This window comes from Pseudorca crassidens, chromosome 17 (assembly GCF_039906515.1).
Source record: "Pseudorca crassidens isolate mPseCra1 chromosome 17, mPseCra1.hap1, whole genome shotgun sequence".
Lineage (NCBI taxonomy): Eukaryota > Metazoa > Chordata > Mammalia > Artiodactyla > Delphinidae > Pseudorca > Pseudorca crassidens.
Window position 1 is genome coordinate 83,115,016 of NC_090312.1, and position 1,153,433 is coordinate 84,268,448.

General features: G+C 41.5%; 2 protein-coding genes, 1 non-coding gene and 2 pseudogenes across 17 annotated transcripts; 2 read left to right on the forward strand and 3 right to left on the reverse strand.

The window, feature by feature from the left end:
* Nucleotides 1–2,431: 2,431 nt before the first annotated feature.
* PCMTD1 (protein-L-isoaspartate (D-aspartate) O-methyltransferase domain containing 1) lies at nt 2,432–63,034 on the forward strand. 10 transcript variants are annotated; one of them, XM_067712348.1, is made up of 6 exons: nt 2,615–2,750; nt 28,926–29,355; nt 41,946–42,048; nt 53,352–53,523; nt 55,033–55,156; nt 60,401–63,034. In XM_067712348.1, exons 2-6 carry the CDS (start codon nt 29,049–29,051, stop codon nt 60,763–60,765), a joined length of 1,071 nt encoding a protein of 356 aa, XP_067568449.1. In that variant the 5' UTR covers nt 2,615–2,750; nt 28,926–29,048; the 3' UTR covers nt 60,766–63,034. The 10 variants fall into 10 exon arrangements, with proteins under 10 accessions (XP_067568456.1, XP_067568457.1, XP_067568453.1 ...); XM_067712349.1 differs by lacking the exon at nt 28,926–29,355 and having other exon boundaries at nt 2,535–2,750; XM_067712351.1 differs by lacking the exon at nt 60,401–63,034 and having other exon boundaries at nt 53,352–53,605; nt 55,033–55,155.
* A 189,116-nt stretch (nt 63,035–252,150) lies between these two features.
* On the reverse strand, nt 252,151–252,578 carry LOC137209881 (signal recognition particle 9 kDa protein-like; annotated as a pseudogene).
* Nucleotides 252,579–463,456: 210,878 nt separating this feature from the next.
* On the reverse strand, nt 463,457–939,948 carry SNTG1 (syntrophin gamma 1). Of its 6 annotated transcripts, XM_067712365.1 has the most exons (20): nt 938,701–939,948; nt 797,825–797,899; nt 674,326–674,383; nt 671,585–671,638; nt 663,845–663,979; nt 642,622–642,678; nt 629,762–629,819; nt 628,904–628,947; nt 628,769–628,810; nt 595,579–595,681; nt 590,476–590,558; nt 584,793–584,923; nt 574,169–574,298; nt 560,266–560,304; nt 524,671–524,787; nt 523,379–523,450; nt 501,724–501,876; nt 497,128–497,220; nt 485,685–485,795; nt 463,457–467,846 (listed from the first exon to the last, which is right to left on the reverse strand). In XM_067712365.1, the coding sequence occupies exons 4-20, from the start codon at nt 671,609–671,611 to the stop codon at nt 467,688–467,690; spliced, it is 1,554 nt and encodes a 517-aa protein (XP_067568466.1). In that variant the 5' UTR covers nt 671,612–671,638; nt 674,326–674,383; nt 797,825–797,899; nt 938,701–939,948; the 3' UTR covers nt 463,457–467,687. The 6 variants fall into 6 exon arrangements, with proteins under 6 accessions (XP_067568466.1, XP_067568465.1, XP_067568460.1 ...); XM_067712364.1 differs by lacking the exon at nt 674,326–674,383 and having other exon boundaries at nt 938,701–939,947; XM_067712359.1 differs by lacking the exons at nt 674,326–674,383; nt 797,825–797,899; nt 938,701–939,948 and adding an exon at nt 718,486–718,628.
* Nucleotides 773,065–773,137, forward strand: TRNAG-CCC (transfer RNA glycine (anticodon CCC)). The gene has a single exon. It is a non-coding gene; the product is annotated as a tRNA-Gly (tRNA).
* Nucleotides 939,949–1,076,465: 136,517 nt separating the features above from the next.
* Nucleotides 1,076,466–1,076,535, reverse strand: LOC137210771 (U4 spliceosomal RNA; annotated as a pseudogene).
* Nucleotides 1,076,536–1,153,433: the final 76,898 nt, after the last annotated feature.

Here is a 1,153,433-nt window from a genome sequence, read left to right on the forward strand (position 1 = left end):
TCTTGTTTTTCAAACAGAAAAGTAAGTACAGTGAAACTAATTCTCTTTTATTAGAGAGGAGATATTTATTTTTTTGTTGGGCGGGGAAGGAGGCGATGGACTTGTAACTGTACTGAAAATAGTACGAGGAAATTTAGTTGCAGAACAAAACAGTTCCATATTTAGTAGGATTTAGTCCTGGATTTTCCCCAGACATTGCAGGTCAAATGAAAGATACAAAGAAATTCTTTCAGGCCTCAGACCAGACTTGGCACTCACTATAAACCATAACCAAGGCCCATTATGCAACAGAGGTGTTTGCAAATAACTAGGTGATTTAAGGTTAATCTGGGCAACACACGAAGACCTCCAATCCTGAGGCTGAAGAGAACATGCAACAACTCTTGCCATGACTTTGGGAAATGTGAACTCCAGGATGGTGACAGTAGTTTGTATTCTGAATTTGGTTTAGTTTAATAAGCATTTGCCGAATGCCCTGCCAACTACACACTGGCATTCGCCATCTACCTTTACAAGGATTAAATCATGAGCCGCTGCAGCTGCTGACCTTCAGCACCCCCTGAAAGGAGCTCAGGTTGGAGATCAGGAATGAGGCGCTCTGTGCTCCGGGAAAAACTGGCGGAACAGGCTTTCAGACAGTCAGATAGTCTCAGAAGATTTCATGAGCCCAATTCTTGCATCTCCTCACACCTAGAAAAGCACTAAAAGCATAAGCAGTGACATCTGCTCCTCGTGACTAGCGGCAAACCTCTGCCAAAACGTGTGTGCACCCAATGCACTAAAAACCTGTATAACACTGACCGTCCCCTACCTCCTCGGGGCAGCTTCTCAGGGCTATCTGAAAAGCTGTCTCCCGGGCTAGAGTCCTGATCTTCCCGCAAATAAAACTTAACTCACAACTCTCACTTTGTGCGTTTTTTTTTCAGTCGACAGCCTCTGCGTGCAACTAACAGAGCATTTCCGATATTACAAGGCTCCTGCCTACACAGGATTCTGTATTCATGAAGTATGCACTCTGGCTATCTCCTGCTTAATAGTAAAACTGAAGCAACCTGGTGTGAAGAATTAAGTTACTGCAGCAAGTGTTACTTTCCCGTTGCCAGGACCACACTCGCTGCAAAACTGGACCAAGAGCTCTAGGAATAAATTGTCTTGTGGGCATCTACATTAATCAAAGTCTAAACAAATCTCTAAATAATTCTGGATGACGGGATAATTTAAAATTATATCAGCCATTCAACAACTGCAGAGGACCAGTCTTGCAGGAGACCCTGTACTGGGTGCTGGAGAGCAGCAGGGAACACCATAGGCCTGCGCCCAGACTTTGTGGATTACACATCAGTAGGAAGGCACACACTCACCAGAAGTAAATTATGCACGAGAAGTGCTAAATGCAGGCGTAATCAGAAATGGTCTCAGGGTGGAGAACCCCAGGAAGACACTGAGCTGTCGGCCGATTTGCTGTTGAATCACTCACCCACAAGAACAGCACTTGGTCCCGTTTGCTAACTACATCCTTACTGGTAGTCTTACTAAAAATGACATGTGGTCAAGTTTAATGCAGTTGCGGAAGAAGAAAAAAAAAGTCTAGAACTCTGAAACATTCCTATTGCAGAATGGGGAAAGTAAAGAAAATGCATAAAGAAATGAAGGGGAGAAAAGAGGTGTGGCAGGTGATTCATGATTTCAGCTATTTTCCTAACTTGACCATTTTTACTTATTTAGCTTATAGTAGGAGACTATTCGGGTGCAGAAATTCCTGCTTGGGAATTTCAGAAAGCGAACCCTTTAAGACTGTTCCGTGACCCCATCACGGTGAGTACACAGTTAGGGCCCGGGACCAGGAATGCAGGGGTCAAGGACACCGCAGACAGAAAGACTGCAGGAGCGGAGCGGCCGCCGGACCTGCATTTACACTCCCTTCACTGCAAACACAGTTGCTGAACTGAACGCCGACCAGCTCTTAGCAACTCTGCTCCGTCTGCGAGCTCCTCCCTAGGGCTCTGACCTCGCCTGCAGGGTTTCCGCCAACAGTATCTGATTTAAACGCTTCTGCACACAGATAGCCACGGTGGGAAGCAGCACGGCATTCAGGGCGCTCTAACTGTTCACCCGCGGAGGCAGCCCGCGGACATGGTCCGCACGTCTGCAAGGCCGGCAGCCGCGGGCAGACCCCTCCCGCCAGGCAGCCCTCGGCCTCGCCTCCTCTCCCGGCGCCGCCCGAGGGGGTGGAAGCCGCCTGCCGTGGCGGACAGACAAGCGCCCACACGCCGCCGGGAACCGCTGAGCAGCACCAGCTCACTCGCCGGCCCAAGCTCCGGAAACAGCCGCCCCACGCGGGGAGGCGGGGGGGGGAGGGCGGTGGCGGCGGCGGCGGCTACGCGGCGGCTGCTCTCGCGGGATCTCTCTCTGCCTCCATGTTTTCGGGCTCCGTAGAGATCTCGCGTGGTTTGGGCTAGGGGCGGGGCGAGTCGAGGGGCGGAGTCGGATGGGGCGTCCCCGGGCCTTGTTGATTTCAGCGTCCTCGCGGCGGCCCTCGCGCCCGCCGCCGTCCGCGCATGCCCGGTCCCCGCCGGCTCGGAGGCCGCGGCGCTCGGGCTTCCCCAACCAGCGTCCGGGCTCCGCCCCTCCCCCCGGCGGCGGCGGCGGACGTGTTGTTTTGGCGGCGGCGCCGGCTGCCGCGGAGCCCGCCGAGTCCCAGCGCCTCACCTGCGCCCGCTGCGGCGGGCCCACCGACCGCCTCGCCACAGGTAAGGCAGTCGCCTCGGGCTGGGGGCGGGGTCGGGGGCCAAGGGGCCGGTAGGGCCGAAGGGGGCCGAGGGATTGAGGGAGTCAGGGGGTGGTCGGGGGCCGGGAGGGAGGGAGGTCTGGGCCGGGCGGCCGAGGGTTCGGGGGAGGCTGGGCCCGGGGTTGGAGGCGGGTCTGGGGCCTGGAGGTCGGAAGGGCCGCGGGGCCGGGGTCGGAGGCCGGGAGGTCGGAAGGGCCGAGGGGCCGGAGGTCGGGGCCGGCGGCTGAGGGTTCGAGGGGGCCTGGGTGCTGAAGGGAGGCTGGCGGCCGCGGGGTCCAAGGAGGTGGAAGGGCCGGGGGGCCGGGCCCGGGCCCCGCCGCCGCGACTTTGTTGTTGTCGGCTTCGGAGGAGGTGGACCTGCCCGCGGCGCCTCGCGCGGCTTCGGCGCTGCGGCTGGCGGGGCTCTCGGGGGCTGGAGCGGCGCCGCCTTTTCTCGTTTTCGGGTCTTGGTTGGGCGGTTACTGCTGTAGAGTGCGGGCTCGTCCACCGCCGGAGTAGAGGGGACCCAGGCGTGGAACCACACGGGGAGAAATTTTGCGAATCCAGTTATTTTTTTGTTTGTTACCCGCTTCCAGAACTGTGTTTCCATCTGTCCTCTTCTTAAAATTTAGAGATCCTAACTGTGTTTTTTAAATTACACATTGGCATCCTTTGGGTACGGAGGAGGAAGTACGGTCTTCCCGATAGTTTTTGCTCTTAGTTTGTTATGTATCATTGTTGCAGAAGTACTATGTGCTCTTTAAGGAAACACAGCGCAGCCGCACAGTGACGAAGTGTGTCCTCCCGCCGCGCCGGCCTCCCACCCATCTCCCCCCCCCCCCCCCCCCCCGCTTACTGCCCAGGGGAACCAGTCTGCGAGTGTGGTGTTTAGCCATTAAGGATTTGTCTGTGCGTGTAATAAATACGGTTTAAAAACACAGTTGTCACGTTATTGTAAATCGACTATACTTCAATAAAACAAAAAGAATAAAATTGGGATCATATATAGTATATAGTTCTTATTGGCCAGTTCTACTCATGGTTGTTTCTCCATTTTATGACATACCTCATTCTTTTAAAAACATACAGAGCTCTATTTTAATCGATGAACATTGTCGTCCATAGTTGTATAATCATTTAGCTTTTAGTTAGCTTTTAATAAGGTCTACAAACTAATGTTTTGAAACGTAATGTGGTAGAACTTTCAGAATGTCTGCCAGTTGGGGATAGTTACATATTAGGAAGTTGAGTAATATGTTTACATAGAGCTTAATGGTAGCTTTCAGGAGGCCTGGGTGACTTCATAATGCAGGTTACTAAAATACTTCATTTTTTGTTTTTTTAAGTGCATTTTTCAGAGTAAACTTAAATTCCATATGCTCAGTTGAAAACAGATTCAGTCCCTCAAATGTGAACTGGCCCCTGTGTGATGAAGAGGTAAAGGTAGGAGGCCAGTGGCCCGCAGGTTTGTGTCTCAGGCAGGTAAACGGTAGGGAGTAAGCTGTTAAGTGGAGGGATGAGAGCAGCTGCTTACTATTCAAGAGCACGGGGAACTAGGGGCTCTCTGCTACACTTGATATTTCTGCGTGCAGAACTGGAGGCTTCGTTGATCGAATCACCGCCTTGTATCTATTAAAAATGTGCTGTGCGTTCATCTTGGTGCTGGCTTCCAGGGAAAACAACTGAGTAAGGTCATCACAGAGAACCATCTGGTTCTCAACATGTATAGCCTGAAATCTGAGGCCCAGTCGTGTAGCATTTTATTATTCGGGAAACTGTTTAGAAGGAATAAAAAACATCCGTGGCCTTTTTAGTTATCCTTGCTGGTAGTGGAATGCGCTTTCTTATGTATTTCTCACAACATAGGTGGCAGTCTCTCCACTATATGAATTTTTAAACAGAGGCTCTGAGAGGTTAAACTGGTGAAGACCCCGCTGCCTTTTCAGTGGTGCTGACTGCATTAGACTCAGGCATACTTCATGCTTCAGACCTGCATCCAAGAACCTGTTTTTTGCTCTTCTGTGCTGCCCCCCATTAATGAAAATTACCTCACAAAATTACCGAACTTAGAGTTTCCTTCTCTTTTTTGGCTTGGAAACGTTCCTTACAAATAGAGACATAAATATAATTGTATGTATTGAAAAATAATCTAAAGGATAATTAGTGTGAAACTCTAACAATATCTATTTATTTTTATTAATTTTTATTTTTGGCTGCTTTGGGTCTTTGTTGCTGTGCGCAGGCTTTCTCTAGTTGCGGCGAGTGGGGGCTACTCTTCGTTGCGGTGCGCAGGCTTTTCATTGCGGTGGCTTCTCTTGCTGCAGAGCACGGGCTCTAGGCACACGGGCTCAGTAGTTGTGGCACGTGGGCTCAGTAGTTGTGGCTTGCAGGCTTAATTGCTCCGCGGCATGTGAGATGTTCCCGGACCAGGGCTCGAACCCGTGTCCCCTGCACTGGCAGGTGGATTCTTAACCGCTGCGCCACCAGGGAAGTCCCTCTAATGATATCTTTTAGATGAGGTTTCTGATGGTGTATTATTAAAATATTGAATTCCTTGAGGTGATGCCATTAAGCAAGTAGATGGGGGATTGTGTTACTTTAGTTTTCAGTCACTCCATTTGATGCCATGCAAAATTTGGATGTCTTAGTGAATTGTAGCTCTTACAGATGCTTTTATTCCTTATAGACTAGTTTCATTTAGTATTTTTATGAACACCATTACACTCTTTGTAAACTAATATGATGAAAAGAATACAAAGAGCATCCTAAAAAGATTAAAATTTGCTTATTTATTTTGGCCACCTAAAACTGCATCATGACAGGCAGTTTAATAGAGTGTATGTCATAATGTTATGGTTATTGATCTGTTTTGGTTTTCCAGCAGATGTGACAACTGTGTGGTTTAAAGAAATACAGCACGTACTGAAGTTAAAGTATGATCAGTTGTAATATGTATTTGAGAAGAAACCCACGTATAGGAAAATATTTGAGCTTTTTTTTCTTGGCATTTGTTAAGGATGGTAATTAGATTCACATTTAAATGGCATATCTGCCATCACTTGTCTCTTGGACAACTTACACTGGATGTGAGTGGGTTTTATAGTTGTGGGATACAAAAAAACAATTCAGCACTAGCAAGATGTCTTTAGAATACGTTAGGACTTCCAGCTGTTGGAGGATGGGGAATCCAATTCTGTGTGTGCATAGTCTCAGAAATTAATAAGAGAGATCTTATGGCTCACGGGGAGAAATACAGTTTTCCAGGTTAGCCTAAAAATTCTTTTGGGGCGGCATACATTTATGAGTAGCCGTCAATAAACTATTTAGGGCCTATGAATGGTAACAGAAGCGTCAGCTATGATCTAGAGTTTAAAATCTAGATGAGATTTAAAAGCTAAGTATGAAAGAACTCTTGTGGAATTGCCTAAAGGACCTGTTCCCTGATAGCTCTGTTTCTAGGGAGAAAATGGTTAAGATGCAAGAGAGGCCAAAGGAGAGGGGAGATAATCTGAGAGTTGGCCCTCAGAGTAGACAGAGGGAAAGGGGAGCCCTCAAAGAGTCAGCTCCGTGGTTGGAGGTCAAGGGAGATAAGAACTTAAAAGTTATAGTTCTTTGAGATACTGGAAAAAAGTCTAATTACGATTATTATCCTGTGGTAGCTGTGTCCTGCTGGGGGTTGAGTTGGAATAATTAACACTTTGCAGTAATGGGCGGGCTCTTGTAAACCTGTAATAACCACAGTGCAGTAAGTCAGTTCAGTGTATAACCTCAAGTGCAGTGAGCATCTGAGAGCTGTGGACTGTGAAGTGTCGTGAGGCCCTTGTCTTCCCTGTTCCTGCTACAGGCCAGCACCTTGGACTTACGTACAGGTGTTACCTGAGATACAGTTCCCGTCTCCCTTTTTTGGAGCTGTGTTTTCTCCTTTCTGGCCGCCTCAGGCCCCTGGATCCCCCTGTTCATTCCCTCTTTGCTGAGGTCCCAGTTTGCATCACCAGCTTCATTTTATTTCCAGAGCTTCAGACCTGCCTTCTGTTGTTTTCCTTGACAAACTCTTTAAAGTGCTGTCATTTTGTTATCTTGAATCAAATAGATTCAGAATTGAAGTGTTTTCCTTGCAAAGTTAATTCTTTTTCCTTCATTTACTTGTTTGTATTAATGATCCTCACATTTTCTTAGTCATCTAGACTCAAAATCAAAGGACACCTTTGACACTTGGCCCCTTCTTATAAATGATTTGTCATTTTATTGCATGTGGTTCCTGATTCTCCTACCTCTTTTCCATTTTCCCAGCAGTTAAGTAGTTTTACTCCCTTTGCTTCAACTGCCATTAACCGGAGTCTACCCGAATCTCTAGGTTTTACCATCCCATCGTTTGCTGCTATCAAATTAACTGTACTAAATGCAGCCCTGACCATTTTTTTCCCCCTGCTTGCAAACAAAACAAAAGCCCAAAACTTACGGAGTGTTTCTTCTGACAGCCACTGTGCCGGGTGCTTTGTGTCATTTGGTCCTCGTAATAGTTTTATTTTGTAGGTACTATTATGCCACTTTACAGAGGAAGAAATTGAGAGTTCATGAGCCTGAGGGAGTTGCTAGTGGGTAGGTGAACTGGAGTTGGAATCCCAAGCATGTCTTCCAGTTTTGTGTTCTTGACCTTTGTGCCTGCAGCGCGTGGCTCCTGATCGACTCTGGAATACAGTCCTTGTTCTTCACCTTTGCCTTTTCAAAACTGCGTTACGTGGCCCCAGCGCTCCTCCTCCAATTGGTTCCTTGTTTTATTCAAACTTCTGGTTTCTTATGCATTTTCTTTCGGAGTTTCCTCCCTTTCCTGTCTCTGCTCTTTGAGGCCCTCCTTGTGGAAGGCTTACTGATGCGCTGTATTTCGCTAGGGCTCCTCTTCCCCGCCTGCGAGTAAGGTCTCCTCTCATTCATATTATAGTTGCTTAACCTTGTGATGAGAACTTTCTACTCTGAATTTGTTTTTGAGTACTCTTAACAGTTGTAATTGGATTAAAAAATGCTCGAAAACAGAAACCGTGTGTTGTGGACGCTCAGGAGATGGGTGTGAATGGATATGAAAATGATCTCTGGTCACCTGCCCTGTTAATGGCAATTTAAGTAGTATTTGACTTTAGTTGGTAGATGACACCCAATAGTTTATTGGAGTTTTTAATTTTGTGTATGTGACAACCAGATTTTCTTGTTGTAGGCTATCAAATGAGTTCAATTTTCAGATTCATTTCTAGGTAATTATGATAAGTTGTTTTTTCTTAAAAATTCAGTTTTGTTTTTTCTGTATGCATGTGTCTGAGTTATTGACAATTGTACATATGTATAATATATGTATATAAATTCTTAAAATTAATGGTTTGACATTTGAATTCTTTTCGATGTGGTTAAATTAGACATATTGTCAAATGAACTACAATGTTCTCATAAACTTTTTGGCCTCACACCTTTCTCTGTGCTTATGTAGATACGGGCCTATCCTGCAGTGTCATTTATTCCTTTTTTGTGACACCAGGAAGCTCCAACGTTTTGGTCAGCTGAAATGCCCTCACACAGATTACACATAAGTCTGCTTCCTGAAGAGTTCATGTGAAATTTCAGATTATTTTGAATCTATCAAGGTTAATGGTTACCATGCAAAGGTTAAAATTTTATATTTCTCTTATATCTGCCTCTGCATTTTGTATTATAGTGTAAGTAATACAATATAAGTATTATATTAAGTAATTAGTTTCTGCTTTATCTTATAAAAATATAATCCTTTCTGTTAGGAGTTGCGAATGTAGGATATCTTGGTGATGGTGATGGGGGACACATTTGGGGTTTCTTTTTGGAATACTAAATGCATGATTATAAGAGTGAGATTGATTCTCAGACTAATTATTAGTCTTCCTGCTCTCGACTTCATAAAGGATTAAAGTAATCACAAATACTTCTCTAAAGATAAAAGTTGTAAGCAAGTTTAAAATAAATGATTTTGAAAATAGGTACTGCAGTCACATGGCTCAAGGTTTAAGTGCTGTGAGAAGTTTCTAGCCTGAAGATGACTCCTCAGGCTGCCCTTCTCCCCGCTGGGAGGTAGCCACTTATCTCTGGAATGATACAAAAGAAACTATTTGTATGCGAGTAAATTTGAATAAATACTCTTCTTCTTTCCAGTTAGGATGAGGGTCATTGCAACAGTTTCACTTGCATTTTTCACTGAGTGTTATCTCTAATATTCCATAACAGTAAAGAATTTCTTCATTCTTTAAAAAAATCTTTTTGCAGCCTCAAAGTATCTGCTATATATTGCTACATATGTAGATTGTATGTATTATCATTTATTTAACCTTATTCCCTACTGATGGACATTTAGATTGTTTCCAGTTTTATACTGTTATACCCATTGAGGCACCCGTTTGAAGGAAGAGAAATAAAAAGTAGATCTTTCTCTCTAGGGAAAAATAAAAATTGAAAACTGAAATGGATGTTTCTTGGGGAATGAAATGGTTTCCTTTTCAGGCCTGATGATGACTGGTGAGAGAAGGACGGGCCATGTGAAGATGCTTGCTGGAGTCCCTGGTGACTGTGGGCGGAAGAGTAGGAATGGCAGTGGCAGTGGTGATTGGCCGCAGCTCCCAGGGCCAGTGTCCGCTCCGCGCGAGGCCACCTCTGCCTGCGGTTAGAAGTTCTGTACTTGGAAAGGGTTCTCCATATCTGGAAACTCGTTTCTGGGACTGTGGCCTGTAATAGTATATTTAACATAGGAAATCTGTTCAGGGAATGAACTAAGATCCCTGGGTGTCATCTAGAAGGAAATGTCATGGACAATAATACAATATATTTTATGAGGTCATTGAATTTTTTACTGTAGTGTTATTGTATGTTCAGGTGTAAGATTTAAACTACTGAAATAAATGAAGTTTAACAAATTCCTCCTTCAGCAAACCTCTGTCATCCACATCTGTTCCTCATGGGTTGTTTGGGTAATAATGGCTTTTTAACAGTGTGGTGTGAATCCTTTCAGACTTTATGTATAAACAGAAATAACATTCATGTATCTTAAAAATGTCAGTCAGAATCCTATTGAATAACAAGTCACGGTAAGAATAATGAAAAGTCAGAATTGAATGTGATAACAAGTGAATAAGGTGATGATGGGATGTCAGGTAAATAATGAATGCACTTTGATTCCTTCTGACCAAGGGTGCTATAAATACAGACTGTCATTGTATACAAGTGTAACAGCTGCTAAAGTTGTGTAGCTGGTCTATCAGGTTACTCCTAACAAGTCATTTAAGGTTTCCCAAGCTGTGCCTTTTTTTTGTTTGTTTTTTAAACATAGTAGATATGGCTTACTGAACAGGATGAGTTATCTTTTCTTTGTTATTTTTCAGTAATTCTGTCCTAAATATGGGATTTGAGTGTTTTTCTGATAGGCATCAAAAAATGAGTTTTTTAGGTGTTTGGTAGCTATGTCATTTCTCTTTATGCTGGTACTGTATATGCTGCCTGGGTCCACATGGCTCAGGTTTTTGTAACAAGGATTCGTTTGCACTGACTCATTTCTGAACACCTATGATTCTCGTTTGGTCACTTATACACAGTTTCCTGGCCATCATAGAAATAATAGGTAAAAAGGTCATTTTTCTTTGTTCATCTCCAGATCCTGCCACATATAATAGCAGTAAGAACTCCTTGTAGAAAGACTAGAAAATATGGATAAAAAAGAAACAGATTGTCGGGAATGTAATCACCCGGGGTGAGTGTCCTCTAGTTAATTCTGAGAGATTTCTGTATTAATGAGAACACCAACTAGAAAAGCCCAGCTTTATACATCCTGCTGCCATATAAGGCAAATACATTTGGTGATAGAAGCATGGAAAATGTGAGTGCTTGAATTTTCTCTGACCTGGATGCTTTGCCAGGTGACCAAGGCTGTGGTAGGGCCTCAGCTTAGCATGTCAGGTGATTTGTGCATGAACGGCCAAGTGCCGAGTGGTTTAGCTGTTGGTGATGGGAGCCCCACGTGTGTCAGTAGGTGGGTTAGTATATCCACCTCTATTGCTGTTCCTGGTTTAATAATTCAGAGCTTTTATTCTGATTGTGTATCATTGTATTTTTGTAATCGTCTTTAAAATACTGGATCTTAAGTTTATTAGAAAGAAATATTTAGAAATACCATAGCTCAAAAACAAACACAAAATGAGCCTTTCTTTGTTTGACAGTATTTCGAAGGATGGTGTATTTTATCCCTGTGACCCTGTGAGTCCTGGTACTCTTAGCCTCCTGTTTGCATTCTAGTCTCTTTTTAAAAATTAATCAATTAATTAATTTATTTTTGGCTGCATTAGGTCTTTGTTGCTGCACGCGGGCTTTTCTTTAGTTGCAGCGAGCGGTGGCTGCTCTTCGTTGCGGTGTGCGGGCTTCTCATTACGGTGGCTTCTCTGGCTGTGGCGCATGGGCTCTAGGTGTGCCGGCTTCAGTAGTTGCAGCACAGGGGCTCAGTAGTTGTGACTCGCAGGCTCTAGAGCGCAGGCTCAGTAGTCGTGGCTCGCGGGCTTAGTTGCTCCGCGGCATGTGGCATCTTCCTGCACCAGACCTCGAACCCGTGTCCCCTGCATTGGCAGGTGGATTCTTAACCACTGTGCCACCAGGGAAGCCCCCTGCATTGTAGTCTCTTGATGACTAGAGTGGATTTTTAAATTCATGGTCACCTTGATACTCAAATATAAGAGCAGATTTTGGAACACATGAAGGTAGTTACTACAGTTTTAGTTTTAAGAAAAAGCCTGGCAGTGGTCTGTAGTGATTTAACATGTATTATAAATACCATTGTGAAAGAATTACTTCAGATACTTCTAAACCATTTTAATGGTTTAATGGACTTGACTTTTTTCCTGCAAATAGAGTGATTTTGAACCTTTATTCTTTTATGAACCAGAGAAATTAGAAATGGCAAAAGAAAGATTTAGGCTTTTCTGCAGTGATTTATATAAATACCTGTATTGTAACTGTTCCTGAAATTGGTTTGATTCTGATGGAAAGGGAGAGATCACCATGGTCTTAAACTAGTTGAGCCACCTTATTGTTTATGGCAAAAAAGCTTTTTGTAAGCTTTCTGTTTCTTGTTAAGGACTTGTTCAGCTGTCACTGTTTAATAATCCCTGGTTTTATTGTGCCTAGATAGTACATCCTGTATGTATTTGGGGCCACACCTGCATATGCACGTGCGCATGGACATCCGCGGCGCACGGCTCCAGGAGGCCCCATTCACACAGACACAGTGTGATTGCCATTCCCTGCGCTGCCTCAGGAAGTCTCCTGTGTGTGACGGATGCTCCCTGGAACGGTGCAGTACGAGATGCTAATATCTTGGTGCTTTAACATTTTCACACTTTTGTATAACTTTCCCTTCATTTAATCTTTACAACAGCCTTGTCAAAGAGTGTCTTGTGTGGTGAGTATCATTAGTCTCATTTTATAGATGCATGAACTGAGATTCAGAGTTAGTTCCTTTTCCTGAATCTGCTGAATCTGCTTTCTTTCCTGTGAAAGGATCTGCAGTCTTCAAGGACAGAGGGCTTGGTGCGAGAATAGACCTAGAACTCAGAGCCCATTCTGCCTCCTAAGGAAGTTAGGTCATCCCTTTGCTTGGAAGTGATACTATTGCACAGGGTTTTGTTAAGATTAAATGAATTAAAATGGCACCGCTTTACATGCAGTAAATGCTCAACTAATGAAAGTTGCACTAATGATAAAGGTAGTAATGCTTTATGAGTCACACACTGCTTTTCAAGTATCATGAGATCAGTCGTCACTCGGCAGAGCGAGGGACTCGCACAGCAGTAGTGTCCATTTAAAGGAGAGGCTAGCCTTGGGAGCAGCCTCGCGTCAGTATTGTGTGGGGGGTCAGGAGTAGCCAGGGAGCCGGGGCGCGGTCGCTGGGGAGCCACCTTAGGCTCGCTTGTCTTCCGTTCGTTTTTAGTGATAACACGCAAAGCACCACCTGTAGGGCAGTCTGTTTTTAAAAGGGTGCTCCCTCTTGAGGCCAACCTGGAATCATACTGCATTAAAGTTTGAGCAATTTTGAATCTGCTGCAAAAATCCTGACAAGTACCAACAGCTGAGAAAAGGTGCCAGCTCTCACGTACAGGGTCTTAACTCACGCTGAACTGAATTTCTGTCAGCCCTCAGAATGAATCTGTGCAGTGGCTTCCCACTGTCCTAAAAGTAAGGGCAGGAATCGAGCAGGGTTGAGCCCTAAGTGGTTTTGAGCTTAGGCACAGCTTCGCCCAGTGGTGTAGCATATTAGGGATGCTCGAGTTTTTTTGTGATACTGCTCCAGGGTTATAGGACTGGGCATACGTTTTCATTTATAAGAAAAAATGATTACGTGCCTTAAGAATAACCAAATCAAGAAATTGATGGTTTTATTTGTTGCAGTGTTTCCAGTTAGTGCTTCAAATTGATTTTCAGGGTCATCTTTAAAGTCCTTGTATAGTCGTCTGCAGTATAGTCATTGTTGTTTCAGGGGACTTTAGGTTGTCTTGGTGTGGCCGTGCCTTGTCTGTAAGAGGAAATGACTTCCGTGTTCCGTCAGGACCACGAGCTCTCTTGCCGCCGATTATCCTTGTGATCTCTTATTTTGTTTCCTGTGTCTTGGTGAGTAGAATGGATTCAGGCCCCAAGTGTACAGATTTAATTCCCTGTAGAGCAGCATTTGGTTGTAGACTTCGGGCAGTGTGATAGACAGATAATGCCCTCTTCCCCAGGGTGTTCATGCTTTAATTCCTGGACCCTGTCAGTGTGTTACCCTGTATGGCTCAGGGGAATTAAGGTTGCTAATTAGCTGACTTTGATAGGGAGAGTGTCCTGTATTACTGTGATGGGCCCAGTGTGATCACAGGGTTCCTTAGAAGTGGAAGAAAAAGGCAGAGTGAGGACTCAGCCTGACGTGGCTGGCTTTGAAGATGGAGAAAAGGGTCATAAGCCAAAGAAAGCAGACGGACACTAGACTTTTGAAAATGCAAGAGTAACCCCCCTTAGAGCCTCCAGAAAGGAATGCAGCCCTGCCTGCACCCTGATCTTAGCCCAGTGAGACCTGTGTTAGACTCTGATCTCCGGGACTGTAATATAATGAACCTGTGTGGTTTTAGGCAGTTTCATTTGTGGTAATTTGCATTTGATTCCTTAGTGAAGTGATTGCTAAGCAACCCCTTCCCCCAACAAAATATTTAGATGACATTACAAAGCTGATAAAAAACTAGTACTGCTGTGTTTATTTTTATTAAAAAAATTTTTTTAAAGGCTTGATTTAGAGCGTTTATATTAGTGTCATTTTTATTTATTTATTTTTGGCTTCGTTGCTGCGCTGGGGCTTTCTCCAGTTGCAGAGAGCGGGGGCTACTCTTTGTCGCGGTGCGCGGGCTCTAGGCGTGCGGGCTTCAGTAGTTGTGGCACACGGGCTCAGTAGTTGTGGCTCGTGGGCTCTGGAGTGCAGGCTCAGTAGTTGTGGCACGTGGGCTCAGTAGTTGTGGCTCGTGGGCTCTAGAGCGCAGGCTCAGTAGTTGTGAAGCACGGGCTTCGTTGCTCCACGGCATGTGGGACCTTCCCGGACCAGGGCTCGAACCCGTGTCCACTGCATTGGCAGGCGGATTCTTAGCCACTGTGCCACCAGGGAAGTCCTACTGCTGTTTTTAAATGGGGGTGGTCTTGAGCCCTGCCAGGTGGGATTTTCTCTCATTTTTGTAGCATCCTGGAGATACCTCTTGAGTTTTTGGAGCTTCGTTCTGTTTTTAATGACAAAAGTGGTGTATTGGGTAGGTGAGTCAAAATGGTGTACAGATGGGAGAACCACAAGTATGAAGACTGTCTTGAAGTTAGTTGTAGTAATCTAGCTAAAATTGATAAGGATGGTGATAGAATGGAATTTTCACTGAGAGCGGTGGGAGTAATTGAAGCGAGTAGCTGCCCTGCAGGGTGAGGGCTGTGTAGAAGGCTTTGGGTGTATTGTGTTTGAAGTGATGGTGGGGACCCGTGGCCCTGTGAAATTAATCTAGTAATTTATTAAATGCACTGGAAAATTTGTACTGAAGAGGAGGGTGACTTTGAATCAGCAGAGCAAGAGAAAGGAGTGATACATACCTGCCCTCAAAAGCCTGAGGCAGTATGTTGGAGGAAGGCATGGACAAAATTAACAGCTGTTTAAGTCGCTTTTCTGGCAGATAGAAGCTGGGGTCCTTGTGAGTTTGCTACATGGAATCCTTCCAGTTTGGGGGAAGGAGTCTTATATTTGAAGAAGTTGTATATACTCTTTGTTCTCAGTAGGAAAGAAAGACTATCCCTCTGCATTCACTGTAAATAGACATAAGTAAATTTCTACCCTAGGCTCCCCTGCTGTAAAAAATGGAAAAATGACAGTAAGGTAGTTGGATAAGGTAAATTATTAGAGATTATTATTTTTGAAATTTTTTTTTTTTTTTTTTTTGCGGTACGCGGGCCTCTCACTGCTGTGGCCTCTCCTGTTGCGGAGCAGGCTCCGGACGCGCAGGCTCAGTGGCCATGACTCACGGGCCCAGCCGCTCCGCGGCATGTGGGATCTTCTGGGACCGGGGCACGAACCCGTGTCCCCTGCATCGGCAGGCGGACTCTCAACCACTGCGCCACCAGGGAAGCCCGAAAATATTTTTGTTCTTCCAGAACACATATACCTCCCCACACAACACACATTAAAATAAAACCAAATGCTCTGTAGAAGCATAAGGATGTCTTTCTGGCTAGTCCTGCTCTTCTCTGGTGTTCAGTGTATCACATTTTTAGGGCACAGCAGCAACGTTTATATGGCTTATTTACCATTTTTTACTGTTGCTTTCTTCCAGAATTATTTTCTGCAAAATGAGTAATACAACAAATCCGTTGAATTCTTTAGGGCCTGTTTGTATATTTAGTTTTCCCTCTGTGTTCCTACAACTCTGGGACTGCATTTTCCAATAAATGTTTTTTGATGGTCTTGTCTTCTTTCGATTTGAAATGCCACTGGCTAGAAAAAGTAACCTTTACTATTGCTTATCTCTGGCATTTGTTTCAAGAATTTGGCTTTGCTGTTTCCCTGTTACTTCATTCCTTTGTGGGTCTCTATTTTTAGGCTGCCTACCATGTCTACATGAAATTTAATGAGTTTTTCATTGGTTTTATTTTGTCCTTTTCCAGGTGTGCTAATAATTATTGAAGTCTATACAGGGGAAACAAGGGAACCAGAAAGATGTTGTGTTTCAGTTAACAAGCTCATGTTTAAGCTGACTCCCAGTAGCTGAGGCTGCCAGGCATCCTTCTGTCTAAGAGTGTGACCCAGTGATGGATCTCCTGAGAAGGAACTTTAATTAATTAATTAAGTTTTGGCTGTGTTGGGTCTTCGTTGCTGCGCCTGGGCTTTCTCTAGTTGCGGCGAGCGGGGGCTTCTCTTGTTGTGGAGCACGGGCTCTACGCGTGCGGGCTTCAGTAGTTGTGGCTCGTGGGCTCTAGAGCGCAGGCCCAGTAGTTGTGGTGCATGGGCTTCGTTGCTCTGCGGCCTGTGGGATCTTCCTGGACCAGGGCTCGAACCCGTGTCCCCTGCATTGGCAGGCAGATTCTTAGCCATGGCTCCCCCAGGAAAGTCCCCCTGAGCAAGAACTTTAAGACGGCAGAATTGGCGCCTGCTGCCCTCAGACTCCTAGTTGCTGTTGGCCGTCTAACTTCCCTTTGTGATCACGGTGGACAGCTCTCGTAGCACAGAAAAGCTGGTGACAAGTGTTTAACATTTTGCCAAGAAACTAAGATAAAACACAATCACATACTTGGAAGTTTTAAAAAAAGGGGTGGTCATTGCAGGATATAGCAACTCACATCAGATCCATGGGACTGTGGGTGTTTTGGCTGGCATAGTATCAGGGTCTCGTGTATCCTCAGTTCATTTTACTGCCTGACTGTCTTTCGTTCTCTGATGGACCTGAATGTAGTCTTTCTGGTTTTCAGGTTTGTATGAGTCTAGTTCGTACAGGAAAGGAAAACCACACGGTACTTTGAACAGGGAAAGTTTAATGTGAAGAATTGTTAGCTGTAATGGGATTGGCTAGTAAGTAAAGAGAGCCCTAAAGAATATGGAAACGGTATGAGGAGCAGCCACTACTCCTGGGGCTGGGATTGAGCGCTCCAGGAAGAGGCCCGCCTGGCGCTGAGATCCAGGCCTTGTTGGGAGGGTGTCTGGCTCATTGGATGGCAGAGAAGTTGCTCTGGTGCCTCCTTGATGGAATTTTCTAGAAATCTGCTCTCTGGGGTATGAGGCAAAAATGCTAGAGAGGTGTTTCACCAGAGGCTGCCTTCCGCAAAGTGGCTAGGGGAGCCTCTGAGGGAGCCAGGTGCCGGGAACCCTCTTGCTCTGTGGGAGCCCGCCGAGACATGGCTACGCTGTCCAAGGTCAGGAGCCTGCAGGAGGAGTGAGGTGGAAAGCCCGGGCGAGGGGCTGAGAGGGACAGGAGGAGGGGCAGAGTAAGGGGGTGAAGACTTGTTCGTGGGACCTGTTCAGTCTGGGAAGAAAGTGGTACTGGCGGGTGTTAGCAAATTGTGGCCCGTGGGTTAAACTGGGCCTGCTGTCTGTTTTTGTGTAGCCTGCAAACTAAGAAGGGTGTTTACATTTTCAGATGGTTGGAAAAATACTAAGAGTACTGTTTCATGATGTGAAAATTCTATGTAATTCAGGTTTCGGGGGTCCATAAATAAAATTTCTGGGACATAGCCACACTATTTGATTTATAAGCTGTTTGTAGCTGTCTTTGCTCTGGAAGCACACAGTTCAGAAGTTGTGATGGAAACTATGGCTTGCAAATCCTAAAATACTTGCTCTCTGACCTTTTATAGAAAAAGTTAGCTCAAGGACTGGGGACACTGAAGGTTAAGTGTAGTGGTAGAAGGATCAGCAAATTAGATGCAAGATGTGCCTGGAGAATGAAATAAGGATTCCCAGGGGCAGTGGGTGGGCAGGTTCTCAGACATGAGACAGTTGCTGTTGTTGGAGTTGTGGTGCTTGTTGAAGGTGCCCAGGATGATGGTGAGAGCTGGCGGCAGAGAACCTGCAGCTGAGGTGCCAGAGTCCCCACTGACACTGGGGGAGTGGACACCTCAGGGTCCTCAGTGTGCGGATGGGGAGATCAGTGTGCACAGATAGGAGAGTGGAGTGGGAGGTAGAAATGCACAATGTCTTCTGCACCTTTTCCAACAAGAGTGAAAAGCAGTCGCTGTCAATCTTCTAGGCCTTCTTAAACACGGAAGACTATGTATGTATATGTGTTTTCTCTAGCTTCTTATTTTTATATGTGTGTGTGTATATATACATGTATATGTGTACACATACACATATATATTTTATATGTATATATTTTAAACACGTATCATGAGTTCACATTGATTCCTCCAGTTCCATCCAGCTCACGAGATATATCCTCGCAGTCTTGCCCCAATCTTTCCATGCTTTGGTTTCCCTCAGAAACACCATAGGGTTTTTGAGATCTCATTGACAGTTGGCACCTAACGTCCACAGTATTTTATGTGTCTTTATTATATTTTATTGCTAGATTTCTATACATATGATGAATGTTTCTTGAAATGGAAACATGTTCTTTTGTGAGAGGACTAAGTAGATCTATATTAAATCATAAAAACAGCTGTTGAGCACATGGTGTGTGTTATGGAATGTCACAGGCAGTTTACGTAGATTATCCCATATATTTCTCACTAATCCTGAGGTAGTTATTACTATTAATATTGGGTTTACCATGTAGTAGCTGAGGCCTAGAGAGATGGATTATGTGTCCTGAGGCCGCATAGCTGGGAAGCTGTACAGTTAGGGTTCCGACACAGAACCCACACAGTATCCTATGAGCCTTTATCTAAGTATAATTTTTATTTTAAAAGAGCACTTTCTGTTAGAATATGATTCATAATGAACATACAACTTGATGTGAAGTTATGATTTGATATGCTAGTACTCATTCTACAAATGGTCCTTGTAAGGGTAGCAAAGAGTAAAGCGAAATTAAGTTACATTCCTGTTGATGTGGCTCCTGTCGAATTCTGACCAGAATCTCACCTTGCGGAGGGCTGTGACTCAGCACGTAACCTCCGTGCCTATCAGAGGTCCTGAGACTAGGTTATCAGTTTTTGTTTATTAAATGAGGAAATCATCAAGTAAAGTCTTTTTGTGCAAAACACTTAAAAATTAAAATATCCAAATGTAAGGTAATACTATTTGCTTTGAGTAACTTTTTGTTGAGGGAACGTGTAGTGTTTTAAATAAGCTATGAATAAACATGATTTTACTCACCCATTTTGACTACTGTTTATAGTTTGAAGACCGGTCTAATTTCATTTTAAAATGAAACGGTTTCTTACATTACTAGAGACCTTTAGTTCTGTAAATTCATTTTAGCCAAGTTAAAAGTAAATTTTAAACATTTTTTCTGAAAATATGCTATTTAAGAGACTGATTTCCTTGAGCAGAGACTATCTGTGTGCACTGAAGCCATCCTTTGACATCCTTTCCTCAGTGTGCCTGTGTCGTGCTCATCTTGCCGGATTCGTGGTGAAGAAGTGTTCAGTGCAGGCTGGAGAGAGGTACTGAGCTATAGTTGTAAAAGCTTTTGCAAGCATTTTGATTGCTTAGTTTGGACAGTTTTCTGAAAATGAGATTTATTAACTAAAGGAACCACGGATGACAAATGAATCATTTGAACTTAAGGTGAAGCTCTTAGCACTCAATTCAGAGCCCATGTAGCATTGTTATGATTGTCTTAGGACGACAGTTCATCTCGCAGAACTTATTAAACTTTCTCTGGGTTGTGAGTAAAAATAAGGATAGAACTATTTGTCCCCATAAATGAAATGAAGCTATAGTATCAATGTGGTGTGTGTGTGTGTTTGCGTTTCTCAAGGGTCTCAGACCTGCATTTCTAGTCACTGTATTTCTGATAATGTGAATATTAGTAGTAGTGCATGACATAAGATCTATGAATAAGGCTGAAATATCTCTGTATTTAGGAAATCTAGAACAATTTACTCTTTCTCAGTTGGTTTTCTTCATTCATATGGTGCAGGTAATACCACCTGTTCTGAAATACCCTAAGGTAATTACGATATTATGTGAGTTGGTACTGAAATATAACAAGGTGTTTTTGTTTTATGCAGCTTTTACTAGTGTCTGTCTATAGATAAAGTGACCGTCATGGACTTCAGAAAGATGCCATTTTATAGAACTACCATACGACCCAGCAATCCCACTACTGGGCATATACCCTGAGAAAACCATAATTCAAAGAGTCATGTACCACGATGTTCATTGCAGCTCTATTTACAATAGCCAGGACATGGAAGCAACCTAAGTGTCCATCGACAGACGAATGGATAAAGAAGATGTGGCACATACATACAATGGAATATTACTCAGCCATAAAAAGAAACGAAATTGAGTTATTTGTAGTGAGGTGGATGGACCTAGAGTCTGTCATACAGAGTGAAGTAAGTCAGAAAGAGAAAAACAAATACTGTATGCTAACACATATATATGGAATCTAAGGAAGAAGAAGAAGAAAAAGGTCATGAAGAACCTAGGGGCAAGACGGGAATAAAGACACAGACCTACTAGAGAACAGACTTGAGGATATGGGGAGGGGGAAGGGTAAGCTGTGACAAAGTGAGAGAGTGGCATGGACATATATACACTACCAAACATAAAATAGGTAGCTAGTGGGAAGCAGCCGCATAGCACAGGGAGATCAGCTCGGAGCTTTGTGACCACCTAGAGGGGTGGGATAGGGAGGGTGGGAGGGAGACGCAAGAGGGAGGGGGTATGGGGATATATGTATACGTATAGCTGATTCACTTTGTTATACAGCAGCAACTAACACACCATTGTAGAGCAATTATACTCCAATAAAGATGTTAAAAAAAAAAGATGCCATTTTATAATACTGGAAAACGGTAGTTAACCTACTTACATTCTTTATCTTTGCTTAGTCAAGTGCTTACTTAGACTTTTTGAAAGTTTTTAAAGGTGCCATCAAAATAATTTGATGTAATGACTGTGTGACAAGGCCAGTCTTTGCACTACACAGTGCGTTAATATATAGCAAGAACATCTTTGGCGTGAGCTCATCTTCGGGTTTATTTTATAACGAAATGTTGGAACAGATTAGTGGAAGGGAACAGATACAAATCATCTGAACTGATGAGTAGTTTCCAAACCATGTAGTTTTGCTTCGGAGTATTCTTTTATTTTTATTTGAATATTGTCCTGTGTGAATTCATAATTTTTCAAATAAGCCCCACTTTGAAAGCATGACCCAAGAGGAGCTGAAAATACGTATGCTTTTCTCTCATGCTTCCCCATCGATCTCATTATGTCCTAAGAACATTGTCACTTAACGGACTGAAAGCGGACAGCACAGCTGCCAGTTCAGTATTCTGACTTTTCCCGAGTTAGAGGAGGCAAACGACTTGCAGGCTGTGGCTCCTATGAGGATTGTAGTATAGCACTTCTTAATACTTCTTGAAAAATGGAAAGATGGCAAGTAAATATCCTCAAACCTGATGAGGTTATTCCCCGAGGACTGGTTTTGTTAGGTCACAGACACATGTGTATAGCGAGGGTGTTTGTGGTCTACGATTAGGGCTGTGCTCAGTGACCACGGGCTTGCGTGGCAGTGGTAGAGGTTTGACAAGGCCGTAGATTCTTTGAGTAAGAGGAGAGGAGAGACTTCTGGAGCTATATGAAGTTCTGTAATTTTCAAAATAAAAAAAATTCAGATTGAGTTGCTTCATATCTCTTCTTTTAAAAAAATGTGTATTTCTTTATCTCCTCATGTCCTGTACCTTGAACTCTTCAGCGAGCCACCACCTACTGCTTCTCTGTCCAACTGTGAGTTCATGCCGTTGTCCACTGTCCCAGGTGGGGAGGAGGGGAGAATTAGAAGAATGAGGGGCACTGTGGGGAAAGGCAGCAGGGGCAGCTCTGGAGTCGTGGGGCTGAGAAGGTAACTGAGAAGTCCACACCTGTGAATATAGGCGTCTTAGCACTTGCTGAATGTCAGAGTATCTAGTGTGGACGCTTGAACAGTGGCTTATCAGTTTGCCTTTCTTCCTGGCGCTCCAGCTTCAGGGTTCACACTCCCTCTAGAATCGTGTCTCACGGAGGCAGCTCGCTAGGTGATAACGGCGCCAGATTCCAGAACTGGTGCTTCCTTGTGTTCCCTCTTTGGTCTTCTGGATTGAAGAATGAAAGTTTGCAATGTGCATTGTGTCATAGAAGTGAAAGAAAATGAAGTATTTACTGGATTTGTGTATTACTAGGAGCTTTCTATGTAGCGTACTCTTTACTCTTCACAAATTGATGATGTGGTTATTATTTTTCCCATTTTATAGATAGGGAAACTGAAGATCACAGGTTAAACAGTTTGCCCGAGGCTGTACAGTCATTAAATGACATCAGATGCTTAATTTCCCTCGAATCCAGGGATCCCCAGCCCCCGGGCTGCAGACCCGTTAGGAGGCGGGCCGCACAGCAGGAGGTGAGAGGCGGGTAACCGAGCCAGCCTTCGTCTGCCGCTGCCCACCGCTCGCGCCCCCGCCCCCGCCGCCGTCCGTGGAAAAATTGTCTTCCATGAAACTGATCCCTGGTGCCCAAAAGGTTGGGGACCGCTGTTCTAATCCATTCTTTCTTTGGAACCAAGAGTACAAAAGGGAGGAAAAAAAGGAAATGAGAGGTTGAGGAGAGGGAAGGAGATCTGAAGTGAACATCTTTTCAGCTAAGAGAATGAAAGGTTCTTCGGAGTGAGAGGTCAGGAGCCTCTGGGTCAGCTGTTGTGTTTCAGGAGGGTCCACGGCTTGACAGACCGGATTTGCGTTGTGGCTCACCCCTGCCAGCTGTGAGCTTGTCTCGTGGTCTTTGAACTTTGTTCTCGTCAGTAAGATGAGGTTAGTGCTTCTTCGTAGGGATGCTGAAGAAACAGACTGCAGTGCCAGGTAGGTGGAGGTACACAGGGAATTGCATGTGTGTGTTATTAGTGGTAAAACAAGGGCAAGCTTTGCATTGTCCTTGGACGTGGAGTTAATTAGATGTTCTCAGCAGCTTTTGGCATGGAGTAGCGAACCTTGGCTCACCCTATTTTTTCTTTTTCTTCCTTTCATAACTCTCTATGTTTCCTCGTGTTTGTCTGTCATCATTGAGAAAGGTTCCCGTGCGGTTCTCTCTGTACTCAGAGCGGCCTTGGTCCATGACTCCCACGTCAAGATCCTTGAAGGCTTAAGGAAGAAAGAGCCTATGTTCGTGCCCTCCAGTAGTGTGTTCTCCTTTGTTTGGGTCACCAGTCTCCTTCCCCCAAAGCTGGGTGGGCTGCATCCCCACCTCTGCGGGGACAGGAGCACAAGGAGTGACTGCTGGCCACCGGTGCCAGGAAGGCAGGGGAGGGGTCAGCCTTCCGCCTGTTCTCTTCCTGCCCCGTGGCGTCTGTCTGCCACTGGCTTGCTTCCTGCCTCCTTTGACTTGGCTTTAACCTCCCATAAAACATCCGTGAGCTGCCTGAAAGACACCATGATGTTGAATGGAGCTGCCAGTAGTTCTTTCCCGCTGCCAGGTACATAAAGTCACAGACCTAATTTTGAAAGCGTAGGGCAAGCAGCTTTTGGAGCACTTGGAAATCATGTCAGGTGAGCTTATGTGAATGTGCCCTTTGCTCCTCCACCCTCAGGAGTGAAAACTGTTCTGAGGAGTAAGTGCCGCAGCTTCCTTCTGGGACATAACTGCTTAAGCTGTTCAGTCCTTTATTCTGACACTTTGTCCTGTTCTACCTTTACCCTTTCTTCTTTTTCTTAGAATCCTTATTTTGCTTTTATTGTTTAATGCAGGACTTGAACACCCCTAAATTTTTTTTCCTTCTATGTTAGAGAAAATGGCAGGAGTGCGGCAGAAAAAATTGTGATTGAAGTAACAAATGCTGAGGCACAGACGCTCATTTCTAGATAACTAAAACTCGGTTGTATTCAATGCAGGTTTAACTGATGCCAAAATAGCAGGGAAATCAGAGCCCTGGGCTACCTTAGGAATCCGAGAATTAGCCTCTTCATTTCACAGGTGAGGAAGTGGTGTTCTGGAGGGTTGCCCAGAGCCATACAGCGAAGTTATCAATGGGATCAAGGCTACACCTTGGTCTCTTGACTTGTGTTTGGCACTTTTCCATGATCGAGATGGAATTATCTCAGAATTAACAACTGGCAAACACATTCCATGACCTAATGCTGTAATGGCTTTTTAAATACTGTTTGCTTTACTCATAAAAAATGAACTGAATTTCAAGGTAGGAGACGATTGTTGAATTATCAAAATATTCACTACAGATTTAACTTGCGAACTCCTCATATGTACATTGATTGTAATCAGTGTAAGTCTCACGGTCCAGTAGTCAGGGGATTGGTTACTTGGTGCATCTGTCTGATGGAATATCACGCCCCTGGATTTTGGAAGAATTTTTGATGGCATGAATAAATGCTTAAGACATTAACTGAATGTCTGAAATAATATATACAGTATAATACCAACATTATGTTAAAAAAAAAAGAATATTGATGCTTAGAAAGTAAATAATAACAGTGACTCTTCAAAGGTTAGGCTTATCAATAATTTTTATTTTACTTGGTTTTCAGGTTTTCTGCAAATGCATGTACTACTTTTATAATCAAATCAGTGAATATTATAAAATGTAATTTATAATCATACATACAATTTATATGTACTATGTGATTCATTTTCACTCAGTTTTTCAGAACAATGTATATGATAAAATGACATCTTTGAAGCTCTGTAGTGTAAATTATTATTTATATTATGATCTCTTTTTTGTTCCGTGGTTTTTCTGCTGTAGACTTATTTTATTTGTTAAATGTATTTTTATTCCTTAGGAAACTATTCTCCATGTGTCTTTATTGTACTTCTTCTGGTCTAAATAAATATATATAGCTGTCTTCATTTTTACCTTGTCAGTTTTGTTCAAATAATGCAGATACGCAGTTTAGAAAGTTAAGTGATACTACGAGCCTTGCAGACAAAGCATAGCAGTTCCTGGCTTCACCTGTCCCCCCCAGGAGGCTCACACTCCAGAGGGAACTTAAAAAGGTAGCTTTTACGTCCTGCTACAGATGAAGGGTTAACTCCCATACCCCCTTTACCTCCCTCTCATCCTCCCAGTGTGGTTAAATGACTATTCAAGTTAAATCAGCAATCATGTTTTCTGTTATGACTGTGTAAATATTGCCTTCCACAGACCAAATAATGTATTCGAATTCTAACAGTCCCTTTCTTTTATGGTTTTGGTTTTCCCTTAACATCCTGTTTGAGTCATTCAGTGCGCTTCTCATTGTCTGAAATCCTTCCCTGGCTTGCCCCGTCTGCAGGAGGAGGTCCAGGCTCCATGTGCTGTGGCCTGCGAGTTTGCCAGGCCCCTTGGTCCTTCTGGCCTCGGGAGCACTGCTTTCTGTCCCCGGGCTCACCTCTGCGGTGCTGTTTGCAGTGTTTGAGCGGGTGTGTTGCCCCTGTCCCTTCTACATCCCAAAATGCCTTTCCTGCTTTCTGCTGTCTCTGCTTCCCAGGCCTTCTTTAGGCAACTCGTGTGGTCCTTCCATCCCCTCCCCTGCCCCCACTGTGTCTGGTCTGGGTGCCCCCTAACACCTTGTGCAACTGCTGTGCCCTGTGCATCTGAGTTTGTAATTGTTTATGCCAGCTGCTTGCCACATGTGCTCTGGGGTCCTTGAGGTCTCCTAGGATCTTTTCAAGGGTCTGAGAGGTCAAGTACTGGGTTTTTCTACTATAACATCTGAAAACACCTAATGTTTTGCAAAACAGCAGGGCTTGTGGGAAAAATAGCGTTGGGGCATGCCACTCAAAGCCTGTGCAGCCAGCTTACCAGCAGAAACAATACCAATCCTAAGGAAATTTCTGGGACAGCTAAACCTCTGCTGGGGTTTGCAGCTGGCATCACAGCCAGTCAGTCCTTCACAGCCTTAAACCCTGGGGTTCATCGTCCTCCTTTGACATTCAGGCCCTGGAAGACCATTTGCTTATGGGTTATCATTTTATTTGCATATAGATGTCATTTTTATTAAAATTAAAAAATATGAACCTGGGTATAGCCTTCATTAGTCTGTTGTTTTAATTCAGGGAAAACGTCTTAGCATTTTTACATCTGCATCCACAGTCCCCCAGATCACTTGAAGACACTGTCCCATCATCTCATTGTCTTACATAGGAAGGTACTCTATTCTAAGCTTTTTGCTTGAAGTCTTTATGAGCTGCCACGGTATGCCTTTAGTGTGTGGAAGCTTGTGCCTTCCTGTCACTTCAGAACACGAACATGTATTGTAAACCACCACACCTTCATTATCTCCACGTCATTACCATGTATGCTGAACGTGTGAGCTCATTTGTGTTGAAGAAACATGCACTGCAGCAGGTTGTACCTCCTACTCCAGGAAGCCCTTCCTGACTTCCTCCCTCCTGCACAGCCTTTCAGCTTTCTGTTCAGATCGGTTTCTTTCCTACCAGACCAGAGAGAAAGGAGTCTGGGAAATCTGATTTTGCAGTTGGGCGCTACACCCTGTTGACAAAGGTGATGTTTTTTCCAGCCTTCTGAGTGCCTGGTCTGGTGCAGTAGATCTGAAACACAGATGCACTGCACTTTCTAAAATGGAAAAGTAATTTCCCTTGTTAATACCTGACTGACTCTGCTGCCTATAGTAGATGTTCCTAAACTAGAGTGGACTCCTGGGTCTCCAGGAACTCAGGAGCCTTCTAAAATTGTATGCAACACTTCTAATTTGTTCATTTTTTAATAGAGGGGAGTTTGTGATCAGACTCTCAAAAGGGTCCCCCCCCAAAGAAATCACTGGCCTGCAGGCTGAAGTCTACCCAGCTCCGTGTAATTTCTCTGCTCTCTTGACTTAGGCTGAGCTGTTTCCTCAGCCTGTAAATTCCCTGACTCCCATTACTGTGTTGCACAGTCCATGCCCTTAGGAGAGCTTCCTTGATCCCCGGAGCCAGTTCCCTGTGGGCTCCGTGGGCTCCTTCAGCAGCGTCTGTCACGTGAGCTGTAGCTCCCCCTCCTTTACGGACGGTTTCTCACTTGACAGTGGGCGTGCCAGGGCCTTCTTACCAGGCTTACGGTGGCGTTGGTGAGGCAGTACACAGATGGCGGCAAATGGCGGCAGTCCCTGCTCGCTTGGGTCTTCCCTTTGCCTTTCTCACTGAGAGTGTGAGCTCCCGTGTGGTGCGGTCCACGCGTGCGTTTTGCTGTGATGATTTTGGGTTAGAGTTAAGAAGGACCCGAGAAGGGTCAGGTCACTCTTCAGCCATAAAACAGAGCAGAAGGGAAATAATTCTTCAAGCTAGTAGATTACGGCGTTTCGGTAGAGCCGTCTGTAAAATGTCTCTGTGTAGTCAGAGTCGCTCTCGTCAGATCCTCAGCAAGTGCTGCCGGGGGTGGGGGTGGGGGGGATCTGACGGCAGCCGCCGCTGCCCAGCGTCGCCAGCTTTTCTGTCGTCTCGGGAAGACTTTGAGGACCCGGTGAGAAAGCTATAACCTGTGCTTAGAGGCCATGCTGTCAAAAACACCTCTAAATGGGGAATTCCCTGGCGGGCCAGCGGTAGGCCTCGAAGATCCCGCAAGCCTCACGGCGCGGCCCCAAATCCCACCACCCTTAAGTGCTGGAATTGCACCCCGCGCGGCGCGCGGTGCTGGAGCTGGAAAGGGTCTGTCCCCGTCCGCCTTCGTTGTGTGGCGGGCGCTCAGCTCGTGGGGAGGATGGCGCCGCGGGCCCTGGCCCTTTCCAAGGAGAGCGGGTGGGGACGTCGGAGCCAGCCATTTGTGTGTGTGAGCTTGAGCGCGCTAGATAGGAGCACGGCGCGAGTCTGCAGTGTTTCCCCTGCTTGGAGAGGAGGAGAGACAAGAGGGACCCCGGCAGTGGGGCAGGCCCTAGGGGCGCGGCCGCTCTGTCCGGCTGCGGTCCGGCTGCGGTCCGGCTGCGGTCCGGCTGCTCGCCTTCTCGCCAGTCAGGAGCGGACCGAGTGGGCTGTCAGAACTCTGGTTTTTGGCCATGTGGGTGTTTTTGTTTCTCGCTTTCTCTCTCGCCTGATTTATCAATTCAGAAATTAATTGATACATGAATTTGCTTATTAGCGCATTGAATAAAGCTTAAATTGTGTATTGAATAGTACTATTGAAATTCTTATTTTATCAAGTTGCACTTATGTTTCCGTTCAAAGATGCTGAGTTTGACTTGTTAGAAGTTCATTGTACCTACGTGTGTATAACGTATGTTCTAAGGCTTAACCTATTAAAGTTGTTAACAAAATTTGTGGTCTCATTTATCATGACAGGGTTTACCAAACAACAATCTTAATATGTATATTTACCTATATGTATATATATTTATTTCTATACACACATTTTAAACATGTTCCATTTTGTATTCTGTGTTTAGGTAATCTATTCTTCTTTATGTTAACCTTTTGAATTTATGTGGTGCATTTAGGAATTGATAGTGGATGTTTAAGTTTAGGAACTTTAAATCCAGTACCTAGGCTTTCCACACTCTGAAGAAGGCCACGTGGCTCAGTGATGGAGGGGCGTGGTCTCTGGAATCGGGAAGGCCGGGGGCCACGCCCCAGCCGCGCCCCCTTCCAGAGCAGCCTGTCCACCATGGCAGCCACTGGCCACGTGGGGCTCTTCAGCACTTGGAGTGTGGCCAGTGTGACTGAATTTTTAATTGTATTTAATTTTAATTAATTTAGGTCTGGGTAGCCATGTGTGACTGTGGCTGCCATACTGGGCCTCACAGTATGAGGTGATTTAACTTAGTTCTGTGTCCCAGGTTTCCTGTCTGTACAGAGGAGATCAAACTTAAGCTGCCTTTTGTGGTGGTTATAAGAATAAATAAAACAATATATTTAAAGAGCTTAACTCTGTGCCTGGAACAGAATATGTCCTTGAGAAATGGTAGTTAGTTATAATGACTATTATATACTTAATAAGCTGGAGTTACTTTCCTTTTGAGCATTCATTTAAACCTGTTTATTTTTATTCTTCCCTTTCAGGATTAATTTATTTTTGGAAATCAAGTGCAATATTAAAGGAAAACAAACCACACTACATTATTGGAAGCCATTTCTGCTAATTTTATTACATTTTAAAATTTATGGTTTGATTTGAATACTATCATGGGAGGAGCTGTGAGTGCTGGGGAAGATAATGATGACTTAATTGATAACTTAAAAGAAGCTCAGTATATCCGCACTGAAAGAGTGGAGCAAGCCTTCAGAGCGATTGATCGCGGAGATTACTATTTGGAAGGCTACCGAGACAATGCTTACAAAGACTTAGCCTGGAAGCATGGCAACATACACTTGTCAGCACCTTGCATTTATTCAGAAGTTATGGAAGCGTTGAAACTTCAACCGGGACTGTCTTTTCTTAACCTGGGAAGTGGAACCGGATATTTAAGTACAATGGTGGGCTTAATTTTAGGTAATTTAATTTTTGTAAAATTCTATTTTAAAAAGTAAGCTGAGTTTGTATTACTGTTTATGATTTATAGGGTTTGTAACTTTGTGTCCAATGTATGTTTGAATGTATATTCTAAAAGTAGTTACCTTCCTTAAGTGTGGAAACACAAGGTCATAGTAGTAACCTTGCCTTATTTTCAGCCCTGACCCTGATAGTTAGCTTTGCGTTCAGTCCTAGACTTAAAAAGTTCTTGGAACTGTTTTTGAACCCCCAGCCATTGTCTGTACTTAGAATTGAACAGTCGGAAGGTGGGAAACTCAGGAGTATCATGTAATCTACTTCAGGTAAAGTGTCCTGACAGCTGGCATCCTGACAGCTGGCATAGAGAGTTTGATGGCTATCAGGCAGTGCCCCATGGTGAAGGGGATGGTGCTGTGCTCTTGTTAGGGTGCAGGAGTCTGTGGGGTATGGAGGGTGTGGCACTGTGGGGCAAAGCACAGGACCGGGGAGAGAAGTGTGTATGTCATTAAGTTTCAGCCATCTCGTTGAGTGTCTCTCTGCCAGGCCTTATTTCTGGAGCGAGTATGCAGCAGTGATCAAAAGGGACAAATGTCTCTGCCTTCAAGAAGCTTACTGGGTGCTTACTACGAGGGCTAGGCATTGCTGAAAGCACTTGACATACAGTAACTCATTTATGCTCCGAGTAACCCTGTGAAGTATGTATTGTCATGATTCCTGCGTATGTCGGTGAGTAAACCGAGGCACAGAGGTTCAGTAACTCGCCTAGGGTCACGTAGCTAGGAAATGACAGCTGGGGGATTGAGAAGGCGGGTGGACAAAGCATGCACGCAGGAGCGTCTGCTCTGAGACATTGTGATGTTGGATGGAGGATGAACAATCACGAGTGTCACTGAGCCGCTTAGTATACTGAGAACTGCTGTGTGACAAGCATTAAGGTAGAGCGTCAGGCCTATAACACGGACTCTTGCCCTTGGGTTGCAGACTGGCGGGAGTGGAGAGACAGGAAGATGCACGGTTCTCATCCCGTGTGCTGTGTGCCGTGGTTGGGTGTGTGCCCACGTTATAGGGATGAGACTGGTTTACAGACTACTCTACAGTGATGGGGATCATGGAAGGATTTTAAATAGAGAAATGGCTGTACTCTAGGAGGTCCTGGTGCGCTGAGGCAGTCCTGGTTTTTCCTGGTTATCCTAGCATCAATATTAATGATGTCCTTTTCTTTCCCAAAGTGTCCCAGTCTGCACGGTAAATTATGTGTTCACATCGTACGACTTTAGGCATTTTCAGGCCTGAAGTTCCCCTTTCCTAAACACTGACTAGCTCCATACTTGCTCTCCTAGTCGTGGAACCTGCAATCATTTCACTTTTAAAAAAGCCCTTTCATCCCACAGCTGAGTCAGTTCCCGATACATAATAACTGGTCAAAAACGGTAACATTATTAATTTCTTCCAAGAAAGAAATTTAGCAGCTTACATTTGAATTTGGTGCTCTGCTGATCCTGAGATAGCAATTTTTCATCAGGTTGGGAATCCCAGAAACCTAGCACTTGTGTCATTAGCGCCTCTTTGAAAAAGGAATCTCTAGGGTTTGAGACGGTCTCCAAATCAAAGGAACTTAGCGGAGGGGGAGTAGGGAGAGCTGCTTTTCCAAAGCGGGAGCTGCCTTCCTTGAGCCAGTGCATTTCTTGACTAGCTGTGGCTGCTTAAGGCTCAAGTCCAGGCCTCACTCCACGTCCAAGCACCTGTTGTTCTGCCCTTCACTCTTCTAGCCGGTCAGCTGGCTCCTGCTGAGGGAGGGCAGTTTAGCCAAAGGCCTGGTGGGGGGAGAGCAGGGGTCCTAACTAGCTGCCTTACCAGCAGTGAGGTCACCCTCCTAAACTCCATTCCTTAGTACTTGTCTCCAAGAAATTAGATGACTGGGGCCAGATGCATTTGAAGGCCGACTGCAAACGTCATCATATCTTGAATGCTTTCTCCTCTATACCCGCGGGCATTGTGGGGAAACAGACCCTGGTCTGAGTGACCCACAGTGATGCCGCTTCCTCCTGTTAGCAGGCTCCAGGAGGTCGCGAGTCTTCAGTCACATGTGTGACCGCGCTGATGGGACAGTATTCCAGCGTTTGTCTGTGTGTGGTCCTGCAGTCAAGACCAAGATAGAATACCTCTCCTTTTGCTGGTAAATAATTCATTTGATGAGAAAGATAAAGACATTTTAAAAAAGGAAAGGCAGAGAGAGCGGGGTCTGTAAGACTGTGATTACAGTTAATAAACCTTGGATCTCTCTAGCTTCTGAGGAAGCTAATCTTTTTTCCTCCTGCTCCCCTTTTTTGGTTTGTGTTTCTCCAGCATTTAATTAAAGTCAAGGAGGGGGATACATCCGTAAAAATCACTTAGAACCAGCTCCACGGGGGGCTGCTTCCGTGTTGCCTGTAATAATCTGAGAGCCGTGCGTCGGGCTTGGCCCAGTGCTTCGCAGTGGCCGTAGCAGCAGAAGCTGTCTCCTAGCTGCACTGCTCTAGCACCCTGGCCCTCAGCCCTGCTCTCCAGTCCCGAGACGGGCGGCGCGTGCTCCCTGTGGGCAGCACTCCTTGCCCGAGGACACGCTCCGTGTGATCCGGAGGCTCTGGGCCGCACCGGGAGGGCAGCGCGTCTGACGAGGCCCCTTGAGGGATCTCCCCTGGAGAGGGTGGGCTGCAGTCCTGAGAGCTCTCGTTCAGTGAGAGGTTAGGGTGATCCTGGCTGCAGGAAGTGTCTGTGATTCCACCACATTTGGAGCAGTTACTCATAAATGGAATTTAGTTTTGCCGCGCACTGAGGAAATGGACTGCTCCAGGTTCTAAATCATGCCTCCTTCTGACAACTTGTTTCGTTCCCAGTTGAAGATAAATTCTTGTTCCGCTCTCTTCTCCTTAGGAGTCTTCCTGGAGCAAAGGGTTTCCACACAGAATCTAGTCCTTAATTGACCCTCCTTTCAGTGCTGTCTTCTCCAGGGAAGCCCATTGAATAGGGTGCGGGAAAGAGGTCTCTCGTGTGTCCTCATTAAATATCAGAACCACGCAGGCACGTTACTCTGATCATCTTTCTGGTTCAGGTGGGGACGCTTCGTCTCCATTCTGGTCCTTTGTGCTGAGGGATTCACCCCTTATGTAACCCATAATATAAAACTTAGGTGTTGCTCATAAAACCTGTAACCTCGGGCTGAATGACTTTCTCAGTCTCTTGCCTAGGTCCTGAGTTAGCAGACGTGACTGTGGAGAGACTGCCAGAATCACCCAGCACTGCGTACGCCGCTGCCTCAGCTCTGCAGCCTTAGTTCCTACAGGTCACACGGTGGGCAGGCTTGCGTGTCTGATGGGAAGAGCACCGCCAGTGTACCTAAATGCCCTCGCCTCCCAGGGGGCTGGTCAAGCTGCGCGTGGCCGCCATGTTTGGTCTCTGTGCTCTTTCTCTACCACAGGACATTAAGCGGTACTTACTTATTCAGCTACACTGACATTGCCTTTGACCTCAGACATTCATGTTTTCTCTCGCACTTTAGCCCTCTTCCTCACTTGGATGAAGTTCTAATTTACATGCCATGAAGTTCACCCATTTTAACTGTGCAAGTCAGGGAGTTTAAGTCTGTTAGCAGAGTTGTACAAACATGACCATAATCCAGTTTGAGAGCACTCCCATCACACATAAAGATCCCCTACCCCAGCCCCTGGCAGCCACTTAGCTACTTTCTGTCTCTGTAGGTTTGCCTTTTCTGTACCTTTCATGTCAGTGGAGTCACGCAGTCTGTGATCTTTTGTGTATGGTTTCTGTCCTTGAGCGTTACATTTTCAGGGTTCATCTGTGCTGTAGCGTGTGTCAGTGGTCCATTCCTTCCGGTGGCTGAGTAATCCTCCGTCGTGTGGGTGTGCCACATTTTGTTTGTCCTTTCACCAGTTAACGCTGATTTTGAATGATGCTGATGTGAACATTCATGTACAGATCTTGGTGGAGACCTCCAGTTTCATTTCTCCTGGGTGGGTTCCTAGGAGTGAAATTGCTGGGCTGTATGGGGGTTTATGTTTAACTTTCTAAGAACTTGCCGAGCTGTTTTCTGGAGTGGCTTGCACCATTTTATATTCCCACCAACAGTACACAAGGTTCTAGTTTCTCCATAGCTGCACTGATGGTTTTTTTTTTTTTTCTTTAATAGCCATCTTAGTGGGTATAAAGTGGTATCTTGTGGTTTTAGCTTGCACTTCCCTGATGCCTAATGATGTGGAGTATCTGTTCCTGTGCTTTTTGGTTATTCCTCTATTTTCTTTGGTGAAATGTCTATTCAGATCTTTTCTCCATTTTTAAATTAAGTTGTTGCTGTACTTATTATTGAGTTGTAAGTGTTCTTTATATATTTTAGGTACAAGCCCTTTATCAGAAATAGGATTTTCAAATAATCGTTTCATATCTTTTTAAGCAACCCTTTTAGAAAACCCCCATGGCTCACTTCAGGCCTGAGAATGAGGGAGATCCAGAGTGGTCTTCTGCCTCATCTCCCCCATCTTTTTTGGTGAGACAAAACCCATTCTGCACGTTTCCAGGGTTCTCTCTAAGGTAGATTCTCTTCTCTTCTTCTCTGCATTAAGCCAAACCTCAGTTTTCCCTCTATATTTCTACCCTACTTCTTCTTTTTTAGGAGATTATTATTTTTTTTTTCTTTTTAAGAATTACAAAGACTGTCCTTGGTATGGGCTTTATTTTGGGCTCTGAGCAAATCTGTTTTGAAAAGAACCCTTGCGTTTAGGCCACTACCATTTTCTGAGATCAGTTAAGCTCCTTTACACCGTTACTTCTTAGCCCTGGTTGGGCTCCCGTGCATCTTTTTTCTGCCCATATGCCCTGCATTGAGTTGCTACCATTATTGTTTTCTTGGGGTTTTCCCCTCACTTCTGGTTGTGGAGCGGAAGTCATTACTGACAGCCATCTCCTTCATTGCTGCTCCTGTGGAAGTCCCCAGATGATTCTGTGTTTATGGGTGTTACTGCTGATTATTACAGGGCAGCTAATAGTAATAAAAATACAGTTTTAGGGAACAGTGCAAGCTGTAGAAATTTTACCAAGTTTTCATAGTAATTTCTTCTGGTTATATTTCTTCAAGCTCTTCTTCGAGGTTGAAAGGCACTTCCCTCGGTGCTGTGAAAAGTCTCAGGTGGGTCACTTTGCATCCTGAGTTTTTACCTTCAGGCTTAACGCTCCCCAGCCTGGATCGTCCATGCACCAAAACCAGTTGAACCGTATTTGCGAATTTGCCGACTTGCTGAAATGCGTCTGTAACCCTGATGTCAGTATCTGTCATTGGCGCACATGTGCGGGTGCCGGCGGGGGCGGGGTGGTGGTGGTGGGAGCCGCTCTGTGGGCGTGGCCCCAGCTGGCCTGGGTCGAGGGACGGTTCTGCTCCTGGTTTCAGCGTCTCAGAGCGGCGGCCAGAGGATCGAGTCACAGTGCGGTGCGAGCAGCTTGGGTGCTGGGCCCCTTTCTCCTGAAGCTCGCTTCTTGTGCAAAATAGAGAAAATAGACTCCACCAGGGTGAGTTTTTAGGACCGAACGTTATTATCTCTGTGAGGTACGTATGTATGTGTCTGTGTGCGTATTTCCCTAGTAGCCGTGGTGTAGCATTTGCTTCGTAAGTATTTTCTGGACTTTACAGAACATAAACGACCACAGACACCGTGTGCTGACTGTGTACTCCAGAACACTCCTCACCCTCTCTGAATTTGTGTCTCTGTGTGAAATGACTTGTGAATCTCCGTCTCCCGGCGACTCCCTCCGGAGCTGGCGCCCACGCCGTGTCTCTCCCTGGCAGTCTCCTCTAGGCTGAGCTGGGTGCCGGACTGAGCACCCGCGTCAGAGGCTCACCTGTGTCGCAGGGCTGCTCCTGGAAGCTGCCTTCACGTCGTCTGTGCGGGAGCTCCTGCAGCCTCAGCCCGTCCAGCCTCCCTCACCTTTGGTGCAAAGAATCTTCCCCCGGATTCTGCTGCTCTTTGCGTTGCCTTTACATACACTTCCTCTGTCCTTTTGTGGAAGCTTCTTTGGCTTCAGCCTATGGTGAAGGGTGGCTCTTCCTTCTGTCTTCAGGTCACCTCCCCAGGCAGAGGATTCCCAGGTTTCCAGCACCAGGTCTGTCTGCTGAGCTCTGGACACTCCGCATCCTCCAAGCTGGCCAACAAGCTGGATACTTGATTATGCGGTGCTTACTGCACGCCTCTTCTTCAGTGTGCACGAGATTCCCAAGTTCAGCCTGTCTCCAGCTCAAGTTGCCCTTCCTTACCCTCGCCCACACAAGACAGAGCAGCTCAAGTGGCTTATACCTCCTGTGTTTGCATTTTGGTGAAAGGTACTTTTTCCTACAAAAATTACTCAAGGCAGGGCCTGAACAGCAGTCTCTCTTCTCTGTCCTTAACTTTTATCTTGCGGGATAGGCAGTCTGTTCACAGGGTTAGAAACCTGAAAGAACCACCAGGCCCCTCACCTGTCTCCTCGCTTTGTCTCATCTTCCCACCTGAAGAGCAGTCAGCGCATGGAGCCCTGGGGACACCTCCGCTTCGGCACAGACTCGCAGGATGCTTAGAGGGTGGCAGTTGACTTGAAAGCAGAAGACCTTTCCTAGGTACATAAAGGAAAGTCTGTATTGCATTTTAGAAGATTTCTAGCAAACAGCTAAAATTAGTAAGAAATTTATTTTCAATGACATATACTTTTCTGTAAGATTTACTTCTGTACAATGCCTCATTCTGTGATAAAATAGATTTGACACATGAAGACGTGACAAATACACATTTTTATGCTTTGTATATATATCACTTGCCTCAGTCTTCCTTGTGAACCTTTTAAATTTGGGATGGTAGCTAAGTTTATGTACTTTATCATTCTCCCGAAGAGTATTTATTATACGTGCCATTGAGCCCGCTGCTGAGGATACAGCAGTGCAGAAGACACATCCCACACCCTTGAAATCGTGCACGTCGCTTCTGAACTAGCAATAGAAGCGTTGGGTCAGATTTATTGGCTGTTCTTCATTTAGTTCAGGAATTTTTATTGAGTATTGATGTGACTTGGTCACTGCACTGGCCCTGGAGTGTCTTCACAGGTGAATATGCAGTACAACAAAAGGGCTGATGAAATGGCTTCCGTGGAAAGTGAGTGCGTGAACAGTTGGATCAAGACCTACAGCTGTTCACGTTACCTTGTAAACCATGTCCTGTTCTGTCACAGTTGCACACACTCCTCAGTTTACTGACTGCTTTGGCGTAGTGTCTGGTGTAGGCGTGTGAGAGATGGTCGTAAACTACTCTGGCCACGTTAGACTTGGGTATTATCAGCCCACTGGGTGGAAATACCTGAAGCAGCTGATGGTGACATGTGTTCTTGATATGTGGACATTTTAGACATAGTTTACTTAGGATCTTGGGGCCATGCTCCGTAACTGTTTAAACCGACACTTTCAGATTTCGTGTAAACATATTTTTAAGATTCACCTGTAGTAAAAGAAAACAGTACTTATATCCATAAGCTGAGAGAAGCCTGAGGGACTGGAACGTTCTGGTAAATTCCAAGGCTTGCTTCACGCGGCCTTTCCCAAACCTAGAGAGCAGAGAACAAGTCTCCAGTCTTAGGTATGTCCCACTAGCTAAAGAATTTTAAGCTTAACATGGCAAGATTCAGTAAATGTTTGACAGTGTCTTTTGTTAATATGCTTTGGTAACGTGATATAATAAGGCGGAGAACCATAAGAAAATATTTGTATCGTAAGTGGAAATGCATTCGATCAGTTTCTCTTATCTGGTTATCGGTTACTTAATCTTTTGCTGATCTCATTTTTTCTTCCCTTTTCTTCATCTACCTTTGCACTATTTTGTTTCTTGGCGTTATACCCCAGGGTGTTCACGGAAAGAAAGAATTAAACCTATTCTTGTCTGCTTTTCACCTGTTACCATCTCTGAATTCTTCTAAAGTTACTTGTAAATCTTCCCAAAGATGCCTACTTTATTCAACTAGAGTTAGTAATAAAATATCATTGTAACTTGTTTAAAGGTGTTTTTACATATACAGTTGGTCCTCTGTATCCACGGGTTCTGCATCTATGGATTCATCCACCGTGCATCAAGATATTGGGGGGGAAAAGTCCAGCAAGTCCCTAAAAGCAGAACTTGAATTTGTCACGTGCCGGCAACTATATACATAGCATTTACGCTGTATTTCCTATATGTAGCATTTATGTATTGGGTATTACAAGTAGTCAAGATGATTAGGGGAGGATGTACAGATGTGCAGGGTGCATGCGGTTACTACCATTTATATGAGGGACTTGAGTTGCACAGATTTTGGTATTTGCAGGGGGTGGTCCTGGAACCAACGCCCCCCCCCCCACCGCCCCAATACTGAAGGGTGACTTTTAATTCTCACTGAGAAACTTTATGCTAATTTCATGGAAACCGAATAACTGATTCACCTACTCCCTCTTGTGGTAAATATTTAGTTTTATCCCGATGCTTTTATTTGTAGTTATTAACTCTTGATTATCATTTTAGCAACGAGAGCACAGATTTGAATAGTCCAAAGAGATTTAAAAAATCATTTAGATGGGCATGGCAATAATTAGGAGGGTGTAGCTAGGGTGCTCAACCCAAGCTGCCTTGTTAGGGTCACCTGCAGAGCCTGGGCCTCACCCTGAGAGATTCCCTCCCCCTGTTTACAGTTTAAATCAAATTAAATTTAATCGACTTTGAAATTTGATTTTAAAATTCACAGGTTATTCTAACATGGAGTCAGGGTAGAGAACCACCTATAAGCTGCAGTTTTGCTTCTACAGTTAATCAGTTTTGTATTCAAGGGGAGAGCATGTTATAATTTCTAATGATTTGTACCCATCTTGTACTTTATGGTGTGTGAAAGACTTTTACATAATTTACATGATTTTCCCACAGACCCATTCCATACAGTAGGAAAGACCTCACATGGTAAGTGACTGGTCTGATGATCCAGCTGTAGCAGGAGCCAGGATTGGAAATGAAGGCACTGGCCTTAATCCACCCGGTTTCTCAGCACCCTGCAGTGCTTCGGTCTCACACGGACTGCGCCTTGTTCATCTTCAGAGCTCCTCTGGTTATGTGCTGTGCACTGTGAGGTGCTTTTTGCTTGTGGCTGTTCCACGGATTAGCTCTCCGCACAGCACGGAGGACACCGGGCGTCCTGGGCGCTGTGCAGCTCTCAGGTGCCCGGGCCTGCACACCACGCTCAGTGCTTCAGAGGGGGCGTGGGGGTGCTGGGTGTCACACAGGGCCAGCAGCCATGTAGGTAAGAAGTGGAGGTGTTGATAGACACTTGATACCTAGACCTAATAATCAGCGACCTTTATGTATAAGCTCTCATTATTGACTAACTGGAAGATGATAAATAAGCTGGTGTAGGTCCAAATACTACAAAAGAAAAACAGTCTTTAGATTTTTTTGTTATATAGGAATTTTGTTATATTATTGCTCTTAATAAATGGACTTTTGCCAGCCTTAAAAATAATTTCTAATATAGGATACCTATGTTTTTCTAATACCTGTATTTGTCTTAATAAACTTTGACTTCTGTGTAAGTTTCTGTTTTCTCTTTAGTATTTAGCAATTAAAGATAGTGGTCAACTGTCAGTACTTTGGTTTTTTAAGAATTTATATGACAAAAGTTAAGCTTTTATTATTTCATAGAAAAATCTCTTCACATTGGCACATACAAAATAACACTGGCATCTGTTCAGCACAGTCAAATTAACATTTCATCTGTTAGATGGTGATAGGGAGTCTTAAGCTCTCGTCTTTTGGATGCCATTTCAGTTTTCTCCAGCAACAGTTTATACCTTTCTATTAGAATTATTGTACATTACTTATTTATTTGAAAATCTTGTACTTTTTTTTTAAATCTCTTTGACTAAGCTCATTATTTTTTGATCGAAAAAGTTATACATGCATGTGTTAAGACACACTTCAGACAATAGAGTGTAATGGTGAGAATGCCTCCTTCCCACCCCAGGCATCTTAGTCCCCTTCCCTAGAAGCAGCTGTGTATGCTTTTTTAGTTTTCTGTGTTTTATTCTTCCATTCTATTTAATAACAGGTGTCAAATGAGTTGTAATAAAGAGCATCGCGCTGCAATTTTATCATATGCTTGATGTGTTCTAGTTGTATATCACATTCTAAATAAATGAGATACTGGTGACATTGCCATTTAAGTTCTGCCTTCTATTAATGCATTCTTTTCAATTTATTTTTTTCAACATGTTAATTACTGTTCAGTTTATTAGTGATAATTAAAGATATATCTCCATGATATTTTAAAATTAAGCAGTTCCACCTGTTAAAAAATCATGAATGGTGTTTGTACTAGAAATTAATGATAGTATATCGTACATGTGTGTTTATGATACTATCAAACAAATCCATTGTATGTTAATGAAATTGTCTTTATTTTGTGTCAGGGTGATGGAAAAACAACGTTAAGAAATTTTCTTAACAAACTTTGAACCTTATTTCCAAAAGGTGCCACTTTGCTTTTAGATATTGTATAAGCAGAAAGCAAGAAAAGGAAAATGAGACCAGTGGTGTCTTAAGTGACAAACAGCCTACGTAGTCCCTTTTGACTTAGAGCTCTTAAGTTCAGACGCCCTCTGTTACTAAGGCAGTCTGAAATATTGAGCAGAAGCCTTGATTTCTACATTCTCTACTTGCCGCCTTTATTATAGTGTTTATCCGTTCGGTCCTATTGGAAGCTTCAGCCCCAGCAATAGTGACCTTTTTTTATTGACCTCTCATCCATATAGCCCTCATTTTGTTTTCCAGATGGTTGATGAGTATAACTAGATTCCTAAAATGAAAAAAGTCTCCGTTATGTTTTACGTTCAGTGGATTACCTTAAAAGGGTAGAAGGAAAATTAGATTCATTTCCTAGAGCAATATTTTCCTTACTATGTATATAATGTTAAGTAACTGTAGTGTAATTTGAGTTTTTTTAAATGAGGAAAACTTTACTCAGTGTTTCCTAGCCTTTTTTTGTTTCCTTACGGAAATTCAAGTTTTCAGAATAGTCAGATTCAATACTAAATTAAAAAGTGACGTTACTACGTGTACTTCTCTAAGTTTATTTTTTTTGTGCCATTTTCGTTTATTTTTTGAAAAAGGAAATTCTAGTTTTTGGCAATTTGTCTTTGGTAATATTAAGGAATTACAAGAGATCTTAAAAGATATTGGATGGGTGTCCCAGTTAGCAGATGAAGACTAATGGTTTGACAGTAAGGACACAAAAAATGAGAAGCAAAACATTTAAGATTTCATTGATCAGAATAACTTATTTAAAAAAGTATAAAGCATTTCAAAGGAAGGTAATGCTGTAAGTGTTGTGGTCAGATGGACCTTTTTATCTAATCTTTTTTTAATCTGAATACATTTTCCAAATAGAATCAGTTTTTTTAAAAATTAATCAAATGCAATAGAAATATAGTAGGTTTATCTGCTTTTGACCTGAAGATAGTATCTGAACATTTTGGTTTAATTTTTATAGTTAGGTAATTCCTAGATTACAAACCAGTATTTTCATGTGCCCCCCTGTACATTCAAAAATGTTAATTGAGGACTGATTTTTTTGTTATTTTAAAGTTCTTAGAGGTCGGTAGAACTCCAGTATATGTTGTATTTTTAATGGCATTCAGAAGGGGCCACATCCAGTTAAGTAGTTCCTAAGATACATACCAGATACAGAAAATAACACACACACACACTTTTTCCTGAGAGACCAATCTCAAAGTAAGACAGGAATATGACAAAAACGTAGAATGGAAAACCTGATTGGCTCAGTCTCAGAAGTTTGGGACGAATGAGATGACTAGCTCAGAACAGTGTGTTACTGTCATGGGGTCCTGGGGCAGGCACAAGGCACAGTAGCCTTAGGAAATGGGAATCCTGTTGGTCACATTCTCGGCCAGTAGCAGGGTGGGGGAAGGAGCAGTCCCTAGATCGTTGCCCTGTACCTCGTTCCTGGACTGTCACTCATCCTTGGCTGTGTGCAAAAAGAAATGCCAAGTAAGCGGTGTAAAGTGGGCGGGAACAGGAGAGTCAAACCAGCTCCGCCCGGCGCCACACTCCCCTGGACAGTGGGAGCTCCAGAGGTAGAGGGTGTGGTCTCAGCCCTGGAAGTAGCATTCACTGGGTCGGGGGGTGCTGTGCGAGGCTTCTGTCATACCTGTGTCAGCCCGTGGATGCAGACGTTTGAGAATTACCAAATTCTTAACAAATGGTAAAGGAGAAGCTAAGGGTAATTAACTTAAACTTCATATAGAAATATGATTATCTCTTTGGCAGTATTGTCCTGACAGATAAGCTACACCCTGGAGAGAACTCTTTGTGACTTAGTTTTTTTTAAAGCGGTGTAAATAGGTTTCCATATAGCTTTTAAATCTGTGGCTAGCAGAGACATATTTCAAGCCCTCTTTAAATGCTCCTGTGATAGATAAATGAGCAGAAATTAAAAGAGCTCTATAAAGACATTCTTAATATTTTTTATAAATGCTGCTGCTACAATTGCAGGTCCTTTTGGAATAAATCATGGGATTGAGCTTCATTCAGATGTGGTGGAGTATGCCAAGGAAAAGCTGGAGAGCTTCATCAAAAATAGTGATAGCTTTGATAAGTAAGTATTCACACCTATAGTTCTGCTTCGAAAGCACTTGATAAGTAGACGCGTTGACATGTCTGTTCCTCACTACTGTTAGTTTACTGATCCTGGGTTGTCAGTTGAGTGCAGCAACAATCAGTGTGGTATAAAATGAGAGAAAAAATTAAGTTAGAAAACTGCTGTGATTTTTATTCTGTGTACGTATATAGTGAATTACAAATAAATAACTTCTATGTTTTAATTATATGCTACTGTCACTTTATTAGTAGGGTAATGTTCCATTCATTAAACATCATACAAGTACCTTTCCTGAAGATAGAATGTAAAGATGTGCTTGGCATTAGAATACTTTTTGGGAACTGTGTTCACACCTTTGGGTTAGTAATTTAATAGTCTGCCCTCTTTCTTTGTAGCATAAGAGTGATACCTGTTAGAATATGGAGGACTTTCTTAAAAACATGAAGTTACTTAGTAATATAGCCAGAGGAAATTATCATCGAAGTATATTGATATATCCTGTGAGGGCTGTGTTTGAGAAATTTGCTTATAGAACCATTGTTTTGAACTCCTACTTTCCCTTAGAAGAAATACTGCACAGGCGTTGGCCCTTGCGTGGGCAAGGAAGTCTGTTTGCTGTGTGATGTCCCTAAAGTTCAGCAGTGGTAGTACTGTGGGGCAAAGGCTGCTTCTGCTGAAGTCCGTGAACTCCTGTGAAACTGGAAAATTTGGAGGGCGTTTATCTCTCTCAACTAGTCATATTTTCAAAGAGAGAAAGGCCTAAAACGGATAGGAATCAAGCTTAGAACCTAGTCCCTTTACTGTATAGCAGAGCTTTGGTCCAGGGTTCCAACCAGCTTGTTGGGAGTGGGCCTCACTCAGCTCTGGCCTGGCCTGGCCTGGCCTTGCTTGGAGGTGGGGACCTGGGCTGGGGGTGGGTTCTGAGCTGAGGGCTGTTCCTAGGGTTCAGGCCTGGGGGACAGCGCTAAGAAGGAAGCAGGAGGGCATTTGAGGGTCTCCTGGAGCGTCTTCCCCCCTCTCCTCCCTTCTCTGCCCCTCCTCCCCTTCCTTCCCTGGCCCCTTTCTTTCCGTCCCCTTTGCCATGGCCAGTTTGTATGTGTCCCCTGGCAAGTGGCACTTGGTGGGTTGAAGAACAGAAAACCGAGGTGCCGCAGAGTCCGCAGTGCAGGAGGGAGTGTGACTGGGTACGGCTTTGGCTTTGTTCTGTGATCAAGCCAGTGGATCTGAGCAAGTCCCTTGAATTTTCTGCAGCAGTTTGCTGAACACAGTTCCTTATCTTATTTATAAAGAGTTAACATTTAATTCATGTTTTTGAATCATTTTTCAAATGCTTACCGTGTGGAATCGTATTCTGTTTCCAAGAGTAACATACTGTTTGACAGAAATAAAATAGTTTTGAGTTCAAGTTATTTGATAAGAAATTGAGTTTCAATGTTAGTATCCTTTTGTGTCTTCATCATTTCCGTCTGTCTTATAATTAGTGGTATGGTAAGTGCTTAAGATATGGGCATGGCTAGTTTTTATATTGGTTATTAGAACTATGGAACTTTGTTGAATTTATTGAATTTCTGTTGTTCTAAGTATTTGTTTTGATGTTGAAACTTAACATACACATAAGACTTTTGAATACAAGTAAACTTGGAAAATATGATAGTAATATCACTAAAAGCAAATGTTTAAGGTCTATCTTAAGAACTGCTATATATTAGATAATATATTTCAGGTGTTAACACATAAAGGCACAGATAATTCACTTTTGGGTCATTAATCAGGCAGAACAAACTCAAGGAAGAACTTTGAATCATCGAAGTACCTCTTTACAATATCTGTGGAGTCAAGTTTCTTGCTGACAAGTGGGCATGGTCCTGGCAAACAGTAAAATATGTCAATTCTTTAAAGTATTTCTGTGTTGATGTAATTTAAATATTAAGTAATCTATAACACAGATAATTTTGAAGGTTTTATATATTTAAGTGTCTCAATTAAAATTTTTTTTTCTAAAATTGTTTTCATGTAATCGTAAGATGATCAAATGTCCTTGGCTTGTATTTCTTGAGTGTTGTTGTTACCGTGTTATACAGGTTTGTTATCCATAAAATGGTGAATCATCAAATATGGTGATATGACTGATCTAAATGTTTCTTTATAATTTTTAATGGTCTTGTTACTTTAGTTAATCAGACTTTATGATATGGTTGTTTCTGAAGTGTTACAACTTACTTTTAAAACAGATTCTTATATTAATAAACTATTCTGAAAAAAAAAAAGACAGTTCTGGAAATGTTATCTATTCTGGTTTTCAAGTCGCTCCTGAAACAGTGGTTACGTACTTCAGATTATAAAGGTATCTTGCACATACAAGGGGTAGTAGGTACTGGGAAATGCTTCGTTTTGCACAAAGTCGTGAGTTGGGTGGAAGTTAAGTAATCAAAGTTGAGTCATTTAATGGGCTCCTTTAACATCATTTGGTTTTGGTGATAGAAATGATGAAGATGTAGTAGTTTTCTTCCTACCTTACTTGTGTTTTGATGATTTCTTTGATTTTTCTTGGCGTTTGTTGATAATATTCCTAGTTATTTTCAATTTTTAAATTTGAAAACCTTGCTTTGGAAAGTTATGTTTAAAATTCCGTTCCTAAGCAATTTTATTATATTTAATTGTGTACGGGTCATCAAAATAGGTTTTAATTAATAAAATATAAAGTAACTCAGGAAAACAAATTGCTATTTATGTATTCCTTAGTACTTAGTATTGTTCCTTAGTACCAGGCTATCCTTGATTGTGTGTAACACGAAGACAGTAGAAAGCTAAAACCTAATACTTTTCCAATCTTATTTATCCTGTTGGTTTGGATCTTTTTTATCAGTTCCTTTTTCGAAAGTATTGTCATGTCACTTATGATTTAAACTGTATCTTTAAAGTTTTCTTATGTATATCTATTGGAGATCATAGTGAACTCCCAAACACAGTAGGCGGGAAAAGATTCAGTAAACTACTCAACATTAGATTATGTAATGTAAGATACATATTTAAAAAACAATATACAGATGTATGTTTCTGTGTGTGCTTTATAAAGCAAGCTTGGTTCCTGAGTCTTGAAAGTACTATTTCTTCTTTCAGAAAAAAGATCCTTAGTATAATGTATATACTTTTAAACTTTCTTTCTATGTCTTGGTTCTGTATCAGCAAATGAAATAATTTGGAGAGGCTACCCTGAATTTACTGTACTTGGAGATAGGAGGGAAGGGGGAGTTCTCTTGTGTGGTTTATTCCTTTGCTCTGCCTGTGCTATACCCACATGTACCGAAATTCCCTAATGAACTGACATTTGATTTCAAAGGTTCTCTAAAACACCGGCAAGCTTTTTCAGATGAAGGACCAGATAGTGGATGTATCTGGCTTCCTGGGCCAAGCGGGCTCTGTTGCAGCTGCTCAGCTGTGCCACTGCAGTGCAGAGGCCTCCTGGGCACCCTGTGGAGGGGTGGGCGAGGAGTTCCGGTGCCACTTCATTGACAGAAACAAGTGCGGGCTGCATTTGGCCTCTTGTCCGTGGTCTGCCGGCTCCTGTTCTGCCCGTCACACACACGCTCCGCGACGTTTTTATCTTAGCCCAGTGGCTTTCGTGAGCGAAGGAGAAGTTTGGGGAAGGTGAGGTTATCTGAATCAGTGTTTGTGCAGGTAGAGTAAGCAAAATAATCTCTCCAGCTGTGTTTACTTGGAAGAGTAAGTCAGTTAAAGGAGCGTGAATTATAAACCTTTACCCTGTAAGTGCTTTGCAAGTAAGTGGTAATTGGTGTAGCATTTATTTACGGCTTCATTGATGTGTTTGTATACGCTGTATACACGGAGCCGACTTGGCTCCCTAGAGGGCATGCTTTGGGGTGTGCCATTCCCTGTGAGACAATAGGTCCTGTCTCCTCTCCCCTCCAAGGAAGCTGTACCTGATTTTGGAAATACTCTACTGTCATTAGCCACATGAGTGCAGCGTAGCCTAATTGAAGATTTTCATTCTCTTTGAATGGGGGACTGTTGTTTCTACATAGTTTGTTGTAGAAATGAGTCATGAAGACAGTAATGAGATGATAAAAATAACAGCAGGTAATGTGTATTATCTGTTCCTTAAGTACCAAGTACCATTCTAAGTGCTGTACCCACAGTCCTAGAGGCAATATTGATGTCCACATTTCCCAGATGGGTAAACAGGGTTAGACAGTCCATAACTTCAGCTAGGCCAGTCTTTGTTTAGTTCTGATTTAGCTATGATGATGTAAAAACTGATTTATCAGGGGTAAGCTGTGCCAATGAATTACAGCCTAGCGACTTGGCCCCAGATACAAAAGTTGAAGCAGCACTTTTATTTCCATCATTTATTTATTTTTTCCAGATTAGAATTTAGGGACTGCTGTTAGCATGGTTACGTGCACTATAGCATTTTTATCAGAAAGCACACCTACCTGTTCATTAATGAGACTTACCTGTGGTATGGGTGATGGAGATGGGCAGGAGAGGAAGCATGTCCCTCAGGGTCAGTCAAGGTACACACTTTAAATTACCTTCAGAGCTAGTGTAGTTGTCTGCATTTTAGAAGAATTTGATTGATTTGTGGCAATGTCTAGTGTCCTAATTTTATTTTTAATTATAGACTCCTTTTCCACATTATATAGTTTGCATTGGAAAAAATTAAATGCTACTGTATTCTATGAGTTTATCACTAGAGCAGTCCTGCTTCATCTTTAAGAGAATTATGGCATACTTGAAGTAGTTTTGCTATCTTAGATATATAGTCAGTATTATTTCAAACTAGTTCTCGGATACTTGAACACTTTGGTATATTAATAATGTTCAGATGGTAGTTGTATGAGAGATATTATAGGTCGTAAACACAGTTTTTAATCATGACAAACATTGAAATGGTGGGACAGAAAAATGCTTAAAAATAGTCATCAGGGCTACCAGTTATGTATTTTAACATCGGTTAGAAATGGCATGGGTAAAAGTTTGATGGCTTCTAACACATTTTAGGAGAAGAAATTATTCTGGGAATAACATACTGTTTGACAGAAATAAAATAGTTTTTATCCCAAGTTACTTTATAAGAAATTATTGTTGAAATATATGAAGGCTCACTGTTATACGACGTACCTGTCACATTCCCTGTAAAATGTTTAGGGATTGTTTTTGGTCCTGTGGAGTCTCCTAAAGCTCTATTCAATGAGAAATCTGTGTGTTTACTCTTCACACTGTGCTTTAAATAATGCTTGAATTATTCTGGAATGAGTTTGATACAGTTGGAAGGGAAACCACTTGAAAAGGTAAAGTCTTTGATTTTTTAAATTTTTTAAATTCAGTAGCTTACTCCTTGGTTGTACGAGTTTTTGAATGGTATAACTGTACTTGGAGATCAAGAGATTAACGTTTCCTTGGGTTTTCTTCCCAATGGAATGTTGTGAAGTTTGTTTTTTTTTTTTTGCAGTATGCGGGCCTCTCACTGTTGTGGCCTCTCCCTTTGCGGAGCACAGGCTCCGGACGCGCAGGCTCAGCGGCCATGGCTTACGGGCCCAGCCGCTCCGCGGCATGTGGGATCTTCCCGGACCGGGGCACGAACCTGTGTCCCATTGGCAGGCGGACTCTCAACCACTGCGCCACCAGGGAAGCCCTGAAGTTTTGTTTTAATGAAGTAGTCCTAGCTGTTAGGGTTCAAATGTATATTATGACAAAGTGTTTTAAGAAAAAGAAGTGTCTGTGATTCATTTGGCAGGTTGTTTTGGACGAAGTATGAGAACAAGATAGGATTCTTTCCTTTGTCCTTGAAGTCCTTTATTCCACGGGAATAATGGTCTGAAATTTCAATGATAGTGTCCTATGGCACATGATAAACTAGGTGTGCAAACTGTCAGCTCCCACTCCAACGGTGTATTGAAGGGGAATGTTGTTTTTTCTACTCTCAGTCAGCTCCTAGACCTAGACTATCCATCTAAGAGGGAAGCTGCAGGGCAAGGCTAGGTCACCCTGGTCTCCTAGCAGCTTATCAAAAGAATTATATGGGCAAGTTGGCAAGGTCCCTGCTGTGAATGGAATCGTCTGTCCATCTCGAGATGAAGATAATCCGGCATGCACCTGTAAAGAAAAGCACTGCTGAGGTAAGTGATTGGACTTCGGGTGCTAGTTTGGCCAAGGGCTCATGTCGTAAACCAAGCTATCTGTGCTCTCTCTTTTCCCACAAATGATTTTCCGTGCACATTTTATTTTAGTAAGGGCATGTCAAATAATTTTCCCTCTCGACGTAAGAGTCTAAAAAGCCATTAGATTTTCAGGTTTAAATCAATAAATAATTATAAGTCTAAAGTGGATGAATTTGTAGTTACTACATTTTAGAACTGTTTAACTTTTTTTTTTTTGTATACAGGTAACTAAGTTACCTAACTTGTTAGGAAGTATAATTTGGTGTAATATAGGAGTATAAGGTATCTGTATCTGGGAGATTTTGTTTTGGAAATTTTCTTCAAAGGATAAAAATGATTGCTACTTTTCACATTACTAACAGACATAGAATTTTAATGAGCTCCCCTAAATCAAGTATGAAAACTGGAAGAGAACACAAGAACCATACTTTTAGGATTAAAATGATAACCACGTAGGAAGTCTCCTTTTGGTAGGTCTCTTATCTTTCTTTTTTTTGTTTATTTTTGTTTTGCTGTTTTTTTTTTTTTTCCCCTTCTCAGGTTCCATTTGTGTGTGGTTGATGTGGAAAGGTGGAATTTGGATTTTTTTCTTTCACTATTTTTAAACCTAGATTTTATGTATAAATCTATAAATAATGTAGCACTATTTTATAATAAAGTGAAAACTTCTGGTTAGTTTATTACTACAGTCTTCCAGATTATACAGAATGGTATTTTTGTTGTATGTCCTTTGCCTATAGAGGTTTGTGGAAACTTGGGGAAGATGCAGCTTTCAGAATCTAGTTAAAGCTGAAGGAGGAAACTGTTCTCTTTATTTTCTTTTTTACACTGGAAGAATTAGTAGCAGTTGTAATTGACTCTAGCCACACGGTAGCTGTCATCCATGCCTCAAATCAGTCATTTGTTCTTCATACGTATACGAGTACATCCATAAACATTTGCCTGAAAAAGTTTAATCATAGACTTTTGAAAAAATATTATTAGTAGGATTTATATGAATTTATTTACTTGAAATGCTATTTTAAAAATGAGCCATAATTTCAGTATCAGAATACAGAATGTCTAAGTAAGATCCTCACCTCTGCCTCGTCAGAAATACTAAAGCTCATCTCTAAATCCTTTATTAGGAAAGATAATCTATAACCCATTTGTGTATTTAAAAAAATAATGTTATAAGTACAGGCAGTTTGAGAGTTGTTTTGTTTTCTTTGATAGCGTGAAGGATTCGTGAATTATTGGTGAAGGTGAAGCCATAGCTCTAAGTGTAATGAACAGTACCCAGACGGAACGCTGTCTCTGCTAGACATGCTTCTTATAACTAGTAAATTACTATGCTAGGTGTTTTTGTGCCTACATTTAAAAACATTCACCTTTCTACCTGATGTGTCCTTGAAGCTTTACTATTTTGTGTCTAGAAATAGTCCAATCCTTCTACTCTTTTTGGAATGTTGTCTCAGGTTCAGTTAAACTTTAAAATTTGAGTATGCTGGTAAAGGAAATTAATTTGTTAAATGAAAGTGTAAAGACCCATATGCATTTGTTAGAGGTATGTGGTCCATTTGCATTAGTAGAAGTTATTTATAAATTTAGAGGTCTAATTTTTCTCTATAATGATTCTTTGTAATATTCCCTAAGTGGAAGCAGTTATACTTGTTCAGATCTGCATTACAAGGGAAAAGACTTTCTTTCCTAGAATAAGGTGGCTTATTTAAGATCTTCAGGAAGGCCCCTAAAAAGTACCTTTCAGGGGCTTCCGTGGTGGCACAGTGGTTGGGAGTCCGCCTGCTGATGCGGGGGACGCGGGTTCGTGCCCTGGTCCGGGGGGATCCCACATGCCGCGGAGTGGCGGGGCCCGTGAGCCATGGCCGCTGGGCCTGCGCGTCCGGAGCCTGTGCTCCGCAACGGGAGAGGCCACAACAGTGAGAGGCCTGCGTACCTCAAAAAAAAAACAAAAAAAAAGTACCTTTCAGTTAGAGGACAGTTGGTTTGGTTTATTCATTAAAGGCAAAAGTGTTTGTTTTGGTTTATTTTTACTGTTTGAGTTTTGCCTTTTTTTTAGCACTTGGGGAAAAAATCATGTATTTTGTAACATGAAGCTACAGTAACATATAGCTACAGCTATACAGTTATTTATAGTTATCCAATTTAGTAAAACAAGAACCATCATATTGATATAGAAGGTGCCATGGGCACATATTTTTTCTGTAACTGTTTCTGTGCAGGTTTCTCTTCTAGTCCTGGGGTTCTTGTGATTAACATATTTAGTTTGTCAAGTTTGGGTTCATCTTCAAAGTTGGTAGGTGGAACAGCTGACAAAACAATTGTTTCTTATGTTTCTCTCCTACTTAGTTAGTGTTTTTTGAGGCCCGTAATAGGTGATGGAGATACAATTAAAATTCAGAGGAAGTGTTCAAAGAGATATGAGGAAAACCAGGAGAATATTCCAAAGGGAAGTTTGTGTTAAGGGAAATATTTGAAGCTCCTGTTTACAGGTGATAGAGTTAGAAGGGTAGTTGTTCAGTGTTTTCAGTTTATGCGGCTGTTGAAGTATACACACACACACATACACATATACACACATACACACACACATACATACGTACACATATACACACGCATATAAAGGAAATACTGAGATATTTTACATTTTCATACTGAATATTTGAGATCCTGTGTGATTTTTATCCTTTCAGCACATCTCAGTGTGGACGAGCCACACTTCAGGGGCTCGTATCCACATGTGGCTAGTGGCTGCCATCTTGGGTCGTGTGGTTTGCTTGTCCTGTCTCACCTTTCAGATCGCGGCTTAATCATTTCTCAGGGAGCCTTTCTCTCACTCCCCAGGGCTGTCCGTTTCCTTGCATCCTCAGTCTGTTTATGGAGTCATATACCTTTAGAGCATTTATCGCACTTGTAAATTAATCTTCAGTTACTGAGATTGTTGTCTCTTCCACTAGATGCAGGCCTGAGTGTTTCCTGTTGTATTTCCAAGCCGACACACAACTGGTGCTCCAGAAACAGTATTTGGAATGAATTGTCCTAATCGCTAGTGTCAGGCCACTTGGCTAGAGTCACACATTTGATTTTAGAATCAGACACTAAACTCCTTCTAATTCATTTTGCTGGGATGAGAGTATATAAAAATATCACGAACATGAGAAGTGGTTTTAATTGTAAGTTGTTTACTTGTAATGGTGTTTTGCTAGATAATAGTTCTGTGAGCTTTCAAGTATTTTTAACTAGTAGGAAACTTTTAAACTATAAGCATATTTTTAAGTTGATTTAACAGACTTAATGGTAAAAGAGGTTTAATAATTCAGATTTTTAAATTTAAATTCCCTGCTCACGTTCATCCTGAAAATTTTAAGACTGGCTTAAATTATTATAAAATTAAGTTATTTAAAATGAAATTTTATAAGAATGGGATTTTTAGATTGAAAATACTGGTCTTTTTTCTTTTGAAAGGATGCTTATTTTGAGTTTGATGAGATGATTAAACCACGTGATCCACATTATTTAGTTATTTGAAAGCCAGATTATAGACAAGCCTAGGTTGTGTTGAGTGTAAGAGAGGAATTAAACATTGTCCATTACATAGGTAAGTTCACACTTTTGTGTGTATTATGCAAGTAGAAAGAATGAGACCCGATTAAGGAGTTGGGTAAGATTTCGTTGTGTATCTCATGTCTGAGCTGTGTCTCCAAGTGATGCTAGGCGTTTATCAAGAAGAGAGGGAGGGGCCTTTCAGTCAAAGGAACAGCACAGACACAGATACAGGAGACACTTTGTAATATTTCCTCTAAGTGATGAGAAGCCAACAGTTCAACCTGTGGCTGCAGTGCAGTGTGTGTGGGGTAGGGGGCAGAGCCAGGGAGTGAGTCTGGAAGTGGGGACATCCAGGTAGAACCGTAAGGAGCCCCACATGGCCCTCTAAGGGGCGTGGACCTGTGCTGAGCAGCCCTGCGGGAAGCGGTGGAGGGAGGGGAGAGCCAGAAGGCGTGAGCACCGAGGCGCAGGTGCCGCAGAAGGAGCGGTGGCGCGGGGCCGGCCCTGTGTGGAGCCCCGTGTGGAGAGGAGGGTGCAGGCTCTACACTGACCCTCGTGCCCCCAGCCCCTCCACCAAGGGGACAGGAAGTTGAGGACGGCATCATGCTGCGAAACTCTTCTTTAGATATCGATGACCATAGTGTGTCTGTACTTTAGTGAATTTTAATGGGAACTTACTGCGGAATAAGTCTGTTAATTACCAAAGGACAGGATACGTTTTACAAAATAAAAAAATATTACCGTACGTGTTTTATTAGTGAATTAGGCTTTTACTTATGTATTTTAGAGACCGTTTTCAGATTTGCCAGAACTTACGGAATAAAGTAGAAGTCTAAATAGGATAGTTTGTAAAAGCATAACTCTGTATACAGCGAACCAACACTGTAACCAGGAACAGGCGGCCTGGATAAGATGCCTGTGCTTTGAAACCATCCATCTCTCTTCTTTTGTTGTGTAGGGAGATCATGGGGGCCAAAAAACACTTCATTCTGCTCTCTTTTCCAACCCTGTAACATAGTTCTGCCAAAATGTATTAGGAAAATCTCCCTACTCTTTAGTGATTGCAAGAGCATAGGGTAAGGGCACCGGTGTCTTCCTGACAAGCTTTGCCACTGTTAGCTGCAGCAAGGTGCCCGCAGTGGAGACTGCACAAGCCCTTCCATGTCCACTGGCCCCTGGCTTCTTTTGGAAAGAGCGGGGGGAGTGAAGCCTTTTCTCTCTTGTTTGACCTTTGGGATTCTCATCCTTATTGTATGTCCTTTGTGGGCATCGCAAGGTTGGTGTTGTGATGGCTTTTTCACTATATTCACCTTTTAAGCCTTAAGTAAGGTTTCAGTGTGGCAAAAAAAAAGGTTAATGTTTTGAAAAAATGTACACTGCATCACTGATAATAAAACAATATATTTGATCAGTGTTAAACTTCATAAATCTGATATTTCAGTCCAACTTTATAATATTTTATCCTTATAATTAATTTGATAACTTCACTATTTCAAGAAGCTAGACTCTGTTAATCTGTTTAGATCTGGTCTTTTGCTTCATGAGGTAAAATGCCATCTGTTTCCCGTATAGATTCGAGTTCTGTGAGCCTGCATTTGTGGTTGGTAATTGTCTGCAGATAGCGTCAGACAGCCACCAGTATGACCGGGTCTACTGCGGGGCTGGAGTCCAGAAGGACCACGAACACTACATGAAGATACTGCTGAAAGTCGGGGGCATCCTTGTCATGCCTGTGGAAGACCAGGTAGCTTCCACTGTCCTTTCACTTGACGTAGGAGACGCACTTAGCGTAAGACGGGAAGCGTTACCTCAGTGAGAGGTACACTGTAAGTGTTAAGGAAGAAATAACTACTCTTCACAGATCTGTCTATAGAGGAGAACATTGAAACGGGCTCTTGACTATTAACCAAGGCAGGTGCGGAAAAGACCCGTTAACTAGGGTTAGGAGAGCCGCGCTGAGCTGCTCCCTGGGCCGGGTGAGGGGAGCGAGTGCCACTGAATGTGGTAACTGCTTCTAGCTGAACATGTGAAAAGGAAATCCTGTTTGCGGTTTGGTTTGAACTGCTCAACTCCATTCCAGAAACGAGTAAATTTTTGGATCTTCTCTTAGTATACGTAGGCGCATTTGAAAGTATTTTTCACCTATTGTCTGCCTTTGGTTTGGAATTATTAGGTATAATAAGTGTATGAAATACTGATTTATTCAGAAAATGGGTGGCTCTTTTACTTTGAAATTTTATAAATATACATTGCAAAAAATATCTTTTATATTCATATTAACCTACATCTGAGATGTTTAAAACACCTTGTGCTTTGTAAGTAGAAGATCGATTGTCCAAGATGACTGGGACATAGTGTGGTCGTTTTGGAGTTTGTATATCTGAGGGTCCCCTAAGTTTACGCATGTGATTTGCAGGTCAGAGGATTCACCATCACCATGTACTGTGTTTGTCAGTTATTAGAAAGAATATAAAGCATTCATTAAAACACATTCTTGGAAAAATGTTACTTGAATGCTTCCGGAGTGTTGAGACTCCCAGATTAATCGTCTTTTTCTGTTTTCCTTTAAAGAGACGTTTTTAAACATATAAAATATGGCTTCCCATTGGTATTTTATTGAATATTAATTATATACTATTGTACTAATGTAAAATGTAATAGGCTGATTGCTATAATATAAATTGAAGATGCTAATTCATCTTCCTTCAGTCATGTACTGAGCTAATATTTTTTCTCTAGAACTGATGGTGGGTATTTGCTGACTGGGTAAAACTTCTAATCCCCTTGTGACTAGTTACATATATCTGTGAAATGTCAAGTTGGGATTAGAATTAGAATCTGTATTTTATAACCACCATGGAAGATCATGAAGTTGATTCGTTGGTACAGTAATGAAAACGTCTTTTTACTAATACAACACTTTAACCAAACAACTGAACCTGTGTGAGACGTGTGTTTTGGGGGCCAGTGGCAGGTGTGGGTTAGAAGAGTACCCCTAGAAGCCCTCAGACCCCAGATACAACCTGCAAAGTCATGCCTTTTGCGCTCAAGTGTCTGTCTTGAACAGCAAGTATTTGTGATTCCTCCTGTATCATTTTATGGTAAATATTTAAACGAAAGTAATTTGCTTGCATTCAGATGCAAGTGATTATATAGCAATCACTGCTGTTATTCTGTTAAAACAAAATTGTGACTGTAAGGTGATCACACTTCCAAGATAAAGCCGTTCTATTTCTTTTCTCCCTCTAAATAGTTAACACAAATTATGCGAACTGGACAAAACACTTGGGAAAGTAAAAACATCCTTGCTGTGTCATTTGCCCCACTGGTGCAGCCGAGCAAGAATGACAGTGGCAAACCGGACTCTGTGGGCCTCCGTAAGTAACCCCCGGGTCTTTCTGCCTGGACCGTGGCTTATGTTGCTCAGCAGCTGTGCTCGGGATTAATGGACTGTGTTAATTATGAAGAGTTAAGTAAATCATGCAGTAATACATTCCATGGATTTGCTTTTTTCAGTGAAGCTCCTACCTTGCGCCAGACCCTGTTAGCTGCCTTCATGGAGGCATGAAAAGAAGGGGCAGGTCAATGAAGAGATGAGTTTGTTACTTACAGTTGTGAAATGATTAATTACGGTAAATTTGTTGGCACCATTTTCCGTACAGAGGGACAGCAGACACAAAAGCCTTTCTTTAGGCTGAAAAGAGCTTGCTCGTTCCAAGACCAGCAGTAACTTTCAGGGTCGCTGAAGCTCCTCGGCTGGGCTGCAGAGGACAGCTGATGGAGACTTTCCTTGTCCTCAAGGAGAGAGTCAGTGTTGATGGGGGTGGAGTTGTTTGAAGGTAGGAAAATGGTGGAGGAAAAAGAGGGCTCTAAAGTTTTACCCTGAGCCCCTCACTGAGTGATGGTACCATTTATTGCTGTTTAGGACTGAGGGGTGAATAGCTTGGAAATCGGTGTAGGAAGATCAGAGACTTTTATTTTGGCTGGGCTTGAGTTTCCCATTAGGTAGGCATGTGGGTGTCACCCTGCTGCACGAGCTAGGAGGATGGGTGAGGAGGCGCTGGGACTGGGCCTGTGATCCACCAGCTCAGAGCTGGACCACGAGCAGAGGCAGGGCCGAGAAGTGGGGGGACAGCAGTGTGCGGTGTGCAAGACCGGACTTTGGAGAAGGCGGGAGCGCTGAGCTCCCTGAGGGCTGCCGAGACCCTGAGGAAGAGCGGTGAGCGCGGCCGTGGTTGGCCCAGCGTGTATCATGGCTTTGGAGACCAATAAGTAAAGTTCTTTGCCAAAAATGAGCTTTAGAACTTTACCATAGTAGACTTCTTGGTTTAATTTGCTTTCTAAATGAATTTATTTCATAGGAACCTGGGAGAGATTTCATTTTATTTTCAGGGTTATTTTACCCTCTTGCAACCCATGTGGTTTTGTGGTCTTTTGGGGTGTTTTTTTTTAATTGAATTTTATTTATTTACTTTTGGCTGCGTTGGGTCTTCGTTGCTGCGCGCGGGCTTTCTCGAGTTGTGTTGAGCGGGGACTACTCTTCCATGCGGTGTGCGGGCTTCTCATTGCGGTGGCTTCTCTTTGTTGCAGAGCACGGGCTCTAGGCGCGTGGGCGTTAGTAGTTGTAGCATGTGGGCTTAGTAGTTGTGGCATGCAGGCTCTAGAGCACAGGCTCAGTAGTTGCAGGCACGGGCTTAGTTGTTCCGCGGCATGTGGGATCTTCCCGAACCAGGGCTTGAACCCATGACCCCTGCATTGGCAGGAGGATTCTTAACCACTGTGCCACCAGGGAAGCCCTGGGGTGGTTTTGAGAATTAAATGAAGTAGTGTTTATAAAGTGCTTAGCAGGTAATAATGGCTTAGTAAAGAATAGTGTTGGGATTTGGGGAAGGTCAGTAAATTACACCTGTTTCCCCTGCTCAAGTTCTTAACAGTGGAGAGGTGGACTTGGGGACTAGGTAGCTAGGAATTGAAATGGAATACGATGTGTGGAGAATAAGAACACGTTCGCTTTTCTGTTAAAATAAGTTAAAATAGGTTTCTGTGTAGAGAACATTATTTCATTAATTATAGGGAATAAAAATGTGAAAGAATGTTAGCACAAAAAAACCCTAAAAAATACACGTGCAAATCCTTTGCCGAACGTATTTTGTAGCTATGAAATTGCTCATGTCAGCAGTTACTAAAATGTATTTATAACTTTTCCTCGGGTTCATCACAAATTTTTATTCAACTTAAAGTCATATTTCTTTTTCTTTCTTTGGTATAAGACATTATAAAAATAAATTTCACAGCAGGCCCTTTAGAAGGGGTGAAGGAAAAACTCTACACCAACTAAAGGAAAACTCTGTTTCCTTTATACACCACCTGCCGAATCCTCCTGTCGTCCAGACCTGTGGGGTCTCCTCCTTGAGCAATCCTGCAGTCCTCTGCGGACCCCAGCGAGCTAGACTGTGGTCTGGTGCAGTTGTGGTGCTCGCCGGTGCTAGCACAGACCCCGCAGGCTGCAGGCTCTGTCCTCCTCCAGCTTCTCACAGGCTGCTTGTGAATCAGGCCCCCATGACCCCTCCTAGAGTTCGATAATTTGCTGGAGCGGCTCCCAGAATGCAGGAGAACAGATTACTCATTAGATTAACTGGGGAACAGCCGGATGGGAGTGATGCCCAGGGCGGGGTGTGTGGGCGGATGCGGACGTCCACGCCCTCTCTGCGCGCACCACCCTCCCAGCACCTCCAGTTGTTCACCAGCCCAGAAGCTCCCCGAGCCCTTTCCATTAGGGCCTTCTATGGAGGTTCGATTGATTAAATCATCGACTCTCGGTGATTAACTCAACCTCTAGCCCCTTTCCTGTCTCTGGAGGGGTAGCCTGAAAGTTCCATTTCTCCAATCCCATGGTTGGTGTGCCCGACAGCCAGCCAAGCACCTTGAAGGGCTTAGTGAAAGTCACCCCGTAACATCAAGTCACGTGTGGTTGAAGGGAGCCTCTCATGAACACTAAAAAGCACTGCTTTTCACTTTGATGCTCTCATCACTTAGGAAATTCCACGTGTTTTAGGAGCTCTGTGTCAGGAAGGGGAAGCCAAATGTACATTTCTTATAAATCTCAGTATCACAGAGGTCAGGAGATTTCATGAACTGTTGAACTGCACCACACTGAGCCATATGAAGTTGCGGTTTTGTAGGTTAAAAATGGGGTTTGACCTAAATCCAGTGCCCTTTTCAGTCTTACTTAACAAATAAAAATGAAAGTGCTGACTGCTAGGTTCCTATAAAATCTACATAGAGACCACCTTTTGGGAAACAAATAGAGCTGACGTGTGTGTCAGAGATAACCTTCATTGTAGTTTTGGCCTGAAAGCTTCAATTCACAGTAAAATTTTATAGCAGTCAGGACTAGTGTTGTCTGTCTGGTCCATTGAATCCTTCTCGTGACTAGAAGCATTAGGAACAAGGAGGTTGCAGTACAGAAAAATACTGGGATTTTTGAATAAGTAGGGCTGAGAATTGTCTAAAAGTGTTCGTATTATCAGAAAAACGTTTAAATGAGGCTCTTGTGGGTGCTACTTCAGGACCTGTGAGTGTTAGAAGCGACTGAATGGAGCCAGGTCTGAATCCTTTTCCAGTCCGGGTCCGTCGGTGCTTCTGCAGTCGGGCTGTCCCGGCGGTCGTCGTGGTGATCGTGTCCCTGGAGGAGCAGGCAGTGCTGGCAGAGGAGGAGGACAGTGGACGTGTTGGGAGAGCGCCCGGGGTGTGGGCGGGTCACACCCACAGGGACGCCCGAGAAGTCTAAGTACTCCTTCTCTTCATTGTAGCTTCTGAAGCTCTGTCCCCGCTTGTTCTCTACCCCGCTTCCTGCAGTGGTCCCTTGACCTCCGGCCTCCCTCCCGCTGGCGCGCCCCGCGGGGGCCGTCCTGGCCTTTGGGGCTGATGACCCCATGACTCCCGTCTGCAGCCGGGCCTTGCCCCCAGCCCGGCGCTGGAGCGACTGCCGCGGCTGGAAAGGGCCAGCACGTCGCGTGGCCTCTGGGCCCCGAGCACCTTGCCGGCCCCTCCCCGCTTGCCTCGCCCGGCACTGACTGGCTGCCCCATGTGAAAGGCCCACGGGGTGGCGGCAGCGCCCAGACCTCCATTTAGGACACACAGCGCGAGCAAAGCAAATCTTTATCTTCTCCTCCCCGAACTGTGCTTTCTCTTGGTCACGTGGGTAATCAGCGTTACATCTGCCTCGCCGCTCGGGCCAAAGACTCTGCGCCCAGTCCCCGTCCGTCCTGTCTTCACAGCAGAACTCAGGCTTGTCCCCTCTCTCCGCCCCAGCGTGGTCCTGTCTCATGCCGGCCCCTGGCACGCCCGCTCCTTCCCTTGCCAGCCGCCACCCCACAGAGGGGCCGGGCCGTGCTCTTCCATTTTGGGTTTCAGTAGAGAGTCTGAAGAAAAGGTTTTGTAGCAGGCCAGGAAGTATGTGCTAAGGGATCTTGGAATTGGTCTAAAATACCTCCTGCCTGGAGTTTTATGAAAGACCACATCTCCCGCTGCACGATGTGCCCAGCTTGTGACTGGGCAGAGCCCCGGGCACTAGGGCAGGAGGGAAGCACCCAGGACAGGATGTGTACCCTCAGGCCCTTTGTGGGGGGGGGGTGAGGAAGGGCCCCAGGCCTCTTTCCTACCCCCCGCCCCCAAGGGCTCACAGCTGAGGGCAAAGAGCGGCCACATACACATTCGGATAAGTGACATGATCACAGGAAGGTTGGGAAGGAGGTAGCTAAGAACAAGTACCAAAAGTAAGGGGAGAAGTGATGAAGGCTTTCTTGTGCTGTTGAACTGAGGAGGGCTGTGTTTTGTTTTGTTAGGTATTTGAGAAGAATCCTTGATAAGGGTTTTATTCCCACAGGGGTGGAAACTAGGAAGAACGGATTTCAGGTGGGGACCTGAGAATTTTCTTTGTCTGGGTGCAATGCACTGGAGGAGGCCACCAAGAGGGGCGTGTGGCGCTAGGTCTTAACACCTGCGCGCCGGTGGGAAGCAGGAGTGAAGCAGACAGGGCCTGTTCCGACTCTCCCCGTGCGCTAGATAGAAGCGAGCGTCAGCAGCTTAGGTCTGTGGTGTTTCGGGGCTGCTAAAGTGTGCGCCGTGATTTCTGGGGGCCCTTTACCTGTGAACCAGTTCTGCCTGTTGATTTACAGAAAGATGGAAACTGCGTGTGCATGCGTGTAACAGTCTAGAGCTCAGACTGAGGCAGCTGTTCAAACAGTGCCTTCATTTGAGGTTTTGAAACAGGTCCTTCACATACTTTTCAACATCAGAAAGTACAGAAGATGTGTAGGGTAAAAGCTCTTCTCTTCTTGTCCCCTAACTGCTTAATTCACGTGCGCTCCAGCCGTTGTAAGTTATTTATCCTCCCCGAGAGGGTTTATGCTCATACCTGGGGATGCGCACATGTCCGTACACACAGACTCCGGTGCCGTCCGCTGTCCTCAGTACTGCAGTGGTCTGGCACATAGTAGGCGCACTTCCTAAAATCTGTGTTAGATGAACGTCAGTTTTTTGTGTCCTGTCTCCTAATATTCACTAAGAAGTGAACAGTATGTAACGTTTTACTTTTTATGTTTTCCGTGTGTTTTTAGCCCCCTGTGCTGTCAGGAATCTGCAGGACTTGGCTCGTATTTACATTCGACGCACACTTAGAAATTTCATCAATGATGAGATGCAGGCCAAGGGCGTTCCTCAGAGGGCTCCGCCCAAAAGGAAAAGGAAGAGGGTCAAGCAGAGGATTAACACTTACGTCTTTGTGGGGAATCAGCTCATCCCTCAGCCTCTGGACAGCGAGGAGGAGGAGAAGATGGAAGAGGATAACGCGGGGGAGGAGACGGGCCGCGGCGCCGCCCGCGAGCAGGAGACGCCGCCCCAGAACTTGCTGAGGGAGAAGATCATGAGGCTCCCCCTGCCCGAGGCTCTAAAAGCGTACTTGACGTACTTTAGGGAGAAGTAACTTAGAGCAAGAAGGAAGAACGCCTACTGATAACTCCTTTAGTCTTGAAAATGTAGCATTGTTAGACGTTAAAAGAGAATTCTTTCTTTCATCAGAGTGAATTTTTAGTGGAAAAAGTATAACTTGTTTCTGTCTTGGTAATAAAAATGATGTATTCTGTGATTAAAAAGAATCCCTTTTATAAAATATATTTTTCTTTAAATCTTGTTAAAATTGCTGTTTTAACTTGGAGCGACTTCAAGAGTGGAATGTAACAGTAGTCAAGACTGGGTCCTTCAGACCCTCATCTGGTTCGTTACAGACTAGTAGTGGTGAGGGTTAGATTTAATCTTCCATAAGGGGAAATAATCAGGAAGCATATATGTAGTCTGATTCCAATTGCAGCCATTTGCATTTCCTCCATGAAACCTTTATCTAACAAGGAAATCAGAAGCTTTGTGTGTTGCAGTCACTATTGCTGAGTTGCTGTAGGTCTGTTCCGGGCAATGTATGAGTGCAATAACGATGCAGATACGGAGTAACGTAGCTTTAAAAAGCCTCCTTTCAGGGAGTTCAACAGCACTGCTACTCTTGCTCTTAAATCTGTTGCCAAGACATGGGGAAAACATCTGCTTCTCTCATAGAGATTTTAGGAGCATGTCAAGTGAATATTAAAGTAAAACGTATATACTTAATACAACTCTTAGTTTGGGTGGACCCTTTACATTTTCAGTATTTAAAAATGATGAGGTTATCTTACTCTGAAGTTTTAGAAGATAGTATATTTAGGACGGTTTTCCCTGTAGTCCACTGTATAAAGTATTTGCTTTAAGAGAGTCTGTTGTTCTACGCGACTGTTGATGGCTCATCGGTGAATCGGCCTGAGTGGGCTGGTCACAGGTGCACTTTAGCAAAGGAAACTCCTGGTTCATTGGCAGGTTCATCCTTGACAAGCAGGGCTGCGCCAGCCTGCATTTGCTTTGAAATTCATCTTTGTAGCATAGGAAGTAGTCACAGAAATTATATGTAGGTGACCTTTTCTTTGAAAATTCGGAATCATAGTGTAATCTTTGGGACCTACACCGGGCTCATTTAATTTCTTCCCATGTTTTTATTTTGTTCTTGTTTCTTGTGGTAAAGTAACAGTGATTTTCATTTTTTTGATTAATATCCCATACTACTGTATTCATTATTTGAATGTCAGTAGTGAAACAGGTGGTAAATGCCGTTATTAGTGTTTCTTTTCTTCCTACTAGGGCATGAAGAGTCATGCCTTGTTTAAGAAAGTATACAGTGTAGCATATTTACTATTTAGTGTTCCGTGGATTATATATTTTTTAGAAGGGAAAATTTGAGAGTATCACTTATCACCACCAGCATCACTGTTACAACTGTTGAACAAGTATGCTTGAGGAAACGCAATCGATGTGTAGTGGAAGGATTATTATGTCTCTGCAAAGATTCAACCGTTAGATGAATGGTTTAAAAAAAATCTCAGCTCTGGTAATTCCACACATGTAAAAACAACTGTTTGAAATAGTCTAAGCATGAATCATCCCAGGTAAATCAGGATATTTTAGTAATGTGAAAGATAATTTCGTGGAAGCTGTTCGTTTTTTACCATTGACTGGGCTTGGGGGTATCTCCACAATTTTTCTTAGGCGATTACTAAGCTGTTATTGTTAAGAAATGCCCCATTCATTTCTAGCAAGGAAAAAAAAATAGTTTCATGCTATTGTCACGTTAGAAATGTTCCTTTTATTTTGAAATCAGTGTCCATTTTAGAAGTTTAATTTGGGGCTCCTGGTGCCCACATATTTTTTATCTAGCCGCCCCCCCACCAGCTTTGTTGTTTTCGGGGCAAGTGTTCAGATAACGTCAACACGACGTTTTCTTAAATCGTGGTGTTAACTATTCATGAGGGACGTTTTTGTTAAGGATATATTTGAAGATGGAGTTTTTCATAGCAGCTTTTATTCTGTTGGCTTTGGCAAAATGTACAGTAGGTTTTCATAATCATTGCCTATTTTTTGTCATTGAAATGTATCTTTTGTGTTTTTAAATGCATTTATTTCACAGTTGTGACTTTACTATTGACTTCAAATAAGGAAGTAGAAATAAAGAATGAAATTTTAAGCAAAAGCCCTTTTATCTATTAATGGGAATATATTAGAATGATTAAGAATATTTTGGGTGTTTATTTTTTAATGAATCATGTTATATTTGAGTGTGGATAATTGTGCTTTATAGGTGGAGAGGTAGCAAATAAAGATGAAGTAATTCACAATGATGAGCAGTGTATTCATGGGAATTTACAGTGGGGTAATTATTTGTTTTGCGGAGAGAAAGTAGGCCTAGGGAGGGAGCACGACGACTTCCCCCCTCAGTCAGATTGCTGCTTGGAGATGGCTTGAAATAGCACCCAGGATCTGATAGAGCCCGAGAAACTGCCGGCAACACCATTAACTACCAGGAACATCGTTTAAATCTGTACTGCTTATTGGTCCATATATCTGGTTCTAGTACTAATAAAGAAAAATGTCATTAAGATAGCACACATAGTAGTTAAAATACAAAATGTGGAAGTGTTGGTTTCCAGCTGTTTGAGAGGACAAAAGTGAAGCAAAACCTGTTAATTTATGGGAAAACTTGGAAAATTATTTTAAATAGTTGCATATAATTAAGCATCGTTCTCCAGTGGCCTGCCTTTTTTCTCTTTCTAAATTTAGAAAATGTCAGTACACCTATGGATATATGCTGAATTATGGTATAGAATTGTCTGTATTTGGACATCTCATTTCCTTTTGACTGTTGCCACCGCTGAAGGGTGTAGGGTTTTAAAAAATTTATTTTTATGGGGCTTCCCTGGTGGCGCAGTGGTTGAGAGTCCGCCTGCCGATGCAGGGCACACGGGTTCGTGCCCTGGTCCGGGAAGATCCCACATGCCGCGGAGCGGCTGGGCCCCTGAGCCATGGCCGCTGAGCCTGCGCGTCCAGAGCCTGTGCTCCGCAACGGGAGAGGCCACAACAGTGAGAGGCCCGCGTACCGCAAAAAAACAAAACAACAACAACAAAAAATGTATTTTTATGAACTATTCAAGTAGATACGAAGGATATTTATAAGATGCTTGGAAAGTCCAAGGAATGAGTGTTCATGTCCGTACATGTGAGTACGAACCATGAGGCTTGACTGACAGCACTACCGTTCCTGTGTGTGCCCCTCTTCCCCGCTCATCCTAGCCCCCCCTCTCAGGGTGCCCGTTTGTGACGGTCACACCTGGCTTTTTGCCGCGGTTTTACACATACGCTCGTATCTCCAGGCGGTATGAGTGGAATCACCCCTGTTCATTCCTGTGCACCTAGTTTTCACTGCACGTTGTCTTTCTGAGGCTGGTCCCTGTTGTCTGTGGTGATGCTAGATTCCCACATTCCCACTTTTTTGTTCATTATTTCTTCTTAACTCTTGGATCATCTCAATTTTCTTTTGCCTAAAGTACATCTTTTAAAATTTCTTTTGGTGAAAGACCCTGTGGTCTTAGTTTTGTCTGTCTGAAAAAAATTTATCTTCGTTCTTGAAAAATATGACTAATATAATTTTAGGATGACAGTATTTTTCTCTAAAACAATGGAGTTCTCTACATTCTGGCTTTCATTGTAGCTGTTGAGAAGTTCACTGATAGCCATTTCTCTGAAGGTTATCTTTTATCTCTGTTTTTACAGTTTTGTCCTGACATTGTTAATACTCTTGTCTTGGCATTGTTGATTTTCTGTAGTTTCATGTAATGTGCTAGGTGTTCATTTTTATCTTTAATCCTACCTGGTATTTGTTTTATAGGTGTGTGGACTGGCCTCTTTGATCAGCTCTGGAAATTCTTGGCCATTTTCTTTTCTTACAGACATTGCCTCAACTTTTTGCCTCTCAGCATTGGATTCTAAATAATTCACTCAAATATATCTTCCAACCACTAATTGTCTTCACTTGCTTTAAGTCTGCTGTTAAACCCTTACACTGAGTTTTAATGTCTGTTAAATTTTCTAGTTCTTAAAAAATTTTTTTTTAAATAATTTCCTGCTCTTTATTAATACGTTCAATTCGGTAAGCACACTGAACCTGTTTTCTATTCCATATCTGATTCCAGTATCTGAACTCTGTGGCGGGCTTCTGCTCAGGATGTCTCTGAGGGCTAGCTGTGACGACCCCGTTTCTCTTGTGCTTTGCGGGCTTTGACTGAGCTTGTGGAACTCTATCTGTGAGGGTTTATTGGAGGCCAACTGGTCTTTGCCAGAAGCACTGCTGGCTCACGGCCTCTTTAAACTAAGTCCTGGGTTTAAGGGTTTCTCACCTCTCAGGGAGAGGGGCCTGAACATCCACGGGAAAGCTAACCTGGGGACGTTACATCTTTGGGGAGGTTTTACTCCCTCCTCATAGCAAGTTTTGAAATAGGCAGTTTTCTCTGCGTTCTCTGGGGGAAGGAGGGGACAAGGTGGATTATTTCTAGTTCTCCTTAATGAACTTTATGCGGACGTGGAGATTCCAATGAAGCCCTCCCCAGTTAGGAAAGGGCTTTTCCCCTTCTTCCTGTAAGCTTGCTGCCCCAAATCTGAAGTTAATGTCGCTAAGTTAAGCGAATACTCCAGCTGAATGAGACTCCGGCGTTCACGTACCTTGCTGGCTTCCCTTTTCACTTCGTTTTTGGACCCTTGTCTATGTCTTACTAACTTGCTCACTCAGCACACTGATGCCTTTAAAAAAAAAAAGTTTCTAATGCTTTATCTAGCGCACACAGTTTTCTGCTGGAGTTTCCTAAGGCCTGCGAGGAAAGGTCCCACAGCCACGATGCGGCTGGCATTCATGTGCTCCTCTTGCAGTTCTTAGCCTTATACTCATGGAAGGTAACAGTAGGGTGTTTTTTTTCCATTGACTGTCAGGTTTTTAAAAGTAGAAAGTTTTTAGTCTTTCCTTCCAGAAAAATGCCCTACGAATACAATGTAATATTTATTATATTGAATATTTTGAACTGAAAACGACACACAAACCCGCATGTCTTGTCCAAGTTCTCCAAATTGCAAACATCACCAAGAGCATCGGAATCGTTAGCGGTGGGCCTGAAAGGACGAAGCTGGCTTTTTCGTTTATTGATATAGACAATAAGAGACACACGAACGATGTCAAGCATAGTTCAAGTTTATTTTAAAATCATTCTTGTTCATGGAGATTGAGTTTTTTCTTCTGATTTTTGTATTAAAAAAACCCCAAACCCCACATATTTAAAAGTTGGAACATTCTGCCAATAGAGGGCAGTGTTCACCTACAGTAGAATGTAAAGGAACGAAGAATTGCTGAGAGAAGGAGAATGAATCTGTTTCTTCTTTATACTCATAAGGTTGATAAAATTTGACAAAACGTTCTCCGCTCACTACCTCTGTCTCGCAGCGTGGTCATCTGGAGTTGCTGCCTAAATTAACCATCCAAGTTTCACTTTGTTTTTCTGTTTTGCATTTTTTAAAGTCCTATTTTAGGGATGAGATTTGTTTGAAAGTTTCAGTCTTTAAAGATAAAACCAAAACCTTAAATACCTGCTTACAGAGTGCCCAAAAAGTACACGTTGAACTGCAAGACATACTTGTGGCAGAAGTCTTGTTTCCAGCGGTGTCGCCGGGAGAGGGCCGCCCGCCCCCGGGCACCTAGAGGGTGAGAGGCGGGTCTGCAGCCGCCGGGGCGGCGGGTCCTGGAGGCTCATCGGTGCCACTTCACGTGCTCACACGCGTGACCGTGGGTGCGTCTGCTCCAGGGCCGGGCGTGGGCGCTAAACAGTGTTCAAGGAAGAAACCAGAAGCAGCTGGTGGGAATCTCTTATTAGTGCAGCGCTTTGGGTTTCAGGAGTGGAATAATACTGTTCGGAGTAGGGAGTATGTGCCCCCGGGTCAGCCAATTATTACTGCGCTCGCCCTTCAGGGTTTGGAAGTGTTACCGGATAAAAAGAAGAAAAGCTGTCCTGCGTGGATGCAATAAATAATGAACCAACGTGAGCTGCCGAAGCCCGGCCGGGGGCTGAGAGGCTGGGCTCACGGAAACAGTGGAGCGACGCGCCAAGAGGAGGTGCCTTGCCGGGCGGCTTTGGCGCTGACGGGCCCTCTTCCCCGCGGCGCACCCCGCCCCGCCTCCTGGCCCAGCCCCGCGCTCCTCCCCGCCCCCGCGCTCCCCCCCGCCCCCGCGGCGTGCGCCCCCGCCCCGCCGCGCCTCTGTCCCCCCAGGTCCCGCCCCCGCTCGGGTCGTCGGAGCAGGGTCCTCACTTTTCCGCAACCCCAGGCTTCGGCGCTTAGACTGGAAAGCGCGAGCCCTGAAGCGGTGAAAGGAACGGGTCTCCTAGCATCTTCCAGAACTTACCACAGAGAATTCCCATCTTCATTCCTTGGGTAATTTGCCTCCATAGAGTCCCAGTTTAACCCCTTTATCGTCGCCCCCCACCCCCAAATCTTCCCTACTCTGAATTGGGTGAAGCAGCCGCCCACGCCGCGTGCCCCCGCTCCCGGCTGGGCCTCCCCGTGCCCTGCGGTGGGCGTTGCTCCCGGGTACCCAGAGCAGCCGGGAGCGCGGGGCGGGGGCCCGGGCAGGCAGGCAGGTCGGCGCCCGGGAGACCACGCCGGAGTGGGCGGGCAGATGGGCCTGGGTGCTCACCCGCCGTCCTCGCCTTCTGTGTGGGGAGAGAAACCGCATCACTGAGCTGCCCTTCGGGTCGCACAGTGTGTGGCGTGCGCACCCTTCTCATCGTGGTGCTCAGGCTTTACGCCCCAAGAGGAGAAGTGCCTCTAGGACGAGGCGGTTGGAAGGGCCCAGCGTCCCCGGTAAAGTGTCTGCCGGTCGTGGCGGGTGCGCGCGGGAGAGAGCCGCCTGCCCCGTTCGGGTGCATCCCTGGGCGGGTGAGTCTCACTCTCCCCGAGTGAGACTCCGGGGATTTTGAGCAAGAGGTAGGACGAGCAGCGCCGGGTCACTTTTCGTCATAATCGTGAAATGAGGATCTAGCTGGGTAATGAGAGTTCAAGCTGGTGGTGGTCGTTGCACATAAGCCCACTTATATTCGGCCCAGAGTAATTTTTGTTAAGCATCTTAATTTTATGTGCTCGTGAATACGAAAAACAGCCTTACTGGAAAAACCCACAAGACGCATTCTTGAGCCCGGGGCCGCTTCTCGTGTGGTGGCCAGAGGGCAGGGCGAGCGGGGCCTTTGGCCTTGAACCTTGCCTGTGTCGTGTTGCGGCGTCAGTTTCTGCAGAAGCCCCAGCGCCAGGCACAGGGCGGCCTGTCCGCCGCCCGTCAGGTGCCAAGGTCGGCGGTCGGCCCGTGCCGGACACCCTCTCCTGGAGGCCCTGAGCGGAAGGGAGAGGGCGTTGTCCTTGCAGCTGTGTAGAGCCTTCCTCGGCTGGAGAATGATGCCCAGTGGCTGGACCCTCAGGACCCCAGCCGGGCCCCCTGCGAGTTCCCAGCTTCCTGGGGTCTCGGTTTCTCAGTCTGTAAAATGGGGATGCTAGCGGTTTTCGCCTCCTGGCGTTATTCTCAGGTGACGTGAGCTCGTGCGCGTTACACGCTTAGGAGAGGATCTGGTTCTGCCCAGCTGTATGGAAGGGTTTGCAGTGACTACTGTTTACGGCTCAGGGCATGAACTTTGGACTCATATACCCACAGGAAGCTGGCTGGCAGGGTCCTCTGAGGGGAGCGGGGGGGGGGGCGCGAAAGACGACCTGCCCTTAGTAGAGTGATGGGCAGCGACTGACCTGCAGCTGGAGTCCTGGGGAGCGGGGACAGCCGGGGCCAGCCAGCTCCTGAGTGGGTGCTGCCCTCAGGGCTTGGGGCCCATTGATAATGAGCTGGCTGTAGTTTTCAAGAAAATATGGAAGTCAAAAGTGAAATTCCCTGATTTTTATTTTTTTTTAATTTTTTTGGCCAAGCGACGCGTCTTGCAGGTATGTTAGTTCCCCAACCAGGGATGGAACCTGGGCGCTAGGCAGTGAAAGCGTGGAGCCCTAACCACTGGACTGCCAGGAAGTTCCCTCCCTGACTTTTATTTTTATTTATTTATTCAAAAAAACATTTGTTTATTTATTTGGCTGCGCCAGGTCTTAATTGCGGCATGCGGCATCTTCGTTTCTGCATGTGGGATCTAGTTCCCTGACCAGGGATCAAACCTGGGTCCCCTGCACTGAGAGCACAGAGTCTTACCCACTGGACCACCAGGGAAGTCCCCCTGACTTTTCAATATTAGCAGCTAATTACAGTTTTTCAAAGTGAAAGGCTCGACCACGTGTATTTGCAGGTTGCTTTCAGCCCAGAACCTTCAGTTTTTGACCCCTATTGGAGACAGGGTATGAAAGCCGAGAGAAGTATATGCAAAGTCTGTTCAGATTGGTCCTCTGCTTCTTTGGGGCCAAAAATCCTTGACATAGGATTACATTTTCATGCAAGCAATATCATGAAGGACCACAACTAACTGCTTAAGATGAAAATTCTGAAAAAGAAAAAGCAGATCTGCCTTTGAAAGCAAAAGAAAAAAGAGATAAATTGTTCTTCATCAAAATCAACAACTTTTGCACTTCAAAGGACACCATCAAAAAAGTAATAAGACAGAATGGGAGAAAAATTTCAAATCATATATGAGAACCCTTTTACCTCAACAATTTAAAAACACACATAACCCAGTCAAAATTGAGCAAAGTATTTGAAGAGCTATTTTTTAAAAGAAGGTACACAAATGGCGAATAAAACCCATCTGGAGATGCTCAGCATCATTAGTAATTAATGAAATGCAAATCCAGAATGAGCTACAACTTTAACTCTTGAGAATGACAAAATAAAAATGTCAGACGATAACGTGTCAGCAAGGATGTGGAGAAACACTGCTGATGGAATTGTGAAGCAGAGTCCGTTGGAGGACAGCTTGGCAATTCCTCAAAACCTTAAACGTAGAATTACCGTATGACCCAGCAATTCTGGTCCAAGAAAAATGAAAACATGATACTGATTCTTCCAATCCAAGAACATGGTATATCTCTCCATCTGTTGGTGTCATCTTTGATTTCTTTCGTCAATGTTTTCTTTAAAAAAATTAATTTATTAATTTTTGGCTGCGTTGGGTCTTTGTTGCTGTGCGCGGGCTTTCTCTAGTTGTGGCGAGCGGGGGCTACTCTTTGTTGCGGTCCGCGGGCTTCTCATTGCGGTGGCTTCTCTTGTTGCAGAGCACGGGCTCTAGGCGCTCGGGCTTCTCACTGTGGTGGCTTCTCTTGTTGTGGAGCACGGGCTCTAGGTGTGCGGGCTTCAGTAGTTGTGGCATGTGGGCTCAGTAGTTGTGGCTCGCGGGCTCTAGAGCGCAGGCTCAGTAGCTGTGGTACACGGGCTTAGTTGCTCCGCGGCATATGAGATCTCTCCGGACCAGGGCTCTAACTCGTGTCCCCTGCGTTGGCAGGCGGATTCTTAACCACTGCACCACCACGGAAGTCCCTTTAGCAGTATTTTTAAGTGGAGAATTGATCTATAAATAATTCCTGCCTACAGAGAATTTTCCAGTCTCTTTCCCTCTCTCCTTCCTCCAAATATTCATGGAGTGCCTATTTTATACTAATAGCTAAAAAAAAAAAAAAAAAAAAGCTATATTTTGCTTCTTGGTCCTTCCCTCTGGCTCTTATACCAAAAATGGGAACATAGATAATAAAGAAAAAAAACCACAACCCCCCAAATATATAGAGTGCAAATTCTGAGATGTCCTATGTAGGAAACTGTGCAGGGATGGAACATTGCCAGCAGGGGTGGGTGTGGGGAGAGCTTACTTAGAAGCATCAGGGCTGGCCTGCCTGAGAAGGGGGTTGAAACCTACAGAATGAGGAGACAGCCATTCAAAGAACTTCCAAGCAGAGGAGTGAAGTCTAAGGCTGAGTAGATTTTGGCTCTTAGAGAAGCTGAAAGAAGGGCAGTGGGGCTTCGTGGCTGGAAGGAGAGTGTCTCAAGACATCGAGTAGAGGAAGTGAGTAGAGGAGAACCTCCTTCAGCCAAGCCTGGGCAGGCGAGCAGCCCCTGGGCCTCTGTCCCTGGGAGCCAGGGCTTGGTGCTGGCAGGGTGCACCCAAAACCCGAACGTCTGCTCTCGTGGCCATCACCATCACGTGGCCATCACCATCACGTGGCCATCACCATCACGTGGCCATCATGTGGCCATCACGAGGACCATCTTCTGTGGTCCCAGAAGATGCTTCCCCTCATCTCCTGCCCTAATGCCTCAAAACAAAAGGGGATGTTACCTCTCCAAAGGCTGCCGGGATTTATGGGAGATACTGGTGCTAACCCTGGAGCAGAGAGGCGATTTGAGCTGTAGGAACATGTAGGTAAGAGAGAACACAAATACGCTACCTTGTCACATCCCTCCATTCACAATAGCATGACAGCTATTCTCATTCATGCATAATCAATTTCCCAATCTCATTGATCATCCGTTTCCTTGATTCTCTTCATGAACCCATCCCTGGACTGGACATACTCATAAGTTAGCAAGGGATTTGCATCTTCCTCTTGAATTCACACACTCTACGTTTGTATATTTGTATGTCTAGACATAATGTGTGTGAAGTGTGATAACAGACTCTTTACGCTGGTAACTGTATAAACTTGGAATGCTTAATTAAAAATAGATTTACTTTTGTAAAAATATTTAATAAGGTTTAATTACATTTTTATAAGTAAAGATTTAATTTTAATACATTTGATTTAAAATTTGATAGATTATGATTTGCATTTAACTAGTTTAGATTAATATATTTTTAATTTTTCCAGCTTTATTGAGTATAATTGACAAAATTGTATATATTTAAAATGTACAATGTGATGATTTGATCTGTGAATACATTATAAAATGATTATCACAACCAAGTTAAATAACACATCATCACCTCACATAGTTACTCTTTTGTTTTGTTTTTGTGAGAATGCTTTAACTGTACTCGCTCAGCAAATTTCACATCGACAGTACTATAGTCACCATGGTGTACATTAGATCCTCAGAACCTCTTTTAACTGAAAGTTTGTACATTTTGACCAACAGCTCCCCATTTCCCCCACTCCCAAGGCTCTGGCAACTACCGTTTATTCTCTGATTCTGTGAGTTCAACTTTAGTTTAATTTTAGGGTTCCACATATAAGTGATACCACACAGTGTTTATCTTTCTCTATTGGGCTTATTTCACTTAGCACGAAGCCCTCCAGGTCATCCACGTTGCCAGTATCTTGGCTATTGTGAACAGTGCTGCAGTGGACCTGGGAGTGCAGGTAATCTCTTTGAGATACTGATTTTTTTTTTTTTTGCGGTACGCGGGCCTCTCACTGTTGTGGCCTCTCCTGTTGCGGAGCACAGGCTCTGGACGCGCAGGCTCAACGGCCATGGCTCACGGGCCCAGCCGCTCCGTGGCATGTGGGATCCTCCCGGACCGGGGCATGAACCTGTGTCCCCTGCATCGGCAGGCGGATTCCCAACCACTGCGCCACCAGGGAAGCCCCCTGAGATCCTGATTTTGTTTCCTTTGGAGATATACACAGAAGTGGGATGGCTGGTTCATACGGTAGTTCTATTTTTTATTTTTCTGAGGAACCTCCATACTGTTTTCCATAGTGACTGCACCAGTTTACATTCCACCAACAGTGCACACGGGTTCTCTTTTTCCCACATCCTTGCCAACGTTTGTCATCTCTTGTCTGTTTGTTAACAGCCATCCCATCCGAACAAGCGTGGTGATATCTTATTGTGGTTTTGAATTACATTTTCCTAATGACTAGTGATGTTGAGCATCTTTTCATCTCTCCGTTGGCCATTTGTATATCTTCTTTGGAAAAATATCTATTCAGGTCCTTTGCCCATTTTAAAATTAGATTATTTGGGGATTTTGTTATTGAGTTATATGAGTTCTTTATATATTTTGGGTATTAGCCAGGTATCAGATATATGATTTGCAGATATTTTCTCCCATTCTGTAGGTTGCTTTTTCATTTTGTGGATGATTTCCTTTGCTATGTAGAATTTTTCTAGTTTGATGTAGTCCTGTGTTTGCTTTTGTTGCCTTTGCTTTTGGGATCAAATCCAAAAAATCGCCAAGACCAATCTTAAGGAGCTTTTCCCCTGTGTTTTCTTCTAGGAGATTTAGGTCGCAGTTCTTACATTTAAATCTTTAATGTATGTTGAGTTAATTTTTGTGAGTGGTATAAATTAGTGATCCAATTTTATTCTTTTGTGGGTGGCTGTCCAGTTTTCCCAACACCATTAATTGAAGAGGTTATCTTTTCCCCATTGTGCATTCTTAGTGCCTTTGGCAAATATTAATTGACCGTATATGTGTGGGTTTAATAGTGGACTCTCTATTCAGTTCCATTGGTCTATGTGTCTTTTTAACGCCAGTATCATATTGTTTTGATTACTATAGCTTTGTAATGTAGCTTGTACTCAGAAAGTGTGATTTCTCCAGCTATGTTCTTCTTTCTGAGGATTGCTTTGTCTATTTTGGGGTATTTTGTGGTTCCATATGAATTTTAGGAGTTATAAATGTTTTTCTGTTCTCATGAAAAATGCCGTTGTGTTTTAATAAAGATTGCGTTGCGCCTGTGTATCGCTTTGGATAGTATGGATATTTTAACAATACTAATTCTTCCAATCTGTGAACATGGGATATCTTTTCATTTGTTCGTGTCTTCAGTTTTTTTCATCATCATCTTATAGTTTTCAGCACACAGATTTTTTTACCTCCCTGGTTACATTTATTCCTAAGTATGTTATTGTTTTTGATGCAATTGTCAATGGGATTGATTTCCTAATTTCTCTTTCAGTTAGTTTGATGGAGTCTTTAGGGTTTTCTAAATCTAAGATTGTCATTTGCAAACAGAAACAATTTTACTTCTGCCTTTCTGATTTGGATGCCTTTTATTTTTTTTTCTTACCTAATTGCTCCGGCTAGGACTTCGAGTATTATGTTGATTAGAAATGGTAACAGTGGGAACTCTTGTCTTGTTCCTGATCTTAGAGGAAAAGCTTTCAGCTTTCACCACCAAGTCTGATATTAATCGTGGGCTTGCTATATATGGCTTTTATTATGTTGAGATATGTTCTTTCTAAACCCTCTTTGTTGAGAGTTTTTATCATGAAAAAATGTTGAATTTTGTCAAATGCTTTTTCTGCATCTATTGAGATAATAATTTGATTTTTATCTTTCATTCCCTTAATGTGGTGTATCACATTTATTGATTTGTGTATGTTGAACCGTTCTTGCATCCAAGGGATAAATCCCACTTGATTGTGGTGTACGATCCTTTCAATGTGCTGTTGAATTCAGTTTGCTGGTATTTTGTTGTGGATTTTTGCATGTATTTTTTGTCAGGGATATTGACCTGTGATTGTCTCTTCTCATACTATTCTTGTTATTGAGAGTAATGCTGGCCTTGTAAAATGAGTTTGGAAGTTTTCCTTCAGCTTAAAATTTTTGGAAGAGTTTGAGAAGGATTGAGGTTAATTTGTCTTTAAATGTTTGATGGTATTCACCATTGAAACCATCTGGTCCTGGACTTTTCTTTTTTGGGTGTTTTTGATCACTGACTCAATCTTCTTACTAGTTACAGATCTTCAGATTTTCCTTTTTTTTTGATCCAGTCTTGGTAGGTTGTACTTTTCTAGAAATTTATCCATTTCTTCTAGGTTATCCAGTGTGTTAGCATATAATTTTTCATAGTAGCCACTTATGAACCTTTGTATTTTTGTGCTATCAGTTGTTATGTCTCCTCTTTAATTTCTGATTTTAATTGAGTCTTCTTTTTTTCTTAGTCTACTTACAGATTTGTCAATTTTACCTGTCTGAAATCTAGCTCCTCCTTTCATTGATCTTTTTTACCATTTTTCTAGTCTCCATATCATTTATTTCTGCTCTGATTTTTGTTATTTCCTTCCTTCTGCTAACTTCGGGCTTAGTTTGTTCTTCTTTTTCTAGTTCTTAGAAGTGTAAAACTAGATTGTTTATTTAAGGTCTTTCTTTTTTCTTATCGTGGGTGTTATGGCTATCAACTTCCCACTTAGAACTGCTTTTGCTGAATCCCATAAATTTTACTATGTTGTGTTTACATTTTCATTTGTTTCAAGATTTTTTTAAATTTCATTTTTGGTTTCTGTTTTGACCCATTGATTGTTCAGGAGTGTGCTGTTTAATTTCCACATATTTGTGAATTTTCCAGTTTTCCTCTTGTTATTAATGTATGCTTTCATCCCATTGTAGTTCAGAAAAGATATTTACCTGATATGATTTCAATCTTCTTAAATCTGTTAAGCCTTGCTTTGTGACTTAACATATGATCTATCCTGGAGAATGTTCCATGTGAGCTTGAGAAGAATGCGTATTCTGCTGTTGTTGGATGAAGTATTCTGTATATGTGTGTTAGGTCCATTTGGCTAATGTGTAGTCTAAGTTCAATACCCCTTATTTATTTTGTCTGAATGATCTATCTATTGTTAAAAATGGGGTATTGAAGTCCCGTGTTATTGTTACATTGCTGTCTATTTCTCCCTACAGATCTGTTAATATTTGTTTTATGTATTTGAGTGTACCAGTGTTGGGTAATATATATTTACAATTGTTATACTCTCTTGATGAATTGACCTCTTTATCGTTATATAATGACCTTCTCTGTTCTTGTTATAGTTTTTGACCTAAAGTTTATTTTGTCAGATATAAGTATAGCTACCCCTGCTGTCTTTTGGTTTCTATTTGTGTGGAATATCTTTTTCCACCTCTTTACTTTGAGCCTGTGTCCTTAAGGCTGAAGCAAGTCTCTTGTAGCAGTCTATAGTTGGGTCTCTCTCTTTTTCAAAAATATCCATTCAGCTACTCTGTGTCTTTTGGTTGGAGAATTTAATCCATTTACATTTAAAGTAATTATTGATAGGTAGGGACTCACTGTTATCATCTTGTTCATTGTTTTCTGGCTGTTTGGTGGTTCTTTTCTTTTTTTTCTACCTCTCTTGCTTTCTTCCTCATGATTTGATGATTTTCCGTAGTGGTGTGCTTTGATTCCTTTTTCTTTGTCTTGTGTGTATCTACTATAGGTTTTTTTGCCTTGTGGTTACCATAAGGCTTACATGAAACTTCTTGTAAATGTGACAGTCTCTTTTAAGCTGACGGCAGCTGAAGTTGTGCTCCTTTGGTGGGTCACGTTTTTCAGGTTTTTATGTTTCTTGTAGCCCTTGCTCTGCTGTCTGCGTATTTGATGCAGCAGTCACCTCTTTCATACTTGACAGACTGGTTTTGGTGTGGAAAGACCTTCACCTGTGCGTGGGTAAGAGGGTGTGGCTGGGTTGGAGTAGTGGTTCTGGCTCTGGGGATGCCTCTGTGTTAGGCTCTATGCAGCTCTGTCAGCTGGGGGCAGTGTTGGTGAAGATTGCAGGCCTTCTAGAGGACCAAGGCTGTGGGTGTCCACAGTGGTGCTGAGGGATGCTGGGGTCTTTAGTGGCAAAGCCTGCTGGGACCACCCGATATTTTTTTCTTCCATGGGGGATGTTGTGGCTGAGGGGATTTTTTTTGGTAATTGGTCCAGCTTGTGGTGGCCTTCATGGTAGTGATGTCACTGGTGTTGGATGTGTGGGTGCCCAGGCAGTAGCCGTGGAGCCGGGGTCTGGAGAGGGGGCACTTGTGGATCTGCAGCGGCTCCTGCGTCCGGGGTGCTGGCCAGCCTGCAGCAGTGCTGGCTCGGGGAGCCCGAGATACGGGTGCAGAGCCATTGTCTGGGGTGCAGGTGGGCACAGAGCAAGCAGAGCAGGCTTTGGGGGCTGGGTGTGCACCGGGGTGAGGTTGCTGGCAGCTGTGCTCATGGGGCAGTGTAGCAGAGCCTCCTTTCGGTGGGGGGCATGGCAGCATCTCCCTCCCGGGGGGCCTGTGCATGTAACACTAGGGGTCCTCCACTAGGGAAGCTGCAGGAAATCTACAGCTGCCGTGCTCCCCAGTGGCAAAGGCTGCCCGGCCCCCACAGAGCAGGCCGTGGGCACCACAGGGGCACCTGCTGCTTGCCTGGTGTTGTTGGACCCCCTCTTCTTTGTTCCTCGCTGCCTCTGACGTCTCTGCTGAGCTGAGCTCCCCAGCAATCCTTTCTGTGCAGTTTTTCTCCTTCTTTTGCTCCACTGTGTTGCTGTAGGTTCTTAATTGAATTCTTTTTTGTTTGTTTGTTTTGTTTCTTTTTTTGCGGTACGCGGGACTCTCACTGCTGTGGCCTCTTCCGCTGCGGAGCACAGGCTCAGGACGCACAGGCTCAGCGGCCATGGCTCACGGGCCCAGCCACTCCGCGGCATGTGGGATCTTCCCGGACCGGGACACGAACCCGCGTCCCCTGCATCGGCAGGCGGACTCTCAACCACTGCGCCCCCAGGGAAGCCCCTTAATTGGATTCTTCAGCCCTCCTAAGGCTGTTTTCAATTGTGAATAGCTGTCTAATTGTTTTTTTGTGAGGGGAACGAAGGCTGGTATCTCCTACAGTTTCATCTTGCTCAGTTTAGATTATTTTAGAAAAATAAACTTTGTCAAAATACATATGAAAATAATTTATTCAGTTTTTACATTTGATTTGGATTTTTATGAATATATATTCAAACAGCCTTTGGATACAATTATGTTTTAAAAATTCTTTAGATCATTGAGAAATATTATAGTACATGCCAAGGAAGGGCTGGAAAAGAAGACACAAAAATAGAGCTCAGAAAAGGGGAAAAAACAGCGGAAAAGTAGGATTTTAGAAGCAATCTGCTTAAATTTTTAAAATCTGAAGATAATGAAAGAGTAGGCTTCTGTCATGCATGACCCATATAAAATCTGCAGAGTTCATTACACATTTTTCAGGTTTAATTACTGATCAAAACAATTAAAACAAGCCAACTGGGCATTGCAAATTGTTTAGATTTTTACCACTGATCAAAATAATGAAAATGAGCAGAAAATTATTCTCATCAAATCCACAGTTTTATCAGGTCTGATAAAATTTATGAAACTACAGTCTTTAGTAAATGAAGCTTGAGTTACTGATCAAAATAATGAGAATAAGTGACAAAAGTATTTACATCAAATTTCTAACCCAGAAGCACAAAGGCGGTTCTGTCCAGTGTGAGATGACAAAGAAGACGCCTTCCCAGAATCAGCAGATCGGGGGAGAAGGTCAGGACTGGGGGCCCCGCTGGGAGCTGATCCTGGAGGGTGTGGCCCTGCTCCCGGAAAAGAAGCTGATTCGGGTTCATGGTGAGAAACCTTTTGCATTGGATGAAGAAGAAATAGAAACGAACCTTTATTTTAAGTTCGCAGACAATCTATATTTTGTTACTATTTTTCTGTTTTATAGCTAATTTTGGAGAGCAGCTTTTGTCAGTGAAGTTATTTGTGATGGAAGCATTTGGGTTCTTTATGAAGAGAATATAAAAAAGTCACTATTATGGAGAAAAGCACACATAATACAATTGCTAGAACTGAAAAAATCCTGGAGAAATAGGAAAAAATTGGTAGTATTTAACAAATAGAAGTAATAGTCAATATAAAAACATTGGTATGATGTTCTAAAAATACTTAGCCAAACATATTTAGGCAAATAAAATGACACTTTATTTATTTTTTGACAGTGTCCAATATTTACCGAAAACAATGGATAGATTCTAAGTATAGAAGAAGTAACTTTGGAATTTGAGGCTAGAATGTCTGAATATGTCAGATAAATATAAAAATAATAAAACAAATTAAAACTATCTAGAATGGGGCTTCCCTGGTGGCGCAGTGGTTGAGAGTCTGCCTGCCGATGCGGGGGACATGGGTTCGTGCCCTGGCCCGGGAAGATCCCACATGCCGCGGAGCGGCTGGGCCCATGAGCCATGGCCACTGAGCCTGTGCGTCTGGAGCCTGTGCTCCGCAACGGGAGCGGCCACAACAATGAGAGGCCTGCGTACTGCAAAAACAAACAAACAAACAAACAAACAAAACAAACTAGAATGATAAAATCAAGTGAAAATTTTAATATAATGGGAATATTGTTAGGATCCAGATTATTTCTTTTTTCATTTATTATTTTAAAAAATTTTTTATTGGAGTATAGTTGACTTACAGTGTTGTGTTAGTTTCAGGTGTTGCAAAGTGAATCTGTTATACATATACATATATCCACTCTTTTTTAGATATTTAAGAGATGTTGAAATCTGTAATAATGATTCATATGAAGGAAGTTAAAATATTTCATGGTATTTTCCATGATAATGATAATTTTTCATATTCAATCCGCCTTTACAATTCTATATGTAAAATCTGTTAGGTTTTTTTTCTGAGTCTAAGTATCACTTTAAGAATTTTATTAACAGTTGCTGCTGCCTCAGTGAATAAAATTTCTCCAAACTGAAAACATCTCTCCAAGAATTACAGTGACTCTAGAAATGAGGTTTAATTTGGCGTTATTCTCAACAGAGCAAGATTATGTGGACAGTCTGGATTGTAAACACATAATTAGTGATTTTTTTTGACATGAAGGCAAGAGATAAATTTTGTGGAATAAATATGTGAGTATTTATGAGTTCTCTACGTCTTCATTTTATTAGTCATCCACCACCACTGGTCCATCATCAGAACATCTCAGCACAGGTGATGATTATGATATTCAAAAGATCTTATGATTATGGAGGTATTCTTGTCAGGAGAGGGTGGCAGAATATATTTTATTTAATAGTTTGGTTTCCATTCCTTTACAGTGTAGATGCAGAGTGTGGGTCTATTTGTAGTCTTGTCCAGACTCTGCAGTGGAAGTGCTGGCCTGGGTGGACGAGCCTCCATCATTCAGTGCTGGGGCCTCTTGTGTCCTCCAGGACCTCGTGTGAAGTGATGCCCAATCAGTGTTGCCAGATGAACGCATATTACCTGGTACTCCCTCCTGCAGTTCCACTTGTCACTACGACTTGCCTTTCAGAGCCTGGATGGACTGGCTCATTCTTAGGGAAGCATTTCCCATCCCCCATCAGCCCGAGCCATCGCTTCTCCCTCTGCGCTTCTGCAGACCTTACATCTGGCTGCATCCCACAGAGGGTCATCGCAGATGCTCTCAGCATCCCCTCTATCCCTGTATCAACAGCAGCCTTAGGGCAAACACACTGGTCTTTGCAGCTTCCCACAGGACTTGGCATGGGGGTATTCAGTACATTTTTTCTTTTACTGGCTATGATATTTTAAGAAATTAGTATACGTAAATCCTATAGTAAAATCCCTATTCCTCCACATTTATGAAATAAGTACTTGTGGTTTTGTCCTTTTGCTGCAGAATTTTTAACCTTGTATTAAATACGTACATAACAGACACTGTTCATTTTGAGACTGGTGAATGATTTTTATAATGTTTCAGGATAAATCTTTATAAGTTGTTATCAAAATAGCCAAGAGAAAAATATAAAAATAAGTTTCAGATCTCTGGTGGCTTGATCAAAGAAATACATAGTTTGAGGGTCAAAGATTCATTAATCTGTTGAGGTTAAGTGTGATTTTCTATCAAGTCAAAGAAAGGAGTGCATGCTAGTCTACTGGGTCTGAGAGGTTGTGTGGACCAGAGCTTCGGCACAGCCAGGCTTTGGGTCAGGATCTTCCTGCCCTGCTTATTTAATTGTAGATCTGCTGTTGGAACCACCTTTACTCTGCTTGCTATAGATGATCTGTTTTTAGCTGCTATAACTTTCTCAGAAAACATTATACCCCCTTAAGCGCCTTATTTCTTTTTCGTTTTTCCGTCCTTGTGAAGGAATCTTCCCAGCTTGACCTTAGCTGAATTCCGTTCTGTTCTTTTGTATTGTGCTTGCTTCAGGCAGAAGATGAACCAGATCACTGATGAACCATTTGGCATGAGACGTGCGGGTTTCAGGACTTCACTGAGATGCTATTTTAGGATGACTGTGATATTATGGGTCAGAGTGAAAACAGAAAAAAGGTGTTCTTTTTTATTAAAAAGCAGCTCCAAATGAAATGACGTCAGTTTATAAACATTTGAAATGCGTCCTCATTTTCCACCGGTTTGGTAGAAATAGAGGGATGATTGCAGTTCCTGGGGGTCTTTACTCTTTCCTTCAGGACGTTCTCTGTTAAGGATTCTGCCTGGTATTCATTGTCTCACACCTGGGAGGTCATGTGATGGCAACTTCAAGAGGAAAACGAGTAATCAGTATTCAAAAATAGTTTTAAAAAATAGCCAATAGCAGTTTACGGCTTTGGATAATCTTTACTGAACAATGGAAAGGGGAATTAGATTTCTCTGGAAACTATTCTGTTAGATTTCACGCGAGCAAGAGAGATCTGTTTGGAGGACGGATCCGTGCCCTGAATGGTGACTGCTTTTCCCGTTTTGCTGTGTAAATGGTCACGTGCTCACTGATGAAGGGCTAGTGGTGCTGGCTGGAGGTGCCCGGGTGTTGGCTGGCACGCCCCGCCTTTCCGGGTCTTCACCTCCGTCTTGACCTGAGATACCTCAGCGACCAGCTTGGAGAGCACCTCCGCCCACACACATAGTTTGCTCATCCTTTGTGAGCAGATTTTGTCATGTGGAAAGTTTTCTTGGGGAGCTGAGATGTGACCACCAAATTCGCTTCCATCTGCAAGGCCAGGATTTTCCCCACTGCCAAAGGAATTCCTGGGGCTGTTGTAACTTGGTGCTTTGTTACAATGCAAGCAGGTATCACTGATGTCATGACAGTAATTTTAAATAAGGTAAGCATCGAGGAAATGAACATTGAGGACAGAAAACCTTACTGCAGATGTGTGGGCACACCTAACCTCCCCCATCTGAACCCATTTGGCCAGAGATGGTGGGTGGTGGTCTTTAGTTTGGGTTCATGATGCTAGAATACACGATCTATATTAAAACAGCCCTAACTGGGCTTCCCTGTGGTGGTGCAGTGGTTAAGAATCCGCCTGCCAATGCAGGGGACACGGGTTCGAGCCCTGGTCTGGGAAGATCCCGCAAGCCATGGAGCAACTAAGCCCGTGTGCCACAACTACTGAGCCTGCGTGCTGCAACTAATGAAGCCCACGCGTCTAGAGCCCGTGCTCCACAACAAGAGAAGCCACCACAATGAGAAGTCTGAGCACCGCAACAAAGAGTAGCCCCTGCTTGCTGCAACTAGAGAAAGCCCGCGCGCAGCAATGAAGACCCAACACAGCCAAATAAATAAATAAATAAATAAAATAAATTAAAAAAAACAACAACAGCCCTAACTAAGTGTGAATTGAAATTACAGAAGTATGTATCTTAAATGATAAAGAAAGGAATTTGGAGGGAGAATACACTAACTACCAAAAACTACTTACGTTTATAAACCTTGATTCTCTTTTTGAGATTATCGAGGACCAGGTAGGATGACAATAAAAGCAAACCCCTTCTGTCCCCAACCCAGCTTCTTGCGTCTGGGTTTTCTTTGCTGAATCTGGACGTGATCAGAGGGCAAGCCAGGAGGACGCAGTTGGGATTAAACCAAATACTCCAATGCAACATTCCTTTTTTTTCTTATCGGACCTTTGGAATCCATAGTGACTTGGAGTCAGACAGCATCATCTAATACATGAGCTTTAGCTCAGAGAAAACATGAGCTCGAGCATAGTGTAAAAGAAACGTGCCAATTCATTTATTCACACCTCACAGAGAAATCATTGATTGGAAATGGTGGTTAAAATTTAGAAGGAAAATAAAAAACATTTTGACAGGGACAAAATCTGCTGAGGAAGTACTCAGAAAACGAAGACTGGATAGTATTTGATCTTGAAAATACAGTCTTTAGTGGCGCTGTATGTCTATAGTGTCTCTTATGTTATTGTAAATTGTATTCTGTTAGTAATTTTAAGCTTTCAAGTAATTAAAATTAGAAGGGGTCTGCCCCATATCTAGCATGGTGTCTGAAGCATTTTGTCACCAGGTCACATATATATATGACCCACGATGAGGTCTCTCAGTTTCCCTTTGGCAAAGTAAGAGTGATGACATTTCTGTTTGAAAAATCATTGCAACTGTCTGTAAGTACTTTTCCTCTGTGGATGTACATATGTTTAAATAACTGGCATTTTCTCTGGAGAGACTTTGCTTTTCCCCTGCCGTAAGCAGAACGTTGAAGACGGCCAAAGCCATAGCGGCTCTTGTCCCAAGCCAGGGAAACTTCTCTGTCTGAACTGCCTCTTTACTAGCAAAGACAATGTGTGTATTTTTGGTTTTTTTTGACAGTGTGTGTATTTAAGGCCGCTGTTTTTTAGGTTGTCTAGGTTGAGCGTTGGGTAGACAGCATAAGAAAGAAAGAAAGGATTTTGTTTTCTGTTGCCTCTTCCGTGATGTTTGCGGGGCTTGATGTGGGTGATTTAATCCACCTGTGGCCTCTGGTTCAGACTGAAACTCGGGATGAATTGTGAGTATCGATGTGGTGCATGTTCATGAAGGTGCTGACCTGTCCTCCACTTCACGTCATTTGTGCCCTTTTCTCCCTTATTATTGGAGGGTGTGTGTGTGTGTGTGTGTGTGTGTGTGTGTGTGTTGGTGATGAGGGATTTTGGAGGCAGTGCTGTGCATCATCCTAAACCTGGCCTGGGATGCTTTTCATCAGTCAGTGCTGTGTCACCTGCCCTAACAGAAGAGTACACTCTGGGTGAGAAGCAGGGGACCATAAAGAGAGAGGCAGCGCGCATGGGGTCAGTGTGGCTCATCCCAACTTTGTGAATCACGGTTGTCTTATTGAAGGCGTTTCTAAAGTATTTTAATAGTTAAATTCAACAACATTTGTCAGCCTCCACATTCGCTACAGGGTAGATAAGTATTTCAGTTAACAGGAGAGGAAACAAAAGATGCAGAAGGTGATCTCGACGAGGGATCTGGGTGGGTTCTAGACCTGCGGTATCTCCTGAGACTCCCAATTCAGTCCACACCTTTGCTCAGACCTTCAGAAAACGCCCAGTGATCCCCGTGGCTGCTGGGTCTAGGCAGGTGGACTCTTGTAAACAGGGCTTTGAAGGCCTTACAAGGAGTGTTTGGAGGTCAGCCAGGGCTGGGACTCTGACAGGGGGGTTCCCTCCACCCCAGGAGGCTGCCTCCTGCCCAGGAAGCCGTGGGCAGCACAGGTCCCCTTGCGTCTTGATGAGACCTTGAGGGGCGGCTGAGGGGCCGTGTGTTGGGATGCTCTGCCCTCAGAGGACTAGGGTTCTGGAGCCTACGTCACGTTTCCTTAGATACCACTGGGCATTGGGACTGACTCCAAGAAAAAGGCTTTCGGGAAGCTTCGGTAACTGGAAGGGTAAATGAGCAAGAGAACTTGTCTCCTGCCCTCTAAGTAGCTCTGGCTCAGATGCTACTTTGGGTGTAAAATAATTGTCCGACCATTTAACTCAAATAGATTGCTGTCCGTTTACATCTCAAGCCTTCCTAGAGAGTCCTAGGACATAATTTGGAAGATTATTTTTATATAAACACGATCATCTGCACACACTCCTTGAGTCAGGTAATTGGTATCAATGGATTAAAGCCTACAGACAAATGCAGTGAAGACTGGTATCAAAAGGTTTAAAGCTGTTTTAAAAGAATTCATAATGATCCTTTTTTACAATTTTTTATTTATTTATTTTTTACTTTTTGGCTGCACCATGTGGCCTGTGGGATCTTAATTCCCTGTCCAGGGATCGAACCCTGCACCTTCTGCAGTGTAAGTGTGGAGTCTTAACCGCTGGGCATCCAGGAAAGTCCCTGATTCCTTTAAAATTGTTTTTTTTTCCAGGTTATTATGCGCTAAATTGATCCTCTTACACCTAGACTAGTTAAGTCTTTGAATTTATAATGAAATCTAAATAAACTTGAAAGAAACAACAGGTAGTTTTAAAGCAAATGAGGTTCTTAAATAAAATACATTCTCTGCGTAGTTTTAGTGTCCTAATTGTGAAAATGAGCACCGCCCTTCCCAGGTAATTTTTATTTTCTTTTAGTTTTTAAAAATTTATTTATTTTTCTTTATTTTTGGCTGCATTGGGTCTTTGTTGCTGTGCACGGGCTTTCTCTAGTTGCGGCGAGTGGGGGCTACTCTTCCAGGCTTCTCACTGAGATGGCTTCTCCTGTTGCAGAGCACAGGCTCTAGGCACCCAGGCTTCAGGACTTGTGGCTCGTGGGCTCTGGAGCACAGCCTCAGTAGTTGTGCATGGGCTTTAGAGTGCAGGCTCAGTAGTTGTGGCATGCGGGCTCAGTAGTTGTGGCTCGCGGGCTCTAGAGCACAGGCTCAGTAGTTGTGATGCACGGACCTAGTTGCCCCGCGGCATGTGGGATCTTCCTGCACCAGGGCTCAAACCCGTGTCCCCTGCATTGGCAGGCGGATTCTTAAGTACTGCGCCACCAGGGAAGTCCCTTGATTGAGCACTCTTGATGCAGAAGTTCATTTGCTCCTCACAGAGGATGCTGATGAAGGTACTGTTATCACTTCCAGTCCTACCCACCAGCCTGCTGGCACCACATTAAGCAAACTGAAGAATAAAAATCATGTGATCATCTCAATAATGTAGAAAAACCTGTTGACAAAATTCAACATCCATTTATGATTAAAACTCTCAACAAAGTGGGTTAGAGGGAAATACCTCAACATAGTAAAGGCCACATATGACAAAATTACAGCCAACATCATACTCAACAGTGAAAAGCTGAAAGGATTTCCTCTACAATCAGGAACAAGACAAGGATGCCCACTCACCACTTTTAGTCCACCTGGTATTGGAAATCCCAGCCATAGCAACCAGACTAAAAAATATAATAATAAAAAGAATCCAAATTGGAAAGGAAGAAGTTAAACTATCACTGTTTTTAGGTGACATGATACTATATATAGAAAATCCTAAAGACACCACCAAAAAACTATTAGAACTAATAAATGAATTCAGTAATGTTTCAGGATAGAAAATTAATATACAGAAATCTGTTACATTTTTATATACTAACAACAGACTATCAGAAAGCGAAATTAAGAAAACAATCCCATTTACAATTGCATCAAAAAGAATAAAATACCTAGGAATACATTTAACCAAGGAGGTAAAAGACATATACTCCCAAAACTATAAGACACTGATGAAAGAAATAGAAGATGACACTAACAAGTGGAAAGACATACCATATTCATGGATTGGAAGAATTAACATTGTTAAAAGATTACTAGCCAAGACAATTTACAGATTGAATGTAATCCCTAACAAAATACCAATGGCATTTTTTTTCAGAGAACAAGAACAAATAATTCTGAAACTTGTATGGAAACATAAAAGACCCCAAATATCCAAAACAATCTTGAGAAAGAAGAACAAAGCTGGAGGTATCATCCTCTCTGATTTCAAAGTCTGCTACAAAGTTACAGTAGTTAAAACAGTATGGTACTGGCCCCAAAACAGACACATAGATCAATGGAACAGAGTAGAGATCCCAGAAATGAACCCACACTTATGTGGTTATTTAATCTACAACAAAGGAGGCAAGGATATACGATGGGGAAAAGACAGCCTCTTCAATAAATGGTGTTGGGAAAACTGAACTTCTACATGCCAGAGAAACAAACTGGACTACTTTCTCACACCATATACAAAAATAAACTCAAAATGGATTAAAGACTTAAGTGTAAGACCTGAAACCATAAAACTCCTGGAAGAAAACGTAGGCAGTATGTTCTTTGACATTGGTCTTAGCAATATTTTTATGGATCTGTCTCTATAAAAATACGCAAGGGAAACAAAAGCAAAGACAAACAAATGGGACCACATCAAACTGAAAAACTTTTGCACAGTGAAGGAAACGATCAACAAAATGAGAAGGCAGCCTGCTGAATGGGAGAAGATGTTTGCAAATGACTTGGAGATGCCCTGGCGGTAGAGTGAGCTCCCAGGATGGCTGTGCCCTGTCTGTGTCCCTGGGAAGCACAGGGTCCCCTCCCCTCCCTGTCTCTCACCCGGCCTTCTCCTTGGGAGGCCCTCCAGGACCAGCTGGTGGAGGTGCCCAGTCTCCTATTGGGCCACTGCTTCCACCCGGAGCCTGGGAGGTTTTGCACATCTTTTAGGCCTGGAGCTTCCATCCCCTTAGCCCTCTGCTCCCCTGAGAGTCAGCCCCACTGGCCTTGGCACCAGACTTTCTGGGGGCTCGTCTCCTGGTGCAGGAGCCGGGCTGGGGAGCCCCATGGGGCACAGCCCTCTGTTTCCGGCTGAACCTCTGTGGTGTGGTCACCCTCCGTCTGTTGGATGTTCATCCTGGAGTGGGGCTCAGCTAAACCGCATCTCGCCCGCCCCGTCTCCTTGTGGTTCCTTCTTCGCGTCTTTAGTTCCAGAAGCTCCTTTCTGCCGGTGCTGCTTATGGAGATGCTCTGGAGAGTCGTGGCTCTGCAGGCTTTTCAGGGCCCCTGGGAGGCTGGGTCGGGGCTTCCCGAGATACTGTCCTGGTCCCTCCTGTTATTGGCTTGCTGTTTTAATTTTTATGTCTCTGATTATGAGGGTTAATAGAGTTTTGGATATCTTTATAGGTATTTATGTTTTATCTTTTGTAGCTATTTATATTTTGTCTTTAAACAGAGAGAGCAGTGTTAATATATTAACTAACAATAACTGTGTCAGTATGTCAGTAGTCTACCCACAGCATTAACTTGCCTTTAAAATATCATGGTCGTAGGTTTCTATGTTGAGTTTGGGAGGAATCATAATAATAAAATAGCAAAAATTTATAATGCACATTATGTGCTAGACACTCGTCTAAGTACCTTAAATGATTAACTCATTTAATCCTTGTAATAAACTCATGGGGCAAGTTCTGTTATTGTCCCCATTATAGAAATAAGAGAACAGCAATGTGTCCAAGGAGACACAAATGACAGGGCAGAACTGAGAGCCGGGCTCCAGGGCCTGGCTGAGCCTGGACTCTACTGTGGAGAGACTTACTGAAATCCCGCCTGGCAAAGTTACGTTACAAGAAGTGTAAAAACTCCGTGTTATTACCATAAATGTACAACTTCCCAAAGAGTCGTTGAAAGAATTTAATCACAGGAGGCTTCTCTCTCAAAATACTCTTGTGATCAGTCTTTGTTTCTAATACCCGCCATCTCTTATTTAGAAAGAGACGTTCAGCTCCTTGGGTTGAGTTATTTCATTTTGGGCAACATATGTCTGGGGCCAGGAGCCTCTGTGTGGGATTTATTAATAAATCATAATAATGAAACCCACAGTGGTGGCTTTTAAAAAATAGCTTCTTTTCCCGTCAGGAATTTGCTCATGGCTGGATGTTGGGAAGCCCTCAGCTCTTTCCTGAGCCGAAGCTGAGGCCCGAAGGCCCAGGACAGGGTGACCTGTGAGTGGCTGGGTTGCCTCACCTCACACCTGGGCTCTTCCTGCCACAGAGCGTTGCTTTCTAGGTCTTCCAAGGATTGCATTAGATGATAGCTTTTTACCAAATGGTATAAAAATAAACTTAACATGAAACTTACCGTTTTTTTTTTTTTCTTTTTTTGGTACGCGGGCCTCTCACTGCTGTGGCCTCTCCCCTTGCGGAACACAGGCTCCAGACGCACAGGCTCAGCGGCCATGGCTCACGGGCCCAGCCGCTCCGCGGCATGTGGGATCTTCCCGGACCGGGGCATGAACCCGTGTCCCCTGCATCAGCAGGCAGACTCTCAACCACTGCGCCACCAGGGAAGCCCAAACTTACCGTTTTAAATGAACAATCCAGTGGCATCCACTACAGGCACCTGCTGTGGAACCAGCGTCACATCCATCTCCAAAATTTTTTTTCATCTTCCCAAACTGGAACTCTGTACCCATTAAATAACATCCCCCCCCACCCCGGTCCCTGGTACCCTCCATCCTACTTTCTGTCTTGGTAAATTTGATGCTCTAGGGACCTCATATAAGAATCGTACAGTATTTGTCCTCTTGGGACTGGACGATTTCACCTAGCATAATGTCTTCAAGGTTTATCCGTGTAGCAATAGGGTTGCTTTGAGAAATTATGTATGTAAAGCAGTTAAGACAATGCCTGGCATACAGTGAGCTCTTTATAAACTGTTACTGTTGGTATCCGTTGTATTGGTTTCCTGTTGCTGCTGGAACGAACTCCCACAAACTTTGTGGCTCAGAACAACACACACTTATTCTCTTACAGTTGTGGAGGCCAGAAGTTTGGACGCAGTTCCACTGACGTCCAGGTGAGGGCAGAGCTGGCTCCTTCTGGAGGCTGCAGGGGAGAGTCTGTTTCCGGACCTTCTGCAGCTTCTAGAGGCGCCTGCGTGTCTGGGCTCAGGGCCCCTTCCTCAGCTTCAAAGTCAGCAGCATGGCGTCCTCTCTTCTGTCCGCTCTCTGCCTCTGACCTTCCATCTTCCCTAACTTTCACCGTCCTGCCTCTTTCTTACCTCTGACCCTTGTGGTTACCCTGGGCCCGCCTGGATAATTCAGGGTCATCTCCCCATTGCAAGATCATTAATTTAATCACATCTGCAAAGTTCTTTTCGTCATATAAGTTAACATATTCATGGGTTCCAGGGATTAGGACGTAGAGCTTTTGGGGAAAACTTCATTCAGCCTACAACACCAATAATGCAGCAGCTGCTGATGGTAACAATAACATAGTATTTAGTAATGGACGGAATGTTTTTATACCTGAACAACTCATCGCAACAACAGTGGTACCACCTGGGAGGTGGTTACGTCTCAGCAGTAACCCAGACCTTCTGACGCAGAATGTGCATTTCAGCCAGATCCCCTGAAGAGCTGAATGCACGTTGCTGTTGGAAATGGTGTCTGCCCTTCATCGGGTGCCTTAATGAGGACAGTATGCACAGGTGAAGATAGAGCCTCGATTCTCTGTTCTCTGCTCGATCTTCCTGACTAATGACATCACCACGACACTGCAGACTCCGAGTCTGCACCAGAGTGTTGCAGACTTACGCCGCATATGAGAACTGGAGGTGGTTGTAGGATGTAAGGGCGTTTGCTCTGTGAGGATTGCTGACTCTGATTTTACCTGAAGGGAGTGTGTGACAGGGGACCCCGTCTGCTCTCTGCCTTCAGGTAAGGCCTGTGCCTCAGGGCGGTAGGTATCGATTTATGACCCTGGGAGCAGAGTAGCGATTTGCCTTCTGGGTTAGATTAAATAGTCTGGAGGTGAATAAAATCTGCTACTCTAGCACATGCTTCCTTTAGATTATCTGTCTTTTTTATGAATATATATTTGAAGATAACTTATTTTAAAGCCTTGCTAGAGAGGTGGCCAGCTTTTAAATGAAGCATGGGAGACCAGCTGGGCTAACAGAATCAGGGGTTTTGTTGATTTTCTTCCTCTTATTTGGTTATTTTGTTTTGTATTATTTTGTTTTGACTAGTGATTGAGGTTTTTTTGAAAGCTGGAAGCTTTACCTTGACAGACACGTAGGGAGAAAGACAACAGTTCTTGGGAGGAGCCTCCAAACCTGTCCAGAGATGCAGCCTTTATCACGGAACTGTCCCGCTGCCTCAGCATCTCTTTCTAGAACATCAGGGTGAAGGACTGGTCGTGACTATTCTAATTCGGTGTTCCGTGCGGGAGACTTCCAGGAGGGTCACGGGACTCACCTCTCGTGTTCTCAGGTTTCTGCCATGCTAATAGTGCCAAGTAATGTAATTTTTTTTTTTTTAAACATCTTTATTGGAGCATAATTGCTTTACAATGGTATGTTAGTTTCAGCTTCACAACAAAATGAATCAGTTATATATATACATATGTTCCCATATCTCTTCCCGCTTGCGTCACCCTCCCTCCCACCCTCCCTATCCCACCCCTCCAGGTGGTCACACAGCACCGAGCTGATCTCCCTGTGCTATGCGGCTGCTTCCCACTAGCTATCTACCTTACGTTTGGTAGTGTATACATGTCCATGCCTCTTTATTGCTTTGTCACCGTTTACCCTTCCCCCTCCCCATAGCCTCAAGTCCATTCTCTAGTAAGTCTGTGTCTTTATTCCTGTTTCACCCCTAGGTTTTTCATGACATTATTTTTTTCTTAAATTCCATATATATATGTTAGCATACGGTATTTGTCTCTCTCTTTCTGACTTACTTCACTCTGTATGACAGACTCTAGGTCTGTCCACCTCATTACAAATAGCTCAATTTCATCTCTTTTTATGGCTGAGTAATACTCCATTGTATATATGTGCCACATCTTCTTTATCCATTCATCCGATGATGGACACTTAGGTTGTTTCCATCTCTGGGCTATTGTAAATAGAGCTGCAATGAACATTTTGGTACATGACTCTTTTTGAATTATGGTTTTCTCAGGGTATATGCCCAGTAGTGGGATTGCTGGGTCATATGGTAGTTCTATTTGTAGCTTTTTAAGGAACCTCCATACTGTTCTCCACAGTGGCTGTATCAATTTACATTCCCACCAACAGTGTAAGAGGGTTCCCTTTTCTCCACACCCTCTCCAGCATTTATTGTTTCTAGATTTTTTGATGATGGCCATTCTGACTGGTGTGAGATGATATCTCATTGTAGTTTTGATTTGCATTTCTCTAATGATTAGTGATGTTGAGCATTCTTTCATGTGTTTGTTGGCACTCTGTATATCTTCTTTGGAGAAATGTCTATTTAGGTCTTCTGCCCATTTTTGGATTGGGTTGTTTGTTCTTTTGTTATTAAGCTGCATGAGCTGCTTATAAATTTTGGAGATTAATCCTTTGTCAGTTGCTTCATTTGCAAATATTTTCTCCCATTCTGAGGGTTGTCTTTTGGTCTTCTTTATGGTTTCCTTTGCTGCGCAAAAGCTTTTAAGTTTCATTAGGTCCCATTTGTTTACTTTTGTTTTTATTTCCATTTCTCTAGGAGGTGGGTCAAAAAGGATCTTGCTGTGATTTACCAAGTAATGTAATTTTGAGTCTCAGTGACTCCACGCTTGAGTTAACACTGTCTTTTAATGTTCCTTGGAGGTTTGAAAGAGCAGAGCAGGAAACACTGCCTACACTTGATTTATTAAGTGTCAACCTAGAAGGTAGTGGATGGTTTGGTCTGTTTTCCTCTGCCTTATATATAGAGGCATGCATGCCTGAAATTGCTGGGCAGAATGACTGTTTGTATTGTCTATGTCGTTTATCTCTTTCCTATTAAAACGTTAAGATTCTCATACAAACACTGTGTCTTGATACTGATGAGCTGTGAATTCCTGAAGGGCTGGAGACGATTCACTCTCCTTCCGAGATTCCCTTTTTCAGGCCTGAGCTATCATAACCAAATAGTTTCCATCATTTTGAAAGAACAACTGGAACTCAAATAGACCAGTTTATCTAGGCCATACACAGAAAGGAATTTAGGGTACTGGAAAAATAGGGTATTTTCAGATATGTCCTCTATTTTTGTTTTAGTTCTCTTCAGTTCTTATTCTCAGTAAATGATGTAAAAACTAGTTAGTCTGAACTCATTGTTTATCTCTATTCTCCCCTAACAGACTCTTAAAAAAAATTCTTGGAGCTGTAAGTTCTAAAATAATTTCCAAAATAATAAACTTAGAAAGATGCTGTCCTATTGACCAAAGCTCCGTAATATACTGAAAGTGAAGTTTCTTTGCTGATACGATGAGACCATTGTTCCTCAGCTTGAAAGATACACTTTCCCAGTGTTCATAGCAGCACTATTTACAGTAAGTCAAGACACAGAAGCCGCCTAAATGTCCATCAACAGAGGAATGGATAGAGAAGATGTGGTGCATATACAATGGAATATTACGCAACCATAAAAAAGAATGAAATAATGCCATTTGCAGCAACATGGATGGACCTAGAGATTATCATACTAAGTGAAGTAAGTCAGACAGAGAAAGACAAATACCATATGATATCACTTCTATGTGGAGACTAAAATATGACACAAATGAACTTATCTACTAAACAGAAACAGACTCACAGACATAGAGAACAGACTTGCGGTTGCTAAGGGGGAGGGTGGTGGGGGAGGGATGGACTGAGTTTGGAGTTAGCAGATGCAAACTTTATATAGAGAGAATGGATAAACAACAAGGTCCTACTGTAGAGCACAGGGAACTATATTCAATATCCTGTGATAAACCATAGTGGAAAAGAATATGAAAAAGAATGTGTGTATATGTATAACTGAATCACTTTGCTGTACAGCAGAAATTAACACAGTATTGTAAACCAACTATACTTCAATAAATAAAAGAAAAGAAAGATACACTTTTAGACAAGGATGTTTGGTGTTAATGACAAAGTAGGTATTCAAGATGTTTGTTAACATGAAATGAAATATTCTTGTGCAGGTGTGTTACTTAAAATGCACTCTGGGCCGGGCAGACCTCCCTGTATCTCTTCTTTCGTTTTTTTCCTTTCTTTATATTCCACCCTCTTCTGTTCCTTTCTCCTTCATGTATTCTCCTTTTCCAAAAATGCATCATCAATAAACTTGATTTCTGTTCGTGGTAAACACATGGTGTGCAGATCTTCTACTCCTCTAATTTTCCAAAACCAAAATCTGCCCGTCTGAGTATGCTTGAGTACGCTTGAGTTTCCTAGAGGTCTGCCAGCCCTGGGGCAGCCCCTTGGGCACAGTGGGAGCTGTGGTCGCCCCTTTGGGGATGGAAAGAGAGAAGAGGGAAGCAAACACTGTGCTGCTTATCTGGTTTCTTCCAGATGCTCGTGAAATAAGTGTTACCATCCCAGGCACGGCCAAGGCAGGGTTTTCCCTTTCCCCTCGGCCTTAGCTTTACTCCCAGATCGGATTCTAAGGTGACTGTTCCCAGGGTTGTGCTCGTGCCCCAGACAGCTGCTGAGCACTGACCACACGATGGGCACCGTTCAGAAAGAACACACAACTCAGACTGTCATTAGGACTGTTAGGAAAGGACCTGCTCCAGAAGCAGCCGCAGGCATCGAGTGTTTGTAGTGAACAGAAAACAGTGCATCGGTGGAACACACGTGGGATCCCATGTCGGCATTTCTTTATGTATAAACACCTCTTATGAGTGTTTACTTTGACCATAGGGTCAGAGCTTTCCTCTTAATTATCTTTGTATCCACAGCATATAGACAGTCACCGGCATAGTAGACAATTGGTAACCTGCTCATAGACTAGAGATTTCCCCCTTATCACTGCAAAACAAGGACTGTGGTTTGATCAAAGCCAGATTGTGAAAATAAAGCTATGATTTATTCACAGAATGTGCTGTAATTAAAAACTGGTTCTGACATATGGGATGTATGAAGGAAAGAGAAACAAAATTCAGGAAAGGTTATTTGATTGTGTTGACTTAAAAAATAGACTTTATATTTTAGAACAGTTTTGAGTTCACAGCAGAACTGAGTGGCAAATGCAGAGATTTCCCATATACCCCCTGTCCGCCCACCCGGACAGACACAGCCTCTCCCAAGCTCAGGTTCCCGCCATCAACATCCTCCTCCAGATGGTACATTTGTTACAATCAATGAACCTACACTGACACCTCAGTGTCACCCAGAGCCCACAGTTTACATTAGGGTTCATTCTTGGTTTTGGACATTCTGTGAGCTTTGACAGATGTATACGGGCATTATACTATCATACAGAGTGTTTTCACTGCCCTAAACATCCTCTGTGCTCCACCTGTTCATCCCTCTCTTCCCTCTAACCCCTGGCAACACTTATGTTTTTATTGTCTCCGTAGCTTCGCTTTTTCAGAATGTCTTAGAGCTGGAATCGCACAGTGTGCAGCCTGTTCAGATGAGCCGCTTTCACTTAGTCACGTGCATCTAAGGTTCCTCCCTGTCTTTTCATGGCTTGATGGCTCGTTTCTTTTTTAATAGTCCAGTGTCTGGATGGACCACAGTTTATTTTTTTTTTATTTTTTTTTATTTTTTTGGCGGTACGCGGGCCTCTCACTGTTGTGGCCTCTCCCGTTGTGGAGCACAGGCTCCGGACGCGCAGGCTCAGCGGCCATGGCTCACGGGCCCAGCCGCTCCGCGGCATGTGGGATCTTCCCGAACCGGGGCACGAACCCGTGTCCCCTGCATCGGCAGGCGGACTCTCAACCACTGCGCCACCAGGGAAGCCCAGACCACAGTTTATTTATCCATTCATCTGCTGAAGGATATCTTGGTTGCCTCCAAGTTTTGGCAATGGTGAATAAACATTCTATAAATATCTGTGTGCAGGTTATACTGAGGATATACGTTTTCAACTCATTGGGGTAAATCCCAAGGAGCACAATTATTAGATGATAGCAAGAGTATGAGAGCAGTAAGAGTATAGTAAGAGTATGTTTACTTTGGTAGTAACTGTCTTCCAAAGTGGCCGCACCATTCTGCACTCCACCCACAGCGGATGAGAGTTCCTGTTGCTTCACGTCCTCAGCAGCATTTGGCGTTGTCAGTGCTCTGATTCTGGTCCCTTCTAACAGGTGTGTAGTGGTAGCTCATTGTTTTAATTTGCATTTCCCAAATGATGTATTATATGTATGTATATATACATATATATATATGTATATGTATTATATGCGGAGCGTCTCCGCATATGCTGATTTGCCATATGTTTTTACCTTCTTTGGTGAGGTGTCCATTGAGGTCTTTTGTTCAGTTTTTTAGTTGGATTGTTTGTTTTCTTATTGTTGAGTCTTAAGAGCACTTTTTATATTTTGGCTAGCAATCTTTTATCAGATATGTCTTTTGTAAATATTTTTGCCCAGTCTGTGGCTTGTCTTCTGATTCTTTTGACCTACCTTTTGCAGAGCAGAAGTTTCTAATTTTTATGAAGTCCAGCTTATCAATTTTCTTTCATGGATTGCGTTTTTAGTGTTGTACCTAAAAAGGCATCACCAAATCCGAAGTCCTCTAGACCTTCTTCTATGTTAACTTCTAGGAGTTTTATAGTTTTACTTTTTTTTTTTTTTTTGCGGTTCGCGGGCCTCTCACTGATGTGGCCTCTCCCGTTGCGGAGCACAGGCTCCGGACGCGCAGGCTCAGCGGCCATGGCTCACGGGCCCAGCCGCTCCGCGGCATGTGGGATCTTCCCGGACCGGGGCACGAACCCGTGTCCCCTGCATCGGCAGGCGGACTCTCAACCACTGCGCCACCAGGGAAGCCCCCTGTGCTGACTTTTAAAGGAAAGTTGAAAAGCTTTCCTGCTTGCATAGGGAACTTGATTTTTAATTAATTAAGTGCTTCTCCACTGAAAACTGTTCTACAAACCTGATTATTGTAGAGTACAGTGCATAGCTTTTATATACGTCCCTTAGGAATACCAAATCCCCCTCACTAAGGCTCTTTCCTAACCCAGTTCTACTAAGATTGGTACTACATTTTGAAAAGGTTATAAAATACAAAATCCTTATATTTATATCTGATATTATATGTACAAGGTAATTTATCTGAGCTGACTACATCATAGATCTTTTGCAGCGGCCAAATAAAATACTACACAATATCACACAGGGGGATCTTTTTAAGACACAACTTGTGTTGTCACACTCTCTTGCTTAAGACTTTCCAGGCAGTGTCCATGGTCCTTGGGATGGACTCAGACCGCCCTCAGGGGCCAGGGCTTGTCCATCTGAGCTGGTCCTGCCCCCTCCCAGCTGCTCTCTGTTCTCCCAGGACCCACCCCTTGTTCTCAGTTTGCTGAGTCAGTGCTGGGAAAAGCTCAAACTTCTGGTTTTCAGATGCTCGTCCTGGCTCGTCCTGGCTCACGGGACCCCTGTAGTGTCCCTTTCTCCGAGAGGCACCCCTGACGCCATCGCCAGCCTGCACGGCTGCCCCTTGTCTCTGGGTGTCACGTCCATTGTTGTTACGCTGTCCTCTGCACGTATCTTCCCATCTCCTCTCAGTGCCGCCTGTGGTCTTCTCAAGTCTTCCTTTTCCGTCTCTGTTACCCATACCTGTGCACCCACCACCGCGTGTGTTCCAGGAACGCTGGGACTCTGGGGGGTCGTGTTCCTGCTCATTCCCCATCAAGGTGCCCGGTGTCCAGCCTCGCGGTGAATGTTTGCCTCGTAGGCAGTCACTACAAAAGTGATAAATATATTAAACCTCGCAAGTGTGAAGTGTAGTATTGTTATAAAAGGTAGGAGGTGTAAAGGGGGAGATATACACAGATACATGACGCAGGAGTAATTCTTGGAAGAGAAACTATTTTCCTCTGTTCTTTCCTTCGGGTGGCTTTTGCTGCCCTTTTGCTTTGGTTCGTAATATTCACGTGGCCACCCCCCATCCCTGCTGTTGGTTAGGCGTTGAGGCCGGAGCAGCCTTTGAAGGCGTCCCCGCAGGCTCCACTGGGACCTGCACGGCTTCTTCCTTACCGCGTGGAGAATCTCCTCTTTCCAACTTTAAACGATTTCTTAGGCGTAAATGGTAATTTAATTTAATTTAATTTCATGCCTTAAATGGTAATTTGTGAGATTTGTTTCTTCAACTTTTTACCTTAATCTAATTCTAATTCTAAATCTAATTCTAAGGACGTAAATCTAACTTTTTACATTAACCTAATTATAAATATGATAAACTCACATGAGAAAATAGCCGTTGGATTGGCAGCGACCCCGAGAATGATTAAAATCACATACCCGGCATTTGGACCAGGAAAGCTTTTAGTGTCGATGTGACTACCTTGCGGTTTTGTACTGATGGATGGCTGGATGGCTGGAAAACCAGGTGGGCGGCGCTGATGAGCCGCACTCTTGCAGATGCACTGGTATCGCGGTACAGCAGCTACAGAGGGTCGCCTGCCACAGGGCGGGCGCTGCACCCACGGCGCACTTACAGGCTTTATTAGACCGGACTTTTGCCACAAATCTGTCTAAGAAAAACAAAATACGCAAGCTTGTTTGAGATCTAGAATCTGGTTTTGTTTATGATCTGTATTTGTTTTGTAATTACTTGGGTGAGATGTAGGCTTTTTAGCAAACAGATGGGAATTAAAAAGAGGAAGACAAAATGATATTTGGAATTTAGTACTGTTTTTGTGTCTTCTCCAGCTGTTTGGTAGTCACGATATTAGTTCTACCGCATAATCCGACTTCAGATGAAAATAGAAGATCAGTGACTGTGGAGGTCACTTGTGCTTCTGTTGACCTGGAACAAATATTAGCCTGCCAGATATTTCTCCAGCAAAGTTGGGTTTATTCAGAGCTGCAGAGAATTGCCATTCGGAGTCTGCAACCATGGCAACCACAGCAAGTCCCCGCAGGGCAAGGAAAGGAGCATCTTTTATAGAGGGGAAAGGAACTGAGGAGGGATGAAGTAAACAAAGGGTCCCTGGCTTGTCACTGGCCGAGTCCTGGCCAGGAGAGAGGAGTCTGTCTTCTTCCTGGTGGGGTCTGCTATCGGCACAGGCATGAGAGCTCCCCCTTCCGGCCTCCCGGCTCTGTTTAATTGAGGTTTCTGTTTATTAAGTTTTTACACTTCAGATTGTGCAGTTATGGGATGTTAGCAGGGGCTATGCGTCCTAAGTGAAAGGCTTGTTCTAATCTAAAAGTAGGACAAAACAGATATTTTTGCTGACTGACTATTTGGAATTTGTTGCTAATAAGAAATCGGCCAAAAGCATTTAGCATTTAAAATATTTAAAATATATATTTTTAATTAATTGATTAATTAATTTTTGGTTGCATTGGGTCTTCGTTGCTGCGTGCGGGCTTTCTCTAGTTGCGGCGAGCAGTGGCTTCTCTTGTTGCGGAGCACAGGCTCTAGGCACGCGGGCTTCAGTAGCTGTGGCATGTGGGCTCAGTAGTTGTGGCTGGTAGGCTCTAGAGCGCAGGCTCAGTAGTTGTGGCGCAGGGGCTTAGTTGCTCCGTGGCATATAGGATCTTCCCAGACCAGGGCTCGAACCCGTGTCCCCTGCATTGGCAGGCGGACTCTCAACCGCTGCGCCACCAGGGAAGCCCCTCAAATGGAATATTCTAAAAGGTTGATGAACGAAATCAGTCTTTTCAATAGAGTTGACTCTGTTTTCAAATATTACTTTCTTTTAATGGCTCAATGTAATGAAAATGTTAGAAGAATTCACACCAGATTCATAACCGTTGTAAATTACTTTGTTTCGCTGGTCTTAGGTTAAGTGTATGCTGTTTTAAGTGCTGTTTAACGTTCCATGAAGCTGTTATAACTTAGACTTTGAGTGAAAGAGAGGTCCAGATAAATAATAAAGAACGCTGATTAATAAAGAAGCCTCATGGGCAGGTGTGAAGGCCCGGCTTCTTCACTTTCTGTCTCTGTTTGCAGAGTCATGTCTGCTGTTTCTTGTGGCTTCCCTGAGAACGAAAGGGCATACGAGTGGCAGGCGAGGGCAGATGTGCAGGCATGTGTGTGAATGCCATTTTTCTGGGCTGCCCCAGCCCTGGCGGGGGCAGGGTGCCCACGGGGTAGAGGAGGGGCACAGGGGCTCCACTCAGTGGGGGACCTGGACCCAAGGCACCGAGAGTGGTTGACCCTGCCCCAGGGCTGCAGGGACGGTGGATGGAACCAGCCCTGCTCCCCCAGCTCTCTCTGTGGGAGAACTGGACCATGAAAACACCGGTGTGATCAGGGTGAGGGTAGAGCTGCAACGGAGATGCACACAGCGGGTCGGGATCTGTCTTGTTCCCATCACAGAATCACTGTTAGAATGTCTGGAGATTCATGGTGATTGTAGACAACCCCTATTTTACAGTTAAGAGAGCTGAGGCTCAGAGGACGGAGCGATTTAGTTGGGGCTCCATCGTTAGTCACTGGCTGAGCCAAAACATCTGTGCAGTGTTGTTCACATGGCCAGTGATCCCATCTAAACCGAGTGGAGGAAATCTTAAAAAGCCCATAACACCGGCCTACACTTCAGGGGTGATCTTTTGAATATTTGCCTGTTGACTAGTTATGTCTGGGTATTTGCAATCCATGTTCACAAAAAGCGAAAACGATAACGTGTATTAAGGAAAACCGGACCTTCCCCATCAAATTGTTCCTCAGGTGTCCCCTCCCAGGATTATGACTCTGGCCTGGGAGCGCTCGCTCATCCCGATATTGCAACACCTGGCAGCTGGTGGAGCCGGAGGTGGCCAGCGTCCCGTCCCCCCGACGGCTCCCAGGAAGGAAAGAGTACGCTGCCCTTGAGCACGTCCTCAGAACCTCACCTGGTGGAGGTGCTGCCTGAAGCTTTGTAGCTCAGTTTATCAAAGAACAATAAAATAAGTGGTGTTAGAAACGCACGTTTACACAAACTGTTAGGATTTGCACTCGGTTTATTTAATCTGTTTCCTGCATTTCACGTGTTAGTAAGAGCACACAGCTTTCCTTTCTAATTCTCGTGCTTCTCGCTGATGAGAAAGGGGCAGATGTGGACCCGCTAACGTGGCCAATGTCTTGGCCTGCCTGTGACCCATCGGCAGAGCACGGTGTGACGCCGACGTGCCAGGGCCCGGGTGACAAGCCTTGGTGGAAAGCTTGATATTTTCGAGGCGTGGCTGTGAGCACCACGGGGGGAGGGGACAACCATGAAAAGGCCTTTGTCCTCAGGACCTTCCTATGTGGTTGACTGGGAAAGACACCACGTGCCCCGGAGTGAGTCTCTTCTGGGCCGACTCCTCGGACAGAGCCAGGGGAGCCCCCGACGACCTCCTGGGGACAGTGCTGGCGCTGCCCCTGGGTGGCACCTTATCGCCTAAGAACGGACCTGGCGTCTCCACCGGGGGCCGACCCCAACGGCAGACGCCCTGGAAGCCACGGATGAACACAAGTTCAGGTTCTCTCGAGAAGGCTCTGCCTCCCGACGCGCCTTTCTCCTGTCTCCTGCGGTGCCCTTTGCTGACTGGTGGAACAGACACCTAGGTTGTGGCCATCACGGCTCGGAGACACCAGGGTGTGATGGGCCAAACACGTGGGGCTCTGTTCCCCGGAAGGTCTGGACGCCCCTCCCAGGCTCCTTCGACGACAGCCTTACCCTGGCGAGTCCCGAAACAGCCCTTTGTAGCCCCAGACTCCCTTCCGAACGCTGGTCAAGTGCATCCACCAGCCCCTGGACACCGTGGCTCAGATGTCCTCAGCAGAGCCCAGGCCGCAGTCTTCCCGCGCTGGCCCCAGGCCCGCCCCTTCCGAGATGCCCCTCGCGCGGCCAGCAGCCCCAGGACCCAGCGGCGGGCCGAGAGGGCTCGTGGTGCTCGGCCCTGCCGCCCCGGACTCCCCACCGGCCGGGCAGGCACACAGACGTTCCGTTCCGCCCCTGAGCACGTCTCCGCCGCGTCCGCACTGCTGTTCCCCGGGTCACCCCTCCGCCTTCATTTTCCCCAGTCTAGCGCCCTGGGCGTCCGACGCAGACTGCCTTTCAGAACAGGTGCGATGAGGACACGGCCCTATCTGATGTCCGCCGTGGCTTCCCGTCGCCCCCAGGGAGGGGTCCAGGCACGGTTCGGGCGGCCCTTGCTGTCCGGAGGGAGGCCGCCAGCTTCCCCGTGGCCCTCCCACCAGCGCCCCGCCGGGAGCCTTGCCGTCCCTGCGGCCGAGGCTCGGCGCGTCAGCCCTTTGCTTCCTCCGCGTGGGGCTCAGGGCAGCCTTTCCTGATGCTCCGCGCCAGGTACCGGCGCCCGGGCGGCCCTGAGGCTGAGCCCATCTCAGCAGCTGCCGTCCGGCTGTGGGCTTGCCTGCAGCACCGGGAGCTCTGTGAAGGCAGTTCTGCGTCTGGGTTCCGTTGTGCCTGTTTCTTTCTTTTCACTTTTCTCCCTTGTCTCTGCAAGGCATCGAGGCATTAGGAATGCTAAATTCAAGGGTCTGGATTCGAATCCGCGTCAGCTGGACTCGAATTGTATTCTCTCCACCACATGCCTCTGCCTTCCCTAAGTGAGCTGCACACTAATCAGGAAAGTTAAGACTTTTGGGAATGCTGTTGTTGACTGAAAGGAAAACGCCCAGTGTCAGGTCTGTGAGGTGGTCTTATTCAGGGTCTCACTGGGCACTGCAGCCCCCGGGGGAGCCCCTCTGAACTGAAGAGGCATTGGAGGGGCGGGCGAGCGTGCGATCTCGGCTGAGGGCTGCGAGCCGTCCAGGACGCGTCTCGGGCCAGGTTCCTGCTACTCACGGGGAGCAGACATGTCAGTTAATGTTTTCAGTGCTTTGCTAAGTGTGGGAAGATACAGGTGTTCGGGTTCCTGAAATATATCTGTCTAAGGGCCTATCTTGCCTATTTCCCCAGAGCACAGAGTACCTCATCCTCTTCTGCGTCCTGAACTCCTTTCAGGGTGCACAGCGACTGCAGTGGCTGATGACACGGTCCTCGTAGAACTGGATGGGGGGCAACTTTATTTTACACTGCTCAGAAGGGAGAATAATTGCTTTTTATAGATTTTTCCAAGAAGTTTTGCTTACAGACATTGAGGAACTCTGTCTTTCTTTCCTTCCCTCCTTCTTTGCTTTCTTTCATTCCTTTTCTTCTTTCTTTCATTCCTTCTTTCTCTCTCTTTCTCCCTTTCTTTCTTTCATTCCTTCTTTCTCTTCCTTCCTTCCTTCCTTCCTTCCTTTCTTTCTTTCTTTCTCTCTTTCCTTCCTTCCTTCCTTCCCTCCTTCTTTCTTTCTTTATTCCTCTTTCTCTCTCTTTTTCGGTATATGGTATTTTTTAAAGGAAAAACTCCTGTGTTTCACATCTACGTCTCGTCTACATTACTCTCAACACTTCTCACACTTCAGGTCACCAAATACGTGGGGTTTTCCCCACACCAGGCAATTCTGTGACACCAGCTGGGCGTCCTACAATTCAGCTGACTTCTGACACTGTTTACCTGGAGACGGCGTCAGATCCACAGTCAAGGGCTCAGTCCCACAGCCCTGCCCGTCCCCCCGGAGACACCACTTACAAGTCCAGGGTGTCACATGTGGACCAACTAGCCACAAATTGTAGGTTCCCATGACCTCTTACTTGAATTCCATTAATTTGCTAGAGCAGCTCACAGAATTTAGGGAAGCAGTTTACTTATCAGATTACCTCTTTATTCTAAAGGGTATATGTAACTCAAGAACAGCCGGATGGGAGTGATGCCCAGGGCGGGGTGTGTGGGCGGATGCGGACGTCCACGCCCTCTCTGTGCGCACCACCCTCCCAGCGCCTCCAGCTCTTCACCAGCCCAGAAGCTCCCCGAGCCCCTCCTTTTGGGCTTCTATGGAGGTTCCATTACATAAGCATGATTGATCAAGTCATTGGTCACTGGTAATTAATTCAACCTCCAGCCCCTGTGTCCTACCAGTATGTTGGGGGTGGGAAGACGAAGGAGCGGGGCTGAAAATTCCAAACCTCAGATGGATGGTTGGTTCCCCTGGCAACCAGCCCCCATCCTTAGGTGCTTCCAGTAGTTGCCTAATTAACATAAACCCTGGTGGGGTTGGAAGGGGTCCATTAGGAATAACAAGACACTTCTTTCTCCTTTATCACTCGGGGCTATTTGAGAACAAAAGATTCTCTCTCCTCGCTCTTACTCCTTAGGAAATTCCAAGGCTTTAGGAGCCGTGTGCTAGGACCAGATGTGTATCTATCTCTTAGAAATGACAGTAGCACAGCTATAGAAATAAATTCTTGAATGTCAACAGCGATTCTAGTCTTCAGTGCCAGGTAAAACGCGTCCGACTGCAGTTCTGAGGCCTCGTCCGCCACGTGAAGGCTGTCAGCCGATGACAGCTCCACCTTTGGCGGGACCTCTGTTTCGGGGCTTCTTTCTGCCTGTGAACGTTGGCCCAGCGAGGAGGCTCTGCTGGGTTTTTCTCTGGCTTTGTAACCTCTGAGAGATCAGCCTTGGCTCTCTCTGTCCCCACCTAGGAGCTTCCTTTAGTGCCTAGATATCCTGGGGCCATGATGGGACAGGCTTTGGGAAGAGGATGGGATTTGCCCTTGTGTGTGAGTGCTGGTGCCCTAGTTTTATGGTATTTGTCAGAATTTAACATCCGGTCTCATCTGCGTGTCCATGGGCCCTTGGTCTGAAATTATTTAAGGCCGGCGGGGAGCTGGTGGCAAGAGGAAAAAGTGCCATGACAAATATCCTACTCTTGTTACCGAACCGAACTTGGGTCCGCGGGCCTGCCCGCAGTAAAGGCAATCTACTGACACCAGGGCTTGGTGGAGGAAAGAGCAGCGTTTATTGTTAAGGGACCGAGCAAGGAGTCCAGGACAGCTAGTGCTCAAAAGCCCGAGCTCCCTGATGGGATTCAGGAAAGCCAGGTGATGGAGGGGGTCACAGGGTATGTGATCAGCTCGCCAGTTCTCTGATTGGTAGATGGTGAGGTCACAGGCTGGTGCCACTCAGATAAAGCTTATCTTTAGTCTGTGAGCATTTTAACACAGTGACAAGTTCGGGATCCCGAAGAATTAAAAACACCCAGCTGTGATGGTTATAAAAGTAGCGGAGGCGCTCGTGCCGATAACCTGTGTAAGAATTTCCAGATCTGTTTACAAAGAAGGGGAAACCTCCAGTCCTCGGAGAGTCAGAAGACTTGTCACAGGAAACTGTAAAACGAGATACCTCAAGCGGATGTGTTCATCTTTGAGTTTCATAGCACTTGAAAAGACAAATTACAACATTCTTAAAAAAATTTCTATTAAAAAAAAAAATGACCAAAGCAAATGTGACCGGTAAGCAATGAAAAGTACCCTTTTAGGGCACCATAGGAAAATACAGGTAAAGGCAAACTGTTAAGGTTTAGCTGTGCTTGGTATTTCTTGGTTCCCTGTGGGTGGCTGCCACCTTTTTCGAAAAGAAAAACAGTTATAATGCTGGAAAGTAGGTCGTTGGATTACAGGTAACTTACACCTCAGTCGCCCAGCCTCCAATGCAGCCAGTGACGCTGGGGGTCCTGGACCCGGGGCACTCACGACAGGAGGGTGAGACGTCCCTACCCCTGCTGGGTCCAGGGACATTCAGCCGCAGGTCTCTTCTGTCTCACTCCTGGTAGCAAGAAAATAAGCCACTGTTATAATGAGGAGTAAGAAGCCCACGTGCCGAGGGTGGAAATGTAAAAGCTTGTCGCAGACGACACGCTGGGGGCTGCAGCCCGACAGCCCCCCAGGTGTTCTGGGATGTGTCTGTTTGAGCCTGGTTCAGACTTTGTTATTTGCAGCCTAAGCTATGCCTAACGGATACAATAGGAAAGACAAACAAACAAAAAACCCCCCAAAAAACACTTGGATTTGCACATCCTTGGATGGTGGCTAAAGCCTTGCTTTTCTAAGCCCCAGTCTCCCCACAACGGGTGCTGGGGGGTCTGGGGAAGCGCCTCCACCTTCTCCCTGGTGGCTGCAGGAGCTGCACACACAGTGGCTTCCTGCCTGCCCTGGGGACTGTCCAAAGCTACTGTTTTCATCTTTCTCATGTTACCATTTACTTTCTGCTAGGAATTAGACCCAGACAATAATCTGGAAGGGATCATGGCGCGCGTTCAGGCTCCTAGACCATTGTCCTTAACGATTCGTTTTTTTTTTTTTTAAATGAATATTTAGATCTATGAATCAGCAGATTACTTCAGTTCTTTGTGATTATTTTATTTTATTTTTTTATTTTTGCTGTGTTGGGTCTTCGTTTCTGTGCGAGGGCTTCCTCTAGTTGTGGCGAGCGGGGGCCACTCTTCATCGCGGTGCGCGGGCCTCTCACTATCGCGGCCTCTCCCGTTGCGGAGCGCAGGCTCAGCGGCCATGGCTCACGGGCCCAGCTGCTCCGCGGCATGTGGGATCCTCCCGGACCGGGGCTCGAACCCGCGTCCCCTGCATCGGCAGGCGGACTCTCAACCACTGCGCCCCCAGGGAAGCCCTGTCCTTAAGGATTCGGAACTGTCTTCTTTTTCGTGGCCTTTTCCTAGCGACCAGTGTGTTTGCCTTTCGCTGATCCAGCTGCGTTTTGCAGCCCGAGCGCTGTAGCTTATAAAAATACGCAGCACGAGGACAAATTCGGTAACTACACCTCAGTTTAACTGTCCTCTCAGATTGAAAGTCAGTCCCGTTCCATGGAGTAGCAAGGGGTAGAGGAGCGTTTTGGTTCTGTGTGTGCGCATTTGAAGCCGAGCTTGCTTTAGGGTTTTATGGTTTCCAAGGGGCGCTGCTGAAGCCGGAGCTGCAGTGGCCCCAGGGCCCAGCTGCCAATAAACAGGGCCCCAAAGGGAGCTGCTTCACTAAGCACAGAGCTTTCCTTTGCCGTTGGGATCTTGCCGGAGGGGAATTTAGTGTTTTGAAGGCAGGCGTCCCTGTGGATGCCTTTTGTTCCTGACCTTGGTGAAGGAGATGGCGGCCTCACCGCAGGTGTCGAGGAATGCTGGTCCAGGTGGGACCCCACCTTCGGATGCTGGAGGGATCTGTGAGTGCCCCATCAGCCTGTGGTTGAGGCCCGCAGAGAGAATCAGTATCTAGGAATCAGAAAGGTGAAAGTAAACTCTTGAATTTAAATTTTCATATTGGAACTGTTGGGACTCAGGGTGGGCCACCTCCAACTATGCCTCGAAATAATCAATGTTGATTATTTTGATTGATTTTTTTAAACATCTTTTTGGGAGTATAATTGCTTTACAATGGTGTGTTAGTTTCTGCTTGACTGATTATTTTGAATTAAAGTTACTTAAGAAATGGCCAAGGCAAGGGGGACACTCTGACCCTCCTCTCTGTTTCCCTGAAAGCAGGAAATCAGTCTCTCATGTGAAGGTGCTTCTCCCTGCGTCCAGAGGTAGAAGGACGTCCTTATCTCTGGAGACAGGGAATTCGGCCAAGCAGGCTGGGTGAACAAAACTTGTGACTCCTCTCGTTGACTCCCCAGGCCCAAGGTCTGTTTAGATTCTTCACTAATTGAGCACCCAAACCCAAGTTTCTTTGTCCTGTCAATTCCTCACCAATGTATTGTTTCTTTGTCTAAAAAGTATAAAAGCTGCCTGCTTTGACCACTTCTTGGGTCCCATTTCTGTGAGACCTCCATGTGCACGAATTAAAATTTGTTTCTTTTTCTCCTGTTCATCTGTCTTGTATCAACTTTATTATTAGTCCAGCCCGAAGAACTCAAGAAGGGTAGAGGTGGAAATTTCACCCTCCCCAAAACAAGAGTCTTCCAAGTGGACCAAATGCCAATTTTTTGACAACACTTCCGTTGAACCAGATGTGTAGGAAGAACCACCACATTCACTAATTAGATTCTCACGTCTGTATAAAAGTGAAGAGTAAACACGTTACGTTTAACAAACCTAATGTTCTGACATTGATAGATACGTGAAGATAACAGCTAAGCCACTAGCAGTTGTGGAGAAAGTTGAAGGTTCGCGTTGTTAGACCTGCGCGGTCTCCTAGGAGTTTCGACTCGCCCAGGAAACAACAAGAGTCGGAAGTCGATGCAAAACGCAAGAGGTTTATTGAAGGCCGGTGCACCGGGGTTCCTTGGTCCTCATGCAGGAGGTCGAAGAAGAAAACCCTTTTGGGCGCGAATATGTCAGTTTTATAGGTTCCCACTTCCCCGTATGTAAATTATAGATTTGGTTGTGTTCTCCTGCTGATTGGTCCCGGCTTAGGCTCGGACCAGAGAGGGAACTTGTCCCCAGCTGCCTGATTGGTCTTTGACAGACACCCTTTTTTACATTTTGTTATCTCCCTCCTTCTCCCCAGCTGCCTGATTTGTCTTTGACAGACACCTTTTTTACATTTTGTTATCTCCCTCCTTCTCCCCAGCTGCCTGATTGGTCTTTGACAGACACCTTCTTTACATTTTGTTATCTCCCTCCTTCTCGGAAGGGGGCCGGACATCCTGGAAATTCACCCATTGTCTAAGAAGCCCCTATTGTCTGGAGAGTTCTTAATCATTAGCTGGAACAATGTCCCTCGAGTCCCACATTCCCCCCTTTTTCTTGTGATTATTGATTCCAATCATGGAATCTCAACCTTCTGTTCGTAAACTTTGGTACTGTTGTCTTAACATTAGAACTTGTACAGTACTGATACGTTCTCTAATAAATGCTATCAAGCGATTTAGAACACATGGTCCAAAAGTTAAAATCAACAATAAAACAATAAGAGGTCCCAACAGAGTAGAGATTAAGGTGGTAAACCAGGGGGACTTATCAAACCATGATTGAAACCATCCTTTTTCGTTTTCTCTCTCCTTTTGCCTTTTATCTAAGCGTTCCCTTAGTTTATCCATGGTTTTGGTAATGGTTCCTGAATGATCAATATAAAAGCAACATTCTTCTTTTAGAGCGGCGCATAATCCCCCTTCTTTAAGAAACAGCAAATCTAGGCCTCTTCTATTCTGCAACACCATTTCTGAAAGTGAGGTGAGTGATTCCTTTAGTTGAGTTATGGAACTTTCTAATGCTCGAAGGTCGATGTCTACAGCCTGTCTTAAACTTGCATAATACTGGGGTTGTTGTATGAGGGCTGTGGTTCCTGTTCCTATCCCGGCAGATATTCCTAGTCCTAGAAGGACAGCCAATGTGAGGGTTACAGGCTCTCTCTTCCTTCTCGTTTTTCCCTCGTATTCATCTAAGAAGGACGAATCTGAATGATAGATAAGTCTAGGAACTAATTGCACTAGCACACAAAAATCAGCTGAATTGTTGAGAACCTCTAGAGAGACACAAGGGGTTAGCCCCGTGTTACATGCCCACCATCCATCTTGGGGAGGTACAAGATATCCCGAGCCTGAAGGGAGGCTGAAATCATGACAAAGGTGTCGATGGGACTGGGGAGGTGTTCCTATACAAGTACCATTTCCAGAAACCGAAGACAGAGTTAATTTACTCTTCCCTTTCTGTTTCCATCGACAGTGGTCCGGGGAGCTGACATTAGTATAATTAGAACTATATCCTATAGCATCATAATAAGGGGGAGGGGCAGCATAGCAAAGCCAACATGATTTTGTAGCCTCCGGGTTTGTAGCATTGAGAACCGTAAAGGCTGCCTGCACCAAAGAAAGCATCCTATCCTGAGGAGTCCCAGGCTTAACTGTGGGTTCTTTGGATCCAGAGGTTTCATTAGCCTCATTCTTTGTTGACGTAGTTGAAGGGGCCGGGGGAAGCAAAGGGGGGCCAAGTACGGGATTTGGGCCTATTGATATAGGAGCAGGAGTCTCAATCTTTAGCTTAAGGGTCATTAATATTCCCAAATCATATCCATTCTTGTAAAATCTAATGCCCCATGAGTGGCCATTTACCCATTTTTTATCTCTTTTTCCAGGATTACTAAAGGAAATTTTGAGGGGGTGGCACCATCCTGAACATTCGGGGGCGACGGGTCGGGGACCCCTATAAGAAGTATGAGTGTAGTTGGCTGTTACTGTAATAAAATCCCAAGTTGAGGTGGGTCTCCAATAAGTATCTCCTGTGGTTTCACATCCCCAGTTTTGGCAATATAAATTTTCAGTTCCCCCACATTTATAATTCAGGGATCGGGGGCGATGGAACCCAGGGCATACATAGAAGGAGAGGGTTCTGAGCCAACTTCTTCGGACCTGGTTTTTACAACCCTCTCCGGAGTAATCAGCTTTAGTTAGAAGTTGGGACGGAGCATTATGCTGATCATAATAACTCTCTAGATCCCAATAGGGAGCTCCTATGGCCAGTTTACAGACATCAGGAAAAAGGTCTGGCCACCAGGTCCAGGGAGGGGCAGTATGGCTAATGGACCAGGTTATATCTCCAGTTTGAGAAATTACCTGCCAAGTTAGACGTTGGGGCAGGTGAGGGCTAAAATCACTTACAGTCAGTAAAGGCAGTAAAACCAAAATTATAAGTCTTAGGTTCGTAGAAGCTTGAGTTTGAGCGGGTTGTCGGTTCTTTGGGCCTGCCATCCTGATGATGCCGCCGCTGGTGCAGCTTTCACGTGTGAAGCATGGATCCAGGCAGCGATGCCGTCCACTTTTATGGCCGTTGGGGTGGTTAGGAGGACGGTGTATGGTCCTTTCCATCGAGGTTCCAACGTCTGGGTTCGATGCCGACGGACGTATATGGAGTCTCCGACTTGGAAAGGATGAGTTTCTCCCAGTGTTCCCGGTTGGTAGGCCTCGGCGAGTTGGGACCATATCTCCTTTTGGACCAGTTGGAGTCCCAATAGCCTAGCATACAAGTCAGTGTTATTTTGACAGTCTGGTTTTATTTCTTCTCCTAAGGTGAGAAGGGGAGGTGGGGCCCCGTATAGCACCTCAAAAGGAGTAAGATGGTACCGGGAAGGTGTATTCCTAACCCGGAACAGGGCTAAAGGAAGGAGCACCGTCCAATCTGTACCGCCAGTCTCCAAGGACAATTTGGTTAGGGTCTCTTTTAGAGTTCTATTCATTCTTTCTACCTGACCTGAACTCTGGGGTCTATATGCACAATGTAATTTCCAATCAGTCCCCAAATATCTGGCCACATCCTGACTTACCTGGGCGACGAAGGCTGGACCATTATCAGACCCTATTACCTTTGGTGCTCCAAATCGAGGAAAAATTTCTTCTAAAATCTTCTTGGCTACTACAGCAGCTGTTTCTTTCTTTGTTGGGAAAGCCTCTATCCATCCTGAAAAAGTGTCTACAAAAACTAAAAGGTATTTATTACCGTACCTTCCAGGACGCACTTCGGTAAAGTCCACCTCCCAGTAAGTTCCTGGGCGGTCCCCCCTGAGTCTCTTTCCAGTTTCAAGTTTCCCTTTGTGAGCATTTACCTGTTGACATGGGACGCATTCCTGCACAATTTGTTCAGCTAATTTTGTCATTCCAGGGGTTTCGTACCCAGCTTTTTGTAACAAGGCTACCATCTTTTTAGTCCCCAAATGTGTCCATCTGTGCATCTGTTGTAACATGGATTCTGCTTGCTGAGGGGACAAAGTTCCTTTTGTTGTGGCCGGGATGATTTCTTCATCGCGGCCTGGTTTTTCAGGAACTTTATCTGACAGTCCTAAAATGACTTCTCCCGATGCTATTTCTCGGGCCACTTGGTCAGCCATATTATTTCCCCTAATTATTGGGGTATTTCCTTTTTGATGTCCAGGGCAGTGGATGATACTGACTTTAGTAGGAAGCATGAGTGCAGTCAACAAAGCCACGATTTCGTCTTTGTTTTTAATTTCTTTGCCACCTGAAGTTAGTAGCCCTCTCTGTTGGTAAATGGCACCGTGGATATGAGCGGTAGCAAACGCATATCTACTGTCTGTGTAGATGTTTACTTTTTTATTCTCTGCCATCTCTAATGCCCTCGTCAGGGCAATTAATTCAGCTCGTTGGGCTGAGGTCCCTTGTGGTAGCGCCGCTGCCCATATGACTTGTTTTCTGTCTACCACGGCTGCCCCAGTTCGACGCTTACCTTCCTCCAGGAAACTGCTCCCATCCGTGAACCAGGTGAAATCAGCATCAGGGAGGGGCAGGTCCATCAGATCTGGCCTACTGCCGTGTGCTGCAGCCAGTACTTCCTGACAATCATGTATGATGGTGGAGCCTTCCAAGTCAGGATCAGGTAGCAAGGTGGCTGGATTGAGTCCTGTGGCTGGAGCAAACTTGATGCGATCTGAGTTTAGCAACAGGGTTTGGTAATGGGTCATCCTGGCATTAGTTAGCCACCTATCCGGTGGTTGACGGACTACATTTTCCAGGGCATGAGGAGCTGTTATCGTTAGATTTTGTCCTAAAGTTAGTTTGTCAGCATCTTTGACTAGAACGGCCACTGCAGCGATTATCTTTAAACAGGTGGGCCATCCTGATGCCACAGGGTCCAGTTTTTTTGACAAATAAGCAACTGGGCGATTCCAGGGACCCAATTTCTGAGTCAGTACTCCTTTTGCAATGCCCTTATTTTCGGCCACATATAAATGAAAAGGTTTGGTTACATCTGGCAGTCCTAGGGCTGGAGCTGAAAGTAAAGCTCGTTTGATTTGGTCAAAAGCCCGTTGTTCCTTATCGCCCCAAACGAAAGGAGTGCTGTTTTTGGTTAGGGGGTACAATGGGGCTGCCAGCTCAGCAAACCCTGGAATCCATAGCCTACAGAATCCGGCCGTCCCCAAAAATTCTCTAACCTGCCTGGCGTTTTTGGGAGCCGGAATTTGGGCCACCGTATCCTTTCTGCTCTCCGTGAGCCATCTTTGCCCCCCTTTTAATAGATACCCCAGGTAACTGACCTGTTGTTGGCATATTTGTGCTTTCTTGGCTGAGGCTCTATATCCCAGGGTTCCAAGTTCCGTTAACAGTTTTTCAGTACCCTTGATACAATCTTCTTGGGTCTCAGCAGCTAATAAAATATCATCAACGTATTGGAGTAATGTTACCTGGGGATTTGATTCTCTATATAATGCCAAATCCTGATGGAGGGCTTCATCAAAGATGGTCGGGGAGTTCTTAAATCCCTGAGGTAGCCGTGTCCATGTCAGCTGACCAGACATTCCCGATGTTGGATCTTTCCATTCGAAGGCAAAGTAGGGTTGGCTCAGGGGAGAGAGTCTTAAACAAAAAAAGCATCTTTAAGGTCCAAAACAGTATACCACGTATGTTGAGGTGGAAGAGTGCTCAGGAGGTTGTAAGGGTTTGGAACTGTGGGGTGGAGGTCTGCCACCCGTTTGTTTACCTCTCGTAGATCCTGCACCGGCCGATAATCATTTGTTCCTGGTTTCTTTACCGGCAGGAGAGGGGTGTTCCATGCTGATTGACATCTTATTAAGATGCCCAAGTCTAGTAGCCTCTGTATATGGGGACGGATACCGTCTTTGGCTTCTCTACTCATGGGGTATTGACGGACTGTTATTGGGGTGGCAGTTGCCTTGAGTTCCACTAGCACCGGGGGCCGATTTTTGGCCATCCCCATTCCGGCAGTTTCTGCCCAGGCTTGAGGGAACCGAGTTACCCAATCTGTAACATTAACTCGTGAGGATGAAGGCTGCTCGTATAATTTATATTCATCTTCTAATTTCATAGTCAATATTTGAAGTAACCTTCCTTTATTATCAGTTATGGTGGGACCTTCTGGCTGAAAGTGGATTTGAGCCCCTACTTTGGAGAGTAAATCTCTTCCCAGCAAAGGATAGGGGCATTCTGGAATAATCAAAAATGAATGGGTTACTCGTCCAATCCCAAGATCTACTGTCCTTCGTGTGGTCCATGAATATTGTTTATTCCCAGTGGCTCCTTGTACCCATGACCTTTTAGCTGAGATAGGACCTTTTGAGTGGAGAAGGACGGAGTGCTGGGCTCCGGTATCTACCAAAAATTGAACAGGTTCCCCCTCCACTTTAAGAGTTACCCGGGGCTCGGGGAGAGGGTTCGAGCCCTGACTTTCCTAGTCTTCTTCTTCCAAGGTTAAGATTTTGTTTCTGGTTGGCCTTCCTCCATTCTTTTTCTTAGGGCATTCTCTCGCCCAATGTCCTTTTTCTTTACAGTAGGCACATTGGTCCTTGTCTAATGGTCGCCTTCTGTCTGCCGTTCGCCCTTCCTGCCCATTTCTATCCCCTATATTTCTTCCTCCAACCACAGTGGCCAGTATCTTACTTAAATTCCTCTCTTGTCTCTTATCTCGTCTTCTTTCACGGGCTGCCTGCTCTTTCTGCTTTCTTTCTTCCTTCTCTTCCTCTGTTTCTCTTTTGTTATATACTTTATCTGCCTCTTTTACTAACTCCTGAAGCGAAAATCCCTGCAAGCCATCTAGCCTCTGTAATTTCTTCCTAATATCAGGGGCCGCTTGATCAATGAAAGCCATTGCTACAGTAGCCCTATGTTCCTCCGAAGTTGGATCATAAGGGGTAAAGCGTCTAAAGGCTTCCATTAAACGTTCCAGGAACACAGTTGGCGATTCCTGGGGCCCCTGAGTTACTTCCCTTACCTTAGCCAAATTAGTGGGCCGTCTGGCCGCTCCATGGAGACCCGCCACCAGAGCCTGGCGATACATTTTCAGGCGCTCCCTACCTTCCGGGGCATTGAAATCCCAGTTTGGCCTGACGAGTGGGAAACCAACATCAATCTCATTAGGCAGCTGGGTAGGTTGCCCATTGGCGCCTAATACATTTTTTCTGGCTTCTAAAAGAACCCGTTGCCTCTCCTCAGTCGTTAGGAGAGTCTGAAGCAGCTGCTGACAATCATCCCATGTGGGCTGGTGGGAGAAAACAAGAGATTCTATTAAAGCGGTAAGGGCCTGTGGATTTTCGGAAAAAGTTTGGTTATGCATTTTCCAATTATAAAGATCTGCAGAGGAAAAGGGCCAATATTGGAGAGGTCTATTCACTTGGCCGTCGGGGGGGCCATACTCTCTAAGAGGTAGGGCAGTGGAGTCCGGGGAGATAGCCCTCCGGCTCCTAGTGCCCGCTGAGGGACCCCTTTCTTCTTCCATCATGGATGGTTCCCTTTGTGCCGAGGGCAGTGGAGCTGGGGGTCCTCTAGGTGGTAGGGGATTTGGGGCCGGAGGATAAGGGGGTGGGGAATCCAAAAGAAGCAAATCGGACTGCGGGTCAGGATAAATCGCCTTCGGTGGATCCGGGGCGTCGGGTAGCTTTTCCGTGTTGGGGTTTTTCTTTAAGGCTAATATCTCCGACGCTGCTGATGTGTGCGCGGACGTACCTGTTGAGGAAACAAAGGGCCGGACCCACGGAGGTGGGGAGAGAATTAAATCTTCCCAGACCAAGACATATGGTACTTGGTCTGGGTGTCCGTGGGGATCTATATTAAATATTTTAGACTTCAGCAGCTTAATCTTGTCTAATAAAAAGGATCCTTCGGGGGGCCATCCTATCTGAAATGTTGGCCATTCAGAGGCACACAAAGTCTGCCACTTTCCTTTCTTCACCTCTACCGAAAAATTATGGGCTCTGGCCCGAACTTCGGTCCAATGGCTTAGGGTAAGGGAAAGAGGAGTCGTCACAGTTTGTCCCATTGTCGTCCGTCAGAGAAGAAGAATAGACCACAATACAGAAACAGTTAAAACTCCATGAAACACATATACGCATGGGCCACCGCGAGCTCGCTTCAAAACCGAAACTTCTTCAGATGGCAGTTATCACCAAGGGAACTGCCGAAACCGAGTGAAGGGGAGACAGAGTTTGCCTCTCCTTCCAGATGAGCCACCAGGGCGTCCCCTAGGGCTCATGGACGCCGGCTATTAGCACGTCTGCCTAGCCAGAGGTCCGATACAGATTCCATAATAAGCCGATTCTTACGGCTTTCCTCCGATAATGGCCCACAAAGAACAAGGGACAAACAGACAATCAAGCTCGAGCTTACCTGGTACCTCCAACTCCCGATGTTCTTGTGGTCCGGGGCGAGTGGAATCCCGGACGAGCCCCCAAATGTTAGACCTGCGCGGTCTCCTAGGAGTTTCGACTCGCCCAGGAAACAACAAGAGTCGGAAGTCGATGCAAAACGCAAGAGGTTTATTGAAGGCCGGTGCACCGGGGTTCCTTGGTCCTCACGCAGGAGGTCGAAGAAGGAACCCTTTTGGGCGCGAATATGTCAGTTTTATAGGTTCCCACTTCCCCGTATGTAAATTATAGATTTGGTTGTGTTCTCCTGCTGATTGGTCCCGGCTTAGGCTCGGACCAGAGAGGGAACTTGTCCCCAGCTGCCTGATTGGTCTTTGACAGACACCCTTTTTTACATTTTGTTATCTCCCTCCTTCTCGGAAGGGGGCCGGACATCCTGGAAATTCACCCATTGTCTAAGAAGCCCCTATTGTCTGGAGAGTTCTTAATCATTAGCTGGAACAATGTCCCTCGAGTCCCACAGCGTGTTATGACACTGATGGTTTCAGTTGTTCAGAAAGTTGAAGATTTGTGTGTGATGGTGCTGAAGGTTTCTTAAGGGCCTTATTTATTCAGAGACTAAGGACTTGTAAAGTAGGGAAGATTAGCCTAAGAAGGCATTTGACAATATGCAAATGATTAGACATGCTAACTTGGCTCCTTTTTTATGAGCTAAATAATTCCATATACCGTACGGTTCCGTAGACCTGAATGGTTCTGTGTTTCTTGAGGAATGTTGCTGAAATCTGTGATTCTGGAGCACGGTGGGGTCGTCAGGTGACGTGGGACTCGCCCTTCCTTCCACCTGTTAGACATGAAGCTTCAGACCAAGCTCCTCAAGGATGCAACTCCCTCGTCCATAAGATTAGAAAACCAAGCAACAAGCAAACAAACCAGGATCCTTCGGGCCTCTTCCTGCTGAGCCTGGCGTTATTCTCCCCCTTATCCTGCGTGAGTGTGTTAGGGGGCCGTTGCCTCTGTATCACCAACAAATGCCCCGTTTCAAGACCACTGAAGATTAAAATCATATTTTTATCTGTAGTTTTCATGATGACACCAGAGCCCTGACATACCATTTTATAGACCACGGCATGAGGGGTATCAGGAAAGTAGAGCAGAGCATCCAAGTCGGAAAATTTGAAAAAGAGTCAAAAACAAGAGGATGATGTGGAAGAAATAAAGGTGAGGGACACAGGAGAGGGGAACAGACAAGAGGATGATATGGAAGAAATAACGGTGAGGGACACAGGAGAGGGGAACAGACAAGAGGATGATATGGAAGAAATAAAGGTGAGGGACACAGGAGAGGGGAACAGACAAGAGGATGATGTGGAAGAAATAAAGGTGAGGGACACAGGAGAGGGGAACAGACAAGAGGATGATATGGAAGAAATAACGGTGAGGGACACAGGAGAGGGGAACAGACAAGAGGATGATATGGAAGAAATAACGGTGAGGGACACAGGAGAGGGGAACAGACAAGAGGATGATGTGGAAGAAATAAAGGTGAGGGACACAGGAGAGGGGAACAGACAAGAGGATGATGTGGAAGAAATAAAGGTGAGGGACACAGGAGAGGGGAACAGACCACACAGGGGACCTCGTGTGCTGGCCCGGGGAGCAGAGGCAGCAAAGACGAGGGGGCCCTGGAGACCAGGGCCACGGCGGAAGATGCCCACCGAGGAAACCAAACACCACTGCACTTACTGACGTCGTCGTGATGCCGGGTGTAAAAGTCTGGAAAGGAAGTCTTCCCTTCTCATCCGTGTCAGCGAGGCGTGTCTGTGTTTAGTGTTCATCTTTGAACCGAACTCAGTTCATCAGTTGTTGGTTGCTCACCACTCAAAAGCCAGTAATTCGAGAGACAAGTGTCAGTAGAGAGGAAAGGTGCTTTTGTCAGAGAAGCCGGCGGTCCGGGGAGAAGGTGGACTCGTGCTGAGAGACCAACTCTGAAGATTCTGCTCAGCCAGGACGGTGTTGAAAGGGGAAAGTGGGATTTAAGAATCTCGGTGAATCATCGAGGCAGAAGGTTGATTCTTCATCCTTCTCCATTATGTGCAGACTGGCTGACTCTTCTCAGATGTTCTCTTGCCCACGTGGTCTGCCTGCAGGATTGCTAAGGGGGCCGCTGGGGGGTAGAGAGCTAGCCATTCTTTAACTACTTAATTCTTCATCTTACTTCTTTTTATCTAGGAAAAGAACAGGTCAGGCAAGGCATGGTGTGCATTCAGGAGAGCCCAAGTCAAGAGTTAGCTTCAGTTGCTTAGTGATCTCATTCCTGTAATCAGGTTTTTAAGGTTAGAGGGGGACAGAAATGGGGAAACAGGAAAGGGACGAAAGAGCTGCTTTCAGAAGCAACGGAAACCTTAGGAAGAGTTGAGGGAAACGGCAAGGATGTGGGCAGGTAACGCTGCCTGGTGATGTCTGAGTAGTGGACACTTGGGGAGGTTGGAAGTGCTTTATGGCTCTGCACTTGCTTTCTTTACAGAAGGAGGAATATCAATACCTCCTTGACGCTTTCGCTGTTTCCTTGACAAAAGAAAACTGAACTTTTTTTTTCTTAACATCTTTATTGGAGTATAATTGCTTTACAATGGTGTGTTAGTTTCTGCTGTATAACAAAATGAATCAGCTATACGTATACATATATCCCCCTATCCCCTCCCTCTTGCGTCTCCCTCCCACCCTCCCTATCCCACCCCTCTAGGTGGTCACAAAGCACCGAGCTGATCTCCCTGTGCTATGCGGCTGCTTCCCACTAGCTATCTATTTTACATGTGGTAGTGTATATATGTCCATGCCACTCTCTCACTTCATCCCAGCTTACCCTTCCCCCTCCCCATGTCCTCAAGGCCATTCTCTTCATCTGCGTCTTTATTCCTGTCCTGCCCCTAGGTTCTTCAGAACCTTTTTTTTTTTTTTTTTAAGATTCCATATATATGTGTTAGCATACGGTATTTGTTTTTCTCTTTCTGACTTACTTCACTCTGTATGACAGACTCTAGGTCCATCCACCTCACTACAAGTAGCTCAATTTCGTTTCTTTTTATGGCTAATATTCCACTATATATATGTGCTACATCTTCTTTATCCATTCATCTGTTGATGGACTTTGAATTTGTAAATTGAGTGGGAAAATAGCAGACAGTGCAAAGAAAAAAAAGCATCTGGAAATATATTTCATTTGTTCAATCAGATTCATTTTAGTTTGCAGAATGGCACGTTGGGAAAAACACCTTATGTCATCATTTTCCCCCCCTTCTTGTCAATTATTTTTCTCTCTGGACGATCCTCTTCTCTGGACAATTCTCCCTTGAATTGTTCTGTGAAAATTGCTGACACTTTATTCCTTCTAGATTTTCAAGTGCTTTCAGAATTGGATTATTGTGGTAATAGGATCTCAATATTTAACAATCTCAGTGTTTAAAATGGAATGTTTTCCTGAATATTATACTCGGAAAAGCTTTTTTTGTTCCCTTGAGCCGTTCAAAGAAAGTGCAGACAGCTCTCCAGAATGACTGCAGTGTCTGTTCACTAGAGATATGTTTAGACAGTCTAGTGGGGATGGAACGCTTCTGAGATTTCCTCAGTGCCATAACAGGATGGTGCTGGGTGAGAGCGCTGCAATATTACCAGATCAGCAAAATGATGTCTTGGATTCATTAACGGTGCGATGTAGTCAGTGATTAGCAGTCAGTCTGTGCAGCAGAAAAGGGATCTGGAGGCCCAAAGAAAGTACAGACATATTTGTTAACTCAAAAATATGAGGCCTAGAGGAAAACATTCCATAAAATGTGACCAATTTATGCAATAGTCATTAGGGATGACAGTTTCACTCATTACAATAGTCTAATCTTAACAAGAGGTTGAAATCACAATGTACCCTCTATTTTAAACAGCTTTAAAGGGTGTTTTGGGGTGATTATTGGATCTTATTTTTGCAGTTTCCTTCATTGAAAGCGCTGACAAAACAATTTACATTTTTATTGCACGGATTTCGCAAATATAATTGTGTAGAGAATTAGAGTGACACAGAGGAAAGGCTTTTTTTTTTTTTAATAATAGTCCACTTTTATTTTAATAAAGCTAGTGACTATTTTGCTTGGATCTGACATCTAATATACTTTGGGAATACTTTCAGCCCTAATTAAGATAAATGGCCCACGATGGTAAATTCAGATTTTGTTAACCAGCTCTTCTGTATTAGCAATGATTTCTCAGAAAAATGTATGTTTCTTTGTGGCAAGCACTTCATTTTCTCATTGCATTTTTTTTCTACTTTGATGACAAAAGGGTAAAACCCATTTCACTAAATGGGCCTTGCAGCATGTGAGCTTACACCTCGTGGAGCTTCCGTGGCTGAGCAGTTGGTTCTCAGCGTCCATATGCTGGTGGCTCGATCTTCAGCTCAGTGGTTTGAACTGGTTCCACGGAGTGGGAGCTGGGTTGGCCAAGTCTCGTCGGAGGACCAGGCTGATGCGAGGCTGCTCTCGGGGTCAAGGCGTCCTTTTCCACCCTCAAGGGCCCCTGTTTGGATGCCAGGCCACACCGTCACTTTACAGTCAGCCAGCTGCTGCTTTCCAGAAGGCTGCTCTAGGGATGTAAAGTTTCTTCGTTAAAAAAGCACAGGCAGGGGCTTCCCTGGTGGCGCAGTGGTTAAGAATCCGCCTGCCAATGCTGGGGATACGGGTTCGAGCGGAGCAACTAAGCCCTCGTGCTACAGCTACTGAGCCTGCGCTCTAGAGCCTGTGCGCCACAACTACTGAGCCTGTGCACTGGAGCCCGTGCTCTGCAACAAGAGAAGCCACCGCAATGAGAAGCCCACGCGCCGCAATTAGAGAAAGCCCGCGCACAGCAACGAAGACCCAACGCAGCCAAAAATAAATAAATTTATAAGAAAAAATAATACTAAAGACCCCCCCCCACTTAAAATAATAATTTAAAAAAGCACAGGCATATCAAACCTCAGAGGTGCCCTGGGTGGTATTTCAAGTGAGATCTTGTATGTTTTAGCCTCGCCTCTGCCTTAGGACAGCTCAGCTGATATTATAAATTCTTGGTAATGTTTAAGTACATCTGTCTCACGAGATTTTCTAAAGAGAAGGGATGTAAACCAGTTTCAGGTAACGCTTTCCTTATTAAGTCATTAAGAAAAATTCAGCTGGATTAAACCCCAAGTATTGGTTAACCTGATTCTTTATTCACTCACATTTTAGGAGAAAGATAAAAATGACCTTAAAATTAGTTCACATGAAGGATTTAATTGTGGTCAGTACCCTTTTGGCTTAGTCTTCCATACTTTTTCTTTCTGTGGTTTATTGTTGCATAATGTGAAATAGTGTTCAGAATTAGAGCTCCGAAACATTGCAAAATTGTAAATGAAGAAATGTATTTTATTACCCATTAATCATAGGATATTAAAACATTTCCAAAACAGGTTTGAAAGGAATATTTTATTTATTTATTTAAGTATAGTTGATTTACAATGCTCTGTTTAGTTCCTGCTGTACAGCAAATTGACTCAGCTGTACATACATATATTTTTTTTCATATTCTTTTCTATTATGGTTTATCACAGGATAGTGAATATAGTTCCCTGTGCTATACAGTAAGACCTTGTTTATCCATCCTGTATGTAATAGTTTGCATCTGCTAACCCCAGACTCCCAATGCATCCCTCCCCCATCCCCTCCCCCTTAGCAACCACAAGTCTGTTCTCTTTGTCTGTGGGTCTGTTTCTGTTTCATAGATAAGGTCATTTGTGTCATATTTTAGATGCTCCGTATAAGTGATATCATATGGTATTTGTCTCTTTCTGACTTATTAATTCTTCACTTAGTATGATAATCTCTGTGTCCATCCATGTTGCTGAAAATGGCATTATCTCACTCCTTTTTATGGCTGAGTAGTATTCCATTGTATATCTATATCTATATATGTGTACACCACGTCTTCTTTATCCACTCATCTGTCGCGGGACACTGAGGCTGCTTCCATGTCCTGGCCATTGTAAATAGAGCTGCTGTGAACATGGGGGTGCGTGTGTCCTACACTGTTGTTGGGAATGTAAATTGGTGCAACCACTGTGGAGAAAGGAATATTTTAACAGTTAGCAGAATTTAATAAACCAAATTGTACAATCTCCTGAGCATTGCGTCTAATCTAGATGTGTCTGTATGGAACATGTGTCTAACATTCAAACTTTGCCATACAAGGCAAATTATTTTTTTTCTTCTGCTATAGAGGCTAAAGTCATTACGTTTTTCTTGTACTAGAAGAGCTAAAGTCATCTATTTTGTTTATATTAACTTTGATACACGTGATAAATGTCTAAACACTTATTCAAGAAACGTTTATTCAGTGACTGCTATGTCCCAGGCACTGTTCTACGTGCTTGCCACAGATGGGCGAACTAAACAGAACCAAGCCTCATGGCCTTACATTTTAGCAGAGAGATGGAGAAAATAAGTGAGAAACATGGTACATAAACATAGTTTGTATGGTAACAAATGCTACATAAAATTAGAGCAGGGTAAAGACAAGCAGGTGTGCTAAGGAAAATCACATAGACACAGTGTTGTTTACGGACACATGATAAAATCAACTGTATACCACCAAGACGTGCTATACTTTTGGAAATGCTGGTCTAGACCAGCACCTCCATTTGGAAATTGTGGAAAGTCCTCTTCACAAAACAAAGACACTTGAAAGTAAATTGACCAAAGCGGTTGGATTTGAGAAAATGGCTTTGTAACCTTAGCGTTATAGATACACATTTTAGAAGAAAACATCATCAGGGCAATTGCAAAGCAGGCAGTTAGCAAGGCAAAAATTTAGGTACAAGGGTGGTATTTCCCTGAGTTTAAACATCAGTATTATAATGACCTAGAATAAAAAGATACAAAAAAAAGTGGTTGGAATCTAGAGGTCATAGTTCTCTGGTTCCCAGACATGTACTGTTTCTTTTTCATAATTCTGGAGTGTCATGTCATGGTAGACTCTTAACTCTATTACATCTTTGTAATTTTTATAATCAGAGGACAAACTGTATGTGTAATTCTGAAACAAAAGACCACAGTGCATCTATGTGGTCAAGAGACAACGTCAGGTTCGCTTGAAATGGAAGGAGGAAGTTGCTTCTACACAAATTTTATTATTTAAAATCTGGAATGTGATGAATTTTGTCTTTTTTTTATTCGGAATTTCAGAAAAGGGCTGGGACGCAGGGGGACATTATAAAAAAAATATCCATTGCTTACTGTAGAAAGCTGAAAGGAAAAAAAGTTAAGTGCTGTCTAGCATCAAGTTTTTAAAGCTCACAGAGTTGTAGCTTTGGTAAAGTTCAAACAGTAAATTCAATTAGTAAAGCAATAACTATCATCTGAATAAACATGACATTTAATGTATTAAATTCTTATCATAAGCTAGTCACAGGCTGAAAAGGGGCAGACACGTGGGACTTCAATATCACGAGTATGGGTGTTTGTAGTGGATTTTGTGATTTTTTTTTTAAGTAGGAAAGACTTCTGACAGATTGTTTTTTCCTTACGAGAAAAAAAGTGAAAGCTCGAAGACAATTTTATATTACTTTGCTCTGGAAAACATTAGAAGAAACAAAAGCAAATACTCTAAACTAGTTGTCCAAGAAAACATCTTAGCACAACATAAACGAAAGCAGAATATTTGCCACTCAAGTTCACGAGAGGGCTTCTTAAACATGGTGCATGTAAATTGCTTATTCTTTTTAAATGTCTGCTAGAATTAACAAGATTATGAGCTGGACGAACAAATTAAATAGAAAATCCTTCAGAGGGTGATTCTGTGTGGACATTAGAAGTTTCTCTTGGGACTCGGCAGTATTTCTTACCTGCAGTTTCTTTTTTTTTCTCTCTCTCTCTCTCTAGATGTGGTGTGCGGGCTCAGTAGTTGTGTCACGTGGGCTTAGTTGCCCCGCGGCATGTGGGATCCTAGTTCCTGGACGAGGGATTGAACCCGCGTCCCCTGCATTGGAAGGCGGATTCTTTCCCACTGGACCACCAGGGAAGTCCCCCATTACCTGCAGCTTCTGATCAGGTGGCTCAGAGGGACTGGGTCTGGGTTCCAGGAACCTGTGTTCCGGGGACCACGTTGTGAGAAACGCTGGGTTAAGGTCAGAGTTCACAGTTTGCAAGTTTGGGCAAAAATAAAAGCTGGAGAAGCAAAAACCAAAACTAGCCAAATCCTCAAATTTTGGCAAAGATACAATTATGCTTGTTCATTTGAAAAAAAAATGCAATGAAATTGACAGATAAGTTAATGATCAATTTTTAATAAATAAAGAGCCTATAAGGAAAACACCCAGAAAGTTTCCTTTGGCTGCTTTTTGTGGTCAGCTGTTAATGGGAAACACCGCATCTCTTTTGCTATGAAAAAAGTCCTCAAAATGAAAAATTTATGCTGTACTATGAAATTACACCTGTGTAAAATCAGTTTGATTAATGTATTCAATTCGAGTTACTTAGCACAGAAAAGGAAAGAAGTTCACTGAGCAGTGAAGGATGAATGCAGTGGTTTTCCCCACAGTACATCTGGTGCTTCAGGTACATTTAACCGCAGCTGATTAGCAAAGATTCCAGAGAGTGGGCACAGTTTACAGTGTAGAGAAGAATGTTTCTGAAGAGTTATTCTGAATACAGAGGAAATGTGGTGATGAGAATGAGATCATGAAAAGTGTCGAAGCTACCTGGGTGTTCAGATTCCATGGTCCCTCCTTGTGACCAAAGAGATTGTGTTGACATAGAAAACAGTCAGGAAGTTTAGTTTTGCTGCTGCATTTCAGTGTAGTTCTGGAATGGTTGGATAGATTTGAAAACGATGGAACCATTTTGAAGCCGTGATAGTCCAAGTGCAGTTCTGGGAACATGGTACCAGTTCACACTGCCTCTTATTTACTCTTCCTAAACTCCAGCCTATTCCTCTGCCCACCTGACAGATGCAGAGAATTGGGCAAGCGAGTTTCAGTGTCTTTCATGTAGGATGAAGGGAGGGTGTGAGTTGATTCTGATCTGAAAGTTCTAGTGAGAGCTGCAGAGTTCTCTGCATGGCTGTGTCCTTGCTTTCCCCACCAGCGTCCACAAGTTTCTCAAACACCCACCGCTATTGGCATTCACTTTCCACGCTGATTTCCCAGGACTGATGCCCGAGGGTCGTGTTTCTGCGTCACCTGGGGGCCACGGCATCCCAGTGGGTACGTCAGTAGAGAGCCTGCCGCCAATAGCAAGTCAGTCGTTCGGAAGTTGTTCTAGAGGTCAGTGCCCTTTGTCCAGCTTGTTACAGACCGATGGATAAAGTAACAGGAGATGCTTCTGCAGTGTGAGAGCTGTTATGCAAATTGAACATCCTCTACTGAAAAACTGTGGAAAAATAGTGGAGTAAATGGTCATGCTTCTTAAAGTGAGCCTGGATGGGAAACATGTATTTTTCTAACATTGTAAAAATATTTAAAGGAGTATTCTGGATTCATACAGTGTTTTTTATTGAATACTTTGAACATTCTAACAAAAAATAAATTGATTAATGGCCTATTTCAGTATTCATCTAAAGTCCAAACTTTGGACTAGCGGGTCTCTACCTGGCCTACACACAAGACTCACATGGGCCCTTTTAAATTGTACTCAGGACCAGGTCTGTCCCACATCACTTACAGCAGCATCTCTGGGGAGGGGCTCAGGCATCAGGATTTCAAAACTTTCTTCAGGTGAATCTAGCTGGCAGTCAGGGCTGAGAACCACTGTCTTAAGATGTTTCCCGTCTACGTGCCGTTTGAGTTGCTTCTAAGTAATTAAGGAATGTGTTTTCTTTGTTCCTGTATCTGAAAAATCTTGCCTTTATCTTTTAAGAAAATTATTTATTTTTGGCTGCGTTGGGTCTTCATTGCTGCGCGTGGGCTTTCTCTAGTTGCTTCCTTGCAGTGTGCGGGCTTCTAATTGCGGTGGCTTCTCTTGTTGCAGAGCACGGGCTTTAGGCGCACGGTCTTCAGTAGTTGTGGCACGCGGGCTCAGTAGTTGTGGCTCACGGGTTCTAGAGCACAGGCTCAGTAGTTGTGGCGCACGGGCTTAGTTGCTCCACGGCATGTGGGATCTTCCCGGACCAGGGCTCGAACCCGTGTCCCCTGCATTGGCAGGCGGATTCTTAACCGCTGCACCACCAGGGAAGTCCAGCCTTTATCTTTTTTTAAAACTTTTTATTTTGGAGTATAGTTTATTAACACTGTTGTGATAGTTTCAGGTGTACAGCAGAGTGAATCTGTTTTACACATACATGTATCCACTCTTCTTTAGATTCTTTTCCCATATAGGCCATTACAGAGTATTGAGCAGAGTTCCCTGTGCTCTACAGTAGGTCCTTGTTGGGTATCCATTTTAAATAGAGCAGTGTGTACATGCCAATCCCAAACTCCCTAACTATCCCTTCCCCCCATCCTTCCCTCTTGGTAACCATAAGTGAGTTCTCTACGTCTGTGAGTCTGTTTCCGTTTTGTAAATATGTTCATTTGTATCATTTCTTTTTAGATTCCACATATAAGCAATATCATATGATATTTGTCTTTCTCTGTCTGGCTTACTTCACTCAGTATGAGAATCTCTAGGTCTGTCCATATTGTTGCAAATGGCACTCTTTTGTTCTTTTTATTCGCCTTTATCTTTTAATCCAGTACCTAAACCTCCCTCGATGGAAACGCAGCCAGACATTCAGAGTTGGTTTTGCTAGGATTAGAGAAATGGGCAGTGGAGAGATGCTCGTGTACATCAATCATGCTGGAATCTGTTTAATTACAGCAATGTAGAGAGGGGTGGGAAATACATCACCGAGGTGATGCTAATTGCTTTAATGAGCCGCCAGGGACTGAAAGGAAGGGATCCCTCAGCTTGGCCAAGTGGAACGGAGACGGTTCCATCGGTTCCAGCCTGAAAGCGAAACCTTAGAATTTCTAACTCTTCTTCTAAAACAAGGGGAAAATGAATTATCATTGAATAATGCATTACATCTGCTCTGGAATGATAGTCACCGCAAATTATTCAAAGCAGTGTCTGGAGACCCGCTGAACGTGAAAGAGGAGATTTTAATGCAGACTTTGGGTGAAGGAGCCAGGGGCGGGGGCTCGCTAGTCCACAGCCACCTGCATTCCTGCATTTCTGTTTTATTTCATCTGTGATATAAACATAATGATCTAAACAGGATGAAGATAAACAGTGTTTATATAAATACATGTGAAGTACTAATAACGCAATTGCTAATGTATGTAATTTATGTCATCTAAGTAGAATGTGCTTTCCTGAAAGTACTTGTAATTATATAATTTTGAGTAAAAGACTTACCAACCAGTAGTCATTAGGAAGCTTTCTAGAGGAAACTCTTCCGGATAGCAAGCACCTTGAAGGCCTACATCATTTTACAATCCACCCCTCCCTCAAATGTATACTGCCTAGCAGAATAGATTGCTTTTCTTATGCACCATTAAGTACATTTAAGCCAATAAGCTCTTCATTAAATCTTTTTAGAACAAGAGTAATCACCTTTTCTGTTTCCTTATTTAGTTTTGAGTGTATTCCTCCGTGTTTTTTTTTTTTTTTTTTGCGGTACGCGGGCCTCTCACTGCTGTGACCTCTCCCGTTGCGGAGCACAGGCTCCGGACGCGCAGGCCCAGCGGCCATGGCTCACGGGCCCAGCCGCTCCGCAGCATGTGGGATCCTCCCCGACCGGGGCACGAACCCGCGTCCCCTGCATCGGCAGGCGGACTCTCAACCACTGCGCCACCAGGGAAGCCCTATTCCTCCACGCTTAAATGAAAATCTAAAGAACTGTTCTGTTCTTTATAACTTTCCTCATATATGCGTCTATTTTGTCTGCTGGTTTCTGCTTTGAAAAGGCAGCACCACGACCAACAAAGACTGTTCCAAAGTAGCACGTGTGTGTGTGTGTATGTGTGTGTGTGTGTGTATGTGTGTGTGTGTATATGTGTGTGTGTGTATGTGTGTGTATGTGTGTGTGTGTGTATGTGTGTATGTGTGTGTGTGTGTGTGTATGTGTGTGTGTATATGTGTGTGTGTATGTGTGTGTGTATGTGTGTGTGTGTATGTGTGTGTGTGCATATGTGTTTATGTATTTGTATGCATCTGTATGTGCCTGTGTGCACGTGTGTGAATGTGTATATGTGATGTGTGTGTTTTTGTGTATATGTGCGCATGTGTGCTTCCCTCAGCCTCGAGTCCTGTCCCGCGAGGAGCAGCCTCCTGCCTTCTCTGTCCAGATGCTCCTCTGAGTTGAACCAGTGTCTTAGTCAGCTTGGCTGCATAACAAATACCACAGACTGGGTGGTGAACAGCAGACATAAATTTCTCACAGCTCTGGAGGCTGGGGGTCCAAGACTAAGGTGCCGGGGTGGTCAGATTCTGGAGAGGGCCCTTTCCCTGGCTTGCAGATGGCCGCCTCCCCCTGTGTCCTCACCTGGTGGAGAAAGGGCTCTGCTGTTTCTTCTCTCACAAGGGCACCAGCTCTATGGGATTAGGTGTGTCAGGGGCACGGGCATTGGTGAAGCATTTTTCTCCAGGAGACCAGGCTGGCACTCTTTGTTCCCGTTGGTGGGATGGAGGGTGGTGAAGAGAAAGCTGCTGTGTTTTCCCCAAAAGAATTATGTTTGGGAGCAAAACAGAACTGTGATTTAGTAACTCTGAGTATATTATCATCTTTTTTAAGATAAATTCTTGTTTCTAGCTTTTTTCTCTAAACAGTATGTACACTGTGATCACATTTCTGTTGACAGTGAAAGATGTTCTTCTGTGTCATTTATAGCCTGTGTGTTAAGAGCCTGAACTGAAGAGATATTAGCCTTGGTTTCAAATTCTCTTAGTAGATGGGTGACGTTGACCAGAAAACTGAACCTCGGTCTCTGTTTATCTTCTGTGAAATAAGGATAGTAATGCAGAGCCCGAACCCAGTGTTTGGCATGAAGTGAATAACTCGTTCTCATCCTAACACAAGCACAGTCCAGGGCAGCAGTCATGATCCAGAAAACACAAACCTTCAACATATTCTTTTTTTTTTTTTTTTGCGGTATGCGGGCCTCTCACTGTTGTGGCCTCTCCCATTGCAGAGCACAGGCTCTGGACGTGCAGGCTCAGCGGCTATGGCTCACGGGCCCAGCCGCTCCGCGGCATGTGGGATCTTCCCGGACCGGGGCACGAACCCGTGTCCCCTGCATCGGCAGGCGGACTCTCAACCACTGTGCCACCAGGGAAGCCCCAACATATTCTTTATGACATTGAGCCTGACCAGTGTTTGGACTGTTTGCTACTTTGTGCTCATCTCTGCCGGTAAATGCAAAGATGTTATTATTGCCTGCAACTTTCATGGCATTTATTTTTATGTTAGAAGGGACATAATTTGTTATTTCTAGCATAGTGGGCTCATTGAGTAGTATTCTTGAAATGGATAGAGGCTCCATGGTTTTTAGAAGACATAGATTGTGTTTAAATCCAGGGAACCTGCCTGAAAATACGTTTGAAAATTCCCCCGAAAATAGTTATTAAAGGCACAAAATTGTGACTCTCCCTCTTTTCTTGGGCTCTTGCTAAGACTCTGTACAGCTTGAAAGCGTGGTCCGTGATGATGCTTTTTTTTTTTTTTTTTTTTTTTTTTGCGGTACGCAGGCCTCTCACTGCTGTGGCCTCTCCCGTTGCGGAGCACAGGCTCCGGACGCGCAGGCTCAGTGGCCATGGCTCACGGGCCCAGCCGCTCCGCGGCACGTGGGATCTTCCCGGACTGGGGCACGAACCCACGTCCCCTGCATCGGCAGGCGAACTCTCAACCACTGCGCCACCAGGGAAGCCCTTGTGATGATGCTTTTTGTTTGGAAGATTTAGAGGAGAGGCTGGGAGCATGTCCTCTGCTTTGCTCCTGTGTCTTACTTATTTCATCTTGTTGATCTGTCTATGCATAATGTGTTAATTAATATTTCTGGATCTTTTTGATTGATCTCAGTGTTTTATATAAGCTGTGATCTGGCTTTGACCTAGGTCACTACTCATCTGTGATTTGTGGTACCCGTGGTTTGGAGCAAGGGCAGCGCCCACGGCTCCTGGAGTGTGAACAGCGTCAGCATCATCTGCTGGTGTGTGAGGATGGACCTCCTCAGGGCCCACCCCACACCTGCTCACCAAAGCCCTGGCGGGCCAGGGAGTGGGTGGTGCGTCCAGCCGTCGGTGTTCAACAAGCCCTGCAGGGGAGTCTGGTCAACTCTAGTTTGAGACCCATCAAGTCATACAACCTCCTGTCTGTCTTGAATACCTACGTCTCTATCATCTCTCTATCCCTGAACTTTTTATTGAAAGACTGGAGACAATAAACGCTATTTTATACAGTTACGGAAGTTAGAATGCTTAGTTAACGAGGTAAGCTTGGGTAACGAGGAGGTGGGTGGGGAGGAGGTCGGTGGTCCGAGGCCATCATGCTGCTTAGGGGCCGACAGCCGAGGCTGGAGCTGTGTGTGAACAGAGAGGCTGGGGCTCTCTGTCCTCGAGGTCACGTGAACCCTGTGCCAGGAGGAGGACCCCAGGGCCCCATCACCAAGGTCAAAGGGCAAGGGCCTTTTTTATTATGTGGGCAAGGGCTCTCTGGCACTGAGCTGGGTGATGTACAGCGACGAGAGAACACAAACGTGAGCCTGTCCTCACAGGCTTAGAACTAATTAGATGGAAGAGATAAGGCCTCTGCCCAGAAGCACATCATCCCCACATGGTTGGAAATTCTAAGCCAAGTGGGAGGGTCTAGTTGACTCTGGATGGGGGAGTGGAAGCTTCTGGAACATGGCATGTCTCCTCTGCTGGAGAACAAATGGGAAAGGAGGGCTAGCGGTCAAAGGCCATTCTGTGCTGAGAGGACCACAGAGAACAGACGCTTGGCCAGGACAGAGGAAGGAACCGATGTGTGTGAAGATGCAGGCGGGGCATCGGGGGAGGTGAAGAGAATAGTACCCGCAGCTCAGCCAGCAGGAACCTGAGCGACCAGGATTGCTCACTGGGGACCCAGCTCTCACATCCTTCCTTCTACTGAAGGATGGCGCAGAGGCTTGGAACTCTTAGTGACTTCCCCAAACAGCACCGATTACTGACTGTTGCACTTGAGGTGAGTGGGGAGAAAACTGTAAGAGATGTACTGGATTAAGAATCTACACAAGTGACTTTCAGAAGGTTTCCACGTTGACTTTGCAGCAGGAAGGCCGTAGAAGGGAGCAGTCTTCCACTGGACAGAGACGAGCGTTTGTAAGGGCAGGCGGGTTCCGAGCGTGAAGTGAGCGCCCCGGAGAAGCAGGGCGGCGTTCAGCAGACGAGGGGCTGTGCGGTTGCGGGGTGGCCAGGTACCAGGAGCTGCTCTCAGTTTCCCACGGACTCGGGATGTCATCACGACAGAGGCGGCCGGGTCACTGAGCGACAGCATCACAGCCCAGGAAAGTGAGACCCAAGGAGGGAACGAGGTTTGTCTACAATCTAAGGAAGCGTTGCAGGGCTGCTAAGTGAGTACTTCGGAAAGTGACAGCTCTGGATTGAAACTGGCTGTGCTGCCCACTACCTGAGCAGGTTGGTGGCCCCTGGGCAAGTTGCTTAGGTGCTCACGTGTCATGCCGAGGTGGCCTGCCAGTGCAGCCGGGTCGTGGTGAAACGTGAGCAGGCTCTTGCTGTCGTGTCCATCACAGCCAGGACGGGAACCCAGACTCCTGACTCAGGTCCAAGCCCCTCCCATGTTAGTGCCGAATACCACCTGGAATCTCAGAAGAAGGACTTAACCAGATGAAGTTCACGCTGTGACCCGCCTCACCGTGCCGCTTGCCCTGGGGAATGTGTCATTCAACAACAGTCACGTTAAGTGAACAACAGAACCCCCCATGTCTGAGGTTATCTGCAAAGAGCAACCTATAGGAAGGTTCTCTTTCCAGAGTCGTGGCATCCAGTTATTTTAGGGGTTTTCCTTGACGCTCAATTCAAGACGCCGATTTGCCATTATTACCTTCACATTTCAGTTCACCAGCGTGGAGAGAGTCCAGGGCCCAGGGCGATCCGGACTCGGTCCTTGAATCCATCTGGGCACCAGGCAGCCTGAGGTTCCTGCGTCACTGGGCAGGTGCACGACGCTGCACTGCGATCCCTTCTTCTTTTCAGGATCCAGAGTCAAGGGCCTTCTCAGTAGCCGTAGAGAAAAACAGGCAGTGACTTGGATTCTGCTCCTTATACGCAGAAAACGGGAGAAAAATGTACGTTAATTCAGAGACACTGAATATACTTCATAAACTTCAAAGAGTTGAAAAGGCATTTTTGAAATTTAATGGTTGAAGATACTGGATTAATAAATTGGTCATGGAATTTAGCGCGGCTTCAAGCTTTGGGTCAATTGTTTTAACTAGTACATTTAAATATAACTTCTTAGTTCTTATTTATGTCTCAGAGATTTTTAAAAAGACAATTATTTAGCATCTGTGATCTGTTGGCATTTCCTAATTAAATATTGAACAAGTTATACCCACATCTAGAAACCTAGAAAAGCCTAAACTTCTCCTAAGTCTGAGTCGCTGGAGGGCTAAGGTCTTTCTGTACATCAGCTCCGGGTTTAACCAGACTGTTCACACCGGCCGGCTTTGTGACTCTTGGGTTTTCACATTTAAGGGACCATAGATTCTCTGCATTGAAAGGATTGTAAACGTTGAAAACACCTTCTGCTTGATTCTTCTTTATGAGGTACTAGTTGGGTTGTCCTTCTAGCCTTTGTCGAAATGTCTGAGGTCCTGAGCACTGATTGTTTCCCAGGGCTGTTCATCTCGCTGGACAAACCTGACTTAGAAACTGAGAACGTTTCCTTAAAGCCAAAATCTGTCTCCCTCCCTACGGCTGCTGGTCTTTGTTGCTGTCTTTTGGGAGGAGAGCCGTAAGCAAATTTTTATTATAATAATATTGTTCACATTCAGGAAAGAAGTCTTTGTTCATTTTAGAAACTTTGGAAAACATAAAAAAGAATGAAAAATAAAATGAAATTCCCCTACACTGTACCCTGCAGACACAGTCACTGTTAGCATGTGGTATCTTTTTTCACAGGTTTTCCCATGTGTGCTTGTAAGCACACTCAGGTGTGAAATTGGAATGGAACTCTGGCCCCTCACGTTATTTTCAGAACTACATCTTGCGTGGGAAACATTTCTCCACGTCATCAAATAGTCTTCAAAAGTATGGTTTCAAATAGTCCAAAATTGGGATGTGCCGTAATTTACTTACCATTCCCTGAGTTTGTGGGTCACTCAGGTCACATAAACATGCATGTATAAAACTCGGAATTTCTTTCAAATATTTGAAGAGGGTATTCGGGTCTCCTCTGTGTCTTTTCAAAGTTAAAAAACCCGGGCTTCCCTGGTGGCGCAGTGGTTGAGAGTCCGCCTGCCGATGCAGGGGACACGGGTTCGTGCCCCAGTCCAGGAAGATCCCACATGCCGCGGAGCGGCTGGGCCCGTGAGCCGTGGCTGCTGAGCCTGCGCGTCCGCAGCCTGTGCTCCGCAACGGGAGAGGCCACAACAGTGAGAGGCCCGCGTACCGCAAAAAAAAAAAAAAAAAAAAAAAAAAACCCTCAGTTTTTTTTCAGTTGTTTCCCCTCTAAAACAGCTTCTCTGCCTTTCACCATCGAAATTGCTTTCTCCTGAATTTAATCTTGTTTGCTTGTACCTTTTACCTACAACCGAACGCAATACTGTGGTTGACAACTGAGCATTTCAGTGCAAGTTAGGAGTATGTTTTCCTATAATTGATGAATGTTCTTCTGTAGTCTAATAGTGCAATGTAAGAGTCCATTAGCTCTTTCACTGACAAATCCTGGCCAATACTAGCTTTACACACAATCAGTTATTTTTAGTTAACAGAACCCCACGAGGGGGAGTGATCAGTGCTGTGCTGTCAGCTCCAGGAGTGGGCTCAGCGTCCAGGAGAGCCAGCGGGAGCTGGGCTCGGGTCCCAGTTGTGAGGCCACAGCCTGGAATGACCGGACAGCGAGGCTACTGAAGGACGACTTTGCACTGGTTTACGCTTTTCCTCAGCGTTTACCATCCGTGTCAAATAGAGACAAAAATTAGCACATAAGATGCAGTCACATGATTTGGAAAATGATACAATATCTAACTCTTCTATACTTTGGGAGATAACTCAGACCTTTGTTTCCAAGTAGGATTTGGTAAAAAGTGAAAAGGTGTAAGGGTATCTGTGGCTGCAATTTCTGGAATGCTGCAGAAGGAGAAAACGTCATAGGTTTTCTTGCAACTTCTAACTCCTGAGAAGGACACTTGACGAGATTTTTATCTGGGGCCTATGGATTTCAAGTACTGTATAATTGAACCGACAGACTGATGGTAATTAGCATGCTAATACAGACTGATGGCAGCTGACACCTCATTATTAGGGTTGGCAGGAGTGGCACCTAGCACAGAGCTAGGTAAAGCTCCCCTTTCTCCAGGTGAAGACACCTCATTCAGTTCAGAGGTTAAGGAGATCGCCAGTGCCACTCAGCTAGTTAACAGTAGACCTTAATCCAAAATCCGATGCTTTTTCTACTGCATCGTACTTTATCAGCAGTGGACAATTTAAAAATGATGAATAAATCATAATGTTCATTGTTCACCAGTGCATTTGTTGCATCAGAGAAGCTGTGGGAGGATGTAACGTATTCTGTGTTCTTACGGCGTTCATGGAGAGGTGTGTGTGTGTGTGTGTGTGTGTGTGAAAAGTACCATTTTGTAAACGGTTTAGAAATGCCACTCCTTAGATTACCATGTCTCTCTTTTGGTTTCTGAGGTTCAGGGAAGCTAGGGTAGCTTTACTTCTGTCAGTATGGCGACCTTGCTTTTGATAGTTATTTTATAATCTTTGGTTAATTAAATCAGGAATTGAGTCTAACGTTATGAGTGTGTGTGCGGTGACTGTGTGTGTGCCTACGTATGTGATAAATTCCTGCCAATCTGTAGTTCATCTGAAAGCCCGATGTTACCTGCCGTCGGGGGTAACAGTCTGACCAACCATCTCCTGATCAAGAGATTAAATGATGCCATCAATTACAAACTGGCAAAGAAGTTTGAAATGTTTCCAAAACCTAAGTGAGCAATTATAGCCATTCCATCATTCCAGTCATACAGTCGAACTGCCGACCAGGAACTGCAATGAATTATACAGTATTCTTTCGCTCATTAAAAAACATTTCTCTGAAAATGAGTCATAACAGAACAACTTTTTTTTTTCATTTTGATTACTAGAAGCAAACAGTAATGTGCCCCAATGGAAAAATCACTTGAATCCAAATCAGGAGATCTGAAATATAGTCCCCTTTGTAGGGCAAGTTAATTTTGTGAACTTTTCTAGACTGTGTTTCCTTGTTCTTAAATCTGGTTTGAAATATATGGTTGATAAGATTTCTTCCAGATCTTGTTTCTTGGTTAACCTGAGGGATAAGGTAGGTTAGTATTTTAATATATTCATTCATTATTATTCATTCATTCATTGATTTGTTTATTATACAATTTCTGAGTTACTTCAGTGTGTAAACTACTGTATTATTTATTTTTAATAATATTTATTTTAATTAATGTTTATTTTCTTCTTGGAAGAGCCCATATCCCTCTATCTATGCATTTGTCCTTCTATCCAACATTTGTCAACGAATGTTCTTTTTATTTTAATTAATTAATTAATTTATTTATTTTTGGCTGTGTTGGGTCTTCATTGCTGTGCACAGGCTTTCTCTAGTTGTGGCGAGCGGGAGCTACTCTTCGTTGCAGTGCGCGGGCTTCTCATTGTGGTGGCTTCTCTTGTTGCGGAGCACGGGCTCTAGGCGCGTGGGCTGCGGTATCTGTGGCACACGGGCTCGGTAGCTGTGGCTCGTGGGCTCTAGAGCGCAGGCTCAGTAGTTGTGGGGCACGGGCTCAGTTGCTCCGCGGCATGTGGGATCTTCCCGGACCAGGATCGAACCCGTGTCCCCTGAATTGGCAGGCGGATTCTTAACCACTGCACTACCAGGGAAGTTCTCTTTGTCTTTATTTTTAACTCTCTATATTTTAGAGATTAATCCTTTATATTACTACAAATACTTTCATGAGATTGAAAAGCTCATGAGAACTTTCATGAGATTGAAAAACTCATGAGATTGAAGGAACAGAGAAAGGGTTGTTAACGACTTGCCTGTGGGTCCCATCACCAAAGCAATAGAAGTGCAGTTAAACCTCATGAGTTGCTGACTCCAAAGCCCATGCTCTCACCAGGGTGCTGCATCTCCTTCTCTGTAATACTGTGAAGACATTTAAAATCGTGTAGTCAGAGGAAAAATGACGACTTTATGGCTAAACTCCAAGAAAACGTTTCAATGTTCGAAGCACTCATTTTGTTCACTCTGCAGATACTTGTGATCTGTTGTGTGCGTAACAGTTTGCTGGCTTTGGATCCAGGTCAAAATGCACATGACCCTGCTTTGAAATAGCTGATGATCTGACCTTGTGGGTCCAACAACAAAGACCCCACCGTAAGACACAAGTAACGAGAACACAGTAAGTGCCACGAGGAAAGAGTGCAGAACTCTGGGAGATAATGACAGACCCTAGAAGCTTAAAGCCATTCTGTGCCGAATCCAGATTAATCCACAGGTGAAAGCGCTGAAACTTAGGAATAGGCGTTGTTCTTAGTACCATGTGGGTACGTGTCTTCTCGTCAAAATATTTTCATAAGAGAGTTAGAAATGTTACCAATTTAGCTGAACTTCTCACCGTATGGCAGCCGAGCTAGTCCTCTGACTTTAGGGTTGAGATCATGACTTTCCACTTGTACTTTTCCATCTGGTTTCTTTCCAGTGACTGATGTCCAAAAACACATACTTTATCACAGTGTCTCTGGTTGGGGTGACACAAGAGCATGAGGGAGTAGGGGCGGCAGGGTTTACTTCTTGTTTATCATTAAACAGTGGTTCTCAAGCTGTGTTGTGTGAAGACGGTTTCTGGGGTGCATGTGGACAGAAAAATGCCCAGCCCTCCTCCCCGGAGACTCTGATTCGGCATTTCTCAGGAGCAGCCCAAACGTTTGCCTCTTAAGCAGTGTCTCTAGGGGTTCTGCTACTTGGGGAGCCTTCCGCCACTGTCTACTGAGATACGTTGGTGATAAATAACCAGATATCTTATGAATTTATCAAATTGTTAATGTTACCAAATGTTATCAAATCTCTTCATTAGAGCAGAGTAACAAAATGATAATCTCTATTGGCATTTGTCCACAGGTTTCAGTATAATACATGATGCTTTAATTATTAATGAATAATCCACCTCTTCGTTTGGTAGAAAGCATACTTATTATCAACTTGTGCCTAAGTATTTTTTTTTTAAATTTATTTATTTTTGGCTGCATTGGGTCTTCGTTGCGGTGTGCAGGCTTCTCATTGCGGTGGCTTCTCTTGTGGAGCACGGGCTCTAGGCGCGCGGGCTTCAGTAGTTGTGGCTCACAGGCTCAGTAGTTGTGGCTCGCGGGCTGTAGGGCTCATGCTCAGTAGTTGTGGCACACGTGCTCAGTTGCTCCGCGGCACGTGGGATCTTCCCGGACCAGGGCTCGAACCCGTGTCCCCTGCATTGGCAGGCGGATTCTTAACCACTGCGCCACCAGGGAAGTTCTCTTTGTCTTTATTTTTAACTCTCTATATTTTAGAGAGATTAATCCTTTATATTACTACAAATACTTTCCCATAGTTTTTCATTTTTCTTCTGACTTTAAGATGTTTTGTTGTTGGCAGTACTAAAGTCTTAGGTTTAAAAATTTTGGTAGTTAAATTTATATATTGTTTTTTTTATTACTTTTAATCTTGGAATCATAATTAGAAAACCTTTTCCCATACCAGGTTCACAGAAGAAGAATTTATCCATGTTTTTCTTTTAGTAGTCATATAGTTTCATATTTTTACATTTAGATCCCTGAGCCATTCAGAACTTATTTTGGGGTTTCTTTTGAGGTTTGAATCCAATTTTATCTTTCTCCAAAAAGCTACCATTTGTTCCAACTCCATTTATTTTAAAAGTTCAGTCACTTTTATCATATACAGAATTTCCATATGTTCTTGAGTTAATTTGGAACTTTCTGTTCTTTTCTACTAGTAGACTTTATTTTTAGAACAGTTTTAGATTTACAGAAAAATTGAGCAAATAGTACAGATTTCTCATAATATCCCCTTCCCCGAATTGCACATAGCTTCCCTGTTATTAACATCTCACATTGTGGCAAATTTGTCACAATTAATGGGACGGTATCGATATATTATTATTAAGTAGAGTCCATAGTTTATTCAGACTTCCTTAATTTTTACCTAAGATCTTTTTGCTGTTTCAGGATCCATCCAGGAAGCCGTCTCCATTTAGTTGTCGTGTTTCTTTAGACCCTTTTTTAATTAAAATATTTATTTATTTAATTTATTTTTGGCCATGTCGGGTCTTCGTTGCGTCACGCGGGATCTTCACTGAGGCATGCAGGATCTGTCGTTGTGGCGTGTGGGCTCTTCCTTGTGGTGCACGGACTTCTCTCTTGTTGTGGCGGTGGGTTTTCTCTCTCTAGTTGTGGCACACAGTCTCAATAGTTGTCGCTCACAGGCTCAGTAGTTGTGGTTCGCAGGCTCAGTAGTTGTGGCGCGTGGGTTTAACTGCCCCGTGGCATGTGGGATCTTAGTTCCCCAACCAGGGATCGAACCCATGTCCCCTGCATTGGAAGGTGGATTCTTTACCACTGCACCACCAGGGAAGTCCCCCGGTTTTTTTTTAACTGAAAAATGGTTGTAGAAACCAAGGTCTGGTAGGTTTCTGTTCCTTTTCCACTCGTTTGTCTATTCATGTGCCAACACCACATTTTATAATAGAGGCTTAATAGCCTACCCCTCCTGCTGCCCCATCATTGCTCCTTTTCCGTTTTCCTAGCTGTTCTTCATGTTTATTTTCATTTGAAATTCAGGATCCATTTGTGTAGCTCTTGGGTATACACATAACAGTGTAATTGTTGGACCATGGGATAAGCTATGCTTAAGTTTAGTAGATACTACTAATGGTTTTCTAAGGTGGTTGAATCAACTTCCACTCCCCAGAGCAACCTAGGAGCAATCCAGTTCTTCCAGACTCACACCAACACTTGACATTGTCAGTCTTAACCGTTTTTAGCCATTTTTGATGGTTGTAAATCATATTCCAGTGTGGTTTTAATTTGTACTTCCCTTGTGACTATGATGTTGAACATATTTTTATATGCTTATTGGCCATTCAGATATTTTCTTTTGTAAAACGCCTGTTTGGGTCTTTTGCTCATTTAAATTGGGGTGTCTGTCTTTTCTTTATCTATAGAATTTCTTTATAAATTTTGGTTGGGTCCTGTGTCAGTTATATGTAATGTGTACATCTCTCTGTGGCTTGTGTACTCACTTAATGATAATTTTTTATTTTAATGAAGTTTAATGTATCAATCTTTAATGGTTAGTACTTTTTAATGTTATTTAAGGTGTTTTGGCTACCCTAGGATCATAATCTTTTTTTCAAGAATTTTAGAGATCTGTTATCTACCTCCAGTTAGCTTGTGTGAATGGCGTTGGTGGAGGGTCAAGATTCATATTTTCCACGTGGGTGTCCAGTTGCTCCTTCACCTCTCTGAAAAGACCATCCCTGCTTCCCTGGTTGCAGTGGCACTTTTGACATAAGTTAACTGAAGATGTAGCTGCCTATGTGAGCTGCACGGTTCTGGTCTCTGTGTTCTGTGCTCTTGAGCCATCTGTCTACTTGCACCAATGTAATGCTACCTGAATTACCATTGTTCTACAGCACGTCTTGAAATCTGGTGGTGGAAATCTTATAAATTTGTTCAGTTTCCACAGAAAAGCTTCCTGATACTTTGATTGGGACTCTATGAATTTATAGATCAATTTGGGGGAATATTGACTTCTGTGCAATGTTGAATCATCCAATACATGATACAGACTTTCTTTTTATTTAGGTGTCTAAAATTTCTTCTTAGCAGTATTTTTTACTTTTATTTTTTTTGGTCTCTATTTACTTTTTGAAAATTTATTTATTTAATTAATTTATTTTTGTCTGTGTTGGGTCTTCGTTGGTGCGTGCGGGCTTTCTCTAGTTGCGGTGAGTGAGGGCTACTCTTTCTTGCTGTGTGCAGGCTTCTCATTACGGTGGCTTCTCTTGTTGTGGAGCATGGGCTCTAGGCATATGGGCTTCAGTAGTTGTGGCACGTGGGCTCAGTAGTTGTGGCTCGAGGGCTCTGGAGCGCAGGCTCAGTAGTTGCGGCACACGGGCTTAGTTGCTCCATGGCATGTGGGATCTTCCTGGACTAGGGCTCGAACCCGTGTCCCCTGCATTGGCAGGCGGATTCTTAACCACTGTGCCACCAGGGAAGCCCCTGGTCTCTTTCTTAAAATTAATTTTTTTTTTTTTTTTTGCGGTATGCGGGCCTCTCACTGTGTGGCCGCTCCCGTTGCGGAGCACAGGCTCCGGACGTGCAGGCTCAGCGGCCATGGCTCACGGACCCAGCCGCTCCGCTGCATGTGGTATCTTCCTGGACCGGGGCACAAACCCGTGTCCCCTGCATCGGCAGGCAGACTCTCAACCACTGTGCCACCAGGGAAGCCTATGTGTTTGTATTTTTTCAGATTTTTTCCGGTAACTGGTATCTAGTCTCACAGCACTGTTTTCAGAAAAGATACTTGATACGAGTTCAGTTTTCTTAAATTTATCAAGGCTTGATTTGTGACCCAGGATATGATCTGTCCTGGAGAATGTTCCATGAGCACTTGAGAAGAAAGTGTATTCTGTTGTTTTTGGATGGAATGTCCTATAAATATCAGTTAAGTCCATCTTGTTTAAGGTATCATTTAAAGCTTGTGTTGCCTTATTTATTTTCATTTTGGATGATCTGTCCATTGGTGAAAGTGGGGTGTTAAAGTCCCCTACTATGATTGTGTTTCTGTCGATTTCCCCTTTTATTGCTGTTGATCATGCCATAAAGCACCTCAACATCTAAAGCAGTTGACCATTTGCCTTTTGTATTGAGGTGCTCCTATGTTGGGTGCATAAATATTTGCAATTGTTATATCTTCTTCTTGGGTTGAACCCTTGATCATTATGTAGTGTCCTTCTTTGTCTCTTTTAATAGTGTTTATTGTAAAGTCTATTTTGTCTGATAGGAGAATTGCTAATCCAGCTCTCTTTTGATTTCCATTTGCATGGAATACCTTTTTCCATCCCCTCACTTTCAGTGTGTATGTGTCCCTAGGTCTGACGTGGGTCTCTTGTAGACAGAGTATATACAGGTCTTGTTTTTGTATCCATTCAGCCAGTCTGTGTCTTTTGGTTGTAGCATTTAATCCATTTACATTTAAGGTAGTTATCGATATGTATGTTCCTATTACCATTTTCTTAATTGTTTGGGGTTTGTTATTGTAGGTCTTTTCCTTCTCTTGTGTTTCCTGCCTAGAGAAGATCCTTAGCATTTGTTTTAAAGCTGGTTTGGTAGTGCTGAATTCTCTTAGCTTTTGCTTGTCTGTAAAGGTTTTAATTTCTCCATCAAATCTGAATGAGATCCTTGCTGGGTAGAGTAATCTTGGTTGTAGGCTTTTCCCTTTCATCACTTTAAATATGTCCTGCCAGTCGCTTCTGGCTTGCATAGTTTCTGCTGAAAGATCAGCTATTAACCTTATGTGGATTCCCTTGTATGTTATTTGTTGCTTTTCCCTTGCTGCTTTTAATATTTTTTCTTTGTATTTAGTTTTTGATCATTTGATTAATATGTGTCTTGGTGTGTTTCTCCTTGGATTTATTCTGTATGGACTCTCTGTGCTTCCTGGACTCAATTGATTATTTCCTTTTTCATATTAGGGAAGTTATCAACTATAATCTCTTCAAATATTTTCTCAAACCCTTTCTTTTTCTCTTCTTCTTCTGGGACCCCTACAATTCAAATGTTGTTGTGTTTAATGTTGTCCCAGAGGTCTCTGAGACTGTCCTCAATTCTTTTCATTCTCTTTTCTTTATTCTGCGCTGAGGTAGTTATTTCCACTATTTTATCTTCCAGGTCACTTATCCGTTTTTTCTGCTTCAGTTATTCTGCTATTTATTCCTTGTAGAGAATTTTAAATTTCATTTATTGTGTTGTTCATCATTGTTTGTTTACTCTTTAGTTCTTCTAGGTCCTTGTTAAACGTTTCTTGTGTTTTCTCCATTCTATTTCCAAGATTTTGGATCATCTTTACTATCATTACTCTGAATTCTTTTTCAGGTAGACTGCCTATTTCCTCTTTATTGCTTTGGTGTGGTGGGTTTTTACCTTACTCCTTTGTCTGCTGTGTATTTCTCTGTCTTCTCATTTTGCTTAACGTACTGTGTTGGGATCTCCTTTTTGCAGGCGGCAAGTTTGTAGTTCCTGTTGTTTTGGTGTCTGCCCCAGGGGGTAAGGTTGGTTCATTGGGTTGTGTAGGCTTCCTGGTGGAGGGGACTGGTGCCTGCGCTCTGGTGGATAAGGCTGGATCTTGTCTTTCTGGTGGACAGGACCACATCCGGTGGTGTGTTGGGGTGTCTGTGACCTTATTATGATTTTAGGCAACCTCCCTGCTAATGGGTGGGGTTGTGTTCCTGTTCTGCTAGTTGTTTGGCATAGGGTGTCCAGCACTGTATCTTGCTGGCCGTTGAGTGGAGCTGGGTCTTAGCGTTGAGATGGAGATCTCTGGGAGAGTCTTCGCCGTTTGATATTACGTGGAGTCAGGAGGTCTCTGTTGGACCAATGTCCTGAACTTGGCTGACCCACCTCAGAGGCTCAGGCCTGACACCTGGCTGGAGCACGAAAACCCTTTCAGCCACACAGCTCAGAAGAAAAGGGAGAAAAAGAAAGGAAGAAAGAAAGAAAGGATAAAATAAAATAAAGTTACTAAAATAAAAAGTAAAAAAATTATTAAAGATAAAAAAAGTAATTAAAAAAATGAATGAAAGAGAGCAACCAAACTGAAAAACAAATCCACCAATGATAACAAGTGCTAAAAAGTATACTAAAAACAAACAAACAAAAAACTGAAATGGACAGATAGCACCCTAGGACAAATGGTAAAAGCAAAGCTATACAGTTAAAATCACACAAAGAAACATACACATACACACTCACAAAAAGAGAAAAGGGAAAAAATATATATATGTATCAAAAAAAAAAGGAAGAGAGCAACGAAATCAATAAACAAATGTACCAATGATAAGAAGCTGTAAATACTAAACTAAGATAAACATAAAACCAGAAACATATTAGATGCAGAAAGCAAACCCCAAGTCTACAGTTGCTCCCAAAGTCCACCGCCTCAATTTGGGATGATTCGTTGTCTATTCAGGTATTCCACAGATGCAGGTACATCAGGTTGATTGTGGAGGTTTAATCCACTGCTCCTGAGGCTGCTGGGAGAGATTTCTCTTTCTCTTTGTTTGCACAGCTCCAGGGGCTCAGCTTTGGATTTGGCCCCGCCTCTGCATGTAGGTCGCTGGAGGGCATCTGTTCTTTGCTCAGACAGGATGGGGTTAAAGGAGCAGCTGATTCGGGGGCTCCAGCTCACTCAAGCCAGGGGGGAGGGAGGGGCACGGAGTGCGGGGCGAGCCTGCGGCGGCAGAGGCCGGCATGACGTTGCACCAGCCTGAGGCTCACCGTGCGTCCTTCCAGGGAAGTTGTCCCTGGATCCCGGGACCCTGGCAGTGGCGGGCTGCACAGGCTCCCCGGAAGGGGGGCGTGGAGAGTGACCTGTGCGCGTACACAGGCTTCTTGGGGGCGGCAGCAGCAGCCCTAGCGTCTCATGTCCGTCTCTGGGGTCCGCGCTTTTAGCCGCGGCTCGCGCCCGTCTCTGGAGCTCCTTTAAGCAGCGCTCTCAATCCCCTCTCCTCGCCACCAGGAAACAAAGAGGGAGGAAAAAGTCTCTTGCCTCTTCGGCAGGTCCAGACTTTTCCCTGGACTCCCTCCTGGCTAGCCGTGGCGCAGTAACTCCTTCAGGCCGTGTTCCCGGCGCCAACCCCAGTCCTCTCCCTGCGCTCCGACCGAAGCCCGAGCCTTAGCTCCCAGCCCCGCCCACCCCGGCGGGTGAGCAGACAAGACTCTCGGGCTGGTGAGGGCCGGCACCGGTCCTCTGTGCAGGAATCTCCCCACTTTGCCCTCTGCACCCCTGTTGCTGCACTCTCCTCCGCAGCTCCGAAGCTCCCCCCTCCGCCACCCGCAGTCTCCACCCGCGAAGGGGCTTCCTAGTGTGTGGACACCTTTCCTCCTTCACGGCTCCCTCCCACTGGTGCAGGTCCAGTCCCTATCCTTTTGTCTCTGTTTATTCTTTTTTCTTTTGCCCTACCCAGGTACGGGGGGGGGGGGGGGTTTCTTGACTTTTGGGAGGTCTGAGGTCTTCTGCCAGCATTCAGTAGGTGTTCTGTAGGAGTTGTTCCACGTGTAGATGTATTCCTGGTATATTTGTAGGAAGGTGATCTCCACGTCTTACTCCTCCGCCATGTTTAAGTGCCCCCTACTTATTGCTTTTTAACAAAATATTTGCAACCACAAAGTACACATTCGTATAATATCAATATCACATAGTGTGAACACTATGTGTAAGACACTGTTTCAGCAAGAAAAGATGCAGCTGATCAAACAGACCTGTTGGTGTATTGCTGGTTCCTCTTTTTCGCCAAGGTTTTGATCATCAAGATAAGCAGATCACCTGTCTTGCGGAATTATTTTATTTCCTCAATAAAACATAACGTTTTTTGGGGGGGAGTTTTTATTTGCTTCATTTTTCTCCCCCCTTGGCTCCACAGGCAATACTAGGATATAGTAGACAAGCACACATTTCCCCAAGTTTGAGCTGATTGTTGGTGAACGGGTGTCAGGTGTTTTTTTATACCCTGAATTTCAGTAGAATCTCTCATAATTTTGAATATATCTCCTTTATGCAAATAAAACAAAAATAATATAAATGACAGTATCTGCAATCACTTAACCAAAACTCTGTTAGGAAAATATTCCATCCATTAAAATCCTAACAATGGTATTTTGATGGAATGCATAATGCTTTGAAGAAACCTTGAGAAGAAATATGTACTTGTGATTGGAAAACACATTCAACTGTGAACCATTTTAATGGATTTGTTCTTGTTGGCAATAAAAATTTTCCAAGAAAACCTGTGAGGTAGATATTTTCTCATACTTTATTTTTTATTATTATTTTTAATTGAAGTATAGTTGCTTTACTACGTTGTTAATTTCTAATGTACAGCAAAATGACTCAGTTATATAGATATATACTACATTCTTTTTCATGTTCTTTTCCATTATGGTTTATCATGGGACACTGAATAGAGTTCCCTGTGCTCTGCAGTAGGACCTTGTTGTGTATCCATCCTGTATATAATAGTGGGCACCTGCTCATCCCAACCTCCCACTCCATCCCTCCCCCACGCTCCTCCCCCTTGGCAACCACGAGTCTGTTCTCTGTATCTGTGAATCTGTTTCTGTTTCATAATATTTTATCTCATACTTTAGAGCAGCGGTCCCCAGCCTTTTTGGCGCCAGGGACCGGTTTTGTGGAGGACGGTTTTTCCACGGACGGGGGTAAGGGGCGGGGATGCTTCAGGTGGTAGTGCCAATGATGCCAGCGATGGTTCAGGCGGGCACGCGAGCGATGGCGAGCGGCAGGTGACGCTTCCCTCGCTCGCCCGCTGCTCTCCTCCTTCTGTGCAGCCCGGCTCCTAACAGGCCGCGGACTGGAACTGCTCCGCGGCCAGGGGGTTGGGGACCCCTGCTGTAGAGTATTCACATTCGTAATGAATTACAATGTTAAAGAAATAAAAACAACTTCAGTGCAGTTTTTAGAAAGTTCACATTTTATTTCTACCCAAATCTAGATAACTGTAGAAGAATATCCAGAAGCACAGACTTCCAGCACATTTATGTACTGGAGAAGTATGAATTATGATACGTAGTAGCTTTTCCTTTCTCAGCTGTGGTATTGAAGAGAATTAGCAGCGAGGCTGGGAGGCATTCTTTGCATTAAGTGGAGCAACTTCTCTCCTGGGCCCCAGTCTTGGGAGAATTGTGAAAATAGTCAAATTGTTTCCTGTGTTCTGTGTGTCAGGTGAGATTGAGAATACAATGTGTACAACGTACCACACGTATACACACGTCACATGTGCAGACCACAACTTACGTTATATGTGCATAAGCACACACACGTATGTGTACGTATATTCATGTACACAAGTATGTAATCATATGCGTACATAGACATGTACATGTGCCTACATGCATACACTTTCTTCTGCATGCATTGTACATGTGTGTTATAAAATACGGGAACAGAATTGTCATTCTTTAATTAAGAATATTGGTATGCTGGTAGTTTTGGGACCTAAAGGAAGTATAGTAATGGGTTTTGAACATTAAATTAAGAAAATATACAGAGGGAGTAACTGAGTGACAAATTCTCTCAGGACAAGGTTAGTGTCTGGGATTAACTAGATATTAACTAGCCACATGGCTTTCAATCAGCCTAAGAGTTCCTTGGGCACGTGGAGGGCTATAAAGTTTACTGGGTCACTGACTGAAGCTGAGAACGTTCTATCCGTGAAGATGGCCATTATCTCTGTATGGCATCAGCTCTGATGCAGACCGTAGATTGGTTGTCCCGCCCCCCCGGCTCTGACGGCCAGAACACTGGGCAGTCAGAAACGGCGAGGAGTGGCCTCAGTGCCACAGGTGGGGTGTCCGCAGCCCAGGTGCTGTTTGGAGAACCGTGGCTGAACCTTTAGCGGTGAGAGGTTAGGAACAGCTCTGGACCCCTGGCTGTCTGTGTACAATGGCTAAAATAGTCACCTGCTCCATTAGCCAAAGCACTTCTGTTATCCTAATCAGTCATTAAAAAAGCACAAAACAAACATTTTATAATACTCTAAAAAGGAACCCTCTAGCATTTGATCCTGGCAGTAGATTTTAGAAGCTTTGCCTTTTGTAGCTGTTACAGGATATTCAGAAACGTGTGCCAATCCAATTAGCCGACTTTCCCTATACATTTAGACATGCCATGATCATTTAAATTTGAAAGAAATTTTAAGTATATGTATCCGAAGCAATCTGTACTTTTCATTTGCCAGAGTTTTCCCCAAAGCTTTCCAAGTTGCTGAAAGGTGATTTTTGGGTAACGCGTTTTACTGTTCAAATACAATTTATTTCTGCCACCTGTTATTTTTCTCCCTGGATTTTTGAGAAGTCGTTTTTGGACCGTTTGATAGCCCTATATAAGCCTCCCCTTTCTGTGGTGTAGTTGACTCTGGTTTGACAGCTCAGCAAATGCACAGTGGGAGTTCACTGCATGCCAAGGGCTGTGATGCCTGTTTTTCCAAGGAAGATGCTTAAGCCTCAGTGTGTGTAACTCTGCATATGTTTATTTAGGAAGATGCTCCTTTGTTACCATGACCATGTGGATAATTTTCCTTTTAAAGGATAGGCTTCGGGAAAACAAGAATGTTATCCTTGGGTGTATAGTGCTCTTTTAGGGGTATTTTAGGGTGATTTAATTAAATAAAAATTATTTTTGAAAAGTTTTTTGTGACAAGCTAATAATATAGCCTTTTGAACAGAAAGTTATAAATCTCTAAATTTAGTGAAGCATGTCAGTGAATGTTTTTCTGCTCTGTGAAGCTCTACCTGGCAGAACTAGCATAAGGTTTGAAGAATCTCTTTCTCATCCTGGAATTCTTGTTTGTCCGTTCCGTTTTGTCAGTCTCCTGCAACAGCCAAATCAGAAAGATTTCCAGAAATGCTTCTGAGGGACTTGAACATTTGCTATGCTTGTAAGTTGCAAGAAAAATCAACAGTGACTTACAGTGCTGATAGATTATTTTCACCTTTTCGTTTAATTAAAGTAATACTTCATCTTCTTAAAAAACACTGTCCACCTTTCAACAAAGCTCATTGCACCATTTTTAAGTAAAGTCAGTTGTTGCTTTCAACAGATTATTCATCTGAAAACATTTGAATATTTATGCACATTTCTATTCCTCCATCCCTGCTACAAAAATTCTAAATTGGAGAAAAATTAAAACAAAACAGAGTTTGTGCAACTTTCATATTCAGATCTAATTAATCAATAATTGTAAAAATTCCATTGATCCAAGAGAAGCTGTATGTCAACAACTCAGCCATCCAAGACCTTCTTGAGCAGTGAGCACATTACGATTAGGGACTTTAGTATTTTAATTATTATTTTAAAAATATTTATTTATCTATTTTTTTGGCTGCATCAGGTCTTAGTTGTGGCACGCGGGATCTTTCGTTGTGGCACGTGGGCTCTTCGTTGCAGTTGGGCTCTTCGTAGCAGTGTGAGGGCTTCTCTCTAGTTGTGGTGTGCAGGCTCAATAGTTGTGGCTCACAGGCTCAGTAGTTGTGGTTCGCAGGCTCAGTAGTTGTGGCGCACGGGCTTAGTTGCCCCATGGCATGTGGGACCTTAGTTCCCCAATGAGGTATCGAACCGGCGGCGTCCCCGGCATTGCAAGACCGATTCTTAACCACTGGACCACCAGGGCAGTTCCACAGTTAGGAACTTTAGTGAACTTGGGGAAGAACCACGCTTTGGAGCAGTGAGCTCACACATATGACCGTTGGCCATTGTGGCGCTCTTCTGAGTATTGTAGGTAAATGAGAGTAAAGGTACTTTAAGTGACTCCCTGTTTTGACGCAGAAACCATGCATGTTGATCAGTTGAAAGCTGGGAGGTCATGACTGCTCCACTCACGTGGAATGCTGAAAACAGAAACCAGAAGGACATTTGTTTAATTAAGGAGTGAGTGCTGCAACTTTCTTTTTAAAAAAACATTAAGGAGATAATTAACATTTTTATAGAAATATTTCCATTTGTGGATTCATTAAGGACTCTGGGGAAAAAGCTGAAATTATTCTTGTAAAGAGGAGATGCTGTCCTGACGCTTTCTCTCCCATTTATGCAATGATCGTAACATCTTCCTGAGTCACTAGAGTTCACATCACACCCCAGCTCAAGAGCCTTGCAGCCTGCTGTGTTCAACGGAGACACCCAGCCAATGACACAAGACCTCCTACAGCTCTTTTCATCCCTCAGTCCTAAAACCTCGGTTCCTGTTTAGAATCAGCCCATTCTATAACATTAGCTCTCCTAACTGCTCACGACCAATCCCGTGCCCAGCAGGCACGTGGCCTTCTTGATTTCCGTGTGTTAAACGTTGCTAAGGATTCTTTGGGCTTCTAGGCTGGTGCTGTGAGTGGTCTGCTCCTGACCCCCCTGCATTTCATCCCAGTCCTGGGGGTCTTTACTGGGGTCCTTTACTCATTGGCATGTAAGGAGTATCTCCCCTACAGTAAAGGAAACAAATTGATAAACAGCACAACTTGTAAATATGGTTTGCAAGAGATCTTATTGCTAGTGTGATACTCAATGAAGAAACCTAGTACAATGAATTATTAGCAAGAGGCTAATTTTGGATAAGATGAATGGTCAGCATTGCCGTGGCGGGATCAGTTACACGCTCAAGTGCTTTACACGCTCTGGGTGAGAACAAGGAAAGCACCTCACGACACTTCGAGTCAACGCTCTTCTAACCGTATCTCTGGGCTTCTGTAAGTTGTGTGACTCGGGGAAAGGGAAGGACAATTTATCAACGTTCCATGACACAGTAGATGGTGAACGCATTCGTGTGGCCACGGAGGCCAATCTTTCCGTGTTTTCAGTAACATTACCGAGTAAGGATTGTCTCTCAAAACAGAGGTGTTCTTATAAAAAAGGAGTTTGTGGGCTGGGAGACCTATTCCGTCCCGACACTCCCTGTCCAGATTAGAAGAAAGTGGAATTTGAGGTTTGGAAGGAAATGTCAGGGTCGACGGCAGTTGAGGATGGTAGACTCTGCTACACGCGTGGTTACAGGCCTCGTGTGAGCCAGTCCCGGAAACGCCCGGAGCAGACGTGAGCTCCTTCTGGGTGGGATTCACAGAGACCCCGCGATCCGGGGTGCTCGTTGATCTGGAGGTCTGTGAAGGTGCTGAGACAGGCAGTGGGGTGGGAGCTGGTGTGTGGAGATGCAGAGACAGGCTTCAGGCTTAGATCTTGCTTGTTTGGGGGATGAACCCACACTTAGAGGACAGTTGGGTGGGCTCTGGAATCTAAACACACGCGGACGTGGTGGTGGCCCGGTGGGGGAGGATGACTCCGCCTCCCTGTGCGATGGGCAAGCAAGGCTTCAGATAAGGAGGTGCTTGTGAATTACCGCAGGATTGACTAAAGCCAAGAATCACCTGCTAACATGGGCACCACCTCTGTGGCGACCTCAGCTCTAACACACGCTGCAGATGTGTCGTCTTGTCCCCTTATGACCAGAAAAACAAGTGGTCACAAAGGGTGGGGATGATAACCTGCAAAGAGCATTCCCAGCAGTGAGGCTGTGTGTGTGTGTGTGTGTGTGTGTGTGTGTGTGTGTGCGCACAGCTGCATGCTTGAGAATCGGGGTCCTGCTTGTATTTCTGTGCAGCGCACATGAAGTGCAGGACTTGCTTCTCTCTCTCCCAGCCTCACCCATCCTGCTGCACTCCTGTGTGTCTCACACCCTCTCAGCGAACCAGCACCGCTGCTCTGTGAGCCGCCTGCTCGGGTTCTCCGGCACACCCCGTTCACTCCGCCCCCAAGAACATTTCTGATGTGTCCCCTTCCCCCGTGTCCCCTGCACCTACCCTAGTTCAAGGAATCACTACTTCCCTGCTTCACGTTTCATTTTAATAAGTCAGACCCCCTCTTTAGGTCTGTGAGTCCCAGTGCGGCTTCTGATCCACACACGCATGTAAATTCATCTTAGGTCTTCTTTCCTTTGCTTTTTATGCTGGATGCATTGTCCTTTAATCTCTCCACGCACAGGAAGTTCTCACTCTCCACCCCTGCGGGCCTCTGCACGTGAGGCTGGTGGGTCTTTCCCTGGTGGCATTTTCCTCTGTCTCGTCCCACCTTCAATGTCAACTCCTCTAGGAAGCTTCCTCTCTGTTTTTCTCTCTCATGGTGTCTGTTCATTTATCACACCACAGAAGCTAATGTTTTTCTCTCATATGTTTTTACTTATTCGTGTTCTGATTTTCCCACTGGATCCTGTGAAGGTGAGGGGCCGTCTCCTCTAATTCACTGCATAACCCAGCATTGCGAACGTGGCAACGACGCATGAGATATTTGGGGAATAAAGAAGAGAGCATAAGGTGCTCAATAAGTGCTCAGCATGTGATTGATTAACAGTCTTTTATGTTGAGTTCATTATTCATTGAGAGGGAGGGTAAGACCAGTAAATGCCTCAGCTTTCTCAGTAACGTGTGTCCATCAGTGGTTTTTGCGGTAGCCTTTCCCAAGCATTTCGGGTGTTTACATAAAGTAGCTATAGTGCATGTATGTCCAGGAGGCTAATTTTCTTTAGACTAAACACACCACCGGACTGCAGTTGTGCCCTGCCAAACACAAAGGAGAGCACAGATTTTTCTCTGAAACAAAAGCCTTTCTGAACTCTTCTGAAATTCTAACATGTTTTGGTCCAAAATGTATCATTGATTCCCTTGGGCAAAACAGACTGAAATGTCTTAGGAGAAATTTGCTTCCAGATTCATAAGAAAAAGTGCAATTGTTTGAGGATCTCTTTGGGAACCGTGGTTCATTTAAGTTTAGCTGAATCTGAGACCTGAGCTCCACTGAAAAACTGAGAGCGAAACATTCCTTTTCAGGACTTCCCTGGTGGCGCAGGGGTTGAGAATCCTCCTGCCAATGCAGGGGACATGGGTTCGAGCCCTGGTCCGGGAAGATCCCACATGCCACGGAGCAACTAAGCCCGTGCGCCACAACTACTGAGCCTGCACTCTAGAGCCCGTGAGCCACAACTACTGAGCCCGCATGCCACAACTACTGAAGCCCGTGCGCCTAGAGCCCGTGCTCCGCAACAAGAGAAGCCACCGCAATGAGAAGCCCGCGCACCGCAACAAAGAGTAGCCCCCGCTCACTGCAACTAGAGAAAGCCTGCGTGCAGCAATGAAGACCCAACGCAGCCAAAAATAAATAAATAAAATAAATAAATTAAAAAAGAAAAACATTCCTTTTCTTTGGTTTGGTGAACCAGCAGCTAAGGACAGCATCCCTGTATATAAACTGTTAACCAAGTTAGAATTAGTCTAATGATAAACTCCCAAGTAACATTTATTTGTTCAGAAACATCTTGGCATCTATAAAGTGGTAATGATCTCATCACTTACGAACACTGAACAATTAAAAAAAAAATCCGCTGGGCAGAAACTGCTGCATACGTGTGCAGGTTGGAGATACACTGAGCATCTCCGGCGGTATTTAAAGGGGAAGTTTCTTCCACACTCAAATCCATGAATCTGTTTCTGGTGTGGTTCCATTTCCTAGGTTTCGCTTCCTCTCTGAATTACAACTTCTTCCTCTTCTGGCCCAGCTCTTGCATCGTTGTCTCACGAGCTCCTGCTGCCGAGCGCTGCTCCCTCTGCAAATTCGCCTTCTTGGGTCATTGGCTGAGTGTGACCCTTGCAGTTGTTAACTGAGCATTGACTGGCCTTTGCCATCTCTCCCAGTCTCTAAACTTCCTTGGAGTCGGCCCCATTCCTTTTGCAACCTCTAGGTAAAAAGATATTCACTTCCACGGCATTCACAGAAACCATAGAGATATTTTTTTTTCAATTAAATTCGGGTTTAATACTAAGATTCTGTATTTTGCAGTTCGATGTTAGTTTGGGTTCAGTCACTTCAGAAAATATACAACATTGGTTCCAGTTTAAATCAATTCACTGTTTGTTAAGAAAAAAAAACCCCAGGGCTTCCCTGGTGGCGCAATGGTTGGGAGTCCGCCTGCCGATGCGGGGGACACGGGTTCGTGCCCCGGTCCGGGAAGATCCCACATGCCGCTGAGCGGCGGGGCCCGTGAGCCATGGCCGCTGAGCCTGCGCGTCCGGAGCCTGTGCTCCGCGACAGGAGAGGCCGCGGCGGTGAGACGCCCGCGAACCGCAAAAACAAAAACCCAAAAAACAAAAAACAAACCAATTACAACAAACTTTGGTAGATTTAGAGAGGGAATAATGTTGCCATCCTCTAGTTGAAGGAAAAAGGCAAAGAAGGTGCTAGTAGGTTATATAGTTTGTTTCCAGTCACTTTTGGGGTCCGTTGAGTTGCACGGTGTCTGTAAATCCATGATAGGGTCCTGCCCTGTAGATTTTTGGCAGCAACCGTGGGAGAGCCGACTGTGAATGTTTTCACCCCCCGCACATGAGTCCTAACGGTGACATTTGCCAGCTTTGCAAATGAAACTCCCAGTTCAGTATATTCAGTACGATGGACTGGATTTTAAAAAATTGTTACTGTCAAACTTCTCTTTAGAGTAGTTGCCACCTGGTAGATGTGACGTCATCAGTCAGAAGTTCCCCACAGCCATTCCAAGTTTTAGAGGCTAAGGCAGTGGTGCTCAGTATTTTGGTGCAGGGTCACTCTGAGGCCCTGATGAGAGCCTTGGAGCTCTGCTACCCAGACAGTTGAACATACTGATATGAAATCAAAGTTTCCCTATATTTTTAGGGAATGTATTAACACCCCAAAGCTCCTTGGGTCCATACTACAGTTTAAAAAATCCTGATCTAAGATATGTGGTATCTGTGCTGATTTATAATTTAATAAGATCTTGTATGTTTTCCAGGTACCTCTACAAGGATGGAATTCGTATACGAGATAAGCAGACATTAAAGGACTCATCCTTGGAACAGCTGTAAGTAATAAAAACTTCCTTATCTGACATTATGGTTCACATAGAAGCTTTTAAAATGTCATTTTGCAATAGTTGAACCATTATTTTAAGCTTTGTTATGCAGCTTGAATGATTGAATATTCTGTCATCAGTTGGATAAAGACCAGAGTGTGTGGTTGAGTTGGCGTGAGGGCGGGAAGACAGACAGCTCAGCTGGAATCCCAGCTCTATGTTGATCAGTTGTGCACAAATCAGAGATCTCTGAGATGAAGACATTTCTGCTCTGAGGACTGAGGTGTTGCAAGCAAAGAATAGTTTATCGCTTGACACAGAATTGGCATTTTACTGATACTGGTAGTTGTGATTATTATTAATTTATGAAACAAGCTCATAGACATTTAGCTGATACGGGAATCCCCAGAACATCTAATCTAAGCTCTCATTTTACCGACGTTGAAAAACCAAACCAATGTGAATTTAAATTACTTGCCCAGGAGTAAAAGTTCGTGGTGTTACGACTGCAACCCAGGCCTCCCTACTGCTACCTCAGTGCCCTGTTTAGCATTTGCCACCTTACAGCTGCTTTCAAAAATACATTTGAAATCCCTAAAACCTTACATTCACCTGTCAGAATTTCTGTGTGAAATATGAATTCCCCAGTATAAAAAGTCGTGTTACGTATTTCCATTGCTGCTGAACTGCAGTTTGATATTTTATTCTGAGATTTTTCTCGTTTGTTAGTGTCTGTGACACAAATACTAATTTAAATTACTAAAAGTAATTTAAATTGCTTTTCCCCATTGATCAGAAGCTATGGGATTTTAAGCTCAGATATGTAAAATGCTCTTTGATTTGATTTGATTTTTTTTAAATTAAATATAGTTGATTTATAATGTGTTAGTTTCTGGTGTACATCAAAGTGATATATATATATATATATATGGGTGTGTGTATATATATATATATATTCTTTTCCATCATGGTTTATTACAGGATATTAAATATAGTTCCCTGTGCTATACAGTAGAACCTTGTTTATCTATTTTATGTATACTAGTTTGCATCTGCTAATCCCAAACTCCTAATCTATGCCTCTCCCATCCCTTTTCCCCTTTGGTAACCATAAGTTTGTTTTCTATGTCTGTGAGTCTCTTTCTGTTTTGTAAATGAGTTCATTTGTATCATATTTTAGATTCCATATATGTGATATTTGTCTTTCTCTGTCTGACATACTTCACTTACTATGATAATCTCTAGGTCCAGCCATGTTGCTGCAAATGGCATTATTTCATTCTTTTTTATGGCTGAGTAATACTCCAGTGTGTGTTTGTATGTGTGTGTGTGTGTGTGTGTGTGTGTGTACACCACATCTTCTTTATCCACTCATCTGTCAATGGACATTTAGGTTGCTTCCATGTCTTGGCTATCGTAAATAGTGCTGCAATGAACATTGAGGTGCATGCATCTTTTCGAATTAGAGTTTGCTCTGTATATATGCCCAGGAGTGGGATTGCTGGATGATATGGTAGTTCTATTTTTAGTTTTCTAAGGACCCTCCGTACTGTTCTCCATGGTGTTCTCTGCACCAATGTACACTCCCACCAACAGTGTAGGAGGGTTCCCTTTTCTCCAACCCTCTCCAGCATTTATTATTTGTAGATTTTTTAATGATGGCCATCCTGACTGGCTACAAGGAGGTGGTACCTCATTGTAGTTTTGATTTGTGTTTCTCTAATAATTAGCAATGAGCATCTTTTTATGTGCTTTTTGGCCATCTGTATGTCTTCTTTGGAGAAGTGTCTATTCAAATCCTTTGCCCATTTTTTGATTGGGCTGTTTGTGGTTTTTTGATAATGAGCTGCATGAACTGTTTGTATATTTTGGAAGTTAAGCCCTTGTCGGTTGCATTGTTTGCAAATGTTTCCTTCCAGTCTGTAGGTTGTCTTTTCATTTTGTTTATGGTTTCCTTTGCTGTGCAAAAGTTTATAAGGTTTGATTAGGTCCCATTTGTTTATTTTGTATTTATATCTATTGCCTTGGGAAACTGACCTAAGAAAACATTGCTACAATTTATGTCAGAGAATATTTTGCCTATGTTCTCTACTAGGAATTTTATGGTTTCTTGTCTTATATTTAAGTCTTTAAGCCATTTTGAGTTTATTTTTGTGCCTGGTGTGAGAGTGTGTTCTCACTTCATTGATTTACCTGCAGCTGTGCAACTTTCCCAACACCATTTGCTGAAGAGATTGTCTTTTCTCCATTGTATATTCTTGTCCACTTTGTTGAAGATTGACTGTAGGTGTGTGGGTTTATTTCTGGGCTCTCTATTCTATTCCATTGATCCATATGTTTGTTTTTGTGCCAATACCATGCTGTTTTGATATCCGTAGCTTTGTAGTATTGTCTGAAATCTGGGAGGGTTATGCCCCTGCTGTGTTCTTTTTCCTCAGGCTTGCTTTGGCAATTCTGGGTGTTTTATGGCTCCATATAAATTTTTGGATTATTTGTTCCAGTTCTGTGAACGTCATGGGTCATTTGATAGGGCTTACATTAAATCTGTAGTTTGCTTTGGGTAGTATAGCCATTTTAACAATGTTAATTCTTCCAATATAAGTAGAATGCTCTTTGATTTTTAATTAATAGGACTAATAAATACCAGAAGGCTTTGATTCTTAACTTTGTTTCTGTCTTCAATGTGGCCTCTTAATTTCAAAAGAAAACTATTTGCCGTCATTCTGTAACAGACATGCCTCAAGAAATCTGGATTTTTCTTTCCTAGAAGGCCAAAGGGTTAGTTTATATTATTAAAATAAGATCAATCATCAAATATATTTTTAAAAATTATTACTGCTTCTGTCTACTTTCCCCCTTATTAATTTTCTTTTACATAAGCCATCCCTGAAGCAAAGTGTTTTCTTCATCTCTTCCTTTCATTTTGAATTGTGTAATGTTTTAGGTAATTTTTACTATACTGCAGAATCATCACAAAAACCAGTTAAGTATAAATTTTTTAATAACAACAACAAACAAAACTCATCACTGTGATGTGTTTTTCCGCAAATATATTTACAGATGGTTTATAAAAATTTGCAAGTGAAAAGTTGTAATTTCCATTTAAATTGCAAATACTTCTCATCAGCAAGTGCTTTATATTCTGATAATAATTACTGGTCTTACGAATATTGAGTAATGGCTAATGTTTAAACCCATGGAAACAGGCACTTTTGCTTTCTATTTTTAAAGCATGATTCCATGTGCTTGTGAATCACTATTCAAAGAAGATTTTTGGTATCCAAAAATGTAGTCTCTAATCCTTGGAATTTTTCATAATTTTAATTATAGCTCTGAAAGTCAATTTTATTTCAGAGTAGTTTATTTTTGTAGTTTTCTCTACAAAACTAAAGTAGAACTTGAAATGCCCAAGACATTTTTTCATTAAGATCTATTTACACTGCCTTTCTTTTAATGATTCTTATTGTGTGTATCCTTTCTGGATCAAGTTCCTTTTTGAGGAAGGCTGAGCTGCGTGGTAGATGTTTGCATAGCCTTACAAATAGTAAAACATTTATTGCTGATTCTGCTGCTGACATAGTTGTTCACACTTAGTATAAAGTACACCTTTTGGTGTGCCTGTGGTCCTCATAACACAGTCTTTGACTCCCCCAAATGGGCATGGGAAATGAGGAAGAGATATTGAAGAAGGATTTATTAGTCTAATTCCTTTTTAAAAAAATCTTTCTGTCAATTGAAGGCAGGTGGTGTCTCCAAAGTACAGACAACACAGAGGGTGCTAATGCTTCCACGTATCAGAGCGCAAGCAGCTGGTGTGTTCTTTGAAAGCACAGTTTAATATTTCTTGTCTTATTAGTCTATCAACCTGCTTTCTAGTCTTCATTCCACTGATACAGTAGACATATTTTCACTGATTATATTTTTCCTTGCCAATGAATTTCCCTTTGTCCTCTCTTGTCTCCTGAGTAGGGCACCAGAAATCCACCAGTTTTGTGGAAATGATACCTCACAGCCACATTCCTCATAGGACCACTGAACTAGAAGGGATGTTATTCGTTTTAGTCAGTCATTATCTTTTAACCTGCATTTCCTCTTCAGCGCATAACTTTATATTTCTTCCTCTTCCTTTTCTTTAGATATTTACTTATTTCTAAGTGATATTTGATCTGCAGCATCTTTATCAGATAATACCAGGCTTTCGTACTTGCGTTAAGTTGTTTTGTGTAGCTCCGTATCCTAAATATAAATGTCTTATCCATCACCTACTGCAGTTATGGAAGGTGTAAGAGATCAGACTGAGCTCAGTTTGATCTGTGACCGAAAATGTGTGGTACTTCTTAGCTATTCAGTCTTGAGCTTCTCACTGAAAAATTCTAAACCTTAGTTTTCTTTTGTTGTTTTTTAAATGGGGATAATAATGGTGATTTACCTGAATGACTCTGTGAAGCACCTGGCAAGAGTAAATCCTGCAATAATAATACTTAAATACTTATTATATCTGTTACCACTCTTATCATTATTTTGTGATAATTATTTCAGTAACTACTTTCTGCACAACTTCTTTGAAGAAACAGCTGATTTTTAAATGGTGTGTTTTTAAATACAAAATTAAATTTAGCCAGTGATACAAAAGTATCATTAGTTTTATTTCTTTGACCTTGATCTTGTCTAGTTTATCTTGAAGGACCTTCTAATTTTATTTCTTAAGATAAGCCATAACTGGCTGTAAATGCTAAAAAAAAATTTTAAACATGAAACGTCCCCTAATTACAAAGTTAATATTTCAAAGGTTTTATTTAAGCATCTTATTTTCTTTTTCAGAAACCTAATTAAAATTCTTTAAGAACCTAATGTTACAAGGAATGGCATACCTAGCATACTTTTGAATTTATAGATACTTTGAAAATCTAAAAATTTTGACTGGAACAAAAGAATCTACGAGTGAACTGTAGCAATAGAGAGCAGATCAGTGGTTTCCGGGGGCCGGGAGTGGGCGGGGGTAGGATTGGCTGCAGAGGATGTGAGGGTATTATCTGGGGTCATGGAACTACTCCACGTCATAGCTGTGGTGCTGGTTAAAAGACACACTTATCACAACTAATTTCTTTATATACTTAAAACTGGTGAATAGTTATTGTACGTAAATCATACCTCAACAAAGCTGACCAAAAAGGACAGATATAAATATCTCGTTACTATTTAACAGCTATTTCTCTGAATACACCCTCATTCCCATTTTCATTTGCTAAATCTGTGTCGTCTTATACGGTGGCTGATGTAAGTCTTGAAGTCAAAAAGTAAAATGTCTCCAACTTTTTCTTTTAGGAAATAGTTTGCATTCCCATATGCATTTTAGAATTAGCTCGTTCATTTTAAACCCCTCCCTCACCCCCAGTCAAAGCCCTCTGAGGTTCTGATTGGCATTACATTGAATCTGTGGATCAATTTGTTGGGGCGTCTGTCACCAAACACAAACACACCATGCATGTATTCAGACCAGGCAGAATAAAATGGGTTATTTTTAGTAGAACATTTTAGTTGCATTAGTAATTTGGGTTAAAACATATCACATCCCCAGCGGGTAACATCGCGTGTACCTTGGGTAGAGCAATCAGGCAGCTTTCCTGGGACCTGAGGCGCTTGGGGGCTAGTGTGCATCTGTGGGGATTGCATATTTGATCTTATTTCCTCAGCATCATTAAAATTCAGTTTCTAAGCGCCTCTCTAGGAATAGTTTTGTTCTTGCATTATTCAATTGTGCCTTTCCAACTGGCTTTGTGATCCCGTCTGAGATACACTGGATGGGAAAGCAGTGGTACCATATTCCCTGTGGTTAAGACCCAGCGCATCCCACCTGGGGGCAGGATTGGCTGCCGGTCAGGGGCAACGTCCAGTCCACCCCACAGCTTCATCCCTTTTCCTCGCTGACATGCCCCAGCAGGAGTTTCACTCTGGCGAGCCCTCTTTTGGGCACTGCCTGAAAAGGAGGCTTTGAGGACTTTTCGCTCTCTGTACCATCCCAGATAAAATCTGTACGACATAAAGAGTAACCTGACTTTGAAAATGTCCAAGTTTGTTCTTCAATAGGAAGTGTATGTTAGGAACAGAGGCATTCTCTGATATCCTTGGGCTCTCTGAGATCTCCCGGGGGAGGCCCAGACTCTCACACTGAGAGCCAGGTCGGTGCCGGGGATGGAGCGTCGCCCGTCTCCGGTCCCTGTGCCCGCATACAGGGGCTTATGCTCGGCGGGGATCAGAGGGGAGGAAGGCCTCGGTCGGACTTCAAGCGATGTCTGGAGGGTAAAACGATTCAGGGGTCTGAGTAGGTTTGGAAGTCATTCTGTAAACAGGATCGCTGCCGCTTCATCTGCGTTTGAGTTTTTGACTGAATTTCTTTTTCTGACTTATGTTTTAAGAGGGCAGTTTGTGGATTAATGTTCTCAGGTTAAAACTTTCATCTGCCCTGCAGTGAGCTCGGTCGTGTTCCCAAACCAGAGGACACCCAGCCTGGCAGCCTGTTCGAGTCAGCCGGCGAGCTCGTAGAAATAGCGTGTCTGCCCCCCTGTGCCCCAGGGCATCAGAGCCTCAGGAGGAAGATGCTGGCGGCGGTGGTCTCCTCTCACGCTCCCTGGAAGAGTTTAGCAGCAGTCGGGGTTTAGAGTCACTCTCTCCACCTTAAAGGCGTCACACAGCTAGAGATGCTCACCAGTCTTGTGGGTTTAGGTTTCCTTTTTTGTCTCCAGCCCTCTGCTAACAGTCGTCACCCGTGGTTCATAAACCTTTTTGTCTGTAAGGCTGCCTTTATCTGCAGAGAAGCTGTGCCAGCTTCCAGTCAAATAAACAGTGAGGCTGAGGCTTTAAGTGAATTATTATAACTATTTGGGTTCAGGTCCTGAAGAAATAGAAACCATGACCATGTGACCTCTCACGTGTTTCTCTGACCTGCCCCCGCCCCGATGCCCCGGCCGCTGGTGTCACTTTCCCATACTCATGTCCCTTCCTGATGTCACTGCACGGAAGCCTCTGGGACCTGGACCCTCCAGTTCTGCTTTGTGTTGCAGAGAATATTCACGTTGGGCCAGCCCACGCAGGTCTCATAAAATCTGTGATGTGTTGTCAAGACAAAAAAAAAATCCAAAACTTAAACAGTAAATGCACTTAATGATTCTTCAAACGAAGCCTTGAGTTATTTAACAAACGATGGGCCTTGACAACCCACACTGACCCCAGGCACCGCCCCTCTCTGGGCTCGGGATCGCATGGAAACTCTTCCTCTGGAGCCTCCCCGAGTCTCCTTCACTTTTATCTCCCCTCCTTCCCAGTCTCTTTCTTTTAAGGCTCTGCTCAGAGTTTTGTCCCAAAGAGCCTGTGTTCTCATGGAGCTTCTGTCCTCTTCTTTCCTTCCTGTGTGTGTCATCACGTACACGTTACATCTCGAGTGACACGAAACTCAAGAAATGGCTTAGGTGAGAAAGGGAACTCATAATCCAACGACTCGGAAAAGGAACAAAAACCAAGGCTTTACCCTGCACTCCTACTCAGACGGCAGCGATGGTAAGAGCCCCGCACCCGTGTCAGGGTCCTCATGGCCACCTGCTGAGGACACTTTGTGGCATTAAGTCTGGCATTAGCTGGGAGGTAAGTGACGCCGTCAGAAAGGTTAAGAAGAAGAGAGAGAGTTCAGAGTCCGTGTCTCGTGCGTCGCTGCACAGCCAGCAGGTGGGAGATTAAGAGAAGAAGCAGGTCCTTGGACACGACTGGGACCTTCTCCATCGCACCGCTGGGGGGGGGCCTGGGGCCTTCTCCATCGCACCGCTGGGGGGACGGGTTGCTGCAGCCCCGGAACAGGTGGCCGCCTGGCACGCTGCTCGCACAGCGCGCTCGCACCACGGAGGCTGCGCCAGCCAGGATGCCAGTGGCGCCGTGGCGGAGACCTGGCCGCAGGGCGGCCTTCGCTCAGGGCTTCACGGCGGCGCCCGTCAGAGGTCGGAGGGGAGACAGGGCGGCCGCCGGGTGTGTGCTTGGAGCTCAGGACAGAGGCCCCGACGGGCGCCCGGCGTCTGGGAGCCGTCACCGTGTGGACGCGGTGACTAGGAGCGTGAAGACAGAAGGGAGTGGAGATCAGTGCCCGGTTCCTAACTCACTCAGACGTCTGGGGATCCACAGACAGAAGGAAACCGAGGGGAGGCTCTGCAACGCGGGCGACCGCAACAGCCTGGAGAAGGCGGTCCCGAAGGCCACGTGGTCGGGTCTGAGGAGCGGCGAGCCCCTTCGTGCCGTCCAGTCCAGACGAGGACGCGCGGGGAGCGGAGCCTTCGCCCACCGGGCCCCCGCGGCCCAGCAAGTCTCTCCAGCGCGGACCCGGGGCAGGGCCCAGAAGATCCGAGCCAAGGGAGCCGGCGGGTGCGGAAGGAGGACCACAGTGACGGCTGTAACATCTAAAGAGGGCAGCGAAAATGCTCCGAACCCGGAACTCTGAAGAACACTTGCTTTCACGTAGTTCTTTGCGAACCTGCTCTTGCACGCGTGCACCTGCGATGGATGTGATGCGATGTGAGTGAGGATAAAGGGTATGTGCAGTCTCAGGTTGGGCTTTGTTTCAAGCTTCATGTTTATAACGTTTTCAGCTGCATCAGCGTCCTAGTGCTGCCGTAACAAACGGCCAGGAACTCAGCCGTCTAGACCACACACCCGCACGCGTTCCGCCTCTTACAGGCGGGGTGGCCTCACCTGTCTCCTGTGAAGTGTAAACCACACACCCGCACGCGTTCCGTCTCTTGCAGGCGGGGTGGCTCATCTGTCTCCTGTGAAGTGTTGGCAGGGCTCTTCCTTCTCTGGATGCTCTAGGGGAGAATCGTTTCCTGCTCAGTTGGGTTTCAGCTGAATCCAGCTGCTTGCGGCTGTAGGACTGTAGGCTGAAGGCCCATCCCAGCGTCTAGAGGCCACTGCACCCCTCGGCCCGGGGCTCCCGGCCTCCACCTTCAAAGCCAGCAGCAGAGGTGGGGCTGTCCCTCTCAGACCCTAGTCTCTGCTCGCTCTTCTGTTACATCTCCCCACGGACTCTTCCTTCCTTTTCCATTTTTTAAGGACTCCTGTGGTTAGATTTGTCTCACCCAGATAATCTGAGATAATATCCACATTCCAGAGTCCTTACCCTTAATCACACCTGCAGAGTCCCATTAGTCACGTAAGGTAACACTGTATCCCAGGTTCTGGGATCAGTGCATGAACACTTGGGGAGGCCACTATTCTGCTTCCACAGTAACATTAAACCTTTTCTTTTTTTCTTTAAACATCTTTTTTGAGTATAATTGCTTTACAATGGTGTGTTAGTTGCTGCTGTATAACAAAGTGGATCAGCTATACATATACATATATCCCCATATCCCCTCCCTCTTGCGTCTCCCTCCCACCCTCCCTATCCCACCCCTCTAGGTGGTCACAAAGCACCGAGCTGATCTCCCTGTGCTATGCGGCTGCTTCCCACTAGCTATCTGCTTTACATTTTGTAGTGTATATATGTCCATGTCACTCTCTTACTTCGTCCCAGCTTACCCTTCCCCTTCCCCATGTCCTCAAGTCCATTCTCTATGTCTGCGTCTTTATTCCTGTTCTGCCCCTAGTTTCTTCAGAACTTTTTTTTTTAAATACCATATATATGTGTTAGCATACAGTATTTGTTTTTCTCTTTCTGACTTACTTCACTCTGTATGACAGACTCTAGGTCCACCCACCTCACTACAAATAACTCAGTTTCGTTTCTTTTTTATGGCCGAGTAATATTCCATTGTATATATGCACCACCTCTTCTTTATCCATTCATCTGTCAATGGACATCTAGGTTGCTTCCCTGTCCTGGCTATTGTAAATAGTGCTGCAGTGAACATTGTGGTGCATGACTCTTTTGAATTATGGTTAAACCTTCTTTGATAACACAATTAATGGTTCTGTATTATTAGCCATATGGATGTATTATGATTAATTTTAAACATTTATTATTGGAGGTCTGTATGTTTTCAGATTGTGTTGTTTTAAGTAGTACTGTGGGGATATCCCTTCGGCCTTCATTTATTTTGTTACATCCTTAAGTGAAATCATTTATGTCTTTTTGACACCAGGTCCTTTCCTTGGTGGCAAGAAGCCTGGGAGGGTCTGTCACTTTCAGTCCCAGGGCAGTTATCTAAATAACTTAAGGATGCGTCCAGTGGCCTTTTTTATTAACATTTTAATCCACTCATGGTTGTAATACTGCAGTGGCTCCTGGTGTTTCCCTTTTCCCAACCACCTTGCACACCACCACCAGATCAGACGTATGAGCGGGGCACCCAGTGCTTTAGCTCCTCGGCCAAGGTCAGACGGCTAGTGAGCGGGAGTTGGGGTCCAGATCCGTGCTCCCAGCCTCTACACGTGCTGCCTGTTCTGTGCTCCTTTCCTGATGGCCTCTCCCTTCAAAGCCCGGTCAGAGCCGCCTCTGTTTCTCCCCTCTGGCTTCCCACTCTGCGCGATCTCGTCTCCCCTCCCCGTGGAGGTTTCTGCTTCTACCTGCAGGTTGGAAGGATCGTGGGGGGCCTGTGTTTACTACTAACCACCACGGTTAGTTAGCAGTAACTACCACGTGGCTCACGTTAGGTGTTTACATGCAGAAAACTAGCGGCCACTTAGACACCTGTCCTGAGCCCTGGACCGTAACATCTCCAGGGCATGAAGATAGTAGCTCCCCACAGACTTGCTGTAAGGCGTAAACAGGGTGATTTATATAAGGCGGCCGGGCTAGTGCCTGGCGGACAGTGACACAGAGGGGTTTGCTCTTGTCACTGTTCAGCTGACCCTCCTGGAGGAGTGCGTGTTCGCCAGGTGCAGACTGGAACTCGAGGGCGGAAAGCAGGGCGGGAGAGCACAGCAAGCAGATGGGAGCACAAGGGGACCCGTGAGGCCAGGCACGGAGGCACGAAAGGGCGGTGGGTGAGAGGCTCGCAGGGCCGCCTTCTCGAAGGCGGGAGGGCCGCGGAGACCCAGGTGGCGGTGGGCCTGTGCTGAGGGGTCTCGTTGCTGAGGAGGTGCTGAGGGGCGATTGAATCAGGTTTATACACGTTTTTGGTGGCCGTCTAGTAAATGTCTGCATGCGTCCAAAATGAGAGGCAGGTAAAGAAATTAGTTAAAAACATAGTCGGAATGAAGACAAGTGCAATGGGGACAGCAGTGGGGTCGGAGCCACAGCGGCCCTGGGTGGGCAGTGGGTGGAAGAGGGCGGTCAGCTGAGTCAGCAACAACGCTGGCCCTGGGTGAGGCCCCGGAAGGGCCGTGCGGGGGTCCCCGTGCCAGGCCGGGCTGGAGGGGCCCAGAGGACCCCCGGGGGACGCCTGGCAGGCACCTGGCAGTGCAGGTCCGACCCGGAGGAACACACCGGGGCGTCGTCAGCATAGGCGGGCCGGGGGGTCGCGTGGTGGGTGATGCTTTGTCGTGGGCGTCATCGGCAGCCCTGTCTCTACAGGGCGCTTAACCGGCGGGCACGGTTTCCATTCGGTCGTGTCGGGAAAGACTGTGATTAGCGGGGCATGCTGTGCGTTTGGAGGTGCAGACCTTGGTGGCAGCAGGGACAACTGAGTAGCGGCAGAAATAGCCCTGGCAGGAGAAGGTGGGAGGGAGGGGCGTGAAAACAGAGAGTCGACGGGCCTGTCCCAGAAACGGAAACTTCGCTCACCGGCCGGGACACCTTGCCTCACATCACTTGCAGACGGGACTGCAGCCTTAGCTACCATGTGTCCGGCAGAGGTTTACACGTTCTTGGCTCAGCAGGCTGAGTGTGAACACGGACGCTGCCCCCACTGTCTCCCACTGTGAAACGGTGACGACCCCCAGTCCTGTTGTTCGGTGGCGCTGGCAGGACGGCCCTCTGAGGCGTGGTTATGCCCCTTCCCTCCTGCAGGTGGCGCTGTGCCCCCGCAGTCCCGGCCTCGGCCACGCAGCTGCCACGCCGGCGATGCCCCGTCCACCCCAGCTGGCCCGCCCGGTGCGTGCTCCTTAGCAGGACGCCGGCGATGCGTCGCGGCGAAATCAGGGCGGCATTTATACTTCAGCCACACTCTCAGTGCGGTGAGGGGAAAAACTATACATGGGGTACAATTTCAGACGGAGAGAGATCTGGATTTTTGGTAACTTTCCCTCCCTCCCCAAATTTGTAGCAACTAGCGGGCTGTCTTACACACAACAGCCTACCTTGGTTGGGTTTCCTGTTTCTGATTTGCACAATTCTATATAACCAGTGTTTGTGTTTTCAGGCTTAAAATTAAGCGTGAGTCCTTGAGTTTGCCAGGTAATGTGACCGTCTGTGGTCATCATCAAAGTGACCCTGAACGTGACACTTTATTTTTTTTTATTTTTACAGCTTTATTGGAGTATAATTGCTTTACAATGGTGTGTTAGTTTCTGCTTTATAACAAAGTGAATCAGTTATACATATACATATGTTCCCATATCTCTTCCCTCTTGCATCTTCCTCCCTCCCACCCTCCCTATCCCACCCCTCCAGGCGGTCACAAAGCACCGAGCTGATCTCCCTGTGCTGTGCGGCTGCTTCCCACTAGCTACCTACCTTACGTTTGGTAGTGTATATATGTCCATGCCTCTCTCGCGCTTTGTCACAGCTTACCCTTCCCGCTCCCCGTGTCCTCAAGTCGAACGTGACACTTTCTGGTTTCCAGCGATCACCTGATGAGGACAGTGCAGTGGCCACCGGTTCCCGGGTGGGAATCACGGGGTTCATGGCGGTGCCTTTGATGCACTGTCCCGTTGAACCTGGCCCGCCCGGCCAGCACTGGCTCCATCTGCCTTCTGTTAAGAGGGCACCACGTTTAGAACTGTTTACTGAAACAGTTGGGAAAAGAGATGTTATATTAAGCTGAATACATATTTCTGAGTGTGTAATTATAGAAAGGGAGAGAGAAGCAGAAGAATGGGCAGCCCCAAAATGTTACAGTTGGTAATTACCGGGGGGTGGGAGTTTTGAGAGTTTTTTTAAAGTGTACTTTTCTGCACTGTTTGAATTTTCCTCAGGCAATATGTCATTTTTTAAATGACTTTGGTGAGGTATAATTTACATACCATAAACCTCACCCATTTAAAGCAGTATGTAATTTTTACAAAAGCCACGACACCATTAAAAACCACAGGCAGGTCAGACCAAAAAAAAGATGGGCTTCACCGAACATGCCTTCCTGTACTTTTCCTGTGGTGGGAAAAGTCATATGTGTGGAGAATTTTAGAAGATTTTTTTTGGATGAAGGTGACGTATCAGCTCAACCAACAGTTTTTAAAAACAGAAGCAGAGTTTGCTTTAAAATTGTTCTTCTTTCTCAGTCCCCTGGGATTGCACCGTATCAAGAATAGTTCAGGCCGCCTTTATTTCAGTAAAGCAGGGTATGCAATTCAACAATTTTAGTGTTTTCTGGAATGGTTTGGAACTTTTGCATTTCTAACCTTAAACTTTTTCAAAGATTCCAAAAGTTTCGAGATTGCAGCCTTGGGTTGGAAAACTCCCAAGAGCAATTTCCTATGAAATTGTGCTGTTTCTATTTCAGGATAGAAACAGTGACAACATAATAGAATTTGATGATTCCCTATTCAGTAACTAGGTGTGAACTGAAAGTAAAAGAAGCTTTTTCAGAAATGCATTCCAACTCTTCAAACGATACCGTTTGAAAGACAAGTAGAGTATTAATAGAGGAAAACTATTTTTTTTTTTTTTTGTGGTACGCGGGCCTCTCACTGTTGTGGCCTCTCCCGTTGCAGTCCGCGGCATGTGGGATCCTCCCGGACCAGGGCACGAACCCGTGTCCCCTGCATTGGCAGGCGGACTCTCAACCACTGCGCCACCAGGGAAGCCCCGAGGAAAACATTTCATATTAATGTTTTTTTTTTTTAGTTAGTTAAAGGTTGCATCCTCAGAAGAATTTCACATCCAAAATGAAAATGCAGTGTCACACATTTATATGATGTCCTTGATTCCACGCTAAGTGGGAAGATTTGCCTAAATGTTGAGAGTTGTGACAGTCTTTGAAAAGCCCAGAGAAAGGGATTTGAGAAGGTTTTTTTTTTTTAAATTGAAGTATAATTGACTTACAGTATTATATTAGTTTCAGATGTACAACATAGCAATTCAATATTCTTATACATTACAAAATGATCACCATGATGTATAGTTACCATCTGTCATCATACAAAGATATTAAAATGTAATTGACTATATTCCCCACACTATACCTTTCATAACCATGACTCATTTATTTTATAACTGGAGGTTTGCATCTCTTGATCTTCCTCACATATTTCATTCACCACCCCCCTTCCCTCTGGCAACCACCTGTTTGTTCTCTGTATCTATGAGAGTGTTTCTGTTTTGTTATGTTTGTTCATTTGTTTTGTTTTTAAAATTCTACATGTAAGTGAAATCCTACAGTATTTGTCTTTCTTTGTCTGACTTTTTTCACTCAGCATAATACTCTCTAGGCTCATCCACGTTACTGCAGATGGCAAGATGTTATCATTTTGTATGGCTGAGTAATATTCCATTGTGTATATGTACCACATCATCTTTATCCATTCCTCTCTTGATGGGCACTTAGGTTGCTTCCATATCTTGGCTATTGTAAAGAATGCTGTAATGAACATAGGGGTCTATACATCTTTTCAAATTAGTGTTTTAGTTTTCTTTTTTTTTTTTTCTTTTCTCCCTCCCTCCCACCCTCCCTATCCCACCCCTCCAGGCGGTCACAAAGCACCAAGCTGATCTCCCTGTGCTATGCAGCTGCTTCCCACTAGCTATCTACCTTACGTTTGGTAGTGTATATATGTCCATGCCTCATTGATTGATTTGCATATAGTGAAGAATCCTTGCATTCCTGGGATAAACCCCACTTGATCATGGTGTATGATCCTTTTAATATGCTGTTGGATTCTGTTTGCTAGTATTTTGTTGAGAATTTTTGCATCTATGCTCGTCAGGGATATTGGCCTGTAGTTTTCTTTCTTTGTGACATCCTTGTCTGGTTTTGGTATCAGGGTGATGGTGGCCTCGTAGAATGAGTTTGGGAGTGTTTCTCCCTCTGCTATATTTTGGAAGTTTGAGAAGGTTAGGTGTTAGCTCTTTTCTAAATGTTTGATAGAATTCTCCTGTGAAGCCATCTGGTCCTGGGCTTTTGTTTGTTGGAAGATTTTTAATCACAGTTTCAATTTCAGTGCTTGTGATTGGTCTGTTTACATTTTCTGTTTCTTCCAGGTTCAGTCTCAGAAGGTTGTGCTTTTCTAAGAATTCGTCCATTTCTTCCAGGTTGTCTATTTTATTATATATAGTTGCTTGTAGTAATCTCTCATGATCCTTTGTATTTCTGCAGTGTCAATTGTTACTTCTCCTTTTTCGTTTATAATTCTATTGATTTGAGTCTTTTCCCTTTTTTTCTTGATGAGTCTGGCCAATGGTTTATCAATTTTGTTTATCTTCTCAAAGAACCAGCTTTTAGTTTTATTGATCTTTGCTATCTTTTCCTTCACTTCTTTTTCATTTAATTCTGATCTCATCTTTATGATTTCTTTCCTTCTGGTAGCTTTGGGATTTTTTGTTCTTCTTTCTCTAATTGCTTTTGGGTGTAGGGTTAGGTTGTTTATTTGAGATGTTTCTTATTTCTTGAGGTAGGATTGTATTGCTATAAACTTCCCTCTTAGAACTGCTTTTGCTGCATCCCATAGGTTTTGGGTCTTCGTGTTTTCATTGCCATTTGTTTCTAGGTATTTTTTGATTTCCTCTTTGATTTCTTCAATGATCTCTTGGTTATTTAGTAGTGCATTGTTTAGCCTCCATGTGTTTGTATTTTTTACAGATTTTCCCCTGTAATTGATATCTAGTCTCATAGCATTGTGGTCAGAAAATATACTTGATATGATTTCAATTTACTTAAATTTACCAAGGCTTAATTTGTGACCCAAGATATGATCTGTCCTGGAGAATGTTCCATGAGCACTTGAGAAGAAAGTGTATTCTGTTGTTTTTGGATGGAATGTTGTATGAATATAAATTAAGTCCATCTTGTTTAATATGTCATTTAAAGATTTTGTTTCCTTATTTATTTTCAGTTTGGATGATCTGTCCATTGGTGAAAGTGGGGTGTTAAAGTCCCCCTACTATGACTGTGTTACTGTCGCTTCCCCCTTTTATGGCTGTTAGCATTTGCCTTATGTATTGAGGTGCTCCTATGTTGAGTGCATAAATATTTACAATTGTTATGTCTTCGTCGTGGATCGATCCCTTGATCATTATGTAGTATCCTTCTTTGTCTCTTGTAATAGTCTTTATTTTAAAGTCTATTTTGTCTGATGTGAGAATTGCTACTCCAGCTTTCTTTTGATTTCCATTTGCGTGGAATACCTTTTTCCATCCCCTCACTTTCAGTCTGTGTGTGTCCCAGGTCTGAAGTGGGTCTCTTGTAGGCAGCATATATACAGGTCTTGTTTTTGTATCCATTCAGCCAGTCTGTGTCTTTTGGTTGAAGCATCTAATCCATTTACATTTAAGGTAGTTATCAATATGTATGTTCCTATTACCATTTTCTTAATTGTTTTGGATTTGTTATTGTAAGGCTTTTCCTTCTCTTGTGTTTCCTGCCTAGAGAAGTTCCTTTAGCATTTGTTACAAAGCTGGTGTGGTGGTGCTGAATTCTCTTAGCTTTTGCTTGTCTGTAAAGGTTTTTTTTGTTTGTTTGTTTTTGTTATTTTGCGGTACGTGGGCCTCTCACTGTTGTGGCCTCTCCCGTTGTGGAGCACAGGCTCCAGATGCACAGGCTCAGCGGCCATGGCTCACGGGCCCAGCTGCTCCGCGGCATGTGGGATCTTCCCGGACCAGGGCACGAACCCGTGTCCCCTGCATCGGCAGGCGGACTCCCAACCACTGCGCCACCAGGGAAGCCCTGTCTGTAAAGGTTTTAATTTCTCTGTTGAATCTGAATGAGATCCTTGCTGGGTAGAGTAATCTTGGTTGTAGGTTTTTCCCTTTCATCACTTTAAATATGTCCTGCCACTCCCTTCTGGCTTGCAGAGTTTCTGCTGAATGATCAGCTGTTAACCTTATGGGGATTCCTTTATATGTTATTTGTTGTTTTTCCCTTGCTGCTTTTAATATTTTTTCTTTGTATTTAATTTTTGATAGTTTGATTAATATGTGTCTTGGCATGTTTCTCCTTGGATTTTTCCTGTACAGGACTCTCTGCACTTCCTGGACTTGACTATTTCCTTTCCCATATTAGGGAAGTTTTCATCTATAATCTCTTCAAATATTTTCTCAGTCCCTTTCTTTTTCTCCTCTTCTTCTTGGACCCCTATAATTCAAATGTGGGTGTGTTTAATGTTGTCCCAGAGGTCTCTGAGACTGTCCTCAATTCTTTTCATTCTCTTTTCTTTATTCTGCTTTGCGGTAGTTATTTCCACTATTTTATCTTTCAGGTCACTTATCCGTTCTTCTGCCTCTGTTATTCTGCTATTGATTCCTTCTAGAGAATTTTTAATTTCATTTATTGTGTTGTTCATCATTGTTTGTTTACTCTTTAGTTCTTCTAGGTCCTTGTTAAACGTTTCTTGTATTTTCTCCATTCTATTTCCAAGATTTTGGATCATCTTTGCTGTCATTATTCTGAATTCTTTTTCAGGTAGACTGCCTCTTTCCTCTTCATTTGTTAGGTCTGGTGGGTTTTTACCTTGCTCCTTCATCTGCTGTGTGTTTTTCTGTCTTCTCATTTTGCTTAACTACTGTGTTGGGGTCTCCTTTTCCCAGGCTGCAGGTTCATACTTCCTGTTGTTTTTGGTGTCTGCTCCCAGTGGCTAAGGCTGGTTCAGTGGGTTGTGTAGGCTTCCTGGTGGAGGGAACTGGTGCCTGTGTTCTGGTGGATGAGGCTGGGTGTTGTCTTCTTGGTGGGCAGGACCGCATCTGGTGGTGTGCTTTGGGGTGTCTGTGACCTTATTATGATTTTAGGCAGCCTCTCTGCTAGTGGGTGGGGTTGTGTTCCTGTCTTGCTAGTTGTTTGGCATAGGGTGTCCAGCACTGTAGCTTGCTGGTCATTGAGTGGAGCTGGGTCTTAGTGTTGAGATGGAGATCTCTGGGAGAGCTTTGGCTGTTTGATATTACATGGAGCCAGGAGGTCTCTGGTGGACCAATGTCCTGACCTCAGCTCTCCCACCTCAGAGGCACAGGCCTGACACCTGGCAGGATCACCAAGGCCCTGTCAGCCACGTGGCTTCAGCAAGGATTTCAACTAAATGTGATATTCAGACTTCCTGATATGACTTGCCAGGAATGCAGGGAACATGTAGCCACTGAGCTTCTCAGCTCCTTCCTCTTTTAAACTTCTTTGACCTTCACTGCTATACATCCACAGCTATCTGCATGTAGACCTTCACTGAGAAACACTCTGGAACAGACTCATTATCTAGAAAAACGTCTGGGAGAAACCACAGCAAGCCAGCTTCTTAGCAGTTGCGGCCATAACAGCAAGCTTGTTCTTCCCCGTGGATGGGCAACAAGTAGCCTTGCAGGTGCGAGGGCGCCTCCTGGGTCCTAAGGAAACTAGCTTCTTGTCGCCCTTGCTGTGGACGAGGCACCGACATTGTGGTCTGCAGTCTTGCTATGTCATGTCTAGATGTGTGTGTTTAACTTATCCTTCTTGGTGTCCTTTGACACATGCTCAGCCACACTTATCTTTTGGCCTTTTGATAACAGCCACTCTAACAGGTGTGAGGTGATATCCCATTGATTTGTGTTTCCCTGGTGATGATGTTGAGCATCTTTTCACGGACCTGCTGGTCATTTGTAGGTCTCCTTTGGAAAAATGTTTATTCACGTTACACGCCTGAGTCTCTCATCGTTGTCTGCTCTTGAGAGAACTGACCCTTGCAGCACTTCCTCTGCTATGACCTCTGCTGCTGCTGCTGCTAAGCTCCTGATCACATTTCCTCGTGGACGCAGAGTCCGGCTGCATGTTGCCGTTCCAGCTGAAGCTGCTCTGCACGGTCAGCAGCTTTCTTCATCCTCTGCTCTCCCCTCTCCTGTCTTATGCTCCTTCTCCATTTCTTCAAAAAAGTCTTGATTGCTCTTGGACTTAGATATCACTCTCATCTTCGTCTTCATTATACATATTCAGTGTACATTTTTGTATCTTACTTCATTTACCCTAAAAACTCAGAATTAAAATTACTAATGACATCTTTGCTTGTATTTCTTCTCGTCCACTCAACAGAAGAATAATCAAATGTTATTCCAATATTTCTACTTTGCTAATGGTCGAGCCAGTTTCTTATTCCAGAATTTCCATTTCTGTTCATAAAAAGTTCTCACACTGAAACCCTGGAGTCCTCTTTTATTTCCCTTCTCTCTTGTCTTGTATGTTGGCCTTTGATTCTCCGCTTCCTCCCCCTCCCTGTTCCTTGACACGCGCCTCTCTTCATTATGTGCTGCCTGCACTTGCCCCGAGCGGATCTTCCGCACCATCCTTTCCTGTCTCTCTTTCGCTCTTTGCATCTCTGTCAGATTTATCTTGAGCCGCTTTTCTCTCAGTGTCCGGCGCGCCGTGCCACTGCCGGGGTGAAACCAGCCTCTCCCTTCTCGTTCGCAAGGTGCTGTGTGGCCTCATCAGATGATCATCTCCTTTGACTCCCGTAGAGCATATAATCCTTCAGTGAGGTGCGTTTTTTTCTGCTATGATTTATGCTGTTTTCCCATCACTGGCCTCTTTCTCATGTTCCCCTCCCTGTAAACGTTCCTCAAGACACAAATCAAGTTATTTAACCCTGTTCCCTGACAATTGCAGTCCAGAGGATCTCTGTCGCTCCAGCTAAAACACTGGGCTGCATCCCACTGTTTAGAATATACCATACGCCGCATGGTACCGTGGTTGTTTCACAAGTGCGGGTCCTGATTCACACGCGTTCTGCACACTCAGGGGGCACAGGTACTGCGATGGTCTCGGACACGAGCATAGGTGACACGGGCCCACCTGGAGCTGCAGGAGCTCTCATGGAGCCGCTCACATTTCAGGTTGGGGTGACGGTAACCCCCCAGAAGCTCTTACTCATTTAATATGAAAGTTGGCCCTTCTTTCTTATTTGTACTTAGAAAAGATTAGCATGTTAAAGGAACCTGTGCCAAAGCCCAGACAAGACAGACACACTGCCTGGGACCTCTAGGAGGAGCACGGTTAAGAGACATCTCTGTAGCCTTGGCGAGGTTTTCGGGAGACACAGCCTCGCCCATGACGGGAAGATAAATGGAGGGACTGACTCTGCTAAGCAGAAGCAATCTGCCAAAGTCAGCATTAATCGAAACCCAAGCTACATTCCTTTTGATTTTGCGCTAAACTCGACAGGAGTTGCGTGGAGAACAAAAACAGCTCTTTGCCTTTAGCTGTTAACTTCCAAGGGCTCAAGACTTAAAGTCATTAATATATTATTGATTAGATGCTGATCCTGGAAAACTGGAAGCAACAGTTACAGTTTTCTAGACGGCAATTAATCTCAGTTCTTCCTCTGAAGCTAGTTGAAAGGTTGTCACGAGGTAGGAAAGAGAACAAGTTTGTATAAAAATGTCCCTGGTGAAACATAGAAAGAGCAGTTACCCATATAATTATATTATCACTCACCTTGATGTGTCATACAGAGCTAGTGCGATAAATTTTATTCTGCACGCACATTTTAGAAAGAGCAAACCTACCACTCTGATAAAGCAGCTAGACCAAGTCTTAGAAACCATGAGCGAGACACAGCCAAGTCCATGAAAAATGGCGAGGAGGGGCTTCCCTGGTGGCGCAGTGGTTGAGAGGCCGCCTGCCGATGCAGGGGACACGGGTTCGTGCCCCGGTCTGGGAAGATCCCACATGCCGTGGAGTGGCTGGGCCCGTGAGCCATGGCCGCTGAGCCTGCGTGTCCGGAGCCTGTGCTCCACAACGGGAGAGGCCACAACAGTGAGAGGCCCACGTACCGCAAAAAAAAAAAAAAAAATGGCGAGGAAAGTGTTTTATTAACTGATGCTTTAGCTCTCTGAGTGATATTTTATATGTATATATATATATATATTTATAAAAAAAATTATATATATATATTAGTGTTGTTGTCGGTTTTAAACTCGTTTGGGTATAATAAAAGCACTTCGTACATTATGTAATTCACATTTGCTTCAGCAAGTACTTTAATATATTTCAGCAAATTACAGTTATGGTATGGGAATCATATTTTATTAATTTTGTTGAGATAGAGCAGTGGTTCTTCACTGGAGCTTTTTATAAGAATCACCTGGAAAATTTGTGGAAAAAAACAATGACAGTGTGACCCCAGCTCAATTAAGTCAGAATCTCTCAGAGTGGGTGCCTCAAATCCACAGTAAAAAAAGAAAGTTCTCCAAGCAATTGTAATGTTCAACCAGGGTTGAGACTTAGTGATGAAAGGTTACATTGAGCTAAAATGACTTCCTAATATTGTTCTAGTTATTTTTGTATTTTTTTCTCCAAAGAAATAAGAGGGCTGCAAATGCTAGAAGAAAACAAAAACTAGGTAATTAGAGCTTTTTGATAATTGGAATAGATGTTAAATAAGAGTTAACAGCCTCAAGTTCTAAGCTTTTGATAGCTTCTAGTTCTTTTCTTTGTCAAACTTTGGTCTTGAACTAGGGCCATAGAGGTACTTTAACTCTTTTGGGGCACTGAGTGTCTATTTAATACATAACTTATACAGATTAATTGATCCCCAGTGTCGTGAACAGTTAAAGCCCCTCTGGCAGCATCTACCACCAAGTGGTGACTTACAGTACAGCCAATGTCAAGAGCAGGGGTGGTTTTGTGACTTGAGGCAAATTCTGTCATTTCTTCGTATTTCTCATCTCATTTTGGCAAATGAGAGTAATACTGTAATCTCTAGGGAATGCTAATATTTTAAAACTCATTTTATCTAGAAATATACCAGGATAGAATGTCAATTTAAAGTAAAATGAAGAGCCGTGAAAAGTTCTAGTTACTTATCACAGTGGATTTTCTGACTATCAATCCTTTTACTTTGAAGGAGAAATATAAGTGAAAGTATATTCTTAGAAAGACTGTTATTTATGTCTGTCAAAGCCAAGATTCTCAGGGATTCAGGCTTAAATGCCAGTTTATCTGATCAATGGGCCAAGTGAAAATCAGCTTCCTTCTAGAGTTGACTTGAACTTATATTTCTAATCAAAAGTGGATCTGCAACATAGAGAATGAACTTGAGGACACGGGGAGGGGGAAGGGTAAGCTGGGACGAAGTGAGAGAGTGATGTGGACATATATACACTACCACATGTAAACTAGATAGCTAGTGGGAAGCAGCCGCATAGCACAGGGAGATCAGCTCGGTGCTTTGTGACCACCTAGAGGGGTGGGATAGGGAGGGTGGGAGGGAGACACAAGAGGGAAGGGATACGGGGATATATGTATATGTATAGCTGATTCACTTTGTTATACAGCAGCAACTAACACACCATTGTAAAGCAATTATACTCCAATAAAGATGTTAAAAAGAAGTTACTTAGGGGGTTTCAAAAACTATTATATATCTTTATTAATATAAAAACTTGAACCATGTGAATACTTGAAACTCTCATGAAATTTAAAGTAAGGGAAGAGAGAGGAACTAATAGAAATATGATGTCAAGATAGTCACAATTTTTAAGTGTCAGTCTGTATTATGTGTTTTATGTGTTTTATCTATATAAATGGTATTTTTAAAATTTTTTTGCGATGCGCAGGCCTCTCACTGTCGTGGCCTCTTCCGTTGCGGAGCACAGCCTCCGGACGCGCAGGCTCAGCGGCCATGGCTCACGGGCCCAGCCGCTCCGCGGCATGTGGGATCTTCCTGGACCGGGGCACGAACCCATGTCCCCTGCATCGGCAGGCGGACCCCCAACCACTGTGCCACCAGGGAAGCCCTATAAATGGTATTTTATTGACCCTCATCAAACCTCCAGAAGATTATTTCCACGTGTCTCAAGTAAGGACACTAGATTCAGGGAGCTTTGGTTTTGCACCAGAAGCAACACAGATCGTGCTAAGAGCATAGTCTCTTCCCTGGAGGAGGAGGGCTGTTCTCTCCCTAAACCCTGCGTTAAATTCTCGGGGGAGGGAGGGAGGGAGGAGGGGCAGAAAGAGAAGGAGAATATGTGTTTTCCTCACGACTCCCAAGGATGTTAGCCCCGGTGGAGGGAGATAGCACCCAAAGAAACATCAGTAATGGGGTCGGATCAGTGTTGGATGCACGTGTGTATAAAGCGCCATGAGAACGTCGATGCCGGGCACTGGATTTCTGAGGGACATTCCAGAGCCACGCGGCCCGTGTCCAGAACGCCGCTCACCTCGCTCCGCTGCTTCCCACGCTCGGGCCCTGCCCGCTGCGGGGATGGACAGAAGCTTCTCCTACCTGGGGTGCCCTTTCCGTCCTCTACCTATTTACCTGGAGGCAATTCCTTTTTGTCTTTCAAAACACTACTCGGGCATCTTAGGCTCTAAAATGTTGCCTGACCGTCCTCCCTCATCAATGGACGGAATCCTGTATCTCAAGTGATAGTCCTTGCACGGCAGTTTCAGTACCCAGGATTTCAAATAGCAACAAAGTTCCTCGGTGAGGAATACAGCCCTGGGTTCTTTTCCAGTTATTTTAAGCTGGTTTATTCATGATTGACAGGCCTCCTGTAATCTGTATATGGCTTAAATCCAGAAATGAAATATAAAATAAATCTGTAGTTATGGGCATAGAGAAAGCAGTATCTGTTTATGGGAAGCTTTGGTTCGAGACATTTCTTAGCTCCCTCTGAGGTGTGAATCCCCAGGTGGCAATCAACCATGGCCGGAAATTGGATTTAATGGTTCAGTTGAGAGTGTGTTCCAGCCCAGGACATTTAGAGAATTGTGGAATTTTAGAGTTGGTAAGAATCTCGTGGAGCAAACTGAAATCTGGCTTGCCATGGATGCATTTAGAAAGTGGATTTGGGCTTCTGCTGCCAGTTTCAAACAAAAGGAGGCCGGCATACGTGAGGACAAGCAATTACCCATAGTACGTTGCTCTCTCATTATGGGAGCAAAGACAGTTTGTAGTAAATGTATAAATCTTGTGCATCTAGTGACCCGTATTGGTGTTTTTTTTTTTTTTGGCTGTGTTGGGTCTTCGTTGCTGCGCGCGGGCTTTCTCTAGCTGTGGTGAGCGGGGGCTACTCTTCGCTGCGGTGCACAGGCTTCTCATTGCGGTGGCTTCTCATGTTGAGGAGCATGCGCTCTAGGCGCACGGGCTTCAGTAGTTGTGGCTCACGGGCTCTAGAGCGCAGGCTTAGTAGTTGTGGCGCACAGGCTTAGTTGCTCCGCGGCATGTGGGATCTTCCCGGACCAGGGCTTGAACCTGTGTCCCCTGCACTGGCAGGCGGATTCTTAACCACTGTACCACCAGGGACCGTCCCCTCCTGTTGGTTTTTGAGTAACTTTTACTAGAGACTCATCCTGTTTCCTTTTGAAGAGTTCTGTTATGGGTACAGTGGTCGCATGTAATGCTTGTGTCCAGTGGTAAAAAGAAGGCAGGGAAGGCATACTGGTGAGAGAACAGGATTTTCTGGCCCTCCTTCACCAGACTTCAATGCCCCAGGCCCTCAGCTGAGGCACCAGCCTCACCGGCAGTTTAGTCCAGCTGCTTCTGAAGCGACGTTCACGGAAGAGGAGGGGAAAGGGACAGGCCCTGGCGCTGTGGGGCTTGGGTGTAAGGTCCCGGCCTCCTGTGCTTTCCTCTCTGCTCCATCCTCAGAGCCCACTCTCCTCTAATCTCACCCTTTAGGCTGATGATGAGACAGGAGGCCCAGGGCCTGGCGTGGCCAGGAGCCCCCAGACGTCAGCCGGCATCAGCGCTCTTTCACCTCACCTGTCACCTGTGACTCTCCCTGTCGGCCAGAGTCCATTCTGTTCGAACAAATCTCATCTTCCTGACGCTCCTACAAAATTGATTTTATTTGCATGGAAACTCTGGAGGCTGGGGGAAAGGAGCTCATCCTCTAACGAGCAGGCGTGAACCCTTCCAGGATGCAGTTCGTCTCCTTGGAGACCATCCTTTGCCTACACTATCCTCACAACACGTCTAAACTCTCTGCACCAGGTATGGACAGGCTGGACTATTTCTTCCTTTTTTTAAAAAAAATTATTTTTATACAGTTTTTAAAGGTTACTTTCCATTTACAGTTACTACAAAGTGTTGACTATATCCCCATGTTGTACAATAAATACATCCTTGAGCCCATCTTACATCCAGTGGTTTGTGCCTTCCCCCATCCCCCAGCCCTATAGGGCCACCCTCCCCCCACTGGTGACCACTGGTTTCTTCTCTACATCTGTGAGTCTGCTTCTTTCATGTTATATTCACTAGTTTGTTGTAGTTTTTAGATTCCACGTATTAGTGAGATCACACAGCATTTGTCTCTGTCTGACGTAGTTCACTCAGCATAACGCCCTCTGAGTCCATCCGTGTCGCTGCAAATGGCGAAATTTCGTTCTTTTTTATGGCCAAGCAGCTATTTCCTCCTTCTGATGTCGACCCTTCCTGTGTGTCTTCTGGCTGTGCTGTCTTACGTCCCAGGGTCCTGGGGCTCACGCCGCCGCCGGTCTACTTCTCAGCTCGCCTTCTCGTAGCAGGCGGCGTCTCCTTTCTATTCCTCCTCTTCAGTATATTTCTTCCCTCACTGGGTCCAACTTTGTTGTTCTCTGACCTTCGCGACACAAACTCTGAAATTTCCACATTACGCTGCTCTGACCTGAAGTACTCTATACTTTTCCCATTTCCAAAGTTTCAGTAGATGTGTACATTGTGTGTAGCTCCCCACTGAGGAGATTTTATGGGAACGATCTCAGGGGGAACCACCTGACCTGATGAAGACTGTCCACTGTGACAGTATCCTGTGTGATGGAAATGTGAGATCCTGTAGTTATTTCCTTGGTTTTACATTCCGCTGCAATGTTTTAGCAAGTGCCTTGGCCAAATGATGGGGCCTTAGAGTTGGGAGCTTGGAAGAAGCATAATGAACACGGTACCCTGGGGAGGGGTATCCACTTCTTCCCTCGCCTGGTTTCTCTCGGGCTCACTGTGAAGCTTGCTGTCCGCTGTGTCCCAGACAAGGCGGTGCCGCTTTCTCTCCTTCCCCTGCCCCTCCCCACAGACCGGGGAGTGGATCGGAAGGGCTGGCGATTGATGTGCTGGACCAGTGTCATCCCACGTGGCCGCGGTGGAGGCCGGCCCGTCATGTGTCCTCCGCCCCATCCCTGTGGCCTGGCGTCCCCCCAGGCCGCCTGGCTGCTAAGGGGCCTTGGAGCGTGCTCTCCAGTCCCGGGCCTGCCTCTGAGGTCAGCCCGAGGAGGGCCCCGCGCTGCAGACTTGGAAGCAGGCGCAGGGAGGCCCTGCTGTGGCCTCAGCACTAACCCGAGTTGTGCCCCCGGGTTTTCACAAAGGGCACCGCCCTGGTTGTCACCTGTGGGGATATGTCAGCAGCTTCTCTCAGGCGGCCCCGGACCCCCGTGTGTGCCGGATGAGGGAAAGGAGGCGGGAGGCAGCCCTGGGGGGACCCCCTCCTCCAAGCCCCGCTCCGCAGCTCCGAGCGTGTGGCTTCCCTCAGCCTCGTCTGCCTCTGCTTCCCGCCATCTGCCGGCCGTCCAGCAGGTGCTGAGTGACCTCCATTCGTGACCCCAACCATACGTAACCATACGTAACTTCCATACGTGACCTCAACCACCCTGAAATGAGGCCTCGTTTACTCCGTCGTGCAGAGACAGTAAGGGGTCGAGGCAGGAGATGAGTGGGGCTCCCGGGCCCCAAGCTCGCACTCTCGCCCTTGTGCCATCCCGTCCCCCAAAGTCCCTGCGTCGTGTGACACCTGCCGTTAATTCCTCCCAGGCCTCGTTCATCCCTTCCGACACTTCTGTTGCGATGGCATCAATTCCCCGGCCCTCCACCCTTTAATTACTTCCTCAAGCAGGTACAGATCTATCAGGGAAGACGTTCTGTCAGGGAAGCCAAGCAGTACAAACGGTAGGTCAGATACTGCAGAGCGTCGTGCACGTCTGAGGCAGGGATTTGACCGTCTGTTTCCACAGACGATCAGAAACGGGAGGGAGCGGTTGGGAGGCGCCTTTCGTCCAGACTTGGGCGGGTGGGAACAGGTGTGCCGGGCGGGCACGGAGCGGCGCCATGGGGGGCTGGCCTGGATGCTGCGTGGCCGAGCCGAGGCGCAGGGACAGGCTCAGTTAGCCCCGGGCCTCGGGGATCGGGCAGCGGCCCTGCCTTGTCCTGTGCCCAGTGACTTGCTTTGGGCTCTGAGTGAGCCCTGCGGGGGTTGAAGAAGGAGGTGACGGGACTCCTCTGACCGGCCTTAAAAGATCCCGCGGCCTCTGCGTCTTCTGCCGTCTTCCGACTCCTGTGTTGACAGTCGACTGGGGCCGGGTGAGGGCGTGGGAGCGGCTCGGGCGCCCTCGGTGTAGACTAGGACGGGTAGGTGCCAGTGTAGGTTTCGCGTGGCGCACTTTCTGGGTGTTTTGGAAAGAACCTCTTGGACAGAGACGTCGGGAAGAAGAACCCGGGGGGCTCTCAGGACTTCGACATGTGTACCTGGAAGGAGGTGTCGTCGGCCGAGAGGGGGAGGGTGGGGGGGATCAGGATGGCAGATGGGCACAGGGCACGTTTCCAGCGCCTCCGAGAAGCGCCCGAGCCCGGCGGCGGAGCGCCGGCTCTGCGCTGGGGGCTCCCCGGCCTCGGGGAGCGTTCACGCCCGGCCCAGCCGCAGCGCGTGTGCACGGAGGGCGGCGGAAGGCTGAGCGCGGGGCCCTGCGCGCTCCGCACGAGAGGCCGCGTGCGAGGACGTGGCCAGCAAAGGGGGCCGAGCAGCCGCCGCTGTTTGGGGGGAGGAGAGGCCGGCGCAGACGGCGTCGGGAGCGGGAGGGAGCCGCCGGCAGGCGGGGGTCCTGGAAAAGCCGAGTCGGGCCAGGACGCACAGCCCAGCCCCGCAGGTGCGCAGAGCCCGCATCCTGCCGTAGCGACGGCTCGGAAGGCGCTCCCCTGCCCTTCTTTCAGCCGCTCCTCTGGCATTTCAGTGGCTCTGCCTTTCACCCTCGGGCAGACGTCGAGGGCCGAGGGCCAAGGTCCCGGCCGTCCCCCAGCTTTGCCACGTCCGCCAGGCTCCCGCGTGTGGCCAGCCTGCTGCCCTGGGACGCTGGCTTCCGGCTGTGCCCTTCACTCTGGCCCTCCGGCCGCCCTCTGCGGGGTCCGGCCGCCCTCTGCGGGGTCCGTTTGCTGCTATTTGAACTCTTCCTCTTCTTCTCTGGTGCCCTTTTTAAAAACACTTCTTTGAAGTATAGCTGATGTACAATGTTGTGTTAGCTTGTGGTGAAGAGCACAGTGATTCAGTTCATATATGTATACGGACAGATACACATACATATATAAGCACACATACGTATTCTTTTTCAGATTCTTTTCCGTTACAGGTTATTACAAGACACTGAATATAGTTCCCTGTGTTCTACAGTAGGACCTTGTTGGTTATCTATTTTATATAGAGTAGTGTATCTGCTAATCCTAAACTCCTGATTTATCCCTTGGCAACCACAAGTCTGTTCTCTGTGTGTCTGAGTCTGTTTCTGTTTTATAAATAAGTTCATTTGTGTCATATTTAGATTCCACATATACGTGATATCCTGTGACATTTGTCTCTGACTGGCTTACTTCACTGAGTATGATAATCTCTAGTTGCATCCATGTTGCTGCAAATGGCATTATTTCATTCTTTTTAGGCCTGAGTAGTGTTCCGTAGTATATATGTACCACATCTTCTTCTCTGGCACCCATTTAATTGCTTCCCATCGTGTTGTTTTTCTGGGCTTGGAAGCAACCCTGCAGCCTGTGGTCCACACACTGTCACCCAAAGTCACCAACACCCTTTCCTGCTTGAAGATCAAGCCAGGCTCTTGCTCGGCACTTGGCTGCCTGGGCATCGTGGACGGGTGGGCCGTCCTGCCCGTGTGGGGTGTAGAGTGACCTCCTGGCCTCTTCCCATGAGATGCCTATAGCACCATCAGCTCCAGTTGTGACGAACAGCAATATGTGCACACGTCACCAAATGTCCCTTGTTCCTGAGTTGAAACCACTAGTCTAGCTTGTGTGTGTGTGTGTGTGTGTGTGTGTGTCTCTCAAGCTAGTTTCCAATTTGTTCACACTGCTACCAGAATGATGTTTTTATAATGAAAATTTCATTAAGAAATTCCATTTCTTTAAATCTTGTAATGTGTTCTGATAGCTTTCAGGGTAAAGTTCAGACTTCCTTGTTGAGCACAAAGGAAACAAGGGCTCCGCTTCCCAGCTGCCCCTTCCTGAACCTCCGAAGGCACCCAGGCCTCCGACCCTCCCCTTCTGTTCTGGAACAGTCGTGTTCCGTCCTGCTTCTGTGCTCAATACGCTTGCCTTCCCACTTCCTCAACCATCTTTCCTCTTTTGCATCCAGTGAGTACAGCTTGTCCATAAAAACTAGCTAAAGAATCCTATTCTCTGCACGCCTTTCTTTGTCTTTAAATCTGGTTTAGGTCCTTTCTTCTCTCGTGGTCTTCCCTGCCTCCCATTATCAGAATACATATCCTGTGAGATGTGGTCATTGATTTCTTGTGTTCTACCTCTTGCCAGACTTTAATCTCTGAGAAGGTCAAGATCTCGTCTTACGCGTCACAGACACTCGCTAAAGCGCACGAGTGTTCAGTATGCTTAAAGGGTCGCGGCAAAGTGAAGTTACCTTTGACCTTAGCAATCCTCCAGTTCTCAGCGGAGAAGGTACCATTTGAATTGAGCCTAAATGCACGAGAAAATATTTTAAACATTGGACGTTGTAGGGAACAAAAAGGTCGGGGGAGAGTCAGGAATAAGCAAGTAGAAATCTGGTTAGAGGGCGATTAGACGCCTGTGAGTGTTGAGGCGAGTCACACGTTGGCACTAGATCTTGGGAAACCTTCACTCCAGCGGAAAACGCGGGGGAGACGTTAGTGGTCCTAACAAGGGGATGCTATAATCGGCACATTTTCTGGAGGCTTGTCAGATAATCTGACATAGGAGACAGGAAAGAGGAGACTTAGTTTAGATGGACCATTTACAGCTATTAGTTCAGGCAAAAAGAAATACAGACTTGAAATAAGAGGGTGAAGAACTTCTTACACCTCTCAGCTGGACGCCACCTAAGCTGCTTCAGAAACATGACTTTTTCCGTAACTATTCTAATTGAGGACTGAAGTAACTTCTTGAGGACTCGGACTCGTATAGCATGATTTTTAACTGGTGTTGACTATTTAAGGATAAATGTAGTCCTTTTTAGAATCCACTGTGGTAGCATCCACTGTTACTGAATTCAGCACAGCATGCAAATAAGTTACTCGAAAGCTTTTCTCTTGCGCGAAGTGGATTATGATAATTCAGTCTATTTTTCCTTTAAAATCACTTGGAATAATTTAGTGTGCTCTGAAATAAAGATCTCCGTTCAGACGCTTAATTAACTTCTAAACGGTATGAATAATTTATTGCTCTAACGTCACTCTTACTTGCTATCGTGCGGTGAAGCTAGAAAAATGCGTATCTTTTTTTTAAAAAAAATGTTTATTTATTTGGTTGCGCTGGGCCTTAGTTGCAGCATGTGGGCTCTAGTTCCCTGAGCAGGGATCAACCCCGGGCCCCCTGCATCGGGAGCGAGGAGCCTTAACCACTGCGCCACCAGGGAAGTCCCCAAGAATGCGTATGTTGATGTCACCTGACTTACAGGGAGAGTTGGAGTCCCAGGGCTGCATCCGGCCCGTGGACGTGGCGGCAGAACGCGGTGGGCCTGCAAGCCAGCTGCCGCCTCACTGCTCCTTCTCGGAGACCGTGGAGCAATTATTTGAGACATCTCAGCCGCAGGCTTCCAGTCCCCATCTCCTTAGCTTGTGTCCTGCGGACTCAGGCAGACCCCGCCCTCCCCTGCCTGCCGCTCCCCTGCCTCCTTTGGGATCTCAAGGTTTTGCGGAAAGGAGAAGTAGCTCCTTTTCACAGAAAGGTTGGGGCACTGAACTTAGGCCCTTTTCTGATGGTGCAGTTGGATCCAGACAAAGAGGGTCTTCTTGCCCCGTCTCTGCTCTCATGTCAGGAGGGGTTGCCAAGGTGATGTCCGGCACCGGCACAGCGTGTTGGTTTGATGTGCTCAGTGCGTTTCTGCCAGAGGATATCCACAGCAGCAACTCTCGCCCTGACGACCCTTCTCCCTGCACCGCTTCTGTTGTCATTCTCAGGCCACGTGTGCTCGCTCTGCATGTTTCAGAGACCCTGGGAGGATTCGTGTCCTCATTCTGGTGGCCTGAGACGTGGGGAGTGGTTGTATAAGGAAATGTTTACCCCTGGAAGTCTGACGCTTGTGATTTTAAGATGTCACCTTGGAATGGGATTGATTCAGAGAACTCAACGGAGAATGTGCTACACGTCCTCTAGGTTCATTGAGCCTAATGATTCTATAAGGTCTTAGGAAACTCAGTGTAACAGACATTATCACAGACCTCACGTCAGTGTTTGTCCCGGTTCTTTTTTTTTTTTTTTTTTTGCGGTACGCGGGCCTCTCACTGTTGTGGCCTCTCCCGTTGCGGAGCACAGGCTCCGGACGCGCAGGCTCAGCGGCCCTGGCTCACGGGCCCAGCCGCTCCGCGGCACGTGGGATCCTCCCGGACCGGGGCACGAACCCACGTCCCTTCATCGGCAGGCGGACTCTCAACCGCTGCGCCACCAGGGAAGCCCTGTCCCAGTTCTTATTCAAGAAAATGTGATGCCCTTATAGGATGTTGAGCCAGTACTAACTGAGAAAGTTTTTATTAAGGTTCATAAAGCCATCTTCTGCTTTATCCCGTAGGATGCGCTAAGGGCTCATGTTTGTGAGGTTCATAAAGCCATCTTCTGCTTTATCCCGTAGGATGCGCTAAGGGCTCATGTTTGTGAGGTTCATAAAGCCATCTTCTGCTTTATCCCGTAGGATGCGCTAAGGGCTCATGTTTGTGAGGTTCATAAAGCCATCTTCTGCTTTATCCCGTAGGATGCGCTAAGGGCTCATGTTTGTGAGGTTCATAAAGCCATCTTCTGCTTTATCCCGTAGGATGCGCTAAGGGCTCATGTTTGTGAGGTTCATAAAGCCATCTTCTGCTTTATCCCGTAGGATGCGCTAAGGGCTCATGTTTGTGAGGTTCATAAAGCCATCTTCTGCTTTATCCCGTAGGATGCGCTAAGGGCTCATGTTTGTGAGGTTCATAAAGCCATCTTCTGCTTTATCCCGTAGGATGCGCTAAGGGCTCATGTTTGTGAAGGCAAAGCCTGTGTAGAATGCCTGGTGCTCGCTCACCCTCCCGATGGCCAGCTGTGCGCTGGGGGCCTGTCTGCTAAGCCTGGGCTGGGGCCCTGGGGGTGTGAGCTTAAACCCGGTGTGGCCTCTGTCTTCCTGGAGCTCAGAATCTAGTTAGGGAAGACAGACACAGGTCAGAGGCTCACTCAGATAACACAACATCGCAGCTGTGTGGTGCCGTGAGAGCCTGGAATAGGGGGATTGGACAGGGGCTCAGGGAAGGCTTCCTGGAAGAAGTGACACAGCTGAGATCCAAAAGCTGAGCAGGACGTCACCAGGCAGACGAGGAGGGAAAGGTTACCAGGCTGAGAAGACAATCGTGCAAAGACCGTGTGGGCAGGAGTGCGGCGAATCCGAGAGACCGGGGTGCGGAGGGAGGAGAGAGATGGTGAAGGACGCAGGGCTGGTGGGGGGCTGGAGGAGTGTCTCAGGCAGGACCAGGAAGGGACTTGGGCTCCATCAAGGGATTGTACCTTAATGCTTCTAAACCGAAAGCATTCAGAGTTTAAAGAAGTGTTTGCACAGAAGCGGGGCACGAGGGTGTGGCGAGACCACCCCTCAGGTATCAGAGTACCTGAGGGGTGGCTTGGTCTAGAGTGGAAGAAGTGGGTGAAAGGAGATTGGGGTACATTCAAGAGGTAAGCGGGGCCAAAATCAAATACCATGGAGTTGCATAGGATGCAGGGAGTGAGGGAAGAGGGCAGCGCTACCCTGCACACATTGCTACGAGGGATTCCGTCGTTTGAGACAGTAACGCCGAGCAGAGCAGGGGCGGTGGGGGAAGATCATGAACTGGGTTTCGGGCATCCTGGGTTTGAGGTGCCTTTGTAGGTATCCAGGGGACGTTTAAGAGGTTGTTGGATGTTTGTAGAGACGTGGATGGACCTAGAGCCTGTCATACAGAGCACAGTAAGTCAGAAAGAGAAAAACAAATATCGTGTAGTAATGCATATATGTGGAATCTAGAAAAACGGTACAGATGACCTTATTTACAAAGCAGAAATAGAGACACAGACGTAGAGAACAAACATATGGACACCAAGGGGGTGTGGTGGGATGAATTGGGAGATTGGGATTGACATATATACACTACTGATACCATGTACAAAATAGATAACTAATGAGAACCTACTGTGTAGCACAGGGAACTCTATACTCAATACTCCGTGGTGACCTAAATGGGAAGGAAATCCAAAAAATAGTGGCTGTATGTATATGTATGGCTGATTCACTTTGCTGTACAGTAGGAACTAACACAACATTGTAAAGCAACTATACTCCAATAGAAATTTTAAAAAAAGAAGTTGTTGCATGGATGAATCTAGATCTTAGAGGTAAATCTGGAGATGTAGTTGTAAGCCTGCTGCGTGGAGATACTAACTAAAGCCATGGGTGTAGGTGACATTATTTGGAGAGGTTGTATTTGGGTAAGCATGAAATGACAACGGTGATAACTTTCTGCTTTCAACATATGAAGAATAGCGACTAATTCATTTATGTCTAAATTCTTTGAAATGATTTAAACAGATTTCAGATCCTTTCAAGTGATCTTTCACATGTATCGACTTGTAATAGATGCCCGGAAATGTCGGGAATTTCAACAGTCTAGTAAAAATAAAGTTATAGGAGAGGGTAGACTTGCGATGTTATCAAGTTGAGAAGGGAGTGAAAATCAAAGCTAAATCCATCTTGATTTGATGGGGCTGAAGCCATGACATATGTCAAACAAACCTAATTTAAAATATCATACTGTTTTGAATTAAAGTAATAAAAAAAATTGGGGGGGGGAAATTTTGTTAGAAAATTTGTCCAGCCATGTGGACAAACAGCTTAAAGACATCTGCACTATAATCAAATAGCACTCTCTGGGTTGTCTAATTTCCCTGCTGGGAACACAATCTGCTTTTGTGCATTTTCTACATCCATTAGTAGTGAATTCAAGTACTAGTGGCTTATCCCATCATGCATGAGACTGAAGTCCAGCTGAAAGCATTCGACCTACAGGGCATCCCTGGATGAGTCTAGAATTGGGGAGGTTTATTCCAGGGAAGCACTGGAGGAAATAAACAGGCTGTGATTAGCAGGTCCTCAGTAGGTCTGTGCTGAAAGAAATTATGCATTCCTTGTGAAGGACTTAGTATAAATTGCTAGTATAAAATATTTAAATGTAAAAATCAATATTTGTCAATTCTTTTAATTACGTGGAATACAAATCACGAGTTCTGTTGCTGAGAAAAATAATTGTATGATTTGTCCTCAATGTCACGGTATGACGTTGAATAAAAGGCTGTGTGCTATTTTAACCCTTCCCTTGTCTCTGGCCCTGATTTTAGTTGGCTCGGTGTGTAAGACACCCTCCCAACAGGAAGCTCTCTTGATTTTGTTACCTTCTGTCCAGGTACCTGGGCAAACCACACAGGTGCACGTCTGATTAACGATGGCGGAATCGTGCTAATGACAGATGCTTGCACTAAACTCCAGGGTTATTTATGGGGGAAATTCTAATAAAGGAATTGTTCAAAAGAAGCTTAAAAAGTGGGAAAGAGGAAAAGAAGGGCCTAGGTCACTCATAAACGAGAATATTCACTTTTAAAATCTGGAAGCGGCATTAGGTGGCTGAAGGGCAGACCTGGCTACGCCTCTTTGCTGAGGGCCCCCTGGGTTTTCCAGGCCCAATAGGGAAGAGCCCTACAGCTTCCCTCCCACGAGGCTGGCCCTGATGGGAGGGGGCCGCCTCTGGGGGCAGGGGTGTCTGTGGGCAGGGCTCCTTGTTTGTGGCTTGGCGTTACTAGGGTTAGCTCTGTGACCTCAGGGCCCCGACTTCTCCACGTGGAGTGTGGCTTCCATGCCTGAGGAAGGCCTTGCTCTGTCCTTGTTAGGTCATCGTTCACCTGGTGAGCTGCCTGCTCTCCTGTCCGCTGAGTCCGGCCCTGTGCCACCACGCAGGCCTCTGGGCTCTGCCTGAACTGAGCTTTGGTCCCAGCATTTCTGTGCTGTGCGAAGTTGAGCAAGGTACTTAACCTCTCTGTACCATAGTTTCCCCATTTAAATAATGCGCGTATTCATAGGACCCACCTCACAGAGGAGTTGTGAGGATGAACAATGACTAAGTGCAAATGCGTGTAAAGCACTCAGAACAGTACATGCTTGGTGTTGTTACGACTGTTATTATTTAGTTCGTGCTGAACTTGGAGCCCTAATCAGCGCATTCATATTCATCGGAAAGTGTCTGTTTGCACTCTGCCTGAGTGAGCCTGGGCCCAGCGATGCCCTGCATTTCACTGGGAAGAAACGTCCTGCAACGGAGCCCTTTCCAAAGCGCCCTTCGCCGGGGTCGCTGACGCCCCTCTCGCCCTGCCTCTGCTCCCCGTCGCCGCCCAGCGCCCACCCCGTCTCAGCTCTTGTGGCGGCAGCTCTTCCTGGCTCTTCTTTGTTCATGTGCTGGACCCATCAGGGAGGTTGTGATTTTGTAGAGGCCTGTGTGTGTACGTGTGAGCGTGTGTTCATGTGAGTGTGTGCGTGAAGTTACAAAGTTGTCTTCCGCAAATACTAAAGCAATCACTGCAGCGTTATACAGTGTCCCCGTTGTAGGTTTTATACCAGGTGGACGCCTTGGGAAGAACGCCTGTGACCACCAGCCATGATGCCAAATTTCAGAGGGTGCGGCTCTGACTTCAGGCTCCAACCTAAAGCAGCTGGAAGTTATTCTTTTCCAACGACATCCTTTCGTTCTGCTGTAATTATTATGCTTTTGTGTTAAGTGTCTGAAGTGCTGGTCCTGTAATAATGATTTTATAGGAAAGAAGCCTATGAGTAAAGTAGAGGTGTTTGTTTCCCTTTAATGTTTTTATTTTCTTCTTTCAAAAATATTTCTCGGGCTTCCCTGGTGGCGCAGTGGTTGAGAGTCCGCCTGCCGATGCAGGGGACGCGGGTTCGTGCCCCGGTCCGGGAAGATCCCACATGCCGCGGAGTGGCTGGGCCCGCGAGCCGTGGCCGCTGAGCCTGCGCGTCCGGAGCCTGTGCTCCGCAACGGGAGAGGCCACAGCAGTGAGAGGCCCGCGTACCGCAAAAAAAAAAATTTCTCATTGTGATTAAATAAACAGATTTTATGTAAACATGTAAAAATAAAGCTTCTCTTCTTGTGTGTCCTCACTTCCAGTCCCAGAGCTTCCTGCTGAGAAGTCAAGTGTGATTTGCCGTGTCCTCTCTAGGAGCAGGAATCGGTGCGAGACGCCTTTCCGTGGTGCCTTCTGTGTTCGGGGCACTTTCTGCAGGTGGTCACTGCGGACTGCTGTGGATCCTGTCGGGGTCATTTTGATGAGTTGAGAAATCTGTGTTCAGAAGTGAGGTGCAGGGTGGATGTTTAAATTTTGTGGTGGAGTGTGATGCCTCACCAGTGGGTCTAAGATTTGCTTCGCTCGGCCCTCTGCTTTGAAGGCAGGCTTCTCCATTCCATCACAGGATTTCTGAGGGAAACGCAAACTTTCTGTCTTCAGCTGTGCCGCTCTGACTTCAAGAGAAGCCTTTCGGAAATGGCAGCTTTGGAAACTCCTACTGGATGAATTGCAGGGGGACACTCAGGGCTGAAAGGGTCTCATTCTAAAGGGATGAAAACAGGACATGTTACTTCTCCTATCTCCCCCAGCGGTATAGTTAATTCATTTCAAATAATCATCATGTTACGTCAGATACGTCATTCTTTGTCTTCTCTAGACAGGAAAATTCTCTCTGTTCTGAAATGTAAATGAGCGTGTGGTCACTTGCAATGTGTCCAATCTTAGTTATTAGTCTAGCTTCACTTTAAAAGTTTTAATGAGTAGAGGTGTACCTCCCCCGCATCTTTCTGTTCAAGAGCATCACCTGAGAAAAGGACCACATCAAGTTACCTCTTCCAGTTCCAGTTCGAACATCAGGTTTTTAGACCCAGGACCGCGACGCCCAGGAAGAGACGTGAAATCCCTCAGAGCTGAACATCAGCTGAAGCTATGGCTAATTCCTCAGACCTTTTTATCTTACTCACCAGGCCAGGGGATAACCAGTTTGATTTTGTGCCTCCCAAGCATCTTCCACGTCAGCCAAATTGAAACCCCGCAGCCAGAGACTTTGGTTCCCTTCTGAAATTAGAGAGACTGCGAGTGTCGACCCTTTAGACATCCTTCACTTCTGCTTTGCATATTCTGCTTATGTAACACAGTGGCTGTCCTGGAGATCAGGACATTTTGTTGTCAGCCCAAGAGGCAGAGTCTGCACCTTTGTACCATAAAATGGAGTTACTCAAGACATTCTATGGTTTGAAATCAATGGAGAAAAGAGGGATAACTCAATGGAAATAGGGCAACAGAGACGAACAGCACTTCACAAATGAGGTGAAACCACTTCGAAAACGTATGGCACAGAAACTTCTACAACTGAACACACACATCCCGTGACCTATCAGTTCCATGTCTAGTTATCGATGCAACAGAAATGCACGTCTGTGTGACCAGAAGACGTGCTCTTCAGTGTGGACGGAAGTGTCATTTACAATAGCTGCACCCTGGACAGTATCCAAGCATCCAACAACGAACGAGAAATCAGTTGTTTGTATCCATAGAGTAGAGGACTATACAACACATGAATCGCAGAAACATTTTGAGAAAGACGAATCCAGACACTGAAAAGGGCATACTCTGATTCTGTTTTAAGGAGAAGTTCAAAAACAGATAGCAGGACTAGACATAGTATTGAGAAGTCAGCAGTTACCTTTGGAGAGAGGGAGGGATTGGGGCTGCAGGCCTAGCAAGGCTTTGTCTTTTCTTGCTCTTCCTGGGTGGTAGCTACACAGCTGCCTTCTCTCTGGGGAAAGTCAGGATGTGTGCACTTTTCTGGTGAAGGTTCTGTCTTAATAACGCTTCCTTAAATAACAGTGGACACCAAGGGAACACTTGGACAGCCTCCTTTTGTTTTGTCTTCTATCAGATGAGGATAATCTACTTCATGTCCTCTAATGCCTCATATTAACATGTTTATTGTGTCTTTAGCTGAAGATACGGTATTTTCTCCTGAAAAGAAAGCAGATGAAGAATTACATAGTTCAACTTAATCAGGAATCTACTTGAATTAAAATAGATCTGAAAAAAATCTGAATTAGGAGTTTGTAGGTTTCTAAAAGGATGCCCTTTAATATTAATACACAAAACAGAGGGTAACATTGAAAGATAAAAAGAGCTGGTCAACGACTTTCTCATACCGTTACTCCAATCCTATTTGCAAATAGAAGCACAGGAATTGTAATGCATAAAATTACATGCTTCAGTTTTGTTTGTTTTGCTGGAGGCGTGTGAGGAAGTGTAGGGTCTGGGTAGGAAAAAGGCTCTTTCAGGCTCTAACTCCCCTCCCTGGGACTCCCTCTCTGGCTCTAGCAGGCGCGAGCAGTGAGGCCCACATTGGCAAAGTCAAGGGGTAGCTTCATGATGATCAATAACCTCAAAAAGCCTGGGGCATCGCCTCTAACTTGGGGGACATTCTGCTGATGAATCAGCGTTACTCTCCTCCTGTGTAGCAAGACACCCACTGAACCACCAGACTCTCAAGCCCCATGCCCTATTTGTTTTTAAATGTGGCATATTTAAATTAAATATAGAAATTTTACACGTTGAACTTTGATGTGTTTTGAGAAATACAAGCTCCTGCCCTATTTTTACTAAGTAGCAGCACTGAAAGCTGCAAAGCCGGGAAGGGACTTCCTGGTGCCTGACGGGAATTTGGGGAACCCACCCAGGCCCTACAGCAGGGATGGCAGGTCCTGCCTTTATCGAGGGGGGTCTCATCTTAGGATCCACGCAGGGCTCGAAGGGGTCGGGAACAGACTAACAAGAAAGGCAGGGCTTTTAGTCTCCTTCCTGTTGTTTAAAGAAATATATACCCTGATATTTCCTGAAAGGTCTCCGAGTGTATTCATCATCATCTGTTTTGTTACTTTTCCCTTTTTCCTTAGTTCTTTGAATTTCCTTGTTTCTTCTGGGATTAGTTTTCCTTCTTTTTCTCTTGCTCTTTCTTTGTCATGGTCCTGACTGACTTCTTCTGCCTTGTGCTCCTTGGTTGTCTGTTCATACTTGAAGACATTGGGTAGATGGTCTGAGCTTCCTCTGCGCTCCTGTAGGTAGGTCTGTTTTCTTACAAAATTTCCCCTTGGTGGGAATTTTAGTTTGGACAGTTGGGTGGGAAAATGACAGATTTCTCCTCCCAAAATACTAGAATGAGAATGGCTTCTCTTGAGTTCAACTCCACCCAGAGTCCATTCTTTTTCTTCTGTCAGTTTGTTCAATTTCTTTAAGAATTATATATGTGGTGCTTTCCTTTTAACAGTTGGTGTCCTTATAGGGGTGGCAGCTACTGGTTCACCGTGTGTCTGCATCCACAGAGGGCCTTCCTGAGCCTCTCTGTTTGCAGCTCCCTCCTGCTCTCCTGCCCCTGGCACCGCGCAGGGTCTCTGGGCCCAGAGAATCCGGTGGTTCCTGCCCCACGCCTCTCCCTGTCTGTCTCATCTGTCAGCCCTCTCCCATGCGTTTTACATGTTTCCAGAATTTACTGAAATCTCCTGTCTGTTGGTGACCTCCCCCATTCTGGCCTTTTGATTGTCATGGGTTTATTTATTTGTATTGACCATCTGGGCTGTTATTTTAGTGGAGTCTCAAAAGAGAATGAGGCAAATTGGTGTACGCAGCTCAGTGTTTTTTTTTTTTTTTTTTTTTTTTTGCGGTACGTGGGCCTCTCACTGTTGTGGCCTCTCCCGTTGTGGAGCACAGGCTCCGGAAGCGCAGGCCCAGCGGCCATGGCTCACGGGCCCAGCCGCTCCGCGGCATGTGGGATCTTCCCGGACCGGGGCACGAACCCGTGTCTCCTGCATCGGCAGGCGGACTCCCAAACGCTGCGCCACCAGGGAAGCCCCCGCAGCTCAGTTTTGAATCAGAATTTTTCCCCCTATAAATTTGCAATTTGTTTGTTGAAGTAACACCTTAAATATTAAAATTAATTATTCTATTAAGGGATTTCTGAATCTAAACAAATTCGGTGTGACTCTGCCTATAACCTCATGTTCTCAAGTAACCGCTTCAGCAGCAGCAGGGTGTGGAGACTAGCTCTTCGTTGGTGGGACTTGAGAAAAGTACCCCCGCCCCCGGGTTTCGTTCCTGAGTATCCCCCCTCCCACTTGATGGGAATGTCCTTTCAGGGGAGGCACGATGCCCACGTGGGCAGGAGAAAACCTGTCTTCACCTTTCCTCCGCTAGAAGGAATGATTGGAAAATCCTGGCGCTTTACCAAAGTTAGATTTTTCTCCAGTGGATAAGCCTTACCTTTAAGCGTCATGAACTATTGTTTGTTGCATCGCCAAGGAAAGGAAGCTCTGCACGTTTGGCGGAGCCACATGGCTTGAAGTGCTCGAGGTGGTCTGGAGCGTGATACACAGGCAGGAAGTAGCCGTAACGCCTCTGCGGAAGTGTACAGAACGCTGGTGTTAGTCTGATGACTCATGATGGGTATTGGAGGCGCTAACAACCGGCCATTTCTGTCTAACGGCGCTCGCGGTTTGCAAAGCGGTGAGACTGTGGGCGTCCTTGGTTAATCGGGCACCGTGTGCTTATCTTGTACGTGCACACTGAGCGCGTCGGTTTGTGTTTTGCATGATTCTTTTGGAATCTTTAGTGATTCTGTCTGTAAAAAATGGGGGAAAAAAAAAAACCCATCAAGAAGAAGAAAACTTTGGTATTCTCTGCCCAGAAAGAACGCTGGTGGTGCCTGAGAACACCTTGGTTTTGTTGGTTTGGGGAGAATACAGACTCCCAACAACGTGCTGCTGGGGGTTTATGGAGCGGCGTGGACGGGCCTGGAGCTGGCCAGCCCGGGAGACGCCCTCTTTACCCGGCATGCACCTCACCAAAGCCAAGGCATCTTCAAAAATCTTTCTCAGGGAGTTGGCGCCGAGTACGAAGCTTTCTCTGCTTCTCAGAAGCCTCTCGAATTTCCAGTGGGCCCCTCTCGAAACACTAACCTAAAATTCAGGCTGAAGATTCATTTTTCTCTCCTTCTCCGAACACTTTTGTTGAGAAAAGCCATTGGTGGCTTGGCTGTCCTAACGTGTATATTTCTGTCCCAGGAGAGAGGTCAGTCTTTGTGTTAATTTCCAGCCAGAGGATGTTGCCAAAATATTATCTTTTTGACCAAGTATCTTTGATGGAAGACAGCAGCAGCAAATAATTTCACAAACTTCCCACTACAGGTAGAAGCGCTTTTGAGGTTGTTTTTGTCAGTAAAGCAATCAAATCAAAGCAATACTTCCGCAAAAAAGCAGGAATCAACAAAAACATTGCAGAAATGTTTTGAAGATTAACTTCAGGGAAGTTGGACAAAAGAAAGAAAAAGCAGAATGGGGCATACATTTTGGCCGTTGTAATGGGTGTGTACTGGTATCTCGTTGTTGTAACATTCTTGTTTTCCAGTCATTTCTGGGAAATGAAAAATGCCAAGACATTTTGTAACGAGGTCAAAGGATGTTTTATTTTAGTAGTGGGAGGAATATCGTGTTTTATTTTTTACTTGCCTGCCTTCTCTTTTGTTGGATCTGTTCCATCACTTATGGAAAGAGTCACTGTATACTAGCAATTATCATTCCCATTAAGCATTTTCTTCTCTAGATAGATTTCTATCTAGATATCGTTCTTGCCTTCTGAGACTCTTAAAACATCTTAAAATGCTAAATCTCTTAGTTTTTTCTTGTCTCTTTCTATTATTCTTTCTTGTTCTGACCTCTTACACTTAATGAAATAGCATTCACTCCATTGCTGGGACAGACACAGAGAAATAAATGCTAATGAAGAAGCAGAGGGAGACCCTGCTTACAGTGGTGTCCCAGTATGTGTCTTATGTGTGAGCACTCTATTTCAAATGTTTTAAGCCACTTTTAAGATAATTTTGTTAGTATGTTGTGTCAATGAAGTATCTGTTTTCACAGGTGGTACACTGACCATTGATGGTAAAGTGACATAAAGGTGACTTGAGCAAGCTGCCCCAGGGTTTGTGGAGTCCGGATCGGGCTGGGACCATGGCTGCCGGCACCTAGTTATGCCAAATCCTCAACCCTGTGCCTGTCCAGACTGTAATTTAGATGAGAAACCCAGAATGCAAGAAAGTGGCTGAGGGCTGATATATAGGCGCCACCTACTATCAAATAAATCCCACCTCCCACTGCGAAGTCTTTCCACACTGGGGGCGGGGGTGTCAGTTCACTGCAAGTCACACTGGGTCTGCGTGCGACACCTGCCTTGGTTTCTCCACCTGTTCTCTATCATTTCTAACTCACGACCACCCCATTCCTCACACACCTACTGAGAAAATTAAAGAAATGCTTTTTAAAAAATGCTTTGGGACCTTTAAACGAAAGGGATTTTCTAAGTCAAGTGATGTATTCCTCTCTTTTCAAATAGAAGAGATAAATTTACATAGTGCTTTTTTTTTTTCTCTGAAATTGCCCATTGAGCAGAGAAGAGGCCCAAGTGAGTAACTATTTCTGCGTTGTGATTATTCACTGGATATTGTCAGGAGGCTGCTGTCTTTTGTTCTGTGCACGTGGTGTGATACTGATGCAGGAAAGCCTTCAAAAAGCAAATATGTGTTCATTTCCTCGTACAGTTATTCATTTATAATCAATGAATATAGTGCTTTACAAAACAATGTTAATATGGAAATGTACCTCCTCTGTTCAAGATATGCCACCAGGTAAGCCTTTGTTTTAATCTCTTTCTTGGTAACTAGAACTGGAGTCAAAACAGACAGAGAAGGTAAATGAGAGGAAATTAAATATTTTAACTCAGAAAATTTAAAATAGACAGTAATAGTCACTTTAAACAGTTCTAAGTCTCGCCTGGACTTCCCTGGCAGGGTGCATGGGTTTGACCCCTTGTTGGGGCACTAAGATCCTGCATGCCGTGAGGCGCGGCCACAAAACAAAAAAAAACAAAAAAAAAACCAGTTGTAAGTCTCGCCTGCCTGCCCAGGCGTCTGGATTCAGGGCTCTGGTGTGACCATGACTTCCTGTGGCCTGGGGGAGCTCATGGGAGGCTGTGACCGCGGTGGCCATGTGTGAACATCCCAGTGCACTCCACGGATGGCCGCTAGCATGGGTTACAGTAGAGGAATTCACCTGCGGTGTGTAATTTTCTCTGTGCATGTAAAATGGAAATGCCTTTTTTGTCCTCTTTCTGTGAAGTTTATTATATAAAGTTGCATTTGGAAGAGCATAATATCAGAAATGTTTTTTAGGCATTTAGTGAAAAGTATGGTCAATTTCCTTTTCATCATCTGCATTTTTATTTAAGAAGGTTTTTATCATCATGAACTGTTAGAGCTGGGAGTGTCTTTGAGGATCATTTAATCCAACTTTCAAGTTTCAAAGGAGAAATAATGAGAAATTATTTTTCAACAAGATCACAGGACATTCAGGCTGGCATTAAAGTCTCCACTTATACCTCAGTACTACTTAGGGCTAATCAGTAATTTAGCTTTCCCAACTTTAGATAAAATAGTCATGAATATTCATTGCTAGGAGAAACACTCAACAAATCTGCCTTTTTTTCCGTGCAAGATAGACCACAAATATCGCTAAAGTGATGGAAATTTGTGTTAATGTCTCTTTGTATATTTTAGATAATGCCAACTTTGGGTTAAATAAGCATATTTTATATCCTGGCAGCTTTAGTAAAGCTCTCAGGCCTTTCTTCAAGAGCGGGGTGGGGCTTCTTGGGATGTTATTTGATTCTCATTTCACGCTTTTAATGTCAATGAAAGAATATCTGTATGCTTGTTTATATATTCCTATCTTAGCTTTAAATATGAATTGACGAATATAAATACACACATACGTGTGTGTGTGTGTGTGTGTGTGTGTGTGCATGCTCATGTGTAGATATGTGTGTGACATTTGGACTCCTTGGAAGATTACTCGGATGATAGCTTATGACAGAAATTTGCCTTCTAATGCTCCATTTACTGACAAGCCAGCGTATAATCAACTCTGAATTTTTATGCTTTTCTTCATGTAATATTCTAAGAGCTATTATAAATAGTTTGTGTCCTTTTTGTGTATAAGTTGGATATCTAATTGTAGTCAGAAACTCAAGACATGTTTGTAGAATGTGTTTTTAATTCTTGCAAAAAAAAAAATAAGTGTAGGTTAAAAATACTTTGGCAAGAAGGTGATTATGAATACTATTAAATCTGGCACGTAGCCCAGGAGAAAGACTTCAGCTGATAGAAGGCTTCAGTCTATTTCTATTTGGAGAGTGTTCAAGAGCACTTGGGAAATGGAAATTGCTGCTTGTAATGTCTTAAAACTGCTTGCTCTGCCTTCTTACAGTTTCAGTTCAGTCATTACGTGTTCAAGGTTACAAAGGCACTGACTAGTATTTAGAAAGGGACAAATCAAGAATCATATTGCCTAATGGAAAATATGACATAAAGGTTTTAATACAACAAATAAAGAAGCTAAGATCATTAAAAAGGAAACCAAGAAATTGAAAAGGAAGAAATAAATTGAAGGAAAGGTGAAGTAGAGGTGGAAATGTCTGTTAGAATATTAACCATAGAAAAATTACAGATGAAAGGGAAGGATTTATACCAAGAAATGTTTAACATCTTCAAGTCTTAACTTACTGTTTGTTGTTCAGTATTTTTTTTTATAGGAAGATAAAACGTATACTGAAAGTTCATGAAAGGCAAAATATAGCATAGCAAATACTTTGAACAAATATCTGTTTAACATAAGCCAGGCTAAAAAAAAAACCCCACTGTCAGTTCATTAGAAGCTACTTAGTGTCCCTTTCTTAGCATCACCCTTCTCTTCTCCCTTGGAGATAACCTCTATCCTCACTTTAGGGTCCTTAGAGGGACTTGCCTGGTGGTCCAGTGGTTAAGACTCCACGCTTCCAATGCAGGGGGTGCCGGTTTGATCCCTGGTCGGGGAGCTAAGATCCCACATGCTGTGCTCCATGGCCAAAACAAAAAAGTCCTTAGAGGAGTGGGGTAAAAACTGATTAGACACAAGCAAAAGTGGAATTAGAGAATTAGAAGGTAGATTTGTTGGAATAAAGTAGATTTCAGAGTGGTTGAGGGTCATGGAGACTACAATGCAGAGATCCCATGCAGATCCAGGAGGAGCTCCAGGAAGAGAGGTTAGAAACAAAGAACTGAAGACAATGTTTGGAGAGGTAACAGCCAGGCATTTTCCAGAAATGACAAAAATCACGAGATTTCAGATTAAGAATTGTACTGACTCCCAAACAGGGCTTAAAAAGAATCTATGCCTGGTGCATTATGATCAGAAAATTGAAAGTCGGAGACAAAGTTTTTCACTCCACGGTAACTTTCAGATTGCCGTCGAATGTATAGCAATTACACTGACAGTTAACTCTACACCAGCCAGAAGGCAATGACATATACTGAGGGTGTTAAGGAAGAATAAACTTGGTTTCCTTCAGTTTTCTATCCCGCTAAATTATCTGTCAAGGAAAATAAAGATATTTTCAGACAAAGAACTGAGCCTTACTTGGGGGTATTTGCTAAAAGTACTACAAATACATGTGCCTCAGTAGGAAATTGGATCCATAAGGAGATGTGATACGCAAGAAGCAAAGGTGAAAACAAAGCGTTTTTAAAACACGTTGATAAATATGAACTAACTGAGATTAAGTGAAGTACTGACCAAGTTTAAGTAAGGGAGAAGAGAAGAGTTAGACCACACTAACCAAAAATTGTAAGGACAGGAGACATAATTAAATCATTTCCAGACCTCTCTTCTGAGATGCAGAGGGATACAAAGTTTGGATTTTGCTAACTCAAGAAGTCCTCTTAAAAATTACACTCAAATACTAGAAAATAGGAAGAGAATATCACTTCCATGCTAGGAGAAGAGAAAGAGTGATTAAAGAAAACTGTGTCAACCTGAGTAAAGGAAAGGAGAGAGAATTTTAAAGGTAAAGTGTTTGATGTAAAAACACTCGGGTTTGCATAAGTAGAATTTACTTATTGGCTTTTCTCCTTGAAAATGTGCCAATAAACACATTTGGTTTAATGAAGAAGGATCAATACCCTTTATTAAAGGCAGTCCGCCCCTACAGCTACTTTTTCTTCAAGTCCCTAAAAACGTAGGTCTGAGACATATCAGATTATCTTCCTTTCCACTTCCGCTGCCAGGAGACTCACTTCCAAACCTTTCCTACCTTGATTATTAGTAGCTTCCCCTGTGCTCTCCCTTCCCTCCTGCTGGCACTATTTTTCTGTAGCACTTTACACCTAATTCTAGCATAATGATTGCCAAGGAATACTGTAGTTTTACAGACTGTGTGTTCTGTCCTCTGTCCCCGTAGCAACTGCAGGAGCAGAGGAGGGAAGGTGTGTGTCCTGTGTGCATCTTCATCTCTGTCCAGTATCTACCATTTTACTAACATATGTCAAGTATTAATATTGCCAAAGTTAAGTTTTTATTGCAGAAATAGATTAAATCAATTTACTCTTCAGCGTATATTCATCTCAGGAATTAAGGCTGCCTCCACAACTTAAGCCTAATAATTAGGCATTTTATCACCCCAGTAAATCTTTAATTTCTGCTTGAAATTCCTAGAAAAGGTGGAACTCTTATGAATCAATGAATGGAACACCCTATATGGAAGTTGATATTTTGTGTTTACAAGGGCACTTGGTGAATCAGTTTGCAATGTGTTTAGCTGAAAGTAACTGAAAACTTGATTAGACATGGCTTAAACTCGTGTGTGTGCGCGTGCGTGTGCATGTGTACGTGTGTACACGTGTGTACATGTGTGTACATGTGTGTACTTGCATATATGTGTGTGGCGTATTCATATGCCCCGAATAGTGCAGGACATGTCTGCCCAGAGCTGCTTTGTTAGCCCAATGTGCAATGATATCTTATTATTTTTCAATGCTTTGCATGTCAGCCTCTTCCTCCTCTTCATAATTGTCACATCTTGGTCGCAAAGTGGCTCCCGTAACCCGAATCCCAGGTAGCAGACGGGGAAGAGCCCTGAATAGCTAGGTTTTGCCCTTTTGTTTGGGAAGGAAGCTCCTCCTGGTGACCTGTGCCTACGTGTCACTGCAGAACTGTGTCACGTAAACGTCCTTAACTGAATGGGGGCCTGGAGAGGATATGTTTCAGTGGGAACATTTGAACATTTAGTCCCTAAAATAAGGAACAGGTGGGCTCTAGCAGTGTCTGCAGTACATCATGGCATCAAGACAACCAGTCTAAAACTATGTATGTGTTTATATCAAATCCAGATACAATTTATTTTAGATTGCATTATTTGAGAATTGAACTTGTGTACATAATGTTTTAGGACAAAGGCGCCTGGAAAATGATAACAATCTTAAAACCACGATGTCGAGTGAATTCACCTTCTAAACTGTCACTGCGGTGCTCTGTTCGGTTCTTGCCTCTCCGCTGGCCAAGCCCAGGTTTGTAATCCAGCCTGGGGGCGCAGAGGTTTTCAGTGGCACCAGCACAGCTCTGCAGTCTATGGCCACTGGCCACCCGCCAGGAGCGATGGAGGGGCACTGGGCGGATCCCGGCACCTGCTGCTTCGGGCAGCTCCATCTGCAGAGTATCCCACTGGGGACCACGGCTGACTCACCTGTCCCGCCAACAGTGACCAAGGCTCTGTTCAAGCTGCAGCCGACAGAATCGTACAAAGTACCGGGACAGGAGGGCAGGTGGAAATGTTCATGCTGCCAGACTTGGAAAATTAGTTTTCAACTTAAAAAATAATGTCCCGTAAATCAGTGGATACAGAATTTTATTTGCCGTTTTTTTTTGGACACAATAAAATTTTCAAAACTAATCTGCTTCACCTTAAAACTTGGATTTTTTTTTTTTTCACTTCAGCCTTTATCCAAATGCCGTAATCAACCATGAGCAATAAAAGGCGTGAAGTCATCGGTCTGGCAGCAAACGGTCAGAAGATACCTGTGCTTGCGAACACCTCACAGATGCAGGGCAGACCCTGCAGCCAGGAAGGTTGAAAAGGTGTGTCCTCTGCTGAGCACGCTGCCCACTCAGCACAGCGGAGGAAGGCGCCTGAGGCTCGTGCAGGTAGCCTGGGCTGCGGGAGCCAAGCTCTAAGAAAACTGTTCTGAACACAGCAGATAATTCATGGGCCCCGGCGTGCAGCGATGTTGCAAAGCCCTCCTGTTCTTCTGCCGTTCTTTTGCCCCTCCCTTCCTGTCGTGGGTATTGTGTGTGGGTGTAGGGCTATGCGTGCGTGTGTGTATGCGTGTGCACACACGTGTGCGCAACACTCTTTGTGGGCTCAGAGGGTCAGTAAAGAGCAGAATGTAAGTGATGTTGGAGGGATGCCAGAAGTCCTGTCCTGTCCAAAACAGTTTTTCATCTGTGGACAAGAACATAATAATTTACAATGATCCTTTTTAAGGGTTTCCTGGAGCCATGGACATTGTCATTTAGTTAAGAAATTTTATTATTTTACTTAGTAGTTTTACTTAAAATTTACTTAAATTTTATTACTTTACTTACCTTACATTTGCATAGGATGTTACCTATCAAAACACTGACCCTGAATATATGTATATGTACAGCTGATTCACTTTGTTACACAGCAGAAACTAACACCTCATTGTAAGGCAATTATACTCCAATAAAGATGTTAAACAAACAAGCAAACAAACAGATAAATAAATAAATAAAAATTCATATGGAATAAGAGAAAAAACCCGACCCTGAGAAACTCTTTCTAAAAGAGTTTAGAAATAGGGACCTGCCCAGCCCCATGGGGTCCTGGTTGGGCAGCGTTAGGTGGTGTGAGCCGTGGGATTGACCCACCAGAAGTCCGTCAATGTTTTCTGAATTGAACTGTTTAGCACCAGCCCCTTAAGTAGCAATAGATCAATAATTTCTTGTTTCCATTGACATGTCTGAGGAAAAAAGTGTGTTTTCCCCTAGAAATGTTAATATCATGAAAAAGATTTTCTGTGCTCTGAAAAGAAGGTGCAGAAATGCAATTTTCCTTGGTAACTCCTGGGGGAAATTACTTTTAAAGGACCCAGACATTATGTTTAGGCTTTCAGCGTGTGGAGATTGAACAATGCTCTTGAAGAAGCGGTGCTCAGTTTTGTTTTGCTTTTGCATTATTTTGTATTTAACGGCTGTTCTTTGGAAGCAAGGTACCTGATTAGACACTTGCCCTCTAACTGGCTCACTTATTTCACACCCAGCTTGTCAGTTTCTTGCATTAGTTTCTGTTTTTTCTGTTTGTTCATCTGCATCAGTTGGTGTCTAAGGTCCTGTTCATTTCTCAGGCTACAATATGCTGATGATTTCTCTCTGCCAGTCGGTTGGCACTGAAATCGCCATCTGCTTATCTTTTGTCTCTTGCAACTGCATACTTGTAGATTTGTGTGTTGAGACTTTTAATTGGTCTTGAAATGACCCATTAATCATTCACTACCTTTATAAAAGAGGCTTCTTTTATTTGACTGGTGCAGAGACTAACTATTTTAAGATGTACCCTTTTTGTGTCATCTTAACAGATACTGTATCAATTTTCTTTAGTTCTTTTAATGTCCTTTTAAGCCAAGATCACAATTACCCAAAGATTAATTTCCTTCCCTAGACAGGCCTAGCAAATGATAAATAAAATTAAAAAGAAAAGAGATTCAAGAAAAGGTGTGAATCACGGTGTCAATTTCTCATCATTGGTGCCTTGACTAGGTGACTTGTCTTAACTACTTACAACCTGCTTTTACTGTGTCATGAATTCATTTTTTAATGTAGAAATATTTTTATTCATTGCAAGTGATTCCTGGTAGTTATTTATTTATTTTATTTATTTATTTTTGGCTGCATTGGTTCTTCGTTGCTGCACGTGGGCTTTCTCTAGTTGCGGTGAGCGGGGGGCTACTCTTCGTTGTGGTGCACGGGCTTCTCATTGCGGTGGCTTCTTTTGTTGCGGAGCATGGGCTCTAGGCGCGTGGCTTCCATAGTAGTGCCTCATGAGCTCTAGAGCGCAGGCTCAGTAGTTGTGACACGTGGTCTCAGTAGTTGTGGCTCAAAGGCTCAGTAGCTGTGGCACACGGGCTTAGCTGCTCCACGGCATGTGGGATCTTCCTGGACCAGGGCTCGAACCCATGTCCCCTGCATTGGCAGGCGGATTCTTAACCACTGCGCCACCAGGGAAGCCCGATTCCTGGTAGTTTTAAGAGCGAGTATAATGTTCCGGAAAGAACAGCTGGCCGAGGGTTGAGTGACCTAGAGTCTCACACTGTCTCTGCCAGGTTTTAGCTCTGAAGGTCATTCCCCTCAGCCTCCCACAGCCGGAATTTCTTCATCCGTGGAGCTCAGAGCCACTTTTCTGGGACCTGATTACCAATATCTTGCAGGCGTTCCCGAGGGCTTTCATGGGATTGGGTGACCTAAGAATCTATCTGCTACCGTAGTTATTTAGCCTAGCGCCTTCCTTAGAATTGGAGACTTTTAAAAAGTTTTATTACTTGCACACAACATGAAACCTGAAACAAGTACGCTTTGCCAAATATTATTTATTCTGTCATGTTTCTTGTATTACCAGAGGGCGGGCAGGAGCGAGGAGCAGCAGGGATTGTGGAAAGTGGAACAACAAAGAGAAGGGATCTGTCAGGTCATCTCAGAAAGCTCTTGGAAAAGTCATCACTTAGTATTATCTCCAATAATACTAAGTGATGACTTTAAATAAAAAAATATTTATTTTCCGTATTAGTTCAAGGGTCATGAACAGATTTTATGACTGTTTATGCAGCTATCAGCTGTTCACTAAACAAATTCATTGGTGAAAGATCGGAGTATTTGGACATCTTTAGAATTTGACTCGAATGTGACTTAGTCAAAGGGATCATATCACATGTTAGAGGGACATTCATTTTCTTTCTGAAATGAATAGAGCACATTGTTTCACATTTTACTGTGTGAGAGTTTGCAGAAAATTTGTTAATGATTCAGATGTGATTTGTATTTTAAACGTGTCTCTCGCATCTAATAAAAACAGCTGTGAGGATTTAATCATATGAAGCAGCTCCCCTAAGGTTTAGAAATAATCCCTTCTTACTGACGACTGCTTTTCCGCTTTGCCAACCAGATCTGTATATTTCTGGCTTCCTTGCAAACAGGCACAAGCTCATGCAGGCACCTACACACTCGAAAAAGCCTTCATCATAAATGATTAGAGACATTCTAGTTACACAGCATATTTAAACATATTTCCATTTTCCCCTTGGAATAAAAACTATCAAATAACTTAAAATTTTGATGTAATTTAAAATTCTCTTCAGCTCACCCACAATTCACAAGAAGCCCCCAGGATCAAGTGGTGTTAGAAGGACAGGCTGCAGAATTATCTGTGCAGCTGAGGGCAGCCTACCTCCAGGAACTGCCTGGACACAAGAAGGTATTTGTGGTTGTGAGAAGTGATTGTGGGAACAAACAAATACTTTCTTTTCACAAGAGCAAAAAAAAAATCGTTTAAACTAATTATCATAGGACTGTCATGGTCATGAAAACATCACACAGAAGGTCATCTTTGATTTAACTACGTCATCATAATTTGCTGTGTTTCAAGTTTCAGCATTTGAGTGTGTGGCCTTCCTTAGAGCATCCTGTCTGGGACCCAGTTTCCTGATTTTTGAAATGAAATTATTGGAAAGTTCAGTGGTTTTAAACATTTTTCAAAAGTGGCAGAATCCTCTTTTAGTACAAAATGAAAGTGTAGGTGAAATGAAATCATAAGTGAAGCTCTAAGATATTGAACAGATAAAAGAGAGCAGGTGTCTATGAAGAGTGGGGAGGGTGCTGGACCACCGACCCCATCCCCGTGGGACCCAGGAACTTCCAGGGAACCCTTGAGACATCACAGAACAAGGTCCACAGTCTGTGAGAAGAGAGCTTGTCTAAGGTTTCTCTGGGCTTGGAATTCCGAACTACCATGTTAATTCAGGTACCAGATTAGATTCTAAATACCTCTACGTTTATGAATTTCTCTTGACTGAACTTTTTGCTCTAGTCTGCATAAGATTAGGGTGGGTAGGAGGTGTACGCTGCAGCCAGAAAGCTGAGACCCACATCTCTGCTTCTTCATTGGCTACTTGGATGACCTGGGACAGGTGGGTTAGCTGCTGTTTACTGGCGTCCCCTTGTCTGTATGTGGGAGGGGGTGATATTTCCTGCAACGTAGGGTGATTGTGAAGATTGATTTGAACGTACTGATACTCTGAAACGTTTAGAACAGTAGCTGGCACGTTTGTGTACATACTCATAAAGATTAGCTATTATTTGCTCCTTCTATAACAAGACGTTGAATATGACAAATTTTCACTGAAACAGTTGAAAATGTCAATCCATTTACTTGTTAGAGATGACGGGGAATGTGGACTCGGTCCAAGTTCAGATGTCAGAGTGCAGTGCGGCTGGGGGCACAGCTATGAGGGTCACAGAATCACCGTGCTTGACATGCTGCCTTGGCCCTTTAAATGGTATCGTTCAATAGTGTTTTAATATTCCATACATCGCATACAGGTGAGAAATGTTTGGAGGTATTTGCAGGTTGCATTTAGTCTTCATTTGGTGGATAATCTAGGACTAAAAGCCGTTGTTAGTGCAAACGAGTGTAGAACTGATTCCTCTCCTACCCAGACCTTGTGCTGCATTAAGGAAGGCACGGGCCTAAGCCTGCAGAGGAAGTGGGGGCCGGCCCGAGTCATCCACAGGAGCCCGGGGAAGAATTTCAGCTTTTATTCTAAGGCTAGTGGAGGCTGCTGAAAGCCAGGCTGCTGCCCTGGCCAGATTGGCTGTGAATTTTGTTCTCTAACTGTGGTGAGGGAAGGTGAGGGGAGCCTGAAGTGGGGGAATTTGTTAGGAGGCTAAGTTGCTCCGTTGGGGTCATCGAGGGTGGGGCTTCTGTGCTGGATGCAGGGTTGGGGAGGAACTGTCACAGCATCCCGGTACCCAGGGTTCCTGCGGTCAGACCCCACCTTCCTGCAGGCATAGCTCTTGGCTCCAAGCCACACACACAGCCTGAACAGCTTCCTTCCCTCTTTGCAGGAGGGCGGCCTCACACCCCAGGAGGGTGGCAGGTGGTCCTCTCCTCAGGCGCTTTGAGAATTGACCACACAGCGCGTCAGGATCAAGGCCAATATGAACGTTGAGCCGTCAGCCACTGCGGTTGAGAAAGGAGCCTGTGCATCTGGCCCTAACGCCTAGAGGTGACGCAGGCCGTGGTGGCGTTTACGCTTCCTGGGGGGGCTTCCTCTGTGCCTTTGACACACCCAGGACCTTACTACTTTTAGGGCATATTTCATAGGACCTACAGACTTTTTTTTTGCTTTAGAGTTTTCTTTCTATTAATACTAATTATTAATATCACGTTTTCTTCCAAAAGAACCATTTTGTGTTTTCCTACCTTTTCTATGAAGCTCATTCATGAGCTCTACCGTCTACAGAAGGATGCAGTCTCTCACCCCTGATGTGCTGAATCTTGGTCTTCTACTGATGTATCTTTTATGCTCAGGTTATTGGGAAAATACTGCAGACACTCTGCTTCAGACTCATCATGTAAAAAACAGTATTTTGGTTTATCATAAGGAGTAATATTCTGGAATGAGGTTGTGTTTTTGTCCATCATTTGTTGTTAAATGACAGGTAAGAAAAGGAAACTCAAGGTTTAAATTTTTAAAGATATTCTAATACAAGAGTGAAAAATGATTGTTATTAAATGCTATTGAAGTTTCTTAGTTCCCGGCTTAACGCTGAAATGGAGGATCTTAGTTACAATGTATATGGCACCTAACTTCCATTTTCAGTACTGCTTTACGTTTCAACACATTTTCCTGGGTTTCTCCACAGATTTGCTATAATTTGTTTTGATGTCGTAAAACTAAACTCAGAGGCAACACATATTTAGACAAGAGCATGTCAGATGCCTAAACACGCTGCTGTCAGACTCCACAGCGTCAACGTGCGAAGAAGAATTAGTCACGTTCAGGTGCTCCCACTGCTGAGACGTGATATAGCGCCACATCGAGCAACATCTATGTACGGTCTGCGTCAAGCCCTTTCTCACTGTATTTTAGACGCACCAAACGCTTATTTAAGTTTTTTTTTTTTGATGGAGGTTGAGTTTCTATGAGAGAAGAAAGATATGAGGGAGGGTGTGCAAATAGCAACTCAAATGCAAGAGAAGCTTTGAAAACACCGTTGTAGGAGGATGAAAGGACGTGACGTGCCCTTGGCAACCTCCACTTCTTTGGCTCCTTTGTCTAAGAGGAAATGCCGGATGCTGGTCTGCAGAATACTTAAAACTTCTCTTGAGTTGGTTTTCAACTAATTAAAAAATCAGGAGGTTTTTACATTAGTAAGTTTTTTTTTTAAAAGAAGACGTATTGGGGCTTCCCTGGTGGTGCAGTGGTTGAGCGTCTGCCTGCCGATGCAGGGGACACAGGTTCATGCCCCGGTCCAGGAAGATCCCACATGCCGCGGAGTGGCTGGGCCCGTGAGCCATGGCCGCTGAGCCATGGCTGCTGAGCCTGTGCGTCCGGAGCCTGTGTTCCACAACGGGAGAGGCCACAACAGTGAGAGGCCTGCGTACCACAAAAAAAAAAAAAAAAAGAAGACGTATTAAGTCAAGAAACATTAATCAAATAAAATAGCACGTGAGGATGTTAAAGTTATGGGTCTTAGTTCTGCCTTCCTTTTGCCCCATTATTACGTCCTTTCACCTTGATGGACTGTCTCCCATTGACCCTCTAGGTCTCCAGGTAGAAGCCGCTTCACTTCCTTGACTCTCTAAGGTATCATAAAGTGACCCTCGAAATTAATACGAGGATATGCCATTTAATGTAACAGTTGACAGATGTAGGTGACACTGATACATTTCATCAAGTATCCGCAGCTGAGAAGATGTCATCAGCCACAGGCATGAATGCAGAAACAAAGAGACAAGATTTTTAGGGACCGGAGAGCCCTCCCTGGTGAAGGCAGGTGGTGTGAGTGGATCAGGAGAGAGGGCAGGTGGCAGGAGACAGACGGGATGGTTGGGTGAGTTGGGACATGTCGGAGTTTACTTTAGGCTATGGAACTGTTCACCGGATCTGTTGTGTAGAATATGAATCAGCCCCAAGTGAGTAGGATCAGTGGGAGTGAAGAAACAGTGAAAGTAAGAAACCATTAGAAGAGCTGTGGTCATAACCAGGTGATGTGTCTGGAGACCTGAACATCCGTGATGGTGGGGATGGACTTAAGTCAACATGTCACGGGTGGAACCATTTTACCTCTGAAGTGATGAGCAATAGTCTTGAATTTTTCTAATAACTACCCCTGATGATATTTTGCAGACCCTTCCTTTTTCTCCTGAAGAGAATCAGCTTCCTTAGCAATATTTTGGGCTTATTGTATAAGTTTTCATGAATTTTTATGTACAGCCTCATTCTGTCTAAGACTTCCAGTATTGAATTTCCTTATGGTGTTACCTGTTCTTTGGGTTTTTTTTTGCGGTACGCGGCCCTCTCACTGTCGTGGCCTCTCCTGTTGCGGAGCACAGGCTCCGGACGCACAGGCTCAGCGGCCATGGCTCACGGGCCCAGCCGCTCCGCGGCATGTGGGATCTTCCCGGACCGGGGCACGAACCCATGTCCCCTGCATCGGCAGGTGGACTCTCAACCACTGCGCCACCAGGGAATCCCTCCAGTTTTACTTTTATTGCCGTCAGAAATTCTTTTTTAGAAGTAAGCAGGGTATGAATAAACTGTATATCTACATTCATTGACATGATTTTAAAATAATCATCATATTGAAGACTTACATGATTGAAGTTTTGAGTGTCATATTTATTTTGATTAGCGAGACAAGCCACGCTCTCTGGGAACTTTGTCTCTCTCTCTTTCCTTCTCTCCACTGGAGTCATATAGCTGCTTGTCCAGTGCTTGACGCACAGTAGGCACTTAGGGGATGTTTGTTGAACAATGACACTGTATCAAACCATAAGATGTTATTTTGTAAGGAATCCCCGTTCCTCCAGTGACAGTTCTGTTTGACCCCCAGGCAGGGGTTCTGATTCCAGAGGGTGGTAATTTCCAGGTCCTTGGTGGACGCAGGGCTGCCGACCAAGGAAGATGTAATTGTGAGGTTTGGAATTCCTTTGGCCTCACTGTGGCCAATCCTTCTTGCTGTCACCGGGAAGTGTTTAAGCTTCTCACACAGCTGAATAAGTGTCCTTGGACAGCTTCTACTCCTTGTCCTAAAGGATTCACCTCACCACCCTCCGTCCCTTATATGTTCTTTCTAGTCTAACATGTTAATATTATTAACAAATCAAAGCTATTGTATGTTTCTGTAAACTCTAAGCTCTTAAGCGGGTATCAAACAGCAAAAGTAACAATAACAATGCCAGCAGGGGACAGCAAAAGCAAGAATTTGCACATGTATATCATGTTTTCTTAGGAATTGAAAACTACGGAATGTAGGATGTAATCTTAGCCAAATAAATGTGGAGCCAGAGATTCAAGGATGAATGGAATTCAGCACACATGAGTTACTCTGACCTAGTGCAATTAATCCCACATTAAAATTAAAAATCAATCAATCAAGCTTCTAGGTAAGATTTGCTGCTATGAGAACAACTGTCTCAATATTTGGAAGCAGTTATAATTGGCCAACGTAATTGGCATCATTTTACATTTAATCATCAACCTGGTTATAGGGCTCTAGACCTGTGCGAGTTGAGTATCAGTGGTGACTGTTTAAAAAGTTGATTGTCAGACATTTATACAAAATACAGCCCTTTTTCTCAACTAATCGGCTCATCCTGGAGGTAAGAGAGTCCGTGTGTAGGCAGGCTCCAGGAGACTTAGCCGGACCTCGGCTGTGGTCCTAGCAATGCAGATAGGCTGTGATGCCTGAGTGCCGTGTCCCCATGTGGCGTGTGTCTGCACATGTGAGCTGACATCAGAGTTGCTTTTTGTGCAGATGAGTTTAGGAGTTTTTGCCTTGTTGACAATCAGCTGTTGAAATAAATGAGTTCAGCTATAAGCATATGGAGTGCTGCTTTGGGCGTTGCCCGTTTTTTGGTTTCCTTAAGGAAATAGGCAGATTTCTTAAATAGGGTTTTGTGTATTTATTTTTTCCTCTTAGTTTTCCCAGCTCTTATGGGTCTATAAAAGATATTGGGTAACTCTTCTCATTATAAATACAGGTTAAAAATAGGTTTCTTTAGACACAGATGTAGAGAACAAACGTATGGATACCAAGGGGGGAAAGGGGGGTGGGATGAATTGGGAGATTGGGACTAATATATATACACTAATATGTATAAAATAGATAACTAGTGAGAACCTGCTGTATAGCACAGAGAGCTCTACTTCACTTTGTTGTACAGTAGAAAGTAACACAACATTGTAAAACAACTATGCCCCGATTAAAAAAAAATAGGTTTCTTTAATCAAATAGAATCCTTAGCGATGTCACTGTTTTCCTACCATATAGGAAATCGTATTTCAATAGGTTCACATCCTTCCACCGGCAAATTCTTCTGAGATACCAAACTTCTGAATATTCCATTTCTTTGAGTGTTTTATACAAAGAGTGTATTTTCATTAATGCCACATCAATCTTCATGTGTTTATAATACTGTATGGTAAAAACGGATTCTCTGTCGAACATTATTATTTAAATTATAACAGTGTAGCTAGTAACCATCAATTCTTTATTCTAGTAGGGTCAGAAATTCTTTATCACATAGTAATTCTTAATGTTACAAAACCCTAGTCTTACTCTGATATTCTCTGTGAGTTCATGTTTTTCCTGATTTAAAATCTATGTGTTCTATCCTGAGATAAGCCACTCGTTATCAAAACTCTTAGCATTAAATTTCAAGATCAGTAAGTGGCAGTTCCAGATTTTGGATAGTTTAAAAATTATAAAGAAAGCAAATAATCAAAATAAATGGCATAACTCAAATATTAAAACCTAAAAAAAATACTTGGCGTCTTTCCTTTCCCAGTCTCTGCAGAAACGGCGGAGCCTGTAAGACAAGGAGCATTTACCTGTTTAACGGGGCAGAATGGTGAGGGAAGCAGGCTTCTTGCCGTTCAAAGACGGTCATATCACAAAGGCAGTTGCTGGTGTCAGTTTCTGTGCTTGGAAGTAGCTGGTCTCCTAGGACAGGCTCTCAAGTGTCAGGACTAGTCAGCATCATTCTTTCCAGGGGAGGTTTAATGTGAAAAGGCCTGTGTAGTTGCAAGAGTTACATTCGCTGTGGCTGCTTCTCTGTAGGGGTGAGGAGGGGATAACGAGTGCTCAAAACCCTTGGCAGCGGTGACAGGACCTGCTTTCATGGAGGTCGTGGTGTTTCTTGGTGAGCATGGCCCCAGGGGCACAGGTGCCTTCTCCCGGGTCTGTCCCCTTTCCCCGGAGCCAGGCCTTCAACACGGTGGGCACAGCCCAGCTGACTGACACCCCACCCTCCGAGCTCCCCTTTCCTGAAGGGACTCAATTCAGCCTCGACTTTATCCCCATTGGAGGTGATGGGGTCTCACAGTGGTGTTGAAAGTTGACGTCCATCAGACAACTTTAAGTACGGGTTTATCCTGTAAACCGACTGAGGCCTTTCCCCTTTCTGTTAATGCCAAGACTTAACAAAGGAAGATGATCTAGTTCTTCCTCGACCTCTGCAAAATTGTGCATAAAAAGGTGGAGAGTAAGCTCAGAATTATCTGATTATTCTCTCCCTTATGCTATTAATTCAGGAGGTTTTTGACACAAATAAGGTATTAAGAGTATTGTTTTATTCTAACAAGCCCCAATAAACTGAACTTATTTTGCATAATACAGTGCTGTTCTGAAGAAATCTTTTTGCTATTTATACCAAAACAAATAAAACAATACTGAAACCAAATGAATAATAAAAAGGTTGCTTTATTTTACCCTAAAACTAGGAAAGTTTAAAAAATTCTTAGTTAAAATGACATAAAAGTGAGAGTTAACGTTGTTAAGAATACTTTCTATGTGAACATTTATGCACTTTTTAAAAAAATGTTATTTCCAGTGTGCTTTTTTTTAAAAAAAATAATTAATTAATTAATTAAATTTGGCTGCATTAGGTCTTCGTTGTGGTGTGCGGGCTTCTCATCGTGGTGGCTTCTCTTGTTGCGGAGCATGGGCTCTAGGTGCGTGGGCTTCAGTAGTTGTGGCACAGGGGCTCAGTAGCTGTGGCTCGCAGGCTCTAGAGTGAAGACTCAGTAGTTGTGGTGCACGGGCTTAGTTGCTCTGTGGGGCACGTTCGATCTTCCCAGACCAGGGCTTGAACCCGTGTCTCCTTCATTGGCAGGTGGATTCTTAACCACTGCACCACCAGGGAAGTCCCGTTTATACACTTTCTGAATGCACTTTTAAGAATCTGTGAACAGACAACTTTTATGTGTTTTCTATTTGTGCACTTTAGAATTTAATGATTTGAAAGAATATTTGCATATTATGCCACCTTCCTTACTCCTTTCCCCCTCCTTTTCACATCACACTCTTGCTGGTTCTTACTAATACAGGGAAATAGCAGGTCAGGTGAAAGAAAGTGACAAGACAACACAATATCGATTGATAATTATGTGAGGATATATTACAGATTACCTGTTGGTTTAGGACTCAGTAATCTTGGAACAGCACCTCACATTTGCTCTGTGACATGTAGTTCTGAAGGAACTTGGCAAGCCTTTTTTAATCTGATAATCACATTTGACAACCACCAGGCCTGAAGTAGATACTGAACAAGTCTTATTTCTAATTTATGGTTGAGCAAGAGGTAAACAAGAGTGTTGCCAAGTTCCTTATGCTTGTAAACTTCATACAACTATGACAGCAAAACTATTTTGGAAATAGAATAGACGCAATATTATCAAACAGGTAGAATTCAGATTGCGTGTTAAATGATGCTTTCCTGACATTTAGATATCACTTCCCAGGTTCTGTCTGACACCGTGAACTGCCTTTGGAGCTTTGGCAACTCAGCACCACTGTGCGCGGAGTGGGGGAACTGGGTCCCAGCACACGGGTTCTCTTCCAAATCCAGGCTGACCTGTGATAACCCATTATGCCCGCAGGTGCAGTGGCCCAGAGCCAGGTATTGTCATGAGGAAGAGCGCAGGGTTCTTGCCACTTTCTACACCTGAGTTTCACAAATGAAGGTGTGAAAGGGAAGCGACAGAGAAAAGCCTAACATTTGGATCAATAAGCAAGTCAGCCTGCAGGCCAGCACAGATGGACCTGATTGATCTCCGTTGCTTTATTTCCAAGTAAAAGTGACAAATTAAGTAGGCTCATGCTTAGTTTTTTAAAAAATCAAAGAGTAGTTAATTTACAATGTCGTGTTAGTTTCAAGTGTATAGTGAAGTGATTCAATTATACACACACACACACACACACACACACATATTCTTTTTCAGATTCTTCCCCATTATAGGTTATTATAAGATACTGAGTAGAGTTCCCTGTGCTATACAGAAGGTCCTTGTTGTTTACCTATTTTATATATAGTAGTTTGTATATGTTAATCCCAACATTTTAATTTATCCCTCCCCCCTTCTCCTTTGGTAACCGTAAGTTTGTTTTCAATGTCTGTGAGTCTATTTCTGTTTTTTAAATAAGTTCATTTGTATAATTTTTTTAGATTCCACGTATAAGTGATATCATATATTTGTCTTTCTCCGACCTATTTCACTCAGTACAAGAATCTCCAGGTCCATCCTGGTTGTCTCAAATGGCATTATTTCATTCTTTTTATGGCTGAGTAATATTCCATTGTATATATGTACCACATCTTCTTTATCCATTCATCTGTCGATGGACACTTAGGTTGCTTCCATGCCCTGGCTATTGTAAATAGAGCTGCAATGAACATCGTGGTACATGACTCTTTGAATTATGGTTTTCTCAGGGTGTATGCCCAGTAGTGGGATTGCTGGGTCATATGTTATTCTGTTTTTAGTTTATTTAGGAACTCCATTACCATTCTCCATAGTGGCTGTATCAGTTTACATTCCCACCAACAGTGCAAGAGGGTTCCCTCTTCTCCGCACCCTCTGCAGCATTTATTGTTTGTAGATTTTTTGATGATGGCCATTCTGACTGGTGTGAGGTGATACCTCATTGTAGTTTTGATTTGCATTTCTCTAATGATCAGTGATGTTGAGTATCCTTTCATGTGTTTGTTGGCAATCTGTGTATCTTCTTTGGAGAAATGTCTATTGAGGTCTTCTGCCCATTTTTGGATTGGGTTGTTTGCTTTTTTGATACTGAGCTGCCTGAGCTGCTTGTATATTTTGGAGATTAATCCTTTGTCAGTTGCTTCGTTTGCAAATATTTTCTCCCATTCTGAGGGTTGTCTTTTCATCTTGTTGATGGTTTCCTTTGCTGTGCAAAAGCTTTTAAGTTTCATTAGGTCCCATTTGTTTATTTTTGTTTTTATTTCCATTTCTCTAGGAGGTGGTTCAAAAAGGATCTTGCTGTGATTTATGTCAAAGACTGTTCTGCCTGTGTTTTCTTCTAAGAGTTTTATAGTGTCTGGCCTTACATTTAGGTCTTTAACCATTTTGAGTTTATTTTTGTGTGTTGTGTTACGGAGTATTCTAATTTCATTCTTTTACATGTAGCTGTCCTGTTTTCCCAGCACCGCTTATTGAAGATGCTATCTTTGCTCCATTGTATATCCTTGCCTGCTTTATCAAAGATAAGGTGACCATATATGCATGGGTTTATCTCTGGGCTTTCTATCCTCTTCCATTGATCTATATTTCTGTTTTTGTGCCAGTACCATACTGTCTTGATTACTGTAGCTTTGTAGTATAGTCTAAAATCAGGGAGTCTGATTCCTCCAGCTCTGTTTTTCTTTCTCAAGATTGCTTTGACTATTTGGGGTCTTTTGTGTTTCCATACAAATTTTTTGTTCTAGTTCTGTGAAAAATGCCATTGGTAGTTTGATAGTGATTGCATTGAATCTGTAGATTGCTTTGGGTAGTATAGTCATTTCCACAATGTTGATTCTTCCAATCCAGGCACATGATATATCTCTCCATCTGTATGTATAATCTTTAATTTCTTTCATCAGTGTCTTATAGTTTTCTGCATACAGGTCTTTTGTCTCCTTATATACGTTTATTCCAAGGTATTTTATTCTTTCTGTTGCAATGGTAAATGGGAGTGTTTCCTTAATTTCTCTTTCAGATTTTTCATCATTAGTATATAGGAATGCAAGAGATTTCTGTGCATTAATTTTGTGTCCTGCTACTTTACCAATTTCATTGATGAGCTCTAGTAGTTTTCTTGTAGCATCTTTAGGATTCTCTATGTATAGTATCACGTCATCTGCAAACAGTGACAGTTTTACTTCTTCTTTTCCGATTTGGATTCCTTTTATTTCTTTTTCTACTCTGATTGCTATGGCTAAAACTTCCAAAACTATGTTGAATAATAGTGGTGAGAGTGGGTAACCTTGTCTTGTTCCTGATCTTAGTGGAAATCGTTTCAGTTTTTCACCATTGAGAACGATGTTGGCTGTGGAGTTGTCATATGTGGCCTTTATTATATTGAGGTAAATTCCCTTTATGCCTACTTTCTGGAGGGTTTTTATCATAAATGGGTTTTGAATTTTGTCTAAAGCTTTTTCTGTGTCTATTGAGATGATCATATGGTTTTTCTCCTTCAATTTGTTAATATGGTTTATCGCATTGATTGATTTGTGTATATTGAAGAATCCTTGCATTCCTGGGATAAACCCCACTTGAGCATGGTATGTGATCCTTTTTATGTGCTGTTGGATTCTGTTTGCTAGTATTTTGTTGAGGATTTTTGCATCTATGTTCCTCAGGGATATTGGCGTGCAGTTTTCTTTCTTTGTGACATCTTTGTCTGGTCTTGGTATCAGGGTGATGGTGGCCTCGTAGAATGAGTTTGGGAGTGTTCCTCCCTCTGCTATATTTTGGAAGAGTTTGAGAAGGATAGGTGTTAGCTCTTCTCTAAATGTTTGATAGAATCTGCCTGTGAAGCCATCTGGTCCTGGGCTTTTGTTTGTTGGAAGATGTTTAATCACAGTCTCAATTTCAGTGCTTGTGATTTTTTCCTGGTTCAGTCTCAGAAGGTTGTGCTTTTCTAAGAATTCGTCCATTTCTTCCAGGTTGTCCATTTTATTGGCATATAGTTGCTTGTGGTAATCTCTCATGATCCTTTGTATTTCTGCAGTGTCAGTTGTTACTTCTCCTTTTTCATTTCTAGTTCTATTGATTTGAGTCTTTTCCCTTTTTTTCCTGATGAGTCTGGCTAATGGTTTATTAATTTTGTTTATCTTCTCAAAGAACCAACTTTTAGTTTTACTGATCTTTGCTATCAATTCCTTCATTTCTTTTTCATTTATTTCTGATCTGATCTTTATGATTTATTTCCTTCTGCTAACTTTGGGGTATTTTTGTTCTTCTTTCTTTAATTGCTTTAGGTGTAAGTTTAGGTTGTTTATTCGAGATGTTTCCTGTTTCTTGAGGTCGGATTGTATTGCTATCAACTTCCCTCTTAGAATTGCTTTTGCTGCATCCCATAGGTTTTGGATCTTCGTGTTTTCATTGTCATTTGTTTCTAGGTGTTTTTTGATTTCCTCTTTGATTTCTTCAGTGATCTCTTAGTTATTTAGTAGTGTATTGTTTAGCCTCCATGTGTTTACAGATTTTTTTCCTGTAATTGATTTCTAGTCTTATAGCGTTGTGGTCAGAAAAGATACTTGATACAATTTCAATTTTCTTAAATTTACCAAGGCTTGCTTTGTGACCCAAGATATTAACTATTCTGGAGACTGTTCCATGAGCACTTGAGAAGAAAGTATATTCTGTTGTTTTTGGATCAGATGTCCTATAAATATCAATGAAGTCCATCTTGTTTAATGTGTCATTTAAAGCTTGTGTTACCTTATTTATTTTCATTTTGGATGATCTGTCCATTGATGAAAGTGGGGTGTTAAAGTCCCCTACTATGATTGTGTTACTGTCGACTTCCCCTTTTATGGCTGTTAGCATTTGCCTTAGGTATTGAGGTGCTCCTTTGTTGGGTTCATATATATTTACAATTGTTATATCTTCTTCTTGGATCGATCCCTTGATCATTACGTAGTGAGTGTCCTTCTTTGTCTCTTGTAATAGTCTTTATTTTAAAGTCTATTTTGTCTGATATAAGAATTGCTACTCCAGCTCTCTTTTGATTTTCATTTGCATGGAATGTCTTTTTCCATCCCCTCACTTTCAGTCTGTATGTGTCCCTAGGTCTGAAGTGGGTCTCTTGTAGGCAGCATATATACGGGTCTTGTTTTTGTATCCATTCAGCCAGCCTGTGTCTTTTGGTTGGAGCATTTAATCCATTTACATTTAAGGTAGATATCAATATGTATGTTCCTATTACCATTTTCTTAATGTCTTGGGTTTGTTATTGTAGGTCTTTTCCTTCTCTTGTGTTTCCTGCCTAGAGTAGTTGCTTTAGCATTTGTTGTAAAGCTGGTTTGGTGGTGCTGAATTCTCTTAGCTTTTGCTTGTCTGTAAAGGTTTTCATTTCTCTGTGGAATCTGAATGAGATCCTTGCTGGGTAGAGTAATCTTGGTTGTAGGTTTTACCCTTTCAACACTTTAAAGATGTCATGCCACTCCCTTCTGGCTTGCAGAGTTTCTCCTGAACGATCAGCTGTTAACCTTATTGGGATTCCCTGCATGTTATTTTTTGCATTTCCCCAGCTGCTTTTAATATTTTTTCTTTGTATTTAATTTTTGATAGTTTGATTAATATGTGTCTTGGCATGGTTTTCCTTGGATTTATACTGTATGGGACTCTGCGCTTCCTGGACTTTATTGACTATTTCCTTTCCAATACTAGGGAAGTTTTCAACTATAATATTTTCAAATATATTTCAAATATAATATTTTCAAATATTTCAAATATAATATTTTCAACTATAATATTTTCAAATATCAAATATTTTCTCAGTCCCTTTCTTTTTCTCTTCTTCTTCTGGGACCCCTATAATTCAAATGTTGGTGCGTTTAATGTTGTCCCAGAGGTCTCTGAGACTGTCCTCAATTCTTTTCATTCTTTTTACTCTATTCTGCTCTGTGGTAGTTATTTCTACTATTTTATCTTTCAGGTCATTTATCCTTTCTCCTCCCTCAGTTATTCTGCTATGATCCTTCTAGAGAATTTTAAATTTCATTTATTGTGTTGTTCATCATTATTTGTTTGCTCTTTAGTTCTTCTAGGTCCTTGTTAAACGTTTCTTGTGTTTTCTCCATTCTATTTCCAAGATTTTGGATCATCTTTGCTGTCATTATTCTGAATTCTTTTTCAGGTAGACTGCCTATTTCCTCTTCATTTGTTAGGTCTGGTGGGTTTTTACCTTGCTCCTTCATCTGCTATATGTTTCTCTGTCCTCTCATTTTGCTTAACTTACTGTGTTTGGGGTCTCCTTTTCATAGGCTGTAGGTCTGTAGTTCCCATTGTTTTTGGTGTCTGTCCCCAGTGGCTAAGGTTGGTTCAGTGGGTTGTGTAGGCTTCTTGGTGGAGGGGACTGGTGCCTGTGTTGTGATGGATGAAGCTGCACCTTGTCTTTCTGGTGGGCAGGACCGCGTCCAGTGGTGTGTTTTGGGGTGTCTGTGAATGTGATATGATTTTAGGCAGGCTCTCTGCTAACGGGTGGGGCTGTGTTCCTGTCCTGCTAGCTGTTTGGCATGGGGTGTCCAGCACTGGAGCTTGCTGGTCGTTGAGTGGAGCTGGGTCTTATTGCTGAGATGGAGATCTCTGGGCGAGCTCTCGCCAATTGATATTATGAGGGGCCGGGAGGTCTCTGGTGGATCAATGTCCTGAACTTGGCTCTCCCACCTCAGAAGCTCAGGTCTGACACCTGGCCGGAGCACCAAGATCCTGTCAGCTGCACGGCTGGTTCATCCTGGAGGAGATGGACTGAAGCCAGGAGAAAGCTAGGGGATGCGAGACCTGTCGGAAGGCTTGTTTGGTGAAATCAGGCAGAGGATGTTGACATAGTGTACCCGGGCTCTACTCGTGAAGGGGAAACAGTTGCCTCGGGAAGCCAAGCTCACGCTTCCACAGCTGAGGCACACGCTGGCACGCACTGATGTTTTATATGTTTAGTTACAGAATTGATTTTCAAAGCCATACAGGGTAGTTGAGCTGGGGACGGCTTTGTTGAATCATCCATTCTTGATGCTGGGCCGAAGGTTGACAGTGCAGTTAAGTCCACACGAAGACATTTGTTTTCACAGTAAGAACTTATTTTATTTTGATTACAAAATTGTTGTCCCTTCAGTTCTACTTAGTTTTTATGATCTCCGTAAATCACAACAGGGATCGTGAAGACTGCGGGGTGTTTTCTTTTTCTTTCTTTCTTTTTCTAACATCTTTATTAGAGTATAATTGCTTTACAATGGTGTGTTAGTTTCTGCTTTATAACAGAGTGACTGCGGGGTGTTTTCAGTTTCACGTGCAGGTACCACCCCTGGGCTGGCGGCCATCGTAGTCAGGTCAGTCTCAAAGAGAAGGAAACTTGTTCCTCGCAGAATCTAAGTGGCGTTAATTTATGCCGCGGGTCCGCTCCACCTGGTCCCACACCAGGGAGCAGGCTCGGTGGTACCAGCCTCCACCAGACAGTGTCAGACCCAGTGGTCCTGCCAGACCTTGTCAGGTCGAGCACACGTGGCGGTATGCTGTTGCCCACAGATCAGCGTCGTGCTTCAGGTAGGCACTATTTTATTATAATTGGAGTCGGAGTGTGTTGAGACCAGTGAAGCCACAAATACCCCATTTGTCCTGATGGAGGCATCTGGGATGCTTTGCAACACGAGGACATATTCAGGAAGACATGATCGCTGTCTTCAAGGTCAAATAAAGCTTTGCAGTGGTTCGTCAAGACAGGAGCACGTTGAGATGCCGTCCTGCCGCACTGCCCTGCTCCTGCTTCTCCCCAGACAGCATGGCACGGTGGTCCAGGCCTCGTGTCATGCAGCCTGTTTATATTCTTACCGTGATTCCTCGTCTCAGCACCTTGAGCAAGTGACTAGACATCTTTGGACCTTGGATTCTTACCTGTAAACTCGGGATAATCGTAAGATCTACTCCACTGCCAGGAGGATTGAATCAGTCAATACAAAGTTCTTCCACAGTGCTGGCACGTAGAAAGGGCTTAGTTGAAGTGAGCTGTGACCATCATTACTGCTGTGACCATGGTCTACAGGTATTACGATTCCAGACATAGAGGACTTGATGGGCCTCCATGGACCAGAATCTCTAAGACAGCTTTGCCTCCTCAGGGACCTTTTTATTCCCGTTGACTCGTTTAGTTTAGTTCTCCAAGTGTGTATAAGCCAGTACTACGTGCAGGTCAGTGGGCTTTGGTACTTGAGGTACAAAGGTAAATAAGGCGTCATCTCATCCTTAACACGGTCTTTCTTTAGTAGAGGAGACAAGATGTCAGCAACTTAAGCACACCTCGCTGTGTCCACGATGGGTGTGTGTAAGGATGCAGAAGTAACTGGAAAGATGGTGGCTTCTCAGGGCTCCCCCTGGCGAGGGCAGGGAGCGAAACTCTGAATTTATACCCACCCCCTTTCCCCTTCGGTAGTTTTTAAAGTTTATCCCTTGGTAATCTTAAAAACTTTTTTAATTTTTTTTTTTTTTTGTCAAAAGGATTCTATATTTTAAGGAGTTGTTTTAGTTAAAGCCCCTACGAAAATGAATTCTTTTCTTTTTATAGTATTATCTTTGCTCTAAAAAATCATACTGCCTGTTTCTTTTTATTCTTTACAAAACATAGTGAGCAGGATGTGAAGATTAATTATCCATTGAGTGGCGAACCTAAATTCTGAGAGGCAGACCATTTTAAAAGCTGTTTGGGACCCTCTTTTGAAAATGTCACGTGTATGTTTTTGTGGGTGTGGCTACTGCTGCTCTGGAGTAAACACAAGCTCACGTGTTGCCCGTCGTCACAGGGGTGTACGGTTGCCTCGGCTGCCTTACACAATTGCTTACGACTCACCAGTTAAGTAACATATTCAGGCCCTGCACCCGTCGTATAGCTGCTTTGCTTGATAATATTAAGAAAACAAAAAAACAAAAAATAGAGCCTTTGAGTGTCTCCCCTCTGTCCACTTTTGGTTCCCTCGGTGAGGCTCTCAGTGACCTTCTCAGAGCTTCTGTCTCTCCTCCCTGTCTCTCCTGATGTCTCCTCGAGGGAGACGTCCACTCTCCCCATGCTTGGCCTTCCTTCTCCAGGGTTTCTGACTCATGCTTCTAACGGTTTCTCGACTTTCACACCTTTCATAACATCATCCCTTCATCTTTACGTGTAGCAGAGACTTCACTTGCTGTAAAACAGTGATCCTTAACCACTTTATGTAGGACCATTTTATAAATCTGATAGAAACTGTGGACCTTCTTTGCAGAAAAAGACAACAAAATTACACGCCCCAATTCTGCCTTCGTTTTCAGACGACTCAGAGATTCCTGGAAGCCACGTTGGTATGAACAACTATTTACTGGCCGCCCTCCCTTCCGGGGCTCAGCAGGCGTGGGAAGTGCATGCCCTCACCTCAGCTCCCCAGGGAACGCCCGGCCGAAGAGCAGAGGCCCCAGATGCGAAACCACCATTCTTTCTTAGTCCTTGCTCAGCCGTCCTTGTCCCCTGTCCCTTTGGGAGGGAGGGCTTTTGTCCTTCCCTGTTTCCATACAGCCGGGCCTCCGAGGCCCTGTGTTTCTCTCCACCTCCTGTCTTGGCGGCTCTTTGTTCAGGGTTTTTCTCCCCGTCTCCACTTTCCCTTCTTCTGTTTTGCACTTGGTGCCCTGAGGACGGCTCTCCCCCAGCCCCACGTTCACACGGGGTCTTTCGTGGCACAGCTGGGACCAGAACCCTGAGCATCAGGTTTCTTCAAACAATCATTTTGTAAACATACCGTCTTGTACAATTATACGCCAAGCCGTGTTATTGACCGTCAATGCCGCGTTCAGAGCTTCCCCTTTCCCGGTCGTGTCCTTCCCGCCTGTCCCCGCCTTTCTAGGGAACCTATAATCTAATGACAGGGGACTGAGAGCACGTGCTCCGTGGTTGCAGATCAATTGTCCAGTTTTCCTTTAACTCCCTGGGCTCAGCGCGGGGCCAGCACCCCCTGGCAGTTCCAGGGACCCCGGGACGTGTGACCTGCCTGGGTGGCTCCGTTCAGCCTCCGAGGGCCCTGGATTTTATCCGTTCCTCAGGGTAAAACCCTGACCAGGTCAAGTGTTCTTAGGTGAGAACTAGGTTTTACACTGATCCGTGCCAACGTATTGTGTCAGCTATGTAGCAACGTCAGTCAACTACGATGTCTTAATTTTATATAATAAAAAGGAATGAAAAGTGACTACAGAGAAAGCCACATACTTGATTCTTGCAATATCTTAACCCCAATTTCCAAAAATTAAAAACTCTTTCAGTCAGCTCTGTAGCCCTGCAGGGAAGCGAGACACGCGGCTGAGCAAATAAAAAGCGACAAGAGGCCGATTAAAATCTGGTTGTCAGTCAGATACCCCCAAGGTCCAGGGCTTCGAAGGAGTCAGTGTCATTCATTTTGCAGAAACAGAATGCAAAATAATTAGTTCAGCACCTTAAAGCATGACATTCAATTTCGCATCAGTTGTGTGGACTTTATAGTTGTGAGTCTTAGTACCTGTGTTTTAGAAATGAAATGAAATGATAAATATATATCTATCCTTTTTTCCAAATATACTTTTATTCTCACCTTTGAAATTTGATGCTATGTTAGATTATTTTACAATTATAATAATTCGACTGAAGAAATCTATAGTATATTATACTATTATACTATATATTTTTACTAATATATACTAATATTATACTCTAACTTAATTGTTCCTGGTTATATACAATATTAAATCATAATAAATTCTTTATAGAAAACTTTATAAGATAATATGGTACAGGCACAGAAACAGACATATAGGTCAATGGAACAGGATAGAAAGCCCAGAGATAAACCCACGCACATATGGTCCCCTTATTTTTGATAAAGGAGGAAAGAATATACAATGGAGAAAAGACAGCCTCTTCAATAAGTGGTGCTGGGAAAACAGGACAGCTACATGTAAAAGAATGAAATTAGAACACTCCCTAACACCGCGCACAAAAATAAACTCAAAATGGATTAGAGACCTAAACGTAAGGCCAATTTCGTTCCTTTTTATGGCTGAGTAATATTCCATTGTATATATGAGGTCTTCTGCCCATTTTTGGATTGGGTTGTTTGTTGTTTTTGATATTGAGCTGCATGAGCTGCTTGTATATTTTGGAGGTTAATCCTTTGTCAGTTGCTTCATTTTCAAATATTTTCTCCCGTTCTGAGGGTTGTCTTTTTGTCCTGTTTACGGTTCTTCCTTTTAAGCTTGGCTTGTTTTGCTCACCATGTTTTTGAAAATTCATCTATGTGTCAGATGTATCAACAGATGATACACTTTGCTGCTGTTAATTGTGAGCAGCTTGTCTGTGTGAACGTATGAGTATTTGTTTATTCCTTCACCTGGGTGGCCACTTCGGTTGTGTCCAGTTTTTACCTCTTCTGAATAATGCTGCCATGAACACTCACTTGTAGCTCTTTTTGTGGACTCATGTATCCATTTTTCTTGAACAAAAACCTAACCCCGTAACTTCTGGATCACTTGGTAACTCTATGTTTATCTGTTCTTCAGGTTTGGTTATTTTCTTTCTTTCTTTTATTTAAAATTTATTTATTTATTTAGGGCTGTGTTGGGTTTTTGTTGCTGCGTGCGGGCTTTCTCTAGTTGTGGCGAGCGGGGGCTACTCTTCGTTGCAGTGCGTGGGCTTCTCATTGCAGGGGCTTCTCTTGTTGCAGAGCATGGGCTCTAGGCACGTGGGCTCAGTACTTGTGGCTCATGGGCTCTAGAGTGCAGGCTCAGTAGTTGTGGCACATGGGCTTAGTTGCTCTGCAGCATGTGGGGTCTTCCCAGACCAGGGCTCAGACCTGCGTCCCCTCCATTGGCAGGTGGACTCCTCGCCACTGCGCCACCATCTTTCTTTCAAGCTCACTGACTCTTCTGCTGTCTAATATATGTGAAGTGAAATTTTTGTTTTAGTTACGCTAGTTCTAGAGTTTACATTTTTTATGGTTCTTAGTTCTCCATTGACATTTGCCTGTGTTAGCTTATTATGAACATAGCTTCTTTAATGTTTTTCATGCATTTGTAATAACTGCTTTAATGTCCATCTCTGATCAATTCAACATCACAGCCATATTTTCAGAGGCGATTACTCTTGACTACTTACTTTCTTAGGTCCGGACTGTATGTTCAGTTTCCTTGCCTGTCCTGTAACCGTTAAATACATGTCAATTACGGGATTGCACCCTGGGCTTGTGTAGACGCTGCTTCGTGCCTCGTCTCAGTGGACGTGCAGGACCAGCCAAGAGGACCCCCAACCCGGCACCCCTTGCTGTGCTCGGACTCCAGCACCCTGCCTGGCAGAAAGCTGGACCATTGGTACGAGTTTTACTTCTCTCGGGTTTCTTAGTTTTATGCTGCTTATCTTCCAGCGTTTGAAAACCACGCATTCATCTATTTCGTTCTCCTTTATGGTTGTTAGTAACGGAAGGACTGGTTTGCTCCCAGTATCGAGCTTACAGCTCCATAGTCAGAAGCAGAAAATGCACTCGTTCCAAATTATGTATTTTTTCCCTACTGTTTTCGCCTTGATACCATTGTTTAAACAGAGGTTTCTCCTTCCTTAATGTAGTCTGTATTCTAGGCTTCTCTCCACCTGAATTTTCACAGCAGCTCTCTCTGCCTGCACCACTTTCCTTTTTTCTTACGGCATCAGATTTATTGCAGAGGACGAATTAGAGCCTATCACCTCTCTGCTTAAAAATATCATAGGATTTTCTCTTTCCAATCAGGTTACGAAAAATACTTGAGAACAAGTCCCTTCAGACTCTGGTCCTAATCTAAATTTTCAGCCATATTTATCGTCGCTTCCCAACCCAAACTCTCCCCTTTCCTGAGAATGCTGTGACCTTTCCAGGCTTCACGTCGCCCCATAAGCTCTGTTTTCTGCCTAGAAGACATTTCTTTCCTTTACCTGCTTGGCGGAGACGCCCTCGGTCTTCCGGATCCAGATAGGTTTCCTCATCTTGTTTCTCCTAAAGACCCAACTTTTCCTTGTACTTGTTTCTATTAAAATAGTTCATATTGTGACTGTTTATCAACTTTTCATTAAACTGAAAATGTTCTGGGGAAAAATAGCATCTCCTTAAGCTTTCTACCCTTTGCGTCTACGATGCCCGGTTTTTAGAAGTACTTGTTAACTAGGCAGAGGATTAATGAACAGATTTTTAAAGTTATTTTTGTTTTTTAGGTATTTTAATTCCTGTTGCTTTAGATTAGCGATGTGGACTATTAAGTCATTAGCATTTTTAATATATCTTAACAGAGAACAAAACATTTGAATAACAACTACAAAAAAACCCTTTAAATGTAGTAATGTAATTTTTTGTGATTTTAACATGCATACTAGCACTGGAACTTACTTGCAACCCATTTCTCGTTAGGGAATTGAAATCTGCATTCTAAGCTTGTTTTTCTTATTTCATAAAGACTTGCTGACCGTGAACAGTCCCCAGTAGATAATCCCTTTAGGAACATAATAGATCAAAATGTTTTATCAACTTTCTATTCATTACTCCAAATCCTTAATAAAATATTTTGTGTTAGTATCAGCCCTGATGTGTATGGGCTCATATATGCCGTATCTGTGACCGTCCTTAAAATGGCGATGGCGGAAACGTTCACCAAAATATTAAAAAATAAAATGTAACACATAGGTTCTTAGATTTCAAGTGGAAGAGCTGTTGAGAAACTAAAAATGTGATCAAGTCGTTGTTTTCCCTTCTGTGAGTTAAGCCTAGAACATTGCTTTGTTACAAGCTCTTGAGGAAAAAGCAGGGCCACTTGGAACTCGTATCTTGATTAGCCTGCGAGTGGTTAATGTAGTGCTGTTTCCCTCCAGACTCGCGTGTCCCTGTCTGCCTCTTAGGACTCAGTTACTGCCGAGCTGTGTGGAGGCACGGGAGCCATCCACTCTGCTGGGGAAGGTCTTTGGGGCCGGGGCTCCCGGGGTCCCTGTGCCCACCGTCGGGACACACAGAACCGCAGGGATGCTGCCCGCTGGCGTCTCAGACACAGAATCTGTCTGACACGTGGAAAGGGCAAAAACTCAGCTTCTGCATCTCAGTCGCAAATCAAGCAGAAGCGAGTCCTACCTTCAGGTTCCCCGTGGAGTCTCCTTTGTTCTGGGGACCGTGGGTGGTCAGTTGGAGCTGGTCTCTGTGACTGCAGGAAACCTCCAGACCATGTTTATGTCTCAGCTGAGCGGAGCCAAGATCCATTAGTGTCAGTAGCTGGAGCAAGAGAGGCCCACACAGCCATCACCTGCTGGAATCTCACATAATCTTCCCTTAGAAACTAAGAAGGGAGCCGCGGGGGAGCCGTGCGGTTGTCCGCGACAGTCCCGTTAGCCAGAGGTGTCGTGCTGATGGCTTAAAGGGTCGGGCGGTCTGACTGCCCTGAAAGCCACCTGAAGTGAGTGTGGGTCTCATCAGGAATAATAGATGTTTTTAAAAGTCTTGCAAACCTCTGCTTACAAAATACATTTAAAAAAGGAAGAAAGCAATAGCATAGCTGTCTGTTGCCTGTTTTCCGATATACCTTGACTTACTGTGATGGCGTCTACCATTCACGTCGCTTCAGTTACTCTATGGCATTGTTTTTTCCCCCTGAAAACCAAATTTTATCATGTCTTTCAATCTTTCACTGTTTTCTCTTCCATAGTTTCAACTTTTACTTTTTAATTAAGCATACTACCTTTCTCTTAAAAAAAATTGATAGTTTCTTTTGTCCCATAATTTTCTTAATTCTCTTTTTTTTCTAATTTCTTTAATCCATTAAAAAAAAACTTGCTTCTACAATGACTTAGTTTCTCCACACATTGATTCTCTCAGTAGCATCTTAGCTCCGCAGACATTTATTGTGCTACTGTTATTTATAAACCAGGATTGGGGAGGGGTGGGCAGGACAGATGACATCCATGCCACTCCTGCATTTAACGGTCTCCAAAGTGTGGCTTCAAGGCGTCTGTCTTGCTGCGTTTCGGTCATCGTGACGACTGTTTCATCTCATGGCGATTTCCCAGCATCTGGAGCAGTGTTGACAGGCAGGGAGGGTCCAGGATCGCGGGGCCCGAAGCTTATGCAGACGAGCGTCTTGTGAGCACGTGTGCCACCTGGAAACATCCCGGCGAGCTCTAGGGCCTGCGAGGGACGCTGGGGCCCTGACTCTGGAGAGTTACTTTCACTTGCTTAGGTGAACGTGCCTGCAGGCAGTTGCTCAGTGACTAGCCTGACCCACCCCAGGTGTTTTCCTGGTCCAGGCACAGCTCTCTTAGGGTTGGTAACTCGGCTGCATCTTTTAGGTGATTGCTCCAGAGGGGGATGCCCAGTCCCTCGGGAGCCCCTGGCAGCCCACGGACCCCAGGGCACTTCGGGGAGGGAACCCAGCTCTGTGAGTGCTAAAACGTCAGCGTGAATGTGGACGCCCTGCGAGCTAGACTCGAACACAGGGCTCACGAAACTGCAGCCTGCAGGAGGCCACCTGCGCTTACAGTCTTACGGTCACTCAGCCCCACCTGTTCATTCGTATATTATCTACGGCCACTTTCCCGCTATAACGGTAGAGCTGAGTACAGATCTTCCTCAACCTATGATGGCATCACGTCCAATAAACCCATCCTAAGTTGAAAACATCAGAAGTCAAAAAAGCATTTAATACACCTAACCTGCTGAGCACCATAGTTCAGTCTACTTCAGATGCTCAGAACAGTTACATTAATTAGCAAAACCATCTAACAAACAAGCCTATTCTATACTGAAATGTTGACTGTCTCATGTAGTGTATTGAATACTGTACTGAGAGTGAGAAACAGAGCGGTTGTCTGGGTATAGAACCATTGTAAGTGTGTCGGAGGTTCGCGCTTAATCACATTTGCAAAGCCTCTTTTGCTATGTTAACATGTTCACAGGTTCTCGGGATTAGGATGTACACATCTTTGGGGGGCGAGGGGTACATAGCCACTCTGCAAAACTCCCCATTGCCAATTTCTTCCTTTTCAAAACTTGCCATTGGTGGCTTTGGCTTTGGAACAGAAGGAGATGGTGAGAAACGTCATAAGACAGCACGTAGGGATAAAGGCTCTGATGTCAGGCCGTGGGGGTTCTAGATGCTCTTCCTGATTCTTTCTCACAGGGTAGCCTTTTGGAAGGGTACCAGACCAAAATTGTTTTGCAGTTTTGTGGACACAAATGAAATTTATAAATCTAATTTCTATAGTTAAGATTAAGTAAGACAATAGAAATAAAATGTTTATCTCCTAGCTGTCGTGTAGAAAAGACCCTTATCTATGTGTTTATCTATTTATCTATCATCATCTACCTATCTCTATCTCACAAGCTATCTTACTATTACTACTACAATGACATGGAGTATGACTTCAAAACCTTGAAGAAATCTCCAAGCATTTCTGTCAAATGCCTTGAATTTTACCGATAGCTTCTTTTGTTCATTGTCTCATTATTATATATAAATATATAATACCATGGCATGCTTTTATGGACCGTAGTTTACGTCTCAAACATCTGATTATGCCTCCTGACCGGCCTAGGATTTTTCCAGAGCAGGGGCTGTCAATTAGTCATAGTTTTAATCCCAGACTAGTGGCTAGAAAGCTCTAGGAGTCATTAAGAATTTGTGGACTGAGTGAAAAGCGTTCATCGTTTTGATCTCGGAGGGGCAGCAGTGACTGGTCCCGAAGCGAGTGAACCTGGGTAGCCTGGATGAAAACCAGGAATCCTAGCCACCAGGCCACCAGGGGCTGGAGGCTAGAAGCTAACTGGCCCTAGCTCTTTCTCCGTTAGAAAACAAGAATGTTTCAAGGAGGCGAAAACTGTAAAAACAGGTGCAAAGTTTATTATTAGAGACACAGCAGGACAAGTGGGAGAGCACACAGAGAAGCAGTTTATTGATTTAAGTCAGAAGCAAGGAAGAAATACACACCCAGAGGGAAAGGGTGTGGGCGCCCTCTCTAAGGAGGAGGAGAGCGGTAAGGAGGTGATTGAAATCACTTATGTAGGACAGTCCTTCTGGGGCTTTGTCCACATTTGGCCAGTTGTCTTGTTTCTTTTTTCACACCTGACTGGTCCCAGGACGCTCCCCGACACGCGTGCACAACTTTTTGCTGAGACGGATCCCACCACAGAGGCCTGTGGGTGCATGCCCACACATATTATGGGGTGGCAGCCCCTCCCTTTGTGACCCCCGAGGAGCCTTCCTGCGCATGTGCAGACAGGAAGTTTTCCTGGACCTCGGGAGTGCTCACCTTATCTCTTTACTTCAACAGAGCTCAGCTTCTGCCACTGGCTTTGCCCTTGGAGTATCTGGGTGAGAACCAAGCTTCAGAGTTACTCCATGGGCAAACCCCAGCTGTCCAGCCCAGGGGCCCATCCATCTCCTACCTCAGTTCACGTCACAATCAGGAACCAAAACCATGTGTTATTATTACTGTATTTCCTTAGGTGTGGGATGCTCACTAAAGGAAATGTGTTAATTTTGTATGGTTTGTAGACGGGACAGTCAGTAACGTCTCACACGGGAAAACGTACTCCTTTCCCTTTTTAGTTATTTTTCTTCATGGTCGTGATATGAGGAAAAGTCTGTCTGGGGCTTACGTGTCTTTAACCCCAATACTTACTTGTTAACAGCCTTTTAAGCAAAAAGAAAACATTTCTTAGGGCCAGAGATTTCAAAGTTCACTGTATGTTGGTAGAATTTAGTAAAGGCGTTTATTTTTTCAGTGTTTGTATTTTATCCATGTCTACCACCGGGGTGAAGGAAAAGAGGATGGGATTTTCTTGTTAATAGTTGCCGTGCCGTAAATGTCGGAATCTAATGTTCATGAACGATTTCCTCAGAATGGTTTTTCAAAATGCCAGTGTTCCATACACATGAATTTCCGGCAGACACAGACCTATGGCTTCTCCTGTGTGGAAGTCTGTCCCAGGCTCCGTGACCTCCTGGACCGACCTCTGTCTTGCTCTTGATTCTCTGCCGTCATTGATTTTATGTTTTTATTCTTCTGTTTCTTCTTGTTCTTTCTTAAAACTATTCTTTAGGCCCATCTCTTTCCCTTTTTCTCTAACTGATCGCAAGGTAGAGTTTAAATGATTATTTTTATTATAGGACATATTTATTGAGTTCTATAGTCTGCTTTTGAAAAGTTGATGACCATTACATTTTTAGTTCTCTATAAAATATCATATAAAGTAGCTTAGATTACTTTCCTCCTGTAGTGTAGTCGTAGAAACGTTCCTCCTCCTATAAAAGCAAAAAGTGGATAAAATTGTGAGAAAAAAAGGTGACAGTTCATTTTCCCCATTTGCTTAATTTTCTGTGCCATTTCAGTTACAGAGATAATGTATCTTAAAGGTAGAGTTTCATAGCTCTCCAAAATGCATAACATTTTAATTGTAGAAGAATTTTAAAAGAAAAAAGTTACGGTGCAGTAAAGTCTTTCAGGAAGCATCTAGAGTCCTGATGTCAGTGTTTAGTAAAAATGAATTTTGAGGAAAATGTCCTCCAGGTGAAGAGACTAACTTGTCTTTCTGCTGTTTAAGCGGCTCTCAATTAACTGTAACGTCACACTCTCAGTGTTTCTGATCTGACCATCATGCTGGATGTGTCTCAGTGTGCGATAGTGTGTCGTTTACTTCTCTCAAGCAGGAGGGGACATTCCCCACCCCCACCCCCGCCCCTCTTGAGTCCTGTGGCTGAACTAATAATACAGTTGACACAAGACAGCGTAACAGACGAAAAAGAAACATTTTGATTGAGGCAGCTTTTCTATTTCTTAGACAAAGAAACAATGGTGAGGAATTGGCAGGACAAAGAAACTTAGGTTTTCGTGCCCAATTAGTGAAGAATCTAAACAGAGTTTGGGCTTCGGGTATTCAGTTTAAAAAGTCACAAGACTTATTTCTATAGGCTTCTCCCCCTGAATTCTCCGTCTCTGGGGAATTCTCAAAGTCACAAGGGCATTTTGCTTTTTAGAATGACATGTTTCATATTTTCTCTCTAAAAGCTACCAAATGATTATATTTGTACTCAAAGTTCAGGAGAGCCTCCGAAAGCTTTTCCATAAGGACGTTTTATCACAAAACGCCATCCCTCAGTGTTTGTGGTAAAGGTTTTTGCTTCATTTAAGTCATAATTGCTGCATCATCGGTCCTTCACCCTGAATCAGGCGGGCAGGTACAGCCTGAAAAAGTCCGTACAGGACCTTCTGCCCTCGTGTCTCTCTGAATGGTCCAGTTAAATGAGAGTTCTTATTATTATCCATCCTTTTCAAACAGACATTAAGGCAAACTGTCCTTATGAAATTAGACATGAATCAACATCCTTGTCTCTGCTCATTTCAAGGTCTGAGAATCTTTTCTTTCAATTCTTTGGACATCAAAGTAGCAACAAAAGTACCACTTTTAAACATGGCTAGACTTCGTTTCCTCATTATTCCACGTGTGTTTCTGTTTGGCAGTAATAGGGCGGTTAGACGCCAGATATGAACACAGTTAAACTTTATATTGCCAAAGCCAGGAGACCCCGTGAAGGCAGTTTCTACGCTTGCTCTGGGCAGTGCTCTCTAACTTGGTACTTATTTCGGGCAGTGCCGTGGTCAAGCGCACCTGCAGCCTTCAGGTTTGCACCTGTGCTCAGCAGAAAGGAGGTTGGTGGGCGCTGTCGTTGTCACCCTCAGGAGCACTGCACATCACATGCCACCTCAGATTGTATAAATCTGTACAGTCATAGCCATGCCGCCTTTACACCGGGTTAGTATTTTGAGTACAGAACATACGTCGTTGAGTGCTAGGTTTACGGAGGAACCTTGACAGGTGAAGTGACACACCCGAGATACCACTGCAGAAGCTCCTTCTGTCGCCGAGAGTGACTAATTATAACCAAGAAAGAGGAGTGACAATGTCTACAATTGAAAAAGTTAAAAAAAAAAATAGAGCCAACGTTCTCCTGAGTCATGCAAATGAATCCATGAGCGTTTTGAGAATCTATTGGTCTCCGACTTCCCTCTAATGAGGTTGGCGCTCACGACTGGTAATGCTTCAAGCACCAGCTACGTAGCATTAATAAGGTACTCGGTGTGGTACTTGTACTAAGCACGGTTAAAAGACTCTCAGCATTTCTCGGAGCTCTGGGGTGAGCCACAGCAAGTTACAACAGGGACGGGAATGTTTAATGTTTAGCTGAATTAGTTATGAGCAGCAGAACAGATGAGTAGTAAAGGACTGAAATGAACAAAACCAAGATTACACCGGTGGGGAAAGTTCAATGTTCTAATTTTTAAAAACTCAAACTACCACGTATTTTCTGAACTCTTACAACCCGTGGCCATTAATTTCACCTTTTCAACTTTCCGATTTCCATTAACCGTTATTTCTCATGCTGTGTGATTTAACAATTCAGAATGCAACATATCGTTAGAACTTATTCTAAGACGTTAATTTAAAACTACCTTCAAAGATACAATCAAAATTACCTTACATTAAAAATGAGCAGAAAAACAGGACAGGGGTAACATTTGGCAGGAAAACTGTTTTAGAAATTAGGAGTGAATTTAGTATGAAATTATGGGAGCTAATAATTGCATTAGTTTTCTAGGGCTGCACAGACTGGCTGGCTGAAGACAACGGAAGTGTCACGTCTAGCGGTTCTGGAGGCTAGAAGCCTGAATTCAAGGGGTCAGCAGGGCCACGCTCCCTGTGAAACCCGTAAGGGCAAATCCTTTACCTCTTAGTTTCTGGCGGTTTGCCAGCAACCCTTGGCCTTTCTTGGCCTGTGGCTGCCACACACCGTCTGCTTCTGTCGTCCGTGGTGTTCTCACTGTGTGTCTGTTGCTGAAACTCGGTCTCTGTTCACTGAATAGAAACACAGAGACAGAGTTTTGGGTGCAGTAGAAAAGAGTAGCTTTATTGCTTTGCCGGGCAAAGGGGGTCGCAGCAGGCTAGTGCCCTCAAGACCGTGTGACCCGCCCTGCGGGGTAGTGAGGAGTCTTACGGTGCTCAGGGAGCAGGGCGTGGTCAGCTCATGGACAGTTTTCAGAATGGTTGGCATCAAGGTGAAGTTTCAAGCATCATCAACCTTCTGCTTTCAACCAGTCTGGGGTCCGTGCGCTTGTGGTCAGCAGTTTTCAGCCAGTAGGGATCTGTGTCCTGTACAAACAACTTAGGAATGTGTGTCAGGCCTTTATCTGTATCTTTCAGGGAACTGGGAGTTTGGTGATTCTGCGATGTGGCAGAATTATAGTCTAAACTGTTACCAGGTCCCCAGCCCAACAGCTCTTTCTTTGTCTCTACATCTTCACGTTTCCCATCATTAACTCCTGAGTCAACCTTTACTTCAAAAGCCAAGGACCCGGGGGCTTGTGTGCGGTTTCACGTCTGCGTCTGCATTTCCCTCTTCTCATAAGGATACCAGTCATATTGGATTAGAGCCCAGCCTACTGACTCATCTTAACTTGATAACATCTGCAAGGACCCTACTTCCAAATTATGAGACCACATGCACAGGTGTGGGGTGAGGGCTTCAACAGATCTTTCTTGAGGACACAGTTCAGCTCACACCAATGATTAAAACTTACTTTTAATATAATACATTATTTACTTATTTTGTTCGAAGTGCAGGGTAGGGCACACAGCAATAAGGAGAAACTCAAAGCTTTGGCAAAGCAGTCCAGATGTTATGACTTCAAAGGGGAAGGAAGTTTTTCAGAATAAATTTTGGACGTATGTTCTTCAAATCAAACCTAGTACTTCATTTATAAATATAATCTGGACAGTCCCAAATCCCGTGGAGTCTTTCTGGGAATATAAAAGGAGGGGACACAGAACACTAACTTACTTTCTGAGGACAGCAATATTTAGACGTTAAAAAAACTGACAGTATGAAAAAAGGAACTTTTGTAAGATAATAACTCAGATAAATTTAGATAAAAATTCTAAACAAAGCGTTGAAAATCCAAGTTGAGCAATGTATGTATAAAATATGACCCAAATAGTTTCATTCTGGTAATATAATTGGTACAAAATTTTTAAAGTATTGATGAAATTTATGTGATGATCAGATTAAAAAGGAAAAAAAATGATCATTTCAGTATTGGTAGAAAAAACATTCCATGAAAAATGGAACAACTCTTGAATTTAAGAAAAGCTCTTAGCATTCTAGGAAAAATAGAGTATCCTAACGTAATAAGAGCATCTCAAAAAATCTACTGCAAACTATTAAATGTTAAAAGCATTTCATTTAAAAACATAAGTAAGACAAGGATGGCAACTATCATGATTTATATGCAAAGTTGTACCGTCACCCTCCACACCCTCAGTTCTACATCCATGGATTCAATCAACCACAGATCAAAAAAAAAAAAAAAAAATTCAAGTAAATTTCAAAAAGAAAAACTTGAATTTGCCATGCTCCAGCAACTATTTACATAGCATTTACATTATATTTACAGCTATTTACATAGCATTTACATTATATCTACAGCTATTTACATAGAATTTACATTGTAATAGGAATTATAAGTAATCTAGACATGATTTAAAGTATACAGGAAGATGTGCATAAGTTACATGCAAATACAACTCCATTTTATATAAGGGACTTGGGCATCCGTGGATTTTGGTATCCATGGAGGGGGGCCTGGAACCAATCCCCCATGAATACTGAGGTATGATTGTACTGAAAATCATAACCAAGACAATAAAATAGAAAAGAAAGAAATACTGGAAAGGATACAATAATACTGTTATAATTATATTTGCAAATTACTTAGTAAACTAAGAAGAATATTAGACAAATTAGATTTCAGTACCAAATGAGGAGAAAGATTAACGAAAGTTGTACAATGTGCTAGGAAGAAAATTATAAACCAGTTTATAGTTTTTGTAAAACTTGAAGAGAAAGGGATAGTTCAAAGGCATGGGGTTTAAGAACTTATTGGTGGCAATTCAGAGCCTTTAAAAAAAATGCTTTAAATTCCAGATCAGATGATTATTGTCTTTTCAGCAAGAGAAAATTTATCTAACACATTATATTGTTACCAAAAGTGGGGTCCGGCTACTCGCCACCCTAAAGCCAATACTGGAGAGGCAGCTTTGGTGGAAAGGAAAGTTTGCTTTGTTTCAGAGGCTGGCAACCCGGGGAGAGGGAGAACTTGTGTCCAAAGGCTGACTCCCCCAACTGACGATCAGTGGGCAAGAGCTATTATAGACGGAGGGAGGGGGCTACATGCAGAAACAGCACAGTCAGCTCTGACAGGCATCTTGAAGTTGGTCATCAGTCGTCTGACCAGCATCATCTCGATTGTTTTAGGTACAGGTAATCTTCAGCTCCAGGGTCAGCTTGTTCCCATTTCCTTGAGGCCGGTTCTTGGACTTGTAGCAGCTTATGTCATGGTTACAGTCTGGTCATCATGTAGTTAACTTCTTCCACCTGGTGAGGGTTTCAGTATCTGCAAGACACCTTTCAGGATACAGGTCAGATTATTATCTGTAGCCCTTGAGGAACTAAAGGTCCTGGACTTTGCTTAATAACTAAACTATTATTTTTTGGTCCTGTTTGGCTGCATTTCTTTGCTTCTGCATTTTCTGACGTCTCTGATTAAATATATTCTTTGGCTACAGTTTTTCTACAGACAAAAGGCAGATGGAGGAAACGGGGGCTAAGTACCATAGGGTCCTGCTCTGTTTCAATATTATTTCTACACATTATTTTTTATGCTGTTTTTTTTTTACGCTGTTCATACCTATCCTATACACTGACATGTAAATTTTTGAATGCTTAATTCGTTTATTTTCTAAATGCTTCTGAAAGAATTGGTTGGATATATGTACACACACATACACGTATATACACACACCCACACACACGGATATAGTTATATTCCATATACTTATAGGATCATTATAGAGAATAACACAGTGGATGCAACATGATTTTGCTGTGAAAGGCCCTTGCTTAGGTCACTGCTCTGCTCCCTGCCAGATGGGTGATCCCTGAATTCTTTCATCATCTCAGTGCTTTTACCTGTGAAATGGGAAGAGTAGTCATGTCTGCGTTTCCTTTTTGTGTGTATAAAATAAAATCACGCTTTGCCGTCATTTGTATAAGTCACACTGCTGTTGTCACTTTCAGACTGTAGCGCGTGATGACCTCCTGTCTGTCCCAGGCTGTACGGCACCCCGCGTGACACTGGCTTCTGGCCCGCCCTTTGGTTGGGCACCTGAGCCCTGGTCCTGGGGTGGGACCAGGGCTGATGTGCCTGCTTGTTACCAGCTTCAGCGGCTGAGAGATGGAGACCGGTGAAGCTTTATCTGTTATACTTCTCAAAGATAACAAAATTGGTTTTTTTGCTCCAAAGTATATGCAGAAAAACACGATAGTGTGATTCCATACTTTCTGTTATATAAAATATATGGAATGCAAGAAATAACAGATAGCATCTGGTTACAGAATTTTTCTCACCACTGATAATACCAGATAGCATCCATTTTTGCAAATTCTTATAAATCTTTGTAAGAAGAAAAGAAATAGACTGTCCAGGAAGGCGTTGGAAGCTGGTGGTTACGAGGCTGTGTAGACTCACTGCCATGTGTTTGAATCAAGGCACCTCTACTCACAGCCGTTTCCCTCTGGGAGGCGTATTGCTCTAAAGCTGCTTCCTGATCTGCAAAGTGTGCACAACAAAAGCGCGTGGCTTTCGTGGATCGTGGCAACTGGCCATGACGTGGGGGCGCAGGACTCGACAGCAGGGCGGAGCCCGCCCGCCACGGCTTCACTCAAGACCTTTGACCGGACCTCCTTGCAAAGCTGTGTGCTGAGGGCATTTCCTAGCGGAAAGGCAACTGGGAATTCTGCCCAGAATCTCTTGGTTTGCCCGAAGTGTCTATTGTAAATAAACTTGAATTTATGGAATCATGGGACTCAGCTGGCAGGCGAGTAATTTAGTCGTGCGACCTCTTTACAGTTGCCAGACAGACCAAGTGTAAAAAGTAAGAAAACTCAGAAATTGAGCAGCTGCCCCAGATTTGGCATGAAACCCACTGTTACTCTTGTATCACTTGGACCAAATGCGTTACCGATGTTGCAGCTGTGGAATCATTAGTAAAGTTCAGCAAGAGCTAGGACTCTTGCGAGCCTGTTTGACGAGACTTGTGTTATTGCAGAGGTGATACATACAAAGGATGTAAAACGCTGCCTAGAACTTAGTTTTTAATGAACGTTATACTAGAAATTATTCTTTCCTTAAAATTGTTCTTCCAAATCTCTTCCATTTACGAATTATATTGTAAAGAAAGTAGTAAAAGAGTTAACTCTTTTTATTGTACATTGGCAAACATTAATAGTATAATAGTTCATTAATTCTTATAAATTATTTTTAGCACCCAGGATTTATTGCAATGCATAATGGGGCCAATATGTTTAATTGGCAATAATTTAAGGATATATGTAGTCAAAATCTAAACAAATTTGGGAAAGCTTTGGTTTTTTTTTTTTTAACATCCTTATTGGAGTATAATTGCTTTACAATGGTGTGTTAGTTTCTGCTTTATAACAAAGTGAGTCAGCTATACGTATACATATATCCCCATATCCCCTCCCTCTTGCGTCTCCCTCCCACCCTCCCTATCCCACCCCTCTAGGTGGTCAGGATAAGCTGGGACGAAGTGAGAGAGTGGCATGGACATGTATACACTACCAAATGTAAAATAGATAGCTTTGGTTTTTTGAGTAAGCTGTCTTCCCCATGTGTATTAGTTTTCTAGGGCTGCATGACAGCATACCGCAGACCGCATGGCTTAAATAAGATAATTTAGTGCCCTACAGTTCTGCAGTCTGGAAGCCCTAGATCAAGGTGTTGGGAGAGTCAGTTTCTGCTGAGGGCTCTCTCCTTGCCTGGTGGGCAGCCGTCCTCTCCTTGTGTCTTCATGTGGTCTTCCTTCTAGCCTGTGTCCACTTTTCCTTTCCTTATAAGAACACTAGTCATGTTGGATTCGGGTCCATCCTATGACCTTTCTTTTTTTACTTAACTACTCTTTAAAGGCCCCGTCTCCAAATGCAGCCTCATTCCGAGGTACTGGGGGTTAGGACTTCAACATGTGAATCTGAGGGGGACACCACTCCGCTCGCGAGACCGTGTCAGTGGCACCAGTTCTCCTGTGTCCCATCCTAGTCTGCTGTGGTGTACCCAGCAGGAGAAAAGTGCTTGGCATGTGGTACTCAATTACTTCTTGAAACAATGAACACAGGCGCTCCCTTTAATAGTGTTTTGAGACGGTATCCTTTCATTTAAAAATGCATGTGTTTGTTTGAATCAGTCAAGAGATAATCAGCTAGTATATATTAATAATTAAAAGCAATATATCCCTTTTAGGCAAACATGTCGATATTAAATCGTGCAATTCCTAAGGCCAATGCGTGGAGTTTTAGACGAAAAGATGTGCTTAAAAAAAAAACTTGACAGAACTATACCTTGAATCATTTTGTAAAACTTGAATAGAAAGGGATAGTTCAAAGGCATGGGGTTTAAGAACTTATTGGTGGCAATTCAGAGCCTCCTTAGCTGGACGCCTTCCCAGCTGCTTCCCTTGTGCTCGGCTCAGCCCAGGACCGACTGTCACATGCATCTTTCTTTGCTCACCACCAGGTTCTGGTACCCAAGTCCCAGAGTTTTCAGCCCCACGCAGCTAGCTTAGCTGAGACAGGCGTCGCTGGGCTGTGTGCTCTGTGACAGTGGTGACAGCATTCAGCAAGTCCAGGCTGGTGTGTGTGTGAAGGCAGAGTCCCCGTGGGATTACGTGAGCGGCCGTCAGATTCCCAAGGTTGAAAAACCTGGACAGTTTTTTTTTTTTTCAAGTAATGCTCTTTCACACTTGGGGTACTTGTGTAAAATGTTCTGAGTTATGTTTTACCCTCAAATATCTTTTTCTCTCTAAAAAGTGAAGGCTGTCTTACTTTGTATAGCATTCCTGGATTGTGGTCTTTTTTTACCCTCATTGATTTTTACTTTCCTATATTGCAATTGGAAGTTTAGATACCGATTTTTTTCCTGTTTATATAGGTTTTTCAGATTCCTTAGTACAATGATTACATTAGATCTTTTTATTCTTTTTTTCTCAGAGTTTCAGAATTAGATCACAATATGCCTAAATGCAACTTTTATGACTAACCCAGTCTCAAAGTGAGCAATTTCAATTCACAGATATACATTTTTATTCGACAAAGGGAAATTTGAATTTCATATTTCCTTGATTATTGTATAGTCCTTAAATATTGCATAATAGATGTATTTATTTATTTATTTTCCGTACACGGGCCACTCACTGCTGTGGCCTCTCCCGTTGTGGAGCACAGGCTCCGGACACTCAGGCTCAGCGGCCATGGCTCACGGGCCCAGCCGCTCCGTGGCATGTGGGATCTTCCCGGACTGGGGCACGAACCCGTGTCCCCTGCATCGGCAGGTGGACTCCCAACCACTGCGCCACCAGGGAAGCCCTGTGTAATATAATTTTTTCCCTTTTGGGATGTCCTTGGGAGTTAGGCCGGCAGGATCTACCCTCCCAGTCTCTTTGCTTTAACCTCATAGTTCCACCTCTTTTATGTTTTTGCTAAATGTTCTGATTTATTTTTGCACATGACCACACATATCAGATTCACTAATTTCAGTCTCAGCAGGGAACATCTTCTGTTTTAATTTATCTGTTTGGCTTCTTAGTTCCAGCATCATCTCTTAAAGCTTTGAAAAGTTTTTTTCTGCAGCATTTGCAATGCTAAATCCTTGTATTCTCATCTGGGTCTCTTCCACCCCATGGGGCGTCCTCTTTCCCTGGCTCTCCGGCTCCTGAACTGGACGCTCTTCCTTTCTTGGATCATGGGGTTCAGGCCAGCTTGTTGAGGTGCCTCTGGGGCTGAAGCCTGGCAGAAGGTGAGGGACTGGGCTGTGACGTCAGCCCCTCCCAGGCTGGGGCGGGAAGGCAGCCCACCTACCCAGGTCCTTCACCTTCTGAGACCAAACACCTGGCCTGGGATCCTTCCAGAGCTGAGCTGCCCTGAGCCCCCGGCCAGGCGGGGCGCGGTTCCCTGGGGCTGCAGCCCTTCGGGAGGATTCTTGGCTGTTCCGTCCCCAGGGCTTCAGCACAGCCCTGTCCGCCTACACTGGCACCCACGGGCCTCCAGGTCCCTGTGGGCCTGGGAGCTGAGGGGAGGACTGTCCTCCAGATGCTGGAACCCTTGAGGCCACGTCCATGCCTTCAGATCCTAGGATCCTGTGGTGAGCGATCTACCTGTCGGGCAGGGACCTCTCTTCTTGCCGTTGGATGAGCTGCCTTCTGATGAAGGTCTGAGCTCCTTGGGGAAAACCTGGGCACCGGACCTTTCCCGTGGGACAGGCTTAAGCGGCAGGCTGGCTGTTGCAGGTCACAGAGGTTCCTGTTTAATCATTTCCTGTGCACTGCGGCCTGCGCTAAAAATATGCCGAGGCAAGCGGTGAGAAAGCCAGGTTTGCTCCCAGGCTAAGGTAGGACCTGGAATTGAGTTATAAAGCACAGGTTTTAATTTTAAGATTAAAACTGCTCTTATACATAACCTCAGGGGTTACCCAGGGAAAAAGCAAACACACTGACTGTAGGCTCATCCGTCCTCCCTCTTGTCCTGACATCTGCAAAGATGTAAATCCCGTGGGCTCCGAGCCTGTGTTTCCTGAGTCTATTTCCTTTAAAAACAAGTTATTAGGTTTATTTTTCATATTGCACTGAGACCAAACTTACCATGAGAGGTTTCTGTTTGGTCATTTTGTTTCCGTGTGGAGAAACATGGGACATGACATCTATTCTTTGAAGATGGAGCTTTTCTCCAGTAAGTCTTCGTTTTCACTAACTAGACATCCAGCCCTCAAACGCCCCATTCTTTTAGACTTGCTTCAGTTCTGATTTTGCATGTTGGTTAGTCTCTCAAAACATTGCAGTTTATCAAAATCTTGATTGAAGTGTGCTGTCCAGAAGTGACGAGGTACGTTGTAGACAGTGGACTATTGTCCGACTGGCTATATTCCCTTCCTAACCAAGGGCAGATCCACAGGTTCTCGGTTAAAAACAAACACCACACCACTACCTTCCCCAGATTCAGGGAACCCCTCTTCCCTAGGCGTCCCGTGTGTCCTATTTGGGCAGTGCCAGCTTCTTGCTTTTGCCTTGTGGGTTTATTTGTTTTGCTGGGCCTCTGTATTTTTTTTTATTTATTTATTTATTTTTTTGTGTGGTACGCGGGCCTCTCACTGCTATGGCCGCTCCCGCTGTGGAGCACAGGCTCCGGACGCGCAGGCTCAGCGGCCATGGCTCACGGGCCCAGCCGCTCCGCGGCATGTGGGATCTTCCCGGACCGGGGCACGAACCCGCGTCCCCTGCATCGGCAGGCAGACTCTCAACCACTGCGCCACCAGGGAAGCCCTGGGCCTCTGTATTTTGACACACGGTTTAAAAATGTCTGCTGTCTCCCCTCTGGGCCATCCAAATATGTGTGAACCAGTATGAACCATATACCAGGTGTGAACCATATACTAGGATGACCTCCTTCAGGGACTAATTCTAGATGCTCCGTGTTGAATTTTTTGTCGTGCCACCCAGCAGGGCACTAGAAGTCATTCTGGGAAGCCCGTGATTTGCACTGGCACTGCTCCCAGTGGTACCAGAGGACAAGGAAAAACAGTCGAGGTGAGCTGGGAGCCATCTGCTGGTTGTGGCTACAAACTGCCATGAGGTAGGTGCAGGCCACTGGTGCAAGTTATACAGGAGACAATTGGGACATTCATGAGCTAGTCTTAATATAACACTCTGGGATGGTGAATTCTGGTAAGGATAAGAAACAATATTCTAATTCGAATCATAGAAGATTCTGGTGAAAGATTATTTAACCTATTGTCCATGAGGTTTCTATTTTTCTGAGATAGAGCCTGCACTGTTGAAGTTATAAGTTACAAGCGTTCAAAGTAATGATTGATTTGATTTGCTTTTAAAGTAAAGGGAACATGGGACCCTCACAAAGGAAATGTAAACTTATAATTATCAAAAGATCACAGCAATCAAGATTAGCAAATGACGGAACCAATGAAAATAATAAGGAAGCTAGGAATCTTATTTTACCAGTATGTAAGATAATGAAAAATTTCTCAATTCTTCATTGAGATTTAATATCTTACATCATTTAATTTATAAACTATAAAGCATTTCACATTATGTTTCTAGGTTCTTTTCTTCCCTTAGTTCTCTTAGTTATAGGTTTTCAGAGCTAGAGATGTCCTGAGAGATCGTTTGACTAAAAAATGAAACAAAACACTCCATTTGAAGATTAGGAAGCAAAAGTTGGAAAGGTCTTAGTAACTTACCCTCAGCTGATTAGCAGAGCCCCGGACGGAACTCGGACGACCCAGGTCCAAGTACAGTTTTTGTTTTTGTTTCTCCTTATCCTGCCGTGAATCTCGTAGCTAGTCTTTTTTCCACTTTCTACAAGTTCCTCCACGTAAATGTGGGAACTCTTCTTCAGCTGGCTGACCTTCCTACTTGGAATCCTATGCTAACAAACTGTAAATGCAACACTTGACATTTTATCATCAATTTAAAGTAATTTTCAGTATCATCTAATCAATTGACAAGGGTCTTTGCATAATGTTGTAGGATTACAGGTGCAATTAAATAGTATTCACAAGTCCTTATTACCCATCTACTTATTTCGGCAAACTCTATAATTGGCACATTTTTTTTGTGCCGTAAATCAAATAAATCAAACCCTACTGATAAAATTCCTTGAGTATCAAACAGAAAACGATTTGCTCTTCACTCATTCTGGAAATAAGAAATAACACCTAATGCAGGTGGTACAGTCCTAAGGCAAGACACCATGCCACGTGACGAAATAAAAGTTCCTTCAAACAAAACAGTTTCACAAAGAGCCATATTTTCTACCGGGATTTATGGAACTATCTGGTCTTGGAATTTCTAGCCACATACTTCACATTCAGCTCTGTCTTTAAAACGTCAAGTAATTTTAAATACAGTATATTTTATGTACAAACGTAAATATATTTATGTTTACTCATGACTTTAGTTCAAATAAATTGTTCTTATGTTTATAAGCTAATGAAAGTTTAATTTCTTAAGAAATAAGAGACTAATCTTATTACCATAATACTTCATGATGCTATGGCTGTTTCATGTTTAACTTATAAAAAGCCTTCAAAGTATTGCTAAAGAAGTAAGATTTTAGCAATTCTTATAAAGCTTTTAATGAAACAATTTAATTGCAAGAGTGTTCTCAGGTTTGTCTTTGAAAGTTGTCGCTATTTTTTAAAAACTTATCTATTTATTTATGGCTGCGTTGGGTCTTCGTTGCTGCACATGGGCTTTCTCTAGTTGCGGCGAGCGGTGGCTTCTCTTGTTGAGAGCACGGGCTCTAGGTGCGCGGGCTTCCGTAGTCGTGGCTCGTGGGCTCAGTAGTTGTGGCTCGCGGGCTCTAGAGCACAGGCTCAGTAGTCGTGGCGCACAGACTTACTTGCTCCGCGGCATGTGGGATCTTCCTGGACCAGGGCTCAAACCTGTGTCCCCTGCATCGACAGCAGATTCTTAACCACTGCGCCACCAGGGAAGTCCTGTTGCTGCTTTTAATAGAACGCTGTAAGGACACCTCCTGCTCTCCTTGGATCTGCTAGTACAGAATATCTTATATGAAAAGCTTGTTGGAATCAAGGTGAGAACAAACCTCACAGCAAGAGAAAGGGCACTAAACAGCCCTGAAATGGTGCAAAACATGGTGTGTTCAAAAGGTGATACGGTTAATGAATCAGATTCTGCTGATAATACCCACTTTACAAAGAACAGAAAGCATTTGCGTGCAAATAGCCTCTTATAAGTTCTGAGGATATTAAGTTATCTTCCAAATACAGCATTATAATCTCTGACATCCCAGGGGGACAGCATCTTCTTATATCAGACCTAGGTTATTAATAAGCAAGGTTTCATTAAGTTGTTTAAATTAAGAAATGGTCTCTTAATCCCCCCAATTTGTTTTTCCATCAGACATTTCCCATTTACTATTATTTAGTATTTAGAATTATTAAGTATTAATATTGAAAATTAGTGAGATTTCATTTCAGAAATTCTCCCATGAAATATCAAGGTACTTACCTGTAAATCCAGGATGTATGCCCTGCAAATCCCAAGGAGAATAGCATGAACAATGTTGAAACTGAAGGTTTTTGGTTCATCAATGAACCAGAAGTGAAATTAAAGAAAGCTAATACGACCCAGATAGAGCTGAAGTTTCAATGCGTTAAGGGAATTGTTAAAAGTAGAAAATTCATGGATGTGTCCAGAGCAAATTTCAGCTGTACACCATTGCAAGAGACATACATAAGCTAAATATTGAGAATGCTCAAATATAAAAGTATAGGTAAAAGTAAGTCTGGCTTCCAAAGAGATAGACACAGGAGTGGCAATAGCAACTTTAAAGAAGGCTGAGTTTAAGGAAGACGGGCATTAACTGAGACAGGATAGTCTACTTTCATTTAGTAATCTATATGTACTATAATTAGAAACTCTTGCCTTTGAAATAGCTTAGCATCTATTCAACTCTCTTTAACCGAAGTGTATTTGAGCACTATTAATGAGATCAATTTATGAGAGATGTGTCCACCTTTGTACCCTGGAAACTAAAATTCATTTTACCTTCAAATATTCCTGGAGACTTTTCAAAACTTGATTGTATGCTATATCACAGGAAAACTAAAATTCTCAAGAACAAACTTCACATGGGCAATACTCTTCAATTCAACTAATCTAAAATTAAATGATTCAATTGAAAATAAAATTCTTATTTAGAAATTTTAAAATCATTTGAGCAAATATTTTGTCAAGAAGGTTAATGAAAGTTAAGTGGAATATTCCAAAAAATGGTAATGATAACATTATGCATCAAAATGTATGTATCAGATTTTAAAATTTATGAATTGAAGACATTTGCAGCAATTATCTTCCTTGAGACTGAGGATTATGAATGCTTTTTAGTTGTTTTCTTCTTTGTACCTTATTTTCTAAGGTTGATACAAAGAGCTTTTATTAATTTTTTAATACTCCCTCCAAAGTTGGTAATAATGACTTTATAATTTTTAAAGAGCTATAATTACAGGAAAAGGATAGAATTTGTGGTGTGTTACGTATTGACAGTACAGGTTTTTTTTTTTTTCCGCTGCGTTGGGTCTTCGTTGCTGCAAGCGGGGGCCCACTCTTCATTGCGGTGCGTGGGCCTCTCACTGTCGCGGCCTCTCTTGCTGCAGAGCACAAGCTCCAGATGCGCAGGCTCAGTAGTTGTGGCGCACGGGCCTAGTTGCTCCGCGGCATGTGGGATCTTCCCGGACCAGGGCTCGAACCCGTGCCCCTGCATTAGCAGGCAGATTCTCAACCACTGCGTGCCACCTGGGAAGCCCAACAGTACAGTCTTTTTTTATTGTGAGAAAAGTCCTCTTGACTCATGTAAAGAAGTCGAGTGCGGTGCACGGGGTGAATGCGTGTTGGGGCAGAGACGGGCCCTCAGGTCGTCCCAGCGAGTCACACACTTCTGCGTTCCCGCCCTCAATGTAGACAGAACTTGGTCCTGCTTCTAACCGATAGAATATGGCAAAGGGGATGGCAAGTCACCCCTGTGATCACGTGATATCACATAGAGCTCCATCTAACCAGAGTGAGAGGACTTCCCCCGCTGGTGTTGAGGAAGCAGACAGCCATGCTGTGGACTGTCAGTGCAGAGGGCCACGTGGTGGGGAACGCCGGTGGCCTCTGGGCCCTACAGGTGGCCCTCAGTCATATACTCGGGGCAGACGAGTTCCGCCCACAACCTGAATGAGCTGGGAAGTGATTCCTTCCCAGTAAGTCTCCAGGCGAGAATGCAGCCCAGCTGACTTCTGGGTTGCAGAGACTCAGAGCAGAGGACCCAGCTAACCGGTGCCTGATTCTGACCCATGAAACTGAGAGACCGTCCACGTGTTAGTTTCCTAGGGCTGCCATGACGACGTCCTACGGGCCGGGTGGCTTAGATAGCAGACAGTCCTTATCTCATTGTCCTGGAGGCCAGAAGTCTGAGATCAAGGTGGTGCAGGGTTGGTGCAGACTGAAGCTGTCAGGGAGACTCTGCCCCCTGCTCTGGCCCAGCTCCTGGGGTTGCTGGTACCATTGGCATCCTCAGCTTCTCCTGAATCGCCCCAGTCTCTACCCCTGTGCCTCTGAGGCCAAGGTCCCTCAGTTTATAAGGACACCAGCTGCAGTGGATTAGGGACCCCTCACCCCAGTGCGACCTCTTCTTAATTAATTACATCTGCAATGACCCTATTTCCAAATAAGGTTACATCCTGAGGTCCTGGGGTTAGGACTTCAGCATATGAATTTAGGGGGACACAATTCCATCCATGAGGATGCATTTGTATTCTTTTAAGCCACTTTGTTTGTGTTAACTTGTTACACTGCAATAGATAACTAACGCAATTGTAAAGTAAAAAGAAAATGAAATTCCAGTAAGAGTGTGAAGAAATATCAATGGTTTCCTGCTGTGAACCCTTCACTTCAAAACAATCATGGAGGAAGTTCAGTATTTCTCACTAGTTCACATGAAACATCATCTAAAGATACGAAATGTTTATATACTTCATTCCTTCATAGGAAGTAGGAATTACATTTTGCTATTAGATCATATATACACAACATAAAGCCACAGCATTAGATAATCTTGTTCTCAAACACCCCCCAAAATTGTCAGTTTTAGTTTTTCTTTAAATTGTTATTTGTACTTTTTTCCATTCAAACAAATGAGAGGTGCTAAAATGTAAGAAACAAGCGTTGAAGATAAAATCGGAAAGTGTCGTATGTTTTTGTCAATTTTTAAAGTCTGTCATTATTGGTATATTTTTAATATGTGGAATGCAGTGTTGGGACACTGCATAGTTGCAGAGTTTTGATCAATTCATGGAAAAATGTGTGAGCTACTGAAGCCCAGCCTTCCCACCATGAACTTGTACCCCCACGAAGGGATGTCAATCCACTCCAACAATCGGAACATCCAGACGTATTCCTAAAGCAACCAGCTGTCTTCAGAATCTTCTGATTTCGTTAAATGAATCATTAATGTCCATAACCTTTGTCCTGAAATATCTACTTACATGTGTCCATCTCTGGGCCAGACCGGATGTGGACTGAGTTTTGATGTGACTCTTTGGGACATGGTTGAAACTTACACACACACTGAACTAAACTTTCCTTTTTTCAGCACACACCATCAAGCCCGATTTAATTTGGTTTCTACTGGTTTAATTTTAAACAGCAAATTGCTGCACTTTAAAAAGCTCTGCAAATTTTTCTCTGCTATTTTTCACTATAAAGAAATGTGAATTTTTAAAAAAAATTCTAAAATGCATACACCCAATTGTTTGGGGGAAAAATGTTTTTTAAACTCACTTTGGAATGACCTCACATCTTAAGTTCTAGTTCATTCAACAGCCTTGTTTGAATGGCAGCTGTGGGTTATGAACAAGAATATATTTATAACTGTGGCATTATGCAAAAGTTACTTATGAACTAAGTAAGTCCGTTATCTTGTTCTCTAAAGTTTATTCCAAAACTAAGAGCCACATTTAAGCTTACTCTGTGCAGGGCATTCTTGCAAAGTGCTTTACTCGCATTAACTCCTTTAATACTCTCAACAACTCCATGAAATAGATTATATTATCCTCCTCATTTACAAATGAGAGGACAGAGTCAAAAAAGTTTAAATGGCTTCTCCAATATAATGTATTTTAAATGTGGAAGACAGGATACAAACCCAGATAGTCTGATTCCTGACATCATACTCTTAAACTCAGAAAATAACAAAAAACTGGTTATTTAAAAATAATGATTTGCCCTCTTTGATTTCATTCATTCATTCATTCATTCATTTAAATATTTGTTGAGTGTGTAGGGGAAAATCGTTTTCTTTCTTTTCTTCTAGGTTCCTTGGCTGGCCTGTAAATTAACGTAAGACAGGTTAACAGGAACTAATTTAATTGTGTATGCATGGGAGCCTCAAAGGTATGGGGCTCAAAAAGTGACCAAAGCAGGCAGCTTTTATACTTAGACAAAGAAACAATACATTTATGAAGAACTGGCAAAACAGAGGGGGTTGGGCTTGGGGAGCAAGTTCATAAAGAATTCACAGGGTCTGTTTGTACAGCCTCTGCGCCCTGAGTTCCCTGCCTCTGGTGGTAAGGACGCCTTACACCCTCCTGGTACAGGGAGAGCATCTTCACGTGAGAGATTTATCTCCTGCTTTCAGGGGAACGAAGGACAGTCACAGTGTCCTTCTTGCACTGGCTGTTTCTCCGGTAGCTTTAATTCAAAATAATATGCCAAAGGGCATATTTGGGGGCGGCCTGCCCCTAACCCCATCAAGTGTGTGCCATGCAGACGCTGTGCGACGTGGTAAGGTTACACTTAGGTAGATCAGAGCCCTCCTCTTCCGTTCTTCTTGGCCCACAGCGGGTGGTGGGACAGGTGTAAGCAGAGGGTGCTGAGGAGGTGTGATGAATTCCCACCTGGCCCAGCCTTGGCAGTTCAGGAAAGGCTCCCTAGAGGAGGTGACCTGACACCCATGGCATTTGTACTCAGCTGAGATCAAGTGAAGATGGAGCTGGATCATGGCTGTGAATGGTGCATCTGAGAGAAGTCAGGATGGAAAGGTAAACAGGTGTGTACGGGGAGGACTTTGACCCAGGAAGGGCCTAGGGCTCCATCCACAGAGCAAAGGCTGGGGGTCAGTGAGGCTGCGCCGGGGGGCTGGGGGAAGGTACCCAGGCTCACGCACGGCATCGTCTTCCCAAAGATGAGCCTGGCTGCTGTGTCTCCATCCACACCTCCTACTGGTGTCTTGAAACACTGTCTGCTGCGTCTCGTGCCCCTCACGTCATACGTAGACCTGATATTTGACAACACTTTTGAGGCAATCTGAATTCAAGTGATCTCTTTTTTATCTCCCACTCTAGACCCATTCATTCATTCATCCATTCATTCATCCAACAGATAACAGTACCATTATTCCCACGTTGCACACACCAGAGATCTAGGCGTTAATCTTGTTATTTCTGTTATCCTCATTCTGTGCTGTGGTGTAGTGGTTAAGAGGTTGGACTTCTGAGTCAGTCTGACTTGATTCAAATCCTGGCTCTTGTACTAAAAAGCTGCAGTACTTTGGAGAAGGTAATGTAACCCCTCTGCGCTTTAGTTTTCTCAGGTTAACAAGAGGGTTAATAATATGCCAACACAAGGTATTGTAAAGTTTCAAATTGAAGTTTCATATTAAGCCTAAGAACAGAGTTGGAACACTTGTGCGGGGGTGTGTGTGTGTATGTATGTATATATACATGCACACATACAGATGTATACATATGTATATAAGATCATATGCATGTATGTAAGACCAAAGCATCTACCAAATTAACATACTGTTTAAATTCAGATGCTGTTTATGTAAAAGCTGAACGGCAATCAATGGTGCTTTGCCTCTTCAGTAATGACTAGGGATAAATGCCAAGGTGAATTAAAGAAGCAGACGTCAGGAATAACACATTTCCGCTGTCACATTAAGTGAGCTGGTCCTATAGAGCTGCTAGCCTGAGTTCCCCTCCACAGAAGGACCCCCAGCGCTCATTCTGTGACAGGACAGCGCCGGGTGCTATGCAGGGTGCTCCCCTGTGTGCCTGTCACCTGACAGAGGCCACTCTTTGCTGTGGCTTTTATGTAAATGACCTTCATATTCTATTGGTGCTTTGAAATAAATTCTCAAGTTCTGTCTTTCTAAAAAATACACGAGAGAAAGTAGATAATGAGAGATGGCCGGCAGCACCTTTTCTCTGTATTTTTTTCCTTTTTATATGAGGATTAGAAGGGGGGTTATTTGGCTTCACTGGAAATGCTGTGTTTACCCACTGGCCAACTCTTCAAAATCAGGAACCACGCCTCATTCATTTTTGTTTCCCCTGAAGGGCTTAGTCTACTACCTCAACTTAGAAAGTTCTACATAAATATTTATTGACAAAAATTATATACTGTTCAGAAATAGAAAAACTGAGTTTCATTACATGATTGAAACTTAGTTTTTAGCTGTATTCTTTTGGTTTTCACTTCTGTTTCTTTTTTCCCTCACCCAGATCTGCAGATATTTATGGTTTATTGATTGTTGATAAGACAGTAGGTTGAGGTAACAGTGTAAAAGTAGGTACCTGTAGATCCGTTAGTATATATACCTATATATGTATGTCGCTATTTTTCAAATTCTTTTTTTTCCTAACAAAATATATTTTAATGTAGGAATCAACGTGTGAACATTGTATTTAGGTGGTAAAATTCAGGTTACAAATATAATATAAATATCAAATAACATCATACTTTCAGTTTAATGGAGAACAGCTGTGACAGTCATGCTTAACACGTTGGTTAAGTAATGAGAGAAATGGGTTGAGGTGTCACAGAGGTATGCAAAAATGTAACAGTTCAAAGAATCCTGAGCCCTTCTGAGAAGATGTAGATGGCAGATACGTGGCAAATATTTGTGTAATATGGTGGTTTCAGTCCATTAGTGAGCGTTCTGTTCAGGCATTTAAAGTAACAGCAGATGTTTCTGAGCACCGAAAATTAGATTCAAAGTCTTTGCTCAACAGATTAATGGTACTATGAATCCCTTATATTTAAAAATATAGTTTATGAATCCCCCCCCCCAAAAATGGTTCTGAAGAACGTAGGGGCAGGACAGGAACAAAGACGCAGACGTAGAGAATGGGCTTGAGGACACGGGGAGGGGGAAGGGTAAGCTGGGACGAAGTGAGAGAGTGGCATGGACATATATACACTACCAAATGTAAAACAGATAGTGGGAAGCAGCCGCATGGCACAGGGAGATCAGCTCGGTGCTTTGTGACCACCTAGAGGGGTGGGATAGGGAGGGAGGGAGGGAGATGCAAGAGGGAGGAGATATGGGGATATATATATATGTATAGCTGATTCACTTTGTTATAAAGCAGAAACTAACACACCATCGTAAAGCAATTACACTCCAATAAAGATGTTAAAAAAAACAACAAAACAAAACAAAAATATATAGTTTAAATTTGTAAAGTTTAAGGTAAAGCATACTTGTTTTTAGTTATTTTTAGATATGAGACTACACTACTGTATATAGTCAGCTATACTGCTGTGCACAGTCAATTCCAGTTACCGTATTTTATATTTGGTGGTCATCAACAGCACAAAATTTATGCTCCAAAAGAAATATATCAATCCAGCAAAATGGTTACATTTAATTTTCTTTTAAAGACAGATTAAATTTAATGAAGAATTGGCTTTTCTTGATATCTCATTTTCAAATTACTGATGCAGACTTACCAGAGAGTAATTATTTATTTTGCCTAACATCAAACAATCTGCAAAAAGTTTCCAAGATAGAGGCATTCCTTATTCCATTTCCAAAAATAAAGGCTTTCTAAAGGAAAGCATTTACATTCCTAGCTCTCTAAGTAAACACTAAAAAACAAAGTACAAAAAATGATCTGTTGGCTTCTGAATAGCCCACTTAGTTACATAAAGTATTTTCTGTCCCAACACTTTTCTCAAATTCAAAAGATATTTACTTCCTAAGAACAAGACAGTCTTCATTTCAAACCATTCAGTCCGTTTCCATGGCAACACTGCGGGATTCCTTGGCCACCGTAAGTCTCATTAGTTGACTGTGGAATTTCTCAACCTTCTTTACATCTTGAGCTTGGTCAGTTCTATACACCAAACAAACTAAATCATCTGTTACTTTAATACACAGACTCCCATCAGAATGCCTATATTTGAGAACCACACATGCCTTCATAGGGTCTGCGAGGCAGACTTTCTCTGCTGCGCGACTGAACTCTCCCGGGTCTGGTACTGCGGCATCGTGGGCCTGTGGCAGAACAGCAGAGTCAAATTCTTTTGGAAAACATGAAACTCAGCTTATTGTTTGCAAGAAAGGTAATCATGTTGATCAAGTTAAGTTGATTTTTTTTTTTGGCCGTGCTGCGCAGCATGAGGGATCTTAGTTCCCTGAGCAGGTACTGAACCCGGACCCACGGCAGTGAAAGTACCCAGTCCTAACCACTGGAGTGCCAGGGAATTCCCAAGTTAAGTTGATTTTAATTCATGTATAAGGTGTTGCAAGAAAGGTTTAATTTGCGACCAACATGGAATATTTTTGATGTTAGAAAATTGAGAAACGTCCATCTTACCCCTTTGAAATCTCTCAGGACCTCTCAGGACCTAGATGCTCGCTGATAGTTACTTCTCTGCAAAGTGTCTCCTCTTCATCTACTTGGGAGCTTCTGAAAACAGGAGCAGTGGCTTGTGCCTGGATGTACCCATTTCACTGAGTAAACACTCAACAGATCCCTGAGTAATTAAATTCCCCAAATGACGCTGCAGTCCCAGCCCCCCAGGTGAGGCAGACAGAAGGCAGACTCTGTAGTAACTTTGTCCTTCGCATCCTGGAGCTTCCTTTCCATACACTATTCATGAGTTAAAATCCATTTGATTTAATCAATATCATTACTTTTTCTTACCAAGTCTATGCTAAGTTTCACGTTTTCAATAAGAACTTGAAATATAGCGGCGTCCATAATGTCCATCCTTTTCCCCCAATCATCTCCCTAACTAGTATCCACGTCTGTCTTCTCTCCCTCCACCTTGTCTAACACACACATCTGATCAGGCTTCACACGACCCTCGGCTCTCCACGGGTGGAGAGCAGTCTGTGTAGTGGCGAGGGGCTTCAGAAATTTTTAAAATCCTGGTTTGCTTCCCAGCTGTGTCAGTTAATAGCAATATAATATGGACATGCTGACAACTTTCTAAGCTGCAGTGTCTCATCTGAAAACAGGGCTATGTGAAGTGTCTCAGCGCTGGAAGGTGGATCTAGGGACACAGCGGGGTCCCCAGCACTTAGACTACGGCCTGGGGTAGAGCAGACACCATGACATGGTCCCTAAGGTGGATGGAGAGCTTTAGTCCCCTTCATGTAGCTTCCCTGAACCCCCCCCCCTTCCGCCCCCAGACAGAGGTCATTGCCTCCTTCTTTGTCCTCCTGGAACAAGTGCTCCATCCCCTGCTTGCCAATCCGTCTTTTCTGGGAGAATGCGAGCCGCCTGCTGGGAGCGCCCCCATATCTGTCTCAGCAGAACTCCTGGCCTGTGGCAGCGCCCAGCGCTTCCTTGTTGGGTGGGAGCCCCTCTTGCACATTCGGTCGTGCCTGCATCAGCCGCTCCCCACGTTCCTACGCTCAGTGCTTTTAGTCTTGGTTATAACTTCTTTTTTTTTTTTTTTGCGGTACTTGGGCCTCTCACTGTTGTGGCCTCTCCCGTTGCGGAGCACAGGCTCTGGACGCGCAGGCTCAGCGGCCATGGCTCACGGGCCTAGCCGCTCCGCGGCATGTGGGATCTTCCCGGACCGGGGCACGAACCCATGTCCCCTGCATCGGCAGACGGACTCTCTACCACTGCGCCACCAGGGAAACCCAAGTCTTGGTTATATCTTTATACGATTATCCAGACTTCTTTGTGCTTAAATCCTCTTTGATGAGACACCACAGATTTACAGGAGAGAGCGCTAAGAAAACAAAAGTGTCACATTATTTTACTTAAAATTACCTGTTTTTATTTATATTATACATATCAATACTTGTAAACTGGAACCGATTTTCACCCAGCGCCATTGGAAAAGCTGTGCTTCATGGCGCCTCTAACTCACAGCGTCTTAAGGCACTGAGTTTATCTAGTGGCTAGGAAGCTGGCCTTGGTAACCTGGGCTCTTTTTCAGTGCTTCCCTTTTCTAAATTCCCTCTCTGATGTCAGCTCTATAACACGTCCCTGATTCACAAATTGTTTTACAAGCTCGTAGGGCGTGGTATTTCTGGTAAGCCATTCTTTACTGAGCAATAGGTGACACGTAGCAGGCAGAGCAAACCAGAGCCATTTTGAAAGTTACAATGGCTTCTTCACAAGGGACACCTTTTAACAAAATTTGGACAAAAACTGAAAACTTGAGGCACAGGTAACATGTCAACTAAATCAAATCTATATAAATTTTTGTAAACAATACATCATAATCGTAGATGGATGGAACTTTCATTTCAATTTCCCAAACCCATTGTTTCCCTCTGTGTCTTGAGAACGTCAGTTAAGCTCTAAGAAACATATCTTAAACTCAATCCAAGACTTTTATTTCCTTTTATTATCAACAATACTGAGCTATTTTGCATGTGGTACAAGATTAGATTTTTGTTAGTCGTAGTGTCCTTAATTTAGTTCTTGCCATGAATTTATAATAGAGCAAGTGTCTTTCCCACCTGGGTGCTACATAATATGTAATATTTAATTTGTCATCGCTCTTTCACTGTGTGAAGTGAAATGAACAATTCATTAAGATCTGAATGATATGTCGAATATGTATGTAATACTACATGGCATTCCCTTTATTCCACAATAGATACTTCGCTATCATTTTAAATAAACTAGGTGAAGCAGGTGTGACTCTGGATCATCTGCTCACATGGCGTTTAATTTTAATTTCTAATTCCAGTCACATATTTTTCTTTCTGGGATCACACAAAGCAGCAGTCACAATGCCTTGTATGTTCCAAATGCCCAGGGAATGTTTGTTGATCTTCTTTTTATCCTCATGCAACTTCCATTTTCAGCATTTCATTCACTTCTTGTAGAAGCAGGCAACAAGATAACTTGAATGTGGATGAAGGTGGTGGGAATGCAAGGCTTCTGGCAAAAGCGGAATTTGCTCAGGATTTCAGCAGTTTTGCAGCAGAAATTCATAAACTGTTAGAGCTCTCAAAGAGCAGGTTTGCTTTTTCCCTAAGTACCAAGCCTTGTCGCATAGATTGGGATAACTCAACTTTAAAGAAACCTGTCCAATAACTCTCTGGAGATCCAGCACAACACCACAATAATAATCACATATAGGGGATATTTCCTTGTAATAAGGAGTTGAATTAGTTCAAAAATCCCCACATGCAGATGGCTTCACTAAAGAATTCTACTAAATGTTTAAGGAAAAATTAACACTAATTTTCCAGAAATAGCAGAGGAAAGAATGCTTCTCAATTCATTTTTGAAGATAGTATTTACTCTGTTACCAAAACCAGACAAAGACAGCACAAAGAAAGAAAACCACTAACCAATATTCCTCATGAAAATGGATGCAAAAACCCTTAACATAATATTAGCAAAGAGCATATAGCAATATATCAAAAGAATAATATAGCATAATTAAGAGGGTTTAGCCCAGGAGTTCAAGGCTTGTTTAATATTCAGAAATCATCAATGTAATCCACTGTATTAACAGGTTAAATGGTGAACGATAAAATGCTTTCACCCAAATATTGCAAACAAAGTAAGCATGTCCATTTTCACCAGTCTTACTAAACGCAGTGCTGGAAGTTCTTGCCAGTGCAATAAGACAAGGAAAGGAAAAGGTCTATAGACTGAAAAGGAAAACAAAGCTATTTTCAGATGATACACTTACTTCTGTAGAGAATCACAAGGAACCTACCAAACAACTTCTAGACATAGTAAGCAAGTTCACCAAAGTCACAGGATACAAGATACACAAGATAAGTATACAAAAATGAATTGTATTTCTGTATACTGGCAGTGAACGCATGGAGGATGGGGAAAGGAAATTGTGGTCCAGCATGTTCTGACTCCCCCCAGACATCTTTTTACTCTCAAGATGTGGTAACTTAGCCCAAAACAAAACTTCATCATGTACTATGTCTCAAGTTTATGGCTCACGGAAGATTCTCAGACTGTCTCCCTTCTTTAAAAAGTTTCTTTGCGAGTTCTTTAAAGTTTGAAAATATTTTGTTCCTCAAAGCGCCTGAAGTTTACAGTGGGTATGTTGCTGTCGTTTGTTTATTTTCATTTTCTCTACTTTTCCTCTTGAGGACAGAAGTTACCACCTGAATCTCTTTTCCATGTTTTAGAACTAGTTCTATTCTTTTAAATTTTTTGGAATTTACTCAGCTTGACTAATGTTTTTTCATTTCCCCAGTGTTTTTAGAAATAAAAGTTGTGTGTTTTATTTATTTATTTTTGTCTTAGTCTTCTAGGCTATAATCACGGATATTTCTAGAGATTTTTGAGATTTTCATTCTTCACACCCTGGATCCACTTGGGCAATGGGTAATTCAGTCTACACCTACTCATGGTAGAATCCTACCCTTCCCGCCTCCATCATAATTTGTCATTTACCCCATCATCCCCTCCATGCTCCCTGCTCACACAGAGCCAGGGAGTGGTCTCTTCAGCTCACTGGTGTCTACCTGGCACATACTGGCTACTTAACATTCCTGTTGGGTGAGGAATAAATTAATGAACGATGAAAGCCACTTCCCAAGCGTAGGCACTGTAACACTCCCTGACCTCAAAGGTAATTTTGTGATGCTGTTCTGCTTCAACCACATGTGGTAAAATACTTCACAGAATCAAACTGGTTTGTGTTTTCTTTTTACATCAAGACTTTTTGCTCCCTCAATGAAGTCCAATTTCGCGGATGTTCAAGGCTCCTTAAAAGGTAGACCTAACCCATCTTTTATAAGCGTTTCGCATCTTTTATGTTCTATTCACACTGAAATACTCATTGTTTCCCCTCCTTTCTTTTTAAGTTTATTCACACATTTTCCCTGTAGCTGAAATGCTCTAGACCCTCCACCCACAGGCCTGCATGCATAAATCCTCCTGTAGCCAGATGCCACCTTTGTTCAAGGCCTGGCCAAGTACCAATTAAATCATAAATTCTCCCCCGGTTACTGCCTTTCCCACTCCATTTTTCTAAGAATAATTGTTTTTCCTCGAACTCCCATTGTGTGTGTCCTCCTATAGCATGCAACATCTGGGCTTCTATCACATGTATTTTTGTACAGATTCTCTCTCCCTACCAGATTGCAGATACCTTGATAATAGAAACCCAGGATTGTTTATCATTACAATGTCCTCTAGACAGAGCTGACACACAGTAGGTGCTCAACAACTATTTAAAAATAAATCATCACTTTGATGCTCCTCAAGACATCCAGTCTGGTCAATGGTTTGTCTCAGATGTTTTCTTGGGCACAGTGATTTCTGTTACATGTAAACAGCCTTGGTCAAGTGTTAGAAGTTATTTTATAATTTTCAACCGAAAAACAGAGTTTGGAAGAATCTGAAAGGAATGCTCGCTGGAGGATGAGAACATAATGGTGCGTGGGTAGAGTGTGAGGCACTAGAAAGGTCGTTTGAGAGCATGGGCTCTAGCCTTAGTGACTCATGTGCTAGGAAGCTGGGGCTGCCATCGCGCACACCACAGGCTGGGCTGCTTAAACAACAGAAATGTACTTTCTCGTAGTTCTGGAGGCTGGAAGCCCAGGGTCAAGGTGTTGATGGGGTTGAGTTTTTCCGAGGTGTGTCCTTGCCTTGCAGGCGACTGTCTTCTCTCTGCATCTTCACACGGTCTTTCCGCTGTGGGTGTCTGTGCCCTAATCTCTGCTTCTTGTGAGGACGCCAGTCCTGTTGGATTAGGCGCCATCTCTGTGACCACATTTTAACTTAATTACGTCTTTAAGGCCCTTATCTCCAAATACGGTCTCATTGCGAGGTGCCGGGGGTTGAGGCTTCAACACATGGGCTTTTGGAGGCCACACGTCAGCCTGTAACGACGCAGCTGCCACCTCACCCGTCACAGGACGCTTGGACTTGGCCTCTTCTTTTGTAAAACTATTCTTTTCATCATTTCTAAAATCTGTCTCAACTAAACATTTTTAACTTCTCCATGGATTATTATGTAAGAGTAGCCATCATTTATGCACCTTATGAGATGGGGAGCTTTGCCACCATCTCCCCCAGAGCCAGCCAAGCGCTTCTGTCACTAATGGCTCTGCTGACGGCCTTCCTCCCTCACCTGAGCCCAGGGGCATTGCCCTGCCAGTTTCTCTGCTTCCCGCCCCAGCTCTCACAAGGCTGGCCCTCACGTTTCCATGTAGTGATCACTGGAATTTCCCCCATGGTCTGGAGACTAACTTAAATATCTAAATTAATTTATACGACTGGTAAGGTCCTGATTTTCTCTGTTGCCCACTCGCAGCCTTAGCTGCCACCAGCACCCCACTGTGCCCTACCCTCCACTGCAGCTTGCGTCACGGAAATGCTCACCTGCTCTCAGGAAATGCTCACCTGCTCTCCGGAAATGCTCACCTGCTCTCCGCCCCGTGGTTTGGCCCAGACTCGTTTGCATTTGTCTGAAGTGCCTTTTCCCTGCTTGTTCTCCTGAAAGGCTTAGTCTTAGTTCCACTTTCGGCTCAAATGCTTTGTCCCCTGTGAGCCCCCCGTGCCCCGAGGCAGCACTCGGAGTGGCCAGCCTTCTGTCCCTCCCAGGCATCCGTAGACCCTCATTATCCAGCCGGCTTACAGCTGTGCTTTACTGGTCTGTCTCCTACCAGATTTCAGCTCCTTGAGACCCTGCAGTGTTTGCTTTATCTATGAAACTTAATAAATGCTGGTTAAAAGAATGTTGCTTGTGCTAACCTGGGTACAAAAAATAAACGAATTCGTATTTGTGGTCACTGAGAAGATTTTTCCAAAGATGTCATTTTATTCATTTGATTTTTAATTTACTTTATAAATTCACTGTTTCAGATATTAGATCCATATTCAGTATTTTGCCACACACAGGCAGCTGTTTCTTAGCTTAGACACTGGACGAGTCAGATTCATGACGTCTGGGGTAAAAACGCAGAGACATTGTGTTGGCTTTGAAGTGTCTCTTGCCTTCTGGGTGTGTGCCTACGAAACAGCATTTCATCAGACCGTGGTGTTTATCGGCTCTGTTGCCGCTCTTTCAATTTCCGTTTTCCTTTCCGTCTCCTCTTTGGATAAGCAATCTCGAGGCATGACTTGGGCGGCAGGATGTGCAGGTGATGGGGGATTCAGAGGGAGGAAGGAGACTGCGCTTCCTGGGTCTGCGAGGGGTGTGCCAGCACCAGTGGAGAAATACCCGAAAAACTCAAAAAGAGAAGAGAAGAGAAAATACGGTCAGGATAGTGGTGTGAGACTTTGAGGTTTGTGATTTTCCATATAAATATGGCTACTCTCTCTGCGTACTTGACCGATGCTACGTGCTTTTCACATTCTCACCAACAAATGAGAGGTCTCTGTCTGGGAAGCTTACGGAACGTAGTCCAAGGTCACACACGTAAACTGAGGCAGGGCTGGGGCTGGAACTCATCTCCTGGTTCTCTGGGCAGGCTCACTGCAAACGCTGCCTGAAAGCCCTGGGTAAACTACCCAATCCTACGTGAATACAGAAGGTGTTGTCAGGGTATCACCCACCTGATGATGTCTTTTGTATAAAGACAAAAGCTCTGTGTTAACTTAGTGGCTTTTTACATCTACCCCTGCCCATGGATCCCACACCCCACGCCATGCGGTTTGGGAGGTGACAGGTTATAGGCCAGCGCTTCTAGCCACGGTCTTCACGCTGCAGATGTGTAGAGATGAAGAATTCACAGGAACTGATGTAAGAGTGAACTCATCCCGTGGGTAACTTTCATTGGATTGAGACAGTCAGCCTATCAGATTATGTATTATAAACAACTTTTTAAAAGTAATTTCACTGGAATTTGCCCCATGGGGGTAATTTTTGGATGTTGCCTTTCAGAGTGGCCAGGTCACCCGTGGGGGCGGATTTGTCCCCTGGCTCCATGTCTCAGCCCCGAATTGGTGAAGGGAACCCGCTGTCTGGTTTGCAGAGACCCTGGGATGGCTGCTGATTTCCCAGAGGAACGCTGACAGTGTCACCCGCCCGGGAACCCTGGGCGGGGATTTCTCAGGAAAACGTAGCCAGACACTCATTGCTTCTCTCTTTAACCTGTAGTCACACATTTGACATGGAAACCGCTGACTTAAGAGAAAGTAGTTCATTTCAGCCTTCAACACACTGAAGATCTTTTCTCTTTTCCTTTTCTAACACTCCTTGAAATAATGCACAATTAAAGGCTCTAACGTGCATAGGGACTCCTCTAGCTTAAGAAATACTTCTTGTTGTGACCTACCAGCTTCCTATACCATAAGTGCAAATAAAAAGAATACCACGTCATATTTTTTAGAACTCTGAGTGTTGCAAAAAACCTCTCATTGCAAAATCCAGAGAGATTTTATCATTTCCAGTGCGTGACACGGTTCTGGTCATAACAGATCTGGGGCCCCCTCTCTGACGGGGCGGTGCACACCAAGAAGACGAAAGCACTCTGAGGCTCGGTCTTGCCCTGATTTCCTTTGATCAAGAAAAGCCAGTTTTTAACTGGGCGGTATGATGGTGGGAAAAGGGAGAGAAGAGCTCCTTTGCTTTCCTGCAGGGGTGCTGTCATCTCTGTCCTGGTCCCCTGTGCACAAATGGTCTCGGGTGCGAGGAACCACGCTCCTGCGGCTGGAGGGCGTAGACACTGTGGTTTGGGACTGAAAACAGCATGCATCCGACAGCCAGTCTAACACGCATGTCAGGCAAGGAACAGTGTCTGAGAAGATGTGTCTCAGTGCGACTTGCTTATCTCCTAGACTGAACATTACAGGGCAGAGGGAGGGCCGACTGTTTGGCGCTGTGGTAAGGATCTTTTGTTTTTAGTCTGTGAGACGATGTTAACACAGACTTACTGGACGGTCATTTCTGCAAATGCCCCTTGACCAACGTCAGGTGTAATCCATTTTTATTTTCAAATGAAATATAATCCATCAGTAAGTTACGTTTGTGAATAGCTCACCCAGAAATCCCGCCTTCCACTTCGGGAGGGACGCGCACCAGCGCAGCCATGTCTAGCTGACTGTCCTCAACACGGATTGGCTGATGGAGTTTGTGAAAAACAATGTAAAACCTACTTGTTCCTCATGAATATACAAAATGCGTGATGATGTACTATGTATAAATAGTGCTAAGATCTGTAGTTTAAATATAACTCCATAGGCTGTATTTTTATCTCTTGTGTCAGATAATTTGCTGACTTTTGTTTGAAGCATCAGAAATGAACCGATGCTTGAATCTGCATTTCAAACATAAACTAAGAGAGAGAAAATATATAATTTCTCCCAAATTTATGAAGCTCATTTTCTGTCCTATTAATATACTGTGTAAAACAAATGAAGAGAATTTCTTTAAACTAATTATTAGTGAAAATGGTTCAACTCTAAGACTCAGCACATGTATATAAAACAATGCATATATAAATACATATATATTATCTAAATAACAAATACTGTATACATTTATATATAATACATATAATATATGTAAACAAAAGTTAAAATGTCTTCCCTTATACCTTGTACCTAAGTATTGTTGTACATTTAGAATTTGTACATGTGAGAAAGATCCAATGAAAACACTTTTAAATTGTATTTTTATCTTTGGAAGGGAAATATACTATCTAATTATTTAGTCTTCATTTATCGAGCCATCCATCATTCATATTTTTGTCAACGAAGCCTTGAGACTACTCTTAATTCCATGTACATGAACATATCCTAAACTATGAGGAATAAATGCAGATCAGTTAAGGAAGAAGCTCTGATTCAACACTTAAATTGCCTTGTGTATTTCCATCTCTATAGATCACATTATTTAATGCAAAGCAATTGTTGACTAAAAGTACATACACAGCATGCGCAGGCTGAGAGGGCCTAGAATGAGGATGTTTGCTCTTCGACTTACTGAGAATTACTAGTGAATTTTGAATGGGTGCTGAGAGGACCTAGAATGAGGATGTTTGCTCTTCGACTTACTGAGAATTACTAGTGAATTTTGAATGGGTGCTGAGAGGACCTAGAATGAGGATGTTTGCTCTTCGACTTACTGAGAATTACTAGTGAATTTTGAATGGGTGGAGATTCCAACTGTTCAGATTTTAAAGGAAAATATACCGTGTCAGACACCCAGCTGAGTAAAGGCTCCATAGGCCGATCTAAGTTTCCCCACATGAAGTAGTTACACTACTCTGGGGGCACAGGAACTAAGTTTAGTTAGAAGAAAACTTGGATTTTTGGAGACTTAGAAGCCTCTAAAAAGTAGAAAGAATCAAGCAGTCTGTTTAGGGAGAAGCTTGCAAAGCACACAAGATAATTTAATGGCAGGACGAGGCAGGACGTGCTTGAGATGGGAAACAAATGCATAGATGCTGTTTGCTCCCCGCCCTGCCACCAAAAAAAAAAGGAAGGAAGAAAGGAAAACAACTGATAAGGGCAAAACACCTAAACTAGGTGTATGAGTAACCATGACAGCAACAGTTCGGAAACAGGCGGGACCCACACAGAATATTGGGTCTGGAGAACGTTCCCGTTGGGTTGAAGACCCTATGAAGAAGTGGAATCCAGTCCCATGGCCGTTGGGCTGTAGACACCCCAGGCCAAGACGTCAATGAAAACCTTTGGCCTTGCCAACAAAGATATCACAAACCATGCGACGAAACAGCTCATCACAGAACAGGGTCACCGCCAACTCTAGGATGTGAGCTGATAGAAACTTCTGAAGGAGAATGAATGACTCCAACTTTAGAGCTTTAAAGAAATAAGAGAAGAAATAGGGCTGTAGTAAAGTAGGATCCAGCAAATTTAAGAGTCAGGTTTGGAAAGAAACAAATATGTCTAAAAATGCAAGTACAACAATCCAAATAAATACAGTTAGCTTAACCAGAAGATTTAGACAATGTTTAAGAGAATTTTTAACTGTAATATAGATGTAAGGGAATTGTGCAGAATGCGGCATAGTATGACAGAGTTAGAAAATGTTAAACAGGTTTTACAAGGTAACAATAATAACTAATTTTGGACTACTCTTAAATGGGATAAAACTAAAGAATTAAAGAATATGACATAACAATGTGAGAGGCATTGAGAGCTGAAGAATTCTAAAGTTCTTATATTTTCTGTAAAGTGTATAGTGGTATTGATTAACAATATATTCTAAATTGAGCATGCATTCAGAAATTTAAGTGTAATGACTGGAATAATAGAAATGTATGATTTTCATTCAGGAAAGCATGATCAATTCCAAAGAAGGCAGGAAAGGAGAAATAAAGAACTCTATGACAGCTGCCCTTGAAAAATAATACAAGGCGAATATGGTCATTTAGTAGTGAAGAAAAAACAATTCATCAGGAATATACAGCAATCCTGCACCTGTATACACATAAAACATCTTAATGTTCACATTAAAAGCCGCCAGCTTCACAGGGTGCAGTTTACAAATCTATAATTCTTCCTTCTTCAGATTTGCATTCACTTCTCTCAGAAACTGGCATATATCAAGCAGACAGAAGTTAGTCAAGACTTGAGCAATCCTGGTGGGGAGAGGGCTACACTTAAGTACAGTTTTCTAGTTGCTAACTGTCTCAGAATCACCTGTTTGTGGAGGTATTACTGCTATTGTGAATGAACAAGGAACTTGAAATGGTATCTTTAAAAATCAGAGGAGAGAATGATGGCCAAGCTGTGAGTGCCTGTTTCATACCTTGTATATATAGTCATGGCCTAATGTCGTGGAACCAGTAGGTTAAAAGTCTTAGAAAAATAGCCAATGCTGCTTCTTAGGGTCTCCCAGCCTCAAGTTGTCTCAAATGTTAAACAACACCGAAAGCAGCACTTTCAGGTGTCTATACTGGTCTTACGGGTATAGATGCAAAAATCCTCAAGCAGATTCTAGCAAATAGAATCCAGTAACATATATAAAATATCATATATCACAGGCAAGTGGGATTTATCCCAAGAATGCACGTTTGGTCTAACATCTGAAAATCACTTAATGTAATACACTATATAAATAGGATAAAAGACCAAAAAATACAATTACCTCAACATATGCAGAAATAGCATTTGGCAAAATCCAACACCATTTCAGGATAAAAAACCTTCAACAGATGAGGGCTAGAAGAAAACTTTCTCAGCTGATAAAGGGCATCTGTGAAAAGCCCAGAACTAACATCATACGTAATGGGGAAAGACTGGATGCTTTCCCCTGAAGATTGGGAAAGGCTGTCCACTCATCATTTCTATTCATTTATGTTCTGGGATTTCTAGCCAGAGCCGTTAAGTCAAGAAAATAAATACATAAAAGGCATTAGCTTGGAAAGGAAGTCAAACTGTCGCTATTTGAAGAAGATGTGGTCTTGTATGTAGAAAATCTTAAGGAATCCACTAACAACTACTAGAAATAATAAAGAAATTCATCAAGGTTGCAGGAATACTAGATCACTGTATAAAAGTCAGTAGTATTTCTATAGTCTAGCAAGAAGCAGAGTGAAAACGAACGAAGGAAACGATTCTATTGTTTAGCATCAAAAAAGAATAAAATACTGAGGAATGCATTTAAACAAAGGAACTTAAGTTTGTTGTTGTTTTTTTTTAAGTTCTGGAAACAATGGTATGTTGTTTAAAAAAAATTAAAGAAGGCCAAAATAAATGGAAAGACATGCCATATTTATGAGGTGAAGAATGAATATTATTAAGATGGCCATACTTGCCAATTTGATCTCCAGATGTATGGAGGCCATCTCAGGTGAGAAAACCACAGTGAGCAGAGAAGAGCATCACGAATGTGTCCCAAGCACAGTGAACAGACCACTTCGGCAAGAATAGTCACATGGCTCGAGGAACCTCGGGAGACCAAGAAGGTCTCAGTTTTGAGGGACCTTGAATGCCAGTCTTAGAAGCTGGAATTCAGTTCTGTAGGACATGAGAGTCCTACATAGACTTTTGAGAAAGTAGGTGAAATCATCCAGTGCTTAAGGAATGTAAGTCTGGAGAACACATGCATGTTGGATTAGAGAATGAAGGATTGGAGGCAATTAAGTATAAAGTTTAGTTTGAAAGCCATAGTACCAGTGAATTTAGTTGTTCCAGGCTCTGCTGTCCAATATGGTGGTCCCTAGCCACATATGGATATAGACATTTTAATTAGGTAAATGATGCTAAAGTTTCCCTTCCTCAGTTGCATTAGTCACATTTCCGGTGCTTGCCAGCCAACTGTGGCAAGTGGCTCTTACATCATACAGCCCAGATAAAGGACAGTCTGTCACAAGAGAGTTCTATCAAACAGAACTACTAAGACACTACTAAGACCTTTGATCCTGTGGACCCAAGTTTTACACCTGGGGTGTATTACATAAAGACAGGGTGGGTGAGACCCAGAAAACAGAGGGCCATGGGTCCACAATCAGCCCAATGCACTCTTTTACAAGTGGTCCAATGACAAACAAACGGTGATAACTGGATTTCTGGCATGAGATGGTAACTTAAACTAGAGCCGTAAAGAAGCAATGAAAAATCATATGTAATCGCAAGAGATATTTGAAAAGAAAATAGTAGAAACTAGTCCTTTATAAATCAGATCGATGGCAGAATTATTTGCTCTTTAAATTAGAAATATCTTGGTTTGTGGGCAGCATTTAGCCTTGATTATAAAGCCTTAAAAATAAGGACTGTGGCTGTGGTGGCTGCTGTTTTATGCTTCTGTATCCTGCAAAAGTGAGTGGGAAAACCACTGAAAATAATTACTTGGTACAAACACATAATGTATGGTAGGCTTGAATCTGCTCTGATAATACATCACAACACTTAGTGGTTGAGCAGGCCAAAGGAAATGCAAAAGGAGAGTTAGAAAAAGTTAGAAGACTAAATATAATCTTATTTTTTTTCCATAAATTTATTTATTTATTTTGGGCTGCATTGGGTCTTCCTTCTACTCACAGGCTACTCTTCATTGCGGTGTGCAGGCTTCTCATCGCGGTGGCTTCTCTTGCTGCGGAGCATGGGCTCTAGGTGCACAGGCTCAGTAGTTGTGGCATGCAGGCTCAGTAGTTGTGGCTCATGGGCTCTAGGTGCTCAGGCTCAGTAGTTGTGGCGTGCAGGCTCAGTAGTTGTGGCTCATGGGCTCTAGGCGCGCGGGCTTCAGTAGTTGTGGCTCACGGGCTTAGTTGCTCCGCAGCATGTGAGATCTTCCTGGACCAGGGCTCTAACCCGTGTCCCCTGCATTGGCAGGAGGATTCTCAACCACTGCATCACCAGGGAAGCTCTGTTTTTTTTTTTAATCTTGTTGTTTTATGTGTGTGTGTGTGTGTGTGTGTGTGTGTGTGTATTTTGTACTTGTTAATCACTTGCTCCCAGTTCACTTTGGAAATATGTAACTCTCTTTTTTATTGAAAGTATCCAGACTCTCTGAAGGACAGTAATAAAAACATCTCTCAATGAGAGTAATGCTGCAGCCTTTAGTCTTTGCAAGCTCTGTAAACCTCACTGAAAGCATAGAAGCCGTATGTATGCTTCTTCTTAATCACTTGGCTCATCGCTTTAACCTTTACTGCACAGTCTCATCAAACAGGAACTTCAGTATCTGGCCTCTGCAGCACGTGTACCATTAAGATTTTGAACAGCACTTTCAATTTTGCTTCTTATGCATATTATTTGAGAGGTCAGATGTTATTTTTCATTTCCTAAAACATACAAGAAATACCTACTGTTTGTGCCTTGAGCCAATAAGTAATTTTTAGCATTTCTGAAATCCAATATACTCCAGCACGTCCTTAGAAATTTGCAATTAAATGGAATTGAATTTGGTATATGTTTTTCTTGGGCACTATAGAAACCATAACTCACCAAGATGGTGTTTGCGGAACCAAAATTGTTGGTATCTGTGCTCATCACACTACGCACGTCTGCGTGAAAAATACTTTTTAAAATAATGCCTTACTTGTTTGAATGATAATTTATTGAATGACTCATCATATTAAAAGATTAATACAGAAATGATTAAACATACTTACTAATTAATTGTGATTTATCGCACATGACTTACATTGAATCATTTACTGTAAAAAGAAACTTCAAATGGTAAGAGGTAAGGGAAGCCATCTTACTTTCATAAGGTTCTTCTTTTAAAGTCTATTTTGATGAAAATTCTTTCACTTTTAAATTACATTTAGTTTTATATAGTTGAGGGAATACCATTGTTTTTTGTTTCTGTTTCATGAGACACTAAGAATAAGTTATCAGGGTCCAGAGTGTATTCTTCATGGAATTTAGCAGCTAATTAGTCAAGAAGCAAGAGGTAGTATCTACTTAAATAAGTTAATAAATCTGCACAAATATTTAAAAAACACTTTTTTTGGAGCATAGTTGCTTTACAGTGTTGTGTTAGTTTCTACTTACAGCAAAGTGAATCAGCTATGCCTATATTGCTTTGGCCAAAAAGTTTGTTCGGGTTTTTCCGTAACAACTTACAGAAAAACCCGAACAAACTTTTTGGCCAACCCAATACGTATATCCCCTCTCTTATGGATTTCCTTCCCATTTAGGTCACCAGAGAGCATTGAGTAGGGTTCCCTGTGCTCTACAGTAGGTGCACAAATATTGTATCTTAAAATATGTATGATCAAGGAAGAACAAGTTTCTATCTATGCGTTCCAAAGTCAGTGTTTCTAGGACCATTTGGAGCAAAGGTCTGTAAACTGTTTCTATAATAAGCCAGGTAGTTAATAGTTCAGGCTTTGTAGATCATGTGGTCTTTGTCACAACTTCTCAGCTGTGTCCCCATGAGACAGTCAAGAAGACCCCCACACTGTGTAAACACCTGGGCGTGGTGTGTTTCCTTAAAACTTTATTCACAAAAAAGCTGTTCTCTGAATCTCCCAGTACTGATCTATCTTCGTCTTCTCTTTTCTTTTACCATAAAACATCTCAAGAGATATTATTTTTACTGCCACTATTTTAGTTTTTTTCTTAAGCTCATTATCATCTGGGTTTGACCATCACTACTTGGAGGATAGATAATTTTTCAGCCCGTTCCACACTCTTCCAGTGTTCCAGTTATTGGGACTTTCTTCAGAGTCTCGCAAGGGTCACAATTCCTTCCTCTTGGACTTACCCCCATCTTGTTCTCAGAGTTTTCTGATGCTGGGTCCTCTTCCTCCACTTTCCTCTCAAATGTGGGAGTTGTCCTAGGTTCAGCTTCACATCCTTCTCCCCTTACTTGTCACTTGCTCCTTGGGTAACTTTATTCAGTGTTACATCCTTACCGACAGCCACACTGGTCTCTCCTCAATGTTCATCTGGACTTAGAAGTATTAAATGAACAAATCCACTACTTCTTCTGTTGTTATGGCTACAGCTGCCATTTCCACCAGGCTTTGCCTATCCTGCTGTGACAGTGTCTGACTGTCTTTAACATTCACCTCCCAGGGAGGTGAGAACCAATCGTGCACCTGGTTTACAAAAGGGGTCTTTTACTTAAGAGAGCTTACTTTTACTTAAGAGACTTAGACAAGTGTATAGCTAAAATGTGGTACAGCCAATGCTTCAAGTCAGCTAATTCTAGGGATCATGTTTATAGATTATTGATAAGTGGTTCAAATATCTCATTTAATATTCATCTCCATTTGTAAAAACTTTCTAAGAAGAAATCCCATCTCAGTTGGTGAAATTCATAACTGAGAAGGGAATAATTTAATGTTTTAAATTTAGTTCTCAGTAGTATGTGAATTACCGCAATCTCTGGGAAGATTACAAATTATCCTAGATTATGAATTAGCCTAAAATGTGTGTATGCGTATGTATGGAAGGAGAGCCAGAAATCCTGATTATGCTAGAATATTTAATGAAGAATTCTGGGTTATTTGGAAGAAAAGGACAAAAACTCTTTGGGCCAGTAGACAAGAGAGAAAAATGCCATATATACATGTTGGAAAACTGTTATAAAATTGGATGGAATAAACTTTCAAATAAACTTCAGTCACCCAGAGGGATATGAGGAAAGAGATGATGAAGCTACTGAAATAATGATTCTACCAAAATAATGACTCCAGTACATTTACTAAAAAGAAGTTTGTTTGTATAATGGCAGTGGAGATACGTTTTCACCGATTCCTTCTCAATCCCATATTTGTCTCTGCTTAGTTCAAACAGGACAGTTTTTGAGAGAGTGGAGGTCAGACCAACACGCGCCCATTTTGTGGAATCACCCAAACAACCTTGGCGTCATTTAGCAACGTCACCTCACATCCTGGGTACCAGGGTCACGGATGTGGAATCAGCAAGGCCGCTAATGAAATCCACTCGTTGTTGGAATAGATATTAAGAGACAGAGGTAATGACAAATTGTGCAGCTCCGTTGACACACACATTTACTGAATATCCTTTTCAAAATAAAGAGCAGAAAACTAACAGACTTGCAAGTTCGAGAGCACAAGACGTGAAAAATCACAGACAGTTTCAGTAGTGGCTCCGAGTTTCACAGGCAGCACAAGTTAGACGGTGTTTCAGATTCTGGCCTTGCTTCCTCCACCCAGATGGGCTGCAGGACCACCCCAGGCTGCCCGGAGGCCCAGCCCCACGCCGTCCACATCTAAGGACCCGAGTCACCTCCATGTCCAGGTTCAGGTGCAAGGGTCCGCGGTGGGCGTGAGCGCTGCACAGCACTGCGGGGCTGGGGACACAACCTGAATTCACCCCAACAAGGAAGACGTGACTGACGGGGCATGGGGTGCAGGGGGCCAGGCAGATGCATCACCCTCCTTCGTGGCTGCCCTGTGGTCCGGCTGCAGCCTCTCCTGAGAAACACGCTGCATCCCTCGGTGCGCATCCTGAGTGCCAGCCAGCCTGCATTTCTGTCTCACCTCCCGTCTTTATCCCCGTCACGATCGTGAGCTTACACCTTCCACATAAACTGTCCTCAGCCTCTAGGTCCTTGAGGACCTGACCCCGGGGGTTGGGTGGGCTATGGATCTGTGGCCCCCAATTGGTTCCGTAAGCCAGTAGCCCAAGGCAAAGTTCTCTTGTGGAATTAGTTCTTACGTCTGGTTAAGCATTTCTGTCCATTTAAGGATGGGGAGCGTGTGGTTCTCTGCATATATTTGGTTCAGGGGAGGAGGTAAGGGCTGCATCCCCTGCGGTGTACCTTCAAAAGCAGGTACCTTTTCCAACCATTGCAAATACCGAATTTCTGATCTTGTTTTCCTTCCATTTCTGCTTGTAATTTGGCTAATTCTTATCTGGAATCATCTCAGGTTCCTCTAATTATTTCCTCTCACGGACATAATCTGTTGCATTTGGAGCATTTTATTCCTTATGGAGATTAAATAGACTATAAAAAACAGCATATACTTGGTAGACAGATCTGAATTTAAATTCTAACTTCTTCTCTTGTCAAAGCCTCATTTTTATTTTTAAATGTCGGTGGTGCATTATACATCTTACGTGATGAAGTTGAGTTAATAATGCCTGTTGTGAGTATCCAGTAAATGAGAGGCATTTAGCAAACATAACAGTGATTATTGCTGTGAGGTCTCAAACCATGTAACAGGTCATGTGGTTTTCAGTAAATAAGCACCTTGAAGAAGTATGGTAAGAAAGACTTGATATGTGCAATCAATAAATTTAATTACCAATATATATTTTAAGTCTCTATCACTTATTCAATCTCTATCCAAGGGATATGAAATGCTTGTATGAAGTAAAAACAAGGTGTGCATTAAAGGAAGAAGATCAAAGGTCAGTGATAAAAAGGCTAAAAGTTGTAAAGTAAGGGGTCTTAGAAGGGAGAACCATGTTGATTAGGAGGTGATAGACAAGATGCAGAGGAATAAGGAGAATATTATTTATAATTCAGTGAAAGAGAGGCGCCGTGAAAACAGAAAAAAATAACCAATTCTTGCAACAGACTTTGCTTTAAACATGTTTATATTTTTCACTCAAAGACTTCTAAGTAGTTAAATTGGGCAGAACTTAATTCTGAAGCCCCCTATTAGTCCTTATTCTGGGAGACCTTTGGTTTATGGCTTCTATGGGCTGTTGAAAGTTTTTCTAATGTCACTGCTGCCCTGGCAGGGCTGACGTTTCCTCTGCTCCTGGTAGAGATGTTCTTTGCCTTTCCTTCAGTTTCATTACAGAGCTTTCACTCTGGCGTGCTTTGTGCTTATTTGACAGCAAAGATAAAATGTGTCATATGAATGCCAGAAGTGAACAGTTCTCTGCAAGTTACCATAAAGGCTCATCGATGGCCATTATAATGGCTTTAATACAAAGTAGAAAGAAAAGGAAGAGAGATTTTAAACACGTATCAGATGAAATTCCTCCAGTTCTACCTCTTAAGGTAAAAGTTGAATAAACATTAATTAGATACTATACTTTCAAAAGACCAATTAAAATCCACCCTGGACAGCTATGTTTTTCTCACCTTGATTGCGTTCACATACTCAGGTGAGATGCACAGGTGGCTCTTAATATGGACATCACTGCTCCTAATATGCACATCAGTTCTAACAAGTCTGTTACCTTGTAATCATTTCTCCACACGTGTCACCTGCAAGAGACTCTCTTCTTTGTGTTAATAAACAATCCCTTTTATCTTTATCTACCTTCAGTCTAACCTACTACCCACTTCCTTAGTAGGCATCTCGCAAATATTGATACTTGCTGACTGAGTTATAAGCTGACTTAATTTAAAAGTATATAGCATTGTAGCTTTAAAGTATAAAACATATTCATCTGCAGTTTACGAAATAAGGCCATCGAAGGTGGGTTTTCTTCTGTAAGAGGAAGCCAAGTTGCCCGGAATTTGTATATTCTGTAAGAACAAGGAAAACATATAAAATGCCTTTTTCCTGAAATTTTAAAGTGTTTTCTAAATGCATAAAGTTTTTTAAATTAAAAATCTTACAATAGAGTTTTTAGACCTTTAATAATGTAGTGGTTCCTAGATGAGCACGTAATCTATATTGTAGCTGCTGTGCTTATCTATATCTAAATAGATGCTCATACCTTAGAACTGGATTATTTATTTTCAACTAAACACACCAAAAATGTTTGGTGTGTTCATTTATTTGTATTCCTCCTTCTCATCGGTACGGGTTTCTACCAGAGTCTCATTACGTTTACTTGGGCTGGGCGAAATGGCTGCACCAGCTGACTTCCCGCACCTGTGGGTTTTGAATGCTTCTTTGCTGCCCGCTCTGTACTCACCTGGCAGAAAAAGACAGTCCACAGAGAGTAGGCCATTGCTTTATTCATGAGGAAGAGCAGATCCATTATGTGTGGCTGACTGGAATTCTATAGAAAAATGCCCTGCACATCTATGAATATTAACATTACTAATATCTGGGATATTTTCTAAACTTTATTATTTTCTAAATGGAATATTTCAAACCAGCAGCAGTTTAGTATCAGATTTAGGTGTTCAGTAGTGAGTTCCATGAGTGGCAAATTAGTTGCTGAAAAAATAAATCACTGAATTTTAGGGATGGTGAATATCTACTTTGTAAACTGCAGAGAAGAGGTCAGGTCTGTATGGAAGTGACGTGCAGTATAGTCCCTTCACTGAGCCAAAACCCACACTGAAACCAGTCCTAACCTAACCTAACCTGACATAACCTAACCAATCTTAACCTGACCTAACCTAACCTAACCTAACCTGACCTAACCTAACCAATCCTAACCTAACCTAACCTGACCTAACCTAACCAATCCTAACCTCACCTGACCTAACCTCACCAATCCTAACCTGACCTAACATAACCAATCCTAACCTAACCTAACCTTACCTGACCTAACCAATCCTAACCTAACCTAACCTAACCTGACCTAACCTAACTAATCCTAACCTGACCTAACCTAACCAATCCTAACCTAACCTGACCTAACCTAACCAATCCTAACCAAAGTGACAACCACAAGCAGAATGACTGAGGTTGCCAAGGTGAGGCAGCAGCGCAAACTGCAGGCAACAAACTGAGAGCATCAGGAATTTCAAGTGCCGCCTAGAAAAATATTGAGGACCCAAAGGCTGTTTACGGATTTGACTTCAACAAGCAGAAATTCTCAGTAGACACTGAGAGAGGACACAGAGAAAATGTGTTTCTTCAGAAAGTACAAGCGAGTGTTTAGTTTTGTATTCTCGCTATTAATTATTCTATGTATAGAGTAATGTCAGAACTTATTCCCAACCCTGTGTGTTTCATGCTGTGAATATGCTAACATATCCCTCGACACAATGAAGGGAATTGTTTGGATACGCTGGTCGGTAGCACAAGGCAAGTGGGGATTATTCTTTTGAAAATGACGAAAGAGAATTTGGCTGCTTTAAATTCTAGATTGTCATCAGGCCGAGGATGTAAAGGACTCTGTCAAAATAACAGCTCTCACCTAAAGCAAAAATTTCAAAAAATGCTATAAAAAACCACAGATGAGCTTGGCATCGTCAAAAACACTGACATATAGAAAAAGGCAGAGACAAAGAAAGCAGGTGATTGGGGCGTGGAAGCCCATGTTTAAAGCACTTCCGGATAACAAAACTTAGATCTGCCACCTTGAGGAATATATGCTGCATTTACTAATTCATCACATAACTCTTTCATTGGAAATGGTTTTCAAAATAACAGATTCATGTGAATAAAGGATATATACATATATGAATCGGTAAGTGGATGGAGATGGACAGATAGAAGAGGGATTTGAATAGTCTCAGTTTGAAACAGGCGGCATATATCCCATAACATTAAAAACATTAAAATGTGAGGAGAAAGTGGATTTTCTTTAAGTTTTAAGACAAAAGAACAGAGTCTAGGATGACGATGGGGTGGGGTGTGTATGCCTGGATTTGCCCTGAGTATCTTTGAGAACCAGCATCGCTGTGTACCTCATTTCTGAGGGTCCTAAGCCCACCATGTAACTATGAAAAGCCAATTTGAGATCATCAAGGAATAGTAATTTGCTTGTTTAATTAAACATCTATTTAATTTCTTTACACATGTACACACCTAAACAGACTTTTGCGTTAATCACACATATGAGAATCTGAATTCTTTCTAGTGTATTTAAATATTTTTTTCTGTTTCTGCCTGGATCTTTCATCCCCTCCCCTTCCCTATACCATCTGTTTTCTGCCTTTCGGTGATCTAGACAACCTTGTGCGTGTCCTCCAACATGTTGTTGTAAGCATATACATGTTTATAAACGGTGATTTTTTTTTCAGCGTTAACTTTTTAAAAATAGCATCACAGGAAGCATCCTTTTCCACATTCTGTTTTTCTTCTTCATCCTTCTGGTGAGAAACTTTGTGGAAATCATTCCGACTCATTGCTTCTAACTCATCCTTGTGAATGGTGCTTGATTTATCTTGAGGTGGGTGTATCCGTACATCCTGATCAAATTTCCAATTTATGAAAATTCACTCTCAAGTCTGCTGTCGGAAACATTATTTTCTGTATGTTCATTGTCTTGCCTACAAGGTTCAATCTAGGAGTCAACCGCAGGATTTATTTATTTATATTTTATTTTATAAATTTATTATTTTATTTATTTATTTTTGGCTGCATTGGGTCTTCGTTGCTGCACGCGGTCTTCCATTGCAGTGGCTTCTCTTGTTGTGGAGCACGGGCTCTAGGCACGTGGGCTTCAGTAGTTGTGGCTCCTGGGCTCTAGAGCGCAGGCTCAGTAGTTGTGGCGCATGGGCTTAGTTGCTCTGCAGCATGTGGGATCTTCCCAGACCAGGGCTCGAATCCATGTCCCCTGCATTGGCAGGCAGATTCTTAACCACTGCGCCACCAGGGAAGCCCAGGATTTATTTTTATATTTTGTGGGTGTGAAGTTTATTTGCAGCAAGGCTTTACCTTTTGGGCAGGTGGACCAGGTCTGGAGTAGCCAGCATGGGACACTTAACCAGGAGCCGTAGCTGCTGGATGTGCAGTTCAGAGAAGAAACACTTTGTGGCTCCGACATCCTCCCTTTGCCCCCTCCCTGTCTCCGTGGTGGCGATCAAAGCGGGTAGATCCTGAAACAGGTGAGGTTTTACAAAACGAGTGTGCTGTTTATCCTCTCTCTATATTTTATAGGCAATCTCAATGATCAGAGACAAGGGAATTTAAGAAGTGTGTAGAGATCTGGGTGAGCTTCCCAGAATTTATAGAATTTAAGCTGAATTTTAGCAGAAAGCAGGACTAGGGAGACACCTATTGGAAGACATTCCAGTGGAGACTCACGGGAGCTCAGGGCAAACAGGTGCGTGTGGACAGGTGAAAGCGGGCAGAACCTGGGGTCACTGGGGAAATGATCTGGAGGACAGAAATGGTCTGGAACAATGGAGAGAAGGCTTTAGTATCCAGTTTTGTAATTGGGACTTTCCTTCCATGTGTGTGTGGACTTGGTGAGTTTCCTCATTTGTGAGATGGAAGAACTGCGGTGAAGAAAAACGAAGGCTCTTACAACAGGAGGCCGGGAGAAGGCAGGATGGGGGGAGGTCTTATCCTAAACGATTTGAATAATCTCAGGAAGGGTGATTAAAAAAATTGTTTTAGGCAGAATGTTTTAAAAGTCATTATTAGTATATCTCTTAAATGTGGATCATTTGAAACTTCTTTAACATTTGTTATTTGAAAACAGTATTTCTTCATCTCTAATTTTCACCTTTCTATCGTAATATATATACTGGCTTCTGCATTTTACTCTCTTGCAGTGGCTTTGCTGGTGTATCAAATTCCGTATCTTGTTCTTTCCTGGTGGCTTGGCTGGTATATCAAATTTAAGGACCAGCTACACTTTGGGAAACCAGCTGTCAGTTCTGGGGAGAAAATAGCTACTTTCACAGTATGAAAACTTGTTAAAACATAAGTCGACACAGACAGCTTTTAGTCAGAATTCTAAATGACATGGAATGACGTCTGTTTGATGCTCGATAATAAAATACTAACTGCTTTATGGTTATTGGGTAAGTAGTTGTTAGATGAAACAAATGCATTCCAGATTTTCTTTGCTGCTTTTGATAATCAGTTTACTTTTTCTACTATTGCTTATAGTTATTTAGAAGTGATATTCATCATATTAGTGAACTATCTCAAATATTGGTAGACATGCTTTTATGAATTGACAGCACCTAGAGTTATGATCAAGCTATTGGCATTGAAAAATAACAGAGTATGTATTCATGAATATTAAATTAATAGTCATGAATATTAAAGAAAGAATGAATGTAAAAAAATAGTATTCAGAAAGAGAAAGAGGAAAACAAATATCGTATATTAATGCATATATGTGGAACCTAGAAAAATGGTACATATGAACCGGTTTGCGGGGCAGAAATAGAGACACAGATGTAGAGAACAAACGTATGGACACCAAGGGGGGAAAGTGGCGGGGGGGTGGTGGTGTGATGAATTGGGAGATTGGGATTGACATATATACGCTAATAGGTATAAAATGGATAACTAATAAGAACCTGCTGTAAAAAAAAATAAATAAAATTCTAAAATTAAAAAAATAATATTCTAGGGGCTTCCCTGGTGGCGCAGTGGTTGAGAGTCCTGCCTGCTGATGCAGGGGACACGGGTTCGTGCCCCGGTCTGGGAAGATCCCACATGCCACGGAGCGGCTGGGCCCGTGAGCCAGGGCCGCTGAGCCTGCGCGTCCGGAGCCTGTGCTCCACAACAGGAGAGGCCACAACAGTGAGAGGCCCACATACCACAAAAAAAAAAAAAAAAAAAAAATTCTATGATTAATTATTTAATCAATTATTATATAATTGATTTGTCTAATAATAAATATTTATCCATTTTTTTGCTTAATTTATTATTAAGTACCCTAGTACTATTTTTATGTAACCTTGAATAGACAAACCAGTGTGTCGTTTTATGAAAAATACAATGTTTTATTATATTGTATTTGATGCATGTGAATCAAATACACGTCTGGGCCACCTTCTTAGCAAGGCCTGATGTGTACTCAGAGATTCAGGATTCCACAGGTGGTGGATGAATGAAGGATAGAAATGACCCACCTGTGGACTCAGAAATTAGGAGCTTCTTTTTCTAGAGCTCTGTGTTTTGGAAGTCTGATGGATACATCGGTTGTTTCCCCAAAACGCTTCTGTCTGCCCTTCTCCTGCAACCTGTGTTTTGTGGGGAGATTGATCCTTTTTCCTGCCGCAGGACGGGCTTTCTCCCTGCAGACAGTGGTTTTCTCCGGTGATGTAAATCATTCCCATTTTCTTAGCCAAGTGGATTAGTTCAGGAATGAACACTTGGCCAGAAGCCAGGAGGACCCGGCGGCGGTCGTGAGGGTTTTGGGGGCATCAAGCGACTGACTCTCCAGAAACAGCTGCAGAAGGTGGATTCTCTCTTCCTCTGAGCCCGACCTGGTGCAAAACCTGAAAGATAAAAGCCACACATAGGTGGGAAGGGGACAGAACTGTGGACGCTGAGCTGGAGTCCGTTCGAAGGACATCTGACCAACGCCTGCTACTTTATATCTTAACATATTTGGAATTGGGTTCTTTTACTTGTAGCTTAAAGGATTTTAAATGATTCAGAAATCTCTCTCTCTCATTTTTCTCTCTGTCATCTGCTATCTTGCCACCAAGCTTAGAGTCTTTAATTTTTCTTGTTCCTTCTTTTCCATCCCGGGTGAGAGAATTCTGCAACATAGATGTCTATTATATAGCCCCAAATACCAAGCTCATCATTTTCAGTCGTGTACTTCATATATCTTGGTGGAATCATAATTCTAGGAAATAAGGCAGTTTATTATAATTTTTATGCAAAAGGGGCATAAGATTAAATTTTAAAAAATGTATCATACCAAATTTGAGTTATAAAAATTTTAGGTGAATTTTATATAGTATTTTTAATTTCTGTGAATTTCTTAGTGGGTATTTATCAATCAGAAATAGAAACATAGGTGACCTTACCAAGTTCCTGAAAACCTAGTCTAGATAATGGCCTTTGGTATTCTATAAAGTTGGTAACTCATTTTGCCTTCCTGGTTTAAGGAGAAAGGCAAGGTGAACCATGGATGGGAACTGCCATATAGTGGGCATGGTCTCTTAATTTTTGCATCTACTGCTTCGTTCAAGTGTCTCAGTTAACTACCAAAGTTTGCCAATATGTGCTCTACCTGGATTAATCTCCATTTCTTAGATGTCTGTTTCCTATTCCACTTCCTGTAATTAGACTAGGGGGATGACTCTATTACTGCAATAGCTACCTACAAATTAACCAGCAAAAATAAGAAAGGTCCCTAGTTTTATTCCTGAAACTTATTCCTTAGTTTTTTTTCCCTGAAAAATTTGATTATACTACTCATTCTTTGTTTTGATGTTTAAACCAAATGTATTTTTTAAGAGAAAATATTCTTATTCTTTATATGTAACTTAGTAGCTTATACCCTTGGTTTTACTCTTTCCAGTTGTTTTGCGTTGGCATCGTACTCTTTCTCACTGATCTGCTCACTGCTGGGGTTGCTCTGGAATACACATTTCCCATCTGTTTATTTGGGTGGAATCTTAGAGTCCCTCTTGAACCTATGAGTGATCTCCTAGACAAACACCAGTGGAACCGCTCTCTCCCCCGCCCTGGGCTTTGGTGGGAGTTGACCTTCCTCCCCTCCACCCCTGCCGCCCTGAAGAAAGCAGGGCCCCATTGATGGGTAGAATGTACCTCCCACTGACTGGGGTCAGTAGTAGAGTGGACATGACAGAGAGTAGATCTGCAACATGAAGGACAGATTGATAGAATTTACCTAATCTGAACAACATAAAGAAAATAGAGTGAAAAAAAAATGAGCAGTCTCAGGGATCTGTGAGTCAGTAACAAAATAGCTAATGTTCACAGGATTGAAGTCCAAGAAGGAGAGATAGTAGAACTCAAAAAGTATTCAAAGAAAAATTGGCTGAAAGCTTCTCCAATAGGGTAAAAGACAAATATACAATGCTGTAGGGGTGGGAAAATTTTTTCCTCGATGATCCTCTTATGTTCTTTGACGGAGCCCTGCAAATTAGACTGACAAAAGACAGATTCACAGGCAGAAAAGGAGCACGAATTTTACTTGATGTTAATTTTTACATGACACAGGCACCTTCCTAGAGAAGGCCTGAGAGCTTAGATTCCATTTTTAACATAGGGTGATAAACTGCAAAGATGTGACTTCACAAACAAAAAGGATTTTTAGGCTTCTAAGGGCTGCGAACTGTGGGTAGGTAGATGTGTTAGACTAATGCAAGGTAAGGGCTATCTTAGCAAAAAGGCTTCTTTGTGAAGGTTCATTCTGGTGCCAACTTTCTGTCTTCTTCGTTATCTTAAAACTTCCCTGAGGGGGCATTTATGGCGGTCCTCCTTTATCAGAAGTTTCTGCTTTCAGTCAGATAAAGGAAACTCTGGGAAGGCTTCTTTCTACATTCAGCATTGAATCTCAGAAATATTCAGGTCAAAATAATCCTTATCCCAAAGTGGCATATTTTGGGGTGGCATATTCTGATCCTTTTCACGGTTAAGTAGCTGAGTAAACCCCAAAAAGGATGAACACGAAGACTTCTGTGCTGATAGATCATAACTAAAACTTCTGAAAAATAAAGACAAAACAAACAAACAAACAAAAAACCTTGGGTGCCTCTTAGGAGAAATGACACTTTACCTGCAGGGAAACAGCAATTTGAAGGTTAACAGATGATTCATCTGAACCATGAAGGCCATAAAAGTAGCAGCTCACGTGTTAAATCCTGAAAGAGAGGAACTGCCAGCCATGATTTCTAACCAGTAAAAATATCTCTAAGTATAAAGGGAAATCAGGACATTCTCAGTAGAAACAAAACTCAGAGAATTTGTTACTAACAAACCTACCCTTAAAGAATGGCTAAAGAAGGTCTATAAAGAGAAAGGAAAGGATGACAGAGGAAAGGTTAGAACTTCAGAAATGGAAGAAAACATGGGAATGAGTAAAAATAAGAATAACTATGATAGACTACTCTTTGTCTTAGAAGTTCTTAAATGGTATTTTATAGCTGAAGCAAAAAATGATAACCACCAAGTGATAGGATGTTACCTGGATGCAAAAGAGATACTTAGGAAAAGTATATTTAAGGAGTGGGGAGTATGCAGAGACCTAAGTGAAAGTAGGATTTCCTTCTGAAATGATAAAACATTGATAGCATTGATAAAACATTGATACATACGTACTGTATGTCCTAATACCCAGAGTGACAACTAAAAGGATTATATAAAGCAAAACATTAAAAAGAAAACATAAATAAATCAAGATGCAACCCTAAGTCATATTCAGGTAACCGGAAAAAAGGTAAAAAAAGAGAAACAGAAAGTCAAGAAATGGAGGGATACAAGCAAAAAGCATATATTAATATGGCAGATTAGAGCTCTCACACATCAATAGGTACCATTAATGTAAATGGTCTAAATACACCAATTATAAGGTAGAGACTGGCGGAGTGGGTCAAACAAAACAAGACACCATCATTTATATGCGATACACAAGAACATTACTTAAAAGACAGTTATATATTTAGGTTGAAAGTACATGAATAGAAAATACACCATGAAAACACTAATTTAAAAAGGCATAAATGGCTATATTAAAATCAGGTAAAGTAGACTTCAGGTCAAAGAAAATTACTAGAGACAAAGAGGACAATTAAATAATGATTAAAGGGTCAATTAACAAAGAAGACATAGTAATCCTAAATGTGCATGTGTTGAGCAAAAAAGCTATAAAATTTGTGAAGCAAAAATAGTGACATGGGCTTCCCTGGTGGCGCAGTGGTTGAGAGTCTGCCTGCCGATGCAGGGGACATGGGTTCGTGCCTCGGTCAGGGAAGATCCCACATGCCGCGGAACGGGCTCGCTGAGCCTATGCTCTGCAATGGGAGAGGCCACAACAGTGAGAGGCCCACGTACTGCAAAAAAAAAAAAAAAAAACTAGTGACAAAAATGTCACCAGTATCAAGAATGAAACCAGAATACCTCTACAGGTTCTGTAGCCATTACAAAGATAATAAAGAAATACTACAGACAACTTTGCTTTCATAAATTTGCTACCTTAGCTGAAACGGACCGATTCCTCAAAAACCATAAACGAACAGAACTCAACCAAGGTAAAATAGAAAAGCTGAATCTTGCTGTAACTATAAACGAAATTGAACCTGTAATTGAAAAGCTCCTGAAAAAGAAGTCTTCAGGCCCAGATGGTTTTACTGAAGAATTCTACCAAAATTTTAAAGAATTAAGACCAATTTTACAAACACAAAATAGAAGAAAAAGAAAGATTTACCAACTCATTTTATGAGGCTAATATTACCCTGATATGCAAACTAGACAGCGTCTCCCAAAACTACACATCAGTATCTATAATGAAGTAAGATACAAAAATCCTCAACGAAGTATTAGCAAATCAAATCTAGCAGTTCATTAGTATGTTATCTTGTTTTGTCCTTGAAATAATCATGTGGGAGGTACGATCATTATTTCCATTTCACAGTTGGAAAGGGGGCCTGGGAGCTGACATAACTAGCCCTGATCTGTAACCTTGGAATTCACATAACCTGGATTTCAGTCTAGGATGTCCAACTCCAAACAAAATTGGTCTTCTTAACAATTACAATAATAACATACATTTTTCATTTTCCTTTTTCTGGCTGAAACTGCCAATTGCCAAAAAATTATCTATTTTTCCTCCTCCTTCTTTAGTTGAAAAACCCTAATGTTAACATTTTGCTATTTTATTAAAAGATTGCATCCTTGCTCCTAGGTGTGGCCTTGTTGCTAAGTGACGATATTGAAGCGACATTATTCCATGAGATTTCAGTCTAGTTTCCTGAGGTCGTTTGGACTGAGCTTCATCTTCTCTCCTCCTTTTTACGGCCCGTTGGGCTGACAGGATGACGGAGTCCCCCAGGGACCCCTGTTGGAACATGAGGTAAGTTGAGGATGCTGTTTGCGCTGAGGTTGGTAGAACAGAGGTTCGGAGACTGCTTCTCAGATGATAGTCACGAGTTGCCATAGATATTATTGGATGTCCTGCTTTCACATTCTTTTACGAGAGAAAGAAATCACTATCTTGTTTAAACCATGGTTATTTTGGTTCCCAGATATGTGGAATCTAACTCGATCTCACTGATGCTCCTTCCATAGTCTTCTAATTAATCCTAATACAGATCATAAAAAGCCATACTAATCTTATTTCTATTCAGTTCTGCTGATGTTAGAAATTTAGACACAATCCTTGTGCAATTTATTTATATCCAATTGGGCATTTTTATTTGCTCTGGAAAGAGTGATGTATTTTTGAGATTATTTCACAAATCTATCATCGTTTTCCTATAATTTTAAAAAATTGACATGCATAGATGTTTTTAATTAAATTCTGTGGAATTCGTACTTGTTGGGCTTTAGACAGAAATAGTTCCTTCAGGCTTCTCACAATATATCGGCATTGCCAAGGAAGTTGCTTTGCCCGCAGCCTGCCTCTGCAGACTGATTCGTGACGGCCGGCACTCGCTGAGCTCGGCGAGCAAAGGCTGGATCTGTCAGCGTCATATCAGCTCATCTCTGGCTTGGGAGATATGTCACTTGATGTGAGTATTCTGCGGCATTCTTTTGCCACCGCATAATTTTTTCTCTTATTGCATTAATATTGATGCTTCATTGGTATTTCTTTTTTTTTTTTTTACCTAATTTTCATTCCATTAAAAGGGGCAACTTATATGTTTCCTCATGTTAATTTCCTTGGAGTATTTTCATAAGACTGCACTTTTAGGTGAGATGCATCAGGATAGTTTAATGGGGTACTTTATTAAAAGTATCTTAGGGTGAGCTACGTAATGTAACCAGATGCTTTAGATCCTTTAAAGGGAAGTAATATTTTGTAAAAACAGAGAAGCAACCAAAAATTTTTTAAAAACCCAAATATTAAATCACAGGTTTCTAGGGCATGACTTATGTCTTTGATTATTGATGTTAAACTAGTAAATGCTTTTCTCTATAGGCGGAGAGTTTGAATATTGTAACAATTTTGAAGTAAAAGTACCCATACTTCTGCTGGTTAGTGAGTTATTAAAATTTTTATAGGGATATTACATTAATCCGTGGCACTAATGAATATCGTGTTAATAATTGAAGCGTTGTAAGTTTGTCTGCTGGTTACATCCAGTTATCGAACATACACTGTCAGGAAAATACAGGGCAGAAAGGAGTGTTCCCCACGAGTGTCCCCTGTGTGTAAACATCGATGACATTTCAGTTGGATCACGTAGTTGTCCACCCTCCCTGTCCCCTGCCCCCATAAAAAGCTGTTACCAGCTCAGAGGGTATTGCAACGCGAAGGAAGGCGCCTTGGCCTGTTTCTTAGCTGAGCTCGTGAAATATGTAGGCAGGCACTTAGGCCACTCACCCCGCGTGGAGAGGTGGCTCGTTCCTCGCGTCAGAGGTGCTAAGGTGTGAATGTCTGTGTCCCTCCAAAATCTGTATGTTGAAATCCTAACCCTCAAGGATGGTGGTGTTGGGAGGTGGACCCTTGGGAGGGTCATGAGGACCTGAGGGTGGAGCCCCCATGGATGGGATTAGCGCTCTTATAAAAAGACCTGAGAGAGGCCCTGTGGCTCTTGGGCCCTGTGACGACACAGTGAGAAGGACTGGCTGTGAGGCTGGGAGAGGGCCCTCACCGGACCTAACCAAGCTGGTGCCTTCAGCTGGCACTGGGCCTCCAGAGGGTGAGAAAACAACTTCTGATGTGTACGAGCCCCCCCATCTGTGGTGTTGTGTTGTAGCCGAGTGAACTCGGACGAGAGGAAACCACCGACGTGGTAAGAAATAGCCTCTATCGCCAATAGGAAACAAACACTTGAAAACAGCTGCTGATGGAACTCCCCAGAAAAAGGTGTGAGTGCATTGCTGGCCTTTTGACTCCTTTGGCGGGTGACAAGTGGGTGTTGACTGAAACGCACGCTTATTCTAACCTATTCTTTCCCCACCTTGTAGCACAAGCATCTCTGGAAAAAACAATGAAAGGTTTGAAAACAGCAAGTTCTCTATCTATTTAGCCTGTGGTTGTCTCTTTAAGACAAAAAGAAAAGGCAGTGAGGGCTTCCCTGGTGGTGCAGTGGTTGGGAGTATGCCTGCCGATGGGGGGCGCGGGTTCGTGCCCCGGTCCGGGAGGATCCCACATGCCGCGGAGCGGCTGCGCCCGTGAGCCATGGCCGCTGAGCCTGCGCGTCCGGAGCCTGCGCACCACAACGGGAGAGGACACAACAGTGAGAGGCCCGCGTACCGCAAAAAAAAAAAAAAAAGTCAGTAAGACATAATTCCATGAACAGACCACATTCCCCGTCACCCTCAGAGCAGCTGTCACACTGAAAATTGCAATGGCCCATGTGAACACTTGTTGCGTAAACAGGGTGGAAAACGGTGCAAAAGGGTGGCTCCCAGCTGGCTGTGCCTTTATGATGAACGTGAGGGGCAGTGAAGCACGCGCTTCACGCTCTGGCCGGAGAAGTGGGGAAGGATGCAATGATATCAATTTATATTTGACCATTTTGCCCAATTCAGTGGTCCCAGGTCCGGGCTTGAACTTGCACGTGTGTGTGGGAGGTGCTGGACGTTGACACATGGTGACAGTCATCCCTTTATACTTGACATTAAATGGCTTCCTTGGGTTTTCTTTGGCTGTGCCACGCGGCATGCGGGATCTTAGTTCCCCGATCAGGGGTTGAGCCGGCGCCCCTTGCCCTGGAAGCATGGAGTCTCAACACCTGGACCGCCAGGGAAGTCCTTAAACGGCTTCCACTGAATCCCCTAAAGGTACGTCAGGGGGGTCAGAGCTTTGCCAATGTACAGGTGATTGTGAAAACAGCTCCAGTAGTGAGTGGCTACCTGGGCAGCACTGTGATCCTTACCTGCCCAGTCCCATGAGCTCTCCTCGGGGCGGGGCCAGGACAGGTTACAAGGTCCCCGCTATTGCAGGCGCCACGCGTAAGCTCTACGTCAGAAGTGGGTACCTTGACCACCGGGCAAGGATGGGGGGGAGACAGGCGGTTAGCACACGTGGGGAGACCACGGGCCTCAGTCCCACACGGGCCACAGCCCCAGGAGGACGCGACAGCCCATTGCCATGAGGGTAACTCAGCACCAGGGAGATACACTGAGCTACCTTTCTTGGGTGTGGTGCTGACCGGAAGCCAGCACAGGGAGACACCTCAGTTTCGTCATAGGAGAGGATATTTTTAGCTCTGCCTAAATATCCCACCTGGATAATTTGGTGAAAAGAAGTGATGTGATGCTCCTGTTCATCCTCTAGGTAAATGACCACATCGCTCCTCAGTTTGTGGTTTCAGGGCATGTGTACAATCCTAGTTTCTCCCAATGGCTTTGAGAAATACCACCACCATCTAGCGCAGAAAGTACCAAACGGCATAGCTGTCACGTTCTGTGTGGCCGTAAACCAAGATGGTCTGTTGCTAAGGTATCTGCTTGTGTGTAATGGGAAGCAGATTGTGGTTGCCTGTGGCGTGTAAGGACTAGATTTGCTCTTCTGAATATAAGACTGTGTCTGGGGCTGAAACGCATGTGAGGAAATCAGAAATGGAAATTTGCCAGCCTAAGGGAGGTGAGTTTGGGATGCTTCTGTTAGCCTGATAATTCCTCTCCGGAGTTTTCAGTCTGTGGCCTGCCAACCCAATGTTAGTATAAGTCCTCTCCTAAGGCACGCAAAGAATGTTTACAGGTGGTTTCATGGCATTCCCAGGTGGAGACACATTTGGGAGGTAAATACACCTAATCGCCAGTCGAGTGGAAAACACGATAGCTTAGGGCTCAGACCGTTTCTCCAGTAGCATCGAGGAAGTGAATGCCCAGGGGCACGGCACACGTGATCACCTGGTCAGTGTGGGCCCTACTATGCCATGTTCTCTAGGGATTTTAGACGCTGGTCTTGGTTCCTAAATCAGGTCAAAATCCAGGAGACACATCACCCTGATGGAAAAGTCTGCTTTGGGGCACTTAGCGAGCGCTCTTCTAGGACCCTGGGCCCAGCTAGAAATCAGAGAGGTGTCAACAGCGCTTTAGGTGAATAGCCGAGTTATGTAATTACCCAAATAGAACACTAAACCGTCAGCCTCGGGAGATGCCCTGTGCTTTCACCAAGTGGGGAAGCGTGGATATTCTAATCACTGTATCAGTAGATGTCTTAAGAGTCTGTGTCCAGGCTAAGAAGGTGTGTATATGGGACAGTATATACGGAGAGACCATGTTACAGCAGAACATCATGACGTGTGGCCTAAATCACCGTTTCTTATGATCAGCATATGGTTGGGTTTGTCTTTCTATCCACTCGACAGTCTGAGCCTTTTAATTAGTGAGTTTAGACCACTGGCATTTAAAATGGTGTATGATTCCAATGACTCCATTTATTTCTCTCTCTTGGCATATCAATTTTTTTTTTAGTGTTGCCCTTGAGTTTATTGTATACATTTACAACTAATCCAAGTTTTCTTCCAAACAACACAAATCACTTTTTCATGGGTAGTGAAGATATTTTATTACAGAGTGTTCATAATTCCTCCTTCCCTTTCCTATAACATTTCTGTTGTTCATTTCATATACTCGTAAGCTATAACCATCAAATGTTTTGTTATTATTTTATTTTATTTATTTATTTTTTGCGGTACGCGGGCCTCTCACTGCTGTGGCCTCTCCCGTTGCGGGGCACAGGCTCCGGACGCGCAGGCTCAGCGGCCATGGCTCACGGGCCCAGCCGCTCCGCGGCATGTGGGATCTTCCCGGACCGGGGCACGAACCCGTGTCCCCTGCCTCGGTAGGCGGACGCTCAACCACTGCGCCACCAGGGAAGCCCTTGTTATTATTTTAAACAAACTGTTATCTGTTAGGTCAGTTAAGAATAAGAAAAGTAGAATATTTTATTTTACCATTTATTCATTTTCTAGTGTCTTTCCTTTCTTTATGTAGAGCTTGGTTTCTGACCACTCTCATTTTCCTTCTTTCTGCAGAATTTCTTTAACATTTCTTGCAAAGCAGGCAGATCTACCGGCAACAAAATCTCTCAGTGTTTGTTTGTCTGAGAAAGTCTTTATTTCCCCTTCACTTTTGAAAGATAATTTCACAGGGTACAGAAATCTGGGTGGTTTTTTTTTTCTTGCAATATTCTAAGTATTTTGTCCCATTCTTTTCTTGGTTTCGTGGTTTCTGAAGAGAAGCCAGATGTAATTCTTACTCCCGCTCCTCTGTAAGTAAAAGTTTTCTTTTCTCCTCTGGCTTCTTTCAAGATCATCTCTCGGTCTTTCACTTCTGCAGTTTGAATGTGATAAGCCTAGGTGTAGATTTCAACTTGCCTACACTGAGCTTCTAGCTGTTTGTCAATTTTAGCTAGGTTTTCCTGTCCTCGTGCTGGTTCCAGCAGCATGTCTGCCCCTGAGCTTCTGCTGGGGAGCTGTGATTCTCTGTATCTGCCTGTTCTCTCTAACTTTGGGGGCAGCCATGTGCCGTTTGACCTCACCTGTCTGATGGATCTAATAAGAGTTTCGATTTTCAGTAGGTTTAGTTTTTTCTTGTTGTAGGTGCCATGACTTTCCAACTCCTTAAATGCCTGACTGGAAATTGGAAGTTACCTAAACCACTTTGAATATCTTATTCTCTTGTTATTCCATCCTTTAAATCACGAATAGCTGTTGTAAGTTTCTATTTTAGGGAATTTATTTCCATGAGCTCCTCTAAGTTCATTTTGATGATAAATTCAAAGCCCAAGTTTTAAAGTTAATCCATCAGCAGTGATTGAGTGTCTCCACACACAGTGCTCAGAGTCACTCCATCAGCAAGTCTTTCTTATTCTGTGCCTGGAAAACCCCCTGAGCCCGACCTCTTCTCACCACCTCCACCTTTATTTCACCGTCATCCATCACCTGGTTAACTTCATCCTTGTCCCACTGCTTTCTTTCTAAATCCTTAATACCAGTTTTCCACACAGTAATCAATAGAGAGATTTTCTAAAATGTGACCATGCTGCACCCTGGCTTACAACTCCGATGGCTTTTTGCCCCAAGTCTATCTTTGCCTAACAGTGTCTGCAAGATGCAAGATCTGGCTGTGGTTTTATCTCTAGCCTTTCTCTCCCTAACTTACTGTGTTCCGGCCTGACTGACTGACGTGCAGACGCTGAAGTACATTGTGTTCAATCCCGACTCACTAGCTCTTCCTTCTCTCCTCTTCTTCTCTGATTTTTACACAGCTTGTTTATTTTCTTTTGAAAAGGGCTTACCTGACCAACGAAGGAAGGAGTCATTCAGTTACTCTTTCACCATCTCAGTTAATGCTCTAACTGCTAGTGGGACACTAATCCATTAGCATGGAAGCCTCATGAGAGAATGAGTCTCCCGTGTGTTGGTTGTACATCAGTGCCCAGGGCAGCGCCCAGCACTGACTACACATCAGTGATGTGTGTGAGGTGACAGACCCTCCGGGGATGAAGGGGGCCCAGTGGGGCATCAGGGAGATGCCTAAAGAAACTGTGGTCCTATCAGATGCGAAGAAGAGGAATATTACTTCAGAACAGAATTGAGTGGTAAATAAATGTGTTTAATTCAATCAGTGGCTGGAGAGCTTTGGTTGGTAGGCTTCAGATTTAACTCAGCTGAGTCTGCAGACCCTGTAGTCCTCAGTAGTTGTGGAGTTCCGTTCTTGTGACTATAGGGCTTCCTGCTCTCACACAGTGTCTGGGGTGCAACTCAAGGTGATGTAAAAGTACTGAAAAGGGAATCTCAATTTGTCTGGAATGATAATAATTGTCAGTGGGTAAGCATATTGAATATGAATTCCAGAACAACTGGAACTAAATATGAAACATTATGAAGAAAATCCAGCCCATTTTCTGACTGTTCTTGTGTTCCATTGAGAACAACTGCACACACTTAGTATTGTTTTGTCTATTACGCTTGAAAGAACTCGGCAGGTTAGAGGGTTAACAGATAAAACTTATTTTTCTTTTTGAAATGTGTAAAGAGACTCATTACCTTAACATTTATGATTGAAAGGTATAAAGGAATTTTCACTAAGATTTTAAGCAGTATTGTAATATTTAGGACTTATAATAATCAACTTTTTGAGTATAACTCATTAGATTTATAAGACTTATTTAATAACTAGAAATATTTTGCTTGTTAGATAGACAGTTAGGTACTCAGGAAACTGGATATATTAAATTTATAATGTTCACAAGGTATAAAAGATTTTAATCACCTACAATATAAAAACCTTGTAAATACTTGATACGTTGTACTATATTTATAAATAGAGTAATATGTATAAACTAGATTTAATAACAAATTATTTTTACTTGTACTTCAATAAATTAAGTAAATTGAATAATAATTTAAAAATAAGTCTTTACTGTAAATGTAAGCCAGCCTAGTGAAGTTAGAAGGGCCCATATTCTCATGCACATTCACACTTCCATCTCATTTGAGCTTTACAAATAAACCCTTGTGAGGTAGATGTACATGTCTTACCTCTGCTGCTTTAAGATGGGACACATACATTCCCGTGAGCTTAATCAATAAACGATAGCCCTCGTCATCACTGGACCTTCCCAGTTTATTCCACCTGAAACACTTTGCTTATCCTTTACCTTCCTCCTGTTGGCTAATTTCTCCCTATCTTTTCCCAAAGAATCCTGCAAAATAGAATAGATGTGCTTCCCATGTATTTCCTTTGCTTTCTGTACAAACCTCAAGACAGTCCCTGATGGTTGTTGTAACGGTTTATTTAGCTGTTCCTAGACCCTAAGTGCGTTGACAAGGATCCCATATTTTTCACAATGAAAACCTCAATGTCTTGTATATTTCTTTCAATTTTGATGAATAATTTCATTCTTTACTTTCCCCAGCTTTATCGGAGGATGATTGATGTGTTAGACTTGCACATCTTTAAGGTGTCCAGCAAGAAGAGGACATAGGGCGACAGCTCACTGACACTGATCTTGGCGATGATGTTTTGGATGTGACACCAAAAGCACAGGCAAAGAAAGCAAAAATAAACAAGTGAGACTACATCCAACTAAAAAGTTTCTCCATAGCAATAGAAACAATCAGCACCTATAGAGAGTGAGAGAACATTTACAAGCCCTATATCCAGTAAGGGGTTAATATCCGAAATATATAAGGGACTCCTACAACTTAATAGCAAAAGAACCAAATAACCCAACTGAAAAAGTGGGCAAAAAACCTGAATAGACATTTTCCCAAAAAAGACATATAAAGGATCAACAAGTACATAAAAATGCTCAACATCACTAATTTTCAGAGGAATGCAAGTCAAAACCACAATGAGATGCCACCTTGCACATCTTTTTAGCACGTAGTAGGTACTAAGTGAACACTGTTGTTGATGGAAGCTATTTTGTGGATAAAGCCACGTAGCTGAGCTTAAATGCAATAGAGATTCTACTCCTGCATTCATCTTTCCTCCCCCAAATCAATATCTTAAAAGTCTCTGAAATAAATATATTATGAAAATTGTCCCTCAAGATTGGAATTGGAAAACCGGATTTTGAAATATCGCCCTATTTTATGTTTAGTCTATTTTTTTTTAGGCTATCGGGATATTCTGAAATCAGTTCAAATTGTCAGTAGGTAGTGAGCCAGTCAGCCCTAACAGGGCATTAGGAAATGCAGCATGTGAGCTGGAAGCCGAAGAATATACATGTACACAACACATCTTTAACTTCTAGGCTACCAGCGTCTCCAGCACCATTACAACGAGACGCTGATCAGTGCTGTGTACAGAATAATGCCACCACCTTCCAGGAACGGACGGTCCAGGTAGAGGAAGCAGAAGCCACAAGGAATACGGGTGGGTGCAGAGGCTAGGTGACCGTACGTTGTGGGACTGCAGGAGAACTAAGGATGCCCCGTGGGGTGGAGCAAAGGAGGATGCGCTCATGGAGAATACCTCAACAGTTACTGTACCAAGGGCAGTGCCTGGTCCATGGCAGGAAATAAGTATTTACGGAGTGAAGGAATAAGTGAACGTGGAATTAAGTGGGGTCTTAAAGAAATGGTTAGTCAAACACATTTGGCCAAACTTTATGAATAAAAATGATCCATAAACCCTATGATCCTTTAAAAATATCTTGGGACTGTTGAATTAATCTAGTCTTCCCTGTGTTTCCCTCTCCAACATCTGTGTTTTAACAGGCTCATTTAAAAGCTTCGCCTAAAGAGTGATTATTATCAAATGTTAGAGGTGAGTGTTGGGGAAGTGTTTGTAAAGAATAGGTTTCAGAACTAGTCACAGCTCAGCAGGGAACAACTACCTGCTCTAGTCTGGATAAAACATTTAAAAAGAGGCACGAAAGAGGTTTAGTGGCAGAAGACTGTGGTTTCACATTAGCATTTCCATATGGAGAAAAGGTCGGGGTGGTAAGAAAATGAGATAAAGGGATTTGGCAAACACATCCTTGTGTTTATTTTCAATGTTTTTTTTGTGTGTTAATTGCATTTTTGCTACTTTTACTTTTAAATATATTTGCGATATCTTAGACTATGTCTTTGCAAATGAGAGTTTGAGGAAATTTTTCAAGATAACATATCTCAAGTAAAATTATCATAAGTTCAAATCAGCTTTTGAACTCTTAAAGTAATTAAAATGGAATGCAAAGTCAAGATGAACTTTATCGTGTAAAAAAACTAAGGAATTAATTAGAGTCCTCCAATATACAGTGGTTTGAAGGAGAATTAGAATTTTGATGCCGTGTCTTCAGGGCTTATTTCATTTGTAGAGGTCAAAAGATTTAATGATTTTGAATTCACAAATGCTTTTAATAACATTTTGCGGCAATAATGGAAAACAGGATTCAACAGCAATACTCACATTGCGCTTGACACAATATCATGAAGCAATTCACCCTCTGTGTAATCTACAGATACTCCGGTTTTCATTAACTTTACAAGTGTTGTTTGATTGAGTCAAATCAATATATTCCCACAAGTAGCATTAATTTATATGAGAGGGAAAAAAGTTTAAAAGATAATTTACTTTTCAGATTAATTCAGGTTAATACATTCTTCACAAAAATTCCAGCTAGCCTTTGAAAATAATTATAAGAATTTTGTAATGAACAACACTCTGCCAACCCCTTTCCATGTCTTAAGCCATGATCCTTTCAAAACAGTGCCATTTAAATGTGTGGAGAATGTATATTCCAAAGCAGTTCGAATATATGGCACGAATTCAAAAATCGTTGCAATTCAACTCTGCTCAAGAATCTCAGGTTAAGTATTAACTATCTTAGCTATGAAAAGTAATAATAAAAGACAAAATAAAACTTCAAACCTATAGTTCTTTGGTGCCCAGGACTAGTATGTACTTTAGACTTCCCATTTTCCCCTGCATCACATATATTCTTAGCTCTATTTTAGAATTTGAATTTTCAATTTTCCTTCATCACGTTCAGCCTAGTCCCTCTTTTTAGTGTGAGACACCTGCTTACCCCAGGGCACTTACCTGCTTTCCATGTTCACCTAATATTAGTCCTGATGGAACCACCAGAGTGGCTACCCATCCCCTTCATCATGTCACTGATTGCAGGCGGTGGTGGTATCATTATCTTAGCAATTATTTGGATAATCCTATGTAATTATACAAGATGTGGATTTTACTCAGTTAATACCACACCTTCCAGTGTTATATAAAATGTTAACATAATAAAAAAGTAACTGTGTCAGACTAATTCTGCTTTTTAATTCTTCATGTTAGCATTGCAAATTTGTAGTGTTGATTTTAGAGCATGGTTCATGTTATAACTGAGCTTGCTGTCTCCATGTCTGGATTTACGTGTGAATGCCAGCCTCATCTATAGCTAGAAATCATAGTTTTGCCCAGGTGCATTGAAGAGAAACAAAAACAAAAAAGACAAAAAGACAATAACATATTTCCAGTGGACCTTAGCTGCATTTCTGTTTGCTCAGCTGAGTCATTTGTCTCTGTTTATCTTCTTTCTCCTGTTTCTTCTAATTTCAATATACTGTACACGTGGATAGGCTGTATTCACATGTTGGTGTTTCTTTCTATCTTCAGAGGTTCTGCTGAACATGCTGACCAGCTAGGACAAGTGGGGAGTCATATAACTATTGTCTGAAATTACATGGCCAAAAAGTAGTTGATATCAATATTTATTTGTTTTTATATTTAGATTGCCATGATTAAATAATGGGCAATCCTTAAATCTACAAATAGCCAGGTTAGAAATCAGAACACCTGGATTTATCCTTTTATTCGTATCTGTTATTATTTGCTCAGGTGCAGTGCAATGGCCGTGTTTCTGTGTGGCGGGCAGAGCTACTTGCTATGGTGATTCAGGAGCCAGACCCCTTTCTCAGGTTCTGCCGTTCCCAGGGGCTGCAGGTGTACATGTTATGAGAGGGTGCGGACACTTTACCGTCTGTGACAGTGGACAGGTAATGTAGAGCCTGGATTTCTGCTTCTTCACGTGTAAAACAGAGGAGATAGACGAGCCGATCTTCTAACACTAGTCATTTACGATGATGAGTCATAGAAAGTGGACCACTGCAGGGAATTACATAAGAAAAAAATTAAGGAACATATTTTATATGCAGTTTTTATATTCTAGAAACATGTGCAAAGCTTTCTAAGTTTTAAATCTTGCGCAACTCTTATATGGAAACAACACAGGAAAAATAAACTATATCTCTACCAACTTAGAATATAAATTGAAATATTCTACAGTATTTAATGTCAGCATAAATGAATATAATTCATTACAATAATAAAAAAGATGATGAAGTTTAAGATATCTAACAAAATAATAAAATATTTCATATGAGAACAACTGCAAATTAAGACATTCATTTGCATTGAAAATGCATTTAATAACATTCAAAAATATTTTTCCATATAATTCTTGGAAGACTAGAAATAGAAATATCTTCTTTAACATTTTATTTTGTTGTGTTTTTTTGCGGTACGTGGGCCTCTCACTGTCGTGGCCTCTCCCGTTGCGGAGCACAGGCTCCGGACGCGCAGCCTCAGTGGCCATGGCTCACGGGCCCAGCCACTCCGCGGCATGTGGGATCTTCCTGGACCGGGGCACGAACCCGTGTCCCCTGCGTCGGCAGGCGGACTCTCAACCACTGCGCCACCAGGGAAGTCCCAAGCACACCTTTTTTACAGAATTATTTGTGAACAAGATGCAGGCATAAATATAAAATAAACCAAGGAACTGCAGCTTAGACCATAAAAAGATACGTTGCTCATCTAGAGCAGGTTAAAATTGGTAAAATTTTCACTTTTATATCATCTATCTATCTATCTAATTTGTGCATAGTCAAATTACAGAAATCATTGAAATAGTGTAAAGTTACTACAGTGGAAACATTGTGAGACGAAAATCCAAGTCTGTAAGAAGCAACTCACCTGACTGTTTACTGTGATTCACTCATTTCTTCTACAAACGTTAATTAAGTGGCCAATCCATGACCTTGGCGAGGCAGTGAGAGCTGAACGGTAAAAAGACAGTTTTGTGGCTGTAAGTCATAGTCTAGATAGGAACGCAGACAAAAACCTAGTGAACACCCATGAACAAATTCACAGTGTGGTTAAGTTATAAGTGAAACGAACATGGGACTGCGACAGAACATATTTAGGGTGTCAGGACATGGGGTTATGGGTTAAGGTAAATGTTTCTTATTTTTACCTTATTCAGCGTCCAATCAGGGAACCAGAAACCATACCAAGGACATTTATGTCGTGTATTGATAAGGAAGTTTATTAAAAAAAGTTCAACCATCACTGGATTCAAACTAACAGGTAGGCGAATGATGCCATAGTAAAAAATGCGTGATATCAAAGCAGAACATTCTTCATGTTAATTAAGGTTATTGAAATCAAATGCCTCATGTCTTGCACACTGACATGGTGAAAAGAAAGAAGCAGCTTCATTCTAGAAACGTGTTTCCTCATTGGCATTCACACTTTGGCCAAGATGGAAACTATGCTATTATTAAAAATACTGGATGACTGGGAAGTCTCATTATAGCACAGGAAAAAGAACGTTTGGATTAACAGCTTCCATTCACATACACTACGTTTAAAAAATTTCAGAAGCATACAAAGAGGTCACCACTGGCAAAGCCCATCCGCCTGCCGATGCAGGGGACACGGGTTCGTGCCCCGGTCCGGGAGGATCCCACATGCCGCGGAGCGGCTGGGCCCGTGAGCCATGGCCGCTGAGCCTGCGCGTCCGGAGCCTGTGCTCCGCAACGGGAGAGGCCACAACAGTGAGAGGCCCACGTACCGCAAAAAAAAAAAAAAAAAAAAAGAAGCCAACCACATTAGCAAAACTGAAGCTTGGAGTAAACCGAGAATATTGGCCTGAGACTTTTAGATCTGATAGTTCTTTCTTTAAGCAACCTATTGCTTATTTATGTAGATGTACCAGTTCATTTTAAATGGATAATATTAATAATTCTGCGGTAATTTTAATCCAGGCTCAGGAGTTTATATAAACCTTTTATTTCAGGGGTTTCTCTCTAATACTGCTCCAGCGGGAGAATGTGGGTACCCCCTTATTACACAGGGGTAGGCAGAGGTCCAAGGTCCCCGCTGGGCCTCCGTTGACACATAGTGGGAAGCACTCTTGCTGTTGTTGGGCATGGGCGGAGGTTCCCGTTCCCACGGGTACTTCCCTGCCCCGGGGGTCAGGAGGCCTTCATCGCTGCTCCCACTGACTGGTCTCCACTGACACCAGCCCAGTACTGTAGGGGAGGGGGACCTCATTACTACCAGGTGGAGGTGGAAGTTGTCTCCCCATCTGGCCTCCAGGACGTCACTGGTGGCGGGGGGAGCCTTAGTCATGTCTGATCTCTTTGATTGTTTAGCTCATTTTTTCTATGTTGGTTTGCTATTGTTGCTGCAACAAATTACCACAAACTTAGTGGCTTAATACAACACACATTTATTCCCTTTCAGCTCTGGAGGTTTGAGATCTAAAATCAACACGTAGCAGGGCTGTGCTTCTTCTTGAGGCTTCAGGAGAGAAGCGTTTCCGTGTTTTCTCAGTTTCTAGAGGCTGCCTGCATTCTTGGCTCCTGGCTCCCTCTTCATGTCACTTTAACCCCGTTTCCATGGTCCCGTTTCCTACTACTGACTCTGGTCCTCCGGCTTCCCTTTTAACCACACTGAGCCCACGGGTGTAATCCCGGGTACTCTCCCCATCTCAAAGTCCTCCACTTTATCCTATCTGCAAAGTCTCTCTGAACACACCAGGTAACAAGCCACAATCGCTGGGATTCAGACATGGCCCCCCATCTTTGGGGGGGTCATTATTCAGCCTACCCCACCTCCATCTAAACCATTGTTAATTCTAACAGTTTCCATCACCAAAATGGCAACAATTTTACTCTCAGTCTCCGTCTTTATCACCCTGAGGCAGGCCTCCATCTCTTACCGTGATGTTGGCCATCCAGAGGCTTCACACAGCAGCAAGAATTATGAGTTAGAAGCCCAGAAGGCTTTTTGAAAGGGATGGAAGTAGGGCTAGGCTTTAAAAGGACGCTGTAACGCTCTGATTACAAAATATGACGGTGTAAAGAGCATTTTCGTAAGCGGGCTCACGTTAATCGAATTTCTTCACATGCAAGACCTTGGCAATAACCTTTGCTTGGATGAGTATGCAAACAGGCAAAGGATCAGGGGGGGCCGAATGTGTTATATTATCTGAGAGGAAACTTGCGTGTCTGTTACGCTGTGCCGTTGAAACGAGGTGGGTGTTGGACAGACGTTGAAGAACAGCTATTGAATGGAGTTAAGAATGTATTTCCATGGAAAAGGAACTTAATGAAATTCAACTAACCTTGATTGAGCGTGTTCTGTGCTAGACGTGACTAGGAGAAGTCTAAATATACGAAGAATAAGACACAGCGCTTGCCTAAATCAGCTTAACTTGAATAAGTGTTATAAAGCATTCAGATCACGACATTACACATAAGCTTGAAAAATTGTGTGGAGGTTCCTAGAGGATTTGCACACAAATTATTGTATCTGGTGGTTTGGGAAGATTTTATTTTTTTCTGTCAGCAGAGATGAATAAAGTAGCGAATGTATTAGAAGCAATCAAACAGAGCAACTGATTCCCACAAAGTCATCAGGCACTCACAGTACATACAAGTGGACAGGATGGGCGCAACTACAAACTGTCACCAAGACGATGTAGATGGTAAAGGGGCAGAGAATAAGTTAGAGAAGGTGAAGGGAATGGTGTAAGCATTTTATACCACCCAGTTTTCCATAGCATCCTTCCTTCATTTCAGAAAAGTGTGTTTCATTTCATGGGGAAGATTGGTACATGGAAACACCTTTGTAGGAATCAGGAGTCAGTCTGATTTCCATCAATATTATACTGATATCAGTCGTCACCTTTCCTGAACTTTTCCAGCAAGATATGTGTCACACAGAGTGAAGTCAGAAAGAGAAAAGCAAATATCGTATCATAGCGCATATATGTGGAATCTAGAAAAATGGTACAGGTGATCTTAGTTGCAAAGCAGAAATAGAGACACAGATGTAGAGAACAAATGTATGGATCAAGGGGGAAAGGGGTCGGGGGGGAGGGATAGGGAGACTGGGATGGACACTTATACACTATTGATACTATGTATGAAATGGACAACTGATGGGAACATGCTGTATAGCACAGGGAACTAACTCACCTGGTGCTCTGTGGTAACCTGAATGGGAGGGAAGTCCGAAAGGGAGGGGATATCTGTATATATATGGCTGATTCATTTTGTTGTGCAGTGGAGGCTAACACAACATTGTAAAGCAACCATACTCCAATAAAAATTAATTTAAAACAAAAGAGCTTCCAGCACTATGTTGAATAGAAATGGTGAGAGTGGATAAAAAAAGATATAGCTTATAATGTTTCAGTGTCAAAATATCAACTCCAATATCACAGAAAATTTAAAAAGATCAAAGTTTAAATCAATTGTCTAGCTACCCTAACACAAATTGTTAGCCTACATTCAGTTAGTGTTGTTCTAGAAACGTGAGATAAAATTGTGTGTTTTCCAAAAGAGGGGAAATGTGTTTTCATGTGTGAATTTTATTAAATTCCCATAACCTTCTAAGCCCTTGACAAGTGGCATTAATCAATAACTTCTTACAATGTGGAGGTTTAAGTGGTCCTTCTTGATACACTAATCGATGAAGAAAATTTTATCAAATATCTTACATATTAAACATCTTCTTGTAAAATGCACTTCGAAGTTTTAAATGTGTCTGGCTGTTCACTGGATTTAGAAGTGAGTCATTTTCACCTGCTGGGGTGTAGGGCAGAGTGGATTGTTACTGGAACGAAACACTCTCGGGAAACGGCAGCCACTTATGTTCTCTCAGCAAGGCATGTACCCTCCCGCCACAATAAAATGGTTTGACTTTAGCAGGAGAAATATATTAACATGTTTTTACTCGAGAGAACAATCTTGTAATTTCAGTGTTTTAGTAGAGAAAAGGACTTTTAAAAACCCAATTATTTCATCTCAGAAAAGCATACAGGCTCATTAGAGACTATAGCCTGCGTCGCAAGCTTCACACAGGGCGGAGCTGATTGACCATTAGAATTGATTAGTATTGCTTATCTTTTTAAAAGCAATACTTTAATAAATCAGAGTTGTCTATTTAAATATAATATTGTTCCTGTCACACCATCCAGAAAATACATGGCTTAACTCTTAACAAAGATGTATATTTAAAACTCTTAATGAAGGTACATATTTAAAACCATAGAACCTTTGGCTGAGAAAAGAACTGAATATTAAAATTGGAGGAATAAACTTGCCAAAGGGTGTGTTAACAATAACACACCCTTTTATTGTTAGTCCCTGTGCTAACAATGAAGTGTATGATTCAGTGGATTGTGTATGAAACCACTGAGCTGGCATTAAATAGACCTACCTAAAAAGTGTCGATTCAGTGTCTGGAATAAGAGCTACGGTCAAGGGGTAGTGAAGATACAAAACCCTAAGTATTAATCCTTGCTAAATTGCTGTACGTGTAGCAGCCCCTGGTCTAGAAGCTGCAACCCTCCCTGAAAATAATCTGAGTAGTGACTCCAGAACATAGCTTCTGGTGCCCCCAAAAAGGGCCCCCAGTCCCAAGGACCCTCACTCTAAAAGCACAAAGATAGAGGACTCCCGTCGTGTATGTACAGCTATCCTTAAACAGAAGTGATTCATCTCCTGGGGTTACTGTTATCAAAAACACCACCGCCTGCCCATATGTATCATCAGCTTCCAGGGAAAGAAAGGTAGGAGATTAACCAAAGGTCTGATGCTCATGAAGAAGGGGAAAGTTTTTGCTAAGCTGTACCCATAGTCTTTTACTCTATTTACAAATAATGTACTGAATTACATTACCTGATTTCTTAATGTTACACCAAACTTGGACTTCTAATATACGTCCACTTGTAATAATGTATTATACTTCTTATTTAATGATGGTTTTGATGTATGTATTTTTTTTATCATTCTCCTATGAAGGATAATTGGTCTACATTTTTTCTTTTAAAAATTATTTTAATTAAATTTAAAAAAATTTTTGTTTTTAATTGTGGTAAGCGCACTACAACAAATTTTTTAAATTAATTTTTATTGGAGTATAGCTGATTTACAATGTTTTGTTTGTTTCTGCTGTACAGCAAAGTGAATCAGTTATATATATACATATACACACTCTTTTTAAAATTCTTTTCCCGTATAGGTCTTTACAGAGCATTGAGTAGAGTTCCCTGTGCTATACAGCAGGTCTCAACAAATTTTGAGGTGCACCACAGTGTACTGTTAGCTCATAGCACCATGTTGTACAGCAAAGCCCTAGAATTTATTCATCTTGCATGATTGAAACTTTATATCTGTTGAATAACTACCCGTTTTTTCTGCCCCTGGTCTCTGGCAACCACCATTCTACCTCTGTGTCTATGAGTTTGACCATTTTCAGTATTTCATATAAGTGAAATCACATATAAGTATGTCCTCCTGTGACTGGTATAGTTCACTTAGCATAATGTCTCCCAGTTTCATCCTTGTTATTGGAATCATCAAATAGCATTGAGGTGGCTTTCCAAAATAGAGGAAAATATCAAGATTGAAAATATAAATTGAGAGAAAAAGAAGATCGAGACATTCTTGGCAACAAGCGTGAAAAGGGAAATGAGATGCCTTAAAACTCTCCGCCAGACACAGGGCTACCCAGCTCCTCTTGGGATCTGAAGTTTTCTTGTAGCGTTTTTGTCTGGCTGTTATCAGGGTAACGCTGGCCTCATAGAAGCAGTTTGGAAATACTCTCCCCTCTCCAATATTTTGAGAGTTTGAGGAGGATTTGTGTTGATTAAATTCTGTGACATTTAATGGTGTGTTTTATGGCCCAGATTGTGATCTATCTTGGTAAATGTTTCCCGTGAGCTTGAGAACGATGTGTATTCTTCAGTTGTCGAACGTGTCCTATAACTGATAGCACAGGTTTATGTATCTCCACTGATTTTCCCGATGCTTCGTCTTTCGATTACTGGCGTGATATGTTGGCATCCCACAACTGTAATAGTGGGTCGGTCTATTTCTCCTTTCAGTTCTATCAGTTTTTGCCTCACATATTTTGATGCTCTTTTGTTCATGCATATACATTTAGTGTATGTCTGTTTTCTTGGAAAACTGACCATTTCACAATTGTGTAATGTTTCTTTTTTCCCCCGGATAACTTGCTTTGCTCTGAAGTCTGCTTTGTCTGAAATTAATAGACACTCCAGCTTTCCTTTGATTAGCATTAGCATGGCACATATCTTTTACTTTTTTTTTTTTTTGGCTGTGTCTCACGGCTCATAGGATTTCAGTTTCCCTACCAGGGATAGAACCCGGGCCATTGCAGTGAAAGCACGGAATCCTAACCGCTGGACCACCAGGGAACTCCCATCCATCTCTTTACTTTTAACCTATCTCAGCATTTTCAAGGTGAAATTCTTGTAGATAACACATAGTTAATTGTGTATATATATGTGCAAGATATGCACGGTCTTAAGTCTAGGTAACAGACTTAAGAAGTTAAATGAGTTGACTGAGGTCAGCCGAGGAATGAGTGGTACCGATGGGGTTTGTCTGATCCAGGGCCCATGCTCTTTGCAGCTGAGCGTGTCACATTCCGGGAACTCGCACCTTATTTCAAGAAAAGTATATGTCATCAGAAATAAACACACACATAATCATGGCACAACTTATAAAAAATACAAAAGTCAGTCTCCCTCTGACCCTTTCCACAGCAGTCACCTTACCCCAAAGGGCCACCCCTGCTGTCATTTTCTCGAATGTCAAAGTCTCTCCACGGATGTGCTACTCAGCTTTCTATTTAAAAAGGACGGTCCTTCTTTAAAAATCGAATCTACCACCACATCTTATTTTTGTCAGTTGACCCAGTGCCGTTTTCTGTAGCATTATTTTCCTTCAGCACAGATTCCGATCTAGGACTCCAGTGGGTGGGGGCTCGGAGGGCTACTGGAATTGTTGGTTTGTTTCTGCTTAAGGTAATTTGAAGATTTTGTTGTCCTCTATTTCCTGACATTGCGGTTATGTGGGCTTTTGTTGTCCTTAGTGATTTCAAGAGTGTTTTGCTTTGTTGGGACGAAGGGGGTTCAGAATGAAGCAACAGCCGTTGTTCTCCACACATGTGCAGCTGTTGCCTGGAAGGTGAGCCCAGCTGGATGGTGTTGTGATGCCCTTCTCTTTTGGACCGGGTCCTGCTGACCGTTAAGAAGGCTTCCCAATGACCTGTAAGCAATTTTCCATTTCCAGTTATAGGTCCCTGTTCATTAATCATGGTGAGAGAAACAGTCCAGTGACTCAGCTTTCCCTCTGCTCCAGGTGTGTCTGTTCCAAATCACTCACTTGCTGTGCTTGGCTTGACCGGTCTCTTTGATGAACTCCTTTTTCAGACCCTCTCATTTCCTCACTTATCTCAAGGTTACCCCAAGTCTCATTTGTTCCCTACTGACCTGAGCTAGGAATGGGACACCTCCGTGTATTGTAAGTTTCTTACACGTCCTGCGTGTCGGGGCTCCGGCCGAAAGCTTCGCCTACGTTATCTCACTTAACCCTCGCCCACCTACTGAGCTCACTGTCAGCAGTGGATCTTGGGACGTAAGGGCACTGGGGCGCAGATCAGAGCCCAGGCGTGACTCCAGAGCCCAAGCCCTTGACGTCTCTATCGAATGTCTCGACTTTATCATATTCCTCCAGACTTAATTCGGTGGCATTCGGTCTCTTGACCTAATTAATCATAATGCTGTTTTTGCCAGAAAAGAAACCAGAAGGTGAAATGAGAAGCATTACCCTTGACTAAAGGTGATCTAGACTCGCTCTGGAAAGTGCCTGCTCGGCCTTGTGAAATGGAGCGATGGGTCCTGCCGTTCGAGCGTGGCTTCTTGGCCTCCTCAGAGCCGCTGTCCCCTGTCCCCACCTTGCTCTCTGTCCCGGAGGCTAACCACAGGGTGATGGCAGCGGGTTCCTTAGCCTGTGGCTTAGGACTTGATTTGGCCAAAGGGAGAGCATGAGGTGGGGAGGGAGCAGAGGTGGGGTGTTACGTTCTATGAGGTCGTCCCTGGGTGACTACATCCCTCAACCAAAGGTTACAGCTTCTCTCAAAGAACGAATGAACTTGGACAACATGGGTTATTTTCTACGTGGCTTTAAGTAGAAAATTTTTTAAAAATATAAGTAGCTTATAATTTCATAAAAACAAAATAACAAAATTTTCTTTCCTCTTGGATAAAAGTGTATTTTTCTGTCTTATTTTACAGTTCCAGTAAAATGTCCAAGTTCCTTATTATAATGAGACATAAGGCTGTATACCATTTGGTCAGTTTTATCAAGGATGAATAGACATATTTTCTCCTGTATTTTATAATAGCATTCTTGCATCAGAATATGGTGGGAATGACGTTCAGAGACTTTGATTTTCATTGAGGAGGTTATTTGTTGTTTATTTTATAACTGGTATTACTCATCATCATTAACGTATGACGTAATGTACCTGACTCTTGTGTGGGAGTGTTGGCCCAGTAAAGATACGTATCAGAACAAGGATCATGGGTAAAATAGCAGGATTAAAAGTTTTATATCGAATTTTGGGGCCATATGGGTTTATGTGTCGGTACTGTTTTATAAGGATTGGAATTGTGTCTAAATAGTACTGCTGATTTTCCTACCAACACAGGTAGTGAACAGAGTGCTTTTCACAGAGTGGACACAAAGTAAATACTTAATGAATTACTAGATACTCACTGCTCTCATTTCAGTAATAAATTCAGTGAGAGTGTACTGAGCAAGCGTTACACATTTATCTCTGTATAAAATGTCACACTGGACCAAAAAGAATGATAATTTTTGCATATTTAAGTAAAATTTTTATATTTAAATTAAAAGTCATTCACTCTGGAGAAGTCCATCACTTTCTTAGTCACGCAAGGTGGCCCATTTGATGCCCTGGTTCATTGTTAGCCTCCACAAATACACGAATCTATTCTCTTTCAGTGAGGCATGCACAAACGATCTCCAAACCTTATTGCCATTGAAAACCTGTCTATCTCTCTGATATTAAATTCTGCAAAACATCTGGCCATTAGAGATTTTTCTTTTCTTATACTGAGGCAAAACTTATACACAGTAAAGTACACAGATCCGTAGCGTGTATCTCTATAAATTCTTATATACGTGAACACCCAGGGCCACCACACAGATCAGATGTAGAGCATCACCAGACCCCAGAAGGAGCTCTCGTGACACCCCTGAGTCGGCCTCCAGTGCTCTGCAGACCCCAGCACCGTAGGCTACTTATGCCCGATTTTGAACTTCAAATAAATGAAATTATTCCATATATACTTTTTTGGTGCAGTAAAATTTATTTATATGCTTGTTTATATCAGTAATTAGCTCTGTTTTTTGCTGTGTAGAATGCACTTTTAAGAATATGCCTGAATATGTTTATTCATTTTGGTGTTTCTAGACATGGGAACTGTTCCCAAGTTTTGGCAATTATGAACTATACTCACATGAAAACTCTTTTATGTATTGTGTGGCGAACATAAGCATTCATTGTCAGGAATGGAAATGCTGGGTCATAACGTGTACATAGGATTCACTCTTGTAAATGCTGTCAAACTATAGATGCCAAAATATAGATGATCAAGTTACACTCTTGTCGAACAACATGTGAGAGTTTCCACTGCTCCACATCCTGTTACACTGGTTTCTCATTTTTGTTTTAGCCATTCTGGTATGTTTATAGTGATATTTCATTCTTTTTTTTAATTAAAAATTTTTTTAATTAAAAAAAATTTATTGGAGTAGAGTTGATTTACAATGTTGTGTCCGTTTCTGCTGAACAGCACGGTGAATCAGTTATACATGTGCATATATCCACTCGTTTTTAGATGCAGCAACACGGATGGACCTAGAGACTGTCATACTGAGTGAAGTAACTCAGACAGAGACAGACAAGTGTCATATGATATCGCTTATGTGCGACACTTCATTCTTACTTTAATTTTTAGTTTTCTTATGTTTGGCTTTCTGTAATCGTGCAGTTGACTTTTCGGCGTTCTTTATGTACCCTGGATGTGAGTCTTCAGGTGAATACGTATTGGAACCCATTTCCTCCCAGTGTGTCTCATCTATTGATTCTTGTAATGAGTCTTACTGACTTGTATTCATGTTTCTTTTATGGTTCATGCTTTTTGTGGCTTCTGTTTAAGAAGCCTCTGTCTATTCCAAGGTGAAGGAAGCATTCTTCTACTTCTGTTTATTCTCAAGATTTGATAGTTTTGTCTTTAGGTTTACGTCTACTTCTGTGTTGCCGTCCATGGAAGGCGCTCCCCACAGGGATTTGATGTCAGAGAATTTGTCTTCCTATCTCAAAGAAACTGGCTCAGGACTGTCTCTGTAGCTCTGAGGACATTAGCCCCCTCTCTGCAGTGTGAAGGAGGGAATTCATTTAAGTAAACGAAGAGGAATTGTGCAATTGTGTTAATGCAAATTGCCTTGTGCAGTAGGGATTACTAATAGAAGAGCCTATGACCGATGACTCTCCTGTATCGTTATGGTGATCTCCTCCAGCTGTGCTACCCAATGAGAGAAGTGGATGGCATTTCCCATCAGAGAGAGGGCAGGCTTAGATCATCAAGGATCATTTACATACATCTGGATTTTCTATTGACTCTTCAAGTACATGTTTCCTATCGATTATTGATTTGTTTTTTCATCCTTGTTCACATCTTTGTTGACATCACTTGGATGCTAATAATGATGATTGCAAAAGCAAGTTAGAAGATGCTGTTAATTCTCCAAAGAGTTGACCACAATAAATACAAGTATTAGATGTTCTCAAAGGAAGGTAGACGGGCAGTTGCCAGGAAAATAGCCATATGTTTAAGCACTTCATGCAAACATTTCTGGTAGGTCTGTTAGTCACGGAATTGTTTTTTTGTGGAAAAGTAAAATTATAAACTAAATTAGTAATGAAGAGGTTGATGTGTTCTTTTTACCCATATCATGGTCCATCAATATCAATATCAAGCTAGGATTTTTAGAAATTTGACTCATTAGAGCATCAATAAAATTAAATTAAGCTGAGAGAGTCTATAAAATAGATGTGAACAAATAAATGTTACATACAGAATGCCCCACACTCTTAAAAAGTGAACGCTTAAATCACTTAAATTCTCTTTTCTCAGTTTTATCAAAGAATTTAAGCTAAAGACACGTTACATCAGCATTGTTTACCCTAGTTCTTCTGTCCATTGTTAACAGAGGAAAAATGTGCTTGACATAAATTACTTTTATTTATATGTAAGTAAAACAGGGTCCGCCAGGTTGTGTGGAGAGAGTCGCAATTAAAAGCACAGGTTGAATGATGGGTAGTAATTAATAAGGACACACGTGTCCTCTGTGATCAACTTCATGAAGGTTTCTGAAAGTTCCTGTTCCTGACTACTGCTCATCAGAGTGGACATTCAACCCACATAGGCTGAAAGCATAAAATAGAGACTTAGGGGCCCTAAACTTTTATATCCACCTTGTTAGAAGGCTAGGTAAAGGGGGAAAAGGCCCAATTAAACAAAGGCCTTGATAAAGGCAAAGACAAAAAAAAAAAAAGAAAACAGGAAAATGTTGACAACTCATCACAAAGGCTAATTAATTAACATTAAGGAACTCCTACCAACCAAAGAAAAAGATCAAGAATCCATTGGAGAAATGGGCAAATGCCAAGAATAAATAATTCTCAGAAATTACAGAATACTCTCAACACAAGACATGATTCCAATTTCACCCGTCAAAAGGAAAATATAAAGGAAAACTTTGAGATTTCTTTAAAAAGAACCCCACAGAGGCCTTGCACTATGCACTAAATATCACCCGACGACATTTATTACCTGTTTACCCCACGAGAAAGGAGCCCATAAGATATAAAAGTAGGGCTTCTGTCTTCCTCCTTCACTGTTGAATTCCCAGCACTTCGAAAGTCTGGGATTAGCAGAGGCAAACTAGTATATACAGAATGGATAAACAGCAAGGTCCTACTGGAGAGCACAGGGAACTCTATTCAATATCCTGTGACAAACCATAATGGAAAAGAACATGAAAAAGAATTATATATGTGTATAACTGAGTCACTTTGCTGTACAGAAGAAATTAACACAACATTGTAAATCAACTCTACTTTAATAAAATTTTTTAAGTGCCTTTCATATGGTATATAGAAGCCCATGATATCAAAGGATAGAAACTAAAGATTTTAGTTACAACCTTAAGATGCTCTATCTGGCAAGGATTATAAATTATTGTATAGATCATTGAAATAAATGATTCTGCATCAAACCGAACTATTTTGTTAAACCAGTTTATTGTCTTTAATTGAATATGAGAAGTCATACATTGTGAATAAGATCACTAGGATAGATTGCCTTCTATAAATTCACAGAACCTACTATGTAATTCTAATTCCCATTGAGATTAAGATTTCCCACAAAATGCTAGATGGAAGCGGCCAGTTGGAAATGATTAAAATTTGTGAAATTTCTAGCTTAATGCCTGGCATACAAAAGACATTCTCTACACTTTATTTCTCTTCCTCCTGAGCCTTCTAAGTTGTATTCGGTATACAGTAATTAGAAGCAGAACAGTGCATTTCTGGAGTTGGTGGCTTTAAAGGTAAAGAGGAATTGTACTTCTATGTGCAAATGTGAAAAATATAATTTATTAACTTTATAATCAGGTTATCAATAGAAGACAGGCTTAGGAAACTGGCTGACCTGGATTTAAATATAGGTCACATATTTGTTAGTTGATTAACCTGGGGTAATTGTGTTTTTTGCTTAGTTGTAGTTTATCTATATGCAGATATCGGGGATGTTATCAACATCACAGAAGAGCCATTGGGCGAATGCTCCCCAAGGGAGCTGAATTCATCATTTATTTTCTTAGCAATTAAGGACTATCTGTGGGAGAATAAGGAAGTTCTCTGTAGCTATTTCTTCATGCTTGTGATGAGAAAACAATCATAAAATAAATACCATGTTCATTTGTTTGAACTGCAAATTTAAAGCCAAATACATTTTGTTAGTATTTAATCAATTAACAATTAATTAACATTTAGTCAGTTATTGTCAATCACATTGGTATTGTATTGAAGTAAAAATAAAATGATATTAAATTTGAAGTAAAGTTTCTCAAACATTTGGAATCAGTTAGTCATGGTTGGTCCACACAAGAGGCAACAAATTTAAGAAAAATCAAATAAAACTGTAATAATATGCATTTTATGTGTGTGTGTGTGTGTGTGTGTGTGCATACTCTCATTTCAGGAAGCTATACTGATTGCAATTCTTGACACGTATTAAACTCAAGAGAGGGCTTGAGCAATAAATAAGGTTTAACATGCCATTACATTCTGTAACAAATCTTTATTAGGGTGGACATTTCTAATTCATACGTATACTTTTAGGAAGAGTGTTGGGACCTTTGTTAAACAGTTAACAGGAAACTGGAAACTCAGAATTGCCTTTGACAGTTTTAAAAACTTCAGAGACATTTTTCAGATTAGATGAATAAACAAAACCTAAAAGTTGGAAGTTTAAAATTTCAGCTTGGAGGAAAGCAAAGAAAGGATTTCCTATCACTTCTTTGGTTTCATTCACACGTGGAATAGACTTCTGAATGTTCTGTTGTTGAATTTAGACATGATTTTAAAAAGACTTAAGAAGTGGGTAAAAATTATTCAGTGATCAAGATTTTCCACCGTTTGTTTAAGAAATGATGATAGCTTTTTCTCAACATTGAAAAAGAAATTGTCATCTCAGGACTGAAGTGAGAGGGTCAGGCTTTTCAGTGTAACATAATATGTTAAAATATGTCTTTCTGAAGAATTTAAGAAATCATATCGCTCATTTTGACAAAGGAAGTGTGCATCTGTGCCCTGGGATGAGAACATACTTAACTGTTTAGGGCAGGCTTGACCCTACGGCCCATTTCTGGGCGTGGCGTGATGGACAGCTGATGGGCGTGTCTGTGATTTGCGAACGTCATACACGTCACTGTTTCTTTTAACCATAAAGTATATTGTTTGTGACCAATTGTCTGTGGATAAACAGTCTGAAGATTGGCATTAAGGCATTTCTTGCTGTACCTATGCTGATTCTTAAACACGATTTCAGTCTCCTCCATGGCTCACGAAAAAAGTTGCTCAATAAATAAAAAACCTTTCCCACTCAGTGAAAAGCAGAAGCAGCACTCTCCCCGCAGTGGTTCTCACGTGCATGCCGGGAGCTGATCCATGTTTTCGTGATTTCTTCCAGCAGCGTGAGTACAATCATTCTGCTCCCGATGTGTAATTTCCACAGTGTCATATGATAAATAGGGTGCTCAACATTCATTCAGTTTTGCTTCAGTCATAGGACCTTTCCATTAATTTTGGTACTGGTTTTTAAACTTTTCAATAATAGAGTTTCTTGGGCATGTTTTTGCCATGACTAGTATTCCTTTAAGTGAAATTTCTCTAGCTTGTGTCTCTTTGGAGTCTTCAGGGCAAAAGACAATCCATTTCTTATTATAAAACATGCTTTTGACCGTGTTTTAGAAAGCCAACATTTTTGGAAAAATAAAATGATACACATTCTGCTGGCTTTATGCCATTTTCTGACAAAGTTTATAAAAGGTAACGTACAGGGAACTAGGGATTTTGGGTATCATTAAAAAAAAAAACCACTTCTTAGATCATTATAATTGTGTTTCCTATTCAAAATTTACTTCTTCAGAGCCTGGGTGCAGCCGAAGCATTTAAACATTTACTTCTCACTGGTATTTCAAATCACACTCCATGACTCATCGTCTCCATTTATGTTGTTATCCTCAGTTTTTATTTTTATACTTTATGTGTTAGTATTTCTTCACTAGTAATTATTACTTTTTGCTTTAATGAATCCTTTTGAGTCACTGATCCATAAGCAGTATTTTAATTACAAAATGTTAATGTAACAAAAGAAAGCAATAGTGTGTGACTCACATGAAGGGGAACGGTGCCCCCTGACTCAAGGTTGGCTGGACCAGTTCACTTACAACTCATGTTCATTTCTCCCCTCAGGTGCAAAATTTAAGGGTACACCAAAACACACAATAAAACAGGTAAATAGTACTTTATGCAATAATTTAAAAAATCAAAATTAATGCAGAAATCCATGATAAATAAAATATCAACCTTTGAAACTAAGATCAGTATTACTGATTTTTTTTTTTTTTTTTTTGCTCAGACACCCATATGGCTCTGCAAAATACAGAAAAATCTCTATGTAAAACTCTTAATAGGATATTCATGAAAGTTGAGAAATGTTTACAAATCAAATTACCTCTGCCTTTTCTTCCAAAACCACCAGAGCAGTTGTGAACCACTTGATAGACACCTGGGGACCAAAAGCAGATTAAATTCTAAGAAAATTCATGGTGAAAAACCTGTCCATCCCATGTTTACGTTTTCTGATGGGAGGAACTAGTATTCTGTGTGTGTGCCCTTTTGTTCAATGACAGTCGCCCTTCATTACTTGTAAAGCTGTATTCACATATCCGCTGCTTCCATTGTGTGTAGTAAGGAATACTCTGTACTCTATTTTTCTTTCATTCATAAAGATAATAGTTTCCACCATTACATTTTCAAACTCCATCATGATACACGCAGATTATTCCATTTGCATGATCATACATAAGCATATGAAGGAGAGAATAAAACATCCATGTTTTATATAAATTCTCTTTTACTTGGACTTGTTTGTACATGAAATCATTCATGTCAAGGTGAAATATATTTAGTGGTATACATTTTGGCTTGGGACTTTGTTTGAAATATGGGTAAACATATTAAAATGTGCAGTAATGATTCATACATTTTAAATTTAAGCTCTAGGCTTCTTACATCAACGGCAAGCTTCTTTCAATAGCATATAAAATGTGTATGATTCCCGAGCAAATGAAATCAGTCAAGAGATTACGTGTGCAGCATAGTTAATGTGCCAGAAGAAGATTAAAGACGAATACAACGTGGCGTGAGATCCCACAGCACAGAAAGCACGAGGCCGCATTGTAGTCACGCCTTCCGCTGACAGCGAGAGCTCCCCGGGCTTGCCTGCTGTGACGGGAACACGTGGGCAAACTGTCACAGCGATTAAACCGCCTTCCCGCCACCTCCCACTTCACCTCCTAGGAGTGAAGCCCCTTAAACATGAGACGTCAGCTTGGAGACTCAGGTTAGAAATGTGAGGAGTCAGGCCAAGTATATGATGTCCAAGCAGTCTGCTCACCAACAAGTGGGAAATTCATATTTTTGTGGAACAAAAGAACGTAATCAGATGAAATTCAAATTGTTGGTGCAGTAAGAGTACTAAAGACAGCTTCTGTTCAAAATATTTGGCCTGCTCTTCCCATTGGTCCAACGTCTTGAAGAAATCTCAACTCAAGAGGGAACTCAAAAAGCAATTTACATCATTTATCGTATTGAAAAAAAAAAGGCAAGACAGACATAGTAATATCAATTGAAAAAAAATGTACACTAAGGGGCTTCCCTGGTGGCGCAGTGGTTGGGGGTCCGCCTGCCGATGCAGGGGACACGGGTTTGTGCCCTGGTCCGGGAAGACCCCACATGCCGCGGAGCGGCTGGGCCCGTGAGCCATGGCCGCTGAGCCTGCACGTCCGGAGCCTGTGCTCCGCAACGGGAGAGGCCGCAGCGGTGAGAGGCCCGTGTACCGCAAAAAAAAAAAAAAAAATTGTACATTAAGAACTGGACATATTTTGTACATATATCATAGTTTAATATTTCAAAAGAAAAGTGGTTTCAAATGTGTGTTTTTAGCAAACTATCTTAGTGATAAGTAGAGCTAATTCAAAAGAAATACTTGCACTGCAAAAAAAAAAAAAGAGAGAGAGAGAGAGAATATTGATTTGATTCCTTCAAAAGAAACACAGCTTCTGTGGCTGCTTAAACGTCTCCAGGAAGTCGGTGAGGAGGATTGAGTCGGAGGTTCTCTGGCTTCTGTTTCGCTGACTTAATTTCGAAACGCTCCTCTCCCAGCGGATGAGGATGATGGATGGGAAGCATCTGTCAGGTAGATGGAAGGTAACAGCGCTGGAAATGTCGTCTTCAGCTTTGTTCAGAAAGATACCGATGACTTGAGAGAGTCACTTACACACGAATACGAGTCCTGAAGGAGACTCTTTTGTCGCCACGTGCGGGAGATCCAGGGATAGTGAAGAAATATGTCCCTGTTACTGAAGCAATGTCACCACAGGAGTGAATCACTGCAAATGGATGGAATATAAATTAATAATACGTCTCTTGGGGAAGATACAATGCTCAGTGCCTCGTAAGTGCGCTTCTGTTTAAATAGCTGCAAGGCTGCTACTCAATGAAACAGAGATTAAAGGGGGAAGTAATTGATACTCAGCTCGGGATGACCTTTAAGGAGACGCATGAGCCTCTTGGAAGGAAACTAGACTTGATCCATTCTTTGCTGCAACTTGACGATGAGAGAAAGATGACAACCTTGGATTTCAGAATAAAATTGATTAGTAATAATAATAAAGGCTTTGTTTTATTTATTTCTTTAATTCAATTTAACCTTTAGAGCAGCTTCAAGTTCACAGCAAAGCCGAGTGGAAGGTACAGAGAGTTCCCCTGTACCACCCACCTTCACAGACTTACAGCCTCTCCACCATCAACACAGAGTGGGATATTTGTCACAATCCAGGCATCTACATTGACGTATCACTACTACGCAAATTCTGAGTTTTTATTCATACTAAAATATGCGTTTGGTCTAAGTGATTTATTTATATTTTTTACACAATTGTAGGTTCACATGCAATTGTAAGAAATATTACAGAGAGAACCCATGTACCTTTCACCCCATCTTACCTGGCAGGGTCACCGTGCTTAACTAGAGTGCAATCATACAATAGGAAATTGGTATTGATACAATCCACTGACTTTATTCAAATGTTGTCATTTTTATAGGCAGTCCAGTGTGAGTGTGGTGTGTGTGTGTGCGTGCACATTTTATTCTATGCAATTTGATCACGTGTGCCAATTCCTGGACCCACCCCTGCAGTCAAGATGGAGAACCATTCATCGCAAGGATCCTTTGTGCTGCCTTTCTTAAGCCACGAGCTCTCTCTCTGCTCATCCCTAAAGCCTGGAAACCACTAATGCCTTGTTCATGTTTATAAGTCATGTCATTTCAATAATTTTATATAAGTGGAATGATAAAGTGTGTAATCCTTTCGGATTACTTTTTTTCACCCAACAAAATCCCCTTGAGATCCATCCTGGTTTCTGTGCGTATTAACAGTTTCTTCCCTTTACTGCTACATGGGCTTCCATGGTTTATGGAACACAGTTTGCTTCACCATCCAACTGTTGAAGGACATATGTGTTGTTTCCAGTGCTTGGCTGTTACAAATAAAGCTCTTAGAAGCATTCATGTCTAGGATTTTGTGTGTGAAGATACGTTTTTATTTCTCTGGGATAAATGCCCAGGAGTACAATTGCTGGGTCATGGGGTGAGGACATATTTAGTTTCTCAGAAACTGCCAGACTGTTTTCAGAGAAGTTATACAATCTTACATTCCCAGCGACACTGGATGAGTGACCCAGTTCTTCCACATTTGATGTTGTCAGCATTGGATGTTGTCATTTTAAAAAAATTTGGCCACTCGGATAGGTGTGTAGTGATAATTTGTCATGGTTTATTTTGCATTTCCCTAATAGTTAATGATGCTGACTGAATTTTCATGTACTTAGATGTCACCTGTAAATCCTCTTCAGGAAAATGTCTGTTCATGCCTTTTAACCATTTTCTAATTTATTTGCTGTTGTTATTTTCTACTGTTGTTTTGAGATTTCTTTATATATTCTAGATATGTCCTCTGTCAGAAATGTGGTTTGCAAATACTTTCTTCCAGTCTATAGGTTTTTTCATTATCTTAACAGGGTAAAATATTAATTTCATTGAGGTCCAATTTAACTAATTTTTAATTTTGGTGTCAAGTCTAAGAATTCTTCACCAAGCTCTAGGTCACAATAATTTTCTGTTAACTTTTTTCTTTAATTTTATTCAAAAATGGGTAGATGACTTGAATAGACATTTCTTCAAAGAAGATACGTGAATGGCCAATGAGTACATGAAAAGGTGTTCAATGCCACTAATTGTCAGAGAAATGCAAATGAAAACTGCTCTAAAAATAAAGTCTATGAAAAAATGAAGACAATTTCATATTCATATAGCAAAAACTAGACAAAGATTTTATTCTAATAAATGATAAATTTGTGTAATAAAGATATTATTGCTATGAATTTGAATGTATCACATAACGTGGCGTCTAAACACATAACAGGAATTGAAAGGAAAAAATAGTAGCTGACTTGATTCTCCAGGCTCCACCCATGTGATGAGTCCGTCTTCAGGACGAATACTCTCTGTGGCTTGTACAACACAATACAAATGTTTCAATTGGAATTTAGAGCTAAACCCACTCCTTATTATATTATATCTGTTTGGTCCCTCATGAAATGCATTCAAATCTACAAGAAACAGAAAACTTATTATGCCAATTAAATCATTACGTGTCATGAAAAAGAGTAAATCTCCACATTATTTTTAATAATGGGGATGGTTCATTGTATGTCAGCTCTTGGGCTGTGGGTTGCCGAGATACTTGGCCAAACATATTTCTGGGTGCTTCTGGAGGGTGTCTTGGATGAGATTGACATTTAAACTCATAAACTGAGTGGGAAGATTGCCCTCCCTCACGCGTTGACTCTGTTTATGTGGGTTTATTTCTAGGCTTTTATTCTATGCTTGTCTAATTTTAATCTTCACTACTCTACCATCTCTTGTTTGCATTTATCTAACATAACTGCTTGTTCTTTGACTTTAAATTTTTCTTATTTTTATCTTATGTACTGTAAGTTTTTAAAAACAAACCTGACATATTTTCCTAATATGAGGCTTAGCATTGTTCAATATGATGGATATGTTAATCCTAATTATGTTCTCTAGCTTTATGTTGCAGTTGAGTTTACAATGCTTTTCTACCATATAGATTTTGGTCTCCTCCTGTATTTGTGTATTTCTCTTTCTCTTCAGTTCCCCTGATCATTACTTTAATAACTCTAGAAGATACAGAGATTTTTATTTTTTGTTCTTTTAGTTTAGAGGGCCAATTTAATTGCTGCTTGAAAATATAGGAAAACTAGGATCTAGCTTATTCTTCATCCATGTATATCATACATAAAGAATACTGCACAAATATAAAGTTGTATGTTAGCAGATTATCACAAAGTGAAGGTAAGCATTTAGACAACTCTCATGTTTCCAGCCCCATTCTCTCCAAACGTAACTGCTATCCTTCATTTCTAAATCTAAACATGACGTTTGTTAGTTGTTGTAGCTCAAACAAATGGAAATATAAGAACGTTCTCTTTTTGCATCTAACTTCTTTCATTCAGCTTTCTTGTCACAGTAAATAATTGATTTTGATGGCGGCACCATATTCCATTGTGCAATAGCATTCTCTTAATGTTGTCTGTTGAATAACAGGATTTATTAACTTTAATTTTAATGTGATATGTTAACAATCCTTTCTTTGTGGTTAAAATCTCTCCAATTTCTGTTAAGAAATTGTTCTTCAAGCTACATTTTTATAAATATTACTTGCGATTGCTAATTTTATATGTCAACATGACTAGGCCATGGGTGCCCAGGTCAAACACTAGCCTGGGTGTTTCTGTGAAGTTGTTTTTGGGTGAGATTAATATTTAAATCTGTAGACTGAGCAAAGCAGATTACTCTCCCTAATGCGGGTGGGCCTCATCCAATCAGTGGAAGGCCTGAATAGAACAGAAATGCGGGCCTCCCCCAAGTAAGAGGGAATCTTCCTGCCTGCAGTCTTCACTCCGGGACATCAGCTCTACCTGGCTCTACAGTAGCCAAACAGCCTTCAACCTCCAACTGAGCCATCAATTACACAGACTTGGACATGCTTTTGTACTCACAGGAGCCAATTTCTCATGAGACAGCTCTTCCTCTCTCCATATAGATATTCCTGTAGGTTCCGTTTCTCTGGAGAATCCTAATATATTACCCGTGTTTTATTGGAGAAGCTTTTTTGTTGTCCCCTTTACATTTAGATCTACAACCTACCAGTGACTGGTGTTTTGTCTGATGTAGAGCAACAATTTTCAGAAGGTTATTTAGATAACTTTGCACAAATTACCATGCAAACATGGGTAAATTTGCATTAGTTAAAATCACTTATATTTTTATAGTTGTAGAAAATTTCTGGAAGGGTATACTGGGAGCTATTAAAAGGGAATATTTCAGTGGAGTAGAACTGATATCGTCAGGTGTGTGGTCACCGTTTTTTCTTTCTACGAATCGAGCAGAATACACAATGGTAGTTAAAGGGTGCTTAACATCTGTCTCTTGCCAAGTAGAGCTCTAAAATCATTATTTCGTAGTGCCCAGAAAAGATAACGGTGAAATATGCAATAGAAAGATTCTCTCAGGAACAAAACACTATCTTTGCTCTTTTCCGTTGTGTGCCAAAGATAAAAATTAAATAACATCCCTTCTTTCTGAGAGTCATTACCTCTCCTGAGAAACAGCGTGATCCTTACCAGTTACACTGGGCTTTTTAATAACTTGATACAGGAAAGAAAAAACCATGCTGAGAATAGGCCAAGTAATAAAACCTAGAGGAATTAAGAGGCTCCTTCAAAATCCTGACTGTGATTTCCCATAGACAAAACTAATTAAGTCAAGTCCAGCTCAAGTTCAATTTGATTTTTATGGTTTGACATGGTATTGAGGGTGTCTTAGGAACAAACCTATAAACACTTTGCCTGACAGACTTTCAAAGCCAATACTTTAATGACTCAAAGTGTAACAGAAGATTTTTACAGTATAATCTGAGAATATTACAGCACTTTAGTGCAACACGAGTTAGCACTTTCTTTCCTCATTCTGTTATATAGGAGAAGAATGGAATTATTTAGGGAACTGAACATGAGGAATGCATCAGTGAGTCAAGGCTAGTCAAAATCTAAGTTTTCTGCAGAAAAGCTTTACAGCCAACAGTAGAATGAAGAAAACTATAAATAAAGAAGTGATTTCCCCCTAGCCAACACATAAATGTCCTGTTACACTGTTGAAATGATGTAGTTGGTTGAGTATTGATCTAAAGAAGAATTGTGTCAAGATGCAAATGAAGATATTGATAAGACGTTGGTGTATACTTACTGCTAGCATTCGGGTAAAGTTTCGGGTTTACTGTATATGGAATTGAGGTTCATTCTCTCATGTAATGACTCCAACTTTGAGGTTTTATTGTTGCATGAATTATGGCAATGATATGACTTTCAGTAAGTTGAAATTGCAGCCTCCTCCAAGCGAAATCAGCCTGCCAAGCGTGGGGGGTGGTACCCACTCTCACTGGAAAAGGTAGCTTGTGATCCTTGGTGAGGGCGGGGGTTAGTGTTAGGGTTGAGTGACCTGGAGTGATGGGGTATCACTGGTGAGAAGATGCCTCTCACCTGGGTACAGAGAAAAGCACCTTCTCAGCAAATGGTTCTAGGTTAGGGTCCTAGTTTGGAGAAGAACTCTTCCGAATCATAGCGGATGAGTGTTGGTTTAGCGATGGGTGCCTCTTTCAGGGAGCAGCTCCTCAAGCCGCTGCAGGTGAAGGAAGTGACCCCAGAGGATTCAGTGCTCCTGTGTGAGCAGAGCAGTTCAGCGCTAGGGGTGCTCTGCACCTCTAACCTCAGAGTGACTGCTGGATTAAACCCACTAGCCCCGAGCTAGACCAGAGCACGACCCAAACCTCTTCTCCCCATACACCGCTTTAAAACATAAGTCAAAGGAGCGAGTCTACAGAAAAAGGAAAGATTGTCATTCCTTTCATAGTTTTTAAGTTGGATTTGCAAAGAAGATTCCTGGTAGCCTTGTGGGGAGAATCATTTTGCTGGAAGACTAGGCAGGCTCCTGGATCAGAAATTGCCCTGAAGGGCGTGAGATGCACATAAATGGATCTGAGCAAACCCTCGGCCATCTCAAAGTGTCTCTCATTTGGATTACTCTTCTGACTCTGGCAATGGAGATAAAAATGTTAACAAAAGTTTTTATATTTTGAGAGCAAAAGAGGCAAGACAGCTGTGCAAACAGCAACACCCAGACCCGACTCTGTGACAGATTTTCTTCTCTCCTTGCCCTGATCCACGTGGCACCAGAGGTTAGAAATTATTCTGAGGCAGTTATAAAAACATGCTCATTTTATGACCATAATTTAAGCCAAAAAAATAAAATATGACGTCATTTTTTATTACAAGTGCTACAATGCAGGTGAAAATGGCCATGCCATCCCACATTCCTGGCATTTTATCTGCCCATCCTAACAGCTTAGGGAAATAGTCCCACAGTCTAGACAAAGCCTTTGCTGACACTTCATTCTAGTTATGTTTCCCCGCTGGTATCCAGAGCCGCCAGATATCCTATAATTTAATGCTAATTCTCACTGGCCTTTAGTCAACCAGAGCAGATATTAAATCCTTGTTTCTAATACCAGTTACTGTAATGGCCAAATTATTAGTTGCAGACCACCAAATTCTTTCCTTTTAGCTTAAGCAGGGAGGGATTTAAGTGATGTTTCATATCAAACCTAAATGGAATGATAAAGTAATATTAATTTATAGAATTTGGAGAGATAATGCGTGTAGGTATAAGAATTACACGTAAGCAAAAGGATAGTCTAAATATTCCAATGACACCTTCTATAGAGGCACTGTGCCTTTATAAAAGGAATATATCTTTGACATAAAATAAGCAGAAACCCTTAGAGGCTCTATTTTATCATTGCATTTCTGTTCTAAATGTTTTTTCTAGGAGCTTTTGTCACACAGTTATCTATAGCACACTTCTAACTGGTCATTTGGGCCAAGCATTTTGGAAACGGTACAAAGGATCCTTTTTGATAGCGAGGCTACAGCAGTGAAATGAGTAAGGACTCCAGGGCAGCCAGAACATTGGAGTTTCTAAAGCTCAGTTGTTTATTCCAACTGCATTTTCTTCTGGGGTGAAATTACTCAAATGAATGCTTTTTGATGTTATCAAGCAAACCTGTCAATTTCAACCTTAGTAAGTTTCATTTTGTTCTTTTACTACTAACTCAGTGCGTTGTGACCTGGAATCAAATATCTTCTCCCACCCTTTTTTCATCATAGATATGGATCAAACAGTCATACACACAACTAAGTGCTGCCTGAAAGTACGGGCAAGGTTTCGTTGGTGGTGGTGAGAGCATCTCCTTAGCTCTCCACATAGAAGATGTCAAAATGCCTTGATAATTAAAGCTTAAGTACGCCCCCTCTAGGATGGGAGAAGGATTAGTTTAGAATGTTCTCGCTCTTTTTAAAGATCAGCTACTGTGAAGAATGAAAATTATATTTTTAAAGAATTTGAAAGTGAAACGTAAAAGGGGCAGGCAAGGTTCTGGTGCCGGCACTTACATGACAAATGTCATCACTAAGTAGCAGAGAAAGGTGTAAGAATTCGATTTGTGAAACATATGGCCTTGTCAGAGCACAATTGACAGCACTCCTAGTGTTTCCAGCTGAATAATTCATGAACATTTGATCAGCTGAGGAGCTTGAAAAAATGCTGAACATCTGTAAAAGCTCAATGTTAGCTGTGGGCTGTCACCTTTCAAGTTCAGGTGTTAATGTTTCTGTGTGCAGTGTTGCTAGGTGCTGCTAGAAAGGTTTCCTGCCTCTGGTACGTGAAGAAACCTCCCCAGACGCCATGGGAACGGGAGAGGACTTCACTGCAGTTGGCAGAAGGCTGGTAATGACCCTGCCTGCTGGCAGCTGAGCCCGAAATAAAACTGCTAGCCAACCAGGATCGGTTTTATGAGTTTTGATCAAACATTGGCCTCCCTGTGTATCAGAATTAATCTTACCTAGGAGAGTTCTGAATTTGAGATCAACGTAAGGGCGCCGTTGGAGTTTCATGTCACTACAGAGCATGTGTCTGACCTACTCAGCTACTGAATGACCATAATATTCAGATGCTAAAATGTTTGTCGTCCAGGTTTCAAGTCAAGTGTCCATTTCCATTGTTTGTACTAAAGGAGGTAAGAATAAGAAAATACCTTCTGCTCAAATGTAATACTGGGTACATGTAATATAAAGAAAATAGTATTGCTGGGTAATAAAGATTCTCATAAAACATGCTAAATTAGTATTATGCATCCAAAAGAAAGTAACATAGCTTACAGGTTACAGGAAACCAGCTTGGTACAGAACAGAAGCCATAGAAATTAAACTCAGAATATCCTGGATGTGGGTTCTACAAACTTTTTTTGTTATGGAGCATTTCTCAATCCTACTGTTCTCATCCTTCTCCCACTGTTAAGAAGTTTGCATCCTTGCTATTATTTTAGGTCAGAATCAGAAGTACTGACGACATATCACTAAACGCGATGGCCAACACTGGCAAATTGCACTTGATGCAGGGTGATGACGGTAACACCAGAAAGATCACAGCCCTTGTGGAAGACACAGCCAAGGAAGGTTTTTCTAACGAGTAGAGTGCGGCAGTTTCCATAGTTTTAAAAATCAACAAGTAACTTATCGACTTGGATGAAAGAATCGGATAAATGTTTTAAATCAATAGACTTGTTAAGTTTTTATATGTGTCAGTGTCTTTTAAAATCAAATTTACATTGTTTGTTGCTCTGACTCTAAGACCAGAGTAAAACACACAAAAATGTATGTGTTGATCAAGACCTCATTTTTTCCATAAGTGCTTCTCTTATCCAAGTCTTTACAATAAGTCTATTCATCTGATGGACTTCAGGTTGCTTGAGCATCTACTTTTATGAGAAATGGAAAATTACCTGGACAGCTTCTCCTGTGCTCAGTGTGAACACATGACTTCCCCCTGGGCCCTTCTTCCCTGGATATTTCGGGTTGGGATGGACAGGTGGTCCTTTGTCTGCTTGGATGATAGATTGGAAACATGGCTTCTGGGCTCATGTCCCCTCCCTGGGGGAAAGTTGCTTCACAGGGAGGAGAAACATCAGGGGAGACCGAGGTCCACCATTGCTTGGGCCCTGGCCCCCAAGTTCCTGTCATAATTCCTCCTCCATGCGTCCTCCTGTGTCCATCCCGCTACCTGAGCCCATAAGCAATCTTTTTGCTTTAAAAAAAACCCAACTTATAATAGTTTTCTTAAAAATTTACAGACACGTATTTAAGAGGAAATTCAAAAGTTTATAATAGATTTATATTATTAAAACAGAAACAAAGCCAGGCTGCAAATAAATAGGGTGGAGGTAAAGGGTCTGGTGTGATAAAAGCTGAGATAGAGGTCATACCAGTGCGTAACTGTGTCTTCCCAGGCTTCATCAGCCTGTTTAATAGAACTGCAGCAATACAATCAAAATTAATGTAAAACTATACATCCTATGAGTTCTCTGCATCTATATCCCTGAATAAAATGGTATTCAAGTATTTCTAGAGTTTTTAATGGGGTACTTCCTAAGAGTTCATGAAAAATCTCTTATGATTTCCCATGGATGCCCTCCAAGAACAGATGTTTCCCACTGGGTAGTGTGAGAACAACCATCTCTACCTACTACCATCACCTGTCCCCTCCGTCCCTACAGTGTGAGAAAGCTTAAGGGCAAAGCTTTGGACAGTTCTGTTGAGAATCTGTAAGAACTCCCCGCCCGCTTTATGTTACAAGTTGATCATTTGACGGAGAGGGGCCTTAGCAGTGCTCCTAGAATCTCAGCGTCTTAGTTTTTACAAAATTGCTCTTTCTGTTTTTAGTTACAGTTGCTGAGTGAGTTCCATCCCTGGGACAGGGCTGCGTGGAACGCTGAGGAGGAGGAAAACAGCAATGACGGGTACCAGCCGGAGCAACCTCCCTCCCCGACTCGGGCTCTCCTCCTGAGCCAGGCTCACTGCTTCCCGAACTTTCTTCCCTGAGGATGAGTTCTCTTCCCAGCTGGCCTCAGCTCCTCTGAAGGTAAGTGTAAAGGGGAGGTTGGCCACATGAAGTGGCCAGACATATTCGAGGTCCCTTTAGATTTGAGATGGGTCACCCATTTTGGATGATTTGGCAAAAAAAGAGGTAGAAGAAGAAGCACAGCCATAAGGTACCTGGACCTACACAATTTTTAAACATCTTAGAAGTTTTGCCTCAATTGTTCTTAAAGGAAATAGAACACTTTGGAAAATGATCATTCTATGCTCTTTGTCTGCCCAAAACTTCCCCGTGTCTGTCGGAGCAGATGATGGGCAAGCACTTCCCTGTGGATATCAGCTCAGTGGTTTTCAGCTGAGTTACGACTTCACGCTTTATAAGGTTTTGATCCTACTATTACCTGCAGGAGCCATTATAAGAAAAGATGGAAAAATATATTGATGACAGTTTAGTAGAAAATACTCAAAGGTGTTCTGATTTTAGTTAGCCCAGTCGCTTCACTTTGTATATTATTCACCTTGAGCTGCATAATGTTGCTTTACAAAGAAAACTAGATTAATAACAAAAGGGTTGCTTCTCATCGCTGGGACACAATTCGTAATGTGTTGTTAGACAGGAGTTTATTTTTCAGCAGTTCATTTGCATTCTTCAGTGATAAATACAGTATGATTTCTTTGTTTACTATGATTTGAGGCAGCTATAGAATCGTATACTGCCGGCTTTAGAACACAAAGCCATCCTCAAGAGGCTTAACATCACACTTTACCTTGAATCTTTGGTCTGTTTCTTCTTGAATCTCTATTGCCATGTTATTTGGTAGGTGTTCTGCTCATTCACGTGCTTAATGGATATCGTTATATAGTCAAGAACTGAAGGTACAGCCAGTTCCGTATCAGTAGCTGTGGATTCCATTTGGGAGGTAAAGTAAGGTCTTTTCTTTCCAAAATCTCTAGGTGGGTCTGAGTTGAGCACTGATGTGAAATCATTTAAGGGGGATCTATTCTAGTACCAGATTTTTAAAATGCCGTTTTTGTGACTTTTTTTTTGTGGGTATTTACTCGTTCTGATTTAAAATACTCTGTAATAACCTATAAGGGAAAAGAATCTGACAAAGAATGGATATATGTATATGTATAACTGACTCACTTTGCTGTGCACCTGAAACTAACACAACGTTGTCAATCAACTCTACTCCACTATAAAATTCAAGTTAAAAAAAAGAAAAGCAGAGACAGTGGCCTGAGTCACAGTGGCCACTGCTGTTGCGTCTATAATCTCGGGATGAAATCGGTCAGTGAGGGGAGGGGCCCATGGGGGGTTTGCGTTCCCCGCCAGTGGAGGCTCTATGTGGTCCGGTCTATGCAGAGGGACCTGCAATTTAAGCCTGGCAACCGCTCAGGCAGCACAAATAAACTGAGCCACAAGCAGGATGACTAGGAGGATTGCAAATTGGTTCATCTCCTGCACAGCAGTGAGCTCCGATTGGGGGTTAACTCCCATCAACTAAACGTAAGCAGATGCTACAGGAGCGCTAACCAGGGGCTGTTCAGCTTGGCATCACATACGATACAGCAGAGAGACGAGTAGAAAGCTGCTGTGTTGTCCGACAATCACTTCACAACAATTATGTCTAGAAGATAACGTGTCTGGTAATGCTTGTTTCACAGGTGTGAGGTTGCATACTGAGGGAGTATAAGAGAAAAAGTAGAAAAACCTCTACAATATGTGGCAGATCTATAGACCTTTGCAGTCCAGAATTTCTTACTGAGGTACCTTGACATTTGAGGCAACGAAACTCAAAATTTGTGTTTCCTTTTCTTCTGAAATGCTGAACAGGAGTTTTATGTGATTAGAACCAGACAGTTCACAAGGCAAAACTAGGGATTTCTGTAATACGTGTAACAAATTGAGATAATTTTAAAAATAATTCATACTGCTTTCTTCATTTTGAATATTGTCTAATAAGAACATTAGACATAGAACAAAGAACATTGTATTTTTCTAAGAATAATAGGACAGAAAGCAGCTGTATAGACAATTATTAAGGTAACATTATTTAGCAGCCAGTTAGTAAAAATTGTAACGTTTTAAAACGTGTTAAACCCCTTTCAGTATAAGTATAGGCCTCTCATGGGATTATTTGGAAAGAAGTGGTGAATTGCCAAGTTTCAGCCACTTTTGAAAATGACAGATTATCTCATACTTCTTCTTTCCTCTGATAGGTGAGCCTGTAAGTAGTTATTAGAAAGTGTACACACACACACACACACACACCACAACCCAACACACACACAACCCAACGTACCTCTTTCTCTCTTAGGAATAAGGTGAACGATACGTATTTTTTTCAATGAGCAAAACTGGGTGACCCAGTAACCAGACAAAGCACATACAGGCCTAGAGAAACAGTAAAAAAGAACATTTCAAATGTGCCAATGAAACATTCTTTAAAAAGATAAGTTAGTTATCATAAGAAAAAGTAGTTTTCCTTACCCTTTATTTCTTTACTCTCAATTTAAATAGCATTCTTTTTATTTTTAATTGCATATGGGATTGGCAAAATATTTTCAGTACCTAAGGTCTTAACCTGCCTCTGCTGGGGAGACAGGTCTGTGCCCACACAACAGACTTGCTCTTTTAAGCCCTGCAAACAGGGCCCCGGCTTCATGTCCAGTGTCCTCTTTCCCCTTTAGGTGAGCAGACCCTGGGGAGGCCCACCTGACTCTGCTCCTGTATTAAGGCCCTTATAATCCCCTCTCGTGAAGGTGGATTGGACATGAGACTTGCTTCTGGCTAGTAGAATGTGGCCAAGGTGAAAGATTTTGCAGATGTAATTGAGGTGCCAAGGCAGGTGATGGTAAGTCAACCGAGTGGGAGATCATCTCAGGACGCCTAACCCAGTTAAGTGAAGGCCTTGAAGGATGGACAGGGCCTCCCTGAGGTGAAAGGCTCTCCTTGCCGGCTCAGTACAGTGACTGGCCATGTTGCAGGCATCCCCCCGACAAGGACCTGCAGGTGGATTTTAGGAACTATGGGTGGCCTCCAGCTCACAGCCAGCAAAACCCAGGGTCCTCAGTCACACAGCCCCCGGGGAACAAACTCTGCCAACAAAAGGAATCAGCGGGCTCTTCCCCAGTCCAGCCTTCAGGTGAGGATGCAGCCCAGCAACGCCTTGGGTGCAGCCTGTGAGACTCAGCAGAGCACCCAGCGGAGCATGCCTGGCCTCATAGCCCTTGGGATGGGCGTGGCTTTACGTCACTAAGTTTGTGGTAGTTCGTTCCAAAGCAGTCTAGAATTAATATGTTCTTCCTCCTTGTTGCCAGCCTTTGAGACAACCTGGTTTTTCTTTCCAGTTTAATTAAAATATGACAGAATTCTTAGAGTCTCAGAAAATAAGCCATTCCTGAAGGAAAGGTTCTCACACCTGTTGAGCCAGACTGAGGGTCTTTCCCTGTGAATCCCCCTTAACCCATCTTGACAAAGGTAATCCCTTCCTCCGTTTTGTCACCAAATCCCCACCCATGAAAGAAAGCAGCCTCCCTCTTCAAGCTTATTGAATTCATCAATGGACTTATTATTTTACTAAATCCAATTAATAAATTCCAGAATTTTCCTTGGATATGCACTAGAATCCACTGCAGCTGCAAAGGGAGAATTTTAAGGATACATACCGACTTTTATCTCTCAAGAACCAAGCCATCCCGATTTAAGATGACACAAAACCCTCTCATGAGTGAAAGGTGATTCTCTGCACTCACTCATCTGCCATTGTAGTGGATAGTCTTCTTCTCTGTGAGTTCTTTTCCAGTGTAAACCTATGCCTTTAAATATAGCTTTCAATACTGATCTGTAGTAGTTGTTTTTCTTCAATTTCCCAAGGAAAGTAAGGCTGTTTCTCCAAGTACTCTTCACGCCATGTGCACACAGCACGAATGAAATCACCATGAACTTGCATGGCATCCATAGAAGGTCCCTGAGAAATGGGATAAATCAGTGTTGAAACAAGGAAGTGAAACAAGATTGGAAGAGACAATCTGATCGGGGATCACTGGAAGGAAAATATTTCCTTAATCAGACTATACTCCAATATAAGATAACAATTAAATTTAAAAAATATTAACTAATCTTATTTACAATGCAAACTCATTTCATACTGTCACCTTATCTGCTTATCTACTGATAGTCTCGGGAATTCTATTTAGTGAAAAGAAAAAGGAAAAACACCCAAGTCATCTCTTTTACATTAGAAAATTCCATTTGTATGATGTTTCCTTTGGATTATAGATTATGCATGCTACACTGTTAGTTATGCTCTGTAATTTCCACTTAAAACTCAATAATCTTGTATAAGGAGATAGCTTCTCAGGCTCATTTACTTTGATGGAATATGTAATACACAAGGAAGCAGACTCTCTTGTCTAAGCTGCCTGGTGATGTAAAAGTTATGCAATATTAACCCAATCAGACTAATATCAAATACTTCTGGTTGTTTCTTGTTAAAGTGCAATAAATATTAAAGAGGTAAGAGGGAGAAAAGGCAGTGTAAACTAACATTTATTGAAAGTAAAGCACATGTAGATCTTTACTGGCTGTTATCTCACTGAATTCTGCCAATAAACCAAGAAGTGGCATCTTTAGTCGATTCTGAGGTTAGAGAAACGGAAACTCAGAGAAGTAAAGTAAAAACATTTAACAAGTATGAATAGAGCATCGTCTGTAGGTCAGACGCTGTTGTAGGTACTGCCTGTTTCAAAGTCTCAGAAACTTTGGTAACAAGTAAGAAATTTGGCCCTGAGCTCAATTCTGAAAGTCTGTGTCTTTTTCATCACGATGAGTTGATAAAATAACACAAGTAAAACATGGTTGTGAAGTAGGTGAGGCTTGTTTCAAATTCCTGCTCTGTCATCTACAAGATGTGAAACCATGGTCACAGAGCCTGATCTTTGTGACTTTCTGTTTCCCCCTTCAATCCCTGAGGCTGATGGCATCTTCCTCTGGCCACCTGGACACGAGGCCTGGAGGGCGTGTGCGGGGGTGGGGGGAGCGGAGCCTACATCTGGGCCAGCAAACCACACCCACAGTCATTCTGGCCACCTGGCAACTCAGCACCTTCTGGATCTAAGGTCCTTACAAGTGCTGCCCCCCAAATGTTTCTGTAATGACGTTACGAAGGGTACTTTACTAACCGTAAATTTGATGATTAAAAGGACGTATCCCCTGCTTCATGGAGAAGTGATTTGAGTAATTGATTGAGTGATGATTGAACAGTGTGCAATGTGTTACTGTCACACTTTACCCATGTTCAAATGATCCACTTTCAGGGGTTCTGTACCCTCTGTCAGATGATCCTTCCACCGACAAAGTCACTGACAAACAAAACACTGCGTATTGTTCCGGGCTTAGTATTGGGACCGGGGTAGATGTCAGGGAAGGGGGTCAGAGGCGATGCACACATGATATCCATGCAGAGGCTGCCTGCTCTGTGTGGCCAGGCCTGCCCTGCCCAGCGGACGTGGCTGGGCTGCTAGGCGCTGGGGGGTGAGCCAGGCAGGGCGTGGAACATTCCTCCAGCCCCCTGGAGATCTGCTCCTTCAGAGCTCCCATGGCTGCAGCGTGAAATGGGCTTCACTCTAGTCTACAAAGGACTTGGAGAAAAACCTGCATCCAGACGGGTGAGGACAGTTCCCTAAGGTGACTGCATTGGCTGCAGTTCTTGAGATATTTTCCAAAGTTCACTTGTAAAGTCAGCATTTTGCGAATCTGTGAGTAGAGGACCAAGTGTGAGTTTGGGAGCCTGTAAGTGACCCCCAGAAGGACTGTTTCCAGGACTCAAGAGCCAGACCATGTGTTGAACTGACCACCAATCAGGAGGAGGAAGACGCCCTCAATCCTGGCCCGCTAGTGGGTTCAAGTGGCGATGGTGGCCATCACCTCAAGGGGCTAGAAGCCCCTCACATTCCTGTTTGAGGGGGCGTGGCTTGCAGAGCGGCGTTTGGTCCACGCTCCTTTGGGGTGCTGGGGAGCCCCGAGGACAGAGAGGACAGGACAGGCTGAGGCCACGCGGGCGCAGGGGAGGGTCCCACGATGGAACGCGGTAAGAGGCGCACCGACCTGCCCGGCCCCTCCCTGTGGCTCAGGGTCCACACCTCCCCTTTGTGAGGACACCCGGGCTATCGGATCGGGGCCCCCTGACATCAGCGTTCTAACGTGATCGGCTTTGTAAAGTCCCTCTCTGCACACAAGGTCTCATTCTGAGGTCCTGGGGGTTAGGGCTTCGACAGACCCTCTGGGGACGCAGTTCAAACCCCTAACAGGAGGGTGTGGGCGGGGCCACGCTGCCTCCCCAGGGCCTCGTCTGCGCAGAGAGAAGCCACCCTCCGTGAGACCGGGGACCCGCCCTCTCCCCCCGGGCCCTGTGCATCCCTCGGGGGCACCGTGAGAGCGTGGTGCCTCTGCTCCCGCACAGGGCGCGGCCCAGGGAGGGGCAGACGCGCGCGCGATGGGCGCGAGCTCAGCCTGGTTGACAGGGCCCTGGGGTCCGCGAGGGGCCGGCGGTGACCGTGCCCAGGCCGTGGCAGGGGCTCATGATGAACGAAGGTCCAGGGCATCCCCGCCGGAGCCTCTTCTGGCCGCCCCGTGGGGCCACCGAGCCCACTGCGTCGTCCTGTCCCGCTGCTCCGGGCGCCCCGCAGATGCGGCCCTGCCCTAGGCCCGCGGGGGACACGCGGGTGCCCGGCCGCATCCTGGATCTGCGCAGGCGTGGCCTGAGGCGGTGACGCCGCCCGGCTGAGCGTCCTGCCACCACGTGCACCCAGGAGCCCTCCGCCCCCTCCACAGGACAACGCAATTCAAGCTCTGGGATCTCACCTCCAGGCCCAGCAAGTACCTGTGTTCTCTGTTTCCCACCGGAACGTGGCATAATGTCATCTATTGCAACCATTCTGCAGCTCTTCTAGGCTGCTTTTTATTTAACGCAGTCATTCCAAAGTCAAATACATATGCGTGTTATTGAGTGTCAAACACTCTGTACTTCTCTCCACTAATTTACATAATCAACGTTTACCTATGTGATAACTTTATTATATTCGTACTACATATATCAACCAATAGGCCATTTCATTATGCTTATTAATTTACCTGTAATCCTCATGTTTTTGTCTGTGTGTGACTGACGGTCTCATTTCCATAGGAATTTATTGTGGAAACGTCCTTAGAGGAATGATTTGATTTCCCCCCCTAAGGAAATAACCCACTGGATCCTCTACACTGTGTATATTTTGCAGATCTATTTAGAGGTTAAGCATATTTTCAGTGAAATCTTAAAGGATGGCGTGTTTTGGACGGTTCTTCAGTAACGGGGTGTATTAGCAGCAGCAGACAACGCGAGAAATACGATCACTTTAATATTTCCTGTTATCCCCTCCAGTGCCTGAGTGCATCAGCCAGGGAAAAGGACAGACAGCCTCCAAGATGAGGGGAATCGATGTGAAACATTCTGTACCTGATCTGTGCCCGGGTCTACTGCCTCCTGGCCTCCCAGGACTCTTCACCACACAATCACAGAATATGGGTCCATAGCTGATTCCTGATAACATTTCCCTTTTGTATTAATGTCCCCACTGGCTTTGCCCCACAAAGGCAAATAAAAGCCTCTCAATCAACCCCAGTTTACTTCCTCCTGAATCTCTTTAGTCATCAGTTATTTAGTGTTTATTTCCATCTCAGTATGCTCGTATCAACTTTTCATTTGTAAGAGAGACTTTTCAAATTAAGTGATTATAATTGATGAAGGTATCTTTTTGCATTTTTCAGCCTCTGTTTTTTTTTTTTTTTGCGGTTTGCGGGCCTCTCACTGTTGTGGCTTCTCCCGTTGCGGAGCACAGGCTCCGGACGCGCAGGCTCAGCGGCCATGGCTCACGGGCCCAGCCGCTCCGCGGCATGTGGGATCTTCCCGAACTGGGGCACGAACCCGTGTCCCCTGCATCGGCAGGCGGACTCCCAATCGCTGCGCCACCAGGGAAGCCCCAGCCTCTGGTTTTGAATGACTTTTCACAGTTCGAAATCTTGTTGCTCCAACTGGAACTGTGTTTCGCCAACAACTCATTTTAGTTTCTGGCACATCCCAGCCTAAGCCCCACTTAGCTACCCATTGTTAGTGATGTCTGCGTACTATTGTTGTCCATCTGACTGTCTGTCTTGTATTATTCTTTGTATTTATGGCGTCAGCCTGTGTCTCTGTGCTGATCAGCATCGTTCACATCTTCCATCATAAAACTCTCCGTTATATGGTGTGTATGAAACTGAAGTTGCAAAGCTTTACAGAATATACAGAGATTAGCACATGACTGACAGTCTGACCCAGACACGAGTCTGACTGTGTTAATGACCATCTCTAAGGTCTTTAAAAATGATATATGCCAAGATAGAGTCAATACAAATTGTTATCAATGCATTTCATTCAGTGATAATCACGTGTTTGGTCTTGATTTGTTTTGATTTTACTCCTTCCTGAACATTATGTGCCTCCTATGCAGCATTTTTTTGAAATGTTTGAAAGGAGTTAAGTATTCATCTGTGATGTTTTATTAAGATGCACAATAGGCTTTTTGAAAATTTTTAAAAAGTTTAAAGAAGTCCATTGTTCAGACTCATGAGGATGGAAAGGCCAGACTAAATTCTTCTCCTAATACGCTGCTCAGGGCTCAGGAAACAGACCCAGTGGTGCCGGTTAGACTGACGGTCTTTCCTGGAAGCCGTGTCTACAGCTCAGGAGGTTGACAGAGGCAGTGAGGTTGTCTTGCTGAAGCACAAACACAAGTTTCCAGGGTCGATGGAGAACTATAGGATCCTCCTTGGGACCCCGAGGGTCCTCTGCTCCCATTTTGAGAACAAAACATCAAAAACAGACCACCGCAGCGTCAAGTGTCATTTAGCAGTGACCCAACCTCAGCAGAAGGACACACGCGCCTCCTGCCTGATGGCGCTCTGGGACGGTGCGGTGGTCGAAATGACCTAGGGTGGGCACACACGTGTGCAGCACACACACACGTGTGCAGCGCACACGCGCACACACACCCGAGACTAGTAACAAAAAGAAGGCAACAAACGTTCTTAAGACAGCTAAGAATATATTGAGGCCCCATTTTGAGAAACTCTGATGAGTGTAAATCAAATACAATTAAATACCACAAACTTTCAGACCCTAGCATGACATTTAAAATTATTTAATAAAATGATGTTAGAACATGGCAGTTCGATGATAAAGACTGCAGGCATCAACAGGCTTGGAAGAGCTGGTCTGCACAGCTGCTCCCTTCATGCTGTGGTGTCAAAAAGTTGCTCTATTTCAGCATCCATTGTTATTTTCCTTAATGTCGACCATACTCCATTGGGAGTTCCTTACTTAAGGACTCAACATTTAAACCATCTGGGATGGATTCTGTTTCCTGCATGGACTCTGACTGCTACGGGCATGTGAACTAGTTCTGCCCACATAGGCTTAACCCACCTTAAATCCACTAAGCTCTTTGCTTTGTACCCAGGTGTCCACTGGCCACAGGTAGGCACCGCCATGCTGGTGGTGATTCTGTACAGTGACACCTTTCTAGATTCGTCTGAAATTGTTATTACACAAGTTAGTGAAGGTCAGTCATCTGCTCCTGACTAATCTGGTGTTTGCGTCGATATAGAGCTTCCGTCAATATTCAGGACTCTTTTTTTTCTTATTAAAGTATAGTTGATTTACGATGCTGTGTTTATTGCTGCTGTACAGCAAAGGGATTCAGTTATACAGATATATATTCTTTTTCAGATTCTTTTCCATTATAGGTTATTACAAGATGTTAAATATCGTTCCCTGTGCTATATACTAGGTTCTCGTTGTTTATCTATTTTATGTATAGTAGTTTGTATCTGTTAGTCCCAAACTCCTAATCTATCCCCTGAATGAGTTTTCTGCAATTTAATAAAAGCTTTGGAAAGGAGATCTCAGTGGAGTAGAAGGGGAGATGAAGGAAGTACCTTCTGACAAGCAATACCCTCAAAACAACCCCATAAAACAATCTATCATAACCTCATTTTATAGATGAGAAGCGGCCGCAGAGGGTTGAGGTGATGTCCACCGGGCCGCAGGGCCTGCACGAGGCCAGAGACTAGCGCTCCCTGCGATGCTGTTACCTGGACACCCTCAAGCACCATTCCTGCCACTTTATTCCATGTTAGGGTTTAGAGCTTTTTTTCTTGCTTCCCCTATTTCTGATGGCTGATTCAAAGCATAGAATAGAAACCTGGGTGGTGGCCTCCTTACTGAACGCTGACTCCAGCTCTATTCGGAGGTTTCGGAACCACGTGTATTTAGAATTGATATTTTAAGTGCCTTGGGACAGTTCTGGCACATATATCCTCAATAAAAGCTTCCTGGAAAAGAACATGTGCATTAGACAGATTACAGAGATATGGGGGCAAAAGCATGATGCTCTTGTAACCAGGCTGTGGAGAGCACGTAGGATTCATCACCTCTCACACCATGGCTCACTTCTATTAAACGCACTGGGTGCCCCTCGGGCATCGAGATGCTCCTTGTGAAGTTGCTATTTCTTTACTCCGGTTGGCAGGTGATGGATCAAATCTGCTTGTTCCCATTTTTGGAGTGGGTCCCCTGTTTTCTTAATATTGAGCTGCATGAGCTGTTGATATATTTTGGAGATTAATCCTTTGTCCGTTGATTCGTTTGCAAGTATTTTCTCCCATTCTGAGGGTTGTCTTTTCGTCTTGTTTGTAGTTTCCTTTGCTGTGCAAAAGCTTTTAAGTCTCATTAGGTCCCATTTGTTTATTTTTGTTTTTATTTTCATTTCTCTAGGAGGTGGGTCAAAAAGGGTCTTGCTGTGTGTCATAGAGTGTTCTCCGTATGTTTTCCTCTAAGAGTTTTATAGTGTCCGGTCTTACATTTAGGTCTTTAAACCATTTTGAGTTTATTTTTTTGTATATGGTGTTAGGCAGTTTCATTCTTCTACATGTAGCTGTCCAGTTTTCCCAGCACCGTTTATTGAAGAGGCTGTCTTTTCTCCATTGTATATCCTTGCCTCCTTTGTCATAGACTAGTTGACCCTAGGGGCGTGGATTTATCTCTGGGCAGAAGACCTAAATAGACATTTCTCCAAAGAAGACATACAGATGGCCAAGAGGCACTTGAAAAGCTGATCAACATTACTAATTATTAGAGAAATGCAAATCAAAACTACAATGAGGTATCACCTCGCACCAGTTAGAATGGGCATCATCAGAAAATCTACAAACAACAAATGCTGGAGAGGGTGTGGAGAAAAGGGAACCCTCTTGCACCGTTGGTGGGAATGTAAATTGATACAGCCACTATGGAGAACAGTATGGAGGTTCCTTAAAAAACTAAAAATAGAACTACCATACGACCCAGCAATTCCACTACTGGGCATATACCCTGAGAAAACCATAATTCAAAAAGACACATGCACCCCAACGTTCATTGCAGCACTATTTACAGTAGCCAGGACATGGAAGCAACTTAAATGCCCATCGACAGACGAATGGATGAAGAAGATGTGGTACATATATACAATGGAATATTACTCAGCCATAAAAACGAAGGAAACTGGGTCATTTATAGAGACGTGAATGGACCTAGAGACTGTCATACAGAGTGAAGTAAGTCAGAAAGAGAAAAACAAGTATCGTATGTTAACGCATATATGTGGAATCTAGAAAAATGGTACAGATGAACGGGTTTGCAGGGCAGAAATAGAGACACAGATGTAGAGAACAAACGTATGGACACCAAGGGGGGAAAGCAGGGTGGGTGGTGGTGGTGGTGGTGGGATGAACTGGGAGATTGGGACTGACATGTATACACTGATGTGTATAAAATGGATGACTAATAAGAACTTGCTGTATAAAAATAAAATTCAAATAAAAGAATCTGCTTGTAGAAATCTAAATGACATCTGTAACATCAGTGAGGCAGTCATGTTATTCTGAACCTGTCTAAAACATTTTTCCAGAACTAAAGTCTATAAATGAAAATTTAAGAAGTAAACCTAAGTTGATATTTTCAACCAGTAAATATATCGTGTTATCTTAAGAGAGTGGGATAAAAACTGTTAAGTCTAAAATAGTTCATGTGTTTTTTTTCAGGTGGTTTTTTTCCATAATTGACTTAATTAGATAATTATATACACATTGTGTTGGCCAAAACTGCCTTCGATTTTTAAGTAAAAATAAAAGACACATTTTTCATTTTCACCAAGAACTTTATTGAACAACATATTCACCCTTTTTGTTCCCCTATGTTCTGCCATTTTTCAGGCAACTTCATAATTCTGTCTTCCCAAAGCTTTTTATCTTTTTGAGCAAAGGACTGGTCCAGGTGCCTTTTACAGTCTTCCAGGGAATTGAAATTTTTTCCATTAAGAGAATTTTGTGAAGACTAAAATAAATGGAAATCTGAAGGTGCAATGTCTGGGGAATATGGTGCATGAATCAGAACTTCCCAGCCAAGCTGTAACAATTTTTGCCTGGTCATCAAAGAAACATGTGGTCTTGCGTTATCCTGATGGAAGATTATGCGTTTTCTGTTGACTAATTCTGGATGCTTTTCCTCGAGTGCTGCTTTCGGTTGGTCTAATTGGGAGCAGTACTTGGAAGTAATCGTTTGGTTTTCTGAAAGGTGCGCATAATAGAGGACTCCCTTCCAATCCCGCCATAGGCACAACATCACCTTTTTTGGATGAAGACCAGCCCTTGGTGTGCTTGGTGGTGGTTCATTTCTCTTCCGTTCCACATTATTGTACAGTATCCACTTTTCATCTCCCGTCAAATTTGTTTTAAAAACAGAACGTTTTCATTACTTTTTAGTAGAGAATCACATGGGGAAATATGGCCAAGAAGGTTTTGTTCGCTTAACTTATGTGGAACCCAAACATCAAAGCGATTCACATAACGAAGCTGGTGCAAATGATTTTCAACGCTTGGTTTGGAGATTCTGAGTATGTCGGCCTCTCCCAAGTGGCATCAGTTTGATTGTTCTCGATTAATGTCGTGATTTGACTGCTATCAACTTCCACTGGTCTACCTGACCGCGGAGCGTCATCTCCAGCACAAAACTTCGCAAACCACTTTTGATACGTTCAGTCATCACAGCACCTTCTCCATACACTGCAAAGATCTTTTTTTGAGTTCCAGTTGCATTTTTACCTTTCTTGAAATAATAAAACATAATATGCAGGAAATGTTGCTTTTTTCTTCCACCTTCAATATTAAAATGGCTACACAAAAATTCACCAATTTTGATAAGTTTTTTTTAATGCACGCTGATATGACAGCTGTCACATACAATCTAACAAAATTGTTTCGAACGAAGTTAAAGACAACTAAGTGCTACTAGAGCCATCTTACGGAAAAAACCAAACAAACTTTTGCCCAACCCAATATATATTACATGGCAACATGTATTAGATAGTATATCATGCAAAACAGTATTTGGAACTTTTAATTTGGTTCCACTGAGACACAGTTAAGAAGAAATTATAGGTGTTTCACCAGGACACTTATTCACCTGGGTGACAAGCTCACATCTGTGTGTGTGTGAGCAGGCCTTGCTTCTGTCTCTGTGGTGTGGGCTTTGAAGACATCCTTATAATTGGGAAGAATGGGAAACACACCAAAAAGATGGAAGTTTCTAATACTGTAAGTTTAGATGTCATTAGCACTGAGATAGTCATAAATACTTGCCAAATCCTTTTATTCATCCTATAGGTATTTTTTGAATACGTACCTTGTGCTCGGCACCTAAAAATTGGGTGCCTTTGAGCTCTTACTAAGAATGCAGGTTTAGTGCCAAATACCACCATTTAACCTTGAAAGTGCTGTTGCAAAGTACCCAGTGTAAATTGGATGTTTTATAATCTATATCTGCAGTTTCCTGTGTATTTGTAACTGAACTTCCTCACTTAGAAGTTTTCTTCCCAATAAGGCAAAAAATACAGAATATTATGCCGTGTGTATCACAGTCTGCACGTAGCAATCACTGTGGATAATACACTCAGGCAATGACTGTTCTAGTAGTGACGACGGCCTTCAGCTGTGGACACGTGAATTCACCAGGAATGGAGCTAAGAGTCTTGAACAGTTTTCACTTAGGCTCAGCAGCCCGATACTGTGGTTGTTCCCTTGTTACAAATGAAGAAACTGAAGCTAACACATCATATGAAGTCTGTCCAAGGTCCGCATGGCGTACCGTTGGCGGCACTGGGAGCTAAGGCAGATGTTTGACTTGACAGGTGTGCGGTGCCCTGAGCCCCGACGTTCAACCCACCTTTCCCGTCACCACTCACTTGAGACATGGATGCAGGTAGAGGGCCTCAGGGTGGAAGTGGCTGTTGGGTAGACGGACTCCCTGGCAGAGGGGAACAGCACATTGCACTCAACGCAAAGTGGAAATTAAAAAAAAAATTTTATTGGAGTAGAGTTGATTTACGATGTCTTGTTAGTTTCAGGCGTACAGCGCAGTGATTCAGTTATGCATATACATATAGATTCGCATAATGGAAATTTTCACGGGAGAAACTCCTCCAAGAAAAATGATACACATGAAGAAGGTTGTAGGTTGTATCTTCCGTGCAAGCAACAGGGATCTGGCCTCCGATTCCAAAACATCCCTTCTTTTACTGATAATTCGTCCACAATACAAAAATAAGTAAAATCCAGCCTAACCCATACCGCAATATTGATACCTTCTTGACACAAAAATAATATTTCTATCCCATCAGTGATTTTTCAAGACACATCGGGCAATTGCAAAAGAGTACGTGGATTAATACTAACTTTTATTATCAAAAGAAACGATTTCTACAGAAGGCTAGAAATTTACGTTTAGAAATGTTGATCCCCTTCATCGGTGTGAATTAAGAGCACGACACAAATCACTAAATAGCATGTAATTATTTGGTAATGAGTTGTAATCATAAGTGATTTCCCAAAGAGTAAATTAAGTATTCATTAGAAAAAGTAATCACTATTAATTGCATTAATCATTTTAATTAAAAGGCAGAAAATGCATTTTTATATGAATCTGGGATTAGTTTAGTTTCAATCTTTGAAAAGTCTCAATTCTCTGGATTTTTTAAAAATTAAAATGAGCATATGAATATTTATGTACATCTCGCTGCAGAAGTGTTTGAAGACTTAGTGAAGTGATTCCTCTTGATGTGGTCTGTACTCATGTGAAACTGCAGAGCATAGAAAATTAATTCAATATTTCCAGAAAAAAATGTAAAATCTTTTTCTGCGTCACACAATGGTTTATAAGATACATCTCTCATGTTTTAGCTTTTAAAGCTCTATGGTGAGTGACATTCTGATTTCCTCAGTACAAGGTTATGACGCAGACTGTGATGGTTTCTGGGCCGTGGGACACCAGATACTCGATTAAACATTGTTTCTGGACGTGTCTGGGAGGGGGTTTCCATGGGAGGTTAGCATTTGCAGATTGTCCCCCAGACGCAGCCTCCCGGGGACAGTCTAAGCAGGAGGAGACAGGGAGGCTTTGCTCTGCCTGACTGCGAGCCCGGCCTGGCGGCCCCGTGCTCCCGGGTCCCAGGCCTTTAGGCCCAGACTGGCGTCTACACCCTGGGTTCTCCCTCCCAGGGCTTAGAACCCCACCACCAGCTCTCCTGGCCTCCAGCTCCTGGATAGCAGCTCTTGGGCCTCCTCGATCTCCAGAGTCACAGGAGCTGACACTTTATTAGCTCAGAATTGGCTCTCGAACATGATTTGATTTAAAGACGTGACCGACGCCCCTTCCATTAGTAAAGGGAGCTCTCAGACCTGAGCCAATTTACAGACCCAGAGCCCCTGGAATGCAGGGGGCGCTGGGCTCCCTAGAGGAAGGACCCTGACACATGGCTGAAAAGTCATACTGTCCATCTTTCTCCCAGCCTTCTCCAAAGGGACCTGTGGCCTTTTACCAGGGAAACTGTATTTGGGGGAAAGGAAATAATCAGGGATTACTGGACATTGGATAATTTTCTTTCCTTCATGAATTCATTTAATTTAATTTACTGAGGTCACTTGCATTACATTTTTTGTGTGTGTGTGTGGCTGTGTTGGGTCTTCATTGCTGCACGCAGGCTTTCTCTAGTTGCGACGGGTGGGGGCTACTCTTCGTTGCGGTGCACGGGCTTCTCATTGCGGTGGCTTCTCTTGTTGCAGAGCACAGACTCTAGGTGCACGGGCTTCAGTAGTTGCAGCACGTGGGCTCAGTATTTGCAGCACGCAGGCCCTAGAGCATGTGGGCTTCAGTAGTTGCAGCGTGTGGGCTCAGTAGTTGTGGTACACGAGCTTAGTTGCTCCTCGGTGGGATCTTCCCAGACAAGGGCTCGAACCCGCGTCCCCTGCATCGGCAGGCGGACTCCCAACCGCTGCGCCACCAGGGAAGCCCCAATACCTCATTTTTGTGTCCATTGTATTTATATACCACAATTTGTTATCTGCTCATCCACTGATGGATGTTTGGGTCATTTCCACCTTTTGGCTACTGTGAATAGAAGTGCTATGAATATGCCTGTACAGGTATTTGCTTGAGTACCAGTTTCGTTTCTTTTGGGTCCATACTTAGGAGTGGATGGCCAGGTCATAGGGTAATTCTACATTTAACATTTTTCAGAACCACCACCTGTTTTCACAGGGGCTTCATCATCATACATTCCCACCCAGAACATGTGAGAGTTCCAATTTCTCCACATCCTCCGCAGCACTGTTTATTTTCCATTGCTCTGAGCTGGGGTAATCTTTCCATACTAAGCTGGACTGCCTGCAGCTCTGCTTTGCCATCTCCTCCTGCGTCTGGGTGCCCAGAGATCTGCCAGAGACGCAAGCCTAGGTCTTCTCCTGTCTTTTCTGCGCATGTATCCGGGGCTGGGCATGCAGTCTGCACTCCCTTTTTCACTGGTGTATGTGGTGGTTGTTCTGAGACCTGCTTCCTGCAGATGTCCTTCTCTGTTCCTCCTCACGCTTGGGTCTATCTGACCAACCTGTCTGCTGTCCCCGCCCCAGGTGGGCATGGGTGGTGGATGTCAACACAGCTGGTGTGTTGACAGACACCAGTGCCACTCTCAGGATAGCAGCTCCAGCCCCAGGCAGCGGGGAGGAAAAGCAAGGTCAGCTCTGTGCCTGTCCCTCAGGAGCTCCTGAAAGTTCAAAACTCAGTATTTTAGGAGTATTTTCAGAGCCACAGTATTTTAAAAACAAGGTCCGTAGTAGCCTCTGAACCCTGGAGCCACACCAGGAACATGGGTCTCCGTACTCACTGTGGCAGCCACTCCTTCTCCACTGGTGGGGACAAGGCGTGGTACAATACATAGGTGAACAGAAACACCACACTTTCTTACCAGAACTTACCTGCCCTTTTCGCTATTAAACAGTCCTCTGGTTGCTGGAAGTTTTGGATTAGTTTCTAGAGTTCCAGGAAATTGATTCTACCATTCTCATTTTATATGAAATTCTCGTTCTTATCTTTAAAAATTCATTCTTTGCTTTCAAGTTTTAAGCTTAACCCCGGCTAAACCAAACTCTTGTCACCCCGTGTGTCTCCAGCCAGGCCTTTCTTGCGCTTGCCCATCTCTGGAACGGATAATCCTACTTTCCCCTGTTTTATTTCTAGTTTGCCTCATTCTACTGGAATATAGGCTACCCATGATCAAGGCCTCTGCTTTGTTCATTTCTCTATGCCTTACATCTAGAAAATATGATAGGCACTCAATGAGCATGTGTTGAATAGATGTCAGATTAAATGATCTTTCCACGTGTTTCTACCCGAATTCCTCAGTGTGAACAAAGCTCTCTTGTTTACATGGTAGTTCGTCCCATTGCAATTCTTATTACAACTGTCCCCATTCAGCTATTGTTTATGTTTTTAGGAAACTGCAGTTCTGGTCTGTAAATGCCTTGGGAATGAGGTTTTATTTACCTACCAGTATCTTGCCAGGTATAGATTCTCAGCTACTGTGAATCATTTTAAAATCTCCAGTTGAACTCTAGAGGAGCAAAGAGGAGCTTATCTATGCAGAAGCTGCTGGTCTGCATCACATAAACAGCCCTGCCTGTCCCCTGGAATGTCGGCATCTACAGGTGGTCACTCCAGTCAGCCTGTGTTCACTCAGCACTAGGGTCTCAGTCATTAGTGGTCACCCTACCTCCTCTTCTCCCTCACAGTTTAATGGCCCAACAGAGCACTATTGCACTTATCAATTCTTGTCTAAGACTCCAGCTACGTTGCCTGGTTCCAGCAGTTATTGAAAATAATCAGAGATCTTAGTAAAATGGATCAAAACTTCGTTTCAGGGAGCTCAAATATCATGATCCTTTCCTTTTTCTGTTTGTAGAGTTCTACTGTTCAGAAACATCACAAGGTCCTTTTTATGGGCTTAGAATAAAACTTTTATATTGATCTTTAATCCTTTTTAGTCCTTTTCTATTTTTGGTGGTTTTTCAGTGGTAGACGGGTAATAAAAGGAAACAACAGCAACTAGGACGGACTGTAGTTAGGAGATAACCAGGAACACACTTAGAAGCACACTTTCATCTATCATATTATTACTAACGGGACAAAAATGGGAACAATCATTTACAGTAAGGAAATCGTCAACAAAGTTTAATGTACTGATTCACAGAATGAGATATTACGAGCCTTAAAATGATATCTAAAAATATAGAGTTGTTCATTACATAATGTTAATTTAAAAGGGATCAAAATCTAATACATTCTGTGATACTTATTTTGTTTGAAAATTTTCAACACAATGAAATTTGAAGAAAATACATCAGCAAGTTTAATGTACTTCAAAGCCCTGAGAATACAGATGGCATTTATTTTATAAATTTACCTTGTTAAATCATCCTAGTCATCCATAATGCACATTTTTTGGCTTTTATTCTTAGAGAAAGAATATTCAGGAGAGACATGCATTGTACATACATGCATTTTCAATCTAATTTAGGTAATTCTGCATTCAAATTTTAAAGGCTTCTAGGAGCCCTGTTATGCCCATAATTGATCTATTCATTCATTCGATCTAGCAGGTCTTTTCTGAGTGTATGAAGGATGCCGGTTCCTATGCTAGATGCTCACAGACCTGCAGGTCCTTCTCACCACTGTCGACCGGGCATGGTCCCTGGCCTGCTTCCCCCAGGCTGTGTGGCTCTGAGTCCAGGGCTGCACCGGTAACACTTGTACCTCTAGGCCCAGCATGATGGGGTACAGACAGTGGCTCCATATGTGCTTCTGAATGAAGAGATAGAGTGGTATTTTTAAAGCTCTAAAATTCAGTGTAAGTGTTCAGGTCAACACTCACTACAAAAGGAGGCATAGGAGGTAAAGCACAGTTGCACGGGAGGCGCAGCTAACACCCGCTGTAAGGGCTCAACTTGCCCTTTCTTTAAGAAATCCAACATGTTTTCAATGTGTACGTTATAAGACTGTTTAAATGCCCACACCTGCAGAGGATGTGATAAGTTATAATGAGTTTTAAGCACCGGCAGTGAAATGCTCATGGTTCAGACCTCCCGGACACGAAGGAGGGCTTAGCTTCCCCTCCACCCACGTGGGGGGCCCCGAGGTCCTTAGATACCACCTTAAAAATTACTGATTTATAATAAATAGTAACACTTTTTAAACCATGTGGGACAATGTTCACTGCAGCTCTATTTACAATAGCCAGGACATGGAAGCAACCTAAGTGTCCATTGACAGATGAATGGATAAAGAAGATGTGGCACATATATACAATGGAATATTACTCAGCCATAAAAAGAAACAAAACTGAGTTATTTGTAGTGAGGTGGATGGACCTAGAGACTGTCATACAGAGTGAAGTAAGTCAGAAAGAGAAAAACAAATACTGTATGCTAACACATATATATGGAATCTAAAAAAAAAAAAAAGTTCATGAAGAACCTAGGGGTAAGACAGGAATAAAGACGCAGACCTACTAGAGAATGGACTTGAGGACACGGGGCGGGGGAAGGGTAAGCTGGGACAAAGTGAGAGAGTGGCATGGACATATATACACTACCAGATGTAAAATAGATAGCTAGTGGGAAGCTGCCACATAGCACAGGGAGATCAGCTCGGTGCTTTGTGACCACCTAGAGGGGTGGGGTAGGGAGGGTGGGAGGGAGGGAGACGCAAGAGGGAAGAGATATGAGGATATATGTATATGTATAACTGATTCACTTTGTTATAAAGCAGAAACTAACACACCATTGTGAAGCAATTATACTCCAATAAAGATATTAAAAAACAAACAAACATGGGAAATGCTCTTTAAAGTCACTTAAACACATGTAAATTATTAGGTTAATACAGGGTAAAATAATATGTGACATAATTTGAGCTTTTATGTGAATCCCAACAGTCATTTCATATGGATTACCTCATTTAATCCTCAGAGTAACTTATAAAATTGGAATTATTCCTAAATCCATTATGTAGACTAAACAGTAGCCATGGATAGGATGAACAACGTTCTGAGGCACACGGCAGTGAAGGGGACAGGCAGCTTTGCCTCAGCCCGTTTACTGCTTTTGTTTCTGAAGGCTAAGTGTACCCGATGAGTCGTGACCTTCTGCCGTCTGTCTGTTTCTTACTTTCTCATTGAAATGTCTATGTTAACTGAGAGGGACGCACTTTCCCTCCCCTTGACTTAACCTGGCTGATGACTTCAGCGGAGGATATTGGAAAATGACCAGTAAATCAGCTTGTTCTCAAAGACCAGTTTCAGCTTCTCTGACGCCAGGTGACGGGAACTCCTCCGGCCCAGGGAGTCACTGGTCAGCAGAGACAGGCAGCAGGATGCTGAGGCGACAGAGAGGCCGCTATGACCACAGGCAGGAGGGTGAGGCTGCCAGGTCCTCACTGATCTTTCCAGAAAACTGACTCCTTCAGTACTGAAGACCGGCTGGCTGGCTGGGCTAAGTGGACACCTCCTCCAGGGAGCCTGCACTGTAATTCAGGTCTGACTCCCATGAAAACCAAACGCCTAACGTCTGTGGAAAGACTCCTTATATTTGCCAGGCACATTCATTGATGGTCTTCCAGAGCATTCATGTGTGCGTTTACATGTGTCCTCTGCCGGTTCAGTGGAAGCGTCTGGAAAGCATAAATCACTAGCGTCCTCTTCACCTCTCTGTCCCCAGGCACCCAGTACCTGGTACATAGTGTTTTCTCGGTGCCTAGTCTACGCAACTGGGGCTTTAGAAGGTTTCTTTTATGATCTTATTGTGACCAATGAGCCGCTCTACTTACCCTGTTCTAACTCAGACTTTTCACATCTTACTGGACACGTGGCTTGGTTGCCTTTGGAAAGCATCTTGTTATTCTCCTTCTCAGTTCATACATATTCAAATACGTGTTCATGTATCTCAGACATATCAGATCTACCTCAGAACAGGTAAAGGAACTGATAAGGTACCATTAATTAAAAAGTCATTACTAACTCACGCATCTAAAGAGATGTCTCCTGAGAGAGTTGGTTGGTAGACAGTTGAAATAAATGAGATCACATCAAATTATTGTCCATGAGTTGGGTACCTGTGCAAATCACCCGGCCAATCTATTATAATGGTGTTTTTTTCTCTTTCAGGAATTGCATTACTATAGGTTAGTCATCAATAGCTTAGCAGGGAATTCTAGGTAACTATTGATGGCTGCCTAAAGTTTTCAGACAAACAATATATACTTATATGGTCACTGTGTAATCACTGTCACAATGAAGTAGTTGTCGAATGTCACTGTTATCGTCTTCTATTTCTAATATAAAGTGATGTCCCCCGGTGAAGCACTGGTGAATATGAACATAAAATGAGGCATTTCAAGGACAAGACTTAATTCATTAACTGTCAAGGATAAATTTAAACAACCTGAAAAATGTTCATGACATTTCCTGACTACTATCTGAAAATTCACTTATTCATGAATTATTGAACTCACGTTTTAAAACACTATTCCCAAAACCAGAACAAAAGATACCCGCCCTAATAAACCCCCAAACTTTATCAATGACAATTTGATGCAGTGCAAAGAAAGACATTTTAAAGACAAGAATATGAATCATTGACTATTGAGAAAATGAATAAATTCTCATAAAATATTACATTTATTCTATTGAAGATATAAAGCCAGATGGCGAATCTGATACATACAACATGAATATTTCAGACTGAAATCACAGTATCTTACTAAGCAGTATCAAGACTTTATAATTAGGGCTTCCTTGGTGGCGCAGTGGTTAAGAATCCACCTGCCGATGCAGGGGACACGGGTTTGAGCCCTGGTCCGGGAAGATCCCACATGCCGCGGACCAGCTAAGCCCGTGTGCCACAACTACTGAGCCTGTGCTCTAGAGCCCACAAACCACAACTACCGAGCCCACATTGCCACAACTACTCAAGCCCATGTGTCTAGAGCCCGTGCTCCGCAACAAGAGAAGCCACCGCAGTGAGAAGCCCGCGCACCGCAACGAAGAGTAGCCTCTGCTCACCACAACTAGAGAAAGCCCGTGCACAGCAACGAAGACCCAACGCAGCCAAAAATAACTAAATAAAATAAAATTTAAAAAAGACTTTATAATTAAGCGAATTTAATAAACATCTAAAGCGCCACTGTAAACAAGTGCTGACAGTGGTTAGGTTTCAGAGAGAGTACTTCCAGAAGAGTCTTCCAAAAGACTAACTTCATCTCTTGATTCATTGTTGAAAATGGTTTAATAATAAGATCTGTAAAAAAAAAAAAGAAGAATCTCCTTCCTATGTCCATGCGTTTGTGGTTGGAATAGGTAGGTATTCAGTGACCTCGTTACAAGAAACGGAGGCTGTGGGCATCCACTAATCTGACGGAAGAGAAACAAAGCGCAGGAAGAAACAGAGTGTGGCTGAGTCCTATTGTTCAGCAGTGGAGAAGGTGGCACACAGCACCGAATGCCCAGGGACCGTGACCTGGTGTTTTAGCTCCATCCCTGGTTGTGCCGGAGAGCCGGGGGGAGTGATGGGAAAATACCCCTCAGCACAGAACAGCACACCCGAGCCGATCCTCACCCAAACCAGGAGCCGGCGCAGGAGTTACGGGGAATATTGAACAGAACCAGAATGAAAACGAGGGGTGGACCCCAGGACGATCTTCTGATAAATGAAGCTAAAGCAATAACACAGCATGTTACAAAAAACATTTATGCCTTGGCAATATTCTGAACAAAAGAGCTAACTAATATATCAGGGAAGTCAGCCCGAAAAGGACTTAAATCTAAGCGAATCGAAATGGCCTCAGAGAGTGCTGAGTGAGAAGAGATTTTCACTGGAGACATTCAATTTTGGGAATTTGTATGTCATGACCGAAGTCAGCAGAAAAATATTCTTGGATATGGAAAGACTCTGAAAATGCGTGTCCTATTTGGAAAGCGTCCTCCAGGTGGTCTTAAGACGCAGCTAAACGGAGGATTTGAATGTTTTCAGTGACATGGAAGACCTGGCAGTGATTGCAGTGAGATGGGACTTGGCTGCCCCCTCCTGCAAGTCCGCGCCCTCCGCAGTCCTGGTGCACAGGCTCGTCCAGGATGCACTGGCCGTCTACGCAGAGGCTGCTTTCACCTTGGGGTCCCCCTTCCCCACACATGCGTGAGCCTCAGATTTCTAACGCTTGCGTTTCTGAGAGCCAGGATCCTTCCCGGTAGGGAGAGGGCAGGTGTGCAGAACAGTCCCGGGGAAATAGGGTAGCACTTTCGTTTGTTCCTTCCACGTTTCGCCTTGAGTGTGTGTGTGTCTGTGGGAGGCATGTCTTCAAATCCATGGAGTGGAAAAAGAGAGGTGGAGTAATCTCTTCCTAGAAATCCGAATAGGAATTCTCCTCCCCCTTTGGCTTTCTCTTCACCGTGTTATTCTCTCCTTCCTCCTCACAGGTGGGACGAGGGTCAGAACCCAAGACTCCAACCTTACCTTGACCGTCCCTCCCCTAAATACCTTCCACTTCACGTCCTCCCAGGTAGAAGGTTCAGGGCCTCTCATCTTCCTGTCTAATGGGGGCCTCTCTCCCATCTGTCTCTTGCTCGCCCACCCCCCCCCCACCAGGGGGCCCCTTCCCAGGAGATGCAGAGAGAGACACTGGCTCATCCCTGAGAGAATTCTAAGATTTTATGCCCGTGAGCACTAGTGATTTTGTGTCACTGTAGTGACTGCGGTGGCCGTAGCTGACTCTTGAGTTTATTCGAGCTGGCTTTCACGTTATCGTAAGCTAATCCCCGTGACGACTTCCCGGTTAGGCGTGGCGCTGATGACTGAAGAAGCCGTGTTAATTCAATTTTCCTTTTTTGGTTCACGGTGAGATTTTATTAAGAACAAATGTTGCATTATTTCCCATGGGATTTCAAGTAACTCAAGTAAATAATGTGTTTTCTCCTTGGCCATTTTTGTATGTATTACATTAATGAATCTTGTCTTTGCAATTGATCTTTGTTTTCTGAGAACAAAGCCACTCTGTCAGGATCTATTATTATTTTCACGAAATGTCATTCTATTTGCTTATATTTTACTTACCATTTTTGTCTGTATATAAACGTGTAGTAGTTTCTGGTTTATTTTTGTTTTGATTGTCAGCGTGGCATTAGAATTGGGGACTATTAACCATGACCTCATAAAAGGCAAGTTTTTGTCAGGGTAGAAGAGAGTTACATAGGTTGATAGGGCATAGAGTAGCTCAGATTTCAAATAAATAACGTGTGTGAAATAAAATGACCACATTTAAGGGTACCACATTTTTCATTGCAAAATAATGAAAGTGGAATATCTTCCAGTTCAATTTTTAGAGAGCCTCAAAGCATGAGAAGGCATTTTATGGCTGGCGTGTTCTGTAAGAGACAGAACTTGGAATAGTTTTAAAAAGTTGAATCACTAAGTTTATTAAGTCCAAACATTTGTGTGGTTTCCAGCCATTGGAAGTAGAAAGCGTCAAGCCGTTTTGTTTCTACTCATTGTTCATTCATTTTGTCGTTAGTAAAATTCAAACTGTATCCTTGTAGTTTTATTCTAATCTTGAAAGTAAAAGAGGGTAGGAAAAAAACAACTAGGAAGCCAAAGGTTTAAGATTAGAAATATATAAGTAATCATTAAAACTGGAAAATATGCGTGTGTATCTATACTTATCCATCTATTTCTATCATTTATCTGGACATTCATTTTTGTCTCTCTTCAAGTTTTAGTAGTCTGTTCCCGCAGGTCTCACCACCACCATTACAGGCACTAACTTGAAGGGCTTTATAATTTAAACAGCACATTATAACCACGTGCTAGTTCACCAGCGAGTAGTTCCCTGTCTGCTTAGAATTAAATTCTCTTGGAGAAAACGAAGAAAAAAACAAATCATATGTTTTTGAATAATGCTACGTGCATCGAAGGAAAGAAATGTAGGTTGAAGGAATAAAACTCAGATGAAAGGAGGTTGCCCTGGTAACAAAGACGTCTGCAGGGCTACAGACGGTGTGATTCGCGAGCAGGTGTCGAGGGACCGGACGCAGGCAGCCGCGTGTGTGTCTTGAAGAAGATGCTCCAGCAGGGTCAGGGCCTGTTTGCGCCCCCAAGTTCTCCCTCGGCGTCGCCTGCTTTCCAGGAGCGGTGTCGGTGCTCAGGCCACGTGCGTCGACGGACTAACTCACTGTGCCCTCTTTGAGGACCCTCCTCTGCAGTTGGAGCTCGGGGTGAATATCCGTGCTATTTCCACATGTGCGCACAGCGGGGCTGGGTCCCAGCGCCCACACTTGCTGCCATTCCCTTTCTTGCTCCCGGGGCAGGGGGTGTAGTGACTCCCCTTCCCAGCCGGGCTCCGGGGAGGGCCTGGCGGTGCAAGCAGGTGGGTGCAGGGCTCAGGGAAAGGTCTGCCCCCTCCCTGTTACCTCCTCTGCTGCCTGCTCCGAGCAGGCAGGAGAGGAGACCTCCTGGGGCACCATCACATCAGAATGAGGCGCTGGCACCGCTGCAGTCCCAGTCCCAGCCTGTGGGATCGCCGGGTGCAGACCCCGGGTTCTCACACCGAGTCTCTGAGCAGCCCTGGAATTGCCTAGCCCGGACTTTTCTGTGTATGGAGGAAATAAACCCGTACCATGCTGGCCTCTTTATTCGGGTGTCCAGCCAAAGCGGTTTCACACACCACAGAGCTGCAGAGAGCTGGGAGCCGTGCGCACGTCACTGCTGTCATTGGCCGGTCACTTTCTCCTGTGTTGTTTCAGCATCTGATGGAGCAGCTGATGGGTGTTTATCTCTGTGCACCCCCGAACTGTGTGCGCTGAGTGGATGAATCCACATGTTTTCCCTTTGGGGGGTTTTCTTATACTAATTCTTCCTGTCAAATCAAGTTGCTCTCTTTCGGCAAAATTTATCTCAAGACCTCGGTCCTCTCTGGAGCGCTGCTTGTCTACCCTGCCTGGCATAGTCACAGTGTTCATTCATGTATCCCCATGATACCTTATTCATAGCATTTACTGATGGATTTAAAACATCTGTACCTTTTATATAAAGCTTGGAGTTGTTGAGGTTTTCTTGAACAATTCCAATCCAACTCAGCAGACTGGGAAAGGAGACCAAGACCAGGGAGGAAGAGGGGGTGGGGGGTCATTTGGAGAGGATGTGGGTTTTGTATTCATTCAACAAACATTGAAGAAGGCAAATACTGAACAAAGCAGACATTTCCTACTTTCACAAGGTATGTAAATATCGAATATCTAGTCATAATTACAATGAGTTCTACAAATGGGAAAGTTTACGGTTCCAGTGTGTCTGAGGGGATTCCCACAGTTATCCCGAGCGCAGCTGCAGATATGCTCCGGGCACAAGATGAGAGACACAGGGGCAAGTTATGTAAACGTGGCCAGAGAACACCTGCATTCAGAGCTCAAGGCTACAGCGATGGCTAAAGCAAAAAGATAGGTGAGACAGCGTGATTTTGGGCAGAGAGATGGTCCTTCCTGTGGCCCCATCTGGTCACCACCCACCCCAAAGATTGCTGTTATTCTGACTCTAACAGCTTAGGTTACGTTTCCCAGTTTTTAAACTTAACATAAGTGGAATTATATAATACAAACTGCTTGTGATTAGATTTTTGTCAGTGTTGTATTTTTGACATTCAACTATGCTGTCTGCTTATCATGATTTCATTCATTCTGGTTATTTAGTGTCAGTTTATGTGGTCATAGTACAGTTTATCCTTGTACTGTTGATCGATACTTGGGCTGTTTCCATGCCGTGGCTCTTACAAATGGTGCTGATATGAGCAGTTTTGCACGTGTCTTTGGATATATAATTGTATGCACCCACCCCCCAAATTAGCCATTTTAATTCTCTGAAACTGTGTTCTATAGACTCTAACTGAGATCCTAATTTACATTTCCCAGATGACTAATGAAGTTGAACACAGTTTCAGATGCTTATTGACCTTTTGGAAATCTCTGTTTGTGAGGTGTCTACTCAAGTTTTTGCCCATTTCCCACTGGTATAATGGTTATATTTTTCATTGAAATATAAATATTATACCTGTAGTTAGTTGTTCCTACCCACTCTGATGTTGGTCACTTATAGCTTTGTTTCTGTTGTCTGTTTTTCTCCTTTATTTGTCCTAGCATGCTTTTTACTTCGTTGAATGACTGCGGGGAATTTTATATGAAAAACTGAAGAGGTTACGGGTGATGTTCTCTACCTTCAGAGGAGATTTATCCTGTGTTCTGGCAGTTACGGCAGGAAACGGAAAGGCAGATAACCTCAAATCTCTTAGGTGCTGATTGGTGGTTTATAGCCTAGAGTGTATTGTCTTTGCAAAGCATAGTCTCCGTTTGGTTCATCTACGTTCCTGGAGGGTAGGACCCCAGGGACAGAACTGATTCTGAGGACTCACCTGTTTGAATCCCACAGTCCGTTTTGTGTCCTAGTAGCTCCATTCTGCTTGCAACCCTTTGTGCTTTGCTCCTTACTCTCCCGCATTAGTGGATGACTGGCATGCTGTCCATCATGGAGACAAATGTGGGCAATGTCTCCTCGGGACCGCAGTTGCCTAAACTTAAACTCTCCCACATAAGCTCCCCTTTCCCCCAGGCTCTGGCCACTTAAGTCCTGGGTATGCTAGAAACCCTCTAATTCCTTCAAACTATTTTTGGTATTTTATTTAACTTTTCTAATTGATCTCAGTGGGAGCATTTGTCTGTTTCCAGGTTCTCTACCAATAGCCAAGAGTGTCAGCTTCCAAAACTATAATCTTGATTTTATTTTTTGTTATCTCCTCCCATAATTTCCTCTAGCAAGTGTTCCCCCTTTTTCTCTCGCCTCTAATTTTAATCTATTTCTCTGGACTAGAACTTTTTCCTCCAGCTATAAACGTTCTTACTTTTCTGTAAACCAAATGTAAAAACAAATGACCTTGTATCACACTTGAAAATAGCCCCTTTTCTTTGCTAAGGCCAGTTTCTTAAAATAAAAGGCTTTATATCTACGATGTCTATTTTATTACATCCAAGTCCCTCCCCAAACTTCTACCCCTGAAATGTAGGGTTCGACCCCATCACTGCTAAAGCCGCTCTGGATTATGGATATTTCTACTCAATGCAAAAACTTCTTTTTTAACTTTACCGAGGCTCACAGATGTGACAACACCTCACCTTCTTTCTGTCCAGGCTGTCTTCTGGGCTCTGTGTGCCACCTCCCCAAAGCTGGTGTTTTTCCCACCTTTCACATTGTCTTCATCCTTTTCTGGCCTCTATCTTTAATGCTTATATATTACAAACCCAGCCCATAGTTCTTCTTAATTTACCTGATTTCCTTGGGCAACTTTGTACTTTCTTTTGGTTATAGCTGTCAAAATGTTGGTGACAAGGATACAAGAATCCTCAAGAATTCTTATCCACAGTTTTGACTGTGGTCCTGACACCACCGTCACCAGGAGCAAGGATTCTAGAGACATCAGGCTGGGATGTGAGTCTTGTCCTTGGTAATTACTATTCGTGTAAACTTGAGAACATTAATTGACCTTGATAAAGTAGGCATATAATAAGGTACCTCCTAGAGTATTTGTGGAAATTATTCTATGTAATCAGCCTAAGAGCCCCAGGGACAGATCTGCAGACAATAAAGCCAAGTTTGACTTTATTGACTCATCACCATGAGGGTAACTGTCCACTGGGGGCTCCGTGGGATATTACATGAAACAAAGGAAAAGACTGAGTTGTCGGTTTGGGGAAGGTTGCAATTTAAACAAAATTTAAAGGAAGTCATTTATGTGTGTGTGGGCGAGTGTGTGCGTGTGCGTGTGCATTACAGGAAGATCCAAAGTAGAGCACACTGGTGAGAAGTTTACCTTGAAATCATTCTTCCTGGATTTCCAGCTCCACCATGTACGTGCTGTGTGACCACGGGAAGTTACCCAACCTTTCTGTGCCCTGTCCCTTCAACCCATAAAGAGGGATTAGTAATATTTCAAAGGGTCGTTTTCATGATTAAATGAGTTAATGAATGCAAAACAATTTTGAAAGCGCTTGGCACATAGGAAGGCTTTTGCTGTTAATGTTGTCGTTATTATTATTATTATTGCTTGATAGGTGCAAAGAAGATGCAGGAAATATTGAAGAAACATCTGATGTGTAGCTAAAAATATGTATCACTCTTAGAGAACCTACTAATTAATAATGTACAAAGGCCGTTTTAAACAAATAGCTGCTGAATGTTACTTTAACATAAATGTGGTTAGAATCGCAATCTAACTGGACTTGTAGAAATTTCTTTAGGTTTAGGCATAAAAAAAGTTTTTGAGAGAATTTTTATTAGTTGCTCTTCAAATCATTTGGGGGGCAAAAAAAATGCAGTTCAAAATCTGAGAAATCTCCATCTTTAAACAGTAGTTCTTATTCATCCAGTATCTATCTTCTGAATATTTTAAACTTTCAAATGTACATATACATATTTGGGGGAGAGAGAAACCGTCCTACGGTGGACAGATTCCCCATGTCCCAGCACCATCTGTGGAAGGCACTATTTTCTATTCCTTGAATTGTCTTGGCGTCCTCTTCAAAATCAATGGACCACATGTCTATCTTTATGCTTTTTCCACCCTGTCTTGTTTACCGTAGCAGATTTTGAAACTGGGAAATATGAATCCACCCAAGGTTGTTCTTCTTTTTAAGATTGTTTTGGCTGTTCTGGTCGTTTGAATTTCCGCATGAATTTTAGCATAGCTTGTCAGTCTCTGTGAAAAGCAGTCTGCGATTTTGAGAAGGATTGTTTTGAATCTGTAAAACGATTTGTGGAGTATCGCCATCTTAATATTAAATCTTCCAATCCATAAACATAGATGTCTTCCCATTTCTTTTCTTTTTTTTTTTTTTATGACCTTTGTTTTAGCTCAGCAGCTCCAGGTTGAGGAAAGCGCTTCAGCCTTGACTGTGTTCATGTGGGGCGGTTGATAAGGGAGTATTTGTGTATTGGTGTCTGAATGTTCCGTGTTGCCTGTCCCTCTGTAGTCACGTTCTAAATTTGTAAGATTAAGTTCATAAAATTCTTCCTGGTTCAGATAAGAACTAGCAACCCATATCCGAATTAGACTAAGTGCATAACTTTTCCAGCCAGATATGTGACAGGATGGTTGTTAGGGGGCCAGTGGAGCTTTCCGAAGATCTGATGTGACTCTTACCCATTCAGACTTTATCATCTGAATCTGTTCATTCCTATGTGCCGTCCTGTCTCCCAGAAGATATAGTGGCCTCCCTGCTGAAGCACTGACTTTCCTCTGTATCTTTATTTGATTTACATAGATGATATTTCTCTCTGGTCCTTCTGAGGGGCTTTGCAATGCATACTTACTTATATTTATTCACATTTGAAAAAAGCATGCATTGTGCTAATTAGAAAGTCAGGAAGATAAGTAACTATATTTCCCATGATTTCCATACAACTGATGTCTTCCCATTTCTAAGGAGCTCCTTTAATTTTTTTCAACAATGTCTTGTAGTTTTCAGCTTGCACTTCAATTTGCACTTATGTTCAATTTATTCCTAAGTATGTTTTTTGATGGTATTATAAATAGAAGTCTTTCTTAATTTCATTGTTCATTGCTACTTTATAATTTTTATAGTGATCTTTTAGCCTGCAACCTTGTTAAGCTTGATTATTGGTTTAGTGGATTACTTAGGATTTTCTGTATTTAAGGTCACGACACCTGCTATTGGAGATAGTTTTGCTACTTTTTTCTTCTAATCCAAATTTCTTTTTTCCCTGCCTAATTTCCCTGGCTGGATCCTCCAGCAAAATGTTGAATACAAGTGGCCAGAGCTGACGTGCTTCTTCTGTCCCTGATCTTTCACCATTATGTACGATGTTCATGTGTGGTTCTGCTGTGTGTCCGTTATCAGGTGGAAGAAGTTACTGTGCATTCCTAGTTCGTTGAGTGTTTCTATCCTGAAAGGCTGTTGGATGTTTGTCCAACTAGTTCTGTGTCTATTGAGATGATTATGTGATTTTGTCCTTTATCTTATTAGTACTTGTATTACATTGATTGATTTTCAGGGTAAAAAACCCCCAAAACCTTGCATTTCTGAGAAAAATCCCCCTTTATCATGATGTATGATCCTCTTTATATGTTGCTGTAGATGGTTTGCTAATTTTTTTATTGTGCCAAAATGTACGTAACATGCTATTTATCATTTTGACCGTTTATAACTATATAATCAAGGGCATTAAATACCTTCACAACGTGTGATCATCACAGCTGTCTATTCTCAAAACATTTTCATCATCTCCAACAAAAGTTCTGTACCCACTAAACGATTACTCCCCATTCATCCCTCCCCATGGTCCCTGGCTACTTCCATTCTACTTTCTGTCTCTTTGAATTTAGCTATTCTAGGCACCTCATCTCAGTGGAATTATATTTGTCCTTCGTGTCTACCTTATCTCACTTAGCATATTGTTATCAAGAGCCATTCCTGTTGATGTATCAGAATTCCATTCCTTTTTATCACTGATTAACATTCCACTGTATAAAATACCATAGTTTGTGTATCCGTCCATCTCTTGATGGACATGTGAGCTGTTTCTATCTTTGGCCACTGTGCTCTATGAATGCGGGTGTACCGATATCTGTTCAAGCCCCTGCTTTCATTTTTTTTTTTTTGATATATACCTAGGTGTGGAATTGCTGAGTCACAGAGAAAAACTCTCTTATGTTTCATTTTCGAGGAAACACCAAACTATGCTTCCCAGAGGCTGAACTGTTGTACATTCTCACCAGCAATGCACAAGCGTCCCAATTTCTCCACATCCTCTTCCCCAGTTTATTTATTTTAAAACTATATCCATTCAAGTAGGTGTGAAGTGGTATGTGATTGTGGTTTTATTTGAATTTTCCTATGGGCTAATGATATTGAGCATATTTTCCTGTGCTCCTTGGCCTTTTGTGCACCTTCTTTGGAGAAATGTGCATTCAAATATTGATACTTTTCCCATTTTGAATTGGGTTTGCTTTTTTGTTGTCGACTTTCTGGAATTTAAAAAAATATATATAATGACAAATGAAGAGTCAGGCCCTAAGATGTGATTTTTGATAAAAGCTGCCTACCTCTTTCTCTTTAGAGTATTTCTGTCTAATTTTTCACTGCTGGTTTGAACATTATTCTTTGCATATTGGGGGTAGTTACCCATAAATATTTAATATGCATATATAGATATATAATTCTCTTGGAGTTCTATATTAACCCTTTGGATTACTTCCTTTGAGAATAAGAGACCTTTTTATACTTCTTTCTTTCAAGCCTTATGATATTATTTTCTAGTATTCTAATTTGCTTTAAATAAACACATACATACACACAGTTGCTAGCAGCATGGTGATCATTTTAAGCAATGGTCTGTAGATGTGGTGCATATGCCTTACTGGTAGTTTACTCACCATTTCTTTTTGGGTTCATTTTTATTTTTATTTTTGCTTTATTACATCCTCTAGCTAGGAACTCATTTGAAGGTGGTCTATACATATAAAGTCTTCTTTGTTCTACTGCTTCTGACAAAAGTCTATTTTATTCTCACTTTGGGCTGTACTTTGGCATAGAATTTTAAATAGTAATTCTCCTTCACATTTTGGGGATGTTAGTACATTGTCTTATAGCATTTTATCAACTTGGAAACAACTGTTTATTCTGAATGTTGTCCCTTTATAGTTTTTAATGTTGTTATTTTATTTTTAAAATTCTGCTGTTTCCTCTGTTATTTTGCAGGGGGCCGTTGACCTGACTCACAGAGACCTTGGGTATCAGACTCTTTTCCTCATTCTACAGCTTTGAATTAATACCTGGGGACTCTGCATATGTCTGTGAACATCATCAATGCCTGCTATGGCTGTGTTTTATGTTGTATGTCTTCAAGGTTAATGCAGCCACTGGAGCTATCCCTAACACATATCCAGACACGCCTCCCTACAGAAACGCTCAAGCTAATTGACCGCCTGTCTGTGTGTGTGCATGTGTGTGTCTGTGTGTGTGTGTGTGCGTGTGTGCAAATATGGCTGCGGCTTCAGAGGCAGAATTGACCTTTTTGATAAGCCTCTCACTCAGCCGCTGCTTTCACTCAAAACTCTATACATACCTTATAAACCTTTCAGGGTCTGGAAGCTTCTGCTTCTGTGTCTCCAGGACATCTTTTCTGAACTTTCAGACTTTAACCCTTGACTATGCAGGCTTCCTGCCATTTATTAGAGAGAGATAAATCCAGTTTGATTTATGAGTTACCGTCTACGTTGAGTCTTTCAGGAAATCCGTTCTAACTCAATATTTTTTTTCAGTAGAGTTGCCTTCCGCATGCTTAAGTATGTATTTTGTGTTTCTTTATGATTTATTCTGATTGATTATTATTCGGGGACATCTTTCAATGTTAGGATTCGTGTTTTTCTTAATTTCTCGAAACACTGCTGGCAACATCCATTAAGTATTTCCTCTTCACTGTGTTCTCTATTTTTTGTTTCCCAGAAAGCTTATTAGATATATGTTAGACCTTCTCAATCTATGCTCCATTTTCTTATTTCCTCTTCCGTAGTTTCTTATTTTCTATAATATCTAAAGTTCTACTTGCCATTTTCTAATTTGGGGAGCAACGTCCTGTTAACTAATTGTTCTCAGGCAATTTAGACTCTATTGTCTATTTTTCATAGTCCACCTGGCTAGTTTACATAACTAATTTTCTCATCTTATATTTTTTCATCACAAATTTCTGATCTTATTTCATAGAATTTATTTTTCCCTTTATCCTTGGGGTGATTTTGAACATACTAGTTATAGCATTCTTTTTAGATAGCTTGATTGATTCTGTTTTTTTCTCTTGTAGGGCATGTTAGTTGTCTTTTATGGGATGAGTTTTTCTCTTATCTCTTTTGTTTTAATAGCAATATTGAGATATAATTGATATTCAATAAGCATTTCTGGTGTTCTCCATTCTTTATAGTACATCTTTATTTCCATGTTTGAGTCTATGTGAGATGAAGTGGTGAAATAAGTCTAAGACTACCAAAAGCTAACAATTGTGTAATATTTTCTATAGACGTGTCATATAAGCATGCATTTAATCCTCATGAAAAAGGTGTGAGGTAGAAACTGTTATTAATCTCATTTTATAAGTAGGAAAATTCAGGAAAGGAGTGGTTAAAGCAAATGCCCAAGGACAACTCAGTAGCAGGTGAGGGAACCAGGAATAAAAACCTAGGAAACACGTCTAACAGGACAACAGGATTCAGGAACAAGGATGAGTCTGTATGTGCTAAACTCAAATACGTAACTCTTTGGAATATATGCTTCTACTTGGCATTCACAATTGAGAAGTTCAGCAGGTAGTTGCAGATATAAGCTTATATCTAGGGGAAATAGGTAACTTCATACTCACTCTACCTTATAAGTATTAATAGGTTTCTATAATTTCTAAGGAATTATCTAGGTATATGTTGGACAAAAAGTTATTGTATTTAGATAATTACTTTTATAAAACAGTTTGTATAGTAATTTAGAATCCATTTTTTCCTGCACAATCTGAGTTTTCTGTTCATTGACATTATTTAACAGTTATTAAAAATGAACATTGTGTACTATAAATAGAAGCAATGTGTTTTTAAGACAAGGGATCTTGAACAGAGATGGACTCCACAGAGCAGAGTAGGGCTTGTCAAGGCAAACGGTGGCGTTACGGCGTTTGCCTTAGTGCCTGGGTGCTTTCTGCTGCACCCTCTATGCTGGGGACCACTTTTGTAATCTACCCCTCACACCCGTGGGGATCCGCCCTTTAAATTGTTTTGTTTTTATACGTCTAACTTTGTAAGGATCTACCAAACCATTCCCACCAGCAGTGCACAAGTTCCCATGGCTCTACAACCCTGCCAGTATTTACTATTGTCCTCTTACTTAATTTCAGCCATTCCAAGGTGCTGCATCATGGTTTGGATTTGTGTTTTCCCACACTGAGCGTGTGCTTTTCGGCCATTCTAAAGCTTTGTCGGTAAAGTGTCTGCTCTGGTTATTTGCTTTTTCATTGGCCTTATTTTGTATTTTTATTATCATTTCTTAAGATTTGATTTTACTTTTTGAATATAAGTTTCTGTCATATATATGTATTATAAATATTTTCTTCCCAGACTGGGGCTTACCTTTTTATTTTCTGAACAGTATCTTTTGATGCTCAGAAGATTCTAATTCGAATGAGGTCTGGTTTATTACTTATTTGATTTTATATAGTTTTTTGTGTGTGTTTGTTCTCTCTAAGAAATCTTTACATGTGTTAAGTTCAAAAAGTTTTTCTCATATGTTTTGTCATAGGGACTTTACAGTGTTAACTCACATGTTTGAAAGAAGCCCTTTTAAATCAGTGATATAGGCTCCAAATCTATCACCTCCCAAATTCAGTAATGAAAATTAACTTATTGGAGATGCAATTATCCCTGCACTTTGTGTTTGGAAAAAAAATTGGGAAGTCATCCAATAAAATAACTCACAAAAACGTTTTAATATTTTTCACCTTATTTTGAATGGAGGTTTTTGGATTACACTCTAAGCAAACAGTAAGTACTAACTGTACACTTCAGGTTGTGTCATTTTAGCAAGGGAGATCTTGGAAGACATTTGGATTTCCCAGGGCCATTCATTATACCAACAGAGGGAAAATCCTCAGAGAAACTGGAACAGTTCTCTTCTGTATCTCCTTCTCCAAAACACAGATCTGCTATGCACCATTTGCAAGTCCCAGGGGTACTACGGGTTGGCTATGACTTGAAAGCCAGCCTGGGAGCTGAACAGTAACCCCAGCTAGTAAATTAATAGGGGTCCAGCATTGCTATTATTTAATTGGAGATCATAAAATCATATGCTGACATTTTCAAGGTTTAAGCACCGAATTTTAGAGGATTTTTATCTTTTATCTCTTTCTTTTCAGCTCTAAGAGCTACCCCCAACATCAGGATTGCTGGATACGATATATTATACCAGGAACATTTGTGTTTTTTCATCACTGCCACCTGCTGTTGCCACTCTATTTTGCCACACAAATTTCTGCTTCTACATCAGCCACAAGGTATAAAAGACTTCCTTATTTTCATTCTCTCATTAATTGTTTTCCTGTTTTCCTCCTCAAGTGACATATTAGAAATACAGCTTCAAGACTAATAGTCAAGGAGGATGTTTAAATCAAAACCCAAGTTATAATCAAAGCTCATTACTTCCCACAAAAGGGAGGAGTGTGGCCATCAATGCAAGGTTTCCTTTAAAATTATGAGCAATTTTTCATGCATTCACCTTCAGCTCTAATATGTACATGCACTTGTATTTTTAAAATATTCACCTCACTTAAAATATGTCATCCTAGGGGCATTTTTGCAAAGAAGAAAACCATAAAATACAAAGCTCTCCTGCGGATTGAAACACACTTAATATGATCCCCTGCTGAATTTCTGCAAATCCCGCAAATCTTTCAAAGGGGAGGGAGGACAATTATATTTTCAGCCATGTTCACTGCTTAGGGAGGGGGGTTGGGGAAAAGTCAGGCCATCATTATTATTTTGTTCTGTGAATTAAGAAAAAGGTTATTCTGTATCTGCTCCTCTGTTGACAGAGGTGGAATCTACCTGGTTGACTGAAGACTATGCACCTTGACTACTATTGAATCATGCTGTTTTGTCCCAAACAGTTTTACAGAGAGGAAGTCCGTTAATGTATATTATTCTCCTACCAAAGCTTCTGTGTTCATTGTATGCAAACCCGAGTGTCCATGGGCTACAGAGAACAGCGTGTGCAATGTGGAACGAGACGCAGTGTGTGTATTAGATAGCAGCTTCTTACATTGACTGTGACAGCGACATTAAATACTAGTGCGGCACTGTGCATTCACCATCTGGAATGCTGGAGTTTACAAAAACAGCCCAGAACAAGATTTTAATAGAGTTGGGTGTCCTCGTTGTCTTTCAGACGCTGTTGCTTATCGATCGTCAGAGACTATTTGTCAGTCAACTGTTTTCATTTGTCTGGAGAGAATGTTTGTTTTAGTAACTGATAGCTGAATAATAAAGATTTGAAGCTAAAACTTCATGTTTATTAATCTGCGCTATTCTCAGAGCCCCTGGGTTCTCCCCAGGAAAGCTCTGGTCCTGGTATCACATCCAAGGATTAAGATGTGGGACCTCTGGAGGTTGTCTCCTCAACACCCATTGGATCCTTAAATTAAGCCCTTCTTCATAATCTCTCTCTCCTCCAGAGTGATTGGTTTAGGAATGACCAGGGGACTCAACACTATGAAGGGAATTCTTGGTGGAAGGTGTTGGGAAACGAATACTTCCTAGTTGCCTTGTTCCTTGCACCTCCAATGGATTTGATGATTGGAGACTTAGTATGAAGCCAGCTCATCAGGAGGACGGAGACAAACGTGTGCAGAGAAATGTGTTTTGAGCGCTGCCACACCATCGTCAGAGTGGTCCTATTTCCAGACCTCCTGTTTGGGAGATAATTAATGACCTCATTTTTTAAGCCAAAATGAAATGAGGGTTTATTTTCCTTATAGTCAAGGGCATCCCACCTGAGATATTAAATATTTTATTGCAACTAACCATTGTGAAATTTTTAATTGTTTGAAAAAATATTAAATGGCTTTGTTAAGGGATTATTTTTCAGAGATAGGACTTATTTCTCAATATATAAAATACAAGATATGCAAAAAATCAAAGAGTACAACCTACAGGTAGAGTCCTACATGTACCTCTAACAGGTGCATGGCACTCACGATTTTTTTTTTAAATTCATGTAACTTAAAATATATCTCCTGAAGAGTATATTTGCATAAGAGAAAGCCATAAAATACGGAACACTCCTGCTGCTGAAGCACAGTTAATATTGTCCCCTGCGGAACTTATGTAAATTCTGCAAATGTTTCAGAGGGATTCGAAAGGAGTTATATTTTCAGCTGTGTTCATCCCCCTAATGGGAAGATGTTTGGGGAAATTTTATATCATCATTATTCTTTTTTCTGTGAATTAAAAAAAATAGGTTATTCTGTGTTTGCCCTCCTGTTGACACAAATGGAATCTCACCAGCTATTTATGTAACTTTTATGACATTCTTCCCAACAATTCAGAGTTTGAATGCATAAATTATAAAATATCTATGTCAATGTATAAAAACAAACGAGTTTTTAAACAAATCCATTCATAATGTAGTACAAGTGACTTATTCTGACTCAGTAGTGATGCTTTTTATCTGCGCTGGTGGAGGCCACATCCACGTCTGCCATCTCTAAGCATCGTTGCTGCCACATTGGCAGCTGAAGAGGACAGAGTGGGGTGATGTGTCAGGATCTGAATTATAGACGTCATCGGAGGGTTATAATTACAATCTTACTGCTGCTATCACAGTATCTTAGGAATTATTTTCTGAACAAAAAAATAACAGCTTTTTCTATAAATATTTAATCTTTTGGATCATTCAAATTTTCTGATTATTAGAACATCATTTCCCATTAATTCCTATAATGTAGATATTAGCCCTTATTCTCCTGGTATTAAATCCAGCTTCAGAATTATGAACAACCTTAATGATAGTATTGACACCCAGGTTAGGGCAAAAAAATACCCTAATACAAATTTTGTCGTCTGTTTGCAAAGAGGAGAAACAAAACAAAACATGGTAAGTGTTTTTGGTTGACACTTTTCATTTCCTTGTGGGTGCACTGACCTTCAAATTATACTTAAATTATTCTTATTCAGTTTTATAGATTTTCTATTATTTTCAAGGATTATGCCTTGATTTTTAAAGGCTCTTGCAAATATACTTTGTATTTCCTCTAAATATTTTATTTCCTATAGAGTCCATGGGAATAAATAGTCAATATATAGTCAGCGTGTTTATTACTCACACCCTGACTTCCCAGTTATCCCTCCACTATCGGCGCCAAAGTCCCCAGATTTTACCAACTGTGCTGAGAGAAAGGCAGAAGTTGGGATGTTGCCTCTAGTTACAGATAAAATTGCCACACTGCCAAATCCACTTTCAAAACAACGTAAATTGTTTACGTTGTATATGTATAAACATATATATAAACTTATATATAAGCATATGTATAAACTCTCAATCATTTTCATCACTCAAACCCTGAATTGTCGGATAGAGTGGTATTGTAAAAGTTATATAGGATGTATTAAAATCCCTCTCTTAAAACAAGTTTAGATGTACAACAGCTGTTTTATTTTAAATGCAAATATACAAAACAAGCTGTCCGTCTTCTGTTTATGATATGCTGACACGAAATACCTAACAACATGCTGGCTGTTGCTTTCTTATAGATCCAGGTTGCCCACTTTAAATCCCCGCCATAGAAAAAAAAGTCCTACATATGGATTTTTTCCCGTAAAATGAAGGAAATTGGTTGAAAATCATCTTGTGTTTCAGAACATAGAGGATGAGCTTAGGGTCAGGGCGACCTGCACACAGGTGTGTGCTGTTGGCTCCCATTGTCCAGCGCTTGGTCCCCCTAAGCCTAAGTGAGCATCTTATCTGAATTCTAACTGCAGAAGCCTCGATGATCATTATCAGCTAGACTGAGTATGTGAAGTCATACTTACCGCCTCTCTGTTCTAATGGGTCTGTTCTTCCAATATGTTCACCATCTAGACCTGATTCTGGAAATCTCATGCTTCCTTTCTTCAATTTTGTTCTTAGTAGACTTAAGCTCAAAGTGTTGTAAATATATAAAAACAATAAAACCTTGAAAGAAAAAAAATTATCAGAGAATGTGCCTCTGCAACTTTTTATCTAAATCATCTGCATCTAATGCATACTGATCAAAAATTCCCAATGCAATTTAGGAGATTTGCGTGTTATGTGTGTGTGTGTGTGTTCGTGTGAAAATCTAGTAACTGAAAGGCAAGAACTGTATGAGACATTTCTGTGTCATCATCACCACCTAAGTATTCATCGTGTACAACGTCGTGTGCAAGGTTTGTGTTGAAGGGGATAGCCTAGCCTTACATAGGCATAAGGGGAGTGATATGATAATGTGTTAGTTTTCTTATTGTCTTATAACTTTGCTTTTAAAGAATTATATTACTGGACAGTATGCCTCTCTTTCTCCTAATTGGAGAAACTGCATATCGGCCTATCAGCACAATTGTGCTGTTTTTTTTAATGTAACAATGTTTCCAATACTCTATTCTGAATATGACTGTGATACTGCATGCCAGAAAAAGGTTAGAACTATTGTTCATTAGTGTGTAAGCTGGGCTATGAAGCAATTGTATCAATGACTCTAGGCTACCACGAAACAGTCATACTGCTGCTTCTTTGTTACCAACGCACAGGTAGTTATACCTGTAAATAAATATGAACTTCTTTTTCACATTATCTTTTATTTTTTGATGTCTAGTGTTAGTAACACACACAACATCTACAATCTTTTATATCATATAAAACTCATGCTGTAGGTTCTGACAATTCATCTTGTAAAGTTATGGTACTGATAAATACAGTGCAATACTGTATTTTCTCTTCCTTGTGATTTTCTTCACAATATTTTATTTTCTCTAGCTGGCTTTACTGTAAGAATACAGTATGTGAGACATATAACATGCAAGATACACGTTAATCAACCATTTATGTGATCAATAAAGCTTCTGGTCAACAGTAGACTATTAGTAGTTGAGTTTTGGGGGAGTCGGAAGTTACATGTGGATTTTCGACTGGGCAGGGGTTCGGTGCCCCTAACTCCCATGTTGTTCCAGGGTCAACAGTATTGAGGATGTTTATGTTGTGAACAAGTCATAATTCCCTTGGGTGCAGCAACCGTGCTTCCTTATCTTTGTCTGCTGTACCTAGTAGTGTACTTAGTACATTGTAGGCTTTTTGTAAATGTTGAGTGAATTCACAAATGGGAAGTAATGTCCCAGAAGCTGATAGATGTGTTTTTCTTAGCAAAATTGAGTTCTACTCAACAGTATCACCCTAGAACACAGCATCTTTAGGGCAGATACTGAGTTTTATTCACATTTTAATTCATTGTGTTTGGTAAAATGACATCTTGATGGCAGGGGTACTTTCCTTGTGTTCTGGTAAACAATAGTGATAATTAATAAAAGAAGAATTAATTAAAGAGAGCAATATTCTACCTGTAGGGAGTCTAATAGCTTTTGGAAGCATATACATTATAATAATATATAATTCTATATTATTATATAATGTCATATTTCTGTTTTTATACTCTTCAATTAATTATACTCAAGAGGCATACTAAAAAATATTTAGAGCCATCTCCTCGATCCTCAAGGTATAACACAAAACCATTTTTTCTTAATTATCTGTTTTTTAAAAATCCCGTAAGACAGAAGGATGAAAATATTTCCACAATGCCATTTAATACACAGTGCCATAGGTTATAAGATTTGTCATTGTTTACGGGACTACCAAGGAAAAAGCAGTGTACGGTAAGTTACATCATAATATTTTCTCATTTGTATTTTTATCTTTTACTCAAGAATGTAAAACTTCTATACTTATTTAAACGTGGACTTTTTTCATGTCATGCGCATTAGTAAAAAAAAATAAGATCAATGTATTGATCATGGTATTCCTACCAAAACCTCACTCTGAGTCCAACTGAATTCTATAACTTTTTAATTCAAAGTCATTATGTCCATGCTTTCCTACAAATTATTTTCCTCTCTCTGCTACAAAGATCTGAAGTGATGGAGATTTTCTTAAAAGAAGGCTCCCCTCCGACGTTTTCTTCCACGTCACTGCCATCCACTCTGCAAGGTTTGAGGCTGGTGCTCTTTTGGCGATATCAAAGGTGTTACTGGAATGTTTTCCGACAATAAACTGCAATTATATTATTTCCTCAGAGCCCTGTTGTTTGCCATGCTGAGGGGCTGCCGTTGACCACACAAGTCGCCAGGAATAGAACCGAGTCACCACACCTTTCATCTCATTTGTCACCTTTTCAAATACACGCCTGTGAACTGCATTAAGAACCAAGACACGTGAGGGCTCCGTCTAGGGCTCCAGGACCTCCATGCTGTGCAAATTTTAGCCAGTTCTCCCTGCTCACCTGACCCCCCTTCCAGGTTCTGTGCCTACACAGCAAATCACTGGGGAGGATCTCCTTCCTAGGAACTGGGGTACAGGTTAGACTTAAATACGGAAGAATGTTTAGTGACCAGCAGTGATTCCCAGCTTCCAGTGACGTGCTGCTCTACAGGACCTGCATTCATCACCTTGGTCTTCAACGCACCGACACTGCAACTTTAAGGCATGTCAAAAACGGAAAAAACCAGGGCTTCCCTGGTGGAGCAGTGGTTGAGAGTCTGTCTGCAGATGTAAAGAACGCGGGTTTGTGCCCCAGCTCGGGAAGGTCCCATGTACCGCGGAGCGCCTGGGCCCGTGAACCATGATCGCGTCTAGAACCTGTGCTCCGCAACGGGAGAGGTCACAACAGTGCCTGCGTACTGCAGAAAAAAAAACTGGATAAACCAGTACTTTCTATATAGTTTGCTATTTTTTCCTGATTTAAGTCACAATGAAAATTAAGTAGCTTCTGCTCTACTACAGTAGACAGGAACTTTCTAACACATTAATGTCCGATGCCTTTAAAATAGTACCAGATTGTGCATGAATTGGACTTTCTTTGCTGTGATTTTTTATATATCCATTATGAAGAACTGGGCAATGTTTTCTTACCTTAATTCACATCGGATGCCGTATAATAGACAGTCTTTTTGCAGTATATTTCTAACAGAACACAACAAAGTTACCTCAAAGTATCTTCTTAGATCCTTTAAAGCTTGGTGTTTGAGTCACGAGCCAATATTCAATTATGCTCATTCCTCAAATGATGAATATTTATCAAATTTATTGATTATAAGTTTTGTTTAGATTCTGCTTTATTTCCACATTTTTTTACTTCAATGTTGAAATGTAGCATCATTTTACAGACATATTGAACACCAGTTAAGCTGAACACATATTCAACTAATAATATACATTTTCTCAAAGTAAATGACAACATGGTCACCTCTGTCCAAATTTGCACACATACAAGCATTGAGAGATACTTTTTATAGCCACTGACCGTGATTTTCAGACACATTGATGGAAAGATATATTCAATTGCAGAGATGTTAAAATGTGGAAATTGACATCATACAATAGATAGACTATAGACTTTTGTAAGACTTAAGGTGTTTTAAGGTTAAAGTGGTCTATTCTCTATTCCTAGTTGGTGAAAGACCTCAGTGGCGATCTACTCCTGGCTCAGAAACAGATTGTGAATGTATTATGACTATATGTGAGAAAATGGATTTTACGACATACAACCTAGGACTTTTAAAGGTATAACTGTTTAATATAATGTTGGAACAGTGGGCATGGCTTTGTTGACTCAAAAATTTTCTACCCACTCCAAAATATTCAATAGGAAATTCATAGAGGTAAGATATTATCACTGGAAAATATCCACTAAAATAATGCGAAGCCCTTTTGTATACTATGTTTATGTACCTGAGGCAAAAACCTGTGATGTCTTTGTCTGCCCTGAGACAAGATGACATTGGACCCACAGAGAAGTTTTTTAAAGAACAGTCATCAAAACTTCATGAGGAAAAATAGATAACTTTCTGAAGTGTCTAAAAAAGCCAAAAACAAGAATTGCTGTGACTATACCAATATTTCATTCTTTAATAAAATTAATTCTTGAAAAGAGTAAATTTCAAAGTCAAGATTAGCTCCCCAACTAAGGTAAAAGTATAGGACATATACTGTTGTTTATCTGTGACAAATACCTGCAAACATGTGTCCTGGGAGGGTAGGCTTATTGGGTAGATTAAATTCCCTTATTGTATTATATGATGGTAAGATGTCACCTATGGGAAGAAAACTACCTAACGCATTGTGAACTGAAAATGCCACCTGCCGTCCATGTCAGTAAACGAAGGACGTCACAGCCATTAAGCCATCACATTACAGCCTCCCGATTGCGAGCCCTGAGGGAACTCGGGATGGAAACATAATCCCCCGTCATCGAATCATCAGACACTGCAGCCACCCACCCTCCCCCTGCAACGGTGTACCCTGAGGAAGCTCAGGACAAGAAAACACAGGATACTGGCCCCAGAGAGCTGAGGTGCATATCAAAGGAATGATTTCAATGAGCCCAGACGCTTGCATCTTCCCATACAAAGAAAAATGCTAAATTCATTAACTTGAGATATCTGGTTTTCTTTTATTAACAGTAATCTTTCGATGTTCCAACTATCTGGGCTTTGCTGCAAAAACTCCTATATATCCTGGCTCCCACCCTTGCCTCTTCAGAACAGTTTCTCAGCGTTATCTGAGATGCTGTGTCCTGGGCTTGAAGTCCTCAGAATGTCCATTGAATAAAACATAACTCTCAGCTTTCAGGTTGTGCATTTTTTTTCAGTCGACAGCATCAATGAGAGTAGTTATTCTATATATTCTATTCCTTCAAGATTAGGTATTTATCATAATTAGAATAGAGTTTAGCTTAACAATATATTACAGGATCATTTCATAGCAACTCAATTAGTATTTCAGGCTGAGGTTCTGGTTTGCTTACATAGGCTGCTAAGACCTCAGTCGGATGGCCTCCTGTTTAATAATTTAACAAAAGAAACTTTATTGACGTGATAAAAAGCAATTATGAAAAACTACAGTTAACAACATACCTAATGGTGAATGGCTTAATGTTTTCTTCTTTATTTGGGGAATGAGCAATGATGTTCTCTGATCACCTCCATCTAGCTGTCTTGGAGGTCTGAATCAGTGTAAAGCAAAAAAGGGAAACCAAGGATTATAGATTAGAAAGAAAGGGTTAAAAGAGTCATTACTGTAGCTGCAGATGAAATAATCAATGTAGAAAATACTAAGAAAACGAAATAAAAGTAACAGTGACATTTAGTGAGAACCCAGGATACAAAGTCAATATAAAAATCAATTTGTTCTCAGGTGTCAGTGAAAATGCCATAGTAACAACTTCGAAAATCTTCTCCATAAAAGCAACAAGAACAAAAAAACTGGCCCAAATTGTCAGAATCAACATTTTCGGACTCTGGAAATTAACCCCAGGTTGTTGAGCATTATTGAAGAAAGACAGCTGAATCTTGGTGAGAACAGTAATTTTTGCAGTTTTTGGTCCTGGTCAATTTCCATCCTCTGCCCCCAGCTTTGAAAACCAACAGCCCAGTGAAGGGCGGCAGACTGTGTCATCCCAGCATGTGCCTCGTGGGCATGGGATTATTCTGAGTTAATTACCTTGAGAAACTGCAGAGGAGTAGAAGTTGCCCTTTTGTAAGGGGAATCTGCATTTATAAAAGAGATTTCCATCACAAAGGGGGCTACACCGGAGGTGACAGTTCACCTGGGAGACTTGTCAGCCCAAGGGCAACCTTTGTCCATCATCATTTCCTCCTCTTCCCACCCCCAAGCCCCCCAGTCCTCAAGCCCCCAAGCGCTATCCCTTTCCTCAGCTCAGGATGGCGTAAAAGCCTCCGTCTCCCGCCACCTGTTGAGCCTCACATCTTTGTGGGGCTTCCATGCATATGTAAGTAATTCAAATTGTATTTTCTTCTTTTAATCTGTCTTATGTCAATTTAATACTTAGACCAGCCACACAACCTAAAAGGGTAGAAGGGAATATTTCTCCACCCCAAAGGTCCAGGGTGAAAACCAGAAGCCTGGCAGCCACCCAAGGGGACAGGATTTGGCTGGAGCCCCTTCAAAGCCTCTTCTCAGGTGACTCTAATCCTCCGATCTGGAAGACCGCAGGTGCAAAGCTGTCTTTATTTCACTTGACTGGACGTTCATTCTAGTCTAGTAAATAGCATTTTCCCTGTTTTTTTTTCCCTGAAAATAATTATAAGCATTGTATTAAAAGAACATAACTCCAAGGATTTTTCTACATTATCGTTTGGAATAGGAAAACACTGGAAACAATATAAACGTTATCGATAGAGAACTAGGTCCCTAATGTGTGATATATCTACAAATGGGGGATGTTGGCATGATGTTGAGTAAAATGTCACAAATAGCTTTTAAAATATACTTAGGTTAAAAAAAAGTCCAGAAGAGGATTTACAGTACTGCTGTTAAAAATAAGGTATATGTCTGTTTGTATATATGTATGAAGTGTATATACGTATGAAGTGTATATGTGTATGCACTTATACATGACAACGGTGGCCATCACTGGGCAGGTGGATTGGGTGATATTCTTAGAGATCATTGTTATTTGGGGGAAGTGTATTCAAAATTATAATATTTCATGTTTTGAAAACCAAACAAAAATATTGTTTTTGTGATAGAAACCAGTGAAATTAAAGTTTGGCAAAATCTTCTTGGGTTATGGGATGCTCACAGTAGGAAACTTACAAGTAGGTTAGCAGGAAGAAAGCAGTTTTGTGTGAGATGGAAGTCAACAGCTTATCTAGAGGTTTCTGATATCCAGATTTATCAGAAGTGAGCTTGGACTTAAAAAGGAGAAGAAAATCCTTATACAATGACTAGATATTATTTTTTCTAAAGATTACAATGAAAATCTCTATGTAATAAGATTTCTGGGCCCTGACATTTATTAAGCCCATTTATTTGTATTCAATACAACACCATTTTAATTGAATGAAAAAAAAAATTGAGCATCTATTAAAGTTTACTGTAACTAGATTTAAATAAACATCTTTAAAGTAGAGCTTATCTAAGAGTCTACATTAGACTGGATAAAGCATGTTATTGCAAGGGGATTTAGGGATTATAAAGATATACCGCAAACCCAGTCTTGAACTTTTATTATTGCAAAAGAAAATACAGAGGAGGGGAAAATGAGACTATGGAGAAATAAAGCCTCAACCTTTTACACAGTCGTGATTGTGAATTAGAAAATTTGACAACTTTTAATTAATTGATGAAATAACCCCTAGATCTCAGGCCTAGGCAGCCAGTAATCTACCTTGTATCTCTGAAGATTTGCTTATTCTGGGCATTTGAAATAAACGAATCATATAGGACGTGTCCCTTTGCGACCAGCTTCTCTCACTCGGCATGATCTCAGAGTTCATCCGTGTAGTAACGCCCATCAGTACCCCATTTATTTTTATTGCCAAATAATCTTCTCTGGTGTAGATGATGCCATATTTTGTTTATCTTTTCATCATTCAGTTGACATTTCGGCTGTTTCCACTTTTTGTCTATTAGGAATGATGTTGCTATAAATATTTTACACAGACTTTTGCAAGGTCTTATGCGTTCACGTCCTTTTTGGTACCTACCGAGAAGTTAAATTGCTGAGTCTGAATTGCTTGCTGCTGAGCTGGTGTTGGTCAAGGTTGCAGGTCAGCCCCTTGTGCCTGCTTCACATGAGCTGGCGTGGGGACATGGACCCCCCTGGGGTGAGCTGACCGCAGCAGGCAGCCCCCGGGGGGAGCTCCCTCCCACAAGCAGGGTCTCAGTCCTTCTGGCTGCACCAACCGGAAGGGAGCTTCCGCAACCTGGGGCTGAGAGGATGAGAAATGCCAGTGGCCGCCCTCCTGGGGCGGCAGGTTCTAGAGCAGAGTTTCTGGCACAGAGCTGGGGTGGGGGGGTGGGGGGGTGGTTAAGGTACTGGGTTCTTCTCAGTGGCCAGAGACTGGCCCCATTCTTACAGTGAACAGTTTTAGCTTAATGATTATATCTCCATTTGCTGTGTGCCCTCAGGGTAATTCCCAGAGACTGGAGTTATTTTTATAATGTTCACTAGTTAAATGGTTGATCTGCTGGAAGAGGGTCCAGTAAGCGCGTCACTCTACTGTCCAGGAAAGCCCAACCTTCTGAAGCCTGTTACTGCATTCAGATGCAGCCTACAGCCCACACCCTTCCGACTCACCGTCCTACATTCCTTTAGTTTAAGGAGAAGGGGACGCTCGGTGTTCTGACGATACTCCATTTTCTCCGCTCAGGGCCGTCTCAGCACTACTTTTGAGGGTGTGCCCTGCACGCCGCCGGGCATCATTCACATCATGGTCTGTTTGCCCTGCTCTAAGTGACTGTCCTGACAGCCTTGGCCAATGAACCCGAAAAGATCCCTTTTGTGTGAAAATAAATAACGTTTTCATGTAGAGCGGATTTTTAGAGTACAGGCACACCTCGAATCGTTGCGTTTCACAGATTTACGCACTGGAGGGTCGTGGAAACCCTGTGTAGAACGAGTCTATCGATGCCACTTTCCAACAGCATCGGCTTATTTATGTCTCTTTGTCACGTTTTGGTAATTTTCTGGGAAACTTACAGATTGTAACCCTAAGTGACTGTACCATTTTACATTACATAAATTACAGTTTATAAGGGTTCCAATTTCACCGCATTTTCATCAACTTATCTGTTTGTTTTTCTTTTCAGGATGGATCTTTTTATTTATTTATTTTTTTTTTTGATTACCTGGTTTTTATGATTACATCCACCCTACTGAATGTGAAGAGGTTATCTCACTGTGATTTTTAATTTGCGTTTCTCTAACCAATGATGTTGCACGTCTTTTCATGTGCTTATTGGTCATATGCATATCTTCTTTAGAGAAGGGTTTATTCAAATGATTTGCCCGCTTTAAATTTTCTTTGTCTTTTTATTATTGAGTTGTAAGCGCTCCTTATGTATTCTGGACACATGTTCTTTATCAAATATATGATTTGCAAATATTTTCTTTCACTATGTAGGTTGTCTTTTCACTTTCTTCATAGTATCCTTTAAGCATAGTAGTTCAGTTTTGATGAAGTCCAGTTTATATATTTTTCTTGTGTTCGTTGTGATCTTGATGTCATGTCTAAGAACCAGTTGACAAATACAAGGTCATGAAGATTTACTCTTATGTTTACCGCTAAGATTTTTATAGTTTTGGCTCTTATATTTCCCCCTCTATATCTACAGTTACTTTTGTTTGTTTTAAAGTCCATTTTGTCTGACGTTGGTGTAACCACTCCAGCTCTCTTATGGTTGCTGTGTGCATAATATATATTTTTCTTCATCCTTTTAGCTGGATCTTTTTTCCAGTCTGACAATCTCTATTTTATTGGATTATTTAACGCACTCACATTTAACGTTATTATGAATATAGGTGCTGCCAGTTCGCTTTTGTTTCCTAAAACTGTCACGTGTTGTTTGTTTCTCTCTTCCTCTTTTACTGGGGTCTAGGTTTAGGCAAAGAATTCTTATATTTTACACCAATAAACAAGATCCATAAAGTGAAAAATAGGGAAAGGGAAATTGAGCTACATAGAATAACATATTTATATCTCATTGGAATTAATATATAGTATAAATATGAAATAGATTTTGCTAAGTTAAAGTGTATATGGCAAGCCCTAGAGTAACTACTAAAGAAAAAAATAGTACAATACAGTGAAAAAAATGTTACATTAATTTTCACTTAATGCAAAAGAAATAATTATGCACCATCAGATGGCTAAAACAAAATTAAAAAAAGTAGTGGCGACATCATGGGCTTCCCCCATGGTGAATGGTTAAGAATCTGCCTGCCAATGCGGGGGACATGGGTTCGAGCCCTGGTCCGGGAAGATCCCACATGCCGCAGAGCAACTAAGCTCCTGTGCCACAACTACTGAGCCTGCGCTCTAGAGCCTGCGAGCCACAACTGCTGAGCCCACGTGCCACAACTACTGAAGCCCATGCACCTAGAGCCCGTGCTCCACAACGAGAGAAGCCACCACAATGAGAAGCCCACGCACCACAACGAAGAGTAGCCCCTGCTCGCCGCAATTAGAGAAAGACCATGTGCAGCAACGAAGACCCAACACAGCCAAAAATAAATAAGTAAATAAATAAATTTATTTTAAAAAAATGGTGGCAGAATCAAACGCTGGCAAGATTGTGGAGAAGCTGGTTTACCCACACGTTGGCAGTGGAAATGTATGAGTAGAGGGTAAACGCAGTAAAATGGTGTAACCAGTCTGAGAAAAAGTTTGACTCCTTCATTAAAAATATTCTTGTACAACTACCATACAACACAGCAGTTCCAATCTCGGAGCACTTATCCCAGAGAAATGAAAAGTTTTCTTCACAATAACCCTAGACATGAATATTCATGTTAGGGTTTTTCATCATAAACCAAAAGTGGAACCAGCCCTGATGTTCCCAACATTGTTGAATTAACAACCTGTGGCATATCCATATCGTGGGTTCCTACTCAGCAGTAAAAAGGAGCTCAGAACAACTTGGACGAATCTCCGTGGATATATGTTGGACGTAAAAGGCCAATCTAAAAAGGTCACACACTTTGTAATTCCATTTGTGCAGCATTTCTGAAAAGGCAATATTTTAGAAATGGAGAGCAGATTAGTGTTTGCCAGGACCCAGCAGCTGAGAAGGCTTGGCAAAGATTGGCGTTGCTATTGTAACAGGGATGCTTATAATGGAATTGCTCTGTCATCGTCATTATTTTGGTGGATAAACAAGTCTACATATGTGATAAAATTGCATAGAGCTAAGTGCACATATACACACAAATGAATACAACTAAAGCTGGGGAAAGCTGAGGAAGATAAGTGGATCTTATCAATACAAATATTCTGGGTTTTATATTGTACTATATTTTTGCAATATTACCTTTGGGAGAAAGTGAGTCAAGGATAGACTGGATTTCTCCATATTATTTCTTATGACCACAGGTAAATCTACCGTTACAAAAATAAACATCCAATTTAAAATATATCCACCTGAGCTTCAAATGTCTGGTGCTATTGACACCATGATTACACGTGGAAGAAGCCGGACAATGATTTGAAGGATCATTGATATGCCTCCTATTACTCATACTGTAACGTTGGGAGCAATCAGTACACATGATCAGGGCTTGAAAATCTCAGCACTACAATTTCACTTCACTGGTCAGATTCCTGAGTAAAGAAAACAAACCAAATTAAACATTTTCTCCAAAGACAGGAGGAAAAAATTTAAAGTTCTGTGGCATTCAGTGCAGGGGCGCAGAGAATTTGTCACGGCATGACTTGGCTGTCCACTCACTAGGACTCTGAGAAGTGTCCCCAGGGTATTCTGCCCTCGTTAAGGTGGATGAGGTGGTGGAGAAACACAAGGTCATCTGAGTCCTGTCACTAGAAACTGTCAGAGAAATCAACCAGATCGCCCGCAGGCAGGCTTCAGTGTGGGAACCCCTCTGACCGGGTGCAGTCTTGGGAAGGCAAGGCGGGGCCTCCCTGGAGCTTCAGCAAGGCGGTCAGCACAAGTTCAGCTACTTTCAGGAACAGCTGTCCAGGTGTGGCTCTTCAAAGGAACAGGCGTTGCTCTCATGGTTTAGCAGTGGTGGTCGGGAAATTTGGGTTTGGCAAGAGGCAGGGGGAGAAAACTTGGCAGCCAAGGTCACCTGAGGTCAGAGTGAAAGGTTCCTTTCTCCAGAGCACCTCCCAACACAGAGGAGGGTGGCCCTCACGCCTGTTCCCACATGGAGTGCGGATGCTCCAGTTTTCAGTGGAAAAATCGAGACAAACACAGTCAAGGAATTTGCAGAGTAATTCTAGCACTTTCAGTTATTTTGAGTTATTTGCATACTTCTATTACCAGAACGTTGTGAAAAATTTGCCCAGAATCATCAATTTGCTCCTTTTACATGACAGAAAGTAATTCAAAGCACTGTTCTGCTCTGTCATAGCTGAACTCTGAGGTGAATAATTGATTTTTATACAAGTGAACTTTCGCACGGCTGACAAGGACAACTGTTAGATAATAAGGTGGTGTGCTTGTGGAAAGTTTATTCAGAAAGTGAAATCGTATAATTTTAAGTATGTTTTGTTTTTTTAAAGCAATAGCAAGTCTTTTCTGTGAGGAGAGCACAAAATTATTGTTTTGTAGTTCAAGGAAAATATAAAAATTGTTTGAAGCTTTCTTAAATCCTAATGTAGTGTGCAGTTTGGGAACAGTGGGTTTTTACTATAAATTACTGAGCATTTGGGATTATAATATAGTCAGCTGATTGAACCGTAGGGAAAAAAACGGAAGCATCAAAATAAACGACCAGGATATGTGTTCAGTACAGTAGATCCAAACCCTAATGACATCCCACAGATAGCTAATTATGCCTTCAAGACATAGAAGCACTGTGACAAATGTAAGCAATTTAACGAGCGGTAGCACACAGCCCTCACCTCCAAGAAGTTCATACTCTAAAAAGGCAGAGAGAGACACGCAGTGAACCCTGTCATTAAAGATTCAAAGCCGGTGATAACATGAGCACAGCTCTGCTTTCACTAATCGTAACTCCAGTCTCTGCTGCTCCCTCTGCAAGGACACGCCGTGGCTGCAGGGAGTGTGTGTGAGTGAGGCTGAGGCTCCGGAGGGCCCCGGGTGACCCCACGGTCCTCCAGAGGTAGGACCAGCGTGGACACCGGACAGCGTGACGGGGCTTCCTGGCTCCCAGAAGTCTAGGTGAAGATGAACAGGTGCCCGAGTTCAAGGAGACCGGAGAGAATGGGCTCAGCAAATCTAACTGCCAGTATAATTTGGTAGGAAGATGATTTGTGGAAGTAATGAAACTGCACTTCTCAGAACTTGTACTTTGGGAAGCACAACTGACCAAGGCTCCAGTACTCTGACATTCATCACCATGTTCCTTGCAGAGGCCAACTAACCCTCAGGGGCTGCTCCCAGCCAAAAACCAATTGCAGTAGGGATGCTAAGGCGCGCTGGTTCCCGGGAGACAGAGTCTCATTTAGCGGGGAGCTCTGGCCTAAGGACCTCTCGTCAGCCCTACCAAACCTCCTTAAACGTGCGCCATAGTCTGTACTTCACCTGTCCAGATGGGCATCACTGTCGGTCAGCTAGGCACCCTCCTCTGGCTGGCTCACCGTTTCCCCCACAGGCATCTCCCATGATCAATCTCTTTGCACATTCAGCATCTCACCTTGCTATCTGCTTCTCAGGCACCTGGATCAGCACAAGATTCTTCATCTTCACACACTTTACAGGGCTTTAGACTGCTGATGGGGTGCCCCAATAAAATACTCCAATTGCTAGTGGGCAAAATAAAAAACAAAGCAACTACTTGCATACCTAAGGACACCTAGAAACCAGGCAGAAGATCAAATAGAATAGATGTCCTAAAAAGGAAATATAGTGTCTTGAAGGGATGTAACTTGAACGATAAAGTTAAAAGTTAACAATATAATGAAAGTACCTGCGATCTGAGCATAGTTGTTTTTCTTTTTTAAATTATAACAGAATCTTAAAATTTAACATACAAAGTTCAGTAGATACGGTTTATTCAATGGTTACTATTTACATGCAAATTAATGTCCTGGAAGATCAAGAGGAAGACATATTTCTAAGCCCAGGGCAAAAATACAAGAAAAATCTCACAATGATGATAAGATGATAAATTCAGAATATCTTATATATGCATAATTAGATATCCAGAGAGGTAAAAGGGATTGACAGAGGAGGGAAATAATTCAATCAATAAAATACAATTTTCCTGAGCTAAAGAAAGATACACAATTTTAGATTCAAAGAGTCCAGGCTCTAGGGTAGATTGATTAGAAGAGAAGTACACTGTGGCATACCATGGACAATTCCTAAATGTTCTCAAATTTCTAGATTTCAAAGATAAGGATAAAATTCTACAGATAATCTTAGAAAGAACATACTATCTATGAAGGAAATAAACTAGACTGGTATCAGCGTTCTCATCTGAAAAGTTGAAATGACATCATCAGAATACTGAGACTAAAAGACTGAAATTAATAAAATGATATATACAAGCAAGATGTCTTCCCCGTTGGGATTAAAGAGAAGTATTTGCAGATACACAGGGACTCATATCACCATACAACACCTGTGACACAACTTTTAGTGACGTCTTCTCTGTAACTAGGATTTTGCTAGGATTTCACAGACATCATTTTATTCCATCTTTACAATTCTGTGAGAATGGTGGATTTATTCTGTTTTTACATGAAAATCAGTGGCTCAGAGAGGTTAACAAATCTGGGCAAAGCACAGAACTGGCATGCTATCTTTGGATAAAAATTAGGTGGTTCTGATCCTATCTCCTTTGTGAAAGCATTATATGTTTTCAGATAGCTGTAGTTGTACTGGGAACTGAAAGTACTAGTTTTATATTTATTGTACTATTTTTTGGCTGAAATTACAAAAAAATTGTGAGAAAGAGAGACTCCTGATAACCTGATAGCCTGTGGTAGATTGTGGTTTGCAAAAACTATTTCTAATTTTTAACTTTAAAATAAGGTTTGTATATGTGTGTGCATCTTTAATATACGTATTTGAGGTCACTGTGGAAGGTAAATGCCTAAACTCACAGCTTTGCAAGTTTTCAATGTTTATATTCAAATCTTTATTCTTGTCAAATTGCTGGGACTCCTTTAATGAAAAGGGGAAATGTAGCAGTGGTTTTAGAGATATCGAATTGCCAAGGCAGACTTCTCAGCAAACCAGGAGACATTACTGAGGTATGAATGTTGTGTGCAACGATCTCACCAACGAGTTCATTTCATCTTGTGACGGTATATCAGCTTCTGGAGGACACATATTAATGGTATCACATTACTTTAGTGAAATGTAATAGAAAATATTATACAGTAGTAAATAGCTCCCCAAATCCTGAAAGAGTTAATAGACTTCTGACACCTATTGACTTATTGTCAGGGAGCTCGTAAATGCTGGGGAGGGCTGAGGCCCAGCGTTATTTCCCAAGCACACTCATAATCAAAGAACAGAGCTCTGACCTTTACATTTCCCATAACAAAAGTTCCAGTTCTCATTTCGTACAGCTCCTGCCTGTCTCTGACTGTTCGCTGAGGTCTGTCCTGTGTACAATGAATTCTGCATTATGAAGGCTTAGTCAATGCGATAGACTTCAGGATGGCTGGGGATCAGAAACTTGCATTATTTTTCTGTCAAGTGTAGGGAAAAAAAAGACTCATCATAAGAATTCTAAGAAAGTGTCATTGTTTTGATGAAAGTTTCATAGAAAACTACAATATCTCTAAATTATTTTGGCAGTGGAATAAAAGGAATATATTATAAAAAAGTACAGCCTCATAATATCATTGCACACTAACGAGAAATAAATCTATAAGGATAAAAAGGAGAGTCACATACAACAGCCTTAAAGTCAGTTGAATGTACTCAGAGCTAATGTTTAAATTTATGAGGGAATGAAGATTATTTCTAATGAGAGCACTGAAAGACATACGTTAGGTGTTAAACTTGTTTTCACGCTAATTGTTAAATTAATGTGATAAAACTGTTCACAGTACTGCTAGCTTCTTGTTTGGCTTCCTCAGATGATTTTTTTATTAGCTTTGATTATAGGCCACTGTAAATATGATACTAAAAGACTCCTCCAGCCAGTTATGTGCTGGGCAGTTTTATTACACTCTAGTTAAAAATGCTGGCAATGTACCTTTGTTTAAAAGAGATATAACTTTTATTTGACTTTAATGCTTGGACCCTATGACTTGGCTAATAAACCAAAGCAGTAGAAAAGTTTTATTAGACACTAAACATTATGATGGTTATGACCTGTCACCTGTTTAATGAGACTAAATGCTCAGTAAATCTTCATCATCTCCGACACCACCTGGCTCTTACCGCGCACTATCTGATGGCCTCTTTAAGAGATGACAGTCAAAACACAGAATTAAAGTTATTACAATGTGGTTATCAATCAACGCGATACATTTTATTGCCTGCGTTTCTTGGAAAGGGCTTGAACGCCCCAATGGCTAACTGTGGACTCGGCACTCGATGGCTTTATTTCTGTTACTGTGCAGTGAAGACCCAAGAGCAAATTGAGGCAGAAAATACATTCCTATGAAAATGAAGAACAATACAACAGTTCACTCCAGCACAGTACTCCTTGTGGCCCCAGCACACACACGTACACACACCCACACCTACACACGGGCACACCTGTAACAGGCAGTCCTGCCCCAGGTCTGCAAGTTCCCTCTGTCATCCTGTGCTGAGGCCACTGCACACCTCTGATTGGAAATGTTTGCTGATTTAGGAGTTTCTAGATGGGGGAATTTTACATGCTGACACTATTTGACAAAAGCACTGAGAAAACCTTATAAGGGGCTCAGTTGAAAAAATATACATTTTTTTCATGAAACACGATCCTTTAATAAGAAAATATAATTTTCAATTTTTTATATACTACAAAGAAAGAATGAGATATGTTTGGTTTTAATCATGAAACAAATCATTATTTTCTACTTTGAATAGGATCACTGTATTTTATTCAACATGGCAATCCTTAAATTCAAGTAGCTTGGATCTTTTACAAGGGGTCGGTAAAGGCAAATAGGAAGTTTGTAAACTGGTCCAAGAACTAAAAAAGGGCAAGGCAGTTAAACTCAATAATGGCTTTGGCATAAGTGCTACGACTATATTACATATATTAACGCCATAAGTATTAACTATTTTTGATAACGTTATCTGGGTTGAATTTAATTCTTCAACTTTTCCAATAATGTTTAATAAGCACTTACCTGTTGTACGATGTACACCGTACTATACAGTCATTGTGGGATACAGATATTCCACCCGTCTACCCCAGAGACCTTTTCTGTTTCAGAAGAAAACGTATAAATAAATTTAAATTTTAGTTATCCATATGTCAAATGTTGTGTAATTTAGTATTTATTTATTAAACCAATATGAATCATGCCGTATGAGAGAAATGGCGTTAAGAAAATGGACAGGAGTGAGGAATTGATTTGCCTTAAGGAACTTAAGGAAGACTTAACAGAGACAGCACTATTTCAGCTAAGCATTTTATGGTTAATAGAAATCCTGTAATGAACATAATGCATTTAGCCCATTGCAGAGTCCAGGATAGACATAGTAAAGCCTGCGGATAATAAAAACAGTAATGTGACAGAATATTACATTGATGTTCACAACATCACTGATGAATTTTGCAAAACAGGTTTGAGGACAGTGTGAGGGACAGACCTGAAGGTTGGATGGGACAGGCGTGGAGGCGGTGGACGCAGACTGGGCTTCGAGGAGAAATCCACCTGGAGCGGGGCAGTGGGTGAGGAACTTCAAGCTCAAGGACTGAGCCGAGTTCTTCTGCTTGTCTCGGGGTGGAGAGACTAGATTCCAGGCTTCTGGGAGGATGCTAGTGGGGGAGAGCTCGGTGACAGAGGTAGGGGTCAGGCAGGCGGGACGCACGCTCACAGCTCCTGGCCCACAGCAGAGCCTCTTGGCCGCGGCTCGGCATTGAGTCACGAACTAGACTTAATGAATTAGGGCACAGGAGTGCTGGCCTTGGGCTGCAGGTAGATGCAGCATCTAATTCTGCCGAGCGAATGTTGTCTTTTATAGCTGCTTTCCATTTGCTCCTTTAAAATACGAACAGAACTGATTTTGTGTTGAAATACTGTCCAAAGAGAGCAGCACCTTCATACATCACCAAAGTGTGCAATTAGGTTTCCAAAGGCTAGAATACTGATAAAAAGTGGGGATCACACAAGACAATTCATTTCTTACGGTCCTCTTTATAGTAGCAGTTTCTGGGAAAAACAATTCCATGGGAAAGATAGTGGAGGAAAGCCTCGGTCAGCGAGAGAGCCCTCCTGGGAAAGTATCCGCTAACGGGTGTGTTTCTGTTTAGAAATCCCACTATCTATATAATTCAAGAGTAATGTTCCTGATAGCCAGTGTTTATAATAAAGTCAACATTTCACATAAAAGAAAAACTGCTTGCGATGGCTAATAAAGTTGATTAACATGTAACATTTTAACTGTAAAACACTTATATATTAAATATTAGGTTTGACCATTCATGAATTGCGTTAAAATATTTCTGCCGATTGGTGTTACAGTTGCCACGTGAAGTGTACACCTGGAGAGGTGGAATATGGCATCCTATATACTCGCATGCATATTGTACCCATCCTGAGCCTCCTTTGAATTCGTCTTTGAACTTGCTATTCTCTTATTCCCTAGTAAATGACTGTTATCTTTTCTAGTTTGGTTTCTATGAACCATACCCCAGGCTCTTTCTTAAAAGTAGTGAGTAAGATAAATGGTACCATTTTCTGCCCTAATCGAATCCGAAATCATCGAGAGCAGAAGCAAGCCTTCCCTTGTTCCCCGCTGTCCCGAGCTTTACCCCATTGGTACCACGATAAATAATCGTTTCTGTAATTGTCGACTAGAGCAGCTTTCAGCCGAGATACATCCCATAAGGCACTAACCATATTGCATCCTGCAGAGCTGGGAAATTTCTTTTGTCACCTCTGCATCTGATATAGTGGCTGTGTCCTTTTTCCTTTCTCCTCTCCTGCAAGATTCCAAATGAGCAGTTGCTTTGCTATTTTCCCAGGGGCCTGTTAGCCAAGTCGTCTTTTAAATGTTTTCAGGGCACGGTGGTGTCTTTCCATTCGTGGATTGCTTTGTGTGGCACCGCAGGTGGCTTCAAAGGTTCAGATGACCTGCTGGACCCCGACCACGGCAAAGCCCATCTAACGCGTGTGCACGCACAGACACACACGCACACACGACAGAGAGAGGTAGAAAGAGGGACAGGGTTGGAGTTAGGCAAGTGGGATGAGAAAAAAATAAACCTCGTTTTATTTTGTTTCTCCTATTATTCCTTCCACTACATTTATTCCAACAAGTCGTTTTGGTTTATCTTGCAGGCATGCTACTTTATTTCAATGAATGGTCTTGGATTTTTGATGTGGAGCTATTTACTCCTTATTTCTTTGGTTTTGACTTTTCATCAGAGGTAATTGAGATGTCTGAACAAGAAAGAGAGAAAGTTTAGCATGGGGAGAATTATCTCTGTTTGAACTATTTTGGGAGATAATTGATAAATCAAGATGTAAAGCAGTATTGTTTGGGTACCCGAATGGTCTGCAGAGACGTATCCTATGGTTACAACACTGTGAAAGTAGCGGCCTTGGTTCCTGGACATGTGAGCTCTGGGGGGCTCTGCCTGTCCACGCATGTCCCTTGTTTGGGCCCTGAGTTCTGAGGGCAGGAGGGTCTTGTCAGGACTTATTAGGGGACCTCATCATCTCAGGGAAATGTAGCCTCACCTCTTTAGGTATTTTCAGATATCAGCTGCACATGTTTGTACATCAAATTCAGCTCCTCTAAGGGGGAAATTGGTCACAGAGAAGGAGGAAGCAGAGTTCCTGCTCAAACCTTTGCCTGTAGCTTCCCAGAGACCCAGAAAACACAGGGCTGCTAATTCCATTGAGAGAAACCTTTCAAAATATGAAACTGTCAACTGCTATTTGTATTTGCTGTGCTGTGATCATTTCTTGTCTATTACTAGGCTTTGCTTCTTAAAGAGTTTGAAGCAAGTTGTACCTTGCTTTTTCCATAAACTGAGTCAAACGCCTTTATCATGTTTCACAGACTCCTAATAAATAACTAATACCTGGATAAAGTTAAATTTATTTAACCTTTCCCAATGTTCAGACATGGAAAAAGGTTCTAGTTTTTCACAATTATGATTCAGCATTATGAATTCTTTTTCAAATTAAAGTCCTCTCTCTAGCATAAATTCCTCATACTGGAATTATTAGTTTTCAAGTATCATTAGATTATAAGTTTATACTAATTTTTAATATATTTTATTTTTTTTCAATTTTAAGATAAAGAAAAATGGAATTCAGATTTGACAATCACACACGTTTTACATTAACATGTAATTCCAAAGTCCTGAATATTCACCTTATATAACCACTGCACAATTAATAAAATAAGAAAATTTAACATTGACAAAATGCTGTTATCTAAGTTATAGTTCACATTTGAATTTAGTGACTTGTCACATATGTGCTAGAAATCACCCCGTGTCAGTTCACAGGGGATCCCACTCTCTTTATCACTGTGTAAAGATAGTTTACACAAGCAACTTTCTCCAGGTAGGCACCGTGAAAAATGTTGCAATGACATCATCTCAGAATGAAAGTCACATTTTAGAGATACTTAACTTTGCTACAAATTTGCTCTGACCTTTTAAAATTAAATTAAATTTTATTTTATTTTTCATTTTACTGTGGACAAGAAATATCTTTTCAAAGATGTGCTAACTTTTGGTTCAGCATTTGTAAATTTGTATATACGCACACCATCTGATATCTTTGCCTTTGACGTGTTTTTATGATCAAAAGTAAATGAACCCTTCCCCCCAATGTATTTAAACTAATACATTCGATAAAAACCATTATTCTCTTGAAGGTTTTTTTTTTTTTAATCTAATAATTAACGGCTAAGTAGGATTTTTGGTGAACATTATGAATTTGGGCCCAGAATCAAGGTTATTCCAAGGTTGAGGTTAACAGCCTCTTTTGTTAGCTTTTAAACACGGGGGCAGTCTTCTAGGCTGGCTTTTCTCTGAATGGAATGCAAAAAGACAATATATTATCTCTGGGCACATCTGGCTTCTTTCAGTAACACAGAATGCTCCTCGACAGCACTTCATAAAAGCACAAATCACGTTCTTCACTCCACTGTGCATCGTACACGTGTCTGTAAGCTGGGGCTCTTTCGGGTCCCGTCTGCTGCAGGGTGGGTGGTGTGGAATCATCGCGCCCAGGTAACTGGAGTCGACACTCACCTGCTACCATACATGCACGCATTCTTGTCCTACTACGGGATCCCATGGTCCAGTTTCCTACAAGTACACTTCTTTTCTTGGGGGGTAAGTTTTAAATAAAAGTGTGATTATAATTTGCTCACTTTGTTATCTCTTCTGTCCCATCACCCCAACTTCTCCTGCCTCACAAATAATAAGTTTCTCTGGCTTCACACAAATTTGGCCAAGCAATCTCTTGCTAAAGTTACAGGCTCCACAGTTGACCTACATGAAGCTTACTTCGCAGTTATTGAAGATGGCCCTTGAAGGTCCTGCAAAGGAGAGGCACAGGTCACGTGTCCTCTGGCGGAGAGACTGTTTCGGCTCTGAACTTGTGCCACCTGGGATCATGTCACTGTAAGTTACATGACCTCATTTTACCTCTGAATATGAAGAGAAGACAGATGTTCCCCAGGCACAGATAGAAAGCTAGAATTTTAGTACAGCAAACACATTGAAAAGAAAACTCTCAATTGCTACTCTTTGTCCTCTGGTGGCAAAATTCAGGGAGAAATGAGTCATGAGAGTGGTTTCTGCAAAGAAATTCTGAAAACCAATTAGAGGTCAGACACAGGCGGACGTGGCAGAAGGAACCAGCACCTTGTCCAAGGCACTTGGTTACATTTACTGAGAGGATGTCCAGAGGTGGTCATGGGTTTGAACAGATGAGTCGTGACGGAGGGAAAGGCAGCAGAGAGCACGAGCACAGGGGACCCAGAGTGGCCTTTACGTGGCCCCAAGTCCCGTCTCAGAGCAGGGGGCAGGCTCCACGGGCCAGGCCTGAACCCCCAGGGGCCCAGGTTCCTCCATCACCACCGCTGCGATCGTGGCTTCTGCTGGTACCCAGGCCACTGTCTCCTGAAATACTCAGGACGGTCCCCACGTAATGCAGAAGAGATGGTAGGATTCATCCAAGTTTCACAGGCCTGAAGCTACAAAATTATGGTGCAGAAAAGATGCACGTGCAGACAGATGTTTTGCCAGGCTGCTGAGAGGCTGTTGCTTTGAGGGCTCAGACCACACGGCCCAGGGATTCTCATTCATTTGGCAGGAGGTGGATTCCATTAGAGCAAAGGCAGAAGTCGAGCCCTTTGGCCCTCAAAGCTTATCTTCTAGAAAAGCTGACCTCTTGCTGAGAATGTATTTGATTACAGAAAATCCTTGCCTAATGTAACAATCCGACGTCTGGACATCTGTTAAGTCAGTATTTTCTGTAGGGTGTGATCACAGAGAAGTCAGGATCTGAAAACAGGAAAGCCCACATGTCTGCAGAAGTGGCAGAGAAGCTTTGAGGAGAGAAAGGGAGCGATTCAGAAAGATAAAAAAAACCAGGAGCTGAGCTGAGAGGCTCCAGCCACTCCCGCCCCCAGCGTCAGTGCCTCTGTTGTAAGATGGAGGGGGGTGCACAGGAAATCCTCAGAAACTGAGACGAGAGCGGGAAGGGCCTCCAACAGAGGGAGACAGGACCTCTTCCAGCTGCAACACGGAACACAAGCCAGCTGGAGGGGTGCCGACGTGAAACGCTGCCGAGGAAGAGGTGGAAGAGAGGCTGCTGGGGCCCAAAGGCTCGCAGGATCCGTGAGTCTGCATCCGCAAGGCTTTGGGCCCTGAGGATTTCCAGACTGGGTCCCAGTAAAATGCTGGTAGCAGAGCTAGAACGATGCTCCAGAGATCCAGACAACAGATGAACTAGACCCAGGTAAGGAACACCCTGGAAGCAACGGCCCCGACAGCTAACACAAAGATGTGATCAACGGAAACGCTTCCAGAGAGTCTGCGTTTGAACGTACATTTTCGACAGTTCAAAAGCCCCCAAGTACCTCTCCTTACAAATCACATTTATTTTCTCATGTATGTTACACCAAAGAGCTTCCCCTGCATTTTCCCAAGGGCTCCATCCAAGCCACCTCCACCTGCCACACCGGGCAGGAGCGCCCTGGGGAGGACCCGGGGAGCCACTGGCCTTGAGGTGAGACGCGTCAACTGTGTGGGAATTTTTAAGTGAGGGTTGGTCGACTCCGGCTAACTGATCCTTTGTTTGTGGTTTTGCTTACTTGTCTACTAGAGAACCTGACCACTGGCGATGACAGCAGAGCCAGTCCTCACATAAGCAGTTCTGACCTCTGCCTCAGTTCCTTTAGCTGGCCTGATGGAATTAGATGCTACCTGATGGGGTGCCCTGTCTCCTGGTCCAGCTCTGCTCCCACGGTGAGTGCCCGCTACCCCCAGGCCTACCCATTTGCTAATTAAAAACAATAGAGCCCTATTGTTAGAAGGTAGTAAAACAAACCACTATCAGTGCTAGTAAATGTTAACATTTTTACCATTAGAAAGTGAGTATGTGTTTATATACAAAAACAAGGCATGTGTGAGAGCACATGGTGTTATACAATAGGGATTATGAATCCTTTCAATCTTTCACATTGGAGTGACTGAGACTACTTTGTTTTGGAATTAAAATTATAATTCAGATCAGATAGTTTGGAAAAATACTTAAAATGTATACAAGACTAAGTGGAAAGAATGCAAAATTCCTGCTCTTAGAGATTAAAATACCAATGTTTTCCGATACGTTTCCAAGATTTTTTCTGAATATATTTTCATTAACTAAAACTAAAATTAAGACTAATTTAAGATTGCATTCTTAAGTTGTGATGTAAAAACATTCATGTAGTAAGACTTTGTAAAATGTATATTTAAAACGGCACTTGACAGGTTTCTATTTTGCTACGGCCCACCAGCTGAGAAGGTTTTGTACATTTAAAATTCATTGAAAAACATCAAAAGAATATATTTCATGACACGTGAAGGCTTTATGAAATCCAAATTTCAGGGACCACAAATAAAGTTTTATGAGAACACGACCAGGCTCATTCATTTTCATACTGTCAGTGTCGTACAGCAACAGAGTTATGAGCTGTAACAGGAACAGCCCGCAAAGCCTGTAACGTTTACTAAGTGCTCATTACAGATAATGTCTGCTGACTCTTGCTGTAAACCTCTTAGATTTGAGAAAAATACTGGGCATTCTGACTCATCTTCTCATCCTCAGTGGGCAACCTGATCAGGAACTTTAGACCTTATTCTTATTTCCAATAGAGAAACCACAAGCACCCAATTTTCCAAACAAGAACAAGCACGTGACTGACATAGTATTGGGTGGTAATTAAAACGTCTACAGCTGGTAGATGAGCCGTGTAGCCACTCATCTGGAATCCGCCCAAAGAACGGAAATAAAACCTCACCTCGTTATAAAGTCTGATGGAGCCCATGACAATGGCAGCCCTCCCCTCTCACTCCCTCCTTCTACCCTCGCTTTACTCCCACGTGGCAAACGTGCCCCTGTGGTGTGAGCGCCAGAAGCTGTCTCCGTGGCGGGTCACAGTGCGCTTCACCCTGGTGTGAATGTGCAGACGCGGCCTTGCCGCTGGGTTTTTATTTAATGTAAATGGTTTCTGTTTCCGATGAGGCAGTTTCCGGTACCCCTATGCAATATTACTCAGCTTTTTTTATTGTAAAAAGAAAATCAACCCACTGTTTAGTACCGAGAAGGGATTTTAGGCAACGGGTCATGCAGGGGTCGCTGTGTCAGACAAGCCCGATGTTCCTCTTCTGGGCTTTACATCTGTGTTGAGATCCGTTGTGGTGGTTGGTTTTTAACCCAAACTCAGCGCATTTTAAAAAATAGTTACAAATACAAGATAAGGAGAACACTTGAACACACAGAAGGAGAAATGTGCCTAGTGTAGGTTCTGCAGTAATGGCCTGAGTCCAGTCCACCAGTGGTCTGTTTCCCGTTGGGAACGTGAAACGGGGCAGAACCAGCTATGATCCATTCTGCATGGTCACAGTAGGGTTCCTGTGATTTGCTCTGTCCTGGGTCATCCCACACCCCGTGGCGTTTGTGCTCGTATCTGTGCTTACGTGGCCGCTCCGGGGATGGGCTGGGGGCTGCAGCCACTGCGCTCAGACCCCTGGAGGAACCCCAGCCTTTCTTGGGTCAGCATGGGCACTTTGGTTGGAACGCTCTGGTTTGAGTGGGAGCCCTGCAGTCCCCTTGCTTGCCTGCTCCGGGCTCTCTGGGGTCTCACCAGCAGGAGTGCGGGGGGTCATCCTTGAGCCCCAGCCCCTTGGAGCCCCTGTCTACGTGTGCTATTACTCCCTCAGCCTGCAAGGGTCAGATTTGCCGTTGAAAAATGATAACCTCTACTTCTTTCTTTTGTATTTTGATAAACCATGAAGAAGCTGGAGCTGTTAAACTTTATCTTGGGGAAAATCTCAGAACTGGTTTATTTGGTGTCGTGGAACCTCTTACTGCTTTCAATACACAATTAGTAATCAAAAAAAAAAAATCCAATGGATTTTTTTGGGTCCAATGGGTCCAATGGAATTGAGAAAGTTTAGAACACAATGTTTTTTTTCCAGTCTCTGTTTGTTATTTTCAGGGGGTGTGTAGAATTAAAATGGTGCCGGGAGGGTGTAGATCGAGGAGACGTAGGACTGTATGCCATCTGTAGGGACAGAGATGCCTATAGCTCTCTGCTAGAAATAAACCCTGGATCTTTGACCAGAGAAAAGAGAGTTTACGGGATGAAATGTCTTCTCATAAAACTTTCAGTCATTTGTGTATTTTTTGACATAGCAAAATAACAATTATATTTCCCATTTTATTCCCATATGCCTTTCAATTTGCATAAGCTTTGCCCTGTGTTCTAATAATTGTTTAGGAAATCTTGGTTTTCATTCTTAATCTCATAAGAGAATTTTTTTTTCATTTCTCAGAAATGTTTATGTGGGAATCCAAGAGGTCCTTTAATACTTTAAAAGGAAATCAGTCATTGATAATATAAATTAATTAAATAGGTTAGCTTCAGGTATCTTGCAGACATTGAATTTCTTTTAGAAAATGGACTTAATGGTTTTAAAATAGTCAATATAAGAAGGGGAAAATACAAAAGGACAAAGAGAATTAAAGATGTCATTTAATATCTTTAACTGCTGTGACTAATATTAGCCATGGTTTGTAAAGTTGACCAAAGTTGGGAGTAGTCCGGACAAATGATATATAATTAGCACAAATTTGTGAGTTTTTCTTCCTATCACATCTACCTGACACCTACTAACCCTCTGTCGAAATTCTGCAGCTGTCCCAGGTTCATTGATCCTTTCTATCATGCTCTTGTAGAAATCGATGAAAAGTTTCCCTCAAGCAAAGTAAGGCTTCAAGCAGGTAATCACAGTCTAACCACCAACTGGATTATAGCTCCCAGTTTTTTTAGTGAACTCTTCCATTTTCATACTGTCAGACAAATTAATTAAATTTACAGACTGGTCTGGTGCATTGGTCTGGGATTTTTATATGCTATGTTATTTTTCTGGGTACTAGATATAAAATCGTGGAAAAGACATGGTCCCTGCCAGTAGGAGGGAGACAGACATAAACACAGATGATTTTAACAGAGTGTTGCAGATTTTGTGACAAAGATAGCAGGTTCTACAAAAGCCCCAAGGATGTGTAAGCTTTAATATGTACACTTCATCACTTTTAAACTTTACACAGATATAGTTTTAAAAAATAACCTTGAGAATATTTTTTTAAAACCTGCTTATTTAACTGCACAATGTCAGTGGGGTGTTTATGGGGTAACCATCACCCTGAGGATGTCTAAGTAACATAAGCTGATTTAAAAAAGACTTCAAAGCACCTCAAACTTGACAGCCAAAAAGGGTTCCCTAGCGAAATCTGAATCCTAATGCTTCCTTTTCCACCACACAGAACAATGGTATTTTCAGGATTTTTTTAGATTACCTTCTGTATTTTGCTAAACTCATTGTTTCCTTTCATGAGCTTTTTTACACTAACTTGCTGCTTCACATACTCTCTAGATTTTGGTGACGACTTCCACTTAGATGACGGATGCTCTATTCACAGACTTCACATCTTAGAACCACACTGGCTGGAAGCCTTAGTGAAGCTCTCATGAAAGTAAAAATATTGGGTATAGGGCTTCCCTGGTGGCACAGTGGTTAAGAATCTGCCTGCCTATGCAGGGGACATGGGTTTGAGCCCTGGTCCGGGAAGATCCCACATGCTGCGGAGCAACTAAGCCCATGCACCACAACTACTGAGCCTGCACTCTAGAGCCCATGAGCCACAACTACTGAGCCCACATGCCACAACTACTGAAGCCCGTGTGCCTAGAGGCCGGGCTCTGCAACAAGAGAAGACACTGCAATGAGAAGCCCGCGCACCACAAAGAAAAGTAACCCCCAATCACCGCAACTAGAGAAAGCCCGTGTGCAGCAAAAAAGACCCAATGTAGCCATAAATAAATAAATAAATTTATTTTTAAAAAATTGGGTATAAATACATTTGAGTAACAACAACAAAATAATATAAAACACATTTGCAAATACAGAAGAAGTAGAGGCACATGGGGATTGAGGCAAGAGTTTAGAAACTGATTTAGGATAAAGGTTATCCATGGTCCAAACTACTGATTTTAAAAATAGAGCAAAGGCAAACAGGAGAGATGATGAGCATGAAGGGTGTTAGCGTTTGAGGACAGCAGTAGCGGTGGTATGTTTTTGTTGCACTTCCCTGAATCTCTAATTTAGTAAAATAAAAACAAAATAGCCTCACAAACCCCAGAGTACAGTGGATGGAGACTATCCTTAACCCCTGCATGCAGTCGGCGTCTGTGTCGAAATAATCACAAGGAGTAAATAAGGTGGATGATAAACCTAGAGCAAAAGAGCCCACCGGTAATCAAATAAAGTGGGGCAGGTATAGCAGCTGAAACTGGGATGACTTTCGCTCCATCTTAAAGCTGAGATCACTGGTCCAGTGCAGCACGGATTGAAGGGCCTGAACTCCTGAACTTCTGTGGTCTCTGGAAACGGACCAGTCAGGGCTGCTCAGCTTTAAGTCCCACACTGAGGGGAAAGGACTCAAGGTGGAAACAAAGTTGAGTAGGACCAGGATAGTAAAACAAAGGAAAGCAAAATCTCAGCTAAAACTAATGGAAGAAACAGATCTAGGGAAGCTTGAAAACCTACAAACAAGAAACAACAGCAGAGAGGGCTCTAAGAAGTTAAAAAGCTACGCTAAATCTGGCCTCACATTGACTTCAGGAAAACTAATTTAATATAAGCTGTGCGGCGCAGAAAAGTGTCAACTTCTGATTCCACCCAGAGTCATTAACAATGACAGAGAAGCAGCACAGCACCCCAGTGACAGTGAAAGAGTGCCACGAAGACATCCCCATAAAACAGATTCAATGTCACCCACTGCTTCCAAATGTGATACAACACGCTTAGAAGATGATAGAAGAAACAAAGCACAGTCAACTTAGAAAGACTCGGAAATAAAATAAAATGTGTCAGAACTGGAAGTGAAAAGCATTTCAAGGTGAAGAAAAAAATTAAAAGGAACACAAAAGCAAATAAACCTAATAGAAAATGGCTAAAAGGGAAGATAAAATGAAGAGAAGGGCAACCGTAAAACTTTTTTAAGAAAGAGATTAAGGGACTTCCAGTTCTGAATAATACAGAATAATGCATTAAACAATCAGCGACGACAGAATATATGAAATACTGGTGGTCAGGCATTAGCCAAAAGACAGCACACACTATATCCCCAGAGAAGGGGAAGAAACAAGGTCAGTTCAACTGTAGCTCCCAGTTTGTGCCAGAAACAGTGTTCTGTCTGCAGCTCAGGCAGGAGGAGGCCCAAGGGAGTCTGCTGACCTCGCTGAGTTGAGAGGCACAGCTCTGATTTCAGGGAGGACAGGCCACCTCAAACAGAGCACGGAGCTTCACAGGGAGACAGAACCACAGAGATCTGCAGAGTGCTCCCTGTGGTTCTTTTTTTTTTTTTGGCGGTACGCTGTGGAGCACAGGCTCCGGACGCGCAGGCTCCGCAGCATGTGGGATCTTCCCGGACCAGGGCACGAACCCGTGTCCCCTGCATCGGCAGGCGGACTCTCAACCACTGAGCCACCAGGGAAGCCCTCCCTGTGGTTCTTTAGCTGAGAACTGATGTGTGTTTGCATAAAAGTGTTTGAGGCTAGGGAAAGAACCACCCTCAATGGGTGGACAGACAATATCTAGTGTCCTAACAGGGCTGGGAAGAGTCTGTGTGCACACAAGGCAGAGTGGATAAAACTTCTGAGGTTAATGTAGGGCAGACAGTCAAAAACGCGCAGCCATTCAGAAAAGCATGCAGATAAAACACTCGAGCAGAAGAAGCAGCAAAAAAACCCTGTACAGAAATAATAAAGATGGAACTACGAAAGACATCAAAAGGTGAATTGTACGTACGCTACATATGCTTAAAATGTTGAAGAAACCATAACTATTATAAGGTGAAAATAGAAGATATAAAGACAAATTAAACTTCTAAAGATGAAAAATATAGTATCTGAAATTAAAGAAAAATTCCTCTTGGGTAAAATTAACAATTAGTTGATGCAAAACTAAAAAGCAGCATACTTGAATTCATAGCAATAGAAATTATCTAAAAATTTTCCCTCCCCCAAAAAAGAATTTAAAAATTGAACAGAGAGTTACTGATCTGTGAGACAGTATTAAACGGTCACATGTGGGCATAGTGGGATTCCAGAAAGGGAGAGGACATATATCCAAGAAACTCAATGAACAAAAGTAGAATAAACATAAACAAAACTATACAAAAGCATGGTGAAATTTCTGGAAACTTATGAGAGGCAATCATAAAGGAAACCAGAGGAAAAGACACTCATTAAATATAGAAGAAGGATAGTAGCCGATTTCTGTTACGAAAGGGTGTAGGTCAGAACAAAATGAAGAAATATTTTGAATGAACTGAAAGAAAAAATATACATAAACTAAAATTCTTTACCCACCAAAGATATCTTTCAAAGTTAAAGGAAAAATAAAGACGTTTTTAGACATACAAAGGCTGAGAGATTTCTTTGTCAGGAGACATACACTAAAAGGAATATGGAGGAAGTCTTTCAGGCAGAAGAAAAATTATACACAAGGGAAATTAAAATCTCCACAAGGGAATGAAATTGGTAAAAGTGTAAGCAAGTTTAAAGACTTTTCTCATTTATTAATCTCTTTCAAAAATTATTAAATTTTTAAGTTAAAAAAACACTCACGGGCTTTCCTGGTGGCGCAGTGGTTGAGAGTCCGCCTGCCGATGCAGGGGACGTGGGTTCGTGCCCCCGTCCGGGAAGATCCCACATGCCGCGGAGCGGCTGGGCCCGTGAGCCATGGCCGCTGAGCCTGCGCGTCTGGCACCTGTGCTCCGCAACGGGAGAGGCCACAGCAGTGAGAGGCCCGCGTACCGCCAAAACAAAAACAAAAAGACACCCAGTGTAGCTTGGGGCTTATGGAATATGTAGAAGTAAAATATCTAAAAACAATAGGACGAAGAATGGGTTGGAGGAATTGCAGTACATTGTTGTAAGTTTCTTATATAATAAGTGAAATATAATATTAATTAAAATAGCTTATATCAAGTTAAAAATGTAAAGCAACCAGTAAAAGAGAGAAAGAGAGGAAGTGATAAGATGATCATAGAGATAAACTAGAAACAGTAAAAAAAAAAAAAAAAATCTTAGTTAATCCAAGAGATGAGAGAGGTAGAGAAGAAAAGGAACAAAGTACACATATGAGAAATAGGAAAAGAATATTGAGATGGTAGACTTAAGCTTAATATCAATATTCACAATAATTATAGACCTAAGTGGGCAACTTAGAAGGCAGAGGTTGTTGGATTGGATAGAATAAAGCCTCCACTCCGTGCTGTCAAAAAGAAATCTAATGTAAGTAACCACAAGGAAAATCAGCCTTCAGGGAAATGAATATTAAAATGGATAAAAGCAGCTCACTTTGTAATGATGGTACATCAGCCATAAACGCAGCCTGTACATGTACTCTTAAACCTCCTACCTGCCACCTAAGTTTCAAAAGTGACATTCATTTCAATATTTTTTATTTGATCTAAATATACAAATTTTATCATTTTCACATATAATCGACACAAAGCATTATTAATGATACTTTACAACCTTGGTCTCATTCTAAAACAGTCAAATTCCAGTGTCTAATTTGCATCACAGCACATCTCAATTCAGACAAGCTTCATTTTAACTGTCCAGCAGCTCCAGGCAGCTAACGGCTCCCCTGTAGGACATCTCCACCGCCTCTCCCCAGACAGTGGAGTTTTCCACCACTCAGAGAGGAGGCTGCGCCTGAAGAGACCTGCAGCGCTCCAGAGGAGAGCTGGGGAACACGTACTATTTTATCTTTGGTTCATGCCTTTCTTTCTTGGCCTTATTATTGTAGCCCACATGAAGAACATCATTGTTTTATTGGTGTATGTTTAGTTGTTGATTTTACAAATATTTTAGATTCATTGTTAGTCTTTTTTTCTAAAGGTTTCTTCTGCTTTTCTGCCCACAGCTGTTTCCACGGAGGTGAAGCCTCTTCTCTCTTTTCTCTACACTTTGAAATGAGAGTTACACAATGAGTCTATTTCGGTACTGTTTTTTGGGGAAAGTGCACAGAGATTTCAGCGCTCAATAAACTAAACATGAGAAAGTAATGAGCGCTCATTTTTAAAACGCAGGTGTGATAATACATTTGGAGGCAGCAGAGTTATATACAGATATATGGAGCGCAGCAACAGAGAATAAAAATAATTTGAAGTTATGCGTTTTCTAGTTAGGATTTGTGACATCTATTACTGGCAGTTGGGGAAACTTCATTCCCAGATTCATAAGGTGACGAGGAGACTTAAGCAGCCTCTTTGGAAAAAGGTTAATGAAACAGTTTGTGTGGGATACGAGAGACTGAAGGTAAATTAAGTTGTATTCAAGAGCACTGTATTTGGGGGGAATTGCCCTCTATTTTCACTAAGGATAGAGCTGAAGAAAATTGGCTTCAACTGTAATAGAAGCAATTTAGCTGAGACATTACCAAGAAACTTCTTTCAGCATGAGGGTTGCAAAAGAAAGTATTACCATGGGAGTCCTTGACATTTCACTTTCTCAAATATGTATGTTTTAAAGGAAAGGGTAAACAGATAATAACTTGAGAGCATTACTGGGATATAACTTTTCCCTAAAGTATAGGGAAGTAATAGAGAAACAGCAGTTCCCTGTTCTGTTCATTCCTTTAATCTTCTGTTCATTTAGACACACACGCATTCGTCTCAAATGAAAAGAAAGCCAGAGAGGTGCTGGAAAAGAAGGAAATGTGCCGCGTCAGTGTGTGTGGTTATTATCACTTTCAGGCTGTTATATTTTATTTTAATAACAAATAGTAAGACTTACCCCCAAACTACATTTTGTCATATTTTTTTTAATCTTGAAAGTATGCAAAGCTTCTTTTCAACTCTAAAGATAATTTTATTTATTTTTCTAAGCATCAGTTTCTAGTGTTTATTCAAAAAGTGAATGGGCACATCTATTGGTTGGTTCTTTTATCTTCCTGTATATGGTTTCCCATTTTTCTACAAATATTTCAGAGCGATCGATTTTAAGTTTTTAAAAATTTTTTTGGCCATGCGACATGTGGGAGATTCTAATTCCCTGACTAGGGATTGAACCCGCACCCCCCTGCATAGGGAGTGTGGAGTTTTAACCACTGGACCACCAGGGAAGTCCCCAGTTTTAAATTTTAAATAAGTTAAACATCATTTCTCTTATGTGGGCAGTTGTGTGGCATATAGGTGGTGACAGCACACAGCTTTCTTCAGAGGCGACTGAGTTGGGGATGGGCTTGGAGAGTGTGCAAGAGCCTGGCAGTGGGCTCAAGTCACACAGAACTCACCACTGCTAAACTCTAGGTTCACCTGCTCTCCTCTCAATTACTCACCCTTCCTAGCCCCGGAATTGTTGTGTGAATGATGTATTGCAAAATATCTATGAGATTACAGTTCATGGTGTGTACTTGGAGGAGACAGAGAAAGAGTGAGAGCCACTGCTGTGTACGCTCTTATTCTCATTCCCTCAGCATGCACTTGAGGCCAATCCGTTCCCATCGCTAAAGATCCTCTTTTGACAACGGGCTTCTGAGATATTGCGATTTACGTGAACTATATATATTTGGTCATTCAGTTGTCCAAAATATATTTCTCAGATGTATTTAGTCTTCTTTCATGGTTCCTGGCTCACAGCTCTCCAAATCAGAATTTTCTGATTGATAAGAGCAATGGGCACATCGTTTGTTGTACTATTTGGTCTCTTGTCCTCAGTTCCTGAAAATGTTTCAGAACAATAAAGGTGAAATGGGTGTTTTGTTATTCACAACAAGTCCCTTTCCATCATTACGGGGTTTATGTTTTTGAAGGTGATTTTTGGATCCTACCCCAGGGTGGAGCTGGTGTGTCAGGAGAACCAGCCACATGGTTAGAGGGTGGGAACTTTCAGTCCCACCCCCAGACCTCCAGGGAGGAGAGAGGGGCTTGAAGTTGAATCAGTCATCATTGGTCAATGATTTAGTCCATCATGACTATGTAATGAAGCTTCCATTAAAAACCCCAAAAGAAACTTCCAGTTATAGGGTAAATAAGTACTAGGAATGTAATGTACAACATGATAAATATAATTAACATTGCTGTATGTTATATATGAAAGTTAAGAGAGTAAATCCTAAGATTTCTCATCACAAAAAAACCATTTTTTTTCCTTTTATCTTTTTATTTATGTGAGATGATGGATGTTCACTAAACTTACTGTGGCCATCATTTCTTTTTTTTTTTTTTTTTTGCGGTACGCGGGCCTCTCACTGTTGTGGCCTCTCCCGTTGCGGAGCACAGGCTCCGGATGCGCAGGCTCAGCGGTCATGGCTCACGGGCCCAGCCGCTCCGCGGCATGTGGGATCCTCCCGGACCGGGGCACGAACCCGTGTCCCCCGCATCGGCAGGCGGACTCTCAACCACTGCGCCACCAGGGAAGCCTGGTCATCATTTCTTGATACATGTAAGTCCCATCATTATGCTGTACACCTCAACTTCCGGAGTGCTCTATGTCAACTATATGGCAATCAAACTGGAAAACAAAAACAAAACAAAACAAAAAAAAACCTCAAAGGGGAGCTTTTTCACCCTTGTTGGAGAGCGTCTACATCAGGGATCCAGAACTCTTCTGCTGCCACATGGATGGGGCCGCAAGCTCCAGGAGGACGGAAGCCCCTTGTTTGGAACCTCTCCCCCATGCATCTCTTCACCTGGTTCCATTTTCACTTTGTTTTCCGTATATTCTTAAAGTTATATTCTTACTGGTTACCCTTGGGATGACAGTTAACATCTGCACTTATAACAAAACATTTAAATTATCTACCTCGCTTCAATTTTATGCTAAAACTCATCTCCTAGACAGCTCCGTCTTCCTCCTTTATGTTGTTTTCACAAATTACTTTTTACACATGTTGTACATACTAACATAGATTTAAAATTGTTTTTATAGATTTGTCTTTTAAATCACACAGGGAAAAAAGAGGGCTTACAGATCAAAAGCACAGTAATAACAGTCTTTATTCACTAATGTGGTTACCTTTAGCAGGATTCTTTATTTCTTCATATGGCTTTGATTCCACCGTGACAGACTCCTTTTAGCATTTCTCTTAGGACAGGTCTACTCATAATACAGTCTCTCATCTTTCGTGTACCTAGAAATGTCTTAACTTATCCCTCATTTTTAAAGAATATTTTGCTGGATATAAAATTCTTGGTTAACATTTTTCTCTCTCAGCATTTTAAATGTTTCGTCTGACTGCCTTCTGTCTTCTGTAGTTTCCGATGGGAAACTGGCCATTAATTTTACTGAGGTGTACTTTTAAGTTATGCATCATTTCTCTTGCTGCTTTCAAGGTTCCCTCTTTGTTTTTGACTTTCAACTATTTGATTATGTTTCCCATTTGTAGATTCATATATAGGGAAATTTTTGGCCATTATTTCTTCAAATACACCTTTACTCCTTTATTTCTCTCATCTTCTGGAATGCTCATTCTGTGTATGTTGGTATACTCAATGGTGTCATACAAGCCTCTTAGAATATTTACACATTTCTTCATTCTGTTTTCTTTCTCCTCCTCAGGCTTGGTAATATCAATTTTTTCTGAAGACTGACCATTCTTTCTCCTACTTTAGAACTCCTCTAGTGAAATTTTCATTTCAGTTATTGTACTTTTCAACTCTAAAATTTGTGTTTGGTTCCTTTTTATGAATTCATAAATCTATTCATAATCTCAATTTGTCAAGACACCATTATCTTGGTTTCTTTTGGTTCTCTGTGCATGGTTCCTATAGCTTTTGATCATATATAAAGCAGTTGATTTAAAGTCTTTGTTGAGTAAGTCCAAGTTTGTCCTCTTAAGTGATCATTTTTGTCAATTCTTTTATTTCTTATGAGTGGGATGTACTTTTACATTTCTTCAAATATCTCATAATTTCATGTTGAAGCCTAAACATTTTGAATATTATGATGTGATAAATCTGAAAATCAAATTGCTGACCTCTTTCAGTTCTGTTGTTGTTCTTTACTACACATAGTAGTCACTTGTTGTTTAATACATTTGCTATACTATTTTTTAAAGATTGTATTCTTTGTCATGTGTGGTTTCTGAAGTCTCTGTTCCTTTAGCTTATGGTAAGCTATTGGCTTGACACAGAATTCCTTAAATGTCTAGAGACACAGAAAGAAAAGAAGAAGGCTCTAGTCCCTGGGGTTTGTTGATTGGCTCTGTGCTGTGGCACTCCTTTGGTGCCTAGCCAGACTGTTTAGTTGTCTTCCTTAGCCTCCACTCTGCTTATACTGAGTCTAAAGATCAGCTGGAGGTGAAAGCCTAGGGTCTTCTCCATTTCTTCCTGAGTATGTGGCTGGCTTTCTAGATACCCTGTTATATGCCGGAGAATTTTGAAGTCCTTATGCCCTAAATTAACTCTCTCCCTGGCTTTCCCTCCAAGGCTTTTTGGCATGTATATTTATGTCCCAACTGTAATCTTTCATCCCAGGCATCAGCAGCTTGTTAATTTCAATGTTGTCAAGCAATGCTGTTCACTTAGGGATGTTCACTCCCTAAGAGAATTCAAATTAGGCTAAACAGATGCAAATGTTTTGCATCAATCAGGGAACCATCAGAAAGGCTTAACAGACAACACAATTCCTAGAAAACAGAGCCCACTCTGCTCCCTCCATAACCAGACTGCCACCCTGGGAACGTGGGCTACCATCCTCACCACCACCGAGTCAGACAGAGGAAGTGAAACAACTAAGTTAAAAGGCCACGAAGCCTTCCTACTATGTTTGTCAGCTTTTTTCTGATGAAGTGTTCACTGTGTTTCTATAAATCTGATTATTTTCCGGAGTTCTGACAAATTTGATTCAGACAGATTTGGCTTGTTTTTCCCTCAACGTTTCTGTCGAGGGCCAGGCCCTTGGAGTTCCCTACTATGCCATTTTAACTGAAATGACCTTTCTTGCCTAGTTCCTGACTTTAGCTGAACATTAAATAAGTCAATAAGTATGATGCTGGATTTTAGGCTGAGAATATATCTTTTACATGTTAAAAAAGATACAGGAATTCCTATTTTATATACTGTTTAGTTATTTTTTCAGGGTGGCGTTTTGCCTAATGTTTTCTGTGCAAGTATATAGATTATCACATTCTTTTTAAATTAAGATTTATAAGCATAAATGTTTGAATGTATAGTATATCTTAATTACAATGAACCTTTCACTCCTAGGATCAGTCCCATTTGGTTGTTATGTATTACTGTTTTAAAGTGCAATTTAATTGTTTGTTTCTATTTTATTTGTGATTTGTGTATTAATATTCGAAGTGAGATAGGCTTAGAGTTGTCTATTGTATGCAATGTTTATGATATAGTTATATTTCTGTTTCTTAGAAAGAAGTTGGAATTTTTCCTTTCCTTTCTATGCTCTGGGACAATTTAAATAGCCCTAGCATTATGTGATGTATGCCAGTGTTTTAAAACACTGTGAAACTTAATATTATGGGGACTAGTAGACTTAGTTTGAGATGTTAAAGAGTATTTCTTTTGAGGTTTAATTTTTCAGGCCACTGCAATAAAATGAAGCAGAATGAATCAAATACATTATTCAGTATTTTAGTGTTAAAGAAGGATTAATCATCTTCCAAAGTAAAATTTAAGATTATTACTAACACTACTTGGACTTACCCTCATCTTAGCCTATGATGCTCCCTGACATTTTTAAATGGAGAAGTAGATAATATTACTTATCCTTCCTCTTTCAGGGTGAAAACAGACTAAATACATCAGGTGCAATTTCATCATCTGAATAAAGGCTCCCTTCAATTTAAAGTTGTGAACATAAATGTTAATCTTTCATTTATCTTCAATAAAACTGTTAACTAAATATTTCACACTTCTTCAGCTGCTTTTATCAAAACTTTGTAGGCTAGAATTTCTGAGGCAGTAAGCAAATTATTAGGGAAAATACTGTGTTTGCAACTCATACTTAAGGAGACAGTGGGCTGAAAATACACATAATTTGGGAGTGGGTAAATTTAAAGGATAAATTTTTAATATTTTTTCAGTGGAAGAAAAGGTATGTATAAGTTATGAATTATTTATAAAAGTAAGGCAAAAATATTTGAAGAGGAAAATGGTATACCCACTTTTTAAAGAAAGAATATCATGTAGAATCAAATTGTCATTTTAACAGGACCAAACATTTAAATTATTTAATTTTTCCACCAAAATTTTCTTCCAGATAATGATGGACACATATTCTTTGAATGACTGAATTTTATGTACTTCATAAAGAAACAAACTTCCTTTTTTAGGCAAAGTCAGAAGCTAGTAATGTAGTCATATCCTTGCAAAATTATCTCTTTTTACTGAGAATGTTTTACTGATTGATGGATAAACAAAACATGGCATGTGAATACAATGGAATATTATTCAGCCATAAAAAGAAACGAAGAGCTTGAATATGCTAAAACATGGATGTATGTGGTAACACTTTTAGGATGCCCGATACAACATTTCATATTGCACTGATTCCATTTATGTGAAATAGCGAGAATAAACAAACTCATAGAGACAGAAAGCTGATGGTTGTTTACCAAGGGCAGACGTGGGGGAGGGCAGTAAGGAATGGGAAAAATTGCTTAATAGGTAGGGGGTTTACTTTGGATCGATAGAACTATTTCGGAACAAGATGGAGCTAGTGATTGCACAACATTGTGAATGTACTGAGTGCCACTGAATTGTTCACAGTACATTTTTTTTTATTAGAATTAGAAAATAGAAAAAATGAAGTTAAGAAACCCAGAGAATTCTAAGTAGTTTTAAAAAATGTATGACTAGCATTAGGGATATTGGGAAGACAGTATTAAATTAGATTCTTAAGCTAAGAACGCACTTGGTGCCTAACCAGTTCTTGGGTGCTTAAAGCATATTTAGCTGACAGACGTTACTGAGACACTGATGCGTGCTAACACCTCCTGAGGGACAGGGTGATTTGAGCCTGAGGCTGAAATCAATTTCAAGGCATCAATGTCAGTGTTTCTTTTGAAATTTAGTTTTCTATAAGAGTAATAATTTGCTATATAGCTTTAGACCCAAAAAATGTGAAAGCAGAGAAAGCCAAGGGGAAAAACGCTTTCAACTTTAAAGAAGATACGAATAACATTCAAATATTATGCCTGCTTCACATAACAAAAATAGTATTATTTGAAGTTCTATCCGTGCAAGACAGAATGAATTTGCCATTCATATATATTAAGAACTGTAATTAAAATCACCTAATGAGATGTGATACATGAAGCTGTTTTCAAAGCACTTAAAATCAGATACAAAAGCAAGAAATTAAATTGAATCTACAATTGGACTTTTTATAAAATAAAAGTAGATTTTACTGATATAAAAGAATATTCCTAATGCTACTTCAGGAGTCCAGGCGGTGTGTTCAGAATCCTTTATCAGCTTTTCTTCACAACTAACAGAAAAGAAAAAGTCGAGGCACTATTGTCAGGACCTAAAACTCCTAGCCTGATTTACATTTTAAAATTGAAGTGCTATTGGATACTATAGGAAGTCTTATTAGAATGCAAATAGTATCTGAACACAGAGATGTGAGAAGTCGGTGCATACGTGTGGGAAATAGGGTCACTAAAGAAAAGAATAGCTACAAAGATTAGCAATCCAAAGTCAATACAGCCACATCTACAAGTGAAGAGCTGGGAGAATAACAGCCGGTGTCCAAATTGTTAGAAAAAGATTCATGGCGCTGAACGACTATGAAAGCTGAGGTGCCCATCTTTCTCCACTGATGATGGAGATGGTGTATTCTCTCCTCACCTCTATTCTTTTTCACTGTTTTCCATCCATAAAATCCTACAACTACCCTAGTGTTCCTTTTCTTTACTTGGTCAATGTGTTTAATTCTTCACTGAATAGGTGAATTTGGTTACTCTTTTCTTAATTACTGCTGGTCCTTTCAATTTTCCATTAAAAGGTAATTACTTAGAGTAACATTCCCTGCCCTTCAGCCTGATATATATCCTGTCTTTTGTGACAACCATTATTCTCTTTATTTTTTATGTTATTTGATCAACTGTGAGCAAGGTAGGAAAAGGTTAACTCTTAAAGAGAGAAGCGTGTTGAATAGGGGTGGAGAGGTGATGTAGGGACGGAGTCTTCCTCAGAAAAGAATACCTAACTATTAACACAGACTGTGAAAAACCCATCAGAAACTGCAGTTTTGCTGGGGTTGTTTTCCTGAAACCAGAGAGGCGCAAAGATGAAATCCTGGGCTGTGCAGGTTTCCTACCAAATACCAGACAGTGGGCCGTAAAACCGAGTCCAAAAAGGAGGTGATGCAAAGGCAAGCGGATTAATACCAGGAGGGCTTGAGGTGCCAGCTGGGCAGATATCAAGCGTTAGAGCTCAGGGACCTGCGTCCTGCAGGCTCGACAATGCAGGCAGGTACCTTGTGGGTCCTGTAAACCACATAAGGATTTGGTAGAGCCATTCCAGCTGATCCAAGGTAGGGAAGTCCTGTTGGGTGGGGATAAGGGCGTGTCACACAAAGTCGCGCAGATAAACCTCATACGACAGCTCTGGTCCTGATGCCATCCCCCGTCTTCAACAGGTCTGGGTCAGCAGTAGTCAGGTGCACAGATTGGCAGCAGGGGGAAGTGACCCCCAGCAGGTGTTGTTACAGCAGTGTGCTGTCTGCTCTTTGGGCCCCGATCCTCCCAGCATCCAGGTGTCACTGCCCAGGTGCCAGGGCGAGTCCATTACAGCTCTGGATCATTGCAGGTGATCCTTCCTTAGTAGGGGCAACGGATTCTACTGAGTCAAGGAGGAAGGAAGCAAAGAAACACGTGGTCTACAATCGCAAATGGGGTAGGCTGGACACAGAAAGCCAAAGGCTGATGCATGACCTGCATTTTCACTTCTGTGGCCCTGTCACCAAACCCCATCACACCACAGTGTTTTCCCTCCAACAGCTGTGTTTGAACCTCTGAGATATCCTGGACCTTACTGGGCTTATTGGATTTGGAGGCCTTTAGTGGACGCCTTTTCTGCCTGGAATGCGCTTTAGAATTTTGAGTGAGTTGAGGAATTTTAGAGGTTGATGGTCTATTCCTCACACCAAGGCAGCAGATAAAACCCAAGCAAGGGATGTATCTGGAAGGAAAACGATGGGTGAGGCATGTTCTAGTTTTGCTGTTTATTTGTTTCAGTTTGATTTGTGCTAGATTTCTATACTTATGAGCAAGGTGAGTTCCACTAGGAGGTATGAATAGATAGTGACTGCTGCAGTTGTCATGGTTTGCGTGGGGTGAGGTTGGTGAGAGAGCCACTGAGAGAAGGAAACATCCATGTGCAAGGTAAGCAGAGGGAAGCGGACATGCAGCTCAGCGAGGTGCTGCAACAGGTCAGCAGAAAGTACATTACCGGGTCATATTTCTGTTACTTCTAGGACTAAATATATTATATAGTATTCAATATAAAAATAAATTTCTGCTTCATAGTTATTTATAGTTTTTATAATAATACAAAGGGAAGTATAACATTTATATTTTTAATGTATAAATGGCCTTATTATAAGTTTTAAATATTTATAGAAAATAGTATTTCATAAATACTAAGGTATGCAATTTTCTATATCTGTTGAGTCTTTATATAAACAAAATTGTAAAAATTAGCACTGGAGCTAGTCATTAAAAGTCAAAAACTGGGCTTCCCTGGTGGCTCAGTGGTTGAGAATCTGCCTGCCGATGCAGGGGATACAGGTTCGAGCCCTGGTCTGGGAAGATCCCACATGCCGCGGAGCAACTAGGCCCGTGAGCCACAACTACTGAGCCTGTGCGTCTGGAGTTTGTGCTCCACAACAAGAGAGCCCCATGCATCGCGATGAAGAGTGGCCCCTGCTCGCTGCAACTAGAGAAAGCCCACGCACAGAAATGAAGACCCAACACAGCCAAAAATAAATAAATAAATAAAATTTTTTAAAAAAAAGTCAAAAACTAAATTAGTCAAAGAGAATATTACTTTTCACTGTACCTGGAATACCAAAGAGCGTACTCAATTGCATGTTTTTTTCCTACCGTGGTTTTCACATGAATGTTCCACTAGAAGAGGTTATGAATAAACTGGCTTATATTTAAAGATTCAATAAAAATATATGTCATTTTCATTGACTATTTAAATGTGTCATGCACTGTGATAAGTGTATAATACATATTTCAGCTTTTTAATATTGAAGTGTTTGCTATATTAGACTCACCCCACTTAAAAGGTGATAGAACTCAAAGCATAAGAAATTTGCCCAACATCACCCAGCTTGTAAGTGTTTAAGTCTGGATAAAGCTGAGCTACTGCAGAGACTGTGTCTCTAACCTTTACCTGACACTGACGTGCACACGAATTACTGATTCGGTGCGTCTGAGGTGGAGCCTGAGATCCTGCATCTCTGCTGAGCCCCCAGTCGTGCTGAGCGGCTCCTCCCATCCAAGAACCAGACTTTGCATAACAAGATTCCTCTCTAGACTTCCTCTATTCACACATGACAATCACTATATTTGTGAGGCCGTGGCGTACCTTAGTGAGTCACTGTAGTTCTTAAAATAATGTTAAAGAAGGAAAATTACATGAACTGTTTTTAAAAAGTCATTTATGATGCTTTGTCCTGTAGGTGGGTGCTTGTGTTTTCTTCAGGCACATGGTTTGTGTGTTGTTTTGGTTTTGTATTTTTATTCTCTTCTAGTTCTTTAAAGATTGCACTCATCACCGAGATGGGTGTATAACGTGGACATTGCACAGCTCTATGTGTCAGTACTTTCTAAATGTTTTTTTTTTGGGAAATCCTCCTTTCTTGCATTATCTGGTCCTGATAGGGCTTCCAATAATCACAACTCATTAGCTTGTTTAGTTATTTATCCATGGGTGTACGAGAGAATAAAACCATTTTTGATCAGGGATCACTGATCAATGATGACATAACCCTGAGGGGGTCTGTAGCCTTGCCCTCCCTCTACACCTCCCACCCACACTTGGAGGAAGTATGCATGTAGTAGGGGAACATGGGGCTGACAAAAAAGGGACAATTTTTTTTTTTTTTTTGCCGTACACGGGCCTCTGACTGTTGGGGCCTCTCCCATTGCGGAGCACAGGCTCCAGACGCGCAGGCTCACCAAGGGACAATTTTGAACCAAGAATTCAAATGAGGTGAGAGTTAGTTGATATCCTTCAAATCTCTGAATTCTCTGAAGAGGACTTATTCCAAGATTTCCCAGTTATAAGGGCCAGTGCATTTTATTGCCGGCTTAATTAAGAATGGTTTGATGTTCCATCCTGTGCACGTTAAAGCATGCTGGGCTCATGTCTGTTCGTGTCTCAACTTTATCACTTCCCAGCTTTTTTTGACCATGAAAAATTTGCTTCACTATGAACAATAGCAGCTATTTCTTAAGTAGTTTGAGGATTAAAAGACATCGTGCACGAGAGAAGCACTTAATAGACACATGCAGTTAGAAAACCGCATCATGTAAACGAGACTCTGCTCAGGATTCACGTCGGCAGAAAAAAGAAGCGGGAAGATGAAGAGAAAGACAAACGCTGCCTCGACACCCCGCTCAGCTTCTCTACTTCTTTCTTTCTTCAGTAGCTCTTCTCACCTTCTATGGTACCATGCAATTGACTTTGTTGCTTATTGTTTTATACTTTATTTCATAGAGGATGGAAAATTCCACAGAAGAGGGGAAGTTTCTCTGTTTTTTTACTGATGGATCAAAGAACTTAGAACAGGGCTTCACAGGGTCAAAGAGACTGAGAACAAATGCTCAGTAAATAGCTGTTGAATGAATTTAAAGAGGCCTGCTCTGCTGGGAGAGGACTGCAGAGGAATGTTCATGGCTATCACTCGGCGCTGATGGAAGGAATAGGAAAATATTCCCCTGAGAATCTGTAACCAAAATCCAGGCTTCACGTAAGTTTGGAGCTTGAGTTCCAACTCCCTGTGTTTCTGAAAACCTCAGACAATTTACTTAGAAGTAGACTCTGGTCTATAGTGCCCCTAGGCACCTGGCAGAAACAAATGCTAATTTTCTTCCCAGGAACAGACCTTTAGCCCAGGACTCATAATATTTGAAATTTGTGAGCCCAAATATATGAGCTCAAAGTAAGCAAAACAAAACAGAACCCAAAGCAAACACACAAAAAACAAGACAAAAACAAATACCATGAAAGCCAGAAGGAACACCAGACATCAGAGTCACAGTTGCAAGGCTTTGAGTCATGGCAGTCTCAGACTGGGAAATAAATCAAGAGAAACGCCAGAAAGCAGAGAAGGAGAAACCTGGACAGAAATTCCCTAAATAAGAAGATAGAAATAAATCCATATGTATGACTAAGCATTATGAATGTGGGGATTAACTATCCGTTGAAAAATCATAGATTGTCAAGTTAGCTTCTTAAAAATATGGACAACACAGCTATGAAGCAGAAGATGAAATGTGGGAATATAATAAAGCACACTAGACAAAGTTGTGAAGCCGTCCTAATATCAGATAATGTTGTAAAGCCGTCCTAATATCAGAAAAAGTAAACCTTGAATAAAAAAGAAAGCATTACCGAAGATAAATGTGACTGCTACATAAGGACAAGAAAATAATTAATCAAGAAGACATAATTTGCTACTATAGCCAATGAATACCATAGCCTTAATAAACGTAATTTGCACATTAACAGACCTACAAGGAGATATTAAGTCCATAATAATAGAGAAGGGTTTCATCACTATCTCCCAATTACTGATGATCATAAAAGTTTGTGAGATAGTTCACTAGAAAAATTGTTTCAAAAATGTTCATAGGGGGCTCCCCTGGTGGCGCAGTAGTTGAGAGTCCGTCTGCCGATGCAGGGGACACGGGTTCGTGCCCCGGTCCGGGAGGATCCCACATGCCGCGGAGCGGCTGGGCCCGTGAGCCATGGCCACTGAGCCTGCGCGTCCGGAGCCTGTGCTCCGCAACGGGAGAGGCCACAACGGTGAGAGGCCCGCATACCTCAAAAAAAAAAAAAAAATTATAGACATGTAAAAAAGTTAATGATTACAAGGAGTCAATTACTTGGAAATAAAGTCATCATTTACCTTTTGGGTCCAATGAACCCTTTAAAATTCTTTGTATTTTAAGTCATTTTACTCATTTTATATGAGTAAGAATAAAGGAATAATGAAAAGCAACTTATCAGAAATTGTGATAAAATGTAACCATAGCAAACCCCAAATTTATTCCTCATTTCCCTGGTTTTCAATTTATATGTACCCAGAATGGGCAATGTCTTCTGGATGCAGATAACTGTTCATAATCGTCGTCATGGATCTGGAAAATATCCATCCCATAAATGCTGATACTAGCTTCCAAATACGTCAATTCCAGCTTATCATTGCTAGTGATTCCTCCTGCATTTCCAGCATCAAAGTACAATACTTGAATAATTTTTGAAACCTCTGATCGCTCATAATTATCTTGAAGAGAAGATGACCATCTTCTTGCTATATTACTGAATGTCTTTAATTTCTATTTGTAAGAATCACTCAGAATGATCTATCCAATAATTTTAAAATATCTACACCATTTATTTCCTTCCAATGACCTTTGTTGATTCACTTGCTTCATCATTTGTCAACTTCCAGAAAGCATCAAGTAACTTTTGGCACATAAACATAATGAAGAAGGAAAAATGTAAATTGAGATGGGCCAGGATCTTGTCACAAAATACTGCATGATGAAATCCTTCCTGTTGAATGGCTAAACTAATATGAACATCATATTGCCTTTTTAACTCAGGCATACGTTTTCTATCCATTATTCCTAAGTTGGAGAAGATTCGTCTAGGATGTTGTCATCTGAGTATTTCTCCGATATCTCATTTATATAATCAAATTCATCACCATCATTACAGTCTCAAGTGTTGCTATCTGTTTGCTCTCCTTTCTGAATTTTTAAAATAATTGTGACATGTCTTTCACTGCCAATTTTTTTGTCTCTTTGCCGTTTTTAGTGAAGGATACAAGATTCATTCTCAGCTGTTTTCAATAAAATATAAAAAACAGTCTCTGAAGATGGTGTCTCCAGCCTTCTATACATTTTTGAAAATGCAGAACCCTGGGCAATGCAATAAGAAAATTGAATGATAATGCAATAGCGATAGTTTATTGTACTCTTATATCATCCTTTAAAGCAGGGCTAGGCAAATTGTTGCTGAAAAGAACCAAACAGTAAATATTTTAGCTTTGGGGGCTATATAGTCTGTGTCATCCTGTCTCATCTCTGTCTTTGCAGCGTGAAAGCAGATGTAAACAATATATAATGCATGCACTTGGAGGTGATCTCATAAATCTTTTTTTATACAATCAGGAGGAAGGTTGGATTTGACACACAGCTGCAGTATGCCAGACCTGCTTAAGGGTGCCGTAATTCTTTTGTTTCCTCATTATTCCAGTGTATTTTAGACTCCTTGGGAATAATTTCTGTGCAGCAATAGTAAATTTTATTTTTGGTTTCTGAGTGATATCTAAATAAGAATAAAATAACGACATAACAATTCTTGCAAATTCTTTTAACAGCACAAAAAGCTCAAACTCAAAGTTCAGTGGATGCTGGTAGACTTTTTATCTGGAGATAAAGGAAGGTGCTGAACTGAGGTGAGAAAATGGACTCTCTCATCTGAATTTCTCCTCCAAAATTGTTACCTGACAACAAGTATCAGTGACAGTTAACCACAGAGGATGAAAAGGATTATCTGGGGGTGTGCACCCGTAGCAGCTCTGCAGTCCAGCAATTAAACTTTGCAGTAGTAGCCAGGTGAGAAAAATGCACCTTTTTATCAATCTAAGGTACATTATGACAAAAGGAATCTGGAATGTTAAGCCTAGGAATCTTGAGTGATACTAAATTGATCCAATTTTGGTAGTGACCCTTGCTTTCCATAAGAAGGCATACACATTCTCTCTGAAGAAAGCTTGGCTAATGTAAGCCCTCAAAGCACATGCAAATGAAGACTGAGCACAAATAAACACATAAGCAAAATCCAGTGTAGGAAATTAGCCACAGTGGATGAAGGACAGTAGAAACAGAATAGAAATACTGTCCCTACAACTTCAGATCCCCAAGTATTTTAGGTGTTATATTTATTATATAAAAATATAAAATGCTTATAAAAGGTCACATCACAAAAGCACAAAAATAATAAAATAATAGTCACCAAGTTTCATTGATTTTTCATCCTAAATTCTTCTGTCTCAAATGCATCTCTTTTCTTTTTCTTCTGGTCGCGCCGCATGTGGGATCTTAGTTCCCCGCCCAGGGATCAAACCCGTGACCCCTGCAGTGGGAGCACGGAGTCTTAACCGCTGGACCGCCGGGGAAGTCCTCAAGTGCATCTCTTCTCCTCCATGGTACCACCATAGCCTCTCCCAGGTGGCCGTCAGCTCTCCTCTGGATTCTACAATATCTTCCAAACTGGCCTCCTTATACCAGCTCTCAACTCCTGACCCTGACTCGCTGTAAGTAGAAGGATTTTGTTTTTCAAATACGTATCTAATTATGTCACTCATTCCCCTATATCACAGTTACCTCCCCTCCACCTTCTCAGAATGTTTGCTAACTGAGATGCTCTCAGGATAAGACCCAGCCAGTGTGGGTGGGCTGGGCATTGCCTCCCACCCCTCATGTGCTCCCTTCCATCAGCCATACCTTTGGACCACTTCTGTGCTCGCTGTGATGTTATCTCTTCCCCCTCGTTCTCCAGGTCATGCCACTCTTCCTTCCTATGTGAGCTCATTACCATGCCCTCGTGGGGGAATCCTGTACTTTCCTCCTTGGGATGTTCCCTTTATAATATAAAATTACATCACTTTGTATTCCTACTTGAGACTTACTTTAAAGAATGTAACTGTGTATTTATCTGAGTGGCTCTTTTATTAATGTCATTCTAGCCTACCGACTGCAGATCCCAGGAGGGAAGGAAACAGAATTTTTGCCTAACATAATGCCTGTCATATTGTGGGTTTAAAAATATATCTACCAAGGAAAATGACTGAATAATCAGCGTTTATGTGATGAAAACATAACTGGGCCAAGAAAATGGTACTACAGTCACTGTCACATGAATATCAGTTTGTTAAATGAAGAGATCAGTGCGGTGTGCCATGAACATAAAAATAAACAAAATGGAACAGAATGAATGGATCCCAAATTTATTATTTTTTATTATGTATGACACAGGAAGCATCGCTTGTCATTGAGAATTAAATAGGCATTAAATAAACTGATATTTACATAACTGATTTGCACTTTTTAAATGAGTACATTTAATTCCCATATATATGGCTGTAAGAAAAAAATACTCATTACTTTTGACAATAATTCGGTTCTGAGAAAATGGTCTCAACTTTCCTTGGGATGACTTTGACCTTGCTGGCTGGCTGTCCTTGGCTGGTTATAATGGTAACTACATCTGCTTTCAGTCCACTGTAGATCCCAACCTACCTCTAGTTCTGGTTCCGGAGCTGCTTTTCTTTTAAGCCTTTGTTTTTTATGAACAGTTTTAGGTTTACCATAAAATTGAAAGGAAGCTACAGGGATTTCCCACATAACCCCTGACCCTATGCAACCATAGTCTCCGCTGTTAGCAACATCACTCCCCAGAATGGTACATTTTTTACCAAGGATGGACCTACACTGACATCTCATTATTCCGCAAAGTCTGCTATGGTTCACTCTTGTGCTGTACATCCTATGGGTTGGGACAAATGTATAATATCATACAGAGGATCTGCACGGCCCTAAAATCCTCTGTCCTCCACTCCTCTCTCTGCTGTCACTCCACCCTGCAACCTCTGACCTTTCTACTGTCTCCATAGTTTTGCCTTTTCCAGAAGGTCATACAGTTGGAATCGTACAGTGCGTAGAGTGTGTAGCCTTCTCAGACTGGCTTCTTGCACTTGGGAATATGCGTTTCCAGGTTTCTCCGTGGCTTGATAGCACATTTCCTTTAAGCGCTAAATCATAGCTGCTGCTTTTCTAGCTGCTGAAATACCACTGCTCTTTTTCTCTCTCCATCTTCTTTCTCCCCTAACCTAACGCCTGCTCGTTCTTCATCACTCATGACTTGTGTTTTTCTCTATTTTACATTATCTATCTCCTCCTGTAAACTGGAAATTCCTTCCTTCCTTCCGTAGCAGCACACCTCGTGCCTATCACAGATCTTGACAAACAGTAAACTTAGTATAAAAAGTGCTGAAAGGAGCGAAGGCGCTTGTCCAGTTAGAGCAGAGCACCACCCACACCCCAAATAAGCACAGCCGTGCTATCAGCCTCCTCTTAGGTCTTCTGAATCACTGCTTTCATAGACCAGGTAAGCATACATTTCTAAGCAGAAAGGTGAGTTGATAAATAGGCATTGCTAACTTTATGATGTCATTTTGTATCAAAAGGTCAATTATGAAGTACCTAGAATGTTTCCACTAAAAGCATATATTTTCTGGGTTTTGCTATTTCCCTGACAGTGTTAGCTGAGTCATTTTCTAACAGTTAATAACGCTTTTTGTTCACATTTACCTCATGGGCTTTGCGTGCAAGTAACGTGATCGAGATCAGGGAGACGCTATATTTATTGTTTATAAGATACATTTAATGAGGTGAGAAAAACACATGAAAGTATGACAAAGGTGAGTAATGTCATTTATAGTTTATTCTACTGCAGGAAACCTTGTGTCTACTACTACAACACAGAAATATCTTTATCTTCTTTTTAATGCCATACCATTAACAAAAGTCTTAGGAAATAATCTAATTTAGTTTTTAGCCCTCATACAAAACTAAACTCATGTTCAAATCTCACATTCAAAGGAAGCTATTTTATTAATGGTAAGGTAATTTGAAAGGAGGTCCCATCACTGTATTCCAATATTTGCCACCATTTAGTTAATTTCAAATTCAAACTTTTGTGTTCAATTTGGTTTAAATTCCACATAAAGAAGTCTTTACTCACATGATTTTTATTCAGTCTTAATGTAGTTGTGACAGTCTTAGTTATGATATCTTTCTGACTAGAGGGAAAATATTGGTCTCGCTTTTTCAATATTCCTTTTGTAAAGGGATGTGAATGGGCCTTGATACCTTATTAAGGCATTCCAGCTCCCAGCCCCCTGACCTTATGAGTCATATTACCAGGATATATGAGCCAAAGTTGATTCATCTGATGGAGACCACCGTGCAAGAGGTTGGTGACATCACACAAGAAATGAATTGGCAGACAGTCAATACAATTACATGGAGCCCCTAATTAATTTTTAAAAGATCCTTAAAAAATATTTGCTGTCTTTGTGTTAGACAACATATTATTATTCACAACTGAACGCTTGAAAACTGAAGCTTAGCTTCTTGGAATCCTCACCTATGATGAGCTAGTAAATCAGCTGATGCAGAATTTCCACCCAGGCCTTCTGACTCCAGGTCTGTAGCTCCACTGTACCTGCTTACTTTTTAGTCTAGTTGAGTGGTTTTTGGAAGTCATGAAGTCTATGGCTCACTTTTACATGGCATAGATTGAATCCTAGAAAAACTGACGGGTAAATTCTCAAAGCAAGTTTTTGTCCGGGTGCAGAAGGAAGCCCACATCTCCTGATTTCATGCTCGTTCCTCTTTGCCAAGCAGCCCTTCTTAGTGAACTAAGAACATCCAGATATTCATCCAACACAGCACCAGGAGTGCTCGCAAATGGTTCACAGCAGGATTCCTGAACTTCAGAAAAATGCGACTTCAGTGCCCATTCTGTTTCCCTTTTTGTCATTTTCCTTGGTTTTGTTTTTGCTGTAATTGCTCAGATGTCACTGACACACTGATAATATTGGATTTGTTGAGGATTTAAAACTAGCCAGTAACAAATATCGTTTCACTTTTGAGTTTACTGGTTTTTGAAAAGAAAATAAGATGTTTCTTTCTGTGTGTGTTTGGTGAGGTTTACACCTACTTTTCTGTAACTCTGAAGCAAGAGGCATACACATGTGCACTCTGTCAAAGTGTCCTCTCTCAATCCCAAATTAAGGAAAATCTTGTGCCGTCCTTTACTGGTAACTACTCCGGCTACCCTTGAGTTTTGTCCGTGGTCCCATTTGCAGTGCATTAAGGCTCGTAAAAACCCTTTGCAGACAAGAGGGAAAATGGTCATGTAGAGTTTTCACATTAGAAGAAATTCCCAAAACTAACTTGCACTACCATGGTCCACGGATGTTGGAAGTTCTGCGTTCAAGTTGTCACCTATAGTAAAACAAAATATAAATTTAAAAAAAAGTCCCAGAAACACATGTTCTATACTCTTTAGAAGCAGCTATTAAGGTCCTATTTGGCTGAAGAAATACACTCAGGTATTCTAAGATTTAAACTATCAGCCACATTTAATATTCAGCAAAATCAATCCCTCCTCCATGCTCTGGTCTTACATTGAATGGAAATGCCATGCTTGTCACCACACTGTTTTTCACCAATGAGGCAGAAAACCCTCCTGGAGGCTGGAGACAACTCCATCCTTCCTTTGCTTCCAAGACGACACGTATTTGTGGGCTAAATAAATCACTGCATTTATTTGGTGTCAATAGGGAACTGACTATCAGAATCAAGTGTTTTCCGTTCTATTTCTCTACCACAACATCAGAAAAATGGCAACAAAGCCTGCTGGTAGGGTGTGAGGAAAGCGTAGCCTCCATTTCACACAGCATCGGGGTCATGGTGCAGCGAGCAGACAGGAGCCCTGCCCTGAGCGCTGGGGCCACGCTGTGCTGACCAGCTGACCACCGCTTAGAGTTCTCTGCCCCTGAGTTTCTGCATCCTTTTCTACAAAGTGAGTTCAGTACAGATTGGTCCTGCACTGCAGGGTTCTTTAAGGAACCTGGCACAATGTTTCATTTATTGCAGCTTGGTTTTGTTCTGAAGAATTGTCCGTGTTCGTGAAAGGTGTGCAAGTTCTTCAAAATGGGTAATGCATTACACGTGTAAGGACAATGGAGGGTTTTTACCATTAAGTTTCTTCAACAGTATTTCATTAATAAAACCAGGCTAAGTGTGTTTTCATGTATGAACAAAGCAAACACACTAGACTTTCTTTGGACCTGCAGGTGAGAGAAAAGCCATGATCTGAAGGGCTTGTCGCAGGTCGGTTCGGACACCTGAGCCCCAGGCCTGGACCATGGGGAGCTTCCCGCCCTCCACACCTCAGCACACATCAACAGGTCTCCTGTGTGATGAAAGGGGAATAAAACCGAAATAGCTGCACATCTCAGACCTTAGCTAAGAAGAACTCTCTAGGGAAAACCAGACAAGGCCCACCAATATGCCTGCTGTAGGTATAGGCACGGCCTACATTTATAGGCATTTAATTATTTAGGGCAATGAAATTTTACTCTCTAGAATTCAAGGCTGTGGGTCCTGTACACGTGGAGGCTAAGAAGGCTCTTTTACTGTATTTTGATTTGAATCATAAAATGTAAACATAAATTTCTACTAGCAAGGTCAGATTTTTGCTACCTGGATGTACATACAGAATTATGGTACAAATTGAAAATTTTTTAAAATCTATTCTGTTTTAAATCCTTAAATTATAAGATGAATTGATTTTTAATTTTTGTTTGATTGGAGGTAAGGTCAGTATAACTTTTATTGGAAAAATATGACAATATATCTTTATTAAAAGGAACAATATACAGGTTGTTTGAAAGGGAGTGGTGTCGCAAAGTGGTATCTGTCTACTTACCCTGATGGCTTATTTTATTTAGCTCTTGCTCCACATCCCAATGTGCAGAGCTAAGCATGCCCATGTAGGGGTGGTATAAGTCACTAAGTCATTTAAAATGGATCAGCCTTGTGATTAAATCTGGTTTAAAAACTAACAAAACACTTTTAGTTATTGGAACTTGTAAACATTCAGATGTTTATTCATTTAACTTATTTTAAGTTGTAGTTTAACTGTACCCAGCTTAATTACACAATTTTTATTTTAGGCCCCGAGCTCAGCTTCCAACACAACTACGAATTAAATATGATATCACGTTATAAGAATCAGAGTATATGTATCAGAAGGAAAAGATAAGATTAGGGCTATAACCGTCTATGGCTGATTTCATAGATATATTTTTAAAAGTTTCTTCATTTTACTTTTAAAGAAAAAACATTGCCTGAAATGAATACATATCATATTTCATTAGCTAAATTGAACTAAGTATTCCAAATATTATATATAAAATTGTTCTTAATCTATGCCTCAAATGTCATTAGACTTGTCTGAATAACCTCCTTCTAAAACATGTAAAGATCTTTCGGAGGTGAGCACGGAACACGAATAACAAATATTAGCTTTTGGCGCCTCAGATTTGCACTTGTATGTGGAAGCGCTCTCTGCCATAACACTTGTAAACTCACACCATTTATCAATTTATGAATTGTTTGCTAGTTCACAAATAATCCATTTCCTCATGACTTTGAGATTGTAAAGTATGCATAACATAAGTACTTAATTCAGGATATATTTTATTACAGAAGCAAAAATTTGATCATTGTGGAATTCAAAAAATTCAATTTTATTCATTTTATTCCTATTCTTAGAATTACCATCTCTCTGCTTACGTTACCCATCTGTTCTTGCATTTTGCCCACTTTTTCCATTAGCTTTTAGCACATTAACCATTGTTGTTTTAAACTCCCAGTCTGATAATTCCACCTTCCCTATCATATCTGAGTCTACTTCTGATGCGTGCCCTGTCTCTTCAACTTGTTGGGGTTTTTTTCCTTTTAATATGTCTTATAATTTTTTGTTGGCAGCCATACATAGTGTTGTTAGTAAAAAGGAAATGAGATAAATAGGCCTCTAGTGTGAGGTTTTATGTTTATCCGGCTAAGAATTAAGCTGTGCTTAATGTTTGCTACAACTATAGGTGTCAGAGGTTAACATTTATTCTGATTATCTTGTTTTTCTCTCCTTCATTGTCTTTGGGTTTCCTTAGAGCCTTCTTCTTAAATAAGATCTGAGATGTACTATTTCTTCAGTTGCATTTCTGTTATTATATTGGAGCCCTATTGATGTGGTGTTAAAATGTGGAGGTTGGTTGTGGGGAAGTTTTCTAGTCCTACGTTTAGGTCTCAGCCCTGTAATGAGCCTGTGCCTTGGGCTGTGACCTTCAGAAGTGCTTCTCGGGGTATTTTTTCCCCCTTAGGTTGAACAGGAAGGCTAGAGGGAGTAGAATTGGGTATTTGCCTTGCCCTACTTAGAAGGCTAGAATCTGCTGGAGTTGGGTATTTCCCTTCCCTTGGTCAGCTGGACTCTGAGAAAATAATTTCTCTAGAAAGAGAGCCTCACTAAGGACAAGAAAAAGCACTGGGCTTATTTCAAAATGGCTACTTTCCCTTCTCCCTGCGAGAAGCGGAACAGGATTTTTCTCGAAGCGTCACTGTGAGAACCCGAGAGGCTTATTGGAGGTAAACTCACAAAGTACTGACCCTTGGAGTTGTTACCTCTCAAGCTGGTCCACATTGAACCTCTACGATTTGCCTGCTCCAGTTTTTGTCTGCCCAGCACTGGTTCCTGCACGAGGTGTGTACTTTGAGGCTCTGCCTCTGCCTCTAAATTATGCTGGAGCTGAGACACAGCAGTCAACTGTGAATGCACACCTCTAGGCATTTGGAAAAGTCTTCCTGAGGAAGAAATATTTGAACAGACACCTGAGTAATGTGAAGGAGCCAGCCCTGTGAAGATGTGGATCAGGGATTTCAGGAAACAGAAAAAGCAAGTGAAAAGTTTTACAGTCAGAATGAATGAATAGGCAATAGAATAAGTGGAGAAAAACGACCCAGTAGGAGTGTAAGTAATTGAGAAACTGAGGTTACACTGCAAAGAATAGCAATGGTCAGGACATTTCAGGCTAAAATAATGACCAAAAACATGACACAAATGCATCTACTTGTCAATCGCTGAAGAATACAAAGTATTCACGTAAAATGTGGCCTGTGGCTTATCTTTTAAAAAATGGGAAAAGTTGACAATACTAAATAACATATATTCTTGCACTTTTCTGTTTTTCAGAGTCTCAGTGTATACTGTTCATGAAACCAGATTTGCATTCATAAAATAAACCTCAAATGCCCATGGTGCATTATTCTTTTAATACATAACTAGGTTCAAGTTGCTGAAGTTTGGTAATAAATTTTTACAACTGTATTCAGAAGGAATATTTTGAATTTAAGGGACAATCTGAATTTTTATTGCTTAAAATTAAAATGTTCCCTTATTAATCTTTTGATTTTTATATAACTGCCATATTCTCTCCTTAATTCCTGATATTGGTAATTTCTATAGTGTAGTTAGAAGTATATATATTTTGTTTCTTTACAAAAACAGGCTTAAGTATCATTTTCTGTTTCTATTTTTTTTGCTTATCTTCTTTTTTAAAAAATGTTTTCTGATCGTATCGTAATTATTTTCTCCCGACACTTTGTGTAATTTGCTCTTCTTGTCAGAGCCTTTCAAGTAGAAACTTAGAGCATTGATTTTGGGCCATTTCTCTTTTGTAATATAAGCACTTAACTCAAATTTCCTTGAAGGCTCTATTTTTTACTGAATCACACAAAATATGATATGTTTTAATTTTCATTTCCATTTGATTCAAAATGTTTTCAAACTTTGTTTGTGATTTATTTTTACTGATATACTGTATTAGGGGCATTGTGTTGAATTTGCAAATACTTGGTAGTTTCCCAGCCATCTTTTGGTTAATGTTTTGTACTTTAAAACCTTTGTTTTAAGAGAAATGTACTTTGTATAATTTCAATTATTTATATTTATTTAAAATATGATTCACGTTGGCTTGTTTCTATCACTATCTCTTTTCATTCACTGTACTTTCATGTGTCTATTATGTAGTAAAGGCCTACCTAATTTTCTTCCACTCAGACAGCAAATGTTTAAGCTCGAGAAGTACGCTTTTGTTTATTGATCATCCGCTTTTCTCTTTTATTTTCTAGTTGTTCTCTGAATCTTTAAACGACGAGTGTATTAATAATAGATGTTTGAAAATTTTTCTCTACTAACCCACCTTCTTGATAATTTCTTATTTTTCTGTGACTGTTTTTATTTTTATATCCTATTTGTGAGTAGATTTTCTTCCTTTCTAACGTTTAGTGTTTTGACTGAGTGCCATGAGCTGTCATTTTCCCGTGGTGGTGAGTTTATATTGTGTATCTTTCCCTGAGGAGTGCTAGCACTTGAGGACCAGGAAGTCTAGTTACTTTCACGCCAGCTTTGCTCTTTTCAAGATGAAAAGAGCTCCTTTTCAAGAAAGGAGACTTGATTCCCAGAGTTGCCTCAATATATTACCCAAACTGTTCAGTTTTCAACAAAAAAAATTATGAGACTCACAACGAAACAGTAAAGTATAGGAAATAAACAAGAAAACGGCCGTCAATAGGGACAAAACCTGAGGAGGTTCAGATGCTGAATTTATGACAAAAAAGATTTAGAATCAGCTATTATTTTAAAAAATTCAAAAAACTAAAGAAACCATGTAACAATATACAAAGGAAGGTATGACTATCATATATTACCAAACAGAGAATATCTATGAAGAGTATAACCTAATATAAAAGAAACAATTAGAAGTCCTGGAACTGAAAATTACAATTACTGACATTTAAAAGATCCACTAAAAAAAGATCAAGAGCAGATCTGAGCTGGAAGAAAAACCAGTGATCTTGAGGATAGGTCAGTATAGGAACAGTCTGAGAAACAGAAAGAAAAAAAGAATTAAGATAAATGAACAGTGCTTCAGAGACCTGCAGGGACCATCAAAAATTCTAACACATGCCATTATGGTCCCAGGAGGAGAAGAGAGAGAAAGGGCTGAAAGCATATATAATGCCTGAAGGAAATAATGACTAAAAATGTTCAAGTCTGAGGAGTAACATTAATTTATACATCAAAGAAACTGAACAAACTCCAAGGAGTATAAACACAAGAAGAACCACAGCTAGACCCATCACTGTGAAAATGTCAAAAGAAAAAGAGAGAATCTTGAAAGAAGCAAAACAGAAATGGCTTGTCACATATGAGGGATTCTCAAAAAGGTTAACAGCCTATTTCTGAAACCATGGAAACCAGAAGGCAGTGAGAAGACATATCTAAAGTGCTGGGCAGGGGTGAGGGTCAACCTGTCTACCAAGAATTCTATACCCATGTTATTAGCCAAGGAAGATAAGGGATTTAAGAAGGGTCTTGGGATTGAAACCCAAGGTTGCAGTACAAACTAGATCAGAGTGAAAGATTAGGAACAGCTCTTGTGAAGAATTCTGGAGAGCGCTCCCTGTGCGTTTGGCAGGATGTACTATTTCACCAAGTTGCCTTCATTCTACAGGATTAAGGTCTTTTCTTTTCCTTGTTCAAATCTTATCTTTCAGCCCAAAAGGAATTTGGCACTTTGTTGAGCATGTTTCATTTGTCTTAATTCTTAGTATTTCTTTAGTAAAGGCAGAAAATGTTTTTTATAAGTACATTTATCTATTCATAATAAATATACATGACAATATTTTTACTTATTTGGAATTTTTTGTTTCAGGAAAAGTATTTGGTGAGAAGCAATAATAATGAGATTAGAGGTTACCACACATAAATATAATTGCAAATTCTTATGTCAAATATGATTAAAGCATGCTTCCCGTTTGATACAGTATTTTAAATGCTTCCTAAGACTTTTTATCCCCAGGCAAGAATGGCCAAGTTTTCTATCGCTGTACCTTATGAATACCTTGCGTATAGCCCTCTGCAGTCTCTGCTACTTGTTTACCATCCTGTGTCCCAGCTAGACTGTGAACTCCATGAGAACAAAATTTAGTCATACTTTCGTCTCTAGAGCTTGAAATATAAGCAACCCTTAAATAGATGTGTATGTGTACGGAACAGATCACGGAACCACTTTGGTTTTCCTGACTGTTAGCTGTACAGTGAGTCTGGTTTCACTCTTTCGTTGGCTCTTTTCAGGTGCTCAGCAGGCTCTCCTACGTGACAATCTGTTCCTTGCCGGTGATCGCAGAGGCTCTGTCACATAGGTTTTGATACATCCCATTCATTGAACGATGGCGGGAGAATCTCTTTAAGGTGCAGTAGAAACTTACCGTTTCAAACATCTTTCATCTTTTATCTCTTTTCTAGCAGCAATTCTGATTAAAATTTGCATTTTAATGTACCCACTAGGGTACTAGGCCTAGTGTGAGGACCCTCAGTAGGATGCTGACATTAGGAGGCCACATGCATAGCTTATGATAAGACATCACTTAAACTTTGCATAATTTTGAGAGTTCAGAATCTCTGAATCCATGACATAGAGAACTATGGTATAAAAAGGCATAAATGTATTTTAAATTCAATTGCAGTGATTTTCTTGGTCCTTATTTCAAAAGTGTGTGAAGATTCCTTTATTATTTCACCATTACCAAGGATATCATTATTTCTGTTTGCTCAGAAGAACTTAGAATCAGTGAATGGGAATTTATTTGGTGCCTAGAATGTATGGAACTCAGCTGTGCGTTAGATACTGAAAATTTATACAATAGAAATAATACACAGTGTCTTTTAAAAGTGGACTTAATATTTGCCTTATATTTATAGTAACTGAAGTATAAGGGATTAAAAATGTCAAAACCATATAGGGCACTCTAATGCGAGAAGCAGTTTGCCACACAAACAGACCAAGAATGGAAATGTTCCCTAGGCTCTCCTATTATACTTTCAATTTAAAATAATGAGATTTTTAAAAAGGGGTTATTAAAAGGAAAACATCTTAACGGACTTAAATCACAAGGCAAAACATGAAAAAAATGGTTCTTGACCAGACATTGAAGTGTATAAAAGTTAGTGGTAACTGGAAAGAGAAAAGAATAACCCAAGAGAATGAATGGTATCATCAGCTCATTACAGACTTGGTTTCCCCTTAAAGTTCCAGCTCAGAAACTCTTGAATAACACAAGCTCATCCTGAAAGGCTGCTGATATATACTGTATTTTATGGAGGTTTTTAATCAGAAGAATTAAAAAGAACTATCACATAATTCATGATCAATACACGAGAGATAATAATAGTTCATATGTGTGAGTAATCGTATAAAGATACCGAGATAAGTAAAAGGTAACTGAGAACAGTGATGAAATAAAAAGAAGATATGGAACCGTCAAAAAACATAACAATTTGAAAATTAGTGGTCATAATTTTAAGAACTAAACCTTGTCTTTTTGATAAATTCCTTATTGTGCATTAAACATCAACAATAATAGAAACGGTTAATTTCTAACTGATAACGCTATCTTTGCTCTAGCAGCGTATGTGCTTTGTACCACGTCAGCATACCTTTGGGGAATTATGAGAAAGAAATGGAGGGAGACACTGCCCAATGCCTTTGATGTGAAATGTGCGTTGGAATCAGTGTGGGCTTGAAGACGGTACTGGAAATTTTATTATGGAAAACCTATAAAAAGGCTGAATGAAGACCTCAGAAGCATAAACTCCATATTTTATTTAGCTTAAAAATATTTTTAATTAAATTTATATCTGAGCTATTTACTAACCCTATTATGTTATAGAAGCAAAACTCACTTTCACTCTTTAGTTCATGCTTTGCTTTCAGCAGACTTGTATTACATCCGCACTGCGCTTTGGGCCCCGTTCTAGGCGCCACGGACACAGGCTAAACCTTTTTCTCGAAAGAAAAGTAATGATCTATGGTCGCTAGCATAGCTGTGCTCCAGGGTCATAAAGGTCTGTAGTGTGTCACCCTTGAGGCCTGTGAAGGGTTCCGCACAGCGTCCAATCCGTCCATGGATCCTTCAAACACCCGGGTCACAAAGCAGCATGAGTTGGGATGGGCACCTCCCCGGCGCCTTCTCTTCCCAAGCCAAGTGCAAACACGCAGCCTTTTCCACTAAACGGATTGGAACAGCATTCCCAGATGAGGTACGTGTTGTTTCCAAAATCCCAGGAGGCCACTAAGTGTTGCAACCTTTCCTCGATGGAAAGAGGGAGCAGGTGCAACAATTGTCCTTCTTGCAAATACATCTTGACAGGTCTTATAACATGGCGCTGTAAGATTCCTGAGGCGGCGTGTCCCTGAATTTCAGTGGGATTTCCCCCTAACCATTGGCACACGTGTGTCTCACCAAAATGCCTCAGGGAAGTTGCTACTCCCATCCCCCGAGGGCGTCAATGTAGTGGATTCGAATGAGGTCCAGTGGACAGATTGGAAATCACGGTTCCTGAGCCCTGGAGCCTGGCAGAGGGCTGAAGAGGGGGTGACAGACCTGCCACAGGACAGCAGAAGAAGGGTAATGTACCTCTGCTGCTTCAACCTAACTGCTTCCAATGTTCACTAGAGAGAGAGTCTGTCAGTTCAGGGGGCACACCGGTGCCAGGCACGTGAAGGTTCCCTCCACAAAACGCGTCTGGAATAGCTCCTGGAGACCGCTTGTTTAAGTGACTCTATCGTTATCCTCTGAGGTGCTCTGTCTTGTGTCAAGCTGAATGGAGCTGTGCTAGAAATCACCGCACCTGCATCTTTCTGGGTGTTGCTGACACTGCTCTGAAGTTCCATTTCTCTCCTGGCTTGCCTTGGAGGTGGGTAGAAGTCCACCTGGTGGATGCACTTAGATCTCACCGTCATGAGAGCCTCTGCTCCACATGTCAGGGAACCAGTGGGTGGGTTGGGTTCTGCTGGTTACTGAATGCATCCGTCCCAACTCTGCATTTCAGAAGTGGGGCTAAACCCACTGGGTGGGTCCCAGCATATATACCACTTGGGGACTGAGTGGGGACAAATTTCCATTCATCATCTGTCTCTAGGCATCACTGTGCGGTTAGGTCACGGTGTTGTTTTGTACCTTAAGGAATTAGTGACAGCTCAGAGTCAGGGTCCAGGAATATCGAAATGTGGCTGTTTCCTCTTCCTCGGTGCACAGCTGCATGGTCAATGGCTTCAGGTTCTGTGGATGAAGGTCAGTCGTACGATTTGCAGCGTGGATTGGCAAACTACGGCTCACGGACCAAATCAGGCCCAGCAACTGACTTTTTGTCAATAAAGTTCAGCTTGAACACAGCCATGCCCATCCACACCCACAGTCCGTAGCTTCTCGCCTGCTCTGCAGCCCTGAGTACTTGCCACAAAGCCTCAAATATTCACCTTCCTACCTTGCAGGGAACAAGTTTGCTGGCCTTTGATTTACAGTATATACTTTTGGAGATGCACAGCGTCCTTCCTTGAAGTCCTGGCCTCTCTCTTTTGAGGATCTCTGGGTTTCTGAATTGGCTGAAGTCTGAGAATTGGTTACGGGACCGTGACTCTCCTGCGACATTCAAGTGAGACTTCCTTTCACCAGACCTGGAGATTTTCTGTTGTCAGTTCGCTTACGCTTTAGTAGACTTCCCATCTATTTAAGTCCTAGAAACACAGGGCTCGATCAGCAAATGCCATAGAGTTTTGAAGTTTAATGCGCGTCCCACTCTATTGGGTTAAAGATGATGGACTGTAAACCATCTAACAAATGTCCACTCGTATTTATTTTCTCAACATTTCATCACATTGTTTCATTTTATTGTGTTTTTGAGTTTTTATATGTTGTTCTCACAGTCTTTTAACTCTGAATACTTATTACTTGGCAGCTGCAAAGAATCAACTAGTTATACATAAATTCAAGATTAAAATGTTTTTATTTAGTAGAGATTAAAACGGAAATCCTCTTTGGGCTAAAACAGTAATAATAATAATAGTAATAATAATAATGGCATATTACTAATAATACAATACTACCTACATTTAATAGAATGTAATTACAAATATTTGTTTAAATGGGTTAAGTTAAAAAAAAATCTTACTTTTGGCATGACTTTTCAGGGCCTAGAGCATGGATAACTTTCTAGTGTCTTAATTGTTTATATAAGTGAATTTGAGAGCAGTAAAAGCAATTATTTGAGACCATTAGGTATGCCCAAAAATATTCTTTAAAAATTAAGTTTCTAGGGTGTGAATATGAGAGAAAGAGTGAACAAATGAAGCACATTTCAATTCAAGTGACACTGTTTTTTAAGAGACAAAATGGTAGCCGTTGTGTCACCGGCCAAGCCCACCAACGATTCCTGGGGAAGAAAAATAGAATCTGGGCACTAAAAGAAAGTCTAACCTTTTTTATGTGTTTTCCTCTGTGCTGAGTCTAGTTTCCCAGCTCACAGCGCACCGCGTGCAGAGGCCTCACCTGGGCCCTTGGGACGCGAGTTCCTGGTGAGGAAATGGCCCCGGCGATACCTCAGCTGCGGCCGCAGGCAGAGATGCTGCGCCCAGCACGGAGATCTGGCGCTGCAAGCAGCACAGCAGCGCTCCTCTGCCCACGTTCTGCGCCTCGCCTCCCTGTAAGGCAGCCGCACCCTCAGCTTTCCGGCAGAGAATGCGCTCACAGCGCTCCATGCAGGGAATGCGCTCACAGCGCTCCATTCTCGGATCAGAGAGGAACGCTCCCTCTGCTTCTGAGCCAGACTCGGTCTCCTTCTGTTGGTGGGAGAGACACTAGGCAGAAGGACTCTTGCTGGGGCCTGACTTGGAGGGTTGGTAACAATGGGGCTCAAATCATTTACCTTTGTTTTCGTGAAATGGAATTGGTGCATAAACCCAAGATTTTCAGCAAAATATTAACTGCACAAAGCTAAAATTACTTTCTTTCAATATAGTGCTCACATAAAAAGAAATCCATATCATATAAAGGGCCAGGAAAATAAACATACAGAAAAGTGTTTTATGTATCTTTCACCGTTATTTGCAACTAAGGTTCATTTATTTTTGGCATACAGAAAATACACACATACATATATACCAAAAAGCTATATTTGCAAATATTCCCATTAGAGGAAAACGTTTCCTTCCAGATGGTTTGCAACAGAGTTCTTTTAAATTATGCCACTGGTAATTGTTTGGTATGACTTTACTAACTAAAAACCAAATCATAAGCATTTACCAGTACCTTTATTGTCTCAGATTTTAAGTCTCTGTGTATAAAGGAAGATTAAGTTCATATTTAGCACTCAAAATAGAAAAAAATACTATCTGAACTACACTTTCATTTTCTTTTTAGAAGTCTCTTTAAATTGCTACATTTCAGGATTTTACAAAATCAGTTCATTTGTTTTTTGGCTATTTTTCTGTTTTTTTTACCAAGATAATAATACATATGTTTTCATATGGAATGCATAATTGCTCAGATTCCAACAGTATTCATTCACTGGATTTCTGCAAATGATAAGAGCATTATAAAGCATAATACGCAGATAGCTTGTTCAGGAATGCCAGCTTAATCAGAGTTTTGGGAATTCATATCGTGATTGTATTATTTTCCGTGGAGCAGTCTATTTGGGGATGCCTCTTTATCTTTCTATCATCTATTTGCTATTTTCTTTTTAGTATTTTTTTTTTTTTTTGGTCTCTGTATCATCTATCTGAACAATCTGTCTTCATTAGCGTTTCCTTTATTTCATTTCTCCTGATTTAGCAGTGATGCTTAAGAGGTATCATCAATGGCAATCTTATCAGTAACAGAATGAAGATTTAAAGTCCTGCTGGTGAGTGTGGGGGGGAGCCCGTCCGTTATGGTGCATTATTCTAACATCACTGTCTCCTTAATCCACTGATTCCTCAGGGAATTGTCAGATGAAATTCATCAAAACTTTTTTCAACAGTGCTCTCTTTATTATCAAATCCAAAGATTACACAGAATTTGGCTTGATCTCTGATTAGTTAGAAAGGACTGAAAGGAGAGTAGTAACTGGATGGACCAGGCTTTCCCTTTCTCTCTCTGTCATCATTTTCAGCATCAGTGTTTGGTTAGTACATGGAAATAACATGAAGAAGAAAGGACATGACGGGGCTCCTTAGAACGTTCCTTCTTTTTGTGTTTGAAGAAGGTTTTAGTTTGAACGGAGCATCCCGCCGTCGTCAGTCACAGAGGCGATGGGCTCACCTGGCGCTCGCCAAGGCCCCACCTGCTGCGCCCAGCAGTGCTGTGCCCGGGGGCATCACAGATGCTCTCGGGAAGGAGACAGCCAGCAGCAGCAGACACGTACACTGTGTCTCCTCTGCTCCCGTGCAGAATACTTTATCACCCGGGGCTTCAAGTACGAAACACCAGCCCAAAGACCAAAGTACTGAGAATTTCAACATGACACCAGCAGAGGATTATACCAAGAGCGGGGCCCTTCCCAGCACGGGGCCTGCACAGTCGTCCAGGTCACAGGCCGTGAAGCTGGCTCTGCCCGAGTTCCTGCAGCCTTGGATGCTGTACCACTGACCTCTGCTTCCCCTCCCCCGCTGCAGGGTGACCTTTTCCCCAGGCCGAGCCAGGGACCCTGAGGCGCTCCTTGTGTATTCCCCTTCTGGGGATGATAACTCTCTAATGACTAATACCTGAAAAAAGTTACCTCATTTTTTTGTGCAGTTTTATAGCTATTTAAGAAAATATGTCAAGTCTGGTACCAGATACTCTCATGGATGAAAGCAGAAGTTGAATTAACTTTGTCATAATTTTGTCTGCAAATTCTTCTTAGCTGTGTCTTCTATGGAGTGGATACTAACGATTATTACAAAAACAAATCCACTTAAGAACTTTTAGGTCGTGGTGAATTATTCTATTAAATGAAGAACAACCTCCTTATGTTAATCGCGTTTGACACATCTGTTTCTGAGCATAGTTTTTAAAAGAATATATTTCCTTAAATTGCAGTCTTGTGCTGTATAAGAGCCTGTGATGGTAGCCTCATGTGAGAGCAGCTGACTTGTGTATCTCATGTACTATTTCTACCTTCACGCTGATGATAAATGTTCTACATACGGTAAAGACAGGTGACAGACACAAAGTGTACCATGAATAATAAACCACTAGACTTGAACCTTTTATTCAGTGTAGAATATTTCAACTTAACTTCCCAAGCAACTTGATTTACCATCTGTGTAGCTTATATTTCTGATCCATGAACTAAGAATATTGGGTGAAGTGGTCTTTATGGTTCTATGCAATTCTTACATTCTCTATGTGTATATGGTATAAAAATACCATATATATATATATATATATTTTTTTTTTTTTTTTTTTTTTTTTGCGGTACGCGGGCCTCTCACCGTTGTGGCCTCTCCCGTTGTGGAGCACAGGCTCCGGACGCACAGGCTCAGCGGCCATGGCTCACGGGCCCCGCCGCTCCGCGGCATGTGGGATCTTCCCGGACCGGGGCACGAACCTGTGTCCCCTGCATTGGCAGGCGTACTCTCAACCACTGCGCCACCAGGGCAGCCCCCAAATACCATATTTTAACATAGCCTATTTTAACATTTTACTTATTCCTTATCCTTTAATATGTAATGTATTCTGGAATGAATTTAGCTTCCTCTTATTACCATAGTTATGTTTAAGACTGTGGTAAGTTAAGAAGGTGAGTGATGTCTGAGTACTTAAATTTCACATAACTCAAATGAGGGCCACTGAAGTAGTCAGTTGGATTAAAATTGCTAAAATATGTCCTGCTGCTGTGTGAATTGCTAATAATTGTGGATTAAAAGATGAGAAAAGATAAGAATAATAAGATGTAATTAAAATAGCTCTGCTAAATATATAGTCTCACATTTTATGTTAAAATAAATTTAATCTACTTTAACATTTCTCAAAAGAACATTATATGACACTTGTAATAATTTTCTCTGCCCTGTATCTGCCATTCCTAGAAGATTACATAGAAAAAAATAATTTTCCTCTCTCTGACTAAATGCACTATTGTTGCTAGGATACAACCGATTTCAGTCTTTTTAAAGTTGTTTTATAAAATTATCACTGAAATGTCTTTTTCTCAGTAGAATTGTATAGGGGGCACCTCTCAAAGTAGTCGCCACACTCTCTTCACAAAAGGAGACATTTTTTACTTTAATGTGCATAATGATTAATATAATTCTATTCCTGGAAGAGAAGGAGCTTAAGAATTTTGACTATAAATGTCCTTTAAAAAATTTATTAATTTTAGTATTTTTTATACAATTACAAAGGCACATTTGTTTAATTTGCTTCTTCAGAAGAAAAATGTCTAAGCAGAGTGTTTTTCTCCCTGGGTTCAGAGATTTACTGCCTGAATATGCTTAAAATTTTAGTATATTGCATAGTTAAAATTACTTTTTCTACTATAAAATATTCTCATTTGAATATTAAATTCATTTATTGCCACTTTTTGATGGAAATTTGTATAAACTAATAGAGTCACTTCTCATAATACTCAAGTATGTTACTAATTACTATTCATTAATCCTTCTATCTCAGAGTGTTTTACTTCAAGATATTTCTTGAGGATGTTTATTGAAAAGAAATATTTTCTTAGCATGTAAAATTGGGTATAGTCTCTTAAATTGTGTGTTCTCCTGGAAGATCACTCATGTGGTAAAAAATTGATGTAGATATAGATTATTTTTAATGCTATAACACATTAGTTCCTTAGAAGGTATCACCCATGACAGTTATAATACCTGTAGCAGGTATGTTAGCACTGTTTTTGTATTTCATATAATTATTCAAAAAAGAATACTAAATAAAAGATTCTATTTTTCTTGTTGGTGTGTGTGCATGTGTGTGTGTGTGTGTGTGTGTGTATGGTCTTATTTTTAAGACAGCAGGAACAATACCCTGCACAAATTAGGAGCAAAATTAATTTGTTGAATGGATATAGAATTAAAAATAGGTAGACACTAAACTCTTATACTCAACAGTGTTTTGAAACTCTGAAAGAACAAATTACTTTTTTTAAAAAATTGAAATACAGTTGAGTTACAATATTATATTTGTTTCAGGTGTGCAGCATAGAGATTCATTATTTTTACAGATTATACTCCATTAAAAGTTATTACAAGGTGATGGTTATAATTCCCTGTGTTGTACATTATATCTTTGCTGCTTATCTATTCATACGTAGTAGTTTGTATCTCTTAATCCCCTGCCCCTATTTTGCCCCTCTCCCTTCCCACTGGTAACTGCTAATTTTTTATATCTGTGAGTCTTTTTCTGTTTTTGCTATATATATATATTCATTTGTTTTAATTTTAAGATTCCATATATAAGTGATATCATACAGTATTTGTATTTCTCTGCCTGACATTCCACTAAACATAAGATTCTTTAGGCCCATCCATGTTGCTGCAAATGGCAGAATCTCATTCATTTTGACGGCTGAGTAATATTCCATTGTGTGTATGTACCACATATTCTTTATTCATTCATCTTTTGTTGGACACTTGGGTTGCTTCCATATCTTGACTATTGTAAGTAGTGCTGCTATGAACATTGGGGTGCATGTGTCTTTTCAAATTAGTGGTTTTATTTTCTTGTGATAGATACCCAGGAGTGGAATTGCTGGATCATAAGTTACTTCTATTCTCACTACTTTAAAAAAGTAATTGTTTCTAGTCTTTCTTTCTCATTTTTACCAAAGTATTAAACAGTTTTTCACAAACACACCAATCTACAAATTTGGGGAAGCTTATTTTAAATTGTAAAACATTATAAAATCATTGGAAAACTTGGTAGGGTGATGACCTGCCAATTTTAGCCTAGATGTTTGACCCTGATTCTGCTCCCTAATTCCCATTTGCAAGCAGCTTTCCTGATTAGATACATTAAGATTCCTTAATGTTTTCAAAGTTCATATTTCTTTATAGTTTTCCATGTGGATTCATAAAGGCATTTCCTATTACTTATGAAAATTTCAAGTAGTATGTTAGTTTCCTTAACTATCAAGCAAGAAAATTTACGGTTTGGAAGCTACTCCTCACCAACGAAGCGTGTGTGTGCGTGTGTGTGTGTGTTCTAAATGTTCACACATGCCTGAGTGACAGACGGCTGCAATAACAATAAGGTCCTTTCGATAAGAAAAAGTAATTTGATTTTCTAAAAACATCCCTCCCTTCAATGATTATATGTATAACGCCAAAAAATGTCTGATAGTCTCTCACTTCCTTCCTTTCATTTTCATTGCAGCCATTGTGAGAGGACCATGTTGCCATGGTAATTATTTATTACTCCGAGATAAGACTTGCTGTGTTAATAACATCCCAGGCAGATTTCAGGCAATCAAGTTAGAACTGCCTATAGGTGATTGTGCATCTATAAGAGAAAGAGGTATTTAAAACGCTTTAATGTTGTTTAAAAAAAAATCAAATGTATTCAGTGTACTGAGAGGTCCAGCTTGATCTCTACCACTTCACTTGCAGACACATCCCTCTTTCCCATGTAGGCAAAGATGAGACAGACCATACGCTCCTTTTTTAATAAAATATTATCAACATGCTGCTGTCCAGCTGTCACCTGGCAGTGACTTGTTATGAAAACTGTTAGAAACAAGATGCGTGATTCTGAATAATCACTACCCTGGTCAGCATCAGTCTGTTAAATGGGCATTAGTGCTGGTTTATTCTTCATCCCTCCTTCCTTTCTTTTCTTTTCCTTTCTTTCCTTCCTTTTTTCTTTCTTTCTCCCTTTCCTTCCTTCTCTCTTTCTTTCTCTTTCTTTCTTTCTTTCTTTTTCCTTCCTTCCTCCCTCCCTCCCTCTCTCTCTCTCTTTCTTTCTTCCTTCTTTCTTTCTTTCTCCCTTTCCTTCCTTTCTTCCTTCCTTCCTTCCATCAAGTACAGGCGAGAAGTAGAATGTCCAGATAACTACAACATGAGGCAGCACATGCTAAATGTACTGAGTTGTAGGGAGGTTCAAAGCCTTGGGAGACCCTATGCATGTGGAAGGATGGGGGAGGCCTCTTGGAGGTGGTGCCTTTAGAATTCGGTCACAATCTATGGGTCGGTCTGTGCCAGAGGCGGAAGGGCAAGAGACATGGGAGGGCATTTCAGCAAGAGGAAATGGTGTGAACCCGTTGTGAAAAAGGGCACTTTGTGGGGTAGTGTTTGCAGCACAGGACATGTGCACACACCTGTTTTGAGTAAGAGACACACAGCAGAGGACAGGAAGAAATGTCTGAGAATACAGGTCAGTCCTTGACCATGCAGGAGCTTGACCACATGGTCAGGGAATGTGGAGTCTGTTCTGAGGGCTTCATCCCTGGAGGAGCCTCACAGAGGCCCGGCGGGCTCGGCCACCCTTCAGGAGGGCACCTTCTCCGAGGGACGTGCGGTCTCCAGGACGCTGGTCCTCACCGGGCTCCAGCCCCTGCCTCTCCGGCCTCCTCTCTGCCCACTCGGTTCTCTTAGCCTGGGAGGGGCGGCCCCCCCCGCCCCCGCCGCATCGGCCTCCTTGCATCCTCCGCAGCCAGTAAACGCCGACTTCTTTCACGAGCAGCTGCACGTCAGGGCCTCGGTCATTTCCGTCTGTTAAATGGTCATGACTGTCGCCTTATGCTCCCTTACTTTCTATACACAAAATCTGAGAAAATATTTAATAACCGGATTTCAGAACATTAATTCTCAGAAACAAGAATGATATCTTGAAAACGTAGACAATCCCGTTTCCTGAAAGTAGATGCTCTGACTATTCATATTTACTAACATCAGGAGAGAAATGAGGCTAATATTTTGCAGAATTTGCCATGGATTAGAAAAGAGAAGAACATGTCCACTGTTTGCGTGACAGCAGCGTAACGTTTATACAAAAACACAGCACGGGCTTTGCAAGAAAGGCAAAGTAGAAGCCAGTTTCCCTCATAAACAGGAATGCAGCAGCTATAAACAAAATATTACCAAATTGAAAGCGACCAGCATATAAACAGTGCTGTGTATCACAACCAAGGTGTGATTGTGCACGAACGCATATTTATGTCAACATTTTAAAATTAGTCAGTATAATTCCTATATTAAAAGAGAAAAGGACAAAAATTATATATTTCATTGCAATAAATAATATAGAACCCTTGATTATACTCAATATCTATTCATTAGAAGATTAAACTCCTTAGCAAAACAGGAATAAAATATAATGCCTTGTATCTGAAAAGGACATCCACTAAAAGACCAGCAATAAATACCACTTAATTATCATTTGCAGATAGATTCATTGTATTCGTTTAAATCTATAGATAAATTATTTAAAATAAAAAACAAATTTAGTAAGACTGATGAATTAAGATCAATGCCCCAAAGGTATTTTTACATCAATTTCAAAATTTGCTATGAAGCTACAGTAATACAGACACACATATACACATGTGCACGTGTGCATACACGTACACACACACACACACATGAACCTAGCCCCACCTGGGCTAAGAGATGATGGCTGCTGGTAACTGATATATATAACCACCTCTGGTCCCAAATTTCTACAGGCCCTCAAGTTAGCTGAGAAGTTTTTTCATAATAACACACGGTACTTTCCCCATCACTTTCTTTAGATGTAGACAAGAAGGAAATGAAAAAGACAGGACCTTACAGGGGCAGAACCAAGACTTGGGGACACAATGAATCAGGAGTCATTAGGCCCTAGGAGTCAAATCAGCACTTGATAAAAGTACGTTCTCTATCCACAAAGTACCAGGTCTCCAAGTGACCTCTCAGAATGGCGAGGGATGAAGGGCAGCTCTGGGATTCCGCCCCTTCCCGTACGGAGCGGGAGTGATTGAGTTTATCCCCTGCTGTTACCCTGGGTTGTGAGAGATGGACAGACATTCTGCTTGTTCGGATCCGTAGGAGCCGGCCTTGGACGTGCTGTAGACCATGGGATTTTGAATTTTGTATGTGGTGCCCAAAATGCCTTGAGTGATTTGGGGAAGGAGGATGGAGTGCATTTTGTGTGTCTGAATGAAATAGAAACTCCTGGCCAATTGGATGGACTCAGACATCGTTCCTAATAATCTGCATCTGTCTATATGACAGGATTGGGAATTCCCTGGTGGTCCAGTGGCTGGGACTTGGTGCTTTCAGTGCCGAGAGCCAGGGTCCAATCCCTGGTTGGGGAACTAAGATCCTGCAAGCCGTGGCCTGGCCAAAAATTTAAAAAAAAAAGAAGACTATAGGGCAGGATTATACAGCCAGGCCTTCGCAGTGCCTCTGGAGGCAGTGAGCACGTTGCCCTGGAGGACGCTGAGATCTTCCACTCAACTTAATGCAGGAAGAAGGTCCAGTTCTGAACAGAGGCTCTACAAGGCGGTGGGTGTTTCTTCCCCTTTCTCTCACATGTGCTGTAAGAAGACCATGCCCCAGAAAGCTTCTGCTCCTTTGTGTCTTGGAATGAGAAAAATGAGAAATAATGTATTTTAAGACACTGATATTCTGGAATTGTTTATTGTTCCAGCAAAGGTGACTAACGAACATGGCCTTTTGCAGGAACCCCAATCCAACCCTTAAGAACTATTACGTGGATTGACCCCATTAACTGTTTTAACAGAAAATCATGAGTTCACCAAGTCTAATTATAAATATTCTTTGTGCTGTGGATCCTCAAAATGCATAAGTACATTTCCATGGCATTTCAGGGTCCTCATGGAATCCCCTGATGACCACCCTGGTCAAGCGCTCCTTCAATTTTTTGTAAATACTTCCTGCCCGAACGTGAAGACTCAGCATCAATGTGACGCACGAACACACATTTTACTGAAATGAAATCGACACTCTGAGGTGACTTCCAAGCTCACGTCTTTAAAATTCCGTGGATGTACTAACGAAATTTTCTAAGTTGTGATACATAAATTCATGATTCTTCTTGGTCTCTGGTTATTTCAGAAACGACTAAACCTACATTATTCTAAAGCTCATGCGAAGTGATGCCATTTTTGAAACTTGGGGCGTGACAGGGTGATTTATGCTCGTACGTAAGCTTATGTTTAAAGCATCCTATTTTAGGCACGAGGAGAGAAGTCAAAAGAAGAATTAGGTTTTCTTTTGGAAGAACTCTATCTTTGTCCTTGGACAAGCTATGTTATATCATAGCTTTGATTAATCTGCTTTGCACCTTTCTTACAAAAGAACATTTGAATATTGTCTGTCGTCTTGTGCGTTACTTTGTGTTGAGGCCACAGTGCATCTGGCTTGTTTTCTTCAGCGAGGAACATGCTGTTTCATTTGACTGTTTTCAGTTTCTCCCCGCTCTGCTGTTTAGATAAGAGCCCGTTTGAGGAATTCACTCATCCGCGGTGACCTGCTGCCGATTTTCTAACAGGGCTGTGGAACCAAGTGAGGGAGGTCAGATTTGCTCTACAAAGAATCCGAATGTTGAGAAGAGGATGATTAGAAATAAAAGAGAGAGGCGATGTCTCCTGTGATGGCTGGACACTAGCCATTGCTCACCATTCCAGAGCTGTCTGGTCCCTGTCGTTGCTAAAGTATGTTTATTCGATTCTCTGAGATACTCAAATGTCCATCCAATCAACCCTGCTTGCATAATCAGAGCCCATTAAGTTACTTGCAGCTAAAATAACAATGCTGCCATAAAATGCTGGGACAGTGGTGTCCACACATCTCGGCAGGCCCCTTCTTTGAGGGCCAGTTTTGTGACTGTGGGGCATAGTAGAAAGCATCCTGGGTCAGAAATCAAGCTAGTTTCCCCGTAATCACCTTAATTTCATTTCAACAATGACCATACAGACCCAGGCATTTATTATGGATTACCTGAAATACTACAGTAATGTCCTGATTTGTCCTCCCCTGCCTACCCTGTACCTTACTGTCAGAGGGACATTTCAAAGTCAAGACTGCTAATGTCACTCACCTATTCAAAAACTTCCGAGGCCTCCCCACGACCTACTGAATATTCTGTATTCCTCAGACCAGCATTCGAAATACGATTGGAGCTTTACGCTTAGCTGTCAATTCTAAGCTGACCTCTCACGTGGCTCCTCCACATGTGTGCTCCCTTACGTTAGGAGCTCATGCCTTTGCTCAAGTTACTACATCCCACTATATCCGACAAAATTCTACCCGGACGTTAGACCCATATTACAAATTCTGCCTCATCATAAAAAACCTTGACCCTAAGACAGCTCATCAGCATATATATTTTTCTGATTTAATAGCTCAGTCATACTTTTATGTACACACTAAAATAAAATCTTAAAAGAAATATTGGGTTCCTGTGATCCTTCTACCACCTGGACAGTGCTTTATGTGACAGGTTCTCAGCAAATATTTTTAGATTGAACGGAAACTTGAATCATTCCTACCCATTTTAGTTCTTAATGGCACCAGTCAATTTATCATACGGTTGTGTTAAGCTACAAGCAATAGAAAATCCAAAATGACTTAAGACATAAAAATGAGGCCTTGGCTCCTGAAACTGATAAAGTCTAAGTGTCAGACGATGAAGAGACTGGGACTCACAAGGTCCTTTTGCCCTGTTTCTCGGGTGATGCCCTGTCTCTGCCCTGCTCCAAATAAAGTTTTAGTCTCAGGCTGTGACAGGTCCTAGATCGGTGCATGTGTCTGGATTTACACAGAGGAATAGAGATGGCCTCTTATGGTAGATTAGTCCTCAAAGCAGAGGGAATGTCTAGGATGAAAACTTCCTTGGAATTTATTGACTGAAACTGGGTAAAATGCCTATGCTGATTCAAGTCCTACTGCAAATGGATCGCCATATAGGGCGTGATTTTCCTGGGTCACAGAACCTGGACCAGGGAGAAATACCCTTAGACCATCAGGCACACCTAAGCGTTAGGAAAAGGGTCAGCTTCCTTGAGGCAGTGGGTCTGCAGGGAAGAGAACAGGGGTGCTGAGGGAGCGCCTAGGTTGCTCTCTAGCACACCAAATCCGCCCCTTCTTTTCCACCTGTTCCCAGGGCCTTGCAGTTACCACCGTTTTGTGTGTGTTCCCTCCCAGGCCCAGTTCTGTGAGAGACATAACCCTGTTTTCCTTAATCCTTCTGTAAAGCACGTGTGACAGCTGCCCACAGCACTGTCCTGTGATCAACAGGGAAAAGCCAGGAGCAGCGCAGAGATGCCCACCGGTATCACTGGGCCCCCGAGACAGCTCCACTGCTGCCGTCAGATTCTTCCTTGTGTGAGAAAAATAAAACTGCTCAGGTCAGTGTAATTGGGTTGTCTATTATGACAGGCAAAAGTAGACCTAAAGCATATGGTGGGAAAACAAACATTTTCACTTCAGTAAACACAGAAAGAGCTGTGAAATCCAAAACCTCAAGTGAGTGTAAGACGTGGCTCTGCCTTTGACAGACGCCAGGGTGAGAACATCACCTAACCTATTTCACCACCTGTAAACTCACCGTTAGTGAAACACGTGGTGCTGAAATACAAGGTGTCTGATACCTAAAAATACGAGGGGTCTGATAGCTAAAACCCCTCCTTGCTCAGAAACTCTAGGAGTTTCTGATCCTATAAGGCGCTCCTATAAAATGTGGGTTGAATGATTTCTTTTTCAGTCTTTTTTTTTTTTTTTTTTTTTTGCGGTACGCGGGCCTCTCACTGTTGTGGCCTCTCCCGTTGCGCAGCACAGGCTCTGGACGCGCAGGCTCAGCGGCCATGGCTCACGGGCCCAGCCACTCCGCGGCATGTGGGATCCTCCCGGACCGGGGCACGAACCCGTGTCCCCTGCATCGGCAGGCGGACTCTCAACCACTGCGCCACCAGGGAAGCCCCCTTTTTTTAATTTTTAAAGATTGTTAATATCTTTGGGAAACACTAGTTGCCGCACAACACCTGAGTAGCATTTTATCCTCTATGATGGGGTGTGACCCTCACAGAGGCAGCGGTGCTGTTGATCTGGGGACCTGTGTGCAGTCAGATTCCCTCAAGGACACACACCTTGGAGGTTCCCTTCTGCACAGCCCCACGCTGGCCCTGAGACCTTGTCTATAGGTTTTCCCCTCCTGTGAGTTTGGACACAGAAGTTTCCACCTCTTTTCTAGCTCATTCTCTTCTGGGTTTCAAAGTTCCTTCCCCTCCTCCAAGGCAGTGATAATCAAAGTGTGCTGCGTGGTCCCCCAGGGCCTCTGAGACCTGTTTGTTCGGAGGGTCTGTAAGTGGAAAACCTGTTTTCATAATAATGATAGAATGTAGTTTGCCTTTTGCACTGTGTTAACATGTGACATACACGATGCTGGCTAACCTGCTTGCTGGTTAGCATGAGTTAAGGCACTGGCACCAAACTATGTTACTAGTCACAGTAGCCTAACTGCCACACGCTACGGAAAGTAAGGGAAAGTCAGGTTCACGGTGAAGTGTTCTTGAGGATTCAGCAAAAGTGTTCAATTTGATTAAACCTCAACACTTGCATACACTGGGTTTTAGTATTTAGTGTGAAAACACACACAGAGCATCTCTGACACAACCTGAAATACCACCCTTTTCTCCAGGAGAAGTGGTCCAGGACTGTCCGGGCTCATCTGGGTTCAGAGGTGAATTAACTGCTTTTTGCATGGAACAAACACCCTGTTTCACTGGAAAGAACGATGGACACGCAAACTAGTTTGAGGCAAATTTGGATTCTTGGTGGATATTTTCACAAAAATGGAAAAAGCGAGCCTATCCCATCCAGAAAATTCACCAATAGGTTTGTTTGTTTTTGCTAAATTCAAGCATTTAAGTAAGAGTTAAAATTTTGGAACACTTGTATCTGCCAGCAGCCAGGTAGCTTCCTGATGTGCAAAGACTTCTGGATGAGATTGGGAATGGTATTATGAAAGTGACTTTGTTTACTGTGATATAATGCCATTATTTGGAATATCTACTTAACCGAGTGAAAGGACAGTTGTTAAAAGATCAATGCATGCACTTGCAAAACCATGCATGAGTTAAACAGCCTTAGGATAATGCATGCTGCGTAACAACCAGCAAAAAGTTCACGGAAGTGGCTTCAGATTCCATGTTGCTATGAAGGAACTACCACTGGTTGCGTTTCAGGGTAGTATTAAAGAAGAAAGGCCACAATTGTCCAAAAAGACTATGAAAATATGCCTCTCTCTTCAAACTAACATACATCTGTGTGACGTGAGATTGTCTTCATAGACTTCAACCAACGCAACTTAGCACAGAGTTTGCATGCAGAACCCAGCTGCATTCTTTATGCTGTATGTTAAGGATTTATGAAACTAAACAGTGCCACTGCTCAGTTCACTGTGTTTTGAAAATGGTTATTATTCTTTGAAGATATTTTGTTTATATATTTTATTCTTGAAATACTTTATATTAAAGTATTTCAAATATTTGAATTACTTACATTATGTAATAAGTACAATATTGCTATTTCCACTGAATTAACATATAACATTTAAAATTTTTTAAAAAATTTTAACTTCTATGCGAAATAGTGATATATACATAACCCACATTAGAAAAAAGCACAATTAGTCCCCCAATAATTTTTAAGAGATGTTAAAATCGCTGAGAAGTATTTTCACACGGAACACCTTTTGTTCTTTTCCTTTGTAAGTCATCCCAAACCGAGTATTAATTACATTTGTCTGTGAAAAGCAAAGTAATAATTATGTTTGGTCATAGGACAAAAATGTTTCCCTTTAGAATATATTAATCTACATTTATAAAATGATTATCCCAACTGCAAGGTCATGAAGTTATTTAACTTTTAAGGCATATATATATAAATGTCTATATATATATGAATGATAAACACACAGGTGCATATATACATGTGGACACATATAGTGTACATATGAACATTAATTTGTTTATAAATATTTATGCACTTTTTATATAACTATAAATGTGTGGGTGTGAATGTTTATAGAGGACAAAGATGTGGATGAAATAAAAAGATATTTGGTTGCAGTAAGCATACTTCATTTTATTCACACTCGTTCAAAAGTTATTTTATTCACATACAAAACTATGCAAGATATTGTAAACAGTCCAACAGGCATACAGACACGTTTCTTATGCTCAGTCAAGTGACATGCAGTTGAATTAGTGTGACAACCTGAAAAAAATACGATACATTTTACTGCTAGATGAATCTGTAAAGATCATATAATTATACTGTTGCTTGTTAAAGAACTTAAGTGGAAAATCTTGGATGTATATATGTTATACAATAACGTCACGTTATTCACTGTAACTGACCAAATGAACCTGAGTGTTATACAGTTTGACCAGTATAACCCTCTACTTATCTCCCCACTTTTGCTGTTTTGCGACATGCCTTCCTCCAAAACGCTTGAAAACAATAAGTTAACCACTTGGCTAATGAAAAACTTGATGGCAGTGAGATTATTCACGGAGGCGTAGGGTTTGATGTCCTAGATTCCTTCAGCCTACCCTTTCCAGTTTTTATTACCATCTTAATCCACTTTTATTGGCTACATTGTTACACCTTTTAAAAATAAAATCGGAAGAAATGATCTAAAAGAAGAGAATAAAAGTGATTTATGAATTAAGGAAATGAGATAGGCGTGTATGACTTTTGTAAAACCCAAGGGAAAAGTAAAACAATTAGGATTACTTCAGTGAGTCAAAGAAAGATTGAACGTTGACCTATCAACTATCTCTAGGTAGAAAGTATCAGCACCGAGGAGACTGCTCAGCTGTTCCCCACCCGTAATAAGGACAGAACAAGGACAAATCTGTTTATTTCCAGAAGCAGGGACGTTGAGTTTGCTAGATACACAGAGGTTTTCGATATGAAGATTTTTAAATGTGTAAGAACTCCTTGAAAGGTTTAGCGCAGTAGCATGTGCACCTTGTTTTAGAGGGTATGAGATTTTAAAAGTCCATTGAATCAGCTGTATAACTAAGCAGCCCGCACAAAAGGACGCGGAGGCCTTGGTGGAACAGGAGGCGTGACGTTCCTCAGATGTCTTTTCCTGAACGTGACCTGAAACTCGGTCACTCTAGTGAAAAGCCTTCCTTGCTAATCCCAACCCTGGAAGTGGCTTTCTGAAGGACATAGGTGAAAACAGATTGGTGTCTGCTTCTCTATGTTACCTGGTATAAGACTTTGGCTGTTTTCCTTGTTATGTAAAATTCTGTTGTCTTCTAAGGGAGAGAACTGTGTAGACAGAATATCTTGATATCTTGGAGAATAAGAATTGGAGGGTATAATATATGGAGATGGGAAGAATCGTTCTGCACAGGGAAGCGGGGAGCGAGCTGGGGGTGTGTGTCTGATTTCAACAGGGAACAAAGAAGACTCGAGGGTTCGTTTTGTTCCGCTTTCTGTGTTCTGTCTCTGAATACCAGAAGAAGGAGTTAAAACTCTGAGTGTGGCAGCACGTGCCCAGCCCTGCAAAAAAGGAATAGAAAAAATGATGTTTTTACCAAAGTTCTGTGAAATCTGCAGTGGTAGTAATCACTCCTCCTCCTTTCTTGTGGAAGGTATGAAGATTTTCATTATCCAGTCAAAATGGATGAGTGAAGAACTACTTATGCGGATAAATGTAAAATTCACACATCTACTCTACCTACTTTGTAGATCTTTATGAAGCTTGAAGAGCAGGAGAGACGTAATATTTTTTTGATAAACAAAGATAATTATATAACATGTAGGTTATTATTCCTAGAAACATGTTACTTCTCAGTTGTGTATTCAATTTAAAAAGAAGACTCTTACATTTAAGCTGTATCTATAATTAAGAAATAAGCCATTATATAATAAGAACATTTGAAGGAGAATCTACTTTATATCTGGAACTGTGGATATGACAGTGAAAGACTTCTAATTTTAAATGATAATTGAATATGATAAATGTCATAAAATGCCTTTTTTCCAGAGTCTTAATATATTAACTCATTGTGCTAGTGCAACCAGCCGGAGCAAAACACCCAGGGAGATCAATTAAGACAGTATTGCAGGCAAGGGAGAGCTTTTATTTTGTATATGAAACCTAGGATGTCTGAGATTCGAATAATCTTTATACATATCTCTAGCAAGTCAAAGATAGCTAAAATGATCAAGAAAAATGGAAAGTTTTTTTTTTTTTTTTTTTTTTTTTTTTTGCGGTATGCGGGCCTCTCACCGTTGTGGCCTCTCCCGTTGCGGAGCACAGTCTCCGGATGTGCAGGCTCAGCAGCCATGGCTCACGGGCCCAGCCGCTCCGCGGCATGTGGGATCTTCCCGGACCAGGGCACGAACCCGTGTCCCCTGCATCGGCAGGCGGACTCCCAACCACTGCGCCACCAGGGAAGCCCCTGGAAAGATTTTTTTGAGGCAAGATTAAAAGATGAAAACTGTGGTAAAGGCTGAGAGGTTTGATCGTAGCCTGAAAATGATTAATGCCAGCGAAGGATGAACTTATGTTCTAAAATGTTCACAGACTTTAAATAGTCAAGTTTTTCTTTTTTTTTTTAAGTAAAATAGTGATTGACATCAAGGATGACTATTACCCTGAGGTTAAGGGGGTGGGGTGGACTCCATCCAGGTAGGGAAAGAAGACCACAGCCTTCTAGGTCCCTAGTCAAAGGCAAGTTCAATTTTACAGGGATAAAATCAACATTGTCACCTTCGCCTGACAGGGAAAAATTAAGTGAGATGGAACACAAGCTTTTTATGCTTTAGAGCCTGGTGACACTTGAGGGAATGAAAAAGGGTAGCTAGCCTGAAGTATCCCCCAAGTTCCCCTAAGAGGAGTGTCAAGGTCTCATTGTAGACAGCACTGCAGCTGCTGCTAAGATGACAGATGTAGTGATGCATCCCTAAGAACCTGACGTAATGGACTTGGGTTTGAGGAAGACAGCCTACAGCTTCAACAATGCAATTTGGTAGAAACAATCAATAGGAATAAGGAATATACACGAACAGCTTTAAATGATCTGGTCACCCTCAAGCTAAGATTTGGGGTTACTCAACATAGACTTTTCTAAGACAGATATTACTTCTTTAGTATTTTATAAAGGTAGACTTATTACAAAATACTCATCTTTATTTTTTAATAAAGCACCACTCAAAAAAGTAGAAGTATTAGCTCAGTAATATGCCACTGGAAAACTAATACCAAGTGAATAAAATATATCTACACACAGTACAAAAGAGCAAAAACTGTGATTCTGATTAGTTACTAACACTTTAAATGGAGTAAAAATGATTTAAAACTCAAATAATCAGCCTGCAATGTTTATGTGTCTATTTGCATTATTCTTACATCATAAATGGAGATGTACTGTGCATTTGACATTCCATATTTAAATGTGAATATTATTGGCATCATCATCTTTTGAATGTATATATGTCAGCATCTCTCCTGCTACTCATTAACATATGAAATCTAGAGTGGACGGTGAATCTAACAGGAATGAATAGTAAATCATGTTCAGGGCTTCCCTGGTGGCGCAGTGGTTGAGAGTTTGCCTGCCGGTGCAGGGGACACGGGTTCGTGCCCCGGTCCAGGAAGATCCCACATGCCCTGCGCGTCCGGAGCCTGTGCTCCGCAACGGGAGAGGCCACAACAGTGAGAGGCCCACGTACCGCAAAAAAAAAACAAAAAAAAATCATGTTCATACTCGTGAAATATAATTAGCAAATTCTGTCTAGCGTCGTCTTTGGAATCAGGATTAGTAATTTGAAGCCAGACTATTTGCTCTGAGGCTATCAGTTATCAGGGTTATACGTATGTTTGGGAGATTTCTGTAACTCTTGAATCACAGGCTACATTTTAATCAAGAACTCAGAACTCAGAAAAAAATTTGTAAATGAACGTATTTCTTTCAACATATATTCTTGACCTGTTACGTATAATTTAGTGGATACCTAAAGCATGGTATGTTAAAAAATAATTTGAATAAAGAGATTTTAGAAGTAGTCTTTCATTTTAAAAATGCTTAAGGCAATCTGAAAGTACTAAGCCTTGATGTAGAATATATTTATATCAATATGTTTGAGCATTTCAAACAAGTGTAACTTAAAAGGCACTTTTAAGAGGCCCCTTAAGAGAGTAGATCTTTAAATTTCTCATTACAAGAAAAAAATTCTGTGACTATGTACGGTGACAGATGTTAACTAGAAGTAAGTAATCATTTTCTAATATATACAAATATCAAATCATTATGTTGTACACCTGAAACTAATAATTTTGTATATCAGTTATACCACAATTTTAAAAGTGAATGCTAACACTAATCAAAAGAAAGCAGGGCTAGATATATTAATTTCAGACAGAGCAGACTTCAAAGATAGGAAAATTATCAGAGATCAAGAAGAGCTAAATAAATGGAGAGATGTTCCATATTCGTGACTCCATATTAATATGCCAGTTCTTCCCAAATTTATCTATAGATTCAGTGCAATTCCAACCAAAATTATGGATGTTGACAAACTGATTCTAAAGTTCATATGGAGAGGCAAATAAATAAATAAATAAAAGGCACAGCCCCTTCCAGTGTTTCTGTCTCACTTAAGAGTGGGTGCGGGGGGGGCTTCCCTGGTGGCGCAGTAGTTGAGAGTCCGCCTGCCGATTCAGGGGACACGGGTTCGTGCCCCAGTCCGGGAGGATCCCACATGCTGCGGAGCGGCTGGGCCCGTGAGCCATGGCCGCTGAGCCTGCGCGTCCGGAGCCTGTGCTCCGCAACAGGAGAGGCCACGACAGTGAGAGGCCCGCATACTGCAAAAAATAAAAATAAAAAATAAAAGTGGGTGAGGGTAAGAAGCACTTGAGAAAGTCACACAGTAGGACACACACCTCTAAAGATTCAGATTTAAGAGTAAAATTATACAGTGCTTCCCCCCTACACCTTAACACCACACAAAGAGGGCCGCAGTGAAATAACGGTGAATTACGGCTGTAAAAGCTACATGACACAGTCTCTGTTTGGGAAGGACTTAGAGAAGTCCCAGACAGCAAGACAAAACCAAGGACACTTGGGGAATTTGAAGCTCCCACATCTACAGGTAAACAAACATGAAACAAATCCTCACACTAACGGCCTATTTACCCAGTTACTATCGCCCCAAATCATGTCTGGCTTTAAACAAAAATTATCAGCCATGCTAAAAGGCAAAAGAAAACGCAGTCAGAAGAGACAGAGCAACAGGCAGAACAGGACTCCGATAGGATACAGGGTTTGGAGTTACAGGAAATTAAAAAAAAAACCTCTGATTAATAGAGTCAGATCTCTAAGGGAAAAAAGCAAACTATATACAGGAATAAGTGTTTAATGTACGCAGAGAGGTGAAAACTCTAAGAAAGAATCAAAGGAAAATGCTCAGAAAAAAGCCACCACCGTGAGATAAAAAATGCCTCTGACGATCTCATCAACAGAATGAGCAGACCGAGGACGATCCCATGACCTTCAAAGGTCGTTCAATGGGCCGTTTATTCCCTTAGCTAAGCGAGTTCATGCATTCTGACAGTCCCCCTTCCAGTGATTGTTAGAAGGCTAGGAAATACATATGTGATCTCTAAAATGTTCCCTTTTTGACTCTCTCCCTCTGGCTCTTTCACAGGCCAACAGCTGTAAAGACTCTTTTTTCTTCCCTTCCCGTTTACAAATCCACCCCCTCTCCCCAGTGTGCTCTCCCTAACCCAGGACACGTGGGCTCTGGTGCACTGCAGTCTTCTTACCTGGAAACACAGGAAATAGTCATGTTTCCGGCCACATGTTTCCCTCTGCCTCTGTTTCTCTTTTCTTCCTGAGGTTGACTACCTTCATCAGCCAGAAATCTCCTGGGGATCAGCCTCAGCTGAGTTCACGAGACCTCCTGCCTACCTGGGAGCTGTGAATACACACCGCCAATGTATCTCAGACGATATTTACATGATTCCTTTTAAAAATATACTTTTCTGAGGCTCAGAGTCAGCTTTGAATTCTCTGGTGCACCCTTTCCTATTTTCTGGTTACAGGAGCGTTATTTGAGAGAAGCCGACAGACTGAATTGAGTCAATAATCCAGTGAATCAGAAAGGAAGCGCTGAATGTTTGTCCACTCTCCTGAATACATCAAATGTTGTGGAAAAGGCAGAGGTGAATCTCACACGATCAGGCTCTCTCTCAAGGCCTGCTTCTGTTTGCTTCTTATCAAGCCATGGAATCCTAAAGGAATACTTTGACTCTTTTGTACTTGGTGTTCATAATTGAACAAAAACTTCCTTTGAGCTTTCTATCACAGGCAAATCTTTTCCATATTTCAGAAATTCTGTTTTTAAATCAATCTCAGGTTCACAAAAAGAATGATTTACAAAACTCTGAAACAAAATGAAACTCGGTAAAAACTTCTAAGTCAGGAAAAGGACAGGATGTGAATAATCTATTCATGCAAGGTAAACATTTCTAGAGAGACGGGGCAGGTAATAGAGTTAATGAAGAATCCTTTTTAAAGAAACTATATTGGGAACACAGTACTTTACACAGAGCGCACTAAAATTACAATGTTTAAGGTGATTGCTACTGACATTTATATTTTTGAAAGCTAAATGAATTGTCTTTCACTTTCTCTGTGCACTCACACACACACGTGCCACTGCACCACGACATTAAAAAATTAGTGAGTTGAGCAATTAATAAAAATTCTTACCCTAGGAGAATATTGGTTGTCCGGGGAGCTGGAGAAGTTCTTGGTTTCTCAGCTTTGCTGCTGGAATAGCTTCCTGTCCTTTATCCCAACCTCCAGACTTTCAAACTCCTGTACAAATCGGGTTCAATTATTGCTGCCTAGATTGCTTCTATATAACAGATAGGATAGTAAACTTCAAAGGAGTTCCTAAGAGGAGAAAGAGAAAACGAAAGTCTTCAAATGATTAAAATTGGTGTTTTTTTGTGTTTGTTTTTTGTTTTTGTTTGTTTTTTTCATCTTAAGCCTGGAGGTAGAGAAAGGAATTTCAAAAGGAAAAGGCAACTTCTGGAAATGTTTGAAAAAACAGAGAAAGGGGAAATGCAATCAGATTAGAAAAAGAAGTTCTTTTTTTAAAATTATAGAAGTTTCGGGCTTCCCTGGTGGCGCAGTGGTTGGGAGTCCGCCTGCCGATGCAGGGGACGCGGGTTCGTGCCCCGGTCCGGGAGGATCCCACGTGCCGCGGGATCCGTGTCTGGGCCCGTGAGCCATGGTCGCTGAGCCTGCGCGTCCGGAGCCTGTGCTCCGCAGCGGGAGAGGCCGCGGCAGTGGGGGGCCCGCGTGCCACAACAACAACAACAAAAAATTATATGTTTCAGGTGTACTGCGTTATAATATGATATCTGCATACACCACAGCGTGACCGTCACCATGAGGCTAACTACCACCCATCACCACACAGTGGGCCTCCATCGCCCATCTTGCCCGCCCTCCAATCTCCTTCCCCTCAGATTGCTTATATATGTTTGTTTTCGTTTTACTTTGTTTTGTTTTTTAAACTTCTACCTATGGGTGAAATCACATGGTATTTGTCTCTCACTTAGCACGATCCTTCAACGTCCATCCATGTTTTTGCAAACGGCAGGATCCCATTCTTTTTTTTATGGCTGAGTAATATTTATTGAATATATACACCACGTCTTCTTTATCAGTTCATCCACTGATAGACACTTAAGTTGCTCCTATAGCTTGGCTATAAGTAATGCTGCAATGAACGTAGGGGTGCCTGTGTCATTTCGAATTAGTGTTTTCATGTTCTTTGGATAAATAGCCAGAAGTGGAATAGCTGGGCCATATGTTAGTTAGTTCTGGTCTTCACTTTTTGAGGAATCTCCATACCTATGTTCCCTAGTGGCTGCACCAATGTATAATTCTACCGACAGTGCACAAGGGCTCCCTTTTCTCCACTTCCTCTCCAACATTTGTTTCTTGTCTTTTCGATAATAGCCGTCCTAACAGGTGTGAGGTGACACCTCATTATAGTTTTGATTTACATTCTCCCTCATACTTACTGACGTTGAACATCTTTTCGTGTGCTTGTTGGGCATTTCTATGTCTTCTTTGGAAAATTGTCGATTTAGGTCCTCTGCCCATTTTTTAATCAGATTTTTTGTCACGTTCTTATGAATAGTCTTTGCATATAAGGAAAACTGTATTCTTCATCTATCGTATGACTTGCAAATATTTTCTCTTTTCCCCTTGTTTTAAACTCGACTTACGGTAACTTTCATGTTACAAGCATTTGTAATTATTAGTAGCTGTATTTGTCTTATTTTTCCTTTGCGGTTACATATATTTCTCAGGGAAGACTCCTCCTGTCCCAATATCATAACAAAAATATTTTCTGTGATTTTTACAATGATTTTATTGTTTTGAGAAGCTTTTTTGGTCTGTATTTGATCATTTACAACCTCAGGAAGACAAGTTCTGCATAAAGAACTGTATAAACAGGATCATTTATGACCTGAGTGCCCAGGTATTGCTCATTCTGCCCACTGTGAGCAGAGGGCGATGGCTCTGGAAAGGCATTCGTTCTTCAGCTCCAGGACTCGTGGGAGAGGCGTGCAGATATGCTTGCCATAAAGTGAAAGCCACTGTCCCCCTGTGAGACGTGAGCATACCGGAGGGTGCCCTGTTAGACGCGGTCGTGCTACAGCATCCGGCAGCTACTGGCTTCTTCAGGGTGCACGGCCCCTGGAACAGCTGTGCTCCATCACCTGGAGACATCACGTCCGTACCTGTGAGGGGAGGACGGAGATGAAGCCAGGGACGCTCATGCCCCATAACGGTGAACAGCTGTTTCTCTGCAGCAATTAAAGCCGGGCCTGGTCTCCTCATTCTGCTCTGCTACTTCAGTGCATCAATCACAGTCTCAGACTCTCTAAACTCTGCTCCATGATTCCCTGGAATAAATCAGGGGCGTATGTCTTTTACATGACTGGAAACCCAAATCGTCAGCATCTGGTCACAGTCCCGTACGCCAAGCTCCCAAGATGCTGAGTAGCCTCTCCAAGCTACAGAGTGTTTGCCTTACAATTTCTGTGGAGCTCAAGGAAGTTTGAAAAAACAATGGCAAAGATTCAGATAAACTCATACACTATGTGATGTCACTAAAACGTATGTGTGTAAAAACGTTGTTCTAGACGAGCATACTTTAAAGCTTCTTTACTAGCAGTTGAGTTAACGTTTTAAAATTTAACTTTCAGTCCTTGGAAAACCAAATCTAGGTGTCCTGGGAGAAAAGTCTCTCTAGAAGGACGCTTGCTTTTTTTCACTATTAACCTTTTATTCTTTCATATTTTTGACTATAGTCCAGGAAATAGGCATAGTTTACAAAGATGATCTATACTGAAGTATTAAAATTTTGTAACACTATAAATTAAAAATTGCAAAATTAACAGATTCCCTGAAGGCAAAGTGCACGTTTAGAATAAATGACCATGGTGGAATCTAGCTAGTTGCCAGTATTCTCTTTGAGTGTTACAGAAGAGATAATTTAATACGTAGGTCTGTTGTACTATAGGTTCAATAAGTATTTGCCCAATTGAAATTAACCAATTTATTTGCTGTATTTACTTTCTGAAACCAAGTTCTTTATTTATGAAATCATTATGTGCACTTGGCTCTACAAGGAGACTAAATGCTTGTAAAATGCAAACAGGTGAAGCCATCAGGCTCTCTACCATTTCACTAGGTTCCCTAATGCCCCTGCCTGGACACCTCCTATCTTATTCCTGGGGTTGGCAAATCCAGAAGGGAAAATATCTCAGTGTAAATGGGGCAGTCCATAACTATTAAGACACTTGAAATCAAGGGCAAATAATAAAGTGGCCACTCAGCTCATTCTATGTCATTTAATTTTAGTTCCAGCTGCTGACACCAGGCAATTAAAGGTACATGTGTTTTCGACAGCATGGATTACAGTAAAGACAAGGGCACTTTGGATGGATAAAAACTAAGAAAAAAATAAGACAACTCTCACAGTGCCTCTCAGGAAACGTTGAGTGTCTAATTTGTGCAAAAGGCTCTCTTGGGCAGTCTCTGGGAGAAGGATATTCACAGAATAATATTTAGCCACCAAGAGCTTAATAGAGGAGCTCAACAAACATATTGGAAAATGATCATAAAAATGTGAGTGAAGATTATCACGGGAAATGGTAGTTCTGATAGATGGACACAGTGACTGCATAGGACAGGGAAGGGAGGTGGTCCTTCACTTCCCAGCATGCAATGACCAGTATCCTCACATGTGACCCAAGTAACGGAGAGCTATTCCTTTAAAGGGTTAAACTCATACGGATACACCCAAAGTTCATAAGGACACAGAAATAATGAATGAAATGTTGATATTTCTCTAAACACACACGTTTGTGCTCATATTATTTAACATTAAACACCTCTTGACAAACACTTTACACTATATACTTATTTCCATTTTTTAAAAATATCAACAAAATCAGGTTCTTCATATAATTTTCAATGCATATGCTTACATTTAATTAACAGCTATACACACATATCTAAGGAGTATTAAGCATGTGTGTACACAAACTAAATATATATTTTTAATTTACTTGCTTCTAGAACCTAAATTTGTGTGAACTTATTTTCTACAATGTCTTAAAATAAAAATTAAATCACAAAGTGTTATAAAAAATGCTACCATACTCTTACTTTAATCACAGATATTGGGGCTTCCCTGGTGGTACAGTGGTTGAGAATCTGCCTGCCAATGCAGGGGACATGGGTTCGAGCCCTGGTCCGAGAAGATCCCACATGCCGCGGAGTGGCTGGGCCCGTGAGCCATGGCCACTGAGCCTGCGCGTCCGGAGCCTGTGCTTCGCAATGGGAGAGGCCACAACAGTGAGAGGCCCGCGTACCGCAAAAAAAAAAAACAAACCTTACAGGACGAAAACCCCATTAACAACTTCCTGCTTCTTCCCTGCTTGTTTAGTTTTATTTTTCTGAAAGGGAACATACTCCTTCCTATTTCTAAACTCTGTGCCTACCGTTCTTTCTGCTTCTCTTCACTTTCCCTGGAAAGATAAAACTTCATGACAGAAGGAAGCACATCTAGAATGTCAGGGCAAAGACCTCTGACAATCCAGTCCTCCATAAAGAAAAGAGAATACTAGAAAAAATTGTCACAATACACTTATTCAGAGCACAGGAAATTAACCCACAGCTTGTAAAACCCAAAAGTGTTTATCAAGAAAGAATGGATGCCTCATGGTAGAGACAGCAAGGTTTGTGGGATTTAACCTTGCCCTATATGCCCAACGCCAAGGCAGGCGTGAATATCAACGGCCTTTTAACTATGGTAGGTGTGAAAACAGTCTGGCAGACACCTGAGAGGGCAAGTGGCTTAGAGCTCCTCCAGGAGAGCTCCCGTCCCCAGAGAATTTTAACAGTTTGAGCTGCCTGGCAGCTCCCTGAAAAGCTCCATCCTCAGGGATTCCCTTTGTTAGACTCACCAGAGCTTGTTCCTTTGTTGTAGCCCTATTCCCACGGCATTTATCACATAAAATCTATGGCGATGTTTTAACACTGCAGCCACCTGAAGTGATGTTAGCCCCAACGGACACTAGCAAAAGACTGTCCCCAAAACTTAAGAGGAGAATCTGGGAAATGACATATCCATAGGGGGCTTTGAGAGCTCCAGAATAGCGCTTGGAACCCGGGGCATGTACGGGCCATGCACAGGGCTTGAAAGGGCTGAGCACTAAGGTGTCAGGTCGCTGACCCGCAGGCTCTGGGCAAAAACAGCGCGCGAAGGCTGTAACCTCCAGAAGGACACAGGCGTGCCACGACACACACGGACCCCTCAGCCCAAAGCCTTTAAGGAAACCTCTGTCCAGCCATTAGCTGGTCAGTAAGCTAAGCAAGCTGGACTCCAGAGGCTGCCCCTAACACAAAACCCAGGCTTCACCGAACTGTGCGGAGAAACGACTAAACAAACGAATGCAACAACAGTACAGCAAATGGCAACAACAAACACTGGGAAGGGAGCATCCAACCCCCACAGTTGCCACATTATACAATTTAAAATGTACAGTTGTCAACAACAAGAAAATTAAGACATGCAAAAACACAGGAAAGTATGTCCAATACACAGCAATAAAAACAGGCAAAATTGCCGAAGTAGGCCTGGCCGTTGGGGTGAGGAAGCAAAGGTCAACCCTTCCTAAAATGTACAAAGATTTAAATAAAACCCTGTCTAAAGAATTTTTTAAAGTATGACGGTAGTGTTTTCTTAAACAGAGACTATCAACAAAGAGGAATTATAATAAAGACCAAATAGGTATTTCAGATTTAAAAAAAAATTTTTCCTAGAGTGATTTTACTTGCAGAAAAAAGAGTCAGTGAACTTGAAAACAGGACAATTGGGATTTTCCAGTTTGAGCAACAGAACTGGGAAAGGGGAAAGAAAAAAGGAACAGAAACTCAGCCACGTGGACGACAGTATCAAGGATAACGTAACAGGAGAACTGAGGAATGGGTAGAGAGAAAAAGATAGGAAATACACTTGCAGAAATAATGGTCCCAAACATCCAAAATTTCATTAAAATTTTTAATTAAAACATTAATCTATAGATTTAAGAAGCTTAATCAAGAAGAGATCCACACTCAGACATTATTGTCAAACAATCAAAAGTCAAAGGCAAGAGACAGGTGATTCATCATGTACAAGAAATTCTAAATAAGATAAAAAGCTCAATTTGGGCTTCCCTGGTGGCGCAGTGGTTGAGAGTCTGCCTGCCGATGCAGGGGACACGGGTTCGTGCCCCGGTCCGGGAAGATCCCACATGCCACAGAGCGGCTGGGCCCGTGAGCCATGGCCGCTGAGCCTGAGCGTCCAGAGCCTGTGCTCCGCAACGGGAGAGGTCACAACTGTGAGAGGCCCGCGTACCGCAAAAAAAAAAAAAAAAAAAAAAAGCTCAATTCATCAGAAAACCTTAGCGTTCCAGAAATCAGTGCGATAACATTTGCCAAATGAAGAAAGCAAAAGGCTGTCAACGAAGAGGGCTTTATTCAGCAAAACTATTCTTCAAAAATTAAGAAAACCTTAAGCTTTCCCAGATAATCAAAAACAGTAAATGTATTGCTAGCAGATCTACCCTGTAAGAAGAACTAAAGGAATCATTCAGGCTGAAAAGAAAGGGCTCTAGGGTGGTAACTTCCATCCACACAAGGAAATCAAGAGCTCTGATAAGGTGGTACACAGGGGAAGTTAAAAATAGTGTGTACAAATTTATGTTTGCAACTCTTTTCTTCTACTAACTGATTTAAAAGGCTGCTGCATAAAAGCAATTGCAAAACTGTATTGATCTTTTAATGTACTAAGCTGTAATAAATATGACAGTACCAGCACAAAGGAGGGGAGAAAGAAAGGGGCTATATTGGAGCATATTTTTTTGTATACTATTGAAATTAATTTAGTACTAATCCAAGCTGTATTGTTTCAAGTTAAGATATTAATTTAATCCCAAGAGTACCTACTAAGAAAATGATAAACACATAATAAGAAAAACAACAGGGAGTTTAAAATAAATTTTAAATGGAGGAATGAAATCATGTAAAGTATAATTTCTGAACCCAGTGGAATGAAATTAAAAGTCGATAATGGAAGAAAAGCTGGAAAATGTATTATTATTTGAAAATTAAACCCACTTCTAATAAAAAGTGGTGTAAAGACACAGAAAAGAGGTAAGACAGCACTGTGATATGACTGAAAACAAAAACACAACATACCAAAACCTACTGATGCAATTAAAAGAGAGTTCAAAAATTTATAGCAATAAGTACCTATATTAAAACCAGAAAGGTCTAAGAAGAATATAAATAAAGGTTAGAGCAGAAATAAATACAATAGATAAAAGAAAAACAATATAGAAAATTGACAAATCCCAAACTTGGTTCCTTGGAAAGTTCAACAAAATTGAAAAAGCTTTAGCTAGATTGACCAAAAATAAGAGAGAAGAATCAAATTACTAAAATCAAGAATGAAGGAGCATCTTTAATGCATAAATATGGATTTATCCTAGAAGATAAGGTTGCTTTAACGTTAAAAAAAATTAAGGTGGGCTTCCCTGGTGGCGCAGTGGTTGGGAGTCCGCCTGCCGACACAGGGGACACGGGTTTGTGCCCCGGTCCAGGAAGATCCCACATGCCGCGGAGTGGCTGGGCCCGAGAGCCATGGCCGCTGAGCCTGCGCGTCCGGAGCCTGTGCTCCGCAACGGGAGAGGCCACAACAGTGAGAGGCCCGCGTACCACCAAAAAAAAAAAAAAATTAAGGTAATACACCATATCAGTAGAATAAAGAACCAAAAAATCACAATCATATCAATCAGATGCAGAAAAAGCACTGGCCTAATCGAAACATCTTTCAACATAAGAACACTCAACAAACTAAAAAAGAGAAGGGAGTTTCTTAATCTGACCATAGACATTTAAAAACACCCACAGCTAACATCATTGTTAATGCTGGAAAATTGAATGATTTCCCTCTAAGATCAGGAAAAAGACAGGGATATCTGCACTTCTGTTCAAAATTTTTGTGGAGGATTTAGCAAGGACAAATAGAAAAGGGGAAAAAAAAGTCATCCAGATTTGAAAGAAAAAAGAATAAAGCTATCCTTACTCACAGATGTTGTGATCTTGTAGAACACAAGAAACTCCTGAGGAACCCACAACAAAACCCCCAAACTCTTAGAACTAATAAACAAGTTCAAAAAGGTTTCAGGATACAAGGCCAACATAAAAAATCAAATTTATTTGTAAACACTAGTAATGAAAAATCAAAAGTGAGATCAAGAAAACAATTTTAGTTAAATCAGAGCAATAAAATATTCAGGAATATATTTTTAAGAAAGAGTTGCAAGATTTGCATACAGAAAACAGCAAAACGTTGCTGCAAGAAAGTAAAGAAGACCAGAAAGTAAGCAACAACCCAAATGTCCATCAATTGATGACTAGATAAACCAAATACGTTATCCATGTAACAGAATATTATTTGACAATAAAAAGAAGTTGGGCTTCCCTGGTGGCGCAGTGGTTGAGAGTCCGCCTGCCGATGCAGGGGACACGGGTTCGTGCCCCGGTCTGGGAAGATCCCACATGCCGCGGAGCGGCTGGGCTCGTGAGCCATGGCTGCTGGGCCTGCGCGTCCGGAGCCTGTGCTCCGCAACGGGAGAGGCCACAACAGTGAGAGGCCCGCGTACGGCAAAAAAAAAAAAAAAAAAAAAAAAGAAGTGAAGTACTGATCCATGTCACAGCATGGGTGAACCTTAGAAACAGTATTACAACTGAAAGAAGACAGCCAGAAAGGAGCACATATGGTCTGTTTATAAGTTGGTTAGTAGTTGTCGGAGACTGGAGAAATGGGTCATTTAGTAGGGAGTGTTAATGGGTCTGGAGTTTCTTTCTGTGGTGATGAAAATATTTTGGAATTAGGCAGTGGTGATGGTTACACTACTCTGAGAAGAATAAAAAACCACTGTATTGGACATTTCAGGAGAGTGAATTTTGTATTATTTGAATTATACCCAATAAACTTGTTTAAAAAAAGACCTTCATAATACTTAAAAGCAAATACATGTGTGAAATCAAGCTAAAAATTGCTCAACTAATGTAAATTTACATAATTCTTAAAATGTCACCTATTTTATTAGTAATACTGTTTATTGCTTGCCACTAGAATTTTTGCACACTAACATTTACGTGGTAGCAAGTTACGAGTTAGATTGCTGTATTTATAATAAACAGAGACAATGAAAAAGTTATAAAAATGTTCTGTACAGTTTACAGCAAAATAAAAATAAGTAATACCACTGGATATAGCTGTTACGTTTATCACAAAGCTCATAAAATAAGCTCCGTATACTCTTGTGTCTGTCTTTGAGTCGTCTTTTTATGCTGGATTCACACGTGAAAGAAATGCTCATCTAAGACTAAAGTCTATGACAACAGAACTGATTGCTTCCAAAATTTGATGTATGTTTGGAATTAAAGATGTAATATTGAAAGTTTATGTCAAAACCTTTTCTAGATCTTATATTAAAATTATCTCTGATAATACTAAATAGAACTTTCTGTTATTTAGATTTATTTTTGGAAAAATTCATTGATTTTTTTAAACATAAATTTAGACAACATATTCCATTTACACTGCCAAGTTAAGTTATAGGAAACTTTAAAATTTTATTTTATGTATCTGTATGCATGTTCAGATGTATGTATGTATGTATCTGTAAAAACAACAAAATTTTAGGTACGTTAGGTATTTTTCATAATTTTGCTTTTTGCGAGTTTCTTGTGAGTGAAGGAAAAATAGTTTAAAACAGTAACTTCTGGCTTCTTATCGCCCTTTTTTGCCATCTTCAATATATTTGTTTTATCCATTTTGAATGAATTCATCTCTGTATTTAATAAAAGGGCTATTTCTAGCAGTATTTTTATTTGCTTGGTTTTTTTTTTTTAAGTTTTATTGATGTGAACCATTTTAAACGCTTTCTTGAATTTGTTACAATCTGTTTTATGTTTTTGGTTTTTTGGCTGTGAGGCCTGTGGGATCTTAGCTCCCTGACCAGGGATCAAACCTGTACGGCCAGAATTGAAAGGCGAAGTCTTAACCACTGGACTGCCAGGGAAATCCCTGCTTGTTTGTTTATCAGTGTCTTTTACAGAACGAATAGAGCAGGATTTTTTCCTGACCTAATTACTGAAAATAGTTGAGAAGTTTATGAGCAATTGAAAAAATGATCTTGTAGACACTGTCAATCAATAACAGCTCCTCCTATTAATAACTGGAAAGCTCATAGCAAAGTCAGTGGAATGGGAAAATGAGTATATACACTTACACAAAGAAAGGAAAAAAATCTTTGGGGTCTTTGACAGTATAACATAATTGACTAGGCCTAGGATTAGAAATGTGTAATACAATAATAAAAGTAAGTAGAATATAGACACAGTTTTTAGAAAAAATTTTAAAACTTCAGTGTTGGGAAAGAAGCAGTATAGAGAATTAAGCTTTTTATTTACATGTGACAGATGTTTTCTTATAATAACACTAAAAATAACATTAAAAATCATCTCAACTCTTCCTGTCATCAAAATATAAAAAATGGCTTTCTACTTTCATTATGCATAAATTTAGGAATCAAAGTAGGTTTGACGAGGTGAGGCTGAAGAAAATGTGTTCTACAGTTTGGAGGTCTTACATATTAGTATCTCAGATAGGTAGAAAATTAGAAGATATTAATTATTAAACTGTCTTCATTAGAAAAGACATGAACTGAATCTAAATTATAGAAATTAAACTAAAAGAAGCAATAATTTTACACATACACGTAATGACTCACACCCACAGAATTAAACAGTGATTCTCCAAATCTTTCACTTAAATGTTGCCATAAGAACATTAGGAATTCCAAAAATTTAGATTTGAACATACCATCTGCTGAAAATATTAATGTCTGAACAAGTACAGCTGTGAGCTCAATTAGCTACACAGTCATTCAAACGAAGCATGCTTAAAAAATGTAACCCTTTTAAAAATAAAAGCTAACATAGCTACTTCACACAAATGTTCTCTGGTGCGGATGCCCTTTCCTTAGAGAAGGGGATGGCTGAAAAGTGCCTGAATCCACACATGCAGGTTGCAGATACCACCTCAGAACTGCTTTCTCTGGGTATTTTCCCAAGAATCTTGAAATCCACAGCAGTCTGCCCAGAAGCTGCATGGAGACATACTTCATCTAAATATCACTGTCCACGGAAACAAGTAACATCTGTAACATTAGTGAGGCAGAGCAAACTTCTTGATTCTGTAGACTTTTAAGACATTCTGTTTCCTTATAAACCTTTTAGCTCTTGTATATACTCTGGTAAATACGAAACATTTAGCAAGGCTTGTTCATGTCAGTTACTTTTAGCTGCTTCCGAGACACGGGGTTGATGAGGTTGAGTCCATGAGTTTGAAGTATATCTGGGTGTGTCATTCAATCAAAGCAACCTCAGAGAATGTACACACTTGTCTGAGGTGCTATCGTTTCATTAACTATTTGTTTCCCTTGATAAAAGGCATTTATTTAGCTCGATATATTAAAAAAAAGTGTTGCTGAGAATTCCATCTTTGTAGTTTTTATATTTATAATTGAATCATACTTGAGTGATGTTTTGATAACATCTGTTCTCAATGAGGTGAAGAAATTATTTCTTCTTGCTCTCACACTTATGGACATTTTATAATGCAGAGGAGTCACAAATAACAGCTCTTCATAAGCAACTTTTATAAAGTGTATGTAGGGGAAACTATTCATGTGAAAGGACTTATACCGGACAAAGTGATATGAAGGATCCCACATCCTTATTCTGACATTTCATTATTAATTTTTAATTTGCATATAGTATGTACTAAATTACTATTAGACCTCAGGCATTGTTCTTATACAGAGGATACACTGACGGATGCGAAACAGCTCCAGCAGTCTTGCACTCATAGTCTCTGTGGATACTGATAAATAGACAGTTATAAGTATATTCTACAATCTTCTGAGACGTTACAGAAGTTATCCTGGAAATACAAAAGCAGGGCATGTAAAGGAGCTTTTTGGCTGGAGTTAAGGTACTTTTGTCAAGGTAGACAAAAGTCAGAAGAGCCTCTTCACTATATGAAATAGCAGAAGTAATTCTAAAGGACAAGCTAGAGTAACACAGGTACAGGGGAGGGCGTCGAGGTAAAGAAGATGCATGTGAAAACCCCGTGTAAAACAGATATGACACGGCCAGTTGTCCCCTATAGTTTCGTATGATTAAAATACACACAGTAAAGGGGAAGCGGTGAGAAGGCAGGCAGGAGCCAGATCATCCATTTTTCTCTGTGCCACGTTAACTGATTGAAATTTACAATGAAGGTGTGGGAAGTTCCTGAAAGTATCGAATAGGGGGTGGCACAGTCAGATCTTTGTTTCTGAAAGGTCCCTGTGGCTGCATCATGGTGGGCTTTTAGGACGGATCAAAGCTTTGAGCCCAGAGACCAAACAAACAGGAAGGAGATGAGTCTCCTCAGCAGGAGATGATAGTAGCCTCAACGTGGTGACGTGTAGGAATAATGACAGGCGATGCTTCTGGCAGATCCCATCATGCTCCTTTGAACGTTTCTAGGGGTCCATCTCCTCGCTTCTGCGTTCTTCTGTTCCTAGAGCTCACTCCTAAAACAATTCTGTGCCAGCCAAGCCGTGTGCGCTAGTTGCACACGCACCAGTTTGGAAGTATGAGAGTCCACCTCCCTTGCCTCCTGGACAAATCAGTCCCCTGTGGACTCGATCTAAAGCTGGGATTTGACTGTGATCGCATGTTTGTCTTTTTCTCTTGACCTGTCCTGCTTTCCTGATTTTTCCATGCATGCAGGTGTACAACTGATCCTGCACCATTTGTTGAAAAGTCTGTCCCTTTTCCATTTAACCGTCTTTGTTACTGTGTCAAAGGTTGGTGGGTAATATTTGTATAGGTCTCTTTCTGGGCACTACATCCAACATCGTTGATCTCTGTGTCTCTTATTTTACCAGTATCATGCTGCACTGGTTATTATAAGTTCAGATTAAATCTTGAACTTGGATAACGTGAGTCTTTCAACTTTGTCCTTCTTCTGCAGTATTATGTTGGCTTTTCTGGGCCTTTTCCTTTTGAAATAAACTGTAAATCAGTTTTTGGTTATCCATAAAATAGCGAGCTGGAGTTTCAGTTGAGGACTGCTTTGAAGCTATAGATCAGTTTAGTAAAATTGACAATTTAACAATATTGAGTCTTCCAATCCATTAACACAGAATACCTTTCAATTACTATATCCACTCTTGCTTCCTTTTGCTAATGTTTGCATGACTTCTATTTGTTCTCTCTGTTTCTTTTTCCCGTGTGTGTGTGTGTGTGTGTGTGTGTGTGTGTGTGTGTGTTTTCTCACCCTTTTTTCCTGCCTCACTATAGCTTTCTTGAAAAATTTGTTTGGAATTCTATTTGGATTTATCTTTGGTGTTCTTAAGTGTGTGTCTGCATAGCTTTTCTTCCTTGAGTGTGGTAGGTGAAACGTTGTATCTTCATAACATGTCTATTTCTGTCGTCATTTCCCAGTTACAGTGGAGCATAGCCCCCTTACTTTCCTTTCCATCTGTCTATCCTTCTCCATTTATAATTGTCTTGAGAACTTCATCAACCAGTGTTAATATTTTTGCTTTGACCATTAGTCATAATTTAGAAAACTCAGATGAGAAGCTAAGTCTACTGTCGTTAATCGTACACTGACTTTCTACTGTTCTTTCTTTCCTAACAGTAATTTCTTTTCTGTTTAGAAAATATCCTTCAGCCATTCTTTTGGGATAAGCGTGCTGCCCATAAATTTTCTTGGTTTTACTTAATCTAAGAACGTTTGTATTTCTCCCTTAATCTTGAAAGATATTTCCACTGGATATAGGATTGTAGGCTGTTAATGCATTTCTTTCAGGGCTTGCAAAGTATTGTGCTACTCCCTTCTGGCCACAAAGGTTTCTGAAGTGAAACTATTATCACTATAACTGTTTTTTTCCTCCTATGGGGAAGGTGTCCTTTCTCTCTTGTTGCTTTCAGTTTCTTTGCCTTTAGTTTGACAACAGAAGTGTCTTGACTTTGATACAGTTTGACCGTGACATATTTTTGTCATGGATTTCTTTGACTTTATCAGTTCACTCAGATTCTTGGATTTATGTGTGTATATTGCACATTTGGGCAGTTTTCAGCCATTAGTTCTTCAATATTATTTTAACCCCTCCTCCTTTTTCCTCTCCTTTTGGAATCTCCCTGACAAAACTGTTAGATCTTTTGGCTGTAAGCCCACAGATCCCTGGGGCTCTGCGTGTTTCTTTTCAGTCCATTTTCTCTCTCTGGTCCAGTTTTCTTTTTTCTTCTTTTTTTTTTTTTTAACATCTTTATTGGAATATAATTTCTTTACAATGGTATGTTAGTTTCAGCTTCACAACAAAATGAATCAGTTATATATATACATATGTTCCCATATCTCTTCCCGCTTGCGTCTCCCTCCCTCCCACCCTCCCTATCCCACCCCTCCAGGCGGTCACAAAGCACCAAGCTGATCTCCCTGTGCTATGCGGCTGCTTCCCACTAGCTATCTACCTTACGTTTGGTAGTGTATATATGTCCATGCCTCTCTCTCGCTTTGTCACCGTTTACCCTTCCCCCTCCCCATAGCCTCAAGTCCATTCTCTAGTAAGTCTGTGTCTTTATTCCTGTTTCACCCCTAGGTTTTTCATGACATTTTTTTTCTTAAATTCCATATATATGTGTTAGCATACGGTATTTGTCTCTCTCTTTCTGACTTACTTCACTCTGTATGACAGACTCTAGGTCTATCCACCTCACTACAAGTAGCTCAATTTCATTTCTCTTTATGGCTGAGTAATATTCCATTGTATATATGTGCCACATCTTCTTTATCCATTCATCCGATGATGGACACTTAGGTTGTTTCCATCTCTGGGCTATTGTAAATAGAGCTGCAATGAACATTGTGGTACATGACTTTTTGAATTATGGTTTTCTCAGGGTATATGCCCAGTAGTGGGATTACTGGGTCATATGGTAGTTCTATTTGTAGTTTTTTAAGGAACCTCCATACTGTTCTCCACAGTGGCTATATCAATTTACATTCCCACCAACAGTGTAAGAGGGTTCCCTTTTCTCCACACCCTCTCCAGCATTTATTGTTTCTAGATTTTTTGATGATGGCCATTCTGACTGGTGTGAGATGATATCTCATTGTAGTTTTGATTTGCATTTCTCTAATGATTAGTGATGTTGAGCATTCTTTCATGTGTTTGTTGGCACCTGTATATCTTCTTTGGAGAAATGTCTATTTAGGTCTTCTGCCCATTTTTGGATTGGGTTGTTTGTTTTTTTGTTATTAAGCTGCATGAGCTGCTTATAAATTTTGGAGATTAATCCTTTGTCAGTTGCTTCATTTGCAAATATTTTCTCCCATTCTGAGGGTTGTCTTTTGGTCTTCTTTATGGTCTCCTTTGCTGCGCAAAAGCTTTTAAGTTTCATTAGGTCCCATTTGTTTACTTTTGTTTTTATTTCCATTTCTCTAGGAGGTGGGTCAAAAAGGACCTTCCTGTGATTTATGTCATAGAGTGTCCTGCCTATATTTTCCTCTAAGAGTTTGATAGTTTCTGGACTTACATTTAGGTCTTTAATCCATTTTGAGCATATTTTTGTGTATGGTGTTAGGGAGTGATCTAATCTCATACTTTTATATGTAGCTGTCCAGTTTTCCCAGCACCACTTATTGAAGAGGCTGTCCTTTCTCCACTGTACATTCCTGCCTCCTTTGTCAAAGATAAGGTGACCATATGTGCATGGGTTTATCTCTGGGCTTTCTATCCTGTTCCATTGATCTATATTTCTGTTTTTGTGCCAGTACCATACTGTCTTGATTACTGTAGCTTTGTAGTATAGTCTGAAGTCAGGAAGCCTGATTCCTCCAGCTCCGTTTTTCGTTCTCAAGATTGCTTTGGCTATTCGGGGTCTTTTGCGTTTCCATACAAATTGTGAAATGTTTTGTTCTAGTTCTGTGAAAAATGCCATTGGTAGCTTGATAGGGATTGCATTGAATCAGTAGATTGCTTTGGGTAGTATAGTCATTTTCACAATGTTGATTCTTCCAATCCAACAATATGGTATATCTCTCCATCTGTTTGTATAATCTTTAATTTCTTTCATCAGTGTCTTATAGTTTTCTGCATAAGGTCTTTTGTCTCCTTAGGTGGGTTTATTCCTAGGTATTTTATCCATTTTTTTCAATGGTAAATGGGGTGTTTCCTTAATTTCTCTTTCAGATTTTTCATCATTAGTGTATAGGAATGGAAGAGATTTCTGTGCATTAATTTTGTATCCTGCTACTTTAACAAATTCATTGATTAGCTCTAGTAGTTTTCTGGTAGCATCTTTAGGATTCTCTATGTATAGTATCATGTCATCTGCAAACATGACCGTTTTACTTCTCTTTTCCGATTTGGATTACTTTTATTTCTTTTTTCTTCTCTGATTGCTGTGGATAAACTTCCAAACCTATGTTGAATAATAGTGGTGAGAGTGGACAACCTTGTCTTGTTCCTGATCTTAGAGGAAGTGGTTTCAGCTTTTCACCATTGAGAACAATGTTGGCTATGGGTTTGTCATATATGGCCTTTATTATGTTGAGGTATGTTCTCTCTATGTCTACTTTCTGGAGGGTTTTTTTTTTATCATAAATGGGTGTCAAATTTTGTCAAAAGCTTTCTCTGCATCTATTGAGATGATCATATGGTGTTTCTCCTTCAATTTGTTAATATGGTGTATCACATTGATTTATTTGCGTATATTGAAGAATCCTTGCATTCCTGGGATAAACCCCACTTGATCATGGTGTATAATCCTTTTAAGGTGCTGTTGGATTCTGTTTGCTAGTATTTAGTTCAGGTATCCTCTTAAGAGAACATTCCCAGAAAGACTTTCTTGAGAGAAGTGATCCCCAAAAAGAGAATAATCTCAAAAGACAATATCCCATACATTTCAATTTGCAAAGGGAAACCTATGGGACATACAGCAGATCAACAGTTGACAAGGTTCAGGAGTAGCAGAGGGGTTGCCTAGAAAATGACACTGGGGACTTACAGGTGAGAGTGAACTGTTCTGTATTTTGAACTTGATGGTGGTTCCCAATCATACTCATTATTCGGAACTTACAATACTACACTCTGAAAAGTTTGATTTTTTCTTGTAATGTCCAAAATTTGCCTCAATTTATCTTAAAATTTTTTTTAAAGAGAATATTCTTGAGGTCATGATCCCCTTAAAATATATTCATAATTTCATTTTTTGCTAATATGTAGGTAACTTTCAAGAATTCACATTTTGCTATTCTTGTTCATATATTCCTCCAAGACATAGTAATCTATTTATTTTATGTTGTACTTTTTGCTGGAATATATTTACTTAAGCATTTAAATCTATGTAGTTGTACATCGACTAATTATATTTCTTTTTACCTTTATGTAAACATAGATATATGTATAGAATAAAGTTCATCAAAAATGAATTGTGCTTATTTTTTTGTGGTGATGAGACTTAATATGATATCTATTTGAATTTTTTGTACTCTTTTTAATTGCTTTAATTACTTATGATGAACATGTGTTAATTTTTCAGCAGTGTTTTTTTCTGAAACTAAAAAATGAGAGAAGGTAAAGATGTGCATTCAACAACTAGAATAATGTAGATATCAGAGTCGTTTTAAAATTATTTCTGTGATCACTCATGCTTATGGCACTGTAATTACCTGAAAGACAACTGTGGTCTTTTATGACATAAAGTGATGAGCTTCTTCACAGGTACAAATGACCAGCAAATGATGCCCAGTCAGACCAGTCCTCTCAGTATAGATTCAGCTCATAATGGACCATTGTGAGGCTATCAAAGTTGTCTTGCTTTCAAATGTTGTAACTCCGATTGCTTAAGTAATTTGGCAAATATCATCTTTGTTCAGTCTTTAAGGCCTTTTAGGGGTCAGGTAGGTAATCTTCATAAATATTGATGGACCAGAAGAAATCATGTCTTAAGAGGTATGCACCCCAAGGCAGGCTGCTCACCACTGGCCCTGTTCATGGCAGCTAAGTCTTCCAAGGTCATGCTCTAAATATCTGTAAAACTTACAAATCAAACCCAAGAAGTGAAAACACAGATGTAGAAAAAATTATCTGTTTTTATTTTCCAGTATGCATTATTAAAAAAGGTACAGTTTTACTAGTAGTACATTAATGAACTTAAAGAACAAAGTGACAAGCTTTTGTCACAGATATTAATTAAAAACACAGGTAATGTTTTTACAAACATCGACCAAAACAATTAAAAATGAAATAAATACATTTCATATTTCTGGCATTTTCATTGCATTTTAATATGTATAAATATATAACATTTATAATATTTTATTTATCTTTAAAAGCAACATCAAATGTGCAAAGAAGTGAATTATGATTTTAAAGTATTCAGGAATAAGAATAAATCATAAACAAGAGTTCTAGAGGAATGAATAAAGCATTTCCTTGTGGAGAGTCATCAGGACTTCAGTATTAAGGGTAGCAACATGTGTGTTAATATTATCAGAAATCGACACTTACCTTAAAAAGTTAAACCCAAGATCGTCCTTGTGCTTTTAAAGCTTCCCCACATTGCTGCTTTGTAGCGATAGTTCTGAATCATTGTTAGGATGATTATTTTTCCACAGAAATAAATCAAGCATTTCTCAAATCCAGCATGCCATGTAAACAAAGCTGATGACAAGCTTTGCTTTAGAAAATGAGGGAAATCTCTAACTTTAAACTAATGTACAAAAAGAAAGTCTCTCTGTTGCCCTAATGAATATGGGATTGACATTTATTTTCAGGGAATTACGCTGCTTCTGCCGAATGAGCTTTGTGATCAAAGGCTTTAAAACGCTTAGTTGGTACATGCCTGAAAAACGGGCAAGAAATGATACGCTGATTATTTTCCCTTAAAAACAGTGTTGGATGGTACATGTTGGGGTACACATTATACTTACATTATCTACTAAAGTATTTGAAGTAAATACTTGTGGCAATATAACAAATTAAAAATGCCCCTGCTTTAATATACTTCAGCTTAAATGAATTGTTATTCTTTATCAGGCAAAATACATGATTATAGTAGTTAGCAAAGATTTCCCTTCTCTGATCCAAGTACGTATAATGTAATGTTCCCTTCAAGCTTGTGCTATGTACACTATAATTATATAACCCTTAGTGTGTATATATATATACATACATATGTATACATATATGCATATATATGTATAATGTGTATGCACACACACACACACACATACACACATATACCAAGGCACTGGAGAGGTTAGCACATAATTAAGCATTCTGTTGTTAAAATGTGCCCTAATACGAACCAGGATATGATGAATAAATCTCATGCACCTAAACCTAAATTACATGAGAAATAGAGATTTATCTGAGTATTTTTGTTCATTTCTAAACTTTCTTATTCAAGTAGTCCAAGTTATAGCAAATGACAGTGTCTACTCATTGCACTGTGAAAGGAAACATTCAACACTATTTGCTAACTGAGGAAAATCAAAATAATATTTTTTAGTAGGTGGCTTCTCCACTAATCATGTTAAGTAGCAATTTGGGCCCATGGCTTTTTTTTCAAGAGTATCAAAAATAAACACAATATGGTATTATCATAAATTTTAATTCAGGCTACAATTTACAGTGTAAATTTAAAGTATATTAATATATTTATTTGAAATATATTCTTCTATATAATATGGGATTAGCATTTTATTATATATATACGAGTGTGTGTGTGTGTGTGTGTGTTGTACAAGGAGATATATACCCACACATATCTCATTGTGCACCTTTTCCTTTATTATACACGTAAGTACAGCCTAGAAGATTTTTATGATACACAAAAAGGATATTTAATTAAATCACCTTTTTGTATTTTTTAAATGGAGTTTTACAAAACCTGACTTTTTTTTTTAATGATTACATTACACTTGTAGAAAGTTTTAAAACCCTTTTTCTTTCTTTAGGCTAAGCAGCCCATTTCATATTGCCTGTGAATCCACTGATTCTCACACCACGGACACACAGACGTCACCCTAGCGCGGGGCGGGCTGACACGAAACTCGAGCTGGTAACAGAGGGTCTGTGATGAGCTGGCCACTGCGGCTGCGGATCCTAAGGCAGCTGCCCCCTCCCTCCACTCCATCGCCTGAGCTGGTGGCCTCCTGAAGCCTGTTTTTGGTGGGCTTCTGATTTTACTGGGCTGGCCAAAAAGATCTTACGGACAAGCCCGAACGAACTTTTTGGCCAATCCAATAAAAGGACTGCTCTGTTTGATCAAAACACAGTGAGCAATAATTCCATAGTGTTATCCCAATTATGGATATGTATTTAGTTTGATGTTCAGTATAAATTATATTAAACTGTATATTGTCCAGTTTGCCCCAGTTCTTTTTATTTTTTTTTATTTTTTGGCTGTGTTGGGTCTTCTTTGCTGCGCAAGGGCTTTCTCTAGTTGCGGCAAGCGGGGGCTACTCTTTGTTGCGGTGCGTGGGCTTCTCATTGTGGTGGCTTCTCTTGCTGCGGAGCACGGGCTCTAGGCGTATGGGCTTCAGCAGTTGTGGTGTGTGGGCTCAGTAGTTGTGGCTCGCAGGCTCAGTAGTTTTGGCTCACGGGCTTAGTTGCTCCACAGCATGTGGGATCTTCCTGGACCAGGGCTCGAACCTGTGTCCCCTATGTTGGCAGGCGGATTATTAACCATTGCACCAGGGAAGTCCTGCCCCAGTTCTTTTCAAAAGTCATCCTAGATAGAACTTAACACTTGCCAGGTACAACTGTGAACCTTCACTTTTCCTTTTCAATTTAATGCACTTAAGAGTTAATCAGATGAAAAGTGAATTAATAATTTATAATGATTATGGAAATAGTTTGATGTTTATTTTTAATTATAATTTTCATGTGTCCTTTTTACAAATAATGTTTCCTTCTTGAGTGACTTTTTTCTTTCTTATTAAAAAAAATCAATCCACCTTATTAGATAATTGGTCATTTTCACAAGGAAGGATCCAATGTTTGATTTAGTTGGGAACATGTGTATTAAAAAAAGCAATTTTTTTCTTAATGGGAAGGTGGTTGTTTAAAAGTAAATTTCAGTACAGCTGCTTTGAAGGAAAGAAAATGTTATACAAATAGTTATGTAACACCTGGGATCCGAGTCGTGTGCACACAACTTCAGGGCTTTCAAATTCCCAATCTCTTCACACTTGCATTCCTAAGACAAGACACCTAAAATAACTCAAACAGTTTGGCATTACATAATCACTTTTCATGACAAGTCAGAAATTTAAAATTTTATTTTCATATCTCACCTTATTCTTTCATAAACTTTAACTAAAATGGAAAGATGTCATTCACCCAACGTAAGTCACAGCTTTGAGAATGCTTCCTAGGGACACTGTGGTTCAGCATTAACAGGTAGGGTCAGGATTACACAGAATTGTTTCTTACACCGCATGGGTTGATATTATTTTCTCTACAAGGTTTTGGGGGTCACTGAAAATTCATGAAATTTTAATTTAATAATAAACTCCAGGTAAAATATAAATCTCCTTAAATGAAGGAAAGAACAAGAGGTTCATGGATGTTCCCTTCATTCATCATTAAAGTGACACATTTTGGCATCTTTGAATGTCACTGGCTGCAAATAAAACACTCAGTGTCAGTGACCCAAGGAAGAAATAGTCTGTTTCACATTGTGTCTACCGTAGGTAAAATGTAATGGTCCTTTTGCAATTCTCAGCAATATTCTACAATAAGATAAACAAACATTGGAGCGCCAGTGTCAAATCACGGGATGAGGGTACAAGGAGAAGTGCACACCAGTGAGTTAAAGTGCTTTCTTCTTTGACGAGGGTTTTTGCCTGCTGGTCTCTGTGCAACTGTCTCCTTTCTGTTGTTCCTGATGCAGTGATGGGGTATTCGTTCCTGACCAGGCCCATCATGTATCTGTCATACCAAATAATCTAAAATGCCGAAATGACCATTTAATGGGTATTTTTATTTATAGGTAGCTTACAATTTTTTATATTATTTACATACTCGAGTCATTCATTCTTTCGTCTTCTCTTCTGATGAAAGCAACACACTGGCACCGACCCACCGATAGAGAGCAAGCTATCCTGTTCATTCAGGATGATTCCCAGAGGCCTTCAAAACAGAAGTGCTTCTGAGATACGTATGACCTGCTTTTCTGCTGAAATTTCAACTTGGCTTCACTGTTGACTATGATGTGATTGCTTCTCCAGGGTCTACAGCGACGAGTATGATTGTTTTTATAAGTCAAGGTAAGAGGGATGCCAAGCTCAGGCCGTCAAGTCACGTACTTGGCTTTGCTCATCATGCCGGAGCTGGGAGCAGCAGAGGCAGTAGCCTGATTGCCTAAAAAGAGAGGGTCCAAACAAGCCACCTTGGCGGCAAAGAACGAGTGAATGCAGTGAAGAACAGCAAACAGGTTCGAAAATTCCAGCTCCTGAAAGGGAGAGAGAGGTGGTCACGTGAAATAGAAACCAGCGTCCTGAAAATAAATGGAGAATAACTACACCACTAGATAATAGCCAGAGCTTTTCTTTCAAGTGCAATAAACTTAACTAGAATCAATGACATCTAACTTATGGACACTGTAGGCATTATTGTTCAATATGTTACTTTCAAATGCATTGCCAATTGACTTCAAAATACAGTGGCCCGAGAGTCAGAAGAACTAAACATTCTTATCACCCATGAGAGTCTTTTCAATATTGATAAATGCTGCATAGAAATGTATTTGGCCAGATTAAAATTCTACTTTTGACATAGTGTAAGTAAAGAGAAACAGCTTTAAAAGTATTTTTATCTCTTTACACACAATTCAAATGAAAAATTTGGATTGGAATAATTAAGTATTCTTCACTACTATCTAGAATAAGTTGCTGTTTGTCGTAGGACAATGAATATGAAATACTGAGAGCAAGGGGATATGAACGTTTAAGGCACTAGAAGCCAAAGGGTTCACTTCCAAAATATAATGAATGCATTCATTTTAAATTTAATTAATTCTGATTAACATACTTGGTTGTCAAAAAAATGTTAGCCAGGGCCCACTAACTGTTTGGAGTTTTGGAAATATATTTCCCATTTGGGTACTTAAGGAAATGTAGCACCAACCAGTAGCACCAAATGATATATATATTGAAATGAAAATACAAAGAAGTTACTTCAAACCACAAATGATATCAGATTAGCTGTAAAATCATGAGTCGGTGCTCAGGATAGGTTTCGAAAGCTGACGTCACAAGTATTTTTATGAAAAACCATCAATAGTCCCATAAAAATGATCTAATTCCAAAAGGATTGAGAGAAGAAGAATAAAAATATGTGCTTGATGAGGTCTATTTGATAAACTTGTCACAGAGAGGATAACTAGAGCGTAAGAAACCCTATGGAATTGCTGACGAAACTGACGCTATGTCAATACATAGTAATAAAGGATGCAGAATTGCAAGTAATAGGCACATTGCTGATGGTGCTTTCAATTCATGGTATGTGGCAATGGAAAATAATGTATTCATTCACCTAGGACATATTGTAATATCTGTCATGTACCAAGGAACTATTTAAATAAAATAGTTCACTTCAGTAGTACTTTCTCAGATATGTAATAGGAGGACAATAGGCCACAATATAGATTCAGAGTTTGGTACAATGTAGATGAAATAGCTATGCTGTCAGAGTGATTCCCTCCAAAACTTCAGAATATCTTAGTCAGTTTCCTATGGCAAATGTTAAAACAGCAAAGATCTGGTTTAACTATTTTAAATTCCTAAAATGATTCCAACTCAAAATGATTTTACTCAGTCATTATGATTTCAGGAGACATATTTTTAGCGATCTGCTTCATGTCACCGCGATGTGTTATTGGTCACCTAGCAGGTTTCCTCTGGCCTTAATTCAAGCCCAAAATTCACCCCTTCGTTCTCTGTGTAGCCGGTTTATTTCAGGTGCAGACTTTGAATACGTTCAGCGTCAATCCCTAAAAATCCACCAGCTGTAAAAAGGATGGGAAAGTTCTGGAAAGCATGAGATATGCTTGTATATTATTAAAAAACAAAACAATAAAAAACATACAATTTACACTGGTGAAGGGGAGAATACTGTTGAGCGTTGCAACTAGGCAAAAATATAACAACTTTTTCTCAAAAATAATTGTGCCGTACTTTATTAGATTGGAGATTATATCTTGGTTGTCAAAAAAGCAAATAGTCTAAATATATAGATATTTGGGGGATGATTAGTATTTTCAGTGATTCGTACCTTGTCAAGTATATGTCAATTATTTGATGCGGACTTGGGCACTTTCAAATTTTTACGCCTTTTTTTGGATGTGGGTAGGCAGGAAATGATAGGTAATTAGAAGATAAAATAAGAGGCAGAGATGTGTTCAAGTTTGGTCCTTGATTCCAGAGTCAACTCATCTTCCCTCGGGCTCGGTAGTCACCTTTGGTCATCACATCCACTCCTAAGGCTTCGATTTGCATTTCTGTATACACTAGTAACACTTTTTCCCTCATTTCTAATGTAAATTCTGACCTACAGAATTTACCTAGCTACAGCGCATCCACAGGTGAGTCCACCAAGCTACTTACCATCTCCTTGTAATAGAGCTCTTCTGAGCCCCAGGAATCTCACTAAACATAATTCTCCTCAAAAGTTAATCATTCATTCATTCAATGAATATTTATTGAGTGCTTACTATGCATCTAGTCTTTTTCTTGGTGAAAAGATAAAGTAGTGAGCAGAACAGACAGAAAAAAATGGTCTAATGGGAGTTACATTCTTGTGGCAGGAGACAACAGATAAGGGCATAAACAAGTTAAATATAATGTTTCTGAATATAATAATAAGTATACTCCAGAAAATAAGGCATGGAAGAGAGCAGAGTGTGGGAGGGCATGCAGGACAGGGAAATCCATATTGTTCTGGAGGTGAAACCTAACGGGACAAAGGAGTAAACCACCTGGATGTTTGTGAGAGAAACATTCCCGGCAGAAGTCAATTTCAAAGGCCCTGAGACAGAGACATTCTAGGAGAGCTTGAGGAAAGCCAGGGACCATCAGCGCTGGGATGGAGTGAATTATGGAGTAATTAATAGGAAATGAGGTCAAAGATATAACTCAGGCCAGAAACTGTAGTGCAGACGAGCCCTTTATGAGCTTTACTCTGACTGCCATGGAAAACCACTGGAGACTTTTCAGCACAGAGTGACAAGAATTGGTATTGAGTATCAAAATGATAATTCTGGCCACACTGTTGATAATCAACTCTCTGGGAATAAGATTGAAAGAAGGGAAGTTGTAAAGTTTCCAGTTAAAAAATGTGTGGGATTGACAGTAAAATTGAGTCAAGGATGATTCCAAGATCTTTGGTTGAGCATCTGAAAGGAGGATTTTCAAACCATATATCTGATAAGGGCTTACTATCCAAAACGTATAAAGAATTCATATAACTCAACAGCAAAAAAACAAACAATCTGATTAAAGAATGAGCAGAAGATATGAATAGACATTTTTCCAGAGAAGACACGTAGATAGATGGCCAGCACGTACATGGAAAGATGATTACCATCAGTCATCATCAGAGAGATGAAAGCCAAGCCCACCGTGAGACAGCACCTCACACCTGTTACAGCCGGAATCACCAGCGCAATTTGCTGTAATCTTACAGAAATTGCTGCTAACTGTTTTCAGTACATACCTTGGGATGGGTTTTCCCAATGAACAAGTTCTGAGTCACGTCAAGTAATGACAAGCACTGCAAATATGGGCTTTCCCAGGGAGCTTCCAGATAGATCCAATAATTACTGTTTTCATAATCAAATAGTTAATTTTTCAGGTCAAAATTCAGTTTATTTTTTTCCATTTTCAAATGCTTTCATGACTTTTGTAATTTTGCTTTTTTTTTTTATTATGAGATGATAACACCAGACCTGATTATTTTGAGTTACTTTACCTCCTTGGAAAATGCTTTCAAGTGTATCTTTATTCTTAAAATTCTGATTTTCAAAATGTTTTTACTTATATTAAATAAAAATACAATTACATTTCTTCTATAGATAAATGGTGACTTTTGGCAAAAAGGAAGGAAAATGCATCATACCATGGACAGGTTCCCTTTAACAGCTCCTTGTTTTGGAGGTGGTTAATATATTTGTTTTACCTAAAAAATGCCAGCTTAAGTTTTCTAGTTTACCAAGTTAGAGAATAATTTGGATTTTTTTTTTTTTTTTTTTGCTGTACGCAGGCCTCTCACTGTTGTGGCCTCTCCCGCTGCGGAGCACAGGCTCCGGACGCGCAGGCTCAGCGGCCATGGCTCACGGGCCCAGCCGCTCCGCGGCATGTGGGATCTTCCTGCACCAGGACACGAACCCATGTCCCCTGCATCGGCCGGCGGACTCTCAACCACTGCGCCACCAGGGAAGCCCAATAATTTGGATTCTTAACACACATGGGTAAATAAAAGTCAATATCCTTATGGAGAATATAAGAGGCTTGAAAAATAAATTATGTATAAGGAGAAAAAACCTTCTCAGTGAGAAATAAACATGATTCAGAACCCTCATGATTCCCAGGAGTTCAGGAGCTCTTTTAAAGGTAGAGGAATCTCCTGTCCAGAGTTCTCCTTTATCACATATTACTTTTCCTAATCCAATCGTTTGAAATAAAATTTTAGATGAAATAAGTGGTATGTAACACACAGACACACACACACACACAGACATACACACACAGACATACACACACACACAGACACACACACACACACAGACATACACACACACACACACACACACATACACACACAATTACTAATTTCCCCGATTTATTTCCAGCTGCTCCAGTTTCTTCTATGCTATGAGGCATCACCAAAGAGGATTGATGAAGGACCTGCATTACCAAGCAGGAGCGTGCCCTGTCCTCATTTTTCTTCCCCATGATCTAAACAGCTGGGGCTCTGGAGAGTTTGCAGTGAAAGCAAAAAGGTCTTGGCGTTTTAGAAAACCTTTGGTTCCAGATGCCAAAAAGAGTCAGAAATTGTGACAAGCAGGATAAGTAGGAAGCCGATCCTTCATCTTTTATGCAGAGGGAGCTCCTTCATCCTCAATACCTGCCCAGTTTTGTGAATATTAAACGTCCTAATTTATGAGACCTCAATTGCCAAACAGGAATTTGCTTAGATGACTGGTTATTTTCTTCCAAAAGGCGAATTTCAGCACATCATGAATTCTTCAGTGGGATCTTTGACAGATGCTTACTGAGCATACAAAATGTTCCATTCACAGTGTTATATATTCAGTTTTTACCTTCAAACCAGGGAACATACTGTCCCAAGGGCAACCCTTTTAGGCAGACACTTATCCACAATTTATAACGAGAAAATGACGATTTATAGAGAATAGCTGGAAAGTAGCCTTACTGGAACTCAATCCTCAATTTCTGATTTAAGTCTTACTAAACCTTATATTGTGCGAGAAGGTCTCTTATGGCAGCTTGAAGTCTCTGAGGCCATGGAGATTGGGGGCAGGAAAGGGTTTTGGGGAAGAAGTCCATTTAGAAATGTTTCCAAACTCTGCATGGTTCCACTAAATAAAAAAGCAATTTTCTTTTTCTTTCTCTTATTGTACAAAAAGCACTGCCTTGGCTGCCAGACCTCAAATCCAGTAATTTAGGATTAATATGCTGTACACACTAGTTTAGGAAGTATTATAACAGTGTTTTCATGGGGGGAGTGGTCATGAATTTCAATGAATACAGCGACAACAATGCTTTTAGAAGGCAGCCTGTTTTGAAGTCAGGGGATTGTCTAGCCATATTATCAAATTACAATTTTAAAATGGATATACCTAAAGATAATAAATGTTAAAACTAACAAACAAAAACTGTATTTTTTACCTGGAAAATTTAGCTATGGACACAACTATGAGTATATGGTAGTAATCCTTGATGTACTAGTACCTATACTCACAACATCAATTAAGCACTTTTTAAAAAGTACCCAATACAGTAAAATGAGCTTTTTAATAAATTGTCAAATAACTACAATATTACTCATGATTTCAATTGGGAACCATTCCCCTGTTCTACTAGGAAAGTTCTGGGAAGTTTAATGAGGCTTTGGAAAACAGATGGGAAATTTATTAAGCTTTCTGAGTAACGAAGTGAGAATTTATGAATTTCTACTTTCAGAGAAAAAAAATATAACAGGCTTTTGTATTATAACATTGTCCTTCTATAGCCATGAAACAACAAAAGCAACAACAACAACAAAAAAGTATGTTCCCCCAACTCCCGTCTTTTTTCAGTATTTCTGAGACTTTTCACAACCAAAAATTTAAACGCTACTTAGAACTTTTAATCTTGTAATACATATGGCAACTCAAACACTCATATTCCCCAAACAAACAATATCTCTTGTTCAAAAAACTCTGGTTGTAATGTATTTGCCTTGTAACCGGGAATGTATTAATGTACTATTAGAGCGTGTTTTATGTAAAGTTGTCTACTTATCACATATAGCAAGATCTGAGTCCATTTGCTAAATCACTTTATCACTTTAAAAATCATTTTTAAAAGAAAAGAAACACTGCAACAGTGTCCATATTTAAAACATTGGCTCAAGTTTTCTTTTGTAAAGCTTTATTTTGATATTTTAGACATATACCACTGTATGTATTTAAGGTGCATGACTTGATGTTCTGATATACGTATACATTGTAAAAAGTGTAGCACAGTCAGGCTAATTTACATACCGTCACCTCTATAACTACTATCGTGTGTGTTGGGGGTGGTTTATTTACCATCTATCCTCGCTGCAAGTTTCAAGTGTTCAATATTGTTACATACAATCATCACATTATACGTTAGCTCTCTATTAATCTTATCTAACTGAAGCTTTGTTCCCTTGGACCAACATCACTCCATTTCCCTCCCCCTCCCCCGAGTCCCTGGCAACCCCCACTCTACTCTTTGCTTCTGAACGTGACTATTTCAGATGCTACATGTAAGTGAGATCACGCTGTACTTCTCTTTCTGTGTCTTGCTTATTTTGCTTAGCATAATATACTCCAGCTCCACCCATGTCAGAAATAACAAGATGTCCTCTTTCTGTAAGGTTGAATAATATTCCATTTTATGTGTATGCACATACCTCTATCCCTATGTATCTATGTACCTATCCATCTACCTGATCTATTTTCTTTATCCATTCATCTATTAAAGGACATTTAGGGTTTTTGCCATGTCTTGACTATTGTGAATACTGCTGTAATGAACATGGAGGTGCAGATATATTTTCAAGATACAGATTTCATTTTATTTGGAAATATACCCAGAAGTAGAATTGCTGGATAATGTGGCAATCCTGTTTAATTATTTTGAGGAATATTCATATTGTTTTCCATAAGAGTTGTACCAATTTACATTCCCGCCAGCAGTACACAGGGTTCCCTTCTTCACATCCTTGCCAACATTGTTATCCTTTGTCCTTTTGATAATAGTCGCCCTAATTGGTGTAAGGTGATATCTCATTGTGGTTTTGATTTGCATTTCCCTGAGAACTAGAAACATTGAGCAACTTCTCGTATATTTGTTAGTTATTTAAGTTTCTTTTTTTGAGAAGTGTCTCTTAGACCCTTTGCTTGTTTTTAACTGAGTTATTTGTAATTTTGGTATTCAGATGTATGAGTTCCTTATATATTTTTGAAATTAACTCATTTTTGGATACGTGGCTTGCAAATAATAATTTTTCCCATTCTGTAGAGTGCCTTTTTATTTTTTTAAAAAATTATTTTCTTTGCTGTACAAAGCTTTTTAATTTAATATAGTACCACTTACCCACTTTGGCTTTTGTTGCCTATTCTTTTGGAGTCATAGCCAAAATATTATTGGCAAGACCAATGTCAAGAAGGTTTTTCCCTATGTTTTCTCCTAGGAGTTTTATGGTATCAGGTATTATATTTAAGTCTTTAATTCATTTTAAGTTGATTTTTATGTATGGTGTGAGATAGTGGTCCAATTTCCTTCTTTTGCATGTAGCTGTCCAGTTTTTCCAGCATCATTTTTTACAGAGACTGTCCTCTCATTGTGTGTTCTTGGAACCTTTGTCAATGATCAGTTGGCCATAAATGTGTGGATTTATTTCTGGAATCTCTATTCTGTTCCATTGGTCTATATGTCTATATTTATACCTGTACCATACTGTTTTGATTACTATAGCTTTGTAATACAATTTTAAGTTAGGAAGTGTGATGCCTCCAGCTTTGTTCTTCTTGCTCAAGATTGCTTTAGCTATTTGGGGTCTTTTGCAATTCCATATGAATTTAGGATATTTTCTATTTCTGGAAAAATTATCATTATGTTTGATAGGTATTTCACTGAATCTATAGATCACCTTGGGTAATGTGGATATTTTAGCAATATTAATTATTCCATTTCATGAACATGGGCTGTCTTTCCATTTATTTGTGTCTTTTAAAATTTCCTTCATCAATGTTTTATAAACTTCATTGTACAAGTCTTTCACCTTTTAAAGTTAATTCCTAAGTAATTTATTCTTTTTTGTTGCTATTGTGCATGGGATCGTTTTCTTAACTTCCCTTTCAGATAGTTCCTTGTTAGTGCATAGCGATGCCACTGACTTTTATATGTCAATTTTGTATCCTATGACTTTGTAAAATTTGTTTATTAGTTATAACAATTTTTATGGTGTCTTTAGGTTTTTTTAATATATATATATGATAATGTCATCTGCAAACAGAAATAATTTTACTTCTTTCTTTCCAATTTGGATGCCTTTTATTTCCTTTTCTTGCCGAATTGCTCTGGCTAGCACTTTCAATACTATGTTGAATAGTAGTGACATGAGTGGGCATCCCTGCCTTGTTCCGGATCTTAGAAGAAACAGTTTCAGTTTTTCCCTATTGAATATGATGTTAGTTGTGGGTTTTTCAAATATAGCCTTATTGTGTTGAGGGATGTTTCTTCTGTACCTATTTTGTTGAGACTTCTTATCATGAAAGGATGTTGAATTTTATCAAATGCTTTTCTGTATTTATTGAAATATTTTTTTTTATCTTTTATTCTGTTAATGTGGTGTATCACACTGATTGATTTTTATATGTTGAACCATACTTATATCCTGGGCATAAATTCCAGTTGGATATGTTACATAATTCTTTTAATATGTTTCAAATTTGACTTGCTAATATTTCATCAAGGAGTTTTCTATCAGTGTTCATCAGGGATACTGGCCTGTAGTTTTCTTTTCTAATGCTGTCCTTGTCTGGATTTGGAATCAGGGTGATGCTGGCTTCATAACTTCATTTTAGGAGTGTTTTATATATTTTAGAAGGGTTTAAGAAAGTTTGGTATTAACTCTTATTTGAATGTTTTTTAGAGTTGACCTATGCAGCATTTCGGTCCTGGGCTTTTCTTTTTGGAAAGTTTGGCTTACTATTTGTAATCCTTGTTTGTTATTATTCTGTTCAGACTTTCTATTTCTTCTTGATTCAGTATTTAGTTTTTATGTCTCTAGGAATTTATCAGTTTCTTCCCGGTTATCCAATTTGTTGGTGTATCCTTTTTTATTTCTGTGTTATCCATTGTAATGTCTCCTCTTTCATTTCTGAATTTATTTATTTGAGTATATCTCTTTTTTCTTTATCTAAGAGTTTTTAAATTTTGTTTTTCTTTTAAAAAAACTACAACTCTTAGATTTACTGAAAGTGGGATATTGAAGTCTCCTACTATTGCTGTGTTTCTGTCAATTTTTCCCTTCAGATCTGTCAATATTTTTATATATTAGGTGCTCTGATGTTGGATGCATATATATTTACAATCATTGTAACTTTTTGTTGAATTGACCCTTTTTTTCATTATATAATGCCCTTCTCTCTCTTTGGAAAATTTTTGTTTTAAAGTCTATTTTGTCTTATACAAGTATAGTATCTGAGATAAGGTCATATCTTGGACTGTAAGAAAAAGAAAAAAAAAGTGAAATCATATGGAGTATGTTCTCTGACTAACTGTATCAGACTAGTAATCAATTCTATAAATATAACAAAAATCCCCAGATACTTAGAACATAGACATCACACTTCTAAAAAGAAAATCCACCTGTCAAAGAGGAAGCCTTGAGGGAAATTAAAAACACATTGAATTGAATGAAAACAGAAATACAATATATCAAAATTTGTGGAATGCAGTGAATGCAGTACTAAGAAGGAAATTATAGAATTAAATGTTTATGTTAGAAACAAGGAAGTTTCAAGTTAACAATTTAAAAATCCCACCGTGTGAAATCAGAAACAGAAGAGCAATAAAAATCCAAAGCAACCAAAAAGAAGTAAATAAGAAAGATAAGAGCAGAATTCATTAAACTGATCACAGAACTCAACGGAGAAAATAAATGAGAAAGTAATCCTGGTTCTTTGAATAGTCTCTAGCAAGCCTAACAGAAAAAGAGAGAGAAGGCATCAATTACTAGTATCAGGAATGACTCAGGGGTGTCATAACAGAATCTGCAGACTTCAAAGTGACAATAAGGAAATACTATGGAAAAGTCCACACACACAAATTTGACAACTTAGATAAAATTAATGAAGACCTTGGAAAGTAAAAATTACCACAAGTCATCTGATAAGAATAGATCATTTGAATAGCTATTTACTAAGTAAGTTAAATTCTTAATTTTTAAAAATCCCCAAAATGAAATCTCCTGGCCCAGATGGTTCCACTAGAGAGTTCTACTAAACCTTAAGTAAAGAATCAACAATCTGTATATCTTCTTTGCAGAAATGTCTATTTAGGTCTTCTGCCCAGTTTTGGATTGGGTTGTTTGTTTTTTTGATATTGAGCTGCATGAGCTGCTTGTAAATTTTGGAGATTAATCCTTTGTCAGTTGCTTCATTTGCAAATATTTTCTCCCATTCTGAGGGTTGTCTTTTGGTCTTGTTTATGGTTTCCTTTGCTGTGCAAAAGCTTTTAAGTTTCATTAGGTCCCATTTGTTTATTTTTGGTTTTACTTCCATTTCCCTAGGAGGTGGGTCAAAAAGGATCTTGCTGTGATTTATGTCATAGAGTGTTCTGCCTATGTTTTCCTCTAAGAGTTTGATAGTGTCTGGCCTTATATTTAAGTCTTTAATCTATTCTGAGTTAGATATTTCTCCAAAGAAGATATACAGATCGCCAACAAACACATGAAAGAATGCTCAACATCATTAATAATTAGAGAAATGCAAATCAAAACTACAAAGAGATATCTCACACCGGTCAGAATGGCCATCATCAAAAAATCTAGAAACAATAAATGCTGGAGAGGGTGTGGAGAAAAGGGAACCCTCTTGCACTGTTGGTGGGAATGTAAATTGATATAGCCACTGTGGAGAACAGTATGGAGGTTCTTTAAGACACTAAAAATAGAACTACCATACGACCCAGCAATCCCACTACTGGGCATATACCTTGAGAAAACCATAATTCAAAAAGAGTCATGTACCACAATGTTCATTGCAGCTCTATTTACAATAGCCAGGACATGGAAGCAACCTAAGTGTCCATCAACAGAGGAATGGATAAAGAAGATGTGGCACATATATACAATGGAATATTACTCAGCCATAAAAAGAAATGAAATTGAGTTATTTGTAGTGAGGTGGATGGACCTAGAGTCTGTCATACAGAGTGAAGTAAGTCAGAAAGAGAAAAAGAAATACTGTATGCTAACACATATATATGGAATCTAAGAAAAAAAAAAAAGGTCATGAAGAACTAGGGGCAAGATGGGAATAAAGACACAGACCTACTAGAGAATGGACTTGAGGACACAGGGAGGGGGAAGGGTAAGCTGGGAGGAAGTGAGAGAGTGGCATGGACATATATACACTACCAAATGTGAAATAAATAGCTAGTGGGAAGCAGCCGCATAGCACAGGGAGATCAGCTCGGTGCTTTGTGATCATCTAGAGGGGTGGGATAGGGAGGGTGGGAGGGAGGGATATGCAAGAAGGAAGAGATATAAGGATATATGCATATGTATAACTGATTCACTTTGTTATAAAGCAGAAACTAACACATCATTGTAAAGCAATTATACTCCAATAAAGATGTTAAAAAAAAAGAATCAACAAAAATAGTACACAGTATCTTCCAGAAAGTAAAAGAGGAGGAATATTTTCAACTCATTTTATAAAGACAGTTTGTCCCAATACCAAAACCAGGCAAAGACAGTACCAAACAAAGCAAAATAAAATAAGCAAAAAACAACAACAAAAGAACCTACAGACCAAATCTCTCATAGATGTAAAAGCAAAAATCCTTAAAATTTTGAGAAATAAAATTCAGCAATATATATAAAAATTGCACATCACTAAGTACGGTTTATTCCTGAAATGTAAGACAGGGTCAGTATTTGGAAATCAATGAACATAAACCACTACATTAACAAGCTAAGCAAGAAAGTTGACATTGTCGTATTAATTGATACCCATTCATGGTAAAAACTTTCAGAAAAATGGATATAGAGGGGACCTAACTCAACCTGAGAAAAAAATTTCTATTAGACCGCTAAATTTAACATCATACTTAATGGTGAAAAGCTAAATGACTTTCCCCTAAAATAAGGAAGAAATGAAGAATGTCTGCACTCATCACTGGTATTCAATATGGTATTTAAATTTGTAGGCAGCAAAATAGGCAAGAAAAAGATTGTAATGTGATATGGATCTGAAAAAAGGAACATATCTCTCCTGATTTGCTTAATAATCTGTGTAAATAAATGCAAAGAATTAAAAAAATCGAAAATAGAAACAAAAGACCTAGAACTAAGTGCATATATATATATATATATATATACGTGTGTGTGTGTGTGTGTGTATATATATATATATATATACACACATATATACAGGATTCAGGATGCAATGTAAATATATAAACATTAATTATATTGCTACATAGTAGCATTAATAGTTGAAAAATAAAATTTCAAAATATCATTTACATTCCCTCAAAAAAAGAAGAAATGATTTACCTAAATGCCAATCTAACAAAACATGCATAGGATTTTTATGATGAAAACTACACAATACTGAAGAAATAAATCAAAAGGGCAAAAAATAGAACAATATTCTGTTTTCATTGCTTTAAGAAATCAACATAGTAAAGACGTCAATTCTCCTGAAATTGATATATAGATTATGCCATCCCTACCGAAGGGGCAGTGACATTATTCATAGATATAGAGAAGGTAATTGTAAAATGTCTGTGGAAATACAAAGCAACTAGAACAGCTAACGCATTCTGAAAAATAACAGTAAAGTGGACAGAATCGTCCATTTCAAGGATTATTATATAGCTACTCTATCCAAGAACGTATAATACTGGCAAAGAGATAGATGCAAGAAGCAGCACCACAGAGGTAGAACCAAGTAATTTTCAACGAAGCTGCTAAAATAATTCAATAGAAGAAGAATGGTCTTTGCAACAAACGATGCTGTTGTAACTGGATAACCACAGGCAAAACAGAGGTCAGCTAAGCCCCACAACTTACAGAAGAAAAATGAACTCAGACGTGCCATATATTTAACTGTAAATGGAAAGCTTATAAGACATTTTGAAAATAGCATAGGAGAAAACCTTTGGCACCTGTGACGTGCTGAAGAATTTTTGACATGACACCAAAATTATAATTTTTAAGAGAAAGAGCTGATAAATTGGGTTTGTAAAATTTTTTTAAATTTTTCTGCAAGATACCCTGTTAAAAAGATGAAAGATAAATTACAAAATGAAAGAAAATATTTGCAAACAACACGTCTAACAAATCCTCATATACAAAATACATAATAACTCATAAAACTCTAAGTCAAACAAATCACAAAATACAATTCAAAAATAGGCAAAAAACGGGAAAAGACATTTCATCAAAGGGAACATATATAGAGAGAAAATAGTCATGTAAAATGTTATTCATCGTTGCTACCCTTTAGGGAAATGCAAATTAAGCCTATGATGAGAACTGCTAAAATAAAAAGTAGTGACCATTTCAAATGCTGGTGAGGATGTAGAGAGACTGGGTTTCTCATACATTGCTGGTGGGAATGTAAAATGTCACCACTACTTTGAAAAGCAGTTTGGCATTTTCCTTAAAACTAAATAAACATTTTCCATATGACTGAGCAACTGCCCTCCTGGGCATTTATCCCAGAGAAATGAAATGTCATGTCTACATAGAAGCGGGTATGCTATTATTCATAGCAGCAATAACTAAACACTGCAGTCAGATGTCCCTCAACAGATAAATGGTTAAACAAAACGAGGTCCATATTCCATATTCCACATCATGGAATACTACTTAGCAATAAAAAGGGACAAACGATCAATATGCCTACATAGGGCATTATGCTCAGTGAAAAAAGTCAATCTCAGAATTCCACATAGTGTACGTTTAATCTATACAATATTCTCAAAATGACAAAATTATAGAAATGAAAAACAGATTAGTGGCTTCTAGGAACTAAGAATGGGGGGAGTGAGGGGTGTGTATAAAGGGCAGCATGAGGAAGATGGTTGTGTATTTGATTGTGGATATGGGCGCACAAATTTACACATGCTATAACTGATGTGAAATATACACATATTGTGTCAATGTTAAAATCCCTGCTTTTTATATTATACCATAGTTACATGAGGTTTACCCACTCGGGGAAACTGGATGAAGGGTACAGAGAACATCTTCTAGTTTTATAACTTCCTGTGAGTTGGAAGAGTTCACAAACACTTTTACATCCATATGGCCTTTAGGTTTGGCCTTGGTAACTGTGTTTACTTTTCCCAGAAGACATTTTTCTAACATGTTTTAAAATAAATATTTCTACAGCATTTTATTTATGTTGCAGGAGAGTATAAATAAAACCAAGATTTTAAAAAATGAACGAAAGGAAATAATAGTTAATCAGAATAAACGATTCAGCACACTGCTACACAAAGTAAAGTCCAAATATTTCTTCCTATCTTCCAACCTCCATCCATTCAGATTATGACTACCTAATTTTGTTTGCCTAAATGACAAAGAGACTGGGGAGAGTGACTCAATAATGTACCAGGAAATATTAAATGAAGTGAAACACAGACAGTTATTACTTGCCTGATCCCAGGCAAGCATCAGGTTGAGCCTAAGGATTATATGTTGCAAGACACACTCCTTGTGCTTCAAAGTTCTTGATCTAGTGAAGGAGGCAGGCTAGTGAACAATGACCACACAGAATGGACACCAATGTTAAAACGTACATAAATTAAGAGGAATTATATTATAAATATACAGGAGAAGCTCGTGTGCCTTACTTGGAGAGGGGGACACAGGCCAAATTTCCCACATTAAAATTATAAAAATTAATAGAAATGAACAAAACACAGAAACTGTCCAAAGCATGTGAAAAATGACACAAATTTGGGGTATGGTTATAAACTTGAATTTCTTAAATGTGGGAAGGACAAACAGTCTATATATGTTAGGTAATCACCTTTACTAACTTCTCTCCTAATAATAATACTGCTATTTTTTTTAATACTTCCTTAGTTGTTATGCTACATTCTTTAAAGATGAAATCATTCATCAGTGATTTATCGAGTGTCTTCCATGTGTCAGGTACCAGGGGTATTTATTCCCTACACTTTCCCTGCAAGGTAGCAGTCATAATTTGGTGATGAATTGCCCCTGGGAATATAGCCAGGAAATGGCAAATATGAGATTTTTTTTTTTTTTACTCAAGGTTACCTGATCCTAATTTTCTTTCCACTATATCATGTTACCTACTCTCTCATTAAAAAAAAAAGTGCTGCCCTAAACAGAGAAAACGTTGAATTCTCAAATGACATCAATTTCAACCATAAGCCATGCTTACGATAGATGGTCCCATGAGTCCTGTGATGCGATACACAAAGCTGGCATTCTCCTTGCTTTCCTCCTGTGACGGTCCTTTTGACTACTGCTCACAAATTGCGGTTATAAGGTTATAGCATAGTTAGCAATTGTACTAGTTTTAATCTAATACAATTTCTATGATATTTGCCGAGGTGATACACACCAGTACGGCTAAACAATTCTATAGAGCTGGCCACTGTTCTGACTGGCGAGTGTCACTTGTTAAACAGTCTCCATATTTAATTTGGTGCTTTCAGTGTTACCCATGGAGGTGTTACTCTCTCTCATTTTATAGAAGGAGATGGCGACTTTAAAGAAGTTTGGCAACTCACCAATGGTCAGATTCCCCCACTGGTTTTAAGACTGCTCTTTTCACTATTTAAAAATCACTGCCTTGACATATGTATACATATAGCTGATTCACTTTGTTATACGGCAGAAACTAACACAACATCGTAAAGCAACTATACTCCAATAAAGATGTTAAAAAAAAAAAAACACTGCCTCTAAATTCAAGAAAAACATTCAATAAATATCTTCTGAAACTATTTCTTATTAAATGAATTTACGAAATATTGCTTAGAACATTATAAACAGAAAAAGTAGTATTTAGAAGCTGGCAGACAGCTAATGACTAGAAAAGTTAAGGAAGTATAATTAGGTGCATGTATAATATACACCCCATTAAACTGAAGCCTAAATGCTACACTTAGCAGTCATTTCACTGCATTTATCTTTTTTGCTTCATGTTGTCAACTAAGGATTTGTTAGCACACTGAAAGTATCAGAAGAGAAGGAACTTATCAAATCAAACGCATCAGCTAGTGGCTGACACTCCACGTTCGCCAGAAGAGTATAGAACTGACAACATTAACACCATTCACCCGTATTAGGATGTGTCCTGTGTGTGAAAGATTGGGAAATCCACCAAAAGCTAAAGACACAGACTTTTGGACAACAGTAATGCACTGTTCATAGTAACACTAAGAACCAGTTTAAAGAGCGGTGTAAGTGGCACAGAGTAACGATCCACCCATGGCAGCCGGAGGGGAACGCAGAGGTGCTGTAGCCCCACAGAAAGGCCCGCGCTTAGGGACAGGCTGTGATGGGGTGTAGATGTGAGAATGAGGAGACAAGCAAATGGACGGAGCGGGTGAAGTTACCCAGGCCTCTGTCCACACTGATGCGAGACAAATATAAGGCAAGACCACTTGGAACAGGGAAGCTTTAAAGAAACGCAGGAGGACAGGAGTCAGCAGAAAGGAGCTGCCTGCACAGCCCCCCTTAAACAGCCTGCAGCCCAGGAGGAGTCAGAGGCAAACATAAGGCAGGGGTGGGTATTCGTAGAGAGATTCAGATCAAGAGCTGAGGGGACTAAGGAGAAAAATCCAGACAAAAGCATGAGCAGATGTATAAGGCCAGAAAGGCATCGTCTTGGTAAAGGGAGAATGAGGGCCTCTGGTCTGGACACAGAGCAGGGCCGCAAGAGACGTGGACGGGAGAGTCAGGTGGGCTCGGTCCTGGGAAGGCTCTGAACGGCAGGCCAAGACTCCCCCTGGATTTAATACATACAGGAACGTAACAGAATTACGGTGATTTTAATCCAGAGTTGAAATTTATGTCTCAGTTTTCATTTCCATAGAATTGATTTTTCACTTTGGTATTCATTATTTATTCTTTCTTCCCCACTGAAATAATATATTTATAACTCATTCTAACCCAAAGACTGTTGCTGTGAATTTCACAGAAGGGTAAAGGAAATCACTCAGATTTTGAATATTTACAAATATACATTCATAAGCACAAAAGTAGTGAATCTTTCTGATGAGTTAAAACAACATAGTTAATAAATTTCAGAATACTGAAAATTTGCATGGAGCAAAGCAAAAAAATCATTCATTTATTCATTTTATTTAACATAGAATAACATGGGGAAAACATAAATTGATTAAAAAAATATTTTTCTTTGGGGATTTGTGTTCATATCTGAAGAGGGAATCAAAAATGATAAACTAGAGTCAGAATATTTTAAATTATTATTTAGAATGTGAAACCATCAAGAAGGTGACTGTTTTAGTTCCCGGAATATTATTTTAGTGTGACACAAATACAGTTCATAGGGAATTAAAACTAAGAAATGCAACTTGTTGTGTGTAATTTATTTTAAGGTATGCGTTTCAGTGAAAACTTGCCATTAAAATCTTTAAGTGAATTTATTCTTTTGGCCATGCAGTATATTCCAAGGTAAAAACAGAGAACGTGTGTTTTCGCACTTTTGGGTTTCCTAAAGTTTCTCCCCTTTCTTTCTTAATGGCATTAATGTAGCTAGAGGTGGTCTTTGTGATGAGTTTCAGTTTACCTTTGCTTCAATCTGTTTAGTATCTGGATTCTGAAACAAAAATTTGATTTTGCTCTTGCCGTCATCCGAAGAACCTTTAAGCTGAGAAAACTTGTACCTCCAAAGTACTGCCTAAAGGGGAAAAAAAAAACATAGGCGAGTCAGTGCAACTCATGGCTATATTCAAACCAAGAAATTGTTCTTTAACTGGTTAAAGGTAATCATATTGATTTAGTCCTATATTCCAGTATTAAAAAGTAAATGAAAATATACTTATCAAAGGCTTAGTATTCAATATATCCTTTAATTTCCTGAAATAACTTTGGTTCCCATGAAACTGTCATTTTAAACATATATATGAATAAGTCAGTTTGCATATCTGGTTTTACATTATCATGAAATAGAAACAAACTCACTTAAAGCCTAAGTCCATGCCAGTGAATCAGTAAAAACACCTACTTTCCATTTCTTTTTTTTCATCCATAGAAGTGATAAGGTGATTTTCAACTGATAATTCTGTAGAACTTTCTCTTGAAGCTCAAACTAATAACCCGTGTCTTTGTCAAGATGAAAGGTCAGTCTGAGTAACCGATCACAACGGAAACTTCCATGGTGCCCTCATGAGACATACCAGCACGAACATCTCATGGGACCAGCCCCATCCATCCGCGGGGCCTCGGTCTAGAAGATCATGTGGCTAAAAGCCATCTTCCAATGTGGCAGCAGCAGGTTTGGACAGTATGAAATCTACATGCTAATTTAAAAAGTTTACACTTTTAAAAGGATAATAAAATAGCAACATCATAAAGTCCTTAAAAATAAGGACGAGGAAATTCTCAGTAACATATAATAATGAGGCATAATGAAGTTATACAGAATACTGCTCATTTATTTATTCACCAAACACTTATGCTCTTATATATTAAGCATTTTATTATATATTAAGATAAAAAGACACCGTCAGTTTTCTGAAGATGTTAGTCTCTGTATAAAGTAGATGTCTTTTCTTTTGTTCTTACTATGAGGCTACACAATCTATACAGAAGCAATATCCAGTCATTACAAATCCTCTTAAATGTTTGCCTGAGGTCTATTACTATAAAGCATCTTTTAGCAATAAAATTATCTGGGGCAATTAACTTTCTGGAAGAAAAATAGAAGAGTTATATCCTTTATCTCACAACTTCCTCTAAATAAAATCCTTTATGTTTTAAAAAGTGAAATAATTTAAACAATCCAGAACTACACGGTAGTAGGTAAGTGAGTATTTAGTAACTTTTGTAAAGAGGGAGTTCTAGATTTAGTTCTAGATTTAATAAGAAATTATATATTCATATGTACAATTAGGGTTAGGGTGAAAGAAAAACAACAGCAAACAGTGGCAGTATAGCAGGAAATACGGTAAAGTATCAGGAAAATCCTAACAACCTAATAAATAAAAAGACAGTACTACAGAGAAACGTCATTGAAGAAAATGGAAAAACCATTACTATTTCTAATAAATACGAGAGCATGTTCAATCTCACTAGAAAAAAAGAAGAGTGTGATAATATCACAATGACTTCGCTTTTTCCAAACGTTAAATTAGCAAAGATCACTGAAAATTAAAATAACTAAAGCTAGCAAGTTTACCTTGAAATATTTGTATAAAATTCCTGGCAACTGTGTGAAATTCTTTAGGGCAATAATTATAATATATATTAAAGCCTTAAAAATGTGGATGTTATGTGATCCAGACATTCCCTTTCAAAAAATTCACTGTAAGGAAATACAATATATGAAAAATAAAGGAAAGTGTTAAACACCTTATTATTAATAAATATAAAAAAATGAAAACTCTGAACAATTTGCATTAAAATAATGCCCATAAGAGTCATGTATTTACATGGAAAATGTAATAATATGACTTTAAGGGGGACATAAGAACAGGAAAGCAGGTAAGTGTGTTAAAATAAAGGAGCTTGTAGAAGGCTGCAGGGGAACGTCTGCCAGAAACATTATCATACACGGCTCAGGTCCTGACATTAACCTACCATGTGGTTTTGGACAAGAAACTTTATGTCTAGCTTGGATTAACTGTAAAAGTAAAGGTTGCAAATTCTCAAATTATAACTTGAAATAATATTTCATATGTAGTCATAAAAGTAAACCAGGAATTTGCTATTTCAACTAGCTGACCTTTCCAAAGGCCAGACTTTAACAGCTGTTAAAGCTCATTATTTTAAATAAAGAGTAACAATATTAAGAATGCGGATGAGGCAGATACGGGAAGGAAGCCTGCAGACTTTTTGGAATATGGAGCATGGATCCTCAGCTGTGAGTAGATCACGCCAAAAATGAATAAAGTAGTTAATGAATCTAATGATGGGCTGAAAGATTGGTCAGTTAAGAGGTAACTCAGTAAACTAGTAAGACTTAGAACCTTCTAGGTAAACTGTGTGACTTAACATGCCATGAAATCATTAAGACCAATCTGGAGGAATCTGAATCTGAAAATATAATCAGTAAAAGTTACACAGGTATAAAAATTGGCTTAATTCAAGAACCTTTGGAAATCCTAGTCTTTATACCTGTATTTTGTTTTTAAGATTCTGATAAACATTATGGCAACTATGTTAAGAATGTCAACACTGAAAAAGATGAGTGGACACCACTGTTCTTAGACCATTCTGTTTCTGTTGCCATAACGTTGTTGTAATATATTTAGATAAGTACATTTAAAATATCCTTTAAGCATAAATTTTTATGTAGATCAGATGACTCCCTTTCTAAATCAAATTTAGGACTTCAAGTTTTCTTGTTCATGTATCAAAATGAAGCTACTGATATTGATTTGTCTCTATTAGCAGAAGAACTCCACGATTAAATGGTGTCATTTGTCTATCAATCTTTCAATTAGAAAATCAGTTAACTTTAACTTCTTTTCCATTCAATTTTTGGAATCAAAGTAAAACTTCAGAAATTTCATTATGTCAAAATTGAAATATCTATTACTCTGAATGCTACCATAAATTCAGTTAAAAACTTCAGCATTGGATATGTTATTTGTTATTGCAACAATAATGTGAATTTGTACTGTTGGTAGAGCACAGTGTTATGGTAATATCAGTATTTTCCTAAATTAAGAAACGTATGCAGCTAAAGTGTACTTGCATTGATTTGGGTGAATATGTCAGAAAACATATACTAACGTGAGAACTTATAAAGTGCTGTGAAATTTCCAACAGAAGGGATATGATGTATGCAAATAGTCCATAATATCTCCTGAACTTTGCAAGCCCAGGGGTCTCTGCCCTCTCTACATAACTTTAACCAAGGGGCCTTGGTTTTGGATTGGAAAATTCCTGCAACCAGTGGTAATCTTAATTTGTTGAACTTGATGGAGAGCAAGTCCAAAAGGAGGGAAAGAAAGAAAACAAACAAATAAAAAACTGATAGCAAATGTACGAAAACATTTCTGAGTATTTCTGAAATCTAGAATTCTACCCAGTCTTCAGAATAAATGGTCACAGGCCACATTCTCATTTCCTCAGAAAAAGAAACTCATTTAACTTTGTTCAGCTAGCTTTTCCCATGGAATAGATTTCAAGAAATTATAAAAAAAAGTTTCCCTATAAACTAAACTATTTAATGGATTTTAGTAATAATGGAGCCAAAATACCTTACTAATGGTATTTATTAAAACTTTTTTTTGTTTATTTGTAACAGTCAGAAACAGTGTTCAACTCAACATCCTGCCTGAATGACTATATGAAATGATAAATTTAAAATGTACCTGGCATTTTGAAGATGTCTTTAAATATTTTTAAGTGACTAAAACATGCAAGCAAAGATGCCGTACGTGTGGAGAACACAATAAGTCCCAGCATTTTCAATAGTTGTAAAAAAGTCACTGAAGATGGCTAAGAAACATGGTGGGTAATAGGAAAATATACAGTAAAAGGTTATCACCCAAAGCGCTCTCACAATTAAAGACTACAAAAGAAAATTCTGCAAAAGGATCATTTGCCTCTGAACTACTCTTCACAATACATATGCTTTCTTTAAATTACTGCAGGCTCTAACAATTTTGGAGAAAATAAAAGAAAATAATGCAGGCAAACAGATAACGCTGAAATCTTTGGATTCAATGCCAATTGGGTTTTATAATTTAAGGTCATCATTCTTAAACCAGTGAGAAATCTTTATAAACTATGCTTACAAACAGTGATTACTCCACTTATGATGGAAGATGAAATGCTCAAATATTATCAAGCAGAATGTTCATGTGAAAATCATGAGGCACGTAGCATGGAATCCATCCCTCATTCCTGACCTTGAGTCATTTATGGGCGACCACGTGGACTTCACTCAGGGCCTGTGAAGCGTTCCATGGGTCCACTGCTGTCCTTCAGTGGAATGTCATCTTTCTTACAGTGAGTGTAACGCTGGTCTAGACCCTTTCACATCCTCCCACTAATCCCTGCAATAGCTAGGGTACTGCCATTTTCCAGAGGATGCAATTAAGGAAACATCACGTACATTCATAGTATTTCACAACTATTAAGCGGGAATCAAACCCAAGTCGGCCATGCTCCATAGTTCCTATTTTTCTTTTAGCCCAACCTGCTTCTTTGGTTTTCTACAATTATTTGCCTAACCAAACATCAAAGACCCATTGATTGAGCATGATTATAATTGAACTTCCATTGCAAATAGCCTGAAAGATCCTTAGAATAGAGGACAGACTCAGAGCCCCATTTGGTACAAGACACGAAACTCAGGAAAGTAATTTGCTGATCTTCTCAAGCATAGTCTGTTCTGAGTCATCATTGCTTCTTCTTTACAATGCTGTTGCTATTATAAGCTTCTTTCACTCTCTCTCTCCAAGTAAAAAGTGTCCCATAAGCTATCCATTTGTTTAAGATTCATGGTTAGAATTGGCTTAAAGTTTAGAAATGCCAGTGATCTAGAGAACTTCAGTGGGAAGGGAAAAGAAAAAGCTTTCTCTTCCTCCATATTTTCGACATTTACCACAGAGACTTTCCGAGCCGGCTGTAATCCCCCAGAGACGGGTGGCAGAGTGGGCTGCAACTGAGGGACTCAGGTTAGCAAATGAATCAAGTGTTTGTATGATATCAAGTGTTGCTTAGTTGCAGACTATTCAAAAATATAATTCATCAATTGTATGTCTATAAATGGAAAATGAAGCTGCGCAAATGAGATGAAAAACTTACATGCCGAACAAAAATAGGCAAACCAATCTCTAGGGCTTCCCTGGTGGTGCAGTGGTTAAGAATCTGCCTGCCCATTCTCTAGTAAGTCTGTGTCTTTATTCCTGTTTCACCCCTAGGTTTTTCATGACATTTTTTTTTTCTTAAATTCCATATATATGTGTTAGCATACGGTATTTGTCTCTCTCTTTCTGACTTACTTCACTCTGTATGACAGACTCTAGGTCTATCCATCTCATTACAAATAGCTCAATTTCGTCTCTTTTTATGGCTTGAGGCTATGGGGAGGGGGAAGGGTAAACGGTGACAAAGCGATAAAGAGGCATGGACATATATACACTACCAAACGTAAGGTAGATAGCTAGTGGGAAGCAGCCGCATAACACAGGGAGATCAGCTCGGTGCTTTGTGACCGTCTGGAGGGGTGGGATAGGGAGGGTGGGAGGGAGGGAGACGCAAGCGGGAAGAGATATGGGAACATATGTATATATACAACTGATTCATTTTGTTGTGAAGCTGAAACTAACATACCATTGTAAAGCAATTATACTCCAATAAAGATGTTTAAACAAAAAAAAAAAAAAAAAAAATCTGCCTGCCAATGCAGGGGACATGGGTTCGAGCCCTGGTCCGGGAAGATCCCACATGCCGCAGAGCAACTAAGCCCGTGCGCTACAACTACTGAGCCTGCGCTCTAGAGCCCGCGAGCCACAACAACTGAGCCCGTGTGCCTAGAGCCCGTGCTCTGCAACAAGAGAAGCCACCGCAATGAGAAGCCCGCGCACCGCAACGAAGAGTAGCCCCCGCTCGCCGCAACTAGAGAAAGCCCGCGTGCAGCCACGAAGACCCAACACAGCCAAAAATAAAATAAAATAAAACACGAAAAACTCTGGAGTAGAATAATAATAATAATAAACCCAAAAAACCTCTAATACATTTATCCATCTCTTTATCGGTTCACTGTGGGCAGAGCCTAATTTCTCTCGCCCCACAGAAAAATTCCTCTTCCAAAAAATGAAATAACGTCTACATATGAAGGTAATTTAAGCTCTGTGTCATATATCTTCTGAGGAATCTAAGGCTATTTTGCAACATAGGGGGCAAACATACCAGAAAGCACAATCTATATGGATTACAACTTATTACACAGAACACGTTAAAAATTACAACACAATTGCTTTGGAGGCAGAATCTTTTTTTATCTCCCTGTAACACCAATCACCTGGTATTTGACAGTTAACTAACGTTTGCCCAGCAATAACCACAAACATGCTCTTTCTTTTTCTGCTGCAGAGTGTCTTGATGGGTCTCTTGGTTAACCAGAAAATCAAATCTTCCCTCAAAGCCCTCTTTCTGCTTTGCCTCCCCCTTCGACTTTGCGAGCAGCCCAGGTACACACTCCCTCTGCTGCCTTCCACCCTCCCCTCCGCACTGAAATGAATTAACAACACATGTTAGAATGCCAGTGTCCCGTAAGCGCGTCCTCTTCCTTCCTTTTTTTCTGTGGGTGGGTTAGGAGTCATATTTAGTAGAAAACCATGACAAACCTTTTCTTTAAGAATATTTTTCTTTACACATCTTTATCCTTCTCATTTGTTCTTCATTCATGTCAAATGTATCCTAATTGACTATGTTTTTGAACTTTATAAATTACATTTTTACTAAAACTAGTACATCAACTGTACAGTAATTTTGTAAATCTTATAAATGTGAATGGAAATGATGAATAAAGGGAGAAAAATAGCAATATGAAAAGAAAACAGAATTAGATGAAAGCTCGCGGCTCTCGCGTGTTTCCTTGGCAACATCATATTCGTCAGCACATGCCTCACTAGTCCTTAAACTGATTCTGTGTCCTTGACGGCACTTGAGTCTGCATTAGGGCAACGTCTCCGGCAATCTCAGCTGTGACGCGTGATGATCAGTGCTGCGCCAGGGGGTGTCTAGGCCTCCCCTGAGTCTGCGAGGGAAGGCTTTCTGGAGGCAGATCTGCTCTCAAGGTGAATGCAAGCTGTGGAAGTGTCATGTGGAAAAGCATGGGGTACGGCTGGATCCTCAAAAGCTGGGAGACACAGGAGATGATGCCAAATCCGGACAGAGACCAGAACCCTGAGGGGCTTCTATCCTGTGTTGACAGATGTCACAAAGGCAGTAGGAAGCCACTGAAGTAATATAACAAGGGAGACTGATGACATGGCTGAGTTTACATTTTAGAAGCATCATTAATCGGGCAGTGGCTGGGAACAGGGACAGAAGGGCAGGTATCTATGTCTTTGTAACGCTTTGGCTTCTCCCAGACTTCCTGAAAGCCCCCAGTTCCAGATGTGTCTCTTTCACTAGACTGTGGACATCTTGAGAGAAGGGAGTGTACCCTTTTCTGTGTTCCTCGTGTCTGCACATAGACGATACGTAGGAGTGTGTGCAATAAATATTTACATCGAGAAGCAGGTTTGGCCGATGCTGCCGTAGCCAGATGAGAAGGGGTTGCCCTACTTCGGTTAGAGTGAACCTTCCAGATTTACTCAAGGGCAGCTGTTGAGGAAGAGGCCCGGGTATAGAACACAATTCAGATTCCTTCTGATAACGGAGAGAGGAACGCAGAGAAGTCAGAATCAGGAAGACGACCAGCTCCGGGGCGGACCCTGTGCTGAGACGTGTTCAGGATGCAGCCTGAGGGATCCAGGCGTGCGTCTGAGCTCCAGTTAACAGAACCAAAACTTACCATCCTCAGGCCAGGGGCCTAAAGACTGGATGAAACTTCCTGATCAAACATATTTCATCCTGATCAAACGTATTTCATTTAAATTTATTCCCCCCAAATGGACTCTACACTATCCCTATACGATATGTCTATATGTATAAATATTTTCATCGAATATATGGAACATTCACAGAGGGGTATACAGATGTTCACTTTGACAATTTATTTGGAATCTCTCCAACAGGAAAGAAAAAGAAAACAGAAGAAAAGTGTTTCTAAAATGCAGACCTTGTGTGTTATTTTGTAATAGCTTAAACCCATCAACCTGGTGGGTTGATGGTACAGAGTACTTCTTGTAATCATATCTATGTAAAGATATAGAATAACCGAAATACATGTGGAAAAAGAGGTACTAACATGTTTCCACACGCTGCTGGATGTGGTGTGCTCTTTGTTATTCGTAACATACTAATTTCATTTTGAGAAACTTTACACGCTGTCTGTGTAACAAAGACGGGCAGAAAATTTGGTTTTTCTCGTATAAATTTCTGGGATCCTTAGGGTTTTGTGTTTGTTTTGTTTATTGTTGTTGCTTCTTTCTGGCAACGTGATAAAATTCAGTCACACTGATAACTCATATTATCGATTCTCTATAGAAAGCAGCTCTTTTCTAGCGATTTCTTTTTAACATATGCACACATCTTTGCCAGCTCAGTGGAGAGTAACAGCTCTAGAGAGAAAAGGAAATGAGTTTACTGGGATAGCTACATCTAAGTCAATATACCTGTACAGCATAATAAGCCATCACTGCTCTATTCTCCTCCAGGTTGTCTGAAGGCTGCTCCACTACAGAGATGAAGCAGTTTATGAAATAACTGCTAAATTAACCATAAGTTCCTGCACATTTTATTTTTGAAGCAGTGCCAATTCTTCACTTTGACTATTTGATATCTAACATTTAATTATGAACTTTATTACTGTGAGTCAATCATTTTCCTTTTCCCCCTAAGTATAAGAAAAAACTCCCCAATTCAAAGAAATCTATTTTTCTAGAAATTGACTCACATGTAAAAGGCATCACTTGAAAACTATTATGTTCATTAAATTAGCAACATATAACAAATTACCTTGGGATGCATGGTCTTTCTGTGTCAAATCATCCTGATTTGGTTAAAAAGCGGTTGAAGAGGAGAGTCTGAGTCACTCAAGGTGGGTGAGGGCCCCTGTACGTCCAGCGCCTGAGTGGTCTGCAGAGGACGGGTCCCATGTCGGGGGTCCCAGTGGAGCCTAAATTCTGTTCACCCAGTGAACGTGGAATAATTTTCTATCTCGGTTACCTGCTGACACCTGCCTGCCAGAAATTTGTTTGTGTTCCAGACCAAGAAGTGTCCCGGGGGAGTGGCCGTCCTGAGGCTGCACGGTGCGGAGACCAGCTGCCAGAAATGCACCCGGGCATTGAAGGCCGCGACATACGTTGTCTGTTTATAATATCTGGGTCCTGCGCTAGAGCACACGCCACTGGAATGGGTTTTCCAAGAAACTTAGAAAAGTCACTGAACTACTGCGAGACACACAGTATTAGAAAAGTGAGCCCGGTCCTTAAACAGAGTAGCTACCCAATGACGCCTCTGTGGCTACTTTCAGGAGAATAATTCCCCAGAGCTGCCCGGGTCAGAGGCTCCGCCCTTCTCTGCAAGCCCTGCTAAGGGCACCTCGTCCTCCTTGTTACTCAGGTCCCTACAGCTCTGCAAGCTCCCAGGTCTAAGCCACACGCCCAATAACCTCCCCGCCCCCCCTCCACTCTTCTCCCCTCCGAAGCATCCTCCCCAAGGCGCCAAGGCCATCACAGACGGCATCATGCTTCTGCCATCAGGTCCTGGCGGCTTTGGTGGCCCTCGGCACTGTGGCGTGTCAGCCCTGGGTTCATCACCCCAGATCTGTGCTCTGCCACCGTGGGCCGGGCGCTCTGCCCTCTGACTTGGTGTGGCCTCAGCCATGTGACCTGCTGTGACCAGTGGGAGCCTGTAGGTGTCCTAGCAGCAGGGGCACATGAAGAAGGACTGCAGGTAAGGCTTGCTCTGTCCTGCCTGTGTCACCGGCAAGAAAAGGACATTCTGGGCTGACCTCCTGGCTCCACAGGAATCAGGGGTAAGGGGAGCAGAGCCAGGTGGGGGATGGTTGAGGGAACCAGCCATGGGAGGAGTAAGCACTTACTGCTCTAAGGCAGGGAGGCGCTGTCACTGTGCCACCCAGCAGCGCGGGGGCCGCATCGGCCACGAAGGCCAAGGCCCCTGCTATCCGGTGCTGCCTGCTTCACTCTGAACGTGGCCCCGCGGGTCCTGCCAGCGCTGTCACCTCCTGCCTGGTCAGCGGACCGTGACTGCGGATTCCGAGGAGAAGGCAGCTTCCTCTGAGTACCGCCCGGCGCTCTTCCCCTCGTTACACGCTTCCACCCCGAACAACTCCCTTTGCTAAGAACCAGCAAACCTCAGATGAGCCCTTTTGTGTCCATCCCCTCCACCAGGCGCCGTGAGAACAGGGACCTCTACGAAGCAGAGACCCAGGAGGACTGGAGGGAAAGACATGTGTGCTGAGTGCTACTCTTGTAGGAGGTGCATCAAGAAAATGTTCATTCTTATATTCTCGAATTTTCCTTCTGGATTTTTAACAACTACCTTTGATAGGAAAGAGTTGAAATATTATTGAATAAAAAACGTAAATCAAAAAGGAAGTTTAACCCATGGAATTTATATTATGATTATGTTGTAACTATATAAATGCATTTTAGAAAAAGTCAAATTAAACATATTGTGAACTGTGTGTGTACATGAAGGTCATATGTCCTTGGCAAAAACAGTAGATCGAAGATCCTCAAAATCAGTGTCCTTCAACTTATCCAAGCCACAGAAGAGACTCTCAAAAATGAAAAGTGTGAATATACGCCATATTAATTTCCTTTCAAATTTTACCTTGAAGCACTGTAAAAATTAATGTCCACTTAAAGACGTGAATGGATTATGAAGACTAAGGTGCCCAATCAGACAGTACAGTCAAGTGTTCACAAGGTGACCCTCCCTGGCTTGGGGCCTCCAAACCCTGAAATTCCCCCATCCTATAATTCTAACATATTACCTACACAACTAAAAAATACGTTTCCTCATTTTGATATTGGAGATGTTGACACAGAAAAATAATAAAGGAACACTTTTAAAAAGTTGTTTTGAGAGAAGAAAATTTCCCTTCATTATGAGGCCATACTTTTAGTAAGAGAGAATATATATAATATATAGACATATATGTCTATATCGTACATATATATACACTTTTTATAGTTATAATGTTTTCTGGCAACACATTTGTTTTATGAAAATTCAATCTCTTGTTTTTCTATAAACATATTAAGGCATAATTTATCTCCTATTAATAAAAACGAGGACCTTAAATCCAACACCTGATAACCAGTCAGAGTGCTGACAGGAGCTGGAAGCAATTCCAGTCGTCCTTGATTAGGACCCAGGCCGCGCACCCTCGAGCTGACCACGCACAGTACCTTGGTCGCAGCGTCAAAGCAGATGAAGCCCATGCTGAAGTCGATCGTGAGCCCCATCAGATGACTTTCCAGCACACACGCATAGGTCTTGCACTGGGCGGAACAAAACACTGTTACTTTCATGTGACTGACCCAATGTCAGGGTTAATAGTCCACATATATCAGACTGTGTCACAACCGCTGTGATAAGTTCCTCATACACCAGCTAACTTTATTTCAGCAATAACTGTATAAGGAACCTGGTGTTGTCAACATCCTAACGTCAACAAAACACAGGCTGAGTGGTTGTTGACCGGCCCGGGGGATGCAGGGCTGAGTTTCCAATCCTGCCCTGGTGACCTTGTCTTTACCTTGTGTCACACTGATGCCCTTCCCTATCCTGGCAATAAAACTGTACACACATTTTTAGGTGTAGGCAAGATTATGTTAAGTTGTTATATTCTGTAGCTAAATATCACTGCATTTTTATTAAGCTAAAAGTGAATTATTAAAGATTAAGGTATGACTTAAATTCTTGGCATATCAATTTCATTGATATTCTTAAAAAGAGAGCTCTCAGGCACACAAACAGATTTAATAATCAGAGCAAGAAATAGAAGAAATGTCTTGACCTTAAGAGTCTCTACATGTTCATCAGTGTGGTGCAAGTTATGTCCTAAAGGCATTTACCCTTATTATTTGTGTAAGCCTATTGATTCTTCGAAATCAATAATTAATGATCGCTCGCACTGAGATCAGATTAAACTACACTTTTACTTATATAAATAGTTTGGGAAAACTAGTAAAATATAGATGCTGGAATACAAGAATAACAGATGAGAAATACACACTTGGGGCTTATATGAAACAATGCATTTTTATGTCCATAGGCCAGTTTTATTTGCACTTAATTGCAAACTGGAGTGGGATATTCAAATCAAGAAAAACACCTTTTTTTTAAAGACTTTTTTGATGTGGACTATTTTTAAAGTCTTTATTGAATTTGTTACAATATTGCTTCTGTTTTATGTTCTGTTGTTTTGGCCAAGAGGCATGTGGGATCTTAGCTCCCCAACAAGAGATCGAACCCACACCCCCTGCATTGGAGAGTGAAGTCTTAACCACTGGACCGCCAGGGAAGTCCCAAGAAAAACATTTGTAATTCACAAAGGGGAGAGAGAGGGAGGGAGAGGGAGAAAGAGAGAAACCTATCTCAAGCAAATGTTCGATACCAATCCTTACGTCATATTTGTGTTTATAATACTGTGTATAAATGTACATTAAGTGAATCTCATTCTGACTAACGATGGCTAAATGCATCACGTTGACTCCACCAAAAAGCTATATTCATGTGTTTAAGCCCAATCTGCATTGGAAAGTTATAACCAGGCCAGATTATTCATTTGGAGTTAAGTTTTTCAAAAAAGCAGATTAGAAAGCAAACTTAATGGGCCTTGTAAGTTTATTTGTGGGTGTAATTTTATTTAACACATGAACACCTTACCTTCCGTGCTTGCGCCCACCCATTACCACTTTATTAAAACTACTATCAACTTAAGGAATAGCCAAGGCCATCTCATTTTCTCCAATTGAGACATAATTGCTTGCTATTTTCAAGTGACATTATTTAAAAAATACATGTCAGGTGGAAACACCTTCAGTATGGAACACTACAATTTATCTCATTAAGAACAGAATTATGAATTAAATTACATTGTTTCAATAATCATTAAATCGAAACAGATACGATATAACTTGAGATCCACTGAAGTTTTATTCTATGATTTATAGTCTTAATAAACATATGTAATGAGTATATTTGTATGTTTTAACATTGAAATGTTTATTGTTTAATTTCTATATTTATTTTATAATAAAATTGAATTATAGTTAGAAAAAAGCAAAAAAATTGTCCTTTTTAGGGAATTTCAAGCTAGAAACACTTTGAAAGATTTTTGCACAATTATATATAATTATTATATATTATTTTGCACAATTTTATATATTATTACACAATATTTGAAGATACATCAAACGTAAAATGATTTTTTACATGCCCTTTTGGATGACAGCTAACTGTCTATAGCTGGATAAAGCAAAATGAAAGAGTCTGAAATAATAACATTAAAATAAATCAAGTTTTGAATGGGACCCACTTCTTCACAGAAAGTCTTATTTTAAAAGGGTTGTATTAATTCATATTGAATTAGTGTAAAAAACAATTATATGTCCCTTACCAGTATTATTCACTTACTCTGGGAAAATTGTTCAGAAATTGGACAAATAAAGGTACTAAAAATACAGTAAATTAATTAGGCTTAACTCTGGTACTTAACTCTAGGTGAATGTAAGATGTAATTCATGCAAATTGTCATATTTCTGTTTCAATGTTCATTACATTTTCTACTGTCACCCTGGGAAGTATGGCTAGATTTTAAGGTGTTAATTGAAATGACAATGTAGGATGATTAGAAACACCTGCTTTCAGTGAATTATCCTTTAAATACATATATATTTATATCAATATTAAGTACATTAGAGATCAGAAAATATTTAAATAGATAAAGGAATAGATTAGAAGCTAGAAAATGTTAGGGTGCAGTCCTGTTAATGAAAACTAATTTCAAAATAAAAATAGATTAATTTATTAATTTTTATTGTATTAGTTTATTAATTTCCTACTTTTATGCCTGTTTCACAATAGGAGTATGTCCTCTCTTTATTTTTTTACCAACTTTAGTGGAAGTGGAAATATTAGGAACATAGAAGTAAACCACAAACTTCTTCATGTAAATATATTCACATCTTTGAATTTTGAAAATAACAGAACCACAGTGTTCAGTCGTTGATTACTGATTTCTGGTAGAGTAAACAAGGGGAAATTATAAAATCTATAAAACAACCAAAAGCTAAAAAGACATTAAATATTTTTCTCTTCACTTACCATATGCATCTCAAATTTGTATTGTGAATACGTAAGGTGCTAGTACAAAGAAAAGCATTGCTCAGGACGTTTAGAGAATGTGAGGTCCAGATTTTAAAAAATAGTAAAATACAGTGAAACAATATAATTTTATCTCTATCTCACTTCTAAACATCAGGAGACTTAAAATGAAATTTTAAATTGAAACCAGCAGGTAGAAATCACCATGTATTTGTTTCCAAGTGAAGTGTGATATTCTAGGGAAATGATAATTAGGAAAATCCAAAACTATCAAAATAAATAACAAAAACGTCAACTCCTGTACAACTTTATACAATGCTTTAAAATGGTCTTAAGTGTTGATACTTGGAATAAAATAATAGTTAAGGTATTTTTCATCTTTCTACTTTGATATTAAAATATCTATTTACTGAATTGAGGTTCTATACAGCTAAATTGTTGAAACAACATTTCTCAGTTACTTTAACATTTTTAGGTAATGCAGATCAGCAGAATATGAGAAAATGTCAATTAAGCAATGAAAAAAGTGAAAACAAGCCTTCTCCTGTTCCCTTCCCCTGATTGTTATGTCATACTGGTGTGACCTGATGGGTTGAATATAGAAATTTGTAGTCAGAAGAAAGAAATTAATACATGTCACATATCAGTTCAACATAACTGAACAACTATGCATCCAAGTCCCCCGTTGCAGGCAGGAATCCCGGGATAATAATGCTGTACTGTCATCATCATGCACTTGTTTTCAAAATTGTGTCCGTGTGTCTATTTAGGTCCCGGCTCTATGACTCAAGTGCATCACAACTGTTCAGTTTTGCCCTTGGTCTCTGTTAAGGGTCAGTTAGGGGTCAGCTGCAGAGCCTGTTCCCGTCCACGGTCCTGTGAGTTGTACAGGCTACAGGTTTATGACATTTGGTCTAGATATGACTTCACAGTTAAGAGATAAAGTTTAACAAACTTCTGCCGATTACTCATGATGTACAAAATGCACTATACTTCAGTCGGTAGAGGAATAAAAGAATCCCTGGAAACCCACAACTCAGTGCGGGGATGACCAGCACTCATCACTCCAACACAAGCACAGCATGGGGACACCTAAGGAAACAGATTAAGAGACTGTTCGGCAGGGGCGAGTTTGAACAGGACTCACGTGGAAGGGGCAATGGGGGCAAAGGGCAGGGCTGACTGGGGGTTAGCAAAATTGTCCTGGATGATGGGACCTCTGAGAAAAGCTTCAAATTCCCTGTCGTTTTGAAGGGTAGAGATGAAGAGAAGTCTTTCTAGCAAGAAAGAGCCTTGTGAGTGAATGAAGTCGTTCAGGCTGGAAATTAGGTGGCTGTGACTGGAGACCAGGAAATGGCTTTGTAAACGATTAATTAAAATAAGAGCATTTTCTACTTTAGATTTAAGGTAGAGCAGATTCTAATTAAAGTTAGAAATATGTTTTTGATGCGTGGTAGGAAATAGCCTAGAAAGATCAAGTTGTAGGAAAATTAAAACGTTTTTCAGAGCCGTGTTGCACTTCATTTAATAACAATGGCTACTTATTGAACATTTGAGAAGGTCAGGACTCACAGAACTGCATTTTTATGCTCCTTTGAATTTATATTAGAATTCTAGGGGAGTGGTCATGCATCTTTGGGGGTCACAGGTCCTGCGATTCCACAGACTCTCACCTGTATCCGTTCCACTTCCAGAAAGGTTGCTGTTTGGAAGGCTCTTTCCCACTGGGCGAGGTCAGAGTCTAATTCCACGGAGAAGTAGAGGTCCTCCCCAGATTCGGACTGCACGGTGAAGCAGTGTTTCCGCCGGTCCAGCAGGTCGCTGTCCTGATGAAAATCTGGAGTTACACAGGCTGGCACACATCAGTTCTACTCTGACAGGGCCACACCTGGATCAGTGCTGACCAGTGGGTGGCGGGGATGCTGCAGTGACAAAGATTACACTCTATGACAGCACTAATTCTTCATTCAAGTGGTCACAGCAGACAATTTCCAGGCCTCAAAGTCTATAATGGAAACACTTCTTCTTTGAATTGACACTGAGGCATGTCCATAAGATAGAAATTAGGATTTCTGGCTTCATCTCTTACTAGCAAGGTAACTACCAAAGCATTGAATGCTTGAGATTCAATTCCTTACTGTACAGATGGATAACACACAATTTCTCTTTTTCCTTACAGAGCTGTGAAGATGATGAAATTAAGCAATACTTATTAATGTATTTGCAAATTTAAAGAGCTTCATAAGCATGGTCTCTTATATTGAGTGGATTTCTATAACCCTTAAACTATCATAGGAATATTCTTCTACATGAGATATGAAAAAACTGTGTCTAACATGTCTCAGAAATTTTATTGCTTTTAAAAAAATACACATTTACCTTACTTATGTAACTGTATTTCATTAAGTCAAGAAGACTCTGATGTGGCCATTTCTTGGTCTTACTAGAAGTTTTCAACTAATGTGTTCACACATCTGTATGTGTAGCAACTTCAGAGATGTTAAAAGGTAAAAAGAATGCAGCTAGGAATTGAGGAAAAATTGTAAAAGAGAAAGTTGGGGCAATGACTCAGAATACTATAAACCTGATTCCATACGTCACAGAATGAAAAGGATATTCATGTCTTATTCAGCCAATATGACCAATGTGGAAAAATAGCTTGCATTTTAAATTATATTAACTCAATAATTACGTAACTTTGACTTTTTTGTGCTATCTAGAAATACAGGAAAAGTAGGTGAAGGTAATATACATGAATGTTAGTATTTCCATTTTTATAGCTATGGCAGATATCAAGGTATTAAAATTACTTTTCTAGTGAAATGTCACTGAATATCTGCCAGAGTAACTATTTTCAAACTCATCTGGCCTTTAAATTATTACTCATAGGTTCACAGGTAAATCTCATGATCTGAAGAGTAAAAATTTCAACTTCTGAAAAAAGTAACCGAAGTAAATACTTACAACTATTATTTTTAAATTAATTTAAAAGAAAACTCAAGGTATTTTAGATATTAAAAAATCAATTACAATCAATCCAAGTGAACACGCTGTATAATGTAAGTCAATTCATTTTGGAGGATTTTAGTTGCCTCATCTGGGAAAAGAAGGAATAAAAGTTTAAATTTGCTCCTTTTCCCTGGGAAACTGGAATCCCTGATATAAATGGACATAATGGCAAATTTCAGAGAAAACATGAAGCATATTCCTCAGATACAGTCTCTAAATTAATCTTTACAATAATCCATGAAAATAGGCTATAATCTTCCTTTCCCTGAAGAGGGAAATAGGTCTTGGATGTGTTGGTCCCCATTTTAGAAGCTGCTTGGCCCTAGTGACTCAGATCAGATCATTTGGGAGTCACTCAGCCCAAGTTCAGATGTCAGTTCTGCCTCTTATTTCTGCTTCTCCTAGAATCAGTGCAGGTGTTTCTTAAAAGAGGATGATATACCTGCCTGAATTTCTTATAAAGATGAAATTAGTTGATATATTTACATATTGCTTAGAAAAGTGACATGTATATTAAGTGCTCCATTAATCACTAATATCACACAGTATCATTATTTTTTTTCACACAGTATCATTATTAATCACAATATCACCATAACTAATATTGACTATTACTACAAAACTGGATTGGATCAGACTCCAGGTCCAAATTACGTTCCAGTACACACACACACACACACACACACACACACACACACAAACACACACAAACCTGTGATACCACTTATGGTGGAATGCAGGCTGTAGCAGGAGAGTCAGAAAGGCTCCTTTTCTAATAAAATTAACGAACAGTATTCACACTGAAAAAGAAACATGCTTGTCTGAATGTTTATTATGCAGGCAAGTTTGACTTTCGTGCCCTTCTTTAGGCATTGTGTGTGTGTGTGTGTGTGTGTGTGTGCCCAGACGGGTGTGTGAATCCTGTCCCAGCACATCACATATACTACAAAATGCTCTTACAGACATTAGCCATTATGAATTCTATTTCTGAGAAAATTAAGACTTACAAAGATCAAGTGACTTAAACAAAAACATATTCTAAAAATTCAGAGATCCTAGAATTAAAGGTAAAATGTGTTAAAAAATATATACACCTAAGGGAAAAGCAACAAATAACATATAAGGGAATCCACATAAGGTTAACAGCTGATCTTTCAGCAGAAACTCTGCAAGCCAGAAGGGAGTGGCAGGACATATTTAAAGTGATCAAAGGGAAAAAAACTACAACCAAGATAACTCTACCCAGCAAGGATCTCATTCAGATTCCACAGAGAAATGAAAACCTTTACAGACAAGCAAAAGCTAAGAGAATTCAGCACCACCAAACCAGCTTTACAACAAATGCTAAAGGAACTTTACTAGACAGGAAACACCTGAGAAGAAAAAGACCTACAATAAAAAACCCAAAACAATTAAGAAAATGGTAATAGGAACATACATATCGATAATTACCTTAAATGTAAGTGGATTAAATGCTCCAACCAAAAGACATAGATTGGCTGAATGGATACAAAAGCAAGACCTGTATATATGCTGTCTACAAGAGACCACTTAAGACCTAGGGACACATACAGACTGAAAGTGAGGGTGGAGAAAGATATTCCATGCAAATGGAAATCTAAAGAAAGCTGGGGTAGCAATTATCATAACAGACAAAATTGACTTTAAAATAAAGACTGTTACAAGAGATGATGAAGAACTCTACATAACAATCAAGGGATCAATCCAAGAAGAGCATATAACAATTATAAATATTTATGCACCCAACATAGGAGTACCTCAATACCTAAAGCAAATGCTAACAGCCATAAAAGGGAAAATTGACAGTAACACAATAATTGTAGGGGACTTTAACACCACACTTTCACCAATGGACAGATCATCCAAAATGAAAATAAATAAGGAAACACGAGCTTTAAATGACACATTAAACAAGATGGATTTAATGAATATTTATAGGACATTCCATCCAAAACCAGCAGAATACACTTTCTTCTCAAGTGCTCATGGAACATTTTCCAGGATAGATCATATCTTGGGTCACAAATCAAGCCTTGGTAAATTTAAGAAAATCGAAATCATATCAAATATTTTTTCTGACCCCAACACTATGAGACTAGATATCAATTACAGGAAAATATCTGTCAAAAATACAAACACATGGAGGCTAAACAATACCCTACTAAATAACCAAGAGATCACTAAAGAAATCAAAGAGGAAATCAAAAACTACCTAGAGAAAAATGACAATGAAAACACGAAGACCCAAAACCTACGGGATACAGCAAAAGCAGTTCTAAGAAGGAAGTTTATAGCAATACAATCCCACCTCAAGAAATGACAAACATCTCAAATAAACAACCTAACCTTACACCTAAAGCAATTAGAGAAAGAAGAACAAAAAACCCCAAAGTTAGCAGAAGGAAAGAAATCATAAAGAACAGATCAGAAATAAATGAAAAAGAAATGAAGGAAATGATAGCAAAGATCAATAAAACTAAAAGGTGGTTCTTTGATAAGATAAACAAAATCGATAAACTATTAGCTAGACTCATCAAGGAAAAAAGGGATAAGACTCAAATCAACAGAATTAGAAATGAAAAAGGAGAAGTAACAACTGACACTGCAGAAATAAAAGGATCATGAGATATTACTAAAAGCAACTATATGCCAATAAAATGGACAAGCTGGAAGAAATGGACACATTCTTAGAAAAGCACAACCTTCTAAGACTGAACCAGGAAGAAATAGAAAATATATACAGACCAATCACAAGCACTGAAATTGAGACTGTGATTAGAAATCTTCCAACAAACAAAAGCCCAGGACCAGATGGCTTCATAGGCAAATTCTATCAAACATTTAGCAAAGAGCTAGCACCCATCTTTCTCAAACTCTTCCAAAAAATAGCAGAGGGAGGAACACTCCAAAACTCATTCTACAAGGCTAACATCCCCCTGATACCAAAACCAGACAGAGATGTCACAAAGAAAGAAACCTACAGGCCAATATCACTGATGAACATAGATGCAAAAATCCTCAACAAAATACTAGCAAACAGAATCCAACAGCACATTAAAAGGATCATATATCATGATCAAGTGGGGTTTATTCCAGGAATGCAAGGATTCTTCAATATATGCAAATCAATCAATGTGATACACCATATTAACAAATTGAAGAATAAAAAACATGATCAACTCAATAGATGCAGAAAAAGCTTTTTACAAAATTCAACACACATTTATGATAAAAACCCTCCAGAAAGGTAGGCATAGAGGGAAGTTACCTCAACATAATAAAGGCCATATATAACAAACCCACAGGCAACATTGTTCTCAATGGTGAAAAACTGAAACCATTTCCACTAAGATCAGGGACAAGACAAGACTGCCCCCTCTCACCACTATTATTCAACATAGTTTTGGAAGTTTTAGCCATAGCAATCAGAGAAGAAAAAGAAATAGAAGGAATCCAAATCAGAAAACAAGAAGTAAAACTGTCACTGTTTGAAGATGACATGATACTATACATAAAGGATCCTAAATGTGCTACCAGAAAACTACTAGAACTAATCAATGAATTTGGTAAAGTACCAAGATACAAAATTAACACACAGAAATCTCTTGCATTCCTATACACTAATGATGAAAAATCTGAAAGAGAAATTAAGGAAACACTCCCATCTACTACTGCAACAAAAAGAATAAAATACCTAGGAATAAACCTACCTAAGGAGACAAAAGACCTGTATGCAGAAAACTATAAGACACTGATGAAAGAAATTAAAGATGATACCAACAGATGGAGAGATATACTATATTCTTGGATTGGAAGAATCAACATTGTGAAAATGACTATACTACCCAAAGCAATCTACAGATTCAATGCAATCCCTATCAAACTATCAATGGCATTTTTCACAGAACTAGAACAAAACATTTCACAATTTGTATGGAAGCAAAAAAGACCCTGAATAGCCAATGCAATCTTGAGAAAGAAAAATGGAGCTGGAGGAATCAGGCTCCCTGACTTCAGACTATACTACAAAGCTACAGTAATCAAGACAGTATGATACTGGCACAAAAACAGAAATATAGATCAATGGAATAGGATAGAAAGCCCAGAGATAAACCCATGCACATATGGTCACCTTATCTTTGATAAAGGAGGCAAGAATATACACTGGAGAAAAGACAGCATCTTCAATATGTGGTGCTGAGAAAACTGGACAGCTACATGTAAAAGAATGAAATTAGAACACCCCCTAACACCATACACAAAAATAAACTCAAAATGGATGAAAGACCTAAATGTAAGGCCAGACACTATCAGACTCTTAGAGGAAAACATAGGCAGAACACTCTATGACATAAATCACAGCAAGGTCCTTTTTGAACCACCTCCCACCTCCTAGAGAAATGGAAATAAAAACAAAAATAAACAAATGGGACCTAATGAAACTTAAAAGCTTTTGCACAGCAAAGGAAACCATCAACAAGATGAAAAGACAACCCTCAGAATGGGAGAGACATTTGCAAGTGAAGCAACTAACAAAGCATTAATCTCCAAAATTTACAAGCAGCTCATGCAGCTCAATATCAAAAAAACAAACAACCCAATCCAAAAATGGGCAGAAGACCTGAATAGACATTTCTCCAAAGAAGATATACAGATTGCCAACAAACACATGAAAGAATGCTCAACATCATTAATCATTAGGGAAATGCAAATCAAAACTACAATGAGGTATCATCTCACACCAGTCAGAATGGCCATCATCAAAAAATCTACAAACAATAAATGCTGGAGAGGGTGTGGGGAAAAAGGAACCTTCTTGCACTGTTGGTGGGACTGTAAATTGATATAGCCACTATGCAGAACAGTATGGAGGTTCCTTAAAAAAACTAAAAATAGAACTAGCATACGACCCAGCAATCCCACTACTGGGCATATACCCTGAGAAAACTATAATTCAAAAAGAGTCATGTACCACAATGTTCATTGCAGTTCTCTTTACAAAAGCCAGGACCTGGAAGCAACCTAAGTGTCCATCGACAGATGAATGGATAAAGAAGATGTGGCACATATATACGATGGAATATTACTCAGCCATAAAAAGAAAAAATTGAGTTATTTGTAGTGAGGTAGATAGAGTGAGAGTCTGTCATACAGAGTGAAGTAAGTCAGAAAGAGAAAAACAAATACTGTATGCTAACACATATATATGGAATCTAAAAAAAAAAAGTTCTGACGAACCTAGGGGCAGGACAGGAATAAATACGCAGATGTAGAGAGTGGACTTGAGGACACAGGGAGGGGGAAGGGTAAGCTGGGGTGAAGTGAGAGAGTGGCATGGACATATACACACCACCAAATGTAAAGTCGAACACTAGTGGGAAGCAGCCACATAGCACAGGGAGATCTGCTTGGTGCTTTGTGGCCACATAGAGGGGTGGGAGGGAGACGCAAGAGGGAAGGGATGTAGGGATATAGGTATACGTATAGCTGATTCACTTTGTTATAAAGCAGAAACTAACACACCGTTATAAAGCAATATACCCCAATAAAGATGTTAAAAAATATATACCTGCCATTCACAATTTTTTTTTACTGTTGGCATTAGAACACATGTTCTAAGATTAGAATTCTTAGTTTCAGAAATCTATGGGGGGGAGTGGCTTAGAAATGTGAGTTTGGAATGCATTCCGCCAGGACCCTAGGAGAGTGATAGTTTAAGAGAATAACTTTCTCCCAAGCAGTGTCCCATCTGGCATGGAATTTACCTGATTCACACACAACTACACTAATCTCTGAGCAAAGCCAAGGCTGTTTGTCCAGGGCTCTAGGCGGGGGCTGTGGGATATACTGACCCAGCTGAGGCCCTGTACTCTAACCCACCCTCTGTCACAGCCTTGATAAGGATCCCCGTGTTTCAGTCTATCCACACAGCCTGGTTTACGCTCCTTCACTAGCTTAAAATGTGCTAGCTTTAGCTTTTGACAGGAAACAGAAAGGAAAACCCTACTTAAAAAAAAGAAGAGTTTCAGTAAAGCCAACCAGGCCATGTGGAAAAATGCTGTGTACCTTCAAAGGGAAAAGTGCTTTCTTATATGGTAATGCGTTTAAAAAGTATATGGCATATAAACAAAATATAATTATTAAAAGAAACTTTTACCCTTGTATCTGCTTTGCATTTTTGACTTCTTATTTAATATCCTTTAATCAGTTTTCATTATTGATTGATATCAGCATTTTCCCAAAGACATTATTATTGAAACAAATAGAAGCGTCACTACGATAAATTGGCACAACTAGCACCAGAAAACAAACAAACCAGAGACACATAAAACAATAACATTAATTTCTTACAATAGTATTCAGGGTTGACTTTCCGTATCGCCTATGGAGATGAATGGTTTTAGTTAATAGTTACGAGATTCATCTTTCAGATTTCAATCCTAATATTCTAGTTCTGAGGATAATTACATCATACTAAAAAAAAAATCCTCAAATCCATGCTTTGAAATCCACAGACCAGATGGCTTTTAGGAGAACAGGCTGTCCAGTGTGGGGCGTCTGAGAAACGTACTAGTTGTTCCTACAGATGTGGACATTAAGGGTCAGGAGGAATTGTGGCTGGTCATTTGGTCCTGCCTTTAAGAAATAATCCAAACAGTGCCACCTGTAAGTATTTCCAAAGAATGAAACTCTAATTCTCAGCCTTTAATACTTGGTATGTGAAGACTGTTCTTCAATCTCCTAATTTTCCTTTCCTGAAAACAGGAGCCCTCACACTGCAGCGTACACTAATTTATTCTTAATCTCTCTTCAGATGCGATTGAAAACAAGTGGTCACCACTTCTTAAAAAGTAACCTTTTGTATCCTTGAGGACAATTATCAAGCCGCCTTTCGGCTTTCTCTTTATGAAACCAAGTGAAGCGAACTATTTTACCTTTCCTCGGGGGTACCGTGCCTTAGCTATTTAATGATCTTAGTATCTCTCCACTGAAACTTACCAACTTTTTCCTAATCCCTCGAGTAGTAACAGATGCCAGCTAGCCAGGATGGACTCGTCGGATCTGACTGGCATGAGACATAAAGGGGGTTCCTTGTGTCACCTAAAATCACACCTCTGTTTATGTACCCCAGGATCCTGTTTGAGAGCCGTGTCTGTGGAGATTTAAGAAGTGAAGATAACTGTGAGAAGTGGTATCTGGCCAGCAAGCCTCTCATACAATGTGTTCAATTAACCCTGCACATTTAGTCAGATGAAGGGGAGGCCTGGGGGCCAAACTGCCCAATTAGTACTCATGATACAGATGGTATCATCTCCGGCCTGGCTCCTGGGTCATTCGCTAAAGAACAACTCAGGATGAAACTGAATGCTGTTTACATCCAGGACCATTAGATGCTGTCTTTTCGTCTCTTTTTTCTAGTGATACTTCTTTTTAAACAAGTAATAATAACTTTCAACTGTGGAAACATTTTCGGGTGGCGTTCCAGATTGCACATACCCCCTGCAACCTCAGAAAGCATTTTATCTTGGCCCAGGGCAGTGCCCATGGTGGGTGCTCAGTTGATGTTCACCCAGGAAAGTTCTGCACGCCTGCTGTGTGCCAAGCACTGAGCACCTCTGTCTCACGGAGACTTGTTTTGAGCGGGGATGAGACAAATCAGAGCGCAAACAAGGAAATGCTTATTCCTAACAGGTCAGATGTCGGGAAAGCCTGTTAGCGCTTTGCGGGGTGCCAGCCCCAGGGGCCGTGCCATTTATACAGAATGATAAGAAAGGGCTCTTCAAGGAGGTGACATTTGAGGGCAGGCATGAAGGGAGAGAGTAAACTAGTATTTGGGATATCTGGGACGGCTGCCGTGAGCCAGCGCAGGACGGAGGAAGTGGGGCGGGCGGCGGGTGGCTGTGCAGAGGGTGGTGGTCCGGGCCGCGGCCCCCTGCAGGTGCCTGAAAACTCTGGATGTTGCTTCGCTTCGAACTGAACGCTAACGGGGGCAAGTTTTAAGGCAGGAAGATGCGTGAGAAACGGTAAGACTAACGCGGGGAGGCGCGAGGGTGATGGCGTCGTGGAGACGGGTGGGATGCATCTGCTGAGGTGCCAGGTGTGACAGACAGACTGGAGGTCGGTGCCTGAGTTCTTGGACGTGAATGGCGGGTGGGTCAGGCCGCCGGCGAGGGGGTGTCTGGAGCGGGGGCACGTCCCCTGGGAGATGTGGGTCAGACGCCCACATGGAGCGTCCAGCTGGCAATAAAGACATGAGGTGGGTTGCAGGGCAGAGTTCTGAATAGGTTCATAATTATTGGTGTAAAAATGGCATCGAAAGCAATGCGACTGGCAATTGATTGGGAAGAAAGTGAGGTTCCATGAAGGACCGTTAGCTGTACTGGATCCTTCTGAGTCACTTTGGGTCCCCGCCCATTTTTCTACCTAGTAGTACAACCATCAAAACATATTTCAAGGGCTTCCCTGGTGGCGCAGTGGTTGAGAGTCCGCCTGCCTATGCAGGGGACACGGGTTCGTGCCCCGGTCCGGGAAGATCCCACATGCCGCGGAGCGGCTGGGCCCGTGAGCCATGGCCGCTGAGCCTGCGCGTCCGGAGCCTGTGCTCCGCAACGCCTACCGCAAAAAAAAGAAAAACAAAAAACCCCCCAAAAACCAACATATTTCAAGAATAAGTTTCCTTTCATGCATACAAAAATAAGAGTATTGTCATTTTTACACATTTCTGTTGAATAGAAAATAGGTTATGTGGTATACATAAGTATATATAACAATGAATAATTTAAAACTATATAAAATGCCGCATACATACACACATATATACACTAATGAAATATGCTTTAATATACATAACATTGTTGGAAAATAGACATTATAAAAATAATGGAGCACGGTACAACTCAGAGCCATCACTTATGGCTGGAATGAAAATACCCTTCTCTCCTTTTGTATGTAATTCTTTTCCATGACTGACTTTTAAAAACCTATATGCTTTATAATGTTCATTGACTCACTTTATGTTCCTACACAAATAAAATACAATCACAGGACGTTTATAACTCTGATTTTACATAAATACAAAGCATACAGGTACTCTTCTGTCCAAAATAAGTTTAATTTCTGCAATCAAATTTGATGAAATCTTAGTTTACGCGTTACAAGTGATCTATTATACAGCATGTGTTGTATTAGCTCCCAAATTATCAGATCAATTAATAAATACATTCTGTGTCAATTTATCTTTTGTTTAGATGGCTAGCTATGACTTCTGTGTATTTGAAAGCACTTCCCCGGAAAAACAGCAGTATAGGGGAGAAGATAAACCAAACAGAATGACGCTTAAATATGTGTTGAATTTTATCATACTGTGTGTGCATGTCCTGTCCTTAGGGTCCTTCAGACAGAAACCCAGTGCAGATGGGAGGTCTCTCCACTGCAGGGCATCTACTGTCAGGGGGACCGAGCTGGGCGGAGCTGTGAGCACGTGCCTTCAGTCTCCCTGCTGTGTTGCAGCCTTTGCTTCCGTGTGACCAGGGCCCGGGGTGCTGCCCGCGAGGACCAGAGGTCAAACGGAAGGCTGGTGAACAAAGGGAGACAAGCCCGAGAGGCGGGCTGGGGGGCGTGGGCGGAAGTGGTGGACAGAGCGACTGCCGTCCTCTGCCCGTGTCCCCCTCTGCCGCTCTCCCTCACCTTCCAGTGCACATGGGCCTCGAGCCTCGCCCAGCAGAGAGGGGCTGGCTCTGGAGCCTCATAAGGGCAACACTTCACAGTCCGGTGAGGAAACTGAGTCTCTTTGCAGTGCTTGGAACACAATCACGTAATTTTACACCGTGTGTTCACCAACCTTCGTTCACCAGCTTTTCGTCCCCAAGTCAAGAAGCCCAAGCCCATTAAGATCTGGTTATACCAGGATCCCTGACATGATGTGCACATTCTACGTGAGCACATCAGGAGAACACTGTTGGGTTCATGGTGCTTGAATCGGTAGATTAAGCAAGTCTTTTTTTTTTTTTTTAATTTATTTTACTTTATTTATTTATTTATTTTTGGCTGCATTGGGTCTTCATTGCTGCGCTTGGGCTTTCTCTACTTGTGGCGAGCGGGGGCTACTCTTCGTTGCGGTGCACGGGCTTCTCACTGTGGTGGCTTCTCTTGTTGTGAAGCACGGGCTCTAGGCGCGTGGGCTTCAGTAGTTGTGGCTCGCGGGCTCAGTAGTTGTGGCTTGTGGGCTCTAGAGCGCAGGCTCAGTAGTTGTGGCGCACGGGCTTAGTTGCTCTGTGGCATGTGGGATCTTCCTGGACCAGGGCTCGAACCCGTGTCCCCTGCATTGGCAGGCAGATTCTTAACCACTGCGCCACCAGGGAAGCCCCAGAATAAGCAAGTCTTTAAGATGAAATTGCCTGTTACACAAGCACCCCTTCTGCAGAAGCGGCGTGAACACCTGCTCCCTCCTCCCTCTGGCGCACAGCTAAGCAGGTGGTTGGGTGAGTTGTAGGAATTTCAATGATGGAGACAATTATATGCTCAAAGAAAGTCCCCTAATGGAGGGCAGTGGAGAAAGAGAAGCACCAGGGGTCAACCAGCCAGGCTTGCGTTCCCACCTCTGCTGCTGGCTGTGCAGCAAGAGGTCCCAGGAATGACTCCTCAGAGGCTCCCACTGCCAGAACGGAGGCGTCCGTGCGTGGCTTCCACTTGGGACGTGGTACCAGAAAGACCTGCCATTGAATGATAGCATTGTCTCTGGTCTCTGGGGCCTGAGTTCTCTTTCTGTGATGTGTATGGTTGTCACAGAGCTGATACCACACCAGGGAAAGGTGACCTTGAAGAGTCACAGTGATCTCATCCCAGAGACGTGAGTCCAGTCACTTCATTTCCAGCACTTGCTCAAAAGACTGTCCTCTGATTCCAGGGACGGAAGGGACACATCATTCAATACTTATTTGGACTAAGGAAAAACACATCTAGCCCTTTACATTTGCCAGAAGGTCGTACCATTCACGAAATGGGATAAAAGTAGAGGAACCACCTTGGAGGACATGACCGATGCCACTTTAGGGTGACACACATTTCAAGAGCAATTCAGAGACAGAAATCCCTAACATTTATCCAGCGCTTATGAAGTACCCTTTCTTAGCTTACTTCTTCAAACCAACAACCCAGAAGGTAGCTATAATTATAATTCCTGACATAATGGTGAGAATTCTGAAATAAAGATAGCTAAGTAATTTATCAGAGATTTACCAGAAGTCGAGCCCAGGCAACCTGCTGCTGATTCCTACTGTACACACGCCTGCTCTTTCCCTCAACCAGCTAACCTGGTAATCACGTTAGTATGGTATTTAGAAACTGAACAGAAACATGCGGTACGTGACGGATGGCTGAAGTACAAACACACTGTAGGGAAACAAAGAAGAAAGTAGTAAAATTATCTAATGGGATAAGAGTAACCATAAATCTATTGCTAAGAATTGTCTTAGTTCCTATTAAGTACATTTGCTCTTCCAAACGAACAATGATACAGGAAGAGAATAACTACAGTAACTCTAAAGCAAAACTGAACTTTATTCCATGTTTTGATAAAACAAAAATATGTCAAAAGGCTAGCTATTACTTCCAAAACATCATAACGAATATTTCCAAATCACAAAACTACACACACACACACACACACCTCTGTAACTATAGCTACGTATATCCTCGTAAAAGAAAACATCTCACAGGAGTGCATTATTTTCCTCTCAATGATATTTTGTTGGCCACGACAAATTGAAACTCGATGAAGAATTTTCTCAATAAATAGTTTTTTTAAAATTAGGAACACAGTTGATTTTGACAAGATCCAACTGATTGATAGATGTAATCCCAAATGTAGAATTTAACTGTTCTAATTTTGTTATTTAGAAAAATACGTTAATTGAAAATATTTTGGATATTTCAGAGCCAGAGAGACTCTTTTCCTTACAGATGAGATAGAACAATTTTAAAGCTGCCAAACTGAAAGCGGAAAAAACAAGTAATGAAATCTAATCACATAAGTTAAATTTAATCAATCAGGTTCGTGCATGTATTAAACAACGAGAAAACCTAACCCGCTCCAAAGTCCATCTCTAACAGTGTGTCACGACACACTCAGGGTAACCATGACAGGCTGGCAGGACGGAGCAGCAAGGTTCCAGAAAGTGAGATCCTCATGTGCAACTTCTACACAGCACTCGAGTAGGTGTCACCTAGGGTTCCTCTAATCTTCACTTTTTGGGATGGTGAGCAATGGGCCTGATCTATTCAACTCTTTAAAATACGCAAAGGATGAGTAAGACGAGGTGGGCAGTGCACAGTGTGTGCTGCTGAGCTCCTGTAAGAAACACTGTCAACCACAGAAGCTGATGGCATTCTAAAGAAACAACTAGCAAAATAACAAGAACAATACTTTTCTTGATAAAGTAATGTGTAACAGTAAAAGTATAGTTACTATTAATAAAAACGAAGTGATGTGATTGAAAACTGGTACTGCAAGCTCTCTATGCCACTGCATCATTAAAAAACAAAAGGGACTTCGCTGGTGGCATGGTCCTTAAGAATCCACCTGCCAACGCTGGGGACACGGGTTCGAGCCCTGGTCCGGGAAGATCCCACATGCCACGGAGCAACTAAGCCTGTGTGCCACAACTACTGAGCCTGCGCTCTAGAGCCCGCGAGCCACAACTACTGAGCCCAAGTGCCACAACTACTGAAGCCTGTGAGCCTAGAGCCCATGCTCTGCAACAAGAGAGGCCACTGCAATGAGAAGCCCACACACTACAACAAAGACCCAATGCAGCCAAAAAGTAAAATAAAATAAATAAATAATTAAGGTATTCTAGACCAGTTTGAAGGAGATTTCAACACTTTTCTTCAAGGGTCTGACATCTGGTTTCCTTCAGTTTTTTTTTAATTTTATTTATTTTTTTATGCAGCAGGCTCTTATTAGTCATCCACCTTAGACACATCAGTGTGCACATGTCAATCCCAGTCTCCCAGTTCATTCCACCACCACCCCCCAACTACTTTCCCCCCTTGGTGTCCATACGTTTGTTCTCTACATCTGTGTCTCTATTTCTGCCCTGCAAACCAGTTCATCTGTACCATTTTTCTAGGTTCCACATATATGCATTAATATATGATATTTGTTTTTCTCTTTCTGACTTACTTCACTCTGTATCACAGTCTCTAGGTCCATCCACGTCTCTACAAATGACCCAATTTCGTTCCTTTTTATGGCTGAGTAATATTCCATTGATACGTGTACCACATCTTCAGTATTAAAACTGTATTTTCACTTTTCAAAACAGTAATATAAGCTTTTGGAAGGTCAAACAGTTTTAACATTTCATACAATTGGAAATTTGCAAGGCAGAAACTTTCTGTAAACAGAAATCCAAAAGTCTTAAGTCTGAAAAGATTATGGAAAAACTTAAAATAGACCCGAAGGAAGGAATTTGAACTGAGTAGAGGATTACAAGTAATCCTCTTCTTAAGGGATGAATCCTTGAGATTGGCACCAAATTGATTTGGGCAACAAAACTAATTTTCTTTCTCCTATACAAAGTCTATGTTCTACTAACTGCCCACACAAAATTTTACTAACCAGACAATTCATATAGAGATAAGTTGTCACTTATTTTAAATACTTCAAAAATATTCAATTTATTCATATTTTATGTTATATAAATTTTTATTTAGAATATTCTAGGAAGGTTTTCCTAACATAGTTATACTGTCATATTTTATTAAAATTAGTGGAGTACATTAAAATATTAAGATTTTTGTTTTTTGTGGTACGCAGGCCTCTCACTGCTGTGGCCTCTCCCGTTGTGGAGCACAGGCTCCAGACACGCAGGCTCAGTGGACACGGCTTACGGGCCCAGCCGCTCCGCGGCATGTGGGATCTTCTCGGACCGGGGCATGAACCCGCATCCCCTGTACCGGCAGGCGGACTCTCAACCACTGCGCCACCAGGGAAGCCTAAAATATTGAGATTTTAAAAAGCATTGCTCCCCAGTGCTTATTTTCAGAATGATAGGCTGTGCTTCTAACGCAGAATGAAGGGGAAGGGAATTCTGCAACATGAAGTTGTAATAATTCATAAATATCTTGCTCTTAGACCCACTTACATGGGTAAGGAATGCCCCCTAGACACTTAGATATCGAGAAAGAGAGAGGATTTTGGTTTATTTGGAAAGCAAGATTAAATATCTTTTGTGCATTAAGTCCTTCATGAGAAGAAGCAACTGAATCCTTTTATTAACACGTCCTTTTCCTAAGAGATATTTGTTTGTTTGAAAAAAGGACCTTGAATTGCTTTGGAAGCTTCATGAAAACACTGTAAGGCTGTACTTTTTATAACTAAAAGGACAAAGAAACACTTGAGGAATCATGAGATGAGTCACAGAAATCATGTACAATTATTTAAAACATTTGTGTTTTGTTCACACCTGACATAGAAAATGTAATGCAAATGGTATAACTTAAGGAAAAAATAATAATGTAAGAATGATATGGCTGTGTGTGTCACTATATAAGGACAAAGGGAAACGGTGAGAACTTCCAGAATGAAAAGAAATGATGCCTTTGAGCTTTCAAGAGTGTAAATAGGTCAATAAAACAAATCTTTAAAAATGAGATATAAGTAATTAGCACTCTGGGACTTGAAAGATGTTTCGGAAAAACAGAAATAAGTACTTTATGTAACAGTTGTGCGTTTATGGAGCCCTAACAGAAGAGTGGGTACATGCTAGCATATTAATAAATCCAAGAACATGTTACTAAGATAACAAAAATAAAATCACATTTTTATCAATGGTGATCACTGTATTGCATTAAGAAAGGAAGCAGGCTGTGAACAGGGGGCTGGGTGTTCCGGACAAAGTCACTCTTGCTTTGATCTGCCGCTGGGGCTCCAACAGCCCGAGCTCAGCCAGGGGAGCCTAGGTCCTCACCGAGAGCAGCAAGGCTCCTTGAGTTTGCAGTCGGTGAAGAGACTAAAAGAATCAGGGACATTTAGTTCTATTATTGGAGGAAACAAAATTAAAACATATTTTAAGAAGCTTGGATTTTAGGAAGTGATTACACATTTTAAAGCAATACATTAAAGAACCAAGATCTGGAATCATTTTAAAATGAGGTATAAAATGTAAAACAATCAATAAACCTTCTAAGAAAAACTGTTACTTAAAAAAAGAAAAGGGCTACAAATATGTTCGGAAAATGCAGAGACACGTCTTTTTTACTAAGATGGTCTCCCTTGCAGAACCTGAAAGACAAGTGTTTCTGCAAACATCAGCACACGAGTCAACCACTTTGGATGACGTCGGTCTCCACTCCCTGCTCCCCGTGTGTCTCCTCGTGTGATGGTTGGCGGGACAATTACTATTGTAATTGCTTCCACATCATTCGGGTAGGGCCTGTCCTTCTCTCACCAGGAAGAATCTGACCACTGGACTTGAACTCCTAAGTCCGGCTGTAGGATGAGATCCTGGTCACAGGGACACGGGGGTGTCCTCCGGGGGCAGGTGACACTGGCCCAGTGACTCGTGGTTTCTCCTCATTCTAAATGTTCACTTTTGTGACTAATTTTATATTCCTAATTCTGCAATCTTTTTATTAGTGAGGCCCCCAAATTGACTAAGTGACAGGTTCCCTGACATCTGGACACCCCTGGGGATTGACACCCATACCCGAGGGCCTTTATGGTGAAGTGTGTCCAGTGTGGCCTGAGTGTGGCCTCCGTTCATTGTCTAGGCCACTGGCTTTGCCACTTTCTAGAAGATATCTGCTGACCGGCCCTCCTTCTTCCTGGTTCTGCAAAAAACAACAGAATTCTAGTTTTTGGTTTTTTCCATTTTTCTCTTATCTCCGTACTGTTGGGGGTCCCCTCCGATTGTCCAGTCCTAAGTCTGAGACACGTCGCATCTGGACACGTCAGTAGTCAGATGTGCACACTGTTGAACGCTCAGAGCTCAGGGCCGAGGTCAGGGAGCACGTGTGCATCGGGGGCGTCAGGGTGGAAACGCCGGGGTGCCCGGGGCGCAGAGGGGATGAGATTTACTGCCGGGGAGCTGTCTGCCTTAGGTAAGAGCGGGGACGGGCCGTCAGGACAGGCCTGCCGGGGGCCGCAGTAACCCCGCTGGCTGAGGACTTCGTAAGGAGGCGGTAGGGTCACCCCCGGGGAGCGCGAAGTGTGTGCTGACTTTGCGAGAAAGGAAGGCGCTTTAACCTCCGTCCTGCTGGATTAGGCCAGAGGACGGACCACGGAAACACTCCAGCGCGAGTGCGAGGCAGAATTAAAGGCGTGGTGTCTTTCTCCAGCTCCGTCCGGCTGCACTGCTCGGTTCTGGTCAGAGCTGGGGCAGTCGCTCTGCAGTAAGTCAGACGGGCAAGAGCAGTGGGCGGGGACGGCCGCCGCAGCACGTGGCTGACCCGGGGGGGGACGGCGACCGGAGCATCTCCTTTGTGACGTCTTCCCCGCCCCCGGCCCCGCCCGCGCCCTTCCGGGCACTGGTCCTCTCCTGCCCGGATCTCCGCCGCAGCCCTGGGACCGCCTCCTCCGCGGAGCCCGGCCCATCTCACGGTGGAGACCGGGCGGCCGGCTCTGCCGAGGCTCGCGCTCGCCCTCCAGCCGGGCCTCTCCTTCGTCCTTCAGATAAGGTTCACAGTCCTGATTCTCGTCTTCGCACCCGAACACCAGCGCAGACCTCCGACCCAAGCACATCACCGCGGTGCTGAGCATTTTTAGCTGTGGCGAAGGACACACACTCCTCGCACACCGGGGCGCGCTCACACGTGCCCTCCTGAGCCCGGGATGCCCCCTCCCCGCCGTATCACCGGACTCCTAACCCTATAACCGCAACGCGTCCTCCTCAGCCGAGTCCTTTAATGAGCATCTACATTTCAGTCTGTTTAAGGCCTCCCTCCAAGGGACCTAAGTCCCCTCATGAGCTGGGCTTTCTGTGAGCTCCGGCCCCTCTACAGTTGTGCTGAATCCCTGGTACCCAGTGGGGCGACCGGCACATGAATGATACTCAACGAATATCTGATAAATGAATTCATAAGTAAAAGCGCATTCACAAACCAACGAACGAACTGCTAATCTTCACAACAACCTGTGCTTTCTTCGCCCCACTGAACAGATGAAGAGCTCGAGTCCACAGAGCCATCGGCAAAGGGCAACAACACATGGAAGTGAGAGTCGCCACTTGCTGCCACGTGCCTCATTCTGAACCCTTGCTCTCCCCCTTGTTGCCGGGCTGGCTTTCTCATTGGCGTTTCTTTCCTATTTATCAACGCCTATACCGAGAGAGAAAGAAGCCAGAGTACAAGTTGATGGGCACAGATTTTTGAGACAGCCTGCCAGATTCACATCTGTAGGTCTGAACTTCACCGGCTGTGTGACCTTGAGTTATTTATTCAAACATTCTTTGCCTCTGTTTCCATATCTGTCAAATGGGAATAATAGGAACTGCCTCACAGTGGTGTAAAGATTAAATATATTATTATATAAGCACTTAGAACAATACCTGGCACTGCACATGAACTATATATTCTGGGTAACTATTACTGCTTCATTTTTGTTGTTACGGGGGTAGCTTTGGGTCAGAAGAGAGTGGGTTTTCCTGATTAGTGGTCCGAGGCCAGATGTTCCGTGGTCCAGATCAATGAAATGTGCCTTATGTGAGGGACCCCTTTCTGGAGAGAGAAGCCTGCCCCTCGCCCAGCTGCACAGGACTGTTACGTGGTGGGACGGGTGACTGAGTTACACAAGGGGCCCCTTCAACTCGCTCCCCAGACCCAACCATTGGAGTCTGGGCTCCTCCTCCAGCACTGATCTGCCTGCAGGAAAAGAATCATTTCACACTGAGCCTTGCGTCCATGCCTCTGTTCTTGTGCTACGTGAAGTTTCCCTTTGTGAAAGACAGTCCTCAACCGATAGCGCTGTATGTCAAGTGTAAATCCAGGAAGCACGGAACGTGCCCGCTGCCCTCACGAAGAGAGCTTTCCTATATACATACAAGTGACAGTAGACATGTATTAATCAGTATCTGAAAATATTATCTCCAGGCCTCATAACCTAGGTAAAAATTTTCCCAAAGCAACTAATGGGCTTATAGCAAATTTTGTGTGGGAAGACCAATGAGACGGGCTGTTCGATTTTACTCTGGGCAGAGTGCTAACACGTGGGCACTTTCGGATATTGACGGCAGCACTATAAATTATTATGGCTCTTCTAGAGACAATTTAGACACGTAAACCTAGCCTCTTGACCATATCAGGATATTTCCACCCAGGATGTCCAAAATTCAGAATTTAGATTAAAGGAAATACTTCGGAAGTTAACAAAAGTTTGTGGGCAAAGATCAATTCTTCGCTGGGTTTTTTTTTTTTTTTTTGGCCTCTTTAACCAAACGTGTGTCACCCTAAGAAAAATGTAAGCTCAGTGACAGCAGGGCTGTTTCTGCGTTCGTCTCCAGCTATTCCGTGCTTAGCCGACAACCTGGTAAGTAGCAACACTCAACAATGATCTGTTAAATAAATCAAAGGATGACAGTTGTGATGTGTGTGATGGAACAAATGCGGAGGTATCTAAACGGCAAAACTCAGGCACTGGCCAAAAAGTACGGCCACATGACCAGATAAAATAAAACAATAAGTCATATTTTTGAAGAATCTTAACTGACATAAAAATCTCAAGTCATATTATATGAAAAAGCAGATTCAAACCAAATTCTAACTTTGCGCAAATAATGTTTAAAAAGAGAAATAAAATAATGAGTGTTTACGTGGAGCCGGGCCTAATTCTTAGTCCCTCCTTTAAACGTGTCCTTAGAGACTGCATTATTTTTGAAAGTTCAAAATAAAGACCAGGTAGCTACTTGGAAATAATTTAAGACTAAACAACAGCATAGAAATGCAGGCTGGATTACTATTATGAAAAAGTTATATTAATGTATGGATAGGGTGTGGACAAATAAACTGTTAGGGTAGTTAATTTCTGGGTTTCTTTATCTTTTCTTTCTCTCCCTCCCTTCTTTCCTTCCTTCCTTCCCTCCTTCCTTCCTTTATCTCTTTCATTCTTTCTTTTTAATTTCACTAGTTCTTTTTTTGGTAAAAAACTAAAATCCCATTAGGAAGCTACGTCATTAGCTACTTTGGGAGTTACTGGGGAGCTGGGTGCGACCTCCTTTCCTTCAGATGCTGCCACATCTTTTAGGAGTTGCCAGAACTGCTTTGCTGACAGTAAACTCACGGGTATTAGAGTTTTTCCACCACCGATAGTCCCACAATAGAACCAAAACCATCCACAGCGAGGTGCAAGCAATGACCTGTTTTTATTTAGCTCTTGTGCTCTTGTGAATGTCAGCTTTAATCTAGGATTCTTCTGGACGGAAGAAAAAATTATGAACACTTTGGAGGTAATCATATTTTCTTTGTCTCCCTGCCTTCAGACACTTTTGATTCTATTCATTATGTTGTAAATGTTCCAGCATTTTCTACTCCGCTGATTCTTTAACTGGAAGAGAAGTAGCTGACGTAAAACACAAGGAACTTGGTTCTCCTTGGTTACACAAACAAGGTCAACCTTAACTCGGATTTAATATCAATCTGCAGTACTTCCAACCCTACAGACCCCAGATTGGAAAGGGACGAGATTATTATTTAGGTTTTATAAATCATTCCCATTTTGATTCTTAAAAATGGCCCCAAAAACTGTTTGGAATTTTACAGAATTCTCAATGACTTTCCATTGCAACAATCCCGTGTACAGCACAGAAATTTAACGGATTTATGACAATTATATATTCGTTTCCACACCCAGAGAGGCAACCTAACCATGGGATTTAAACATATTTTAAACATACCTTTCTTTGCATATACCTTTATATTTTCTGTACTTCCTAATTCCAAGTCTTATCCAAATCTTTCTCTCCTGTACTTTACACAGCAAATAGGGCTACGGTAATAATTGTGGTTTAAACTCAGACAATTTCCAGTTGACTTTCTACTTCATCCTCAAAGGACCCCTGACAAGCTTCCTCGTGTTTCCACTGCCCCCCACATGGAGGAACCTCGGAATCTGCTTCAGAATTATCGAAGCCGAGCATTTCTCTTCACTCTACCTTTTCTCACACGTGTTTTTCTTTTCTTTGTCTTTACCTTGTATTTTCCTTCATATCCATGCATCACTTGTTTTCATGAACTACCTATTAGCCCAGAACCCCTCCTGGCCGAGGAAAAGCCATTATGATCATCAGTGTTTGCTGGTCCTACCTTGAGAACCTTGCACATAATCTCATAAACTGAAAACGTTTTCTCTGCTCGGGTCCAGTCCCACGTGGTCACCTTGAAAAGATGAGAAACTAATACATCATTTGTTTTAGAAAGATGGCCCCTGCTTTTCTCTTTATTATACACTATGGTGGACACCTGGAGCTTCACACGTGCTCTAGGCCATCTCTAAGTTGTGAGGTTCTCCTCCTAGACGTCCTTGACCTTCAACAATGTTTCTGTTTCCTTTCTCCTAAGTTTCACGCCATTTCTCTCCCTCTTTCAGCAGATGTTTTATATTATAAGCAACAATTTACCTTTGCTCAGTGTCTTGATGTGTTTTAAGTAGTGTGTGCATTCTCTCTACATAAATACTAAGTGTTTTTTGGGGGTGGGATTCATTTTTTTATATGGGGAATATAGCCAATATTTTGGGTAACTGTAAATGGAAAATACTAAGTGTTCATATTTCACACGTCATAGTTTTTTCTCCATTTACCACCTGTTACATGCAAAGAATACTAGATACCATATCCACGCTGGCTTTGATCTTTAAGAAAGATATAGTTTACATCAGGAAGTCACACCATGTTCTGAACATCGTGAAACACCAAACACCACGGTGAAGCTGTTTCACTTGTTTGTGTCTGAAACATGTATTAGTCTGTCCAGTCATAAGAAATTATTCAGAGTAGGAATAATGTAAAAGGTATAAATATTTGTTTTTTTTCCCCTGTCTTCCGGGTGATTTGAACTTTGTGTAGACATAGATATTTGAAATTACAGCAAGTCTAACCTGATCCCGCCGAGACCCTCTGTGGTGTTAGACCTGTAAGTGAGTGGTCTGGCTTTAAGATTTATGGTCAATAAATATTCCTTGAGAATCTACTGTTGTGTAAAGTACATGTTTCCAAAAGCAAGGCCTCAGGTGCAGCAGATCGCCATGCATATTTAACACGCAGCCTGATGACGAGATACGGGATGTAACAGATTATCACAAACACCATTGATTTGACTTAGACAGACCTGTGCCATATAGATAAACGTATTCAGCCTGTCATAAATGTCGACACAGAAATGCCTTCTAGGTTTTTCAAGGATTATAAAGCCAATGTTTCATGCCAGAACTTATATCTTTAGCAAGAAATTCTCAGAAGCATTTGGACTGTTTTCTATTTTTCTCTGTATCTTATTTTCGAAATATATTGGTAACATATCATTTGTTATTGTTAAGCTGATGTCACTCTGTTGTGATAATATGGGAAAAATAAGGAATGTTGAACAGAAACACTTACTGGAGGTGCCAGAAACTTATAAAGACACGAGCCCCGCAGGGCTAGGAACGCCGGCGAGTACGCGCTGTCCTGCAGGGGACCTTGTTCCCGCGTTTCACACCAGCCCATGTAGACAATCTGCAAGGAAGCGGAACACGACGACCGGTCAAAAAAGCCTCATTTCAGGTGGCTTGTGTGTTCTTTTTGTATCTTTTGTGGTATTTTAATTCTCTCATAAAATTATCAGTTTAATTGATGCAAAAAGTATATTAACCAGATTTACCTTCAATAAATGAGTGTGAACCACTCATAAGATTTTATGTTTCCATCAATGTTTACCAAGAAACAAACGTTACCTTCACGGAACCAACAATTACGTTGATAACTGATTTCTCAAGAGAAAGAATGAAAGCCAGAGTATCATGGAACATAAACTTCAATGTATAAAATGAGAACAACAACCAGCCTAGAATTTCATATGCAGCAAAATTATTATTTTTTTCATGAATTAATAGGGCTAACCCAAATTTAAGATAATGTTATGTATCTATATTTATACTGGTGGATTAAGGCTGAAAGTCATAGCAACTGGGCACTGCTTTCTTTCAACTGACAAATATATTCAGAGAAGAGAAATATTTTGACTTACAGTATACCACTAGTCTAACTTTGTGTTTGCTTTCCATGGGGAAAAAAACCCCCAACAAAACACCTTCCTATTTACACGTAAGTCGTCCTCAACCTGAGAAATATTACAGGGAGGTTAATGCAGTTCAATGTTGTGTTACCATTAGCTCAGAATCACATATAACATTATCCGGAGGCAGACTGTACATATCTATTGTGCTGTTTGTTGCCTCAGCAACAATTAGGTTGAGGTTCTTCTGCTTTAGAAAGTGTGAATGTCTTACTTTATGGTGACAATTAACATATTACATTCAGCCCTGAGTATTCAAGCGTTCCGCACTGACAGATTCAACCAGCTGCGGACTGGAAACAGAGCACACAATCCGCGGTCGTCTGAATTTGCAAATTGGAACCGCGGGTGTGGGACAGGGGTTTGTGGCACTTGAGCATCTGCAGGGTTTGGTTTTGGAAACAGTCCTCTGCAGGTACCAAGGGACAGCTGTATAATCTGGATAATAAACATAGCAGTTAGACAGGAAGAAGCAAAAATGTTAAATAAACATGTTGTACTGGTCCCTGTTTGCAACATAAAGACAACTTTGTGGGTATTAATGACTATTAACACTAGACCCAGTAGACATGGTCTATCTTGCTATCATATTGTAGAGAAACAGTTGCTTTTTTTCTTTTTCCTTCAAAAGCAGATTTAATCCTCAAAGAAACACAATACTGAGCAGATTATTCAAAACATTTGCTAAGATCTTTTATGACAAATATATGGAACACACTAGGTAATAAAATGGAAAAAAACATAGAAATGCTATTTTTAAACTTTGGAAACATTTTACCTGCTTTAAAATGTGATTCAAAGTTTTTCCTTGCTTTCATTTCTTTTTATTTTTTTTCTTTTTTCTAAATGGGTGAGGTTATTAACCCCTTGTTTTTTTTGTTTTTTTATTTTTTTGCAGCACGTGGGCCTCTCACTGTTGTGGCCTCTCCCGTTGTGGAGCACAGGCTCCGGATGCGCAGGCTCAGCGGCCATGGCTCACGGGCCCAGTTGCTCCGTGGCACGAGGGATCCTCCCGGACCGGGGCACGAACCCGTGTCCCCTGCATCGGCAGGTGGACTCCCAACCACTGCGCCACCAGGGAAGCCCTCATTTCTTTTTAAATTTAGTTATTCCATTACTATCTAGGTTTGCACGTTGGTCCTTAATTTTGTTCCCTTTAGCTATTTTTAACTTTATTTGAAGGAGTTCATTCACAAGTCTTTGAAGGAAATTAAGAAAACAATCTCATTCACAATAACAACAAGGGGATAAAACACTTAGGAATAAACTTAACCAAAGAGGTGAAACACTTGTACACTGAAAATTATAAAGCATTAACGAAGGGAGTTAAAGATACAGGTAAATAAAAAGACATCTGTGTTCACGAACTGGAAGAATTAGTATTTTAAGATATCCATAATCCAAAGTGACCTACCAATGCAATGCAATCCCTATCAAAATCCATACGGCTTTCTTTACAGACGTAGGAAGGTCATCCTAAAATTCACAGGGTACCACAAAAGACCCTGAACAGCCACATCAATGCTGAGTAAGAAGAACAACCTGGAGGTATTTCATGTGCTGATTTTAAAATGTATTACAAAATAGCAATCATCAAAGGAGTAAGATACTGGCCTAAAAGCAGATGTAGACCAATGGAACAGAGTAGAAAATGCAGAAATAAACCCGTGCATACATATATGGTCCACAAATCTTTGACAAAGGTGCCAAGAACACACAATGGGGGATGGATAGTCTCTTCAGTAAATGGTGTTGGGAAAACTTAATATTCACCTGCAGAAGAATGAAATTGGACTTTTATCTTACACAGTATAAAAAATCAGTTCAAAATAAATTGGACGCTTAAATGGAAGACCTGAAACCATCACAGTTTTAAACCATTATGCACTTCTGACAGCTGGTGAGGCTTTGATCCTTCACTTCTAATATAAACTCAACCCAGTGTGTATACCTGTGCCCCGAGGCACATGGCAAGGATGTTCCTTGTAACGTTATTCTTAGTCCCAGCCATGTACAAATGGCTTAACATAAACCATGTACCCTACGATACATTCTGCAGATGAATATAGTAACAAATTGTGATATCATAAAGGAACAGTATACAGCAAGGAAAATGAGTATGTTATAGTTACATGGAACAACGGAAGTGAACCTCACAGAACACAGTGTTGAATAAAAGGAGATATATAATCATATATATATATATATACACACACACATATATATAAAACCTATATCAAATATATATATATATATATATATATGATTTGATTAAGACAAACTATAGTCGTGTTTTGGAATGCATTCTTGGTTGGAATAAAAAGTACTTCAGTAAAGATGACAAACGGTCAGAATAGTAGTTACTCTAGAAGCCTGCAAGCCAGTTGTGCATGGGGAAGAATACAGAGGGGGAGACACGATCTAAGCTGGAACAAGCCACTTTTCTTGACCCAGATTGTGGTTACACAGGGGTTTGGCTTTTGAATAATCACGCTGTACATCTATGTTTTATGAACTTTCTAGACATGTATTATAGTTTATAAAATCCCATTTTTAAAATAGCACACACTGTGTATTATTAATAACAGTTTTATAACAAACTCATATTAAAAATTATAGAGTTTTGTGAGTTTTATAGGAAGAAAGTGTTCCAACGAATGACAGGGTTAAATCGCCCTGTCATTCTGGGGCCCTTGCAATGATATAAAATTTTAGTTATGAATTATATCAACTTAATCATTATATTATTTCTCAATTAAGTCAGTCTTTCATTTTAATTCAATTTGATAAAACTTACAATTTCTCTGTGTTTATGACTTCTCTGCATTGGCAAGAGGAAAAAAGAGATTAAAGTGGTCTACATAATCATGAGAAGGAAATATTTGAGCTTCCTAAGACTGAACTTTGAGTTTGCTGTCTCTTCCTACATCTATAATTTGCTGGAAGCTGAAATATTAAGGATGATATATTGATATTTTTCAAGAATTATCATTAAGTACAATTTTATTAGTTTGAACTGAGTGTAGCTTGGAGGAATGAGCTCAGGATGTAACTAATAAAAATGGGATTATCGGATCTGCAAGGGATATTTCTTCATGCTTGTTCTCCAGGCCAAAGATCGACCTGATCACTTTCTATGCCAAGGAAAAGGGTTGTTCTCAGTTCTGCAGAAAGACCAAAAGGCACCTGCTGTTCCTCATCATTACCTTGACTCCTGCGAAATGATCATATGGTTGAGGAGACATAATGCATTTTCAGAAAGTTCATCCTACACTTGTCGCAGCAAATAATAACTCTAAAGAAAAACTGTGTCACTTAATCTTATTTTAAAAAAAGAAACAAATGAGCAATATAGGCATAAGGATATTTCAAACAGAATGTTTTAGAAACAAGTAGAATTAAAAGAAAATAGTTTCCTATACCTATGAAATGACAAGTGAACTGCCAACCATGTATCACACACTTTTCAGATAAATATTTCGAAGACTTTCCTATTTTTTCAGCTTTATTGAGGTATAAATTGACAAATAAAAATGTAAAGTAAGAACCAGGGCAAGGCAATGAGACATTCTACTGGAAGGAACCAAAAACACTCAGTAACCAAGACAAGTAATATTTTAAAAATTCAAACTGCAAAGTGTCACCAGCAAAGCCCATTAACAATTCCCAGGAAATAAAAATAAAATCTGGGTAATAAAATAATGGTGTTATAATTTAGAGACCCATTGACGGGCCAACTTTCTCCATCTCGCAGCCGGTGTTGGGGCCAGGGTGTACTACACAGGAAGGTTAAATGTGTTTGGGTTGCGGATGATACCCAGAAAACTTCCAATTCTGCAGAATGCACCCTAACAGCCTACCCCCAAACCAAAGGGGCACTGGAAGGGAGAATCCCTCACAGACCCCGCAGGGGGATGGAAACGGCAGATCCCGGCCACTACCCTCCAAGGCACCTGGTTTGAACAGGTGGTGAATTATGGAGCCCAGAGGCTCCTAAGCGGGCACTCTGACTGACCTCAAGGAGCCCTGGCTGACACTGGACATAGGGGGAAAGCCTGTAGAGTTCTTAGTCAACACTGATGCCACTTACTCAGTAATGAACACGAGATCAGGCACACCCAGTCACAAGAACTGTAAAGTAATGGGGGTATCAGGGAAGGCCTAAGATGAGCATTCACAGAGTCATTAGATACAAACTGAACAAACATACCCTTACCCATTCCTTCCTGTATGTTCCCCAAAGCCCTATACCCCTGCTAGGAAGGGATATAAAAAAGATGTAAACTAGTAAAGTGATTTAATATACACATATATTGTCAAAGAATGCTTCCCATCTAGTTAATCAACATATCCATCAACCCCCATATTTACTTATACATATATGTGTATATATACACACACACACACACATATATATATATATATATATATATGTTTGGTGAGGACATTTAAATTCTAATCTCTTAGCAAATTTTAGATGTACAATACTGTGTTATCAACCATAGTCACCATGTATACATTAGGTCCTCAGATCTTGTTTATCTTATACATGAAAGTTTGCACCCTTATACCAGTCTCTCCCCGTTTCCTTCACCCCCCCAGCTGCTGGAAATCATTTTCTACCCTATATTTCTAGGAGCTTGACTTTATTTTTTTTTATTCCACATATAAGTGATACGGTGCATTATTTATCTTTCTCTTTTAGCATAATGCCCTCAAGCTTCATCCATGGCAGGATTTCCTTCATTTTCATGGCTAAATAATATTCCATATATATGTGTGTACATATGTATATGTGTGTGTGTGTGTGTGTATATATATATATATATATATATATAAACTCACATCTCCTTTATCCATTCATCTATTAACAGTTTGTTTCAATATCTTGGCTATTGTAAATACCACCACAATGATATGGGCGGGAAGATATCTCTTCAAGATCCTGTTTTCATTTCCTTTGAAAATATACCCAGGTGTGGCATTGCTGGATCACATGGTAGCTCTATGTTTAGTTTTTCTGAGGAACCCCCATACTGTCTACCAGAGTGGCTGCACCCGTTTACATTCCCACCAACAGTGTAGGAGGGCTCCCTCTTCTCCACACCCTCATCAATACGTACCTCTTATCTTTTGATTTTAGTCATTATAACAAGTGTGAGGTGGCCTCTCACTGCACGTTTTGATTTGCATGAACGCTTTTAAGCTACTTGTGAAAACACACCCAATACATGAAGCCTGTGCTGCACAGCAACATTTTATTCTTTAAATTTTGATCATTTTATTGTACATTATTTTTTCTTGTTTGAAATAGACTTTAATTTTTAGAGCAGTTTTAGGTTCACAGCATTATTGAGTGGACGGGACAGAGACTTCCTGCAGACCTCCTGCCCTGACACCTACAGCCTCTGTGCCTCCGCCCACTATTAGCATCCCCCCCACCGGACGGCACATTTGTTACAACTGCTGATCCTACGTAGACACACATTATCGTCCGAAGTCCATGGTTTACATTAAGGTTTGCTCTTGGTGTTGTACATTCTGTAGGTTTTAACAACGTGTAGGGACATGTATCTGCCACTATGGTGTCGTACAGAATAATTTCACTGCCCTAAACCTCTTGTGCTCAGCCTTTTCATCCCTCCCTACTCAACCCCTAGAAACCGATGATCTTTTTACTCTCTCCATAATTTTGCTTTTTCCAGAATGGCATATAGTTAGAAGCAAACAGTGTGTAGCTTTTTCAGATTGACTTCCTTCACTTAGTGATACACAGCTAAGTTTCATCCATGTCTTTCATGGCTGGATGGCTAGTTTCATTTTATCACTGAAGAGCAACCCACTGTCTGGATGGAGCACAGGTTACTTATCCTTTCACCCACAGAAGACCAACTTGGTTGCTCTCAAGTTTGGGCCATCAGGATAAAAGTGCTGTACACAGCAGTGCACAGCTTTTTGTGTGGACATAGGTTTTCAACTAATTTAGGTAAATACCATGAAGTGTGATTGCTGAAATGTACGGTAAAAGTATACTTAGTTTTGTAAGACACAAGCAAACTGTCTTCCAAAGTGGCCGCGCCATCTGCCGCCCCACCAGCAGTGGATTAGAGTTCCTGTGGCTTCACATCCTCACCAGCATCCGGTGCTGTCGGTGCTCTGGATTTGGCCATTGTAATGGGTGTGTAGTGGTATCTCGTTGTTTTAGTTTGCATTTTCCTGATGACATCTGATGGGGGCCATATTTTCATGTTTACTTGCCATCTGTATATCTTCTTTGGTAAGGTATCTATTAATGTCTTTGGCCCACTTTTAAGTTAAATTGTTTGTTTTCTTATTGTTGAATTTCAAAAGTTCTTTGTATATGTTGGATAGCAGTCCTATATCAGATACATGTTCTGCAAATATTTTCTCCCAAACTGTGGCATGTCTTCTCATCCTACTGATAGTGTCTGTTGCAGAGCAAAGGTTTTTCTTTTAATCAAGTTCAGTCTAGCAATGATTTATCTCACAGATCCTGCCTTTGGTGCTGCCTCTAAAATGTCATCACCATACCCAAGGTCATCTTGATTTTCTCCTATGTTGTCTTCTAGAGGTTTTATGGTTTTGCATTTTACATTTGGGTCTGTGATCCATTTTGAGTTAATTTTTGTGAAGGATGTAAGGTCTGTGTCTAGGTCCACTTTTTTTTGCACGTGGATGTCCAGTTGCTCCAGCACCATTTGTTGAAAAGACTTCTAGTACTGCTGACCCTTGAGCAACATGCATTGAACTGTGAAGGTCCACTTACATGTGGATTTTTTTCAACGGTAAATATTACAAGACTACATGATTCTGGTTGCTTGAATGCGCACTTGTGGATCCGCGTATATGGAGGCAACTTGGCTACAGAGGGCCGACTGTAAAGCTATATGCAGATTTTCCACGGAGAGGGGGTTGGCACCCCTAATCCCATGTTGTTCAAGGTCAGCTGTACTTGAAAGAGAAAACGAAACGCAGGGTTCTTGGTGAACAGGCTGTTTCCAAACACAACAGTGGTGGACAAGCTTGTTGAAGACCCATCCCACTCCCAGGAACAGCTGGAATAAAAGATGCAAAAAACCCAAAATGAGGATAAAACCATTTTAGAAGATATTTCAGTGTTATCAAGGCACAAAGACGTAAGCAGCCCAGCTCCTAGTGGAAGGAAAGCTCAGATGGGTGAGGACCCTTTCGAGGTCACTTCCCAGCTTCAGGGTCTGTCCCTTGTGAGCTGGCTCCTGGGGGCTGAAATGGGGGGTCTCAGTAGATTCAAGGTTCAAGTCACACATGTTGGATTTCAGTTCCTTCCAAGAAAAAACTCAGCAGGATACAACATAAGAGTAAACATAAATGAGAACAGGCCAGGCCTCGTAAGGACGGGAGCCTAGTTCACAAGCACTCAATCCTGACTGGGGTTAAATGGTACTTCTGATTTTATTTTGCCAGAAATAAAAGTAACGCTCTCTGAAGGAAGATATCCTCTGGAGCCTCAAGTCACATATATGACTTTTACATGCAACGTCTACTCTTTATGCAATACTGAGAAAGCATACAAGGAGGCAAAACTAAATAGAATTCAGAAAATCAGGAGAGAAAAGACGATAGGGGAAGCACACAGGCACACAAGGTTCAGATTCTGGGTGTACCAGGTTCAGAGTTAAAAACTTCTATACTCAGTATCCTCAAAATTTAGATGACTAGTTCAAAACTTGTATCAGATAACCGGAAATTACAAAATAATAAGACACGTACCTAGAGATAAAAATAGAATAGCTGACACTTCAGCTCAGTATCAAGACGTGTAGAAGTTTACATAGAGCTGAAGAGAGGAACATAGAATTAAGTGAATTTAACACTGCATACGAATCAGCATGACAATCAGTTGCATTTCTATGCTTAAGGGGTAGACCATTTTTCGACCCCTTGAGTGTGTGTACGTGGGTGTACATAGCTGATTAGCAGAAGTTTAAATGTTACAACTAAGAGCAGGTGGAGTAACAGATGTTTCCCGAGGTCACAGTGATCAAAGATGGATACAGAGGCCAGAGAATAAGAATCCTTGCGGTACTCCTCCCCCTGCAGACCTTCAGAATTCATCTCAAATCCCTGAATCAGGGCTTCCCTGGTGGCGCAGTGGTTAAGAATCCGCCTGCCACGGGTTCGAGCCCCGGTCCGGGAAGACCCCACATGCCACGGAGCAACTGAGCTCGTGAGCCACAACTACTGAGCCCGCGTGCTGCAACTACTTAGCCCGCGTGCTGCAACTACTGAAGCCCGCGCTCCTAGAGCCCGTGCTCCGCAACAAGAGAAGCCACCGCAGTGAGAAGCCCGCGCACCGTAATGAAGAGCAGCCCCCGCTCGCCGCAACTAGAGAAAGCCGGCGGGCAGCAACGAAGACCCAATGCAGCCAAATATAAATAAAATAGATAAATTTATTTTTTAAAAAATCCCGGAATCAAAGGAGCAGAGATGCGTGTCTCCCAAATCACAACCACCTCTACGATCCACAGGCCTTTATTTCAGACTGCAGCATCCAGGGCACCTAAGAACCACGTCTGCTTCTGATCTTCTTTCCAAGAGGCTGTGACACAAGCGAGTCTGCACTGATGATGCTATGTGGCCATGGCAACCACGGCGCAGCTCACTGGAGTTTTCCCTCAGCATCTTCTGGGGTGGAGCCTGGACTGGGCCCCCCGCCTTCTACTACGGGTGCCTCCTGTCTCCTCCGCCCCTTGTTCACCTGGTCAGCGACACCCCCCCAGCACCTGAGGCCATTTTGCTTAAGAAACGGGGCCAGACAATGTCCCGTCACAGCCTTGAGGTTACGTGGCCTCAAGGCCACCATCGCCCTGGGAGCCAGGCCAGCCCGCCCTCCCGCAGGGCAACAGCCAGGCCCTCGGGCACTTCTCCCCGGGAAGACCACTCTCCCCTGCCGCGCTGCTACGTCAGGCGCCTGCCGTCTGAGGAACGTCCCAGCAGGTGATCTTATGTTTGTGGAGGCTCTTACAAAACGTCTGCTGTGTTAATGTTCCTTTAGGAGAAATTTACAAAAATGAATTTCAAGGAGAGCTTTAAACGGAAACAAAATAAAGTTGCAAAATGAGCTAAATGTCCCCTGAGTGGTCAGGCAGAAGCGGAAAGAAATACTGCTCACCATGGGGAAGGGAACCGGCTCGATCGCGAGTTTACAGGTGAACTTTGGTCACGTTTACATCAGCTGCAAAAACCCGGCTCCTCTCCTGCCTGCAGCCGCTTCCCTGAAAACCTCTGCTGAGCCAGCGATGCTGGGGCAGCGCCGGGCCCCTCGCACGGGGACCACGGCCGGCGCTCGGACTTGTCACCGCAAAGCGCTGGCTATAGGGGCTTCTTGCAAGACATGGAGATTAGCAGCTTGGGGCTCTGCCAGGGTGCTTTGGAGAGAAGCGATCAGGCAAGGGGAAAGGGACCCCAGTGCCAGCGCGAGGGAGTGGGGAGCGGCAGGGGGCCGGGGGCATGGACAGGGCTGGGGCCTGCTTTCTGCAGACCCGTCGGTGTCACCCGAACCACTTTGCTCTCCTTAGGCCGGCTTTTCTCTGACAATTATAAAATACATCTGGGCCACCGTGATTCACAATTAAAGAGGAGAACTCTCTCTCTCTCTCTCTCCCTCTCTCTCTTTATATATATATATACATACACACATATATGTGTATAGTTCAGAATTCAAGAGGAAAACAACATATATACATACATGAATGCATATACACTGGTTTCCATATGTACTTGTGAATTAAGTACATACATATTTACCAAGAGATACAGCAGACATAAAGGCAAAGCTTCTGTGTATAAAGGTAACAACATCAGCTGGTTGTAACCTGTGCCTTTTTCCTTTCCCCACTCCAAAACTGCAGTAATTTGTTCAAGCCTCTGGCATAAACATCTGCGAAACAGCAGTGAACTGAATACACAATGCAGTAGTACAACTTAGATTGCGCTTTGGAGGACTGAGAACTAAAACAGAAAAGTGTAAAACATTTGTTATGCTATAGAGCAAGGGACTGCAAGGGAAATGAGGTAAATGAGTCAGGGAAGGGAAGACGGGAAGTGCCGCGAAGGGGCTGGCATTTCCCACAAGGTGACCAACCGCAGGGTCTCCCAGAGGGGACATTTGAGGACAGGTGTGCAGGAGCAGAGAATCCGCCACAGGGCAGAGCGTGGAGGCAGGGGGACCAGCAAGGCACCGCGGGAATGCAGGCGCCTGCAGGACCACCTGGGGGCTGAGAGGCCAGGCAGCTGGAGAAGGTGGTCTGGAGAGGATAGCTGATGATGAGATGAGATTGACCATGACCTCAGATGCGCCCCCCGCGGGCCCCGGGGGGCCCTGGCTTTACTGAAGGACTCACGGTGGAGATATTTTGGACGGTGGAGCTGAACTGAAAGTGCGTGTGCGAGTGTGCGCACACGCATGTGGACAGAGACGCAGGAGCGTTAAGTGACAACTCAGCGGGAACGAGCTCGGTGCCTGTGTCTCCGCCTTTAGTAAGACGAAGAGTCGGGGAAGGAATGAGGCACCACTTGTAGGAACTACAGGATCCAACGATCCTGCACAGGAGACCCAGGGAGCAAAGGAGGTGAGGAGAATGCAGATTCAAAGGTGCAGGAAGAAGCGGTTTGCAGGTGACCTTGACTGGTCTCTGTGAACCCCTCCACGTTCAGAGTGGGAGGCTGACAGAGGGAGCAAAAGCCGGGGTGCAAACAGCACAAACCAAGACACGTCTCCGCAGGGGACGTCTCCCTGCCTGAGTCTAAATACCGTCCTCCTACGGCTGAAGTTTTCACAACACAAATTAATTAATCCACGTTTTTAAATTAAATTTCAATACTTGCTTTTGTATTGCTGAATCAACATCTCAAGCAATTTGCCAAATCTCATTTTGGTGGTGAGATTAAAATGTGCCCAAACCCACAGTGACAGCACCCAGGACGTGTCATGATTGCAGCCACGGAAACAGCAGGACACGGCAGGAGGACTGGTCATGAAAAGTGAAATCCCGTATGTCACTTAATAAACACCTTTGCTGATAAATAAATATCTATGGAGAAAGGAAACTCTCATCAGAATGGTTGGTTGAAAAGATTAAAAGTCTTAAGGCATCATCATAACCTAAAAGATTTGTTAATAGTTACAGGTTAGAAATATTCAGGCCTGGGGGTTTCATTGATGCTTTATTTCAATATAAGTATTTCTTTAAATATGTATTACTGTAGCAGAGATGTAGTGGAATTTTGCTGTCAAAAATATGCATGCAAATAGGACATCATAGGTAGGATCGTAGAGGAGTCTGTGGGGATCAACGAAACGTGTTTTAGTAGACTAAGCTAACGTGTATTTGAAATTAATATGGAAGCAATAAAATCAAATCACATTTCTTACAATCCATTTTAATTTCATTGCTATACTGACATTACAATTTTTTTCTACTACATAATTTCAGAGGAAAAAACCCAATAAGTTCCACATATACAAGAAGTTTATGAAGGGAATCAAATTACTAAAAATTTAGAGAGCTTATAGTGAGGCTTGGCCTAATTTCCTATTCTGATAAACGCCAGTGACTACGGGACCATCGTGAAAATAAATAAGCCACTGAAATATAGAAATAGTGTTTTCTGAAAAGCGTTTTTGTCACTAACAGATATTTCATAACAGAACAATTAGTTTCTCCTTCTACAGGACTTTCAACTTGTATTTCCATTTAGTGTATTTTTAGTTTCTACGTTTGCATAAATAATACATTCTCCTTAATACCAGGCTGTAGTTAAGTTCTTACTCAACCGAAATGATGTTATAAAAACTCCAATAACTGAATAAATAAAAACCAAACAAGAGCAACAAGCATTTTTCAGCTTTTTGAGCAGAATCACGACCTTTTTTCTCTAACTTCAGTTAATCAAATCAGTCATGAATACAGATCTGGACAGAGGTAATCTACACATAGAGTCAAAGTTTATGACTTTGTAGAAACCTGATACTATTTCACTGGGGCAGGAAAACTGCTGTTATAGCAAACCCCATCCTAAACTCTGATTCTAATTATCAAATAAATTCTCAGTGATGTAAAACTCTCTAAAGTGGAAAACTTGAGAGAGGCTTCTTCTGTTGCAAAGAATGTCCGCTGAGACGAACTACGGTTACTTCCTCTTCTGGAATGGAGGGGGGTGTCCATAGAACCTCAAGAAGAGCTCAGCACCTGAGGAATAACTGCTTTCCTCCATCCTCTATGTATGTAAGGTGTTCTCCACTAAGACAGTGGAGGAGAGACATTTTCTGCCTCCTCCTGCTTCCACTGGGGTAGCCAATGTTTTATAAAAAGATTTTGGAACTTCACTCCTTGCTTTTTCACTCAAAAATCATAGCAGAAGGCAGATGGGAAAAACCCACGTTGTTACATGATGGCTTTGGGTCTACATTTATTTATAAATAATCACATATTTGGTACTTTACACTGGCGCTTCATCTTCAGATACCAACACCTGCATTCGTTTCCTGCTGCAGGAATGTAAAAATTACTGCAAACTTGGTGGCTTTACACAGCACAAATTTGTTATATTACGGTCCTATTGGTCAGGAGTCTACAATTGTTCTCACGGAGCTGAAATCAAGATGTCAGCAGGCTGCATTCCCATTTCTTCACCTTTTCCAGCTTACAGAGGCCGCTTGCATTCCTTATCTCATGACCCCCTCATCCATCCTCAAAGCCAGCACCTAGGCATCTCTGCCCTGCTTCCATGGTCACACAGTCCCTATAATTTCTTTCTCTCTCATTCACTGACCCGAGCCTGGAAAGGTTCTCTGCTTTTAAGGACTCGTGTGATTTCACTGGATAAGCCAAGACGATATGGGACAATGTCTCCGTCGCAATATTCTCTACCAAAATTACGCCTGAAAAGCCCCCTTTTCCGTGTAAGGTAATGTATTGACAGGTTCCAGGGATTAGGACACGACACCTCTTTGGCGGCCATTATTTTGCTTCTCATATTATTGGTGACATATTTTTTAAAGCAACGCAAAAATCAGTGTGTTGAGAAAATGTGCTTGAGAAACTTATCCTTGATACGTTAGTGTGGATTCAAGGAAATATTTCAAAGAGAATTACACTGTGATATTTTTAATTAATTCTTGCACCTTAAAATACTTTAATTAGACAATAACTTAATATCTAGAGAGTTATATTTGAATAATTCTTTGAAAAATTAAATAAACCCAACATTGATATGACTCCTTTAAATACGTTAGCAAACAGTCCAAATTGATCCTGGAATGTTCTGTCACTTATCTTCCCTTGTCAAAAAGCTAAGGCATCCAATTCTGTGTCTTGCTTGGATCAGAGATAAAATAGGAGCCTGGCATTGACTAAAGACTGTACTAACTGCTGTGGTGAAATACAGTTTATGAAACCTGTACTGTAAGCCTGTTTCTGCAATTCACTTGCCTCCTGACCTTGGGAAAGTCATTTAACCAAGACTGTATTTTAAGCTCCTCAAAAGTAAGAATGAATTATTTATATTGGGCCATTAAGACCTAAAAAAGTTTAGCTTATAGACATAACAGAAAGAGAATGCATTGAACAAAATTAACCTTTTGAGGTCTTTCTCTGTGTAAAATGAGAAAACTAAACTCAAGGATTTATAAAACCAACTCTAAATTAAAGACTTATAAATTTATGTTTACGGGGGGGGAAGGGGGAGGGGGTAAACTGGGAGACTGGGATTGACATATACACACCACTATGTATAAAATGGATAACTAATAAGGACCTACTGTATAGCACAGGGAACTCTGCTCCATACTCTGTAATGACCTATGTGGGAAAAGAATCTCAAAAAGAGTGGATATAAGTATATGTATGACTGGTTCACCTTGCTGCACACCTGAAACTAACACAAACCTTGTAAATCAATTGTATTCCAATAAAAATTAAAAAAATAAAGACTTTATAATTGTAATGAATATGACTGTATAATAAGAAACTTTTATTCACTACAAGTCACCTGAGCCCATAGCAAGCAAGGATAACATGCTAAGATTTAGAGATGATTTTAGGAATGAAGTTGAAAAATACAGCGAGGTATCCAGAAGGGCCACGTATGCTAGGCTTCTTTTCAGGTAAGTAAGACCATGTGACTAGAACCACCAGTGGGTTGGGGGCTGAGGTGATGGGGACCACTTCCAGGCTAGGCTCCTGTATCCTGCTCTTCCAACTGGATGCGTTTTGATACCAAGACCCTGGCAGGTGGCGGAGCTACAGGACGAGCTCCTGGATCACAGTGAGGAAAGAATTTGCCTGTCTGTTCAGAACACCTATCTTGGACTGTTATATTGTGTTTGAGACATCACACTTTCGGTACTCTCTGTTATGGCGGCTTACTCACCCTAACTAATATAACGGTTAGAGAAATGAGTATTGTTATAATTAATTAATTATTTTCTCAACTGTTAAAGGCATTATTATAATTCTTTAAAATTGCTTTTATGATCTAATGGTAACGGGGGTCTATCTCAGGAACCAAGTATAGGTATCTCCTCAAAACTTAGTGTCTTACTTATGCAAATAGAAGACGATGACTACATTAGTTCTTCCTTCCTAAGATGTCATCAAGTCCTTATTGACCACCTAATCTTGCCAGACACCATAAAGGATATGGAAAACGAAGAGACTAATTCATGCAACTAGTACTACTTGAGTCTCCAGATTATCATAGGATCCTGTTCTAGGTGAGCATGCAGAAGTTTTAAGAGAATCCCTAAGCATCATTTAGAATTTTTGAAGGACTAATAAATCTATTAAAGAGAATAAAAGGTTTTTAAAAAGTGATGCTACCATGCTGCCTGATGGCCCATAGCTCTGCATAATGCCCTTCTCTTAGGTGTACGTTGGAAACGATGAACAGCATAGATGCCACTTCCTTAATCATATGGTGACTTTTTATGGTGATGATGAAGAGATATTGCATATGTAATTAAAGCCTCTAATCAGTTGAGTTTAATTTAATCAAAAGGAAAATGATCCTGGAGGAGCTGAATGAGGTAAGCCCTTTAAAGGAGATTGGAAACAGCAGGGACAATGCCCACTGGCCTTAAAGAAGCCAACATGGTGGAGAGAACCATGTGTTAGGAATGGCGGGCAGCCTCTAGGGGCCGAGGGTCTCATGTGAGATAACAGTGGAGGCCAGAACCGTGACTGCAGCTTTGGGAGACCCGAGCAGAGGAGCTGGCAAAGCCAAGCTTGGACTCGTGACCAACAGAAACTGTGAGATAATAAGCGTGTGTTGTTTAATGTCACTACATGCATGGTCACTTGCTGTACCACAATGGAAAACTAACACAGATTTTTGTACCAGAAGTAGAGTTCTGCTTTAATAAATACCTAAAAGGTGGGAGCAGCTTGGAATTGAGAAGCAGTGGGTGGAAGCTGGAAAAGTATGGGGTGAAGCACAAGAGAGGGGGCCTGGATCACATCGTAAAAGCCTTCATCAACTGGAACTGACCGTCAGCAGAAATCTGAGTTGGGGAAGCTATCTGCAAGAGAGCTCAGAAGAAAGTCAGGAACGTGTTATTGGAAACTGGAAGACAGTGTAGCAGCAGGAAGCTTGGTGAAACTGGTTCCTGCAGTTATGCGGAAGAAAAACCGTCAATCATTATGCATACCCGGTTACACACCTATGGAGATTTTCAGCAAAATGCTGAAGATGCTGCCTGGTTTCTTCTTGCCTCGAACATAAAATGTGAGAGGAGAGAAGGAAGGGCAGAACTTGGTGAAGAACAATCAGACATAACGAACCAGGGCTTGGCGATTCTGAATAGTCTCTGCCTCTCCAGATGCCCAAATACGATAAAAGTTGGGCGGCTCCTGAAACTTTAGCACAGAGGAAATCCTAGGTGTGTGATCTACAACCTTTCCCCCAGATCTTAGAAGGATCAAAACTTCTCGCGGAGGGTCCTTTCCAGGGATTAAGGATGTGCTCAGAGATCTCATCAGCTAAACTGGAGGGTCTCTAGGGGTCTTAAGGGTATTGTCTCCAGACACCTCAGCAGAAAGATCTGTGAAGTTAGCTTTTGTCCTGAAGAGTGAATGCTTTTGAGATCTATGAGGGCCCTAGGAGTTACTAAGAAAGCTGTTTAAGCAGAAACACCACCAGCTTGAACCCCACAGGGACAGAGCGAATGCAGAATTAAAGGAGCCTCTCGGAATCCCTAAATTCTATTAGCAGGAAGCAGTTGATGAAATGACTCAGGTGCAAACGTGGGTTTCCTTTCATGAAAAAGGAAAGTGATTCTGAGGATCCAGAGGGTGGAGTCAAGAGCGACAGAGCCTGCAGCACGCCCCATGCTAGAAAGCAAGGAGCATTTCTTCCCTTTTTGTCATTCTTCCTTATGAGACATTACGTGCACCCGCTTCTCATCTCCCAGGTGGACCAGGTACAGAGCTATTCACCGGATTTCTCCCCATAGTGCCTATAAATTTCCCCTCTTTAATGCTCAGCGCAGGGGAATTTCTGTAACTGTTGTCTGAAAAGGGTCAGACCTTTCTGCTGCCCCAGCACAAATCTAGTTGCTACAGGGGGACAGACTTGAGGCTGCAGCCGGAGGGCTGGGCAAGGCTGCCCCACCTGAAGGACAGCTGAGAACATCTGATGATGCTCAATTCAGGAGGCTGCTCTTTAATCTGCTTCCCAGTCCTCTGCCTGGAACCGCATCTCAAATTCTCATTAACAGGGCTTCCCTGGTGGCGCAGTGGTTGAGAGTCTGCCTGCCGATGCAGGGGACACGGGTTCGTGACCCGGTCCGGGAAGATCCCACATGCCGCGGAGCGGCTGGGCCCGTGAGCCATGGCCGCTGAGCCTGTGCGTCCGGAGCCTGTGCTCCGCAATGGGAGAGGCCACAACAGTGAGAGGCCCGCGTACCGCAAAAAAAACACAAAAAACAAACAAACAAAAAATTCTCATTAACAGGCAATCAACGTGTTTGCTGCTGAGGTGCATGGACTTCTTTCAGATCTAATTAATCACCCTTCTTCTACCAAAAAGCAATGTTTCTGTCAGCATTTCATCCTCACTGCAAACCGCTGTGAACCAGGAAGGGTGTGAGGTTTTGCAACAGCTCCTGAGTTCTCACGGGTTTATGGATGCTGGCAGAAGTATATTCTTGGGACAGAGACAAAGGACTTTATCAACATGGCACAGCAAACACCAGGAGTATCCGCATATTTCTGTCAGATGTGTCTGCACACAATGGGTTGCATCACATGCGAGGATCCCTGACTTTAGGGAACCTGAATCTTTTATAACGGGCTGTAGGCACAACCCCCCTTTGCTCTGGAGGGAGATAACATCTCTACCTTCCAAGACTTCCAAATGGAAGGTAAGAAAATCTTCCCTTGGTTCTGAGGGAAGCACTATGTCCATTTTCTAAGTCTGCTTTCTAGGTAAACACCCTTGAAAAAATAGCCTGAAACAAAATGTGTGCTCACAAGACCTGCAGAAATGCAAAAGGGCCAGAGAGAATGTCCCCCAAAGCACGGGCGCCCTTCCCATGATGCTCCTGCTGTGTCTTTTCCTTGATCTGGAAGATCTATTTCCGTGAGTCTTCAAGGGAAACATGACATGAGCTGCAGCCCTTACTTTGAAGATGCATTTCCTTCACATGTCACTGGGTCCCTCTGATGCCTGACACAATGATCACTTTTCACTTGAAAATCCCGTCTTCCTAGCCTTCATTAGTATAAAATGATTCCTTCCCTTGTAGATTTGTCCAGCCACACATGGTTCTTTTTACCTTGGAAGCTGTCCTACCTTGACCTCCATAGACGCAAAGCCCCAGCACACACACGCCACAGACCACTTGACTTGATACTCTCCTCTTTGACAATCGCCTACCTGCTTCACTCCACTAAGACCTTGCTTCTCATACTTAACTTTTGAATCCTTAGCTCACCCTCTGTGTTTATGTTTTAGCCCAGTTCTCGCTGACAACTCTTCTCTTCCCCAGCTCTGGTGCCTCAGTAGCGCCTGTCTGACTCAGATGGGCTTGCAGTCCTCCCACCTGGGACCCAGCCCAGGAGGACAGCTGCCACCCACCTCATTTGGGGCCTGCAAGTGAACACAAACGGCATCAGCCTCCGTTTGCTGTAAAGCCACGATTGCTTTTTGAACACGACAGTCTTCTTCCTACCTTTAGCTTTGGGTTTGTATATATTTTACTGGTTTTACAATATTTGGCCCTGAGTTATTCATGATAGGAAGAGCACACCAAATATATTTCTCTTAAGCTAATAAAAGATAATAAAGTATAAGACACGATATTTATCATTTTATAACATATTCCCCATTTCCGAAGCCTACATCTACTTTTTGCAGCTAGAAGGTAACTATAAATATAATTTAATGGACAGTTTTGCATTTTGAGCTGTTTTGTTCTTCAGGTGAAAAATACTGCAAAAATACACAACTAAACAGTGCAGTATTTCTGTTTGAAGTGAGCTTGTTTCAAAGTATTTCTTAATGACGAATCATTTAACATATTAGCCACATCATCTGGGTTATACTCTAAGGCTTCAAAGGCACTAGAAACGAGTCCAGTAGAACACAGTGGACGGGAGCACTGGACTAGTGCCTATACCATAAACACCGGTAGGAAGGGAATTCTGGCAATAAAGCAGGTTTCTGCAGTGCGTGCACTATGGAGCATAGAGTCAATCCGTTAAACCCCAAATGGGATGAATGATTCTCTTACAGGAACATCCTTGCTGTGCTTTTCTGCGGCACTAATCACTTAAATCTTTCACATATCAGGGGAAAAGGATTATACAGTTTGGTCAATTAAGTCACCCTTAAGGAAGTGACAAAGGAAGCAAAATATAGCAGTTGTTCTATCCACGTATATTTAAAAACAAAAACATTTGCACCTACTGGGCTTGTCTTTACGTATCCTTTGCTAACTTCCCCTTTTAACACGTAATACCCCCTTGAGTACACTTTTTGGTTATGGGATTCAGAGTCACTCATTGTCATAATTTGATGCCGTCTACAAAATGTTAGAAACTGTTCCACAATATGGAAAGACTACTGCTTGGGCAACCGTACAAAGCGTGCTCTAGTTAAACTAGACTCATAATACAGTGGGCACCACGATGGGTGATTATGAAGAAAATGACGTTAAAGAAGATGTATTAACTTGCAAAGTATCTGTGTCCACTCACTTTACTACAAGGAAATAAAACTCTCTGGATTTCTCAGTGCTCCTGTAAAAAAGCCCTAGCTCCTGAGACAAGGAAACGTCTACAGAAAAAGACAAGAATGTTAGAATGCTTGTCTTTACTTTTACTAGAGACATTTTTCTTTTCATTTACCTTGAGAATTAGAACCAGAGCCTTTTGTCTAGTTACTTGTTCTCATCGGAACTGAAAGGATAATAAAACTTGCTTTATCTCCCTGAGAGGCTGAATGGTTACGGCCAGACAGTTGCCGGCTAAGGCCCCGGGTGCCAGGGAGACTGGGTGGCTCTCTCCCTGGACACATTCATTTCAAAGAGAAGGGGGCCCAGAGCTTGGAGACTCTGAGTCACGAAATTCAGAGACACCTGGGTTTATCTGGCCCTTGGAGTGACATTTACATTTTAAAAGGTTAGGTGGAGACCCAGGGCTCTTTCCATCCTGCCTCAGAAAGACAGGGTGTCTCTGTCTCCTAGCAGTTGGGGGCAGTGGTTTCACGGCCCTGTGTAAACAGAGAAGCGCGTTCTCCCCCATCTGTCTTCCGGGGCGTAGCTGCCACCAGGCGTTCTCATCGCATCCCCCGCAGTCTGGGTGCGGCCACTGACACTGATGTTCCTTTGGCGGAAGAGCTGGTTGTGAGAATCAATGGAGAACTTTTTCCCATGACCCAGGTGCCTCATGTTTCTGCGATATTAATATCTATATATAAAGCACATAACCAAAGCTGGTATATTTACTATGTGCCAGACAGAAAGCTGAGCCATTTACACCTCTTAAATCACATCATACTTTAAAACAACTGGTTTACAGATAAGGCAACTAGAAGACAGGGCGTAGGACAACCACCAAGGACACTCACCCGGTAAGAAGTGTGGAGATAAGAAGTTTGGTTGCAGAACCCCAAGCCCTTGGTTAGATACCACGCGGCCCTTACTATCACACACGGTAATGGCCAGGATTTGGAGGCTCAAGACTGACAACTTCTGTCCTCTGGTCTCCCCTTGAAACCTTAAACTAAGTTAACTCCACCTTTCTCTCCCTTTCAAGGAGACTTAACCTTTGATATCCTTCCTTTATCACCCAAAGATACAGATATAGACATAAATGAAGATTTCAAGCCTCATCTTATATTTACAGTCTTGCATATATTTATTTATATGAAACTATGTAAATAATCTAAACCTTTCCCAAATTCCTAGTTAGCTTTTATCATTTCTGATTTCTCACCGACAACAAGCCTAAGGGAAACTGAATCTTGAAAATAATTACAAAGTTATTCAGATATTAGAGAAAATCAACTGATCTATCAATTGAAAAAACAATCAGTTACTTCCCATGCTTGGGCCCTGGACTGGGTGGTGAGGTCACATGGAACAATAATATCGGAAGAGCTCAGATAGTTGTTTCCTTTGACACGGCAGCGAAGTCCATCAGACAGTATCACTCCCTGGCATTTTTGGATGATGAAATGTGCCCATTACAGTATAGCATGCTAAAAAGCAGAGAGAATAAGGAAGCTGCAGTTCCTATGAGCACAGGTGGTGGCCAATCAACGCGGCTGTGAAGGCAAAAATGAAGTGCTTGGTGTGGCTCTTACAAGGTGGGGAGAGCAGACCAGGGCTGAGATGAGGCTTCTGTGAGCAGGGAATTCGTTAAGCCTTCAGTCATTCTCTCAGCATACAGAGATGATGCATAGCATTGATGACACAGTTAAATAACTTCCCATCATAAGAGGCACACAGGATTATATCAGCAAACATGGTATCACACACACACGCACACACACACACACACGCACACACACGCACAGAATTCTGCAATGTTTTTCTTTCCCTAACCAGAATGTTGCCTTAACTCTCTGGGTATGGTCAGTAAGGATTTGTTGTGTTACCACTGTTTCAGGAAAGTTTCTGTATGTCTGCTAGAGATGTTTCCTCTGCTACAGGCTGGACCAGGAAAAATTCACTTCATTTAAAGGAACACCCATGGTATCTCTTTAAACTTAATAAAAGATAAGGGAGATGATGAACAGACACTCTCATTTCAAGATAAAGAATATGTAATTTGATTGCAATCAAAATTTAAATTGTGATGAAAATTTGCATGAATTAGAGAAATTAAAAAAAAAAAAAACATCTCCCCTGTATAACAAGAAAAGTAGGTAAATCTAAAGACCACAGGGAAGACAGTAAAGCAAGAGGGAGGAAGAAACAGCTGGTTTATCTCAGAAGAGAAACGGAAAAGATATTAGCTCACAGAAATGAAGATGGGATTGAAACATACTGTCAAAATAGACACTGCCAACAACTCAACTAGGAGTGGAGGACGGGACTGAGAAAATGAGAGACATAAAGTAGAAATGGATGAAGAATATACAAGATTCAGTAGAAAATGGCAAGTATGGAGAAGAAGTAAAGGACACTCGGTATGGACACCATTAGTGACCCTGAATAAGAGAAGCTCAAGCAAGAGGAAAAAAATATAAAGATATATTTAAAGAAAAGTTTGCAAAATGTACAACTATTTGAATCTACCAGTTAAATAGACACACTGTGTTCCAGGAATAATTGCACCGGAAGAGTCCATCCTGAGGCCTAAGTTGATAAGCTACTAAACTTCAAAGAAAACGAGAGGATCTTTCCGTCCACTTGGCCAGGTCAGTGAAGAAGCCTCCTTAGGGAAAGAAAAACCAATTTAGCCTCAGTCACCTCGACTGAAAAATTTAACCCGAGAAGACAGTGGAGTAGTGCTCTGACAGAAACAAAAAATGTGAACTTTCTGCCACTACCAACATGCTATTCAAGAATAAAGGGTGCAGTTTAAAAATGCTGAACATGTACAAACAAATGGAAAAATTATTCCCCAGAGAGTTTCCTATAGAAAATACAAGAAGGTAACTTTCTGCCTGCCAGAGAAATGAGATGAATAGAAAAAGCAAACATAGATGGTGCTGGGTCTGTAGAAAACCAGACTAAAATTGAATTGGCAGTTATTGTTACAAAAGAGGATTTAAATGTTGAAAGTGAAAAAAAATGAAATGAAAATGGATAAGAATAGGTGGCAGTGGTCGGGGAAAGGGGACCACCAGTAGTGTAATTACGCTAATTTCATCATCTGCTATAACCAGTTATCAAAACGTCATTTAGTGCTAAAAATCAAGTACTTATGAAATAAATATACTAAAAATATAAAGTAATTTACTGAAGAAGGGTCACGAAGAAAAGGAAAAGTAAGACGTGTATGCAGTCTCTTATTTTTCAAATTAGGGATTATATAGCTCATATCTAGTGAAAGGGAGAATGACTGTGAATTAGAGGATTATAGTAAGGTAGACCTTTCTCAGCTAAAAGTAGGAACATGCAGGGAGTATTAAATAATACAATTTATTTATTAAAACCAATAAAAATATGACTGTAGAATTAAATCTCACATCTCTTATTATTATTATTTTTTTTTTCTGCGGTACACGGGCGTCTCACTGTTGTGGCCTCTCCCGTTGCGGAGCACAGGCTCCGGATGCGCAGGCTCAGCGGCCATGGCTCACGGGCCCAGCCGCTCTGCGGCATGTGGGATCCTCCCGGACCGGGGCACGAACCCGTGTCCCCTGCATCGGCAGGTGGACTCTCAACCACTGCGCCACCAGGGAAGCCCACATCTCTTATTTTAATTACTATAAATGAAGTAAATTTATCTATTAAAAGAACATGTCTGCCATATTAGTTCACTAAGCAAAACAACACTATGTAACATGTACAAAAACTATGTAAAAAAGTGATTTAGGAAAGTTGTAAATAAAAAGATGAGCAAAGGCAGACATGCCAGCCGGAAGGAATGAGATATCAGAAACGAAATATAAAATACCTGCCTATATCAGAAAAAAGTGGAAAAGGGGGAAAAAGTATCATGTGAGGCTGACAGGCACTTCAGAATAATAAAATGTGTAATCTATCACAAATAACAAATAAGAAAACATCAACATCAATAATGGGAAATAATGGGAATGATGAGAAGAAATAAACTGACGCTTTGATTTACATTTTCTTTCCATGGCAGATCGAGTGGATAAAACCCAAGTAACAACATAGGAGATTGTGTCCTTTCTCCCACTCCAGGAACACGTTTTGCTAGATTTCAGTTGTGTAATCTTCACTTGCATTGCTGCCTGTCACCTACTTCGACATGCAGCCAATAACGGCCCATAACTAATACTCTCAGCGAACTTGTGAAATACTTTGACAAATTGACACAGAATATATAGTAAAAGGAGGTTGCTGTGCAAAGCAAATCCGACACACAGAATTCTTGTGAGTGTGGGAATGCTCAGATGTATCTCTAGGAAGTTCCTGGATCTAGAAGAATAACCTGGAACAGTGTGTGCTCTCACACAGGCAAGCCTGGGTTTGAATTCTGGTATCAGAAGAGACACTGAACAATGAGGTGACCGTCTGAAAATGAGTACCGGCTAAAGGGAGTGTTTGGACTCCACTGCCACAGTGACACTCGGAAGAGGGAAGATAGGAGGCGTCTGTTTTCTAAAATAAGGTTTAAAAAATAACTAATACACACGTACTCCTATCCCCATCCTAGCTATAAGAATCATATCTAAACATATAAGAACACCCTGGTGACTTTTAACAATTTTATGGCTTATCTGGATGAAAGCAGAAAATATTCTAATCAAAATGCAGTGGCAGAAAGTTGGGAATATCAGCTAATACACTGGAGTGGAGAAGCAGATACAAGTACTTTCTGTCAGACAGAAACAAACCGATGGAATTTAAGACAATTAAATGTGAAAGTATTCACTTATTCTTAAAATGTTCACTACATGAGTAAGGGTGGGGTAATCTATGATGGCAACAGTTTTGAAAAAAATAAGTAGTTGCCTGAAAGATTAATATAAGTAGATGATTTGATGTAAGTGTCAGAAGTGTTGACTTTATTCTCCACCATATTCATTAAATATAATGCTTACAACAAGGGGAGTAACAGACCTCTTGTGATCTACGTGGTTTGTGCTATATTTGAAACAATGAATGCTAAGTAATTTAGATGGATTCACATTTCTGGGGTCCAGTACTTAGTCATGTCAGTAACTGTAATTCTGCTCAAAATCCTTTACCTCCATGACGTTGGGGTCCCCCCCATCTGCAAGGTGGGGTCAGAGAACTTAACACTTACGTGTGACGTGGGATTAAATAGGATAAGTTAAGAGCTTAGGAATAGACCATGGTTATTGTCATTATTCTGGAATCATAGTTTAACAGGGAAATGGGTCAATTAAAGTATGCTCCGAAAAGTTCAACAAAAATGTTGAAGATTCTGGAAAGCAAGTGGCAAATTAAACAGCTAAAGAAACTGAGTATGTTTAGGTCATAGGAGAAAAGACCTAGAGGAAGAAATATGTCTTTGATTATATGAAAGTCTCCACATGGAAGAGAGAGAAACCTTCGTGTCCTCCAGAGGACACCATGGTGTCACTGAGTAGACAGTGCCTGGAATATGACTTCCTGTCATTTTAAGGAAACTTTTAAATAATGCACTTTGTGAATAGAAAGGGCTAACTTACAAATAAAGGGAGTTAGGTGTGAAATAAGTCTCGTTAGCTAGAAATAGAGGATCAGGTTACACAACACAGAAGGTCTTCCTCAGGACTAGAATCCGATAGCTCAATAAAGTGGCATCAATACTGCTTCGGATGACTTAAGCTCAAAACTATTAAACTGGGCTTTCCTGGTGGCACAGTGGTTGAGAATCTGCCTGCTAATGCAGGGGACACGGGTTTCGAGCCCTGGTCTGGGAGGATCCCACATGCTGCGGAGCAACTAGGCCCGTGAGCCACAACTACTGAGCCTGTGCGTCTGGAGCCTGTGCTCCGCAACAAGAGAGGCCGCGATAGCAAGAGGCCGGCACACCGCGATGAAGAGTGGCCCCCGCTTGCCACAACTAGAGAAAGCCCTCGCACAGAAACGAAGACCCAACACAGCAGAAATAAAATAAATAAATAATAAACTCCTACCCCCAACATCTTCTTAAAAAAAAACAAAAAATGATTAAACTTTCTAAGAATAAGTACTACCATGATAACTCTCCTAACTGGCCTTCACCTCATTCTCTGAGAGAATTTCAAGTATCACCTTCCCTCTCCCAGACTTAAAATGACCTCCAGGGCCATTTTGCTCATCCTAGAGAAGCTGACCAGTTGATATGTAGCCAGAGTGACCCTGAGAAGAAACAGAAATTCTTGATACATGAGCAGATGAAACATTCCTTTAGAGCTGCAAAACAGAGTTATCAAGGCTACTTGCTATTATTGGCAAAGAGAAGTGGTTTCCTGCCAGAGGTGAGGAACTCGATCATCACACAAAAGGAGAGAAAATACATCGATTCTAGTGTGAGGCACTGAAATTCAAATGGCAACAGCTTCCACGCTAACGTGGCTGCAGGGCGATACTTTTATAACAAATGTTGAGGACAGTTCGGTGAGATATAACCATATATATATATACTTATAACCATGAACATCATTACTGACTCAGTATTTCTACTGTTAGCAATTTTCTAAGGAAATTATCAGAAATTCATATGAACAAGCACACACAAGGCTATTTATTGAATCAATGTTTGGGAGGGTGAAATAGAAAAATTAATTTATATTAATAGAAGATTGCACCTACATACTTTGATAGAACCACTGAAAATGAGATTTTTGAAAGAATATAGGAAAAGCTCACAATAAGGCAATTGACTATAATTTTTAAAGTTATGAGAAAAATAAAATCTCAAGTAAATATTACATAATGTATGAAATATACACAAAATGCATATTAATTTTTTAAACATGATAAGATCTGTATGTTGAGATTATAAGACCCATATTTCTTCTTTCTCTTTTGAAGTATTTTTAAATTTCTCATAGTGAAAACATTTATTTTTAAATAATTACATAAAAATTATTTTAAGTATTTCTTTTCATAGAGAGAAAAATTGTGAAAAGCTGGTATATATTTTTATGTTAAAATGATGTGGGGCTTCCCTGGTGGCGTAGTGGTTGGGAGTCCGCCTGCCGATGCAGGGGACACGGGTTCGTGCCCCGGTCCGGGAAGATCCCACATGCCGCGGAGCGGCTGGGCCCGTGAGCCATGGCCGCTGAGCCTGCGCGTCCGGAGCCTGTGCTCCACAGTGGGAGAGGCCACAACAGTGAGAGGCCCGCGAACCAAAAAAAAAAAAAGAAAAATGATGTGAAGAATGGCAGCTTGTGAAAATTCTTAAAGTGTTTGCGTGGAGCAGGAGGGGGCAAATCCAGGACACTTACAAAGGAAACTGCATTTCTTGATTACTATATTGAATATTTTCTTTTATATTCTGTAACTTCATGCTTATGAGATACTCAGATGTTTTAATACAATTAAATTGTATCTAAAGAGGAAATAAGTTATTGGAAGCCTAAAATAATTGTAATTTAATTTTTATTAAAGTTCAGATAGGATTCCATGCTACAAGTTTGAGGATTCAAAAGCATTTTGGGGAATGCAGAGCATTGGGTTAACAAATAACTTTTATCAATGAGATGAAAGTGAATACTTACATATAAGTTATCAAAAATTTTGACTTAAATTTGTACTTATTCTCTATTAGTTCTATTTACTACTAACAACAAAAACCTTGAAATGTTTGGTTTAATAATTCTAAGGATTATTGAATTGTAAACCTTGGATTATAAATGTTGTTACAGGACACTGTATTTTCGGGGATTTAAAATCTATTGTAGGAACAGTATGTGTTTACTTAAAGTCGTATGTGAAGCTTGCCAGTTATTGTCTTGTTAAAACTAACTCACTGACTAGAACCTCACTGCCTTATTTTATGGCACCAAAGAGATGTAAATTACACTGAAGTTGCTCTTAAACTTATGATTATAGGTTATGAAATGCATTCTCTAACAAATATTAAAATTTATACTTTTTTTAATTCCAGTGAAAACAACCTAACCTTACATTTTAAAGAACATTTAGAGAACAGAAAAACAACAGAGAAAGCCAACAAAGCCTACAGTTGGTTCTTCCAAAAGATCGACATAATTGACAAGTACGTGCTATAGTGCTGAAGCAAAAAGAGAGAAGATTCAAATAAGTTAATCAGAAATGAAACGGGGCTGTTACTACCGATTTGACAGAAATAAGAAGTGTTGTAACAGAGTGCCATAAATAATTGTAGGCGGGTACACTGGATAACGTAGGTTAAATGGGAGAATCCCTAGAAACACACAAACTGCCAACACTGGATCGTGAAGAAACAGAAAATCTGAAGAGACGTGTAAATAGTAAGGAGACTGAATCAGGAATCAAAACCTCCCCAAAGAGACAAGTTCAAGACAAGATGGCTTCACTGGTGAATCCTACGTAAGATTTAAAAACCATGAGCACCAATCTCTCTCGAATTCTTCCAAAAAATTGCAGAGGAGGGAATACCTCCATTCTATGACGATAGCATTATTCCTATATGAAAGCCAGATAAAGAACCTATAAAAAAAAGAAAACTAAATACTGATACTTTGATGAATTACAGATGTAAAAATCCTCAACAGACTACTAGCAAACAGAATTCAGCATCGCATCAGACCTACCTGTGAGGCTGCTTCCTGCTACCTCCGTGAAAACCGTAGTGATTTTTTTCCACCTTTTCATTCACATGTTTAACACTTGATATCTAGTTAAAATTCTGTACATTAAATCCTCTCTGTTCAAATAACTGGAGTGGCTTCTGCCTCTTGATTGAACTCTAAATGATGCTTTCTTGTAAAGACTTTGCTGTTATTCAGAGTGAATGGAAGCTATTGGTGAGTTCTTGTGAAAGGAGGATTTCTCATCTCTCTACCCGCAGTGCGTGATCTGACATACATCAGAAACCGCTTTTCAAGTCCCTATAAAAGGTTTAGCAGAAGAGCTTCTCCACATGGAAACCCGAAGAGGTTTTAATTGAACTGCCTTAAATCGTCAAAAAAAAAAAGCTAACAAGGGTTTATTTCTGTTTTCCTTCTTCCAGCCACAGCTACATCTATTCCAGATCCCCTTTCCTTCTAATGTATTATCATAGAATATTGAATATTTATTAACTTCTAAATATACTACATCATTTTATCTAGAGGAAAACTTCTCCCCAACATCTCTATTTATCTTTAAACATTACATTACCATAATCCTTTAAGCTTTTTATTAAGTACTAATTTTTTGTTATATTTTGCATATGCTTTGAAACATGTACTGCATTTATTGTTTTGCTCATGGAACAAAATATACTATTATACAGCGTGTAAGAAATACAAATCATTTTCATTTAAAAAACCTTAGTTTCTGTCATTACAACAAATCCATATTAAGCATGTCCATTTTATTTATTCTCCTAAATCTGCCTGTTGTTTAAACTGTGATTAAAATTAACTCATGCCTCAGTAGGTAGGATCATGTAATTAAAATGCAAATTTCAGTATAGGTCATTGCTCATTGCATAGTGAAAAATAACTACATGTGTTGTTATGACATTCTACTATATGTCAATTTGTTAGAATATACTTTGAGGTTGGCTTGACAAACTAATTCTCCCTCTAGATTTATAACTCATTTTTGAGGATGAAATCAAAGTTAATGAACCAGAAAAGTCTCCACATTTGGTGAAAAAACATTTTCTTGATTCCTTGCTATGCAAATGGCGTGAGAATTGTAGGCATTCTAATCTAGAGAGAATGGATCTCCTTCAAATTCAATAACATCAAGTGCTGCTTTTCTGTAGTATTTCAGAACTATATTGGCATTTTTTCAAAATATAATTAAGACAAAATTTACTTAAAACTGTAAGAATTGCTATGTAACAAAAAATCATCTAGATTTTCTTATTTTTGTGTAATAAGTTATATGTAACGTGATTATTTTTGTCTTATTTTAAAAATTATTTTTAGAACTTAAAAGAAAATTTTAATTTTATTTTTGGCTGCATTGGGTCTTCATTGCTGTGTGTGGGCTTTCTCTAGTTGTGGTGAGCGGGGGCTACTCTTTGTTGCAGTGCGTGGGCTTCTCATTGTGGTGGCTTCTCTTGTTGAGGAGCACGGGCTCTAGGCACACGGGCTTCAGTAGTTGTGGCACGTGGGCTCAGTAGTTGTGGCACGTGGGCTCAGTAATTGTGGCTCGCGAGCTCTAGAGTGCAGGCTCAGTAGTTGTGGCGCACAGGCTTAGTTGCTCTGTGGCATGTGGGATCTTCCTAGAACAGGGCTCGAACCCGTGTCCCCTGCATCGGCAGGCGGTTTCTTAACCACTGTGCCACCAGGGAAGTCCTTCAAGTTTTTAATGTTAATAAATAATATCTACTTTTAAGTTAATAAATAATATCTATACAAATGTTCATTAAAAATAAGTCAAACATACAGAATATGTAAAATAAAACATGAAAATTGGATCTTCACTCTCCTCTAGATCTTCACCCTTCTCTGGAGACATTCGGGGGTAACCATCTCGTAGAAATCATCCTAAACCTTTAAAAGAAATGTTTGCACATAGGCCTAAAAAAGCCCCAACAGATGGATTCATCGTGTGGGTGAGTGTTTTTTTTTGAACCTTAATTTCTGTACATGTAGACCTATTTGAGTATAGTGGTATTATAATCTACAGAGTGACTGTAACAAATTTATGTAATCATTTCTATATTGGTGGGACAATTGTCTTTATCTTTCTATTACATGTAAATTTTTTTCTGCTAACATCCTTTAAAAAAGAACGTTGAGCCCAATGAAATGTGCAATTTAAATTTTGGTACTTAATATAAAACTGCCCTCCAAAAATTTTGTAACCATTCATACTCTCACCAAGAGTATTATATGAGAATGTCTGAAGATTTAAATGTATTAAAGGTTTTTATAAACATTAATACATCAATTAAATCTAATTGATGATATCTGTGCTTCACAAAATATCTGTATTCACCAATTCACTAAGATATGGAGAATATAGCTAAAATTTAGCTTTGTACATTTTCTGTCTTCTTATGTATTTGCCTGACCATAATGAAATCATAAGCAATTGAATTCACACGATTCCATTTGCATTTTCAAATACATATTGCAATTTATCAAGTCCTCTACAAGGGATACATTCTCGGTAATGAATGCAAGAGCTCAGGGAAGTTATTCTTTTCTTTTGTTGCAAGAGACTCCTTTCGTCTGTTCTAAATCTCAAAATCAAGGCAACATAAACTCAGGACATCGAGAGCCGTCCACACTGCCCTGCAGTTCTGCCCTCACCACAGGCTCAGCTTCAGCCAAGCCTTTCTTAACGCTTCCAGGCTCAGAAAGCACACGTTGGAATCACGCTAGACCAACACCTTGAGAGTGGCCTGAGACTTTGCAACGGTTCTCTCATTACCACCGAACACCCACCCTAGACTCATCTTGCACCTGAATTTTGATGAAGACATGGCTCCCGTTTCCCCAGTTTTGGAACAGGCCCCTTCCCTGTATTAAATGCTCAAGAGCAGCCTCGGAAGCCTGAGCAATCCTGCCAGTGTTTTCTTCCTCTGCACTAGGCTTTCCGACATCACGCTGACTGTTGTTTCAACCTCTCCAGAAAGTGAGTTCTGAGCCTACGTCACTTGCATTTATGAGCCACATCTGATCCAAGTTACCCGCATCTCCGTATGCAACTGAGACCCTCACGGGGGCCTGGAGTTACTGACCATGACTCACTGCTCTGATGCCCTCCTGGACACCCTTGTAGAGAAGGTTAGGAGTCTTGGCTTCGTGCTCAGTTAACACAGAGGACGAGTCATATTCATACAACGAGGCGCAGACAACAGATCCCATTCAATGTCACAGACATCCTCACGGACGGTGTGGTGGGCAGTGTCACTGTGTGTCCAACTTAGGTTTACAGACAGACGCTTTACCAGGTTCTTGCGCATCTTCTTGAGGTGCTGTATTCTTGTACAATAACGTGTATGTTTCACCCTTTATTAAAGATAGCGGCTACTTATTCCCTGCTCTTCACTTTGCCATTGGCACCTAATGAACTTTCGTGGAGAGTCTTCTAGACAGGTGCCAGGTGAGGCAGCTCACCCTCTTGATGGCGGGTCACTATCGCACTGACGGGACGTGCAGGCTGCTTCGGGTCGCTCGGGGGCGTGGCTCTGGTTGTCCTCATCAGGCTCCGGGGCTGGCGTGGTTCCTTATCTCATGACGTATGGAAACGCTTAGCCACCGTCTCTCTTCACACGCCGCCTCTCACACGTTTCCAGTCTTTCTGCAGAACGTCCCTTTTTTGGAGCTTCTCATTCTAAACTTCAACCCTTACATTATCTTTCATAGTTTCACCCCTTTCTGTATGTGCTGCATTCTGATGATACTCTCAGATGTGCTATTTCCAATTACATATTTTATCTTCATTTGTATCTGTGCTATTATTCAATTGGTTAATTGATTATAATGTCAAATATACTCATATTTTGTTCATTTTTGAACTTCTGTGGGGTTCTTTTGTAAATCCACATTTTTGGACACCATCTCCTGTTCTGGACTTACAGTTTCCACTCCCTTATTTTTTAAAAAAACACAACACATGATAAGTAAAAATAGTTGTGGACTGTTCTTTAATGTCCACACTATGCTTTCCCTTCTAATGGTTTATTTGCTCATATGGTTTATACGTCTGATTAAAATCTCTTCTTCCATGAGGTGGTCTTACTGAGAGTCTCATGCCCCCTGGAATGTGAGGGTGTCCCTGAAGAGCTGATCCCCAGCACTGGCCCCTGCTGCGCACAGTGACTTTTTCCAGTTCCAGATCCCTTTGTGTTTTGCTTTTATTTTAATTTCTCTGGTTGGGGTACATGTATCACACGGGCGGCACAAAATCAAAACCAAATCCCATAGGAAGCAGAAGAGTTCTGTTCTAATGTATCTTGGATGATGTCTTTTTGGTTTTGTTTGAGACCTAGAGTATCACAGATATGAGGGGACTTAAATACTTTAACATTATGTCTGAGTTATTTAATAAAAAGTGTATGTATAAACATACATATTTATATCAAATCTGAGCTTCAGAGAACACTACATGAAAATTAAGTTAGGAAGAAATTTGAGATGAAAGCAACTAGTCCAAGGTAAGAGTCCTGTCTGAGTGCTAAATCTGGATGAGAAATGAGATTATGTATGATTTTCATTTTTATTCCTTAACGCGGCTCAAATTTTAAGTAGAGGATGTACCTTGATCTCCTAATGCATCGCTCTCACACTACGCAGGTGAGTTTTTCCTGTTAGGCATATACATGAATGTCGAACTATAAACTAATCCTATTTCCTGAAAGACTTCATTAACGTGGTGGAAGGTAGTGAGGGAAAAATCTATTAACTCCCGCTTTCAGTTATTAAAGTGCCAAGAAGAATTCACTATAATTTCATAATTGTGAGATACTGAGATATATGAAATAAAATTTCACTATAATAATAATAACATTAAAAGGCTAGCAAATAAAAACCCATAAATGCTTATGCTTATCTGTGTTTATTATGTATGAGTTAGAATATTAAACAGGTTTTATTATGATTTGTTCTATATGCAAGCTTTTTCAGATTCTTATGACTTCGCTCCGTGTTATTCAAAACCTAGATACATGCAGAGGTGGCGAGGACTGTCCCAAGTCACTGAAGGGTGTGTGTAGGAAGTGTTCCATGTCGTTGCCATCATAAATAAAGCATAGCTCTGGCGTAGTCAGGGTTATGAAATATTCACAGTAATTAAATTACACTAAATATTAATACTTCAGGCTTCCCTGGTGGCGCAGTGGTTGAGAGTCTGCCTGCCGATGCAGGGGACGCGGGTTCGTGCCCCGGTCCGGGAAGATCCCACATGCCGCAGAGCGGCTGGGCCCGTGAGCCATGGCCGCTGAGCCTGCGCGTCCAGAGCCTGTGCTCCGCAACGGGAGAGGCCACAACAGTGAGAGGCCCGCGAACCGCAAAAAACAAAACAAAACAAAAAACACTTCACATGTTTAGGGTCTAAAGGGCAAGGGAAGTGATAACACAAACATTAGAGTCATTTTTAAGGAAATATTCTTCATTCATATTTTTGACAAGGATTCCCCAAATGAGTAGGTCTACATTTTCATAGATCTGTGACTATGAAACGACCCTGTCTAGTCCTGGGCCTGGCACTCTTCCCTCACGGCTGAGGCTTCTATTTGAATAACTTATCCTTAATGACTTTTCCCCTCTGCTTTAGCCCTGAGAAACTGTTAAACTGTTTTTCCCAGATGTCACCTGTGCACCCAGCCTCAGAATCACCTGGGACGGGATGGGAGCAACAAAGCCAGTTTCCCAGGCATCATCCCGGAGCTAGTGCATCAGATGCTCTGGGCTGGAGCCTGGTCTCTGTGCTATGAACAAGGCCCCAAACACACCCATACTGCTGTGTGTCTACCCAGAGCACCGGCTGGCTCAGATGCGGGGCCCGAGGAGGCGTGCCGGGTACCCGGGGCCACACCAAGGGGAAGACAGGTCAGAGCTGTAGGCGCAGTGCGCTCTCCAAGGCTCTGATCACTCCTAGCTCGGTCACACGTGGCTCTGCGGGCAGCCTGGGCGTCGTTAATGATACAACTTATACCAGAACATAAATTCTCTACTGCAAAGAACACACTTAAACACTTAATACACTAGTGCAAATAATGGCATATATTAAGAAATTTACATGTTATCATTTACTTTTCAAAAATAAACATGTGAGATAGTTAGACTTACACAAATGCTACAGATGAGGGAGCTGAGGCTTAGATAAGAAAAGCAACCTGTTTTGACAAGCTGAAGATTATTTTTAAAATTTTACCATGGAAATTAACTTGCGCCAGGTGTACCATCTATGAATCAATATCGCAGGTGTTTAGATTTTGATCAGCGGTTGCAAACTGAGGTTGATGTCAAGTGTCAGACGTCTGTGTCCAGCCATGGGTTCCCTGCCACTGTCACACGTGCCAGACAGGGTGACTCTGATTCCACAAGCTGAACCTGCGCTTCCTTTTCTTATTCTGATTAATGCTTATATTATGTTTACGGAAGCAATGAAAGTTAAGTTTAGCAAAATAAAATTGTAAGTGGAACCAATTATTTTTATAATCAATTATTTTATTCTAACATCAATTATTAGTCCAATAAGTCAACTAAATTCTTAGCTTGGTTAATCGGACATTATTTTCATTCCACACATTAATTTAGCCTCATTTTCAACACCATCAGCCAATTTTGAAAATTCCCTTTAACTTTTAGGTCAACTAAACATAGGTCTCCCAAATGTTTAAGATACAGTAAAACTGTCTTATGTAAACAGCTGTCAAAGTTCTTCAGCACTGCGTTCAGATAAATACAATTGTTTTGTCAAAATAGTTTTGACTTAATTCACTTAGCTCAAAAGCTTTTCTTATTAGTATGATTAGAAAAACCAGGTATATTATATAATATGAAAGAAATCTAATAAATTATGTATTTTCCTGAAGATGGCAAATGACAGTACCAATTATTTCCACATAAAAGTAAATGCAATCAAGATTATCTTCTATTAACGTAATAGATAAAATGAAAGAAACCTACGACTCGGCTTTGCGAGTGTTTCTCCATCTTACCTGCTGGCTTACAGGGAAGTTTCTGTTGATTTTTCTAATCTGTAATAATAAATAAACAATAAAAGTGAGAACACGAGATCTCCCAAATTTTATGAGAATCTATTTTTAGTGAGTTTATGTAAACTGATACTTACGTTGACTTACTAAAATCATTGCATATCTAACACGAATTACGAACTTTTTTTGTATTTTGACTATCAAAATTATCCCAAATTTCATATAGAAACATTTTGGAAAGATTTCCATCAAACAATTTTCTCTTTATAAGAAATGAAAAGCCTATGTTTCCATAAAATGTTAAGTGAGAATCTGCTGAGAATAAGGAGTACCTTTGCCGCGCGGCACGTGGGATCTTAGTTCCCCAACCAGGGATCGAACCTGTGCCCCCTGCAGTGGAAGCACAGAGTCTCAACCACTGGACCGCCAGGGAAGGCCCTAGAGTAACTTTTTATAATTTATTTTTTCACTTTGAAATCATATTATACTCGATCTGTTTTAACACTTAAGAGAACAGAAGAAATGGAATATTCAAACACTAAAGGATAATGTACACGTACCGAAATAGTTTTAGTCAGGACCTCAAATAAAATAAACATTTACTTTAAGACAATTTATTGGCAGGTCATAAGAATTTAAAATAAGTCTTCAGAGAAAGAGTTTCCTCTGTATTAAGTCATGTAAACAAACTTTAAAAGCCAAATGAAAATGAGTATCAGATTTAGACAAATGACCTTATAATACAAAAAATCTTTGTTCAACAGAATTTTTACTAATTAAAACCAATTATTATTTTTCATTGGTTTTCTAGAGAAGCTTAAATGATGCTCCCTGTGTGATATACTCTTACATCAGACTAAACACAGACTGTTTTCACTTAGAATATGTTTTGTTGAATTATTTTGGTTTTCCTTTTTTAGTTTTATTTCCCTTTGTCTTACCGATAAACGTGAATTAAGAGGAAATTTGATGAACGTGAGGCACGAAGTTGGAGGCACAAATGGCTCATGTACGAGAACAGACTTACTGGCAGGATATATGTCACTTAAAATGTGAAAGAAAATAAAATTTGAGCATAGGTGTGTGATCTCTGCAGGGTCATGCACAAATATCATATCCCTCTAACATCGCTACAATCATTTCCAAGTAGTTTTCGCTCTGGTGAGGAATCAGTGCAGGAAATCTCCAGAACTATCGGTGCCTTCAGCTAAAATCAGGATAGTCTGGAGATGGCAGAGAAGAGCAGACCCCTAAGCATGTTTCACTACCAGTCCAAAAACTCATATTGAATACTTCGTGGAACTATGTTTTTTACTAGTTTTTAAGGATTGCTATAAAATCCTACCAGCATTTTATGTGGACCACTGTCTTAGAGTGAGTACTATCTAGCTGTGTATGTTTTAGCTCCCCTAACATGTAATTTTAGTTCTATGAAGGACATAACATGTATGACTGAAGGTAAATAAACGACACTTCTTGGCACAGTATTTACTTAAAACGACATTCAATGGAGACTGGTTTTCACGATCAAGCCTCTGCCATCAAATTTGCTTCAATGGGCTCCTCCAGGTTAGTTCAAGAAAATAACACACAGTGCTCCGATTTCTATTTTTTTCTGAATCATACTGGAACATCTCCTTCTAAATAGAAAATCACAGTACCTAAATGAACTAGACAGATATTTTCTGATTTATAGCACAAACACACGCGCACATACCACATTGGTAACCTACAGCTCTAGGTTTTTAGGGTGGGAACAATGTGGCTAATCTGGGTTCATAGAGTCCAACCAGAGAATATGTTGAACAATTTAAAATTGAGATTAAAAACGGTAACCTGAACAAAATTCTTCATTAAAATGGGTGAAAGGATCAAAAGAAAACAAATGAATTCTTTTAAGTTACCACGGTGTGAACAAGAAAGAAAGAAATTTGAGGTTTCTTTACAACCCTTGCTTAGAGGTAGCAAGGTAGAGATGTCAAGCGGTGCACCGCTATAAATGGCCTTTTTCTGATTTTTTCCTTCTATCACTTAGCATTATCTAATACTGTTTATTTTATTTTAACTTATTTTTGTATTATGATTCCCCAGAAAACAAGAGCACGAGGTCATAGATTTCTGTCTGTTTCATTAAATACATCACTTCTAGCACCTAGACGTCGGCCTGGGTCTTAGTAGGGGCAAAATCAATATTTGTTGAACAAGTGAAGAGACAGAATATCTCAGAACAGAATCAAACTCTTGTATTTGACCTCTAGCTTAGTCTTGAATGCAAGTTACTTCTAAAAAAAAAATCTAAATTCCTAGCTTTGAAGGTCTATAGTAATTGTAATGGCTTCGATACCTAGAGTTTATACCATAACGGGAAGGAAAAGAATGCTGATGATTTAAAAGCAAGTTCTCACCTCAGAGGAAGACTAGTTCCTCGGTGGATACAAAAATACAGAGGGGGAGGGGGGCGAGGGATCTGGGCTCCTGCAACTTGTCGCCTTAGGTCAAGTCTTGAGGGACCGGACACAGAAAAACACAGTCTGGGGGTCCCAGTGGAGAGAGCTCTGGACTCTTCCCCCGGTGCTCATGGAATCCCCATGTCAAGGGTGGTTTCCAAATGACGGGAGAGCTGAAGGCAGAGGATGTGTTTCCATCTGCAGGAGAGGCTCCGAGATGTCTCCTGCCTGCGAGGCTGGTGAGAAAATCCCAGCAACGCTGGAGGACTAGACGCAGCTTCCTGAGCTGTGAGCTGGAGACGCCAGTGGGACCACACACGTCAGAGCATCAGAGACCACGGTGACGCTTGGCCACCCGGGAGGAACGTCTCCGCAGGGAGTTTACGGGGATGTGGTCTCCGCAGGGTGAGGGGGGGCGGGGTCCCCTCTGTACAGAACTCGGGGTATAGCCTGGCTCTGGCTTGGCTCTCACCAACCCCCCACCCCCTGCCCACCTGCTGGCTCCCTCACTCCCACCCGCCCTCGCTCCCTCTGTCTCCCTCGCACTTTTTCACCTGGCAAGAGTCTTCTTTCTTTTTTTGTATGTTTACCTGAGGTGCACAGAGGACTGCATAACCAAGAACCAGGTCTGCCATGAAAACCCAAGCAGAAGTGGCCGGTGACCTTCTCTTGGGCCCTGTGTGTGGGTCCAGCTGTGTTCCTTGCTGCAGAACCCTTGACTGCAGAAGGTCTTTTCCACCTCATCTCCCCTCTGTGCCCACGTGACCGACCAGCACTGTCAGTCACAGCCGGCTGTCCTGTGGGGTGTGTCCTGTGTTGGCCCCACCTCCTCCGAAGCCCCACCCTGAATCACAGCGTGGGGTGGGGGTGGGGGTGGGAGGGGGAGGGGGCCTCTGTTCCTTCTGCTGCCACCCTTGCCTGGGGCCCCTGGGATGCCCGCCTTTCTGACCCGGAAATCTACAACTGGCTCAGAGATCCTGATTCTTCTGAACTAGCATCTGATTTAATCCTCTTTCTTAGTATCATCTCAGAGCTTTGTAATTGATTGAAAGAACCCCATTTATCCACTTTGCTAATGATTTCCACGTGAGTAAAATCAACAGAAATGCAAAAATAATGGCAATCATTAGATTAATACATATTTTGGACTAAAGGGAACAGTTGGTACTAAGACCTGACATATTCTTGCTATGCCAAAATATAACACAGTGTTCTACTTTTATCAGAAATTCAATTCTGGAAATTTAATTGTTATGACAAACCTCAATATGTAAATTTGACATTTACTTTAACTTTCAGAGACAGTGAGAACTAAACACAAAGACATATTTGTGAACCAGACATGATTTACAGAAACCCATCTATGGGATGGCTATGCTAAGAAGAAAAATAATTTAATCTTACAAAGATATGCAAAATCTTCTCTAAAAATGTAATCCCAAAGTAATAAAAATAATGGTAAAGTAAATGTAATAAGTAAAAGAAAAAATAATGCTTTTTTACATCATATAGAATCAGCATTTATATCAAATTAACAAATACCATGGTTAAAAATTAAACATATAAAATCCATTTAACAAGAGACTATGAGAATTACCCTTATCATTAATGTGTAACAGTGACATTAAAAATTACACTTAAGATAATATGTAAAAATAGAATGTAACAGTATTAGAAAGAACAGCTTTGCATGGCATTAATGGAAGATAGTCTACTCTATAAACACCCAAGACAATTAGATTAAAAATGACTTAGTGATTTCAAGGTGTCTGAATATGAAATACGTTTATCCAAATCAACAATCTTCCTAAATGTGAAAAAAAAAAGAGAAAACAGAATGCTTTTTAATCAATCTAATAAAAATAAAATTCATAACAATCAACCTAATATGAAATTATAGATCCATTGCTGAATGTCAACTTTCTTCCAAATTAAAATATTATTTGGTGGTGCTATTCTAAGTGCAACTATTTTTAGACCTTTATGGGCCCATCAAGAATAAAAGGTCAAATACACCCAAAGGTGTTTAAGGTTAATCTCAGGGGGCTATTTGAATGCATTACAGAATTACAATCATTAAAACAGGGTTTTACCCTGCCAAACTAATTGTGACAATGACTTCTGATAGAAACTTAAACATTGAATCTAAAATACATATTACTGAGTTAATGATAAAGATTGTATTTTAAATTTGAATAGAGAACAAAGCTGGAAAAGGTGGTTAATTACTTGAAAACGATGTATCACCCACAAACTCCCAGTGCAACTCATACTTAATGCACACGTATTTAAGACGGGATGGGGTGGCCTGAGGCACCTCAACCATCCTACTGAGGGCCACGGAAATGGAAAGATAAACCTAGTGAAAGCACTTTGTTTAAAGACTTCTGAGAGCTCCCGCTGTAACTAGGGGGAGCGTGGCTTAGATTCCGGAGATGAGATGACGAGCTGGCAGCTCAGGGCCGCTAGGCAGGCTCGGGGACAGACGCCCAGACGGAGAGCATGTGGACAGACAGAGGAGCAGAGCATGTATCTTCTCCTGGGTTTACAGGGGCGACACGCGAGATCTGTGAGGCTTCAAATGCAACACTGCTTTTCACCTCAAGACAGTTGCTGGAGTCTGAATCTGAACAGGGCAAAAGGCTAAAAAAATTAATCTGAGAACCTCTGAACACAGACCAGAGTTTTGTAAACCTGTGCTGAGAGAGAAGCCAGGAGAAGTCAGAGCCCGGGGGTAGATGTGTTCGGGAATAGACATGCTCTCAGCCCCCAGGCTTGGGGCGGGCGGGGAGGGTGGGCTGCACCTTTGGGGCAGAGGAAACAGAAGCAGAGCCTTACAGAAAGTTCAGCCCCGCCTGATTTAGCTGGATTAAGACATCAATCTTAGTTTATGAGACTAAAGAACGTGTAGAATCTTTGATTCTTTTCCTAGACACCTATATTAAGATACAATAAGCAATCTTTTACAAATTAATAGGCCAGAAAATTCATACGGCGCTATTACATTAATGGTATATTTTAAATGATGTGTATGTCAAATAATAATCCATTCATTATTTATGATTTAAACAAATGGCAAAATACCTATTAGTCCATTCAATGTAGCTAGGAAAATGCCCATGATTAAACGTTAGCTCGACAAAGGATAATATACCATCTACACAAGAGGATGGTAATTTTATTTTATATATGTCAACAAAAGCACACATTTTAATGTACATGTAACATATACACTAATAAGAACACTAGCAATAAATATACCATTATTATTGTAATAAATTTTCATTTTTATTCTCTTCTGAACTTTAATAAATACCTAAAGTCTAAAATTATTATGAAAGCACATATTTTAAGATATATTTTTACCAACTCTGTTACGTCAAATGGCAAATAGGGTTTAGTGTTTGATTTTCTAGGAAACAACATGCCCAGTAGATATAAAAATAAAGTAATATAGATATACTCTTGCAGGAAGAGAAGTTTGAATAATTTTTTAAGGGAAAGAACACATTAAAAACCCAGCGTGAGAAGAATCTTCACATTTGGATGAAATGGAATAGAAAAGACAGTTCTTTTTCAAGCTCTTACAATTTATTACTGAGAAGAGTACTTTTGGCATACCATCTACGTACTTTTGTAGATGTTAAATAATATTAAGAAAAAGATGTATGTTGTTTTATCAAACATTTTCACCATTTATTTTGCCTTCCTACTTTATTCTATTACATTAGTGATTTTTTTTTCTTATGGGAATCTTTGGTATTAATGAAGTCTTATTTAAAGAAACAAATATTTTAAAACTCTATTATATGCAATAGTATATTCTTATATTATTGAAAGGTTAATTTAAATCCAGTAGCTTTTTCATTAGAGAATTTTCATTAGAACTTAAATTTAAAATTGAATTTAAAATTTGCGACTCCCCTTAAAAAAATTGAAGGTCACGTATAAAGGCATTGAATACTCACATTACAAGTGTTTTTCAGATTATACTTCTTACACTCAAACAGAAAATAAAATGATGATTCTACTACTTTATAATTTACCCAACATCAAAAGTGAACATCTGCTTAAATATTATTAACTGTGTTTTTTTTTTTTTTTTTATTGCGGTACGCGGGCCTCTCACTGCTGTGGCCTCTCCCGTCGCGGAGCACAGGCTCCGGACGCGCAGGCTCAGCGGCCATGGCTCACGGGCCCAGCCGCTCCGTGGCATGCGGGATCTTCCCGGACCGGGGCACGACCCCGTGTCCCCTGCATCAGCAGGCGGACTCTCAACCACTGTGCCACCAGGGAAGCCCTATGAACTGTATTTTAAGGAATAATATTCACTTTAAATGCTGGGGGGAATGATAATATGTGTCCCTCTTTTTCTTTGAAAACCTTTAATTGAATGTTAATGATGGAAACCCCTTAAAGGAAGTCTAGTTGTTGCAGGTCTGTTAAACTGAGAATAATTACACAACTGGTTTTAATAAAGATCTGTTTTGATTTAATTTATTAAAAATAAAATTTGGAGTAATAGAAGCATCCATTTGTTTTAAATATCACTCTTATTTTTTAATCCCTTAATTTTGTATATTCAATTTTAGCATCACCAGTTGTATCCAGAAACCAAAGCGGTAATGTTGTCTTTTGACATTCTCTTTAGACAAAAAGAAAAATACATAGGATATTCAAATATTCTTTTAAAATGTTTTCCTCTTCCTACATTAAACGTCTTTAGGGATTATTTTCCAATTAAATGTTTAAAGATAAGTGACGAGGGGCTTCCCTGGTGGCACAGTGGTTGAGAGTCCGCCTGCCGATGCAGGGGACACGGGTTCGTGCCCCGGTCCGGGAAGATCCCACATGTCGCAGAGCGGCTGGGCCCGTGAGCCATGGCCGCTGAGCCTGCGCGTCTGGAGCCTGTGCTCCGCAACGGGAGAGGCCACAACAGTGAGAGGCCCGCGTACCGCAAAAACAAACAAAACAAAACAAAACAAAAAATGATAAGTGACGAGCTTACATTTAAAAAATTGTATCCTAATTCTATTACTTTCACTTTTTCAACCTCACGTACACGTCAGTTTTGGTGAGTGATGTGCTCTCAGGATGGGTGCTGCAGGACCCTGCTCACAAGGTATATTTTCCCATGAAAATTAATTTTGAAGATTTATCCAAGGAAATAATTCTTATGGAAACCAGAAACGGTCCCCCAATTTCCTTAGAGATTTGTGGCCAGTGTTAGTTAGCAGATGTGTGAGGACCCGGAGAGATCTTTATTCCGTCGATGTAAGTCCTTCCGATGACACATGATGTTAGTGTGGGTGCATCACGGCGATATATCCGTTCTGCAGCTGTTGGTAAAACTGCCTTCACCAGGAAAGGGGAGAATCAAAGATGATTTCTGCCTCAGGAGCCCACATTTCAGCTCAATTTTTTCATCCATTTTTCTCAGACTATGGATTCTACGCCCTGGCCACCCTGGTTATTCCCTAGGCCCATGGGTACAATGTAATTACCTGCCTTGTTGCTTTTAAAAACCTGTCTATTAAGAGTCCATCAGGATGACCACCCAGTGTTATACCCAAGTGAACTTCCTTATTTTTTCTAGTACAAGAACTTTTCAATTTTACCTGTCGCCATCCTTACAATTAGCATGTATATGGTATATATCATACATAGTATATATAATACACACACACACACACACACAATCTTACTGTGAATTAGATGCCTAAAAGCTAAAAGTAAGTTGCAGCCATGTATAAATGTCTCGTTCTTTGCTCAGAGCTCTTATTCTTCCGTGAATTCACTGAACTCCAGAAATGACTGTATGTCAGACGTGGAGGGAATATGCCAAGGGTACCAGATCCCTGTCCTCAGGAACCCTCTGGTAGAGTTGGCAAAACAAGCATGTCTTTGGCATGAGTGTTAGAGCAGGTCGCACAACGCCTGCGCACATGTGAGCAGCAGGGACCCTGCCGGAGGCGGGGTGTGCAGGCAGCGGGGACCCTGGCCGGAGGCGGGGTGTGCAGGCAGCGGGGACCCTGGCTGGACGTGGGGTGTGCAGGCAGCGGGGACCCTGGCCGGAGGCGGGGTGTGTAGGCAGCGGGGATCCTGGCTGGACGTGGGGTGTGCAGGCAGCGGGGACCCTGGGTTGCAGGCAGTGATGGGATGTGTTTTATCCGCCGGTGTTGGTCACAGGTGGAGAGAAGAGGTCCATCATTGCCAAATTATTAGTCAGGCTTCCTAAGGAGGGGAACGTGCAGTGCTCACAGTAAGAATCCGGCCTGGGTCCTTGGGAGAGGCCTGCAGCTGCCTCTGCTCCCTCGGGTCTGGCTCTTGAGCTCAGTTGCCGAAGACGGCAGTTCTAAGAAACGTTCCATGGAGCCACTGCAAACTCCCAGTGATTTCTCGTGTGACGTCCTGGGGCCTTTCACCTGCGTACTTAGTGCCCTTCTCTTCCACATGACGTCCGCTCCTGGGCGGAACGTGGACCGCTCGGTGCCCTTGGTCTCACCTCCCGAGAAACAGAGCCCGAAGAGGATGTACAGTCCTCAGGAGGCCAGAGTCACAGGTGAAGGGAAGGGAGGCCGGCAGCAGAAAGCAGGCATCGGCTGGCGAGTGGTCCATGTGCCCGAGCTGCCCAGGGCTTCTCATCAAATGCTGTCGGTTGTTCACCAGGTGTGACCCGCCTTCAGAGCCTCGTGCAGTCACTGCATTTCCAGATGGTTCATCCAGTGAGCAAGGGCAAGTCCTCTGTTAGCTTGCTTCCTTCTGCCACCTGACTCGCACTGGACAAGGTATGCCCGGGGGAGGAATTACCCTACGTTCCCGTGGAGCTTCCGTCGGCCTGGGAGCAGCTGTGGGCCCAGGACGGTCAGCTCCTGTCACTATGATTACGACCAAGGCCACGTTGAAGTCCAGGCCTGGGCACGGGTGGCGGAGGGGTGGGTGTGTCGGGGCAAGGGCCCCTGCGCGGTGCCTGTGGCTTTGAGGCCCCTGGAACATTAGGGGCTGGGAATGCTCCAAAGGGGAGGCGGGGGCGGGGCCAGGCGGGTAGAGCCCAACCGGACCAGGGCTGGCAGGGGAGCTGTCAGTAAAGCTGCCTGTTTTCTTACGACCGTGCTTTACAGTTGACATCAAGGCAGACGTTCTGGATTGAGCAAGTAAACATCAGCTAATGTTCTCCAGTATCAAGAACTCTACAAGAACTTTAACTGTTGGTGAGTAGTTTTCTAAGAGACAGAGTAGGCTGGCTAGTTCACATATGCACACAACAGAATGCCCAGCTTGCCCGGCCTTTCTTCTGACTTGATCTACTGACTCTCCCGTTGTCTGACTCCACCCTCTGTAACCCATTTCTGGGTGGCATCTGCAAGTGTGAAGTTTGCACTTTGGTGTGTGAGGAGAAGCAATGCAGAAAGCAACACACTACACTAAAGTGCATCTGAGGACTCAGCAGCTATAAAAAGGAAGAAAACGTCTCCTTAAGTGACACCCATGCCTGTCAGAACCACACGCTGCAACCTCTGATCACAGACTCCAGTTCCTTTTCGGTAAATCTCCTTTCTGCTAGGCTTTATTTTGTCATGACTTTCAATTCACCTACAAGCTTTGTCGGGTCTTTTTAATGTGGTAGACACGATAGAAGTTTCTTCTTTAGCTTCCACAACCAACAGTATTATGGGGAAAAGTTCCCTTTTCTCAACTTGCAAGTGTTTGCCATCTAAAATAGCAGAACTCTATGGATTAAATATGACTCCCAAGTAATGGGTTTTGCTCCTGCAGGTAAATGGGTAAAATATAGGAAGATGGCTGGAATACATCCTGCAGGAACTCAAATGACTGACGAAGTGTGTGTGTGTGTGTGTGTGTGTGTGTGTGCGTGTGTGTGTGAATCCTGAAGGACTGTGATCAATCCACAAAAAGCATAGGGGTGTTGGTTGTTCATGCATTATTTTTAGAATTAATATGTTTTTAGTATTAAGCAGTGTAGTGGATATTGTTGGTTATCTGACTCAGAAGCCATTCACAATCTTCTTTCCTTGGTTCTCCCACTACAAACACTAGAAAAGGCAGAGACTAGCCCCCCCACTCTCCAGCCACCCACCCCTCAGAATCGTCATGGGGCTGAGTTCAGGAGGAGAAGTGAACATTATTAGTCCACTAAAGGGTTTCTGGGAAATTTTCTCTTATCTTGATGAAAGAGGAGAGATGTAGCTGGCGCTACTTATCCTTCTTCCCTTTCTTTCCTGTTCTGAACACTGAAGTGATGTTTGGAACTGTTGCAGCCCTTATGTGTGTAGGCAGAGGATGGGTTCTGGGTGGATGGTGGCTTCCAGCAGATGCCACCATCCACAGTGCTTTTCATTCGGGGAAAAACCCAACTCTTTACTCATCAGTATTTAGGGTTTCTCTAGTTTGTCATTGAAAGCATTCTCAATTGATACAAACATTTGGGGAAAAGAGTCTATTCTCTTTCACATAATAAAATATGAATTATGTATTTTGAAAATCTCATATACGCAATCATTCTTATTTAAGATCACAGTAATTTTCATTGAACCACTAAGAATAGAAGCATTGGGACTTCCCTGGTGGTCCAGTGGTAAAGAATCAGCTTGCAATGCAGGGGACATGGGTTAGATCCCTGGTCAGGGAACTAAGATCCCAAGTGCCTTAGGGCAACTAAGCCCGCGTGCATGCGCCACAATTACTGAGCTCATTCGCCTCAACTAGAGCCCGCGTGCCACAAACTACAGAGCCCACGCACCCTGGAGCCTGTGCGCCACAACTAGAGAGAGAAAACCCGCATGCCACAACTAGAGAGATGCCCGCGCAGCACAATGAAGATCCCGCGCGCCACCACAAGTATCCTGCATGCTGCAACTAAGACCCCACACAGCCAAAAATAAATAAAATAAATAAGCAATAAATAAATCTTTTAAAAAAGGATAGAGGCATATTACATATACATATATATTTATATCTGTCTGCGCGTGCGCACACACACACACACAAGTGATACATTTCAAGCAGCATACTCCATTCCAATAAAGGAAATGCATGCATAGGATATATATGGAAGAATTTAGACTAGAAGAGATCCCTTTATGTTAGTAGGTAACCTTAGTAGAAATGTTGCATGAGATTCTCTCTGCTTATCATTCAGGATTGATTTTAGTGCTGGAGCGGTAAACAGTGGCTGGAAAGGTTAGATTCATGAAATGCTGGCTGAAAGAGAGCTTTGTCTTCTATCGTCTTCCCTCTGTCTCTTTTAAAGATGAGGGAACTGAGGGGTAGATCTGTGGCTGCCAGAAATATAGCTGCTTAATGGTCTAGTCACTACTAGACATTTAACTCGTCTTGTCCCTTTTTATCAGCATTGTTATCCAAACAGCCATCTTTCAGAAGATGGAGAATCTCAAACGACAACTGGACAAAGCAAAGGTGTGCCACCTCACATACAATAAGCAAATCGATGCGGCCATTCATTGGTGGTTTATGGATTAAATCATTTAATGTAGAGTGCAGCTGCAGAGAAGAAAACGCGCAAATGTTTCAGCATCATTTAAGGGCCAGGATGTCTAAAGCACTTTTTCATTTAACCCTCACGGTGGCTGAAGCTAACAGCGCCCGCTGACGAAGGGGACCACGAAGCCCAGTCCCAGAGCTGGTGAGTACAGACCAAGGCTCCACACCGATTCCCTGACACTGCAGCCGTGCTTTCCCCATGGCAGCCATACCTCTGCAAAAGCATCAGCTTCAGTTCCCTTTGATCGAACAGGAGCGTGTTCGGAGCTATACTTCCATCTTCCTTCACTTGATTCTTGCCCTTTATCCCTCCCCCTTTCTGTGGTATTTGAAGGCTCCCAGCCCTGCCCCGCCCACCGAGGCACTGAGACACACAGACCCTTCCCACTCCAAAGACAGTCCCTGTTCAGGTGGCTTCAGCTCAGCAATTATGATGACTTTCTTGTGATATTATTACAAATGAGTTATTTTGAAAGGGTCTAGGGATTCAAATAATATTGTAGGCTGCTTTGCACATGGACAACCTAATAATACAAATATTAGGTCGTTTTCTCTTATATGCAAGTGCATTTCATGGTTATTCCGAAAAAGTTAAACGTGAAAAAGTATGATTTTCAGATTAAACCATGAGATTTAGATTAAGTGAAGAAAATTCCATGGATTTATTTTGAAGATAAATAGGTGCTATATTCATTTTCTATTACTGAAATCATAAATTACCACAAACGTGCTTTAAAAGAAACACTAATCCGTGATCCTGCAGTTCTGTAGGTCGGCAGCCTCAGTGGGCCTCTCTGGGATGAGACCAGGGTGAGGGCAGGATGGTGTCTGCCCGGGGCGGCAGTGTCCCCTCGTCGTGGGCAGCTTCTCCTGGCCTCCTGCCCTCTTGGGGTCCTGGTCCCTCCCCATCCTCAGAGCCAGCAGTGTCAGCCCTCCCCCTCCCCATGCTGCCGTCTCCCTACTCCTCTCATTTTCCTACCTCTTCCACTTCTAAAGACTCTAGTGATTACACTGGACCCTCCCGGATAATCCAGGCTGATATCTCCGGGGCACATCTGGTTGGGGCAAGAGTGCCCACCCAAGACTGGGTCTGCCGATCTGGTGGCGTCATCATTTGGAATCGCCGAAAAGGACAAGAGGTTTCAGACTGACAAAAACCCCCACAAAACCCAAGGCAAAAAAACAACGCAATTATATTTGCTGCCTGAAAACTTTTTTCTAGATCGTTGAATATAAAGGTTAAAAATATTCTGACAAAACTATTTTGATTTTATTTTACCATTATCCAAGGTGGCACCAAACTAAACAATGGAAGATGACGCTTCAGAGAGACTCGCCTTAGAGCCGTGCTTGCGCAGAAGCCCACTCACTTTACTTATCCTACTCCCTTACCCCGTGGAAGGAGAGAGGTGGCAGGAGCCATGGGTTAGGGGGCTGGGTCCCAGCTAAAGCCTAAACCAGCTCCCGTACTTGAATAGATTTGTGAAGGTTAAGATTCATGGGTTGTAACAAACAGTACTTGCTTCAAGTTAATACTCTAAATTTGGGGGATCTCCAGAGGAACCAGAGGGAGAAGCGATGTAAAGATATCTAGATAGATGCATATATAGATAGATATACAGACATAGATAGATGGATGATACATATAGATACAGATAATAGATATTTTAGTGCTCACACACTAAATATCTATTTTCAATTATTTAACTAATGTAGATGTCACAATGTTTGTGAATGGAAACTTAGGTGTCAATACTGTTGAGCTGATACATTGGACTAAAACTCTCAGGACAGAGTGATTTTCTTTAAACACTGCACAGTAGTGTTTATGATGGGTGTGCAGTGGTCCATTCGCAGCTGATGCAAGGTTATGCATGTACTGCAGAAATTCACCGAGGCCGAGGAACCGGCCAGGAGCTCCCTGAATCACTACTTACGTTGTGCTTCGTGAGGCTGGAAATATTGGCCGCTACGGCGTGCAGCCACTCGCCACAGTCCTCAGCAGAGAGGCACTGGATGATCCCGCTGCAGACCCCGTCCACGGCGATGACTTGAAAAGCGTTCTGCCTGTGGAGGTGTCAGAACAAATTAGATCAGAACATCGTCTCATTTGTCTGTTTGCGACTTGAAACAGTTATGTGTTCAAAAGCTCTTCTTTCAAACAACATAAATGCAGCTTCAAATTCATATTTGCTTACTTCCCTTTTAAAAAAATCTGTTTTTAAATGGAACGCTACAGAGGAACCCAGACAACACACAACTTTGAATGACTACAAGGCATCCTGAGATTCAGGTACACTTGGAGAATCTTTGAGATGCATATCTAAGACCTGTGAGCGGGATTCTTTCTCCAGCATGCCACAAACTTACACATCGATGTTTATCCATTATTTTGGCCACCAGCAACTCCTCTTGACATTTTTCAATGCATTCCCGATGTACAGTGGAAAGATCACACAGAAACCGCACGCACAGATACCGAGCACCATGTACAATCTTTTGCTGTCACGAGCTGAAGCGCTTTGTCAGCTGTTAAGCCAGTTGTTCCTCATCTTCTCTAAGTCGGTTTCGGACGAGAGGTTCGTAGTTCTTCTCCACGTCTAAATACTCATGCTTGAAATTTATGTGGATGTTCGCATTTCAATAACAACTAGACTCTCCTTAAAACGCCACGGCCACCCTAAATATCTCTATGGTCTTCTACTGAGTTTCTGTTGTCGGTAGAGAACATTCAGTGATGCCGTCCTAAATGGTCTACAAAAGTGCTGTTGAGTTTAAAGCAGCTTCCTACAGCTTTCATTATTTACTTCTACCTTCCTGTTTCAAGTTCTTGCATGTTTCAATACAAGCTTAATGGAGAGGAATGGATAAAAATCCCCAAATGAATGGGAAGTAGCCAAACGCCTCTGTGGTGCAACACAATAAAGTGCACTCTGCTGTGCACGTTAGAAAATGCACAAACTATCTTTCAATCCCAGCCATTTCTGAAGCAATAGAAAAATTGTGCAGTTCAGTATTCAAAATGCTATGTAAATAGTGTACATTTATATATTTTTCTCCAATTAAATTGCTTTTTTGTCTCTTCTGAATTTTGTAAGTAGGAGTTTGTGGGTATTACACATGATTTCATTTCTGCAAACAAAGACACCCCAGGCGGCATTTCTCTGGCCCAGCTTCATCAGGAGCCTGTGTCACTCTCCTGTCCCATAAGACTGGTCCGGGTTTCAGAACCGGACACGTGGCAGAGACTTTCACGCCTACGGCTCTCTGCATCCACGTTATTCATGTTTTCAGAGAAACTTGTTCCGAGAGCCTTGACCAGCACTTTCAAATGATTACAGGGAAGTGTTCAAATATTCTTTTTTGTTTGCTCTTAAAAATACATGAAAAGCCTGAGAGGGGACAACGATTGTCTGTCTCTTTGAACTAATGTTTTTTTGAATTTGTGACAAGAAAAAACATGCACAGCACAAAAGAACACTGCAACTTCACGTGACTTTCTTAACTTTAATTTTGATATTCAAGAGCGAGGAAGACATTTTAAATATGCAGAGAGAAGCTCAACTACCCATGGAAGATGAGGACTAATCTGAGTTAGTGACATACATTTCTCTCCGCTCCCTGATCATCATAACCATGGCTTCCTGCACCGCAAATTAAAGCACGTCTTGAACATTTGCACTCTCTGCTTTAAATGAATCGTGGCAGCTGGATATTTTCAGCTGACTAGAGTTAATGCCCTTAGAGGAAATCTGCCGTCTATGTAACCACACGTGCTACACAGTCTCCACATGGAATAATTCTAAAGGACTAACCTTACATAAACCTGGGCTTATACACTAATACGTATCAAGTTTTACATTGTTTCCACTTTTCAGGTTGATTTGTTGGAAACCCTTTCATGAATATAAGTGAAGTATTTGAACAGTTTATTTGCTTACATACAACCTCTTACAAAATAAATTGGTCATAAAGATTATAGCCTGCCTCCTATTTCTGCCTCTGCTATTGAATAAATCAGAATATTGGCAAATTAGTCCACTGAGTTGCATCTCAATTTCCCCTAACAGAAAATGAGAAAAATATACTTCATGGATTCACTGGTGGGACCCCAATACTTTCACTAATCACTGAAGCTCCCTGAATGAGACATTAATGTGTGGTCTTGATGCAATATTTGACAGAGTTTTGCAAGAATGTGTCACCCAGCACTTAGCAAGAACTGCAGTGCTGTGGCCGTATTTGCAGCTTTTAGAAAATGTAATTCTTTGAGTCAAGATAACCAGTAATCGTAAAAAAAAAATATTTATTTGTTTTATCTTATTTGATCATATAGTCTCTGAAATCAATAAACTACATTAGCCATTAAGTTAGTGTTGTAGTAACCGGGAAACATTAAACTTTAACAATATCTGCAGTAGTCTTGAGGATTCTTAAATTATGATTCTTTGCACACACACACACACACACACACACACAGATACAAACACACACACACAGGCTGAAAAAAGCAGTGACATGATTACAGTTGGAAAATCTGAACTTCTGAGCGCAGATTGTCCACTTTCTGCTCAGAATCATTTTTTCTATTTTTCTAAGGATTCTTGATCACAACTCTGGCAGCAAAAGTTATTCTCAAATGTTGCTGAATTTCAGAGTAGTTTTATTCATTTAAAATACAAACTTAGTCGTTCTTTGTATGAAAAATAGACTGCTCACTAAAAATAGTCATAGTTTTCAACATAATAGGCGTTGACATGAAAACACACACACGTCTTATGACTGCAACTGAGTTATTCATGTTTGACTCACTGTGCATCGCATGCCACATGAAGGCACGTGTCGGAGACGCTGAATTTGTGAGGAGTGAGTCGGAGAAGGCATCTCGAGTGGGGGAAGTGAGAGCTGTAGGGACTGAACTACACAGGTTTGGAGCGGCTAGATGGCCTTGTCCGGAAAGGGAGCGGGGACATCATGGGGAAGCAGGCAGGCTCGGAGGAGGGTGTGAACATCCCGGAAGGAGCTGAGAGCCCGCGGGACCCACGGCTGAGCCTCCCTGGAGGCCTCCCACGGTCAGATTTGCGTGGAGTGGGCGGTCCTGTCACACCATGTCGGGTACCTGGCAGCTACGCGATGACGTGGGACCAAAATACACATGTGTTAGTGAGAGTGAAAATAAAACGGTGAGCTCACGGGATTTATAAAGGCGTTAGGAAGTCTGCGGGTCAGTGATTGCTTCCTTTCACAGAATATGAGGGAGCAGCTAGACTCCACATTGCTCCTGGGTTTTGGATCCAACTGGATGAATGGCTTAGACGCGGCAGAGGAGAGAAAGTGCACATTTGGGATGGGAGGTAGTTACTCCGGGACCAAATGGCAGCGTGAAGCCGTGAGAGGTTGTGAGAAACAGGGGCTGTTCGGCTCGTTGCGATGTGCGTCTGGGGCAGCGGTGAGTCATGAAGGTGGCGGTAAAGCACAGCTTGATCGACGAGAGCTTTGCAAACCACGTGGCGGCATTTCCGACCAATCCCGAGTCAGGCAGGGCCGTGGGAACACTGGCTCTTTGGAGTGAAAGGATCATATTGTATTTTATGATACAAATATGTTCTCTCTGTGCTGGATAAGAACATGGAAAAATGTGAATGAAGGCAGGAGAGAAGCAAGGAGGGTGTCCCAGTGCTCAGGAGGAACATAAGAAAGATTGCCCCGTGAGAGTGGTTCTCTGTGTGTAGGACAGCACTGACTCAAGCAGTATTTGAAAAACGGGCCATTATTCTTGATCTGGTTATTAACAATTTGGGGAGATGGTTAAGGAAAGGAAAAACTAAAACAACCAAGCAAGCAAACAAACAAACAAACCAACCCGCTCGGGCTAATGATTCCAGCAAAGTGCTGTTTCTCACTGAGTTCAGATCGTTTCTGCTCGTGATGCTACCTTGGGGCACCATCTCATCACAGGTTTTATGGTTCAGGCTCAAAACCTGAACTGTTTGGTGAGGTTGTACAGAAGCTCTTCCAAACCATGTTGTTACCTATTTTCCAAAGCTGAAATTCACCAATCCGACACAAGCCCTGAACTTTTGTTCAACAGAGGCTTTTCCCCACTGTTCTCTTTGTCTGCAATGCCCTTCTGTCCCGCTTCAGTTAAAATCTGTAAGGTATTGCAAGGACCTTGATTTTATGCCACTCTCCGACCTCTAATTTCTGTGTAAAATGAAGATGGCAGCATTTGTCCTGCGTACCTCACATTTTAAAGACTTTTGTAATGAGAAGTTTTAGGTTTATAGCAACATTGAGGACAAAGTATAGAGATTTCCCATAGACTTCCTGCCACACACACACACACCCCCTCTCTGTTATCAACATCTCCCACAAGAGAGTTGCACTTTTGTTATAATTAATGAGCCTACATCAACATGTCATATCACCCAAGGTCCATAGTTTAGATTAGGGTTTACTCATGGTGTCCCACATTTTATGGGTTTGGGCAAATATGTAATGACATATATTTATTATTATAACATAATCCAGAGTATTTTCACTCCCCCAAGTATCTCTGCTCTGCCTCTTCGTCTCTCCCCACCTCCCAACCGCTGGCAACCACTGATATTTTTACGGTCTCCATAGTTTCACCTTTTCCAGAAGGTCATATAGTTGGAAGTAGTGTGTGGGATTTTCAGATTGGCTTCTTTCACTTAGTGACATGCATCCGTGGTTCTCCCATGTCTTTTCATGGCTCAGTAGTTCATTTCTTTTTAGGGCTGAATAATATTCTACTCTCTGGGTGTACATAGTTTATTTACCCATCCCCCTACTGAAGGACATCTTACTTCCAAACATATACAAGGGGACACTGCATGGCTCATAGAGTAGGTGAAATCAACTAGGATCTTAATGTTATTTAGTTGAATATATTTTTTAAATCATCAATTGTTCCGGCTCCACATAGAGCGAAGTCCTGGTGGACCTGCTGGCCTGTCTGTGAAGATGGAGGAAAGTCCATCCGTTCAGCGACTCCCAGTACATCTGCACAGCACCACCTGTGACAGAGCGATGGAAGAGCAAAGGCAATGGTGCACCCAACGGGGCCGCTGTGTCTCCTCCTTCCCCTTGGCCACTAAGCACGAGCAGGAGACGCCTTGAGTTTTCTATCCCTTCCCCCATCACACTACGGGTGACGTATCCTTACATACTGTTTCCCTTACTTTACCGTCACTATCCTTCTCATAACAAACATTTTTTTCTATCCAATTCACTCCAATAATTACTCTAGCCAAAGTCACCTTCAGCTTAATCTGTTTCTCAGTCTATTCAGTATTTCTATTCTGTAGTTAATACCATCAACCACTTTCTTCTCCTTAATAACCTTCCCATTCTGATTCCCTGACACTGCAATGTTCTGTCATATTTTGATACTTCAAAACTGAAATGAGACATGTACTTCTAAATCATTACTATACGATGAACATACACTGTCTCACCACTGATAACATAGTGTGATGTTCTAATTCAGGCTACATAATAGTATATGACAGTAACACAACTTTGTTGCCATTAAATATGAGACGCATCACATCATCAGAGTTAAGATTATGGGACTTGGCCAAGCCAACCAGAACATGATATCCTAGGTTTCGAACCAAGCTCCACAATTTTGTATATCTGTCATCTTGGGCCAATCATTTATCTTTTCTTTTTCATCCCCTGCTTCAGCTGCCACTGGACTGTGAGCTCCTTCACAGAAAGAAGCAAACACAACACCTCCTACGTAGACATTAAATCAGTACTTACTGAGTGAATGCGGGAACAAGCTGGAGTGCTGTGCAATCCACTCAGAACAGTGCTGTGTTTATAACTGCTTATTACTGTCGTATTTACGGAGTGAAATTAATTCAGTTGCTAAAAGCTGTTGATGTGTTGAGGTGCCATGAAAGTAAACATGCAAGAATCTGGATCCACACAGTTTCCTTCTGCTCATAAATTGCTTTGCTAACCATTTTTAAATCATGTAACTACATAAATTTTTTAAAGTAAAAACAAAACAAAAGAAAACAAGTATACACATTAAAAATACCATTAACAGAAATATTTCAAAAGTTCTTAAAGCAGAAGAAAAATAGAAACAAAAGAAAAAAAGAGAAACAGAAAGATTAAAGTTAGGATACGAATAATAGCTGAAAATAATAAAATTTTAAGCTACATATATAATTCAAATCTATCTATCTATCTATATATATGCCCAAAGACAAGAAAGAAATAAAGGAATTAGCTAAAGTGTTCTAAGTTTCTAGAATTTTCTGAAAGAGGCAAAATTAATAAATTGCATTAAACACTAATAAATCATGTATGGATGGTGCTATGGTCTGAGTGTTGGTGCCCCACCTCCTATTCATGTTTCGAAATCCTAGTGAGCAACGAGATGGTATTGAGAGGTGGGGCTTTGGGGAGATGCTAAAGCCATGGGGGGCGAGTCCTCATGAAATGGGGTTAGTGATTTATAAAAGAGCTTCCAGAGAGATCCCTGACCCTTCCACCAAGTGAGGACAGAGTGAGAAGACACCAGATATGAACCAAGAAGGGTGGGGTGGGGGGCCTCATTAAAGGACTAGAACATGATCCAGGTGCCTTAATCTAGGACTTCCGCATCCAGAACTGTGAGAGACAAATTTCTGTTGTTTGTTGCTGTTATTATCTGCTGGATTTTGTTACAGCAGCCTGGAAGGACGAAGACATATGGTGTAACGTTTAGGCAATAACTAAAACAAAACAGAAGAATGCATATATAACAATATAATAGAGGGAATATTAAAAAATAAAAATGTTTAATTATTTCAGAAAGTAAGAAAAAAGTTAAAGAAAATAGAATACAGAAACTAGTGTCTTGAGACAAAGGACTTTTTTCTTGAATATATATAAAACTCTCAAATCTCAACAGTAAAAAAATAAATAAAAATATATAAGCAAAGCCGATTACAAAATGGTCAAAAGACAAACAGACGTTTCACCAAAGAGGATTTCATGTGATAAATAAGCACATGAAAAGATGCTGAACATCACTAGGATATGCAAATTCAGGTCACAGTGATATATCATACCTATATCTTACACCTGTAAGAATGGTAAAGTAAAAGACAGCAACAACTCCCAATTCTGGCAAAGATGTAGAGGAACTGGATGGCTCATATCCTGCTGGTGGGAATGTAAAACTGTACAGCCACCTACAAAACAATGTGTCTGTTTCTCAATAAACTAAACATGCTGTTATCACACAACCAAGTACTCGAGTTCTTGAACATTTACCTGAAGAAATGAAAATGCACATTCCCACAATAATCTATACAAAACGTTCACTGCATCTTTACTTAGAATTAACTGGAACAACCCAGATGTCCTTTAAGGGAGGAATTTTTAAAATGTGATACATCCATACTATCAGAATACTATCGGAAATAAAAAGGGATAAACAACTGAAAAATGCAACTACTAGGAAGAATTAGCAAAGAATTATGCCGAGTGAGAAAATTCAATCCAATACAGTTACATAATGTAGGATTCCATTTATATAATGTTCTTAAAATGACAAGATAATTAGAGGTGAAGAACAGAGTAGTGAGTTGTCATGTGATGGGGAAGAAGGATGCTGGCATGAAGGCAACAGGAGGGTTCTTGTGGTGATGGAACTCTTCCACCTTGTGCTTGGGGTGGTGGATATGAGAACATGAGCATGTGATATAATTCTATAGAACTAAACATACAGACACACAGACACACAGACACACACACACACACACACACACTCTTACACACTCAGGCATGTGAAATCTGCATGAATGAGTGGTGGATTTTGTCAATGTCAGTTTCCTAAATGGGGTGTTGTACTATAATTTTGCAAGATGTTACCATTTGGGAAAATGGGCAAAAAAAAAAATGTAATCTCTCTCTATTATTTCTACAACTGCATATGAATATAAGTATCTCAAAACAAAAATTTTAATTATTAAAAACAAAAACTAGAGTGTTGAATAGAAAGCAAATACTAAGATGGCAGATATAATCTCTGATATACCAGTGATTATGTTAAAAGCAACTAGACTAGGGCTTCCCTGGTGGCGCAGTGGTTGAGAGTCTGCCTGCCGATGCACGGGACGTGGGTTCGTGCCCCGGTCCGGGAAGATCCCACATGCCGCGGAGCGGCTGGGCCCGTGAGCCATGGCCGCTGAGCCTGCGCGTCCGGAGCCTGTGCTCCGCAACGGGAGAGGCCACGACAGTGAGAAGCCCGCGTACCGCAAAAAAAAAAAAAAAAAGCAACTAGACTAAATAATCCAATTAAAAGACTAAGATCATTACTTTGAATTTAAAAAAAAAGAAAAAAGTATATGCGACACAGAAGAGATACATATTACAGCACAGGGCTAAAAAGAGTTGAAAGAAATGGATAAAAGAATATACAGTGTAGACACCTGACGTAATTCTTGAAGGTAAGGAAAAATTCCAGAGATATAGGACATTTCATAATGATAAAAGGGTCATCATCAGGAAATTGTAAAAAATCTAAATCTGTTTGTATCCGATAATATAGAATTAAATATATAAAGCAAATAATGACACACTTAAAAGGAGAAATACACAAAGCCACCATCATACTGGGAGACGAATGCATTTCTCTCAATATCTGAGACAATAAACAGACAAAAACGTCATCAATGACACAGAGGGTCAGAATCCCTAATGAACAAATACAACCTAGTTGAAATACGTAGACACTGAACTAAGGAAAATGACACTCCACATTCTTTTTTTTTTTGCGGTATGGGGGCCTCTCACTGTTGTGGCCTCTCCCGTTGCGGGGCACAGGCTCCGGACGCACAGGCTCAGCGGCCATGGCTCACGGGCCCAGCCGCTCCGCGGCACGCGGGATCCTCCCGGACCGGGGCACGAACCCGCGTCCCCTGCATGGGCAGGCGGACTCTCAACCACTGCACCACCAGGGAAGCCCGACACTGCACATTCTTTGAAGTGCATATGGGACACCCGTCAAAATTATTTATATGCTAGGTGAAATCAAGTCTCAACAGATATCAAAGGGCTGAAAGCTCTCAGCATGAAATCATACAAGAAAGCAATAACAAAAGAGAATTTTAAAAATCTCAAACTATTTTGAAATTTTGCAATACACTTGTAAATAGCCCGTGGGTCAAAGAATTAATTGTAACAAAAATTAGGGAACACTATTAAATACATAATAAAAATATCTGGCTATCAGCACCGGTGAGCCTCCAATCCCGGGCAAGGGAGAGCAGCCCGCCCCTCCCAAGGGCTCCTAATACAACTAAAGGACCTTGAACGTGACCCGAGGGCCAGCACAGGCAGCTCCTGAAAGGTGGAAGGGTAGGGCGACTGCCGGGGCCGTGCGGCTGAGAGGTGACTGGGGGTCAGTCTCCTGAACTTCCCTGTCGCCTCCCGTGTATCCTAGGCAGGGTCCTCCAGGGTCTCCATCCAGGATGACCAAGAGCAAGACAAGAAAGTGCTTCCAGGAGCGTCTGTCCTCGTAGTGCGAAGGCTAGCAAAGCAGCGGGCTAGAAGCATTCCACCTTTTTGGCGGCCTGCCCTAATCTGGCCCAACGTCAGTGGCACCGCCACTCTTCCCCCCAGGGTTCCAGCAGGCAGAGCAGCAGCTGGTCTTGCCCCTGTCCTCCCGTCCCCGCCTGCTGGTGTTCAAGGCGTCGAGCGGCAAGCTGCCCTGCCCATCCCCACCCGCGTGAACCAAGCAGCGCTCCGAGCCCCCGCCCCGTCCCGGTAGCGGGGAGCTGAGGCTCCCTACCCGCCTGCAGCCGTTAGACTGAGTGAGGCGGCCCGAGATGGAGCTGCTCAGCCCTCTGCCCCCTTCCCATGCTGACCGCTCTGGCCCAGCAGGACCTCAGGCTCCAACCCACCCGTCATCCCCAAGGTGGGGTGAGGTGGTGGGGTGAGGTGGTGGGGTGAGGTGGTGGGGTGAGGTGGGGGGGTGAGGTGGGGGGGTGGGGGGAGGTGGTGGGGGGAGGTGGTGGGGTGGGGGGAGGTGGTGGGGGGAGGTGGGGGGGAGGTGGGGGGGGTGAGGTGGTGGGGGAGGTGGTGGGGTGAGGTGGTGGGGTGAGGTGGTGGGAGCCGGCCGACTGCCCTCAGCCCCCGCTCCCTCCACTGCCCTCCGTCAGCCGAGCTCCGTGGAGAGCGGAGCATTCACCGCTGCCCGGCAGCGTTAAGGCGGTGCCGCTGGCCCCTGCCGCCCACCCTCCCTGGTGGCAGCAGAGCCGCGCCAGCCACTGAGCTGACCCCCGACTCAGAAGCAACGGGGTGATGGAGCTGGTACCCGACCGTCACCAGGGCTCGGTCAGCAGGGCTGAGAACTGAGCCAAACCGAAGCCTCGAGCACCTGCAGTGAGGTGCGTTTTACTACATTACGCTATTCTTCTGCGGGTCTTCCTACTTCTAGAAACCTGAAGGTAAGACCCGTAAGGCATGTCATGTCACTCCAGGTCTCAAGTGCAATCAACAGACGAGCGGAGGCCGCTGACATGAACTCACCGACTCAGGTCTGTCCCGGGCACGTACTGGGAGAACCGGGAATGCAGCAGAGGGATCAGCCTGAGGTCACACCACCGCTTTTCCCACCTCAGGCCCGGGGACGCGGGCCACGAAGAGCAGGACAGCGTGTCCTGAAAAGACAACAAACGTTCAGCAGTGCTGTTGTGTTTCTGTGTTTTCAGTGTTGATGTCACACCCTTGTCATCTGAGGGGTATTTTACCCTTAGATAATCAGAAGACATTTATAGAAAACCACAGGAAATCCCTGTTCGCGGGCAATAAAGGTATATTTGTTAATTTCGCTGTTAATGGAATTCTATAAGAAAGTGAGGAGGGAATCACTGAGATTAAGAATTGTAGTGAAAACACGAAAAATGGGTAGAGGAGAAGGAAGAAGAAATAAAGTAGCGACGACTGAATTCATTCAAGAATGAGAAAGATGGGGCAGAACTGTAATTACAGTGAACTAGTAGGTGACAAAAATCCAGAAAGTTCAATTAGCAAATATTTTCTATCTGCTAAGCACTAAACATTGTTATAAGGGCTTGCGATTCAGCGCTTACTTAAAAGTATTTGTGAGAATGAACATTCCCATAAAACAGCCCTCAAACACTCAGGAAATCTTTGTCCATTGTTTTAATCTCATGTTTATGTCAATAAAATGTCTGTATTTTCTTATATTGTTTTAATGTTAAGACAACTACTACTGGTTTAAAATTACATATATTTTAAGTTTCATAAAAAGCTTAAGTTTTTTCCTTATGTATACAAAAGACACGTCTTTGAATAACATCTGAGTTTTTCAGCAGATGTTGATCCGTGTTTCTTTCACTGGATCAGCTTCCCTGTTGAGATTTTTCCTGGCACCAGCACAGGAATGACGTTGACATGTAGTCGGCCTGTGCTGTACGAGCCAAGCCGCCACCTGATCAGAGAACTGCTGACACGGACGGGTTTCTCTCTAGGCTATAGATTCTATAATTTTTGAGTGATGGTGCTAGAAGGAGATTCTATTTTAGTCTAAATGTTGAGCCTCTGTGAGTCTAGATATTATTAACTTTTCTTTCAGTTATTAACTTCTTCAAAATTGCTTATTTGGGGGGAGGGGAAAACTTCCATTATTTTCACTCGAGGTTGAGAATTCTCTGGCATTAGGTTAATTGTCAACCATCGTGCCAATGGAAGTCTACGAAACCCTTCGAGCATTTTAGAGCACCGGCAAGGAGTCCTGGCTGACAAGAGCGAGGGGCTCCACTGGTGACAGGTCTCCGGGACACACAGCCTTTGGTGCAAGACGGCTGCTTTCAGTGCTTCTTCTATGGTGACTGAAAGGCACAGGCCCAGGTTCCCATTAATCGTTTCCTCTCTCCTGGCCCTCACGTCAGATGTCGCAGACGGGCAGCGTGTGAGGGCTGAGGCTCCCCATAGGAATTAGACCATCTGGTTCAAAGTCCCGATTTCCCACCTGAGGAGTGCCGGGGCAAGTTACGTAGCTCTTCTGTGCCACAGCGCACCCATCTCCAGAGACAAGGCTGTCACCGAAGGAAAACCTAAGGTTTCTAGAAGCAGTAAATTATTGCTTCCCGTCTTTTCTGCATGAGGGCACTTGAAACCACAATCCTGTGTGACACCCTGGGGTAAATGGGTGCGGTTTCTGTGGCCAGGCCTGACCTGACCGAGCAGCCCCGTCACTAAGCTCACAGCAGCGCGCGGCTGAAACCTGCTCCCGGGCCCCGTGCTCGAGGCCCACGCCTGGGAGGTTGCAGTCAGGCGTCTACACGAGGCCCCCAGCCGGCCAGCAACAGGGCCAGGATTCACTCCGACCTACGTCTCTCTGACACCACAGCACAGCATTTAACTTCCATAGTCAGAGCTGAAACCATGGAAAGAATGACTCAGACGTCTGCCTGGATTATTTCACAGTTTTGCAACGTAACTTTAGGCAAATTATTTATTTCCTGTCGTTCATGAAAAGCACAAAGAGATCCTCTCACTTCATTGTTCCCTGAACAGATAGAAAATGTAAAAGAACATAAAAGACACAGGTAATGGAATATGGAGAATGACAATCACCAACAGGTGAGGATGAGGAGTTTTACAATCACATTTCATAGCCTTCATGGACCAGCAGATGTAAAGCACATGTGGTCTTTGGCATGTCCTGACGCAGCACCCCAACTGGGTGTCTTTATGTACCGAAGTTGTCAGCATGTCACTTTCTTCTATGTTTCTTTCTTATCAAAAATACAAGATAAGTCTCACTTCAGCTACTGAACTAATCAGGGTTAATGTATTTCATTTCACAGATCTGTTATTTACAGTGGAATAGCTGGTATCTTTTGGAAATTATTTATCCTTATTATTTATTTTAATTCCAATAGCAGAATATAAATTTGCTTTCTAGTCTTGTTGTGTAACAGCAGTCTCGGAGTTATTTTTAATTGTATAAAAAACGATCTAAAAACACAAGAATTTTTATGGCTTTAAGGCCCATAACTACTTTTCAAGAGCTTTATTCTTCAGTGTCAAGAATGTTGTTTCCTATAATATTAATAGTGTGAACGGGAAAAGTAGCATTTACAGAGCCTTTACTTTAAAATAAACTCTCTTCTCAAAATGTAACACATTCAAGGTATATTGCCGTACGGTAACCTCAAGAGCAATTATCAGGCCAAAATAGAACAGCATACAGGGCAGAGCGCTGATCCAGCTTTCGTTAAGGATTTGCCTTAAAAGCATCGTTAAAGGTTTATAGTTAAGAAAAACGTTCCTCAGAATCTGGTAGCTGGTGTCTGAATTTAAGTCTCCTGGTGAGCACAAGCAAATTCTTTCTTCACTTTGGCTAGCAAACCGGGAGAACCTTGTATATGCTAGAATTGGTGATCTCAGGCCCTTAGAAGGACTAGACTACGTTTTTATGTAAGAAAGTGGAGTGATGTTAATATGTACATTACAAGGTGCTATTTTCTCATATGTGTAAAATGTTGCCTTAAAATACACACAGAAAGTTTGAGGGAACTCAAATGGCACCTGCTTACGCAAAATTTCCGTCAGAGAATAATTCAGGCACAGGAACTAAAAACAGAGTCCCTGGGCCTGGGACAGAGGTGAGGACGCAGACACAGCAGAGGACCGGGTGCTTCTCTCACGGACCCCGTCTCTGCGATCTGCACACTCTCTGTGGCACGCGCCTCCCGGGGCCCAGGTGCCTCATTATTTAGTGACGGGTCACGAGGAGACACGCTCCGACTGCCCCTCGTGTCATCAACCTCTGAGTAGACACGTCCTCCACCCCTCAACCGGATGCCGACCCTGCGTGACCCACTCGGGTCTGATTCCCAGGCGGGCTCACGTTTGGTCTGAAGTCCCCCATTTTTGTTGATTTCTGTAAGTCAGAGGTTCAAAGCCTCTAGCAGCCCTTTTCTCTGACATTAGAAGGCTAACGCCCATTGCAATTTTCCTGCTTACATTACAGTTACTTTTACAGATCTGGATTTTAAACTTTGGGGCCCAGGAGCCATAATGGACTTCTTCCCACGGCACCTTGAAGAGGGTTTTCTCAGAGCAGGTTCTCAGCACATATCCAATTAACGTAAATGCAATTACTGTCTTTATTTTTATTACACTTTGATTTATATATGTCTTGATTCTTGTCGTCTAAAACATCATAAGTGCCATTAATTTCCTTACACTTAAAGATCTTTAGCAATGTCAAATAATGTTCAATCCTAATGCTAAAAATGGAAATAAAATATGCCTCCTGAAAACGGAACGACACAACTCAGTAAGAACAATTTATGATGATAGGTTTTTTGAAAAGTTTACAGCTGGATTTGTTTGGAACAGCCATGTTACAGAACTGCTGAGCAGTTTCCTTACTCTCATTATGCCTTTGTAAAGGAAGACATTATAGCGAGCAACCACATAGAGGCACAGGTCACGTAACCAAGTCTGTAGATGCTGTTGTGTACATCAGTGGAATGAGTTCAAAACGGACCAGAATGGCTCCTACCCACAGACCTTCCTGTCCACTTATTATTACATAGGAGTCCAAGGGAACAGGGGCAAGAACTAGAATAAAAATATTCCTAGGCACCTTGGTCCCCACTCCACAGTAAATGGCAGAGCTGAGATGGGGACTCTTGTGTGAGTGACATGGGTGGGGAAAGCTCTCAGGAGAAAGCGGATGAGGAGGGAACACCTGGCTATATGTGGGCTCCTGAGGGCGGGTGGCCACCGTGTCACCTGCCAAGGCCGGGGAGGCTGCCTCTGTGCCCCATCTCTGCGTCCTCGGCTGCAGCCATACCGATTCCAGGCAGAGACTCCTGTAAGAGGGGCAGCGACACTCACAGCAGCGGGGCTCAGGGCACCGCCCAGCACAAAGGACTGGAAAGGCATCAAAGGCCTCAAGAGTGTCTCCACTGGAAGGGACGGAGGTGAGCAGAGCAATTAGTGAAGCAAGAGGCAAAGACTGGGTGGGAGGTTGTAAGAGCCTTGAGGAGGGAGCTGATGGGAGCACAGGACGTGTATTTTCGTTCTCTCAACAGGAAATTACGGCACTCAGATCTTGCCATCTTCTGAAGATCCCGCATTTTAAGTATTCACTATCGTGTGACAGCTATTTCTCTGGTAACAAAAGTAAAAGAGAAGGGCAGTGAAGTACACCCAGATGGGGCTGGTTTATACTTGTAGAGATAACCTTTGATGTTGCCAAGGGTTCCTCTTTCAGAGCAAAACAACAAACAGATGAAAAGGATGTGGAGGCCCGTGGGACTCAGCTGAGATCACTGCTGTGCAGTGCTGCACGGTGAGGGCCACGGAGACCTGCAGATGTCCACAGGAGGACTCTGGAGTAAAGTGCCACCGTGAGCTCAAGAGTTTCCAATGGACAGTGAACCACACAAGTCAGAGGAAGCTCCACATCACATACAGCCTAATACATGGAACAGAAAGATAAAATTCTACATAAAGTGAGCTCCGCTTCTCTTCATGTTTGTGAGCACAGGGGAAATTGTTAGTCTCACATTTAACCAGAGGGAATCGTTTTGTCTTTAGAATGTGTACATCTTTTGAAGGGTGAAATACAAGGAGTTTCAAAATATTTATAAAAGAAAAAAAAACCTGTTTACTCCAAAGTACAGGTGGAAAATAATAATGGACACTTTATAGAACAAACATGCCAAATGTATCAATTATTAAATACATGTATAGTTTAATATTCCTCACACTTTATACAATGTGTAGGTTAGATTTTCTCCCTTTATATTGATTCCCTGGTGTGCATGAAGATTGCTAAGCAATCCTAATATATGGCAAATTATATAGCTACTTTTAGCTAAATAATTTCAAAAGAAAAATGATAAAATTATGTCAAACTATTGAGAACATGAAATTACATATAACATGCAATGTTATAAAATGACTGCATGATTTTACACGTGACCTCTCCAAGTCGTCTCTAGAGCTTACAAAGGGCTTAACACAGGCCTGAGAGGGGAAAAAATAGCAGACCTACTTATTTTTCTCCTCCCTGAATTATCATAATTCTCAAAAAATAAAACAGCCGAGGATTTCAACTACATCAGAGAAACCGGGTCCTAGACCAGCTTGTGCAAACTCTAACTACACATATTTTTCTTGGGTGCCCTCCTCATTCATGGGGACTGTGCCCTGGGCCTCTTACTGTGTTGTTGGGATGATAGTTGAGGTGTAAGCCACTGTCGCAGAGGGGAGAGGAGGTGCCACTGCTCTGGTCACTCGGTGCACCTGCGGGAAGAGTCACAGCATCGTTGGTTAGAAGCCCACTTGTTCTACACGGACACCTTCTACACTGTGTACTTCAGTACACTCAGTGGTATCAGGTAAGCCAGGTAGTAAAATAAATCTGTATTTCACTTATATCAAAGCCAGAGTTTTGCAAGTAAACAAAAATTAAAATTAAAACCTAAAGTGGCCCCAAAAGAGACCTGCAAATATTTATCTTTTCCTTTCTTTTTATTTTTTTTTAACAACTTTATTGGAGTATAATTGCTTTACAGTGGCGTGTTAGTTTTTGCTTTATAACAAAGTGAATCAGCTATACGTATACATATAGCCCCATATCCCCTCCCTCTTGCGTCTCCCTCCCACCCTCCCTATTCCACCCCTCTAGGTGGTCACAAAGCACTGAGCTGATCTCCCTGTGCTATGCGACTGCTTCCCACTAGCTATCTGTTTTTCCTTTGGTAGTGTATCTATGTCCATGCCATTCTCTCACTTCGTCCCAGCTTACCCCTCCCCCCCATGTCCTCAAGTCCATTCTCTACGTCTAAATATTTATCTTTGATTTCATAAATATTAAGGTTTTATTAAGGGAAATATGCAACCATATAAAAAATACTATTTCATTTTATTATCCAAAGTGTCCTATTCTTATGAATCATACTTAGAATGGTGCAAGATTTTGTTTGGCTACAAAATTCTATTTAATATCATGTCTTATCTACTAGCAAATCCCATGTTTATTTACCATAACACTCTATGATGCAAAAAAAGTTTGTAAGTGCTCTGTCTTTACAACTGTTCTTGGTATATACTGTAATTGGAAGCACCCTCATTGACACTATTTAATTTTGTGAATTTGCAACTGAAACACTTCGTATTACATCCTCATGAGAAACCTACCAATGTCTATTTTTTAAAGATGAGTGTTTAATATGTATAAAATAACTAATAAAAACCTGCTGTATAAAAAAAATAAAGATGAGTAATATATGTCTTAAAGATTTGTGATTTTTCTAAGATTTTAAAATTTAGTAATTGTTTCAGTCAGGATTAAAATACATATTTCTTGATTTCTGGTTCATTGCTTTTTCTGTAAACATTATATTTTTGGAGTTGTTAATGTAGATAAATATGATCTATTAATGTAATTGATTCCCAATTTTTATTTGACATACAACGCTTAAATGCAAACATCATTACAGGTTACGCTCCTAATGTATTAACCGACGTGCTCAAAAAAACCCAAAAGATGACGCTGCTCTCCTCTTTTATGACCCTGAAATTCTATAGTTTTCCTGGTGCTAAGAAGGGAAACAGGATTTTTTGCTATACTAGCCTAGATATAGCTTTCACACTCTAAATCTTAAGAAGTTCATACTTCGTATTTGCTATTTTTTCTTTTGATGTTTTCTCTGCATTTCTCTCTTATGAGACAATATTTTTAATGGACACATATTACTTTAAAACTCATATGCATTTTGAACTGAATAAAATGAAAACACAGCATATCAAATTCTGTAATGCATCGACAGCAGTCCTTTGGAATTTAAAGACTTAACTATAGTACAAAAAGAAGGTAGATGTAAACTCAGTGATCTATGCTTGTGTCTTAAGATGTTAGAAGTGGAAGGGCAAACAAAGTAAACAGAAGACAGAAAATAATAAAAATAAAAGTGAAAAGCAATGAAACAGCACACTGAAAATAACACAGAACTAACCAAGACAAAAATGGGTTTTTGGAAATAAAAACCCATTAGCAAAACCGATAGCAAAAACGATCTAGTAAAAGAGAGAAAATATAAATTATAAGTATCAGGAGTGAAGGAGGAGGCATTACTGCAAATCAACAGATATTAAAAGGATAATGAAAAGATATGATGAATAACTTCATGCAAAGATTGACAACTTAGTTGAAATGAACAAAAATATTGAAAAAAATCTAAGCCAAATTTACAAAAGAAGAAAAGAGAATATCAAAAAAGTCCTATATCCATTTAAGAAATTAATTCATACAAAACAAAAATGATAAGTCTAGGATCAGATTGCTTCTCTGGTGAATTTATTCCATCATTTAAGAAAGAGATATGATCTCTGTTAAACAATTTCTCTCTGGAAATAGGAGTTACAACTTCACAACTTATACAAAGACATAATAACCCTGGTACCAAAATCCCACTAAAACACTACAGGAAAAGAAAAGTACATTTGGAAATCTTTAATGCACAAAGATTTAAAAAAAAATAGCAATACATTAGCAAATTAAAATGTGTAATATACATAAAAAAATAGGCCATGACCGTGATGTTTATCCTAGGAATGCAGCAAGCTTTATTTGGCATTCAAAATCAATTTTTAAAAAGTCACCCTATCAACAGAATAAAAAAAAAGAAAACATGTAATATCTCAATGGATGGAAAAATATTTGACACAACTCAACATTAACTTCTATTAAAAAAAAGAAAGGAAAAGAAAAATCCTCAGGAACCCAGTAATATAAAGGCACCTCTATTCTATTCTAATAAGGGGCATCTATGAACACCCACAGCTGATGCCACACTTAATGGTAAAAAACTGGAAGATTTCCCACTAAGATCCTGAGCAGGAGAAGGACGTCTGCACTCAGCACTTCACTCAGCATTTTACAAGAGGCCAGAGCTGTTGCAATAGATGACCTGCCCCTCCCCCGCAAAGAAAGGAATTAAAAGAAATACAGCTTGGAAAGAAACAAGCAAAATATTATTTGCAGATGACATAACTTTATATGTAGAAAAATTTAGAGAAAGTACAAAAATCTTACTGGTTAATAAGAAAATTAAACTATGCTGCAGAATGTTGATATATAAAAATGTGATGTGTTATTGTTTCTATGTGTTAGCAACAGATAATTAGAAAATTAAATCTTTAAAATATTATTTACAATAAAACAAAAACATACAATGCTTAAAATAAATTTAATGTAAGATATGCAATATTTTCCCACTGGAAACATTAAAATATTGATGAGAAAAATTAAAATATAAATAAATGGAAAGACATGTTTGTGGAATGAAAGGTTTAAAATTGTTAAGGTGTTAATTATATTAATTGTCTATAAATTCAGTCACATTCCAAATCATAATAGTTTTTTAAATAGAAATTGATGTGCTATTTTAAAATGGATGCAGTAATGCCAAGAATCTAGAATAGCCAAATGATCTTGAAGTATCACAAAGTTGAAGAACCTGTCCTAGGTGACTTTTTAAAGTATTATAAAGCTGCAATAATCAACAGTGTGGTTTTGGTGAAAGAACAGACGCATACATTAGTGGAAATAAGATAGTGATTCCTTCATTCTTGATTCCTACCTCGGAACCAAAACGTTACTAATATAAGACAGATTATAAACTTAAACATAAAAATCAATGCTATAAAGCTGCTTGCAAAAGTGTAGGCAGATATCCTTGCAAACTTGTGGTAGGCAAATATTTCTTAGAAAAGATGCAGAAAACCAAAAGCATATACAACGAAAACAACAACAAAATGGTAAATTAGATCTTATCAAAATCAAAAAGTTGTGCAAACTTGACACACGTTTAGGTAAAAAAGACAGTCGTGCACAGAATGTTTGTAACACATATAGCTAACAAAAAGCTTACTATAAACAGGCTTATCGACTCCTTCAGTGTGATAATATAAAGGCATACCAACAGAAAAATGGGGAAAAGACGTGAGCAGACACATTACAAAATAAGATATGCAAATAGATAATAAAATATGCAAATAGCACAGGAGCTAATCATCATTAGCCTTCAGGGAAGTGCAAATTAAAACTACAATTCGGTACCACTACACACTCAAGAGAATAGCTAAAGAAATTTTTGACCATCAAATATTGGAATTAATGGAGAGCAGCCAGACCTCTCTCATCCGCCACTGGAGTGGACAGTGGGGGGTTTGTAAACACACGCCCACCTTAGAAATGTATTTGGCAGTTTGTTAGCAAGTTGATTACACATCCGTCTTGTGACTCAGCAATTCCACTCCTAGGTACTTATAGTAGTGACATAAAATACTATGACTTCCAGAAGCCTTGTACGAGAACGTTTACAGCAGCTTTATTTACAATAGCCAAATACCGGAAACAGCCCTGCTGTCTACCAGCAGGAGAATGCGTTACCAAACTCTACTACACTCATACGGTAGAATACTGTACAGCAATGTAAATAAATAACCTCCCGAAATATGTTAACACGAGACGGTTCATAAGGAAAGAAGCAGACGTAAAAGAAGAAATACAGTTTGATTACATTAATACTTGATGACAAGACATCAAGGCAGTAGCTGTTTCTGGGAATGTTATTTACTGGAAGAGGCACAGCAGAACCGTTCTGTGATCTAAAGGGATGTGGCTTAAGCAAATGTGAGCGTCTGTCAGAGCTGATCCCACTGAGCATTGAGGATCTCTGCATTTCAGTTCATGTAAACTATGCCTCAGTTAAAAATAATAATTCTTTGCTTTTAGCAAAAACTGTAAGGTAATATGCATTTCATTTCATAATATGAAAATAGATACAGAAAGTTTTAAGTAGTTCTTATGAAAATGATTACATTTCCACATAGACTGGGGCTTCCTGCAATCTCCCTGTTCTCATCAGGACAAATGAAGTGTAAATGCTTATTTAGTAAGTTCAGTAGCCAAATAAGAGAATATTATTTTCTACTTAGAGAATATATATTCCTCAAACAATATGAATGAAATTTAGTAGAGATACAAAATGCATATGTTTGATATGACATTCATTTTTAAAGTAAGTAATATTTCCCCAGTTATAGGTTGGAAAATAACTAAACGTGAACACATTCTGAAACACAGACAACAGCTGTTCCCTTTGGAGAAGGGTTAATTGAATGCTTTGTGATATTAAAGAAAAATGTTTGCATTCAGGCAGGAATCCCAACTTTAAAAAGAAATTACTGCCAGGAAATAATGGCTTAGAAAGTAAATATGACGTGAGCATATTACCTATTCTTCATAAATGCTTACATGCACAATCTTCGTTCAGTGGGAGTTTGAGGAAAGCAGGTGCTCTTTTAAAAAATGAGACCGTCAGGGTCACTTCTTCTCCGGCATTCCGAAGAACCTGAACCTAACATAAAACATAATAAAAATGATACCATTATCAGTACGCTGGCAAAAACTTTTGTACGATTGAAAACCCTTGAAATAATGGGTTGTCTTTTCCACGTCTCACAGTTTTCCCTAGTGGTCAGAAACATTTTACGGCAGATGGAGGGGATGAAAGATCTAACACTGAAGGAATGCAGGCATCCACATCCTTCCTCTTCCCATCATCCTGTGGTCCCTGTTCACTCACGATGTCATCATCTTCCATTCCACATTTATCAAGGCTCTCGTGAGTTTATGGTCTATGTTAGGTCTACAGAAAGATGTAGTGCTCGAACCACTATATTTATTAATTTACTAAATATTTATTGAACATCCATGATGCACTATTTGGAGATCTATGAATAAATTACCCTGCAAATTTGACCAGCGTGCTAATTCTAATTAAAGTTGTTCCAATTCACTCAAACACTTTTGCAAAAACTAAATGGTTATTATTTTCCCACTATATCACTGTACATTTTCTTTTCCTTTCCCTGAAAATTTAGAATAATGATGGAGACAGCTATTATCAATAACTCTCAACTCTCTAAATTATAGAATTACTAGGTCTATTTCTACCAGTTAAATAATGATAATTTCTCAAAATATTACACCACAACAAATGTTAGCAATATTAAAAGAAGTTCAGAAAGCTGAGGATTATTTATAGCAAACATACCTGGAAAATATGTAAGTATATATGTAATTTAAAAACTCACATAAACTAAGAGAAGAATTACGAATAATTAGTGAAGAAGCAATTAATAAACATGGGGACATAATTTATTAAACACATAGAAAAATGCTCGCCATACAGTCATTAAAGGATTGACTATCAACATGGTTTAGAATGACTTCTGCTCCCTACAAGATGGCATAAAGTTCTCTCTCCCAAACAAGTACAACTAAAACACTGAAAAAAGTGCCAGACACAACCAAGTAGAACTCTGAAAGGTAGAGAGAAAAAAAACCGATTAGGGCTCCCAGGCCTGGAGGAAGGGCACAGATCTTTCCCAACAGAGGGGTGGTCCACCCACTGCTAGGTGAAGCATCCCTTTATCCACTTAGTGGCAGCAGGGACCCGACCTGGGGAAGCCCCTTCCCCTCCTCTAGCACCATCAGGGAACGGGGTGGCGGGCGGGGTGGGGGAAGCCTGATGACGCAGATGAATCAATCAGACCCAACTAGCACCAAAATGGTTCTAAATGTCATATTGTCAGTGGAACCACAGCCCACAGAATTAGGCGAGGACCTGTGTGCTAAACAGTGACTTCTTGCTAAAAAGAAAAATAAGTAAATAAGAACCAGAGACTCTTAAGATATAAGCAAAATGGCCAGGATTAAAATAATATGTCACACTAAGAGCCAGGAAAATCCTAATTTGAATGAGGAAAGATAATCAAATAACACAAACTAGATGAATTACATACCGGAATCATCTGGCAAGGGTTTTAAAACCACCTTAAAAATATTTCAGCAAGAAATTAAAAATTATCTTGAACCAAATGAAAAATGACAATATCTCAGGAAAGAAATACAAATTATAAAAAGGAAATGAAATTATAGAACTAAAAAATACAATAACATAAATAACCTTGCTGAATTAGCCTGGTGATAGAGTGACAGAAGACAGAATCAGGAAACCTGAGGACAGAACAATAAAATTAGCCCAATCTGAGCAACAGAGAAGATACAGACACACACATAAAAACAATATATTTCATCACGTTAAAAGTAGAAAATTTTAAAAATGAAGAAAATTATATAATCATTTTAATAGATACAAAGAAGCATTTGATTACATTCATTTGATAAAAGCTCATAGAAAACTGAGTATACAAAGGAGTATCCTTCATATTATAAAGAGTATACACAAAAATGTATGAGAAGCATCAGAGCATTAACTATGAATTATTGAAACATTTCTCTTTGAGATCAGAAATGAGGCAAGAATGTCCACCAATTTCATTTCTACTTAATTTTTCTTCAGATCTTACTGAAATAAGGCAAGAAAAGAGCTAATAAAAATCATAAAAATTGAAAGAAGAAATGAAACTGACATTATTCAGAGGTAACGTGATTTTGAACACAGAAAATCCTTAAGAGCCTATGGACACTATTACATGAGACATTACCAGGTGAGTTATTAAGTGAGTTTAGTATGGAATAGCATATATACAAAGTAATATACAAAGATCAACTGGTTTTGATTTAATTTCAACAAACAAATACAACATTGTTAAATAAATGAGGGAGATGCTACGTCCTGGATCCCCAGACATAACACTGTGAGGAAATCACTTCTCTCCTGCTTTTCCATATTCAAGGCAATCCCATGCAAAGTCCCCATTTTTTTCTTTATTTTTAGCTTAGTATGCATTTATGAACTTGGCTTGTTTCCAAGTGACATTTAATATTTATATAATCATTATTATGCAAGTGCACTGGGAGTGTGTTAGTGAAATACATGGGAGAGTGGAATGCAATGGCTAAATACATTCCATCATAAGCATGTAATAGATAATGTCTAGCATCAAATAAAAAATAACATTACAAGCATCTCAAGTGTAACTAAGAGAATAAAGTAGAAATGTGTAAGTTAAGTACAGTCACCTCCGAGATAGGCAACGGGCAACTGTTTTCTTTCAAAGCTTTACATTTGTATACTTCAATCTTGAAGTTTTGGTCAAGTGTAACCGAGAAACATAAAAACCTTTTAAAAATTATAAAATCTTACCCTAGAGAGAGAACTTTATTTTACTTTGTTTTTAATAAGTGGCTAATTATGGGTATCTTTCTGGATAAGCATAACTTCAAGTCCTTGACACATACACATTTCTTAATGCAGAAATATCCATCTTTTCAGGACCAGGATTGACACAATGTGTTTTTAATTTTTTTTCAGGTTTCCTACCATGCCTTGGATGCATATTTCATTGGCCTGATACTGTCAGGTTGGAAAATGTAGGTTCCACATCATGAATAATGATGAATGTCATCTTCCTGAAAAATCAGAAATCGGCACCAATCCAATCGTCTTCTTCATGTTCATTCACATTTTATGGTGCAAATCAAGCGTGCATTTTCATCAGATAATGTATCAGCACAGTTATGCTCTCACATTGCCTTGGGTGAGTACGTGAGCAAAGGGACAGAGATTGGTAAAAAAGGGCAATCAGTGAAAACAGAAAAGGGAAGTGGCGTTAAGTGGGATATTTATAGGTTGACTCTGTTAAACCAGGACAAGCTAACAGCTCAGTCCGTCAACTGAATGTTCTTAAGCTCCACTCGTCTGTTAGAAGGGAAACTTCATAAAATCCTTTTGTGGTCTCTGTCCTTCCTCCATACTGTTGGGGGCCACCCTATCTTCTATGAGACTCTAAGGAGGGATTTAGCTGTCTGCCTCTGCTTTGCTATGAAGTCAAAAGTGCTCATAGCTGGGGGTTATTTTATATTTTCATTTTTAAAGAATTTATTTTTGTAGGGTAGTCTCAGGTTCATAGCAAAATTGAGAGGAAAGTACAGAGATTTCCCCTAGACCCCCGTCCCACAGATGCACAGTCTCCCCGATGATCAACGTGCCCCCGCTGAGTGGGACCTGTGTTCCAACTTACGAACCTACGTCGACACGGCAACATCACCCAGAGGGTGCGGCCTGCGTTAGGCTTCACTCTTGGTGCTGAGCGTTCTGTGCGTTCGAACGTGTATCCACCATCAGCGAGTCACAGAGTATTTTCGCTAAATGCTGAAATCCTCTACGCTCTGCCTACTCAACCCTCTTCCACTCCAACCCTGGCTATTGTTTTTAACTGATGAAAATAGAGACTTCTGATTTGCCTGGACCTGCCTGAAGCACACATTAGGAAACACACACACACACACACACACACACACACATACACACACAGCTTCAGTGGCAAACGAGCACGGAGACAGCTTGTGAGACCTCAGCTCTTAGTCCAGCATGATGTCAGAACAGCCAGACAAGATTCAGATCTCCAGAGGGGAAGATAAGCATTGCAACTCACTGACGGCCGCGTTGCAAAGCGGTTACCTAGAATTTCACTTTAACTTTGGATCCGTCCCTCTTGATATGTTACTTGCAGTAAATAATTTCCTTAAAGTCTTGACCTCTGGCAGAAAAGGAAACTGAACGTGACTTTGAGGAATGATTTTAAACAAACTGTTTTTCAGACAAAACAACTATACGAACACTAGATAATATATCAAGCTTTACTATTCATGTTGAGATGGTGATCACCTGTGAACACTGAGTAAGCAAAGCATTTCATTGTGTAATCATTTTTCATTCGTATTAATTGTGGGGAAGAAAGAATTTACTTATTCCATATATTATTACAGCATAAGAGTTTGAGGTGAACCTGTAATTGTAAGGCTTTCCTGAATGGGGTTGGGTCCTCTGGCCCCTGTCACTCTACATCCGTGGTTAGGTTTTCAGAGGAATCTGCGGAGCGTTGGAGGCAGGGGCACACGACCCCCTCTGTGGTGTGAGGACAGGGGTGCACTTTCACACCTACAGATGGCAGGTGGGGCAGCATGGTGCCAGTTTTCAGGGCAGGAGACAGGGCCTTCATAAGAGAGAGACGTCCAATCAAGGACAGAGTCTGTAATGTCTACAAGCCCTGGTGCCGTTGGTTGGATAGTGAATCAAGTGTAACAGCAGAAATTATCCAGCTGGAAAATAAGGTATAGAACTGTACCTAGGAAAATCACATCACCATTGGAAGTGGTGGGTGAATCAATTGTGGGAAATCAAGTATCATGTAGAATTTGGAGGAATCGATGCAAAATAAGAAAGGAATTGGGGATAATTTAGACATTCTCACCTTCAATTGCTACCACCAAGTGACACAGAACTGTGCTGGAAAAGCTAAAAATAGATGGAATAAGGGATGAGGGTTAGGATTGTTGGGGACATAACAGCTGGAGAAAAAGGCAACGTGACATTCCCATTTCACACATTCATTCATTTCACCACCCTTCCTGCATTTTAATTTGTGAAAAACATTCCATGTACGTAGATAAGTACAGTAGGATCCTTTACATAGGCACTTCAAGTCTGAATGTTATGTTGTAAAATAAAAAGTCACAGCAAAAATGTATACATAGGTGTATGTTTAAAAAAGAACTACCAAATATTTAATACTCCTGAATTCCTAAAGTTTCAGCTTAAAGTAGTATTCAAGTATGCAGTAATTTTTCAATTTTGGTAAATATTACAAATAAGAAGGAAGGTTGACTGAATAACAAATGTCAGCTCTAATAATCAGGATATAGTAATGATAATATATCAATGAATTTCAACATGGAAGAGAACCATTTACTTTAGTGAGGCAAGGTTATCTAGAACATGTGATCCATTTTTACTGTAATACTTAAAGCTATGACTAAAGATCCCATCACTTTCAAAGACCTCATTAAAATAAGATTCTATGTAATAACAGCGGGTGAGATGTCACCTTCTAGATAAGGTGAACAACAAGCAGAATGCATTGTTAGCTAGTGCACACACTACAGTAACACTATTTCAGCATTTGCTTTAATTCCAAGATGATTTCTTCAATGATACAAGTAATGTTTTACTGTATTTTCTTATTGCTGTGTGCCAACTGACTAGTTTTATGTTCTATGAGGCAGGTTAAATTAAATTTTTAAATAGGTAAAAAGTTTACTTTTAAAAAGACATCAGGACCACATGGGTTCAAAACTAAGTTTTACCTAATTCTTTAAGAAGTAATTATTCCAGCATAAAATTACTGAAGTTGCTTTAATTCATGGTATTAAATCAAACTAAAATGAAAATTAATAAGAAATTTTATGAAGCGAAAACGTGACCATTATTAATATGAATACAGATGTTATCATTCTAAACACACTATTAGCACATAGACTCCAACAAGTGACAAAAGAAATTGAACTATGACTGAGTAGGTTTTATTTCAAAACAGCAAACCTGGATAAATATCAGATGTTATTATCAAAGTAATTACTTTCATCAAGTTAAATATACATACATTATCTACTGATACATAGATCTATTGAGATATACAGAGATGAGAGAGAGAGAGAGAGATTTTTCCCCTCCCTTAGAGATTCCGAGAGGACATTTGGTCAAACTGAGCTGCAATTCCTAATAAAAACTCTAAGGAAAACAGGAATAGAAGAAAACCTTACGATGCTTCTTGAACATGCCTGGCTGTTCCCTGAGCCCAGCACGGTCGTTCCCTAAGTGCTTGTGTGGCTTACACCCTCACCTCCTGCTACTCTTTGATCAAAAGTTACCCCAATGAGTCCTACATTCACCAACCTTTTACAAATGATAGCTCTCCACACACCTCTGTCTTTGTTCACCTGCACTACCTCTCATTTCATAGCCTGTCAGCACCTTCCTACCCACCTGCACTGTGCTGACACACTGTGTCTAATATGCTGTCACTCGTCTCTGCCCCATGAAGCTGGCTTCCACACCAGGGCAGCAAAAGCTGTACCTTGTTCTCAGACGTAGTCAAAGAGCCTAAGGTGGCACCTGGCTCATAAAAAGCCTTCATTAAATATTTTTGAAAGAATAAAATTAATAAAGTCAATTTTAAAAAGCAGTAAAAATTATCCTAAATGTTAAAACAAGGAAACCATATTAATCAAAATCAGTTACTGGATAAAGATGCCCATTAGTTTTCAAAAATATTGATGAGTTTTACTTATAAAGTAAAATAAGAAAATGGAATTAATTTTATAACTATTAAGAAAATACAATTTTTTTATTAAAAATATAATTGCAGACTCCAAGTATACTCCCCTAAAATGCTAGTTGGAATTTAAAAGATAATGTAGCTTCACATAAGATTACTGTAACATAAAAATACCCTTTTTCCTATGATAGCAATAAACACCAGGAAAATTATTAAAAATCTGGGGGAGAATCCTATAAAATCTTTAGAAATTTAACTAATTGTCATAGATTGCCTTAAAGAAATTGTAAATTCTTATTGAAGGACAGAAAATAAAATCTAAGCTCTTAACAATGGTACGCCATATACTTGGTGAAGTGTTCAATAAAAACAAACTAAGTCAACAGAAAGTTTTAAGATGTCCCCCAGAACATCTGAGAAATACTTTAAAAAGAAGAGTAGTAGGAATTGGGAGAAGTTATCAATCCCTGAATATGCTGTTAAATCCTATAATCAAATCAATGTATTAATATTCAAATGGACAAATTCATCAGCAGAAATGGATAGAACCTCCAAAATAGATCTTAATGTATTTGAAATTGTAATACATGATAGAGTGTCTTTTTTTTTAAACCTAGTGTTAAAAGGACTGTGCAAGCACAGCTGGGGATACACTAACGATGAATCCGAATGGATTGAATAGTTAAGTGTTAATAATAGTTAAATAATGGATTTAAAGTTAAATAATAGTTAAATAATGGATTAATACCAGAATAATGTTGTAAGAAAGCGTATAGAGGGCTCTGTGTACTCTTTACTGGACAAAAACAGGAAGAATAATAAGCTTGAATCTTGCATCTCACTGAATGTAGATTATTCTTTAAACCACAGGAACAAAACCAGACCACGAGCCTAACAGCTGGCTGAACAGAGCAGGGGTCCCCCATCCTGTCCTGACCTTCTCCATCACCCTCAGCCAATGGACACACTCAATGGCTCTTTAAACACCACACCGTCAGACACGACAATGACACGTGACACAACATTGTTAAAATATCCCAACAATAATTCATTTTGACAATATTCTCTCTCCCGAATATTGGGCCATGTTGTCTAAGAAATTATTTTGATTCGTTAATTAGCTTTTGCTAAAAGTCTTACATTCAGTTGTATGATTCACGTTGATATAAATGAGTAACGTGTTACCATGTGTGCCAGCTATAGTGCCGCCTTCAGTCTATAAAATAAAGCCTGTGACGAGAACAAGGCAAAAGTTATTAGCTTTTAATCTACGAATGAGAATTTGAAAATATTCAAAAGTGAAGTGACCTGCTCAAACATAACATCTGATGTATGACAGACTGAGAAGTAAAACTACATGAGTAAGTGAGTTCCCCCTTCTTCCCACTGGGCCACTGCCCAAAAAGGTTAATGGTAAAGCTTAGACAATTCCTTAGGAAGCATTTCTGACTCTCACAGAGACCTGGAGCAGCTGTTCACCATGTGTCAGAGCCCACCTGTCCCTTTACCTGTGGACTCCAGCTCCGCCCACCACCATGCCGCCCGGGTCTGAGAAGGTGCTGGGACAGAGTCTCCCAGGCGTCAGTGGCTTCCTTCTAAACTGCGGAGACTGCATTTGCTTAAAGTACTTTCTTGTGCATCGGGACAGATGAGTACAGAATTTCGGTTAATGCACAAACGTACATCGAGCATCTAACACGTTCAAACACCACACGTGATATAGCAGGTGCAGTGTTGACAGGAGGATGATAAAGCCCTTTAGTTCTACAGACAATCATCAGTGAGAAGACAGATGCTTACGATAGATTAAAAGGAGCAGAAAGAGATCAGGAAGGTGTTAAAAAGTGAAGAGCGTGTGGAAATTACTCAGACCCAAACCTGCTCAGCTACAGCAGGCGTCACAGTGTGTCTCTGGTCACTCTGCTAGCAACGCTGTTGCCACCGACGCTCTGCACCCTCCCTCACTGCTCAGCAGGAAAAGAACAAACACACGCGTGGGCCGAACCTGCCCACGATGTGAAGGTCTCAGCAGCTGTGCCTCTGCGCCCACACTTCTCTCGCTGGTCACACCGTGGAGGGCATCAGCGACTTTTCAGATGAGCGAAGGTCCACTTACCACACCAAGTGTAATCAAACGTTTACTGAGACCTTAAAATGTTTAATTAAGTCAGACCTTTGTTTGAATGGCCCCCGTCTTCCTTAGATGATAGAAAGTGAAGTTTATAAAATGCACTCACTGCATATTAACATACGTTCAGTTCGAATCTTGGAGGAATGGGGAGAAAAGACATCCATTCCAGGGTAAAAATACAGAGCATATCTCTTAGAGGATGTGGTTATGATATCTTTGAGGCAGACAAGTGAGGTACAGAACATCTTCATAGTCATCCAAGAAAAACCAGAATGTTTAAAAATAATGTCCCATACAGATGATAGCATTTCCTATAATCACATTAGACTGAAGTAAGTAATGCACATATCTATTCTAAATCCATAAGCTTAACCACAGCGACATGGATGTCTAGTTTGCAAACAGTGCACCAGATTTAAGTGGAATTCTTGAAGGAAAGGAGAGAAATCATAACACTTCTCCTTATTTTTATAGAATTCTGTATAAGATCATCTCGTACAAAATGAATTGTCAAGATGTGAAAACCAAAGCGAGACGCGGTATCACCCACATTGGATCTGTAGCTGCAGCACACTCAGTTGCTAAGTATTTGTTTATACACATTATCACAACGTGTTTGCACAACATAGGACTAAGGAGTAAATACTGTAGAACCGCTTGTAGTGCTGTTTCCTCCCATAGTCTTTCATCTCATTCTACTGCATGAGTCATTTAAATACGTAACCTTGAATCTTAGATGCCACTCCCCCCGCGATGCATAAATACTTGGATATCGTTTGCAGCATTGCAGGGCCACCAGGCTGGCTCTGCCAGCACTTCCTTGGCAATTGACGTTTGCAGGGGGAGAAACACAGCTGTCCTGCCACCGGAAAACAGTGGTTTCTCTGAGAGTCTGGTAATTTCAAATACTTGAAAATAGATGTGTGTCTCAAACATAATGTGTTAAATGAGTAGGGAGAAAATAATCTGCCTTATACGTTGCTAAACACACAACGAGAAAATAGATACATTTTATTACTTCATAATTACTTCAAATTTCAGTCTTCAGAGAAATCTATCACGCGTAAAACGGTGGCGGCAGGACAATTAGAAAAGCCCTTAAGATATTTACCACTTTATGAGATGCAGGCACCCTGTCTGGAAGTTGTGTATGTCCCCATCTTACTCATATGGAAATTACTGAGAATGTGTAAGGATGGCCCTTAGAAAAGTATAAACTTATTGCCTTTTTATTTTGTCACCGCGAACTTCTCTCAAGCGTCCTCTTCTACTTTGAACCCTATTTCTTTTCAAAGGAGTCCCAGAGGACACTCCTGCCACCTGCTACCTGAATGACAAAAACAGAAAACGAAAAAGCCTGTCTGGGAGTCTCTGTGTCAGTCACTTGGCTTCACGCTCAGACCTCATGCTCACCCCGTTCCTCTCCAGCCCACACGCAGCATTGTCTCAACCTAAAGACACTTCAGGGAAAGGGTAAGCTGATCACGACAAGATGTTAAACATAGTTTGGTGCCTGTCTTGTCTTAAAACTGCATCGTGTCAGAGGCCGTCCGGAATCTTGCGTACCTTGTGTGACCCCAGAACAATGGTTAACAGGGACTTTGAGCTCTGCCTCTTTAAATAAATTCAAGTAAGTGAAGGCCAATTTCAGAAACCTTGAGTCACAAAATTGAAATGGTTTATGTTCAGTTAGAGATTTTAGAAGAATGACGGTTCACTGAGGGCATGTGAGCTCGCAAAGCGTACTTTCAAATGAAACAGTGTTGGAGAAAACTACTGACTGTAATTCTCCCCAGCATTTCCTTTGAAAGGCAGGTGGTGAGGAATGCCGGGCTCCCTGCCCGAGACCCGTGTCGTCGGAAGCCCCTTTTCCTCACTCCACCCGCCTTAGTTATATCTGAAGTCCTGAGCAGAAAAATAGTTCACGTTTGTCAGGAATGAGAGGAGGAGAAAAGCTGCTCTTACTTCCGCATCTATTATTTCTCTGTCGTCATAGCAACCTGGGCAGCCAGGTCCCCAGACAGAGCACCTGCCCAGCACAGGTCGGGTAGGGAGAAGAGGCTGATGGGGCAGCAGCTATCAGATCACCAGACGGGGACGTCGCTCCAACAATGCTGTAGACCGTTCCCACCCGGGCTTCATGAACGGGAGACTCGGTCAGTGTGCCTGTGCCGCGTGGGGCTGGAACTCTAGGCCCAGCACGGTTTCTGTTCACGGAAATACCGTGTCATTTCATCACTGGGCAGAAACCATGGCGCTGGCTGACAGCAGCTGTGCCTTGTCAAGGGCCCCGTTAAGAATAATCAGGCATGCCTTCTCTTTGACGTTGCTTGGCCAAAGAAACTCCCAAACAAATCATCCAGCTCTTTTTGAAGCAACTGGGAGATACGTATCGTTGAGGAGGAAACATCTCGGAGGGTCGCTAAGATTCATCACGTTACGTCCAGAGTAACAAAGTGGAGGACCTGGTGCAGCCTCTTGTCCTTCACGTGTCACCTCAGTGGGTTTAATGAAGGGAAACAGTATAGGTTTTGAGTTTCATTTGATGTGGTCAAAGTTATTTGCTACCCAATAAGCATAAACTTCACATTCCTTGAAGTGATGAAGCATAAGTAATTATAGGGAGAAAGTACAAAAATCTCAAAATAAAGCAGATGTTATATATTGTCTCTCAGCAGCATCTGATAGCGCCTTACATTGTATGCTGTGTATGGTAGCCTATATCGTATGCCTTCGAACTACTAGGGCTCTGTTTTGTGGGCGTTGTCATTTTAAAGGATAAACTCTTTACAGGGAGAAACAGAGTTTCTAGTATGATTGTTTTATCCAAGAGATGTGATATGTACGCTGGATACCCAATACTTGTTAGTAAAAATAACGCTAGTCATGGTTTTGTGTCTCTCACACAGTATTTGAGCTACATCACTTTAAAAACAACTGTGTGTTCCCTCATTTTCACAACCTGTAATTTCCTCAACGAAATATTTTTTTATTGTTAAATACAGGCTGATTTCTGTTGTGAAAGTAAAAAAATTCCTAATCTTTCTTAGACTACGCAAAATATTCTGTATCTGATCATCAAAATATACTTCCATGAAGAATATAAAACGTCTTCGACCAGAACTTCAACATCAAGCCAGTGTGAAAGAAACACTTTAGATGTTGTAGATGCTTTCTCGTAACTTTATGTTGTTAACATTTTCATGCCAAGAGCACACTTCATCCAATCATTTTCATGCTAATAACTAAGAGGTCGTTTCCATCTACTGCTTGGGTTTTTTATGATGCTGTAATGTCTGGCACTTGTCCATGCGCCTGGGAGCCTCTCCAGGTTAACAGGAAATAACTTTAAGTAAACCAGGCACTACAGCTCCGACTGCTGCAATGGATGTAGACATATTTCTCTCCTGTATGTTTTCAAGATATCTCAGGTCAGTGAACGGAAAGCGGCTGTATCCATCCCAAAGGTGGCTGCACACACCTGACCATGGGGTGGCCCAAAGTTACATTTGTCCATGTGGGAAAAGACCTCAAGGAAGGAAAATATGATAATATTTGCCAAACTAGCTTGGACTCCACAGTCAGAGTGCGTATAAATGTGGGTGGGGTGAAGGCAGGCTGCAGGGGGGTGGTGCAGAGTGAGTGACTTTAAGAATGTTCGATGCAAGGGTTTGGGAAGTTGAGTCTGGTGAGTTAAAACAAGGTGTAATGTTCTATTTCCAGATGTTTGACACGTGCTCTTTCCTCAGTTAGATTAAGATCTTACTATTTTATAGCCTCCATTGTTAGGAATCCATCTATTTTTATAACTTTTCCTCATGCAATTTATTATCCTAATCAACAAACATTTACTGAACTTCTCCAAAGAAAAATAGAGCCACATTTATTAAGAGTCCAGGAAACCCTGAAATATAAATATCTTAATTGTCAAGATCTGGTCAATAGAAACTAGGTATTTCGGACACGGGGATTTAATTAGGGACTTGGGGAAATTTTCAGCAGAGGAACGAGGCAGTAGGGAGACCAGCAGCAGCAGAACTCCACGGCCACCCTGCCACAGAGGACCACGGCGGCGGAGATGCTGCGGGCGCAGGAGCCACAGCGGGGCTGCGCTCAGGGTCGGGCTGCTGGGGAAGCAGGGGGAGGGGCCCTGCAGTGAGTCACAAAGAAGCAGGGTGTACAAATCCCACGCCTCTGCAGATGAGGGTAAGTGAACCATCAGGGACATTGGGAAGATGGAGGAGAGCTGGATGGGATAAAGCCAACAGCCAAGAATGTTCCCCCGGGGGACACAGGCGGAGGAGAGGCACCAAGCAAACCATTCCAGAGGCTGCAGGGGAGAAAGCCCAGGACACACGCGGCAGATGTGGAGCATCAGATGAGATTCACATTCAGATCAGAGCCCTGACTAATGAGGAGAGTCTCTCAGCACCCAAACTGTCACATTCCAGAAGGAAAAGAAAAACAGCCAGCCAAGAACTTTAATTTTTATATCATCTTCAGAAGAAAGATTACTATAAGAGAATCACTCCCGAACTATTTACTCTAAATGGCATGCACTTGTTAAAATTTGAACCCTGGAGGTAGGTTCCATTCGTTTGAACTCTGTTGCCATAATCTACCAGCTGTAAAACCCCGGGCAATTGATTTAATTTCTCTACGACACGTCTTTCTCCTCCGTGAAACGATAGTAATAGTCATTTCTACCTAACAAGTTTATGAAGATTAAGTGTTTTAGTTTCAGTGAAATGCTTAGAGAAGAGCTGGGAACCTTGTATTTACTTAATAAATGTTAGCTAACAGTAGAAAAAATAATTCGATTAATTGAAACATTAAGAATTTCATATAAACACTTTATGATAAAACTTCTATGTATTTCTATAATAGAAATACTCTATTAATAGATTTATTCAATAAATATCTGGAAGATTCGTGAAATAGAGGTATCTGACCAGACATACATTCAGAGCCACAGGACAAGGAAGGAGGACTCCCAACGTTTAAATAACATGGCTGTTTGACACAGGGTGAACCCCCAAAGCTTCAGCCATACAAACACATGACGAAACTCAGAGAAAGAGGAAGAAGGCGAGATTTGAAAATACAGGTGACCCTTGAACAATACCTGCTTGAACTGCACGAGTCCACACATACGCAAATTTTTTCCAATAAATATAGTACCTGTATTTTCATTTCACAATCTTTGAATTCACTAAGTGTGGGGAAAAGTTTGTGTTTGACTAGAGATCCCAATATGTGGAAACAAAAGAACTAGGGTTGGAGTCCTGATTCTGTCCAGACTGTTTCAGCTTCCTGCCCTTGGGCGAGTCATTGATCAATTCCTTTGTTTCTGAGGCCGAGAGAGCAGAATAGAGATTTCAACTACACGGGGCTGGGGGTCAGGTGGGCTGGGCGGTGGAGAGGTAGGTGCCCCCAACTGCCTGCCTCATTCGAGGGTCAACTGTATACTCTGAATAGATACGATTTACATTTTGGAGAAAGAGAAGGGCATTATCCCAGAAGTCTTAAAAGCAAGACAAAACAGAAAACAGCAGACTGGTGATTAGAAAGCCGCTTCAGTGGTGAGAAGAATGAAATGGCTGATAATAACCATCGAATTTAAGGAACAGGCAAACGGACGGGCAAGGAAGGATGGAGACTGTGGAAAACAGGGAAGATGTGTAGGCCTAGAGCCGCCAGAGCATCTAACTTTTTCAGCAAAAGCCACAAGTCTGAATTTTTATGTGACCTCTTCATTCTTTTACTTTTATTTATTTTTGTTTTTGCGGTACGTGGGCCTCTCACTGTTGTGGCCTCTCCCGTTGCGGAGCACAGGCTCCGGACGCGCAGGCTCAGCGGCCATGGCTCACGGGCCCAGCCGCTCCGCGGCATGTGGGATCCTCCCGGACCGGGGCACGAACCCGTGTCCCCCGCATCGGCAGGCGGACTCTCAACCACTGCGCCACCAGGGAAGCCCTACATTTTTAATTATGATAAAATACACATACCCTAAAGTTTATCATTTTAACCACCTTTAAGTGTACAGTTCAGTAGTGTTAAGCATATGCTCGCATTGTTTTGATCTCCAGAAAATTTTCTTCTTGCAAAAGTGAAACTCCGTCTTCTCTAAAAAACTCCCCATTGCCTCTCCCCCGCCCCTCCCCTGGCAAACACCATCCTACTTTCTGTTTCTGTGAGTTTGACTTCACTAGAGACCTCATATAAGTGGAATCCTACAGAGTTTAACCTTTCGTGTCTGGCCTCCGTCACTTGCATAATGTCCTCAAGGTTCATTCAGGTGCCCCATTAGGGTTAGCTTTCTCCCTATGACAAAATAGTATTCCATCCTATGTCTCTATCTTTCCTTTTGTTGCTTGTGCTTTTGGTGTCATAGTCAACAAATCACTACCAAATCCAATGCCTTGAAGCTTCTCCACTGTTTTCTTCTAAGAGTTTTACAGTTTTAGGTCTTACATTAAGATCTTTGGTCTACTTTGAGTTAATATTTTATACCGTGAAAGGGAAGGGTCCAACAGCATTTGTTGAAAAGACTGTCCTTTTCCCATTGAATGGTCTTGGCAACTGTGTCAAAATCATTTGACCATACATATGAGGGTTTATTTCTGGGCTCTCTGTTCTATTCCATCAGTTTATATCTGCTTTTATGCCAGTACCACATAATTTTGTTACTGCAAATTTATAATAAGTTTTGAAAGTGTGAGACCTACAGTTTTGTTTTGGCTATTCATTGCCCTTTATGGTTTGATCTTTGTGGTCCTTTGATGGATTTCTCTATTTCTGCCATTGGGATTTTGTTAGAGACTGTATTGAATCTGTAGAGTGATTTGAGTTGTGTTGACATATTAACAAAATTACATCTTCCAATTCATGAATATGGGATGTCTTTCCATTTCTTTCTTCTTTATTTCTTTCAGCAACATTTTGTAGTCTTCAGTATACAAGTCTGTTGACTCCTTGATTCCCTTTTTTCCTAAATATTTTATTCTTTTTGATGTTATTATACATGGAATTATTTTCTTAATTTGCTTTTTAGATTGTTCATTTTAGTGTATAAAAATGCAACTGAGTTTTGTGAGTTGATTTTGCATCCAATAACTTTTATGAGATTTTTTATGAGTTCCGATAGTTTTTAATGAATTCTTTAGCATTTTCTGCATATAAAATTATGTCATCTGTATTAAGCAGATAATCCAGAGCCACTAAGACTCACAGTTGACAAAGTATTGCTGGAGCCCAGAAGAAAAGCGTCTCTACCAATCCCTCTACTCCTAAGTTTCCAACTAAATCTCAGAAGTAGAAGAATCCTCAACAATTGCTTACCTAAAGAGTGGTTTCATAGCACAGTGTAATTCTATATTTTACCTGATGGTTTGTTTATTATCTTTTTCCTTTTAATAAAATTTAAACTCTCCAAAAATAATTTAAAAATAAAATCACGTCATTTGTGAGCAGATATAATCTTTTTTCTTATTTTCTAATTTGAATGTCTTTTCTTTCTTTTTCTTGCCTAATTGCATGGCTAAAACTTTTAGTGCTATGTTGAGTAGAAGTGGTAAAAGTAGGCATCCTTTTCTTATCTTGATCTTAGAGAAAAAGCCTTTCTGTCTTTTTCTACTGAGTATGATGTTAACACTGGGCTTTTCATATAAAGCATTTATTATGTTGAGGTAGTTTACTTCTATTCCCAGTTTGTTATTTTTATCAGGAAAAGGTGTTGAATCTTGTCAATTGTTTTTTATGCATTGGTTGAGACAATCATTCCTTTTTCTTACTGAAGAGTATTCCACTTGTGGTAGTAGGACAGTTTGTTTATCCATTCATATGTTGAAGGACTCGTTGACTGGCTCTGGTTTTTGGTGATGAAGAATAAAAGCTTCGCTAAAACTTCCTGTACATATTTTTGTGTGAACAGATGTTTTCATTTTTCTTGGGTAAACGCGTGTGAATGTGCATGCTTGGTTGTATGAGAATGCTTTGTTTTGTAACAAACCATCGAGCAGTGTTTCAGGGTGGCTGCACCGTTCTGCATCCCCAGCAGCAATGAGTGAATATTCCTGTTGTTCCACATCCTCACCGGCATTCTGTACTGTTGATTTTTTGGGTCGTGTTATTCTAATAGGTTTATGGTGATACCTTGTTGTTTTCTATTCAGTTTTGTTTGTTGCGCATGATAGACGGCAATTTTTTAAACATACAGGAAATGAGCATGTTGGAAGGTATCGGCTCACAAAGTTGAAGCGATGGGTAGAGAAACATGCTCAGGTAGGAAGGAGCAAAGTTGCCTTCACACAAAACATGTGATTTTAAGGTGATGGACTGTTTAAGCTGTTTGTACCAGGGGTGACATGAGGAGATTCACATATTGCACTGAAGTCTTGACCATGGTTCAGTCACAGAACAGAATCTCATACTAACCTTTACCTCTCTTGCATGCTCTTGGGATTAAAATTCCTTAGTGAGAACACCAATTTGGCCAAAATTAGTCTACTGGTTTATATTCTACTCTCCATGGAACTGAGTGAGGGAATACGTATTCCTTCCATTGTGCTTTTGTTATTGAAGGCAGGGCTCTAGTTCCCAATTATCTTGGGAAATCCCCCTCTAGGAACGTTGGTGTGATGCTGGACAGCCCCAGATGGCAAGTGGAGAGGGTCAAATAGGTGAGTGACTTCTCAGGGTAGGCCTCTGACCAGAACTTTATTCTGAGGTCTGAATGAGGAGGATGCCCCAACCATGGGGCGATCAGAGACACGACCAGGGCAAAGGTGCTAAGGTGCCTGTGAGCCTGGGGTGGGAGGGCCCAGTGGAAGTATGGGTGGGGTGGGGCTGACACCTGGAGGGATAAAGGGACCGGGGTACCGGATGAGTTTTGGAGAGGTGAGCCTGTAGCTCACGTAAGCCCAGATGAAGGGCTTGCACTCCTTCCCTGCATGCTGGGGAACCACCGGCAGGTTGTTCATGGTGAGGGTGGGCACACAGAGGAGTAGTGAGGGCAGTTAGGAGACCACTATGGAAGTCCAGACAACATGACGGCATCACACATGAGGAGGTGGTTACCCAGGAGAGAGGTGAACATAGCTGTGATTTACTTGAGAGGAAGAGTCCACAGGCTGAGGAGTGTGAAAGGAAAGAAAAGAATCAAAGCTGTGTGTCTTGCCTTTTAGACTAATTACTAAGTTGTGTCATCTACAGAGATGAAGAGAGCAAAAGGCAGGGTTCCTTCCCCTCATCTGGGTTTTGGTTAACTCAGACTTTTGTTGCTGTATTAAGTATGAAATGTGCATTCAGTCCACATGGAAGGACCAAGCTGGAATTAAGAGAAGAGTACTAATTGGTGTAAATTTCTGTACATAAATGTACAAACTAATAATCATTTGTATATAATTTAATTTTTAAAAATTCACATCTGTACTTAATTACCTTGAATGACAAAGGAAGTGTTCTTCCATCATTCAAAGTAATTATCTGTATCTCTATCTCTTCAATATAAAATGTTTATCCCTTCCATTTGTATACTTCCCTTCATGAGATGAGTAAATAGGTCTCTGACATTCACAATGGAACACCTCAGACCTCAAAATCGTAGTGAGCATGGGAGAGACATGTCACTGGAAAAACGAGAATGTCTAGGGCCTTAAAATCCCGTCTCCACCTAAATTGTAACTGAAGTTAACTTCAGTTTGAACTTCATTTTAAATCCTTTTTTTGAAGTGTTAATGGGAAGTATCTGTGATGGAAATACTGATAATTAAGGGGAAGTATTTTCTAACGCCTCTCCAAACTATGGCAGTTTTGTATTGAAATCACTCTGAGGAGAATCTTCTGTTAACAAATACGCTTATTTTGTTTTGTCTCTAATTTAGGGTAATCATGTTTTTTCAAAACATGTATTTATTAAGGTATATGGACAATAGTATTTGTAGCCCATTGGCCGTAAACTTTGGAGTCAGAACTGGATTTGACTTAATTCTACCAAAACTCAATTTTTACTCAAATTCGGACCAATTTCTCCCATGTTTTTTGGCCTTACTTTCCCCACAGATAGAAGTGAAATAGTAATGACTTCTATATAATTGAGGTAATGACATTGCCTGATGCACTGCTTGGGTCATACTGTTATTAAATGACTAAGTAACTTGTCATTATAAAATAAATAATTCTTAAAATTATTTCTATACATTTTTTGTTGAAAATCTAGAAATTATAAAAGTTCACAAGTAGAATATAAATACCATCTGTGATACCATATCCAAATTATGATCACTTGAGTTAACCTCTTTTAAGCCTTTATATTCAATGTTTTTATTTTAAACTGTAATTTAGACAAGATGTGTATATTCTTATGCAAGTTACTTTTAAAAACTCAACTAAATATTGTTATATATTATAAATATCTTCTCATGTTAAGGAATCTATTTACAAATAGACTCCAGTTAACCTTGAAAAAGAAGGAAATAGTAATACACACCCAAGAAAAATAAAAGCCCACAAATATACAATTCAATCACATATATGATTTATCCTATCACTACAATATCTCCAAAAGATTCTCTAATGAACAAAACAATGATTGTCTGAAATTTTGTTTTCTGTTCCTCCCAGTAAACATTTTAAAAAAGTAAATATCAAAAAATTTAATAAATCTCATTATATTTGCCAGGCTTAGGTTCAAACTCAGCAAGGAGACTTATACTACTTATACTACAGATAAAGTAACATTATATTGGGAAATAAACTTGTAGCATAAATAGAGATTATTTAAATATATACACACACACCCTGGATCTATCTGTCTATCTATCTATCTTACACAGAAAAACTTCTCAACTTATTTTCATTGTAATTTCTCACATTATTATCACGACCTATTTTCAGAATGCTGAATAATTGTAAAACAAGTAATAGAAACATTTGTTTAGAATGAGCCACTTACCTAAGGTTTATCTTTTAAATCTTTGTAAACAATTAAACAATCATGCTGGCCCAATTCCAAAAATCAGTATTGCCAACGAATACTCAATCAGTTAACAGAAGAATTTACTTGCAGCATTTTTCTTACATTTTTTTGGTTTGAGTTCATAAAACCTGCTTGTGCTAAATATTCAGTTGTTTTTCTAAATTCAGTAAAACTGAAGAAAAGTTGTACATTGATGTTCACTAACTAGGACTGAGAAACGTCTGCATGCTCATGATTCTACACTGAAGCGAGCACTACTAGGGATTCTGAATAGATGTTAAAGGCCTATAATCGTTCACGCTGCATCAACGGTTCACGCGTTATTTTCTGAGTAGTAGTCTATGGTATGGATATACCACAGTGTATTTAACCATTAAAAAGTATCTGAGATGTTTCCTGTTTGGGGCTCTTACGAATACAGCCCTGTAAACATCTATGTGTGGGTTTTATGTGAACCTAAGTCTTCACGCCCTGAATGAATCTCCAGAGAAATCTAAGTGAAAAAAACAACTTCCAAAAGGTTAGGCTTTATGATCCCACTATGTAACATTCTTGAAATCACAAAATTATAGAAATGGAGAGCAGATTAGTGGTTGCCAGGTGTTCAGCAGCAGGTGAGGGCAGGAGGGAAGTAGGTGTGGCCGTAGAGGGTAAAAGGAGGGTCCTTTTGGTCATGGAGGTGCTTTGTCTTGACTGTATCAGTGTCAGTATCCTGTTGTGATGTTGCTCTGTTGTGTGAGATGTTATTCTTGGGGGGAAGCTGGGTAAAGTGCACGGAGGATCTCTCTGCATCATTTCCCACAACTGCATGTGAGTCTACACTCAAATAAGAACAAAAAGCTTTATTATCATGTGATATGATTAGGACTACAGTTGTGCTATATTTCTAGGACATAAGGTAAAGAGATGGTATTTAACATTCCTTGTATAAAGTATCCCATTATCCATGAACAGTAAAATTCAAAATTCCAGATGAGATTCCAGAGGAAGTCTGGAGATTAAGAAACTAAACTATGTAGCAAGTGTTTTAGAAACAGGCAAAATGAAACAATACTGTGTGGAGATATAATAAAAATCATTCGAGTAACTGATGAATATGAAATTTAGGCTAGTGGTTTCATCTGGAAGGCTATGATTAAAGTACACAGTGGCCTTCTGGGAGGTGGACGAAATTCTACCTCTTGGCATAGAAATGATTAAAAGGTTATTTGCCTCAAAAATTTTCACTAAGCTATACATTTGTTGTATGTGGTTTTCTTTATTTGCCTTTTATTTTACCGCAAAAAGTTAAATGAAATGAAATGAAGTAAAATGTTAAAACCACATTTAAACCATACTCAATGACTTCTGAAAAACGTATTTTTTTTGAAAAATGTATTTTTTAATCTGACATTTTTATTGATAAATTATTCACACATCATGAATTTCACCAATTTAAAATAGACAGCTCAGTGGGTTTTAGTATATATAGAGAGCTATGTAACCGTCACCACGATCTTATTTTAGAACATTTTCTGCCAACCTGAAAGAGACCCTGAACCCATCAACACTCACATCCCATGACCCCCTTGCCCCAGCCCTAGGCAACCACTAATGTACTTTCTGTCTCTATGGATCTGCCTACCTGGATATTTCATGCAAACGAAATCACTCACTATGTGGTCTTTTGTGAACAGCTTCTTTTACTTAGCGTGTTTTCCAGGGTTCATCCATGTTTTACCCCGTATCAGTAGTTATTCTTTTTATTATCAAATAACATTCCATTACGTGGATATACCACATTTTGTTCACCCATCATCAGTTAATGTGTTGTTTCTGCTTTTTGGCTACTATGAATTGTGCTGCCCTGAACACTTGTGTACAGGTTTTTGTGTGGCTATATGCTATTTCTCTTGGGTACTTACTACAGAAACTCAAACTGCAGAAAATCAAAGACAAAGAAAAAATTCTGAAATAAGCCATTGAGTTGGGGAAAAAATTTACCTATAGTGGAACATGGATTAGGATTACAGCTGACTTCTCATCGGAAATCTTGAAATCAAGAAAAGAGTGAAGTAAAATATTCAACGTGTTGAAATAGAAAAGCATACACTCAGAATTCTATACCCTGTGAAATTCTTCTTCTAAAGTGGAGAAATAAAAAATGTACCAGATACACAGCTACAGAGAGTGCCTTACCAGAAGCCCTGTACTGCAAGAAGTGTTATAAGAATTTCTTTAGGGTTTAGGAAAATACGTCAACACTCAGATCAACATAAGGAAAGCAAGAGCTGAAGGAATAAATGAAAGTAAAATATTTTATTTTTCTTATTCTTGCTTGATTGGAAACAAGTTTTAGTTTAAAATAATAATAGTAACAATGTATGGTTTTATTGAAGAACACAGGTAAGTGCTATGAATGACAACAATGTCCATAATATATGAGAAAGATAAATCAGGAATATTCTGTGATTAGGTACCTGAGTTATGCAAGAAGCAGTACAGGGCTCTTTGAAGGTGCATGTGGATTCATTCAAAATGTATATTGGAAACTCTAAGTCAAACACTTATTGTTTTTTAAAGTATAATTGATACAATAAGATAAGAGATATAATGGACGCTTTTACATAAAAAGCTTAATTTAAACCAAGGAAGTCAAAAAAGAATTAGGGTGGTGATGGGAGAAACAAAGAGCAAATATGCAACAAATAGAAAAGTGTTTTAAACCTGGTGGATATTAATTTGGTTTATCAGTAATTACTTTATATTTGAATGGTCTAAATATATCAATTATAAAACAGAAATTGTCAATGGGATATAAAAGACCCAACTCTAGGTTCTACAAAAAACACACAACATTTTAATACGAAGACTGATAGGTTTAAGGTAAAGGCATATAGAAAAATGTATTTTGCTAACGCTGACCAACATAGCTGGAGGAGACGTATCAACTACACACAAAGCAGACTTGAGAACAAGAAAAATTATCCAGGTTAAAGTGAGGAAATACATAGTAATAAAATGGTAGAATCTCCAATTATAGGTAGTCATGCTAAACACCTAACAACAAAATATCAAAACATGTGAGGCCAAAACTGATAGAACCGAAAGGAGAAACGGACATCTCCACTACTGGAGCTGTGGACCTCAACAGCACTCTTTCAAGAATTGTGAGTTCAGACGGGCAGCGATTCGGTGAGGACACAGGTGAAGTAAACAGCGCTATCCTTCAAACTGGCTCACAGCAGCCCTCCCTTATCCCCAGGGGACACGTTCCAAGCCCCCCAGGGGATGCTTGACACCCTGGGTGGTACCGAACCCTGTATATACGATGTCTTTTCCTGTACATACACACCTGTGATAAAGCTGAATTTACAAAGGAGGCACAGTGAGCGACTGTCAACGGTAACTAATAATAAAATAGAACAACTAGAACAATATCCTGCCATAAAAGTTAGGCGACCGTGGCCTCTCTCTTTCAAAATATCTTCCTGTGCAAATGTAAAGCCTTTTCCATCCTAACTAGGCACTCATCACACACTGACTGTAACTTGTGCAGCTCCAGACGCAGCGGCACAGGGAGCACACGGTTCCTTTCCCTCTTCACAGGTTCACGAGTGGGAGAGTCCCTACCGCCCTCTATGAGGTTGAGAACTTTCACCTTTTCACCTAAAGGAAGCACTTCACAGCTTCTCTTTGGCGTATCCGAACTGCCAGCATCATTCTTCGTGCCCTTTGGGCCATTATTACGTAGGAGAAAGGTCGCCTGACCACAAGCACTGTGACCCCGGGAGTTGGCCTGCTACCCCCGCGACTGCGGAGTGACTGAAGTGGAACACGGATGGAGGGATGGAGGAATGGTTCCCGTCCTATGAGGATGGAGCTGACATAGCGAGATTTCATCACCGTCCTCAGAATGACGCGTGGTTGAAAACCTAGGAATTGCTTATTTCTGGAATCTTTTAGTTAATATTTTTGGACTGTGGTTGACCTTGGGTCACTGATGCCAAGTAAAGTGAAACCGCAGATAAGGAGGGACTCCTATCTTTTGCAGAACACTCTGTCCAAAAACAGCAAAATGCATATTCCTCCCACGCTTATATGGAAAATTCACAAAGATAGACCAGATTCTAGGCCAGACACAAAACCTAACAAATCAAAAAGAATACAAATCATACAAATTATGCCCCCAGACAACAAGGAATTTAAACTAGCAGTCAGTACCAGAAAGATAGCTTGAAAGTCCCCCAAATATTTGGAGAATACCTTTCTACATAACACAGGAGTCAAAGAAGAAGTTTGGAGAGAAATTTAAAAATACTTTGAACTAAATAAAAATGAAATAGAACTCTTCAAAATTCGTTGGAAGCTGTGCTTAGAGAAAAATTTATGCCATTAAATGCATATATTCAAAAAGATGATTGAAGTCAATGATCTAAGCTTCTACTATAGGAAATAGAAAAAGTGGAGCAGTCAAAGCCCAAAGCACAAAGAAGAAAACAAATAATAAAGTCACACAGGAAATTAGTGAAATGGAAAACAAACAAACAAAAACAACAGAGAAAAGTCCATGACACTAAACACCTGCCCTTTGAAGTGATAAATAAAAATTGATAAACCTCTAACCAGATTAATCAAGAAATAGAGAAGATACAAATTACCAATATTGGAAATGAAAGAGGGGTCATCACTATTGATCCCATGGACATTAAGAAAAGGCTCATAGTAGAATACTACAAACAACTCTATGCCCACAGCTTTGACAACCTCGGTGACATGGATCAATTCTTTGAAAGACACAACTACTAAAACTCACACAAGGAGAAATCGATATTCTGAAATGGCTTATATGTATTACATAAATTGAACCAAAAAAACCACCTAAACTAGAAAGTTTTCCTGGTGTGTTCTGTCACATATTTAATGAAGGAACGGAACCAATCCTCCACAGTCTTGTCTAGAATATAGAGGCAGAGGCAACACTTTCTAAGTCATTCTTTGATGCCAGCATTATCCTAATACCAAAAACGATTTTAAAAACATTACAGAAAAACAAAATTAAGACCAATATATCTTATCATAATTTATGCAATGACCTTCAAAAAGTTACTAGCACATCAAACCCAGCAATGTATAAAAGGGATTATACATCACAACCAGGTGGGCTTATTCCAGGTAAGCAAGGATGATTCAATATTGTAAATTCAATCAATGTAATCTATGCATCAAATGTTTAAAGAACAAAACAAGTATGGTCATATCAAATGATGCAGAAAAAGCACTTGAAAGAACTCAACATACATCCATGATTAAAACTGCTTGCAAAGTAGGAATATAGGGGAACTTCTTCAACTTGATAAAGAACGTCTACAAAACACCCACAGCTAATATCACACTTAATGATGAGAAACCAGACCCGTTCCCACTGAGACCAGGAACAAGGAAAGGACATATTTTCTCACAATGAATATTCAAGTTATGCTGGAAGTCCAGGCTACTGCAATATGACAGTAAAGAAAAAATAAAGTTACATTGACTTAAGGAAATAAAGCCATCTTTATGGCCATGAAATAATTCATGTGTTGGACTTTATTACAATTAAAAAGTTCTGTTCTGGGTTTCCCTGGTAGCGCAGTGGTTAAGAATCTGCCTGCCAGTGCAGGGGACACGGGTTCAAGCCCTGGTCCGGGAAGATCCCACATGCCGTGGAGAAACTAGGTCCATGTGCCACAACTAATGAGCCCGTGTGCTGCAACTATTGGAGCCTGTGCTCCACAACAAGAGAAGCCACCTCAATGAGAGGCCCGTGCACCGCAACGGAGAGTAGCCCCCGCTCACCGCAGCTAGAGAAAGCCCGCACACAGCAAAGAAGACCCAACACAGTCTAAATAAATAAAATTAATAAAGAGAAAAAAAAAGTTCTGTTCTGCAAAGTATACTTTTAAAGAAAATTAAAAGGCAACCCATCCACAGAGAGGGAGAAAATATTTTTAAAACATATATTTGATGTGGTAGCCAATACAAACGAGGAGCTATCTCCAATATATATATAAAGAACTTTGTTAAGTTCAACAATATGAAAACAAACAACTGAATTTAAAAATGGGCAAGGTATGTGAATAGACATCACCAAAGAAAATACAAAGAGGGAAAATAAGCATATGAACATATGGCCAACGTCATCTGTCATTAAGGAATTGTAAATTAAAATAGCAATGAGATACCACTGTACACGTGGTTCAAATCCACAAAACTGAAAGTACCAATTGCTGGTAAGGATGCAGAGCAACGGGAACTCTCCTTTATTGCTAGTGGATGTGCAAAATGGTACTGCCGTTTTGGGAGACAGGTTGGCAGCTTCTTGTAAACTAACTATGATCTTACCATATAATTCAGCAATACACCTCCTAAGTTATACTCAATTTATTTAAAACTTATGTCCATGCAAAAACCTGCCTGCAAATATTTATAACAGCTTTATTCATAATCACCACAAACTGGAAGTAAGCACAATGTCCTTCAATAGGTAAATAGATTTTTTAAAAAACTGTAGTGAACTTGCTTAATATTCCATTGTCTGGACCATGAAATATTATTCAGTGCTCAAAAAGAAATAAATTATCAAGAGCTAAAAGACATGAATCATTCTTAAATGCACGTTGCTAAGTGAAAGAAGCCATTCTGAAAAGGCTACATTCTCTATGATTTCAATTACATGACATTCTGATAAAGGCAAAACTATACAGACAGTGAAATGGTCATTTCTAGAGGACCATGATGTGGGGAGGAAATAGCTGAAGAGGATTTTCTTAGGGCAGTGACACTCTTCTGTAGGATACCATAATGGTGGATACATGGTATTATCCACTTGTCGAAACCTGTAGAATTTGCAGCTAAAAGGTGAGTGAGCCTTAATGTGTGCAGATCTTTAAAAAAAATCATTTTGGAGGTTAAGGGATATCACAATTGAACGCAGGATATGACAAGAGAGTCTGAATGTATTACAAACACCGGAAACCACCTCACTGAAGGGCTTAGGAAAGTGGAACTGACCTAAGTGAATCTGGAAGTTAATGAAATCTGCAAGACTAAAGGCAAAAAAGAACAGTACGTCAATCCTCTACCTAGTCAAGTCTTCCCACTAGGGAGTGGATTAACTGTCCTGATCCTGCTGTACGTACGTACTGGATTAGAACAGTTAAACAAGCAGATGGCAGATGGTGCAGCATCTGTTGGTGGGAGGCTACACATAAGCCAGGGGAGGAGGCTAGGACTGTCTGTGTGATGACGGGTTCCCTTAGCGGCAGCCACGTAAACTCACGTTTAGCTTAATGTAGGTACAGAGTAGGTATGTGAGCAATTCAGTACACACACACACACACACACACACACACCCCTCCTGTTCTGTGAGCTGAGGGGCCTAGAAGACACAGCTACTCCACAAGCAATGAGCACACCAGCTCCCAGAATGTAGTTTCTCAAAGATTCTCTAACAAAGCGAAGCAGGGCCTCTGGGAGGAATTGCTGATTCTTGGACTGGCAGGAAATGTACAAGATGAGCCTGAAACACCTTTTAGCACCAGAAACTGAGAAAGTGCTCCAAAAAAAAAAAAAAAATGCAAGGACTTTTCAAAGCAACACTAAAACCAACTGGAAGAGCTTACAGCCCAGAGTATAAAAGAAGTATCCACAATCCACACTAATCTGTCAAAATGACTGAAGAAATCTGAAAAATTGAGGTAAACAGACAAATCTGCTACGTAGCAGAATTCCAGGGAATGTATGCAGAGAGTCCACCCCTGTGGAGGTAGAGCATATTCCCCACTAAGGGTAGGAGCTCCTTCCAAGGAGCACAGCATGGAAAGGGAACAAGAACCACAGAGTAAGAAACCTGGCAGATGGGCTTCCCTGGTGGCGCAGTGGTTGAGAGTCTGCCTGCCGATGCAGGGGACACGGGTTCGTGCCCTGGTCCGGGAAGATCCCACGTGCCGCAGAGCGGCTGGGCCCGTCCGGAGCTTGCGCGTCCGGAGCCTGTGCTCTGCAACGGGAGAGGCCACAACAGTGAGAGGCCCGCGTACTGCAAAAAAAAAGAAACCTGGCAGACTCTTCCTCATCCAGGTGCTGGTGATGCAGTCATGACGGCAGGTACACGTGATAAGACATGATAAGACCAGCACTGTGCCTCTGTCATCTTCCTCCCAACACACATAAGCCCAGTCTAATCACAAAAAAAATTGGAAAATTCCAAATCGAGATTCAGCCTGCAAAATACCTGACCAGTCCCCCTCAAAAGTGTAACAGTTATCAAAAAAGAAGTCCTAGAAACTATTACAGCCCAGAGGAGCCAAAGGAGACATAATTACATGTGATGTGTAATCCAGATGTGATCCTGGGACAGGAAAAGAAGTATTAGGTAAAAACTAAAGAAATTTGAATAAAGTATAGACTTTTGTTAATAATAATGTATCAGTACTGGTTTATTCCTTGTAAGAAATGTAATGTAACAATGTGGGATGTTAATAATAGGGAAAACTGGGTGTGGAAACTAAAAATAGAATTACCATACGACCCAGCAATCCCACTACTGGGCATATACCCTGAGAAAACCATAATTCAAAAAGAGTCAGGTACCACAATGTTCACTGCAGCTCTATTTACAATAGTCAGGACATGGAAGCAACCTAAGTGTCCATCAACAGATGAATGGATAAAGAAGATGTGGCACATATATACAATGGAATATTACTCAGCCATAAAAAGAAACGAAATTGAGTTATTTGTAGTGAGGTGGCTGGACCTAGAGTCTGTCATACAGAGAGAAGTAAGTCAGAAAGAGAAAAACAAATACCGTAGGCTAACACATATATGGAATCTAAAAAAAAAAAAATGGTTCTGAAGAAGCTAGGGACAAGACGGGAATAAAGACATAGATGTAGAGAATGGACCTAAAGACATGGGGAGGGGGAAGGATAAGCTGGGACGAAGTGAGAGAATGGCATGGACTCATATACAGTACCAAACGTAAAATCGATAGCTAGTGGGAAGCAGCCGCATAGCACAGGGAGATCAGCTCGGTGCTTTGTGTCCGCCTAGAGGGGTGGGATAGAGAGGGTGGAAGGGAGACGCAAGAGGGAAGGGATACGGGGATATATGTATATGTATAGCTGGTTCACTTTGTTACACAGCAGAAACTAAGACACCACTGGAAAGCAATTATACTCCAATAAAGATGTTAAAAAAACAAGTGATGCATCAGTAGGGGTTCACCAACTGTAAGAAATGTCGACAGCAGCCTGTGATCTTAGTAAGAGGGGATACTCTGTGTGAGACAAGATGGGGAGAAAACTTTCTGCACAATTATTTTGTAAACCTAAAAGGCTTCTAAAAGATAAAGTCTATTAAAATTGAAAAAGAGAAAAAACACACGTTTCCAGGCACTTTCTCATGAGTGGGCTGCCAAACACATCAAGAGTGATCGAGTTCAAACGCTTCATCTTTCACATAAAAAATGAGAGTCAGAGAAATGCAGGCCCTTTATGACCATCAGACAGCTGGAAAATACCTATAACACAAATTCTAACTTAGGTGTTCACGTTTCCATCCTCACACACTTTCTTCTCCTTGTCTTTCTGTCTGATCATTCTGAAAGTAAAACGTCAGCTCTGTGAGAAGTGCAGAACCTGGATGACACACACTTCCCGCCCTCACTCTGATCTGCGGGGCAGGAGAGTGACTGGGAAGCGTCTTTGCTGGGGTGTGGTGATGTCCACACGCCTGTCTCTACCCGCCGGTCACTTGCTCTTCTCTGTAACAGGGTCCACTTGGGCTTTCTGCTGTGTGTCCTCCCTGCCGATTCCTCTGGGTGGGAACTGGCTCGTGCTCCACTAAGGAAGGGTTTATCTGGCCTGGCTTTGTCTCATTATCGAGGGCGCTGCGAAGCGGGTCTTTAGTGTGTGTAAGACAACAAATAGGGATGTGATGGGAATCAGTAGCCAGGAGTAAAGAGCATGCAGTTAAGGAACTTGTCACCTGTGCTGTCTCTACGCATAGCCTAATTAGGGGACAGACCTGTGGGTCCAGCAGAGAAGGAACTCCTAAGGGTGTTAATGAGAACCTAAGGATGTAAATTAGGCAAGTTCTAGATATTTTATTACTTTTTAAAATCAGAGATACAATAAACAATATTTAACACCCTTCCCAAACCGGTGGGAAATATTAAAAGTCAAGTGATTTCATGTATGGCTTTCCTCTGTGGTAGTTAATTCAAAGAAAAAGAGTCCACTGCAGTCAGAATTCTGGAGGAAAATCTTAATCCATTAGACCCCAAAACCTATTTCCAAACTGAAAACCAATTGAGAATTGTTAGCAGTTAGGTGAAACATGATATGTTACTCAATGACAGTTGAAGCATTTTGCCAAGATCTCAAATGCTTTATGTTCCCAAATCGCATCTAAGTATGTTCCTTGATGACTCATAAAATCTCTGAAATGGTTCCAATATATAAAACAATGCCTCATTTTCAGATGAGATAATGTGACTCTTGTAATTTTATTTTCTGATTCATCTAAGCTAAAAAAGAAAATTCCAATGGAAATTTTGAATTAAGTTAAGCATATAGCATAACAACTAAAATGTTATTAAACTACATTTTTTATTCCTTTTATCAAAATTTGTTTTCATTGCATGAATATATCATTTTAACTTACATAAGTTAAAGTATGTAACTTAACTTATGTAAGTTAAAGCTATTCATTCTGCTCCTGTAAAAATTACACAATTTTAGAGTTTGGTTCAAAGTCACAAATTCAGAATCAGGGTGATGGTTGGTTGCAGTTCTAATTATCTAATGTTTTCTATCAATAAGACCATAAAAACAAAAAACAGATGAAACTCTTTTTCGATCTCAAAGCTGGCACCTGCTCTAATCTTTCTTGGTCAGGAAACTGGTAGCTTTTCTTCCTTAGCAATCTTCTAGCAAGAAGAATGCCCGGGGTGGTGTGGGTGGAGCCCAGAATTGATGATCGCACACCCAGACATGAGAAACATACAGATGCAGGTGCTGTGATGACCTAATTCTAGTTATTTAGCTAAAGAATCCGTTAACAACAGTCCACTGAGTGCCCAAGCGGGGAGCAGGGATCCCCGGCCACACAGATCAAGCCTGTGGCTACCTCCAGCACGGAAGCTACGGCTACACACCCTTGACGGCATCTGCGAATGATGCAGACTTCTAACCGTGGCAGTGAATAGTGTAGGCGAATAAGAGAAAGTCACAGGCACAGCCTATCGTCATACCTTCCGAGGCTGCTTTCTAAATTTGGGCCTCTGGGGGCCCTGACCTGGAATGAGGAATGCGGCCCATCAGCATGGTACTTAAAACCATCCACACCTCTGAGCTTGCGGTGACCTTTTCTGCCCATGTAAGTCCCTTCTTAAACATTTAATTAATATCTCAGTCCCACTGAGGTGTAAGTCAGTCTGTTTGCTTAGATAATTAGCAGTGAAGACAAAAGCACCTAATCACTGCTGCAAAGTGAAAGATTGGAAGCAAATAAGAATATCACTACCTACACTTCCTAAACCTCTCAAAAGAGTAAAAGTTTGTTGTGAAGGGCCACGTGCAATTTGTGATACAATCTTAAATCCCTCTTTGAAACAGAAGGAACACCATTGGGAAGTGGCGTGATTAGCGCATTCTCATCTTTCATGCCGCGTGGATCTGTTTAATCAAAGTCTCATCACAGTAAGTGTAAGCCTGCTGCTTGCCTCTGAAGGGCAAACTGCAAACAGGACTCCATGGAACAGTGTGCGGTTTTGGAAGAGAATGCACTTGTTTTTGCTCCCTGGACAATGAATTTAAAATCACGTTGTACTTTTGAAAAAAGACTAAAGTTAAAGTATCTTTGCTTACACGGCTGTATTTGAAATCTGTGTATATTCAGAACCGAGTAGTCTGTGATGTGCTGCTTCTCGTTTGTCTAAAACTCTGTTCTCAAATATTGCTTTTCCCTGTACCTATTTGACATAAGCCTGAGGTCTGAAGTACGTATATTTTATGCGAGGTTCACCACGGGGTGATTTTTCAAAAATCAAGTAGGATTTTTGAGAGAAAAACCGAGCGATGAATATGGACGCACCTTGCCTGTCTCACAGAGAACGCTCTCCAACAGCTCTGCTTGTGGAGCTGGGGCTTTTCAGATGCTCGGAGTTGCCTCTTTGAGGCCTGAAATATGTAAATATATCAGAAGAGTTTTCTCCAAATTGTAGCAGGGCAACGTCTTCACAAACCAAGTGAACTGGAGCCGCGAGAAGCCGAAGGTTTACGGTATTTTCACTTTGTTTGACCCCTGAGTACAAACCTTTAGGCGTCTTTTCTCCTCTCTCCTTTCCCTTGTGAGCTGATATGGGGATTCAGTGAAGGTTCTATGAATGTTATTGAATTAGCTGTGAAAAACATTTCCCAAACGCCTGACACCGGCCTGCATCACTTTTCTGCATCATTTTTTATGTCCTCCCTCAGCTCCACAGAAGCTGCTCAACCTTCCAGCTTCTCCCAAGGTGTAGATTAGAGGCCGCTGACAGTGAAACTGCTGGGCCCGTTGTTAACATACAAATTCCTGGGTCACATAAGCTGAGTGAATTAAAGGATCTGAAGCCGGGCTTCATATCTGCACATTACCAACATCCTAGAAAATACCACAGTAAACACTGCTGATCTTTCTGTGTAGCTGTCTAGTGAGCTGAACCTGTGAACCTTGAGATGAAGTGTCTCTAAATGTTGTCTCTGTCTCTCTGTCTCTCTCTCTCACACACACACACACACACACACACACACACACACACACACACACACACACACAGTCTTTACATGCTCTTCCCATTGCCCCAGCTACTAGATGAAATTTTACAAACATAAATTTTTTTGTTTATAAGCTTCTAAACATTTGCAAAGATTTAGAGATATATTTCACCTAGAGATGCACTTAGTGGGCACGGACTAGTAGGAATTAACTGAAAAACTGGAAAACATAGCAAACAGCTGTATTTCTTTGAATTACATTTTTTTCTTAGTGATACTCACTGATCTGTTTCTAATATACAAAAAAAAAACCCAAATACCAAGTAAGAGATTATCCAAAAGTCTGACAGCACACTGGACCAGCGTCATATTTCCTAATGAATAGAATGAAAAGTTTTTAGCAATGCCCTAAATCCTCATTTGCACATGGGGAAAATTATGATATTAGGAAAAAGTAAAGAAAACTCACCACTTCTTCATGTCTGCATTTCCTCACATTAATCCCGTTTATCTGCAATGGAAAGAGAGACACGGCTTCACGTGGTATATTGTGAATTGACCTTATGTTTTGGTTGCACATGGAAAATAATGGTAAGGTGTATACCTGCAGAATTGCGTCCCCAATGAAGAGCAGTCCCGAGAGCTCGGCTGTGAATGGAGAAGGACAATTGATTAGGCATCGTCTACTTCCTTCACACAGATGAAAGAGTGTTTAATTAAATAAAGTCAAAACTGATAAAAGGGAAAAAATGAAATGTTTTATATGGGTAGCATCTTAAAAGATCCACAGGTAATAGAAATGCAAAAACAATCACGATTCAACTCCTATGATTGAAACATGAGCTGAATTGGAACACATGCTGTGATAGTTCCATTTCATTCTATCATTTCAGATCTTAGTTGCCAGAAATTGGCCACACTTCTGGATGGAGGACTAAATGTTCTCACGTTCTTATGAGAGCATTAAGGCATCTATGAAAACGTTTAGAGCTAGACATTCACTCCGTCAGCAATGGAACCAGCTCCCCGTTTCTTTTTAAACACTAGGCTGTCTCAGTGATTTCGGTCACTGTAACAGTTGGTTTACATCCTCAGAGTTTTTCCTGGATGAAATTTCATATGAAGGGCTGAGTTAAATTGCATATGAAAACTGAAAAAATATATATATAACTGGAGTTGCCTGTAACTGATGAGACTTGCAAGCATCAGAGCGTTTCTACGCTTCCTTGTTAATGAGACACTGTGCAGTCATGCAGTCTCTGGCTCACACACAGCCACCTGCTCTACTGTCTTCCCTCCCTGCCCGCCGGGCGGGTAAAGGACTTGGACTCGGCAGTCAGAACCGTCACCTGTTGCCTGGTCATGGGACCCTGGCTGGTCAGTCCCATATACGAATTTATGATTGTAAATATTTTTTTCCTCAGTGACAGGGACTCACAGGACAGCCCTCTTAACACTTTACCTCTTTGCTCCTTGGAGATTTTTGAAATGACAACTGGAATGTTATGTTCCGCTCCCCCCTGAAAAGAGAAAATCATATATCGTGCTTTTTAATCTCAAAAAATTAAATACACAGCCTTTAGTTAGGAAACTATACAAGTTATGAACAGCATGTGAATAGACACCAAATAGAATTAAAATAGACCCCTGGAATTTTTCTACCAAATAGATTGTCCTCCCAAGAAACTTATCTGTTTAGAATTTCTCTGTGACATGCAATAATTAATAGCAGTTGACTTTGAAAATGTCAATTTTTAAAATTAAGATTGGTGATCCCTTAAGAAGGCATTTCCTCCAATGTGTAGCAGTGCTGCCCATTGTAGAAATTCATACTTAGGGCTCCAAACAGTAGATAATGATGTATTTCCATTATCTGGCTGAGTTGTTCTATGCTGGGGACCAAGCAAGGGCCCCTTTGGATGCTGCATGGCTGGAGAAACTACATACACAAACTGGTACCAAAAAACAGACTGTGTATATGCCTGATGGGGAAGGGTCATTATATTCCTCTTTGTGTGAAAGTGCATACTAAACAATTAACAGAATACAGTAAACTGACAAGAATATGGCAACAGTGCTTTGTCTAATTGACCAAATAAGATAGAAAAAAACAAAGAAAAATAAGTAAGCTAAACTTATGTGGACGGAAATAAAATAACTCCCTGAAGTAACTGCATAAACTTATGGTTTTTATATAACAGATTTGAGAAGGTTGAAAGCAATAGTTGAAAACTCAAGTAAGTGCATCAAAGAATAAGACTTCATGTAGAAAACAAGTACAGCACTTTTAACATGGGTAGTTGAAAAGATAATCTAAATTTCCATGGGGTTTCTGTAGCTTCAGAATAAGTAAACCTCCTAAGCCTTTTTTCCTTCAAGGACAAAAATTGTTTTAGACAAGACCTTTTTTCCCATGAATGTCCATTTTTAGCACTGAGTTGTCAATATATTTAAAAATAAGATAGGCAGTAGTTGTAGAGAACAGCAGTGGCTTTCAAGCTTTTCTTGGCAAGTAGTCCTTTCTACTTCTGGGACATTAAGAAGAGACGTGATAAATAAAATACTGAAAACTGTCTTACCCAGGGTGAAATTCAAACCCACCCCTGAATCTCCTGTTCTCACCATTTCCCACCAACCTGACATTCACCCACCCACCCTCACTAAGTTTGTGCAGAAGGTCTCTGGCATAAGCTTCCTTGGCTTCTGATTCTGCTCTTGCATTTGTGTTTGTGTCCATAACAAGCCCTGATCCTGTCCAAGACAACCTCTCATCTGATCAAAGCACAGGACTGGGACTCAGGGTGCAGTACAGAAGGAGTGCTTCCTTAGCACAGTAAACCCGGAGCAGAATCCAAGCCCTTCATGTTTACCAGTCAGGGTCCCAAGTTCCCAACCCCTGCATTCTGTTTTATCTTTCCCCCTTATACTTATTAGCTTCTTACCTACTACAATCTCACACCTTTCCTACATACATTATTTGTTTTCTTTCGCCTAACCACAAAGCAAGTTCCACAAGCACAACACATTTATTTATTTATTTTGGTTATTTGTTTCCTGCATTGATGTAATGTCAGTGCCTGGAATAATCATTCTTTTTTAAGCTTTGAAATGTTTGTTGAGTGAATGAGTGAATGAATAAATGAAGTCTAAAACTTTTCCAGACCTAAAATTGTTCATTCTTTTTTTTTTAAACAATTTTTTACAGATTTTTTTGATGTGGACCATTTTTAAAGTCTTTATTGAATTTGTTACAATACCGCTTCTGTTTTGTGTTTTGTGCTTTGGGCCCCGAGGCATGTGGGATCTTAGCTCCCTGACTAGGGATTGAACCCACACCCCCTGCACTGGAAGGCAAATCTTAACCACTGGACCACCAGGGAAGTCCTGTAAAATTGTTCATTCTTTAAAGTACTTTGCAGAGGGAGACCTTCAAGACCACAGAGGAGCAAGACGTGGAGATCACCTTCCTCCCCACAGATACACCAGAAATACATCTACATGTGGAACAACTCCTACAGATCACCTACTGAATGCTGGCAGAAGACCTCAGACTTCCCAAAAGGCAAGAAACTCCCCACATACCTGGGGAGGGCAAAAGAAAAAAGAAAAAACAGAGACAAAAGAATAGGGACGGGACCTGCACCTCTGGGAGGGTGCCGTGAAGGAGGAAAGGTTTCCACACACTAGAAGCCCCTTCACTGGTGGAGACTGCGGGCGGCGGAGGGGGGAACCTTCGGAGCCGCAGAGGAGAGCGCAGCAACAGGGGCGCGGAGGGCAAAGCAGAGAGATGCCCGCACAGAGGATCGGTGCCGACCAGCACTCACCAGCCCGAGAGGCCTGTCTGCTCACCCGCCGGGGCGGGCGGGGCTGGGAGCTGAGGCTCAGGCTTCGGTCGGATCCCAGGGAGAGGACTGGGGTTGGCGGTGTGGACACAGCCTGCAGGGGGTTAGTGCACCACGGCTAGCCGGGAGGGAGTCCGGGGAAAAGCCTGGACCTGCCGAAGAGGCAAGAGACCATTGTTTTGGGGTGCGCAGGGAGAGGGGATTCAGAGCACCGCCTAAATGAGCTCCAGAGACGGGCACGAGCCGCGGCTAAAAGCGCGGACCCCAGAGACGGGCATGAGATGCTAAGGCTGCTGCTGCCGCCACCAAGAAGCTCCACACCCGCTTCCGGGGAGCCTGTGCAGCCCGCCACTGCCAGGGTCCCGGGACCCAGGGACAACTTCCACAGGAGAATGCACGGCACGCCTCAGGCTGGGGCAACGTCACGCCGGCCTCTGCCGCCGCAGGCTCACCCCGCACTCCGTGCCCCTCCCTCCCCCCGGCCAGAGCCCCCGAATCAGCGGCTATTTTAACCCCGTCCTGTCTGAGCGAAGAACAGATGCCCTCCGGGGACCTACACGCAGAGGCGGGTCCAAATCCAAAGCTGAACCCCGGGAGCTGTGCGAACAAAGAAGAGAAAGGGAAATCTCTCCCAGAAGCCTCAGGGGCAGCAGATTAAATCTCGACAGTCAACCTGATGTACCTGCATCTGTGGAATACCTGAACAGACAGCGAATCATCCCAAACTGAGGAGGTGGACTTTGGGAGCAACTGTAGACTTGGGGTTTGCTTTCTGCATCTAATATGTTTCTGGTTTTATGTTTATCTTAGTTTAGTATTTAGAGCTTCTTATCATTGGTAGATTTCTTTATTGATTTGGCTGCTCTCTTCCTTTTATATATATATATATTTTTTTATTTTTTCAGTTTTCACTTTTTGTGAGTGTGTCTGTGTGTATGCTTCTTTCTGTGATTTTGTCTGTATAGCTTTGCTTTTACCTTTGTCCTAGGGTTCTGTCTGGTTTTTTTTAATATAGTTTTTAGCGCTTGTTATCATTGGTGGATTTGTTTTTTGGTTTGGTTGTTCTCTTCTTTCTTTCTTTTATTACTTTTTAATTTTTAATAATTAAAATTATTTTAATAACTTTATTTCTTTTTATTTTATTTTTTCCTTTCTCTCTCTCTTCCTTCCTCTCTCTCTCTCTCTCTCTCTCTTTCTCTCTTTCTTTCTTTTTTTCCTCCCTTTTCTTCTGAGCCACGTGGCTGACAGGGTCTTGGTGCTACGGCCGGGTCTCAGGCCTGTGCCTCTGAGATGGGAGAGTCGAGTTCAGGACATTGGTCCACCAGAGACCTCCCAGCTCCACAAAATAAAAATGGCGAAAGCTCTCCTAGAGATCTCCATCCCAATGCTAAGACCCAGTTCCATTCAACAACCAGCAAGCTACAGTGCTGACACCCTGTGCCAAACAACCGACAAGACAGGAACACAACCCGTCCCATTAGCAGAGAGGCTGCTTAAAATCATAATAAGGTCACAGACACCCCAAAACACACCACCAGATGTGGTCCTGCCCACCAGAAAGACAAGATCCAGCCTCATCCACCAGAACACAGGCATGAATCCCCTCCACCAGGAGCCTACACAACCCACTGAACCAACCTTAGCCACTGGAGGCAGACACCAAAAACAAAGGGAACTACAGACCTGCAGCCTGTGAAAAGGAAACCCCAAACTCAGTAAATTCAGCAAAATAAAAAGACAGAGAAACATACAGCAGATGAAAGAGCAAGGTAAACACCCACCAGACCAAACAAATGAAGAGGAAATAGGCAGTCTACCTGAAAAAGAATTCAGAGTAATGATAGTGAACATAATCCAAAACCTTGGAAACAGAATGGAGAAAATACAAAAAACATTTAACAAGGACCTAGCAGAACAAAAAAGCAAACAAACAATGATGAACAACACAATAAATGAAATTAAAAATTCTCTAGAAGGAATCAATAGCAGAATAACTGAGGCAGAAAAACGGATAAGTGACCTGGAAGATAAAATAGTGGGAATAACTACCGTAGAGAAGAATAAAGAAAAAAGAATGAAAAGAATTGAGGACAGTCTTAAGAGACCCCTGGGACAACATTAAACCCACCAACATTTGAATTATAGCGTTCCCAGAAGAAGAAGAGAAAAAGAAAGGGACTGAGAAAATATTTGAAGAGATTATAGTTGAAAACTTCCCTAATATGGGAAAGGAAATAGTCAAGTCCAGGAAGCACAGAGAATCCCATCCAGGATAAATCCAAGGAGAAACACACCAAGACACATATTAATCAAACTATCAAAAATTAAATACAAACAAAAAATATTAAAAGCAGCAAGGGAAAAACAACAAATAACATACAAGGGAATCCACATAAGGTTAACAGCTGATCTTTCAGCAGAAACTCTGCAAGCCAGAAGGGAGTGGCAAGACATATTTAAAGTGATGAAAGGGAAAATACCTACAACCAAGATTACTCTACCCAGCAAGGATCTCATTCAGATTAGATGGAGAAATTAAAACCTTTACAGATAAGCAAAAGCTAAGAGAATTCAGCACCACCAAACCAGCTTTACAACAAATGCTATAGGAACTTCTCTAGCAGGAAACACAAGAGAAAGAAAAGACCTACAATAACAAACCCATAACAATGAAGAAGATGGTAATAGGAACATACATATCGATAGTTACCTTAAATGTAAATTGATTAAATGCTCCCATCAAAAGACATAGATTGGCTGAATGGATACAAAAACAAGAACCATATATATGCTGTCTACAAGAGACCCACCTCAGACCTAGGGACACATACAGAGTGAAAGTGAGGGGATGGAAAAAGATATTCCATGCAAATGGAAATCAAAAGAAAGCTGGAGTAGGAATTCTCATATCAGACAAAATAGACTTTAAAATAAAGACTATTACAAGAGACAAAGAAGGACACTACATAATGATCAAGGGATCAATTCAAGAAGAAGATATAACAATTGTAAATATTTATGCACCCAACATAGGAACATCTCAATACATAAGGCAAATGCTAACAGCCATAAAAGGGGAAGTCGACAGTAACACAGTCATAGTAGGGGACTTTAACACCCCACTTTCACCAATGGACAGATCATCCAAAATGAAAATTAATAAGGAAACACAAGATTTAAATGATACATTAAACAAGATGGACTTAATTGATATTTATAGGACATCCTATCCAAAAAAAACAGAATACACTTTCTTCTCAAGTGCTCCTGGAACATTCTCCAGGACAGATCATATCTCAGGTCACAAATCAAGCCTTGGTAAATTTAAGACAACTGAAATCATATCAAGTATATTTTCAGACCACAACACTATGAGACCAGATATCAATTACAGTAAAAAATACAAACAACACATGGAGGCTAAACAATACACTACTAAATAACCAAGAGATCACTGATGAAATCAAAGACGATATCAAAAAATACCTAGAAACAAATGACAATGAAAACACGATGACCCAAAACCTATGGGATGCAGCAAAAGCAGTTCTAAGATGGAAGTTTATAGCAACACAATCCTACCTCAAGAAACAAGAAACATCTCAGATAAACAACCTAACCTTACACCTAAAGCAATTAGAGAAAGAATAACAAAAAACCCCCCAAAGTTAGCAGAAGGAAAGGAATCATAAAGATCAGAGCAGAAATAAATGAGAAAGAAATGAAGGAAACGATAGCAAAGATCAATAAAACTAAAAGCTGGTTCTTTGAGAAGATAAACAAAATTGATAAACCATTAGCCAGACTCATCAAGAAAAAAAGGGAGAAGACTCAAATCAATAGAATAGAAATGAAAAGGGAGAAGTAACAACTGACACTGCAGAAATACAAAGGATCATGAGAGATTACTACAAGCAACTATATGCCAATAAAATGGACAACTTGGAAGAAATGGACGAATTCTTACAAGAGCACAACCTTCCGAGACTGAACCAGGAAGAAATAGAAAATTTAAACTGACCAATCACAAGCACTGAAATTGAGACTATGATTAAAAATCTTCCAACAAACAAAAGCCCAGGACCAGATGGCTTCACAGGCAAATTCTATCGAACATTTAGAGAAGAGCTAACACCTATCCTTCTCAAACTCTTCTAAAATATAGCAGAGGGAGGAACACTCCCAAACTCATTCTATGAGGCCACCAACACCCTGATACCAAAACCAGACAAAGATGTCACAAAGAAAGAAAACTACAGGCCAATATCACTGAGGAACGTAGATGCAAAAATCCTCAACAAAATACTAGCAAACAGAATCCAACAGCGCATTAAAAGGCTCATGATCTTAAGGAGAAACTAAGACGGTGAACAATGAAATCAAACGTGCAAGGTTGCAGATAGTTTCTAGAGATCCTTGGAAACTGGGAAAAAAATTAAGAATACATCTCCATTTCTTAGAATAAGATGCTGGTTAGCTAATATAAATCAAGCACTGATGAAGTTTTACATGATAGAAAGAGAAAACAAACTCATCCAGATATTATGGTTCAGATATTTGGGGGCAGAGAAGAACGCTGTTTATGTCACTCCAGGTTGGTGGTTGTTACCAGAGCATTTTCCTTTAACTGATTTTGCTTCTCACAGTTTTCTGTCCTTGCACTACTGAATTTAAAGATTTTCTCAGTGCTCAGATTTTTAATGCAGGTTACCATGGTGGGATGGTGGGAAACCTCTCCTCAGGGTTGGTCTAGAGATATCGATTTTCTGAGAGTCAACTCAGCAATCCCATTCTTCCCTCAACACCTGAGACTTACAAATACCTTTTAATAATAAGATACAACTAGCCCCTATTTTATCAACATTTTCCTTTTATATGTAAAATTTCTCCTGAAATTTGAATGGTTTGAATCCAAAGGTATTTTTTTTTAACTTTATTTCTTCAATCAGACATTTGGAGCTCTGAGAGAATTTTTAAGCTAGTTTAAGGAGATCACTTCATTAATTGATTAAGAGAGCTAATTTTAAGACAAAACTCAGGGGATAAAATTGGAACATAAAACCACAGTGCCTTCATTTATTGAATAAAATGTGAGAGCAGTCCAGCTCTATTAAAGTAAATTAGATTTAGCTCTGAACCTAATTGGGGATATTCCAAGTTTTCCAGACAGAAATCAAATAATGTGACTCATCCTGTTCAAGATAGGTGACAGGCTTCATGTTACACGCAGAATAAAAGCCAAGTCCCTTAGCATCCTGTTATGTGCCCTCAGCATCCCCTGAAGCTTTATCCTGGACCCTCGTCATTCTGACAAGGACATCTACATACACGGTCCCCTCTGCCTGGAGAGCGGTTTACCTTTACTTTTAACCTCGTATACACTCTGGCCACATCCAGGAGTTCAGCCTAAGGGCTCCTTCCTCAGCTTCTCCTTACCTGCAGTGACTACTTCTATAGCACTGGATCATGGCTGGGGCTTACGTTTCTCTACATGACACTCTGGTCAATGTCTGCTTTCCCTCTAGCATGTAAAGGGCCTGACGTCAGGGCAGGTTTCCTTTACTATCTTCTCCTTGACCTATCCTGAGGCCCACCAGGGTGTATGGCTTGAGGCCACGGTTTAGAGAATAAATGAATTACTTGAGCTCTGTTGATCCAGGGTAAAATGAGATTAGAAAAAGTGAGGTGACATTCTAGAGTGCATCCCAGAAAATATTAAAACACACACCACTCAGTTTTGAGATAGCCTTTCTACAAAGCATAATTAATTTTATAGCTAGCTAGGAACAAGGATATAAAGTCCCATCTAAAGCATTTTGTGCATGACTCTATCCAATGATTTTGCCAGTACAACTCTGAAATTCCACTAAATCAAACCCAGAATGTTTTTATAATGCTGGGAATCTTGCCAAATAAATCCTTTCAATTCAATATTTTCATTACAATCAATCAATCATATTCTGGGCTTTGGAAAGAAAAGGATACACAGACCCCAACATTACATATCCATTTAGAGAATGGAAAATACTTACGAACAGATAATAACAGACAGTAATTAAGGTTTAGAGCCCAGTCAACAGGTGTGGGAGAGGCACCTAAAGGAATATCATCCGAAAGAACATGGACAAATATCCTTGTACATTTGAATGCCACGCTTATCTGCCAAAATCACTCAGTCTAGCTCTGGCGAGATTACTGGCTTTCCCACGTAAGTCATGATCGCCTTCAAATGGAAACCCAAAGTAGGGAATTCTATAGAGGCGGAAAGTAGACGGCTGGCTGCTCAGACCTGAGCCGGGGATGGGGTATAGAAGGCGGATGCTGACGGTATGGGTTTTCTCCTCAGTGGATGAAAATGTTCTAAAACTGACTGTAGTGATGGGTGCACACATCCGTGAATATAATAAAAATCATTGAACTGTACACTCTAAGTGGGCAGATTGTATGGTATGTGAATTACATCTCAAGAAGCTGTTTAAGTTAAAAACTCATCCTTCAAATGATAATTCATCAGTGGTTTTGCCTGATTCTTGGAACTAATGCACACTCTTCTAGCTAAGCTTTATTACCTGCTTATTACCCTCCTATTTCTGTGGTGCAAAGGTATGTACCCTGTGCACACCTTTGGGGGAAACAGAAGCATCAGACTCAAATAATGAGAACAGGGCAGAATGAGGAAATGAATGCAAATGTGCCTGTGCTTGTAGCAACACTTGATATTTAAAGACTTTTGCCCTGAAATCACTAATAAATGAAAATACAGACATTTATGACAACTGCTATGAAGATGTATATGTTTGTTTGGTAAATATGATATAATTAATACCCAACCCTTGATATTAAGAAATTGTTTGCTTGATGCTGGACATTTCAATCCATTTATTTCAGTTTCAAATAAACCAGAATGTGAATAACTTAGAGAGGAAACATTATTTGTGTTTCCAAATAGAGAGCGTAGAGATAACTTAGTGCAGGCTTTACAGCTATAGAGCGTATTTATTGGGAATAAGGACTCTGTCATCAGCTTTGATGGGGGTTGCGGCCCAGCTCTGCCGCTTACAACAAACAGGTAAATTACTTAACCTCTTAATACTTAACCACTGTCTGTAGAGGTCCAGCAACAGTTACCCACTTTCTGGACACTAAAGACCAGAGGAAACAATAGAAAGTATTTAGCTCAGAATCTGGCACTTCAAGAGCAGTTAATAAATATTAGCAACTATTGTTTATAAATGATAAGATTTTAATGGAAATAGTACTTATACTTTCACTTTGATTGCTGCAAAGTTAAAGATTCCAGATGGAAATCACCTTTGATCACAAACATTTCCCTGATGGACGTGGATAACTTATCGTTTAGGGAAGAAAAGCTGAGTCTTTTGAAAAATACTCCACAAAACATTTTTCTAGTAATAATATTCAAAACACTCTTTCTCTAAAAGGTAATTCTTTTAATGACAAGGACCGGAGGTATGATTTAATAATATGCGAATGGATGGTATTGCATTTTAAGAGACACAGAAGAAAAATTAAAGTCTCACGGAGTCAAGATGGCAGCTTACTTTAAGGTGATTATATGGTAATTCTTACAAGAAGAATGGGGCAAAAATGCAAGACTATTAGACCCCTTGATGAGAAACTTTGGTGATTACTTGGGGTGTAGTGTGGAGACCATTAATTTATATTTAGAAATGGTAAGTATCTGGATGGCTCAGACAAGCGGACCAGAAAATGCAACAGGAATACTGATGCACGTAGAGCAGAGCCAGAGGCCACGCGCAGATCAAGGTGAAGAGGGCATTCCTGCAGGTGGATGCAGGAGGATATAAACCAGGTGGATGCAGGAGCCTGAGCGCTTCTAGGAGCAGCTTCAGTCTGAGGACACAGAAAAATAGTTGATCATAAGTGGAAAGTTTAGTGATTCTTTTGTCCAGCTTTTGGAGAATGTTTTTTTTTGAAATCTAAAAATGTAATTAGAAGAGCTTGGTGCTTTAATGACATGCAAACAAAAACAAAAACTAATACAAGGGGAAAAACACCCAAGTTTGTGATTTCTGAGGGATGTTTGAATCAAGGAAGACTGAGTAATGGTAACAGCCACGAAGCATCCCAAACAATTGTCAGAAAAGATCCAAAGTTACAGCAGATACGGGAATGGCTCTAAAAAGCAGCACGAGACTAAAAATGGTGTAAAAGGGAAGGATTCCTGGAAGACTGAGAAAGGAGTGAGCACGCTGCTCAAACCCCAGAAGCCACTCACGGCCGAGTGTCAGGTCAGCAGCGAGGGCCGGAGTTCCTCTCTGCTCTTTTCTGAGGTCATGGATGGGGCTGGGTCCTGGACAGGGCTGGTCATGGATGGGGCTGGGGATGCACTGTGACTCAGAGACACAGGCGGGACCAGGTGGACATGTGTGCATGCCATGCCTCTAGATCCCACCTCACTGCACCCCAGGGCCAGTCACTAGATTTGCTAAATCGATAGATAAATAAATGGTCAGCATCAAAATATGAATTTTGCATTTAGGCTAGAATACTTTCTTAAACTGTTGCTTATGTATATTGTAATTCTCAGATCTAAAGAAAATAGTGCAAATGGATAAACACAGTTCATCCAATTTACATATGACAGGGTAAAGGGAAAAAGGATTGGTATAAAATATTGCTATTTAAAATAAATAAATGAATGATAAACAAATAATCACATGTTGAAATATGTTAACGGAATGAAAGATAGTTTAAAAATAGAAAAGCAAAGGTCAGAGGTAAGTAGTGAGAAACCTAAAATGGAAAACCCTAAAAGGAAAGTCTTCAGGCTGAATGGATAATATTCTAAATAAAAATACTGATGTTTTTATTTCTGGTTGGTTTGTGTGTCATAAGAATTATAAAATAATTTCTTTTTTGTCAAACCTCTTAATATATGGCCCCCATCACAATTCAAATATTACTTCTGTGGCCAGTATTTTGAATGGAAAATATATACTTATTTGATTTAAAAAATAACTCTATTTATTACATGTATAAGAGTTTTGTTTGGGTTGAAATAATGTAAATATTAAACAAAAATGATTTATTTGGCAAAATTCTTAACGTTTAAAAACTGTCTAGGTTAAAATGTGGCATTTCAGTAAAAATAAGTAACATCGTATTATTGAGTTTCACTCTAAATGGAAATAGAACAGAAAGAAAAGAACATTTCCATCCTGCACGAAATTCATACGGCTCCACTCCCAGAAAGAGAGTCAGTGCTTATGTCAAATGAAAGCAGCTCTCGTGAATGGATTTTATTCACACTCAGCTCCTGTTCTCTCTTCATGGACATTTACTATCTTCAGTGGTACCTTTAAATCCTTCATGGCAATCTCACTAAATATGGAAAAAAACAAGAAAACTTGTTTCTTGGTTTATTCCCACAACATCATTTCCACATCCTGTAATTTGTCCTACATATCTCCTTGGCCTTAGTTGATGACAGAGTGAAAGAAAAAATAAACCTTAAAACTAACATTTTATATAGTAAATACTCTCATCACTTGACGAAGACCCTGCCAGTCAACACTGGTCAGTTTTCTGAATCATTTTCGTAATGTCAACTAGAGATGACAGTCACCAAATTTAGAGTTCCACTTTCCAAGTGTATGTACCTCAAGCTGTGTTAAAATTTCATGAAATGTACACCTGAGATGTATGATTTTCCCCCTACACAGGCAAAATGCCTAACCCAACAACCAAGATAAAGTTAAATTTCATTCATCTCTGCAGAGATACAAGTTTCTAAAGGGCATTTAAAATCATTGAGTTAATTTTTCAATATTTATATAACTTTCTGTCCTTTTTTAAAATTTATATTTTCTTTCATTGATGATACATTGCAGGTGTGGTACATCTTTAACAGTCAGTGATATACAGAAAGAAAAGCCCTTTGAAATGTAATAATAACTAGAAAAGAACAGATATGGTCTGTTTTTAGAAGAATTGAGGTGCTAAAACTTTAAATCTATCCTATATACTTGGCATTGGAACATGAGATTTTACTGATTTCTTAAATAAAAAAAGAAAACTGCACAAAAGAAAAAGATGACTAGAACAGAACTAATACTTAACTTACTATCAGACCTTATATGAACCTAAAACATGTTCGGCTCCTTTCACTGACAGACCAGTATTTCCCGCTCTGGCTGGTTAAAAGATATGCACACCGCAAGGCCATATTTGATATTTTAGATGAAACCAGATAAAGAAAAGTAATGGGTTATATTCAATTCCAGGTAAGGTAAATTTCCCAAATACTTTTCTAAAATCTCTTAATCAAAAGGTGGCCAAGACTTTGACAGCCTGGTTAATTTCCTCTCAGTCCAAATATTGAGGAGTTTGCTATAGCCATTCTCGTCTACTTATCGATCTGCAGAAAGTTAAAGTTCACAGAAACGCGGGCGTTACGGCACAGACTTTGTAAGGATAGACAGGAGAGACGGGCTACCTTTATGCTTAATCCAAATCCTCCTACAGTTTGTCTTCTAATGGTCACCGTTCTTTCCTGAAAGACAGATTTTAAAAGTGGTTAGTGTTGCCCGCTACTGTACCTACACACCATTTTCCTCCTCTCGGTTTTGTGCTTGCTCTTCAAAAAAAGGACATTTTGTGACAGCATAAAGGCCCCAAACTTTGCAATAAATGGAGTATTTTGGAATTTTTAAATCGAAGGCTAACTATTTGTCAAGATAAAAGGGACTGCAGTTTATTAAACTGCTAAATTCTCAAGTTAACTTCTTTCAATGATTTTTTGGACATAGTTTGGAATCTGAACTTTAAAACCTCTTCTCATTCTCACATTATGTGTTCTTGTTGTTGAAAAATAATTCAGCATCACATGGTAAATATTATCTTTGCCAACCAAGGTCATATCTCCATTACTACCGGTCATGTGGTTTGTGGAGACTTGAGCGCTGGGCTGGAAGACTGCCATGTTTCAGCACATAAATGGTCCATGTGTACGTCTGGGGTTGGAACTCTAAATAAACCAGGTTCACAATGATTGCTTGTTTGAAAGAAGAATGCATTTTACAGTTAACTGATACCTATAATAAAATTATCAGTTTTCAAAAGCAGTTCTCTTTTGCCTTCCACAATGGGACCAATCATTCAACCACTGGCATATGAAATTTAAAAATCGCAAAGAGCCACATTTGGACAAATCCTTTAGTTTCCAATAAAAAAAAATCAATATTACTTTTTTGTGGTGATCATCTCTACATAATGCATATCTCCTGGCATCCTGAAGGGCTGAGAGCTTTTATTTAGAACCTTCTCCATTTATTTATAACCTTCCCATCTTCTTGAACCTTCCCCTACCTAGAAAGGTTTAGACCCCACCCTTCTTCCCTGGTACCTGGAATAGATATTTGTTTTCTGGTCCTTGTGTCTCCACAAAGGCTCAGTTTATTTGGCTACATTATCTACTCCCCTACTTAATAGTCACCTGAGGTATTCCATCTGTGGTAGTTTAAAAAATACATTCTAAACAAATTTTAAGTACAACGGAAAACTACATTTAATAAAATTATTTCTTATATATCTTTATATAGAATTCTTTCTGAAGAAAGAAGAGTTACTCGGCACATTTAGATATCTAATTAATATTTATCCACATCCTATTCCAACAGCTATATCACAGAGGAGCTCAAAGACTGCGAGACTCAGCGGGATAAGTTGATTACATGGTCATCTTCAGTCTTATCAAACAGACAGGCGAGCTGCTTTCCCACTGCCTATCAAACTAAACTAAAGTTCTTAGACGGCACAGCTACTTTCTTAATTCTTTTCTGTAAGGAATAAATACTTGATTCCTTAAAATAGTATCAAAACCAAGGGTACAGTTAGCTCAGAAAACCCACATCAACTGTCTCAAAATAAAGATTTCAATCTGTCAAAGCAAATGCATTTTTAATAGCAAACGGTATCACCTCAAGTTTCCAGAACATCTTCCATAGCAATCATTAGCCGCAAGGGCAATTTGGTGAGCAAACTCTCCTGAGCAGCAGAGTGCGTGCTGAAGCCCTGCTTTTTTCTGAAGGAACGGCAAGCATGCAGGTTATTAAAGGTCTATGCAGTGCCTTTATTCATTCTGTACAAGACTGCCTTCTAATCCTTGGTGGAGAATATTCAGCACATATTCCAAATTGGATACAAAATTGCTGATGCAGAGAAGAGTTTGACTAAAGAGTCAGCAGAACCTGTGGAAAAGCTCAGAAGCAGCACTTATTTTAATGTTTCTTAAACACACGGGTACACACGCACGCTCTTGCAAACGCACGCTCTTGCAAACGCAGACAGCACCTCTAGACGCTACTGCTTCATTAGCTGACTCGTAAGGAAGTGGGGAGACACGGGCAGGACCAATTACTTCGCGTTTTAAAGCCAAAATTTTAAATTGGTGCCTGCAGGTAGCAGGAGGCATGGAAAGGCACACCCCCGTTCAGACGGTACCTGCTGACACCCTCCTGCTCATCTGTATGTCGTGTCAGCTGTGCCCTCCAGCCCCTCCCCACCTGCCCCAAAAATCAGAGGAAAGAAAGAGATGTTAATGAATTGTTTCAGCTGCTCACCTCATAAATCTGAGGGTATCTGGAAGCTGCTCGGGAGCTGTATTTAGTTAACACAGTGTGAGTTTCATAAAGACGTTGCCTAGCAACAAGACCCCATCCTTTGGGAAACCAAGTATAATTGGTTATTTTATTTCTTTTTTTTTTTTTTTTTTTTTTTTTTTTTTTGCGGTACGCGGGCCTCTCACTGTTGTGGCCTCTCCCGTTGCGGAGCACAGGCTCCGGACGCGCAGGCTCAGCGGCCATGGCTCACGGGCCCAGCCGCTCTGCGGCATGTGGGATCTTCCCGGACCGGGGCACGAACCCGTGTCCCCTGCATCGGCAGGCGACCTCCCAACCACTGCGCCACCAGGGAAGCCCTATTTTATTTCTTAAAACACAATTGAGACGTGCTCCCACACACTCATATATACGACAAGCCTTCATTTATTCTTCTTATTCCTTACAAAATGAAAGGATGGAGCCCAAGAGTGGTATCAGCCCGTATGAAGTTGTGCCACACACCTAAATTCATTCATGTTATGGACAACATGTTGAAGCGCTTACCTTGTGTTATATAAAAACATAATTATTATCACCCCTGCCCTCTGGAGTATTATATTTGACATACTCTCTGTGTTTACTGTCTGAACTACATGGGAACCAACATACACATGTTACCAAACAGAACACATTGCTCTTTTATAACCCAGGAATGGACGTTTTTGAGACACACAGTGAAAAATGGGAGGGAGTGGTGAGAATAAGGCAGAAACTAGAGAGATGGCAATGAAGAACTGTACTGACTCTGTGCGCTGGGAACAAAGAAGATGCATAGGAAAGGAGAGAGGAAAAGTCATGAGCTCTTTTCGACAATTCAGGAAGAGTAACTAAACCTAAAAAGGGATAAGAATAAAACGGTAGCTTCTAATTACCAAAAATCTAAATGCTATGTGCCCTTATATATACAGTGGAATATTACTCAGCCATAAAATGAAACGAAATTGAGTTATTTGTAGTGAGATGGATGGACCTAGAGTCTGTCATACAGAGTGAAGTAAGTCAGAAAGAGAAAAACAAATACCGTGTGCTAACACATATATATGGAGTCTAAAAAAAAAAAACCGTACTGATGACCCTAGTTGCAGGGCAGGAATAAAGATGTAGTTATAGAGAATGGACTTGAGGACACGGGGTGGGAGGGGGAAGCTGGGGCGAAGTGAGAGTAGCACCGACATATATGCACTACCGAAGGTAAAATAATCGGCTGGTGGGAAGCATCCACATAGCACAGGGAGACCAGTTATGTGCCTTGTGACCACCTAGAGGGGTGGGATAGGGAGGGTGGGAGGGAGACGCAGGAGGGAGGGGATATGGGGATATATGTATATGTACAGGTGATTAACTTTGTTGTGCAATAGAAACTAACACAGTATTGTGAAGCAATTATACTCCAGTAAAGATCTATTAAAAATAAATAAATAAATAAATAAATACGATGTGCCCTTACGGGTTTCACAGCACTCGTGATTGTTTATTAAAATACACCGTGACCTTGACTGTTTCTTCCCTCTAGTTTTCTGAGTTCTGAACCTATGTCTTGTTCACAGTTGTCCTTAAAATTTAGCATCAGGCCTAAATCAAAGTTAGATAATCATCTGCTAAATGAATAAAGAGGTTTTTTTCCCAAACATTTTCATTTCAAACATGGAATCATCACAACATTCCACCTGCGTAGGCAATATTTTCCCAATTAAGAGTGAAAAAACTAAAATGCAAATGAATTACAGTCCCTTGGCCAAGATCCAAATCATGATCGACATGCAAGTGTCTCTGATGCCCACCACCTTTTCCGTCACACAGGCCCAATACAAGATGGAGAAACAGATGAAAGAAGCAAAGATACTGAAAATTAGGGAGCAGAAAGGGAAGGCGTCGTCAGAAACAACGCTCTTCCTCTGAGACTGGGAATGAGGCGAGCACAACCCCCACCTAGCACCACCGACCTTCAGCTTGTGCTTGAAGTTACAGTTACAGCGCAGCAGAGCAGCGATAGGGGATGAAAGCCCTGCGGGCTAGAGAGGGAGAACGGAAACTGCCTTTGTTCTTTGTCTATGTAGAAAAATCCAAAGAACCAACAAAAATCCCATGGAACTAACACGCAATTACAGCAAGGTCGTAGGAGACACAGCTAATATACAAAAGTCAACTGGTCCCTGTATATCAGCCATGAGAACTGGAACTTGAAATTAAAATCACAGTACCATTTACAATAGCCCACTAAAAAGGGAATACTTTGGTATAAATCTAACAAGTAACGTTTTCTATGTGGAAAACTATAAAGTGCTGAGGAAAGAAATCAAAGATGATCAAGATAAACAAGGAGAGAGATTTTATATTCATGGATTAGAAGACTCAATATTTTCAAGATATCGATTCCTCCTAACTTGATCTATGGAATCAGTACAATCCCAATAAAAATCCCAGCAAGCTCTTTGTGGGTATCAAGAGGCTGCGTCTCAGACTTCTATGGAGAGAACCCATAACGGCCAACACGAAGCTGAAGCAGAAGGACCAAACCCGAGGACGTGGGGTCCCTGATTCAGGACTTGCTATAAAGCTACAGGAATCAAGACAGCGCAATTTTTTTGAAGACTAAACATACAGATCACTGGAACAGAACAGCAAGCCCAAAAATAGAGCCAAGAAAAAAGACAGAGTCAATCTGATCTTGACAAAGGAACAAAGGCAATTCAATGGAGAAAAGGATAGTCTTTCAATATCCCCCCCCCCCAAAAAAAAGAAAGGAATCCAAATATGAATGTTATCCTTTCACAAAAGTTAACACAGACTGAATCACAGACCTAAACATAATCACAGTCTTATATAAAGATTCTAGGAGAAAACCTGTATGACTTTGGGTTTGGCAATGAGCTTTTAAAAGGAACACCAAAAGCATGGTCCATAAAAGAAAAAATTTGATGTTAGGAAATATTAAAATTGAAAACTTCTGCTTTGCAGAAGATACTGTTAGGAGGATGAAAAAGAAGTCACAGATTGGAAGAAAATATTTGCAAAATATCTATCTGATAGGGACTTGTTTCCAAAATATGCAAAGAACCCAACACTCAGCAAGAAAACAACCAACCTAATTTTAAAAATGCCAAAATATTTGAGCAAACACCTCATCAAAGAATATACAGATAGCAAGAAAGCTCTTGAAAAGGTACTCAACAAAATTTATTAGTGGATTGCAGGTTAAAAAATGAGATAATATTACACACCTTTTAAAATGGCTAAAACCCAAAACGTTGACAATATCAAATGCTGGGGAGGATTCTCATCACTAAGAATTCTCATTCCTTACTGGTGGGAATTCAAAAAGAGAGTTTGGGGGTCTCTTACAAAGCTAACACAGTGCAGGAATTGCTCTCCTAGGTATTTACTCAACTAATTTAAAAATTTATGTTTACGCAAAAGCTGCACGCAAATGTTTACAGCGGCTTTATTCATAACTGCCAAAAACTGAAGTGACCAAGATGCTGTTTATTCATAGAATGAACAATAAATAAACAAACGAACAAATAAATAGAAATGATCTATCTAGCTCCAAAAAGACATGGAGAAAACTCAAATGGATATCACTAAGCAAAAGAAGCCAGTCTGAAAAGGATATATACTCTGATCCCATCTGTAAGACGTTCTGAAAAGGCAAAACTAAAGGACAGTGAAATGACTAATGGCTGCCAGGAGTTCGGGCAGAGGGAAGAGGTTGAATGGATGAAGCACAGGGATTTATAGGGCGAGGAGACCATTCTTTAGGATACAGTAATAATGGACACGTGACATTGTGCATTTGTCAAACCCCAGAGAACTTCGGAGAAAAAGCAGTCCACCTTCACATATGCGCGTTAGGAAGCTAGGGGGCCCAAAGCGAAGTGTGACAAGTAATCTAACTGCATTACAGGTGTGCGTCAGCCCCTTGCCGAGAGGGGTGGGCAAACGCGCTGCCTGAGCGACTTTGGAAACGAGTGGCGTCTGAGAGGCACATGCTACGGGCTGAGACCCTCCTTGATGAAGCTGTCCCACGCGAGGGGGTAGTGACGATCCTGACACTGCTATGCATGCATACTGAAATTAAACAAGCACCTGGCGGGGGGGGGGACCAGCTTCTCACTGTGGGGTGGGAATTTACAGACACAAGCAGGGGGACAGCTAGAACAGTCCATGGGCAAGGAAGACAGCGGGGAGGTATCAGTATGAACCCATGTTTAGCTTAATACAGACAGAGGTGGTTACATATAGAAATACTCATAGATAAGTGAATCTACAAAGGTTATTGTCTGTCTTTTTAAAAATGGCTCTTCGGGGCTATAATTCATGTACCTTAACACCAGCTACTTAAAGTGTACAATTTAGATGCTTTTAGTAGTTTCACAGTTATGCAGCCATCATCACAACAATTTTAGAACACTTGTATTCAGTATTCCAGAATGTACCTAGAACCCCTCACTCCTGATCCCCCCCATTCTAACCTTAGGCATTCAATCTACGTTCTATCTCTGTGGGTTTGCCTATTACGGACTTTTCACATGAGTGAAATTATACAGTATGTAGTGCTTTGTGTCTGTCTTCTAACTACGATGTTTTCAAGGTTCATCCATGTTGTAGCATGCATCAATACTTCGTTTCTTAAACTGTCAGATAACATTCCACTGTATGGGTATACCACACTTTATCCCTCCCTCCACATCTAGGGTGTTTATAGGATTTGGCTACTAAGAATCATGCTGCTATGAACATCTGTGGACAAGTTTTTGCGTGGACACGCGTGATCGTTTTTCCCGAGTATATACCAAAGAGTGAAAACTGGGACTGCCAGGCTGTTCCAGTGAAGCTGGACATCCTACGTTCTCACCAGCATTGTCCGAGGACCCCAGCTTCTCCGCATCTTCAGGACCACTTGTTCTTATCTGTCTTTTTGATTATAAACATCCTAGTGGCTATGAAGTGTACCTCACTGTGGTCTTGATGTACATTTCCTTGGTGGCTAATGGCGTTGAGCATTTCTTCATTTCCTTATTGGCCAATTATACATCTTCTTTGTAATAAAAACATCTATTCAAATCCTTTGCTCATTTTTTATTGCCCATTTTATTAATGAGTCATAAGTTTCCGACTGATTCTTGAAAGATATTTTTGGCATATACAGAAATCTGGGTTGATAGTTCTTTCTCTTCGGCAGTTGAAAAATACCATGCCACTTCCTTCCAGTTTCCATTGTTTCTGGGGAAAACTCTACTATCATTTGAATGGTTTTTCCCCTATTCCTAAAGTATTACGGTGTCTTGCTGCTTTTAAGTTTTTTCTTTGTCTTTAGTTTTCAGGATTTGACTATGATGTGTCTTAACACAGGTTTCTTGGGTTTATCCTTTTGAGATCTGCCCCCCCTTCTTTAGGTTTACGTCAGTTGCAGACTTTGGGGAGTTTTCAGGCATTATTCCTTCAAGCACTGTTTGAGCTCTGACCTCCTTCTCTTTTCCTGGGACTGTGATGATATAAACGCTGGATCTTTCATTATAGTCTCACGGGTCCCTTATTTTTTTTCAGACCAGTTTTTCTCTTTAGTTCAGAAAGGGTAATTTTTATTGTTCTGTCTTCAAGTTAATTGGTTCTTTCCTCGGTCCTCTCCATGCTGCTCTTGAGCCCATCCACTGAGTTTTTATTTCAGTTGAATTTTCAGTTCTACAATTTCCAGTTGCTTTTTGCTGAGACTTTCTCTTTTCTCATTTGTTTCAATCCTGTTTGTAACAGACCCGAAACCATTTTATGACAGCTACTTCCCAATCCTTGTTAGTTAATTGTAACATCTGTGACATTGCAAGGTTGGCATCTGTTGATTGTCTTTTCTATTCGAGGTGAGAATTTCCTTGTTACTCCTGGTCATAGGTGGGAAAGTTCCAGCTGCTCCAGGCCTCCGCTGACAAGAGCCTGGGTGGGAAGTGCAGGGCTGCCCGGTCACTGCTCCCTGAGAGGCGTCCACCGCGGTCTCATCATCAACGTGCTACAGTGAATCCTGACTTTCCACGAGGCCTCCTCCGGTACTTCTCCAGGGCAGGGTGGAAGAAACAACATATTTTTAAACAGCAGATTTCTCTATCTGTGGTCAAAACAACTGATGAAGTCAGTTCCAAGGAAGAAAAATAATAAATATACCAATGACAAAAATGACAGTTTTGACCAAAACTTTCACTATTTAATCTATTATGTTAAACATGTAGGATAGTATTTACCTAAATAATATAGGCCTTATTTTCACATTATTGTCTATTTCATTTCACCTAGTTTGTATGAGTCTTCATTTCCAGAACAATGCAAATTTTAGTCTATCAATCTACGTTTAATTTCATTGAAGAATTACAAATTTAATTAAAATAATTTATATGAAGCAATATAGCCTTCATAAACCTATAAACTTTAGAATATCCTTAGGCTCCTTTTCACTAATACCATATTAAAAGCACTTTGGAGGGGCTTCGCTGGTTGGCGCAGTGGTGGAGAGTCCGCCTGCCGATGCAGGGGACACAGGTTCGTGCCCCAGTCTGGGAAGATCCCACATGCCGCGAAGCGGCTGGGCCTGTGAGCCATGGCCGCTGAGCCTGCGCGTCCGGAGCCTGTGCTCTGCAACGGGAGAGGCCGCAACGGTGAGAGGCCCGCGTATCGCAAAAAAAAAAGCACTTTTGTTTGAAGCAATAATAATGAAACTCCTTTGCATCTAAAAAGGACTGACTCCCAGAATGATTCTTTTGAGGTGAGAAGTTTTGTTTCCTAATATTATACAGAAAGATTACTTATCCAGTTTAAATTGCTCATCCAGGATAATCATTAGAGGCAAAGTGAATTAGAGAAAGGGACAAATATTCAGATCAGTGGTCCATCAGTTATTTTAGGAAACAACTATGACCCCACGTTAGGTTATAGAACCGAGAGGAATACAAGTTAGAAATGGTTAGAAAGCAGAAAGTGGGAAGAAGGGACCCAGGCTTTATTTTTCACTTCTACAATCTTCTACGGTAATGTGGTCACATTCAGTGCTGTCACAACCAATTCTGTAAATTAGATGTTCTCTCCTTCTCGCTCACAGGAACCGAGATTCAGAGAAGGAAGTTAACTCACACAGGGTCACAAAGCTAGCAAATGGCCAGGCTGAGATGGCAAGCCAGGTCTGTCTGATTTTAGAGCCAATAGATTTTCCACCGTTAACACACACACACACACACACATACACACACACACACACAAGTAACCTTGGTTCTGACACTCTTTTGAGTCAGATATACTAAATTCTTTCTCTAGGATAACACACAACAAAATGATGAATAAAATAAGGCACACAAACAAAAAATAATGTCAAAGTGTAACCAGGGCAATAAGAAGAAAAAAATTTCATGGTTGTCAGAAAGGAAGACTAATTGTCTCCTGATAGGTAAGAAGGTTCCACCCAAACTGTGACCCTGATCGCATCCACCGCGGGCCCAGGACTGGAAGGACCAGGGAGGGAGAAAAGCGGCTCGTGGTGTGTGTAAGAATGAACATTTCTTCCACTATTTGCCCATTTTGAATCTGGCTCCAGATGAAAGATTTAAAAGCTAATTCTCCTGAGAACTTGTCAGCATGAATTGGTCTACATGTGGGTTTGAGATGATACTCAGTCTACCTGTGTGGTCTTGAATCCCCAGTGGAGAACTTAGTTTAAAGAATACCTGGGTCGCCAGTAGCCTCAGGCACCTTGAAAAAGCAAATGAAAATGAAAATTCTGTCTTTGTAACACATTGTGGAGCCAAACCCAAGAAATTCCCACAGAGCACCAAAGGCCATGAACTCAGGGTGAAAATTCTCAGAGCACAACGCGTGAGTCGGCAGAACAGCAAACAGGCAAACAAGGAACAAGTGGTCGGTTAGGTTCTGTAGAGACTGCAGATCCTAGAATTCCAGACGCACCACGTAAGTAGGATTTTTAGAATGATGAATAGAACGGGAGGAGATATCAAACGTACGATAGGGACATCAAATATTATGCATCAAATATAAAATGGGACAGACTAGAACTTCTAGAAGAAAAAGTTTCCAGAATCAGAATTTCAATACATAGTTTAAGCAACAGACTAAATCTAACCAGGGAGAGAGTTCCTGAACTGAAAGGAAAGCAGAGGGAGTTGCCGTCTGGCCTCCAAGGCCAGACCATCTGGCGCAGAGTGTGGAGCAACAGAAGAGAGTGAGGACTCAGGGGCTGACGTAACGCCCACCTACAGGTCAGGACCACAGGCAAGAACAGAGAGAGAGAGATAAGCAAAAGCTTTTTAAATGATTATGATTGATCTGAATTGAAGAAATGCATAAATCCCCATATTCAAGAATTCCTGACTCCCGTGCAAAGCAAATAAAAACAAATCTTCATAGTTGCTTCACAGTGAAACTGCAGGTCACCACAGGTGGGGATTCCTAAATATCCAATGCTCTTGAGAGAAGGGTCAGGCTCCCTACAGAGAAAGCATCAGTAATAGATGGTAGACTTTCCAAAACTCTACCTCAACCTGACAGCTGGGGAAAAATGTATAATAAAATAAAGCAAAATGTCAATCTTCTTACAAGATAAAGAAAAACCACCGAACAAAACATTTTAAATATCTATCTACCAATTATCTACATACATATATTGAACATAGGCAGGTAGATAAATAGATAGATAGACAATATTCTATACCTATACACAAACACACACACAATGTGAGATAGATAGATACATGGTAGATAGAGCGAGCTCAGGGAAAGATTTATATTACTTATATGTAGTAAACAAACTTAAAATTAAGAAGATTAGAAACACAAAATGTAAAACAGTTTTTTTTTTTTTTTTTTTTTTTTTTTATGGAAAGAAGAAAGGGTATCAGTGAGGGCAGGGGAGGCTTCAGAGTGAAGGGTAACATTTTCCTTCTTAAACTGGTGACGGACACATGGGTGACCATATCCTTCTTGCTCTGTGAGTTCAAATTATATGTTATAAAAATTCATTTCTATGAATATGTAAGTGGAGCAATCTGGCCTAGAGCTGGTCTAATGCCAACACCCGTGCTCTGTCTGTTGATGTGGAAGCACACTCACTTGGCAGGCGGGGCTGCTCTCATGTACGTCAGTCCTTAATCCTCACCTGGTGCACCTGTGACAACGCACATCACCTTTCCTACGAGAATGCATTCCTTTCTTGGATAACTCGGTAGTAGAGAGATTACCAAATAGTGAGCAACAATCCAGAAGACCACCCCTGTGCATATAAGTTGTAAGTGTTGAGATTAATAGAGGAAAAATGATTTTATTGCATGAGTTATTTGAAAATGCTAAACATAAAATAATAGGGATTTTTAAATATACTATTAATAAGGGACACACCCAGATCGGTGACTGTAGGCTGATTCAAGTTGGCAGATAAACTACATTTCAAACCAAATAAATTAGCAATCTGGATTGAGAAGCCATGGTTGCTAAGGCGGCAAAATCTGTTATGTGTATGTCCAGTGTATGACAACCGTAATAGGATTTATAAATTAGAAGACTAATCAGTATGTATTATGGTGATGACTTGTTATTCTGTCCAGTCAAGCATTTCATTCACTATTTCAAAAAAAGTGTTTGTTATTATTCTTACATCCTTTTATTTCAGTAATTGCGCATGTAATCATTATAATATATTCAGGCATACAATTGGATGTTTCTTACAAAGACTCAGTGGCAATAAACTTCAAAAGTAATATAATAAAGAAATGATATTTTTGTTCTAAAAATGAAAGATTTAAGACTTGTCAATAAATTTGCTTTATACGTTAAGAAGCAAATCTTTTGTTAAAGTTGTTTGGAGGGTAAAATAAAACTTACGGTGCAGGATAGATAAACGCCTTTAAAAATCTGCATTTTACACAGCACGTTAAGCATAATGTCCTTAATATCCTTTAAATACATTGTAGACCTAACGACGATCTCGTGAGAAAAATTAGCTCAGTTTATAAAGTGTACTTCTCCCATTTCTTTACCATTATTGTTCTTGGGGTAAATATCATCACTCATTTTCTTTTTCATCTGGGAGATTCTTCAACTAATAACACCAGACTGTCTACTGCATCTGGTCTGTGTGTCACCATCCCAGGAGCTGCCAGCATCATGACCTCGTTGTTGCCGGGGCACCACTGCTGTTGCCGGTGACCTATCACAACTGTTGCCACTGAGGGACCATCCCCGCGTGGCCAACACCAGGGGTCTGGAGACAACATCTTTACTGGAACTAGTCTTCCTTCCAGGACCTCCTCATCTACTGCAGCTTAAGCACTGGGAAATTTAGGAACATCAGTGGCCCCAGTGGTGACTGCTGACTGTTGCAAAAAACAAACAGCACACGAGGAACAGGAGAGAAGGGTTCCAGCACTGTCTTGTGAAGTTCGCAACTTCTCTGACAACAACAGAGAAAGCACCCTGGTTCAAGATCATCCTTTGTTCATCCTTCTTTTATAAAATCACAGTGAGCTAGACCACAGTGACCTACCTATAACTTTTTGTTTTTAATTTTTAGAAGTATCCATACCCTCTCCTTTCCTAATCTTATTAGCAGCATTTTTGGAATGGCTGTCTCCAAAACAGAACAGGTTAAAAGGAGAAGCAGACACATACAATACCCTTCACTGCTTCGTTCATAAATATAAAATCAAATGTAAAAAGATCAGGATTAAGCCGATACCTTCTGTTCTGATTTTACTTTACTAATGACCCTTTTAACCTCTAAAACCGATTGGGGAAAAATCACATATATTTACTTAGAATAGATCAAATTTTATTGCATGTTCTAATAGGTACTTGTTGGCATTGAGATTTCTTTTTTAAATTTGAAAAATATATATAACGTGTATATTGTGCGTGTGTGTGTGTGCGTGTGTGTGTTCACAGATTCTGATTTCTGTATTAAATGGCTCTTTGATGGGAAAAAAGAGAAAAAAAATCTGAGGATACACATACCAACCATCTTAGATGACCTGGTGAGAATCCACCCCAGTGAGCACACAGCCTACTGTAGCTGCGATCTCTCTCCTGATCAAATTTTCCACAGATAAGGAACCTCACCCCCGACTTCTCTGCATCCCATCCCATCCCATCACATGTGGAGTGAACACTGACTCTTATTGCAAAAGGCAGATATTAGCTTCTCTTAACGCTGCCTTCAGGAAATTATGGTTTCACACGTGGGATTACTAACTGCATGTTTTCTCCCACAAGGAAAACTAAAGGAAGTTGCTTAACTTTGTTGATTCTAAATCCTAACGACGCTCATTAGAACTCTGATTATAGTGACGCTATATATCTGGTCGTTCTGCCATATTTAGACTTCAGTCTCCAAGATTTTCTTATTGTTTACTGGCAACACCTTTGAAACTGGTGTGTCTGCGATGAAATATGCGGCCATCTCACATTGATTTTAGTCTCATTGGCCTTTTAAAAATATTTTGCCAACATTTAAAACCAGCCTTGGCTAAATTTGATGTTCCTTCAGGGCAGCACTGAAAGAGATAATATCCCGGAGACAGACACAGCTTCCTCTGACTTAGGGGGCGGGTCACTCAGGAGACTGACAGGGACCGAACATTCAATTTCTGAGCACAAGGGAAGGTGATTTCTTCCTCTTATAGTAACTGAAGCTTTCACATTTCTACCTGATGGACAATTGCTATGTATCATTCTGATATATGTAACATATGTGTATATATATATGTAATATATATATATATGTAATATATCTTTTCCAAAAAAAAAGGAGAAAGAAGGAAGGAAGGAAGGGAAGGAAAGAAAGGAAGAGAAAGAAAGAAAGGAAGGAAGAAAGAAATTGACCACTACTCTTCTATTAACTAAAAGAAAGAAAGGGCAACCCCGTGGGCACAATTTAATCAGCCTTGACAGCCAGAACCGTGATTCAGGATACTTTAAATGGTCTGTGACAAGAGAACAGTTAACAGTCTGCAGAATGTCCATCTTCTTTAGTTAGCAGGAGCCTAAGGACCCAGTGTGACTCCGCAGGATGTAGTGAGAAGTGTGGTAGAAGCTCAAGTTCAGCATTATTCACCCCAACAAGACACTGAGATGAGTCTGTTAATAAGCTACAAATTAAATCTGCCTGCCGAGCCACTACTGATGTCTAGGGAATCCAGGGGGCTGCCTGTATGACACCTGCTGCAGTTTTCTTCTGAAATCATACATGACAACACTGTCAAGATGATGTCTTCGATGTTATTGCGCAATCAATGATGAACTTTAAAACTTCCTGTTTTATGACAAAATTGTTCTGTCAAATTCCATTTAACATCACCTATTGAAAAGGAGACAACAGGCCCGAATGGAGTTCCCTGTGCTAAGCCCACGTCACCAGACACTTAACGCTTAACCTAAGTGCCGTTTCAGTCTCTCGCAGGACTATCGCATGGTTTAACCACTCAACCTGGAATTCGCTGCTCAGTGCTAGAGAGTAATCCCCTCCCACAGACCCCTAAAACTCCCCTCAGGAGGGTGAACTTCCCTGAGACAAAGCATTCTTTGTTAATAAGCTCCTTTTTCTTCCCCCATTCCACCTTCAAAAACCTTTCCCCTTCTGCAGCTCAGTGGAGCGCCTTTCTGTTTGCCAGATGGGGTGCCACCCAATTCATGAAATTTTGAATAAAGCCAATTAGCTCTTTAAATTTACTCCGTTGATTTTCATTATTTATCAGATTTGGCGCCCGCGGTAGGACCAGAGGAGACCTTTGAAGGCTTTGGGGACGATGAGAAACACAGATGCGGCTCCGGAGAAGCCTTTGAGCCCACTGTCTTCATCACCGTTTCTGAGAGCTCTCGGTTCCGAACTCGGTATCTGATCTGCTTTCCCATCCAGGGCTCAGCAGGTCAGCTTGAGCAGAGGCAGGGGGTTCCGTCCAGAACCCCAGTCCCCAGCCCTGGGTTCAGCCTGCATTTCCCAGTTGTCTGGGACCCCGTTCTCCAGGTCCCCTCCCCAGTCCCCGCTTACTGGGCTCTGATGGTTCATTGCTGGGAATTGCTGGTGGTGTGTTAAGGTGCATGAGCTTGTTTGTCTTGTTTTGTGTAGAGAAAGGCTATTGCTAATGGGGATCTTGGAAGCCAAGAAAAGCCACAAAAATTGGTGGGTACGAGTCAAGAATTTAAGAGCTGTGAGACGCTTGCCACCAAACCCTCCTGTGTTAGGATAAGACTCATCTGTTAGAATAATGGGTCAGAACAGGTTAGACTGACGCTAGGTCACCCGCCAACCTCAAGAAAATTTCTGTGCGATGAAGTACACAGTAAACCATCACACAGTCTCCAGCCCAGCAGCACGTCCCTTTCAAGTAGTGGTTTGGCTCCAAGAGAACTGAAGGCTTAGCTTAAAAAAGATAAAATAAACCAAACAACAAATAAATAAATAATAAAGATGGGAACCTGAAAATCCAAACACTTAGAGACCATTGTAGGATTATTATTTGGCCTAATTCAAATATTGTTGCATGTTAGGAACAGGAAGTCCGGAGGAGAGGGAGCGAGATGGGGGAACAGTTTGCCAGTGGAGCAGTCAGAAGACACAACATTTACCAATTAAACTCACAGTCTTGCATGGGCACAACTCATGGTGCCACAGAACAATGACAATAGTCACATCCAAAATCACTGATCACAGATTACCGTAAAATACAGTAATAGCCCAAACATTTGAAATATTGCAGGTACTACCAAAATGAGACACAGAGACACAAAGTGAGCAAATGCTGTTCAAAAAAAGGTCCTAACAGACTTGCTCGACACGGGGTTGCCATAAAACTTCAATGTGTAAAAAACACAATACCAGCGAAGTGCAATAAAGCAAAGTGCAGCAAAGTGAGGTATACGTGTAGCTTCATTTAAAAAAAATTCATTGCAAAACACTAATAAAATTTTAAGGACGTAAGAGGTACCCCCCCCCTCAAAAAAAAAGAGAAAGACGATGAGGCTGACCTAACCCTGGTGACCCCTCTCTCCTCCTTTGCTGGAATGCAGTACTTGCTCTACTAACCTGTCTGAATTGTCTTTTCCCTCTGAAGAGAAGACTCGACCATAAGCATTGCCAAGTCAGTGGCCTTACAAACACCGTATCCACCCTCAAAGGGGGACCCCAATTTGGGCCCCTCCCAAAGTTGACAGGACTCTGAGGGCTTTCTGGGAGACTGCTGCTTATTTCCTGAAACAACTATGAAAAGCAGAAATTAAAATTTAAAAAGAAAACCTAAAGCCTTGTAAAGGATTTATGGGTAGATCAACCTATGATATCATTTAAGTTGCAACAAAATTCCTTGAGGAATTAAAGGCAACTGTCCTCATCTTACAAATCTTTGCAAATCTAAAACTGCCACTAAAGAGGCAATTCAAAATTTACCTATTCCTTTTTACCAATTCCCAAACTTCCCCTATTTATCTTAAAAGGCTTGTAACTTGCATTCTTTCTCTGTGCCTCTAAGCTGTAAATGTTAAAGTACAAACTTCAGAGAGGTAATGCTTAACCGAAAAAAAATCAAAAGAGGGAAAGGTCATTTGAAACTTAGTTTTAGACATCTGTGCAGGCAGCCTTTACTTATTCCATCTTCCAGAAAAGCAACTTAGCTCCAACTTCTTTTGTAACTAGTAAAACAGAATCTATGAGGTCTCAGTTCATGTCTGTCTATATGTTTATGTGGGTATATGTATCTTATGTGATATTTTCCCACCACGGATGGTACCACAAAAAATAATTAGTAAAAAGGCTCTTTTTAATTGGCTTAAATAAAACAAAGTTCTTATATAAATGAAATTCTCAGAAATATAACAGAAACTAACCCAAATGAATTTCAGATTCATGTGATATGGGAAAATATAAAAGCTAGTTTAAGGTTGTTGGTTTAATTGAAATAGGCATGTCTTTAGAGTTATCAGCATTAAATAAAACTTTTATCCTACCTGAATTTACTAACCAAATTAATTCATGTTATCTCTATTACAAAAATTGTCAGCCAGAAAAGTAACTCAGAATAATGACTGACATTGTCCAATGTCTAATGAAGTGTTTCTGGGTAGTCCTTGTAAGAATAATTTAAATAAATAGATGTACGTAGGATAAAAACTTTTTAGGAAAACTTTTTAATTTCCCTAAGTGTTTTTGATAGCCTGAAACCTTAAAGTTTTGCTAAGTTAAATGATGAGTTAAGTTAAATTCTTTGAATAACCAGATCATTTCCAAACAAGCTAAAATACTGAAACACTAATTATTGAAGACAGGTTTGTCCACTTCCACTTCCTTTTACAGAAAAACTAAAGATATTTGGGTTTATTAATAAACAAGTCCCGTGCCATGCTGAGAAATTTACTATGAGAAACACGCATGTCTAGAAATTATAAAAAATAGTTACAGATTTACAGATAAAAATATTTACAAGCCACAGAATGCTAATGTAAAAGATGGTTCACAATTGTTTACTTATTTATTTTCACTAAAAATTAAAGCTTTTTAGGGTTAAAATGTCTAATATACAGAGTTAAAACTACTAGAAATTATAAGAGAAACAGCTCTGGATGCAAGGAAAATAGATGTGTTTTGGGGTAAAAAAAAGGTATGGATATGGAGATGCATTTTTGTTAGGGAAAAAGAAAATTTTCTCCTAAAATAAAGCTGGCTGTTTCAAAATGCAAAAGAGAAAAAGGACAAACAATGGACATTGAAATTTGAAAACAGAGAGAGAGAGACAAGAGAGAGGGAGAGTATTTTTTATGGTCAAGTTAGCTAAAAATTGAATTGTTATCTTTATAAATGTTTTTAAATTAAGCTTTAATACCAAGAGTGCACTTATGTAACACTAAAACAGCTTTCTTTTATATGCTAAAATGACAAATTTTCCTTGGACAATTGATCTGTTCTTGATAAGATATTCTGAAAGTTTTTTCTTTACCATTTCAGTAATCCACTTAGAAAGCAAAACGTTTGTATTTTATCAAAATGATTTCCTGTGTTTCATGTTATCTTTATCATCTGGTCTTTGATTACTTAAGTAAACCAAGTCTTCTCAATATTAAAAGAGTTGTTTTGCTCAGAACAATGTAACCTTCTATATATGCCTTTGAAATCTTTTGTCACTTAATTAAATGTATCATTAAATATTGTTTCATACTTATCTGTGATTCTATTTAGTCAAGTGTCCAAACCATTTGATATTTTTGACAAACTTCCCAAAATTAAGATTCTAAATAATGTCTTTTTGACCTGGACATAACTTTGGGATGTTCCAGAGGGCCCCTGAAACATCTCAAAAGATTTGTTCTCTCTCCTCATGAAAGGGGGGACGTTAGGCTCATTAGGCTTATTTGACAGGTTATATGGGAAATACTGCCAAATAAAAAGTAATACTGAGGGGCTTCCCTGGTGGCGCAGTGGTTGAGAATCTGCCTGCCAAAGCAGGGGACACGGGTTCGAGCCCTGGTGTGGGAAGATCCCACATGCTGCAGAGCAACTAGGCCCGTGAGCCACAACTACTGAGCCTGCGCGTCTGGAGCTTGTGTTCTGCAACAAGAGAGGCCGCGACAGTGAGAGGCCTGTGCACTGCGATGAAGAGTGGCCCCCAATTGCCGCAACTAGAGAAAGCCCTCGCACAGAAACGAAGACCCAACACAGCCAAAAATACATAAATAAATTTATTTAAAAAAAAAAGTAATACTGAGCTTTCTTTATGCTGTACTTGTATGGCTTTATGTTACAAGTGTTCCTGAATTGTAAAAAATTCCTAGAAATCTGATATGTCCTGGTATAATGTTATCAGTCACAATTCTATTTACTATCTTAAAATATTGTATGTTATAAAAAATAACCACATTCCCTTGCCAATTCCATTACAATGAACTCTCATCAGATTTTTACTAATGAGCAGTTTCGAATCCTTTGTCATTTACAGTTATTGTTTTACTCTAATGTTTTTTCAGAAGTGTACGTGCAAAAGTACTTCATCTTCAAGGAGATTCCAGGAAGGGACTTTTGACAAGTACAGGTTTCTGTACTTGTCAGAATGCTAGAGACCCCCTGGTCTGTTAACCCCTCTCTCTGGTTAACAATCCCAAACTTGGGGAAATTTGCATCTAAGCTCCGCCTAGGCAAAGAAAACACCCAAGGCAAGAGAAACACTGTTGCGTGGTCTATTCACCCTTAAGACTTTACTTGCCGCCACGGCTGGCACCTTTCCAGTCCTGAGCCACAGGTTCGGATGGAATTACCAGGAAGCATTCAGGATTCAGGATTTGCTTCCTTTGTTGGGCTGTCCCTCCCTGGTTAGGAGTAAACGTAAATGAGGCTACGATCAGGAACCCCTCATTAACTCTTGAAAGTATTGCAGAATCTACTATTAAGACAACAGCTGCGCAACAAAGCTCCTTTGACTCTCTGGCCAAAGTTGTTTTTTGATAAGAGGACAGCCCTGGATTAGCTTTTAGCTTGAGCCAGGAGGTGTCTGTGCCGTGGCCAATACCGCCTGCTACACCTGGATTAACACTTCTGGAGAAGTTGACACTCACGTACACAAGATCAAGCAACTTGGTGTAAAAAGGTGACTGCATCAGTGGGTCTTTCTATGACTTATTTGACTTCAGTTGGTTTGGGTCTTGACCATGACTCCAAATATTGGGGATTATCTTCCTTATAACAATCATAGTAGTTTCCCTGGTGAATTGTGTTTTCCCAAGAGCTTTAAATCCAAGTTCTCAGCCACTAACCACCAAGTAAATGATGTCCCTAATACAAGAACTCCAGAAAAGGAACGAGAATGACCAATTTAGACATTGTGAACCCGAAGCCGTGAATGTCCCAGGGATTAAACCAAACAGCATGCCCTGTCGATACCACACAGAGGATCAGATAAAACCACTAGAGCTTCAGAGCAGTAGCTGAGAGTGGCGCTCATGCCTTACATTTTGATCACATCTCTCAGAGAAGCTGAGAGTCTGAGCAAAAGGGGAAAATTGTTAAAAAAGAGACAATAGGCCCAAGATGGAATCACTTGTGCTAGGACCACGTCACCAGACTGAATCTTAATACTTAACCTAACTGAAGTTTCAGCCTCTCCCAGGACTGTCACCTTCAACCAGTCAACTTGGAATTCCCTGGTCAACGCTAGTGAGTAAACCTCCTGCCCTCACAGAGCCCATCTTTTCCCCTTAGGAGGACAACCTCCACTGAAACAAGACATTCTTTGGGGAAAATTTCCTTTTTCTGCCCCCTTTCTCCCTTTGAAAACCTCTTCTTTTAAACAGCGTGGCAGATGGGATGCTGCCCGCTTCATGGATCACTGCACAAAGCTAATTAGATCTTTAAATCTGCTCAGTTAAAATTCTGTTCTTTAACACACCTAAGGATGTCCTCCAGAGCTGCACTTCAGCACCAGGGAGCAGCCCGATGGGTTCTGAGACAACCTATGGCTCCTTCGGAGACTGGATTAGCATCAGGGTCATACATTAACTGTTTAGAGCACAGACAGAGCTTGCTACAGCACCTAGCTTGATTCTATCGAGGAGGCCCACAGAATTATTCATGCACAACCCCCTGGGGAGAAGCCTTGCCACTGAGTTCCGGGACCACTACCTAAAGCCTCCTGCTTCTCCGATGTCGAGAGCTGGGCTCCACCTTTGCACCACCTCTGAAGGTTCACTGTGATGCAAGATGCCATCAGGGCAGGGAACCTGCCATGCACTGTTCTCATCTAGTCCTCAGTGTTGAAGTGTAGAACCCACTCTCTCATGATTACAAATACGAGTGTCACTCTAGTCACATAATGACAACTCAGAGTCAATGAGACACCGAGCTGGAGATGGGCCCACTGTATGCCTTTGGACCCAAGTAAAAGTCCTTATACAAGGACACTGCTTACTAATACTGAAAACCAAAATTACTGGCTCTGAAAGTAAGAGAAAGAATATTAAGTATGTTCTGTGAATAGACATTTTTATTAACAGCAACAATAAAAAAAACCCCAGAAAACTTCAAGGGAAGGAAGAGCTACTTACACCAGAATAGAAAGGCTCACCAGACACACATATCACATCCTGTTCCTGGATCATCAGAATATCTTTGGCCAGGTGTAGCCGCACTTTGAAAGGCTCCGGATTACCATCCTGCAGCAAACAAACCCCTGTCTTTGTCTTCAGACAGAAAAAAAAAGAAAGCAAAGCAGAGAAAAGAATTATACTTCGTTTATAGATTATCATTTTATGGCTTATTTATAGCAAAACATGATGAATAACATCTGAAAGCTAGGGAAAATGCACTCTGATGAGTCTGAAACGTAATACAGGCCCACGGAAAAGTATAACCTTTTCACATAAAGTAGACCTCAGATAATAGAGATTATGTGAGAAAATCCCCACAAAGATTTGGAAAGTAAGGATTACAGTTTTACAGTATATTTTTAAAATAGTGAAAGTTTTGTTTAATACTTACAATCAATATAAATTTCATAACGGTTTTATTGAGATGCTATTCACACTGTATACAATTCAACTCTTTAAAGTGTTCAATGTTTTTAGTGTAGCAATATGCAGCCATTGATTGCTATAACCAATTTTTGACCATTTTGATCACTCCGTAAAGAAACCTAATATTCCCAACTCTCCATCCTCCCACACCCAGTCCTAGGCAACCACTCATCTACTTACTGTCTTTCTCACAGAATTTTAAACCTGTAAAAACATACCTTCTTATCTTCTCTACCCTCCACTATTTGATCAACCCATTCACCAGCACACATGCACCTTGTACAGAGGAGGGAACCAGGATAAAGAGGCGAAGAACTGCTTGAATTAACACAGCTAATTAAGACACAGCCTGGCTTGAGACCCAAGATTTTTGATTCCCTTTCCACTGTTTTTGCTTCACACATTTCCGGGAATTGTGGAAACAGCTTGTGAATATTTCCAAACTTGTACTGCATGGCTTTAAACCATCAGCTTAGTGATCACAGAGGGAGTCCACACATCTCGTCCCTCCTGAAGCAGGTCAGGGTTATAATATTTGCCAGATAAATGGAAATATTCTCCTTAGCAAGGACACTTTATAGTCCCATTTATCAGAGATGCAAATGGAAATTCTTTTGAAACAGAATATAATCGCTGGCTGTTACTCTGAACTAAAAAGTCAACAAAAACAATGACTACCTTGGAAATTACATTTTCATTTAATAACCATTGAGCCATTCTTAATTTGGATAAAGGGAGAAGTACATAGAAATACATTTTTACCCTTACTATTTAATGAGCACAAAATCCCAGACAAATGAGACTTTCTTTCCCTTGGAATATAAATTAGATGTGGATTGCTAGGGGTTTGTTTCTTTAAAAGAATGTTCCATGGTGTTGATGAGAATATACTTAGATACCGCAACTTCCAGAGATAACTCTTTCTGTAAATTGCTTTTTCCCATGTGAAAATACATACCATTATACCCTCTATTATATACAATGTTAAATTGGTCTGTAATTATTTTGTAAGTGTTATAATATCTTTTAAGGAAAAACAAGCTTTTCCAGGAGCCATGATGGCATCAGTCCCTCCTCTGAGGCTATGCATAGCTGGGGCCCCTAAATCGCATCCTTTAATCTACCACAGAGCTTAACTCAAGTGCATATGTCTAAAAGACAAAAGAATGTCAGCAAAAGCAAATTATATTTTCCTTAATACAGACACAATTTTTGTACATTTTTCACATGGAAAAGTCTCTCATGCTTACAAGGTGATCTTGGCCAGGGGCCAACATCGGGACTTCTGAGATGCAGGGGAGAGAAGGGCAGGAGATAATATCAAAGCTAAGGGAACAAAATTGGGCACATTTGCTGATTTTTAGATGTACAGTACCCGAGCCATTTTTCCCCCAGAAATGTAGTGGAATAGCTGGCAATCACAAATAAAGCCCTGTCTCAACTTGTGGATGAAAGAGGGGCTTTTCCCTGAGATCCCATAAATACATTATTGTTACACATCAAAAAGATCACAAAGATCGCCAGGGAAAGTTTGAGGAACTAAAACACAGCTATGAGGTTTCTCTCATCACATTTCTGATATGGTCAAAGCTCCATTCACTCAAGTAATGTGTGAAATGTCCCCTAACTATTAGATGGTTGTCTGGAAAACAGAACACAGACTTGGAGCCCATGCTTGACTCTTCAGAGGACAAGAGTGAAGGAAAATAAAGAATGAGGCAACTTTTTGTTAGAATTATATATATATATATATATGCATACACCAATACATAGCTGTTTGGAGAAAATAACAAACTGAGAGATAATGAAGCTAACAACACATTCACATTAAAATACATTTTCCAGGCATTACAGATGTTACATTTATTCTATTACGAAAATTCAGCCTATGGACATGAAAATACATTAAAAATCCGACACACACATCCACTTTGCCAATACTGTGTAACATTAACAGTGAGTCAGACATGAATTAGACAATCATCTTTGGCCTCAGAGTATTCCTACTTCTAAAAATGTACATGTATAAATAACATGCAGTATGATATTGGAGCACTTGATACAGGAGCAACGTAGAGAAGGGACCTAACTATTCATGAGAGAAGGGGCATTAGAGGAGGCTCTGTAGATAGAAAAATGTGTGGCTTGTCTTGAAAAAATAAATCAAGAAAACAATAATTAGAGAAGGCAAAAGTAATTTCATCCAAAAGGGAAAAAGCTGAGTGAACATCCAGAAGCATGAGAATGCATGCTCCCCGGACGATGGAGAACGCAGCCCCGAGGCCGAGCCCGTGGTATGTGGGAGGGGCCGCGGCAGAAGGGCAGGGGGCGGGGCGGTCAGGCCCCTGTACGGTGTGCCCAGCGTGTGAACAGGCGGGAGGGGCCATGGAGGAACCTAAGAGCAGTGAAATAACATAAACGTTTAGAGTTAGGTCTTATGAATGTATTTCTTACAGCAGAGAAGAAGATGGATGGGGGTTGGGGAAGTGAGCACATAGTTACTGTTGCAGAAACATAAACCTTGCGCAGGAAACTCTGGGGACGGGAAGCAACTGGCTCAGACCCGGAGCTGCTACAGTAGCTGGAAGAAGAGGGGTAAAGTCCATTTGGGGCGCCCCCCAGCTCAGAGCAGCACCGCTGGACTGGCATCACCACTGTGAAGGCAGGCTGTGCGCCCTGAAGTATTAATCCCCTTGGCTCTGATAACCCAGGGCAGCAGAGGCGCAGAGATGGGTGAGTCAGGATTTGAACCCGGGCTGCCCGGCTCCAGGCTCCAGGCTCTTATCCCCTGGCCCTGGTCCCCTCATGCAGAGGTCTTTGAGGGGATGCCTCCCCCAGTCTTTCCACACACGACGACAAGGCTATCTGTGTCTTTCACCTGGTAGCACTTTGGTTATCAAGCATCTCCTTATGGGAGTGCAGAGAGTTCTGAGAAGGACACCATCTTGAACCAGCCATTCTTCATGGATCAGAGCGATGGCCAGTGAGGGAAAAATGAGACAGAAACCACTCTGGGCCTGATGGATGCTTTTCCTGCCAAAGCTAGGCTGCTGAGGGAGCACAGGACACTAGCGGATACCGGGAGAGGCTTGACCCACGTGGGCTCATCCCCCATGGACTGCTACAGGGGTGAGAACGGGCAACAGGACACTGAGTGTGGCCACCGGTGCGGCACAAACTAGAACACTGAGGGATGCAAAGTCTTTACAGATCTGTGGACCCAGATTGTTCAAAAAATAAAAAAATCATTCAAATAATGATCAGTCCCACATTTTAGTATAAACTTAAGACCTGCAGCTTCTTTTTCTTTACTAACGTAACAGTCATTTGTCTTCGGACTTGTTTAACTGGGGATGCACCACGCATGAGTGAGGAAATGCATGTGTTACATATAACACACAAATACATTACATAATTATACAACATACGTAAAACCTGAAAAGTGACAAATACATTCAAAGGTTGTTTTCCTGTCCCTGACGGATGATCCTACATTGCAGCTGGATTTTGCAAAACCCACACTGAAGACTATTTGCTTAGAGGAATATTAAAAGGCAATACCTCTTAATTACTTAAAAGGCAATATGTTTAAACATCTAGTCATTGACTTGTTTTCTGTGAATCAATGAAGTGTGTTCAAGAATTTACATGGATTTATCTGTTTTAAAAACAAACCTCACATGTAAACTTATTAAGAATGTGTGCTTTGCAGAAACCAAGTACCTTTGGAAGTTTGAGAAGTAGACTGTCACCCACCGTCTACTTGAAAGTTAAGACCTCTTTAATTGAGGTTCTAGTCCTTGAAAGAACACAAAGTGTGTTTTCATGGAACTTTAATATCTGTGTTCCTTTAACCCTGACGTGTGGAATTTGCAATATCAGATATAATAAACTGCAAGAAACCAGGCAGAGACCATTCTATGCACGACAGTCTTGTAGGAATCCTCACAGTTCTGTATTTTGGCTGCCAAATCTAATTTAACTTGTCCTGTGAGCCTCTAGTTGCAAGTGACATGTAGTTCCTTATCCTGCACCATCTTGTAGCAGCAGTGCACTAATGCTGTTTCACACAAGATGTTTCAAACTGCGTTTTACCCTTTCCTTTGCCTGCTGGGATGGGGTCTTACCTGGCCTCCTCCTCAGCTAAATTCCAGCCACTTTTCAAGCACTTGTACAAAACTTGTATCTCCTTGCAATCTTCAGAGACCGTTCCATCTAAAGATGAGTCCTTAACATTTGGAACTCAGGGCTTTCATTGAATAAATACATTTACCTAACAGTTAATCGTGTATTTAGGCATGACATGTAGTGACTTCCATGACATTTAGTTCCATGTCACATCATCTGACTTCACCTTATATGCTGTTATCTAAAGAAAATCTTCATAAGTTATGACTCTTTTCATTTTTAAGGATTATTAATCTATAGGACCTAGTACAGTCTTTTATTCATACTGGGATTTTCAGTATTTGTTGAATGAAACATAGTCACAGATTATATGTTATTATATGAGACTAGATTATAAGTGTGCATGAATTATTAAACTGTTAAATATGTTATAGAGAAATATGTATTTTCATACTCAACACCTAGATGTGATCCTATTTTAAAGAATGTGGATATGAAAGTGAACAATGAGGAAAACCCACACTAAAGATAGAATATTGGTTTACTGGAACACATAGGTTTTTGGGGTTTTTTTGCGGTACGCGGGCCTCTCACTGCTGTGGCCTCTCCCGTTGCGGAGCACAGGCTCCGGACACGTAGGCTCAGCAGCTGTGGCCCAGCCGCTCGGCGGCATGTGGGATCTTCCCGGACTGGGGCACGAACCCGTGTCCCCTGCCTCGGCAGGCAGACTCTCAACCACTGCACCACCAGGGAAGCCCTTGACGACACTCTTAAAGGTGGAGAAGTCAGTACTTTTGCCTGGGTATGCACACACTTTTTCTTCTACAATGTGGGTTTTGCATTTGTCCTGATTGTATTCTCTCTCTTCATTTTTGTTTCTTGTCATACTTTTGAATCCCAATTACTTTAAAATAATTACAACATTTTCTTTTTAAGAGAAGAATTTTTTAAACAATAAATAACCCTCCTTTAAAAAAAAAAGTCCGTATTAGATAATTGAGATGTTTAAATGAAACTTATCTAGCCACACTTCTATTCCTTCACAAAGAAGAGACTTCTTGGCATCTGCGTGGTAATATTCTATCTGGATCTGTCTGATGGACGTGGATATCAAATTTTCATCCTTAGTAGTTTATTATCAGTCAAGAGAAAGTCAAGAGAAAACAAGTTTCATTTAATGTATCTTTGATATAATTTTCAGCAATGTAGTACTTAAGAAAGAGGCCCAAAATTAGACTCAGGCATTCCAAGCTATACATGATGGTTTTGCTTTTACCTAATTCATTAAATGTCACTCAGCATTCTCATAAAACCTCTCCATTTGCTCATCTGCAAAGTGGCAGAGTTAAGCTAAATTGTCTTTACGGTGCAGGTCCACTTAAACGTTCTAAGACTGTCAATTTCTGGCAAACCCTTTGATTTCGGTCCATCTTCAGGGCGATTCGATCATCCTCAGGGCACCATAGAGTCCTGCATCACTTCCGGTCCAGCCAGCATGTGTCAGACACGCGGGAACTGCTCTGACAGTTCTGAGGTCTGCTCCACGCTGGCAGCGTTGAAATGGTGAGATCCTCAAGGGATCATTGCCGGAGAGCAAAGAACATCTATTACAGAAGTAAGGGTAAGAGGACCTCAACGGCATCACCATTATAAAAAACAGCTGAACCTTGGACAGAATTTGATGTATGTTTCAAATCAATGAATCAAAACATTTTGTGTAAGAAACGGTCTGGGAAATCAATCTTATACAGCCTCTCACGTCCAAGGTGAACCATGTGTTAGAAACATTGGCCACTGTCCAGTCTCTACCACATGCGTCTCCGATGTGTGTCACGTTGTCTCATTCACACAAATATCCATTCAGATTGATGGGTGCTTTACCACCCAAAACGTAAGATAAAACTTTAAAAGAAACTGTAGGTTTACTACATTCATACAAAATGACCAGTATGATAACACGTACTGTATTTACAACCAGAAATGACGCACTTAAAATTTATGCTTCTAAGTGTAAGCTCGGAAAACAGTAATTTTTTTTTTTTAAGTATGAACCTTTGAAAGGGGCTGAATTAAAAGATGAATAAATTACACATTCTGACCTTATAATATTCAGGGTAGCATGTGAGAGAGGTTTGTAAACAAATAGCTATAATATAATATAATTTGAAAAGTGCTAGCATGTATAAAGGATTTTTAAAAGTATTACCATACTTAAACTTTGAAAATAAAAAAATTAAAAATAAGCATTGAAGGAATGAAAGTAATTTATTATTTTTTCTGAACAACCTAAAATTGAACCTATTGTGACAAATATTTTTTTTAAAAAGATATTTTTGCAAGAAATATAATACATGACATTTCACTAAAAGAACAATTTTGACAAATGTTAATACTGAAGATTTTTTAAACTTTATTATAGGTAATCTAGTTATGGCTGTTTCTTTCTTGGGTTATTTATACATACCAAACTATTTTAAACCTTTTAAGCAAATATGAAATATTTTAACATATGAATATTTGCATTTTGCCTGAAGAGTGAAAAGACAATGCTTTGAGTGTTGCATGGAAAGATAATCTTTCTTCCTAAAATAGAAGAGCTGCATTCCTGGAGCCCCAACTCCATGCACTGTTGACTGCACACTTGAATGGACGGCCTTTAACATCCTTCAAGAGCAATGAATGCATCACTTCCGCTCACACTGAATGTGATGACAGCTCTACAGAGAGTCGCCATACATCAATACTTAATACTGAAATACTTAAAGAGTATGGGAATCATAAAATCAAAGTCTTTTAGTGTTGAAAGGGACCTTAGATGTCTTCTAATTTATAACCATTTATGTGAAAAGAATTAGTTCCAGCTCTTTCACTAGCTGAAGCCTTCAGCGTATAGTTTGTGGGGAGAGACGATTCAGTCCAATGAAACATGCGCCAGTCTTCTTGAAGGAAGACTGAAATCCCGGGGCTTCCCCAGGCCTGTGAGGCCTTTCCAGTCTTGCAGAGACAGCTCGTGCTCTGGAAACACTGTGGGCCCATCACCCGTCCCTCTGTGGAAAGCCATTTTCCACGTAAATACGTAAGGGAGGGCCCAGCGTTCCCTATCACCTGTTTCCCCTCATCAAAAACGGAAGGCATGCGACCTACCTCCTCACAGGTAGTCCTGAAATCCATGTGCTGCGGCACCGCAGAGGATGTCGTCTGAAAAGACAGAGAAAGGCCATCAAGCACAGCATCGAGGGGCAGAGAGGAGGACGTAACGAAGTACAATAAATTAGGCAGCGGAGCCGGCAGGCCAACTGTTTACAGCCACCTGTAAGGACAAGAGCTCCCAGGGGACAACGAAGAGCCGGCAGGAGGAGATGAAACGTCTTCAGCTCCAGCTTCTGTGAAGAATAACCCTACGGCCATGGTTCCGCGGGCCGGGAATGTGCATTTCCAGGCCCCGCTCCCTCCCCTCAGCATCCGGATGGGACCCAGGGCGGGATCAGCCTGCCGCTCAGGGGCTGGCTCATCCCTGCATCCCCTGTGAAACCCCACTTGGCAACTGGGGAAGAAACTTCAAAAGGAGTAATTAAAAGTTGCCTTTCATGTGGTTATCTCTTGATAAAAGGTTGACTAATCTTTCTCCTTTTAATTAAAAAGCTACATGCATGAATAATTCTCTCCGGAACTTAAAATGTAATTCACAAACAGAGTGATCTAAGAAAGCAAGCTATTTATCAGGGTGAATAATATAAAGATAAATCAACGTATGAAGTACCTAATACAGATGCATTTCTAAATGATAGGCATAGACTTAAATGCACATAAATGCATATGTCTTGTTTGATTTTAAATGCTTTTGGAGAGTTTTGTTTTAATTATGTGATGAACTTAATAAAACTAAGGGTTGTCATAGAAAATTGACATCCTGTCAGTATAAAAATGCGGAGCCAAAATCTAACAGTTTAGGAGAATGAGACGCCCGAGTGAAATGAACGGTGAATTCCGAAACAGGAGACTTTATACACCTCAAACAACTGCTCCTCTCAGCTTTGGGGACAGTAAACTATCTTGTCCTCTTTGTCATTTTCTGTTGTGTGAGACTGATGAACACTTGATCAAGGGTGAGTGGAATGGAGTATGTTGTCACTGGATTATTACTGTTGCCTTTGAAGGAAAAGAGATTGACCATTTTCGGTAGTAACTGAACAAGCCACATAATACACTGTTTTCCATAAATAAGTTGTGGGCTGTGAGCCTGCTCTGGTGTGACTGGAAAGCATACGGAGGCTGATTTTGGTAAAGTTAGGTAAGAACAAATCATCAGCAAATGAAAGGGCAATTTGATGCTGAAATTATAACCTGATGACGCGAACTATTTATTTAGTGTCCGTGAGAAATTTGCCATTAGTTTAACTATTATTTTTCAAAATTGCTCTTAAGATTGTATTTGAAAGCAAATATCTACTTATCGCCAGCTCTGACATGAAGCTGTTCCTCTTCTATAAAAGGAGGAGAATTTCAGTATTTATTGATTACATAAAAACACGGTGTGTCTAGAATCAGTTTCCTGCTACTAAATGCAACCAGAGAAAACAGGCATGAAGGTATTTAACCACCATCTAAACTCAATCTCTATTTGAGTAGGGGGTGTACCCATGCCTTCTACCATTTTTAATACATCTTCCTTGTTTTCTTAATTTTCCATTGGCTTTCATGAAAATATCTGGTAATAATATCAGGTATTTATTCAGAAAAAGAATTAATGTAATATGCAAAGCAATTTAATTATTAGGTAACATAAATTTCATAGCTATCATAAAACTGTTTTCAGTGATTATAAATTTAAAAACTGGAGTAAAAGTTGTATTTTATACGTTTAAAAATTTCTGAGACCTTTTCTGTACAAAGGTTTATGTTAGAGTGGTTTTAGATTTACAGAAATGTTGTGAAAATAGCACAGAGGGCTCCCGCATTCCCCACATGCCTTTCCCTCTATTATTCACATCTTACATTTATGCACACCATGCCTTAGCGTGGCATACGGCGTGTAACGCTGTTACGGCTAATGAACCAGGACTGTGACCTTACTGTCAAGGCCCTACTTCTTTGAAATTTCCTTGTTTTCACCCCCCAGTGTCCTCTGTAGTTTCCAGGATCCCATCCCAGACGCCACATTGTATTTCATCACCGTGTCTCATCACGCTTCTCTTAGCTATGACCATTTCTCAGACTTTCCCTTTTTTTAATGACTTTGGCAGTTTTGAGGATTATTGGTAATTGGTAGAATGTTCTTCCGTTGGGATTATTCTGACGTTTTTCTCATGACTGTAGTGGGGTCATGGGTTCTGGAGAGGAAGGCCAGAGATAAATGCCACTTGACCACCTCACGTCAGAGAATCACAGTCAGCACGCCTTATCCCTGCCGCTGAGGCTGACCTTGATGGGCTGGCTGAGATGACGTTTATCAGGTTTCTCACCATAAGTTCCTCTCGGTCCCACTCTCCACACTGCACTCTCTAGAGACAAGTCACTATAAACAGCCCACGCTTAAAGGGTGGGGAGTTGTGCTCCTCCTCCTTGAGGGTTGAGTATCTACAGGGATTATTTGGAATTGCTCTAGACAGGAGATGCATCTATTCTTCTCCATTTATTTATTTATCCAATCATTTACTTAGGACCTCTCAGCTGGCAGAGCAAGGAATATATGTGCATATGATAACCCGTGTTGGAATGCATGCATTCATAAAGATTTCCATGCATAAGCATCTGTATCTTTGTTAAGCTAACCATGAGCTCTTAGTGATGTTGCGTCTCTAACACATGACTACATGGACCTTCCTAATTTCTCCCCTTGTCTGTCTGTAGATTCCCACTCCCGCAGGGACCCACCGTTCACTTACCTAGTTGTTCAGCCCCAGCGTACAGGGACAGCCACACAGGAACTGTTAACACATATCCCTGTGGGAAACAATTTTATCCACTAGAGCACAGTTTATTTTGCCTTTAATACTACAAGCTGCACTCATTTCCAAAATGATGAGTGTGAACCCCTTTTCTCCCCCATTTCAGTGAGATTATTTCAGACCTTGTATTACAGTAGATTCTTTGCCATAATAGGGTCTCCTGATCCCCTAAGAAGTTTTTAAAAATTTTCACACATCAAGTTGACTCTGCGCTGTAAATTTCCATGGGATTTGACAAGTGCACAGTGTCATGCACCCACCACTACAGTATCACACAGATCACTTCACAGACCTGAAGAATCCCCTGTGCTCCACCTGTGCAACCTTCCTTCCCTCCCTGTGAACACTTGGTCAACCAATGATCTTCTTACTGTCTCTACAGTTGTGATTTTTCCAGAATGTCATATAATTGGCATCACACAGGACAGAGTCTTTTCAGACTGTCTTTTAAAATTTAGAAATATGCATTTAAGGTGTGTCCATGTAATTTCATGGCTCAATAGGTCATTTATTTTTATCAGGATAAAATTCCATTGTTAGGAAGCACCACAATTACACTTATCCAGTCAAAATTATGCTAACCCTCCACCTTAAACAGAACCATGACTAGCTGAGGTGCTTGCTGAGGGCAAAGGTAGTAGAAGGTAGTTTTCAATACCAGTTACAACATGTGTCCAGCTGGAGAAATGAGAACTGTAATTGTATGAGGATTTCTTCCTTATTTTATTATAGATATGATGATGAGAGTCTTTGTTCCTTCTTGTATCCTCTTACGATCTAACATTAAGTTTATTAATAATGTAGACTTTTACGTCACAGCATTCAAGTCACAGTACATCAAGGAGAGGAGTGAATGTCACTTCAGGACTTAGTGTCCCCTTCCGAGGAAATGATCGTGTTATTCTGGGTTGCATGCAGGGTACTTGTTTCATCTCGGTTGGAAGTAAGACTTTACCGTCCTTGTTGGAGGGTTAAGGAGAAGAGTGTGAATGTCAAGTTGACAAGGGTGAACTGTGATGGTTAGTTTTCATGTGCTGACCTGATTAGGCCAGTTATTCAACCCGGTACCAAGTAATCGAATCAAACACTAATGTAGGTACTTCGGTGAGGTGTTCTGTAGCTATGGCTAACATCTACAAACAGTTGACTTTAAGTAAATGAGATTATTCTCCATAATGTGGGGAGCAGTGGGCTCATGCCATCAGCTGAAAGGCCTTAAGAGCAAACTGGGACATGTCTCTGATGATGGAATTCTGCTTCAAGATGGGAGCACCAAGTCCCTCCCATCCTACAGACTCTGGACTTCCAGGCCCCGCGATGGTGGCAGCCAACTCTTTGAAATGAATCTCTTAACACATGTATGTAGATATATGGGTATCCGACTGGTTATGTTCATCTGGAGAATCCCAATTGATACAGTTGTGTATGCCACTGAGATCCTATGGTTTCATCAGGAAGTATTAGTGTGACAATAACTGAATGAAACAGCATGTTTCTAAGTATTTCTGAAAATACATTAAGTACAGCTAATCAGTACCAGCAAGCCCAATGACATAAGCTCCAGGATATACTTTACACTAGGTATTTCTAAGTTACGCAATAAGAACTATGAGAAAAGAACTTGATTTTTTGCAATTGGTTTATTAACAAGATAAATTAACTAATACCTTCATGGAAAATTACAAAGAATTTCTTTTTCCCCACAAAACAAAAAATGTCTTTTGTTTTTCCTAGGGGTACATTCATTGCAAAAAATGAAGTTCTTTTCTCATAGTTCTTATTGCATAACTTAGAAATTTTAAAAACTGAAATTTTTAGGGCTTTCTCTATATGATTGTTTTTAAATAATTAATCTGTATTAAAATGTAAAGCAATAACAAATATACAATTCCAAAAGCTTTCATCTCTATATCCAAGGATAAGGAAAAACAGCTTACTGATTTATTAGTATTTAGTATAAGTCTTATCAGGGAAAAAATAAAACTTTTATGAAAATGAATTTCTTAAAAGGATTCTTAGAAAACTTCATCACTTAAAATATGGAGATGAGAAAAGTAATGCATAAGTAGCTTGGGTGGATAAGGATAAAATTCACTTTAATGTTTACAGAATCACAATATATAAATGTGACCTATCACGTTCCTGATCAATTTAGAATCCCCTTGACCAGCTCAGGGAGAAGCCGCACAGCATGGAAAAGTCCAAGCCTAAGGAAACCTGTTTCTACCATTTTGACACATGTGACCCAAGGAACAGTGCCAGCCTGGTCCCTGAATAGTGAGAGTGGAGCTGGATATTCCCGAGTACCCTCAGAGTACCACTTACATGTCATGGATCTTCAGACCTGGCCTCTGTGCAAAGGTCTTGCCTCCTATGATTAAACCTAAGACTAAGAAGTTAACTGCAACTGTTGTTGTCAATCATGCTGAGAATAGCACCAGATCCTGTTGATTAAACCTCACCTTTATAACCAAAACCGGGAAAGCAGAGTTAGACAAACAGTCAGACTCATGCATGTGGAAATACTACTTCTCTCAAAATGCTTCATTTGGTATGAGGTTGATGAGATAAAGAGAACTTCTTTCCAAAGCCACAACACGTGGGGATCTGAGACCTGAGCAGGTAGTTAGTAAGACAGCACAGAAAGCATCAGTGCAGATACACGTGGATTTAAATTACTTAGATACTCTCCAGAATGCTTTAGTGAGTGTAAAAAAGTCTCTGTCACACTCTGCTTACTATGACAGTTCAGTTTACTGAATGGAAAAATGTTGTCTGTTTATAGAACTTGCCCTAGGCTAAATTATAAAATATGCAAAATTTACCTTTCATATTTTGGGGTATCCCAAAGTCAAACCCAGCCTATACCCTCTCTACACGCTTTCACATCTTCTCGTGATGCCTTGACCGATTGGAAATTGATTAACTGCCCCCCCCCCAAAATAAAGTGGTTAAAGCAATAAGAGCAACAATGACACTTGCAGTCACTTGGGTTTGATTTTAGAGAACCTTCTGTATGTTCTGTGGTGGGTACCTTGGGGGCGAGTCTGTATGCATCGTTCCCCTTTCTATATTGGTTAAGAGAGTGCTTGGTTATTTTAAAAATGCCAACAAAATAGTGGCTTAAACAGGATGGCAGTTTGCTTCTGCCTCCTGTAAGGGCCAAGCCAAGCAGCTAAGAGGTGATTTCACAGGGTCTGAAACCCACCTGGCCGCCCTCAGCTCCTGTGGTCTGAGAGAGGTCAGCCTCTGCCCTCACGTCCAAATTCCTGGTAGGGCAGAGAATGGGAATTGAACACAGCACGTCCATCACATTTCATCCTTCTCATCACAGTGCCACACGCAGCAACACAAGGACAAGGAAAGCAGCCCTTCAGGGGCAGCCTGTGCGGAGCTGGCGTGGGTGTCCCGGGGAGGGGCCGGCAGCTAGCCCCCAGCCCTCAGCTGAGAACTCCCCTGTCCCCGCTTGCTCTGTCCCCTTAGAAAGAGACCTCCTTTTAAGGCCGTTTTTTGCAGGCCTTGAGATTATGGAAGGCATTTTTTGCACTTTTTAGTGTATATATATATATGTTTTTTTCCCCCTAAATGTTCTACCAGTTTTGGTCAGCTATGCTTACTCTGCTTGTGTGCAAAGTTGTCAAGAAGTTTTGGAATTTTCTGTCTCTCTCTGAGATTTTTTTTAAAATGAAACAACTCCAATCTCTTACTGATGTTTTGATAACTTACGGGGACTCTGAATATCTGCTCTGATTTTACAGCACTTGAATGTGTATTTAGGCAATTATGTCAGGTCCTTAAGTCATTTTTTTTTTTAATGCTAACTCATTTTCACCCAATCTATTTAGCTAGATTTTTATATTTCTGAGTGAATATTTATTTTTAATTATAGAGTTTTGATAATACTCCACGAAAAAGAGAAGAAAGTATGTTTCAACACTTAATACTTAGAAAAAAAAGAAGGAATTCTGGAAATTTATGAATACCACTGCAAGCCTACCAAATCAGAAATGAAACGAACAGGATGTTGAAAGAGGCATATGTGCCAAAGGGAGCCCTCCAAAAATCTCTGGAATGCCTATTTTGCAAAAATTATCTCCTCCTCCAAATCCAGAAAATGGATAAAATACGTGAAATTATGTACAAAGTTGTAAAGCCTTGTCGCTGTGCACAGAAATAAACCAGGAGAGGATGTATAAGTGGGTGTCGATGTTCGTGTGGCCACACGCTCAGCGTTTCTTCTTCCGCTCTTCCCCGAAGTTTTGATTGATGAAGATGCTGGCTTCACAGCGCCTAGATTTCACTACTCCGGCGCTTCAGCCACGCGCCGTTACCAGACCTCTAGCTCAGCCACCCTCTCTGTAGCCTCAGCTCCTGAATTCCGCACGCGCCGGGTCCATTCCACGCGGACGCATCCTATGCAGCTGGCTCAAGGCTCCTCCAAGCCCAGAGCTCTGCAAGGCCCCGTTTAAAGGCCACTGTCCTAGGTAATTGCTCTGGTCCCCGTGGCCCTTCGGGCCTGAAGTGTTCCAGGCAGAGGCCCTCACAGCGGGGCCAGAAAATCAAACCCCTTGTGCGCCTTATTGCAGTGACACTGTCCATCCACAGAGGCTTTGCAATCAGAACAGAAGATAAGCCACTGACCACACAAAATGCTAACAATACACCGAAGTCTAGTAATACAATTAAATAAATTGGAAAGTGCTGACACAATGTTGTTAGACATGGTTACTTATTAAGATCTTTTTCTATCACTCCAAAAATAACAACTCTGATATTCTAACTGAATGTTTAGATATTGAGGGGAAAATGTTTGATCACCATGTTATTTCAAAACAATTACCATATTTTTCTATAGTAAGAACAATACTTTCATCATCATGGTTTTAATATCCAGCCCTTGGTTTGAACAATAATGACAAGTTTTAACAGACATGCGATTTATCTTTTCCCTTTTCAACTATTGACATAAATCCTGCTGTGAATTTAAAGAGGGAAATGGAACAATATTAATGGCTGCCGTTGAAAATTCAGGGACTGACATAAATTGGAAAAAATGTTCTATTATTTTTCGAAAATGGCAAAACTTAAAGAAAAGAAATCTTCACTCGTTAAGAGGCCTAGGAGAGCAGTTGAGTTATACTTCAGAGAGAGGCAGCTCAGAATTTACTGTGCAAAGGAATGGCCTTGGGATCCTGTTAGCGCATCCCTGGGGGAACGTGAAGCTCCCGAGAGACAGTCAAGGCCCTCTGGTTCTTGGACCACACTTATCAGCAAGGCTACAGATGAGGAATCTGGCCCAAGGAAATATATGGCTTTAGCATCAAAGAGAGAGGTCTAGAGCATCTAAAAGGTGGTCAAAATATGGTAGAAGAGCGCTGGCAACTTCCCTTTCACAGAGTCCTTCACCATCAAAATAGCTCTTCTCCTGACAAGCTATGTATTTTAACACTAATATGTAAAATCATGGTTCACAGCAGGGAACACGTGCACTCAGCTCCATTTTATAAGAAAGAATATTATTATTTATTAATACTATTAAAAGGTGCAAGATATAATGTTCAAAACATGGAACAATAATTGCATGATGGTAATAATGAAAATAAATCTCTCACATAATATTGAGCAGAGTTTGCTGTGCTATACAGTAGGTCCTTGTTGGTTATTCATTTTATTTTATTTTTGTGTGTGTGTGGGAGGGGTGGTACGTGGGCCTCTCACTGCTGTGGCCTCTCCCATTGAGTGCGCAGGCTCAGCGGCCATGGCTCACGGGCCCAGCTGCTCCGCGGCATGCGGGATCTTCCAAGACCAGGGCACAAACCTGTGTCCCCTGCATCGGCAGGTGGACTCTCAACCACTGTGCCACCAGGGAAGCCTGGTTATTCATTTAAAACATAGCAGTGTGTACATGTCACAAACCGGTTCGTGATCAGACCTTTAAAGATTATCTCAATTTATGAATCCATCAAGTATCGAATCAGATTAACAGATAATAAAATGTTAAAAACAAGCATAGCCTTGACCATCATTTTCATCTAACCTCCTTGAATACTACTGAGGAAAGGGAGGTGCAGAAAAGTGGTATACATTCTCTAAAATTCCTCAGTTTTGTGCCCAAATTTGAAATAGAACTCAATATTATTAAACCTACATGAGCTCTTTCTCCTATCGTGGCTTAAATATTTCTTGAAGCACAGCGTTAGGTTTGTGTGAAACAGGAGACACATGTCACATTCATAACTGGAAAGACAAAGTATAAACATAATATTTGAAAGGAAATGTTAACTTTGTAGTAAAGGGGGTCTAGGTTTGAATCCAGGCCACTCACTTGCTGTCTAAGTAACTGTCAAATTATTTAAGTTCCCTAAGGTTTGTTCATCCACTATAATCTCAGGTTGATGGTCTCCACCCTGCCCCGGGAGAATGGGGGAGTTCAGTCAGGATATATAAGAGGTAATTAGGGTGCCCACACACCGTGGATGTCCAGCAGTGTTGATGAGAATGACATATGTCTCACATAGTAACAAATACAAATCAGAATATGGTACGCTTCTGCTTAGACTGACTCCAAATGCCATAAACAGGAATGCGTCACTGTCCACCGAGTGGCCTGAGAAGATCCAGGAACAAAGTGCAGCGCCTGAGCACTGAGTAATAAAGAACCTTAGCCCCGGGCTCCTGGCTCTCACCTCAGAAAGCAGAGCCCGACTCAAGAGCTTACAGGCTGGGCCACGTCGTAAAGATGGCAGAATAGGAGTTTTCTAGCATCTTTCCCCCAAAGAACACCAAGTTTGAGAAACACCCATGGATGAGAGTTCCTCTGTGGAAGTCTGGGGGTCCAATGGAGAAGTTCCCAGCAAATCGCTGGAGGGAAAAAAAAAATCCAAGACATTGGAGAGGGTCAGAGGAAGTTTCCCTTTACCCAGGTCACCTCTCCCCTAAGAGAGGTGCTTTCCAGGATATCACCAACGTACCATAGTAATAATAAAACTGATAAGTACTTTTCTCCAAGAGAAAAAAAGAAAAAAACAATGTGATCTGCCAGATGTTGATAGAAAACTGGATTACCAAGTAGATGCTATGCAATCCAAGTGTTTGGGATTAAATATATGTAATTATATATAATATGTGTGTGTATATATATATATAATTATATTAATATACATTTATATATGGTTGTGTAGTAGATATTTTGGAAATGATGATGGGTTGCCTGGTATATATTAATCACTGTCAAGTTTGCTGCCCTAGTTAGTGTGATGGGAAGAAACCCTGAAAGGTTGGGAGTGCTGATGGTATGTCTGTGTGGGATGTGTTGAGCGTTTCTGCGTGAATAGTAACACTAGTCAGTAATAGCTGTTGATTATCACATTCATTGAGATTTAGAATCATCATTAATTTATCCTAACAGCTCTTCCACACAAAGACTTATATTTCTAGGAAAGTTGTCTGGTTTTATTTTTTTTAACATGACCATTCAGTGAATTAAATGAGTACAATACAGTCAGAAAAATCTGTAACACATTCATGTACAAAGAGAGAAAAAAGCTTCACAGCGGAAGAGGCAGAAGTAAGACAATGAAAGCCCAGAGGTTTAAACTGGGACCAAGGACTGACAAAAGCCAATAGGAAGAACTAGAAAAATACTTTGAAATAAGATTTTTAATCTTTAATATTGAAGCTTTTTACCTTAAAATTTACTCCCTTGATGCTGAAAGATATTTTAAAAAGCGTTTAGGATGGGAGAAGTTGACAGACCACTCTGGGCTTTTTTTTCACACATTTAATTTAGAACACATTTGTTTTCATATTTCTTTTAGACATTTGTGTCGTATTTTAGACTGATTCACAGAATCACTCTGAGATTGGAAAACATTACCATCATGGATGCAAGATTAGCTCAAATCAAACTTTCCTGAAAAAAATTATCACACTGGGAGCAACAAGAGACACAGAGATGCAAAAACTGGAGCTAAGCCAGGGTTTTATCGTGTGATAACATGCAAAGCAAGCGGATTGGGGACCCCAGAAATGCCAGCGGGTTACAGCATGCAGACGCAGAAAGCGGGATGCATAGAGCAGTGTAAGGTCCAGCCCTGTCCAGGTGTCAACTGCATGCTGGCCAGTCCAGCAGGGGCAGAGCAGGCCCCGGAACGGAGAGTATGAATAGAGTAGAAAAGTGGGAAACCCAGAGCCACTGTCCAGCAGGGGCGACTCCACGGATCAAGGCGGTGAACTCAGATGAAGACTGAGCACAGAGTAGGGTGAAAGGCATGACTATTTGGGGAAATCTTGACAGTCACGTACCCAGGGAAGGAACTAGCTGACAGCTTCAGTTACGACAGCAGAGGTGAAAGGGAAACATTTCTGCAGTGGGAAAGAAGGCAGAACAGATCAAGTTCACGACGTGGCAGCTCCGTGGGGTGATGTGTCTGTGGATGGTGGCCGAGGAGGGTGGCGGGAAGGCACTTCTGAGGTCACGTAATGCCAGCACACGAAGCTCTTAAATACTGAGAGACAAAGGGTGTCCGACTGTGTGCAAATTCACGTGCAATGACAGGAAATACCAATGTCTGGCAGGAAAATGTTCTATTGTCGCACCTGATGGTTTGAGCTTGAAAAAGTTAATCGAGGCTTAAAAAACATTTCTGTATCTGCATAGAAGTTGGTAATTTTTATAATTTACTGACTGAATTTGAAATCTGTGAAAAATAACATGGCATTAGCCCAACACTGCTGAAGTAAACCATCCTTTCTACACCTCCAGCAGTGTCATTTCATAGTTACAGTGATTTCAATTATCCACATAATCATTACAGGGAGAATTCTTAAAAGAATGAAGTAGTTAGGAAAGTTGAACGAAGTATTATTGGGTCAGCATTTCCTAAGCCCTAAATCACTGCAAAGCTCATCAGAAATCTTGAAAAGTGAACTGGGGTCCTGGGCTAATTGTCTCCGGAATCGCCCACCTGGCTTCATGGCCTTTCTCTCTCTCAGTGTGTCAAAGGCAAACATGGGACTGGTTCCCTTCTACTGTGTTTGAGGGTTTCCTGACGACACGTGGAGATAAATGGTCTTGACTTTTGCTTTTATCCTCATTAGGTGAGTGAGGTTAAAACAAAACAGAACAAAACTTGCCCTGCTGAGCAGGAAGCAGACACAGGAGTATATGAGCATCCCTGAAACGAACTGCAAGTGACCAGCAGCACAGCTTGCGCGGCAACGCTAAGGTTTCTCTAACTTCTGTTCCTATCAAGTTCAAGGTGCTTTTGAAACTAGCCCACAGCCCCTCGAGGAGGCGGGTCCCCCACTGCTGGCCAGTATAGCAGCCCCACCCCCAGCACAGGCGGAGCCTGCCGCATGGCGGGCACACAACAAATACTGGAAAGAGGCCTCACGTTATGTCAGGGCAGCTGGAAAAGGCTGGGATAGGCTATGGATAGGCTGGGCTTTGGATTTTAAAGGACCAAGCAAGTACCTGAGACAACAAAAACAGAGGAAGCAAGCACGGCTTCTAACCACACACAAATACCAGGGCTCCAGGCAACCGCAGGGAAGTGGCAGCTCCTACAGCCCAGCAATTACTGATGGTTGGCTTTCGAGTTCACTGTATGGTTTCCTCTTATTAAGCCTAGTTTGTCCATTTTTAAGGAATACAAGATTAAATTGCTTGATGTCCCTTAAAATCACGTCACTCAGCACTTACTAACGTACTGGAAAACATCGTAGGTGCCAAGAGAAAACCACTCTGGAAATGCAGAAAAACATGACTGTGCTGACGGGACATGATCGAGAGAGGAGGGCGGGGAAGCTGTTCCAGAGTCAGGGCTCGCCAATTTCCCTGAGGTCGGCCTACTGCACAGAAGGCGATGTTAATATGCAAATATAAAATCTATTCATCTTGGGAATGGGAAGAGTAGTGATCATCCCCCAACACAAGGAACATTTATATTGATTCTGGAATGCGATTCTGAACCGACCTTAGAGCCTGGATGTGCCTGATGCTCTGAGAATGCACATCACTTCAGAGCAGGAAGAAAACATGTCTCAGAAGCAGTACGTAGACTTCGTCTGCCATTTCGAGGCAGCCGCGCTTAGCACACTGATTGGCTCCTACCTGCCCGGGCAGCATGGGGGGGCAGGGGTGCAGCAGGTGGGGGGCAGAGTCCTGCCCCTGGGGGTCCTGGCTGAGAAGACCCGAGGGAGAAAAGCAGCTCCCATCCGTGCGGGCTGTGCGTGACGGGGCCCTGAGCCCTGTCGCCGAGGGAAGGGCCATGCCTGGCTGCCCAGCGGCTGGCAGCGCAGGGAAGGAGAGAATCCCCGTGAGGAGGTGAAGCCCATCCTGAAGCAGCGAGGCTTCCAGGCTGGCTCTGGGTGGAGGGCTGCTGGGAAGAAGAGGTGCGTGTGCTCAGCACACGCACATGTGCGTATCCGACTGTGGATGGGACGGGAGCACAAAGCTCCCACGGTGATGCTTGGCCCACCAAGGCTGGGAAGCCAACCCGGGCTGGCTCGTCCTGCCACGGCCCCTGGAGGTTTGAACCAGCTGTGGGTCAGGCCCTGTGCAAACGCCACCCGAATGGAGCCTCGTAAGAGTTACCTTCTACTTGTGAAGATGAGGAAACGGGCTCTCTCTCAAGGGTAGAGCAATTGCCCAATATAACACCACATTGATGTTTATGGTAAAACTGAACCCTTCCTTTGGACTCTAAACCCCTGGTCTGTCCAAACAGCACTGAGGTGCGCCCTGGACACCTGCTCCTTCTTTGGTGTGAAGGGCAGACGAGTCTGGAAGTCTGGCTCCGAACGACCCGAATCTGTCCCCTCAAGGTGGGGACCAAGCAGGCATTTGACCTCAGCTCCCCCCACACCCCCAGGCTCCCTCACAGACATGAGTGGAAGAAATAAGCCCCCAGACGGTGGCAGCCCGCGCGATTCCAGAACCGTGAGACAGAGAACAGCAGTGGAGGCATCCCGGCAGCAGGAAGGCCGGGCCCAAAGCAACCTGGCAAGGCTGCAAGAGGAGAGACGGAGGAAACACAAAACCCTTTTGCTCCACTGAGACTTGAAGGGAAGGAATCTGCGTTCTTACCTTACCATTGTAGGATGCAAATATGCTTTCCAAGGACCAGGTAAACCCCTTGTCTCTGGCTCTCAAGACCTGGCGATGCCTCCCAGTTCCCTGGCCTCGTTCCTCCCTAATGTGAAAATACATAGAAAGACAAGGCTTGGGAGCTCACCTAGGACGATGTCTACTTGAGGATGTATCCAGTTGGCTTTGGGGGAGAGAAATGAGAGAAACCTCTTTTTTTCTTTTACATCAGAGCACGTAACTCCATTATTACAGAAACAACTGGCGACAGATCTCATCCATACGGTAGGTGAGAATGTTTCTTGAGAAGTGAAAGCAAATATCCCCTAACGTTATATCAGCTATTTCCATGGCTCATGAGGCCAGGGCTTTTCACAGGCTCATGGGAAATGCAGGCATGGTTTATTTCCCCACAATCCTATTGAAAAGTATGTATGCATACATGAATATTTGCGTTTCCATATCTTATCCATGTAATAGAATTGAAAGCTCTTTGAAGGGCCCATAATGTCAGACTTCTGTGTAATGAAGGAAGGAAGGAATGCATATTTGCTCTAGAGAGATTCAGGAGATACAAAGATGAACAATGTGTGCTCTCACTCTCAAGGATCCCACAGTTCAGGGTTTTGTTTGTTCACTTTTGTACATAGCAGGAGTTCAGAATAATTAAACACAATTTGATTTGATAACGCAGTTGTTGTTAAACTAAAAAAAAAGATGGTTAGAATTAACTCAGTGGAAAGAGCTGCCAGGCAAATACAGATAAAATAAAAGAAGGGTTAAAAATATCAACCCAAAAATCTACTTGAAAAGACATTATTTTATGTAAAGAAATTCCTGGCATATCAATATAAATAAAAGTGTACCACAATATAACACTGAAATACTAAAAAGGAAACTCGTATGAATATAAGAAAACATGGTCATTGCACACTTTGACTTTTGTCTGAATTTGAAAAACAATTAGAAAATAAGCCTAAAGTCAAAATGAATATCTAATGGAAGTCAATTTCTAGCTGATATAATATGTACCCAGTATGCTCAGTTCCTTATAGATCAAGAATATATACTTTAAATTGTCAGGTGTGGCACACCGGAAGTACGATTCAGAGTGCAGAGCCAGGATCCCAGAGGGCAAGTCCAAGATCCCACAGGGCAGAGCCAGAAGGTCAGAAGGAGGAACCAAGGTCCCAGAAGAGAAACACAGGACCACAGGGAGCAGAGTCAAGAGCCCCTTGGTTCATCCCAGGCCCTGTACCTGAACCTAATCAAGGCACCAGTGAGGCGCGTCCCGCTGGCTTTCGGAATTGCTCTGGGCAGTGAAAGCTGTGGGCCCCGGCGCCCCTGCCCTGGAACGGGAGGGTCTGCCGCGCTCTTCACGTGCCCCCGCCACCGGGTAATGGTCATGGAGGAGGCGAAGGTGACGGCTCTCTCTGGTGCAGAAAGTGTTAGTTTCCTGGGGCTGCCGTGACAAAATTCCAGGCTGGGCGATTGACCATCAGAGATGGATTTTCTCACGGTTCTGGAGGCTGGAAGTCTGAGAGCAAGGCATCGGCAGGTTTGGTTTATCCTGAGGCCTCTCTGCTTGACTTGCAGGTGGCCGCCTTCTCCCTGTGTCCTCACGTGGTCTTCCCTCTGCGTGTGTCTGTGTGTCCAAGTTTCCTCTCCTTGTAAGGACAACAGTCGGACTGCGTAAGGGCTCACCCTAATGGCCTCATTTAAACTTAATCACCTCTTTAAAGCCCATCTTCAAAACAGTCATATTCGGAAGTCCTGGGAGCTGAATTTTGAGCCGATGTCATTCAGCTCATAACAACATCCTTCTGAACCAGACAAGGAATCAACCATGAGGAGCCTTATATAGACCTAGATGTGAGCTGGGTGATTAAATCTTGACCTGGGGCAATAATGGGATGAAACTTTGGAGAGTTTGGGGGAGAGGTGAGTGGATTTTGCTTGTAGGAAGGATGTTGTGAATTGTGCTAGCCAGAGGGCAGAATGTGATAGATTATATCATCCAAAAATTGGCCACGGCAACAGTTCTGTTCCCACATGCTCTTCTAGAACCCTGCCACCAACATCCAGGGGTGGAATCCATTTCCACTCCCCTCGAAACTGGGTGTGCGTGTGGGGACAGCTCAGATAGAAGGGACAGAGGGACGCTGTGTGTTTCCTTGGTGACACCTGACAGGCGGGTGGCTTCATCCTGGCTCTCTCTCTCTCTCTCTCTGGTCACTTTGCCCTGGGAGCCCAGTCACCACGTTGTGAGGCTGCTCCGGCCACAAGCTGGTGTGTCAGACTGAGGAGTGAACGAGTGAACCTTCCGAGGGGGCCGGGGTCAGCCTTCAACTTGCCCACCTCACTGACCTCTGCTCGAATTGAAGATCTTTGAGCAAAATCAACCTTGCTGTGTTGTTTTAAGCCACTAAGCTGTGTGGAATTTTTAAACACTGAGATTTTTTGTGTGTTTTCAAAAATGACCATCTATCAAAATTCATAGAAAAATATCAAATTCAGAGTATAGCACACTCAACCAACGGACTTAGAGTAAAGCAGTAAACCCCCAACCTAAACCTTCTCAGACAGAAGGTGAACTGCCTTTGCCATTGTCGTTTATGTACTGTCTTTTGGAAGACTGTCATTGGAGACCAGGCCATTCTGTCAGAAAGAAGACAGGCCAGCTGCTCAACTCTTATCACTTCCTCAGGGCTTGAACGCCAGCCACCCCGATCTCTCCACTCTACTTATTGATGTCTTATTCCTGACTCTGCTAGCCTGAGAAGCGTGTGCGTTCATCACTACCGTGAGGGCGTTAAGGCCCAGGGCTTCAACTCTATTAAGCCTAGAACATAACCTGATAAAAAAATGTGCATCTCATATATACTGAGTAATCACTATTTTTTTATTTCAAAAATCCATAGGATCATTGCATTGCTTTTCATTATCTGATAAACTCACTATATTAACTGGATATGGTGATCACATAAGAGTCATAAATATAATTTAACCCATGATTAAAGTAATTTTTATAAACCTACAGATGAAACATAGTAAAAGAAAATATTTCCTAAATCTGATATACTTTGCTATTTGTTTCCTATTTACACTTATTCATTAAAAAAACCCAGTGCAGCATTAGTATCCTGTTTAAAACAGTTTTCTTGGGTTTACCTTCTTTGGATTTTGCAATCCTTTGAAATTTTGTTTTTATGGTTAAAGTAAATCAACCGTTAATTGCTTTCAAACATCCTAATATTCATGTCACTGGCTATTCTTTCGGAAACATCTCAATTCACTATTCTATCCTTAAGATGTAGTTTCATGAACTTTTTGACACAGAAATCATGGTTCTGACACTAAGTTTTCCATGTAGCAGCTGGCTCATAAACGACTTTTTAATTAATGCCATGTAACCTCGTTACTCAGTGCTGATGGCATCCTTGTCTATCTTTCCCATCTTCTAGTGTAGGATTGAAAAATCTTCACTCACTGGGAGGTTAAGCTCCTTCAAGTCTAACTGAGTGCGATCCCTCTGACTGGCATAAAGCCATTAGAAATTACTTTGGATTCAACAGCAAGGCAGGAAAGTTTCAGTGACAAAATTTTGTGTGATTTGTGTGTTTCTTGGCTTTTCTGGTTTTGATCTCAATTTTGTTTCCTGGAAATAAAATCCCAGGCAGTTTTGCCTGAAGAAGGACTTGGGCTTAATCCAGAGCCATCATGCTGATGGGTCGGTCAGAGGCTCCAGGCAGACCACTCGGCATCTCTGGGACCCGCTGGCTTCAGCTCTGAAGGATGGATTAGACCAGAGGATATGCCGGTCCTTTTCCAGCACTGAACTACTAGGGCTCCCCAACTCCCAGCCACCCAGCCTGTGAGCCTGTTTGGATGTGAGACAGGATTCCAGTCTCAGTTTCTACACTTCCTTCCATGGGGAGAGTTCGACCTCTTTTACCTTCGTTCCCATGTCTCATGTGGGGTAACAAGGTCTGCTGTGCCTGTTTCTTGTTACAAATGATTGCAATGAAATCACAGGATATGATATATCGGAAAATATTTTGTTCAGACACACAAGATATTAATAGTCCCTGAGGAGAGGAAATATAATATAAAGAGCTCAATTATAAATATGAAAAGAGAAAACAGAGATTAAAGTAGCATATTTTATGGCAAAGTGGAAGGCTTAAACATAGTCTAGCGAGAATGTACAGATGGCGCATTAGAGCATCAGATGAAAGACTGATTCCTTTCCTTTTACAGGTTAAGCAAATATGAAAAGATGATTTTGCCTAGACCCCTTCATATAACTATGTCTGTAAGACAATATGTATACACGTGAATAAAAATTATGTTCTCTCTTCTACTGATATGTTTATACTTGTTACAAATTGTCGTGGAGTCACAAATTAACATATACTATATCTTGAAGACACAGAAAGTCTGGGACTTAGTAAACAGAATGGGCTCATCACCACATGAGGTATTATTCATGCACTGTCTTGTAACAAAACGACTTAAAAATGAGAATATAAACGTATCATTAAATGACAACTGAGTCAATTTTGTCTATAAGTATTGAGTTAATCCATATACAGTTGCTGATACTGAAAAATTTGGGGCTGAGAAAAATGGAGCTTTGCGTGTTTCGACCTTATAAAATGGCGCTCTAATTAATAGCGTTTAGCTTTATTTAAAAAACACACACACACAAAAATACAGAGAAAAATATGCAAACTATCCAGATACAGCTTGTTAAGTGCTTAAAACCCGTGTTTTCTAAATTCTAATGACGTGGGCTAGGCCAAAATACGGATCCATTACGTACACGTTGAGAAAGTAACTCCAATTCTACTGTGTTTCTACATAAGACATACACACACTGAAGAGTTTTGCCCGAAGTTAAGACAATGGGAAATTATGTGACTGGTTTTAATTCTCATGGGCACTTCTCAAATATTTTGAATGAGCCCACAGGGAAAAAGTACAACACACACGATCGATGCTAACATGTCTAAACACATCTGGAAAGCAGTGCAGAGCACGGGTTTCAGAAGGTAAATGAATTAGGACATTGAAGGATGTCCCGGGGGGTATGGTCAAAGTGCAGTGTGTCTACAGCTGGACGACACATCAACTGAACATGACTCTCATCTTGCCCCTGTGTCTCACCACTTTCACTAGTTTTTAATGACTTTTATGGAGAAACAGAAAGAAATAAGGATAGAGAAATATAGTGCAAAATACATGTTTTATGTTTCATGTTTGATTTCCGTGGAAATTTGTTTTCCCCACTTGTATGGAAAGTCTGTGAGAGCTCAGAGTTCATTTCCAGTTTTGTAAGAGCAGATCAGTAGTGAGAAGATGGGGAAAAACATTTGTTTTTGCATCAGTAACAAGCAACATAAGACTTCTCTTGCTATAATTGATTACTACCAGGTTTAGGTCTATCTAGCCAAAACAAGTAAGATAAGTTTACACAAACACCACCATGAATGAGCATTTGTTTTTTCAAAGTTATTTTTAACTCATTTGGACTGACGTTCTTCTCTAGTAACATGTGTTTCCTTGGTTTCTCTTCCAACTTGTGTGGCTTCAGTTTTGTTTGGGGAACAGAGGTGACAGATTTCAGGCAACCTAGAAGGTGACGTGATGGAGCCAATGAATGTACTGTAAGTTTTGGAGCCAAAACACCTCTTTCTAAATATATTTCTGGTTTGTCTACCTTAGCAAAACAGTCCTTTCTACCTATTGATTTACATGTTAAGAACTATTTTTTTGCAATGCACAGAGTAAATTAGTTTCTGGTCAACTATGAAAATGTCTTGTCTTTACAACATAGTATAGAAACAAGCAGGACAATTATTGTTCACGTAAAGCACACTGATGTTTTCTTCTATTGAACGTGCGTGTGTGTGTGTGTGTGTGTGATCAACAAGATAAATACTGCGTGTTTTCACAGTTGTCTTTAGATGTTTAGTTTATCTTCCAGTAGGTGGCAGTCTGTGATGTTAAAAGGGTACATGGTATTATTCTGGACGCTTTGAAATTACTCCATGTAGAACTGAAATGAGCAGAAGAAAAACAAATGCCTTTTATAGCAGCCTATTTATTCTGTGGAACAAAAACGAGTTGTGTGTTTATTGTCGTTCTGCATGTAATGACAAGATCGCTACTGTACAAATAGTGATTATGCCATTTTGGGGTCCAGACTATAAGGGTAGTTTGGATGAAGGGAAGTTGAAAATCACAGTATTTGGGAGAGTATGTTTAATCTGAGAATACAGAAATGGTACTCATGGAAAACTTAGTTTTTGGAAAATGGTCAGTTATTTTACTATTTTCTAGCATAGCTAAGAATGAATGAAAAGGTAACTTTATTTACATTTAGCCTATTATAATTCTACAACGACAAGTATCTTGTTATGTTATGTATGTATCTATGTTATGTATCGAGGGTTATTCAGACTCTCAATATCAATTACCATTACGAGGCAAAAATGACAATCGTCACCTCCAAACTGGTACCACTAATCCTTGAGCCCAACCCTACTGACATTCATTTTCCTGTAATACAGTAAATCCCATTCATGTGGGGACAGAATTAAATGATTAAGCTGCTCTACTATCATGTTTGCTCTCCAACTGTGTGCTTTCTTCCTCCCCTCCAGTCACATTTTGTTCTCTGTTGTGGGTCTTGTTCTTTGTGGCAATCCTCACCTAAATTCATTTTCTGCATGGATCAGCTTTCACTATTCAATGGGGTAGCAAGCAGTAGATACTCGAATAAACACTTGTTGAACAAATTAATATAAATGTTCGTTGAATAAATAATATGTTAGATTGGCCTAATGTTTTGCATAGAAAGGAATATAGCAAATATTCATTAAACTTCAAGCCTGATTATACAGATGGGGAAGGAAAAAGTCCCATTTATGGAACAGAGAAAAAAATATTAGAGATTGTTCTTCTAATTCTTATTTGTCCCTGTTTGAACTCCAACACATTCACTGCCTTTTTATATAATACTGATCACTTCTCAATGTGCCAGGAGGAGTACTCAGTTTTATATTTCTATAGTTAAAAAAAGAGAGAGAAAGAGCCCAATCTCTCCAAGGAAGCTTGGGACAGACCCATCTCTATCTGTGCTGCCTTGCATTGAGCTGGCAAACTGTTATTTAGCCACAAACAAACAAAAGACAACAACAAACAGTTGCAGCAATAAAAAACTCAAATAACTTCAACCTCTTTGCTTTCATCCATGACTGTCCCACATTTGCAGGTTTGAATGAGGTGAATCAAGCCTCGGTTCAAGAGTAAAATATCATTCTTTTGTGAATAAGTGCAGTAATTTCTGCTCTAAATTGAATCCTGTCTACTCCGTAATCAAACTCATTCAACAAACTGAGCACCTACTTTAAGTAGGAAGCGTTTTATATTTCAGCGACACTGCAGAGACAAAATCAACCTCTCTGACTTACATAGTGTGTTATTTTTAACCTACTTACAGTCGATGGACCAGTGAGACTGACCAATGCAAACACTGGTTGAAACTCAGTTCTGTTCTCAGTTAAGAAAACAAAACGGAGATGATGGTATGATTACAAGTCACATGCTGTAAGTTTATTACAAACATGTAAAATCATTGGAAGGCTTTCATGCATAAATATTTTAATTGTGGAATCAGAAACTGAAAGGTTCTGAGGGTAACATACGAGATTCAAAAGCAGGGAACAACAAAGGTAAATGCTGCTCAAAAGTACTTTATTAATCAGTCAATATATTGAGAACGACACTGTTTTTTAATAACTCTCAATAAATATGTTGTCAGTACTTTCCTGTGTGTGGCTAATAACCCATCAGTCACCATCCCTCCAGGTGGCTTGATGTCCTTCTACAAGACAGGCAGACTTTTTGAAAGTAAAGGATTTGGGGAGAAAGAACTGGGCTGGACTCCTGACTCTGCTGCTCTAGACACATAAGCTAACCTGCCAATCTCCTTCTTAAGTTAATAGGCTTTGTTTAGGGGAGCAGTGCTAGGTTTAGAGAAAAGCCGAGCAGAAAGCACAGAACCAACATCCCTCCTCACCGGAGTCTCCCCTGTAATTAACACCTTGCATGGGGTGGCGTGTTTGTTGCAGTTGATGATGATACATGTTTAAATAAAGTCCTTAGTTTATATCAAGGTTAAGGTTTTCTCTTTGTGTTGTACATTCTGTGGGTTTTGACAAATGCATAATGTCACGCACCTACCACTACAGTATCATACAGAGTATCTTCAGTGACTACAGACCCTGTGCTCTCCTGGTCATCCCTCCCTCCCACTCCTCAAGCCCCTGGAAATCACAGAGCTTTGTAGTGTCTGTATAGTTGGAATCATACCATACATTCCCATTTCGGGCTGCATTTTTTTTTTTTTTTTTGCGGTACGTGGGCCTCTCACTGTTGTGGCCTCTCCCGTTGCGGAGCACAGGCTCTGGACGCGCAGGCTCAGCGGCCATGGCTCACGGGCCCAGCCGCTCCGCGGCATGTGGGATCTTCCCGGACCGGGGCACGAACCCGCGTCCCCTGCATCGGCAGGCGGACTCTCCACCTCTGCGCCACCAGGGAAGCCCTCAGGCTGCATTTTTGTTCTTAACAATAGGCATTTAAAATTCCTCCCTGCTGTTCTGTGGCCTGATAGCCCATTTCTTCTCATCACTGAACACTATTCCATTTTACGAATGTACCAGTTTGTTTATTCACTCTTCTACTGAAAGACGTTCTGGTAGCTTCCAGCTTCTGGCAATCACGACTAGAGCTGCCATGAACACTAGTGTGCAGGTTTTTTGTGGAAGTAAGTGTTCCACTTACTTAGGTGCATATCAGGAGTATTAATGCTGGATCCTATGGTAACAGGATGGTTAGTTTTGTAAGAAATTGTCAAAATGTCTTTGGTCTTCTTGATTTTTATCCACTTTGACTCTGCCTCTCACTGGTGTATTTCATCCACTCACAGTGGAAGTCACTGGGGATACAGCGGGGTTCAGAGCTGCCAGACAGACACACCTCACCACGTTGTGCTTCACTTTACTGCTCTTCAAATAATACTGTCCTCCTACAAATTGAAGGTTTGTGGCAACCCTGTGTCATGAAAGTCCGTCCTCACCATTTTCCCAACAGCATTTGCTCACTTCATGTCTCTGTGCCACATTTTGGTAATTCTTCCAATATTTCACACTTTTTCATTATTACATTTGCTATGGTGATCTGTGGTCGTTGATCTTTGATATTACTGCTACAACTCACTGAAGGCTCAGATTACAGCTAGCATTTTTGGGCAATAAAGTATTATTTAACTAAGGTATGTACATTTTTTTTAGCCATAATGCTATCAGATACTTAATAGACTCAAGTATAAACATTACTTTTCATGTGCACTGGGAACGCCCCCCCAAAATATCGTGCGACTCTCTTTATTGTGACACTTGATATTCGCATTCTTGCTGTGGTCTGGAACCCAAATGGCAACACCCCTGAGGTGTGCCTGTATTTGTAACTGTTTTCTATTTCTTGCCTTTTTTGCTTGTTTCTTTTATGCCTTCCTCTTTCATTTTTCTTTGGTTTTAATTGAGCATTTTATATGTTTTCATTTTCTCCTCTTAGCATATAAATATTTATTTTTTTCAGTTATTTCAGTGTTTGCCCTAATGTTTGCAATATACATTTACAGCTAATCTAAGTCTGCTTTCATATACACTATACCCACTCATGGGTCGTATTCATGGGCTGGTAACTTATAACAGAATAGTTACAATTCCTCCCTCCTGACCCCTACAGCATTGTTGTCATTCATTTCACTGTCCCATGAGCTAAAATCACAAAGCATATCACTGTCATTAATATGTTGAATGGAGAGCTAGCTTTCACTTCAATGAAGTATAAGAAGAATAAATGATCTTATCCCACCTACACTTACCACTTCTTTAGAATTTTCCTTTCTTTATGTGGGTACACATCTCTGATCTACAACACTTTCCTTCATTATGAAGAACGTTTCAAACAACTATTCTTGCACAGGAGCTTCACTGGCAACCGATTCTCTCACACTTTGGTTTATTAAGAAGGTCTTTAATCCCTCCTCACTTCTGAAGGAAAATTTCACTGTATAAAGAATTCCAGTGCGGTGGTTGTTACCTCCCTCTCAACACTAAATATTTCATTCTACTCTCTTCTTGCATGTTTTCTGATGAGAAGTTCAAAGCAATTTTTATCCTTGTTCCTATATAGGTAAGTTGTTGTTTTTGTTTCGTTTGTTTCTTTGTTTTGTTTTTCTCTATGGTTTCTTTCAAGTTTTTCTCTCTATCTTTGGTTTTCTGCGGTTTGTATGTGATGGGCCTAGGTGTAGATTTTTTTCTTTTAGTCTTGTTAGTATTCATTCTGCTTGTTGTTCTCTGAACTTCCTGGGGTGGTGGTCTTATGTCCATCATTAGCTTTGGAAAATCCTCAGCCATTATTACTTCCCTCTTTCTTCTGCTCCTTCCTCTGTTTCTTCCTCTGGAATTCCCATTATATACATGTTACATCTTCTGAAATTGTTCCAGAGTTCTTGGATCCTCTGTTCCTTTTCAGTCTTTTTCCCCTTTGATTTTTCAGTATGAGGATTTCTAATGTTGTATCTTTAAGCTTCCTAGTTCTTTCTTTGGCTGTGTCCAGTCACTGATGAGCCCATCAAAGGCATTCTTCATTTCTGTTACACTGTTTTCCATTTCCAGCACTGACTTTTGATTCTTTATTACAGCTTTCATCTTTTTGCTTACATTACCCATCTGATATTTGCCCATTTTCCCCATTAGAGTTAGTAGCATATTATGGTTATTTTTAAACTCCAAGTCTGAAGATTCCAAAATCTCTGCCACATCTGAGTCTGGTTCTTTTGCTGGCTTTGTCTTTTCAAGCTGTGTTTCGTTGTTTTGTCTTTTAGTGTGCCTTGACAGTGCTGTTCAAAGCTGGACATGATATATAGGTAAAAAGGAACTTTAGTGTGAGTTTTTGTGTTTATCTGGTGTTTACTGTTCACTGTAGCCACTGGTGCCAAGATTTCAATTTCCTCTCGGGCCCGTTTTTGTCTCCTGTGTTATTTTTGGGTTTCTCTCCAGTCTCCTTCTGAAATCGAGTCTGTTTCTTGGCGTTCTCTCACCTGAAATCCACTGGTATTTTGCTGGAGGCTTGCTGATACCATTGGAGAAAAGGAGGAACGTTCCATAGTCCTCTGATTATGTCTCAGTCTTTTAGGGAGACTGTACCCCTGCCCTGTGACCTTCATGTGTGTTTCTCAGCTTCTCTCCCCTCCCCCAGATGGGACAGGAAGGCTTGAGGGGTCTGTAGGTGAGTATATTCCTTTCCCCATGTTGGTTTGGCTCTAATAAGGTAGCTTTTCCTAAGAGAAGTCTCTGTTAATTAGAAAAGAGTGTTCTTGGTCTAGTTCAAAAGACTGATTGATACTCTTCCCCTTGCTCTGCAGAAAACAGGTGGATATTTCTCTCTGATTATTACTGTGGGAACCTGGTAGAGTCCTTGGAGATAAAACTTAGAATGTTCAGCGGTCCCTCAAGCCTGGACCCCCAGGAACATTTAACTCTCAGGCTAGTCCAGTGGACTTCCAGCAATCTGTCCGTTAGTCCAAAGCCTCCTCCCATTTGCTGGCTCCGGTGGTGTTTTAGGCTCCTGGGAAGCTCTGATTCCCCGCATGGCCTGTCTGTCCAGCTGCGGGGGGTGGCAGTGTTCTCACGGACCTAAGGAGAGCTGCTCAGCTTTTTCTTGCTGTGAGGAAGGAAGTGGTGACATCTAAATTCTCCACATCAGAGCAGAAGCTGCAGTCTGAGTCCTCAATTTTCTAATCTGGTGAAACTGAAGGACAGAAAGGGTCTGCCAATACCTCTTCCACAGGGAGGTTGTGAAGAGTTAATATTCCCAAAGCAACATTTTTACTGTCTGGCACATAACAAACACGCAAAGTAAATGCAGTTACTTTCTCTGGTGATGTCGATGTAAGAGCACGTGGTAGGGAAGAGTCCACACTCCACGCGCAGAATGCTCGGGTTCAAGGCATCCTCCCTCTCCTTGGTGATGACCTCATGCAGTTACTGACCTGCTCAGGATCTCCGTTTCCTCACCAGAGAAGATGCGTGCCTGGCTCAGAATAAGGCCAACATAGGCATGAGCTATTAGTATTAGGAAACCTGAATACAGTAAATTCATCTGACGTTTATTAGGACATTCGCTTACACACCATCGCCTCATTCCAACATCCTGTGGGTTTACTGCACGCAGGGGGCTTTGCCGAGGCTGGGTGTGCACACACGGTCTGTGTGCTGAGAAAACACCTACGTTCTGAGGAGACAGACCATAACCGTGGCTCACGGGATACGTAGTGTGTAAACAAGTTACTCTGCAAAGACGGGAAGGAAAATGACTAGCTGGCTCAGATAATCTAGGAGAACCTCCCAAAGCCTCCACCAATGCCACAAAAGGACTATCACTGATGAATGAGTGGCATCTTCCCAGGCAGGTAAACGGAGCTAGGACATTCCAGGAAGAGGAAACAGCACGAATGCACAGAATCACGGGGGATGGGAGAACACATTGAGGGAAACTCTGAATAAATCTCAGTGTGCAGCCAGAAGATACCGTCCCGACAATAATGGGAGACTGTAACTGTTTCACCACGAAAAAGGGCCGGAGCTGGCTCTGAAGGGAAAGGGCTAAACTCTGTGATGTTAACAGTTACTCGGCAAGGAACAAACTATAAAATTCTGAATAATAAATGAGGTAAGCAGGTGTGCAAAAGTTCAGGGAAAATATAAAACACTTACATTTAGAAAATTTCAGAAAATACAAAACAAATAGCCTCCAGTATGTGACAGGCAGCACTACACAGGGGTGAGAAACATCACTGCATTTAATCTCAACATCAGCCCCGCGAGGCAGGCGCTTTTAGTCTCCCTGCTCTGCAGACTGGGAAGCACAGGCACAGGCTGGAGGGACTGCCATGGCCAAGGGCCCATAGCCAGGGGCCAGGAGTTGAGCCCTGCAGTCCCTCCACCTCTGGCTCCAGGCCATAACATGTGCCTGGAAGTAGACATTAGCCATCACTTAAAATATATCCCAGGGAGATACCTAAACAGCATAATTAAGCATAAACTCACAGGGGAGGTGAGTTCAGCCACTCTGCAGATCCCGCACGAGGAAAACGGCTGGAAAAGCCCCGGGAGCATTAAAATATTGTTTGTACGAAGTCAGCAGTGACTTGGAAAATGCTTGCTCTTTATTTTCCTTTTTTAATTGTTTTTGTTCACATCATTGTTCATTTCTGTAGGCTTACGCTGTTTGCTACCAACATTTTAGTTTATTTTAGGGTCAGTATCTTTATATCTGAAGCCACATCAGATTACCGTCAGTTGACTACAAATATAATGCACTATTCTGCCACATTTGTACTAGGTTACACACTGATACACATTCACAACTTGCATCCACAGAAAAAATGACTACAGTGGTCCTGAGAACACAGTAATTGTCCTTCAGAAGAAAGCTGCCTGACCTGCTGTCCTGTAACTGAGCTCCTCCTGGGACACTGTCACCATTCAGCCTGAGTGCCTTCAATGCCCCCCTTGCCCGGGACGGGTGTATAATCTGTTCTGATGATGCAGGGTCTGAGACGCTGGCAAAGCTCTCGATCTCACTTTAGGGACAGAGATTGCATTAGTGGACCAGTCATGCATACCTGTGACACACATTATCAACAGGAGATGACATGGGATCTGACATAACGGCTGATCCCTTCAGGAGAATCCCACAATTAATCAAAAATTGTTAAACATTTTACACATGTTTCTATATACTTTACCATTTTATTTCCAAAACAAGCTTGAATATCCCTCAATAACATTCAGTTTACTATCAACTTAATAGTGAAAAGAATATATACGCCCCTCCCCGCAAGGCTTAAGTAGTCGTTTTCTCGTAAGGACTCTGTTCTTTCTGAGCTGGTGAGGGTCATGGGAGCAGCAGAGGGAAGGCTGTAGACAAAGGCTATAGAAACAATGCCTAGACTGAGTTCTTAACTCTCTACACCTCGGTCTTCTCCTCTGTGAGATGAAGATAATAACCACCACCCGCAGGGGTTGATGAAGAGTTAGAAATAACATGCATGTGACAGATTACACGGTGCTCACATCAGTGTGGCTCATTAGAAAGGACGTGGTGACGAAGGGAGTTTTTCAGCTTTCACACAATTGTGCGCTTCTCAGCTCCAGGCTCCACGATTAAGAGCCGCTGATCGGGAGTCCGAGAAGTCAAGAATTAAATCACGGATCCGCAGGAATTGGTTGCATAGCCTTGGAATCCCTTGCCCACCTCATGATTCCATTTGCTGATGGTCCTTTTCCTTTTGAGTTGCCTTCTGTTTCCCTCCTCTTGACTTCAGACATAATTTAGTTACCTGACAATCTTAAGTGAACCCTCCTTCTGCTGTTCACGTGGAATCATGGCGCCGCCAGCTACCTGGTTCGCCGAGCAGTGAAGAAGGGGAGGAAGCTCCTCCTCTCTCACCCGCCACGTGGGCTCCATCACCGAGTCCTGTCAGCTCTGCCTCCCAACAATGTCTTGACGGTCCCCTTCTCCATCATCCAGCGCCACGCCGTTCAAGCCCCTGCGGCCCCTCACCTAGCCTGCCCCTTCATAACTACACCCTCCAGCTCATCACGCACAAGCTCCTGGGTTCTGCTAACGCGCTCGCCTGCCACGCCCCAACCGTGCTTAAACGCCACCAGTGGCTTCCCTGGAAACTTAGGAGAAAATGCAAACGTTCTTTCCAAGGACTCGGAGGCACCTGAGTCCCCACAGTGGACTCTCCCTCTTTGTTTGCTTGTTCCAGCCTCGCTGGCCTTCCTTCAGTGTCTAAAAATGCCAAGCTCTTTTCCCCCTCAGGGCTATTTCTTCCACTAATCAAGTGTCCCTCGATCTCAAGTCAATGTGATGCTATCAGAGATTCCACTCTGACTCCTGATCAAAGTCAGACCCCCCGTCACCTTCATGTGGCCTTAAGAGGCTGCAGCGACTCCACAGGGTTTGCTGCTGTGACAGGACACTTAGCCTGGGTCTCAGCAGCTGCTTTTAAAATATGATGAAAAATTGTTTTTCTCTTTCTGACTTACTTCACTCTGTATGACAGACTCCAGGTCCATCCACCTCACTACAAATAACTCCATTTCGTTTCTTTTTATGGCTGAGTAAGATTCCATTGTATATATGTGCCACATCTCCTTTATCCATTCATCTGTCGATGGACACTTAGGTTGCTTCCATGACCTGGCTATTGTAAAGAGTGCTGCAGTGAACACTGGGGTACACAGCACTGTGAAGCAATTACACTCCAATAAAGATGTACAAAAAAATGATGAATAGAAATGGATGAACTTGAGAAAGGTATTAATTTCTCAAGGCCGTGGTCTTCCTCTGTGAAAAATGAGGCAAATATTACCTGCTTGCCAAAATATTGATAGTTTAAGGATTAAAGAGATAATATATGTAAATTTCTTCAAAAAGAATCTAGCATACACTACCTATTGCATTCAGGATTCCTGCCTAGAATTTCTCACCAAACCTATGCAGTTCCAGCAAAGACTGGAAAAAAAGGTTGAAATATTTTGTGTATCTGGTAAATTCAAGTCCCTTTTCATTATCTTTTGTAAAAGTATCCAAAAGATATATAAATGTATTTATATTAATGTACCTAGATGTATAGGTATATTTAATACATGGTATATTTATACTAATATACATAAATATATAGACAGGTGTATTTAATATGATATAGTAATATACCTAATATACAAAATATAAATATACTAAAACAAATATATGTATGCATTTACAAGTTCTTAAGGAATTGATGAAAAACTTTTTTCATTAGCTCAATGAATTCTTATAATATGATAGTTTTATAATACTGTACATCTAAAACTTTTTTCTTAAGACACAGCTTTCCGATTCACCATTTTGCTTAAATAATATCTCAGTGTGAATACTGATGATAAGGATTTAAGTTAATGTTGGAAAATATATTCATGATTTATGATTTTAACATTTCAGCTTTAAAACTACAGAAAGAGCATTTTGAAATTTTAGTTGTGTACATGATCTTAGAGTAAAATTCAGTTCCTAAATCAGAAAGATAGATGACCATTATGAATGAATTCTTATCTTAGCCAGACTCTTGAATCCATATATATCTATATGTCTTGGTCCCTATACAGTTCCAAACTTTCTTTCAGATTTTTTAAACTTTAAATTTGTTTTCTTCTATGGCTTCCACCACCTTTGATTTAACCACTTTCCTTAAAAAAGAATAGAAGAAAATAATAGGCATGAAATTACTTTAAAAGATTTCTCATTTCATTATTTCTGATTCTATTTTCTTGTTGGCTTTTCACATAATCTTTCTGCAACAGAAGCCTCTTAAACCTAGGAAAATACGGGCCAAGTAACGGTTTAACATATCTTTTTTCTTGGAATCCTGCTAAACAATTGTTTACAAATAATCCCCATTTATGTAAGACCCACCTTATTGTTATAAAAGAAAATCTTATAGGAAATGGTTTGCACTGTTAATAAATCAATATGTAAGCTTATGAAATTCTTTGGAACACTCCATCTGCTATGATGGGGGCAGGGACCAGTTATGTGTCCACTCAGTGTTAGCTCCTGTATCTCACACCTTTTCTTTACTCAGCTGGGGCCACTGCCAGTTGCCACGGTTTCAAAACACCCGTTGTATTTTACTTCCCGAAAGATAGTTTTCCCCTGTATTACTCTATACCAACAACAAGAAAAAGCTGAACAAACCGAAGAAGTCAACAAGTCTGCTCAGTTCCATCCGAAAATTGCTGGACAGCTAGGACAAATGGTTGCCCCCAGAATTGTCAGGCACGTACAGAGCCTCACAACAGTGCACCTGGGAGCAGAAACCTCTGTGGGAGCCGGGACCAGGCAGGAAAACCTGAACTGGAATTAACAAGTTGCTGGAGGTTCAGTGTGGATAGTCTGAGAGGTAACAACTCTGGGGGTGGGGGGTAGTTACAGGTGAGGCCTCCACACTTCTGTGAGTTTATCTCCAGGAAATCTACCAGTTTCTCACGGTGAAAACTGGAGAAAAATCCCCTCGGGCTTCTGGCAGGAGAAAGGGGAAAAGTAGCTATTTTGAAATACACTAGAGCATTCCGTCCTTTTAAAATTTTATTTTATTTTATATTGGTGTAGAGTTGATTTACAATGTTGTGTTAGTTTCAGATGTCCAGCAAAGTGATTTAGTTATACATATACGTATACATATACATATACATATACATACACTATGAAAGGATTCTGTTCTTAGGAAGCCCTAGCTTCAAGTGAAACTATTTTACCAGAACCTAACCTACTGTTTTCGTTTTTGTTTTTTTTCAAACCCTAACCAAACTGTGCGAAGGGAAATACCCAGCTCCAGCCCACTGTAGACTCCTATTAGAGAAGGGGAGTTCCCAACTCCAGCTCCCTCTAGCTTTTCATGTAGGAGAAGGGAAATATCCAGCTCCAGGTCCCTCCAGCCGTCCTACCCCACCAAAGGGAGGGGCTTGCTGAGAGGCACTGGTGAAGGCCACAGCCCAGGGGCCCAAGTTCACGAACAACTCAGACCACAAGACTGCAGAACCTTCCCCCTCCCTGCAAACCTCACCACCACATTACTGAAGGCTTATTTACTTTCACCCAGTACATCATGTGTGAATTTCAACAAAACATAGCAAGACATTCTAAAAAGCAAAAAGAACACAGTTTTAAGAGATAGAGAAAACATTAGAAACAGACACAGCAGGGATGTTGGAATTATCAGGCCAGGAATTTAAAACAATTATAATTAATATGCTAAGGGCTCTAATGGAAAAAGTAGACAAAAAGCAAAAATATATGGGTAATATAAGAAGGGAAACAGCAGTCTAAGAAGGAATAAAATAGAAATGCTATAGAGCAAAAAACACTAACAGAAACAAAGAATGCTTTCGATGAGTTCATTAGTAGATTGAATACAGCTAAGGAAAGAATCTCTGAGCTTGAGGGTATGTCAACAGAAACTTCCAAAACTGAAAAGCAAAAAAAAAAAAAAAAAAAAAAAAAAAGACAAAATATTGACAGAATATACAAGAACTGTGGGACAACTACAAAAAATATAACGTGTGGATAAGGATAGAACCAGAAGAAGAAGAAAGAGAAAAAGGATCTGAAGAAACATTTGAAACGATAATGACTAAGAATTTCCCTAAATTAATGTCAGACTTCAAACCACAGATCCAGGAAGCTCAGAGAACACCAAGCTGGATAATTGCCAAAAAACCACATCTAGTATTTCATAGTAAAACTGTAGAGAATCAAGGATAAAAAATAAGTCTTGAAGGAAACCAGAGGGAGGAAAGAGCCTTATCTACATGGGAGCAAAGACAAGAATTGCATCCACCTTCCTCTCAAAAATCAAGGAAGCAAGAAGAGAATGGAATTAAATATTTAAAGTGTTGACAAAAGCAAGCAAGCAAACAAAAACACCAAGGATTCTTTATCTGCAAAATTATTCTTCAAAGGTGAAATATAAATAAAGACTTCCTCAGGCAAACAAAAACTGAGGGACTTTGTTTCAGGTAGTCCTGTCTTATAGAAACATTGAAGAAGTTCTTGAGAGAGAAGGAAAATGATACAGGTGAGAAACTCAGATATACATGAAGAAGATTAGAAAAGGAGTAAGTTAAGATAAAATAAAATATTTTTCTTATCCTTAATTGATCTAAAAGACAACAGTTTTCTGGTAAATAATAACAAAATGTATTTGATCACTATAGCACATGTATAATTGAAATGAATGACAGAAATACTACAAGAAATGGATGGAAAAATTAGGAATAATTTATAACTTACTTGTACTACCAGAGAAATGGAATAGAGTTATGTGAAGTGGATTTGGATTAGTTGTAAATGTATACTGCGAACTCTAGACAACCATTAATAGAAGTTTAAAAGAAGTATAATTAATATTATAAGAACGAAGAGAAACTGTAATCATATACATGCTTAATTAAAACCATAAAAGGCAGAAAAAGAGTGGAAAACAAAATAGGAACAAAGAACAACAGGAATTAATAGAACCAATCAAATATGTTACATATTAATTCAACTATATCAATAATCATTATAATGTCAATCATCTAAATATAGCAATTAGACGATGGAGATTGTCCGAGTGAACAAAAAAGAAAACCAAACTATATGTTGTCTAAAAGAAACCCAATTTAAATATAAAGACACATATAGATTAAAAGAAAAGGGGTGGAAAACAGGTATACCATGTGAACACCAATCAAAGCTGGAGTAGCTATACCAACAGAGCAGGCTTCAAAACAAGAAAAATTATCAAGGATAAAGAGAGGCATTACATAATGATAAAGGGGTAAATTCTCCAAGAAGACACAATACCTAATGTGTATGCACCTACCAACTCAGCATCAAAATACGTGAGGAAACAAATTGATAGAAATACAAGGATAGAAGGCATTGTTGTAGTTGGAGACTTCAACATCTCTCTATGAGAAATGGACAGGTCCAGGGGGCAGAAAAGTAGTCAGAATATAGTTGAGCTCAAAAGCCCAATCAATCAACTGGATAAAATTAACATCCGAAGACAATTTCAGCCAACAATAGCAGAATACAAATTATTTTCAAGGTCACAGGGAGTACTCACCAAGACAAACCACATTTTGGATCACAAAACACACCTTAAAATTTTTAAAGAAGAGAAATCATACAGTGTATGCTCTCTATGAATACAAAGGAAGTAAACGAGAAGTCAATAACAGAAATATAGCTGGAAAAGCCCCAAATACGTACACATTAAACAACACACTTTCAAAGAACACATGGATCAAAGAAGAAATCTCAAGTAATGTGAAAAATATTTTGAAGTAAATTAAAACAGAAATATAATTTATCAAGTTTTGTGGGAGACAGTAAAATTAGTGCATAGTGAGAAATTTGTAACACTAAACATACATTAAAAAAGAAAGATCTAAATCAATAATCTAAGCTTCCATCTTATAAAACTAGAAAAGGAAGACCAGAATAAATTCAAGTAAGCAAGAAAAGAAATAACAAAAATTAGAGCAGAAGTCAATAAAATAGAAAAATCAACAGGGAAAGTCAATGAAACCCAAACTGGTTCTTTGAAAAGATCAATACAATTGATAAACTTCTAGCCAGGCCAACTAAGAAAAAGGACACAATTTACTAAAATCAGAAATAAAAGTTGGACCATCACTACAGATCCCATGGACACTAAAAGGATGATAAATTAATATTATGAACAACTCTATGCTCACAATTTTGATAACCTAGATGAAATGGATCAATTCCTTGAAAAATATAATCTGACAAAACTCACACAAGGAGAAACTGACAATGTGATTAGGCCTATATCTTTTAAAGAAATTGAAGCAATAATTAAAACCTTCCCAAACAAAAATCAATAGGCCCATATGGATTCCATGGTTAATTCTACCAAACATTTAATTAAGAAATGATACCAATGATACTATACATTCTTCCATAAGACAGAAGTAGAGGGGATTTTTCCTAACTCGTTCTATGAGGCCAGTATTAACACTAATATTAATACCAAAACCAGACAAAGACAATACAAGAAAAGAAATCTACAGACCATTCTCTCTCACAAATATAGATGCAAAAATCCTCAGCAAAAATTAGCAAATTGAATCTCACAATGTATAAAGGAATTGTGCATCACAATCAAGTGGAATCTATTGCAACCTATCACATCAATAGGCTAAAGAAGAAAAATTATATGACTGTATCAATTTATGCACAAAAAACATTAGATAAAATCAAACAGCTATTTATGATAAAAACTCTCAGTAGGGCTTCCCTGGTGGTGCAGTGGTTGAGAGTCCGCCTGCTGATGCAGGGGACACGGGTTCGTGCCCCGGTCCGGGAGGATCCCACATGCCATGGAGCGGCTAGGCCCGTGAGCCACGGCTGCTGAGCCTGTGCGTCCGGAGCCTGTGCTCCGCAACGGGAGAGGCCGCAGCAGTGAAAGGCCCGCGTACCGCAAAAAAAACAACTCTCAGTAAACTTGGAATACTACTTCCTGAACTTGACAAAGAACAAAAAAATAAAACTACATTTAACGTGACACTAATGGTGAGAAACTAGAAGTTTTATTGCTAAGATCAGAAACAAAGCAAGAATGTCCTTTCTCACCACTCCTTCTTAATATTGTATTGGGAGTCCTAGTGAATGCAATAGGACAAGAAAAAGAAAAGAAAGGTATACATATTGGAAAGGAAGAAATAAAACTGTCTGTTCACAGATGACTTGATTGTCTATGTATAAAGTCCAAAATAATTGATTAAAAAATTCTTGTAACTAATAAGCTATATAGCAAGTTTGCAGGATACAAGGTTAACAGATAAAAGTCAATTGCTTTCCTATATACCAGCAATCAACAAATGGAATTTGAAATTAAAAGCAAAATATCATTAATATCAGTACCCCCCAAAGTGAAATACTTTAGTATAAATCTAATGAAATATGTATAAAATCTATATTAGGAAAACTACAAAACTCTGACGAAAGAAATTATAAAAGAACTAAGTAAGTGGAGAAATATAGTCCACATTTACAGCCAGGAAGACTCAATATTTTCAAGATGTTACATCTTCCCAACTTGATTTATAGATTTAACATAATCCCAATCAAAATCCCAAACAAGTTATTTTGTGGATATTGACAAATTGATTCTCAAGTTTTATGAAGAGGCAAAAGACCCAGAATAGCCAACACAATACTGAAGAAGAACAAAGTTGGAGGGCAAACACTAGCCAATTTCAAGACTTACTGTAAAGCTACAGTAATAGAGACAGTGGTATTGGCAAAAGAATAGGCAAATAGACCCGAGGAACAGAACAGAGAGCCTAGAAACAGACACACATAAATATAGTCAACTAATCTTTTACAAAGGAGCAAAAGTAATACAATGGAGAAAATATCATCTTTCAACAGATAGTGCTAGAACAATTGGACACATATATGCAAAAAATAATAATTTAGATGGAGACTTCACACAGGGAGTGAGTTCACTGCACTCACTATGGTGTGTGTGCCTGTTTGTTTGTGTTATTAACCACCATTATATGAACTAAACCACTTGAAAATTATACTATACTTTACACACTTTATAGCACAGAAATTTTCAGTGAAAGGCTTGATGAGGACATACTCAGATGAGGAAATAGCTTCCAACACTCCAGAAGATTCCCTGGACCACTCTCAGCACTGTCTGCCCCACAGGTAACTGCTCATCTAACTTCTGTCACCAGAGATTACTTTGAGCTGCTTTTGACTGTACATAAATGGAATCATACAGGATGGTTTTTTTTTTTACATCTTTATTGGAATATAATTGCTTTACAATGGTGTGTTAGTTTCTGCTTTATAACAAAGTGAATCAGTTATACATATACATATATTCCCATATCTCTTCCCTCTTGCATCTCCCTCCCTCCCACCCTCCCTATCCCACCCCTCTAGATGGTCACAAAGCACCGAGCTAATCTCCCTGTGTTATGCAGCTGCTTCCCACTAGCTATCTACCTTACGTTTGGTAGTGTATATATGTCCATGCCTCTCTCTTGCTTTGTCACAGCTTACCCTTCCCCTTCCCCATATCCTCAAGTCCATTCTCTAGTAGGTCTGTGTCTTTATTCCTGTCTTACCCCTAGGTTCTTCATGACATTTTTTTTTCTTAAATTCCATGTATATGTGTTAGCATACGGTATTTGTCTTTCTCTTTCTGACTTACTTCACTCTGTATGACAGACTCTAGGTCTATAGGATGTATTTTTTTAATTGATTTCCTTAACTCAACATTATCTCTGAGATTTATCCATGCAGTTATGCGAATTATTAATTAATTCACTGGAATTACTATATCATAGCCCACTGAACGAATATAGCACTATTCAGTGAACCATTATGCTGATGGGCATTTGACTTGTTTCAAGTTCTTGGCTATTGTGAATAAATCTAATACGACAATTTTTGTATAAATTTTAGTGGGCATAAGCATGTATTTCTACTAAGAATATCAAATTATGTTTTGAAAACTGTTAAATAGATGAAAAGAATCGAGCATTGATCTGTCCTGCCTTTCCTAAACAATGCAATAGCTGTAACACTAGATAACCAAACGGTAGAAGAGGGACATTTCTATTTCTAAGCATATTCCAGTTGATAAACAAAGTTGGAATGTTTGAACTAGAATAGAAAATATATGTAATAACATTTTGAAAAGTCCATAAAAAAGAAGTGCATTAAAATATGAGGTCGATAGTCAGATGCATGTGCACGCATATAATTTTTCACATAATACATCGTTATGGTTCACACACATACAGAGAACACGTATTACGGGATTTTAAAGCTGATATGCGTGGCTCTGTGCATCTGGATTATCACAGGTGACATAACTCAGGTACTGACAAGAGGGGCTGGCAGCGTCCTAAATCTACTGGAGGAAATGGACCCAGCAGTTCTGGATGCAGAGCTCTTGGTGCCCCACTAGGTCCTTCCAAGACAACTACTACAGAGTGCATCACGGGAGTCACAGAGCGCTGTTTGTATCAAGGGTGATTGCTGCGAAGTGCTGGAGGGAATGAATCAAACGTTATCTCCCTTTCTCTAGGGAGAATGAGTAAGAACACTGAACAGGTAGAGCTCCAGGGAGGAACGAGATCTAGAGCACTAGGAGTGTACCTTGGTGTGTTCTCAAGTTACAGGAAGCCTGATGCTCTGTACATGGTGAAGCACTGCACCCAGCGGGTCCCACCCTGGCATGATTACATAATTACCTTAGAGCATTCTTTTCCTCATGTTTGTAGATTGTATAGCCCCTGCTGAGAACAGCTCCAAGTACAAACAGGAAGGAAACAGCCCTGCCCTCGAGTCCAGTGAGGAAGATAAACAAGCCTGTAGCAATTACAACTCAGTTGGTAAGAGACATGCTCTGCGTAGGCACGGATGCTGGGAGGACACAGAGAGAAAAGAGGCCACGTTGTTTATGATCCCTTTGTAAATTCCAGTTTTTGGGACAGATTTGCTATACAAGTTATTAACCAACCATTATGTGACATAAAGAAGTCAATTTCAATACCTCACACTGCTCTTAATTAGGTTTTGTTACTTTTTTCAGAGTAACATGAGTGAAGGCACCTATTCCTCTGACAATCAAGCTTTACTTTTCAGTAAAAGAAACATGCAAAATGGGTCCAAAATTAGTTACATATACATGACCACGGTCACTTGGTGAGTCATTACAGGAGATGAGGTATGTACTACTTTCAGTGCCCAGACTTACATTTTCAGTTCTTAATAAACATGTTCTGGAATCATCATGGATTCTGCCATGTTTACCAAATTCTACAAGCTAGGAGAGTGTGTACATGTTTTTTATGCTTTACTTACAGATCAGTGGCATATTACAGGTGAAAATTCCCAAAAGTAATACATTGGTTTAAAGAAATTACATCGAAGTTCTACCCTAGTGGGTTTTAAAGATCACCTGACTTACTCCATCATCTAAGAGATGAAGAAAGTAAGGTTCAGAGAGTATTCAAAGTGTGCTTAATGGCTCTACATGTATTAGGTGGTAATTATAGAACCAGAACATGGATTTAAGTACTATTCTACTGGACCATGATAAGTATTTAAATTCATCACTTGCAAATGTAAGTCTAAGAGGGAAGAAGATTAAATATAATCTATAGGACAATAATGAGATAAGGTAAGGTAAACAGTGACACCCAAAATCTGAAGGAAAAAGTATCTTAAAATCTTTCTTGAAAACCAACTTAATTGTGATTTAAATTAAAAAAATACGGGGCTTCCCTGGTGGTGCAGTGGTTGAGAGTCCGCCTGCCAATGCAGGGGACGCAGATTCGTGCCCCGGTCTGGGAAGATCCCACATGCCGCGGAGCAGCTGGGCCCATGAGCCATGGCCGCTGAGCCTGTGCGTCCGGAGCCTGTGCTCCGCAACGGGAGAGGCCACGACAGTGAGAGGCCCGCGTACCGCAAAAAAAATATATATATATACGGAAAACATTTGAATAATATTGTTCCCTTTGAATGATGTCTTCTCACATTCAATTTTCACTTTTCTGAATTTTCAGGTAGTATTTATTCAATTAAAATTCAAAAGGTAGAACTAGCTTGTCATCAGTATACTTTCAGCTTACACCTGGAAATTGTCGATCTTAACTGCAAAGTAGATGTTCACGGTGAAGAACAGAGCAGAACTTTGATGATTTTTCATCCTTCGTATTATTGTTCTTTTTTTTGATGGTTTTTAATGAAGTTAGCTATTCAGTATACCTATTTTTACTGTGAGTGTCTAAGAAGAAAAAAAAAATTCTTGTAATGACTGTATTTCACAATTTCATCTATTTTACATTTTAGTCCAATATTGCAGGTTTTCTGAAGTAATCTACATTTTCTGATTTTCCATCCAGCATTGTGTTCACTACCTACAATATTAGTTTATTATTCTTACCTGCTATTTTATTACCCTTGAACAATCTGCTTAACAATGTTGCACTGTAAAACCAATTGCTATTTTTTCATTTCTTTTACTATTTGCTATCTAATTTATGGGGAATGTCAATAAAATGCATACAGAGTTTCAATGATATTAAGGTATTTATGAAGTAAATAAAAATATAATTATTCATTTCAACTTATAATTTATCTTCTATTAGCTCCTGAAAAGCAATGCTATTTTTTTCCTGTCAGTCACACACGGGAAATGAAGTTGAATTGCACTGCACTAACCCCGTAGTGATCAATGCAGCCCCACCCACTGATCTCACATTACAGAAATCAAATATAATGTACATGAAAGAACGTTATAATAAAGAAATCTGAATCTTTTAAAACTCATTTTAAATGCGGAAAGTCTTTCACAGCTTTAATGGTTACATTTTTACTAATGAATCACTTAATAAACACTGCACAACTGATGAATTCAAATGGATCAATTTATCAAAGTACTATAGTTAAAACCACTACCATAAGGGATACAAAAATGTAATGCAGGCTATCTCTCAAGCTAATGGCATCTAGTAGACAGTGAAGTTCACCAGTACCTATAAAACAAGGTAAATGAAAAATACTCGAGAGGTATAAGCCAGATGCAGAGTTGGAAGTAATCATATTTAATTAAAGAGATGACAGAATTCTTTACAAAACAAGTGACATTTGAAATTGTCCCATAATTACATTTAGACTTTGATATGAAATATAGGGACAGGTGGCATAGGTCATTCCAGATTGTGGGAACAGCATAAGCAAAAGCATGATTTTTAAAAATTATGAGGCACTTTCAGGAAAGAGCAAGATGTACCACCCTTCCCTGAGATTCAGTTCTCCATTTACAACTCTGAATATGTTTTCTTCAGATGGACAGGTGCTTCTCGCCTGCTATGAGACACAGGCCTAATATGGCTCTAACGTCTTCCACTGAAAACCACCTCCTTCTGCTGCTCCCTTCTTGACATCCAGCTTTTGACTCTTCTCTTTATGTCATCCTCCAAAATCAAAGCTGATCAAGTCATATAGATTTTATTGCCCAGTGATCCTTGCATTAATTCTCTTTTGCATAACAATTACACTGCCTTAAATTATGCTTTTGTGTTATAAATATGACTGATTTACATTAGAGACATAAATTCGTTGAACTAACTATAATACAAAATAAAAACTGGCTTTTATGACTTAGGCTATTGGCCAAGATAGAGTAACAGAGATAGGATTTAATCTCCTCCATAAGACAATAAAAACTTAATATATGAAACAATGGTATTCAAAATATGGACATCAGGCAGTAAAGTCAGTGATCCATAGAAATGAGAAAAATTGAGGTGAGCCCTAGCAACACCCCTGCTGACCGCCTGGATAGAATCCCCAGGAAGGGCACAGGCATAGGAGGAAATGACTCAAGGCCAGGGAGAGAAACACCTACCAACATTAGATGCAATCTTACCCCATCCTCACACAGGCCAAGAACAGTGCCCTTCCCTCATCCAGAGTACATGGGGCACTGGGTAAATTACTTGGAAGTTCCATGCCTCAGTAAGGAGGTATAATTAGCCCTAAACCAACACTGCTCTAGTCCAACCTAAAAAACTTTAGTCCAGCCTAAGAAACCTTAATGCAAAATACAAAAGGATCAAACTCTTTCTAAATAACTACATCCCACAACAGAGCTTAGTAACATTTACAAGAATCTGAAAAATATCTACCACACAGTGAAGTGAAACTCACATCTGACATCCAATAAAAAATTACCAGGCATGCAAAGTAGCAGGACAAGTCAACCCATCACAAGGTGATAAGAAGTCAATCAGAGCTGACTTAGAACTGACACAGACGTTAGCATTAACAGACAAGGACAATAAAACAATAATTATAACTAGATCCCATGTATTCCAAGTGGTTAGTAAAGATATAGTAAAGACTATATCTATAAAGATATAGAATGAAATACCTAAAACCAATGCAGCTAAATAAAATTGATCTTTGCCACATTTACCTATCCAGGTGGAGAGTAGAATAGAGCTTTTCATAAGTGGCCTCTCCATCGTGTTCTAGCTAAAAAGGCTCCAACAGTGGCTTCCTGCTAATGTAGCTGTTGGAATCCATATTGATAAACATAAAAGAAAGCTGAATATATCACTTCAGTTTAGAGAACGATTCTGAAAATTGAGAGCATCATTTCTGCCATGGTAACGCAGCTTAGATTTCAGTCTATATGAAAATAATCACTACACCATTAATGCCTCAACAGTTGGAAGCAATGATGCATAACCAAACTGTATTATAGAGGCTGAATCTGTGTGGATCTGAAATTGAATGTAATTCAAAATCATTTGGTCTAAATGTTTTTCTTATTTTTATTACTCTATGATTAGCTGTTTATATAGTGATATCCAGAAGATCCCTACAACTTTTGTTTAATATTTAACCCCACTAATCAAGAGGCAGCAGCCTAAAATACACACACACACACACACACACACACACATACCACACACACATTCACAGAAGTACAGAACTGATATTTTTTTAATTTGAAAGGCAATAATAGAAAAGGTCAGTAAAATAATGCAAATGCATAGTGGAAAGGAATAAAGAAAGAAGATAATACAGTTAATGGAATGAGAGAACAAATTAAGGAGAGGAAATAAATAGAAGTAATAAATGTCACATAATAAATTTCATTTTTTTCATTTTATGTTGAAGAAAGGGAATAAATGCTTTTAAAAATACAGAAAGGGGCTTCCCTGGTGGCGCAGTGGTTTGGAATCTGCCTGCCAATGCAGGGGACACGGGTTCGAGCCCTGGTCTGGGAAGATCCCACATGCCGCGGAGCAACTAGGCCCGTGAGCCACAACTACTGAGCCTGTGCGTCTGGAGCCTGTGCTCTGCAACAAGAGAGGCTGCGACAGTGAGATGCCCACGCACGGCGATGAAGAGTGGCCCCCGCTCACTGCAACTGGAGAAAGCCCTCGCACAGAAACGAAGACCCAACATGGCCAAAATTAAATAAATAAATTTATTTTTTAAAAAGAGCTAACTAGGCTGTACATAGGATTAAAAAAAAAAGAAATATCATGAATACAGGATAGAATAAATAACTGAATGTATGGATTATACTACAGAAAGGTAAAACATATTCTGAATAAATCTGAGGCCCAGAAAGTAAGTGAAGAAGATGACTGGTACTCCAGGAGAAATCAGCGGAAAGAATAAGAAGGATAAGAGATTTCCATTGGATATCATTTATGTGGAAAATACAGGAGGGATGGCATATATGTGCAGTTCTATAAATGGTTTTAATGTAGTCATATAATGACTGTGAATTAACTATCACTGGATCAATACAGATGAAATAAAACACAGAAATTAATGTAATGTCAAATATAAATGAAATATACTAAAAATACATAACTAAATGCAACAAACAAATAAGAATTCAAAATATTTTTATTTTTCCCTATGTCCTACTAGATTTTGCATAGATATTTCCAGAAAAAAAAAATTGCTCCAAAGATTATTTTTTAATAATGGAAGACTTGAAAAAATCTATAAGCATATTTTGATGAGAAAAATAGTATATTTATTTAACATTAAAGTATCTGTAGGAAATTATTTGTGAAAAAATATGACAGAGTCTTTTCAATGTCAATGATTTTCTACTTAATTACATAAATGTTGATTGTCCATTTTTTAAATTTCTAGTTACCCAACTAAACGAGGTAAAGGGGCTTTAAAAACAATGCCCTGAGTGACAGTGTGACCCTACGTGAGATGGGGCTCTTCTCTCTGGCACATTCATCCCGTTCACAATAACACCAATTACCACAGTACTCGGTTACAGCTCACGTTCAGCTTTCGATTTAGCCTGTTTTGTTGTTGTTGTTCTTGCTCCTTTCTTGCTTTCTTTTTGGTTTATTCAAGGTTTTCTTTTCCTTTCTTGTTAATTGAATTTTTCTGTCTATTGTTTCACAACTTACAATTTAGTTAATTCTTTAAATTTCACGGGACTTCCCTGGTGGCACAGTGATTAAGAATCTGCCTGCCAATGCAGGGGACACGGGTTCAAGCTCTGGTCTGGGAAAATCCCACATGCCACAGAGCAACGAAGCCCGTGGGCCACAACTACTGAGCCTGCGCTCTAGAGCCCGTGAGCCATAACTACTGAGCCCACGTGCCACAACTACTGAAGCCCGTGTGCCTAGAGCCCGTGCTCCACAACAAGAGAAGCCACCACAACGAGAAGTCCATGCACCGCAACGAAGAGTAGCCCCCGCTCGCCACAACTAGAGAAAGCCCACACGCAGCAACGAAGATCCAACGCAGCCAAAAATAAGTAAATAAATTTAAAAAAAAAATTTTGCTAACATTTTACACACATATCAGACAAGTAGGCCTATCTCCCTGATAACCATTTCCTACTGTTCTGTGACATTTTAGTTGCATATTAATTTAATATGATCTAAATTACACCACCACTGTTACATGTACCACAAATGTCTTCATATCCACACACTAATCCGTTCTTGCACCTCTGTCCTTCCTTCTAGGCCCGGTTTTCCTCCACATTAAGAACAATCTTTAGAAAATTCTATAATCAAACTATGTAAAAGATAAACACTCTCAAGTATATTGCCTGAAAAAACTTTACTGTACACTTGTTTGGATTAGTTAGGATAAGTATAAAATTACAGGTTAACAGTTATTTTCTCTCAGATATTTGAGGTTACTATGCCATTGGATTCTGGCTTCCATCTCTACTACTGAGAAGTCTATTATTATTGAAACATTTGTCTTTTGTTTAGGTAATTTGCATGTTCTGTCTGTGTGCTTTTCAGATAATCTTTTTGCTTTTAACACTTTGTGATTTCAGTCCAGCATATGTTGGTGTGGTTTTGTACCTATTTATCCTGCCCAGGAGTTTCCTCGTGTCTTTCATCTATTCTGTAACATTATCTGCAAGTATATCTGTAGGAGGAAACCCTTTTATCATCTGATTTTTATGTGAAATAATCTTAGCCCAGAAGACTTTGTGTATCTCAAATTCACTTACGCTCAGAGGATGTGGAATGCCTTACAAGTAAATCTGGGAAGGAAACTTGGCCATGACGTGATCATTATCGACCTTGTTCCTTTTATTTCTCTCTCTTCTGTTCCTGCTTTCCACATGTTTCACCTCACAGTATTACCCAGTAAGATACTGATTATTGATGGCTGGTATTTCTAAAATTTCATTCATAAATTTGTCTCTCACACTAAGGTACATTATTCAAAATATTCTCTATCATTAATAAAAGTGACATTTTACTTCCATAATTATTTTGTAAAGTTGTTCTGGGCCAGATGGAAAAGAACATTGCCTTTTAATAAGGAATCCCTCAAAACTCCCAACAATACCAATACCTTAAAATAAATGTCCTTTCTGTTTTCTCTGTATTCTCTTCTTTGGAATTCTTACATGATCTATGTTGGGTATCTTTTTCCATACTTATCTCTCTTAACTCTTCTGCTTTTTCCATCTTTTAAAACAGAGTGTGATTTGTTCAGCTCTATACTCCAGTTTTCTAATTACTTCATATTTTAACAGCTATGTTTTATGGTATTTAACGCATATATTGAGGTTTTAATTTCCATGGTAGAATTTCTAATTATTTCTTTTGCAGGTCTGTCTGGTATATTGTTTGACAGTAGCTTGTTATATTTTAATCACTCGTATAATTGACTATTTAAAATATATTGATTTTATTTACTTTTTAGTTTTTTTTTTTTGGCCACACTGCATGGGTTGCAGGATCTTAGTTCCTTGACCAGGGACTGAACCCAGCCGTGCAGTGCAAGCCCCAAGTCCTAACCACTGGACCGCCAGGAAATTCACGAACATATATTGATTTTAGATTCTGCATCCCTCTTATGTAACCCTATCATGTAAAACTTTGTGGTCACATTTTTGCTTGCTGTGTCATATAACTTGCACTAATAGTGGAAGCTTCCTTGTGTGTTCTGGAATTGGATTGTGAACTCATGTTCAGGTGGTCTTATCTATAAGAGTCTTGTGTGTCCTGAGCCAGGGATGTATCTTTCTGGCAGTATTTTCAGTTTGCAACTGATTTTAAATGTTCATGTCTTTTACTGCATGTTCCCAGACCACACAGAATTTGTAAATTTGATGCATGGTTACAAATATCCAGAGAAGACTTTATTTTCACCCAGAGACGGGGTGCAATAGAAAAACTGCCTCGATGCCTTTCGTCCTCAGCTTGGAAGTTTTGAATCTACTCCTGCACTAAAATACCTTGAAGCCTCCTTCTTCATAGAAGCTTTCACTTCACTTCCCTGAACCAGGAAGCCCCCGTTCTCCTGACTGCACATGATTATTAAAATTTAAACTCTTCAGATTTGAAACCTGACTTGATATTGTTAATTTTTCAGTATGATATTGTATTTGGTTATATTTGTTTAGAAAGCCCATTTTATATAAACCTGGTAAAAACTTTACAGGTGAACATAATATATGTTTGGTTTTTTTGTTTCAAAATAACCCAAAAAAGAGTGTTGGGAATTGAGAAGAGGTAAAGGTGAACTGTATTTTGTCATAGAGAAGTTCGGTGATGGGTGTGTAGTTGTTTCGAGTACTACTTCCTGTATTTTTGCACATGCCTAAAGTTGCCCACAATCACAGTACTTTTTAACCCAACCGTGGTTAGTACTTGCAAGAGCCCTTCTGTCCCTCACCCTCGTCCTCCGTGAGGCAGGACCAGCTTCTGGTTACAGCTCTGTTTTTCAATTTTACACTGGTACTAAACCTTATTTTTGAATTCTGTTTTACACTTAAATTATATTTTATCTGTAAATTTTAGAAATTTTGTACCAAAATTCTTTTTTCCGATAATTTAATTTGCCTTATGTTTTTTAATTAAAAAAGAATAATTTAGACCAGGGCACCTATTTGCATTATTTTAAGATTACAACTGAACATCCATCTTTTTGAAAACAGGATGAGAGGGGATTTGAACAGTATCACTTAAATCATAGATTATATTCTCAATGATAACTTTGGCTTTATTACTTAATCAAACTTTCACACTTTCAAGATAAAAACAACTGCCATTCTTTAAGGCTCTTGAAATTCTACCCTTAGGACAGTTTTTAGAATGCATTTCTGCGACTCTCCGTGCCAATGTCAAATCATCACCTCTGAAATTGAAATTTTATGACACTCCAAGGAACCCACAAACTATTTAATAAAACTAGAGAACAAACTGGGTAACAAGTTTGAAATAAAAAACAGGTACCTTAAGCAATGGTGGCATCACTGCAGTAAGCAAACTCCTTTCCAGTTTGAAGGATAACATTCATTGGAAACTACAAGTTTAGGTACATTGTGGAGATGAACGCATTGGCCAGTGGATATGCACATATTTAGACTGAGGCTTACTTAATATCTGTTAAATAAAATGGGCAGTTTAACTGTTTTCACATATGTAGACACTGAGCTTTAACTTTCAATATCAATAAGACAGAGTTACAACAAATTTATATTTTCCTTTAATTGTCTCAATTCAATATGTCTTCTTTCCTGACCAATGGTGTCTATGGACAGTGGATTTATATGTGCAGGGTACTGAAATGCAAAACGTTTTACTATCATACCAAGTATTAAAATGTTTTTCTTCTAAGGACTGAAAACGTTTTGGAAGAGAAGTGATGAGAGCTGAATTAGGTACACACCTGCCTGACATCTCCATCTCTTCTTTGGGTGCTTCTGTCAGTCAGCTTTGAAATAGCTGCACACTTAGGCCAAGGAGTAAGACGTAGTGTACCTGGTTCAGCCTTAAATGTCATCTTTCGCTTTTGTAGATTTTTAAATCTTTTCACCAAAGACAGACACAATCAATCTGTCCTAAATGAATGAGTGTAGGTTGCATGTCAAACTTAAAATCTGCATACGGTGCAATAAGATTCACTGCCAAATACATTTTTTTTGCCCAGCAGTAGTTTTGCATCAGATGATGTGGGGAAAAAAATCAAAACTACTAGACTTTCTTTCCTTGGGATCATCATACTTGCTTTTTTCCCCAAAGGAGAACGTGGCATAGCCTACTTAGTATTTCGAAGTTTAAAGAAGAGAGTAAATCCACGGTTAGCGTCTCATCGTGGGGTGCTATCATTTCTGTCTTGGGAATGATGGACATGTTTCAAAAGAAATTTAAGCCTTGGTGCCCTTTCAAATACAGAACAATAGCAAAAAGCATGTGTTTCCTTCATCTCCTGAACTCTAAGCTTGATTAAGCTCAGTAAAGGGCCACTAACACCATCAGACAGCTTTAGAAAACTATTTTTATTAGTTCTTTCCAGATGACTATAAACGCCAAGAATTCATGAAGATACATTTGCTTCCTTTTGTGAAAGCCGTTCAACGTCGTCTTTGATATGAAGATCACAAGTATTGCTTCCTAGTTAAAACAGACAAAACTGTCCATGAATAGGAGCCTCTTTTAGAAAACAAATCACTGTTTATGCAATTCTGTAGCTCTGGAAAGCAGTTTCTAGGAAAATGAGGGCAGGACATGACCAGGAAGAAAAAAAATCTAACTAGCATTTATAACCTTAACAGCCAGTTGTTAAAATACAACAATACCTATGGACAGTTATGAAATGACAGACACTCTTATTTTACTAGGCATTTAATATGAATAAATGAATAGGTATAACATATGAGGCGTTAAAGAAAAATGAAATTAACTGTAGCATACTCTATCCATCTTAAGATATAGAACTTGGAATATTACAAATCATAAAAGAATATAGAAGAAAGGTGGAGGTGGTGACAGTACAGGTTTTTATCTTCTTAAATTACTGCCCACCCCCAAGAAACAACCCTAGAGGGACTGATACAGAGACACACTCACACACACACACTCACATATATAATCTCTCTCTATATATCCTCTTTATAAATTAATAACATCTACAACAATGACAACACAAAAGGCGATGAGGCAGCCTCAGGCACCCCGCGTTGTGTTTGGTAGGGGAGAAGAAACACAAAAACAGTTACAAGTCTGGTATGGTGTTAATATCTGGTAGAAGGAAGCAGAGACACACAACAAAACCTCTGATGGAGATGAACCAACAGAAGGAAAACTCATAGTGAAGCGAACTCTCTGGAAAGCACAGCAAGCTTAAAGGAGCATCACAGCTGAGGCTCGGCAGGACTGTTTGTACTTGAAAATTAATAGGTGAGTGGGAGGGTCTCCTAAGGTCTGAAGGGGCTGGGACAGTAAATCCTGTCAGCGCGTCAAATTCACCAGCCAAAGCTCCCGTCTAGGACAAGACCCTGATCTGAGGAGAAACCTCTGGCTAGAAGGAAAAAAATAAAGATACACTAACAGGAAAAACAAAACATAGTTTTAAGAGACAGAGTAAGCATCAGAACCAGACTCAGCTATGGCGGGAATGCTGGAATTAGCAGACTGGGAATTTAAAACAACCCTAACAAGTATGCTAAAGACTCTGCAAGTAGAAAGCGTGGAAGAAGAGATGAGCAACGTAAGCGAAGAGACAGAGATCCTAAGCAAGAAGCCGAAGGAAATGCCAGAGACCACATACAATGCACCAGAAATAAAGAGGGCCTTTGATGGGCTTATTAGTAGACAGGACATGGCTGAGCAAAGACTCTCTAAGCTCAAGGATGTATCAATAGAAACCTCCAAAAATGAAGAGCAAAGAAATAGAGACAAACAAATAAAAAACAGGAAAAATATAGAAAAGTTTTCAGATTAACTACAAAAGGTGGAATATTTGTAATGGAAATACCAGAAAAAGAAGAAAGAGAAAATGGACAGAAGAATTATTTGAAATAATATGACTGAGAATTTCCCCAAATTAAGATAAGATACCAAACCACAGATCCAGGAAGCTCAGAGGACACCAAGCAGGATGAACTGATTCCACCCCTGCCCCCCACCTCCAGCAAAAAAAAACTATATGTAGGCATGTTATTTTCAAACTATAGAAAACCAGAAATAAAGAAAAAGAATCCTGAAAGAAACTGAAAGAAAAAGAAAAAACAACTTACCTATAGAGGAACAAAGATACAAAGATAAGAATTACATCTGACTTCTCAGAAATCATGTACAGGAAGAGAGTGGAGGGAAATATTTAAAGTGTTGAGACAAAATAAATCAATCTAGAATTCTGTACTTTGCAAAATAACCTGCAAAAGTGACGGAAAAATAAAGATTTTTCTCAGATAAAACACAATATGAAGGAATTTGTTGCCAGTAGACCTGTGTTGCAAGAAATGTTAAAAGAAGTTCTTCAGAGAGAAGGAAAAAGATATAAGTAAGAAATGTGAATCTCCATAAAGCAAGGAAGAGCATCAGAGAAGAAATAAGTGAAGGTTAAAAACAAGGTTTTTTTAAATTTTTAATCGAACAGAAAACAATTTGTTCAAACCCCTTGATCCTCCAGGGTTCCCTAAGGTTTTCCTCTGTGACAGGTCGGGGAAGGGGATGTTTGGTCAACGCTGGTCTATTTCACTGCAGAGAAAATCAACTGATACAATGTGCTACATTACAGTTTATCCAAATTATTATTTCACTCAAAACAGGCTGTGATGTCACGATGGGGACAGGGCCAAGCTGGCTGTCAAAGCAAAGTACAAACACGTCTGTTTTGGTGTAACTATGGTGTGACTCACAATACCCAACTGCACTTAACAGAACGATAGGAAAGCAGCTTGGACAATCACTGATTCCTTTTTAAAGTGGCAAATTAGGATAAAAACATCAAATGGAGTTTTTACTTTTGAAATTGTAAGTCTCGACTTTGAAATTACTCCAACTGCCACATCCAGTTAATAGAGGAGTGTGTTCTAGATACTGTAATCAGACGCAATACAAGGTAACAAATTAAAACATTCGAATTGCTTTATATATTTAAGAACAAAAACAAACGAACAGAAAAACTTTTTAGACCGAAACAGAAACATTCTCAATTTACTTACTATCTGAAAATGCTGCAAAATACGTTTCTAGTTTCTAGTACAATATGTTTTGCCATATCCTAAGAGAATTGAAGATGTTCTATGAAATTATACATTTCATATAGGTTGGGTTTTTTTATATCTATATGCGTCTTATTCCAAAATAATCTGAGGCTTTACTTTAAATTCGATATTATTTTATTTATATGCCATCATAAGTGTACTAAGTATTCATGTAATACAAAACATTTTTCCTATATGTATTTGATATATAACATTGAAACAAATACTAATAAGTTAAGAAATTTTTAGTATTAATTAGATTAATGTTTCTGTGTGTACTAGGCCTGTGGTAACATTGTAATTCCAACACCCTCAAAAATTATTTAATATTGTATGTAAAAATAATTACTTGAGGAAGTCAGAACTTTTATAGACTCAGAGACAGTGGAATAAGGAGGTGAGTATCTAATTAATTAACTAAAGCATCTGAGAGCCCACACTGTGATAAAAGTAGTAAGTTCTCACCATGAAGACCATAGAATACTACTAAAATATTTATAGGCTTTCAAAATTGCAACATAAATATGTGCTTAAGTGTCCAACACTAAGTTATTTTAAATGTGTTAATGAAATAAGCCATTTCAAAACATGTTTGCCAAGGTGAAGAATTAACACATTCACTGATTATTTTATTCATCAAATATATTTAAATTATTCTGATATGTTCTAAGTGAGGATCTCAGCAAATATCCAAGAAAGCAATGATAAAACTGGACAAAACTGTTCAAAAGCAATTTGTTCTTAGTCTAGAAATTGACCACTTATTTAAGAAAACCTACTTAGCCTCCATAAGAACATTTCAAGTCTGTGGTGTCTTGTCTGAAGTTTCTCTTAACTCCCCACCTAGCTCCATGATGGGCTCGTTCTACCAGCGTAAGACAGGTCATAAACACCAGCAGCCTCACTTCGGGAGGTGGATGTCCTGATTCTTAGTGAAATATGAAAACCCATGACCAGAAGTGCTGTCAAAAACTATCATGATCCCACCAGCAAACAACAGGGAAAGCCAAGCAACAAACTTGTTGTTAAGAAGACTGGGTTATCTGAGGAATGAAACCACCATAGTGGTCTTTAATGAACCCCCAACATCCTTGATTGTCTGAGAAGCTGTGCATCTCCGCAGAGACAGTGGAAGGCCTGGAACAGCTGAGCTTCTTTGGCTGAGCAGGAGGCCTTGCATCTATGGGAAACGAAGCTAGGATATGCCTGTAGGGCGCCTCAGAACTGAGTGTGTGTCCCACCCCCTGCACTGACCTGACGCATTTGCAAAGGGTCACTCAAAGTATTTTTAAGCACAGCATCCATTGAATTCCCAAACAAAGCTGATCCACAGGTAACACTTAGGAGCTAAGCTAAAATAATACAAACTAAAACCAGGGATTTCCATGGATGCAAACTGCAGGGGAGACAAATTTTACAGAAATAATCCAAACAAGTCACTTAAAAATAAATGACTAGGGCTTCCCTGGTGGAGCAGTGGTTGGGAGTCCACCTGCCGATGCAGGGGATGCGGGTTCGTGCCCCGGTCCGGGAAGATCCCACATGCCGCGGAGCAGCTGGGCCCGTGAGCCATGGCCGCTGAGCCTGCGCGTCCGGAGCCTGTGCTCCGCAACGGGAGAGGCCACGACAGGGAGAGGCCCACGTACGGCAAAAATAATAATAATAATAATAAATAAATAAATAAATGACTAAAACAAACAAACACATGGCAAATATCACAGTATCGAAGAAACATGAGAAGCTACAGTTGCAGCAGTACAGTTTACAAAATAGCATATAAAATTTACAGTTTCTGGAAAAAAGAAACCCATTTAAAACAGGAATGTGTGACCCAAAGAAAGGAAAATAAGAGCAGTCAGTAGACACTGTCCCTGAGAACAAATAGCTATTGGACTTACTAGACAATGGCTTCGAATCAGGTATTATACATGTCAGAAAAAAGTAAAAGAAACCAAAATACAATAATTGAAATGAAAATCTCAGTACAGAGTTACAGTAAATTTGAATTGGTTGAATAAATAATTAATAAACTTGAAGACAGATCAATAGAGAGTCCCCAATTTCAAAAAACAAAAATTAAGAATAAAGAAAAAATAAAAAGACCCATAGTCCATTAAGCATAACGACATATGTATAGTAAAAGTCCTAAAAGTAGAGGTAAGAGAGTAAAAAGGCAGAAAAAGTATTTGAAAAAGTGTCTCAAAACTTCCCACACTTAATGAAATATTAATCCAAGTAGCTCAATAAACTCCAACTAAGATAGACACAAAGAAATCCACCCCTAGCTATATCACAGTCAAACTGTTGAAAGACAAAGAGGAAATCTTGAACACAGCAAGAGAAAAATGGCCCATCATCGCATAAAAGGAGCCACATATGATAAACATCTTACTACTCATTAGAGTCAATGGAGGGCAGAAAGCAGCGGAAAGACATATTCAAACCATTGAATTAAAGTAAGTGTCAACCAAAAATTATATATCAGGAAAAACTATCTTTCTAAAATAAAGGTACAGTAAAGATATTCCACAACAAAAAGGGACAGATAGAATTTGTTGCTAGTACCTGCCTTACAAGAAATGCTGAAATAATTCCTTCAAGCTAAAAGAAAATTAACACAAATCAATACAAAGAAATAAGAATTACTGATGAAGAATATTACATAGGCATATATAACTATTCGCTGCCTCTCAGGTCTTTCTGGTAATTGTTTATTTTTTAGCTCTATGTTTTCTTCCACCAGTCCTTTATTTTTCTATTTTTCTTTCATGGGAAGACATCTGAATTTCTTAATCTATAAACAGAAGAGGAAGTTTCCAATTATTGACACTTATTAGAATATCAGTTTTTGTTTAAATCACTTTCAAGTTGCAATCTTAAGGAGGTGTAAGTATGTAAATATGTATATTGTGTATATGTGTGTATAGACGTGCTTTCAGGAACATATGTTCATGAATCCTCTCATCCAATGTTCTCCTTCAACTCCATATACTTCTGATTGCATAATAAGATTCACCAGGAACATCTGAGTTAATTCACGAAAATTATGTCTGAAATCACTCATTTGTTTTTTGAATTGTACTTCTTACATTCAGAGACATTAGTTACACCTTCATCAAAAATAAATGAGAGAAAAGAATATATTCATGAATTGAGTTAAAGAAGACAGAAAGTGGAATTATTTTCTTTATTAGTAAACTCTGTCATATTCAGCGATTCTTTCATTCACATTTTCTGAGTTTCTAAACAAAGGTAGACACTAATGAAAATAAAGGGAACAACTTCTGGAGAGATATATCTGCCAAGTCAGAGAAATAAATTAATGGCGAACACTAGGAATGTATATACCCTATCAGGCAAAGAGAGAGAGAGCTTAGAACAGGACGACCTTCCAAGAATCACTGAAATCCTAGTATGGCAGGATGCCTTTTCAAATACATCCACAACGATATCTCCCATCTCACATGTTCTTCTTATAACGCAGCATTGACCCACCTCCCACGGAGAGGTGGGACCTATGGCCTTTCCCCTTGTAACTGGGTAGGGTTTTGTGACATTTTTGACCATGGGGTGTGGTGGAGCTGAGCGCTATGTGATTTCTGAGACCAGGTCATGAAAGGCAATGCAGCCTCTGCTTTGTTTGCTGGAACACACACTTCTGAAGAGTCCGGTGACCATGAGATGTCCACTTGGCCACCACCACAAGCAACCCGACCAGTGCATGTGGAGGGATCACGTGACTAGGCCCTCAGACTGCATGAAAAGAGAGAGATCCCCACCCGTGTTTCAGTTTGCCAGTTTCTAAACGTAGGTGAGAGGACGGAAGCAGACTTCCTGAGTTAAGCCTTTCCCTAACTCTCAACCTTCTCAGAAACCTGGAGAGAGAATCAAATAATTATTATTGCTGTGAGCTACTAAGTCTTGAGGTCGTTTGTTACATAACATAACATGTACCATTTAGAATATATTGTATAAAATACAATTTGAACAGTACACTTTAGGAATTCTTACAATGATGTGCTCATATTAATCTTAGTTCATAAGATAGTCTGCCATAATAATTTGTTTTTTATGTTGTCTAGTTTTTCTGGCTACATTTTTCCTATGCTTCATCAGCAAGATTTATAAATAGGTAAGAAAGACGTAAATGAACATTCCTTAAGCCTCCACTGCCGGCTGTGAGAGTGAGGAATAGTATGGGTCCTATGATGCTGTGTTTCTTGTTTATACTTGTTCGTCTGCATCTGGCACAGTGGGGACAGGGGAAATGAAGGACACCACATGACCTAAGATGCTGTGTATCTTGTTTATACTTGTACCTGGGATTCTAGGAGAGCACTCATAGTTGGCATTCAGGAAACTTTTGTTCAGTGAATAGATGAGTTAATTAACTATGAGCATTTTGATAGAGTTCATTAACTATGGCCTGATACGGTATCAGGGTAATAATGTTAATAAATAATTAGCTAATTTTTATTGAGAACCTTCTATGAGCTGGGCACTAGTCTAAGAGGTTTACATGTAACCATCTCATTTAAGCTTTAGAGCCAAATTGAGGGTGTTCCAATTATTATCCACATTTAATAGATGAAAAAACCAAGAAGTAAAGAGGTTATTAACTTGCCTAAGTTTATAGAAATAATATGTTTCAATAAAAAATACTCATGACTCTCATTTTGTTTGTTTTCAGATATTGAGAAAGGTTTTACAGAATGTTAATTGTGCATATTTGTTTGACCTCCTCAACTCTGATTCTTGAATTAGCTGTCCAAATGAATCTTAAGATTTGATGAAGTTTCAGATGTGTCCTTCGCATTGTAAGAAGAAAAAATAATTTAGGCAAGGTACCATACTTAGATGTCATATAGGAAACTCTGTAACTTCAACTTTATCTCATGCTGCATTAATGAGTATAAACTGTTAAGATATAAACCATCAAACAAATATTATGTTTGAGCACAAAAAGGAGGAGGAGGAGGAAAATGGGCCTTGAAACACTAGCAGATGTTGAAGTAAAAGGGAACATTCTGCACATGAACAAGCACAGCTACGTGGTTTTTATGCAGGTTTCTACTGTCTGGAACACATGCTCTCAACACAGAGGAGCTAATGCCAGCCATTTCTAGGGACCAGGATGAAATCTTAGTAAAGTACTTAATCCTGTCTGAGAACAAGGAGATTAATATTCAAATAACATTTGGGCTTTCTATTTGCAAATAAGGAATTTGAAAACCCTTTTATATAATATAATATACCTTTTGTATAATCTTTAAATCTCTACCTTTGGCATTAAAAGCATCAATGTGTGAACTGGTCCTGGAAGAGACAACTTAGTTTTGATGGGACTTAAAGTAGTATCAGCCATGATTTTGGAATTATGTTATTTGATTTGTGTCACCTAACAGTTCTGAGCATTCGCGTTCAAAGTATATGCTATTTCACTTTCAAACAAATGCATTTAGGACAACCTGGATTTCAATACCTTATAAGCAATAAAATTTTCCTATCAGCTCATATATATTGGCACTGTTGCTATGAGATCGACGTTTAAAGAATATGAAAATGCTAATCAACTAATAAAGGAAACCTCAACTGAAATGAAAGTTGGGAAGGGAACTTTCATCCCTACCACTTGTCAATTTCCCCAAACAGGAAGAGACCTACCATGACTCCCCAACAGGAAGAAGGTTGCTACTTTAATACCCCAGCTGAAGGAAGAAGATCTTTTCTGGCCTAACAACAAGCCCGGCCAATGGAAAATGCCGCAGCTCAGCCAATGAGAACACACCACCACCCTGAACTCTTACTTTCCTCCAATAAACTTTCACTTAGAGCAGCCCCTCCCCAAACCCCCTTTTCTCTAGAAACCGCAAGCCCTGTCCTTTGCTCTCTGGAGCCATAGCTTGTGTTTTCCAAACTGCAATCCTTCTGACTCTTCCAGGATAAGCTCGTTTTGCTGGTGAGATAACCAGCTGTTTTATTATTAAAGTTGACAAAAGGTTTTGTGGGGAAATAAATCTTCCCTGGAGTTCTCAGAGCTCCTGCAAGAAGCCTCAGTCTTTGGAGACCTGAAAATGTATACAACGTAAAATTGGGAGACATCTGCCTCACTTCCCCTGAAAACATTTTACTCTTTGCACGATATGAGGATTAGATCTGTAGTCGCTTGTCAAGTTTATTTCTCTGCTCCAAAAGGTGACACAACTTCTTTCATCTCCCCGAGATGGACAAATGGTCACAGCCCACACTAGCTCTTAGGTTACACCCCCAAATGTCAGGAAGACCAGTGAAGGTCCCTTTCTACGTATTTACATTTTAAAGAGACATGATACTTGGAATTTGGAAACACCTCTAAATTGTAAACATCTGCATACATAGGGCGATATGGCTCCTGGCGTAACCTGATTACATTCCAAAGGGCTGGAGTTAGGACTCAGGACAGATGTGTTTCCCAGGAGACTCTTCTGAGAGGGGAGGGGGACAGCTGCCTCTTCATAAGCAGAGAATGCAGGAAAAATTCCCTTGGCCTCTCATGACTTGGAATAAGGGTTAAAGCACGTGGGAGGGGGCAACTAACCAATTTTTACTCTGGAGTAGTAAGACATTTGCCTCTGACCCAGAACACTTCAGGCGAGCAGTCGAGACGGATTCAGCAAGGAAGACTGCTAACAGCCCTCTCAAACAGCTCTCGAAACCTCATCCACAGCTCTGTTTACTCTCTGCCAGCCACAGAAACCCACACTGACGCAAACTTTTATATTTGTACAACCTGAGAATTACTAACGAGACAATCCCCAAAAAGCTATTGCTGAATGTGACTGCATGCAAAGTGAAACATAAAAACCCAAAGGAAAAACAAGACGATTCACATCGTTAAAGCCGGCAAGCTGTTTCTAGGGGCTCTACATTTCCTCTTCTCATTGAATTACTGCATTTAGAGCTTGTCCAAAATCATGCAACTTGTAAGTTACTGGGTGTCATGCTGATTCCTTTCCCTTAATCACCCTCCTACTCTATTATCCAGCTTTTATAATATACCAGGATTCAGATAAGTTCATCATTAGTATTTGCACATAAATATGGTGCCCAGCAACACAACGCATGAGCTATATTTATGATCTCCATTTCACAGAGGGAGAAACTGAAGCTTAGAAAGACTACTTGCAAATGTACCCAGCTAAGTGGCAAACCCAGGAAATCTGACTCTGGAGACAATACTTTTAACTGCTGTCTCAGCAGGCAAAACCTATTTATTCCTCAAGTCTCAGCCCAACCTTCCTGTCCTTTGGGAGAGCCTTTCCCAATCTCCTAATTCAACGGGATGACTTTCCTCGGCCCCTCTGTTCATCCCCACCTTTACACGGCTCATCACATGCTCTAGTCACTTGTGTGGACAAACACCTCTATGGTATCACACGTGAAGTCGAGCAGGGCTGTAAGGAGACCAGGCTGATCTCGCTTTCTTATGGCTGAACAAATACATAAGACTCAGAAGGAGCCACCAGATAGGGGCACACGGGGCCAAGAGGCATATGCGACACAACGTCTAACTGCTGATTCCCAGTTAGAATCAGGATCTAATTCCCTGAGGAAATGGCTTTTTAGGTGAGGCTGAACGAAGGAAGCAAACAGTTGGAAAGAAGTTGGAGGAAGATGTGTCCTGTGAGGAGGGGTTAGAGGTCGATGTGAATGATATTTGAGGCAGAAAGAACATGTTGTGGGAAAACTTTGAGATGAAAAGCAATTGAAAAACCGCCAGTGTGTCAGGCGTGTCCTTCATGAGGGGGTGGAAGCCTGGGCAGCTGGGCAGCGGGGCGGTGGCCAGAGGAGTTTTGGAGCAGGACGATGGCGTAAAGGGCCTCTCTCCTGTCCTGCACCTCGGCTCCACTATGACAAAGGCAGTATTTCACTTACATTTGTTTTCTCCTTGCTGAGAAGAGAGTCCTCACGCAACAGGCATGGCACTGTTTATTGGCTAAATGGTTGTCAAAAAAGCCAGCTTATCAACGAGCCCTGCCCTCTTGCTACTACACCATTCCCACACTCACTATAGTTGTTCCAAAGCTGGCATTCAAAAATTCTCTGTAGATAATTTAACAAAATATATGCGCACATGGAATAGAAGACCATAGTGTGTGCGGGGCATACCCACGTGCGCCGAGCCGCCTTGAGCACCAGTGACTTAGGGGAGCGTGAGATGGCCTCTGCGCTTAGGGCTCCAGAGTCAAGCTGATGAACGACAGATCTTGAGATGGATCTATGGGGTGTGCGGGGTACATATTTGGGGTGCACTTCTTGTGATCACTGCTTGATAAGCGGGCTTGCTCATTTCCTCAAATATGACGTAAAGGCCACGGAATGAAGTTGGATTATTTTAATTGCCGCCTGTAACCCACCCTTTCCATAGGAGAGATTTCTCCTTTAATTAGGATACAGAGCATAGCTCTGTGCTTGGGAAGAGTGTGTGGTCTGGCGGAGAACAAACTAAATCTTGTATATATAATTTCAAATCTTAAAATATTAACCAATTTAACCAATTTTCCTAGCCTAGAGCTTTGAGATATACACATGCTCAAATGCCGTCACAGAACCTTAATGCATTAGACGCAATTTCTCTATCAAGAGTTCCTTTATTAACAATCAGGAATTAACATCTCTAGAATGGTTTTTGACTCAACAGGGGAGCATCTGTATAAAGATGCCGATGCCTTTAGTGCTTTATTTTCTATGTCGGCTATATGGGGATTCCCGCAGTTTCTAGATCTTCTTTAAACTGCCATGTGAATATCCAAGCGAACACAATGGCAAACAAAGAGCATCTGCAGCAATGAGAAAAATTAACCTTCTGAAAAGTTACCTGCTGACACCAACGCTCATTGGCAGTGATGGTTCTTCCTTTAATCTATCACAGGAAAGAAGAACCTATGCAGGTGACTCAGATCAATATATCTGTGACGGCAGCTGGGAGACCACTTCTCACTGTTAATGGCGCACTGTTTGGTGTAGAGCAGAATTCTTATTTCAAAAAAATTATTCACATATTTTATTAAAAGAGAAAAAAACTTCTTAAGGTAAACTATAAAAGCGACATACACATATAGTATATGTATATATGTATATATAGTACATATACCTTCAAATGTACATGGATTTTTTGGAATGAGCAGAGGTACAAGAATCTCAGGCGTGCTTGAAATGAAGGCTGGCACACGAATCGTCTTCTCCGCTCAGTCAGCTGTCAGTATTGACATTACTGGTGCTTCTTTCTAGTGGAAAATGTGTATTCTTATGTAGTATTTAGATTGTAGCTTATAAACGCACTCCCTTCTTAGGTTTGATTTGATCGCCTTTGCTTTTTGTCTACATTTTCAAAGTGTCCTGGAGTTAGCTGCTGTCTTAGAGTGTCTTCTTGCTCTGACTCTAGTATACCCATGAGCATATGATAGGAACAAAGGACTTCTGTGAAAACTGCCGTACTGGTCTGGCTGCTTTGGCCAGTCAGCACGTGCCCCTGAGCCGAGGGATCTGAGGTGCTGCTGGGAGGAGGGGCTTAGTGCCCACGGCCCAGCTGTGGGGCCTCCTGGCAAGACAGTGGCCATCTGAGCCACGGACCTATGCATCAGCCCCCCAGCCCCCTCCCTGGTTTACCTGTGCTGCTAGCAAGCAGAGGTGGAGGAGAAGTAGATGGTTGTGATGGTGAGTGTTGTGTGTCAGCTTGGCCGTGGTGCTCAGGTACGTGATGAGACGCCATTCTTGACGTCTCTGTGACGGTGGTTTGGATGAGATTAACGGTTAAATCTGTGGCTATTTCAGTAAAGCATATTGCCCTCAATTACATGGGTGGGCCTTGTCCAGTCAGTTGAAGGCCTGACTAGAACAAAATAATGACCTCATGTGAGTAAGAAGGAGGCTGCCCTTGGACTTGAACTCAGCTTGGGCTCTTTCCTGGGGCTCCAGCCTGATGACCTTCAGACTTGAACTGCAGACTTCAGACTTGCCAACCTCATAATCACATGAGCCCATTCCTCAGAACATCTGTCTGTGTGTTTATACACATACTACTGCTTCTGTTTTTCTGTGGTTGCTACACACACCGCACTAAGTGCTCCTCCTCGAGGGCTGCTTGAACGTTCTGGAGCCCTTGCTGCTTCTTGTACCTGCTGAGTCTGAATTAGAGCCGCCTAGAGCTCTGCACCGATCTAATCCTGAACACGTTATTACAGGTGTGATTATTACAGGTGTAATTATTACAGGTGTAATTATTACAGGTGTAATCATCTAATTTAACATTTTTACCTTTTTCACTTTTAGGAGTTAATCTTTAACACGATAATGATAGATATTCTTAACTTTTTTAAGCTATGGATTCATTTCATTACTTTTCCCCATTATTTCATAGATTTTTGGATAGAAAAGGGGGTGGACAACTCACACCTTGATCCAGTCTTCCACATAATCCTAATAATCTTAAGTTAATTTGTCAGTATTGTTAGGTCATAATTTTTTCTTGATTAGGTGTTCTCTTCAGTAATATGACAGTGTAAGTTATTTTCCTCCAGGAATAGTAAAGTTGTACGATGCTACATATTGAAAAGTTTCTGTAGAAGTTCTTTTCCAAGTAATAATTCTTATAAATGTAGTACTTATGTAGTCTATTATAAGATGAAGTATGTTCTCCCAAAATTCATGTGTTGAAACCCTAAAACCCTGAATCTCAGAACATGACTGTATTTCGAGACAGGGTCTTTAAAGAGACATTTATGTTAAAAGGAGGTCCTTGGGGAGGGCTCTAATCCAACACATGACTGGTATCTTTATAAGAAGAGGAAACTAGGACAGACATGGACAGAGGGAAGCCCATGTGAGGACACAGAGAGAAGATGGCCATCTAGAAGCTAAGGGGAGAGGTCCCAGAAGAAACCAGCCCTGCTGACACCTTGATTTTGGACGTCCAGCCTCCAGAATTGTGAGAAAATAAACTCCTTTGTTTAAGCCACTCAATCTGTGGTACCTGCTTAGAGCAGCAATACAAACTAACACACTGACAAAACAGCGTGGATGCCCAATTCTACACTCAGTTCTAAAGGCTACACACTAGATGCACACACAGGATACTCCAAGGAGCAAATGGGTACAAGCACAGTCTGGGACCTCACAGATACTGCCTACGTGAGTTGCCCTGAAGGTGGGGCTCCTGAACATTTTTTGCTTCCATGGTCAGAATCCCCTGGGCTTGTCTCAGACGTCTGGCTGCACCTCCTCCATCTCCTTCGCCCCCTGGTCCTCATAAACAAGGCTGGAACCCCCTCTTCTTCCAGGGGTTCTTGCCCCCCTCACCCTCTGCACTTACACAGAAAGCTCAGTTACTACTTTGGCTTTTACTGCCACCAGTAGGCTGTGGATGACTGCAGGTCCAAATACACATGCCGGTTCTGTTCCCAAATACCCAAGCACCCACTTGACAAGGACCCCATCAAAGTCGCGAAGCCTCTTCCACCTACCAGTGGCTTCTGGCTCAGCTGGTATTAACACTCCTTCCAAGCTCTCAAACCGGCACCTGACCAAAGTCTTCCAATTTCTTTCAAATACTTTCACTTCTCTCTTTCCATCATCACCATCTGTGCCCAAGATGCAGCCTCACCTGCACTCCTGCAAGTCACCTGAATAGCCAAATAGTCTCTTTACCTCTCTGGACTTGTCCTCACACTTCAACTGACAGATTTTACAGAAACCACTGAATATGTTAGTCATGGCACTGTTGAAAGTTCTTCAGTCATTCCCCGGTACCCTTACTGTGGCTGCCAGCCCCATCCCAACTTAGCACTACTTCCTTCTTTCTGTTCATATTATGTCAACTCTGCCTTTAATGTTTCACCCAAACTGGTTTGTCGTGTCTTCAATGGGTCATGCTCCCAGCTCCAACTGTTATGTGTTATGACAGCCTGGCACTCTCCCTTCCACTCTCCTAACCTGGTGACCACCTGCCCTCACTCTTCCCCTGACCCTCTGCTCGTCTTCTGTTAATGATGTCACCCAGGTGCGCACTTGTAGATCTGTCTACCTATGTGGATGGCTCCTGTGTTTGTATGTCTAGGATCAAACTCTCCCACAAACTCCAGACTCTAGCCTACTGCCTAATTCATTCCACCATTAAACATGGTTATGTAATAGGCACTTCAAACTGAGCATTCAGAAAAAAAAGAAAAAACTGTAAAACTTCCCAATTCTGGCCCTTACGCTGAACATTTCTCCATTTCAGTAAATGTCTCCACTTGGCCAGGCCGAAGCACTAGGGATCATCGTGAAGCCCCCGTTTCTCTGACATCTCAGATCAAACCCATCAACAGGCCTACCTTTCCTGTCTTCACAGCATAGCCTAGCTGAGCTTCTGTTTAGCTCAATTCCAGACGCCATGGTCAGTGTCTTCACAGCATAGCCTAGCTGAGCTTCTGTCTAACTCGACTCCAAACGCCATGGTCCTGCACACAAGCTCTCTCACCTGGCTTTTTCCGTTGTTCTCCTAACCGGTTTCTCCGATTCCATTCTTATTTTCCTACAGCCTAACCTCCGCTCCGGAAGACTTTTGAAACAGCCATTCCATTGTGTTCAGAACAGGCATCAGCTCTCCATCGCGCACACAGTAAAATCCCGAGTCTTCAGTGCAGCCGGGGAGGCGCTGTCAGTCTGGCCCTGCATCTCCTCCAAGGCTGCGTCCTACTGCTCCCTCTCTCGTTCGCGGCACCGTAGATCCTCAAACACCCCGCGCAGGCTTCCCTGCCCGGCATGCGTACAAGCTTCTCCTTCTGCCTTCTCCCCACCGCCTGAATACTGACATGGTTTGCTTCTCCGCTTGATCCAGGCCTCTGCCCAAGTCACACTCCCCAGAGAGGACTTTCCTGAGCACAGTTAAAAACAGCACCATTGACACTCTATGCCTCCACTCTAGTTTTTTTTTCTTCATAGCTCTTCTCATTACCTGGCCTTTTATTATGTATTTTTATATCTGTCTGTCTCTCTCTCTAGTATATAAGACACCTGAGGAAACAGACTTGGCCCTTTTGTTCTCTGTTAAAAACCTCAGGGTCTGGAGGTTTGCATTACAAATGCTCAATTTTATTACTTGAATGAAAGGCACTCATTCAGGAATGAACAGATGCATGAATGAATGAACGAATCAAGACTGGTATTATTAACATTGTAACTGACTAGACCCTGTTCTCAAGAAGAATGAGTAAGAATAGACAAACAAGTAAACCAAAAAGGGCTCTAAGGTAACATATGTGCAACACTAACGTCTATATTTAGGGACACAGGATGTTAGAACTGAAAGAATTCTTCGTATCTTTGGAAACTGCAACCCCGAAGGTTTTGGATATGTGTCTAAGATGGAACAGCTAGCCAATAACTTTCCTGTTGCTCAGTAACCCAAACAATGATGTTTTCCTGCAGTGGCGCTATAGTGTATAGAAAACACAGCCGTGAGGATTTTTACTCAATGCTTTTGAGTAAAAAGAAGGAAACAGTCCTCTTCCGAGGACTTTGTATCATTCTAAATGGCATTCCGAAATCTGAGTTAGGGCACTTCCTATAGGTCGTGATAAAAAAAAAGAAAATAGAAATGATGTAATAACTCACAAGGCACATCAAATGGTTTATTAGAGTAATTCCAGATACAGAGAGTAAACAAGATTTGAAGGAACCTGGGCACAGGAGAGGTTTGAGGGTGTGAGGCCAAGGAAATGTGTCAGAAAAAGGCCTCAGCGTCCTATGAGTCAGAGAGCTGCCTTTCTGAGAGGTCAGAGTGTGTACAGGGCGCCCAGGGGCCCTGCCAGCACTGAAAGAACTGAAAAATCCTTCATTTGAAGCGAACTTAATCACACCACCTGTTCACACACAGCCTCTACAGGAACACCGTTCACAGCCATCCACATTCTGTGAGTGCACTCTGGGAAACCCAGACTCCCTAGATGTCTATATCATGTATCTCCTGAAACGGAAGAAGATGGGTATCCCAAAGGAAGGTGGACACTCAACCAATTCCTCCGTTTTTCCTGGTACCAATCCTGATTGAAACATATTAGTTTCTCATTTCAGTCAATATTCATTCAACAGCTACTCATTCTTCTACAGTTCGAGGCAAAGAGCAGAACAGACAAACTTCCCTGTGCAGTATAGTTTATTTTCTAGTTTGGTATTTCTTTAAGTCCAAATAATTAACTATTCCAGAACATCAGTGATACGGTGATGTACGGGGAGTATTTAACGAGGCACAACAATACCTCACTACACCTGAGGTACCAGCAAGAGGGGACACATCAGCACAACGCTGACAGCGTGCCCCCCCACCCCGAGGCTCTTGTGCTTTCTTGCTCTGCGGGCGAGTTACAGGCACTGAAGCTTCGTCCCAGGTCTACACATCCTGTTCAGTGATTACTCAGTAAATGGTGCTGTAAGACTCAGCAAACCTGGCGTCTTACCTGTTAAAGACACAGCCGTACCTGGATCCCTATACACATCACAGCGTGAGTGGCTTTTATGCCACTTTATTTTCCACATCCCATAGAACAAAAGGCTGCAATATTTATATAGGAATCATCTAGCTAAGTTCATTGTATTCTGATTATTTAAGTGTAAAGGTTGATCTTCACCATTTTGCTCTTCTAAACAGAAGCCTTGTGAAGCAAATGTCAAACAGCACCAGAATCAAATTCTCCTGATCAAATTGGTCACATTTTGGAATTATGTCATATTTTCCTGGTAAATAGACTGAACCTTAGGACACAGCCCTGCTCCTTCAGCAAGAAAAGGGTAAAATTGCTGTGCTTAATTTAAAAAGAAGAGATACTATAAATTGATGTTAGCAACAGATAACATGAAATACTTGGATGGTAATTAAAAGTTAAATTACTAGGAATAAGACTAGAGTGTGAAGTTCATTAACTTCTGAAATGACTAACATAGCCTTACGTTTCAATGTTATTTAATTGTGTAACTAGAAATCACTCTATTTATCCTACATTTAATTCTCCAGATGACTTTAAACAGCACATGTTATAACTCTGCACACAAAACGTATCGCTTGAAATCGTCAGCGTTTTTGAGCTTCTGAGTCCCCAGAGAGTTGAGCTGTTATGATATGAGCTGCTCATTTCACTGTGCATCTAATGTGTGCAAAAGGGGAGGGTTTGGTTTGTCAGTTAAAACAAATAAATAAATAAAGATAATCAAGGACTTTCCCTGCTCTCAAAGGCAGTATAAAGAAGTAAAGTTCTTCGGGGCTTCCCTGGTGGCGCAGTGGTTGAGAGTCCGCCTGCCGATGCAGGGGACACGGGTTCGTGCCCCGGTCCGGGAAGATCCCACGTGCCGCGGAGCAGCTGGGCCCGTGAGCCATGGCCGCTGAGCCTGCGCGTCCGGAGCCTGTGCTCCGCAACGGGAGAGGCCACAACAGTGAGAGGCCCGCGTACCGCAAAAACAAAAAACAAACAAAAAAAAGAAGTAAAGTTTTCCAATATAGTGAATATGTCCTGAGCTTTAGGGAAATAGTGTGAATCACTGATTCTCTAATTAAACCAATAAACCAGTAAATCAATGGCATACCATTTAGAAATATGGGAGGAGGTATTTTTTGCTACTTGAGTAGGTTATTTTTCTCTTTTTCTAAACCAATTCAAAATATGGGAGGGCAGCTTGTATTTAGAAAATATGACAAATCTAGGTGCGTGCTACCTCAGTCCTTCTTAGAAACCCAAATTGTTACGCTTTTTAAAAAAGAGTCTGTTTATCAGAACTAACATTAACTTCATTCACTAATATCATTCCATTCTGTCCTAATGTATAAATGGCAGTCTTCTGGATACTACGAATAAAAATGAATGAACAGGCACATCTTGTTTTTTTCCTAAAGAAGTTTACAGGTCTTAAAGGTCCACAATATAAATGCCATATTTGTAGGGGGCAAAGGAGAAAGTAGGGAATAGGCAAGGCATCAGAAAAGGCATCACAGACATTTGCAATGAGACCAGCAAAACAGGAAGTGGAAAGCCAGGGGACACAGAGGGATGGAAGGAACACAGTAGTTAGCAGGACTTCCATGAACATAAAAAAAGTTGTATGATAGTTACATTTTTTTCTTGTGATGAGAACTTTTAAGACCTACTTTGTCAGCAACTTTCAAATATGCGATACAGTGTTACTAACTACAGTCCCCATGCTGTGCGTTACATCCCTAGGACTTATTTATTTTATAACTGGTAACAGATGGCAACTAGACTTACTGGGGTGACCATTTTGCAGTGGGTACACAGAATCACTATGTTGTACACCTGAAACTAATGTAATGCTATATGCCAATTATACCTTAATTGAAAAATAAAAAAATAAAACAGAACAAAGAGAAGTATGAAATAATTTTTTGAATTTGGTGTGGAATGTTGTCTCTGAAGGCTAGACCAGGAGATGAGATAGAAAGGGTGAACTGGGCGAAGAGGAAGCATTAAAAGCTCTGACGGTCTGGACTCAGGTTACAGTGGGAGGAGGTGAGTTGAGTATTTAGGCAGGAAAGTAATATGCTCAGGGGTATGTATCACAAAGGCCACTCAGTGTGGAAGATGGTACAGACGGTGAGGATTCTGGAAGCAGGAAGACAAGTTAGGTATAAAGTGAAGAGCTTCCAAAGTAGGACTGAGGAGGCAGGAGGGGACCCCTGACCACAGGATTGTACTCAGGCTCATTGTTCAGGATTTTGGGGTCATTTTGTATGGGGGGGATGGGCTCCAGCTAGACCCTAGGGCACCTCTCTCAGGACAAGTGACCTGGGCCTGTGCTCTGACCTCGCTGCTGTTTTTCAGTCTGTCAACTGCACAGCTGTACATGGAAGCCGGGGTACTGAGGGCAGGTGGAAACGAGCTAACTTTCAGACTATCTGGCTGAGTGGTTTTATTCATGAAAACAGAAGAACAATGTTAGGAGAAAAGTGCAGGACCTGTAAGTTCAGATATGATATCGTTCATTTGGAAGTGGTCTGTAGGCCTAGATTTTGAGAGACAGACCTTAACCTGATAAATGTTTGGGACAGTAAGTAAAAAGGTAGGTGTTGGAAACATGCGAATGGCAGTAATTACTCAGGAGAAAGAGAACCAGGACAGAAGAAAGTGATGTTGCGTTAGCAGTCAGAGCAAGAAAGACACAAATACAACCCGAAGAACGGTTACGGAGAGGTGAGAAAAGAGAAGAGAATTTTTAGACAGGAAAATAAATTAATAATGTTAAATCCTTGAGTGGGATGAGGTAAAACTAGTTCTGAAAACAGGCTACTGGCTTCCGTAATGAGGAAATCATCAATGACCTCAATCAGGGCCGGTTCAGCTGAGTCATGGGGCAGAAGCCTAATTGTATGACTTGAAAAGTAAACTGCTTTTTTCCTTATTAAAATAATGGAAAATTGCATTACAAACTTTCTTTTTACTGATTATGAAATTAAGAAACAATTGTAACAAACAGCAACAAATTCTCCAACCTAACCTAAACATCAGAATTACACGATACAATTGATATTAGACATCAATAAGAGATGGAAAAAAAAAAATAGGGACTAACCAGACAGCTCAGTCCAGCTCAGGTCTTAACCCTTCCTCCACAATCCTGAAAAAATAGGGGTACGTGGTAACTATTTGGAGAACTCCCCTAAGACTTCAAATTTCAAGAGAGGAAAATTCGTGGTTATCCTTACATTTTCCTATTTTGTGAAAGTATAAAGGAAGTGACTGGTGGAGAGAAATGGGTGAACTGGGGACAGTAAATGGCAAGAGTGACTGATGTTCAGCAGTGAAAACCCACGAGTTTTGTCACATTTGGACAGACACAGTCCCAGACAGTTTGAAAAAACACTGCTAGAGAACACTTAAAAACACAAGATCAGAAGGAAAGGAAAGATCTGGTAAATCCAATGTGTTTTCAGTTGGCCATTTCCACTCAGACCCCTCAGTCTCTAAGGCCACCATGTCCACCCCAATCCTTTGTTCAACGTTTGTAAAAATGGGCAGAAAGGAAGGAGAACAGCACAGGCTTCAAAGCACAAGCCATGTAGAGGGACGGGAAGCCATGTGTGTAGCAGGAAGGGGCAGGTGGATCTGTCTCACTGCATTGGAACAGAGGAAAGGACTGAAAAGAAGGGCCCAAGGTATTAAAAAAACACAGCAATTATGCCAACATAAAATTGAGGGAGAAAAACAAAAGAATAAAGAACATGCTACTGATGAAACTAGTGAACTGAGAAGACAACGTAACTCAAGGTATTGAGAGAAGTTTCTCACACTTATTTTATGCTGTCATCACTATTCCACATCACATTAATAAGCACTTTAATTCAATATAATAAGAGCTCAAAAGTGAGATAATAAAAAGAATGAAATGAAAACAGCATTTGCAAATTTCAAGAATTACACTGAGGTTCAAAAAACAAAGCAAATTAATACTATTAAAAGAAACATAAACAACAGTGAAAACTTTCATATCTAATATATAGGAAGGACTTGCAAAAATCAGAGTGAATGCAGGTGAAAAACAGAAATGACTCAGGTAAGTAAAGGCAAGGATCTCCCTAAGGATGATTATTACGACCCCCTCGTCTGACATACTGCAGCTGGTGGGGAGGTGCTTACTATTTGTTTTCCCAGATTTGTAACTATTTTGATTCAATTAGTTCTATATTTTTCCCTATTCACTTTTTCTTATTTTTTCTCACTGGCTCCTTTACTTCAGGTTTGAGATTATTGATTTAGGTTCGATTAATGTTTTCCCAGAAGGTTTATATAATTGAGTTTATTTGACAAATAAGCAACTCATAACAACCCTAAGATTTAGCTATGAATCTACATGAAAAGTTTTGTATATCTTAAAGAATCCTTGTTCATTATTCACGATAAATTCAATCTCCGGGAATTCTGAAGAGATTTCCATTTCAATTAGGCAGGCTCATTATTATACTTCAGGTCAAGCAGAAAGCACATTGCAAGGTCAAACACAAGGGAAGAGACTGTGAAAAAGCAGTAAAAGAAATCTTTGCGATTTCAGAAGTGAAGAGCTAGAATTGTCTAGGTTATCAGGAAAAGTGACTCCTTGTCTTTGGGAAATATTTCACTCAGTCATGACATAAAATCACATCTTCCTTTAAATTCTGGCCGAAGAATAATTCATAAAGTTAACTTTCGTTAGCTACATAGATCCCAATTAGGTGTCTTCCATAGGCATCAATAAGACTAAAACAGGATAATTAATAAAACAGATAACATTTTAAATAAAATAAATAATAAAACATAAATAAAATTAATTAATGAAAAGTTAATTAATCTAGATCCTGATGAGGTCTTCCATAACAGTCAATAAGACTAAAACCAGGATAGTTTCACAGAAATGGTTAGTATTTTCTTGAGGCTATAATTCTGAAATGGAACTTGGGAAAAGTTTGCAGAATAGACACACCTCCTAACAAAAATAAATAAATAAATAAGTGACTATTTGCATGAACATAGGAGCATATTAACAGTGTTTTAAACTCCATTTAGTAACATCCATCAGTCAGTCTCATTTTCAACTTCATTTCAAATAGATCGAAATCATGTGGGTCTGCCTTACTTTAATGAATCATTTCACCTTTAGGTTTATCTTTCAAAAATACATATGACTTCTCACGTGTCTGAAAAAGTTTCTATAACCTAAGGAAACCACAACAACTTATGGAGTTAAAAGAATGTTAAACCCATACTAGATTTATTCATTATATTAATATAATCTATTTCCATATTGACATGGAGATCACCTTCTCCACAGATACATCAGAAATACATCTACATGTGGAACAACTCCTACAGAACACCTACTGAACGCTGGCAGAAGACCTCAGACCTCCCAAAAGTCAAGAAACTCCCCACATACCTGGGGAGGGCAAAAGAAAAAAGAAAAAACAGATAAAAGAATTGGGATGGGACCTGCCCCTCCAGGAGGGAGCTGTGAAGGAGGAAAGGTTTCCACACACTAGGAAACCCCATCGCTGGTGGAGATGGGGGTTGGCGGGGGCGGGGGGGAAGCTTCGGAGTCGCGGAGGAGAGCGCAGCAACAGGGGTGCAGAGGGCCAAGCGGAGACATTCCCGCACAGAGGATTGGTGCCGACCGGCACTCACCAGCCCGAGAGGCTTGTCTGCTCACCCGCTGGGGCGGGCGGGGCTGGGAGCTGAGGCTCGGGCTTCAGAGGTTGGATCCCAGGGAGAGGACTGAGGTTGGCAGCGTGAACACAGCCTGAAGGGGTTACTGCACCACGGCTAGCCGGGAGGGAGTCTGGGGAAAAGTCTGGACCTGCCGAAGAGGCAAGAGACCATTGTTTCAGGGTGTGTGAGGAGAGGGGATTCAGAGCACCGCCTAAACGAGCTCCAGAGACGGGCACGAGCCACGGCGATCAGTGCAGATATCAGAGACGGGCATGAGACGCTAGGGCTGCTGCTGCCGCCACCAAGAAGCCTGTGTGTGAGCACAGGTCACTATTCACACCCCCCTTCCGGGGAGCCTGTGCAGCCCGCCACTGCCAGGGTCCCGGGATCCAGGGACAACTTCCTCGGGAGAACGCAAGGCACGCCTCAGGCTGCTGCAAGGTCACGCTGGCTTCTGCTGCCTCAGGCTCATCCCGCATCCGTACCCCTCCCTCGTCCCGGCCTGAGTGAGCCAGAGCCCCAGATTCAGCTGCTCCTTTAACCCCATCCTGTCTGGGAGGGAACAGACGCCCTCAGGCAACCTACATGCAGAGGTGGGTCCAAACCCAAAGCTGAACCCCGAGAGCTGTGTGAACAAAGAAGAGAAAGGGAAGTCTCCCCCAGCAGCCTCAGGAGCAGCGGATTAAAGCTCCACAATCAACTTGATGTACCTGCATCTGTGGAATACCTGAATAGACAATCATCCCAAAATGGAGGCGGTGGGCTTTGGGTGTAGCTGTAGACTTGGGTTTGCTTTCTGCATCTAATTTGTTTCTGGTTTTCTGCGTATCTTAGTTTAGTATTTAGAGCTTATATCATTGGTAGATTTCTTTACTGATTTGGTTTTTCTCTTCCTTTATATATATATATATATTTTTTTTTTTCCTTTTTCACTTTTTGTGAGTGTGCATGTGTATGCTTCTTTGTGTGATTTTCTCTGTATACCTTTGCTTTTACTTTTTGTCCTAGGGTTCTCTCTGTCCAATTTTTGGTAGTTTTTGGGTTTTCTTAGTATAGCTTTTAGTACTTGTTATCATTCATGGATTTGATTATTGGTTTGGGTGCTATCTTCTTTCTTTCTTATATTTTTTATTACTTTTTTACTTTTAATAATTTTTTTATTTTAATAACTTTTATTTTATTTTTATTTTTTTCTTTCTTTCTTTCTTTTTCTCCCTTTTCTTCTGAGCCATGTGCTGACAGGATCTTGGTGCCCAAGCCAGGTGTCAGGCCAGAGCCTCTTAGGTGGGAGAGCCGAGTTCAGGACATTGATCCACCAGAGGCCTCCCGGCCCCACGTAATATCAAACAGCAAAGATTCTCCCAGAGATCTCCATCTCAACGCTAAGACACAGCTCCACTCAACGACCAGCAAGCTACAGTGTTGAACACCCTATGCCAAACAACTAGCAAGACAGGAACACAACCCCACCCATTAGCAGAGAGGCTCCCTAAAATCATAATGAGTTCACAGACACCCCAAAGCACACCACCAGATGAGGTACTGCCCACCAGAAAGACAAGATCCAGCCTCATCCACCAGAAAACAGGCACCAGTCCCCTCCACCAGAAAGCCTACACAATCCACTGAACCAACCTTACCCACTGGGAGCAGACACCAAAAACAGTGGGAACTATGAACCTGCAGCCTGGGAAAAGGAGACCCCAAACACAGTAAGTTAAGCAAAATGAGAGGACAGAGAAATACACAGCAGATGAATGACCAAGGTAAAAACCCACCAGACCAAACAAATGAAGAGGAAATAGGCAGTCTACCTGAAAAAGAATTCAGAATAATGATAGTAAAGATGACCCAAAATCTTGGAAACAGAATGGAGAAAATACAAGAAACGTTTAACAATCTAGAAGACCTAGACCTAGGTCTAGAAGAACTAGAAGACCTAGAACAACTAAAGTGCAAACAAACAATGATGGATAACACAATATATGAAATTTAAAATTCTCTAGAAGGAATCAATAGCAGAATAACTGAGGCAGAATAACAGATAAGTGACCTGGAAGATAAAATAGTGGAAATAACTACTGCAGGGCAGAATAAAGAAAAAAGAATGAAAAGAATGGAGGACAGTCTCAGAGACCTCTGGGACAACATTAAACATACCAACATTCAAATTCTATGGGTCCCAGAAGAAGAAGAGAAAAAGAAAGGGACTGAGAAAATATTTGAAGAGATTATAGTTGAAAACTTCCCTGATATGGGAAAGGAAATAGTCAATCACGTCCAGGAAGCGCAGAGAGTCCCATACAGGATAAATCCAAGGAGAAACACGCCAAGACACATATTAATCAAACTATCAAAAATTAAATACAAAGAAAAAATATTAAAAGCAGCAAGGGAAAAACAACAAATAACACACAAGGGAATCCACATAAGGTTAAGAGCTGACCTTTCAGCAGAAACTCTGCAAGCCAGAAGGGAGTGGCAGGACATATTTAAAGTGATGAATGGGAAAAACCTACAACCAAGATTACTCTACCCAGCAAGGATCTCATTCAGATTCGACAGAGAAATTAAAATCTTTACAGACAAGCAAAAGCTAAGAGAGTTCACCACCACCAAACCAGCTTTACAACAAATGCTAAAGGAACTTCTCTAGGCAGGAAACAGAAGAGAAGGAAAAGACCTACAATAACAAACCCAAAACATTAAGAAAATGGTGATAGGAACATCCATATCGATAATTACCTTAAATGTAAATGCATTAAATGCTCCAACCAAAAGACAGACTGGCTGAATGGAAACAAAAACAAGACCCGTATATATGCTGTCTACAAGAGACCCACTTCAGACCTAGGGACACATACATACACACTGAAAGTGAGGGGATGGAAAAAGATATTCCATGCAAATGGAAATCAAGAGAAAGCTGGAGTAGCAATTCTCATATCAGACAAAATAGACTTTAAAATAAAGACTATTACAAGAGACAAAGAAGGACACTCACTACGTAATGATCAAGGGATCGATCCAAGAAGAAGATATGACAATTATAAATATTTATGCACCCAACATAGGAATACCCCAATACATAAGGCAAATGCTAACAGCCATAAAAGGGGGAAATCGACAGTAACACAGTCATAGTAGTGAACTTTAACACCCCACTTTCAGCAACGGACAGATCAACCAAAATGAAAAAAAAAAAGGAATCAGCACTTAGAACAGTGCCTGGCATACAGCAGGTACCATGTAAATGCTTGGATGAAGCAATGACCAGGCAGGTGTTTTTTGCAGAACTTCTATCAGAATTTGTGTCCTTCAGAAACCATTTGAACCATGTCGAATTAAGTGTTTGCATGAGGCTCTTACTGTGAAACTATATAATATATATTCTGAAAGTGGCTTTTATTTCCCTCAAAGCCCTTATAACATAACATGACTCCCTAAGAATTACTCCTTAAAAATATGCTAAACTATTCTAAACTTCAGCATGCTAATCATCTTCCATGTTGATGCAAATTCTATGTCATTCCAAGATAAATCTGAGATGCTTTATCAGTTTTTATTATGGAAAATTTGAATAAACATTTTAATTTTTAAAATATGGAGAATTACAAGTTGTGTAGTCTAAATGGCATGCAGTACCTATAATCACGTCACCAGTCAAGGCTCAAGGCTCTTGCCTTGGAGTCTGAGACGGGCACTTGCAGTCCCCAGAGTAGGCGGTGGGAGGGGCAGATGGAAAGATGGACAGGAGGCAGGAACAAGTGGCACCTGCACATGAGCTGGACTCACAGGAAGCACTGAAACATGTGCCAGTTCTTATCGCGTGTGAGCCTGGTGGGACAAGGGCCTTGCAGAAGCGGGGGCTCTGTTATGGAGCGAAGTACACCCAAGCTGAAGGAGGGTCTGGGGAAGACGCAGTTACAGCTCATCCGTCATACGAAGGAGCCGCACAACAGCTGTTGCCTCACCCCTATCCATCAACCTCCCACAGGAGGGCTCCTGTGGCCGCCCCTACCCCCCAAGCAGAAACTTGAAGAAAGGAGTGTTCTGGGCAGTGCAGCGCGGCCGTGCCTCACCCACGGAACGTTTGAGAGACACACTGCGACGAGCAGCTCACTGACAAACGGAAAACATTATAACCAAGTACGCACGTTATCTACCTTAACTGAAACCAAGCTGCTCACACAGAGAATCCTAGTCATAGAATGTTCAGGGTCAAAATGTTTAGGAAGTAAACTCTTGTACAAATATACTCCCTGATTAAGCGTGGTTGAATCATTCTGATGAAAGAAAATTGAATTATACCTTAAATTTTTTAGCCTGCAATTTAATTCTTGGAAAGCAATCTGTGTAGGTATAAAATAAACCCTTGTAACTATAATCAAGTAACAAAAACAGCTCAAAAATTTAGAGCTGATTAAAATGATGTCACTGCTATTCATTATCAGAAAGCCTCTTGGACTTTGAGATTTTAAGTGGATGTCGAAAGAAAATATTTGTTAGTGATTTTTAAAAGAAGTGGAAAAAAAGCCACTGTGAATTTCATATAAGCACAAAAACTTTCTGAGCTCTGGGTAAACATGAGAAATATGGTACATTAAAATGGAAACTTATACTGTTTGTAGTTCTTCGGTAAATGTCACTATCATTTTTCTTACAGTTTGTTGGCATAATAATGGATCTTCAGAAAGGATTCGGGATGGAATACCAAAAGCTGACATATTTTTAATAACACTTTCCATTTCTCACATGCCTGTGTAATCTCTTCCCCTAATCGTGTTTGCCAGGGATGATGTGACTTCAGTTAATCACCCAAACCCAGCGCTCACTATTGATGGGAATTTGGTACATAGTGTCTCATGTTTCCCCACAGAAAAAATAAGCAGGTTCATCTGTTCTTCTGACTCTGAGTGTTTCTAAGTGTCAATAACAGAGGCAGCAAGAGCATATGTAGAGTAACTGTCACCGTATTCCAAGTACGCCCAAAGGCACTGCAAAACAGCCAAGCAGTGATTGTCTCATAACTCACAGGGCAAGGCTGCGATTTCCCTGTCTTTACAGAATCTCTCCTCACCAGACACCAGGGCATAACAGCTCTCCCTTTCTGCATCTCCCTTCTCTTTGACTCGCAGAATCAACATGCACTAAGCCCAGTGATTCTAGCTCACGTATGTGTGCATTCAAGATTCAGTTAAGATGCACACTGACCTGTGATTATGCCCCAAACGCTGTGCAAAGTACTGAGCGTGAAGCCCAGAATAGAGGACGTGATTCCTTCCCTCACTGAGCTTACAGGATGGAGGACTCTTGAATCCATCTCAACTCACTTCTTTCACAGACCATGCAAATCCCAGTTCCTCGGGCTTTAACAGCCTAGTTACAGGACCTCACTGCACCCCAACCTTAACAGGCTTTTGATGGTTAATTCACAAGGTAACTGTTACTTATTAAAGTAACTTTCCTTTTTGTATTTCTTGATCCTTCTTAATATTTTTCGTCTAGGATAGGACTGAGAGCTTTGACAATGTATGTTCTCATCAGATTGCCTGTATTATATCTGTGTGGCCCCATTGAGACACCTACTGACCCCAACAAGCTACAGGGCAAATGTAAAATTCCTAACTTGGCATTCCAGCCCTTCTAAAGTCTGGCTTTGATTTTTTTTCTGACAATGTTTTCATACAGAACTCGTGATTTGGAAGAAATGGGCTGATTGGGCTTTGCCATCTTGTTTCTGTCACCCTGAATTTACTCCTATTACTAACTTATGTTTACAAAAATATTCCTGTCTTTAAAGATGACCCCAAAATGCCCGTGTTCCATGGGCTTTTACAAAAAGCACTGTCATCAGCCTCTTCTGCTTACAGAGTAAACGTGTGTATGTCTTTTACGTAACTTACACATTCTGCCCTGTACCAAAATCATTTGTGTGCATCTCATTTCTTAACTTAGGAATCCTTGAAGGCGACAACTATATATGTATGGTTATTTTTCTTTTCTTTTTCCTGCTTCAAATTATGTTTATGTAAGCTACTATACATGGTAAATACTGAAAGTTTGCACATACTTATTACACAGATTCACAGCACAGGGCTATGCACATAAATGTAACTACTCTACTGTACGATCACCGTGGAGCATACTCAAATGTAATTGTTTCTGCACATAATTTTTTCGTTTTTTATAAAACTTTATTTCGAGTAAATTTTAGATTGACATGCAGTTGTAAGAATTAGCACAGAGGGATCCAGTGTACCCTTTATACAGTTTCCCCCAAAGGTAGCATCTTGGAAAACTAGTACAATATCCCAACGAGAATTATGCTATTGGTACAATCTACCAATTTAATTCAAATTTTCTCAGCTCTATTTGCACCAATGTGTTTCTGTTGGATTTCATTGCATTACTATCATTATTAATGTTATTTCATGTGTAGGGCCACGTATCCACAGCCACAGAGAATAGAGGGAAGAGTTCCAGGGCACGAGGAGCCTCCCAATTCCCTTCCACATTCACCCAATTTCCCTCCCACCCCCAGCTCCGCCTCCTTGATGACAACTGGAGGCCACTGATGTTCTCAGTTTCTGTAATTTTGTCACTTCAATAATGGTATATAAAAAGAATCATATAGTATGTAACCTTTTGAAATGGACTTTATTCACTCAGCGTAATTCCCTTGGTATTCTCCTGTTTACTGTGTTTCAGTATTTCTTTTCTTCTCACTGCTAACTTACTCCATGGCATGGAAGTACCTTTGTTTGTTTAACCCTTCATCCACTAAAGGACATCTAGGTAGCGTCCAATCTGACTATTACAAATAAAGAAAGCTGCTATGAACAATCATTAAGTTTTTTATGTGACTATAACTCTGCATTTCTCTGGGATAAATGCCATTTGGGGGGTGTATGAGTTGTACATTTAGTTTTATGAGAAACTGACAAATTGTTTTCCCAAATGACTGTACCATTTCCATTTCCATCATCAACATATACGTGATCTGCTTTTCTGCATCTTCGCCGGCATTTGATGTTGTCACTATTTTTCAATTTTAACCATTCTGGTGGGTGTGTAGTAAAATGTCACTGCGGTTTTAAACTGCATCCCTGCTGACTGATGATCGTGGACATATCTGCACGTGCTTACTTTCATCTGTATATCCTCTCTAGTGAAGCGTCTCTTCAAACCTCTTACCCATTTTAGATGTGGATTTTTTTGCATGTAACTGTTAAGTTTAATAAGAGTTTTAATATACTCCAGATGTTACATTATCCTTTTCAGATACTTGTCCCCAGCCTGCAGCTTGTCTTTTCATCCTCTTAGGTGTTTTGCACACTGAATGTTTTGAAGTTTTATGAATTCTTCCTTTTATGGATCACGCTTTTGTTGTTTGGAGTAAGAATTCTTGGCCCAGTTCTAGATCTCAATGATACTCTCTTTTTATTTTTCTTTTAAGTTTTATAGCTTTACATTTTATGTCTAAATCTGTGATTGAGTTTGAGTTAATTGTTGTATAAGGTGTGAGGTTTAGCCCATTTTTCCTTATCTGTATCTAATTGCTCAAATATTAGTTGATGAAAAGTTTATCCTACCTCCAAAAAATTGCTTTCACACGTTTTTCAAAATTAGTTGGGGGCTTCCCTGGTGGCGCAGTGGTTGAGAGTCCGCCTGCCGATACAGTGGACACGGGTTTGTGCCCCGGTCCGGGAAGATCCCACGTGCAGCGGAACAGCTGGGCCCGTGAGCCATGGCCCCTGAGCCTGCGCGTCCAGAGCCTGTGCTCCTTAACGGGAGAGGCCACAACAGTGAGAGGCCCGCGTACCGCAAAATAAAAAACAAAAACAATAAAAATTAGTTGGGCATACATATGTATCTATTCCTGGGTTTTCTACTGCACTGTGTTGCACTGGTGTGTGTACCTCTCCCTCTGTCTGGATTATTGTGGCTACATAGTAAGGCTTGATTTGGGGTAGAGTGATTCTTCCCATGTTATTCTCCCTTTTTTTTCACGATTATTTTTGGCTACTCTAGCCCACCAGTATGTTCTAAATGATCTCATCTTTTCAATAAAAAATTGCTGGGATTTTGACAGATATCGCATTAAATCTCTAGGTCCCTCTGGGTGACCTCTGGGTTACTCAGAATACCACGACTCACAGAATCCACGGCTTCTTGAACACAGTGCGTCTCTCCACGTACTTAAATCCTCCTTGACTTCATTCAGCAACACTGTGATTTTCAGCATACGGATGTTATACATGTTTTGTTATTTTTAACCAATGTATTTCATTTTGCGGGGAGGTTTTAAATGGTATCGTGTTTTTAATTTTTTTTCATGTTTATTGTTAGTATAACAAAATGCATATGAATTTTTCACATTGGTCTTATAGCCAGTAATCTTGCTAAGGCGACATATTATTTCTAGGAGTTTTCTGCAGATTTATTGTGATTTTCTACATAGTCATTTATGTCATTGGAAAATCGGCATAGTTTTATTTCTTCATTTCCAATATGTATGGCATTTACCTCCTCATACTGTGTTGACTAAGAGTGATGAAAATGGACGTTCTTGCCTTGTTCATGATGTTAGGGGAAGCCTTCATTCTATCACTGTAACTACTATTTATGTTACAGTGTTGCTATATCTTTCTGTAGATGCTCTCTACCAATTAAGTTTCCATTTATTCCTAAATTATTGGGAGTGTTTTCATAAGTGAGTGTTGGACTTTATCAAGTACATTTTCGACACCAGTCTAATTCTATTATGGTCTCATAGGAGACATTGTACGATTTCTAGTCTTAAATGTTAAGGTAGGTTTTGGCTGAGGAGAGAGGCATGGAAAAGATTTTTCTTCACAACCTCAGAAGGAACCAGTCAACTCTACCGACACCTTGACTTTGGACTTCTAGTCTTCACAATTGTGGAGACTATAAATGTCTGTTTCTTAAGCCACCCAGTCTGTGGTACCGTGTTAGGACAGCCTTAGGCAATACACATGATGACAGTGAAGGTTAGAAAGTGCTACAATATCCTTCAGAAGTTAGTTCAAAACAATAGAAAGGTGACATATTTATAAAATGAATTAGAGAGAGAGAAGCTTTTAGATGTAAGGAAATCAGCTGAGTGGTAAGAATAATAATCACAGCTAAAGGTAACAAATGCCTATGCTCCATTCTAAAAATAAGTCTGACACTGTAATTATGAATGACCCTGATGAGAAAGAAAACTACAGGTTTCTAAAAACTAATTGTGGATGCAGAGATAGCTCTCTGCTCTATGCTGAGCTCAGATCTAAAAAGGTCAATTAAAAAGGACAGAAGGTTCATTGACTACGTTAGAGCAGATAAAGGCTCACAGATGAGTAACATCAGAACGGCTACAACGCAGATCGGAGTGAACTGGATGAAAACGACTGGAAGACGACAAAAATGTGTGGAGCAAAATAAGTGAGAACGAAAGAGATCCCCAACCCCTAGCAGTGGAAGTCTTGCAGAATAGAAATGCCTAGTTAGTTAGCCCTTGGCTTCCGTTCCCAGTCAGCTCTTCTTAGTCTTGACATCGCCAAGAGGAAACCCAGGTCTGAAGCTGGAGAATAAGTGAGAAACTACCTGGAGATTTCTGTGCTAATTACAAACCAAGCTGTAGAGGGAAACCTGAGGATAAGATTTTCGACTTTCAGTGATCTCTGAGTTTCTAGGAAGGGCGCCTACGGGAAGGTGATTCTGCAAAGTAAGCGGCACCACCTGTCACGGAGCCCCCACCAGGGAGTGTTTTCTTTGCTAGGAGATGCTTTGTGTTGGCTGTGAATACAGGCTTTGAGTTTCATTGTCATGTTTCTCCTGGCACCCACTTTTAATGACTTCATAGGCCCAGGCAGCTTATTTAACTACACTGTGTCATATTTTTATTTTTAAAGTAAGAATAGACTTTGCAAAACAATGAACACATATATGGCACATGGTAAGTACCAAATAAAAGAGCCACTGCTAATACCATGCCAGCATCACCACTATCTGTCTTCGTTTCCAGAAACTCACCTTTTTATTCTGTATTTGCTCTTTTAACCCAAATTGAGTGGTTGCTGTGTTTTGTGTACCCTATTTTTGCACTGGGCTGTGGAAATACCTAGCGCTAAATAAATAGGAAAAATTATTCATTTCAGAGAGTATAAACTCATTACAAGGAGCAGATGAGCCAGAGAGATTCTGGAGAATTTACTGTTGTCAAGGCTGGGGTGGGAATTAGGATAAAGCGTCACAGAGGAACTGACAGCTGACAGAGTCCAGCAGGACGAGGGGGAAGTTATGAAGGTGTCACGCAGAGAAAAAGCTTCTGGGGAAAAGGAAATCAACGTTTGGAAATGCAGAGGTATATAAGGGCACATTCGCCCTTGAGGGAGTTGGGTTTACGACGGCAGGACTGGAGAAAAGTCGAAAGTTGATTCTTAACGGAGGCATTGGGGGAAGCCTCATCGGTTTTATCTGACAGCAAGTCAGGAGGGCTGTAGAGAGTGTGTTACAGGTGGACTTAACGTCCCCCCCAAAATTCGTATGTTGAAGTGCTAAAAACCAGTACCTCAGAATGTGACCTTCTTTAGAGAGACGGTCTTCATAAAGGTGGTCAAGTTTAAATGAGGCCATTAGGATGGGCCCTGACCCACCATGACTGGCGTCATGAAAAGGTGTAATTTGGATACAGAGGCAGACTTGAAGAGGTAGAAGGAAGCTGTGAAGTAAGGAGACACAGGGAAAAGAAGGTCATCTACAGGTCAAGGAGAGGCCTGGACAGGTCCTCCCTCACAGCCTCAGAAGAGGCCAGCCCTGCCCACACCTTAATCTTGCCCTTTTAGCCTCCAAACTGTGAGACGATGGATTTCTGTTGCTGGAGCCCCCCAGCGGTGATGTTTTGTTACTGCAGCCCTAGCAAACGAATGCAGAGGGTGGAGAATAAGGGGGTCATTTTCTGCGTCAGCTTCCAGTGGTCATATAATCTCCACTAACCCAATCTTAATAGCGTCATGTTTAATGCATCCAATGTCAGGTGTATATTATTTCTGTGCATGAACCATTTTAATATATTTTAGTAAGGCATAGTTCATGGTTTTTGAAGTCTTTCTTTAATTACTTAGTTGTTAATGCTTTCAGCAGGCTATTACATTGGCCCTGGTTTTTGAGATTACAATTACATAACATTTCTCCCAATTTCAGGATAAGTGACTTGGACCACTGATGTAATACTTAGTAGTTTGAACATTTTTCACAGTTTACACTGTTCGTTCACACACGTTCTGTCCTGTTTCAAGTCAACCAGGAGAGGAGGCTCCTGCACCCCTCTCGTCATGCTCTGACAGGTGAGGAACCTGAGCTCAGGTGGGTCACAGAGCACCCAAGGGTACCGTGACTACAGGACCCCCGCTGCCACACTGCCTTCACTTGTTTAACCATCAAGCTCAAAAGACACCAGAGTCTATGGTCTGAACACCCCGATCGCCGCTCTTAGGAGTGTGAGGTCTCAGGCAGGGTTCTGAGCTCACCTCACTACTGTGGGCTGACTCTCTAGGGCGTTTGGGAAAGGGAAACAGTCTGGTTAAGCCACGAGATGAAAACCGTTCACTGCTCGGTCTGCAGGCCCTGGGAACACTCCTAGGTAGTCTGGGAGTCATGGATGCTCTAATCCAGCCAGGAAGACATAAACAACTTTATTGGAAGGAGAGAGAGAGAGAGAGAGAGAGAGAAATCCACTTTAAAATAAGTCACTAAAATGAATGAGCATCATTAGAATGACTCTGGGATGTAACAGAAGGAACATGTTAGAAGATGCCTGACCCTATCACCTGCCATCCATTTCACCTTGCATAAGCACCTCAACTTCTCCAAGGCTACTTTTAAAATAAAGTTTGAGGTAATCGCAAACGCCTTGTTTAATGAACTAGTAGTGATCAGAAGAACGCTCCCCTCCCCTCGCCCTCACACCCAGGCTCACCCACCTCTGTTCACCTTTGTTTTCAACAACTCTTAGACACACGGGTCTCAGCTCAGTCCAGGTGTGATGCTGGAAGGGCGCGGGATCCTGAGCCTGTGTCTCCATCACCACAGTGAGATTTTTCAATAGTATTTGCTCCTGGACCTCAGGACCCTCTGGGAACAATCTTTGCTCAGATGACTTGAGACCGTGTCAGCGTTGCCCTGCTGTTTGCTGAGCTCCCGCTATACACCCTGTGGTACATCCATTCTGATAATGAAGCTTGTTGCATAATTGAGAGTCTTGGTCACCCTCCAGCCCCAGCCCCCCGCTGGTCTGCAAGCTTTGACATTAGCTCGTGTTTCTCAGCGTCCTCATTGGCGGCTGTTACTGCAACTTCCCTGAGGGTTGTGGCACTGCCTTACACTTCTCTTCCCAAGAGCTAAACTTTGTCCTCCTAACCCCAGAGCAGTACTCAAGGCCGCGAAGGGACTTCTCAGTCACGACGTGCCTGCCCACCCAGACATGGGAGTGCCCCCCACCTAAATCCCCAGGAATATCACGGAGCCTCATCCTGGTCACTGCTGTAGGCCAGAGGCTAAAATTCATGGAAGATTGTCTCCCACAAAGAGCATCGTTTCTCCTCCATTCACCTGAAACCCTGCTGTCACCTCACTGAACCCCATCCAGTCTGAACTGGTGTCTCCCAAATTGTAACTCTGGTGCCCAGCTGTTCCCTCTCACACTGTCAGCCCTCCTTCCTATATTTTTGGCCTTAATATAACACAAGGATTCACATGAATCTAAAACCAGAAATTAGAAAAAAAAAAAAATCCCTAAGGTCTGTCGAAACATTTTGTAAAATAAAAGCCCTGAACAAATGCACAACTTTATCTTTTAAATCATTAAGTTTATCGTAACATTAGCCCTCATCCACACCTACATGACACGGTCTTTTTGTTTATCCTAACCTCCCAATAATAGAGGAACTTATCCTATGCCCTCGTGCATTTCTGGATGGCTCTTAGAGTGGACACTTTTTGATTCTACAAAGACTTAATTCCATTAATAAGCGACCTTGCTTCTGCTTACTATCCTTATTGTTAGAAAAAAGTAAGATAGAAAGATACACACACATCATTTCCTTAAAAAAATATGAATTCCGAGTATGAATCTCTCACAAGTAAAAAAGAGTTTTATGAAAAAATTGGTAAAAATAATCAAAATTATTTATGCCTAAAATTGTGTTACGAACTATTTTACTTGCGGGTAAGGGAATGAATCAAAGACCTAAAGAAGAACCTCTATTGCTCAGCCATCAGCTGAGACAACTTTGAATACTAAACCTGATTCTGTTCCATCAGCAGCAGAAGTACCTGCACTGCTTGTCCCCAGCTTTGTCTTCTCCCCACAGATGAGAGTGCTCTTGGTATGAAATATAAAATATAAAATTTCGAGGAAAGTTTGGTTTGTTAAATGAACTCACAAAGTGAAAACAGGGTAAAAGTTTAATGATGATTCATAAAAGTTAAATTATTTCAGATATAACTACAGGAACCTCAATGGGATTTTAATTCTTTTAACTAAGTAAACCTCATTTATTCAGCAAACTTTATTGAAAAGAGAAGTGTGACTTCGGGTATTTGAAAAAATCAGTTCTTGCTGTCATCTCCTTCTGCTGAAAATAAAAACACAAAACCAGCAGGATAAAATAAAAATGCTCTGGAAGACTTAAAATAAGCAATATGCAAAGGCTTGTTTATACTTCAAAAGCATGGATTCGTCATTCCCTCTGACTGTTGTTCACTTGCTTTCTTCAGCATTGGGACATCTGGGCACCATCTGCTGCAGAAGTCAGCCTGGCACATGTATGATGGTCTCTGCCAGTCCTAAGAGGTCCTTCAGTTTGCTTTTCTATTAACCCTGGTCAGCTCTCTCAGTTTTAACTGTTCCTCCAACTATTCCCCCAACTTTCCATCCATTAGCAGAAGCCAAAGTAGTATAATTACTCCCAAATTCTAATACTTTATCATTTCAAGATGTAATGGAAGTCAAAGGGTGTTCTTATATCAGAGGGGGGAACTGGAGGTTTTTACCTGATGCTGTTTTACTATTCAAAAATTAAGTGACTGAGATCAAAGTCTGGTCAAGATATGGATGTGTTTCCCAATCTTCAACCCTTTTCCTACCCCTGAAATAAAATAGAACAGAGCAAGTCGGGTAAGACAAACAAGGAAATGAGAAAAGGAAAAAAAAACAAAAAACAAAACTATAGACAAAATCTAGAACAATATTGACAAGGTATCCCCCAAACCCCAAACAGTTGCAAGGGAGCCTAACCACACACAGCAGCAGTCCTGGGTGGTGCCAGCAGCTCTGCAGGCGGAGGAATAGAAACTCTTCTGACGGCTCTGAGAGCAGGAGAAATTGAATTGCCAAGTGGTCCTCGCCTGACAGCTTAGCATCCTCACTCAGTGGGAAAGCTTAGCAGGCTAACTGCAGCTCAGCAGCCAAAGACGGGCTTTACAAGCTCTGGTTCATAACTCAGCCCTGATGACACAGACTATGTCTTCATTTTAAGTAGCCATGGAACAGCTGGCAAACATTTTCTGTTTCTTGTCTTAAAAACCACCTCAATAATTTCCCAAAAATACAAAGAATGTAACAACACAATTTGAATGTAGGTACAATAAATTAGATAAAATTAGCACAAATGCAGAACAAAAAAAGTTTTACTGGACAGCTTTAGATTAAATAAAAATTCAAAATGAAAACGATAGAATTACTTTAAAACAATGATATGATTTCATAATATTTCAGACTCTGGAAAACAGCTAAAAGAACTCTAAGAAAGAAATTTATGACATAAGGGATTGAAGCCCTTGGAAATAAAAACAAATAAATGAATTAAAAATTCTACTGAATTAAAAACAAGTAATATAAGATGAAAACAAAGAGCAGAAGAATGGAATTAGTAATTATAAATCAAAAAAGGAGTTAAAAAACAAACACTTCCAGAATTGGAACTAATATATAAATGCAAATATTGATTCATTAATGAAATCAATAAAACAGCAAAACTCCTAACCAACTTAAAGGATTAAAAAGATGGAGAGAGACAAAGCACAACTAAATAAAACTGGAGACTGAAACGGGGAATAAGGGCTTCCCTGATGGTGCAGTGGTTAAGAATCCACTTGCCAATGCAGGGAACACGGGTTCAAGCCCCCTTCTGGGAAGATCCCACATGCTGCGGAGCAACTAAGCCCGGGCGCCACAACTTCTGAGCCTGTGCTCTAGATCCCGTGAGCCACAATTACTGAGCCCACGTGCCGCAACTACTGAAGCCTGCGCGCCTAGAGCTCGTGCTCCACAACAAGAGAAGCCACCGCAATGAGAAGCCCACGCACCGCAAGGAAGAGTAGCCCTCGCTTGCCGCAACTAGAGAAAGCCCACGTGCAGTGACGAAGACCCAACACAGCCAAAAATAAATAAAATAAATAAATTTAAAAAGGGGAATAACTATAGAGAGGAAAATTCAAAAGCCTAAGACACCGCTTTACAAAACTCTTCGTAAGTACATTTTAAAACCTAGATGGAGTGATTTTTTTTCTAAAGAGAACATATCCTATTGTAATAGAACTGAGTACTATGCAGAAACTAAACAGAATAAGTATCATAGAAGAAATGAAGAAGGAAGTAGTTGAAGAGTTTCCCGACGAACAGCAATAAGTTCCTGTGCTGTTCGGAACCAGGATTTTTCCATGTGGGAGCAAGACGATGCAGACGCAGAGCCAAAGGGTTTAAGCCACAACTCCACGATTTTAACAGGAGTAGAAGCATGATCCCCTGACGTGACTCATCTTTCTACTAAGAGGCCTAGAAAGCCTGAGTGTGCGAGTAGCACTGAGTACCCACACTGCCCAGAGTTTGGTCTCTAAATATTTTTTTAAAGGCTTAGCTAATTCCAGGGCAAGTAATATATAAACCTGAAGAATCTTGTTATAGTAAAGGCAAAACAACATCAAACACTGCTGAAGGTGCATTATATGGACACAGAAAACAATTTAAGTCGAGATTTTAGCATCAATAAGAATATTTAGTGATGAAATAAATGTGTGTAAAATATGAATTTAAAGAGTTGCTCTAAAACTCTCCTTTTGCCTCCTTGAAGAATGCTTTGGGGGAAATATTGAAATTTCGAAAACTTGTAAGTAAAGAAAGGTGATGTAGCTTTGTCCTTCGTCATTGTCTTTTACATACAACGTAAAAGCTTCTCTGATAAAATGGAAGTTTTCCATTACAAATGTATTCTAGGGAATAAATTAAGATCATTTCCAAAATTCTAATTGAAGAACAGATCTAGTCAATGGTCACTGGTGATGGCTGGCTTCATAAAGAGATAAAATCAAACATGCAGCTTCTGATCTGTGTATATAACATCACCAATTAAGTATTCTTGACAAATTAATGGATTTGAATCTCATCAAGCCCATTTGATGAGATTTTTCAGGAAATATATAGGGAGCATAGGAACATAAATATATTAAATTACTTCACAGTAATGCAATTGAAAACAATCAGTCTCTAAGAAACACTATCAGATAGAGGTCCTGGTTATTTCAAGAGAAAATAGCAAGAAAAAAAATTTGTTAAGGGTCTTAACTGTATGATCTTTAATTTATGATTTTATTTGGCTCCTGATTTGAATAAAGTATTACAAAGTGTTATGAAACACCTGGGGAAAATTTAAGCACTAAATACTTGTTTATACTAAAGCATTACTTGTGATAATGATGTATTGCACTTGTGATTCTGAAAAAGTGTTTTTATTTTTTAGATACGCTTACTAAATTACTTAAAAAGGAAGTTTTCTGATGTCTAGGATTTGCGTCGAAATAGACAAAGCAAGTAGAGGGAAGTGGATGGAGGATGCAGAAGAAAGGACACTGGCCCTGCTTTGTCAGTGCTAAAACGGTCGGGAGACCAACACGTGGGGTGGTTATGCTACTTTACATCTGCATATATTTGATATCTTCAAATTTTTCTAATTAAAAATAGATTTTCTAATGTTGAACATACTTTTCTCCCCTATAATAAACCCAGTGAGGTAATGATCATCCAGTACAAGATACATGAGTTCTGGGAGCTTAAGGACAGCATGGTAACAATACTTAGCAAGACGGTATCGAGTACATGAGAGTTGCTGGGAGGGTAGATGGCAAATGTTCTCACTACAAAAAAATAATACTTAGGGCTTCCCTGCTGGCGCAGTGGTTGAGAGTCTGCCTGCCAATGCAGGGGACACGGGTTCGAGCCCTGGTCTGGGAAGATCCCACATGCCATGGAGCAACTGGGCCCGTGAGCCACAACTACTGAGCCTGCGCGTCTGGAGCCTGTGCTCCACAAGAGAGGCCGCAATAGTGAGAGGCTCGTGCACCACGATGAAGAGTGGCCCCCGCTCGCCGCAACTGGAGAAAGCCCTCGCACAGAAACAAAGACCCAACGCAGCCAAAAGGAAAGAAAGAAAAAAAAATAGTACTTATGTGAGGTTAGGAAAGCATTAACTAACCTATGTGGTAATCATTCCATTATATATATATATAAAATCATCACATTGTACATCTTAATCTTACACAATATTACATTTCAAAGATGTCTCAATAAAGCTAGAATAAAAAAGACTGAAATGATTTGTTTCCTGAATAATCAGTGAAACTTACAAATTAAACTATTCTGCCACGGGAGACATTTAATGTTTCTTTTCCTTTAAAGTGTACAATTTAGTGGTTTTCAGTGTAGTCATAAGTTTATGTACCTAGCACCAGTATCTGATTCCAGAAAATGTTTGTTACCCCTCAGAAAAAGCCTGTACCCATGAGCAGTCCTTCTTCATCCCTACCCCCGTTAATATCTCTTTGAATTCCTTAATATTAAGCTTCTTTGTCTTGTTTGGAATTGGCCCTAAAATTATTTCTAGGACTTTTTCCATTTTATATAAATTTTCAAATTTATTGGTATTAAGTGTCTGCTTCTGATAACACAATTTCTGAAGCCCCTGTTGACTGTTTATTGTTTCTGCAATTTTCATTCACATTTTCTTATCTCCTCCTCCTGTTGGCCATCAATGTTGACTGCATGCAAAACATTGTATTTGAAAAGGGTGTTTACAGAAATAATGTAAAGTCTAGGATGATATCTGCCTCCAGAGAGGATGCTCATTTGCTTTTGTTTGCATCTGAAGACACTAGCACTCCAGGAACAGACTAATTTGGCATTGGAGATTGCTTGAGGCCGAGCGCATTCCCTGGTGAGGAACTGTCCACTTCAGGGTTATTCTGTTAAGTGTGGCTTTCAAGGTCCTAACATTCAGCAAGCCCTAGCTTCAAATTGCTATCCCCATAGTGCCACAGAGCTGTCAAATTCCTCCCGAACTGGAAAACGCAGAGGAAAAGTGGGCCAAGCACATAGCATGCATTGCTGCTCTGCTCTCCTCCCCAGATCTTTCCTATATCATTAGTTCTCCCTTGCTGCCTCTGAGTGTATGTTCTTATAATTGGTCAGCCGCGTGTGTGTGTGTGTGTGTGTGTACGTCGTGGGGAGGAATAGCAGAAGTAGAAGGCCTTGTATTACATACTGTTCATGGTTTTGTATTAATCTTTTGTTTTTGTATCTTTTCTTTTTAACACTTCAGTGTTGTTGACCCTCTCTATTGTCTTGGGTTTCCACTTTAATTATCATTTTCATAATTTCTCTCTTTATATTGCATCTTTCTTAGCATTCAAATTAATCCTCAGTCTGGCATTCTCCCCAGTAACTGCGTTGAAGGCTATACATTTCTCTGTGTCCTACAAATTTTTATGTAATAATTTCTACATTACAACATTGTATGTATTTGTATACCTTTATGTTTTCTTCTTTGAACGATGAAGTGCTTAGAAGACAATTTTAATTTCCAAATGTCTTAATTTCAAAATACATGGGGGTTTTAATGATTTTATTTTGTTACTGATTGTTAATTGTGCTATAGCCAGAGGATACAGTCTATGTGATACCAATACTTGTTTTATGGACTTGATTCGGAAGAAATATATTTTCTCCACAAGCCCAGACCAGTTCTATATACAACCTATTCTGCACAACATGTGTTTCTGTAAAGCAAATTCACTCATAAATGATTCATTAATAGAGTAATTATGTTGGAATAGAAGAAAAATTGCATTTGTTCATCCACAATCTATCCCAGGCAAGAGTAGGCAGAATGACGGTGGAGTTATGACCTCTGTTTGGAAATGGAAGTCTTCAACGTTACTGCTACTCTGGCAGGAAAAGCACTGCGGCACCCCCTTGAGATGCTGGGAACCAGGCTCCAGCCGAGGAGCAAGCCCTCAGGGCTCCATCCCCGAGAGGTGCCGTCCCGCTCGTGCTGCACTTGGCGCTCGCTGCACTGCTCACCTCCCGCGGGCTCTCTGACCGCGCACACTGGGCAACTGGGGGAAACAGCCCCCTTTGAAGCCAGGTCCATAAAGCAGCACCGTTAAGGGGCTCCATCTGGCTTGTCTCTGCACCCGCCAGCCACGGTCCAGATACAGCTGCGCCATCATTTCCATTCTATCGCTTTGGCACATTTTTAGTCACCCCTGTGCCAGCATCTGTTCACACTCATACACCCGCGCGGGCAGTCCAAGGACTCCCTCGAGTCCCAATTACTCCTTTCTGTTTGCTGCTCTTGTTACAAAGCGATACAGGTTTTGTCCCCCCCCCCAACTCGCCTTTTCTCAGAAGACTTGCCGTTTTTTCTGCATATTTTTGCAGAACAAAATGATGTTCAAGAAGTATATAATGTTTTAGAAAAGACGTATCTCCATGTCCTTTGGTTTTGCTTTATAATTTGTGTGGTTCAAATCTTTCATACACTTACTATCAATTTTGAAGACAAGTGTATTAAAGTCTCCCCAAAGATGTGCAGATACGTCCGTTTCTTCTCGTAGTTCTTTCACTTTGGGCTTTACATAGTTTTAATTTATCCTACTAGGTTCACAAAAATTTAAAATTGTTCGTTTCTCCTACTTGGATCAAATTTCCTGTTTGATCTCTAGAAAGGCTTCTGTTCAGAAGCTCTATTTTGTCTTGTGTTAATAAAATTACACTTCCCTTGTATCATCTGCCTTTCATATTGATTATTTTATCTGGAAACTGTGCCACGTTGGTCCTGGAGTTCGTTGCTTCTGTTGTACTTGCTCCTTATGCCTTGGAAGCTCAGGTTTCATGTGATTTCAAGGACTGTGAGATTATGATCAATGACATTTAGTCTACAGGATTCCTGAGGCTCTGATTTAAGGAGGAGTCCCATTATTCATTCTGTCAGGTACCTGGGAGGGTCACCAACTGGGACCTTCTTAAAGTAAATTCCAGACTTATGTCTTTGGGGGTCCCCAGCAGTGGAGTTGATTCTGGGGTAAAGTATAGGCTGGACCAGACTGTCATTGGAGACTCCCTGCTGAAGCTGCTCTCCCTCCACATAAGCAGTAAGGTCTACCCTCTGCCTTACCCTTTGAGGGCTTCACATTACCAGCCCTTTCCTTGAGAAAAGAACCTTTTGGAGCCTGTTTTAGTGAGGGATTCCCATGATTTTCCACCTTGTGCAGGATGGAAGCTTTGTCTCCTTCCTTCCTCATGAACCCCATTAAAATGGAGAGATTCAGGTCATGCAGGATCAAGAATGCTCTCAGGGCAGCCCAGCGTTGGTGCTTTACTACGCTTCCATTTTGTTGTTTCCATCTCTAAGGATTTCTGCCACTTTCTTGCCAACTCAACTCCCGCACATAGAGAGCATATTTGTATTAATTTTTTAATACAATGTATCGCAACGTTTATTTAGGTAATTAGTTTGCCCCATTGCTGGAATATGAACTCTGATTGTGGTTCTATTTTATCCTCTGTGCTCCAGTATCTTTAAAATTCCCATAACTAAAACACATTATTATGATGTAAAGTATTATTTTAAGCATAATGGCATTTGTTTAATTGAAACCTTCACTGTGATTCCCTCTACTAGAAAGAAAGCATAGGAACTATGTAATCAATGTACTTCGTATGTTCTTACACCTCTGAAGATGAATAGCTTTTTTTTTCCTTAATAATACGTAACATAGGTAGTAGTGAGCATTAAATAGGTATGAATATATAACAACTAGTAATGAGTATTCTTATATACTGGAATCTAATGCAGTCAAATATGAATGAATTCTTTTTTCTGTGAACTTAAAACATTTTTTTTTCTTAAACATCTAAGCTGGTTGAAGGGTGTTTAGAAGCCAAGCACAGCAAGCAATGCTATACATTCTTTCATGCCTTTAATCCTGTAATTTCCTACAACCGTCCTTAACCTCTTTATATGCCCTAGGGATTGCTAGTAAGTAGGCTGTTCCCGTGGTTCAACAGAAAACATTGTTCTCATTTTATAAAACAGCTTTTGTATTAGGAGTCTGAGTTTTAACTATTATAAGAAAATGAGAAAATCCAAATACCCAGAAGTCATTAGTTCATGATGAAATAATATCTCAGAAGTTGAAACACATATGAAGCTCTCCTGTCTCAAAGTGTGAGGTGATGTGGTATTTTTGTTGTGTTTGATTTTATTCCTGGAGGAAAATTAATAATAATAAAGTTAAGGAAAGGAATCAAAGTCCCCAAACTGAGCTGATGCACCCTCTTTCTTCCAAGGCCCAGAATGAATTCAGCCTCCAGTCTTTTCCTCATCTTCAGATGCACCTGCTCTCCCTCAGCTTGTTGATGTGGTAACAGCACAGAGCTGGAAATCAGAACAAGTGTGCATCACTTCCCTGTCACTGTCAGGGTCTTTTGGAAGCCAGGCAATCCTTCTCAGTCTCAGAATTTGTAGAGTTGTCATGATAGGAATATTTTTATTAAATGTGAAAACAATGCTTTGTAGAATATAAAAGGATATTTAATGTAATAGGTTTTAATATCGTTAAGTCTTTCCTAGATACTAGAGTTAAGTCATAAACAGAGCTGGCTTCGTGTGCTTCCACTCAACGTGCTTCTGTCAAATCTGTTGGCCCCTTTTCATTCTATGGAATGAGATAAGAACATCACTACATAATCACCACCTCTTACGAAGGTGCTGAATAGCAATGTAAATGGGCAACTGGATTTTACTGCCAAGGCGGGGAGTAACATTTGAAACACCGATTTTGACATACAGTAGGTGTAACGCTCCTTAGCCTCTGGGCTCTCTTCCCAGTAACTGAAAGGAGGTCTACTAGTTTACTAATGCAACTCTCATCACAGGCTAACGGGACTTTTATTAGAATTTCCTATACACGATTATGCATCAGCAATACGAAATGAGTTACAATATCAATATACTAGCACTGCTTAGTTAACATTTAAATGTGTAAACATTCACGCCATGACGAAGTTTTGCTTTTACTAAATTAATATATCTAGGCCAAGTTGAATTAAAGGTGTTGGCAAATTTATTCCATTAACATTAACAAGCCTTAAAAATACTTTACGTGTTTACCCTTGAACTGTTTTTCCCCAAAACTTACTAAATAAGTCTCATATTTCTATTAAATACTAACAAGAAGACATCTGGTGTGTTGACCAACCTCTGTCCCAACAAACCTTGCAGGAGTGGCATTCCAAATGCTATACTGGGTCTGCAGATCAAGATGGCAAAGAGGAGGACTGAGGAACCAGGAACACATAGAAAATACAGCTCCCCACCAGGGGACACACCCCACCAGGAACACATAGAAAATACAGCTACATCTGCAACAATGCTCACTGAAAACGAACTGAAGACTAGCAGAAAGACTCCCGCACAGCCAAGGCTGCCCCAGGGAGTCGGCTAGGAAGGAAAGAAACGGTTGGGTTGGGCCCTGTGCTCTTGGCACGGGGCCCAGAAGAAAAGGGAGATTACACAGGTCAGCACCCTCCCTGGGGAGTGAGAACTTCAAGCCACATCTTGGGCGCCCCACTGTAGGGTCCACCAAAGGGAAGATGAGCCCCGTGGCTGGTTGGAGGGCTGAGGGAAGCCAGACTCTGCTGGTGAGGAGTGATGAGCACTGGCTTTCTCCCAAAGCTGGCTGGGGAGGGTGGACTGACAACACACTGGTGTCGGACTTGTTTCCTGCAAATGCCCCGCCTCCCATGACGTGCCCTGGCCTGAGACAAGTGAACACTCCAGCGCCGTTTGCTGCAGCTACACACTGGTGCATACGTGGCCACAGCTGAAGAAGCAGCTCAGCCGTGAGAAGCTGCGGCAGCTCAAACCCTAAGCAGAGTCTGAACTGGGAGGGAGCAGCCATTACTGACCATTCCAAGGTGGCACATCAGAGGCAGATCTCCGAAGACGGCCAGACCACTAAGCCCCACCCCCTGACCCTCATGAATATGCACACCGGCCCCTCTGGCTCCAGCACAGGTCCCCTCCGGGGCTGAGGCTGCCAGTACTGGGAGGGAAAGAGGACTCACTTAAAGGGAACTGACCCAGCTTGGACCTGAACCTCAGGGCTTCTGCTCCAGCAACTTGGGACCACACCTTGTCCAATAGGGCAGTGACAGCAACTGAGCAGAGGGGAAGCCCCGCCTCACACCTGGCTCTGGCCCTGCCCCTCCTTCTCCAGCCCCACCTACTAAGGCGATGGCTGCCAGCACACCTTGAGGAAAGACATAAATTCTGTTCATCTCAAATCCAGCTCTCCCTTCAAAGCCACAATGGAAGATAGTATGCAGTTTCCTAAAAAAACTAAAAACAGAACTACCATAGGATCCAGCAATTCCACTGCTAGTTATACATTTGAAGAAAATGAAAACACTAATTTGGAAAGATATATGCACCCTGATATTCATAGCAGCCTTATTTACAATAGTCAAGATATGGAAGTAACCTAAGTGCCCATTGACAGATGAATGGATTGAGAAGATGTGGTGTGTGTGTGTGTGTGTGTGTGTGTGTATATATAATGGAATATTACTCAGCCCTAAAATATGAAATTCTGCCATTTGCAGCAATGTGAATGGACCTGGAGAGTATTATGTTTAGTAAAATAGGTCAGAGAAAGATAAATACTCTGTTATCACTTATATGTGGAAACTAAAAAATAAAAGAAATGAACATATATAACAAAACAGAAACAGACTCACAGATATATAGAGAACACACGAGTGGTTGCCAGTGGGGAGGGGGAGGGGGGAGAGGGAAGACAGTGTTACGTGATCAAGAGACATAAGCTACTATATAAAATAAATATGCATCAAGGATCTACTGCACAGCACAGAGAAATATAGCCATTATTTTGTAATAACTGTAAATGGAGCATAATCTATAAAAACACTGAATCACTATGTTCTATACCTGAAACTAGTATTTGTAAATCAACTATATTTCAATAAAAATAAATAAATAAAATAATTGAAATTGAAAACTGTTATTCTGGCATGTATCTTGGGGTGAATACATCTAATTTTTCAAAAATTACTCACTAACCTACTTTCTCAGTTAACTGTTGACACAAAATGGTAGCAACTCTACTTATTAAAATAATCCCAAGACGCTATGCATTTCGTCTTCTCATTCGACATTCAAATATGACTCACGCATATACATTTTTTTACTGCCAAAAAAGTTGTAATTATTGCATCCTAGGCCTGGAAAAAATTCCTTGATTCACGTCGTCTAGTATACACTATTTCCGACAAAATCTTAAACAAATTTTTCTAAGTAATTTACAATAAACATGTCATAGATTACTATCTCTTTCCTCCAAGTCCATCACCACTCTTTAAAGTGTAAATTTATTGAATTTCTTTATTTTCTTTTCACCAGGTTCTCATAAAAACCTAACATATGATGACCGACAAAGTAAGACATAACTCTCCTTCAGTAAGGCACTGTCTTATTGGAAAAAATGAGTTCCATGTTTGAAAAGCAGTTGAAAAAAAATGATATATAAAACCATCATCAGGGCTTCCCTGGTGGCACAGTGGTTGAGAGTCCGCCTGCCGATGCAGGGGATGCGGGTTCGTGCCCCGGTCCGGGAAGAACCCATATGCCACGGAAGGGCTGGGTCCGTGAGCCATGGCCACTGAGCCTGTGCGTCCAGAGCCTGTGCTCCACAACGGGAGAGCCCACAACAGTGAGAGGCCCACGTACTGCAAAAAAAAAAAAAAAAAAAAAAAAAAAACCATCAAAAAATCTACAAACAATAAATGCTGGAGAGGGGGTGGAGAAAAGGGAACCCTCTTGCACTGTTGGTGGGAATATAAATTGATACAGCCACTATGGAGAACAGTATGGAGGTTCCTTAAAAAACTAAAAATAGAACTACAGCGATCCCACTACTGGGCATAAACCCTGAGAAAACCATAATTCAAAAACAGTCATGTATCAAAATGTTCACTGCAGCTCTATTTACAATAGCCAGGACGTGGAAGCAACCTAAGTGTCCATCGACAGATGAATGGATAAAGAAGATGTGGCACATATATACAATGGAATATTACTCAGCCATAAAAAGAAATGAAATTGAGTTATTTGTAGTGAGGTGGATGGACCGAGAGTCTGTCATACAGAGTGAAGTAAGTCAGAAAGAGAAAAACAAATACCGTATGCTAACACATATATATGGAATCTTAAAAAAAAAAAATGGTTATGAAGAACCTAGGGGCAGGACAGGAATAAAGACGCAGATGTAGAGAATGGACTTGCAGGACACGGGGAGGGAGAAGGGTAAGCTGGGACAAAGTGAGAGGGTGGCATGGACATATATACACTACCACATGTAAAATAGATAGCTAGTGGGAAGCAGCCGCACAGCACAGGGAGATCAGCTCGGAGCTTTGTGACCACCTAGAGGGGTGGGATAGGGAGGGTGGGAGGGAGACGCAAGAGGGAGGGGGTATGGGGATATATGTATACGTATAGCTGATTCACTTTGTTATACAGCAGAAACTAACGCACCATTGTAAAGCAATTATACTACAATAAAGATGTTAAAAATAAAGAAAGGGGAAAAAAATGGTGACTAATATAACTTTGCAACTAAACTGGATATTACTCATAAGAACTTTTTTGTGCTGATTCTTATCACTCTGTGGCAAATACTATATGAACAGTCACCCAGGAAAATGCAATTAAACTCACAATCGCCTCCTAAAAATTCTCCAGAATGTTTGAACACTATTGGATTTTGAGTCTAAGAAGATATGTCTTTGCCTATCAGCTCTCTTGAATGAGAAGGCTTAGACTCAATCAGTTATTTGGAATATAATTTTTTATCTGGATTGATAACACTTTTCAAATTGGTTTTAAAAACAAACCTCTCCTTGATCTCCTATTTTATGAATCTCATCGATCCTCATCATTGTCACCTTGAACATCAACTATAAAATTTTAGGATGTCAACACTTAAACTTTGCCATTTATGGACGATGACACATTCAAGCAGGAATACGGTCATAACAACCCTAATCCTTAGTTAAATAATATAATATGATAATGAATTGCCACCTTTAGGTACAAGTTTTTGTTCTTCTTACTGACCGTTTCATAACATGACACATTTAATTATCTTGCTCTCAAATGTCAATGCAGATAAAAATGAGAAATAATGAGCCCTGTTCAGACCGTGATATGTCATACAATGCCCCGTATATGGCTTATTTTGATTTAATTATAGTAGCAAATTAAAGCATATAGAAAAAAGGAAAAAATTATTTCTCTCTGTGCCTCTTGTCCATCCTTCAGCCAGTGGTACCCAATATTAAAATGTTTCCTATATTGATACACATATGTAAAATATACACAAACATAGCTTCATCTTTCACAGAAACATTAAAGTATCTTGCAATATGGCCCTGTTCATTATAATAAAACATGAAAATGCCCATTCATCTGTAACATGCGGTAATATTTGAGAGCTATAGAAAAGTATCAGTTTTAGTTTTATTTTTTTTAAATTAATTTTTATTGGAGTATGGTTGCTTTACAATGTTGTGTTAGCCTCCACTGCACAACAAAATGAATCAGACATACAGATATCCCCTCCCTTTCGGACTCCCCTCCCATTCAGGTTACCACAGAGCACCAGGTGAGTTAGTTCCCTGTGCTATACAGCATGTTCCCATCAGTTGTCCATTTCATACATAGTATCAATAGTGTATATGTGTCCATCCCAGTCTCCCTATCCCTCCTCCCCCACCCCTTTCCCCCTTGATCCATACATTTGTTCTCTACATCTGTGTCTCTATTTCTGCTTCGCAAATAAGATCATCTATAAAAGGATCGATTATAAAAAAAGTATTTAGTTAAATAGAGCCCAATGTATCTGTCAAGTTCTGTATCTAACATTATTTTTAAGTGTTGTTAAGCAAAAAAGTGAATACAATATATTAATTTTTATATCAAAATTATACCTGCAAATCTCCTGAAGAATACCATCCTCCAAAATTCTAGGCTGATTATTCTGTTTTTCTCTTTTGATGTGCACGTGTTGTGTTTTAGTTGAGACAAGCCTGGTTGGTCCTGCCTTGAAACACAGGTCCCCCCAGACAGGGGCCCCCGCAGCAGGTGGTGCAGAAAGAGAAGTCTGGTGGTCGGGGCATAGACAGAGCAGATCCAACAACCGCACTCTAACTGCCGTGAATGGGAGACAGACACAGGTTTGGTTTGGTTTGTCCGTTTTCCCTCCAGCATCACAGCCGCTGGAAGCACTACAGGTGAAGTTGGACAGGGTCTCCCTGAGACGCACAGGCAGCTGTGAGTCGGGCAGTGATCTCCCCTCGCTCCTGCGATGTCACTTTCCTACTGTCCCTCAGCTTTGTCAGGAAACCACCTGACTCCTGACTTGTTTACGTCGCTATTATCCATTTGCTTTGCATTTCTCATTCTATGTTCTAGTGTCAAAGACTAGGGTGGACAAATGAAAAAGGTTTTCTGGCCCCAAATCAAGCTGTTAGTAGAGATATAGATTAATATTGAATCAGATCAGGCCACTTTCATTGCACAAATAACACTGAGGAAATCCTCAGGAGCAGAAAACACAACAGTAGAAGGCGGCACAGGAGATGCACTCTTGACCCCTATCTTCCTGGTCCCTACAAAATACAAAACTCACGCATCCCTCCACTCCCAAACAATCCAGTTCAAAGCAATCTCAGTTACAGTAGAGTTGTGCATTCATGTGTTTATGGGTGTACCATGAATCCCTCTCTTAATCAGCATATATCATATATATATTTATGCCAATTCTTTTTTTTTTTTTTTTTTGGTGGTACGCGGGCCTCTCACTGTTGTGGCCTCTCCCGTTGTGGAACACAGGCTCTGGACACGCAGGCTCAGTGGCCACAGCTCACGGGCCCAGCCGCTCCGCGGCATGTGGGATTTTCCCGGACCAGGGCACGAACCCGTGTCCCCTGCATCAGCAAGCGGACTCTCAACCACTGCGCCACCAGGGAAACCCTATGCCAATTTTTGCATACGTTTTTCTTGTAAATAATTAGAGAACTATTTTATAGTATTGAATATGTCTTTGCTTTCATGGTATGTTCATGGTGCTCAGTTAACTTCCAGTTATAATGTAGTTTCCATGAGGAATATATAATCTGCCCTATGATGATCTTTACAAAATTGTGAAAAAAACACAAACAAAGCAATCTCAGTTTTTCTGGTCTATGTAAAAATAAAGAGAAGGCGAAATTTGGGCTTTTCTAATGCTGTAACTGAAAATGAAATCATATTTCATTCTTCCAAAAGTTCAATGGCAAAACACTTTATTTTCAGATCAACTCATAAATATTAATACTGATGCCAAAAATCATTCCTGGAATGCCCCCCAAAGTGGTATGTGGTGTGCCATAGCCTACATAATTTATAAGTGATTTCATCCATACTCCTTCCGTTCCCTTTGGGTTTGTTTTGCCGCTCAATACTCAACCATAAGAAAATAATTCCGTAAAACAGGCCCGTTTGAAAGAAATGCTTACACAGAATTCTTCACTGAGAAATCCCTATTCGTTTGTTAAGCTGTTCACACACACACATGTGCACGCAGGATGGTCTATTCCCTTCCAGAAACGTCTGAGCGTCTCCTTTGCGTGAGGAGACCCTTGGTCCTGCTGCATACGTAAAGATGCTCAGGTTCTGCACCTCGACAGGGAAGGTGGCACACGTGCACACAACAAAGACACGATGGAATGTGTGGCAGGGCTACACAACCAGCACAGGCAATAAATTGCAAGTAGTTTAGAGGAGAGATGTTTCCAGATGGCGGTGATGGGGGGAGGCACCACTGGGAAGTTGTCCACCGTCGCGCAGGCAGCCTGGTCCGGGCTGGAGCCGCATGACACGTTCTCTGACAGAACAGTTCAGAGAACGTTCCGACTAAAATTTCTATTCAAATTGGTCAGCTTGATCTTAAAACACACACAGCTGCTCAAAGGAAGTCAAGGGTGCTTTTGAATTCCTGACCTGCTCCATTCCACAGCGTGAACAGAATTTGAATTACTCTGCAGTGACAACACGGCAGAGATGTGAGTTAACCATCTCGTACCACTGTGGCACCTTGTAATGGAAAAACAAAGTACTTACCATTTTTCTTATGATGAAGTATTAGCTTTTTGTCCTCATTTGTCTCTCCCACTTGCCCATGAATTCTTGGAGAGGAGGGCTATGTATATTTACTTCCATATCACACATCACTTATGTGCTCAGAGAATGTTTGCCAATGAATGCCCAATGGGTATGGAGTGATTATGTTACAGCCTCCATGTAATCCTGCAGCCCAACACTAAGTTCTAATCATTCTATAGAGACGTATTTCTCCTACAAGTGAATTTCATTACTCAGGTTGAATAGAATCCCTATCATTCATTAGGGGATATAATCTGCATATCTTTACTGATGGTTAAAATGGTCCCTTATCTGGAACCGGATGAATACCGGAAGAGAAGTGTTGCCCAGGCAACAGAGCTGCTTTGTTTGGAAGGCTTTCTTTATTATCACAATGGAAGTTAAAAGATATAATGTTCTAGAAATTACTGAGTTTGTATAAAGAAGTGTGGTGATGAAGAGAATGAGAAAAAAAACTACCACTTGTAAGTGAAAGATAACATTTCTGGACTCTTTCATAGTTGTTTGGATTGTATAATCCATTTATATTCATTAAAAATTATCGAAATCCCTGAAGAAATTCAGGAGTTTATCACAGTACACATATCCAGTCTGACATTTATTTTTATTTGTTAATTTTCCGTGTGTCCCTTTGAAACGTGAGCATCTGGAGAGAAGCCTTGTTGATCTCGTTCACAGAGGTTAACTCATATTCTAGGAATTCAAGAGACAGAATGATAGGAAAATAAATTTTGAGACTGGGTGTCTGACACTATGTAGCATGTAGATCTTTTTGTCCCATTAAAACAAAATAATTTTATATTTGCAACTGCAGCATTTTGTATAAAACTAAAACACTTTTTTAAAATATTTGTTATCTCCCTTTTAAAAAGAATTGAAAGTGGAATCTCACCACTCATTCGTTGATAATTATTTCATTTTTCTTAAAATTGTCTTAATTGAGAAGTATTAACACAGAGCAGTTCTGAAATCAAACTGCTTGGCTTGGGGACTTCCCTGGTGGTCCAGTGGGTAAGACTCTGCACTCCCAATGCAGGGGGCCCGGGTTCAATCCCTGGTCAGGGAACTAGGTCCCACATGCATGCCGCAACTAAGAAGTGTACATGCCGCAACTAAGACCCAGCGCAGCCTAAATAAATATTTTTTTAAAAAAACAAAAACAGGGCTTCCCTGGTGGCGCAATGGTTGAGAGTCCGCCTGCCGATGCAGGGGACACGGGTTCGTGCCCCGGCCCGGGAAGATCCCACATGCCGCGGAGCGGCTGGGCCCGTGAGCCATGGCCGCTGAGTCTGCGCATCCGGAGCCTGTGCTCCGCAACGGGAGAGGGGCCACGACAGTGAGAGGCCCGTGTATAGCAAAAAAAAAAAAAAACCTGCTTGGCTTGGAATTCTAGCTCTGAGTCTGATGGCTTTGTCACCTAACTGGTGCAATGGAGTACAAGACCTCTGGCTACATACTGATGCTGTCAGGATGAAAAGAGAAAACACGTCAAGGGTTAGCACAAGGCATGGCACAAAGGAGAAGATGAAATATAATATTTCTTGGATAATAAAGGTCTTATCAAAATCAGTTCAAATATGAGCAGTAATAGTTCCCACCATTATGGAGTATGCATATGGTACAGAGTAAAAACACATTATTTAAACATTTTCTTACTGAGTCAAATAGATTTCTTATATCCCCCCGGTGTTATATCCTCCTTAGATATGAAATTTATCTGAATATCACCATGTCATAATAATTTGTAAAAATCCACCGTGCATAGCCTACGGCAAAGTACTTTGTCCTGATTGCACTACATGACATGTTTGGGGTCTGATTTTCTTCATACCCTATTTCCGCACTCACTGGTAAACAACATTGATTCTAAAATACTAGACTTTTAGAAAGAAGCAATCACACAGCATCCATGCGTGGATTTCAGTCATCACAGGGGCCTTTACACGGCACATGGCGTCTGGAAAGGTCCACGGCTCGGCTAAGAGGGAAGCTAATTAGTGAGTAGTACAAGTAGGCCTGTAGCTTCTCATCTGGCTCATTCTCATCCTGCTGCTTCCAAGGATTAAAGTACCGCGAAACTAATCCTTTGTAAGCAATTGTTGGGATTATTACAATGCTCCTTTGACTTCCTGAAGAAATCCTTGAGTGTCACAGACCAAATGGTGGCAATCGCCCTTTTATTTTATCATGGCCAACTCTGTTTAGCAACGAAGGGGGCTATCGTTACCTTATTTTTATTTGGTTTTCGGGTTAGACTGATTTTCAACAGATTTATTTTCACATTTATGTCATTCCTAAGGTAATCTTTACAGGGATGTACTTGGAGTTTACTTGTAAGATATCTAGGCCGGAAAAAAACTGGCTGGCAGGGAAAAGGCAGAAAAACACTGTCAGGATAATCCACTGTGAGCACAATTTATGCCCAGGTAATCCAGGATTGACTTTATTCATTTCAGTGCCACATTTGTTGGACAACAAAAAGATGTCTAGTCAGATCTAGGTATAATGGGGATAATTTAAAATAGAAAGAAATTAAAAGCTCTTCCCTTGAAGAGAGTAAATCTTACTTGCAGATATACTTCGAGGTTCACACCATGGATGGCTGGGCTATCAGCCACCCAAACTTGAGGTAACTAAACATCCTGTTCTCGGTCTAATACATTAGTAAATTGTTACGTTTAGATTAAATTCTGTGTCTATGTACAAAAATGTATCCACTACAATTTTTTTCAGGGAAAATCATTATGTATTTTTCATAACCTTATAAAACTGAAAGGTCTCTAAGGCAGGGATGCCCTTTACAGAGCTCATCAATAAGAACAGAATTATTAGGTTTAAATATTATATATTTGCTACAAGAATTGCATTGGCATTGCCTACCTACGTTTAGTCATTCTATATTCCTTTTATAATTTATTTTTTAAACTTGAAGTATTATATCATTCTTCACTACAAATATAAGCAGATTTTATTACAAACACATGTGCTTTTTAAAATCCAACAAAGTGCATGAGAAAGTCGTACAGTGAAATTCTGCATTAACCCTATAATGACCCTCTCTCTTCTGGTCCTAAGAACCATTAGGAATGTCCAAGCCAAAAGTATATATTTCAATCTTTACTGCATGACTTCCTGCACAGAGAGTCAAAGCATATATTAAACAGCCTAAACACTGCTAGTTAAAAAACAGGCTCCTGGTTTCAGCTCTGATGAGCAGAGAGCTTAGAAGCTGTCTATGCCACATGTGCAGCAAGAAAAACACCTGGACCGCTTTCATCAAATGATCAGAGCACTGAGGTCTCGTAACAAGTTGCCACGCTGATGTCTAGAGGGATGATGTGTACAGAGAAAGCTCAGATCAGCTTGCCTGGAGGAGAGGCTGGCTGCTGGAGCCTTCACCTGGATTACCCTGGAAAAAGTCAGCAGCGTGCAAGAACAAAAACACAAACTCTCACAAAGACTCAAGAGGCAAGGCTAGAACCAAAGCCCTAAAACAGAAATAAAGAGTGCATTGGGTGGGCTCATCAGAAGCCTAGACATGGCCAAGGAAAGAATAAGTGAGCTTGAAAAGATGTCGACAGAAACTTCCCAAACTGAAATACAAAGGAAAAAAATAGTAAGAACAAACAACAGCAAGGAGAAGAACGATATGCCAGAGCCGTGGGGGAAATTCCAGAGCAATGACACGTGCAGCGCCGATACTGAGAAAAAGAGAGGGTGAAGAAGAAGAGGTACCACAAGTCATAACAGCGAAGACTTTCCAAAACTATGATGCACCAAACTACAGGTCCAGAATGCACGTGTACTCTTAATGAAAACCAGGGAAGCAGAAAAAGGGGGAAGAAAAAAGAAGAGGTCAATGAGTAGTAAACAGTTAACACACAGTAGATATTAATCCATTATGTCAATAATCACTTTGAATCTAAAACTGGAGACTTTAATTGGCATATTTGAATGATCTAAATACTCCAGTTTAAAAAATGAACAGAGGTAGATGAGGGGAATGCAAACCGAAATAATGAGATGCTACTACACACCGATTAGACTGGCCAAAACCAAGAACACTGACCTTACAAATGTTGGCGAGAATGTGGAGCAACGGGAACTTTCATTTGCAGCTGGTGGGAATGCTTTAAAGGTGCAGCCACTTGGGAAGACGATCTGGTGGTTTCTTACAAAGTTAAACACACTCTTATCATAAGACCAGCAATTGTGCTCATTGGTATTTACTCAAAGGAGATGAGAAATTAATCATAATTCACGATGAGAAATAGGTTTATGCAAGTGTGTATGCACACATACATTTCTTCAGCCTGTCAGCTGAGTGTGCCTACACAGAAGGTCTTCCGAGGAGCAGTGAGGACACAGAGCGCCCAGATCTTGGTTTCTAGTGCCATTTGCCAGTAAAGGGAACCAAGGCTCCTGGAGAAATGGCTGAGTCCAGAATTTGGGGAGGAAATAGACAAGCTGATCCCGGAGCATTCTGTGGAGCTAGAACGTGTATGTGCTCCCAAAACAAAACAAAACAAACAAATCAAAAGCTCACTATCATGGGGGGGGGCGTGTTACAGAAGCACAGGAGCCATCTTCTGAAAAGAGTTCCCAGGGCCAAAGGTGAACCAACAAAAGGTGAACTACAAATAAATAAAGTAGTGTTGGATTAAAACCCAAAGTACAAAATAAAAATCCATGAGTCCATACTGACATAAAGAAATGATCGAATAACTTAACAAACGGGGAAGAAGAGACCATCTCTTTGCAGAAAAATTCCAAATAAGTTTTGTAGCTGCTCTGCCCTACATAAAAGGGAGGAGGGTAAGTCCCCGCTCCCAAGCTGTGGGCTGCCCCTGTCCCTAGTAACTTCCTTCCAAAAAGCACAGTAAGGAGGCGGGGGCGGAGGTGGGGTGACGACTTCTGCCAGGAGGTCACGGTCAGGTCAAGGCGGAGAGCAGGCTGACAGTATGTGCCCTTCGCACGGTGCAGTGAAAATGGCGCTTCCATCTGCCATCTTGCTCCAGGAACCCAGTCTAATCAGGAGAACAACATCAGAGGAACCCCATTTGAGAGACATTCGATAGAATATCCCACCAGTACTCTTCAAAACTGCCAAGCCATCAAAAACAAGGGTACTTGAGACAGTCACAGCCCAGAGAAGCCTCGGGAGACATGAGGACTAAATATAACAGGGCATACTCGATGAGATCCTGGGACAGAAAGAGGACGCTAGGCAACAGCTAACGAAACCTGCATGGACCTGGGGCCTCGGGGAAAACCAGGTTTTCTTTGCTGGTACATTAGTTGTAACAAACGCATCGTGCTCATATAAGATATTCACAGTCAGAACAGACTGGGTGAGGGGTACACGGGAGCTCTGTACTACCTTCTCAACTTTTCTGTAAATATAAACCTTTTCTAAATATGAAAGGCTAGTTAAAAGTCCTTTACTGGGCATTCCCTGGGTGTCCAGTGGCTAGGACTTGGCGCTTCCAGTGCCGACCCGGATCCACCCGGGTTCGATCTCTGGTTGGAGAACTAAGATCCCGCAAGCCGCAGGGTGTGGCGAAGAGGAAAAGTCCATGACTATATTAAAAATGGGATAAATGGACATCATGGATGATCCCCTGTGAGCTCCCCACTTTCCTGCTGCCTTGTGAACAGTGGTCCATTTTGTAAGGGCATGGTTGGAAATGAACTCAGTTAAACTGTACCCATTCTTTAGAGCCCTTCAAGATGAAGTGAAACATTCAACCCAGTGAATCACAATATAAGTATTAGAAAATGTACAAGAAAAAAAGAAAAAACTATAACCTGAGTGAACTTAACTTGCCCCCAAATTCAGAGTCATACCAATCATTCTAAATTCTATTTACTACTACAATCCATTTATTTTCAATTTTCTTTTAAGATAAAAGAAATGAAAAAGATAAATTTCAGCTAATTAATTATAGCAAATTATCACATAAATTTTTGGGAGTGATACAGAAAGGAGAAAACTTTATGCTCCAATATTTATTGTCATTGAGTTTATGCCTTTAAGGTATAGATGGACTGTTTTAAACCTCTCGCTTCTCTCTGGAGAAGGAGTTGATACGTTGTTTCCAGCTACCTTTCTCCGGGAAGTCTCTAATCAGTACACCTCATGGTAGCCCCATCGCGTTGGAGAAAGTTCTAAGGCTTAAGATGAAAAGTCAAACAGATAATGAATGAGAAAGCTGCTTACCAATGTGCACGCGTCCTCTGCTTCAGGGGAAACAATAACGTGCTACACGCTGTGCTCCCAGTGCTGCCCCATGAGGAACACAGCAGACATATTTACTTACACAAGTGTGACGACCCTCTGGCATTCGGGCGTTGTGTGTGTTTTGTTCTCCTTCACCCAAGTTGCCTTAAATATCATCTACACAAAGTCTATAGTTAGCACTTCAGGGATCAGTCCTCTTTCTCCCTAGGAGACCCGTCTGCTCTTCATCTCTCTCAATCTTGCCACTCTCTTTCAACAGCTGAGGTCTTCTTGCCCAGTGCTTTCAGTACCCGTGCCTCTCGAGTTTTTGAAACTCCGAATGGACTCGGACACTTGAGTGAGGGAACACCTGGCTTAGGAGGCGTATGGGTCAAAAATGCCTGACGCAACAGGCCAGGTTTCAAGAGAGAGCAGAGAACCACACTGTTCCTCTCACTATTCAGGAAGTTTCTGCTTGCTACATTTCCCGAGTTTTAGCCCGAGTCTAGGGACTGAGCCTCATGCATTAATGCTGCAAATTAAAGAACCAAAGTGTTCTATGATCCCTTACTTTCCCCACAGCCCAAGTTATTATGACCTTGGATTTTCTGGTATCATAGTCACGAGGGGGGTCAGATCTGTCAGCAGAGGATTAACAGTTAGTTTAGTGATGAAGTGAAGAGATTTCAAAGCTAAACTGCCTGAGCTAATGTCCACTTCCAACACTCAGTCATTGTGACCCGGGCAAATTACTTTCATTTGTGGTGAACTGGAGCTATTGATGGGACTCGTTCGACAGGGTGGCCTGAGGACTCAGTCAGTCAGGGTATTAAAGTGCTATAGTCCAGTGTCTGTCATGCAGCAAGTCTAGTAAAGTCCAGCCGACTTACTTGCCATTTGTCCTTCTAAAACAACCATATGGATGAGTGAGGTCGGTACCTACGTCATTCAGACCTTGAGAAGCAAGATCGTATTACTGGGGGAGTGATAAACCAAAAATAAAGAGTTGAATTAATTGTCTCTCACCTTATTATTCACCCAATCTCTCTTGCTAAAATCCACACCCGAAAAGCAGATTCCCCTAATCGTGTTTCTTTATCCAGGTAATTCAGTTCAGAATCAAAGTTGCCCATTTGATCAAAGTCATCAAGTGACTGATGAAACTTAAATCCCATACAAGGAGTGTGGGAACTCTGTGTAGCTTTGCATCCCTGCTGTAACTGTCACAGGTACCCTGGAAGAGGAGCGAGATGGGCTTTGAGTAGACCAGCCTCTCCATTCACCACGGGCTCCAGATAGGACCATGCACGAGCTGGACCGCTGCTGAGCTGCATTCATCATTGTCGTAGCTTCTCAGGATCTGCAACCACAAATGGGGTTTGGTCCTCTTGGGCCCAAATCCCCCAAAGGTTGCTCAACCAGAATTGTGGGCTTAACTCTGATTTAGTTGACTTGCTCTTCTGGGAGCACATTAGAAGTTGGATCCTAATCCATTTTGTTTCAACAGTTTTGTCTAACTAAATAAGTAAATATAAAAATTTTAAACACGCAAAGGAAAAAAAATACTCCTAACGAATGGAAGAAAGCCTCTCCCCAAGAAAGTGCATTCCACACCTAAGCATGACTAAGTCTCCTTGGATGTCACTTCTCACGTAAGATGACCCTAACCATAATCTACAAGCAAATTCTCTACTAAGCATTTCATGTGAAATTTTCAACAAAAATGAAAATAATTTGCCCCCAGGGTCCCAATGACAGAGTGTTGGAAGCAGACATTAACTCAGGCAGTTTAGCTTTGAATCCCTTCACTTTTCTACTATATTGTTTACTTTTTGCTGACAGATCTGAACCTCCTCGTGACTATGATACCAGAAAATCCAAGGTCATAATAACTTGGGCTGTGGGGAAAGTAGGGGATCATAGAAGAACACTTTGATTCTCTGAATTGCAGCATTAATAGCTGTTTAGGCTGTCTTCTCAAACTATTCAATAAAAAGTTCTAGAAGCTTCACATTGTTAGTTAAAAGAAAATATGACATAAAGGAAGAAATGGATGCTTTACTATACTTTGCTGATGATATTAATATTTCTGGCGATAATTCTGTCTCCTTTTCTATTATAAACACTTCCTTGATATCTATCGTCTGTCACAAAAGTAAACTAGCAGGGCTGGGACCGCACCAGATTTACCTTCTGAAACACTGAGGCAAAGGAGGATGCAGGGGCTTGCAGAACCAGAGTGGGCTGTGCAGCTGCCTGAAGATTACACGGAGGAGGGAGAAGGTCTCTAATTCAGTTCCACTTGTCCTGTACTGTCTTGTAAAATTACTGGCCATCCCATTTCCAGAGAAATAATCAGTAGCAGCTCAGGACACGGAAAGACAACTGCTGGTAGGACAAGCTGCCCGAGTGCATGATTTCCCCTCCCCACCTGCAGAGCCCGCAAGTTTAACCTGGAGATGCTGTTTCTTTCTAATAGTCTGAAGTCAGTTACTGACACGAGGACTTGCCTGGTGCAGAGGCAGCAAACAGGAGAGCTGACCACCGTGCCGTGTGGGCTGTGCTGCCATCTGACGCGGGGCTCATCCTGAACAGAAAACAAGTGCGTAGAAACGCTGCAAAGCCAAAGAAATAAACACAGTGGTGCTGGTACAGCTCCGGACACCAAAGGAATGCAATGAGGAGATTTAAGATGGACCAATTTATGAGTTGCAACTAAATATATAAATCAAGATGCCACCAAAATCAATCAGAAAAACTTATTGTAGAGCAGATAATATTAGGAAAAGTTCTACAACTACGGGAAAAAACACCGTGTCCCCACATACCTTCATATTCAAAGTTTTAAATGAGAGGTACTGAAAACCTTAATATGGGAGAAAAAGCAATAAAGATAATAAGACATAATGAAGTAGAACTTTTTTTCTCCACAGTAATAGTCTGGTTCACCATTCTGGAGAGCTACCTGGCAATACAAAATCTAATTATGCATATGCAAACCTTAGGGTAAAGGAAATGGGATCCTAGGCAAAAGTTCTAAAGATATTCTCATACGGGGATAAAAATTCTTGGATTTTTCTTTTTCACTTAATATGATTTATGTTACAGGTACAATACGTATAATTTATTGAAAGTACATATCTAAGTTTCTCTAAATGATAAAAACACACTGACATTCAATTTGAAGTAAATTAAATACTATATGTCTTCCATATTCTTTCTACGGTTATTGGAAGAGTCAGAAAAGTAATTCAGTTAAGATGATTTGCATTCCTCGAAAGAGAATTTCAGTAAGTCAAATTACAGTTAGAAAACAATGTTCCCTACGTCACCCATTCGCCTCTCATGGTTCCACTGAATAAACAGTTGTTATCCACATGCTTCCTGCAGATTTTAAATTATCACATTATTAAATTTCAAAACTCCATACTAGAAAAGGTGTAATGAAAAGATGTAAATCAGATAATAAACCCAATGATAACCAAAAGCATATGTAGAGGAAGTGAGTGGATTCTTCCTTAAAGCTCAGAATTTACCAACAAAAAACATGTTATTAAAACATCAATTTTAACGAAAAGTGTAGTTCACTTACATCTTGAGATAAAAGTTTAATATCAGTAATTTGCTTACAGATCTTTATCCACCAAAATATATGAAGGTGATTAACTGGAGTTCATTTCAGGAGTCCTATGAGCTCAATACAAAAATTTCTCTTCTTTATGTCCTTATTATTTCTGATGCTGTAGTTGGTGGGACTGTACTAGTAAATTACTTCTGTAAAATCTCAGAACACCTCACCTGACTTGACCAGTATCCGCAAGAGTCTCTGACCAAGTGTCAAAGAAAAAGTACTGAGATCGTAGCCAGAAGGCCAGGATAGAAACTTGATTTGCTGTTTTGTTGGACATCTAGTTGTTTATCTATACAACGTTCCTAGAATTACTGAGGGTATGAGGTTCTTATGAAAACTGAATGACAGTTTTTTACAGAACAGTTTATAAAAACTGAAATGCACGATGTTAAAGAACAAACTTGTCATGATTGGTAACGGGCCAATTTAGAACATTTCTAGAAGCAACCTTCAAGCTATCTTTTCCTCTTATCTGAGCTGTCTCTATTCGCTGCCTTATCCAAGTCTGGCTGGCTGAAGAATGTAACCTTCATCTGTTTTCAATTATTCGGACGAAAATGTCTTCAGCTTTTCTATTCAATGTAGAAGAGCACAAAGAGGAAGGAGAGAAGTTTTGGGGGTGCTGTGCCTGGCAGGCGGATGCGAAAACGCTTGCTGCGCACGTAAGCGGCAGAGACTGGGATTCTACTGTGCTACCAAGTTTACCTTCTTGAAGATTAGAAATTGACAGAAAGCCTACTTTAGCAAAACGTTTGTCATCCATATATAACTGTATATAATACACACTATATATACAACCATACATATACACACACGTGCATATATGTAAAACACATATGTACCTATAACCATATACATACATATGACTCATCTATCTCTACATATATCAAGAGCTACCTCTTGCTATCTATCTATTCATCTATATCTATTTATCTATCGCTATCATCTACCTCTATATCATATCTATTTATCTATCTCTACATCTATCTTTCTATCCATCTATCTCCATCTAGTTATTACTCAATATGTTACTGCATTTTTAATTACAGCTAATTGCAATTACCTTGTGGAAAATCACCAACTCACAAAGGGAGGCATCATAAGAAGGAATAAAAGGAACAATTTATACTACAAAATATTCTGAAAATAATAAAATGGCATTAGTAAGTCCTTACACAACAGTAATTACATCACTAATGATCAGATAAATGCAAATCACAACCACAATGAGATATCACCTCATACCTGTTGGAATTGCTATTATAAAAAAGACAAGAGATAACCAGTGTTTGAGAGAGTCCAGAGACAGGGGAATCCTTCTTGATTGTTGGTGGGAATGTAAATTAGTTCAGTGGTAAAAATTAAAATGTTTAATTCTTAAATAAAAATTTAACTACAATATGATCCAGCAATCCCACTTTGAGGTGTGTATCCAAACGAAATGTAAACAGGATAACAGGATACCCCATATTTATTGAAGCATTATGCACAATAGCCATGATAGGGAACCCTCCTAAGTGTCCATAAGTGGATGAATAAAGAAGATTTTTTATATATGCAATGAACTATTATTAAGCCACGAGAAATAGGGAAATCCGCCATTTGCAACAACATGGATGGTCCATGAGGTCATTATGCTGTGAGGTAAGTCAGAGAAGGAAATGTTGTAAGTTTTCACTTATACATGGAATCTGAAAAAGCCAAGCTCATCGAGACAGAGAGTGGAATGGTGGTTACCAGGGGCTGGGGGTTGTAGGAATTGAAGAAGTGTTGATCAAAGTTTAGAAGATGACTAAACTCTTGGGGTCTAATTAATGCATACTACTGTGTTTATAGTTAGCAGTACTGTACAATATACTTCAAAGGTGCAAGAGAGTAGATCTTAAAAGTTCTCACCACAAAAAAGAAATAATTAAGTGACGTGATGGATGTGAGCTTACCCTACCTTGGTGATCATATATAAATCTATCAAATGATCACCTTATTCAACCTTAAACTTACACAATGTTATATGTCAATTAAAAACATTCTTCCACTAGAAAGAGAAATTAACCAGAAGAGTAAATTGTAGAAACGTCACTTCATACTAAGGTGATAGCTCTGGATGGGTATTCTAGAGAGAAACCTATTCAAGTTGAGACATCTTTCACTCTTCAGAGCTTTCTTAAAAAAAAAATCAAACAAGAAAGAAACACAAAAGAGATATAATGCCCTCCTCAGGATGCAAGCATTTTTTCCCCTCACCTCAGAGCAACTTATACAGCAGGCAACTGAGGCTGTGATTAAAGCAAGAACACAGGTGTGTAAGCGCCTGTTCTCACTTAGGGGGCTCTGCTTATTCAAATGCAAATACGGACCAAGAACCCCTGGAGAGTCTCCGTTCCCTGAGAACTACATTAACACTATCTTACAACAATGCCATGAGTAGACACTGAGTTTAGGAAAAATTGCCTTTTTACATATGAAATTAAATTCTCTCTAGAACCTAAAGCTATTATTTCTGGAGGGAAGCAATTATTCCAATTCTACACATATATTTATATAACCAAGGTCCTCTTCAGACATATTTCTGAGGATTTTTCTCCTCATTTCTGAGAGCATTTATAGAATATCAATAATAGCACAATTTATTTGTATTAATTGACATCTAATATTTAATTATATTTTTAGATCCTTCTGGATGTTATTATCTTTGTTCAAATAGTTAAAGGTCTATAAAGGAACATAACATAGTGCCTCAGGGAAACTTAAAAGCATTATAGCAAGTTCTCTGGTGAAGAAAGCATTTAACTGCTAAGTTATTTATTTATTTATTTATTTATTTTTAACATCTTTATTGGAGTATAATTGCTTTACAATGGTGTGTTAGTTTCTGCTTTATAACAAAGTGAATCAGCTATACATATACATATGTCCCCATATCTCTTCCCTCTTGCATCTCCCTCCCTCCCACCCTCCGTGTCCCACCCCTCTAGGTGGTCACAAAGCACCGAGCTGATCTCCCTGTGCTATGCGGCTGCTTCCCACTAGCTACCTGTTTTTCGTTTGGTAGTGTATATATGTCCATGCCACTCTCTCACTTCCTCCCAGCTTATCCTTCCCCCTCCGCATATGCTCAAGTCCATTCTCTAGTAGGTCTGCGAGTTTATTCCTGTCTTGCCCCTAGGTTCTTCATGACCATTTTTGTTTTTGTTTTTTAGATTCCATATATATATGTTAGCCTACAGTATTTATTTTTCTCTTTCTGACTTACTTCACTCTGTATGACAGACTCTCGGTCCATCCACCTCACTACAAATGACTCAATTTCGTTTCTTTTTATGGCTAATATTCCATTGTATATACGTGCCACATCTTCTTTATCCATCCATCTGTTGATGGACCCTTAGGTTGCTTCCATGTCCTGGCTATTGTAAATAGAGCTGCAATGAACATTGCGGTACATGACTCTTTTTGAATTATGGTTTTCTCAAGGTATATGCCCAGTAGTGGAATTGCTGTAGTTCTATTTTTAGTTTTTTAAGGAACCTCCATACTGTTCTCCACAGTGGCTGTATCAATTTACATTCCCACCAGCAGTGCAAGAGGGCTCCCTTTTCTCCACCCCTCTCCAGCATTTATTGTTTGTAGATTTTTGATGATGGCCATTTTGACTGGTGTGAGATGTTATCTCATTGTAGTTTTGATTTGCATTTCTCTAATGATTAATGATGTTGAGCATTCTTTCATGTGTTTGTTGGCAATCTGTATATCTTCTTTGGAGAAATGTCTATTTAGGTCTTCTGCCCATTTTTGGATTGGGTTGCTTGTTTTTTTGATATTGAGCTGTGTGAGCTGCTTGTAAATTTTGGAGATTAATCCTTTGTCAGTTGCTTCATTTGCAAATAGTTTCTCCCATTCTGAGGGTTGTCTTTTTGTCTTGTTTATGTTTTCCTTTGCTGTGCAAAAGCTTTCAAGTTTCATTAGGTCCCATTTGTTTATTTTTATTTCCATTTCTCTAGGAGGTGGGTCAAAAAGGATCTTGCTGTGATTTACGGTCATAGAGTGTTCTGCCTATGTTTTCTCTAAGAGTTTGATAGTGTCTGGCCTTACATTTAGGTCTTTAATCCATTTTGAGTTTATTTTATTTATTTTTAAAATTCTGATTTATATCCTTCTGCTATTTATTAAACTGTTAATTGTTAGAGCAGTTCATACCCACTTGCAGTTTGTATAAAACAATATCATTTATTTTAATTTCTTTGCCCTCAGTCTATTTATTTCTTATCTTCTTTATATCTGTTCTCCTTCCTGATGTAGAAATAATATTATAATAATGAAAATATAATATAAGATAGAAGAAAAGCGTGACTAAACATGACCTTTTCATAAAACATTAAGACAGATTTTATTTGAAGGCAAAACTTTCTACAATAATTAATGTATGAATCTATAGATTTCTTTTCTCTTTTTTCTTCCTCTTCCCAATGCTCAAGCTCCTTTCAGTAAACCACTTATTTAATATAAAACGTTTTTTCATGTCTGCCCTGCTCAAAGTGCTCAAAATAATGAATGATCAACAGTCTCTCTCACTGAAGTTACTGAGTTATGAGCAGGAAAAGCTAGAGCCCTAAAATGAGAAAAGTTAAGTTAATTCAACAAGGGAGCCGTCAGACCGAGGTGGCTTTAGTGCCTCAGCAGCCTACATAAGCAAACCGAAACCTCAGCCCGAGATGCGTCACGGTTAAGAAATCAAAACCTAAGGATAACCAATCAGAAACAGCCATAGGCTTTTCCAAGCAAGGCAACGGCTTATACAGCTGATCTCATCGTTTCCTCACTCCACGTTTGCTGCTTCTCTCCCAGGCCCTGTGGGTGGAGGGCTCCTAACCACTTCAGGTTTGGTGCTGCCCGAACGGAATCAATTTTCTGATCATATAAATCCTCACAATATTTAATATGACTCGGTTCGTCTTTTAACAGAGTAGCAAATAGAATATCCCTCCTTGAAGTTGCCAAGTTACTCCCCAATGCGACTAGTAAGCTCACACCACACTCATCTGCTCCTGTCCTCAACCTCATGTAAATAGTTCTAAGTACACTGGCATGGACACACGCGCGCACACACACACACACGCGCGCGCGCGCAGTATTACAGGTTTCGTGCTGGACGACGCCCATCCTAGATCTGAACAAGGACATGACCTTGTATTACACAGAAACATTCTTAAATTTGATGTTTGTCTGCAATCATTTAAATGACACTGTGGGCTGCTAAAGATCAATGAGAAAACAGAATTCTGAAGAAAATCGTAAACAATGTTAACACACTAGGAGGGAGATAACGTTTTACTAAATATCTGTAAATACTCTTTAAATGATTAGACCATTTCCCTGAAATAGGTGGGATCTGACCCTGTTCTGACATAAAGTTCTTATGGAATTTAGATTTTTCAAGAATATGATTAAAAAATACCTGACCCAGATTCAATGTATTCTGGATGCACAAGTGTGATTCCGAAGGTTAATCTCGCAGTGTGACGTGGGTCTCCAGGGTGCTGTGGTGACTTTCCCCTACCTTCTGGCACTGGTGAATGTGTTGGGTGGCCATGACATTATTCATCAGACCATAGGAGACCAGGGTATTGCACTGTCACCATCCATCACTCTAAACCCTTTTTCATGTTTTCAAATAACTAAGTTTATTGTTCCTCAGTATCTCGCTATCACTACTGAATTTTCTCCATCCTCCAGCTTCCAGTGTTACCCCTTGTTACTTTTATTCTTCTAAATGCGGTAGAGTGAGGAGAGAGGGACTGCTTGGATTCAAAAGTACAGCGGCATGCGTTTACAAAGGCAAAAACGCTGAGCCAGCAAAAGCATCTTAGATTCTGCACACACACAACGGCTCCGAGGATAAGCAGCTGCAGTACGTAGAGATAAGACAGGCTCCCCCACAAAGATGCTGAGGAGATCACAGCCACGATCCTGGTAGAGGGAACTGTCATTAACACCTTCAAAAATGGTCACTGTCATGATTAGAAACCCTGCGAGAGTCTTAACTTTCTAGGAGTGGGTCCTCCTGTTTGACCAGGAGGGTTGGCAACGTCAAGGCTAGGTGATGGCTTTAGACTGTGTGCTTTCTGAAGACCCCGAAAACAACTTTACCTTCTGACTAGTCTGAAATCTGCTGGTCTGAACTCCAAAATTATTAGAGCTGAAAACATTTTCAAAGTTATGCAACGAAAGAGATGCCCCCACAAATAAACATTTCTGTGTTATTTCTCACACTTTGCTGATTGTTGCTCTGCTCCTTGAACAGCTGCTGTGTCTGCAGCTCTCTGTAATCCTGGGGGCACCTCTAAGGTCTCTCGGAATACTTCCTATATCAGACTCCTGCACTGTAATGAATTCTCTTTATCTTTCTTGCTTATGTGGTTTTAAGTGGTTTAAATTAATTGATTCCTTCTTATCTAATTGGCTCAAAGAGAGAGGTCCAGAGTGAATAACTCAAACAAATAGGATCAGAAGCAGCATTGAGAACTTTAGATGAGACGCCAGCCCTGGCCAACACCTAGGATGACACCTCGAGAATACTCTGCAGAGGGCCCAGCAGGCTGCGCTCAGATTCCTGACCCACAGACACTTGGAGACAATAAATAAAAGTTATTGTAAGACGTTAAGTTTGTGCTAATTCAATGCACAGCAATTGGTAACTAAAACAAAGTCCAAAAATAAAATTATAGATGAATTTTGCTGCCATGACAGCAGACAAAACTTTCTGTTAATAAGAGGGTTATATAAATTAATAAAGAAACTCAAGTCAAAGATACACATACACTTAGATTTCTTTGTCTTTGCATGCTGAATCCAATTTTTTCTAAAATCTAAACTAAAATGTATCCACTTTGGTACACCATCTTTCATATCTTGAAGAACTTATCACATTGGAATCTGATGCACATTTTATAAATAAATAATATTTTAAAGTCAAAAGCATCGTTTTTCACCGTTGAAAACAAATAAGATTTTCTTTTTAATCACATAAATAATAGTCACCACACAGCTTTTGGTTCATTACTTCAATTCATGCAACGAATTTAACATTAAAAGGTCTGCAATGAAACATTTTAAGGGCAAGAGTAAAAGTAGAACATAATGAGGTGATTCTCTAAAAATAGACTTTAATTAAATATATTGTCAAAATTTAAAACAACAAGTTGGTCACTGGTACCCTTTCTTTGCTGAGAGATTCTAACACATTTTGGCTCATGGAGTGAAATATGTTTCCACCTCAACATAAACTACAGGTATGTCTTCTAACTCCTTGGTGTACAGTGGATACTTGTAACCATTCGTAATTAGGGCAGTGGCTGGAAATGAAGTTTCTAGTGGTTATTCTAAAGTGGCATCCTTTGTTATGCTTTATAATCCTCTTAAGCCATTTCTAGATTTAATTAAATGTAGAATGCATCAAATTTCATTTGAAAGCGAATCTTGTTCATTTGCAGGGCTGGGGTCTGTTCACAATAATGTCGTATAAGCTTTTCTTAGCCTTTCATTCGTGCCACCTTGTTCATGTTTAAATCATCAAATGAATACCAGGTGTAAAGCGATTAGTAGAGGGCCTCCATAAAAGATACTCATTAAATTGTAATAATTCCTATATCTTGTTACCAAGGACAACACTAAACCCTTATCTTATGGATTCAACTCTTAGAGTTTTGTGATGTACTTTATCAAGAGGGTAACTACCCCTTTGTGAAAACAGCACTGAAACCAGAATAGCTATTTTAAATAAATTATACTGATGTATGTTTCTACCAAGGAATTTGTATCTTTATATTAATATAGGAAGATAGAGTACTCAAAGGCTTTAACGAGGTACCTAAAATAATGTAAGCATCCTGGTTGCATCTGAGAAGAAATTAAGCTTTCAAATGACAAAAGGTGACTCTAAGCCACAAGGAAAGTCTTCTAAGTAGAATCACATTTTAGTGTTTTTTCCAATGTTAAAAATGAAGCTTTGCTTTGAAATTAATACTACAATACTATAGACTGTGGACAAATACTACAATCATTGCTTACTTTACCTGTTTATAGGTATTTGGAATATCATACAGATTTAGCTCTTTTGTTAATATGATAAATAAAGCAAATGAGCACACTGTAAGAGAAAGGCGTGACTAACTTTGTATTTTTCGAATTTATTTGTATTCTCAAAAATAATCCTATGCCTATGCCTGTAGGCTTGCCACCTTAATCCTTAGGGAAAGTGTGCTGAGGATGTCACAGTGGATTGGGGCTAAGCTCCTTATTGCACAGGTGCAATAACTGAGGCCTAACGAACAGGAGTCCACCTCCCAAGCAGAGAACAGGAGAGCTGAGCCAGAGGTCCCCACCTCCCAGGCCAGGAGAGTCTGAGGACAACAAACTGCTTCCGGTTTTGTTCTTAAAAAAAACAAACAAAACTAATCAGACACACAAACCTTTCCTTGCCATTTTCTGCTCTGCTCAGAGTGAGTGCCAGGCAGCCCGGCACTCTCGCCAGGACATCCATGGCCGGCCTGGGCCGCCCGCTCTCAGCTATCCGGCCACACGTAGCCGTGTCCATGGTCTCGGACTCCGCGGGGTCTGGTAAGCACTGGGAGGTAAGTGGGCGCAGCGGGATGTGGAGACCCCGCCCTTTACTGTCCTGTCATCATATACGAATTTATTGAGGACAAACATTTAACAGTAATTGGTGTCACTGGTCTCATCTCCAGAATGGGTTCCCCTCATAGTTCTGTGTTAAACGCATGGGGTTTTCAAAACAATTTGCAGTTAATTAACCAAAGACAGCAAAGTAAGTGATTTGCCAAACTCTTTCAAATTGCACTCTGGGGAATGAACTGAATAATGGCCCATTCACCTGGCGCATGGGAACAACCAGGGCCAAGAACTCGAGGTTTCAAGATTAATAAAAATTTGCAAAGCGTTGCTCTCCCTTGTCTTACAATGTTGATTCTGATGAAACAAACTGAGACTAAATACCATTTTTAGAGTAGAATTTTGGTCTTCTTACCATCACCAAACAGCTACATTTAATGCAGGCAGTTTGACACCTCTCTGAGCCTTTTGTTTCTTGGAAAATCACAGCCTAATATTAAAAAAAACAGCCTAATGTTTTTGACAAAAAGTCCCATAAACCTGCCAGCTTTAAAAAAGAACGAGTATTTGTGACATATGGCAAGACAGATGAAAACAGAAAACTCTGAACTGGTAAAATCTGGAAAAAGAGCAGTAAAAGAAAAAAATAACAAACTGCTTCTCTAGAAAGTACTCTAACCCAGCATGGCCTGTGGGCAACGAAAGGCCATTTGTAATGTAATCGCACTATTCCACCTCAGCCCAATTCACTCGCATTATCTTGTCGCTCCACCTTTTTCCTACAGACACTCTGGCCACCTTGCTTCCTCTACTGCAGAGGCGAACAGGTGGCAGCCCCTCACTTGGCCCGGGATGCTGACTTGCTAACAGCTCCTGCCCCAAAGGACCAGCCTGATGATCTGTGACATGGGCAGGCTCTGCCATCTGTGTCGCTAGGATGTGTTAACATGCTTACACATCTGCAAAAGGGTGCAGAAGATTTATTGAAAGAATACACCTTTAAAATAAAGACACTGGCAAATGTTAGGGAAAAAATAAGAAGAGAACCTGCTGTGACCATACCTTTCTGAGGTTTTCAAACAGAAAAGAACATCCATTTGAATGACGACGTATTACTTAGGTATAGCCAAGTCTTTACGTCTTTCCTCAAGAGAAACAGTTCCACTGGCGCTATGCATTTCCAACAGACTGGGAACAGGCATCCCCGACTGATGCTACCGAAGTTGTCAACAGCAACTTAAATCAGTACGTACTTAATTTTCATTGCACACAACAATTGTCCCTTAATTTAGTAGTGCAGGTTGGTTGCTTCAGCAGCCATCTGAGTTTGTGACACAGAAATATATCCTTTGGAGAGAATCCAAAATATCCCTTTTTTTTTTAATATGACACACTGAATAAAAATCAATCTGAATTGCAATTTGAGGAGCAGAAAACATGAAACATGAGTTTTACTAGTTTTGTTCTGATTGACCTCCTCAGTCATAAAGCACAGTTAACAGCTGAATTTTGCACGACACACACCATCTCATGCAGTGAAATATAAAACTGTTCCAGGAAGAAGCAGAAGCAGAAAGCACGTCCTTCCCCTGTAAAGACCCAGTTACAAATCACTGGACCGCAGGCTGCACAGAGGCACATTTATATCTTAACCATATCCATGGTGTGTAGCGGGTACTCAGTACACGCTTGTTGAGTTGATGAACGGATGTATGAAAGCTGTCAAACAACTGTTACGGATAATTTAATCTTAAAAATAGAAAATGCTCATAACGTAACCAAATGCTGCCCATTGTTCACAAAATAATCCTCACTCAAATGTTCTCTAGAGGAGAATCAGCCTACATTAGAACTTAACTCAGGAAAGAATTCAGAATTAAGAGTCAAAGAACCTCAGTTCTTAGGTCTGCTACTGACATTAATTTGAAATCTTTTCTCTTTTTATTTTTATGCTTTTTTGTAAAGATACTATATTTTGTGCGTAGAATATTCAATATTCATACTAAAATTGAATCTCTCCTGAAATGTACTGAGTGTTCGGTTCTGCCGTGTAAATGTCACACGCAGGAGTTGGGGCAGGGCCTTAGAGCACCTCGTAGCCTGGAGTGTGACTGCTGTCAGCTCCCCTTACCCACAGAACAAACTCAGGAAGAAGCAGACAGGATTCAGCTGACAAATCGCAGCACGGTCAACTTATACCTTGCTTTGCAACGTGAGTCACCCGTCTCAGTCTCTAGTGGCTCTCAAAGCGTGTTCCCTGCTTCAGCAGCACCCGGGAACTTTGAGAAATGCCAATTCTCAGGCTCCAGCTCACACTTACTGAATCAGAAACTCTGGGCCAGGGGCCCAGAAACCTGAGCTGTGACCAGCCATCCGGGTGATTCTAGTGTGTGCTCTATTTTGAGAAACACCGATTGATCTATGACATCTAAGGGTATTTTAGAAAACACAATAAAGCCATAGGCTAACAGTGAGCAAGTATTTCCACTCTATTAATTTCACCCGTAAATCCTTCTTATCCGTGTTGGATTCAGTATGTTCCTCCCAAGTTTCCAGGGTCCAGGTGGGTGGAGACTGTCAACAGTCCCTTTCACAGTAAAGGACAGGTTGTTTCCGGCCCCTCGTACTATTTCTGCTGGGCCGTCTTTGGGTTCTGGAATGAACATGTACCTAATGTGGGGAGAAAGCTGCTAGTGTTGAGTTGGACTCAGAAGCAGAGCAGCTCAGCACCGGCTCCAGGCGGTCAGGCTGGCTGCTCCGCCAGTGCCGCGTGATGGGACAGACCAGCCAGTGCTTGGAGCCCCGGCACAGACAGGGACGCTGTGTGCAGCGCCGTTCTTACAGATGAAATTTCGCATCATTTCCTTACCTTGAACATTTTAATACACATATTAGCAACCACATTAAAAAAGAAATAAAGTGTAAAAAAGGAATAAGAAAGCTATTAACCATTGTCCATTGTACTAGCGTTATTTTCTTCTTTAAATACTCAAGATGGTGACTTGTTGAAGCAGTGATGTAAATACCAGTTCAGCGCAGTTCAATTAAACACATAATAAGCACGCACACTGAGTAAACAGCGCCTTAACGCACCTGCTGAGTGCCCTCTGCCAGTCTGTGGAGGTGGAACAGGAAAATGCTAGCCAGGTGGTGGCTCTTGGAGCTTTAGTTTGTGCAAAGGCGGATGATAGAATTGTATCGAGATAACTAAAAGGACCAGGGGTCACATTTATGTTAAAGTCCATTAGGAAAATCAAACACAAGGATCAGGTTCAAAGAACCGGGCGCAATATCTCAGGGTTGCGAGGTGCAAAGAAATGGGTGTGGAGACTGGAGAAGGTATAGGGACATAGGTCTGAGGCAGGTTAAGTTCACTGGACACCTGGTCCAGGGTGGTCAGCGCCAGCAGCGTTAGCCTGGAGACCCAGGGCTCAGACATCAAATAACTAGGGCTGAAGAAGGACTATCAGAAATAAAGCAAAATGCAAGCCTTTCTCTCTAAGATTTCACACTCTGGTAGGGAAAACGGACAAACCTAATCTAAAATGTTATCTTGCAAATGAATAGAAAAATGTACTTAATTAGGATTAGGACACCTGAAAACTTTGTGCAAGATGCTGGGATTTGTGTTTGGGTCTTGCATGGTAAGAAGGCGTTTAACAGAGGGAAGAGGATTCCCTTGAATAATTAGTACCACACAGAGTTCACAGCATGGAGGAAAGATGAGATTTAAGATGAAACAAAACTAGATCCAGATAGCAACAATAAAGATAAACACCAGAAAATGGGTGAAATGAGAGAAAGAGTGGTGGTTACAGACTTTATGAACAACTGGAATCTCAAGAAGTCAGAAATGTCCAGTGGCATGGCTGCACTTTGCAGGGAAGCGGAGGACAACGTGGAATAAACATTGACAAAGTACGTACTATGACTTGAAGAGGCTCCGTACTGTATCTGTTCATTTGTGCATTCACTTGTCTTGTTTTAAACTGCATTTTCCAATTTATTAGCTCCAAAACTTACATGTTAGGCAACCACCTACAATTTCCTTAAGGTTCTCAGCGTGTGTGTGTGTGTGTGTGTGTGTGTGTGGAAAGAGAGAGAGGACGGAGGGGCAGGTGGAAAAGGAGAAGAAACGAGAAATCTCACTCAGTTTCTCCCATGGCTTCCTAGACTCTCCCTCCTAGAACCTGCATGAATTATAGCCACTTAACGTCTGTCCCTAACGCTTTAATGTCAGGGTCCCCTACCAAGTATTGCTCATAATGTGTACTCGCCTGGGAGAGTTCACAAACTTTTATTTTGGAAGAAAACGTCTCTACTTACTCCGAGAGGACATTTTGAAGTGTCTTGTAAATGTCTGGGTTCCTAATTTTACAAAGATACTATGAAAGTTTAACATTAAACATAAACAAAAAATGTCACAGCTGACGCCACCAGCTGCTGGCGAGGATACAGAACATCAGGCACTCCCCTCACTGTCGGCAGGAACTGGACGACAGCTTTACAGCTTCTTACAAAACTGTCTATATTCTTACCGTGGATGCAGCTGTCGCACTGGCGGGTATTCAACCAAATGGTTCAAAAATGGATTAAACCTGCACCTGAATGTTTATAATAGCTTTCTTCATAATTTCCTTCTTAGGTGAGTGAATAAACAAACAGACGAAGGAATAAACGTACATCTATAGAGTGGCATATGACTCAGCTTAAAAGAATCACCTATCAAGCCACAAAAAGACATGATGAATCTTAAATACATATTGTCCAGTGAAAGAAGCCAGGTGAAAAGACTTAAACACTGGACATTTGGGAAAAGGTAAAACTGCAGAAATGATTAGAAATCAGTGGTTTCCAGAAGGTCAGAAGGAGGAGAGCTGAGTAGGTGAAGCACAGGGAATATTTGCAGGTGGTGAAAGTCCTCTCTCGGATACTATAGTGGTGACTTCCTGACACGGTGCATTTGTCAAATCCTGTGGAACCTGGCAGCACAGAGGGAACTGTAATGCAGATTAAACCAGTGGCGGCTGCGCCGTTGGTGCCTGTGAGTGCACGGTGGTTCCCCCTCCCATGAAGCCAGCCCTGCCCCTGTTTCAAGGTCAGTGTTTGCCCAGTGAGCTTGGAGCCCTGCACTTCGGCTTGGTACCAGCATCTCTGAGTCTGCTCAGGAAACCAACAAGGCTGGACCAGCTGGACTTTGATGACTCCTGCTCTGTGGGAACGGCAGAGGCCATGCTACCGATGGGCCCTTGTACACAGCGGAGGGGAACCCTCAGGGACGTTAGGAGACAAGGCACCGACTGCAGCAGGGGCTTTATCACCTGGGCACAGGGTGGCCATCCCCAGGACTACTCCAGCCTGCAAGCAAGGAAGGCAGCTGCAGTGCAGAAAGTAGGAGGGCCGAGTGGAGGTGGGAAGTAGGAGAACTCGGTCCACACTCACAGGAGAGCATCACAGTTTAGCTGCCACATTCCAGGGTTCCTCCAGTTCTGTCCTGCAGCTACGATACCACACTCAGCATTTAAAGTGATAACATGTATGAGACTTTATTTTAGAACTTTTCGTTATTTCCTTTATCACCACAGGTATCTCACAGTGACCTTAAGACTTTCCTGTGAATCTTCTTAGCCAGACACAGATGCGTAAACATACTGTGTTTTAAGCCCTGAGGGGCTGCCAATAGGTCTTCAGCAACCAGAATTATCCAACTTTCTCTTGACTGAATTTTCCAGATAAGGGAGAGATGGGATTATCAAGACTAAAGCAGCCTAGACTAAAATCTGTCCATTTAGGAAAGCAATGCCAGGAGCTTCCAGAAATCCACCCATACTGACTGGGAGCTGGAAAGGAGAGTAATCAGAGGAATCTACCCTCACATAGCAGACTTTTATCTATGGGAGGATGTCTTTGAAATACACAGAATGCAACTCCAGAAACACTGTCATCAACTTATTAATTTTTCTGAAATATTTATTGGGACCCTGTACATGTTGGCATGATAGTAGATGCTGGAGTCACAGAGAGAAACTAGAGTGTTTTCCTTCAAACTCTCATGGAAATAGCAATAAACGAAAACGGTAACGGAAGTCAGCATTCCTCATTTCCACCTCAGAGATCAGGGTCCCCAGACACCAGGGCTGGAGCCACACCTCCCCCTGGCTGCAGAGTCATCAGATCCCCTTGTAAGCAAGACTGGTGGAGTGCAGATCAGAGTTATAAAGTATGAAGAAAGTTGCTTGAATATGAAGTCAGTCTTGGACTCAAGACTAAGCGTCTTTGCGTTTGACAATTGTGTCATTTTTTCCATGACAGACAATACAGTCGGCACAACTAGAAGTAGAGATGTTTTACTAGTGAAGCCAGTGGTTCTAACATCACAAATATGCCTGAAAGGACTGGGAATTTGAATAACAAGTCCGGAGGCAAATGGGCCAACGGAAGCTACTTCCTGTGAGCAGATGTGACATTTAACACAAAGAGGGGGCAGAGCAGGGACAGATGAATCAAAGTACAAGGTCAAAGGTCTCAAACATCTTCACAGCACAGAAAAGCAGCAATAGCTTCAAACTTACCAGTTCAGATATTACGTATTTGTATTATAATAACCTTGTTTGGGCAATTAGAAGGAAAATGCCCGGGAAGGCTGAGACCCCCTTAGCCTGGTGGGCTGGGAAGCACGCGCCATCCAGGGGCAGGGGACCCAGCTGCAAGGGCGGCTCACACAGCGGCTGCCCAGTGTGCTCTTGTTCGTGGGGCTGTTTTCCATTCAGATGGGAAAAGCCAGTCTAGCTCTAAATGTGGGCAAACACGTGGGAGGCACAAGTGAAATTCTACAGGTCAGGGCAGAGACTATAAGAAATCCATCAACAGTGCACGCTGAGACACGTGGTTTGTAAGTACTCCGTGTGAGAGCAGGCAATGCGGGTAGAGTGTGTGCAATAGACCAAGTGTAGCATTTGTCCTCCTCATTTATCCTCTCCTGTGATTGCAGAAGGTGTGTCGAGGCTAGGAATAACCACCCTAAATGAAGTCCCATCACCCCCTTTACAACTGCCTTTGCCCCTCTCGTCATTTATAACATCTGACCTGTCCTGGGCTGCAGTCGGGGTTTGCAGGGTACGATACTTTGAAATCCTGTAGAATGGGCTTTGCATAATGTGAAGTGAACACATACAATACCTGATGTTGGGAAATTCTAAGTAGGTAATAAATAACATTCTCTGGCAGAGCAATAACTTTACTCACAATGACTTATTGAAAAGTAACGGTCTTACTTGAATTTCAGTGGAGTAATATTTTCCTTTTGCGGAGGTCACTTCTCTGGCAATCTCAACATTCTGGAGGGTAGTCTAGATGCAGAAAGCAAAAATAAAGGCCTGTGAGCATTCAAAAGAGAAACAGTGAAATCTATACACTGAAATTTACTCACTTTATCCATAAGGAACACATGCGTCCCATTCACACTTATATCACATATAATTTTATGACATTTTTTTTGTCAGTTTCTCTCAAAGCCTTGTGAATCATCAAGAGGAGAGATAAGAATACAACAAAGGAGGCAAAAGTACGCAATGGGAAAAGACAGTCTCTTTAATAGATGGTGTAGGGAAAACCAGAGAGCTACATGCGAAAGCATCAAACTGGACTACTTTCCCACTCCATGTACACAAGTAAACTCAAAATGGATTAAAGACTTAAATGTAAGACCTGAAACCAAAAAATTTCAGAAGAAAACATAAGCATTATGTTCATAACATTAGTTATAAACATTAGTCTTGACATTAGTCAAACATTACTCTGACATTAGTCTTGGTAATATTTTTTGGATATGTGTCCTCAGGCAATGGAAACAAAAGCAAAAATAAACAGAACAGACCATATCAGGCTGAAAAGCTTTTGCACGATGAAAGAAACTAACAACAAAAGAAAAAGGCTGCCTACTGAATGGGAGGAGATATTTGCAAACGATATATTCAATAATGGGTTTATATCCAAAATATACAAGAACTCATATAACTTAATATGGGTAAAAACCAACCAGTGTACAAAATGGGCAAAGAATCTGAACAGACATTTTTCCAAAGACAGACAGATGGCCAACAGGCACATGAAAAGGTGCTCTGCAACACTGATCACCATGGAATGCAAATCAAAACCTCAATGAGATGTCACCTCACACCTGTCAGAATGACTAACAAATAGACAACAAATAACAAAAAGCAAAGAAACAAGAAATAACAAATCAAAAAGACAACAAATAACAAGTGTTGGTGAGGATGTGGGAAAAAAGGAACCCTAGTACACTACTGGTTGGAATGTAAATTGGTGCAGCCTCTATAGAAAATAGTATGGAGGGTCCTCAAAAAATTAAAAATATTCAGTCTAGGTATCAGAAGATCCAGCAAATTGACTTCTGGGTATTTTTCCAAAGAAAACAAAAACACTAATTAGAAAAGATATATTCACTCCTAGGTTCATTGAAGCATTATTAATAATGGCCAATATATGAAAGCAACGTAAGTGCCCTTCAATGGATGAATGGATACAGAAGCTGTGGTAGAGATATACAATGGAATACTACTCAGCCACAGAAAAGCCTGGAATCTTGCCATTTGCAGTTACAACATGGATGCACCTAGACAGTATTATGCTGATTGAAATTAGTCAGACAGAGAAAGACAAATGATGTATATCATTTATATGCGGAATCTAAAAAAAAAAAAAAAAGCAACAAGCGAACAAAGATAACAAAACAGAAACAGAGTTACGTATACAAAGAACAAACAGGTGATTGCCAGAAGAGAGAGGCTAGAGGATGAGTGAAATAGGTGAGGGAGATTAAGAGGTGCAAACTTCCAGTTACAAACCAGGGATGAATGTACCGTGTAGGGAATATAGTCAGTAATACTGTAATGGCTTTGTACGGTGACAGATGGCAACTAGGCTTATGGTGGTGGCCAATTGGTAATGTATAAAAATACTGAATCACTATGTTGTACACCTGAAACTAATATAATATTTTAAGTCAATAATATATCAATGAAAATAATCAAAAATCCAAAAAAAGAAGCAATAAGGTAGTAACTATATCCCAAATAGCTAATGTCATAAGATTAATTTCTGTAGAACAGATTTTAGGGAAATTGGCTTTAAAAGCAGCACAAAAGTATATTTGGTAATCTGCCCAAAACTGTGTCTGCCAGCAGTTGGCATTTAGATCTAAACTGCCAATGTTGCAGCCTTTAGCATTAGATTCCAAGTTTAAATCATTGATAATATTTAAGAGCATTCCTTGTGAGGAAAAGCCTATTGATTTGATGCCAAGAGGCGATTACTATTTTTAATGAGACATAGCTATTAGCTCAGTTTTATAATGCGGGAGAGGGGCTGGCCTCTATAAATCAAGGCCTCAGCAATAGACTGCCGATTCTCAAGGCTAGAATGATGCTGCTGCTTCGGCCTCTTAATTTTTAATGATCCCATTTATGTTATCTGTCCTCTCATGAACCCAACTGTAGTTTGGAAAATAATACTTTAGTAAAGTGATAGCCAGGTGAGATGTCGTACTGAATAGAGCAGTGATTCTCAGGGGAAGATCCAGGGAGGGACATGCAGCTGGCTGCACAGGAGTTGCTGGTATAGTTCAGCAAAGACACATCTGATTCACGAGATACATTCAGATTCTGAATCTGATTCAGATTTAAACAGAAACCTATAAATATGGCTATCTAGTAAACTTCCCGGAGAAAGCTGAACCTTGGCCGAGTCGGGAACCCTAAACTAGAGTATAAGCTCACGGGCTGCGGCGGGAATAATTCTGGAATAGCTCCTAGTTCCTGCCCTGGTGCACGCTGTGGATGACGCCCTCCCTGTGACTGTGGGCTGAGCTCGTGGCCTTGATGTATTGATATCTTACTCATGCGATGAGGTTCCATTAGATGACAGAGGTGAAGGGGTTTTGCAGCTGTAATGTCCCAAGTCAATTAATTTTGAGTTAAGCAATCTGAGAAGGATCGTCCTAGGCGGCCAGTCTTGGTTAGGTAGGAACTCTCACAAAGGGTCAGAGATTCACACTCTTCTTCCGGCTTTGCAGAAGGGAGCTGCCTGGCTGGGAGATGCCCACACCCCCTATAAGCTCAGAGCAACCAGTGGCTGACACACACACAGGGAATGGGGAAACTGGTCCTACACACAGGGAAAGGGATTCTGCCAATGACTCAAACGCACTTGGAGAAAGACCCCAAACTCAGGAGGATAACACCGCCTGGCTGATACTGTGATTGTAGTTCTTTTTTAACCTCCGAGTGTGTGGAAGTGAAAAATATTGTGACTACTCTATGGTTTGGTGCCACTGCCTTGGTTCATGCTAAGGCACTAGTTTTACTCGCCATTGCTCTTGCACCTGGTGCAAATGTAAACACAGTCCAACAGGGATATAAAAACTTAGTGTTATCATGAATATAGTTTTGACCTTTCAGACTTGCTAAGACAGTCTCACTCCCCCTGACCCCAACACACACACAACATCCTGTGGACACCACTTTGACAAATATCGCTGAAGTGAATTCAGACAGAAATGAGCTTATAGTTAAGTAGAAGAGAAGAATCTTATATATGCTGCACATCAGAAAGTAATAAATGACATGAAAGTCCAAAGTGCTCTGGGAATCCAGGGGCAGATGAAAGTATTTTCCTTTTAGTAGGATCCCAAGAAAACATTCTTAGAGGAGCTAATGTTTTACAAATTTGGAGAAGCATAAGACCTAAAATGGTAAAACTCCTACAAGAAAATACAGGGAAAAAAGCTCCTTGAACTTGGTCATGGCAATGATTTTTGGATTTTTTGACACCAATAGCACAGGTAACAAAAGCAAAAATAAACAAGTGAACAAGCAGGGCTACATCAAACTAAAAAGTTTATGCACAGCGAAAGAAATAATTTAAAAAATGAAATGGCAACTTATAGAATGAAAGAAAATATTTGCAAACCTTCTATCTGATAATGGGTTAACATCCAAAATATATAAGGAGCTCATACAACTCAATAGAAAAAAAATCGTATGATCTGATTTTAAAATAGCCAAAGGCCCTGTCTAGATATATTTCCAAAGAGGACATACCAATGGCCAACAGTCACATAAATATGTGCTCACCCTTGCACACTGTTGAATGTAAATTGGTACAGTAACTATGGAAAACAGTACGAAATTTCATCCAAAAATTAAAAACAGAACTACCATTTGATCCAGCAATCCCACTTCTGCATGTATATCTAAAGGAAATAAAATCATTATCTCGAAGAGATACCTGCACTGCCATGTTCACTGTAGCATTATTTACAACAGCTAAGCCAGGGAAAAAAACTAAGTCTGTTGACAGATAAATGGATAAAGAAAACGTTGTATATACATATCATGAAATATTATTCAACCATAAAAAATAAGGAAATTCTGACATTTGTGACAATATGGATGAACCCTGTGGACATGCTAAGTGAGAGACACGGAATATTAGTAAACAGCTCTAATTATGACCAAACCGGACACCAAGAATCCCAGAGACAAAGATAAATGGAAAATGAGAACACAGTCAAAAGCATAAACAAATGGTAAAGGACATCATTTGTGAAGAAGTATTAGCATAAACAAAGCAATCGGCAGATACTAATAACATTGGAACACGTACAGAATCAGAACTGTAAACCACTGAAATTATCATTGGCAACTATGAAACACAAAATGACTGGGTAGAATATGTTTAAAAAATTGAAAGGTGAATTAGAAAAAGAAGCTGTAAGAATAGACTCTATCAAAATTTATCACATAGCTTTGAAAAAGAATAAGACGATCTTATAAAAATGGCATACGTTATAACCAAGGATTAATGAAGAGCTGAACGGTGAAACCAGTGAAATCAGTGAATTAGGCAGATCTCAAGCAAATACTCTGCAAGTGGAATAAAAACAACCCAGATGTGGAGGTTATGAGAGGTTAGACACTAACGTGCATCTACTCTGAGTTCTGAAAGGTGAGAATAGACAGCCTGGCCAGAAGCCATCTCTGAAAGGATAATAATGAAATTTTCTAGAACGAGGAAGATTAAGTCAGTTTCAAGGTCATCATATCTCAAAAATGTAACAGTGGAGAGACACTATTTAAAGACATAATGGTTAATAATTTTCCAAAATTGTTGAAATAACTAACCCTTCAGATTCAGGAAAATTAAAATAATAGAGATAATTAAGAAGACAACCACACCTAAAATATCACATTGAAACTTTATAATAGTATAAACAAAAAGAAATATTAAATTAGCCACAGGGAAGAACCAGATTACCAACATCACAGCTTTATTCCCAACGTAAAGTATGGAAGGCATAAAAAGGGAATTAAACCATCAGAGCACTGAAAGAAAATAGCTTTCACCAAGGACAAAAACAAGCAAGATTTTTTTATACCAGCAAAATTTTAAAAAATGTGTTGGCAAGTGACCCTTATTAAAAGATGTCGTAAGTGGTCTTGTGGAATTTTAATACAAATAAAATAAAACTCTATTCTGCTTTGGCTTAGAAGGTAGAAATCTACACACTCACACACACACACACACACACATACATGCTCAAGATGAACACTCACAGGGAGTCTGGCTGATGGAGGGTGCGTCACCTATAGCACTTCTTTACCCTCAGAAGAAACTGTGACCATGGTACACCTCGGACAAGCAATCCCCAATGTGAGCGTCCCGTTCCCCTCCAAATGCCCTTCTTCACCACCACCACCACAACTGCTGAGTGAGTTAGCTGATGCCTCTTTCAGCGTTGGGGTTCTCACACTTCCTGATTTCTAGCATCGCACAGAACAAAGGTTTGCCTCATAGATGCTTACTGATTGACTGATGATCCTAACCATCTGAGCGGGGACCTTATAGAACAATATATTACCTTAATGCCATAACGAATTGTGTGACATTTTACTCTGGCGCCAAAAATGATAGCTTTCATTACAATATACAGCAAAGCCACAAGGTTTTCTGTTACATGTGAAAATCTTCAGACATCATTAACTGAATTTGGAAATACGGATCCAACTGAATGAAATTACTGAACTATTCGAGTTTACTCATCACTAAGAATCACTGTGAGTCTTCCTGCAAACTGTCTCATCTCCTTTAAACTCCAGGGACTCACTCTTGGCTCTAGTGCTTTGCAATCTTGGCAGGTATCTGGGGGATGTGCACGGTGGGCACTTGAAAGATAATTAGCCATTTCTTCAAATAGTACCATTGTAAAGTAAATTCATCCCTCAGTCCTATAAATGGAGAGGCTCTTTCTTTTCTCCCTTGCTGAACTCTCCAAGAGCAGACCATATCATGACACATCTTATGAACCTGCTCTTGTTTTTTAGGTTTGCACTAATGGACTCTCAAGAAAATTGTTTGCAGTAATTGCAGAATATCTTTGGGAATTTTAACTGAGTCAAATGTTGGCAGACATGACACAGGCATTCTGTTTTCCAGGTCAATAACATTTCATACATTGCAGCCCTTCTGGGAGGGCCATTCAGCAGTATGTATTAAAGCCTAAACCATTTACATCCTTTTGCCTAAGTAGGGCTTAAGGAAATAAGTCATATCAATAGATATCCACGCATAGGAATGTGTACGACAATGTTATATTAAAAACAAAAACAGATTACATGTCCAAATACGAATCATTGGTTAAAAAAATGTGTTACGTACATTCAGGATAATATTTTGTTGCCATTTAAAACTCTTTAAAAGCTTTTTGATGATGTAATTTCCCCATGCTGTATGTCTGCTATGGACTGAATCGTGTCCTCCCAAACTTCACATGTGGAATATCCCACCCCAACGTGACCGTATTTGAGACAAGCTGTGCCCGGATCCCTGACCACTGGACAGTGGGAGCAGCAGGTGCACTTCGCCTTGAGCCTGTGATCCCAGACGGGACTGCAATAGAAACTAAGACGACGCTGACCATCTCCTCTCTCTCTGGGCACACGGCTTCCTCTGCCTTTCAGATCGCTCCCTTCTCTCGTCTTTTTCCTTTCAGATTGCTCCCTTCTCTCGTCTCTTTCCTCACCAGTGATACTTTTTGGTTCTTCTGTTGGTTCCAGCTGATTTCTCCTGCAATCCATACATTTTGGAAGGCACGGAGCCTCAGGCTTCAGAGCACTTTTCTCCATACGGTCTCTTCCAAGGTGATGCTGTCCAGCCTCAGAGTGTCAAATGCCCTCCCGGTGTCAATGATGCCCCAGAGCAGGATGCAGGGCCCTGCCGGGCCTCTCCTGGGACCTCTTCGCACAGCCTCTCATGGTTTGCTCCCTGCCACTTCCTCCAGGCCCCTGCAGCTGCGACATCCCATCAAGTGCATCCTCCCAGGTGAACCGGCACCGACCGCTCCACCCTTCACCCTGCTGTCTTCATTCTCAATACTGCCGACTGCAATCTAGTGCACTATTTATTTATACGATTGCTCACTTAGTGACTGTCCTCTCCACGAGAAGATAAACCCCTGCTACAGTCTTTGTTTTGTTCACTGCCACGTTTGCACACCTACATTGGCGCATGGAACATAGAAATCACAACTCCAACATCCGCTGAATGAATGAGGAGAATCCACTGTAGGCAGGGCTGGGGGGCGGGGCAGCGGTTGTGATGCTGAGACGTCAGTGCTGTGAGGCGGGGGGCGCAGATCTTGTCATTTACACCAGGATGGAGGTGACCGGGCAGAGTGAAAACAGTGTCTTAGCCCGTGCTCCCCTCCTAGTCTCTTATACTGACACAGCAGCCCTCAAATTCATCTCCCCACCTTCAGCCTCACCATAACCCCCTCCTCCTCCACGCTGCCTGGCAGGACTTTAAACCCAGGACACTCAGACTGTATAGGAGGGTCCTCCGTGCTGACTACTGTGCTGACGTCATTCCGAAGCGGTTATTTTTTCCCCAAAGCTGTTGCACTTGAGGTTGCTCTTCACAAATCCCTTTCCGAAGCCCTAAATGTTCTGTGAAAACCTGCTCTCATTCAACAGACGGTTCAAATGTGTCGGTTCTAAGGATGCTCCTGGTCTCTTGCTCGTTCAGGTGCGCTGCCACCACTTCCTCTGTGCTCCCAAAGCCAAACCTGATGCACTTCTGTTGGTCACCGTGGGTCTATTGGTTTATTGGCTGTTCATCATAACCGATGTGAGCACAGGGCTAAATCCCATTCATCTCTGAGCCTCTCTCAGCCCAGACCTAAAATAATACTTAACTAATATCAAACCAGTGCTCCAGTAAGCAAATGGAAACGTGGATGTGGAGTGTAATGAGGAAGAAGAGAAGGAAAATTCGAGAGGACGGAGGGAGATGAGTGGAAATTGTGTGAAGTTTATGAAGTCGTCCTCACAGAATATGCAGGTTACAAAGGAGGTTAAAATAACCCAAGTCCTGAGCTTGGAAGAGCAGGAAGAAGGAGGTGTCAAGTAGTGATAAACAAACAAACGAAAAAAAACCTTAGGAAAGACTGAGCAAAGTGGTGGCATCTACGTTTTAAGATTTCATTTTTCATCAAATGATTTAAAGAGAAGAAACTATTCCTATAATTGAAACATCTGGAAATTAGTTACTGCTTTTCACAATTAATGATGATTAGTGATTTTGAGGTAGTTCTAATTTTAATAGAATATAAAGGATCTCTTCCTAGTATTCCATATTTTGTTTTATATATGTTCTTTTGTCTAGACAGGAAGACTATAAAGAAAACCAAAGAAAATTCTGAACGACTATGTGAAGTATAACTAATGAGAAAACATCATAAATGCATGAACAGACACATGAAAAACAATAAATTGTTCTTTCTTCCCATTTATCTTTTTAATATCTGCTTCATATAATGGCAGCTATGAACAAACTTCTCTATTGGTAAACACACAAACAGAACCAATACATCAATTCAAATCATGACAAATGCCTACAAAAATGAAAATAAAAATCAACGAAGGGGCTTCCCTGGTGGCGCAGTGGTTGAGAGTCCGCCTGCCGATAAAGGGGACACGGGTTCATGTCCCGGTCCGGGAAGATCCCACATGCCACGGAGCGGCTGGGCCCGTGAGCCATGGCCGCTGAGCCTGTGCATTCGGAGCCTGTGCTCCGCAACGGGAGAGACCACAACAGTGAGAGGCCCGCGTACCGCAAAAAAAAAAAAAAAAACAAGGAAGACTAGAGTTCTTCAGCTGTATTCTTTTATGTGATATTTAATAAATAAATATTTGATTTATTTATTTATTACCATATGATAGAATGTTACTTAAGAGCTGCTAGGGTTTTAATATAAAATAGAATTCAGTTATTAATGCACATAGGATAAAATAAAACCAGACTTCTTTCAGAAAGCTCTAAAACAGAGTCTTGGTAAGGGGAGTGAATAACCGTGAATAAGATTGCCACTTTGAGACTGTTTCTTGTTGACCGGGGTTGCGCTTTGCAAGAGATTAGCTTTTCCCATCCCTCAGCAGAGCAAGCCTGAGAGTCAGAGAAAAGTTCATTTCCCGGGTTGACACAGTTGGACCCGAGGAGGTGTTTCTCATTGAGATCACAGGAAACGACCAATTCGAGATCAGATCTATGCCATGGCTTCTGTTTCGTGGATCTTTTTTCATTGCAAAGAACATGAAAGAGGCCTGAAATTACTGACAACCACTGAGAGAATATCATCAAAGCTGGACCTTTTTTTATAGTGATTTTGCATAATTCTAGTCTCCTGTCCAAGGTGAGTCCTGCCATCTATGCTCTGAATCTCAACTCTCTCAAAAACCATACCCCACAAGTTATTCATGGATTCCCTCTCTTTGTTATCTTTCATGTAACCTTTCAACAGTTTTTTCTCCTTAAGTACACCTACCTCAGTGTACTGTATCTCAATTTTTAAAATTAAAAAAAGAATGCACTCCACCCACTCAGGCCCCCTGACTATCATTCTACCTCTCCTTCCCAACCACAGCAAGAATACTTGAAACTGTTCTCTACCCTCACTGATTGCATTTCCCCCAAATTCCACTGAAACATCTTCCTCTTCTCTTATTAGCTCTGCATACCTGACTAACCTGGGTGACTCATTCAGCTCCACTGGTTCAACTGTAACCTGTGTCATAACAGCTGCCATAAAGACATCACACATTCTCATCAATTCAAGGATCTCACCTTCTCTGAAAGATGTCCTGATATTTATCCACTACCATCAGCACAGGTTGCGTTTCCCACGTTTTATGCAATTGACTGAACCTTGGTAAAGCATCTGTTTTCTTTATATTGGCCTAAGTAACTCCTACGCAACAATGTGGACTAGTTAAGCCCCACCTCCTCACGGACAGTCTTCCCAAGCGCCCCAGATTGGAATGGCGGTCTCTTTTCTTTGCTCTTATAACATCCTCTGTTTATTATATGGATGATTCTTTTCAGGGGTTGAATTGTGTCCTCCAACTAAATATGTTCAAATACTAACAATAGCGCCTCAGACTGTGACCTTATTTGGAAATGGGGTCATTGCAGATGTCATTAGTTAAGATAAGGTCATGCTGGAGTAGAGACAGCCCTTAATCCAACATGACTGGGATCTTTGTAGGAAGAGAAGTGATTCACAGGAAGAAGGCCATGTGACAGGGAAGGCAGAAACCAGAGGGACGCAGCTTCCAGCTAGGCAGGGCCAGGCATCCACAGCTCCCACCAGAAGCTGGGAAGGGGCAGGGATGGATTCTAACACCCAGAGTCTCAGAGGGAGCTGGGCCCTCTTGAAACCTTGGTCTTGGACTTCTATCCTCGAAAACTTTGAGAGAATAAATCTCTGCTGTTCTAAGCTACTCAATCTGTGATACTTTGCACTTGGAACCCCAGGAAACTAATGCAGCTGTTGGTACTAGAAAGTGCGGTGCTGCTTTAACAAATACCTAAAACTGTGGAAATGCTTTTGGAACTGGGTAATGGGTAGAGGCTGGGAGACTTTTGCTTAAGAGAAAAAGCCTGAATAGTTTCGAAGAGCTGTTGTTAGAAATATGGACATTCAAGGTGCTTCTGCTGAGACTTTAGAAGGAAATGATGACCGTGTTATTGGAGCGTTGAGGTAAGGCAATCCTGGTTATCAAGAGTCAGCGGACGTGGCTGAATTCTACTCTGGAGTGGGATTAGAAGCAATGAACTTGGACGTTCCACTGAGGTCTCTAAGCAAAGCATGGAAGGTGCACACTGTTTTCTCCTAGGTGTCTGCAGTAAACGGTGAGAGAAAAGAGATAAATTGAGGGGGTAATTGTTACTAAAAAGGACCTAGCACTTGGTAACTTGGAAAAGCCTCAGACGGTGTGCTCTAGAGACCAGCAGGCATGTGGCTAGAGGACTGTGGACAAAGAGGTTTGGTGTATGACTCACGGACACAACCGAGCATCTCCACAGGAGCCAGGGTAGAGACGCGTTATACAGGAGTGATCTGTGGAGGACCCTCTCCTCCGATGGCTTGGACGCCATGGGTTGCACAAAAGGCCAACAAAGTTTCTGAGAGTTTTATACCAGTAGAAACACTGCCAGCATGGATGAGAGAGAGAAACGAGACAAAGTGAAGGAAGAGTGACCCCAAGGGCAGGGCCACAGATTCAGAGGCCTGGCCACACGGGACCTAGGGCTGAGGGCAGAGCTGCTACCTCAGGAGGCCCAGAGGGTGGAGCATCAAGTCACAGAGAATTACTTTGTGAAACCTAATGGAATTTGCCCTGCTGGGTTTTGGCCTTGTCTGGGACCCATGTCTCCCTCTTTCCTTCTAATTTCTCCCTTTGAAAGGGGAATATCTACCCTCCGCCCATCCCACCATTGTGGATACCTTGTTTTCCACAAGTGGAAGTGGATACCTTGGAAGTGGATACCTTGTTTTCTAGTTTCACAGGCCCCCAGAAGGACAGGATTTGCCCCGATAAATCACACCCTGAGCCTCAGATGACAAGATTTGGGGCTTTTGAGTTGATGACATTTGAAAGGGATTTTGGATTTAGGGTTAATGCTGGAACAGTTACAACTTTTGAGGATGTGGGAAGATGGAATGGATTTTGATGATGATGGTGATGGGGGTGAATAAAAGAATACGTGGAGGGCTTCCCTGGTGGCGCAGTGGTTGAGAGTCCGCCTGCCGATGCAGGGGACACGGGTTCGTGCCCCGGTCTGGGAAGATCCCACATGCCGCAGAGCGGCTGGGCCCGTGAGCCATGGCCGCTGAGCCTGCGCGTCCGGAGCCTGTGCTCCGCAACGGGAGAGGCCACAACAGTGAGAGGCCCGCGTACCGCAAAAAAAAAAAAAAAAAGTGTGGAATAGCCAAGTGCTTACTTTCTAGGTCAAAATGTAAAGCCCACCGATACAGACGGAGTTTATCGTAGACGCCTCTCTGATCATATTGCTAGCCTTCACCCCGGAGGCAAATGCCATCATAAACTTGTTGATTTCTAATTTCCATAGATTTCTTTCATACACACGTGAATACTTAAGAACTATATCATGAATATCTGACATTTGCTTAGGAAGTGTATGCTCTAATTTTTTTAAAGTTACTCACTAAATATATCCATTGGAAGCTTTATATTATCTTATTTTGTTTCATTTTTTCTATGTGTTTTTCTGGCCAACTTTTTTTATTAAACATTGATTTATTTAAATTTGTTCCCCAAATGATCTCACCTACTTTTATACCTTTCTGGGGTTACATTAAATTTGTAAATAACAGCAAAAATTTAAGTTTAAAGCAAATGAATATCTTCATAATCTTCCCAAACATTACAAAGACCTTAAATATTGATTGAAGCCATCATCTCCCTACCTTAGATGATACTGTTGTCCAGCACCTTAGATCTTCCTTGTTTTCTTCACCAGTTTTTCTATCACCACTTATGCAGAAGACTATTCTTTCCCCATGTGTATTCTTGGTCTCCTTATCAAAGATTAGTTGACCATATATTCAGCAGATGTTGGTCAAAGGGTACAAACTTTCAGTTGTAAGAGGAATAAGTTTTATGGATCTAAGGTACCTCATGGTGACTATAGCTAATAACACTGTATCGTATACTTGAAATTTACTAAAATAGTAGATCACAATTGTTCTCACCACACACACAAAATGGTGACTATGTTTGGTGATGAATGTGTTAATTAGCTTGATTCTGGTAATAATTTCATAGCATATATGTATAAAATCATCACCATGTAGTACCCTTGAAATATATATATATAATTTTCATTCAATTATAACTCAGTAAAACTGGGAAAAAAGATACATGTGTAGAACAGTTAATTTATTTATTTAAGAAGAATTTCAGATGCTTGAGCAATCATATATAAACTGTTAAATATAGTCTATATGTATATATATTTCTTTTTATTGATCTTTCTTCATGTTTGTGGTTTCTGAAGCTGAAGATCTTTGTCTTTCCTCAACTCGAAAACATGTCAAATAGTGTTTCTCTCATTATCATTGTCTCTTTCTGAAACTGGCAAAAAATTTCTAGTGAGAGCATCTCATTTTTACTTCTTTGTTTCTTAACCTCTCAATTTCAATTTCCATTTTCAAGTCTATATTCAGAATAATTTACCTAGTTATATTTTATGGGGTATTAGGTATTCCTTTAGCTGTGATACTTTACTGATTATCCTCAGAGTTTTAACATGGAACCTTTTTTCCCAGATATTCATTTGTTTCTTTTCAAATTTGTGTAAACAAATTATGTTGTGTTATTGTTCAAAATCTTGATTTCCATTTGTAACAACTACAGTAAACCTGGAGGACATTAGCTAAGTGAAATAACCCAGACAAGGACAGATATTTTATGATCTCACTTACATGTGGGACCTAAAAATTCAAACTCACAGAAGCAGAGAGTTGCCAGGGGCTGTGTGGTGAAATTTTTGTGGGGTGAATACTACTGCTTTGTGTTTAGGTTTTCTTCTGATCTTAATAACAGAAGTTTGTTTTCTGCTGTGATTGGTAATGGTGATTATGTGAAACTGTGAAATCATCTTTGGTCGTTCGTAATCTTGAGAAACCCGTAATATGTGAGTTGAGCGTGGTTTTTCCATAACACAACTGCGGGAACTTTCAAGTCTGAAACATTTCTCCACCCGGGACAGTGTACATTTAACCCCAGGGTCCTGGGAGGACCAGGTGTGATAACACTCCCACGAGCAACATCTCGGGCTCCACTCAGACCCAAGCCAACAGTCACGCTCCATGTTCTCAGCATTTTTTTTTTGCAGACAGACTGATATTTTTTCTGTACTATACATCTGGATTTTTGAGCATCTTGGAGTTAAACTGAAGCGTCCGTTCAAAATTTTTAGGCCCTTGCTGACCCCTCCCACTAGTTCATATGTTGAAGCCCTACGCATCCCCCCGCCATGTGATGGCATTTTGAGATGAGGCCTCTGGGAGGTCATGAAGGTAGGACCCTTATGATGGGATCAGTGCCCTTAAAGAATAGATACCGGAGAGCTTGCTGTCTGCAAATGCAGGAAGAGGAGGTCCTGTGAGCACAGAGCAGGGTGGAGGCTGCCTAAAGCCAAGAGAAGATGCATGGAATGAAACCTACTTTGGTGGCACCTTGATCTAGGACTTCAAAGTCTCTAGAACTGAGAAAAATACATTTCGGTTGTTTAAGCCCCAGACTCTGTGGTATTTTGTTAGCCGCCTGAGAAGATTATCGCGCTTGCCCCATCTTCCGCATGGACGGAAAAGCAGGACTTTCTTCAGCTCTGCTGTAAACCCTTAACACAAGAACCCCGCAGTCAGCACTCCTGGCCCCAGAACAATGCTCCCCGCCCCGTGATAGCACCCAGCAGTGCCTGCTACACAGTCGGCACTCAGTAAGTCTCTGTTGCACGAATACAGACGCTTAATGGTATAAGTTAAGATACGAGCGCATGCAGAGAATAAAGCTGTCTGCCATGTTCAATTCTTCATGAAATGCTATTCTGACTCAATGTTAATCACGTGAATTCTTAGTGTTGTTGGATGTTTTAGTAACTTCATTATCTGTCTGACCTGGCACAAACATGCATGAGAGTTAAACTGATGTATAGTCACAAGTTACTAAACTGAGACATGAACGTAACATGAATTTGCAAGTTATGACCACATAATGCCATAGAGATAAAACTGAGTTCTGTGACTCATGGGATGAACGTATGGGTAGAATGGAGAAAACTCTCTTTGAAAGCTGTGTAGTTTTAATTGAGCACTGGCTATGAACTGAGCATGGTACTAAAAACATAAGCACATTACCTTGTTTACTTTCCAGCACTGCATAAGGCAGGTTCAATTACTTTCTCCACTTTATAGGAGGAGAAACAAAAAATCTAACTTGCCTAATGTCATAGCAGTATTCAGTCATGGTATTGGATTGGGAACCTAAGTACGGGAGCAATATTCATTCATTTATTTCAATGTTCATTTGTGCAGGCCCTTTTGAAAGAATGTCAATAGTTATTATTGCTGCTTTTGGACCCATAAATTTTAGCAACTTTGCTACAGGTCTGGATGAATGCATCCTACGAAAGGGTTTTTAATTGTGTAAGGTAACCTCTTTTTAAATTTCTACAACCTCTTCTCTGAAGACAGAAGCTCTTGTTGTGAGTGAGACATTCAAATGCACAAGGTACTTCCTTGCTCATGCCTTAATCACAGGCGTGGATTCACTCACTTTGTGCTCCGTGTGTGTCCGCCTCATTCCCCTTCACTGTGGGTAATGGATGGAGAAAATGAACATATCGGTACTGATACTGAGGTAAGCAAATAGTTTCTCTATGTAAATCTTTTTTTCCCCTGCAATATATTAGTTGGTTTTGTCAGGTGTGATTCCTCATTAGAGGGTAATTAGAGTCCCACAGTAGAAACTCAACATGCAGTGCTATTCAGTTCAAGGGATTTAAAATTTGATCCCTCACATTTGTTTGCACTAAAAGACATTTCTTTAGGCTTTCTCCCCAATCTAATGACCAGTTTAGCATGATAATGACGCACATAAATTTGCAAGCCGCCTAAGGAATACAGAAGTGATACTGGAAGCCGCGGTCAGATGCAGGGGCTGGTGGCCACACAGATGCATCAGTCAGATAAACCAAGCAATCGGACTGACACAACATACTGAAAGGGAACCCAAGAAAAATAAACGGGGGTATCATTTTCTTGACTAAAGAGAACAAGTCTTAATGGTTTGCTTTTTGGTCAGAGAGTTCATAGATTGAGTTAACATTGGAAATATAAAGATATTAGGTTTGGGCATTTTGATATGAAGATTAAAACTTAATCAAAATAGCACTGAAAGTGATAGGAAACCCACTGTAGATCTTGAATGTTTCTATCAGGTCAAAGCTGGGTCTGGACCAGGAAGCATCTGCAGACACTGCAGGGCAGCTGCCGGGCCCCGGGACAGTCAGCTGTAAGAGGATTCCAGCCAGAGGAGACCCTCGCGCCCCGTCAGGGGCCAGAAGGGACAGCCTGCAGTGGTCACTTGTTGTGACTGAACCCCTTGCCTGTCACTCAAGATGAGGAAGCCTGAAGGTCTTTACTTTCAGTTTTACTCACTAACCCTGTAAGTTCATTACGACCTCAGTGCCACCTTACTATTCGAAAAGCAACAGCGAACTGCTTTCTAAAGCGCCTGTCTCATGGAGACCACACATCTCAGTCTGAAGAGGGGGCAGCAGCCTCAGTTTCCATGTCTGCACCCAGAGAATCGCTGCTTCACTGTCTCCCAGGAATTCCTTCCTTTCTCTTGTAAAGAATCGATCACCTACTGAGTCAGGACACACTATGCTCTCTCTGATATGGTACCTCAAATTTCCCCATCCTTATCTACCAGGCGACTGGAACTTCCAGATTTCTATCTCTGCCTGCACAGGCTCTAAATCCCCTGAACTTCTTTGCTATGGTTATGATTTTAAAAGCTTGCCACCTTCATACTTTCCACTCCTGAGGACAAAGCTTGCATCTAACTTGGTCTCTTCTGGTCCTCGCAGCTCATGGATTCTATTTTGCTCGCCCACCTTCCTGTCTAACCTGGATAATATTTTCAACTGTTTCAAATGTTTCTTCACTGACAGTGTCAAGTCCCATTCCTTCCTTCTTGAGAATCATCAACATTAGGGTCTGTATAATACAAGGAAAAAAAAAAAAACGTATCTTAAGCCTCTGTCTTCTGAAGTTAATACCCATCCCTTTCTCTTCCATCAATATTCAACTTTTTGCAAGGATATACTCATCTAATTTCTCACTATTGGTTAGTTATTTATTATTAACTTATTTTACTCAAATTTATGTACATTCTAATGAACAATTATGAAAAAACCCTCATCTTTGTCCCATTCAAACTAGTCTCTTCTCCTGTATCTGTTATCATTATAAATCTCCTCACAAAACTAGTCTGATGTAGCCAATTTAATTTGGTTATTGAGTCCGAGGACCTTTGTCTGAGAGTCTTAGAGATTTAGTCACATGGTCCTTTCAGAAGTTAAAATCACCTATTTTTACTACTGAGCAGTGTAGATAATGACATCCCTGAAGGTTCCTGCCCTCTCTTATTGCCCATCCCTGCACCTTCCCCAGCACGTGACCATTTGTCCTTAGGTGTATTGGCCCAAGAGGGCTGCTGTGGCACCAGCCATCAGGCACTCACACGACAGAGTTAATAGGGTGGCAGCAAAGGGTCATCAGGACAGCCAGAGACAGTTCTTCTTATGAGCCTCAGTTCTTTAACATAGGTCTTGCTGGCCAGGATTGAGTCACATGCTCTTTTACAGATTAATCAATAGTATAGGGAATTCTGTGACTCTGTTTGGTTTGAAGTGATCTTTTTTTATTCCCTGGGTTAGACTCATTGACACATGAACCAAATAGGATTTCTGTTGGTAAGGAAGACATGTATTTGAGTCAGAGTGAGGGTAATTGTTGGGCTATTGAAGGTATCTGCTAAAGAATGACTTCCGTACATACTCACCATGCCTTCCTAACTTGATGTAATAAAAAAATGGCTTACTAAAACTAATAATTGCTGAATAGCATTATGATGATAATGATTATCCTCTCGATTTATTTCCCAATCCTATCCTATGCCCTCTCTAATATGCTCAAGATGACCATTAAAAACAGAGTCAAAATATTACATGCATTTCCCTTCGTATATTTTGTTCCTCTGCTTGGCCAATCTCCCATGTTTTCTAACACTTCTAGATGGATATCCAAGGGCTGAGAGCTGCTAATTACTGAGCCATGAGCATTTACTATAAACCAGGAATAACAAATATTTAACATTTACTATTATGTCTGAAGAATGTTGCTAAGCATACTTACTTAAGTGTGTTCATTTACTATAAACCCAGGTGTCTTCCATTTATATGTGGGACACTCATGGGCACTGAGAATTTACAAAATCTGCCCAAGGTTACTAACTAGGAGCTGAAGGGTGTGGATTCAAAACCAAACCCTGGTCTAATGTCAGAGCCATGATTTTGAATGCTGTATGGGAGGTGGCCCACCTCATTCTCACAGCTCTACGAACTTGACAGTATTAGCCCCATTTCACAGAGCAGGAAGTGGGCATTCAGAGATACTCAATAATTTGACCAATATCAGAGCTCTCGCTAGGCAGAACTGAGAGCCAGCTTGGGCTTGTCTGGCACTAAAGCCTGTGCCTTTAGCTCACCATCTTAGGGGCAGCTAGGATGTTACTCCCTCTATGAAACGTTCCTTAGTTCTCCCAACACCAGTATGCCTCTACCCCACACGGCACTCCACACGAAGGCAGCGAGCAAGCCGCGCGACGAGCACTTACACGCCCTCCTACCGGCACTCAGCGTTGACGTGGTCACGTGGCACCTGCTTGCTGACTCAGCGCACCTCCTGATGCGCTCAGCACCATACGATGGCCGCTGAGCACGTGAGACAAGGCTTCCCAGTCTGGCGTGCGCTGGGCGTTTTGAGTGCCATACAAGGGCACTTAGCACACCTGGCCCTAGGCCCGCAGCACCTGCGTGACGGGCACCAAGGACACAGCCCACCGTCCAGTGGCATCTTTCTGTGACACCAAACGTGAGCCCTGCGAGTTTACATCTTTTATCCACAGGACCTTGCACACTACTTGGTACGGAGAGTGAATTCAATCGTAGAGTACAATAGTTACCTTAGTAAAGTAAAAAACCCTTTATAGTTTATGTGCTTGTCACTGAAAAACACATGTCCTAGTTCCCCATATTTACATACTACACATTCCCAGACGCTAATTAAACACTTGAGTGATTGCTGTATGACACACATTCATAAACACACGAAGAAACCTGATGCCTGTTTAAGGAAACAGAAAATAAAGGGTGATGATACTGAACCAAATTAACCTTCTCCTTCAGTTATTCGACGCATTTTTTACTAATAATGCTTAAGCCATTCTGAGACTGTTTTGAGGGTGGAAAAACAAGAGATGGTGACACTTATATTTAGAAGTTCCCATTAATTGCTTCAAACGGGGGCTTAGATTCTTAGTCGAGATTGAATTTCACAGTTAGAGGAAGAAATTGATTACTGAGCTCCTGACATTAAAAGTACACGTGCTCAGCAATCCGCCTCCCAGGCTAACAAGATCCCTGCAAGTTACTTCTTACTCACATGATCTCCTTTAAGAATTCTAAGCCTTTCAAGAACAAGCCGTTGGACTCATGTACAGTGGCAGCGACAATCTGAGCACTTTCAGGTGTGGCTTTAGATAGATCACTAGATAAGTAATTATTTCATAGTATCATTTATGAGATTGTACACTATGAAAATAAGATAACACGTGTTCCAGGCAAGCAGCTGCATACCAGCAAGAAGAATTTGCTGTCCAGTGACAAACCCTTTGATGAAGAAAATACCTGGAAAATTCTATGAAGTACTGAATCCCATCTTTAAGAATAAGCCCCACCCTCCTACTGTCTTCAGCTGAACACTGTAATTTTAGCAATAAGCTTAAATGGGGAGGGCAATTTCTTTAGGAATTTGGCAACTACCTTCTCCATCGCTGCAAGGCACAAACGGAAGGAGGGCAAGCCCTTCAGAGGCAATCTGGCATGTAAATGGGATGATTTTCTGCAGTATTTACCAATGGTTTGAAGCTCTATCAATAATTTATAAGTAGATGGTTAAAAATAAAGCTTCCTTGTCTGTTCCATTCGTGGGAGGCCCACACTGCTCCTCAGCGTCTATTTTTAGAAGTCAGTTTAACTGACGTACAGTTTTAATTTATGCTTTAGAAGCATCAAGTACTGTTTCACACAGCTGATAAGAAATTTCTAAACATTCAGTTGTTACACCTCTCCTTTAGCACAGATGCTGTTCACGAACTGAGACGGTATTAGGGCTACTGTAACAGAGCACTGCAGCCTGGGTGGCTTACACGACGGAAATGTGTCCTCTCACAGTTCCGGAGGTTCGCACTCTGAGGCCAGTATGCCGGCAGGGCTGGTTTCTACCAAGGCCTCTCTCCTTGGCTTCTGGTGGCCATCTTCTCCCTGCATCTTAACAAGGTCTTCCCTCTGTGTCTGGCTGTGTCCCGATCTCCTCTTTTTATAGGGGCAGCAGTCCTACTGGATTAGGGTCCACCCTAGTAACCTCACTGTAATTTAGTTACCTCTTTAGAAACTGTATCTTCAAATACGTTCACATTCTGACCTACCGGGGCTTGGGACTTCAATATATAAATTGGCTGGGGGTGCAATTCAACCCAAAACTGAAGGCTTTTTTCTTATGCTAAGAAAAATAAATTAAACTAGAAGTGTTTCTTCCTTTGGTTTCCTTGATACCACTGTTTCCTAGGAAAAAACAAAACAAAACAGTGCTCTGGTCATACCTAAGGGGTAAATGTCATTCTGAAAGGAAGTTTTTATATAAAAATTATGAGAAGTAATGAAGAATCCCCAGCTTTTTGAAAGTTTGCTTTATGCCACGTTATTTTTTTATAAACGACCTACATTAGTATCTGTTTTCACTAACTGAAAGAAAGCCAAAGAGAAGTTTCACTCTTATGAAAACAGGTGAAAAGTGAAAACAGCATTCAGCGTTTCTGCGCAGGAGCCCTTAGAGGCTGCGCCGCCCTGAGCAGTGAGGCTGCTCCAGCAGGCTCCTCCCCTCCCAGGGACCGTGTTCAGCATCCCAGCATCGGCCGCCCCAGCCTGGGACTGTCTGTGTGCATCTGTGCTTCATCTCCATCTACTTCGTGCACCTGTGAGCAAGACAGGTCCTAAGCTAAGTGCTCTTCACTTTAGCCCCTTAGGCTTAGGGCTCTACCTTGGGATGGCAGGAAACCTTCATAGGGGTCCCTCAGCAGGCTGACGTTTCACCATGTATAATGTACCTGGTAAAAGACTCCACTGCTGCTTTCTTAATATCAGGATATTCTGAAACACCTCACCTCTTCATGTTTTCGGCGGTAGGGAGTCAGCTAGAGAGGCTTTAGCTGGGTCTAGCAGCATCATGTTCTCGCTCTTGTACAACTAGTTTACCTACTCATGATCGGGATTCACGTAAGACCTGTTTGGTAACCTAGTCTCTCCTTATAAGGACACTGAAACCAGCAAGCACATTCAGTTTTCTTGAATTTGTCATTTCTTTTCTGACAACTTGAGTATCTATGCTTTTGAACATCAGTGCAACCGTGTTGGAGCTCTGAGCAGTACAATCACTGCCATCGGCTGATTGCCTTTTTTTTTTTTTTGATAAGCCTCTGTAACTTCTAGATGAAAATGGGCAAATTAGGTTTCAGATGAGTTTCATGACTTCTTGGAAGTATGCAGCTTCCACAGCGAGTGAATCTGAGACATTACACCCTGGTGATCTAATCTTCACATTCAGTATTGAGGGCGTTATTTTGCCACATGCTTCTGCAGAGTTCTTTAATCTTTACCACAAGCTGGAAGCTATGAGCTGCTTGAACCCCTGGAGTGTTCGTGTTTAGCGCACAATAGACACGATAAATATGCGTCAAATGAAGGTACTGCCGTCCCATTTTATAAGCAAAGAAATTAGCGTCACCTCTACTCCTGTGAGAGCACGTACAACTCAGCGTCCTACCAGAGGAAGCACTAATGCTGGACTTTCCCAGACAGATCTCTGCAACGTCTTCGCTTTTCTTCCCTATTCCCCCTTAACCGATCATCAGTGCTTCCACCCGCGTCTTCTGGTCCCTGGGGTGTCCCAGCCTCTTCACAGAGCCTCCCTGTCCAGACTCCGCCCTCCCGTTCCTTCCTGGCCTGGTAGCCAAAATGATCTTTCTAAAGTATAAATCCAAATGTCATTTATATGTGGAATCTTTAAAAAAAAATGATACAAATGAATTTGTTCACAAAACAGGAACAGACTCACAGACATATTAAACAAACTTATGGTTACTGAAGTGGGGGAGGGATAAATTAGGAGTCTGGGATTAGCAGGTGCAGACTACTATAAATGAAACAGATAAACCACAAGAACGTACTGTGTAGCACAGGGAACTATAGTCAGTATTGCATAATAACCTCTGCTGGAAAAGAATCAGAAAAGTAAGATAGATAGATAGATAGATAGATAGATAGATAGATAGATAGATAGATAGAGATATGTATAACTGAATCACTTTGCTGTACATCTGAAACTAACAATATTGTATTCAACTATACTTCAATCAAAAATAAAAATAAAATATAAACTGTATTCCCTATTCAAAAGTCTTCAAGTTCTCCAAATTGCCTTGAGGGTGACATCCAGACAGCTTAGCACAGTCTGCGAGGCCTGGGACCTACTTCCTGGCTGTGTCTGGGCTGCTTCTCCCCACTCTCTTCCTGCTGCAGCTCCAGAAAGGCACCTCCTCTCTGCCCTCCCATCCCCACGCCCTCTCCAGGCACGTGAGCACACTGGACCTGCTGCCTGCGAGTGACAAGCCAGAAGCATTTGCCCGTCTCACTATTTGCTTTGCAAGATGAGCAGACGTGGGGGGGGGGGGGGCGGGTAGGGTGCACATGGCCAAGCACATGTATGTGGCCTGAATTGTTGTGGGTTTTTTTCATACTTATCCAAAGGAGGTTTGGATTAAAGAGTTTGAAAAACACCAGATGCACGGCCTGGAAGGTGTGTGTCTGTGCAGAGGAGACCTCGGGCCCTGAAAGCGGCACTTCCCTGCGCGTGGAGGCGAGAGGCCAGCAGAGCCTGCCTGCTGACAACCCCCCCCACCCCGAGAGTGGGTCCTCACCCAGCAGTTTCACTACCAAAACAGCGTTCCTATTAGCTTTCCCATCCAGAAACGTAAACTTAGGACTTAGAGTTAAGATAAATGTTTGCCCTACTGAATTTGTTCTCCCTTCCCGTTTGGTTTTAAGCTCAAACCCTGCATTGTTTTCATGATTTAAAATTCAAACTCTTCTTTTTGGTACAGTCATAATCTCCTGGTTCAAATCCTGGAAAAATTCAACATCTGATTATTCTAAAATACTCTGCACAGTACAACCAATGTAAGTCAATATTATTTATTTGACTGAATCAGAGAGTATCCATTACCCTCCAAAGCACTTAAACATTATTCCTGGCAGGTTCCTTTAAAATTATTTTTCTATTTCTTTGTAAAATTTTGTATATGCTGATAAATGGATGAGCTTAAGTTCCCTAGAAGGCACTTGGTTTCTGTGTACTGTGTGTAGAGCTTCAAGGGGCCTTAGAGACAATCTAGCTGCAGTGTCTTATTTTACAGATATGGAAACTGAGACTTGAAGCTTGGCATTTGCCTAAGTTCACAAAAATAATAAATGGAAGAGTCAAGTTAGAAGCTAAAATTGGTCACTCATCCAGTACAATGAATTCTGACTATTTGAAGATGCTGTCACTTTACTCAGAGGTACTTATGTATGGAAATAATGTTATTGAGATATTATTTTTTGTTTACTTTTTGTATACGTTGCAAGTATTTACTGGCAATAAAACCAGAAGACATTCCAATATTCTTAGATTAAGGTAAATCTAATAAATAAATAGTTTCCCTTCAATATCTAGTTTAGTTTGATTTGTCTACAAAGTATAGGCAAAAAGAAAATGACACTATGGGAGAAAAAGAGCATCTCAGTGCTTCTTGTAGGTCAAATTATCTACAATATGTTCATGAAATTTAATAACAAGCTCCCTGGTAAACATGACCAGCTGTCTCCTCAGACCACATTTATTCCACAGCTACACGGTTTGTTCCCTTAGTATGTTAAACACCATCTCTTTACTAGTTTAGTGCAGGTTAAGAACTTTATACATACTTCTTGACTAAACGAGGTATGAGGGACAAAAATTAAAATAGGATCTGAAAATTAAAAAGTGGTTAATAGAAACAGTAGATTCAGAAGAAGGATATTCATCATGATATTCACAGTGGTGGTGGTAGTAATAATAATAGTGGTACTAGTAATGGTGGTGTAACTAGTAATGGTGGTGTAATGGTGGTGTAACTAGTAATGGTGATGTGATGGTAGTGTAACTAGTAATGGTGATGTGATGGTCGTGGTGACGGTGGTGATAGTAGTGGTTAATAGCAATGGTAGCAGCTCACTATTTCCTGAGTGTTTACTGAGGGTCAAGCCTTTACAGGTACTGACTGATTCATTTTTTTCCTTAGAATAACCCTGGACCGTAGGTACTGTTACAGTTACTTTTCAACAGGAAAGAAAGCAAGCCACAAAGCGCTGACATCCAGGCTGAGCTGCACGCTTGGTAAAGGGCACAACCAGAGTCGTAACCCAGGCAGGTGGGCTCTCGACCCCATGCTCTTAGCTCCTCCACCTCTCCAGGTGAGATGCTGAATTGTCACGCACGAGACAAGGTGGGTAATCATTCACGAAGAGTGACGGACATCGTTCCGAGCCCGATTCACAGAGGTGTGTGAGGCAAACCCTACGTGAGCGTGGCGGTCTCCTGGAAGAGTGTGCCTGTGCTTGTGATAAATGAGCTGTGAGCTTGCATCATGAAGGGTTAATAGGTTTTGAACATATACATATCCTGGCTCTTAAATTTACCAAATATCAGCATAGGGCAGCTTGGTTAACTTCCCTATGCCTCAGTTTCTCATTTGACGGGGGAAGAGGAACTATATTTACAGCGTAAACTTGTTACGCGGACTGAATCAACATAAGGGCTTAGATAGAAATGATAGCCAGTTAGTTCAACGCTAGCTAGTGCAGTATTATTTGCTTACATATCTCCTCAGTTAACTGTCGTAACATTTTTAGGTGAATGACACAATGTGAAAGGGATCCAATAAGAAACTTGAATCACCCGAGTGGTAATCAGCGGAGCCAGGGTTTGAATTGGTCTTTAACCCTGCAACTCCGTGTTCCTGACGCTACCCCATCCTACGTTGTGCTGTGTGGATCCCCTCTGCTCACCTGCACTGATTCTGGGCACCAGCCTCACCTCACCACACGGCTCCCGCGAGCACAGCAATGTCTCTGAGACACGTGCTTACCCCGAGGAGGCCACAGCTGTGTCAGTCTTTCCTCAAATGTTTCAATTTGCAACTGAAGAAGAGAAGCAGTCCTCTCCCAGTGGTTGCAGTGATAACATATGAAAGTGGGCATGTGCACTGGCTATGTTTTCCTACCACATAGAGAAAGCTAGCAAGAGACGGAAAAAAGGTTAACTTAATAGAGAAAATCATGAATAATCAACAGAAACTGACTTGTAGAAGTATTTTTTTTTTTTTTTTTTTGGTTCCAGGTGTTTGAGGCCCAGCTGTTTGGGGGTTTAACTCTTCATTCGTTTTCTTGAGCCCATATACCCTGCCCCCATATTTTCCTGAGCAATTTAGAGGTAGAGTTTTCACTCAACCAGAACCCAGGGCATCTCAGTTCAAGACTAGAACACAGGGTGCTAGATTTCATTATTCTGCTTCCAATTCTTGAAAATTAAAGAGGGCAATTTTTGTCTTCAAAATGAGCAGAGTATGATATCTATCTCTTTAGAATAATTGGAAAAACTAGCTTTTATGGAACTTAAGAATAAATTTCAGTTTTACAAACTCTAAGTGGAAAATAAAAGAAAACAACTGTTTGTTTTCAGACAACGGGCTCTTGGTTTTTCTTTCAGACTTCTCAGGAGTCTCTGGAGGCCTTGGGAGCCCGTGACCTGAGCTCTCTTCTGCTTCCTTACGGATCCGGCTCAGAGATTTACCTGCTCTGTGGCCTTGAGTGAATAAGTAAACTCTGCCTGCTTCTCTTTTCTTATACATAAAGTAGAGATAACAACAGTATCCACCTCAAGGGGGTTTTATAAGGATTACATGAATCTAAATTTGCAAAGCATGTAAAGAAAGCCCTGAGAACAGCCCTTGACAATTAATAAATCTTAATTCAAGTTATATCATTTTCCTAAGTATTTATTTGAAATAAAATACTAGAAACTCTGATAAATGGAATAAAAACTGCGGAAGTAAACTGTTGCTCCTTGGGGAAGCACAGCTTCTCCTCTGGGTGGGAGCCCACTGATAACAGGCCCTCAGTGACTCAAAGCCTCAAATGCCTGAACACTAGGAAATTCCAAGTTGCCAGTGACTCATATTTTCAACTTGCAGTTGTGCACCCTTGCCATATTCTCAAAGGGATTGTTTTTAAACCATACCCTTGAAAAGCAGAGAAGCAGGTAGGAGCCTCGCGGCAAATGCCACCTAAGAACACGTGCACTGCGTCCTCTTTCCCTCTCTGCCAGCAACGTTCCCAGCTCCCACCTGCCCTGCAGCACGTGGCCTGCCACAGTTTCCTAACTGCAGACCCAGCCAGTACTTATCCGACTGGGAGGTGACACCACAATGTAACCGGACTGCAGGCCTGATGGTACAGAGAGACTAGAAATGACTGAGGGGGGTGTGACTTTCCTCCTCCTTCCTGAGACTTCCTGGAATTGGAACTATTCCTGCCACAGTCTAGTGGCAGCACAGGGATTAACTAAACTCAGTGACCTGCAGAGTGCAACTGAGGTTGCTCACTGAAACGCAATGAGAGTTATACCTGTGATGCTACAGTGTTTGGAAAAAATATTTTTAAAATAGGAATCAGACAGAACAGGGCTTTGATAAGAGGCATGAGTGCTGGCACTGTGCCTTACTCTCCCCTGTAACTATTGGGAGTCAAACCTGACATTTTATGTCCTCTGTAAGGAAAAGAAGGTAAAATATATCACATACCGATGTTATGAATCAGTCTTAGATAAGGAATAATCCTTCCTGCTTTATTTTTCCAAAATGTTCTGAAAATCTGAAGAATCACATGTATTTTGGTCACATACTATAAGTGAGTTTGGGCTATGTATTTATGATACGCTGGAATAAGACGTGAGCCTAAAGTTGTAATAATAAATTGTATCTGCTTTTCATTTAAATTGTTTTCATGTTATAACATGACCTAATTATTTGCACACACTCTGGAAATAATGTTTTAAGAGGTATTTGAATATTTTTATGCATATGTGAAGCAATGACAAAAAGTGATTCTCATTCACCTGAGTGATTAGAAATTTGTCAGGCAGAAAGAATAGAATATGTTGGTTCCAGTATTACAAAGTGTTTTACAATATTAACCTTAATGGTAAAATGATGAAATATAATATTTTTTCATGCTATTGTATACTTCATTAGCCACTGAGAAAATGAGTTCTAGAAAAAAAAATTCTAAGTGTTCAGAATCTCTGGTCTTCTGTAAGTGAAATACAAATTTTTCTACTTAAAGTGCTGAAATATTTTATGATTCTATCTTTCATAGTTCTGAAAATTATTCTGCTAATGGCATGATCAGGTAGAGTCATGTGTATATTTTCAGAATGAACAGAATAAAACCCAAGAAGCTACTGAAATATGACTTCTGCTTTAGCAAAGAAATAAGGGCAACAATCCAATCTCCACAAACCTCATAGTTAAACGCTCATAGAAAGTGAATGTAAAATAAAACATTTTTGGCATAATAAACTAACACAACCAACAGGAGGGATAGACACTTAGAGCATAAAACTTCACACGCATACTGAGGGAGTGTATATTCAAATTTCTTATACACTTGTAAACTCAGAGTGAGGTGGGCAATGACTGAGGATGTAGAAGTGGGTAAGAATTTAATCCCATGCAGATAAAGTCCTTCCAACACAAATCTAATGACTCTTAAAAAAATTACAAGCAAAGTAAACAAAAGGACAAGTTAAGAGTCACAGAAATGAAAGACCCAAGAGCAGAGTGAAGGAAACGCCAGAAGCAGTGAGAAGGCAGGAGGGAGGGGCCCACTTTTACGGTAAAACTGATGTTTGGAGGCATCGCTGAGTGCCGTCTTCCTGATCTGCAGGTGAGGAGACAGAGCCAGGCACGTCAGAGTGCATCCTCCTTCACAGAGTCATGGTACCGATTAAATGGGAAAAGGCACTTGTAAAGGGTGAAATGCTAGACTGGGTTATTCGTGGGTTCAGATCATGGGGCTGAGGACCCAGCATCCTAAATTTGGCATTTAGTAGCAGCTGGAAGTCACTAATGTCTACCTATATTGTATATTATTTTACTGTAAAATAGGGGTAAAAATGGACCATATCTCATAAAGGTTTAAAAAAGACATATGAGCACACTTAAAATAGTGTCATGAGCTAGTAAATACTTCATGCTCCTTTCTTATGCTGCACAAGGCTTTTTTTACATGACCTCAGAACTAGGCTAGGCTCATTGACACTTGTCTCCTTCTGAACTAGAACTCTGTGCAACAAACATACTTGGCCATAGGCAATTATATCATAGACCGAACGCTTCAGAAGCATACAGGGAGCTGGAGCCCAGAAGATAGATGATGTTCCCAGAGCCACACTTCCTTACTACAGTTGGGACAAGTGCTCACACCATCTGATGTTAATCTGAGTTTTTAAATTGTTTCTCGTATTGACTATGGCATAAATACATCGTGAAGAACATTTAAAGATGATCTGGTCAAACGTGGGCTTTGCACAAGGCCACTGGCATCCTCACTGCTTAGACGCCTAAAGAATCCCTACTAAGCCAGTGTGGCAAGGCAGGCGGCTCAGGTGTAAGGCCACCCGGGCACGAGGCGAGACCATTCATCGTGCCTCAGCTCTCAGCACTAGCGCGGACATACTAACATCTAAAATTCCTCGGTGATGCAAGCACTGAATGATTTTACATATGTGAGCAAGTTTCAAATGTTGAAAAATACTAAATAAATATGTTTTTTAGAAATAAGCCATTTCAAAAGTTACACACATTCTGATTCCAGAACAAGATAGTGTAGGCTCACTTTTTTGGTTGTTGTTTCTTCTCTCTAACTAAAAGTAAATATCCTGGAAATTATTCAACAGAAATGGGTTAAAGGACTCTGAAATCTGGGGAGGGGGGAGAAGTTGGCTGTGCTAGAGGACTCGGGACTTGAGGAACAAGAATGTGGTGCATTTGCTGGGTTTTCCTTTATCTCTCACATGCGCTGAACTGGGGGTCAAAGAGACCTGCAGGAGTTTCCAAAAGCAAGAGACAGCCTCCCCTCTCAAGACCAAGGGCCAGGACAGGGGAGCCCAAGAGAGACGTACGTGGTAGGAACCTCAACCCACTAGCACCGGGGCTCCGGCGGGGGCCGCATGCCTGGGGCGGCAGAGCAGGGAAGCCCCAGCTGGCCCAGCGGGTTGTGTGATCTACAGGCACCACAGAAGCACAGGGCACGGTCAGGAGTCCGCTCCCCAGCACCAGCGGCAGCCGTGAAGCCCCGACTCTCCAGCCACAAATGGGCACGGCAGATGCCTCACCTACTGTTGGCGGGGGTGGCACTCTGCCTAGCGGCACGAGAGGTCCTGGCCGAGTCACTTCCAGCCGCACCTCAACTTCACAGGGTTACCCGGCAGCAGCCAGGGGCCCCCAAAGCACCTTCCACCTCTGCAGCGGACACCAGCAGGGACTGAGTCAGAGACACAGAGGAAGACAGTCATGAAACAGACCCAAACAGCAGTGGAGCTGGGAAAACTGAACTGATATTGGGACTAGAGCTAGGAGTAAACATGTTCATGTGCTAAACATAAACATGGTGACCACAAGCTAAAATACAAGTTTAAACAGCATCCGGAGTCTCTTACCATAACACCCAAAGTGCCCAGGTTACAATGAAACCTCATTCCTCAAACCAGGTTCCAGGAAAAGCAAAATCTGGATCCACAGACGCAAATATTTACTGTCTGTTAACCGAGAAAGTTTGCAGAGCCAGGGTTTAAAGAAGCAGCAGCCCGTCTCCCACGAGCAGGGGTCGGTTCCGCGAGCTTTAACCCCCCCCCCCCCCCCCCCCCCCGTCATCCTGCCCTTCAGGCTCTGTGCCCCTGGAGGTGGGGCGGGGATGTTGCCGACAGCTGCTCGGTGTTGGAGAGGAACGAGGCTGAGAGATGAACAGCTTGTCTGAGCTCCCATGGACTGTCACCCACGGCTGTGCATGAAGTCAGAGGTGTCGCTACCAGTGGCATGTGCTGTCCAGAGATGGCGAAGTGGGAAGATTGCTGACGGTCATCGACTGCGGTGCTGCCTGAGCCTGGAACTCCTGTGGAATACGGCAGCCCCATTCTTTCTTTATTTAAGCAGTTGTGGTAGGTTTTCTATTTATTAAGTCTGAGTACAATCCTAACTGATACACGTACAAACATTCTTTAAAAACTGCGAGACATAATTTGAGAATTCCTGCCCTAAATGGAAAATTAGTGACTGTAGATTAGCCAACAGTGCCTAGTATCATTTCTCCATGTTTTATGCTCTCCACTGAGGCTCTTGATTTCGACTCCTGAATTCATGTTTGTTGACAGTTGCTGCTAGTTTATGGCAATGTGGTGTTCTACAGAACATCAGAATCTATGATTTCAGAAACTTGTATGTGAATGTCAGCTGCATCTGCTTGGCAATTCTCATTACGTTTGATATTACAGGTCTGCTTGCACAATTAAATCTTTGCCTATTGACATCAGCGGGCATGGAACCGAGCAGGACTCTATGGGGCCTTCCCCAGACAGCACCCACCACACCCATTTCCTCCACCTGCCTCTTGCTCATAGAAAAGCTTTAGTCTCCCAGGCTCCCTAAGTCACAGAAGGCTGGCTCAAGTGTTAATGACCGGAAGACATGTAGAAACAAAGGATAGCAGTTGGACCAGGAGAACTGGTAACAATTTAAACAATATATCAGCCATACAGCAGAGTCACAGAATCTTTAGTTCCTCCCTGAAGGAGATAGATAACAGTGTCTGACACACATTCTTGAGTTGTTTTACAGATACTAAAACCCCCATCAGATAGGAGAAGCTAACTGCATGGCCCCAGACTGGCTGGAGACTGAGAATTGGTCATGTAAATCCCTGTGACACCACCCTGTTACCTAACCATCAGCCCATCAGAGAGTTATACACGAGCTGCTCATGCACTCTGCAACTCCCCTCCCTCACCTTGCCTTTAAAATCTCCTCCCTGAAAATCGTCACAGAGTTCTGGTCTCTTGTGCATTAGTGCCTGTACCCCTTGCCTGGTGCCCTGCAATGAACAGTGCACTTTCCTTCACCACAACCTGGTGTCAGCAGATTGGCTTTCCTGCACGGGTGAGCAGACAAAAGTTTGGTTCAGTAACAGGCATGCAGGTTAGACTTCTGGGTCTTCTGGAGTGAAAGACCGTTGAAACGCAAGGGGTAGATTTTTCCCCCCTTGAATTCCCACAGTGTGTCATGGGTTGAATCCCCTGACTTTTCAGAAGAGGAATATAGGGCACCCCATGCCCAGGGGCAAGGAGTGTCTCTGGTGTCAATGGAAACAGCTGATCTCGCACACAGCTGCACAGAGCAACCCGAGGAGGGTCCCTTTCCCTTTCTTACTGGGATTCCCTTAAGTCCACTATACGCCCTTCCTCTGGCCATACACATACACAGAATTGATGCTGAGAAGCCTGCTGACAGGTCATCTCACACGTGCAAAAATCCTCAGGCCTCCGATACGTCCGAAGTCTCCTAGACTCCTACTTCAGTCCAAAAGTGGACCATAGTTCTCTTAGTGGTGAGTTCCCCTGAGCAGTGTTTTGGGTATAACAAAAATAAAAAACATTTGCTCAGATCACTATATGGCCAGAATCCCCCACGAATAAATCAGCAAAAAGCCTGGCACATAGTAGGTTTTCAACAAAGATTCAATAAACATATATAAAGTACTTTAACTTCAAAAAAGTCACAAAATATACTAACAAATCACATTTTTGTTGTTTTATTTATAGATCTTAGCTTGCTTCTTCCCCTTTCATAGAACTTTTTTAAACTTTATAAATATTGCTTAATATACAGTGTTATCTTTTTACTATTGAAAATCCTTTTTTTCCACCTTTCTTTCCTATTGTTTTTTAAAAAAAATCAAATCAATCCCAATTCCATATTAAAATCATTGGCAAGTGTTACAAATATGTTACTCCTTACTACATCAGGCTTTACCTGTCCTCTGAAATACCAGAGTATCACCTGTCTTATATTTTGTGACATTTCTTCCTTCTACTTCCCTGAAAGCAGCGGGACTTTACCCAGTATATCACGTCAAATCAATAACAGTGCCCTGACATTTCTTAAAATAGAAAAGCTCTATTTTGCTTCAGTACACCTTAACAGAGTTCTATTTAGTGAGTACATGTCATTGGCCCAAGCATTTGAGGACAAGAAACTCTGCAAGGCAGGGTCTATGTGACCCATGGGAAGCTACCTCGCCAGAGTCTGGAATCCTGTCTGGTGCAAGTATTTAGTGTAACACCTTAGGCCGTTTGGATGTGACCAATGAGCTGGACATTGACTCACCATTTAAAGTACGGCTTTGGGAACATCCAAGGCAAAGGCAAGGTAGTCAGCATTTATCAAGGGAAATTATTTATGAGATGCTAAAAGTAAATATTTTAAACATAGCCTCATTTGATTCTTACAACTCCTGAGTGAAATTTTCTTGTTAAGAGCATGATTCCTAACTTAAGTTACTTTGGCCTTTAAAATAAGCTTTGAGGTAATTTACTCTTAAATAAAATGAGTACGTTAATTGTAGAGTTATTAGAAATAACAAACTAATAAAGGTGAAATATTTAAAAACAAATTGCATTTAAAAACTGACCTTTAAATAACATCTGTGTGTGCAAATCTCTCATCTATCTATCCATCCATCTATCTATAATCTACCTATCATCTATAGCCTATCTATCCATCTATCCATTCATCTATATCATCTATTGATCCATCTATCATCTATCCATCCATCCATCCATTTACAGTCTATGTATCTATCATCTATCTATTATCAATATCTATCCATCCATCCGTCTAACTATCATCTATCGATCCATCGTCTATGCTGCTGATGTTCTGTTTAGAACCCTAATATAATAGGGAGGGAGGGGTCCAGGTTTCCCTCCTCCAGTTTGGTCAAGTTACTGCTTCTTGGGGCAAGTTATGACAGTCTTCAGAGACTTTCATAAGAGGTAAAGATATTTAGAAGGTGAAAATATTAAAGGGCACTTAAGGAAAATTATTTTAATGGACACTGGTAGCACTGTCTTCACAGATAGTAAAGTTAAGCTCTGAAGTTGTCCTGATGTAGCGTGAGGTCCTTTATTGTGCTGACTGACCTTGGTGCTCCACATGCGTGCTGCCAATAGGCTACAGGAAGCCGGCCCGCCTCCCTCCTGCTGGTCAGAAAACTTTTATTTTGGTTCCATTAGTCAGTCAGCTGTGTTTGTCTCTAAACCCATTCATTCCATTGTAACTTGTTACCCTGATTACCTAAAATAATATTGGAAAACATATGCAAATTGTTGAAATATCCATGCCCAAATATAGAACTGGGCGTATGAGATCTGTAAATGGTGTGGTGGCCTCATAACTAGGTTGAGACCAACAGGAAACAATATCAAAGTTCTTTCCCTTGTGGAGTTTGCATTGAAATAACCCCCAGACTAAACTTGCTGCAGGGGAAGGGCAGGCAGCTCCAGCTTACTGAGCCTCTGCCAGTGAAGATGGTGTCAGGCTAGGTCACATCCGGTTTACAGTCTTGGGAAATTGCTCTGTGGAGATGCCTTCTCGCTGGTTTTCAAACTTATCCTTCTACTGAAGTTTTTAGGTCAGTTATGCATGTTGACCAAATTTCAAATAAACTTGTTCATCTGATTAATACAAAAGAATCTCTCACAGCTCTGGAGTCTGAAAGTCTGAGACCGGGTTGCCAGTGTGGTCAGGTTTGGTGAGGGCCCCTTTCTGGGTCCAGACAGCCGAGTTCTCGCTGTGGCCAGGGAGCTTGCTGACTGACAGCTCCGTTCCGTGACCTTCTTCCTTGCTTACAATCTTCCCTTTTTGTTTCCTTGAGTGGACTTTCTGTCTCTGATCCCTCTTGAAATGATGCTGTCCCACTCCCCAGCCAAGCAATCTCAAACACAACCATGATCTCAGCAAACAGCTGGACAAAACTCAAAACTCCTTATCTTCAAGCCACATATTGCCTAAGCTCCAAACCCCTATAGATAAATGGAAATCAAATACACAAACAACCTTTCCTTTTCCTTCCTCATAGCTCAGGTAATGTTCGTACCGTCCTCTCAAGTCGCAGAAGCTACAGTCCTGGGCTTCATCCAAGGCTCCTTTTTGTACCACACCTTTTATTTGCACCCTCACAAAGCTCTAGCCATCTTTCTACCCTGTTTCTCCCTCAGTCTAACTGCAAATGAGTTACTGGGGCCTTAACAAGTATTGCTTCGGTTGCTTGTAAATCCGTCTGGTTGGGATGCTTACAATCATATTCAAATTTTTCAAATTGATCTCCTAGCCTTTTGCCAGAATGACCTTTCTACAATGGCTATTAATCATGTTTCTTTGTGGTTTAACATTGTTTCATGGCTCTTCATCATCTTTAGATAAAACCCAAACTCCTACATGAACGTGGGCTTTTTCGTATTTGGTCATAGTTTACTTTCGTCTTATTCTACCATCTCCAAGCTGTTCATCACAGTCGTGCTGAACATCTCGTAGGTCTTGAAGAGACTACATTCTTTCACATCGTAGCATCTTTGTGCATAATGCCTTCTCCAGGGGTTAATAATCAAACCCAACTGACACCTTGTCCATCTTCAAACTCAACCCATTTGCTCCTCTGAGCAAACTTCCCTGAGCTTCCCGTGCAACCCTCTTTATGGGACTTCCCTAAGTCTCAGTGAAAACTGTAATGAATGGACCTTAGGCAGGACTGAGGACTAGCCCTGCCATGAAGTCAGATCCATGTGGGATTTTAGTTTTCACTTCAGTTGGCCTTACAGAAACTATTCAAGAGTGGGATGGTAAGCTGGCCAGACTCTTAGCGCTTTGCTATTTGACCCATGGTCTGCACTATGGACTTGTTATATTGTAGCGACGACTGCACAACTCTGTGAACATGCTGAAAACCACCAAACCGTACACTTCAAAGAGCAAACCGATGGTATGGAAACGTGTCTCAGGAAAACCATTATTGAGAATCTAAATGGCCTCAGACCTTACCCCAGACCTGCTGAGTCTTAACAAGGCCTCCAGGATGGCAGGGATTCTCCAACCTTTCAGGCAGAATGACAAACAACTGCCCACGCTCAGTAGGCCCTAGTAATCAGGGATGTTCGCCCCAACCAGGACCTGTGCTTTGCACAATTATCTCCACACAGATGAATGTCACATTCTCTGATATTCAGAATTCTACGACTGTACTCTCTGGTGCATTTCCACCATTCACATCCTTCTCCTTCTGTGACACATCTGTACAACATAAATCAGAACGATCTTACTGTGCTCCATCCTCTCTCTCAGCATGGTAAGGTCTCACTGGAGTGCTAGCTGTCTTTCTTGCCTTTGCCTCCCTAGGGTCCAGCATGGACATCACCCGCCGCACAGCTGTCTAACGATAAAGTGAATCGTCCGTGTAGCACGTTATGTTTAGTCCAGGTCCTCTGAGAAGGCAATGCCAAGATGGGGTCAAATGTACAAGAATTTCACTGGAAGAAATATCTGTGAAAGAAAAGGAGATGGGGCCCAGGAAGTCTGGCTCAAAGAACCATGACGCAAGGCTGAGTCTGAGTGAAGAAGAGGGAAGCCTGGGTGGATTATTCCTCAAGGGCCACACAGGCTGCAGAAAGGTCTGGAAGGCTGTTAGGAGCCTCAAGGCCAAGTCTGCCATCAGAGGATTCCCGTGTCTTCCAGAAACGGGCCTGCCAACGCCCGTCCCTACCACAGTCAGTGGACAGCCGAGAGCAGCCACAGGACACACAGTTTGGGAGGGAACACAGAGGCAGAACTCAGAGCAGGGCCGATGTGGCCCTGTGTCGGTCACGCTCCCAAAGGCCATGATCTGAGAGGCATGTTCATTGTTGCCACGGTGCTTGCCATAAACCTACCACTTTTTTAACCCTTTAGATTATTAACGTGTTCACTGATTGCAATAAGCCTCTTGCTTAGGTCTGCATTTCTCTTCATTTGACGGTAATTCCTCATCACTCATGAAGTGTCCTTGCGTGAGGGACAGAGCCCTTTACCAGGTGGACAGGTCTCTGCCAGCAGAAAGCTGAAGAGCATGAACAACGAAATTACGCAGATAGTTTCTTAGTCATGATTTTGTTAAACTGCCACAACAAGGAATACACGCTTTGTGCTCTTCTTCTTAGAGCAGGAAAAGGACAGAGGAGTTTTGTGTCTAGACTGGGCGCTCCTGTAACAGATTTTACGTCTTGTCATCCTGTTGGTCTCTTGGCTGAATTCCTGCCGTACCCCACATTTTACTCAAACTGGATTTTATGTTTTAATTAAAATTATACTGAAGTTTCCGGAGACCATTAAATAGGAGATAAATTTTAAAATTAAAGAAGAGCCAGTTATCTGTTTGTTACCCTCCTAATAGTTTCCTACAGCTTCGCTTCCCCCCAACCATTCTTCACGGATCCCATCAGCCAGAGAACATTCAAGGAAAAGAAAAATGTCACCTTAAGTAGAACATACTTAAGAGGAAAAAGTATGTCATCTACTTTTTCTCTAACTTCAAATTAAGAAAGAAAACATTCCTTATTAACAACTTTCTTGATTATCCATGCCACTGTTCTCATTCATACTCACGAGGAACTAAAATTTTATTTTGAAAGAAATATATTATTTGGTCCATGGTCATTCTTAAGAGCACTTTTCATCTCTTTATTAACTTTGTGGATTTTTAACACACTGATCCTTTTAAAATGCAGCCTTGAGAAGCATAATTTCAGAGAGGGCCTTACATTTGGCCTTGGCTCTGGTAGAGCTATCTTGCTCTCCTTGTTCGTTTGTTTTTCCTGCACTCAGTGCACTTCATTTGTTCCTCCACTCTGTGTCACTGTACTCTTGAGGGTACACGGTACCTCTGTGCAATGTGTACAGAGGTATAATGGCTCTTCTTAGCTGTTACCTGCCCCGTATCCATCTCGCCTTCTCTGTCAAGAGCCCTTGATTTTTCTTGGCGCTCACCCCGCTTTCTTACTCTCATTCTGTGTAACCTGGACACGAGTCCCTGCGGGTTCCAAAGATGAGGCACAGGGACCAGGCAGGTCATTAGCTTCATCTCCTTTGCTAACAAATTAAAAGGTAGAGCTCCCCCCAAGGTGGTGATCTCAGAGTGAATCTCAGGTTTTGTAGAGGAATTTCTGAAACTGAGCTTCTCCAAATCTACTGCTCTCTGAGCTGTGAAGCTGTAAAGCTGAGGCCACCTGACTGCTGTGAGGGGAGAGCCAGTCTCACACAGGAACCAAGCCAGAGGCAGAGGTGAGGAGTGAAGAGGATCTGGATCCCAGTGCTACCTTCTGAGACCTCAGGGAAGGTGAGCCTAGAACCAGCCCCGCCTCTACGTCTTCAGCTATAAGTTATGAACCAATTGATTCCTCTTCTGGGTGAGCCATTTTAGGGCTGGATTTTTATCACTTGCAACTGAAACCACTTGAGTAATACACAAAATGAATGAGGTAAAAGCCTGACTCAAGACCTTACGACAGCTAAGTCTTCACACTACGGGCAAAGCTAGGTAAAGGTGCCGCGACAGAGGTACATCTATGCTGTCCAGTCAGGAGCACAGCGGGGCAAGTAGTAGACACATTCTGGCAAACTGAGAACACCTCCCAAGGGAGGTGGCATCTGTATGGGCTTTTAAAGTGTGAGTAAGAATATCATCAGGCAGAAAAGTGAACAAGGGCATTCTAGGATGTGGGAAGATACTGTGCTAAATTTAGAGCAAAAATGACCCACTGTTTCAACCCTTTTATTTCACAGGTTGGAAGAAACTGATATCCTGAGTGGTTGTGATGATTTAAAGATCCTTCTGTGATGCGCTGGCTATTTCGAGACTTGTTATCAATTGCCATTCACCAGTCACGTGGAGGAAGCAGAGGAATGGCAAAGGATTAGTCACTATTTATCCAAATTTTTAGCACTGGTTTGCTGTGTTTAATTTCTGTTTATTAGCTGAAGACACTTCATTGCCACACTATGATATATGATCCATACGATGCTATGGAATTCCTGTCTCCTGAAATACCTTCTAAACGTTTTTTAAGTATAACAGGACTTTCCATGGCTGTCTGTTGGGTAATTTGGATTTAAGTTTAACAATGAATATTATCCACATATATTTTGCAATAAGGAAGATTAGCAAGTTTATACTTTGATCAAAAATACTCACTGAGCTAAGCAGAATACAACCATAGACTATTGTATGGTTTGATTATATAAGGATATTATTTCACATGAAAGTACCTAAAATATTTTAGAATCAAAAAGGAAATGGAGGAATAGGTAAGCAAGAGATGCGATTTTTTTAAATTAATTAATTTATTTATTTTTGACTGCACTGGGTCTTCATCGCTGCACGCACATGGGCTTTCTCTAGTTGCGGTGAGCAGGGGCTACTCTTTGTTGCAGTGCGCAGGCTTCTCATTGTGGTGGCTTCTCTTGTTGCGCAGCACGGGCTCTAGGCTCACAGGATTCAGTAGTTGTGGCACGAGGGCTCAACAGTTGTGACTCGCGGGCTCTAGAGTGCAGGCTCGGTAGTTGTGGTACATGGGTTTAGTTGCTCTGTGGCATGTGGGATCTTCCCGGACCAGGGCTCGAACCCGTGTCCCCTGCATTGGCAGGCGGATTCTTAACCACTGTGCCACCAGGGAAGTTCCAAGATGGGATTTTTTAATACTATTTTGATATCACTTAAAGATGCCCGAAAGACACTTCTACATGACATAGTAAAATACTGAACTACATTACAGAGATTCTCAGGCCCTCTAGAACTGTGCAGACTCTCTTTTTGAGAAATCAGAGCTCCAGGACACTTGAACAACAGTCTTGTTACAATCAAAGGCAAATCCGACCGTTTCAGAGGAAGCCAGCATCCCCAGGAGAACACAGCAACTGAGAGCAATATTATATCAACAAAAGAAGAACCCGAAAATGAGTCAGGCATTCCCGAGACTTTTTAAAACATGTCTTGTTCACAAAAATTCAATAACAGAGAACAGTTAAAAAAATAGACTTGACAATCTCTCACTTATTTCACAAAAACTATCAGGAACATGACGGTGTAATAACACAAGCCAGAGGTAACCTTAATCCTGACAAGACCTTGAAGCCCTTACTGTGTCGAGGCAATAAAAGAACAATGTCCTCCCTTAGAATTGTGGAAAACCACAGAAATACCTTCAAAAAGAGTATTTTACAACACTGCCGTTTCCATTCCACTGCTAGTTACCTAAAACGTTGCCATTACTGCTTTTAAAACTTGTATTCTAATCCTTCACTACTTCACACAATATGTAACAGGCTTTTTTTCCCTTCCAATGGTGGTCACCGAGCCCATATAATCAATGACCTTTGGAAACAACCCAGAAATCCTCGTCCCTACTCGCAACCACACTCCACTGACCCACAGGACTGCTGCCCTGTGTCCCTGGCAAAGCTCCCTGCAGGGACTCTGGCCCTTCCGACACGACACAGGCACCACCTTCCAAGCCTGTCTTCTCCCCGCCTTTCCTGGACCCCCAGGGATGCGGACACAGGGAATCACTTCTACTCCAGGCTCAGGGGTCAGCCTGCTCCAATGGGTGCTCCTCCTACAACAGTGCTCGCCTCAAGGCTCAGGACAGCGTTGGCTGACCACTGCACCTTCACCCTTGTCCACCCCTTGCATCTGGGGCCTTGCCTTCACATCTTCTATCACTGACCTAATTCCACACACAGTCTCTGTCTTCACCAGGCTTGTCTCATAGCTTCTAAATGTGTCCCTGCCTCAGTTTCCTCCTCTGTCCCCAATACTGTCCCCACACTGCCATCGGAGTGAACAATGAACCCTGTGAACTTGATTCTGTCAGACACTTGTCTGGTGAGTTCCCACTGTCCTTCGAGACCCAGCGCAGACATCAGGTCAGCCTTCCGTGTCCCTCACAGGCTGGATGCCCCCTGCCTCCCCCTCCCACACAAAACCTGCCCTCTGTCTTAACCCTCCAGAAAAGTGTGAAAAATCGGGACGTGGTTGGTTGCTACCCCAAATCAATCCCTCCTTTCTTAGACATCCTCAATTTAATTGGAGTTGCCACCCATCATAAGGCAAAAAAGTAAATCCTCCTCACTTCAAGCCAGCGGTTCCCAGGTCTGGCTGAAAATGCACAACCTTTGAAAGTACAGTTGCCAAATCCTCAGCATCAGAGATTCTGATTTAATTGGCCCAGCACGGGGCCTAGGCATCCGTGGGTTTACAAGCTTTTCCGAAAATTTTAAGCACAGCTGTGAATGAGAACAATTTTATAAGTTGATAAACATATGTAATCCCTCGAAGATTTTTACTGTTCCACGGTTTGATTCATGACTTAATGGCCTAATCAAATGAAAAGGAATCATTTCTATTCTGGGCTCAGAGGTCAGGTTTGCTTTGTCTCCTGCTGCATGTGAATAGGAGATATTTAGTACAGACTCCAGTATAGACTGTAATGTGACAGTGAAACCAACCTAATGAATTAAACACCAAGAGGAGTAGAGAAGAAAAATGGAAAGAACCTGAGGCTTTGATGATGTAATGGAGGTGCTGATTGCACTGGGCATAAAGCCGTGTCTCTGGTCTTTGGACCCTTTAGCCCTTGACTTCCCCAGAAGAGCATAATCTTAGCGAGAAGAAGACTGTCCTTGAGTTATCCAGCACAGCCCCCCAGCACCTACAGGAGTGCTCGGAACCTTCTGGAGCTCAATATACAATGTGGAAGGAAGAGAAGAACAAAAAAAGAGAGAAGTAACTTAGTTCAACGAATTGTTAAACTTAAAGAGAGTGCAGATATAGCTACTGAGAAATAAAGGAGTTTTTCAGCCCAATTAATTTTTCTCTAAAGAATTATTGCTCTAGATTGTGGGATTATCGATTATTTGCATTGACTTGCATACATTTTCTGTATTTTCTTAATATTCTACAATCTTCATGTGTAATTTTAATAATGAAAGAAAACTAATTTTAAAAAATGACTAAAAGAAGTCTTATCTAATTTGCTCCATAATTACTTTATACATGAAAATGTATAATGGCTTCCTGATGTTGCATCACCTAACTTGAGAGTGTACTTTTACTGATACATATAAAAATTATAAACATGCTCATAATCAATTATAATTACAAACATACAAGAACTATAATTACAAATATGTCCATAATTAGCCATTTTAAGCATTATAGCACAATTGTTTACTCTCACTTGAATCATAAAATAATTAAAGTAGAGATCTATAAATGACTTATCCAAAGTTATGCAGATTTTGGTCATCTAGATTTGGAAAAAAAAATTATAGTACATTTAAAGATTTTGTAACACTACAGATTATTTTGCATAGTATTTTCTCCAAAACAACCATGTAGTATCAGAACCATGTCTGTAAGAGGTGGGTGTATGAGTATATATTCAATTAAAATGGAATTCGCATAAAATAATTCGTGTGTTTAAGGCTATAGGAATGAGACACTTCGAGTTTAAAGAAGTTCTAAATAAAAGTTACATCAACATATTGAGAATGGTCAAGAAAGCATTAAATTGCTGTGATATACTGTTTTTTTCCTAGCAATTTTAGATTAAGAAACCATGTGATATTTTTGCAGAACCAAAAATTCACAATTTTGAATAATAATGAGACATTGCAAAATTACTGACTGGGTAGTAGAAAGCCTGATGCATTGAGCAAATGAAAAGCATAAGCAAATATAGTTCCATCATTTTTTTTTAATGTATTTATTTACTTTTGGCTGCGTTGGGTCTTCGTTTCTGTGCGAGGGCTTTCTCTAGTTGCGGTGAGCGGGGGCCACTCTTCATCGTGGTGCGCGGGCTTCTCACTGTCGCGGCCTCTCTTGTTGCGGAGCACAGGCCCCAGATGCGCAGGCTCAGTAGTTGTGGCTCATTGGCCTAGTTGCTCTGTGGCATCTGGGATCTTCCCAGACCAGGGCTCGAACCCGTGTCCCCTGCATTGGCAGGCAGATTCTCAACCACTGAGCCACCAGCGAAGCCCCCTAGCTCCATCGTTTTGACAGTTAATTTTTTCCCAAGAAACAAGACCATATCATGACATAGATACATATCTATGTTAGGACAACAACGAAATATTAACACACAAATCAAATGAATACTTCAAGTAGTTGCTTTTAAATAATCTTGTAGCTTAGATGCATCATACACTATTTCTGATGAATAGAATTCTGGCAGTGAAAGAATATGTTGCTTTATATAAAATCCACAAATTTAAGACTTGAATTTGTACACTGGTAATAAAGTCAGCACTAGTTTCCACTTGTCTTACTGCCCCTCTATTATAAATCAGTGCATATGTGCAGCAGAAACTAAGGGGTGCTAAGACATCCAAACATCCCTGGTAGAAGCCTGTGTGCGTGTACAGAGATGGCATACGGAAGAGTCCATTGCAAGTAACAGCAAGGAAGCTTTAAGATGGCCTGAGATTTAAAAACGTTCTCCAGGCCAAAAGTTGATCCAACAGCAGGGACTAGAAACTTTACTGGCTAAAGGTCTGAGTATACTCTTTTACCAAGATTAAGATGAACCTAACCTATTCAAGGAGCAGTTATCAGTAGTAATCCAGACTTAAAAATAAAACAACAAAAAACAGAGCAGAGAAATAACCAGGCACACGTTACAGGGAAGAGAGGTTCATAAATTTGTCCTGATGATTAGTGATACTGAGCATCGTTTCATGTGTTTGTTGGCAGTCTGTATGTCTTCTTTGGAGACATGTCTATTTAGGTCTTCTGCCCATTTTTGGATTGGATTGTTTGTGTTTTTTGATATTGAGCTGCATGAGCTGCTTGTATATTTTGGAGATTAATCCTTTGTTAGTTTTTTCGTTTGCAAATTTTTTCTCCCAAGAATGGGAATATTGCTATGTAGAGCTTATCAAGGACTTAATATGGCTCCTTCAGATTTGTTGACAAGCTTCCCTATGTATTTTGTCTGATTTTTGTTGTATCTCATATGTTTGAGTGTGCTTGGACATGATACATAGTAAGATGATTAGACACTCTTAGTGGGATCTTTGGGGAATATCTAATTTGTCTAAAACACTCCTGTCATCATTCATGCAGAGACCACTGATTAGAGTCTGCCCTGTGACAAGCCCTCTCATGCCAAGTGCCCAGGTACTGGACACAGAGGACGGGCCACACACATACCGTGGTTCAAGGTCTCCAGGAAAAGACTGGAAGCAAGCAGAGCACCTGTGCTTTCTGAAGACATCAGGCCAAAGACATCAAAATCATGGTGGGAATTCTCAAACTTGCACAGAAAGAGAAAATTGGCCAATGGCACATTTTCATCCAATGAAGATAATACATAAGTTAAGATTATGGGAATACATTTTGGAAAGTCAAAAGAAAGCCGATTACAAATTGTTAAAGGGAAGACCAAAATGGTTTAACAAATTTCAAGAGCGGGAAGGCAGTTCAAGAAACAAAGTAATTTCACACTGAGCTAAGTAAACAAGCCCATTTGAAATGAAATTCCACATCAGAAATAGAAAGACCTGGGCTTCCCTGGTGGCGTAGTGGTTAAGAATCCGCCTGCCAATGCAGGGTACACGGGTTCGAGCCCTGGTCCTGGAAGATCCCACAGGTCGCAGAGCAACTAAGCCCGTGCGACATAACTACTGAGCCTGCGCTCGAGAGCCCGCGAGTCACAACTACTGAGCCCAAGTGCCACAACTGCTGAAGCCCGTGCGCCTAGAGCCTGTGCTCTGCAACAAGAGAAGCCACCGCAATGAGAAGCCCGCGCACCGCAACGAACAGTAGCCCCCGCTCACTGCAACTAGAGAAAGCCCGCGTGCAGCGATGAAGACCCAACATAGCCAAAAATAAATAAATAAATGTATCAAATTAAAAAAAAGGAAAGAAATGGAAAGACCTGAGACAGCCATGTGGCCTTCAATGCACTTCGACTAATCTTATTTTCTTAATGGCTTAAAGGTAAATTTAAAGTGAAATTAGGTTCAGAATGCAATTGGAAGTTAAATGGTGTGTAACTTAATAGCTCAATTTTTAAAGTAATGACATTAGTTTGGGTTTTGAAATAAACTGGTGAAAAACCATATATGTGCAAAATAAGAATGTTTTCTACTTTGTAAAACTTTATTAAAATTGCTTGCACCAAACCATAGCAAACAAACTAATGAAAGTGAGAAAGCAACCATACATACTAAGCATAAGTAATGCACAACTTTGCTGTGTTTTGGGAGGGAGCACGTTTAACACAATCCAAAGTAAGCTGGATGTGGTTGATAGCGGAATGGTTTTATAGGTCTTTAAAAAAGAGAAGGAAAAAGAATTGATGAAAGAATAAATAATGGTTGATGATATTTACTGTGGGCATTTATTGCTATGATCAAAGTAATTGTCCTGTTTTTTCCAGGGTATCTTCTACACAAGGGTACTACATTTTCTTTACCATGTTTTTTTCCATTCAAGGATTTTCTAATACATTGTCAGTAGGTGCTAGAGACCACTGGTGACTAGGTAATTTGGTAGGTATAACAGTATAAAGTCCATATGTAAAGGGAAGTGTCTGCCAAGATAGGCCTGCGATTAGAGTACTTCCATTTTATCTTTTATTATGTTATAACCACTGAAGCTAAAGCAACTTCTCTTTATCCTTCACTACAGATGTAGAACATAAGGAAATAGAATTACAGACTCACATTTTTACTTCAAGTCTGCACTCATTTGCGTATGAAAACATTTTTATTGCTATAGCATAAACAAAAAACAAACAAAAAACACAGCGGGGAGAAAAGGAAAGGAATTCTATTAATGATTTTCAAGTTGTCATATTGTTATTATAAGTATTATTATTACCTTTTCTTCTCAAGAAGTTTTTACTAAGTTAAAAAAAAATCCAAGAAAATAAAGAGCCAGGATGATGTGGGGATTACTTTAAACTGAGAAAGTAATAGCACAAACTGGATTCCATAGACCTAGTCCTCTAGCTGAAGCATCCTGGGACACACATCTGCACCTTGGACATGTTAAGGAGGCAGTAGGTTCATGGTGCGTGTGTGTGCGTGTGTGTGTGCGTGTGCATTGTTCTCACGTACTCCCTCATCTGAAAGTATTCCCAGATTGGTTAAACAGCGTGTTTACGCACTTCAGCTCATGTATAATTAAACTACAAGGGAACAGAAAACAAAATGGACAAGTCTGTTTACCCAACAGTCAAACCTTCTGCAATGATTCTGAATATGTCTGTATTTCCCACGACAAACTTTTAAAAAGGGATTTTATGGTATGCTATAAACACTAAAAGAAAAACATGATTGAGTCACCCATTTTTCTTAAGGGCTGTAATTAGAACCTGTTCTTTTTAATACGTCATAACCAGAGAAACGCCTGGCAAATCAGTTTCAGTTAACTGGACTCCAAGTTAAACTGCCATTTCATTTCTTCAGTTTACTTATTCATCTTCTGATTTGTTCATTTGTTTGCCTCTAGATTCTTTTTAATGTAAAGTTATAATTGCTTTTATTCTCAAGACAGTTTAAAACAATAATAAGATTAAAAGCACAATGTTTAATACCAACTTCTTCCTGGGATTAGTGGAAGAAGACTTCTTTTATTATCGAAAATATAATATCTCAAAATATTTTAATTTATGACATTTTATAAGATACGCAACACAGTTCAATCCCTTTACTTGAAAATCACTTGCCCATATGCAGGGTTAATTACTTATTGAATATGGATATTTTGGTAAATATTTGAAGGCTAGTAACCTGAAACCGAAACCTTATGGAATTTTTGCAAATTTATCACTTTCTAGTTTACTACTTTCTAGTTCTTCTTGAATTTGTCTATTCTACAAACATTTATTGAAGAATTACTCTGTGCTCAGCACTGCCCTAGGTACTTAAGATCACAATGAGGACCATATCCTAACACAACAGTAAGAGGAAAATAAATAATAAGCTACTGCATGAGATTTGTGAAGACAACTAAACGTGGTGATGTGGACAAGCCTGTCTAGGGATGGAGCATTTTATTTTAATTTTTTTGAAGGCAGCTTCACTTTTTTAAAAATTGAAATATAGTTGCTGTGAAATGGTAAAAGTATAGGTATATATACAATATAGCGGTTCACAACTTTCAAAGGTTATACTCCATGTATAGTTATTACCAAATATTGGCTATATTCCCCATGTTGTACAATATATCCTTGTGGCTTATTTTTCTACATCATAGTTCGTACCTCTTACTCCCCTGCCCCTATACTGCCCGCCCCCCACTGGTGACCACGAGTTTGTTTTCTATATCTGTGGGTCTGCTTCTTTTTTGTTATCTTCACTAGCTGGTTGTAGTTTTTAGATTCCACACATAAGTGATATCACACAGCATTTGCCTTTGTCTGACGTACTTCACTGAGCACAATGCCCTCCACGTCCACAGGGATGGGGTATTTTAGACGTGGTGGTCAGAATTAGCACCCTGAGGTGGAAATAAGGGAACTGAAATCAGAATGATTCTAGGGAGCCAAGATGCAAAGTTCTGGGCGTGAGCTAGACGCGCTCAAGGGCCAGACAGAAGAGCACAGACGAAAGGTGAATGGCCACGGGGGGCACAGGGAGCAGCAGCTGGGGGTGGGGCTGGTCCCACTCGGGCACGGCCTCCTCGCCCCTAGGGACAAGGTGCCGAGGCCGAGAGCACACTTCTGGGTCTGAAGTCACTTTTCCAGCTCGTGGGTGATGGACTCTGATGCCCTAGGAGCGACGGGGCGGGAAGTGTGGGCAGGCACAGCCGGGGGGGCGGGTGGTGCCGCAGGACCCAGGGGCTGAGGGGCTTAGTTTCTGTCTGCAGACACAGAGGCAGAGCTTTCCCGACCCTGCTCAGGGGAGCAGGCACGAAGGAGGGAGGGAGACACATCAACGCCGACGGCTAAGCTTGGGGCCTAAGAAACCGGGTTGGTGCCATTTCCAGGAACCGAAGAGGAACTTTAAGTATGAATATGGGAATCAACCAATCAGTCTGCTCTGGTCCTGCATACTGGTAATGCTGGGAAGTTATTACAAATAGCGAACGTTTACTGAATGCTCAGTGTGTGCCAGGCACCATCTGAATTGCTGTACATATGTTTTCATATTATATCTTCATAATAACCCTGTGATAAGTCACTGTCATTCGCCCCATTTTACACATGAGAGGACAGAGCCATGGAAAGCTTCCTAAATTGCCCAGAGCTGTACAATCAGTAAACTGGTATAGATGGAACGTGAACCCCAGGAGTCTGCCTCAAGCCCGTGTTCCCAACCCCCGTGCTGTAGAACAGGCTGAGTGAGGAGAACCGGACTCCTGCTCTGCAGATGTGGGGGCCACAGCACCCTAACCACCCTGGCATATGTTTTTAGCATTTTGAATCTACAATAAAGTTCATCCCTAAGACATAAAGATGAGATTACCTTTGTTAGTGTTAAACTATTAAGTCATTAAATATTCAAAATCCAAGGAAAGGTAAGCAATGATTTCCGGAAGTAAGGGGCTATACAACCATAATGTGACCTGACAGAAACTATTTCTACATACCAAGAACGTGTCACCCAGGAGGGGTTTGGTCATAGACGTGGAGGGTAAAGGGGGAGACGACAGTTAACCCTGTAGTGCTCTCCCAGGGACACAGCCCTTGCCTTTGGTTTCACTGGCCACTGGCAGGATGGTCAGAGCATCCTGACTCCATGGTCAACACTGCTCTTATTTTATAGACTGATGCCATTTTAACACTTCAGTTATCTAAGTCTGGTCCTTGTTTCTTTTTCTTTTCTTTCTTCATAAATTCTCATTATTATGTGTCTGGTGATATATGACACATGACAGTAGGTTCTTATTTTTCATACACAAATACACGGCCACGCACACATGAGTATTCGGGATACTGTGGAAATCCTCAGTATTTTCATTTGTATTTTAGTATATTCACCTCCCAAATTAGTTTATTGTAGGACAAACTTCATAGAATATATCTACTCCTACTTTGCTGATAGAACACATCTGGGGGACTGATCCCACACATATGTACAACCGTAACGGTGCTTCACCTGGAGGCCTTGAAGACCGTCCGACAACCTTTTCTCTGAGGTCACCATGGGGCTGAATACCAGTGCACATATCTAAAACACCTTGTAAATTTACCTACTTTGGTAAGGCAATTAAATCTAAGTCTGCAGCCATTAGATTGTTCATTTGTCTGTGGTTAAGTAATTTTTTCATGTATCTAATCTCCAGTTCCCTTACACTGGACTGAATTCACCATGCAATCTGATACAATGTGGGATAAATACACATATATTACACATGCAAACAATATAAGATATAGAATATATAGAGTATGTGCAAGCTTCATTCACATTTGTGATATGTAAATTTATGCATTAAACCAGCGTTTGTGGGCAAATCACCTTTCAAAGTTCTCGGAATTTAATACTGAACAGGAAAATACAAATCCTAGTTAAGATGAATCAGGGCTTGTCAACTCTAAGAGGCTCACTTCAAATTAAAAGACACAGGTAGGTTGAAAGTAAAAGAATGGAAAAAAGATGTAACATGCAAACATTAATAAAATAAAGGAGGAGTCACAACATTAGTATCAGATAAAATAAATTTCAGAACAAAGGAACTTGCTAGAGAAAAAAAGGGACATAACATTATGATAAAAGTGTCAATCCAGCAGTAAGACATACGGTCTTAAACACGTATGCATCAAGTAACAGAAGCACAGAATGCGTGAAGCAAACTGGTAGAGCTGAAAGTAAAGCTAAACAAATCCACATCAGTCAGACATTTCCTGTGTATGTTATTCTCTGCGTTGAAGTGATCATGACACAGAAGCCACAACCCTGAGACGGGACTTTTCTGTACCGTCCATGCCGTGAAAGGGACTTAGCCAAGAGCTGTGGAGCAACACAAACAGATGGGCACAGCCTCAGCCCTCAGGTGCTCAGGGTCTGCAGACAGGGAGGAGGGGCTTTGCGTTTACATCTCATCCTGTGTACATAATGCCATAGACATTAGCATCCCATAGACATTTAATCCCAGAGCAACCCTGCAGGGAGGCATTCTCTCCACGTTACAGATGCCGACACTGACGCCTGAGGGGGTTATATAATTTGCCCAGATAAGTACCAGACCTTACATTTGATCTTCATTCTAATTTTAGAGCCCACATACTTTCTGCTGCACTGTGGCATTTCGCACGAAGTTAGAAAGATTAAAAAAAGAACTAAGAATTCAAAAGGGGGTAAAAAGGAAAAAACATGTGCAGGCTCAGTCAAGACACGTGTCCCAACAAGACGCCGTCACTTAGGCCCATCGCACTGCCATGCATCCTGGCTTCGGTCTGTGAGCTGCACCTGCTGTTGACAGTCACCTCAGTGCTCAGCACAGTTCTCTGACCGACACAACGAAGGGTGAATGCACATGACAAAATAACCCTGGCCAGGAGAGCACCACATCATAAGTAAACAACTTCCTCCCCCGAAAAAGAAAGGAAAGAAAGAAAAGAAGGAAGGACAGAAGGAAGAGAGGAAGAGAGGGAGGGAGGGGGGAGAGAGGAAGGAAGGAGGGAGGGGAGGGAAGGAAGAAAGGAAGGAAGGAAGGGAGGGAGGGAGGGAGGGAGGAAGGAAACAAGAGAGGGAGGAAGGGATGGGAAACTATCCACATAATCGATTTCCTGGTAACATCACAATTCTAAATTTTTCCTCTAAATTATGTTTTGCTGAATCACTACAGAAATGCATGCTGAAATATACCTTTCTCGTCTCTCGTGACAATACACTTAGGTTTGATATAACCAATTGTATTAATGAGGTTAAACCCCAAAAGGCACAGTCGCTGACGGGGCCCCTCTCTTGAGCTTGAGCCCCTGCAGGCGCAGCGAGGGCTTGTTTGCTTTCTCGCTTATTTGAAATAAAATACGTCTGTCCTTGACCCTAACACACAGACATGATCCAATGCCTTACTGTTCTGGTAACTCCCCTATTGCTTCCATGGGACCATTCACTCACTTGTCTCACCTGGCATTGCTGGAAGGTGAAACCCAATAATAATTGATAACATTGATGGTGATCTTGTGCCGGACAATGTCCTGAAGGATTTTACAAAAACCTAGGAAGAAAGTACTATTATTATCTTCCGTCTTTGACTGCTTGCACAGAGAGGTTAAGAAACCTGCCTTACATGGTTTGCAAGCAGATTTGAACCCAGGGCGTGAGGCTCCAGGGCCTGCACATTTAACCACTAGACTATTTGTTTTAAAAGATGGTTCCCACCTCCTGACTTAACTATTCTCCACAGCTTTTCTGCTACATCATGAGTAGCCTGAAAGTTTGAAAACAAAATGAGAGGCAAGTTTCCATAGTGATAGGAGGACGAAGTGGATGTAGCCTCAACTAAAGGGCTGGCTCTTCTCTTTCAGGCAAAAGCACCTAAAGCTAGTCCTAGGTCTAAGACCTCAGCTTTGTCCTTCAGTGTTGAGCTCAATTTCTTACGTACAGAGCATAGTAGGACACATGGCCTTTCACTGACGTGCTCTAACAAGGCCCTTAAGGACAGAGAATATTTAGATTAAAGCAGGAGCACCTGAGGAACCAGAAAGGTCATGCGGCTGACAGAAGTCCAGGCTTTATCTACTGTGAAGTGAAACAATATAAGGCTATTTTCAAAGGCTATTTGACAACCCAAACTGCATGTACAAGAAGGAGATGATTCACTTACCACTCCCTTTTGAACTGCTTCCAGAGCCCTTGCGGACAGAAAGGATAGCAAAATGGGGCCAAATAGAACTGCCTGACATTACCCATTGTTTTCAATAAAAAGATGGTAAAATACATTTTCTAAGGAAAACGGGGACAATCAAATAGTTTAAAAATATAATTCTTAAAACGTTACGAAATGCATCGATGTGCTTCTCTCTCTAACTCTTGTTTAGAAATAGTGCACATTTTCTTATGTGGGAGAAAAAAGGATGGGTTATGCATTATGCCGCACCTCAGAGATGTCCTTTCTCGAGACTGACTGGGGAAAAGAGAGGTATTCTGAGCGAAGATGGGACAGGGAAGAACTGCTTCTGAATTGGCACGATATAGGCACACACTTCCTCTCCTCCTCCATCCTCTGAGGTGTGATCGTGCCTGTTACAGATAAGGAATGTCGGATTCAAAGGCATCAACGAGTTCACCCACACAGGAAAATAGGTCTGTACTCTCCCCGGCCCCATGCTGCCCGGCATGACAGAGCCTCCTGACATGGGCTCTCCACTGCACGACGGGGAGGGATGGAGAAACAGGCGCACTGACAAGCTTTCCAACGTTTACTGAAAGCCTGGGAGCTTATCTTTCAGACGGCATTCCATTTACTCACTCAAAAAGATCTACTGAGCATGAGACTTTTTCAAAGCAAGCTGTTGTGAAACAGGAGTGATTCCCACTCTCCAGATATAACACTGTACACAGGATGGGGAAGATGGAACGCATAACTCAAATAAAGTATGAATGGGGATTTTTAGCAGGGACCTGGCACCAGGGTGAGGGAGGTCAGGGAAAGACTCCAAGAAGCAGCAGCAGCTCTGTCACTTCCTGACCATTCAGTCGATATTAGCCTGTCGGGGCCACGGAGGCAGGTGACGTCAAGGTGGGAAAGAGACGGAGTCTGAATCACAGGTGCATTTGGAGCGACTGGAGGACCGTAGCCCATTTGAAGAATTTAAGAGAGATCTTACCCTGACGGTGGTTCAGGCACAGGGAGCTGAGAAGAGGCAAAAGAACTGAGGCTGGGAAGGTGGGCAGGGGGCAGCTTATTCCGGAACCATGCTAAGAAGCTTGGACACTCCCTGAGAAACGGAAAACTGAGCAAGGCTCTGATGAGAATGGACATCTGGCAACCGCATGGAAAACGGTTCTACGGGAACAAAGTGGGAAACAGCTTCTGAGTTGGTTCACTGATCTAGAAATGAGAAGGTGGTAGTAGTGGGTAAGGAGAGAACTGGAGAGACACAGGATCTCCTTAAAAGTCAAGGGCACAGAACTTGATCATTATATTCGATTTACGTATAGATTCTATATTTTATATATATTCATATTATAATTATAATTGATAAAAAGTCTAATATATTTATACTATACTATATTTCATTGTTTAATATTTAATAGGATGTAAATCATATATTATTGTTTATATTTACATTAATCACATATATAATCTATATATATTTATATATTTTATTAATAGATATACATATATATTTTCTCTCTCATATAACTACGTATTTAACTACTTGTACAGATTAAACAGGTGCAAAAATTATCAGTCTGAGGAATTGTGTAACATCTCTGAGAAAACCTCCCCAAAATCCACAGGTAAAAATGATCACTCCATCTTCTGTGTCCCACTGTGTTACATAAATACTTCTTCTGCAGGGCCTGAATCATTTTGTGTTACATATGTTTCTGTGTGGGTTATCTTCTCCCTCTAAACTGTAAATTCCTTGAGAACAGAGATTTGTTTTCTCTTTGTTCACTGTGCAACACACAATGGAATAAATAAATAGATATGCAATAAATGTTTATTTAACATTGATTACTCTTTGGAAAATACTTCCACCCCTGAAATGTCTTCTGGAGAATAAATTATAGTTTTGTGTATCTTCCAAATTTACAACTCCTGTAGTTTTTTAAAAACAGGACTAGGATTAGGGATTCTTGAGACTTTGACAAATTTGGGGGATAAGAAGATAAATCAGAAAACATTTCTTACACTCAAGAAAACTATATTTTTTGTAGAGGCAATAAGGCACATAATAAATAATAGAAATTCCAGTTAGTAGCTGGGGGCGATGAAATTTGAAACATTACAAACACAAAATAAATCTACACACCACACACACACACACATATGCAGATTAAGGAGCAACATTCATGCATTCATTCACTTAACAAGTACTGAAGCCCTGCTGATTCATGTGACAGTGCTTTTATCTTCAAGAAGCTTAAATGACAAGAAGCGAGCCAGTGCTGTTAAAGCAAAACCTAGTTAGCAACTGTCATCATTTATAACAATGCTAAACTAATTTTAAGTCAGAAATAAGTTATTAAGGTCAAACATACAAAAATAACAGGCTTATTATATTGCTGGTATTTACCTAATTAATGCTGAAGAATATGTCAAATGCTACAAAAATAGGACTAATTAATTAACTGAAAAATCTGTTTCATCATTTTCATTTTTTTTAAAATTAGGAGTCAACACCCTTGTACTTTATGATAAATATAGTACTGAAAAAGAAACAGGATAAACTTAAAATTTTAAGTATTTAAATTAATGACTATTTGGAAAGGAGAAAAGAAAGTAAACAAAATATACTAAAACAAATGAGCCTATTTAGAAGTAAAGCTGGTGCAGGCAAAGCTGCGCAGAAGGGTCGTGCATTTTTCTCCTGTTCTGCATTTCTCTACATGGCCAGCAGGAGTCACCAAAGAGCAGGAGGTCAGGGTTCTATCATACCTGCAGCTATTTCACTCTGAATCCTGGGATTTCACTTTTTGGGTTTTTTTCTCTTGGTGTAATTGTCTTCAAGGTCTCAAATTTTTCTCAACCCCAGTACTTTTGGATCTATTTTAACCTTCCAGTTTTGAGGAGAATAATCTAAAATTCAGAGAAGTTAAAAATTTGCATGAAGATTCTTAGCTGTTTGTTTTGGGAAAATTATTCTATCTGATAAGTAAAAGAATGTATCTGTAATGTTCTTACCCATGAATAGGTAATACATTAAAAAAATTATTTCTCCAATCAATTTGCCACAAAAAAGTGGTGCTGCATATAGATAAATGATAATATTTAGGATCTATTCTGAACTCAAAATTATGTCTCTTTTAGCCTTTTATCATATATTCTAGCAAAATCTAACATTTTTAGAACTAGAATGTGAGTAAAAAACCCGGAATTTAGGACATTCAAAGAAAGTCACTTATCCTCATAATATAATGACACTTTAAATTTGGGGGAACAGTAAAGTCTGACTAGAGCAAAATTAATATGGATGAGTAATCCTAAAAGTCATTATAATAAGCTAATAATTTGACAATGAAGAAGCAGCAACTTTCACGAGGTAAAAGTAGAAGCAAGACAAAGTGTAACAGTATTAGGTGTGTGGGAAAAGTTGAAATAGTGAAAAATTCGAACTATCATTTATTTTGTTTAAATAACAAGCATTTACAACCATCAAGGAAATCTTGAGATTGTTCACCTTTGCCCTCTATGTGGGAATAAGGTTTTATTTTTTGATTTATGTAATTGAATTCAGTTTAATGAATGATTACTCTTGGTCCGAGTCTTGGTAATATTTACATTCACTTTAGAACTATGCTGGCTATGATTATAGATTTCAGAAGAATATATTGAAATGAGGTGAATTAACTTCAGAATCTGATAAATGAAGAGAAGTTAAAGATCAGAGAAAGAATGTAATATCTTTGTTTGCAACTGCCCTTCAAGGTTCATGAGCCTGCAGCTATAGGTAATTTTCGGAAAATACCAGGTAGATAGGAGGAAATAGGGATGTGGGTAGAGAACAAGAAAGCAGGTCAAAGAGAACAGGAGTCATACTAACAGAATCAAGAACTTGAGAATATAATGGCTCTTGGAAATACTCTAATTTTGGGGTCAGAAAACTCTGGCCCCAGCACAAAATCTAGTCTGCCATGTATTTTTTATGGTCCAGGAGCTAAGAATAATTGTTATATTTGAAATTTTTAATTAAAAATTAATAATATTTTATGAAAAGTGAAAATTACATAAAATTCATATTTTGGAACGTATAAACACAGTTTTCTTGGATCACAGGCACAGGATCACATGTTGGTGTATTGTCAGTACCTGCTTCCTTGCTGAAAGGACAGAGATGAGTCATTGCAATTGACCTACACAGTCTGTCCCTCAAAGCTGAATTCTTTACTCTCTGGTGCTTCACAGACAAGTTTGCTAACCCCGATGCAGCTGAATTTTTCTTCACATGAAGAGGAAGTTTTGACAACTTTGGTTCCCTGTCCAAGGTCCTGAAAATTATTCCTAGCAAAACTAGAAGCAGAGCCCAAATACCCTGACTGCCTGTGGGCTCTTTCTACCATGCACCAGTCCTCTGTTCATCTCTTTTGTCCTAATAGAATCACATACCCGTAGGATTTAGTGCCTGCAGGGCATTTAGAAGTTTGATAATTACGCAATATTTATCCTACTATATGACAGTCACTTTGTGAGGTAAGTTACTTAAATAATTTGATCATTACAACACGTGAACTTGCTCCTACAGTCTGTCTTTCCATGTAACTATCATATGTGTATATTAATCAATGTAGTGTCTCCTATATTTTAGACACTATTCTAAGTGCTTTGCAAATATCATCTTATTTAATCCATTGAACAATTGGAAAATTTATTTGTAACTACATAACACATTCTCAACTTAGTGATTAAAAGTCTGACTCCATGTTATATCCCAAGCAATGAAACTGATTTAAATGAAATTGATTTAAATCATGAGCTGGCCTCTGTAAGGACAGAAAGAGACAAGGTCCTTCTCTTCTTTCACTTGCCCCTATGTTGCAAATTATAATTTTTTTAAATCCTTTTCAGTGTTATATGGGGGTAGCAGTATGCAGGCAGATATTAGGATAGTGAAGTTCTTATGTAACTGGTGTTATCATAAGATGATTTATTTTCCCCTGGACCTGGAGATGTTTAACGCTTATTAATTTTCTGGTGGTTCTCCAAAGGTCTTCACTGACAATATCTATCTAGCCTTAGTATGATGTGGGTGGTGCATTTTTCTCAGGATGCCCGCTTGCCCCGTCAGCCCACACTGTTGTTTTGGGGTGTGTGTATGTGTATGTGTGTCTGCCCATGTTGTAGTCTTATCAGCCTATGAGAAGCATTCCCTGACAAACCGGGAGCACAGTTTGATCACAAACTACTTTAATTCCACTGTTGAAAGAGGAACCACCAGTGTCTCATCTTCTAGCTTATCTGGGCAAGAGTCAGACACTTGTCCACTACGTTCCTCTAGTTGCCAGGACACATGGTCAGCTTATGAGTGGTTCTATTGAGACCACACACGAGCTTGAGGGCAAAAGGACTCACACAGTTCACTCCAGTAGCTCTGTCCAAAGACATCCCCTGCACAAATCATTTTATCAGTCAGACTGCTTTTATACGATCAATGTGAGTAAGGTATCAGGAATAGTTTTCAGTTATTTCTTTTTAAAATTTTTATCTTAGCCACGCTGGTGTGTCATATATATTATACATTTATGCTTTAACTCTAATTTTACTTCCTGCTAAATAAGCCATAATTTCAGAAGCCTTTGGCGTTTCTGTGAGTGGACACTATCTATCAAGATCACTCTCAGTGCTTATAAAAATTTAGATTCCTGGCTTCACTCCAGACTTGCTAATATAGCATCTGCTGATGATGCTAAATGTAGATTTTACCAAGCTCTTCCTAAATGATTATTTGCATGTTAATATTTGAAAAAGCGCAAAAAACTGTGCCATCTTCATTCTTTCAGAGTAGGAGGGAGGGAAATAATAGAATGGAAGAGGAGAAAAAAAGGAAAATAAATGAAAAAGCCAATAATCTGTTTTTTCAAAGTAAGCATATATTAATTATCATAATTTCATTTCTATGAAACATTTGCTTTAGTATACCCCTGAGCTGCTGTAATTGGGATATGAAATGAAAATGGACACATTCCTAATAACAGAGGTAATTCATTTTTCCAATTTCTTAATTCTGCTATATTCACATACTTGGTTCTTTTAGAATATAAAGCATGACCCCCAGAAAAATGATTAAGAATTTAAATTATTGTTATCGATTCCATAAATAATGAAGCTTTAATGGGATTTTTATTCTATAAAACCCAGTTATTAGTTGAAATTACATGGGTCTTCAGTTAAGTGATAAAATGTCACATAGGGAAATTATATTTTATCACAAGGAGCCAAAGACTAATGCCAAAAAGGGCCTCTTTCAGATAAGAACTACCATCAACTTCTAGAATTTTTGCTGCTTTCTTTAAAAAATATAAAATGCATCTATTTAGTTCAAGCATTTATTAAGGTTTGGAATTTTTTTCCAAGAAAGCTTCAAATAGCTTCTAGTAATTTTGGTAAACACTAACGTGTTTCCATATCATCTTCCAACACTCATCTCAGTTCTGAAATCCTAAAATATCTAAGAACTGACATTGAGCTTTTAACCTAACCCAGTCAAAACTTCCACTAATTAAATCACCATTTAATGTGATGAAATGTGTGACTGATATGATGAAAGAGGGGGTTTCACAGGCCATAGTAATAAAAGCCGGAAGGACCTAAACTCGTCTAGAGATGGGGACGACTGTCCTGATGAAGTGTGATCTAAACAAAAGCCTGAAGGATAAACAAAGTGACGGAGGGGAGGGAATGACTTCGAAGGGTGTGGGCAAAGGCACAGAGACTAAGAACAGGGTAGCCTGAAGGTGTTGTCAGGATTCGAACTGGAGCATAGTAGGTAGACAGCACAGCAGCAAGAGAAGAAGCTGGAAAGGTAATTGGTCGAAACTTGGAAGATCATAAGTATTGTGTGCCAGGTTCTTTGCCATAACAAAGAACCACAGACTGCATGACATAAACAACAGACATTTATGTCTCACGGTTCTGGAGGCTACAAGTCCAAGATCAGGCATTGGCAGGGGTGGTTTCCTCCCGCTGGCCTTCAGGTGGCCGCCTTCTCGCTCTGTCTCCATGCTGCTCTCTCTCTGTACGTGCGTGTGTCTAGTACCTATCATTTTGTGATGGGTGCTAGAGGGGTTACCTGGGTGCAGAGAGATGGGAACGGATTCCAGAGAGGTAGGTGGAAAATTTATCTTTAATTGTTGTATACTGAAGGCAAAGAAAATCGAAGATCAGAGGTATTACCTCATGTATAAATGCTGATGACAAAGAATCAGAAGACAAGAAAAGACTGAAAATACAGAACAAAGCAGAGATACTCAGAAGTGTGAGTAGATGAGGCAGGGTCCAGTTGCAGCTGTGAGGCTGACGGCCACCCCTCGAGGAGCAGAAGCCCCTCCTGCACCGAAGGATGGTAACTGATATTTTCACTTTGTACTTGGCCAAACTCATTAGGAGGAAAAATCAGCTTGCATATTTCAGAAAAGAAAGATTATCAGATACTAAATCCAGGAAGGAATTCCATAACAGACAGGCAAGGATCAAGACGGGGGGCTATTTCTTTCCAATTAGAACACAAACATGGCTCTGCAGCCTCTTAAGTTTCCTGAGGCCAGAATAAAAGAGGTATAAATTATAGCAGGAGTATTAATGCTTTAAAATGCAATGATGATGATTTAAAAGGGAAAAATACATCTTGACGTTAAAGCTTCTCCTGAGCTCTTCCCTCTAAACCCAACCCGCTGTCTAGTTTTTACACTGAATACAGGTCTCTTTCCTGCCTCTCGTCTCTGAGCTTCACAGCAAGTTTCTGATTCATTTACCTTCACCAGAAACCTTGAGTTTTGAAGGTCACAGCTTCACATTAATCTTATAATGTAAAATGTTTAAATCCTTTAGCAATATTCTTTTTGTTAATTTATTGTATTTTTATTACGAAAATTTTCAAAAACATATACCATTAGAGAGGATAATGTAACGACCCCGCCCACACCCACCATCCACTTCCAACAACGTCAACAACTGGCCACCTGTCTTGTCAGTCGCCACCCCCTTTAGTTTTTTGCTGAATTTTAAAGCAAAGCAATCCTTTGATACCACTTTCTTTCAGCTGTGAATATCTGCATGCTTAACAGAAAAGGAAATTTTAAACAACAAAAATGTCATGAAAACACCTAATAAAATTGGTAACAACTGCTAAATATCATCTAATACTCAATTCATCCTGAAGTTTTCCCTAAAAGTCTTAGGGGTGTTTTTATCTTTTTTTGTTTGCTTGTTTAAATCAACGTCTAAACAAGGTCCACATTGGGATTTATTTGCTTTTTCTCTTAAATCTCTTTTATCTGTAACCATTTCCTCTTTTCCTCCCATGCCATTTATCAGTCCAAGAATTGCCATTGCTTGACCTGTAGACTATTTCACAATCTGATTTTGCCAGATTGCTTCCTTAGAGATACTTGCTAATCCCTGGATTAGCTTAATCACAAGTCCCTCTTCCTGTATAAATTTAAAACTGTATAAGTTAAATGAATTCCAAGAGACCATTAACAGATTAAGACCTCTAGTGTAATCAGCCTATGCCAATCATAAATGCTTAATAAGAAAATGAATGCCCAATAGCAGAACAGAAAAAAATGCTACAATAAGTAGCATAGCCTGAAGAGGATGGCCAGCATCAAAAAGTCTACAAACAATAAATGCTGGAGAGGGTGTGGAGAAAAGGGGAACCCTCCTACACTGTTGGTGGAAATGTAAATTGGTACAGCCACTGTGGAGTACAGTATGGAGTTTCCTTAAAAAACTAAAAATAGTTACCATATGATCCTTCAATCCCACTCCTGGGTATATATCCTGAGAAAACTATAATTTGAAAAGATACAGGCACCCCAAAGTTCACTACAGCACTCTTTACAATAGCCGAGACATGGAAGCAACCTTGATGTCCATAGACAGATGAATGGATAAAGAAGATGTGGTATATATATACAATGGAATACTACTCAGCCATTAAAAAGAATGAAATAATGCCATTTGCAGCAACATGGATGGACCTAGAGATTATCATACTAAGTGAAGTAAGCCAGACAGAGAAAGACAAATATCATATATCACTTATATGTGGAATCTACAAAAAGATACAAATGAACTTATTTATAAAACAGAAACAGACTCACAGAAAACAAACTTATGATTACCAAAGGGGAAGGGGGGGAGGGATAAATTAGGAGTTTGGGATTAACATATTAACACTACTATACATAAAATAGATAAACAACAAGGACGTACTGTATAGCACAGGGAACTATACTCAATATTTTGTAATAACCTACAAGGGAAAAGAATCTGAAAAAGACCAGATATATGTATGTATAACTGAATCACTGTGCTGTACACCTGAAGCTAACACGACATTGTAAATGAACTATACGCCAATTTTTAAAAGTTTCATAGCAAAAATAATGTGTGCTTCCCTTATTTCTTCTCTCTTTTTTTTTTTTTTAAATTTTTGGCTGCGTTGAGTCTTCGCTGCTGCACGCGGGCTTTCTTCTAGTTGCCGCAAGCGGGGACTACTCTTTGTTGCCGTGCACAGGCTCTAGGAACGTGGGCTTCAGTATTTATGACTCGTGGGCTCAGTATTTGTGGCACGTGGGCTCAGTAGTTGTGGCTCACGGGTTCTAGAGCGCAGGCTCAGTAGTTGTGGTGAACGGGCTTAGTTGCTCCACGGCATGTGGGATCTTCCCGGACCAGGGCTCAAACCTGTGTCCCCTATATTGGCAGGCGGATTCTTAACCACTGCTCCACCAGGGAAGCCCTTGCTTCCCTTATTTCTAATGACATGTGACAAATGTAAGTCTAACAAAACCAAAGATGTGGAGTGAAATTTGGTGGACTTTCACGTTTGGTGCAAAAGTCTATTCTACCTTTGCTCTCAGTCCCAGGTAAGGCTGAGACAGGTGTGCCCACAGCCAGCCACCCGAGGAGAGCACCGGCAGGCCCCCGGGGCTGGTTCACGTTCTGCCTGCACACCTGCTCTTCACTTGCCTTTCCTTTTCTGTTTTATAGGCTGCATGAGTCCTTGACTCAAAATGACTCATCTTCGTTCTCATTTCAGAAACTCAGTGTGCGCTGCCCCATAGATGTCTTCTTTGGGGACACAGGGACATCTGGTCCTCACGTGTACTGTAGCTCTATCCACGGCCGCAGGGATGGCTTTGCTTTGCAAGAAGCCACGGAAGGCAAAGGCCACCTCCACCCCCGCCACTTACCTTTCAGTTAACAAAAAGCAAGTTGATGTCTTTTGAATCGTGACTTATGGGTCCAAGGTTTAAATTTATGTCACCCATAATACCAGAAAAGATATAATACAAATATGATGATTTGCCATAAAACAAAAGCACAGAAACTACAGAAGTCACATCTATTCATTCACTCAGGGGAATGCAATAACAAGAGTTAATATGGATAATAGGGAATGTTCTCAAAAGACAAAGAAGTAAATAATTAATTAAAGAAATGCAGGGGAAAGATTAAAGAAACAGTGACGTGCTCATTCAGATTAGATCAGGATGAAGGTGTCAGAGAGTACCCCCAAATTGAGGGCCCCACCGGCACTAATACCCATTTTAGATAAGGCGAGGCCTGGTAATTAAACTGAGTTCTTATTTCAAGAGGTATTTATCAGATGCAATAATCACATCCAGGTGGATACTTGGATAAAGGCAAGGGACTCCTGTGGCCATGCTTAGGCAATGACAAGGAGCAATGAGACATGCAGGTGGGAGCCCAGAGTCCTTTGGTCCTGCTGGAGCACCGGGCATCACAGTGAAGGACTCCGTGCAGCTCAAGGGTCAGGGTCAGTCCATTGGTCAGGCAGGAGACAAACACTGAGTAACCAAAGTGAGTCTACAGAAGGACGCTCCTGCCAACTGGGTGTTGCTGAGCAGTGTCTGGGGGTGTCATCTGCTGACATAACGGGGTGTCTCCTGAGTCATCAGCACTGTCCCCTGGGTTGTACCTAAACTCACTCGCATTCTAGCCTCACCACCCACCGTCTTACCCTTGCCTTTTTCTTAGCAGTGAGGTCTTGACAGTCAGGAGCAAAGTTTTTAATGGAGTCTGACGGCCAAAGGGAAACAAACTACCATCTGCACCGTCGGAACGCTGAACAGAAGGAGATATTAAAATTGCAGGGGACACTCATAAAGTTGACACATTTAAGCCAATTATTTTTTTCGTTATTACAGCCAAATGTTAAGAGGAGAAATGGAAGGAAATAAATATTGGAATATATAAACAATAGCTGAAAGTAACTAGAATTAATGTGCAGTCACTTCAATGTCTCCTGCTCGATCTCTAACAAAATCTGCTGATTTTTTCTTAAGTTTAGTGTCTGTTTGCTTCAGAAACTTAGGTAAAAAAAAAAGAGAGAGAGAAAGAGAGCTTAAATAACCAAGAATCAGGCTGCAGGATGGAAATGAGAAAAATTAATAGAGACTGGTAAGCCTACAACTAATTCCCCAGTAATTAAAAATGCAATAATACTTCCTTGTAAAACTAAAATACTGGTCTGGAAAAAGTAGCTATAAATAAAATCATGTATCACAACCCTTTTTTTGATAATTATAGCTTTATAAAAATGAATCTGAGGACATTACTTAAAGAAATACCAGTCACTACGTTTGTGTCTTTAGAACTCTCCCCCGTACGATTTATCTCTGACTTAGAGGAAGACTTTGACGTCAGGCTGATGTGTATATATTTATACATATATTTACCTTTGATACAAAATTGGAGGAACAGCAATTCATTGCTGGAAATATTACCCAAATCCACATGAACTGGCATGAGGCGAACATATTAGGATGCATTTATCCCTATTATTAGGGATAATAGTAAGTGGGTCCCTGGGCCCCTAAACCCTAAAGCCCAGGAGGCCTGGGAGCAGGAGGGACAGGGTCCCACATGGGAGAATGGTCAGTGGGAGGTGGCAGGCTGCCATCCTCACTGTGTCCTCACCGTGCCGTGGCCGCAAGGGCTAATGTGAGTCTGGGCTGCACAAAGACAAGTACTGGCCTAGAACAGGAGACTTGGAAGGACCCCCTGAACAGCACACACCTGGGCTCCTCCAGCCCAGAGGCGAGGCACTCACCCTGGATGGTCTATTTGCGGGGTGCGCAGAGACTACAGATAAACGCAGGAGGACGGGGTGGAAAGGAGGGTCTGTGTTTTCAACCTGGAGAGGAGAAAGCAAGGGGGCCAGCTGGTGGCAACTGTCAAACGCCGAAGGTCCAGCACATGGGAAGATGAGGGGTCGCTTCTGTCTGAATCCACAGGAGAGAGTGAGGCAGAGATGGGGGTTCAGGACAGGAAGGGGAAGCTCCTGTGCTCCGGGTCACAGTAAAGACAAGCGCAGCGGGCTCTCAGCTGCTAGTCAGGTTGGCATGGGCACCCTATATCACAGGGGTTCAAATGTCAGAGGAAGGTTTGAGGTGGGCGACCACAGAATCCTTTTCATCCCTAAACCTGATCATTCTTTCACCAGCTCTAAGGGAGATTGTTACTGTCACAATGACTATATCCCATGCTGCCGCCATTTCATGTGGATTTACCCATTCTCATCAAAACAACTCCCAGATAAGGGATCTTAGGTTTAGCAGGTGGCCCAACATTAGTAACATGATAGAATAATTACAGAACTTTTTCAAGGACAACCAGCCAGTAAAGGGTGACCCAGAAGACAAATCCTGGAAATCTGGCTTTAAAACTCATGCTCCACAGGCTCTTTTAAGACATACAGTGGGTACTGAGAACAACAGAATAAATGTGATTCACAGTAACAGAAACAATAAGAAGCACTGACATTCTAACTATTCATCTCTTGTATTGTCATTACTAAACTTACTATTAAGTCCATTCTGAGGGTTATGAAGCTTGAGAGAAACAGACAGGAACTCCTATCCTAGGGTCCTGGTCCGGCTGCTGGCAGGCAGGCCATCCCAGAGAGCTGGTAAAAAATGCAGGATCTCAGGCCTCGCCTCAGACCTTCTGAATGTGGATCTGCCTTTAACAAAGTTCCAGGAAGATTCATGGGAAGTAAAGTTTGGGAAGCACCGGTTTATTATTCACTTATCAAAGCCTTATACACACGCTTTGTTAAAATAGTAACTTTGAAACTATCTGTAGTTTAACAAAACTATCTGAGTAACATGTGGACATACACACAGCACTGATGATTTCTTAAACTTAGAAAATAAATGTGCTGGCTGTGCAATCCAGTCGACACACAGTCTTAATTAGAAGAGGAATCAGGACCACCTAATGCTGAGAAGCCGGTTAGGAAACAGTTGTGTGTCTACTGTTTAAATGAAGCCGTAAGTACCAGCAAACAGATGAACTTGTAGAACTGAAATTTACATAGCTATCCACTTCTCAAAACTCCAGGCTATATAATCTTAACTCTTTTATTCTTACATAACTTCTTGTATATTTCATAAGTGTGTAGTCCCAGAAGAGTCCGTCTGCTAGCGGACAATACCTATTGTTAGAACACAATTTTAGGCAAAATATAAGATGATATAATACATTTGAGGAAATGAAAACAAGTTCTTCTAAACTTATAGAGAATGTCTGCTATGACTGAAGAAAAGGAGCTTGGTTTTTAGTGTGTTAAATTCACTTAATAAATAATCAGCTATGCCACCCATTCATCCTGCGGGTGTTATCACCTGGTGACGGACTAGGCTCAGTTCTGGGAGCTGGGATTCCTTAACGGTGAGACGTTCCCCTTGTTTAAAGGGAACTCCTAGGCTAGTGGGAAGATGGACGAGGAAACACGCTGGTGGGGTATGTGTGGTGACAGGTGAGAAAATTCTGAGTATAACTCATCCAAGACTATGGAGGAGCCCTGGAGAAAATGAAATCTAGAACAGAGTTTATTGAATGAGTCAGCATGAACCAAACGAGAATCAGGGTGGGAAGGAGACTTTTCAAGCCAAGGAAAGAAGGTGCCCAGAGTCAAGAGCGGCACTGAGCATAGCACACTAAATGAACCAAAAAGACTGTGCAAAACTGCATAGAGTACGCGAAATGTTCCTTTTCCCATCGATACAATGGTGCTTATCTGCCTTGCAGCCTTCTTTGAATGTTGAGGTTACCTATGTGAAAGCATGCCTATGAAAGATGGCACATTTAATTCCTATTATTGCACTTTCATATGCAGCAAGTGTAATTATTTTTAATTCATATCACTACACATCTCACACTGTTTTCATTCACATTACCCCATCCTGAATGGATTTGTTGTGAGGAGGAAGGTAAGCACAGAGACCAAATTTTATAAATGTTGCGATGTTAATTCTTTATGACCTACCTCTTCCCATGCCTTTTTCTCACTAGATCTGATATAAACCCCGAACTGGTCTTTGCCAACATGTCCTTTAGTTTGATCATGGCAGGTGCAGGCTGTGCTTGGACATCTGTCCTAAGGATTCACCCAGATCTTTTTCTAAGGAGCTCCATGTGGCCCTCCTTGCTGTCGGGTTAGCATTTCTAGTCTAGTACAGAAATGTCCTTTTATTTCACTGTGCCTTAAATGGGTTTATTTAGAACCTATTTAGACTGTGTATGTGGGATAGTGATCCATGAAGACTTGTGATACTGGGCGGAAGCCACAAGTGGTTTCCTTTTCCTGAATTTTTTTTTTTTTTTTTTTTTTTTTTTGCGTTACGTGGGCCTCTCACTGCTGTGGCCTCTCCCGTTGCGGAGCACAGGCTCCAGATGTGCAGGCTCAGCGGCCATGGCTCACGGGCCCAGCCGCTCCACAGCATGTGGGATCTTCCCGGACCGGGGCACGAACCCGTGTCCCCTGCATCGGCAGGCGGACTCTCAACCACTGCGCCACCAGGGAAGCCAAGCCCTCTTTGCCTGAATTTTGTAGTCCCAACCGACAAATGACTCAAAGTTTAATTGAGCTCAACACAAGAGGACATACTAGCATTTTTCCTGGTGATGCAGTTTTCATTTTTATACCAAGGAGGTGAGAATTTTGACAACTCCCAAAATACTTGACTTGTATCTTTCTGAAATTTTCACATTTTTATGCATGTGCCACCTCTAGACTATGTGGGTCCAAACCTACACATCCTGAAAGTAGGAAAAGACCAGGAAAGTGAGGAGGTTAAGTGGCTTCATCTCACAGATGAGATGACATCTCGAAGAGAAGGTTGAGGAAAGAATAAACGGAGGCCATGGGGGAGGACTGTTGGTGGAAAACTGGTCCTGGGTTGGCAAGAGGACAGAGAAAGAGCAATTTGGCTTATTTATTCAACAAGAACATCAACTCTGTTCAAGCAGCTGAATTTCCAAGACGAAACTCTGCAGAAAGCCCAGTGCCCCTTAGAGGGGTCAACAAGGCTTCCCTGAGAGAGGCCCCAGTAAGATTTTTGGTGAGCTGAGTGCTAAGAAAGGAGCCGGCCAGGAGGAAATCCCAAATCGGCAAAGTAGGGGGAAAAAAAGAATTACTTCTAGTAGCAACTCTGTGTGGACATCACAGAGCCAGAAGGCAGACCTGGAGTGGAGGTGGTTCTACACCAGGAAGCCCCATCTCAGTCTACATCCTGGTCATCTAAGGCTTACAAAGGTGACTTTCAGAAGACGACACTAATTTCTAAAACATTAGACTCTCCAGGGTGGAATAAAACCCCAGGCTGAGGGCGGAGGCTCACCCCACATGACAGCTGAGATTCCTCTGCTCAAAGTCTACCCCATCGAAGTAACCCATGCTTTTCCTGCTATAGCAATTTCAAACAGAGGAGCTGCCCTTGCTTTAAAAATGCTGGCATTATTAGCCTTGTAGCTTGATCTCTCAAACAGTAAAAGAGCACTTCCAGGAGCTTAGACACCCTAAGTTGTTTTCCAAGTAGACTAGGTAGCAAGTCTAAGACAAGCTGTAGCCACACTGCCTCATCTCTTCCTCTTCTAAGGAAGTGGACCAGGGAGCGTGGGGTTTATTTTATCCTTTTGCCTGTTTGGATGCTTCCTTCTAAAGCTTTGTAAGCATTCTGGCAACAAGTTTGATGGTCCAGTTGCTGCAGTTATCTGGACTGAGAAGGAAAAACACTCGAATTTCTTCCAAAATCCAGATCCTTAGGGAAACTTGTGCCTCATTGTTAAGATTATTATGCTTCTTTAACAGTCAGAAGAAAATCTTTCATCCTTGCCACTCTCTTTTTCCTTGAGCTATGACTTCTACCACCAAAGAATGCAATTAATTATCTTTTACCATAATCAGAAGAGTGATTGCTGAAAGTTTGTTTTTCTCTCTTACTGTTCACCCTTTCCCTTTTATGACGCTTAACCAACCAATTCAAGAGATTACAGAGCACCTTCTCTATTCCAAATAATGTGAGGGAGATTGGGTGTATATCAACTATGAGTACTGAGAAAAATAAATTACTTTTACCTAGCAGTGTGCAAGACAGTTGGCAAAGAAATTTCATCTGAAACATCTTATTTTGTTGTCTAAAACAAACCTGTGACTTAAGCAGATGGAAGAGTGTGATATTCTAAGAAATATATGTTTGGTCTTCTTCCCCATTTCTGCCACAAAGCTCCTGAAACCCTTGGAGTTTCCTAAGTGTTGAGAGTGATAAAGATATATTTTGTTATGTTTATGAGGTGACTTTTGACAGCACCTAAGGATGGAGGCTGGATGCCAAAGGAGCCAACCTAGTGACTAGAGGGTGGGAACTTTTAATCCCAACCCCTGACCTCTGGGGAGGGGAGAAGGGCTGAAGGTGTGTTCAATCGCCGATGCCCAATGACTTTAAGCAACCGTGTGTCTGTAATGAAGCCTCCACAAACCTCAACATGGGAGGGTCAGAGCAATTTGGGGTTGGACACACATGGTAGTGCTGGGAGAGTGGCACCCTGGAGAGGGTGTGGAACCTCCCTGCCCCGTCCCAATACCTGGCCTGTGCATCTTCATTTTGGCTGTGCCTGAGCTACATCCTTTTATAATAAACCAGTAATCTAGTAACCAAAAGGTTTCCTTAGTTCTGCAAGCTGCTGTAACAAATCAGGCCTTAAATACCAGGCAAATAAATTCTGACCACATCCTTTAACCAGTGGTTGGTATCTGGGCTTTCTAGCAGATGAATAATATGAAAAATGCAGTATTAAAAGATTAATCAAATATCGACTTCTGCTTCCTGAATGCAAGGCACAATTGAAAACTAGACATTATATAAAAAATAAACATGAGAAGACACTTCAAGTTGGAGTGAAGGAGGTAGACCTACTGGAGACTGGAGAACAACTGCAATCCTGGTCCCAAAGGAACGCGTCACCTGGAACTACTTGTGGGTATAGACCAAATAAATCTCCAAGAAAAACTTGCTCTCTCTAGCCACAGAACCACACAAGCAGCCGCCTAAGAAGACAGAAAACCTTTCGACCTTTGCCAACTGTACTCTAGCCAAACACCCCAGGGAGAAAACCAACCAACCCACCTGTGGCCCCACCCTTACTCATGCCAGTTCACACTTACTTTCCACTGACACCACCCTGGTGGTGTCCCTCACTACAGCCTGCAAAGGACGGGAGTTATCAACTCCCTTTAACCTGACTGACTAGCTAGCCAGACAAGCCTAGTACAATTAGAGCAGAAAAAGTCCATTAGATACATACCAGGTAGTCCAAGACAATGTAGAATTCAGACAGCAAGATTTTCCAGAGCAAGAAGCCTAACATACATATAGAATCATTACCCTCTCTGTACATGCCCAAAGACATCTTTAAAAAAATCTTACAAATAGAGCAAAATCATTACTGATGATATAAATGGATTGAAAAATAGTCTAAAAACTGGACTTGGTAACAATACAATATCATTTTTGTATCAGAAGCAAAATGCATATAGATGGAAAATAGCATACCAGTGACGAACGAAAATCTTTACAAATAAATATTTGACCTTTTTTTTTTATTGCAGTAGGGAACAACTTTAGATAATTTATGTTCTTCTGAAACTCATTCATATTCTACTCTATATATACAGCAGCCCAAAAGGTTGAGGAAATCTGGGCCAGAGACCTAAATACAGAGCTCTGGGAGGATTTCTGGCTGGATGAAGCTCATTTACCTAACCACTGGTCTAGCATCTTATCCACGTGAAGACGTTGTGTGCCTCACTGCCGCCAGTGGGGTGCTCTCTGCACCACGTGGAACAATGGGAGGGGGAAGCGGCAGCGTACTGATTAGGAAGTCACTTCCTATAGCAAGAGCAAAGTGAACGAATACGTTCAGAGTGGTTCTAATGTTTTTAGCATGATGAGATTTCCACATATTTTTCCAAAAACGAAAATTTTTATAAAAATATGGGATTTCCCTCAATGTCTGAAATCATGAAGTGGTGTCAAAAGGCTTTAAAAAAAATACCCTTGAGGACACAGGGAGGGGGAAGGGTAAGCTGAGATGAAGTGAGAGAGTGGCATGGACATATATACACTACCAAATGTAAAACAGATAGCTAGTGGGAAGCAGCCACATAGCACAGGGAGATCAGCTCGGTTCCTTGTGACCACCTAGAGGGGTGGGATAGGGAGGGTGGGAGGGAGACGCAAGAGGGAGAAGACACGGGGATATATGTATATGTATCGCTGATTCACTTTGTTATACAGCAGCAACTAACACACCATTGTAAAGCAATTATACTCCAATAAAGATGTTAAAAAAATAATACCAACATTGCTTTTTCTGATTGCAAAAGTTACCACAGCCATCTCCTTTCCCACCGACCTTCCTTAAATGTTTTCATTTAACAGTTATTCTCTTTGATTTATTATATGTCTCAGAGTATCATCATTAAAAAGGAAATACATTTCGTATACTCGATATCACATCATCTCATAGAATGAAACATCTCACCTTCCATTAATTTCTGGAAGGACAAATTTATCACTGTAAACTAATTAATAGTTTGACATACACGGTTGAATGTACAGTAAGGCAAGTACAGAAAAAAGATGCCTAGTAATTAGACTTTTGGATAAATTAGGATTAAGATTACTGATAAAATAGCCTAATATAGATGGCTGAAATTAACGAACAAACCTTTTTTTAATTTGAAGTAGTATTCTACTTCGTAAGCAGAAAAGCCCCAGAGTGACTGTACTTTTATATTTAAAAACTCTCATCCAAAACATGTCTTTTCTCAGTTTTCCATATCGTCCAAAGCAGCTGCTGTAAAACAGTATTACAGAGACCTAACGTGTAAGAGATCACCACTCAATAGAGACAGCCGGGTTACTAAAGTAACAGCACAGTGTCAGCTTCTGGAGGGAAAACAAGGAGGGTAGTGAAGTATGACTGAAAGGAGTAAGTCACTTCTGTGTGTTTAACAGTAAGCGTCCCTAAAAGACATCCAGGATTCAGGCTTCCGCATGTCTCCTTTAGGAAGTGTTTAATGCCATCTTGCTTTGGTATCACATACTCATTTTCCTAGATCTGGATTCGGTTTGTCTAGAACAGTAGTTCTCAAACCTTACTGTACAACAAAATCACCTGGAGAGTTCATGGAAAGGCAGATCGCTGGGCTGTACTGTCAGAGATTCTGATTCAGTAGCTCTAGGGTGGAGGCAAAATTTGAATTTCTAGCAAGTCCCCAGGTGGTGCTGATGGAGTTGGTCCAGGCATCACACATGGAGAACATATGGGGTAAAACACGAGAATATCCACTGTATAAACTATATCCAATCTGACAAAAGACACAACCTAAATATAGAACCAGCTCAGAATTAAAGTACATTCCCTGGCCAGCCACATAAACACATGCCAGTACTTAATATAACTCAGAGATGTCCTAGTTGAGCCTGGAGGAGGCCTGGAGCCTGAGAGCCTGTGGTCTCAAACGAGGCCGGCCCAGGTGGTTAGGAAAGAGCAGGCTTAGATACCACTGGAGTCCCCTGTTAATCTCAGTGATTATTTGGGTTTCATGGAAATTCATGGTTAAAAAGATCCTACTGCTATTTTTCTCGCCACTCGTTCTTTTAGTTTAGGAAAGACTGATTCACTGAATATATTGGACATGAGTGACACTGCATTTCCTTTGCCCTGAGGCCCAGGAATCTTTTGAGAAAGACCTGGGATTTGCTGGGAAGGGCTGGGAGATGCTCATCATGCTAAAAAGGAAGCTGCCAGAGAAGTTCTGTGGTCAAAATACTGGGGAGATCTCTAGAGCCTGTTAAAATTCCATGCATGGAATCAAATTTTCTGAAAGCCACATTTGCACACGTGTATAGCGTTTTGTGACAAACACAAAATGAACTGTGCTCTTTGCCCTCGGAGCCTCATACTGGTAGCCTAAGGTGTCCGTATTTGGAAAACGATCATCAGCAAAACAGTGCCATCCTAAGTGTGGCTTGACTTTTTGAAATTTATAAATCTGCTATTCTTGATGAGAATTTTAAAAACTGTTCCTTCCCTTCCCTCTTACCTGTTCTAACACACAGCTATGTTTCCCCAAACTCAGAGCATCTAACCGTAGTAGACTCCTGGAGGGAGCGATGAAGTCTAAGTCGTGGGATGCTGGCTCATCTCAGTCCTAACTGTTAACACCACCACTGTCACCTCTGAGATTCACTGTCCCTGTCCCATATCATCCACCTGTCCATCCCCACAGGCTTCTTCCTGATGGGTGGCAAACAAGTTTAACTCTTCCCAAGCCTACAAAAGACTGTCGCTTCACGATCCATCTACTTCAACCACATTGATCCTTCCATTAATGGCCTCTTAGACTGCTGTTGAGATACTCCTACCATACATTTTCAGAAAACATTAAGTAATTGAGTTTTTGTCTTTGTTCTGTATGTCTTTGTTTTTCTGCACTGATCCCATTGATTATCTACTTACCTACCATTAAGACAATCCTAACCTGGAGATCAACATGTGTGTTGTGTGAGAATGACTGAAAGGTTAAGATCTACCCCCCACATCCACCATCTCCCTCTACTTCACCAGGAACGGTGCACTTCAGATTCTGCTCCATGGGAACATGGCTGGCATGGACACTGTTTCTGAACTCTAGGTATTCTCTGGCATCATAGCTCTTCCCAAACACACAGACAGTAAGTAGTGAAAAACACCTCTCCTCTCACACGTCCAGGAAGGCTAGAAGGCTAGAGATAATCCATTCCACCTCATTAAAGCCAGTCCCATCCAATTTAATTTGATATATAAGACACTGGCCAAGTTGCAGGCCTCCGTAGAGGAGACCCATCAGTGTCAGAGTGGACCTGCAGCCCTCATGGGTTTGTCTAATAATCTGCCTTGTTTTAGTCCCTGTGGCTTCCCAGAATTTGATGACAATCGCTTTGTCCCACACTTCAAGACTGTTGGCGTGACTTCCTATGGCAGTACTGGACTCCAGCCTAGCTGCCCTGGGAAAGCTGGTCCTGGGCCTTCCTCCACCACAACTCAAGACATAATTGGGTGTTTTACCACCTGAAACCCAAGCACATTCCACAAATTTCTATTAGTGTTATCAGCATCATTATCTAATCTATCTGCATAGCAAGCTCAGAGGTTGTTATGATCTCCGTCACTGGGTTTACTCCCCATTAGTGAGTCCCTACAGACTCTGAATCTTGTTAAACATGATACACAAGGAAGTGATGGTGCTTGGTCCCTGGTCTGACCCCACTTGTGTTCTTTACATTAAGATGCACCCTGCCATTTCCTGTGAATTTCTGCATTACTCTTTTGTTCGTTAGAATGGAGTTTCTTTAAAGTAACTGCTATATTCCTCTTGTAACCCAGCACACATGTAGTGTCCGGCACACAGAAGGTGCTTGATGAGGATTACTGATGGTCATGGAGCCATGTGGCTCACCAGCACCACGGCTAAGGATTGACTCTCCAGGCCTGTGTAGTTTCCGGACACTAATGTACCTATATAAAATGTCATTTATTTTCATTAACTCCATGGGAAAAATAAATGTATCCAATTAAACGTTCCCATCTAAGAAGGACTTGAAAAAATGGGTAATTGACCACATACATGATATTAGTGGAAGAGATTAAGACAAGTCTAGAATCTGGAAAGGATAAGTAGACTGCACCTGTTTTGAGAAAGGAGTGGCAAAAAAAAGGGATAGAGATGACAGGATTCAAATACAGGTGGTGAGAAATGGTGGCAACATAGACAGAATCAAGGAAGCCAGTCGGAAGAGCATTATCAGATTGGAAGATTTTAGACAGAATTTATAGTCCTTCCCATGGAAAACAACTCTGGAATCATTGGATTTATCAGAGCCAGCTTTTCAAGTAGGCTGAGCTCTAACGGAGGGTCCTACAAGCTTCTGTAGTTCTCAGGGTTTTGTGGGCACAGGTAATACCTGGATCTGTAGTGACGATGCAGCCGCCCCCCTCCCCACCAGAGACATTCTATGGGGAAGGGTGGCCGTTCATCACATCCATCACTAAAAGGCATTCTGGGTGATTCTGAGTTAGCAGGACTTAGGCCACAATTTGAGAAACTTTGGATTTTGCTGTATCTAAGATTTTTATCCATTTATAATAGAGTTTATCCCCACAAAATATTTTAATCCTACCAAATAGAGATTTTCCTCATAATATTTCTTAGAATTTACAAAAGTCAATTCTTCATGCTCTACATAAAGAAGAAAGTCAAAATCCCAAGTGCCTTGACTATTCCAGTTATAATCAGAGAAAGGAGAGAGTTTGGAGCCCCTCCCAATCACAGCTTATCACAGTACAAATCATCAATCTATACAGGGATACAGATGTTTTCACCATCTGCATTCCAATAAAAAAATCCCTTCATAAAAAGATATGTGCATCAGGGATTCCCTGGTTGCACAGTGGTTAAGAATCCGCCTGCCAATGCAAGGGACACAGGTTCAATCCCTGGTCCGGGAAGATCTCACAAGCCACGGAGCTACTCAGCCCGTGTGCCACAACTACTGAGCCTACGCTCTAGAGCACACGAGCCACAAATACTAAAGCCCACATGCCTAGAGCCCATGCTCCGCAACAAGAGAAGCCACCGCAATGAGAAGCCCACGCACCACAACAAAGAGTAGCCCCCGCTCACCGCAACTAGAGAAAGCCCACGCGCAGCAACGAAGACCCAACACAGCCAAAAACGAAAAGATATGTGCATCAAAAAACAAAACCAAACCTCCACACAGATTCATGATGTGCCCAAATAAATGTGACAATTATTACCAGAAGAAAATATTTTACAGAAAAATATATTTCAAAGGGCATATACTTGAAAGTTGATCACATTGTACTTAGTAAAGTTATTATCCAAAGTAATTAATAAACTCGACACAGCTTTGCTTGCATTCCACCCGAGGATTTAAAAGTGAAAGGAAGAGCAAGCTGGCAGCTGTGTAGGAAGGCTTGCTTCTGCATAAGAGGAGCTGGTGTAAATATGTCACAAGCCACCTAAGAAAGAGGACATGTTCTATTCACTCTGCATTGCAGGAACTTCACCTTTTCTAATGAAATGAAAAACAAGGAGAAGAAGACAGAGGAGGAGGAGAATAGCTGTCCATCAGAGCAAATATTTCCTTCCGGATTTCAGATTGGTCAAGAGCAGGAAGACAGAACCATCCTCGGGCTCTCTGACACCAAGAAGACAAGGAAGCCCACGTGAGTGAGGGGCACACTGGCACCGAGGCTGGCCTGCTTGCTGATCCTTTGTGCAGACCGTGGATCCTGCTGCCACGCTGCCATCTGGTTTATTCTCTCACTTACATCATTTTCATCACATCTCAATGTGACAGGTGGGGCGAAATAGCATCCATGTTTGGAGGCACCTTTCTCTCTCCTGCAATACATGGCGCCCCTGTGTGGGTCCCACAGTGGGACCTCAGCCTGGATAAAAGCCAGCCAAGTATCTGCCTGTATAGTTGTATCCAAGCTCCCAGGCTTACAGTCACTTCCTCACTATGATGTTGCTCTCTGCTCTTAAAGTATCCTTGAGTATTTGGGGAGTTATTTTGTTCATTTGTTTATGCTCTTACTCAATGTATGAGCCACATTCTTATCAGGACTCTTCTCTGAGCGAAGAAGTTCATAAAGTGTAGTGGATAGACCCATGGATGGAAGGATGAATGAATGGCTGCATAAATGGATGACGAAGGGATGAATGAACGGCACAGATAAATTTTTCCCAGATATAGAAAGCGAGTGAAACAGATTTTGCTGAAAATAAGTAGAAAGTGTAAAAAGAGTTCTCTGGATGTCACTCAACAAGGAGACTGTTCTTCCTCCCTCTTAATACATCTTACCTCTGCACACTCATTTGTGACCCACGATCACTGTCTCTGAAGACTGGATATCTTACAAGCAAGAGAACTTACATAATTGTCCTCAAATCTATCAGAAGGACAATGGAAACGTTTCCTCCAGCTTTATTGAGCCGTATTTCACATGCCATAAAATTTACTCATGTACAGTATTCACTCCAGCCTTTTTAGTGTATTCACAGGGTTGTGCAACCATCACCACAAACTAATTTTCGAACTTTTCAGCGCCCAAGAAGAACCCCATACACATCAGCATCACTGTCTTGATGGTGCCCTTAGACATACAAGTTTTTAATTTTGATGATGTCCAGTTTATCACCTTTTTTCTTTCAGTGTTTTTACTTCTGATGTCATATGTAAGAAACCATAGTCACGGAGGTTTACTCCTATGTTTTCTTGTGGGAGTTTTATTGCTTTAGCTCTTATATTTTAGGCTACAGTCCATTTTGAGTTGATTTTTGAGTATGTTAAGAGGCAGAGGTCCAAACTCATTCTTTGCACGTGGATATCCAGTTGTGTCAGAACCATTTATTAACAAGACTTTTCTCTCCCCATTGAGTGATCTTGACACTGTTGTTATAAATCAATTCAGCATAAACATGAAGATTTATTTCTGGACTCTCGATTATATTCCAGCGATCTATATGTCTATCCTTACGCCAATACTTCAACACCTTTATTACCGTAGCTTTGCAGTACGTTTTAAAATCAGGAAGGGTGAATCCTCCAACAATATTCTTTCTTAAAATTATTTTGACTGTTGTGAGTCATTGCCTTTTCATATGAATTTTACGAGCAGCATGCCAGTTTCTATAAAAAACTCGCTAGCATTTTTATGAGGTTACAATGAATCTGTAGATTAATGCAGGGAGTACTGCAATCTTAGTAAAGTTCAGTCTTGTGATTCACGAAAACTGGTTGTCCATTTATTTTAAAATACTTTAATTTCTTTCAAAAACTTTTGTGTTTTTCAGTATCTCATGTGCACATGAGAAAAATATCTTTTTTTTCTGTTAAGTGTTGTGTCCTATATATGTCTTCTAAGTCTAGTTGTTTTACAATGTTGTTCGTCTTCTATTTTCTCATCCATATTCTGTCTAGTTGCTTTATCCATTACTGAAACTCTGTATTGAATCACCAACTAAATTGTTGACTTATCTCTCTCTTTAATTCTTTCCATTTTTGCTTCATTTATTTTGAGGACCTAGTTTTAGGTGCATCTATGTTTATAACCATATATATTTCTCCTTAATTAACACCCTTATTATTATAAAGTTTGTTTTTTGTCTCTAGTAACAACTTTGTCTTAAAATCAATTTTGTCTGATTTAGTCTTGCTCTCCCAGCCCCATATCAGTTAAACTTCGCATTGTATACTTTTCCAACCTTTTATTTTTCAACTTGTCTCTTTAAATGTAAAGTGTTTCTTCTATAAACAGCATATTGTTGGATCACATTTATTTTTTATCCATTTTGCTAATCTCTGCCTTTGGATTGAGCTGTTTAGTCATTCAAATTTAATATATTACTAACGTAGTATTTATAGTCGTTTTTCTACTTGCTTTCTATCAATACATGTCTTTTGTCTCTTTTCTTTACTCATCCATTCCTGCCTTTTTCTGCTTTTCAAGTAGATCTATTCTGGCATACATTTTAAATTTCCTTGTTGTTTCTTTTACTGTATTTTATTTTCAGTTGTATTATTATTGGGTGCCCTGGAGATGACAATTAACATTTCAGCTTAAAACAATGTAGTTCACACTAATAATAATTTAATTTAAATATCAAATAAAATCTTCACTCTAATATACTTCTGTTTCTTCCCCACTCATTCGTATTATCATACAAATTACATTGTTATACTTTAAAGGTCATCAAACTGTTTTATAATTACTGCTTTATGCAGTTATATTTACAGCAGATACGACGAAAAATACAACCAAAAGTACATTTATACTGCTTTTCCTTACAACAGTGCACTGGTGCTTTTTCTTTGTATGCATTTGAGAAATCACCTACTGTCCTTTCATTTTAGCCTGAAGGGTTCACTTTAATATTTCATATAGGGCATGTCTGCTAGTCTCTCGATTTTTGGGTTTTTCTGCAAATGTTTTAATTTTTCCTTTGTTATTGAAGATGAGTTTAGCTGCATATAGAATTCTCAGTCAACAGCCTTTTTCTTCCAGCACTTTGAAAATGTCATCTTATGTCTTCTGGCTTCCGTGATTCCTGATGAGAAGTTAGCCATTAATCTTAGGTATCCCTTGTACATGTCATTTTTTAAGTGTCTAGGGGTAGATCCATTTGAGTTTATTCTACCTGGAAATTGTTGAGTATCTTTAGAGTGAAGCTAATAATTTTTTTATCCAATTTGGGAAATTATCAGCCATTGTTTTCTTCAAATATGTTTTCTGTTCCTTTCCCTTTCTCTTTTCCTTCTGTGTGTGTGTATTTGATCACATTGTATGTATGTGTATATATACACACACACAGAAGCTTCACAGTGTCCCACACATCACTGAAGCTCTGTTCATTTTTATTCATTGCTTTTTCTTTCTGTTCCTCAAACTGCAGCATCTCTACTGACCTACCCTTAAGGTCCCCGATTCTTTCTTCTGCTTGCTCAAATCTGTTGTCAAAGTCCTCCAGTGAATTCTGCATTTCAATTATTTTACTTTACTATGCCAGAACTTCAATTCAGTTCTTTTTAAAATTATTTCTATTTATTTAGTGATATTTTTTAGTGAGACTTGTTTTATACTTTCCTTTAATTCTTTAGACATGACTTCCTTTTGTCCTTTGAACCTATTTATTAGGATTGATTTAAAGTCTCTTTCTACTAAGTCTCAAATCTGGGCTCCTTCATGACATTTTTGTTGACTCCTTTCTTTCCCTTGTGCATACGGCATAATATTCTGTTCCTTTGCCTGTCTCATACTTTTTGTTGAAAATTAGATAGTTTATGTATTATAACTTCTCTAGTGTCACCCCACCAAGTCTCTTGTCACTGTTGTTCTTGTTGTTATTTTACAACTCTTGAAAAAAAACAGAATTTGTATTTCCTGAGGTCTGTGGCCACTGAGCTGTCTTCTAACATTGTCTTTTAAGTTCTTGTTACTATTTTAAAGTTTGGTTTCCGAGGAGGCACACCTTGGTCATTATAATTTACTGGTGAGCCAATGATTGGTTAGATTTCCTTAAGTGCCTTTCCAATATAGATCTTCCATTCCTGGGTGAGGGGGTCTGTGTATGAGGACATACTTTCCAACTTTAGCCAGTTTACAAGAGAGCTGTACCTCTCACTTCCTGCTTGTGCAGAGCCTTGAGATCAGCCCAAGGTCAGTGATGGGTGCCTTCTCCTTTCTCAGATGTTTTCTGCACATTCACTCAGCCTTTTAGATAAACAGGAATTGTCAGAGTTTTTTTGATCCCTATCATGTTTCCCCAATAGAAACTGCAGCCTTAATTACCCACAGTATTACCAGACGTTTTCTATTGTTTCTGTAATAATAAGGGGTAGACTTTTTATTTTGCCCCTCACCCCAAGATGAGCTCTGAGTCAAATACTCTGAGATTTCCCAGGGAGCTGCAAACTTGGACAAAATATCAACTGTGATCTGAAGATAGCGCTTTAATGGAGTCCTACAAACGGTCACATCTCTCCATTGTCTGCCATGAGTTTGGCTTTCAGCTACTGTGTCACTGAGCTACTGTGTGTGTGTGCTGTGGAGGGGAGAATGGGAACAGCCTTATGTTAGGACAGCTCAGAGCCTGCTGTCATACTGTGGTTCAATATTTTCTCTTGGACAGAAGATCTTCAGTTCATTCTGTGGCCTTGGTTAATTGCCGAAGTTCTGAAATGGCTGATTATCCTCATTTTGTCATATTTGTGTTGCTTTAAAGGAAAACTGAGTTCATTGAGGTCCTTACTCTGCAGTTCTGGAATTTGTTCCCCAGAGTAAACTTTACAGGTTCCGAGTCTACCTCTCCCAGCATGAGTGCCTATAAAACCCTGGGCCCATGTTTATTTTTTCTCTTTGTAATTTCCCCAGGAAGATATGTTAAATATGTTTAAAGTTTTATACAATTATATAAAAGTGCCATTAAAAAGAAACACCATTTTTACCTGATTTTTGTCCAATTACTTTCACAGAAAGCCCTATTGATACAATATGCATATATTCAGCCTCATCCTGAAGGTTATAGATTTAATAAAGAGAAATTTTACAAAGTAAAGAAGAAATCAATAAATTAAAGATTACAGGCAAACCTTCCACAAAGAATATGACTTGAGAAATGTGGAAGCAAATGAAATCTATGACACAGTTCTATTTTGCTTGTTCCTATTTTGAGAAAAAAGCCTTCTTAATCTTTGTAGTCTTCTACACATTCAGTGAATCACTCCATTAAAGAACAGTACTGGGCTTCCCTGGCGGCGCAGTGGTTGAGAGTCCGCCTGCCGATGCAGGGGACGCGGGTTCGTGCCCCAGTCCAGGAAGATCCCACGTGCCGCGGCGTGGCTGGGCCCGTGAGCCATGGCCGCTGAGCCTGCGCATCCGGAGCCTGTGCTCCGCAACGAGAGAGGCCGCAACAGTGAGAGGCCCGCGTACCGCAAAAAAAAAAAGAAAAAAAAGAACAGTACTGTTTCTCTTCACCAAGATTAAATGCTCATAAGATTATAATATGATTATAATCATATAATACATGATTATAATATTAAAAAATATTTAGTGGGCAAAGTGCTTGGGCTTGTATTAAGCACGTCTTTTTATTCAGATGCTTTGCTATCTGGGCCCTGTTATCCTGGAAGGACTGTCCCTCCCAGGGCCAGCCAAGTCCCAGACGTAGTAGACACCTCACCCCGCACCTGTGAGTGCACCTTTCATATTGAAACAAACCAATCCTGAGCACACACTCGAACCACCTCCTCTGTGGCTCCTGCACTCCACGTCACCATCCATCTGCCCGAATAACCCCAGAGCCAGGTACCAGACAACTAGGGACAGCCCTTCTGCCCCAGAGCCCACTGAAATATTCAAACCAGCCAGTCCTAAGCCTGCTTACCTGCTTCCCCTCCTCCTTCCCAGGAAAGCCCAAGAGAGACTCCTGTCCACTGCTGCCCCTCTCCTGCTGTTTCCTGGTGGAGCCTGGTGCCTCCTCATGTGGCCCCCATGGAGTGGCGTGTCCTCCGCTCTTGGGAACGGAGAGTTACAAGCCATCTTCTCCACGGCACAGTCTCCTGACCTGTCAGCCTCCCCATACCTGAATAATAATACAACCTGCACTGTAAAACAGGGCCTAACCTCCCAGCAAGTTTAATAACCTGACTTCCCAACCTCAGACTCACTGCAACAAGATGAGACAATAACAGATACATAACCTGTCTGAAATGTTAACGTCTGCACAAATGTGAGTGATTACTATTTATCAGGACCCTTCACTTTCCAGCGTTTTTGTGGTTCACACATTTTTTGCAGGCCTTGCCCAGTGTTGATTCTGGATATGGACAGAAGAGCGACAGTATTTTTTATGTGTGCCTCAGGACCAAATTTCGATGCAGATCATTAAACAATCCATCCTCAACTCCCACACGCCATTAAAACACAGACAGTAAGACAAGCACAGCTGCACCTTCCTGCAAGAAGGTAGGCAAACAGAAAATGACATGCAGGCAACATCCACAGAAAAAGGCCAGTGTGTTCAAGACGTCTAAGCAGTAAAAACTGTTAAGTAAAAAAAAAAAGCACTTTTTTAGGTAGAATTAACATGTGTGTGGAAATAATCCATCTTTTGCCAACTTTATTTAACCTTCTTCCACAAATACATTAAATGTTGCTCTTACACGTAACCACCTGAATCCATCACATGCAAAGACTTACTTGCAGAAGATGTTGTGGGCCATATGCATGTACGTAACAAACAGGCAATGAGGATAATAAAGCATTTACTCTCAATTAAATACACTCAATTAAAGGTAATATACATACAAATTATCATGACAAAATATATGGTCTCTTACTAAATATTGTCAATTGTTATCATCCTTGGAATGACTTTATTTTTATTTCTTTAACACTCATGATAACATGTAAGCCACACACTATTTTCATTGTTCCCTAGTCGAGAGTGTAAACTTTCCTTTTTTGTTTTAAAGTGTAATAATTATGATTAACAGTATGAAAAAATAGATTTTAGACACTAGGCTATATCTTTTGAATTATTCATATCCAAAAGAAACAACAGAAAATACATATATGACTCTACCTGGCATTTCAGTATATTTTCTGTTGCCAGAAATAAAACAAACAAATTAAATATAATTCCATCTGGTTCATGCAATAAAGGGGATTTATTAGCTCAAATAAACAGCAAGTAAATGGGCAGGGAGTCTTCATGCGTGGTTTAATTCAGTGGAGCAATAACATCATAAAGACTCCAGTCTTTGTTCATTTCCTCTGCTTTGCGTCATGTGACAGCAAGTTCTTCCAATGCCAGCTCCCCTTTTAGCTCCAAGTAGCTAAAGGGCTACTTGCTTTTACATCACCTACTTCTAAGGATGGAGGGTTTCTTTTGGAAGTTATTTCAGGAGACTAAGGGAGCTTTTTATTTGTTTCTCTAAAGACTCCTGGCATCCCTACACAGACACTATTGGACCACATGGAGTCGAGTCACACGCCAATCACTACAACAGGAAGTGCTGCCGGTGGATGGGACGGCGGGACTGAGACACTGGTCCCTTTCTACAGTCAAGATGGGGTCCACTTCACTGAAAGGAAACTGGCTGTGTCAGGGTGGGGCAGTCAGGGAGCTTAGCAAGGGAAGGGGAAGAGGTGGGGATGGTGTTAGATGGGAACGCACAGGATCCACGGCAGATCTGCACTAAGTACAGATCCTCTGCATCCTGACGAAAACCTTAACTCCCAGTAACCGTGACTTGCCATTGTCACCCTGCTGAGTTTTAGGAAACCACCAGCCTTTGTTACAAGTATTTAAAGTGACTATGTTTTCCAAATTTACTAGGAATTCCAGAATAAACATCCTTTGGAGCTTAGTAATTCCCAGTTCATGTGAAGTTTGTTGACCTAATGGAGATAAACCCTTGGGACAGAAGGGAGGATAGAATTTAAGCAGCTGTATTATCACTGTTACAACCACTTCCGCTGTTATGCTAAAGCTTTGTGTGATTATCAAAACCATTAATGGCGGATGCATATTACTCTAATAAAGTACCAGAAATTCAGGTTAAAGGACTTTAAATAATGTCCCTAGGACTACATGATCCCAATATATATGCTGCTAACCACTACCGTAATGTGTACCCTTCTGCAAACGTGAAAATCAAACAGGAATAAAAGTTCTAAATGATTTTGAATCTTTGGCAAAATCTTGTATGTGGAGCAATAACCCTGTGTCAACCACGATGAAATTCACATCCCCCGACTGTTCTGGACCAGGACCAGGCTCTGGGAATAGGATGGAGACGCCTGGACCCATGACTTAATTCTCAATGATGGTGCCAAGTGAGCAAGCAATTTTCATTTGGGCATTTTCCAGAAAGAAAATGGCCAAAGACTTTTTATCCCCCTGGAGGCATTAGCACAATGTTCTAATATATGCAAGGATAGATCCTCTTGCAGAAAAAAAGGAAAATATCAAGTAATTCAGCAATAAAAACATCTATCTTCTAAATTGAATTTTCTTTTAAAAGGAAAAAATAAACTTTACACAATAATCTTGCTTTTTAATTAAAGGAAGACAAATAAATCTTTCCAAGGTAATTACATCAAAATTTTGAAATGCATTATTTTATCCTTGAACTCAAATTTTATATTTTAAATTAAATGAAATAGAAATTGTTTAGTACGGGTACTTAATGCAAAAATGGTAATTGCTGCTAGATTCCACAAAGATTTTCCTAAAGCATCTGTTTTTCCCATGAGACCACTGCAATTATTTGGGGGGGAAAGCATTAATATTTAAACTTCAGTAGTTAACATTTATATTTTATGTAATGAGAAAAAATTATTTCCTTGCCCTTTGCTTATTTTATATAAACAAATATAAAGTGTAATTACACTTTTTATATAACTGCCTTATTGATATAATTGATATACCATTAAATTCACCCTTGAAGAGTGTACAATGCAGTGGGTTTTAGTATATTCATACATTTGTGCAACCATCACCACAATCTAGTTTTAGAACGTTATCATCATCACCCCAAAAGAAACCTTTGTACCTACATTAAGCAGTCACTCACCATCCCCCATCCCACCAACCCGGGGCAAATACTAATCTACATTCTGTCTTTTAGGTTTGCCTATTCCTGGCATTTCATACAAATGGAATCATACAATATGTGATCTTTTGTAACAGCTTCTTCTGTGTAGTACAACATCAGGTTTGTCGTGTTGTAGCAGGTATCAGAACGCCACTCCTCTTTACGGCTGTTCAATGTTCCATTATGTGAGTATCAACAGTTTGCTTATCCATTAATCTCTTGATGGATTTTTGGTTTGTTCCCACCTTTTGGTCATTGTAAACAATGCTGCTATAAACGTTTTGTACAAGTTCTTGTCTGAATACATGTCTTTATTTCTCTTGGGTATATACTCGGCTGTGGAATTTCTGGGTCATAGGATCACTTTCATTTTGTTATTATGACAAATAATGCTCAAATCTACGAAATTTGGAGGAGGTATTATATGTAATCTCTTTAAAAAGTTTAAGAATTGAAACCTGAACAAGGCTCACAGCAAACTGAGCCATTCCCCCCAATACTCTTACATTTATTTACAAAACAAAGGGAAAAATTGTACTAAGATATTAAAATTATGTTCACGATTTTTTATTGTTGAACTTAAATGACTGTTCATATTATAAAATATTGTATGTTTTTAGTTGAAAATACTCCAATCACCTTAGTGAGAAATAGTCAATACTAAACTTTTCAGTCATTTTTTCTATTTCTTTAACAATTCCAAGAGTTTTTAGTTGGATGTACTCTTTTCACATTTACTAAAATTTTGACCATTTTTACTCCAACCGCCAACAGAGGAATCTTCGCACTGAATCATATTTCAAATTAACAAACTTTTATAGATCTGTGTATGTGTGGCAGGGGGTACAGAAAACCTTAAAAATAAATTTCACCGATAACTTAGCTTTAGTCACACCGTACACAAGTATGAAACATAAGGAATATAGACAAATAAGGGATATCATCCATGTCTTCCAGAAGGTCACATTTTATCAATAGTTGAGGAGACAATACAAAGAAAAAAAGAAAGGAAAAAAGAAATGCAGTAGACTGTCTTCAGGGCTAAATAGTAATGACATTATGTTCCTATATTCAGAGGAGGATAAAAACATCTGAAGTTAGGTCTTTTTAAAAATATCTATTTTTGGGGACTTCGCTGGTGGTCCAGTGGTTAAGACTTCACCTTCCAATGCAGGGGGTGCAGGTTCGATCCCTGGTTGGGGAGCTAACATCCCACATGACCGTTGGCCAAAAAACCAAAACATGAAACAGAAGCAATATTGTAACAAGTTCAATAAAGACTTTAAAAATGGTCCACATCAAAAAAAAAATCTTTTAAAAGAGTATCTATTTTTTGATGCATCACTTTTCTAAATGATTTAATCTCATCACTTCAATTTGCACCTCTGTTTCTTCATAGTTTCCAGAGTGTTATTCAGTTAACAGAATTTTTCAATATAATAAAATGTCTACAGCTGGACGTGCCAAACACATGACAAGCATGACAAGAAATGAGGTGTGAGCTGGAAGGAGCGCCAAACCTCAGTTCTTGGCCTGAAGCGCGCTTCACTGCCTGTGTCACCTTCGGCAGGCACTTAATCCCTCTGAGCTGAGTGTTCTTATCACACAGCAGGGTTCAGGGCCTCGCCTTCTTCACATAGGGGTTTATAAATCGAATAAACTGATACTTGTGAAATGCTTTGTTAACTGTAACTTCTGTTGCAAACAGCTGTTTAACCTTCAACAAACCACCTGCTTTGGCACAGGACGCTGCTTCTCGACACTGACAGGGAGGCTGTCCCCATCCTTCTACAAGCTGTAATCCGTTCACAATTTAGATCAGAGCCTTCCCCTGGTTTTACAGCTCTCTCACTTACGTTCTGTTCTGAACATGCCAAAGGAGGCCTGTCTTGTGCCCACAGAGCCTGAGAGCTGTTGGTGCCAGCAGTAATGGTGAGCCAGAGGCATCAACTAAATTAGATGATAAGGTGTCTGGAAAGAAAATGAAAGGAAAAAAAAACAACTTTGACAACTGTATTACTTGGCAACTATGCTCCGATGCTTTCAAAGGGCCAGAAGTTCAGACATGGTGAAACAGTTCTCCTTCAATCAGCTAAAATAAACAAATTTGTATGCCACACCGCGAAGGATAACCTCTTCTCCAAATCTACAGCAGACTAACAGGAATGGAATGAAGTACATTAAATAACTAGCAGGATGCAGTTATTTCTATGTTTATAAAGCACAACCTCTGGTCTCTCGTACATTTATGTGACACAGGGGCAGGAAAGAGCAAAAGCTTGGTTTACTGGAGCCAAGGCGAATATGTGATGTTGCTCACAAGAAGCAGCACAGAGTCTGTGACATTTGCATTATGGGCTAGCACTGCTCAGGTCAGGCTCAACACTGAAGCTTCTTTCTTTTCACAAAAATGTAAGGCTACCCGTGATGTCACAGATGAGCAGGCATTTGGAGGGATAAAGAAGGACGTGCAGAGCTAAAACACAATATGAGAAACAGAAGAACATTCCAGGATAACAGGAAGAAGCAGGCGTGTTCCGAGCGCGCACAAACTCTTTCAGCATTTCTGTTGTTTAAAAACTTGGAGGAATTGGAATTGATAGAGTTTTAGGAATATAGTTGATGACACCTGGGCTTAACATCTGAACTGGGAATAATGGCAGTGAGAAAAAGGCTGAAAACTCTTTGCTGTAGATATTAAAAGCCCAGGTCGAAGCAATCAATCACTTCAACACAAATGGCAAAAGGCAAGAACAGAAGCAGACCTTGGAGCTTGACATGTGCAAAGAGGGCGTCTGGACGGCTTGGCACAGTGCTAGTGATTACGGCCAGCAGTAAATGGATTCTGATACGTTTAAATGCATGAGGAGACTTTCTCCCGGCCATAACAGGCTACGGTTTCACTTGCCTTGCAGTGAAGAATAATTAGATGTTAACACCACCTACAATTAATTGATCAATTCAACAGTATTTAAGGCAGGAACTAATCTGGGCACTGGGGATACAGCAGGGAACAAAATGGGGAAAAAATCACCCTAGTTCTTTTGGAGCATATATCCTACTGGGAGAGGCAAATAAAATGGTTTAGTGTATGTAGTACGCCAGCTGATGACAAGTGCTATGGAGAAAAAGCAGTAAATGGGACTAGGAAGCAGGCGCATGGTGCTGGGGGCAAGTGCTCATCTCAGAGAAGAGGCAGGGAAGGCCTGGCTGTGAGGGCACACTGGAGCCAGTCCTGGAGGAACCATGCAAACATCTGAGGAAAGGCTGTTCAGGTGGACAGAACAGCAGTACAGGCCATGTGTGAAGAGCAGGCCCCTGTGGCTCTGGAGAAGGGGTCATGCGCTGGGCTGCAGCTCTGCTCAAAGGCAGTAGGCTGAGCAGTCAGACTCATCACAGGCCATTGGAAGAGTTGGGTAGAAAGTCACCAAGAGATATTGATCAGACGTGACTGGAGTTTATTTTAATAAGTTCACTTTGGTTATTGTGTTGAGAACAGAGTGGAAAGGGGTGGCCAAAGACAGAGACAAAAACCCCGTCCGGAGCCAGAATTATAATCCAGGCAGATGAAACAGTAACAGCAGAGGTAGTGTGACATGGTTGGATTCTGATATGTTTTGAGAGAAGAGATGCTCTCTCAGTGGAGTAAATGAAAAATGGGAGAGAGAAGAAAGATTTTGGCTCCAACAAGTGGAAAGCTGGACACAATTTTTTTAAATGCAAAAGACAAGTTTTGAAAGGAACAATCAAGAATAAGGTTTGGGGCTTCCCTGGTGGCGCAGTGGTTGGGAGTCCGCCTGCCGATGCAGGGGACACGGGTTCGTGCCCCGGTCTGGGAAGATCCCACATGCCGCGGAGCGGCTGGGCCCGTGAGCCATGGCCGCTGAGCCTGCGCATCCGGAGCCTGTGCTCCGCAACGGGAGAGGCCGCAACAGTGAGAGGCCTACGTACCACAAAAAAAAAAAGAATAAGGTTTGGACATCTTAATTTTAGTACGGTTTTTGGGCATCCAAAGAGCTAGGTTGAGCTGTATCTATATGAAGCTGGATTTAGGGCCAATATCTTGAGTGAAGATGCAAATTTCACAGTTAGTATAGTTTTTCAAGACATGAAACTGGATGAAATAAGAGATGTCCAAGGATTGACCCCCAGGACTCTCCAAGATGTCAAGATCAAAAAGCAAAGAAGGAACTCCTCTCCTCCAAAAATCTAAGGAAGAGTAACTAGTGAGACTGGAGGAAAGCTACACTCCTCTTTTTTCTGGAAGTCGAGTGATAGAATATTTCCAGGTGAGGATACGAGCGACTGTAACAAGTCTGCTAACACTTGCCTCACTGACACCCACCAGGATAAGCACTAAGAACTGGTTATGGTTTTGACAACACAAATCTCAGTGTTGACACTGGAATGTTTCGGTAACGGGGTGAGGGAGACACATGACTCGAGTGGGTTCATAATGACACGGGAGTGGGAAAGAATTGGAGACAGGAAGCAGCGGAATAAAGTGGTCGTTCAAGAAAATCAAGAAAGTTAAATTTTTTGGTGGAAAAAATTGTCTATGTGCTCACGGCGATAAAGGATAAACCATGGAGATGAGGATGCCGTGGACAGAGGGAAGAATTGCTGGGGTGATGCCCTTGAATAGGGCAAAGAGATGATATAAGTTACATTATGTAATATTATACATAGAATTAGGTTTACAACATGTAGAGTTCTCATTCCACAGTGCTAGTTTATATAGAGAACAGCTTCACGGACTCACATATTTGCCTGGTTCAAGTAAATCCAAGTTCAATTTTATATTCTCAAGTGATAAGCTGAGTAAGTAGCTCACAGAATATTACTATTATAAAGGCTAATTATATTTTAGATGTGCCACTCGTTACACATACGGTGGATAAAATAAGTATATTAAATAAAACTATTTTAGCATTGTCAGTCTAAAAAGTATGCAATACTGACTTCCATCTTCAAATTTAGACCAGAAAGAAAGAAACTTTCCTAAGTCCCCTATAAATATCAAGGTGCTAGATATTAAAAGTTTGAGGGTTATGAGAAATGATGGTTATTCAAACTATGCCCCTACTCATAGTACTGAGTAGTGAAAGCACTGACAGTAGATCAAGATCATTTCCGGGGGCAAATTCTAATAAACATTTTGATTATCATTAGGTCATTTCTTCAAATAATTGTATTTTTTGAATGGTTAGTATTTTAAGAAATACTGTGTTCTATTTATTTATAGGGGTTTTATTGTTTTAGAAAGTGTATTCTGTATTTTAAGTGTGTCCTTACTTCCAAGGTTTGGAGTAACAAAATCATTCTCTCCGACATGTAATGTGAGGTTCGTAGATAAAATTAGAACGGAAGGAACAGGAGAGGACAAGGACATGAGAACGAAGCTCTTTCTTTTGAGGATGTTTCAGCAAATAGCGGGGAGGGAAAAGAACACATACAGCTTCTCTTTACCAGTTCACCTTGATACATTTATACAAGAATAACGAGCAGCAGAAACCTCATTTCCAAGATTTTTAACACTGCGGGTAATTTGGCATGTTCCTATTCCCTTGAAAAATCTTATCACTTGGAGGAAATAAAGCAGCTGTTGTAAATAGTAACTACAACCTTCTATTTTATTTAGTCTTATGAGTAAATTTGGGGAAATAAGATGAAATAAATGAAAAGGGCTAAGTGGCTTGTTTTCTAAATTGGCAAAACAAAAGAATGCAAATTTGAACATTAAACTGAATAATATATATTTTCCAGGGTTCGGTTACTCTTTTGAATTTCTAAAGCCTTTTTTCTCTTCAAATTTAGAGTTGACACATTTTCCCTGTAGTTATACACTCTGACTGTCAGAGTGAATTTGTAGATTCAGCAGAACTCAGACAATGTTTAAGTGTAAAGGAATGGGCATTCAGGTCTAGAAAAGCGTTGAAACTCTAGGGCAGGAGCGCCTTGACCATCTACTACGAAGACACTGAATAAGGGCGTTCACGGAGCAGAGGAAAGTGATGGGCTGCTGGATGAGGCAGTAAGTGAGGCCTGAGCCCACAGGCCCAGCCGCGAGCTTTGAGGACACAGCAGCAGAGACCGTTTGAGAGACGTTCCTTATCCAGCACAGACCACAGACGATGGCATCTATTTTGTCGGTATCCCAAACATTTTTGCTACGGTATTCTTTTATACTGACCAGACAGCGCGTCTGTGTTGGGTGAGGGGGAAACTCGGACGGATAAATGTGCAAAACCCCTGAACTGTTGAAAGCTACTGGAGAAAAGTCACAGGGCTGCGCGCTGACGCCACCATTGTTTTATGGTTTCCAAACTCAGCTGGGTTCTCAAACTCTGCCCACCAATCCTTCTGCATCAATATTGTCTCCAGTCCTCAGCAGGGGTATCTTCCGATTTCTCCATTCTTCTTAAAGTTATAACCCTGTGGCCATATTTATTCTCAGAAAATAATCTTACTTCCCATTTTCCTTTAAAAAAGCCATCTAAAAATAATATCCTTACTATTTACCCCAAATCCAACAAATACGTAGGGAACTGCATCCATCTTTTCTTTTTAAATTTTCTGTTTTGCACTATATTGAGTGGCCTTGTTTAATTCAAAATCAAACTCTTCATCAGACTTTGCATTTTTCTACTCTGGAATTTTTGAAATCTCATCAATCAGTCATTTCCATTGCTCTTATTTCATTCATATCTCCCTTTCTCAATCTCTGGATTCTCTCATCTTAAAACAAAAACCAAGTACAAACCATCTTACTATTGGACCTCAATATTCATATTTAAATGATGAGGTGATATTGCTAGGCAATTACTACATTTTTTTCTAGCACTTACATCTACTAGTTAAAAGATCTACAAGGCTTTGAGGTAAGAAAGTATCCTTTACCGCTTCTTAAGATCTGGGATGATTCTAAAGGAAATCAAGAAGTGTCCATTATTATCTCTAATAAACTATCTTTGACTTCTCCTCTAACCCACTCAAAGGTCTTGCACTCCTGACTTTTCTATCATAAACCCTGTCATCTTTCATCTCATTACAATGAAGTGTTCTCTAGGTTCAGAGAGAAAAAATGGGTATTACTATTAAAAAATGGGGGGATTATATTAGATAAGCTTTAACAGTTTTTCAACTTTGAAATAATGTTATTTCATTAGATTATCTTAATTCAATTCACAGCTCTTTATAATGTTCCTTAGTAAGAAAAATGATCTTGAGAATTATACCTAATATTAGACGGACAGTAGAAAAGAATTTATTTTTCACATCTCACTTATACCATGTAAATACAGTACACCATGAAAAAGTAATTTTTATTTGTATGTGCATATGCTTACATATATATGCAGATACCTCTATATCTATCTATCCACACATCCATAACAATTTAAAGCACTGAAAAGGGCATGTAGTAAAATTCAGTAAACTACAGATGGTATGATGAATATCCTGGGGAACTAGAAGCCTATGTTGTTACAGGGAGAGAGTAGAAAAGAGTACGGAAGGAGAAGTTTCCCTGCATGTTTACATGTATAAGAAATCAAAGTTGTTTTCAACAGGAATATGATGGTTCATCTGACATTTTACCCATTTGCTAACCAACACCGCCCTTTCTTCAACACAGAGCCCACAGAAAAGTGCTATCCTCACCTTAGGATGAAAAGACCTTCACATGTTCATCCATAAAGATGTAATAATTGTAAATGCATACATACATACATGTAAGCATACATAAAATGGCTAGTTTTTTCTTCACAAAGGAAGAGATTTAGAGCATGTAAAATGTACACCTGGATAACATATTCCTGTAGAAATTACTCTGCTTTCGAGTTTCCAATGTCTATATGTATTTAAGGTCTAGCCAAGAAAGCAAATGCAAAAATCACAACATAAATACCACTGCTGGCATTCACAAAAGGCTGATTTTAGCATTTCTGTGGGCTTTTTATTTACTAAGAATAAATTTTTAGCATTACATTTTGAATTACATCTGTAAATTAATGGTTAAGTTAATACATAAAACCTAATTGTTCTCAAGAGGTCTATTTAAAGGTGAAATCCACTTTTACCCTACAGGGACAGTAAAGTGTTTTAATCAGGACTGATAGTATTTAGAATTCCACCTTTCTTCTGATGTCAGGCAGTATCATGAAACCCAATTTAAAGTTTCTTCCAACACTTCCCATTGGTCAGTGCAAACATGTGGGAGTTTGTTTCCAGTTAACTAGTTTTCTAAGGCTCTCTGGGTGCACTTAGGACTTTTACCCATCAAGTTTTCCTTTACTATTAGGCACCTCGAGTAATGCTAAAAGTTAACATGCTTCAAACCTAGTATTGTGGAAATCTGTGTAAAAAAAATCCCATGTAATAAAATGTTGGCTTTCAAGCTATATTTGAAGTAAAAACTCTCTCCCTCCAAAAAATATGTTGTGATATTATGATTTATAATAAGAAATATATATTTGATCTTTGCCCCCTTTTCTGGCTCAGAGCTCCTAAAGCCCTTGTAATTTCTTAAGTGATAAGAGCAAGAAAGGTGTCTCGATATTCATAATAAACCCCCTTCAACCACACCGGAGTTTATGTTAATGGATCACCTTTGGACAGCACCTGAGGATGGGACTGGTTGCCAGGGGAATCAACCATGTGACTAGATGGTTGGAATTTCCAGTCCCACCCCACTGACCTCCCGGGAGGTCAATCACCAGTGGCCAGTTATTTAACAATCAGGCTTATGTAATTAAACCTCCATAAACATTCTGAAGGACAAGGTTCAGAGGACCAGGTCGATGAACCGGTGGTGGTGATTCTGGGAGAGTGTGATGCCCAGACAGCATGGAAGTTCCGTGCCCCAACCTACTTCTTTGCCCTGTGCATCTCTTCCATCTGGGTGTTCCTGAGTTACACCCTTTTACAATAAACAGGTAACCTGGTATGTAAACCGGTTTCCTGAGTCCTGTGAGCAGTTCTAGCAAATTAGTTTAACCCAAGGAGGGGGTTATGAAAACCCCTGATTTGTAGCCAGTTGGTCAGAGGCACAGGTGACAACCTGCACTTGCGATCAGCGTCTGAAGTGGGGCGTCTTGTGGAGCTGAGCCCTCTGCCTGTGGGATCTGTCACTCTCCAGGTAGACAGTGTCAAAATTGAAGTAAATTCGTGGGATACCTGGTCAGTGCCCACTGAGAGTTGGAGAATTGCTTGGTGGTGTGGAAAAAACACACTGTAATTAGTTTCAGAATTGGAGTATGTCAAATCCTAACAGGTAAAATCACTAAAAGTCAAGATGCTGTGGTGGGTTTGCTGATGCTGAGTGTAGGGTCATTGTTGTCCTTCCTCCTTTCAGCTCGCTTGCCTCTTCCACCTACATGCCCTGATCTATACTACAACATGACACCATTTCTGAAAATTCCTTATTTTCTTACATTCATAGTTTGAAAACCATTACAGTAATGGCATTTGAAAGTTCTCCTCCTTAGGGACTTCCCTGGTGGTCCAGCGGTAAAGAATCTGCCTTACAGTGCAGGGGATGTGGGTTCGATCCCTGGTCAGGGAACTACGATCCCACATGCTGTGGGGCAACTAAGCCTGCGCACCACAACTACAGAGCCCACACGCTCTAGAGCCTGTGTTCCACAACTAGAGAGAAGCCCATGCACCACAATGAAGAGCCCGTGCATCGCAGTGAAAGATCCCGCGGGCTGCAACTAAGACCCAATGAAGCCAAAAATAAATAAATAATAAATCTTTAAAAAAAGAAATTACAAAAAGAAAGTTCTCCTCCTTAAACATTTGGAAATCTATACTAGGTAACTCCATGAGTACAGGTACTGTATGTACAAGTTTTAGGGCTGTTCACATCCTGTTCTGGCTATGGACTGCATGCTGTAAGGGGGCATGGTAGGAGGTATAATATTAGACAGGTGTAGTAGGAGAAAAAATTTCCACATTCCTTATTTACCAATATCAACTAAGGCCAAATGGAATTATTTCAGGTAGAAATTTGGGGCTAACCTTGAATTTTAATCCCCAATGTGTTATAGAAGTCTTTTCTTATCCATTTCTAATGTGCAGGTGTTTTTATCATTTAATTTGGGCTGTTTTGAGTATGCACCGTAACCCAAACCCTGTTCTGATGAAAGCTTCTATGCAGAAAATTGTTAAAAGTCATTAATTATGCACAGTGCCAATGATCCGCTCCATGTAACGCATCCAGCTTAACCACAGCTGATTTAATCGAGGATCAGAATTTTACTTATATTTTGGGGGGATCTGCTATGTTCTGAATGTATGTTTCCCCTCAAAATTCATACGTTGAAATCCTACTGCCCAGTGTGATGGCATTAGGATGTGATGAGATCATGAGGGAGGAGCCCCCATGAATGGGATTAGTGCCCTTATAAAAGGGGCCTGAGACATCCCTGGCCCATTCTGCCATGTGAGGACACAGTGAGAAGCTAGCTGTCTGAAACTGTGAAGAGGGTCTTCTCCAGACTCTGACCGTGCTGGCATCCTGGTCTTGGACTTCCAGCCTCCAGAACTATGAGAAGCAAATTTCCATTGTTTATAGCCTCCCAGTGTATGACCCTTGACCCCATCACTCTATACAGGTTGAAACTGCAACTTTTATGAAATGCTCTTTAATATTTCAACAATAATTTTGTGCTGCGTTTGTTTTAAGAAACAAGCTAACTCTGCCTACTTCAAGACTTCACAAGATTTAAAAATACTGTACTATTGGGCCAGTTAACAGAGATGCAAAAAGTACTTTTTGTAGAGATTTATCTTTAAATTAAAAAAAAAAACGTAAATGAACTACAGTCCACGTAAAGCTAAATTCCCGTTCTATCTCATAAAGGAAACTGAAGAAAGGTTTTCAAGAACAGGAGTGGAAAGATGCTTTGAAGGAATAAATAAAACATTAAAATCAGGGTTGATCCATTTGAAAAAAAAGTGGAACAAAACAATCACCACTGTTTCCTCTTTGATTCAACGTCTAGATCCTGACAAGGTCCACAGACAAGTGGGAGGCGAGGAGTGTCATTTAGGAAAACATCAACATCTTCTCCACTTATACCATAGTTTAAGTGTTTACACAGTTTCCTTCAATTACAAACACTTAGTCTTTTACTAAGTTTTATTGCTTAAGAATGTAACGTTATCAAAGCAACTCACCTTTCCTGAGAGTCCCCCAGCCAAAATTTCTAATGGTATTTATTGTGTGGGAAATTTGCCATTTCATTAATGAAATCAGCTACACAGAAATTCTTAAAGTTGTACAACAGTTAGCATGGTAACCTTGTCCTATTACAAAGTGTCAGTTCTTCAATTTACTTCCCTTGGAATTTAGTGATAGTTTTGAAGAAAAAAAAAAAAGGAACAAAACACAGTAATTTAGCAAGATAAGTTACACATTAAGGTTTAAGACATTAGGGAAAAGTTTATCACTCAAGTCGTTCATTGAATGTTATAGGAAAGAATTCACATTTGACCTCCCTCCAATCCAAGAAAATTACACTGTTTAGAAATAATAAAACAAAAGTTGGTCACAGCATGAGTTATATTTTTAAATGTTTGTGCTTTATTCTAAATCAATTTGTTTTAAAATCCACGGCTTGGAAGCTAAAATGCCCCCAAAGGAAACGAGTGGTGTGGAGTCAGAGAAAAGTGGGTTGGAAGGGAATAGGACAGAACTGCCCTCCCAGTGACACAGGGAATCTGCACAAGCCCAAAGCATGTCCCAGCAGGGCCTCAGTGCAACAGCCCACCCCATTCAACTCACTGTGGTCAAATCTCCTCATGAATAAAACTGAAGTAGAGGACTCCCCTGGTGGCACAGTGGTTAGGAATCTGCCTGCCAATGCAGGGGACACGGGTTCGAGCTCTGGTCCAGGAAGATCCCACATGCCGCGGAGCAATGAAGCCCGTGAGCCACAACTACTGAGCCTGCACTCTACAGCCCGCGAGCCACAACTACTGAGCCCGCGTGCTGCAACTACTGAAGCTCGCGCACCTAGAGCCTGTGCTCCACAACGAGAAGCCACCGCAATAAGAAGGCTGCTCAACGCAACAAAGAGTAGCCCCCACTCACTGCAACTAGAGACAGCCCGCGCGCAGCAATGAAGACCTAATGCAGCCCAAAATAAAAATTAATTAATTAAAAAAAAAAACTGCACTGAAGTTCCAAGTCTCAAGTGGAGCAGAGTTCTCTGCACACTGTGGAGGGGGGTAAAGGACTGCAAGTCTGAAAACTGGTTTCCTGCTACACTGCTCTCCTGCAAACCTTCTAAAAGCACCAGGACACAGACAACCTGTGCTGGAGCCTCGGTGGTTTCTTCTACAATGAGAAGGTTTGTGTCTCCCTCAGCAGATGGGTTTGTGTCAGAAAGGCACAAGCAGTAAGTTATTGGCCACTTAGCACCATCGTGACCCCCTTTATCTCACACATGCTACTTCACCTACTTATTCAAGTTCATGTACCTCATACATTTCTCAATAATACAAGGTCAATAAGATTAATTATAAAGTATTTAGAGATCCAAAAAGAAAATAAAGGATTCCTTAAATATATAACATGCATATTCCTTGTATCAAATGTCTGAATTTAGTCTTTTTATGAACTCAGAATAAACAATAAATTAGGAATTTGGGATTGACATATATAAAATAGATAAACAACAAGGACCTACTGTATAGCACAGGGAACTCTACTCAATATCTTGTATAAGGGAAAAGAATCTGAAAAAGAATATATATATATGTATATGTATAACTGAGTCACTGTGCTGTACACCTGATACTAACACAACACTGTATATCAACTAAACTTCACTAAAAATAAATAATAGTGAATACAAATATTTTAAAAGGAATAAACAATACCGTACACGTGAGTCACATTAAATGTACAATTTTAGAAAAACAAAAAAATAAATGTATGATTTTATAAAAAGGTTATTTGAACTTTTAATTACAAATTATCTGACCTTTACACTTGATGTTTCCACAGCTATCTCCTTAACAGAGACTAATCAGAAAACTTCTGTGTTAAAATTTTCCCTCGTCAGTTGGGGTTAAGTTTCCATAAAGTATAATTACCCGTCAAGGACAAGCTGCCAGGCACCAAAGTGACTGCGGGAGTGTGGAGAGACTGGACGGTTCACGCGCCCGAACCCGCGGGTATAAACGCTCCTCTCTCCGAGGCGTCTCCTCGGGGAAGCGTGAGAAGAGCCAGTATTTATGGAGGTTCAAGTCTTACCTAAACAGCTTTTCAGCCTTTGAAAAACCGCATTAAAGCGAAGAGCACACTATTAAGGGCCTTTTATTTAGAAATTAATAGCTTCCCAACTTACTTGAATGGAGTTACATGGACTGAACCACATCTCCTGCCTCTTGTGGTTTAATCCTGACTCTGGGATGTTAATCACTGGACATAAATGTGACCCAATATGCGTCCATTTGATGCTGTTTCTCAAATAAAACCAGACGGGACATAATGTAGACCAGACTGAGTCATCTGTTTCCTCCAGGTCAGTAGGAGAGAAGGGAAAATTCTAGCCCTTTGTCACGTGCCTGTCATTTGATACGTATGAACACACACGCTGTTTATTACATATTACATATAAATATATGTCACACATGCAGTGTGCATGCGTCCGCACAGTTATAAATGCACACTGGTTATTATACGTGTACACACGTATCACCCACGCGGCGTGCGCGCCTCCACATGGCTAGCAACGCACGCTGATTATACGTTACGTGTACACACGTATCACCCACGCGGCGTGCGCGCCTCCACATGGCTAGCAACGCACGCTGATTATACGTTACGTGTACACACGTATCACCCACGCGGCGTGCGCGCCTCCACATGGCTAGCAACGCACGCTGATTATACGTTACGTGTACACACGTATCACCCACGCAGCGTGTGCGCACGTCTACGCGGCTGTAACCCCGCGTCCTTCCCGCCCTCGCATCTCCCGCGCGGCTCCCTTTCCGGGGACGGGACGCCCTGGGGTCGCGGCCCCACCCGCTGGGACCCGGAAGTCGCCCCAGGACTTCCCTAGTGAAACCAGCCTTTTCTAAAGAAGCGCTTACATTCTCCCGGTTACTGCGCTTCACTGACACACAGCTGCGAAGCAGGAGCCCCGCGCCGGCGCCAGCAGCGCGAACCCGACCCGTCGACGCGGCCCCGCCCCGCCCCACCGCCTCCCGGGTCCCCGCGTCTCCCGACGTCAGCGCCGCCGCGGACAACTTCAGAGACGCTGATCCCCGCAAAGCCCGAGGGCACAAGGGTTGGTTCTGTACAAACGCACGTAGTTTCTTTACGGGAAGCAGAGGAGAGCCGGGCGGCTGGAAGGACGAGGGACACGTCACAGGACCCGTGAGACGCGCACACACGCACCGAGCGCGCTTCTGTCAGTGACGGGGCGTCTCCGCGGGCGGGACAGCCGGCGCCGCCGCCCGCGACGCCCGGACCCGCGAGACGGAACGCGACCACCTACCGGAGCCTGAAGCCGGAGCGCGCGGGTCCGCAGCCGAGGGAGGCGCCTCCAGCCCCGCTCCGCGCCTCGAGGGCAGGAGAGAGACGAGGCGAATGGTAGGAAGCCGCTCCTTCAGAAGGACCGTTCTTCTCGGAAGTTTTCTTTTCTTCCCCAAGCAATATCAAGAAAGCCATGATGGAAACCATGAGTGTGTCCAGCGTGGGACTGAGCGCCAGCCGAAGTTAGTTTCCTCAGTGTTGGGACACATTTCCTTAAGGACGTGCACAGGGAACTTTTCGCCCCCAGCACCACTCACCAAACGGTGCCCGAAATGAAGTTTATTCTAGCCTCCCCCGAGTGTAATTCAAGAACACATTTTTATAGGAAAATGTCCGGTAGCTCGTGCTGCCAGGTGTGAGGCCAGGCGGGGCGGCGCCACGGGCGGGAGCTCGGGGGCGGGGGGTGGAGCCGGGGCGGGGGGCGGGGCTGTGGCAGGGGCGGGGCCTGGGCAGGGCGCCTGCGGGAGCATCGGCCCCGCAGGTCCACGCGGCCCACGCGGAAAGGTCCGTCTGCTCGGAGCTCTGGCCACCGAGAGGGTCTCGGGGGAAAGATTGTCAGGGGGACGGTCACTGGTCCAGTACTCAGGGTCCCCACAGGGTCAGGCGGCCGTAATTAAAGTAGAAAGAGTACAGGATGCTGGGGGCGCGGGTCGGGAGTGGGAGTTTGCTGTGAGGGGCCTCACGTTTTCAAGATAAAAAGTTCTGGATCGCAGACACGGGTTGCATAACAATTTATTCCTGACACGGCTGCACTAACAGTGGTGAATTTTGATGTGTCTTCTACCACAGTTAAAATTTTTCTTAAAAGAGGCATTATTTATAATCTGACATGATGGTCGGAGTTCCACAGCAAAGCAAGTGAAAACTTAGGGTGATTATCCAGGAAATGCAGGTGCAAAATGTATCTGCTCAAAGGACTGAATCAAAGGACAGGAAGGGCCCTGGTTCACTTGCTCTGTTCACTTGCGTTTCAAGGGCTTACGGCCGCCTACTGCCCGGACAGACAGCAGTGTGTCTGTCAAGCAGTATTCAGGGATCGCATGCCTTCGACATGGGCCCAGTGTTGCTTTTTTTAACATCAAGTCTTTTACGAGGATAGAGTTTTCCCCAAAGAATCTGCAGATGTAAAATAACCATTACATAGCCCAGGTTGTCTGCACACACACACACACGCATGCATACATGCACAAACATGCGTTACGTGCACTCACATTCACGCACATGCACACACGCACACATGCGCCCACAGCTACACATGACAGACGCCTGGTTGCGAGTGCGGATGCTGCACGGTTGTCTTGCTGGACGTTCAGCCCGTACGCAGAGCGGCCCCTCGCCACCCCCCAGCCCCGCCCAGGCCGCTGATGAACAGGCCCTGCCACACCAAGCCTGCAACCTAGAGAGACAGGCAGTCCGTCCTTTGGTCTGTGAGGTGCCGTCCATGAGCCCGGACAAGCCAGACCCGGCCAGGGACCCGAGTACAGCAGGCCCCAGGAGCTACGCGTGCAGACAGATGAAAACAGGGTCCGGGGCCAGAGGAAGGAGAAAAGGTCCGGCCGGAGCAGCGACACGGGAGGCTGCCCTGGAGGGAGAGGAGCGCAGTGCCCACAGCCAGGGGTGGAGGCCATGGACCAGCCCACGTGGGGCCGCACAGCGTCTGAGCTGCTCTGTGCGCCGCATCCACTCTTGACACAGACGACGCTCCGAACGTCTTTGTCACCTGATGGTTACACCTCCCGTTACAGAGAGGCGGGGACTAGCGGTCACCTGCCCAGGGGCACCCAGCCGGCAAGCCGCTTCTTAGGGAGCACGTGTAGGGCCTCCTGAACCCCCTTGCTGTCCCGGTCAAGGTGTGTCTCCGCCTCCGAGGCCAGCTGTTTCCTGTCTTCTAACTGCGTTTTCCAACCTTCTCTTGTATTGACCTTGGCTGTGATTTCCTCCCTCTCTGTCTTCTGCCTGTGACGCGATCAGGACGCAGACTTCCAGGCGTCCGTGCAGAGGGACCGGCTCCTCCGGGCCTGGTCTCCATCCAGACAGCTCCTGCGTCCCAGCACCTCAGCACCAGCAGGAGACAGAGCGAGGGTGCAGGGCGCACAGGCCACACGCAGGCCCGACCTCGGCACCCGGGGCGGGGGGCGGGGGGGGTGCTCTGTGAGGTGGTGCTGGAGCATCAAACGCCCCTGTCGAGGCAGGAAAGGAAAGGGCAGCAGCGGGCGCTCTGACGGCGCGGGAGACAGTAGAGGCGAGGGGAGGACGCATGTGTGTTGTCCGTCTCCCTCCCAGGCAAGGTCAGTGACCCGGGTGGAATCCCCGGGGGCGGCTCTTCCAGGAGGCAGGCCCTTCCTGGCCCCAGCAGAAGGGCCGCCCAGCCCCTCGGCCTCAGCAGCTCCTGTCGGCACGTGCCACTCCTGTGTTGTCTTCTCCTACTTCAGTTTTGTGAGTGTTCTTATGTAGATGTATAATCTATACAGATTATTAACTTGGTATAAAAACAGATACAATTAGTACTGAACAGGGGCATCAGGAGGACCCAGCACCACCTCCCGGGGTGAGCATCCTCACAGGCCCAGAGGAAGGGTGGGATTAACAGCCTCAGGATCCCTCTGTCTCCACTGCAGGGTTCTGCATTCAGAGTGAGAACAAAGAAAAGTACAGTCCCTGCATTTTCTTTACTGTTCCTTTCATCTGACTGATATTATTATGGTGGAAGAAAATGGTCTAAAACACGCACGGGTGCCATTCGAGGAGTGAAGAGGTCTCGCAGTCATGGGCCTGTGGTTAGTGCTGGGTGCGGAGGACTCGAGGCCCTCCCTCCCTTCACCCTCCGGAGCCTAAGCTTCCACTCCCAGCCCACCTCCTCTCTCACTCTGGTCCCCCTCCTCTGACCTGGGTGAGCTTCCCCACACCTCGCCTCACGACTAAGTCAGGCTCGCGTTTCCTACCAGCACATCCTCGTGCAAAGCCTGAGCTCGTGCCCAGCGGGGCAGCGACCAGAGCCACATTCCGGACTCTGAGCTGCCTTCCTGTCGCTGCATTTCTCTTTGCCCACGAGACCCAGACAAGAGGAATGGAATTGTGCCACTGAATCTTGCCGAGACCCTGCTGGTGGCTTCGGTGGTACTTAGAATCGGGTGGGAACCCCGTCCTTGGCGTTGCCACTGCCCCTCCTGCTGCCCCTGAAGCCTCCCCATCACAGAGCTGGCTTTGTTCTGCAGTTACGTCTCAGTTGAGGTCTTTCCTTCCCAGAAAAGCCTTCCTGGACGAGTTTGTCGCTTTTCTTTTTTCCTGATATTGTAAAATTCTCTGCATCACCTTCATCAGTGTCATATTTTTATCTTTACATTTGCTTATTTCACGTTCCTGGTCCCTCTTGGACCCCCTGGGAGGTCAGTTTCATGAAAATAGTAAGCAGTCTGCCCTATTCAGCCTCATGGCCTGGAAAACATCAGGTAAGATTTTGGAAATAAATGTAAAAATGCAAAAACATAGGAATAAGTGAGTGCTCGCCTTGCAACTCTTCCAGTCTTTATCAAAGGCACCTGAATAATGCTGTGTACACCTCACTTTACAAAAAGAGAGCTTCCCTTCCCATTCCTTTCTGCGTGCCGCATAAATATTCACACACTGAGCTTCAAAGAAGGCCTGACTTTCCCCTAAAAAAGATGTAAAATCCAATTAAATTTGCACTGATTGCAAGGTGCCTCCGGATGAATCATTGCTCTGTGGTGAACTGGGCTGTGAATCTTGAGATTAATAATAGCTGACAGAAATGGTACCAGATCTTCTTTCCAGCTCTCTCCTTCCCAATTTTTGAAATAATAAGAAGAAATAACTCAAGAAGCAAGTATACTTTGTAAAGAAGCTGTTAATTGAAAAGTAAATGAAGCAATGCCATGCACCCCACCACCAACAGGAACAAAAACCAAATACAAAAAAGAGGAAAAAATGCTGAAAGAAGGCAACATGACAAGTTCCCCATTAATTTGTCAGAAACGAGGACAACATTTTTTCAAATTATGTATCAACAAATTGAGGCTTTTTGTGTGTAAATCTGTCTCTGAGGTACTGCAGGCACACAGTGATGCCGTTTTAAACAGGATAACCCTAACCTCAACACCACACTGAAGGAAGGCGCCCCTCCCTGGGACTGCCTGTGATTTAGGGCGCGGAGAACGTTTCTCTTAGTTACTGGTGAGCTCTCGCAGGTGGCCTGGGGATGCCAGACACACTCAGGCCAGCTTCACAGATTTCTTATGGTGAAAATGGTAACAAGGAAAAACACCCTCAGGAGTTATGGAGACTGTGCACCAACGCGACTACCCATCACAGCTCCAGTGATCTGGAAGGCAAAGGCTGTTGTGTAATTCCTGGTGATTAACTAAAATCTCAACCCTGGGAGATTTAATTTAATGGGTTTGTATCATAAAGTCAACATCAGAAAGCACGCTAAGCTAATTGAGTCAGGGATTCTCAGGATGAAATTCCAGGAAACGTCAGAAATCCTTTCATCCAACGCTGTCATAAAGAAAGAACTAAAATAATCTCAACAGCTGAGGAGATTATGAATGAAGACATTCTAAATTTTATGCTTGTAGTTATATTTGGGAAGAATCTTCTTCAATTCTTATTCCACCAAAGATGTCTTTAAATGCACAGTCTTTAGCCATTAGCCCCCTCAAAACCGTACTGGAAGAGACAGAGTACGGGGAGATACAGCGATGATTTGCTGCTTGAGAACCATCTCCAACTGTCTGGCTGGGATGGGTCTTCCCAGGATGCACCCTCTGGACCATCTCACCCAGAAGGTGCCCGTGATGCCTTCTTGATGTGCTCATGTGTTCGTCCCATGTGCTCTTTTCCAGTCTCCCTCTGCATTCTTCTGTTTCAGTGACTGCAGATTCTACCACAAATAAAAGTATGTCTAATTTTGTTCCACCCTGTGTATCCCAAACCAAATCACCCATAAAGCTCTTTTATGACCTAATCTATATTGACATACGTGAAACTAACGTCTTCAGAATACCTCCTGGGAAACTTTCATCAATAAAATATATTATTGTAGGTGTAATTTTTTCTGAAACCTCTTGAATTATTTTGAATAGAATCACCAAGTGTTAACAGCTGAAAATTATCTAGTTTAAGCTCTTTTACAGATGGTAAAGGGAGCCACAGGGCCACACCACTAGGAAGTCGCTGACCTGGCCGCGAGGGCTGTGCTCTCCAATTCCAGGCTGAGGCTCTCCTACTGGTACCAAAATAAAAAATAAAAAATCCCTTATGAGTCATCCTGAGAAATGGTTGAAAGAGCAAGACATCTGAAATCAAAAGGCCTGAGGCTAATTGTACTACTTTTTAACCAGACTTCCTTGGGAATATAGATTCCCCTTCTAGAAAAAAAGCTGTTTTAATTTATCTGCCTATCTCATAGAATTGTTGAGAGGTCAAATAAGCTAACAATACAGAAAAGAACTCTAGGCACATGGAGATCTAAGCTCACTAATTAACATTGTTCTGGTGGCTGTCTTACTTTCTTGACCTCCGTTTGGAGATCTAAGGTGATTTCGGTAATTTGTATTATCAGTGTTTAGTTTTTATGCTTTGCTAATGGAGTTTGGCCAGTGCTTCTAGACAGGAACAAAAAGAGAACTGGATGATTTGAAATTTTGGAAGCTATATTCATTCACTTTGGAAAACAGTATAACAATAGTATAATAATATAAAAACTTGAACTAATGGATGATCTTAATGTGTTCAAAGAGGAAGCAGCCTCACAGTCTAGCAACGGGAAAATTGGGATTTCTAGTGAAGTGTTGATGTGCTTCTCTCTCCCCTAAGACGGTCATGTGCTTAACACCAAGAACCCTCTCTTACTTCATCTGAATTAAAACACAGAACCTAATGCAATGGCTAGAGTAATTGTAGAAATATTGTTTTTTGAAATGAAATGTTATATATGTTACCAAACAGAATCGGAGTTATCATTGTTGTTATCATTTTTTCCTCCAAACATTCCTTTCTCAACCTCTGCATCTCTAATTTTATTCTGACGTCCCAAGTCCAATCGATTTGATCTAGATACTGAAATATATTGAATGAATACTAAATACATTCAAAGAATATTCTTTTCTTCCAGCATATACTTCTTTTTACACATCTTTAAGACTTGCTTGAATTATTCTTAATTTTTAGAGCACTTTGGTGCATATTTTATGAGAACTGGAACGCACCAAACTGGAGCAGTGAATTTCATCTCATCTGAAACAGACAGACTCTATCTTGGAGGGCGTCTCCCACGCATGCACAGTGAGTCTGGTCCTCCACAACCTCTGCACCTTCAAGTCAGCATTGCTTAGACATGGGTCACTCCCTCACCACAGCTGCAAACGAGGAGAAAAGGGGTCTCCAGCATTGAGAAAACAGCTGTTGACCGGGCTCAGTAGCTATAGGATCTAGGACAGCAGAAGAATGCTTCTCTAGAGCATGGTGGTTAGAACTGCATAAGTTATATCTTTCTCCATAAAAGAAAAATGAAAAATATTTGACTATAGTTTGGATTCGGGTAGTAAATGCCTATTTCTCTAATGAAATAGACACTTTATTATTGATTATCTTGGAAACTCCAGAACAGAAACAATCACCTAACAGAAGTACATGTGTCCTGAGAAGCAAGTCACTGCTCAGATCAGACAAGGCCACTAAGGGCCAGATGTTGAAGAAACATAATGCAGTGCAACAGGACATGCACGCACTAGAGAAAGAATGCGGCATGTTTCAGTGCATGTCTGTTTGCAGCACCACCTGCGGGCCATAAATAGTTACTGAAACTGTTTCTTGGAGCTGACAATTGCCTGGTGGCATCCTTGTAGAGCCTCTTACTCACCACATAAGCAGAGAAATATTTTTGAGAAAGTGAGGTACAGACATATGACTGAAGTTTCACATCACTGAAACCCTTTCATAGTCAGATGTCAACCTGCCTAGAACTTGCATTCTGCAACCAACCCCTGCTAATCATCCCAAGATTGGTCTAAACGTTCCTTTTAATCAGGGTGCACCATGCAATTTGATTAACATAAATAATAAGAGCAAGAGATGTTCTTGTCAGGATTCAGCAGTACACCAGGATGGAAAAACACAAGTAGTCCTCCATTCCATCATCAAAAAGCAGCCTGTACTGGCTGAGGAGGGAAGACACAGCTTTTCACGTTCTGTAAATCGGAACTTACACAGCTGTGTCATTATCGTCTCGATAAATGCAGTTGTCTCTCTTCTTTAACATGCCCCAACACCAAGTGCCATGCGCCACAAATGGAGTTTGAAACATCAGGTGAACTAAAATACACTTGCTACGAAGAATTCTCCTAAATGTTACAATTCTCCATGAAGTGATTTATGAACCCTGTGGTGAAATATAGCCAAGGGTCATTGTATTAATGTCTCTCTCTGAGTTCTTACAAATTCATAATTAATCAAAAGGAGGAAATTTAAAAAGTGGATTAAGCCTCCTAAAAAATTAGTTCAACCACCTCATTAAAAAAACTAATCAGAACAGAAGACTCTAATTGAATTAAACAGCGGCTGCACAAAGCACCAAGGTGTTAGTTACCTTGGATCTCGATATGCCGTCACCTAGTTCTTCTCTCATCCTGTCTCTAATCCATCTTACACGCTATTCTTAAATTTTCCAAAGCTCAGAAGTGTTCACGCTCCTCCAATTCCTCCAGACTTTACCAAGGCCCCTTTCCTGGCATTCAAGCCCCTCAAGTTTAGATGCAGCCTGGTTTTACTCTTCCCCCTGGATACTGGCTTTTCCTTGAGTAAACACCAAACCAATGGAATGCTCCGTTATATCCCCAGATGTATCCTGAATGGCCTTGCCTTCCAGTTTTCTGGAACCTGGAGCATAGTACATACAAGTAAGTGTGACCGAACGCAAGGAAACCCGTGCTCTCCCAGCCGCCTAAAGTTTAAGCATCACCTTCACTATGAAGCTGCGTCTAATACCCCCCAACCTTATCTGATCCCCTCTGAAGGAGAAGACACCTTCTGCTCACGGTAACCTGGGAACTTTATTATAAGTCCTTCCGAGACAAGGATCATATCAGATTTGTTTTATGTCCTTTTAGTACCTTTCCGTTTCAGATACTTGTGAAAATTCAGGGACTAAAGGATGAACTCAAAGTCAGGGACTGAGTCACCTTGCTGCAGGAAAGGATTTTGGGGTGTGTTTTTACGATAACCTCTCAAGTCACAGCAAGCAAAGGTGAAGGAGTTAAAGAATCTGTTGTGTTCGTGGGATTCTCCAGATAATCAGAATACATACATATTTGTTATGAGGAATCAGCTCGCATGATTACAGAGGCTGAGAGCTCCAAAGATCTGTCATCTGCAAACTGGAGACCCAGGAAGGCCAATGACACAATTAGGTCTGAGTCCAAAGTCTCGTGAACCAGGGACCCAGTGGTGAAATAAATTCCCAGTCCAAGGGCAGAGATGAGTGGGATGTCCCAGCTTGGCAACTTCTCCCTCCCTCTGCCTTTTGTTCCATTCAGGCCCCCAGTGGATTGGATGATGCCCGGCCTCACTGGGGAGGACCACCCACCAAATCAAATGCCAATCTCACCCCAAAACAGCCTCACAGACACAACAGGAGAAAGGGTTAATCTGGGCATCCTGTGGCCAGTCGAGCTGATACATAAAATTAACCACCACACTTATTCTTGAGACAAAATACAGCACGGCTTGGGGGGGACCATAAGCTAATGTATGGTATGTGGGGTACATTTTAAATCATCACGCTCAATGACGTATGTGAGCAAACGGCTTTGGACACAGGAAAAATGGAAGAACAACAAAACCTATTCACTCTTCTCTGTCAAAATCTTTGCTCCCTTACAAAACGGTATATATAAACATAAGTATATATTGAGCGGTTACCATTGTATTTCTCTGCAGAAAAAAAATCAGAGAATGTCCACCAGGTATAGGGGAAACATACTTGGGCCTGCAAGTGAGAAGGGTAATTATTTGCTGTCCTGTAGGATAAGGACAGGACGAACTGTGAGGCGGAGAGCACACCCTCACTCCTGTACCTGCACAGACAGGTACCCACACCTCCAGGGGACAGAGACAGAGGTGCTGGAAAGACAGGTTATTTTCATCATCATTATCTTGAACTATAAATGTCAATCCTGAGACATACATGCTCATGACAGCTTCGTATTTGCTTAAAAACTTTCTGTGAAATGCCACCCTACTAATGAACTCTGCTTCATGGAATTTTTGTTGCTTTAATCTCACTTTCAGTGATAATTACCTCTCAATTCTCACTACAAATCGAAGAGGTATTTCAGAGAAGGGGCTGAACGCTGAAGACCCAGCACTATCACAGTAAAGGTAGAGCGAAAAAGGATAAGCTTACATTTACTGAACTTAAAAAAAAACTTGCCCAAATTAACCCATTAGAATTTAAACACAGTCGACACATTATAGTAAACTAACAAAAACTGAAAACAAAAAAAAATGATGAACAGTGAAGATTTTATCAGATGAAAAACTTTCATCACCATATATGCTCTGAACAAATTTGTGTCCCAAAGTAGAAAGCAAAAAAAGTCAGGAAAATGCATGCGCTCATTTCTACAAAAGTAGATTCTGGAATAGATTAAAACACAGTAGCAGGATGGACGGGAAACTCCCCGAGAACAGGGCCTCTGCACTTTGGTGCAAATAGAGAATAACTGTTAGAGGCACAGAATGCAAAGCCAGACAGGCATTGCTTGAAGCCCTGCTAGGTCACTATATTGATGTGACTTTTGCCACAGCCAAGGAACCTTTCTGTGGTCAGTTTACTCATCTGCGAAATACAAATCAGAACAGGTCCAGCTCTGCGAGGTTATTATAAGAACTCTAATCTGCCCAAGCGCTTAGAGCAACGCTTGCGAGTACTGAGCGTTAAGGAAGCCTTGGCTTTTATTATTATTCACGGAATTGTCTAGCATCATGCCCTCCAAATAAACAGAGCACAAAAATACTTGTTGACATTGTTTATAGAAAGATTGAAAAGATATTGTTGGCAAATTAATGATATGACGCTAAATTTACACAAAATATAATACAGCTGTTAGCATTGCAACAGAGTCATAAAAATATTTGTTGAGCATTAATTATGTGCAGGGCATACATAAAGCAGTACATACATATATGACTATAAAATAAAGAAAATGATTTCACAAGTCATCATACCCTTTGTTTATCACAAATTAACTACTGCTGGAAAAATGTGAAATAAAACTAAATCATTTTCAGAGGCAAAAACCATGTTTTATCAAAAAGAACTGGAACAAGCAATCAGCTGTTTTAAACAATAAAAACAATAACGGTAAGTAATGCATCTAAACTACTGACTATATGTCAAGTGTAAACCTACAATTTACAATCACTCTATGCACTAAGACCCACAAAACCTAGGGCATTAAAGAAGCAACTTGACCAAAGATTCAAACCCAAATACTCAGACTTCAAAGTCTATTTTTCCCCCACCCTCTTCCTAATAGAGGTCAGAAAAATAGAGAGAACCCTGGAAACTTGAATAAGTAAAAATTCAATCAGAAATAGAAACCAAACATATTTTGGCATGAATATTACATGCTGAAAATACTGGCAAAAAAAAAAAAAAAAAACCACGGTCAGGAATGCACCAACATTTAGGTGAGTAGATGGGGAGAAATGAGATAAAACGACATAAAAAGTTGAAAGAACAACCAACACACTGATGACTTTAATAGTCACGCAAACTAATAAAGGGTAAATAAAAGATGAATGATCTCAGGACAAAGTTAAAAAAAAAACTCAGTGAATTAGTGAAAATAACACGTAGGGAAAAAAGATAAAAGGAGAGGAAATAAACTAAAACTTTGTAATACAATTCTTGGTTTTAAATATCTTCGAGATTACAAAAACCAGAATGGTGCCTATTTGTTTTGTTTTCATTAAAAATTCTGTGATCTGAAAATTCAATTCTTCTGGTGGAGGGAGGGAGCATTGACTAAGATTCATGACAAAATCCACCTCAAGGAAATACAAGTCAAGTGTCTGGTTACCTAGATTTCAAATTTCTATAAGTAAATATGACAGTCAGAGCAAGATGTTTTTGGGAAGGGAACAAACTGATTGCACAGCAAGTTGTTACGTTGGCAGATATATTCAGGCCTCCATCACTATGTACATACGTATTCATACACACTCAGCTTCACTACATACAAACACATATTCAGCTGCTCATGAAGAAAAGAGTAGGAAAAGGGCCCTTGGATTCACCACCACCACCATCATCACTGTCACCTATCAAAGGTCTTGCTCGCTGTGACTAGACGTGTTACACTCTGCAGTAGAAAACGGCATTCTCAGAGCTGTGAGCAGCCTGTCACCATTTACTCAACACAAATCCATCCAGGCAAATAATGCCGAGGATAGTTAACTCACGGCACTTTAGTCCATGAGGCAGAGTGGCCAAGGTCGGTGCTCTTTACCTGAGACAGGTATGCTCAGCTCAGGTCTCTCGTTTACCAGGATGACAGTGAAAAACACACACCTTCAACAAGAACAGGTGTGTGGCCCTGAACTTCATTTCACAAAAATAGTGCCAGCTTAGCGTTTCCTGTTCTAACTGAAAACAAAGGTCAGAAATTCCATGCCCTCTCCTGCTCTGTATGCCATTAATAATTTCAGGTTGCCTCTCTGAATACTCTACAAATAAACTCTAATTTACATGAAATGCTGGGCAATACTTCACGCACCAGAGATGACTACCAATTACAGAAGAAAAGACACAGACACAGCTTCAAAGTTACACTGAGCATAATTCCACCTATTTTGTAGATTCATGAGATAATCTTTAAAATGTCATTGCATCAAGGACATCACTAATGAATACTGGTTGTCATTGAGCTGGATACATACAAAATTCTGGTCAAAAAGGGAGAAGAAAGTAGGAATATAATAAAAATGAAAAAAACAGCAACCTAATTTGTTTTTCTCAACAAACATGACTGTGCATCTTCCCTGTGCAGGGATGGAAGATTGCAAAGGTGAGTAGGACACACTTGGACCAGAGGTTTGCAACCTTGTGAGAAAGAAGGAAGGGGTAAAGCTACTGTCACTAAGTGGATTAATCTGGGTTCTCCAGAGAACAGAACCTACAGATGGGGTGTGTGTGTGTGTGTGTGTACACAGAGAGACAGAGAGAGAGATTTATCTTAAGGAATTGGATCACGTGACTGTGGAAGCTGGCAAGTCTCCAATCTGCAGGGCAGACCAGCAGGCCAGAGACCCAGGGAAGACGTGATGATTCAGTTTGAGTCCATAGGCCAGGGAGGCCCGTCTTCTACTAAGACCTTCCACTGACCAGTCAGACACACCCACAGTAGGGAGGGCAATCTGCTTTCCTCAAAGTCTACTGACTTAAATGTCAATATCATCTAAAAAACGCCTTTGCAGAAACATCAAGAATAACATTTGACCAACTACCTGGGTACTTTGGTCTCGACATATAAAATTAACAATCACACTGAGGCCCTGCTATGCATGAGCCCTGTGATGTGTGAAATACGTATCGATTTAATTTGTGTTACGTTGAAAATAAGTGAGGAATATTTAAGAGATTTGGCTCATACCATTTTCCTCATGTTGAGTTTTAGAAATAAATTTTAAAAATCAGACATTAGTGGGGAGGCAATGCAACATTCTTTCTAAGTTGAAAAGACTTGCAAAGACATGTTTTGTCAGATCAGCTACGAAAAATAGAGGAGAAAATGAACTCTCAGCAAGGTCCTATTTTTAACAGGTTTTAGCACTCACTGAAATAAACTGGGAGCTATTCATAGCACTGCTTCATGAATCTGAGCTCAAATAGTCATCCAAAAGCACAATACGAAGACCAATAGTTTACAGAAAAGGAAACCTGGGCCTGTACGTACCAGACCTGAATCCTACCTGGCTTACAGAACTGCAAGGAGGAACGCCTGCCTGCAAGGTAAAGAAGCAAGATAAACGACGCCTCATTTTTCAGAAAATATAGTAAATACTAAAGAAGAAACCCAATTGCATTGAAATAGTAATATAAGTCCCTACAAACTATGACTCAAAAAAAAAAGATAATAGAATTGTGAAATCATAGTATATGAATGAACATTGCCAGCCCAAACCAACCCAAAATCAGACCTGCCAAGATAAACAAGATAAACACGGGCAGTGTGCCAATGGCGCTTTCAAACACTCATCTGCACTCTCCTATCTGGTTCCTGGGACAGTCTGCAGACAGACGTCCAGACAGCATGTGCTGCGGCACCTGCCTTGGGTCTCTTTGCTTCCTGAGGCACAGAAGGCCGAGGAAGCACCGACGGGTAAGGTGGAAGGGCTTCCTAATCGGGCGCTGGATGACTTCTTCATCCATCTGTACTTAAGTCCCTGATCCACTCACCTACCTTTCCTACCAACCTGTTTAGCTTCAATCTCCCACAACTGTGGGAGGTGCTGTGATGAACCTGCATCCTTGACCGCTGCCCTCTTCCGGCCTGAGCACCGCCAGCTCAGGGTTCAGGGAGCCCCGGGGGTGCCTCTGCCCGCCTGCCCACGGAGCCTGTCCTTGGAACCGCGCCCCCAGCTACGTGAAAGCCCTGGGACTCGTCCCCATGCCCCTCACTCTTGTGGACCCACGGCCCATCTGGCTCACCTGCGGGTTATGGCTCAACGTCTGACCATGGAGGCCAGCTCTGCACATCCTCTAGTCAGACTCAGTCACCAGTGTCACCCCTACCCTGTCCCTGTCCCTCTGCACCTCGGACCCCACCAACACCTCCTCAGAGGCTCACGTCTGTTTCTGAGTGTCCCCTGGACTGGAGCCTGCTGACCAGAGCCTCAGGGAGGGGCAAGGAGGCAAGCGGAGCCGGTGTTGGTGTGCACCTGCCTGCCACCCTCCGACTCCCTCAAAGCCAACTACAAAGGATTTTTTTGAAACCAGCAGAGACTATGTCCTTCCTCCTAGAGTCTGATGGAAAATCCAGAGGTGACCTTGGTCCTACTCAACTGTATTTGATTCCAGCAAGTCACTGGAATCTCCTGAGTCTCTGCCTCATGCATCCGAGGAGATGACGGGCATCCCAGGCTCAGGAGGTAAGTGGGAGCCATGTGACCCCAGCAAACGTCCTGGGAGGGTGAGGACTCCGTGTAGCACACGAGTGTGATCAACGTGAGCCATGATGGCTCTCTTCCAAGCCGATCAGGCGCACTAATCACAGTCATCCACTAAAGCAATATCGTTAGCACCGACACAGGTGTCCTTTTTCCCAGGCTTTTCATTTACCAGTATAACAATTACAAACACAGACTCAAAAAAAAGAACAGTACTGAAAATTGTTTCAGGAAGACAGTGGATCAGGATGCAGAAATGACAAGTGGCCCCATTGCGGATCGGTGTTTCTGCCCTTGGAAAACACCAGCGTGGTCCTTCTCACAACCACAGCTTTCCATCCAGCGGGCAGTCTGAGCCTGTGGTGGACAGTGGCGTATGGACTTCTTACTGGGGGGAAGACTTTGCCTCGTACTGTCAGTCATGCTGGAAAGTCTTAAATACAGTACTTACTGTTGGTAGTATGGTTGTAAATGGCTTTGCCCAGCAAACAACAGTGAATAGAAATTTCCTTCAAAAAGGAAACAGCCCTAAAGGGGGAGAACAAGGCCAGCTGTGTTTCTGAAGTGGAGTCTGCAGAGAACAGGACCCAAGCAACCCCAGAGAGGTAAGCTTTAGCTAAGACAGTAGGTCAGCTACTTCTCCAGTTGTCCTATTCTTACCCAAGCCAGCAGCTACCATTCTGGAAACCGACAGTCCTGACGACACAGAAAACCAGTTTCCACGACGCTCTTTTAGTAAAGTAGATGTTCCTCCTCCTCCTCCTAACACTGTCCTGTTAAGGCGCTGAGCCCCATCCAGGCCATGGACGCCTCCACATTGCCCTGTTGATGGGGGACCTTCCCCATCCTACCTGAGAATAGACAGGCCGGCATCTCAGCGCATCCCACAGAGGGTGGGGGCACGCCAGGGAAATACAGACCCAGAGAGCCGCACCAGCCTTCAGCGACAGAACAGAGCTGGGATAGGGCCCCGCTCCCTGGAGCTCCATCCCTTCCATTCACGTCCGTGTAGCACACGTGAGCCTCTCTGCATCATGCCTCTGAGTGTGTCTGCATGTGCACTCCTCGAAATGACTCAGGGTGCCATTCGCCCATCGCATCTGACGGCTGTAAAATGGTCTAGATATCAACATGTCCAATTCACTCAAAGATAAGGTAACTTGGATCAAAGAAATAAACTGGTTTTTTTTTCAAAATCTTATTTCTAACTAGTATATAAGGTGTCATCAAATCTGTATTTTAATAGTCAAGTGTGCATTTTATTGTTATTGTCCTTAGAACATGCAATTTCCCCCCATTATCCATGTGGAATTCTGTAGAAACCGTACTTTGAATTTTGAACTTGGCCCTTTTCCTGGGCAGGGACATGCAGTCTGATCCTCTGTCACGATGCTGGCAGCTCCCGGTCGGCCCCATGATCAGGAGGGGAAACAACTCACTCTGCACCAGATAACCCTTCTGGTTTTCACCTTCAATACGGTATTCAATAAATTTCATGAGACAGTCAACGTCTGATTATAAAATAGGCCTCGCGTTAGATGATTTTGCCCAACCGTAGGCTAATGTGTGTGTTCTGTGCACATTTAAGGTAGGTAAGGCTAACCAAGGTGCTCACTAGGTCAGGTTATTAAATGCCGTTTCAACTTAGGATATTTTCAACTTACCATGGGTTTATCAGGATGTAACCCCATTGTAGGTCAAGGAAAATCTGTATATGCCATTCTTTACAAATGGTGTCTTATAACAAATTCAAAACAACATAAGTTGAATTTTTCATTAGACAACACTTGTAAAGAACGTCATCATTAAAATGTTATGTGCATATGATTATGCACGGTTAATACTGCATTCTCTTTGAAGCATCGAGTATGGTACTTACCAAAAGTTCAATTACACATAGGGGCTGTTCGTAAAACATTCTCTAAAGAAAAGATTATAAAAGAAAAATTTATAAAAATGAGTTTTCGGGCCTCCCTGGTGACGCAGTGGTTGAGAGTCCGCCTGCCGATGCAGGGGACACGGGTTCGTGCCCCGGTCCGGGAGGATCCCACATGCCGCAGAGCGGCTGGGCCCGTGAGCCATGGCCACTGAGCCTGCGCGTCCGGAGCCTGTGCTCCGCAACAGGACAGGCCACAGCAGTGAGAGGCCCGCGAACCGCAAAAAAAAAAAAAAAAAAAAAAATGAGTTTTCCAGGTCAGCTCACATGACTCCAGTTCAGTTCAAGGGTACCCAGTTTGGTTCTCTAACGCATAATATGAAGAAGACTGGACTGACTTTGAGTTCCAGCTCAGACACTTTATAGCTGCAAGGTTGTGGGTAATTTACTAAGATCATGGGCCCCAGTTTTCTTATCCCCAAAGTGAAGGGGTTAAACTAGAAATCCTTATCCACTTTAGTCTTAAAATACCCTTATGGAATTTAGTACTATATACGGGTCAGCATGTGTGCTCTGCAGATCAGGAAAGTTATGATCTGTATTCTAGAAACTAAGTGTAAATTTTAACACGCTTCCACACAAAATCAGGGCACAAATGTCCGTAGCAGCATTATTCATAATAGCCGAAAAGTAGACACAAACAAAATATCCATTAACTGCTAAATGGATAAACAAAATGTGAAACAGCCATACAGTGGAATATATCTGGCCGTCAAAAGCGATGAATTACTGATACATGCTACAACATGGGTGAGCTTTGAAAACTTTATACTAAGTGAAAATGCCAGTTGCAAAAAAAAAAGCACATATTGTATGATTCTACTTATGTGAAATGCCAGGAATGAGCAAATCTGTAGAGACAGGAAGTATCTGGATTAGCAGTTGCTTAGGGCTGGGACTTGGAGGAAGGATACCAGGTTTCTGTGTGGGGTGAGGAAATGTTCTAAGATCAGATGATGGTGATGGCTGTACAACCCTGTATATAATCTAAATTCAAAAACTTGCACACTTTAGGTGTACACTAGGATATGTGAATTATATCTCAATAAAGCTGCTATAAAAATGTAGTGTGCTGATATCTCCACAGAAGAACAATCCGGAAGTGTGATGCCAGGAATGTATGGTATCACATATCCTCTAAAACCTTCACCTTCTGGCAGCAAGAATCAGGGGTTCCAGGTTAACAATTTCCTACTTCTCACTGACACTTAATAATAATAAACCACGGAAAGGACATTTCTTCCCTTTTTCTCTCCTTCCTTGCTCTCTACCACCGTGTTCCATCTCAGGTGCAGCAGAGGGGAGACTGCTCTTGGCATGCCGCACTGCAGAAGCGCTGTCTCGACTGGGGGAGTCTCCTGGGATGTGAAGCTGACGGCACGGTTTTTTAAAGCTTTGGAAGGGGCTGCCTTTAAAAAGTTAGGCTCTTATTTACTTTATTTCCTGAGGTCCCACTTTCATGTATGTGTCTGAAGATAAACTTGCATAATGATCTCATCGGAGCCAACCTGTGCTGCCCACTGCCTGGGGTTGTACGTGGACCATCACACTTTGCACCAGCCTTCACACTACATTCGTTTTCATACAGGTTGCTGAGCTATGTTGGGACCCTACTTACAAGGCAGCAAAGCAAAGCGGGACATATAGTTATTTGAAGAGATCAAGTCGGTGAGCTATGCTAGGACCCTATTTACAAGCAACAACGCCAAGTGGGAGATACACAGTTATTTTGAAAGAGCAGGTGCTGCAATCTAGGTGATTCAATCACTGGACACAGTTTGGGTTGTTTGTTTTAGGTTTTGTCTCAATTGCACAAACTGGCCCAGTGGGGTTCTTCCACGTCCTAGTTGTACATTGCATGTCATTCAAACTCCAAAGCCACGTTTTTGTAACTGTCCGCGTAAGAATAAGTAAAATGTCTGCCTGCAAAATAAACCAGATAAGAAGCTTAAGTCTGTATGTTCTTTGTGGAATAAATAGCAACGGATCCATGTAACACCGCAGGAGGTTTCTTTGATGAGAAAATCTGTCCAGCTGGATAGAAGGAAAATGTGGCACCCAAAAGAGACAGATGTCAATCCAAAGAAAGCAGATGAAAAATGGTACTGAAAGTGGGATGACATATATGGGTCCTGGAAGTATTCTGCCGAGGACTTAGGAATCTGGCCAAGGACCTCTCAGAGCCCTGCTGGCCTTCAAGGAGGCCAGCCTGGGAAAAGCCCGTAAATGGCATTTATCTCCACGGTGACACCGAGATGCAGGTGTGGGGACCTACTGAGCGTGTGGGGACCGCCGTGTTCGTGCAAGGCCTCAAGACTTCGTCTCGGTCTTGTACAGCAGAGAGTGGTGCCAGTGGGAGCTAATGACATCTTAGAGCAGAAAATCCACCACGACAGAGGAATACTGAGTACATGGTAAAAGTACATCACGTTAATCCACCTCCCACGAAAGATAAGTCAGTGACGACAGGCGGCCGTGGGTCTCTGCCAGTTATCTGTAACTGTAAACGCTCTTCCTCCTGCCTGGGCACCTGAACGTGCAAAAGTGGCTGAAACAGTCAGGCCCCTGCAGGTGGGAGCCTCCCCTCCCCTCATCAGCTGGGCATTAACCCAGCCAGCCACTGAGCCAGCCGTGGTCCAGCAGAGGGTGAGGGCGCTGCTGAAAGAACTTCACTGCTGAATACGCTCTACTGAGGTCATCTTCAGTTAAAAAGTATTTTAACTAGCTAATAGGGAAAAGGCAATTTGTCCAATCATTACATACAGCAGATTTACTAGATAACTGAATATACATTGAAATACATGATCTGGAAGGCAGTGAAAGAAGGGTGCTAAACACTCTGCCTGAAAGTGTTCGCTCATAACATATGTGGATTAAGAACCTTTAAGAAACAAGAATACAAAAGATACCTAATATTAAAATGATGCCAGAAAAATTATTCTTTTGATGTTCATGAAAACGCTTAAAATTTTTTCACATTTTTGGAGTCATATGACCTTGCCAATTACAGAGATGCCAGCTAATAAACATTTCTGCTTAAAAAAATGGTAAATAAATATTTACAATATATGGGTCTTGAATAACTAAGAATACTGTAGTTTTCTGATTTCTTTGAAGCAATCAGTAACACATATATACTTAACATAATATTGCGTACTAATAAGTCAATAGGCTTTTTGTCTTCTTTTAAGGAAATAGGAAAAACTATTAGTGGAAACATGTTGGTCTTTCTGGGAAATACTCTGAACTTATAATAATAATAAAAATAAGGCTGGCCATTTATTCTCTGGCTCAATATCTCATAAGGGGGAGAGTTACTGATTTAACTAAAGAGTTCTATCCTGTAAAATTTCAAGAAAATAGCAGACCTTATTAGAACCATAAATTAAAGATTAAAAGAAAGGAAAGAGAAAATAAACATTCTAATTATTTCAAGTTTTGCTTCTGGCCCCAAATTTCTCTGTAAAAACTTAACAGAGAATTAAGGAACTAGAAACTGGGTCACCATTCCTCCCTCTGAACAGCAGCCTTTACAAATTGGGTCTAACTCACCATACTCATCAGACATTGCAGCCTAAAATCATTTTTGCTGAAGAGCCTGTTAGTGATTTTTCCGTTTGATACATAGTTACTAATCAAATGTGTGAACCACGACCTGACATCTCTCTGAATACGCTCTGCTAATTTAATTACTACACTCATTTAACTTGACTTTCTGGCCACTTGGAATTCTCTCTCTGGTTGGGTTTCTTTTAAAATTACCCAGCTATTACCAATTATTAGGGAGATGAGAATCAAATGAAATAGATGCTAAATTATTACCATCATTTCTACACAAACCATTCTCATAACATTTCTAACCATATCTTCTACCCCTATATTTTGACTGTAACAGAAAACATAACAGATGATTTCAATCCTTAACTTTCTTCACTGAAGAAATGGAGTAAAAATACATTTTGATACTTGCATTTCTACCTGTTTATTTTTTAGTCACAGAAAATTTCTATTAGAAATATAATAGAAGTGCCTGAAAAATAAAGGAGGAGGAGAAAAAAGTAACAAGTTGTAGTTACTACTTAAAATAATTTCACAATGTTCTTACACAGTGCTGTAATACTCTTTTTGTTCAGGGACCTGACTTTCCAATAAATGAACTGAGCCTCCACAAAATCAGACTTGTTTTTCTGACACAAGCTGTGTTTTCCTTTACTCAATGGGACACCTGGCCTCAGCAACAACAATGCTAATCACTACGTAAGCCTTCAAATTTTTCAAGGTGATCTCCAGTGTCTAAAGTAATTTAATTCTCATCGTACCCTGGGGAGATAACAACATAGACATCCCCTACACTTCCTTTGCGCTTATATATCATTAAAGGTAAGTAAGGAAAGCGCGTGTGAGCTCCGTAAGCTTGATTTAATCACGCTGCTCTCTGTGCCAGGCAGCTCCTGGGGCTCCTCACCACCCCCTTCCCTCCTCCCTTGCGGGGGCACTGACCCTCCAGATTACACCAGCAGGCTCTGAACCTCTGGCTGCTGGGTGATTTGTCCAATAGGCAGCATCAAGGAAGACAGGAGGAAGGAGAAGCTTGAGGGCAGGACATTTACCCAGAGGTCCCCGCTCACTGGTCTGCGGTCTCCACGGGTCTGCGGTGGCTCATTGGCTGTTAGTCCCTAGAGGGTTCCTCTTGAGAGCACCTGTCAGGTTCACGGAGAGAACAGGGCACATGGCCGGGCTGGGCGTCCCAAGCCCAAAGGTGCCAAATCGGGCTGTCAGCTGTGCTCCCCAGCAATTTTGAAGATGTGCAAAGACCTCCATGACTGACTTTAAATGGTACTTTTCATTAAAAATGTGCTCAGTGTTTTAATATAAGCAACGATTGTTTAATGAGTTTCAGTGGGAAAGTCAGAATTAAGGTAAGAAGTGACATCAGACTGTTAAGGTAACACCGGTTACGGGCGGATGACCGTGTAGGAGCTCCCTGGAGGTGGCCGAGCTGTGGGATCACGTGCTCCGTGGGGAGGGGACGTCACTGCAGAAGACAGTCCTGGGACCTGCTGGGTGACATCAAGTCACCTCAAAAGAAAAAGCAGGGAGCCGGTATTTCCATGTTTTGGTATCTCTTGGATGAAAGGTGGGTGAAGGTCAAAGGGGAAGTGTCGTGTGAAGCCACCTGAGAGCGAGTTACCTTTCTTTCTGATGGCTGGAATGTGGCGGAGGAACATGGGGTGAAGAGTTTGTCTTGAAAAGATGGTTGTCCACTCAGATACACCTGCAAAGGGGCATTTTACTCTGAATTCTGTCTAGTTAATGTTCTAGTCTCTAGACATCCAGAGTGGTCCCAACAGTGCAGTAAATATTGGTCCATCAAAGGTCCCTCGGTTTTACCAATTTAAGTTCATTATATTTCGAGTATCAGTTCAAAGGTCATTTCCTCAGGATGGTCACTCCGGACACCTGAGATCAGGATGCTCACCGGGTAGCAGCCTGCATCTCTCCCGCATGGTCCTCATGCAGCATGTTTATATGGTAACTTCGTTTGCATGATCTTATGTCCAATATTTCTCTCCCCCACCAGATCGTAAGTTCCCTGAGGGCAGGACCCCAACTATTCTGTGTCCTCTGTCACCAGCACAATTACACTGGGCATTTAAAGAGCCTCAATATATATATATGTATAGTTGTTGCTCTTTTTCTTATAAGAGGCAGAGAGGAGATGCTCTCAGCCTTCCGGATGCCAGACCTTCTCAGTACAGCAGCTGCTGTCTTCTCAAACAAGCCCTGTGTTTAGAATTTCTTCTGAAACCCAGTGCTCTTTCGGAGAGTAGGAGAACTGGGGGTGGCTGGGACATAGGAAACAGCTAGAGAACAAACTGTCAGTCTGGTTATTTTAAAAGTCTATTGACAGCTTAAAAGAGTCATTTCGTGACTTGTTACCTATAGTTACTGAGCCATCTCAAACGACACATGGCAGAATTACATGTACAAAAACTAAAGTGTGGTCCATTGCTTTTTATTAAATGAGAATTTATTGTGTTTCTACTAAGTGGTCAATGGCAAGGGGTTTTTAAAACGCTGTGAAAAGACCACGTTGTGGTAATTTTCATTCAAATAAACCATTTATTGGCATCTGACTATAAAGAGACAGTTTACAGATGGGACCCTAAGGGTCGGAACAAATGGAAGACATTCTAGAACTTACTAGTAATAATAGAAATACAAATGCAAACACCAACCTATTAATTTTCACCCAACATAATAGCAAAACTATTTTTAGTAAAAAATAAAAAGCATTTTATTAGTAGTATTATTAGTATTCTAATAATACTCCATTAGAATATTTACTAATGGAGAGTAAATATTCAAACAAAAATAGTCTGACGGTACTTAACGAAATTAAAAATGTGAAAACCTTCTGACCCAGCAAGCCCATGAGTCAACAGGAGACGTATGCAAGGGCTTTGTTCCACTACTACCCACGGTATCCGGTCATTGGAAGCAATCTGGGGGCCATCTCGAGGGGACAGGTGGGTATAATGTTGTAGTTCACTAGTAGGAATACTACGCAGCACTTACTTAGGAGTATCGAGCTATAGGAACATAAGCAAAAGAGCGATATCTTCAAAGACACCGGAGGAAAAAAGTGATACACAGAACAAGGTTATAGCACAATATAATCTGTATAAATGTAAGACACACACAAAATGTCACCTATTTTATAAGGCTATTTCCACGAGTACAGCCTCTTTCATCTGCATGCTTCACTCACCTCTGGACACAGGAGACTGACCTGGCAGACTACCTCTTTCTTCCGCTGGCTTCTGCTTGGATCAAGCCTTGGGTGAGAGGCACCAGCAGGGAACAGGAAGGCTGGGGGAGAGGGCTGCGGTGTTGTTCTCAAGCCCCCTGACTGTCAAGTCCTCGGGGTGGCAAAGCGCCATTTAAGAACAGGTCCTGGCACGCAGCTCTCTGGGGTCAGGTGAGGGCTGCCAGCCGACGTCCTTTGCCCCTTGAGGCTCCTCCAGTAGGATGGTCTGTGCTCCCACATCCTGTTTCCCCGTATCCTGCCCACACTTTGTAAATAACCCATTTATTAAACTCCCTTCTAATTACGTACTGTCAGTGATCAAAGTTTCCTGCTGAGCCACTGACTGATCGTTAGTAGTATAATTAATTAGACTCCTATCCGGAAGTCCAAGAAAATAATGGAAGAAAGGGAGAAAGGTGAGGGTGGGCTGGAGGAGAGAGGGACGAAGCACCCTAGATGTCAGGCCCTGGCAGGGCAGTGCAGCCTTTCATTTGAACCGTGACTATGGACCCACTGTTTCCATCCTGAGTATCCAGTCTAATAAACACGCATCCTGTTTCTTCATCTATAAAATGGAGGTGACAACTGTTGTCTACCTTCCAGGATTCCTACACAGACTAATCAGCAGTGGCCTGCAAAGTGGGGAGCACACGCTGTGTTGGTCCTGCTGCTCTGGGTCATATCCTGGGGAATGAGCACACATGAGATCACAGAGACAGGTGGGCACAGCTTGTGAACAGGTTTGCAAATTAGGCCGAGGAGTCACCCTGGCAGTTGTGTGCGACCAGTGAAGTTAGTAGGCAAGGGTGTGGCAAGACTGGGATTTCTGGTTTAGAAAATGAACCTGAGAGTGGTGTGGACTTGGAAGGAGTCACGGGACCAATTAGGAGACTGCTCGTACACCCTCGGAGGGGAGAAGCAGATTCAAAGATAAATACATGCAGAGTCTAAGACTGATTACTGACAGGATATGAAAAAGGAGGTGGAGCGACAGACTGTCCCAGAATTCCCAGTTTGTGGATCCAGAAGGAGTCAAAAACGTCTCACAAACCGAGGATCCCAGAAGTTGAGGGGAAGGTCGTACAAGAAGGGGGTAGAGAGAACACAGTGCGGTCAAAGAGCTGAACAACTCTAAAGAGAAACAGGAACTCAACAAAGTCAACCTTGCATCTGGCAGCTATCTTTCATAAACGCTTTTACCTATACTTTTTCTTCTATTTGTTGAAAAAGGGTGGCCCTTTGTCCTACCCTTCCCACCTTGTGGACGTTGCTCCCTGAACCCCAGGGGTGATGTGTAACACATCTCCCATTCCCACGTTTCCTGCAAAACAGAAGCCCTCGACCACTCGCCCACAGGAATGTGACGTGGGCCACGTAGATCATCTTAAACTTTTTAAGAGCCACCTTTCAAAAGTACAAAGAAACAGATAAAATTACATTTTAACAGCCTTCGTGAGGATGACCAACATAAAACAAGCTGCATATGTTTAATGCACACAGTTTAAAACTATCACCACAATCAAGATACTGAAAATTTTACTTAAACCAATTGGCAATTTATATTTAAATTACTAAATGAATGATACTTCTACAATTCTCTATACCTGCAAGTTGCATAATAATTCTTAGAAGAATATTAAGTTCACGATAAAATCAATTCCATACTAATAAACAGACAAAGTAGATTTGATACTTCCAGAAACCTGAATTTTTCAAGGCAAATAATTGGAAAAGCCACATATAAAAATTAAAGAAAATCTTCCTTTTATCTAAATCAATTTTTAAATTTATTTTGTTGACCTAATTTTGGCCAACCCTGCTAACGGCCCTTACCCATTCACGAAGCCTTTAAATTATATCCATTAGTTTGCTATGAGCTCAAGATCCTTGCATTTCAAAAACTCGGTCATTGCCAACTGAGTTCATATGATCCATTCCAATCAGGATTCTATTCAGTGTTCAGAGACTTTTTAAATTTTGACTTTAATTGGTTTTCATTGTGTTCCTTTTCATGTTATCAGTTAGTTCCTTTAAACTGGGAATGCCAAAGTTCATTGCCATCCATATCCACTGAAAAATCAGAGAAACTGTAGCAGGGCATTTAAAAAACGGAAAAGGTGCAACCATATCTCATGGTCCGGTAAGAAAAATGAATGGAGGATTGAGACGAGAACAAAATTTTTTTTTTTTTTTTGCGATACGCGGGCCTCTCACTGTTGTGGCCTCTCCCGTTGCGGAGCACAGGCTCCGGACGCGCAGGCTCAGCGGCCATGGCTCACGGGCCCAGCCGCTCCGCGGTATGTGGGATCCTCCCGGACTGGGGCACGAACCCGTGTCCCCGCATCGGCAGGCAGACTCTCAACCACTGCGCCACCAGAGAAGCCCTGAGAACAAAAACTTTAAAGACCACAAATGAGGGATCTGCCAGGCTCCCTGGTACATTGCAGCACTGGGTTTTGCATCGGCAAAGGTGTGGGAACGCTAGCTCGCATCCACTGGGCCAGAGCTGCAGGTGGGCAACAAGGAACTGTGACAGGTGCGCCTCAGAAAGGCCACAGCTGATGGACATTCAAGCCCAGGTGCTGCAGCCCTTGGTTCAATGCCCTGGCATCTTTCCCCACTGGACAGGGAAGGCGGGACCAGCACGTCTTTGGACAGAGCCGCCTCTCTGCTGTGACCATCCTTTCTTGTCTGAGCTCTCCCCTCTCACAGGGATCTGCTTCACCTGTGAGCCAGCATGCCCACCTGGAAAATCTTCCTAAGCCCCTGCCTGTGCTTTACACCAGAAAATGAATTTTGGCTTTGAGGGCCCTTAATAAGGGAAATGATATGGGGGTCCCTGAGGAAATGCTTCTAGTTCCTCATTTCATTAGGATGCTCTGCAGACATTTCATCTCAGAAGATGACATTCGAACACCCAGGAGCTGTGTCACACACACACAGGCACACACACACACACGCACACACATACATGTAAGTGCACGCACACAGGCACACGCGCACACACACACACACTCTTTCATTTCAGAGATGGGATTAGGCCTTAGCAAGTCTGGAATAGGGTCTACTGTACTTTCAAAAGCCTGAGAACTGCTTGGGCGGTTTTATTAACCACGAATCTAGACTAATTTTTACTTCCCTCAACCTTCACAGCATTGGATGGACTGGGGCTACATGTGGGTTGGCACTGATTTCTCCTGTTTTCTCACAGAGGTAAATAACAGTAACTGTCACAAACACATTTAAGACTTTCTTCAAAAGTTCAAGGAGAAGCAATTCCCTCGTTCCTGCACCGCCTGGAGGCTCCCTTCTAACCGATCAGAGGTCCCCTCGGAGCCCACCTGCACAAGCCTGTCTGAATCATTCGGCTGATTCGGGCATCATGCTGAAACCCGTATTTCCCTACAAAATCAGGCTTTAAATCAAATTATTTACCTGTTCAAATAAGATACTTCCCATGCATACGTAAACGTATCGCTCCTATCTTTGTACCATCTTTGGGTGAAATGTCTGTGAACTACAGACATAATCATGGCAACGGTGAGCATTTTCGTGTTTGCACTCATGTCACCAGAACAAACACTATCGTTAGACACATCCCCTTCATGGGTGCGCCTTCCAGTGAGGGGTCCAGTCACCCCTTCCCCTGACATCTCTCCCACCCTCACATCAATATTTATTTTCTTTTCTCAGTCACAGTATTTCCTCCTTGAATTCGTCATTTAATATTCAACTGGAATGTGACTCAAACCTTCATGAATTGCCTTATTTGCAAATACCATTCTAACACGTTTTCCCTCAAAGAAGGTCTACCTGGCAATATGATGAAGAATATATTGTGTATTTTATATATACATGTACATTATATACTTTATGACACCTAGAGAAAGAGAGAGGAAGGGTATATATGACCAGGAAAGGTATTTGTTGCAAGCAAAGGTGTACATAACCAGGGAAGTTATCCAAGTTGAAGTAAGGCATCCATGACAAGAAATGGAGGATAACTAGGTCAGATGTAGGTCAAGGTTATGGGTAGAAGCCTGGGACCACTAACCAGATAAGAGAGCTACCAGCACACACTGGTCCCTTGAAGTGAACCTCTCACTTCTCTGCCTAAACATATTTGATTTCTGTTATGAACTTACTGAATCACAGAAAAATATAAATTATTATATATTTATTTATTCTTTCATTTTTATGCCGTTTCCCGTTCCCAAGTAAATTCTTAGCTAAGCAGACCCATACAATACGTACTCGTATCCCTTTAAAACTGAGTTTAGGAAGTTACAAATAAATACGCATCCCATAAATGAACGGCATCACGCAAGATGGAACCAAGGTGGATGGGGTCCCTTGCCTGTTTCAAACAGTACAAGAGCACAGTGATAAGCCTGCGTGGTCCCGGGGTGACAGCAAACGTCTAAACCAATGGATAAAACTGAGAGTTAAAAAAAACCAACAAAACCCTTACATCTGTGGCCAGCTGAATCTTGAAATCAAGATTCAATGAAAAAAGTAACAGTCTCTTCAATAGACGGTGCCAGAGAACTAGAAAGCCACGTGAGAAGAAACTGAAGCTGGCCCACAACACAGCACACACAAAGTTTACTCGGAATGGATCGAATGCCCAAATGGAAGAACTGAAACTTTAAAACCCCTGGAAGTAAACAAAGATGGAAATTTTGTTATCTTGAATTAGGCAGAGGGTTATTTCCGGCACCAAAATCACAGGCAAGAAAACAAAACATAAAATAGATAAACTGAACTTCCTTAAAATCTTTTGTGCTTTAAAGGATATTATCAACAAAGTGAAAAAAAAAAAACCTATATAATGGGAGAAGACATTTTCAAATCATATACTATCTGATAAGGTTCCAGTACCCAGAATATATAAAGAAGTTTTATACATCATTAACAAAAAGTAAAGCATCCCAGTGAAAAACGGGCAAAAGATTTGCATAGACATTTCTCCAAAGAAGACACAGAGATAGAAAAAAATCACATGAAGAGATGCTCAACATCACTAAATGAAAATCAAAGTCAGGAGAAGACACTTCACACCCACCAGGGTGGCTATAATCAAAACGACAGGCAGTAACAAATGTTGGTGAGGATGTGAAAAAATTGAAACCTGCATTGCTGGTGGGAACATAAAACGGTGCAGCTGCCTTGGAAAACAGTTTTTCAGTTTCTCAAAGTGTTAATCATAATGTTAACCCATATGACCCAGGCATTCTACTCCTGGCATATTCCCAAGAGAACGGAAAATATGTGTTCACATAAAAACTTGTACATGACTGTTAATATGAATGGCTATTCGTAACAGTCAGAAAAACAGAAACACCAAAACGCCCATCATGCTACAATAATGCCTAAACTCTGACAACATTATGCTAAATAAAAGAAGCCAGTCACAAAACACCACATATTTTATGGTTCCATTTATATGAAATGTCCAGAATAGGGAAACCTATAGAGACAGAAAGTAGAGTAGAGTTTGCCCAGGGCCCAGAGGCAAGAAGAATAGATAATAACTGCTAATGGATAAAGAGTTTCTTTTTGGTGATGAAAATATTCTGATATCAGATAGTGGTGATGGTTGCAGGACCTTGTGAATATGCTGAAAACAACTAAAGTATATACTTTATAAAGGTAAATCTTACATTATGGGAATTATTTTTCAAGTTATTTTTTAAAAAGCAATAGTGAGCAAAGAAATTGTCAGTAAATCTAAAGGAGTGCTGACCACTTAAAAAAACAGCAATAATGACTAGTCTGAGATAGATTAGAAACAATATGCAACTTAATACAACACTGAGCATAAACAATGAAAGTGATATTAATAAACAGTAAGTAGGTGAAGCGTCTATAGGTTTTATTGTATTATTCAATAAATATTAGTCTTTCAACCTTTTTGTAAGATTAAACTTTTCAAAATAAAAGGTTAGAAAAAAAGTGAATGGGATTGTATTGAAATTAAACAGCAGAGCAAAAATTATATGTAATAATAATCTTCCTTAAAAAGGTAGATATTCTACTCGCTCAACACATATTTTTGAGCACTTACTATGTTGTAGACAAAGTACTAGAAACTCAGAGAAACCACGTGTTTTCATAAGTTGACAGCTCATTTCTTTTTAGTGCTGAATAATATTCCATTGTCTGTACGTACCAAGGCTTATTCATCCATTCACCTGCTGAAAGACGGCATGGTAGCTTTCATGTTCTGGCAATTATGAATAAGGCTACTGCAAGCATCTGTGTACGTGTTTTTTGTAGACATACAATTTCAATTCCTTTGGATAATACTAAGGAGAACAGCTGTTGGATCTTGTGATAAGAGTATATCTAGATTTGAAAGAAACTACGGAGCTGTATCCCAAAGTGGCTGCACCATTGTGCATCCCCACCAGCCACTGTGGCTGTGGGTGTGCAGTGGTATCTCATTGCTGTTTTGATTTGCAGTTCCCTAATTACATGTGACGTTGAACATCTGTTCATATGCCTATTTGCCATCTGTATATCTTCTCTGGTGAGGTGTCTGTTTAGACCTTTGGCCCATTTTTCAATTGGGTTGTTCATTTTGTTAATTGTTGAGTTTTAAGAGTTCCTCACGTATTTTGGATAACAGTCCTCTAACAAATATGTATTTTGCAAATATTTTCTCCCAATCTGTGTCTTGTCTTCACATTCTCCTGACATTGTCTTTCACAGAGGAGAGGTCTTTAGTTTCAGTGAAGTCCAACGTATCAATTATTTCTCTATTGGATCGTGCCTTTGGTGTTGTATCTAGAAAGTCATCACCATACCTAAGATCATCTAGATTTTCTCCTATGTTGTCTTGTAGGAGTTTTATAGCTTTGTGTTTTACAGTTAGGTCTACAATCCACTTTGCATTAATTCTTAAAAAGGGAGTAAGATATATGTCTAGATTCATTTTTTTTTTTTTTTGCATGTGGATGTCCAGTTGTTCCAGCACCATTTGGTGAAAAGACTCTAGTTATTTTTTATTAATTTCTTTTTTAATTAAAGGTATTGGCCGAAGACCATGCTCTTAGAATTTGAAACGTTTGAAATTTGGCAAGGTTTCCTTTGTGGCACAATATACGGTCAAGTTTTTGTAAACGTGTTTGTGAAATTCTAAACAATATAACTTGTCAGTACAGTTAACCTTTCAGTAGCACGGGGGTTAGAAGCACTGTCCCCCACCTCCCACTGCTGAAAATCCACCTACTGCTATCCCTGCCTCAAAAACGAAGGAATTAATAAACAACTCACGCAAGGGCAGGAGGCCGAAACAGTTTGGACAGAATCAGGAATCAAACCCTAGTTCTTTTGATTCCATGCATTGTGATTTTTAATCGAACACAAACTTTTCCCCACGCTTAGCTAATTTAAAGATCTGTAGAAAAGGAAAACACAGTACTATATTTATTGAAAAAGATCTGGGTATAACTGGACCCATGGCGTTCAAACCAGTGTTGTTCAAGGGTCAACTGTATTCTGTACCTGTACATATTCTGTACAGACTTTTTAAAGTTTGCATACCTGTATCCTTATTTTTTGTTATGGAGTGTGTGGGGTGCTTATAAAACCAAGTAAATATGACATTAAGGAGAATCTCTTCTTAGAAAATCAATAATTAGGTGGGACCATTAATGAATGGCTTAAACTTTCATTAAGTCTTAGAAAACTTATTGTTTTACACCTATTACATATCAGAAACCAGCGATCACAAAGCAAAACTAACTGGTATAAAACCATCATCATTCATCAGTGGAAAGCCAGAGTTTAAACAGTATTACTTGTTCAAAATCCTTTACTTTCTCCAGTCTACTGCCTGCCTTCTCAATATCATTAATGTATCCTGTTAAGCATTCCAGTGAACTTACACAGAGATATTCCAGTTATATAGTCCTGCATAATAAACTACTCCCATGCGAATGTTCGTTCATAACACCGTTATTCATAGTAGGCCCAACTTGGAAACAACCCAAATATCCTTCACATAGCACATGGGCCGGAAAGCTGGTGCATCCGTACCATGAACTACTACTCAGCAATAAAAGGGATAAACTTCCGACACATGCAGCTACTGGCGTGGATCTCAAAGGCATTATGCTGAGTGGAAAAACAAAAGTCAGTCTCAAATGATCACATACTATACGACCCCATTTATATAACATTCTCAAAAGGACAGAATTCTAGAGCTGGAGCATGGAGAGGGGTCTCCAGGGGGATGGGGAGTGGGTCCCATTATTAAGGGTTAGAATGAGGAACTTCTATTTCAGTCACATTCTATGTGACAATGGTTATGCAAATCAGCACATGGGGTACATGAGGTATAGGACATAGAACCACACAGACGCAAATGAGTTCAGATAAAAACTGATGAACTGTAAGTAAGATTCATAGCCTATTTGATGGTATTGTGCCAGTGTCAATTTCTGGTTTTGGCACTGCACTTCAATTATCTGAGATGCTACCACTGGGAGAAGCTGGGGGAAGGCTCCACCACAAACCATCTCCGCCACTTCCTGTGAGTCTATAATTATTTAAAAATAAATTAAAAGTTAAAAAGGTGATTATCCAAATATAGCATTGCTATCCCTAGCAGCATCTCTGATGGACATTCAATCTCACTTGCCTGAGACTTTGGAAGACTTAACAACTTGTATCTTTTCTAGCTTCTCGCGTCCCAGGTTGCTGGTTTACTCTGAACTATGAGTTCGTAAGGAACCATAAACAGTATTCAATTTTCCTTTACCATCCTTGAAGCATCATCGTTGATTAAACCATAATTTATGGTTCTATTTCACTAAGCCACGAACTAAATTTGAACCTTTCCCCAAAGTTCAGAAACGTTCTAAGGGCCAGCTTCCTAACCCGGTCATCTGTGAGCACATTTCCGGCTCTACCTTGCAATGACTTCACGACTCTAGGTATCCTTGCTTTGCCTTATTAGACTCTGGCCTTCTTAAGGTGAGAGACCAAGCCTCGTCCTTAAAAGGAATCTATACTGTATCATCCTGCATGCTGAGGTGGCCCGAAAATACTTGGACAAACAGAAACTGCTAAGTTATGAGCTGTATGTGCATCTCCTCATCCATATTCTGACCACTTGACACTGAAATTTAGATTTTGGCGATGCCAGCGAAGCAAGAATTGAGCACCGATTATTTCTAACAAAGTATTTTTTTTCTACAAAGTCCATTCAACTTTCTTTATGAAAGACTCAAAAGTTTTAAATGATTGAAATACTGTATCTTTAACATGAATAGTGTTCTGTAATTCCACATATTGTAGAACCTTAAGAAGCTTTCAGATTCTCCACTTTATCAGTTATATAACTAAAATGTTTACTAGCTTAGCAGAGCTAGTTGATATACTCATCCCATTCATTAAAATTCAACCCACCTTGAACTTTCCTTCAAAATATCCTAGAACATGACAAAACCACTGGTATTACATAAACACATATATTGCTTTAACAATCCAATATACAGACCTAATGATGTTCTATAATGTCTTGATTCAGTATCATCTGCTAAACATTTATTGCTAATTCGCTTTATAACGTTCTTTATTAAAAGTCTTTAAAACCTGCAGCTGCATCCGTCATTATTTCCTCAATATAAAGCCTACTTTTATAAATGATCTCCTTGTTCGAAATACTGCCATACAGCTCACAAACTCTTTGTTAGAAGCCAGAGAGCTTTTATCCTTTAGGAAGAGAGATGCTAAGTAATTCGTTAGATGCCAAACCCGTTTTGGGCCACATTTCGGCTTTAATCCAAGGGGTCAACTTCTTTGTTCATTAATAATAGTTATGACATAGTCTCAGGTGGATGCCCAGGGCTTTCATCCATTGGAGGACCGTCCTGCTCCTAGGATTCAATCTCTTAATGTGCATCCTCGATAACCCTGAAAACGCTCAGTGATTTGGCCAAGCCAAGCGCGCTGACGAGCAGCTCGCATGCAAATATTCTGGAGACACACGCGGAAGGAAGAGACGGCATCTCATCTGGAGTCTTGTTCATTCTGCTCAGGAGAAAAGAGCCTGCTGGGGGATCTGTATGCTTGTAAAAATGATGTCAATGATTTCAGCCTCCATTTAACTGATTATTCTATGATTATACTGCTTTTACACAAACCCTCCCCCCCCCGAAAAAGAGAACACTTCAGAGAAATAAAGTTCCAATACGATTTAAAGAAATTTCGTTTTCGTTGAAAAAAGCCCATTGAATTCTGTGTAATACAGTTGCTTATTTCTCAAAACAATTTCATTTATTCATAAGCATGACTGATAAATCAATATTGGTGACAGTATCCCTAAACAATGCAGGATACTTGCGAGTTAGTGGGTAGGAGAGTATGCAATTTGTATGCATATACTGCCTGGAATATGACCATTTTTCAGAAACTGTTCTCTCCAAGATAGCCAATGATCTACATTTGGACAAACCCAAATGCACTTGAATCTTTATTCCTTTTCGCTCCCTGCAGTGTCAACACTATTAACAATCTACTTTTTTTCTTGAAACTCTGCTTTCCCTTACACTTTTCTAAGTGCACTTACATAACCTTCTCTCTCATTATTTCTCCTTCCCCAAATGTTCATAAACTATTGATTTTTCCCTTCATTCTCTCAAACACTTAATGTATTTTCACAGCTTCAGCAACGATCTCCATTTTGACAGCTCTGAGCTGCATATGTCAGGGTGTACCTCTTTCTGAAACCAATGGTTCCTTCCCCTGCTATTTGGTCCTTCCACCCTTCCACCACTGGACATGTCCCAAGTCAGGTGTGACACCTTTCCTTCCAAAGAAGCTCATTTTACGTCTACATGCATTTGTGTTTACCAAGCACCTGGCAGGTATCAAGCACATGATCTCATCTTGATTCTTCCCTTGTCTTTTCGTCCATCACCCATCACCTTACCATCCAGTCTCAACTGACTCATTGCTAACCTTTGCCCCATCAGGTCATGTTCTCATCACCTGAAACCTGAATCACTGCAGTAGAATCAACCCTGGTCCCTCCTGAAGGGCAATTCCTCTAAAAGATGACATTCAACACGTGATTGTCCAAAAACCTCCCTATTTGTATAAGATTATGGTTAAGATAATACGCGAGCCCTTCCCAATCCGTGAGAATCTAAACCTCTCCAGTTCCTTAGCCAGTAAAAATAAAAGTTAGTAAAATATAATTGCTTACTTTGTTTTTATCATAATTTGAAGCAAGTGAAGCATGTAATTAGTGGGACAAAAGGTATTTCTTCTTCCCAAACCACCTATAAAGTATGGAAAATATGAAATATTGACACAAATCTTAATTTTGACTCAATGTATGGAGAATCATTTAACTTTCCCGGACTTCAACTGTCTCATTTGCAACACAGGAATGATAATGTTTGCCTCTCCTCTCAGTCCTGCTGTGAGAATCACATGTGAGATGCCCGAGAGAGAGAGAGAGAGAGAGAGAGAGAGAGAGAGAGAGAGAGAGGAACTTTCACAAAACTGCTAATGCCACACAAAGTGGGGGGATCTTACTGAGAAGGGGAACTAGAGAAGGCTGGGTCCCCTGGAACATACTTATATGGCCCAGGAAGACTTCATGCAACAATGAAATACTCTAACTTCAGGAGTTTCCAGAAACTTACTGCCATGGAAAGAAAACACAAAATGAAAAATAAAAATGCACTGATGATGGATAACTGGCAAATTTTATTTTTCGTTGATCACTTAAAAGGTTTTATAAGTAGAGAAAAACAATGGGCTTGGAGAGAGAAATGAACAGCCTATTTCTTTATGAATGTAATGAATTAGATGAACACCCTAATCTTACTTCCCTTAGCTCTAAATGTACGCTACCATATCACTGCTTGGTCATATGAGCTGCAATCAGTGGTGAAGTATCCAGACAATTGGATTAATCTGCTCTTAGGAGTTTTACTTCTTCACGGTTAAAACCAGACCAGAGAAACAAAAGATAAATAGTCCAGCTAAACTGGTGCAGGCTTACCACGCGATAAGTGAGGAAACATTATAGAAAACTGCTGAAAATAAAAACAAACACAGAAATAACGCTATCCAGTCAGAAGTACTAGTATCCACGTTGGTCTACGACTCTTTGTGCCCTTTGGATACTACTCATTTCTGAGTAATAAAGTGAAAGGACACCCACAAAGCTGGGGTGCATTCATTACACTGAAGGTCACATTATGAACATTTCATCTTAAAACGTTCTTTAAAAACAAGCTTTTAGGGCTTCCCTGGTGGCGCAGTGGTTGAGGGTCCGCCTGCCGATGCAGGAGACACGGGTTCGTGCCCCGGTCCGGGAAGATCCCACATGCCGCGGAGCGGCTGGGCTCGTGAGCCATGGCCGCTGAGCCTGCGCGTCCGGAGCCTGTGCTCCGCAACGGGAGAGGCCGCAACAGTGACAGGTCCGCGTACCGCAAAAAAAAAAAAAATAAAAACAAACTTTTAGAGACACAATAGCCCATAAGCCCACCTTTGCTGAGTATTCCATCCATAGCAGATACAGAAAATGACCTAGAAATAGCTGGTAACTTCTTCAGCGCCATTGTAGCAGACAGCTGCTCTTCTTTCTACCGTATAATATAAGCCCCCTTTTTCTGAAAACTGCACCAAAATTTGTATTGGAGGGAGGGGGCTTTGCATTTAACCGACCATAGTCAACAGCTGATTATCTATTTCTCTCTTGGCCTTACAGTTTGTCAAGGTTTCCGTCTGAGTTACAGTCGCTGTTGAAGGTATCAGACGACAGAGAGTTGGGGAAGAGGTGGTGGAATAAACACATCATGGAATATGGTTGATACGGCTTCATTCCTACTTGTTCTATGCACTCTTTTTTCCCACAATATTTTTGACCAGTCAAAGAAACAGAGTATTTATTTCTTCTCAGCCACTCCTCATTTTTTGAGATTTATTTTCTTGTAAACTTCAAAAAGATACTAAGATGAAGTTTTTTTCTAAGTCATTATTCATTCTCCCATTTTTTTTTTTTTTTTTTTTTTTTTTTTTGCGGTACGCGGGCCTCTCTCTGTTGTGGCCTCTCCCGTTGTGGAGCACAGGCTCCGGACGCGCAGGCTCAGTAGTTGTGGCTCACGGGCCCAGCCGCTCCGCGGCATGTGGAATCTTCCTGGACCGGGGCACGAATCCGGGTCCCCATCATCGGCAGGCGGACTCCTAACCACTGCGCCACCAGGGAAGCCCTCATTCTCCCATTTTTAGAAAGAAACAGAGAGGCCTGGAGAAAAGCTGATGAAATATGTCAGTTTTGGTTTTTAACAAATGCCACTGAAATTAGAGAAGTCATGGGTCTACAGGCTCCAGGACCCGGAAAGCATTCTGTGCCGAGTCCAGCTTGTAGTCCGTTTTGTTCCAATTAAATTAGGTGAAAACGAGGAGATTTCACATAAAATCTGGGCTGTATCTCCCAGGTTTCGCTCTACCTGAGGAGAGCCAGAGTCAGGAGCTTTCTGCGGGGCTTGCCCTCCGAGGTCCCACTGAACGGCCAACCTGCCAGAACCCGGCAGACACTGAACTTACAACCCATGCGAAGAGATGCAGCAATGGACACACAAACAGAAAAGGAAACGCTCTAGGGCAAAGCATGAAGAACTGGGTAGCGGTGAGCATAGTGTGTTTTAGACAACATACAACACAAGGGATTCATCTGAAGAAATAATAGAACAATTGTGGGTTAGCTGATCAATATGCAGACTGGCCCAACAAGGCCCCTGGGTATCAGAGGGGGATTGGTTCCAGGACACGCCACGGACACTGAAATCCACGGCTGCTTAGGTCCCTTGTGTGAAATGGCGTAGTGTTTGCATATAACCTACACACACCCTGCTGTATACTTTAAATCATCTCTAGATTACTCACAATACCTCATACATTGTAAATGTTAGGTAACTAGTTGCTAGTGTGCAGGAAATTCAAGTTTTGTTTGGGGGAACTTTCCAGAATTTTTTTTCCCCGAATATTTCTGATCTGTGGTTGGTTGAATCCAAGGATGCAGAACCTGCAGATATGCGGGTGGGCTATACTAATGAACACCACCTTGAGTGAGCTCCTGCTGTGTACGGACAGCGGCCCAGACGCGCCTATGCCTTGTTACACTAACTGTTCCCAACGGCATATTGAGGTGAAACTGTCTTTTGTTTCACATATGGAAATAAAGAGACTCAGAGTTTACGTGCTTTGCCCAACTTTGTATAGTTACTGAGTCTCTATACCAGGATTCAAATTCATATCTATCTGATCATCAGTCGCATGTACTTTTCACCGTAAGAGCGTAGGGTCCTAGTCAAGAGAAACAGTCTGCAGGAGGCAGAAGGAAAGTTTCTGAGCTCAACTAAATCTGTAGGTTTTTGTTTGTTTTCTAATGGACGTGATAATGATTTCCCAAAAGAATCAAGAAAAGAGATGCGCTATTAAGGTAAAGTGACTTACCCAAGGTCACATAATCTGTTGAGAAAACCCTGTTAGACTTTAGACTTCTTATGTACTCGATGCATTTTTAATCATGCAATACTACCTTCTCACTGACTTTCTTAAATTTCTTCATCTCAGATACTTACCTATGTCTTACCATGAAGCCCCTTGAGCAGGTTCAGAGGATGCATTATTCTTTTAAATAGTTTTGTATGAGTAACGTATTACTGTTAAAATTCTGGTACCATTTCTAAAAGACTCATGTTTTATGTTAATTTACTTTGTGAATTTATCAGGTATCTTTTATAAAATTAAATCTGCAGCTCTTTGACATTTTGAGTGAATGGCAATATATTTGCTAAATATAAATATAGTTATAACTACTTCACAAATTTAAATTTTAAAAATGTACCTGACATTAAAATTTTAAATTTAAATTTAAAATTTAAAAATGTACCTGACATTAATGACGTACATTAAAGGTGATAAAGAATTAGCCACTTTTCTAATGTACTGATTTAACGATTGTTTTATTTAAAAAAAAAAAACTTATTTCAGCTTCACTGATCATTTGAAGACCAAATTCACGAAAATCTAAAACAATCTTCTGACACTTCATGTGTAGAATGTGCTGAACTAGCTTCACAATAATGATTGAAAGATAAAGTTCTTGGTCACATGACATTATTTTAATGACCTTTCACTGTCTGCTTTTTTCCCATTCTTCTTTCTCTGTTGTTTCTTTACTTTTTCTTTTTTGGTAAGTGATAACAAATCAAACCAAAAAAAAATCATAATTGTATCACAAGCAAGGCATTGTTTGTGATTATAAAATTTTCCATTTCTGGTTCAGTCAAATAGTTTAACCACAAAACTATATGGAAACTGACTATAACACCAAATAATAATTCAGATTTCTCAAACTTACTATTGGTATATTTTCAGTGATAATCTAGAAATCTATACAGATGAAAATGTTTAAAGGTTACATTTAAAAAACCATAGCTACTTTTAAAACTCCAACTGATGAAAGAAAATAAGCCATGAGATATTGCTTAACTGGAGATTTCTTGACGACACCTATGAACAGAATCTCAGTTCTGGACTAAATCAAGACCACATCCTTACAAAATGTCCAGGGTACCTACACAGACCAGCCCCACGCTGTCCACACTTCCCTCCATCTTCACTAGCCACTGAGGCAAATCAAAATGCTTTCTGGATGTATTTTCAGACGTTGAGTTTTTAAAGTCCACTTAATCCTTTGCGTATCCTTATTGGTATAACTAATGATAAATATTAGTTCTCCTTTACATACCCGAAAATTATGACAAAAATGCAGTGACTGATTCATTTAAAGTCAAAATGAAAGTACAGTTGACCCTTGAACAACATAGGTCTGAATTAAACGGGTACACTTATACCCAGAGTTTTTCAATAAATATATTGGAAAATTTTTGGAGATATATGACAATTTAAAAAAACGAACAGTGGAAATGCATAGCCTAGAAATACCGAAAAAAATTAAGAAAAATGTAGGTATGTCATGAATGCATAAAACAGACATACATATAACATACAAAACATGTTGATGGATTGCTTATGTTATTAGTAAGGATTCTGGTCAAGAATCGGCTATTAGCAGTTCAGGGCTGTCAAATGTTACATGTGGATTTTCAGCTGCACGGGGTGTTGGTGCCCCCGAACCTCAGCATTGCTCAAGGGTCAGCTGTAATTAAAATGAGCTTGGGTCATGCTGATCTAGGCTCCACCGTTTGGTATAAAACATGGTATCAATTTTGAATAATAGATGTTTTAAAATCAGGTCCTCCCTGCATTAAAATATTTTTCCATTGAAAATTTCCAAGAAAATTGATGCTGAATTAATAAGAAAATATTATATTCCCTACATTGAAGCTCTTAAATGTAAGAGGCACGTCGCCATACAGTAATCAGAAGGGACTCTTTTGATAAAGGAAGGAATGATTGCTACTGGAGACTATTTATAGTAATTCGAAGATACTGCACCTGAGTTTCCAAAACACTCTTGAAAGCATAGTATCGAGACTTTCCAATATTCCACGGAGTACGCATCTATTCAGTTATGCACAAATACTTAGCTGTCAACCACATACAGAGGATTGCGGCTTAACCGGTAAGTAAGTATCCCCGTAAGTAGTGGGTTGGGTGACTTGTCCAAGCTCTTACGACCAGCATTTCAAGAATCCCCATTTTCTGACTGTCAAACAGTTCTGCTACGTCACAATGCATAACATATTTTATACTGCAGGATGCTGTCTCTTACCATGCATGCCATGTACAACTCATTCTGCTAAGCTAAACGGGACAAAAATACGAAATAAGAGATCTCTCTCCACTTGAGTGCTAGTCTATGACTCACCGGATGGGTTTCAGGGGCAGTTAGACAACTGTAGAAATAACTTCTGACTTAAGATACACTTTTCTTCGCTGGTGGCTTTTGCCTTCCTGATAGAATTGGGTGAATAAGCAGGTTCCTTGCCTGGAATTTATATCTTTTGATTGGTACGAAAATAACAGTCAATTCTTGAAGGCCTTCTTAAATTCCATAATAATCACCTCACACTTTTACATTTTTTGTAACTATGTACATAACTTGGTTCAAACCCATGCAAGCAATTCCAAAGGCAAACTGGACGTTCAAATCCACTAGGATCTGATGGTCAATAGATACATTAGACTATCCAATTCATATTTAGATGGTCTAGACAAAACTGACTGACTTTTTATCATATTTTTATAATTTAAAGGCTCAAGCCAGAATTCTCTGTCCCACTCTCATACATACCATTTCTTGTTAAAAGAAGAAAAAGAATTGAACAGACCCCAGGGCTCATTTCTAATTATCCTCTGGTCCTATACGGTATACACTTCACATTTTCCTGGTTGTGCGATCCTATTTCACTTTTCTCTTTTCTCTTTTGAGTCTCAAATATAAGCAACACAACAACACTGATCCCTCCCAACAAAACTCCTTCCTCTGGGAAGGGGTGTTGAATATTGTGTCTGGTACTCCCCGAACCTCATGCATCCTAACAGGCCAAAAAAACATCAGGAAAAAGAGCTGTTTTTAGTGGGATATGGATGTCCTAGAATTAAGTATTGATCTCTCTTTAAAGACAGGTGATTCTGTGCAAAAAGAAGGTTTGGTTGCATTAGCCCACCCACTCCTTTTTTGGGGCGGCATGGGCAGTTAGAGATTAGAATTTCCACAGGCATTAAGTTGGTTTACAAAGCTCTGTCTCAATGTAACGACATTTCCCCAGAGATAAGGATTGACGAAAGCTTCCAGGCAGCTTGCCTGAGCTCGGAACGGTGAATGAGTTATTTATTTCTGTAACCAAACCTCCAAAGGAATTAGGCCAGGAGAACTCTTACTTTGTGCTGCTTGAGCCACGTTTGGAGAAAGCCTGCCCCCTCTGCCACACAGAAGGTAACTGCGGCCACGCACCCACAGGCCTGCTTCCTGGAACACGTTCTCCGCTTCCATCTTCTGCTCTGCCCACCAGGGGAGTCTGTCTGGGCTATTAACTGACAACCAAACTAAGAGTCTAACAGTAGGTTTTAACTCTCTTAAAACATGATTGATCAGTCCACGTGGTAATTTCACGTTCACATATCTCAGATCAGGAAAACAAGCAAACAAAGGCCAGCTGTGCCAGGGACACACTGTAGGTCCCCAGGACACACTGTAGGTCCCCCGGCGAGGAACCCAAGTCAGCAGTGCATTTCTCCTCCTGAGATTATCATTTCCGACCTATACAGGGCAACGGAGCCCCCAGGGAGCTCGGTGACACGGATGCCTCTGCTCTCTTTCTGCTAAGCAAGCAGGTTCATGGTAAATGGCAGGTGACAGTTGAGAACGATGTTTCCTCAGAGTGCAACTGCTGCCCTCAGCCAGCGCAACACGGGGGCGCCCATTTTAACTGCCTCAGAGGATGCTAGCGATGAAACTGAGAAGAGGGTAGGTATGGAAATGTATTTTAGTATCAGTTATGGGTGACCGAAGAAATTAAAAAGAAAACCCGAAGAACTGTGCTTTCTCAAAGGGCCCAACTCTCTCCACAGGGTTGGCTATGCTTACAGCATCACGTGTGTTTAAAGGATTGTCAAAGTCTGCCCTGCCAAGGCAAGCCCTCCACTCACTGAATGTGCCCATCGGAACCCATCGAGCTCTTAGTGAAAGTCAGGCATGGGCTGTAAATCTGTGCAACTGCCTTTACCCAGTGAACCCTTTCTATTAGAGCAGGTTCTATTAGAACCCTTTCTATTGTTTATCAAGGTCACTGTGAAAGACCGGAGTTTTAAAGCCCCAGGCGAAGACTCCAGAAGTAAGAATTAACAGAAAGTAGATTTAATTAAGACGTTAAAGCTTATGGCTCATCAAGAATCTCTTGGCCCCTCATCACTTTTGGGATTTCAGTGACAAATGCGTTTTGTAGCACTAAGAAGTCAGAATGCTATGGAAACCCTCTCTCCTGAAAAGCACGCTGAAGGTCCTCATCCTCTGCCCCTGGCAGATCTGGTTTGAGCAAGTAGTCTTAAGCTTTGAAAGGCTGGAAAGACAACACTGCATGAAAACGTGTGTTTTTCTTTAGGTAAGATCCACAGGTGCAGGTACACTCGGGGTTGGTGCAGAGAGAGGGATCAGGTGTGTGTACGCATGTGTCTGTTCTTGCGCACAGCCTGGCACATTATAATCACATGAAATATATTAGATGGTTAAACCGTCACTACTAGTAACTTTTTGAGGCTTGCATACTATGTAACACAGACAGGATCAGCTTAAACTACAAGCATAATGCCAAGAACAAAAAAATAACAGAACTCTTACAAAATGACAGATTGTATTATTTGGGGGGAAAACACGACACACACATTCAGAAAGATATTAGCTCATCAATAAAAATACCCAACTAAGATTTTACTATACTGATAGAAGCTTATACATATATATATATATAATTTTGAATATTCTCATCACACAACGGACTTCAGAGAAGTAAAATATCCAACTGCTTTACTAGGCAAGATTTTCCCAAAGATCATTATCCAGGAACAACCATGTAAACATCAAATTCTTTCTCGTCTAATCCACAAGGCAAAAATAATACTGTTGCAATCTTTCTGTTAAAATCTTGGTGGGGGGGGGACCGTTTGAGTTATCAACAAGCAGAAATAATAGTATTATCACTTACCGGCCAAGTAAAGGAACTGGAACTCTTCCAGCTTCTCTAGCGTCAGGTTGTGAGTAGGTCTGCAACCTCGTCTCACAAAGCTATTTCCCGAACAGGTGCAGCGCTCTCACGAGCATCCTGTTTATCTGGAGAAGCGCGAGCCTTGGAGCACTCGGACCCCGCCTGCAGAGCCCATGGTTTCTCAGCGGCTCCGAGAACTTCGGCCTCACTCTGCGGCCCCTATCCCTCGGGCCCCCGGAGGAAATTATTCTGGAAGTTGCTGCGGAGAGTTTGATCCGTGGAACAGGAGTGCTCCTCGGAGCCCTGCTCGGGGGTCACAGCAGGGAAAAGAAGGCTCCTTTCCGTCGGTCACGGACGGGGAGGGGAGCGCGGGGGCACCGGGAGACGCAGCCTCTTAGCTGCGAGGCGCGGGGAGCCGGGCTGCCCTTGGCGAGGCCCGCGGCGGCGCAGTCCGGTCGCGGCGGCGGCAGCCGGGTCCGGAGACGCTGTCCATCCCCTCCGGTGCTGAAGTCAGGGGCCCGAACCCCGGGCCGGGCCCCGCGCCGCACTTTTCCTCGCCAGCCAACGCGAACGGCTGCTCGCCTTCCAGGCTCGCCTTTCTCTGGCGCTTCCTCTCTGGGTAGCGGCGCGCTGGCTCTCCAGGATCACAGTCCCATGGTTATTCGGTGGCACCGTTTCCGGACAGTATCTGACGGTGGAGGTCGGAATCCGTGGAAAATCAGATCTGAGCCGCTCCTGACTTTTCAGTGGCCGCGAACGAGTTTCCTAATGCTAGAAACGAAAGGAAACGCACGCACACGCGCGCGCACACACACGCACGGGAGAGGGAGCGGGCGTGTGTGTGTGTCGGGGAGGGGGAGAGTAAATATAGATTATGTACCGTGGAAAAGCCAGAGCTTCTCTGGGTCTCTCATTACGTAAGATGGAAAGGGCTATTTTGGAAGACTCCACAATCCTGATCGCCAGTTAGGGGAACCAGATGTGAATTCTGAGAAGCCCCATTTGAAATTCCTAGGTTAGACACAGCAAAGCGATCGTGGATTCTTCTTAGACCCTCCAAGCAGAAACGACAGGTTACTGTTACATGAAAAGACAGAGAATGAAAGAAAAAGAAAGGCACCCGCTACGTTGCGAAAGGCTGCTGGATTGGCTGGGGGTCCCCAGCTGAGCCGCCGGGGGATCGGGCCGGACGCGGGTCGCCGGAGCGCCGGGCGGCGAGACTGGCGAGGCAGCGGCGCGCGCCGGGCGCGGGCTCCTTCCCGGGGCCAGGCTGGCGAGCGCCTGCAGCCTCGACCCCTGCAGGGCGGCAGGGGAAGCCGAGTGCTCAAGGATCGAGCCGGGGTTGAAAAAGTCAGCGGGAAGACTCGGCTGTCCCCGCCCTTTCAACGCCGCCACGACGCGCCGCCCGCCCGCCCCCGGCCCGGGTTTCCGCCCTTCAGCCCGCCTTCTCCTCGCTGCCCCCAGGCCTCGCCGGCCCGTCGCTCCGTCGCTCCCGCGGCGCACAGACCCCACGTCCGCCCGCTGCACCCGCTCGCACAGTCGCTGGTCCCCGCACCGGGGAGGGCGGGGTGGCTGTCCCCGGGCGGCCCCCGAGGGCTCCGCCACCCACCTCGGCAACGCGCGTGGGGTGAGGCGGGGAACTGAGATACTCTGCGTTGAACCTGCTAGGAAACTGGTCAAAATCACGTCCACGCGGACCCGTAGCCAAGAGGGAAAATGGAGCTGGGGGCGAGGGTCATGCCCCGGCCCACCGTTCCCGGCACCGAAACTGTGAGCGCAGGCTTCTGCGCCCGGAGACCTGGGGGGAGTTCAGGAAGGAATGGAGGGGTGCGGGGCGAGGCGGCCAGAGCGGGTGCCAGGCGCCCTTCCCGCCGGGCGCTCGGATCCCTCCTGCCCGGATTCCGACAGCAGAGGGAGCCGTGCGCGCAGCGCCGGCCTCCACGCCGGCCCCGGGGATCCGAGCCAAGGGGCGGGCGCCGCGCCGGGGGGCTCTCCCGGGACCGGGCTGGTGGGGCGGCCAGCGCGGCGCCTATGGTTCCCCGGAGGCGAAAGGGGACTGAAGCGGGGTCCCTGGGAGTGCAGACCGGACAGGCGCGCTATTCAGTTCGGGAAGCCCAGGGTTTCCTTAGACTGCGAGCCGCCGCCGCCGCCGCCGCGCCCGCGCGTCCCGGTAGCCCCCAACCGCGCAGCCGGCCGGCTCCCGCCGGAGAAGGCCCTTGGGGGGCGGGCGCGCGGGGCGGGACAGGAGGCGGGGCTGTCAGTGGGGAGGCGGCGCGGGGGGCGGCGCGCAGGGGTCCCTCCGGCTCCGGGCGGCTGGCGCTGGGGGATGCGCGCGGGAACCTGCACGGGCAGCGAGAGGGGCGCGTCGCTCGCCCTCTCTCGGGCCTTTAACCACGGGCGCTGGCTGCAGGTGCCGGTGGGCCTCTCAAACCGCGTCGGATGGAGTCGTCTGGCTTCTCCGGGACACACGAAGCTCCCTAGGATATTGTTCCCTGGGGCGAATGTGGAAGCGTGTGTTTTGCTTTACGGTCCGTGTAAAAGTAGACGGATTGCCCAGCATGGTGGTACAGGAAGTTTCTCTTTTCCCTTGGACTCGTGTAGGCAAAACACATGCCTCTTGGATGTGCACAAGCACGTACATGTCACCTCCACAAATAAGTTTCAGAAAGTGCTGTTTTTGTTAGAGGACGGAAACAAACCTCCTCCAGCGAGGACTACGCTCGCCTAAGGGTGAAGACACTTTTCTCCGCAGAATTTAATCCACCGGATGCAATTGATTGCTTAAATGATTTTCTCCGGACATGTAGAAACAAGAACAATAGCAGAAATTCAACGCATCAAGTAAAAGAACCGCATTTAAATGAGGCGCAGAACACGAGGATGTGACTAATTAAAAACATATGCCCTTGATTTTTCAGACCCGGAGGAAGAGATTTCTTGTCCAGCGCTGGCTGACGTGGGTGCAGAGCCTGTCGGTCCTTCCCCTTCCCTCTCTCTCTGCCAGGAAAAGAAAACAGAAACAGCTGATTAATTTGAACTGTCAGTCCCAGTAAGGTTATATTAGTTTGATGTCTTTTTTGTTGTTGTTGTTGTTTTGAAGAAGCAATATCTACTCCAAATTGTCTTCATCAAGTTGTGTAACCAGTTATGGAAATTAACATGATGAAAATTAAATGCAGTCTAACATCTGATGCTACAAATGAATAGAACAAAGTACACAAAACCAGGGGACAGATAAACTGAGATGAAATATTTTAAGAAATTTCACCCTTAAAGCAGTTTTTTAAACTTTATTTTAAATGTGAATTGTCATTCTTATTTTAAGTTATCGTTATGTTTAGAATGTAAACATAGTAAAATGTGAATGTAAATCATCAAAACAATACAATATATGAAGCATAAGTTTCACAAGAAAATTTTGTACCCTAGCATGTGAATCTGAAACTAGGTCCTACAATCTCACTGCTTACAAAACTAGAATACAGTTTCCACCCACCCAGCCCACTGGGATTCCTTCACAGTGTAAGAGTCTTAGAAAACATTAGCTGGTGAAGCATTTTGTAAACAATTTGAAGTCCTTTGGAGGAGGGAGTTTGAAATGCAAATCAAAACCTCCCCCCAGTATGATCTAGAGTAACAGTCATTGTCTATGAAACTCTGGCGCTGGCTGTGTCACTCACCCAGCCTCCTATTTTGAGTCGTTTTGACTCCATACGCAAAATGTCTGCTAACCTCTTCGAATTGCCATACGCAAACAATATGTGTGCAACTCATATACCCTGGTATATTTCTATTAAAAAGAGGTAATATTATTATCTATGGCGTATCCTTTGGTTGCTATTTCTACACCTCAGTTTCAAGCGTGGATAGGTAATTTAGGGTTTCTGTTTCTGATTAACATATTTTTCTTATTATTTCTGTGCTTAACTTCATGCCTCCTGTTAAAGATAGGGTTATATGAGTCCAATACCCACATCTGAACCCTTCTCAATTCATGGTTTCAACAGGTCTAGGATCATTCCAAGTCGATTTTTTTATTGTGTTCAAGTGCAACTGAATATTACTTAACTATTACCAGTTATTTCTGAGTTGGAACAATGATCCTATTTATTTCCTTCTGTGGGTTTTCTAATGAAATATTGCTGAGTTTAATATTGTTTTGACCCCTTTTTATATAAGAACCTCCCCTCAAGACATACCTTTCCTTAGCCAAGGTGTTCTAGCCTGCTGAGTCATCATCAGATAAGTCTAGAGGGCTTCAATGACAAACTGAAATTACAATGGAGCAATCAGACCAGACGTACAAACATGGAGTCCGGAGGCCATTAAGGATCTGGTCTCAGACATGTCCTTGCACCGCTGAGAACTTGAACTTTCTCTGAACTGCACCAGGTCCAAGGACACCACCAGCCGTATTCAGGAGAGCACCTGCCAGCTGCACCCGTATGGTCTCAAGGTGACTTGTGACTATGCGACCATTTCAGACCCCAGCCGACCCTGGCTTGACAAGCAGCCTTACTTCTGACAAGCTCCAGTTGTAACTCTTCATGAACAGCTCATGGAACCAGCTGTAACCTTGCAGTCTTTCCTTTATAAGCCTCCCCCGTTCTGTAGTCGGGGACACAATTCAAGTTCTTCTTGAATCTGTGTCTCCCCGGCTGCAGTCCTAACAAACTCCAAATAAGCACCTCTTTATTTCAATCAGGTCTCCATTTCTCAAATCTTGGCTAACAACCTCATGTGTTTCCTTCTGTATTAGTTGAGCTCAACTGACTTTAGTTACACGAAAAAGGTGGATGTAATTTCAGAATTCCACTCACCTTAAATTAACTGAAGTGCAAAAATCCATGGGTTAATCTGTTTATCCACTGGTCAGTTGGTGGACACTTGGGTTGTTTCCAGGCTTTGGCTATTAGCAATAAAACTGCTGTAGCTATTTGACTACAAAAAAAAAAAAAAATCCATCGTTTAGATTTGTGTGTTTTTTGTTTCAGGGGAGGTAACAAGTGGAGGTCAGAGAAACTCAGGAAATTAACCACAACTACCCTGTGAGGAAGATTTCACTTTAGACAATGATTCCCTGACCTTAGCTTTTTATTTTTTACTTTCCTTTTCATAAAAAGAAGTTGAGCATAACTTGCTTGAGAAAGAATGCTACTTTCTGCTACATGGTAAGTTACTAAACTGTTTTGAGTCTATTTCTTCATTTCAAAATGGAAATGATGCAACCTACTTAGTAGAGTTGATGGACAGCAGATGGCCGGGAGCTCCACGCCTCTCCGACACACAGAAACGGTGCCTTGGAGGACTTTCTTGTTCATTAGCATCGAGCAGGGAACACTGCTTTATTCAAAGTGCATCCATGTGAATAGTTGCTACGAGGATGTAGAAACCACGACAGGTTTTGTTTACAGGTCATCAAGTCACACACGGTGGCAAGCTGCTAACCGTTGACAAAAAATAAAACTATCTTTAGAGGACATACTATCAATTCAGCGTATTTATTACAGCAAATATTTTTAAACTGCCTAGTGATATATACCCTTCCTAATAAGCATACATATACGCTTTTTAAAAGTAGCTTCCTTGGGGCTTCTCTGGTGGCGCAGTGGTTGAGAGTCCGCCTGCCGAGACAGCGCACGCGGGTTCGTGCCCCAGCCCGGGAAAAACCCACACGCCGCAGAGCGGCCGGGCCCGTGAGCCATGGCCGCTGAGCTTGCACGTCTGGAGCCTGTGCTCCGCAACGGGAGGGGCCACAACGGTGAGAGGCCCGCATACCGCCAAAAAAAAAAAAAGTAGCTTCCTTTTTGAAAAAACACACGTGTATCATGTCTGTGTGTGCAGACATGTGTATGTACATGACTGGATGCATGCCTATGTCTATATATGTAAATAAAAATAAATAAATATGATATTGATACCTCCAACTGGTGCCCAGTCATTTACAGAAAAATGTCCTGGAAATATTGTCTGAAGGGTCTCATTTACCATTTTACATTTCTCTCTTTCTTTTTAGCCCCATCTAACTAGACTTCTCTGTCAAGGTCACCAGTGCTTTCTTTATTTCTGGATCCACTGGTCATTGCTCTGCCTTCACTAAGTTCAGCCCTGTTACCAGACTCCAGAGCAGACTTTGATCCATTTGGTGATTCGCTCCCTGAAACCGTCTTCCTGTAGCTTTGCTGTGATGTTTTTCTCACACGTGGCTGTTCCTCCTCAGTCTTCCTTGCTGGGAGCTTCCAGCTCAAAGCCCTTAATGTTGGAAACCCACATGACTTCGTTCTTGGGCCACTACTCTTCTGTCTCTGCATTATCTGCTTAAGTGATCTCATCCAATGTCAAATGCCATTGCTTTTAACATCATTTAGATGACACTGACCCTTAAATCTGCCCACTGAGCTCCAGACATATAGAGATACGAGTTGCATATTTAAGATGTGTGCTTGAACGCTTACTAGAATCTCAAACTTGACCTGCCTGAATCAGCAGGTCCCCAACCCCACGCAGCTGTTCCTCTGACCACACTCTTCATCAAGTAAATGCACTCCCCGCCACCACCCAGTTAAACTTCAGAGCCAACAACCCATCTCGGTGTTCATCCTCCCTCATCTACCAGGGAATCAGCAAGGGCTTTTGCTTCTGTTCCTCAAATATTTCCCAATCCACCCACTTCCGCTAGGACAACTTTTTTCACTCTAGTGCAAGCTGCTATAATTTCTTATCTGCCTGAACGCCGTAGTCCACTAATTTATTTCATGGTAGCCAGTTTTCCCCGGTTCCTCTGTACAGCAGTTGGAATGAATTTTTGGCAACATGAATCCTTCCACGTCATGCCTTTGCTCAAACCCTCCCAGGGGTTCCCAGTACAATGGGGATAACACCCGGCTTTGCCAGGCTGATGCTGGTCCCATCAACCACACTCTCCTGAATCACCTTCATCCCAAGTCGTCATATTGGCCAAGCTCAGTCCTGCCTTAGGAACTCCGCTTGTGCTATCCCCCAAACCTGAAATACGACCCCCCCACCCCAGATCTTTACAAACCAGGCTCCTTCTTTTCCTTCAGGTCTCAGGTCACAGGTCACATTACCAAAGAGACCTCCCTTGACCAGCCAGTTCAAACAATCCTGTTCTCTTGGAGTATCCATCGATTTGTTTTAATGTCTTTATAACAGATACCACTCTGGGGACACATTAGTGTTTTTTTCTTGTTGATTTTCCTTTCCCGCTGCAACCCAGGCTGCAGAGAAGCAATAACTTGGGAGGACCCCTCCTTAAAACAGTGTCCAGCACATAGTGGGCTCTCTGTAAATGGTTGGTAATAGAATGATTAAAAGCAGAAAGTCTGTGATAATTGCTAAGAGTACAAAATTAAACAAAATGATGTGTCTGCTCTTCAAACCTGGGAAATATTTGTTATTTACAGGAATAAAAGTTTTAATACTATGGTTACTTTTTATAACAATGGCTTTTAGAAAATATGCTCATCTATTTTGAAACTATCAAAGATGCATTTTCAAGGTTTAATAAGGATTTATTCTTAGAGAGATTCACCTCATATGCTTCTATAATTAAACTCTTCAGTCTAATTAACTAGATGGATATTCATGTTTAAAATTACTAAAATTATTCATTGTCTGGAAAAAACAAAAGTAAGTGCATGGGCACAGATTTTATTCTAAACCGTTCCCTCATTCTCTTTGATCTACATTTGTAACACTTTCATGATTTTTGCTTCTGTAGAAAGAATAGGTAAGTAATTATTTTTATTTGTAAAATGCATCTACTATTATAACAGCAAGTATAATGACTATGGAAAAGTTGGAAAAGAATGAAGAGAACAACCTGGTACATCCTACAAATTACATCACAATTTTAGTGTATTTTTTCCTAAACATGTTTCATTGTATCATCCCACCTCCCATTAAGTATCACAGTATACTTACAATTTTTATTAATACTTTTAATTTGACACAATATGCAAGATTTTTCTATGCTGTTATAAAACCTTTATAATCACTTTTTAAAGGCTTTTTATGTGGAAATAACATAATTGGCCATACCTTTGTTTTAGGACATTTAATGTATTTTCAGACTTCTATATTATTTATATGAGTAATTTCATCAACATATCTTTCCTATCATTTGCATTATTTTGTGTGTGGGAGAGACAAAAATGTAAATAATGGTTTTAATTAGGTGCTTGTTTTATGGTTCATAATATATGGTGTGTGTGTGTGTGTGTGTGTGTGTGTGTAAAAGAGAGGAAATTACCTGGCCTGCTCTGTCTTACTCTGTCTAGGGAGATCATTAACCGTTAACCACATGCACATGATAAATAAATGCTGCTTTGCTATTATTCTTTCTAGGACCCACTATATAGAGTTTCCCGTGTGAGCTGTAGCCTGATTTCAGGTTAATACATGTAATTTTTCCTTGAGACTCTCTCTTTGGGCTTATATTTGTTTGTTTGCTCTTTCCACATCTTAACATGTGTTGTCATATATCACACCTCTTGTGATATTAAATTTCCAACTGCTCACGAGGAAGACCATCTGCCTCTTAGAGGTATACTCCCAATTACCCAAGAGTGAATTCTGTAAATGCCACAAACAAATGGCAAATCACCCCAAAATGCCACTTGAGTGAGGTGAAAATACATTCTCAGCCATGCTTCTCTGGGTGATGACCACTGAATATCTTTGAAGTTCTCTCCAAGGTCCCTCCATGTAAAGTTCAGATAGACTATCTCTTTTATTTTAAGTAAGATCATCCCAAACATAAACTCGCTCAGGTTTTGATAGCAGACAAAAGACAGGTACACACAAAGCTTTTCATTTCTTTGCTTTTTTAATACATATATATTTATTTTTCAAAATGATTGGAACCAAACACAATGCCAAAGGCAATGTACAAAAATATAAATTTGTGATGGATTCCCATAACTATGGATTGTATATAATATAAATATTGTGGTCTTTTCACACTGACTTATTGCTTTGTCATAATTCCGTAAATGAAAGAACAAACTTCTGGCACTGATGCAACCGTATGCTGTGCTCTAATCTGTCTACACAATAGACCACATGACAGTCTTTGGCTCAGAAACACACACATCTATCTATATTATCTACCTAGCTAGTGGATTGATTGAATTAACAAATTTAATCAATAACCTCTCTGTATCCATACTTTGCTATGAGACCCTGCAGTTTACATAAAGAGTTGGGATCTATTTCTCCGCCCCTTGAACTGGGGTAGTTTTGAGATTTGCTGTTACTAATAGCAACAGAAATGATGTTGTGTGCATGCCAAATCGGGGCGTCAAGAGCCCTTGAACCCTTCGGTTCTCTTTTGAACTTTTCCCACCTGGATAACAAGGACAACATCACGGGGCAGAGCTGGGTCCTCTCAGCTGACACTGACCCAGCCCAGCCATTCCCCAGCTGTCCCCCAGCTAGCCACAGACAGACCTTCTAGGCCACCTGAGATTAGATGACCCAGACTCCTGACACTAAGTTTCAGGATAGTTTGTTTCATGTCAATAACTAACTGAAATGATACATTTTACTTGGAGTCCAAATGTCACATTTTTCCGTGAATCCTTTTCCAAACAACCTGAATGAAGTGGTCACATCCTCCTCTCTGCTTCTATAACAGACTTCTTTTTAATTTCTTTTTTCCTGTAATGAAATCAGTTGAAGTAAGTACATTTAAAAGCCCAACTTACCATTCTATAGCACTTTTTACATTCAATCATACTTCCTTTTGTTGTTATTTTGGAGTTTTTTACGGCAAAGTGACCTCTCCCTGGAAGCTGACACTCTACAAGGTCAAGGCCACCGTCTCTGGGGTCAGAATAGCTGCACACTGAACTGCAGAGCCCTTCTCCCTGCAGCGCCAGGTGGCAGCCCCGCGCCCTGAGCAGGTGGCAGCCCCTGGTGACACCAGAAAGGCAGACCGCCGAGGCCGCCTCAGGCCCCCGCGGCCCTCGCGCTGCAGGGAGACGGAAGGCTCTGAGGACCTGTCGCCGGAGACAGGCTCGCATGCAGCCTCCTGGAAACGGCAGGGCGGGTCGGGCAGCGGGAGGACACGCCTACAGCCTGACAGACACAGGAGAAGTTCAAGGCAGAAGACCGTGCCTGGAACTTGTTATTCCCAAGAATAAGCAGTGTGGCCTTCAGATTACATTTAAAAAGGAAACAAACCAAAGAAAACTATAGAATTTCCAACTTATAGTTAACTTGCTTATACCTTGAGTATTTTGGAAAGAATTTCTGCCCCAATTAAGAATTAAGGTGAAAATACGTCTCACTGTCTGAAAAATGCAAGAAGTATTGTGTCTTGTTAAAATCTATCAAAATTGGACATCCCTGGTGGCGCAGTGGTTGAGAGTCCGCCTGCCGATGCAGGGGACACGGGTTCGTGCCCCGGTCCGGGAAGATCCCACATGCCGTGGAGCGGCTGGGCCCGTGAGCCATGGCCGCTGAGCCTGCGCATCCGGAGCCTGTGCTCCGCAATGGGAGAGGCCACAGCAGTGAGAGGCCCGCATACCGTAAGAAAAAAAAAAAACTATCAAAATTATGTCTGACATAGCTTTCTGTCTCTAATCATACAATTATAGTAGTTTAAAGAACATTTTGGGACAACTTAGCTTAGCGGTATAATAGCAAAATGTTTTAGGACATTAAAAAAAAATCTGCTTTTAATGACCAGAACATGGATCAGCTAGTGTAAAATCTTAACAACAAATAGAGCCAAAGCATTTTAAAGGGTCCAGTGTAAGAGCTGGGAATTTTAACGTTAATATATATTTTTTTAATATTTGATGTCATTTAATACTTTACACATGTTAAAGGAAATTTTGTATAGGGTCCTAAACATTTACTGTTTTGTCTGCATGTATTCTACTTAGAGAAAAACAAATATATTTCAGGAATTAGTGGAAAACCCTAGAATTCACCCACAGAGAACAGAGGACACTGCATCTCGTGTCCACAACTATTGTTATTTTACATCTACAGCATAGTTAGTACCACCCCAGTTTTGGAGACAAATATACGCATATGCTTTATTTCTGAATTTGTATGCAATGAGTAAGCAATGGTATGGAAGAGAAAAACACGGGCACAGCGTTTGCTGTGGACGCCATCTTAAATTCAACACTCTTTAGAATGGCAATCCCTTTGGATCACGAGCGATGCAGAAGTAGTCAGGAGGATGAATATGTGTGTTTAAAAATTGTAACATAGTACCATGGTGATGGTAGAACATTAACCTTTTTATAAGTATTTTTTTGATTCTTTCTTCCTTACCCGCACCCACCTTTGGTTTAAAATCATGGCAAAAGGCAGATATCTTTCATCCCAGCTGATGATGAGGGGGCAGTGGACGTTGGGAGTTGAGATTCTCTGTGGAGCTCCTACGTGTCTGGTGACAGTTTCTGTCCTGCATCATCTTTTCAAGGGCGTCTGTACAGCAAACATCTGTGGAAGGCAGAGGGGGTAGAGAGACTTCTTCCATGTGGAAGGAAGATATTTTCTGACCAGGATAATTAAGACAGTGTCTGGCAGTGGGGCAGGGATGGGGCAAAAGTTGAGCAGGTTTGCTTGCAGCCCTGTTATAAACTGGAAATTTCCAGTGTTCCTCAGCTTAACACAAACCCAGACTGTGTGCCTAACCCCCAAGCCCTGCATCATCCCGGTGGGATGAAGGACAGGACAAGAAAAACTGATGTGAACACGAGGCTCCTTCTGTTTGCTGTGTCCTGAGGCCCCTGGTGTCTGACTCTTCAGTCTTGAGTCTCTGGCCAGCATTCCTTAAAGTGCACAGAGTAACTTAGCTTAAAGGAGGGCAAAGTCTCAGATCTTTCCTTGTTCTTGACAGCAGAGAAGAGAGTCGAGGCCTGGAGAAGCCCCGTAGTGTTTTGGGGGACAATGGGCCCTTTCCCAGATAAAAGGCGCTAAATCAGGCAGAACTGTTCATCTAAATCCTTAGCTATTAGTTTACTGGAACTGCAGCGAGAGGAGGAAATAAAAACAACAGCTAAAGTGTTTCATAACCCCTACTAGGTAAATGAATTTAGGATTTTTAAATTTAATTTATGATTTTACTCAAATTATTAATATAAATCTAGAGGCAAGTCACCTGGTGATATTGACGCTAATTTATAGAATTTTCCACCGTCTGACCTTAGCCAGTATGATTGTATCTGCAAAACCATCAAAAGCTTGGCTGAATTAATCATTACTGAACGTTTTTTAAATGTAGCAGGAATCTTTAAACATGAAGCCACCGAGGAGGATTAAAACAGCTTGTCTTGTATGAATGGACTAGATTAATGGATTTGGGGTTAAAATATTGGCTGATAGATAGATAGATGGATAGACAGATAGATCGATACAATAAATTTAATCTGTCTGTGCTAAAAGGTAAAAAGATACACCTAGTCATCTCAGCCCTCTGCCTTTTACAAAAATGTTTATGTCATGTTCGTAAATTTCATAGCAAAAGTTTTTTTTCTAATGTATTCATTCACCGCCCAACCTTGCCTTCTAATTATTTATATGAATTTTTTTTAAGAATTAATACATTTTACATTATAAGCCTGAACTTTTGCTCTGAAAAATATGGAATTATATAAAGCAGAGCGCAAATTTTATGTTCGGTATGATGTATCAAAACCGTATTATTTCTTGTAGATCAGTGCAAGAGATGCTGACGTGAGCCTCTATGTAACGTCAGTTCTAAAGGTACGCTTAGCAAAGCATCTCATCCCCTAAATTAAGGGACCAGTAGTTTGTGACGATACCTTAAACTGACATTTTGCCATGTTGCTCAAATATAGGAAAATAAGAGAGAAGGGAATATGATTACACTCCATCTATTTATTGCATCCATATCTCGTGGCTACCCTGGTTTCGTTTGTTACTACCTCTCCGCAAAGCTGTAGATTCCTGAGGGTCTCACGGATTTGCAATGTATTTAACGTTTCTTCCAGGCAGATTCCTCTCCTCCTGCCCAGATGTCACCCCGGAAAGGCCAGTCCTGCTGCCTGTGTGGCTGCTGAGAAACACCGTTTCCATTTAACTTCCTTTGTAAGAGACGGTTCAAGTACAGAAAGGAGATAGAACATTTCCGATAAAGCATCATAGCGATGGAGAATTCTGAGGAGAAGCTTCTGTGAAACTTCAGGCCCTGAAGATGCTCCACTTGGGAGGAGGGAACTGGGGAGTCTTGTTTTCTCCACAACAGCATTGAGCCAATTTTGCTATAATTATTCAGCTTAAAAAAAATAGTCATTAGATAGGCATATCCTATATTTTAAATTTTCCTTTTAATATAAAAGCTCCAATCTCTGTTTTGTTCAATACGGTCCACAGGCAAATAGGGAATACTGTCATCAATCCTAAAATAATCTTATCCAAGAGAATGTCTTCGTAAAATGATATAATAAAACCTTATTTATCATATGAGGTGCCTGAAATAGTCACACCTCTAGAGACAGAATTAGATGGTGGTTTACCAGGGCCTGGAGGAGGGGAGGGGGAGCTCGTGTCTCATGGGGAAGAGTTTCAGTTTGGGAAGATGAGAAAGTCCTGGAGACGGATGGTGGGGACGGTTACACAACAATGTGAATGTGCTCCGTGCTGCAGAACTGTGCACTTAAACATGGTTAAAATGGTCAATTGTGTATCATGTATATTTTACCACAATAAAATAAGCAAAACAGACCAAAACAAAAACTTTATTTCATTTCTAAAAAGATTTAAAAGTTATCCCCATTTTTCCCCATTTGGCTTCCTTCTGTAAAATACTGCATAATTTTCATAAACTTTCACATTTTCTGTCTGTCACAAAACTGTATAATGTGCATATTCTATTTTGCCTTTATAGAAACTTGAGAGAGGGAGGAAAACTACTTTTAATCATTTCTAATTTTTCATTTTCATGAGTTCCAGCCCAAGTTATCTTTTTTAATTCAAAATATATGGTCATTTCAGCACAATTATAACTTTAAAAAAATTTCCTCATTTTCATTTTCTCACACTAGCAATCTTAGCCAGAATTTCACCTTTATTTATAAATGTGGTCTTTTAAAGGGGACATGCAAGAAGAAAGCATCAGGAAATGGAGAAAGTAGGCAGGCGGGAGATATGCAGAGTTGATAATCTGATATTTTTAGGGGAGGGCTGTATCTAGCTACTGTGGAAAAGAAAAAAAAACAGTCTCCTCTACCTCCTTAGGTTCAGTGGCTGGGCCTGCTAATTAAACTGACAAAAGACAGATTTGACAGGCAAAAAGGTTGCTTTTACATGTTTATGGGCAGCTTCACAGAAAAGAAGTGAAACCCCAAAGGAGCCCTTAGGCCTGGCAGCTTCTGTACCATTTTAACAAAGGAAAATAAATTGTGGTGAGGTGACTGGACAGGAAGAGTGGTCTGGGCATCTGGGGATGGTAAATTGTGGGGAGGTAAATCTATGGGGGAAACTAATGGAAAATCAGAGTTATTTAGGAAGGTTTGTTTATGGAGACCAAAGTCAGTGAGGAGTCCAGAGATAAAAGCCGCCTCTGGCTTGAGAGTTTTCTGTTCTTCTGCTATAGAAGGGAGACCCCTTCACAAAGGGAAATTTATGCCCTGCTTTTAGGTAAGAAGGGGGAGGGAGGGCAGAGTTTCTCGTGTCTGCTGTTTCTCAGGTGCCTTCAGCTCAAACAAATCATCATGCCTACATGGTAGATTTGGGGGTGGCCTATTCTGAACCTCTTTACAGCTAAGAAGCAGTGTGAAACTGTGTCCTTTGTGAAAGCTCAGAATGTGCGTGTCATGCTTAATCCGACAGTGCTCGCCGCGAGTTACCTGATTTCAGCATCGAGCAGAACAACTGGTCAAGTCTTAACTATTTCGTTCCCTAAAGTTACGCTTTAACCTACCTTCTATTCTAATCAGCAGTTACCTTTAATATACAGACAGCCATGTGAATGTCAGTGTGATTCCTAGTTTGGTCAGCTTTCATTACAATTAACCCAGGCACGTCTGCACCGCAGGGTGCTACACATGACGCATGCTCACACAAACACACACATCAGGATGGTCTTTGAAATGCTTGGACCACAGGGCGTCCCTATGAACCACATAAGTTGAATGCTGACCACTTTTTCTGGTAAAAGTGTTCACAGCTCTTATCAGTCTCTTAAGTGTCCACGGCCACTAAAGGTGTTGGCGTACATCGCTCAGCTTGGGGGAAAAGGGAGCCTGTGTCCTAAAGAGTGCCCATCACTGACGACCAGTCCTGTTCGTAGAGTGTGGGAAGCAGGCAGCTTTTCTAAGTGTAAGTAGGTAGGAGAATTATGAGCATAAGTCATTTCTTCTTCCTTTTTTGTGGTCATTTCTAAACCAATAACTTCTAGAAAAATAAAAAAATGGAAAGAGACACTACGAGCCCCCTACACCCAAGCTCTCTTCTGAACAGCTTTTGAGAAGTAGTAGGTTTTTGTCTTTCACATGGTTTCCTTTATAGAAACACCTCCACTAAGAAGGGCATTTCTGAGGGTAATGGTGGGCCCCTTAAAAGCTGAGCAGCCTCAACCCTGTTCTTTAAAAGTGCGTCCCGTGGCTCAGGGGTGATGCCAGCAGCACACCGAGGAGGAAGCTGACATCATGGGGGTTCTGTGTGGACCTGATATGCTGAGAACACTCTGCTGCCACCTGTTTACCCAAAGCACAATGCCTGCTAGAGAACAGCGTCACACTGAAGACACACACACACACACACACACCCCTCAAATCAAACCACTGCAGGATCTCAGATTTCAAGAGCATAAGAGCATATGCCCTGTTTGTCTCCATGCTACTTGCTGAGATGCAAGTTAATACAGCTTAAATTACTTAGGGAAGGGGGAAGTGCTTCTACATTTAAGGACTTTTAATTACCTTTTAAGCATCAAGTCTTTTTGTACAAGGTACACTGTGAAGTAATTTAACTGACATTTAGATTCAATGAATTGTGAACGTTTATTGCTTTTCAGCTGTGTGTTTCTTCCTTTAGCATTGCACTCCGTGCCTTTATTGGACTGACCTACCTGAATTTATTTACCTTAGGAAGGAGCAATCTAATCGTCTGCCGTATAAGAATCATTTTTCAAGGCATCGGTTACCAGGAAGTGGCCAAATCCCTATAAGTTTCCCTGATGTGAAACATTTTCACTTCATAGCTGCTTGGCCACAAGGAGACATTCATGAGGATGACGATGAAGATATTTATTATTATTGTAATAGTAATAACAGCTGACATCTGTTGCTGTTTCTAACTGCCAGGCATGCCTATGAGTTCTATAATCTCTTTTTACTGGTGATGAAACTGAGGTTCAGTCGCTTGCCCAAGACCATGCAACTAGCAAGTGAAGAGTGATTATCAAACCAGAGCAGCTCCGAACTTCTGAGCTCAGGCTCTCAGCAGAGCTAAAAGGTAAACACGACGACAGTGTCCCTCTTATAATCCCCCTCCTATTAAGCCCTCAATAAAGTAATTTTTCCTATGGATTTATACCATATTAATGGCAATATCGAACTACAAATTTTGACTCGCTCCACCTTTATTCTGAAGGTGGTCAGTTTGTTTGACTAATATCTGAAATGCCGCCTCTTGAATTGGAATTTATAATATAAATTGAGGTCAATCACACGTACACAAAACAGTTGAAGAATACTAATTTTTTGGCAAGATAATAAATCTGTAATTGCTAAAATCATGTACGATCTGCATATAAACCATGCTCTTTCTCTTTCTACTTGAAGATAATTCTATGACATTATTTGGGCACATAGTAGATATAGTCGTTAATAAACTCATCAGACTTAAAAACAAAAAGTAACCTGGGTCAATAAGAAAACTCTCAATTCTAATAACCCAAGCTACTATTGAATCAATAGAGAGATAAAATTTAAAAGCAAAGTCTCTGTCTTAAGAGATTGAGTTCGGATAAATTTATTAATATTTTTCATATTTTATAAGCGTTTAGTTGACTATACCATAATTTATTTATTTCAAAGCTGTACTTAAATGCTTACTGTGTATTAGTCAGTATGACTGGTGCTAAAGACAAGAGGCAAATTTATTTCCTCGGCATGAAGTACATAGGAATTTGATAAAGTGCGATACACTGCGATAGAGACACCAGTCAGAGGAAGTATGCAGGGAGGGTAAGTAGCCTAGCAGAGCAGTGAAGAAGCAGGGATGCATTAGGAAATGATTCCTGGACCCAGGGATCTTTGAGATTCAGAGATGAAAAGTTTACTTGGGAAGGAAGGTAGGCATCATTAATCCATGCGCAGATTCACAAATTAATTAATTAATGTGTAAAGGCAAGAACTTGAGAGACGTCGTGACACTTCAGGATGAAACAAAGTGTAGCATAAAACTTCAAGTAATCTTTTTAAATGTTGGTATTTTAATGCCAATCGCATAGACGGCATCTTACAAATTTCTGTGAACAAAAGAAAATAAAAAAGAATGAAAACTGGCTTTTACTCACACTGGTTTCCAGTCTAGTTGCATACACGTGAAGATAAAAAGTTACCATCATCCCAATACTAATAACGGTTTTATAGACATTTCTAGAGCACTTGAGGGCCAAACACAGTCTCTCACGCTGGAAGCAAAGAGAAAAATAAGATACAGTTCCTGCCCTCAAGGAGTTTACAGTTGGTGTTAGAGGCAAGTACATCAATAGAAACTTTTAACATGAACTGATGAAGGCTAAATAAAGCAACACATACGATACCATGGAAACAGGAGGATGGACATCTCTCCTAGGCTGCGAGGGTGTCAAGGAAGCAACTCAGAGAAGCCAGAACTGAAGGACGAATAGAAATTTACCAGACCAGGGCAGGTGGAGGGGTGGCAGACACTTCGAACCAGGACACAGTAAAGGGGTAGGAAAGCATCACTCCTCCCAGTAAACAAACAAACAAATGAAACAAAATTGCCAAAAACTCCTTTACCTTTTCAGGGCTCCAGAAATTGACCAAAGATCAACAACAATAAAGAAACATTTATTCATGAGAAGCTGCTGAAGTTTGATGTGAGTCTGTCGTGTCTTTCTCTGGAGTTTTCCCGCCTACCCTCCAGCTCGGTTCATGCAGGAGTGTTATGACTGAATGAAGAAAGGATGAACTCATGCCCACTGTACTGTCATTAATAATAGTGACCTCGGCAGGAAGTATTTCTGAAGAGCCTTCACCAGCAGGAAGACATAGGAGAAGTAGTTATGCCCCGCACACATCCTTTACTAGCTGGGAGGTTGTATATTTGGAAGGAGAGACCTGGGGAAAGCAGGCAAAGACCCACCACACCCTTGGCTCTTTGAGAGGCTGCAGTCAATTGAAGGAAGTGCTGGAAGGGCCTGGTGGAAAGTAAAAGCTGGGGCAGACGTGAAATCTTCCCGAACATTGAATATGCTCCCCAAACCGCACACAGATCTATCAGAGAAAGTAGAAACCTCACTGGGTCCAGCTGGTAGATCACAAGCACTGAGGAATCATTGACCTACCACTAAGCTGTGCAGAGAAAGAGGTGAGCCCTAAGAAACCAGGATAAGAAGTAAAACGAAAAACATACCACGAGCAGAGAGAATTCTCAGATCAAGTCCAAGCAAGTTACTAAAAAGCAAACACAAAACCTCCAGAAACAGAAAAACAACAGCAAAATCGAAAACGGAAACATTAACAACACTCGAGGCAAAAAACTGAAATCAAGAGTGGCTACAATCTTATATCTGAAATACCCAGACTTTCAGCAAAATATTATCAGACACGCAAAGAAACAGGAAATCATGACCCACAGCAAAGGAAAAAAGCAATCGAAAGAGACTGCCTTGAGTGTGCCTACAGAGGCCATTTATCAAAGGAAGACTTAAAACTGCTATCATACGTTTGTTCAAAGAATTTTTAAATATAAATATGTTTTCAAAATTGGAATGGAAATATGTCAAGGAAAATGGCAGAGTAAGGCCCTCCTAAAATTCTCTCCTCCATAATATAATGAGAGAGTTGTCAAAAAATGTTAGAATGAATCTTTTTGAACTCTGGAAAATAACCAGATACTTGCAGCAATTAAGGGAAAGTTCATTCACGAAAAGGTGTTTATTTCATTAAGAACAGCAAACTTTGTGCATTTTCACATGCCCTAGTTCATCCTAGACTGTCCAACTCCACTGTAGCCTTGAAAATAACCTTCCATTCCAATGAAAACCGGCAGCTTCGCAGTTGGCAGTGACAGAATGCTGCTGAAACTCTTGCAAAGACCTGTTCCCAAAGAAGTGTTATATTTGACCCATCTGGTGGTTCCTAGGACAATTAAAGTTGCAAGGCTGTCTGTATTTGACGTGACTTGGAGTACACCCACTGTTAAATGTCTTCTTCCCAGGGGCGGTTGTTGACAACAATTGTAAACAATTGATCAATTTTGTGGGTGCCAGACAATGTGGAAAATATCTGCGATAATAGCTGGGGGGTAAAAAAAAAAGTTGATAAGGAAAAGCTGCGGAATAAGAAGCCTTCGGTGTTTGAAAACACTGACTATTCCTGGGAGCCCAGAAGGGCATGTGCACACCTGAGGCCGTGGGCATGGCCAGGGCTGTGCACATGCTCGGAATTCATGAGAAACAGGCCCAAATTCTCACCTCCAGTTAACCTGGTGTCTGCGCAAGATCTAAGTGACGGGCGAGGCAAAGTTGTCAGCTGCCGGTGTGTTGAAGGTGCACCTCAACCCACACAGAACTTGTTTGCAAAAGCAAACAAACCAATGGGAGTCGAATTGTTTGCAGGTGTTTCAGAAAAATCTAAGTACAATTATTAGCTGGTTATCGTCTTATCAGGTTTTTAGCGATGTTAATATAATGATTCAAAATGTTCTGAATAAAGTACCTTCCAAAACTCTTGGGGACCGTTCACTCTGCTCATAACGCTTCAACTCTGCAGGCATCCCCTGCTGCTTCCCATCCCATCGTCAGATACCTTTGCTATCAGATCTCATCTTGAGCATGATTTTCCTTGGAACAGTCTTTCCTGACTTCCAAACTACATTGGCTGGCCTATCATGTGATTCTAAAAAATCCTGGCTTCTGTCAAAGCCTTAATTCAGTTCCTGGCTAGCACTTTACTTTCCATTATTCTCTAAGTTTTAGGAGGAGAGAAATAGTGTTCATATTTTTTGCAGCTTATAAAATTAATCATGATTCAATTTCTTTGGGTATATATGTTGTCTTCACATTTTCAGTAACGTAAATAATTAACTTATATATAGATCTTTGCTTTCACCAGGTTTGACTCTTTTCTAATGATATATTTATAGAAATTGAATTGCTAGATCAAATGTTTTACTACCTGTAAGGCTTCCGACACGTTTGCACAGTAGAGGATGGCTTTGAACATAATGTGATCCCTAGCCAGTACTTCTATAAATTATATGCTATGAAGGGCATTTTCAATTAATGAAAGGCTATTTGCAGTTTTCATAAAGTTTAACAAGATACTTAAAAATTAGACAATGAACTGGGTTTTTCAGGTTATTACTTAACTTATTTACCGTAGATGAAAATGACCAACTATATTGTTTGTTTGTTTGTTTGTTTTCGGTACGCGGGCGTCTCACTGTTGCGGCCTCTCCCGTTGTGGAGCACAGGCTCCGGACGCGCAGGCTCAGCGGCCATGGCTCACGGGCCTAGCTGCTCTGCGGCATGTGGGATCTTCCCGGACCGGGGCACGAACCCGTGTCCCCTGCATCGGCAGGCGGACTCCCAACCACTGCGCCACCAGGGAAGCCCGACCACTATTTTTAAAGATAGATTTTTAATTTAGGCATGCTGAACTTAATTTTAAAATATGTATTTAAATAGCCCTACCTATGTCAAAAGTGACCTCTCGCCTTTAAGGAGCTCCCTGCCTCGTTCCCAGGAACTGCCTCACCCCCAGGAGATCCATGGCCTGAACAGCTGGACATTAACAATAGTTCACATATTGACAGATCTCAGCAGATCTGACAGATCCCAAGGACAGATCTGACAGATCTCAGATCTCAAGGACAGAAAGCAGTCCCGTACTGGAGACTGCAACAAGGTGTCTGTGCCGCCCTCTTCGGTGTGGGTGCAGGACCCCAGGATCTCTGGCTTATGCTCCTTTTCAACGTCTAAATCTAAATGTGGCTCCTTGCACTCTGACAAGCCAGACGCATGGGGCCTCAGCCTCGCCCTTGAGAACTGCCAACTCTCTCCTGCTCTGAGGGCCCTGACCAAGCCTGCGCGGGCTTCTAGCTGAGAAGTTGTCCGGGGCTGACACTGCCCTCTGCGTTCTGTGCTCTAGCCGCGCCCTCTGCTGTGCAGTGCAGCTCCAGGCAGGCTGCCCTTGGTCAGCACAGCCGCACGTGGTTTGGTTTTGGTAGTGGGAAGTGGTGACAGCTTCAGGCTTGTCCTCTAAGGTGTGTGCTGGCCCTGGCGTCTGCTCCGTCTGGCTCAACCGTCTAACTCCATTTTCTCTTTTCTCCATTGTTCACATACATTTAGATCCTGCCCTTAGATCCAGGTTTAACCCTTCAACTCACCCAGAAAGCTTAGCAAAGTAAGGATGAGATGACGGAGTATCTTGCTCTTTCCTGGAGGGTAAACTTGCAGACTGGATGCATCTGAACCTCCAGTCGTCTTTCAGGACTTCACTAGTTCATGATGGATCTAATTTCAATTTCCAAAATATGTCAGAATTGACTGTGGCTTTGACAGAAACAATACAATCATTATGTGAAGGATCCCTGTAGGTCATAATTTGCAGAAAAGTTAAAGGCGATTTTCACTAAATTAGAATCTAATGTGTTGAATGATAACAGTGTTAATCTGCATTTTAATGATTGTATCATTTTCATATAAATAAAAATTTTCATAGACAACACGGTCCTTTGCTGTGGTCACCTGCTGTGAGATCTGAAATAAAAAAGTGAAGTCTCAATTACGCTGCAAGCGTTATTCTTATAATGCTCTAAAGTGGAAAATTCATACCTTGAAAGAGAATCGTTTGTCACTATATCCACTATATCTGTTAATGTGAGGCTGGATGATAGCCACTACCCTGCCTCACTGAAGTCCTTTTTAATTCGGAAGTAGAAATTACAAGTAAACAAAATTTTCCCACAAAATGGGAAAATTAATGATGATATAAAAATTTGTTCCAAAATATATGGGTACACATTTCTCACCCATCAAGTTGGGGAGGACATTGGGATTTTGGAGTAGCTCTTTAGAGAGAGGGGTTTGCATGCTGAGACACGGCGAAGAGAAGGTAAACGAAGTAAACACTGACATTTTTCAGAAAAGCTAGAAACAAGAGCCAGGGGCGCGTAAAGAGAAGTATATTTGTTGCGTTTATACTAGACATACGTAAAAAGATGAAATGGATGGAAAAACTAATTTCAAAAGCCATAGAGAGTAGGTGTGCCAGCATGTAGACTGCCAAGAAGAGTGCAAGCGTTGGTGCTACAGAATATTATTTTCCTTCAAAAGAATCTGCACGGGAAAGCAGACCAGCAGTACGTACAGAGGGCCAGTGAAAGCACCTTATTTGGTTTCAGCCATCTCATTCTTGCGGTTATTACTTAAATTTTACATCCAACATATACAATATACACTTCTCTTAAAATAGTGTTTGTATGAATTGCATTTTGTGCTATATATTAGTTGGCTGTGTTTAAATTGCTATCATATTTCTGTACATATACTCACAGAGAACAAAGCCTGTAAAGAAGTCTGTTCCCTACAGAAGTGGTGTGAAAGGGGAGGAGATGAAGCCTGGAGTCCAGTGATAAAAAGCCCTGGGATGACAGTAGGACGTGCCATTCATAGCATTTTGGATCTTAACTTTCAAAATCGTAACTACCAGATGTTTATTTTAGATGCATAATGCAGCTGTTCCAAACACTGTTGAAATGACACAAAAGAGAACCATTCCAAGGTTCTAGCTCCTTCCAGGAAGCCGAGTGGCCCGGAGCTGGCGCTTTTCATGCTCAGGTCTGGAATCTGAACGGTGACCATCAGAGTCCGGTATCCTTTAAGGACAGCAATGTAGGAGGAAAGCTCTGGCTGGTCTCTGACTGGACCTGGTGGGTCTGGTGAAATACAAGGGTCACCTATGAACTCAGAGAGCATTAGTTGGTGTCACTGTTGATGTCTGTTCTTTGAAATGTGTATACAGGAGCATGGCAGGGCTGTGCAACGTAGGGCTGAGCAACACACTGGATATACGGAAATGTTTAAACGATAGCCTTGGTTTTTGGGGGGAAATTATTATAGAAGTGTTTTTAAATGACTTGGAATATATTTAATTACAAATACATTACAAATATATTAGATCATAATAATAACTAATGTTTGGACAGAGATTTACAGTTTTGTGTGGTCAGGCTCCTTAGCTTTAAACAATCTCGTGGCCCTGAGATGGCGTCTCAGTGTGGATTCATGAAGGCACATCTCCCGGTTCTGATGAGATGGTGCACGTTTTCGTATCTTTATTTACTATTCAATTTCCTTCTACTGTTAAGTAATTTTCCAAGCCCCTTGATTATCTGTGTTATATTCTCCAATATTAATTTTAGCTTTTTGACAGATGCATTTGGCCTTTGATGTACGTGCAAGTGATTTAATGCATGTGATGTGGGTATGGGCTTTCTTTTTCATCTATATGGATACCCATTTCCTTAAAAGTTCCAGCTGCTTTTTTTTTTTTTTTTTTTTTTTTAGGATTAGTAAATTCCCTCAAGGCAAAAGCAGTTTTGAACATTGGTCTTGAAGATCAGGGATCTTTCCCATAGATGTTGGTCTTATAATTTCTTACTGACTTAGTTTTTGAGAAGCTTTATGAAGCATTTCATAAGTTTTTGTCTGTGAATTTCATGTACCATTTTCTTTTGTCTTTTATGAGGAATTGGTCTCAAGTATTTACCCTACTATTATTAGAATAAATTTCTACTCAGCTCTTTTAAGATTTACAATGGCTTTTAATATAGATAATATCTAGTCTCTCTAATTTCAGGGCATATTAGCTTCAGTGCCTTGTCCTATATTAATTGAATAATAAAAAGATATCGTGAAAATCAAGTTGTTGAAAAATTGATACAAATATATGGTATGCACATAAATTCAATAGACTGTCAAAAGCAAAATTATTCGGCATAGTTTTAAAATTTCTATTGGAGTTTAGTTGATGTACAATGTATTAGTTTCTGCTGTACAACAAAGCGAATCAGTTACACACATACATATACCTACCCTTTTTTAGATTCTTTTCCCATATAGTTCATTACAGAGTATTGAGTAGAGTTCCCTGTGCTATCCGGTAGGTCCTTATTAGTTACCTATTTTATATATAGTAGTGGGTGTATGTCAGTCCCAGTCTTCCGATTTATCCCTCTCCCCGCTTACACCCTGGTAGCCATAAGATTGTTTTCTACATCTGTGACTCTATTTCTGTTTTGTAAATAATATTTCTTATAGAGTTTTAGTATTGAGCCAATAATACTGACAATAAACCAGCTCCTAACTTTACGGCTTAAAACGCTAAGTATTTATTCTGTCCATGTGTCTGGGGATGAGCCGTCTGGGCCTGGCTCTGAGCTGCAGGCTTGGTCGGGAGGCTCCCAGGTCTCCGTCCCCAGGGCCTTCAGGACCTGGGGATAGCGAGCTTGCTGTTCTCATGGCAATGGCAGGACATTTCAGGCACACTTGAAGCTTCTACTTGTGTTACTTCTGCCAACATCTGCTTGGCCAAAGCAAGTCCCACGGAGTGAGAAGCACACCCGTCCCCCAGCGGTGAGACCGCACGGGAGACAAGCTCAGTGGTGAAGTACGAGTGCAGTAACCCCACCCACCACCTGCTCTCCTTCCAACATGTACTGACTCATTTGAAGAAGGGCATCGTCCCTGGGGCACAAACATGGTTCAAGCCCCCCACGATCAGTTATCAAAGGCTGTTAAGTTATGATGATTCTCTTTTCAATCACATTTGGAATATTTGCTTTTTTTGTGGAGAATATTTGAAGCTGGACGAGCGTGATTCTTAGAATTCTCCACGTACAACACTATGAAGATGTAGCATAAACTTTGTATATCAAATATCATGAAAATCACACAATTACTGTAAATTACTAGACACACTGAACCCATGTCACTGGCCCAACAAATGATGTGTGTAGATCACAGCTGTAGAGAATTTTTATACGGGTGTAAGTTTTCATGTATAATATACAGAGATATTAACCATATATTTTGATCTATATTAATCTTTGGAGAGAGAATACATTTTAGAAACTGAATGTATCCCTGTGAATAATGTTATAATGGTGTCTTACTTCTTCCCTTCGTCTCTTTTCTTATCTTCCGCTTGACCATGCGTTGCAGCCTTGTTTCCGAATTAGAACACGGGTGCACAGAATCAAAACCTTGGTCCTTTGAAATTTTAACTGTTAGAACTACATATCCAAAAGCCAACATTATTTAGCAAAAGCAGATCGTGTTTGTTTTGCTTTTGAAGGCAATTAAAAAGCTCAGACCAAAGCAGTGACAGAGGAATAAATGCTATGGAAGATTTTCTGACAAAACTTCAGTCAACAAGAAGCCCTTGTGAAATGCAGCTACTTGAATTATATGAAGTCCTGTTAAAGTGTATGAGAAGACACCATTAACACCCTCAGGAAGACACGGAACAAAAATTATGTTAAAATTAATGTATTTACAACATTTTCTTGATTAATAAAAGATAGGTAATAGTGCTGTGATTCGGGCAGCTGGCTGGAAAGCTTGTCTTACAAACACAGACAAATACTTGAAAAGATGTGTGATGTAGCCCTTGAAGAAAAGGGGCCATCCCCAAGGTCGGAAGCAAAGAAGCCGCGGAGGGCTGGGGCGACGTGCTGAGGGCGTGGTGCTGTTACAGCCCCGGACTGGCAGGGGGCAGTGCTACTGACCTGCACTCAGAGGGAATCGGGTTTTAGTGCCAGGACAAGCCTATTTAGACTGGAGATCAAGCCTGTGGCTTGGGAAAGGTAGAGAACTGTAATAAAATTCGTGCAGTAGGCCGCCAAAAACCACTCTGAAGGGAGAAATCCTAACACCCACACCCTCACCCTCACGACCAATTTAAGCTGAGTTTACGCTGAAACATGACAAACATACAGGGAAACAATCCCCCTGAATCAGCAGCCGGAGAAGGTGGGAGGGGTAGCATCGCATGGGATGCCGGTCCTCGCGCTCCCCGCACCTCTCTTCCACAGTATCCGCCTAATCATTTTTTTAAAATTTTTATTGAAATATAGTCGGTTTGCAAAGTTGTGCCAGTTTCAGGCGCACAGTAAAGTGATTCAGTTATATGTGTATTCTTTTTTTACATTCTTTTCCATTAGAGGTTATTACAAGACATTAAGTATAGTTCTCTGTGCTAGACAGTAGGTCCTTGTTGGTTTTAAATTCAGTGGACCATGGACATGTCCCATACGTGTGCACCCCTGTGGGGGACAGTGGCAGCTGGGGCCACGTATTTGCTCGAACATCTCCGTTTATGAGTCACCCTGCACTGCTCTCTGTCACCAGGTAACTTCTCCCACCCTCTTATTTTATGGTAAAACCCTCAGCTTGAGAACACAGGTGATCTCCTGAATTCTGTAATTCTGCATCATTTGGGCTGAGCGTTTTGTTTGTTGTTTTGTTTGTTTGTTTGTTTGTTTTCTTTTTTACGGTACGCAGGCCTCTCACTGTCGTGGCCTCTCCCGTTGCGGAGCACAGGCTCCGGACGCGCAGGCTCAGCGGCCATGGCTCACGGGCCCAGCCGCTCCGTGGCATGTGGGATCTTCCCGGACCGGGGCACGAACCCCTGTCCCCTGCATCGGCAGGCGGACTCTCAACCACTGCGCCACCAGGGAAGCCCCTGGGCTGAGCTTTTTGATTTAGCTGCCAACTTCTGTACTTCACAAGAAGAATCTTCAAAGAGCCCTTCAGACCCTTCCAGTCTGCTTTCGTATCCTTGCTTTGTCCCACTAGTCTTCTGTTCAGCCTTACATGACATGGTCTCTGCTGCAAACACCGTTCTCGCCCATCCTGTGGGTAAGTCCTTCTCTACCCAGGAGGGCGCTGTTCCAGAATATTCCTCAGGGATTAAACAGTATTTGTTTACTTCCAGCAAGATGTCCACCCCCCAGCAGTTTCTTAACCCAGCCCTAAAATTAAGTCCAGCATACACAGCACTGAATGGAGGTCGTATTTGGGTGCCCACCATAGGTCACCAAGGCTACGGGGTCACCTTATGTCACCCTCCAGTCCATCCTCAGAGACCTTGAGCTTCAACTCCACAAACAGCAGTTGCTTTCCAGGTTCTGTGTGTCCCCAAGGTCCCCTTGCTACACTGGCGATGTTTTTTACTTGATTTGGCTAAGAAGTGCTTATCAGCCTTTGAAATTCAAACAAAGGGACTCGGAAGTCTTGTACCTTTGGAAAAGAACCTGATGTTCTTTTTACCCCTGCACTTAAAGCCCTCTCCCGGCAGAGCCCACACCTGTAAGCTCTCCAGTCACCTGTTCAAGAGGCGTATACAGACCTCACTTGACCCAATCCTGATCAGCTCTGGCTGGAAGTGGTCCTGTGGGAATCTGGCCTGGGCTGTAAACAGGTTTTCCAGAAAATCATATTTTCAGGCTTCCTGTTCCTAACATCACATTACCTCCCAAATCTTACCACTTACACCTTCTACCGGCGGAAAGTTTGGAGCAGAGGCAGTGAAAACACAGGCACCTAAGGCATCGGGTTTAAAGCTGAGAGTGTCCACCCTCGATTCCATCTGTCGAACCCCAAAACGTACTTAGAAAATTTCCCCCGCAGCCTCAGCTTCCTGTCTTAAGAAACAACTCCTCCCCTTATGAAGCAAGGACTCTCCATGGATGCAAATCTGCTAAGTTATACGGGTTACGGTAAGAGATGCGTGGAGAGTAGCTTCAAAGCGCAAGGGACCCCCTCCTGTAGAGGGTAATCAATGATCACGCGCCTGCTTGATGGGACGTCCCTGTATGCTTACAGTCATGCCGTCCAGGTAGCTTTGTTACTATTCAACCAGATATAAGAGAAATCTGTCTAAAATGTGCTGATACTAATTGTCTCACTTGTTTAAATTTATTTAATGATCTCACAAAGCTAAACTACGAGAGATTTGAATTATTACACATTTACATTTAAAAATGGGATGTTTATTGTGATATATGAAGGAGGCAGTCAGTACCCAGAGGAATACTTGCCTTTCTGAACAGCCTTACAGACACAAAGAATGAAAACAAGCTATCTGTGTGAAGTAGGTCCTTGAGTTATTTCACCTCCTGGTCTAACTGTGTCCGGAACGCTGTGATTCTCATCACGTGACCACCAAAGGGGCCACAGGGAAGGCAAGAGCGGTGTTTAGACCCCCTGCAACGGATCTGCAAGACTGCTCTAGAGCCAGAAGAACAGGAAATTGAACTGAAAAGGAGCCACGCCACCCAACCGCAGAGCAGCTAAGCCGAGACTACGTGAGCATTTTCCCGGAATGCTTCCAAAAATGCAGACACCACAGCAAGCCAGCATGGGGCTAGACAGAACGGAGTCTTGGAGCCCATATCACAACACTCAGTCTTAGCTGCTTTCAGGATCACAGAGATAATCATGGATTTGAAGTATTTTGAAAAAGCAGTTGGCAAACCATAATAGTTTAGAAGCACAAGAGAGAAAATACTTTGAAATAAAATATGTATATTTAATTTCTAAACTATTTATTTGATTCTTTTTGTTTTTGCTTCCCTCCAACATATTCCCCCAATTTATTCCAAAAATATTTAGATAAAGGTTTAAAACCCATACTATACACCGAGATTGAACAAAAAGTTTAAAAGATGATCTTAAAGGGAAAATAAAGGCAGAAAACGTTAGGACCCGGTGATCAAAATAATATCCCAAATCAGCCATGTATTTCTAAAAATACTACAGTTGACCAGTATTTCGGCCTTGAGCTGTAGCTGTCAATGCAAGGAAGGAAAGATAAACAGTGACATGATTTATAGCTTTCATGAGGGAAAAAGAAACTGACTGCTAAGAATATTGAGACATTTAAATCGGAGAGATCGTCCTCCTACAGGCAGTGTTCGTTGGATGAGATTTCATTGTTATTTTGCAGTTGTTATCAGACTGCATCTTAAAAAATCTAACGACCGCATGGCCTGCAGGATCTTAGTTCCCCGACCAGGGATCGTACCCGCACTGAAAGCACAGAGTCCTAACCACTGGACCACCAGGGAATACCCAAGTGAAGACTGTTAAGGTCACTATCAAACGGCAAATCAATTCATAGGAAGTGTTCCTTCCACTCCCTGTACCTGAGTCAGGCTGACTTAAGGTTTACTGATCACCACGGTAAGGGCTAATATACATGCATTTATTTTATTTCAATATTATCTGATTTATCATTCATAATCTTGAGGATGAAATACACATGAATGAGTATTAGGGATTATACTTTAAAATGGTATAATTAGTGACACAATACATAAATAACTAGGAAGAAGTAACATTTTAGGGGTAAGATTGGGGCCACGCGCTGGAAGGATTTGGGATCGCTCGTTAGTTCTAGACTGTTTTTTCTCCCATATGCAATACTTCTGTGGCAAAATTAACTTTCTGCAACTCACTTGTGATTATTCTTCCAGCTTCTTGGACAGGAAGGCGTGTTTAGCGATGGGTCCTCCCTGCTCCCTCTCTGCAGATTAGAGTCTCCCCGGGGAACTGCTATAGCCTCCTGTCCCTTTTCAGGTGAGGCAGATGGGCCAAGGTCACACAAACCCCGTGGAGGTGCACCCTCCTGTCAAAGCTCCCTGCGGTATTGGTGCCACAGATGCACAGGTTTAGGAAACCAACCTGCTTTCTGCGCTGCGTAGCCCCGCTCTCTTGCGAGCTTTGAAGTCAGGTGTCCGAGGTGAGGCCGCCGTAACCTAGGGGTAGGCCTGATGCCCTCAGGGCTGAGGCGTGAGTCTGTTTGTGCTGCTGTCCTCCCTCCTGCAGTGGTCGGGGCAGGGGTGTCAGCCCTCTGTGAAAACGTATGAAAAATATCTGCTTAATTCTCCCCCTGCGGGCTCGCTTCACCAATACCTCTCTCTCATGAATATAATTTTTCAAAACCCTGTGGTCAGAAAAACTCTCTGCAGATGTCAAGGGTTTCTACTCATTATCTTTGTCTCGATTCAGTGACTGCTGGTTCCAAACCCGCACCAGCATCCCCGTGAAAGGACTGCCAGGCTCAGCAAAGGGTCTGCACAAGGGCACAGACCGGCCGGCCCCAGCGCTGAGAGCCGCCCCCGGTGCGCGGCCCCATCCTGCCCCGGGTGAGCGCAGCAGCCCGTGGTCTCCGAGCTCTTTCAGCCCCTGACCACCCTGGACCAGGCCTGGGGACAGGATCCTGTGCAGGTCACAGGCTGACCGCCACGAATGGCCTCCAATTGCTTTTCATCTCTGAGGTCTTCAAAGTTTTAACCGAGTTGTGGTGATGCAGGCAGAACTACCTTCTCCATTGTGATTGCCTTCCTATTTAGAAACTGTGTCCCGCAAATTCAGCGCCTGTCAAGGGGCGGTTCTGACGGTGGCCCTCGACTTGGTTAGTACCTTAAGAAGGCGTTAGGCTTCCAACAGCCCCGTCTATGTGCTTGAGCGCACCTCTGAAGAGTTTCCACCTTTGTACACTCTCCAGACGGACTGCCTTAGGGTGTCCTGATGTCATCTCCCAGCTGCGACCTTGGGTCTTGGTTCCTCCATCACATGGGGGGATGGGGGTTGAATATAATACCTGCGTCATGGGTCGTTAGGAAAATGAAATACCTTTTGGCATATTTGGAACCTGGAACTGTGCTTAGCACAGACGCAGCTCTCAAAAATACTTGGTTTTCTGCTTATTCTTGTAATTAGCGTCATCGTCTTCACTATCCACTGAAAGGTGGCGACCCTGGTCCAGTCTTTCAAACTGCAGAGAGACTCCCCTTCATTTCCCAACGTCTTTTTCAGCCATAAGTACCGAATACTCTTCTCTGTTTAAATCTATCATTGAGATCAAATTCAGGGCATTTTGAATCATAAGGAAATGGAGACCTTAAGCTAATTGTTCTCTGAATGGGAATCGACACATAGCCTCACTTTCCGTACATAAATTGCGTTATCAAGGTATGTAAGAATTCTGATTTAGGATATAGAGCTGGTAAGGAACCTCCTTGAGCAAGGTCCTTCAATCCCTGATTCCAGGAAGAGTAACCCTCCTGCCACCTTTCCACAGGGGTGGAAACTTAGGCCACTGTGTGGTGTTGACCCCTTTTCATGTAACTGTGTCTCCATTCTTGGAGGGAGAACCCTCGTGTGCCGCACGCCTGCTTCCCCTTCCTAGTGCCTCCTTATTCCCTGTACACCAGGGCATCACCGAGGCCCGAGCTCTCTGTAGCTCCCACACCTCCCCCTCAGGGCGTCTGGTGCAGACACTGGCCGTGACATTGGCTGGGGTAAAACGACCTTGCTGTATCGTTGGCGCCCTGCGACCGCAACACCTGGCTCGCAGAGCATTTCTCCATCTGTTGTCAATAATAACCTCCAAGGAAGGTATGAGCTATTTTCACTCACAATGCTTTTGTGACACCATATAGATGGGGATGTTTTCCCACACTGATCAATTCTCTAACTCTCTGGACACCAACTGGGCGTCCTGCAATTCAGTTCAATTCTGACACTACTGCCCGGGTTACCGCAGAACCCAGAGATCAAGGGCTTGGTCCCACGGGACTGCCACCACTTCAGACACCAGGGAAGGCTCTCAGCTGCCGTCTGTACTTTGGACAAATCATCTGTAAACTGAGGGTTTCCAAACCTCCTCTCAGGTTGGCTAATGCTCTAGAACGACTGACGGAACTTAGGGAGACACTTCACTTATGTAACAAAGGATACAACAAAGGATATACTTCACTTACATAACAAAGGATACAAATGAGCAGCGGGAGGAAGAGATACAGGTCCTGACAGGGGCTCGGAGCAGGATCTTCTGTCCCCGGGGGGCTGCGTCGGGCCACGCTCCCGTCTCGTGGGTGTGTTCACCAACTCAGAACCACTGGACTCCACTGTTAAGTGGTTTCCGCGGAGCCTTCGCTATGTAGACACGATTGACGAAAACACTGACTGTTGTGATCGGTTCAGTCCCCAGCCCCTCTGTCCTCCCCGAAGTGCAGGGGGGGGGGGGGCTGAAACTCCAGACTTCCAATCATGCCTTGACTTTCTGGTGACCGGCCCCCATCCTGAAGCTATGTGGGGACCCCGGCCACCGGCCATCGCATTAGCACACAAACTATACTCCCACCAGTCTGGAAACTCCAAGGGTTATAGAAGCTGCGTGCCAGAAACTGGGCACAAAATCAAATATTTACTTTTTTGTTACATCACATCAGGAGAGGTTGGGTCTGCCCTGGAGATGCCCAGCGTGACGGCCCCAAGAGGGGTGTAGCCTCCTCCGCGCTGTGCTGATGGGCCGTGGCCAGCGTCCCAGCGGGGCCGGCCTCAGCGCCTCACTCCTTGCACGCCAGGCGCGTGAACTCCGCGTCCGCACACGCAGCCTCCCGACAGAGGTAACAGTGTAGGGCTTTACAGGGCTTCCACCAGCCCACCTGCTGCTCCCAGCAAGCGCGCTTGGTGACCCTGTGTCCCGCTATCTGTAGGAAAGCTTTCAGCCCCTGCACCAGCCTCCAGGGATCTCTCATCAACCGCAGCTATTCCACAAATGGGAGTAAAACTTTACGCAGAAAAGGAGCTTTCTAGAGGATATTAAGTAGCTCAGACAATCTTCAAAAGGCCAGAGAATCAAATTCAGAAAATATCCATTAGGAGAAAAGCCCAGAACCACACTGCAGAAGTGGTCTAATTGGTCCCACTGGCCTGGGGTCCCTTGGCCCGGAATGAGAAACACCTAGAAACCAAGATCTGAGCTTGGATCTAAGAAGCACCCCTTTATCCTCTTTGCGGCCTCAGAGACTTGCTCTTTCATCAGCACTAATCACATCGAGTGGGACGGACTTAGAGGGTCTTCACGCCCTTCACGCCTTACTGCTCAGAACGCGCAAGGTTCCGCTGCTCAGGGCAAGGTGGTCCCCGCTCCTTATCTGCTTCCTCCTTAAAATCTTCTCTGATCACAACAGGAAAGGTGCTTCTTATCAATGATGAATCAGTGGACAGGCAAATACCGTAACCAATTTTTATGGCTCATCCCCTGGTAGCAGCATTATAGTGGAGTGTCCAGAGCTCTCCCCGCTGGCACCCGAGGACGCTTCCTCTGCTGGCTGCGTTCTGAATGACCTGGCAAGACAAAGCTAATCAAAGATCAAGGTGAAGCAGAAATATCCACCAACTTGCAAATATCTCAAGGGCAGGGATAAATAGAGACACAATCGTGCTATTTACCCAGTAGATGATGATGATGATGATGTAGTTCACAGGATAGAGTGACTGAAAGCATTTCACAAGTTTTAGCTGGGTTACTTGTTCCCTAGATGTCATAGGGAAACACACTGATTTATCAAGTATTAGTTGCACCTTACCAATATTATACAGAAAATGTCAGGAACAAACTTTTCAATGGAACGTGGTCCTTAGAGACATTTTTCAAATAATGGTACTTAGCGATGAAACATAGACGTGCAGATTTACTGGAGACAGGAAGATGGCATTTTTAACAAATCACGGAGGCAGGAATATGGCATTTTTAACACGTCATAGGAAGAGTTATGGCAGTTGAAATGAAAATCGAAGTTCCTCTAAATTATTTTCCATAAAATAGAGTAATGCCTCCCTCCTCAGTTTTATAGCTGTGTTATGAAGTATGTACTTCATTATGACTTCATAAATCGTGGTCTGGAAGTATCCTTGCCACTGCACCTTGTAAATACACTTTTGATAGACATCACTGTTTGGTGAAGGTTTACTCCATTAATATTTATGGTTCCAGGGCTTTGTTCATCTACTTGATGCTTTAAGACAAGATAAGGCTGCATATATTACACTGCTAATTATTTTACAAAATCTTTTCATTTAGGGGGAATCCCAGAAGTTATGCAAATATCTAGTCTCTGACATTTCTCCGACATTAAACAGAAAATCCATTGAGTTAAAAATTTCCAATGTTTTTAAAAATTATTCCCTCCAGGAAGCTGATCAAATGAATTATTTAAGTTTACCTCTGCCAGCCTCTCCCATAAATATTGGAAAAGTGAAGTCACTTTACCGCGTGGTGGCCTGTGATGGTTTACTTGTTCCCTGTGTGCATACGTGACCCTGCTAGTAATGGTGTCACTTATAATTCCTGCGAAAATATGTGCATATGTGTGTACACGTATCTGCAAAGAAATCATGAAGTACTCAATCTCAAGTTGTGGAATCCTTGAAGATGAGGCTAGGATTTCTTCTTCTGGTTCAGAGGGTTGAAATGAGGGATCTGAGGATGAAGTGACCTCTGGGGGGTTCAAGTACAGCCTCTCACTCTATGGTCATTTATTCACTCAGGCTTAATTCAACACAATATTAATTGCAATTTTCTTGGTTTCATAGATAGGAAGATTGAGATAGAAAAAGATTTGTCTGAGATCTTCTGACAATTTCTTGACGAGTCAGAATTTATGACTTTTTCTCGGGCAAGTGGGAAACACTCAGCACACCTGGAGATTTCTGGGTGGGTGTCGAGCCCGGACAAATTGCAGGTGACTGTCTGGCCAGACTGAGAGCCCCTCATCAGGGACCAAGTTCAAGAACATGAAAATACTTTCTACCATCATCGGTGCCTAAGGACAGGACCACTCCCTTGAACACTTCTGACAGCACAGCTGTATCAATAAAACATTTCGTTGAGCACTGATTTTATATGCACATCTTATAAATGGACTACCATGCCGGTACATTTTATTAATATTAAAACGTCCTTGGATCTGGTAGACTAAATAAATAACTATAGCTATTTCCTGTAACTCATAATCATTTTGTGTGTCCCTGGTGTGTTCAGCCCGGAGTTGGAAACCATTGCTGTGGGACGTTTTGCAGTCTTCATCTAAGGTTTATGTGACCAATTTATAGTACAGTATATCAAGCAAATAATATATGTTTTTCTCGATTGGACACATTTTTCTCAACTCTATGCCCATCTCTTGGAAAGTAAATGTGCCTAATTATCTTCAGGAGATAAGTGCTCCTGTTGAAGGCTTTACACACAGCACAGGAGTCTCAGAAAAAAAGAAAATGCAATCTTGAGTCATTATGCTCTACTCTCATTATTCCAGTTTTAAAGTGATGAGTCCAAGCCTATGTCAACAAATCATAAAGGGTGAGCATGGCATAAAGGAAACATATTTTGATGTATTTAATGATGACCATTTGATGCTAACATCTGTTTTTTTAACAAAACCTCTTTTGAAACAAATTAGTTCACTGATTTTTTTCACTTAGTTCGGAATTTAAAATTAGGAAGTGCTGCCTAATTCTTTTAGAAATTTAATGGACAAAACATTAGAGCAAAACTTCAAGTACGTGTTATTTCCAGGGGCATTTTGCCTCCTAACTCCTTACTTAGATTCCAACGATCAAAAACAAAGCGAGGTTTCTGAGATTTAACATCTAAGGAGGAGCAGCTGATTTCTGCTCCCAAATTTATCTTGCCCCAGGCTTTGCTGGTCCCGCCAGGAAGCACAGCGCCCTCTGTATAACCAGAACCTCAGTCGTGGTTCCTCTCCTTCCTTAAACCTGGGGTAAATGTAGGACCTGATTTACCCGAGACAGTCCTGCTTACCCCTCTTGTCCTGGCTTAATAATCAGCATTCCCTTTGACCTTCAAAGTATTCTGACTCAGGCAGTAAGTTACACGATCGCTACGTGTCTCCGAAGTTCGCTTCTCCAGCCAGCCCTGTGGTGACCCCACAGCCCCCGCCCGGCCGTCCACTCTCCCCCTCCCTCCCCCACTAGGCTGGCCCAAGCCTCTGGCATCGTCAGCACCTACTGCTCTCTGTGCATCCAATCTCAAAGCAGCAGCCAGGCGATCTTTACCACACATAAGCCGCCTTCCTCGAAGTATGCAGAGTCACGTTGAAAACCCAAACTGCCTGCTGGGGCCACGTCTCCACTCTGCCCCGTCCAGCACATCCAGATCTACAGTCCCCACGTCCCACCCTCGGCTCTGCCTTCTGTATTCTCTCAGTCCAGGGCTTTCTCCCGACTAATCCCTTCTCAGGATTCACGTCTTGGAACTAATGCCAAGTCCTCAGACAGCCTTTCCTCACCACCCAACAAAAGTAGCCCACCGACGGCTCAGCGGTGTCTGCTGAACGGCCCCCAGTCTCGCCCTCCCCCCCAGATCACTGGCCAGAGCTAGGTGGTCAGTCACCTGAGGCTCCCTCCTGTCAGGACATGAACCTGGAACCAGCACCTGGACCTCTTGTCCACGGCTCCAGCTTCGCTGCTTCAAACAGTGTTCAGTACGTTCTGTAGCCCGCATGTTATAAATATTTCATAATAAAAGATTAAAGTTGATAGTCATAAAATTGTGTTTAAGGGTCATTATGATTATTTATTATAAAATGCAATGAAATAATCCCCTCAAATTATCTTCCAAATCAGAGTATAGTTCTCAAAAAGTATAAAAATTATGCCTCATCATTCGCCCCAGTTTCTGTGACTTGAAATAATATTCACTAAACTTCTCACAATGATAATCATAAAAATATTAATGTTATTATAAAGTATAATAATAATGTAATCTACATGGCTGCTTCTTCACCAGTTTGAATGTAGGAGAAATACTCATTCATTTTTTTTTGCTCAGAATGAATCCGATTCCACGTGAGACTCTGGCTGTGGCAGCAGTAAATCAAATGACAATCGTCCATGACCTGCACGTCCTTCCCCAGGGCTGCGCAGCTGTCTGAACCGGGAGTCGGGGAGGTCTGCACAGAAAACAATCGTGTGGGCTCTAATCCGTCGTAGAGCTCTGACTGGGTCCACGTGGTCCTCTGAAGTTAGCGCTCCACTCGCCCATGTCAAGACGCATTAGCATCTTTACCTGCCCAGGTGCCACTTTCCCAGGTGTACCGCGTGAGCCAAAGCCTCCAGAGGGTTGGCAGGGGAGGGACGTCAGTTAGCAAAGTGCCACCCTGGCCGTCACATAGACTCCTCTTCTCCACCCTGTTTCCACCTCTCCCACCATTTCTTTAGGGTAATCTTCTCAGGGGTCCCAGAGTTTCAAGAAACCGAAGTGGAGAGGAGGCCGCCTTCAGGTGCCTCTGCTTTCTGCCCTGACGTAGGGAAGGTTCTTAGACTCTGCCCTGTTCTCCCTTTGGAAAAGTGTGCCTTTGACCCCTTCTCAAAGAATGACTTAAATATAGGAAATAAAATACAGATACTCACAAAAGAAGCAAGTTATATTGGAAAACAATGATACATGTACCTTTATTAACCAAATAAGTTCTAACAGTGGACCTAATAAGTACCCTGTCTTAATGAAAGAAATACCATGACTACAGTGATATGCAAAACAATATTTTGAGATATCTGTAACAATTGTACGTAAATGTTAAAATATTTTAAATTTCTATGGGTTTATTGGTATGTACAAAGCTGCTGTATTTTTATGTACACTCATAATTGAAGAAACTGATAAACTTCAATTAGAAGTTAGTGGAAGGACTACCAGACGCCCCAGCAATCCCACTCCTGGGCATACACCCTGAGAAAACCATAATTCAAAAAGAGTCAGGTACCAAAATGTTCATTGCAGCTCTATTTACAATAGCCAGGACATGGAAACAACCTAAGTGTCCATTGACAGATGAATGGAGAAGGAAGATGTGGCACATATATACAATGGAATATTACTCAGCCATAAAAAGAAACGAAATTGAGTCATTTGTAGTGAGGTGGATGGACCTAGAATCTGTCATACAGAGAGAAGTAAGTCAGAGAAAAATGAATACCGTATGCTAACACATATATATGGAATCTAAAAAAAAAAAAAGGTTCTGAAGAACCTAGGGGCAAGACGGGAATAAAGACGCAGATGTAGAGAATGGACTTGAGGACACGGGGCGGGGGAAGGGTAAGCTGGGACGAAGTGAGAGAGTGGCATGGACATATGTACACTACCAAATGTAAAATAGATAGCTAGTGGGAAGCAGCCGCATAGCACAGGGAGATCAGCTCATTGCTTTGTGACCACCTAGAGGGGTGGGATAGGGAGGGTGGGAGGGAGACGTAAGAGGGAGGGGATATGGGGATATATGTATACGTATAACTGATTCATTTTGTTATACAGCAGAAGCTAACACAACACTGTAAAGCAATAAAGATGCTATAAAAAAATAAGTTAGTGGAAGTAAAGACGTAATTTTTTTTTCTCATCCAATTTCATAGACCCCCTCATGGAGAACCTAATTTACCACATGCTAATCATAACATCTGTGCTGTGGTAAGTAGGTTGTCTCAGCAATAAAAAGAAAAACATAGGCCTGGCTGACTCCCGAAGACACAGTTCTGGGTGAGATGGAGCAGGGCTGCATCTCCGGGTGTGCACGGCACCCCGGGCGCGCCTCGCCTCATGGCCCGCTCCTGAAATTGGCCTCCACCTCCAGGTTTGGCAAACCCATCCTTTCTTCTGATTGACGGTGGGGACATCCGCACACCTTCAGCTCACACACAGGAAGGTGAAACATCTTCTCTGTGGGGAGTCAGTTTTTAAGACCCATGAGCACGAGAAACACGTATGAATAAAAAGAGGGTCAGGTCACTGTGGTCCTCACCGTATCCTTGGGAGTGGACCCAGGCATCACCTGCTTTCCTGGGTGGTGGGAAAAGCGGCTGCAGTGAGGCCGGCTGAGCCAGAGTCCCGAGGTTGGAGCTAGGTGGCGATCCCCGCAGCGCTGCCGCCTCAGTAAGTTACTAGAAATGCTATGAAGCACAGGTTTCTGGAGCAGAAACCAAACTTAGGGAATATATATTTATACAGTTTTCTGCTTAACAAGAGACTAGTGCTCATTTCTCTTGGGTGTTCTGACTTCTCTCTCTGCATTTATTTCTAAGCAGAGATATGCCCTGAATTGCACTAGATACAAGCAAGTTTGTTTGATTTAAAATACTATTTTAAAGGAGAGTCAAGATTTTATATTTCATTTTTCTGAACATTTTGTTTATCTCTCATGCCATTATATCATACCTTATTACCATTTAATATGTAATTTTAAATTTTGATTCTGATTTATTTCAAAATTTTAGAAGCATTAGCAAGGCTGAGATTTTGCAGAAAACATTCTGTAACTGATCAAATTAAATGAAATGTCATGAAAACTCACCATAAGAAAAGTGAACATGTACCTCGCCACATTCTAAACTATAAAGTAGACAGATTTAAGATGGTATTTCCACTGTAACATTTGAAAAATATAGTCACTGGAGTAGGTGCATTGTGAACCAGAGGAGTTATTTTTAATATAAATATGTTGTATATTAATTTTTCTAAGCAGAGGAGTCTAATGTTTGCTATTAAATGTATAATTCACGTGTATTCTGTTGGGCTTCCTACTTGTATCTGTAACTGTCCTCTGTGCTGTTGCTGAATATAAACACACATGTTCTTTTAATTCTGAAGGGGTACGAGCATGCAAATTACAAAGAGCGAGCCTCATTTAATCACGCATAATTAAAAATTTCAAGCTTAGCATGGGTAATCTATCTTTCCCACAAAGGCACAACAATTTCCTGGCTCTCCGAGCAGTACTGACTGATACGTACTTGTGAGCTGTCAGTACGATGTACCAGAGCCCTAGCAGCCTCAGTGTGCGTGTGTCACGGGTGACAGCTTGCACCAATTGGCCTTAGGGGTTGTCAAGGTACTGCAGTAAAAGTTGGTCATCATATTTCACCAGCTAAGGTCATCTTAAAACATCTGATACCTTGATTCAGCCAGTATTGTCTCAGTAAGTGGTTTATGAGATGTGCATTTTCCATGGTCAACCTCAGAATAAAATATAAATTTTGTGTTCAAAGTTACCTATAATTGTTCCAAATGTCAAAGTTAAGATAACTGTTTCTTATAAATAACTTTTTATTTATAAGAATAAATAGCTTTTTCAGGATAGGTAGTTTAAAATTCCATTTGAAAACAGCTCAAGAATGCAGTTTCTGGATCCCTCGGGGATTCAATACCTTGCACGCGATTAGGGCATAAACTGAGGCAAAGCCCAGTGGCACCTGTGTCCTGAAGAAGCACACTTGACATTCAGTGTCTCAGCCTGGAAGCAGGGTAAGGAGTCCGTGCTTCCTGGTCCTTCAATACAGGGAAGGGAGCACTGAGGTTTCAGAGGCAAGCACTGGAGGGGTGTGGAGAAAAGGGAACCCCTGTGCACTGTGGGTGGGAATGTAAACTGGTGCAGCTGCTACAGGAAACAGTGCGGAGGTTCCCCTCAAAACACTACAAATAGAACTACCCTATGATCCAGCAGTTCCACTCCTGGGTATTAATCCAAAGAAATAAAAACCCTAAGTAGAAAAGATAGATGCACCCCTATGTTCATTGCAGCATTACTTACAATAGCCAAGACATGAAAGCTACCTAAGTGCCCATCAGTAGGTGAATGGATAAAGAAGATATAGTATACATATGCGATGGACTATTACTCAACCATGAAAAAGAATGAAATCTTTCCATTTATGACAACATAGATAGACCTAGAGGGTCGTACGCTAAGTGAAATAAGTCAGAGAAAGACAAATACTGTATGATTTCACTCTACATGGAATCTAAAAAACAAATCACATGAACAAACAGAACAAAACAGACACAGACTCATAGATACAGAGAACAAACAGGTGGCTGCCAGAAGGGAGGGGGTCGAGGTAATGAGTGAAATAGGTGAGTGAGATTAAGAGATACAAACTTCCAGTTACAAAACAGATGAAAATAAGTGAGTCACAGGGGTGAAATATACAGCATAGGGAATAGAGTCAATAATGATGTAATACCTTTATATGGTGACGGAGGGTAACTAGACTTATCCTGGCGATCACTTTGAAATGTAGAAAAATATCGACTCACTATGCTGTGTAACTGGAACTAACGTAGTGTCGTAGGTCAACTACACTTCAATTTAAAATATATATCTAGACATTGGGAGGAAATGCATCAAAATGCTCAGTGGTTATCTCTGGGGGATGGGGATTATGGGCGATGGTTAACTTTCACTTTATGGTTTAATATATTTCAACTTGTCTGCAATGAATACGTATTGCTTGTAAAATTAGAAAGAAAACAATAAATGTCATTAAAAATGAAAAGAAAATAAACCTGAATCTCTAAAAAAGAATACATATAGATGGTTTGAGTTTAGTTGTAAAATCAGAGAGACCTGGGTTTACATATTATTTCCAAAATTTAATACCTGTATGAGTTTTGGAAATGCATTCAGTTTCTAACTCTTGGTTTCCTCATCAGGAAAATGGAGAATAATCATATCTATCAAAGCATTTGTCACAGGACTTGCATCACGGTGATAAAGCTAAGTAAATGCTTAGTATTTTGTTAGAAGAAAATTTTAAATATTTTGGTCTCAATTCTACACCAGAAAGATGGGGAGACATGGAGAGATTCTGGAAATTATGGAGAGCATTAACTTCCACCGATTTCCCTTGAATTCAAGTCACTGAAGAAGGATCATAGGTGGACAGGAGCATTATTCATGATAATGGGGTACAGTGGAAACAGGAATCCAAAGGGGAAAGAATAAATTTCATGGAAACCCTGGAGGCAATAAGTACAAAAATAGGCCCAGCTCTGCAAAAACCAGAACATGTGATACTGACTTGCAAGAACAAATAAGTTTAGAGAAACAAAGTGGTTATAAAGGGAAAAATAAAGCTCGATATGATTTTAGAAAACGTAAAGTCTGATATAGAAGTGGAAATAATATTGGTAAAGATATTTGTTTGGGATATTTACACTGGCCTAGGGAGGCTTAGCTCCATAAAATCCTTTTCAAAATACACAGTATGCATATTTAGGAATATTGATTGAATTGTTTGGGAAAACAAATTTTGAAGACAAAAATCAAAGATGAAAATATGAAAGTTCATATCTACCTAAGATTCTCTCTAACACCCGTGTTGTTATTACAGCGATCTTTGGGGGCTCAAGCAGACCCCCGAGTGAACAGAGCAGAGCCAGGTACAGTAAGGTGGCCCCAGGCCTGAGCACAAGGGGGACATTGTTTAACCACCGAGAAGCCGTGTTAGTTTTCCAGGGCAGCCAGGATGAAGCACCGGAGCCTGGGCGGCTTAAACCACAGAAATGTATTTTCTCATAGTCCTGAAGGTCAGACGTCCAAGATCAAGACGTCAGCAGGTCTGGTTTCTCCTCAGGCCTCCCTGCTCGGCTTGCAGATGGCCACCTTCTCCCTGTGTCTTCACACGGTCTTCCCCCTGTATGTAGCTGTGTCCCCATTTTCTTTTCTCAAAAGGACACAGCTGGTGTCAGATTAGGGCCCACCTCATGCTCTAATTTTAACTTCATTACCTCTTTCAAGACCCTGTCTACAAGGACAGTCACCTTCTGAGATACTGGGGGTCACGGCTTCAACATAGGAATCTGGGGAGACACAATTCATCCCATACCAGATGCCGTTTAATTTTAGTTTGGGTTAAAGATAAGGACACTGACCAGGCACGTGGCATCAAGAAAACTCAAGATATAAAGGAAGCCGTCTCTGCTGCAGATTGCGATGGACGCCCCATGTAATAGCACCTCAGTGGTTAGGACACCTGGGCTGGGGACGTGTTGTCAACCTGGGGACACCTGCTTCCACATGATTCATGCCTCCCTACCTCAGTGGCCACGTACATGTAGATTTTTTTTATAGGAATGTAGATTTCTGAAGCATTTTGAAAGGCTTGGAAAGTTGACATGGGTTACCCTCAGAAAAGGCAGCTCCCGAGGTCACGGCATTTGCCAAGGTAACACAGGACAGGGTCGGGGTGGGGGGTGCTGATTTCAGTTTGGGAAAGAAGTGAGCACCTGATGAAAGGTTCCTGAGACAAAGACAAGGGACTCCTGGGACGAATCTGGAAACACAAAGGCATCGGGGGAGAGCGCATCACAGCGGAAACAGCTGAATTAAAAGCCCAGGACGTGATGAGAGAATGTCAGTGAAACATCTCCCCAGAAGAAGGGGAAAGAGGCTCCCTGAGGCTCCACTGGGGAGCCTCAGAAGAAGGGCCATTGTAAGTACCTTAATTATTGTTTGTTATTCACAATCCTTTGAAAATAGAAATCTTTACAGTTCAACAGCATCAAATGTACTGATTGGAACTTTTCACATTGCAATTAGAGTAAAAGTCATTGAGACGTGTTCATGGGGACACTTGAAGCAGAATTATGCAGAAGAGATGGATTTTAAAACTAGAGTGCATTAGGATCCAATCTATTGGCAGGCTCGGGAACCACTCAGGGCGCTTAGTATCGTGCAGGATAATAAAGGTGGATGCAATCCGAGAGTTCTCAGTCTCTTCTCAGTCAAGCAGATGTTTATAACAATCTCATGATAAACTTGTACATTTAGGATATCTTCAGATTTTTTCATTTATATTTGCTTTCAGCTAAACCTGGCATCTTAAGTGTGGGCTTCTGAGCAAACTTGAAGGGGAGACTGACCTCAGCTGTAAGCTTCCGCTGTTGGCTGTGATTTCCTGTGAACGTCAGGCTGTGGGGAGGAAACAGCTGATTCTGACTTTCTTAGGACACGCACACATGCGTGTACACACACGTGTGCACGCACACATGCGCACGCGTGCGCACACACACAGGACCACTCTGCTTGTAGTAAATACAGTTTAAATCAGAGAAAAAGTAGTCACTTATGAAGTAACAAATTAAAAGCCCAAAGCAAAAATACCCAAGGCTGTGCATCCGGTTACAACGGTCGGAGAAGTGTGACGCCCTTCACGGCCGTTTTCAGAGGAGGCCAGAGGGTGAGGAGAAGGTAAGATTAGCAAAGCAAGGGTGCAGAAGAAGTCAAAGGACGTCGCTGTTCCTGTACCGTCAGCGGGAGGGGAGGGCGGCGTGGGTGTGGGTGAGGGCAGGAGATGGGCCGCCGGCGCCCCGCGTCCTGGAAACACGTGTCGTCCAGGCTCCCAGGCACACGTCAGCTTCGAGGGCATCCTTAGGCTCATAGGTTGTGGGAAACGTAGCCCAGCGCAGCCAGCATAGACGGAGTAAGAGAAGGCCGGGACACGTGGGAAGACACGGCCCCTCGGCGGCGCCCCGGCTCTGCCCTTCTCCTGGGGTGTCTCTCCGGGGCGTGTTTTATCCCAGCTCTTGTGTGAGCAGGACCAACTCAACAGGGGACAACAGACAGGGTCCCTGCTCCAAGAGGGGTGTCCCAGAGGGTGACCCCTGCTTCTAAGAAATAAAACGGGGTAACGCGATCAAACATGGTGTGGATGGCGTCAGTGACGTTCGAGGGGACATTGAAGATGGGCTGTTGGCGAAGTGCTCAGAGAAGGAGAACAGCTGAACTGAGGTCTGCAGATGAAAACAGAGACAGTCCTGGGAAGCTCTGAGGGCAAAGCAGATTTTACAAACTTTCCACCTAGATGAAAATGAGATCCATCCACCTAATCGGAAGAAGTTGTCAGACAGTTTAAGAAAAAGTTAAGCTATTAGAACGTGAGGCAACGGCAACTCAGCCATGGCTGATAAAAGTCTAAACCAGAAACACCACTTTGGCAAAAACGTCACATTATTTGTTAAAATGAGAATGCATAAATTTTGTGGCCTAGCTATATACCTTAGAGAAATGTGGCTCTAAAGGCAAACTATAAAACTGCTCATGGAGCGATTAAATGGAAAAAAGCCGTGTAAACACGAAGATCTATAAGGAGTCAAAGGTATACCTGTATTTTGGTGCTTCCAAACTATGGAGTAGCATAGAGCCTCACCAATGAATGAGCTCCAGCTACAGGCGGCAGCATGGACCCATTTACATTAAGAGAAAGCAGCAAGTCAAAGAAAGAGCTGAGCGTTTGAAAAATCGTTAGAAACAGAAAGTGATAGATTGTACACTGATATACAATAAATGATAAAATGTAGATGTCTACATGTGTTGGCAGTAGAACCGCTTTTAAAACAGGGGTTTTCACAACACAAAATTCAAGATAGGTTAGTCTGAGGGAAGCAGAGGAAGGTGTGGCTGGTGAGACCGTACCCAGACCGTGGTGTTTGTTAACCTGGGTGATGGGTGCCAGTCTGATTATTCCTCAAATCATCAGTATTCGTTTCATGCATTATTTGTATTTATGATGCATTTCATAGAAAAGCATCCAAAACTCCTAAAACACTTTATCAAAACTCGGCATTATTTGCAATTCCATAAGCAATAAAGACTCTATTATCTTGTTTTGAAATTTTTCAACTTCAAATTTTGCCAGTTAATTTTCTCTACATACTTACCAATAATTGAATGCACTTTCCCACAAATTAGCTTTCAAAAATATTGCCCAATTGTCCGCAACTATGTCTTATTGATTTTTTTAAAAACCGTCTTTATACAGAAGCCTGGTAACCCTTTCTTTGTCTTACAGTATTCCACTGTTGTTTTTACAGATTTTGATTTAGTTTGGAATTTACTTGTTATCAATTTGTAATATGCAGATTTTAAAATAATTACATATTTAGTTCTCTTGATCATTTCCCCCCCATTTAAACTTAGGCATTTTATGGAAAAAGATCCTTGCTTAAATGTATTATACAGTTTGGTTTTTATAGAAATTTTTATTTAGCTGGGATTTATTTTGATATCAGGATGTAGGAATCTATAACTAACTTTATTTTTTCAAATATTCAGCAAATTATACGTTAACCACATTCACTGAATAATTTATTTTCTCCTGTTAGTAGATATATAGCAGCTTTATCATAGACTAATAATAGGAAAACATTATGTAAAATTAATTTTGATCAGATTAACACTTGCATACAGTTGGAGGTCAGACGCTGCAGAAAATATTCAAATGCATACAGCAGTCCTGCACCCTCCATGCCCTGCCCTGTTCCTCGCAAATCACAGCCATGGCGCCTTGGAAATGTGACCCTGGGTCTCATGCAGGAAAGGAGAATACGTGAGAATAAATGAACCAGCTCTCCAGGGGAAAATTAAATTTTGTGACCAAACAGTAGTGAAACGTATGTTTGAAAACAAAATTCTACTTTTCTGTTAAAAAGCGAATTGACCATTCTATCTTACCTGAAAATAATCCAGAAACTGTCCTTGCATCTGTAAATTCCACGCCTTGCCCCCCAAACCTGGTAGAGCCATCTGACCTGGGATGTCTTCCCCTGAACAGGAAGCGTTGCATTACTACGGAGTAGGAAGGCTCATATTCAACTGTTAACTGTATCTTCTGACCACGTTCTAATCCATATTACACACTCCACTCCACTTTATTATTGACAGTAACTAACATCCCACATTATATTGATTTATGTATAAGAAAGTTGGGTTTGATAAATTTGGATCTGGAGAAGATGAGAGAAGATAAGGAGATGGATTGCTTTGTTTCTCCAACCAGCAAAGTTCACTTGTAGAAGACAAAAAGCTGAGCTCGTGAGGCTTAAAATAATTTCATATTCTACTGATTTTGAAAACTGAGCTTTTTATAGCTACCAAGGGGACTAGGAAAACACAATATGTCAAGACACTGAGGAAACAAAGAAATAAGGGAAAATCAGAACACAAAAGAGGTTCCCTTTGCTGCTAAGTACTTTTAATGAGAAGAAAGAGGCATTCTGAAATAATAACCTGGTTCATAGACTATTATAAACACTCTGCTTTTATAAAATGTGATTTAGTAGATTAAAAACACAGATAGCAAATATTAACTGTCCTGATTAGATTTCGGAAATGAAACAGATGTGAAAACTGTCCAGGGATTTTTACAAGTACTCAATACTTCCTTCTACAATATTCAAGGGGACTTGAAGCATTATACATATATGTAATATACAGAATATTATAATATGTTTATATGTCTCTAATAATAAATACTCTTAGTTTCCCATGGTTACACATATATATTTAGATCAGTTCTGTTGCTAAATAACAATTATTACATTTTCTCTGGGTGTCATAAAAATGTACTCATGTAAGAATCATATCTACACATTCTGTGAAATATTTTAATATGTAAAAAAAAAGATCAACACTGAAAATCAACACTGAAAAATAAAATTAAGTTGCTAGTAAGTTAATAAGTACGGTATGATCTTAGGAGAATGATTAGTCGTTGCAAATTAAGGAAAACATTCAATTATTTATAATCAGAATTTTAAAAATTGAGATATAATTAATGTATGCCATTGTGTATGTTTAGGGTGTACAGAGTGTTGATTTGATGCACTTATATGTTGCAATATGATTGCTGCCTTAGTGTTAGCTAACACCTCCATCAGGGCACATAATTATTATTCCTTACACATCACAACATATATATATGTATACATATACAATGCCTGATATTGTATTAAGATAGACATTGTGATTTAAGCAACTTGGCTGCATTTTTGAATTTTGTAATATTTGCCAAAATTTTAGGATGAATTGAGCCAAATCTCTGTTCCTTTGCTTTAAATCTGTTTGTTGTTGTTGTTTTATTTGCTTGTTTCAGTTCATGATTTACTAGAAAGGAGTGAAATATGGAGGGAAAATAAAAAGGGCAAAGAGAGGATGGACAGATGAGGGAAAGATGGAGAGAGAGAGGAAAGGTGGGGAGAATGAACCCTAGTGGGGAGAACTGGGCCTGTGAGAAGAGGACCCTCTGGCGCACCGTGGACCAGGCAAGACCCTTGTGGGCCATCTGTCTTCTGATGACGGTCTCTTCATGGTGAACACAGGGTCCAGGCATCGTAATGACAGCCGGCCCAGGACTTCTTCCCCTTTAAAGGAAAAAGAACAGGAAAATAAGATACGCCCTCAGTCTTTACATCTTTCATTTTTCTGGAAAATGTGCCTATGCTTTGTGCTTTGTCCAGTGGAGTTGGTTCTGCTACTGTTGGAGCTTTACCTAATCTGGGCATATGCAGAAGTGATGTCAATGTGAGGAAAGATGCTGTTTGTTCCCGTAGTTTCTTAGAACGCCTACAGAACTGGAAAAGCCCAAACTGCCACGCCATTAAGAACAGTGTTGGCGACATGTGAAGACTTTTTAAATCGAATCTGAAACACCTGGGAAATGTCTCCCTTTGGTTAAAAAGCGTCTGACTTCATGTCTTCGTGGACTTCTCCATCTTTCACTGTTAAGCTTTGTGTCAAAGTCACAAATGCAGATGAAGAAGCTGCAAGGACATTGCAGGTTGCGTCGATAAAAATTATTAATAAATTACAATTGCGGTTTTGATAAAATTGTTTCCATGAACAGATAATTTCTTCAAAGACCTATATCTTGAAGGAGAAAGCAAAAGCCCCAAAAAGGACTTTCAAAAATTGGAAAACTGTGATTCTAGGTACAAATGTCACGTTTTCAGTCTTGAGTGGAAACTTCTTGCTTATTTCAGTTGTCAACTGAGAATTTTACATCTGATTGAAAAGAGATGCAGGCGAAATAAAGACTTTTTCAGCTGAATAAAAGCTAAGAAAAATCTTCATTAGCAAACATGAGTTACAAAAAAAAATGTTAACGGAAATTCATGAGACTGAAGTAAATGGTGCCAGATGGGTACTTTGATTTACGAAAAGGCTGAAAATGGAAAGAAATGGGTAAATACAATTTTCTCATTTTCAAAGATTTCTTTAGGAGACAAATGTTTAAAGCAAAAATTAGTAACTATATTGTCAGGTTAATAAAATATATTAAAGTAAAATACATGAAAATAATAAGGAAGGGAGGAGAGAGGAGTGCCTGTCGCTCCCCCTCAGCACCCCGAGATGGTGCGAGCTCCCCGACCTGCTGCTTGGACTGTCAGAAGACAAAATGTTCAAGGGAGTTATTTGAAAACTTTTTAAACTTTTACATTCCTTTAGAGCTACATGAGATTCTAAAATAAATTAATATTTTAACTAAAAATAAAGCAGATATATATATAGTATAGAAAATAGATAAGAAATAAGATGAGCTAGAACAACAAATGCCCTTTTCTGGTCATAGGACATTCTGGGCACTGAACCTGCGTCTCCGTCACAGCTTCCTGTTCTAAGTAATGTGGAAAACCACCAAATAGCAAAACTCACCTTGGCTATGAAGCCTGTTCTTCTGCTTTGCTGTCAGCCACGTAGGCAGAAGCATTGCCTCAACAATGCTGGTCGGATTCCTCATTAAAAACTGATTTATTGTCCTACCTGACCCTACCTCACTGAAGTTCCATTTTTTTCTAAACGTAGAGTATGTCTCATCTCTCCTTGAATCAGAGCAGTCCATCTACCCATTTGTTTCATTTATGTGATCCTGAGGGTTCATTATGTACTAGCCACTGTGGATTCCAAAACTTAAAGTTTCTCCACTCTTTCCCTGGTTTCAGTTAGCATGTGTGTTACTGCCTGCTCTGGACTCTGTATCAGGTAATTCATTTACGTGGCATCACAACCAAGGGAGGGTCCCGTATGTCAGATGACAACACATACACAGGCACAGCCGAGTCAGGGACACACGTGCCAGCAGAGACTTCCTGGGCGAACCGTCCCTGGAGTGGTGACAGGGACGGGTAGGGACCAGTCAATAAGGACAGTGAGGGGCACTTAGACAAAGAAGCCTGTAAAAACTGAAAACTGAGCTCGGCTCAGTCTCTCTGTTCCTATACAGGTGTGTACCTATAAAGGGCGTCTGTTCAACTCTGTCCCGGAAACTCATTACAATCTTGCTAAAGATTCTATTTTTAAAGTTAATACATTTATTTGACTTTAACAGAACGCAAATCCTCCTTAAAATTGCATATGTCATAGGAGGTCTAGGAGACCATTTTTGGAAAACAGTAAGATTGACTCTAATCTTTAGACTTTCCTTGAAAATTAAAGGCATTGATTGTTATGTGTAATTTTTCTCCCCCGCCCCTTATTTTTAAAAGAGGCTTCCATTGAGAGGAATAGAGAGCAGAACATAAACCTTATTTAAAGACTTTAAAAAAATGTGTCTCTCCATTTGCTTTTTCCCAATATAGCTCCTTCTTTTTGGTGCTGTGGACCTCTTGAGTCTGAAATAAGATGGACCGAGGTATCCCATTGTTCCCATTCTATACCGAACAGCCACGAATTTTCTTCTGCTAGCTTTCAAACAATTTCAAGGTGATTATATCGTCTAGAATTACACACTGCAGAGAAAAGAGATACATGAATTATGTTTTTTCAGGTTAGCATTCAGCACAATTGTCATTCTTTTCAGTAGACATTAATATCCTCCATGGCAACTCCATAGGACTTATATACAAGAACAGTAGAAACGTTCAGAGAGATTCGTGAATATAATTTATGAGCAAGTCCACCACCACGTAAGTGTTTCCTTTTGCACAGGTGTTTGAATTCCGGATGTTATAATAGGTGTGAGGAGAAAGTGGTAGAATGATCAAAATCAAGCGGGTTTCAAGTAGATTGTGCCAATAACATTTTGCATTTGAAGGATTTGCTCCCTTATTCATACTCTCCTCTTCCCAATTCTCTCTGGATTCCTCAAGCATCTGTACTCTGCTCAGACTGTCAAGTGATGGACCAATCACCACAGGCTTCTTATGTCCATCTGCTCTTTGACTCATGGGTGTTCATGGGCTGTGAGGTCCATTTCCCCAAGTGTTCCGGGCATTCCACGGAGCTGATCGGAAAACCTAACACAACACCATCTAAAAAGAAAGGGCATCTCATCAACCAGAGATGACTCTCACTTTCTATGTGGCAAGTTTCTAATTTAACAGTGACCCCCGGAAGCGAATGCCCATCTGCATTCTCACACAAACAAAATAATGACCCATAAATCTCACTGTACCATAGCTTAGTTTTCTGGGTTAATCAGTTATAGTATAGACAGGCATATATAATTGTTTAATCCAGAAAAATAAGATACGGTGCAGTGAGATGCTAGGGCCACTCTTTCGTGTGTGTGAGAATAGACCTGCTACAGCCCCCAACTCTATTGCATTAACCCCCTCTCAGTCTCCCACCTGTCCCCAGGTGAGTGTGCTGGTGTAACTCCCTGGAAAGCCCCCATCATTAACGCCCCCCTTCAGCCTTTTTCTCCTCCCAAACCTATTTCCCCTATTGTTGCACTTATCATATGGAATTGAAAGAAAATTCTGCCTGTTTACTCTTCTTCTACCCTCTTCTCTTCCCCTAAGAGTTTACTGTTCTCCAGGGCGACACCCTGGCTGGCCCACCTGTGTTATCAGAGGGGTTCTGGAACATAGATTCTCCCCCGCCAGTGAATATCTGTGGAACCGGACTGAAAACAGGTGGATACAACACAAGTGGAGGTCAGAAACCTCGTTCTCCTGGCTGTGATTTATGGGACAATGACAGTAACTTAGGACAATTCAGCATAAAAGTAATGCTCTAAATTACAGAATTTCAAAGAATCGCTAGACATCTTTCAATAACACCCAATAATATCTAAGCAGTCTCTACATGATTATCAAGCATTTATTACCCTCCCCCAAATGCTCACAATTGACAGTTATTGGATTGAAATGGATGCAGACGTAACAGTCATGAGAGAATGTGAACAATCATGCCATCTTCTCTTTCGGAGAACGCTGTAGTGCTTCTGGAAGGAAGAGAGAATGATCCCCATCTTACAGGGAGGGAAAGTGAGTAAGGAGAAGCCTGGTAGCTTACCCAGGATGACCCGTTGAGCAAGTGCTGGAGCCGTGATTCCGAGGCCACTGTCCATCTTATTTCTACTTTGCTAATTTGGAAAAGACAAAAGAAAAGAAACAAAGGCAAGCCTCTCTGAAACATGCTTTTAAGTATAAGGAAAGTAGCCTTTTAAAATAGGTTAAAATAACGAAAACCAGGAAGAGAGGACACAATTTAGAGTTGTGTACGTGTTGATTAACATTAGTATCAATAAATGAGATCATACTTCAGAGATGTGTCTGTTAGAAAAATCACAACAATATCAAACTGTGTATAACTGGGCTAGAAACTGATTTCAATCAAAAGCAATAGCTTTAGTTCATCTGTGTAAATATATACTCAACAAGGCTGGACGGTGTACACTGAGGGGGTAGGTGTGAATACGCTTCTGAATTCTGCCAGCAGTCTCTCACTAAGTACTATGTGTTAGGTACCTAATAACACTGAAAAATAAAAAAGATTTTATAGAAATATTACGCAATTGACACACATATAAAAATAGTTTAAAATAGCTATCTATATAGTCTAGAATAATTTAAATATTATTTTATGTCATATTTATCTCATTAAATTAATATTTATTTGGGGAATAGTCACTTGGAAGATCTTTTCCATTATTTATTGTCTGGTTCATTTTTGATTTATTGATAAACGTTCGCCTTGATTTAGAAGGATAAAATCATAAAATACCAAATTCCCTGGCACTGACGCTCACACGGGTGGCAAGGAGTCCGGGTAGATGAGGTTGCATTCCTACCTGGAGTTTTAAAAGGCTTTGTAGTTTAAGGCAAACGCTACCAGACATAAAACTGACAATAAATGTACATTGTAATCGACAAATCTAACTGACATTATGACTTGTTTAATAAGAAGGCTTTAGGGGACTTACAGAAAGCCATGACTTGCATATAATTAAAATATTACAGTTATAATCACAATAATAATTACTATTGAACATGGAAAATGAGGAATAATGAATAATAACAAAACGGAGAGCAAGACCAATGCTGTGTAAGAGGAATTAGGAAACAAAATAAACACGGCTAGAGTCAGGTATGGAGAATCAAGAATCCTAAACTGGGTTATGAAAATGAACATTTAATGAGCACTTCCTAAATGCTTTTCATATAGTCACTAATTAAATTATCATAACAGTCATATGAGGTAAGTGCTATTTTATTCCCATTCTAGGCAGGAAGAAACTGAGGTGGGAAAGTGGGCAGGACGCCTCTGTGGGCTTCCCAAATCTCAGTCCCACCCTCTCGTTAAGCTTCAGACTCCGGTCCAGAGCAGCTCCCGGGACATCCTGTGGCTTTCCCACCTTGGAAAAGTCAAGGAGCTGGTTATTTTGTTAATCGTACAACATGTGTAATTGCCAGGGGCAAGAAGATCTTCCAGAAAGCTAATTGCTCACGTGGCCACGGATACAGACTTCCTCTATGTTAGCCAAGGACAAGGCCATCATATTGTTAGCTTAATTAAATTTCGCTTTATCTCTATCCACCAGGTTGAAATGAACTCTCAGGCTCACCCCACCATACCCTCACTAGAGACTGCATTCAGGAAGGATTCCAATCAGGAAAGGTGCTAATTCTGCCGCATACCCTGGGAAAAGCCCTTCCTTTTCTTTTTATGTGTTACTGCATAGAAAACATGAAAGCCACTGTATCTGAACAAATTATTTCGCTCTGAAAGTTTAAGCTGCTAAGGAGCTAGAGAAAGGTCGGATGAAAAAATGAAAAAAAGAAAGGTGCATGAAGGACGTGAAAACACAGAACGACTTTTGGGAACAGGATACATATTAGAGACATGTCCCTCCCGCACTCACTCCCTTCCTTTCCTTTCTTTTTCTTTCCCTTCCTTCTCTCCCTTCCTCCCTCTCTTCTTTCTTTCCTTCCTTCCTTCCTTTCTTCTTTCCTTCCTTCCTTCCATCTTCTTTTCCAACATTACTGTTTAACATCTTCCTTGTGCCCAGCTCTGGGTCTACCGTGGAGAGACAGGCAATCCTTGCTATCTGATGCTGTACGCCTGTCATTGGCACAAAGGCAGTAAACAGGTAACAAATGACGTTAGCACAGGTCATGAGCACAGCTGTGAACAGAGCCTCGTTGTGAAGAGATACTGAACAGCTGGGTGTTGTGGGCTGCAGTCGGGGGCTCCCTAGAGAAAGTGGGTGGCAAAGACCTCTCCAAAGAGGTAGCTTTTGAAAAGAACCAGAGAAAGCCCTAGTGGAAGGGGATGCAAGCAGAAGAAACAGTGGCAAGAGTCCAGTGGTTGGAAGGAGCCGAACACAAGGAATGTGGATCAAGAAAATAGCACATGGGACACAGTGAAGGAGGGGAAGGAAGACTGAAATGAATCTAGAGAGGAAAGGGAGCCAGGGCGTGTGAATGTCCTGATGCCGTGAGGAGTCCTGTTTTGCACGTGCTGCATTTGAGTTGTCTGTTAAATACCAAGGAGAAATATCAATACACAGGAGGTGAGAGAGTTTCTAAATCAGAGGAGACGGTCAGCTTGGGCTTCGGTGACTCAGGCAGTCGTGGACCATAGATCAAGGCTGGATCCATTAGCATCTCCGGCCAAGCTGTGTACACTTCTACCAAGTTTCCCAAGTGATTCTTGTGCTATTATAGTTTGGGAACTGTTGTGAACTGAATGTTTGTGCCCCCCCTGCCCAGTTCATATGTTGAAATCCTAATCCCCAGGGTGATGGTCTTAGGAAGTGGAGCCTTTGGGAGGTAGCTAGGTCTTGGGGGTGGAGCCCCCGTGAAGGGGATCAGTGCCCTCATAAGAGGCACGCCTGGGAAGAGACGTGAAAGCTTGCCGCTTCTCCTCCCTCTTGCTGCCACGTGAGGACAGGCCAGATGGTCATCTGTAATTCGGAAAGAGGGCCTTCCCCAGGAACCTGACTGTGCCGGCATCTTGATCTCAGACTTCCCGGCCTCTGGAACTGTGAGAAAGGAACTTGTTTAAGTCACACGGCCTATGTTAATTGGCTATAGCATCCCAAGCTCACCAGGACAGGGTCAGTGGCTATAGAGATTACAGTCAAAAGCATGGAAGAGCTGAAGCTCTCCGAGAAGAGAATGACTAGGAGGAAAAAGGATCAGAGCTGGTCAGTGTTGTGCCTGGGCATGTGTGGCACCGCAGCAGGTGGGGAGTGCGGTCAGGAGGGGACAGCTGCTTGGACCCCAGGGAGAGCACCTCAGCGAGAGGTGTGGTCTGCAGCAGGGCGCAGAGCCAGGAGGTCCAGTGATGGGCAAGTGGGACAGCAGAGAGAACAGATTCATCCCCGCGCATCTTTGGGGATGATGGGCGTAGAAATAGCCTCAGAGACGTGTTATCAGTTCCCTGTAAGAGTCACACTCTATTCAAATAATGGTGTCATTATTTCATGCTTAGACAACTTTCTTAAAACTAAGCTCCTCTTTAAAATATGAGTTGTTTGCCAACGAACAATTTAATAGGTTATTTACTTATAAAAAGTTTTGCTATTCATTTCCTGATCTGTGATTTATATCAGATTCCATAAGCCATGTTATATACATGGGCTAATTCATAAAAAATGATAAATAAAAATTTTCTGTGCTCTTTATTGACTTTATAAGAGAAAAGCAAAACATCAGACTCTGGATTATTTTTTTTTTTTTAACTGAAGACAATGAATTTATGTTATGAAAGATAATTTTTACATTATACTAGAATACCTGTTTCCTATAAATGGTCTATTTCATGTTCATGTAGTCTATTTCAGATGATCTACGTAATAGTCTAAACGCAAGAGGCAAAATAACGGATGAGTGAGTAGGAATACCTGCATGGTTGACCGTCCTTGATATGAGCATGTATGCATGTGTGTGGATATAAATATGTGTATATGTGTGTACATGTGCTTGTATGTATATATATCTATATATTTACCACAGAGAATATTTGCAGATTTTTGCTTGTGAAGAAGCTTTCATACTGACTGTGAAGTATGAAATGGAAATTTCTCTGTGCCTATCCCCCCAAAATGGAGATGAGGGATAAAAACATCTGCTGTGCCGAGAAATAGATCAACACAAGTTTATATGCCGATGGCTGCCAGGACTGTCTCTTGTTAACGAATTTATGTAAAGATATATTACACTCTTAAAGGCTATTCCTCCATCTTAATCACTGACTGTGGTCGTCATGAGTCAATACAGAAGTTCTCCTCCATCGTAAACTAATTCAAAGACACGTGACTTTCATTAGTCAATGAAAATAAGTGAAACACACTGAGAGGTTGAATATAAAAATGGAGAAACGCCAGCCCTGTATCACGAGAGAACTCGGACCCACAGCCTTTGCCGCGACCAGTCCAGGAAGCCGGCCACAGCCTCTCCAGGGGTGCGCCCACAATGGTCATGATTTGGTTAGTAACTGCTGGCTTCTCTGGTTTTGCACCTCCTCCAACTTCTGAGTCAACCGGAGAAAACCCAATGTGCTCCCCCAACCCATCATATAGGATGTCTCCTAGTTCACCACCGCCAGCTTCCCGCGTCCACCCGAAAGCTCTCCCACTGCCATGCTGCCTTCCAGTCTCTGCTAAAATGCACGTGCCGGTGGCATTTCTCCTTTGGGTGGTCCTTGTGTATCTCATGCTTTAGGCAAGTGACTGCGGCCCTTTTTCTTTTCCATAAAAGGATCTAGAGACCCTCATGATATGGGGAGCGGAGAGCTGACTGTATGGGGAGTTAAGTGCTCCCGAGTTGTATGATGACCTTGATGGCAAAGTGTGGAGGCTGGAGGTTGTGCACTGATCCGCTATGATTCCAGTCTCCTCCACCCTTGCCTTCAGGCTTGCTTGTACATACGTTTTAGGAGTAACTGCATAATTTGCTAAACCCACTCTCTCTCTGCTACGATGACTCTCAGGTCGTGGAAGCTCTGCCAGGACGGCCAGCAGCTGGAGGGAGACACACCCTTCATCTGTGAAGCCTCTGAGACTGTTGAATGGGCTGTTACAGCAGCACATCCACGACTATCCTGCACTGACCATGGACGAATAGATCGTCATCCAATTAGAGCCATCGCGTTTACAACGTGTTGTCTGTATACAGAAAATAAAGTTACTTAGACTAATTAAAGTACTACAACGTCAGAATATTTTTATATTGGGCTTGGATTTATTCTGCTTTCTTTATCTTTATTTACTGGTTTGCATAAAAATTTATTTTATATTGGAGCGTAGTTAATTTACAATGTTGTGTTAGTTTCAGGTGTACAGCAAAATGATTCAGTTATACATGTACATGTATCTATTCTTTTTCAAATTCTTTTCCCATTCAGGTTATTACAGAATACTGAGTAGAGTTCCCTGTGCTGTACAGTAGGTCCTTGTTGATTATCCATTTTATATATAGTAGTGTGTCTATGTTGATCCCAAACTCCTAATTTATCCCTCCCCCGCTTTCCCCTTTGGTAACCGTAAGTTTGTTTTCTGTGTCTGTGAGTCTGTTTCTGTTTTGTAAATAAGTTCATGTGTATGCTTGTTGGTTGTCATTAAGTCATGTCTCTGCGGGGGACAGGGTTGGGAGCTTCCTATTGATACCAAGCAGGACCCTGTGGGGCTCCTGGGCACAAAGCTTTTCTGTGTCCCCCATTTCTTTGATTACAGGAAATAGCCTTCATTCAGCCCCCATGACCTTCCCTGAGTTCCAACAGCAGATTCAAGCAGTTGTTAACTAGGGAAGGGAGGGGATGCCAGACCAGGGAGAAACAGTCAAGAGCAGCCTTGGGGCAGGGTCCTGGTTCCCCATCAAAGGATACACACAACAATATCTTTGGGCTGTTCTGCAGATACTGAAACCCCCTCTAGGTGGGAGAAGTTAAGGGTATGCTGCCCACTGTCACGTAGACCCCAGACGGGTTGATACCCGAAGGTTGATGAGGCCGACTCCCGATGACCTCACCACCAACCAATCAGAGGAACGTCCATGAGCTGACCACGCCCTCCTTGAACCATTACTGTAAAACTCCTCACTATCCTCTCCAAGAGGGGACACACAGTTTTTCGAGGCAGGAGCCTGCCGTGGCCCCCCTTGCCTGGACCTCACCCAAAACTCTGTCTCTGAGATTCCACTCGTCAGTGGCGTACAGAGGAGCTGAGCTTTCAGCTCCATCTTGCTTAAGTTAATTAATCCCAATGTCTTTCTTGTAGACAGGGAGTGACGCTGTGCTTTTTGGTTTCATGTAGGAGGACACATGGATAGAGTATCTCAGGCTCCCAGGAGGGCAGATTTAAGTGGAATCTCTGTGCACAGGAAGAGTCCTAAGTGTGTAAAGGAAAGTGGGCTTTACCAGGACCTTGTGTCATACTCTTGATGCCCCTCAGTTTTCTCACCTCTGAAATGGGAACAAAAACACAAGCCCCTGAGACATACCCCTGAGTAGACACTAAATGTCTAATTAATGTTTACAAAATATAACAAAGTCTCAAATTATTAGTGAGGCACTGCTACAAAGGTGAAGTGAAAATCAGTTGTCTTTCCTCAAAGTTGTGTCGCAAGTTAATTACCAGTACATAATGGAAATCATTACCCAAGGCTTCAACAGATCAGGGAATTAATTACGGGAAAAAAAATTACATGAGGAAAAAGGACAAAGCCACAACACACACAATTTACCATAATCACCCACATCATTAAATACAGGTGCTTGCTGTGAAAAATGGCTTTCTTTAATGCAGATTCAATTCAGGAAAAATATAAGTCACTGACATTCATCTCAATATAAAATTTTTTAAACACCCAGTCTTCAGAATTAATACTCTATCATCCTAGTATTATTAGGTTACTGTCAGGAGTGAAATATACTTAGGTTACTGTCAGGACTGAAATAAAACCATTCTATGTACCATGGCAGGAAAAATATTTGTCACACACACAATTATTTTCTAACCAGCAGGAAAATTAGTCTTTCACATAGAATATTTTTATGGTGTTTCACTAAGTGTCTCCACAGGGGGCTACTTGAAGCACTTGAAAAGTTCAACAGTCCCCCAATGGGCTAAGTGTTCTCTCTGTCTCTTGCTTTTCAAGGTGCTTCAACAGCTAAATTCACAAAAGTTTAACAGTCGCTGTAATTGACAAGTGCGCTGAGTGTGAACTTGATTACTGACCTTGTATTAAAATGTGAGGAATCTAATCTCAAAGTTTTCGTAACAATAATGACAGTTTTTCACTAAATTGATGGCTAATAACTCAACAAACCCTTTCAAGTTGACTTGTAAAGGCTTTGGCTGAACGACATTTCATCTGAGGGAAAAGTCAAACTCTCAGGCATTAGATTTTGGAACCTATTTTTCTCCTTCAGAGGTAAAGACTTGGTCTCTTCTAAATCATCTCCTTGAATCTTTGGGTTTAATAAATGACAGCATGGTGATGATGCCCAGACCCCCCGTCCCAGGCACGACCTTCAGAATTTAGATTCAAGGCCTTTGGGAGCATCTCCACTGAATGGTCCATGGGGTCCTCAAAAGTCTTCTGTCCTTTTCTTTATTCTCAGGAAAGTAGGGGGCCTTCTTACATACACACACACACACGCACACACACACACACACACACACACACACACACGACCTCTGTCACCAATATTGAAACTGAGCAGGACCCTGTGGGCTCCTGGACTCAAAAGCCTTTCTGTGTCCCCCGTTTCTCGATTATAGGAAACAGGCGTCATTCAGCCTCCGTGACCTTCCCTGAGGTCCAAGGAGGAGGTTCAAATAGATGCTAATCAGGGAAGAGAGGGGATGCGGAGACAAGGGAGGAGCAGTCAGGAAACAATGGTGCAGCCTGGGGGCAGGGTCCCGGGCCCCCCTCAAGGGGTACACACAGTACCTTTGAGCTGTGTTGCAGATACTGAAACCCACACCAGGTGGGAGAACTTAACGGTTAACAGTATGCTGCCCACAAGCACATAAACCCCGGACTCTCTGGAACCAGAAGCTTGATGATGCCGGCTCCGATGACCTCACCCCCAACCAATCAGAAGAACGTCCACGAGCTGACCACGCCCTCTTTCACTCACGACTATAAAACTCCTCACGACCCCCTCCAGGTTGGGAAACACAGTTTCCAGGGCACTAGCCCGCTGTGGCCACCTTTGCCTGGCAAGGCGATAAAGCTACTCTTTTCTACTTCACCCAAAACTCTGTCTCTGAGATTTAATTTGGTGTCAGGGGACAGAGGCCGGATTTGACTTCACAGATGCCTTGTCAGAAAACTTGCATCAGATTCTCCGGAATCTTCCTGCCTTGACTTAACACCCTCCTTCCAACCGCTGAGGAGGAAACGTCCGCAGCCCTCCTCTGACCACAGCACCACTCCGGCCACCACTCACCTCCGCTCTCTGAGGAGTGGCTGGGGCCTTGTCAGACCCACTCCTTGATGACCCTTCTGGCTTGAGCACATGTCTGGACCTTGAATTTCATTCTCCGGAAAGTGTTTGATGATTCAGAACTCTTACTGCTTTTTAGAAGATGCACATGATATTAGGAGCATTTCCGGCAATTCGAACTTCAGTTACCTCCCTACCCCTTATTCTGTGCCCTCACCTCACCCTTAAAATGACTTTCCGAAACCTGATCTAACCCCATCCCCACACTGTCTCCCACTTGCAGAGGGGACCTCAGCAGCAGTCCAGGGGGCTTCCTCCTTGGGTTACCCACCCCTCCGTTCTTCTAAGAGCACCTCTTTGAATCACTTTCACTACACTCCTTTTTATAAGTTGCTGCAATTATTGGTCTACGTGTATATATGATGTTGTAGAAATTTTATTTTATTTCTCTTTTTGTGACTTGAGACTGAGAATAATACCTGGAGGACTTCTCAGCATTTCTGAATTAACCATTATCTTTTCTTATCACTGATTTTCAATTTAAGAATAAATACTTTTCTTTTAAATTGCTGAGCAGGATAATAGAATGCAGAAATTTCAGCTACGCTTAGGAACAAAGCATTTCCCAGGCATCAAGGGAAATCTTCATGACACAGATCGCATCTTGGTGATTAACATTTGGGAGGAAAGTAAACCTAACAAGAATCTTCTAGAGTGGAGAAGAAGTCAAGAATTCTTCTGATGTTCCATGGTCGTGAAAGTCCATTGAACAAGATTTTATTTGCTTTCTTGATGTCGTAAATTTTTAGTGTGGTTTTCCCCAACTGATTGACCCAAAGGATTGACAACGGAAAACATACTGAAGGCGTTTGGAAACAACCACCACTTCCTGGAATTGACCAATGCTTTGGAATTGGCTTAAAGCCTGGTGTTGTTAGCCACTGATGTCCAGAGGTCCAAAGTCTGCGAACTTAAGGCATGCCATGGAAAGCCTTTTTCTTAGAGTTTGCGTTTCTTAAAGGAATGTGGGCTTTACTGGCATTATAGCTTACTGTCTGCTCTAATAATCAAAGAGAGAGCTTCCTGTTAAAATGGACAACACATAGCTCAAAGCCAGTGGAAAGGAACAACATATAAATCCATTTGATAAATTGATCTGCTAAGCGAGAACGTGATTCACTTAGATTAAATCTCATGTTACCTTTGCCCACTCATGAAAGGCCTTTCTACTGATTAATACGAGCAGGTAAATATGAGACATCTCCAGTTTATTGTAAGGGAAACATTGAATGTTATATAACATAAGCCACAAACACAAAATACATTATGTGCCAAGGACATAGAATGTATTATCTAACTTAACAGTTCCCAAACCCTTACAGAGTAAGAAACTGTTAAAGAAAATTTTCAGGAAAAAGTAAAATCATGATTCACATAGAGATAGAAAAACACGCTTATGTTAGGGAATTTATTTACTCCTATGACGTGAAGGTACCAGGCAGACGTTATAGCCTATTCAAAGGAAAAGTAAAAAACACACAAACTCACATGGAGTAAGGGAATGCCAGGACCAACTGCAAAATGGATAAAATTGGTTTTCCTCAAGTGGAGGAATTTGTAGGGGAAAAAAATTTGCTACCCCACAATGTGTCTCTTTGGCATGAGGATTAATTTAGGCTGATCATGTTCAAGGTCCAAAAGACTCAGGAAGAACGTTTGGCCTTTCTCATCTGCCTGGCGATGTGGATGGAGGACCCATTCCAGAGAGAAGCTGTCACTGCAGGGAGGAGGCAAGGCCAGGTGTGGAGACAGGGGGAGCAAGCAGGGTCTGTGTGTTAAAAGCCCTCTCTGGGTCCCTTGTTTCCACTGGCCCAGTACACACGTGTTCACCAAATGTTTGCTTCTGCATCTCCACGTCAATCGCCTTCCTCCCCTGCGAGGTCCCAAACCTCCGACATCCCTTTAGCCTTGAGCTGAAGATGTTATTTAAGGTGAAGACTTCAACCATTTTCGTGCATTACTTAGTTTTCCTGGGTCTCGCCCACGGGTTCATATTCATGTTATGAAACTTTTCTTTGAGTTTCTCCTGGTAATCTGTCTCATGTCAGTGTAATTCTTAGACCAGCCAGAAGAACCTGGACAAGTAGAGAAAAATTTCTTCCTCCCTGACAAAGTCCATTAAAACCACTACTAGACAGGACAGAATCAGCTCACCTATCAATTACCTGCAATTTGCACAGGGTTGTAAAATCAAAGGCTATAAACAGGGCTAGAATCTGAGAACTCTGAAGGGTGTAAGATAAACAGCACATGGTTTTCCATAAAAAAGAAGACTTTTTCTACATCCCTAATATAAGATTTTACAGCTAGTAAGCTAGAGGAAAAGGGATGAATGCAGACTTATCTTCCTCCTGTGCACAAATTATTCATCAACATGATCTATAAAATGATATGTAGATGCCTAAGTGATACTAAAATAGTACTGTCTTTTTGTTAGTGTTTCCCCTGTGACCATATTAAGTTTTTTGATAGACTTTACAAAGTCTATTTTCTGACATCTAATCATATTCTTATGTAGCTGCTGCCCTCAGTGATGTAAATAATTCTGCAATTCTTGCTCCTTCCTAGGGACTGTTCATTGAAAATTAATTGAAAATAATTAAGTAAAAAATAGATTACTTTCTACTTGCTATTAATGTCTTTATTTCATGAATTGACAGTGTATCATTACTTTAACTCAAGGTAGACTCATTAAAGAAATTATTTCATAATAAAATCGTTTGTAACAAAGAGGGGAAAACACTGGATTTGAGTCTCCAGTCAAGGAATCTGTATTCAGCTGCAGTTATGGTATTAGCTGTGGACAAACCAATTTCAGTATGTCGGAGTTTATTAATCTGAAGGAAGATTAAATAAATCTCTCAAGTTTCTCCTAATTGTATCAATACAAAAGTGTTTTTAAATAGGATTCCCTCTCTATAATTTTATTGTTAAAGGATAACTTTTTAAAGGGTAAAATTATAAATCTCATATAGATGTAAAACTAACACATGTTCGATATTTTACTTAACTAGTTATTAACAAGAAAATCGATAGGATGTGACAGCTAGTTCAAAGGAGAAACCGAAGAAGAGATATAGTTAGAGATCAATACCCTGAAATGAATTTGCAAATGGAAAGAAAACTGGCATTTCCAGGGACTGGAGGGGGAAGACAGTCAAAGAAGCTCATCTGGACAGAATCTATTTTCATGTCACGTAGACAAGCCTCATTTGCATTTCCTTCGAATCTCTGTAATGTGTGGAGTCGCAAAGCAGCTGCAAGGCAAAAGGAAAGGCACCAAGCCCGCAAAGACTCAGAACCAAAGTCAGATAACCCCACAGAGCGCTCTGAGCCACGGAGCTCAACTCTTCTTACGTGATCGTATAAACGTACTTAAATTAAACATATCCTTCTAGCTGTCTAAGATGCAAATGGCCTTTGTGAGATTTTTGGGTGTTCTTAAATATGAATGAATAGCCCGTGCTTTAATATTGAAAACCTCAATTTGTTGACATTTGAACCTTGTTCATCTGTAATCCACTACTAGATATTAGTCAAGAAGGGTGGCCTGTGGCGAAGAGAAAGAGATTTGTGTTAGATCAGCTTGGGTCCACATCCCAGCCCCCATGACCTGGTCACCTGTGCAATTTCCTTCCACTCCTAGGTCTAAGACCCAAATAATAACATTTCCCTTTTAGAGGTGTCATCAGTGTGTCTGTAGGACCAACATGAACACATTTTAGGTACCTTGAGAGCAGTGGGGTGGAGGGGTGAGAAAGGGGAGGGGAGCGGAGGAAGGAGTGAAGGAGGTGGGAAACACTGTGACTGAGGTTGATGGTTTCAGGGTCACAGACTAAAAGTAAAGAGAAACGTGAACAGATATGGAAGAATAAATGAAAGAATATAATCAAGGGTAAAGACAGTTGATGCAAGAAGACCAGGAAGCCTGAGGTATACATGTCAGACGTTCTCATGTCTCATAATTTACGGGAGTAACCGGAAGGAAAAATGAGGATTCCATCAAGGTAGACTCAGCCTTTAGCTAACTTACAGGTTACTGAAGTTTACTTTGACCAGATAAATTACAGTATGGATTATATGAAGTTTTGAATCTGTGCAGGACTGACTATGGAAATCATTAGACTACACACGTTTTTACTTTTTTGTTCTTACACATGTTGCTAAACAAACAAGTTACGATTATTTTAGACAAAAAGAAAATAAGTGACTTATCTTTTCTGTGATAACAAATGGAACTTAAAGGTATGCCGTGTAGCAACCACTGAAAAGTAATGACAGCAGCTCAGTCCCTTCAGGGTAAGGGAGACATTTTAACACTGAGACGACTGCTGCCTTTGGAAGAAAGTCATGCTATGGAGAAACATCTTAATTACAGAGATTTAGAAATGTTCACGTCATTATATGATTATTTGCTCCGTAAATGATGTGTTTCACACGCAAAAAACAAACCTTTCATATCTTCGAAATAATAAACTTGTAAATGGAACTTCTTAATCTCTTTAAATTCCTCTAAATGAGGCGTTTCAGAGAGTCTGAGCACATTTGTTAAACCTATAAATACGTAACATTCTCCTATTAGTTTTCAAAAACAACTCATTGACATCAGGTATTATGAAAATTCTCAGGCTGAATGTCAGTAATAACTTTTGCATCATTGAGAGGTGGAGTTGAACCACAGGTATCCGAGTAAAGCGATCACAGTCAAGGATGTATTCCTCCCATTTGGATCCTTCTGTAACATGAGAAATCCTTTTTCAGCACTAAGAACCATCAGTGCTAAGTACTAGAATATATTAAGCTTATTACCAGAACTTCTAAAGACTGTAGTGTGTGTGACAACTGTCTGGTACATGTTAAATAAATAAAATAGCTTTAAAAAATAGACTATATAGCAAAGTTTAGAGCAGGATTTTAAAAGATAATAAAATATACTAAATCAAAGGACGTATCAAATATATATGATGTTATATTTTTATTGTTCTATAACATACATGGCATTTTAGTATAACTGTATAGATACATATATAATTCATAAGTAAATGTACATATTTTAGGAGACTTTCATCTAAAGGAGTGTGTGGTTACTGTAGTTTGGAGACCCTAATGTAATCCAATTTCTGAATGTTAACATTCCGAAATGCTACAATGGCTTTTTCAGTGTTATACCCTTTCTTTCTTCCAGTGATAGATTTCCTGAAACCTACTCTCAAGTTAGTTTCAGCAAGCTATTCTGCTAAATCCAAGTATGGTTATAAAAAGATCAGTATAAAAAATCAAGTCATTTTGAGTATTCCAACAATAATACAGAATGAGCATACCTGGGCATATCGTGACGCAGCATGACAAAAGCAACGTGTTAGAATTTGCTGTTTTTCAGAATGGTGGTTGCCAGGGGCTGGCGGTGGGGAGGAAATGGGAAATTGTTTTTTTAATGGGAACAAAGTTTCAGTTTTGCGAGATGAACAGATTTGTGGAGATGAATAGAAGAGTGGTGATGGTTGCACAACAAAGTGAATGTACTGAACACCACTGAACTGTACACATAAAATCGACAGAGATAGCGAATTCTATGTTATGTATAATTTAACTACAATTTTAACAAATAAAATAAATGTAAACAATTTTTATTTCTATGTGGTGAGACCAGGGGAACTATTTTGTTTTTTTAGATTTTTCTCTCTTTCCCAATTTTTCTATAATAAATACATTTGCTTTCATAATCAGAAAAATATACATTAAAATTATGAATTTATCATTATAATTTTATAATATGTGTTTTTTAATGTACTCAGAAGGAGTTTATTAAATGGAATGCAAGTGATAACTGCAATAAAATATCATCAAGAAGCAGATAGATGATTTTCCAGTTAGGAATAATACCGTGAACTTTGCAATGAATTGTTAGAGAAGAAGGCGCGTGTCCTGGCTGCCTGATGGGGCAGGGGTCCTGCTCTTTGTGGACAGAGGGGAGCGGCACGAGGAAGGAACACAGCCGGACTACAGACACTCGGTGGTTCGTGATGGGACAGTTGCCGGGAGACCGCAGGTGATGCGGGCACAGGGAACAGTAAGGAAGCACTCAAGTGACGTTAACATTCGAAGACAGATCTGTGTTTCCTTCTTTTTTCTCCTACCAGATCTTTTCTCCAGATTACACATCCTTATTTCCCTCAGGTGTCTGCACTGGGGATGTGAAACAGAATGCGCACCACCTTATGCGTTCTCCTCTCACTGCACTTTACATCCTTCTTAACTCGGAACCAAGCGAGTAAAACAGCCTATTATACATACATTCTTCCTCGTTATTCACAGACTCTGTGCTTGTGAATTCTCCTAATAGCCAAAATGTATTTGCAACCCCAAATACATTTTTAAAAAACCTGTTTATTATGATAAATGTTAACTTTTTAAAACGTTTAATACTCATGGCATTTTCATGATCGTGCACACAGGGACAAAAAATTCGAGCTCACCTGTGTGATGTGCATGCCCCCAGCTGAGGCTGAACAAGGACAACATCTGCTTTCCTGTTTCAGCTCACATGGTAAACAATGTCCTTTTCAGGGTCTACTTAGTGCCGTGTTTTTCCCATTTTGCTGTTTACAAGGGCCCTTAATTGTAGGGCAGAAGTCAGTATTCTAGGGTCCAAAGCACAAGAAGGCTGTGCTCTGCTTCGCAGAGAAAATACGTGGCTAGATGAGCTTTGTTCAGGGAAGAGTTAAGGGCTGATGGGCATGAGGTCGACGTGGATTAATCACCAATAAATACACTAAATAAGGTGTCTTTAAGGAGAAACACACATAAAACAAGGTTAGGCACTGGTCGGTTGAGGAGGTGTTGTGACCAGCGGCTCGCAGGAATCCGATCCTCTGCTTTCCCTGAGGACGAGGGTTCAGAGCTCACGGTTGCTTTGTAGAATAAAAGTGCTGCGAATGATAGAAATCGACTGTCCATCTACTGCTGTAACTTATAGTCACGTTAGCTTTTGGCAGGGAGATCACACTGCCGTTTCCTCTCGAGCTTGTTACAGACTAAAACCACTAAGTGTTTTAACCCACGATATTCTCCTACCACTTGGGTTTGGATCTGCAAAGTTAGTTGTAGAGGCCTTAGTATTATAGGATATCAACTTAAAAGTTAGCATTTTGTCTGCATCTCTAGCCTCCAAAAAGTTTGGATTCTGACTCTGTTATCCTGTCTCTTCCTTAGGTTAACAAATGTTAAATCTAGAACCTTAACTCAAAAGAGAATGTGTGTGTCTGTGTGTGTGTGTGTGTGTGTGTGTATGTATATATATATATATATATATACACATACACACACACACACACATATATATATAATATGACAAGACCTTAACCAAAATTCAGCTGGGTCTTGGGCAGGTCACCAGGCCCCTTGAGCTTCAAACCAACTTTAGTATGAATTTCAGCAAGTAAACCAGAATATCCCTTCTCCCCCTGAGACATTTTAACTGACTCCAAGAATCTCCCCAACTACACAGAGAAGCATATTCCTTTTCTCTACAGTCTGAGCTTATGTCTGTTCCCTAAGATACCATAAAGTCTACAGACATGGGATTTCTCCTTAATGCAACAGCAACTGAATAAAATGTGTCTCTCCTAAAGGCTGCAGATACATACAATATCTATAATTTATCTATCTATCATCTATCTGTATCTATCTCTCTATCGTGTTTATATTAATGTTTATGAATCTTTATTTATATGTAAATATATGTTTATGAATCTATAGTTTATGTAAATGTTTTTAAGCTTTTATTTATATATATTTATGAAAATTTCCCTGAAAAAGATGGATCATTACTTTAGAACGATCAATTCCACCAGCACCATTATATTTCACAGGGTATTAAACTGTGCAGTAGAAACTTGTTAATTTTTCCACATAGCAGATCTGTTCTGAATTCAGTCTATATTTTCTCGCTTGAGTTATCAAAACAATAAAATATTGGTAATTGTCCTTGAGTCTTTGATAGTGTCCTTTCTTTAATAACTCTTTTGTGTTGTGCTATAAAATAGCGATGGTGCACTTTATCAAGTAAGATATGACATAAATCAAACTAAGTTTAGTTATATATGAGTGTTGGATACTTCAGTTATCAAATAGTCAGGAATTTTCCTAACTAGTGGAGGAGACATTGGAAATCTCTTTCACTTTCATATTTAATGCAGATAAAATTCTACAATCAACCAAGAGAAAACTTGGTGTAAATGGAGTCTGAGTATACTGTGGACATAATAAAAAGAAAAATGAGGAAGGAATATGCAGTCACCATAGCTAATAAACTGTAAGGTAGATTATATTAAATAATGATCATTAATTAAAGTAAAGAAAATAAATTTGAAATCTAGATAGAATTGACGCAGCAAACGTCATGTCCTAAATTAACACACAGATGACAGTCAGTGCACACCTGTCTCGGGACTAGCTTCCCTGACCCAAACTCACTCACACACACACACCTGCAGACACCCAGCACCTGTGTCCCACACCTGAACAAGATGTCCCACTTGGAGCATGTGGGCCAGGTCCATATGCAGTGTTTTCACATTTGCACACATAAAATATTTTCCAGTATAAATTTACCCATCCCAGATTCTAGAAGTTTCCTAAGTTTCTAGTCCTTGAGATCCCCCTTTCTGACTTCACTTTAATGAATATTCTGATAACAGAAGCATATTGGATTTTGCTGCACATAAGACCAGGACAATGTGATAGTGTGTGTGTGTGTGTGTGTGTGTGTGTGTGTGTGTGTGCGTGTGTGTGAGATTATTCTTCTTAAAACTGAATTGGGGTGAATAAATGAATAAAGGGAAACGTAGTGGAAGACATCTGGTTATATACCTAATACTTCTACCTCAAGATCAATAATTTGTTAAATTATTCTTCTTTATATTTGTTGTGTAAGAGGATAAAGGAGATGAGAGAAATTTTCCTTTCTTGTTTGTTCTATTCTGTTTCCCAACGTGAAAGCACAAGAGAAATAAGATGGGCTCTAATCATGCCTTAAACTTAGACACTTGATCAAAAGAATAAACTAGAATCCTTCAGGCAACCTAAAAATAAATCTTTTCTCTGAGCCTTATAAGATTAATTTAGGCCTAGAATTGAACTTTTTTGCTGATCAACAAAACCTGCACTTAAATCTAAAACCCTGTGACTAACAGCAAACAAGGGACTCAATATTGTGATGGTCTTAAACTGAGTGTTCATTTACAGAAAAATAACATGAAAAAAATCTATACTCTTATCTCAGTTAATCATCAGTTCCAATGAAGTATTGACTTTTTCTTGAGAAGTAAAATAACTTTTACACACGTGAAAACACAACTCTTAACATTGGTCATCTTAGAAGTATAACCTGACTGAGATATACACAACTTTTTAAAATTCTGGGTTTTTTTTTTAACTTTTATAGAAGCAAAAAATAGGTCCAGGAAGCAACACTTTTCAACATTCTGGAAAAAATTAAGGAAACTACCGTGGAGGATTAAGGGTAAAAATTATTTTTTCCATTTATAAATGGCAAAGAGATGACTTTCCCCCACCCCCTTTATTCAGGTGTTCCTTAGAGGAATAGTGAATCTTCATCCAAAAGTCTACAAATAATAAGCGCTAGAGAGGGTGTGGAGAAAAGGGAACCCTCCTACACTGTTGGTGGGAATGTAAGTTGGTGCAGCCACTATGGTAAACAGTATAGAGGGTCCAGGATTATGCCCAGTGTTCAGTTTTTATGACTTAAAGATATCTCCAAGGTCACAGGACAAATAACCTCTAGATATGGAAAAGTGTAATTCAGGAATTAGCTTGGAGGTTTTTCAAGAGATTTGCAAGACATATACACGAGGAGACAGGACAACAGGAGCTGTGTTCTTGCCTCTGCTTTCTTGTACCAAAAGTGCGAGATTCTGTCCTCAATTAGCATTCACTTTCCTGCTGCTATATATACGTGTAAATGTGTTGATAACTGCTCAGTAATAAACTCTGTTCTCTTTCTCTTCTGTATTGATTTGGAGGGATCTTCTGTTGGCAAAATTCTTTTATGTCTCCAATAGAATGGGATCAAATATTTTAATAAACTAAATGATTTAACTTGATATATGCTAGATTATCAGTCAGCCAAAACAAATCTTTTTGGAAGTAAGGAATGCCTAATTAAAACATGTCAGTTTGCTTTAAAAACAGAACTAATTTAACTAATATCGAAAGTTGTTCTAAAAGTTTCACAATTATTTCAGCAAATAATTTAGGATCACTGAGCAATTCTTGCTATGATCATTATTATTACTGATAGTACTATTATTGTTTTGAAGTCAAAGGGGTCATCATCCAGTTCAACGCCTTCATGTTAAAGATTAAGCACCTGAGTGTCTAGAGAGATTAAAGAGGATACTCACAGTCGTCGGGCAGAAGCATGGACACGAGCAGAGCCGGAGGGGGTCTGGCCGGGATCCTGGCTCACCGCCTGCACTGCCATCTCTGTCTGTCTGGTCCTTAAAATTGCCTCAGTACTTTGGGAGTCAGCACAAAGTTGTATGCCTGACAACATCCCCAAATAGCATTTCCAGATCCCCAGAACGTCTGTAATCCACTCACAGAGTCTGTTTATTTATGCATGAGGACAGAAGCAGATGCCCTTAGGAAAGTTGGTTTGGCTCTAGGGAATAAATAGTATCACATATGTTTCGAGTTCAATTATTAGTTTGCAGGGAGTACATTAAATTTGAGAAGTTTGCTAAATGGCTACTCGGGCTTTAATAACCAGGGACCCTGTAAAATGTGATTTGAAAGTATTTCCTCTTATAATACGTTTCCTGTTGGAAAGACGGCTGCAAGCAGAACACATGACTTTGCCTCCCTGGCGGTGAGTTTACCTGATAGACTGGCATGTGTGAATCTTGGTATCACTGGCCCTTTTCAAAAATATGAAGCAATCCTATGACGTTCTTCACATCTACTGATTCCACCCGAATTGTGTGAGTCAGATGACCCAGGTTCTTTGGGGCTGAGGTTGCCCTGAAGCCAGTTGTTCTATTAGAAACCTCGCTCAGCTACAGCACATGGTTCAACCGTGCTTCTGTTCTCTGGAAAAAGATGAGTGAATTCAATGATTTGACGTGATTTATCACCTGAGAGTGTTTGAGTTAAAATGATGGGTGATGACTGGGTGTGAGGGTGGACAGGTGGCGGAGAACCTGGGTGCACATCCCCTCCCTGTGTGCGCCTGGACAGGCCCTTCAGCGTCGGGTACCGTGGAGCCCTGGGCACTCCCACGGCCGAGAGGCCGAGGTGACGCCTCCCAGAAGGAGCAGGTGATAGCAGTGGAGGCCAGCAGTCTACTCCCCGTATGTCAGCCCCACCAGAGACAAATGCCAGGGAATTCTGTGTGAAGGATGGGAAAAGGGTCAAGACATTTGTGGCAGTAGAAACAGGTCACTTTCTTATAGATTAAAAAATCTCCCTAACTGATGAAATGAAAATTAGGCTTATTGGGAAGAAAGACATGTAAAAAGAAAATCATCAGCTGTCCTGTTATTAGCATGACTTATTTTAGGTTAAAAAATGAAAATGATAGGTTTTGATCCATATAAATACTTTCTAAATTCTATCAACATTTGGGTCAGTACCCATCAGACTTCCATGTTCTTACGGTAGATGAGTCTAAATTTAAAAATTAATTATTAAATTATTGGAAAGGACCAAAGGAAAAAGACAAAATAGGAAGCATAAATAGTGTGCAAGCATCATTACTGATAACTCAATTTAGTAGCAAGCTTACCTCTTTTACTATAATTGCCGTCTGACATTTATCGAAGTGCTTTCTAAGTTCATAGTAAGAATTGCGGGACCACTAGCTGAAAATATCTTTAAAGTCATAAAAAAAACAAAACAAAGAACGAAACAAAAAAACCAAGTCATTGTTTCTCTACCTGCCCCCACTGTCCTCAGCGCCCTCCTGTGTGCTTGCTTTGCAGACTGAAGCTAATGGTGGACCCCCTCAGAGCTCTGCAGGAACCGGCACACAATGCTGACACTTACCTAGCGCGGGTGCTGGAAAAATTAATTAGAGCTTGTGAAATGCTTTGAAGATTTAAAGGAGCTTTAGATGTAAATGCACATCATTATCATTCCCCAAGTGGACTAATTTGTTTATTGGAGAGTTAGTCGATGGACTGTTGGGCTATTCTCCAAGAGCCGTAGATATTTATAGATAACTTCCCTGAATCAAGGCTCACCCACGAAGGGTCAACATTCACTGCTTTTATTCTCTCCTGTGAAGAGAAGTCATTCTGCAGCCACTGTTACTTAAAAATGTCCGTGAAGACGGTGTCAGGTGATACATTTCATCATTTCGTGCTGCATTCTTTGTGCTCCATGGGCTGAAGTCTGTGTGCTGGACCGCAGGGGACCCAGGAGATGACATGACAGGATACAGGATGAGATGCTTAGAGACCTGTCTTCACGCAGCCTACGATCTAGTAGGAAAGATTAGGCACATAATTATTTATAATGCTACAATCATGTTAGGAACCACATCGATAGAACCTATTCAGTGCTATTGGAAGCAAGAAAAGGAGTTCATTCATTGCCAGAGACCTTCCTACATAAAATCAGAAGGGGCTGGATCAATTAGAGACACAGGTGCGAAGAGAAGGAGGACAGTGGATTTAAACAAAGGACGGGAGCCCAGAGAGCCCAGCCTGCCCACCAAGAAGCACGAAGAGCTGAGATTAGCTGAATTTTCCAGGAAAAGAAGGAAGAGGGAAGGGCTTTGGGTTTTGCAAAACTAAACGTGGTGACTAGTATTAGCAATAGGATAATCAGTATCGTGGCGAGCAGCGCAGATTTCAGAAAATTAACCAGAAGTGTCACGAAAGAAATCTGAGGTGACAGAGCTTAGAGATGGGGGGGTGGGGTGGGTAGAAAGGTACAAATCAACTATCTGTGCAACTGTGAATTTATTTCATTTCTCATGTAAAGAATATTTATTGCTGGCCCACTATGCCTAAAGCTCATGAGAAGGCCTGTGGATCGAGAGATAAAGCTCTGATAGGAGGACACGCAGCCCAGGCTGGTCCCAGGGTCCTACACCCCAGGCTGTGCAATGGCTGTAAAAACACGGAATGTTATAGGGTGCGTATGATGGACCCTTACCTTTACAGTTAGTTAGGCGTCAGTTGGGGAGGGTGACCAGTTGGCCGTGTGGAGAGAGTCACACCTGAGCTGAGGGTGAGCGGAGGTGGACGCCATCCATTTGAACAGAGGAATCGAAAATTGCCCAAAGCAGAGGCAGTTTTGGGAAGGGCGCAGGATTCAGGAGAAAGGAAAGGACCTCTACTCACTCTACGAGAGCCGCCTGGTGGACTTCGAAGGGGGAGGAGGGAGAGAGAAGTTTGGAAATGGAGACAGAGGCCAATCTCTAGAAGGTTCTACCTGAAGGCAATGCAAGAGGATCAAAGGAGATGATCACGGGGCAGCATCATGAGATGTCACTTTTAGAAATGTTTCTCTGGTGACAGAAATGGGAACGAGCAAAAGGATGGATAAAGAAGATGTGGCACATATATACAATGGAATATTACTCAGCCATAAAAAGGAACGAAATTGGCTCATTTGTAATGAGGTGGATGGAACTAGAGTCTGTCATACAGAGTGAAGTAAGTCAGAAAGAGAAAGACAAATACCGTATGCTAACACATATATATGGAATCTAAGAAAAAAAGATGTCATGAAGAACCTAGGGGTAAGACAGGAATAAAGACACAGACCTACTAGAGAACAGACCTGAGGATATGGGGAGGGGGAAGGGTGAGCTGGGACGAAGTGAGAGAGTGGCATGGACATATATACACTACCAAACGTAAAATAGATAGCTAGTGGGAAGCAGCCCCATAGCACAGGGAGATCAGCTCGGTGCTTTGTGACCGCCTAGAGGGGTGGGATAGGGATGGTGGGAGGGAGACGCAAGAGGGAGGAGATATGGTGATATATGTATATGTATAGCAGATTCACTTTGTTATACAGCAGAAACTAACACACCATTGTAAAGCAACTATACTCCAATAAAGATGTAAAAAAAAAGTGTATTTATAGGTGGAATCTAAAATATGACACAAATGAACGTCTCTACAAAACAGAAACAGACTCACAGACATAGAGAACAGACTGCTGGCTGCCAAGGGGAGGGGGGTGTCGGCGAGGGAACGATTGGGGAGTTGGGATGAGCAGATGGAAACTGTAACATAGAGAGTGGATAAACAACAAGGTCCTACTCTATAGCACATGATGGAAAATATAAACCATGGTGGAAAAGAATATTTAAAAAAATAATGTATATATATGTATAAGCGGGTCACTTTGCTGTACAGCAGAGATCGGCACACCATTGTAAATCAACTATACTCCAATAAAAATAAAACTGCATTTATGTATGGTGTTATAACTTCTGCTGAGCTATCACATGTGTACAACTGACTGCATACATCTTACGTACAATGTGTTGACTTCGACACACGTACACAAGGGTCTCCACCAACCAGACTGAGCAGGGTGACCCAGACTCACAGCCCTGCCTCACGCCTTTCCAGCCCACACCTGCCATTCTGACTTCTAGTCTCCATACCTGACCTTGAAGGTCACGTAAATGTAATAATCTGCACGTATTATTTTAGGTCTGGCTTCTTTTGCTCCCAATGACACTTGGGGAGCTCATCTGTGCAGGTAGCAGTAATTCTCTGTCCCTGTCTTATTTTAAGGTAAACCATCATTTTTTAATCAATTATTCTGTGGATGGTCATTTTAGTTACAGTATTTCCATCTGGGGGCTGTTATCCATAAAACTGTGACAAGTATTTTTGGGCCCATCTTTGGATGGGCAAATATGTGCCTATTTCTTGGGTATAAAACTAGGAATAAGATTGCCAGATTATAAAATAGACAATTGCTTAGCTCTAATAATACAGCCAAAGAGTTGTCTGAAATAGTTCAGTCAAGTTATACCTCACCAACCATGTGTGAAAATTCTGCATCCTTGTCCACACTGGATCTTGATAGTTTTGTGAACTTTAACCATTCTTTCTTTTTTTAAAAAAAATTTATTGGAATATAGTTGATTTACAATGTTGTGTTAGTTTCCAGTGTACAGCAAAGTGATTCAGTGATATGTATACATATATTCATTCTTTTTCAGATTCTTTTCTCATATAGGTTATCACAGAATATTGAGTAGAGTTCCCTGTGCTATACAGTAGGTCCTTGCTTGTTATCTATTTTATATATAGTAGTGTGTATATGTTAATCCCAACCCCCTAATTTATTCTTCCCCCCTCCCCTTTCCCCTTTGGTAACCATAAGTTTGTTTTCGAGATCTGTAAGTCTGTTTCTGTTCTGTAAATAAGTTCATTTGTGTAATTTTTTAAAAATTAGATTCCACATATGAATGATATAATATGATATTTGTCTTTCTCTGTCTGACTTACTTCACTTAGTATGATAATCTCTAGGTCCATCCATGTTGCTGCAAATGGCATTATTTCATTCTTTTTTTATGGCTGAGTAATATTCCATCGTATATATGTACCACATCTTCTATATCCATTCGTCTGTCCATGGACATTTAGGTTGCTTCCATGTCTTGGCTATTGTAAATAATGCTGCAATGAAATTTTTTGGATTATGGTTTTCTCTGGGTATATGCTCACGAGTGGAATTGTTGCATCATAAAATATCTCTCGTTTTAGTTTTTTAAGGAACCTCCATACCGTTCTCCATAGGGGCTGCACCAGTTTACATTCCCACCGTTCCAGCCCAGGGGGAGTGATGCACACCTCTCCTCATGGCTGCAGTTTGCATCTCCCTCCTGAGCTACTGTGCTGAACACATGTTCTTATGCTTACTGGCCATTTAGATATCTGCTTTCTACAGTGCCTATTCAAATCTTTTTTTGTCTTTTTCATATTGATTTTGAGATATACAGTCTGGACACAATTCCTTGGATTGATATTGCAAATATGTTCTCCCAGCCTGTGGCTTGTCTTTTTTAACCCTCTTAATAGTATCTTTTTAGGAACAGAATTTCTTAATTTTACTGGTGTCCATTGTTTGGTCTTGTTTAAGAGCAGGGAAGTCATGGCAATATTTTCTTACACTGTCTTCTAGAAACATTATGGTTTTACCTTGAACATTGTAGTCTATAGTCCATCTTGAATTAATTAGTAATTAGTCAATTAATAATTAAGTTTCGTGTGAGGTCTGGATTAAGTTTTATGTTCTCCCATATAGAAAACCATTTCCTCCAATGCCGTTCATAGAAAAGACCATCCTTTTCCCTTTTCTGGGTATCGGACTATCTAGGAAAGAGATAATTAGGGTCCGAACTTAGGAGGTGTTCATCAAAATGGAAAGAGTGGAATGCATTGAATCAGTGAGGGAGACGCACTTCACTAGTGATTCAGTGTCAGCTTCGAGGGAGATCAAAGCTGGGCAGCTGTGGAGGTAGTTGCCTTGCCTACAAAGACAGAAAGCGCTGGAGGGCTAGGCTGGGCAGAGGGGACATCCTTTCCAGCAAATTCACTTGAAGCTGTGGATGGAATGCATGTTCCGATGGCTGTCAGCCAAGCAAGGTTCACAATGCAGATCAAAGCCACCCAGAAAAGGCGCTGAAATCACAGAATTAGAAGGAGGACATTGGTCTGGGGAGACATGGCTGTTACACCCAAAAGGGCTTCCTGACAGTTGAGGTATTCAAGACTCGTAATGCATAGCTGACTGAAGTGTTACGGAGGCAGTAAACAGAGGCCTTTCCAGGGCATGCAGTCCTGCCTGCACACAAGTTAAGCTTCCTATAACATGCTACAACATTTAATGGGATGTGAGAAAATGTGCTAAGGGTGGTAACGCACAGCACGTGAAAGTCCGTGTGCGAATGAAACTGTGACATGAGAATGCAAATTGGGCCTCATTTCCCAGGGGACAGCCTTCCCTGTGCCGTCTGCTGCGCCGTGGGCCCCTCGGTGCTCCTCAGAAGTCAGATGGCTGGGCTCTTAGCCTCTTTCCTCTGCATTCTCGCATCCTGTCTGCTCCGAGCACCTGACCATGGAGGCGCTGCAGGAACAGGGACCACCGGGGCTCCAGAGCTCACCGAGGGCCTCAGGACAGTGCTGGGATGGTGTTTTTTTATTTTTCCAAAAAGAAGTTCAATCCCAATTTCACTGCCCCAATAAATACTCTTTAATTAACCCCAGACTTTTTTTTTCAATTTTTGTCTATACATTCAAGTTCCATTTACATAAAGTGTTGTAATCAGAGCTGTTCTACAGAGTGTTTGGCTCTATTTTTTCAACAAATAATTGTATACATTTTATATAAATATCTAAATTAAACAACACATTCCCAGGTTTCCTGCTAAGAACTGCGTAATAGTCTGTCCAAAAGCTAAATATTTAAATTACTTCCACTTATAGTGCTTAGAGCAGTGTTTTTATATCTGTGACCCCGTCTAGTCTTACCTATAAGCATCACAGTTAGGGGCTAAATATAATGTATGTATTTTTTTTGGAGAAAATGGACGTGGGGAGATCTAATTGACGTAGAAAATAGAAAATAAATTCTCGGTGAAAAACATAAACTAACTCACTTGGAGTGACAGTTACCTAACCTCAGAGTAGACTTGCCAGGTTAATGGCCACCTGCTCACTCAGGGTCCCACTTATTCTTGTTTTATGCAAAGTCACCAAAACTTAACATTTTTGGGCTTCCCTCTTGGTGCAGTGGTTATGAATCCACCTGCCAATGCAGGGGACACAGGTTCGAGCCCTGGTCCGGGAAGAGCCCACAGGCCGTGGAGCAGCTAAGCCCGTGCGCCACAACTACTGAGCCCGCTCACCTAGAGCCCGTGCTCCGCAACAAGAGAAGCCACCGCAATGAGAAGCCCACGCACCGCAATGAAGAGTAGCCCCCGCTCGCTGCAAGTAGAGAAAGCCCGCGCGCAGCAACAAAGACCCTCCCCAAAAAAACGTAGCCAAAAAAAAAAATTTATTTCTTTTTTGGATCTCCAGCTGATTCCTCCTCTGTATCAATGTATATTTTTCTCGAAACCAGTAAAACTGTTCTAAAGCGTTTGATGTCGGTAAATGCTTTAAAAATTATTTCAATTTACAAAACATTTTCCTTAGTAACAGGAGCAGGAAAAGGAGAGCTGTTTGAAATGCAACAGAACAAGGACTAAGCTGGTGAGGGAGCCTGGGCGTTGGCAGAGCCGGTGGTCTGGTTAGTAGCAGGGCAAACTCATGCTGCAGTGTTTGTGAGACAGAAGGGGTGTCGCCTAAAAAAATGGAACATACGAGAGGCCCTTGATCTGAGCCTAACATTTTCTTTACACTGGTATTTACACATACAAGAAGAAAATCTACAAACTAGAATACTTACCTGCAAATGCTGTCTCTTTGCAGAGTTAATAAACACGCGGATTTTGCAGGCACGCTAAAAAAAATCCACGTGTACAAACTGCTGGAAAAAGCTATAATGACCTGTGTTTTCTTCACCTCAGTTGTTTTGGCGGGTGATTATATCAAATATCAATACCATTTTCTCCTTAAAATGTAGCTGTTTCCTACAAGTGGTGTTTCCTACAAGTGAGCGTATTTTACAGAGATTTGCTTGAAATGCATTAGTTATATTCTCTTGAATTTTTAAAACTTTTTTATTATGGTAAAATATACATAACATGAAATTTACCATTTTGGCCAATTTTAAGCGTTCAGTTCGTTGGCATTAAGTACATTCACATTGATGTGCAGCCACCACCCACATCCGTCTCCAGAACTTTTTCTGTCTTTCCAAACTGAAGATCTGTACCCAGTAAACTCTAACTCCCCACCCATTCCAGCCCCTGAAACCACCGCTCTACTTCCTGACTTTATGAACTTGACTTCTCTGGAGACCTTATGTAAGTGGAATTAGACAGTATCTGTCCTTTCTGTGAGCATCTTATCTCACTTAGCATAATACCTTCAAGGTTCATCCACGTTGTAACCTGTGTCAGAATTTCTCTTTCGTTTTAAAGGGTGTATACATATTAGGAAAATAAGCATATATAACCCAGAACAAGTACAGGTCATGGTATAGCACTGTCAGAAAGCTCTCAGAAATACTAGAATGAAATGAGCTTACACTTTCCCAAGGTGCTAAGGAGAGGTTTTCAAATTGAGGTTGCCAGCATAGAGGTAAGAAAGGAAAGGTTTCCTTGGAGCTGGTGAGAAATGCTGAAGGGAAAGTAATGGCGTGAAGGATAGAGACTGAGGCCGTTGTCAGGAACTAAACCACTTGCCTGAGTAGGCCTGCCCGTTGCCCTCACGATGACCTTGAAAGTTGTGCGTCCATTGTCCTGTCCAAGGAAGCACCTGGGCTGTTATGTTGCAGGTCAACCAAGGGTCAAGGTGCAGACCAAGAATTTGCAAATGAATGGAGTGAATTTCTGGCATGCTTAAAAAGAATAATAGGAGAATCATTTTCAAAGAGAAGAAGGATAATTTGAATAAAATGGTGGGTTTGGTAATCATTTTCAACTAGAATTAAGAATGTATTGTTTAAAATTAAGCACCTAAGAACGGAATTGTAATGACTAGGTCCTCACCTGAGTTCTCAAGACTTCAGGCTCCAGATGAGAAGCAGTTTTAAGTTGCTAATGACTTTCCAAAGATTCGGTGAGTTCCTTTGGAGACAGTTTGAGTTCCACATCCCTGAAGATTTCAGAGATGGTGAGGGGTCGATCTGCCCTGAACGAACTCCAGCATCGGATGGGGTCCCCGTATACTGAGGCTCACACAACGCTGTAGTCCGGTGACGGTCAAAGGTCGGCATCTATCAAGATCACCTGGACGGTTGGTCACCCCACCTGGAGAGCAGGTACACATGCACTTCGGTGTGTCAGCCATTTCCTGATTCAGTAGTTGGGTGGAGGGACCGGAGAGCTCGTCTTTCCAGAGTCCCGGACGATGCTGACACTTCTGGACAGGAGACAGGCTTCGAGAAGCTCTGCTCTGTCGTGTGACACTCAGTTTGGCAGAGCTGTCAATTTGAAATATGGGCCTTGTCTTTAAAGAGTTAAAAATAAAAGGTAACAGATACTGCTGCATGAGATAGGCAGGAGTGCGGTGGAAAGAGCTCAGTGAAGCTGTGCTGAGACGTACGCTGTTACATTTTACCTGGCGCGTGGAGTCTGGGCAAGAGCCTGGACTTGGGGCTGTTCCTGGCAGAATATTCTCAAAGGCTTTCCCATGTCATCACACTTAACAGCAATCCCGTGCGTGTATCTGAAAACAGGCAACTGGGAACAGCTTTTAAACAATAGACTTGCTCTCCATGATATGTTTTGAAATCTTATTTAGACAGGCAGGCTCACTGTCCGCAGCTCAAATACCTCCGCTTCAGGTATACTGGTGACAGACACACAGTCAATATTTTGGCCCTTATACGTTGTGAACACGTATGTGAACAAATCTGCGAGATGAAAGTATCTTAAAAGTTACAAAGCCAGTGATGTTTCGAAAGGTCAATTTCTCTAGAAATCCCCTTCTGGATAATAGTGAATGCTTTGTTGTGCGTTCTGGTCACGGTTCATTTTCATCAGCCGTCAGAAGGACATAATCTGGACGTGAAGGAACTGCATGCCCAGAGTAGTGAGAAGCTGGAGTTATTGAAACAGCGGTGATTGTAGATTCAATTCTAGGTTTTCATAATACCTAGGATAAAGCTCTGAAATTCTTCATTCTGTAGCCATTTTGTTCTCATCAGGTCACACAGAATTGGCCATAAGATATTCAGAGGCACAATATTTATCGGTGGCATTTTGTCCAGTTCCCCATGTTGTCATGGTAGCCTGGCAATCCCAGGCTACTGGAAAGAAACGAAAAGCCAGGTTCTGGGGTCATGAAATTTTACGATGTTTGGCATGTGCAGAGGGGAGGGATGCTGTCTGCTCTGTCCTGATCTTACCAGGACTGGACTACGGTCACCCAAAGTAGGTTGAATTCAGCAAATACAATACTCATAATAAGATTTGAATTCCCTGGAGAATTGTTTACAGATTTGCTGCTTTTAATGAAAAACAGCAGTTGTTTTCTAGATTTTCTCTTTGATGATTCAGTGGAAAATCTGATCATATATTTACAAAATACATGATATATTGGTAAAAACATATCAGAAGCTATTCTTAATATCTGGGAGGTGAACAGAACCATTACATGTATTTACACCTGGAAACCTTTAGTGATTAAAAATGTGGACTTCTTAAAAATAATTTATATTTTTAAACATTACAATATTTTAAAAAGTAAATGATGTGAACCATGGGTTGATTAGTACAGCCATGTAATTTCCGGTGTGGTAAATGTTTCACATGCATGTGGAGTTGTCTTTGCTTTGATCCATGTAATTGAGTTGTAGCTGACATCTTTCAAATAGCATGAGTACAACCTGAAAATGTCATGTCTTCTTTTGAAGTTCTATGCTATTAAATTTCCTAATTTGAGCACATCAGGATTAATTAACGCATTAAGAAAACATATAAATTGACTCTATTATCTGACAGACTGTCAAGGTGGCTTTGCGAGCACCGTGCATTGTGGGCAATAAGATGAAGGATTAGGTTGGGAAAATGTCATTTAAGTTGAAATGATGCTTTTAAAACTCTTTATTTTTTAAAGATTGGATTTTATTAATTATTGTTGTATAATTATAAAAGCCAGAAGTCTTGTTCATTTCCATTTTAATGCTGTATTTCCTTAAATCTTGATTGAAAATCATTTTTAATTCAAGGGTAAGAGTTTTCCTGAAAAAATTAGAATGTGCTGCGTTTCCCAAGCATATCCGGGTGACTGAAGGACACAGTGGGTACTTGCCACAGGGTGGTGTCAGGTGTGCAGACTAGAAAGTGCAGGTTAGCAAGGGAAGCTTCCCAAGTTCCCAAGGAGCTTTTGAAACCGGCAAAGCCAACTGTTGATGTAACTACTGAAACTTTACTCTTAGGGTTACTCACACCAGTATACTAATGTGCACCCACGTAACTAAGTAGCATCGCCTTAGTTAAGAGGTGGACATTTGCATCACACGGCAAGCTTCTGTGTGCCTCTGTAATCAGCCCCTCTTCCGTGCCCGCGTGCAGACCCCAGCTGCTTCCTCTCACGGTGGGTTAGTTTTGCCTGTCCTAGAACTTCATATAGATGAAATCACAGTGTGTGTTCTTTGGGATCTGACATCTCTCCTTAAGCACTATGTTCTGAGATTCATCCTGTGGGACTCGAGGGACATTGTTCCAGCTAATGATTAAGAACTCTCCAGACAATAGGGGCTTCTTAGACAATGGGTGAATTTCCAGGATGTCCGGCCCCCTTCCGAGAAGGAGGGAGATAACAAAATGTAAAAAAGGTGTCTGTCAAAGACCAATCAGGCAGCTGGGGAGAAGGAGGGAGATAACAAAATGTAAAAAAGGTGTCTGTCAAAGACCAATCAGGCAGCTGGGGACAAGTTCCCTCTCTGGTCCGAGCCTAAGCCGGGACCAATCAGCAGGAGAACACAACCAAATCTATAATTTACATACGGGGAAGTGGGAACCTATAAAACTGACATATCCGCGCCCAAAAGGGTTCCTTCTTCGACCTCCTGCGTGAGGACCAAGGAACCCCGGTGCACCGGCCTTCAATAAACCTCTTGCGTTTTGCATCGACTTCCGACTCTTGTTGTTTCCTGGGCGAGTCGAAACTCCTAGGAGACCGCGCAGGTCTAACAATCCGTGTATGTGTATTAGTGGTTCATCCCTATCTACCACTGAGCAATATTCCACTTTATAACCATTCCACACTTTTCCTTATTTGTTCATCTATTGATGAACGTTTGTGTTGTTTCCGATTCTGGCTTGTTACTCCTAACACTCCTACAAATGCTCGTTTACAGGTGTTGTGTGTGTGCACGCGTGCTTGTAGTCTGCACACCCTCACTTGTGTGTTTTCAATCCTCTTGAGTTAATACCTCAGAGTAGGATTTCTGGGTTACATGGTAAAATTTTCTTCTGTTGGAAATTATGTCAATCAAAATTAGGGAATTTTCTTGTTATTTGGGGGGAGGGGTAATTTAATGTTTTATCTGGTAATTCTTTTTTTTTTTTTTTTTTGCGGTATGCGGGCCTCTCACTGTTGTGGCCTCTCCCGTTGCGGAGCACAGGCTCCGGACGCGCAGGCTCAGCGGCCATGGCTCACGGGCCCAGCCGCTCCGCGGCATGTGGGATCCTCCCAGACCGGGGCACGAACCCGTGTCCCCTGCATCGGCAGGCGTACTCTCAACCACTGCGCCCCCAGGGCAGCCCATGTGGTAACTCTTAACGCTTCCATTTTAGATATCTACTTCTCCTTCTCAGGAAAGTACTTCTTGCATTCTGTTATTGTGGTCTCCGCTGTCATGGTTTATTTAGTTCTGCCTCTTAACTCATGCTGCAACAGATGTAGATGCAAATAAAATAATGAAACTGACACTTTGCTGTACAGCAGAAAATAACACAACATTGTAAAGCAACTATACTCCAATTAAAATCCATAAAAAAAATAAGGAAACTGAAAACAGAGCCCAGGCTTGTGCCACCTACAGTTGTTGATCCTTTCTTTGAAAATTTTTAATTTAATTTTTATTGTTTTGGCCGCATCTTGTGGCACGCGGGATCTTAGTTCCCCAACCAGGGATCGAACCCACGTCCCCTGCAGTGGAAGCACAGAGTCTTAACTGCTGGACCGCCAAGGAAGTCCCAATCCTTTCTATTAACATGAAAAAATTACTTTTATGTATAGGCTATATATTGAGAAATTTTTAAAGAATAATTTATAGTTCTTGAAGTATTTTCACAGATATCACATTACTTCACTGCCGCTTTACTAGAGCCGCTATATTCATTGTATTATGTCAAGTAATACTACTGATTCCTTTCCCAACCAAGTATCATAGTGATATTAAATGCTACACCTTTAATTAATATGATTTGATGGAAACCCTAACACTTTTAACACAAAGCCCCTGCATCATCCTGTTGGGCTTTACAGAGAGGTCGTGGGTGGCCGCCCTGGACAGAGGAACTGTCTCGGAGATGAAGGAAGGTGACTGATTGCTGAGAGTATCCAGGCTGTGAACGGATGACCGTCCCCATTGTTTGCTGCAAACCCCCTACTTCCTGGCACCTGGCTCATTTGTATCCCAAAGATGCCTGTTTTACCTTGACTCCATCTTTAAATGACATCATATTCAAATACTTGGGATTAGAGGTAAGAAACAGAAGCTTCAGCTGCCAGAAATTTTAAAACGTTTCAAAGGCACACACATTCTGCACGAGCTCTCGCATGAACAATAGAGCTGTCCTGCTGCGCAATTAGCACTTATTCAACTACCTCCTTTCTTTGTTTTACCTTCACACAGACGACCCTGGTCCTTTCTCACTGCTTCCCCTCTGTGGTTTTCACCTGGGCCTTCCATCAGGAAATACGGGAAGTTGGCTTGACTTTCTGATTTACATGTGAGCCTTTTTGTACAAAGTATACTTTAGAAGTTTTCTAATAATGCCAAAAATATGAAATTCCAATTTTAAGATATCTTCCATGGTTGGAAGGAACACTAACGGATCTGGAAACTTTATGTTGTATAAATGTGATGAATTGATTTATATATAATAAGATTAAGTATTATTTTCCCTTCATCTTCATCTATTATTGTTATTTACAAAGAGCTAGATTTGAAAGTGCTTGTAAAAGAAACCAGCAGGACCAAGCATGAGGAAGTTAGCGTCTCAGCTGGTACAGGTTAGAACTTTGTAAACCTTTGGTGTTCTTACTCTTGAAAGTGTCAACCCTGTGATATCAAATTATTTAAATTCATGCCTTCTCTCTTTAAACTATGATTTATACAGTGTTATTTAAGAGTCGAAGTGAGTTGCAATGACTAGTTGACATAAGGAGACATCATATAGACACTTACTTAAATCTGTATTCACTTTGGGCAGCTTGTAATTTATATTTTGGAGCCTGATTTTCCCCCCTAGACCCTTATAAACATACGCTCCCGGGCACTGTTACTAAAGCTTAACGCGGGAACAGGCTGTGGGAAACGGTGCCGGGATTGAGATGGCTATTGACAGAGTCACATCATCTACCTAAAGGGCTCGCCTGGTAACTCCCCGATCTTTCTAACTTGATTTTCAGGCGTTACCTACTTGCTTGAGGACTTTAAAACAATCCAATCTGCTCAAATTTCTCTTTCTTTCTACTTTTCTTTCTTCCTTCCTCTCCCTCTCTCCCACCTTCTCTCTCCCTCCCTTTCTCTCTTTCTTTTTCTTCCTTCCTTCCTTTCTTTCTTTCTTTCTTTCTTCTTTCCTTCCTTCTTTCTTCCTTTCTTCCTTTCTCTCTCTTTCTCTCCTTTCTTTCTTTCTTTCTCTCTTTTTCTTTCTTTCTTTCTTCTTTCCTTCCTTCCTTCCTTCCTTCCTTCCTTCCTTCCTTCCTTCCTTCCTTCCTTCCTTCCATCCTTCCTTCCTTCCTTCCTCCCTCCCTCTTTTTCTTTCTTTCGCTCCAAACATTTTTTTATTGTGGTAAAATACACAAAGCCTAAAATGTCTCATCGGAAGCATTTTAAGGGTACAGTTCAGTAGTATTAAGCACATTTGCATTGCTGTGCAACAGTCCCCACTATCCACCTCCAGAACTCTTAATCTTGAAAAACTGAAGACCTGTCCCATCAAACAATAACTCTCCATCACCCCCACTCCAGCCTTTGTCAACCACCATTCTACTTGCTGTTTCTATGAGTTTGACTACTCTAGGTAACTTGTATAAATGGCAGCATACAGTATTTTTCATTTTGTAACTGGATTATTTCACTTAGCATAATGTCCTCAAGGTTCATCCATGTTGTAACATAAATTAGAATTTACTTCCTTTTTAAGACTGAATAATATTCCACTGTGTGCATATACCACAGTTTGCTCATTCATTCATCTGTTGATGGACTCTTGGATTTCTTCCACCTTGTTGCTATTGTAAATAAAACTAAAATGTTTAAAGATATAAGTTTACCCCTTAGCACTGCTTTCACTGTTCCCATAAGTTTTGGTATGTTTTCATTTTTACTCATCTCTAGGTATTTTCTAATTTCCATTCTGATTTCTTCTTTGATCCTTTCACGTATTAAGAGCATGTGATTCAATTTCCAGCAGTTTGTGAAGTTTCTAGTTTTTCTTCTATAATTGATTTTTTAATTCAAACCAGGGTGATCAGAGAAGATGCTTTGTATGATATATATCTTTTAAAATCGATTGAGACTTAATTTATAGCCTAACACATGGTCTGGAGATCTGGAGGAAGTCTTGTATGCACTTGAGGATGATGTTGCTGCAGAGTGTCCTGTATATATCTGTTAGATCTAGTTGTTTTATTGTGTTGTTCCTTCATTATTGAGAGTGGGGTACAGAGTGAGAATAGCAATGGTAGAATTTCAAGAGTCATCAGAAAAATGTCTAATCTAGTCCAACATTTTTAGAAAGTTAATGTCAATTTGGGTTAAACTATGCATCCAGACACAGGGAAGAATACATATGTGAAACACTATATTTAATGAAGATATTCATTGAATATGAGGTTAAAATCCTCTTAGAATAAAGATAATCAGTACATAATTTGCATCGTATAATAAATCAAACAGTATCAGGAATAAGATATCAATTTCTGTACTAACAGGGAGAATTGTATTGCAAGAGGGGAAGTCTTCCCCGTCTAAGTTATCAGGGTTTGTTGATAGGACTCCCCTTAGAGGAAATCCACTGATATATTTGAGAAGAGAACTACAGAAGTCACAGAAAATATCGTTGTTTCAGAAGTAGAATTTTTAAAGAAAACTCAACTCAATCACTCTTTCAACTACAAAGCAGAGCTTTTCTGGAAAAATTTCGAACATCAAACGAATTTTAGGAGAGATAATGCATTTTGTTTATATACAGGCTCATTGTTTTTACGTCGTTTCTAGAGGAACAGATTTTACTTTCACACCTCTCAACATTTTTATTAAAAATTTTTCTTTTGCCTCTCAGCGACTGAATAATTGTTATTTTCTGTTGTCATGTTCCAGATTTCTCATACTGAACTGAAGTGCTTTCCTTCTTTAAGCCATAAAAAATCTTTCATTAAAATAAAAAGTCTCATTTAAAAATGGCTTCCCTTCTCGTCTGAAAGAATCTTCTGCTTTAGGAGAATTTGACATTTTAATAACAGTTTGTTATCTCCCATGTGTCATGATTGCCAATTAATTTGTAACCTTAGGGATTGAGCAAATGAAAATGTCTTGAGAAAGGTGTTTGTTTGATGGTGTATCAGTGTCAATTCTTCCACACTGTTGGACCACCATCACCCAACTGGGCAGTGTTGCTTGTTAAACACACACACACACACACACACTCACACACACAGGGTTGTCAACGAAGCCTTCTTATTATATAGAAATTTTAAAATATCAGGCTGTTTAAATTTTTACACGTTTCATTTTGAGTCCTAATTTGTTTTTCATTGCATCTACCTATTTTCCCTAGCACTATTTCTCTTATATGTAGTCTTACAGGAGAGAATATTATGTGAGCATGAGTTTTACGTTAGGCAATCCAACAGCTGCTTTATAAGCTGTTCTTTTCAAGTCTTTCTGAAGATTTGAATGTTGGAAGATATCATATTCATTGTTCGTCATTTCCTGTTTACAACAAAACTAAAATGTGGTTATAAAGCCTAAAGACAAACCTTCTTAAATATAACATGAAGGAAATAAAAATGTATTTGTTCTAGGCAGTAAAAGTACTTTCAGGGGCTTCCCTGGTGGCGCAGTGGTTGAGAGTCCGCCTGCCGATGCAGGGGACGCGGGTTCGTGCCCCGGTCCGGGAGGATCCCACATGCCGCGGAGCGGCTGGGCCCGTGAGCCATGGCCGCTGAGTCTGTGCGTCCGGAGCCTGTGCTCCGCAGCGGGAGAGGCCACAATGGTGAGAGGCCCACGTACCGCAAAAAAAAAAAAAAAAAAAAAAGCACTTTCATGAGGGAAAGATGAAAATTCAAGAATTAGACTGGATACAAGTTTCATAGGGGTGAAGGATACAGACCTTAGAGCCAGACTAGACTGACTCAAATCCTTCATCTGCTGCTTGATCTCGGATTTGGGGCAAGCTGCAGAGCCTCTCTGAGACTTACTTTTATCACTGGGTTGTTACAAGTAACCATTTAGTTAATATTTAGAAATTATATAAAAAACCGACTGGCATCATGCTATATTAGTGTTGGTTAAATAGGGTAAACCAAAAATCGTACATAGTCTTCATTTTCTTTCCACCCAAACTCAGCAATTCTGCTGTATTCAGTTTTCCAAGTGCTTTTTAAAGAATTATCATTAAATCAATTTTGATTCACTTTATAATTCAATGGAAGCTCATTCTGACTTCAACTTTCCACAGTTACAGAACTGTGGCTCTGGTGGCTGTGGTGGCTCTGCCTGCCACTTGCAAATACAGGACTGCTTTTCTGTGTTATTTTTTAGATGTATAAAACAAACATATATTTACTGTTTTAAAATAAATATGAAACCCAAATTAAAATACTGATTACCATAATGAGTTAGTAGTTCTTATAATCTAAGCACAATCAATGTAAAAAGGAAAATTCATAGACATGCCAAGAGCTGCCTATCTTGGGTTCTAATCAAATGCTGTGAAGAGGAGAAGAAATTAAGAAAGTGAGAAAAATGGTGAAAAATAACTTGATGAAGACTACGCCCTCAAAGGAGGCATATTTCTGGCAACGTGGGCTCTTCTGGGTGGCTAGAAAACGTTCACAGCAGAAATAACTAAAAATTTCAGATCAAATAAAATATTCATCATAGCTGCGCTTGAAAGATAGTAAAGAATGTGCTCAGATATTAAAAATAGAAATTCGATGAGAGGCACAGTTTGCGATGCAGCGCTCAGTTCTACCAGGAGAGGCTGGGACCAGCCAGGGAAGCAGGGCTTCCTTGTTTACCCCCGTGGCTGGAACAAGACATGGGTCTGAAGTTCATGCAGGATGAGAAGTCAGAATAGATTTCTCAGATGTGGGGGGACCCGCAAAAGCCACTCCCTTGCTGAAATGATGAGCTGTTGTTAGTGCCTCAACAAAGACAAATCTTACAACAAAATTCTGAGCAAGAAAATCAAGGCCCAGAAAAACATATGCCTTAGAGCCCCATTAAAAGTTCCAAACTAATACTGGGTTAGGGAAATTTACACCTGTAGGAAAGACATTAAGAAAAACGAGATTTTGTTTAAGGCTGTGCACTTCATTGTAAACACCTTTGAATTCAGTGAGTGGAGTGTAGATTTGTAAACTAATGCCAATATTTTGTATCCTTCATGTTTATTTCAAAAGCATGTGTTTTACTGATTGTTCGGTTTACAGTTGGGGTAAAAACACATAACATACAGTGTACCATCTTAACCATTTTTTTCCAGTGTACCGTTCAGTAATAAATATATCCACATTGTTGTGCAAAAAACCTCTAGAACGTTTCCATCTTGAAAAGCTGCTAAGCCCATTGAACAGCTTCTCATTCTTCCCTCTTCTAATTCTTGGCAAGCACCATTCTACTTTCTGCAGGGTTTCTAAGAGCTGGACTCTAGTGGACACCTCGCGTGAATGGAATCATGCAGTATTCACCTTTTTGTGTCCAGTTTATTTCACTTAACATAGTGTCCTCCAAGTTCACCCATGTCGTAGCCTATAACAGGATTTCCTTCTTTATAAAGCTACATAATATTCCACTGTATGAATATACCACATTTTCTTTATCCATTCATCTGTCAATAGACACTGAGGTTTTTGTCTACCGTTTGGCTGTTATGAATAATGTTGCAATGAACACAAGTGTGAAAATACCCCCTTGAGATCCTGTTTTCTTTTTTTTTGGATAAATACCTAGAAGTGGGATTGCTGGATCAAATGATAGTTCTACTTTTAATTTATGGAATCTCCATACTTTTTCTATAAGAGTTGCATCATTTTACATTACCATGGACAGTTCACAAAGGTTCCAATTTCTTCACATCTTTACCAACGCTTGTTATTTTCTGCTTTTGTTGTCATTGGTGATGGTGTCAGTGTTAGTGGTTATCTGGGCTGATCCGAGGTGATATCTCACTGAGTTTTGACTTGCATTTCCTTGGTGATTAGTGATGACAGGCACATTTCCACATGCGTGTTGATTATGTGTATGTATTTTTCGGAGAGATGTCTATTCAAGACCTTTCCCCATTTTAAAATCTGGTTGCTTGCTTTCTTCATTGTATAGAATCACAGGAGTATTTTGAATACATTCTGCATATTTATTTCTTATCAGAAGTATGATTTGCAAATATTTTTCCCTTTCACTCTGTTGATAGCTTCCTTTGACGCACAGAAGGTTTTAACTTTGCTGTGGTCCCGTTTATCTATTTATGTTTTTGTTGCCTGTGCTTTTGGTTTCATAGCCAAGAAATCATTGCCCAGTTCAATGTCACGAATCTTTTCCCCATGTTTCTTCTGGAAGGTTTATAGTTTTAGGTCTTATATTTATTTCTCTAATCCATTTGAGTTAATTATTGTATATGGTATAAGGTGAAGGTCGAACTTCATTCTTCTGCATGAGAATACCCAGTTTTCCCAGCACCATTTGTACAGGAGACAGCCCTTTGCCCACCGTGTGGACTTGGCACCCTTGTTAAAGATGATTTGACCAATATGTGAGCGTGTGCTTTTTGTTATGCTCACTTTTAAAAATAAATGTTTAACATGTTAAAATAGCTTTAGATTTACAGAAAGTCGTAAGGACAGTGCAGAGACTTCCTGTATACCCCACACACAATTTCCATTATAAAAAACCTCATATTACGATAGTGATTTGTCAGGATTAATAAACATACATTGATACAATATTCTAACGTCCACCCTTCGTTCAGATTTCCTCGGTTTTTACCTAATGTCCTTTTCCCTGTCCCATCTAAGATAGCGTACTTCATTTATTCACGTCTCCTTGGGCTCCCCTGCACTGTGACAGTTTCTCAGGCGTTCCTTGTTTTGTCGACAGTTTTCAGGAGCACCGTCAGGTGTTTTGTAGACTGGTTTTCAATTGATATTTCTCTGATGTTTCCTCATGATTAGACTAAACTCAGAGATTCTTCAGAGGAGGATCATAGAGGTAAAATGCCAGTCTCGTCATGTTCTGTAAAAGGCACCAATTACCAACATGACTTACCGTTGACGCTGACCTTGGTCACCTGGTTGAGGTAGAGTTCGTCAGCTCTCTTCAGGTAAAGCTCTCTTCCTCAGCCCCTTCTTTCCCATAACTTACCGTATTGAATGAGTTCTTTATGCTCAGCCCACATTAAGAGGTGCGGGGTCATACTCCACCTCCTTGAAAATGGAATGTGTACGTCATTTGGAATTCTGCACAGGAGACTTGTTTCCTTCATTTATTTATTTAGTCGTTTATCTACATCAGTATATACACATGGATATTTATTTCATACTTTGGGTTTACTACATTGTATATTTCCTCGGTTAAGTTTTCCATCTCTTGCTCTTTCACTTGGAGCTCTTTCACTTGGGTACCATGTTCTTTTGATGTGTCCCCATCATTTCTTTCTTTTTTTTTTCTTGAAGAAAGCTTTTTTAAGTGGTGTTAAGAAGAAAATGGTAAACATTCCCTTTTGTTCCCCCAAATTTGGTCACAGAATAGATGAAATCGTGGTCTGGTCTAGTCATTCTTCACCAAGTTGAAAAGAACAAATAATGGGTATGATGTGGGTAGCTTTTCTTGGATGGCAGCTTGTCTACTGCTGGATCATTACCCCAGGCTCTCACTCTGGGGAAATTCTAGCAGCAGAACTTGATCTCCAAATGCCATTCAAATAAGAAAAAAAATCCATCGTCACAGAGACACCATCCTATTCCATGGCTCAGTTTTTCAGTAGTCCTTACACTCTACTTCTAAAGTTAGAAACAAGGCTTTGTGCCTTATAACTGTAATGTTACAATCATCAATGAATACTTTGCTCAAGTAATACACAGACTAAAGAACACTCAGTTTCTAAATGTATTCAGCTTGACTTGAACTTTGCTATTTACTAAGGTAAATTACCCACAATGATCTTTAGAAAATTATTTAGACATTGTTTAACTTATTATGTAAACATTTCAAATATAAATCATTAAATATGATGACGATGATGGCAGCTAAATGGGAGAACTCGGATAGATACGTGTTCATCCAGTTTTCTAAGTGTCAGAGTTCACTCTGATGGGAGAATACTGCCAAGCTTCTCCATGGTCGTAGGATACTTACATCATTCTCAGCACTAGCGCTAGTTTGAAAGAATACCTTCACTTACCACTTCATCAAGAATATTAAAACCAACATACGGATAATGATTTACTTGCTATTTTCTTAGCTTATTCTAAAAACTATGGCAAACAAAATGGTACTTTGCTTTTATTGCATTTTCATATGGATAGGTCTATATATTCTATTGATAATGCAGTATATAATCCTTCTTCAATATTTTAATAGCATCATTAGCAATCAAACTCCCACCTGCTTATATGCATTCCCCCTTACTATGAATGAATCTGGATTATTTTATTACAGTAGTGAAAGTAGCAATGCATATACACAAATACGTCCAAACATTTCTGAGCACTTCCTTGCTTTCTGGAGTAACTAGATGCTCCGGGCACAATGGGATACTTCTGCTGTGATCTCGGTTGCATTTGAATATTCTCTAATCTGGGGGATGTAATCGCTTCAAGGAAAAGCATAACAAGATGAAAACTTCAGAATTTTGGAATCATTCAGGGAGGAGTTCAAATTCTGTCCTGACTACTGCTATGTGACCTTGGGCGTGTTACCTCTCCCCTCTTGATCTCAAAACTACCACGAGCCCTTGCTTCATATTCGGGGCATAAGCAAAAATAACTATAGTGAAATTTTAAATTCAGTGTGTGTTTCTTTACCTAAAATTTTCTTTGAAAAACAAACGGAAAAATACTCATATATTTAGCATTACTGAAATATCAATGAATGCTAAACTGACACCTACTTGTGGAGAAATATGTTTCATCAATTTTATTTGAAATAATTAAAAAATCCTGACTAAATCCTAAGAAATGATCCTAACTATATATTAGATAGTACTTTTGTCAATACATAAATAAAAATAAATAATTGGCCAATAAAATCTACAACAGGGAAAGCACGAGAGCTTGACTTTAAGAGCAAAGTGACAAGTCTGAGAAGTTGGAACATCTGGGTCCTACTCCAAGTTTAACCATAAATTTTTGTTTGACCATGACCATGTCATTTCTATTCTCAATTTTAATTTATTCAGCTGCAAAACAAGGATAATGTATCATATATTGGTGTCTCTTTCAGTGGGAATTCAAGAGTATGAGCTAGTGATTTAATGTGATATCAATTACCAAGATGAAGTAATATTAAGAAATAATGATATTTCTTGTTCTTATTACATGTAAGAAAAAAATCACATTTTACTTTCTTTTTGATGCAAACATTACTCCATCTGTTCTGTGGATTTGAGTTACCCTCTGGTGTCATTTTCTTTTTCCAATACATTTTTGTTCCCACCCATGGTGTTGTGCTCTTGTTGTCAAATACATTTAATTTCTCTATGTTATATCCTAACAATATAAATATATGCATATTGTTTTATACAACTGACCTGCTTGTTTTTAAAGCATTCCTTCTTGGTTTTGATTTTTAGCATTTTTACTGTGATGTTTATTGTCCTTTCATTTCTGATTTTTTTTGGCCACATCGTGAGGCATGCGGGGTCTTTGTTCCCCGACCAGGGATCGAACCCGTGCCCCTGCATTGGGAGCTCAGAGTCTTAACCCCTGGACTGCCAGGGAAGTCCCTCATTTCTGATGTTTATAATTGAGTTCTCATTCTTTCCCTCTCTCTCTCTTTCTGGGTCAAACTAGATAAAAAATTTTCACTTCTGTTGATCTTTTCCAAGAAGTAGTTTTTAGCTTCATTAGTTTACTTTATTGTTTTTCCCCGTCCTGCTTCCTTTAGATTTAGTTTGCTCTTCTTTCCCCATTTCTCCAAGGTTCTGTTCATTTTTATTAACTGTTATTTTTTTCTATTCTTCACATTGCATAATATCTATCATTCTACCTTCACATGAGCTGAGTTTTTCTTCTACTGTTGAATCCCTCTGTGACTCTAAAAATTTCAGATATGTTTTTCAACTACACAATTGCTATTTGGTTGTTTTTATGATTTCTGTGTCTTTATTGCTCTTCTCTGCTGAGCGCTTGTCAGCACGCCTTTGCTCTATTTCCATAAACTGGGTTTCCTTTAGTGTCTGGAACACAGTGAGAATGGCTGTGTGGAAGACCATGAGAAGTCTGACCCTTGTGCCCTTTCTAGGACTGTTTTGGTCTCCTGCTTCTTTCCTGTTTATGGACACACTTTCTGTTTCTTTGCACGTCTTGCTGATGACTGGACACTTGAGAGAACATATGCTTGAAATGCTGGTCTGCGTTGTTCTCTAGATTCTGAGCCCCTCCTCCAGGGCTTTCTGTGTTGTCATTTGCGTGCTTATTTGGTCAGTGATGTGGCTGGCACACTTCAGTGGTGTCTGTTTCCTGCACAGTGTGCACCTCTGACGTTTCCCCTCAGTGGACGCAGCGTCCTCTCGGAGCGAGAGTGTGTTTACAAGGTCTGTCTTCTCTCCAGTCTCTTTGTTGATCTGTCTGCCTGGTGGTATCACACCAGCTGTTACGCTCCACTAATGTTCAACCGATTGCTCTACTGTTTTCAGTAATTTTCTGGGACATTCATTGTTTCACAGTCCGCTGCCGTTAAATCTGGGCCCGTTTGCATGAGTCATCCTTGAGGTCGTTCCCTGAGGTTTGTCTCCGCCCCTAACTATCTCTTTTGCCAGCGCTCCTGCTCATTTTCTCCGTGGTTTACGGTGCGCCTTGTTGCTTTCATGGCTCCTCCTGATACTTTAACACCACAGTCTCCATTTTTTTTGCAAGAGCGCCTTTGTACGTCGACTTTGCCACATCCCCTTTCAGATAAGTCAGCTTGCTTGAGGCGAGCGTGGAGCCCTCCTCTTCGCCTGCCTCTCCCTGTGCATCGCTGCTCCAGAGCTGAGGGGGGACCACAGGCTGCGTCTCTCAGAGGGACACTCTTGCTTTACGAGCGGGTCCGTGTGCTGGGAGCCTTGCTCGCCCTGGACTGGGCTCTCAGGCCTGCGTGCCCTGGAGCCAGGACGGCTGGGGCCTCACTGTTTCTGGTCCCGCGTGCTGTGCACGACCATGGCCCTGAGCGCCGTGCCGGCTGGCAGGAGAGACCCACACTTCCCAGCTGCTCTCGCAGAGCAGAGTCCCTCCAGCGTGACCTGGGGGCTGAGAAGTTTAGCGACCTGCTCCCCCCGTGGGGTCACCACTGCCCTCAACAGGGAACCGGCCGGAGTGGGAGCCCTGTGTCCATGCTGTGCACATTCTGACACAGCTTCTGACCCTCGGGGCTGCAGGCGGAAGGACGGAGCAGGTTCTGACTTAAATGGCAAGACTTGCAGTTTATGTGAGACTTAGTAGCTTTTCCCGAGTAAATGTTTCTTCATTTGCTGTTTGCTCTTAAGACGATTTCTGGAGACTTTGTAAATGCTTTGGTGTGTACCTCTCCCTACCTACCTAGCCACCTCTCTATTTATCATCTACCTACAAATTGTTTTTTAACCGCTACGGTTGTTTTTCTGGGAAGAGGGTCCATGCAGCATGTCAAGCCTCCATTCCAGAAGTTCTCTCTTATATTATCTATTCTTAATTTGACTTTAGGATCTAAACTGATTGATTTTCATCCTGTTTTTTCTTTAGTATGTTTGTGTATGGATAGACATTTATCTCTAAACACAGATATTTTTAGCTGCAGTTCACATACAAATTTTGTTGTATAGTATCATTGTCCTATAACTCATAATTTCCAAATATCTTTGTGATTTCTTCTTTGATATATGGATTGTTTAGAAATATATTTTCTAAAATTCCAGACAGTTGGGGATTCATCTGTTTGCAGGGCAGCAGGGTTTTTTTTTTACCCCCCATGGTATGAAGCCTGCTGTAAATTATGGGCCTGCCATACTTAATCCTTCTTTTTCTCAAGGAAAAAGGTCCGTACTGGAAGTGAGGATGGTCTTTGTGGTCCAATTCATTCGATCACCCTACCTCAGTGTCTTACGCACTTTAATTACAATACCAATTAGCCTAAAACATACAAATGGGGTCACCCCCTTAGTGTTCTAAAATCTTAAATGACAATATCCTCTTTTCTCACCACAAATAGCTCTATTTCCAAATATCACACTATTTTATTTCTATTAAAACATCTGTCCCCTCAAAATCCAGCTCCCTCTCTGCTCAACTACTGCATTTATATTCATCCTACATAACCCGTCCACTCTCCAAGGGAAATGTATGTAAAAGTATTCATAAAAGACCTCTATTCCCAAATAGTTTCAAGTGATTTCTGAGAAGATTCCTCATTACTCTGTAAGCCAACGCTTCCCACTAGTTTTTTGCAGATAATACCCTCTTCCATGTCGCCTATATTTTATGTCTTCCCTCTACTTTCCAGTCTTTGTTTTCAACGTAACAATTTGATATTTGAAGGTGTGTTTTTATTTTACTCTCCATCTTTCTTTTCCTTTTTAGTCAGTTACGAGACGAGCTAGTCTAAAATAACCTGCCTGAAGTCATTCCCCACCTTTCATGATCCACCTCTAATGAACACACCCATGATTCAAACTTCAGTTCAGACACAATCTCCTCAAAGAACCCTTTTCTGAGTGAGTTCATCCACTTCAGGTGTCGGTCCTGTTTGCTGCTCTAGCATCCTGTCGTTACTTCTAACTCCCCAACTATGGTTTTTACAGTTTCCGTATTCTAACGATGACAGAGACACATGCTACATGTGTGCATGCTTAAACATGCTTAAATCAGCTTAGTGTATGTAACACACCCACAGAAGCCCACTGACTCAATAACTTAAATGCAGGGCTTTTGGGTGTGGAAACTTGCTTGTGACCACACTTGTTTCTCTTGTACACAAACAACTGCTACTTTTTTTTTTTTTTGCGGTACGCGGGCCTCTCCCTGTCGTGTCATCTCCCGTCGCGGAGCACAGGCCCCGGACGCGCAGGCTCAGCGGCCATGGCTCACGGGCGCAGCCACTCCGTGGCATGTGGGATCTTCCCAGACCGGGGCACGAACCCACGTCCCCTGCATCGGCAGGCGGACTCTCAACCACTGCGCCACCAGGGAAGCCCTTTAGATAGTTTTTAAGGTGGATTTCCATGCAGTGATTATAAGTTTATTAATGAGTATCCATGTTCTATCTAAATACAAAATAAAGAATTCAATGCTTACTTTTAGACTGGCAAACAGTGACTATTGTGAGGCCATTGCCTTAGCAAACATCTCACGTACGCTGACTCAGCAGAAACTGGCGCAGTGCAGATCTAGGGTAAAGGCTGTGGCGGCAGACGCGGACACCCTAGATTCGGCCGCAGGCTTCACTGCTCCTGACCCCTTTCCAGCGGCATTTGGTGTCTGGGGTTCTCAACAGGGAATTTTAGAGAGACTCCCAGCTTGCCTGGTCCCTCGATATTACTGAAAGGTCCCAGGACCCTACCCTGACCAGGGACACCCAGCATCTGGGGGGAGCCCATGTCCTCAGAGCACCCTGGCCGAGGGGTTCTTCTCACAAGCACGATTCCTGCATTTATGGCAGACGCTCAGCAGACTTTCAAAAGCAAATTCGAGGATGAACGAACAATGCTTTTCAGTCGACTTATCAATGGATGAAAAAACATGTTCTTCTCGAACTTTTCTCTCTACAGAGCCTGTTTCTGAATCGTCAGTCATTAAGTATCGAGAGGTGCCTTTGTGACTTCTAAAAAGTCATACACAGTCTGATGCTTAAACGTTCCAACTCGCTTTAGAGTTTGAAACCGTAGATCCTGGATGTTAACATTCCAAATCATCGAAGGATTTCAGGCTGCATCCTTCGGCTACCATTTTGGTTTTGATGTCAGACTGGGGATTCCTATAGATAATTGTCAACTGTCCCTAAAGGAAAAGAAGTGGAAAAAATAAAAATGTTCTCTTAACATAAATGATGAACAGAGAAATATCTGTATCTAAGGTAATTTAGTCTTCAAGAAACACGTCTCAAGGGTACTTCAGCAGTTTGGGATTGTAGTGACGGCTGATTTAAATGATTCATGCTCCCCTGTGGATCTATTTTGGGTTTCGAATAGAAAAAAGTAAATTGATCTCACTTTACAAAAGCCTTCACAACTTAAAATATATCAGTATCTAAAAGGATCTTTTCTGCCAGGTAAAAAATACTTTTATTTTTTTCAGAAATCTAAATAAATTCTCCAAAAATTATTTATTTATTGTTCAAAAATATGTATAATGTTTAAACTGGTCTAGATAGTCTATGGCAATGTTTATCATTCTTTTTAATATTTGCGTAGACCTATTTGGCTGTATTTTTAGTCAGTGCCTTTTTTAAGGTATTATCTCCTGCTTAATTGTTGGAATTTATTCTTGTCTTCCATTTTGTAACAAGTTTGTACACACACTACTATATATAAAATACAGAACCAACAAGGACCTACTGTGTAGCACAGGGAACTCTACTTTATACTCTGTAGTGAGCTGTATGGGAAAAGCATCTGGAAAAGAAGGGTTATATGTATATGTGTAACTGAGTCACTTGGCTGGACACCTGAAACTAACACAACTTTGTAAATCAACTAGACTCCAATAAAATTTTAAAAAAAAAAGAAGCTTGTGTACTAGACAGAGTGGTGGGGCTCGCCTTAGTGATGTGTCCACGTGTCCTGAACCTGCGCCAGGGGGTGGTGGCTGCCACCCCTCCCTGTGAGCCCCCTACACATGATCAATTGTGCAGCCGTGAATAAGCACCAAAGCCTTGTTTTGAAAATCACCTGTTATAATGCATGCCAGTATGTTTTTGAAAGTGTGAAAAATAAATGCAATTATTTTTTAATACAAGGGTTATTTTAGAGATCACAATCCTGTGTACAACATATGCAAGGGGTGTTTTAGAGGGTTCTGGCACATGCAGAAATCACAGAAGCAATCATCCCCTTCAGAAGTTAACAAAAAAGCCATCCGTAGTAATGCATAGAACTAGAAATGAAGATTCTCTGGCGAATGTCCGTGTCCTCTGTTAAGTGTGTCTACTATAGACGCACAGTCCCGTCTCACGTACTGCTGGTGGGGGTGTAAACTGGTAACAGACTTTAGAAAACTAGCTGGTAGTATCTACTGAGGCTGAATATTCTTTATGATCTAATGCAGGAATTCCATTACTAGAAAAATACCCAATAGACACTGATACACATGTTCACCAAAAACATGTGTGAGAATATTCACGGTTGCCCTATTCATAATTGTCCCAAACTTAAAAGTCCCCCCATGCCCGTCAGCACTTACATGATGAGTAGAGCTGAGGTCACCCAGTGGTGTCCAGCGCTGAGAATGACCTGCAACCTCAGGCAACAAACGGGAACGAGTTTCAAAATAAAACACTGAGAAAAATATGACAAAAGCACAAACACATTTTACTACGGGGTTATATAAAATATGGAACCAGGTGAAATGAATCTATACTTTTAGAAGACAGGATGGCGGTTACCCGGAGGGAGTGAGCTTGTGATCTGAAGGTAGCGAGAATCTTCCTTTTTTCCCTGAGTTTGAATCTTGACGCTACTACTGACTAGCGTCATGAATGAAGTTAAAACCTCTATCAATTTTCTGATCAGTAAAACAGGGATAATAATAGCCCTACCTTTTAAGGTTTTTAGAAGAATACCCAGCAAACAATGAACTCTCTATAAGATATAATGAGCTCTATATAATATGCAATGAATTCCATAGGACATTTTCTCTAGAATGTTTTCTAGACCAGGGGTGCTTGTCAAAGGGGCATCTAATTTATCTGTCATATTTTTTAAAAAAAGAGTATGTTTAAATATTAATTTTAAATTAGTTTATATATATGAATATCAAACAGAAGAAAAACACTGTGTTTTAGTTGTATGTGCATGTGAGTCTGAGGTTAAGTTTGGTTATAAGAAAGTAAGCATAACTAGCTCTTTCAGTAGTGAACAACTCGTGCTTAGCAAAACTACCGCTTCCGTTGCTACAAGGGGATTAAGTATAGATGTGTATTTAAAAAGTTAAGTGATCTCTACAAAGACACCTAGAAAGAAAATTAAACTTCATATTGCGTTTTTGGTCATAAAGCAGGTTGGTTTTCCCTCTAATATATTGAGAGACTGAACATAAAAGCAATGAACAGACCATGTATGACAAGAGAACTCTGACCCATGGCCTCAACAGCAAGGTCAAGGACTGTGGCTTCCTTATTTATTTATTTATTTTGGGGCCCTGGGGTTTTACCTGAAGACCAGACAGAGGAAATCACCCCCATAGGCGCCCCTCCTGGTTGGCCCTCTCCAGCCACCCCCGACTCCCACAGTTAGCACCGTGGGCATTGCAGCCTTTCCCTTTTCCTTCCTAGAGCTCGCCTACCCCTCTGCCTGCCAGAACCCAGGTGACCACTGACTCCTGGGCTACAGAAAGCTCTGAATAAAGAGCCTTTTTTTGGTTCTCATTTGAGTGGTCTTTGCTTGTTTCTACAGAACTGACCACTGTTAAAACCGGGAGGGATTTCAGTTAGAGGAGAAAGCCGTTCTAGGGAATTCCTTCTGTTTTTATTACAGCCTTTGACTCGGGGAAATCTCATCTCTCTTCCAGTTCTGCGTGCAGGTGATCCTATGGTTATTCGGCACTTACTTTGTAGCTAGCCTTTCAGTGCCTGAAGGAGGTGATGCGGTATGTCTAGGAATTACATGTAAGAAATCAGGGAAGGGACTCCCTGGTGGTGCAGTGGCTAGGACTCCACGCTTCCACTGCAGGGGGCCTGGGTTCGACCTCTGGTTGGGGAACTAAGATCCTGCAAGCCGTGCAGCAAGGCCAGAAAAAAGAAAAGAAAAGAAACCGGGGAAGCTCATTTGAGGCAGGAGATAGATGGGCTCCAGACTAGACATTTACTACTGTCTCCTGTTCACACTTCCTGGGGTGAGAAGCAGATGGGCTCCTGGCCAGACATTCATTACCAGCTCCCTGTTTACATTTGCTGAAGCAACAGACACACGGGCTCCAGGACTACATATTTATGACCGGATTCCTGTCTATATTTCGAGATCTGCACCTCGATACAAAAACCAGCAACAGAAATAGGGTAAATAACCAGACATTGGACATGTTTATGGCAGGGACAGAGCGGGACTAAACCCTGTTAAAAGATCAGGAGGTCATACATTTCCCATCCTTGGGGCAAGGGAGACATTGCACATGTGCAGAAAGGCTCCTTGGGGGTCAAAAAGGAAGGGGCACCACCCCATAATAGGTGGTGCTAAGGCCGTCCCATAGGCCTCTGGGCTGGAATCCATCTTGGAAAAACGTTGCACACGCATGCGTGTTAGGGAGGGTCCTAGGGCAGGTCAGGTGTGGAAAAAGAAACCAGATAACTGGCCAGAGGTAAACAGAGGCCCAGAAGAACTGACCTGTATACATGACTTACCTGCCTCTCACGGCGTTCCTCCTCATTGGGGGGACGCCCACACCCTTGCTCTCGGGCTGTGCGTCTCTGCCCTGCTTCTGTCTTAACTAAACAAACTGTTTCTCTGTGTGCTCTCCCACGTGTTGTGCTGTGTCTCTAATAGTAAACTTTGTACCTGTTTTTACAGTTTTGTCTCCGTGAGAAATGCATTTTTCACTGGGTGCAAGAGCTGGGGGGGGTGTGCTGGCTGGGATTCCTGGTTTTCATCCATGCTCCCCAGGTTCAGTTCCTGGGCAGGGAATCAAGATCTCACTTCACACCACTACTCACGGCTGCCTCTCTGAGATCACTTTTGTCAAGTGTAGGGCTACGTGAATCTATGAGAGACATTTCCAGTCCTACTGAGAGTTCATAAACCCATTTAAATCAGTAGGAATACTGCTCTTCTGATGGGTATCAGAGACATGCCTGTTATGCCCTATAATTTCCTAGCATCCACACTATTCCTCCTATTTTCCCCTTTATTCATTGTTTCTGTCTCTTTGATTTAAAAACAATCTACTTTATACTGTCTTTGTTGCTCCCTCTTCTATCCGCTCTATGAGGTGCTAATAGTAATTTATTTTGCAGCCATTCTGTGCCAGGCTCGTGAGCAGTTCCGTGTAGCAAAGGAAAGTTCAGTGAGACCTATCATCTCTGCTTCTGATTCCAGAATTTGATTATACGTTGCAGTCAGCGGCAGGATCCAGCCTTCGGATATAGAACCGCAGTGTGGGATTCACTGAATTACTTGGCTCTCAAAATACCGACCACAAAATACTGATGCCTTGCTTTCCCACTTACAAGTACGCTGTGTCCCCGGAATGTGGACCTTTACCTGATCTCGGGGCTCCCGGAAAACAGCAAGTGCTGAATCCTCCCACCCTTCTGTGTTCCAGGACATCACCGACTACAAAGGCCTCCCGCCCCAATATCCCCAGATAAACCCAGCCTCGTCCTTCCTCAGGACTCCCACCTGGATGACTCCCTTGGCCACCTGCTCCTCTGAGACCCAGACCCTTCCTTTTCTTTGAGGTGCTCCTCACGAATGAATGTAAACTGGAGGAGCTTCCATTATCTTCTCCTTCCCGTCCAATGTGCTTTGTCTACCAGAACTCTCAGCGGCATGTCGACATGGTGTTGGATATAGTTTTAAATTGACAGTGAATCCTATTCAATCAGATAATTCTTCATTCGATCATTTGCCTCTTTAACAGCTAATTGGCATTGTTATCTCATTTGCATACTGTTCCCTGTCAACAGAGTGAATTGCTGAAAGATTGGTGAATTCTAGAGCTCGAAATTTCTTAGGCACTGCGAAAACCAAACACTTCTGTAACCTGCTCTGTTTCTTGTCTATATTAACGCGATTTTGTTCTTCCGCCAGCTTCACCAGTATAACTTTACTCTTCCAGAAAATAGTAAATACATTGCCTGGGAAGGAAAACATTGCAAATAATGTGCTTGTTCATTCTGGGAACTTTTTGTAAAGAACAGCCAGTCTTCACAGTGCTGTGTGCACTGCGCAATCACAGCTACACCCCACATTGGAAGATTCACCTTAAACCGTACGACGAAATCCAAGTAAGTCCCCCAATTAAGCCCCACTCCCTCTGACAAGCTACTGGGACTGAACCCTCAGTACTGTCTTTCCAGGAGTTGCTTTGGTGATCATTTTAACATCATCAACCAAGATTCTTTCATTTCTTTTATTCCCTTTTAATTTTTTAACTTCTGTTTTACAAGATTTCTGATAGCCATAACATCTATATTTCTCTTTGCTTTTAAAACCCAAAATAATATTATACAATCTTTCTAAAATTTACAAGTACGAGCTCATTTTCATGTTCATGTTAGACTCTTGGAAAAGAGAGGAAAACACCCTCTCAATGTGTAACAGGCACACTTCTTTCAACAGAATAAATAACCAGTTTCCTTAGTCTCCACACTAGGAGGTTCCCTCAATAACTGGCTTCCTAAACTGAAAAGGTTCTTCCTCCCTTTGTTTTTCAGTACTTTTTAAGGTAATGGCTTATTTACACACAACCGGCCTCCACCTAGGTGGCCAGCAGATTCCAAGGGTCTCATTACTGCTCTCCAATTCTCCTTTTTTCCTAGTTAACTGCTTTTGCAAAGCACTGGTTTACACGTAATAGGTCTCCCTGCAAATGTAACTCATATGCTCTATGGAGAACTGAGACCAAAGACACGAGACCGTTTCCGGGACAAGCTACAAGGGTTTCCCCATTTTCTGCAACAGTGATTCTCTAACTTTGTTTTACCTAAGGAACCTAGAGCAGCTTGTTTCTTTAAAAAATCGTAGGTTTCGAGGTAAGATCCAGACGCCTACATTTTCTTTTCGAGGCAACTTAGGTGATTCTGATGCAATTGAGAAATACTAATTCGTCTGGCATTTAAACTCCTTTAAACTATCCATCTCACACTTTTCGATTATATGTGCTTAAAGTAAAATATTTTTGAGTATACACCTCTGAGCATATTCCTCCCATGAATACATTTATTTAAATAATGATCGTGGCCACAAAGTTTTCACTTCCTTGTTATTTTTCTGTCAGAGAAACAGTAGTTGCTTTTAATTTTTTCTCAGAGAAGGAATTTGGTGAGAGTTTTAAAATCTTCCCTTTCCTTTATCTAAATAGAGTCCAGTCATTTTTCTTTTATGACCTTTGTTGATCATCTTTGCTGTGACTATGCCAGGATCTCATCATCTCCATAATTTGCCTTGCTTGCCACCTGCTGTTTCTCAACTAACTTCATCTTGCACATAGCTACCAGTTAAATTTTCTTTATAAACAAAACAAAGTAAAGCCAAACAAAACAAAGCTCTCACTGTGTGTGGAACTAGATTAAGGCCTTCTTTAGACCCTAACTGTCCTGAGTTGGCATCTGGAAGGCCAGGTGTGTATCATGGAGCATCCTTGAGATCAGATGGTTGGAGGGGAGAGAGGAGGCGTTTCGGGCAGCGGGAAAGGGAAGTTGAGCTGCCGTGGAGCCCGTGTCTGCCTCAGCCTCCCCAGGGGCTGCCCTGCTCCGGCCCTGTAAACTCAGGCGGGCATCCATCCGTCCTCGGGCATGGAGCCTGTCCCTGGGCTGCAGCCTCTGCAGCTGACCCAGGACAGTCTACTGCTGTTGTGGCAAAAATAGAAATGAAGTTTTCCCTCCCCTGAGAACAAGGAAAACAAAGGGAACAGCGAACAGGCTGGAGAAGAAACATAACTTGGCCTGAAAGAGTTCATCAGGCCTAGTTTTTGTTTGTTTTCTTAACTGTTACTAATCTGTAGCTAGATTTGTACTCCACAAAGCTAACTTACTTTCTTTAACACTACGTGAATTACATCCTGCGCTCCCCTGTCGCAAATCACCCCTTGCAGCATTTGCATTTCAGAAAAAAGACCCAATTACCCGGCTGGCTGGCGCCAGCTGTGACTTTTGAAAGAACTCGGGAAGAAGAATGCAAGACCTTCACTACTTTGATCCTTATCTTATCCCCCGGACTGCTGCGAGCCCCACGTATAAAATCTTCCCTGATTCCCGAAGGAGGGGGTGGGCACAGTTCTTGAGGCACTAGCCGGCTGTCTTCCCTGCTGCCTGGCAGAGAAATAAAGCCATCTCTCTCTTCCTCCCAAATCTCTGTCTCCGTATTTCTGTTCGGCCTCGGTGCCCAGGGAAGCCGATGTTCCGGCAACACTGCCCACTCTCCCCGCAGCTCTGAAGACAAGTCTCTCATAGAGAGGCTCCAGGAGGCCCACCTCCCCATCCACCACCCCCTCCCGGTCCAAATGTGATCATTTGTGTAACTCCTGAAGCCAAGTTAATATTTATACCCTAGATACCTTCACAGGACCTACAAGAATCACAGACCCCGACACCTACAGAAGCAATAAAGCTGGGCAGCTTTACAGAGAAAAGCGTTAACATCTGCTAACTCACTGCAGGTCAACATCACACAACCTGTCCATCTTCATCCAGCAGATTGTAGCCAAACAGCAATGATCTTACTCTGTTTCATGGACCTTTTGAGAGGATTGTCTTTATCATACAACTGTGACGCCGCTGTGTTTTTCACTATTGTACGTCTAGTCTGTAGCACCTAGGCTATGCGAAGTAGTTCAATAGTTCAAGCTGCGGTGCGTCTCAGGGTCACCTCAGGAGTTTGGAAGGTGCAAACCCTGGTCCTCCCACAAGCCTGGGTCTCTGTTCCTATAGCTCTTCTAGGAGATGCTACCACATATCAACTTTTGAGGACCTTGTAAAATGACAGGCAGTGAGATCCAGAGCTCTGTAGAGTTTTCTAAAACACTCTCTCTCAATCATTTTTATACAGTTCCTCATGGCTTTCTCTCTTGGCACATTGAGAAGATTTATATTCTCTGGTGTTTCCAAGTGTCCAGGTGTTTTGGCGTCTTATACCCTAATATACGGATGCTTGACAGAAGCCAGGCCTTGGACACACACCCCCGAAGCACGGTCCACCAGATGCTTTTTGCAATTTTAGAGTTTCAGCAGTCCCCCTTGGCATGGTAATTGTTTACAGATATTCAGCATGAAAGGATCCTTGTGAGTAAAGAAGAGAAAAATTCAAATCTATAAACAGGTTATGTTTGCTCTGCTGGAAGTGTAGGATGGCTGTGTCTTTTAATAGAAGACAACACATGCTAATAGCATGAAAAGAAATATCTAATATCAACTTAATGTAATACGTGGTCTCTCGCTACTATGTAATGATCTGAACAAAAACAGAACATCTAAGTAGGTTCTGACTTTGCCACAGATGCAGCCTGGTCCTTCCCTTGATCAATAATCACAGAAGGGGAAAAGAACACCTGGAGGTACTGAGTAACTGCTTTAGTTCTTCCCGAGTCCCATCTACCGGAAGAAACTGATGCTCATGAGAGATAATGAGCGTTTGCTTCACGACACAGAAATATCATGGAGCACGCGATAAGGATTTATGAATTAAAAGTACAAGTTCTTACGTTCATGGAGCTAAAACATTTCGGGCAATGAGAGATAGAAAGAAGACAAGGTCATGCCAAAAATAATTCTGTATTGGATAGGGACAAATTATGAAATTAGAAACTAGACCTTTTGAAAATCCTGAATGCATGACTAATATGCATACTGCAAACATATTAAAATAGCCATGCCTTTAAAACTATGTTTTAATCTGTAAAATATTCTAGCTATCAAGAAATTTAATTTACTGCCTTGTATACTTTACTTAACATTATAAAGATGTATAAGTTGTAAATAATGAATGGGTAAAATTTTATTCTTTTGGAAAATATTTTGAATAAGCCAATTTCAAATTCATTGACGATTGTGACTAAGTGGTAAGGATTAATTTAAGAACAATCAACATGTAAATATTACTTTAAGCGAGTACTTCATCACAGAATAAAGTGAATCGTATAATTATGGGCAGTATATCTTATTGAGTCATCTAAATGTAAAATGCCAAATTATAACTATTTTTAGAAAATGCACATTGATTGTGTTAAATTATGCATATAATATTAAGATTAAAACAAAAACAAACAAAGCCCCAAACTTGACCTTATTCATAGTTATTCATTCATTTACCCTAAAACCAATTTCTCAATAAATCATAGAGTTGTAACTTTAAAACTAGAATTGTACTTTTAGAAAAGCATCCGGGTTTTGAAATCAATTAAATAAATCAAGCCAAAATTATGTTTTATTTTCTTACTACTTTTCACCTTGTATTTACATGGCTACGTTCCATTCATATATATGGAATGTGTGTGTGTGTATACTTTAATAATGATATATAATTCACATATTCACACACAACTAAAAAACAGATTGCTCTTTCAGATGTCACTTTATGAAAAAACAGTGATGGGGGAAAAAGCCATTCTTAAGAAAATAATACAAGAAGAATAAATAATTATGTCATGAAAATATCTCACTGCTAATTGTTATCTCTAGCCAAAGAGGGAGATTAAGTTCATTGTTCCCTGGACTGGCGGCAGAGAAAATGCTCCGGCATCCTCTCGTGTTTTCTTACATTTCCCAGATTGTTTTACATTTAGGTTCAGCCCTTGGGCCTATAGGATGGGAGCAGAGGGATGTGTGTTACTTTCAGAATAAGGCCGTTTGAAGTGGGTGTCCATTCACACATACTCTGCTTCAGATCGGCACAGCTGGAACTGAAACTCTTCGAGAGGAAGGCTTTGCGGAAAAGAGTAGTCACCTGGAGAGAGCAACTGTCTCTGACCCACCCAGACTGTGATTTGAATCAGAAATAAGCCTTCACTACATTCAGCCATTGCTCTTCAGAGTTTCATCTGTGACTGCAGCGCACCCTGGTCCAAGGGGGTTAGCACAGCCGTCCACAGCGATAAAGCCAAGATCACCTCCACCTTGTTTTATGTGTTTGTTCTTCGGAAAGTTGGAGAAAAACAGTTTTCTATAATTAATTCTTCTGCACGTCACATTGCTATTAAATCAAGAACAAAATTTCTCTGCTTGAAATTAAATTAAGCAATTCTAATTTACCCAGTCTGTGCATGGGAAACTATTTTGCCTAACAAGTCAAAAGACTCATCCCTTTCTCCATAATAACTAAATATGGGGCAACAATCTTACATAATATCAAGAGTGCCTAAAAATGCTAAAATAAACAAAACCCAAATTCCTAGCTCTTCCCTGTGTAACAGTATCAAAGACTAAACCACACGTAGTACTACTGTTTCTATTTGACAATTTTATTATTTGTTTGGATTTGGTTTCGAATGACTTTTTTTCCTATTTCTTTTTCTTTTTGAGGGGAGGTCGGATGGTGCTTGATTCTGAGAACAGTCCTGACGGTGAGATCGCGTGCGCGTAGAGGATTGACTTCGTGCACAGATTCACCTTCTGGAGGCGTTTGCATTTGTTAACTCAGCGAGGGCACCGAAGGGGCAAATGGGTAACTAGTCCACGTGTCCTCGGCCCTGGTCTTTCAGGAACGCGTGGCCAGCGCCCCAGCCGAGGGCTATCTCCAGAAGGTTCCAGAGTGCCTCCAGGCCGACGTATCATCTGTCAGACATCCCCTCTATTCTGGCACCAGTGGGTATCTGGTGGCTTCTACACACGCGCACACACACACACACGCACAGACACACACATACACAGGCACACACTCAAATCTTCCACTGCGGGTCCTCCCTGGTTTCACTCTCTGTATCTAAAACGCCTTTTTTTCCCTGTCACGAAACCTTCTCTTTCGGGAGACGACCTTTTCCCGACCCTCTGGCCATCCTTCCCCATCCTCCAGTTCTGTGGAGTTGTGCATTTCCTCGTGATGTAGGTGGGGCCCCCAGGGCCCCCAGTCCAACCCTCACGGTTCTGTCCCCGAGGGAGCCTGGCCTTGATTGGGGCTGGTGGCCTTAGCTCTCCTCCCCAGCACACGTTTCCCACATTGCCCAGAAAGCTTTCTCACAGGGTCAGTGTTTCCTAATACCTTGTATCTTTTCCTCTCTGACAGTATTAGAAATAGATACTGTCTTCTCTTTCTTCCTTCATCTTCTTAAATCTCCTCATCCTAGAGTTTTTCTAATTACGTATCCACTTCTGTCATTCATCTTTCTGAGCCCAAAGGCACCATCCACCTAGAATGGGGTAAGTACTGTTGCCAGGACAGGCAGGATTCCTTATGAGGCCGAGAACCTCAGCCGGGCCGTTTGTGTACATTTTCACTGCACACGTGTCAAGTGGTGTCATCCAAGATCCCCTGGGTCCATCACATCAGTTACTCGCTTGCCCCGGTATTTTCTAAAGTGGAGGATCGTCAAAGCTGCTGTAACGTGGGTCTCTCTGAACTTAGCTGACTGCTTACTCTTCTTAGCCTTCAGAAATATTGGGAATAAGCATGGAAATGTTTTCCAACAAATCACCAAGTATATACAAAAGCAGACAGATGAAGACTTGCTAGCAGTATGTTTCCATCCAGTCAGATTTACGTGAGGCCCTGAGATGTGCACAGCTCACACCGGGCGGAGACGGGGGCAGGGATGCTCTTTCACACCGTGGACGTGCTCTGATCCATTTCCAGCCACACGAGTGTATTCTGTCCTGCCGGCCTTGAACACGAAGTCGAATGTCCTGGTTACCCACAGTCTCATCGCGAGCCCTCAGAGTGGTCACATCACCGTCAGGCTACAGCAGTTCTGGTTTGTTTTATTTTTAACCAGATGTACAGTGTGGCCAACACTCCTCAACTACCTCACTGCATCTGCAGGCGCATTGCACCCACAACGTTGTCTCTGTCTTCCTGCTGAATATCATCTTTTATTTAATTTTAAGTATCGAATTATCTCCATAGAGTTGTTTTTAAGTAATTGCAAAGTGACACCTTTTCTTGAAAGCTTCCGTCAAGCCTGTCCTTTCCATTATCTCCCCCAATTACTCCCCACCTTGGAAACTGATTCATTACTATTATGGTGCCTAAAACTGATACAATTTTAAGTATCTTTTATCTTTATTATGATCCCACCGTTGGGGAGGGGGTTGGTCGGTGTAGTGGTGTTTAATCATAGCCATCTTTCAAAACCATAATGGAAAATTAACTCAGGGCAGTATATGTCCTTTCTGCAGACACAGTAATAACGGGCATCTGTATGAAGTGATAACATGACATTTACATTCGCAGGTGTCACACTTTCCAGTTTATCTCTGGCTCCCAGTAGCTTGCCTAACATGTGCTATATAGTTCGTAAAAACTTGAATGATTACACTGAATGAATGAATGAATGCTGATGTCACTTCTCTGGAGAGCCCAGGTTTGTCACTGTCCTTACACCCTTACACCTGGCTCCTCAGATAAGTAATTTGAAGAGAGAAAAAAAGCGTGTGGTGAATGGTAGGGTGGAAAAATCACTCTCCCTTCGGGTGGGTTAACCCCCCAGACTACTTCCAAGAATCTGTGGGCTCTAAGGACGTAATTTACGATTTCTGCCACACAATGACATTTTGGTATACTGTGCTAATCATCCCAGAGAGTTAGAAATTCTATAACCTTTCACAGAATATAGAGTCGATCTTCAATGAGTTTTTATAGCCTGCCTGTTTCTTCGTACTATGTAATATATAATTCAAACTTCTTTAACACTTCAGAGGAAATTTCTTATTTGATAGAGCAAGCCAAAGTCAAAAAAGATATCAAAAGTGGCAAATGCAAATTTGTATCAATTCTGTTTTGAAATTAAACCCACGGGACACCTTCAGCCTGGCTATATTTTTACTGCATGTTTCTTCCTGCAGAACTGTGACTGTCCTTCCGGCATTTAAAAGCCCCTTCGCTGGAAGAGCTTGGAGGGTGCACGGCCTCAAGCTGCTTTGTTTCCTCTTAGACGTTAGAACCACTGCTGCCTGTGGGCTGGCTTCACCCCTGCTGCAAACTCCAAAGCTCCAGCCTTTCCACCAGGTACCGTCTTCCCACGCACCTTAGTTCACGTTCCTGCTTATCTGGGACCCCTGTACGTCCAGCCAGCTGCAGGGGAAGCTAACAGCCGGAGGAGGCATCCTGCCAGGGCTTTTCTTCTCTCCAACCAGAAAAGGGAAATAAAATGAAGCCAGTGTGTGACACTGGTTCTGGTCCATGCTGGTGACAAACTTCCTTCCAAGTGGGATAATGGTTTACCTTAAAGCTCTGTTTCCCTGCTTTTGTTACGGCGCTTTCAGAATTCTCTTCTCTGCTTCCTCCTCTTTTTAAAAAGGCAATCGGCTTAGGAAAAAACCTTCTGTAAAATCATTTTGCTAAACTGATACATAGACACAAATTTTATACATGGTATTTTCCTTCATAACATTTACACAGACACACAGACACCAATGCACACTCACAGTATGTAATAGATAGTTAGATGTGGATAATATTATCTATCACCTATCTATCTACCTATCATCTATCTATCTCACGCTGTGTGTGTGTTTCTGTATGTATATATGTATAGAATATTATCTATCTATCATCATTTACCTATAAAGAAATAAGCCTGTATTGACTCACTACCAATTGAAGAAGTAGAAGTGTACCATCTATCTATGCCTTCTCTACTTCAGGTCTCAATCTTTCCTTCCAAGGTACAGTATCTTGATTTTGTGTTTATCACCTCCTTGCCTTGTTCAAAAATATTTGTCATGTATGTATATATTCCAAAGCATATATTTTTCACTTTAGCTGTATTTGAGCATTAAATAAATAGTGTCATATTTAATGTACCTTTCTGTAGCTTTCGTTTCTGTTTAAATACTGTGATGTTTAAGCTGTATCTGTGGGCTTCCCTGGTGGCGCAGTGGTTGAGAGTCCGCCTGCCGATGCAGAAGACACGGGTTCGTGCCCCGGTCCTGGAGGATCCCCCATGCCACGGAGCGGCTGGGCCCGTGAGCCATGGCCGCTGAGCCTGCGCGTCCGGAGCCTGTGCTCCGCAACGGGAGAGACCACAGCAGTGAGAGGCCCACGTACCGCAAAAAAAAAAAAAAAAAAAAGATTTATCTGTGAGGTTATTCTGTAATTGTACTTTGTTTACTTTTCTGCTCTGCAATGTTTATTTCTCTGTACAATTCTTCTTCTTTTTTTTTTTTTTTTTGCGTTACGCAGGCCTCTCAAACTTCTTTAAGTCTTCTCTACTGTTGGACTCTATTCCATTACTTCAAGTTCTGTTCTTTGCAATGGGGATTGTTGCTTCATACACCTGTTACCATTCACCCCAAGTGTAATTAGGTCCCTTCCACCAAGACATCTCCCTCCTTCTCCATCCCTACACCTCTCCCTGGAGGAGAGGTAGAAAAATTAAAAAGATCAATATCTTAAATTTAAATGCTAGGGTCTGTTTAAATTTTTCCTGGTCTATTTAAACAAAGGCACTGTCTACTTCAGGTCTTCTCAAAAATTATTAGTTAAATATTCATTATTAAAGACTGCCAAGTAAAGTGAGAGCTGAATTAAAATAAATCAGCCTAATTTCTAAGCTTCCACAAAGCAGAATTTGTTGTAACAATGATATCTTTGCCTGATGGAAGAAAACTTGTTTGTACTTCAGTTCTAATAAAGAAATTTCTCCTGTAATAAAGCAATGAGATTTCAGTTTGACTTATGCCACTAACATTCTAGACAGAAATAGAGAGAAACAGGTAGGCTGGTCGTATCCAATACCGACACCCATGTTGACAAGAAAATACTGTCCTGATGTATTAAGATGACACAGATGTGCTAATTAAGGTACTTTGAGCTGTTGCAGATGCAAATACAATGAATTCTGGGAGAAATTGATGAGGAAAACAACAAATCTAAACACTGAATGATACGGAGTAAAACAGCCTACACAGCAGAGATGAGATTAATTTCTTCTTTACTTGAATTTGTCAAAACTGCTTCTGCTTGAACTGTACACCTAGACTGGCTGAATTTCACTCATATAAACTATATCTCCATTTAAATTAAGGAAAACGAGAAGGCTTCACAGCCTCAGTGAGCCCAGCAGTATCCTCACACCAGCCCCTGAACTCAGAGTTGAAAGAATCAGGTTAGAAACCCACGAACACCGCTTGCTTTGTGAAATGCCCATGCTCGTCTGGATTTAATTTGTATTGCAAAATCACATGATTAACTGAATTACCACTTTCTGTGTAATATAAAACATCTCATATTAAATTATTGAGTATTATTTAAACAATCACAGAGTTAGCTAATCATTAACGCTTACTGGACGTGCTATAGTCAATAAGCACAACTTGAGAAATGTAATTAGAAGTTAATTTTATTTTCTGTCTTTATTTAACCTGCTCCTGGGGGTGGCATAAATTACTTTTCTGCTCGCTTCCAAGTAATAAAAGCCCTATTGCAACTTTAAGGCACTGTCATTGTGTCAATAGACACCCTTCTTCCACCTCGGAGTGTGCAGTCATTCCAGAAGCGAGAGCGTCATCCCTCCTTTCCTTATTCTCACGGTCCCCCATCCCAAATGAGCTGCTCACTTTGGTTGAAGGGTCAGCATACTCCGTCCTGACTGGTCCTGTCATAAGCTGACTCCCTGCTCTCCCCAGTCTGCAGCAGTGTAAAGCTGAGTGTTTCCCTCACGGGTACAAGAATGGTTTTTCTGCTTCTTTTTCCTGAGGCTCCTTTGCTGGATCCCTCCCACCACCCTTCCTCTGAATTGTATCCTCTGGGGCTACATTTCCCTCGGTCCCAGCCCCATCACACTGCTGGGCAGCCCTCCTGGACAAACTAACACGATGTCCCCAGGCTCTGTCGCACATGCCACTTACCCCGTGCATGCCTGGCCGTCGACTTCTGGAGTGCGAACAGATCCCAATTAACCCATCTCTCTCCCCTGAAGCTGGAGAAAACGCCCAGCTCTGATTTCTTGCATCTGTCCTGTGTGGGTCAGACCTCAGTCCAGAGCACCCACAGATGCAGGGCTAAGCCGCTAGTGGTCCTGGATGTAAAGTGAGGCAAACAGAGCCTCTAATCCTTCCCTGTGGTGAGTGTGGAATATTTTTCCCCCCAGAGAAATGCTTTCAGAACAGACCTGCAGTTTGTACTCCTCGCCACTTTAGATCCCCCTTTTGAATTTTATAGCCCTTGAAATGGCTCTTGTCCAACTACTTTGAAATTTCTGTCCGGTGGTCTTAAACCTCCCTTTGAACTTTCACATTCTTTGAATTTTGAACTTGCCGTTGATGTCCTTGCATAACGCATTCTTTTTTTTTTTTAAATAAATTTCTGTGTTTATTTCCAAAATCACTGACGGACGTTGGATTTGCTCTCAACTCTGATGCATTAGTCAGTGTTCCTTCTTTGATAAGTAGACATGCGCACTAGCAATCTACCCCAAAGCATCTTCCTGCTCTCAAAATGATGGAATGGGAATCATAATTTTCCCACAATCAAATAATAAATTTATGCTGTGAAATAATTTAACTATCCCTTAAAATTAGTATAAGAAGAGACCTTAAATTTGTACCAAAGTTTGTGTGGTGTGTGTGTATTGGTGGTCAAGTTTAAATTTTCAAAGTTATGAAATGATTGGCTCGTAAAAATTTGATGGGCAGGGACAGCTGTTCATTCATAAAAGATCTGAGACTGATTAAAGAAAGCTACTGTATTTCTAAAAATGATCTTCTAATAACACAAGAAGTATTTTCCTCTTCAAAGTTAAGCGTTCTTAAGAAACAATTTGAATTCCGGTTCCGTAAGGACAAACAGTGAAACTATTTAAAGTTGGAGACCATGATCTGATACAATGCACGAACTTCAGAGAACTAGTAAGATTTATAGAACATATGATTGCATATAAATGAATCACAATGTAGATAAAAAGAAGCAAAGACATCAGTTCTGGAAGAGATAAATAACATGTCCTAGCTTAAATCGCCATTTCTCGGCCTTGGATTCATTGCTTAGGGTCATTTTTACATATTGTTTTAGAGTGAAATTTATAAGTCACGTCGACAGCCAGCCATATTCAACATTCATGGACTCGTCTGGCCAGTATTTACTGAGCAGGACACCTGGGTGATGGGCATAAAATATGAATAGACATGACCTACGCTGTACTAGCGTTCATTGCAGAGGAATTCAAATACCTCATTAAATGGTGAAATTGTCCTCACACGATAACTATAAAGGATTGGGGAACACACAGTGCAAACGAGGAGGGAGGGAGTTTTAACCACGTTCTCTCAGAAATGCTGGGCGAGGTATTATACTCGGTCACAGTAGGATGAGTTCTATTGGCTGGAAAGGTTAAGGGGAAGACAGCTAAAAGCACAGAGGTATCAGTGACAACTCTTTGCTTTTTTTTTTAAGTTAGCAGTAATTCTGTTTAAGTGAAGCATACAGTTATTTGACTGAGAACTTTGAAAAGGAAATTTAGGGCTGGATTGTTGAGGCTTTTTCTACAATGATTAGCTGTTCAATCTACATATTTCAGAAGAGAATTTCTTAAGAATTTAACTGAGGTCATGGCATGAAATCATCTCACATCCCTCTGGGGCGGTCTGGAGGATGCCGTACTCAGGGGTGGAAGCAGGTGGGAGACCAGAGACAGGAAAACAATTTAGGGAGCTGACGTAGACTACGTGAGTGAGTGCTGCAAACAGTGTGGTAAGAATGGAGAGGGAAAGCCATTTGTGCTGGACATAAACTGATGCACAGAAAATGTCAACAATCGCCACGCAACGCTTTGAACTTAGGGTGCAAATATTTATGTATGCTTATGCACTTCCTATGTACCACCTCTAGTTTCAAGTTTCCTTATGGGTTGGAAATCACTGACTCACTCTCTACTCTAAACCATAATGGAACAGAATATTAAAAAAAAGAATATATATATATATATATATGTATGTATAAGTGAATCACTTTGCTGTACAGCAGAAATTAGCACAACGTTGTCAATCAACTACACTTCAATTTTAAAAAATGACGGAAAAAATAATAAAATAAATATTTAATTGAGGTTTGGTGTCCAGACAGCTGTGGTGTTCAGCTGTGGTGTTCAGATGAGGGGTGGTCTCCAGGCTGCCTGCGGTGGGAGACGTGTTTTCTCAGCTGAAGCACAAGCGGTTCGGCGGGGGGGGGGGTTACTACCTGTGACCACACGCGCTGTAACGTGGGTATTTCACACTCACAGAGATGTTTCCTATTCAACTGTTGAAAGGAATTTACTATTTTTGACTTTCTTAGGTTGTACACAGAACAGAGACATAAACTGAAGGTCAGCCAGTGAGTGTGGGCCCTACAGACGCAAGTGGGGATGATCGCAGGAATGCGGGCGGTAAGGGACTTGATCATTCTGTCTCTCCATCGATGCAAACAGCAGTTTCCATGAAGCCCGACAGCGCTGGTGTCCTGGGGCTGGACCAGACCACGGAGAGTCAAGAGCTCACTCGAGAGCTAGCACGCACGATGGGCCCTTGTGGGAGAACCTGCTCCCATTACACATTAAGGTTTTTCATAGGAGACCACTGACCAGCTCGACACTGCCTGAGTTCATCAGCTGCTGCAGCATGAATACAATCATGAAGACACACTGCAACTCCAGACACCCTGTTATCTCTTTCTAAATAACTGGACATTTCTATTAGTCACAAAGACAATTTTAACAGAGAGGAAAATACAGAAACAAATTGTGATTAGTGACTAATGGCAAGACCTCTTATGGTTTGTCTGTTTGTTTCTCCACAGTAAAGTTTTGGTTGGAAACATACTGAAAGAGGTATTGCAAATTTCATATTTTACATGAGCCGTGGGAGAGATCTAGGTTTTGTGGCTTACGCAATTGGGAGGGCCTTCACTAAGGAAAATGAAGCAAAGTTGAGATTACAAAGGTCAATCTAAAAGTGAATAACTATGTAGAATAAAAAGGAAATCGTAACAAATTTTAGAAAGCTAACCAGTAGAAACATGCAAGTCCAGAGAAGTAGAATAAGTGTTTATTCACGAAGGGCCTGATATACCTCTATGTCCTCCTACCACTCTTCACTGCAGACACTCTCACTGTTTTCTCATGAGACCACGGCTTTGCACCATGCTTCTGCACGTGGAGGGAACCGACTGGAACTCAGGTTTTCCTCCAGCGTGGTGGAGTGCCATTTCTCTCATGATTTACACGCGTTGTATGAAACGTGGGCCTTCACGTACTTCACGCTCTAATGGCAGCGTCCACCAAAGGCTATCAGTGGAAGTGACCGAGTCATATAAACATGTCCCAGGAAGCCCAGACTCTGCTCCCGTAGCTCCCCTGGAAGCCGCTGGCCTCTGCAACGCCCAACATGGAGGGAAGCGTGAGAGAGGAGAAAAGAATAGGAACAGACAGCTGTCTGAACTAATCGTAGTTAAAACATCCCCCTTCTGCACAGCGTTGGGAGACTTGACCCTGCGGGCAGGCCTCCAGCCCGTTCAAGGCCGTGGAGGGAGAGGGTCCTCAGGCTGCTGCTCTCGCCTCACGGGAAGGTCTCTCCTCTGTACACTTGCTGAAGGGGAGTCGAGAAGGTTCTAAGGCCAAACCCTGGCCCAGCAAGAAGAGGGCCGTGACCCGTGCCTGCCGGGCACGGGCTGTGATGCAGAAGCTAAGTGCTTATCGTCCTTTCTGAAGAAACACAGCTATTCTTAACCAGACATGAAACATTTGCCAGGGGAAGGTGGCAACATTCATGGAGGGTCTCATCTGCCTTGTCCAGGGTGGCAGCCGCTGCCTGCACCCTGCTTTTGAGCCCCTGACACGTGGCTGATCTGAGCTGAAAAGCGCTGTAAGCAGGAGACACCCTGAATCTCAAGGACGTGAGGGTCTCCTTGTGTATCTGTTGCTGGCCGCTGCTCTAAGGAGTTACTCGAAGTTGGATTTTCACTAAACCAGTATTGTTTAGCCAATAACAATTTTGGATGTTATGCCTTGAACTCTCCATTTATCTGTGGAATGAAAGAATTGAAACAAAGAAGAAACAGGATGATAGATATCAACATTATACAAATACCCACTGATTAAAAAAGACTTCATTTTCTGTACTCAGTGTGTGAAAGTTGTCATCAGTGATAAAATGTAAAACTGTGGCAAGTTATTTTTTGATATTTTTATTTTGGAATACGTATAGATTCACAAACATTGCAATCTGATACAGAGACGTTTTGTACACGTTTACCCAGTTTCTCCCGATGGCCGCATCTTACATAATTACGATATCAAAATCAGGAAACTGACATCGGTAGAACGTGCGTGGTAGTTCTGTGCCGTTTTATCGCATGTATGGATTTGTGTAACTACCACCACAAGCAACACACAGAATTATTCCGTCACCACTTACCTCTCCCTCTTGTTGCCCCTTTGTGGTCAGAAGCACCCCTGTCTCATGCACCGTATTCCTAACCACCAGCAACTGCTATTCTGGTTCCCGTCTCCTTAACTTTGCGACTTCAGGAATGATGACGTGGCTATTACCTATGTGGATGCTATGAACAGTCACAGATTTTGTGTACACGTGAAGGCTTTGTTTGCTCTATGAGAAGTTTTTCAGGCTCCAGTTAAGGTCTTATAGACAGACCAATCATAGGCTTAATTTTATAGAATTATTGTCTGTGCAGAATTACAGTTTATGCATTGACATTGTATTTCATTCTCTGGAAGTTTCATAATTATAGGACTAATTTCTTAAGACTATTTGTAATATTAGGTTCAGATTCGCTCCCTCGGGTTCAATTTGTTACCTACTTACAAAGTCCTATAGGATTAACCTGCGAGTAGAGAACTGTGCTATGATTTAAGGAAAATTGATACCAACCTCTTTCATGTTGTATAAGTACAAAGTAAATACACTGGTGAAGAATGGAAAATTTTAGCCAGATAATTTAATTTTTAATTATCACAAAACTAATACCTATGTAAGGAAAATATATTTGCTCACCATCCCTATTTTTACACTTTCCAGGAATTCATTAACTAGACTTTTTTTGTGTGTTCCTTATAAACGCTTCAGGATGTAAACCCTCACTTTTTTCATCTCAAGACATTAAAGCAGCAGAATTTGTTATCAGACCTCACTGTCAACGGGCAGTATGTAATGATATATTAGCAGACTCAGCAACGCAGTTTTTTCAAAAATTTTTCATGTTTTTCATGAAGATACCTGTGAAGAGTATTGGCAAAATAATTTGGAGAATACCCCTCGATTTGATGTGTCTTATGTTTTTCACAGTTGGACCGGGGTGATAAACTTTGGGACACGTACCGCAAAGGTCAAGCATCCTACACGCGTTCAGGGGTGTGGTGCTAGCATGAGTTATTGCTTGTTACGCTGTGCACACACTTGGCTGACGTGGCATCTCCTGGTTCCTCCGTGGTAAAGTTAGTATTTTTTCCTTCTTTCCTGACATCATTCCTTAGAAGTGAGTCGCTATCTCCAGCCATAGCCAAGGTGGATTAAGACCCACCTCCTGGAAAGAGTGACACCAAAGAATCTGTTTACCTATGTTAAAGCCACCCCAATATGCACTACACAATACACGTCTGTGGGAGATGCTTTGCTACTACCCAGCTACCCTCCTTCTCCTTAAGGGTTTGCCGGCCAATGTTAGCATTTATTGGTCGATCTTGGCTGCAGCGGTTATGATGATGGGCTTCTAATAGTGATTTTCTATTTCTCTTATTCCTTCCAAAGTTAATATTTACAATTCTCCTGTAAGGAAAACTTGTCCCTTCTCCCTCATTTATTTATTCAATCATTTATTTATATCAGTATGGACTCAAGAATATTTATTTTACCCTTTGGGTTGTAATCTAATATCATCATTTATTTTGTTGCTCAAATTCATAGAGCATTGGCCATTGAAGGCTCTTTCATATCGATTCTGTGTCCTTTTGGTGTGGCCCCATCACCTGCTGTTATCTTTTGGCATCTCCTGAATTTCTTGCAGTATAACATGCTCCAGGCACATCTTCTATTTTGTCTTCCCTGGTCTTAGAATCAGCATTTCTCCAAGGATCCCTCTTTGTTTTAACTGAAGAATGGTATTAGAAAACAGTAACTGGGTTCTAGGAGCTTTAATTTTTTCTGTGGTGTCATTTCTTTGGGCTTAAACAGTGACAGAGCTAAAAGTATAGGTATGTATACTAACCCACATATGTCTGTATATTTTTGTATCTATCTGTCTTTTTACATATTAAGATAAACATGGGTTCATACTGATACATCTGACTCTAATCCAGTTCCACAGGGCTCCTTCTAGCATCTCCTCCCTCTTTGTTCTTTTTTAACTTGTTTCTCTGACACTGGAAAACTGGGATCCCATCCTCTGTACTTTATTGACTTATGTGTTCTTCAGGGTAAACTAGTATGGGACTCTAGCAAATAGAGTTGAGTGCACAGCCTATGTACACATTTTTTTCTTTTACTTTAGCCTTAAGATATCTAGTCAAGGGACTTCCCTTGTGGTGTAGTGATTAAGAATCTGCCTGCCAATGCAGGGGACACGGGTTCGATCCCTGGTCTGGGAAGATCCCACATGCCGCGGAGCAACTAAGCCTGTGCGCCACAACTACTGAGCCTGCGCTCGAGAGCCCATGAGCCACAACTACTGAGCCCACGTGCCACAACTACTGAAGCCCACGTGCCTAGAGCCTGCACACCGCAATGAAGAGTAGCCCCCACTCTCCACAACTAGAGAAAGCCCGCGTGCAACGACGAAGACCCAATGCAGCCAAAAATTAATTAATTAATTTTAAAAAAAGATATCTAGTCAAAATCCCAACATTCTGGTTGATTATTTAAAAAACTACCTGCAGTAATGTTCTCTGCTTGTGATGTACATCTGCATCATCTGGGTACCACTCAGTGCCATCACCCTCAAAAGTCCGCTGTGTATCTTTGTCATCAAGCACCCCGTCTTCCTGCACTTCCAGCAGTCACTGAAGCATTTGTACCCCTATTTCTTACTGTTTCCCCCTGAAGAAATCCCTTTAAGTCTTCTTATAGAATATGTCTGTTGGCAATCAATGCTCTCATTTTGTTTGCCTGAGGATGTCTTCATTTCTTCACATGGCGTTCTGAAGAGATGTCTCCCGTAATTTGTATCTTCCTTCCTCTGAAAATAATAACCCCAGTGGTAATGCTCACTCCTCCACCAGCTCCCCTTCAAGATTTTCTCTTCGTCTTTCATTTGCAGAAGTTTAAATATAATATGCCTTAGAGAGAGTGCGGTTTGTTTTGTACTTATCCTTTTTGATGTTTTCTGAGCTTCTGGGATTTGGTGTCTGTGACTAATTTTCAATTCCTGAGCCAGTTTTTCCTTATCTATTTCTTCTGTTTTAATCTTTCCCTCTTTTCCAGCTAAGAATCCTATTTGTTAAACTGTTAATATTGTTTCATGGCTCTTGGGTTCTCTCTCTCTCTCTCTCTCTTTTTTCATTCTTTTCTGTCCTTTGCATTTTAGTTTGTAAAATTGTATTAACCTGCCTTCAAGTTACCTGGTCATTTCCTGAACTGTGTAGTCTCCTGATAAGCTTATTAAAGGCGTTCTTTATTTCTGTTTCTGTGTTTAAAACTTTGCTCCTAACATTTCATTCCTATCATTCCTACTTGACATCTTCATACGTCAAGTTACCTTTATTTGATCTTGCATACTCTCTACCTTTTCCATTAGCGCCTTTGCATAATAATCACCGCTATTTTAAATTCCCTTTCTGTTTTTCTCACCACCTGGGTTATTTAATGCTGATTTTGAGCTGCTCTGTCTTCAGAGTGTGCTTTTGTCTTCTCTTGGACGTGCCTCATTATTTTGGGTTGAAAGCCATACGTGTGATGTAGGACAGTCGATGCTGAGGGGTATACTGTTTTCATGCTTGCAGAAGAGGGAGCCGTTCCTCCTGTGAGGACTGCAGCGTGGGGTGTGTGCCAGTGCGCCAGCAGCGGGGCCGAGGCGGAGTCCGTGCACAGGAGCTGCCAGGCTGCTCTGTTTTTATCTTGTCCATGGAAGAAGCTAATCCCACAGCAGGTTTTCCCAGTGTTTGCTCCTGGTCTGCCTGTGGGTCCCTCCACCGGGCCGTGGGTCTCCCTTTGCACTGCTCCCCAGGGGGACAGCCCAGCCCTCTCAGCTGCTCTTTGTGTCTGTACTGACAAGTGCAGTGGGAGGGGTGAGGGAGGGGCTGTTTGCAATGTTCTGATTAAGTCCGTGTCTTCCCAGATGCTGTGAAATGGGGTGTGGCCCTTGCACACATCCCGGCCCCTTCTCTGGATGTCAGGCGGGACAAGTGACTGTTTCTGCTCTTTTCCCTCCCCCGCTGGGCAGTGCGTCTTCACCCGTGATCCTCAGGCTCTGGCTTTTCTTGTCCATCTCCTATGAATTAAGCCTTTCCCTGCTTGGTGGAGGTAGAGGTCTCAGTGCTGGATGGAGACTCGGCAGTAGCTGCTCTGTTCTCCTCAGCCTGCACCCTGGGCGGAGCTGCTCGGGATTCTCTGTGATCCTCCAGGGACCAGCTCCTCCCAGGCTTCCCCGAGGAAGAGCTACCCAGTGTCTACAGCCAGCGGGGTTAACGTACTCACTCAGTGTTGAGCAATTTATAAAAAACGTCCAGGCCAGTCTTGCCACTGGCTGACCTGACGCTCCGCAGCACGTCTGCCTGTGTGATGAGCTGCGGTTCCCTCTGCAGGAACCAGCCTCGTTCCACCTTACCTGTTATTTGTTTGCTCTGCAGCCTGGTCTTTGAGTTCGTCATAAATTGTACATAGTCCAGCTTCTTTCTTATTGTAGGGTGGGAACTATGTTCTTACCTGGTCTAATTCTCTCTGAGCTAAAACTTGAAGTCTGCCGAAACATTCAGTTCTATCATGTCAAATACTGAGCATGTTTTCTTTTGCCCTGAGATGTGTCTCCTCTCACTTTATTGGTCTTCATGGTACAGATATGCACTCAGTCATTTAGCCTGGAAACGTAGAGTTGCATCTGACTGACTCTCTCCACATCTTTCATCCTTACATTCAAAATATTGCTGATTTTTTTCATATATATTTCTGCTTTCTTCCTCTCTGTTTCCAGTTTCTTAAGGTAGACTTGTTTGATCTCATCCCCAGATTTCTGTGCTGTCTTCTTCTCCTTGCAGGGGTCTCTCCATGCAGCAATCCGTCATCCCCCAAGTACTACGGGAGCTTCTCAGAATCAGAACTGGATCACACTGCACTCACACTCAACGTGTCTTCAGCGCTGTCTAGCGAAGGATAACAGTCAATATTTCTGTCGTGGCTTGCAAAGCCATGGTCACCACTAGTTAGAGTGGCTTCTGAATGTCCAAGGACTAAACCCCTGCTCTCTGACCTTGTCCTTCTGACACTTGATGGTCCAAAGAACCGACCAGCCTGAACCAGTAACTGTCTCTCTCTTGAGAACAAGAAACACACAGGATCTGGGAATCAATGATTTAAATACAGAATGACGGGTTTTTTGTTTGTTTTAGAGTCATGTTGAGAGTGAAACGGAGCGCCGTTATGATGTGGGCATGAGCATTACAAACTGAAGAAACTGGGACAGTCCCAGGACAACCCTGCTTGCCTTAATATCAACACAGGTGAGCCAAGTCCCCAAATCCTGCTACTGACACGGGGCATCTCTTACTCTGCCCTTCTCAATGTTTGCCTATTCAGTCCCCCAGTGATTTGAGTTTTATCTTGTTTATATATTTGCTGTTGTTTTTCTTTCACCTAGTGCAGTTGTTCAGTTTTATTCTATGTTTTGAGATTCTCATTTCCCTAGTTATGACTCATGCCCTGGTCACCTGGTAGGTCTGAAGATAAGCCTTGGAATTACCAGCTCTTCCTCGCAGGCTGGAGATCTCCGTACACCTGCAGCTTGTGGTTGATACCCTGAAACATACGGATTCTTCTCCCACACAAGCTGGGCTCATGACCGCCATCCCTTGCCGAGCTCTGGGAAACTGCTTCTTGCTGGGTTTTGGTCTGATCTGTCCGTCAGAGCCCCCAGCAGGATACAAAAGTCACCCTCAGTTGCAATTTAAAGAAGTCTCTATTATAAAAGTGTAAGAAACGTTTAGGGAACCAATAAGGCACCTCTGGACTAACCAAAAGCGATGAATAGAAACAAAAAATAAATAACTAAATAATGGACAAGCAAGATGGAACTAGAAGATAAGGTTTTAAAATAGCTGTAATAAATATTGTTTAAACTTTAAAGGAAACTTTAAAGGAAAATACGAGCATAAGGAGAAGAGAGACTGAAGACGTTAAATAAAACGTCTAGAGGTAAAAAGTACAGTATTTGAAGTAAAGGAAAATGTACTTTAAGGGACAAGAGATTAGATACTGAAAAAGAAAAGCTTAGAGGATTAGTAAATTTAAAAATGAACAGGGACTCAGTGACATGTGGAACTGGAGTCCCAGTAGAGGGCAGGAGGTGCTGAAAACAATGTGCGGATAAAATGATAGAAAATTGTCCAAATTTGATGAAAATGATGAAATCACAGCTCATCGAAATTCGAAAGACAAAAAAAGAAAACATACCAAGACACACTGTAATTAATTTTCTGAAAACCAGTAATAAGGAGAAAAAAACTAAAGACAGCTAGAAGAAAAATGCCCATCACATGTAGAAGGACGAATGTAACAATATTTACAAAGTTATTAGCAGAAACAATAGAAGCCTGATGACAAGGAAATGGCAGCGCTAAAGTACCACAAGGAAAGAATCTGTCATTTAGGTCTATGCCATGTGGAAATATCTTTGAAAAATAGAAAAAAGAAAAACATTTTTCGGAAAACAAAGAGGAGGGAATTTGTCACCAAGAGACTGGCACTACAGAAAGGCCTTCAAGCAGAAGAAAATGCTTTTGTATAAAACCTTGAATATACTAAAACAAAACAAAACAAAAACAAAAAACACAAAAAGAATTAAAAGGGCTGAAAATGTTGACTATATAAGTAAATATAAAGAAAAATATTTTCGTATTTTTTAAAGTGACGGTCAAATATTTAAGGCAAAAATAAATGAATGTATTGTGGACTTTGTATTAACTGAAAAGTAAAATGTATGATAATAGTAGCACAAAAAGCAGGGGTGACGATCTGGAGCGGAAGTAGGAGACAGGTGTTGTGATCCTGACAGGCCGCAGCACCAAAAGTCGTACATTAGAAGGTGAAATACTGATTTTCATGACATAGTCAGGGCTGGCACACATCTCTCCAAAACTAATACCTTTAGCAAGAAGAACCAAAGTGAATTATGACTAAAATTGAGTTTCTTGATAATCCTCACAACCAGAAGGTAACCGGTTACGCTACAGAGATTAAAATGGAAATATAAGTAAATAAAACAGAGGATGCATCTATTTTAGAAATCTGCTATTTGATTGTATTTTCAATGAAATAATATTTTTCATGCATAAAGTGTCAGTAGTAGATTCTTCACTATTTTTTGAAGGTCAAACCTAAATGAAATCATACAGAAAAAACAGTATCAAATTGATTATTTGATTCTTTCAATACTTGAAAATTACGTATCTTTTTTCTTTTCAAAAGGACTTCAAGTTCCTTGTGGTTTGACTCTCGTGGGTGTGTACGTACAGGCGTGCGAGTGCAAATGCTACCCACTTACGTTTACTACTACATTCGATCTGCATCAGCTGCATAAAGCATTCTTGTCTTATTAACTGAAAACACGATTCACAACAATTTATAGCATACTGGACTACCAAACCACACCAGAATTTACTGTATCACTCCTAAGTCTATCATGCAGTTAAATGGTGTGTGAGGGATTTTAATTTGAATTAAGGAGGCAGACTTTTTCTCTTGCACAGACGCAATCCACATCTTGGGATAATAATGTCTGTGCTGAAAGAGACCAGGGTCTTCAGTAGCTGTCAGACTCTCAAAATTAACGGTCAATGACAGTACGCAGGCATGTCAGATACAATTATTTTTGTGTGTCTATTAATTGGTGGAAAAGACGATTACAGCTCTACTTAATGTGAGCAGTAACATTCCATTCCATGTTTGAACTTGGCACATTCAAATCTTTTCATTTAATTTTGTAAAGGGTATAATATTGACTTTAGGAGATTTTTCATCAAAGAAAATAATAGCGCTTTTTCCTCTATTTAACTAGTATATATAAATTACCTGCAGAAAAGTAATGGCTCTGCCGTTGCTAAACCTACAGATATTGTATCTGCCTTTGACTAGTGACATTGGTAAACTGGAGAAAATGAGCATCACGTCCATTTATCTTTATTGTGCACTGTATATGTGATTCTCTCTCATTTGCAGAGCTTATGAGTCCAGGCTTGTGGCCCTTGAATCATTAGGCTGAAGGGTAAGTTAGGCAAACTTCTACTTCCTTTTCCCCACACGAGCCCGCGAAGCCGGCTCGAGGTTCTTTAAGACACGGGAGCGTGTGACTTGTAACTGGAAGGCCTTTCTGACGAAAGCATCTGCTCTCGTGACGCACAGAGCACTGTTGCCAAGACACAGGGCACTTAGCGTCCTGCTGGGAAAAGCGGTTTTTCCCTTCGGCAGCTTCCTTTTCTATCTTGAGAAGGTTTTCAGGTGCAACCCGACTCTGACCCACCAGCCAGCGTCAGACTGAGCATTCACCCCTCTTACCCTGCAGCTCTTTCTTCTAATTAGCTTTCATAATTTTCCCGAGTTGTTTTTTGAATTTTATTCAAAGCTTACCGTAACTGCACCATTTAGTCCAAAATGCTCCCAGTGCTTTTCCAGACAGCCGAGGTGTGAAGCTCGTTGCTTAAATGCAGGGAGTCATCCATCAGGTCAGTCTGTCAAACGCAAAGGTAAGGGATCAATAAAATAGACTCGAAAAATTCCATGACTTCATAAAGTTACTGAATGAAAAGGGATTCTCGAATGAATGTAACATATAAGAGTATCACCGCGATTTATTTTCGTTACTGATAAGTTTACTTTTTCCCTCTGATACTCAGAGATCATGATCTCTACTGGATCCCGGTTTTCTTTACGAAGGTCAGAACCCGGTGCTGCTTTTTCCACTTCCGTGATAGCCGCAGCCAGAAAGCCGGCGTGACCGAGCCCCTGGTGCCAGGACCCTTCTCAGTGCTCTGCTTGTGTTACCTTATTTGCACCTGTGAGCCCACCCTGGACAGAGAGAAAACAGGCTCTTTGGGGGCAAGGGGGAGGAGCTGCTCCATCCCACACCTGGTGCAGGTGGAGCCGGGGCAGGGCCGGGGTGGGGGGGGGGCATCTCCCAACCTCATAAATCAAAGAATGAGAGTAAAAGTACTAACGCCAGCTCTAGCGATAGTATTGCTTCAAAGAACTATTATCATCACCATTGTTATCATTACTATTTTGCAGTTCTGTTCTTTTCTCAGCACTGACCCCACCAGGATTATGCAGCCAAATACCCCGCCCACTCCGGATAAGCTACATTCAAAGTACATGAGTGGCTTAGCAACCCCGTCCGCTGCAGCAGGAACGAGGATACATTCAAAGAAACAGGATCGCCAATAAGTCATTTGGGAACAATTGAATTCCCTATATATAGAACTACATTGAAAAGGGTTGAATATACCATATACAGACACACTAAATATATGAAATTCGTCTACACACAAAAACATGCATTAAATCAACACAGTAACACAAACACTTCAAAATAATCATAAGTCTGTCTTATAGCGTTTCAAGTTAATTAGAAGCAATCCAATAAAAAGAAGCTGAGACTGGACAAGCGTTATGAAGAGGCAGTTCACAGAGAACGGCTCTCAAACGGCAGATACAATAGTAAAAAGTTGCTCAATTTCATTATACACAGAATATTAGACATTAAGATGGTAATGAGCCAACATTTTCTCTTGTTGACATAAATGAACCCCTTAAGAATAGTAATTGTTGGTGATAGAGTAAAGGGAAAAAATGGGTATTTTTGCCTGTGGTGTAAATTGGAATATCACTTTGAAGGACAATTTGGAAGAAGGCAGTAGAGCTGAAACTGGACATATCCTAAAACTCGACAGCTATCATCCTAGTATCTACCTTAGAACCACGCTGGGAAGGATGAGTGTGCCCAGGAATCCAGGGCTGTTTGTTGGAGCAATAAGAACAAAAAAGTAAAAAAGTAAGTGATCAGCTAGTAAAGAGTTGGCCACTCTGCAGATGCGTAAATACAATGTGGTGCATTGATGTGCTGGAGCGTTAGACGTGTAGCAAAGCAAGACAGGCCACACACGTGCGCGCACACACACACACACACACACACCTTTTTCTGGGGAAAAATAAGTAGAATAAAAGAGCTGAGGTAACATAGGCATAACTGATTGGTATTTATCTGTTTGGTTTGTTGCACCTTATTTTGCATCCTTCAATTAGGCAAAACGTTATTTTACTGTATATCTTTTAAAATATGATTTAAATATATCGTTTTGGTGTTAAAAATATAAATAAAGATAGTGTCTTTCCATTAATTTCATTATCTCTGTTCAAAATAAAGGAACATTTATATAAAGCAATGACAATTCCCTAAAGAATAAAAATTCCTTCTTTGGGTATGTCTTTAAACTCATCCCTGGTCAATGACAAGAATATATCACAGGAAAAGATGACAGATTCGTTGCTATGTAAGTGCAGATATACAGCACTGGCTTAGGGAGGGCTCAGAGGGTAGAAAAGGGGCAGCTACCACAGACTGGAAGCAGCAGGTGTGTCTACGCAGCGTCGAAACACCGGGTAATCTGTTGCTGAAATAACCAGCGCAAGGCCGCCCACCTGCTGTGACGATATTCCTTCTATAAGCCTGGAAATGTGGCTGGAAAGAGTGAGAGTCCTTGTGTGTGTGGCAAACATTGGCCATTTCTAAAAGCACACTGCAAAAGAGAACTGAACTCCAGCAAGGATGGGGCAGATTTCATAAAGCAACGGATAAGACTAAAGAGAGCGCGAAGAATGGGACGGGCCCTGTCCTGGATTCCAGACTGAAAGAAATAAGTCTGTCAAGATCTCTCTCAGTGATAAAAGCCCAGCACCCAGCTAAATAAAGCGACAGTCTTGCAGGGATTATAAGACAAATATGCTTCTGCACTGATGGTGCTTGTATCCTCATGGGAGAGGCAAGCACAGTCAAGTAAACAGGTTGATGCTAAGTATTAGTGACTCATCTTAAATGGGCTACAGCCTGGGCGTCGTTGGACAGCTTCTCTAGACGCCTCTGAGCTAAGAGTAAAAATGAGGACACACATACAACGAGGTTAGAGAAACGTTTCCCTGGAAGAAAGAAAATTAGATGCGAAGGGAAAAGGGGCCGCAGTGGCCTGAGAGAAGTGAGATGGGACGGGAGGGTCGTGAGTCACACATCGCTGGGGGGCCCTGGCCGCCCAGGAACTTTACTTTGTGATACAGAAAGAGCAGCACATCCTATACGAAGCAGAGGCAGCTCTGAGGTCTCAGAGGAGACACCCAAGCACAGCCCTGGGAACCGGTCAGAACAGAATTTGCACTCTCCAAATGTATTAAAAAATATTGACAGCAACATACCCCGTACCTGGAACTTTGTTATGACCATTTCACAGGGACTCAGGGAAGAAGAGATCATTTTATTTTTTTAAATTAAAAAAAATTTATTTTATATTGGAGTATAGTTGATTTACAATGTTGTGTTTTGGGTGTACAGCAAAGTGGTTCAGTTATACATATAGATGCGTCTATTCTTTTTCAAATTCTTTTCCTATGTAGGTTGTTACATAATATTGAGCAGAGTTCCCTGTGCTGTACAGTAGGTCCTTGTTGTCTGTCTATTTTATGTACAGTAGGGTGTGTACGTTCATCCTAACTTCCTAATTTAGCCCTCTCTCATCCCTTTTACCCTTTGGTAACCATAAATTTGTTTTCTGTGTCTGTGAGTCTGTTTCTGTTTTGTAAATAAGTTCAACTGTATCATTTTTTAGATCCCACATATAAGTGAAATCGTGTGATATTTCTCTCTCTGTCTGGCTGAGATGTGACTTTACTTCCCGTGGATCACGTCTGAGCATGTGTCCCAGCCAGTCCCACGCGGCCTGAGTCATAACGACTTTATGTTCAGACTCATCTGTAGAAACGGGCGAAGGAAACTCAACGCCGAACATTGCTCAAGAGAATCAATAAGACATTTGCTCTGTGAGTAGAACATAACGTTGTTAGACATAAAATTAGGGTGGAGGCATAAACCTGATTGACAGCCTCCTTGGTCCCTTTCCTCTGGTGGCGGAGTCGCGACTTTGATATCCAGTAGATGCTTGGGAAGCAGATTACTTGAACGGGGGGCGGCGAGGAGGGGACAAGCAGAAATAGCGCCTTAACACCAGACACTGCTTCCATCAGATGCAGCCCAGGCCCCGCGCCTTCTCTGCCTGTGTCCTTCCCCCTCCCTCCCTGACAACCCTGTCCACAGGTGACCCGGGGCAGATCCCTGGGAAGAAACGTGTGATAATTCTGGTGAACTGAAAACCAGCTTTTTTCCCCTTTGGACCACAAGTTTCACTTTCACCAGGCCCCAAAGTGTCAGACTGCACTAGTATGTTCCTGGGTGTCTGTTTCATTTCCTGCACAGGTGCGTTTTCTGTGTCAGGACCGGGAGGTTTCCCGGCAGGAGGGCGGTGCAGGCGGCCGGGCGAGTTCCCCGCCTGGTGACAGCTTCCTCATCCTCAGATGCCCGCCAGACCTTTCCTCTGTGGAACCACAGGTGATGCCAGGTCATCCTCTGGAGACACACGGCTTCTCTTCCACGGCTGGCACTCTTAATACCACCTCTGCGTTGTGATGTTGACAGGTGATGCCATTTCTTTATCATAATCCACAATTTTAGCTACACGTAATCAATCTTACTCTAAAGATATATTTACAAGCTTTCAAGGAAAAAACACTCAAGTGGCTTAACTTCTGCAGAGATACTTTTAAGCATCTTAAGTCATTAATGGTTGCACTTACCTTCTAGTTGTAATTATCAGAGTGGTGTGCACACAGCTATTATAAATAATAAATGGATGTGGGAAAATGACTACTCTTTTGAAACTGTAAGTGATAGACTTTTGGAGTCATAAGCTTATTTTTATAACAGCTTTTTAGATCAGTGCTATGAATACATGATCCTGGAATATCAAATATTTATCACAGAGTTGCTATCATTGTTTTTTAATGTGACCCAGCACATCCGGGGAAAATGCCAGGCTGATTATGTCCGGACATAAAGTGAGTAATGTATTTTGAATGAGGCAATAGCAATTAGATGTGAAGACACATAGATGCATGACAGTAAGCAATGGTAGAATTAAAAAAAAAATCTTATGTTACCTTCTGGCTTGGAAGCGCATTAAAGAGCTTAATTGTTTTATTCATTTTTACAATTTTGCAGAATTGAAGACCTTTGCCTAGTATTTAGGATGTTAATGGAGCCGTTCATCTAACAAAGAGAAATTACGTGTAGACACGAGTATATTTGAAGAAACCAAGCCATGTCAAATTGAGGGGAAAATATTCTTTTCCAAACATCTTCTAAGCCTCTCAAAGTAATCTAAATCCTGAAAAATAGATTAGATTCCTCCTTTGGATTTTTTTGCCTGTGAAGGGAAATTCTTGAATTTGGAGAACACTTTCCCAATGAGAAGGATATACGGTTCTGACGCTTTACAGCATTTAATTTGTTAAACAAATATTTATTATGCAGCTCTCATTTGGGAAATATTTGTTGTGGGAATTTGGATGAATCACTTGGCGGCTCAGGTGTCAAGCTGTATTTGTGTGTGGAGTTGTCACAGGAAGAGGTCATCATGGCCTTGACCTTCTCCACTTGGCCACCATGGGGCTCCAAGGAGCTAAGTTGCACACAGCTCCCATAAACTTGAACTCTTTTATGAATCAACACCTTCTTGATGCAGGGTATGAGAAACGATTTTTCCTGTCTTCTCTATAAAAATAAAATATTTACATTAATTTCTTTTTTAAAAAATTTATTGTATTTATTTATTTTTGTCTGCTTTGGGTCATCGTCGTTGCTGCATGTGGGCTTTCTCTAGTTGTAGCGAGCAGGGGGCCACTCTTTGTTGTGGTGCGTGGGCTTCTCATTGTGATGGCCTCTCTCGTTGCAGAGCATGGGTTTTAGGTGCGTGGGCTTCAGTAGTTGTGGCTCACGGGCTCAGTAGTTGTGGCTCACAGGCTCTAGAGAGCAGGCTCAGTAGCTGTGGCGCATGGGCTTCGTTGCTCCATGGCATGTGGGATCTTCCTGGGCCAGGGCTTGAACCCGTGTCGCCTGCATTGGCAGGTGGATTCTTAACCACTGTGCCACCAGGGAAGCCCTACATTACTTTCTGAGCAATTCAGAATGATGGATTTAAAAACCCCAACAATGTGTTTTGGGATTTTATTAAGTAGAAAGTGTAAAGGCTGAATAAGGAAATGGTCGCACTGACAGCTGATATTTATTGACAGAATAGTGTGACTAGTTGAAAAGCCAAATGTTCCATTTCAACAGCACTAAAAACACGAAAACTCTAAACACACTAGTCTCCCCCCCAAAAAACTTCATCTGATCTGCTGATAACGTCTTTCTGAAATCAGCACTTGTTCAAAGTGCGAGATAAGCCTCAGGATCCAGAGAATTAGGGTGGAAAAACAGATGATGATGATCCTGGATTTTATACTGATATGGTGGGTGTATCTGGATTATAATGGGAGAGAACACATGGCGGACAATGAAACACTGGAGATCAAAGGAGCAAATCGAGGCATAAACATGGGAAGTTCAGGGGAGGGGAGAGTGGTCACTGGTGGGTCCTGGGACGCGGGCTCCGAGTGAGGAGAGGAAGTCCTATGGGGAACCCGCGTGAGGTCAGAGTGTCAGGGGCAAGGGAAGGGGCAACAGGTGAGAGCCAGCTCTGACCCCATGTTGGATCTGTTTCTTTTACTTTGAGCTTGACGCTCCACTGCTTCTGTTCACTGAAAGGATACTGTCTCTACAGAATGGGCTGCCTCGGGGAGCCCTGGCCCGCTGCCTGAATGTTAAACCAAAGTGCCTTTGTTCAGGGAAACATCCTGACCCTGCCCACCTGTGAATGGCTGCAAGAAAGAAGAAACTAACACATCCCCTCCCCGAGGCTGGCCATTCCAGGGAATATTTGCAAAATTTACGGCCTTTTTACTTTACATCCTCATCTCCTCCCCCTCTCTGTGCTGTCAAAGACACTGGCATCCAAACCCCGAGGAGATGGTATTTTGAGACTTTAGTCTGCCGTCTTCTCGGTCTGCTGGCTTTCCGAATAAGGTCTTGTTCCTTGCCTCAACACGTCGTCTCTGGTTTATTGGCCTGTCGTGCAGCGAGCAGAGCAAGCTTGGACTCGGTAATAAAGGGACAGGTGTACGAGAGCCCCAGGTGTGCAGCAGGGGAGCTGTACCAAGAAGACCAAAAAAAGACACCGCCCTGACACGTGTCTTAGTCTAGGCGTACTTCCGTGTGTGGCTCTGGTGACCGTGCACATAGAAGTCATGGATCTCTAGGCATAAGTTCAAAGGGAAACTTGCTGATTGAAGTTAAGATCTCCTGTGTCACGAAAGAACCGAAGTGGAGGATGAATGGGTTTAATATTGTCTGAAATGAATTCAAGGTAGATTGTCATGAAAAGACATGAATACAGAGGGTAGTAAGGGAGCAAACTTGGAGACGTAAACCATCCCCTCGTACACTCAGCCTGCACACAGCTTACTTTGCATTGGTGTGACTGACTTTGCTGTTAGACTGTCTTCAACAGTACTTCTTTCCAGAAACTGTAACTCTAGCAAATGGTTTGACTGCTCATTCCAGGAACTTGGGGCGAGACCCATAAAACGCTTCAAGGGAAGCATCAGTAGGCGATGTGCTCCTTTTAAGACTTTGAATCTCTCATCTCAGGGACCTGGCTTTTCTGTTTCCACCAATCCTGGTCTGGAGTATCATGACCCTTACCCAACCCTCATCAGGTGACCCCTGTGAAGGGTGTGCTGTAAATCAGACTTTCAATTCTCAATGAATTCTGCACTGAACCTTCCCTCTCTGAGGCTCTCACCACACTCTGTGGGAAGGTGTTCTCCTTTACGACTCCTGGAAATATAATGATAACCTCAGCTTTGTCTCATCTGCAGGTCATGCTGGTGACACTTAGGGCGGCCAGTTTCACAAGTGTCTGGAGGTCTCACACAAGCCTCAGTAAAAAGACTTTATTGTAGAACAACGTTTATTGAATCTAATTTCACAATACTCATTTTATTGCTTCTTCCTGGAAATAAGACTTCTGTGAAAACAGGAGTTTTATTGGTTTATTTACTTACATTGGTAGAAAAGCATTTGATAAATCTTTTAATAAATCAAAACCTTGTTACAAGAGAACATCAGCCATCTCACATCTTTAAGGACCTGGAAGTGAAAATGTTGGCAGAGTCAAGAACTACGGAAAATCTGAAATCCTACTTATGGCTACAGTTGCAAAAATGGAGCCTGGCTTTAAAATATTTGTCATTAAAAGAGACTGAGTTATTCAACATGGTACATATGAGAAAACAGTTTCTGCATATATGGTACCAGCTTCTTCCTAGACCACTATATAACTGAAATCTTTAAAACAATAAAATGTTTTTTATAATGGTCCTTGTCATTAGAAACAAGGTAGAGACATGTGTGTGTGCATACTAAGTCACAGGTGGCCTGTCTTAAACACATACCCACCTAAAAATATAGCCTAAAATTATATCAAACACCATCAGAAAGAAATATAGGAAGAAATAGGCCAATAATAGATTCATGGTGATGTTAACTCCCCTTTACAAGAAAGACATCGGTTGGGCAAACAACCATTAGAGCTATTGGAGATTGAGTAATACGAATATTATATTCAAGCTATTAGATTTTGGAGAACACATACTCCTTTTGAGCAGAATGGAATATTTACAAGAATATCTCTATGTCTGTTACAGAACATAGGGACTCTCAACAGATTCCAAAGAATCAGTGTTCAGGGCCATAATGCTTATATGTGAAATCTAAAAAAACTGAACTCAGGAACAGAAAATTAAGTTTTGGTTGTCGAAGGTGGTGGGTGGGGAAATAGTGAATGTAGCCAAGGAAGTGGTGAAAAGATGCGATAGAATTAAACATTAACAACAAAGTAAAACTGAACAAATTCAAGACGTTAGAACCTAGATAGCATTTTATTAAGTCACCTTGAGTTAACAGAATCAAGAAGAATATTTGAATTATAACCACGGAATAATAATGAAAATTCTACAAGTTAAAGTGTAACTTAGAACAAAATTAACACTTTTGAATATAGTTATTAGGAAACTTAAAATGATTGTACTGTCTTTGTGGGTTTAATATGCCACGAAGGAAATCCTGAATGACTTATAGTTGATTTTTTAGTTCTCATGGAATATTTGAAAATATAGGGTTAAAACAAAAAAGAGAAAAATAATTGCAGATGCTGGCATTGAAGAACTCATGCACATCACTGTTTAGTAGAAACGTAATTCTCCTTAGAGCTAAATCACAGGGCAAACAACCTGAGATCCACTTTTATAATTCAGGTTAGTAACGAGGACTACCGCAGATGAATTTGTTATAGTATCTTTCTCTCTTTCTCTCTCCCTCTCTCTCTGTCTCTCTGTCTCTCTGTATATATCTTCTATCTATCATCTATCTATCTATCTATCTATCTATCTATCTATCTATCTATCTATCTATCTATCTATCTATCTATCTTACGTTATCTATCTATCCAGCATCTATCTATGTATCTATCTCTCATCTGTCTGTTTCTAACATCTGTTATCTATCTCTCAAACTACCTATCATCCACCCATCTATCTATCTACATAAAGAATATCTATGTGTTCTTTATTTGTGCAGCTCACGTAACTTATTGGGAAATTCAAAGTGGTTTTATTCGGAGCCTGGTTTGAATTTCAGCTGTTTCACCAATTTGCTGCAGGCGTTTGCACTCATTGCTAATCTGTACAATTCAGATTTCCCACCTTCATTTCAAATGAAGATTTCAGTTTAACTCATTTACTGAGATGCCCGGAGTAGTAACTGAGGCAGGATGCTTCTCTCATTAAAAACAATCTCTATATCAAGGGCACCATAATCCTCAGTATTTACCCTTTTCACCAAAAAAACAAAACAAAACAAAACAGCCAAAGGTCATTTGTTGTATCTCAATTTTAGAAAGAGCTCTAGTATTTGTGGGGAAAACCATAAAATATGGATAGGTATTTAAGCCACCCCTTGAGGTGTACAACAGCTGCACAAGAACTAGTGAACGGAGAGGAATCCGGTACAACCAGTCGACTGGGAACAGGCACACACGACACTGAAGAGGGGGGCTCGGCTGTGACACTGGAAACCAGTCAATGCCACCCTGGAGAGCTGATACGTGAAAACCTGCCAGAAAGGTCTAAACAAATGTGCGTGCTCCTTTGGTTCCAAGTCTCACCCATTTCGGACAAGACGCGCTCACTTGTGGGGCTGCTGAATCTTCCCAGCAACGTGGCCATCAGCTGCCTTTCTCCTCTCTGGGCAGCCGTCGTCTCTGCGGGTAGGAAACGCTCCCTCCCCACTGCTCCGGCTGAATTTCTTTGTCCCCTGATCTTTGGAGCAAAGACCTTTATCGGTGATGACTCCCTCTGTCAAATGCATGACTGGGTCCATTTTTATTTGTGCCAAGAGAAGACCTCTGAGACCTTCTCAGTTTGGGTTATGTTCTTTGTATGTGGACTTTGAATTGAATATGAAAACATCTAATTTATATGTAATTAAGTGAATACTCAAATTCCAGGATATAAAAGTAGACCAAAGAGAACAAGAAGACGTACATTTAAGAGTCAGCGTGAAACTTCTGTACAAGCTCCTACGGCGCCAGGAGCGATTGGTAGAGACTCTACCAAACGTGTCCTGCGTTTCTCTGAATCTGTAGAAGGAGAAAATCACCTTGGGATTCTCCCTCCCTCCCCCCCCTCCCCCTTTGCTTCCTTCTCTCTCTCTCTGTCTGTCTCTTCCTTAATTCCTGTCTTTTCAATTAGCAATAATCGCACCTCGGATAAACCTCACTGGCTGCGATCCTGCCACTGCACAAAGCTTGAAGAAGAGTCGCCCTCGTGTGTTCACCTTTAATTTTGTGGACTTGAGTTGGGTCGGATGGCACAGGTCTTCTTCCCTGGGCGGAGCTGCTTTGCCTAAGAGCCCTTAGGGGGCAGAGCAGGGAAGGTGGTTCTAGGAACATTTTGGGAAAGAAAGGGTGGGACCCTGACCCTTTCCATTGTGAGGTTCAGTGTTACCGGGACACGTCCTCATTTTGCTGGCGGGAAAGGGTCTTAAGGTGCAACTCATCGTGATACGTGAGGCCTGTGCAGAGCAGAGGTATTTCCGCGACAGTAACTGTATTTGGCAACCACAGGTCTATCCATCTGCACAGTAGTTATGCTTTCAAAACATCACGGGGACAGTGGTTGAACATAGACCCAGGCCCAGGCTTCCAGCGGGCGTGGAGAAGGGCAACGTTTGTCCCCAGGCCCTGCCAGGGACGAGGGGTCAGGTCCCCCAGGCTGCTCCCGTCTGATGCTCCGCCCACGGCAGTGGGCTGCCTTCTCTTTCAGGCCAAAGAAACACCTCCAGTTTTCTATATGTTTCTCAGTTCACTCCCTTTTCCTCTCTAGTTTCTTGGGGGTTGGTCAGAGCCATCAAAACCCAAGACAGACAAGCTACCAGAACTCCTAGGTATTTATAGCCCAGAAACGCTGAAGCACGCAGAAAAAGCACCTACACACAGGATATTCGTAGCTGCATTGCGGTACCGGCAAATTATGTGAAACAACATTAATGCTCATCAATCAGGAACTAATTAAATTACGTTACAATCTATATAATGCCACTTAAAAAGAATGAGGCTGTTCTGTATATGGTAATAAGGAAAGATACACGAGATACATTGACAGGCACACAACCAAAGTGGAGAACGAAGTGTGCCGCAAATGACCATTTGTACGGGGAATCAGAGGAGAAAAGAAGCAATGATTAGAGAACAGGGAGTAGGAAAAGGCTTATTTTCAGCACATTGTGCCTCGTGGATATTACATAATACACACAATGTAATACATACACACGCACAAAATATATCCACTTACTTTTTTACTAGTGAATTAAACAACTAAACATCACCGAAAGCAAGTAACTTTATAAAAATAACACCAATGGAATGGCTTGAATCAATGAAGTCTAAATTTCTGTCTAACCACTAAAATAAACTATATCACAAAATAAAATAATAAATCAAGATCATGAAAAGTCTAGTTCTGCAGTCTTAGATGTGCATTAATCATTTTGATTTTCTAGAGCATAAATAAGTATATTCCTTTACCAACATAGTGAATGATACATTTATAACTTATAGGAATTAATAATTTCCAAAGCTGCCTTGTTAGCCAACACAGAGTGTGCTCCAGGCGCTGCGAGAGCTGGTTTAATACTCATTTCCTACTCTTAGGCACACTTTCAGATTCCATTAATGTTGAAAATGTGCACTGAATTTCTGTGTTAAAAGCTTTTTTTTAAATGCAAGGAGTTATTGAGATTTGCTTTAGAATTAGTAAATACCCAAGAAAATTAGCATTTATATGACATTTTATGCCATTGGGGAGATTTGCAATTAACCTCTAAATCTTTTCCAAACATCTTTCTAATCCCAATTGCAGGCAGTATTATTAGTAAGATGAGTTTACAAGAACAGGAAGGTAAACAAGAGTTTGTGTAAAATCGTATATATACACCACTTTACTTAAGCATGGATAATTCTTTCTTTTTTTAACATCTTTATTGGGGTATAATTGCTTTACAATGGTGTGTTAGTTTCTGCTTTATAACAAAGTGGATCAGCTATACATATACATATATCCCCATATCTCTTCCCTCTTGCGTCTCCCTCCCACCCTCCCTATCCCACCCCTCTAGGTGGTCACAAAGCACCCAGCTGATCTCCCTGTGCTATGTGGCTGCTTCCCACTAGCTACCTATTTTACATTTGGTAGTGTACATATGTCCATGCCACTCTCTCACTTCGTCCCAGCTTACCCTTCCCCCGCCCCGTGTCCTCAAATCCATTCTCTACGTCTGCGTCTTTATTCCTGTCCCACCGCTAAGTTCTTCAGAACCATTTTTTTTCTTTTTTTTTTTTTAGATTCCATATATATGTGTTAGCATACGGTATTTGTTTTTCTCTTTCTGACTTACTTCACTCTGTATGACTGACTCTAGGTTCATCCACCTCACTACAAATAACTCAATTTCATTTCTTTTTGTAGCTGAGTAATATTTCGTTGTATATATGTGCCGCATGTTCTTTAAGCATGGATAATTCTTGAAGGTTATTCATACAAAAGTTGTTTTCTTGTTTAATTTTGCCTTTTTTTGTTTCATACACTATGAGATAGATGAGTTTTATACGTTTATGAATATTTTATTCAGTTACATACTGATTAATATCAGAATGTTTAGTTGTTTGAAAAAGTATAATATCAAACTGAAATACGTTTTCTTTTCCATTGTAGATACTCTTTACAACCATCATTCAGCGGATGAGCAGGATACTAACAACAACAGAAACATTTCTGAAGCATTTTGCATTTCTTTATTAGTGTCCCTGTATTCGTTCTAACTAAAATTCAGTGGTCTCTTCCTTCTTTATTTCCTGCAATAGAAATTAAAGTAGAGATAATCTAGGCAAGAATGAAAGTTTAATGACTTAGTGGGAGGAGATCAAAGATTCCTGCACCCAAAACTGGGACATATATTTCCAAAGAACTTAATGTACTAATTTGTTAACAAAACACACAATTTTATACTACGTATTATTATTACATCCAGGACACATACCCCATTACTATTCTCCCTGCTTTTATCTGTAATTTATTCACAAAACTAAGATGTTGTATTTTGAGATTTTTAAAATATCTGTAAACAGCTTTACTCTGATATTTTGACATGTGATAAACTGGACAATTTCCTAAATTTTGACCTAAGTAAACACCGTGAATTCGTCATCACCATCACGATGACGCACACACTTATCACCCCTCAAATTCTCATTGTCATGACGACTTTCAGTAAGGTTGCTCTGAACAGTCCCATACAAGACCTTCTGTGGCTCTGGACTTCCATTTCTCTTGGGAAAGTACAGAGGAGTGGGTGGCTGGCTCCCGTGGTAGGTGGATCACCTCCTAAGGCAGCTGTAACAAACCCCCAGAGAGCCGGTGCCTTAAAACAACAAAAATGTATTTTCTCAGCATTCTCAGGCTGGAAGTGCAAAGTCGAGGCGTCTCAGAGGCTCTGGGGAGGACCCTTCTGGCCTCTCCCACTCCTGCGGTCCCTCAGCATCCCGTGCCCTGCGTCCACACCCCCAGTCTCTGCCTCCACGGTCCCACTGCTTCCTCCTCCCTGCTTCCGTCTCCTAAGGTTGCTGACATCAGCCGCGACCCTCCTGGGTTACCCAGGACGTGCTCCGCTCCTCAATGTCCTGAGTAACCTTAGTTCCTCAAGGTCCTGAGGATTTTGCCTTGTAAGGTCATATTCACCAGTTCCTGGGATTAGGATGGGGGCATATGTTTTGGGGGGCTGCCATCCAATCCACTACGACAGGTGTATGTTCAGCATTTTATGAAATTACTAAACCGTCTTCCAAAACGACTGTGTTCTCATTTCCCAACAAGAGTGTATGAGAATTTCAGTTGCACCCCGTCATCCTCCTTTGACCTGGTGTGGGCAGTCATGGTAATTTTAACCCATTCTAGATGGTGTGTGGTGATGTCTCAGTGCCGTTTTAATTCATATTTCCCTCATGGCTAATAATATTGAGCATCTCCTCATATGCTTATTTACCATTCAGATATCTTTATCAAGTTCCTTCTCAAAGCTTCTGCCCCTTTTTTAGAAACTGGGTTGTTTGTTTTCTTAGTACTGAGTTTTGAAAGATCTTTATCTATTCTGAATACAATTTCTGTAACAGGTACGTAATTTGAAAACATTTTATCTGTCCATGGCTTGTCTTTAGTTTCTCTTAATAGTGCATTTTGAACAGCAGAAGTTTTTAACTTTGAAAAAGTTTAATTTATCATATTTTCCTCATATGGATTGCGTTTCAATACCAAAACTAAGAAATCTTTGTTCAACTCAAATTCACAAAGATTGTCTTCTGTGTTTTCTCATAGGTTTCACATTTAGGCTATGATTTATTTGAGTTAATTTTTAAGTGTGATGCAATATATGAATTAAAGTTCATAGAGTTTGCACAGGGATAGATGATGATTCCGACACATTTGTAGGGAATGTCCTAGAATTGGAACTGTCTTCACAGCCTTTCTGAAAATTAATTGAACACATGTGTGTGTTTATTTTTGGACTCTCTATTGTGTTTTGTTGAATTATTAGTCTATCTTCATTCTATACCACACTGTCTTAATTATTGTAGATTTGCATTAACCCTTGAAATCCTCCAATTAGTATAATTTCTCCAGTTTTTTTCTTTCTTATGCCAAGTTGTTATGGCTATTCTAGATCCTCTGAGTTTCCATATAAGTTTTAGAATCAGCTTCTACAAAACATGCCTGGCATTTTGACTGGGGTAGCATTGAATATATATCATTTTGGGGAGAACTGACATCTTAACGGTGTTGGATCTCTTCGTCTGTGTACAAAGGGAATCTCCCATTCGTTTGAATCTCCTTTAGTGTCTCTTGGCATTTTTTTTTTTTAATTTGTCAATCGACAGGTCTGGCATTTTTGTCAAATTTAGTCTAAATATTTAATATTTTTGAGGCTATTGTAAATAGCGTTATTTAAAATTTTCTATTTCTGTTAGTTTCTTGCTAATATATAGAAAGGAAGGCAGCAGCATCGTGGCAGGTAGCATCACCAATGCAGGCAGCATCTATAAGGCTGCTGTGCACCTCTTTCAGAGGGAACCAGCAGATGGAGGTGGTGGGTCCCATATGTCCAGTCACGGCAACTGGTGCTGGGGCTGCTATTGGCTGTCACCCTCTCCTTCTCCGCTTTCACTCCAAGTCTCCTCAGCTTCATCTACCACCTGGGCAGCCTCAGAAGCTGATCCCTTGATCAGCTTCATATGAGTCCAAGTTAGGTGGAGATGGCAGTTTCCAGTTAAAATGGGTCAAGAGATGACCAGGAGGTGTCCACACACACTCCTTCCTGCCCTGGGCGGTGAGAGCAGCCCTGTCTCCTTTGATGGGGCAATTAGACTGAAAACCACTTGTTTTCTCAGACCACTCCTAGCGCCATCCATTTTCTCCAAAGCCTTTAGTTTCTTCGAGGCAAGAAGTAGAAAGGATTAAACACACGGTTTATGAAGGGAAATGTCAGAGAAAATGATGAAGGAACTGCAAGAGACTGGGAGAGCAATCAGAACAGAGTGAAAAGGGACAGAACGTTGAGGGAAGCACCTGCACCATGTGAGTTCTCAGGCATCCCCGAGTCTCCTAGCAACAAGTATCCCACAGCAACTAGCCGGCTCAGCTGCAGGGTGACTGGTTGGAAGAGCCCATGGGACCAGAGTTGTGCACATCATCAGTGGACCCCATGGTGTGGTACTGGGACCCCGAGTCCACTGCCCCGCCTGCACACAGGGGCCTGGAGAGCACGGTCTCACCAACTCATCCATTCTGACAGGGTTTGTATAAAATTGTTATTTATTTTTCTGAAAATGTTTGATTGCATTCAGTATGTCTGGACCTAGACATTTTTGTGGGAAGCTTTTAAATGAAAAATTCATTTTATTTACTAGATAAAGGGCTATTAATATTTCCCATTTTTAAAGCCATTTGTCAATTTTATTTAAATGATCAAAGGTATTAATATATAACTATTCTAATATTTCCTTATTGTTCTTCTAGTTTCTCCAGGAATTTGGGGGATATTCCTGTTTCATTCTTGATTTTTGGAATATTTGTGTTTGACCTCTTTGTGTTTGCATTATTCTTGCTATGTGTTTATTAATTTGATCAATATTTTCAAATAACAAACTTTTCGTTTTCTCAGTTCAGTTCCTGAGTTTTATTTTATTGATTTCTGCTCTTCTTAATTATTTTATTGCAATATTAGCATGATTCTATATGAAAAGAATATGAACATGGAAACATGTTATATAAACACAGTCCATTTTCAGCAAAGGTGCAAAGGCAATTAGTTGGAGAAATTATATCATTTTCAACAAATAGTATTGAAATAATTGGATTTCCATATGCCAAAAAATGTATTCTTAACACCAGTTAAAAAATTAACTCAGGGACTTCCCTGGTGGTCCAGTGGTTAAGAATCCATCTTCCAATGCAGGGGACGTGGGTTGGATCATTGGTCAGGGAACTAAGATCCCACATGCTATGGGGCAACTAAGCCCAAGAGCTGCAACTACTGAGCAGGCGAGCCACAACTATAGAGGCTGTGTGCCACAACTACAGAGCCCACGCACTCTGGAGCCTGCATGCAGCAACTAAGACCCAATGCAGCCAAAAATAAAAATAAATAAATAAATAAATAAATATTTTAAAAAACACCTCAATGTGGCTTATTGATCTAAAGGCAAAACCTAAAGAGGTAAAATACTTGAAGAAACAGAAAATCTTAGCAAGCTTGAGTTAATCAAATGTTTTCTTCATTTAATACCAAAAGCACAATGCATAAAAGGAAATAACTGATGAATTGCACTTAATTAGAATTTTAAATTTCCTGTTGTTTCAAAGATACTTTTAAAAGAATGAAAGACAAGCCACACATAGAATATACTTACAACTCACATATAGAAGGCTTATTATCAAAACGTAAAAAAAAAAAAAAAGCCCACTCAAACTTAAGCAAGCAAGGAGCCAAGTAAAATATTGGACAAAATGTTTGAACAGAAAATTCACAAAAGAAAATATTTGAATGGCAAATACGTGCATAACAGATGCTCAACATAGGTGGGTACTAAGAAAGTGCAAATGAAAACTGCAGTGGCATTCCATGACTCACCTAATAGAGAGTAAGTTTAAAAGGAGACCAGACTACACACTGGCAAGAACGTGAAGCAACTGAGATTCTCACACGTGGAAAGTAAATGGCAAACAGCCTGTCAGTTTCCTAAGATGATAACATGCACATACCCTATGACCCATCACCCCCCCACAATTATTCACCCAAGAGAAATAAAAGTATATGTTTCTATATGTTTTGCAGATAAATGTCCACAGCTCAAAACTAGAAACAACCAAAATACCCTTCAATAGATTAATGGATAAAAAGATCGTGGTACATCCCACAATAGAATAGTACTTGCCAGTAAAAAAGAATGAAGTATTGATACAGGCAACGTCAGTGATGTATAATCAATTCTAGAAGATGTTAACTCATCTGCAGTGGCCAAAGCAAGTCTCTCGGTTGCCTAGACTTAGCTTGAGGGGAACAAGGACAGTTGGGAGAGAAGCATTGCAAGGGCTACAGAGAAACTTTTGAGAAAGATAGTAGTGTTCATTATTTTTATTAGGGGATAATTTTATGGGTATATACATATGTTAAAATATCAAACTGTAAAATTTAAATATGGACAATTTAATGTATGTCAATTATACCTTAATAAGATTGTTGAAAAACTATCAGAAAAAGTATTTCAGAACTTTGAAAGTTACAGAGCTTTAGAGCCAAGCATTTTATTTCTCTTGGTGAATGTTCTACTTCTAGCTAATGTGTATATAAAGTTGATGGGTGAAGGGCTTTGTGAATGTAAGTCAGGTCAAGATGATTGATAGCATTCTTTAACTCTGCCGTAACTTCAAGTTATATTTCAGCCACTTTTCCCAACACTTGCTGATGGAAGTTTGTTAAAATCTTTAATAATGAATAACTGTTTGTTATTATTCCCTTTACTTCAATTTCCACCATCTTTCTTTTTCCTAGAAACCAGATACAATTAACTCGTAAAAGCAGGCCACTTCTCAATACTTTAAATTCCAGGTCCTTTTATTTCAACAAACTACATCGCATCATTTGTAAATGGAAAAATGGGTTTGAGAACAGGCAAACTAAGTTGAAGTAGTTATACCAACACATTCACTCAATGTTGACAGAACTACACAAAATAAAATTCTACGGGCAACACACGGCCATTACCATGATGGAACTTTGGAAAGTCCTCCGATCACAGCTCACATAAGACCATAAGTTACTCTTGCTTTTTTGTCCTAAGCCATGTGAGAGACAACCAGTGACAGACAACTCCCCTGGCCTTTCACTCAATATTTAAAGCAATTCTTAGGGGTTATTCCTCTTCTTCACATAGACAGAGGTGAAAACACCTGGATTCCTGCCCTGAACTTTCAGGCTTCAGCAGAGGGCACCTCGAACTAGATCGGGGGCGACTCTTGCACTTAAATCTGTTGTCTAAGCAATTCTCTGGGAAGCTTCAGCGTTGAACACACAGAAGCTACCGCTTCAGCCCCGCGCATCCTGTAGGGAGCATGTGATACGTCACCATGGGAGACATCCACGCCGCTGATTCCCAGCCCTGCAGGCGGTCTGGCTACTGAGTGAGACAGTGCGGGGCTACAGGCTCCGCCCCCCGCGTGGGTGCTTTGCCATCCTTGAACCAAGGCTTAGCGTTGGCACCAGCGTGCTTTCGACAGTACCGTTTTAGACGGAAATGGGCGCAGATGCTACTGTGGCAGTGCTGCCACCATGTTCCTTGATGCGGATTCTGACTTCTGTATAAGTTCCTGTAGCTCTACGACTGTCCAGTGGCTCAATGGAATCCATTTTGCCAACGCCAGCAATTAGACGTTTCCCATCCTCTGTGGAATCCAGAAGGGCCTTCTCGTGGGCCAGCAGGGTCCTGGAGAGACTAGCTTCGAATACACCAGCACCAGCAATGACCCTGACACAGCCCAGTCAACATGAACTGTGCCGGTTTGTGATAAAGTCTCTGCGTCTCAAGGCATCAGTGTTGATCGAAAAATACTTTCTGCTCTAAAATGCCCATAGGGAGGTGCTCACACTGAGCCATCAGCTGACCCAGGACTCATGCATCCTCCAAAGAGAACTTTCTCATCTCAGCAGCATCTGTGTTTTGTCAATCCTGCAACATTTGTAGATCACGCAGCGAGCGGTAGGTGCTCTAAAGAGAGACCTGCTGCGAACCACATACATTTTGCCTGATTACAGCCTACCTTGTGTTACCACCTCAAACCCCAAGTTTCATATTTGATACTTCAGTTTCCCGTCCGTTACAATTTTCCAACAATACAATTCCATTCTCCATACTGAATTCTATTTGGCATATCTTCTACGTCTATGTACGTTGTAACTGGCAGCATACAGTGCTGCTGTTTCATGCTTTAAATAGTCAGATATCTTTTAAAAGGGAAAAAAAACGCACGTCTTTGACATTTACCACATTTTTAATATCTCCGGTGGTCTTTTGTCTTCCTATAAATCCATTTCTTTCAATCCTAAAAACATATTTTACCATTGAAATGATATCTCAGTTTTTGCTTATCAGAAAATGTCTTTATTTAACGCTCACTATTGAAGTGCACTTTTAATGCGTATAGAATTCAGATTTTTTTTCCTTTAATACTTTAAAGATGTTATTCCATTGCCTGGCATTTATAGCTTCTATTGATTTTTTTTCATCTCCCAAACTCCTTTTATTGGAAAACTACTGGAGAACGTCCTGTACAAAGTCAACTAGAATATGCATCATTTTATCTCTGTATGTAATGTGTCTTTTTTCTCTGACTGATCTTAACATTATTTCTTTATCTTTGTTTTCAGTCACTCAGCCATTATGTTTCTATACTTGACTTTCCTTCCATCCTTTCTTCTTCCCCCCTTTCTCCCTCCTCAGCTTCCTGTCTCCCTCCATCTTTATCATCACTCCCCCGCCAGCTTCCCTACTTCATCCCTCACATTAACCCTGAGGGGTTCCATGGGGTCAGTTTGAAAATATAGGTTTTAGTTTTCCATTTTCTGGTGCTGGAAGCTGAGCAATATGGTTGTACCTTGTTCCACACCAGGTTCAATCTCTGTTCAGAGGAAACAGGTGAGAACTCCGGACTCCAGGGATGACTCCCTTCCCTCCTCCCCAGCAGTTGTTTTGGTACTAAAGCAGTTTAGAACAGACGTTCGTTTATATGTAAATAAGATTAGACTGTGGGTTAATAAAGCCACAGCAACCACGATTAACCTAACAGCTTCAAAAGAATCTTATGCATTGACTCAAATTGTCTTACTCCTTCAGTAAATAGATATTAAGGTGATAAGAAATGGCTTTTACATTTTCTTTACTATCCGTTAAAAAAATTCAAGCCAACTTCTAGAGAATGTTAATTTGATTAATGATATATGTTAAATCCTAAATTCTGTGTGGACAGAGTATTTTTCTAATAAGACACTTTAGCTGATGTTGAAGCCAGTATTGAAATGCAATTTGCCTTTTTTTCTCAGGATCCAGAATATATGACATCAGTTTTGCCTTAGTTGCTTCTGGGATGGCTGGGGGCGCTGAAAGGAGAAATTCATCCATAAACATTCCAGGAGACTTTCATCCTGGATCATCAAGTCGTCTCCTTGTAAGTCAGAGAAGATAAGAAATAGATAGCTTTTGGGGGGATACCAAAGACATTCATAAAGTATTTTCACTGCTTTTTCCTCTCCCAGCAAAATTCTTTTATCCATCCAATTACAAGAAAGCTCACCTACCTGAATCAAAAATCATGCCATGCAAGGGCCACCTAGAGGACCAGTGAGTGCTGGAGACTAGGGAAGGCTAGCTTATTTTTTCCTCTCCCTGTCATTTTAGGGTCAGAAGACAATTCAAGCAGAAATGACTCAGGCTTCATGTGCAGTGACAAACACCTCTGGAGAAGGATGCTGAGAGAGACTGGGGAAGAGAGAGAGAGAAGAGCTACCTCCTGAGGGTATCCTGATGGGAAGGAATCGAGTCCTTCCTTGTAGGAGCAGCTCTGAGATACCTACATGCAGCAAACTCCAGGCAACAGCGGGAAGCCTGGCGATTTACGGACTAAGCCCTAAACTCTCAGCACCCCTGCAGCATTAGAGCCTGGGCCTCCACAGTTCTTCTCATTTTTTTTCACCACCCTGAACACAATAAGGATTTGATTCTTAAACCCGATCCAGCTAGACTTGGAAGCTTGGACAGTTCTTTCCCAGCTGCCACATGGGGTGATACGGTCTGAACCCTCTGCCCTTTGTCACCGGTGGAATCTGAGGATGATGTCGTCAGGGGTCACCCAGAGCCAAGCTAGTGCACCCCGTACCCAAGCTGGACCCCCTGTGCCATGTGCTGTCACAACCCACGCTCCATGCCCCCTTGAACACGGCATTTTCCTGGTAGGTGCTAAGAGCTAAGATCTTCAGATTTCCAAACGTTTACATGAAGTAAATCTTGAAAATTGCAAAAACAATTGGATTTACAGGTGAAAAAAAGTGTTCTAGAGCAATTTTGACCTCCAAATATGAAAAGCATTCCAGACCGCTCCAGCGTTTACCGTCTCACTAGAACAGGGCCACCCAGCTGTCCTTCCTCTTGGCTTCTGCTTCTATTCTCGTCAGTCATGTAGCGTAAAGGACAACAATCGGTTCTGCAAACTCGTTCTCCTACTAGAACCTAAGTAGTTGATTCCTTTGGGTAATTAAAAAGAAAAATAATTATCGTTTTGTACAGTTTTGTCAATGTCATGCCACTTACACAAATAGTCATGTGATTGTCACAATCTCTGAAATATGTAAGAAAATCAAGGGAATAAATTCAAGATAGAATTCTGCACATCATATTTAATTCCCAGCTAAAAAGTTGTATCTATTATATCTTACATTATAGCATCCATAACACATAGGTAAGAGGTCATTCTTCTATTTATAGCTCCACTCTGTTCATTGACGGCAATGTATATTTTATTACCTAATTAGGTATAGATTATGACATGTCACCTCAGTACTTCTGACAAAGCAGTTGTCTAAAACACATTCATTAATTGTAATAAAGACTTATGAAAGGAGGAAAGAAAAGAATTCTCTTAAAGCGTTTAAATGAGACTTAGGGAGCTTTTTTTATAACGTACTTGGTCGTATTTCTCTGTAGGCTCTTTTCTGTCCTCGTTGCTATATTTAGACAGAATATCAATAGGACACATTTCCGTAAGACGATTCTGTTCCAAAAATAAAATTGCAGGAGTGAGATCAGTTCTTTTAAAATTCTGAAGGTTTCTGCCAGGAGGTGTTAAAGCACAAAGGAAATTCTACCTGTTTGAGTTTGCAGAACATGGAAAATTACATTATTTTAAGAAACAAATATCAGTGGTATTCTTATAACCTAAAGACAGAAAATGCTAATGAATGAAATATTTCTAATTAGACTTTAAATCTTTCTTAATTTTTCCATAAAGTTGCTCTCCATTGATCACTCATAAAAAGTTTAAGTACTCCAGTATTTCCTCAGATATCTGGAAAGTAATAGTTAATTGGATTGTGATCCAAAGTTTAACATTTTTAAAGTATTTAATCACATTAGACGGTGAAACTCCATAGGGTGAACTTACCATATACCACTATCTACCACACTCAAGACAAAAGTATTCCAGAGACAGAGGACAGTACACTGTGAAGGGGAACAGAATCAGTCCCCCCAAAACATAACTGCTGGACACGAGAGTTGTTTTGAGCTGATTAAGAAAGTGCAGACACAGGAGAAACTCTGAAAACAGAGAAGTTCCCCTTTTGCAAGGGAAATCTATAATTGTAAAGGAAATTAAATTAGAAAGTGGTGAGTACCAAGAGGTAAGAGCCACAGAGGTAACTCTTTCACCTGAGGCTTGTCTGCACTCGGGGCACCTTTGTCTCACTAACACCTCCCCTCTCTGCCTCCCCAGGAATTGCTTTCCTGCTTTGAATCCCCAGACCCCATCCCTTTCCATAGATCGGGTGGTACCTAGGCCTCAGTCATCTGGCTACCTTCTGAGTCATATCTTTATGGGACTCTCATACGTACATAATTTTCTTCTCCTCTTAATCTTTTATTACAGGAAGGCTTCAGCCAAGTGCTCATAAGCACAGAGGAAGAATTATTTACATTGCTCATGTCTTAGATCAGTTGTCAGCATGAATGTTTAAATGAACGAGCTTTCCCATTTATCTTCCATGGAGGTAAGTATCTGAGTTGTCATTTCTTATGATAGTAAAAGCATTTCTCCAGCATGTCCTGCTCTGAAAGAAAGACCATGATACTATTCTGAGAACAGGTAATATAAAAATAACTTTCTATCTTACGGATCAATATAAAATACTTTATAGAAACCAATTATGTTGTATATGTTGTTTGAATTTTACTGTTATGAAAATATTTGTAAATAGACAAAGACCATATTAGACTTCCAAAAGCAGAGTGAATAAAAATGTACGGAATATTATTATCAGCAAAGCAGTGCTACAAACCTATAATATCGGAATTTCAATTTCATTTTAGGCTTTTAAAAATGTCCAGGACTGTGTTTCCATTTATAGTTACAAAAGATCTCGTTAAAACTTGAAACAATTTTCATTTATCTGGAAGGAGACAACTTTAAATTGAGAGACACATATCTAACCACCAGCTCAGCGAGTCTGCAGCAACATCGAACACACAGGGCAAAGTTTCGGGAAACACTGAATCCTACTGGTTCCATGCTGCTGATTAATTTCTTCCCCCACAAGTTCCATGAAGAATTTTAGAGATTTACTCTCCTATCTTTTAATGAGGCCCTCAGAAATTCACTATTTCTACATTTTAATTTCCTGTACCTGTGGTGATAATGTGAAATTTTAGAAAAAAGCATTTAGAAAAGTGCTTCTATTTGCTAAGATAAGTTGAAAAATGGAGTAGAAAATGAAAAACAGAGTTTTGTATCCGTAGTCCAACTTGTCTTGGGGAAATGAACCTGGTCGATCCATTCAAAGGCCTGATAGACATGTGAAAGCCAAGTCCCTAGGGCCATGCTTGGACCACCTTTGGGGGTGGGGGGGACCAGCATTGTCACCTGTCTCTTTTCTCTCCTACACACACGACCTCTCCCTCCACTCTGGCTGGTTCTGATGGAAAAATGTCTTTCCTGAAGATTCTCTTCTTTCGACTTACATATATATATATATATATTTTTTAACATATATATATATATATTTACATATATATATATATACATATTTGCAATTTACACAGAGACCCCAAATCCTTTCTCTCCAGTGTAAACTTCTCTCCAAACTCCATTCCAGAATGGTCACATGCTTATTGGAAATATCATATTGCATGTTCTGCAAACATAAAACAGAAGATCTCCAAAATGGACGTGACTTAACATCCCCTTCACCCACCCACAGCTATTCTTGCTACTGTGGTGCGTGTGATCACATGTCACAGTGCATCCGATGCACTGGTCAAGAGCCATCAGACTGTACTGTGAAAAACAACCCCAGAATCTCAGCAACTGAGTGCAACAGTTTATTTCTTGTTTTTGCGACTAGTCCCACATGAGCAATTCAGAAAACCTTCAATATAAGTTTATTGAGTTCAAGTTCTCTTTTCTTTTACTAGCTCTGACCATCACTTGCAGGAAGAGTCACAAGAGTTTGACAGGAGAGGATCCCACAGGGCAAGATTCTGTGACCCTGATAGTTGACATTGAACGATGAGAATTAGTCCTATAACAGCCTGGCCCAGAAAATTCAGGGATCCAACGCTAAGGACAGTCTCTAAGGGTGCAGCCTAAAGGCTTTGCTGGATGTTTTTTGAAACCTTTTATTTTAGAACAGTATTAGATGTACAGAAAAGTTGTAAAGATGATATACAGAGTTCTCACAAACCCCACACTCAATTCTCTATATTTCTAACATGTAGAGTTGACGTTTGAACAGCACAGGGTTGAACTGTACAGGTCCACTTTTTTTGTTTTGTTTTGTTTTGCTGTACGCGGGCCTCTCGCTGTTGTGGCCTCTCCTGTTGCAGAGCACAGGCTCCAGACGCACAGGCTCAGCGGCCATGGCTCACGGGCCCAGCCGCTCTGCGGCATGTGGGATCTTCCTGGACCGGGGCACGAACCCGCGTCCCCTGCATCGGCAGGCGGACTCTCCACCGCTGCGCCACCAGGGAAGCCCCAGGTCCACTTTTATGTGGATTTTTTTCATTAAATATATTGGAAAAAATTTTTGAGACTTGTGGGAATTTAAAAAAACTAGCAGACAAAATATATAGCCTAGAAACATCCAAAAAATTAAGAAAAAGTTATGTCATGAATGCATAAAGTACATGTGGAGACTAGTCTATTTTATCATTTGCTACCACAGAATATACACAATTTTATTTTAAAAGTTAAAATTTATCAAAATTTACACACACACACACACACACACACACACTTACAGACCCTGCATGATGACTTGCAGTGGAGAAAGCTGTAAACCAACGTAGAGGTGCAGTTTTAAGTTGTTAACTGCCTACATGTAACTGTAGTTCATACTGTGCTGCTGTCATAATTCTCTAGCCCCTCCTGTTGCTATTGCAGGGAGCTCAGGTGTGCGAGTATCTGCTTAAACCAGGTGAGCAGTTGTCTCTCCAGTAAATTGCATATCGCAGTAAAAGGTGCTCTCTCTTGATTCTTGCCTATTTTCCATCGTGTTCAGTGCAATACGGTCAACCTTGAATAACACCATGAAAACCACACAAAGTGCCAATAATGATGCTGAGAATGTGCTCCCAGGAAGCAGAAAAAAGTCAGGACACGACAAGTTCAATTGCTTGATAGGCACCGTGGTTTCAGGTCTGCAGCTGCAGGTACTGCCACTTCAAGATAAATGAATCCAGTGTAAGGACGATTGTCCAAAACGAAAAGGGAATTTGGGAAATTGTCACTGCAATGCCAGCAGGTTCAAAAACCTTGCACTTTTGTGAAATACCTTTTTATTTCATATTGAACTTGCAGCTTTTATGTGGGTGCAGGACTGCTGTAAGAAAGACTTACCTATAGACTCTAATATGATTCCAAAAAAGTGAAGCCACTATATGACAATTTAAAGCAAAAGAAGATGAAGGATCTAAAGCTGGAGAACGTAATGCCAGGACAGGATGGGTTGATGATTTTAGAAAGAGGTTTCGCATAAAAAAATGCCACGATAGGGGGCTTCCCTCGTGGCGCAGTGGTTGAGAGTCCGCCTGCCGATGCAGGGGACACGGGTTCGTGCCCCGGTCTGGGAAGATCCCACATGCCGCAGAGCGGCTAGGCCCGTGAGCCATGGCCGCTGAGCCTGCGCGTCCGGAGCCTGTGCTCCGCAGCAGGAGAGGCCACAACAGTGAGAGGCCCGCATACCGCAAAAACAAACAAACAAACAAACAAAACAAAAAATGTCACGATAACAGGAGAAGCACCTTCTGTCCACAAGAGACAGCAGACGGGTTCCCAGATGCCATTAAGAAAACCATCAATGAGAAAGGACATCTTCCTGAACAGGATTTTAATGCAGAAGAAAGTGCCCTTTTCTGGGGGGGAAATGTCACAAAGGGCATTTACTAGTAAGGAAGAGAAGTGAGCTCCAGGATTTAAGGCAGGAGGGGACAGGCTAAGTCTACTGTTCTGTGCAAATGCAGTCGGGTTTACGACCAGGACTGCCCTCGTGTATTGAGCTGCTGAACTCTGAGCTTAAAGGGAGAAGATAAACACCAGTTTTTGTTGTTGTTGTATAACAAGAAGGCCTGGACCACGAGAACCCTTTTTCTGGATTGGTTCCATTGATGTTTTGTCCTTGAAATCAGGAAGTATCTTGTCTAATCTGATAAAAATATATAGGTGAGCTTGTTCTAGTTCAGTAATAACAAGTCATTTCAGTGGGAAAGAATGAGTGTAGAATTTCATGGTCTAAGAAAGACCTCATTATAAACTAGATTTTTATTCTATGGCCATTATTTTTTTTCTTTAGGATCTGTTTATTTTTGTTTTATCTTCTTTTTAAAAAATTTTTATTGAAGGATAGTTGATTTACAACGTTGTGTTTAATTTCTGCTGTACAACAAAGTGACTCAGTTATAAATATATATGTATTCTTTTCATATTCTTTTCCATTATGGTTCGTCACAGGATATTGAATATAGTTCCCTGTGCTCTACAGTAGGATCTTGTTTATCCATCCTATATGTAATAGTTTGCAACTGCTAACCCCAAAGTCCTACTCCATCCCTCCCCTTTGGCAACCACAAGTCTGTTCTCTATGTCTGTGAGTCTGTTTTTGTTTTGTAGATAGGTTCATTTGTGCATGACAATTATTTTTAAATGATGGTATGAGATAGAAAAATTAGCAGCTTAATTTTAAGATACTGGCTTCATTTTTGACTCTGACAGAAAACAAATCTCCAAACACAGAGCTAGTAAAGACCCATCTGCTCACCATGAGAAGGAAAACTTAGTAACACCAGTTTAATTTCTGATAATGCCAAGTTTCTATTCTTATGGAAATGTTGTGATAATGGAATGGAAGTGTTTGGAATTGTGGAAGTGTTTGGGGGACAGCAAATTTTGTTTGCATATTATAAAGTTATTTAAAGGTTTCATCATGCACAGGAAATTGTAGAAAAAGAATGCTACTTAATCTAATGAGAAGGAGATTGCAATGATTAAAATCTAATATAGAATTACTGAATAAATTGTCTAACATGATGAATATCTACTAACAACAGTCCCCAGTATGTTGCAGTGTCCTTTTACATAAATTCTCCTACTGTTCTCTTCATTCCAAGGTAACCAAACTGTATCGTGTGTAACTGTTTATTTTTGGTGAGGGTTTCTGTGCTCTGATTTTTTCCGTGATTGATTTTGAACACATTTGTTTCCAAAATTATTAATTCATATAGTGATGCAAAAACAATCAGGCATTTAACTTAAACAGCTTTGATTAAATATTGCCCCTACTCTCATATCTATAAGTTGAATATTATCCACTTTATTTTATTTCTTCTCTAATTGCATGTGTAATAAGCCATTGGGTCTCTCCAGAAAAAAAATCAAATTCTATAACTTGTGGGGAATTAGCACCTACAGATCATTGTTTCTGTTAAGTTCATATTTCCTGAATTTTAAATTCAGTGTTAATTAAGTAATTCACACATGATTTGAAATCAAATACTCAATTGATGCTTTTATAATGATCAGAACAAGCATATATCTGTCCCAGAGTTTCTCTTCCCTCTGTATATCATATATTTCTTAGTGGCAAAAATAAGTAACTTTCTAAAGAAAAACTCGCGTAAGCATTCTCTTCCTTGATTTAGAAGTTAGGCTGGAGTCATGATGTATAAATCTTCACGATGCATTGACTAATTTTGAATAGTTTTATAATATTAAAGGAAGCTGTAGAGTTAGGAAGCTGACAAATCTGTTCATTAATAATTCACTCTATTTTAAACAAGTCATTTGATTTTCAGTATTTAATCTTGATACAGAAAGAACATGGGGTATTACTGCATATATTCTTATTCACATATTTGGTTTTATTCTAAAAGAAATTGTAAGCCCACTTGCTGAAATCTGGCAGAAATAAACCAATTACAAGGTTCAGATGGAAAATATAGATATTGCATGTCTCTAAGACTTCTCCCTGTGGTCTTCCGTCTCTGGCATTTAGCAATCTGTCATTTTCCGAGATCATCAATATCCCATCTGCAGCTGACAGTTGCTATCAGAGAAGGGCTAGAAGCAGCTGCTTCCTAATCATGCAGAATATGAGGAGACGGATGCAGGAGTGTCTAAGCTGAGTAGCTGTTGGGGCTGGTACCTGATCGCTCTGACAGAATGCACAGTCAAGGTTCATCCCCTCATGAAGAATCTGCAGGCCCTGTGTGTGTCTGCATATTCTTCTAAATGTCAAGTAGATGTAACCAGGTTATGAAGCTTTAATTCATTTCAGTAGAAATGCATGACCAGGACAAAAGAACAGAGTGAAAAGATCACACAGAGCTTGTCCTCAAACAGCTCAAAATCCGGTGGAGGATACAGAAATGTAAAACCAAGATGCAATAAGATGAATGTTGCAGGAGGACTAGAGAAATGACTAAGTTGGATCTTCAGTTTGGCATTTGAACTTTATGTCACCCCATAAGTCTGTGCGGGGAGCCATTAGAAACCCTTCTTCACGGTCCTCATTTTGATAGAGCATCGCCTGGTCACACTGTCACATTCTTCATGTTCCCAGACCTCCTGCTTCACTTTATTGTCCTGATGTTTAAGGATCTCATATTGTTCCTGAAGGAGCCCCAGCAGACGGAAACTAAGAGGACAGGCTGTAAAGGCAATGAGGCACTTTCATACATAGATGCTGCAAATCCAGTTCATCTCTGTAATGCAAGTCGTTCAGCCCACAAACATTTTATCTCCAAAACCTTTAGTTTGCAAAGAAATATTTGCATTATGGTTGAACCTGTTTTGTATATTGAGGGAACATGAGGGCCCGGCTCATCTATGTCTCCTATATATTTATGCTATTAATTTGGCAAATATAAATGTTTAATTGATTATCAGGCACTGGATGTTATCTGGAGACATGTGCACAGAGCTAGGCCATTGGAAAAGTGAGAGTATATATATATATATATATATATATATATATATATATATATATATATATACACACACACACACACACATATATACTGGTTGATATACGTGCCCAACTAAAAGTACCATCTTAGCAACAGTTCTGCCTAAAACATTACTGAAGGATGAGAAATCATCCCTTCCTTGTTCCCATTCCAGAAATCTATTTTATCAACAACAGTAGCCAATGTTCTAGTCATGTGATCTTTACAAATACACATTAATTGATGCAATTCAAATTGTTAAATATGTTTTTAAGCCCTTATAAACTGTTTCCTGTTTGCTTTGTCTGTTATTTCATAAATTCTATTAATCTGGTATTAACGCCAATTTGGCTATACCTGAAGAAAACTCAGTAGTAATAATAACAACAACAAAAATGTCAACATCAATGACAACAATAATAATAATAATGAAGGTTTTTGAGTGTCAGGGCTATTCATTAGCAAATACTTATTGTTTTTTCCTTTAACCCCTTTATTTATTTTAATTCCTTTAACCACCTTCAGTCGCTACATTGTATGATATTTTAAGCAAAAATAAAAACCTAAAAATATTATTTAAACAGGTCATTATTTAAATAAGTTAAGTCAAACAGACAGGTTTTATATGATAAAGAGTAAAATAAAGCCCTAGTTTCCATGCACCAAGTTGGGAAATCAGTTATAATAGCAAAGATAATGGATAACTGTACACAACTCAACTTTTCTGGTAATAAGTATATAAAATGATGTTAACCCAATTTCATATTACAAGATGCAACAGGCTCTCAGCCCCTGGGTTTCAGAGCATCAGTGTCAGTGTTGCCTGTTCTTCCGGGCATCTCAGTAACAATACTGAACAACAACTGCTATCTGAGACTCCAAAGCTCTGGCTTTGGTTTCTCTTTGATGGCCGAGGCTGACTTAAGGAATATGAGGGTCTCAGTCTGGGTTTCCCCAAAGCAGATGCAGAGACAGGGATGTGGAGACCTGACATGTCCCAGGAGGAATTGGAAGGGGGGCTGGGATGGTCGAGATAGTGAGGGCAACGGGTAAAAAGTCAAACTGCACTCACCCCTATTTCTTCTGCTCCCAGGTCTAAGGATTGGGAATTTTTATATCTTATTTGTAACTACTTCCTTTGGCCAACAGAATCAATGGAGTGAGAGGTGAGTCTTATACTGTGTCTTTGGCTTACTTTTTTTTTTTTTGAGGTACGCGGGCTTCTCACTGTTGTGGCCTCTCTCGTTGCGGAGCACAGGCTCTGGACGCGCAGGCCCAGCGGCCATGGCTCACGGGCCCAGCCGCTCTGTGGCATGTGGGATCTTCCCAGACCGGGGCACGAACCCGTGTCCCCTGCATCGGCAGATGGACTCTCAACCACTGCGCCACCAGGGAAGCCCTGACTTACTTTTTCACACGCTATTGAGCTGCACTTAGACTAAAAACCAGAAATCACACTTAGTGTGACACTAAGTGTCAGTAGTGTGATCACTGACAGTGCTCACGGAGCCGTTTCTTCTAGTGTTTACATTGTTCAAAAATAAGAGACAAAGTGACATTGGTAGAAAGAGGGAAGTAGGACCTCCAATAATCCTCTCCTCCATAAAGGTAAAGAACACTGGAAAAAATAGTCCAAACCACCTTTATTAGAATTCTTATACCTCAAGGATAAAAGGATAAAATCCAAATAAATTGGAAGATGGGTTTGAATAAACAGTTCTTGGAAGATCTACGAATGGCCAGTGAGCAGATGAAAAGATGCTCAACATCATTAATCATCAGGAAAGTGTATTTCAATACAAAAATGAAATACCACTTTGCACCAGCTAGGAGGGATAAAAGTTTTAAAAAACATACTCAATAACAAGTTCGTGGAATAATTGGAACACACTTACACGGTGGTGAGATTGTAAGTGACGCAGCCACCTTGGAAAACAGTGTTTTAGTTCCTCAAAATGTTAAACATAGAGTTATGATCTGACCCAGCAATTCTGCTCCAGTTATATACCCAAGAGAATGAACACACAGGCCCACTTAAACGCTTGTTCATGAATATTCATAGCAGCATTGTTCATGAGAGCCCCACAGTGGAAACAGCCCAAATATTCATGAACTGAAGAACAGGTAAATAAAATATATGATATCAGTACATACATAGAGTGGAGTATGTTTCAGCCATGAAAAGGGATGAAATGCTGACAGGTGCCACATCATAGATGAATCTTGAAAACATCATGGCAGCTGAAAGAAGTCAATCACAGAGACCACGTGTTGTGTGATTCCATGTGTAGGAAAAGTCCAGAACAGAGACACTGGAGGTGGATGAGTGGTTGGCTGCTTGGCGTGTTTCCTTTGTTTTAACATGTGGTTTATCAATTCAACCTCCTAATACTACTCCAGATTAACAATACTTACTAATCCTGACACAGCACAGGTGACACCAAGGTCTTTTAGAGTGTGCTAGCTATGGACTCCTTACATCTTCACAGCCACTCAGTGAAGTAAGCACCTTTATCCCAAATTTACAGATGAGGAAACAGTACAGAAATGTTGGGTGATGAGTCCAAGGTCACAGAGGTGGTAAGGAATAAACTGGAGGTGATAACCAGGAAGGCTGAGCCTAGGCTCCTTCCTTCACTTATTTCTTGAGAGTTTAATTTTGTTCTTATTTTATAGACAATTTTTACATAGTGCTAATACTAAACTCTTTCCACTGAGATCTGTAAGGAAATGACAAACACCAGATATCCTGTCCTGAGAAAGTAGGTGGTGTGGATTATTCCCAACAAGAAGACTAGGCGTGAGTCTTCTGTTCTTTGTTTTCCATCCCGAAAGTATCTATATTTTCTCAGTCTTACAGATAACTGTAAAACTTGTCATTTTGTATGTGAGCGTAAAATTATTGTAGTTATTTTTGTACAGTGCACATCAATTATGAAGGCAGTAAATATCATAAAAATGCTTCTGATACAGAAAATCCTGAGCTACCCAGACATTCGACGGGCTGTTTTCTCACTGATGGGCAGATCTCATTAATCAAACACTTGATTATAAAATCTCTTCTACCCTTCTCTCCATCCATTGTGCAAACTTCAGATTCCTCCTCATTTCTTTCTCTGGTACATAGTTTATTTTCTGTTACACTGTCACCTTTTTGGAGGTGTTTAGACCATTCCAGTCATTATTTTATTTCCACCACAGTTTAATCCAAATCCATGGACTGTCGTGTATATTTAGAACTTGTGATGGTTAGTTTTATGTGTTAAACCGGCTAAGCTAGGTTACCCGGGTACTTAATCAAACACTAACCTAGGTGTTGCTGTGGAGGTGTGTTGTCGCCGTGGGTAATAATAACTACAATCAATTGACATTAAATAAAAGATTCTCCTCAGTGAGGAGGCTGGGCCTCGTGCAATCAGTTGAAAGGCCTTGAAGGCAAATACTGAGATTTCCTGGAGAAGAGAACGTCCCATGTCACGACTGCTCTCCTAAGCTTGCGCTTCCAACCCAACCTGTGAGTTTCAAACTTGCCAGCCCCCGTGACCACGTGAGCCAGTTCCTCAACATAAGTCTCGCGCATGTGTGTGTGACGATTATATTTCCTGTCGGCCTGTTTCTCCAGAGGGCCCTGACTGATACAGTCATCTTTTTGCTTTGCTTAATTTCTTTCTACACATTTCTGAGATCAGGAGGATATTTTCATTTTTCCAGCTCTCGGTTTTATTTGCCTATAAAACCTATCTGAAGAGTTCCATCCTTTTAATTTACCTTTAAAATAACTCTGCCTTGGAAGCAAGCGTTCACACTTGTAAAATATTCTGGATGACACCTTAGCCAATGGGACTTTCACTACGGCTCTTAAAATACTTTGGTTCCATCTTTATAGTACAATAAACTACCATCAGACACAGCTGCTGTTAGCATGTGGGTGTTTTTGGTTGTCTGGTCTCTAAACCACACATCGCTATCAACTCCAATTCTGTCATTTTAGACCACACTTTCTTGTATAATGATAACAATATTTTAATGTCTACTGTATATTTGGTGTTACTCTTACTTCTTCTCCACTCAAATGACCACAGCCATCGTTTATCGTAATTAGAAACTTCCAAGAATGGTGTGAATGTTGAGAGCACTTAATATAAACTCAAGGTGCCTCGTGTTAATCTTGGCTCGTCCACTTACTGGCTTTGCAACATTGAGGAAACTTGCGAAATTCTCTGGACCTTGGTTTTCTTAGGCAAAATAGTGAGAAAAATAACTTATCCCATAGGGTTACTGTGAAAAATAAATAGTCAGTGTATGGAAATCATGTAGAATAATACCTTGTCCAGAATAAGTTCTCAGTAAATATTAGTAACGGTCCATATTTTCATTGCTATTTCCTTGAAGTGTCTTCTTCTTCTGTCAGAGATTCTTAACTCCACTGAGCTGGTGAGGGTGATTATCATTAAGAAACACTACACTAAAACTCTAAACCTGGAAACTAAAATGTTGCTGTCAACTCTTAAGTCTATTTAGATTTCTACAAGATCTTTCAATACAACCCAAAATATGTTATTGTAAACCACACTCTTATGACCCTGTAGGTAGTAGTTCTTTTTTCCAGTAGACACAGCCTGTTAACTGATGTTCTCCAAGCGGCTCTGTTAATGCTCCCTGGTCCAGTGATATAATAAAGCAAAAAGCATGAGCCTGGGAGAAGCATAATTAGTAAGAAAAAGTATGAATGCAAGATAACCATCAGCAACTGTATCACTACAACTGTGTCTGATTTAAGCAAATGTTCGTGGGAAATATATTGGGCTTTGAGAGAAATATGCATTTTCAAATAATAAATCAAAATTTTAAATCATGTAAGTTTTTTTATGGATCAAATCATTGAGAAGGCTGGGACAGCAAGTAAGAGAAGCAGTTAAGAAGTTTAAATAACAACTAAATGCAAATCCAGAAGAGTTTGTGTTATTTTTCCCCTAGAAAAATAGAAACTCTCAATGTTATAGGGATTATTAGTCAGTTAAGGGTTCATCCTTTATCTTGACATATCATTTTCACTGTCTTTCTGTTTTAGAGTTTCTCTGTTTGGTCCATGTATCAAAGCCTATGCAATTAGCCCTTATTAACACCACCATTTGGAGTGGGGTCAGGGCCTGAGAAGAGTGATATCACTCAATCTAGACCCAAAATACTTGTTTTTTCAACTAGCCCCCAAATCTGTAAGTTACAAAATGAAATAGTCCTGTATGACTATGGTCATTTCACTAGAGGTATGATGGCATATTTAACAAATATTGAACACCTGCAAAGTAGCAACCGCAATTCTATTCAAATTATTACATTGCTTATTGTGGGTATTTTCCCTTCCCATATAAACTTTAGAATCAGTTTGTCAGTATCCCAAAGGCACTTGGTGGGATTTTGATCGGGGTTGCATTGAACCTCTAGATCAAGTTGGGAAGAACTGATACCTTAAAAATATTGAGAAGTCCTGCTTATGACGTGGAAGATCTTTCCACTTATGTAAATCATTCTTGATTTCTTTCATCAGAGTTTGCAGCTTTGCACATCTAGATCTTGGACATGTTTTGGTAGATTTACACTTAAGCGTTTCTTGGTGCTCACGTCAATTGTGTGTGCTTTTAATCAGATTCCAACTGTTCACTGCTGGTGTACAGGAAACCAATTGAATTTTCTATATTAACCTTGTATCCTGCAACCCTGCTGTAATTGCTTAATGAGTTCCAAGAGTTTTTTAAGTCTTTGGGATTTTCCACATAGACAGTGACATCATCTGTGAACAGATCCAGTTTTACATCTTCCTTCACAATCTGTGTACCTTCCCTTGTCTTTTTTTTTTTTTTTTTTTTTTTGTCTTACTGAACCATCTAAAAGTTACACTATAACGTTGAACAGGAGTGGTGAGGGGGCATCCTTGCCTTGTTCCTGATCTCACAGGGAAATTATCTTGGTTTTCATCATTAAGTACCATGTACTTTTTTCACCATTAGGTATGCTGTGGAGTTTTGTAGATGTCCTTTTACAAGTAGAAGAAGTTTCCCTCTATTCCTAGTTTGTTGAGGAGAGTAACAAATTTAAAAAATAATAAGACAGATTGACAGAAAAAAATCTAACCAGGAAGTTTTTTGGTTTTGGTTTTTCTCTCCCGTCATCCCCAGGACTTGCCTGTGCTGGACCCCAGAGGCTTCCTCCTCCCCAATCACAGGGGTGCCTCATGTCCCTCTTGGCCCAAAACCCACCCCTGCTCCTGAGAAGTGCTTCCCGCCTTCTAGGGGCTGCCTCCCCAGCCAAGGAGGTTTTTCATTATTATTACTGTACTCGGGATAGCCTCTCTGAGAAGTAGAATTCGAAACCCAGATGAAATGAGAGACTTTGCTATGTCAGAGCGAGGAACAAGACGATTCCAGGGAGAAGGAAGCAGAAGTACAGATATTCTCAAATGTAACGATCTTAACTGAGTATCGGGAAAACTTTAGTTTTGTTTTCATTGATCTCCTTCATTAATTCTGTTTTCTTTGAAATGAGATCTGCCTTGGACTTGGTGTTTGTTTCCTCTTACATGTTGTTCGTTTTCTGCACATATGGCTCTGGGTCAGAGTCTAGACGCCAGATTCAATCTCGACTTTTTAAAGAACGCCTCTGATATCTGGGCTTATTTACTACCTCCAAATAAGACATTGTTGTTTTCTTTTAATGCAGGGCCTTGGTGTCCTCTTTAAACTCGTGGTGGAGTAGGAGGGTTGGATTTGCAATAGTAGGATATTATCTTTGGTCCGGGCAACCCAAACATGCCTCGAATAAGCAGAGCTCTAACCTGCTTCTCTGATCAAACCAAACAAACCCAAACCAAAATGCATGGAACTTTCTAGAGTTAGGACTCCAACTTCAACCATGCTTTTGTTGCTCAAGTGCAATGATTGAAAATTCCTCTCTCGCTCCCTTTTTTTTTTTTTTGATTTGTGTTAGTTTCTTATTGGTGCTATACAAAATTACTGCATATTTAGTGGTTTAAAACAAGGCAAATTTGTTATCTCTTACTATTTCACAGTTCCGGAGATCAGAAGTCTGAAATGGGTTTCAAGGAGCTAAAATCAAGGTGTTGGCAGAGGGAATTCCTTCTGCGGGCCGAGGCAGAAAGTGTCTTTTACCCTTTCCAGTTTCTGGAGGCCACCAAGTTTAGGGTCACGTGACTCTGCCTTTGTCATCACCTCTCCCCTGACTCTCCTGTCCTTTCTCCCTCCACTGTAAGGACACCCATAATTACATTAGGCCGGTAGGGACAATCCAGGGAAATCTCCCCATCTCTGTCCTGCCACAAGACTGGACACAATTTTCACTTTGTCCCTTCCCTTGTCCGCTGACCAGTGGTGCATGGCTGCCTTCCCCCCAGGCTCTCACACTCTGCTGCTTCATTTCTTGATACTATTTCCTGACTTTACTAAATGTGAACGTATTTTTATGTCTTTTCTTTCTCACCGGTTTTATTGGGCCCATTAATTCTTCACTGCTCTAGTCTGCTGGTAGCCCTCCTCCTAGTTTTAAAGTGGTGAAATGAATTAAATTTTATTTTTATATGTACTCATTTATTCCAATAAAACATTGAGGGAGAAACATTCTAAAAATGTGTGTATATAAACCATCTTGAGTAGGAGGATAGTATATTTGATATGAAAAAAAAGAGCTTTATTTTAAAAGTTTCTCAATTATTTTGAATACAACTTTGAAAAGATTTCAGACTAGGTAGAAGTGTTCTTTCAGAAAGGATTACTGTTTCAGATTGTAAGTATTTCTGAAAATCAATCTTCTGCTAGATAATATGTACAACTTTAACTCTTATAATTTAAGCGATGACTTTAAAGGAATAGATGGATTTTCATAAGCACTTGCTGTTTGTGAGTTGGAAATTAACATACAAAGAGCTAGCATCCCTCAGGGATGGATGGCTGCAGTCTCTGATGGGCGAGCACTTCACGTACACTCACACACACTGCAAAGACCTTTCAGGAAAGCTCCATCGTTTATATACGGCTGCACGCGCGATCTTTTACTTTTATTGCCTATAGAGTTCCATATCCCTAAATGAAGTCTATAACTCTACATGGCATGGACTGGCTTCTCTCTATAAAATATCTCGTAAGTCTCTTAATTCGGAAAACAGCCACAGACCGACAAGAGCAATTTTTCAAGAACACGCTTGACTGCTTCATGTCTTTGTCATTTTGTCTCAAAAGAGTAAAATTACAAAAAGCCAAAGGAAGGCACAAGACAGTATCAATACCTTTACACCATTTTTGAATATTACTAATTTGAGAATCTGTATATAGCTTAGTTTATCATAACACTATTTGCAGTGTGATAAATAGAGTAGCTCTCATGTTCATCAATTCATACTATTTTTCTTCTTTGTTTTGATAGAATACATGTTTATTATTGAAAACCATTTCCACTGGGTTTACACGAAAATAGCTTCATGTCCACATTATCTCAGGGATAGACATACTATCCAGTTCTGGCCGACCAGGAGACATAGTGCTGGACTCAGTACTTGCTTTGAGATTCATGAGATAACCTAGGAAGGAAAATTGAGGGAAATGTCGGGGCTTCTGTGCGGTAATAAAAGAAATGTGATTGGGAAGGTGGTATAAGCCTATAGGATCAATTGCCCTCACTTTTTCTCATAAGCTAGAGCTTTCTGAGAATGAATCCAACATCACATAATGCAAAGGGAAGAGATAAAGAGACCCAGATTCCCGGTTGCATCATTTGAAACCCTAAATCCACCTACCCTGAAAATTCACAACTTGAACTTCCCAATATAATGATTCAATAAATTCCCCTTTGTGAGCTAGCATGAAGCTGAATTTCTCTCGTTTGCATCTGAAATAGAGTTGTCCAGCAGAATTGACGGGAGTAGTGGTACTGACGGGATTGGCACTAAAAAAATTGAGAATAAACTGGGCTGAAATGTGAGGGGTGGCAGTGAGGGTTCCCTCACCCTGGCTGTGAGTTGGCCCTAATTTTAAGTGATGGCAAAGCAGCCGGTAAACTATTGCCCAGTGGATCTCTGGACTGAGCTCATTAGCATCTGTGATTCAATTCTAGATTTAGATTCTAGATTGATTTGAGATTCAAGCTAATTCTAGCTTGGGGGAAAAAGCAAAGTAGCCCTCATAATTCGTGAATCAGAAGATATCATCAACATAAAGACAGAGAAGAGCGTGCCTCCAGATGAGGTAGAACACAGCATATTGCTAGGAGACTGATGCCTCACGTCTGGGTCCATGTCTGTGATGAAACTCAGCCTTTGCCTACCAGATGATTCAACATCAGGATAGCTGTTTCCAATAAGAAACCTCAGAGCTGGGATAAAGCAAAGGACCCAAAAGCAGTCATGTAATACTTAAACTTCAAGCCAGTTCCAAGCCTTAAATTTCCCTAGTTTAAGTAATTTTCCAATAGTCCGTACAGTGAATATGGAACTTCTGAGCTCTCAATTACTGTTCCATATTTCTCTGGTCTTAATTATAAAATTAATCAAATATAAAGATCGCTGTGAAAATTGCATGAGATATATTCTTAACTTTTAAATAATAAAATACCTCTCCTGCTCAGATATTTAAACTTCCTTTCTCTTCCTTTCCTATTACTTTTTTCCTCCTGTCCCCATTTTGTCTCCTCAATCTTTTGTTCATTGGGCTGAATTTGTTGAATGGTTACTCAACAGCTGTTACAGGGTCCTGATTTCTTTTTCTTTTTTTTTTTTTTTTTGCGGTACGCAGGCCTCTCACCGTTGTGGCCTCTCCCGTTGCGGAGCACAGGCTCCGGACGCGCAGGCTCAGCGGCCATGGCTCACGGGCCCAGCCGCTCCGCGGCATGTGGGATCTTCCCGGACCGGGGCACGAACCCGTGTCCCCTGCATCGGCAGGCGGACTCTCAACCACTGCGCCACCAGGGAAGCCCTGGGTCCTGATTTCGTAACTGCCTTCTGTCAAAATGAGTGAACAAGTTAAATTTGAGTTCTCAAACTTTGGTGGTTTTGGACAAATAAGTGTGTGACCCAGATTTGGTCAACGAAATAAGCATATCTCAAGTGTCCTAGGAAAACTTTTTCTTTTGGATTAAAAGAGTGAGAAAAGTAAAAGGTACCAATCTCTCTTTTTATCTTTTCTATCTGTCTCCTACTTTTGATGACAATATTATAAAGAAATTATGCCTGGAGCTATGATGGCCATCTTGATACAGTAAAGTGGCACAAAGGAGGATGGAAGAGAGCCTGCCTGGGATGGTGTCACCAGCTGAGCACCTCCCCGTGGGCCCCTCCTCGGCCCCCCGGGTAGTAAATTCCCCTAACACCTCACAGCTCTGTCCATGTTGTTTGGAGGGAGAATGACAGCTCTCCCACCGCAGATGATACGTGGCCTGATGGGAACCCCCTGTCACGTCCAAATCCCCACATCCGTCGGGGAGAGAGGTGTCTCTCTTTCAGAGGAGGTGGGTTACCCGATGAGAAAGCATCTCAAGACAGTTCAACCTCACACTCCATTTTCACTGTGAGTTGGGGAAAATGTCAAAGAATCTACCTATATGGATCAATTTACAGGAGAACTCTTGTTAGCAGAGATGAAAAGTCCAGTGAAGAGACGACTTACCCGCCCTGGCCAAGCCTAAGTAGTTTAAGTTTACGATCCCGCCTCACTCGGTGATGCTCCAGAGGTCTGGTGTCGTGGTGAGGTGTCGCCTCCACAAAGCAGCTTAGGGGAGCTGGTCTTCTTTCTTCTGCAGGCAAAATACTGTCCTTAGCGGTCAGAAAGGACTGCATCTTTCAGCTGCATCACCAACTTTTGTCCCCTCTGAAATCCTACATCTCTGACAGAAGTTCTTTGGGAATAATACAAATTCCAACCTAGATCTATCAATACCAAAAAAAAAAGTGAATAGACATTCTTTTTGTGACATATTTTTTCCTACTGCATATCATTTTATTTTTTCTGGTTAAGAATCACAGTTAAAACTTTCTGTAAAATACAAGCTTTATGCTGCTCTTGAGAGATATTACAAAAGACCGGGAGGCAGCTGTTCCAACGCAAGTTCAGCTCTACCGTTACAGCACATAGAGGAGAGCCTGACAGAAACTCTTCTCTGGGCTGAGGAATCCAGGCCCTAAATCCACGCGTTGGCATCCAGTTGCAAGTAGCTGTGCCTTCAGAATCAAAAGCAGTCGAGCTATTTCCTGGAGAATAAGTGAACATGACGTGAGCCCAGGGGCAGGGACGGCAGAGGGTCTGAATAAGTAATGACGGGGTTAGGATTTTCCCTTGTGAGGTCTCTTTGCATGCTCCCCAAGTCGCAAGTTTAGGAAACAAATGAATCTCTTCCACATCTGAGAAAATTTCTGCCTCTGCAACCAGATCTGGTCTTTATTTTTATCCAAAATGCTCTTTTCCAAGGAGTTATTCTATAAAATGCTCCCAAATTACAAAATTCTTTAAATAATATTAACTTCATGAGACATCAGAAAAGAATTTTCAAACAGACGCCGTATATCTGGAACGTGAAATACAAATTTATCTTGGCATCTCATGGACCTCTTCCCCCTGCCCCTTCTCTTTCTGTCTCTGTCTCTCTCTGTCCCTGTCTCTGTCTGTCGTCTCTGTCTCTCTGTCTCTCTGCTAAATAGAAATAAATTGCAGGAGAAAAGACCTTGAGACAGTAACTTCACACACACAATGGTTTTCGGAGCCTGTGGAGGGTCAAACTTATTCAGTAAATTAAAAATGAAGAGTGCTTGGAAAGGGCTCGCTTGATAGGAAAAAGTCCGTTAAGCAGTGGGGACTGACAGCTGGCTTCATCAGGCGATGACATATTTGCGCGAACATAACACTCACTCTGCTAAAGGAGCTTGGTTTGGGCTGGAGCCAGGGACCAGCTCCACGTTTAGGATTCAGTCTTTGTTTCTGGTGTCAGAGCCAGACATTTAAAGAGCAGAAAATTCAAGAAGGGCAAAGGGCCATGAAAAAAATATGCGTTCTTAATTGTGTATGCAAAATATTCATATTTAATATTCCAAGCAACTGCAGTATTTAAAATTGTCCTCATGAATAATGTTTCAATTTTCTATCCTGAGGCAACCTTATCTTTCGTGACATGAAGTTAGTTTTGCTTTTTATTCTCATTTACTGCACAAGAATCTGATCAAGGATGTTACGACAACTGTTTACCGGCAGAGCTGAGAGGTGAGAAGCAGTGGCTTGGAGACGTGAATTGTGAGTCATGGAAAGTTTCAGTGAGGAACTTTCTTGCTTCACCTAATCTCAAGCAGCTTCATACTTTTCCAAACTTACTACATATTTGGATGATAAATAAAGGTATCCTTACCTTCTGACGTGCCCTCATAGGGACTTAGGAGGGATTTTTCATTAATTTTCAACAGTAGTGAAAATAATAACTAGAACTTAAAAGATGCATATTTACAAAATTAAATTTAAGTTCACATTCTGAAAAGGCTGTTATTTGGGCTGTAGTTAAAGAGAGGTTTTGGGTACGTAAGCTAACAGGAGGTTTACGGGGTAGAATGGAGAAGCAAGAAACCATTTCAACGCGTGGTCTAAGGTCCGTGGACCCTCGGACACTGGACTGTCACTGTCATTAACCTACAACTGCTGCTGGTGAATAAGGACTACTAACTGCACTGAAGGTCTGGATTCCAAGGCCCTGGAAACACCCGCGAGGATGGACACGTGAATTCTACCAGGTCCGTCCTTCCTCCTGTGCAGCGGAAGCTTCCAGAGCCCCACGCAGAAGCTAGTCTGGCTAAGAATCATAGAAAAAGAATTCCTGAGCACATTCCAGGCAGCTCACAGATCAGTGTGAAGGCAAAGCGCCAAGCTTAGAAAAATGCCAGGAAGCAGGGCGGCTCTGGAGGGCGTGGTGGCCGAAGACCCCGCTCAGATCTGAGGCTGTCCCCTGCGGAGCGCGTGATTTCTAACCGTTTTCTTATTCTTGAATCACTTAGCTCGTGACTGGAGGTTCCGACAGCAGCGTTAAGTGAAGGTCAGTGCCTGGCTGGAGGAGGTGCCGGGCTTTGATTCATAATCCAAGCAGGTCAGCCCGTGATGTGAAAGAAGCCGAGTATGGTCATCAAAGAGAGGATGGATTCCCGGCAGACCGCTGTGTCCTCACCTGCTGGCCTGGCCGCTCTTCCCAGCCTCACCCCTGCTGGTCCTGGTTCTTGACGTGGTGCAATGACCCCAACATTCCTTCCTGAACCGTCTTGATCTCCAATCACTCTGCCTTTTTTCAGTGGCTGTAGCTCTACATTAACACTGTGATGCATGGAAACACTGAGGGGCCTCCCCGGGGACCCCCAGGGTTCCAGGAGCTTTCTCCCCTGTAGAGTCTCATGACGATGCTGAGGACAGGGCGGTCCTGCAGGGTCTCAGGGCTGCCCTTACGTGCTTCGTCCCGGGACGACACTGAACCCTTTCTGCTCATCCCTCATTGGCCAGAACTAATCACATGGCCCCGCCCAATAGCAGGATGGCGGGGAGTTATGAGGACCCCTGTGCCTAGAACTGGGTGGGATGACGTATCACATCACCATTCAAGGTGCATTCTGGTGGCATTACCAGAAGAGCCAGGAGGCATCTCGTATGATGCTGTGCTCACCGGTGTCCACTGTCCGGGCTCCTTTCCGGTGCAACTGTTTTCTTTCCCCCTGAATCCCGTGTATATTCTGGGGGCACACAGCAGTGCTTCTTATTACAGTTCAGTGTTTTTCCCAATTTTGTTTCACTTATGGCTGGAATGTATGCAATTTTATGAGTATTTTTTCTAAAAACAAAGTGCTTTAAAACAAGTAGCAAATCCAGTCACGCAGGTATACATGAAATTAATGGTGGCAACGAACACATGTGCAATAGTTGTTATTCATAAACTTACAAATAAGAAAGTGATAACTTTCCCCTGGAAGACATAATATATAATAAAACAAGCAGCACAGAAGGGGATCAGGAAACCTGACTGCTTTCATCTCTTGTCTTTGCCACCAGTTGTGTAAAATGAGGCAAGTTATTCTGACCCATTCTGTGTTTTCATTTCCTCGGGAAAATTGCTATTTCGAAGAGTTTGCAGACTTCTTAAAACCCAAATAGGAGCCCTGGACAGGACTACGTGTCTTAGGCCAGCACTTCAGCTGGGACCAGGTTCTGCCGAATGCTAAAAAGCCTGGGCGCCGGGCATAGTCACACAGGACGGTTTTCTTGTTTTTATCTCAGAGAACAGGATCCTGTAGCTGAGAGCACAGAAGCGTCCTCAGGACTCAGCCCTTCGGTGGGAGGTTGCCGCATCCCTCCGCCACCCTAATCTGCAGCTCTTCTCCTTTCTGTTTCTTACTGTTGGAATCTCATCTGCTTTTGAAGCGAGAACAATGTAAGGAAGACGAGGGCACAAGTGAGACACAGACCTGGGGGCCAGTGGAGCCATTTCTTGTCATCGAGCAAACAGCTGCTTCCTGGAAGCCCCGTGGCCTCTACCCAAGGACAGTGGTCTGGGTGATGAGAGGGGATGTAATTTCTACTCGGTTAGGAAGTCAGAGGAGAAGGGTAGGTATTGATCAGGCGACTGGCAGTGTCTGCCAGAGAGAAGCACTTAAGGCTACTTTTTGGAACTCTGTCCCAGAGATTTAATTATTTTTTCTTTTTTCATTGTTTAATGTAAAAGGGCATCAAACTGTAATTGTAATAACTATTTTTGTCCACTTGAAATTAATATAGGCTAAAACAGAAGTAACCTTTCATGATGCAAAAAGTATTTCTTTAGCATCTGATATGGCCCGGACACTATTTTAGGCCCTGAAGGTGTACTGAAAACCAAATCAGAAGTGGCATTCCTTTCATTGAGGACATGTTCTTACTTCGGATACATAGTTAACCAGCTTTCCTCCAGGGGTCTCACAAGAAAGTCCTAAAATCCTGTGATGTAAATTATATCCAGAGAATTAGCTTTTTCCTGTACATCTACATGGTGTTAGTTATGTGCCATTTTTGGAAAAAAATGAGAAATGAGCAACAAATCATTTCCCATGTTTAGATAATTAACTATAACTGTGGGGCATATTGTTAAATGAAGTGATTTTTAAAGCAATCTCAGAGAGTGACACTTGTTAAGGAAAAGATAAAATACTGTGTTTAAAAAGCGACTGGTGAAATGAATAGGAGACCTTGAGTCCTACATCCAGCAAAACTGTTCTTCAAAAGTGAGGACGTTAAGACAATCCCTGATAAACAGACACAGAGCAGATCTGCCTTGCAAGAGTGATAAAGAGCACGTCAGGCTGAAAACATTCCACTAGACAGAAACTCAAATGCAAACGCAGAAATAAAATCGCTGGTAAGGATCAGTACGGGTAAATATAAGACAGTATAAATGCATTCTGTTTTGTGATGCTTTTTTTCTCCTAAATGATTTAAAAGACAACTGCATAAAGCAATAATTACAAAGGTGTGTTGACTGTTTTATATGATTAAAGATATAATTTACATGATAATAATAGCAATAATGAGGGATGAGGAACAAAGCTACATTAGAACAAAATGTTTGTATGTTATTGAAATTAACTTGATATTGATATGAACTAGATTGAGTTGAGCTAAAATGTTAATTTGAATCCTCAAGGCAACCCCCATGATAGCTCAAAAAATAAAGTAAAAGGAAACCAAAGAAATTAAAATGGAGCACAAGGATCTCCGTATTTTACACAAAAAGGCAGTAACCCAGTGGACACTCGGCCTTTTTCCAGCTGAGAACTGTTGAAGGAAGTACCTTCACTCTCCTTGCTGGGGCTTCAACTCCTTAAAGTACCCTCACCCCTTCAGAGGGTGAAGAATAAAAAGTGCATCTGGGGGTTTCCCTGGTGGCGCAGCGGTTGAGAGTCCACCTGCCGATGCAGGGGACACGGGTTCGTGCCCCGGTCCGGGAGGATCCCACATGCCGCGGAGTGGCTGGGCCCGTGAGCCATGGCCGCTGAGCCTGTGCGTCCGGAGCCTGTGCTCCGCAACGGGAGAGGCCACGGCAGTGAGAGGCCCGCGTACAGGAAAAAAACAAAAAAAGTGCATCTGAATCAGGGTGGCAGTTCCTACTGGTAATTCAAAGGTAAGGATTTCTGCCCAAGCTTCAGCAGGATGGTGACAAGTGTAGAAACAAGCACATGAAGGACTCGGATGTGGGAGAGGTACAGATGGATGGGTGGGTACCCAGATACGTGTAGAAAATCTCTATCTATAAATCTCTATCCACACACACGTGCACTCAAGCCTGTGCTCATCATCACCACATGGAGACTGAAAATAACGGGACTGATTCCCCAGGAGCCTGTAGAATAGGAAAATTCAGCCAGAGATGATTTCTGCTAAGGAATGGTGGTCCGTCGTTTAGACAGGCTTAAGCCAGCAGGGAGCCCACCAAGAGGTAACAGAAGGACAGAGCCACCACTGGTTACCTGAGACGTGAAAGCAGAGGTCTGCGACCTGCAGAGGGTTTGGGGGCGTATTTCTTTTCTAAGAGGGAAAACACACAGTCAGCATGAGATGAGCGTTAAGTCACATGAAGACAGAGGAGAGAGAAATCTCCGGAGACACTGCACCGTTGCTGTTGTAACCCAGCTTCTTACTTCCCAGGTCCTGCGGGTTAGGAGTCTGGCTTTACTGCAGGTGGTCCTCTGCTCAAGGCCTCACAAGGTGGAAATCAAGGTATTAGGTGACTGTGTCTCCATCTAAAGGCTCAAATAGGGAAGGATTACTTCCAAGATCCCTCAGGTCATGGCAGGATTGATTGCCTTGTGCCTGAAGGACCAAGGTCCTGTTGTCTTGGTAACGACTGGCCGGGGACCGCCCTCAGCAATCAGGGCCACTTCACACACCCTGTCACATTCCACGGGCCTGACTCACGAAGGGCCCTATTCTGTCAAAGGGCTCACCTGCTTAGGTCACCTGGATGATCTCTTTAGGCTGAAACACAGTCAGCTGATTAGAAACCTAATCTAGGGAGTGGCAGCCAATGTCACAGAGAGTAGACCTCCACGGGCAGGGATCTCGGGCCAACCCCAGAATTCTGCCAACCACAGGACGAGAAGGAGAGCCTTCATGACAAGACGAAGTTCTAGGCATGGAGAAATCTCCCTTCGTACCTTCATGCGAGGAATGAATACCCGGACACACAGGGAAAAGATGTACCTGAAAGAATATGACATCAGAATAAAAGAATGTGTATACTCCCTTGATTAGTTTCAATGAGTATTATAACCACTGTTCCATCTCAAAGGGATATCTTCTTGCCCGCCTCCAAAGGTGGGTTGCTACAATCTGAATGTTTGCATCCACCAAAATTCATATGTTAAAATCCTAACCTCCAAAGGTGATAGGACCAGGAAATGGGGGCTTTGGGAGCTGTTTAAGTCATGAGGGTGGAGCCCTCCTGAATGGGACGAGTACCTTAGTAAAAGAGGCTCCAGAGAGACCCTCATCCCCCTGCCCCCACGTAGGAACCAGTGAGACGTCTGGACCTGGACCCTCACTGACCCCCCTGGGGCGGCCGGATCTCAGACTGTCAGCCTGCGGAACTGTGAGAAATGAGTGTGTGTTTATAAGCCGCGCGGTCAGCACAGCAGCACAAATCGACTAAAACAGGGATTCTATCTGAGCGTTCCACCACCATCAAGAGCAGCACAGGTGGAGGTCACATTTCCTGTTGACTTCCTTCTTAAAAACATCGTATATTCTACCCTCGAATCTTATCAATAATTTTTAGATGGGTTCCATTTAATCACGAGTAGTTCTACGTTAAGTGGATTACTTCAGAAACTACTTTTGTAGTTTCATTTAAAATTTTGATAACATCGTAATAGGAGTTGAAATTGAATCAATGGTGGGAAGACTTGCTTCCCAAGAGCTATTTTTGCAAGAGCATCTGCAGTTGAGGACGGCACGTCTGGTGGACCATAGAGCAGCTTCAGAATCACGCCCCAACATTCCATACAGAGCGTGGCTTTATTATCTGATCATTTCATTTGGGGAGAAACACACTGAATTGGGGATTGGACAAGTTCAGAGATGACTCCCTGATATCCTGAAAGAAAAATAAAAAGGAGTCATGAACCGGACATACGTGTGTGCGCCATATTGATGGATGAAGCCCACATTTCCCTCCATCAAACACTAAAAACAAAACCAAAGAATAAAAACTGGAAACCAGAGAAGTCTTGTGATGACGCTTCATTTTAATCATTCTCCAAGGAAGATGCCAGAACACAAGACGATTGTGAGTGGTAGCGGCTGACACCCACTCAGAGAAGCCTGCGTGGCACAGTGGTGTTTTTAGATAATTTTGTTAGGAAAATGAAACAAAGGCTCTGGTTCCTTAGACAATTGTCTCAGCAAAGCTGTGACACACTGTGCCGGAGACAGATGCAGGACCAGATGCGCTGGGCGAGAAGCTCCTAATTAACAGCAGGAATTGTAATTACCTTCTTCTGTTGTGAGGGGAGAAGAATAATTAAAAAGCCAAGTCGAAGCAGATGCTCACAAAGGGCTTCTGATTGTGTGGGAGTCCTGGAGCAGTCGGCACTTGACAATATCAGGGAATTATTCTTATTCCCAAAGTATTCCATGTTTTGTGAAATAATTGCTTCGGGTCTAAAGCAGTTGTGTCGGTGCATTTCAAACATTAGAGCAACAGACATTTAAGGCATAACTACCAGATACAGGTGCACATGAAGCTTCGATGCTAACACGACCAAGTGCCTGTCCTCATGAAGTTCACAGTCTACTGTGATGTGATTATCCTGGGAACCAGCGCATTTTCCCGTGTTATTTAATATTAGATTTCTCTTTCCACCCTTCAGACTTGGAGGAGTTTGGACCATGGATTTTAGCTATTAGGAAAATAGGTTGTGGTCGTGTAGTGATTTACAGTGGCATCTTATCTGGGACCTGAATGAGGTGACCAGTCAGGTGACAATATTTAGGGACAGCGTTTTGGCCACAGGGGGCAGCAGGATCCGCAACGACCGGCCAGAAGCGTGTCGGCCTTTGGAAGAATAAGAATAAGCGGGGGGTGGCTGGAGTGGGTGAGCATCGGCCGTCCGGTGCGCGTCAATTTGACAGACGCCGCAGGTAAGAGGTACGGACGGCAGAGTAAATTGTCTGCAAAAATGGATAAGGTCATTTCCCTCTCTGTACCCAGGCCACTTCTTTCCAGCATCTCTTTTCATCCCTTGAATCTGGTTTGTCTTTGTGACCTTTGGGAAAAGCATAGAGAGGGAGCCTGTTGCACCATCTCAAGTCCAGTTCTAACTCTCCCTCTTCAACCAGTGTCTCCACGTGAACAAGACGGGGCTGTCCCGCTGCAGGGCGAGAAGCGAGAAGAAAACAGAGCGGCTTCTGTGATGCCAGCTGCCTCCCAGGTGACCTGGCCGCTGCCCCCAGTGCAGGAGTGAGTTCAGCCTGGAACAGATGAACTCCCTCCCCAGGCCCAGTCCCACTTAAACACCGACTGACAACTCAAAAAATGCAGTCCTCAGCCACTAGGCTCTCAAACCCACTAAGTTGTGGGTTTGCCATGGATCAAAAGCTAGCTGGTGCGGATGGGAATCTACTATACAGAACATTGCAGGACGCGTTAAAGGCACCGGGGTGTTTGAGATCAGTTTTACATTTTAATGAGAGCATCCTGAGTTGAGAATGACCAAGGATGGACGCACTGAGATCATTTAGGAGACAGTTGTGGCGACGAGCAGCAATAATGCTGATTAGAGTGTGCAGTGGAAAACGAGGTAAAGGATAGATTCATTCATATCTTGAACCTGTAACAGGCAGGACCTAATGACTTAGAGTTCATAGGGGCAAAAACAGAATCCAATAAACATTAATGTTGTGCTTCTAAGTTCCTGAGAAGGGTAATGTATTCACTGACTGAAAGCAGAACATGAACCTTATCATCATAGAACTAAACTAGCCTAGATGTAAAGCGAATATTCACAAAAAATAAATGCAAAATTGCTGGTGTTGTAAACTTTTTAGATGCACAGATGCTATGGGAATATCTTTCGCCAGAGTCCATACAGTTCAGCTCTGTGCCACTGCGAATCAGCTTTCAGATTACAGCTTGGCTTCCAAAGACATTAGTTTTCCATTACAACGCTGAATTGTGGCCAAAATTCTTTTAGAAAATAAAATATATAAGAAAAGATAGGGAATTCCCTGGTGGCACAGTGTTAAGCATCTGCCTGCCAATGCAGGGGACACGGGTTCGAGCCCTGGTCCGGGAAGATCCCACAGGTCACAGAGCAACTAAGCCCGTGCGACATAACTACTGAGCCTGCGCTCGAGAGCCCGCGAGCCACAACTACTGAGCCCAAGTGCCACAACTGCTGAAGCCCATGCGCCTAGAGCCTGTGCTCTGCAACAAGAGAAGCCACCGCAATGAGAAGCCCGTGTACTGCAACGAAGAGTAGCCCCCGCTAGCCTCAACTAGAGAAAGCCTGCACACAGAAACAGACCCAACACAGCCAAAAATAAAAAAATAAGTAAGTAAATTAAAAAAAAAAGATAGTAAATATAAGAGTATACCTTATAGATTAATACTACTTAGAATTTTATGAAACCATGTTTCAATTTACGGTATCATGCATTGGGAAGTAATGTATTTTATTTATTTATTTACTGTCAATTGCAAAAACAAAAGTGCTGGAAAAACAGTGTTCTACATATAAATAAAGATTATAACCATATTCTATATTGATATGATTTAGGCAAAATACTTATCAAATTCCTGTCAAACAGCCTCTAATAGTTGAGAATAGAGAAAGACATTCTAAGACATGAAAGACATGTCTTTCATGAAAGACATAAAACATCCCATTTTGTTTGCTGAAATAGTCAGATCTTCTTTTGTTTTCTAGCTCAGAGCAAACTGACGTTAAACAACTGTTACTGATACAACTGTTGCTTTAATGACAAAGAGGGTTAACTTCCCTTCCACAGGTCAAGAGGAAACGTTTTCTGTTCCCTTCTTTATTTTTCTCCTTTTGCTATGTTGGTGTCCTGAGTACTAAAAAGAAAATCTGTTTCAACATCATGGAAATGGAATGGGGACATAACATGTGTGGTAGAATGCTATGTGAAGTAGCTTATTCATAAACTGAGCGATAAATAGAGCACTTTGCTTTGGTTCAATGAATACATACCAATAAGGATTAAATCAAGGTAATCAGAGGGCAAATATAATAATTATTCACTAAGTATTCAGTGAATAGACTTTATGTAAATTGCCTCCAATTTCCATATCTACGAACAAAATTTCTTGAATTTTTAAGCTTGAATTATCCTGTGTAGTCTCCCAAACTGCTACCTGAATAATATAAAATTTCCACTCTGCATTGGGGTGCATATGAATATGTATGTTTGGAGAAAATATTTAAAGTAAACGCAAGCCGAAACACCTAAGTATTATCGCATGTGCTAAAGTTATTCTCTAAAAAACTTGCTTGAAATAGTGAGTCAGCAGTCAGGGATTTGAAAATTATTTTCTTGTAGAAAAATATTTTGGTGGTGATATAGTTGGTACCAAGATTTCACCTCTATATGTTGGGCTCATAGATAAGATAAAAAACTGCTATAAAAAGTCTGTTTTTTAAAAGTTATGAACAGTTTATAAACTATATTCTCCTACTTTAATCATATTTCAAGATTTCTACATAATTAAGAAGTCTGCCTAAATTTTGAGCTACAACATATGTTAAAGAGATATAGGCCAGCTCCTTTTATAAGTAAAAAGTCCTATGAAAAGTCCATCTTTATCTCTTTGAATCTTCCTGAAAAAGATAAAATATAAAATTAATGAATTCCAGAGGATTCCTTTGATCTTAGCCTACCTAATCCGATTAATGTGCTGTCAATATACCAGTGTAGAACAAGTTATTCCAGTCCCTGGATAAACACATGCCAAGATATCCTTTCCTAGCTTATCGCTAACTAACAGTGACTTGATTTGTAAAGGTAAATGTATTTATTACATGGTATTTTCCTTTCTTACAGGAGGGTTGCATATTAATCTTTTCAAGAGGAATTGAATCCAGTATTGATTTTCCACTGGGGGTGGCAGGCCCGGGACCGCACCACCTAAAGCTCATTTGGGTTTGCACAGTATCATGGTCTATATGGTTTCCTGTTTTCTTGCCGATTAGTTCTTATGGGAAAGCGTTTTGATTTCCATCCTAGAAGTCCTTAGGTTTACGGGGTCTAGTTTAAAATCCTGTATTTGTATGATTAGACTATACTGTAATTTACATCATTATTTATTATATAAAAAACAAATGTAACTAGATATGAGTGACTAGTATGCATAAGAAATGCTGTATGGTGGTCTAGCGGGCACATCTGTGCTGCCTTGTTACTCTGTTAGGGTTAGTTTTTGAAAAACTGAGAACTTAGGGTTTGGTAATCATGTTATTTCTGAAAAATGGCTGATTGATTCAATTAACTCCTAAGTACAAGAAGTTTTCCTTGTATTTCTACGTGTTCACAACGTGATTGGTTTTCTACAAACTGTGTGGAAGGCAAAGTCCTCATTTTAATGGAGGAAAACTGACCAACTGTCAACCTGTAAGTTACATGTGATCATGTGTGTTTAATTTTAAAGGGCTGAATGTGCCTAGAGTTATTCCTTTGAGTTAAGTGACTACATCTCATCAACTCCTATACTTTACATGCCGTAATCGACTATCTGAATCGTATGTTTAAGGGAATCCATCAAAACCTCTGAGCTTAATTAATTAATTAATTATTATATCCACTCATATATTTTTTTAAATTGACATGAGTTTTAGTAATTTAATTTTATGGGCAAGACGAATCTAAATGTGTCTTCAGCCTTGAAGTACATCATGAAAGAAAAGTGGTTGAGGAAAAGAAAGTGATTTAAAGGATCTCGAGTGGAAGATGAAATGAAGGCTTGAGAAATGGAAATATGGGCTTCCCTGGTGGCGCAGTGGCTGAGAGTCCGCCTGCCGATGCAGGGGACGTGGGTTCGTGCCCCGGTCCGGGAAGATCCCACATGCCGCGGGGCAGCTGGGCCCGTGAGCCATGGCCGCTGAGCCTGAACGTCTGGAGCCTGTGCTCCGCAACGGGAGAGGCCACAGCAGTGAGAGGCCCGCGTACCGCAAAAAAAAAAAAAAAAAAGAAAAGAAATGGAAATATGAGTGTCATGGGATATTCTGCATAGTCCTGGTTTCTTGGCCTCTCATCACCTCCCCCGTCCTTTATCTCGTGAGGGGCTGTCTGCTAGCACAGGAGTGATATTTATCTCTTCCTCAAGCTCGAAGCTGCGTCTTTCTCACGGATCTTGCTTCTCCACAGCACTCAGGAGATGCTTATTGACTAAAGCTATTTCTATACGAGTAAATTTTCTAAAGTCATTTTCACACACACACAAAAGAAATGCTTGAAAAATATGAAGAATATTTGAGCAAGATTTTCTTTTAATTTAAATGTGTTTAATTAACCAAAACCTTTTGGATCAGACAGTCCTCAGCTCCGTTATGTTTTGCTCTTGGGAAATAACTTCTCAGTCCCTCCCTTGTACTACCTCTCACTTCAGACAGTGATTAAAGATCTCAACGGAAGTAAGAAATGTAATATGTCAACTAGCAACAGCGTCTTGGACACATGGACACTTATGACAATTACCTTAACTTCTCGTATTTGTTAGTCACATAAACTAAAACAAACTATTGGTTAGAAGTCAGGATATAAAAAGAGGAAGAAAGGAGACCTCCAAAAGCTACAGCATCAACTTGCAAAAATACCTCCCCATAGAGGGGGTACCGCCAGCCTCCAGAAGAGTAAACAGGATCGCACCCCCCAGACACTGCGGGAAAGGACTTGGGGTGAATTACAATAAACTTGGCCCTTTTTGCAATTTTTCTAGATACGGTGGTCCATTGAAAAGTTAGGAGACACCTTCAAGTTAAGCACCAAGTTGATGTCTTTTCCAGCGCTATAGCTCATACAATTGTGGAGTATTTTTATTTCTAGTTTTTGGTTTCCAATGTTGTCCAAAATGTTTTAAGTGACTATGTATTAATTTTATACTTTGAGGCAATAAGTATTTTCACCATGAAAAATGATGTAATATAAACAGCTAAAATAGAAAAGTAGCTGAAATATTTAAATCAATTCTTTTCATTAAAGATTTGGTACTAGGAGATGTGCAAAGAGGAAAATTAAATAAGCTACAACAGCAAAAACAGATTGGGAAAAAATGACTAAATGACCATCATTTCAGCGTCATTTCGTTGCCAAAGCTGTCTATCTATCTATCTATCTATCTATCTATCTATCTATCTATCATCTATCTATCTATCATCTATCTGTCTATCTAGGTATTTGGCACTTCAGTCGCATCTTCAACCGTTTTACTTTTAATTGGATATATATATACCTGAGCTAATTAAACATACTGTGCATTTTGGAAGTACAGAAATGGAAACTAAGTGAAAGAAGAACATTATCTTATGTGGTTGCAACAGTGGTGACTAATGTTTAAGTAGTTAATTATTATTTTTTCATAACAATTTCTTATTTTTGTTTTAGATTTCCACACTTTGCCCTTAGCAACAACCATTAATGCAGACTTCTACCTAACATTCTGGTCTCAGGCATTCTCATTTCTTATTTTTTTTGAGGCATAAACAACGGAATCACAGAAATGTTAATGACTTGTTTACAGTCAAACATTCTATGCGTTTTCTATTTCGCCAACCCGATTTGTTTGATCTGACTGGATTTGTAATTTTTGATTCATGGGGGGAAATAAAATGAGAGTGATGAAACACTTTGGAAGAGAAATATTTGACTTATGAAATCGTAACAGATGGAAATAGTACAACATGCAGATATGTTCATAACACCTGCAAGAGTCTGATTTGCAAACATCACAGACAAAACGGAACCTCTCTCCAGCCTGCCCAACAGACTCTTTTTAGTCAATATTGATAGCTAATGGTTGCCTCCTTCTGGTGCCCTGCTAGGTGGTTCAAATGAGCGTTTTCCTAGTTATTTTTCTTGAATGTTTATTTTAGTAGAAAAATCCAGAGTGCCTGCTTGTAGCTATGCTGTGTGACAAGACTGTAAAATAGAGCATTTTGCTTCCAACGTAATGAAGAACTTGTTAGAAAACCTCCATTGTGTGTGTGCCTGTGTTTTTCTTCCCAAGCTGTCCCTAGAATTGCTTTTACTTCTTCACCTAAGGGGAAAACAGAATGGCATATAGAAAGGAAAACTTACGTTTGAGGTTTTAGTTACTGGCAATAAGTCTTCCTGTGGCTTTAATACTGTAACGATGGAAATATTAGAAGGAAAGAATCTTTATCAACATTTTTTAAAAAACAAACTATATTAGAGTTATCTGTGTTTACACTGAAAACTTGGGAATCCTTCCATGCTTAGAAACACATGTGTTTAATACTCTGGGAAGCATTTTATCATTCACTGTCGTAGTAACTCTGCATAACAAACCGAATCTCTGTTGTCCCCAAAGCTGTAGATTATTCTTGCTGCGCGAGGTATATGCTGGGTGTTGGCTGATCAGGGCGGGGCGGGGCTTCATTCATCTCCAGGGGGCAGGGAGCTGCCTGGCGCATGGTCTTCCCAGGCTGAGGGCAAGTGGGAGACGAGCCTTCCCTCCTACCGTGTCTGCTAAAGTCCCCTGGATAAAGACGGACTCAGACGTCAATGGGGCGGGGAGATACACGCCACGTTGTGTGGGAGGAACGGCCGACTCACGTGGACACACAGAGTGACTAAGGCTTTGTAACAGGAATGCATCCGCCACAGCCACGTGGTGTGTGACATAGTTTTGGATAGCACATAATTACCGTACATTCATACATATTCATAGGAAAGATATTTTGGCATCTTTCCCTGCAACCCTGACGCATCACAGTTTTAGGGCATTTAAATAGTTGTCCACGTGGCAAGTTCTCTGGTCCAGGAGTCAGCAGTGGTCCACGTTCGGTGGGTCACCACCCCCTCCGCAAGGTGACAGACACCCACTAACTGCTCTGCTCTATTACTTCCTCTGATGGGGTCTCCTACACGCCTTTCCTCGCATCTGTCCAAATCAAGATCCAGAAGCAAAGTCCTAAATTTTATCAGATTTAATGATTGCACACGGGGGAAAATCTTCCTCTGAACTTGAAGACATTCTTTTTACTCCAGTACCTCAGGCATCCTCCACATCTGCTCCACGTGCTTCCCGTGGGCAGAACGCATCTGTAACAGCATCTATGTTACAACTTCATACCTGCAGAAAAGCTGCGATTACTAGATATTTATAAGTGACTGACAATTATTTGAAGATTCTGGAAGCATTTTAGATATTTTAATGCTAAATGCATCTAGCCAATTCTTTTCTTAGAGCTAGATCTATTTAAATAGCGCAAATTTAAAACATCTATTCGTTATTTAATATTTATTTTGTCCTTGTAGAATTACTTTCCTTGAAACAAAAATTAAACCATTTCACTTAGTGTTCTCTGAAAATCTGTTGCCCATTGAAGGTGCAAATCTCAAGAGAGAAAACTTCATACATAAGACGACCTGATGCTAAAAACTGAATACTGTTCTAATGTGATCCATTCTTATAAAATAGATTTATTACTTCTGAAATTGAAACCTCAAAATTTCTATTTTTAAAGATAACTTAAGACAATCAGCCTAGGAAAAAAAAATTGGTTTCCAGAAATTAAGAACTGAAACACACACACACACAGGCACTTATGGAGAGAGATTATAGGAGAGGTGGACATACTTTAAAAAAATTAAGAACTGAAAAACACACACACACAGGCACTTATGGAGAAAGATTATAGGAGAGGTGGACAGACTTTAATAGCTGATAAAATACAAGGTGCAATTATTCATTAATTACATGGATAATTTTAAAAATGAATTAAACATTGAATCCATGTCACCTATGCAAAGCTAAGTATAAAATATAGGTAAAAAACACAGCTCTTTAACTTTCAAGAATTTTATCATTGAGGGAGTTCAGGGCTGTGGAAATGAATAGAATGGTGTATTACATCTTGAAACATACACACACGTGACAATATGGGGACTTATAACATATTAGTTGGGCTGGGAGTGGAGAGGGAGAAATCGAGAAATAAGCCTGGGATTATTGCTTTATTATGAGACACAACTATGTCAGGCAAGGATGTTTATCGGGCTATTCTCCCCGTGGAATAAGCCAGCTGATGCAGACCTGCTAAAACCGCTTACGACGGCGGATCATCACAGGCCCCGACCACTGCCCAGGGCCTCGGGAATGTTCGATGTGATCCCATACGTACCCAGTGTCCTGGAGCACGGTCTCATCGCACAGTCTGTGTATAACACATATTTAGGCATCAGTTTAAACCTTGTATTATTTTTCTAACAAATTCCCACACTTTTAGTGTCTTAAAACAATCCCCATTTATTAGCTCACCTTACTTCCGGTCAGAAGTCCAGCCCAGGGTGGCTGGATTCTCTGCCCAGGGTCTTTCAGGGCTGAACTTGAGGTGTGGGCGGGCACCGCCTTTCCCATCTGAGGCTGGGGTCTTCTTCCAGGCTCCGATGGAGCAGAACTCAGCTTCTTCCCGCACTTTCCTTGCGGCCCCTCCAGCGTCCAGCTGGTCGTGGTCCTGGGAACCTCTCCTGCGCGGGGTCCATCTTCTGTGATCGCACTGGGCCCATCCAGGCTAATCCCACTAGATCCACACGTTTCAGGGGTTTGTACGTAAGGCATATTTGGGGATCAGCCTGCCTTCCACAAATATTCAACACCCTTTCTCTGGGATGAAAATCTGTACGAAGCAAGTTAATGTGCTGCTGGAAGTCTTTAGTTCATTCTAGTTTTCCTTTTTCTTTTTTCTTTCATGGAAGAGGATTCATCGTATGCATTTACGGAAATCATACTAGCAGAATGCTTGCTATCCGCTTATGGGTGAGAGGGGAATACGTTTGGTTTAAGGAAGGTGACAAACGGTCACTCAAGAAGGACACAGAAGTTGATTCAATACTGCCTTTTTCCAGGGCTGTGATTTGGGTAATTTAATTTTAATTAACGTTACAAGCCTAAAACATTTACTATGACTGCTTACATCTGCAATCTGACTTGTTGAACAGGGCAGGGAGAGTGGAACAGATGAAGGGGGAGGAGTGAAAAGTTGTGCCCCCTCCATCCCTCACCTCAGGTCTGCGACACAGCACCCAGCCTGCTCTGGGGAAAAGCGATAAGATTTAAACCACTTTTGAGGTTGGTTTTTGAACTGGATTGGACTTTGAACAATCGAATGTGATGGCTGAAAATGTATGGAACATTCCCAGGATGTCATTTAGGGGCAAGAAAGGGAGATCCAATATGAAATTAAAAATTAAAAATTAAAAAAATATTACGGCTATGAGCTCATAAGTGACTGGGTAGATTGGGAAGGTGTGTGGAGTCCAAGGAGATCAATAGTCAGTATCAGCCTCGGGAAAGAAGGAAGCAGAAAACGGGTTAAGGTAGAACGGATGTGGGTAGTCGGGGTGACAGATACATGCCTCTAGCTCTGGTTTCTGAATAGTCACGACGTGTGTGTGTGTGTGTGTGTGTGTGTGTGTGTGTGTAGAAGAAGAAATAGAGAGAGAAAGACTGATTGGCTACCTATACACCTATGTAGGTCAGAAATGGGCCACAGAGAAAGTGTCACCAACACCAAGCCACAGCACAACAGTTAGAACACTGAATTTAACTCATTCCAACAACCAGGTATGGGCTGTGTTCTTTTGTAAGAACCCCTGGTAAAGTTCAGAATTGTTAAGATATCTCTTACCCTCAGCGGCTTAAAACTTGGTATGTTTTTGAACTGCTCTATTATCCCATTGAAGCGCCATAATGAGGCCAGTATGTGTCATTACGGGGATGCTGCCTGAAATGAGGACCGGTGAATGTAGCCCTCAGGTCACATCCCTGCTCTGTGACCTCAGCCAATTTCCACAACGTCTCCGAAGGTCAATTTCCGAAAGTCATGTGCAGGTAAAGCCAGCATGATGAAGAAAGACACCTAGGACATTGTGACCACTAATGCATGTTATATCCCCTCTTCCTGCATGTGCTATTTTATCAGGACACCAGCACCTGTGGCGGGCAGCGTCTGAGACGCACACACAGTCCTGTCTCCAGGACCCCCGCCCTCTGGCAGTCCCCCTCACCTGAGTGTAAACTAGACCCAGTGACTCACTTCCAAGGACACGATATGGCAGCAGTGCTGCGAGGCCACCTACTGGATTAGGGTATCCAAGGCTGTGGCTTTTGCCCTGGGGTCCTCTCCCCACTCTCACTGCCTCAGATACCTGCCCCGGGGACCATCTGCCCAGGTGTGAGCAGCCTTATGGATGGAGAAGCCCAGATCTGCAGCCAGGAAAGATGTGACCCCACCAGCAACTTGTGTCTGAGCTGGAAGCAGATCTGTCAGCTCTGGTGAAGGCTGAGGTACCTGCAGCCCCAGGTGACACCTTGTCTGCGACCTCACAGAGGCTTTGAGTCACAGGCTCCCAGCAAGACCATGCCAAGACTCTCTAGGATAGAAATTGTTAAAGACAAAGATCTGCTGTCTAAGCCATGTTTTGGGGTCACTAGTTACATAGCAACAGGAGATGAATACAATGCCCAACTTTAAAAGGGATTGCGTCCAATAAAACACACATTAAAGATGAGACTATATGGAATGATTTTTGATTATAGACAATGTTATAAACAAAGGTCAGGCTTCCTGGACAGCCTAGAAAGTGGGATTACTGTCATAAAAAGATGACAAAAGCGTTCCCATCAAATATTCTTCCCATCCCCTAATACTGAAGCCAAAGCGTGCTCTCAGTGCAGAGGGAAGTTAGCAGCCACTCGTGTCACCTGCAGAGCCCTGAGGGCTTTGCAGCCTCTCCTCAGCCTCCGGGTTTATTGGTGTATGGGATTTTCCCACCCAATTCTTTTTGTTAAAGTCAGGTGGAAATCCCCCCAGTAAGTTCAAGGTGCTGACTTTTCTGCAGTGCATTTTTCAAAGAAAGCCTGTATTCTGAGCCTTCCAAATTTCCTACTTCTCTTCTCCGTATTTATAGTCATAACAAAGGTTAAATGCCTTATTGGGCTGAAAGGTTAAAAACTGTTCAGGTGACCAAATTCTTGCTGACACACAAATATGTTATCTAAGAGTTAGCAAGCAACGTTTCCATACATCTACATCATTTTAATCTCAAATTACTATTAGTACTTGTGGCCAACAGACTTGAAGGTGAACTTCAAGTTCACATACCCACCTCCTGGATTCATACCCTTGTGTGCATGCAAGGACATCCATACTTTTGTGTAAGGCTGCTCACACCCCTGCCTGTGGACAAAACTGGGACTTGCTTTTAACCAATAAAATATGGTAAAGGTCCTGGGTCGTCACTTCCATGATTGTGCTGTGTTACATAATCTTCTGTCTGAGCAAACAGACTTTCTTTTGTGCCTTGGTTGGAGAGACCTACGCAGAACGGTCGGTGAGTGGCTTCTGGCTGCCTTTCTGCAAAGGCTCCAGCCTGCAGATACAACAGATGCTCTCAGCCACCCCGTGACCTTGGAAGCAGGCTCTTCCGGTCCAGCCTCCGGGGGAGAACGCAGCCCAGCAGCCACCACGTGACGGGGAATCTGAGCCCACGTCCCTGACGCGGCTGCAGAGTCCTGCCTGCTTAGCTTCCAGCGCTTCTCAGCAGGTGTGTCAAAGCCAGTTACTCTGTTCAGATGTCTGGAGACAGTGCCAGTATTCTACATAGTGATCTTCTCTGTACTTTGATCAATTAGCACCTGTACCAGTGAAACATAATGTGGAGATATTACACCTCTCTCTACAGCCAAGAGAAATGATTATTTTAGTTTCAGCAGATCCATTTATAGTATCAACACATGTTTTGACAGTTCAAGTTTTTCACAGATTACCATTGTATGCCAATGGTGTCTTTGAAAGAAACACCAGAGTAGAAGTCGAGAAACTTGTGCTTGAGGCTGATTTTTGTTGGTTGTAATTCTGTGACAATAAACGCCTTTCCTATACTTTCCAAGCTTCTGCTTCCTTATTCCAGTTCTCACCACCTGACTACTGTGAGCTGCTACCTGCTGAATATCTGTTTCATCCCAGCGCTGTACAAAGACTGTACAGTCTTTTTAATCCCTAAAATAACCTCACAAAGAAGGTGCCAATATTTCCAGTTTACGGATGAGGAATTAATTAATTCAATTAATTAATTAATTGAATTAATTATCAGGTGAGTTGTCCGTTTGTTCAATGAAATCATAGGCATTTCGATCTAAGCTTCTCTGTTCCCCAAACTAGAGGTTCCCCTTATGGTTCCGCCAGGTAGTATTTCTGTAATTAATACATATTAACAATGAGTAAATAAGTATTGGCATTTGTCCCCAGTTTTTGCTCATTAATGATAAAAAAGCTATATTTTCTGATGACTCAGGTGATAGCTATTTCAGGACCTAAGCACTAATAAGACCAAAATCCCTACAGATTTATTAGAAATAATCTGCCTACTAACAGATTTCTTGGGATTGACTTTTAAGAAGGATAATAATGACTAGTGTTTCCATGCCTTGAATTTGAACAGTGTTAAATTGCACCATTCAATATCCTTTTTAATGTCTTTCAATTCACATTTCTCACCCTTGGTAATTTTATTCTCAAATTCCCATAGAAAAAGAATAAAGAAGGGCTTTACAAGATCAATCTGTATTTTATTCAGGATTTATTTATTAATTCCAAGGGATCTTAATGTTTTCCATTAGTGAGTAATAAAGGCTAGCAGAGCTTCTCTTTAAAGTTGTTTTCTACTACTTTCATCTACAATATTAATTTAACATAGATTATTTGATGACAAAATAACTGAATTAGCATTTCCTACTTTGTAATCCAGATATAACATAACGACTTAGTAAAGGTTACCATTTCCCCAAGATGCCTACACGTATCTCTATATTTTGTTCCATTGCCATTTAGAAAGCCTGCCATCCCCTGCCCCGGGACAACTAAATTACAGCAAGAGATGGGCTGGAGCAGCTCCAAGACCCTTGAGAAAGCTGATTGTTCGCTTGCCTCCTCCACTTCTCAGCTCAGTGGTGTCACAGGACAGCGTGGAGTCTGCGTGGTGGGGGAGTATTTACACTCCGAAAATGAAGAGCAAATGGTGCACATCTGGGCCTTAGTTTTTAGGCAAATCGTTTACGAGCCCGGGACAGATTTCACTCTAAGGGAAAAATACAGTAATACAAGCCATTTTTCACTCAAGAAGAAATTTGGAAATTGCTAACTATAAAAAATACTACACTTGATAAATACCTTAAAATCCATATCAATTTATCATATTTTCAATGAACGAGTCAAGGCTTTCTGAGCCACTGTAATGAGAGGATGACAGGCAACTCGGAGCCTGGATATTAGCCATTTCGTAGAGAATCAGTCATTACGCTTAACACACAGCAGAATCTGTAGGGCAATAAATGTGAGTTTTACTTTACATAAAGTTCTCATAATTTATTTTAAAAGGTTAACTGTTAGCCTGCCAGGCTGTCCCTGTTCCTTTCCTCACCACTTGTGTAAGAGTAGAAAACGGGCCAAACCCAGAGGGAATATTGCCTCAGCCCCACAGACTCACTACGTGCCGATTTCAAACAGTTAAATCTCAGCCCTGAAAAGTGAGTTTATCTATTACGAAGCAGGACCTCTGGTAGAGGAACTGAGAGGCAATAAAGAGTTATTTTTACACAAGACATAAAATAAGTGAAACTCTTTTGAATTGTAATTGAGCGTAAGCCCTGGAATAATTTAGTGTGGTTTCTCTACTCAGCTCAGAGAGAAAAAATTTTCATGGTGAAATAGGGCACATTATCCAAGCAGGACTGCTACGGATAGATCCTCAGATGCTACATTTTGGCCCTGAAAAGAATATAGTAGCAAAATAAGCTACAGAGCTGAGCTCCGTGTGGGACTCCTGTATCTAACTGGTCTCATTCTTTAATAGCAACGGGTTTTTTCCAGTCTGACACTGAGGTTTGGCTGGAGTCTCACCTCAACAGCCTCGGACCCTGGACAGGAAGCTGAAAATACACAACACCTTCTGTGTGGTGTTGAACGCAGCTTCGCAGTTTGGCCTCTTGTGTAATATTTTATTACCTTTGGAACATTGCGTTAAACCAGTGGACAACTAATCTTATTTTAATAGCGTGAGACCACAAGGGCATTAGCAGTTTGTTACTATTTATTTTGAATACTAAGCATCTTCAAAGCTATCCGTTACCAGAGGTGACAAACGAACTTACCATGTTAGAATCTCCTTTAGGAGTTAACTTCAAAATAAAATTCCATTAAAACAAGGCAAATTTGCGATTCACTGTTCATGAGTTCATTCACTTCGTTAACTTTACAATGAGTCAGCAAGTATCTGCAGCCCAGACAGACATCGTCATTAAACATTATCCTGTGGCTCCGACACGCCGCCGAGGCAAACGATTCCAGCGTGAAGGCAGCATCTGAGCAAGGTTAACCGCATCTGATTCCGGTTATTAGTTTAAACAATAGGTTAAAGCATTTGGGCAAGGTTTATGTAGGACCTGAGCTTGCTTGAAACAGAAGAGCGATAAGTAAGCGTCTGGTCCAAAGAGGAGAAAATCCAGCAAAGGGCAACAAGCTCTGCATTCACCTTTAACCCGAGGTCACAGTGTCACTGTCACACTAGCTCCCCACAACACAACAAGCTCTCACTCACTCATCCCCACTGAGAACTCTGCAAAAGCATTCTCCCGGGGGCCCTACCTCCTGCCTCAGCCCCCCTTTTCTGCATCTACAACGGGGGGACTCGAGATGTAGAACAGGCAGCTCAGCTCAGTCACACGAAGGGAGGATGCAGCCTGGACCAGCCCCGTGGAGCCCGTGACATTGGAGCTCGGGAGGTGGCGGGTCACTGGGCGCTGGGCTTGGATGGGGGACCAGGTGGCGACTCAGGCCCTGTGGCTGCAGAAGCCGGGGAGGCTGGTCAGCCAGGTGCACGCAGCCCACGGCCAAGCCAGAGGAAAATCAGACTCTGGCGGGTAAGAGCTTTGAGCTCGACGGTGCCAGCAGGATGGGCGGCATCGAGGTGAAAGGGACGGATAAGGAGGGAGATCAGGAGAACCCGGGGCGTTCCCGAGTCCAGAACCTTCAGGGCACGTCCCCACCGCTGCATCCCTAGGACCCCGCTTCCGCCTGAGAAGCGGGGGGGGGGGGGGAGAGAAGGGCATCCTTCTCTTGTAAGAGAAACTGAACGTCTTACAAAAGTGCAGTTTTCTTTCTTTGTGACATCCTTGTCTGGTTTTGGTATCAGGGTGATGGTGGCCTCGTAGAATGAGTTTGGGAGTGTTCCTCCCTCTGCTATATTTTGGAAGAGTTTGAGAAGGATAGGTGTTAGCTCTTCTCTAAATGTTTCATAGAATTCGCCTGTGAAGCCATCTGGTCCTGGGCATTTGTTTGTTGGAAGATTTGTAATCACAGTGTCAATTTCAGTGCTTGTGATTGGTCTGTTCATATTTTCTATTTCTTCCTGGTTCAGTCTCAGAAGGTTGTGCTTTTCTAAGAATTTGTCCATTTCTTCCAGGTTGTCCATTTTATTGGCATAGAGTTGCTTGTAGTAATCTCTCATGATCTTTTGTATTTCTGCAGTGTCAGTTGTTACTTCTCCTTTTTCGTTTCTAATTCTATTGATTTGAGTCTTCTCCCTTTTTTTCTTGATGAGTCTGGCTAATGGTTTATCAATTTTGTTTATCTTCTCAAAGAACCAGCTTTTAGTTTTATTGCTCTTTGCTATCGTTTCCTTCATTTCTTTTTCATTTATTTCTGCTCTGATCTTTATGATTTCTTTCCTTCTGCTAACTTTGGGGTTTTTTGTTCTTCTTTCTCTAATTGCTTTAGGTGCAAGGTTAGGTTGTTTATTCGAGATGTTTCCTGTTTCTTAAGGTAGGATTGTGGAGGGTGGGAGGGAGGGAGATGCAAGAGGGAAGAGATATGGGAACATATGTATATGTGTAACTGATTCACTTTGTTATAAAGCAGAAACTAACACACCATTGCAAAGCAATTATACTCCAATTAAAAAAAAAAAAAAGTGCAGATTGCTTTGCTCACCAGGCTTGCTGAGTGGAGCCCCTGAGGTGTCCTCCGTCACCTGTTCCCCCTCCCCCGCTACGTGACACTCAGCACGGTGTCTCCGAGGGGCCTACACTGGCTCTGCACACCTGAGCTGTAACAGCAGCTGAATTTCCTGCGAGGCCGCTATGTAACTTCAAATACTGTGGACCGAGTATTAACTCTTAAAGGAATTTTTAAACATCTAAAGTGAACCACTTAATGGAAGGCGTAGAATTCTTAAACTTCACCATGAAAATGAGGCCACGAATGAGCAGAAACAGGGTGTCTTGTAGTCAGAGGCCCGTCCGAACCCCAGCCCTGTCATAAGCAGCTACCAGGAAGTCCCCTGATTCCCCTGAATCCTGGAACATTAGTGCCCAAATCACCAACGTTAGTGCCTAATCCTGACACACGGGAAGAGCCCAGTAAATGGAAGACATTATTTTAAGATTTAGATATTATTTTTAAAAGTTAGAGATGACAAACAGAGAAGGAAGACAGAAATCTCAAAAATATGAAGTTACATACACTCAGGAAATGGGTCTATTGTAATCTGCATTTCTCAAAACTATTTGCTGCCTAAAACCTAATTATTCTATTTTCTTGTCTCTTTAATATGTCAATTATTGTATTCACGTCTTAATCCCGCCAATACATTGTCAGCATAACTTTGAAGGTACGAAACACAACAAAAACCACAGTAAATATCCTTCCTTCCCCATGAAGCGTGCTGCGGGACTTGGTCAGAACAGTGAAGGGATGGAAGGACTCTGAAGAATTAAATGTCATTTTCGTAACAGTTTTACTTTTTTGAAAAGTTGTCAGCTTTACTAAAATCCTCTAAATTTCCAAAAAAAGACTTTTAAAATAAGGTAACTTGTAAAAGAAGGTATCATTACTATCACTTCAAAGGAAGAACGCTATCTTACATTTTAATAGCAATGATGTTCTCATTTTCCAATCTGACTGGGCTACTGTGAGCCCACTGATGATATAGTTAAATGCAACCCAGTTCACTTCAGGGAAAATATACTCTATTGTAATAAACTAACATCTGTTTTGGGGGCTTTAAATAAAATGGAAAAAAAAATTATAATGTTTGTGTTTCTTACCTTGTAGAACTGAGCAGTTTTCTTTCAAACTTTGTGAATAATTCATTCATTCTGTGGATGTAATGATATTCTTATTACATTTGCAGAGCAAAAAAAGAAAAAGTACTGCTAATCACCATACTAAACAACTACAAACCACACAATGAAATCATGGAGCAGCTCTTTTTTTGTCTCTCACTGTTTATTTAAATATATTCTCTGGAACTAGTGTTTCCCTTGCCCCTGGATGAAATTTAGGGCAAGTTTCATCGTTCCTGATTTCTTACCGGTAATACAGTTTTCTCCAGGCGGTAATAACTATAGCTAATCAAAGGTGATAACAGCTCAAAACTTTATTCAAAGTCACAGCTCCGCCCATATCCTGTGGAAGGAAAGTCCCTAAAAGCATAAGAAAGATGTGATTGGGGAAGAAACGTATCTCACCTCTTTCTCACTCTGTGTTCTTGATGAAACAGGATAACCACCTAGATACTGAATTTCCCAGCAGACACCGGGCTCACCACCCGCGGCAGGAGAGCTCTGGTCCTCACGTCTGGAGCAGGGGAAGTATGATGCTGAAACACAGGGTCCTCAGCGACCAGCCTGGGAGCCAGACCGCTATCTCTTCGGGGCCCAGCAGATGCCATGACCGGAGGGCTATCCTTCATCTTCCATAACCTTAACTTTGTTTCACTGAAAACTCAGAGGGAGAAAGGGATTTGGAGAATGAGGCCTCTGTTAGGTCAAACAAGAGTATCAGACAGGAAAGTGGAAAAGTGAACGAAGGGCCTTTGGATTTGGAATTCCAGGAACCATGGGAGAGGCTGGGGTAAAGTGACCGTTTGATGGTGGTCTTTGCCCTTCAGGCCTGGAATAGAGGAAACAGTATAAAGAACTATATTTACATATATTCCCTAACATACAAACAATCTGAGAACAAAACTATAGAAAGGACTCAAAAGAATATTTCCCACATGACTTGAGTTACTGAGATTTCCCCTAGAGCGCCCAGTGATTTCTAGTTCCCTTTTTTGTTTATCTCTTGGAGATATAACTCCAAGTGTTTATAAGAGTAGCAAAGCAGCTGAAGAGAACTAAAAATTGAAATCATGAGAATTGTCTTTCATGTTGCACAAAATTCCTTCGAACTCTGATGCCACAGAACAGCTGGCAGCCGTGTTCTTGGCAAGAATGAGAACCCCTGTTCTCATCCATCACCTGAACAGTGGTAAGTGGGCTGGGAACACAGACTTTCTGCCAATGATGCCTTGTCAATGCTCAGAGCACAGCGAGAGGCCTCAGCTGCCAGGCTCCGTTCCCCCAGATGATCTGTAACCAGAGAATGCAAGCTCTCCTGACTCGCCAGGGGGACACGCCTGTCTTGAGCCCTGGCGCTGTTCCCTCATCCTTCCTGTTTATCTCTTCTAGCATGTTAACTTCGGCGACTTCAGAGTTGCAGAGGTGACGGTCCAAAGGCTGGGTGATGTCTATTCAAAAGAATGTTATTGCCAGGGAAAGGGAAATGGAAGATTGTGACATATTTTCTAAAACAGTCTCTTTCTATAGCATCTTTTCTGATTCATGATCATAATGTTAAAAAAAACTGGACTTCTAAAGCATACTCATCCTTCTGAAAATATTTCTTTTTCACAAACGAGGGACATTTTCTTTATTAGGCGGGTGACAGAACAGCACATGCGGGATCCCCAGGAAATGAGCGCTTTGCCTGGGCTCTGCTGCTGTGCTCTGCTAAAGGGTTGTTATGAGCCTGGAAAGTAAGTTCTTTCAGTGGTTACCTGATCCTTTCCCCAGAAACACTGAAATTTAAATTGTCGATGCATGTCAAATAAATAATGGTAAGCATCATAAACCCATGTTTCAAAACAGTCCAAGCGTTTCAACCAGATAATGGACCCAGAACACTCTTTATGTCGTGTCAACGGTGGAACCATCAGGAAGGTTTCATTCATTTACAGTCGTCATGATAGAATGAAGCCTGAATATTTCTGTGCTTGTCAGGTTCTCAGCATCCATTTCCTTGCACTTTCTCTGACTCTTTTGACTGCACTAAATGTGGATGAAAATACAGGAAATGATACATGAATATTTCCCCGTGGGGAAATATGCAATATTCTTAGCTCTTCCCATCTCAGATACCTACACACAGACACACACACAAGTATATGCACCCACAGTCACATCAGGAAAGGGTCTGAGATTCTCCAGGATAAACTCTTTCTGTTCCATTTGTCAAAAACGAAGACGGAAAGAGTAACTGAATTTTCTGTTATCACCAAGTCACTGAGCACAGCACCTTATGAGACAGAACCTTGAAGAGTATCTGAGTTGGTGCTAGATATTAACAGTGTAAAACCTGTGCCATAGACTTCAGTTAAATAAGCATGATGAAATAAGAACATGTCATTTAAAGTAATGCTGATAAGGGTAATAGTTTAACTAGTAACCTAACCTTACTGCAAGAAGAATAACGAGCATTGGGTTTGGTCTCTCCCGAATCCTGAGAACATTGCTTATCACTTGACCTCTGGAGGAAAGGAAATAAACACAGCAGCAAAGTAAATCCCTGACTGTCAAGTTATCCAATGAGTAAGAATGGATTTGAGATTCAGCCAATAAAAGTCATTTTGGAATTTACAGTGTGACCCAATATTTTGTGGACAGCTTCGCTTCATAATAGTAAATTTCAAAACTTCTTGCTAATCACCAATGACCTACCTGAACTTAAATTGACTGAACATTTTTCAAATCTCATCTTCTTTCACCTGAGCCCCACTATCCTCTCAGGTATTTCGGGATGACTGATTGCATCCTGCCTCTCGGCCCTGTGTGCCTCAGGTGCGAACCTCAGCGGCCATTCATTGTCATCTACTTCCTCACCTTCACTCTAAACAATAAACATATGAAAATAAAGACTGTGTCTGAGCCCAGCAGTTGGCCTTCCCCCAAGAAGAACACGCACCCTTGAACACACGCTGTGGAAAAGTACGTAGTTATAGTGCCTCCTTCTATTTTAAATTCACGGTAAAGTGCATCAAACAGGCATTTAACGCTGGAAATCCTCCCACATACCTCTCTGATAACTTTCTTTCTGTCCTTCTTTCCTTCTTTCTTTCTGCAACCGTTTTATCGACATACACAGCCATCCTCGCTTATCTGCAGTTTCCCTTTCTGTGGTTTCAGTTACCCATGGTCAACTGCCGTCTGAAAATATTAAATAAAAAATTCCAGGAATAAACAATTTCTAAGTTTTAAATTGCACGGTGTTCTGAGTAGCTGATGAAATCTCGGGAAATCAGCTCCACCCACCTGGGATGAGAATCATCCCTTTGTCCTGCGTGTCCCTTCCGTTGGTCACTTAGAAGCCAATTGACTGTCCATTATCACAATGCTTGTGATCAAGGGGCCTTTATTTTACTTAATAATGTCCTCCAAATGCAAGAACAGTGATGCTGCAATTCAGATATGCCAAAGAGAGGAAGTAAAGTGCTTCCTTTCAGTAAAAAGGTGAGAGTTCTCGACTTAATAAAGAAAAAAAAAGCATACACTGAGGTGGCTAAGCTCCGCAGTAAGAGCAAGGCTTCTCTCTGTGAAACTGTAAAGAAGAAAAAAGGAGTTTGTGTGCGTTTTGCTGTCACATCTCGAACTACAAAAGTTACAACCACAGTGTGCTTAGTTAAGATGGAAACGGCTTTTACATTTGTACAGTAAGAATTTGAGAGAGAAAGACGGAGGCCGCATTCTCGTAACTTGTATTCACTGTATCTGATTGTCCTATTTTATTATGTTACTGTTACTCTCTCGTGCATAAGTGGGAACAGAACATGTGAGGACACGGAGCTTGCTTTCTTACCAAGATTTGGTGACGTTCTTGAGTAAATGCTACTTGCAGTGTTTCCTGCCTTTTGTTAATCTCAAGATTTCTGGAAAAGTTAAATCTGCCAGTGTTCTCAGTGCTTTTCTGTAGGGGTGAACTCTTGGGGGTCTTTGCCATTCTGCAAGCGTTTTCTGCGGTGACTGTTTCTTGCTCTGAAAGAAGCTCTTTGTCCCCTTCCCTCCCCGCTCGTCCCTCCAGCCCTCCCACCTCCCCACCTGGCTCTCCACTAAGCATGACTGCCTATCCCTTGATCAGACGGGAGGACAGCCTCCTTTCTTTTCTCAGAGATGACTACAAATCAACCTGTACCGGGACCCGACTTCTTTATCCTCCTGTTGTAAGAAGAAACGATTTGGTCTTCCCTGGTGGCACAGTGGTTGGGAGTCCGCCTGCCGATGCAGGAGACACGGGTTCGTGCCCCGGTTCGGGAAGATCCCACATGCCGCGGAGCGGCTGGGCCCGTGAGCCATGGCCGCTGAGCCTGCGGGTCCGGAGCCTGTGCTCTGCAACGGGAGAGGCCACAACAGTGAGAGGCCCGCGTACCGCAAAAAAAAAAAAAAAAAAAAAAGAGGAAAGGATTTATCCTTCTCTTGTTACACACAAGTTCCTTCTCTTGTGCTTAAATCTTCTTCTGGCATTTTCCAGGTTTTATTTTTTTGGATATTACCTTTATCTCTGCATCAACTCTCTCTCATTCCTCAGTCTCGCCCTCTCTCTCCTTTTCCTTCTCATTTCCTGTTCTTCCCTCCCTCACTCTCTACCAGATCATTCCGACCAGCACCAAACTTGGGTGAATCACCAGGAGGATGAAAGGACATTGTCATTACTGGCCTGAACAGATCATTCTTTACCTCCATAGGAAGACATTTTTCCATCAAAAAAAAATTGGTTCCTTTTTTTAAATTATTATTCTCACTGCCCCCAGCTGACAAACACACAACACATAAAATTCTGCTGCCTATAAAATGAGACTCAAAATTTTATCAGAGTCTGGTCTTCAGAAGACCTCTCATTGCAGAGCTGTCCCTCACAACCTCACCTCCAGCCGGTCTCCCGTGTGATCTGAGCATGGTGAGTTTGTCCCGTGCACACGGAGCCCTATTTCTGTTTGAGGTTCCCTCTGCTCACCACATCTGAACTAGACACCTCAGAATTTCAAAATAATTTTGTCATATCATTTCACCCGTAATCAATTCTATGATATAAATGTGTGCATTTTCTCAATTATTTCATCTACCTTAGGAATGAATGCACACACGTAAGTATTTGTGTAGAGTCTATGGACTCTTATGGAAATTAAGTTGAAGACCTTACAGAAAAGTATGGAGGAAAAGCAAGGTTTTAGTCAGATTTATCACTTATTTATTGGGTGATATGAGATGAATTGCTTTCCCTCCCTAAACCTCAGTTTATTAATCTATAAAATTAGAATAATAATGATGCTTCCTGGTTAAGGCTGTTGTGAAGATTAAATGGGATAATAAACGTATACTTCTTACATGGAAGCCTGACATATTGTAACCAGTCAATAAATGTTAGCTTTTATTTTTCTGATCACTACTTTAAAATTAAAATGATCATAATATAAAAAGGAACATTGATGTTATCACCTTAAGAAACTATGTCAAGAGCATTCATCATCATATAACTATTTCTTATTAAGAGTAGAATTAAAATTCTAAAATATAAGTGTGCAGACAGATGTTATACAAATGGTTCAAAAACTAAATAAGTTTTCAATAAAATTGAAGCTGAATTTGTTTAACAGTTGAAGTTGAGCTCCTGGAGATATACAGCCTTACGCAGAATCCCAAACTGTCCTAAAAACAACTGAATATTCCATGAAAATGCAGCTCCTTTTTCTTCCTTTCATTTTTCCTTGATTATTTAAAGTGGAGGAGGAACAAAATGTCCCTGGTAACTGTCACGTGCAATAGACCAGACACACTTGATTTCATTCCTTCTCGTGAGGATCATACTAAAAAGCCTTCTTATTCCCATTTTACAGAAAAGGAAACTGCAAGTTGGAACATTTAAGAAATTTACAAAAATCACACTGTAATTGAGAGGAATTAAAACCTACTGCTTTTGCCTAATTCTTCTGGTCTGTCCAGCTTTACCACATTGTCAAATATTATTAACAAATCATCAGTGGATTTTGTAAATAAAGTTGTTACAGTTGTTCTTACAATGTTTAAAAATATTTCTCACCATTTCTGTGATACGCTCAATTCTGAAATTATCGATATTTTAGTTAGCCTTTAGTTTTTCACATCTAAGCTGCATTTTGGTTCAAACAATTCAAAACTCACAAACTCCAAATTTTTTAATGGCCTTTGGTCACACCAGTTTATATTTATTCATAAGAGACGTTCATCTCTAACTCACTCCAAAATGGACGTGCTGGATTGACAAATCCTCCTTTCACAACTTGATTCAGAGACTAGGTCCTATCCACTTTGGGACTTGATCATCCTCCACAGATGGCTTCTGAGATAGTATATTTGTCTGCTGGAGTCAACAGAAGAGGGAAGTATTTACATGCCAGGTGTGACTGTGATGCACAACTTGTGTCGTGGGTAACACAGTTCAACGGTCACTTAGAAAAGTAAATTTGCCATGTGGACACTTAACCAGTTTCAGACACAGGATGTGACATCATTATTAAAATTCATATGATTTGAAAAAAAGGGCAAAAGAAAAATCTATATGTCATTTAAGGTTTATGCTAATGTTTCTCAAGTTTTGCTCTAACTTTTCAGGGATATAATCATAGTAAAGTTCTACTTAATTTTTATTTCTATTTCTCTTGTAATCATATTATTCTCCTATAGTCTGGTGACAAACTGAATGAGTTAAGTGGTATCATCTTATTTTCTTATTGTCTTTACAGCAAAAATTTTGATTTAGGAGATAGATAATAATCTATCTATACCCACAATTAATCTCACTTTAAAGAGCCAGATAAATTTTAATTCTGAACGTTTTCATTCAAATATGGGAAAAAGATACTATCAATCTCTCTAGTGATTCCCTTTCTCTGATTGGCCATAGGCAAGAATATATAGAAAATTACAATCCTGCTTACCCTCTTGAGAAAAGGCCATCATGACTTACCAAACGACGGTTTAAATCCTCTTAAATCCCAACAGATAGAGCATGCTGCATTTACTCAGTGCCCATAACAGACATCTACAATTAAAGCTCATTCTTTAATAAACTAAGAATATAATTCTTCTACTAGAACCGTCCCCAGAGGGATTTTCTTGCAATTTTCACATGAAATGCCAATAAAGTTCTTTAAATTACAGTGCTAACTTGAAGACTTTCAATACAACACTTAACACTTAGTTTCCATTTGAGTCTTGTAACAGGATATAAACTTCAGTGTCTAAGAGATTAGAATGTTTCCAACTTCCCTGAGATAAACATTAAAGAGTAGGAACTAGCTCACCACATCGAAAATGTTTACAGTCTAGCAAAAAAAGAAAACACTATGAATCCAAATGTGTGTGTTTGAATTTAAGTTAAAAGAACCCACACACAGGATTTAGAAAGATTATTTTTAAAATCCTGATTAACCAATAGTCTGAACAGATTGTCAGGTTATGTCTATACATAAAAAGTGTTTTGTTTTGTTTTTTTAAAAAACAGTTTGTATTGAGGATATAATCCAACTCAGTTCAATAATGCTAACTAGGGACTTCCCTGGTTATGCAGTGGTTAAGAATCTGCCTGCCAATGCAGGGGACACGGGTTCGAGCCCTGGTCCGGGAAGATCCCACATGCCGCAGAGCAACTAAGCCTGTGTGCCACAACTACTGAGCCTGCGCTCTAGAGCCCACAAGCTACAACTACTGAGCCCTTGCACCACAACTACCGACCCCTACGTGCCTAAAGCCAGTGCTCCGCAACAAGAGAAGGCACCGCAATGAGAAGCCCATGTACCGCAACGAAGAGTAGCCCCGCTTGCCACAACTAGAGAAAGCCCGCTTGCAGCAACGAAGACCCAACGCAGCCAAAAATGCATAAATAAATAATAAAATTTAGTTTTAAAAAAAGCTAACTAAGCTTGTCATGTACATCGTTTGATCTCAAGGGCTTTTTAAAATTCACACCAAATGTTGCATTCTTTACACAGAGACTTTAATTGAGTACACTTAAAATACACAGCTGACCCTTGAACAATGGGGGTTTAACCTGAGTATAATTTATAGTCGGTCCTCCAAATCCTGGGTTCCTCCACATCTGGGGAGCCAACCAACCATGGACCCTGTCATACTTAGTATTTACTGCTGAACACTGGTTGCCTATAAGTGGACTTGTGCAGTTCAAACCTACTGTTCAAGTGTCGACTGTATATTTTTTTTCATTTTAAACCGTATTGGTAATTCAACTCATAATATATTCAGATCTGACCAAAATGAGGGCAACTCTTACTGTTGATGGGGGCGGGGATTTTCCAATCAGGACCTTGAGATGTTGTTCCCATCTGGCCTATCTCTTATAAACTATTTTTATTTTTTATTGCTTCTGCAAAGGACTACATTTTTCTACTCTTTTCACTCTGCAAAATGATCTCTATTCTTTTCAGGAGTCGCAACATTGGAAATTGTTATGGATACAAAAGGTCACTCATGTTTTGGGGCAGGTACCACTTTCGCGGATGTCCTTAGCAGTGAGTGGTGTTACCAAGGAAATGACCTAAAATTTCTCTTCCTAATAAAAAGTAGAAGAAACTCAGTTGTATTTGCTCAATTTTATTATTTAGGTTAAAATACGTCCCCTTTTTTTTAGTCAATTTCTACCAAGATTTGAATATACATATACAGTATGAAAAGAATGTGCATTTTAATTTCATTAATTGGTAAAACAGAACCAAGCAGCAAAGAAAGAAAAAACTCACCATTTTGCCCAATTTTTAACAAAGCAAAAATGAAACACACTATGGATTAATTTCCAATGATAAAGTACAACTACCCCAAACTACCATTGTTTCTTTGCTTCCACAATGTTTATTTTCTGTTTGAAAGACACAACCTTCTTTGCTGCAAATGTTTTTCAAGCTCTTGAAATTATATTTTCTCTTTCAAGGGTCAACACCAAACAACAAAATCGAAAGCATTTCATTTTTGTCCCTAAATACATTTTATGGGATTTTTTTCTAATAAAAAGCCAATGCTGATTTGATAATTATTTAGTTTTCTTCCCTTCATGAAAGTATCAGGTAGTAAGTATAGCAGAGTCAAACAATTACATCAAGTTTAGAATAAATAAATAGGAACTATTTAACCATTTATACAAGCCTAAACATACTTTGGAATAAATCTATGCGTCAAAAGAGAAATAATGCTGGATTGTGTTGGTGAGAATTTTTTCTAGTTTAAGTTAACTATAAGTCATACATTTTAGATCACTCTTCTAGCATCTTGAAAACTACCTCTAGGTTAACATGGTCCAGAGAGGTGTCCATCTGGGCCGTGAGGCAGAGAATTTTAAAACTCTCACTGTGGTTTTCTATTTTTCAGAACTGCATATTTGAGCAGACTTCTTCTCTCGCTGCCTGTGTGGCTGTGCTGTAGGTAGGGTCTGAGCCCCACACCCAGAATCAGTTACAGACAGACAGACAGACAGCTCTGGTGATCCTTACTGTCTATGTTCACATCCTAGGGCTTGAACCAGGCAGAACCTGCCCAAGGCTTGCTTCCAACCAGTGGAACCTGGTAAAAGGGATGAGACTCCACTCAAGATTATGTTACATTATATAATATTCTTGTTATCAAATAATATCTTGCTAATCATTCATGCTAGAGACATTTTTGCTGGCTTGATGAAATAAGCAACTCTGCTGGGGAAGCGTGTATACAAGAAACTGTAGGTACCTCTAGGAGTGGAGAACAGCTTCTGGGAGCGGAGGACGGACTCTGGGATTTCTTATCCACATACCTGGCCACATCCTTACGATAGTTTCACAAGGTCCAAAAGTCTGGTTGCTTTAAAGCCCTTGATACATTATGACGTTATTTCCCATCAAGGCCAAGCCAATGTGAAATTCAGTAAATGTTAAACATCATTTTTAAAGCCCTTTGCTAATTTGATAAGAAAAGGTTGCAGCTTCTGTTGCTGTGTGACCAGTCACCTCCCACTTAGTGGGAGCTCACTTTGTGCTCACAGGTTCCTTGGTCCAGGAGTTCAGGTGGCCCAGCTGCGGCCCTTTGGCTCCTCCTGGTGTGAACTGACCCCTCACAGTGGCACTCAGATGGCAGGAGGGCTGGGCTGGAGGCACGAGGTGACTCAGTCACATGGCTGATGACTTCATGGGACCAACTGCGACCATGAGCCAGCACTTCCGCGTGGAGGCTGGCATGGCCTGGGGCTATCTCACGAGGAGTCGCACAGACCATGCCCACCTACCATCCCCGTGGCCTGAAGCAGAAACCAGCCCCCACTCAAGGGCATGGGAAGGTGATAGGGCCACATTGTAGAAGAGCGTGTGGCCTGGGGACACTGTTGCTGTGATTTTAGGAAATACATCCGCCACACAAAAGAATGGGACCATCCTACACATCTCAGAACAGCTTTTAAACTTCATTTTCTTATTTATTTATTTGTTTTATTTATTTTGGCTGCGTTGGGTCTTTGTTGCTGTGCGCGGGCTTTCTCTGGTTGCGGTGAGCGGGGCTACTCTTCATTGCAGTGCATGGGCTTCTCATTGCAGTGGCTTCTCTTGTAGAGCATGGGCTCTTGGCGCATGGGCTTCAGTAGTTATGGCACACGGGCTCAGTAGTTGTGGCTCGCAGGCTCTAGAGCACAGGCTCAGTAGTTGTGGCGCATGGGCTTAGTTGCTCTGCGGCATGAGGGATCTTCCCAGACCAGGGCTCGAACCTGTGTCCCCTGCGTTGGCAGGCGGATTCTTAACCACTGCGCCACCAGGGAAACCCTAAACTTCATTTTCTGATTAAGAAAATAAGCAGTTTTGAAAGTTCTGGAAGTATCTCTGGAAAACATTGTTATTACAAATATTGGAAAATAGAGAAAGACCAATCTCTTTCATGATGACATCCTTAGTACAAAATACATAATAATTAAAACTGAGCTAATACTCATCACCGTAAAGATGACATAAGGTCTTGTGAGAAGAAACAATACAAAGAGAGAGAAGGACGTACTAAGGAATCAAATGCAAAACCACCAGCCTTCAGGGCTGACACTGGCTTGAGCAAAGAATGCTTTGAACAAATGTCCAGGGAAGCAAGAGAAAGGCCTTATGCTGAAACGCTTGCCCTCCATCTGAGGCCCCCCTCCAGCCGCCCCGTGGAGAACGTAGTGAGATCTACACGTTGAATGACCTACAGCACATTTGGGGAAATCCGTGTCTTCCTAAAATGGTACCTCAGCCACAAATCTGCCCAGTGGCCTCTATAAGACGTGACATTTAATGGCCTCCTCCTTGAATATCTTACCCTCCCTCAGGCTTTCTAAAAATTTGATTTTTGCTTCAGTCTGGCCTGTGTTACAGAGAGCAGGAAGGCGTCAGGAATAAATCGGAGACTGAATATTTTATAAAGGAAGAAGAAAACACGTATAGCATGTTAAGGGCAATGATTCTTCACGGCACTTTTATAACAGACCCTGTGTAAAACCAAGATAGTGTTTTCACACTATTTGGTCACCTGTCTGTGATCTACGTGTGTTTCTTTGAAAGGTGATTTCACATCTTGTGTCAGCTTCTCTAACCACAAAATATCACAACAATGACCAAATAACCTTATTCATGATAAGTTGCTAAATTATAGTCCAGGAAAGTCAACATGGATTAACAAGTTCACCACCTCTTGTTCGAGTCTGGATAACGGTTGAATTCTGCTGGATCTAGAACGTGGTCAACTCGGGGCTGGGGTTAGCCAGCAGGGTGACCTCTGACACCACCTTCCTTCAAGCCTCAGGTGGGTAATTTAAAATTACAGTCATTAGAAATAACTAGGTCATTGAAACAAAGTCAAATAGCAACAGAGAAGGTGATTTAACTCTTGAGTAAGGGTGGGTGTCTTGAAGGTCCATGGGCGGTGAGACCCCTCATGGTTGTGTGAAGCTGGGAGATCCCTTGGCCTCCCCACTCCTCGTCCACGTGGGTGAACAGATTGAAGGGAAGGACAGGAGTTAGATGTCTGGGCCTGAGGCCCGAGTCTGAGCGAGAGTCCTGACTCAGCCACGCACAAGCTCATGGCCCTGAGTACGTTTCCTGAACGCTTGGTTCCCCGTTGCCTGATCTGAATTCATAGTAGCTTCATAAAAGTTGCTAAATGAGGTGAAATCAGTTCACACAGTCGTCTCGTGTTGTGGGAGGATTTGTTCCAGGGCCCCTGAGACCCTGAAACCTGCGGATGCTCGAGTCCCTTATATAACGTGACAGTCCAGCTCCCGAGGTCCCTGCAGCCGCGGATCTCGGGTGCTGGGAGCAGACGGTGTACTTTCCTCACCTATAGAGTGTAAAATACTTACTTCATGAAGGTGTGGTGGGAAGAAGTGTGTCATGAAATACAAACCCTTAAAACAACAGTATGTGGTGTTAGCGGCTCGTGTGTTAGATGTGACCATTCTCAGAGCCTTGCCAAATTCATGACATCCGATAGCCCCTCCGTGGATGGAGCATCTGTGAAAGTAACAGGTCAGAGGAACAAGCCCTGAGCTCTGTGTCAGGGCACCTCCACTGCCCTGCTCCCCAGACACACGGCTGGGGGACGCAGCTGCGGGACGAGAGTTCTCTCCGTAGGTAGTCGTTGCAAGGAGAGTTCACATCCCGAGGCACCGGGCCGCCTGGGGAAGGAAGGGGTGTTAGGAGGGCTTGTTACGGAGGCTGGACTTGGCGTCCGATGACTGCAGGGCAGATTCCAGACGGACCGTGAGTCGGGCGTTTCTATGGGGATGCGGATGCGCTTTTATCTGGGAGGCGGGGCCAGGCAGGGGCAGCGCCTGGAGAGGAAGCCGCCGCTCGGGGTGGCGTCTCATTTCCACCTGCTCGCCCAGGCCCTCGGCGCGCGTCTCTGTTTGCCTTCCCCCTGGACAGTCAGAGACGACCCTTGTCCCATGTGCTGTCCTGTGAAATCACCTGTGTCCACGACAGAGCTCCGTGGTGGCGGCTGCCGGCTTTCAGCTCATCCCGGCTCGGCAGCTGCCCTCGTTTTGACTACAATCTCTTGCCAATAGAAGCATAAAAATAGTGACTATCCGGCACCGCAGACTGAAGGGGAGCACAGCTCTCTGCCGAAGCGCGCTCTCCTCACTGCAATTCTACATCACTACGGGTGGATGACTGGTCCAGCCCTCCCGATCCCAGCGCCCACCTACGTGCCCTTAAATGTATTCCGTATGCACTGCAGAACCCCTGGCCCCAGGCCCAGGCCCCGGAGGCACACCCCTGCTGATGGATGCCCTACCGACCCCGAGCCCTTGCTCACTCCCTGCTCTTCGTGTGGAGAACAACTACTCTCAGAAACATTCTTCTGTTTGGTTGACTTTCAAGTTAATTCCATCCTAGGCCATTACTCTAAGCAACTTAACTTTAATTCCCTGGGGCTACTGTACATTGGTTCATGTATGTGACAAATATGGGGCGTCTCGCCAGCTTGGGGTGAATAATAGGGCTGCATTTCATTTAATATTCTGACTTATTTCTCCTTTCCCAGAGCCTGTCTGTGACATTATAAAAATATTAGACATACGCACACTACTATACACAAAATATCGATAGATGACCAACAAGGACTTACTGTACAGCTCAGGGAAATATACTCAATATTTGTAATAACCTATAAGGGAAGAGGATCTGAAGCAGAATATTTAAACACATAGTATATGTATATGTATAACTCAATCACTGTGCTATACACCCGAAACTAACACAATCTTGTAAATCAACTATTCTTCAATAAAAAAACAGAGAATAAAGTAAAAGAGAAACTTCAATAATTAAAAATATATACGTTAGAAAACCACTCAAGCCAGGGCTAGTGCAGGTGCCCTGTACCTTGTCCTTGGAGCCAGAACTCAGGCCAGCCCCGCCCACCCTGGAGGCTAAAAAGTGCCCCATCGGGCCTGGCCCTAAGCCTCCGGGACCTCCTGCCTCAGTGTTTGCCCAGAAACACTGGAGGCGGGTTTGGGGCAAATGAGCCCTGGAAAATCCCCGTGGGACCCCTCACAGTTCTAGATGCTATCGGGCAGAACCGACCTGATTTATCATAACGCTGCTCCGTTAGGATTCAGCTCTTTCTCTCTCATAAACACCCCCCAACACACAGACAGAGCTGCTTCCTCCCCGACATCCGTCAGGGGCTCCTAGGGCAGCGACACAGAACACCCCGGGAGCAAAAAGAGAAGAAAACAATTGCAGTGAGTTTCTCTTTAAGGTGAAGTGTCACTCCGGTGCCCGGTGACCTCGGTCAGGCTGCACGAAGCCATGGATTCCTTCAAACACGGCTGGACTCGGCAGCTGGAATCAGTCAAAGCCTTGATTCCGCTTCTCACTCGAGGGGGTCTCAGCTCCTGTGAGAACGTTCTCACCACTTTCCGCAAACATTTAGAGCCAGAGTCTTGGAGAAACGTGGCCTTTGTCAATAACAGCAACTGTTTTGTTGCCCTAGGAACAACTTTGCTAACTTTTAAAAGAAAACACTTTATTCTAAAAATGTACTTAAAATTCAACCTTTCAGGCTCCCTGCCACACGGATCCTACCGATTCCCCTCTCACTGACCATTTTGTTATTTGATTTCGTAGCTGTTGTCAAATTGCTGGTTTGGGTGTTTGTACGGGGTGTGTTAGGACAGTGGCCCCTCATAAGATAACGTGATACCCAGTCCAGAGTTTGTCGAAGATGTTTAGTCAGTTTGTTCCGCACTGATTTCTAATTGAATGCTGTTGATGGAGTTTGAAGCACCTCAAACGATCATTTTAGATTGTACAGAAATGCATTATGTGAATTCACTGAGTTCCTTCTTAATTGACATACAGTTCAACACTTGGACTTTGATAAAGCTATTTTATAGGCCTTTTAATTAAATTAACTAGAGAATGGATTAGTCATAAAATAGGAAAGAGCACGTTTGTAGTCGAAGGAAAACCTTTTCTTCAATAAAATCACTTTCATCAATGGGCCAATTAATGGGAACACCCAGGCTATAATGCTATATTGATACAATAAATCTCTTCTTAATAAACTGAGGAATTTTTAAAGTTAAAAAATTGGGTTAGAAATACATCTTTCCCTTTAAGAGTACTTTAGCAAATACCCTCTGAAACATTTTATCTCCTGGCTAAACTCAAAACAAGGAAATTATTAGAAGATGTTGGATTTTCACCCACATTGGCGTACATTGGCAGTATAGTCAACTGCAAAAATGCAATGCACTGCTAATGTCATGAAATGAATTTGATTATTTTACTTTTTCTTCTCTCTCATAAGGATGGGTGTAGTAGCCCCTTTTAAAACGTGGGCAGTCGTGTAGGACGCTCTAGAGCGCTAAGGCAGGCGTTGGGCAGGAATTTATCAGGTTAACCTCCAAGGATGTCATCCGCAGGCTTTCCCGGCCGCTTCCAGGCCCCCCGCTTCTTTACATGCATTTAATTTATATAAGTTGGTTCTCTCTAGGAGGCGATTTGTAACCCATCTTTGGTTAAATTCCTACAGGAACTCACACACCATAATCTGGCTTTAGGATACATTGTGAATGGAAAGATACTGAAAGCTCACCCTGATCTCCTAAGTTCTGCGTCCAGGGGACAAGTTTTACGCTCTGGACTCCTCCAGCGAACCCGGCCGTGTGCAAGGTGTCCAGACGTTCTGCAAACCTGGAAACCTTGGCAAACATCCCAGGAACCCTAAAATGTGGGTTAACAGCAGCCTCTGGAGCTGGGTGGATTCTAGTGTTTCTGGAACAAGTCCGTCCAGGTCTGGGCTTGGGGGGCAAGTTCTGTGTCCTGCTGGAGCCATGAGGCTGCAGGTGACGGTGTGCTGGCCCCCAACTGGGAAAATCCCAGCTCGACTGCTTCCACATGATTCTAACCAAGACAAGTCTCGCCAGAGCAGAGACGCCTGCAGCCTCCGTAGTGAGCGCCTGAGATGCTGTGAAATCTGTACTATGGATGGAATGACATTTATTCCTTTTCAGGAAAGTGTTCCCGTTCCAGGACCAGGCCTCACGCCACTCGCTGTGACCTTTCACCTCCTGGGCCCCATTCTATTCTCAGGTGTGCGGATGTCGGTTCCCAGCTCTGTAGATAATCCGAGTTTACGTTCTTTTTTCCTTTTTTCCCCTCTTTTCCCTGAGAGAAGCCTATGCTTAGCTTCCTCTCTCCATTGTCTTGTAACTCAGTGAGTAATTACGGGCAAAGAGAAGAGAAATACAGCCAGTGACCTAAATTCTAAAAATACTCCCACCACTAAAACTCCGCCATTTCAGCCAATTTATTGAAATTCTCTGGGCTTTGATTGACACCGTGGTAATAAAAAGCACTTCTACAACCTGACGCATTAAACACTGCCCTTGGAGCTTTCGTTTCTACTTTAATTTCCGTAGTAATCCCACTTTGAAAGGACACTGACCCTCGGTTTGTGATTTACCAAGTGCAGGGCCATTAAATGTTGGTAAAGGCAGAATAATTTATACCCTCTCAGAATAATATTTATTTGAAAGACACAATGCAATAGTATGATGCAAGAGTGATAAATAATGTCTAAAACAGGATGTCTGACTACCAATAACTTTTCATGTTCCCTGTCGTTCCTGATTTTCAGTGCCATGGACGACAGCATCCATGAAAATGTAACATCAACACCACCTTGTTAATAATTAGGTTAAAATATTAGTGGACTAGAGATTCCAGTTACAGAACAATTGTTGACTCCAGGGAGAATCTCACCATTTAAGTAACCATTTGAGTTGGAGGTGCTCTCATGACAGGGTTAGAACTTGTACATTAGAAAAACATCCATTTCTGAGCCAGTCATTCTCTCAGTCCACACCCAGCTCAGGACCTTTTCCCCTGAGGAGTCTGCTATGTGCCTGCAGCATAGCACATGCCCTCTTAGCATCCTAACAGAAAACCCTCCCCACCCCTGCCTTCTAGAAGAATCCCCAAATGAACTTGCCTACAGAGACTGAGGTACAAAAGAAAGCAATTGTTGTCTGTGGGAAATTTTGACTGTGTTTCTAGATTAAATTTTTTAAAATAAATGACTAATACACGTAATGGGGGCATCATTGTATGTTTTCCTTCTCAATTAATGGCAAAATGTAAATGGTCATGCTTTCAAGCTTTTCCAACTTTTCATGCTGCGGGGAGCTGGTAAGTTCTGATGTTTTTGGAGGGCCCACAGTAGGCGTGCAATTCAGTTTACTAAGACTTGCAGCTGCCAAAGAAGGTCCAGTCACCTCTTGGTTCTTCATTCAGTTTCACTTCATCCTTATTCAATAACAAATACAGGAGACAATCAAGGACTTGAAGAGTGTAGCCGTCAGAATGCTGCCGAAAGTCACCAAGGGGGAGAGACTTAAACAGCCCTGATTGTTATCCTGTTATAACAGCCCATTCAAATTTAATACAACCGCTTGTTCAAGAATTTTATCTCAGTGGTGCTAAAATTAACTAATTAATCATGTTTCTGTTTATATTTAGTTCCTCTGGGGATGCACAGAATTGAATTTCTTTCAATAAGATTTCATTTCAAGTCACTGTTTCCCCACTGGAAAACTCAATGAGAAATTTGTACAGGAATAGACCTCATAGAGTCCCTGAGAAGGACGTTTTCTAACTTTGCTGAGACCAAGTAAATGGTGTTTTCCATCTCGCAGTAATGTCACTTACACTCTAACTTCAGGCTTTTTTCTGGCGCTTCTTCCATGAGAACTCCTGCTCTAACAGCAGTATTAAGAAGTCTGCTAGCTCAGAGGCCCTTTCAATTTCTTCCAATTACTGGTTTTGGTGGTTGTAAATTACCACCGTCAATGTTTTACAAGAAAGAAAAACAAGGAAACACCAAAAACCAGCCCATGCACTTCTGAACATACATTAGGCAATGAAATTTACATTTAGATTTTCAAAAGACAGTAATAGCAATCTTCATTTTTATTTAAACTCATGCATATATGAGTACATTATACTTACATATGCATGAATACCCACATATAAAACTCAAAATGTTCATTTAAAGCAAAACAATACATGCTTTAGAAATGTGTCTCTAGCATTAAAAGCTTTAGGAAAATGGATATGCTTTTAAAACAGCAGTGTTAATCCAAGCTACAGGTTTAAAAATAAAACAGAGTCACCTAAGCTAGCAAATGTCTTTTGTATAGACCTTCCTATTTAAATATTTACAGAAGCAACAGTAATTAATACATGTGATTTGCTTTTCATTTACATGCACATTATCAGAAAGCGCCTGCAAAGGAAAAATAGAGTACATTCTATTTGGAGGGAGAACGTTACATCCTTTCTGTTGTACACAGTGATATTTCTATATGACCTTGATAATATACTTTTTTGGAATGATAATAGAAATTTCAATCTGGATTGCAAGTAGTGAACCTATTCAATAACCTTACATGTATGAAGGGCCAATTAAGTATTTTATCACACACAGGTTATCTTGTCTTGAGACGTGTCCCGAAGGTTTATCCTCAAAAGGAAAAGCAATTAGATGGGTTATGAAAGCCAAAAGATATTTAGTAAATTCAAGAATCTATATGATCTTAGAAAAGCCCTATAGGGGTATCTTAGCTAGTATTGAAACAGAATCAAATGTGCAACAACAATGCTATTCCATTTTGGAGATCTCCAAAAGAGATTGTGGAAGCAGGAAGCAATCTGGACAGCTCGGAACTGCATTATTTTGTGCAGACCCTTCCTCTTCCTATGTGAACAAAGCACAGACTAGCCAGCTCAAGAGTTACCTTGAAAAGGACCTCAGGGTGCAGCAGAAAATAGTAAGATGGCCAGCTGTCCTGAAGGGAAATTTATGAGTATTGCAATGACGGATGTACGTCATATACATATGGCAGGTACCATACAAGAGGGGCAGACAAATGCCATAAAGGAATCTCATTATCTGAAAAGCATTCACTAACTAATACGTAGAAAGCCGCAAACGGCATCCATGAGACATGACCCCGAAGGTGGAGATTTCACAGATGGACCCTCTTTTGTTCATCTTCTAAAACTCAGTTTGTAATCAGCTCCACACAGAGGAAGTTCCTGACCCCCTCACCCCAGGGTGGGTGCAGCGCCTCACCTCCGTCCCCATAATAATGTGATCTGGACTCATGCTCGAGCGTCCACTTTTTCATGGCACTGTGTGCTTTTAGACAGATGCTGTCTTATTTGTGTGGGCGCCATATTAAACATGGTTCGCTGAAGCTCAATAAACCTTGAACTAATAAAAGGATGGAGAAGGGGTGAAGGATGGATGGAGGTCTTCTAAAAAATAGAATGTCAGAGAATAAGAATGTGGATGAAAATATTAAGCCCCTAAAAGAAATTAAAGGTGGAAAATATGTAATAAAGCGGAAGGTTGACCAAACCACAAGTCCATTTATTCAACTGAACACTTATGGACCACAGACTAAGCTCGGGCAGTAACAGCAGCACAAGCAAGGTCTGTCTCACTAAACACGTTACAGTGTAGGCACCGGGGGGCTTCCCTGGTGGCTCAGTGGTTGGGAGCCCGCCTGCCGATGCAGGGGACGCGGGTTCGTGCCCCGGTCCAGGAGGATCCCACATGCCGCGGAGCGGCTGCGCCCGTGAGCCATGGCTGCTGAGCCTGCGCGTCCGGAGCCTGTGCTCCGCAACGGGAGAGGCCACAACAGTGAAAGGCCCGCGTACCGCAAAAACAAAAACAAAATAGTGTAGACGCCGGGTCGGAACATCAACCACATTTTCACTGTCTGGCAAAAGCACACAATAGATGCAAAATAAGTGTTTGATTGACTCAGGAAAATAATAACTGTGAAGTTAACATTTCAACAAGCCAGTAGATCCCATTACAATTAGAGTTAACGTCCTACCCAGTAGCCTTCTCTATTTGTGTTAACCTTTCTCTGGCCCCCAAGAGTGGAACTAATTCCAGTGACACTTAACAAGGAAACGTCATCCATTTAAATAAACATTCTGTTTTAAACATCCATTTTCCAGATTAGAAGAAGAATCTTATGCCAGAAAACATCACCCATCCTTTGAATTTCCTGATCCCATATCTTTCTATATTCACATTTTGTGGGTTTATATTTCACATTAAACTTGTAGCTGCAGATTACTTGCTTATTCCTTCAAACCCACAGACACTGATTTTTTACAATTAATTTTTATTGGAGTATAATTGCTTTACAATGTTGTGTTAGTTTCTGCTGTTCAGAAAAGTGAATCAGCTATACGTAAACATACATCCCCTCTTTTTTGGATTTCCTTCCCATTTAGGTCACCACAGAGCACTGAGTTACGTGGTAGGTTCTCATTTAGTTATCTATTTTATACATAGTAGTGTATGTCTGTCATAGACATTGGTGTTTTAAATATTTAAGTAAAAATACTTATTTGGAAAGGAAACCATGAACTCAAACCAGAAGACCTAACTTTGACTAGGTTCTATCGTCTAGCTGTTTGAAACCCTACCATGATTTTTATCAACTTTACAAGGTGTAGCTTCCTTTTTTTCAACATCCACTTGTCCTCAATTTTCCCAGCCACGATAACAATGATAAACATATGAACAGAAGAACAGTACAAGTAATTTAGCCAAACCCTACAAGGGATTTTTGTAGCCAGAGTTACAGGAACAGTGTGTGCGCTTTTCCAGAAGAAACGCAGTTCCTCCGCACTCCTTTGCTTCGCGTGTGCTTTCAGCTGCCGTGTCTAATCCACTGAATAGATTCACATTATTGTGCTTCTGTGGCTTTTCATGAATTACACTGGCGCTTCCTATTATAAGCTTCTATTTTTAGGGTTTTATAGTAATTTCACTGGAAAATGTAATTTGATACAGAACTATACAAAATTGAAGCTAGAGGAC

Coding starts and splice junctions, on each gene's coding strand:
- PCMTD1 (XM_067712348.1), top strand. CDS start 29,049: ATGGGAGGAGCTGTGAGTGCTGGGGAAGATAATGATGACTTAATTGAT. Junction 53,524..55,032: donor TCATGCCTGTGGAAGACCAG/GTAGCTTCCACT, acceptor CCCTCTAAATAG/TTAACACAAATTATGCGAAC. Junction 55,157..60,400: donor ACCGGACTCTGTGGGCCTCC/GTAAGTAACCCC, acceptor GTGTGTTTTTAG/CCCCCTGTGCTGTCAGGAAT.
- SNTG1 (XM_067712359.1), bottom strand. CDS start 718,545: ATGTTATCCTTCAAACTGGAAAGGAGTTTGCTTACTGCAGTGATGCCA. Junction 629,820..642,621: donor GATTTGGATTAAGCATAAAG/GTAGCCCGTCTC, acceptor TTCTCTTTTCAG/GGGGGAGCGGAACATAACAT. Junction 628,811..628,903: donor TTGGGGACGCAATTCTGCAG/GTATACACCTTA, acceptor TTTCCATTGCAG/ATAAACGGGATTAATGTGAG.